This window comes from Puma concolor, chromosome F2, assembly GCF_028749965.1.
Source record: "Puma concolor isolate L17-30 chromosome F2, mPumCon1.1.hap2, whole genome shotgun sequence".
NCBI classification, from domain to species: Eukaryota; Metazoa; Chordata; class Mammalia; order Carnivora; family Felidae; genus Puma; species Puma concolor.
This window is the reverse complement of record NC_141684.1, coordinates 65,311,757-66,220,732: the sequence shown is the minus strand read 5'-3', so window position 1 is coordinate 66,220,732 and position 908,976 is coordinate 65,311,757. Positions and strand designations below refer to the sequence as shown.

The following is a 908,976-nucleotide window of genomic DNA, read 5'->3' as shown; positions in this document are numbered from 1 at the left end:
CTGATTGATGAGGTCCCTTAGAGCTCTGTGTTTCTGTGCTTGTAATACTACGATGCGCACCAGGACACGAAAACTAGTTTAAGAATAGAAAAGCTTTAAATACAGATTGCCACAAACATGTGACCATGTTTCTGCTTTGGTACCAAAGAATAATTAAAATTTCCACAGTGTTTAATTCAGAGCATACAATTATGAAGAATACCATAAAATATATGCAGGGAATTTATATAGTGATTTAGGTGCATGTCTACAAGTTCAAAGCTCCTGGGTCCCAAATTATTAAGAGGATCTCTCACTTCTGATCTGTTCTATTGCTCTGACTAGGGACTTGTCCTAATGCAACCAACCAAACCCATGAAACAGAGGGGCTGTGATGGGGCAAGATTTGGGACAGGCTAAAAACCATGGGAAGTAAAAGTAGAAACCTTGAAGGTGACCCTGAATTAAAGTGGACAAGTAGATTAATTTTTAAAACTGAGAAACAGATACACAAGTTCGTTAATTTCATTTTAAGGACAATTTCTACATTCCTAAGGGATTGGAGATTTAGTATACTAGATCAGGCATAATACTGATTTCTGTGTACACACAAAGATTATAAAAATTTTTTAGAACAAGCCCCATTTCTAGTTTATCTTTGTTTCTTCATGCCAATGTTTGTGCCAGGTACTTTTGAAAGTGCTAATCACCAAATCTATTTACTCTTCTTCCTCAGTGCAGAGATGCATTGTGTTCCCCAGCCCCCCTTGCAATTAGGTGTAGCCATCCAGATTTACCTAATTAAAAAAAGTAATTCCACAATCAATCTTCCATGCTTGTTTCCCTTCTCTGGCCACATGCTGAAGATGGCAGAGCCACAAATTAGAAGGATCTTGGGTCCCTGAATTAGCATTTGGAGGAGAGGCATCCATCCATCAGGAGTATTTGTTTTGGACTTTATATGAACAAAGTAAGTTCTTCAGTTATGTTTAGCAGCTAGCTCTCTCCTAAACATTTGGCGTTCATATAAACAGATCTCTGAGCTTCAAGTGCCCAGAGTCTACTGCATACCACATATCACAATCTGTAATCATCTTGTCTGCTTACTTGTTTATTGACTGGTTTTGTTTTCCTCAAAAGAGCAAGGACTTCATCTGTCTATTCACTTCTGTATGCCTAGCATCTAGTATAGTCAATGGCATTGAGAAGGCCTTTAGAATGAGCTTGAATAGAAACTTAGGTGAATGAAAGATACTGGACTAAGTCAGGCATGATCCTCACCCCTGTGGACCTTAGCGTATGTAGTAGGGAAAAGAATATTAAGTAAATCACTAGTGAATATATAATTATAAAATGTGTTAAGTACGATTAAAGAATAGAGTGCAATAAGGGGCTCTTTAGATTTTGGATTCAGGGATGGCTTTCATAAAGAAGTAACATTTAAATTGAGACCTGAAAGAAGAGTAAAATTTAGCCAAGCTAAGTCAGGCAGTCTTTTGGAGTAAGGGGGAAGCTTGGCAAGTTTCAGGAACCAAAACAAGGTCATGTGGCTGAAAGTTATCAAGGCGAAATGGTGCCAGTAAAGATAAAGAGAAAACTGGGTATCAGACCATACAGAACCTTGTAAGCCATGTTAAGGGTTCAGGATTTTATTCTGATAGCAGTAGAAACCTATTGAAAGATTAGGGAGTCAAGTGATCAGATTGGAACTTAAAAGTAGTCCCTCTGTTGTGTGGAGAGTGGGTTGAAAGAGGACGAGAGTGGATGTGTGCAGAACAGTGAAAAGGTGATTACAACAGAGCAGCATGGCGTGGGCTAGGGTCCAGGACCATTAGGCAGTTTTAGAGATCATCACCTGTGGAAAGATGGCAAATAAGGCTGAAGTCGAGCCCCAGCATCTGCCCAGGGGAAGGGACTCCTTTTTCTAACTTGCATGAACATTAGATCAGCGGTGTCTGAGTGATGGCCATGGAGATGGAAATGGAGCAAGGTGTACAGATTTGAGATACACTTTGGTGGCATAGTGGACAGGACTTAGTAATGAGTTGGGAGTGAAGATAAGAAGGAAGAGGTCACCAATGAATGTCATGTTTCTTACCGGAGCGAGAGAATGAGTAGAAATGCTGTCTGTGGAGATGTCCTAGACTAGAATAGGAGCAGATTTGATGGCGAGGGTACAGTTTTCAGTTTTAGAAGAATCAACTGCTCTGAGATATGACCTAACCTTCTCAGAATAGCCTCCATCCTTTCTCCCGGAGGACAATTCCTCCTCCTCCTTTCCTAAGTCTAGCTAGGACTTCACCCCGAAGGTGGTAGTGATGGAAGCAGGGGGTGTCCAGCCTTGGGAGGTAGGCATTCTCATCCAACTCGAAATCAACGTAATAACTCTGACCTGCCTGGAGCAAAAAATAAGTTAAGACTCTAAAACAAAGATAACATTGGAAGAAAAAGGTTAAGATAATATTTTTAGTCTGTTATTCACAAGTATGGGAAAGATGGGGAAAGGGAAGGAGTTAGGGGGTACTAGGCTCAGGCAATTTTTACATGAAATGTTGAGTGTGTTTCCCTGTACATATGTTTCCCCCCCCCTTTTTTTTTAATTGTTATTGCTGCTTGGTGCTTACCCAACCTATTTAAATTCAATCTGAGTATTCACTTGCATTTGACTCATTGCTGTTTTTAAAACATTCAAATTCTTCTGAAATGCCCATCATCCTCTAAATTTTAAAATCTGTTTTTCTTGAGATGCCTGGGTGGCTCAGTAGCTTGTGCATCCAACTCTTGATTTCAGTTCAGGCCATGATCTCATGGTTTGTGGGATCCAGCCCTGTGTTGGGCTCTGCACTGACAGCACAGAGCCTGCCTGGGATTCTCTCACTCCCTCTCTCTACCCCACCCCCACCCCCGCCCGTGCTCTCTCTCAAAATAAATATTTTAAAAATAATAAAATAGGTTTTTCTTATATATGATTGCTTTTCCTTAGTCCATTTTTACCCCTCAGTCTATAATCTCACCTTCCTATCACTTAATTGCCCCTCATCACTTTCCCTTTCATTTATAACTTTGTTATAGATTAGCTGCCTTTTTTCTTTGGATAATATTCCCACCTTGATTCCAAAGAGTCAAATAATATCAAACAATAAAAGACTTTGACCTGGGTTTTAGCATCTTGGTTGGTGAGCTTTATCATCATCCTTTTAAATACAGATAGAAGTTCAGAGTAACATGAAAATTAAATAAAATCAGAATAAAATTTTAATTAAGGCTGAGCATACCTGATTGATGTTAAAGCCAATATTCGTTAACATCAAAAATAGCATCATGTTCACTTGACTAAAAAAGTAGTCTCTCGGGGCGCCTGGGTGGCGCAGTCGGTTAAGCGTCCGACTTCAGCCAGGTCACGATCTCGCGGTCCATGAGTTCGAGCCCCGCGTCAGGCTCTGGGCTGATGGCTCGGAGCCTGGAGCCTGTTTCCAATTCTGTGTCTCCCTCTCTCTCTGCCCCTCCCCCGTTCATGCTCTGTCTCTCTCTGTCCCAAAAATAAATAAAAAAACGTTGAAAAAAAAATTAAAAAAAAATAGTCTTTCACATGATCTCTAAATTCTATTAGCTTTCAAAACATTCCATCATCTGACCCTTCCCTGACTCTCCAACTAATTTCTCTATAGTAATGGTAATAATAATTAACATTTATATAGAGCTTATTATGAGCCAGGCACAGTAACCCAAATGAAGTTTCCATTATTATTCCTGATTTATAGATGAAGAAACAGACAGACAGAATTTCGGTAATTTGCCCAGCCATACAATTAATAAGTAGTGGCGCCAGGATTACAGGTTCAAAAGTTTGGTTCCAGAGCCCATAGACTCTACTGCTTCTCTAAACAATCTGTTCTTGTAACCTTCTCTGCCTACTCTCTCCTCCCCTGAAATACATACATAGGCACTCAAGTTCCAACCCTTCCTGCAGTCCATCCTTCTTCCTTTCATCCCCACACCACAAACACACACCGAGCTCTTCTGCATCTGCATGCCTTTGTTCAGCTTTCAGCAATCCAGAGTACCCACTACCACCTTTCTTTTGTTTGCTCTCCTCAGAGGCTTCCCAACCTTCAAAACCTCATTAAAATCCATCACCTTCTAAGTCTTCTACTTCTGTCTCCAACAGCGACAATCCCTTCCTCGTCTCCTTTTATAGCATCATCTACCTTATACTTCATACCTATTCGATTTCCATGGTAGTGTTTAAGGAGGCTGCAAATTTTTGAAGACCAAGGATATAAGGCAAGATAAAGCAGGCAACTTAGTAAAAAATGGGAAACACTGATTAAACAGAACCATATCAGTTTTGCTGAAACCGTAACAATGACTAAAAGGCCATATCCAAAGCAAGTCAAATCTGCTTTCTTGCTTTTCATGTGAAGAGGCTTCTAAACTAATTTGATATTCCTCTTTTATCAGTCTGCTAGTTTCAATCTTGTTAAATAAGGAAATAAGTGAATAGTGTCTTCAAATGCAGAGGTCCTGCTCATTGTTCTGCAGGAAAAGTATCAATACACTGGACAGGACAGACAGAGGGAGAACATGGTAGATTAAAGAATTTGATTTAGAAAGAAAAGATAAGAGGAGCAAGCAAATTTTTATTAAATAAGAGACTACATTATGGTATTTGATAATCACAGTGAAGTTTCAAGAAAATTAGAAAGTTGCAGAAAAAAAATTACAAACCGATAGCAGGAAGTTGAAAGTAATAGATCTTTTCACGAATTTTAAATCATCAAGGACTAATGTTTTACAGAGTAATAAACTGAAAGCATAAGCACTTAAATTTTCTTAAAATATTCAAGCTACATAATTCTCTAGAAGGGTGGAAAGTGCTTACTTATAATCCATGGTACTATTCTCTTTCCTCTATATGTAATTATAATTTTTCCAGGAAAGTCACATTAATGAGCTACTACATATTAGGTGTTTACTTCGTATGAATCCCTTAATAAGCACTAACTCATTTAATCCTTACAACAACTCAGCCATGTGTATGGTATTTTGCTCTTTCACAAATGAGGGGAAAAAAAGGGTTAGAGAAGTTAGTTGCCCAAGGTTACAGAACCAACTGTGTTATGCCAAAGTTCATGCATGCTCTTAACCATTGTTCTATCCTATGTCTTTCTTCTTAGTCACATATTTGTATATACCCATTTGAAAATGCTTGTTCACCATTACTGTGCCATAATTAAGACAGGACTACATCTTTGCTTTGAAACTACTCACCATTTAGTACGCTGAACTGTTAAACATTAATGACTAAGTGGGCATTAATTTCCTGGATGTCAGGTTTTTCTTTAATTAGAAATGGGAATTTTTATTTTTTTGTTATTAAAAATTCTTTAAATCGAGCCGGGGAGGGGCAGAGAAAGAGGAAGACACAGAATCTGAAGCAAGCAAGCTCCAGGCTCTGAGTTGTCAGCACAGCCCAATGTGAGGCTTGAACTCACAAACTGTGAGCTTGTGACCTAAGCTGAAGTCAGACACTTAACTGACTGAGCCACCCAGAGGCTCCATGAATTTCTATTAAAAGCCTGCCTTTTAAATAAACTGAAATGTCATTTTGAAACTTTTTGGAAAAAGAAATCTCTAAGCCTAGTTAATTTTACTAGTAAGTTCTATCAAACATTTAAAGAAATAACATCAACACTATCTCTTTGAGAAAATAGAAGAGGATGGAACAATTCTCAGCTTATGAGGCCAGCATAACCGTGAGAACAAAACTCAATAAAACTCAAAACTGCAAAAAAAGAACCACAGACCAATATCCCCTAAGAACATAAATGTAAAAATACAGAATATTGGCAAATCAAATTCAGCAATATAGAAAAGAATAATATGCCATAACCAGTGGAGGGAAGGTATGGGTTCATCTTGGGAATGCAGGCTTGTTCAATATTAGAAAAATCAAGCAATGTAATTGACTACTCTAGTGAACTAAAAATAACTACATTATCGTATCAATTGATAGGAAAAAGCACTTGACAACATTCAACATTTATTCATGATAAAAATTCTCGGCAAACATTTTCAACCTGATTAAGAACATTTTAAAAAGAAAAAACAAAAAAGAAAAAACAAATACAGCCAACATCATACTCAATTGTGACAAAATTCAATGGTGAAACGTTGAATTCTAAGGTCAGAAACAAGGCAAGGATGTCCATTCTCACAACTCCTATTCAATATCATACTTGAAGTCCTGGCCAATACAATAAGGCAAGGGAAAGAAAAGGCACACAGATTGGAATGGAAGAAACAAACCGTTCTTACTGACAGTTAACATAATTGCCTATGTAGAAAATTCCAAGGAATCTACCCAAACTCCTAGAACTTATGATAAATAAGTTTAACAAGGTCAGAATGCAGAGTCAATGCATAAAAATCTATTGTATTTTTATATACTATTAATGTACAATTGGAAACCAAAATTTAAAAAATCCCATTTACAGCAGAATCAAAAAATGAAATGCTTGACTATAAATCTAACAAAACATATACAGGATCCTATGCTGAAAACAACAAAATGCTCATGAAGAAACTCAAAGAAGACCTAAGTAAATGAAAGATATGTTCATGGACTGGAAAACATTGTAAAGGTGTCAACTAATCTCAAGTTTAGCACAATTCTAATTATGTAGTTATAGAGAAGCTTATTATAAAATGTGTATGTAAAGGTGAAATATAAAAAGTTACAAAAATTCTGGATTTTTAAAAAATTTTTAATTTTAATCCAGTTAAGTTGACATACAATGTTACATTAGTTTCAGATGTGTAATATAGTGATTGAACTGTTCCATACATCACCCAGTGTTCACCACAAGTGCACTCCTTAATCCCCATCACCTATTTAACTCATCCTCCCACCCACCTCCCCTCTGGTAACTATTGGAGTGTTCTCTATAGTTAAGAGTCTGTTTCTTGCTTTGTGTCAACAAATTTTAGTTTTTTCCTATGATGAAAACTTTTAAGATTTACTTTCTTGGCAATTTTCAAACATGCAATACAATATTATTGACTATAGTTACCACACTGTACATCTCTATCACTTATTTATGACTGTAAGTTTGTACCTCTTGACCCCCTTTACCTGTTGTGCCACATCCCAACACCCTCTACCCTAGGAACCACCCTTCTGTTTTCTGTTTCTATGAGGTTTTTGTTTTGTTTTGTTTTTTTAGATTTCACATATAAGTAAGATCACTGATACCTCAGTTTCTCTTATTTCACTTAGCATAATACCCTCAAGAACCATCCCTGTTGTCAAAATGGCAAGATTTCATTCTTTCATATGGCTGAGTAATATTCCACTGTGTGTGTGTGTGTATACACCACATCTTTACCCATTCATTCATCACTGAGCATGTGGGTTGTTTTCCCATGTTGGCTATCATAAATAATGCTGCAGCAAACAGTGATGCATATACCTTTTCAAATTAGTACTTTTGTTTTCTTTGGATAAACACCAAGATGTAGAATTTCTGATAGTTTTATCTTTAATTATTTGAGAAACTCCCATCATCTGTTTTCCATAGTGCCTGTACCTAATTGCATTCCCACCAACAGTGCACAAGGGTCCCTTTTTTTCATATTTCTTGCCAACACCTATTATTTGTTCTCATATATATATATGTGTGTGTGTGTGTGCGCGCGCGATATATACATATGCGCGCGCACACACACACATATATATAATGGCCATTCTAACAGGCGTGAAGTGGTGTTTCTTTGTGGGTTTGATTTGCATTTCCCTGATTTTTAGTGATTTTGAGCATCTTTTCATGTGCCTGTTGGCCATCTGTAGGTCTTGTCTGGAAAAAATATCTATTCAGATCTATTGCTATTGAGTTATAGAAGTTCCTTATATATTTTAGATAGTAATGCCTTATTGGATATATGATTTGCAAATATTTCCTTCCCATTAAGTAGGCTGCCTTTTCATTTTGTTGATGGTTTTGTTTGCTGTGCAGAAGCTTTTTAATTTCATATGGTCCCACTTGTTTAATTTTGCTTTGATTTCCTTTGCTTTTAGAGTCAGTTCTAAAAAATCATCACCAAGACCAAGGTCAAGGAGCTTATTACTGCTTAGGTCTTCTTGGAGCTTTAGGTTTTCAGGTCTTTGAGTTAACTTTTGTGTGTGGTCTAAAATTGTAGTCTATTTATTATATTCTTTAGCATGTGGTTGCCCAGTTTTCTCAATACCAACTATTAAAGAGAAAGTCCATTCCCCACTGTTTATTCTTGGCTCCTTTGTTGTAAATTAATTGACCCAATATGCATGGTTTTATTTCTGGGCTCTCGATTCTGTTCCATTGATCTGTGTGTCTGTTTTTGTGTTAATACTGTTGGCAATACCATACTGTTTAATCACTTTAGCTTTGTAATATAGTTTGAAATCAGGGCATGTGATGCCTTCAGCTTTGTTCTTTCTTAAGATTGCTTTGGCTATTTTGGGTCTTTTGTTTTGAATTCAACAGTATATTAAAAAAATGATTCACCATGATCAAGTGGGATTCATTCCTGGTCTGCAAGGCTGGTTCAGTATTCGCAAAATCAATGTGATCCATCACATTAATAAAAGGAAGGATAATTATATGATCCTTTCAATAGATGCAGAAAAAGCATTTGACAATATACAGCATTCTTTCTCAATAAAAACGCTCAAGAAAGTTGGGATAGAAGGAACATAACATCATAAAAGCCATATAAGAAAAGCCCACAGCTGATATCATCCTCAATGAGGAAAAACTGAGGACTTTCCTCTAGGGTGAAGAACATGACAAGGATGTCCACTCTTACCACTATTGTTTAACCTAGTGTTGGAAGTCCTGGCCTCAGCAATCAGACAACAAAATGAAATAAAAAGGTATCCAAACTGGCAAAGAAGACAAACTTTCACTCTTTGCAGATGACATGATACTCTACATGGAAAATCCAGAAGACTCCACCAAAATATTGCTAGAACTGATACATACATTCAGCAAAGTTGCAAGATATAAAATCAATGTACAGAAAATCACTTGCATTTCTATACACCAATAATGAAGCAACAGAAAGAGATATCAAGGGATTGATCCCCTTAACAATTGCACCAAGAACCATAAAATTCCTAGGAATAAACCTAACCAAAGAGGTAAAAGATGTCTACACTGAAAGCTATAGAAAGCTTATGAAAGAAATTGAAGATGACACAAAAAATTGGAAAAATATTCCATGCTCATGGATCGGAAGAACAAATATTGTTAAAATGTCTATACCACCCAAAAAATCTACACATTCAATGCAATCCCAATCAAAATAGCACCAGCATTCTTCAAAGAGCTAGAATAAACAATCCTAAAATTTGTATGGAACCACAAAAGACCCCAAATGGCCAAAGTAATGTTGAAAAGGAAAACCAAAGCTGGAGGCATCACAATCCTAGACTTTAGTCTGTATTACAAAAGCTGTAATCATCAAGACAATATGGTATGGGCACAAAAACAGAAACATAGACCAATAGAATAGAATACAGAACCTAGAAATGGACCCACAAACATATGGCCAACTAATCTTCAACAAAGCAGTATTCAATGGAAAAAAGTCTCTTTAGTACATGGTGCTGGGAAAATTGGACAGCAACATGCAGAAGAATGAAACTAGACCACTTTCTTAAACCATACACAAAAATAAATTCAAAAAGGATGAAAGACCTAAGGGTGAGACAGGAAACTATCAAAATCTTACGGGACAAAACAGGCAGCAACCTCTTTGTCTAGGCCACAGCAACTTCGTATTTGACATGTCTCTGAAGCCAAGAAAATAAAAGCAAAAATGAACTATTGGGAACTCATCAAGATAAACTTTCTGCACAGCAAAGGAAACAATTAACAAAACTAAAAGGCAACTGATGAAATGGCAGAAGATATTTGCAAATGACAATCAGATAATGGGTTATTATCCAAAGTCTATAAAGAACTTACCAAACTCAACACCTGAAAAACATATAATCCAGTGAAGAAATGGGCAGAAGACATGAACTGCCACTTTTCTAAGGAAGACATCCAGATGGCAAACAGATACATGAAAAGATGCTCAACATTGCTCATCATCACGGAAATGCAAATCAAAACCACATTGAGATACTACCTCACACTGGTCAGAGTGGCTAACATTAACTCAGGAAATAACAGATGTTGGCGGGGATGTAGAGAAAGAGGAACCCTTTTGCACTGCTGGTGGGAATGCAAACTAGTGCAGGAACTCTGGAAAACAGTATGAACGTTCCTCAAAAATTAAAAATAGAATTACCTTACCACCTAGCAATAGCACTATTAGGAATTGATTCAAAGGATACAGGAGTGCTGATTCATAGGAGCACATATACCCCAATGTTTATAGCCATGCTATCAACCATAGCCAAATTATGGAAAGAGCCAATGCCCCCCTTCCTCTATGTTCATGTGTTTTGTTTCTTAAATTCCACACAGGTAGTTAGAATTTAGGTAATTGAAAGAAACATAGGTTTGCTATATGTATCAAGCAGGAGAAAAATATAAGTGGTATGGGGAGGGGAATGAGGAAGGTCTGGCTAGTAGTAAAGAGGCTAAATCATATAGATAGGCCATGAATGGAATTTTCTGGATCATTACACATGATATCTCTCACGTATAAGCAAGCAAGACTCTTATTTAAATGCATAAATAATTCCACTGCAATAAGTTAAATTTTTTGGAACTCTCCATGAACGCTTACATACTTTCAAAGCTTTTAGTGACTTACCACTGTTTTCACATGAAAGAGTTACTGCAGTTTCCTAGCACACGATTCATAATTCCAAGGGAATCTCTTACATACTTGAAGACATTGTTTTCTTTATTATTGTTATTATTATTATTATTATTATTATTATTATTATCTTTCTTTCTCTCTCTTTTTAATTTAATGTATGTAAACATACAGTGTAGTCTTGGCTTCAGGAGGAGAACCCAGTGATTCATCTCTTACATATGACACCCAGTGCTCATCCTGAAAAGTGCCCTCCTTAATGCCCATCCCCCAGTTAACCCATCCCCCCATCCTACTCTCCTCTAGCAACCCTCAGTTTGTTCTCTGTACTCAAGAGTCTCTTATAGTTTGCCTCCCTCTGTTTTTATTTTTATTTTTCCTTTCCTTCCCCTATATTCATCTGTTGAGTTTCTCAAATTCCACTTATGAGTGAAATCATGATATCTTTCTCCAACTTTCTTTGCTTAGCATAATACTCTCTAGTTCCATCCACGTTAAACAATCCAGTGTTTTCTTTTTGAAATATCATCAGATATGTAGCTAAGTTTTTAATTTTTTGAAATATTAAAAAAAATTTGAACTTACAATGGGAATAATAACAATTTAGTCTTAATCTTGTGTATAAATATGTTTCCTCCATGGCTGGAGAAGTGGATTATAATTTGTTTTCATTTGCAGTTTTTAGAGTTTTTGTTTCTAATTAAAGTTACTTTTTGAGACGAGTTAAATAAACTATGATACATCCATCTATGGCATGTTATAGCCATAATAAAGAATAAGGACTGCTATGAAGTGATGTCTATAAAAAAAGTAAGCTTCAGAATAGTAGGCATGTTATTTGTGGGGAAATGGGAAAGTTTATACACAAACACACATGTGCAGTTACTTAGTCTAAGTAAATACATTTTTGGAAGAATACAGAAGTGAGGAATTAGGTGCTAAGAATTGGGCTGAGAATTGGGAGCTATTATTGGTGGTGACCACTTTATATCTTCTATATTTTGAACCCTTGAATGCATTGCATGTTACAAAAATAAAATAAAAATCATTCCCCTTCTCTTCAAAACAGTGTCTACATAATTTAAAAAATTTAATTGGGCACCTGGGTGTCTCAGTCGGTTAAGCAACCCGACTCTTGATTTCAGCTCAGGTCATGACCTCACAATCTGTGAGATCAAGCCTCGCATCGGGCTCTGCGCTGATGGTGTGGAGCCTGTTTGGGATTCATATTCTCTCCCTCTCCCTCTCCCTCTCCCTCTCCATCTCCATCTCCATCTCTTTGCCCCTCCCCTGCTTGTGCTTTCTTCCTCTCTCAAAATAAACAAACAAACATAAAAAAATTAATTCCCTAGAAAAAAAGAAGAAACAATAATTCGATTTCCTTTTTGGGCCCCCATAGTCTCACTCATTAGAAATGCACTGAAAAATAAATTTCTCATTGTACATGTTTGATGTGGTTTTTGTTTTCCTCTCACAAAAAATCTTAAGTGTGTAGGATACTCTACACACTTCGAATACTCTAATACTTTGCTCTTCAAAGTATTGTGTAAGGACCAGTAGCATTGGGAACTGGCTAGAAATGCAGAATCCTTGTGTCCTACCCTGGACCTACCAAAGAGTCAGCACTTTAATAAAATCCACCCCAGGGGACTTTCGTGCACCTTCAAGTGTGAGAAGTACTGCTCCAACAGGCAGGGTGGAGTTGGATGGAGACAATGCCAATAACCCTAGAATGTTAGACAAATTGATAGTCAATTTGTCAGAGTAGAGAGACAAAGGTCACTGAGCAGGCTTTGCTCAAGTTTGATGAAGAACCAAAGGGAATCTTAGAAAGATCCTAACACCTAAAGTCAAAAGGGAAATCCTAGCTCCTGGGTGTAAGTAAAAATGCAATTTATTTTCCATTTCATCTGTTAATAACCCAAGAATATGAACAAAATCATTGAAAGCCATGCCCCCCAAGATGCGTCCATTAGCTGTTTTAAAAGCTGAATCAAAATATAGGGCAACTAGGTGGCTCAGTTGGTTAGGCGTCCAACTCTTGGTTTCAGCCAAGGTAATAATTTCATGGTTATGATCTCATGGTCATGGTCTCACTGTCATGAGATCAAGCCCTGTATCGAGCCCAGTGTGGGGCTCCATGCTGGGCGTGGAGGCTGTGTAAGATTCTCTCTCTTTCCCCCTGCCCCTACCCCCCCCCCCCAAAAAAAAACAAGCCAAACCAAAATAAACTGAAACTTCTGGTAAGTATCTATCCACTTTTATCAAGTCTCCGTGTTTTAGGCCTTTTCGCCCATCCCACCACCATTTAGCTAATAAGAGGGATTCTTCTGAAATAGAGGTCAATTCATATCACCCCTACGTTCAAACACTTCTCAGTGGTTCCCCAGTTTACTCAGAATAATAGGAGCCAGAGTCCTAACACAAACCTACGAGGTTGTACGCAATGCACCTACACCTTAGTCACTCAACTATGCTCTTCGTGGCTTGCTCAGCTCCAGCCACACTAGACTTCTTGTTATTTCCTGAACTTGTCAAGTGTGCTCTGCTTCCAGATCTTTACTCTTGTTCACCATTTCTCATATACTTATTTATTGCTTTGATTTTTCCCCCCTGTAGAATATAAGCTCCTCAAAGGCTAGAGTTTTGTTTTTTTGTTTTTTTTTTTTTTTGGTCTCACTGAATTTATTATTTCTAAGTCCATATCAGGAAAAGTAAACATGTAAGTATTGCTGATTTTCAAAGAAACCAAATCACATTTATGCATACTATAAAATAACCTTGAACACAATATTAAAAAGCAACTTAGAGAACAATATAACTTTATGAATTGTATACAAATAAAGTAGATGATGGATTTTCAAAAATTGCTACTATTTTTATGTGTTATAATTAGGGATAAATGTAACTTTAAGAATTGTATCTGGATTTAGCAAATTTTCCACAATGAACACATACTGCCTTTAAAAGAAAATAAAATAATATCTTTAAAAGATTATTTACAGTTAATTTGTGTGCATTAGCAATAAAAGTCCATTTGCTTGATTAATTATGCATTATGTTTCCATATTTATGCTTGGTTCATGGATGGAGTAGTGAATAAGATAGCCATAGTTATAGAGCTTACAGTCTAGTGGGAAAATGTGGGCAATTAAAACAAGCAATGGTTTAGTCTGCAAGAGGACTTATGGGAAAATGTTCAGGAACATAAAACAACTCTGAACCCAGACAGAAGGAATTAGGGAATACTTCTAGGAAGTAGAAGCCACTTAATTGAAAGTCTAAATGTTAGTAGATGATAGGTGAAAATGGAAATGGTGATGTTGGTATGGTGCTATAGGAACCTAAAAGCAATTTAGTACAGCTAGTATTTACAGTGAATGTATATGTCTGTAAGAGGAACTGACCATATCTGTGTGAGTAGGAAGGAGTAAGATAGGAGGCGAGTAATGTAATCAGGGTGTAGATAATGAGCTTGCAAACTATGCTCTTCTATTTGAAGTCTATTTTTTTTGGAGCTTGAATATATATTTGTGGAGCTTGAACCTACAACCCCAAGATCAAGAGTTCCATGTTCCACTGATGGCTCGATTTTCTTTTTCTTTTCTTTTCTTTTCCTCTCTTTCTTTTCTTAAGTAGGCTCCATGCCCAGCATGGGGTTAGAACTCACAACCCTGATATCAAGAGTTGGATGCTCTACTGACTGAGCTAGCCAGGTGCCCCTCAAAGGCTAGACCTTTAGTTATTGCTATATTTCCAGTGCCTAAAAGAGGGATAGTTGATGAATGAATGAATGAATGAATGAATGAATGAACCAACAATTGATCCTGTCTTAGGTCCACTTGGGCTGGTATAACACAGTATCATAGACTAGGTGGCTTAAACAACAGAAATTTGTTTCTCAGTTCTAGAAGGTAGAAGTCCAAGATCAGGTGCGGGCTGATTGGGTCCCTGGCTTGCAGATGGTTGCCTTTTCCCTGTGTCTTTGCATGACCTTTCCTCAGGGCTTGCATGAGCGATCTCCACCCCCTACTTCTTATAAGGCCACCAATACTATCAGATTAGGATCCCACCCTTATGACCTCATTTAGCCTTAAAAGCTGTATCTCCAAATAGTTATGTTGAGGGTTAGGGTTTCAACATATGAATTTGGAGAGTGGGGGGGAGACACAATTCAGTCCATAGCAGATTTCACCATCAGTTTACTTCCACCAAAGAAATTGCCCTGTTAGGCTGCATTTTTTAAAATTCTTATTCCATTCAATGCTGCATCTGGTATTTATTTTAACATGACTTCCCCTAGACAAAAGTGCTGCAGCCAGGGGATGTCATTTGATATGCTCTTCCCTGGGTGCAGGGGTAACTCTATATGGAGAGGTAAGGGCTTGCACTAGGTCTCTCACAGCCAATTGTCAGATGTCCCTGAATATATATTTTTAAATATTGAAGAAAAAATATTGAGGGTGTTTGTTGCAGTTACTTCTCAGTCCCTTATCTTCCTTGACTTGGAACCTGAATGAAATGCTACTTTATGAAATGCGAGGTAATTACAACTGCTCTGAAACGCTATGTGTCCATACCACAGAGCAGTGCAGAAATCTTTCCTGTTTGGCAATTGCTTCTGCAGTTGAGTATTAGGAACAACTTAGAAATACATTTAATCAAACTGCCTTTCTTCAAGTACTGTATATCTCCTTACTGTAACAATTGTTTTTTTAACCCTGGTCACTAGAATCATCAATGGACAAGCTTCAACATACAGATGCCAGACTCTTTTCTTAACAAATCCTACTCAGTCTCCTCTGAGTTCTCTTCTTGACCAGGCCTCAACCTTGGCCAGTAAAAACCAGACTCTCTGCATTAATGATTTCATCCACTCCTCTGCCCCCTCACCCCCTTCTCCACACACACTAAGAGACTTGAAGAAACACTAGCATAGTTTCTAACAGCTCAAGGCTGCATCCCTGGGATGATAACAGCAGCCCCCTGAAATTGCTGCCAGAGAAAGCTCAATGTTGCCAGGTGAGTTAACGGTTTATTCTAGCCAAAACCTGGTGATAGGCAGATAGGCCTCTAAACCCTCTCATACAGCAGTTACTTTAGAAAGCTTGCAACTATAAATCTTTTCTCTGTCCCTTTGAGATGTAAAATGCTACCACCCAGAACAGTCTTTTCAAGAACGAAGGCAGGCGAACTCTCACTCTTGACCTAGCTCCCAGTCGCAGTAGGGGGGTAAGGCCTAACTTTGGTGGCTTCAGCCAGCTCTAACATGTTCTACTGCCTCCTGCTTTAAAAATAGGAGAAGTTTGTTTCTCCTCAGGATAAGTGCCAATTAACAAACCCAGACGGCCTGTCCCACAGACATTTAACACATCTTAATGTTTTTCCCTTAGCATACCTCAACTTTTAAAAACTCTCTTGCCTTTTGTTCTGACAAAGTTGATTTCAGTTCATGCTGGATCTTTCTTCCTATTTCAGTAGTTATTACTGAATAAAATCTATCTTTACTGCTTTAACTAGTGTCCAGATTTATTTATCTTTGACAAGATCAACCCCAGAGATTTTGTTTCAGTGGATCTAGGGTGTGGTCAAGGAATCAGGATTTTATAAAACTTCCAAAGGGCCTTCTGATACAGTCAGGACTGTGAATAACTGCTTTAGGTCCATGGTTCTCAAAGTGTGTTCTCTGGACCAAGGATATCATCTTCATCATCTGGGAACTTGTTAGAAAGGCAAACGCTTAGGTCTCACTCCAAACCAACAGAATCTAAAGCTCGGAGGATAGGGCCCAGCAATCTGTTTTAACAAGACCTTGTGATGATTCTGATGGACTAAGGTTTGAGCACTATTGTTGTAGAGGGTTAAATTTGCTCCATGAAATATAATTAGGATTTGGTTAGTTAACTGTGACTGGGAGCCTAGTTATGTCAGTAAACATTAACCTGAAGAATGTGTCTGGAAAATTTCCTATTCTTGGTCCTCTCCTTCCCTGTCCTTCTCCTATCACCCCCCGCCCCCTCAGTTTTCTCTCAAAATGAAAGCTAGAAGGATCCTGGTCCACCAATGCTCTTAGAAACCTTCACTAATCTTTGAAATTATAACACAATTGCTAAATGGCCATGACAAAATTGGCCATTGGAAAGGGTGAGTGGAATCCAGAGCTTATGAAATGGATTGTTATCTTCCTCCCTCAAAGAATTCCAAGGTATCCTAAAATGTGTTCTTTGGCTAACATTTTTGTAACTGGATATTTGTTTCGAAGAGAAAGACTTGGAAAGAAAAAAATGATTGTATTTATATGTAACTGCCTTTCCTTTCTACTTCGATAGATGAAGATTAAGTGTGTTTGGTCCCAGAATATGCAGCATGAGGCCTTTGTGGGCCTCTTCCTTCTTACCACCAGAGAACCGGAGGGATGCTAGGGATGCTGGTAACCTTTCCTTCCTGACGGAGAAGGTCATTGAGAAAGGGTACAGGAAGAATGACTATTTTTCTACATTCTGCTGTAGCCAGTGACAGGCATCATGGCACTTTTAATTCATTCCTTCATCTTGTTTGGAAAAACTTATCTATATGGAAAAACACATTCCACAAAAAGAAGTCTTTGCTTCTGGAAACATGTGTTTCAGGAAAAGAAAAGGGGTATGAAGAAGCTTTATTTTGGGCAAATATATTCTCCTGTTTTTCTAAGTTAAATATTTATATAGTTTTGCAAAAAATACTCACACACACACACACACAATTCTTTCAAAGAATAGAAAATAATCCTTAACTTTGGAAACAGATTTTGGCAAAAGAGAGATATCTTTGTATTTTTTACATTAGGATTTTTATTTTGTAAACATGTAATAGTTTCTAGAGTTTTGCGTCACTTAGGGCAAATTAGCAATATAATTTGGGGAGATGCCATTCCTGGAAGGCATCAACAATTTATGTCCTCCAAGAATTATCAGGCCCACTTATTCTTCAAACAACCAAAGTACTCATGAGAAATTTATTTAGTTTTCACTTATATTAATGCATCTTTTAACTGGCTTTGAAATTCTTCAATAATTTCCTGTAAAGAGTCTCAAATCTGGCTTGAACTACCATTGCCTCATTCGGCCGAGCATTAGAACCAACAGGTTAAACCAGTCTCCCAGAATCTGTCTATTCCCGACCCCCCATGTTTTAGCAGGCAAAAGTAAGCTTGGTTGGAAGAGGCAGGGGTGGCCTCTGCTCAGTTGAAGATTATTATTTCCCTGTACTGCCTCTCCAGTGATATTATCCCCCAATCCACCTTGAAATCCTAGAGACATTTCTACAAGGTTCATTACTCCACTTCATTAAGCAACAGGTCCTGTTAGTTAAACCTTAAAAAAAAATAGCAGCAGCAAACAACAATTTTAGTATCATTTCCCAATTCCAGTCTGTGACCCATCTGTGAACTTTCCACATTAAGAATGGTGGTAGTGTATAAAGAAAATTCTAAACTTTTTGAAACCTTGTGACTGTCAGTATTCATGAGCAGGAGAAGCAGCTGAAGAAGAAATTCCTGTTCTGTAACTTAATATATGTATATGTTTTAGTTTATAAAGCCCTACATGTGGCACGTTGTGGATATACATCTCATAGGAGGATAATACAGGTACCAGGCTTCAACAAACCGACAGTGGGGTCTGAAGGGAGGATGCAAACATGTAAAACAGTAACTAATTGTGAAGCAGGATACAATAATCAATAACAGAGATTTAAGCATAGAGCTAAGGGAGCAAGGAGCCAACGGTGACCAACCATGGGTCCTGACTGAAGGGAGGTTTTACGCAGTAGCACCTGTAGCATACAGACTCAGGTTCAAGTAAACATATTGTAAGAGGAGAAAGCAAGGCTCAAGTGAAACAGATTCAATAATGTATATGAAAGTCCTTGGCACATGGTTTCCCCTATTGTTGTAAGAAGCAGTTAGCATTTGAGTTGAGCTCTGAAGGATAAAAACCTGAAAATGAAGAGAAGGGTATTCTAGCTGAGGGAACAGCATGGAGATAGAAGTTGACAGTTTGAGGTTCAAGAGTGAGGTGGGGAATGATTGATGGTATGCTTCCAGCCAACTGCCTGGAGAGAGAAAACAGGACGCAGGGATTTAGGTTAGACAAAGCACTGGGGACTTTGTGTAACATGCCATGGAGTTTGGAGCAAATGAAGAAAAAAAAAGGTGGCTAGGTAATTCCCCACATCCCCTTTCAGACATATCACCTTTTCTCTGGTCCACAAACACCAAAGGAAAACATGAAAACCAGCATGTTCCAACAAACAAGGACACAAGTGTTGTAGTTCATTGTGAAATAGTCCATCATTTCTACCCACCCAGACCCCTCTCCTATGAGTGCCACCACCCCTTCTATGGGTTACAACACCATTAACTCCACCTCACTATGTCTGACAACCTCCCTCTGAACCAGCTCAGACTGCCACAGTCACCAAGCACCGCAGGTAAAACTCAAACAAGGGAAATGTGTCAGAAAGTAATTGCACATGTCCTGTGGAGAATGTTATGCTTTGTCCATTAAGGAATTGTGTGGAAAAGATACACATCAGCTGATGGATTTAGATGGTGCCTGGTAGTCAATAAATATTGAGTTTTAATTGTTTGTAAGTTACGGGATTAAAATAAACTCTGCCACTTTTTGTTGTGTGGGTCTTCATAAGTCAATTTGCTCAGTAAGTGGTATTAAGAACTTTCAGGAACAATTAGGGTGTTTTCAGTTTTGAGCCTAAGTGCTCAAATTTACCACCTCCCTTATTACCATTTTAATGTTTATTTAATTTTAAGAGAGAGAATGAGAGCACAAGCTGGGGTGGGGAGGTGGGGGAGAGAGAGGGAGACAGAGGATTTGAAGTGGGCTCCAGGATGTCAACACAGAGCCTGACACAGGACTGGAACTCACAAACTGTGAGATCATGACCTGAGGCTGAAGTCGGTCACTTAACTGACTGAGCCACCCTGCTCCCCCTCATTACCATTTTAGTATTATTTGAAAAAATAACAAACATGAGATTTTTTTCCTAATTAAAAGATATTATATATTATATAGAATTTGGAAAGTACCAAACTCCCAGTCTTTTAAAATCCTCCATTTAACAATAATCAGACTCACCTGTGTTAATTTCCTGTTGCTGCTGTAACTAATTACTACAAATTTAGTGCCTTAAAACAACTCAATTTGTAGGGTACCTGGGTGTCTCAGTCAGTTGAGCATCTGACTCTTGGTTTCCACTCAGGTCATGATCTCAATTTCGAGAGTTTAAGCCTTGTGTTGGGCTCTCCGCTGACAGTGCAGAGCCTACTTGGGATCCTCTCTCTTCCTCTCTCTCTGTCCCTCACCCACTCATGCTTGTGCTCTCATTCTCTCTCTCTTAAAACAAATAGACTTAAAAAACACACAACTCCATTTTTTTATAGTTCTGGAGGTTAGAAATCTGATCCAAGTCTCAATGTGCTAAAGTTAAGGTGTCAGCAGGACTGTGTTCTTCCTGGAGGTTTTAGGGGACAGCCTATTGCCTTCCCTTGTCCAACTTATCAAAGCAGCCCACCTTCTTTGGCTTGTGGCCCCCTTCCTCCATCTTGAAAGCCAGCAGCTTTTCATCTCTGATCATTGCTCCTTTATAGTCACAGCTCATCTGTTCTCTCTTCTGCCTCCTCCTTCCACTCTTAAGAGCCCTTGTGATTACACTGGGCCTACCTGAATAACCCAGGATGGTCCAGGATAATCTATTTACTGATTAGCACCTGCAAACGTAACTCCTCTTGCCATGTAAAACACATTCACAGGTTCTAAGGATTAGGACATGGATATCTTTGGGGGCTGGGGAGTATCATTATTCTATCATAACCATAATCTCTATTCAGAATCAATAATCATAAATACCTATAATTTCCTAATCTTTGTCAAAATCACATATATGCAAATATGAACTGTATGTAATAGACTCTTTCCTGCTTTAAAGTAGGATAATGTCCATGTTGGGAATAGGGTTTTCTGAATAGCTATAGACCGTGGTTTCAGTTTTCTGAATAACATGTAGGTCATTCTCCTCTGGTTTATAATCAATAAAACTACTTTGAATGTAATAAGTAGACACTGAAGAGTCAATAAAGATGTCCCTGCCTATTGCCTTTTCTCCCTTCAGAAGACAGAGGAAGTGGAGTGAATATATTAGTATGCTGACTTAGGAGCCAGTTGAATTTGTCAAGAAATATTAAAACTTTCTTCCTGGGAAGAACCAGAGTTGTTCCAATGAAAACAGGAGCCACTGGCAGTAATGGAACTTGGATATGTTCACACTTGTAACACAACACAGCTTAGCCTACTGAGTTCTGGGAAAAAGAAAAGAACTTATTTATACATTCTAATAATTTGTGTCTGAATGGGCAACTATTTCCTTTCTCCTGCAGTGTTCTACAATTACACAAATGTAAAGAATAGTACTTTTGATATCAGATATTTTTCTGCTGGCAGGTTACTCATGAGTCATCATCAAAGATTTTATAGGATTGTCCTCACAGACTATTCTCTAGGTAGGGAGTTGAAAGCAGTATAGCAATTCATTCTTGAAAACATTTCAAAATGGCATTATCTGTTTGAGTAATCAAGTAAAATCATGTGGAGTTTACTTTGAGTACCTTAATTCTAACTGCAAAGGGTATGCCATTTATTTATAGAGCACCCTTTGCCCAAAGACTGTAAGTCACTGAATTACTAAGTTACCCCTTAAAAGACAGGGAGGAAGAGACATTTTGGCAAAGTTAATCTAATGCGGTGATAAGGGAGAAGGTCTCCCATTCCAACTTTTCTCCCTTTCTCATCCCCCAAATTCCAAACTGGTGCAAGGATGGGTGGCAACTAAGGCCACATATAGGCGATAATAGGAGTCACTTGTTTCAATTCAGGTGTGACCTGGGGTCTCCTTGTCCCCTGAGGTATAGCTAAAATGAAATCAATCCCCCAATCCCAAGGCTTGTGGCTGATTTCTCTCAATTCCCAGGCACTTTACAGTCTCAAAGGCACCTCTGGCTCTACACTTTTGTGTCCTCAGTTTATGGATTATTTCAGTGTCACGTGCTTTTGCCTTTGTTCAGCAGCACATGGACTCAGATGTCACATTCAGGTTCTTTCCTGTTTTCACCCCCCTGCCCCGCCTCCTCCACATACACACCACACTCACAGGGTGGTTTGCTCGGCCATTCTCTTTACCAAGATGGAAAGACAGAAGTAGAGACCTTGCCAAGGGAATTTGCACTCCTCCACCCTTCCTCCTTCACCTGGTGCCCCAGTTTTATGTCAACATCACTGGCCTCCTCCTCTCTCTTAGAGCCAAAACAAATTCCTCTCGTTTTGTCATGCAGAACCGGTCAGTCCTTTCTTTTGTTGCCTCAGCACCTTCTCACAGTCCTCAACGTTCACCTACTCCAAATGGTCTACCGGATATTTCCTAAGAATTCTAGTGCCAGCTCTTAAGATAAAATATAGAGGGTTAAAATTTTTATTAAACTCCAGTATTTTCAGCCCAGAGAAGACTAATGTTTCTCTTATTCAACAAATATTTTTTTGTGTGCCAGGCATGATTGCCAGAGCTGGGAACCCAGCCGGGGAGTTAGACATAGTCCTGAACCTCATGGAGTTTGTTTAAAACCTTTCTTAAAAGCTGAGAACAATCTGAGGGTTGATGGGGGGTGGGAGGGAGAGGCGGGTGGGTGCTGGGTATTGAGGAGGGCACCTGTTGGGATGAGCACTGGGTGTTGTATGGAAACCAATTTGACAATAAATTTCATATTAAAAAAAAAAACCTTTCTTCTCCATAAGACAAACAATGATGTGAATAATTAACAACTGTAGTAAATACCACAAAGGAGAATTGCTGAGTATTACCTCCGAGGGTGTGGTTGTGGCAGAAAGGGGTGAGAGTTAGAGGAAGTTTTCCCCTGATGACTTTTTTTTTTTTTTAATTTTTTTTTTTCAACGTTTATTTATTTTTTGGGACAGAGAGAGACAGAGCATGAATGGGGGAGGGGCAGAGAGAGAGGGAGACACAGAAGCAGAAACAGGGTCCAGGCTCTGAGCCATCAGCCCAGAGCCTGACGCGGGGCTCGAACTCACGGACTGTGAGATCGTGACCTGGCTGAAGTCGGACGCTTAACCGACTGCGCCACCCAGGCGCCCCCCACTGATGACTTTTAATGCGCCCGGGATTAGAAAAGCCTGGCTTACTCCTAGACCAATGTTCTTTTCCCTGCAAATGCTGCCTCTGAAGACACAACTAAGGTAGGAAGGACATTTGTTAAGTTTCTGTCCTGAATTAACAAATCAATTTAACAAACACTAAGGGTCTGGCATGTGCCTAGTACTGTGCTTATCTACAGCCTCGAGGGGATGACAAAATATACAGCAACAACAACAACAAAAAGAATGAAGGATGTTTTTGGACAGTATGAAGAGCAGTAACTGAAACTGGTGGCAGAGTGGGCAGATGGTTAACAGAAAGCCTTACCAGGTGCAGAGGCCCAGATAGTGAGGAGCTTGCTAAAGAGTGTCTAGCTAAAGGTAAGCTATGTTCAGAGTTCCTGAGGCAGAAACACATTGTTGGCTTGTCTGACCACAGAGACAAGTATGCAAGGCTAGAACAGATGAGAGGAAGAGAGATAGGAGGTTCTTGGTGTGGAGCCAGGACCTCGCTTAGGTAGGGTTCTGTAGGCCAGGGGAGGAGTTAAGGTCTTTTCCCCCAAGAGTAAAATGAAATTATCAGTAGGGGGAGTAACTTATCTCATTTACATTGTAAAAGGTCATCCCAGGTACAGGATAGAAAATAGATTGTTTATCACCTTTTTATAATAAACAACCCAAACATCTATTTGAGACCAGGAAACTGAAAGGACCTCATGAAAGACTGCCTTTTTGCTGCCTCTGTTCTCCCCCACCTTACACAGGCCTAACAGAACAGATTATGTATGTCCTCTTTGTAAAACTCAAGGCATTAATGATTTCTTTAGAGTCTTCCAGCACAATAGATAACACCTAAGGAGTGACCAGGCAGAGTTATCATGAAGATTGCCCAAAAGCACTGACTCACCAAGACCCCTGGCTCCAAGGGATATGTGACCTACAGAAGACACCTCAACACTCATCTTTGCTCCTGGATGCCTGAGCAGACACACACACTGGACCACATTCCTCAGTACAAACCCCAGGTCCCAAGCAAAGACGAAGCTCACCCTTCTTTCCTTTCTGAGTCTCCCAGACACTATGTATCTGCATTCTCTCTAGGTCTTCAATACCTTCTGCTCTCACTGCCTCTCGACTCAGGTTTGATTTCTATCCTGTGCAAAGCCAAGGGCCCTCTTGGTGGGTCCTGCAAGAATCCCTTCCGGATCCTCGGACCCAGCCAGCCTGCATCATATTGATGCAGGTTTGGTTAAATAAATTATGATATGGAATATTGTGAAGCCCTCAAAATGATTACATGTCTATTGTTGACAAGGAAAGATGTCCACATTTTAGTAACTGGGGGAAACAATTAGGTTACAGTATAGTGAATAGAGCTTTCATAAGTCTGGAAACCAAAAATGTTTATATTATTTATCTCTGGGTGGTGACAATATAGAATATTTTTTTTTCATTTTTGCTTACCTATATTTTCTAGTTTTTCTACTGGAGTAATGAAAAAAGGCAGATAAAAATAAGCTCATGAGACAGAAGATTAGAATATGGCCTGACAGAGAAAACATTTAAATACAGTACTGTGGCATTTTCATTTACCGAGAATTATATTTATAGCTTACTTCAAAACATGAATACTTTGCAGCACATTTCAAATGTTATTCTGTAAAATTTATAATGAAAGACTAAAAGTGTGATCACAGATATTGTTCCTTAAAATTAAAATTCATCGTAGTTCTCTTTTCTCTGCATGTGTCATTGTCTTTGGTTATACATTTTCTCAAACCCAAGTGAAGATTTTTCCTCACTCGAATGCCAGTTTTAGGGAGTGCTCTGTGTTGCCTTGCTTTATTTTTTAAATTAGGATTGGAAAACGTTTCTATCGTCGTTCCACTTAAAATTTCCAATAAAAACAATATGAAGAATGGGTAACTCCGACTCAGTGGAATATATTTGAGCTCCTGATAATTTTTATAAGTTTTTCCTCTACTTTTGCTCTGGAAGTATTGCACAATTCTAGACTTCTTTTTGTTCAAGGTTGACACTGTTGGATGATGTTTTAGGTCCTTCAAATATTAGCTGTTCAGTAACAGTAGCACACCCAAATGTCAATGGACCAGTATTTCTGATTTTCTGACTGTAGCAGTGTGGGGGTGAGTTCCTGCAATCTTGGTCTTTCTGAACCTCCTTGTTTAATTCCAAAGGATTCCTCTGAATTTTAATTTTCATGTCATGTTTTATAATAGTAGATTGTTACAAATGTAATCAGGTTTTTGACTTATATGCTTGTAAAAACTGAAGGTTATTTTTCTTGTTCATTCCTGTCTTTTTGAAATGATTTTCTATCGCGTTGTATAAAATAATTTGGATTGCCCAGATTCTCCAATGATCTGTGTCTGTAATAATTTAAAATAAACTATGTACAAGATAGACACCTTATTAATTGTGCTAAAAGGAAATAAGGAAATAAATAGCAAACAGCTATTTTAATAGCTAGGCAGCTTTAATGCTTTCTGATTCAGTAGCCATGGAGACACCCTTCCATTAGGCCAAAGTGTTGTCACATAGGGGTCTTTGGAAGCAGTCTCTGAAAATGTTTTATAACACAGCTATTACTTTTATTATAATTTGTTTATGCAGGCTATCAAACTCTGAAAAAAATGTCTTTAACAAAACCATGTGCTATTGGTAGAGCAAAGATACATTTCAGTTCATGTGATCATAGTGGTGAATTCAAATTTTAGTGGAGTATGAATGAATCATAGCCATGAGGTTTACTATACTACTTTTAGACCACCTCATTTAATAAAACATAGATCACTGGGCTACCTAGCCACTGAAATGCTATACCCTTGGTTTATATCAGAATCTAACAGTCACCTCTAGCATTTTTATGAAGTTTTATGGTGTCCAAAGCCATTTCACATATACTATGGACACGATGTTTCCAAAGATGTCCTTAAACTTTAGGTGGTAGATATGCAAAATAATAATACACAGCATTTATTATCTCATGAAGCCTAACTTCTCAGCAGCCATAGTTTTCAAGACCAGGTGACAGACTTATTAACCTTGTAATTGTTAATTATTCATTTTTATTATTTTTTTAAGTTTACATCTGAGTTAGTTAGCATATAGTGCAATAATGATTTCAGGAGTACAATCCAGTGATTCATTCCCTACGTATAATACCTGGTGCTCATCCCAACAAGTGTCCTCCTTAATGTCCCTTGCCTATTTAGCCCATCCCCCCACCCACAACCCCTCTAGCAATCCTGTTTGTTCTCTATATTTAGGAGTCTCTTCTGTTTTGTCCCCTTCCCAGTTTTTATATTATTTTTGCTTCCCTTCCCTTATGTTCATTTGTTTTGTGTCTTAAATTCTACATTGAGTGAAGTCATAGGTTATTGGTCTTTCTCTAATTTTGCTTAGCATAATACACTAGTTCCATACACACTGGTTGCAAATGGCAAGATTTCATTCTTTTTGACTGCTTAGTAATACTCTCTTATATACCCCATCTTCTTTATCCATTCATCTGTCGATGGACATTTGGGCTCTTTCAGTACTTCGGCTATTGTCAATAGCACTCCTATAAACATTGTGGTGTGTGTGACCCTTTGAAACAGTACACCTATATCCTTTGGATAAATACTTGGTAGTGCAATTGCTGTGTCATAGGCTAGTTCTATTTTTAGTATTTTGAAAAATTTCCACACCTTTTCCAGTGTGGCTGCACCAGTTTACATTCCTACCAGCAGTGTAAAAGGGTTCCTCTTTCTCTGCATCCTCGCCAGCATCTGCTGTTGCCTGAGTTGCTAATGTTAGCCATGCTGACAGGGGTAAGGTGGTATCTCATTGTGGTTTTGACTTGTGTTTCCCAGATGATGAGTGATGTTGAGCATTTTTTCAGGTGTCGGTTGGCCATCTGGATGTCTTCTTTGGAGAAGTGTCTATTCATGTCTTTTGCCCATGTCTTCACTGGATTATTTGTTTTTTGGGTGTTGAGTTTGGTAAGTTCTTTATAGATTTTGGATACTAACTCTTTATCTGATATGTCATTTGGAAATATCTTCTCTCATTCTGTCGGTTGCCTTTTAGTTTTGCTGATTGTTTCCTTTGCAGTGCAGGTTTTTACCTTGATGAGGTCCCAATAGTTCATTTTTGCTTTTGTTTCCCTTGCCTCTAAAGACATGTTGAGTAGGAAGTTGCTGTGGCTGAGGTGAAAGAGGTTTTTGCCTGCTTTCTCCTCGAGGATTTTGATGGCTTCCTGTCTTACATTTAGGTCTTTCATCCACTTTGAGTTTATTTTTGTGTATGGTGTAAGAAATTGGTCCGGGTTCATTCTTCTGCATTCTTCTGTTCATTCTTCACTGTCCAGTTTTCCCCAACACCATTTGCTGAAGAGACTGTCTTTATTCTATTGGATACTCTTTCCTGCTTTGTTAAAGATTTGTTGGCCATATGTTTATGGGTCCATTTCATGCTTCTCAATTCTGTTCCATTGATCTGAGTGTCTGTTTTTGTGCCAGTACCATAATGTCTTGATGATTACAGCTTTGTAATACATCTTGAAGCCCGCTATTGTGATGCCTCCAGCTTTGGTTATCTGTTTCAGGATTGCTTTGGCTATTTGGGGTCTTTTGTGGTTCCATACAAATTTTAGGATTGTTTGTTCTACCTCTGTGAAGAATGTTAGATAAGGATTGCACTGAATGTGTAGATGCTTTGGGTAGTATAGACATTTTAACAATATTTGTTCTTCCAATCCATGAGCATGGAATATTTTTCCATTTTTTTGTGTCTTCTTCAATTTCTTTCATGAGCTTTCTACAGTTTTCAGTGTATAGATTTTCACCTCTTTCGACTAGCCTTGTAATTGTTAATGACTAAAGTAACAACTTAATAGGTTTTTAGTCCAATCAGCATTGAAGACCTTCTATTTGTAAGCACCTGCATAGAACTTGAAGAATATGATTAAAGTGCTTGAGGCACCTGGGTGGCTCGGTCGGTTGAGTGTCTGACTTAGGCTCAGGTCATGATCTCACAGTTTGTGGGTTTGAGCCCCATGTCAGGCTCTGTGCTGACAGCTCAGAGCCTGGAACCTGCTTTGGATTCTGTGTCTCCCTCTCTCTCTTCCCCTCCCTCATTCATGCTCACTCTCTCTCTCTCAAAAAAAAAAAAATAAATAAATAAAAACATTGAAAACATTTAAATAAAAAAATAAAGTTAACTGCTGCTTTCAAGAGGCTTGCAATAAAATAATTTTTAAGGAACTAATCACAATATGAATCAGAATGACAGATAATCAATATAGGTACATTTATGGAAATAAAAAGAACCATGAATTTTTACAAGAAAGATCAAGGAAAGCTTTTCTTTTTTTTTTTTTTTTTCAACGTTTATTTATTTTTGGGACAGAGAGAGACAGAGCATGAACGGGGGAGGAGCAGAGAGAGAGGGAGACACAGAATCGGAAACAGGCTCCAGGCTCTGAGCCATCAGCCCAGAGCCCGACGCGGGGCTCGAACTCACGGACCGCGAGATCGTGACCTGGCTGAAGTCGGACGCTTAACCGACTGCGCCACCCAGGCGCCCCAAGGAAAGCTTTTCAAAGTGGTGGTATTGGATCTAAGTCTTATTAACACACACACACACACACACACACACACACACACACACACACACACACACACCCGCTACCAGCATCATCATTCAAAGAAACTGCTTAGAAGACTGTTTTCATTCCCAGAAATGATTACTAATCAAAATATTTTAGAAATTGCCTCTAGATACCCTATTTGAGTCATAGGATAATCAACTCCATTTTGTTGTATACACACTTAGTTTTAGTATGCTGCCCACTGGTCAGCTCAAACAGATAAGCATTTATTCCTCTGAAGGGAGAAATGTTATCTGGAGCCCAGGATACCTTGGCCTCTCCTCCCATTTCTTTGTGATTTGTAGAGAAAGGAAGGATATTTCTGGAAACATACAGACCTTTCTCTAAGAGAGTTTTGTTGTGTCTGCCATCAAGCCTTGATGACCTGTGGAAGTTCAGAAACAGTTGCTAGCGTCAAAGAGGCAAGCTTAAGTGGAAATATTTAGTCTTTGATAAGAATGTTCAGCACTGTGTAAATGCAGATGTCAGTCATTTCCTCTAAACTTTGCTGCATATAAAGGAAAGAAACAGGATCTGTTCTTATTTTGTGTACAATTAAAACAAGCCAGTCTTCTCAGAGAGGCATTTGCTGAAATTGGGAAACTGGGGACAGAGCACAAGTCACCCAATCTTCATGGGAGATGCTATGCATGTTGCATCTCACCATGCCGTCAGGGATGAAAAAACATTTCCCCCCCTCTTTGTGGCTACTAATCCTTACGAGACCATTGGTAAAGGGAACATCTAAAATAATTTGGAAGTACACTTCAGTTTCATGTAATGTCCAGTTAAAGGAGAGTGAGAAGGAAGAAATGGGTAAAATAGAATAGGAAAGGTGAAAGAGAGTAGAGTATCAAGTGGGTTAATAAAGAAGGAAGGATGAGTTAGGCAGAAGAGGAAGAGAGGAGAGGGAGAAACTATAGTAAATGGAAGAAATATTCTCATATTAAGGATGCTACACATTTATCACTGCTTTTGAACATGCTAACTTACACAGAACCTTCGAGGTCCCTTGTATGATTGTGAATGGGATTCCAAGAGAAACTCACAATGGGGGAGATTTCTTGGAATAGCATTTGTTAAACTGGATTTTGAACCCCATATTCTTTTTTTTTTTAATATGTGAAATTTATTGTCAAATTGGTTTCCATACAACACCCAGTGCTCATCCCAACAGGTGCCCTCCTCAATACCCATCACCCACCCTCCCCTCCCTCCCACACCCCCATCAGCCCTCAGTTTGTTGTCAGTTTTTAATAGTCTCTTATGCTTTGGCTCTCTCCCACTCTAACCTCTTTTTTTTTTCCTTCCCCTCCCCCATGGGTTCCTGTTAAGTTTCTCAGGATCCACATAAGAGTGCACACATATGGTATCTGTCTTTCTCTGTATGGCTTATTTCACTTAGCATAACACTCTCCAGTTCCATCCACGTTGCTACAATGGGCCATATTTCATTCTTTCTCATTGCCACGTAGTACTCCATTGTGTAAACCACAATTTCTTTATCCATTCATCAGTTGATGGACATTTAGGCTCTTTCCATAATTTGGCTATTGTTGAGAGTGCTGCTATAAACATTGGGGTACAAGTGCCCCTATGCATCAGTACTCCTGTGTCCCTTGGGTAAATTCCTAGCAGTGCTACTGCTGGGTCATAGGGTAGGTCTATTTTTAATTTTTTGAGGAACCTCCACACTGTTTTCCAGAGCGGCTGCACCAGTTTGCATTTCCACCAACAGTGAAAGAGGTTGAACCCCATATTCTTGAGAAAGGTAGGTCCTTGGGTCTAATTTGATGGTTTCTACTTGATGGTAATCTTCTAAAATGTTAACATAAGCATATTATGAATCACTAGGATGACTATAATAGTATTGTCTAATAATCCCATGGCAAAATTTACTATTAGGTAGGTGTAAAATATCACCAAGTTGTTCTGATTCTCATGGGCTAATGATAAAAGTAGTGGTTAACCTAGTAAATAATGTATTTGTGCCAAGTAAAGTCCACTGAGTCATTCTGTGCTTGTAAGAAGAATGGCATCTGACCAGAGAAAAGTAGTGACAGAACAAAGTGACTTGAGGGAAAAACATATGTATTTAGTAGGGGCACAGGAACCCAAGAGATCCCATGTTAGACATGGGTACCACTATCTCATTGCAAATGGCAATTTGGTTTCAGCAAAAGGGAAATTGATCACATTGTTTTTAATTTGGGTTTTATTCATTTTTCTGGTTTTATTTGAATTTCTAAATTTATTGTGGGCTTAGAATTATATGAAGGCCAAAAAAATATATGAAGGCCATAAGCATAAGATGTTTGTAACTTGTTTTAATTTCATACATGTTTAAATAGTAACATAATAAACATAAATTAGGGCAAATCTGTGAGTCTGAAGTTTAAGAAATTAAAATAAAACCCCTTATTTCATTTATTTATTAAAGTTCTTTTAATGTTTATTTTTGAGAGAGAGAGAGTGTGAGAGGGAGAGGGACAAAGAAAGAGGGGACAGAGGATTTGAAGCAGGCTCTGTGCTGACAGCAGCCAGCCTGATGCAGGGCTTGAACTCACACACCATGTGATCATGACCTGAGCCGAAGTCAGATGCTCAACCGACTGAGCCACCAAGGCACTCCTATTTATTAAAGTTTTAATTTTAATTCCAGTTAGTTAACATGCAGTGTTACTCTCAGGTGTACAATATAGTGATTCAGGAATTCCACACATGGAAGGAAGAGTTTTATTTTTAAAGAGGTCTGTTCATTACTCCAGTTTGAGAAACACAGTTTTAAACTGTAATGGAAGGGGAATATTACCCATGGGTAAATAATATCAAACTATGGACCAATAATATTAAACTATAAAGTTCTGTGAAAATTGAATCATATTTGACTGTTGACTTACTACTATGCATTCACAGGTACTGCATATTCATCTCTAATTACTGCTTTCAGAGCAATGGGTCTTAGTATCTTTGCTTTAATTTTTTTTCTTCCCCTAGTAGATCTAAAAACAATTTGTTAGTGATAAATAGCACTGGCCATTTAATACATGGAATTGCTGGATCACTATATTATATACTTGAAACTAATATAGCACTGGATGGTAACTCCAATGGAATTAAAATAAAAAGGAAAGCATTGGCCATTTAAAATGTTTATTCCTAAGAAGACACAGTTTAAAGGACAACTCGACTATAAGTGAAGTCACCCTAGAATACCTACCAAATGGTCAGAGATGCTGGCAAACGCCATTGTGTATGTTCTCCCCCCACCTTGATAGCACAGACAAGAGCAGGTCTGGGTGCTATAGCCAGCCTACAGCCTCAGGGAACCTTGGGCCCCTAGCCCACAGTCCCCCTCCCCCAAACAGCCCACCCACTCATGACCACCTGAATTCCAGTCATTTGACTGAGGTGGCCCCAGCGAAATCCACGCTAGAATATCCCCCAGACTGAACTCACTATAGCTCCAGCCATGCCAGCCAGGCAGTCCAAGTGTGTCCCAGTATCCCCAGCTTATACCCACTACAGCGTCAGTCAGCTAGTCAAAACTGCACAAGCGTATCCAGTTTACAGTTTACACTTGTATATGTTCCTATACAAGTTTATTCCTTCAAGACTGGGAGAGATAGCTGTTTTGCCTAATTCATAGAAAAATACAGAAAGTCACACAAAATGAGGAGATAGAGGAATATGGGCCAATGAAAGTAAAAGACCAAACTTTAGAAAAAGAACTAAACAAAATGGAATTAAGCAATCTACAGAAGTTAAATCTAATGGTCATGAAGACACTCACCAGACTCAAAAGAAGAGTAGATGAACTCAGGGAGAACTTCAAGAGACAGAAAAATATATACAGACAATATATGTATACACACACAAACCAATCAGAGTTGAAAAATACTAGAGGGAATCAGCAGCACATTAGAGGATGCAAAAGAACAGATCAGTGGTTTCTAAGACAGGTTAATGGAAAGCACCCAAGTTGAACAGCAAAAAGGAAAAAAGCATTAAAGAAAAAAAGAGGATAGGTTAAGGGACCTCTGAGACAACATCAAGCATATTAACACTTTCATTAAAGGGGCCTTAGAAGAAGAGAGAAAGGGAGAGAAATTTGAATAGCAGCTGTAAACTTCCCTAACCTGGGGGGAAAAAAGCAGACATCCAAGTTCAGGAAACAAACACAGACAGCGCCAAACAAGATGAACACAATGAGGCCCAAACAAAGACACGTAATAATTAAAATGCCAAAGTTTTAAGATATAGAGTAGTAAGAGAAAAGCAGTAAGTTCTGTACAAGAGGAAAGCCCCATCAGGTGATGAGCTAATTTTTTTTAGCAGATTCTGTGGTAAGAAAGAAGTGAAATGATATATTCAAAGTGCTGAAAGTAAAAAAAAAAAAAAATCTATACCCCAAAATACTCTTCACATGGCAAAGTTATCATTTAGAATTAAAAGGAGAGAGAGTTTCCCACACAAACAAAAGTTAAAGTTCATTACCACTGAAAGGTTTTACAAGCAGTATTGAAGGAACTTCTTGAAAAGGAAAAGACTGTAACTAGAAGAAAATTATGAAAAGAAAAAATGAGGGGTGCCTGTGTGGCTCAGTAGGTTAAGCGCCTAACTCTTGATTTCAGTTCAGGTCATAATCTCACGGTTTTTGAGTTCAAGTCCACATCAGGCTCTGCACTGATAGTGCTCAGAGCCTGCTTGAGATTCTCTGTCTCCCTCTCTCTCTGCCCCTATCCTGCACGCATGCTCTCTCAAGATAAATAAAACTTAAAAAAAAAAAAAAGAGAATTATGAAAAGGAAAACTTTGGGGTCACCTGGGTGGTTCAGTTGGTTGTGCCCAGCTCTTGATTTTGGCTCAGGTCATGAGTTCATGGTTTGTGAGATTGAGCCCTGCATCGGGGTCCACACTGACAACATGGAACCTGCTTGGGATTCTCTCTCTCTCTGCCCCTCCCCTGCTCTCTCTCTTTCAAAATAAGTAAACTAAGAAGAAAGAAAGAAAGAAAGAAAGAGAGAAAAAACTTTACTGGTGAAAGCAAATATATACAAAAAGAGTGAATCAATAACTTTTAAAGCTAGTATGAAGGTTAAAAGACAAATGTAGTAAAAATCAAATAGATAAAAAATTACTTAAGGAACTCACAAAATAAGCAAAGTAAGATACGATATATATATAAATATATAAATATATTTATAATATATATAAATATATATATTTATATATATTTATATATAAATAAATATATATATAAATAAATATATATATATATATATATATATATATATATATATATATATATATATATATAAAAAATGTGTGTATGTGTTGGGGGGAGTAAAAATGTAGTGCTTTTATAATGTGTTTGAATTTAGTGACCATCAACTTAATATAGACTGCTCTATACTTAGGATGTTATATATGATCCTCATGGTAAGCACAAATCAAAAAACCTATAATAGTCATACAAAAAATTAAGAGAAAGGAATCTGAGCACTAAAGACCTCAACAACAAAGAAAAGGAACATAGAAGAACCACATAGAAACTCAGCAACAACATGCCGATAACTACATGTCTATCCATAATTATTAAAAATTTTTAAAAAATATTTTTGAGCGAGCAAGCGAGCGTGAGTGAGCAAGCATGCAAGCACACGAGTTGGGGAGGGGCAGAGAAAGAGGGAGACAGAGGATCCTAAGTAGGTTCCACCCTGTGAGCACAGAGCCTGATGTGAGGCTTGAACTCCGGAACCATGTAATAATGACCTGAACCCAAATCAAGAGTCAGCCATTTAATGGACAGAGCTACCCAGGTGCCCCATCCATAATTATTTTAAATGTAAATGATCTAAATGCTTCAATCAAAAGACATAGGGTGACTGAATGGATTTAAAAAAAAAGACACATCTAGGGGCGCGTGGGTGGCTCAGTCGGTTAAGCATCCGACTTGGGCTCAGGTCATGATCTCGCGGTCCGTGAGTTCGAGCCCCAAGTCAGGCTCTGTGCTGACCGCTCAGAGCCTGGAGCCTGTTTCAGATTCTGTGTCTCCCTCTCTCTCTGACCCTCCCCCGTTCATGCTGTCTCAAAAATAAATAAACGTTAAAAAAAAAAAAAAAGACACATCTATATGCTGCCCACAAGAGACTCACTTTAGACCTCAAAACAGATAGAGATTGAAAGTGAAGGAATGGAGGAAGATATTCCATGAAAATGGAAACAAAAAAATCTGGGGTATCAATACTTGTATCAGACAAAATGGATATTAAATCAAAGACTATAACAAGAAACAAAGAAGGGCATTATATAATGATAAAGGGCTCAAGCCAACAAAAGGAGATAACAATTGTAAATATTTATGCACCTAACATTTAGAAGCACTTAAATATATAAAGCAAATATTAAACAGACATAAAGGGAGAAATTGACAGTAGTAAGAAAGGGACTTTAACACCTCACTTACATACATGGATAGATTATCCAACCCCCCCCCCCAAAAAAAAAAAAACAAAATAAGGAAACAGTGGTTTGAATGACACATTGGACTAGGTCGATTTACATGTACATACAAAACACATACTTTAAGAACTGTAGAACACACATACTTTAAGTGCACATGTAACATTATTCAGACAGCTCACATGTTAGACTCCAAACCAGTCTCAAAAAATTTAAGACTGAAATCATGTCAAGCATCTTTTCCAACCAAAACAGTATATGAAACTAATTACCAATTATAAGAAAACACTGGTAAAAGATACAAACACTTGGAGGCTACAACATGCTACTAAAAAACCAATGTATCAATGAAGAAATCAGAGGAAATAGAAAAAAAATACATGGAGACTAATAAAAATGAAGACACAACAGTCCAAAATTTTTGAAGCACAACACAAGCATTAATAAGAGGGAAATTTATAGTGGTACAGGCCTAGGTCAAGAAACAAAAAAAGTCAAACAGTCTAACTCTATACCTGAAAGAACTGACGAAAGACAACTAAATCCAAAGGTTAGAAGGAAGAAAATAAGAAAGATGGAAATAAATGAAATAAAGTAAAAAAAAGGAGAAAAGAAAAAAAAGCCGAGGAAATAAAGAGCTGGTTCTTTGAAAATATAACACTGATAAACCTTTTGTCAGACTCATTAAGAAAAAAGGAGAGAGGACTCAAATACAATCCAAAATGAAAAAGAAGTAAAACTGACAACACAGAAATACAAAGGATTATAAAGAGACTACTCTGAAAAATGGTATGTTAACAAAATTGGACAACCCAGAAGAAATAGATACATTCATAGAAATACAATTTTCTAAGACTGAATCATGAAGAAATAGAAAATTGGAACAGGCTGATTACTAGTAACAAAATTGAATTGGTAATTAACAACAACAACAACCCCCCATAAACCAAAGGCCAAGATGATTTCACAGGTGAATTCTACCAAACATTTTTAAAAGAGTTAATGTGTATTCTTCTCAAACTTTTTCAAAAAAAATAGAGGAAGAGTAATTTTCAAATTTCATTCTGTGAAGCCAGTGTTACCTTGATACTAAAGCTAGACCAAGATACTACATACATACATACATACGTACTACATACATACATAAATAAATACAAGCCAATATCCTTGATGAACATAGATACAAAAATCCTCAACAAAGTATTATCAAACTGAACTCAACAATACATTAAAAGGGTCATTCATCTCAATCAAGTGGAATTTATTCCAGGGATACATGGATGCTTCAATATATGCAAAATCAACATCACATATCATATTAACAGAATGAAAGATAAAAATCCTATTGATCATCTTGATCATATTGATCATCCTCACATTGATCATATTGATCATCTCAATAGATGCAGAAAAAGCATGTGACAAAATTCAACATCCACTTAAAAACTCTCAACAAAGTTGGTTTAGAGGGAACATACCTCAACATAATAAAGGCCATACATGACAAAACCACAGCTAACCTGATACTCAATTGTAAAAAATGGAGGGCTTTTCCTTTAAGATCAGGATTAAGATCAGGAACAAGACAAAGGTGCCCACTCTTGACACCTTTATTCAGCATAAAACCATAAATCCTAGCCACAGCAATCAGACAGGAAATAAAAGGAATCCAAACTGATAAGGAAGAAATAAAACTGTCACTATTTGCAGAGGACATGATCTTACGTATAAAAAAACACTAAAAACTCCACCAAAACATTGACAGAATAAATGAATTCAATAAAGTTGCATGATATAAAATTAATATATAGAAGTCTGTTATGTTTCTATATAGTAATAACACAGAAGCAGAAAGAGAAATTAAGAAAATAATCCTGTTTACAATTATATCAAAAAGAATAAAATACCTAGGAATAAATTAAACCAAGGGAGTAAAAGAGCTATACTTGAAAATTATAAGACATTGATGAAAGAAATTGAAGATGACCCAAAAGATACACCATGCTTATGGACTGGAAGAATATGCTGAATGTTCATACTACCCCCCAAAATTGATAGATTTAGTGCAATCACTATCAAAATACCAGTAGTATTTTTCACAGAAATTGAACAAGAAATTCTAAAATTTGTAGGCAACCAAAAAGACCTCCAATAGCTAAAGCAATCTTGAGAAAGAAAAACAAACCTGGAGGCATTATAATCCTGGATTTAAAACTATACTACAAAGTTATAGTAATCAAAGCAGTATGGTACTGGCACAAAAATAGACATATAGATCAACAGAATAGAGCCCAGAAATAGACCCACACCTATATGGTCAATTAAAATTGAGAAATGGAGAAAAGACAGTCTCTTCAATAAATGATGTTGAGAAAACTGGATGGCTACATGTAAAAGAATTACACTGAACCACTTACTCCATACAGAAAAAAAAAACCTCAAAATGGATTAAATACCTAAAAGTGAGACCTGAAACCATAAAAATTCCTAAAAGAAAACACAGGCAGTAATTTCTTACACACTGGCCTTAGCAACCTTTTTCTGAATGTGTCTCCTGAGGCAAGGGAAATGAAAGCAAAAATAAAGTATTGGAATTACATCAAACTAAATTCTTTTGCACAGCAAAGAAAACCATCAACAAAACAAAAAGACAACCTACTGAATGGGAGAAGGTATTTGCAAGTGATATATTTGATAAGGGGTTAATTTCCATACAACTCATTTAAGTCGACACCAAAAAAGCAAATAGTCTGATTAAAATTGGTCAAAGGAACTGAATAAAAACTTTTCTGAAAAAGACATCCAGATGACCAACAGACACATAAGAAGATGCTCAACATCACTAATCATCAGGGAGCTGCAAATCAAAACCACAATGAGATATCATCTTACTCTTGTCAGAATGGCTAGAATAAAAAAATACAAGAAATAATAAGTGTTGATGAAGATACAGAAAAAAAGGAACTCTTGTGCACTGTTGGTGGGAATGTAAATTAGTGCAGCCACTATGGAAAACACTATGGGGTTCCTCAAGAAATTAAAAATAGAAATATGACCCAGCGATTTCACTTCTGGGTATTTATCCAAAGAAAAGGAAAACAGTAATTTGAAAGGATATATGTTCCCCTTTGTTCACTGAAGCATTATTTACAACAGCTAAGGTATGGGAAGTAACTTATAGGATGAACTGATAGGGGCACCTGGGTGGCTCAGTCTGTTAAGTGGCCAACTTCAGCTCAGGTCATGATCTCACAGTTCGTGAGTTTGAGCCCCACATGGGGCTCTCTGTTCTCATTGTGGATTCTCTGCTCCCTCCCTCCTGCTGCTTCCCTGTGTGCACGCGCTCTCCCAAAAATAAACATACATTTCAAAAAAAAAAAAGGGTGAATTGATAAAGATGTGGCATATATACACAATGAAGTACAACTCGGCCATAAAAAGGAACAAAAGTTTGCCATTTGTGATAACATGGATGGACCTAGAGGGTATTAAGCTTGGTGAAATCAGTCAGAGAAAGACAAATGTCATATGATTTACTTATACACGGAATATAAAAAAACAAATGAACAAACAAAACCAGAAAGACTCCTATTCAGAGTCCAGAGTGCTCACCATTACACGATGGAGCCGCCCAGAAAGACTCCTATTCAGATATAGAGAACAGACTGGTGGTTGCCAGAAAGCGGGAGGGGGGGGGGGGGGATGGGCAAAATAGGTGAAGGTGATTAGGAAGTACAAAACTTCCAGTTACAAAATAAGTAAGGTGCAGGCATTTATTGAATGGAATGGAGAATATTGCCAGGCATAATAGTTATATAATTTATAGGTACTTCTTACATTTGTATATAAATATTAAAAATATTTAAACAATATTTATATATAATTCATTCTTGAACAACATGGGTTTGAACTGTGGGGGTCCACTTCTGTGTGGATTTTTTCAACAAACATATGCAGTACTGTAAATGTATTTTCTCTCATAATTTCTTAACATTTTCTTTTCTCTAGCTCACTTCATTGTAAGGATACAGTATATAATACATGTAATATACGAAGTATGTGTTAATTGACTAGGTTATTGGTAAAGCTTTTGGTCAATAGTGGACTATTAGTAGTAAGTTTTTGGGGAGTCAAAAGTTACATGCAGATTTTCGATTATGTGAGGGTTGGTGCCCCTAACCCCCATGTTGTTCAACTGAATAAATATAAAAAAGTAAATAAAACATGTTTATATATGTAAACTAATTATGATAGGTTGATCCATAGAGTGATGGAGATAGAGAATACATGGTTATCGGCCTTGAGAAGCTCAAAATCTAGCAGGGGAGATAAAGGTGAAAACAAAGTACAAAGCAGTAGAAATAATTGCTATTATAGATGTGTGAATTGAAACAAAGAGGAGATAGAGACTACCTTTGCCTGCAAGAGAAGAATTGGAATTCACTTTTATTAGGACGACTTATTCTGTGTTAGAAATTAGAATTTTCAGATTCCAGAGTAAGAGGAAAACATCTATGTAAGGTTTTTTTTTCCCCTCAAGCTTTGAGATATCAGTGGCATCTAATATATGTAAGATGTACAATGTGATGATTTCATACACATGTGTATTACAAAATGACTACTACAATAAGGTTAGTTAATAACTAACCATCCTGAGTAGAGTTTTAAAATTTATCTCTGGGGCACCTGGGTGGCTCAGTCAGTTGAGTGTCTGACTTTGGCTTAGGTCATGATCTCACCGTTTGTGAGTTCCAGCCCCACATCAGGCTCTGTACTGATGACTCAGAGCCTGGAGCCTACTTTGGATTCTGTCTCCCTCTCTCTTTGCCCACCCCCCACTTGTGCGCACGCGCGCTCTCTCTCTCTCTCTCAAAAATAAATAAATATTAAAGCAAATAAAAATAAATTATCTCAGTAAGGAAACCAGCATGCAGTAGTCTGGCAAGCGTGATATAAGAATTTGCTACACAGGAAACAATTGTATAATGTACCAAGGAAATTTGAAATGGCTCCTTTACATAGACCGTAATTGTATGATAGCACATGTAGGTAGAATAGAGTGAAGAGCGTGATGCACTCTTGTGCACTGTTGGTGGGAATGTATCCATCATTTCACTCACTTGAAAAACTACCTTTATGTGCAAGATATTGCATAGGTACTAATGAGAAAACAAAAACTAATAAGGTGTATTTCTTGCATCAAGGAGATTTTTGTAACCTAGTGAGGGAGATAAAATATACTCAAGTGACTACAATCCACAGCAGTTTGTGCTTAGGGTCAGGCGAACTGTATAACCAAGCATTAAAAAGCTCAGAGAAAATGCTTCATTTGGGTATAAGAGAGGACTTGTCGGGAGAACGTGGATGTGAGCTTGGTCATAAGGATAAATAGAAGTTTTGTAGGTGGCTATCATGGCGAGAGGGTGAGTTTCCCAAACATAAGAATCTCTTGAATCACATAAACACATTTGTAGAGGTGGGAAAGGGTAAGTCCTATTTCACGAACAGAAAGTAGTCTAGCCTGGTTTGAGTATAAAGTACATACAGCAGAGTTGTGGGAGACAATTTTTGAAAGATTAATTAGCAATAAGTCACAGGGGCTTGAATTTTGGGCAAACCAGACAATTGTACAAACATTTATTGAGGATATAATATCTCAAGCATTGGGAATTCAAAGATGAATGAAGCGAAGCCTTTGTCCTTGGGAACTCAGACACCCCATACCTGATGCTTTGGAGCTAGGCGTAAGGAAATAATTCTAAAATATGAGGGTACATGCGATGAAGAAGATATGTGCAAAGGACTATGGGAACAATTACTTCTCACTGGGCGAGTTAGGGAAAACACTAGGGTAAAGATAATATTGTAACTGGGTCTTGATAACTAAGTGCAGAAAAAACAAGAACATAATGTTTCTTCTGCGTACAAAGTCTCAGAGATATGGAAAAGCTGATTTAGTCAAAGAGCAGCACGTGGCCCCTTGTGACTCAGGGGCAAGTATTAGAAGTTGAGGTTGGAAAGCAAGACTGGGGTCAAAATGAGAAGGACCTTGTCGGTGTGGTAAGGAATCTGGGCTTAAGTCTCCAGTCATTTTCAAACATCTGATTTTGTGGCACGCCTTCAAATACTAGAATTTTTAGCAGGACAACAGAAAGGATCAAACATCTAGAACCATTAATCAAGCCAGCAGCAATTACAGTACAAACAATAGCAGAGCTATAGTCTCACAGTGTCTATAAAAGCATCCATAGTTACCTCACTACTCACTTGGTTGACCTTCAGCACATTTTTCTTTCTTTTTCTTTTCTTTTTTTTTTTTTTTTGAATACAGCTATTTATTCCCAGACATACACTCTTGAATCCTGGAAGGCAATGTTCTCACAAGCTCCAATAAGCACAAGGTAGTTCCCTTGGTGTACACTTGATGTTACCCTAAGCCTCTTTCCTCTTATTTGTAGCAAGTTGCATTCTACTTAACACCCTCAAGTTGCAAAATCTTAATTCTGACAGAAATTCCTGCTAAAATTTTCAATCTCGGAAAAACGGAATTTTACCTACTGATCAGAAGGTGGTCATCTATTTGCAAAGCATGCAAGGTATGGGGACAAAGTGCTGTGTCTTACCAGATGCCTGCCATTGCTGTAGGCAATAGAAAGTTCTAAAAGACCTTTGAACAGGTGGATCCATAACCAAAGTGATGATATAGGCAGGTTAGTCTAACTGCCACGTGCAAAATGGATTGGGGAGAGGAGAAGCTGGGAGCTGGGAGAACATTTAAGGCCAGAACTAGGATCAGAACTAGGGTTTCAGTAGAAAGGGAGAGTAGGGGCCTTTTTTTTTTTTTTTTTTAAGTCTATTGAGAGAGAGAGAGAGAGCAGGAGAAGGGCAGAGAGGGGGAGCAGGGGAAGAGAGAATCCCAAGCAGCCTCTTCACTTTTAGTGCAGAGCCTGATGCAGAGCTTGAACTCACAAACCAGGAGATCATGACATGAGCCAAAATCAAGAGTCAGTTTCTCAACCAACTGAGCCACTCAGGTACCCCAGGGCCATTTTATTAAGAAAATACAGAGGCAAACCGTAAGCGACTCTGAATACAGAGAACAAACTGAGGTTGCGGTAGGGGAGGTGGGTGGGGGGATGGGTTAAATGGGTGATGGGCATTAAGGAGGACAATTTTGGGATGAGCACTGGGTGTCATATGTAAGAGATGAATCACTGGGTTCTACTCTTAAAGCCAAGATTACACCATATGTTAACTAACTTGAATTTAAATAAAAAAAAGAAATACAGGATTTGTCAATTGATTGGGGGGAGTAGGAGTGTCATGAAGAGGAATCCAAGATGGGCCTGATATTTTATGCCTGGGCAGACAGAAGAATATTGGTGCCATTAACAGAAATAGGATAGTCAGGAGTAACAGCTATTTGGGATTACATGAGAAATGTGGCTCAGGGTAATTGAGTTTTAAATGGTAGTTACAAATTAACCAAGAGTAGTGAGGTCTCTTAGAATATTCTTATCATTCTAGTAAAAACCCGAAGTAAATATTGTGCAATATAGCAATTCAGTGTGTGTGTATGTTTTGTTTTGTTTGTTTGCTTTTTTGTCTCTTAGTGTTTCATCTATAACTCCCATGTTTTTTTTTTGTTTGTTTGTTTTGGTTTTTTTTTTAGATTTTATTTTTAAGTAAGCTCTATACCCAATGTGGAGCTTGAATTTACAACCCTGAGGTCAAGAGTCCCATGCTTCACCAACTGAGCCAGCCCCGTACCCCTATAACTCCCTTGAAATACAGTTGTGTTTGTAACAGCCGATTTACGTATAATTTCCTGTAGAATCCATTAATATAAAAATATTCCCAACCCTTACAGGCCTTAAGAAGTATTCCTGGAAAGTGGGAGTGGCTATCAGCTACTTGCCCATCTAGGGATTCTAATAAGTCTAATTCTCCTGACAAACAGGTCTATAAGATTATTTCTGTGGCCCTTACCTTTCCACCCTGTGGTGGAGCATATGCAGATACCTGCAGTATAGAACTGATAAGTACCAGCCTCTAGTAGGTAACCATTAAGCAGAATGGTAACTAGGCAACTAATTTTTGAGCCCTATTATTTCTTTTACTACAAATAAGGAAGTTAAAAAAAACCTTTCACTCATTAGTTGTTTCCCCAATTAAAAAAAATTTTTTTTAATGTTTATTTTTGAGAGAGAGAGAAAGAGAGAAAAAGAGAGTGAGAGAGCGAGAGCGAGAGAGAGCGAGCGAGAGAGAGAGTGAGCGAGAGAGCGAGAGAGAGAGCGAGAGAGAGAGCGCGAGCGAGCGCGAGCGAGTGCGAGAGAGAAGGAGAGAGAGAGAGAGCGAGAAAGAGAGAGAGAAAGAGAAAGAGAGAGAGAGAGAGAGAAAGAGAGAGAGAAAGAGAGAGAGAGAAAGAGAGAGAGAAAGAGAGAGAGAAAGAGAGAGAGAAAGAGAGAGAGAGAGAGAGGGAGAGAGAGAGAGAAAGAGAGAGAATACACAAGCAGGGGAGGGGCAGAGAGAGAGAGAGAGAGAGAGAGAGAGAGAGAGAGAAGGGGACAGAGGATCCAAAGAGGGCTCTGGGCTGACAGCCCAATGTGGGGCTTGAATTCATGAGCCATGAGATCATGACCTGAGCTGAAGTCAGAAGCTTAATGGACTGAGCCACCCAGGTGCCCCTCCCCAACTTGAAAAGGCAAAAGGCATATCCTCAGAATAGCCCAAACCCATAATTTAGTGGACCCAAGCACAAACTTGAGTGACTACATTAAAAATGGCTTTTATTATGATGTATAAACCAGAGTCAGGAGCTCCAGATTTTCGGGGGGGGGGGGGGGGCGGGGTCCCTGTGAGGATGGCTTTGTCAGTGGTCCTCATCTTATTATCCAGGTACACAAGATGGCACGGGGGGAGGATTTCAATGGCATTCATACCACTAGATCAGCTTGTAGCACAGAATGTATCAAAACACACATCCTTGACAATCCGGATTCCTAGCCATATTCCCTGAAGGAGCTGTCAGTGGGAACCTTCATGGGTGAGAAGAGTTTGGAGCCTGAGGCAAAGGACCCTGCTCTGCAGAACAGGGAGGGTGGAATGGGAAGGGGAAGGTTGAGACAGTTGATTTTTCCAACTGAGTTGTTTTTGTTTTTCAGCACATTTCCTCCCTTTCATCCACTGCTGAATTCAGAGTTCTCTAATTATTAAAGGCTAATGGTTCAACACAGTTTCATTTTTCCTGGTCCCTGAGCTATCATGAAGGTATTGGTGGAGGGAGTTATAATTGGCACAAGAAACTTGAAAGTAGAAGGCACCATGCTATTCTGGTAAAAAGGGCAGGTGGGAATCCTTGGTCATTTCCACATTTCCCTCTCTTCTGTGTGAGCAGCAGGAGCAGCACTGACCACATGGGTAAAGATCCTGGGGATTAGCTACCCTCCTCCCCAGAGCCCCAAGACACAGATCAAGCATTCTGGGTTGAGGCACAGTAAGACAGTACAACTTGGCTGACAAAATTAGGAGGATATACATTATCCTTTCCTTCAAATGTTAGAACACTCATCTTTCCTCTCCACACATGTTGCTTTAATGGTATTTCCATGGGGCTAGTTTCCCACTTTCAAAAGCAGGATAAAATTAAGGAAAATAGATTAAGATGGAATAAAATGTACAATGTTCTCTCAAGCCATTGCAAATTTTGGAATGTTTTGGCAAAACATCTGGCTGGGTTGTTTGTTTTTAACTTTCCACACAGTTGGAGCCCTGAAGCCAGGATATAAGGTGAATGGCGCTGCTTAGAGCACAAACCTGTATTGCTGAAATGTCAGTGTGGCCTCACAGGTCACGGTGATGTCAGGGAGTGAGGGACGAGATTGTCTCTTCCATTTAACAAGAGTCCATTTACAGCAGGAGCTCAGCCCCGCCCACAGGATATCTGAAAAATAAGACCTACGTTTCATCAATATAAATCTGACCTCAAATATTTGAGCCTTTGAGTTTTCAGTTCTTAATTTAAATACAAACATTGACTAGCTTCGAATTGAGTAAAGTATGTGGAAATAGGCGTTTCTTGTGTAACAGCTCTGGCTTCCATTTTGTAAGCCAACCTGTTGCCTTTGGCTAGAGCATTGTCTGCTGTTTTATAATATCCTTCTGGGGCTAACAGCTAGTTCTGTTTGCTACGTAGGATTTTATCAATTGCTCTTCATGATCTCATAACCAAGTAAGATTTATTCATTTATTTTTTTCAGCTGATTAATGTACTGGCATGCCTCTTGGCTGCAAAAAAATGAAAAACAAATCACTGAGAAAAATATTTAGTAATGAAGACTTATTCCCCCCCAGCTTACAAAAATTCAGATCAAAATCTTATTTAAAAAACTTCAAATGTGAACTTAACTTTTAATCCTTAAGAACAGAAAACGAATTCTTTAGGATAAAGAATGCTTTAAAAATGGATTTTTTAAAAAAACCTCTAGGAATTGTTAACAGGATCATGCAGCCAAATTTAATTGACATGAACAAAGACTGAAAGAGCCTAATACTGTCACTCAGATTCTCCCAGGTCTCTAGGGACGTAATCATTTCGGAAACACTTTCCTGTGACAATGAAAAAAAAAAGTCTCATTTTTCTGTTCTATTGAAATGGGTCCAGCTTTGGTTAGGGGAAAGTGAAGCAGTTATCAGAGCAGGTACCTTTACTGAACTGGAAATATTCCTTTTTTTGACATTTTTCTGAACATCTCCTATGTGCCAGAACCCATGCCCTCATATAACAACATCACATTCTATTGGAGCAAATATTGCAGGATCACAGATCTAAGAGGCCACAAACACTGTCTGGAAAGATGGAGAACTATTAAGTTCTGTGCAGAATCTTGGATTTTACCCTACTTGTAAGCTAGCAACCAAGTATAGTACTATTGCATGGATTCTGATAGAAGACATGAGATTCCCAGGTCAGAGACAAATGACTGTATTACAGCACAGCTAATAGCACAAGTGTGATAACAGCACCAGTCTCTGTGCCCCCCCCACCCCAATACGTGGGGGGCACTCAGGTGGGCCTAGATGAATGCCTGTGTGTCTTATGAGGAACCCAGAGTTTATGGAATTTACCATTTTTGCAGTAAGAGACAAGCAAGATGTTACTCCAGCCCTCAAGATTTCTCTCTGCAAATGTATGCTGAGAAATAGGATAGTGATCAGGGCTTTGTGTTCTTGACAATGGAGACTCAGGGCCCAAGATGGATTTCTTCCAGCAGAAACTTCATGGAGAAGAGGATATTTAGTTTGAGATGAACAAGTATTTGGTAAGGACAAGAAGGACTCATTCCTAAGTTAGTGAGAACATTATTTGCAAAGGCGGCACGAGAGACACAGAGAGGTTTCAGGAACAATGGAAGTCTGACATGATTGGAGCGGTGGTGATGAGGCTAAATAAGTAGACTGGCATCCAGTCATTGAGGGCTTTGCGTACCATTGAGATTATGGAGCATGGCTTTTCATTGTAACCCAACACATTTTGGAGCATTGTTTTTTTAAATAAAAGAGTTTCCAAATGACTCTTTGTCTCTATTAGTGTTTATTTTTGAGAGAGAGAGCGTGATAGAGAGCAAGGGAGCTAGTGAGCATGAGCAGGGAGGAGCAGAGAGGAGAGAGAGAGAGAAAGGATCCAAAGAAGGCTCTGTGCTGACAGCAGACAGCCTGATGCAGGGCTTGAACTCAAGAATTGTGAGTGATCTGAGCCGAAGTTGGACACTTAACTGACTGAGCCACCCAAGCACCCCTCAGATCATTTTAAAACAGAGGTATGACATGATTGGCTTTTATTTTCTATTATCTGGTGATAATGTAGAGAATGGACTGAAATCAGAGAGAAGTTATGTGAGCCTTTTATTAAAAAGTTCTGGAACAGCTCACTTCTTTTAGTCCTGTAACCCCCTGCATATTCCCCATCTTTTTCTAAGGCTTCCCTGATCTTACCCTATGTCCCCTTCTCACCTCCAAGAACCTCACACATCCACTTTCATGCCTGGCAGTTAGCTCCCTTCAACTCACATTGGGTGTGCTCAGAAATTTGCTGGTAGGAATATTTCTATTTAACTTACTGAATTTTACAGTACTTTTAAAGTTGTAAACATGTTATTTTCTGGGAATTCATCCACTATTTTTTTATGTCAATATACTAGTAAGAATTTTCACTTGGCAGAATATAACTTATAAATCCACGGTATAAAAGGTAAATTGAAACAAGAAAACCCCACAAAGTACTCTATTTGAAATAGTATTTGTGTATTCTAAAAAATCATAAGACAAGTATGATATTTTAAGAAATTAAAAATTACATTAACTATATTGAACACACACAAAAAACCCCCACAAAGATACAAGGTGTTTTATTTTCATTGTGATTTTAAGACCCTTGCAATTTTATAATGTATTCTGGGGAAGAGTGATGGTGATTATTTTTTAAATCCCTTCTGGGAAAGTGTATTAGCTTCCTGTCACCACTGTAACAAATTTCTATAAATTTAGGGGATTAATTCAACAAAAATTTCTTCTACTATCGTTGTAGAGGCCAGAAATATGCAATAATTTTTACTGAGCTAAAAAGTCAAGATGTCAGCATTACTAGCACGTTGGTTCCTTCTGGAAACTCTGAGGGGACCTGTGTTGTTACCTTTTTTATGTTCTAGGGGCTCCCGTCTCCGTCTTCAAAACATTATCATCCAGACCTCCGCTCTCCTTATTGCAAATCTCTACCTCTGACTCTGAGCCTCCTTCTTCCCTCTTATAAGGCCCATGTGATTACATTGGGCCCACCTGGGTAACTCAGCATGCTTCCCTTATCTCAAAATCCTGAGCCTAATTACACCTGCAATGTTGCCTTAAAAAGGAACATTCACAGTGTCCCAAGATTAGAATGTAGACATATTTGGGGAGGTCTTTTTTTTTTTTTTTTTTTTTTTTTTTTAATTTTTTTTTTTCAACGTTTATTTATTTTTGGGACAGAGAGAGACAGAGCATGAACGGGGGAGGGGCAGAGAGAGAGGGAGACACAGAATCGGAAACAGGCTCCAGGCTCCGAGCCATCAGCCCAGAGCCTGACGCGGGGCTCGAACCCACGGACCGCGAGATCGTGACCTGGCTGAAGTCGGACGCTTAACCGACTGCGCCACCCAGGCGCCCCAGGTCTTTTTTTTTTAATGTTTATTTATTTTTGAGAGAGAGAGAGAGAGAGAGACAGAGCATGAGAGGAGCCAAGAGAGAGGGAGACACAGAATCTGAAGCAGGATCCAGGTTCTGAGCTGTCAGCACAGAGCCCGATGCGGGACTCAAACCCACAAACAGTGAGATCATGACCTGAGCCGAGTCAGATGCTCAACCGACTGAGCCACCCAGGTGCCCCCTGGGGAGGTCATTTTTTTAAAAATATAATTTATTGTCAGATTGGCTTCATACAACACCCAGTGCTAATCCCAGCAAGTGCAGGGAGGTCATTAATCAACCTACCACAATACCACTTTCCACTGAAAGCACAGTTCTTTTCTCCTTTGGATTTACTTGATTAGGGATCACAGCTGAGGGGGTCACAGTATGTTTTGGAATAAGTTTAGAAAAATATGTTCTTGGAGCTGGAAGCTTCTGAGTGAATCCTCCTTCTTCACAGAATGGCTCATCTTTGAATACATCAGGTGGGTTTGTTAGATTTATCTCTCACTAAATGCAGCAGACCTAATCTGTGCCCGACCCACACCCCCTCATCCTTCCCCCTTCCATGCATCACACCTCCAAACTGCAAAGTGCTGGTTGGTATCTGCATCTCTTTGCCTGAAAGTCACCCTAGTCTTGGAGCCTGTTCTGTCTGCTCAGGGTATGCTGCAGAAATTAACTCCCCCAACACCCCCCAGCGGCCATGACTATTGAATGGAGGTGGTTTATAAATAAATATCCCAGGTCCCTCATTTGTTTATCGTAATTTATTTTGTTGACATATAATTCACATAACATAAAACTAGAGTATAAAATTCAGTGATTTTTTACATATTCACAATGTTGTACAATAATCACCACTAATTCCAGAAAGTTTCTACACTTGACAAAAGAAACCCATAATGGTTAATAGTTTCTCCTGAACCTCTGCTCTCCTCTCCCCTGGAACCACTAATCTACTTGCTGTCTCTATAAATTGGTATATTGTAGACATTTCCTTACATACACAATCATACAATACGTGGTCACTCATTTTTGGATGGCTGACTTCAAGGCACATGTTCAGCGCTGGTTCTCAGATATCCCCAGCAGGATTAAACCCTTGGCCACAGTGGTAATGGGTAATTAATTGGCTGCCTTGCCTTTCCTGTCTTACTTTCCTACTTTCCCAATGCTTGCCTTTGTTAGGGTCTACTTCTGGGGGAATCCAAACTAAGATACCAAGTGTATTAACTAATCCATTCATAAGATATACACTAAATATTTACTGTGTGCTTGGCACATTGCTCAACACTGAAGATACAGCACAAACAAGTCTGACATCGTCCCTGCTCTCATGGGTGGGTGTTTAAGCAGGGAATAAAGGCATTAAGCAAAAGTCAGATGAATGTTATGAGGGAGTGGGTGAGAGAAGGCCTAATAAGGATGGGATCTGAGGAAGGAGAAGGAATTAGCCAGGTGCAGAGGGTGGGGGAAATGTTCCAGGCACATAGATCCACTGTAAGAGAAGCGTGAAGATGGTGCTTTGGGTACTGACAGAAATCCACATGGCTCTTGCAGAAAGACTTGGAGCATAGTTGTGCTAGGCACTCACATGTCCCTTTAAGGAGGAACTTGGTGTCCAACTGTGGAGTGTGTGGTCAGCAGTCTACAGCTATGCGCTCCTTCAGGTGTGCCTCAGCTCCTGCGAGCCACCTTGCCCAAGGTCATGCCCTTCCTGGAGCTGCCTGCCTCTGGTGACTGGGTAAGACCGGGATATAGCAGCACAGCCATCTGGCTTGGCTGGCAACATTCCCCTGGTCAGTATTTGCCCCACAGCTCCTGGCTACATGTGTTGTGTCTGCGTTGCAGTTCAATTACTTCCTCAGTTCAACTCTGCTTCTGCCTGCTTTCTTTCACAGGTGTTGATCCTTAATAAACATCTTACTCAAATACTGTATGCATTAGAATTTGTTCTGTTACTACTCCAGTAACAGGGAAACAGGAAGGCCTTGTGACTCAAGTAATAGTGCAAGGCTTCTCCTCAGACACCAAGGAAATGAGGATCTTTGAGACCTGATAGGGCCAGACTTCACATACGCTGAGCAGGAACAACTTTGAAGACCTCACAGAAGGATCTGCAGGTAAGTTTGCCTTTGAGAGATGCTGGAAGTCTTACAGCAACTCAGGGGGAGTGAAGATTGGTGATGATCATCAACATTTGGGGGGGTGCATTTAAAATGCATTTTATTCTTTGTATGTATTTTTCTAAATTTGTCTCAAATGTTATTTGTTATACTGTGTATATAACTTGTTATAGTGCATATATAACTATGTAAACATTGTATATATCTATGTAAACTAACTCTACTAGTAATGTGTCTGCTTGGATTTACATGGTCTTTTATCCCTGGATCCCCCAGGAATGTGAGCAAAAGAGAACATCATAGAAATATTTTTTTCCATAAAGTATAATATTAGATTACATACTGCTGGCATTTAAAATTTTATGTCCTGAGTAGTAGACTTTTAAAATGATAATTAGATGCTACTGGAGTGGGCACTTTGAGAAGCACTAAAATATTAAAAACTTAAATGTTTAACTTACACTCACTGGAACAGGGATCTACACTCCTCTGCCCTTACTTTAGGGTATGCCACTATAGTCTACTCTGTCCCCAACGTATAGAAACAGGAGCTCCTTCCCACCCTAAGCGTCCTGGCCTGCTACAGAGATCTGCCTTCATTGCAGGTATCTTGGAACATAGGGGCAGTGGGGTGACCCTGGTCCCTAAATGACTGGAGGCTTGGTGGCGAGCATTGCCACGAAGGCAGGGGCAGGTGCTGAGAGGCTGACTCTGTTTTCTACCTGGCACATCTCCCAGGTGCTCTCATGGTACCTCTCACGGCCATCCCTTCCTGAGTCCCCTGGCCCCAGTGCCTCTTGACTTGGGGACCCAGGGATCCATGACCTAAAGCCTCCTTTCTTGTCCCTTTCTATAGTTACCTCCTCAGGTTCTGAAGGCTCCCCTGAGACCAGTATCCTTGTCTTCTCTTTGAGGGTGGGAGATGGGGTACTATCTTTAGGGCTTTACAGCGATTTCAGAGGAAATAAAAATACATGATAAATTCCCTGCTATATAGCAAGGTATGTTTGGAATGTGTGAAAATAAAAGCAACTTCGTTTACATAAAGTTCTAGAACAAACAAAACTAAGGTGACAAAAATCAGAATAGTTGCCTCTGGAAGGGAAATTGACTGGAAAGGGACTTGAGGGTGCTTTCTAGAGTGAAGGAAATATTCTAAATCTTGCTGGGGTGGGGGTATATGTTTGTCAAAACGCATTGTACTGCATATTTAAAATCTATACACTTAGTTTTATGTAAATTTAAAACGTATACAGGATGGCAGCTCAAAAATGAAAGAGAAATGACTGTATAAAACTAATTTAGGTAAGATTAGGATTTCAAACTTTTTGGCTTTAATTTTCTGACTTAAATGGGGACAGTTATAGGAAAGGACTCATCAGTAGCATGCAGCTCTGTTAACAGATATAAAAGCCTTTTTTAAAAAGTTTATTTATTCTGAGCTAGCATGCAGGCAAGTTGGGGAGGGACAGAGAGAGAGGAAGAGAGAGAATTCCAAGCAGACTCTGCACTGACAGCAGAGAGCCTGATGTGGGGCTCAAACTCACAAACCTGTGAGATCATGACCTGAGCCGAAACAAAGAGTCAGATGCTTAACTGACTGAGCCACAGAGGTGCCCCAAAACATTTTTATTTTATAATATGTTTATAATTAATTATTTCTTATTAGAAATCCAGAACATTTTTAATTTTAATTTAAATTTTAATTAACTTATTCTTTTTAGGAGTGTATATTTTTTACAAGTGCCGTCCCCCACTTCCAAAGATTTCTTAACATCTCTACTGTGCTCTTTTTTTTTAAATTTTTAAATTTTGTTTAATCCAAGTTAGTTAACATATAGCATAGTAATGCTTTCAGGAGTAGAATTTAGTGATTCATCACTTACGTATAACACCCAGTGCTCATCCCAACAAGTGCCCTTCTTAATACCCATCGCCCATTTAGCCCATCCCCCCATCCGACACCCCTCCAGCAACCCTCCGTTTGTTCTCTGTATTTAAGAGTCTCTTATGGTTTGCCTCCCTTTCTGTTTTTATCTTAATTTTCCTTCCCTTCCTCTGTGTTCATCTGTTTTGTTTCTTAAATTCCACATGAGTGAAATCATATATTTATCTTTCTCTGACTTATTTCGCCTAGCATAATACACTCTAGTTTCATCCATATTGTTGCAAATGGTAATAGAAATCCAGAATCTTGCATGAAACAAAGTTCTTTGAACAGAGAGAAAAATTGTTTCTACATTTCATAAACTCAAGTTAGATAAGATTTGGTACACATTTCTTTAGCTTTTGTCTTCAGCTAACACCCAATATTTCCACCTATAGGGTGGCCACAAAGTGTGGAAATATAGGTGACTCTTTCCCCCATTGGACCATTTTAAGTGAACACTTATCAGTGTATGCTCTTGACAGTCAAGGGCAGGTCACTCAGAGACCAACCACCACATGACCACAGAGTGGTGAGAAACCAGTGGGATGATAATTTCTAAAACTGGATGAGGTGACATAGCTCTGTGGAGTATGCCAAATGCTGGCCAGATCAGAACACCCTTAAGTATGGATGCCAGAAAAACTCAGGACACAGGATGAAAAATTCAATTTGGATATCAGACAAGCAGCAAATAATCTTTTAGTATAACTATGCATGGGGATACTTGTATATCCCTTTCATAAGTGGGATGTACATACACACACACACACACACACACACACACACATATACATACATATACATGGGACATACCTGCAAGGGGCATAATTATACTACAAACTTTTTTTTAAATCTGAAATTCAAATTTAACTGGTGTCCTCCTATATTTTCATTTGCTAAATCTGGCAACCCTATGCTTGGGGTATGCTGAAAGGGCAGGTTTTTGTTGTGTGTGTGTGTGTGTGTGTGTGTGTTCTTTTTTTTTGGTTGGTTGGTTTGTTTTCACTGAAAATCAGAGACACAAAAAAATTTGAGCATGTGTTCCTCAAACTTGAACTTGCATCCAAATCACCTGCAGAGCTTGTTAAAATAGACTATTGAGCCCAACTTTCTGATTGTCTAGGTCTGGGGTGAGTTCCTGTAAATTTTCATTTTTAACATTCCCAGGCATTGCTGATCCCAGGAATCACATCTGAGAACAGATTGGAAGCAATACATTACAGATATATGTGCAGTGATTGCTAGAAATACTGTGTGAATGTGTCCTATTCATTGTCATTCTGTTCAGCACACTAAACTATGCATCACTAATGAGGGGCGACACATCAGACATATCATGTATTGTCATGTAGTATCAATAAACCATTTATTATATTTAGTTGCCTGTGTTGCCAGGCTTTATAGCCACTCTATAGGTAAGTGCCTTTGGTGTGAGTGGATTGCCTTTTAACATGTGTGACATTAAAATTCCACATTAAAATTAGAACAGAATTAATGTTTTGATAAGCTTGTAAAATGGGAACATCAGAGAACCCTTGCTAAATTATATACCAAATAATTATTCAACAAGATGAGATCCTCAGGAATTGTATTTGTATTTGATTAAACAGCACGACAATTTCCATAGCAAATTGTGTATTTGCATGCCTTCATAGAACCTCTGGAGTTTTGGAGTACCCACAATGGAATTTCTACACCATGACTTTTGCCAGGAACCTGGTTTTCTTGGAGGAAGATAAAAGACAGACTTGCTTGTACTTATTGTAGAACTGGAACATAGTGAAATGTTCAAAAAGTAACTTTGAAGCTTACATTTTATATTTCTACTCTTGAAAGATTATTGGGTTTTTGTTTTTTAGCTTTCTTTTGTTAGTCTATTAAAATTGATTTGAATATCCTCTTTTGAAAGAGAGAAATACATAGGGAAAAAATGAAAGAAGGGTACTAGAATATTTTGCTGGGTGTCTGAGTTCTTTGGCCACTATTAGGAAATTGTTGATTTATCATAAATACACATAAAATGTAAGAAATACCCTAATAGATGTATATTGAAGTATATATGGGTGAAATGATATGGTGTCTAGAATTTGCTTTAAAATACTGCAACAAGGGGCACCTGGGTGGCCCATTCGGGTAAGCGTCTGGCTTCATCTCAAGTCATAATCTCACATCTAGTGAGTTCAAGCCCCACATTGGGCTTGTGCTGACAATGCAGAGCCTGCTTGAGATTCTTGCTCTCTCCTGTCTCTCTGACCCTCCCACACTTGTGTGCTCTCTCAAAAAAATAAATAAACTTAAAAAAAATACTGCAAGAAAATAAAGTTGGAGGAAAGATGAAATAAATTTGGCAAAATAAAATGTTCATAATTGTTGAAACTGGGTGTTGGGAACCTGGGGGTTTTGATACTATACTACCTTTATAGTACAGTTTTAAATTTCCTATATTACGTTAAAAAAAATCTAAGGACTTGGCTTATATTCTCAGCTTTGCCACTAATTATATAAGAAAATTGTAATCAAATTACTTAAATATTCTGTGCCTCCATTTTTACAAATGATTGGATAGCAATTAATCAGCATGTAATAATTAAGCTAGTCTTATTGTATAGGTAGCATTCAGATGTTACTATCCAAATTCCCAGGGACGTTGTCAGATTACTGGAAAGTATAATGTACTTTTAAAAACTAAAACCAGTTTTCAGGTACTATTGTCACAAAATCTATTGTTGAAATTCTTTGAGTACAAATGCTTAGAGCACAGATCTGTGGTAAATGAAGGTTCCTGAAGACTTTTCTTTTGTGTGTGTTTTTGTCTGTGTTTAAGAATAGTTATTTAGGTTAGGTATCTGCTGAAATAGCAGAGTGGCTCAGACTCAAGAATACATAAAGGTAGGACAGGCAAAAAATTAAAAAGTAATATATTGCACATCTTGACTCTTTTGTGTTTTCAAGGAAAAAGTTAAGCAATCTTTAAGATTTCTAAATACCATCTGTATCTACTAACAAAGTAAAATAATTGAATTTGGACACTTGCAGTTGATTCCCCCCAAAAGGCAGGTAAATATAGAAGGAAAACTTAAAGGTCATGAATATGCAAGTTTATGTGTCTGCTGTGTGTGCACGAGCATAAAGAATTTAGAAATTTTAGAATGCAATCCAGGCATGACCATGTTCCTCATACAGACGAGGGGAGATGATTTCCCCCTTATTTGTGAACTTAAAGCCATGGGCATGGTTCAGGTCCAGAAATGGGCCATGGCCCGAAGGTCCGGGGCCTGGAGTGTGTGACCGCATGTCCAGCTGTCAGTGGAGTGGTACACTGAGTACCCCTGACTGGCACTGAAGACACAGGAGCAAGTGCAAGCTAGGATGAGAATATGCCTGCACCCAGGGGAGTAGGGTGTACATGGGTGCTATATGAATAGTGTAGAGTGTACTTGCCCTTCTGAATTATTAGAAATTCTTTCCTGAGGTTATTAAGCTATTATTCCCTGCCAGAAGTTGTGTTCTGTGCAAAGAGGGTTAAAATTATTTCATAGAGTGGTGTGTTTAACAGCATTTTCTCTGTTATGGACTGAATGTTTGTGTCCTTTCCCCTCCCATATGTTGAAGCTATAACCCACTGTACAGATGTATTTGGATATGGGGCCTCTGAGGAAGCAATTAAGGTTAAATGAGGTTATAAGGGTGGGGCTCCATCCAGTAGGATTAGTGCCCTTATGAGAAGAGACACTAGGGTGCTTGTATGCTTCCTCTCTCTCTCTCTCTCTCTCTCTCTCTCTCTCTCTCTCTCTCTCACCATTCCCTGTCTCCCTCCCCATCTTCCCTCCCTCCTCCCCCTCTTTCTGCCTCCCCACCTTCTGCCTTCCCCATGTGCTCAGTGAAAGGCACCCAGGAAGAGAGGCCTTACTAAGAACTGAATTATCTAGAAGCTCGATCTTGGACTTCCAGCTTCCAGAACAGTGAGGAAATAAATGTCTGTTGTTTAAGCCACTCAGTCTGTGGCATTTTGTTATGGCAGCTTGAGTAGACTAATATAACCTCTGATAGCTACATGAGCACACTTCTTCCGGGTTGCACCAGAGAGGTTAACTTGGGTAGGAAGAGGTATGGAAAGGAATCTGGAGTTTGACACCTACCGCTAGCTGACCTTTGAACAATGTGGCATTGTTAGGGGACTGACCCTATTTGAAGTAAAAAATCCTCACATGGGGTGCCTGGGTGGCTCAGTCAGCTAAGCATCTGACTTTAGCTCAGGTCATGATCTCATGGTTTGTGAGTTCAAGCCCCACGTCTGGCTCTGGGCTGAGAGCTTGGAGCCTAGAGCCTGTTTCAGATTCTGTGCCTCCCTCTCTCTCTGCCTCTTCCCTGCTCATGTACTCTCTCTCAAAAATAAATAAACATTAAAAAAATCCTCACATAACTTTGACTCCCCTGAAACTTAACTACTAATAACCTACCATTGACTGAAAGCCTTACCAATAACAGTCAACACATATTTTGTATGTTATATGTATTATACCCTATATTCTTACAATAAAGTGAGTTAGGGAAAAGAAAATGTTAGGAAAATTATAAGAGCAAATGCATTTACAATACTGTACTGTAAAAAATATAAGTGGACCCACACAGTTCAAATCCGTATTGCTCAAGGATCAACTGTATTTGGAAAGGCAGGCCAGAGAAGGGTGCTTCAGCTGGGGATAGTGACGGAGGCTGTGGGATTTCCTGAGGAGTGAGAGGCAGCAGAGGGTAATGGCTATCCAGAAGAGACAGAGACGTCACCAGGAGAGAAGGCGTTGATGCCAACTTTACCTTCTTTACCATTTTGCTTGTGGATTACCTTGGCAGGAGACACTATAAATCGCAGAATAGTTGCTCAATAAATCTTTAGATAAATGCACGAACTCCTTTGGGACATGCATTTTCCTTTGGCAGATGGCTTCATCACCACATACACAGAATGGTAAATGTATCCAATAACTATTTTAATCTTGTTGGTTTAGGCTGTTAGGAATAAATCTTTACTACCCTGGAGCATTGAATTGGGATATTTCCCTCCATTAAAGCCTATATTTAAATGATTTCCTTGTTCCTGTAGGTGAGATATTTTTTGAAAAAATTTTTTTCTGAGTTGACTTACTTTGTCAACAGTGTGCTATAGAAAAACAAACAAACAAACTGAATTTCTTGTAGTGAAACAAGGTGCCCAGTAGCTTGAGTATGAGAAAAGTAGATCAAGGTAGAACCCTAATGATCATTTATCCATAATCAATGAAAATATCCATATGCTTTGATCAGATTAGTTTTCCCCCAGTAAAAAAATTTGCTTGTATCCCTTACCCTATGTTCCTACATATTTGTAAAATTTAGAAAAATTTGATTGGTATGGATGATGTGGGGCTCAAGCTCTTCGCTAATAGTTTTCATATGTTACTTTCTTTAATCCTCACAATATACTTGTAGTACAGGTCTTGTTATCCCTGTATTAGAGATAAAACCTAAAGGATGACTCCTCTGGAGTATGACTTACAGACCCAGGACTCCAAATGAGAACTTGTTCTCTTTTCTAGAAGTAAAGCCAAACATACTCCTTGTCTCATTCTGTCCTCTGTTTTTACAAGAGCAATTACATTTGAAAATTTAAAAACTCCTTATTCCACAGCGTGCTTATGCCATTTTTGTTAATATTTTAAAAACAAAATACTACTTTGAATTGAAATCCAGTGATTAAAATCTACAAGTCACAGTATCCAGCAAATAATCACTGGGCTAAATATAAAATTAGAGTATAGAAAATTAAGTATGTCTTACTCAACACGTCTCCAGAGGCAAGGGAAACAAAAGAAAAAATGAACTACTGGGACCTCATCAAAATAAAAAGCTTCTGCACAGTGAAGGAAACAAGCAGCAAAACTAAAAGGCAACCGACAGAATGGGAGAGATATTTGCAAATGACATATCAGATAAAGGTCTAGTATCCAAAATCTATAAAGAACTTCTCAAACTCAACACCCAAAAAACAAATAATCCAGTGAAGAAATGGGCAAAAGGCATGAATAGGCACTTCTCCAAAGAAGACATCCAGATGGCCAACCGACACATGAAAAAATGCTCAACATCACTCATCCTCAGGGAAATACAAATCAAAGCCACAATGAGATACCACCTCACACCTGTCAGAATGGCTAACATTAACAACTCAGGCAACCACAGATGTTGGCGAGGATGCGGAGAAAGAGGATCTCTTTTGCATTATTGGTGGCAATGCAAGCTGGTGCAGCCACTCTGGAAAACAATATGGAGGTTCCTCAAAAAACTAAAAGTAGAACTACCCTACGACCCAGCAATTGCACTACTAGGCATTTATCCAAGGGATAAAGGTGCGCTGTTTCAAAGGGACACGTGCACCCCCATGTTTATAGCAGCACTATCAACAATAGCCAAAGTATGGAAAGAGCCCAAATGTCCATCGGTAGATGAATGGATAAAGAAGATGTGGTATAAACATACAATGGAGTATTACTCGGCAATCAAAAAGAATGAAATCTTGCCATTTGCAACTACATGGAGGGAACTGGAGGGTATTATGCTAAATGAAATTAGTCAGAGAAAGACAAAAATCACATGACTTCACTCATGTGAGGACTTTAAGAGACAAAACTGATGAACATAAGGGAAGGGAAACAAAGATAATATAAAAACATGGAGGGGGGACAAAGCATAAGAAACTCATAAATATGGAGAACAAACAGAGGGTTACTGGAGGAGTTGTGGGGGGGATGGGCTAAATGGGCATTAAGGAATCTACTCCTGAAATCATTGTTGCACTATATGCTAACTAATTTGGATGTAAATTTTAAAAAATAAAAAATAAAACAAGTTAATAAGATAAAAAAAATTTTAAAAATTAAAAAAAAATAAAGTATGGAAAACTGAACCATATTCTTTTTTTTAATGTTTATTTATTTTTGAGAGAGAGAGAGAGACAGAGAGACAGAACATGAGCAGGGGAGGGGCAGAGAGAGAGGGAGATACAGAATTTGAAGCAGGCTCCAGGCTCTGAGCTGTCGACACAAAACCTGATGTGGGGCTTGAACTCACCAGCTGTGAGATCTGACCTGAGCCAAAGAGCCAGGCACCCCAAATGAGCCATATTCTTATGTGCAACCCAATAGGAGTTTTAATAAAATGCATGGTCCCAGAAATTGGTGCTGGTTGATTAAGCAGGAAAAAAGTTTATTCTATAGATATTTATGAGAGAACCAACTGAAAGCTGAGTCTGGAAATGACATGACAGGCTTTAGAACTGGCTTGATGAGTTTAACCACAGCCCCCCAATGCTTCCCCATAAGCACTAGGGACACTGCTGCTGCCCCACCCCACCACTGCCATTTCTGCAACATGAACTTGCCTGCCATTTTTGCCATCACATGGATTCTGTGTGGTGCCTCTTTTCTCAGGTTGCCTTCCTCTTTTCTTCTTCCTCCTCCTCCTCCTTGAAATTTCCTATATTGTTTTTTAAAAATTATGGTAGGGATGCCTTGGTGGCTCAGTCGGTTGAACATCTGACTTTGGCTCAGGTCATGATCTCATGGTTTGTGAGTTCAAGTCCCACATCGAGCTCACTGCTCTCAGTGCAGAACATGCTTCGGATCCTCTGTCCTCCTCTCTCTCTGCCCCTCCCCCACTCAAAAATTTCCCTTTCTCTCAAAAATAAATAAAGCATTAAAAAAATTGGAGTATGAACATTTGATATGAGATCTGTTTTCTTAACAAATTTTCAAGTGTACAATCCGGTATTGTTAACTGTTGGCACCATATTGTACAAAAATCTAGAACTTATTCATCTTGCATTACTGAAACTTCATATCCGTTGAATAGCGACTCTCACTTCTGAACCTATTCTTACTCAGGGAGCCTAAATCACATGTCTGTGTTCTGCAGAAGATATTGGCAAACCACATTTTCTGGATTCTATCTTGGGAAGACAGGATTCTTAAGGCTTCATATTCCCTAGACATGGCAAGAACACACAGAGATTATAATAAATGTCTGGTACAGATTTTAATGTTTTCAAATAATGATATATTTAAAAGAACATGCCCTAGTAATTTCAAAGACTTTGTTGAACACCACAAAAGCAATACATGATCTTCAGCAACGGTTTTAAAACTCCTTTTCTGGGGCGCCTGGGTGGCACAGTCGGTTAAGCGTCCGACTTCAGCCAGGTCACGATCTCGCGGTCCGTGAGTTCGAGCCCCGCGTCAGGCTCTGGGCTGATGGCTTGGAGCCTGGAGCCTGCTTCCGATTCTGTGCCTCCCTCTGTCTCTGCCCCTTGCCCGTTCATGCTCTGTCTCTCTCTGTCCCAAAAATAAATAAACGTTGAAAAAAAAAAAAAAAAAAAACAACAACAACAACAAAAAAAAAACAACTCCTTTTCTGACCTACCCATTGTCCTACTGACTGCAGCTGCCTCCTGCCCTCAAAGTCCCTGGGAGAGTTCCCATTCCTTGTCTAAGGATCCTCTTGCCCTCCTTCTGCTTTCCATCCTAATTCTGCTTTGCAAAAGCTCAAGAACTGGTCTAGTAAGGGTCTAGAACTGTCCTTGGAGGGGGGGCAGAGGAAAGAGATTAAGAGAGGCAAAATTAGAATTATCAGAATTATCTTTGGCCCTTAAGGGAAGAAGAGGAAGGGGAGAACACAGTTTTGCACTAAACATTTGTATCCAGTCATAGTCACTTTTACTAGTGATATTTAAGAACTACTTAAAATAATTAACTGGTCTTAACAAAATATGCAGATCGCTGTAAGATCTGTGGTTGAAATGTTGATTCTTATTCAAAGAGTCTTCTAAATGAAAGCAGTTTAGCTAAAGATAATAAATAAAAAGGAATACTCAAGTATTTTAAAGGGACGATAAAGACTAGTGTTCATATTTATGGGTCTAAAAAGAACATTATTTTGATTTCAAGTTCCCAGTACAAAATTAATTTGGTGGTGGGGGGGGGGTGTTAATTCTATCAGTTATTATTATCATCACAAATGATTAGTCTATACTTGGACACTCCTGGTTAGCTCAGTGCTACCTCTTTAGGATGTCCTTATACACCTCGCATGATAGTTTGTGACAGGTGCAGTGACACTTATTCCAAATATTCATTCTTTTATGAAATTCTGTTGACCCTGGCACAAAGCCATTGAATTGTCTGTTCATGTTTGCTGCTCTACCAAATGAATACCTTATACAATATTTCAGACCAATATTGCTTGAGATAGACAGCTGGATCTAAACACATCCAGCAACACAATTTCTGCTTAGCGGATATCAGTCTCCCTTAGAATATTGAATATAGCTTTAAATTACTGAAGAATTCTACCTAGGATAGCAGGGGTCTGTGCTTCTGCCAAAAATATAGCTGTACTAGAAATTCAATAACTGAACCTAACACCGGTCATAGGTTGTTGCAAATTATTTCTTTCAGAGCATGTACATTGGACTGCTGGCTCACTTTCATGCAGGGGCTGGGTGTTCCTGTTACCTTTTAATTCTTTCCAACTGGGAAATAATTTACTTTTTTTTTTTAAAGTTTATTATTTAGAGAGAGAGCATGCATGCACACAAACAAGTGGGGGAGGGGCAGAGAGAGAGAGAATCCCAAGCAGGCTCTGCACTGTCAGGTCAGAGCCCGATGTGCGGCTTGAACTCATGAACTGTGAGATCATGACCTGAGCCAAAACCAATAGCTGGAGGTTTAACCCACTGACCACCCATGTGCCCCAGGGGAAACATTTACTTTTGAGTCTGAAACTTAGAACGCACTGTTTCAGTGTTATGTGGGGAGCTATTCTCTTAGTTCAATTCATAAATAACCTGCAAGGTGAATAGTACTCCAGAGTCTATACACTATAAAGACTTGAGTTATCATTTGATGTGCTTCCCTCACCTACCGTGGGCAGGTGGAACAAGGATGGATGCCCTAGGCAGAACCTTCCTTAGCATCCACTGAGGATAGAGGAAGCAGTCCTAAAAGGCAGAACTGCAGAAACACAGTGGGGAGACTGGCATCACATTGGAAATAAGGAGTTACAGTCTGCTCTAGAAAATCTTCAAGTTGCCTTTATTTTCATGTGAATTAATCAGATGTCTTAGCAGTTCTCAGTGCAATTTGTTTTGTGAAATATATTAGGTATTCAGTGTGGCTGTTTTCAGGTTTATTATGCAATATTCTGATTCATGAAAATATTCCATTAAATGCAATCGCTCATGTAATTACTTTGCTTAATCTAAACCATACTTTAATTAACATTGCACAGAATTCTGATTTAATCAATTAGATTTGATCTAGTATAACTTAGCTGTAAATACTTTTTATGATGCAGCAGCTCAAGAATTATTAAGAGTAAAGGTGATATATGATGCCACCTAAAACTAACAAATTTCCTGTGTTAAGAAAAGTAAATCATAATTTGAGCTATAATTTTATTATTTGAAAAATTAACTATAGAGAATAGATTATTATGTCTCCATTAATAGTATGTTAAAAACAATCTCATCAGGAGTGTTAGAATTTAAAAAATAGGCTTTATTGTTTTATGTATTCCCCAACAGTTAGGCTTGAGAACAAAAGATTAATCTCAAGCAAGACTGACCACTTTTTGGCTTTGTAAATAGGCTCATTAACATCAATATCTCATGATATTTGCCCACTCCTCATGGGTTGAGTTTTGTTTCGTCCCAAAAAGATATGTTGAAATTCTAACTGCCTGTACCTCCGAATGGGACCTTATTGGAGGCACCTGGGTGGCTCAGCCGGTTAAGTGTCGACTTTGGCTCAGGTCATGATCTCGTGGTTCATAGGTTCAGGCCTGCATACGGCTCTGTGCTGACAGCTTGGAACCTGCTTTGGATTCAGTGTCTCCCTTTCTCTCTGCCTCTCCCCGACTTGTGCTCTGTCTCTCTCTCTCTCAAGAAAGACTAAACATTAAAAAAAAAAAAAAAAGAATTGGACCTTATCGGAAACAGGGTCACTGCAGATGTAATTCGTTAAGATGAGTTCATACTGAAGTAGGGGTGGGCTCCTAATCCAATATGACTAGTGTCCTTCCAAGAACATGGCCATGTGAGGACAAGAGACACACAGTGGGGGGAGGCCATGTGAGAGGAAGGCTAAGTTTGAAATTATGTAGCAGCAAGGAACACCAAAGATTGCTGGCAACCAACCAGAAACTAAGAAGAGGCAAGGAAGGATTCCCTATAGGTTTTAGAGGAGGCAGTGCCCTGACCTTTCTTGATTTTGGACTTCTAGCCTCTAGAACTGAGATGACAAATTTTTATTGTTTTAAGCCACCCAATTTGTGGAAATTTGCTAAGGCAGTCCTACAAAACTGATATACTCACTAAAACGATCTGAGAGTTACAACTTAACATAACCAGGATCTGTAAAATTGCTTTTAATAGTAGTGGGGATGGGGAAGTGTCTTGCTAAACTATTTTCAAAAATGCAGGTGCTGTTTTTAGTTTGGAGTTAACTTTTCCATTCCTAAGCAAGTATTGATATAAATAAAACACTTTTTGTTCTCAGCACCCCTCCTCACACATAGCACCTAGCAATGTGCCTTGAATGTACATCATCCAACAGTACATTTTGTGACTTAGTTTTAAAAGATTAAAAATGAAAATAGCCTATAAATATTAAAATATCCACTTATAGAATTTGAGCTGTAAAATATATACAGTGCTACCGAAATGCAAGAGTAATCACTGAAAAGAATTTACATGAGGTTCATGAAGGCAAAATTTCATTCTGAATTGATGAGTGGATAATAGAGAAACTATATACCCAGCTAGTCTGTGGATTATTTAGCTTGTATATTTTCTGTTGACCTCTTTTCGGCTTTGAAAAAAAAAAATACTCAGCACCTGCATTATGTGAAGGGCAGAGAAAACTAAAATAATAATATAAATGTAAGTTCTTGATATTAACTTGCTAATCTATGCCATAGGGCATGGAATAGATGGCAATTAAAAATATAATACAAAATTGATTGGGGGGGTTATCTATAAGTTATTTTCTTCTTCCTGGATATTCAAGAGTTGTTTGTTGTTGGGTTGTTACAGGGGAGATCATGTTTGATGGGAAAGCATCAATAGACACCAGCAAATGGTCTGGATACAGAAAGCTAACAGACTGGGGGGAGCACAGCACGCTCGCAATCGATTGGGAGAGTTTCCTGGTGTCAAGGACTCATGATGGCCAGTGGATGACAGCAGGCAAATGTATGCCTTTTTGTCAGGTGCTTTGAGAAGTAGCACCTTTCCATCGTTGGGAGTCTTCAGAAGCTTTGGGCCCTTCTGGTCATTCTGGACATTTTGGTTTTCGCCTGCTCTATGGGTAGAAATAATTAGTATAAAAACAACCCTCCAGTCCCAGGTCATTTGTAAGCATTTACCACCAGACTGGATGAACTGAAGTTTAAATTCCCAGGTATACTATTTCTTAGCAGGACTAAGCCTCAAACTTGCTTGAGATCCATTCCTACAAACATATAACTGGAACTACAAGATAAAAAGATATATTAGATTTGTAAAGCATAGAAAAGATTAGTATTTCCTGATTGTCTACTATATTCTAGGTTCTGTGCTAGGCATTTCACATATGATCTCATTTAATATTTCTCTTAAATTTAGTTTTAAATTTTTATTGAAATAATGTACATTTTATTAACATCAAAAAGACTGGGTGGCAAATAGTTGGGAGTTCACCTTAAGAAACACTTTTCCTAGGACACAAAGAAATGGAAAAACATTCCATGTTTATAAATTGGAAAAACAAACATTGTTAAAATGTCCATATTACTTAAAGCAACCTGCATATTTAATGCAATCCCTGTCAAAATATCACTTTTCACAGAGCTAGAACAAATAATCCTAAAACTTTTATGAAACCACAAAAGGACCCCTAATAGCCAAAGCAATTCTGGAAAAGAAAAACAGCACTGGAGGCATCACAGTTCCTGATACCAAGCTATATTACAAAGCTGTAGTCATAAGACAGTATGGTCCTGGCACAAAAACAGACACACAAATCAATGGAACAGAATAGAAAACCCAGAAATGGACCTATAACCTTATGGTCAGTTAATCTTCAACAAAGCAGGAAAGACATTAATAGACACTTTTCCGAAGAAGACATCCAGATGGCTAATAGACACATGAAAGATGCTCATCATCAGGGAAATACAAATCAAAACCATGATGATGTACTATGTCACACCTGTCAGAATGGCTAAATTAACAACACAAGAAACAGCAGGTGTTGGCGAGGATGTGGAGAAAGGGGAACACTTTTTGCACTGCTGGTGGGAAGGCATATAGATGCAGCCACTGTGGAAAACAGTATGGAGGTTCCTCAAAAAATTAAAAATAGAGTTACCCTTAACCCAGCAGTTGCACTACTAGGTATTTATCTAAAGGATACAAAAATGCTGATTTGAAGGGGCACATGCACCCAATGTTTATAGCAGTGCTATCAACAATAGCCAAATTATGGAAAGAATCCAAATGTCCATCATCTGACGAATGGATATACATATTTATTACTCGGGGATAAAAAAGAATGAAATCTTGCCATTTGTAACAATGTTGATGGAACTAGAATGTATTATGCTAAGCGAAATAAGTCATAGAAAGATAAATATCATATGACTTTTCTCCTATGTGGAATTTAAGAAACAGATGAACATACAGGAAAGGGGGGAAAAAGAGGAGGGTGGAAAACAAACCGTAAGAGACTCTTAACAATAGAGAACAAACTAAGGGTTGATGGACGAAATGGGGGAGGGATGGGCTAAATGGGTGATGGGTATTAAGGGCATTTGTTGGGATGAGCCCTGGGTGTTATATGTAAGTGATGAATTGTTGAATTCTACTCCTGAAACCAACATTGTACTGTATGTTAACTAAAGAATAAAAAAAAAAGTGTTAGAATACTTCCAAAACAAAACAACACTCTTCCTTTAAAAGGAATATACTTTGTATATTTTTCATAATTAAAAAAAAAGCCAGTCAAATAATAACAAGGTTTATATTAAAAACAGTAGTCCTCTACTTCATCCTTCCATACTCCCAACTCCCTCTCCTTAGTCCATTAATTCTTAATCTTTTACATTGTTTCTTCTAGAATTTACTTTCTTATGTCTAGGTAACATGCATATCCTGTTATTTCCTGATTTTTTTCTTTCAGTTTTAGATATTGTCTATTGACTTCCTGCTACAGCAGATGAAGATTTAACTCTCTTATACCCCTCCTTTCACATACAGTACTTCTTCCTCCCCTTCAAATATATTTATATCACTGTTTTTGGTTAAATTGATATTTAGGGCTAAAATTATTTTAAATATATGAATACTGTTTATAGCTAAGTCATATAGTATGTTATTATTTCTTCTCTTCTGTAGCCATTGTTTGCACCACAATTAACAGCTGCATTTTGTTATTATTTTCTTGGTTTCTGTGCTTTTATTACTAATCCATCCCCAGATTTTCTGATAGAAGTAAAAATTGCCTCTGAACATGTGTTCTGTTTCATGTTTATCTTGGAGAATTTCATCTGAGACTTTAGTCCTCCTTCTATTCCACTTTGGTGGTTCTTTAAGCCTGTTTTGCAGCTATTAGACTTTTGTCTTCACTGTTATCTTGAGATTTTTTCCCCATGCCTTTCTCCTGAATTCCTGATTTCTGAGATCCTATATCTTTTTCTTGGTTTAATCCCTCAGGATTTTCCTGAGAAAGGTTAATAATTTAGGACCTCAATTCTTTGAAAGTGTTTGTATTTTACCCTCACTTTTCATTATCATTTTGCTGGGTGTAGATTTTTAGGACAGAATGGCCCCTGAAAACTAAGGCATTTCTCCATTGTCTTCAAACTTCAGTGGTGCTGTTGAAAAGTTTCATGTTACTCTAGTCCTCTTTCCTTTGTGATCATCTTTTTCTCCCCCACTCTTTCTGGAAGTTTTCAGGCTCATCTTTTCATCCTGAGAGGACTTGCGTTTCCTTCTACCAAATTCTTGGAGGGGATAACCAATCTGGGATTAGTCTGAATTAAATTCTTGGCTAGAGGTGTATCAGACCATTTAAGTAATCTGAATTTGGCCCACAAATTGGTGAGAACTGACCTATGATTCAGCTGTAGTTTCTCCCCTCTCTACTCTTGCCAAATTTTGAAATAGTCAATTGTCCCTTGAAGACAGTATGGGGGTTTATTTATAATTTACCCTTAAACTGAAGGTATAGCCCTTTGGAATCTTAGAATTCTGGTAGGAGGAGAATCTGTTATTAGACTTCCCACCTTGGAGTAGCCTTGGGCTTTGTTCTCTGTTCCCATCCTCCAAAATGCTGTGAAAATCAAAGTCTGCACTCACCTATCTTGACAGATGCTCTCAGGATAACAGTGTACCACTTACCATTCTAGGTTCCTGCCTTCACTCAATGCCTAACTGGAGATTTTCTTACTTTCTTGTTTGATGTCTTAAAGATGATTAAAAAATTATATTTTGGGGCACCTGGGTGGCTCAGTTGGTTAAGTGACTGATTCTTGATTTTGGATCAGGTCATGATCTCATGGTCATGAGATTGAGCCCTGTGTTGGGTTCTGTGCTGACACTGCGGAGCCTGCATGGGATTTTCTCTCTCCCTCTCTCTCTCTCTGCTCCTCCCCTGCTTGCACTCTATCTCTAAAAATAAATAAACATTTTAAAAAATTATATTTTGTCCAGAAGTTTGTTATTTCCAGCAGTCCAGACACCTGTCCTGTCATATTCTTGAAAATGGAAATATCACTTAAAAATTTTTTTTTGTTAATGTTTATTTATTTTTGAGAGAAAGAGACAGAGTGCAAGAGAGAGAGGGGCAGGGAGAGAGAGGGAGTCACAGAATCTGAAGAAGGCTCCCAGGATATGAGCTGTCGGTACAGAGCCCGACCTGGAGCTCAAACCCACAAACCTTGAGATCATGACCTGAGCCAAAGTCAGATCCTAAACTGACTGAGCCATCCAGGTGCCCCATATATCACTTTTCTAAGTCTCAATTTACTTATCTGAAAAATGAGGATGATAGTAGTATCTACCTCATATATTTGAGTAATAAATGAGATTATCAGTATAAAGTTCTTAACACTGTGTCTGGCACCTCAATTAATGTTTACTTCTTCCTTTTTTTTTTTTGTAAATGGTATTCTCAGAGTCTGAACGTGAATGCTTTATCTTGCTGTATTTTTATAGGTATATGAGGCACTAATGCCAGTGATGAAGATGTGAAGCACCTGAGGTCTCGTTAAGTTGTATATTTATTAAGAAATATAGTTCATTTGAAAAGTTTCTGTTTCAAATGAAAACCAAGAGATTACACAACATTAGTAGCCTAGATCTTAACTGAGAAAAGGAGATTTATTGCAGTGAAATCCTTAATGTGTACATTTCTTGAGACAATAGAGTTTGAAAATATCCCCTCTCCCCCTTAATCAAATAGAACTCTAAACGTATATAACATGGATGCTTCTCTTACAGCAAACTAGGGTATGTTCAATTTTTTTTTTTACCAATTTTTTATTGCCACAGAAATGTGAATTGCATGAGTAGTTCCTTTTATTTTTTTATTTTTTTTTCAACGTTTTTATTTATTTTTTTTTGGGACAGGGAGAGACAGAGCATGAACGGGGGAGGGGCAGAGAGAGAGGGAGACACAGAATCGGAAACAGGCTCCAGGCTCCGAGCCATCAGCCCAGAGCCCGACGCGGGGCTCGAACTCACGGACCGCGAGATCGTGACCTGGCTGAAGTCGGACGCTTAACCGACTGCGCCACCCAGGCGCCCCAAGTAGTTCCTTTTAAAGTGCACAGATATGTTCATTCTAAGAAATTGCTCTTCTCTTTAAAAAAAAATTCCCCCCACTGCCAGGTGGCTCTTGCACAGAATTAGCTCTCTCTCTGGTGGTTGCCCTGACCCTTGGGCTGTCTCAGGGACATTCCTTTAGTAGGTGTATTGTGATGTTCTTCACAGCCAGCATGGTCTCTGTACAGGTCGGTTTGATGAGCATCTCTGGGAGTAAAAATCCAAAATGTCCAGTGTCACGAAGTTCAAAAGCAAATGTGTAGGGTATTCCATTTTTGTAGGCCCAATCCATTGAGCTACCAGAGCTCACATCTAAAAATAAAAAAAAAAAAAAAAGAAGAGCCTCACTAAAGAGTCTGCATAACTTTCAAAGTTTATATATAGTACTTGCTTACTAAGCTATCCTAAATCCTCACAATTAAATACTGTTTCAACAAGAATGATTTAACAGTGGTTCCTTGGCAGTGGGCTCATGAAACTAAAAATCCTACCGGCCATCATCTTTGAGGATCTAGTAAGTAGTAATGCTTTTCTAGTGTGATGATCTCAAGATTTCTCAGCCTCAATTCCAATAACATTTATCTCCACCCACACTTCAGCCCCCATCTCTCCCCCTCTACAAACTAATCTCTGGCTCAGTTTCTTTGCATTCACTCCTTGAGAGGAAGCTGGAGAAAGTCTTTGCTGTAAAATCACTCTAGTCACTGACAGCCTGTTCCTGGCTCCCTGGAGCCAGCTGCTCCAGGCTCCTTTTTCTAGACCTTCACTTAATGAACTTTTCTCACGCTCTTATGGTCCTGCCCTTCACTTTACCATTGTCCCCAGGTCCACACAAGGTAATCAGCCCACCACCTCCTCTACTGACGCCACAGCCCTCTGGCTTTCTTCCTTCCAGCTCAGAGAAGGAGAGGATGCTTGTTTTTTACAGGTGTCATCTTTTGATTCTATTCATCATGGTCTTCTCTGGTCTCTGGTCTTCTCTGGGACCTCGTTTCATTAATTAAACCACCCTCTCTTGCATCTGCATTGACCACAATATTCAAGCACTGATTTCCTATAGCACTTCCTTCTTATGCTATATACCATCCTCCTTGTCTTGGTCCTTTTGCTTTAGAATGCAAAGAGACTCTATATATGTTGCCTCTGTATCCTCAGCCACTTTCAATCTGGTTCTTGCCTCTACTTGTCCATGAAACCTTAGTTCTTGAAGGTCACCAATGACAGCAGGCCTAATCTCCTTTCTTGTTGTTGGTGGTGGTGGTGGTTTTTTTCCCCCCCCCTCAGATGCCACTTTCAACCTCTCAACAACATTTAGCATAGCTGATAATCCACTGGCAACTCTCTCCTCTCTCTGGCTCTTGTGACCTCACATGCTTGTGAGCTTGTCGGCACAGAGGTGAAAGTGCAGGCATTGGAGGCAGACTAAGGGCTCAGGCTGTATGTATCCCACCACCTACTGTGACTTGTCTGAACCATAATCTCCTCTTTAGAAAAAGAGATTATAATACCTGCTGCATGGTGGTGTTGTGGAAATTAAATGAAATAACGTGCTAAGGGACATATGCCCCTATTATTTTGCATCTTGACACCCCAAAGTGCCTAGTATGTCTTTTTTTAGCATAACAGGCTCTCAATAATTGTTTAATAAATTTTTAAGAGAAGAATCTTTATATACTTTTTTCTTGAAATCAATATGATCCAGACTGACCTAACACTATTACTATTAAAAAATTTTTCAGAGCATGTTCATCTGCTCAAATAATACCACTTTTTATGCTGCTTCTGTCAGGACAAGTTAGAGATAGATTATTAAGTTAAGACAATTAAATGACTTTGCTGTTTCTCAGGCTCCTCTTGCTTTGGTTAAGGACAAAAGGTAGGCGGTGGCTTCATTGTCCCTCTGGATTAGAGTACACTGGAACTGCAAATAGTGGTCATAGAAGCCAAAGTCAGAGTCAATATGTGCCAAGAGTTACGTCATGGTGATGTGACAGCCTCATTTCTATGGTAACAGATTGTTCTTGGTAAATATAATACCATGACTGTAACTTCATACCAAGCTTAAAAGGTGAAGTGTAAGATTTTTAAAAATTAATATTAAAAACTAATGTATATTATGGGGGTGATAATTAGGAATATGACTTTTAAAAAAATGCTATCTTTCCTCCTTCAGCATGGCCGTACTGAAAAACAGTTCTAAAGAGGTCAGCATGAGACCAATGATCATAGACTTTGCAAAAAATTCTAATACTTAAGACATTCTCATTATTAGGATAAACTTACATGAGAAGCAATGTTAATTGACAAACCAAGCTTTTCTTCTGAAGGCTCAAGAAAGTGAGTGGTTAGGAATATAATAATGGGTAGGTTAAAGAAATCAAGGAGAAATTTCGTACTTCACTGAAAGCGAGATTGGGTGCCACTCTCTATACATACACATACAACCTGTGTGTGTATGTGTGTGTGTGTGTGTGTGTGTGTGCATATGTAGACATTAAGATGTATATGATTTCATGCTAAATTTTCCAAGTCATATAATTAATGAATTTTAGAGTTTAAAAGACCATGAGAAATGACCTTGTCCAATCCCTCACTTAAAAGTGGTGGAAACTGAGGCCCAGGATTAGTATCTTGGCCAAGAATGTATCACAGTTAGCAGGAGAATTAGGACTAGAATCCATGTCTTCTGATTCTTCAAGTTCTTTCCATATACCCAGTTGTTCTTTATTTCATATAAAGTAAGAAATATTTTAATTACCTTTTAAGGGGAAATTCAGCCTTAGGTGTTATGTAAAAAACAGAATTTCCTAACAAGAATGGTGGAGGAAAGGAATAAAAGGGAAGCTCTTTTAGGGCTGAGATATTACTTCATTACCTTCTCAAGGCCCATTTCCACCCTTATAGTAGTTACAATTGCTTAAGGAGCCCACTTGGGCACTTTCTACTGTCATAAGATCTCAATTCAGCTTTGTAGTCATTACTACATGCTTAGAAAATTCTCTGCTTAGAATTTATTTAACTTGGTACAATGATTTCTGTCATGCAGTGTAAAACTAATCAGATATAAACTCCCTCCATCTTCCTTGACTAATTTGGTTGTCAAAAATTTCTCTTTAAAGGAGAACACACTTTCTGTGTTTTTTTTAAAGGGAAGTCATTATACAGGATCTTGGTTCAAGAGATGATTCTAAAACAAAATACACAGGAAACTTACACAATGTGCTGGAGGCAGGTCCATATCTATATTGTACCCCATATACCGAACGAAGTGCATTCACAGCTTTATAAGCTGCAGATTCCTGTGAGGGAAAATGGAAAACTTCTATCACTTTCCATCACTGCATTGAAACCTTTGGAAACACTGGCATGTTGTCTGAGCATTATCAGTCATCAATTTGGAGAGCAAGGTTGGGCACATTAGGTAATAGCTATGTTTAATAATAATATTATTCTTTGACACGTGCTGCAGTTTACAGCGTGTTTTGGAACACATTATTTGCTTTGACTGATGCTCACAGCAGACCAGTGATCAGTAATATTTCCACTTGACAGACAAGAAAAGAAAGGCTCAGCAAGGCTGGGATTACATGGCAAGGAGCGGTTAAGTACCCATATCTTCTGATGCTGATTTAGTGTTCTGTCGTCTTCACTTTTATTCAGAGGCACTTGTTTTTATAAATTACAAAATACTTGATAGGGAAGAACGTCAGTCTTCCTCAAGGCTACATATGCAGTGTTTAGCAATGTGCCTGTGTATAACAGATGCTTAATCAATATTTCTTGCATGAATGTTGAATAAGCATAGCTCTGCAAGAGTATCAAGATAATCTTATTGATCCTTAAGTACATACTTCAGTGGCTATGTACAAGGTATTTAAAGCACATTTGCATCAATTAAGAAACCCTTTAGTTCAGGAAGAGTGACTTCTCTTATGCTATTCATTTATCCCCAGGGGAATGGGAATACAATTTCAGAATGCTCCATGACTTCTAAGGTTACATACGCCTCTGACGGAGCTCAGGTACTGCTAAGATGTAGAAATTCTGAGGTGGAACTGTTCCAATCAATGCCAAAAATCGGAAGAATAATCAACACAACAAAACTACTAAAAGGTGAATATTCTAACATGAACTGAAAGGATACGGACTACACTTCAAAACATTTTCAAATGGTATAGCAGCATTAGTTTCAATAAGGAGTCAGAGAAGTATTGTATGACCAGCAAGAGGAAAAGAAGTATGTTGAAACCAGTATACAACTCTCCCGTTTCAATTTGCCTATGAATAATTTAATACATCAGTTGAAGTACTCTGGGCAACATGGTGCCGTGTGTTGGCCTTGGCTGCAGCTTGCTGTCCTCATTCACCTCAGGGATGAATAAAGCAGCCTCTGCAGCAAATGCCACTTGTTGTGGAAGTTAAGGGGCCAGGCTCCAGAACCTGGCAGACAATTTATTATTGATCTCACTGATGATGAATTTCTCCTCTCAGGAGCCAACAGAGAAGGAATGTAAACACCCTAATACCAAAAACCTTTATGGAGAATGTTCTAAGATTTTAACATCTTCTCCAATGGTTTTAGCAATATTCCATGGCAAGGGCAGATATTTCTACACTTAGAATATTATTGCATTCTGCTGGTGGGGAGAGTTTTGTTCCTCATTATCCCAGAGGACTAAATTCCCACCCCGAAATCTACTAAGAAAAAAAAAAACACAACCTCTTGGCCTCTTTGCAAAAAAACCATAGGCATAGCTTTAGCCTTTTGAGCTCCCTGCACTTCTGCCACTCAGGTGCAGGTGCATGTTGGTGAGAGGTTTAGATAGGATCATTCCACAAAAAATGAAAACTTCATAACATTTTCCAAGAATTATTTTCCAGGGTTGTGTAGCTAGACACCTATTTGAAAGAGTTTAAGCAATTCCTCCTTTCTTTATTGTTTCCTCTTTCCACTTGTCCCAGGCCTCACTTATTAAAAAAAATTTTTTTTAATGTTTTCATTTATTTTTGAGAGAAAGAGAGAGACAGAACGTGAGCAGGGGAGGGGCAGAGAGAGAGACACACACATGAGTCTGAAGCAGGCTCCAGGCTCTGAGCTGTTAGCACAGAGCCCAACATGGGGCTCGAGCTCATGAACCGCGAGATCATGACCTGAGCCGAAGTTGGAGGCTTAACTGACGGAGTCACCCAGGCGCCTCCAGGTCTCACTTATTGAACCTCAGCTAAATAAGGCTTATTTTTTATTCCTTTTTTTCCTCTTCTTTTCTTTCTGAGAGAGAATGTGTGAGTGAGTGGGGGAAGGGCAGAGAGAGGGGGAGAGAGAGAATCTCAAGCAAGCTCCATGCTCAGCGGGGCTTGAATTTATGACTCTGAGATTATGACCTGAGCTGAAATCAAAATTCGGATGCTTAACCAACTGAGCCACTCAGGTGTCCCCAATTATTTCCATATTTAAAGCAGCTTAATGAATGACCTAAAAATGTTAGCAGAAACACAGACTCTACCATATTGATGGAAATGTTTTTGAACAATTTATTAGAATTTAATGGTTTCTGGTTAACATTCAGAGACTACCTAGTTTCTGAGAATTTTAATCTTGGCTGTAATGACTTAGCTTATATGTAACCTGGTAACAGGATTTCTCAACAGTGGCACTATTGACAGTCTGGACTAAATAACTCTGTGCTGTGGAGGCTGTCCTATACATTTAGCAGTATCCTTGGCTTCTATCCTCTAGATGCCAATAACATCCTCCAGCCTTGTTGTGACAATCAAAATGTCTTCAACCTTGTTCAATGTCCCGTGGGAGGCAAATTCATTCTTGGTTGTGAATCACTGATCTACTCTTTATACCACAACATCCAACCTAAGACAAAATTAAAATAGGCTTAACTTCTGATAGCAAGCTAAATTCAAAATATGGAGAACATTCTCATGTAATAGATTTAATATATTGCATACCCCACATTATCTGTTGTGAGAACATAAATAGACATTGTGCCCAATTCAGAAAGGGGTGAATATTTGCCTAGAGAAGCTTTGTGTGATACAGGGTGGTTAAGCTGTCAAGTTAACAACAACAACAACGACGACGACAACAAGAAGTCTGTTGACACAGAGTAGCTGAAGAATAGCATTCTTAAATAGAACTACCATCTTTACAAAATTTCTCAAGAAAGAGAATTTGCTCAGAATTCTTGCTTGGAATGCCAAGAACAAAATTCCTCTTTTGGACAGAATACAAGCCTTCCCTCGGGCCTTCTTCCTCATGTTCCCCATTCCTTCCAGGTCCTGGACACCTAAATCTGGGATTCCTGCAACTCCAACCAACTGGTGAAGGATTTAGAGTTCAAGGTATAGGAAGAAAGGGGGTGCTTATCTTTTATCAAAGCTTTTAATTCAAGTTTAACATCCATATAGAATAATATAACAATTTTAAGTTTATAGCTCAATGAATGATCACAAATTGCACACATTCATATAACCAGTATCCAGGTCAAAGAATAGAACATCAACAGCAACCCCAAAGCCCTCTCCCCTTTACCTCTTCCTTCTTCCTCACTCCTCACACTATATATTAGTTTGACCTAGTTTTGAATTTTATAGAACTTTAGATGCTATTGGCTCTGAATGAGACTCACTTTACAAAGAATTTTGCCCTACAGTGGATAGCTTGTTGGGTTTCTGAGATGAGGAGAGAATGGAACTCTGCTTAATCACTGACAAGTAATCTAATGCCTGAAGGGCTGTTCATTCTGAGTGCTAACTTGTCAAATAGATGCCCAGAGACTTAGTACCATTAAGCAAAGAGCGCTTATAAATTAAAACTTGCTTTTAATTAATGAGAGTCAGACCATAATTTATGAACAATTATTTACTCAATAAAATTAATTATAGCCCTGAACATGTGACTGAAGCTGTAATACTAATCAAATCCATCCTGACACTTTCCGTATAACCTGTGGTAAGAATGTAAATCGGTTTGAAATGATTGCATTTGAGAAGCAGCACAGCATGGCAGTCAAAAGCGACAATGTTGGAGCTATATTTGGGGCTGGATCCTGGCTATGGCTCTTAGTAGGTGTATGTTGTTAGTCTAATTGCTTAATTTCCATAGGTTTCAGTTTCCTCATCTGTAAAACGGGGATAATAATAGTTACCTACCTCATATAATTATGAAAAATGAGTCAATACGTAAAGAATGTTTATTAGCATAAACACAATATGTGTTTGCTATATGTCATTACTGCTTAGAACCATGTTAGTGTTAGAAAAGAAGAAAGCTTGACACACACATATACATGGTCAAAACCTTACCACACAGCTGAAATTGGGGATTGTTGCATATTTGTAAGAATAGGGATATAGCAACATCTGAGCATATGCATGAAAGGAGAGGTAAGCCCTGATGTGCTTCCTGTGTTTTCGGAGGAAGGTGGCTACAGCTTTCACTTCCGGCTCAGATTCTGGGAAAGGTCCACAGTAGGTATCATCGCAAGGGTGCATAGAAGCTCCTTCATCTGTAAGACAGAAAAGAAAATGGGGTGAGGGAGTGGAGAGACAAGAAGCAAGAGACACAAATGAGCATCGTTAAACTGATTTTTTTTCCTTTCATTTCTATCAACATATGGTACTATTAAGCAATTCATCTAATTTCTCATTTATAGGAATCAGTTTTGAAAAATCCAGGGTGGTTCAAGCTTCAATGGCCTGAATAGGAAATAAGTACTGATTTTTTAACTGAGCCTGCATAAACTACTCTAAAGGGATGACTTTGTCAGTGAGAGACTTAATTCTTTATGATCCTCCAGAGCAGGTAAGGCTCCTGTTGTTATACCCCACGGCACCCTGCACTTTCCCTCTGTAACACTCGACATACTTGTAATTAGTCTGCAGTATTTACCTGTTTAGCATTCAACCAATATTTATACTGTTCTAGGTGCCTGGTATTCAATAAAAAACAATACAGAAAAAAAAACCCTGCTCTAATAGAAACTACATTCAGTCTGAATTCTTTATTAAACTCTAGGGCTCTGTGAAAGCAGGAACTGTGTGTCTTCAGCTTGCTGGGCACCTGCAACTAGAACAGTAGTATGGCAAATGTTCAACAAATATTTGTTGATAAGTGAATGTCAGATCAAAAGAAAAGGCTAGCCATCTGCACAGGTGTCTGGTAAGATACACACACTGATTAATCAAGAACATGAAGGCAAGACAGAAATAATTCCATAAAACATGCCAAAACAATTTCTATTACATTTTTAGGTAAGCAATATCCAAACTGGTTTTGTAAAATGCAAGAGGCTTCTCCAGCTATCTTGGGGGTAAGAATTTAGTTAAGAAATCCTCAACAGGGGCGCCTGGGTGGCTCAGTCGGTTAAGCACCTGACTTTGGCTCAAGTCATGATCTCGTTTGTGGGTTTGGGCTCTGCATCAGGCTCTGTGCTGACAGCTCAGAGCCTGGAGACTGCTTCAGATTCTGTGTTTCCCTATCTCTGCCCCTCCCCCACTCATGCTCTGCCTCTCTCTCAAAAATAAATGTAAAAAACCCGAAAAAAATTTAAAAAAATCCTCGAAACTTAAATTTAATAATTTTTGAATTAACAAATATATATCCCGTAGGTCTATGATGGGGAGGAAGGAAAATAACACTGTAACAATCACAAAGTAGTAAAGTCCCAAGATGTTTTTACATTTAGAAAGAATTACCTTTTCTACAGTTATTTGCCACTGGCCATGATTAGCCCTCCCAAAAGCCCTAGAAAACTGTCTTTTTCCATAAACAAATGGGAAATGTCTGGTGATTCTGTGAGATAGTCTAATTCTACTCAATATGAAAAGGTAACCAAGTCAAATCAGGATAAATCTTGAGGTGATTAAATCTAGTTTGTGTTACAGGTGAGTTAAGATGGGGAATTTATAGCAATTGTGGTTTTCCTTCTTTGAGTCTAATTCTGGACATGCCTTAGAAGCAAGTGGGATATGGATGGAACTCAGAATATAATATGAACACTATAGCTGATACTCTGAAAGGTACAGGACAAATAAAGGGACATTTGAAGAACACTGATGTAAAGCACTGGAAAGGAGAGATCACAGACTGAACAACTAATTCCAGAAGGAGCAAAACTAATGATCCAGAGAAAAAGGATTTACAATAATCCTAATAAATATTCTCAAGGGCATATAGAAGGGCACTGGATACATTAATCAGGGACAAGAAGTTAAAAGTACCAATCAGATTGAATAGAAATAGAGAACTTAATTCATGGGTTGAAAGAATACAGTTGATGAGTGAATTAATGAGATGGAATATGTTTTGAAACATTCCCAGAAGGCATCAAAAAAATGAAAGAAAAATTAAAGGAGTATGAAAAATAGAATAACTGTCAACATCTGATTAATAGAGGCCCAAATAGAGAAAGAAATAAAAGCTAAATATTTGAAGAACTGCTAATTGAAAATTTCCCACAATCAAGGAAAGGTTGAATGGAATTATTGTATACAAAACAAGAGAGATAAAGAGGAAATGTGTCAACACTTTGACACACGAGGTTGAAATTTAAGAAAAGAAAACAATTCCAGAGAGAAAGAAACAAGTCATCTATAAGAAAAAGGGATTAGATTCACATTTGACTTTTTAATAGCAACACTAGAGTAATATTTCCAAAGTATATTTATAAACACATATATACTTATTGTTCTTACATTTTTATTTATATATTTAATATTAATTGTTTAAATTGAAGTATAGTTATATATATACTATTATATTAGTTTCAGGTATACAACATAGTGAATGGACAATTATATACATTATGAAAAGCTCGCCACAATAAGTGTAGTTACCATGGTCATCATAGTGTTATTACAATATTACTGACTCTATTCCCTATACTGTATGTTCCATTCTATGAAACTTATTTGTTTCATAACTGGAAGTTTGTATCTCTTAATCACCTTCACCTAGTTTGCCCATCCTCCACCCACTCCTTTCTAGCAAGGGCCAGTTCTCTGTATTTATGAGTCTCTTCTGTTTGTTTTGCTTTTTAGATTCCCCATGTAAGTGAAATCATGTTATTTGTCTTTCCCTGTCTGAATTATTTCATTTAGCTAATACCATCGAGGTTCATCCATGTTATTGCAAATGGCAAGATTTCATTTTTTTACTGGATGAGTGCTGGTTCAATGTGTATATATACAACATCTTCTTTATCCATTCATGTATGGATGAACACTTGGGTCTTTTCCATATCTTGGCTATTGTAAATAATGCTGCAATAAACATAGGGGTGCATATATCTTTTTGAATTAGTATTTCCATTTTCTTTGGATAAATATCTAGAAGTGGAATTGCTGGATCATATGGTATTTCTACTTTAATTTTTGGGGGAATCTCCATACTCTTTTTCCATGGTGGTTACTGTCTTGAATAATGTTCTAGGTGCATTTGAAAAGAATGTGCATTCTGCTCTTTTTGGATGGAATGTTCTGCATGTATCTGTTAAGTCCACCTGGTCTAACGTGTCATTCAAAGTAATTATTTCCTTATTTTCTGGGGTGTTAAACTCTATTATTATGCTATTACTGTCAAATTTTCCCTTTATGTCTGTTACTTTACATAAAATCAGCTTGCTTCCATGTTGGCTGCATAGATATTTTTATTATAAGTGTCATATTATCTTATTGGATTATCATTATGTAACGCTCTTCTTTGTCTCTTGTTACAGTCTTTGTATCAAGGTCTGTTTTGCCTGATTTAAGTATTGCTACGGAGATTTTTTTTTTTTTTTTGCTTCCATTTGCATGGTCTTTTTCCATCCCTTAACTTCCAGTTTACATGTATCTTGAGGTCTGAAGTGAATCTCTTATAGATGGCATATAGATAGGTCTTTTTTTGTTTTTTTATCCATTCAGTTACCTTATGTCCTTTGATCGGATCAGTTAGAGCATTTGCACCATTTACACTTAAAGTAATTATTGATAGACATATGATTATCATTTTGTTAATTGCTTTCTGGTTATTTTCATATTCTCTCTTTTTCTCTTCTACTCTTGTGATTAATCACTTTCTTTAGTCTTATGCTCAGAATTTTTTCTCCTTTTTGTGTATCTATTGCAGGTTTTTGGTTTGTGGTCACCATGAGGTTCATATATAAAACATTCTAAGTATATAGCAGTCTGTATTAAGTTGATGGTTTTGAGTTTGAACACATTTTCAAAGCACTACATTTTTACTCCTCCCCTCCGCTATGTTTTACGTATGTGACATCATATTTTACATCTTTCATTTTTTGAATCCTTTAATTTTTTAAAGGTATAATTGATTTTACTACCTTTGTCTTTTAACCTTCATAATAGCTTTATGTGACTGATTTACCAACTTTACTATATATTTGCTTTTACTAGTAAAGGTTTTTCTTTTAACAATTTTTTTTATATCAGTTATGGTCTTTGCTGCTTAAAGTCCTCTCACATTTCTTAGAAGGTCAATTTAATATTGATGAACTCTTTTAATTTTTGTCTGGGAAACTGTCTCTCCCTCAGTTCTGAATGATAACCTTGTTGGATAGAGTATTCTTGGTTGTAGGTATTTTTCCTTTCAGCGCTTTGAATATAGCCTGCCACTCCCTTCTGGCCTGCAAAGTTTCTGCTGAAAAATCAGCTGATAGTTTTACAGGGTTTTCCCTGTATATAAGTAGTTGCTTTTTTATTTCCATCTCAAGATTCTAATTTTTTTTAATTTTATTTTTTATTTTTAAAAATTTACATCCAAATTAGTTAGCATATAGTGCAACAATGATTTCAGGAGTAGATTCCTTTGTGTCCCTTACCCATTTAGCCTATCCCCCTCCCACAACCTCTCCAGTAACCCTCAGTTTGTTCTCCATATTTCTGAGTCTCTTCTGTTTTGTCCCCCTCCCTGTTTTTGTATTATTTTTGTTTCGCTTCCCTTATGTTCATCTGTTTTGTCTCTTAAAGTCCTCATATGAGTGAAGTCCTATGATTTTTGTCTTTCTCTAATTTCACTTAGCATAACACCCTCTAGTTCCATTCATGTAGTTGCAAATGGCAAGATTTCATTCTTTTTGATTGCCGAGTAATACTCCATTGTCTATATATACCACATCTTCTTTATCCATTCATCCATTGATGAACATTTGGGCTCTTTCCATCCTTTGGCTATTGTTGATAGTGCTGCTATAAACATGGGGGTGCATGTGCCCCTTTGAAACAGCACACCTGTATCCCATGGATAAATGCCTAGTAGTGCAATTGCTGGGTCGTAGGGTAGTTCTCCTTTTAGTTTTTTGAGGAACCTCCATATTGTTTTCCAGAGTGGCTGCACCAGCTTGCATTGCCACCAACAATGCAAAAGAGATCCTCTTTCTCCTCATCCTCACCAACATCTGTTGTTGCCTGAGTTGTTAATGTTAGCCATTCTGACAGGTGTGAGGTGGTATCTCATTATGGTTTTGATTTGTATTTCCCTGAGGATGAGTGATGTTGAGCATTTTTTCATGTGTCGGTTGGCCATCTGGATGTCTTCTTTGAAGAAGTGTCTATTCATGTCATTTGCCCATTTCTTCACTGGATTATTTGTTTTTTGGGTGTTGAGTTTGAGAAGTTCTTTATCGATTTTGGATACTAACCCTTTATCTGATATGTCATTTGCAAATATCTCTCCCATTCTGTCGGTTGCCTTTTAGTTTTGCTTGTTTGTTTCCTTCACTGTGCAGAAGCTTTTTATTTTGATGAGGTCCCAATAGTTCATTTTTCCTTTTGTTTCCCTTGCCTCCGGAGACATGTTGAGTAAGAAGTTGCTGCGGGCAAGATCAAAGAGGTTTTTGCCTGCTTTCTCCTCGAGGATTTTGATGGCTTCCTGTCTTACATTTAGGTCTTTCATCCACTTTGAGTTTATTTTTGTGTATGGGGTAAGAAAGTGGTCCAGGTTCTCAAGATTCTAATTTTAATTTCTGACATTTTAGTTATTAGGGAGCTTGGGACCAACCTGCTTGGGTTCATCTTGTTTGGGGTTCTCTGTGTTTCCTGGAAACAGCTGTTTCCTTCCCCAGGTTAAGGAAATTTTCAGCTATTATTTCTTAAGTGAGTTTTCTGTCCCTTTCTGTCTCTCTTATCCTTCTGGGATTCCTATAATGCAAATGTTACAATGCTTGATGTTGTCCTAGAGGTCCCTTAACCCAACCTCACTTTTAAAATTCTTACTTTTTGCTATTCAGCTTGAGTGCTTTCCATGACCCTGTCTTCCAGATTGCTGATGTGTTCTTTTGCATCCTCCTGTCTGCTGTCAATTTTCTCTAGCAGATTTTTCATTTCAGTTATTGTATTCTTCAACCCTGGTTATTTTTTTTTCTCTTTTCTATCTTTTCACTGAAGTGCTGAGTTCATTGACTCTTAAGTCTGGTGAGCATCTTTATGAACATTACTTTGATCTCTTCATCAAGTAATTTTCTTATCTCCATTTCATTTAGCTTATTCTCTGAAGTTTCTGTTCTTTCTTTTTTTTATTTTTTTTTATTTTTTTTTTAAATTTTTTTTTCAACGTTTATTTATTTTTTGTGACAGAGAGAGACAGAGCATGAACGGGGGAGGGGCAGAGAGAGAGGGAGACACAGAATCGGAAACAGGCTCCAGGCTCCGAGCCATCAGCCCAGAGCCTGACGCGGGGCTCGAACTCACGGACCGCGAGATCGTGACCTGGCTGAAGTCGGACGCCTAACCGACTGCGCCACCCAGGCGCCCCAAGTTTCTGTTCTTTCAATGGGAGCATGTTCCTCTGTCTCGTTTTGACTTTTGTGTTTATGTCTATGAATTAGGCAAAACAGCTACCTCTCCTAGCCTTGAAGGTGTAGCTTTGTGTAGGAACATTCCTGTGTCACCTGTGTGTGCCTGGCACTTAGGGAAAGGGTTAGCATTGGGCAGGGAGAGATAAAGGGACCCTGGGGGAGGCAGGCTGCGGCTGTAAGTGGGAAGCTGAAGAAGGGGCAGGGTTTGGGGGGAAAAAAAGGATAAAAGTATTCCAAACCCACCTGGGCTAGATGCCATGAGTGGAGTCTCACAAACTTTGATAAGTTCCTAATAAAAAGTCAGGGACAAAAATCCTTGTCGGCAACCCACTTGGGACCCCTCTTAGTTTTGAGAGCTTTATACTTTCTCTTGATAAACTTTATCACTTTGCTTACTCTCTGTTGTCTGTGAGATTCATTCTTTGATTCTGTGAGACAAGGACCAGTGTCTCTCCCACCCTCCTGTAACAGCAGGACAGCTTGAGCAGGCTTGGTTTGGGATGTCCTGGGTGCTCCACACTTGGGTGCCCAGGCAGGATGGCGGCAGCTGGTGGGGCCTGCTCCAGGGGTGTCCCAAGGCTTTTCACATTGGGTTGCCCCATTGGGCTGGTGGGGCCCTGGGTGCTCTGGGACAGGGCTGTCCCAGTGGGATGGCTCCAGCAGGGGTGGGTGCAGGCCAGAGTACTCTGGGTGGGGTGGGTGGAGCTGGAATGGGTGTGAATATGGGAGCTGCCTCTGGGGGGATGGTTGAAGGTGGTGTAGACTAGGACTTGCTGTGGTGGCAGGCTTCCTAGAGCACCACGATCCTGCTCCCATCTGTATTATCAAGGTGGAAAGGAAATGTCAGCAATGGTGTTAGGCAGCACCTCTGACATCAGAAAGGATTTCAGTAGCTCCCCTATTGTTTGGCTGATGTTCTAGGGTTAGGAGATGAGTTTCCTTCCCTTATGTCTAGTTGCCTTCCAGACTGTTTTTCTGCTGTGCTCCAGTTGGGTGAATCTGCAGGTGGGCCCCTCAGCGATATCCCTCTCTGCTGAAGTTCACAGCACTGGGGCTGGAGTTCCTATCATTACTATGTCTCTATCTCTCCTTTGTTGTGCAGAAGCTGTTTAGTCACCCCTCAGTTTTTCTTCAGGTGAATTACTCTATAGGTAGGCAAGAATTCAGTGTCCAACAGAGGAGGTGAGTTCAGGGTCTCCCTATGCTGCCATCTGAGACCCCTCCCTCCTTATTAAAAAAAAAAAAACTTGCAGAGTGCCTGGGTGGCTCAGTCAGTTAAGTGTCCACCTCTTGGTTTCAGCTCAGATAATGATCCCAGGGTTGTGGGATCGACCCCTGCGTCAGGCTCTGTGCTGACAGAGCAGAGCTTCCTTGGGATTCTCTCCCTCTCTCTCTCTGCCCCTCCCCTGCTCACTCTATCTCAAAATAAATAAATTAATTAAAAAAAAAAACTTGCTGAACAGCTTAGGTGCTTTTTCTAGCCTGTCTTCCAGATGGTTGATTCGTTCTTTTGCATCTAATCTGCTTTGATTCCGTCTTATGTACTTTTCATTTTAGTTATTGTAATCCTCAGCTCTGATTGGTTCTTTTGTATATTTTGTCTTTCTTTGTTGAAGTTCATCCACTCTTCTCTCATGTCGTGAGTACCTTTATAACCATTACTTTGATCTCTTTATCAGGTAGATTAGTTCTTTTCTGAGATTTTGTCATTCTTTTTTAACATACTCCTCTGCTTCATTTTGTCTGACTTCCTAAGTTTTTTCTACATATTAGGTATGTTAGCTATGTCTCCTGGTTTTGAAAGTAGTGGCTTTATGTAGAAGGCATCCTATGAGTCCCCATGGGTCTACCCACCAGAACCAAAGCACTCCAGGGTATCTTCTGTGTGGGCTGTATGTGCTCTTCTGTTGTGACTGGGCTACAACCTCTGCCAGTGCACTGGTGGGCAGGGCTTATCCCTGGTGTAACTGGCTGAGAGACCCAACTGTAGCTGCTGTGGGTTTGCTGGTGGGTGGGGTTAGCTCCCTGCATATTGGGCTGAGAGACCTGGCCATAACTGCTGCAGGCATGCTGGTGGAAAGGGCCGGCTCCCTACCACCCCAGGGCAGGAGTCACTTTGAAGGGGTGCTGGCCCTGGCTGGGGCTGTCTGCCTGGTATGGTGGGGGCAATAGTGGGTTTGGGAGGATGCTGGCCCCAACCAAGACTGCCTGTTGAGTGTGGCAGGGCAGAGGCTGCTTTAGAGGGATGCCTCCTGGGGCAGTTGGGTTGGGTGAAGCAGGTCTGCAGGAGAATGCTGTGGCAGGGTGAATGGTACTAGCAAAGTAGATGGAAAATGTCAGAATTGGCTTCTGCTGGTGTCTGGCCATCTAGTCAGAAGCTGGAACGCTATTCTTGTGTAGGCAAGCCGGATGTGATCTAGCGCAAATCCATGACTCCTGAATCTCGATCTCAAGCTTCAAACTCAGGTATATAATAACCTTCTGGACATTTCTATCTACTTGTCTCAGAGGCTCTGAAAGCTCAAGATGTCCCTAGATGAAATCATTGTTCTTACCCACCAAATTGATCTTTTGCTATGTTTCTTAACCTGTGTTTCCCCTCATTCATCTAGTGGCCTATGTCAAAACTTAGGTGGAACAATTCTAGAAGTTTTCTTCTCCCTTATCCCTCCAACTGGAGAACAAATTCTGTTGATACTATCTGCTCATTTCTCTATGGCCAATTCTGCTAACAAAGTTCAGGCTCTTGTCATTATTCCCCTACGTTATCAGAACAGTTCCTAGCCTTTAGTCTGGCCTACCTTGAATTCAGCCCTCTCAATATCATTGTAATATAAATAAGTCTGATCTTATTTATTCTAAAAACATAAATCTGATTTGCTGCTTAAAAGTCTTCAATGGTGGTCTTCTGGATAAAGTTCTGAAATCTTACTACCACTTAAAGGCAGAGATAGTGTGATCAAAATGTTTGAATTTGGTAGTGGTAGGTATTATAGTTTATCTTGTATGTTTTTCCTGTCTTAAAAAATTGGTGATTTTGTCCTATTGCTGTATGGATAAGTTTGTGATTGATATTTTATCACTGATTATATAATTTCATGTGCTTTTCATGGCTTTATAATAGTTTGCAGGTTACCTAGTTCTCTCCTTCCTTGGAATTCAGGGAGTAATGCTCCTTTCCTCTGACCAAATGCTTATGAGATAAACTCCCTCATGACTTGATTTTGGTCAAAATGCTTAAAATTTCGCTTTCTATTAGTTTGCTCTAAAACTTCTGCCTTATAGGGGCACATGTACCCCAATGTTTATAGCCTCGCTTTGAACAATAGCCTAATTATGGAAAGAGCCCAAATGTCCATCAACTGACGAATGGATAAAGAAGATGTGGTTTATATATTCAACGGAATACTACTTGGCAATGAGAAAGAATTAAATCTGGCAATTTGCAGCAACGTGGATGGAACTGAGGGTATTATGCTAAGTGAAATAAGCCAGGCAGAGAAAGACAGATACCATATGTTTTCACTCATATGTGGATCTTGAGAAACTTAACAGAAGACCATGGGGGAGGCGAAGGGGGGAAAAAAGTTACAGAGAGGGAGGGAGGCAAACCATAAGAGACTTTTAAATACTGAGAACAAACTGAGGGTTGATGGGGGGTTAGGGCAAGGGGAAAGTGGGTGATGGGCAATGAGGAGAGCACTTGTTGGGATGAGCATTGGGTGTTGTATGGAAACCAATTTGAAATAAACTATATTTAAAAAAGTAAAACTTCTGCCTTCACTCCTACTAAAATATTGGTCATTTTCCTGAGGTTCCATATTCCCTTGCCTTTAAGACTGTACATGCTGTTCCCTTCTTTGGAAGCATCATTTTTTTTCCCACAGTCTGATTTTATTTGTCCTTCAGTGCTTCAGAATTCAGTTACCACTTCCTGTTGGCATCTTCTCCAATGCCCCTATGCTGGGTCAGTTGCTCCTAACACCCTTCTTTTTCCGCTTTTGTCATAAAATTTAGTATCCAGTGTTAAAACTTATGCTTACCCATTTTCCGACTCAATTGAGCCTTGCACCATGTTTGACCAAGAGTGGATGCATACAAAATAAACTATTTTATTTAATAATTATTATAAATGAGCTAAACTGTATAATATTAAGAAAGGCCATACCTCAATTTAATGCTGTTTGCCCGAGAAGCACATTAGACACTGAAATATTCTATGGCATTTTATGGTTTACTTTATAGATTGGCTTTCTGCCGATGTTATTTACTACAGATTAAGTATTGATTCAGCAGCAGAATGGAATATCACATTCAAAATTCTTTATGCCAATGTTTCTGTGTGAATTTTTGCCTTATTCATCTCTTATACCAACTTAAAAAAAATCTAACCAGAATCCTGAATAGCAAGGCCTTTAAGATAGAAATAAATTAATTCAGGTGGAAAGAAAACCACTAAGACAATCTAATTTTATTTATAGCCTTTTGGGGGCACTATCCAGGCTTTACTAAAATGCAAAGAAACATCTCACAAATACTATTGAATAGTAAGTCTCTTTGGGGTTTCAAGTAGCTGTGCTGGATACACAATTTGAAAGGTGCTGTCCAGATCTAGCCTCTATTACACAGATTCTGAGCAGAGATATCTGAAGTACTAAAAAAGATCAAGATAGCAGAAAGCTAAAACACCAGGACACAGCATTCAAGGAAACAAGTAAAAACCACCAAAATGATTTAATATCCAGGAAACAAGGATAAAACAGATTTCTAGGGTAAAGGAACAAGAAGCATTATATTCATCCCTGTTTAGGTTTTAGAAGCATGAGAGTCCATAGGTTATTAGTTTTCCTTTAGTTTGCAGGAGCCAATATGTTATTTCTAAAGCTGAGACAAAATGCTCTTTCCCCATCTTTACATGCAGAACAACTGCAGAATATATAACAGATCTCTGCAGTGCAGAATGAAGAGATTCTAGTCTTGTCAAATAAAACAGCACACATCTCTGTTCTGAACGCTTCAGCAATTTAGCTTCCATACCATACATCACCTCTTTAGTTTTTGAGTATTAAGATGCAAAACTCTACAAGGACCTCATAAATCTAGAGGCGAGACAAGATGTGCACCTATGAGGAAATTCGAGGACAAGACAATGTAGGAAATAATACCATCATAAAGTATGTGGTGCAGACTGTGCACAGGAACACAAAGGAGGGAGGGAGAGCAGGGAGGCGTAGGAGCCCTGGGGAGACCGTAATGGCAGAGACTCAATGGGATTCAAGATGGATGGAACTTGAAAAAATACAATTTTACTTAAAAAAAAAAAAAAAGGACAAAAAAGTAAAGGCTTTGTTGCCTCTTTGAACCCTAGTCCTTCTGGCTGATAAAATGAGGTAGAACATAGTCTTAAAAAAATTTTTTTAAATGTTTATATTTTTGAGAGAGAGGGAGCACACGCAAGCCGGGGAGGGGCAGAGAGAGGGAGACAGAGAATCTGAAGCAGGCTCCAGGCTCTGAGCTGTCAGCACAGAGGCCAATGTGGACCCATGAACCAGGAGATCATGACTGAGCCCGAAGTTGGACGCTTAACCCAATAAGCCACCCAGGCACCCCTGAGGTGGAAGATAGTCTGTAGAGAGGGAATGGAGAAGGATTGGATACTAGAGGCAACAATGGACTGAACATGATGAGACTGGGTCCAGTCAGAACTATTCTACTAATGAGCTCAGGGACAGACATGTCACTGGTCTGACAGCATTTGTCCTGGAATAAGGACCCTAAGCCTGGTTCTCATGTGGTGTTATCAGTTGTGGGAGTTGTCTCGCAGTAGCTAGTTACAGGCTATAAAATTAGTGAACTAAAAAACTGGTTTGATGGTGATAAATAACTCTTAATTTATTCGAATATACTCTTGTAATGGGGGACAGAAAAGGTAAATTAGAGTGGGTGTGCTTGGACTTAACCACAGGTGGTGTGCAGTCCCCATCAATTGGGTGTGTGGTAGTAGGAAAAAAAGGCTGGGAACCGTGGAATTAGAAAGATTGCTGAGACTCTTTAGAGCATTGATAGTTTATGGTTCCAATGAAGATGAAAACAAATTCTAAATGTAATTCCATAATTACTTTTCCTAATGTCCCTAGATTCTGTGCTAAGGAAGTGAGAATAAAATTTAGTAATCAAAGTTGTGTTACTTGATTTCCGGTTTTGTTCTTAGAGGTGGTCTCCAGGAATGGATTGCAATTTCAAACTTAGTTTGCAAGTAAATTGTTTAATTCCCAGACCAAACTTCTGAGGTAAAAAGTTCCCTCCCTGCCTAAGGTCCTCCAACTACCTTCCAAATCTGCTTCTCCTTTTGTATTACAGATCTTGGTGTATGGTACCTGATTGCCAAAACCAGAAATCATTTACTCTATCCAATAGCCTGCAAACAACTGTTAGTGCCATTGTCTTAATTCCTCTTCAGTACATCTACCCCAACTACTACGGTCATATTGAAACTGTCCTGAATTATTACAAGGTTTTCACGGACTCCAGTCTCTTCTTTCACCTATATCCTCAGAAGTCCTAAATTAATTTTTACTAAAATACATATCTTACCATGCAATTCCCATGCTTGAAACTTTTCACTGGTTCACCACAGACTTCAGGATAAAGGGGCTGGATTAGGGGCCTTCCCTCTGAACCCCTGTGGTAGGCTGAATAATGGCTCCGAAAGATTGCCAGGTCCTACTCCATGGAATCTGTGAATGCTACTTTATATGGAAAAGGGTCTTTGCAGATGTATCAAGATCTTGAAATGTGGAGATTATCCTGGATTATCCAGGTAGGTCCTAGATGTAATCATAAACATTCTATAAAAGGAAATTTGACAATAGACAGAAGAGAAGGCTATGTGACAGAAGCAAAGAGAAGCTGAGTCAGAGAGGGAAAATGCTATGCCACTGGCTTTGAAGGTGGAGGAAGAGGTCACAAGGTAAGGAAAACAGGTGCCTACTAGGAGCTGCAAGGCAAGCAAATGGATTCTCCTCTAGAGCTTCTTGAAGGACTATGGTCTTGCCACACCTCCAGCCTGGTGAAATCCATTTTGGACTTCTGGCCTCTAGAATTTAAGAAAATAAATTTGTTTTAAGCCATCAAGTTTTGGTAATTCATAGAATGGCAACGGGGGAAGAGCCACTTGTCTGTAGCTTCCCCACTCTGACCCCAGTCAGAGTTTCTCTTTCCTTTCTCCTGTTAGTGTGACACTCATGCCTCTATTTATGAGCTTTCACTCAACGTCAAATCATAACAGGTTGTTTACATGCCAGTCTCCCTCACTGGATGCTGGTTCCCAAAAACAAGAATGGAAAATTTGTCCGGCATTGTGCTTTGCTCATAGCAGGGGCTCAATAAATGTTTATTGAGTGAATCAATCTGCCCTATAGCAAGGTCCCTCTTAGTCTAGCACATCAAAATTCCATTTGTGCTTTACATTTTAAGGTCAGTTTTATTATAATTTAAGGTTACAATAAAAGTTAAGACATTGCACCAGAGCCTGAACAACGTTTTTCTCTACCTTTCTGGCACACCCTTAAAACATGTGCAAATATGTACTTAAGAATTGTGCCTGAGAATGAGAATAAAAAGGGAATCCATAGGTTTGCATCATATTACTACATCTTTGATTGTTGCCCATATACCTTCTGAATCTAGGGGACGTGAATGAGATGAATTAGTGCTATTTTCTTGTGGAACTTGCTGGAAAGCTACTCTGGAATCTCTCTTTCAGAAGTACGCAGGCTAGAATGGCATGCTACAACCTTATTCTAAATAGGTTCCAGATACTGTGTTCCAATGAAACAGGTCACATTAAAATATTTTTGCTCATTTACACTTTATATCTCTTTACATAATAAAACATGTTCTGTAAAGTGTTTGAATCACTGTAAAACTCGACTTTTTCTCTCGATCTATTTCAGCCAACACCTTTAGTAGAGTTATCAAGAGAGATGATAGGGAGACCAGAGGAGTAGAGGGCAGTGCATCGGGTGTTTATTAGATTAGACAATGCGTAATTAAGTGGGAACTCTGTGTTGACATTTCCCACCCCCACCCCATTTGGTAGGGGTGGTGAGTGTGGGGAATGAGGGATGGTGATAGAAGGGTATGATTTCCTTATAAACTTATAAGCTGTCTCTTTTGGTACCACTCCCTCCTGTTTTACTAATTATAACTAAGCTAAATAAAAAAGCTAAATAATAAAGAAGGAGAAGAAGTGCTTTGAATGGTGGCAGTGCATTCTGGAGCTTGATTTTAGTTATGATTTTTAGTTTTTAAAGAAAAGAATGTTGACTTATTTTTACTGTTTTTACAAGGCCAATGGATGTACATGGTTATGCCATGTAAATTGCTGTCTAGCCATCTATTTCTTTTCTCCAGAAGCAATCACTTTTACTACCTTCTTGTGTTATTCCAGGGTTAGTCTATGCATTTATAAACAAAAAGCCAGTTTTATTATCTTTTTTACACAAATAATATTCTTTATATATATTAACCTTAAAGCTTTCTTAGTTTAACTGTGTGTATTTGTAATCCTGGAGATTTTTCCATATCTGCACATAAAATAGCTATCTAATTCTGGCTGTTTCTATCCATTTCACTGTGTAATTATAGCCTAATTTACTAGTCCTTTGTTGATGGGCATTTGGGATGCTTCTAATCTCTTGTTATTATAAAGAGGGCTACAACAAACATCCTTATACATATGTTATTTTCCACACATGAGTCTAGCAAGAGGATAAATTCCTAAAAGGAGAATTACTTAGTCAAAAAAAGATGTGTATTTTTAATTTTGGTAGACATTGCCAAATGTCATTGCACAGAAGTTGTACTCATTCACACTGTCAACAGGAATGTATAATATTGCCTGTTTGCCCATAGCCTTCACATTTTTATTCTTCCTGTCTTTTAAGAATATCAATAGGTCCAAGTTAGATGGTTAGAAAATGTATTTTTATCTAAAGTGTCATTTAAACATAGATAGAGAAAAAGACATTTAAAGAAGAAAATTACAAACTATTTCTTCGATTTGAAGACACATTCCAAAGTAGCATCCAAACAGGGTACCTGCATATGTTAGGTGCTCAATAAAAACTTATTGAATGACTCCTGTGACTATATGCAGTTTTGTTAAATTCTCAGTGATACAGTAGGGTGGCCTAACTTAAAGTCTCATGGTGGCAACAAGATCATACATTTTAAATAGTATTTATCTCTGAAATTCACTTAATTATGCATCTTTTTTTTTTTTAATTTTTTTTTCAACGTTTATTTATTTTTGTGACAGAGAGAGACAGAGCATGAATGGGGGAGGGGCAGAGAGAGAGGGAGACACAGAATCGGAAACAGGCTCCAGGCTCTGAGCCATCAGCCCAGAGCCTGACGCGGAACTTGAACTCACAGACCGCGAGATTGTGACCTGGCTGAAGTCGGACGCTTTAACCGACTGCGCCATCCAGGCGCCCCTAATTATGCATCTTTTTAAGAATCACATCACATGATTAGTCGTTTGGCTAACCACTTGTAAGCTATTAGGAAAAAATAAAAGCAGAATACACGCTATTAAAGGTAAACTTGTTCCTCAAAGTGGAATTCTAAACTCTTTTTTTTTTAAAGACTGTTTATTTTGAGAGAGAGAGAACACACAAGCGGGGGAGGGTCAGAGAGAATCAGAGACAGAATCCCAAGCAGGCTCCACACCATCAGCGCAGAGCCTGATACAGGGCTCGAACTCAACGAACTGCAAGATTATGACCTGAGCTGAGATCAAGAGTTGGTCACTTAACCTAGTGCACCACCCAGCCACCCCAAGGTGGAATTCTAAAATTAAGTTTAGAAAACATTTAAAAGAAGAAAAAACACTCATCCTCCAATTCTAGCATTTTAGTCTATTTTTTCCCAGTCTTTTCCCCTGTGTTAGTATATAAATGTATACATATCATACATGTGTGATACATGCACATATACAATAATCATATATAGAATATACAGTGAAGAAATTATGTAGCCTGAATTAGACTCAGTGTTATAAGCTTTTTACTATTTTTAAATGAAACTCTTACCTATTTTTATGGCTTCCTAAAATTCATCAAATAAACATGAATCTATTTAACCATTGCCCTGTGATTCAACATTTGGATTGTACTCAAGATTTTATTATTATGGATTACATTGTGGTCAGCATCTTTTTCTGTTTCCTTTTAATATGTTTTCAAAATGAGATGCTCATACCCAAAGGTATGCACAGCTTAAGGTTCTGCTCTGACTCTATTTTGACTGTTAGTGTGTACCGATCTGATCTGTCCCAGTAGCTTCAACTACTCCCTATGTGCTAAGGACCCACAAGTTCCTGTGTTTAGACAAGGCCCTTTTCATTACTCTAAGTCTATATCCGGTTACCTATTGCACATCTTCCCCAAGATTCCTACAAACACTTCAAATCCACTCCTCAAAATTGGACGCTTATTTTCCACCAAATCCTAACCTCTTACTAGATGCCAAATCTTGGTAGATGACACCTCTATCCACCAGTCACTCTAACCAGAAATAGAGTCATCCTACTCTTATCTTTTCCTTCTGAACTTCCTTGGCTACATCCCACAGCGGTATAAGTGAATGCTGCGGTTTCCATATTTCTCTAGTGTGCTTTTCCTCCCCATTCTTGCTAGTCCCTCCTGGATTATGGTCCTGCTGTAGTTTACTAAACTTTGGCTAAACTGGTGTTCAAGTGATTCTAAGAGACCAGTTATTTTCTTCCCAGCTTTCAGAGCTTCCAATTATTCCTCTATTTAAGGCTCCCAATTATCTACTCTTTGTCAAACTTTTCATCAAAATACCCCTAACAGGAAAAATCAACAAAGACTCTAAGTCCTTAACATTTTGAAATCTTTGTTTTACCTTAAACATTATTTAAAAAATAAACTTCATTTAAAAAATAAAATTGTTAATTGTTCGGTCCACTCAATTATGCATTTGTTTGCTCTAACATAAAATAATTTTCCTTTCGAAATCTTCAAATTACACTGATATGTGTGCTATGACTTTTTGTGACTTTCTCTGTGATGTAACTCCACATACACATAACCTTCAGTTTGACAGGCATGGCTTCTAGAATAAAATTCGTGCCAGCGCAGCACTGGATTATGCTCTGGGAACTTCTCCTGCCTCGTCCCTCACCAGTCCTTCCAGTCATCCTGCCTTGCAGCCACGCAGGGCCACCTGCCACTGTCACAACACCCCATTCTATCTCATGCTGCATATTTTTCTCAGGGACACACCTGTTTCCCCTACCAGGAATGTCCTCTTGACTCTGAATCATTTCTGCTACTTACTTTTTGCCCTATAGTTTGGTCTACCCAAAGACAAATACATTTTTTATGAGACTGACCCGCTGTGCTAAGAAGGCACCTTCAAATATATTTTTTAATATTTATATCTACTATTATTTCTTCTATGAAGATTTTTCTGACTTGATCGAGTAGAATTGGCCCCTTCTTCCTTTATATCTCCACTGGACTATTTACATGTTTGTCTATACTGTATATATTTCTATGTAATATTTAAAATTTTTTTTCACTTTTTTCTTTCCCTTCCTTGTCCTTCCTCTTTCTTCTCTTCACCTTCTCTAACCTCAATGATTTTATTTTTTTAATTTTTGAAAACTCTGGAATTGAACTTTTCTTTTTTCTTAATTTATTTTTTAATTTAAATTCAAGTTAGTTAACATAGAGTGTAATTATGATTTCAGGAACAGAATTTAGTGACTCGTCACTTAATATAACACTCAGTGCTCATCCCAACAAGTGTCCTCCTTAATGTCCCTCACCCATTTAGCCCATCGCCCCTCCCACCACCCACCAGCAACCCTCAGTTTGTTCTTTGCATTGAAGAGTCTCTTATGGTTTGTCTCCCTCTCTGTTTTTATATTATTGCTTCCCTTCCCTTATGTTCATTTGTTTTGTTTCTTAAATTTCACATATGAGTGAAATCATATGACATTTGTCTTTCTCTGACTTTGCTTAACATAATGCACACCAGTTCCATTGATGTTGTTGCAAATTAACCTCAGTGATTTAAAACGCTGTAAGGACAGAATCTGTTGGATCTGTTTCTGCTTCTCAAGTGCCTAGCACAGTGCGTGAAATAGATGCATGCAGTACTTTCTTTTCTTTTCTTTTCTTTTTTTTTTGAATGAATGAATGGCAGAATGAATGGTGTTGTTGAAGTATCTGGTCAGGTTGCTTTCTAACACCCCTATTAGAACACACTGTCCCAGTTTTACTGTTACCATTGCTTAGGTTATCATATTAAGCATTTGGGGGAATAATTTAATAGATAAAATACTATCTTCTTTTAATATTGTTTTTGATTACTAGGAGGTTCCCCATTTTATCATGTTGGTTTATTTTCATGAATTATGACTTAAAAAAATTTTTTTTAATGTTTATTTATTTTTGAGACAGAGAGAGAGAGAGCATGTACGGGGGAGGGTCAGAGAGAGAGGGAAACACAGAATCCGAAACAGGCTCCAGGCTCTGAGCGGTCATCACAGAGCCTGACGCGGGGCTTGAACTCACGGGCCGCGAGATCATGACCTGAGCCTTAGTCGGCTGCTTAACCGACTGAGCCACCCAGGCGCCCCAAATTATGACCTTTAAAAACTTTTAACTTCTAGAGTCTGGGAGTTTGTCTTCACATTTTATGTGGACTCTTAAAAATTATTTTTATTATGTAATGTTTGATTCTGAAGTGTTTATATCAAAATAATAGTAAAACCTGGGGCGCCTGGGTGGCTCAGTTGGTTGAGCATCCCACTTCAGCTCAGGTCATGATCTCACGGTTCCTGGGTTTGAGCCCCGTGTCGGGCTCTGTGCTGACAGCTCAGAGCCTGGAGCCTGCTTCGGTTTCTGTGCCTCCCTCTGTCTCTGCCCCTCCCCTGCTCATGCTTTCTGTCTCAAAAACAAACATTAGAAAAAAATTTAAAAAAATAGTAAAATCTTTCTGCTATATTTATTGCAAAATTTTTCTTGCATGGTTGCTTATCTTTACTGTGGTTTCTTTTAAAAAACACTTAGTTCCACGTATGATAAAAATGAGGCCTTTTTGGTTTGATTCCCAAATTAGAAATATGTATTAAGATTTAGCATCAAGCTTATAAGATTTTAATTTTTGACCCATGGCTGTAACTAATTTTTGTAAGTAAATATTGGGTTTTTAAGTATTAAAAATGGTGTCAGTCTCACATGCCCAGCTGGTGACAATGTGGGAAGCTGGTGAGGACTGTGGTCAGGTAGAGCTAGTAAGTACTGCATGAAGGTATTCTAATTCAAAAGATGAAAAACCATTCTGTCTGCTAAACATTATATATTCTGAAGGCTGTTTTGTAATCCTTGATCTGAAATTTTGGGTCTGAAACTTATAAAAGAGTTAAATTATAAAATGCTAGCTAGCTTCGCTTTATTATGAAGTAATCTGTTGCTTTAACCTTTAAATTTTTTTAATGTTTATTCATTTTTTTGAGAGAGTGCGCATGCACGTGCGAGCGAGTGAGCGAGCATGAGCAGGGGAGGGGCAGAAAGGGGGACATCCAAAATCAGGAACAGGCTCCAGGCTCCGAGCTGTCAGCACAGAGCCTGACGTGGGGCTCAGACTCACAAACTCACAAACTGCAAGATCATCATGCTTTGAGCTGAAGTCAGACACTTAACCAACTGAGCCACCCAGGTGCCCCTCTGTTACTTTAAAATTAAGAGGTAAGCATTAAGAAGTAATAAAACAAATACCAACCTAGTTATTATAAATGCCATATACTTAAAATAACTTGTGGTAGCTATTTTTTCTAATAAGTGGAATTTTCTTGATTATAGGTTTATTTTTATTATTTTTTATTTTTAAATGGCCAATATGGTTATGAGTAAGATTTGTGTGGTCAGCTCCTGTTCTTTCATAAAACATCAGATACAAATCGTTTTAGCTGTAACCAAAATTGAAGTTTTTAAAAAATGGCTGATGTTAATTTAAAAACAGCATATGCTAATTTAGTTTGCTGTATGATTATGGTCTAATGGAAGTTTCATAAGTTTTCTTTTCTCTTAACTCAGAAAAGTATACATAAGGGTTTTGGAATATGTCTTTAGCCAAGAATTTTATCCACTTACATATGTTTACCAACTTATATAAAGCAAAAAAGAATGTATGTAACTATAGTGAGCAATATAGTTTTGCTCATATTATCTGATGTTTGCCAAAAGAAGAATAAAAGATGTATGAATCAAATAAAAAAAAACCTTAGTTCTTTATACAATAAAGATACATTTACATTTAGAATTTGGTATGGTTTATGCAAAGGTTGTCTAAAGATGTGGATAATAATGTTTATAAGTTAGACTTTTTATATTTTGAAAGCAATGCTTTCAAATGGGAAAGTGTAATTTGAATAGAAATATCTGCCTTCAACAATCCCTTTGATACAAAGTAGCCAGAATAGTTGTCTTAAAAAGTTAGTTAGATCATGTCACCTCTCAACTCAAATTCTCATCCCATTCAGAGCAAACTCCAGAGTTCTTAACGCTGGACCTGTAACATCTGGCTTCTGACCACTTCTCTGACTTCATCTCCTACTCCTCTTTCCTACCTCACTCAGCTCCAGACAAATAGCCCTCCTTGCTCTTCCTTAGATACATCAAGGATGCTTCCAATTTGGAGACTTTACACAATCGTTCCCTTTACCTGCTCTTTCCTCAGACCTCCTTTGCTCTCAAGTCTCGTATCATCAGAATGTTCTTCACTATGTCACCTAAAAACACCTAACCCACACCTACCCCTGGCCCTCTCTATTACTTGCTTAGTACTATATATTTTCCACAGCATGTATAACAACCTGAATTTGTTTTGTTTAATGCAGTTTTCCGAATAACCAGCTCAGTAAATAGTAACCGAATAAATGAATGAATGAATGTAGTCATGCATCTGATAACTTTTGAGATAACTATATAAAACGTATTTGGCATTTTTTCTTACACTGTAAAAGTTTTTCTTACAACTTAAAAATAGTGCCATCATTAGTATTAGTTATTGCTACAGTTTGAATTTTTGTGTCCTCTCCAAATTCATATGTTGAAATACTAATGCCCAATGTGATGGTATTAGGAGGTGGGGCCTTTGGGAGGTAGTTAGATCACAAAGGTAGAGCCCTCATGAATGGGATTGGAGACCCTAGAGAACTCCCTACACTTTCCACTATGCACGAACACAGTGAGAAGGTGTTATCGATGAACCAGGAAGCCCTCACTGGACACCAGAACGATTGGCGCCATGATCCTGGACTTCCCAGCCTTTGGAACGGCCAGAAATGAACGTTTGTTTTTACAGGACACCCAGTCTTTGGTGTTTTGTTATAGCAGCCCAAACAGACTAAGTTATTTTCCAGGCACCTAATAGCTTCTCCTGGACTGCTCAGGTGCTGCAGTTCACTAGGATTGTCTGTGGCTTGGGAAATGACAGTATAAAGGCAAGGTAACTGCCCATGAGTCTCCTGTCATCATTGAGCATAACAGAGCTTTTCAAACAATTACAGAAAGTGGTAGATAAAAAGAGTATCATTGCTTTTCTATTTCTGCATGTAAGAATAGCATTTAGAAGAGATTGTTTAAACACATTTTTTTTAAAAAAAGATTGTTTTAATAACAAAAGTGACTTCAAAAGGAGCTTGGATTAATAATAAGCATATGGATTGAAAGGAATTGAGAATCTGATAACAAAGAAAATATTTAATAACATTAGTGACCCGTAAGGAACATAATGCAATAATGCTTATGAGATGTTAAAAACAGTAATGAGGACTGAAAAATTCAAGGCAGCTAGATATAAATGAAATTTATGAAAAAAAAATAACATGACTTGCCAAATGCATGATACAGCTGGAGGAAAATTATCAGAGAGATGTAGTTTGTTTTTGGTGAGCTCAGAAATTAAATAATGCTAAAAAGCAACCAGCATAGTAGAAAAAGAATTAGTAGATAAAAGCTTTAAAAACCTTTCTTGTATGTATGCCCAAGGCAAGACTAGAGGCCTCCTAAAGATGGAGCAGCATGGGAGGGTTACCTGGTGAAACAGATGCAATAAAATTACTGGACTTAAAAAATCAGTACAAATGAGGGGCACCTGGGTGGTTCAGTCGGTTAAGCGTCCGACTTCGGCTCAGGTCATGATCTTGTGGTTTGTGGGTTGGAGCCCCATGTCGGGCTCTGTGCTGACAGCTCGGAGCCTGGAGCCTGCTTCTGATTCTGTGTCTCCCTCTCTCTCTCTGCCCCTCCCTGCTTGTGCTCTGTGTCTCTCTCTCAAAAATAAATAAACATTAAAAAAAATCAGTACAAATGAAAAAAATCAGTATCTCAGGAACTGGAGTGATCCTGCCACCTCCATCATGCCTCACTTTAAAAATGTCATTTTTATATGCTACTTAAGTGACTTTAAAAAAAAATAAATTATTTGTAAATGGCTTTTACATTTTGTTTGTAACATCATTTTAAAAATTCAACAAAGATATTTACTTATGATGTTGGAATAGATGTTATAAATAAACTGAGATATTGTCCCTCATATGCAAATTCTTATATATTTACCCACAAGAATGATCAGAAATAAAAATATATCGTTTTGTGTGTACATACTATCAGTGCTAAACATTATTTAATCTGTGGTTACAAAAGCTCATGGGTGGGTCTTGTCTCAGGAGTGAGAAGGGTGAAATAGGGAGGTGGGGTTTTGCATATAATCAATACCTAGATTAGAGAAAAAAAGGATGTAAGGATAAACTCACAAATGATAAAATAGCTCTTTTAAGTGGGTGTATTAACTGGAAAATATATGTTTGAACAGCAAGAGAAGATAAGAGCTTTTTGTGTTCTAAGTCTTAGAAGTATTTTCAGTTTAGCTTTTTGATTCTCTATCCTAGAAAGAAGGAAGTTTGCAAAAACATGTTTAAGGTTAATGAGTTAAAGGGGCACTGAAAGGAATCGACAGTGCCTTCTTCATACAAGTATTACTAAGGAAATAGAAATAATACGCTAATATGTCTATTAGGCACATTATTTTAAAAACCAAAATAGTATGAATGGTAAATGACTATGACAAGGTGGTGTAGTACCAAAAATGAAAACAAAGAACAAGAAAAATTGCACTGAATATCAGGAAAAGCTTATGAAATAATAGAATTTTTGGCCAAGGTAATAGATGGGGACTAGAAAATGAAATGACTAGAAAACCCTGTGCTGGCCAGGGTTTCATGAAAGGGCACAGAATCCACTTCAGCTAGTTTAAGCTGAAGCTGGTTTAATTTTTTTTTTTTTAAATAAGGTGTTAAGGGGCGCCTGGGTGGCGCAGTCAGTTGGGCGTCCAACTTCAGCCAGGTCACGATCTCGCGGTCCGTGAGTTCGAGCCCCGCGTCGGGCTCTGGGCTGATGGCTCAGAGCCTGGAGCCTGTTTCTGATTCTGTGTCTCCCTCTCTCTCTGCCCCTCCCCCGTTCACGCTCTGTCTCTCTCTGTCCCAAAAATAAATAAACGTTGAAAAAAAAATTAAAAAAAAAAAATAAATAAATAAGGTGTTAAATGACTTTCAGAACCATCAGCAAAGAAACTCTAGTTTGAGCTACCTTGGATGACTTCAAGAGGTATGATGCAGGTTACCAGGACTCCTCCCTTTTCAAAGAGGAGGAAGCAGTACATTCAGGTAAGAGTCAAGATGGGGAAGTTGCCTCAGATAAACCACAGACCTCCACAATGGTGCAAGACAGCAGGAACAACAGAAGCCACAACAAAATGACCTCCATCTTACTTTCCACATTCTAAGTTTCACATGAGGGCACCAAAAGTGTAGAACCTAAATCATACTCAGATAGGGATCTATCTTTAAGTGGGTCTAGGAAATGCAGTCTATCTTTGTGGTCTCAACAGTGCAGGAAGTCTCTAGAAAGAGGTTGGAATGGATGGACAGTGCCTGTCCATGACACTCACTAAAGATTTCATTATAAGAGAAACTTATAAAACATATGAAGTAACAACAGAGAGCTGGATCAAGACAGTGGAACAGAAAAATCCCAAGTTCACCTTCTCCCATGGAAACCTGAAAACTACAGCTACATATAGAACAACCCCTTTCTGAGGATAACCTGAGGACTAGCAGAACATATTTTATATAACTAAGGGTATAAAGAAAAAGCAACATTGAGGTGGGTAGGAGGGGTGCAGATACTGTCTAGTTGGGGCCCACACCTCTGACCCAGTGGTCTGCAAATGGGAGAGATATCACAACTGTAGAGGCCCTCCCTGAGACATGTGGGGTGTGAGCCCCACATTTGTCTCCCAGATTGGAGGAACTGCATTAGGAAAATGAGCCCCCATAGTGTCTAGCTTTGAAAACCAGTGAGCCCTATTTCCAGGAGAGCCAAAGGACAGTAAGAAATTAAGATTCTGCTTTAAAATGTCATGTGCACAATCTCACTTCAAGGCTCAGCCCAGAGGTAGCAGTTTGAAGAGCTCATGGGTTATATGTAAAGGAGATTCGTTGACTGTGTCGGGGAAGGGCAGAGATATGTTGCGACTTTCTTCAGGGATGGAAGTGCTAGTGGATGCCTTTATCCCCCCACTCCCTTCTACCTAGCTATCCTGGTGCTGGTGGGCACCATTTTTGACACTCTCCATCTACTACTGGCACCACTCACCCCACCCCAGTTTTCCATTGCAGACTCACCCTGCCCAACCTGCCTGGTCAGCGCTCCCCTAAGAAGCTCTCTGCCCTGCCATACTTAGCAGGCAGCCTTAGTCAGTACCGATACCCCTCCCAAGAAGCCTCCATGATGATCGGCCAGCCTCCACACACTAGAGCACCTGCAACAGTTCTGATCATATCTCACAGCTACATAGCCAGAGGCCTGCCCCACCCACCAATGCACCTGCAGCTGTGGCAGCCTACCTAGCTTTACAGTCAGCTGCCCTGGGGGCCAATCATACACACACCAGTGTACCTACAGCCACTGTGACCAGACCTCACAGACAGCCACATTAGGGGACAGCCCCACACACCAGCATGCTCATAACAAATGCAGCCCAGCCACAACAGGAGGGTGCATGCAGCCTACACAGGGAATACCCTTGAAGTACCTGGCTTAAGTGACCAGGGGGGGTTGCACAGCTGGGCCCTATAGGACACCTTCTACCTAAAGGCACTCCTTCATGACTGGGAGATGTAACTGATCTACCTAAAACATAAAAACAGAGAGTTTGGCAAAATGAGGAGACAGAGGAATGTGTTCCAAATAAAGAATAAGACAAAACTGCAGAAAAAAGGCTAACCAACATGGAGGAAAACAATCTACCAGATAAAGAGTTCAAAGTAATTTTTATAAAAATGCCCACCAAACTCAGGAGAATAATGGATAGACACAGTGAAAAATTCAACTAAGAGATAGGAGACATAAAAAGAAAAAATCAGAACTGAAGAAAAAGGTAACTGAAATGAAAAATATGTAAAGAGAATCAATAGCAGATTAGATGATGTAGAATGGATCAGCAATTTGGAAGACAGGATAGTGGAAGTCACCCAACTGGACCAGCAGAAAGATAAAAGAATTAAAAAAATGATAGTTTAAGATACCTATGGGACAACAGCAAGTATAATAACGTTTGTATTATAAGAGTCCTAGAAGAAGAGAAAGAGGGAGAGAAAATCCATCTGAAGAAATAATAGCTGAAAATTTCCATAACATGGCAAAGAAAATAGACATACAAGTCTAGGAAGTACAGAGAATCCCAAATAAAATGAGCCCAAAGAGACCCACACCAAGACATATTAGAATCAAAATGTGAAACATCAAAGATAAAGAATCATAAAAGCTGCAAGTGAAAAACAACCAGTTATGTACAAGGAAAACCCCACAAGAATATAAGTTGATTTTCAGCATAAACTTTGCAGACCAGAAAGGAGTGACACAATATAGTCAAAGTGCGGAAATGAAAAAAATTTACAACTGGGAATACTCTATCCAACAAGGTTATCACTCAGAATTGAAGGAACAATAGTTTCCCTGGCAAGCAAAAATGAAAGGAATTGATCACCATTAAAATTGGCTTTACAAGCAATGTTACAGAGACTTCTTTAAATGGGGGGAAAAAGCCATAACTAGAAATAAGAAAATTAATAAAGGAAAAATTTCACCAGAAAAAGCATACATAGTAAAGGTAGTTGATCAATCATTTATAAAGCTAGTATGAAGGTTAAAAGACAGAATTGGTTATATCTATGATAATGAGTTAAGAGATACCCAAAAAGATGTAATATATTATGTCACATATACAAAATGTGGAAGGGGGAGTAAAACATTTTAGAATATGTTTGAATTTAGGTGACCATCAGCTTAAAATAGACTGCTATAGACTGAGGATATTATATATGAATCTCATGGTAATCACAAGTTAAAAACCTACGAGAGATACACAAAAAATAAACATAAAGGAATCCAAAGATAACATTAAAGAAAGTCATCGAATCACAAGGGAAGAGAGGAAAATAAGAACAGAGAAGAACTACCAAAACAACCAGAAACCAAGCAACAAAATGACAATAAATATGTATTTGTCAATAATGACTTTAAATGTAAATGGACTAAATACTCCAATCAAAAAGCATATAGTAACTGGATGCATTAAAAAACAAGACCCATTTCTGTGCTGACTATAAGAGACTAACTACAGGCCTAAAAAACATACAGACTGAAAGTGAAAGAATGGAAAAAGATATCCCATGCAAAAGGAAGTGAAAATCTGGGGTAGCAATATTTATATCAGACAAAACAGACTTTAAAACAAAGGTTGTAATATGAGCCAAAGAAGGGCATTACATAATGATAACAAGATTAATTTAACAAGAGGGGATAACACTTGTAAATATCTATGTACTCAACATAGGGGGACCAAAATACATAAAGCAAGTACTAACAGAGAGAGAATGACAATAGGATATAATAGCAGCAAACTTTAATACCATACTTATGTCAGCAGATAGATCATCCAGATAGAAAATCAATAAGGAAAATTGGCTTTAAATGACACATTAGACCGGACAGATATATGGATGGACACACACACACACACACACACACACGGAACATTCTATCCAGAAACAGTGGAATACACATTATTTTCAAGTTCACATAGAACACTCACCAGGATAGTTGACATTAGTCTACAAAATGGGTCTCAATGAATTTAAGAAGACTGAAATCGTATCAAGCATCATTTCTGATCACAGTAGTATGAAAGTAGAAATCATTCACAAGAGGAATACTGGAAAATAACACAACATGCTACTAAACAACCAATGGGTCAATGAAGGAATCACAGAGAAAATAAAAAAAAAAAGTACCTGGGGACAAATGAAAATAGAAACACAATGTTCGAATATATATGGAGCAAACAAAAGCAATTATTTTTATTAATTATAATTTTTAAATGTTTTATTTATTTTTGAGAGAGCATAAGTGGGAGAGGGGCAGAAAGAGAGGGACAGAGGATCTGATGTGGGCTCTGAGCTGACAGCAGCAAGCCCCATGTGGTCATGGGGCTGAGCCGAAGTTGAATGCTCAACTGACTGAGCCACCCAGGTGCTCCACAAAAGCAATTCTAAGAGGGAAGTTTATAGTGACACAGGTATACTCCAAGAAACAAGAATAATCTCAAATAAACAATCTAAATTTACATCTACAGAACTAAAAAAAAAAGAAACAAACCTCAAAGTTAATAGAGTGGAAGTAAATAAAACAGAAACAAACAAACAAAACAGAAAAAATTCAATGAAACTAAGAGCTAGTTTTTTGAAAAGATAAACAAAATTTATAAAACTTTAGCCTGACTCATAAAAGAAAAGAGGGCCTAAATAAATAAAATTGGAAGTGAAAGAGAAGTCACAATGAATATCATAGAAATACAAGGGAGAAGAGGCTAGTAGAATAATTATACACCAACAAATGGGACAATCTAGAAGAGATGGATAAAAACCATACAATTTCTAAAAATATATGGTGTTATAAGACTGAAGCAGGAAGAAATAGAAAATGTGAACAAACCAATTACTAGTCATGAAATTGAATCAGTAGTCAAAACCCTCCCAACACACAAAAGTCCAGGACCAGACTGCTTCTACTAGGTGAATTCTACCAAATTTTAAAGAAAAGTTAACATTTATTCTCAAACTATTCCAAAAAATTGAAACTATACAAACTCATTCTATGAGGCCAACGTTACCCTGATGCCAAAATCAGACAAATACATGACAAAAAAGAAAATTATAGGCCAATATTCCTGATGAACATAGATGCAAAAATTGTCAACAAAATATTAGCAAACCAGAGTCAACAATACATTAGAAGGAATATACACTATGTTTAAGTGGAATTTATTACAGGGATGCAAGGATGGTTCAATATCCACAAATCAATCAACATGATACACCACATAAACAAAATGAAGAATTAAAATCATGGTTATCTTGGGGTGCCTGGATGGCTCAGTTGGTTAGGCATCCAACTATTGATATCAGCTCAGGTCATGAACTCACAGTTTGTGAGTTTCAGCCCCGTGTTGGGCTCTGTGCTGACAGTGTGGAGTCTGCTTGGGATTCTCTCTCTCTCTCTCTCTCTCTCTCTCTCTCTCTCTCTCTCTGCCCCTCCCCCTCTTTCTCTCTCTCAAAATAAATAAAACTTTACCAAAAAAATCATAATTATCTCAATAGATGATGAAAACCCATCTCATAACATTAAACATTCATTTATGATAAAAACTCTCAACAAAGTGGGTGTAGTGGCAACATACCTCAAAAAATAAAATCCATACATGAGAAATCCAGAGATAACATTATACTTAATGGTGGAAAGCTGAAAGCGTTTCCTCTAAGATCAGGAACAAGACAATGATGCCCAATTTTAGCACTCTTATTTAACATACTAGTTGAAATTCTAGCCACAGCAATCTGACAATCAAAAGGAATGAAAATCATCCAAATTGGAAAAGAAATAAAACACTCACTATATTTGCAGGTTCCATAATACTATATTTAGAAAACCCTAAAATCTCCTCTAAAAATGATTAGAACAAATGGATTCAGTACAGATACAGGATAAAAAATTAACATACATAAAAATAGCATTTCTATACATTAATAATGAACAATCAGAGAAATTAAGGAAACGGTCCCATGTCCAATTGCATCAAAAAGAACAAAATACCTAGGAAAAATTTAATCAAGGAAATAAAAGACCTATACTCTGAAAACTATAAAGACACCGAAGAAAGATATCGAAGATATCACAAACAAATGGAAAGATAATCCATGCTCATGGATTAGAAGAATTAACACTGGTAAAATATCCATTCCTTTCAAGGCAATATACCGATTTAGTGTAATTCCTATCAAAATTCCAATGACCTTTTTTTGCAGAACTAGAACAAATAATTTTAAAATTTGTATGGAACCATAAAAGACCCTGGGTAGCCAAAGGAATCTTGAGAAAAAAGAACAAAGCTGAAAGTATCATGCTCCCTGATTTTAGTAAAAGGTGAAAGATTTATGCAATCTGAAGACAAACCAGAGTATCTCCCTGATTTTAAACTATACTACAAAGGTATAGTACTCAAAACAGTATGGTACTGGCACAAAAAAAAGATACATAGATCAACACAATAGAGAGTTCAGAAAAACCCATGCTTATCAATCAGTCTTTGACAGAGGAGGCCAAAATGTACAATGGGAGAAAGACAGTTTCTCCAATACATGTTGTTGGAAAAACTGGACAACTATATGCAAAAGAATGAACTGCTTTCTTGCACCACATATGAACATAAACTCAAAATGGATTAAAGAGTGCAGCATTGGTGGGATAGTGGTGAGCATCGCTGTCTTCCAAAATAGATTGAAGACTTAAATATAAGACTGGAAACCATAAGTCTTCTAAAAGAAAATGTAGACAGTAAGGTCTTGACATTAGTCTCAGCAAAGTTTTTTGGATTTGTGTCTGTAGACAAAGGTAACAGAAGCAAAAATAAGCATATGGGACTATATCAAGATAAAATTCTTTTGCATAGTGAAGGAAACCATAAACAAAATGAAAAGGTAACCTACAGGATAGGAGAAGATATTTGTAGATATATCTGTGAAGAGGCTAATATCTAAATATACAAAGAACTGACATAACTCAGTACCAGAAAAATCTGATTAAAAACATGGGCAGAGGACCTGAATAGACATTTATCAAAAGAAGACACACAGATGGCCAAAAGGCACATGAAAAGTGACTCAACATCATTTAATCATGAGGGAAATACAAGTCAAAGCCGTAATATGATATCATCTCACATCAGTCAGAATGGATATTGTCAAAAAGATAGGAAATAATAAGTGTTGGCCAGAATGTAGAGAAAAAAATGGAACCCTTGTGCTCTCTGATGGGAAAGCAAATTGGTATAGCCACTATGGAAAAGAGTATGGGGGTCCTCAAAAAATTAAAAACAGAAGTACCATAGTTATCCAGCAATTCTGATTTTGGGAATTTATCTGAAGAAAATGAAAACACTAATTTGAATAGATACATGCACCACTATGTTCACTGTAGCATTATTTACAACAGGTAAGGTACAGAAATAATCAAAATATCCATTGATAGATGAATGGATAAAGATGTGGTATGTATATTCATATATATAATGAATTATTACTCAGCTATAAACAAGAATGAAACCTTGCCATTTGTAAGAGCATGGATGGAGCTAGAGAGTATTATGCTAAGTGAAGTAAGTTAGGGGAAGACAAATACTGTGTGACTTCACTTCTATTTGGAATATAGAAAACAAAACAAATGAACAAACAAAACAAAGCAGAAACAGACTCATAGATATAGAGAACAATCTGGTTGCTGGCAGAGGGGAGGGGGCTGGGGGAAGTGGATGAAAAAGGTGAAGGGAATTAAGAGGTACCAACTTCCATGTAGAAAATAAATAAGTCATGAGGTTGTAATGTACAGCGTAGGGCATATAGTCAATAATGCTGTAACAACTTTGTATGGTGACCAATGGTAGCCAGACTTATGGTGATCACTTTGTAATGTATATAAATGTTGAATCACCATGTTGTACACATGAAACTAATATTTCACGTCAATTACACTCCCCTCCAAAGCAAGTTCACCAAAGTGATGACATTTGAGAAGAAAAATAAAACAAAACCAGAAAATTCAGTAAGAAAGCGTTCTTCCCACATTTTAGCATTCATTGTCAGCCCTCCCTAAATATCAGAAGAACTATTACAGAAAGTATTTAAACAAGAACATCTGGGAAAAGAGGCAGTAATACCTTAAAGCTACATACTTTATTTTGAAACTTTCATTTTGAAACTGTGATAGTACTGCTTTTGTGGTATGATTACTTGTAGGAGTCAGCAAATAAGAAAGTAAGTTGCCTGGTAGTGTGGTTGGTTCTATATGAGCAGGTACAGGTAGGATTGTTGCAGAGAATCAGAGTAACGATAGAGGGTCTTAAAACCATCATCAAGAATTGAGGCCTAAACTAACTCCAACTGTGTTAACGTCTAAAATGATAGTTGGGTTTTCTGGCAACATGACAGAATTGTGACAGACACTGTGATAAAAGCTCCTGCTAGAAACCCCTCTGAATGTTCAATAAATCAATTTAAATACACATGAGAGTTCTGAAAAATACTCCCAAGGGAACAAACATGAAGAGGGGGCTGGAATGACGATAGCTGAAGCAAAAGCTGCAGCTGTTCTTGGGGTATCTGTTGGCTCAGAGTCTTGTTTCATTCATGTGGTAGAGGCAGGGGATCAGGATTTGGATCTTTAATATGCAGGAAAGGGGAATAAGGCCCAGGCATTCGCCTGGGACCTTCAAAGAGTAACACTTTCAATGAAAGTTGCAAAAAAAAGTCTGCCTCCATGGGAAGATACCAAGTTCTACCTGGAGGAAAATGTCTTCCTGGAGAATTCATAATCATATACTCGATATCACATGTAAAGTCAAACTACCTGCATGGTATGAAGTGGCCCAACATCAAAAATAGCACCTGGGGGGGCGCCTGGGTGGCTCAGTCGGTTGAGCGGCCAACTACGGCTCAGGTCATGATCTCGCGGTTCGTGAGTTCGAGCCCCGCGTCCGGCTCTGTGCTGACAGCTTGGAGCCTGGAGCCCGGTTCGGATTCTGTGTCTCCCTCTCTCTGACCCTCCCCCGTTCATGCTCTGTCTCTCTCTGTCTAAAAAATAAATAAACATTTAAAAAAAAAAAAAAATAGCACCTGGGAAGCTTCTTCTCCTCTCTTACTATATATTCCCAATTTCCCTGTTGTCTCTGTTGCATAATTATGGTTAAAATAGTCCCAGTCTTATTATTATTTTGATACCTAAACTATTCCTTTGCAACCGCACATTGTTTAACTTTTTAACAAAGTGAAATGACCATTCATGACAAGCTGATCCCTAAAAGGTCAGATGTAATGGCTTAAAACAGGGGTCACTGGAGTCAGTCAGACTTGGCTTCTCACTGTGGCTCAACGTGTGTATAATCTGGAGTTTCCCAATTTCTTAGAATTTTAGTTTCTTCATCAGTTAAATAGGGATAATAATAGCATCTACCAATGAAAGAATAATCTTGAGCACTTAGCACATGCTTGGCTCATAGTGAAAAATTAATAAATGTTAGGCATAATAGATATAAATAATAACAATTATTAAAAACCAGTGAGCAAACCCCATATTAGCTAAATTTCTAAATCTCTAGGATTCTATACCCTTTACTTTCTTTATAAGAAACACAACTAAGCATAATAACTTATATTAATAGATTCCCTAATTCTGAGCCAATCTTGCATTATTGGGATAGATCTCACTTGGTCTTTTAATTTTTTATTATTTTTTTAATTTTTAGAGAGAAAGAGCATGTATGTGCAAGCAGGAAAGGGTCAGAGGGAGAGAGAGAGAATCCCAAGCAGGCTACATGCAAAACCCTGATGCAGGGCTTGATCCCACAACCCTGGGATCATGACCCAAGACAAAATTAAGAGTTGGACACTCAATCAATTGAGCCACCCAGGTGCCCCAGCAGTCACTTTTCATTCTCCTCTCTCCCTAGCCCTTGGCAACCACTAATCTACTCTTTGTCACTATGGATTTACTTATTCTAGACATTTCATGTAAAGAAAATCTATAATATTATCTGTGAATGGGTTACTTCACTTACAATGTTTTAAGTTTTATCCATGTTGCAGCATGTTTCAGTACTTGTTCTTTTTATGGCCAAATCATATTCCATTATATGGATATACCATGCTTAACTATTCATTGCTTGATAGACATTTGAGCTGTTCCCACTTTTTGGCTATTATAAATAGTGCTGTTATAAACATTTGTGTACACGTCATTGTATGGATGAATGTTTTCACTTCTCTTAGATATATATGTAGAAGCGGAATTGCTAGGTCATGGGGTAACTCTGTATTTAAAATGTGATGGATTTTAAGCAGTTTTCCAAAGTGGCCACATAATTTTACAAGCCTACCAGCAAGTATTAGAATTCCAATTTTTCCATACCCTTACCAACATTTGTTATTGCCCATCTTTTTTATTATAGCCATTGTAGTGGTTGTGATGTGGTATCTTGAAGTGCATTTTCCTGATGGCTAATGATGTTGAGCATCTTTTTATGTGCTTTTTCCCATTTGTATATCTTCTTTAAAGAAATGTCTGTTCAAATCATCTGTGCATTTAAAACCGAGTTGTTTCTTTATTTTTAAGTTGTAAGAGTTATTTTAATATTCTAAATAAAAGGCTCTTTAGATATTTCATTTGCAAATACATTCTCCCATTCTGTAGGTTGTCCTAATAGCAATTTATGTTTAGGCAACACTTGAATTACTCAGGGAAAAAGCTTAGGTATGGATGTCATCCAAACTCTTTACCTCTCTTCTGGATTTATTCCAGTTTGGAAGTAGTGCTCACAACATTCTCTATAAGGAGTGCATAGAGGAAGGAGAAAAAACCCACAATGCCCAGTAGAGAGTATGTGCTCAATTAACTTTGGCAAATGAATGAATAAAATTTACGTATTTATTCTTGGTTCCTACCACTACTCCAACTAATTGAATCCCTTTGCTGGATCCACTTTTAGAGCAATGATATTCATTTCATGGCCTGAAGGCCTGCAGGGGGAGCTATGAGGTATTGAAAAGATGTACCTGTTTCCATGTGGATGCTCTCAGCTGTCTGTCTACTCTACATTAAGTGCACTGAAGTGTAACACTGTCATATGGGAGTCAACAGATTTTTCATGGTAAAAAGCAGTTTCATGTTCTACTTTTTAAGTTTGAGACTCATGGGTTTAAGAGAAAGAAACAGCTGTTTTTGTCAATGTTGACTCTATAGTGTTTTCAATAGTCCTGGGCATTCTTATGTCATTTATACTGTGATTGTTTATTTGGAGCTTCATTTAGGGACTTCACTTACTTCTAGACTCTTGACCTAAGAGTGGTTCCCTCAGTGAGGTTCACTGTTCCCTGGACCAAGCAAAAAACTGTGGGGAAATGGTTCTGATGCTGTGAGGGAAAAAGGTCACATCTACCTACTTGTCATATCAGTTGAATTCCCTTGGGACACCTTGGGGGAAGAGATGATCCCAGCCAGGCTGTCTGCATTCCCGCATCACTTACAACTATCTATCAATGTCATTTTGCAACTTACATTTAACATAATCCCCTTGTACATCTGGAGTGTGGACTCACAGGAAGAATCATAATGATTCAAAAATGGGAAGAATCAAAGGAATTCTAGTTAGGACTGTGGGTAAAACTAAGAAATCAACGAAGGGATATGTATGAAGGAAACAAGCTGAGTAAAGGAAAAAGAACAATGGAAAGCAAGACACTTTTTTGTAACTGGATATAAACAAGAGTCTAACTTTACACAGGCAGAGTTGGCTGGCCTGCTAGTGTAACTGAGCTTAGCTACCCATCTAGTGCACTCACTCGGATGGGATGACTGTGGGCATTATTTGTACGACATACATATGTATGCAGATACCTGCCAACTAATGAAATAGGACACACTTAGGGCACCTGAATGGCTCAGTTGGTTAAGCATCTGACTCTTGATTTTGGCTTATGGGTTCTGGTCCCATGTGGGGTTTTGTGCTGACAGGACAGAGTCTACTTGGGATTCTCTCTCTCCCGCCCCCTCTCTTTGTCCCTCCCCCACTCATGCTATCAAAATACATAAACTTAAAAAAAAGAAATAGGACACCGTTATGAGCATGCAAAGCTGTCACATCAGAGGGGGGGGGGGGGGAAGAGTTTGTTTGTTTGTTTTAAATAGTGGTCTTAGGGAGTTAATGTGAAAGAGCTTTTTGTCTCAGTCCAGATTGAAGAAAAAATTTTTTCATTGAAACATCCACCAATAATACCATTTTATAGTATTTATGTGATGTTTTTTCTTCTCTCATAAGTGGGAACACTTTTAAGGTTACCTTATGGCTCTTCATAGCAAAATCCTCCTGAAGGAGAGAAGTATTTTAACAAACAATGTTCCTGAGGTTCAGAGGTCAATTGACTGTTCTGCAGTTTTGGGGAGAAGAGATAGGTCACTGATAATTAGATCTCTGTTTGGAACCAGGACTGAATTAGGCATTAAACATATGTAAATTCCTTTAATTCCTGTAAGAATGCTATGAGGTAGGTGTTATTGTTATAAACTGATGGGTAAAAAAAATCACCCTAATCATTGAGTTAATAATGGTAGAATCAAACCATATCTGTCATATTCTAGAGTCATGCTCTTAATTGCCAATTTTAATTGATTAAGGGAGGTTGCCTGGAGAGGATGTGTGGAAGGAGTCTAAGACCATGCCCAGTTGCTCTAATGTGAGTAGGATGGGAGGAGTGGTATCTAATGCAGAACCCAAGGCATCATAGAATGAGTGATTTGGGGGGACAGGCCTCACTTCTAAGGGACTAACAGAATACTTTCTGTTACACAATGGTCTATTATTTGAGGGAGCTAAGGAAGGACTCTGTGGAAGGAGAGTTCTTTACAACTGTCTTTTTTTTTTTTTTAATAAAGTAGGCTGCATGCCCAACCTGGAGTTCGAACTTACAACCCTGAGATCAAGAGTCACGTGCTTTACTAAGTCAGTCAGATGCCCCTACAACTGCCTTTTGATAATACGTTTCCTTTCCCTCTCTCCTAGTGAAGGAAACCAGAATGTCACACCCCAAAGTACACCTCTTTGACATACAAATTGTTTTGAGCTAAAGGCAATTAAGCAACAGCAAATGCAGAGAAAGCTCTCTACCTTGCTCTTTTCTGCCTAAAGAGAGGATATGAATTCTCCTTTCATTGGAGACAGACTCTTATCATCCCAGAGACAGCACCCCAAGAATCTGCCAATAAACCCTACTCCGTTAGTTGCCTCCCATAAATTTACCTTCCTACAACTTGCTGCTTTTGCAAAGCCCAAGGGCTTCCTTCGTCCTGTCATCTCTACAAATTTACTGAAGATGCTATATAAGCTGGAGTTCTAAGTTGCCACTTCCAGTTACCTTTCATGAGGTTTTTTCCCATGTGACATATGCTGCACAAGTTAATAAACTGTTTTTCTCTTGCTAATCTGCCTTTTTAAGAGCTTCAGCTGAAAACCCAAGGTGAGTAGAGGTAAAGTTTTGCCTCCTCTATACTAGCTATGGCTAATTATCTCCCTCTTCTTCCCCCTCTCTAGTAGTACCTACATGCTTCTGAATTTTGCAAGTTTCCTTCCTTAAAATGACATTCTCTCTTTTCTTGAAACATATTAGTGAAGCATGGAATGTAGCAGAAATATAATTGCCATGTGAGTGACCAATCGACGTATGATAGGTAGATTCTAGACAAGGATTTGGTAGTTTTGATTGTCATAGACAGATGAAGGCAGGATCAGAGTAACACTCTCAATGAAAGGATGAAAACATTTAACCAGAGTTATATTACAAACCACAGTTTCTGTTTTAGTTTCTGAATGTCAAATATTCCTCAGTTTTCTGCTTTTACATCTGTGTTTAAAGTTTCAATTTTCAGGATTGGGTTGAGAGATTTAAATTGTTGATATTTGCATAAAAATCACTTTCATTTTCTTTTGTAAAGTATAGCTACCATGTGTATATCTGTATTTTTCTCTATTAGATTTTCACATAAAGAAAAACATTAGCCTTACACTGGAATCCTAATGGGCTCATCATTTTTGAGAGTGAAAGCTGTAGAAACCTCTGGATCTGAATCCCAGTTAGTTTCCAACTTACCGCACCATTTCACTTTCCAGTTACGATTGGCATCAACTCCACGGCAGCGAAACCTTGAGTTCCTTGACCTTGTTTTTCTCCAAAATCGATCCTAGATGCAATTAAGAAAACAGGTGCAGAAAAGAATACTTAAAAGGCTATCCACATACATTTAGTAGCCGTGAATGAATCACAGCACTGCAGGGAGAGTTCCTTGGGAACAGACAAATCCAGGAAGAAGAAAGAGGACTGAATTAGCAACAGAGACCCAGGTTCATGCTCCAATTTCTGTCACACACTTGTTAGCTTCTCTTGGCCTATTTCTTCACAAGCAAACTGAATAAGCTGGACTAGTCTAGTGATTTTTCACAATTTCTTTGGAAGGAGAAATCTTTACTTATGTGAAATCTTATGCACAGACAAACATATAAGCAGAAGGTTGTTTCTATGATGGGAGAGGGAGTGGAGGTCCCTTTTGTAGTTCTGGAATCATTAGGCTGTCTGCCTACCAAGCTTCTTTCCTCTTCTATGACTGTTTTCTATTTATTCCATTTCTCTTTTCAATTGGATAGGCAAAGCGACTTACACTGGTCCAGCTAAAGTGGTATCCATCAACGTTAAATACAGGCATGATATAGAAATACAGATGATTCAACATTTTTCTCATGATTGGGTCACTCCTATATGTTAGAAGAGCCTAAAAGACAAAGGTGATATTTTTCTTACAAACTGATCTCAAATACAGATTTAAAAAAAATATATGAAAATCCTCCCATGGGAAATACCAAATATGTTGGGTTAAAAAGTAACGAGCTAGGGGTGCCTGGGTGGCTCAGTCAGTTGAGTGTCTGACTTCAGCTCAGGTCATGATCTCATAGCTCATGAGTTCAAGCCCTGGGTCAGGCTTTGTGCTGACAGCTAGGAACCTGGAGCTTTCTTTGGATTCCTTGTCTCCCTCCCTCTCTGCCCTAACCCACTCTCATTCTGTCTCTGTCTCTCTCAAAAATAAATAAACATTACATTTTTTAAAAAATAACAAGCTAATTGAACTATATATACTCTGTGACATCATATACTTTTTTTTTCTAATTAAAAATTTTGTTATTTTTAAAAAGTTTTTATTTAAACTCTAGTTAGTTAACATACAGTGAGATATTAGTTTTAGGTGTACAATACAGTGATTCAACACTTTAAAAAAATTTTAATTTTGAGAGAGAGAAAGAGAGAGAGAGAGAGAGAGACAGAGTATGAGTGGGAAAGGGCAGAAAGATTGAGACACAGAATCTGAAACAGGCTCTAGGCTCTGAGTTGTCAGCACAGAGCCTGATGCAAGGCTCAAACTTGGGAACAGTGAGATCATGACCTACACCAAAGTTGATGCTTAACCAACTGAGCCACCCAGGTGCGCCATGATTCAACACTTTGATACAACAGCTGATACTCATCACAACAAGTGCCCTCCTTAATCCCCATCACCTGTTTAACCCATCCCACACCCACATCATATATTCTTTATTGAGATTTTTGTGCCAAACTTTTTGTTACTTATACATTTTAGCAAAGGTAGCTAAACAGATTAATTGGGTGGCCTCTAACAGTATTTCAGAACTGGCTAAATTTTAGGCTGATGAAGAAAGCAATTATTCAGATATGCTTTTGTATAATCAGTTTTTTTAAAGATTACATTCCATTTTGGACAAAATAATTACCCAAATATTTTGGTGTCCTTACATGATATTTCATAACAAAAGCTATTTATATATGTCACTTAATTGTTTATGTCTAACTGGCACCAGACTCAAGTCTTCAAATTTATTGCACTGACACTGTTCTCTCCTGATTTAAAAAAAATTTTTTTAAAAATGTTTTTATTTGAGAGAGTGACAGAGCATGAGTGGGGTGGGGGGAGGGGACAGAGAAAGAGAGAGGGAGACACAGAATCAGAAGCAGGCTGTAGGCTCTGAGTTGTCAGCACAGAGCCTATGAACCATGAGATCATGACCTGAGCCAAAGTCGGATGTTCAACAGAGTGAGCCACCCAGACGCCCCACTATAAAAAGTTTAATAAACATTATAACATTTCTATCATTTTTATCATGGCTGTTTTGAAATCTTGCTCTTATGATTGGGCTTTACTTATATTGTGTCTGGCCCCAAGTCTGAAGATTCTGGACTACAGGTTTGGCCTCAAACAAAAAAACCGAATGTGCTAAGAATACAGACATTTTGAAATACTTTTAAAACAATTCTTTTTGGTGCTTATTTGTCCATGTATAGAGTATCTCAGAGAAACATAGGAAATTTGAAAATGGCTGCCTCTGGGGAAGGGACTCATGGGAAAGAGAATTACCTTTAATATTTTATCTATTTGGATCGTTTGAATTTTTACCATATTAAAGACAAAATTCAAATAAGAGAATTCTTAAATTATGTATATACTGCCTTAGAAAATTTAATACTTCAATTTTTTTACCTATAGTTAGGATTTCTGAACCCATCACAAACAGCATCTGCATCTATATAATAAGAATACTGTTCATAGAGAATAATCCAATATATTAGAAACTATCACTAATATTCAAAATAATGAATATAGGGATATGATTAGGAATATAAGAGTTATGGGAATGCAAACTGGTGTAGCCCCTCTGGAAAACAGTGTGGAGTTTCCTCAAAAAACTAAAAATAGAACTACCCTACGGCCCAGCAATTGCACCACTAGGTATTTATCCAAGGGATACAGGTGTGCTGTTTCGAAGGGACACATGCACCCCCATGTTTATAGCAGTGCTATCAACAATAGTCAAAGTATGGAAAGAGCCCAAATGTCCATTGATTGGTGAATGGATAAAGTGGTATATATAGACAATGGAGTATTACTTGGCAATCAAAAAGAATGAAATCTTGCCATTTGCAACTATGTGGATGGAACCAGAGGGTATTATGCTAAGTGAAATTAGAGAATGACAAAAATCCTATGACTTCACTCATATGAGGACTTTAAGAGACAAAACAGATGAACATAAGGGAAGGGAAACAAAAATAATATAAAAACAGGGAGGGAGACAAAACAGAAGAGACTCATAAATATGGAGAACAAACTGAGGGTTACGGGAGGGGTTGTGGGAGGGGGGATGGTCTAAATGGGTAAGGGACACTAAGGAATCTACTCCTGAAATCATTGTTGCACTATATGCTAACTAATTTGGATGTAAATTTAAAAGAATAAAAAATAGGGGCGCCTGGGTGGCGCAGTCGGTTAAGCGTCCGACTTCAGCCAGGTCACGATCTCGCGGTCTGTGAGTTCGAGCCCCGCGTCAGGCTCTGGGCTGATGGCTCAGAGCCTGGAGCCTGTTTCCGATTCTGTGTCTCCCTCTCTCTCTGCCCCTCCCCCGTTCATGCTCTGTCTCTCTCTGTCCCAAAAATAAATAAACGTTGAAAAAAAAAAAATTAAAAAAAGAATAAAAAATAAAACAAGTTAAAACAAAGAATATAAAAGTTAAACAATTTTATTGAATATAATTTAAATATTTAGGGGCTTAACACAAGTTGACAAATGCTAATACAATTTTCTCTTCTCCTTTAAGGCTCAGTTGTAATTTTTTGGCCACATAGCTTTGGTAGAACTTTTATACATGCTTGAATTTCTTTTTTAAAAAAATTTTTTTTTCAACGTTTATTTATTTTTTCGGGACAGAGAGAGACAGCATGAATGGGGGAAGGGCAGAGAGAGAGGGAGACACAGAATCGGAAACAGGCTCCAGGCTCTGAGCCATCAGCCCAGAGCCCGGCGCGGGGCTCGAACTCACGGACCATGAGATCATGACCTGGCTGAAGTCGGCCGCTTAACCGACTGCGCCACCCAGGCGCCCCTATACATGCTTGAATTTCTATTAACTGTCTAATGCCTCAAACCAGAGGAAAATTCCTGGTATATGATTGTTCATATCCTAGAATTTTGATTTCCTCTAATTAATGGAAGTTCCCCAATGCCTGGAGGAAGTCTACTGCTGGGGATGGCAGAGACAGAGCTATATGGTTAGCTACATTCCTTCCATAAGGTTAGGCAGCTGTGGTTTCTGTGCCACACTAGTGAAGAAGAGATGAAAGGAGAGAGAACTGAGGCAACAAGGCAAGAAAGAAGGTGTAGGAAAAAGTCATGGTAATTTCTCTCTCTCCCTAGCACTGGGGACTGTAGCTCATTTGTCTCAGTCCAAATGTGGGAAGTCTTACCTTTTCCAAGCATGGATCATGTTAGCACCTCAGCACCAGACTAAGGTAGAGACCTGAACGGTAACTTTCTCATCTTATTCTGCCTTCTCCTCTTCGAATGCAAGTGCCCATCGTGCTTTTGTATTTAAAAGAATACTAACTTCCTTCTTAAAAATTACATTGTAAGCAAATAAAAAAAGAACAGAGTATTACATCTATGTGACCAACTACATTTTGCCATATTTAATCTTTATTTTTTATTTTTTTAAAGTTTATATGTTTTGACAGGGAGACAGTGTGCATGAGAGTGGGGGAGGGGCAGAGAGAGAGAGGGAGAGAGAGAATCCTAAGCAGGCTCCGTGCTGTCAGCATGAGCCCAATGTGGGGGATTGATCCCACAAACTGTGAGATCAGGACCTGAGCCAAAACCAACAGTTGGACGCTTAACTGAGTTGCCCAGGCACTCCTATTAAATCTTTTAAAAAGAAGTTGAGATATTACAGATAAAACTAAAGCTCCCTTTTTATCATACCCTAATCCCATTTTCCCCTCCTCCACCAAAGTAATCACTATTCTAATTTTTATGTTATCATTCCCATACATGATTTTCTGTTTTGCCATGTATATCTATATACAGATATATAAATATATATATATATACATAGATTCAGGAACAGTATATAATATCGTATATACTTTGAAATTTCATGCAAATCATTATGTATCAATCTACAGTCTACTTTTCTCCCCAATATTTTTGACACTTGATTTATTCATTTTAACTGCACAATGGTATTCTATTATAGATAAATCCACAATATATTGATTCCTCATTTTGTTGATGGGAGAATTAACTTGCTTTGTTACAATATTGCAATGGACATTCTTGCACATTTCTCCTAGACATGTGTGAATTTTCTTTTTAATTTAAATTTTCATCAGTTAACATACAGTGCAATATTGGTTTCAGAAGTAGAATTCAGTGATTCATCACTTATATACAATACCCAGCGCTCATCACCTGTGCCCTCCTTAGTACCCAACACCCATCTAGCCCATCTCCCACCCACTTCCTTCCGGCAACCCTCAGTTCTCTAACATTAAGAGACTCTTGTAGTTTCCCACTCTTCTCTAGCACCCCCTTCCCATAAGCTCATCTGTTTTGTTTCTTGAATTCCACACATAAGTAAAATCATATGGTATTTGTCTTTCTCTGCCTGACTTATTTTGCTTAGCATAACACATTCTAGCTCCATCCATGTCATTGCAAAAGGCAAGATTTCATTATTTTGGATGGCTAATATTCCATTGTATATAATATACCACATCTTCTTTATCCATCTATCACTTAGTGGATATTTGGGCTCTCTCCATAATTTGGCTACTGTTGATAATGCTGAACATTGGGGAACATGTACCCCTTTGAATCTGTATTATTGTATCCTGTGGGTAAATACCTAATAGCGTAATTGCTGGATTACAGGGTAGTTCTATTTTTGGTTTCTTGAGGAACCTCCATACTGTTCTCCAGAGTGGCTGTACCTGTTTGTGTCCCTAACAGCAGAGAAAGAGAGTTCCCCTTACTCTGCATATCAGCATCAACATTTGTTGTTTCCTGTGTTGTTAATTTTAGCCATTCTATGGCTGAGGTGATACCTCATTGTAGTTTTATTTTTCCCTGATGATGAGTGATGTTGAACATCTTTTCATGTGTCTGTTAGTCATCTGGATGTCTTCTTTGGAAAAGTGTCTATTCTTGTCTTTCTTAACTGGGTTGTTTTTTGGGTGTTGAGTTTGATAAGTTCTACATAGATTTTGGACACTAACCCTTTATCAGATATGTCATTTGTAAGTATCTTCTCTCATCCTGTAGGCTTTTAGTTCTGTTGATTGTTTCCTTTGCTCTACAGAGGCTTTTTATCTTGATGAAGTCCCAATAGTTCATGTATCTTATTGTTTTTGGTGCAATTGAAAATGAGATTGATTCCCTGATTTTTTTTTCTGCTGCTTCATTATTGACGTATAGAAATGCAACAGATACATCCATGTTGATCTTATATCCTGTAGCTTTGCTGAATTCATGTATTACTTCTAGAATTTTTTTGGTGGAGTCTTTTGGCTTTTCTGCATACAGTATCATGTCATCTGTGAGAGTGAAAGTTTGACTTCTTCCTTGAAGATTTGGATTCCTTTTATTTCTTTTTGTTGTCTGATTGCTGAGGTTAAGACTTCTCATACTATGTTAAATAGTAATGCTGAGAATGGACATCCTTGTCTTTTTCTTACCATAGAGGAAAGGCTCTAAGTTTTTCCCTGTTGAGGATGATATTAGCTGTGGGCCTTTCATATACGGTCTTTATAACGTTGAGGTATGTTCCATTTATCTCTACTTTGTTGAGGGTTTTTATCAAGAAAGGACGCTGTAGTTTGTCAAATTAAAAAAAAATTTTTTTTAATGTACATCCAAGTTAGTTAACATATAGTGCAACAATGATTTCAGGAGTAGATTCCTTAGTGCCCCTTATCCATTTAGCCCATCCCCCCTCCCACAATCCCTCCCGTAACCCTCAGTTTGTCCTCCATACTTATGAGTTTCTTCTGTTTTGTCCCCCTCCCTGTTTTTATATTATTTTTGTTTCCCTTCCCTTATGTTCATCTGTTTCGTCTCTTAAAGTCCTCATATGAGTGAAGTCATAGGATTTTTGTCTTTCTCTAATTTCACTTAGCATAATACCCTCCAGTTCCCTCCATATAGTTGCAAATGGCAAGATTTCATTCTTTTTGATTGCCGAGTAATACTCCTTTGTGTGTGTGTGTGTGTATATATATATATATATATATATATATATACACACACACATCTTCTTTATCCATTTATCCATCAATGGACATTTGAGTTCTTTCCATACTTTGGCTATTGTTGATAGCACTGCTATAAACATTGGGGTGCAAATGTCCCTTTGAAACAGCACATCTGTATCCCTTGGTTAAATACCTAGTACTGCAACTGCTGGGTCATAGGGTAGTTCTAATTTTAATTTTGTGAGGAACCTCCATACTGTTTTCCAGAGTGGCTGCACCAGTTTGCATTCCCACCAGCTGTGTAAATGAGATCCTCTTTCCCTGCATCCTTGCCAACATCTGTGGTTGCCTGAGTTGTTAATGTTAACCATTCTGACAGGTGTCAGGTGGTATCTCATTGTGGTTTTGATTTTTATTTCCTGGATGATGAGTGATGTTGAGCATTTTTTCATGTGTCCGTTGGCCCTCTGGATGTCTTCTTTGGAGAAGTGTCTATGTCTTTTGCCCATTTCTTCACCGGATTATTTGTTTTTTGGGTGTTGAATTTGAGAAGTTCTCTACAGATTTTGGATACTAGCCCTTTATGTAATATGTTGTTTGCAAATTTCTCCCATTCTGTCAGTTGCCTTTTAGTTTTGCTGTTTCCTTCGTTGTGCACAAGCTTTTTATTTTGATGAGGTCCCAGTAGTTCATTCTTTCTTTTGCTTCCCTTGCCTCTGGAGACATGTTGAGTAAGAAGTTGCTGTGGCCAAGGCCAAAGAGGTTTTTGCCTGCTTTCTCCTCGAGGATTTTGATGGCTTCCTATCTTACATTTAGGTCTTTCATCTATTTTATTTTTGTGTATGGTGTAAGAAAGTGGTCCGGGTTCATTTTTCTGCATGTCTCTGTCCAGTTTTCCCAGCTCCATTTACTGAAGAGATTGTCTTTATTCCATCGGATAGTCTTTCTTGCTTTGTCAAAGATTAGTTGGCCATACTTTTGTGGGTCCATTTCTGGGTTGTCTATTCTGTTCCATTGATCTGAGTGTCTATTTTTGTGTTAGTACCATACTGTGTCAGATGTTTTTCTGCATCTATTGACAGGATATGATCCTTTTTTTATTATTAATGTGGTATACTGCATTGATTGATTTGTGAATATTGAACCATCCCTGCAGTCCAGGTATAAATCCCACTTGATCATGGTGAATAACTCTTTTAACATAGTGTTGAATTCAGTTTGTTAGTATCTTGAGAATTTTTGCTTCCATGTTCATAAAGGATATTGTCCTGTAATTCTCCTTTTTAGCAGGGTTTTTGGTTTTAGAATCAAGGTAATGCCAGTTTTGTATAATGAGTTTGGAAGTTTTCCCTATTTTTTGGAACAGTTTGAGAAGAATAGGTATTAGCTCTTCTTAAGTGTCTGGTAGAGTTCTCCTGGGAAGGCATCTGGCCCAGGACTTTTGTTTGTTGGAAGAGTTTTGATTAGTTTTAACTTCTTTCCTGGTTATGGGTCTGTTCAAATTTTATATTTTTTCCTTTTTCAGTTTTGGTAGTGTGTGAGTTTCTAGGAATGCTATTTCTTCCAGATTGTCCAGTTTGTTGGCATATAATTTTTCACAGTATTCTCTTATAATTGTGTTTCTGTCATGTTGGTTGTGATCTCTCCTCTTTCATTCGTGATATTATCTATTTGGGTACTTCCTCTTTTCTTCTTGAGAAGTCTGGCTAGGGGTTTATCAATTTTGTTAATTCTTTCAAAAAACCGGCTCTTAGTTTTGTTGGACTGTTCTACTGTTCTTTTGTTTCTATATCATTTATTTCTGCTCTAATCTTTATTATTTCCCTTCTTTTCCTGGCTTTAGGCTTTATTTGCTGTTCCTTTTCTAGCTCCTTTAGGTGTAAAGTTAGGTTGTGTATTTGGGACCTTTCTTGCTTCTTGAGAAAGGCCTGAATTACAATATATTTCTCTCTTAGACTGCCTTTGATGCATCCCAAAGGGTTTGGGCTGTCATGTCTTCACTTCATTTGCATCCATGTATTTTTTTAAATTTTCATTCTTCTTTACTAAGATGTTGACCTCCATATATTTGAGGGCTTTCCACTTTTCCTCGTGGTTGACTTCAAGTTTCATGGCATTGTGATCTGAAAATATACATGGTATGATCTCAGTCTTTTTGTACCTGTTGAGGGCTGATTTGTGACCCAGTATGTGATCTATTCTGGAGAATGTTCCATATGCACTCAAGAAGAATGTGTATTCTGCTGCTTTAGGATGAAATGTTCTGAATATATTTGTAAATCTATCTAGTTTGGTGTGTCATTCAAAGCTATTTTTTTCCTTACTGATTTTTCGCTTAGGTGGTCTGTCCATTGCTGTAAGTGGGGGTTTTAACATCCCCTATTATTACTGGATTATCAGTGAGTTATGTTTGTGATTTATTTATTTGGGTGCTTTCAAGTTGGGGGCATATTTATAATGGTTAGACCTTCTTGATAGTTAGACCCCTTAGAGAGTTTATGATAAATCTAGGAATAGATTTTCTGGGCCATGGATTTATATATGCCTTCTGTTTTACTAAATGCTATTTCAAAGTTAGTAAATACTCTCATGTGCAATGAATGAGAGTTCCCATTGCTCTACAACCTTGCCAACCCTTGATATTAACCTTTTAGTTAAAAAAAATATATAATGGGTTCATGAAATTTTTACTTCACACTTCTCTCATTTCACATTAAATTGAACTGTGTGTATATATATACATATATATATACACACACACACATATATATACACACACATATATATACACACACACACACACACACATATATATGCAATTCTATAAATTGTTCATTTATGCCCATTAAAAAAATTAAATCTTATTCTCACATCCTGGATATTAATCCTTTTGTTAAAGTGCATCATGAACATCTTCCTTTCTTGTAGCTTATTGGTTCCTATTTTCATCATATCCTTGTTGTACATAAACTTCTTTCACAATTATACGTATACAGTTTTAAGAACTCATCTCTGCCCTATGATCATAAAGACGTTACCCTGTATTTTCTTTAAAAAGTTGTTTTAAAGTTTGTTTTCAAATGTAAGCCTTAAACCTCCTAGAGATAATTTTTTATAGGATGTGAGGTTGGGATTTAGTTTTTGCTATGGAAGACCAATTGTGCCACTGTACCCATTTGGATGGTTCACCTTTTCTCTAGTGAGTTCATGTTCCACCTCTGTCAAATGTCAAGTTTCATTTGTGCATGGAATTGCTCTATGTACTTTGGTTTATATTCATTCACCAAAACCACACAATGGTTCATATAGAATCAGTTGGGTCTGATAGGATATGTCTCCTCACGTTCTTCAAATTTCCTTGGCTATTTTTGACCCTTCTCCCTTCACACTGATTTGAAATTAAGGTTGAGCACATTAAAGATGTCTGCTCTATGCTGTTTTTCGTCATTAATGAATGTTGAATTTTTGCATGTAATCTTTCTTCTTATATTAACCATAGTTATAATCAATTTTAATTAGTAATTTTCTATTGTTAAATTATCCTTATGTTGCTGGGATAAGCTCCTTTGGTTATGATATGTATTATTATATTAGCTGGATTCAGGTTGCTAATATTTACATCTATATTCCTGAGACCTATGATTTCCTTCCTTCCTTATTTTGTCCTTGTCTGGTTTTGGTATCAGAGTTATATTATTATGGGAGAAAACCATCTAGGCTTAAAGCAGAAATTAAATATAAAAAGAAGACACACAGGGAGGAGTGTATCTTTGCTTTCTGTTTCATTGGTTTCTGCACTTTATCCTTTTCAAATCTGAGTTGAAATCTTAGCTCATTAATTTGGAGACCTTATCCTTTTGTAATATATTTAAAACTACAAATTCCTCTTCAGTACTATGTTACATTCTATATGTTTTAACAGTTTTGTTTCCATTTAGTTGTAAATATTGAAAAATTTCCTTCATTTATTTAAATCATATTTTTAATTTTAAAACAGGTGAGTTTTCCTTAAATCCCATTTTTATAAATAATTTCTAACAACTGCATTACAGTCCGAAAATATGGTCTATATGTATGGAATCTTTAGTATTTCTTGAACCTTGCTTTGTGACCTAGTGTATAGTCAATTTTTGTAAATGTTTCAGTTGGGCTTGAAAAGAATATGCGATCTCTAATTATTGGGAATGGATTCTATATGTGTTTATTAAATTTGTCACATGGTTTATATCATCTATATTCTGCTAAAAATTTGTTTTCTTAATCACTGAGAATTGTGTTAAAAACATTTTAAATTTGTCATTTTTTTCTTATAATTGTCAAATTTTACTTGAGGTCATTAACATAGACTCATTTTAAAGCTGTTCATATCCAAATTGCGTATTAAATAAGAAAGCTGTTTTCTAGTATTCTATTCTGGAGTGGATTTAATTTCCAAGACTAGCCAGAGCGTGTTCTTCTTCTGAGTGTCATTGTATTGCATATGCTATATTTGTGATTTTTTATAACTCTCTAAGAATTACAGCTATTCTCCATCTGGTCAAAGCAGGAATGATCACAGTGTAATGGCTGTTCAATCCTGAATAGGACAATTGAGAGACCTTCTTGCCGGAGTGCTTTAAGTAATAGGACATAGATCATTTCTCTTTTATGGTTTAGGTGGAGTTTCTAGAAAAAAGATGACCATATGACTATCTCCTATTATCCTAACATATGATAACCATAAAGTAGGGGGTGTGCTCTCTTTCTAATATGTGGGACTCTTTTTGGCGATAAATTTATACCACCCATACACACAGGAAAGGAGATGCCTACTAATCAAGTGCCATCTGGGCTAAGCAAGTTTAATTTGTAGACTACTATTGTTGCTGATGAGGAAGACTAGTAGTTGTGATCTGAAAGGCAGTCACAAAACAATGCACCACATGCCTCAGTGTGGCAGTATTTAGGTACTACACTCACCTCACTTCATCAATTTATTTAAAAATACTTTGCCAAAATAGATTTTAATTTGAAAATAAACAGAGAAGTTTTGAATATTATTTTGCTGGGAAAATATGTTTGGTATTAGGTTAGGGAATTTCTCAAGTGACAAAGAATGATTTCATATTCACCACTCGCCAAAACTATTTTGGTTTTCCCATAAATATATGCATGTCATATACCAAATTCATCAAATAAATTTGAAGAAAAATTTTACAACTACTAAAGTCTTTGTATAGTGTGACAAAGTTGGGCTAAAGGGTTTCCCTCTTTTCAGTTTTTGGGTTTGACTGAATATTGCCTTCTTAGACTTACCCCAGGACAACTTGGAATGTCAGAGTTTTTTTTTGTTTTGTTTTGTTTTTTTAGAATTGGTGTTACTGGCTTTAAAAAAAGATATCCTTTACCTTTTTATATTTGTTTTTGTTCTAGAATCACTACAGAGGACCTAAGAATAATAACCATATTCAACAAGGGCACACTGGGATAACAAGTCATGTTACAGCTGAGGCCAAAGGAAGGGCACAGTTACCAGTCAAGCTGCAGAATAGCCTCATCTGGACTGAAGTAAAACTATTTAGGATGGAAAGAGTTGTAATACCAACACAGGTGCATTTTAACACAAAGAAAGTATTTAAAATTTAATACGATGAAAATTAATTAGAGGAGTTTTCAAGGAGATTTTAAAAAGGGAGCTTGATCTATATAGATATTTGATGTCACACTGTGAGAAGCTCATTAAATACAAAATGGTAACTAAATAATAGTTTGAAAGCAAAAGGAGCAAAAAGGTTCTGTGAATGAAGGATGGAGAATTGGAAAATCATATGCTAATCCTTTAAATTCTAGTTACTTTTATGCTTAATTTATACTCAGAACTGCCCAGGGATTAATATTGCAGGCAAGTAATGATTGAAAAATCTATATTTTCTAAGTAAAATATAAATATTTGAAGTGCTCTGCATCACCAGGAAGACTATAATATCAGGTGCATGTCCGCTCTACTTTTTCCATTTAATACCACGCTTCATTTCTAGAGCTTTAAATGAGATTGCCTAATAACAATGGTTAGTTATACTTATTTACTCAGGAACAACAGAGTAGAAGGCCAGGACCGACTTTGTGGCATTATGAAAATCTATATCACAACTTTTTACCTACTAAAAGAAAGTATAGTTGTTCTCAGTTTGTAGGTCTCCAGTATACACAAATTTCAGCTATCACAGCTTAAATAATGTCAGTCCTCCAACAAGTGCAGTTCAAGTTTTAGTCACCATGGTTAGATCTTTCATCTACAAACACTATATAAATAACAGATGTGCATCAAGATCTGTGACCAATTATGCCACTTCTTTTAAAGTTGGTCAGTGGGTTGATTGGTCACTGTGTGTCTGTTCTTCAATTTATACACCGACAGCAAAGTGTGAGGCCGTGTTTCCCCCTTGTTTCCCACCTATGTGGCATTTTACAAAAATGGATGATGGTAAGAGGGAATGGGTTAACAGATGAAAGTGCAACAAAAGAATAAAAAGTGATAATGTAGAGGTGAAATTTGAATTTTAATGGAGCTATAGAAGAAATGGCTGACCACAGGAAATGTTGACATGGTCACCATTCAACTCTGGATATGCAACCAGAGGAACTGAATGAAGATAAACTTGCAGACAAAAATGAGAAAAGTGCTTGTGATGAAAAGGGGGAAGATGATCCCAAAGTAAAGATGCTGTCAATATTTCACATTAAAGGAATTCTTAGATATTTTATGATTTGAAAGTGCAAAGGAAAAAAAAAATTGGAAGCTGATCCAAACTAAGAAAGGAATATGCCAATTGCCACAGCATAAAAATGATGCTAACTTCATGTAAGTTATATAATGTGAAGGCAAGCACTATCCAAATTACCCATAACATTTTTCACAAAGAAACAATATTTTTAATCTTTTTAAAAAAACTTTTTTAAACATTTATTTTTGAGACAGAGAGAGACAGAGCATGAACGGGGGAGGGTCAGAGAGAGAGGGAGACACAGAATCTCAAACAGGCTCCAGGCTCCGAGCTGTCAGCACAGAGCCTGATGCGGGGCTCGAATTCACGGACCGCGAGATCATGACCTGAGCCGAAGTCGGCTGCTTAACCCACTGAGCCACCCAGGCGCCCTATTTTTAGGTTTAATGTTTTAAGTCATGATGTAATAAATACTAGTTTTACTATTTTTTGATCATTTCCCTATGTATTTATAACAGCGTTTTTAAACTTTTGACAAAAATAAATAGAGGTCACGGGAGAAACATAATTTCCCCCCATTGATTTTTAGGATAGATTTTTATTGCTTCAGCTTTCATGGTCACTTTTACAGTCCTGCACTACTTGAAAGAAAAGCAAGGACTGTCTGTAGAAACAATGTCCAGAACATTCTCAAATACTGGACAGTGGAGTAAAGTGGATGCAATGGATTTAAACTTAAACTGAACATTAACATATCCCCTGCTATGTAGAAGACCTTATAAATTGAATAAAAGGGTGAGACAGCTGGGTTGGAGGATGCAAAGGATTAAAGAACAGATTGGGGAGGATGGGAGAATATGGTGAGTTAAAGGTACTAAAAGGCTGGTAAGCAAAATGTTATTACTTGCAGTGGTAGTGAGCAAAGTCAGACAACTTGAAAATACAGATCATTTTTTTAAGATAAACTTTTTTTTTATCATGCAATTATGAACAAAGGCGTACTCAACTGAACCCATATTTGATCCAGGCTTAATAACCCTCTTAATTACTTATTTGTTCCCTGGCTTCGGGCACTTTTTTATACATACAGTTTAAGTTCTCTTCTCTAAAAGTTTTATTTTTAGTAATACATTTTTTTGAACCAAAACTCTGACTTTTATACCTACATTTAAGGGTTTATATTTTTACCTTTAGTCACCAGCAAGACATAATGACACTGAAAGGGGTGGTTAGCCAAAGAAGTATTCCTAAGAAAGCTTTTTGATCCTTGGACAAAGAATCTTCCCATTCCAGAAAGCCTTCCCAGTTTAAGGACTTCTCCCACAACCACCAAATCTTCCTTAGAGCTCTGTCCTATACACACAACACACCATAGGCTCCAAATATTTCTACTTACCCTGCCCAGAATCATCTCCTGGTTCTTAGAAAATAACTCCCCCTTCTCTGAAAGTCACCATTCCTATTTTTGGCTATTTGAATTATCTACGTAGAACATCTGAATCACATGCCAGATTTTGGCACCAGGATTAGCCATCACTAGTGCAGCGTATAGATGGGTGGGAATGTGTAATGGAGGTGTATTTGCAGTGTATTGGGCTGGACCTGGAGGGCTGAACTTTTAAATTAGGTAGCAGCAGAGGAATATGGTGGCTGACCTAGGAAACTAAGAAAAAAATTTTTTTTTTTTTTTAATTTTTTGTGTGTGCTTTTCACTTTCTGTGACAGGATCAAATTAGATCCACCTGTATATTATACTTCTTCAAAGTCTGGAATAACTTTCCATTTTAGACTGTTTTTGTCTCAATTTGCCCTTGGATCATCTCACCAATTCTTGTTTTATCTTTGGTCTGCTGCTGAGTTAAATAGAATTCAACCACCTAGAGTACAGGTATTCTAAAATACCTGTAGGAATATATGACTCAAGCATAAACAAGTTTAGTATGAGAATGAAATGCATTCAGTTTTGACTGGGTTAAATTTGTTTTAAAAATATTTTTGTTTTGCTTAATATAGAAAACTTGGAAAATTCAGAAAAACATGAAGAAAATAAAATCACCCATAATTCTTTTAGCATTTAGCATATTTCTCATGCATATATATTTCAGAGACAAATTTTACCACATTGAAATTAAATATCCATGTCTTTTATTTTTTGATATAGCAAGTCATGGACAGTTTCTTATATCATTAAATACTCCTCCAAAATATTTTTAAGTCAGGGCTAGCAATCATTTCCTTTATGCCTCCCTCCTTTGCTTTTATGCTTGGAAAAGTTTTCCTCAGTTGGAAATCAAATATTTCTCTGAGTTACTTTCTAAAAATTCCATGAATAAAAACCCTGGCAAAATTTACTTAAGCAATATAGAATTGGAGGCAGAAATAAAGTGCTATGCATAATTCTGAGCCACCTAGGACCAGCCATGGCTTGAGATATCCAATCTGGGAGGCAGATAACTTCAAACTCTCAAAAGTGAACAAAACCCAAACTGCCTCATTCAGTTGGAGATGTTTTGAGAAATGAAGCAAATGAATGATTTTTTCCTTTGAAGTGTATGTATGTAAATATGTAAATATATACATATAAATATATGTAAATATAAAATATATAAATATCTATATATATAAATATGTGTACCTGTATATTTGTTTCCTTCTCCTTATAGATCTAATTTTCTTTCTTTGATGAATTTAGTATATGTATAGTTCCTCTTGGCCCATGACAAATTTAAGAATACTTTATTATGAACAGGTAGGATTTCTTTTTTTATTTAAATTTCAGTTTATAGTGTATTGTTATTTTCAGGTGTACAATGTAGTGATTCATCACTTACATAAAACACCCAGTTCTCATCACTACAAGTGCCCTTCTTAAACTATCACCCGTTTAACTCATCCCCTGCCCACCACCCCTCCAGTAACCCTCAGTTTGTTCTCTACAGTTAAGAATCTGTTTCCTGTGGTGCCTGAATGGCTCAGTTAGTTAAATGTCTGACTTTGGCTCAGGTCATGAGCTCACAGTTGATGGGTTTGAGCCCTGTGTTGGGCTCTGTGTTTGTCAGCACAGTGCCCATTTCGCATCCTCTGTCTCCCTCTCTCTCCCTCTCTCTCTGCCCCTCCTCTGCTCACTATCTCTCAAACAAAATAAAACAAAATAAAATAAAAGTCTATATTCTGGTTTGCTTCTCTTTCCTCCCCTTCCCCTCCCCCCGTCCAACAAAGGTAGTGTTTCTTAAAGCTCTTTTTTGGTCTCATGGTAAAGGAGCATCTGTAGAACACAATTCAATAGTAGGTCCAGTAAGTCTGCTTCCTCTTTTTCTTCTCCCCACAAAAACCCCCACAATACCATGAATAGAATATCAGTGATGGTATAGAACATCTGCTAACCTGGTATAGGCAAGCATTTAACAAAAGAAAGATTTTGCAATCCAAGCATACCTGTTTCCCTACGAGACATAAATATTTGTGATATGAATACTAGAAAAAAGGGAGAGGTGGCAAGTATTAAAATCAAAAGTGATGGCTCTATATTTTTCAACATAATTTTCAATTTAAAATATAAAAACCCACAATCATGTATTTTGCACTTTAAAAATGTCTGCCAACCAGCAGTTATTCGAGATAATGAACTATCAGTTATATGTTGATAATGAATTCAATTTGAACAATTTTCAGGATAACAAAATAATCGAGCCTATCTCCTTATTTAAGCCAGGTAGTTTGCTTTTGTATCACTGTTTTCTGAGCTTTGTGTGTCCAAGATATTCATGGATCCATCTGCTAAATTAGAGTGGGGAGCAGAAGTGGAAGGGGCTCTCAGGGCATGGCACAGGATAATCGATCTGGCCGACAAAAAGGACATATGGAACCAGAGCCACATCTTTATACTTCTGGTGTCCATGGCATAGAGGGTCAGGTCAGTTGAGGATTATACAGCAGGGAAGAAAGAGCAATGATAGGGGCGCCTGGGTGGCGCAGTCGGTTGGGCGTCCGACTTCAGCCAGGTCACGATCTCGCGGTCCGTGAGTTCGAGCCCCGCGTCGGGCTCTGGGCTGATGGCTCAGAGCCTGGAGCCTGTTTCCGATTCTGTGTCTCCCTCTCTCTCTGCCCCTCCCCCGTTCATGCTCTGTCTCTCTCTGTCCCAAAAATAAATAAACGTTGAAAAAAAAAATTAAAAAAAAAAAAAAAAAAAAAAAAAAGAAAGAGCAATGATAAAACTGCCTCTGATTTTCTAGGCAAGACATAGTACCTGGTTCCAGAGAATGGAATCCAGGAATTTGAGACCTGGGTATTATTTTCATAATAAATTTTTCATTTTGAGATATAATTGTAAGAATACAAAGAAATTCCACGTACCCTTTCCTACTTCCTCCAAATAGCAACATCTTCAGGAGCTATAGCATAATACCAGAATCAGAATACTAACATTAATCAAGACACAGAATTTTCCATCACCACAAGCATCCCTCAGGATGCCCTTTTATGGCCACATCCACTTTCTTCCCATCTCCACCTCTTCTTAACCCCAGCAACTACCAATATGTTCTCCAGTGCAATAATTTTATCACTTCATGAACATTATATGAATGAAACCACACAGTATCTATCTATTTGGGATTAGTTATTCATTCAGCATAACTCTCTGGAGATTAATTTAGGTTGCTTTGTGTTTCCATAATTTGTTCCTTTTTATTGCTCAGTAGTTTTCCATGGTATGAATGTACTAGTTTGTTTACCCATTTGGGCATGGAAGGCTATTTGGATTGTTTCCAGGTTTTGACTATTATAAATAAAGCTTCTATAAACATTTATGTGCAGGGTTTCGAGCAAACATAAGTTTTAATTTCTCTAGGATAGATGCCAAGAGCGCAATACTGGGTCATATGGTAGTTGCATGTCTATTTTAAAAAGAAATTGTGTGGAAGTGCTGAATCACTCTACTATACACCTAAAAATAAATATTATACTGTATATTAACTGGAATTTAAATAAAAACTTAAAACAATAAACCGTTAACTGTTTTTGAGAGTTAGCTCTATCATTTTACATTCCCACCAGCAATGTAGGACTGATCCAGTTATTCTATATCCTTCCCAGCATTTGGTGGTGGGGTCTCTCTTTCTCTTATTTCAGTCATGCTGATAGGTGTGTAATGATAGCTTTTTGTAGTTTTAATTTGAATTGTCTAATGGCAACTTTTTATGTATTTTGCCATCTGTATACTCTTTGGTAAAACGTCTCTTTAGGCCTTTTGCCCATTTTCTCACTGAATTGCTTGCTTTCTTTGCATCAAGCTTTGAATTTTTATACTTCAAATCCGAGTCCTTTATCAGATATGTGGTTTGCATATATTTTCTCCCAGCTTGTAGTTTGTCTTTTTTGTCCTCTTAAGAGGGTCTTTCACACAGTACAAATCTATAATTTTGATTAAGTTTGATGTCCAGTTTATCAACTTTTCCTTTATGGAACATGCTTTTGATGTCAAATCTAAGGACTCTTTACCCTAGCTTTACACCCTGGAGATTTTTTCCTTTTTCCTAAAAGTTTTATAGCTTTACATTTCAGTCAGTGATTAGTTTTGAGTTAAGTTTTGCATAAAGTATGAGACTTAGGTTGTGGTTTATTTGCCTATGGAAGCCCACTTTCTCCAGCACCATTTATTGAAAAGGCTCTCTCTCCTCCATTGCATTGCTTTTCACTTGTCAAAAATCTGTTGGTCTATTTCTGGATCCTTTATTCTCTTCCATTTATCTCAGTCTATTTCTTCACCAACACCACACATTTTTGATTATTGTAGCTATGTATTTTGAAATTGGGTAGAATGATTCTTTTGGTTTTATTCTCTGGATTTATTTTGTATTCTTTTTCTATGTTTTTAAGGTGAGAGCTTAGGTTGTTTTGAGACTTTTCCTAATGTATGCATTGAATGCTATAAATTTCCCTCTCCATGGCTTTAGCTGTGTCCCACCAATTTTAATATGTTACATTTTCATTTTCATTCAGTTCAATGTATTTTTTAAAACTTAACTTGAGATTGTATCTTTGATCCATGGATAATGTAGAAGAATGTTATCTTCCAAGTGTTTGGATGTTCCTGTTATCTTTCCCCTTTTGATATCTAGTTTGATTTCATTGTGGTCAGAGAACAGTCTGCATGATTTTCATTCTTTTAAATTTGCTGAGGTCTGTTTTTTGACCCAGAATATATTCCTTGAATATATGGAACACAGGCACTTGAAAATAATGTGCACTCTGCTGTTGATGGGCAGAGCGATTTATAAATGTTGTTTAGATCCTGTTGGTTGATGGTGTTGTTGAGTTTATGTCTTTATTGATTTTCTAATGATTTCTCTGTACATTGGGTGGACTTGTATTGGGGGAGTGGACTCAGTCACAGTGGGTGGGGTGTCATGTCTTTGTGAGTTTACTCCAGGAGTGCTACCAGATTCTCTCAGTGAAGATCTGAGACAAATCTCCTCATCGTTTGAGAAAGAAGAGGAAAAACAAGTTTTTTTCAAAAAACTTGTTTTTTCAAAACAAGTTTTGAAATTCACCAGAGTATCCTGTTCTTCTTAATAAGGCCTGCCTTGAGGGTAATCTAGTTAACCTGAGCCTAACCCGCTGGGGTTTTACCGAAGTGTAACTGACCTAGGAAAGAGGAACACCCCACTCTGCCTACCCTCACTGTCTTGCTCTCCTGTCCTGCCTGACAGAAATGACTGGGAGCATGCAGGAGGTTACGACCCTCGGGGCTCGGGGGCAGTGGAGACAAGACTGATGGGGGCTAAGAATGCCTCCCTGCCACATACCCAACAGGCTACTACAGGCCTGTCATTGAAGGCAGTGCCTTATACCCAGTACATCATGCCTGGTTCACAAGTAAAAATTTTAAGGCAGACTCAGAGGCAAAAAACAGTTTGCAGAGACACAGAAAGCATGAGAGCCAGTCTCAAACACACATAGATGTTGGAATTCTGAGACCAGGATATAAAACAATGATGATTAATATACTCAGGTTTCTAGAGGATAAAATAGCATGCAAGGACAGATTGACAATGTTAGAAGAGAGATGGGAATTCTAGAAAAGAAAGGAAAAAATGCTAAAGTAAAAAAAAAAACATGTAACATTGTGAACAACGAACTTGATAGGTTCATTAGTAGACTGCACACAGCTGAGGACAGAATTAGGGAACTTGTACTGGAGAGAGATCAATAGGAATTTCTCAAAGTAAAAAGGAAAGAGGGGGAGGGAGGGAGAGAGGGAGAGAAAGAAAACCAGAGCAGAACTAAGAACTGTGGGACAATATTAAAGGTGTAACACATTTGCAATGGAATACCAGGCGAAGAAAGAGGAACAAGATTAGAAGAAATAATGGCTATGAATTAAAAGAAAAAGGACATTAAGTAATAGGTCCAGGAGGTTCAGAGAACACCAAGCACAATAAACACCAGAAAATCTGTACATGGAGGGCATCTTGCTCCAATTGGAAGAGCATGTGACTCTTGATCTCGGTGTCATGAATTTGAGCCCCACATTAAGTGTATAGGTACTTAAATAAACTAAAAAGGATCTGTACATAGGAATATCATCAACTGCAGGAAATTAGAGAAACAGCAAAAAGGGAACAGGGTCCACTGGGGAAAACCACTCACCTACACAGGAACACAGATGGGACTACAAAAAGACTTCCCTTTAGAAACCATGCAACCAAGGATTGGAGTGGAATAAAAAAGCCACCAAATTAAAAACCTGTAGCCTCTGAAGTTATCCTTCAAAAGTTAAGGTGAAATGAAGACTCGCACAGATCAAAAGTTAAGGTATTGCTGGTACATCTGCCATTCAAAAAGTATAAAAAAATTTCTTCAGGGTGAAGGAAAATGATATAGGCCACCTCCATAGACACTCACCTACTTCCAGGAACACATGGATTTAATGAGAACAGGCTCCACTGAACATCCACGAAAATCTCTGACCCTGCCAGTTGTATTGCTTCCTTGTGTGTTGTTACAAGTGGATATCTACTCTCTTGGTTCGTACCTCTGGGGACACCCTTCAGTCTGGTACCCCTGTCCCCACCCACCCATTGACAAAAGACCAGGACAGAGGGAGCCTCAGAGGGAGGAGGTCTCTGGGACCAGGTTTCTGTGAATGGGGGGAATGAGCCTCAATCAAGGATGGGTGCCCCTTTGCCTGAGATATGTGCAGAGGAGAGAAATGGTATGGCCCTGCCATAACCCTCTAGAGGTGCTGACAGAGGCCCAGCTCCAGGCTGGAATCAGCCTGTCCACTTCCCCCATGCACTGTGTAAAATAGTCTCCCTTTCTGTCCACCGAACAAGCAAAGGAAGGCAGTAGGGTCTTCTAGAACTTGGGCACGCCCTCCCTCAGTCCAACTGATGTCAGTCCTGGTTGCCAGGCACTGGTTTGTGTTGGAGATGGAACCCTCCTTGGGGTTCTAAGCAGTTACTTGTGGCCCATAGGACACTGGTGCTGGGAGGCAGAGCCATAAGGCCCTTTGGAGCCAGCTGGTGGCCACTGAAATGTCTCCCCAGCTGGTCCTGGAGCAGCTGTGGGCTGCCTTGCTGGTGATGTGTGAAAGTATGCCACACATGCCAGGAGACTCTGGGTTTCTCTGGGTGATCCTCATATGCACTGCAGTGATGGTGTTCATAGTAAAGAGTGGACACAGTTTAAGAAGAGGAGAGGGGCTTCTTAGGAGGCAATATGCCCAGAATGAAGCATCTGGGAAAGGTGTGGAGGAGACAGGACTAAAGGCACAAGCCCATGAAGCTCTCACACCACCTGGGTGGGAGGCCAGTCCTCTCCCATTACAACCCTTGCTCTGGCTGCCCTGAATGAAAATCTCAGCTGGTTTTCAGAGGAGGACACTGTGCAACTGCTGAAGGAAATTAAAAAAAGCCAGCCCGTAAGACCTTCTCAACTAACTGATGAAAATCCCATCTTGGGAGCATCACAGGAAGATAGAGAACCCTGTGGGAGGAAAATAACAGAAGGTTCAAAAGATAGCCCTGATCTGCATGGAAGTCTAGCCCTCCTGGTCCAGAAAACCGGCAGCTGAGGCAGAGAGTGCAGGACAAGGCAGAGGAGGAAGGAAGGCCAGAGCTTCCCAATCCAGAAGTACACCAGGATGCCAGTGAGGATGGGAGCCACTTCAAGACCGTAGACCAGACCATGCTGAAGTTGCTGCATGTGCTGGAGCTCATTAGACATCACATAGAAAGTTGGGGCTCAGGAGAGGGGGGGAGGAGAGTGGAAAATGGTGATGGCTCCATTCACCTGTCAGCAGTCCATCAGAAAATCCATGGCCATGCCACTGTGCCTTGGGCAGGTGTCATGTGGAGGACAAGTTGTCCAGAGAACTGATGGAGGAAAATCGGAGGATTGCGAAGCTCAGAGGACAAATAACAAGCCTCCAAGCTGAGGAAGTGTCTTTTCACATTGAAAGTGCCTACCTGGAAAGTGAGATTCAGAAGTTCCAGCTGAAGCTCAAAATAAAGCTTGAGATGTGGGAAGAGCACATCCTGCATCTGGAGAGAAACTCGGCAGAGGAGAAAACACACCTCTTGGAAATGGAGAAGCAGCTTCCCAAGGTGTACAGGAGCCTGAATGCCACCCGTCAAACCCTCAACCTCTACAAGAAGATGGCCAAGGACCTGGGCAGAGAATTTCAGAGAACCCCCTCCTTCTATGAGGTCTTTCTGGGTGAGGAGAGGGATCACAAGAGCCGGAGGGTGGCTCTGACAGTGGAGAGAGAGCTCTACCAGCTGAGGACAGAAATCCATTGCCTCAGGCAGAGGCTGGCCCAGTTAGGTCCACAGTCCAGCCTGTCCCACAGGGATAAGCTGCCTCTGCTCATGCTCTTCTGCCCCCAGCCTCCCACTTCCTTTGAGGGTGGGGGCTCCCCTACATTTCCAGGAGCCCAGGAGAGTGTGTGCTGGGAGGGCTCTGAGGTCTGGGATCACCTGCTGGTCTGACTCAGCTTCCAAGCAGCCATCAACACCTACAACCACAGCACAACCGCACCTGTGCTTCTCCCTCAAGCCATACCCATTGTTCCTTTTAGTTCAGATCACCCTATTATTTAACTGATACTACATAGTTCTTAGACAAGTTCCCTATAGCAGTATGACTGAGGTAGTATTTTTCAATAAATGTTAAATATAAAAAATAAAATAAAAACACCAAATTAGATACTACTAGTACTGAGAGTTGATTTTATTAAGTGATTATATTCCAAGTGCTCTATTAATTCTTTTACGTGTATTATATCATTTAATTTTCCCAATAACCCATTATTGGTCACGTATTATTATTGAGGTTCCGAGAGGTTAAACAACTTGCTCCAAGATCACACAGCTAGTAAATTGCAGAGCTGGCATTCCAATCCAGGGTTGTCTAACTACTAACTGGTGTGTAAGTAACTTCTATAGCTTCTATAGCTTCTATAGCAATATGCTATTCTATAAGGATCCCAGAAGGGCTTGATAAATTTTGTCCTAGTTCACATTTGAGTAATGATGCAAATATTATAGTGGTAGCTGTGGGGAAAGTCCCACCAAAATATGGTGGGCAGCCTCTAAGGGGTCTCCAGTGATTTGCATGTTTGGTATTCATATTCTTGTATAATCACCATGCCCCCCCACCCCACTTTGAATATGGTCTGGTACTACTGACTCACTTCTAATTAACAGAATAGGGCAAAAGCGATAGGATGTCACTGTTGAGGTTAGTTTACAAAGATGCTGTTTTGCTCTCCCTCACTCATCTACCCTGAAGGAAGCCAGGTGGTGTATTGTGAGCTGCATTATGAAGAGGCCCATGTGGCAAGGAATGAACGTCTATTCCTAATAGCCCTGGAGGACCTCTGGCTGCTAGCAGCCATGTGAGTGAGCTCAAAAACAGATCTCCCCCCACAAGCCTCGAGATGACTGAGGATCCAGCTGACATCTTGACTGCAGCCTGTGAGAGACCCTGAGCCAGAGGTACATGGCTAGTCACACCAGAATGGCTGACCCACAGAAACTGTCAGGTTATAAATGCGGTTTTAAGCTGTGCAGTTTGGGGAAAGCATTCAAGAAAGAGAGAAAACAAAACAATGAACCCAAACTTTTGGCTTCTGATACCACTCCCTCTCAAGGGATTGAAATTCCAGAGAAATCAAGAGATGGTAGAATCTAGTAGATTGGGGTAAAAATTGTAAGAAAAGTGGACCTCTGTTCTGTTCACCATGTCTCTCTGAGAGGACATCATCTCACTTGACCCTCATATGCCAATAACCTGCAAATACAGGAGAAGACAACTGGCAGTGTGTCATGAGTCAGCCGAGAGAGGGCTGGACACAGCATCCCAGAGCCCCCTAGAAGGCAAAGAGCAAGCTCAGAGGTTCCCTGGTATCCCTAGAGAAGGCATGGAAATGAGATGAGTTGAGAGCCTGGGACTTGGTCATGGGACTTCTGTGGTAGAGGGGAGGTGGCCTGTGAAAGAGACACTACCTGGAGCCCCTTCTTGGACCAGCAGCCTCCTGCCTATTTTGGGAGGCTGAGAATTTAATAAGGGACTGAATTAGTGTATAAGAGACGATGTTCTAATGCTTAGCATATTTAAAGTTGTTTAAATCATTGACATCCCCTTCCCCTTAGTCCCCACTACCACCATTAGTGGGAATGGTGGCTTCAAAGCAAGATGAGAACATCTCCTATAAGCCTGTAATGTGTAAATGTCAGTGCACAACAGTCACCGCTACCACCTTAGCAGCCCCACTGCTTTCACAAAGACACAGGGACAAGTGACACCTAAGCTTCTTTTCCCAGTTTCTGGTTACTGCCCGACTCAGATGGGATACTTAAGTGATTAAGTGGAGGAGCAGGTGGATGGCCATGAAGAAGAGTGAGAGGGGCATGGGAAGGGTAGCAGAGACATGGAAATGGCTAGACCCCCATGGTTTGAAGATGACCTGGTGAAAGAGGGATGAAGCAAATCAACTACCCTCGATTGATCATCATTATATATACCTCATCTTTTTTCTGTGGTTAAACTGTCCTCCTTTTTGGAAACTTAGCTTGGGTTACAGGGCTGCCACATATGGCTCTACAGATTGTGCACTGAAAAAATCCAGGTGGTACCATTTATACCCTATGAGATGATTTGACAGGTCATCTCCCAGAAATCTTTCCACATCATTATTAGTGGATTCTCATTATTCCCATTAACAAATATTTGAAGATTAAATGCCAGGTGCTGTTCTAGGTTCCAAGGACTTAGCAATGAACAGGATAGAGTTTCTGCCGTTGGTAGTGGTACAGGAAGAGACAGACCATAACCACATGAACAAATAAGTAAGCACATGTGAGGGTAAGGTAAATTGGGAGATACATTCTTGTGTTCTTCAATAATACACAGGACCACAGTTTATAAACAATAGATGTTCTATATGTAACCATGTTTCCTCCTTTCCCTTTTGAAACGTAAGGCAGCAGACAATATGCTGTATGTACTAACAATGGGTATTTACTACAAGTTAATAGAGTTAATCCTTATTAGACTTTATATTTGTCCTACCAGGATGACATTTTAAGAAAATATGAATTCTTTAATACACTTAGTGGGAATAGTTAAAAAATTTTTTATCATATTTATAAAATTAAATAAACTTATGTGGGTTTGGTAGTGGCAGAGAGGCAGATTTTACAAATTTAGTACATCTTTGACATTTGTGAGGGACATTTTCCCAAGACTAGGAGTGTTCTCAAAATCACAAACCTCAGCAGGGCACATAATTTTCCCACAAAATACTGTGAAATAGAACTAAAATATTTAAAGATCTTTTGTATTCTTAATGGTTCCCTATACGACAGGGCTAAAGAAATTTGTAGGGTTATTTTCTAGCTTAGAACCTTTATTTCCTTAGACTTTTTCACTTTCATTACCAGTACTAGTGGTTGATTTTCTTTTTAGAGTTTTAAAAATTACTAAAGTGTAAAAATAACCTTGAAAGTCATTGCATTCTTGATGATGGATAGAAAATTTCAAAACATATATCAAGATGTTGGTCCATGAGTTTGGCCCATGCATGAGATAGAGACCCACCTGATACACTAGCATCAGAGGACTTATGATTTAAATGAAGCCTTTGGATAATAAGAAATCACTATGAGTCTTCAATCACTAGAGTTGCTGAAAAGCACTAAAACTGAACGCAAAATCCACAGATGCCAAAGGTCTTTGGGATTACATTGCAGATCCATAGGAGAGCAAAATGCAATCACTTGCTCATCCCTTTATTGTTAAAGTATATGTGACATCATTGTGATAAATGATGTAGAATTTTCCAACTTGGATAGTGTATGAGAAACTTCTCTGGAGCACCATAAATTGGATGTTTATCTTTTTGCCACATATCAGCTACCTAGCTGATTTCTAATTTGTTTACGACTTCATAAATGCTCTGAAACTGATTCTTTCTCTTTAATGAGTGTTGGCAACTCCAACCTCTAAGGGCAGAGGTGAGGATAAACTGAGCCAGGTTATGAGAGGTCTTCAGAAACATGAAAGTGACCCAGCAAAATCAAGGTGTTATTATTACTCAATCAGGTATTGCTGGCTTCCAGTTGCTGGTTTTGTTCCTTGAACTGAATAAAAACACATGGGAAGCATCAATTAGCTGAAATGGACATTGTATAAAGAGTTTAACTTACTTCTTTTACAAACCACTGACAAAAGGCAGGACCAATCCATTCTCTTGCATGAATACCACAGTCTATCCAGACAGCTCTTTTGTAAGTTCGTGATCTTCTGCCCAGCTGAAAACAAGAGTGTTCATAGTAACCAAGTCAGGCTTTTATTTTTAGATTCACTGAAAAGCATAATTTAATAAGGTTTCAGAATAGTTCTTCACTATAGTTTGATTAATTAGGTAACTCACAAAAAAGATAAAGAGATTTCCTATCTTTCCAGAAGTGCAGGCTTGTTTATGCAGAAACAATGACTTTATTGTCTGAATTACAAATCAAATAACTGGAAAACACACAAAAAGGGCAATCCCTTAAATAGGCTTGCTTCTCCTTTAATATAATTTGTGACTGTTAAGTAAAATGCTAAATTCCCCGTCCTCCCAAGCATTCTAAGACAATCAGCTTCAAATTCCCAAGGAATATTTCTTTAAGTAATAAGTATGTTTTATAGGTGGACAAAGTCAAATTTTATTACAACACAAAATGGAAAAGCAAAACAATTTGATTTGTAGAATCAAGTGACAGATTTGTCTTTATAATCCTATTATATCAATATTACTTAAATGTGGTTTCTAACTCAGTAATAAATAGGTAGCTATTAACATTATTTCATAGGGAATCTAGTTTTCACTCATTACTTCACTCAACTAACACTTCAGGAAATCCTTTGGGGATATTGTTCTTGACACTGGAGATTCAAAGAAGAAAAGACAAGGAATTTATATGCTGGTAGGGAGGGCAGACATGGGAACAATTAACCATTATGATGTGAAGATGCATAAGTTGCTTAGGGAACATGGGAGGTGTTATGTGTAATTTTCCTGGGGAGTAGGAGAAGGCTTTTCAGACGAGAAACACTTAAGTACTTGAGTAAGACTTGGAGCTGGTCCAGAAGACAAGTTAGAAGAAGGCATCTCAAGCTTGGAAGAGAATCTGGGAACATCCTCTTTGAAGAATGGGCTTTTGGGGTACGAGAAAGAAATGGCAGGTGGACACAGAAGTGTATGCGTATGTGAAAGAGAGACACAGAGGAATGGATACAAGCACACTAACAGCAGTGATGGATGACAGTATCAGACAGGAGAGGATGGGGACTTGAAAGAAAGTTCAGTACTGAGGCCCTTACTGCAATAGTCCAGGGAGAAGAGATCTAGAGATAAATTATGGTAACAGCAGGGAAGACAGAGGAGGAATTGCAGCAGATCCAAAAGATACTTAGAAGAAAAAATCATCAGTTCTTGGTGGTAGATTTAAAGGAAGTGGTGAAAACAAGGCAGAGGAATTTAGGATGATGCTCATGTTTCTTAACTGCAATCACAGCAATGCCATTGTGAGCTTGAAGTACTTTTGTGAATATTCAGATGAGAAGGTCAAGTAGGCAATGGAATATGAATGTAAAAGTCCAGAAGGTGGACTTCACTGAATATGGAATGATTATTGAGACCATAGGGTGGATGTGTTCATCTAGAAAGGTTGGTGGAGGGACAGCACATCTGAGCATGGAGTCCTGGGATGAACAAAACCCACTGGAAAGGCAGGAGGAGAAGAGCCAGTGAATGAGCCACTGAATGGTCAGAGAGACAGGAAGAGAACCAATTAGGAGTCATTGCTGATCTCATCAAGACAAGTTTTGGAGGAGCTTTGGGGCCAAAGGCCAGTGAGTCTGAATGGGAAGTGAAGAAATAGAGACAGTGATATAGGGAAATCTTTTTTTTTAAGCTTTTCTTTCTTTCTTTCTTTCTTTCTTTCTTTCTTTCTTTCTTTCTTTCTTTCTTTCTTTCTTTCTTTCTTTCTTTCTTTCTTTCTTTCTTCTTTCTTTCCCTCCCTCCCTTTCTTTCTTTCTTTCTTTCTTTCTTTCTTTCTTTCTTTCTTTCTTTCCAGAGTGTGCACGTGAGCAGGGGAGGAGCAAAAAGAGTGGGAGAGAGAGAGAGAATTCTAAATGGACTCTGCACTGTCAGTGCAGAACCAGATGTGGGCGTGAACTCACAAATAGCGAGATCATGAGCCAAAGTTGGATGCTTAACCAACTGGGCCACCCAGCTGCCCCTATAGGAAATCTTTTTAGATGCTTGGCTGAGAAGGAATGGAGAGCTCTGAGTCAGTAGCTGGAAGAGAACTCAGGGTCAACATCTGGGAAGAATGCATATCTGCTTACAAATTTATGTAGTTTTTCACTGGTTCACCTTGAGTAGCACCAGCTTACAAATAATTTTGAAAGCCATTATTTTTAAGGGCATCGGTAACTCTGAATATGTTAGAAACAGCATTCTCTGGAATACTCAATGGTAAAAATTAAATATGGCCCAAAAATCTAAGGGAAATTTTTTCTTAAATTAAAACGATGTTAAGTATGAGACGCCGTGAAAGACCATTTCTTTTCTTTTCCCCATAAGTCAAACGTGAAAAGGATGAATGTTTAATAAATATTTATTTTGTTAATTTATTTTTACCTTTAAAACAAAAAGAGACCTTCCCTCATATGATTTTCCAATAGAGAACACATGAATGAGGCCTGAATGAGTTTTATTCAGATGATGCATCCAATTTTGAATCTAAAATCAGATAAATAAAAACCATGTCAGACTTTCACAATTATGGAGCCTTCAGAGAACAAAAGGTAACAAAAGGCAAAAATAGGTCTCAGAACTCAAAGGACATACATGACTATAAAGTTGAACAAAAATCAATTTTGTGTTTTTAATTTTCTTCAAGATACTTAAGACTATATTTTATTTTCTGTCTTTACAAATAGTAGCTTTATGTCTTTATATTGTTCCCCTTTTAGAGCATACCTTCTACTACCATTTGTCATTAATATCTTGATAGCAGAGATTTACAGAAAATTAATCAATGTGTTCTGGGTTCTTTTCAAGATAAAAATTTATTTCCATTTTCCCCCTAAGTACTTAAGAGGAAAAGAAATAAATCACCTTCACGAAAACCATCCAAACTACTTCAAAGTGTCTATTAAAGTCCTATATATTGCAATTTGTCACTGAACAGAAGATGCTAAGAAAAAGGCATTGTCTTCTGCATTTAAAGGTTATCCAAGCCATCAGAGGGCATTTTTTGAATAATTTCCCTAAGAACAGTGATAGATTTGCATTGATCCAGTCACACACACTTATCTGTCATCAGGAGAAGGAATATTTGAGATGGATGAATAAGGCACTTAGAAATATGGATGACATTTCTGACTTAAAAGCTTTACTACGAATAAGGAAATCACACAGAAGTGTCCTGCTGTTCCATGATGTGCAAGAGAGTCTGTGCTGAAAAAGCAGATTTTGAGAAGTATCCATATATTCTTTCCTTTCTATTCTTATTGAGTCTAATGAGCAGGATATATATATATATATCTTGTGTGTGTGTATATATATATCTATGTATGTGTGTATATATATATGTATGTATATATGTATGTACATATCTACATATAGTTTTAAAATTTGACTTTTTTCTAGTGCATGTTATAGCACTTCTGTGTTCCAGGTTATCTAAAACTTCCATTGCTTCTAATTTCAAGCTTCTAAAATATATGTTGAAACAAGAAACATGTGAAAATAATTTTGAAAAGAATAATTTTGAAAAGAACTATCAAGAGGACCAAAAATTCTCCTGAAAATATAACAGGATCTCATTAATTCTGTGTTTGACATTCCTTTGCTCAATTCAGGGGAAGCATGGAAAATGTGTGTATTTATTAATTTATTCATTCTGTCATCAGCTACCTATTTGGAGGTCTCTATTTGCTTGCCACTATGGATATAGTGGTGAACAAGAAATTAATGGCCTGTCCTGGGTGGCTCAGTCAGATAAATGTCCGACTTCAGCTCAGGTCATGATCTCACAGTTTGTGAGTTCCAGCCTCTCATCGGGCTCTGGGCTGACAGTGTGGAGCCTGGAGCCTGCTTTTGAATCTGTGTGTGTGTCTCTCTCTCCCTGCCCCTCCACCACTCATGTTTGCTCTCTCACTCTCTCTTTCAAAAATAAGTAAACATTAAAAAAATTTTAAAAAACGCATTTAAGAAATGGCCTGTCCTCATGAAACTTGCTTTGGAACTTGAGGACGACTAAGGCATTAATCAAATAATCCTAAAATTATGTGTATAAAAACTATGATAGATATTCTATCCATGTGCTGTGGGTACATGTAATAAGCTGGGGTTGGAGCTGGGGAGTTCTAATCCAATCTGGGAAAATAGAAATAGCCATCTTTTTGCTTGATCTGATATTGAAGGAGTAACTATTGTCTAGGTGAAATAGTCAAAGATGTGGTTGTGGGAATGAAGTTGCTATAGAATAAATACTAGGAAGAGTAAATAACATGTTAAAAGGCCCTGAGTTTCCACAAATGAAGCCTGGCCTGTGGGAGGTCCCAACCTGTGCAGATGCTGTGGGCGGAGCATCAAAATTCATTCCATCCCTCAACCAAATCATTGCCTTCAAACTCTGACTAGATCTACCTTCCATGCTTTTTTAGTTAAGATTTTCACAACTGCAATTATAGCAACATTCCCTCACTTTTACATTGCACTTCTATGTCCTCTGTGGGGGTGGGTTGGGTAAAGCAAATGAAATTCAAATTATTTTGCTACTTCTTTTAAAGGCTTAATAGAAGGGAAGATTGAACTGAGGTGGCTAGACAATGTAAGAGCTATATGTATTCTTCATATAGCCCCTGCCTCTGTCTTTATGCTTCTCCCCCAATCATTAGACCTGAATGATAAAGATGCACTTATTAAAATGAATGAAAGTTCCTTTGATTACATACTTCTTCTAAGGAGTGATAAACTTCATAATTATATCCAGAAATGTATCTTCGATTTCTCTGGGTTCGCAAACTGCTTGCCTTTTCCAGTGTTTTCTGAAGATCTTCTATGAGGATCCTGGATTTGAAATGATAGACATGATGAAAATTGAATGGAGAGCATATAAAAATCAGGCAATATCAAAAGAAAATCATGCATCAGTGAAAAATAATATAGCAAATAATGACATTTCTAAAAATACCAAATGTTGGGAAAGTATTCTCTTTGGGGAAACAAACTGTTAAATTGGGTAATGAAAATGTAAAATTAAAGAAGATGGTCTCAAATAATAATAATTACTACCATGTATTGAGCAGCTACAAGAACTGAATGATGGGTATGGGCATTTACATTTATTGAATACCTACTTGGGCACCGCACTATGTATTTTACGTACACAAGCTTAGTTAACAAACCTATAAGGTAAATTTTACTCTTAAATTTTACAAATGGGGAAAATGAGCTTCAAAAGGGTCAAGAACTTGCCAATATCATCTGCTAGTGAGAACAGAGTTAGAGTTTGAGCTTGGAATGTGAACCTGGATTCTAGTCTTTAGACTCTAAGCCCAGTGTGACATTAGGAACACCAAAACAAGACAAGGCAACACAATATGAAAAGTTTTCAAAGGTTTAAAAAAATGTTTAAATTTTTGCAAAATTGAGTTGGGGTATATTGGGTTTGCATTATTTTCAGAGTGGACAGACCTTCTAAAAATAAACAAGTGAAACTTGTTTCCACTCAAGGTAAGAGCAATTCCTCACATTTATCACCAGAAAGTTAAGAAGTTCTGATGTGGATTCATCTGTTTGTTTGGCAGCTCTTGATAGAACCACCATTGTTCCCTTTAGAAAGGCAGTATTTTCCTAGGAGTTTCAGTGCAAAAAAACTATGCCTCTTAATTGATTCTTAGATTCTATATCATTTATCATTATTAATTGATAAATGACTTAACATATTACTAATCGCATAATGAAATGCCCATTCAGAGAACTGTCAAAATAATTCTAATGGAGAATTGCTCCTACAAAAGATTTATCTTAATATTTTCTAGTCAAGTTTGCTAGTGTTTTCACCAAAGTAAGAAAATTATCATGTAAAGTTTTTTAGTTTCAAGTTGTATGGAATCATTCCAGTTGGATATTAGCTCCTTTGATGATTAAACTCTTGGGCTTCTCTGTCTCCTTTTAAAATCTCCAAGTGCCATATGGAGCTAGTTTTTGGATTTCCTAATATTTGTTTAGTCATTTAGGCCAGTGATTCTTGAGTTGCATTGCTTTAAAGTCACCCGTGAGCTTTAAAAACTATGCCACACTGAGGTGCCTGGCTGGCTCATTTGATCTTGGGGTCATGAGATGGAGCCCCAGGTTGGGTGTAGAGATTACTTAAAAATAAATAAACTTGGGGCGCCTGGGTGGCGCAGTCGGTTAAGCGGCCGACTTCAGCCAGGTCACGATCTCGCGGTCCGTGAGTTCGAGCCCCGCGTCATGCCCTGGGCTGATGGCTCGGAGCCTGGAGCCTGTTTCCGATTCTGTGTCTCCCTCTCTCTCTGCCCCTCGCCCGTTCATGCTCTGTCTCTCTCTGTCCCAAAAATAAATAAAAAACGTTGAAAAAAAAAAATTTAAAAAAATAAATAAATAAACTTGGGGCGCCTGGGTGGCGCAGTCGGTTAAGCGGCCGACTTCAACCAGGTCACGATCTCACGGTCCGTGAGTTCGAGCCCCGCGTCGGGCTCTGGGCTGATGGCTCAGAGCCTGGAGCCTGTTTCCGATTCTGTGTCTCCCTCTCTCTCTGCCCCTCGCCCGTTCATGCTCTGTCTCTCTCTGTCCCAAAAATAAATAAACGTTGAAAAAAAAATTAAAAAAAAAATAAATAAACTTAAAAAAAATGCCACACTGGGCCCTGCATAGACAAGAATATCTGTGAATAGGTAGAAGTCCTTTTTAAAAGCTCACCTAGTGATTTTAATATATTGTTGGGATATTTAGGCTAATGATCTGGAAACAAATAATTTAGGCTAATTAAATCTGGAAACCCACTGGTATTAGTCCTCTCAGTTTCCATATTAAATACAAATGGAAGAAAAAAAAAACAAATGGAAGAGAATATGAGAATATAGCTGACCCTTGTTTCCTTTTTCCTCTCTTGAGTGTCTGTGCTAGATATGGTTAGCTGCCTACTCTCCGTATGGACTTCTTGTACTGCAAGGGCTGTGAACCCAAAAATTACTTTTTCTTGACTCTCTTGCAGCTAGGGTCCCGGGTACAAATTTGTGAACACTGGTACGATAGGAAGTTAAGAAATGCAGTGGCCATCTCCTGCTGTTGCTGTGACCATGTCAAGGTCAGAAATGTGACTGTTCAGGGAAAGTCGAGGTTGCTGGACTCAGCACTCCAGTGTCTAGTCACCAGCTTTGCAGCAAGAGAGGCAGTTATCATCACAACAGTGAGGGCTGTACTATCGCAGCAACAGCTTCTGGACCTCTGGACTGTCGCATGAGGGAGAAATCAATTATATGTGATTAAATCCATTGTGTGTGGGGATCTGTTATGAGTTGAATGGTGTCCCCTTCTCCCCCAATTTGTATGTTGGAGTCCTAACCCCCAGCACCACAGAATGTGACCTTATTTGGAAATAGGATTGTTGCAGATGTAATTACACTGAGGTCACTAGGATGTATTCTAATCCAATATGACTGGTGTCCTTATAAAAAGAGGCGATTCAGGGGCACCTGGGTGGCTCAGTCAGTTAAGTGGTTAAGTGTCTGACTTTGGCTCAGGTCATGATCTCATAGTTTGTGAGTTCTGGCCCCACATTGTGCTCTCTGCTGTCAGCACAGAGCTTGCTTTGGATCCTCTGTCCCCCTCTCTACCCCTTCCCAGGTCACACACATGTAAGTGTGCACTCCCTCTCCCTCTCAAAAATAACCATTTAAAAAAGAGGAAATTCAGTTTGGGAAAATGGAAAAGTTCTGGAGGTGTATGGTGCTAATGGTTGTATAATGTGAATGCACTTGATGTCACTGAATTGTATATTTAAAATGGTTAAAATGGTAAATTTCATATTGCATATTTTACCACAATTTTAAAAAATGGAGGAAATTACTACACAAAGACACAAGCAGAGGGAAGATATGAAGAGGCAAAGATGTCCATCTTACAAACCAAGGAGAGAGGCCTGGGACAGGTCCTTCCCTCACAGACCTCAGAAGGAACCAACTCTGACCACACCTTCATTTCAGTCTTCTAGCCTCTGGAATCATGAGACATTACATTTTTGCTTTTTAAGCCAGCCAGTCTATGGGATTTGTTATGACAGCCCTAGCAAACTAATACAGGTCTCTATTCAACGACTATACCTTAATACAGACCCTAAAAGACCAACCTGAAAATTAAAATAATTGTGGTGTGGCAGGTCTAGCCTCATTTTCCTTGTCAAATAGTTGACACCAGCAGAATAATGAGGAGATCAAAATGGCATTTGTAAGTGTTCTATTTTCTTAGTCCTTTGTGATTCATGATTATCCCTACCCTAGGTGCATGTACTGTAATATAACAGTGACCAGAGCCACTGAAAACTTTCCAAGTGATGTCAACATTCAGTGTAAAACCATGTCCCCAAAGCTTCCAGGGTGGGTGAGTGAGGCTCAATATTTGAAATTCCACTGCCAATTTTTACAGGTATTTAATTTATAAAATGATTAAATTTTTTATGACAGAATGAATCATCTCATCTTTCATGTCATTGAGGGGCTGATTACCTAGGGGCCAGACACATGAGGTCACATTATCTCTTCCTTAAAGATGACTACAGCTATATATTATGTATAGTTGTACAGAGTTAATGATAATCTTTTGGAAATACCCCAGGCTACAATAATAAAAGTCAATTAAAATGATCTCTATCTACTGCCCTGTGGAATTTAATCGACTCTTATGTGTTATTATCTCGGGACCAACAAAATGAATAATTCTAAATGATTGTCCTCCATGAGGAGACAACTGATTTAAAATACTCATTTTTTAGACTCTATTCTCTGTGACATAAAGTGTGATATTTTATTCTATATCAGTTCCGCATGACCTATATTTAATGGCAGGAAATAGAGACTTGTTAAAATAACTGGTATATTCCTTTCTACTGAATTATAATTAATGAAGCATGTGAGTTGTTGCTGAGCACCTATAGATATAATTACTAAGCTCCTTCCTTCCAGGCATTCAGAGAATCAAAGCACACCTTCAAAGTTATAGTGATGACTAAAATGTGTTCAATATGAACAATAGTTTTATGCACAGCTGTGACTCTGCCCTGTTCTAGAAGGACAGATAAAGTACCTTTCTGCAAAAAGCATATAAGTACTTTAATAAGGCTGTAATTATCTTTCTGGCAGGGAAGTATTTGTGTGGACCAGGGAGGAATGTCACTGTCACTTTGCACCCTGTGGCTCAGCCTTCCAGAGAGACTAGGGCTTTCACCATGGACTCACAGAGCCACAGGCCCATCCCAGGCCTTACCAGACATCATCAGGGATCTTTGTGCCAGTTTTGATAGTACAACCATTTGCTAAGAAGTTGGAGTAATTGAGGCTAGTCATTTACAAATATGCTTCACAGCCCTGAAATCCTAAGTTTCCAAATGAAAGGCAGGTCACTCCTTCCCATGTCATTGATTCACTACACTGCACTTCTCTGCCCAGATCCTGCATTGACTTTCTATCTCTCCACCACTTCCTTTTCCCTTGTGTCTGCTGGAATCCTGCTTTCTCTGTAAATAAACTTCCTGTATTCTCGTCTCTTCAGAGAACTCTCTCTTTTCATATTCTTGCCCTAGTGGAAATGGAATTCTCTCAAGGACAGATTCTTTTGTGGCTTTCTCTTTCACCACACCACCTATCATGGGACCAAAGGGAAGGAGGTCAGCATTCTCCTGAACCCCAGCATTCTCACATGCTTCCTCATCAATCTTCTAACTTCCAGAAAAAGCTCATCCTGCCTTCAGCATCATGCCATTCCTTGTTTCTTTCCTCTGACTCCTGGGTACTTTCTGATATTACTGTCCCAGGAGCACATCTGTCTCTCCACCTCTAATCTTGTCATCAGCCAATGAGATTCAAAACTGCTATGATGATTCTCTGGTGATTTAGTCCATCCATTCTCAATCACATCAGTCTCAATGATTTACACTCCATTTCAGCCATGACCTCCATGACTAACACCTGAATCTTGTCACCAGCCATGAATGTTCTACACCAGGACTCTTAATCTTAGCCTACACTTTGTCAAGATTTTCTTCCCTCCATTTCCTTGTTGCCCTCAGTCATGCTGTATCTTCTTTAAATATAAAGATCATTATACCTCTCTTGATTCTTAAATTTGACTACATAATTCCTCCTAGACTCTTCTCTTTTCCTATCCAGATTTGATGCCATGGATGAATACTTAAGCTAGTATCTCACTAGGAACCTCAACTTCTTTGATCCTGACCTTTCTGTGGTCCTAATCCAACAAAATCTCAACTCTGTATGAGTGCTACAATCGCCCTTCTTTGCACCAAAAACCCCAGCTTTTCTCTTGGTAACCCTCTTTAGCTCGTTTCTTCCCTTCCAGTAGATAATTTTGCTTCTTATTCCACGTAGAAAATTTAGCCCTTAGTTATGATCTCTTTCAACTTGTTGACTCTCCTCTTTATAATCTTAACTAGACTCACATTCACCTCTTCAGTCTTCCCGGATAAGGCATCCTTTCTAGTGCTCAAACCCATTTCTCCATTGGTGCATTCTATCCTGTACCATCAGTGTGTCCTTCCCTACTGGTCCCTCCCTTCAGCCTACAGACATACAAAAGTTTCCCCCTACCCCCCTAAAATCCCAAATTTGAAGCAGTCATTGATGCTGCATCTCCTTGTAGTCACTCCTCATTCTCTGCCTCTCAGCTTATTTTAACTTCTAGGAGGAGTACTCTGCTCTGCTTCTTCATGTTCTCACCTCCTATTCACTTCTCTGTACTTTCTCTGTCTTCTGCTCCTGACAATATAATCCCACCATGAGAGTTACCAACACAATTTCCATTGCCAAATCCAAAGGAAACCAGTCAGTCCTTTTCTTGCTGGATATTACTGCACCACGTGGCATCACTGATGTTCTCCCTCCTGAAAGTCTCTCATTTCTTAACTTCTGTGACTATCTTCCATTTGCTCCATTCTTAGTATTTAACGATTCCTTTAAAAAAAAACCCAAACCAAATATCCAAATTTATTTGAATCTATCTACTCAATCACCTAAGCTAGAAGATTTGAGGTTGTTTTCAATTTCTTCCTTTTCCACCTACACCCAACTAAGTGCAGAGTCCAGGTGGTTTTGCCTATTCACTTTTTTTTTTTTTTTTTAATTTTTTTTTTTCAACGTTTATTTATTTTTGGGACAGAGAGAGACAGAGCATGAATGGGGGAGGGGCAGAGAGAGAGGGAGACACAGAATCGGAAACAGGCTCCAGGCTCTGAGCCATCAGCCCAGAGCCCGACGCGGGGCTCGAACCCACGGACCGCGAGATCGTGACCTGGCTGAAGTCGGACGCTCAACCGACTGCGCCACCCAGGCGCCCCTCACTTTTTTTTTTTTTAAAGCTTTCCTTATCCCACTACTCTGGTCCCGACTCAAGGCCTCACAACATCTTACTTGGACTATTGCAGTCTCCTATTGCCCCTCCACCCCTACTTACACATGGCTTCCTTGCTTACCTCTTTCAAGTGTGCAGAACCACATACTACATAGCCTGAACTCCTAGCCCTCTACATCAGACTTCCCACAACCTGGTCTTCTCTCAACCTCTCCAGCATTATTTGTTTCTACTCCCTGACTTGATTTAAAAAAAAATTTTTTTTAATGTTTATTTATTTCTGAGACAGAGAGAGAGCATGAGTGGGAGAGGGGCAGAGAGAGAGGGAGACACAGAATCCAAAGCAGACTCCAGGCTCTGAGCTGTCAGCACAGAGCCCGATGTGGGGCTCAAACTCACAAATTGTGAGATCATGACGTGAGCTGAAGTCGGTCGCTCAACCGACTGAGCCACCCAGGCGCCCCTCCCTGACTTGATTTTGTACACTAATAATACTGAGCCACTTCAGTTCCCTACACAGGTATTATACTGTTTTTTCCCTTTGCTTGCACTGTCCCCTCTGCCTGTAAGTCCCAAGGCTCATCTTCTGCTTAGCGGTCACTGCTCCTGCAGAAAGTTTTATCTGCCCCTACATTTTTATCCACTTTCTAAGCATTGCTAGGCTGCTCTCCATTCCTCAGAGAAGACCTTCTGTGTTTACAGTGATCACTTGGTGGTAATGGTGAAATGAGATGTCAGTGTTGTTCCTCCCCACCACCACCTCGCTATTACACTAATAAGCTCTTCAAAGGTGAATATAACTGTGTTACATTCAAGTCTGTTTTCCCCAATTTGAAAAATAGTACCTAAAATGCCATTGTGGGCACTCAATAAAAACCTGAATTGAATACAGCTCTCATTCAGTTCAGTTTAGTACAAGTGAATTAAACAAGTGAAAAAGAATGCTTACTTGTACTGGATGTTGGCTTCCTGTAAGAAGGCTAACAGGACTTGGGAACCATTTTTGGGAATATGAACATCAGTAACTGCTCCTTTTGATACATGGAAGATACTGCTGGGCTGCCACAGGTCCACCTATAGTGCAGGAACCAACCTATAATTCATATTCAGTTCAGGTGGGGAAAGATCCATGTCATGGCGTGAAACATGTCACATTTTGGATTTAGACTCAATGCTTTCACCATCAGGGTAAAATTCTAATTTGAATTTGGTCTCCAAATTATATCATATCCACATAGAATTTGATCATCATTTATAAGCAATAAAGACCAATATACAATAAAGTCACAAGGTAAAAATTAGATAAAATAGTTTTAAGTATACCTTTGATATTCTTAAAAATTATTACACAAATGTTTGAATAAGAAAGATATAAATTACCTTATATTTTACTACCCAAGCGAATTATGGTAGCTTGACAACAGCTATCAACAAAGTTTGATAACTTTAAATGGAACACTCTCCAGGTATTTCTTCCTTCCCCAGCACATGCCTTTTACCAATTCCTACTCAGCCTTCACATGGCAATAGAAACATCCCTTTGTCAGGTTGGACTTTTCAGCTAGGGTAGTCTCCTGGTCATAGTTCTTAGAGCAACTCATGCTTCTTTCATTATGTAATTTAATCCTATCAGAATGTAAGCTCCTGTAGGTTACCACCTCATTCTAAGTGTCTAGAATGGAGCCTTGTGCACATCAGCAACTCACGGTTGCATACGTATAGACTCCATGTAATAATTCACTATATGTTCACCACATGCCCAGTGTTTTGCAGGAAAGCAGGAGCTGTGTCTCTTTAGCTTACTGTAGTGTTCCCAGTGCCTTGTCTAATGCTCCATATCTGGTAGGTAGTGCTTTACACTCATTGATAGAATTACTGAACGCATCTGGGAGGGAGGAGAGCCCTATCTTCTGCACAAGCCGAGAGCTACCTTTTCGATTAGGCACAGTTCACCTTTACAGTCATGTCGCATGGGACCTTCTCTTTCTGCATTTCCAGCCTTAGTCTGGTACAGGGCCTTGATCTCTGATCTGGTAAGATTTAGTTACTTTATCTTCTCTTAGGTGTCAGTGTCTTCATTCTTTTAGGGAACTCTAAAAGACCAAAAATACTTTGTGACTCAAGGAAATACACCTCTGGTGGTATAATTTAATCTTGAACAGGGCAGAAAGGCATTTGTTTTGGGGACAAAAAGTCTTTTTTTTTTTTGTTGTTTTTTTGTTTTTTTGTTTTTTCCCAAGCAGCTGACTCCTCCACTAAGCTGCAAGGGCAAATCTGACTCAGCTAACATGCTAGTCCAACAATCATAGAAAAACAGAAGTGTGGGGCTGGAAGGGATGCTGAGAGGTCATTTCATCCATCTGTCAGCCCTTGGGCAAGGATACATCGAGGACTGAACAAACCTGTCCCCAATAGACGTATCCAAACCACATCTTTTAAGTCTCCAAAAGAGGAGAGTCTAAAAAATCCTAGTTTAACTCATATCCATGTTTAACAAGATTGCAGATGTTTTTCTTAATCCCTTACACTGCAGCACAGTTTCATTTTTTCTTGTTCCACTCTTCAGTAAGGAATGGCCGGTTTCTTGTCTCTGTGAGATAAAGTACATTGGTATCTTTCACTTTTCTTTATATGATAGATTTTCTGATCTTGTAATCATCTTTGGGACTTGCCTCTAAACCCATTACAGAGACATATTTTTGATATTAAGGTTTGTTACATCCCTTAATGCCAGTGGAGATGAGGAAATAGTGCTATATTTGGAGGGTAGAGAGCCATAAGAACCAAAAATACTGTGAATAGCCACCCTGGAGATTAGTTTGTGTGTCATTTTCCAGGGTACATGCTAAAATAAGACTCCTCATCCAGTAGAAGAGAGTAGCTTTCCTATAGGAGGTTCCATTCAAGGAACATACCCCATAGCATGGCCTGGAGAAGGCATCCTAGGAAATGGGTCTAAAGGAAACAAAACTAATTCGCAAAATCAGGAATTGTACTGTTGTGATATTAGGAAAATAAGTTAAAATGAATTATCAGCTTTTCTCCAGTAATATTTTGGGGAAAGGGTTCTTGGATATATAATACATGGGTATTTAACCCTGGGTGGCAGGCATATGCTTATAACAAGATATAGGGACAGCAATACTCACGTGAGATTTTTAAAGTGCCACCCACTTTTTAGGTATTTCTAATTTTTTCAATAATACTTGAGGTAGGAGCTAATGGCAGATATACTTAAAGAATGAGAAGACTCAGATTCGTAGAGGTGAAGTCAGTTTTCCAAGGATGCACAGCTCCAAAACGGTGACACAGGATGTGCCCACACTCCAGTGCCCGTATGTGCTGACTGGGTTAAGTGTCTTTGGGATCTTCTGAGACTAGCCCCAGGAGAATAAGCAACATCCAACCTCCTTAGTGTTTGAGGGGGTTTGGTTGGCAGGTTTCACACCCTGGTTTTTCCTGCCAGGGGTTATTTGCCCTATAAATTGTATGTGGGTATTTCAAAGTTCAAATCAGCCCACTCTGGGCAGGTTACCATCATTTCCTTAGCGTGTTATCCCATCTGGATGAATGGTAAACTGCCTCTGAATGGCAAAGCTGGGTGACACTTTATGATGATGACAATGAAGGATCAGTAACCTTGTCAGGATGGCCTCAGATTGTATGCCAACTATCACAGGGTTTTGCTCTAAACAGCCAATGTGATATTGCAAGGAGAGAACGCTCCTCTATGGAAACTTCTGGCCTTGGAATCTGGTGTTTGTTCCCACGTGTTCCTTTCCTCATATGATGACCAGTCACATACAGTCAGATCTATTTAAGAGGTGGAGGAAATTTAGTGTATGGTCAAAAGCATGGACTTTGGAACCTGATGGCCCTGAGCTGGAATGCCCTGCTAGTATCGGCCGTGTGACTTCAGGGGAGGTTTTTAACATTTCTGAGCCTCAAATTCTTTATCTGTATTGGGAATGTAATTAAAAAGCCTATCTACAGACTTTTCTGTAGGATGAGTTGGAAAAACAGAAGTAAAACACATGGCACGAAGTCTGGCACATAGTGAAAACTCAAAAAATATTAGCTATTTGTTGTTTTTTTTTTTTTTTCTTTTTGAACACATACGAAAAGAAAAGCTGGAAGCAGTAAAGTTCTACTTCACATATTTCTGATTAAAATGAAGACTATGATGAGATTATTCCTTTATTTGGACATTAAAACCTGTAGATGGCTTTAAGGAAGAGAGGAGCCAATAAATACACCAAGAATATGAGTAAGGCTGGAATGTTTCCTAATGCAAACAACTGGATTTGAAACCACTGTAGCATGCCGGTTAATTCTCTGGATTCCAGAGTCTGACTTCCTACAATTACATTTAGGCTGTCCACAGTTAGCATCTGTGTGATGTAGGGTGAATTCCTTAATCTCTTTGGGCTTCACATTCTTCATCTGTAAAATGAAGGTGATGATTACACTTCCTGGTTGTTGTTGTTGTTATAGATTGGGATTATAGAGACTACAGAAAATGCAGTCATTAAGAGCATTAATTTTGGAATTCAAGGCAGGCTGAGCTTGAATCCTGGTTCTGCCGCTTATTAGCTGTCTGACTCTGGGCAACTTACTTTAGCTCTCTGTGCTTGTTTCTTCAATTATAAAATGGGCTTATAAATACTATATGTTTTATAGATTTGTTAGGCTTAAACTAATACGTACGAAATGCTTTAAATAGCACCTGGTGAACAGGGGTCATTTGTTAAATGATAAATGATTCAAAATTCAAAAATAATTTCTCTGCAATGAAAAAATATCATATTTTAGTCTAGCACTAATTTCATGGCTCTTTTGGTTCTTGTGCTGTGTTTACTTACTGGCCTGGTCCAGCCTCCATGAAGCATCCACCTGTCTTTCAGGGGACTGATTACATACCTGGTTGAGGTATCACTGGAGGTGTAGTCAGTGTCCCCCAGCAGTTTCTGAGTGAGTCCTACATGTGGATATGGGAAGACAGGTGGTATTTCTTCAGCTTGGGAACAGATGGCCTGTCTCCCAGCTGCTTGAAGTAACATAGAAGCATGAGAGAAGAAAGTCCTACTCTGTATTTACTCTTACTTTCTGTTGGTTTTGAAAAGTGTTAGGCACTTATGTATCACATAAGAGGTTTCTAAGTAAGAAACCTCAATATCAAGTTTGTGGTCAGCTAATGTTTAATTTACATAATCATATTAATTATATATTAGCACACATAAAAATCTTAATGCACAGAAAATACTCTCTCTTATATACCCTTAAAATTGTCTTTTTGGTCTGGATCCACTTAACCTTCTTTTAGGATCTCTATGACCTCTTAAGAAGTTTTCTGACACCCAAGTTTAGGTCAAGTACCTTTTTTATCTGCTTTCATGTAACTTTTAATTGTATCTCATTTTTTACAGTGATTATATTAGTTTCCTAGGGCTGCTATAATGAATTGCAACATACCGGATGGGTTAAAACAAAGAGATTTAGTCTCTCATAGTTTTGGAGGTCAGAAGTCCAAGATCCAGGTGTTGACAGGGCAGCATTTCCTCTGAAATCTCTGGGGGAGGATCCTTCCTTGCATCCTCCAGCTTCTGGGGGCTCCAGCAATTCCTTGGCTTGTAGCCACATTATACCAATCTCCGTCTCCATCTTTACATGGTCTTCTCATCTGTTTCTGTATCTTCACCTCTTCCATGTCTTCTAAGGATACTTGTCATTGGATTTAGGGCCTGAGTAATCTGGATGCTCTCATCTTGAGATCCTTAAGTACATCTGAAAACTCTTTTTCCAAATTAGGTCATGTTCACAAGTTCTAGAGACATATATTCTGGGGGGCAATTGTCATATTAATATTAATATCTGTTTTCATATTATCTTCATGAGAGCAGAAACTGTGAAATTCTCCCTCCCATATCTCCAATGCTTGGCCCCAATAGTGGCCCCATATCCCCAGTAGTGGCCACTTCAGCAACACAGTTAAAGAAATGCTTTTATTTTATGGTTATTGTTTGTCCTTGCTCTACTTCTTATGACTTGTTAACATTTCAAATAGCAGGGGGCTGCTGGAAGGTAAACTTAGCCAGAGAATATGGTCTCTGGTAAACCAGACATATGGTAGGTTGTTAAAATTGTGGGACTCATTTTACCTAGCTTCATCCTCTCTCTCCTACAAAATGCTAAGTTATCACTTCCCTAAAGCACAGACCCAATAAATACAACAAAAGTCTTCAGGAATTTAGGCAACTCATTGTTTCACCACTGAAGAAAGATGAAAATATGTTATTAACTAATTAGGAGTTAAAATAGTCATAAAAATTAGTGGAGGCCCAAGAGTGGGATAAGTCCAAATGAAAGCATTACTTATACATTTCAGTATAGTAGAAATTAATACTATAGCATGAGTACAGTAAAACCTTCGTTTGTGAGCATAATTTGTTCTGGAAACATGCTTGTAATCCAAAGCACTTGTATATCAAAGCGAATTTCTCCATAAGAAATAATGGAAACTCAGATGATTCATTCCACAACTCAAAAATATTCATATCTATAATACAAAATAATAGAGAAAAATAAACAAATTAACCTACTCTTACCTTTGAAAACCTTCATGGCTGGAGTGAGGGAGACAAGAGAGAGGAGGGTTATTGTGTAGGACAACTTTCACTATCACTAATGGAATTACTGCTATCTATTGGCTCCATGGAATCTTTTTCTTTTCATGAACTTTAACAAGGAACCTATCCAATGACACTTGCTTTTGTGTCTTTTTGAGGATCTTAACGACATTGCATTGTCATTAAACAGATTTATCACTGCCATGACAGCCTTATTAGGATAGTGCTTTTCTACAAAATTTTACACTGTTTCCCACATTCTACACATCTCCCTAATCTCGTTTGCAGTGAGAAATTCTGCCTTTTTCTCCTCCTCTGGAGAAGAGATGCAGACATAGACTTCCTATAAAATATTGCAATTTCGGCCACTTTCATTTCTCTATGATTTCCTTCTTAACTTCCATCATAATCATCTCCTTCTTTTTACCGCCTTTCTTTTCAACCTTTTTCTGCATGGGGCCATTGCATATGCTCGCACGGATGTTGACTACAGTAAAGTATTAATAAATGCTGGTCATATACTGTATTTAACATAACTGGCAATAAGGCAGCAGAGGAAAGGGTCTAAATCTGCAAGCAGCCTGACCTAGTATGAAGCAAAGCATTCCTAAGCTTACTCTTGTATGGAAAAGCAGAGGACTTCCCATAGGTGTTTTGAAGTGACAAAAAATACACTAGTGGCAGTTGTGGGCATCTTCCAATGTTATGAAAAATCATTGATTTCTGCCAAGCACTGAAGCCTGAGACTGAGCATCCAAGCATGGAAGACGATCAACCACAATCCCAGAGAGATTGAGAGAGAGAGAGAGAGAGAGAGAGAGAGAGAGAGAGAGAGAGAGAGAGAAAGAAGAACCATTGGCTCAGTTGTGATCAGGTAATGTTCTGTAGCACATACTACTCGTAATGCAAGATATTGCTCATTTACCAAGTTAAAATTTATGAGAAATGTTTGCTCATCCTTCAGAACACTTACAGAACAAATTACTTGCAACCCAAGGTTTTACTGTTCTAGTTATCAGAAAAGCATTATACCAGTGACATCAGGTAAAGGTGGGAAGTTCTGTTTCGGTGTCCATGTTTTCCATCCAATTCTCTTCAAGGCTGAATGCTTATCATCAGAATTGGATACTAAGTCTCATTTATTCAATAAAGCACATATTGGAAAAGAAAATGATTTTTAACATTTCCCTGAACTATTAATTGGTACATTCACCAATTTGAAAGGATTATTGAAGCCCATCAAAGATGGAATATATGGGTTGTCAAAAAAGATTTAATTTATTGGCTTGTTTCAACAAGGGGTAATCTCAGAAAGACAAAGAATTTAGGGGACTTGGGCTTTTGTTAGGTGATTTTGTGTAGGGTTTAAGGAACTCAGATTTTTCTCTGGGTTGAATGCTATCAGAATGAAGGGAATTCCATCACTGAATATCTTGATAATTGTATCTAGAAGGTGAAAGAAACAACTGGGACTATAATTGATAAAGAAGCAGTAGTCATATTAGCTACACACAAAAAACAAAACAAAACAAAAAACAAACGAAAGAACTCAAAACAAGGGATGTTTTGTCATTTTTCTGGTTTGGTCTATTTTTTGTTTTTCCTGTGTTTAGACACGGTCTTATTTTTATCTTATTTCATGAAGAACATAGAATAGTCTTGTCTGATGCTGGTACTCTGTAAAATGGTTAACATAAGAACATCAAGGTCTGGCTGTTCGTGTCAGCCTGGCTTCTGGCTGCCAGGAGCTGCTTTCCCCAATCTCAGGATAATTACTATTTTACTAAATTCTTATGATAACTAATGGTATGCTAGATGAGGGGTGGGAACTCTGCATTATCAGGCCAGAGTGGCTTGGGGGGTGATTTGAGTACTAGGGTCATTGGGGTTATGGAATGAAGGATGTAGACCTGTGATGGTTTGCCCAGGAGAAACTAGAAACTCAATGACATCTGACTTTGGCACCCTGCATCTTTCTGTAGCACCTGCAGATCACCACATTTTTCATATAAAAGAGTCGATACTACCTTAATTCCTGCCCTCTAAGCGAACATTTGAAGTCTTATAAATACTAAGGAAAGGTTCCTAACTGCTACACTAGAGACTCTGAGAATTTAGCAGCCACTCAGGAAACTTGTTAGATGAAGGCAATACTGTTTCACTATATTTTGCTAGCTTAAAATAATTCTTTTTTTTTTTTTAACGTTTATTTATTTTTGGGACAGAGAGAGACAGAGCATGAACGGGGGAGGGGCAGAGAGAGAGGGAGACACAGAATCGGAAACAGGCTCCAGGCTCTGAGCCATCAGCCCAGAGCCTGACGCGGGGCTCGAACTCCCGGACCGCGAGATCGTGACCTGGCTGAAGTCGGACGCTTAACCGACTGCGCCACCCAGGCGCCCCAAAATAATTCTATTCTTAAGAATTGAGTTAGCATTTTTAGCCTGGTTTTGTAGAATGGATAAAAATAATCAGAAATTATCTCATGCATCACCTGGATTTCCATTAACAAGGACATTTGAAGACAAGAGCCCCTGGACTGCATTCTCATCAAGTAATAGAGATTTCCCTTCACTTTCTATTGATGATTTATGGTTTTAGCATAGATAATTTTCTCATGATATGTGATTGCTACATCCAGAAGTATTTACTTTGGTGTACTAAACAAGAGTATGCTAATGCATTCACAATAAAATTTTTTTGGCTATTCTCTGGGGTTTAATACTCAGTGGAAAATCACTTCAGAGTTTGTTATGCATTTATCTTTTCAGATGCTAACTCAAGAATTCTATTTTTTATCTCAAAAATCAAACAAAACTCATCTTTGGTTTCATGAAAAAAAACTCTAACTTAGGAAATAAAAAAAATGGTTTCTTTCTGGCTCTTTGTTAAGTTTGCTATGTCATATTCCAGAGACTTAATTTTCTTAATTACAAATAAAGGCCTTAGACTACATTATTTCCAAGTTCCCCTCATACTCTATAAATTCTGTCAGACTCAGTGTGGTTTTCTGAATATAAAGGTTTACATTTCTCTAGGAAAATCTCTTTCAAGTCCCCTCATACTCTATAAATTCTGTCAGACTCAGTGTGGTTTTCTGAATATAAAGGTTTACATTTCTCTAGGAAAATCTCTTTCAAGTTCACCCACATTTACCTTCTTACTCTCAGAGTTAGAAAAAGACCCTTCGGGGAGCCGAAGCAGCCGACTTCGGCTCAGGTCATGATCTTGTGGTCCGTGAGTTCTAGCCCCGCGTCGGGCTCCGTGCTGACAGCTCAGAGCCTGGAGCCTGCTTCAGATTCTGTGTCTCCCTCTCTCTGACCCTCCCCTGTTCATGCTGTCTCAAAAATAAATAAACGTTAAAAATAAATTAAAAAAAAGAAAAAGACCCTCTCAACAATTTTGCACTAGTATCATCTTTGATCAGTTATATTGACTTATTAGGTCAGTATGGAAAATGATATATAAAGAAAACTAATTTTTAAAAAGTTACTTCCAAGCATTTTTCTAAAGCAATTAGAAGATTAAATGGAAACCACATAATTTTTTTCTATATTAGTTGTTAGCTGCTGAAAAGACCAGGGAGGAATTCTCAAACTGGAGGGCTGAATGATCAAGCAACAGATCATCATCCTTTGAACAACCTAGAGGATTTATAGATTGTTCTGTCTCTCTGTTGTTTATGAGAATAGGCTGATTTCTAAAAATCAGCTATGGTAACTACCCTACATCCTTTCACTCTTTACTGAGCACCTACAGTGTCTCAGCCATCAATCAAGCTACGTACCTAGGATGCAATGATGAGTAAGACACAGCGTGGACTGCCAGGACTAAGCAGACATTACATGCTTAGTCTATAGAGGGAAGACACACTAAGGCTGTTTAATTACATTTGGGAAGTAGTTTGAGAAAAGTTTCCCAGGAGAGGTGTTATTTATACATAATACTGAAGGGTGAGTAGGAGTTAGCTTGGAAAAGGTGGAGGGAAGTGGGGATAAAAGGCATCATTTAGAGGCTTCCATATGAAACGGTTTGTGTCAGGAATGGAAGAGAAATCTTGAAGTTTACCTGAGCCCTGTGATCCTGGAAAACAGTGATCTCATGGCCCCTTTGTATTCTAGAATGGCTTACTGTAAGGAACCATTCTCCCCATATAAATTTGAAAAACCTCACAAATTTCCCCTTTATTTACCTATGACAAGCTCAGACATAGACCCTTAGATTCTCATTCTTTGCTTAATAGTTAGCTGAATTGTTTGTCCCCATTGATTAATCTAAACAAAATGTCTGTTACTTTGACAAGTGTTAGTTAAGCTTTTCTCTTTCCACCACCCTCACTTGCTACAGCCTCTCTATAACAGGTTTTACCCACCCTCACTTGCTACAGCCTCTCTATAACAGTCCTTCCTGAGCATTAACTGACCTCAGTGAAACATCCTCTGATTTTACTGTCTGGTCAAGTCCCTGTAGCTTTCTGCCCACATTTCATGTGTTCTTTCTAGCCTTGTTCACACTTCCCCCTAGAAAGAAAAGCCCTTTTCTGCTAGAACTGATACATTAATTCAGCAAAGTTGCAGGATATAAAATCCTGTGCAGAAATTGGTTGCATTTCTATACACCAATAATGAAGCAGCAGAAAGAGAAATCACAGAGCTAGAGATAACAATCCTAAAATTTGTATGGAACCAGATAAAAACCCAAATAGCCAAGATAATGTTGAAAAAGAAAAGCAAAGCTGGAGGCATCACAATTCTGGACTTTAAGCTGTATTACAAAGCTGTAATCATCAAGGCAGTATGGTACTGGCACAAAAAACAGACACATGGATCAGTGGAATAGAGAACCTGGAAACGGACCCACAAATGTATGGCTAAGTAATCTTTGACAAAGCAGGAAAGAGTATCCAATGGAAAAAAGTCTCTTCAGCAAATGGTATTGGGTAAACTAGACAACGACACACAGAAGAATGAAACTGGACCACTTTCTTACACCATACACAAACATAAATTCAAAATGGATGAAAGACCTAAATGTGAGACAGGAAATCATCAAAATCCTACAGGAGAACACAGGCAAGAATCTCTTTGACCTCAGCTGCAGTAACTTCTTACTTGACATGTCTCAGTAGGCAGGGCAAACAAAAGCAAAAATGAACTATCGGAACTTCATCAAGATAAAAAGCTTCTGCACAGCGAAGGAAACAATCAACAAACTAAAAGGCAACCAAAAGAATGGGAGAAGATATTGGCAAATGACAATGGGATAAAGGTTATTACCCAAAATCTATAAAGAACTTATCAAACTTAATAGCCAAAAAAGAAACCACCCAGTTAAGAAATGGGCAGAAGACATGAACTGACACTTTTCCAAAGAAGACATCCAGATGGCCAACTGACACATGAAAAGATGCTAAATATCACTCATCACTAGGGAAATACAAATAAAAACCACAATGAGCTGGTACAGCCACTCTGGAAAACAGTATGGAGGTTCCTCAAAAAACTAAAAATAGAACTACCCTACGACCCAGCAATTGCACTACTAGGCATTTATCCAAGGGGTACAGGTGTGCTGTTTCGAGGGGACACATGCACCCCCATGTTTATAACAGCACTATCAACAATAGCCAAAGTACTGAAAGAGCCCAAATGTCCATTGATTGGTGAATGGATAAAGAAGATGTGGTATATATAGACAATGGAGTATTACTCGGCAATCAAAAAGAATGAAATCTTGCCATTTGCAACTATGTGGATGGAACCAGAGGGTATTATGCTAAGTGAAATTAGAGAAAGACAAAAGTCCTAGGACTTCACTCATATGAGGACTTTAAGAGACAAAACCGATGAACATAAGGGAAGGGAAACAAAAATAATATAAAAACAGGGAGGGGGACAAAACAGAAGAGATTCATAAATATGGAGAACAAACTGAGGGTCACTGGAGGGGTTGTGGGAGGGGGAATGGGCTAAATGGGTAAGGGGCACTAAGGAATCTACTCCTGAAATCATTGTTGCACTATATGCTAACTAATTTGGATGTATTTAAAAAGAATAAAAAATAAAATTAAAAAAAAAAACCACAATGAGATACCAGCTTACACCTGTAAGAAAGGCTAAAATTAGCAACTCAGGAAATAACAGATGTTGGCGAGGATGCAGAGTAGGGGAACACTTTTGCACTGCTAATGGGAATGCAAACTCGTGCAGCCACTCTAGAAAACAGTATGGAGGTCCCTCAAAAAATTAAACAGAGTTACCTGATGACCCAACAATTGTAGTACTAGGTATTTATCCAAAGGATAGAAAAATGCTGATTCGAAGGGGCACATGGACCCCAATGTTTATAGCAGCGCTATCAACAAGAGCCAAATTGTGGTAAGAATCCAAAGTCCATTGACTGATGAATGGATAAAGTATATGTAGTCTATTTACAATGGAATACTAGGTCAGCAATCAGAAAGGATGAAATCTTGCCATTTCAACAATGTGGATGGAACTAGAGGGTATTATGCTAAGCGAAATAAGTCAATCACAGAAAGACAAATATCACATGATTTCACTCATATGTGGAATTTAAGAAACATAACAGATGAACATAAGCAAAGGGAAGGAAAAACAAGATAAAAACAGAGAGGGAGGCAAACCATGAGAGAATCTTAAATAAGGAGAACTGGGGGTTGCTAGAGGGGAGGTAGGTGGGGAATGGAATAAATGGGTGATGGGCATTAAAGAGGGCACTTGTTGGGATGAGCCCTGGGTGTTGTTATATACAAGTGATCAATCACTGGGTTCTACTCCTGAAAACAATACTGTATGTTAATTTAAATAAATTTAAAAAAAATTAGCTGAAGAAACAAAAAAATCTGAATATACTTAATATCAATTAAGAAAACTGAATTATTTAAAAATATATATCCTTCTTGACCCCTTAAAAAAAAACTAGCAGGTTCAGGGGAGCTCTAACACATATGCAACACATAATATCCAAATCTTATTTTAACTCTTCCACAGTTTAGAGAAATTAGAAATTTCCCCAAAATAATTTCATTAAGCTAGTATAATCTTATTTTTTAGTTAAAAAAAATGTTGAGAGAGAGAGAGAGACACACATGTACATGCAAGCACAAGTGGGGGAGGGGGAGAGAGAAAGGGAGAGAGAAGATCTCAAGCAGGCTCCACCCTGAAAGCCCCCAATGGGGGCTCAAACTCATGAACTGTGAGATCACGACCTGAGCTAAAATTAAGAGTTGGATGCTTAACTGACTGAGCCACCCAGGAGCCCCAGCTAGTATAATCTTTAACATGAAAGAAGAAAAAATGCAAGAATAGCATGAGTAAAGTAATTATAAGCCAAACTTACTTATAAATGTGGTGACAATCCTAAAAATGTGTATTAGCAAACTAGATATAGAAAGATTCAAAAATCATGACTGAATACAGTTGTAGCTTAACATTAGAGAAACCTATTAATGTATTTCATCATGTTAATAGACTATTAAAAAACTCTATGATATCAATACATTCAGAAAAATCATTTTTCAAAATTCTACATCTATTAGTTATAAAATATCTGTAGAAATTAATAATGAAAAAATACATTTTCTGTACCTTTTAAAGGGCATGTACCAAAATCTTCAGGAAACATTTATACACAATGGTAGTGTCAGAACCATTTATTTTCAAGTCAGACACAAAGCAAATGTACTGTAATACCAATTTTTTAGACTCTCATGCTGAGGATCATTGCCAAGAAGCAAAAGAATAAAGAACAAAAAGGCCAACAATCAGAAGGAAGAAACAAAATTTTCATTATTCACAAGCTACTATCTACAGAGAAGCCAAGAGATTCCCTACAGGTAAACTATGAAAATTCAAACATTAGCAGCATTTACAGATATAGTATCAATGTAAATATATATACACACATCAATGTAAATATGCACTTGTTGGCCTTGAAATATCTTTACTAAAATAACATTAAATGAAACAGGTTACAGAATAGGAGGTGTAAGTGATGTCACCAAAATGGTCACATAGGAGATCCCAGTCTCTGTATTGTAACAAAAATCAATAATTAGACAGCTATACATGAACAAAAACAATTCTGGAAGAGCTCTGGAGTCCACTTAAGAAATTTTAGTCACACACTGGAACAAAACACCTGAGAATAACTGCACAAGAAGGAAGACAGCTTCATTTTGTGTGCAACATTCCATCAGCCAAGCTGGCATTGCTCAGGGCCAAGGGGAAACTTCCCAACTAGAAAGAGTTCTTTTATCTGGAAAGGAGAACTAGGGTGAGAAACCTGCTTCCCTACTCTTTTGGAACACCGCATGAATACCCTGCTTCAGTTTCATCCCACCCAGACTAGCAAAGCTGAGATGCAGATAGATGGCTAGGAACAAGAAAGAAAAGCAGGGGCTGTCAATAGCAGCCACACAGTGGGAGTGATCACAGTTCACCGTGACCTGCTCTAAAGACAAAACCAGTAGCTTTCACCACTGAAGAAGGAAGCAATGGCCAGCACAGCTGCCACAGACCTCTAGTAGATTTCACCAGCTTTCCTATCACAGGTATTCATGTTCGCTGACGCCAGCCAACCTGAGTCAGTTCCAACTTCTTCCTGCCTTACTAGAATCTGGGAAACACACTTTTTAAGATGGAAGTTTAGAGTGAAAAACACTTGGATTAGGAAAAACAAGATTTCAAATACACAACCTAACTTTATACCTCAAGGGATTAGAAAAAAAAACTTTAAAAAGTTTGTTTCCTGGGCGCCTGGGTGGCGCAGTCGGTTAAGCGTCCGACTTCAGCCAGGTCACTATCTCGCAGTCCGTGAGTTCGAGCCCCGCGTCAGGCTCTGGGCTGATGACTCAGAGCCTGGAGCCTGCTTCCGATTCTGTGCCTCCCTCTCTCTCTGCCCCTCCCCCGTTCATGCTCTGTCTCTCTCTGTCCCAAAAATAAATAAACGTTGAAAAAAAAAATTTAAAAAGTTTGTTTCCTTATATCCTAAATCAGCATATGGAGGGAAATGACAGAGATCAGAAAAATAATAGAAAAAGTTAACAAAACCAAGAGCTGGTTTCTGAAAAAAATAAGTAAAATTGATGAAACCTTTAGATAGGTTAAGAAAAAAGGAAAGAAGCGTCAAATAAAGTCAGAAAGGAAAGAGTGGACATTAGTAATGAGACAGAAATGGAAAAGATAATGAGATTACTATGAACAGCTACATGCCAAAAAATTGGACAACCTAGAAAAAAATGGATACATTCCTAGAAATATGCAAATTACCCAGAATGAATCATGAAGTAATAGCAAATCTGAACAGACCAATCATGAGTAAGGAGATTGGATCATTTATAAAAAACCTCTCAACACAAAAATGTCCAGGGCCAGATGGTTTCACTGGTTAATTATACCACCCATTTAAAGAAGAATTCATGCCAATCCTTCTCAAACTCTTCCAAAAAATTGAAGAGGTGGGAATACTCCTTTAAAGGAGTTTAAACTTAATTTATGAGACTAGCATTACCCTGATACTATAAGAAAAGTATGAGTTGATATCCCTGATGAAATAGCTGCAAAAATTTTCAAAAAAAAATTTAGCAAACTGAATTTAACACATATTAGATCATACACTGTTATCAAATGGGATTTATCTCTGAGAAACAAGGATTGCATACAAATCAATTAATGTGATACATGACAGTAGAACAAGAGATAAAAATTATATGATCTTTTCAATAAACACAGAAAAAGCAGTTGTTAAAATACAGCATACTTTCATGATAAAAACACTCGACAAATTGATATAGAAGGAATATACTCCAAAATAATAAAGGCCATATATGATAAGACTACAACCAACATCAGACTCAAGGATGAAAGGCTGAAAGCTTTTCCTCTAAGATCAACAAGACAAGGGTGCTCACTCTCACCACTCCTACTCAATTTGGTTCTGGAAGTGCTATCCAGAGCAATCAGGCAAGAAATAGAAATTAAAGACATCCAAATTAGAAAAGAAGTAAAGCTGTCTTTGTTTCAGGTGATATGAACTTATATAGAGAAAATCCTACAGACTCCATCAAAAAATAATTAGAACTAACAAATTCAGTAAAGTTGCAGAATATAAAAATCAGTATGCAAAAATTAGTTGTATTTTTTTATACATTAACAGTGAACTATTAGAGAAATTAAAAAAACCCATTGCATCAAAAACAATAGAATATTTAGGAATAAATTTAACAATGGAGATGTAAGATCTGTACATTGAAGACTACAAGATTCTGATGAAAGTAACTGAAGACATAAATAAATGGAAAGATTTTCTGTGTTCATAGATTAGAAGAATTACTGTTAAAACGTCCATACTCACTAAAGCCATCTATAGATACAAGGCATCTCTATCAAAATTCCAATGGCATTTTTCACAGAAAGAGAACTCATCATAAAATTTGAGTGGAATCACTAAAGATCTTAAATAGCTAAAGCAATTCTGAAAAAGAATAAAATGGGAGGCATCTTACTTCCTAATTTCAAACTATACAATAAAGCTATAGTAGTCAAATCAGTATGGTGCTGAAATAAAAACAGACACATAGGTCAATGGAACAGAATAGAGAAGCCAGAAATAAACCCACACATATATGGTCAACTAATATTTAATCAGGGATGCAAGAATACCCAACGGGCAAAGGATAGTCTCCTCAACAAATGATGTTGGGAAAAGTGAATAACCAGATGCAGAAGAATTAAAGTGGACCTTTATCTTTCACTGCTCACAAAAATAACTCAAAATAGATTAAAGATTTAAACATAAGAATAGAAACCACAGAGCTCCTAGAAGAATACATAGGGAATGAGCCCTTGGACATTGATCTTGGCAATGACTTTTTGATCTGCCACAAAAAGCAAAGGCAACAAAAGCAAAAATAAACAGTGGGACTACATCAAACTAAAAATCCTTTGCACAGAACAATCTACAAAATGATCATCCTACAGAATTGGAGGAAACATTTGCAAATCACATATCTGATAAGTGGCTAATATACAAAATATATAAAGAACTTACATAACTGAATAGCAAAAGGAAAACAAAACCCCAATGATCTAATTAAAAAATAGGCAGAGAAACTGTGTAGATATTCTTCCAAAGATGACATACACATGGCCAATATGTACATGAAAAGGTGTTTGACACCTGAAGGATCTAGAAAAATAAAAGACAAAACCAGAAATCAGTCAGATGAAAGGAAGTAATACAGATTGGGGCAGAAATGAAACTAAAAAACCAATAGAATGGGTCAATAAAACCAGGAGTTGGTTCTTTGAAAAGATAACTGATAAAACTTTAGCAGACTCCTCAAAGAAAAAAAAATGGGCTCAAATGAAAATAATTGAAACAGAAATAACAACTGACATACAAATACAATTATGAGAGATTATGAAACAAACAACATATATGACAGCAAATTGGACAACCTAGAAGAAACGAATAAATCCTAGAAACATATAACCACCCCAAACTGAACTGGGAAGAAATACAAAATTTGAACAGACCAATTACCAGCAATGAAATTGAATCAGTAATCAAGAACTCCAGATAAGCAGAAGTCCAGGACCACTGACTTCACAGGTGAATTCTACCAAACATTTCAAGAAAAGTAAACATCTATTCTTAAACTACTTCAAAAAACAAAGAAGAAGGGAAGTTCCAAATCATTCTATGGGGCCAACATTACTCTGATACCAAAACCATACAAAGACACTACAAAAAAAGAGAACTAAAGGCCCATATGTTTGATGAACATAGATGCAAAAATCCTCAACAAAATATTAACAAATTGAATCCAACAATACATTAAAAAAATCTTTCACCACGATCAAGTGTGATTTATTCCTGGGATGCAAGTGTGGTTCAATATTTGCAAATCAATCAATGTGATATATCACATCAGCAAAAGATAAAAAAACAACATAATTTCAATAGATGCAGAAAACTTTTTGACAAATTACATCCATTCATGATTAAAAAAAAAAAAACCCTGCAAAGTAGGTTTAGAGGGAATATACCTCACTAAATAAAGGCCATATATGAAAAAACCCACAGCTAACATCATCCTCAATGGGGAAAAACTGAGAGCTTTTCCCCTAAAGGACAGGAACAAGACAAGATGTCCACTCTCACCACTTTTATTCAATGTAGTACTGGAATCCTAGCCACAGCAATCTGATGAAAAAGTAGATGAGAAAGTCTGATGAGAAGTAGAACTTCTTTACCAATTTGGTACTATAGCAGAAAGCTGCTTTCACAGGAAGGAAGGACCAAATCAGGTAAACAGGTAAATTGGGCTATAGGCCGCTGGCTGGCTGTGTTGCAGGTGAAGCAGCCCAGAGCGGAGACGATTCATCAGAAGTAAATGTGCCTTGTTAACTCTGAGGTCACATGTCCTACCTGTCTCATCCTTTAGGCTAGCTAAGGTAAACAGAGGTGGTGCCTCCTGTAGGCTGTAAACAACCTTCCGCCTGACTGCCCAGAGCCAATATTTTTTTTTAACCCAAACCCTTAACCCCAAGTATCTTCAAAACCTCCTTTCCCTCACATCCACAAGTTAATGTTCACAGATTCATTGTCTCTTTGTGCTTGTCCATGGCCATGTTTGTAAGCCTTCTGATCCTAATAAAAACAGGGCAAAGACCCTTATTCGGGGCTCTGGTCTTTTCCCGAACATTAGCCATCTCTCACTTTTCATCCTGCATCCTGCTCATTTGCTGGCTAAAAGAGAACTTTAGACTTAGAGTCTACGACAATACACAAAAATAAACTCAAAATCAATTAAGGACTTAAATGTGAGACCTGCAACAATAAAAAATCCTCAAAGAGAGCACAGGCAGTAATTTCTCTGATAATGGCCTTACCAACATTTTCTAGGTATGTCTCCTGAAACAAGGGAAACAAGCAAAAATAAACTATTGGGGCTACCTCAAAAAGCTTTTGCAAAGCAAAACAAAACAAAACAAAACAAAAACACAACTTACTGAATGGGAGAAGATATTTGCAAATGACGTATCTAATAAAAGGTTAGTATCCAAAACATATAAAGAACTTAAACTCAATGCCAAAAAAATTCCGTTTAAAATTGAGAAGAGAGAACAGTCATTTCTCCAAAGATGACATACAGATGGGCAACAGACACATGAAAAGATGCTCCACATCACTTATCATCAAGGACATGCAAATCAAAACCACAATGAAGTATCACTTCATACATGTCAGAATAGCTAAAATCAAAACCACAAGAAACAACAAGTGTTAGCAAGGATGTAGAGAAAGGGGAGCCCTCTTGCACTGTTGATAGGAATGCAACCTTAGGCAGCTACTGTGGAAAAGAGTATTGTGGTTCCTCAGACAATTAAAAATAGAACTACCAATCTTCAAGCAGTTCCATTACTGGGTATTCACCCAAAGAATATGAAAACACTAGTTTTAAAAGATAGATGCACCCCTGTGTTTATTGCAGCATTATTTACAATAGCCAAATTATGGAAGCAACTCAAGTGCCCATCACTAGGTGAATGGATAAAGAAGAGGTGGTATATATTAAGTGGAATATTAGCCATAAAATAATGAGATCTTGCCATATACAACGACCTGGATGGAGCTCGAGAGTATAACGCTAAGTGAAATAAGTCAGAGAAAGATAAACATGTGATTTCACTCATGTGGAATCTAAGAAACAAAGAAAAAAGAGACAAACCAAGAAACATACTTAAATTTTTTTTAATGTTTATTCATTTTTGAGAGACAGAGACAGAGCGTGAGTGGGGGGAGGGGCAGAGAGACAGAGGGAGACACAGAATTCGAAGCAGGCTCCAGGTTCTGAGCCATCAGCACAGAGCCCGACACAGGACTCGAACTCATAAACTGTGAGACCATGACCTGAGTCAAAGTTGGACACTTAACCAAGTCACCTAGGTGCCACATCCAAGAAACATACTCTTAACTATAGAGAACTGATGGTTAACAGAGGGGAGACGGATGGGGCAACAGGCGAAACAGGTGAAGGGGATTAAGAGTACACATCATGAGCATAGAATTGAGTCAGTATATTGTACACCTGTAACCAATATAACACTGTTAAGTATACTGGTATTAACATAAAAAAATACCAATTGGAAAATGGGAAAATAAGAACAGGATATTAAAGAGAAATTGCACTCCCATATTCATTGCTGCATTATTTATAATAATATATGGAAATAATCTAAGTGTGTGCCAATGGATCCATTTATATATGTATGGATAATTTTATCTATATACAAATACATAAAAAAGATTATAGGGGTGTCTGGGTGGCTCAGTTGGTTGAGCATCCTGAGCCTTGATTTTTGCTCAGGTCATGATCTCACAGTTTGTGAGACTGAGCCCTGCATCAGGTTCTGTGTTGACAGCATGGTGCCTGCTTGGGATTCATATCCTCTCTCTCTCTACCCCCTACTACCTCAAAATAAATAAACTTTAAAAAAGATGATGTATATGTATGTATTAGTTATATATATGATTATATATAAAGAGGGAGAATATATACAACAGATATTATTTAGCCCTGAGAAAGAAGGAAACCCTACCATTTGTGACAATGTGGATGAATCTGGAAGACATCATGCTAGGTGATAGAAGTCAGAGAAAGAAAAATGCTGCATGATTTCACTTACATGTGGAAACTAAAACAACCAATCATAGAAAGAGCAAGTAGAGTGGTGGTTATCAGGGGCTGGGGGTGGGAGAAATCTAGTGATGTGGTCAAAGGGTACAAACTTCCAGTTATAAGATGAATAAGTTCTGGGGATCTAATGTACATTTTGATTATGCTTAACCATGCTATATCATGTACTTTAAAGTTGCTAAGAGACTAGATCTTAAATGTTTTCACCTCCAGAAAGAAATGGTAATTATGTGATGTGATGCAGGTGTTAGCTAATGGTATAGTGGTAATCATTTTGAAATATATACATATCAAATCAACATATTGAACACCTTAAACTTTTACAAGCTTGTATATCAATTATATCTTAAGAAAGCTGAAAATAAGAAGTGTGACTATAGTATGATGCCATTTTTGCAAAAAAAATGTATATTTAATTACATAACAAATTGGGTGAACACAAAATTGGCAGGGAGGGAAAAGAGCAATAATTCAAACAAGGCCATTTGAATTCTATAAGAGAATGTTGATAACTAGCAGAGAATACTACCTTACTGCCATTTACAAAGTTTCCTTTATCACCTCCTTGTTCCTCTCAACTCTTTCATACATTCTGCTTTGAAACCTGCCTGTTCACCAGGGACAGGCAACTGGTAACATTATGGGAAGACTGGTTTAGTCTCCTTTGTAATCAGGGAATTATATATTAAGTCAAAATGAAATAGCAAACAGATGTGAGATTTACAAACATTAAAAATTCTGACAATACCAAATGGAGTCTGGAGTGTGGAGTGATGTAAAATTTCTTACACCGCTCCTGAAGCACATTGGTAGAAACACTTTGGAGAGCACATGCCAATTTCTGGTAAAGAATAAACATGCATTTCTCATCAATTCCACTCGCAGGTATATATCCCAGGCTGTGTTTCCTAAACAGCTGATGCCCTGCAACAATCACAAGAAGTACATAGAGGGTCCGTGGGATGTGTAAAATTTTCGAGAGAGAAGACTTCAGAATTAAGTTTTTCAGACCTACCTACTTAAAAGCAGGTGGGTATTTCTTTTGATTTTTTTTTCACTTGGCAATGTATCAAGGACATTTTTCAAGTTACTGCATACAGATCTATTACACTGTGTGGGGGGCACCAGTCATTGATGAATTTGGATCCTTAGAAAACTAATGTCAAAAATGCAACTCAGGCACTCTCTGTAATATCTGAAGACAGATTTATTTGTAGCATACTTTTTCTTATATTCCTGAAACTCTTCCAAATTCAAAAGACATAGGCTTGAAGTGATGTTATTTCTGGTACTCGGGTTTTCCCACAGTAGGTTGTTGGTTGCCTATTAGAGGTTTCTTCCATGTGGCTTTTTTTTTTTTAATGTTTTCAGGAATAGAATTTAGTAATTCATCATTTACATATAACACCCAGTGCTCATCCCAACTATGTTTCCTTTCTTAATGACCAAGCTGTTGGTTCTGTTTTGTTGGAACTTTGCATCCAAGGTACTCTGCACTTGAATAAACCATATACATTCCTAGGGGATAATGGGAGGCTTCACAAAGTGGTGTAGCCCTGATTCTGTTTTTTACCTTGTTGTTGCTGACATCCCATTCTATCTTTCCTGGATTGTTCTGGATGATCTCTAAAGTCCAGGAAAAACCAATGATGATAAACACACATCAGTATAGCCTATAGGCCTTCTAATGCTACAGTGAATCCAGTGATCTGGAGGCCTACTCAATACTCAACAGGGGGATACTGGCTTTGTTAGTATCAATTGACAATTCAAAGAACCTTGTATTAAATACTCCTTGAGCTCACTGGATTTGGGACTGTGTGTGATTGTGTCCTCTTTTCATCCCTCTAAATAAATGTAGGCTCCCTTTAGCTGGCCTGGGTTCCATAGAGTTGTCATTATATTCACACTTTATTGCCCTCCTTCATATTTCTGGTGGTCAAATGGGGACCATGAAATTTTTTTATTCATCTGTTTTCTAAATGTCACGAGTGAGAAAAGATGAGTGTTTAATAAAGGAACAAGGCACAGGAGCATTTGGAAATTTTTGAGACCAAACACACTAGATTTAATAGATGTTTTAGATGTATATTTGTAAATTTAGGTGTTTGTACCACTGGGTGTTCTAACTAAACAATGAGTTATTCTAGGTTTAGCAGGGATTAGGGACACCTGGGTGGCTCAGGTGGTTGAACGTCTGACTTCAACTTGGGTCATGATCTCGCGGTTCTGTGCTGACAGCTCAAAGCCTGGAGCCTGCTTCAGATTCTGTGCCTCCCTCTCTTTCTGCCCCTCCCTCACTTGCACACTGTCTCTCTGTATCTCAAAAATAAGCAAACATTAAAAAATAAAAAAAAAAAAGGAATTGGAGTCCCTGGGTGGCTCAGTCAGTTAAGCGTCTGTCTTCCGCCTAGGTCATGATCTTGCCATTCCCGAGTTCGAGCCCTGCGTCCGGCTCTGCTGACAGCTCAGAGCCTGGAGGCTGCTTCGGATTCTGTGTCTCCCTCTCTCTCTGTTCCTCCCCTGCACGTGCTCTCTCAAAAATAAATAAAGATTAAAAAATATAAAAAAATAGGAACTGGACTTCATTCAGGTAAGATTTTCCTTAGACAGTAATAGAATTGGTGGTGCCTTTGCTACTCTTATTTATAGTTTAACTGGAACAAAAAAAAAAAACATTCAGTTGTGTAATTCTGCATGTTCTTAATGGGACTAGAGGAATGGATGACTGCTTGCCCTTAAAACCATACTTCCACCCTTCTATCTTGGAGTAAGTCATCTACCTGGGACAAGAAAATGGCTATAACAGTGAGAAGGTGAAGAACTAGAAAGAATAGTCATGCTGACAGCCAAGTGTGGTTCTTCTATATTAAAGACAACTTAATTGAAGAATTAAAAACTTCCAAGTGTTCAGGTGATTAAGATTTTTAAATCAATAAGAACACTCATTTTTTTCAATATATGAAATTTATTGTCAAATTGGTTTCCATACAACACCCAGTGCTCATCCCAAAAGGTGCCCTCCTCAATACCCATCACCCACCCTCTCCTCCCTCCCACCCCCCCATCAACCCTTAGTTTGTTCTCAGTTCTCAACAGTCTCTTGTGCTTTGGCTCTCTCCCATTCTAACCTCTTTTTTTTTTTTTTTTAAGAACACTCATTCTTAAAGTGATAGTTTCATTTGCATGACTCTAACCCCTGAACACTATTAAAAAATTATATTTAAGAAAAAGAAATAAAAGGCATAGAAATAAAGAGGCAAAAGTATTTACAGACATGGTATCATATATAGAAATACCTGAAGACTTCACCAAAAAACTGTTTGAATAAATTCAGTAAAATTTCAGGATATGAAGTTAACATGCAAAAATCCGTTGTGTTTCTACATACTAGTAACTATCAGAATGAGAAATTAAGAAAATCTTATTTACAATTGCGTCAAAGAGAGTAAAATATCTGGATATAAATGTAACCGAAATGGTGAAAGACCTGCACACAGAAAGCTGCGAAAATGATGAAAGAAACTGAAGATGGCAAAAATAAATGCAAAGGCATTTCGTGCTCATAGATTAAAGTATTGTTAAAAGGTCACACTGCCCAAAGCCATCTACAGATTCAGTGTAATCCCTATCAAAATTCCATTGGCATTTTTCCCAGAAATAGAACAATCCTAAAATTTGTATGGAAACACAAAGCACTCCCAATAGTCAGAGCAATCCTGAGAAAGAACAACGCTGGAGGTATCACACTCCCTGATTTCAAACTATACCACAAAGCTGTAACAGTATGGTACTGGCATAAAAACAGACCCATATCTCATTGTAACATGATGGAGAGCCCAGAAATAAACCGATGCATCTATGGGCAATTAGTTTACATCATAGGGGCCAAGAATATACAATGGGGAAAAAAGTGCTCTTTGATAAATGGTGTTGGAAAAACTGGACAGCCACATACAAAAGAATGAAACGGGACCCAATTTTACAGCATACACAAAAATCAAAAAATGGATTCAAGACTTGAACAGACCTGAATTTCCTGTCAGGGAATAGATGCACAATGAAAATCAATGTATCAGGTATAACGTACCCTAACAGTATCAGGTAGCAGTTGCCTAGGTCTATTCTTGCAATACCTTCCCTGTTTCAGTGCCTGTCATGAAATCATATCAGATTCTCACTAGTACATACTTTGAAAAATACATTGTTAGACATCTACATACTATGTCCATTTGTAGTATGTGGCAGAAAACCATTATATTACTGCTTCCCAAAGTTCAAGGAGTATCATACTTAACTGAATATTTTGACAAAATAAAGATTCCTGGGACCTATTGCTAGATATATTGATTTCAAGAGTCTTAGTTTGGCTTAAGGGAATCTGCCTTTTTAAGACCACTAGCTAATTCTGAAGTAGTTGGTCTGAGGACCATGCTTTATCAAAGTCCTCTGCATTTAGGGACTGCTCTTTCAAATAGCCATTAATGACAATAATGAAAGTAACAATAGTTTTAAAGATACGGAAATTTTCTCTGCTTACTTTGTACATCAAGAAACCCTTAGTAGCACTTAAGTATTCATTTTCAATGACTCTTGGACAAAGTTTTAGAGGAAAACTCATTAGGCTGCAGAAAAGGGTTTGTATACAGCTAGTGATGCAGGGATAGGAAACCAGTCCGTTCCCACTTTGTCAAATCTGAATCAAATATACACATTATATGAATTTTTAGAAAATGTTCGAATGTAGGTACAGTCTGTTCTGGGATAATGTGCATTTCTGTAATTCATGTTGCTTCAACATGATTGGTAATTGCCTTAATCTGTTAGGGCTGCTATAACAGAATACCATGGACTAGGTGGTTTATAAACAACAGAAATTTTCACAATTCTGGAAACTAGGAGTTTAAGATCAAAGTGCCAGCAGATTAGATGTCTCGTGAGAGCACTGTTTCCCGGTTAATAATGCCATCTTTTTATTGTGTCCTCACATGGTGGAAGAGGCAAGAGAGAGCTCTCTGGGGTCTCTTTTATAAGGTTACTAAGTCCCACTTAAGAGGCCTCTACCCTCATGACCTAACCAATCTCATCAATGCCCTACTTTCTAATACTATCACCTTGGAGATTAGGTTTTAACATATGAATTTGGGGGTGGGGGACACATTCAGCAATAGCAGTAATGCACTGTAATATCAAAATAATACTGAATTTGGATTTGTTTATCCAGGATTTTCCCAGTGCACTAATCTTTTACACTGCCGGGCAACAGGAGCTGAGCATAAGATGCATTACTACAGAGGAACACAGCAAGGTACAAAGAAACTCAGGACTGTTCAGAATCCCATCGATATTTTCACTCTTGGCTGTGCTTGGCCACTGCCGTGCCTTAAAAGTCCCCCTTGGTTTTTGCTGATCCTTTTGAATGTTGCCCTTGTTACTACAAAGCTCAGTGGTCTCAACCCTCCTGTTACCCCTTTCCATCAAGCCTACTATTAATTCCTGCAACAAATACCTATATTTACTGTGCCTATATTAACTATGGTAGTTATTCATTAGGGATTTAACCTTTTAAAGTATGTTAGTATTCGTTTTTTGTTGTTAGCATTCTGTAAGTAGAACTGCATAAGTTTGAGCGATCTGTTGCTAATCCAAATTTTCTTGCAAGCCCTGTCACGTGTCTTGTGTAATTTTGTAGAATGCAAGGTGTTCTGGAATACATATATTGCATTAGAGCAAAAACATCTATGTTATTTTTTTTAAAGTTACATCCAAGTTAGTTATCATATAGTGCAATAATTATTTCAGGAGTAGACTCCAGTGATTCATCCCCTACGTATAACACCCAGTGCTCATCCCAACAAGTGTCTTCCTTAATGCCCCTTACACCCATTTAGCCCATCCCCCCACCTAACACCCCCTCCAGCATTCCTCAGGTTGTTCTCTATATTTAAGAGTCTCTTATGTTTTGTCCTCTTCCCTGTTTTTATATTGTTTCTGCTTCCCTTCCCTTATGTTCATTTGTTTTGTATCTTAAATTCCACATGAGTGAAGTCATATATTTGTCTTTCTCTAACTTTGCTTAGTATAATTTGCTCTAGTTCCACCCATGTTGTTGCAAATGGCAAGATTTCATTCTTTTTGATTAATACTCCATTGTATTATACCATGTCTTCTTTATCCATTCGTCCAGCGATAGACATCTGGGCTCTTTCCATACTTTGGCTATTGTTGATAGTGCTGCTATAAACAGGGTGTGTGTGCCCCCTCAGAAGCACACACCTGTATCCCTTAGATAAATACCTAGTAGTGCAGTTGCTGGGTGGTAGGGTAGTTCTATTTTTAACTTTTTGAGGAACCTCCATACTGTTTTCCAGAGTGGCTGCACCAGTTTGTACTCCCACCAGTAGTGCAAGAGAGACCCTCTTTCTCCGCATCCTCACCAACATCTGTTGTTGCCTGAGTTGTTAATGTTAGCTGTTCTGATTGGTGTGAGGTGGTAGTTCATTGAAAAACACCTATGTTCTTAAGAAAAATAGAAATAATCATCTACCTGCATGCTGTTTGAAGTCATTGCGGTTTTTGTTTTTCTCCATGAAGAGGAATCCTGAAGAATGGATGGGTTTTGGCTTTGAGTTTGCAATCATTAAGTATTGCTTTTCTGCACCACATCAAGGGGTTTGGTTTATGAATCACCTAACTTCTTACAGTGGCAGATACACAATTCTTTCAACTCTGCTTCAAACTGTATACCTATCAGTTGAATATGTTGCTCAATTTCTGTCTGACAAACATACAGTTAAAGACTCAAGAATCAAGCCTGGAACCCAAAACAAAAGTATGGAAAGAAAGAGGTAGATTTCTTTGAGGGATCTTGAAGATCTGAGGTACTCCTTAGAGGCCTGGGGTTTTTGTGGCATCATCATGAGAAATTTTAAACCACCTTAACTATTTTTAAGTGTGCAGCTCAGTAGTGTTAAGTATATTCACACTGTTGGGAAATAGATCTCCAGAACATCATCTATACCTATTAAACAATTTCCCTCCCTGCTCCTCATTCTATTTATTTTTTAATTTAAATTCAAGTTAGTTAACATACTGTATAGCCTTGGCTTCAGGAATAGAACCCAGTGATTTAGCTCTTACATATGACATCCAGTCCTCACCCCGCAAAGTGCTCTTAATTCCCATCACCCATTTAACCCATCTCCCCCACCTCCCTTCCAGAAACTCTCAGGTCACTGTATTTAAGAGTCTCTTATGGTTTGCCTATTTTTATATTTTTCCTTCCCTCCCCCATGTTCATCTGTTGAGTTTCTCAAATTCCACATGAGTGAAATTATAGGATATCTTTTTCTGACTTATTTCGCTTAGCATAATGCCCTCTAGTTCCATCCACATTGTTGCAAATGGCAAGATTTCATTCTTTTTCATTACTGAGTAGTATTCCATTGTGTGTGTGTATGCACATACACACACACACACACACATCTTCTTTTATCCATTCATCAGTCGATGGACATTTGGGCTCTTTCCATACTTTGGCTATTGATAGCACTGCTATAAATTGGAGTGCACGTATTTTTAAAAAAAAATCCTGACCATTTGTCAAACATGGGGTGAACTGTGTTAATATCTAAAATCACTTTTAGTTTGCAATGTCATAAAAAATTCAGAGAACCAGGGGAACTAACTTGAACCAGACATGGGACAAATCCAGGAAGAGAGAGAAATATCTTCAATCCTAAATGTAGAAATGTTGTCAGGACACTCTATCAGAATCCGAGGTGTATTAATTCAAAAGTCCCAGCAAGGAACTCTTTGACAGATGTTAAGGGGGCCCTAGGACTTCAATGGCAACTCTGGAGCATCCACTGCTTCTGTCTGTTGTGCTTAGTGGTGCCATGGTCCAGCAAACAGAGTACTAAATTAGGGGTGTGGTGCCCTGGCCACATCTTTCCTATTAAGTGGCAACGAGCAACTCATGAAGTCTAACAGCACTGCAAAGCTCATGCAACAAAAACAGATGTACCTCATCCTCAGAGAGTTCTCTCTTTCGGAATAATCTCAGTGAACAATCCTTTGGGGATATTTAGATGACCTTTTTCTCGAGACATCATGCTGCTTTATGCTTTCCTAAATATCTGTATAATTACGTCAAGGCATCAAATCTGTTTATAGTGTTCTTTGATGTGGATTACAGATCTAACTCACTGCTTCGGTCATGTTTATCTCGATACAGAACTTTAAACTTTCTTCCATTAACCCCCAACCTCCACCTGGATCCAAGCAGAGCTTACTCTTCCTTCTCCTCCTCACCTACTCTGCTACCTTCCATTTAACAATATAAATGGGGAGTCTTCTGACCTTTTCATCCTAGAAGCTTTTTGCAGGGATTTTAGAACCATATTTCTAGCCAAAGATGGTGTTAAATTAAAGCCTGTTTGGTTCCATATTTAATTAGCAAGACAGACTTTTGCTTGTATACTTAAATCCCATTTCATGTTTTTTAGAAAGAGTGACTTAATGACTACAGAATGTAATAATTTTTAGAATGATACTGTGTATCTATAAGGTGCTGGGCTATATGTTTTTTTCTTTCAAATATGTAGCTCTTTTCAAAAAGCATTTTTTTAGAATGATATATATTTTAGAATGATAGACAAATATAGAAAAACTTACTGAAAAGGAACTCATTACTTTTTCTGTAAAACTCACTGCTCCTCCATGTATTTTTTTTGAGTTGAGAGGCTTATTATCCACATTATAATGCACCCAAACCACCCAAGCTATAAATCGAAGTCACCTTTAATAGCTCTTCCAATTGGTCTCCAAGTAGATTCTCTCTCAAGCGTCTCTCTCAAAATCACTCCCATTACCTGAACCTACACCTTCAACATTTCCCTCTTGGGCTATTTTATGATGTTCCTGATAACCCTGGCTTTAGTCTCTCCCTTCATCAATCTGTTTGCTTCCACAGTTGCTACAGTTAGCTTTGTTAGATTCAGGCATCTACTGAGGGACCTCTAACGCAATCCACTGTGTAGAGGATAAAGTCCAAACCCCTTGACAATGAGTCCAAGGGCTCTGGTAATGCACCTTATCAGCATCACCTCCCTGCCAGTTACCCCAGCTCCAGACACACTGACAGACTTAACACTCTCAGCCTCCACCCCCTGGCATACGTGGTTTCCTTTGCTGGAAAGTCATGCTTGCTTCCTTACTATCTCCCTTCTACTGCCAAACATAGCAAGTGTGAGGTATATATCTGGGTTTTGTGGGGGACTTGAGGCTTATACAATTTGGGGGGCCCAATATAGGAAAAAGTACACAATTATGTATTCTCATAATTTTTTATAATTAAAAGTAGAGACAGGGCTTTGGAAGGGTGCCAGGCAAGTGAAGAAGTCTGAAGCTTCAGCTTGGTTAGTTTCCTGGTAAAACTGCCTCTGAATTATTGCTTAATGACTTTTATTGAACTATTGTTTATTAAACGTTGTCAGTCTGGCAGAGTGACTTGGACAGTATGTGTATATAAAGATTTGTTTAAGGATTAAAATCCTGCTCACCTCCAAAGTTAGCTCAAATGTCACTTCTCTACAGTTTTCCTTAATTTTTCCTGTTTATTTGCTGTTTCTTCCTTTTTCTAGAGTGCTTTGTAGACACATTTCATGTAATACTTTCCTCACTACATGGTAATTGATTGTTTCATGTGAACCAGTATCCTCAAATTTTGGGATATGTCAGAATCAGCTTGAAGAATTTGTTAATCTCACTCCTAGAGTTCCTGACTCAGACTGGGAGCAGGGTTTGAAGATTTACGTTTTTAATGAGTTCCCAGGTGATGCTGATGGGCAAACTGTACAGAAGCTACATCCCAGTCCCATTCATCATAAGCACATTCCTTGTTTGTGATTGATGCTTAAATATGTGTATACTAAACAGAAAAGCAATTAAGCAGATTATAAAAATTTAACTTTCTAGGGGTACCTGGGTGACTGAGTCAGTTAAAGTGTCTGACTCTTGATCACGGCTCAGGTCATGATCTTGCTGTTTGGGAGATCTAGCCCTGCGTCGAGCTCTGTGCTGACAGCATGGACCATGCTGGGGATTCTCTCTCCCCCTTTCTCTCTGCCTCTCTCCCTCCCTCTCTGTCTCAAAATAAACCAAAAATTAAAATTGAATTCTCCATTAATGTGATTAACAATATTGAGTAATAATATGTGGTCTTTCTAGTCTTTGATCACATTTTAAAAGGAAAGAAGGAAAATAAGCAGAATTTTAAAGATTCAGACTGTTCCTTAAATTACATATTCTATGTAGTACTCAGGGAAATGTTTATCAACACCAGATTCTTATTCTAGAGGAGGGCATATTATTTTTCTTATTGCAAAGATAACAACCAAAGAATTAAAGAGTATCTATAAGATGGTACTTGATTAAAGTTATACCCATGAGTTTTTAATATTAAGAACATATTCTATATGGCCAAAAATACTTAATATTAAATCCCATGGGGTTTAAGATGTATACAGTGATAATAAGATTTTGAAAAAGCAGAGGAAAATGACAGAGTGGAGGCAGAGTGGAGCATAATGTTAAACTTTTATGAATAACAAAAGAAAATTTGTTCAACAAGGAAAAAGCTTTTTAAAAATTTAGAGCAACACTTGTACCTACAGGAAATAATCAGAAATACACTGCTTTTATTTATCTAAGGATTTAGTTTTCTGAGGAGTAAAAGGGAGAAAATAGGAGAGAAGAGGATGGAGGGCGAAGTAAGAAGATTTGAAAGATTATGAAGCCCATAATCTTATGAAAGATTTTATAGTATCATTTCGAGAAAGAATTACCACTTTCGACACCAGAAGTAACTGCTCTCAGTAGCCTGAAGGGCTGAGATTACTAGGGATTAAGGACAAGGACAATCCAACATTCCTAATGTAGTGTGTTTCTCTGTGTGGAGCTGCAGTAGGTCCCGGAGGATAGGAAACGGGCACCATTGCCCAATGCTCTGGATCCCTCTTTGGGACGGAACTTGGCATTGGCATTAAAATTGGAAATTGACAGGTAAGGTTTGGAAAGACCATAACCCTAATTTACTGTTGGGACCCATGACCTGGAACAAATAATTTTAAAATTATTTTTAAATTTTAATTTCAGTTTTAATAGCCATAGAGATTGGTTACATCTTGTATATAAAATAGAATACCCCATGGGTAAATTACTTAGTATTTATGTTGGTATGATCAAAGTTTTATGAGAGCATAGAAGTCAGTGAAAAGAATCAAAGCTTGTCTCCACTTTGTTCTGAAGCAGACTCTGGGACAGACCAGTTGTATACTGGGGTTTAATGACATTATTGCTGGGACAGACTGATAGCAATAAATGGTAAAGGATTCCTATGGCAAAGTGAATCTAATGGAAGTGGAATAATCTCCATAGACTTGATCAAATTAAAATTTCCTCTTTTTTGAGTTGTAATTCCCTTACAGAAATCTTAAAATAGAGCCAGAGAACTGGCTTACACAATATTTCATCATGGAAAGGTGGAGAAGGAGCATGAGGCAGGCAAACCTTCCTGAGAATTCTCAGAAATATTCTGCGGGAGGCTAGAGCTGGGCAATTTAAGTATAAGCACAATATTGTAAATTCCTGTTTTAAGTGTCTGAAACTCTATACCTATCAAACAGAAATTGTCTCCATTTTTCCCCCTGGCCTCTGGCAACCACCATTCTACTTTGCTCCTATGAAGTTGACCATTTTAAATGCCTCCTATTTAAGTGGAATAATGTAGTATTCTCCTTCTGGGACTAGCCTAGTTCACTTAGCATAATGTCATCCACTATCATCCATATTGTTTCAAATGGCAGGATTTTCTTCTTTATGGCTGAATAATATCTCATTGTATACAGATATCACATTTTCTTTATCCATTCACCCATCGGTGGACATTTAGGTGGTTTCCATTTCTTGTTCCACTTCTTGGTTGTTGTGAATGATGCTGAAATGAACATGGAAATACAGATATCTCTTCAACATCCTGATTTCAATTCCTTTGGAAATATACCCAGAAGTGGGAAGCTGGATCACATCAGTTCTAATTTTAACTATTTGAGGAAACGTCATACTGTTTTCCATGGTGGTTGCACCAATTACCATTCCCACCAATAGTGCACAAGAATTCCAATTTCTCCACGACACTTACTATATTCATTTTTTTTTAATCTGGTAATGGTTATCTTAACAGGTGTGAGGTGATACCTCATTGTGGTTTTGATTTGCATTTACCTGACTATTGCCTTTACCTGATGGTGAGCACCTTTCCATTCTCCACTTGGATATTTTATGTTGTCGTTGGAGAAAGGTCTATTCAGTTTCTTACTCACTTTTAAATTGGGTTATTTTTTGCTATCGAGTTATAGAGTTCCTTATATACTTTGGGTATTAACCCCTTATCAGACATATAGTTTGCAGACATCTTCTCCCATTCTGTAGTTTGCCTTTTCACTTTTTTGATTCTTTTGCTATGCAGATTTTTGGTTTGATATGGCTCCTCTTGTCTATGCAGAATAACTTTTTAAAGCTTTTAATTTTGAAATAATTATAGATTAACAAGAATTTGGAAAAAAAAAATGAACAGAGAAGTCCTATGTACCCTTCACTTAGAACAATACTATAACCAGGATAAGTAATATTTTACCAATTTTAGGTGATCAGAGTGTGTGTATGTGTGTGTGGTTCTATTCAACTTTGTCACAGATGTACATCTGTGTAACTCCCATCACAATTAGGATATAAAACTCTTCTGTCACCACAGGGCTTTGTATTGCTAACCCTTTATAGCCACACCCATCACCTCACCCCCATCATCCTTAACCCTTGGAAATCACTAATCTGTTCTTTGCCACTATAATTCTGTTATCTAAATAATGTTAGATAAGTGGAATAATACAGTATGTAACCTTCTGGGATTGGCCTCTTTCAGTACAATTCCCTTGAAATACATGCAAATAATTACATATTTCAATAGTTACTTCCTTTTTACTGCTGTGTAGCATTCCATGGCATGGATGCACCACAATTTGTTTAATTATTCACCCACTGAAGGACACTGAGCTTTCTCCAGTTTGGGGATATTATGAATAAAGCTGCTGTGAACGTTTATGTACAAATTTTTGTGTAAACAAAATTTTTGTAGAAAAAATGCCCAAGAATGCAGTATCAAATACTGGTAAAAGACCACTTGACCCTTATCCAAAAATAATCTCGATTTCCATATTTAGTATGCAACATATATAACAAACTTTTATTTAAAAAATCATGACAGAGGGGGTGCCTGGGTAGCTCAGTCAGTTGATCGTCTGACTTCAGCTCAGTTCATGATCTCACAGTTCACGGGTTCCAGCCCCTCATCGGGCTCTGTGCTGACAGCTCAGAGCCTGGAGCCTGCTTTGGATTCTGTGTCTCCCTCCCTCCTTGCCCCTCTCCTGCTCACCCTCTGTCTCTCTCAGAAATACACAATAAAAATTTTTTAAAAAGAATTGTGAAAAAGCATGTACATTACATTTTAAAAAAATGTTTATATTTGAAAGAGTGCATGCGTGCACAAGTGGAGGAGGGACACAGGGAGACAGAATCTGAAACAGGCTACAGGCTGAACTGTCAGCACAGGGCCCAACGCGGGGCTTGGACCCACCTGCTGTGAGATCATGACCTGAGCTGAAGTCTGGACGCTTAACCGACTGAGTCACCCAGGTGCCCCAAGAGTATGTACATTTAAATATTCTTTTCATGTATTAGGAGTTGCCTCTATGTACATCTGCAAACCACTGGGATTATGTGAAAATCTGTCATACTGCAGATGATGAAATGGTCTAGTGAAGAATTTCAGTTGGCATTTATTTTTTAAAACTTTTATGTAATTTTAATGTTTATTTTTGAGAGAGTGTGAGCAGAGGAAGGGCAGAGAGAGAGGGAGACACAGAATCTGAAGCAGGCTCCAGGCTCTCAGCTGTCAGCACAGAGCCTGACACGAACCACAAGATCATGACTTGAACCGAAGTCCGAACCTTAACAATTAAGTCACCTGGGTGCCCCTGAGTTGGCATTTCTGATCACCCTCTATGATAAGCAGAGCTTTTTATTCCTTTCATCTGTATACCTTACAGCATACAAAAACTTTTTAAAATACCTCTTTCCTTTCTTCCAAATCCTTTCAAGTTAAACAAATATGATCACGTGGTTTATAATGAAATCATTTCCCCTAAGCTCTTAAAACAGCCAAGCTTTTGAGTGAAGAATTAGAACAAAGCAGCACATACATATAAGTAAACTGAAATTCATAAACAGAACAGGAGCTGGCTACTTACTAAAGCTTGCAAGAGTGTTGCTCACAATGTAGACAAATATTAATGGCTTAGTAGAGGTTTTGCCTATGGCTTAAGGGTCTGAGATGCCACAGGAATAGAAATATCACTTTATCCCCATGGCTTTTAGCAGAATGTTACTGTCTGTACTTAATATACAATAATTGGTTTAATACAAAAACGCAGATTAATGTGAAACATGTATTAACACTTTTGAGTCAATTATAAATGAATTAGAAGAAAAACCAAATCTGAAGGGCCCATTTCTCAATTACAGGGCAGAATAAAGGTAATTAACTTGGTTAAAATGATAAAACTCCACTTGTAGAGTTCCATTTTTTGTTAAAGTTTGTTTATTTATTTAGAGAGTGAGCATGCATGCGAGCAAGCACGAGCTGGATAGGGGCAGAAAGAGAGGAGAGAGAATCCCAAGCAGGCTCCACACTCTCAGTGCAGAGCACCATGTGGGACTTGAACTCCCGAACCGTGAGATCAACAGTCGGATGCTTAACTGACTGAGCCACCCAGGTGCCCCGAATTCCATTTTTATTTGAACTTACGAGTAATAATAATAAAAGCTAACAACAAATTGAATTAAAGTATATAATTTTTGAGGTTGTAAAATTGTAAAGAGGATATTGAGGGTCATACTCATAGCACCCCTTTATGAAATACATTTGAACCGATACTATAATAAACAACTTAAGGAAAGTAACCTGTTAATACTTCATCAAATTTAATATGTTGTGAGTTTGGTGCTTTCTTGATTTTATCAGGAGGTATCAGTTGAAGATTTTTAAACCTGGCTGGCAGTGACTTAGAGCATTATCAATTTTAAGACATCCCAACTGCAGAGATGTTAAAATGTGAAAACAATGTGCATCTTAAAATAGGTAACACGTGGTCATCAAATAAGCACTTACTGAGCATCTTCTCTAGGAGAGGCACTGTCATAACCCTGGGCATACAGAAATGAACAAGATACAGTTCATATGCTCAATAAGTTTGAAGCCTGGGAGGAAAAAAGTAGATCAACAATTTCATAGGTAAAGAGTAATGAGCTTACAAGTTCTCAAGTTAATTTTGTTTGAAACACAAGGAGAAGCCTTCTGGTAACATCATTACATAAGGGATATTGATTATACCATAGCTAAAAACTACAACTTATGGTTTTATGAGCAAACAGGGAATAACCTGGAACAGTCCTTCATTTCTCAAGCCCCTGCAATATCACTTCCTCACAGCCACTTTAAAGTTTGTCTATTTTTGAGACAGAGTTCCAAAAACAAAAAAATCATTTTCCTCTTGAGTATCAAGATTCAGAAATGAACCAATATTCAGCTCATTCTTTTCTCAGATATTTTACCATCCTGCAGCTGAAGTAAAATATAACATTTTAGTCCCAAAGGAGAACTACTAAAAATAAAGATAAAATAATGACTTGGTCTTAAAATAACCCCAAAGACAGTGTGTGTGCTCAATTCAGGTCCCCCAAACAGGGCTGAGTAAACAACAATCATTTGTGATAGAGACCATGGTGATGTGCAAACCTGAATCCTTCACTTTCTGCCAACCATGCTAGATTCCTGAAGAGTGGTGTGTGTGTGCGTACTTAACAATTGTGACGTAGTGTGGTATAACAAAAAATAAATACGTGGTCTTTGTCCCTGGTTCCTGTCAGAGTTCCTAAAACCCTTACAACATATTATCTTTTGTATGCTGATGAGGACTCATGGTGGGGGTGGGGTATAAACAGCTTCAGATAGAGGCTGGTTGCCAGAAAAATCAACCATGTGATTAGAGATTAGAATTTTCAGCCTCACTCCCTGACCTCTGGGGAGGGGAGAAGAGCTGGAGATCGAGTTCAATTGCTAAGGGCCATTGATTTAATCAATCACGCCTCTGTAAAGAAATCTCCATTGAAACTCCTGAATGGTGGGGTTTGGAGAGTTTCCAAGTTGGTGAACTTGCTTAAGGGCTAGGAGGGTGGTGTGTGTGCTCAGAGAGTGCACAGAAGGGCTCCCTCCCCCAACGCTTGTCCAATACATTGGGCTGTTCCTGAGTTGCAGCCTTTATAATAACTTGGTAATTAAAGTACTTTCCTGAGTTCTGTGAGTCATTCTAACAATCATCAAACCTGAGGAGGGGGTCATAGGCACCCCTGAATTTGTAATTGGCTGGGCAGAAGTGTGGGCAGTCTGGGAACTCCAACTGTAACTGAAGGTGGGCCAGTCTTATGGCACTGGGCCCTTAACCTGAAGGGTCTGTAGTAACTCCAGGAGTTAGGGTCAGAATTGAACTGAACTTCTGGACACCCCATTGATCTTGGAGAACAGAACTGAGATGGAAAAACGACATGTATTTGGTGCCAAGGAAAAAACCCACAAACAAATTGTATCACATTCACCCTTTTTTTCTGTTCAAATGATGCATTTCTGTTGGAATTGCTTTGGCTAAGGAAGTGGGAGGGTAAGTGGTAGGAGTCCCTGCCAGGCAGAGCCTTCAGAGCAGTGTTTGGTTCCCTCTCTCCCATCTGTCATGATGACTGGCATTATTCTAAACAGAGACTGGCTCCTTCAGCCTGGGTCTCAGAATCAGAATCAAGATGATGCCGAACAGAGAGCTGTGGATGAAATGTGAGCAAGAAATAAATCTTGTTAAGGCATAACTTGTCTCCACAGCATAACCTAGCTTATTGTACTAAAGTTCAAGTGATACTGGGGCACCTGGGTGGCTCAACTGGTTGAGAGTCCTACTTGGTTTCAGCTCAGGTCACAATCCCAGGGTCATGGGATTGAGACCTGCATAGGGCTCTGCACTGAGTGTGGAAACTGCTTAACATTCTCCTCTCTCTCCATCTCCCCCCCCAGCCCCTCTCCCCTTCTTTTGCGTGCTCTCTCTACACACACACACACACACACACACACACACACACACACACACACACACTAAAGTTCAAGTGATATGAGAAAAGCAATTTATTATAGCAGCTAGACTTTACGCAGTTGTGGGAACTGGGGAACGAGTCTGTCACAGGGTGTTGCCTCTGATCTCCTGGTAAGCCTGGAGCCACTGCAGGTCAGCAGGACTGGAGGAGGGAGAGGACAAAGTGGAATCTTCCTGTCCCCTACTGCCTCGGGCCTCTACCACGTGGGTATCTGCAGAAGGAGCTGACATTCTGTGTTAAAGACCTGCGAGTGCACCTACACAGAACTTGAAGAAGGTGAAGGAGGAGATTCACAGGACCTGAGAAGCTGTGGGCCAGGCTGCTGCCCCATGGACACAGTGAGGGTGAACTGCTACAGGTGCCTGTCCCCCAGCTCAGGCCTCAGAGCCATCTGGCTCCTGCTTTACCTCAGTCTTGCTTATCTTCAACAATTTTTTGTGGCCAGCCCTAACTCAGAACTGGATGGGAATTCTGAGAAGTATAGTCCCAGCTTAGCCTCACTACACATACAAAAGCACCACTGCTATGAACACACTCCAGGGAAAAAAATCATGCTCTACTATAAGCTAGAGTTCTCTTCCCAAATCCTTACCTGGACTCAGACTTTGGCAAACTGAAAGGGGCCATTTTTGAATGTTCAACTCCTTTTGTTTCCATTTTCACAAAACCCAGACAAAAACAAGGCCAAGATAGGTTGCTTAGGCTCTTTGTCATAGGACCATATCTGATCCTGGCACTTGAGATTACCACTTGGACTATGGAAGGAGAATAAGGCTCTTTTCCTGCTAAGGCCTGAAGCTGAGCCACCTTTCTCTGTATGTCCTTACCCATTCCTGCCAGACCCTGCAAGCATGGGGAAAGACAGGATAATTCAAAAGAGCTTTAAATCCCGTTAAGTCCCATTTATGGTTCTTTATCTGTCCCCTTAAGTTGGTAACTCTTTGAGGGCTACATTTTATCTCTGGATCATAAAAGGATTCTTTGCTTTTGGAGATAGGGACAAATAGTGAAGCTTGAGCACCTCCAGAAGTCAGAGAGTGTCCTGAGCAAACTTGATTGTACTGCAGTTGACCAGTTGCCAGATTAATGGGCATGTTCTCTGGAAAGGAAGCGACTAGAGCCCAAGACTTGTTGGATGCTTCAAGCCTGTAGGTTATTCTCTACAAAGGATCTTTGCATCTCTGCTCTCACCATGAGTTGCATGCTAAGAATTAGTCGTATTTATTCTTAAACCAGTTTATTATGCTTATTAGACCAACAGGGTATGAGTGGAAGTAATGCGTGCAGCTCCCATTTTACTCCTTACAAATGTAGTTGCTGCCCCTTATGTATCTGTTGTTTCCAATAGTAGTTGGATTCACTCTGCAGTTTTTCCTGCCCTATCAGAAACAGTGTCATTGTGAAACTTCAGAATGACCAGCACCATCTGGCAGCAAATTCCTCCATCCTCAGAGATTTGATCTCAGCTCTGCAGGGTGGCTGCTCAAAGCTCCTAGGGTACCAGTATCAGCCAAGGAGTGCCTTTTCTTGGGAGACTTCCTGCAAACTTCTCAAGTCTGATACACTTGACCCTTGAAAAACACAGTTGAAACTGCGTGGGTCTACTTGTGTGTGTGTGTGTGTGTGTGTGTGTGTGTGTGTGTGTGTGTGTGTTTTAGAAAAAGACTACAGTACTGTAAATGTATTTTCTTTTATGAATAACATGGTCTTTCTTATAGCTTACTTTATTGTAAGAATGCAGTATATAATACGCGTAACATACAAAACATGTGCTAATTGGCTCTTCTTTAGACCACCTCACATCTTTTATAAACTCTTAATGGCTTCCTACCAACCTCAAAACAAAAGTCCAAATTTTCATCCTTTCCTCAAGGTCCTGTATGAACTTTCCCAGCGCTGTGACTCTCAGATCTATCTTACTGCTTCTCCCTTCCATTTACTCTATATTCTAGCTAGACTAGCTTTATTCCTGTCCAAACACCTAAGCTCAGATATGCAAATCTGCCTTTGCACTTACGATGATCATTGCCTAAAATGTTCTCTCTTCAGACCTTTGTATGACAAGTTATAACCTTCTTATCACCTTCTTAAGGAGGACTTTCCTGAACTTTAAAAGAATCCCATTCTATTTAATCCTATTTATTTCTTTCACAGCATTTACCACAGTCTATAACTAGTTTACTTCTTCATTTATCTATTTTCTTCTCCATGACTAGAAGATAAGCTCATAAGAGCATTCATTTTTTTTCTCTCTCATATTAATTACCCTACCTCTTTAAGTATCTACTGAATAAAAAGTAAATTTAGCTTTTGGTACTAAAATATGTAAATCAATTCAAATTGATTACCCTTATCCTTCAAAGGAACCCAGAAGCTCAAAGACCGAAATATAACATTTTTATTCTTCTATGCCTACTCTGAGCAAATGGTCAACTATCTTCATAGGGTGGACCACTCATGTGCTATGGTAAGTCATCTTGGAAAAAGATCAGCAGCAGGGGGGTTAAGCATAGTTTAATGCAAGACCTTGTCAGAGCAAAAAAGAGCTGTTGCAAACTGTTCTACAATGTGTTTGATCCTAGCAACACACATCACAAGTCTTGTATGCTTATAGCTGTTCATCCCAATTGGTCACACTCCCATCATGAGCCTAAAAGGGTCTGTAAACATGCCTTGAACACTGGCTCAAAAGGAAAAAGGTACAATTTTGTCAAGCGAGCAAAATTTTAATGCCAAGTCCAAGTCAATGAAATTGAAAAAACTTTAATGAAGCCCTGTCAAATTATAGTGACCCAACAAGCTTTACTGTACCAACATGGACTCCCTTGCTTTTCAAAATATATCTGAGGCCCCCTTGCATCAGAGGGTTGACTATTACAATGTCATGAAATCAATGTTTGGGCCTGATTTACTATATTATACTTTTTGAGAATTGCGGTTCGTTTTTGAAAAATGTTTATTTTTGAGAGAGACAGCATGAACAGGGAAGGGGCTGAGAGAGAGGGGGACAGAGGATTCAAAGCAGCTTCTGCACTGACAGCAGCCAGCTGATATGGGGCTTGAACTCACGAACTGTGAGACTATGACTTGACTCGAAGTTGGATGCTCAACCAACTGAGCCACGAGGACACCCTGAGAATTATGTTTCATTAAGAGTCAGCTGAAATTTATTTTTGCCCCTATGTGTTGGCACAGTCTTGTTGTACCAGAGCTGTACCATCAATCATATGTTTCTAAACCATTTAATGTTTATATACATGTGACTTAAGATAAAAAAAATTTATCTCATCATGCAGGAAGTGATTTCCTAACTGATAGATTATTCAAGTCTTCTAATTCTTCCACTGAGAGTATTTATCTCCCCCCCCCCCCCCAACCAAACACACATAGGTAACTGGGTAGAAGAAATTAACTAGGCGAGTCTCATCTGTAAATTCAATCTCAGGATGATGTTACCAGCCTGACCACAAAACCCCCACTGCTCCATGGCCACAATACCCTATAGTCATGCCCTTCTGAAGTATAAGATTTAGATTTCTAAATTGTCTTCAGATTTCTGCTCATGTTCTGTCACTATCATTTTATAGGAACAGTAGAATTGACTTTCTTCACTGTCAATATCCCAAGCCTATTCAAATTTTCCAAGTGTGGAAATACAGGCAAGCTTACTTATTTATTCTGTTCAGATTTCTAAGGCCTTGACAAAACTCAGTATAAATACCTTTTACATCACAGCTTACAACCACAGACATCATGCTTTGAGTCATTTAGAGAAAGAGACAAAATGGGAAATATGTAGTATCAAAAACACATGATTCTACACTAGGACTTTCTATTGCTGATGATCTGGACCAAAAAATATCCTTGGTTTCCCAGATGTACTTTTGGCAGGACTCTGGTTCTAAACCATTGCACAGCGAGATGGAGAGGACACTATAATTATGAAAGAAATGATGCTTGTTTGACAGTGCTTGCTAGGCTCCATCATTTATGGCATTTAGTATTGCTCATCTGATTTACAGTCTCCCTCAGTAGGACAAAGCTACACTTTCTCAAACTTGGATTTCTCAGACTTCCTACCCTCTAGTATAGGTATGTGTTAGGAAGAAATACAAAGCTTTCAGAAGTAGATTAGTTGACAGTACTCTGTAAGGCCTTTGATCTTCCTAGGGGTACAGAACAATGGCCCCTGTGGAAAGTAAAAGGCTTTTTAAAAATTTTGTTTGTTTATTTATTTATTTACAGAGAGAGAGAGAGAGAGAGAGAGAGAGAGAGAGAGAGAGAGAAAGCGTGCATGTGAGCCAGGGAGAGGCAGAGGGAGGGAGGGAGGGGGAGAGGGAGAGGGGGAGAGGGAGAGAGAGAGAGGGAGAGAGAGTGGGGGGGAGAGGGAGAGAGAGTGGGGGAGGGAGAGAGAGTGGGGGGGAGAGAGAGAGAGTGGGGGAGAGAGAGAGTGGGGGGGAGAGAGTGGGGGGGAGAGAGTGGGGGGGAGAGAGAGAGGGGGAGAGAGAGAGGGGGGGAGAGAGAGAGGGGGGAGAGAGAGAGGGGGGAGAGAGAGTGGGAGGGGGAGAGAGAGAGGGAGAGAGAGTGGGAGGGGGAGAGAGAGAGGGAGAGAGAGTGGGGGGGGAGAGAGAGAGAGAGAGGGGGGAGAGACAGAGAGAGAGAGAGAGAGAGAATGAACCCAAACAGGTTCTGTGCTGTCAGCGCACAGAGCCCAATGTGGGGCTTGATCTCATCAACATAAGATCATGACCTGAACCCAAACCAAGAGTCAGAAGCTTAACCAACTGAGCCCCCAGGCACCCTGGGAAAGCCTTTGTATCATGTAGTAAACTATATTGTTAAATGGTGAAGAGAAGAGGCTCAGGGGTAAGGGGCTCTAGAATCACTGCTCATTCTCTTTTATAAGAAGAGGCTCACATGGAAGAGAAAGGGTGGAACTGGAGGAAATGGAGTTTTGCCAACTTTTGAGCTGTTTCACTTTTTCACTTGAGTGTTGACATCCTAAGTGACCATCTCACACCAGATCCTTAGGCCAGGAAATGGACTGCTAGGGCATCTTCCATTTTCCTTCTAGATCCCCTTTAACCACCTGTTTTGTGATTCTGTGCTTTTATGCTACCCTCTGCTCAGTCCTAGACCCTTGTTCACCCAGGCATTACAAATAAAAATATTTCTCCACCCATGTTCAAAGCAAATAATTATTGAGACATCTGGGGGGCTCAGTCGGTTAAGGGTCTGATTCTTGGTTTCTGCTCAGGTCATGATCTCATGGTTCGTGAGTTCAAGCACCACGTCAGGCTCAGTGCTATCAGTGCTGAGTCTGCTTGGGATTCTCTCAAAAATAAATAAATAAGCTTAAAAAATTAAACAAATTATTTGCTGCATCAAACCTTGATTATTTGAAACCACATTGTAAACATGCAAATATGGAAGATTCTATATAGTTGACCTAATAGACAATTTCTAAATCTCCTCTTTCAATTCTTATTGTAATTCATCTTTAACTATCTAATTAATTTTTAGCAACACTTTTGATATCTCTACAATACCCTCAGACGTATAATTACTACAAATTACTGTAGAACAAAACTCCTAAATTTTAATCTTGGTGATTTAAAGCTCTCTGTTTAGTGAAAAAATACATACCAAGAAATCCACTAGGCATTGCCAAGGATACAAAATGAGAATAAGATTCCAGCTTTCAAAAAATTACAACCTAATTGAGAAAATGTATGTGCAAAAATAACTACAAGGCAGATGCATTACTTATGTCTCCTTTGTGGCACATAACAGCTATTATATAGTAAGCATTTATTACATGTCAGCACTTCACATCTCTTATCACGAGTCCTCACAACAATCCTAGAACAGAGACCTTGGTATCTCCATTACAGATAACAATAGCAACAAATTTCTACCAGTGACAGGTGCTTTGTATACATGATCACACTTTCTCTCCACAACAACCCTCATTTTATAAATGAGTGCCAGTGATTTACCCAAGGTCAAAGGACTAGTCAGTGGCTGCTATGGTATGAATGTTTGTAACTCTGTCCCAAATATACAGGTTGGAATAGTAACACCCAATGTGACTGTATTTGACCTTTGGGAGATGGTAAGACCATGAGGGTAGAGCACTCAGGAATGGGATTAGTGCCTTTATGTAAGAGACCCAAGAAAGCTCTTTAGACCCTTTCCACCAAGTGAGGGCACAGTAAGAAGTTGGCAATCTGCAACTTAGAAGAGGCCCTTAATCAGAATGTGACCATGCTGTCACCCTGATCCTGGACTCCCAGTCTCCAGGACTGTAAGAAATAAATGTCTTCTGTTTACATGTTACCTAGTCTGTGGGGTTTTGTTCTAGCAGCCCAAATAGACTAAGAGTGGCAGACCCAAGTTTCAAACCCAGGTCTAACTAAATCCAGTCTTTTTTTTTTTGGACTATGCCATGTGCCTTCTTAGGAAAAAGAGCTCAGAGAAAGTCAGTAGCTCATCAGAGTTCATGAAGCGCTTAAGTGGCAATAAGGGCTAAAAGATTTATTTTACTTCAAAGTGTATGCTTGCTTTCTTTTCGTCTTTCTCCTATTCCTTTCCCTTCCTGGACAATTCATCGCTAAAGTCACAAGGTTGGCCAAAGCAAGGTAGGAGTCTTTGGGCACGGGGTGTGAAAATTCAGAACCTGGGCAGGGTCATGAGGGTGTCTTCAGGACATTAAGGAGTATTTCCACATGTTCGGTGGTGGCTTGGCTAGGGTTTTAGGGTCCAAATAGAGTGAGGAGGGCATTTGGGATATGTGTCCGTAAAAGCAGGTGAGTGGTGGGAATGGGTTACATACTAGGGATTGGTCAAATAAGTAAATGTATTTCAAGTAATGGGAGTCCGGTTTCTCAGTGCCAAAGGGGCATATAAATAAGGAAAAGCACAAAATAAAAACAGAATACAATTAAAATTGGTGTTAATATAAACCTATAGTTTTCAATTTAAGTAGATACAAAAATAAATATTCATGTAAATATCAGAATGTATACGTATGTTTATGCACATGTGTTTCCTAGCTCTGGTATTAGTGAGCTCACCTGGTACCCAGACCTTGGCTTCTAAATGCCATATTTCCCAATAAGAGGAACCAGGACTTTTTGAGAAATGGCTAATTCCAAGGCTGGGGCAAGGAAAATACATCATCAGTTGATAACTTCCTTTTGTGCCAGAAAGAAAGTAGCTTAAAAAAATGAATGGAACATGTCAAAAGGCAGAGAAGCCAACTTAAAGGGGCTCCCCCTGGCCGAATATAGGACAAATTTAGCATCAATATGATAGCATGATAATAGATTCAATCTATTGAATAAAAATAAGCCGTTAATTTCTATTAATGTAAATATGTAGATTGACAAATAAAAGTTTTATGAGAAATGGGACATTATAAAGTTTCAAATGGGACATTATAAAGTGCCTCCCTACAAAGTACTTAATGAGGAAACAGTGGAGAAGCCTGGCAGACACCTTCTCAATCAATCAGGTAATCACCGTGACCATCATCAGCCAAGGAACACACTGAAACTCGAACCAGCCGGGATAGAAACATGGAGAACACAGCAGCCTTCTCTGATATTCCTGCCAAAGCAGCACAACCATATTCTAGTCATGAGGAAACATCAGGCAAACCCAAACTGAGAAACTCTCTACATAATAACTGGCCTGGAATCTTCAAAAGTATCAAGGTTGTGAGGGTCAAAGAAAGCCTGATTTCAGACTGAGGGAAACTAAATCCAGTCATGTGATTCTGTCCCAGGTGCTTTTACTATGCAGAATGTTATTTATTGGGGGAAAACAAGTTGAGTGAGGTCTGAAGATTCGATGGTGGAAAGGTACTGGTGTTAATTTCTGATCACGAGGGCCTGTTAGAAAGAATGTCCTTGTTTGGAGGAAGTATACTCTAAAGTGTTCAGTGTAATGGAGCAACTTACTTTCAAATAGTTCAGGGAAAAGACCCTTTGTACTATACTTCCAAGTTTTCTGTAAATTTAAGATTGTTTCAAAATAAAAGCAGTTAGAAAAACATACTCTCACTTGTACTATTCTGCTTTTCTTTTCAAAGCAGATGTTACCACCATCTGGTTGGGCATAGAGGTATTAAGTATATTTTACGCTTAGAAAAGTCTTCATGGAGGAGATGGAATTTGGGGAGAATTTAGATAGGTAGAAAGGTCTAGACGGAAACTTTTTTTTTTTTTTTTGAGAGAGCGAGCGAGCACATATGCGAGTGAGGGGCAGAGGGGGAAAGAGAGAGGGAAAGAGAGAGGGAAAGAGAGGGGGAAAGAGAGAGGGAAAGAGAGGGAGAAAGAGCGAAGCTGGGCTCACCTGATGCAGGGCTCGAGCTCATGAACCAAGAGATCGTGACCTGAGCCAAAGTCTGATACTTAACTGGCTGAGCCACTTAGGTGGCCCCAAGAAGGAAATTTTTTTATGTAAAAAAAGCAGTGTGTTCAAACACATTTAGTACTTCCCCACCGCCTTACAAACTAAGTTTTTGAATAGGGAAGTAGGATGTAGAAAAGTTGCTAAGACAGGCACTAGAGTTAGACCAGGATTCAAATGCTGACTTTGTCTTTAATAATGCGACTCTTGACTGTGTGAGCCCCAGTTTCTTCATCTGTAAAATAAGAATAAAGCTGATGTTCGTGTGTTTGAAAATTAATGTAGTTAGATATGTAAAGGGTTTGGCATTGTTCCTGCCACACGGCAGTGCTTGCAATGATGATGACAAAGATGTGGACAGTGACGATGTGAACCATGCATTACAGAAGGTGGTGTGTGTTGTGTAGAGGGATTGGGATTGGTTCAGAGTGACCCTGAAAAAGGTGGAGCAGTTAGGAAGATGTTAGCAATTATCCAGATGAAAGTAGTGGGCTGGCTGTTGGAAGAAAAGGATGTGAGCAAATGAGAATTTGTTCAGGTAAATTCTACAGGTTTAAAACCATTAGATGCCAGGTGGTCGCTAGAAAGTTAAAGACTCCTCTGAGATGCAGTGTCTGGCAGAGAGAGGGGAACCGTGTTAGTACTGATTAGGGAAACTGAAAGTCACTGTGGTTCCGTGAAGGAGAGCCTTAAGTTCCAATTCTCCCCACCTAGGCCCTTCTGACCTCATTAGTAGAAACACGTCAATAGACTTATGCCTTTTGGCTTATTATAGCTTCTTTCCTCCTGCTGTACTTCTTTCTTCTCCGTGTCTCTGTTCCTTGCACATTCCACTCAAGCACTCAAAGCCCTATACTTTGCTCAGGTCTTGTTCAAAATTCGTGCTTTTTCCAGCCTGAAAAGGATGTGTGATCCAATCACCACTGCCAGCGCTGATGTTTGAGAGTACAAAAACTTCCCGATAAATTGTCCTTAGACCAACACCACTTTCAATGCAGCTCCTTACTCTGCGTGTGTTCATGAATTATACGTGCAGCTGGTATCATACCTTCTTATAACTGATGTAATATATTGCAATGGTATGGCTCTTTCCTCTCTATACATTGTGCTTTACCCACATGGTGGCAAGCTCTTCTGGGGCAGATGTTGTATTCTCACAGCAACCATCACTGTGATGAGCACAGAGTAGTTGCTCAATGAATGTTTATAGAACTGGATGGAGTCAAAAAATACTAAATGACAAAATACTAAAACCCAGTGCTAAACAGGATGTGAAATGACGCTTTCTTTAGTTAAAACAGGAACTGTAAAAATATATGCACTAAGTAACTGCTCCCGTGGAAATGAACTCTGGTGTCTGAGAACACAGGCCTGGAACCAGCTTCCTGAGTTGCATTTGGATCATTGCTCTGCTGCCTCCTAGCTTTGTCATCCTGGAATTATTAGTAGCATTTGACACTTAAGATTTTTGCATTAAATTAGATCATTTTGTAAAAAAAAAAAAAAAAAAAATCCAGAGTGCCTGGCAAATAAGAACTCAAGAGAAGTTAGCTGTTACGATTAATTTTATCCCTAAAATTTTTGGATAGAAAATGGGAAAGTATAGCTCTGAAATTCTTTCAGGGAGGTCTTTTTTTTATTTAATGTTTATTTCTGAGATGGGGCGGGGGTCAAGCAGGAGAGGGGCAGAGAGAGAGAGAGAGAGAGAGAGAGAGAGAGAGAGAGAGAGAGAGAGAGAGGATCTGAAGCAGGCTTCCCACTGTCAGCAGAGAACCTGATGCAGGGCTGGAACTCACAAACCGTGAGATCATAACCTGAGCCAAAGTCAGCTGCTTAACCGACTGAGCCACTCAGGTGCCCCAGGGAGGTCATTCTTACTAAGATACTTCAGCTGGGGAGCCTACTAGACTAGTCCATTCAGGCTTCAGGTAAGGAGAAGAAATCATTTTATATCGAGTTCCGTTTCTTGATTAGCATTACACAAGGCAGGCTGTGGAGCTCAGAGGGAGTGGGTACAAAGAGATCTGACTCAGCCTTAAAATCTCACTCCTGTCCCTTAGTAAGGCCACTTTTTCCCAACTTGTTTCTACACCTTCCCTCTAAAGCTGCAATTCTGAATATTTAGCCCATAGCTTTCAGGACTGTCTTTGGTGCTAATTTGAACTGATTTCCACGGCATTCTCTGGGGGCACAGTTAGAATGATTTATCCACTGCCCCTTCCATGACTGAAGCAGTCATCCTGGGGTGGAAGTCTTTCATATTTTGGGGTTTGGGGAGCTCATTGGTGAGCCACTTCTTCAAAGCTCTCAGTATGGAGGAGCATTTTATAGTGTTTTACTGGCTCAAATTACTTGTGTTGAATGTCCGTTAAGAGGTCCCAGGGCAGGGGCATTGCCTAAATTGTTCACAGCTGTACCTCCAGTACTCAGAAAAGCATCTGCTACATGGTAAGCGCTTAATGTTGAAAAAAATGACATGACTGCCCCCAGAAGAGTTTATAATTTTGGTGCCAAGGCAAATTGTAGGTGTAGAAAACAGAAAAAAAAAAACAAAACCATGCAATTCGTCTCTGGCTCTAGAAGTAAAGCTAGCTGAAAAATATAGTGGTTAAACCCAGATTTCTCTATTTTCTGCCTATTATTCTCCTTTTACTCTCCTGAAGCTTTTTGTTGGGGGAGTGGGACAGGTAGCTTGTGCTTCCACTGTGATGCAAGCTAGTCAGTGGCCACTAAAGCTATTGGGGTGTTTTGATGCTTTACAGAAAGGACTGCATTTAAGATGTTAGTTTATTTAATTGAGGCTTCCTACTTGTGCCTCAAGAATATACCCTTATATAAAACTTAATTCTTCTCTTACATAAATGAGTTCTCAAGATCCTAAGAAGATCAGCATAGAGCTGAATTAAATGCACAGAATGCTCTTATAACCACATCAGTAACATGATTATGCCCATTATCCATTAGAATGGATATATCTGTTTTCAAGTACTATTCTTGCATAAAGTGAATTTTCTAATGTAGGAAGGCTTAATTCAGCTCATTTTACACATTAAGTATGATGCTGATGTATTTTAGTAAAATTGCCAATTCTATTTTTAAATGTAAAATGAGCCATAGTGTGGCATTATTAAACAATGATCAAAACAATCATCGCAAACGAGTAATGTTGTCCTTTAGAAGAATTTCAAAAGAATTAGTCGACTCAGTGTCAAAAAATATTTACTGAGAAATGAATTAAGAATCACAGTGTGGTCTTCTAAACATTTAGTATGTAACATTTGATCAGATCAGCCATGCCATATGAATTAAAGCTAGAGACAGATATCTAAATCAGCATGACCCCAAAACATATTAAATATATTGGATAATGGAGAGCAGGTGAGAGACAATTAGAAGATCTGGGACAATGCCATGGTTTTCCCCACCCACCCTGAGGGTTTTGCTCTGTTAGGTATGCTGTAAATGACTGCAGAATCCCCTTCAAAACCCAGACATACAGACTGTGTGTAAACACTTCAAAGGAGGAAGACTGGAAGAATAATGGGACACAGAAAAACAAAAATGATGAGGAATGTTCTGTCAGCATGTGATTAAAAAACCCCATACAGATCTGGTAGAGTGTACGTATTTCTGAAAATGATACTCACTTTGAAGTCTGTCCTTTAGTCAGTCCTCTATTAGGCTAAGGGCCTCCCTTACTGCTGACAAGATAGTTCAAAGGAAGCACCTTGCACTGCTTATGAGGGACACAGCTAGCACAAGACACTCCAGAAACAGAAAAACAGAGTGGCTAATGGGTAAGAAGCCACAGTCCTGTACAAAAATACCACTCTCTTTGGTTTTCAAAGGAGAAAACTGCTTTGAAAAAAGACCTTTAGGACTATAAATTCAATGGTGGTTACTTGCCAAACTGCTATCAGTGTTTTCCAAGGGAAAACAGGATAGACAAATCATTAGTTAGGATTGATCAAACTACCTGGGGGTCTACTCTAAAAATGTGGTTTGGTTTCTAATGCAGGTTTGCCTCAGACACCCTCTCAGGGAGAGGAGACCGGTCTTTGAAATGAAATGTCATCTTCATTTTGACAGACTTTTCAGAGAGTATCAGGCTCCTCATGTGCCACTTTAGAGAATGCCTCCTGCAAATACTTAGATAACAAGGGTCACTATGACAAGTGAACCCTTCCTCGGCTGTTGCCAAGGTGAAATTAAATTTTCAGAGAGAATTTCACTCATATATTGTTACAATTGACTCATGATTTTCATTTCTTTGCCTGACACCCAAATGGCTTTTGAAGAACCTTCCAGGGCAAAAGCAAATTCTCACCTCTGGATATAAAAGAGCTCAAATCTCAAGGGAGAGAAGAGCCAATCGTTCACAGTTCTCCTGCTTGGCATTCTCCCTGTTCCTTCAATACTACTACTCTTTAGTTTTCTTGCAGAAGGAGAGCATCTTCCTCCAAAGATAATGTTATTTGGATGTATCACCATCTGCCTGGACTCACTGCTGCCTTGTACTGACCTTGCAGTCACTTTCCCTCATGCCCTGAGATGGGGCACCTCTTTATGGTCTCAGCACCCACCTTCAGACAACCACCTGAAAACTATCAATGTCCATATTGACACCAAAGCTTCCACCTTCTCTACTCTCATGACCCAAATCTCCACTCATGGCAGACATCCACTTTAAGGACCATAGCTTCTAACACCTCCAACATCTTAAATTTCAGTTTCCCACTCTTGAACCACGAAATTTGTAACCACACTTTCACCAGTCTGAGTTTTAATCTCATTTAGATATCTAGGCCCTAGATCCCTCTACTTTCTCCAGACTTCCAGCTCCCTCTCAGCCCCCACTCTTTCTTTACCCAAACTGGACACTGTGGTTGTCAGCATTTACAATAATCTCACCATAAAACTGCATGCTGTTGCACCCTCACCACCAAACCCCTAACCTTAAACCAAGGCTTCAGTTTACCTTCTCCATCTTTATACCCAAAGAGCCAGAGTTGGAGAAATGCAGGGAATGTGTATAGTGGTTCCACTAAATGATCTCTAATCTCAGCAGAACACTTAATGCTGCCTTTCAAGCCTCTTTCATATTCATGTACGGGAGATATTAAATGAGATCCGAAATTGCTGGGGAGGCACAGTTTGTTCTTTACATAAGAGTGGCTGTTAGTTGGAATAGAAGGGTGGCCACTCCATAAGCCACTCAGCAACCTATATAGTGGCCTGGCATGAAAAGGTAAGACCACCTGCACTGATAAGCTGAAACATGAGTGGGAATAATTAACCGGCGTCAGAGGAGACAAGGAGGAATAGACATGTAGCGAGTAAGATTCATAGTAACAGTAGAGGTTCTTCTCTACCCACTTCTTTCTTCATAAATACGTGCTTTTATTATTTAGAAAATAGGGTAGAGCGAGTGGACAAACCAGGGCATATGGGGGTGGGGGGAAGGATCAGGTGGGTGGGCATGTCCGGGGCAGATCCAGGTCTTGTGGGACCTGAAACTCATACAATTTTGAGGTGTCCTCTTTTAAAAATATACAAAATTAACACAGTCAAAAAAGCAAATTCAACTGCATTTAAAAATTGATGATTTGGGGTGCCTGGGTTGGTCAGTTAAGTGTCCAACTCTTGATTTCAGCTCAGGTTATGATCTCATGCATGGCTCATGAGTTGGAGCTCCACATTAGACTCTGTGCTGAAAGTACAGAGCCTGCTTGGTGTTTAGTATCTCTCTTCCTACGCCCCTCCCCTTCTTGCTCTCTACATGTCTCACAAAATAAAAAAAAACTTAAAAAAATTGTTGGTACTTTGTATTGAGCTACAAAAGTATGTAATCAAGTTACTTTCATATGGCAATCATTGACTCATTAATGAATAAAGTTTTGTCACAGAAACATTGGTTTCTTCAGGCTGATTAACTCAGTCAGTGGTAGTTTCACAAAACATCTTGTCTGGAACCACCAGACTAACCAGGCCAAAATGTGCTAGGTACACTACTTAGATTGGATATGATACATTGGGATACATAAAACATATGGCCTCTCACACAAATATACTCATTGCTTGCAGAAGTGCTACAGGTTTATTCTTTGAAAAATAAATTCTAAAAACATAGAAGTTTTACTTCACTTAATATATACTGTGCATTTATAATTGTATGTGCTTCACTATGAAACATATTCCTAACAGCAGCAAATGTCTGTTTTGACTAGATGGTGAAGAGAAATAAACCTTTTGCTTACAATTAAATATATCTGATGATATGAAGAATATTCTTTAGTATAGCGTCTGGCTTCATACATTTCAAACCTTGTTCCTTTAAAACTACTTCTGGACCTGGGTGCCATGGGGTGTTTACATCATGTTACGTTTTCCTTTCTGCAAAGTCATTACGTTAGCATAGTGGGTAGGAGACAGCTAGTTGTGACCTTAAGTTATATGAACACAATCCCATTTAACTCAAAGTAAATATGCCCAAAATTTCACTTCCCTTTGGGTATTGGATTCCCTAAAGACCTTTGGCCTTTTCAAAGACGAGAAAATGAGAGGGGGAGAGAAAGTCTAAGTGAAATGAGACACTAATCACAAAAGATTAGAGTTAAAAATCTTACTTTTCTGATACAAATAAAAGCACATGAACACATGAAGGGGCCTATCCAGGTAAGAGGCCCTAAAGCTTATGCCTTGTTATCTTTACAGTAAATTCATCTTTGCAATCTGGGCTGTTAAGTGTTGACTGGCATATAATCTGGAGGTTCCTAGGAGGGAAGGTAGGCTACGCCCCTATACTAAATGAAAAACAGGCATCTTCCTAACCCTCTTTGAAGATGACAGGGTCTAAGAGGTATTCGAGATCTGAAGAGTTAGGACTAAAGTGTCTTTTGAGTCAGATGAAATACTAAAATTTTATGAGAGCAAAAGGTAAGAAATTACCTATAACCTGTTGCTAACTCAAGAGAGTAACAATCTTAGGAGAAACCAATCCCACTTAAATAATATGGATGAGGAATACCTGTGTGCTAGACCCACTCTGCATGTTTGCAGCCCAAGAGGCTGTAGCATTCTCTTAAAACTCTGACACCTGTTGGGATGAGCACAGGGTGTTGTATGGAAACCAATTTGACAATAAGTATTAAAAAAAACTCTGCCACCAAGTCATCTCAGGCCTCCTGGGATAAAAAATATGTTGCAGTCATAAATTGTCCACCCAGTATATTAACTCACTGGAGATGATGTTGTCTTGCGGAGAACATGGTTAGCAAACTTTCTCTGTAAAGGATCGAATAGTAAATTGTTTAGGTGTTGCGTGCCATAGAGTATCTGTTGCAACAACTCAATTCTCCTCTTGTCAAAGCAATAGACAAAATGCCAGTGAATGGGCATGGCTATATTCCAATAAAACTCTATTATGGATGCTGAAATTTGATTTGTATATTTTTCATGGGTCAAAAAATTATTGTTTTGAATTTAACCGTTAAAAAATATGAAAACCATTTTCAGTTTGAAGGCTATACAAAAACAAGTGGCAGTTCAGATTTTGCTGCAGTCTATAATTTGCTGATCATTCTAAAATATGTTCAGAAAAGATTTAGGATTAGCCTGGTGACAGCTTTTTATGGACACTACTTTTCTGTTCTACATTTCTATGCAGAGGGCATTTCTCAAACTAGAGGTAAATCTGTGTATCCGCTATTTGGTAAGTATCATGCTATAGATCTAAAACACATTTGTGGATTTCCTTCCTCAAAGTGCTCAAAAGCAACATTATGACCTTCCCTGCCCGTGACTTTTGATTGGTTAATAGTTTGAATTGGCTTGCTTATTGCTTTGGATAAAGAGTGTACATTATAAAGACATAGTACCAATGCAGCATCAGGGCCACAACACAGTTTGGTTGCCCAATTGGCAAACAGGCAGCACCTTGATTATCAGGATGGACTGGCCACTCTACCTGTCTGTACCTACTGGCCTCTTGTCATTGTGCTCCATATGGGTTCCTCTTATTATCATAGTCCATAAGGGCTCATTATCATGTAATCCAAAAAGGCTTTTGCACAGAAAGGTCTAGTCTCAGTTACTTATATTTTTAAGAAATATCAATTTGGTAATGGTACATAAATTAAAACATCTTTTTCATTACCTTTTAAAAAAGTATAACAAATATTACTCCTTTTATAAATCTGTATCTAAAGAATTTAACCTTTCCTTCTTTGATTAATGCTTAATTTAAGTTGAACAAAATAAATATCCTCAGTTTATCAGATTTGTTTAAGCATTTTACATTCCATTTATACATGTATTCAATGAACTTTACTTCAAATGCCTGACCAAACTTACTATCTAAACAAATCCTTTCTACATAAACAATGCAAATTAAACTTATGCATTATTCAAATTATAGACACTCTCAACGTTTTCTAAACATTGTTATTGTTTATAAGGGTCAGTAAATATCCAACTTTCAACTTAAAATCACATCAATTTTATATTTTAATTGGAATCCCCAACCCATCAGATTATCCCAATGATGATAAAACCTATACCTAAACTTAATTCCAAAAGTGCAGGTAATATGGATCTGCTTACCTTCAATAATTCTTAACTTTAAAGCGTTCTGGGGTAAAAGACTTTACCTTTTATTTAAGTCAAGGGTCAGTAAGCTCCATATAGTCTAGTGCCAAATCTGGTCTGCTTTGGTATGGCCTCAAGAATGGTTTTTGCATTTTTAAATGGTTGGAAGAAAATGTATAAACAATGTTTCAGCATCCAAAAACAAAGTTTTATAGGAACAGTACTACTTTCATTCATTTATTGTCTATGGCTGCTTTCAGGTTAGATGTCAGGTTGAATCTTTAAGACAGAGACCATTCGGCCTTCAAACCTAAAATATTTACTCCCTGGCCCTTTGCAAAAAGTTTGCTGACATACCCATCCCCGACCCCCATCCAGTTTTTTAAGAAGATACGAGTCAAGCTGTGCTGCTTTAATTTCAAAAACCCAAATAAAGGATCATAGAACATTTTCCCTGAAAGTTATTTGGGGACTAAGGGCAAAGAGCTTCTTTCAAAAGCTCTTGTAAGAGAAGAGCTTCTTTCAAAAAGGTTATCATCTTCCCTCTTCCATTTGCCCAGAGAACAGCAAATGGTAAAGACTGAACATAGGAAGGAAAGGGAAAAACCACAACATACTTTTTGGTATAAAGACAGAAAGATGCCCCTTGTCCCATACATCCCCCTACCTACCTGCTGTGATAGGAGGGATATAAGTCTGAGCATCCTTTTGGGGTTCTCTGGCAGCCAAAGAGCCACAGGGGTACTGCTCACACTTCCTAGGAGGCAGTGCTCTGGGAGTGGCTTCCTATAATCTTGTTCACCCATCTTCTGTGTATTTTGATTTCTTGCCTTGACAGATGGTTCTAACGAAGTATTTCAGTGAAGTCTGTCTCTGGGCAACATGTCAACCCCCCTAGTTTTAAGCTTGAAGTTTTAACTTCTGCCTTTCCTGTCATCATATCATTAAAAATATGTAATATTTGCATGTATGTTTTAAAATGCAAAATAGATGTATATTTGATTCATGTAATTTAGACACATAACCTTTCTTCACAAACTATTTCTGCAGCATTTCCGAACCAGAAGTCAAGTCATAATTAAGCACTATGTTCACTAGGTGAGAACAGAGAAGGTTCTGACCCTTTGGTTGCCATTGCCTTTCAGTAAACTCATGAAAAGAATAGTTGAAATGCCTCCAGACTATTATTTGGGGTCCATTTTTCATATTCCAGAAAATCTAATCTCTTAAAAAAAAGGAAACATATGGAGATAGAGAAATAGCAATAGAGAGGGAAAGTTGTATGGAGAGGAAAAATAAGCCTGGGAGATATAATCAATGTAATCCCTAATTATCAAACTGAAATCAAGGCAGGAATCCTGTAGTCCTTCCATTGTTTAATATTTTAAAAAGAGCTGTATTTTAAAAAGAGAAGTGATCAATGAATGGGAAACTCAAAATGCCTCTTTAAGTAGAAAATTATTCTCAAACAAAAACCAGAGCAGTTTGTGGATTCTGAATGTCAAATGCTTCTTACTTTTTGAGTTTTCACTCTGGCTCAGCCCCAAAGCGTGATTTGTTTTCCAAGATCGTGACAGAACGTGGAAGACAGAGTTACATCAGAGATCAGCGTTGGGGTGTCATGACTACTGGAAATGTCCAGAGAATCTTCATGTACAATATCTAGAAATGTGGTTTTATAATGTGTCAAACATTTTCTAGCCCATTTCAAATTTCTGTAAGCAATATTATTTGCTTTTTGTAACATTTGTGTGTGTGTGCGTGCATGTATGGTGAGAACATTAAGATCTACCCTCTTAAATTGCTGAGGTAGTTTTGATTGGATCTTTAAAAAAAATAAAATGAAAAAGTCTTTTTTATAAAGGATTTGATCAAAACTAGCTCTGGGAAGCACAGCATCCTCACTTTGGACAGACTTCCTGTGAATGAAATGAGGTACTTGCTAGTGAAAGAAAGCAACACAGAGGAAAACAGACAGTAATTCAATATCAGAGAAAGGCCTATGGGGCTATAGTTTACAGAAAATCAGATCTTATGAATCTCTGAAAGCACCTACCTGGAGAGGCAGGGTAGGATGTTTAATAAGGGATGGTTGGGAGCTTTTCTAAACATTTTCTGACTCTGAAGCCTACCTAACCTTGTGAGATTCTTCAGGAGTTTGAGGGGCCATTTTATCATTTTTATATGATATATGATAAGAGGAGGCTCACACAATGTTGTCAAGTTTTAAAAACATTTTTTTCTTTGACATAATGCCAAAAGAAGCCTACAGTTTAAGGATTATTACATAGTGAAAATCCATGTAACCCCACCTAGATTAAGCAAAACCTTGTGCGCACCCTTAAAGACAATTCCCCTGATTTTTATAGCAAGCACTTGTTTCTGTGTTTTTTTTTTTTTTCTTTTGAGAGAGAGACAGGGAGCATGAGTAGTTTTGATTAAATGGTGCACAAGCAGGGGAGGGAAAGAGGGAGAGGGAGAGAATCCCAAGCAGGCTCCGTGCTCAGCATGGAACCCGACACAGGGCTTGATCTCGTGACCGTGAGATCAAGGACTGAGCTGAAATCAAGAGTCAGGAGGCTTAACTGACTCACACAGGCACTCCTCTGTTGTTTTTCACTTGAGTTTTTTTTTTTTTTTTTTTTTTTATCATTGAACGAATGCTTTTTTAATTATCTCACCCATTTGATGCTTTTTCTTGATATTCTTGTCACTTTGGGAATTGACCTTTTCCATTCTATTTTTTTTTCTCTCCATTAGCTTGGAAGTTATACCTTCTCCTGAAGAACACTCTTTAACATTTCTTTCCCTGAGTGTTGCTGATGAATTCTTCCAATTTTGTTTGACATATCCTTCCCTTGTTCTTGAAACATATTTTTGCTGGGTATATATTTGGAGGTTGGCTTCAATAAAGTTAATTTGTATGTTTGGATCCACAAAATGGAGTGTGCCCTAGTGGTCCAGCCCATGTCACAAATCTAAACCTAAGTCACTTTGCACTTACTTGTAATACCTATCAAGGAAACCTAATACACACCAATCACAATCCTCCAACTCAGCCTTAGCTAGCTCATCTTACCCGAGAAAAGAGGACTTGATAGCCTAATAAAAAAAAATCTCTGACCTCCAAGCCAAGCATGGTCTTTCCATGTTGCTCCTTCTAATGTCTATGAGCTCTATGAAACTCACTTTTGCCCCAAATCCCTCAGGAAGAGCACCCCACTACTTGTGAGATAACCTACTGCTCCAATCCATAGATCTTTCCTTTAAAAATAGGACATTAAACTTGTCACTCAACTATTTTAGTTTTTACATTTGACAGCATTTACTGGTGTGGTTGTTCTGATTATTTTATAATTAAAATCTATCATTCCACTGACTTCTTGCTTACAGTTCTTCTACTGAGAAATAAGGTATTAATCTGTTTGCTCCACTAAGTGGAAATATATTACATTCCCCACTCTATTTCTGCTGTTGCCTTCCTCCTTTCAAAGTATTCTGTTGGTTTTTGTAGTTTCACTATATTTTGGTGTGCATATCTTCCCTTACTTTTTTAAACCTTGCTTTGGAGTTTTAAGTTTGCAGACATGATACCCAATTACTTCATAATACTTCATATTTTTTCCTTTTTTTTTTATTTCAAAAAATTTTGGGGGTGCCTGGGTAGCCTGGTTCATTGAGCATCAAACTCTTGATTTCAGCCCAAGTCATGATCCCAGAGTTGTGGGATCAAGCTCTGTGCTGACAGCATGGAGCCTGCTTGGAATTCATTCCCTCCTTCCCTCTTCCCTCTCTCCCCACCACTCATGCCCACTCCTGCTCCCAAAAGAAAACATTAAAAATTTTTAAATTTTAACATTACAGTATACTTAATATACAGTGTTATATTAGTTTCAGGTGGTAATTGGTCTGTTCAAATTTTCTATTTCTTCCTTTTTTTTTAATGATTAATTTTGAGAGAGCATGAGTGAGTGAGTGGGGGAGGGGCAGAGAGAGGGGGACAGAGGATCTGAAGCAGGCTCTGTGCTGACAGCAGAGAGCCCAATGTGGGGCCCAATCTCACAAACCATGAAATCATGACCTGAACCAAAGTTGGATACTTAACCAACTGAGCCACCCAGGTGCCCCTCTATCTTTCTGATTCAGTTTTGTGAGATTATAGTTTCTAAGAATTTATTCATTTGTTCTATATTGTCCAACTTGTTGGCATATAGTTTTTCATAATATTCTTTTATAATCCTTCATATTTCTGTGATGTCATTGTAATTTCTCCTCTTTCACTTGTAACTTTGTGTATTTGAGTCCTCTCTTTTTGATGAGTATGGCTAAGGGTTTATCAATTTTGTTGACCTTTTCAAAGAACCAGCTCCTGGTTTTATTGTTCTGTTCTAAATATATGCACCTCTATGTTTATTGCAGCATTATTTACAATAGCCAAATTATGTAAGCAACCCATGTGTCCATTGATAGATGAATGGATAAAGAATAGCACACACAATGGAATATTACTGAGCCATTAAAAAAATGAAATCTGGCCATCTGCAGCAAGAGGTACATCCATATAGTGTCAAGTGAAATAAGCCACTCAGAGAAAGACAAATACCATATTATTTCACTCATATGTGGAATTTAAGATACAAAACACATCAACAAGGAAAACAAATAGACAAAAAACTCTAGAGAACAAAGTGGTAGTTACCAGTGGAATGGTGGGTGAAGGGATGGCTTAAATAGTTGAAGGGCATTAAAAGTCCACTTATTATTTTATTCAATTAAGTTTTTCTTTTTTACATATTTTTTTAAATATGAAATTTATTGTCAAATTGGTTTCCATACAACATCCAGTGCTCATCCCAGCAGGTGCCCTCCTTAATGCCCATCACTCACCCTCCCCTCTCCCCCACCCCCCATCAACCCTCAGTTTATTCTCAGTTTTTCAGAGTCTCTTATGGTTTGGCTCTTTCCCTTTTTTTTTTTTCCTTCCACTCCCACATGGTCTTCTGTTAAGTTTCACTCTTATCCACATAAGAGTGAAAACATATGGTATCTGTTTTTCTCTGTATGACCTATTTCACTTAGCAAAACACTCTCCAGTTCCATCCACGTTGCTACAAAAGGCCATATTTCATTAAAAGTCCACTTATTATGATGAGCACTGAGGAACGTATGAAACTGTTGAATCACTACTGTACATCTGAAACTAATACTTCACTTTAATTACACCAGAATTGCAAAGAAACAAATGAATAAATAAAAACATGTAAGTGAAAGAGCAATAACCTCAAATGTTAGGTAGAGGTGGATTACAATTGTATGATTTACAAATTCTATCAAAGTTAAGTTGTTATCTATAATGAAAAATCCTGTAGTAATACACAAACATGACAAAGAAGTCAAAGCATTCTGATATGAGAAGACACCAGAACAAAAAAATACAGGACAAGAAACAAGTAACGGCAAATCTACAAACAAAACAATTAACAAAATGTTAACAGTAAGTCCTTACCTATCAATGCAAATCAAGAAAAAATACTTTAAATGTGAATAAAGTTTTCAATTAAGAAGATAATTTCTGCATGAATAAAAACAAAATCCAACAATATGCCACCTATAGAGACTCACTTTAACCTTAAATACAAACGTAGCCTGAGACTAACCAGATGGAAAAAAAAAATTAAGCAAATAGTAACTAAAAAAAAAAAAGCAGAGGGAGCTACACTCACATTAGACTTTAAAAATGTTTAAAAGGGGGGCACCGGGGTGGCTCACTAGGTTAAGCATCTGACTTTGGCTCAGGTCATGGTCTTGAGGTTCAAGAGTTCTAGCCCTGCATAGGGGCTCTGATCTTCTGTCTCTCTCTACCCCTCTCCTGCATTCACTCTCTCTCAAAAAACATTAAAAAAATGTTTAAAGGAGACAAAGAAAGTCATTGTATAATGATAAAGGATCAATACAGCAAAAAGATATAACAATTATAAATACTTATGTGCCCAATATCAGCGCACTTAAAGCAAACACTAACAGAGTTAAAAGGATAAATAAGCATAATGCAGTAATAGTTAATGCCCCCCTCTCAACAAAGCATAGATCATCCGGATATAAAATCAACACAGAAACAGTGGATTTGAATAACTCTATATACCAAATGGATCTATAGACATATACAGAACATTCTATAACAGCAGAATACACATTCTTCTCAGCTCACATGGATTGTTTGTTTTACCAAATTTATGAAATTTAAATCATACCAAGTATCTTCTCTGACCACAATGGCATGAAACTAGGAATCAGTAACCGGATGAAAACTGGAAAATTCATAAATACATGGAAATTAAACAACACTCTCCTGAACAACCAGTGGATCAAAAAAGAAATAGGGTTTGAGACAACTGAAAATAGAAACACAACACATGAGAATTTGTTGGATGTAGCAAGTTCTTTCTGAGGAAAGTTCATAGCAAGAAATGCCTACATTAAGAAGAAACATTTCGGGGCGCCTGGGTGGCGCAGTCGGTTAATCGTCCGACTTCAGCCAGGTCACGATCTCGCGGTCCGGGAGTTCGAGCCCCGCGTCAGGCTCTGGGCTGACGGCTCAGAGCCTGGAGCCTGTTTCCGATTCTGTGTCTCCCTCTCTCTCTGCCCCTCCCCCGTTCATGCTCTGTCTCTCTCTGTCCCAAAAATAAATAAACGTTGAAAAAAAAATTTTTTTTAAAAAAAAGAAGAAACATTTCAAATAAACAACTTAACTATGAATCTTAAGAAACTAGAAAGAGAAGAAAAAATGAGCCCAAAATTAGCAGAAGAAAGGAAATAAGAAAAATAGTTGATTTTTTAAAAAGATAAACAAAATTGACAAATCCTTAGCAAAAGTAACCTTGGAAAAAAAGAGAAAACGCCAATCAGCAAAATAATGAAAGAGGAGACATTGAAACTCACACCACAGAAATTCAAAGGATCACGAGGCTACTATGAATAACTGTATAGCAATAAACTGGACAACATGGAAAAAAAGGGAAAATTCCTAAAAACATACAACTTATGTAGACTGACTCAGGACAAAATAGAAATAGAAAATCTCAAAGACCATTACTAATGAGAAGATTGAATTATTAATCAAAAATCTCACAACAAATAAAAGCCCAGGACTTATGGCTTTACTGGTGAATTTACTAAACATTTAAAGAACAATTAACACCAATTCATCTCAAACTCTTCCAAAAAAGTCAGAGAAGAAGTAACATTCCCAAACTTATTTTATAGGGCCAGCATTGTCCTGATACCAAAACCAGAAAGGGATACTATAAGAAAAGAAAACTCCAGGTAAATATCCCTGAGAATTTGATGCAAAATATCTCAATACTAGCGCACTGAAATCAGCAGCCCATTAAAAATATCATACACCACAATTGAGGCATTTATCCCCAGGAAATAAGAATGTTTCAACATATGCAAATCAATCAATGTGATACATCACATTAATAGAGAGAAAAGAATCACATGATAATCTCAGATGCAGAAAAAGCATTTGACAAAATTCAGCATTTATTCATGATCAAAACTCAAATTCGGCATAGAAGGAACATATCTCAACAAAATAAAGGCCATATATGACAAGCCCACAGTTAACATCATACTTAATGATGAAATGTTGAAAACGTTCTTGTTCCTGAGATCAGGAACAAGACTGGATGTTCTTTCTCACTACTCTTATTCAACAAAATACTGCAAATCCTAGCTAGAGCAATCAGGCGAGAAAAAGAAATAAGAGGTATCAATTGGAAATGAAGAAGTAAAATTGTCTCTATTTGCAAACATATGATTTCATACAGACAAAATTCTGACTCAACAACAAAATGTTAGATTGAATCAATCCAGTAAAGTTGCAGGATACAAAATTAACATACAAAAATCAGCAGCATTTCTGTATACTAATATTTTTTTCTGAAAATGAAAGAAATTAATCTCACTTATAATAGCATCGAAAAAGCAAAATACTTAGGAATAAAGAAATCAAGGATGACACAAACAGAAAGGTACAACATCTTAATGGGTTAGAATAGCTTACATTGTTAAAAAGTCAATACTACCAAAGCCATCTATAGATTCGATGCAATTTGTACCAGGATTCCAATAGAATTTTTTTTACAGAAGTAGAAAAACACTCTTAAAATTTATATGGAACAAGACTCTGAAGAGCCAAAGAAATATTGAGAAAGAACAAAGCAGGAGGCATCACTCTTCCTTATTTCAAGCTATACTATAAAGGTGTAGTCATTACAACAGTATAGTACTGTCATAAACAAAGAGAGCAATGAAACTAAACTGAGGGCCCAGAAATAAAGCCAAGCATATACAATCAACCAATATTTAACAGGGTAGTCAGGAATATTCAATGGTGAAAAGATAGTCTTTTTAATAAATGGTGCTGGGGTAGAACATGTCAAAGAATAAAACTGGACGAATATATTATACCACTTGCAAAAATTAATCCAAAATGGATTAAGGACTTAAATGTAAGGGCTGAAGTCATGAAATTCCTAGAAGAAAACATAGAAACACAGTTCCTTGACATAACCTTGGTAAGGAGTTTTTGGATATGACACCTAAAGCATAGTAACAACAACAAAACGAACCAAATGAGACTACATCAAACTAAAAAGTTTCTGTACAGCAAAAACAAAAAAAAAAAACCATCAATAAAGTGAAAAAGAAAACTTATTAAATGGGAAAAAATATTTGCCAAACCACGTATCTGATAAGGGGTTTATATCCAAAATATATGAAGAACTTGTATCACTCAGTAGCACAAAAACAACCCAATTAAAAATGGGCAAAGGACCTGAATAGACATTTCTCCAAGGAAGATATATGAAAGGGCAATAGGTACATGAAAAGATGCTCAACATCACTGGTCATTAGGGAAATGCAAATTATAACTAAAATGAGCTATCACCTCATGCCTATTAGAATGGCTACTGTCAAAAAGACAAGGGATACCAAATGCTGCAATGGATAGGGAATAAAGAGAACCCTTGTGCACTGTTGGTGAGATTGTAAATTGGTACAGCAATTATGGCAAACAGTATGGAATATACTTAAATTAAAAATAGAACTATCATGTGATACAGCAATTCCACTCTGGGAACATACCCAGAAGAAACAAAAACACTAACCTCAAAAGATATCTGCATCCACATGGTCACAGCTGCATTATTTACAGTAGCTAAGACATAGAAATAACTTGAATGTTTATTGATGTATCAATAAAGGAATTGTGATGTATTTACATAAGAGAATATTAGTCAGCCATAAAAACTAGGAAATTCTACCATTTCCAATAACATGGATGGACCTCCAAGGCATTATGCTAAGTAAAATAAGTCAAAGACAAATACTGTAATGTGTCAACTAAATATGAAAACAAAACCAAACTCACAGAAAAAGAGATCAGATTTGTGGTTACCAGAGGTGGGGGCATGGAGAAGAAATTGTGGAGGTATGCAGTCAAAAGACACAACTTCTATTTATAATTACTAGGGATGTTATATGTACAGCATGATGATTGTAACATTGTTGTATGATACATAAACAAGTTTTTAAGAGACTAAATCTTGAGTTATCAAAAGGAGAATTTTTTTATTGTATTTATATGAAAAGGTGGATGTTAGCAGAAATGAAAGAGGAAATATTACAACTGATACCACAGAAATACAAAGAATCCTAGAAGACTACCATGAATAGTTACGCACCATAAATTGGACAGCCTAGAAAAAATGGATAGCTTCCTAGAAATATATAACCTATCAAAGCTGAATCATGAATAAAAAAAATCTGAACAGAACAATTACTAGTAAAGGAGGTAGAACCAGCAATCAAAAACCTCCAAGAAACAAAAAGTCCAGGGCCAGATGGCTTCACGTGTGACTTCTACCAAATATTTAAAGATCAATTAATATCTATTCTTCTCAAACTATTCCAAAAAATAGATGAGTATGGAACACTTCAAAATTCACTTCACGAGGCCAGCATTACCTTGATACCAAAACCAAAGAGCCTGCACAAATTACAGGCCATGATAACATACATGCAAAAATCAACAAAATATTAGCAACTGAATACTGTAAAATGATCATATACCTGTTTTATTTATTAAAAATAATTTGTTTCTAAATAAATTGATTTTTCTTTCAGTTATCTGCTAATAGAGGTTTTGGGCTACTCTTTACAAGTTCTTTACTATATTTAACACATTTTACGTATGGATAATTTATATTACCAATAAAGAAAAAGCAAAAGTAGAAAAGATTGTAATCTCTTTTGTATGTCTTTTAAAGTACTAGAACCATTATAAAGTATTATATACCATTTTTAAAAAATAATATTTTGCAGTTTATAGATCTGGTGAAAATCTTGAAAATTTTTATCTGAATTGTTATTATAATTCTTATTAACCATATGGTATTTTAACATGTGTATTTTGTGCCACTTGGCTTTGACTAAGAATTTTAAAATACAATTTCTTGTATTACATATACATATAACTATATATACGTATATAATTATATGTAAAAATACCAAGAGTAATTGGTAAGTGCTACAACAGCCAAATAGCCATAGCAAAGAGCTAGTAGTGTGTAGCTAAAACATTAGTGCATCAACAATGTTTTGTAAACTTGGTGCTTTTACCAAGTTTCTGTAAAGCCAATGCTTTAACATCTGCTCTGCATGCATATGCTGGTTACACCTTGTTCTAGACAACATGATAATACACCTGAGTCACCTTGCCTTGACCTCCCTCCCTGCCTCCTTTGTTGCTGCACCTCCTTGGGAGAAGTCCTGCTCCTGGGTGTGTTGTTTTCTAATACCAAACAACTAATCTGGAGTCTACACCCCCCCCAGTTGTCTCTCATTGGGCTCTCAGACTCTACAGCACTTTACATTTGTCCTAATTACCCCAGAGTCAGGTATCAGGCAACCAGGAACAGACTTTATGCCTCAGAGCCTGCTGAAATTATCCAAACAAGCCAACCCTACATTGATTTACCCTGCCTGACCTTCTGCAGGAACAGAACAAAGGCATTTGCCATTGTACCTCCCAAATCTCCACCATGCTGACCCAAGGGATTCGCTGTGTACCCCCACTGCCCTGTAGCAAAATATGTACGGTCTTGGGATCTATGCATATAATAAACTATGTTTTCAATCATACTTGTCCCTGGTTTTAATAAATTGGTTTTAATATTAAAATCTATTTAAATACTTATGAGCCAATGCTGATTTGCTCCTAAATAAAATCATTCCAAAAAGTCAAACCACTCCAATTCAAGTGGAAAATGTTTGGATATTTATTTTAGTGATAGAACCTAGTGACAGATACCATTACCATGTTGAACGACTTGCAATCTTGAAAGCACCATGATGATATTCCAGAGGTTCTCACGATTGATAAATGTTAGGCTAGAGAGAAGTGCCCTTGCAAAATTCTGCTAGAAATTACAATCATATTATTATATAAAATATTATGTCAAGAGCAAAGTATTTTTTAACTATAGGTTTAACAGACTGACCCAGAGAGGTAGTAGAAACTATGTATCTTAATCACATTTTTATCACAACAGTTATCAAACCCTGGCTAACTGAATTAATAATAACACAAGGCAATATTTCTAAGGACGCTTTTTTTTTTAATTTTTTTTTTTCAACGTTTATTTATTTTTGGGACAGAGAGAGACAGAGCATGAACGGGGGAGCGGCAGAGAGAGAGGGAGACACAGAATCGGAAACAGGCTGCAGGCTCCGAGCCATCAGCCCAGAGCCTGACGCGGGGCTCGAACTCACGGACCACGAGATCGTGACCTGGCTGAAGTCGGACGCCAACCGACTGAGCCACCCAGGCGCCCCTAAGGACGCTTTTCTTAAGAGCATCAGAGAACCATTTTCTTTTAGTTGCCAACGCAACTGATATCAGATAATGTTTGGTATTATAAGAGTATAAGGGAGAGGGAGTGTTTATGCCAGATGAACATCTAATAATACCAATTTAGACATGTTAAATTTTTCTAATATAACCAAAAAGAATGTTTCCTCAAAGAACCTTATAAGAACAAAGCATTTAAAGAAAAGGCCATAAATAAGTACTAAACTTTTGCTGATATTACGGTATTAATCAAATGTTTTTTACATAACTGAACAAGGTCTAATACTTTAGAACTTTGCCAAACACTTTTTACAGAGAACAGCGAGGCTCTGAAGCATGTGTACACACGTATGTAATACAATCTTGAGAATTTCCTGCAATTTATGTAAATGGAAAGAACTATTACAAGACATCTGTGACATAATTTATAGTTAAGTACAAGTCCTTATTTGGAATATCAGATGTCTCAGTCACACTTTTGCAAATGCTATATAAATAACGTGTAGTAGACTGGCTCTGCTGGCATATGTCACATACATTTAAACATCACATAAAAGTGAATTTCTCACTTAGCAGAACTTCTCTGCAATTCAACTGTTAATATTACAACATCAACCCATACATATTTTTGAAATGCCTACTCCAAATATGGATATATACCTTATTTACTATATTTTTATTTTTAAACTTTTAATTCCAGTATAGTTCTTTAATAAACGGTTATGGTAGTGTCAGGTATATAATATGGTGATTGAACAATTCCATACGTCACCCATTGCTCATCACAAGTGCACTCCTTGTTCACCATCACCTATTTCACCCATCCATCCCTCTACGCACCTCCCCTTTGTACCATCAGTTTCTTATCTATAGTTAAGAGCCTGTTTCTGTTAGCATTATACACTCTAGTTCCATCCACGTTGTGGAAAATGGCTATTATGCTAATCAAAACAAAACAGAGAAAGACAAATATAGGATTTCACTCATATGTGGAATTTAAGAAACACAACAGATAAACATAATGGGAAGGAAAAATAAGAAAAAAAGAGGGAGGCAAACCATAAGAGACTCTTGAATACAGAGAGTAAGCTAGTGGTTGCTGGGATGGGCTGGGTGGGTGATGGGAACTGAAGAAGGCACTTGTTGGGATGAGCACTGGATGTTGTATATAAGTGATGAATCACTGGGTTCTATTCCTGAAACCAATACTACACTGTATGTTAACTTGAATTTAAATTAAAAAAAAAAATTAAGTCTGTTTCTTGGCTTTTCTCTTTTTCCTTTGCTGGCTTACTTCTTAAATTGCAAATGAGTGAAATCATATGGTATTTGTCTTTCTGTGACTGATTTTACTAGCATTATAGTCCCTAGTTCCATCCATGTCATTGCAAAGGGCAAGATTTCATTCTTTTTTAAGTGGCTGAATAATATTCCTTTCTGTATCTATACCACATTAAAAAAAAAACTTATATAGTCCCCTACTATTAGGTATTATCATCAACGAGTTTATGTTAGTAATTGATTTATATATTTGGGTGCTTCCAAGTTGGAATATTTACAGTAGTTAGATATTCTGGATGAATAGACCCATTTCATCTTTTGTTAGTCTTTGTTTTAAAATCTAGTTTGTCTAATAGAAGTATGGCTACTCCAGCTTCAACATCAATTAGAATGCTATAGAGTTCTCCATCCCCTCACTTTCAATCTGCATGTATCTTTAGGTCTAAAATGAGTATTGGGGTGCCTGGGTGGCTCAGTTGGTTCAGCATTCAACTCTTGGTTTGGGCTCAGGTCATGATCTCAGTTTTGTGGGTTCAAACCTCACACTGGGCTCTGCAGTGACAGCATCAAGTCTGCTTGGGATTCTCTCTCTCTCCCCCCCACCACCCCCCACACTTGCACTTTCTTAAAATAAAAAAAATGAGTTTCTTGTAGGCAGCATATAGATGGATCTTTTTCAAAGTCCATTCTGATACCTGATGTCTTTTTATTGAAACATTTAATCAATTTACATTGAGTGATTATTGAAAGATATGAATTTAGTGCCATTGTGTTACCTGTAGAGTTGGTGTTTCTGGTGATGTTCTCTGGTTCCTTGTAGTCTTTGCTACTTTGGTCTTTTTTCCTTCCACTCAGAGAGCCGCCCTTAAAATTTCTTGCACAGCTGGTTTAGTGGCCACCAACTCCTTTAGTTTTTGTCTGGGAACCTCGCTCTCCTTCTATTCTGAATGACAGCCTTTCTGGGTAAAGAATTCTTGGCTGCATATTTTTCCCATTCACCAGATTTAATATTTCTTGCCACTCCCTTCTGGCCTGCCAAGTTTCAGTGGACAGGTCTGCTGCTAAGCTTATGAATCTACCCTTGTAGGGGAAGGACCTTTTGTCCCTAGATGTTTTCACAGCTCTCTCCTTATCCTTGTATTTTACACGTTTCATTGTGATGTGTTATGGGGTTGAGCTGATTTTGTGGATTTTGAGGAGAGTTCTCTGTATCTCTTGACCTTGAATGTCTGTTTCCTTCCCTAATTAAGGTAAGTTCTCAGCTATAATTTGTTCAAATAAACCTACTCCTTTTTCTTGGTCATCTTCTTCTGGGACTCCTATCACGGATATTGTTTCATTTTATGGAATCACGGAATTCTCTAAATCTCCCCTTGTGATCTAATAATTTCCTTTCCCTCTGTTTTTCAGCTTATTTACCATAATTTTATCTTCTATGTCACCTATTCTCTCCTCCTCTTCTTCAATCCTCATTGTGACTGTATCCAGTCAGTTTGCATCTCGCTCATAGCATGTTTTAATTTCAGCCTGGCTAGTTTTTAGGTCTAATCTTACAGCAAGGGTTTCTCTGGTGTCTTCTATGATTTTTTTCAAGTCCACTTAGTAGTCTCATGACTGTTGTTCTAAATTCTTGTTCAGATATATTGCTTACATCTGTTTTGAGCAAGTCCCTATATCTGTTTTGGGCAAGTCCCTGGTTGTGATTTCCTCTTGACCCTTCTTTTGGGGAGAATTCCTCCATCTTATCATTTTGGATAAGTTTCTGTCTTTTGCGTGTTTTAAAATCTTGTTATGTTTCCTGCACCTAACAGTACTACTGTATTAAAAGGGGTCATACACTGTCCAGGGCCTGGTGCTTCAGCAAGTATTTCTGGTGGATGCAGTGGGCACTCTGCTGTTGAGTTTTGCCTGCTCTTTCCCACTGGTCAGGCCTCTGCAGAGCTCCTCCTTGCTTGTAGTGGGGGAGTCCTTGGACCTTTAACTAGGTGTGCTTTGATTTGTTGAAGTAAGCCTGAAAAAAAAGGGAGAGGAAGCCTGATACCCAAAAAAGAAAAGGGAAACAACACTCCCCCCCCAGAGAATAAAAAAACTACAATGCTGGTTCCAAAGAAAAAGGGGAAAAAAATAAAAATTAAAAAGACTGATCCAAAAGAGAAAGGAAATAAAAAAAAAAAAAAGCTATGAGCCTGACTCCAAAAAAAAAAAAAAAAAAAAAAAAAGGAACTAACGAACCAACTGCTGGTGTTGTTTTGAAGCACTTAATTTTCAGTGCACTTGGTACATGGTGGATGTTGGCTGCATTGGTCTTCTGGAGAAGAGGCCTGCTGCATTGGCTCAGAGTTAGTCTTGCCCCAATAAATAAGTACTTGCCAGGCATGGCGAGCGGGCAGAGTTTGGTGTAAGTGGGTCCTGCCTCTACTGGGGACTGTTGTGTTGCTCTTGCTCTTTCAAGTCCCATTGTGTTGGGGGGAAAATGGCACCACCCCAATCTCTAATCCCTGGAGGGTGGATCTCCTCCCCAACCCCTGACATTCAGGCAGCCCTCACAGAATGGCAAGGGCAGTCAGCTTGCCCTGCGCCACAACTCTCCTGCATTTTTTCTTGGATGCACACCTGGAATTCAAAACCCAAAGTCTTAAAATACCTGGCAGTGTGTGGATTTGCTCTTCTCCTCTGGAGTAGAGCCTCTCCACACTGTGTTTGAAACCCCTTGTCCCGGAAAAACAGTCCAATGCCTGCACAGTGCATGGACTCTATGGTGTAGCACCACTAAAAGCAGCAAAGGTTATATTCCTTCTGGATGCGCCTCTATCCCCTGCTGATGAAATGTCTTTGGCTGGTACCTGAAGGGTGTTGTCTTCGGGGAGGTAACATACCCTCTTCCAGAAGTACTTCAGGAAGGGGAATTTCTCTCCCAATGTACCCCTGAGATCCCTAATACAGGCTATGTACTCCAGAACCAGCACCCTCCACCCCAAGAGCATGTGCCACAGCTCCACTCTGGGGAAAGTGGTGCACTCTCAAAACTTCAGAGTTTGAGCTCCAGGTGCTGTTTGGGGATAGTGGGGGGAGAGAAAAACCCAAACTGTGACACTCAGTACTTCTTGCTCCCCAGTTCATGGTCCAGAGAGGTTTTCCTCTTGTGTAAACTCAATGCTACACTTTCTCAACCCTTCTCTTTTACTCCCTTTTGTCTCTCTGTGGAAAACATTCTCTCTTCTCCATGGCACCACTGTTTTTTCTCTCCCCAAATTCACTTCCACCCATCTTCCACCTGCCACACTATCTCCCTCCAACTGTGCAGATCCTTCCGCCACTATGCAGATCAATTTCCCGGGTGTTCCATCCAAACGATCTGACCTCAATACAGCTGTATTTGAGGGATAAGGAAAGCCCAGTGTCCACCTACTTCTCTGCCATCTTAACACTTCCCCAACATTTTATCTATTCATCTATTGATTGGCTTCTTATATAACTTGGCTATTGTAAATAATGCTCCAATAAACACAGGGGTGTATGTATCCACTTGAATTAGTGCTTTTGTATTTTTTGGAAATATACCCAGTAGTAGTGTGATTACTGAATTATAGGGTAGTTCTATTGTTAGCTTTTTGAGGAAGCTCTATACTGTTTTCCACACTGGCTGCACCCAACAGTGCATGCCAACAGTGCATGAGAGTTGTTTTCTCCATATCCTTGCCAACACTTGTTTCCTGTGTTTTTAATATTTAGCCAGTCTGATAGTTGTGAGGTATTATTTCACTGTGATTTTGATTTGCGCTTCCCTGGTGATGGTGAGCATCTTTCCATGTTTCTGTTGGCCATCGGAGATGTCTTCTTTGGAGAACTGCCTGTTCATGTCATCTGCCCATTTTTTAATTGGATACATTTTTCACTTACTTAGTTGTAAAGTTCTTTATACATTTTGGATATTAATCCTTTATCAACCTATTTGCAAATATCTTCTCTCATTCCATAGGTTGCCTTGTAGCTTTGTTGATTGTTTCCTTGCTGTGCAGAAATTTTTTATTTTGTTGTAATCCCAATAATTTATTTTTGCTTTTATTTCTCTTGCCTCAGGAACCATACCTAGAAAAATGCTGCTACAGCTGATGTCAGAGAGTGGCCCAATATTTCTTGACAATCAATTGATCATATAATTATGATTGATTTGTTTCTAAGCTCTCTATTCTGTTCCATTGCTCGATGTGTGTTTTGTGCCCATTCCATACTGTTTTTGATGACCACAGCTTTGTAATGTAACTTGATGTCTGAGATTGTGATACCTCTAGCACTGCTTTTCTTTTTCAAGATTGCTTTGGCTATTTAGGGTCTTTCGTGGTTCCACATAAATTTTCTTGGTTTTTCTATTTCGGTGAAAAATGCTGTTGGTATTTTCATAGGGATTACATTAAATGTGTAGATTGCTTTGGATAGTAGAGAAATTTAGAACAAAATTTGTTCTTCCAGTCCACCATCATGGAATGCCTTCTCATCTCTTTGCACCATCTTCAGTTTCTGTCATCTGTGTTTTATAATTTTCAGAGTATAGGTCTTTCATGTCTTTGTTTAGGTTTATTCCTATAGAACTTATTTTTGATGTAGTTGCAAATAGGTTTGATTCCTTGATTTCTCTTTCTACTGCTTCATTATTAACGTGTAGAAATGCAACAGATTTCTGCACATTGATTTTGTAACCTGTAATTTTCCTGAACTCATCAATTGGTTCTAGTAGTTTTTTGGTGGAATCTTTAGGGTTCTCTACATAGTGTCATGTCAGCTGCAAATAGTCAAAGTTTTACTTCTTCCTTACCAATTTGGATGCATTTTCTTTTTGTTGTCTTATTGCTATGGCTAGGACTTCCAGTACTATGATGAACAGTAGTGAGAGTGGACACCCTTATCTTATTCCTGACCTTAGGGGTTTTTCCACATTGAGTATGATGTTAGCTATGTGATTTTTTACATGTGGCTTTTATTATGTTGAGGTATGTTCCCTCTAAATCTACCTCATTCAGAGCTTTTATCTGGAATAGATGTCGTACTTTGTCAAGTACTTTATGGATATATATTTTAAATACCATATTTAAAATAGTATTCTACTTTTTGCTTTATATTTAGATTTTCCTAAAAGTGACCAAATCGTAGTATAAGAAGCTCCAATATGTTGCTCAGATTCTGTACTGTATATTTGAAAGTTGCTTAGATACATCTTGAAAGTTCTCATTGCATGAGAAAAAACTGTGCAGTGATGCATGTTAACTAGACATTGTGATCATTTTGCAGTATATACAAACATTAAATCATGTACTTCTGAAAGTAATGTTATAGGTCAATTATGTATAACAAGTTTGTATCAACAAAAATTAGAAAATTCGTTACTTGAATGACTTTATTGTATACTATGCTGGCAAGGATATAGAGAAATAGGAATTCTTATACATTTATGGTAGGAGTGGGAATTCATAAAGTTTCGATGGAGGGCAATTTGAAAAATATCTATAAATCAAAGTACATATACTCTGACCCAGGAATTCCATTTCTGAGAACTTGTACTATGTATGTATTTGAAATGACTTTCCAATCAAGTTCTTCATTCCAACAATGTAATAGTGTGAGATTGGAAGCAATCTTAATATTAGAAGACAACCAAATTCCAGTATATCCGTGCAAGATAATTCTATGCAGCTATTAAAAAAGGAACAGATTTTTTGTGTTTTGTAAGTGACGAAAGCAAGTAGTTGAACAGTGTGGGCAGTTTGTTATAACTTATGAAAAAAGTAAGAGGGGTGCCTGGGTGGCTCAGTTAAGTGTCCAACACTTGATTTTGGCTCACTCAGGTCATGATCTTATGGTTCCATGGGATCAACCCCTGCCTCAGGCTCTGTGTTGACAGCATGGAGCCTGCTTGGGATACTCCCTCATCCCCTCTCTTCCTCTTCCCCCATTCATGCTCTTTCAAAGTAGACATTTCAAAAAAATTTAAAAAGGAAGAGAAATGTCTATCTCTATATATCTATTTATTATGTATTTCCTTCCTCCCGCCCTCCCTGGATTTGTATCTACTATTTCTATTGGAACCTGGTAACACTGATGGCCTCTGTAGGGGAATGGTGACTATAGGAGAGAAACAGGAAGGAGACTTTTACTATACATCCTTTAAATACTTTGAATTCTGAACATCCATTTATTGTGTTAGGTATTCAAAAATAAACACATCCCACTTTTTTGAAGTCCATTTGAGCCCTACAGATGTAAAGACCAAAGGAATTACTCATTAGCAGAATGATGCACTGAGACCCAATACCCTAAATATTCATTTCCTTTAAAATAGAAACAAAAGCTGCTATCTACTCAAAGGCTTCTTTTATTTTCCTCATTTTATCAAGTTCTGTGTGAAGGTATGGATGACGACAGTTTACCACCAAACGTTAGAAATAACACCAAAATTGGAACATAACTGCTTAACTCAGAAGTGGAATGGAATGGGGTCAGGACATCACCTCAGTCAGGTGTTAGGAAATTGTAGCTTCATTTCAGCTTCAAGAATAACTGTGACTCATTTCTTAGCAGAAAATGAGATAAGGCTCATCACAAACACCATTTGTCATTTCTTTACCTGCTTGGGAGCTGTGAGAATTAAATAAACTAACATTTTATAAAGAGCTTGGAATCCCTTGATAGAAAAGTGTTACATAAGAGTTTTATAATCCTGTGCTTTCTGCATCTTTCTTAACAAAGAGAAAAAAAGGTAACGTTCTGCTTACCAATGAGAAACTGAATTGATCTCTTTGGGCAGCCATACTGGCAAGAGTGCAGTTCCTATTTTTGAGGTTTGATCTGGGTTTTGTGCATTATATCCTTTTTAAAAAAAAAAAAGGTTTTTTTTTTTTTTTTTTTAAGGTTTAATTATTTTGAGAGAGAGAGAGATCAGGGAGGGACAGAGAGACAGGGGGCAACCAAGCTCTGTGCTGACAGAGCAGAGCTTGATCCCACAAACAATATCATGCCCTGAGCCCAAATCAAAAGTTGGATGCCTATCTGACCAAATCACCCAAGCACCCTTGTACATTTTATCCTTATACAAAATGCTTTTAGATACAAGGATAGTTTTGTTTCTATGAATTATCCTCCTCAACTATATGAGGCTTGCATTTTTGATGTGTTTACAAATCAAGTATAGAGGGTCAATTTTGAGCTTACAATTACACGCATGTACTCTTAACCTCCCATGTTGAGATGGGTGCAGAATTTGTTTCAAACTGTTTTAATTTTAGCAATTCTTCTTAAATCCTTTGAGGAGAAAATTTAGAAATTCATTTAACTTATTAAATTGCAAACATTTACTCATGAAAGAGTTCTGTATTTTATTATACTTCTTTCAGGCTTATGGTGTTTCAAAAGGAAAGAAGGATATTACTAAAAGGAAGAATGGATCTATACATTTTAAATGGATATCAAATGAAACTAAGTCTCTAAAGCATGCCCATGGAGTTTTGTTAAAAAAAAACAATAGGAGATTCTTTGAAGAGTAATGGGAACATTCAGATCTGTAGTCAGTATTTACTAAGTTTCTCTTTAAGATAACCTGGGGTTGTAGTATACATTCAGTAATCTGAACAAGATTCTAAGCAAATCAGAGTTTTCCTTCCACCCTCCTTTTGAGAATAACCAAGGTACATACTTGAATCCCTAAGTGTTAAGTTATCTCTAAAGCTATTCTTCTAACCTCAGATCCAACTGAACCTAAACTCTGTAATTGTTTGGTTTTGCTTTTCTTTTTCCTCCAAACTATCTCACAAGTCTCTCTTTTGGTTTCTATACCATCCTATCCCCTTGACTCAGTTATAGGTATCATTAACATTTTTCATCTTTTGGATTAAGATTGTACTATATACCTTCAAAAAAATGTATCTTGTGTATGAAGCATGAAAGGCAGAATTACTATGTGGAAAGGGTATGTGAGCAGCAGTTTGGTTGGAAAGGGTTAAAGGATGTTGAGAAAATGTCAATTTTTAATATTAAAAAGTTGGGTGGTACAGAGTTATGGCAGAGAGAGCTACAAGTTTTTCAACATGGGTTATCCTTATCAAATTGGTTTGTGGTTCCCTAAAACTCACGGGTGAATGAGAACATGTGTTTGAGTAAGAAAGCCAAAATTTAAGAACAGACTATACAAGAGAATAATAAAGTTATTCAAAGGCTCAGTAAGGAGAATGAACACATCTAGGTATGACAGTTGGTAAAAACTTCTGATGAGTGAACATCTGAGACTGGCCCTTTTGACAGGTAGATAAGGGAGTTACCAAAAGTAGGGAATTGACAGCCCATCCTTACCTCCTTCAAACTTTTGCTCAAATACCATCTTTTCAATGATGTCTTCTCTGATCATTTTATTTAAAAGTATATTTCATGTCCCCCCCCCCCCCAGCCTTCTTCCCTACTTTATTTTTCTTCCCTACTTTACAACTATGACCATGATTGGCAAAAACAAAAACAAAAACAAAACAAATTACGAGTATAACCTATCTCAATTCATTAGAATAGGTTTCATGAGTACAGATATTATTGTTGATTTTGTTTATTGCTGTAGCCCTCAGCATCTAGAACAATGCCCAGCACATGGTAGTCACCTAATATACATTTTGGAATACATTCATATATTGTATAAACAAGGCTTAGAGATGGAGACATATGGAACATTTTTGGGGAATAGTGGATAAGCAAGTTTGGCTATACAGTTAAATACGTGTAAGAGATAAATTTGAAATAAATCTGTATAGTTTCTACCAAGTTCTTTTTCCCCCCCTCTGGATGGCCTAATGAATATCTCTGAGCTATTTGGTCTCTAGGTCTAGTTCCTATTCCCTGCTGTACCCCCAAGGCAGAGTTTAATTCACACAATGCCCAACATACAGTATTGAATTAAGATCTATTGAGAGAGTGAACATGTTTATAAATTCTCAAGCTATGCTAGTTTTAAATTTTAAACTCCTATGCTGTTCAGTGGGTTCACAGAGCTTATAGCTAGGAGTTCAAGAGATGGGTCAATCTTAGAGGTACCAGCTCTGTTAAAGTAACAGAGCTTGGTCAACAAATAGACCCAGAATGTGGACTGGCTCCAACTCAATAGTTTTCCCTCATTTCTGAGACAGTTGTTCCTTGCGGGCAGATGGATTTCTGCCATGTGGTGATTTAGGGACCAGACTAGAGTGGAAATGTAATCTAAGTCACTTTGCAAACCTGAGAAAATCTTAACAGATCTTTTTTTGCTCAAAACCTTTTTTGGTCTTATTTTCTTGTGTTTAGAATCTAGAAGTAGTTTTTTTTTTTTTTTTTCCCTGACCTTTTATACTCCCAATTTCTCATTTGCTTCTGCTTATAAACTGGTAAATTCCTGCCTGATCTTAACTCTTTCTTGTGATACTTTTCTATAAACAGTGAGAAGAACCAAAACATGCTAATACTCGGTATTTGCAACAACTTTCCTTAGAGCTCTAAGATCAATAGGTACTTTGTCTTACAAGTTCTTCGGACAGTGTACCAAATGTTACGTTTGCATAATACTAGTCTTTTCTTTCCAGATTGTTATATCTATGTTCCTTTCAGCTACTTCCCAACTGCTAAGCTAATGCCATATATATTTTTGTTTTTGTTAAGATAGTACTATAATGCACCATCTTCAGTGTTAGTTGTGATGCTGCTGACAGGTAAAATATGCTATCCCAAAATAGGACTTCAGGAGTTTAGAACATGCCACCTTAAAGTATGCTGTTTTGATATATGGATTATTTTGAGCTGTAGGCACTATTAAATAGGAAATGCAGGGAGTGGCTTTTTCTTTACTCCCCTAAAAGGATATGCCATAAATACCCTCCCCCAGGAGTTTCATCAACAAGGGAAGACTGACTCTCATCACAGGAGAGATTAGAAATTGATACCACCACCAGATGAACTGTGTCACAAACTGTCATACCTCCTATTCTTCTAAATGCCCATTCATGGGAGATGCCCAGGAAAAAGTGAGTAACTCCAAGGTAGCTTAGAATTCACACTTAAGTAACATCTTAATAGAGAAAGTGAATACAAACTTCTATTTGTTTTTCTTTTGGTAATTTTTTAAAAATTATGTAGTGTCTCAGCTAAGAAATCATAAAGGTAGAGGGAAAATTATTTTTCTCCCCTACAGTGGTCAAATACAATAAAATGACTAAAATACAAGAGAAGTTTGTTCCTTAGATACATAACAAAGGTGACATTTGAGGGTGGACAACTTTTTCTTTATGTGGTAATTCAGGGATCCAGAAATTTTCCACATCATGGCTTCATCCTCTTGGGCCCTGTTATTACTATCATTCAGGCAGAAAAGGAAAGAGGATTTGGAGGGAAAACTTCTATAAAGTCTTGGCCCAGAAACAGCCCACATCACTTTTCTGTATATCCCAATGGATATGCCCAATTGTAGGGACATACATAAGTAAATGAAGGGGAAGTTGGAAATATAGTGCTAAGAAGAAAAAATGGAATTTTGTTTTCTAACAGTCTGCCATACAAAGGTCACTCCAGGAATCTCTGAAAGCCCAGAGTCCTTACATCCTAATAGGTACACCAACTTATAGATGTACAATTTTACACTGTTCATAAGGTCACATTTCACTATCATCTTTAATGTTTCCTTTCTGTGTGACTAACAGTCTAAATATTTGCAAGCTTTATTCTGCATTTGTCCTTAAGATAACTATAACATTTGTGTTGCTGAAGCTTCTGTTTTATTGAAATTACCTAGAATTCTGATTAAAAGCCTTCTTATCCATTGATGCCATTTTCTCACTTTATAGATATTGTCTAGAAACACATTCATAGGTTTGATGAAGAAAAAGATGCTAAATATTATCAGTCAGAGAATTAACTTTTATGGCTAATGCCTCTTACATTTCTCATCTAGGATTAAATCCGCTTGTGATTGTATGATATGGACCTTATGTGTACAATTTGTTAGGGAATAAATTAATCTAGGCAATATCCTGAGTCCTGTGAAACTCAAAATTTAGTATGTATCATTTATCTTGACCAACACTCCTGAAAGAACTCAGGCAACCCTAAGAGATTTTGTTATTCTATAATCACTATGGTGTTTTTTTTGCAATCTGTAAAGTGCTCTTCTCAGTATTTAAAAGAAAATGACAAACAGGATCTGTGATAAGTGGAATCAACCTTAGATTTGTTAAAATAGAAATATCATACTCATTGTCAATGTTTCTCCTCCAATCTCTGAGCATCTCTTCCATTATTCGTATTTTTATATTAGAAAAATTTTTAATGTTTGCTGTTGATTTAAATATACTAGGTTAAAACATGCTTAGTTGGTTAAAACACATTATTAGTCAAGAATATGAGCAATCTCCTCTAGACCAGCTCTAGCCTGCTGGTATCCAATAAATTCACCTACTTCTCAAAGATCACCAATACCTACACTGGGTCCATTTTTTTCCCTCTGCTAGAATATGTTCCATGCCCTGTAACTTGTCTTTTCTCAAAATTATGATACAGATTCTTAGATCATAGTCCATTTTCAGAATGTGATGGAAATATGAGAGAATAGAAGAACACTCATGATCAGATAGCCTCAAAGCAAATGCAATTATCAGGAAAAGATCTAAAAATACAGTTGTGGGACCATGGGAATTTTAATCACTCTACATTTATACAGCTAGAAAAACAAAATGGTAGAAAACAGGAAACTTCTTTAATCAGGCAAAGCCTTTGTGGTTGTGGCTGATGAATATGCAAAAGGTGCTCTGAATTTTTTTTTAGGACACAGAATTGCCATATAGGCATCCCAATAGCTGTTTTTAGGTTAAAAGAAAGGAATTGATTTGTTAATCAAGTATATCAGAGACACAGACATTTCTGATTATATAAAAAAACAAATGACTCCTAAGCAGAACACCTGAACTCTGATTTTCAAGTTAAAATATTTCTGATAATTAGCATTATTGTATTCGTTGAATTTAGTCAACACCCTAAGGCAAAATTTTAAAGTTACATGAGGCTCTAATGTAAGATTGCATTTCTCAGAGATGGTTCCCTCCAGAAATTTGCCAGGCTCTTATAGAAATCCTACTTCCTCCATAAAACTTCCTTAAAAATTGAAGAGATGGATAATTTCTCCCTAAATTGCTATTCCTTGATCCCTTAAACCCATCATTGTACAATAATTCTTCCTACCTATATTTCATTGTTTTGATCTTTTGAATATTTATTCAGCCATAGATATGCTCTTGATTAGAATCCAAGTTAAAGATGTTTTTTAATTATAGGAAAGTAGATGGATGAATTAATTTGTTCATTCATTCATTCATTCATTCAAGATTTGTTGAGTTCCTACAACTGCCAGGCACCAGGGAAATAGGAGTCAGAAATTGATCCTACCCAAAGAAGAATGGTAAGTAGTATGCTTTCAGGGGTTCCCAATCCAGTAAGGGATGTAAAATATGTAAAAAAGAGTAGAAATATGTATGTTCTAGCAATATGCTAGCACAAACATGGAAATGATCAATTCTCTCTGGATTTCTCTACTTTACAGATTAGAGACCAGAGGCACAGAAAAATTAGGTAACTTGTTGACACTCATACAACTAGGACATGGAAGAGTCTGAATGTGAACCCAGAAAGTTTATCTCCAGAAGTCATGCTCCTATTAATCACCATGCTGCTTCCCACATTTGACCTATTTAAGACCTCACATAGTTAATAAATGCATTTGGATGGTGATAGTCAATTCTTGTAGGTCATTAATACTCATTTACATTATATCAGTCATCAGGGAAGAACTTATTTCTCTACAAATGCTTGTGCATGGGAATCTACCCTAAAAACCAAGAGCACACTTTACACACTGTATGTTAGCCAATTTGACAATTATATTCAAAAAATAAAAATGGTTGTGGTCCAGGTTCCATTCTTGTCACCACCAATTACCTTTGAAACCAAATAAGGCAGTGGAAACCACTCCACATTTAAGCAGCTAGAAAAATATATGGTCAAAAACAGGAAACTTCTTTAATCAAGTAAAGGCTTTGTGGCTGTGGCTGATGAATATGCAAAGGCTGCTCTAAGTTCATGGGTTCAAGAAATGGCACCAAAGTATAGTTTGTATACTTGATAGAAAACTTGTTAGTCACTAAGCCCCTCTCTGCCCCTGAAAAAGGAACTAGCTCTATTCCCATATCTTTGATCACATGGTAATGTCCTTTAAAGTGGCAACGGTGAGAAATTCACATTTGACAATGAACAAATCATTCCTTTAATCCTTGGTATTTTTCCAGGTGAAATTATGAGAATAAATACAAAGGGTAAACTGTAAAGAACAGGAAAAAAAAAAAAAAAAAGGAAACCTGAGGGGTGGGTCAAGAAGGAGCAATAGTCTATGTCTCAGCTGGCTACATTCCAGGGGTCCTGACCGTGCACATAAACTTCTTTTAGCACCAACTGGAGTCACTCTATTCTCTTTCATCAATGCCTTTCTATTTACTATACACAATTCAGAGATCATTATGTCTCAGATCTGCAAGAAAATCATTTCAGTGGGGATGAAATAGGGGAGAAAAAAATACTGTAAGCATAAAGTGATATAAATGCTAGGCTATAACTGTCTGTAGAATTCAGTGGGGTCAAAGAATTCAAAAAGTGAATGCTTTAACCTAGTCTTTCAAGATGTCCACCAAGTGGACTAAGAGAAGAGCATTCCAGACAAGAGGAATGGCTTGAAAAAAGGCACTTAGAGAAACTACAAGTTTAGTGTAGCTAGGGTAATAAACACTGAGCCAAGTATAGTGATGGAAGCTGAGAAGTGTTTAAGAGGCAATCTGGGTGTGGTTTTGAAGGGCCCTATGGGTCATGTCCAATAATTTGAGGTCTATACTCCAGGCCAGTGATTTACCTCCCTATGTATTAAATCACCTACGGAGCTTTTAAAAATATACTTATAACCAAGTTTAACCTGAGGAACTTAGTCAATCTCTGGCAGTGGGGCCAAGAGTAATCTTTCCAGGGGATTTGATGTATGGTCAGGGTTGGGAATTCTTGCTGACAACGAGGACACTTAAAAGGTTTTAAGTAAACATGTGATGTGGTCAGTTTTTTATTTCAGAAAGATCACCTTGTCTACAGAATGGCGAACAAATAGGAGTCCTATGTGAGGTGACAGAAAGGCAATTTGGGAAACTGGTGCAATTCAGGCTGAAGAAGATAAGGGCCACAACTGTGGCAATGAGAAAGCAGACGAGAAGTGAAGTAGTTGCCATCTTCCATTCTGCATCTGGCAATAGACTAGAACACAGCTATGTGGGTGGAGGGTGGAGGAGCTATGTGGGTGGAGGATGAGGTGGTATAAAAATGACCACACTTTTTTCCTCATGTTTCCACAACTTACAATCACCTCATCAAGAACCAGAGTCTGTTTTTCCACCCCTTGAATCAGGACTGGCCCTGTGACTTACTTTGGCTGGTAGAATGTGGCAGAAGTGATGTTACTGGAGTTCCAACTTTGGTTCCAGGAACTTTGTCAGTTTTCTCTTAGTCTTGGATCCCCTGAGTAAATAAACCCAGGCTAGCCAGATAGATGATGAGAGACACACAGTCCAATTGTCCTGTCATCCCAACTCACAGCCTGCCAACCACTAGACGTGAGTGAAGTAATTATAGGTGATGGCAGATACATGAACCATCCCACCTGAGATCACCTTGTATGGAAGACTGTGCTGGACCTAACCTCTTAAACTGTCCAGTTCCAAGAACTTTAGCGATGGCAGATATCAAGAGCAACTACTTTAAAGTTCAAAAACTAGTCTCAAACTAGGTTGTTTAAACATCAAAATTGGAAAGTCTTACAAACAAAGGAAACATAGTCAACTTAAAATACTACAGTATTGGCCCAAAGTCATGTCTACTTAGTTGAGTAAAGAATCACTAAGGTAATCATTGTAATAATGCCATAGAAGGTCTTGTACTTTTGAAAGAATGTTTTTAATGTATTCCTATTTTTCCATGTATTGTATTGTTTCTCTTAATATGTTTTGTTATTGAGTTTACTAATTATCACTAGGCACATAGAGAAAACTATATTCCACATCTCAAATTGGTGTTCCTGAAATTTAATCCACAACTACATTTGGACATCTGCCTGGATTATGAGGAACTTTTTCTCTTTCAAAAATCATGCCAGAGAAAGCAAAAGTAATGTTGGTTGATGATTTACAAAGGCTCTAACAAAAAAAAAAAAAAATGGAAATTTTATTTCCTGCCTCAAAGTTTTTGTTTCTTCTTCACTTTTATCTTTATCATTTATAATACTCGTGTGTGTGTTCAGGTAGCTCACCAAGTTACTGGCTGTTTAAGGCCATTGTATTGGATTTTCATTGCTTAATTACCACTGATGTAGCATTTCTGTTTTATCATCTCACCATTTAACCAAAAGTGGCTTGATTTTTTGTTCAGGGTGTCAAAGGGTTGAAATCAAGATGTCAGCTCAGGCTGTGGTCTCATCTGGGACTCAGGATCTTCTTACATTCTCCCTGGTGCTGGTGAAATTTATTTGCTTGTGGTTATACACTGAGGCCTGTCTCTGTTTTCCCTCTAGTCAACTGAGGACAGCTTTCAGCAACTAGAGCCTCCTGAAATTTCTTGCTACGTGGCAGTTCTTAGCACGATGTTTGATTTCCTCCAGGCCAGCAGGAGTGCATTTCTCTGATTTCCTCTTTTGCAACCAGCTAGAGGGAACATTATTTCTCCATGATTAGGTTAGACCCACCTGGACAACCTCCCTGTTAAAAAGTGAAATGATTTGGAACTCTAGTTAAAGCTCCAAAATCCTTTTATAGCAGTACCTAGATTAGTGTTTGATGGGATACCTGGGGGGAAAGTGTATATACCAGGGCCAAGAATCTTGAGGGCCATCTTAGAATTCTGCCTACCACACCCATGATTAAGAGATCCTATAATGGCACCATCGGTTACTACTGAAAACGGAAACAAATGACTCCAGTAGAATGAATCCTATCACCCATCCTCTTCTTCACAAGTTTCCCAATCAATAAACTGCCCAGTTGCATGTTGGAGCTCTTCAAGGTGTAGAGACCACAAGTATTCCAAAGCTCCTGTAGATCCGGGTGTCTGACTTGAAAGACCACCAAGGAGGATTACACAACAGTCAACTTCAGCACAAGGCTGAGGAGGGGGAGTCACACCTGGGAAAGGCAGCTGTGAATTTCACATATAAGCAAAGGAGAAGGGACAATGCAGTTTTTCCCCAAAGAATTTTGCAATTTTTGACATGGCACTCACTGGCACCTGTCAAACCAATGAATATTTTTGAGGCTACGTTTTAGTTTGAAAAAATGTCAAACTTTTAGGTACAGAAATTTTTTTTTATCCAGTACTCTGATGTTAGAGCTGGAAACAAGCATCATTAGTTTTTCTTTTAACAGGATCTGTCAATTCTATATAGAAACTTTGTGGTCTTATATAAGGCCAACTCTGTTCTTTCCAAGCACAAAGAATTTGTGAAGAAATGTAGGTAGAACATAGTGTTCAGACTCTAATTTTGCTCACCTGCAAACTGTCTCCCTTCCATCATAACTTTATTTAAATCATGGATATGCTCTTAATTAACAATTTAATTGGTTGGTGCTTTCTCATTCCATTTCTCTGGAGGCATGGTTTTCTGTTTAACTTTGTTTTAATTCTTCAGCCAAACCATAAAATTTAATTAGGAAAGTAACCAGCTTTGTAACAGCAGTTCTAGGTCTAATTAGCTATTCTGTAACTGTATCTTCTCAGATTTCACTCAACATGGCATATACATTTTGCATTTGTTCATGTTTCAGATAAGATGCTGTGAATTTATAGCTTAAGCATGTAACCCCAATCACTTTTCCAAAGATGATTGGTTGTAGCCGGTGAAGTCAGAAAAATTAACTTAAAGCATCGATATATGCTATTAAACTAAGGGCCACTGAAAAGCCAGGATGTAGGGTGGTTACCTTACCATGTGTTACTTTTATGTTGCTGTTCTATTGCTGTAGAGAAAATTACCACAAACTCACCAGCCATTTACCATTTCATAGTTCTGTAGGTCGTAATTCCAGACACAGTTAACTGGATTTTCTTTTCAATGTCTCACTGGGCTAAAAGCAAAGTACCAGCTGGGATGTAGCTTCATTTGGACCTCAGGGTCATTTTCCAAGCTCAGATGGTTGAGGCAGAATTCAGTTCCTTAGAGTTGTAGGACTGACATTCCCATATCCTTGCTGCTTATCAGCTGGGGGTGGCTTTCATCAGGTAGGGTCAGTAGCATTTCTTATCACGTGGCTCCCATGGATGGTTCACAGCTTGGAAGTTTGATTCTTTTTTGAGACAGCAGGAGCACTTCTTTGACTTCTTCCTCCATGAACAGCTGGAGGAAACACTCTGCTTTTAAATAGCTCATCTGATTAGGTGAGGCCCATCTCAGGTTATCTCCCTTCTGTCTCTCAGGGAGATGACTATCCCATCACATTCACAGGCTCTGGCCACACTCAGAGGAGAGATTATGCAAGGTGGATACACCAGTGGGTAGAAATCTTGGCACCATCTTGGAATTCTGACTACCGCACTGTGTTTTAGGGAAAGGAGGCAACTAAAAGCTCCCCTCCCCTTGGAGGAGGTGCATGGAGTGGGGGTGTGAGCAAAGGAGCTGTTAACAACAGTACCAATTCCATCCCATCAGCTCCACAGGGCACAAGATGACAGACGGCCATATTCTTTGTTGTCTGCCAGCTGCTTTCTTTGCCTGGCCAGAATTGCTGTTTTCAGTGGTGCAAGTGGATCACTCGATGGTATCATTTGAATTTAAAATGACATCCAGTTAGCATGATGCTTTTAGAAAGCAAATTTATTTAAGCTCAGTGCTCAAATCTCAGCCCCATAAAACTATGTCTTTAACAAAAAGAAATGAAGAAATGTGCAGAAAAAATTAACACAGCAGGCCTGAATCTGCTGTTGTTAGGTCTGCTTGCAAGTTTGGCCATTAGCTGCCATCTGGAAATTTAGGGTGGTAGGATACCTCCTGAAATCTAAGGAGTGGCTCATGCACACCCAGACTGCACAAACTATACAGTTCATGCTGAACACCTGCTTTGGAGAATCCGGAATTTTGGTATGTGCTTGGCAGAGGGGCCTACATGACTAGGCCCAATAAAAACCCTGGACACTAAGTCTATAATGAACTTCCTTGGTGGACAATATTTCACATATGTTCTCACAACTCCTTGATGGGGGAATTAAGAACACCCTGTGTAACTCCACAAGGAGAAGCTTCTTGGAAGCCTGTGCCTGGTTTCGCCTGCATTTCATGTCACATGCTTTTTCTCTTTGTAGGTTTTGCTTTGTATCTGCTATAATAAATCATAGCCATGAGTAGGATTATCAGCTGAATTTAAGTCTTGCAAATTTCTGAACCTGGGGGTTGTATTTGTGACTCAAGGAATAAAGTAAATGAGAACATGATTGTGTGCACATTGAGTCTAGGCTCCGTATCCCAGCAAAGTTGGCCTATTCCTCTCCATTGAGAAAATGATCAGAGTAAACAGAGGCAGGAGGCAGGAAGGCTTCACATGGGTTCTACAGCGTTGGGCACTGTCTAGATGTGTGCTCCAACTCCACACTGTGACCCAGGGCAAGTTACTTAACCTCTGTCTTGCCCAATTTCTTTAGCTGTAAAACAGCAATAATAGTATCCACCTCACAGAGTTGTTCGAAGGGGACAATTTATATGAAGCATGTGGCCTTGGGACTGGCACATAGTGCCTAAGAGGGGCTGGATTCTCTGTGGTGTGGAGCCACTAGAACATCAACATTCTGGTATTAACCCCTGTTCTTCCCTTCAACTCTGCTCCCCTCTTCCTCACCAGCCCCCTCTCCTTCTCTCCCTTTAGTTGTCCTCTAAAGCTCCTTTGCGTCCAAACCATGTCTCCTACTCCCTAATTCCTTTCCTCAAGGACTCAACATATACGGCAATTTTTTTAAGTACAGAAGTGTGCCCAGAAAAGGGCACAATATCATGTATTCTCAGTGTTCAGTCTGACCTATGCTCAACATCTTTTTGTTCCATCTACTACGATTTACAAGAGATTTTAAGTAACCCTCCCAGCCCTCACTGATGTAATTTTATTGCTTTTGATAATGACATGGGATCATCACATATGTAACTATGCAATTTCATTTTTATAACTTTGTAAGGCCTCCCATGTAAATATATTTACAAATGGGGGGAGGAATCGTTTCACAGATGTTTTCTCCCAAAGTTTGGTTAAGCATATTTGTTCCATGAAATACTGGACTCCATGATGTAAAGTGGCTATTTTCCCGATAGGGTATCTAAAACACAATTTTAATGGAGACAGAAAATTCTATTTGAAAGCTGCTCTGCTTCTTTGCAAATGTTAAGTCCCTGGTGGGCTGTTCAGGTAGTGTTGAGATATTGCTGCTGGGGTTGATGATCATACATGACCAAAGGGAAGTTTGTGTCAATATCCTGAAGCAGAAAATCCTTTGAGAAGATGAAGTTTAGGACATGCCTGGAGAGCAGTCTCTGGTATTGGATACAATCACAACAATTTGGGGTGAGCTCCTGCATTTTCACTCTGAGCCCTTGTCATGAGACCCAATATTAAGTTGGACAGTGCATATGTAAAAGCTGAGAGTGAGGAGGAAGGATAGAAGGGGATAAACTCAAAGTTCCAAACTTCATTTGCAAGTGCATTCAATATTTGAAGGAAAGATGTCAAAGGGAAAAATCAAGTCAAAAAGAAAAGACTGAAAGTTCCATAACTGCATCTCATGAAGTCACGGAGTCTATCCCTCCTCTCTCATCTCCCTAACATCTTCTCCAGGTAGGATTGTCCTGCAGTCATCCAGGACATGTGCTTTTCTATCCCATATTGAAGATTAATGAGGCCTTCTTGGTAACCTGATTTGCTATCCATTAAAATGAAGTTAAACCACTACATATTTTGTGGTCTTGCCTTTGTTCTTCATAGGCATAGAAAAAAAGCCCATCACCGCACTTCTCATTATAACTTTTTAGCTAAAGCTAACACTCAATTATATGCAATAATATGGAGATGAGAAATTCTCTAACTCTAAAATCCACAAAATTCATCAAAGATTGAATAATCAGAGCCCTTCAACCTTTGCCAACAGAATTTTCTAATCAGACCCACTGAAACATACCAAAATTAATTAACTTGAATTTTTAAAAAAATTTCCTCACTTCTGCTTGAAGTTTTAATTAAAATGAAGTGTAGATGATCAGCAGGAAAATTTTAAGAAGGAAAAGTAAAAGTGAAGCTCTAGAAAATTATAAACTAAATTTACCTATTCATTAAAAACAACAAAAAACATTTACTGAACTTGTAGGATATTCCTGACACTGACAATACAACAATGAAAAAATAGATAAAAGCTCTCTCACAAAGCTTACATTCTACTAAGGGAGATGGAAAATAAATGAACCCATAACTAGATAATGGGTCAGATAGATCATATTTTGAGTAACCTTAACTTATTCTTTAAAAGCTCTTTCAAGTTGTCCCTTAGCATTTTCTTCCCTTGGCTAATAAACTCCACTTACTCAATTCCTGTAGCAAAGCCCTGTAAACACATTATAAGCATTATAAGTGAGTGGACGCTTTTTTACCTTAAGTTGGTGGTACATTTTCTTCAGTGCATTTGCTTCTTCTTCTGTACTGGGAATAAGTCTGATCACCTTATCACTATAAGAAAGGGGAAAAATGGTGTTATTCATCTTTCAAAACTAAAGATTTAGCCATCTCTATCTGCTCGCTGTTTTAGCAACTGCCTTTGCAATTAAGAGAAATAGCAAAACTGTGGACTAGACGGACACCAGCAATACCTGGACCAGCAGGTATTTTATCCAGTTATTGTTACTCTCTGATCACATTGGTCTTTTTTCCCCCGCCTTAGAACTATTTATTTTGGGGCCCCTGGGTGGCTCAAACAACTGATTTGGTTCAGCTGAGATTATGATCTCAGGGTTCATGAGTTCGAGCCCCATGTGGAGCCCTGTGTTGGGCTCTGTGCTGCCAGAGATGGAACTGCTTGGGATTCTCTCTCTCCCTCTCTCTCTGCCCCTCCCCATGCTCATGCACATGCTCTCACTCTCTCTCTCAAAATAAACTTCAAAAAATAATATTTGTTTTTTAATCAGCTTTTGAAAATTACAAACTCACACTTAAGCAGAGAAAGTCCAAAAACACAGGGACAGGGGTAACAGGAGCAAGGATTTTCATGAATAGCTCAGAGAAGATACTAAGAAAGCAATTTCTGATGACAGAGGTAAAAGCACTCTTTAAAACTTAATGCTGAGAAGGAAAGTGACTTTCAAGAAGAGAATTTATGAAAGCCATACAACATGGAACATTTCTTCTGATTTGGATTCTTCCCACTGAGAACAGTAGAGAGAAGCCCATCTCTATGGGTCATCTTATTTCTACAGTATGGAGCTTCCCAACTGGCATGGGGGGACAAATTAGAGGGCCATCAATTGTTCAGGTGTCCCACAAGATGCTGATGGCTATAAAAACTTTTAAGTGATAAAAACTTAAAATTGAGTTTTACTGCCATTAAAATTGTACCAAAGCTGAGATGATATTTGAACACTCTAAAATTTCTTTCAGTAAAGATCCTGAATTGTCTGAGAAGACTAGATGAGTCATTCTCTATAGCAGTGACCTCCCCACAAGGCATGTCAAAGAGGTATCATTATATCATGATGAGGACAGGTTGGAAAGCATAGCTCTAGTATATAATAATCACAACTGCTCAATGTGTTTTGCATATAGTTGTTTATTAATGGCTGGTATAAAGGAGATCATTGAGAGCAATTGATTTCTAGAAATTTAAGTTTCCTGTACTAAATAGGTACAACCAGAATATTTTTCATAACCCTTTATAGCATTTTACAATGACTGAAGATAAAGATTATTAATACCATATATACATGTACATATATATACATACAGCACAAAACAAAAACTCTAGCAGTTGACCCACAACTTCTCTCTCCAGCCTCAAAGGTATACTGGAACAAGGATAGAACTGGCATATTTTTCTATGATTTTACTACTTAGATGAATAGCCGTGTTCAAGGCTAGGTAAGATTAATATGGAGGTCATTAGACCCCAAGGGAGACTTCCAGATTTGTTGGAAAATTATTCCTTAGGGCTATGTGTTCATTTCCAATCACTTTAGCTTTGTTATCTCAAATGATCCTGTTATACCTTCTTTAGGTCTATGAATTAAAAGGCCCTTGACTTGTTGATAATTTAGTATGTTTTAGGCACTACTAACCTAATGTCACTTAGGTTTCCTCAGAACCACACAAAACCACCTCTCAGTATCAATGTCATGCAGTCTATTTTCCCAGGAAAAAATAAAGTACAGGGAAAGAAAAAACCAAGTCACTGTGAAGCAGTTCCAAACATGACTTTGTAATTTAAATGTAATTCATACCTTTTCTCTTTCATTTCTGGTACACAGTTCTCTGTCCTTTATTTTTCCTGGCTTCATCATATTCTGGCCTCTCCCACCTGACCCAATATAATTCTTGGCAGAGAAAGGCAACTCTGCTGGGTGATATGGTTGTTTTTGAGGGATGGATCACTTGACAGCTTGCTGAAAAACACCTCCATCTGGGCCCTTATCACCTCCTCAAGAGTGCAAAGAAAGCAATCTGAAGCTGTTTTACAGCCATAGGAAGATTTCTTTTTCTTAAATGATGGATAATTCAACCTGGCAATTGGTTCTTCTCCTATGAGATGGGAGGATAAAAGGATAAAAGATGACCACTCCTGGGACTATTTAATTCTGAGAGTGATTGCTCAAACCCAGCTTTGTCACCTTTATCACAAAAAGTTCACTTCATCATAACTTGTAGAAATTCTCAAGTGTGATTTGAGATATGTGTTTATTACTATTTGATTACTTATCAGAGAAAAAGGAGAATAAGGAAAGTTATTTAGGAAAACCCAATAAATTTCATATATTTTAAACCCGTAAGTTTTATTACACTAACCAGTAACCGAAACCAACAAGAGCGCTCTATTCAGTGTGCAAAACTAAATGCCCGCCCCCGCCCACCCCAAATGCCCCACTTGTTCAACCAAATAGCTTACTCTCCCTAGATCTGATAGCTAGTCTTTTTTGAAGTGGCCAACAATAATCCAGTACTACAAACAGGAAGGTTTCAGAATGTAAAGTAGCTCCTGGAACTCAGAGGAAAAACTAGCTAAACATAACCATTAAAAGATGGTTGGAGACGCTTTCCTTAGAACTGATTTTTTTTTTCAACCACTAGGTGGCAACATCAATTTAAGACCCCCTTTGCTACCCTTTGGGATTGAGAGAAATCACAGGTCTGAATAGGGGCTGAGGTTAGAGAGCTGACTGGGTATGCACATGTGTTTGTAAATCGGGTATTTCAAGCTCAGGAAATCTATATAGTTTACTTAGAAAGCATAGGCACTTTCAATTTTAAGTATGTCATATAGAGGCAGGATATTCCAGACAGCTAATTGCAGAGTAATTCTATATTCACTCATGATATACTTCAATTTTGCCCCTTACATTCCAGGACTAATTAAGTTATGTTGCTATAATGCTAGCACCAAGCTGCAAGTTGATTACTGATTCTTATGTACAGTAGCAACCATAGGAATATTAAACACACTTAATCAATGTAAAAAGCATTATTAAATGCATAATGAGAACATACACATCGAGAAGAGTATTTAGCAAAAGAATACCTTCTCTACCTTTTTACAATCTTCCTGGGCTTCAGTTTCCTCATCAAAGGAGTGAGCAGTGAACTAACTCATTTTCCTTTTCAAGTTCTAAAACCATGCTGCTCAAAGCTGATGCCTACCATATTTATGGCTATGCCTTGACTGCAACTCCTATGGGAGAAAGCCTGTTTTATGGGCAACTGGAGAGTCCACAGACTCCTTTTGAAAGACATAGATCTGAAACTCCAGGTATTTCCTCCTGGATCTTGGCATAAACTTTCACAATTAATTCCATTATTGAACTCTAAGTTTCTTTGTAAGTTATAGAGCCAATTTATAAATCTATGCTTGTAAAAATAAATCATAGCAGATACAAAATAAAATTCGCCTCCCAGTTCTCTTTCATGACAACTCTCCCATTGTCCCCTAGTGGCCACTGTTAATTTTTCTGTGATTCATTCCTGTCTTGCATTTACACATGGGTATATTCACATACGATGGTTTCGTAACATCTCATAATTTGCTTTTAATTTTCACTTAATACGCAACTTTTAAAACACTTTTTAAAATAAACAGCTGGACTCTGTGTTACTGTTTTGTTTTGGGGTTTTAGGCCTATATTCATAAGGGAGACATTTTAAAAAATAAGCTTTTTATAAACAAATATGTTCTTTTTGAATTACCCTTTTTTGATTTTTGGTATCATTAAAACCTAGCCTCACAGAATTGGAAATTTCCCAGCTTTGTAATATGCCTTGACAACTCGAATGGCACAGAGACTGTGTCCCTGATTGTTTTGTAGAATACACCCATCGAGTTACTCAAGGTGAAACTAACTCTTTTCGACAGTTTAGGGTCAGATATCTACCTTCTGATCTCTTAAGTGGATATTGGTCTATTCAGTTTTCTTCTGGGCTTTTTGAGTTAATTTTGCTAATTTACATTTCCTGAAAAACTTATATAAGATAAACTTAATTAAGATGTCTTATATTTAAGGCATCTTATCTTCATCTGTAGTTTTGTCCCTTTCTATGTGCTAATTTGTGATTTATTTTTACTTTTCATTATTTTAGAAAGAGAGAGAGCACAAGTGGGGGAAAAGGGAAGAGGGGTACAGAGGGGTAGGAAGAGGGAAAGAGACAGATACAGACACACACACAGAATACCTTAAGCAGGCTCCATGCTCAGCAGGGCTCAATCCCAAGACCCTGGGATCATGACCTGAGCTGAAATCAAGAGTCAAAGGCTAAACCAACTAGGCAATCCAGAGGTCCCTGTTTGTGATTTTAAATAAAAATTCTTCAGACTTGGGTGTCTGGGTGGCTCAGTTGGTTGAATGACTGACTGGCTCAGGTCATGATCTTGCAGTTTGTGAGTTCGAGCCCCGCATCGGGCTCTGTGCTGACAGCTCAAACCCTTCAGTCTGCTTCGGATTCTGTGTCTCCCCCTCTCTCTACCCCTCCCCTGCTCATGCTCTGTGTCTGTCTCTCAATAATAAATAAATGTTAAAAAAATTCTTCAGACTTTCTAAGAATTGGTTTTTTTCTAAAAAAAAAAAAAAAAAAACTTTCTAAAGATTTTTTTTTTTTAAAAAATCATTGTTTTGGGGTGCCTGGGTGGCTCAGTCAGTTAAGCATCTAACTTCAGCTCAGGTGATGATCTCTCGGTTTGTGGGTTCAAGCCCCATGTCAAGCCCCTCTGAGCTGTCAGCACAGAGCCTAGAGCCTGTTTCAGATTCTGTGTCTCCCTCCCTCTGCCCCTCCCCTGTTCACACTCTGTCTCTGTTTCAGAAATAAACATTTAAAAAAAATCATTGTTTTTGTCAAAAAATTGTTTTTTGTATGTATATGTTTTCTACTATATGAATTCTGTCTTCTTTAGGTCTATTTTGTTACTCACGTTTTAATAGGTGAATAATATTCCATTGTGTGTATGTGTATATAGACACATATCACAATTTCTTTATCCATTCATTCATTGATGGTCACTTAGTTGCTTCACGATCTTGGCTATTGTAAATAATGCTACAGTAAACATGGGGTACAGATACCTTTATGAATTAGTGTTTTATCTCTTGATAAACACCCAGAAGTGGAATTACTGGATCATATGGTAGTTGTAATTTTTAAGGGATCTCCATACTGTTTTCCATAGTGGCTATACCAGTTTGTATTTCCATCAACAGTGTACAAGGCATTCTTTTTTTCCACACCCTCACCAACATTTATGGTTTTAATAGCTATTCTAACAGAAGGGGAGTGATATTGTATGTTGGTTTTGATTGGCATTACCCTGATTATGTTGTGCACCTGTTCATGTGCCTGCTGTCCATCTGTACATCTTCTTTAGAAAAATATGTATTTAGATCTTCTGCCTATTTTTCAGTTTTTGGCTATTGAATTGTATGAATTATTTATTTCAGATACTAGCCACTTATGGAACAGGTGATTTGTAAATAATTTCCCCCATTTGGTAGGCTGCCTTTACATTCTGTGATGGTTTTCTTTACTGTGCAGAAGCTTCATCTCATGTAACCCCAACTTGTTTATTTTTGCTTTTGGGGTCAGATTGAAAAATCACCACCAAGGGCTATGTCAAAGGCCTTATTCATTATGATTCCTTCCAGGAGTCTTATGATTTCATGTCTTACATTTAAGTCTTTAATTCACTTTGCATTAATTTTCACGTATGGTTTAAGATAGTGGTCCAGTTTCATTCTTTTGCATGTAGCTGTCCCGTTTCCCAGCCTCATTTATTGAAGAGATTGTCCTTTCCCATTGTATATTCTTGGTTCTTTTGTCATAATTAATTGACCACATAGGTGTAGGTTTATTTCTGGGTGCTCTATTTTGCCCCAGTGATCTTTGTATCTGTTTTCAAACCAGTGTCATTCTGTTTTGATTACTACACCTTGGTGGTGTACTTTCAAATCAGAGTACGATACCTCCAGCTTAGGTCTTATTTCTCAAAATTACTTTGGGCTCTTTGAGGGCTCTTGTTTTATACGATTTTTAGGACTGTTTCTTCTATTTCTGTGAAAAATACAATTGGCATTTCAATAGGGATTGCACTTAATCTGTAGATCACTTTGAGAAGTATGGACATTTTAACATTATATCTTCCAATCCATGAGCATGGAAGGTCTTTCCACTTATTAATTCTTTCATTAAGGTCTTAGTTTTCAACATGCATCTTTTACCTCCCTGGTTAACTTGATTTCTAGGTATTGTATTCTTTTTGATGCAGTTGTAAATGGGATAGATAATTGTGGTTTTTAGTTTCTCTTTACTTAAGAGTTATTTTGAAGGATGTCAAAAAATTTTGTCTAAAATGCTTAATTATGTTAAATTTTTGTCATTGCTAAATTTGACAATTTTTGATAGAATTTTAATATGCTTACTATTATTTTGGATTTGTCAGTTTAATTTAAAAACTCTTAATTCATGTATTTTAATGAGTAGCTATAAATATTAATGACTACTCTATCTTCTGAATGGAATAAAGCTTTCATTTTAAAATGTTTCTAGAAAATCCTTCTATGGCTCATTTAAATTTTTTTTTTTTCAACGTTTTTTATTTATTTTTGGGACAGAGAGAGACAGAGCATGAACGGGGGAGGGGCAGAGGGAGAGGGAGACACAGAATCGGAAACAGGCTCCAGGCTCCGAGCCATCGGCCCAGAGCCTGACGCGGGGCTCGAACTCACGGACCGCGAGATCGTGACCTGGCTGAAGTCGGACGCTTAACCGACCGCGCCACCCAGGCGCCCCCCTATGGCTCATTTAATACTCTTAAAATTCCTTCATTGCCAAATGATTGGGACAGTTTTGCCTATATCTTTCTTATGCTTCCCTCCCCCTACAAATATGGTTCTTGCAAACATAATGCTGAATATTAAAAAATTTAACTAGTAAGATTTTTCTGAATTTTAAGTGGAGAATTTTACTCATTCCCATTAATTATAATACCTAATACGTGTGATTTTCTTTTTATAAATTTAATATGCATAAAAACATAAGGCACATACATTTTCTAGTATTAATACACTTTTACAGGAGATGGAGGTAAGATGGCAGTGTAGTAGGGGGATCCTGCACTTGCCTCATCCCTCAAACACAGCTAGGTAATTACCAAATCATTTTGAACACCCAAGAAATTTATCTGAGGACAAACTGCACAGCTGGAAGGAGAAATTAGACCATACTGTGGAAGGCAGGAGGTGCAGACGTGATCATGGGTGCTGCCGAGGGGAGGGGGCCCTGATTATGGAGTGGGGGGAGAGATGCATAAGGGATTGTATAGGAAAAACACTTCTCCCAAACCACTGACCTGGAAAATGAGACACTGATTATCATGAGCTTTTATGAGCATCAGAGCTTAAAAAATGAAGTTTTAGAAGTCAGCTCTGTGGCAGGTGTAGAGTTTGGCAAGCATAGGGGTGCTTTTGTGGAGAAAGAGGGTAGAAGCCTAGGAGTAGACAGTGTGGTCTGAGGATACCCTGGGTGGCACTGGGAAAGACAGTTCCCCGTCTTGGAGTACATTTGGTAGAGGTTAACTGCATCTCAGGGGACAAGAGAGACAATGGGTGCCATCCCATTGCTCCATTCATTAGCATAGGAGCAGAGACATCTGCTGAGGGTAGCTAATCTAGACACCAGCTTTTTGTTGTGCTTTACCATAAACTCCAAGCCCCTGTGAATTTATGCAAGTGCCCTTCTGGGAAAAAACCGCACCGGCCACAGCCTGACAAGACCTTCCCCCAGAGGATCAGTGTGTGTCTGCATCATGCCAGATCTAAAGTTTGGAGTTCTGAAACTCCAGTTTATCTCCGGTGTTCTGGAGATAAAACACAGGTGCACTGCGCTGCCAGGTAGGCAGGTGGCCCGGACACAGGGTGAAGGTAGGAATCTGAAGTTTGTCTAGGACACACAAAAGATTGTTTGCTCTTCTGTGAAGGTTTCCTGAATGGTGGTGGGTGCAAACTCCCCTCTCCAAGGATGAGAGAGGGGACTAATGCCATTCCATCCCTGTATGTCAGCACCAATAGACTTTAGTGAGCAGTACTGTTTGCACAGTGGAGATTTGAGCCACTTACACCAAGCCCCATCCCCTGCACTCTGCAGGGTGCTTCTGTACTAGGGCAACTGTGCCTGACAGCCAGAGCAACAGCAGGCCCCTCCCCCCAGAAGAACAGCACAAATCCCTCACATGCACAAAACCTACTGACCATCGAGTGCTGCAAAACTTCGTTCTAGTGGAAACAGGATCTAGCCTCTTTTAACAAGCAGACCAAAGTATACCTCCTTAAAACTTGCCACACATGGGACAAGGTCCAAACACTCCTCATTGTAGGCCAGGAGAAACTCTGCAGAGGACTGATCAGAGGAAAAGAGCAGCCAAAACGCAACAGCAGAGTGCACACAGCATACACCAGAAACACTTTCTGAAGTGCCAGGCCCTGGACAGTATAGGACCTCTTCCTAATATAGCTATTGCTCTCAGGAGAAGGAAACATAACAGGCTTTCCTAACCTAAACAGAATGCCAACATGGAAGAATTCATCCCAAAAGAATGAACAAGGAAAGGTCATGGCCAGGGTTCTAGTTAAAACAGGTAGAAGTAGGGGTGCCTGGGTGACTCGGTTGAGCATCCAATTTCAGCTCAGGGTCATGATCTCACAATTCATGGGTTCAAGCCCCTCATTGGGCTTTGTACTGACAGCTCAGAGCCTGGAGCCTGCTTCAGATTCTGTGTCTTCTTTCTCTGTTCTTCCCCCTCTTGCACTCTGTCACTCTCAAAAACAAGCAAACATTAAAAAAAAAAAAAACAGGTAGAAGTAATATGCCTGAGCTAGAATTTAAAACAATCAAAGATTCTAGCTTGGCTTGAGAAAAGCACTGAAGATACCAGGGAGTCCTTTAGTACAGAGATAAAAGACCTAAAACGCAGACAGGTGGAAATAAAAAAATGTAATTGAGATGCAACATTGAGTGGATATAATGACAAGGATGGAAGAAACAGGAACAAATTAAGTGATATAGAAAATAAAATTATGCAAGCTAATGAAGATTAAGAGGGAAATATATATATTGGATCACAAGTGTAGATTTGGGAACTCAGCAACTCCATAAAGCATAATAACATTCATATCATAGGAGTCCCAGAAGAAGAGAGGGAAGAAGAAGAGAGGGAAGAAGAAGAGAGGGAAGAAGAAGAGAGAGAAAAGGAGGCAGAAGTTTTATTTAAGCACAATATAGCTGAAAACTTCCCTCCTCTGGGAAAGGTAGCAGACATCCAAATACAGGAGGCACAGAGAACTATCAAAATCAACAAAAGCAGGCCATCATCAAGATATATTGTAGTAAAATTTGCAAAATACAGAGATTAAAAAATCCTGGGAGCAGGAGGGAGAAGAAATCCCTAACTTCCAAGGGAAGACAAATAAGGTTCACAATAAATTCATCTGCAGAAACTCGGCAGGCAAGAAGGGAGTAACAGGATATATTCAACATGCTGAAAGGGAAAAATATGCAGCCAAGAATACTTTATCCAGCAAAACTGTCATTAAGAATAGAAGGGAGACAGTTTCCCAAACAAAAACTAAAGGAGTTTGTGATCACTAAGCCAACCCGGCAAGAAATATTAACGGGGACTCTTTGGGATATAAAGACCAAAAGTGACAAAGATAGAAAGGAACAGAGAAAATCTCCAGAAACAACTTAACTGGTAATACAATGGCACTAAATTCACATCTATCAATAATCACTTTGAATGTAAATGGGCTAAATGCCCCCAATCAAAAGATATAGGGTATCAGAATGGGGTTTTTTGGGGGGGGCACCTGGGTGGCTCAGTCAGTTGAGCATCTGACTTCAGCTCAGGTCATGATCTTGCAGTTTGTGGGTTCGAGCCCTGCATTGGGCTCTGGGCTGACAACTCAGAGCCTGAATCCTGCTTCAGATTCTGTGTCTCCCCTTCTCTCTGCCCCTCCTATGCTCATGCTCTCTAATAAATAAACGTTAAAAAATTAGAAAAAAAAGAATAGTTTTTTTTTAAAGACCCATTTATAGGCTGCCTATCAGAGACTCACTGTAGACCTAAAGACCATTACAGACAAAGTGAGGGGATAGAGAACACTTATCATGCTAATGGACGTCAAAAGAAAGCTGGAGTAGCCATATTTATATCAGAAAAACTAGATTTTAAACCAAAGACTGTAACAAGAGATGAAGAATGGCACTATATCATAATAAAGGATTCTACCCAATAAGATGTAGCAATAATATTTATGCCCGTAAGTTGGAAGCATGCAAATATATAAGTCAATCACAAACGTAAACTCATCGATAATAGTAAAATAGTAGGGGACTTTAATACCACACTTATAGCAATGGACAGATCATCTAAGCAGAAGGAAACAATGACTTTGAATGACACACTGGACCAGATGGACTTGACAGACATGTTCAGAAGATTTCATCCTAAAGTAGCAGAATATACTTTTGAGAGAGAGAGAGAGAGCATGAGCAAGGGAGGGGCAGAAATAGATTAAGAATCTCAAGTAGGCTCAATCCCATAAACCACGAGATCATGACCTGAGCCCAAATCATCAGCCAGATGCTCAACCAATTGAGCCAACCAGGTGCTCCAGAGTACACATTCTTTCTGAAGCATATGTAACATGCTCCAGAATATATTACATACTGGATCACAAATCAGGCCTCAACAAATACAAAAAGATTGAGATCATACCATGCATATTTCTCTCTCCACAATGCTTGAAACTTGAAGTCAATGACAAAAAAATCGGAAATACCACAAATATATGGAAGTTAAAGAACATCCTGCTAAAGAATGAATCAGTTAACCAGGAAATTTCAAAAGCAATCTAAAAAAAACATGGAAGTAAATGAAAATACAACAGTCCAAAACCTTTGAGATGCAGCAAAAGCAGTCATGAGAATGAAGTATGTACCAATACAGGTCTACCTCAAGAAGAAGGGTCCCAAAATTTTCTGCTCTAATCATTATGATTTCTATTCTTCTGCTGACTTTGGGGTTTCTTTGCTGCTCTGTTTCTAGTTCCTTTAGGTGTGAGGTTAGGTTCTGTATTTGGGATTTTTCTTGCTTCCTGAGATAGGCTTGGATTGCAATATATCTTCCTCTTAAGACTGCCTTTGCTGCATCTCAGAAAGTTTAGATTGTTGTGTTTTTTCATTTGCTTCCATATATTTTTAAATTTTTTCTTTAATTTTCTGTTGACCCATTCATTCTTCAGTAGGGTGTTCTTTAATCTCCATGCATTTGGAGGCTTTCCAATTTTTTTCTTGTGATTTTAAGTTTCATAGCATTATGACCTGAAAATATGCATTGTATGATATCAATCCTTTTTTTATTTGTTGAGCATTGTTTTGTGACCAAGTATATATTTTGGAGAATGTTCCATGTACACTCAAGAAGAATGTGCATTCTGCTGCTTTTGGATGGAAAGTTCTCAATATATCCATCAAGTCCATCAGGTCCAGTCTATCATTCAAGGCCATTGTTCCTTTATGGACTTTTTGCCTGGATGATCTGTTCATTGCTTTAAGTGGAGTAATAAAGTCACCTACAATTACAATATTATCAGCAAGTTTGCTCAAGTTTGTGCTTAATTGATTTATGTATTTGGGTTCTTTCAAGTTTGGGGCATAAACGTTTACAATTATTAGCTCTTCCTGATGGATAGATCGCTTAATTATGATATAATGCCCTTCTTCATCTCTTGTTACACTCTTTAAAGTCTAGTTTGTGGGGCACCTGGGTGGCGCAGTCGGTTAAGTGTCCGACTTCAGCCAGGTCACGATCTCGCGGTCCGTGAGTTCGAGCCCCGCGTCGGGCTCTGGGCTGATGGCTCAGAGCCTGGAGCCTGTTTCTGATTCTGTGTCTCCCTCTCTCTGCCCCTCCCCCGTTCATGCTCTGTCTCTCTCTGTCCCCAAAAAAAAACGTTAAAAAAAAAAGTCTAGTTTGTATGATAGAAGTATGGTAAAACCAAAGCAGGAACATCACAATCCCGTACTTTAGCCTACTACAAAGCTATAATCATCAAGATAGCATGGTATTGGCACAAAAACAGACACATAGACCAATGGAACGCAATAGAGAACCTACAAGTGGACCCACAGAAGTATGGCCAACTAATCTTTGACAAAGCAGGAAAGAATATCCAATGGAAAAGAGACAGTCTCTTTAGCAAATGGTGCTGGGGAGAACTGGACAGCAACATGCAGAAGAATGAAACTGGATCACTTTCTTACACCATACACAAACTCAAAATGGATGAAAGAGTTAAATGTGAGACAGAAACCATAAAAACCCTAGAGAAGAACACAGGCAACAACCTGTGTCCTCAGCTGCAGCAATTTCTTGCTCAACACGTTTCCAAAGGCAAGAGAAATAACAGCAAAAATGAACTATTGCGACCCCATCAAGATAAAAACTTCTGCATTGCAAAGGAAAAACAGACAAATGAATAAAGAAGATGTGGTGTATATATATGCAATGGAATACTAGTAAGCAATGAAAAAGGCAATCTTGCCATTTGCAGCAATGTGGATGGAACTGGAAGGAATTATGCTAAGTGAAATAAGTCAGTCAGAGAAAGGCAGATATACATGTTCTCACTTAGATATGGCATTTGAGAAACTTAACAGAAGACCAGGGGAAGGGAAGGAAAAAAATAGTTACAAACCGAGAGGAAGGCAAACAATAAGAGACTTTTAAATACAGAGAACAAACTGAGGTTTGATGGAGGGGCAGGAAAAATGTGTGATGGGCATTGAGGAGGACACTTGTTGGGATGAGCACTGGGTATTTTATGTAAGGGATAAATCATGGGAATCTACTCCTGAAGCCAAGAGCACACTGTATACTATGTAGGTTAGCTAACAATAAATTATATTTTAAAAAGAATAAAAGGAGCTAGAAAAGAATAAAGCCTAAAGTCAGAATAAGGGAAATAATAAAGATTAGAGCAAAAATAAATGATATAGAAACAACCCCCACTAGAATAGATCAATGAAACTAGGAGCTGGATTTTTCAGACTAAAATTGATGAACCTCTAGCCAAACTTGTCAAAAAGAAGAGAGAGAGGACCCAAATGGATAATCATGAATGAGAGCGAGAGATCACAACCAAAACCACAGAAATACAATAAGAGAATATTATGAAATATTATATGCCAACAAATTGTGCAATCTGGAAGGAATGGATAAATGCTTAGAGACTTATAAACTACCAAAACTGAAACAGGAAGAAATTGCAAATTTTAACAGACCCATTACTTCCCAGGGAAATTCCCAAGAAATTCTTAACAGAATTAATATTTTTTTCTTAAAATTTCCAAAAAGTAGAAATGGAAGGAAAACTTCCAAACTCATTCTAGGAGGTCAGCATTACCTTGATTCCAAAGCCAGGCAAAGACCCCACTAAAAAGGAGAATTACAGGCCAATATTCATTATGAACATGGATGCTAAAATTCTCAACAAGATGCTAACAAATAGAATTCAAGAGTACAGTGAAAGAAATATTCACCACAATGGAGTGGAAATTATTCCTGGGCTGCAAGGTGGTTCAATATTTGCAAATCAATGTGATACACCACGTTAATAAAAGAAAAGAACCATATGATCCCGTCAATAAATGCAGAAAAACTTTTGACAAAATACAGTATCCATTCTTGTTAAAAAAGGAAGAAAGAAAAACTCTCAACAAAGTAGGGATAGAGGAAACATACCTGATCATAAAGGCCATTTATGAAAGATCTACAGCTACTATCATCCTCAATGGGGAAATCTTTTCCTCTATGATCAGGAACAAGACAGGGATAGCCACCCTTACCACTGTTATTTAATGTAGTACTCAAAGTTCTAGCTTCAGCAATTAGACAACAAAAGAAATAGAAGGCATCCAGATCAGCAAGAAAGTAGTCAAACTTACTGTTCACAGAGGGCATGATACTCTACATGGAAAACTTACAAGACTCCACCAAAAAAAATTGTTAGACATGATAAATAAAATCAGCCAAGTCACAGGATACAAAATCTATTGCATTTCTATTCACCAATAATGAAGCAGAAATCAAGGAATCAATCCCATTTACAATTGCACCAAAACTCCTAAAATACCTAGGAATAACCCTAACCCAAAATATAAAAGATCTGTATTCTGAAAACTTTGAACACTTATGAAAGAAACTGAAGATGACACAAAGAAATGGAAAAAAAATTGCATGTTTATGGGTTGGGAAAACATTGTTAAAAGGTCTATACTAGCCAACACAATCTACATCTATAAGGCAATCCCTATCAAAATATCATCAGCATTTTTCACAGAGCTAGAATAAACAATCCTAAAATTTGTATGTAACCACAAAAGATCCAAACAGGCAAAGCAATCTTAAAGAAAAGCAAAGCTGGAGGCATCACAATTACTGACTTAAAGCTATATTACGAAGCCATAGTGATCCAGACAGTACATTACTGATACAAAAACAGACACATAGATTTAAAAAGAAAAACAGAAAACCCAAAAATGGACCCATAACTATCTGGTCAACTAATCTCTGACACAGTAGAAAAGAATATCCTTCCTTCAGTGGTGTTGGGAAAACTGGACAGCAACATGCAGAGGAATGAAACTGGACCACTTTCTTACATCATATGCCAAAATAAATTCAAAATGAATTAGACACTTAAATGTGACACAGGAAACCTCAAAATCCTAGAGAAGAACACCTACAGCAACCTCTTTGATGTTGACTATAGCAACTTCCTACTAGAAGTCTCTGGATACAAGGGTAATAAAAGCAAAAATGAACTTTTGGAACTTAAGACAAAAAGCTTCTGCACAGTGAAAGAAACAATCAACAAAACTAAAGCACAACCTACAGAATGGGAAACGATATTTGCACATGACATAGCTGATAAAGGGTTAGTATCCAAAGTCTGCAAAGAACTTATCAAACTCAATGCCCCAAAAAATAATCCAGTCAAGAAACAGGCAGAAGACATGAACACTTTTTCCAAAGATGACATCCCTGTGGCAAACACATGAAAAGATTCTCAACATCACTCATCATGCAGAAAATACAAATCAAAACTACAATGAGATACCACCTCACACCAGAATGCTAAAATTAACACAAAAAACCAAAGAGGTTGGTGAGAACGTGAAAGGGGAACCCTCTTATGTTGGTGGTAATGCACACTGGACAAGTCATTGTGGCAAACAGTATGGAGGTTCCTTACAAAGTTAAAAATGCAACTACCCTATGACACAGTAATTGCACTCCAAGATATTTATCCAAAATACAAAGACTCAAAGGGACATGTGCACCCTGAGGTTTATAGCACCATTGTCAACAATAGCCAAATTATGGAAAGACCCCATAATGGCTCTGATGGATAAAGAAAATTTGGTACATATACACAATGGAATACTACTTAGCCATCAAAAAGAAGGAAACCTTGCCATTTTCAATGACATGGATGGAGATAAGGTATATCATGCTAAGCAAAATAGGTCAGAAAAGGACAAATACCCTATGATTTCACTCACATGTGGAATCTGAGAAAAACAGATGAACACAGGGGAAGGAAGAAAAAAGAGGAAGGGAAACCATAGGAGACTATTAACTATAGAAAACAAACAGGGTTTCTGGAGGGGAGCTGGGTAAGGGATGGGCTAAATTGGTGTTAGGTATTAAGGAGGGCACTTTTGATGAGCACTAGGTGCTATAAGTGATGAACGACTAAATTTTACTCCTGAAATCAACATTACACTATATATTAACTACAATTGAAATAAAAGCTTGATGTTAAAAAAAATACATGTATACACATGTGACCTTTTTAAACTTTTGAGACAGCAAGAGAGAGAGAGTGGGGGAGGGGCAGAGAGAGAGGAAGGAGAATCTTATGCAAGCTCCATACCGTCAGCGCAGAGCCCGACACAAAGCTTGATCCATGAAACGTGAGATCATGACCTTGAGCTGAAATCTTGACTGAGCCACCCAGGCACCCCTATTTTTTGTTATGGGTTCTTACCTTTTCTCTTCTTGGAGTTCTCCACCAGCTTTTCCTATCTAGTATGCCAGCTATGCATCTTATTTCAATTTTTTAAAGTGATTTCTTATAAATTTTACAAACTTAAACAGATACTTCTTTCATGTCTAGAATCGAGTCTTTGTATATTTCCTCCTCGAACAAGATCTCAAGAATTTTTTCATCTCCCCCCGCTCCTTGTTTTCCTCCTCCTTTGCTCCATGATTTTTTAAAAGTCACCTAGGATTTTTGTAGCACATTTTGTCTAAGTGTGGCTCTCTGAATTGGGTCCCCTCAAAATCCGTATGTTGAAGTCCTACCTCCAGTATCTCAAAATCAGTATATTTTGAGATAAGGTCTTTAAAGAGGTAAGTAAGTTAAAATGAGGTTACTGGGATGAGGGAATTTAGGCACAGACATGCAAAGGGAAAACACCGTTAAGACATAGGAAGAAGATAGCCATCTGCAAGCTAAGAAAGGCCTCAGCAGAAATCAAATCTGATGACACCATGTTCTCAGACTTCCAGTACCTGAACTGTGAGAAAAATTCCTGCGCCTTACGTCACCCAGTCTGTGGTACTTTGTTTCCACAGCCCTAGGAAACTAATACATAAACTGAAGACGGCAGCTTAATGGCTATGTCCTCAAGGAGCCATTCCTTGATATCGGGATGGCTTTTACTTTGTTTCTATATTTTCCCAAAGCTGCATACAGATCTTACCACAACACTTGTGGTTATTTGTTAGGATCTTTATCTCCTGAGCTGTGAACTCCATATAACAGGAACTCAATGCATTTTGGTTTATTCTGTGGGAGTCCTGTGAGAGTCTCTATAGAGTGGTTTAAAGCTTGCCTTGAGGGGTCTAAGGCTAGGTTTGTGTTTTCGTTCCAATTTCTAGATCATTAAGAGTGTAAATTAGGAGTCCACACCCATACATTGGGAGACCTGGGGGATCTGCTTTTTAGTGATCTCCCATCACCCAAATCTCTAGGAGACTAAAACCTCCATTTTGCCAGCTGTAGGGAGTTTTTCTCCACACTTTGAAGTTCCCTGCTTTCTCCATTTAAACTTTCTTGCAGCTCTCCATGTCTTCCCTGTTACAGGCATTGGAATCCCAGCCTCAGTCTTGACATTCCCTTTTCATAGTCCTGACTCCCAGAAGCACATGGTATCAGCTTTTCCTTTCCACTTTAGCTTTGTTTTTTGCCTCCAATTGTTTTTGCGTCTGGAAATGTCTTTTTCTACAAAGTTATATACTAAAACAAATGACAGTACGATAAAAGCATTTACTCTGGAGACAGTTGCCAGCAATAGCTGTGGACCTCGGGCAATGCTTTTCACTTCTCTGTGCCTCAGCCCCTCTATCTATAGAGTTACTGGTATTTAATTCATGTGTTATTCGTGAGGATTACAGGAGTATACGTGTCAAGTGCTTAAAATAACACCTCAGAGTAAGGGCTATATAGATGTTTGGTATTATGAGATTTTTATATTTTTGTCAGATTTTCACTTTATCCAGTATTTATACTTTAGGGTTCCTGACTACAAATCCTCAGTATTTTAAGTTCTATTATACTTTAATATGTTGATTGAAAAAAAAAAGGGGGGGGTAATATTCTTTTAAGAGAAAACTACTTGCAGCAGACATCTGGATAGCCTAAGAATGTATGACTTGTCCACGGTCTCCCTTTGAGTTCTCATTTCACCTAGTACCCTGTAACTCCATCCCATGTGGCCACACCTAATCTGACACCTAACTTAAAGGCACTCAGTGGAAGATCAGGTGGAATGACAAGTGAGTCCTGCCCAGTTGGGCTCACTCTACTAGACAGCGACTAGACAGTCGGATCCTGTCTTTGAGAGAGTTTACACTTGAAGCAATGAAAAAATTAGCTTGCAGTATCAGGAGCAGTGGCAGTAGATACAGGTAATAGCTCAGTTATCACAATGATAAAGTTCTTAAGCAAGAAGCACAGGAACTGGACACACTGCCCTTTGTGAATGTTTTAGGCTCTAGGTTTGGAAACAGTCTCCATTCTTGGATTGCTTATAATAAGCTTTTATCATCTGATCTATCTAGAGCAGGTCTTATTTTAAACCTAACAAATTTATTAGTGCCAAGAATATTTAAACTTAAGGGAAAAAAACATCCAGTCTCTAAGTCACTGGATTTATCTGATCTATTTCCTCTTCAGGTAGGGAAAGAGAGTAAGGCTGGATTTTAATCTGTGCTCTATTACTTGACTGAATTGCTTAAAGATTTAGAGTCAAGGATTCCTAATTCTTAAGTTGGGGGAAACAGCAATATACTGTTGCATAAGGTTTTTGTTAGAATTATATTATTCATACACAGTTGTTAAAATTACATTATGTGCCAGGCATGTATGGTGGTAGGTGCTAGGGATATAGCATTTTCTGCCCATGACGGGCTTACAGTCAGAGTACCAATGAGACATTGTCTGGGAAATGCCTAACTTATTATAGCCTTTCAATGCATAGTTACTTTCGTTATTACTTCTACAGGAAAATTTTTTTCTTCTCCTTTAGAACTTAAAGACCTGAAAGCAGATGGTTTTCCACATATGTTTCACTGAACAGTAGAAACAATAAAATACTTGTTATGGATCTATTTATCTTTTTTCTGTTATTGCTGGTGTTATTGTTTCTTGACCTTTCATGGGTGTTTGAATCTAATCATTGGTCAGTTTCTTAATTTGTAACTATTTCCTCTCTTCTCAGGCAGCTCTTTGGCATTGAGAATCACACACATTAGATGATAATTATTTTCTGCAAGAGCTATTGAGATATAGGACACCTTACAAAAAATAAAAAGGGAACATTTCAGAGAAAGTTCTGTATACATGTTCTATTGGTGCAAGCTGTACAGTTCAATTTTTCAGTATTTCCAAAGGCACAATTTACCCAGATGAAGAAAAGGATATCTAAAGCTGTTCTTCAGGAGGTATAAGATTAGATGACTGCTGTGGATGCTGTTGGCTGCTCCTCCAAATCTATTTTCCCTTTCTTAGACTCTAACAGAAGGATGTGCTCAGATATTCACCCATCCCCTCATGAGGGATGGGTCCTGATCAGCCAATCAGAGCTTGTAGATCTCCCAGCAACTTTTTTTTTTTAGTGTGGAGATTGACATGTGTTATGAATTGGCCCAAATTTAAGAGAAGGATTATTACTGAATAGTTGGGGGGTGGTTATTCATGCTCTTGTCAAATGTAAAGAAGGAAAAGAGGAACTCTGCTTGCCACTGGCAGCCGGTGATTAGGAAGGGTATGAGCTGTAGGGTCAATCAGATTCTGTGGACTGCTGAGTGGAGAGAACACATCAATGTAGCTCTTGAGTGGTCTTGTTGAATCAGCCAACCGTTAAGCTAGTCCTACCTCTTGACTTGTTATGTAAAGAAAAATGTTACTGCATAGGCCAATTTGAGTCAGGTTGTGTCCTACCCAAAAGCACCCTTTACAGTAGTAATTTATTTTTAAGGAATGAGAAGGAAACTATGGAATAACTAAGTTTACTGGTTTTCCAAAAAAAATTTTTAATGTTTATTTTTCAGGGAGAGCAGAGAGCAAGCTGGGGAAGGTTAGAGAGGGAGACACAAAATCTGAAGCGGGCTCCAGGCTTTGAGCTGTCAGCACAGAGCCTGACATGGGACTTGAACTCACAAATAGTGAGATCATGACCTGAGCTGAAGTCGGTCGCTTAATCAATCGAGCCAGGCGCTGCGTAAATTTACTGTTCAAGTCTTCACAGGCGGAAAAACACATCAATGTTCTTTCCTCCCTCCCTGAATACCTTTCTCTAACACCCCTTTAATTTTGACGACCACTCAAAAAGTGTGTGTGCTTTCAGAAAGGAAGTCTTAGGATAATAGCTAAAACCCATCTCATATTCAAGAGAAATAGGTCAGTTTAAAATATTTGCTGTATTTTCTGAAAGCCTGTAGCCCATGGAAGAGTTAATAACAGGATGTTTACTTAAAAAATATCTCATGCCTAAGCATAAAGAAATCCTTTGTATAATCCCACCTAGAGAAATTAATGTTCACATGTAGATTCTATATTATAAAGGGCTTGGGTCTCAGTGCTGCATTTCCTTTGTTGAAAGATTATGTTTTGATGCACATGAAAAATTTCATTAAAAAGCAATAAATAAGACAACTTGGCAGAGAATACTTTAGAGAGCTAAATAGATTCTTCTCTTCTCTGGTCATGGTTTATAGTTGCAATATAAAGTAGTTAAAACATGAAGAAGTTCCCTGTGGCAGTTTTCTTAGGACATAAAGATTTAGACTTCACTCTTGGATTAGATAGAAGTGAGGACTTTATTCTCTTTTGGTTGCTGTAGTATTTTAACAGTGGAAAATGTACATACACACAGCCTTCAAAAGACTTACTGATGGACTTCACTTTCTAACAGACATTTTCTCAAGAGGTTTCATATCTACCATGGCATCTCACACATAATGGAGGATCAATAAATATTTGCTGAGTTGAATTAAAACTGACTTTCTGTAAACTGCATCATCTTTTAAATTTCTGAAATTGGCTTCCATGGTAAAGTTCTTTTCCTGTTACTACAGGTCAGAGAAGAAAAAAAAAAAAGCAATAAAACATAACCCACCATTAAATTAATTTCTTACAATATTATCTTCACTGTGTCTCAAAAATTTGCTATGTATTTTGTCAAATCATTATATGATTCTTCAATTTAGTTCTTGTAGTATTTAAGAATAGGAACTCAATCTGAGAAAACTTACCCACGATGGAGAACAAAGCATTCAGGCAACAGATACCTATGTGGCAATTACTCCAAACAAGTCTCTGGTGGGGAGGAAAAAGGAGAGGAGCTACAAAGGATAAGGAAATAACTTTCAAAGGTGGGTGCATAAGGCATAAATAATATATTATTGTAATACAAGGTAGCATGTGATCAATGTTTTATAAATTACATAGAAAATGTAATTTATTAGGTTTAGCTGGAATGATTAGAAATAAGTATACATTAGGACTTTGACACTTGAAACTAAGATTTGGTCCCAAGTGAACTGGAAACCACTGGCATATATTAGTTTAGTGGTTTTCAAATTTAAATGTGCATAATATTCACAGCGGAATATATCTGCCAGCCTAATTTGTTGGGCAAAAAAAATCCTAAAATCATCTTCCAGTATAAAACACTTCACATGAAATAAGTCATACAGAGAAAGACAGAGACTGTATATTTTCACTCTTATGTGGATCTTGAGAAACTTAATAGAAGACCATGGGGGAGGGGAAGGAAAAAAAAAGTTAGAGAGGGAGAGAGCCAAACCATAAGAGACTCTTAAAACCTGAGAATAAACTGAGGGTTGATGGGGGGTGGGAGGGAGTGGAGGGGAGGGTGGGTGATGGGCATTGAGGAGGACACCTGTTGGGATGAGCACTGGGTGTTGTACGGAAACCAATTTAATAATCAATTTAATATTAAAAAATAAAAATAAAAATAAAACTTAGCAATACTGGAACATGCATGCTTGTGTGTGATATATCTTTTAATATGCATGGGTAGGGTGGCAATAGAGTAGGGGGAGGCCTAGCCTAGGAGGCCAAAAATGCTCAGATAAGCTAATACTGAGACCAGTGGTTACCTGGCCTGATGGCAACACAATAGTCCGTGATGCACCAGAGTCTGCAAAAGGTGGGAATTCAAATCAGAGATAGTCATAGAAACTCTTAAAGATAATAACCTCAAGGAAAAGACGACTAAAAAAATGCCTTCTGAAGGGAGAGTAGGGAAAATTCTCAGTTATGGATTTGTTGTGGACAGAGGAAACAAACAGAGTCATTGAAAATTTGAAACCACAAGCTAGGAGAGTACAGGGAAGGTGGCAGAGTAGGAGCATACTGAGCTCACTTTGTCCCATAGACACACCAAGGCAACTATTGCATATATCGCACCTAACTGTGAAAATGATCGAAGACTGGCAGAACAGATCTTTCATAGCTAGTCATAGACAGAAGACCCCATCAAAAAGGGTAGGAAGGGTAGAGACACAGTTAGGAACCCAAACCCCAGTTCAACTAACCACCAATAGGAGGGACATAATAAATATAGAAAAACAAGGGGATCAGACCCCCCCACACCAATCACACTGGCCACCCACAACCCTGGGGTCCCACACTGGGATGACAAGTCCCCGTAATGTCTGACTTTGAAAATCATCAGGGCTTAATTCAGAGAGTCAGAGCATGATAGGAAACCAGGTCCCCACCCTTAAAGATCCAGCCCAAGATAGCACAGAAGCAGCAGCTTGAAAACAGCTGGGGTATACGTGAAGTTTTTTGACTAATTTTATGGTCTGTGGCAGAGAAGTAGGGACCTGAAAATTTCTCTAGAACAAAAGTGTAGGGCTGGTGGGCTTTTTTTCTTGCCCTCCCCCAGCATAGATAATTAGATGCTTATAGTAGTTAACATCTACATTACTGACATCCCCTGCTCCGCCACCTTCTTTCTGAACCTGCCCCACCCAACCTGCTAAGCACTCCTCCCAAAGCAGTTCTTGCCCCATCATACCTGGCAAGCAATGCCAATTGAGACTGGCAACCCTCCAAAGCGATTCCTGCCCTGGGTATAGTGGAGGGGGATAACTCCAGACACTAGTGCCCTCACATTCCTGCAGCTGGACCTCTTAGCTGGCTACTCAGTGAACAAACCCTCTGCTTTGGTGTGCCCACAGCTGTCACAGCTCTCAGGAGCAGTCAGGCTTAGTGGCAGCTCCCCCCACCAGTGAGCCCACAGGCCTCAAAAGTTCAGGGAACAAATCCTGCCCAGTGCACCAGTAGCAAGGAAAGTGGGTCACTACAGCCAGCTGAGGCCCAGTCCCACCCACCATGCCCACAGCATCCACAGCTCATCCAAAACAGAAGGGTGCATGCAGTCCACACGTGGGACAACTCATGAGTGTGTCTCCAGTTCTGATGATCAAGGATCATTGTGCTACAGGGCACCACAGGAACTCTTCAACACAAGACCAGAACACATAGCTGACCTGCCTAATATGTAGAAACAGACAAAAGAAAGAGATAAAGGCGTAGGTCATGAATGAAAACAGGCCAATATCACAGAAAAAAAAAAAAGCTAAACAAAATGGAGGTAAGAAATATGCCTGATAAACAGTTCAAAGTAGTGGTTATAAAGACACCCCCTAGACTTGAGAAAAGTGTGGATTAACACAGTAAACACTTCAACAAAGAGAAAATATAAAAAAGAACCAGTCAGAGCTGAGGAATACTGTAACTAAAATGAAAAAAAAAAAGATACTACAGGCAATCAACAGATTACAGGATGTACAAGAATGTATCAGCAATCTCAAAGACAAGGTAATAAAGAGCATTCAAGCTGAATAGCAAAAATAAAAAATAAAAAATGATAATAGGGTAAGGGACTACTGAAAAAAAAAAAATCAATAAGTTTGCCTTATAGTGGTCCCAGAATAAGAGAAAAGGAAAGGGGCAGAAAACTTATTTGAAGAAATAATAACTGAGGGGTGTCTGGGTGGCTCAGTTAAGTGTCTGACTTCAGCTCAACTCAGGTCATGATCTCACAGTTCATGGGTTCTAGCCTCGCACCAGGCTCTGTGCTGAATGCTGACAGCCTGGAGCAGATTCTGGGTCTTCCTCTCTCTCTGCCCCACCCCTGCTCAATCTCTCTCTCCCTTGTTCTCTCAGAATAAACATTAAAAAAAATTTTTTTTTAAATAATAGCTGAAAAATTCCTTAATCCAGTTTGGGAAGCTGACATTCAGGTCCTGAAGCCCAGAGAGACCTTAACAAGATAAACTCAAGGACATTCACATCAAGACACATAATAAAGAAAATTGCAAAATCTGAAGAAAGAATTTTAAAAGGAATAAGAGAAAAGCAAATAGTTATGCATAAAGGAAACCCCATAAAGTTATCAGTTAATTTTTCAGCAGAAATCTTGCAGGTCAGAAGGGAGTGGCAGGACATATTCAATGTGCTGAAAAGGAAAAACGTATAACCAAGAATATTCCACCCAGTGAGGTTAGCATTAAGAATAGAAGGATAAAGTGTCCCCCCAAAAAAGTTAAAGAAGCTCATCACCACTAAACCAGTCTTATAAGAAATGTTAAAGAGAATTCTTTAAGTAAAAAGATAACCAGAAGTAAAAAAGAAAAAAGTTATGAAAGGAAAGTTATACAAGTAAAGGAAACATATAGTAAAGGCAGAATAATCATTTATACAGCCAGTATAAAGATTAAAATGCAAAAGTAGAAAATCAATTATACCTACAAAAATTAATCAAAGGATATACCAGATGTAAATTATGAGATCACAAACATAAAACATGGGCAGGGTAGTAAAAATGTACTACTGGGTTCAAACTTAAGTGACCATCAACTCAGTATGGACTGCTATACACACGTTATACATGTATCCCATGGTAAACACAAATCAAAAACTTATAGAAAAAAAAGAAGAAACCAAGTACAAAATCATCAAACCACAGGGGAAGAAAGAACAAAGGAGAACTACAAAAATATCCAGAAAATAATAACAATAAGCACATACCTATCAATAATTACTTCAAATGTAAATGGACTAAATGCTCCTATCAAAAGATAAAGTATGGATTAAAAAAAAAAAGATCCATAATAGATTGCCTTACAAGAGAATCACCTCAGACTTAAAGACACATGCAGACGGAAAGTGAAGGAATGGAAAAAGATATTCCATGCAAATGGAAACAAAAAACTCTGAAGTAGTAATAATTATATCAGAAAAAATAGAATTTAAAACAAAGATTACATTAAGACAAAGAGCATTACATGATAAAAAGATCTATCCAACAAGACAATACTTTTATAAATATCTATATATCCAACATAGGAGCACCAAAATATATAAAGGAAATATTAGCAGACATAAAGGGAGACAATGACAGTAATGTAATAATAAAAGGGGACTTTAACACCCCACTTACATCAGTGGATAGATCAGCCAGGCAGAAATCAATAAGGAAATAGTGGCTTTGAATGACACGAGAGACCAGATGGTCTTAACAGATATATACAGAACATTCCATCCCAAAACAGCAGAGTATGCCTTTTCAAGTGCATGTGGACGATTCTCTAAGAAAGATTATATATTAGGCCACAAAACAATTTATGAATATTGAGAGTATATTTTTCAACAATGTTATGAAACTAGAAATTAATTGCAAGAAGAAAACTGGAGAAAACCATCATATGGAGGATAAACAGGTTACTAAACAACAGGTGAATGAAATTAACAAAAAATACATCAAGTAAAAATGGAAACACAGTGGTCTAAACTCCAGGACATAGAAAAAGCAATTCTAAGAATAAAGTTTATAGCAAGACCAGCTTATACTAAAAAGAGAATCTCAAATGAAAAAATTAACCTTATAACTAAAGGAACTAGAAAAAGAACAAAGCTAAAGTCAGAAATAAATACTAGAGTAGAAATAAATGGACACCCCCCCCAAAAAAAAAAAAAAAAAGAAAAGATCAATGAAACCAAGAGCTGGTTCTTTGGAAAAATAAAATTCATAAACTCATGAGAAGACTCATGAAGAAAAAAAGAGACAACTCAAAATCAGAAATGAAAGGGGTGCCTGAGTGGCTCATTTGGATAAGTGTCTGACTCTTGGTTTCAGCTCAGGTCATGATTTCAGATTCAGGAGTTCGAGCCCCACGTTGGGCTCTGTGCTGGCAGCAAGGAATCTGCTTGGGATTCTCTCTCTCTCTGCCCCTCCCCCACTCATGCTGTGTGTCTCTCAAAATAATAATAAATAAAAAAACTTAAATCAGAAATGAAAAAGGAAAAGTCACCAACACCACAGAAATACAAAGGATTATAAAATACTATGAAAAATAATATGCCAACAGAGTGGAAAGCCTAGAAGAAATGAATAAATTCCTCTAAACATACAATCTTCCAGAAAAGAATCAGAAACAAACAGGAAATCTGTACAGACCAATTGCTAGTAAAAAACAAGACGAAAACAAAAAAAACAATAAGTAATAAAAAAATTCCAAACAAAAGTCTAGGACCAGATGGCTTCACAGGTTAATTCTATCAAAAATTTAAAAAATTTTAACATTTATTTATTTTTGAGAGACAGAGAGAGACAGAGCATGAGCGGGGGGGAGGGGCAGAGAGAGAGAAGGAGACACAGAATCCGAAGCAAGCTGCAGGCTCTGAGCAAGCTGTCAGCACAGAGCTCGATGTGGGGCTTGAACCCACAGACCATGAGATCGTGACGGAAGCCGAAGTTGGATGCTCAACCGACTGAGCCACCCAGGCGCCCCTATTCTATCAAAAGTTTAAATAAGAGTTAATATCTTTCCTTCTTAAAGTATTCCAAAATACAGAAGAGGAAGGAAAACTTCCAAATTCAGTCTGTAAGGCCAGAACTACCCTGGTACCAAAATTAGGCAAATACACTACAAAAAAAAAAAAAAAAAAAAAGACAAGTACAGTCCAATATTTCTCATGAACATAGATGCAAAAACACTCAAGAAAATAGTAGTAAATTGAATTCAGAATACATTAAGAGACTCCTCAGTGAGATTTATTCCAGAGATAAAAGGATGTTTTATTATTTGCATATAAAAATGTGACGCATGTCATTAAGGAAAAATAAAAACCATGTAATCTCAATAGATGCAGAAGAAACATCTGACAAAAAATACAACATCCTTTAATGACAAAAAATTAATCTCAACAAAGTGGGCACAGGGCCACATACTTCAACATCATAAAGGCTAGACATGAAAAACCCACAGCTAACATCATACTCAATGGTGATGAGCTGAGAGCTTTTCCCCTAAGATCAGGAACAAGACAAGGATGTCCACTCTCACCCCCTTTATTCAACATAGTACTGAAAGTTTAAGTGAAGAAACCAGATAAGATAGAAGAAGCATCCATATTGGTAAGGAAATTAAACTGTCACAGGGCACCTGGGGTGGCTCTGTCGGTTAAGTGGCAACTCTTGGTTTTGGCTCAGGTCATGATCTCATGATTTAGGAGTTTGAGTCCCACATTGGGCTCTGCACTGACAGTGTGAAGCCTGCTTCAGATTCTCCTTCTGCACCTTTTGTGCACTCTTTCAAAATAAATGAATATGTGTAAAAAAAGTTAAACTGTCACTATTTGCAGATAATAGGATACTATATATAGAAAACCCAAAGACTCTACCAAAAAAACTATTAGAACTGATAAATCCAGAAAAGTTGCAGGATACAAAATTAATTACAAAAGAAATTTGCAGCATGTCTATAAACTGATAAGAGAAATAAAAACAATTCCATTTAAAATTACACCAAAAAGAAATAAGAGACCCCAGAATAAACTTAATTATGGAGGTGAAAAACCTGTACTCTGAAGAGGACACAACCGGAAAGATAGTCCATGCTCATGGACTGGAATAATTCATATCATTAAAAGGTCCATACCACCCAAAGTAATCCAATTTAATGCAATCCCTATCAAAATACCAATAGCAGTTTTCACAGAACTAGAACAATCCTAAAATTTGTATGGAACCACAGAACACCCTCAAAAGCCAAAGCAAAATTGAAAAACAAAACTAGCGGTATCACAATCCCAAATTTCAAGGTATCCTACACAAAGCTGTAATCAAACCACAACAGTACTGGCGTCAATGGATGCCAGTTGGTCAATGGAACAAAATAGAGCCCAGAAAAAATTTCTATGATTATATGGTCAATTAATCTATGACAAAGGATTCAAAAAGATGCAACGGGAAAAGACAGTCTCTTCAACAAATGGTGCTAGGAAAACTGGAAGGCTACATGCAAAGAATGAAACTAGACCAATTTCTTACACCATACATAAAAATAAACTCAAAATGGATTAAAGATGTCCATGTGAGACCTGAAACCAGAAAACTCCTAAAAGAAAACAATGGCAGTGATCTTGGACATTGGCCTTAGCAACATTTTTAAAGATGTTTCCTAAGGTAAGAGAAACAAAAAACTACTGGGACTATGACAAAATAAGTTTTGTATAGTGAAGGAAACTATCATTAAAATGAAAAGGCAACTTACTGAATTGACAGATATTTTCAAATCATGTATCTGATAAGGGGTTAATATCCAAAATGTATAAAGACATAACACCATCAAAATAACAAATCACCTGATTAAAAAATGGGCAGAGGACCTGAATAGGCATTTTTCCAAAGAAGACATCCAGATATTAATTTGGTAAGGATTGCATTGAATATGTAGATTGCTTTGGGTAGTATTGACATTTTAACAATATTTGTTCTTCCCATCCAGGTGCATGGAATATTTCTCCATTTTCTTGTGCGTCTTCTTCAATTTCTTTCATAAGCTTTCTATAGTTTTCAGTGTATAGATTTTTCACCTTTTCGGTTAGATTTATTTCTAGGTATTTTGGTGCAATTGTAAATGGGATCAATCCCTTGATACCAGCATTCTTCACAGAGCTAAAACAAATAGTCCTAAAATTTGTATGGAACCAGAAAAGACCCCGAATAGCCAAAGCAATCTTGAAAACGAAAACCAAAGCAGGAGGCATCAAAATCCCAGACTTCAAGCTGTACTACACAAAGCTGTAATCAAGACAGTACCGTACTGGCACAAAAACAGACACTCAGATCAATGGAATAGAGAACCCAGATGTGGACCCACAAACGTATGGGCAACTAATCTTTGACAAAGCAGGAAAGAATATCCAATGGAATAAAGATGGTCTCTTCAGCAAGTGGTGCTGGGAAAACTGGACAGCGACGTGCATAAGAATGAACCTGGACCACTTTCTTACACCATACACAAAAATAAACTCAAAATGGATCAAAGACCTCAATGTAAGACAGGAAGCCATCAAAACCCTCGAGGAGAAAGCAGGAAAAAACCTCTTTGATCTTGGCCACAGCAACTTTGTACTCAAAAGTCTCTGGAAGCAAGGGAAACAAAAGCAAAAATGAACTATTGGGACCTCATCAAAATAAAAGGCTTCTGCCCAGCGAAGGAAACAATCAGCAAAACTAAAAGGCAACTGACAGAATGGGAGCAGGTATTTGCAAACGACATATCAGATAAAGGGTTAGTATCCAAAGTCTATAGAGAACTTATCAAACAACACCCCAAAAAGCAAATAATCCAGTGAAGAAATGAGCAAAAGACATGAAGAGACACTTCTCCAAAGAAGACATGGACAGGCCAACTGACATGAAAAAATGCTCAACATCACTCATCCTGAGGGAAATACAAATCAAAACCACAATGAGATACCACCTCACACCTGTCAGAATGGCTAACATTAACAATTCAGGCAACAACAGATGTTGGCGAGGATATGGAGAAAGTGTCACTTTTGCATTGCTGGTAGGAATACAAACTGGTGCAGCCCCTCTGGGAAACAGTATGGAGGTTCCTCAGGAAATTAAAAGTAGAACTACCCTATGACCCAGCAACTGCACTACTAGGTATTTATCCAGGGAATACAGGTATGCTGTTTCAAAGGGACACATGTACCCCCATGTTTATAACAGCACTATCAACAATAGCCAAAGTATGTAAAGAACCCAAATGTCCATTGATGGATGAATGGATAAAGAAGATGTGGTACATATACACAATGGAGTATTACTCAGCAATCAAAAAGAATGAAATCTTGCCATTTGCAACTACGTAGATGGAACTAGAGGGCATTATGCTAAGCAAAATTAGTCAAAGACAAATATCACATGACCTCACTCATGTGAGGACTTTAAGAGACAAAATAGATGAACATAAGGAAAGGGCAACGAAAATATAAAAACAGGGAAGGGGACAAAACAGAAGAGACTTTTAAATATGGAGAACAAACAGAGGGTTCCTGGAAGGGTTGTGGGAGGGGGGATAGGCTAAATGGGTAAGGGGCATTAAGGAATCTACTCCTGAAATCATTGTTGCACTATATGCTAATTTGGATGTAAATTTGAAAAATTAAAAAAAAAAAAAGACATCCAGATGGCAAACAGACATAAGATGCTCAACATCACTAATCATTAGAGAAATGCAAATCAAAACCACAGTGAAATACTACCTCACATCAGTCAGTTGGCTAATATTAAAAGACAATAAATAACAAATGTTGGTGAGGTTGGGGAGAATAAAGGAACCCTCGTGCACTGTTTATAGAAATGTAAATTGGTGCAACCATTGTGGAGGCAGAATGGAGTTTCCTCAAAAATTAAGAACAGAGGGGCGCCTGGGTGACTCAGTTGGTTAAGCATCCGACTTCGGCTCAGGTCATGATCTCATGGTCTGTGAGTTCGAGCCCCACGTCAGGCTCTGTGGTGACAGCTCAGAGCCTGGAGCCTGCTTCAAATTCTGTGTCTCCCTCTCTCTCTGACCCTCCCCCGTTCATGCTCTGTCTCTCTGTCTCAAAAATAAACACTAAAAATTTTTTTTTAAAAAAAATTAAGAACAGAATACAGTATGAGCCAATATTTCCAATACAGGTGTTTACCCAAGGAAAAGGAAAACATGAATTTGGAAAGATATATACACCTCTATTTTTATTGCAGCATTATTTACTGCCAATACATGGAAGCAACCTGTGTCCATTCAGGGATGGATAGATATAGAACATACAGCATACACACAATGAAGTATTACTCAGCCATGAAAAAGAATGAAATCTTGCCATTTTTTAACATGGATGGACCTAGAGGATACTATGGTAAGAGAGCTAAGTCACACAAAGACAAATACCATATGATTTAACCAATAAAGGGAATATAAAGAAAAAACAAATATAGAAGCAAACCCTTAAATACTGAGAACTGGTGGTTGCCAGAGTTGATGGTCGTGGGAGGGATAGGCAAAATGGGTCAAAGGGAGTGAAAAGTACATGCTTCCAGTAATGGAATGAGTAAGTCAGGGTGACAGAAAATAAAGTATAGGAAATAGTCAATGATGTTGTAATAGCATTGAAGCTCCACTTGTGACAAATATAGCATAAGGTATAGAAATGTTGAACCACTGCTGTACACGACACTAACCTAACAATGTCAAGTATGCTTCAATAAAAAAAATGAAATACAACTATGTCTATGAATATAGATGGATCTTATGAACATAATATGGAGTGAAAAATGCAATGTAATATTTCATATATAATTTTTAATATATTTCAGAAATGTGATTGTCAAAGTTATATTTTAGCAATACATGTATATGTAGACTTTTTTTTAAAGCAAGGGAATAAAAACTAAGGATAGAGATAACCTCAGCACAAAAAGGAGATGTAAGAGGGGTGTAATCAGGGAGGGGTATATGCATGGGAGGATTCAAATGTATTGCCAATGTTTTATATTTTAAACTGGGTGGTAGACAAAAGTTTTATAATTATTTGTTAAGCCATATATATATTTATATTCTTTTTTACATATGATATTTCAAAGAAAAACTAACCTGGGGTACTGGTGTAAAATGTAGATTCTCAGGCCCGACACCATAAATTTTGACTCAGCAGGTCTCATAAGCATCCAAAGCAGATGAGTCTATACACTTCTTATACTGGTTCAGTATAAGGAGGAGGAATTTCTACACTGAAAGAATAACTATCCTGAAGGAGCAATGAGAGTTGGTTTAATATTCTGAGGGAAAGTGACATCATTAAACTCTTCTTATCAAGATGCAGATTGAAAGAATGGGTGGTATCTTGAGGACAGAATGGCTGTTATTGTAAACCCATTCCAGTACAGCGACCTTGATATTGCAAGCATGTTTGGGGTGAAATAAACGTCAGGTAATGTATATGAGCTTGCACAACTCTCAAGAGTTGGCTCATGCAGAGCTCTTGTGATCTTGTTCTTGTTGCTAGATGTGCCCAAGTTCAGGTCTCTGTGCCAGACTTAAAGATATATTGTAGACCGTGAGGATTTCTAGGTTTTGGGGGGGGGGGGGTCACTTGCCCTGATAAACTAGTAGTGTACAAGGGGAGTCTTGAATTGCACGTGTCAAAAGCAATACTTTGTGGGAATGCATCTATATGGTTAGGCTGTGTTGCCAATTTAGTTCTCCTTCCACATAACACCATCCTTCACAGTCATGCACCTCTGCTTTTCAGAATAAATACTAAACCTTATTTCATTCTATATCTTGCTATAATGCATTGCTCTAAGATTGAAAATGTCATTCCTTTCCTTGTCATATCATATAAGTAGGATATTGAAAATAGACGGGAAAGTCTATATTCAGATACATCAAAGAGTGAAGGGAAGGAATGATAACAATTTACATCTAGCAACCTCACTTCCTCTATCACCTGTTAACATTTGTTGGTCAAGCTTTTATCTTATCTACTCATATATCCTAGAATTCAATTTAAGAAGGAAAAGGGTTGTGAAGGGGCAGTACATAAAAACAAAAGTATGAACTGAAAGATTAAAGCAGACTTTTCTGATAGAAGCTAAGTCTGACTTGGCTGATTGGTTTAACAATGGAGTTGGCCTTTACCAATTAGGTGATATGGCACATGGTTTCCTAAATGAGCCGTGTCTGTAGGTGTAGAGAATATTAAAATATGTGATAACATCTTTTTGCCAAATACTATTGTGTTATATTGGCATAGATGTGATGAAGTTAAAAATATTTCAATTTTCCCAAGTCTTTGAGGATATCAGGTTAAACAAAAACAGGAGTATTATTTTCCAGAATTATTTTGGGGGAATGTGAGTAGAGAAGTTGGGAGAGGACTTCCTTAGGCATCTGGGCTAGTTTCCAGTTCTCTGAAAATATGGTAATGCCTGAGTGAGCAAGCCTCTGTGGCAGTGTTGTGGAGTTGTCAGAAGAAAACCAGGGGAGGACAGAAACATGTTCTTGTTGAAGGTGAGAGAGGGGCTCAGAGTTTCTCTCTAAAACTGTTCATGTTTTATCCGTTGAATAAAGCAAACTGTTTGCTCAACTTGTTTCTCTGGGTGCTAGAGAGACAGTGGTGAATAAGTCAAGAAGTTTTCTGTTATCATCCGGCTTACATTATAGTCGGTGGGGGCGGGGAGACTAATAAAGAGTAAACAAATTAATACCATTTCAGATAGTAATGAGAGCTCTGAACAAAAAAAAAAAAGAGGTAATTTGACAGAAACTAGAGTGGGGGTGCTATTTCAGATTGGGGGGTTAAGGAAGAGTCTCTGATTCAGCTCTTGGATTAAAATGTGGATGATCAACCTGCAGGGGTAATTCAGTGGAGGAATGATTTACACACAGCAATTGCAAGTGCAAAGGTCCCGAGTTGGAATATGCTTGGTCTGTTTGAGGACAGGAAGTCAGGGTTTCTGCAGTAGCTGAGAGAACGGGGCAAGTGGAAGGAGGCCAAGTTAGGGAAGAAGGCAAGAACAGATAGTGTGCCTTTTAGGCACTCTAGAGTGTTTGGCTTTTATAGTCAGCGCAATAAAAGATCTTAAAGCATTTTAATCAGGAGAATGATATCTGGTATTTACTTTTTAAATGCTCACTCTAGCTGCTCTGTAGAGAATGGACTATTGGGGGAAGGAAAAGTTACCAGTAGGTTGACTGACATGGTATAGGACAGAGGTGGCTAAAGAAATGGGCAAGAGGCTAGAAGCAGGATATATTTCAAATAGAGCCCACGAAATCCACTACTGAATTGACACAACTGGTAGAGAATTGGGAGGACAGAGGACTCCTGTATTTTAACTATTAACTGAGATTGAGAAGACTGCAGACAGATTTGACAGGAAATTTCAAGCTTTTATTTCTTTCTGGACATGTTAGATTTGAAGTGCTAGGTAACCTCAGTATGTAATGTAAAACAGTCAGCTGAACACACAGGTTTGGGGCTTATCAGGAAGTTAGGACCAGAGATGTCCCCCAATGTAGACTGAGGGGTCATCAGCATGTGGTTAGTATTTAACACTAGCATACTCATTTCACTTGTACAGCCTACGTACCGCATCAGCTGTTTAGAGAACAGATGAAATATAAATAGGATTTAGATCTCTTTGAAGTTATTTGCCAGACTTTCCCTTTTCTTAGTTATTCCTTCTGTTGACAAAATTAGCATTTCAGATTTCAATATAAATCATTTGAAGCACTGGAGATTTAGGTAGAGAACAGCATTGTTGCTAAGTCACTAGATACACCTCATACAAAGACTGCTGTTTTGGTATCACAGGGTCTCTCCCCATTTAGCTCCAAATTTGAGTCTTGATCAAAAGGAAACTAAATCACATCTGGAACACTCACTACAAGTGGTGTGGGATTTTTGTAGCCTTTGCTGGTCAGAAAGTGACCCTAGGAGGAGACTGGAATAGATGGTGAATGAGACAATCCAGTGACTGCCCCGCTGGTAAGAAAAATGTGGGCACTAGCTTTTAATGAAGCTTTAGTTCTATAAAACATTTGAAGAATATTTATTGGAAACTTTTTATGTAGGTTTTCTTTCTTATGGTATGTTTAAAAAAAAAAAAAAAAAAGAGCAGCTACAGAAAGCTATGGAAAATTTCCCGGGAAAGCTGTCGTCCAGCTTTCTAAATTAGTCTTTTAATTGTTAACCAAAAGTAAGAGTTTGTGAAATGACAGAACTGGGGGGGATATAATCAGTGAAATTGGGCAAATAAACCAGAATCTGTTTACATTCTTGTCAAATGTGTCGTTCAGTTTGGAAATTTTCTTTTTTGATTTTAAAATATTTTTTAAATTGGTAAATGCACTCATTTTGGTATGTGAGTGGTCTTTACATCTTTGGATGTTACTGTGTTTTACTGCTTGAGGGATATACAATTAACACAGAATGCAAAACTGGGAGTGCAACCTCCCATGTTCATTGCAGTATTATTCACAAATAGCCACGACACTAAAATAATCTAAGTGTCCATCAACAGATGAATGCATAAAAACATGTGATACATAGCCAAAAAGGGGAAATCCTGCCATATTTGACAACATGAATGGACCTTGAGGGCAGTATGCTAAGTGAAACAAGTCAGAGAAAAATATTGTGTAATATTACTGGTCTCTGGAATCTAAAAAAGCCAAACCAACAGAACAGTGATTGTCAGAAGTTGGGCGGTAGGGAGATTGGGGAAATGCTGCTCAAAGGGTACAAACTTCCAGTTTTAAGATGAATAAATTATGAGGATCTAATGTGTGTCATGGTAACTATGATTAACAATACTGTTTTATACTTGAAAGCTTATATGACAGTAGAACTTTAATGTCACCACAACAAAATGGTAATTAATGAGGTGAAGGATGTGTTAACTGACCTTATTGCGGTAAACATTTCACATTATAGAAGTGTTTCAAATCATCACATTGTACACCTTAAACTTACACAGAATTTTATGTGAATTATATTTCAATAGAGCTGGAAAGAGGGGTTCAACATGATAGTGTAGGAAGACCCTGAACTTGCCTCCTCCCATGGACACCAAATCTACACCTACATATACAGCAATTCCTCCTGAATAAGAATGGAGAATGCACAATAAAGGATAGAGGGATCATACTTACTGTATCTCTGTCTCTCCCGATATTTTAACAATGGGAACCCCCAATGAGGGATGGGATACCACTGTAGGGGGGAGGGAGGGATACCACCATGGCACCCAGGTGCAGATATACCCACTCTGGGGTACACCAAAAAGCTCTAGCTGTTTAAAGGGCAACAAGACATCGGCACCTGGGTGGCTCAGTCGGTTAAGCTGCCAACTTTGGCAGTCTGTGCTGAGAGCACAGAGCCTGGAGCCTGCTTTGGATTCTGTGTGTGTGTGTGTGTGTCTCCCCCCCTTATAAAAATGAAACATTCAATAAAATTAAAAAAAAAATAAAGGGCAACAAGACAATAAGTGAAAGAAACCCATTTACTAAACCCAGAGCACCTGCCAAATTGTGGGGAAACTGAAGTCTCTTAAGGACTGGAGATGCTACAGAGCATCATTGTTTTTGTCCCCCCTCCACCTTGATAATGCAGAAGGGAGCAAAGTCTCAGTGTTCTAGCTAGTCTGTTGCCTAAGAAATCTTGGGTCCCTAGATACCCACAGTGCTCTCCCACCTGCAACACTGTCCACCCCTGCTCTTGGCATCCCACCAGGATGTCATGGTGTGGTGCACACAGGGACACCCCAAAGTGCAACTGCTACATATCCACCTGTGTTGCTAGGGCAGCCCTGGCAAAGAGCACCTGGCATCCTCCTCTTGTCTGCACCCACTCCAGTTTCATCCACTTTGCCAAGGTGGCCCCCAGTGCAGAGTGCCCTAGGACTCCAGCCTGTGTCTATTTCAGCCATCCAGCAAAAGCCACCAGGCACACTGAGTCTACATAGAGGATGTTCCTATAAAGTCCACTCCTTCAAGACTGAAGAGGTAGCAGTTTTGCCTAATTTGCAAACACAGAAAGTCAAAATGAGGTGGCAGAGGAATATTCTCCATATGAAATAAGAGAAATAAATGAAACAGAGATAAGCAATCTATTTGATAAGAATTTCAAAGTAATGGTCACAAAGATGCTCACCAGACTGAAGACTAGATGAACTTAGAACTTCAAGAAAGAGAAAATATTTTTAAAAATAACCAATTAAAGTTGAAGAATACTATAATTGAAATGGAAAGTACACTAGAGGGAATCAACAGCAGACTAGAGGATGCTGGCAAATGGATCAGCAATCTCGAAGACAGGGTAATGGAAAGTAATAAAGCTGAACAGTAAAAAAAAAAAATTAAATAAGGACAGGTTAAGAGACCTCTGAAACGTAGGCATACTAGCATTCACATTACTTGGATCTTAGAAAAATAGATAAAAGAGCAAGAAACTTACATGAAAAATATCTGAAAGTTTTCCTAACTTGAAAAAGGAAACAGGAATTGAGGTTGAGGAAGCACAGTCTCAAACAAGATGAACCCAAACAGGTCCACACCAAGACACAGAATAATTAAAATGTCAAAAATTAAACATAAAAAGCTGGTTCTCTTAGACTGACTGTCTAAGAGTCACGCTGGAAGAAGCAACATGTCCTCTTCCTCTCCACCATCTGATTGGCAGCAACTATACATGAATACATCTCCATCCATGATGGCCATGCTGGTGTCCAGACTGGCAATGCTTGTTGGGAGCTCTATTGCCTGGCATATGGCAACCAGCTCGATGGTCAGATGCCAGGTGACAAGACCACTGGGGGAGGAGAGGACTCTAACACCTTCTTCAGTGAAACGGGTGCTGGCAAGCATGTGTCCAGAGCAGTGTTCGTAGACCTGAAACCTATAGTAATTGGTAAGGCTGGCACTGGTACATACCCTCCAGCTTTTCCACCCTGAGCAGTTCATCACAGGCAAGAAAAAAGCTGCCTATAATTATACCAGAGGGCACTAGACCATTGGCAAGGAAATCACTGACCTCGTCTTCGACTGAATTTGGAAACTGGCTGGCCAATGGACATGTCTTCAGGGCTTCTTGGTTTTCCACAGCTTCAGAGTGGAAACTGACTCTGGGTTCACCTCCCTGCTGATGGAATGTCTCTTTATTATGGCAAGAAGTCCAAGCTGGATTTCTTTATTTACCCAGCCCCAGAGCTGTAGTTGAGCCCAACAACTTCCTTCTTACTACCCATATCACCTGGAGCACTCTGATTATGCCTTCATGGTGGACAATGAAGCTATCTAGGACATCTGTCACAGAAACTTTGGTATTGAACACCCAACATACATAACCTGGTAGATTGGTAGGTCAGATTGGGTCTTCCATCACTGCTTCCCTCAGAATTGATGGAGCCCTGAATGTTGATCTGACAGAATTCCAGACCAACCTGGTGCCTTATCCCCAAATCCATTTCCCTCTGGTCACATATGCCCATCATTTCTGTTGAGAAAGCCTACCATGAACAGCTTTCTGTAGCAGAGATCACCACTGCATGCTTTGAGTGGCCAAAAAGATGGAGAAATGTGACTCTCATCACGGTAAATACATGGTTTGATACCTATAGTACTGTGGCAATGTGGTTCCCAAAGATGTCAATGGTGCCATTGCCACCATTAAGACCAAGTATACTATCCAGTTTGTGGACTAGTATCCCACTGACTTTCAAGTTGGTATTAATTACCAGCCTCCCACTGTGGTACCTGGTGAAGACCTGTCCAAAGTACAGTGAGCTGTGTGCATGCTGAGCAACACCACAGCCATTGCTGAGGCCTGGGTTCTCCTAGACCACAAATTTGACCTGATGTATGCCAAGCGTGCTTTTTTTCTCCACTGGTATGTGGGTGAGGGCATGGAGGAAGGAGAGTTTCCTGAGCCTTGTGACGACATGGTTGCCTTTGAGAAGGATTATGAGAAGGTTGATGTGGTTTCTGTTGGAGAGGGTGAAGAATAGGAGAGGAATGCTAAAGTTAAAAATGTCCAAAGGTGCTGCTTTTACAAGGAAGCTTATTCTGTTTTAAACAGAGTTGTGCTCTTAATTTTTATGTAGCAGTATATACTCTCATATACAATTACTGATCTGTGCTTTAAAACACCCTTTGTTACAGACCCAAGCTGTCTATTTCTCTAATGGGTTTGAATAAAGTATTCCCTGTCTTAAAAAATTAAATATAAAGAAAATCTTAAAGCAGCAAAAGAAAAAACTAGTTACATACAAGGGAAACCCCATAAGGCTATCAGCTGATTTTTCCACAGAAACTCTGCAGGCTAGAACCAAGTGGCATGATAAATTCAAAGTGCTGAAGGGAAAAATTACAACCAAGAATACTCTACCCTGGAAAAGGTATCATTCAGAATTAAAGGAGAGATAAAAAGTGTCCCATACAAGATTTGAAGGAGTTCATACTACTAACCTGACAAGAAATGTTAAAGGGATTTCTTGAAGTAGAAAAGAAAATCCAAAACTAGAAGAAAACTATGAAAGAGGAAAAACCTCACCACTCAAAATCAAACCTATACTGAAGGAAGTAGATCACTTATAAAGCTAGTATGAAGGTTAAGACACAAAAGTAGTAAAAACAATTCTGTCAAAAAATTAGTTAAGGTATTTACCAAAGAAAAACATGTAAAATATGACATCATATACAGAAAACAGAGGGGAAGAAAATGTGCTTCAGAACGTGTTTGAACTTAAGCAACCATCATTTTAATATACACTGCTATATATGAAACTCATGGTAAATATGAACCAAAAGCCTGTAATAGATACACAAAAAATAAAAAGGAAATCTAAAAGTCACAATGGAAGAGAGAAAGAAAGGAATAGAAAAGAGCTATAAAAACTAGAAAATTAACAAAATGGCAAGAAGTACATGTGTATCAATAACTAAGGTAAACGGACTAAATGCTCCAATCAAAAAACATTAGGTGACTGAAAAAAAAAAAATACCCATCTATATATTTCCTATAAGAGACTCACTTCAGACCTAAAGACACATGTAGACTGAAAGTGAAAGTATGGGCGGGGGGGGGGGGGGTGGGGAGAAGATATCTCATGCAAATGGGGGGAAAAAAAGCTGAGGTAGCAATATTTATATCAAACAAAATAGGCTTTAAAACAAAGACTATAAGAAGAAATAAATAAGGGGGGCTCCTGGTGGCTTAGGTCATGATCTCAAGATTGGGAAGTTTGAGTCCCACATTGGACTCGCTGCTGTCAGCACAGAGCCCACTTCGGATCCTCTGCCCCCTTTTCTCTCTGCCCCTCGCCTGCTCATGCTCACTTGCATGTGTGCTCACTCACTCTCTCTCAAACACTAAAGAGAGAGAAAGAGAGAAATAAGGATATTATGTAATGACAAAGAAATCAGTCCAACAATATAAAACCTGTAAGTATCTATTCATCCAACATAAGAGCATCTAAATTTATCAAGCAAACGTTAAACATAAAGAACTTTAACACCCCAGTTACATCAATGGATAAATCATCCTCCTAGAAAATAAGGAAACTGGCTTTGAATGAAACATTAGACCAGATGGACTTAACAGATATATAAAAAATATTCCATACAAAAATCATAGAATACACATTCTTTTCAAGTGTACATTGAACATTCTCCAGGATAGATTACATGTTAGGCCACAAGACAAATCTCAAATCTAAGAATACTAAAATTGCATCAAGCATCTTTTCTGAGCACAATGGTGTGAAACTAGAAGTTGGTTTCAAAAAAAAATGGAAAAACCAAAAATACATGAAAACTAAACAACATGGTAATAATGGTACTAAATAACCAATGATTCACTGAAAGAATTAGAGAGGGAATAAAATATCTAGGGACAAATGACAATGGAAAAACAATACTTCAAAATTGGGATACAAAAAAAGCAATTCTAAGAGAGAAGCTTATGGCAATACAGGCCTATATCAAGAAGAAAAATCTCTAATACGGAATCTAATCTTATGTCTAAAGGAACTAGACAAGGAAGAACAAAACCCAAAGTTAGAAGAAAATAATAAAGAATTGGTTTTTAAAAAAATGATAGAACAGCATGGAAGTTTTTTGTGTGTCTTGCATCCATTAAATACAGCCAGACCAACACTAAACCATCCTGCACACCTAGAAAACTGATAGGAGGATTAACACAACAATCTGCACAACCTGAACCACAGAATTCAGCAGGTATGTGGTGTGGCTAGGTGAACTTGGGGAGCGAAAAGCTGCAGGAAGGGAGGTGCCTTTGTGGGCACAGAGAGGATGGTGGGGGTGGGGAGAATACGGGAAAAGCACCCCTCCCCAAAAGCAGCTGGAAAGAAAGTGGAAAATTGGAAACAGCTGCAGGGACTAAACTAAAAAGGGAGAAAGGACAGGGTTTAAATTCCATTAAGACTGTAAACAAGGGGAGCTCAGAGAGTCTGCAACTCTGCAGCTCAGTATCTGGCGGTGCTCTGGTGGGAAGGGCAAATCCTCAGGAACAGAGTGGGGTCTGGGAGGTTCTTGGGCCACATGGGGGAAAGTGGTTCCACTGTTGGAGGGACATTTGGCAGAGACTGTAGAAGCCACCTGGTCCCAGCAGACCCCAGAAAATGACCACATTCGCTGGTGCTGGAACAAGGTAGTTAAGGGTGAAGGCTGGTGCCAGATGTGTGTTGTGATTTTCCATAATCCCTGAAAAGCTGTTGCTACATGATCTCGCGAACTTTTTCTGGGGTGGGCTGGCACCTGGCCACAGTCTTGGATCACTGGCAGCAGCAGGGTCCCACAAGCGTTCCTGGGTGCAGCCGGCATTAGGCCATTGCTCGGTGAGACCCTCCCACAGAGGGGCGGAATGGGTCAAAGCCGCAGTCCTTCAGAAGTAAGGGGCTGGTGAAAACAGCTACGTCTGAGACAAAACTTGGGAGAGGGGTACTGTCTGGGGCTTGGTCATGGACAGTGAAGAAGCATGGAGTGGACAAAAGCTGAAGACAGAGGATGGGTGTGCGATTGCTGATCGGGGAGAACGGAGTTCCGATATTAGAGACTGGGTAGCTGGGTGATGCCATTTTCACCACTCCCATGCATGTGTATATGCACCTACAAGCACAGCAACAATCCACCCCAGTAGGCTGGCAGCGCCATCTAGTGGAGAAAAGAGCTATTATACTGAGCCCCGCCCGACTGGGCCAACCTCACTCTTCAACAACACGTCTCACCACCTAGTTTATGGACTATAAAGCACTTCATAGTTGGACTTCTAGGGGAAACCAAGTAATTTCAGTCCTATTTCAATCTGTTAGCAGGTCTATCCAATTTTCTATTTTTTTCCCTCTTTTTCACTTCTTTTATTTTTCTTGCATACAGAAAAGGCATTCATTTTTATTTTCAATTTCTATTAAAAATATTCTTTAATTTTTTTACTATATTTTACTTTTGTGTAAATATTTTCAAATTCTATTTTACTTCCATTTTATTTTAGTCTACTACAGTGTTTTCACTTTCTCAAATTTTCCACCGATTTCTTTTCCCCTTTTTTTTCTTGAATACAGAAAGAGACATTTGTTTTTATTTTTTATTAAAAATATCTTTAATTTTTCCTACTATATTCTTTACTTTTGTGTAAATTTTTTCAAATTCTATTTTACTCCCATTTTAGTCTACTTCAGTGTATTCATTTTTTCAAATTCTCAAATGATTTTTTTCCTTTTATTCCCCCCTTTTTTCTCTAATCTGTTAAACCACTTTCAACATGCAGACCAAAACACACCTAGGATATAGCATCATTTGATTTTTGTGTGTTTTTTATATTTTTTAATTTTAGTATTTTTTAAGTTTTAATATTTTTTATTTTTCATTTTTCTACCTCAATTCCTTTTTTCCCTTCAAAATGACAAAATGAACAAATTCACCCCAAAACAAAGAGCATGAAGATGACAGCCAGGGATTTAACTAACACAGATACAAGCAAGGTGTCTGAACCAGAATTTAGAATCACCATAGTAAGATACTAGCTGGAGTCGAAAAAAGATTAGAATCCCTTTCTGCAGAGATAAAAGTAAAAAATAGCCAGAATGAAATTAAAAATGCTATAACTGAGCTGCAATCACGAATGGATGCAGCAGCAGCAAGGATGGATGAGGGAGAACAGAGAATCAGTGATAGGACAAACTTACAGAGAATGAAGCAGAAAAAAAGAGGGAGATTAAGGCAAAAGAGCACAATTTAAGAATTAGAGAAATCAGTGACTCATTAAAAAGGAACATCATCAGAATCATAGGGGTCCCAGAGGAGGGAGAGAGAGAAATAAGGGTAGAAGGGTTATGTGAGCAAATCATAGTGGAAAACTTTCCTAACCTGGGGAAAGATACAGACATCCAAATCCAGGAAGCACAGAGGACTCCCATTAGATTCAACAAAAACCAACCATCAACAAGGCATATCATAGTGAAATTCACAAAATACTCAGGCAAGGAGAGAATCATGAAAGCAGCAAAGGAAAAAAAGTCCGTAACCTATAAGGGAACACAGATCAGGATTGCAGCAGACCTATCCACAGAAACTTGGCAGGCCAGAAAGGAGTGACAGAATATATTCAATGTGCTGAATCAGAAAAATATGCAGCCAAGAATTCTTTATCCAGCAAGGCTGTCATTCAGAATAGAAGGAGAGATACAAAGTTTCCCAAACCAAAATTAAAGGAGTTTGTGACCACTAAACCAGCCCTGCAAGAAATTTTAAGGGGGACTCTCTGAGGGGAGAAAAGGTGTGTGTGTGTGTGTGTCTATGTATGTATATGTACACATATATATGTATACACACATGTGTATATATACACACATTTATATATGTATATATACACACATTTATATATGTATATATACACACATATTTACATATACACACACGTTTATATATGTGTATATATACATATATATTTACATATATTCACACGTATATTTATATATATATATGTATATGTGTATGTATATGTGTGTGTGTGTGTGTGTGTGTGTGTATAAAATGGAGAGAGAGAGAAAGACCAAAAGTAACAAAGATTAGAAAGGACCAGAGACCACCACCAGAAACTTCAACTCTACAAGCATAATGGTAATAAATTCATATTTTTCAGTACTTACTCTAAATGTCAATGGACTCAATGCTCCAATCAAAAGACATATGGTAACAGAATGGAGAAGAAAACATGATCCATCTATATGCTGTTTACAAGAGACCCACTTTAGACCTAAAGACACCTTCAGATTGAAAACAAGGGGATGGAGAACCATCTATCCTGCTAATGGTCAACAAAAGAAAGCCAGAGTAGCCATACTTATATCAGACAATCTAGACTTTAAAATAAAGACTTTTCTGCATCAAGAGATGCAGAAGGGCATTATGTCATAATCAAGGGGTTTATCCATCAAGAAGACCTAACAATTATAAACATTTATGCACCAAATGTGAAAGCACTCAAATATATAAATCTATTAATCACAAACTCATTGATAGAAATACCATAATAGGAGACTTCAACATCCCACTCACAGTGGACAGATCAACTATTCAAAAAGCCAACAAGGAAACAATGGCTTTGAATGACACACTGGACCAGATGGACTTAACAGATATATTCAGAACATTTCATCCTAAAGCAGTAGAATATACTTTCTTCTCCAGTGCACATGGAACGTTCTCCAGAAGAGACCACATACTGGGACACAAATCAGCCCTCAACAAGTACAAAAAGATCGAGATAATGCCGTGCATACTTTCAGACCACAACACTATGAAATTCGAAATCAGCCACAAGAAAAAATTTGGAAAGGAAACAAATACTTGGAGACTGAAGAACATCCTACTCAAGAATGAACGAGCTAACCAAGCAGTTAAAAAGGAAATTAAAAAGTATATGGAAGTCAATGAAAATGATAACACCACAACCCAAAACCTCTGGGACACAGCAAAGGCAGTCCTAAGAGGAAAGTATATAGCAATCCAGGCCTTCCTAAAGAAGGAAGAAAGATCTCAGATATACAATCTAAACTTATGCCGTAAGGAGCTGGGAAAAGAACAGCAAATAAAACCCAAAACCAGAAGACAGGAAATAATAAGGATTAGAGCAGAAATTAATGCTATCGAAACCAAAAAAACAGTAGGCAGATCAATGAAACCAGAATCTGGTTCTTTGAAAGAATTAACAAAATTGATAAACCACTAGCCAGTTTGATAAAAAAAAGGACCCAAATAAATAAAATCAAGAATGAAAGAAGTGAGATCACAACACAGCAGAAATAAAAATATGAGCAACTATATGCCAATAAAATGGGCAATGTGGAAAAAATGGACAAATTCCTAGAAACATATACACTACCAAAAATTGAAGCAGGAAGAAATAGAAAATTTGAACAGACCCATAACTAGTAAGGAAATCAAATTAGTAATCAAAAATCTCCCAAAAAACAAGAGTCCAGGGCCAGATGGCTTTCCAGGGAAATTCTACCAAACTTTCAAGGAAGAGTTAACACCTACTCTCTTGAAGCTGTTCCAATAAATAGAAATGGAAGGAAAACTTCCAAACTCTTTCTATGAAGCCAGCATTACCTTGACTCCAAAACCAGACAGAGACCCCACTAAAAAGGAGAACTCTAGACCAATTTCCCTGATGAACGTGCATGCAAAAATCATCAACAAGATATTAGCCAACCGGATCCAACAATACATTAAAAAAATTATTCACCACGACCAGGTGGGATTTATACCTGGGATGCAGGGCTGGTTCAATATCCACAAAACAATTAATGTGATTCATCACATCAATAAAAGAAAGGACAAGAACCATACGATCCTCTCAATAGATGCAGAGAAAGCATTTGACAAAATACAGCATCCTTTCCTGATAAAAACCCTCAAGAAGGTAGAGATAGAAGGAGCATACCTCGAGATCATAAAAGCCATATATGAATGACCCAATGCTAATATCATCCTCAATGGGGAAAAACTGAGAGCTTTCCCCCCAAGGTCAGGAACAAGACAGGATGTCCACTCTTGCCACTGTTATTCAAAATAGTATTGGAAGTCTTAGCCTCGGCAATGAGACAACACAAAGAAATAAAAGGCATCCATATCTGCCAGGAGGAGGTCAGACTTTCACTCTTTGCAGATGACAGGATACTCTATATGGAAAACCCCAAAGATTCCACCGAAAAACTGCTAGATTTGATTCATGAATTCAGCAAAGTTGCAGGGTATAAAATCAACACACAGAAATTGGCTGCATTCCTGTACACCAACAATGAAGCAAGAGAAAGAAATCAAGGAATCAATCCCATTTACAGTTGCACCAAAACCCATAAAATACCTAGGAATAAATCTAACCAAAGAGGTGAAAAATCTATACGCTGAAAACTATAGAAAGCTTATGAAAGAATTGAAGACAAAAAAAAAAAATGGAAAAAAAAGATTCCATGCTCCTGGATAAGAATATTGTTAAAATGTTGATACCACCCAAAGCAATCTACATATTCAATGCAATCCCTATCAAAATAACACTAGCATTCTTCACAGAGCTTGAAAAAATAATCCTAAAATTTGTATAAAACCAGAAAAGACCCCGAATAGCCAAAGCAATCTTGAAAATGAAAACCAAAGCAGGAGGCATCACAATCCCAGACTTCAAGCTATACTACAAAGCTGTAATCATCATCACAGTATGGTACTGGCACAAGAACAGACACTCGGATGGACCCACAAATGTATGGCCAACTAATCTTTGACAAAGCAGGAAAGAATGGCCAATGGAATAAAGACAAGTTCTTCAGCAAGTGGTGCTGGGAAAACTGGACAGCGACGTGCATAAGAATGAACCTGGACCACTTTCTTACACCATACACAAAAATAAACTCAAAATGGATGAAAGACCTCAATGTAAGACAGGAAGCCATCAAAATCCTCAAGGAGAAAGAAGGCAAAAACCTCTTTGATCATGCCCACAGCAACTTCTTACTCAAAAGTCTCTGGAAGCAAGGGAGACAAAAGCAAAAATGAACTATTGGGACCTCATCAAAATAAAAGGCTTCTGCACAGCAAAGGAAACAATCAGCAAAACCAAAAGGCAACCGACAGAATGGGAGAAGATATTTGCAAACGACATATCAGATAAAGGGTTAGTATCCAAAATCTACAAAGAACTTCTCAAACTCAACACCCAAAAAACAAATAATCCAGTGAAGAAACAGGCAAAAGACATGAATAGACACTTCTCCAAAGAAGACATCCAGATGGCCACCCGACACATGAAAAAATGCTCCACATCACTCATCATCTGGGAAATACAAAGCCACCATGAGATACCACCTGACACCTGTCAGAATGGTTAACAACTCAGGCAACAACAGATGTTGGTGAGGATGTGGAGAAAGAGGATCTCTTTTGCATTGTTGGTGGGAATGCAAGCTGGTGAAACCACTCTGGAAAACAGTATGGAGGTTCCTTAAAAAACTAAAAATAGAACTACCCTATGACCCAGAAATTGCACTACTAGGCATTTATCCATGGGATACAGGTGTGCTGTTTCGAAGGGACAGATGCACCCCTATGTATATAGCAGCACTATCAAAAATAGCCAAAGTACGGAAAGAGCCCAAATATCAATCGATGGATGAATGGATAAAGAAAACATGGTGTGTGTATGTATATATATATATATATATATATATATATACACATACATACACACACACAATGGAGTATTACTTGTCAGTCAAAAAAGAATGAAATCTTGCCATTTGCAACTACGTGGATGGAACCAGATGTATTATGCTAAGTGAAATTAGAGAAAGACAAAAATCCTATGACTTCACTCATATGAGGACTTTGAGACAAAACCGATGAACATAAGGGAAGGGAAACAAATAATATAAAAACAGGGAGAGGGACAAAACAGAAGAGACTTTTAAATATGGAGTGTCATGGGGGCGCCTGGGTGGCGCAGTCGGTTAAGCGTCCGACTTCAGCCAGGTCATGATCTCGCGGTCTGTGAGTTCGAGCCCCGCGTCAGGCTCTGGGCTGATGGCTCAGAGCCTGGAGCCTGTTTCCAATTCTGTGTCTCCCTCTCTCTCTGCCCCTTGCCCGTTCATACTCTGTCTCTCTCTGTCCCAAAAATAAATAAATGGTGAAAAAAAAAAAATTAAAAAAAAAAAAATATGGAGTGTCATGATCTCATGGTTGGTGGGTGTAAGCCTCACAGAGCGAATCCCGTTTGGGATTCTCTTCCCCTCTCTGCACCTCCCTTGTTTTCTCCCAAAATAAACATTTTTTTTTAAAACTTAATAGATGATCAATGAGAAATGATACAGACGTTAAAACTAACACAATTATCTAAACAATTGTAAGAGACAATGAGAAATTATCAAATTGCACAGCCTAGAAGAAATGGACAAATTCCTGAGAATATGCAATCTTCCAATGCTGAATCAGGAAGAAATAGAAAATCTGAACAGACTGATTATCAATTCAATTTTATAACTAGTAATCAAAGACTCCCCAACAAAAGTCCAGAATAAGATGGCTTAACATGTGAATTCTACCAAACATTTAAAGAGGGGATTAACAAGTATTCTTCTCAAATTATTCTAAAAATAGGAGGAAAGCTTCCAAATTCATTTACAAGGCCAGCATTACCCTGATACCAAAAGCAGAACAAGACACTACAAAAAATGACAATTATAGGCCAATATCCTTCATGAATATAGATACAAAAGGCCTCAAAAAAATATTAGCAAAGCAAATTCAACAATACACCACACCAAAGGATCACCCACCATGATCAAGTGATATTTACTCCAGGAATTCAAGGATGATTCAGTATCTGGTAATCAATCAATATAATACATCATGTGTATGTTAACATGGTATAACAAAATAAAGGATAAAAATCATGATCTGATCAAATGCAGAAATACATTTGACAAAATTCAACATCCATTCATGACAAAAACTCTCAACAAAGTAGGTTTAGAGGGAACATACCTCAACTTAATAAGTTCCATATATATCAAACCTACAGCTAAAATCATACTTAATGGTGAAAGCTGAAATATTTTTCTCTAAGATCAAGAGTAAGACAAGATGTCCACTCTCACTCCTTTTATTCAACATAGTACTGAACATCCTAGCTGCAGCCATTAGACAAAAACCAGAAATTAAAGGCATCCAAATTGGTAAGAAAGAAGCAAAACTGTCACTATTTGTAGATACTACATATAGAAAACCCCTAAAGACCACCAAGACCTTAGAATTATTTCAGTATAGTTTCAGTATGAAAAACATACAGAAATCTGTTTTGTTTCTATATACTAAAAACAAAGTGGCAGAAAATGAAATTGAGAAAACCACTTACAATTATATCAAAAAGAACAAAATACCTAGGAATAAATTTAACCAAGAAGGTGAAAGACCTGAACACTAAAAATTGTAAGATATTGATGAAAAATGAAGACAAATAAATGAAAAGATCAAATGTGCTCACGGATTAGATTATAATGTTCATACTACCCAAAGAAATGTATAAATTGCCAAAGCAACCTTGAAAAAGAACAAAGCTGAAAGTATCACAATCCCAGCTTTCAAACTATACAGCTATAGTAATGAAACAGCATGAAACAAAAATAGACACGTAGATCAATGGAACAGAATATATCATAAATAAACCCATGCTTACATGTTTAATCTGCAACAAAGGAGGCAAGAACATACAGTAGGGAAAAGATGCTCTTTAACAAATTGTTGTAAAAATTGGACAGCTACATGTCAAAGAATGAAACTGGACCACTTTCTTACACCATTCACAAAAAACAACAACAAAAAAAACCCACCTCAAAATGGATTAAAGACCTAACCATAAGACCAGAAACCATAAAACTGCTAACAGTAAACATGAGCAGTGATCTCTTGGACATTGGTCTTAGCAATATTTTTCCTGATCCATCTCCTCAAACAAAATTTAAAAAAAAACATCGAGCCTACACCAAGTAAGAAGCTTTTATACAGCAAAGGAAACCAACAAAAAGAAAAGGTAACCTACTGAACAAGATATTTGCAAAGAATGCATATAGTAAGGGGTTAATATCCAAAAAAGATATATAAAAATCTTCTGCAACTCAACACCAAACAAACTAAAAACACCACCACCAACACCAAAACAAACTAAAAAATGGGCAGAGGACCTGAATAGACGTTTTTCCAAAGAAGAAATTAATTGGCCAAGAGATACATGAAAAGATGTTCAACATCACTAACCGTTAGGGATATGCAAATCAAAACATAATGAGATATTAACTCACATCAGTCAGAATGGCTAGAATCAAAAACAAGTGTTGGCAAGGACGTGGAGAAAAGGGGACCCTTGTGTACTGTTGGTGGGAATGTAAATTGGTGTAGCCACTGTGGAAAACAGTATGGGGGTTCCTCAAAAAATTAAAAATAGAAATACTGGGGCACTTGAGTGGCTCAGTCAGTTAAGCATCCGACTTTTGATTTTGGCTCAAGTCATGATCTCACAGTTCATGAGTTGGAGTCCCACATCCGGCAAAGCATGGAACTGGCTTAGGATCCTCTCTCTCTCCCCTTCTCCTGCTCCCACACTCTCACACACACACACACAAAATAAAAATAGTAATACCACAGGACCCAGTAGTTCCACTTCTGATATTGCAGCATTATTTACAGGAGTCAAGACATGGAAATAATATAAGTATTTATTGATAGACAAAGGGATAAAAATGTGGTATATAAACAATGGAATATTACTCATCCATAAGATGGATGGACCAATTATGAGAGTATTATGCTAAGTGAAGTAAGTCAGAAAAAGACATTCCGTATGATTTCACTTTTATGTGGAATCTAAAAGACAAAACAAATGAATAAAAACAGACTCAAATAGAAGAAACTTGGGGTTGCCAGAGGTCAGTGAGGAAGGAGATTAGAGGTACACACAAACTTTCAGTTGTAAAATACGTAAGTCACAGGAATGAAAAGCACAGTATAGAGATACAGTCAATTATGTTGTATTAACTTTGTATGGTGACAAATGGTAAGTATGCTTACTGAGGGGAGTATTTTGTGATGTATCTAATTGTCAAATCACTATGTTGTATGCCCAAAGCTAATAGGTCAATAAAAAAAAGGCTGAAAAAATTAGGTTCAAATATTAAATTTTTTTCATGCATAGGCCAAGATAGCTGGATAAAACTTTAATAGCTATAAATTTGTGTTTTCTCTGCTTAAGAATTTTTGGGATGTTGACAAAGATGTCTAGAACTTATTAAAAGTCATATTGCAGACCTATGAATGAAATGTGAATATGGAATTATCTGTTTTTGTGAAGAATAATTAGTCCTACAGTAATTGCCTAAATTGATTAATCTGTGACTACTATGTTTGATGTATTTACTTTAATGCTAAAAATAAATTACAATGCTACCCAATAGCTTTTGAGTTTACTCTTCTCAAGCTTTTAAAAATATATTCTTGTTTGATCCTCTTCTGAATTTCTAGTAAGTGGCTAAGTTTAAGGTAGTATATTATTTCTATCTTTTAAGAATTGAAGAAATGGTAAACCAAGGCAATGATTATCTGTATATACACAAAGCTTTGAGAATTAGGGTTGAATTTTTTCAAAGGTTATTCAGTGTGTTGGGAGGAGTACTTTGTGGTTGGTCCAATATTGTTCACTAGGTCTGTAAGTAATAGTTGGCATGACAACTGAATAGCTATAATCACCTGTGACTTGTCCCTTGAATCTGAACATTTCTAGAAAACAGGAACCATGTTGAAGGCTAAGCTCACTCTGACAAACAACTCTTTCAATGGCAATGGTGGTGGATATTGTAAAGACTTAAAGGGTAGGCAAAGAAAAGTGGCAACACTTCAAACTGCCCATTGACAGAGAAGAGCACCAGTTGAAGGGAAATGAGGACAATGAAATCAGAGGCAGCCAGGTTTTGTCATTTCCCATTGTGACCAAAGAACCAGCAGAGTCCTGAAGCCCTGGATCTGTCTTTGTGTCCTTTATTAAGTGTATGTGGTGACTCTCTGTATGAGGGCAGGTAGTTTAGGTCTTGGAGTTCCTTTCCTGGAGGAAAGACAGTTTTCTTTGTTGGCAGTACGACCATCTGGCTCTGTAAGTTTAACCAATTCTGGAACACTTCCCCCAGGGATTAAGAAATATTCTGTAATTACCACATCAATTAGGAGGTTTCTGGTTCCAAATTAATAGGAAACCCACTTCAGACTGTACTGAGTCATTGTGGGAAATCACTTGCTTATAAATAAAAAGTCTAGCAATAGGTCAGCAACATTTGGTCAGGGCACCAACTTGATTTCTCTACAATTTTAGTGGCTCTGCATCCCTCATGTTCATTCTACCCAGCTTCCCTTCCAGTCACAGCATGATTGTGGCAGGGTCAGGTCTTCCATTCATATACCACATTGTCTAAAAGAGATTACTTTTCTTTTCCAGCGACTGAAAAAAAAAGTCCTTAACTAGATGCGGATCTGTTAAGATGGTGAGCTCACCCTTGAACCAATCATGGTGCAAGAATGCTTTGTGCTCACTGGTTCATGCTGTCAAGCCTCACTCCTGCAGCTGGAGAGGTAGCAGTGATGCTAGAAAAGGCACCAGAGAGCAATCCAGGGCTGCTTCACAATGAGGACATCCTCAGTGTTCACACATAGAAACCACAACATGACCCCATGTGCACCTGCTCTCGATGATCTTGTGGTCTGTTCCAAACTGCACAGAGGATTGGTGGGATGTCTGCTGGGGGGGGAATGTGGCAGGTTTTAATGTACAGGGCATTTAATGCACCAGGCAACTTGCAGTGGTGGGAGTGGAGAATAATCTTGTCAGATTCCTATAAGCCAAAGCCTTTTACAAGAATATTCTGAGGATGCAGACTTTTGGCATTTAACAGTAGCTCAGGAGTGAGTTTAATTAAGAATAATCAGTAAGGGGATGTTATTATTAGCAGTCTAAAATTAACCACACAGAAGCACAAGAGTCAAAGAATTGTCACCTATGTTCAAAGGCAAAAACTAAAATCTATTGCTTTTCTATGTATCTCCAAAAAGCTTAATGGCTTTGTAATTATATAAGGACCTTTACTCTTCACTTCTTCAGGGTGCATTTTTAGTGCTTTCTTACTAGGTACTTAATTTTCTCCATTTGGTGAATAAAATCCAAGTGGATATAGACTTAAAAATTTTTTTAATGTTTATTTTTGCCAGAGAGAGACAGAGCAACCAGGGTAGGGTCAGAGAGAGGGGGAGACACAGAATCTGAAGCAGGCTCCAGGCTCTGAGCTGTCAGCACAGAGCCCGGTGTTAGGCTCGAACTCAGGAACCATGAGATCATGACCTGAGCCAAAGTTGGATGCTTAACCGACTGAAGCACCCAGGTGCCCAGGATGTAGACTTTTTAATATATGGGTAGTAGATGCTGGAAAGAAACACAGATTTAACAAGTTATAAAATTAAGTCTGGAATAGTGCGAGATTTCCAGAATATGAATGGCTTTATTTGTATTGTGCAGCAGGGGATGTGAAAAGAAGCTAGGGCTCCTGATGGCAAATAGCAGAAACCTCAACCCTTTTACTGGCTTCCCCTCCCACTCCACTCCATACCCTTCTTCCTTTTATAGTAAGAGGTGGATCAGGGTTGAAGGCAACTCATCAAGAGAGTTTTGTAAAGGATGGGTGCCAGTCTATAAAATCTGTGACAACGTCCTCTGAAGCTAGAAACAGTTCTGTGGGTATCAAATTATTCTGACACATCTAAACTGGCTTCTTCCTTTTCTACATTACCCCAGGCCTCAAGGGCTTACAATGATAGGTGGCCAGATCCATTTAATTTTCCATTTTTGCACTTTGGATTCTAGTCCTGGCTTTCTATTTCTAACTGTATGACTGGAGGCAAATGAGATTCCCTCTTTGTGATCTCTAGAAGATATGGGTAATGCAGCCTTTTCATTACAGCCCCATGAGTAGGATCAAATCAGGTAACACACAGGCATTATAAAGTTACACAATGGTAGAGAATTATTATTTAATGTCTCAAACACCAAAATGGTCTGGAGTGTTGCAACAGTACATTCCTTCAATGAGCCTGAGGTTTCTTTTTAACAGGAATTCTTACTGCAGAGTGATGATACAGTTTGTCATCCCAAAAACAGAGCACAAAGATGCTTCTACTTTATAAAATTAGATATTGGAAAATAACACACCCAAGTATTTTGGCTACCATCATTCAAGTAGAATGGTAATTAAATCTCATAACAGGGATCCAAGTTCCCCATTAGTGTGGTTTCTGTGATTTCACCTGCTCTAATGAGCTGAAGAGAGAGAACGCCCACTGTGAGATACATAAATGTCAAGAGACAGGATAAATGGATTTTGATGGCAAGACATAAGGATATATGTCCCTCTTGAGCTTAATTCTAAAACCTCTTTGCAGTTGACCACGAAAACATTCAGTCTTTAAACGGCTTTAAAATTACATTCTGTTCTGCTAGAATTCTTCTGTTCAGCGTTAATCAAGATCTATGAAGAAAAGAAAGTGAATCTCCTCTCAACCTAATCTTGCAGGAGATCACAGAGACTGGCTTTGATGCCCATTCAGAAGTTCCTGAAACAGAGGAGGATGCATTCAGCTGAAAATGACATGGAGATCCCTATGTGACTCTGTAATGGGATCATTAAAAAGGAGTGTTTAATCTCTGCAATCCCTGACATTAAAACAGACACTATTGTGTGAATCTGAAGGCGGAGACACTCACCACGAAGGAGCTCATGGTAGCAAAGATAAGTATCTGCAAAGGACTTTTAATAAAAAAAATTCTCTTTGCACAGAAGCTTTCCCTTCATTTATCCTTGGCTCTGTTTTCCCTTAGGTTATTTCTTATCCATCCCCTTCCTGGACATAAAATATCTGTCACTGATATTTTCAGCAGGCTTATCGGTTTTGGTGTGTGTTAGAATCCTCCTAGTCTCTGTGGAAGCAGAGAAGAAAACGGAGAGTAACTGGAGAAATTCTTATTACTACTATTTAGTTTTTTTCCTGCGTTGGTCAGGCTATAAGTGGGGTTGGGTGAGAAAAGTCTGGACAAGTAGGGCTTCTGGGATGTCCTTTGCCGGCCCTGGTCAATTAGAGGCATAGTGGACCTTCCTCACACTCCTGACTTCAGAAACCATTTTACTTTCTCATGAACTCATAACCTTAAACCCTGTTGAAGTAGTTTCTGTTTGAGACACTTATTTCCAGGATCCCATTCTTCTCCCTCCAAATAGCTCCACAAATGCCATGGAACAGGAAACATGGATCAGTACAGCAATTACTGGTTAGCCCCAAATCCACGTCATTTATCACTTACTACTTATGCAGCACACACGAAAAAACTCCGAGGACTCTTGGTGATGCCCAGTTTTAAACCTGACCTTACAACATCCGTTTTGAATGGAAGGAGCACTGGAGCTCAGGTCATCAAAACGGGTTTCAAGACGTGGCTCTGTCATCCAACTTTCCTCATGTCTGGTCATTATAAAATGGTGACACCTCACCTGGGTAGCAAAGCCTTAGGAGGATTGAAGGTGAATGGAAATGAAGGCTCTGTGTCAGTCAAATGCCATATAAAAGTGAGACTCTGTCTGGGTCTATAGCTATTGGGATTTTAAGGATGGTCTTTAGGAGTTCGGTGGAGTTCCTTTTTGGTCCAGAACAGAAATTATAAATGGAGATGTCCCTGTGTCTAGACCTCTGGATCTATGCAAAGTATCTCTTAGTTTGACCTCAAAGGCTGACTGAGTTGGGGAAACTGAGATTCTATTATTCCATTTCCTCTTTCCTCTCAAATATAAAACCAAAATATGAAAAACACTGCACCACCATGTATACCTATCTCCTGTGTCCCTACATTTGATTAGATTTCTTTTGCTTAAACACATGATTTTTCCGATTCAGACCAGGAAGAGCAGAAATGCTGTCTCACAAGATCATGATTGCAAATCTGGACTGGGGTGAGGAAGATACAAAGAGAACGGATTTGGGGATAGAGAGAAGCAAAAAAAGCAGGCTTCCTCTTCTATTTCCCTCCAGACAGATTAAACAAAGTTGAAAAGGTAACTTCTAAAGACACTTAATGATAGAAAGTCACGGTGGTTAAAAAAAATCAAGTTCTTTGTCATAATAGACTTGTGATTGTGTGGAAATCAATCATTTTGTATTCTGGAAAATAATTCCATGTTGCTAGAGAATAAATTTAACCAAACAATTTTTAAATAGGACAGAACTAAAAAGCCAGTCAACCAAAGAGTATCTGTGTAATATGTCTAAAAATTTTTAAAGTAGCCTTCTTTCCTTTCTCTAAAAGGTGAGAAATATCAGAAAAGCTGGTTTTAGAAGTCAACAGAAGGTAACTGTTCCACTGGTCTTCCTTACTAAGGGTAGGTCTGTTCCTCCTGTGATGTTTTACATTAAATGGAATCTTTGACAACCAACTTCACTTCTTGTAGGCATTCAGCAAATATTCATTGAACCAAAGTTTTCTTAAACCTTGAAGGATCTCAAGTATGTGTTTGTGTCTGTCTCTCTCCCCATTTGTACCTGTCTCTGTGTGTCTCTCTCTCTCTCCCTGGCTTGCTCTGGCTGTGTGTGTGTGTGTGTGTGTGTGTGTGTGTGTGTGTGTGGGAGGGAGGGAGGGAGGGAGGGGGAGAGAGAGAGAGAGAATATGAATGAATAATGGTAATACTCAGGGTAGTCTTAGCAGCTCTTCCATATACCTGCCTGGTTTCCCTCCTGTTCTGTCTTCCCTCCAAGTCTAATGGCTTAGCTGGTTCTGCAGGAGCTTCCAAGTGGACTTCTACTTGTCCCTCTCCTGAAGCCAATATATTCTCCTAGTAGGATAATCGCCACTAATATGGTATCTGTGAAATATTCATGCATTCAGGCAGTATTTACGGAGTTTCTACTTCCTGCCAGCCACTATGCTAGGTTCTAACGTATCCCCCACCCCCTCAGCAACCTTCCATCATGTATGGAATTATGTGATAATCAGCCTCGTCTCCTGCCTCCCTTACACATCCTACATGCTGGCTTTTCAGCCATAGCAGAGTCCTTTTTGTTTCCGGAGAGTGGTATGCTGATTCATCCTTTCTTGTCTTTGTTCCCTCTGCAGTGAAAACCCTTCCCCATCTTGTTGGTCTGAAGTATTTCCTTCATCTTGTAACATCCAGCTGGGGGGCTTTTCTGTAAAGGTTCCTCTGATCTCTTTTTCTAACCTAGATGGAGGGCAGTATTGCACAATTTCATAGTGCTACGGTAGTACTTTCCAGCACTTGGTTGAGCATTACATAAGTAATACATAGGTCACATATATAGCACTGGATTGTAATACTTTCTGTCCGTGGTAGTCTCCCTGCCTGCAGGCCAAGCATCCTGAGGCCAGGAGTTAGTTCTAGAGCCTCTTGGCATGCCCAGCACCTCATAAGGTATGTAATGTACATTTGTTAAAAGAAAAGCAAAATAGGCTTAACTTAGGAAACCAGCTTCCCTGTGGATCCTCCTCCTGTACCTGCCTCTAAATGTTTTTTGGGGCCTTCCTCTCTTTTAACTCCACAGCTCTTTCCTATGCAATCTCAACTAATTCTCTTATTTCAATACATCCGTATGTTGATAACTCCACCAAATTTGTCTCTAAAACCGCTCTCAAGTTCCTGCTCACGTATCTGACTATGTAACTAGTTTTCTCTTCCTGGATGTATCCCAGACCTCTCAAACATAGTATCCAACAATAAGGTAATATTTTCCTCAAATCCACTTCTCCATTTTGTTAAGTGGTACCCAAAATCCAGACACCCCCAAGCCAGAAATGAGGGTTACATCTTTGAAAGTTCCTTCCTCAACCTTTCAGTTCATTACCAAATCTAGTGCCTTCTACCTCTAATTCAGATCTCGAATCATTCTTCATCACTAGTGCTCTTCCTCTGCTCTTTCTTGCCTGGTTTACTACCAAGTGTCCTAACTGGTTTCTCTGCTACTGTCCTGCCCACACACCCCACCCCACCCCCCTTCAATCTGCTGTCCACAATGCAGGCAAGTCAACTCAAGAAAATGCAAATGGCATCCTGTCTCTCCTTGCCTAAAACTATTCAGTATCTTCCCATTCACACAAAGGTAAAGTTAAGTCTTAGCATGGCCTGTAAAACTCTATGCCAGTAGGCCCCTGCTTTCTTCTCGAGGCTTTTACTGCACTCCTCACTCTTTATGCTCCAGACATATAGCCCAGAATTCTCCCTACTGAATGGAAACAGACATATAACAATTCATATTCAGATTATACCAGTTACCAGGAAATGCAGATACTCCTGATTAAATTATGGCTGCCAGTCATCAAATTAGAGTAATTGCTATTTAAGAGACAAAGCAATGTATGTGTAACTGAGCAGTACCTAAGGTAGGAAAGGAATATACCAACTTACTTTTTTTAGTTAAAATTAGCTGTAATCATTTAGGATATAGTTTATCTTAGGGAAAAAAATGGAATAGATTAAGTCTTTCTCCCCTGATGCAAAGTACCAACATATCACTTTCTTCAATGTTTCTTTCAAAGAGTCTCTTAGCACTTGATTATTGAAAATATAAATACTGGAGTACTTCACATCTTTATTTTAATAAACCAAAAACCTAATTTTATTTGAAAAACTTCCCCCAAGGACCTGTTGTGTGTTTCAACAAAGTATTCAACCAACTGAATGCTAAAGGACTTCATATGACCCAAATTGTCCCATTCATTAATTTCACCAAAAACAATTTTCACATTTATCCTAATCAATGAATCACATTATCAACATGCAAAACACTTTATAATACATTGCCTTTTGTTTTCATTTCATTTTATTGTGTAAAGATTTTTCCCAGTATGTCAAGATGATTTTCAAAAAAATGAATTGGGAAAGATAGCAACCTTTAAAATATCATTTCTCTCTACTGTGGAGAAGTTTTATCACTATAGTGTTTTAATAATCCAGGTAGTAAGTAATTATAGGTGCTTGATTATTTCAAATCTAGTTCAGTGTCAGCAAAAACAAACCCCAGCTAGTTTTTTGGTTTTTTTTGGGGGTTTTTTTTTTGCTGCTTTTACTTAGGTAGGCAGTATAGCATCATATAAGGGCTTTGGATTTTGGTCTCAGACAACCTAAGTTTGAATCACCTGGCAGTGCAAATTTGGGAAAATAACATCTTTGTTCCTTAGGTTTCTCTGGATAAGATTACATATACCAGCAGAGTGATGAATTTAAGTGAGCTTAACTGTAGTGTTTGACATGTGGCAGGGGTTAAAAATTGCAGTTTTGGGGCGCCTGGGTGGCGCAGTCGGTTAAGCGTCCGACTTCAGCCAGGTCACGATCTCGCGGTCCGTGAGTTCGAGCCCCGCATCAGGCTCTGGGCTGATGGCTCAGAGCCTGGAGCCTGTTTCACATTCTGTGTCTCCCTCTCTCTGCCCCTCCCCCGCTCATGCTCTGTCTCTCTCTGTCCCAAAAATAAATAAACGTTGGAAAAAAAAAAAATTGCAGTTTTAATGAATTGTGATGATATAAAGCTTTTTAACTTCCTTTGATCTTATTCACAAAAGAAAATGCCACAAGATGCCTTTGGTATTCATATCACTGAGTAGTCGCCATTAATATGATGACTAATACCATTGATTTTCTAAAGGATGTGGATTTTCTGGAAAAGATAGGTTAATTTTATCTTTGTTCACTTGTGAGTTTAGGGACTTTGACATTTGTACGATTGCTAATATAGATTAACATGCCTTAAAACTGTCCTAGAATCCTGGGATTATTGTGGACCTATGCAGCTTCCATTTATAATTCCATTTTAAAGGGAAAAAGCTTTTGGTATAGCTCTTAAATTCTTATCTCTATAATCTGTCTCATGTTCCTGCTCACATATTTACAATTTCTAACCAGTCTGGGAAGCAAACACTAGTTCATTCTTGTCTTTACTAATTTACTCAAATGTTCATTAAGTGTGTCCCACATACCATTCTAAGCAAGGAGCAAACAAATGACCAAAAATATAAAATCCCTGACATTTCTCCAGGAGGCAACACACATACATAACAAGTAAATCATACAGGCTCCAAGACTGTGAGGAACATTATGGAAACTAGAAGGCAGGGAAGCTTTATACGGAGTATCAGAGGAGGGTCTTCTAAGTTTAAATTATGGTGGCCTGGGAGGGTGTAATTGAGAAGGCGATACCTGCACAAAGACATGAGGGAGAGGAGTGAAAAAGCAACAAGAGCTCTGGGGGAGAAATTTCTGGGCAGAGGAAGAACAAGAACAAGGGCCGAGATGCGTGCCTGGTGACTGAGGAATAAGGAAGAGCCAGTGCAGCTAGAGAGGAATGAGCAAGGGGAAGAAGGGGGCAGCATTAGAGAAGCAGGGCCTGAAGCCATTAGGATCTCTGGTTTTTAACTCAAGGGAGACGGTAAGTCACTAGAAGTTTTTAAATGAAGAAGTGGTGTGATCTGAGTGGAGTAAAGGAATTTGTTCATGAAGCAGGAAGCCTCCTGCTCATATAGTTTCTGCAGCCCACCTTGAGTTTCTGAGCCTTCTCCCTCAAAACTTAAGCATCCAATAGGTTCTTTGGGTACCATGCAAACTTTGGGTTACTACAACCCAACATGGAGACTGTTTGTTCTATTACAATCCCAGGAAGTCTGGGGTAAAAGCAAGAAGAGCAAGTTACATAGAACGTGGAATATACTCTAGAAGTTTCTAAGAAATGGTATATTAGAAACAGCAAGCAGGGGTCCAGAGAATAATTATCAGCTATGTATATCCCACCCCCTCACCTCCCTTGACAACTATGATTTTGTTTTCTATGAATCTACTTTACGAATTTCATTAAAAAATATTTTTTTTCAACGTTTTTATTTATTTTTGGGACAGAGAGACAGAGCATGAACGGGGGAGGGGCTGAGAGAGAGGGAGACACAGAATCGGAAACAGGCTCCGAGCCATCAGCCCAGAGCCTGACGCGGGGCTCGAACTCACGGATGGCGAGATCGTGACCTGGTTGAAGTCGGAAGCTTAACCGACTGCGCCACCCAGGCGCCCCTTTACGAATTTCATTTAAATGGAACCATTTTTCTTATGTTTGGTTTATTTTGCTTAGTAAAAGGTGTTCAAATTTTATCTAGTTTGTAGCATGTGTCAGAAATTCATTTTTTAAGGTTGAGTAATAAAGTATTTTGCATGGATACACTTTAACTTTTAAAATCTACTCATTCAGCCCAACATCAACACCTTGGACATTCCCTCTTCCATTCAGGTCACCACAACCTCCACAATTTTGGGGGGGGGGGTCTTACAGGAGGCCGGTAGCTCAAAATACAAAAGAATTTCACTGAGTAAAGGAGTCCAGGATGACTGCAACTGTATATAAGTTTAGAGTCAGAATGGCATGGAAGATCGTTAGTCCTTCTTGGCTTAATTGCTTTCTGGAGTACATCGGGATAGTTAGTCTACAAAGAATGCATGAGGTTACCAGAAGCTGACAACTTCACGGGGCAGTCCATTCCAATTCTATCTCCACTTCAGGTACCAGCACTCATCTTTGAGTTTCGTGGAATAAGTTAATAACTTGTGATACAGCTCTAAAAGCAATGAGATCCCAGACTACATAGCTATTTCTAAGGGAGGGAACACTACTCCTGCACCTAATGATTCATTGCTTATTTGTCTTTATGATAAAATTCTTTGTTGTGTTATTTTAATATACATGTTAAGGGGACAAAATGGTATGCAGTAGGCACACTGGAAAGTTATTTGAGGTTAGTAATACAGAGGTACATCTCTCCTCTCCCCTACCAACCCTCAGAGAAAAGGAAGTTTCTTGACCATCTCAACTAGAGTGGGGTTACACTGAGGTGAGAGGAAGAAGAATGATGGGAGGGAAAAGGAAGACCTGGTATGTTTGGAAGGATCTCCTCTGGAAAATGGGTTTGTGTGGCTGATGGCTATTGTTGGTGACAGAGACTATTTCCTAACACCTCTCCAGAAGAAGTTTCATCTTCCTACTACCTGTCCTTTCTATGAAAAATTCTTTATTCAGAACATGGGGGGAAAAAAAGAACCTAAATGTATATACTGCACTGCCTCAGAAGAAAAGAAAAGCTCTGAACTTCAAGGTAAATATAAAACAAAGATGAAGTAATAATTGAAAACTAGTTAAGACCATTTTTCAGTTATGACATAGGCATAGATTTGGTTAAGCATATATAACTTTTAGCCTGTTATTAGCCAGTTATAAGAGTCTTACAATGAGATTCTTTGAACTGCCTGATACAGCAGGTACAATTTTTATGAACGACTTTGAAAGTCTCCATCAATGACCCAGCAATTGCCCTACTAGGCATTTATCCAAAGGATACAAAAAATACTGATTTGAAAGGGTATGTGCATCCCAATGTTTATAGCAGCATTATCAACAGCTAAATTTTAGGAAGAGCCCAAATGTCCATTGACTGATGAATAAAGATGATGTGATATGTGTGTATGTAGGAGTAATATAGAATTTACTTGGCCATCAAAAAGGATGAAATCTTGCCATTTACAATGATGTGGGTAGAACTAGAGTGTATTGTGTTGAGTGAAATAAGTCAGAAGGACAAATATGATTTTACTCACATGCGTAATGTAAGAAAAAATAGATGAACACAGGGCAAGGGAAGGAAAAAGATAAAAACAGAGGAAGGCAAACCATAAGAGACACTTAACTAGAGAGACTATACTGAGGGTTGCTGGAGGGAAGGTGGGCAGGGAGGATGGGCTAAATGGGAGATGGGCATTAAATAGGACACTCGTTAGGATGAGCACTGGGTGTTATATGTAAATGGTCAATCACTGAATTCTAATCCTGAAACCAATACTACACTGTATGTTAACTAACTTGAATTTAAATATTATCTTGGAAGAAAAAAAAGTCCAACAAAATATTTTAGGCTATTAAGCAATGGATTTGTTAATCCTCACTGTCTAGGGGGAAATGTAGCTTATACAAAGCAAGTAATGAACACCCTTCTCAAAATAAAGTAAGCATGAAAGGGCTTTTATGGGAAGGATGCTGGGGTATCTTAGAATATTTAGAACAGGAATCAGGGTACCTTTAAAGTTCTTATTTCAAACATTCATAGACTATAATGGACTGTCCTACAATTGTTGGGACTCAGCTTTTAAGTTCAGATGTTCTCAGTTCCAGTGACTAGCAGAAACCAACACCAATTCCACATTCCAAGGTGAGAGAATCTGATTTAATGGTTTTGGGGGAGAGTCAATCCAAAACTCTAACATTTGTTAGATGCACCAAAACACAGTGCATTTGCTGTGACAAGCACTAGACATTGTATGAAAAGGATGAATTACTATATTGTATACCTGAAATAAACACTATACTATATATTGACTAACTGAAATTTAGGAACTTTAAAATGTGTAAATGTTAAAAGTTACAAATCAAGGTAATAAAGGTAAAATGTTCTATCCTCTTGACAGGCATGCCTTCCTAACAAGCCTGGAAGTCCAGGTTCAAATTTAGAATTCTTGGATTCCATAGGGGTACTACACCCAAATGTAGCAGCAGAGAAGTTTGGCTACTAGACTGCTGCCCATCAGCTACATTCTACCCTTGGATTTTGGATACCCTACTCTGTATACCTGAGCTCCAAATACAGCCCACACAAATACCTGCCCCTAAATACCAAATAGGCCTATAGCAGCAAGGCTCCTGAAGGCCCTACAAGTACCTTGAGCTATTTGTGCATGGATCCCAGGGCCCTGGATTTCCAAAGGAATGGGGACACTGAGTAGGGTGGGAGGGGGGTAGAGCAGGAGGAGGAACAGAGGATGACACCCAGGGCATGGGTCCCTGTCACCCAAGTATAGGGTGTGTAACACTAGCTGTAATACCAGAGAAAAATTATCATCCTGGTTGTATTTGTGTTACAAATGGCTCATCCAATTACAAGCCTAGTTAAGTGCATTAAAGAACAAAAAAGAAACTTCATATGCAAACAGTTTCCTGCACACTTAATCAAAAGAAAAAAATTCTTAAATTTTTTTTTTTCAACGTTTATTTATTTTTGGGACAGAGAGACAGAGCATGAACGGGGGAGGGGCAGAGAGAGAGGGAGACACAGAATCGGAAACAGGCTCCAGGCTCTGAGCCATCAGCCCAGAGCCTGACGCGGGGCTCGAACTCACGGACCGCGAGATCGTGACTTGGCTGAAGTCAGACGCTTAACCGACTGCGCCACCCAGGCGCCCCAAAAAGAAAAAAAATTCTAGGTACTACCTAGCAAATGGGAAAACAAAACAGTGACACAATAAATCATAAGCAATTTATCTGCTTGTGAAGTTAAAACTGCTTATTCTTCACCACGCCGCCGCCCCCCCCCCCCCAACCCTGCCCAACCAAATATTAGCAAAGGTTTCACCTCCACAGGTCAAATGGATTATTGGTAACAGCCTTGTGGCTTTGTTCTACAAAATTTCTATTTCTTCTTAGGGAAAAGAAATGAACTACACCTGAAAATAGTTCAGATTAAAACTGTGCTAAGCTTTTATTTCATTACTTTCCTTTCCTGGGTCCTTAATAGGCACATCTGTGTGCGACTAAGATCTTCAGAACCTTGCATGAGTGATTCTCTACATGAAGTTGTAATTTCCTATTTTCTGACCTCAATTTCCACTGCTGAAATTGAATAGTAGGACACCAACAGAAAAAAATGACACAAGAACAGATCTCTTAAGAAATAGGGTGAATATCTCCAACAATAAAGACTGAAAACAGAAGATGGAAAGTACAGTTTGTACACTAGTTTGAAAGTAATTTTAAAAATATAGATGATCTATTCAGATTAATCACACCTGTAGTTTCTCATCGCCTAAACAACCACGTCCAAATTCATTGAAATTTTTCTCCTTCTGATCTGCTTTTTTAGCCTCTTGTATACGTAATACTCTTTCTGTGACTCTGGTTTTATTACACCATTCCTCTTGTTTTGGAGCTTCCAGTGGGCCCCTGATTTTGATGTCAATGATTCTCAAGGTTGTAGGAAACAAAGTTTGAATGTGAGCTTCAGAATCAAAAAACGGTAGTCCAAGTTCCAGTTCTGCTACTGACAAGCTGTGTGATTCTAGACAAGTTAACCCTCCCAGTCTCCAATTTCCTCATCTGTCAAATGGGGATAGCGATAGTGCCTATCTCATTGGGTTGTGATATAAATTAATACAAATAAGCTCATATGGCAGTGCCTGGCAAGTGTTAAACCTTCCATAGGTGATGCTTAACATCACCCATCATCGGGGAAATGTAAATAAAAACCACAGTGAGATATCACCTTATACCTGTCAAGGTGGCTAAAATCAAAAGACAAGAAATAACAAGTGTTACTGAGGATGTGGAGAAAAAACTGTTGAAAATTTAAATTGGGACAGCCACTGTGGGGAAAAAAAAGTGTGGAGTTTCCTTAAAAAGTTAAAAAAAAATAGCAATACCATACAATCCAATAATTCTACTATTGGGTATCCAAAGAAAACACAAACACTAATCTGAAAAGATATATGCATACCCATGTTTACTGATTATTTACAATAGCCAAGATATGGAAGCAACCTAAGCATTCATCAATAGACACATGGATAAGGAAGATGTGTGATGTTTGTGAAGTGAATAACTAAAAGCATAATCAGACCCATAGAGAACTGGGGATTGGCAGAAGGGATGGAGGTTAGGGGATGGGCAAAATGAGTGAAAGGGAGTGGGAGATACAGGCTTCCAGCTATAGAATAAGTCATGGGAATAAATGACACAGCATGAGAAATATAGTCATTGATTCTGTAATAGCACTGGTAAATGGTAACTGCATCTCTGGGGAGCACAGCCTAAGGTATAGTTACTGAATCACTATGTTGTACACTCAAAACTAATGGGACACTATCAACTTTACTCAAATTTTTTAAAAGTTAAAAAAAATTAAACCTAGGTAGTTAGAAATATACTCATCCTCTTAGGGCTTGTGCCCATCCCCATTGGCTCATCTCTTGCTATTCTCAGTCTTATACCTTGCATTTCAGAGCTACTGAACTACTTGAGTTCTGTGAACATGCTATACTATTCTGTGTAGGATGGCAGACTCATACTTCCAAATTTTTTTTTTGTATTTAAGTTTATTTATGAGAGAGACAGCATGAGTGGAGGGAGGGGCAGAGAGAGAGGGAGACACAGAATCCGAAGGAGGCTCCAGGCTCCAAGCTGTCAGCACAGAGCCTGATGTGGGGCTCAAACTCACAAACCGTGAGATCATGACCTGAGCTGAAGTTGGACACTTGACTGAGCCACCCAAGCACCCCTTTTTAAAATATTTTAAAGCATACTTTCCTTTAAAGACCCAAACGACATGACCACTTCAAGAGTTCTCCCCCTTTCCCAGACACAAGTGACATACACTGCTACTTCTAGCCATAATTCACTGCTATACTTGCCCCGTGTAGAGAATGCAAGATTTGCTCGGCGAGGAGAATCACAGAAGTGGGAAGATTTTCAGCAAGTTCTCCAGAGTGTTATTTATTCCCTCAGGAAAACCAAGGACACCTCAGGTATTGGTGAGAGGCAGCTAAAAGGAGTCACTCTTTCCGGTGGTATCAGTGAAGCTGGGTAGACAACCATTTACCATTAATCATGATGTATCATGAGCTAACCAGTTGTCACACTGGCCAAAAAAAGAATTTGAAACTTTAGTTTGTATGGTTTCTGATTAGGCGTTTTATTATTTTTAATATAATTTATTGTCAAATTCGTTTCCATACAAAACCCAGTGCTCATCCCAACAAGTGCCCTCATTGTAAAAACATTGCCTCTTGGTGAATTTCCATTGCTGCTTTGAAGACTGCTGAAAAACCACTGGTTCAGTGTGCCAAGAAAAGTTTGATGGTGCCCAATATTTCAGATCAAGAATGAGGGCTTCATGTTTAATGATGTCACAGGTGGCTTGGTGACTGGGTTTTTGAGTCTTAGATTTGGAAAGGACCACGGAGCCCACCCTTCAGCCCCCAAGTCCCCCCCCACCCCATACAGATCACACAGGCCAGTGTCACAAAACTATCAGAGCTAGCACCAGGACCCAGGTGTCCTAACTCCAACCCTGCAGGAATGAAACCAATGCCAACACCACCCAAATCTCTTCCAATTTCCCCACGAAAAGGTATAAAGGAATTTTCAAGTTGTGTAAGGCCTTAGAAGACTTTGGATCCACTTTCAAATTTCCTCTTCCTTTACACATTTAAAAAGCAATGCTCAGCAAGTTTAGGGGACTCATCGGAGGATTAATCTCAGAGTTAGAATGAATCTGGGAGGGGTGCCTGGGTGGCTCAATTGGTTAAGCCATCCAACTTCTGCTCAGGTCATGATCTCACAGTTCGTGGGTTTGAGCCCTGCATCACGTTCTGGGCTGACAGCTCAGAGCCTGCTTCAGATTCTGTGCTTCCCTCTCTAACCCTCCCCCACATACTGTCTCTCTCTCAAAAATAAACATAAAAAAACAGAACTTGGGTTTAGATTTCTGAGTCTCCACCCAATTTCTTTTGCTATGGGAATATGAAATTGGTTTAATCCCAACTGAAGACAAGATATACGTCAGCTTTCAGTGATGTGACACAAATGATGCATGCCCAGCCCTGCATGGCTAAGCAGGCTGCTTACTCTTAAAGCTCAGTGGATGTTAGGCACTTACTAATAACAGATGGACTAGAATGGTGGTCCCACCTTTCAGTCTGCTGGGAGGCCAGGGGCTTCTCAAGTAACAACATGTGCAGCCAGCCATTGCTGTGACCACAAATCAAAATTCTATTTTGCACCCACATAGAAGGCTCTCCAATACTTGGGTTAAGCTGGCACTGGTCATGCACACAGTTTTTTTTCCACATATTTATATATTAAAATCATCCTTTTTGAGGATTACAGAAGATTGTGGATATGCATTAATATCTGTAACCCCGTTAAAAAGGTTTTGCTTAACATGCTTTCCCCCTATAAAGTTTAAGTTTATTCACTTTATGGCTGAGGTTTTGTGTTTTTTGCAATATACTGATCAAATATATTTTGTCAAAGTAATCTCAATCACTTTGAATTCATCTGTATTTTCTGTATTCACTTCATCAAAGCTATAAAAATAAAATTCACACTTCAAAATTAATATAGGTTTTATATAGAAAGTATATTCTAGGAAAAATGGACATCTGTTGGAAGGTGTAATATCAGTTTGTTTCAGATGTTCATCTGGAGATTTATAACAAAATCCCCTGATATTCACTTAAAAATATTAAGTGTCTACTATGCATCCAGCATTAGATCATGGATTAAGTATGTAACAATGAAGTAAATAACTAGGAGAGGAAAGTAACATGTAAATTTACAACTAAAACATGTTTGCTAAAATGGAGGCGTTTTGGAGTACCACAGGAACAAAGGAGAAAAGGGCACTCCTGTCTTTCTGGGAGGAATGTTTCCAAAAGAAGCAGTGTTTGAGCTAGAATAATGAAGGCTGCTTGTCTGTAGACCGCTAAAGGAGGGGGCAGATGTAGGTCAGGGTGGTCATGAAGGATTATTCCAGTGTTGGTGAAAAGGTGTACTGGAGACAGGTCCTTAAGAACCGGTACAGTTACCCATCAGCTTTCTTTCCCTGCTAACCAAAGATCTATTGCCCAAATCATCTAGCAAATCACTTAGAAAAGATCCTCTGAGTATCTGCTTCACTTCAGTGCTAATTGCAAATTAGCTATTCACATTATCACCGTTCTTAAAATTTTATTTAAATTGTAGTTAACATACAGCGCAATATTGGTTTTGAGAGAATTCAGTGATTCACTTACATACAATACACAATGTTTACCCTAACAAGTGTCCTCCTTAATACCCATCACCCATTTAGCCCATTCCCTGCCCGGCACATCAGCCCTCAGTTTGGTGTCTATCATTAAGCATCTCATGGTTTGGTTTCCTTCTTTCCCCCACTCTTCCCATATGTTCATCTGTTTTGTTTCTTAAATTCCACATCAGAGTGAAATCATATGGTATTTGTCTTTGACTTATTTTGCTTAGCATAATACAGTTTAGCTCTATCCAGGTCAGTAAAGAGTGTCAGTTCCTCTAAAAGTTAAAAATAGAACTACTCTAAGATCCAGTAATTGCACTACTACCAAAAGATAGTAAAATACAGATTTGAAGAGTTATATGCACCCCAATGTTTATAGCAGCATGATCGACAATAGCCAAAGTGTGGAAAGAGCCCAAATGTCCATTGACTGATGAATAAACGTGTGGTATGTGTGTATCCATTGTGTGTGTCATAATTTTGGCTCAGGTCATAATGCCAGGGTCATGGGACAGAGCCTTACATCAGGCTCTATGCTGAGCATGGAGTCTAATATTCTCTCTCCTTCTGCCCGTTTCCAGTTCACATCCTAAAAAAAAGGAATGAAATCTTGCCATTTTCATATTAAATTCTTAAGTGTGGGCAATATTAACAGTATGTAGACAACCAATTATTGTTTGAGATTTCTTTGTATGTGGACTAAAGAGCCGAGTGAATTTTAAATAAGGGTTAGATGGTTAACTTGATCAAGTTATATATGTACACCTACAGAGGTACAGAATCTTTCTACAACCCGTCCCAAGAGTAAGATGCAAAAATCATTTCCAAGCTACCAAGAGCAAGATCAGAGTCTATATTGAGGTAATAGAGTTCAACAGGAATTTCTTTGAATTTAGAAATACTATGGGGCACCTGGGTGGCTCAGTCGGTTAAGCCGCCGACTTCGGCTCAGGTCATGATCTCTCGGTCCGTGAGTTCAAGCCCCGCGTCAGGCTCTGTACTGACAGCTCAGAGCCTGGAGCCTGTTTCAGATTCTGTGTCTCCCTCTCTCTGACCCTCCCCCGTTCATGCTCTGTCTGTCTCAAAAATAAATAAACGTTAAAAAAAAAATTAAAAAAAAACACTAATTAGTGGAGAAACTAGATTACTAAACTAATAACTTCCTTCCCTTCCTCCTTCCCCTGTTGAACATCTATCATTTCCTATCACTATGCTAGAATCACAAGAGGGCAAGAATTCAAAAGGGATTAAAGAGTTTAACAGATACTTTGTGCTTCTTGCCTGTATTGGTGTCATGAGGAGCAGAAACTGTTCAAAAACAGACATAAGGGAAAAAAAACAGTATGTGGGAACCATATAACATGGAAACCAAGAGACCTAGGCTTTTAGGTGTCTCTGACAACTAATGATGATTATAATCACTCTTGGTCATAAAAGGTTAAATACTAGCCTTGTGTTCAGTTAGGACATGTTACATTTTAGAATGATTTCCTACTGAAATAGTTAAAACCAAAACATCAATGTTTATATTGTTTTCAGCTCCTAGAAAACTAGTCTATACAGAATAAAATTCCTTGAGGGGGTCTAAGAAAACTCTTCAATTACTCATCTACGACACAAAATACACACTTATTAGCAAAGTTCCATGTAGTGCTCTTAAAATGAAGGCTGTTTAAAGATAACTGACAAGCCATTTATTGCTGGTGTAGGCAAACCTCATCCTCCCAATATACAGTGCATACTGGACGAGAAACATTATACCAATCTTTGTAGGTTATCTACATCTCAGTCATGATTCTGAATGTTCTCAGAAAGAAAACACTTGTATGTTAATTCATCTATTTATGCAAACACGAACTAGCATGTTTTACCACTTTTGTCCTTTTTGTAATTCAAAATGATGGCTTGGAAGGTATCTTCAGTTTTATTTGGGGAGTAAAAGGATTTTTCCTGTATGTTGATGGGAGTTCTTATTCTGAGCAGTGATTGCAGTCGCTGTGGAGCCCAGGGTTCATTTAAAACATTTTTGTGTGGTCAGCCTTGAAAGCAATCATCTTAATCTTGCTTTCAAACTCACAGTGGTGTCCAGCTCATGACAGGCGTTAACTATTTTTTTTGTGGAATCAAAGTTTGCCTACACATTTGTCTTTCAGTTGTCTAACTCTATACCCCCCTCCTCCATCCTGGGTTTTGGGTCCCCCAACCTCCTTTTATCTTCCTTCATCGTGTTCCCCATCTCTCCCCACTGCAGCTTTCTTGGCAGGAGCTGCTTTTCATGAGGGTACTCCTCAGTGGTATCACATTGCAGTACCCATCTGTCTAAAACTAGCAGAGAGATGATGTTTTGGCTCCTTAATGTCAGCAAGCGTTCTATAGGGTTCATTGGTGAGGCTAATGGAAATGATTAAGAATCAGGCTGTGATACCTGAAGTAGATTACATGAAACAAGATAAAAATCCTGCTGCCTCCTCATGTGCCTTCATTCTGGCCTCATGTTTTATGTATTTGTGGCACCAGGTCTGCCAGTTGACTATAAGACATGATGCCCTTGAATCTAAACTCACCAGTGTGTAGTCTGGTGCAGAAGCAGGAAGCTCTAGGAAGAGCTTTTACGTTTCTATTGCTAAGAAAAACACTTGACATTAGGGCTTCTTGTGCAGTCTAGAAGATTACCACCCAGGTTCCCTTCTGTAGTGGCCTTCAATGATTTTTTTTCTTACATATACCCTAAAAGAATTTTGAAGAACTATTTCTTCACGCATTTTAAAGTTGACATCTAATATTTTTCATATGGTTAGCTACAGTGGATATAGTTTTTCAGAGTATTGTAAATATTGGTATTTAAAAAATGTATTATACTTTTAAACGTATCAAAAGGAATATAAATACCGTTTAACGGTGGGAAATTTTACATTTTTTCCTCTGAATTCTTATTTTCATTCTATTTCTTGTGCCAAATTTTCTCCTACCTGCAAATCTCCTATAACACCCTTTTATACTTCTATGCACGTTGGGGCAGCTGGGTGGCTCAGGTGGTTAAGCATCCAACTTTGGCTCTGGTCATGATCCTGTGGTCTGCACCAGGCTCTGTGCTGACAGCTCAGAGCCTGGTGCCTGCTTCAGATTCTGTGTCTCCCTCTCTTTCTACCCCTCCCCTGCTCATGCTCTCTCTCAAAAATAAACATTAAAAGAATTTATATTTCTATGCACCTCAAGGCTGTTCATTTTACATTTTGGCCCAATCTCAATAAATGGTATCACTTCTATTCAGAATCTCCAGCCAGTCATCTAGAAGTCATTCTTTTATCTTCCTTACTCATCCCGTCCATCAAGTCCTTTTTAACTCTACCTCCAGTATCAAGCCAAATCCATCCAGATCTCCCCAGAATCCTGGGGTTCTACCAGAATTCTTGAGAGGAGGTTTGTCAGAGAGCTGTGGTCTAACATCAGTGTGCAGGAGCAAAGACCAGAAGAACTTATCTTTCATTTATAAAGCATCATCGTTAAAATGCCATTAACACAGGCACCAAACCTGTCTGAAGTCCTGCTCAGAACACAACCGAGATACTTTATTCCACATTCCATAAAATGAGGTTTTTCTTTTAAAATTGATGAAATGCCCAGTCTTCTTTAAACCAATAAGCACTAATTGCTTCATTTGCTTCAAGCTTATGGGATGCCTTAAGCACTATAGAGCAAGGGATTATTTCACCAAGCTTCAAAAAAAAAAAAAAAATCTTTTTTTTTTAAATGTAATAAACTTTGTTTCAAAGGTTGTAGGTGATAGCAACTTGGAAGCTATAGCAGATTTGGCAATAAGGAACAATGTGACCAGGTGTGATTTGAAGGTATAGGCAGGTACGCTAGATAGCTCATCAAATGCAGCCCAGTGAGAAATCTAAAAAAGATGAATTTTGAAAAGAAAAAAGGAGACACAAAACTTCTGTTCAATGAAAGAAGCAAGGATAGCACACTAGGTCTCAATTCTTTGGTCTTGTTTTTCTTATATCTATTTCTCTTACCTTATTTGGCAGGATTAAAAGAAGATCCTCAACAGGCAAAATAAAGGATATTTGAGTTTTCTGATACTAGCATGTAAAACAATTTTGAATTTCACTTTAAATACAAAATGTCTTTCACTCTTTTTTTTTTTTATCCTGTGAAAACATTCAGCACTTACATGAAATGGAAAAGACTGAATTCATCAAAATTCATGTAACAAAGACATATTAAGTACATTTTATGCACCAGGCACTATTCAAGACTGTGGGAGTCTGGTGTTGACCAAAGACACTAAAATGGAGGCAAAAAACACAAATGGCTTTGTTCTGGAGAAGGTTTTAATAAAATTGTTATATATAAAGCCTTCTAATTTTTTTTTTCAACGTTTTTATTTATTTTTGGGACAGAGACAGAGCATGAACGGGGGAGGGGCAGAGAGAGAGGGAGACACAGAATCAGAAACAGGCTCCAGGCTCCGAGCCATCAGCCCAGAGCCTGACGCGGGGCTCGAACTCACGGACCGCGAGATCGTGACCTGGCTGAAGTCGGACGCTTAACTGACTGCGCCACCCAGGCGCCCCTAAAGCCTTCTATAGCAAGGGTGGCTTTATGAGGTAGTGGTAAGTAAAGGGAGGATATTCAATTAGATAGTAACCATCTATTGGAGTTACTATATGCTATATTCTATGATGTATGTAGTATTTTACTTAGTTCTTAGGACAATCTTATGTGAGACTATGAACTCTACCCTATACTTATGAAATCTGACACTCAGAGGGGTCAAGCTCTAGGTCATATAGCTAGTGGTAGAGCTAGGATTTGAATGGAGATTCATCTGATTTCATAGCTCAGGCTTAGAAGGCAGGCATATTACAAAGGCTCATTGAGCATTTTCCAGAAACACTGCGGAGAAGATGCCTACTTCAAATGGAAGATTATGCTAGAACTCCAAGGTTGCTTTAATGCTAAAGTCCCACAGGTGTAATTAAGATAAGTCAATTATTTGCTCAAGGATCTCTATTGAAAGACTACTCTTGCCCATTATCATATCTGTAAGAATCTGACTCTAGTTAAAAGTCCACTGAAAAACACAGATGGAGACCATACGACTGTTACTCTTTGCAGATTTACTGAAAGCTTAAAGCTTCTAGACTAAGATACCACCATAGTGGTACTGGCTTTGGGTAGTTTTCCCACCACACTCCACTCATAGCTGAGTTGGTTGCTCTTCCCGCTCCTGCTGGGACTTCCCCTTGCCCCACAACCTAGGGGACGCCTGCCTGTAGTTCTGGCAGCTGTGCTGGAGGTAGCTTTGCCTCTTTCTACTCATTCCATTAGGTCCCACAGCTTATATGCTATGTAAGTTCATCTAATTCAGTTCTTACTACCCTGTTCCCTGGTCTTTTTACCCCTCCTCCACTCCAAAACTAATTGGCCCACTAATTCTCTGGGATCTGATTGCCTAATTGTTTCCATGGGACCCTTTTCTTGGCCATTTGTCTTAAAGCAATTCTTTGCCCACTGAGATTTTTTTTTCAGTGACCATCTAATTTGATGTAAGAGATATTTGTAGGACTGGGGAGGGGCTTTGTGCAAGCTCTCAAATCACATGACTGATACATTGTCTACCTATAACTGATATTGCAGGGTATCCTTGCTCTGAAACACATTTGCTCCTTTGGCAGAGATCAAGGTCTTACTCATGTTAAAGATCAGCAAAATCTTATTTTTCTGCTAAGAGCCACATTCCTAAATTATAGTGCTTTCAGAAATGGGCGTGACATAGGGTTAGAAGAGTGTTAGCAGAGGGTATGGAATAATTATTTAGTCTGCACAGATATTTCTTTTGGACAGTTTATAGATGGGCAGCTAGGCTTTCACTTCCCACTGAGAGACATCCAGAGTCGGCATTTATAAAGTTTGACCCTCATTCAAATAACGTTTGAAAGAAATCAGATCTCATTTACTAAAATATAAAGCTCAGGCAAGTCTACATCTTCTTTTAAACTCTTAGTCTTAATTATTCTCTGTGGTTGTTGGACACGTCGGATATTTTATTTAAGCTGATAGTAACTCTGCAGTAACTTCAAAAGGTTTGGCTTGTGTCAGACCACTTTGGGAAGAGGGTTACTGTATTGCCATTCACCTTTCAACTTGGACACTCAGCTATGTCATAAAAGTTTTATAGATTAATTGCCCAGAAATAACCAGCACTGGTTACAACAGGTTAATTTTAATTCCTTTCCCTGGATAGGCTTTTACATGCCTAGTGGATATTCCTTTACAGCATTGAACTTTAGCACCAGAAATAAAAGGAAGAAGTCTGTGTTAACTTGAAAAGTTCTAGTACAGTATATTCTTTCATTAAAATACATTGCTGTTTAAAATACATCTAGTATAAAAGCCTTAGAATGTACAAGTTCTTACTCCTGACTATGAATAAGGATAACAGCCCAGCAAATTTTGACATTCCAATATTCTAGCAACAATTCCTCCCCGATACGTGGGGAAATGGATGAATAATATGTCCTACACATCCCCATCCCATCAGGGCTACTGTACTGAACTGTACTGCACAACACTGAGAACATTCATATTGAGGGGTATTAATGGTGACCCCTTCCCAGGAGTTGCGTAGAATACAATCTTCATAGTTTTTACTGAGAGCCTGGAATCTGACAAAATTCTTGCCTTGCCATGGGAGGTACTTACTAGTTCTGAATTCAGAATATCTGGGAAGACATGAAGACTTTGTTATCCATGAGTTATTGATGAGATTTATTATTGTTCAATAGCAGCTACTTCACTCCTTCATACCATTCCTGTTGGAGCCCATCTCTTTATTCACTCTCAAAGCACCATTTTATCTTGTTGCAAGTGAAGAGGAAGATGTCCCGGGGTTGCAGAAATGGAATATGTTTGCATTTTCCACTATACTGTATAGTAGGTGCCAAGGAACATTTTGTAAGCTGTCCTGGAAATCTATCAATAGCACTGGATTTATGTAGAAGCATAAAGAAGCCAACTCACAAATGAATGTTTGGAATACAGTCTGCACCTTGATATATGTATATGTGTCATGTGCACATATATGTACATGTGTTATTCTTTGGAAGTTCCTGTCATTGTTCTACTAGAGAGAAATAATCAAATGAACAGGGTGGTAAAATATCTAGGAAAAAGGATAGCTATACAGAAAAAATCTTGACTATTTCACACAATATACAAAAATTCCATGTGAACTGTAACTCAGAACAAGTTTTTTGAAAAAAAATAGAGTATCTTCAAATCCTCAGAGTAAGCAAAAGATTTCTTTAAAAAAAACAGAAAAGTGCTAGACAAACTTCATGAATTAGACGTTAAAATGAAGAAATTCATTTTAATTCATAAGAAATTCATCAAAAGGCACCATACAATAGGAAAGGATATTTTTTAAGTTTTTACTAATTATGACTACTATGTATTTCCAATAGGAGTTTAGATCCAAAATAAAGGACTTCTATAACTCAAGAATAATCCAATAGAAATATGAGCAAAGGACTTGAATAGGCACTTTATGAAAAAAAGACATTCAAAATGGCCACAAACCACACCAAATAGCTCATCAATAATCAGAGTAATGCAAATTGAAACTCAGTGCAGTGCCACTGCAAATTCACCAGGATGGCTCAGATGAAAGGCAAATAATATCAAGTACAGCTGACCGTTGAACAACACAGGGATTACGGGGCACTGGCAACTGCACACTTGAAAATCCATGTATAAATTTTAACTCTCCCAAATCTTAACTAGCTATTGTTGTCTGGAAGCCTTACTGATTGATAATACGCAGTCAATGAACACATTTTGTATGTTATGTGGATTATATGTTGTATTCTTACAATAAAGCTAAACAAAGTATTTAAAAATCTTAAGTGAAAATACATTTACAGTACTATTTTTAAAAAGTCTGTAAGTGGACGTGAGCAGTTCAAACCTATGTTGTTTAAGGGCCAACTGTATTAGCTAAATTGTGCAACTACAATGCTTGATGATCAAAGTGTACACATAAACATTTGGGAAAACTTTATAGCATCTACATCCTCAAGGTACCCAATGACTCAGTAAGTTTCAGCATATACCCAACAGGACTAATCCATACATTCACCAGAAGACATGCAGGAATAGTTATACTAGTAATATTTGTCATAGCCCAAAACTAAAAACAACCCAAGGTCTATCAATACAATGGATACATTGAGGTAGTAGAATTAATGAACTACAATTACATGCACAAACACGGACACCTCTCCTGAACATAATGTTGAGTGAAAGAAATCCAGACATAAAGAGCAGGATTCTATTTACATAAAGTTCAGACTCAGGTAAAACTAATCAAGAATGTTCAAAGTTATGATGCTGCTTATCCTTGGGGAGGATTGAGAGGAGCTCAAGGGAGCTTCTAGGTGCTGGTAATATGCTGTATCTTGGTCTATCAATTACATGGGTGTTTCATTTCTGAAGTCATTCAATTGAATAGGCATGGTTTGTGCACTTTTTGTGTGTATACAAGGCCAATAAAAAAGTTCACATTAAAAAAATAGCCCCAAACATTCCAAAAAAACCAATACCATTTTAATAGGTATTCTATCCACCAGAGTTTATTAAAACAATCCTTGGTGTTATCCTCCTTTTTACAGAAAGGACATTTTTGTTCAAACATATGTCTGCTAAAAACCTTGATATTTGGAAAAGAAAACATTCTTGAGACAAAATGTTTTTAGACATCTGTTTTGGATGGATTTCAATGCCTCCAAAAGTCTTTTTAGTGATAACGTGCTAAATTAAACATTTTCAATTTCAAATCATTAAATTTACTACTGTTTCTTACTACTAAAAGATCAAATGCTTATGCTAATCAGTTTGATATTTGGGAGTTTACTTAATCTTACCTACCTTCTTGTACATATGGAATACTGTTATGACTGTTATAATGTCCTTATCTACTTATTCTATCATTGGTGGCATCTGTGGGTCTTTCTATGGATTAATTTTTCTCATCAGGACTCATTTTCCTACTGTTTTGCATACCTGATATATTTGATTTGATAACAGACATGGGGAATTTGGCTTTATTGGGTTCTGGATACTTTTTGGGAGTTACAGTTGACATGAAACATTAGTTTCAGGTGTACAATATGAAACAATGCTTATATATGCTATGAAATGATTGCCACAGTAAGTTTGTCTAGTCACCGTCAATCATAAAAAAGTACAAAAATTGTTTTTCTTGTAGTGCAAACATAATATCCATGCTCCTGGAAACCTTCAAATATGCTCCACAATACCATGGAGACTGTAGTCACCATGTGCATACCCATTCCAAGGGCCTATTTATCTCCCGACTGGAAATCTGTACCTCCCTCTCACCCATTTTGCCTACCCACCAAACCCTCTCCCCACTGGCAACCACCAGTCTGTTCTTTGTATTCATGAGGGTTTTTTTTTTATTTTTTTAACATGCCAGTGATAGCACGGTATTGGTCTTCCTCTGACTTATTTTACTTAGAATACCACCCTTCAGGTCATCCAGGTTGTCAAATGGCGAGATTTCAATCCTTTTATGGCTGAATTGTGTGTGTGTGTGTGTGTGTGTGTGTGTGTGTGTGTGTCGGCGGGGTGGGGCGGGGCAGACCTCTTTACTCATTCATCAACTGATTTAGGTTGTTTCCATCTTGGCTATTCAGTTTTTGTATTCTTAGACATTTTTGAAGTTTTTTTTTTTTCCAGAAGCTGTGAAATTACTTGGAAACAATTAGACTCTTCTATAACTTTCTTTAAAGCTTTGTTAGTCAGGATTAGAGTAGTCTATTCCATAGCTAGTTTAGTTCTACTGAACGCAGACCCTTCTGAGTAGTCTTCTGATGTTATATGAATTACTGGGTTTTTCTAGTCTGTCCTTTAAGAGAGAAGCTATTCTTACCCTGAGATAGAAGAATTATTCTTTGATACCTTGCCGGTGGTTCTTTCCCCAGGCCTTGGTAGTTCACACACATGTATTAGTATTCTCTCTCCTCACTACCTTTCATACTCCTCGCTGTAAGCTTTTGCTGCCTTGAACTCCCAAGTTATCTCAACTCGGAGAGACTGCTAGACTCCACCTGGGTTCCCCTCTCTATGCTGCTTCCTGGAAACTCTAGTCAGGAAGCTGGAGCAGTCCTAGTGCTGACTTTGTTTCCAACCTCTGATTACTGTCTTATCACCTGATATTACCTGCAAACCTTGTTTCAAAAGGTTTTGTTGTACTTAGTTGTTTTTGGAAGGTTAGATCCAATCCCTGCTACTCCTTCTTGGCCAAAGGTAAAAGTTGCTATGCATTTTTAAACCTCTTGTATCAATCTTTGTACAACTCACCTATTAGGTCACATCATTTGACACCTGAACTATTGACTATTGTAATTTTTCTAGTTACTTTCCCTGTTCATCTCCACTACAGGCATTCATTCACTCTAACTCAGCCCCAGTAAATTGAATATATCATGGTTTTCTTCAAAAAAAGTGAAGGCTGCTTTCGGCTTCAGGATGCAATTAAAATTTCTAGTCTGGCATGAAAGATCCTCCACAATCTGACCTCTATTTAGCTTTTCAAACTTACATTTTACCATTCCAAGCAGGCTGAACTAAACCGGGCTTCCCAGCACAGCTTGTGCATATCACATCTCTTTGCCTTGTTAGGATATTCTCCCCATAAGGAACACTCTTCTTTATACCTATTCAAATTCTACCATTTTTCAATAAAGAGTTTAAGTCTTACTTCCTTTATGGATCCTCTAAGATTCTATGCCATGACTCTATGGTCATCCTCTGTCCTGTGTATGTTTTCTTGCTAAAAATGCCAATATAAGTTTTCTTACTCCTGATAACCTGTCAGCTCTGCAATGCTTCAAGGGGTAGACTGTAGGAACTCTTCAAGTTCTTCCCTCCCTTACCATTTTCTCTTCAGGAACAAATTAGCAGCTTCGTATGTGGAGTGATTTTGCAACAAGGTGAGTAATGCCAAAAAATGCCTGAATGCTAACGAAACCACATAAACACCTCAGTCTCTCCGCAGCTCAAGACTCTCCTGATACCTGGGAAATCTGAGCTCTAGTCAAGTCCCAATCATCTCTAACCTTAGAGAAGTAGCAGTTCTTGTTCATGGTCTCAGGAGCTATGGGCATCCAAAAAGCAGGTCCTTTTTAGTTGGGTTTCCAGATATGTCCAACAGTTCCTAGTAACCTAAAGAGAATCTATTCCCGATCTTCTGCGACTCCCAGCCATCCTCATGGTATAGCTAGCCCAGTGGCTTACTTTTTTGGTACTGTGGTTCAACCTTTAAAGAATAGAATTGTTAACAACGATGATATAATGTTTATGGTGCTCGTAAAAGGATTCACAGTGGTCCCTCCCATTGCTACCACCTAGCCTTTTTTTTTTTTTTTTGCAGTGTTATGCCACCATTCCCTGGAGTTAGGAGGTGGTCAAAGGGTACTGAACTCTCCCTTGACCATTTTTTTCAGTCTGCAATGTTCTTCCTCCAGACACAGGCATGGCTCACTTGCAGTTTATTCATAGCTCTAATTAGTCACCATTATATTGGAGGCACCTTCCCCAACCTCCCTTTGTATCTCCTTATCCTGATGGGTTTCAGTAAAGCACTTACAGCCACTTGATACATTTATTAACTTGTGGGTCTCTTCTCCAACATAAGTGGAGCCTATGTGCCTGGCACACAGATGCTCAAAAAAGCACTTGTTGAATCAATGAACGGCTAGAACCCCTTTTTCTTTGGTCATGCTCTCATTCAGACCAATAAGGCAAAATTCTGTCATGTTCTAGTCAACACATAATCATTTTGGTGCCAGCAGAGCTTTACATGATCCCCTTCTAGTCTCACTTCTCTCATCAGGCAGCATTCACATGAGTAGACAATATGAGTAGCTCAGTTCAACTATCTGAGGTATCACTATGACAGAAAATGAAGCCATTAGGATGGTTTTTTTTTGGTCATATTTTCCCATTACCCTGCTACTACCACCCATTGTCATTTAATTCCTCAACTCTCATAAAATCTGGTCCAGCAAACAATGATGTTAAAAAAATCTTATATTATATATAGCCAAAATGGAAGAACTGTGTACATATGGCCAAGAAGGAGGCTAGTGGTGGTAACAGGAATTATGAGCTTCTGGGCCTAGGGACTCTTCCCTAGCTGACCACAAACCCACTTTATATTGCAAAAGAATGCTGTTGGAGCCTTGCCTTTAGTATGTAAGCTCTCAAGCAAAACTGTAATAAAACAAAACAGAACTTAATTCAATTTTGTGTTTACATGTTTAGTGATTAGGTTCCAAATAGGGATTTCACAATTTAAAACTGTATAAAGGAACAGTTTACATATTGATTTTGTTCTTAGGGAACATGTCAGTTAAGGAATAAATTTACAGACACAAGTTAAATATAGAAGGGGAGAGTTTGGGAGAATCTTCTCAGAAAGAAATCCTAAAATTTAAGAGGTCAGGGAAGGGAAAATACATAGAACTGACTTTTATATAAGTGTGGGAGAGTTCAGAAAAAATTTGAAAAAGAATTCAGTTAAACTAAAATGTGGTACATAATGGATACCCACACGTAGTCTTACTTTAGGTCTTCAGAGGCCAAAGAAACTGTTGTTTACTCAAAGTTACCTATACCTGTCAGGGCTCAAATTCCTCCTTTCCTGCCTCTTAAAGGTGATGTCCTCACTCTAGTAATAAAGTAGCTCTTCTAGGAAACAAGATAGCAAATTGGGATACAAAATGGGAATTTTCCACAAGATGCACTAATGCATACAAGAGTGCAGATAATTACAGTGACCAAGTCATCCTGGTTTGTCTGCTCCTTTCAAGTTTTAAGACTAAAATTCCCACAATCAGGGAAACCCTGCAGTTCTGGGCAAAATGGAATGGTTGTCACTCTTATAGATAACTACTTGTAGGATAAGCCCCGAGTTATCAGAAAAGACCCCAAACCTGTGTGCTTGGTTTTGTGAAGTCATTGCCCGATGTACCAAGAACAATGGACTTAGAAGATCTATGCTGGATTGGGGAGTTTTGGGGTCTGGCAGAGATCTTGCAAAAGTCCTACTTTTTGCTGTTTACGAGCCCTATGAGCTTCTGCAAATCACTCAACTGTTTTGACCTAATAGGGCTGCTGGTTCTAAGAACTATAGAAATGTAGGAGGTACTTAGGACAGTGGTTAGGATTTAGTATCTACATAATTAATAAGCCGCAGTAGATGATAGCTTTTTTTTTCTCTTATCATGATCTTTATTGGCAAAGGCTCTTTCACTCTTTCATTCTCTATTACTGTGACCTAGGCTTGGCCAAGGTCAACTGATACCTGATCAAACAACTTCTGTACGACCAAGTATAAAAGAATGGCAAGAGAGGCAGAGACACAATAATGAAGGGAACCCCCAACACTGATGCTGTGAACTGCCATGGGAAGGGGTGGTAATAAGGGCCCCAGGAGCAGACAAATCTGCAGATTTGTTCTTAGTACTGCTGTTTGAAATTCTAGTTGCCCTTTGAAAGCAACTGGCCCTGATGCCCTGCCAAATGGCAGGGGAGTTGCTAGAATGCTTTGTGGGTCCAAAGGGCCAGCAAGCAACATACTTTATGCTACCCCTCCACCCTGAGAGTACAGATGGAAATAGGATCTGGGCACATAGCTGCTCTACTTCAGGGAGAACTGGGCTCCTACCCCACACCAGCTCCAGTGGTCCCACCAAGGCAGGCCCAACATACTGGGACATCTCTTTTCAGTGCTCATTATAGCTCCAACTGTTTCACTAAAAGACACAGGCACAAATCACCATATCACTTCAGCTCCTGAATTTTTGGGCACTCCCAGTGCAAAGAACCTCAGGACCTCTCAGCCCACACCTGCTTTGGATTAAGAAAACTCACCAGAATACCCCTGAGGAGAGCACCCAGTGACCCTCTACAGCCTGGGTCCTAGCTCAGCCTCAGTTGGCTCACAAAGCCTCCCCTCCCCCCACCCCGCCCCATGTAGAAAGCTCTGGGAAACTACAGCCCACATTTTCTCAGCTCCAGCCAACCTGCCAGTGCACCCTCTCTGTGGAGTGCCCCAGGGCACTGGCAAATAGTGTCCTCTACATAGAGAGTCCTAGGACTTCCCAGTTTGTACCCACATCAGCTTTAGCAACCCTGACTGCCAGGGTGCTCTCCTCAGGACCACACCAGTCTGCCCACTTCAGCTCCAACCATCCCACCAGGGTGAACCCTGCGAGAAGTACCCCAGGACATCTAGCCCACACCAGCCACAGCTCCAGCCAGTTGTCCAAAGTCACCAAGCACACAAGTGTACACAGAGGATGATGATACACAAGACCATTCTTTCAGGTTTAGGATAAGTAGCTTTTCCACCTAATTCATAGAAACATACCCAGAAAGTCAAGCAAAATGAGACAGATATATCCTCCAAAAGAAACAAGACAAAAATCTCAGAAAAAGAAAGCATAAGCAATCTACATGATAAACAGTTCAAAATAATCATGGGGTGCCTAGGTGGGTCAGTCGATTAAGGGTCAAACTTTGGCTCAGGTCATTATCTCACAGGTTTTGAGTTCAAGCCCCACATCAATGGTCTGTGCTGGAGCCTGGAGCCTGCTTCAGATTCTGTGTCTCCTTCTCTCTGCCCCTTCCCCACTCACACTCTCTTTCAAAAATAAACAAACATGAAAAAAAAAACCAACATAATGATAATAAAGGTGCTCACTAGACTGAAGAGTCACTCAACTCATTGAGAACTTCAACAAAGATCTAGAGACTATAAAAAATAACCAGAGTTGAAGAAAAACTGAAGTGAAGAATACACTAGAGGGAAACAAATTAGAGGATGCAAAAGAATAGATCAGTGACTTGGAAAACTGAGTAATGGGAAGCACCCAAACTCAAAAACAAATAGAAAAAAACAATCTTTAAATGAGGTTAAGGGAACCCTTGGATAACATCAAGCAAACAAACATTTGCATTATAGTGGTCCTAGAGAGAGAAAGGGCAGAAAACTTACTCAAATAGCAGAAAGCTTCTCTAACCCGGGGATGGAACAGACATCCCACTTCAGGTAGCACAAAAAATAACAAGAACACAAGGAAGTCCACACTGAGACACATAATAATTAAAATGGTAAAGATAAAAGATAAAGAGAATTTTTAAAGTAGCAAGGAAAAGATTACATACAAGGAAACCCCATAAGGTGATCAGCTGATTTTTCAGCAGAAATTTTTAATAGATCATGCCAGTCCGTTTTGGCCTACCTAAACTCCTCAAATTTCTCTAAATATGTATACACAAATGTGTATACACAAATACTTTGGAAAAAAGCAAAGGCCATAATTGTAACAAAAGTATGAAAAGAAAGATTTCACCACTAATGCAAACATACACTAAAGGTAATAAAGCAATCACTTATAAAGCTTGTATGAAGAGACAAAAGTAGTAAAGTCAGTTACAAAATAAGATATAAAATATGACAACATATATGAAATGTGGAGGTGGGGAGGAAAAATAAAGTTTTTTTACCATGTGTTTGAACTTAATACAGATGGCTATATACTTAGAATGTTATAGATGAACCTCTAGTAACCACAAACCAAAAACTTAATAGATGAAAAATTGACATCAATGAAACCAAGCTGAATACCAAAATTCAATGACCAGAGCAAGAGAAGAATTACAAAAATAATCAGAAAGCAAAAACGGGAAATACATATTTTAAATGTAAATGGCCTAAATTTTCCAAAAGATGTAAGGTGACTGAATTGTAAACAACACACCCAATACCCATCTCTATGTTGCATACAAGACACCCCAAACTTAAAGATACATACGGATGGAAAATGAAGGGGTAAAACAAAATATTCCAGGTAAATTGAAGTGGAAAAAAAAAGGCATTGCGTAATGATGAAGGGATCAATCCAACCAAAAGAATATAACACTTGTAAATATTGATGCACCCAACATTGGAGTACCTAAACACAAAGCCAATATTGATGTAAAGGAGGAAATGGACAGTAATACAGTAATAGTAGGGGACTGTGACACCCCACTTACATCAATGGATTCATCATTCAGGAAAAGAAGAAAACAGTATCTTTGAACAACACGTTAGACAAGACAGACTTCTATATACAAAGCATTCCATCCAAAAATAGAATATACATTCTTTTCAAGTGCACATGAATATACTCCTGGATAGATCACGTGGTAGACCTCCAAACAAGTCTCAACACATTTAAAATAGAAACCATATCAAGCATTTTTTTTTTTTTCTGGCCACACTACAATGGTATGAACCTAGGAATCAATTCCCAGGAGAAAAAACTGGAAAAACAAACATGTACAGGGTAAACAACAGGCTGCTAAACCACTGATGAGTCAGCCAAGATATAAACAAAACAAAACAACTTGGGGACAAATGAAAATGAAAACACAGTAGTCCAAAATGTTTCAGATATAGTAAAAGTAGTTTTAAGATAAACAGTGAGAAAAATTTATCTCAAGAAATGAGAAAAATCTAAAAACAATTTAGTCTTACACCTAAAGGATCTAGATAAAGTAACAAAACCCGAAAATAGTATAAGAATAAAGATCAGAGCAGAAACAAATGTAGACACTAAAATGATACCAAAATAGGAAAGACCACTGAAATAAGTAGGTGTTTCCTTGAAAGTAAAAGTGATTAAACATAGCAAGACTTGAAGAAAAAAGTACTCAAATGAAATCAGGAATGAGAGGAGAAATAACCAACACCACAGAAATATAAAGGATTATTAGACATGATGAAAAATTATATGCCAACAAATTGGACAACTTAGAAATGGATAAGTTCATAGCATTTATATCATCTTCCAAAAGTGAGTCAGGAAAAAATAGAAAATATGAACAGACTAATTTACTAGTAACAAAATTGAACTGGTCATCAAGAAACTCCCAAGAAACAAAAATCCAGGACCAGATGGATTCACACCTAAGTCCTATTATATTTAAAAGAGGTATTTTCTATTTTTCGCTAACTTTTTCAGAAAATAGAAGAGGAAAGAAAGCTTCTAAATTCATTCTATGAGGCTAGCATTACCCTGATACCAAAACCGGACAAACACACCACAAAGAGAAGGAGAGGAGGAAAAGATTACAGGGCAATATCAGTGATGAATATAGATGTAAAAATTCTCAAAAAAACGTTAGCAAAGCATACATAACACATTAAAACAATCACTCACCACTATCAAGTGAGATTTACTCAGGGAGTGGGGGCGGGAGGGAACGGGTACAAGAATGGCTTAATGTTTACAAAAATCAATGTACTATACATTAACAAAATGAAGGATAAAAATTGTATCTCAGTAGATGCATAAAAGGTATATGACGAAACTCAACCACTGTTAATCATAAAAACTCAAAGGTGGGTTTACAGGGAACATATACCTTAACATAATAAAGGCCACATACAGGAAAACCCACAGCTAACATCACACTTAGTGGCCAAAAACAGAGCTTCTCCTCTAAGACAAAGAAAAAGCCCAGGATTCCACTCTAACCACTTTTATGCAGCATAGTCTGGAAGGTCTAGCCACAGCAATCATGTAAGAAATAAAAGCCACCCAAATTGGTAGGGAAGAAGTAAAACTGCCACTATTTGCAAATGACATAATACTATACATAGAAAACCTTGAAGAGTCCACCAAAAAGCATTAGAATAAATGAATTCAATAAAATTGCAGAATATGTAGTACACAGAAATCTGTTGCATTTCTCAAGTAGCAAACAAAAATTCCATAATTCCATTTATAATTCCACCAAAAATAAAATACTTAGAAATAAACTTAAAAAGACCTACTCTGAAAACTGTAAAACCTTGAAAGAATTGAAGATGACACAAATAGAAAGATATACCATGCTAATGGTTTGAAAGATCCTTGGTAAAGTGTCCACAGTACCTAAATCAGCTGCAGACTCAATGCAATCCCTGTCAAAATACTAACACAGCATTTTTCAAGGAACTAGAACAGTCCTAAGATTTGTATGGAACACCACACACACACACACACACACACACACACACACACACACACACACACACACACACCCTGAATACCTAAAGCAATCCCGAGAAAGATCAAAGCTAGAGGTATCATAGTCCCAGGTATTTTCAGATAGATTACAAAGGTGTAGTAATAAAATTATGGTAGTGGCACAAAAAACAAACACATAGATCAATGGCACAGAATAGGAGAGCCTGGAAATAAACGTACACTCCTATTGTCAGTTAATCTATGACAAAGGAGGCAAGAATATTCAATAGAACAAAGATGGTCTCTTCAATAAATGGTGCTGGGAAAACTGGACAGCTACATGAAGAAGAATGAGACTAGACCACTTTATTATACCATAAACTCAAAATGGATTAGTGAATCTAAATGTGAGACCTGAAACCATAAAACTCCTAGAAGAAATATAAGCAATAATGTCTTTGACATTGGCCACAGCATTTTTCTGGAGGCAAGGCAAACAAAAGGAAAAATAAGGTACTGGGATTACAAAATAAAAACCTTTGGCACAGCAAAAGAAAACAAACAAAATGAAAAGGCAACATACTGAATGGGAGAACATATTTCCAAGTGATATATCTGATCAGGGGTTAGTACCCAAAATACACGACTCAACACCAAACAATCTGATTAAATGGGAAGAGAACCTGAATACACATTTTCCCCAAAGATGACCTACAGGTGGCCAACCGACATGAAAAAATGCTCATCACCAATCAGGGAAATGTACATCAAAACTATGAGATCAATTTTTAACTGTCGGAATGGCTATTATCAACAAGAAATAAATGCTGGTGAAGATGTGGAGAAAAAGGAACCCTCATGCACAGCTGTTGGGAATTTACACTGGTGCAACCATTATGGAAAACAAGATGGAGGTTCCTCAAAAAGTTAAAAATAGTTGGGTGCCTGGGTGGCTCGGTTGGTTAAGTGTCCAATTTAGTTTTGGCTCAGGTCATGATCTCACGGTTCGGCAGTTCAAGCCATGCATTGCGCTCTGGCCGACCGCAGGGAGCATGCTTGGGATTCTCTTTCCCTCTTTGTCCCTCCCTTGCCCACACGGTCTCAAAAAAAAAAAAAAAAAAAAAAAAAAAAAAAAAAAAAAAAAGTTAAAAAAAGGTTGGAATTAGAGATACCATTGATCCAGTAATTCCACTGTCCAGTATTTACCCCCAAAACTGAGATCACTAATTTGAAAAGGTATTTGTATCCCAATGTTGAGTGCAGCAATTCAAGAGTCCATTGATATATGAAGAGGTGATGTATCTATAGAAGATGTATATACACAAAATATTACTCAGCTATAAATAATGAGATCGTGCCATTTTTAACAATATGGATGGACCTACAGGGTATTAAACTCAGTGGAATAAATCAGACAGTGAAAGACAAATATTGTGATTTCACCTGTATGTGATATCTAAAGAACAGAAGTCAGAAGCAGACCCATAAATACAGAGAAGAAACTTGCGGTTGCTACAGGGCAGTGGGTTGTAGAATATGTACAACGGGTGAAGGATAAAAGGAGTAAGGATAATGTGAAGTCCTATGGGTAAGAGGTATGATAAAAAAAAAATATACTCAATGATATTGTAATATCGTGTGGTGACACATGGTAGCTACACTCGTGAGCATAGCATGTAGAGCTGAATCACTGTTTTACTCATGAAACTAATGTAACTGTGTCCAACTCTACTTCAATAAAACAATTTGGACTTTAAAGTCTACCAAAATGACAAACCACCACCAAAGGACAAAACACTTCTGAAGAGGTTCTCGAGAAGGGCAGCCTAACAGCCAAGGAGACAGAAAAGATGTAGGAGGACTTGACAAGTACTCAATTCCAGGAAATAATCAATGATTTGAGAAAGTTAACTCTAGAATCGTTTGCCAATTCTCCACAAGGAAAGATAACATCCTTTAACTCTTGAGAGAGACCAACTTTAGGGCAAATAGAAGGTGGTACTCCTTAGGAGCAATCAGCTCACAGGACTCATTAACTGAAGATTTAAAGCCTAGAAACATGAACCACCTCACCAAGTTCTAGCTACCTTACTGTGAAATTTTCAGGCATGCCTTAATTATAGGCTATACCCTTGAATCTGAGGTCTGTGTGGAAGAACACACATTTGTGATATGAACTTGAGAGTATGACCCAATCTTGAAATTCTTTCCTATCCCATCTTCTAAGATATTGTACAGTCTTGTCCTAGTTTGGGTTTTCCATTTGGATAAATGAATAAAAACAATCTTAACATTCATTTGTTTGACCACCCTTTGATCTATCCACCCATCCATTCATCCATTTCTAGAATAAACTTTTGTGACTCTGGTACTATGCTGAACATTAGAGAGAGATACAGAAAATGTAGTGTCTAAGGAAGCCCCCATATGCTAGTACAGTTTCCTCAGATTCAAATACGCTACCCCATCCTTTGTTGCAATCCTACTCATTTTTTAAAGATCTTGTACTTAAGATCCTCTCTGAAGCAGTCCATAAATTCTGTACACTAAAAATCAATGACTCCATGGGACTCCCCTGTTCTTCCATTTTTAGAAGTTACCCTCATGTCTAGGTCTGTTATAAACATTCATGTATTCACGTATTAGCTTTCCTACCCACCCACAACTTGAATGCAAGCTTAAGTATAGAAATTATTGTTATTCATGTTTATATTTCCTAGGTACTCAATGTTGATCGAATTTCCTAAAATTTCATTTTGTCAAGACTAGACTGGTCTTGTTAGAATATGCTCATTATTCTTTTTAGTTACTAATATATTGGAGGTTAATAATATTGAAAGTTTTCAATGGCGACAGATTTACAGTAACATGATTATTAACTACTACCAAAAATTCAAAGTTTAAAATAGCCATCGATAACTATCACATCAGATAAACTTATGTCAAGAAATTTGGTTCTAGCAATCTTCTAGAGAGGTTGAGGTTTTTGGTCACATCTTCAAATGTGCAGATAAGTGCTTAAAGGTAGGTTATTTTAAACCACAAGTGCATGTGAAGCACTGTTAGTGTTGAGTCTGAAGTTATGAAATCAAGAGTCTTATTATATTCTTAAAAGCAATGTAAGCAGCCATATCAACTTAAGCTCTCAATAGAGAAGACTGTAGAAAGGTTAAGAAATTCCTTCTTTAGGAGTTAAAAATACAATTTATAAAATACCATAGTAGAGCAACAGCCTTTTTAAAAAAAAGTTACTTCAGTATATATTTCACTTTTGGATACATTGCAGGGAATATGTCAATTACATATGCAAACATGGGATATATTTCAAGAGACAATAAAATGCCTATGAATACAAATGAAATGGAAAATCTGTATTACATAGTTGATATGGTACAACTTTATCTACAGTATTTTAAAAATATTTGTACAGTAAACCTACAGTACTTAACAATGAGTGACTAATGTCTAACTACATGGTATTCCCTGAATAAAGCTCTGTGTATTAACTTAACGTATATTCTGATAGCTCCATATTAATACAGAAAGGAAACTTACGAAAACAAAACAGAAAATGTACATAATAACCAAGTATTTTTTACAAATAAGCCTTGTTGGCTTCATACATCTATTCAGAGTCCATGTTATAGATATGTGTAAGTACACAGCTCTATACTGTGATCAAGATTAGTGGTGCTCATCAAGATCTTTATTTTCATTTCCTCCCTTGGCATACGATAGATTTTCAGCTCTTTCACATCTAGGTGGCCCGGGATGATCAGTCTGGTCAATCACATGTGGGTAGAAGTGATGTGTGCATCTTTCAGACCCAGCCCTGAAACTTCACTCGAAATCCCCTTTGCCTTCACTTTCCTCATTTCCTGAGGGGTACACAGAAGATTCTTTACAAGACTGAGAAGATAGGAGAAAGATGGAAAAACCTTGGATCCCTAAATGACTGTGGAATGGAGCATTCTTAGCCTATCAATTGTGTTATGAGGAACAAGCAAACCTTTAATACTTCCTATGTATTTCTGCACCTACAGTTATATTTAAATTCAAGATATAGGGACGCTTGGGTAGCTCAGTTAAGGGTCTGACTTTGGCTCAGGTCATGATCTCACTTGCTTCGGGCCCTGCACTGACAGCTCAGAGCCTGCTTCGGGTTCTCTGCTTTCCTTCCTTTCTGCCCTTCCCCCACTTGTGCTGTCTCTGTCTCTCAAAAATAAACATACATTTAAAAAATAAGAATATTTAAAAATGTTAAATTTGAGATATAAATATCTTGGTTAAATACTTTACCAAGTTATTTCACACACATATTTTTCTAATTTATTCTCATGTTTTATCTATACAGAACTTTGAAACACTGAATAGATTTCAGGAGATTGGCTTCTAGTGAAAATAGTCACGTTTTATTAATACAGGTTCATTTTAGAAGCAGAGTATTACCTGCAGGGACCAAAATCTGAACTAATTAAGTTAAAACAAAATCCCAAACCTTAGGCACCAATTCCAACACTTTTTTGGTTGATAGAGAATAATTCCCTTATGAACTATGCTGGAGTTATTTAATTAACACATCTTTCTGTACTAGCAGTTGTCTGTGCAAGGATGAAAAAGATTTAAAGAACAAGAGAACAGTGAAAATTCAGTGTGATGAAGGCGTTTCCCTTCTTGAAGTGTGAACTGTGTGCTGGCACCTGCTTGAAAATCTATTTTCCTAAGCCTAACCATAAACTTCATCATTGTACTATTTTTCGTGAAACTTTCCTGTAAAACATTTTTAATGACCAATAGAAAAAAAACCTTAATAGGGAAATGTTTAACAGTGAACCTTATCTTTCTTACCATAACTTACTATGTGTAAATCATATTTCTTAACCATATTACTTCAAAAGTGGGCATGCTAGGCTACTTTCACTAAACCTGGTTCACGCAGAAATGCTGACCCTTACCTGATGGGTTTATTAAGTGGCAACAGAATGCATGGTCCTATTAGTGGGAAGTTGGTGTACTTTACCATTAAACCATAGATCTCTAATAAAAATGTTAGCCTTTTTCCATCAAATCAGGGCACAATCAGTACATAGTAATACCCAAGGTAGTTCAAATGTAATCTTTATTAGCTTATATGCTAGAGTTGTAAAAGTAGATATACATTCACTAAGTTATACCAATCAGCATAAAGTCAGAAGTCTAGGACACAAAGGACTTTAGTGAGAACCAATTCACACAAACAGGAATAGAAACCCGAAAAATCCAACAATGACTTAGAACACCACCATTAAGGTCCATCTCTCGTTATTAGTAAGGCTGATGGCTGCAACAGTATCAGTGTATTGGTGACTGCAAAGGCTAGCCCCAAGCAGGAAAATAACAAATGAAATTCCTTGTTTTCCATGCAGCATTTGTAAACTGTATAACTCAGGATCACCATTACCTTATCCTGCAGCACTATCTTAGGGAACAAATGATAGGATACTTAGAACCATTACTAGAGCCACTCTGTCTTGCATGCATGCACACACACAGATGTCTTTGGCAAAGCCAACAGATTAATTAGGGCCACTTTCAATCTCCTAGGGTAATGTAGAGCATACCCTGGGTGACATTAAAATCAGGACCCTCCAGATTATTCCTGGAATTAAGAGAAGGTGGAGTGGGACACCTGGGTGACTCAGTTAAAACTTTCACTCTTGATTTTAGCTCAGGTAATGATCTCAGTTTGTGGGTTTGAGCCCCACATTGGGTTCTGCACAGATTGCGAGTCTTCTCTGCCTCTCTCTGGCTTGCTCTCCCTCTCTCTCAAAGTAAATAAACTTAAGAAGTGGAAGAAGGGGTCTGGCACATTTCAAATCTTCAAATTACTTGTTGAATGGTTGGTCTTGTACATGAGGGAGCTCCTGTTTTAGAGAACTTTGAATAAGTTCCTTTAAAAGACTTGTTCCCAAGAACCTATTTGAAAGCAGATCTAGAAGACCCATAGGGATCTTCTACTGGGCTGTCCTCTAAAGGTAAGGTTTCCTAAGCCTTTCTATATCATGACACAGATAGAAAATTATAGGATTTGTAGGAAACACTGGGTAAATGGATAAATTTGGAATCCTGGGTAAGGTGGAGGTAACAGGAAACCTGAGGGTTGAGGAGATTGATTCTCCAGCATATAGTTTGAAAGCTATAGTCCAGAAAAGTTGAATATGGATAATCCCATTGAGGGATCTAGAATCTGTTAAGTAACAACAGAAATAGCTGAATACTTACTATTTATCATATGCCAGCAACTAACTATATCTGATGTTTTATGTACACCATTTCTTAATCCTTAAAATAGTCCTATGGACTCTACTTCTGGTAATGACAGCATGAGAAGGTCAGAGGACTCTGCTCCATAGAAAGTGACTATACACTGGACAAAATCATTTATGACAATCATTTCAAGGCACTGGAATTCCAATACCCAAAGATAGGCAAAAACTTGAGAATTATTAACTTATGAAAAACTGCTAGTACATTGAGTAGTAACTAAGATATTTGGGGTGGGGGGGGCAGGGGAGTCTGGAAGCATTCCCATACTCTACCAACTGCTTACCATGGGCAGTGAAAATCCAACTTTATCAATTGGAGGTGACAGAGTCAGGAGCAGGCAGCAAAGCAGCTAGAAATTTGAGAGGGAGATTTTAGATGTGAGAGAGTTATAGAGAAGCTGATTCAATTATCTTTCCATACACACCTGGCTGACTGCTAAACTATGCATGCTTATTGGGTACTCCAGGGAACCTCACAAAAATTAGAAGGAGCAAAGAGTGAATTTGCCACGCATCTGAATGCAGACTGAAATCTATACACAACAGAAAATGATGAAAGCCTTACTAGCTCAAAGTCTCTGAATATAATCCTCTGCCCTAGTTATCATTTGGTCTCTGAACTATGCAGGTGCAGGGAGGGACCCCCTACAGAGCCAGGCAAAAGAAAAATCACTGGCTGGAGATTTCAGTTTGACTCCAGGCATGTTAATAACAAAGCCAAAATCCCTCCAGAAATCTAAACAGATTTCAGAGTCACTACAAGTACATCTTTAAATGTTTTTCTAATTTTTGGCCAAAAATTAGGAGGTGTGAAAAGGAGTAGGAATGACCCATATCGAGGAAAAAAGGCAGCCATTGCAAACGGACATTGAGTGGGCTCAGATGTTGATTTAAGACTTCAAACAGCTATTATAAATACATTCAAAAAATTAAATCAAGTTCAAGAAATTACATATTTGAATAATGAATAGTAAATACTAAGATAAGGAAACCATAAAAAAGAACCAAATGGAGAGTGTAGAGCTAAAAGGCATATTAACTGAAATGAGAATATATTGGATAGACTCAGAGTTGAGATGGTTAAGAAAAATGAATGAAAAAAATCCGTAGATGCCACTCAATCTGAAGGAGCAAAAAATAAAAGAAATGAACAGAATCTTGAAGATCTGTGGGTCTAGAGCAAGTATTGCAAAATATAGCACAGTCTGGGCTCAGGGAAAATTATGCCTCTGGCTGCTCTAGCACACAGCCCCCAGCCACTGTAGTTCTTCAGGGGATCCAGCATAGGACTAGTGACAACACAAATTTTGCTAACACCACTGCCCTACTCCCAAGTAAGTGGGAATGCTCCCTCAGAGCTGGTGTGCCTGGGTCCCATTGATACCAGAGAGAAAGTACAGCCCACAACAGGCAGACAACACACGTGGCTGCACCGAAAGCAAGAGTGACTCAGACACAACAGCAGGTGTAAGCAACACACACAGGGTATGCTTATGAAGTGCCAGGTTCTGATCAACAGTACACACTGCACTGCAGGACATTTTAGGACCTCTTCTTCATAAAGTCACTACTTTCAAGAGCAGAAGACATAGCTGACTTTAACATACAGAAACAGACACAGAGAGGCAGAAAAGATAAGGAGATCGAGAAATGTATTCCAAATGAACGAATAGGGCAAGGCCATGGCCAGAGACCTAAGCAAGAAAGATGTAACACACCTGATAGAGAATGTAAAGCAGTGGTCATAAGGATACTCACTGGACTTGAGACAAGAGTGGAAGACAAGAGTGAGACCATTAACACAGAGATAAGGAACAACAGAGAAAAGGGCTCAATAAGTGAAATGAGAAACATGCTTGATGGAATGAACAGCAGGATAGAAGCAGTAGAAAAGCCAATTAGTGACCTAGAAGACCGAATGGTAGATAATCAAGATAAACAAAAGAGGAAAAAAAAATTACACAAAACAAGAAGAGACATAGGGAATTCAGTGACTTCAAATGTAATAACATACATATGTGGGACACCTGAGTCACACAGTCAGTTAAGCTTCCAACTTCAGCTCAGGTCATTATCTCCCAATTTGTGGGTTCAAGCCCCACTTTGGGCTCTGTGCTGACAGCTTAGAGCCTGGAGCCTGTTTCAGATTCCGTCTCCCTCTCTCTGCCCCTCTCTTGCTCATACTATGTATCTCTCCATCTCAAAAAATAAACGTTAACAAAAATTAAGGGCATCCCACAAGAGAAAAGGAAGCAGAAAGTTCATCTGAAGAAATAGCTGAAAACTTCCCTAATCTGGGGAAGGAAACAAATATACAGATATAGGAGGCACAGAGAACTCCCATCAAATCAAAAGCAGAGCTATTCCAGAATATACTTTTGACAAGACAAAAAAGTCATTAACTTAAAGCAGAAAACCCATACAGCTAGCAGATTTTTCAACAGAAACTTTGAAAGCCAGAGGGACTGGTAGGATACATTCAAAATACTGAATATGGAAAAATCTGCAGCCAAGAATACTCTATTCAGCATAGTGGAGGTAAAGAGTTTCCCCAAAGAAAAAAGGTTCATGACCACGAAACCAGCCCTGCAAGAAATATTAAAGGGGACTCTGAGTGGAAAGGAGAGACCAAAAGTGACAGTATAGAGGTAGGAAACACAAAAGCGGTTTTGTGAAATACGAGCATTTCTCTCTCTCAAAAAAAAAAAAAAAAAAAAAAAAAAAAAAAAAAAAAAAAAAAAAAGGCAGTTTTGTGAAATACACGAATATTTCTCTCAAAAAAAAAAATCAAAGAACTCATAAGAATATCTAAAATATCAACATACCTAAAATGTGGAGAGAACAGTAAGAATGGGCTCAAAGTTAGGAGACCATCAACTTAATATAGAAAGCTATATACAGAAGAGAATATATATCAAACCTAATGGTAACCATATATGAAAAACTACCAGTACACAAAGATAAAGAAAGCCAAATATATCACTCAAGAAAAGCAGCAAACCACACAAGGGAAAAAGAAGGATCAGAGAAAAATTTCAGAAACAACCACATAACAGAATGGCAGTAAATATGTATCAATAAGTACTTGAATGTAAATGGCCTAAATGCTCCAATCAGAAGAGACAGGTGACAGAATGGATTAAAACAAAAAACCAAAACCCATCTATATGCTGCCTACAAGAGACCCATTTAAGACCTAAAGACACCTGCAGATGGAAAGTGACGGGATGGAGAAACATTTATCATGCAAATGGATGCCAAAAGAAAGCTGGAGTAATACTTATTTCAGACAAAATAGACTATTTTTTAAAAAATTTTTGTTTAATGTTTGAGATACAGAGAGACAGAGCATGAATGGGGGAGGGGCAGAGAGAGAGAAGGAGACAGAATCGGAAGCAGGCTCTGAGCTGTCAGCACAGAGCCCGATGCGGGACTCCAACTCACAAACCGTGACATCATGACCTGAGCCGAAGTCGGTTGCTCAACCGACTGAGCCACCCAGGAGCCCCAAGACAAAATAGACTTTAAAGCAAAGACTGTAATAAGAGAAAGACATAATCATGAAGGGGGCAATCCAACAAGATCTAACAATTGTAAATATTTATGTACCCAGCAAGAAAGCATCCAGATATATAAAACAGTTAATAACAAAGAAATTAATCAATAATTATGCAGTAATAGTAGGGGATTTTAACACTGCATTTACATCAATAATCATATCATATAAACAGAAAATCAACAAGGAAACCATGGCTTTGACACACTGGAATATATTTAACATATTCAGGACATTCCATCCTTTAACAGAATACACTGTTCAAGTGCACGTGGAACTTTTTCCAGAGTAGATCACATGTTAGTCCACAAAACAAGCTTCAACAAATTCAGTATTGAAGTCCTACCATGCATCTTTTCTCACCACAATGCTATAAAACTTGAAGTAAACCCCAAGAAAAAAATCTGGAAAGAAAACAAATACATAGAATTTAAATAACACACTACTAGACAATAAATGGGCCAACCAGGGAATAAGAGCAGAAAAAGTACATGGAAACAAATGAAAATTCATTTCAATTCATTTTTTGGGGTGCAGCAAAAGTAGTTCTAAGAGGGAAGTCAACAGCAATATAGGCCTACGTCAGGAAGAACAATCTCAAACCACCTAACCTTATACCTAAGGTAGCTATAAGAATAACAAAACTTAAAAGCAGCAGAAGGGAGGAAATATAGAACAGAAATAAGTGAAATAAAAACTAAAAAAAAAAAAAAAATAGAACAGATTAATCAAACCAGGAGCTAGTTCTTTGAAAAAATGAAATTGTAAACCTTTAGCCAGACTTACCAAGAAAAAAAAAAAAAAAAAAAAAGACTCAAAATCACAAATGAGAAACCACACCACCATCACAGAAATATAAGAGTATTATGAAAAACTATACGCCAACAAATTGGACAACCTGGAAGAAATGGATGAATTCCTAGAAACATAACTACCACCAAAACTTAAACAGGAAGAAATAGAAACTTAGAACAGACTTATAACCAGCAAAGAAATTGAATCAGTAATCAAAAACCCCAACAAAAAGGTCTAGGTCAAGATAGTTTCACAGGCGAGTTCTATCAAAACATGTAAACAAGAATATCTCTTCTCAAACTATTCCAAAAAATAGAAAAGCTTCCAAGTTCTATTAGGTTAACCCTGATACCAAAACCATAGAGATCAACAACAAAAAAGTTCTACAGGTTAATATCCTTGATGAACACAGGTGCAAAAATCCTCAATACTAGCAAACCAAATTCCACAATACATCAAAAAACTTAGTCACCACGATCAAGTGGGATTTATTCCTGGGCTGCAAGGGTGGTTCAGTATTTGCAAATCGATCAACATGATTACATCACATCAATAAGAGAAAGGATAGGAATCCTTTGATCATTAAATAGATGCAGAAAAAGCATTTGACAAAGTACACCAATTTATGACAAAAACTATTAACAAGGTAGGTTTAGAAGGAACATACCTCAACAAAATAAAAGCCTTATCTGAAAAACTCACAGCTAACATCATACTCAATGGGGAAAAACAGAACTTTTCCCCCAAGATCAGGAACAAAACAAGGATGTCCACTGTCATCACTTTTACTTGATATAGTACTAGTTCCAGCCACAATCAGACAAAAAGAAATAAAAGGCATATAAACATCAGTAAGGAAGTAGTATAACTCTCACTATTTGCAGATGACTTAATACTATCCCAAAGACTCCACCAAAAAATTGCTAGAACTCATTTTCAAATTCAGTAAAATTGCAAGATACAAAATCCATGTACAGAGATCTGTTGCATGTCTATACACATGTCTATAATTAAGCAGTGGAAAGAAATTATGAAATAAATCCCACTTACAAGACCCTGAATAGCCAGAGCTATCATGGAAAAAAAGCAAAGCTGGAGACATCACAATTCTGAACTTCAAGTTATATTACAAAGCTGTAGTAATCAGAACAGTAGGATACTGGCACAAAAAATAGACACCGATTAACAGAACAGAATAGAAAAATCAAATAAACCCACAATAGAATGAAAGTAGACCACTTTCTTACACCATACACTAAAGACATTCAAAATAGAGAACTGAAACCATAAAAATCCTAGAGGAGAACACAGACGTTAATTTCTCTGACATCTGCCATAACCACATCTTTCTAGATCAGTCTCCTGAGGAAACCAAACAAAAGCAAAAATCAACTATTAGGGCTACATCAAAATAAAAAGCTTCTACATAGTGAGGGAACAACAAAGCTAAGAGGCAACCTATGGAACAGAAGATATTTGCAAATGACATATCTGATAGTATATGAAATATATAAAGAACTTATAAAACACTCAAAACTCTGTAAATAATCCAATTAAAAATGGGCAGAAAACATGAACAGACATTTCTCCAAAGACCACCTCCAGATGGCCAACAGACATGAAAAGACAATCATCACCATGAGGGAAATGCAAATCAAAACCACAAAAGAGATCACCTTTCATTTGTCAGAATGGCTAAAATCTACAATGCAAGAAACCCAACTGTTGATGAGGATGTGGAGAAAAAGGAACCTTCTTGCACTGTTGGTGGGAATGCAAACTGGTACAGCCACTGTAGAAGACAGTATGGAAGTTCCTCAAAAAGTTAATAGACCTACCGTATTATGCAGCAATCACACTACTGGGTATTTACCCAAGGAATGCAAAAACACTAATTTGAAGTGATATATACACCCCCTTATGGTTTTAGCAGCATTATTTACCATAGCCAAGATATGGAAGTAGCCCATGTCTATTAATTGATGAATGGATAAAGAAAATGTGGTATATATACACAATGGAACATTACTCAGCCATAAAAAAAGTCTAGCCACTTCTACCAACATGGATGAAGCTAGAGAGTATAGTGCTAAGTGAAATAAGTGAGACAAAGACAAATACCGTAGGATTTCACTCATATACGGAATTTAAGAAAAATGAGCAAAGGGAAAAAGTAGAAATCAAGAAACAGACTTAATTTTAAAGAACTGGTGGTTACCTGATGGGAGCTGGGTGGAGGGATGGGTTAAATGGGTGATGGGGATTAGAGAATACACTTGTCATGATGAGCATTGAATGATGTATGGAATTGTTGAATCACTGTGTTGTATATCTGAAACTAATATAACACTGTGTTAACTGAAGTTAAAATAAAAACTAAAAAAAAAAAATCATTGCAAAATATATGTAATAGAATCCTAGGAGAGAAAAGATCAGAAAAGAATTCGAGGAAAACATGGCTCAAATCTATCCTAATACGGTGAAAAACAATCTACAAATCCAAGAAATTAATAAGCCAAAGGAAACACATCCAAATATATGGAAGTCAATTTTTTAAAAACTGAAAGTCTTGAGAACATTTAGGAGGATATGAATAATGGCTAGCTTCGCACTAGAAACCATGGAAAATAGATATTGGAATGGTATATTCAATATATATGTGTGGGTGTATGTATATACACATGTATATGCATGTATATAGCATAAAAATAGGAAAGGAAATAAAACTTCCTCCCAGAGATAACATGATTGTTCATGTAGAAATCCTAAAGAATATACATAAAACCTACTAGAGGTAATAAGTGAATTTAGTAAGTTGATAAGGTGGGCTAAATGATGGCCCCCAAAGATATCCAGGTTCTAATGTCTGGAACCTACAAATTTTATCTTCTATAGTAGAAGAAACTTTCCAAGTGTGATTAAATTAAGGATCTTAAGATGGACTCTTCTGGAATATCTGGATGGGTCTTAAATCATCCATGTCCTCAAAGAGGAAAGCATAAAGAGATTTGACTACAGGAGAACAGAAGGTGATAGGAGGATAAAAACAGGATTTGATGATGGAGGGAGGGGCCATAAGCCAAGGAAGACAGGTGGCTACCAGAAGCTGGGAGAAAAAAGCTTCCCCTTCAAAGCTTCTAAAAGGAGCCAACCCTGCTAACACCTTGACTTTATCTCAGTGAAACTGGTTTCTGGTCTCCAGAACTGAAGATTATATCTGTGTTGTTAAACCACTAAGCTTATGAGCAATTTGTTACAATTGAATAGGAAACAGACACAAAGATCGACATGGAAATTTTATTTCTATATATGGATAGGGAAAATTACAAAAATGAAACCACTCCATTCATAGTAACAGCAAAGAGACTCAGGAATAAATGTAACAAATTATGTATAAAACCTCACAACGCTAAAATATCACAGAAAAATTAAATAGGACAAATGGAAATATATACTGGGTTCACAGAAACCTATTAACTCTCCCCACGTTGAAGTGTAGGTTTCAACCAATGCAATTTCAAACAAAATCCTCCTGTTTTTATGAGAAATTGACAAGAATGTCTAGAATGCCAAATAATTTTGAAGAGCAGCAAAGTTAGACAACTTACACTACCTGCTTTCAAAACAATATAGAATCATAATCATGTAGTATATATTTCTATTCTTGTGCCAATAGTAGAGACATGAAAAAGAATGGAGAATCTAGAAAGGCATTTATATCGTTGATTTGTGGGGTTTTTTTAACGTTTATTTTTGAGACCGAGAGCATGAATGGGGGAGGGTCAGAGAGAGAGAGAGAGAGAGAGAGAGAGAGAGAGAGAGAGAGAGAGAGAGAGAGACAGACACACACACACACACAGAATCCGAAACAGGCTCCAGGTTCTGAGCAGTCAGCACAGAGCCCAACGCGGGGCTTGAACCCATGAACCGAGAGATGATGATCTGAGCCGAAGTTGGACACTTAACCTACTGAGCCACCCAGGCACCCCTTGATTTTGTTTTTTAACAAACAAGTGGGGGATGCGTGGGTGGCTCAGTTCGTTAAACAAAGGGGAGTATTTCCATAGTGAAAATCTTTGCAACAAGTAGTGCTAGAATAATTGGCCACCAACATGCAAAAAATGAAACTTGACTCTTCTACTATACACAGAAATTAACTCAAAATGGCTCAGAAACCTAAATGAGAACTCATTTTAAAACTATGAAATCTCGGGGCGCCTGGGTGGCGCAGTCAGTTAAGCATCCGACTTCAGCCAGGTCACGATCTCGCGGTCCGGGAGTTCGAGCCCCGCATCAGGCTCTGGGCTGATGGCTCAGAGTCTGGAGCCTGTTTCCGATTCTGTGTCTCCCTCTCTCTCTGCCCCTCCCCCGTTCATGCTCGGTCTCTCTCTGTCCCAAAAATAAGTAAATGTTGAAAAAAAAAAAAAAAAAAAAAAAACTATGAAATCTCTAGAAGAAAACCTAGGAAAAAAATCCATGACCTTGGGTTACGCAAAGGTTTCTTAGATGTGACACCAAAAGCATCTACTTTTCTGGCTTGTGCTTATTGTGGATAGAAAAAATAGAAAAAAAAACTAGTAAGTCAGTATTCATTAGAAGTACTTTGGTTTTTGAGCACACCGTCAAGGAAATCAAGTTACAGGCTGAGAAAATCCCTGAAGAAATATCTAACAAAAGATTGGTCTCCAAAAAATATATATAAAGAGCTCTTAAAACACATAGTAAGAAAACAATTTTAAATTGGGCAAAATATTTTAACAGACCTCACAAAAGAGATAGGTTTTTTTCTTTTATGAATGAAGACTCCAAAAAAGATATACACATTTAACAAACACTCCACCCAACATATGCAATGGCCCACAAGACACAAAGAAGCTAAACATCATTGATCAGGGAAGTTAAAATTAAACCCACATTGAGAAAACACTACATGCCCACCAGAATAACTAACATTAGAAACATTGACAATACCAAATGCTGAGGATGAGGAGCAACTGAAACCCCCATGCACTGTTGGTGGAGATACAAGAAGGGTACAGCTAGTTTAAGAAGTTTGACAGTATCTTCTAACATTAAACATACTTACATGGGTACGAACCTAGAAGTAGAATTGTTGACTCAAGAAATAAAAACCTATGGCCATAGAAATATATGATCACTTGTAGCTGTGTTCATGATAGCCCCAAAGAAAAGCCACCCAAATCTCCATCAATTGAGAAGATATGGTATGTTTACACAACGAAATACTCTTCAACAAAGAGGGATGAACTACTGATACAAGGTACAAACAAAATGCGTACACCACAAAACGTCATGCTAAATAAAAGATACTAAACACACACAAGACTACACACTGTTTCCATTTGCAGGATATTCTGGGAAAAGCCAAACTGTTGTGACTGAAAGCAGTCAAATGGTTGCTGGAACCAAGGACAGGAATTGGGGATTGACTGAAAAGGCCCTTTACTTTATGGGGTGATGCAAAGGTTCTAGAACTCGATTATGATGGCAGTTGCCCAACTAAAGACATTTACCAAGCTCACTGAACTTTGTACTTAAATGTAGGGATTTTACTTATGCCTCACTAAAGCTGTTCAAGAAACCCACACAATTTTACAAGGCAGACATTACTCCCATTGGGCAACTGGGAGAAGAGTCTCAGAGATTGGGTAGCTTATTTAAGGTTAAGCAGCCAGTCGTTGTCAAACCCCAGTCCACCCTGGTAATCACTGCTCCATTCTGCTTGTTAGGATGTAGGAGACACTGGAAACAGCATGGTGCTGGTGCAAGTTCCTAGGGTTAGCAGATTCCACCCAAGCTGGAGCCACTGGGGACTGCTCCCCTCTATAGAAGTGCTCTGCACTGGGAAGTGCCGAGTGTGTCCTGGGCCAGAGACACAGTGTCTAGAGATTCTGCTGCTCTCAGAGAGAAGGTGCTATGGGGAAATAAGCACAGTGCACAGAACAGGGTTAAAACTCTGGCTTTGGTACTTAACAGTCGTAACTTAAGCAAGCCATTCACCTTCTTTCAGCCTCAGTTCCTTAATCTAGGAAAATGGCTTAAAGGCCTACCACCTCCCTTACTCAACTGTTGTGTGAAAAAGAGTGAAATAAAGGACCAGATCCTTAGAAGCAAATTCCCTTCCTTTTCTCTTGAGAGAAAAACATTCAGACCTTAAGGATTTAGGTGGTGTTTTGAAAAAAAATTTTCACTGAGGAAAAGGAGGATTTTTTTCATCAAGAGCCCTTCTGGGCATGAAAGTTATCTGGCCCTTAGAATTTCTACCCAGAATCTTGCAGTCATGAGGTAAAAAAGTACATGAAACTCCCTTTATTCTTCCCTTGCTTCATTTCTATGAAGTCTGACATTAGGTTATCAGTAATTCCACAGATGTTTCAATAAAAATCAAAAGACATTATGTGAGTGTATATGACTTACCTGTATGCAAAAAAAACTTGCATTATTTGACATTTGGGGGGGGGCAAGAAGTAAATGTTTGAAACTATATGCCTAAATGGAATCGTAAAGGACTTTTTTTTAGAAATAGGAAGTGTTCTGTGCAAAAGTGCACAGTGCAAAAGTGCAAAGTGTTCACTGTGCAAAAGTCTGAGTTTTCAAGTTTTGAGGTTTAAAGAGCTCAAAGCATTTTATTAACAATATTTGTCTACGTGGCATAAATGCCTTTCTTCTTTATTATGCATGTCCACATGGGGTTTCTCATGCCTGACTGTATAAACATAACCTGAGGTGGTGGTAGAATGTGGAGAGCCAAGGTCCCCGCACCAAAAATTATTTCATATGACAGGGGTAGCACCCAGTAAACAATGGCTTTTTCAAACAAATAACCCCTCATGATTCTGGTGCAGGGAATTCTGGACTATACCTGTAACACATCCTATCTCAAGGTCCTTTTCCTGTCAGGAAAACTTCTAGTAGTCCTACGTAAGGGGTCCCTAGTTTGTTTTAGGTAGTAATTGGTGTTATAAAATAGGACTGATGATCAGATAAGCTTGGGAACACACTGATACTCATTAAGTTTATAGTGACATTTTATACTTGCTGTTAGTATCAATTATCACCTATCAATATTTTCCCCAATATGCACCAATACTGAATAATTCACCATTTTCTTGTTTTACTCCCTGTTCCATGTATCGTCTCCTTTCTCCAATTGGATTTGTAAGACCTCAAGACAGGTATCTATTTCAGTTCTTTGTGCCATATAGAACCTTTGTGATAATTACTACTCAGTAAAGGGAAAGATATGAATATTGATTTTAGCTAAATAATATCACAATGGAATTAGCTGGAAAGGCAAGAATGCTGCCTTGTTCCCCGAAGCTTTATTATTACATTCCAGGTTCAGTTCTTTTGTTTCCTGAATATGGCTTTAAGTAAGTTTCCAGAGGAAGCCATACACTGTAACAAGCAGAAGCTCATGGCAGACCACTCCACAGAAGGTAAAGCAATGTAAGCTACTGCATAGTTCACAGAAAAAAAAAAAAAAAAAGAAAATCCTGGATAAGTGGCATGAATGCCACTTTGCTAGACTAACTTTTCCCAAAAGCTAGACGGTTAGGTTTTCAACACCCACAGCCACACAAAGGTAGTAATGAGATTAAATAGAAGAACAGGATAATATATATTAAATCCACGTACATTTTTAAATCCATGTGCATTTTAAATCCATATATTTTAAAGTATTTTTTTAATTTTTTTTTTTAAATTTTTATTTTTGAGAGAGTGCACAAATCGGGTAAGGGCAGAAAGAGAGAGGGAGACACAGAATCCCAAGCAGGGTCCAGGCTCTGAGCTATCAGCACAGAGCCTGACGTGGGGCTCAAACCCACAAACCGTGAGATCGTGACCTGAGCCGAAGTGGGACACAACCAACTGAGCCACATAGGTGCCCCTATCCACTTACATTTTTAGATCATGTACACCTGTGCCTAAAAACTGAAGTGATATTTATATTCTTAATGGAGATGGACAAACCTCAGATTAGAAAATCTAAAGTTCTACGTAAAATTTTGTCCGTTTCCATTTTTAGGGGACAAGTACATAGTGAAGTCATCTGCTTCACTAAAGGATCCACAACTCCAAAGCACTATCACACTCTGGTCCAAATACTGTATTTTGGCTCATAGAATCATGGAATTTACAAGACCCAGATTAGTCTTGTATATTCCCCTGAACAACATTGAGTAGGTTTTAAACACTCTAATATAGGAGTTTTATTAGAGAGGCACTATTTACAGATCTAAAGCTGGGAGGTTCTTGCTGGTCTCTTGGAGCCAGATGTTTATAGATTTAAAGGGGCTCACTGAATAATCCTGGTTCCAAGTTGAACAGCACACATTCTTTCGGTTTTATAAATACAAAGGAGTCTATAAACTGAATGAAAAACGATCATTTCTGGCAATTGACTTCAAACCGTATTTGCTAAGGTAATATAAACCACTGTCCTCAATAGAGCCATTTTCTCCAGCAATCATTGGGCAACTTTCTCTGGACAAAAGAAGTCTTTTGTGCCATCCCCTCCCCCCCCCCTTTTTAAGACTTGCAAGTCAATGGATGTTAATTCTTAGGGTATTTCACACTGGATGAATCCTTAGAGCTAGAATGACAACATCTAAAACAATGTGGTACAATCAAATGTGCAAGTTGCAGCAATTTTGCCCTAGGATTTCCATAGCATAGGTCATCTGTGTATTCATCTTTCCTTCCAGCAACTTTGGTTGAGGTTTACAGTAAGTATTTTTACTGCCAGGAAACATCAGTTAAAACATATTGACAAAAGATTATACCAAGGGAGTTGCATCTTATGTATCCATTATCTGGGAAGAAAAGGATCTCAAAATTAAGTGATTTTTGGTAGCTCTGATATTATGTTGGCATTCAAACACAACTGACTGCCCCGTCTCCCCAATCATGGATTTATGGTGATTTACTTCCATATACTGCAACTAACCTTCATCCAACACAAGAAGACCAGCCATGGGAATATTCCATCACAATAGAATATTTTACTCCTATTAGTGCTGATGAAAACAATTACTTCTTCACTTAGGCACAAAACATGCCAGGGTAATCTCAAAGGAAACCTAACACAGCAGAAGCATGGATTTTGAAAGTCATTTATTTACTGTGGGCACCTTTTGTGCTGGGGACTGAGAATAGGAAACACAGATATAGTCCCTGCTACCTGCGATTTTATAGCTCCCAATCCAGGGGTGTCACTAACATTCCTATCAAGTTATTTGCCTAGCCTCAGTTGTCGCATCGGTAAAGGAGAGGGAATCTTAGATACTTTTCATATGTATTCATTACAACGCTATTTGTTAGTTCGTTATCTAACAAAGAAGTAGCAGTTAGAGCTGAATTGTTATTAAGCTACTTAGTAGTTTTTTTTTTTTTTTTTAATTTTTTTTTTTTCAACATTTATTTATTTTTGGGACAGAGAGAGAGACAGAGCATGAATGGGGGAGGGGCAGAGAGAGAGGGAGACACAGAATCGGAAACAGGCTCCAGGCTCTGAGCCATCAGCCCAGAGCCTGACGCGGGGCTCGAACTCACGGACCGCGAGATCGTGACCTGGCTGAAGTCGGACGCTTAACCGACTGCGCCACCCAGGCGCCCCAGCTACTTAGTAGTTTTTAAGTGACAGACAAGTGATAGACAAGACTGAAAACACATTTCAGATCCTTTAAAGAAAAAGAGTACAACAGCCCTAGGAGACAGGTTTATCAGAGTGCTCTATAGCCTAATGATATCTTATTTTGCCAAACATCTAACCTCCAACACCCTGCATAGTAATGGAAATGCAAACACCCTGATGGGTTACTTCAAACACAGATGAAAACTACAATTTAGGAATGTGTGAAACTGTGGCTAGAACCGAACTCGTGGGAGGCAAGCACAAGGAGGCTCATTTGTGAAGCTTTTCCCGAGGATAATAGAACTCCCTGTTAAGAGCAAAACGTTTTTACCTCTGCATCAGCATCACTGCTGACACTGAACTATGACTCAAGACCTGGTTTGGTGTCTTCCAATCTTCTTTGCCACTTAAATACCTTTTATCCCCTCTTCAACAAACTGCTGGTTTGGCAAGGTCATGTCAGCAGCACTGGAAGAGTGTAGGCACATAGAAAACGGTGCTTAAGTGTTTGCTATTTGTACATGACTATTTCTGAGTTTAATTTAGCAAATGTTTATGATTAAGCAAAGTTACATTTAATGACTAGCTCTCATGAGGACAGAGCATTACATCAACCTAGTAACATTTTAGCTAAAAACCCAAGAAACCCAAGTGCTAGTGATGGTGTGCACCTTTATCATGGTAAATAAGTGAAGGCCTCTTAGAAACACTGGAGTGGTTGAAGAACATTCAGAATCCCAGGGTATACCTTTAAGAGTCCAGGAAACCCAAGTTCAGAACAACGGTGTTTATAGTCAAGGTTCCCTTCCCATCTGGGAAAAAAAGACATTTTAAGTAGTCTTGTATGAACCATAGGTTAAGTTATTTGATCATTACTGTTGCCTTAATGTTTAAAAAACATGAGTGAATGCTCCCTGTAGTGGATACTTTTTAGAGTCTGGTCCAGAGATCCCCATCTCTGTATCTTGTCTGTAGGGCTTGACCTGAGGCTTTTAGTTTGAATTACCTAAAATTATGTCCCTGGCCTTAGCTGGCTTGAACAGGGATAGACACCCACTTCTTGCTCTTCACAATTGAGGTACTGTGCTATTGAGGGACTACAGACAGGGCTCCGATAAGCCCAGGGCTCTTGAGGAAAGGTCCACGATGGCACCTTCAAGCCCCCAGAGACCTGTCTGAATCCTTCCAACAATTTTCCCATTTTGGTCCAAAGCAGCTCAAAATGGTTTCTGTTACTTAGCAAACAATAAACCCTTAAATACACATTTCAAATGCTAATTTGTTAGAAAACCCAGACTATGATAGTTTGGAAAATATCAGATTCATCAGGGTTTCTATGGAGAATTTGAAGCAAACTTGTAACAGCACTCATTTCCAAGGCTCCAGGATGTAGGTGTAGGGGCTCGGTTTGTCCGACAGAAAAATCCAGTGTGTGGAAGGAACTGGGCACCATCTCTCCTAAGGATCTATTTGCATTAACTTTTTGACACAAGCCTGAAAAGGCTTCTGGTTTAGGGTGTGGGGTGGGATCTGAAACCTGTCCCTAACAGGAATATGTATGTGTACAAACCATACACACACCTGAAAGATGGGGGTGGCACACACCTTACATAAGCCATTTCTCAGAGAGGGAAGTCAGAGCCTCTAGAATAACTTGGGAGAAAAGGAGATGGTATCTGAGTCAGGCAGCAGGGAGTCCTAAGTATCAGGTGGGAAAGGGTTAAGGAAGGAGACAGTGTGGCAGTACCCCACTCAACACCCCTGTAACATGGCTATCCCAAGGAGAAACTGCTGTGGGCAGAATCACAAGGCCATGTAGTACTTGCATTCCACACTGACCTATACTGGGATGGATTCCACATCTCCAGGTCATCCGAGTCCCTTTGGCCTGATGAATCTGCAGCAGCCCACACAGAGAACACAGGCTTGGGCTAGCACCTGGAGGAACCAAGTGGGTGCTAATCCTAGACCAACTGGTCTGGAGATGGCTCAGCCACAGGAAACCACATCATTCATTTCAGGGCAGAGGGAAGGATGCAGTGGGAACAGAGTTCCCCCACCCAGGCCTTGGAGCAGCTTGGGTAGAGACAAACCGTATGGTTGAACAATTACACGCTCAAGTCCTGGAGGGCCCGGCAACATCCGAAGAGCCAGCAGGCTGATTTGTAGACATACGTTTATACCTCCAGTGAACTGCCAGCTCCGTTGGAGCGGTAGCAGGGAGAATTTGGTCAGAGACTGAAATCAGCACATAAACCAACACAGCTTTCGAGGCTTTGCTAGCACAAAGCAACACAGGATAGATTAAGTGCCTGTGATCTGCCAGTGTAGGACAGGGTGTTAAATACAACAAGATACAGATCCGCTAAGATCGTTTTTAGGGAAAGTTAAAATGGGAGTACAAATCCTCACAAGGCTATGAAAATTCCTTCTAGAAGGCCAGAGAGAGGTTCTGGACTTGTGGTCACTGAAATGGAAGAGTTAGGATACTCAAAGCCTTCTCCCAAAAAAGGGAACTCATTTTAGAGATTAGCTACTTCATTAGGCACAATTCACTTTACAGTAGCCACGTTGAGCATTTTAATCGATCAAAGGTGGTTACCTCAAGTTTTGTTTTGGTAAGTGAATACAGCCTAAATAAAGAAACTTGGTTAAGTAGCCAGTCTGCAGTGGGCACTTAGCCATATTTTCTCATTTCAAGTATATATAGGGGACCCTAACAAGTCACTTACTCCATGTAATCAGCTCATGGCTCTGCTTTTCAAATAAGAAGGGGAAATCATCTTTCCTTGCTGTAGCAATTAAGCTTGTGGAATTTGGCAATAGATACATTGTGTATAACAATATGTAGACCTTAACGGCCCTGGGAAGTTTATAGGCAGCTTGGCAACTGCCTATTATTTCTAAATCACCCAGATTTATAATTGCAATCTCCATCATAAGCATTTGATGCAATAAGCAATTTTAAAGTGCTTCATAGTCTCCTAATGGCTTCAGTTTTTCCTTAATTCTAAGGGAAGATTGATTTTACAGTATCCTGGCTAGTGGAAGGCTACTTTAGTTCTATTAGATTAACTTCCGTACAGCTGCGTTCAGTTACTATTTACTTTCTGTTCCTTTCTTCTAGCACAGAACTAAGCTGAAATTTGAATGCCCTGGTAATTGTTAAATGCTAGCCACAAATGAACTTTAATCCTGTTGGTTTTATAGAAGACCTACTTTTGGAATCTTATTTTCAAAATGTCAAGGCTAGAAGTTTTGTCTACAAATAGTTTTGAAGATTGGCATATTCAAAATATCCCTATATTTAAATTCTGCATAAATATATCTGATCATACACAACTGAGAGGTGTTATGGTAGGTGCTGGGACATACATGGTATCTCTTCACCCACCTCCATTCTAAAAGATACCCAGAACTACTCCGTGGACAGAGAGTGGAGTATCAGGGTTATATAAAGACAGAAGAAAAAGTGAAGAAGAGGGAGCAATTTGCTCATTTTGAATGAGAAGCAATGTCAAGGTGTCAGCATAGCAATTCCGATGGCAAGGATAGTGCATTCAGGTGTTGACAACTTCCCAGATATCTCAGGATCTCTTTGAAATCTAATACTGAGCCTTAACCTAAAATATGCCTTCAATCCCTGTTCATATTTAAAGCTTAGAACTAAGTGTCCTTCTAAGCTCTCTCAATGGTTTAATTGGCAAAAGTGGCAATTCACCAACTGGGCTTACTGGAAATACTTCATAGAAACAGTAGAGTCACATTCAATTAGAGACACATGTTAAATATTTAATATGCATCCAGCACTGGCAGGATCCTGTTTCTACTCTCAAGCTTATAGTATCATTTGGGAATTTAAAAATATATACATTTTTAAAGCCCAGAGTAAACTAAGCAACTGGAAAAAACTGAAAAGCTATTGCAGGCTTGCATTATCAGAAAGACACCCCCCTGTGGATTAGAGCCTCTTAAATTCACCCAAAAAGATACATTTTGGCACCTAAAATGCAAAGGTATGGTGATTCCAACCATCTCAGGGCCAAGCCATGGAGGTTTCGATTTCACAAAGCTGGTAACCATGAGTAACTGGGCTCCTGTCAGTCTTGCTAATCTACTGGACCAACCCCAGCAGCATCAGCTCCACAGGGGAGCCTTTTAGAAATGCCTGTTCGAAAATCTCAGACCCCAGCCCAGTCCCACTAAAATCAAAATCTTTATTTTCACAAGATTCCAGGTGATTTCTATGCACATTTTTAGGAAACATGAACAGCCAAGCTTCTATGATTCATTTCTGTGAAATCTAGGTAATTTCTTTTCCAAGTATATACTTGACTGCTGTCTTGTCAATGAAAACTAGCCCTTCTCTGCAATATTTAAGATGAATAAAAGATAGATTAAACAGATTTTAAAACAGATTTCCCACCCCCGTTTTCCAGAGTATTCTAGCCACATGCCCATAGCAGCTGTGTTTACCTCTGTGATTAGACAGTACAATAAATGCACCTAGTGATAAATGAAATTGAATTAAATGCCTGATTGCATATACATGTTAAAACAGTTGGTTATTTCACCAAAACAATGGGAAATGTCGGTCATGCAAAAAATGCAAAGTAGGGCCAAGTAGACATACTGTAACAGTGAATAATTCTTTAATGTATTTATAGCGGAGTTATGGATTTCCCAGTTTGCCCTTTAACGTGAAGTCTCCTTTCAATGGAAACATTGCTGTCTAATTCCAAGTGCTTGGTTCGCTCAGACCTGTGGACTCTTCAGCCTCACACATTTATGAAGAAACTGGATGTTAGAAGAAAGGGACAGGGGAAGTTATTAGTCACCAATGAGATAGCCATCTCAAATCTATGATACTGGACTTTGGCAGCTGATTGAGGGGGAATTGGACTTCTTTGGATGTGGCCCTTATAACTATCCTCAGACAGCTGTTTACAGTGCCTGAAAAATACCAACTGCTCCAAGAACACAGGTTGTGAAAGTGAACAAGTGATACAAAGCACAGCAAAAAACCTCCCATGAATGGTAGAGATTTAGACATGGAGAGGAAGGCTAGATTTGTCCCCACATAGGACACGCCCCTTGTTGAGGGGGAGAAAAAAAAAGATCTCAGAGCACAGGTCAAAAAAAAAAAAAAAAAAACCTTTCTATTCCTTCCAATTCTTCTGTCCCCTTCTGGAAAATTCTTTCCAGAAAGAATTTGAAGGGAGTCCCTGTCTTTCAAGGGAGAAATTAGGAAAAACAGCCTGTAACAGAGGGAACAGCAGGGACTTTGAAGCCAAGCAAATCAGAGTTTGGATGTAATTGCCTGAAGTGTGTTTTCAATCCAAATTGCATAGAGGAGCAAAGGAGCAGCTGCACAAGGATGAGGGAGGCGAGTGCTGGAAGGAAGCGCTAGGAAATAAAGGGGAAAGATACCAAATTAGGGCATCATGGACCTACTTTAATATTACTGGAATTATTTCTCCCCTAATCCTTATTGTTTTATCCCTCAATACAAACGTATCGATTATGTGCTCCTTGCAGAAGAGTAAACTGTCCCCAAAGCATGTAATATTGAATGTGAGAATTCCTGGTCATCCCACTTCCAAGGCTAACCATTATTGACCATATTGTGTATATTCTATTTTTTCTGTTTTATAGGTTGTATTTTTTTATATATATAATACATAATACTTCATATGTACATTGGGTGTACATAAGATGGTCATTGTGGTAGGCTGAATAATGGCACCCAAAGTAAACCTTCTAATCCCTGAAACATGTACTGCCTTCCATGGCAAAAGAGGGCATTGCAGAGGTGACTGAAAATCTCAAAGATGGGAGATTGCCCTGGATTATGTGGAAAGGCCTTAAAGGCAATCACAAGCATCCTTAGAAGACAGGCAGGAGATTTGACACACATGGAGAAGGCAATGTGACCACGGAGAAAGCTTGGAGGGGACCACCATCACCAGAAGCTGCAAGGGAGGAACAGATTCTCCTCTGTACTGCCAGAGGGAATGTGGCCTGTTGATACTTAATTTCAGCTTAATTGTCATATTGTTAGTAGAGGCAGGCTTTTGAGAGTTAAACGCTTTGGGACTGAATCTAGAACACTGAAGACAATGAGATGGGTGTGCCTAATACTCATGTTTTTTTTCTGAACTACATTTACATTCTCCAAGCTAGCCTACCTTGGTTCAATCTCTGGGTCCACCATTTTCTAGAATATTTAACCTATTTTTAAAACAATTCCTCACAGTAAAATGTACTGCGTCTTGATCTGTCCTAGTTAGCACAATTAATTTTATGTGGAAACTCATACAATGATTTTTAGGAGTTTTTTTTTTTTACTATGAATATTTCTAAAAACTAAATTAGAACTACCCTATGATCCATCAATTTCACTTTTTACCTATAGGATACAAAATACAGATTCAAAGGGGTACATGCATCCCAAGGTTTACAGCAGCATTATTAATAGCCACAGTATGGAGAAAGCCCAAATGTCCATTGACTGATGAATGGATAAAGATGTGGGGTGTGTATGTGTGTGCACGTGTGGGCATGTATATATAAGAAAGTGATAAAATGGAGTATTAGCCAAAGAATGAAATCTTCCCATTTGCCATGACATAAATGGAGCTAGAGTGTGTTATGTGAAGTGAAATAACTAAGAAATACCATATGATAGCATATGTGGAAGTTAAACAGATGAATATAGGGGAAGGGGAGAGGAGAGACTCAGAGCTATAAAGTTTGACAGAGGGAGGTAGGTTGGAGATGGGCTAGATGGGCACTAAGAAGGGCACTTGTGATAAGCACTGGGTGTTAAGTCTAAGTCCTGAGTCACTGAGTTCTACTCTTGAAACCAATATTGTACCCATGTTAACTGGAATTTAATAAAACTTTTTTCCTTATTTTTGTCTGGAAAAGTAATTCTGTTTTTAATATTTTTGAAAAGCTGGTTTGGGCTAAAGAGAATACAGCTAGGTAAAATCCTAACTTATGCTTGTAAGACCCAGAAGCACAGAATTTGCAAAATCTTAAGGAAATCATTCGGGTCTAGGCGAACTGCCTCCCCCACATAAGAAAAGGACCAGTTACTGCCTATGGTGAGTAATACATATGCATCTTCTAAAATCCCCCTAAAGGAATTTTGTCAAACTGAGAAGTTAGAAAATTTCCTTTGGCAAGAGTCTCTCCACATCTTCATCTGGGCTACCTCTCCCAGTCCTAGCAGACATGGATTATTTGTAAAGACAAAGGGTCCAATTCATGGAACTTTGTTTGAACTTGGGGGGAGGGGGTACTGAGCCTAGCTGCCAATATTTTCTTTTGGCTTTTTCTTTCATGGTTTTGGGCAAGTTGGACTGAGAATCATAATGAAGACAACAGGCCAGTTTCTAAATCTAATCAAAATAAACCTTTTGAGAATTTACTATTTATGAAGCACAAGGAGAAGCATATGAAGTAGTTGAAGATACAGGCTTTACACTGAAGGTGCCTCAAGTTAAACAGAAAAGCTGTTAGAGGAGGGCTCTGGGGGCTTGTTTCGTCATGCTAGAAATGAAACTTCAAATGAAAGGCTGAAGGGTAGGGACATTCCAGATGTGACGACACAGTGAAGGACAGCACCCTAGGTGATACAAATGCAGTGGATGGAGTAGGAGCATGCTTTGGTCATGTTTGCGGAAAGGGGCAGACTCCTCTGAGCAGAAGAGAGGGGAAAAGGAAAGAGCTGTAGAGGGACTTGGATGCCCGACAAAGGAGTTTGAACAGCATTCTTGAGATTTTGTGGCCCATTGAAGCATTCTGGATCAGTAAAGCTATGTGATAGAAAGGCACTTTGGGAGGATTAATTTGGATAGTAAGGCACAGAACAGAATGGAGGTGGCAAACTGGAAGTTAGGAAGTTGTTACGGCCACGTGGACATAATGAAGACCAAAGGAGAAAAATGAAACCCAGAAGAAATTGGGGGGGGGGTGGTAGGAGGGAGAGTGGTAGGGCTCAGTAACTATGTAGGGGAGAAAGAAAAATGAGCCGTTTTAACCCTGGGTGGTTGGATTTCTCCAAAGTGAATGAGAATAGGGAAAAGAGACACACACACACCCACACCCCCACACGCCGAGACACACACACACCCACCCCCCCACACGCCGAGACACACACACACGCCCCCCCACACGCCGAGACACACACACACACGCCCCCCCACACGCCGAGACACACACACACACGCCCCCCCCACACGCCGAGACACACACACACACGCCCCCCCACACGCCGAGACACACACACACACGCCCCCCCACACGCCGAGACACACACACACACGCCCCCCCACACGCCGAGACACACACACACACGCCCCCCCACACGCCGAGACACACACACACACGCCCCCCCACACGCCGAGACACACACACACACGCCCCCCCACACGCCGAGACACACACACACACGCCCCCCCACACGCCGAGACACACACACACACGCCCCCCCACACGCCGAGACACACACACACACGCCCCCCCACACGCCGAGACACACACACACACGCCCCCCCACACGCCGAGACACACACACACACGCCCCCCCACACGCCGAGACACACACACACACACGCCCCCCCACACGCCGAGACACACACACACACACACGCCCCCCCACACGCCGAGACACACACACACACACACGCCCCCCCACACGCCGAGACACACACACACACACACGCCCCCCCACACGCCGAGACACACACACACACGCCCCCCCACACGCCGAGACACACACACACGCCCCCCCACACGCCCCCCCCACACGCCGAGACACACACACACGCCCCCCCACACGCCGAGACACACACACACACGCCCCCCCACACGCCGAGACACACACACGCCCCCCCACACGCCGAGACACACACACGCCCCCCCACACGCCGAGACACACACACGCCCCCCCACACGCCGAGACACACACACGCCCCCCCACACGCCGAGACACACACACGCCCCCCCACACGCCGAGACACACACACGCCCCCCCACACGCCGAGACACACACACACCCCCCCCACACACGCCGAGACACACACACACACACACACGCCCAGACACACACACACACACACACACACCCCCACACACGCCGAGACACACACACACACACACACCCCCACACACGCCGAGACACACACACACACACACACACACACCCCCCCACACACGCCGAGACACACACACACACCCCCCCACACACGCCGAGACACACACACACACACCCCCCCACACACGCCGAGACACACACACACACACCCCCCCACACACGCCGAGACACACACACACACACCCCCCCACACACGCCGAGACACACACACACACACCCCCCCACACACGCCGAGACACACACACACACACCCCCCCACACACGCCGAGACACACACACACACACCCCCCCACACACGCCGAGACACACACACACACACCCCCCCACACACGCCGAGACACACACACACACACACCCCCCCACACACGCCGAGACACACACACACACACCCCCCCACACACGCCGAGACACACACACACACACCCCCCCACACACGCCGAGACACACACACACACACCCCCCCACACACGCCGAGACACACACACACACACCCCCCCACACACGCCGAGACACACACACACACCCCCCCACACACGCCGAGACACACACACACACCCCCCCCACACACGCCGAGACACACACACACACCCCCCCCACACACGCCGAGACACACACACACACCCCCCCACACACGCCGAGACACACACACACACCCCCCCACACACGCCGAGACAGAGAGAGACAGAGAGACAGAGAGACAGAGAGACAGAGAGACAGAGAGACAGAGAGACAGAGAGACAGAGTATATGTTTCAAGGAAGTTGGCATCCACACAGGAATGTCCAGTAGCCATCTTCCCATATGGGACTGAAAGGAGTAAGAAACCCAGAGCTGGAAATGAAGGCTTGAAACGCATCAGGACATAGGTGATATACCTTGTGCCATGAAAACAATCAGCATCTTTGGGACAGAACACAGCTTACAGGGATAGCATTTGAATAATGCAATCTCGGATAATAATACCCTATCTGGATAGTCTGTAGGCTTTCAGGAAATAGAACTTGAAGGAGTGGTCTTTGGTCATTTTGTAACTATATCTCTGCATTATGTACCTTGAATTTAACCAATGGTCCTTAAGACGGTTGAATTAGGGACTTTGTACTCAACAGTTCTGCTCTGGATTTTCTTCATCATGTTGACTATCTCCTGACCTCTCCACCAGATAATGAAGTCATTGTGTATTTTGTGTAGCTTATGCAACTTGAGAGATCAATTGCAGTTGACCTTTCCTTTTCCAACTGCACAATTAGAAGATGCCAGCTAATACAGTCACCAAATATTTACTAAGCAACCTACTATGTGAAAGACCCCCATTAGGAGCTGAACAAACTTATTTATATTCTCCCTTTTAATGCAAAAGGTAAGCATTACAAGTGTTTAAGTAAATCAAACGCAGGCTGGAAAAAGTCTTAAACCTAACATATGGAGTTAATGGTGCCAAGTTGCTTGTTTTTATAAGCACAAGAGCTTTTTAAAGCTGAGCACTCTGGCTACGCCCATTAGGTTCCACAGTCCCCACAGACTTTGTTGTAGGACATCTGGTACTTTACTGCCTTAGAGGCTAAAGAGAAATACCATGCGTGCCATTTGCTTTGTCTCAGTGTTTCTAAAATGTTCCCTTTCCACTTGATCTTTGTTAGTGGTAATATTCCAGGGTTTTAGACACTGAAGGTCTGGTGTTAATAGATTTTAAGTACTCCTGTCCATTCCTCAAAAAGGGAATATACAACTACAACCTGAACATTAGCTTTACTTTCATGAAACTTTTGAAGAATGGTATCTCCATATGACTGAATTTTTGGCCAAAATACATGCATTTTGGCTACAGAGGAAGACACAGTCAATATCAGGACACTGAGCAAGTCAGGTGCAGATGAACTAAAGAGGCTGAGGCGAACACTACAGCAAACCCAGTAGGTTACTTTCACAAAAACTCCATTATCAAGGGCCAAAGGCTCACAGTACAGGAAAGTGAGATTTTGCAAACATTTAAATTTCATACATCCTTGGTTGTCATTTTTAAGACATTCCTGGGCTGTTTCTGGATATTCTGGTTCTATCTATACATTTGGGGTATGCATAAGGCATATCTGCGTTTGTAAAATCTGCAGGTAATTCTGATGAGCTTTGATTCCACTCATTTCCTTCTAAATTAGCATTCTATGATTGGAAGATTCTGTGAAAAACAAGCTGTAACCCAGGCTGAGTGTACATTTTTCATAAGTATAGGCATCAATGCACTAATCTCAAGTGAAAAAATGGTCTTTTTCTAGTGGGACAGAATGGAGTTACTAACTTATGAACTTGTAAATCTTGGTATGTAACTATAGCAAATGTAAGAAGGGCAGGAGAAACGTCCTGTCCTAGGATTACCTTGAAGCATTTGACATTTCCCTATTTCTTCATCATGTTAGAAGAAGAGATTGGGAATAAAATGATATACCCATGGCACGTAAATCAAAAGAGAACCGAGACTTCTTTCCTAGTCCAGTTCTTCTAAAATATGCCGTTACGGGAGAAATTTAAGTCTCACATTAGTAGCATTTTAATAGGAATGGGAGAAGATAATCTGCCCTCTCAAAACTACTACTGCTATCTTCACCTTACCTTCTAAGAATAACCTAGAAAAACAGCCCTATGATGCAAAAGCATATTTAAAAAAACATGACTGTAGAGCTTTAATATATCATGCACATTCTTGTAGGTCCACATGTGCCCATAACTCATTTAATAGCTTCCTAGTATTCCATAGACCCGTCTTGATTTATGATTTTTCCAGTCATTCCCCTACTGGACTTTCAGTTCTTAGTTTTTAAAAAAAAAAAAAAAAATCACTATCAGTGCCATAATAAACATTGCAACACATGCTAATTTTGGACAGATGTTCTCTATGAATGGGATTGACCTGTGCAAGGGTAGGAGGATCTTAACTCTTAGATTCTGCTAGATTGCTTTCCAAGGAGTTCGTAGCAATTTCACACTTCCATCAGCACTGTAGGAGTTCATTTCTCCCAAGCCTCACCAACACTGGTGAAACTTCAAAGGATTTAAAATGCTCAATCTGTTGTGTGAAAAAAAATGGCATTTCATTGCTTTAATTTGCAATTCTGTGTATGAAACACACCTTTTTGTGTATGTTGGCTCTTTGCATGTCCTTTTCTGTGAATGGCCCTCTAGGATAAAATATTCTTCTGCACACCATGTACAAAGGAAATTCCACATAGATTAAAGATCGAAACACAGCAAAGTCAGAAGAAACAAATGCCAGAATATTCATATCAGTGAGAAGAGATGCTTGACAGTTTAAACAAGATAAACCTAAATGCCACAAAAGAATTAAGGTAGGTTTGAATTTATAACCATTAAGATTGTTTAGTCTTTTGCCTTACAGGAAAAAAAATGATAGATATAACTTTTTTTTTTTTTTTTTACACTAAGTGATTAACATTCCTGATATAGGATTCTCTCAAAAACAAATACAGGCAAAAGGAAAAAATATAAGGCAGTGATTTTTTTCCCCACCCTGACACAATCTGAGGATTCTAGTGTTTAAAATATAGGCAGAGTACATGTTTACATCAGATTGTTGAATAGGAGGTGGGTCTCCTATATGAGGTGCCCCCTCCTCCCATCTGTTCTCTGCCTACAGAGCCTCTTGGCACTTGGGTCTGATTTCCTCAGGTGGTGTGTGGTCTTTGGTAAGCTTCATACACCTACTAATCACATTGTGAGTTTCCTTTTGACATTTCCCTCCAGCCTTCCCTTTCAACTCTGCAGCCAACTCCCAGCAGCCCCACGGTCTCTTCAAGTCCATAATGAATATTCAGAAAATTCTGTACACGAAACAGCCCCACTGAGCACCATTCACAATTTCAGGTATACCCTACAATGGAAGGATCACATCCAGTTTTATAGTTTAGAAATTGAGTTTAGGAAAGGCACTTGTGGGGGCACCTGGGTGGCTCAGTCGGTTAAGCATCCAACTTCAGCTCAGGATATGATCTTGCAGTTGGTAATTTCGGGCCCCACATTGGGCTCTGTGCTGACCACTCAGAGGCTGGAGCCTGCCTTGGATTCTGGGTGTCCCTCTCTGCCCCTTCCCCCTCTCAAAAATAAACATTAAAAATTAAAAGAAAAAAGGCACTTGTGTTGCTTTTATATACAGGATTTAAAGCACTTCCTTATATTCCAGTGTAGATGTGGAACACCTGAGAGTTCGCAAGTACTTTGTAAGGCCTAAGGTATTAGATAGCAGTCTTTGGACCAGAATCTTCTTTAAATCTACAGTTAAAAATAATCTGATCAGCGGGAGCATCAGAGACCCCTTGCTCCTTATCCCTTACTTGGAGACAGCGCATCTCTTACCAACTACCTTCTGCTATAAAGCTACTTCAGTAAATCAGCATCATTCAAAGCCCTGCCTTGAATAACATCCTCAAAAAGACCTTTCTGCCTTATTAGTTCCCGCCTCCCCTGAATAGGTAGTACCCTAATATTTCTTTATATCACAGTTGTAATTAAGGTCTGCCACCTCAAGTGGAGTATAAACACAATGAAAGGACCACATTTTTTTGTGGGATGCTTAGCACAGTGCTAGGCTCATAGCAGATAATCAACAGACATACATTGAATAAGTGAAAGTCACAGTATCTTAGATCATGCCTCTTTGTTCACTCGTACATGGTCTAGCTCTTTTACGGGCTTCACAAGAATTGGGGCTTTGCCCACCTTATTTATTCCTAGGCCTATGGATTCCTAACATCTGGAACAACTTGGGACATATAGGAGCTCAAGGAGAATTTGATAAATATAGGTTCCAGTATTATGCTTTTGTTGGCAGACTTGAAAGTGGTGATCTCAAGATTCCATCATTTTTCAGAACTCCATGAATGGGCATGCTCACAATAGTTTCTACATGTGGTACTCTCCCCTTATCCATGTTTTCAGTTACCTGCAACCAACTGGTCTGGAAGCAGATAATCCTGACAAATCCTCAAAAAGGTCAGTAGTGTTTAGTGACTTCACAATGCCCAGGGTCATTGACCCTACTTCAAGTTATCTCAGAGGCAGTTGGTCTCCCGTCACAAGAAGGGTGATTACAGTACAGTGTTTAGAGAAGGACTGCATTCATCTTTTATTACAGTGTATGTATTACAATTCAGTTTATTTTCCACTTCCTATTGTACTTAATTTGGAAGCTTACCTTTATCATAGGTATTTATGTACAGGAAAATAGGTCTAGTATATGAAGGGTTCAGTACGATCTGCAGTTTCAGGGCTCCAATGAAGGTCTTGGAACATACTTCCACAGACAAGGCAGGTTACTGTGCTCAACTTAGCTACAGGTCTTTAATACCACTACATTATAAAACATACACAGAAGTTAAAGGATGAGAAACTGTTGATAGGTGTTAGACCATTTTTTTCTAGGACAATTTGTTACCCAGGGTTACACTGCAATCAGTCACAAAGTTAGCTGCAAAGCTAATGTTTCCAATTTTCTTTAAGAAAACGCCTGGGTTTTAAAAGGCAGAAATCCCTTTAATCAAGGTTCTAGAATGAAGGAGTGAGAGAGGCAAAGAAAAATCATTTGCCAGGGATTGAAAAGTAGTTTTTATTCAGACGTTCTTTTTCTTCTAGTTTTCAGGTTGAGATTACTGGGAAGGGAGAGAATCAAACATCCATAAATCAGAGGAGGTCTACTCACAACATGAGAAGCGCGAAGTACTGAAAAGTCAAGTATGAATTAAGGATGAGGAATTTTGTCTGACAGTGGCATAGAAAAATTTATGCAAACTTTCTTCTCAATCCATGTCCTACCGTGACAAGATGAAATAGCCCCCAATCTTCTTTGGCAAATCAGAAGACATTCAACCTAGACTAGGTTCCAGTTATGATCATGGCAGCTTTAAAGAGAAACTGATGGCTAAGAAGACTACTAGCAAGTATTTTTCCTGAGTTTCTCAAGATATGAATGGGCTAGCTCAGTCTGGGGAAAATACATATAAGGAATAGATCTAAAAAGCATAATGAATTTTCCCTCCAGTCATTTCAAATGGGTTTTTCCTGACCCATTATGTTACCTTCTAAATGAAAACCTAAACACAAATTGAATCAGTGTGGTATGGAGACCACCAAATTTCTATTTGAAAGTCTACTTAAACACACGTACGATGCTGGTTGTTTCCGACATTATTCTAAACTGCAAAGTCTCAAGTCCGGCTCCTGTGTTTTCCAGTTTCCCCGGTGTCTGTGACACAGCAAGACAGCCGCTTTGGCCATTTAATGCTTCAATACCCAACCATCTCATTTTTGCTCAGAACTTAAAAAATGAGCATGTCCGTTTTTCTTTTCAGTCATTAGTTTGGCACTGAGTGCTGCGTTATTAAGTGACTGACTTCTGATTTTTATTTGTAATGCTTCTGGAACTGTTTTGGCATAACAGAAGCTGAAATCCTTACTATATTATTGCGGGATGGGGAGATTTACACATGTTAAAGATTAGTTTTTTGCTGAATGTAAGTTGTTCGTACTTCATATAGAATTCATAAATATAGGAAGAAAAAAGTCACCTGTAACACTGTTACTTGGGTCATAACAATCACTTAATATTTTAGGGCATTTCCCCCCAGTTAACCAGATAAGAAATCCTCAACTTGACCTGTTAGAACAGTTCTATATCCTGTTTTCTCACCATTTCAAATTGTATCTTGAACCCTTATAATAGGCACATTCCATAATATGTACTGTAAGTAACCCTTTTCGTATTGTTGAAAATAGATGTAGCTTCCTAGGTTTTGATGAAATTGGTGATAAACCTCTTTCCATACACTCTAAGTATTTACTCACATTTCAGGTTATTCCCTTAGGAAAGCTTGTTAGAAATGACACTACAGAGGATATATTAGTGTTGAAAATAGCTTATGTTTATGTGTTAGGCTCGGTCCTAAACACTCCACATATAAATTTAATGTTAGTTCAGTCTTACAGATGAGGAAAATGAGGCACAGAGATTAGGTAACTCTCTAAGGTTACACAGTAAGTGGAAAAGCTGGGATGCTTAACCCCAGGCTAAGGATCGAGCTGGTGGCTCCTAACCTTTATGCTGTATACTCTAGTCACTTAAATAGGATCTGAGCAGATCCTTGGACTTGGAAGGAATAGACCATTTAACTGAATCTCTGCATGTTACAGAAAGGCCCAGAAAAATTAAGTGACCAAGTCAGATAGCTAATAGCAGATCCAGAATTTACATGTCAACTCCTCATACTGTAGTCCAGAACCTGCTATTCTAAGCATGGTCCATGAACCACAGCATGGGCCCCACCTGGGAGCTTGTTAGGAATGCAGAATCTCAGGCCTTACCCCAGTCTTCCTGAAGCCAAGTCTGCATGTTAACAAGATCCCCTGGGGATTCATCTGCTCCAAGTTTGAGAAGCTCTGGCAATACACTGTAAACTTGATGAATTCTTGGTATTTCAATGGAAAAACTGCATGTAAACTGCTAGTATTTCCACAGCAAGAAAAAAGTTCTCAGTTAAAGCTTATACTAGGTTGAACCATATGAAATTGTTTCAGATAGACGGATATTGGTACCTTCGTGTGGTTCAACTTCAGTGGGTAGAAAAGTAACAATAAAACTTACAGGTATTGGCAGTTTGTGTAGAGATCGAACTTAAGAGGTTCTTTATTCCCAAAGAATAGGTTACTCGGGAAGAAAAAAAAGTGACAATTACAGTGCAAAGTGAGAAGTACTACTGAAGAGCATTCGGAGACCTCTGGAAAAAGTTAAGGGATATTCTGGAAAATACACACCAGGGAAGAAAACAATTACTTGCCTCTATTAAAGGCAAAAAAAAAAAAAAAAAAAAAAAAAGGCAGGTACGCAAGCCTTAGTCAAAGGTTTAAATGGGCACCACTGTAAGCTTCTCAGCCTAATTAAAACCAATTGGTTAAGAATATAAGGTGCTCCGGGGCGCCTGGGTGGCGCAGTCGGTTGAGCGTCCGACTTCAGCCAGGTCACGACCTCGCAGTCCGTGAGTTCGAGCCCCGTGTCAGGCTCTGGGCTGATGGCTCGGAGCCTAGAGCCTGTTTCAGATTCTGTCTCCCTCTCTGCCCCTCCCCCATTCATGCTCTGTCTCTCTGTCCCAAAACTAAAAACATTGAAAAAAAAAAAAAAAAAGAATATAAGGTGCTCCACAAAGTTTGAGAGATACCAATTACCATTTGAAAAACTAAGGACTAGGTTATCCTTCATAGTGATAGCAAGTAAGGAGAGTTTACACGTCTTACCACTTAGGGTGCATGATTGTCACGGGCCCCACTTTTGTTTTTATTTTTTGAAGTTAACCGGTATTTTTAGGTGGGGCAAAATGAACTGATTTCCATTGTACTATGAGAATAATATTAGGGGTAATACCTAACGATGCAATGCATTTACCAGAATCTGAATAACCTATAAATAAGTGGCATGTGTTAAATGTAAAAGCCTTTCAGTATTTTCAAGTCATTCTTTTTTTTTTTAATCTTACTGTTACAGAAATGAGACTGGGCCATTATATTGGTTTTGCATCTTCACACTGGTTTAGAAATACTTAAGGGGGGGGGGGGAGTTGGTTGAATTGGTAATTCCATTTTAGCATTTAACTTTTTCCTCATAAAGAGGCCTTTTCTAGAAAGAACCAACCTACCAGTTGCTGGGCCCATGGTAAGCTATTCATCCTGTAGTTAGATATTCTATACAGAAGTTTCATTAAAGGACAAAAACAAATGCTTTTTCACATACACACACGCACACAACAAAGGCCAAGATGATGGCAAGTCATTTGGCGGGTGATGTTTTCTAGAGAAACCATTTTCACAGCTGGAAAGTAATTCTCCAACTTTGGGACCTTCTTACCATTTCTCAGTTGGTCCTCATCTCCTTCCACAACTCCTTAGCTCAAGTCAGACTTTGACAGATACAAATCCTCAGAGACCAATTTCCTCACAATTTCTAGCTAGACATTCAGATTTTACTAAAACCTGAATACTGCCATGTGAAGCATGCTGAACTCCACTTAAGAAATGCTGTAAATTTGAGGACACTTTGAACCACATGGCACTCTATTTGATCAATTCTGTCTGTTCAAATTTGCATTGTTAGATTAACAAAAATTTTTTTTAGTGTTTATTCACTTTTGAGAGAGAGAGAGAGAGAGAGAGAGAGAGAGAGAGAGAGGGAGAGAGAGCGCGCGCGCATGAGCAGGAAAGGGGCAGAGAGAAGGGGAGACGCAAAGTCTGAAGCAGGCTCCAGGCTCTGAGCTGTCAGCACAGAGCCCGATGCAGGGCTCGAACTCACGAACTGCGAGATCATGACCTGAGCCCAAGTCAGACGCTCAACGGACTGAGCCACCCAGGCACCCCAATTGTTAGACTTATTTTAAAGGAAGCCTACCTGTATTCTCCAGGGTCATTTGGTTTTTGTGGTGCTTAGAATTTATATAGAGATCTGAACGGGGTAACAGTATAGGAACTCCAAACTTACATTCTTACTGCAGTTAGACAAAGAGGAGCTAAAAGGAAATACATGGACCATAAAATCGGAGATAAATTGGAAGGCCTTTGGTTCACAAAAATTATTCAAAGACTCAAGAGGTTAAACTCAACATGAATTGAGGACTTAGAAGTCCTGTGTAATTTTGAAGGAGTTCACAGGTTTTCCTTAGAGAATAAAATGACAAAGTCAAGGATTACTTCTCTAAATTTGGTAAAATGGCAATGGCTAACAAGAGTTGACCAGCTGGTGCCCATTCTGGCAACTATACAGGAAATAGCAGCTTGGCCTCCGATCTCCCTAAAAGTCAATGCTGTTCAAAACAAATTTTAAGAGGCTGAGAAGCAAAATATCTGTGACCGAAATTGGGTAACCATTTGAGTGATACCTGAAATGCACGGAACAGGGAGACAATGACAGCAGAGTGGGGAATATCCCACAAAGGTACATAGAAGTGGCAGCTCTCCAGATCCCCACATTCCCCCCCTGCCCCCCGCAGCCCTGAGGGGGCAAATGGTTTCTATTTCTCACTACTGCCTTTATCATTATGAAATCTGGTCTGGCAGAACTGCCTGCAAATGTCAGCAGTTGAATTCCTAAATTTATTAGTTTCCTTCCTTGCCTGCCTTCCCCAATCCTTTCCTACCCCCTTCCATTCACCTAAACTTCTACTGAACATGCCAAATACTATTTAGAGACTGGTAGAATACAAAGGAAATCTAGCACCTTATTTTCAACTTGCTTGTACAACAATTTTCTTCCTTGAAAAAGAAAGATAGGACACCCACCAAAAGCTACTAATACCCAGCAGTCTGTTGGTGATTGCACTCAAGGACAGATCAAGTACTATGGGATCACTGAGGGGGAGCAATCACAGCTGATTGGTGGGATCAAGGAACCCCTGTCTGAGGAGTAGTGTTTGAACTGGCTCATGAAAGGCAGGCAGGTTCCAGAGGGAGGGAAAAGGAGGGATTACCCAGAATTGTGTGTCACCGAGACAAGGGCACAGAGGAAGAGGTGGAAGGGATTGTGAAAGGTTTTACAGTATAAAGAAAAAGGAAAGAGTTATTTGAAAGGGAGGGGCAGGGAAAAAAAAAAAAAGAGTAACTACTACCATCAATAGCTCAGTTACAGCCATGCCCACTTGGTGCTTGTTTTCCACAGGGGTTCTCAAACATTACGCTTACAATATGTTAAAGCCCATATTGCTAGATCCACCCCAGAAGTTTATTTTTGTTTTTGTTTTAATGTGGGGCAGATTCTGAAGCAGACTCCAGGCTCTGCGCAGTCAGCACAGAGCCTGAAGCAGGGCTTGAACCCATGAGCTGTGAGATCATGACCTGAGCCGAAGTCAGAAGCTTAACTGACTGAGCCACCCAGGGGCCCCCACCCCAGGAGTTTCCTCACGGGGAGTTGGGGGAGGGGATTAGTGGGTGATATGAAAATCTGCATTTCTAAGAAGTTCCCAGGTGACAGTGATGCTGCTTGTCTGAGGACTAATGTTGAAGGATATATGACAAACAGGCTATTTGCCATTTCTATTTGCTATTTCCTCTGCCTGGAAATTTCTATCCTCAGAGATATTCACATGGCTCCTGGGCTCCTTTTATTCTTTTCTCCTGACATTCTTTATCTCTGATCTACGGTTTATCTTCATAATCTTTATCTTAGAACTATGGTTTAATTTTTTGTCATCCAATTAGAATGTAAACCCAGGAGGGATTTATTCACTAGTGCCTAAAGCAGTGGTGTCATTCCCAGCACCTAAATTTCTGTGTTCTTAGGTTTTAAAATAGTACTGGGCACATGGTAGGCAGATAGTGTTGACTAGTATCAAACACAACCCCTAGGAATAAATTTAGTCCAGGAGGTAAAACACCTGTCCTCTAAAAACTAACACTGAAGAAAAAGACATATTCCATGCTCATGAATTGGAAAAATCTTGTTAAAAAGTGTCCATACTACCCAAAGCAATCTATGGATTCGGTGCAATCCCTATCAACTTTTTTTTTTTTTTTTTTTTTTTTTAAACAGAGCTAGAATACTAGAGTTTATATGGAACCACAGAAGACCCAAATAGCTAAAGCAATCTTAGGCAGGGAGGGGGGAAAGGGACACAAAACTGGAGATATCACAAGATCAGATTTCAAGATCTACTACAAAACTATAGTAGTCAAAAGCGTACGGTACTAGGGCAAAAATGGACAAGAGCAACACAACAGCAGAGAACCCAGAAATAAACCCACACTTACGTGGTCTACAGACAAAGGAGGAAAGAATATACAATGGGAAAAAGATGGTCTCTTCAGCAAATGGTGCTGGGAAATCTGGTCAGCTATTTAACAAAGAATGAAACGGACCACTTCCACACACACACCCTCAAAAAATAGATTGAGGGCCTAAATATGAGACCTGAAAACCATAAAAATCTTAGAAGAAAACCTAGGCAGTAATTTCTTTGAGGTCAGCCTTAGCAGTATTTTTCTAGATCAGTCTCCTTAGACAAGGGAAACAAGAGCAAAAACTATTAGGACTACACCAAAATGAAATGCTTAGCACAGCAAAGGAAACCATCAACATGAGAAGGCAACCTACTGAACGGGGGAAGAAACTTGCATGTGATCTCTCCTGTTATGTATTTTAGATAGTAACCCATTGAGAATACAACTCCACAGAATCCCAGGATAATCTGGGTCATCTTTAGAGATAAAGAAAAAGGAAATAGAGGGTTATTTGAAGGGGAGGAGCAGAAAAAAAAAAAAAAAAAGGTACTAACTATCAATAGCTCAGTTGCAACCATGCCCACTTGGTGCTGGTATTATCCCAGAATAATCTGATTAAAAATAGGCAGAGAACGTAGATATACAGTTCTCCAAAGAGGACCTATAGGTAGCCAACAGACACAGAAGACACTCAACATGACTAATCAGGGAAATGCAGATCAAAAGTCACATTGAGAGCTCACCCCACACTTATCAGGATGGCTAAAAATCAAAAAGATGTAACAAGTGTTGATGTGAATGTGGAGAAAAGGGAACCCTCATGTGCTATTGGTGGGAATGTACACTGGAACAGCTATGCACCATAGTTTTCAGAAACTATGGAGAGTTCTCAGAAGATAGAAATACCGTATGACCCAGTAATTCTTCTAGAGATCTACTTAAAGAAAAGGAATATACTAAGGAGATAGATGTACCCCTGTACTTATTACAACATTCACAATAGACCAGATATGGAAACAACCCCATTGTGCATTAATAGATGAAGATGTGTGTACACACATACACACACAAGAATACTTGTCAAAAGAATGGAGGAAATCCTGCCATTCACAACAACATGGATGGCCCTAAAGGTTATTATGCTAAGTGAAAGAAGTTAGAGGAAAAAAAAACTGATTTCACTTATGCATTGGAATCTAAAAAACAGAACAGAAACAGATTCAGATAGAGGACACACTGATGATGGCCAGAGGGGAGAGGTGTGGGGGATGGGCATGATGAGTGAAAGGGCAAGGCTTCTGGAGGCTTCTGGTATGGAATAAAGAAGTCACTGGGATGACGCGCACAGCATAGGGAAATAGTTCATGATATTATAACAGCATTGTACAGCGACAGATGGTAGCTACACTTGCTCTGAAGAGCAGAGCTTAAGGTGTCAACTTGCCAAATCACGATGTTGTACACCTGAAGTTAATGGCACTGTCAACTATACTTTGAAAAAAAAAAAACAGTGTTGACTGAATAACAGAAATGGTCTTGAAAGAGGTGGGACAGGGACCTATGTGGTTTGAGTTAGAGAGGATGGAAGCTGAGAGAACTCAGGCTGTACACCACATCACCTCCATCTCATCAGTAATGCTATGCATCTTTATTAGCAAAAGGTTTGGGGTCCGGGATGGGAGGAAGGGAGGTGAAGTAGAGTAAGGGCTTGAATTAACTGGGGAGGTTTTACAAGAACGATTATGAAGGCAAATTAAGTTCTGAGGGGATGAACACCCTCATTTTAGGCAAAGGAAGCCAGGCAGGCTGTATTTCTCTCTGAAACGCAGAAGTAGTTTTTCTATCCAATGGTCTATTAAGATGATTTTCTACTTGTCATTCCCCTTTTACTGACACACAGAGACCTGAAAATTCACACGGGGGAGTCCAGTTCCCCGTGTCCTGCTTTTCTGTCCTGTAAGTCAAGGGCATAGAATAAATTTTTCCAGCAAGTTTCTTACTCCAAACATCTTGCTACACAGGCTTGTCCCAAATGCCTCTAAACTTCCATATGTTTAGTAATTTTGATGCCAAGTAAATTGCAATCACATCATCCACACGTACCTTCCATGGAAAAAAGGACTGATATGGTTAGGGTCTTATTACAGCCTATCATACTACAAACTGTGTCTTCATTACATTCACAAAAATCTCAAGTGGGAACTTAGACATTTAGAGGATTCATGAGTTAGATAAAATCTAGAAGGTAGATAGGGGATGTAAAAACATGGCAAATGAGGTCACAAGTACAAGTGGTCACAGGTGAAGTGCAAAAATAAGCACCTGCTGAGGAAACTTCTATGGTACCACACATTCTATCATTTAGCAGTTGGCAATAGAAGGCTGAAGTGCCTTCTATAAAAATAGAAAAGCCACCTGGGTGGCTCAGTTAAGCATCTGACTCACAGTTTCACTCAAGTCATGATATCGCAGTTTTGAGAGTTTGAGCCCCACGTTGGGCTCTGTGCTTATAGCACAGAGCCTGCTTAGGATTCTCTCCTCCCTCTCCGTCCTTCCCCCACTCACACCGTCTGGGTCTTTAGAAAGATAAATTTGAAACAAACAGAAAAACAAAATACAATGTGTATGTTAAAGGTCCAGAAAGAGTAGGAAGAGGGTGGTCCACCTGATAGTCACATTTTCATGATCCATTCACATCATTGGACTAAAATCTCAGCCCTCAAGAAACAGACCCTGCTGCTCACTCTACTTTGAATACTTCTAACCCTCCTTGGGGATAAGGAATAAGGCATCATTGGTATCGCTGGTACTTGCTAAGCGTAGTGGGAGGAGGAAGGATGGAAGGACTGAAACGATGGAAGAGGACCTCCAATCCTTAGGTAACAGGAAGAGGGAGAAAGGAGCCCCATTTTTTGGCTAAGATGACACAGAGACATTCTCACAGATCTTTCAGTCCCAAGAAGATGAATCAATTTTATAACTGGTTACCTACATGAGCCTTTCCAACTAGTATTAGACAATTTACTTAATACCCTAGGTTATATCCCAATTTACAAAGTACTTCATTTTGTAAAATGTTAACAGAGGACACTGGGTAAAGGGTGTATGGGAATGCTCTGCACTATAAAATTTAAATTTAAAAAACAAAACAATCTTTCATCAGGTCATTTAAGTCTCCATAGGACCAGGACTTTAAAAAAAAAAAGGAAAGAAGCCAGCTAACCCTGTGTAGAGGAGACCCAACTCCATTTCTTATGTATAGTGTTTCTCTTCTCATTCCTACCACCTGACATAAAACATGGACATACTCCCCTACCTTTAGTAAAAGCAGGAACAAAACCCATTCCACTAGTTCTCAACTCTCTACTCCCACTTCATGGATATGCTTCTTGAAATTACAGTCTACACTCCCTGATTTTCTCACATACCATTTGTTCCTCAACTTATCATGCTCTGGATTTCCCTCACCAGTCATTCCACCAAGAGCACCTCTAAGGAGAACACGATTTGAGGTCTTTAATGGCCAAGCCAATGGATACCGCTTTGCTGTATTTAATGTGACTGGCCTCACATTTCTAGAATATTTCCCTGGGTTTCTTTATTGGCCTTTCTATTTTGTTTCTCTGACTGGCTGTCCCACCCCTCAACCCCACTATCCGGTTCCACCTTGGTTTTGGCACTTTGTTCTTCATGTAATGAGTGCTTCCTAGATGTTCCATTATACACTTGTGGTTAAGAAATTGTATTCATACATAAGTTACTGGCATATATTCCACAGCCTAGAGAGCTCTTGAGCTTCAGAGCCATCTATTCAGTTGGGCACTTTATAGCCTCAAACTACAGAGCTGAAGTACTTACCTTCTCTGCAAAGAGCTCAGTTCTGTTACCCAATCCTAAGGATCATTTTATACTATTTCTGCTTATCTCCTTTAGTTACCCAATTGTGAAAACTATGTAAATATTAAATGGTTCCCTCCTTTCCTTTTATTACTTCCAGAAGCCAGGCTCTGCCACGTATTGCTGTGGTCACTATGACATCCATTCTTTTGGCTCCAAATCTTTAGCTTTCAAGTCTTCCCTTCTCAATGATGGCAGAGGGAGCTTTCTTCAGGAGGAAGAAAAAAAGTCCTGGAAGTTTCCTTTGTAAAATTCTTGATTAGCACCCGGTCATCTTTGGGAGAAACCAGAACTCCTTATTATGGGACATAAAGGGTTTCATGACCTTGAAGGCTTACCTCACCTCTCCTCACTCCCAGAGAAATGGCATTTTGGTCATACTTAATTACTCTGATTTTCTAGACTTAGACTGAATGCTCACCTGTAGTTCTTTGCACAGGAAATATATTCTCAGTGCCTCGAAAGCCTTGATCTAATTTCTATTTGTTCTTTATGACTGAGAGGAGAGCCAGGTCCTTGGACTCCCAATCATTCAAAAGAAAAATGTAAAATATCTTGTATATTTAATAATTCATTTTGATTCCAGATTCTTATCTTTTAACAACTCCTCTCACAGCCAAAGACCCTTTTTGACTTTCTCCACTCTTTGTCCTAGATTAAGTGACCCTCTCCTGTACTTGGTCAGCACAGTTTTGTCTGTAGGCACAGTGATGCCAGAGTTAAATTGTTTACTTGCCCAAGTTACTCATTATGCCGTGCACATGAACTCTTATCTGTAGTCCCAGATGAGCAGAGGGCCAGATACACTACAAATATTTATGGAAATGAAATGAAATCCTCCCTCATTAAGCACTTCTTGGCCTTGCCAAATCCCTTTACTTCATCCCCAATAACCCTAGGGAATAGGGAAGACTAAGATTTCTGGATTCACCAAACTGTTTAACAGGAATGCTACAAGTCCCGCCCAGCTCTGCAAATCTTATTTTGAAGCTGGGCTTCTTCACATATTCAGTAAGGGGACTGAGCTCTTATTTTGTGGTCTCTTTCAGTTCTGACACTAACTTCAAAACCATTTACAGAATAAAAATGCACATTTTGAATCCACGTGAAGTACAGAATTATAGAAGCCCATCTGGATACACTCCTTTAGAAGAACCAAGTAGAACGGAAAATGGGTTGGTAGTTATTAAATATCAGGGTGACCATGGAGAGATGCTGATTTCCTAGTGTGTTCTCCCCAACACCCCCCTTCTCCATCTCCAGCCATTATTTCATAGTCTTCTATGCAGCCAAAGCCCTCTAATCAACTGTGGCCAGTAGGGAGGGACATTACAGGACTGTGGTCTTAAAGGAGAGTGACCGACCCTTTCTATGGGCCTGCTGGCTGGACTGCAAGAGCTAGAAGATTCACTGAATCACACTTGGGAGTGTTGAGCATGGCAGAGAGACAGGACAGAACTAGAGAGCCTAGTTCTCTGGTACCACCAACTATACCCACATGAATTTCTACAGAAGAACTTTCTTGTTTAAACCATTGAGATTTGGGGTTATAGAAAAAGAAACCTACAACTCAACAGTATCCTCAATAATATTTTATGATTTTCAAAGTACATGGAGAAAAAAAAAAACAGTAATTTTGCTGAAGACAGCCACTTAGAAGTTTGCTTGAACTTTTAGTAAAATCATTTATGAAATTTACTACCCAGAACTACCTGAAAACTTCATAGTTTACATTCTACTTTATCCTAAGAAGCTGATGCCCAGAGGCAAATTGGGCAGGGATGTTTGGCAATGCAAATTCTAATCCTATAAACCAGTTATCTGAGTGCTCATAATGAACATAACAAGTCACAAGACATTTTCTGATCACTGGTTCCATTTACACAGGCAAAAAAATTTAATGCTTTATGTAGCTTTTACAATATAGACTGAAGTTCTGAAATAGTAACCTCCTTCCTTGCTTTTCAGGGAGTGGAAGTGATTATGCTTAATGGTATTACCCAGAATGTATCTGGGTGCCATACAATAAAGCCTCCATTATCAGATTGGGCTCCAAGGAGAAAGTGGTCCAGAAGCACATAAAACACTTCTCTTTCTACTAGCTCAGTGACAGAGGGAATGCAGATCCAAGACAGGCAGTACTCCATGGGGAGCTCAGGTCAGAGGAAGAGACCTGCAGCATTCAAGCAAAGCAAGAGGCCTCAACACACAGAAGAGACTGCAGGGAATAAAGCTTTGGGTATAAACAGCTGATAACCAGCACCTACAAGTTGCACTTTGATCTAATGCAGAAGGAAAACTAGTTATTCTCCCGTTTATAAGGGCCAAGAACTCAAAGGAACTTCCAGAGAATACTGAAGACCTATTTTATTGGCCACATGCTGACTTGTGAAGAATAGGTTCAAAACCAGCCTTAAAACCCACTGTACATCCTTAATTCCTAATGCCCCAAATCTGTATCACACACATTTCAATCTATCATTCATGATCTGAGATGGCTCATTCTTGCTTTAGGCCCTCATGATGAATGGAGCCTACCTGTTTTAAGGATGAAGCAATGCTGAAGCTATTTCTCTGACCTGATATAGAGGAGCCTTGAGGCTGAGGAAGAGTGAAATCAAGACAAGAGGACCAGAGAGTCCTACACAGAGGCCTTGAAGGCCAGGCAAAGGATTCTAGATTTGATGTAGTTGGCAACAGGGAGCCACAGTAGATCTTGAACCAAGAGAGGAACACGGTCTTATTTTAGGAAGATCATCAGTGTGATAATGGACTAGATAAAGGTAGATCAGGAGAAAACTACCTTAATCTAGGCTGAGATAAGGAAATCCTGAACACAACTGGTAGCTGTTGCAAAGGAGAGGCAAGGACAAGTAGGATACTTTTTATAGGAATAGAAGGAGCTAAATTTGCTCTGAATAGTTGAGGACGTGAAGTAAAGCTCATTAAAAAGGCAAATATAGTGAATAAGAAGGCTGAACCCATGATTTACCATCCAAATAAGGACCCTGCTCAGACTGAAATGGGGCATTGCCAATTACCAGGCCAGAACAGCAGATTGCCAGTCTTGGGCAAATCAGGATTTCTGACCATCCTACCTGAAAAGAGCTTTAACTGCCAACATAGAGGAGGACGCAGATTCACACAATCAATTTGATCTCCAACTCTAGCCCCAAGTTTCTGGAAGTTAAGGACATTAAAATGAAGCCACCATCCAGGGATAAGAATAAAAAGCTGCTGTTGAGACACATAGGGGAATAACCAGAGAGGTAAGGTGGAAAATACAAGGCCTCTGAAATTCAGTCTATGCTACTGAGTCACTGGATTTCTCAGTTATCTTTTCAATAGGTCACATCCCAATTGGGAACCTCCTTGCTTATAGCATTTCAAGGACCAAATGGCTTTAAAACAACCACTACCACCCATTTCCTTCAAGTCTTCAATCTCCAGATCCTATGTCCATGAAGGACTAGTGAAGTTGACAAGTTACTAGGGTGGGGGGTGGCAGTGGGGACAACAGGGTTGGGGCTGGGTGTGTGGGTATAGCATGGACCCTAAGCAGAATGCACCAGCTGGCTAGTGGGCTGGAACCAGTCCTGCACACATGTACCTATGGTCATGGGAAAGATACTTAGTCCTTGAAGCTGCTCCCCTAAGAGGGGAAATAACCACACAGAGACAGGTGTCTTCCAAATGGGCAGGGCAGAATGAGGAAGGAGTGTGTGAGGTCTTGGCAGGCAGATCAATACCAGTGGGTTCAAGATTTCGGCAGCAGGACATATGCTCTCTCCTCCCCAGCTGAGCTATAGCAGGGCTGGGGGACCAGAAATAGGCAAGGCCTGGAAGAGATTTCTATTCCTCCCTTCTCGGTTCAGAGATTACTTCAATACTTATAGTCTGATCATCCCATACAACATTTATACATTGTCTACTAGGGTGGTGTGTGGGGCTATTTTCTTTACTAAACTGAAGACCATCAGCATGGACTCTGTTGGTCACGGTTCTTGGCACAGGGTATTACTTGAATGAAGGCACACATCCATGGCTACTTTCTGTGCTTTGTAGTGACCACCTAAAATTCCTTCATCTTCCATTTCCTATCCCTTATTAGAAAAGCAGGTAGACATCAGTGACTCCTCACCCTACATAAGAACCACAACTAAACCTTCAGTTTTATCTACATAATCCACACCTTATCCTGAAACTAGCAGTTCCCCAAACAAGGTTAAACCTTCAGTTTTCCTTAAGAGCAGTTCTTTCCCGCTCCCTCCCCCCCTCCCCCGTATCTAGACAGGGGATAGTGTGAAATAGAGCTTGTCAGGTCACACCCAGCTGGGTTAGAATCCGATCTCTGCTCGTATAGTGACTTTGGGTTAGTTAGCTCTGAACTTGGGTTTTACCCAGTCTGTACCTCATTTAGCTTATCTGGAAAACAGGGATACCCAGAATTATGTGAGGTTGTTCAGAAATTTTTAAAAACAGTTGATATCAAGTATTGGGAAGTATTAGCTACTTTATCATCCTGTTAGGGTCAAGAACCATACAATAACCTCCTATTGCATTCAATCCTCACAATTTGAGGAAGGTTCTCAGATTATCTCCATTATCCCAGATAAGGAAATGGAGGGTCAGAGAGGTTAAGGAGCTTGCTCCCAGGTAACAGAGCTAACAGTGGCAAAGCACAAATGGAAACCCAGGCAGTTGAACTTCTGGACTTTCAAACGTTATGCTCACTGACTGGCACGAAGAAGATACTGTAGTTCTTAAAATCATACCCACTTTGATTTTACACCACTTCCAGAATTTGTTTCATGGCCTTAGAGTATACACACACATGCACACAGATTTCAGGTGATGCAGAAGATCCTGGTTTTTTTGCTTCAGATATAATCACAGAACCATTAAGTCTGCTTCCAGGAATTCATGGCAAGGAAAAAAAAAAAAAAAAAAAGCAGTGTTGCTTGTGTAGGGATCCCACTGACTGGCGTTAAACACAGAAATGTTGGACTATGGATTTGTAATCCCTGAAGCCTTCTGACAGTATCCATCAATACCGTTTGAAATTTTTGTGTAGTTGGCTTCATTTTTCTATGTATTTTTAAGATTCTCTTGTAAATATGTAATACAGCTCTCTAAAAAGGTATTAACTTTTGTCAAGTTTTCCTGGTCTAATTCCTCCCCCACCCCCAGATGATTCAATTTGCCACTTACTAAGCATTATACAATTGGCATTACACAACTGTTAATAGTTTATGTAGAAAGAGGACTGAGCTCATTAGCTGCACTCAGGAAGCATGCTGGTCTGCCTGGAGTGTTCTGTTTTATTCAGGTAGCGAGTCCCACAAATGATAATTGCTTATTAGACTCAACCAAGACATACAAAAATGGTTTACTAACATTCAAGAAATAGGGTTGCTTCAGGGGTGCCTAGGTAGCACAGTTGGTTAAGCATCCGACTCTTGATCTCAGCTCGTCATGATCTCACAATTTGGGAGTTTGAGCCCCTCATAGGGGCTTAACTATTGCACCAGATCATCCATCAGATTTTTAATGTTTAAAAAAAAAAAAAAGTATTGAGAGAGGGAGGGAGAATCCAAGCAGGACTCGAGGCTCAATTTCATGACGGGGAGACCCTGACTGGAGCCAAGGTCAAGAGACGCTTAACAGACTGGCCACCCAGGTGCACCCTCATCAGGTTTTTATTTGCGGAAGAGCTAGACTTGCACAAAGTAGTTCCTGAGTAAATAAAGCAAAATAATCCCAAACCGAAGTGGCATTTCTGTCCTTGGTAAGGAGAGAGTGAGAATAAAGCAAAGTTAAAACCCATTTTTGATGGAAGTGTTCTGAGACACTCCTGGTTTTACAGCAACTGTAGGCTTCCACAGTGATGGACAAGGCTACTTTCAGTTTTGAGTGTTTCAGCTTTTTCCTCCAACTTTCAGACACTTGGTAATTTATACATTTGGGACGAACTTACATAGCAGCCAAAGGGAAAACGGCCATTGAGGCTTTCACTGCAGAACAGACAAGGTAGTTCAGCTTCCTCCAGAAAGGTTCCAGTGGTAGCAAACCCTAAAAGCCAAGTCTCCACTATTGGCCTCATTTCCTCTAAGCGGCACTTAGGGAAGTGCACACACCTGCTCAGCTGAAGCAGGTCCGGGAACTTGGTCAACACCACATAACAGATGAAGAACAGGGCCACAGCTGAATGGAGTAGCAATCCTAGGTCACACGGGCCCCGAGATAGATTATCACCTGGTCTGACGCCAGCCAGGAGAGTCGGTAAATTCTACAGCCGGGCCTGCACCACCAGTCATTAAACATGGTTCCCTTGCCCAGATCTCCAAGGGCAAGGACATTACAGAATGTAAAGCCTGTACCATGTGTCTAGGAGTCTGGAAAGCAGCCTTCAGATGTTCATGCCTTTCTGTGCCTCCCGGGAACACCCTGGTGTAAAAACTGGGGATTGAGTTATCTATAGCCCTTATCTCAGCCAATGCCTCCACCCCCAGCCTGCACCCCCTAAAATGGAGGACAGCTTTTCTGAAGTTTCCTCTGCAAGCACTGTATTCAGGAGACACAGTGAAGGCAGTGCTTAGATTCTTTGAGCAAGGGAAACATTTGCTTTCCTAGCAAATGTTTTTAACCGTTCCTGTTAAAAACAGCTTTGCCTTAAGATCCCAGGCACTACCTGGTCCTAGTCCGCATCTAGGTGAAAAACTTTCAACTGGTAGTTCTTGAAGGATTGGGTCAAAAGATCCAAGACCTGGTTTTCCTCCTCTGTAAAATGCAATTGAACTAGATGAGCCATCGAAGGTTCATTCCTGCTTTAAAAATGCAGCAATGCCCTAACTTCCAGATTCAAAGAACCACCCCCCTGCAAACAGGAGCAAAGCGCTTGCCGTATATTCCACAGCAAGCCTTCAGAATAAGGTGCATAGTCACACTGCTTTATACGCAGCCCTGGGCCTCCTTATGAGAGGCAAACATGAAGTACCCTAACCTGTGTGGGGGTGGGGAGGTACCTCATTGTTTGCCCCGTTTAAGTTCCTCCCTTGAGAAAAATACGATAGCTTCACAACTGGCTACTTTTATTCTGCTTATTTTGAGGTGGCTCATTTGCATTGTTCAGATTTGAAGATCTAGTAACTACTCCGTAGGTTAGCAAGTACTCACCCTCCCACACCGTTCTCAATCACTATGGAGTTTCAACCACTCCTGTGTACAATTCTGAAGGAGAAGTCTTCATTTTCAGGTCATAGTTCACATGGAACAACAGCATCCTTCCTACGGAGCATCAACCAAGGCAAACACCGCAAATACTGGCCGTGGCTCCTCCAAGGACAGAATCTCATTCAACTGCGGGCCACAGGCTGGCACACTATAAGAAGTATGAAAAGCTACAGTTGGGACCATCACATTCTCTCAGTGAGCTAAACCCAAGAGCCGGGAGCTGCACGCACATTTTACTTTAGGGGACCAGAAAAGTGTACAGATTCACACAGAGACCACAGACGTGGGGGGAAAAGTGAGGCATGTTCAGGAGCAAATCAGCCCCCTCCTCCAACTAAAAGCCATATAGGGAATGAAAGTCGCTCCACTCACCCAGAGTAGCGGTTGCTATAAAGGTGGCTGTGCCCTGGTTGCAGAATCTTCAAAAAGAGCAGGGAGAGAGGCAGAAAAGCAGCTGTCCGGCTCCTAGGCTTCCGGAGGAACGTCATGGTGTTACAAGGAGAGGAGCTGAAAGTTACTTACAGCAGTCACCCGAGGCTGGAGGGAGCTCACAGTGCCGCGCCCCCCCCCAAGGGCAAATGCTCTCTGGGAAGGGGTGGGGGGAGAGAGCTAGGAGTAAAATGTGACACTTCTTTCCAGCCACAGGGGGGAAAAAATCTAAGCAGCCGAGGAAGGGAAGTTGCTATTAAGACTTGGTCTTGGGACGAGAAACAGCAGCACGCACTGCCCAGCCTAGCAGCTGAGCCTGATCCTCAGTCAGGCTCCCCTAGAAGGGGCTGGGCCTCCCCTGTGCTGACTCATGGCTGGGGTTCCCTGGGTGCTGCATCCTTTGAGTAACTCCTCTCTGGTTTTTTATTTGTCTCTTGCTTGACAGCTTTAGGCCCCTGGCTTTTCTTGGACCTTTCCCTTTCTATTCCCTTCCACAGAGCAGGACCCTCCTCTGAATGCAAATGATTTGCCCGAGGATGAGCTAAACACGTAAAGCATAAGTAGAACATTCCAGGCTTAAGGTTTTGATCTACCATAACAAATTTCTACGTGGATTCCACATACTGAAGTGCCTGGTGAATAGCCCTAATGAGTTTGTGCCCAAGGGTAAGTCCAGCTCCTGAACCTGAACAGACAGCCTGGTCCCGGCTCCTACCTGTATGAAGGGGCAGCCGCTTCGCTGGGCTTCAGGAAGCTCTTCCTAACCCAGTCCCCGTCAGCAGCACCCAGACCCGTTGCGATTTCAGAGGTTCTTATAGGGAACAGGAGGCTTCCACGTGCTTTACTACCTTCTCTCACATTTGGAATCATTTAGGAAGCCAGACCATTTAAATCAGAACTCCTGGGGGGTGGGATCAGTAATTTAAAAGCCTCCTCAGGTGATTGCAGTGTTCAACCACCACGCTGGTCTAGAGCGGAGCCTCTCAAACTTTAACAGGCATAGACATCAAATCACCTGTGGATTGTTAAACTGCAGCCTCTGATGCAGTAGTTTGGGCCTGGGGCCTGAGATTCTGCATTTCTAACAAGCTTTCAGGTGATGCTCATGCTGCTGATGTTTCCACCACATTTTGAGCAGAGCTGTGCTTGAGAATGAGGTCTGCTTTTTCTCCTCTCTCTCAAAACTAGGGGGAAATAAAAAACTTTGATGATGAAAAAGGCATTTCTTTTTTTTTATGCACTTGCTCCTACGCAGATATACCAGAAAACCCGTCTGGGGGCATGTACTTTGCTCTAGTAAATAAGAACGGTGTTATCTAGAGTGACTCCTGTTATTCCCCATGCCAAGGCCCTGTACTATTCCGGAAGAGAGTGGGAATCAGCGTCTCTCTATACACTCACTCAAACACTTTCCAAATTTCCTGAAGAGTCATAGCCAAGGATTCTGTACCCTCTAATATTATAGCCAGAACACTGTTTAGAAGAGAAAGTACCCAATCTTTCCCCATGGTCTCTACATGGGGAGTAGAACCAAACTCATAGTTTGGTTTATAACACAGCTGAAATGATTTTCAGTTAAAATGATTCTCTAAGGCTTCCTTAACTACCCCAGGATTAGTTTAATCTCTTCTCCGTGACCCCCTAATACCTGTATGTTTTCTACTGTAGGGTATAGTACATTGAATTGAAGTATTTGCCTCGTTCTCTCTCGAGGCTGCCTTCTCCTTGAGTGTAGAACGGTACCCCTTTCATCTTTGTACGCACTTCCTTATATCTCCTAGAGAGAACACAGTGGTTGCTGAAGCAATAATCAGCAATGTTTGTTGAGTGAATGATGAACCTGAGAAGGGATTCATTCAACATTTACTCTGTGACTTCTGTATCCACACAGAGGAAAGGATGGAGGCTCTTGAGGAGTGGATGGTCCCAGGTCTCCTGGTTTTGTTTCTTGTTTGTTTACGTTGTTGTTTCCTTCCCTCATGACTTTCTGGCCCAATGCTCTGGTCTTTGTAAAGTGGTCAGGCTGTTCTGCAAGGTTCATGGCGATGCTTCCTGGGGCCATTTTGACAAGGTCAAGAAAGCCTGTGTAACTATGAATGAACTGTGGAAATAAGAGGTTATTTTGTAAATAAAACACTTCATTCCTTTGCATTTCATTATGTCAGAACAATGTATAAATCTGTCATATTATATCACAACATTAAACTAGGAATGTTCGGTCTCTGACTGGGGATTAAGCTCATCCTCAAATCATTCTGAAGGATTCAATCCAGTGAGCACGTTCAGCAAAGACTGCAGACTCTGAGACCAGGGTAATCATTTCCTGGACCATCAAAAACGCAAGAGACCCTGGAGACATCCTGTAGCCTTCCTAAAAATTTCAGATCAAAGAGAGATTCTTAAACAATAGAAGTCATTCCTAGCAATCTTCCTCTGGTTTTCTAAGGACCAGGTTATCTGATCAAACTTCTCCTGGATTAGATAAGCTCCCATAAAATGAGTGATAAATGGAGTCCATTTAGCAAGTGGGAGGGGAAGAGAATGGCTTTACAGATAGATTCAAAGATAAAAGTCCCCCTTTTTAGGCACTGAGAGGGAGTGAATTATTAAACCAGTTAGAGATTTGGACATGGAAAGATGAGAATTTCTATTTATTGACTATGCCTTTGTCATATTTTAGTGGAAGAATGAAATGTTTTAAAAAGAAATACTACCCTACAGAGAAGCAAAAGGAAACTGCAGTTGGGAAAAGAAAATGCCATTCTTGATTTGGGTGCATTGTTGTCCATGATTAGATAAGTTTTTTTTATTGAAGTGTAGTTAGCACACAATATTATTTTAGTTTCATATGTATAACATAGTGATTCAACATCTATATATATTATGAAATAGTGACCACAATTAGTCCAGTTACCATCTGTCACCACAGAAACCTAATACGACATTGACTATATCCCCTATGCTGTACATTATTATTGCCATGGCTTATTTATTTTATAACTAGAAGTTTATACCTCTTGGTCCCCTTCACCTATTCACCCCCCCTCCCTCCACCTCCAAATCTTCCTCTCCTCTGGAAACCATCATTCTGTTTTGTTTATCTGAGTTGGTTTTGTTTTGTTGTTTAAATTCCACACATAAGTGAAATCATACAGTATTTGTCTTTCTTGGTCTGACTTATTTCACTAAGCATAATACCCTTTAGGTTCATCCACGTTGTTATAAATGGCAAGATTTCATTCTTTTTGTATGGTTGAGTTATTACTGTTGTATATATATGTATGTATATACCACATCTTCTTTATCCATTCATCTATTGACAGACACTTTGGTTTTTTCTGTGTCTTGACTGTTGTAATTAATGTTGCATTGAACATGGGAGTGCATGTATCTTTTCAAGTTAGTGTTTTCATTTTCTTTTTTTTTTCTTTATTAAGTTTTTAATTTAAATTCTACTTAGTTAACATACAGTGTTATATTAATGTTATATTAGGAGTATAATACAGTGATTCAATAATTCTATACATAGTGCTCATCATGATAAGTGTACTCTTTAATCCCCATCACCTGTTTCAAACATCCTCCTACCCACCTCTGCTCTTGTAACCATCAGTTTGTTCTCTACAGTTAAGAGTCTATTTCTCGGTGTGTCTTTCTCTCCCCCCCCCCCCACTTGTTTGTTTTGTTTCTAAAATTCCACATACAAGTGAAATCATATGGTATTTGTCTTTCTCTGACTGACTTATTTCACTTGGCACCATATTCTCTGGCTCCATCCATGTTGTTGCAAATGTTAAGATTTAATTCCTTTTTATGACTGAATAATATTCCATTTTGTATATATACCACATCTTCTTTATCCATTCATGTATCAGTGGACACTTGGGCTTCTTCCATGGTTTGGTTATTAAAAATAATGCTGCAATAAACATAGGGGTGCATGTATCCCTTTGAATTAGTGGTTTTGTATTTTTTAGGTATATACCCATTTGTGCAATTACTAGATCATAGAGTAATTCTATTTTTAGCTTTTTGAAGAACCCCCATACTGTTTTCCATAGTGACTGCGCCTATTGACATTCCCACCAACGGTATGAGGGTCCCTTCTCTCCACAATCTGGCCAACACTTGTTATTTCTTGCCATTCTGACAGGTATAAGGTAATATCTTATTGTGGCTTTAATTTGCATTTTCCTGATGGTTAATGATATTGAGCATCTTTTCATGTGCCTGTTCATGTGCCTGTTGGCCATCTGTGTCTTCTTTGGAGAAATGTCTATTCACATCTCCTGCCCATTGCTGATTACATAACTTTAATGCCCTTTCCCAATCTGAATTCTATGATGTTGTAGGGAAAGATTTTGTAAAACATTTTCTTAAGTATATGAATGAAAACCCTGAAAATTTATTTTGGTAAAGATAAATGGAGGAGAAGTTAAATGGGTATGGTTGGGCAACCCTCCAATTACCTCAGTTGGTTTTGTGCTCATTCCTCAATGTCTTATTAACACAGACCTGTTGCTTGTCAGGCATCTTTTATGGCCTTTTGCTATTGTTCCAACACGTGAGGAACTGGCACATGTGATGTTAAGTTACTGCCTTATGCAGTCTTGGCAATTCTGTGAAGAATGTTGTGAAGCTTCCTTTAACAATGCATCACTAATGACTCCCACCCATCTCTCTTATTCAGCACCATCAGCCATCCCTTCTTGCCTCTACATCTTTAATCTTTCTCTTGTCAACTATCCATATTTCTCCTATCTTTAAATGCAACCTACCTTTCTTCTATTTCCACACTCCTGAATTCTGACAATATGCTTTCCATCCCTACTTATGATGCTTATTATTATTATGCTTATTAGTATGCTTTCCATCCTGAACACTTATGAAACTTTCTCTTAAAGATCCATGGTTATTTCTAAGTGGGAAACCCTTTGTTGTCATTCTGCATTTGTATGGTTTCTAAGGCTATTTATCACCACCACCACCACCACCCCCCTGCCCTGTTTGAAACTCTTCTTTCTTGTGATTGGGGACATTGTCTCCTCTATTCCTCTCTTTCTTAGAGTCCCTCTCCTATTTTTTAACTGCTTACAAAGTTGACATTCACAGGGGTGTTGGCCCTCTCTCTTCTTGATGTGCTGTGGACAGAAATGGCTGGAATAGTTTTGTGGATGAGGGTGACTTGATTTGGGTCTGGAAGGGAAGGAAGGGTTTGGCCGTATTGAGATAGGAAAGCTGGAGAGAGGTGGCCATTATTATCAAGGAAACATCATAAACAAATACAAAGGATGTGGTTCTTGAGTTTGTGAAAGTTGGTGCTGGTGGAAGAGCTAGGTAGATAAATAAATACAGAGTTACACTTGGTGGTTGAATTAATTATATGCAAACAAATCACAGATTCTGTGACAGAAAGTTAAGGGGGAGTAGATTACATATGCAGGGTGTTCTGAGGAAGTGGACCTTCAAAGCAAATATGAAGAGCCGGCCATAGCAAGAAAAGGGTGGTGGTGGGAGTGAGGGTGAAGACGAGACCATTGCTGTTAGAGGGAATAGCACAGGCAAAGAAGTCCTGTTCAGAATTTATGGTCCTTTCTCCAGTCAAGACAGGATAAAGAGCAGCATTCAGGGTCCTAAGTTTGGCCTTCAAGGCCCTTGAAAACATTTTCATTTTTATCTTCTTCAATATTTTCTGAATACTCTGTATCTTTTCCTTCCTCTGGGTTGGCTTACATTTATTTGATAATAATGGCCATCTCTCTCCAGCCTTCATGTCTTCTATCCAGCCAAATCCTTCCCTTCCTTCTAGGTACAGTTCAAGCCAGTCTCATTTATGAAACTGTTCCAAGACCATTTCTGTCCACAGTGCTCAACTTCTAAGCACTGATATAATCACTCATGTACACCCTTATGTTCTGGTGTATATAGACACTTAATTCAGTATTACCATTTATTATAAACTGCTTGAGGGCAGGCACTCTATTGTGTACATCTTCATGTTCCACAATGCCTGGAGTTCTGCTGGATCCATAGTTGACATCCGTTAACAACCAAGTTGTTGGCTTACCTTTCAGCTTAGACCTCCTGGGACCTTTCAACTGTTAAGGGGAGCCCTTGTCTAGAACCCCAGAATGCACCCTTATCCTTGGCTAGCTCTCTCACAAAAAGAGTCTTGCTCACTAGGATGAAAGAGCAATTTGAAGCAAGTGTTATTGATGGACAAGCCTATTATTATATTTTTAACCACTTGTAATTATGTTACAAAGATGTTTTATAGAATTTATGGAGCAAAGCCAAAGTATTCTAATGCAGGAAGGTGGGAACAAGTTCTATCTGCTGAGTTCAAGCAGCCAAAGAGACTTCCCATCTTCTCCCTCTCTTTGCCTTTTCTTTCTCTCCCTCCTTCCCTCCTCTTCTCCCTCCTGGCTCCCCTTCCTTCCTGAGACCTGTCTCCAAGGTTCTTATGAAGAGAGACGGTAGGGAAAACATAGTAGATAAAAATACTTTAAAGATTACTACTTCAAATGACAGAGAAAGGATGTTTGTGTTATACTGTTTGTAACATTAAGTGCTTTAATGAAAATTAAGAAATTTGAGATGGATGGAGCATAAAATAGAGATTAAGAAAGTTTGATTAGAATAAAGTCTAAAGCAGGGCACCTGGGTAGCTCAGTCTGTTAAGAGTCTGACTCTTGGTTTCAGCTCAGGTTATGATCTCATGGTTCGTGAGATCAAGTTCCACATGGAGCCCCATGTCGGGCTCTGTGCTAACACCATGGAGTCTGCTGGGTATTCTTCCTCTCTCCCTCTGCCTCTCCCTCTCCCTCTCCCTCTCTCTCTCTCCTTCTCTCTCTCTCCCCTTCCCTTTCTCTGTCCCTACCCCGCTTGCACATGCATGCACACACACTCTCTCTCAAAATAAATAAACTTGAAAAAAGGATAAAAGTCTAAAGCAACAGTAAAGCAAATGATTGAAGAGCTACTCTTTTATCCATTTGCCTAGGGCAACAGTTGAAAAAAAGACAAAAACAAATAAGAATGGAAAAGTAATGACAGAAAAGACTCAGATATAAACAAGACTTTTACAAAAAAGATGAGGTAGAGGGGAAATTTCAGATATAACAAAGATCAAGAGAGTAGGTCATGGAATCTGGCCTGAGAAAGAAAAGCCGGGAGGAATGAGGGAAGTCAGGCAGGCAGTAATGATTTGTGGTCAGACCACTGGACACTCAGGCAGAGGGAGAAGAATGTTTCCCTAGTGCTGAAGGACAGAAAGAGTAAATAGAAAAATAAAGGAGCTCTATTCCAATTAGCTTAGAGATAAATGTATACTTTGAACATCTCTAAAATTCCAAGAAAATATGGTATTTGAGCTAATAATACTTTTAGTGTGCTACAGCTTTTTTTTTAAAAGCACTCTTGCAGAAACTCAGAAACATTTTAAGAATCCATGTTCACATAATTAAGGTAAAACTTTGGCAAATAGGACTAACTGAGTAATTTTGGTATGATAACAGCAATATTTACCAATGTTGAATATAATATAAAAGTGCATTTTTAAAATTCTATTTGGGCATACTTTATCTAAACTTATAAAGGTATACTGATTGTTTATAAAAATGTGAATCTGTGTATTTAAAATTCATTAATATTCAAAACACTAAATTGAAACTATTTCAATAGGAATCATGTTTTCAAGTATGCCAGCTTGACGATAATTTCTAAGATCTTTAGGAAACAACAATAAAAAGACAAATAACAACTTGAAAAACGGGCAAAGGATCTGAATAAACATTTCTTTAAGGAATATATACAAATGACCAGGAAGTACATGAAAAAGATGCTCAACCTCATTAGTCACTAGGGAATTGCGATTAAAAACCACAATGAAATACCACTTCACACACACTGAGATGGCTGTAATCAAAGACAATAACGAGTGTTGGTGAGAATGTAGAAAAATAGGAACCCTCAGACATTGCTGGCATGAATACAAAATAATTCAGCTGCTCTGGAAACTGTTTTGTAGTTCTTCAAAAATTAAATGTAGAGTTACCATATGAGCCAGAAATCTCAACCGCTAGGTTCCACTCAAGAAAATTCAACTGTATGCTCATATCAAAAGTTGTACATATCAGATGTTTATAGAGGCATTATTCATAATAGCCCCGAAGTGGGAACAACCCATATATTCACCAAGTGATGGAGATATAAACATATTGTGGTATAGTCATACAATGGAATATTATTTGATCATAAAAAGGGAGAAAATTTTGATACATACTGCCAAAAACAAAAGGCCACATGTTGTAGGACTCCATTTATATGAAATGTACAGAGTAGGTAAAAGCAAATAGACATACAGGTAGTATATTAGCAGTTGTCAAGAGTGGGGGAAAGGGGAAAATGGGAAGTTACTGCTAACGGGTATGGGGTTTTCTTTTGAGAGTGATGAAAATATTCTGGAATTGGGTAATGGTGATGGTTGCACAATCTTGTGAATATACGGAAAGCCACTGAAATGTACATGTTAACATGGGGAATTTTATGGTATGTAAATTATACCTCAATTTAAAAAAAAAAAAAAGATCTTTAGGGAACTTGAAACTTTAGACAGATTGAAGTGAGCTAATCCTGGATAGCTAAATCATTTTTAAGTAAGAACACAGGAACATTGATGACTAAGCATACTTTTGTTTATATGTTTTTGCTTTTAATATGCTACAGATATGCTAGATCTTTAGGAAAGTATTGCCACTTTCAGAAGGCATATTAGGCTGTAGCAAGTATGTGTCTATAGAAAGCTGTGTTACATGTACTTATGAGTTCTGCTTGTGGGCTAAAATGCTAATTTGTGACAGACTGGTGTCCATTATCCATACCCAAATTTTCTCTGTGAAATAGACTTTAGTTATTTTGGTTAAAACATCATTAATATTGTTGCTTGAGACTACTAGGAGCAATAGTGACAGAAAATATGACTACATATGAACTTCTATTTCCAAGGAAAATAATAGTTTTTTTCCTAACACAGTACTTCTCTGTCCACACCCCTCCCCCCCTTTTTTTTTCTGTTTTTGTTCTTCAGACCCATTGATACCCTTATACCTTATCAAGGACTCCAAAGAGTGTTTATGTGGGTTATGTCTACTGATTTTTAAATGTATTGGAAACTGAGATCTTTTAAAATGCTCTTTTATTGGTTCATTTGAAGGTAGTAATGATGAAAGCCTTGTATGTTGTTTCTTATGAAATTAGTTCTCACGGTCTTACAATATTTATCCTAAAGGCCCAGTATGTTCCAGAATACTTGAGGGCACAATGAAAGGCCAAAGCTTGGAATGTAAATTTTATTTGCCTTGGTTTATAATACCTGAGTCTGAAAAGCTATGGAATGTTTTAATAGCTTGGCAAAGTTTGCTCAGTGTTGATGGGATTGCTTCCTTGATTTACTGTTTATTGCTTTCATTATAATATGAAGGGTTAATCTTTCTGTGTTATTTGCCTACATAACAAACATTGTCTTATCAGTAACTTTCTGTGCTTTATGTTGTCTTTATTACATCCTGTATTACTTTTTAAAAAAACAATTGAAAAAAGAGAAGAACAAAGAAGCTTCACTTCTGAAAAAGCTAACATTTTTACAATTATGCTACCTTCTATGTGTATTTTAAAATTCTTTTGTCACTTCAATTAAATAGGTAGCAAGTTTTATTTTATAGGCACCCATGGTCTTAAGTCTAAATCTCCTCCAATAATATTTATTTTTGCCTTCCCCAAATCAAGCTCTCAGTATAGGAAGAAAAATAACATAAAATTTACAGGATAGTTTTTGTATCTAGAACTATATTTGTGATTTCCCAGAGGGTCCCTGCAAAATCACAAAGATTTATTCCTTCATCTTGGAAAGTACTAGAAATAATTAGGCTTAAAAAAATCTATGTTCCTATTGAGAAGAGCTTTCAATTGAAAAGAGATGTTTATCCTTCCCCTAGGTAAAATTTTTATAAGTGAAATACTATTAATATAAATATTTCAGAAATTTCAACCTGTATATGAAGTTCCTAGGGATTTGTCAATGCTCTTGCTGTCCACGACATGATTCTACTTGGTGCTATTTTGCCTTATGATATTAGGCATCAAACTAAATACTAAACTGTTATTAGTCATAAATTTCAGTTATTATTTAAAATGCTTATTGGCCACAAACTTCTTCATTTGGATCTAATATCTTCTAGGCCAGTGACTCTCAGTTGAGGATGTACATCAGACAGTTCCATGAGGTTTTATAAAAATATGGATGTCTATACTCTACACCATACTTATTAGATCTCTTTACTGGATAATCTTGGGATATTCTTAGCATACTATTTGCATATTGTTGGTATGTTATGTGTATTCAGGATTATTGTATCACAAAAGTGTTTCCTCTATATATTCATTTAATTTTATAAATCAGATATAACATCCACTGACTCCTTTGCAAATATGCTTACTCATTCACTGAAGTGTTTTGAAAGGACTCTCTGATCTTGTTTTTCATGCCACGTATTCAGCCAAATTTGCTTGTCAGTTGCACTGTTCTTGTTATGAACTTTCATCAGACCTTTCACATTTGGAAATGATCAGCAACAAATTAACCACAACTATTTTAATTTCTGTCATCTACAGATAGTTTTTGTTTTACTCCGACGCTTTTTTTTTTTTTTTTTTTTTTGCTGTAGGGATGACAGTTTGAAAAGTCATCAGTAATGGCAGAAAACAGAGAGTTTGATCCTTCTTCCTCCTTCAGATCAGGACAGAACCTTTCTCCCAGCTTCGGCCATAACCACTGGTCCCTGTCAGTTCCAGGAACACTCCCTTTTCCTTTCTCCTGCCCCAAGTTTTCCAATTAACTGGCCTTCTTATGCCTCTTCACTCTTGTCTTGGGACTCTTTTTTTGCATGTTTCTTTCCTTTCTTGTTTCTCCTATTCACAATGATTCTATATTCTTTTATCTACCCCTTCTCTCTGATCAGGGATCTCTCTTTTTCCAGGTTTTTCTTTCTTTTACAATTGCTGCTGCAACTCCTAATCTTTGACCCCCCCTCTAAATTGGAACCCTCCTACCTAGTCAGGACACTCACATCTGATTTCCCTCCCGATTGTGTCCACATTTCCTTCTTTGTGAGCTTCTTATTGCATCATAAGCAAACTTTCATTTTTCCAGAATGCATTTCTAACTCCATTTACCTGCTTGCTAGAGCAGAAAACTTACTCACAAAATTTTATTGAACTATTTCTGAGTTGCTCTGAAGACATGGGATTCCCAAATTGAAAATCAATCCAGTGCTTCCCTAAGTGCTTTAAGTGCTTTTCTGAATTAAAGGAAAGCATCAAATATCCAACCAGAATTTCAACACAAAAGTTAACAGCTGGTGTATAAAGAATCTCAGAGAGTCTCTTGTTTTCTGACTTAGGTCTTTTTTATTGATCTTTATTTGAAACATGCAACTTGGCATTAAACTCACAGCTGCAAGATTTCTAAGAGAGAAAAAATAGTCTGGATAGGGTTACATCAGCTACAGAAGAAATAAAACCTATCTGTGATCTCAATTCTTCAGGCAGTCTGAAGTGGTGGTAGGAACTGTTTTCAGAGCTGCTTGGAAAGTGTACTGCAAATTGTCACTGGGGCTGAGGGTGACTCATCACTGGCTCTTTTTCAGTCTGTGCATTCTGGCTTTGCCCACCATTCAGAAGCATTAATCTCTCATAGAGACTTTTTTTTTTTTTTTTTTTTTTTGCCTTTGTTCAACAGTTGCTGAGCAGAGCTAAAGATCTACTTAATTTGGGTAGAAGGACCAAAAGTTTTGGTGTGCCAAGTGAGGAAAAACTGATGTAATTATACTTGCCAAGGCAGCCCTTGGGTCATGAATAATCAATTTACAATTATTCTGCCTCCATAATTTGTCGATTGCAAAGTAATTTCTACTCCCTTTCCCCCAAACCCTGTCCTTTCCCACAAGCTTCCTCAACTTAATTTGTCCCCAAAACCTTTTTTTTTTTTTTTTTGCTGGCATTGTTCTAAACTAGTGTGTCCTAAACTTTGCTGTATGTGAGATTCAGCTGGGGAGCTTTAAAAAAATCCAAATCAGGGGTGCCTGGGTGGCTCAATGGTTAAGTATCCGACTTCAGCTCAGGTCATGATCCTGCAGCTTGTGAGTTCGAGCCCCACATCGGGCTTTGTGCTGACAGCTCAGAGCCTAGAGCCTGCTTTTGGATTCTGTATCTCCCTCTTTCTCTGTCCCTCCCCCACTCTCTCTCTCTCTCTCTCTCTCTCAAAAATAAATAAACATTAAAAAATTTATTTAAAAAATCCTAATCAGAATGGGGTTTTCTTTTTGGGGGGTGGGGCTAAGTATCACTATTTTTAAAAGATTCTCAGGTGATTCATTCCAAAATGCAGCAAAGTTTGGAAACCATTGTTCTAAGTGATATATCTATATCAACTCACCATCTGGACCTTTACTACTCTGAGTTGTGAGACTAACCTAGATCACATGGGGTGGTCAATCCAGTACTTGATGTTCATCTCACATGTCACATTTGATAATTCTTCATCCTTAAAATATTTACTCTTTCACTTGTCTTCCAGGAAACTGCAGTTGCACTGTTGTTTTCTCTTAGCTCTTGTTTAGAAATTCCCTTTTTTTTTTCTTGTCCTCCTAACAAGGATGTGCTCCAGAATTCATTCCTTGATCATTTCTTGTTTATTTTACACTTATTCCCCTTAAAGATCTCATCCAGTCTTGTGGCTGAAAACACTATCTATATATGCTGACAGTTCCTATATTCCCGTATTAATATTTCTAGCTTGAATTTTCTCCTGAATTCCAAATTCCTAAATACAACTCTCCATTCAGATCTCTACTTTGATGTCCAATAGTCATGACAATATTGACTGAAAACCAGAATATATGGTTCTATTCTAACCACTCCTCTAAAACTATTCCTTCTAATAGAAGTTTCCATTTGAGTTGATGACAATTCCACTGTTTGAGCTGATCAGACTGAAAAGAAATAATCCCTGGATCGCTCTTTCTCTGAGCACACTGAATCTGTCAGAAAATTCTGTTGGATATCTTCAAAGTATCTCCAGAATCCAACCACTTCTGGCCACTCCCACTGCCGGGTGTGAGCTGGCACCATCTGTCCCCTAGCACCTTCCCCAAGCACTTTCTGTCCCCTAGACCACTCCAAGCACCTTCTCACTGGTCTTCTTGCATCTATCATGCCTCCTTGTATCTCTTTTCAATACAGCCATTGGAATGGTCCTTGAAACACACAAGTTCAACTGTGTCATTACTCTGCATATTTCTCCATTTAACTTATGGTAAAACCCAAGAGTCTCATGATAGCCTTCAAGGCTAGGTGATTTAGTTCTTAGTCACCTCTCTGATCTCATCTCCAACTACTCCTCACCTTGCTCACTATGCACCAGTATGGTTGGCTAAATAATGGCCCCCAAATGTGTCCATGTCTGAATCATATATATATATATATATATATATATATATATATATATATATATATGACTTTGCAGATAGGATTAAATTAAAGATTTTGAGATGAGGAGATCATCCTGGATTATCTAGGCAGGCTTAATGTAATCACAAGATTCCTTATAAGAGGGAGGTAGGAAAGCCAGATTGAATAAATGGAGATGAGATAGTAGAAGAAGTTGTAATATGACTTGGGAAAGTTACTAATTCACCAAACCTCAGTTTTATCATCCTCAACATTGTGAATATAATACCCACCTCGCGGAGTCATTCTAAAAATAAATTTAGAAAAACCTTACATATTTGCCTTTCGAACTGATATGAAAATTTTTCTATTTACATTTCATAAATTTCATCTTACTTATTTTGGACCCAGTTTTTCACCAGTCTGGGAAAAAAAGGCAAAAATCTATTGAAGTATTTATAATTTAATGAATTAATCATGCAATTGAGATTTATGCGCCTTCTTGGTGTCCTTTTGCCATCACTACAGGAAAGAACTAGACCAGATACAAAACCCTTAAAAGCTCTAAGTGGATTCTTACTCATATTTAACATTATTCAACCACCTGTGAATTCACCTACATGAAGCAGGCAAATATGCCCTTGGCTAATGGATTTTTTTGAGAAGCTTTTAAACTGCATTGCTAAAATCCTGGTACTTGATACCTGTGACAACTCTTTAACTGCTAGTTGGGCAATTCTTTCCCTTTAGTGAACCCATTTGGATTCTATTGATCCCTGACCACCTCTTTGTTTGCTAAGTATTGGAAAGCTATAAATCATTTTAGGATTTTGCTAGGTATAGTTAATTTGTTGTAGGGGGCACCTGGGTGGCTTAGTCAGTTAAACACCTCACTCTTGATCACGGCTCAGGGCATAATCTCATGGTTTGTGAGTTCGAGCCCCACATAGGGAGTGGCAATGTGGAGTCTGCTTGGGAATCTCTGTCCCTCTCATGCTCACTCTTCTCTCTCTTTCAAAATAAATACATAAACCTCAAGTGTATTCGTTGGTAGTTTCTTGGGCTTATCTTCTGGAAAAGAGAGGCATTTTTTCCCCGCAAGTCTTAAGATTTTTCTCAATTTCTCTATGATTTCTCAGTAGTTATATATTTGGATCCTTGACTGTACCTGCATATTCCTTTTGTATCCTGAGATATAACTTGGTCTGAAAGTATGGTCATATTTATTGTGACCAAGTACTCTTCTACTCTTCTCTATATCTTGGGATTCACTTCCCTCTTAACTACACTTGTCCTATCTGCACAGTTGGAAGATCATTCACCCCAATGGACGAGGCAGAAATTAACATTGCCAGATAATTTTGTACCCCCAATTTTTAAGGATCAGTTTTCAATAAAGAACTTGGAGTATTGTTTTCTAAAATGACTTCAAGATTTAATTTCACATAGAAAAAAATTTATGTTTTTCCCTACAAATTATATTTGTATTCATTAGAATTCATACGTGGTTTTTTTTTTTTTTTTTTTTTTTTTAAGGCAGGCAACATTTCCCTCCTTGGCTTTATTTTTCTTCTTACAAAAACAAAAATAGAAAGCTCCATTTCACTTTTGGATCCTTTGTATGATAAGAGTGATTTAAGATGGTTAGCATATAGCACTGGAGTTATGAGTTAGTTCCTATATTTTAAGATATTTAGTATCTTACCATATGAAAACATAAAATGTGTACCTGGCACAATTTCCCAGGGGAAAAACTCACTGAAATGTGTTGATGTTCCCCTTTTTCAGCTTTAGAAATAGCTGCCACGTGCTCCTTTACTCTGTGTGTGAAACATAAGCCCTTCCCCTGCAAGAGTCTCTGAGGACATCAACTCTGTCTAATAAACTAACTTCATTAGCTGGACTGCTTGGCTCTTACTAAACAAAGAAACTATGAAAATAAGGACAGAAAAAGAAAATTCTTGTTAATTAGTTCTCCAAAATTAATGTTGAGATGTCATATTTGGCATATTGTATTTTGTATTTCCAGTAAACTGAAAGCAATTTCTCAATAACCTGTAACTTTCCCATTTTTTGCTTCATAAATAGATATTCAGCTATTAAAAGCACACCTTCCCATTGGTGTGCTTCACTCCATGGGAGGAAACATCTAGAACACTAACTCTTTTAAAAAATAACTGTTTGCAAATCAATGTGATACATCACATTAGTAAAAGAAAGGATAAGAACCATATGATCCTGTCAGTAGATGCAGAAAAAGCATTTGAAAAAATACAGCATCCTTTCTTAATAAAAACCCTCAAGAAAGTTGGGATAGAAGGAACATACCTGAACATCATAAAAGCTGTATATGAAAAGCCCACAGTTAATATCATCCTCGATGGGGAAAAACTGAGAGCTTTCCCCCTGAGATTAGGAACACAACAGGGATGTACACTCTCACCACTGTTGTTTAACATAGTGTTGGAAGTCCTAGCCTCAGCAATTAGACAATACAATGAAATAAAAGGCATCCAGATTGACAAAGAAGAAGTCAAACTTTCACTTTTTGCAAATGACATGATACTCTACATGGAAAACCTGAAAGCCTCCACCAAAAACCTGCTAGAACTGATACATGAATTCAGCAAAGTCGCAGGATACAAAATCAATGTACCTGGCACAATTTCCCAGGGGAAAAACTCACTGAAATGTGTTGATGTTCCCCTTTTACAGGTTGCATTTCTATACACCAATAATGAAGCAGCAGAAAGAGAAATCAAGGAATCGATCCCATTTAAAATTGCACCATGAATCATAAATACCTTGGAATAATTCTAACCAAAGATGTAAATGGTCTATATGCTGAAAACTATAGGAAAATCATGAAAGAAATTGAAGAAGGCACAAATAATTGGAAAAATATTCCATGCTCATGGATTGGAAGAATATTGTTAAAATGTCAATACTACCCAAAGCAATCTACACATTCAATCCAATCCCAATCAAAATTGCACGAGCATTCTTCTCAAAGCCAGAACAAACAGTCCTAAAATGTGTATGGAACCACAAAAGACCCTGAATAGCCAAAGGAATGGTGAAAAAGAAAACCAAAGCCGGAGCATCACGATCCCAGATTTTAGCCTCTACTACAAAACTGTGATGAAGACAGTATGGTATTGGCACAAAAACAGACACATAGACCAATGGAATAGAATAGAGAACCCAGAACTGGACCCACAAATGTATGGCCAACTCATCTTTGACAAAGCAGGAAAGAGTATCCAATGGAAAAGAAACAGTCTTTTTAGCAAATGGTGCTGGGAGAACTTGACAGCAACATGCAGAAGATTGAAACTGGACCACTTTCTTACACCATACACAGAATAAACTCAAAATGGATGAAAGAGCTAAATGTGAGACAGGAAACCATCAAAACCCTACAGGAGAAAACAGGCAACAACCTCTTCTAACTCAGCCACAGCAGTTTCTTACTCAACACATCTCTGAAGGCAAGGGAAATAAAAGCAAAAATGAACCATTGGGACCTCATCAGGATAAAAAGCTCTGCACTGCAAAGGAAATAATCAGCAAAACTAAATGGCAACTGGGGCGCCTAGGTGGCTCAGTCGGTTGAGCATCCAATTTTGGCTCAGGTCATGATCTCACTCTTCGTGGGTTCGAGCCCCACATTGGGCTCTGTGCTGACAGCTCAGAGCCTGGAGCCTGCTTCGGATTCTGTGTCTCCCTCTCTCTCTGCTCCTCCCCTGCTCCACACTCTGTCTCTCTCTCAAAAATAATAAATAAAGATTTGAAAAATTTAAAAAAAAAAAACTAAATGGCAACTGACGGAATGGAAGAAGATATTTGCAAATGACATATCAGATAAAGTGTCAATATCCAAAATATATAAAGAACTTATCAAATTCAACACCCAAAAAACAAATAATCCAGGGAAGAAATGGGCAGAAGACATGAATAGACACATTTCCAAAGAAGACATTCAGATGGGTAACAGACACATGAAAAGATGCTCAACATCACTCATCATCAGGGAAATGCAAATAGAAACCAAATTGAGATACCACATGACACTGGTCACAGTGGCTAAAATTAACAACTCAGGAAACAATAGATGTTGGCGAGGGCATGGAGAAACGGGAACCCTCTTGCACTGTTGGTTGGAATGCAAACTGGTGCAGCCACTCTGGAAAACAGTGTGGAGGTTCCTTAAAAAATTAAAAATAGAACTACCCTATGACCCAGCAATAGCACTACTAGGAATTTATCCAAAGGATACAGGAGTGCTGATTCATAGGGGCACATGTACCCCAATGTTTACAGCAGCACTTTCAACAATAGCCAAATTAGGGAAAAAGCCCAAATATCCATCAACTGATGAATGGATAAAGAAGATGTGGTTTATATATATAATGGAATACTACTTGGCAATGAGAAAGAATGAAATCCTGCCATTTGCAACAACATGGATGGAACTGGAGGGTATTATGCTAAGTAAAATAAGTCAGTCAGAGAAAGACAGATATCATATGTTTTCACTCATATGTAGAATTTGAGAAACTTAACAGAAGACCATGGGGAAAGAGATGGGGAAAAATAGTTTCAAACAGAGAGGGAGGCAAACCATAAGAGACTCTTAAATACAGAGAACAAACTGAAGGTTGATGTGGGCGGGGCAGGGGATAGGAGAAAATGGGTGATGGACATTGAGGAGAGCACTTGTTGGGATGAGCACTGGATGCTGTATGTAAGTGAGGAATCACAGGAATCTACCCTCAAAGCCAAAAGCACACTGTATACACCGAATTTTAGCAAACTTGACAATAAATTATATTTATTGCATATAAATTAAATTAAACTAAATTAAATTTAAATTAAATTAAATTAAATTAAGAAATCAATATTTAAAAAAGTAACTGGAGGACCTGGGTGGCTCAGTTGGTTGAGTCGTTGTTAATTTGACTCTTGATTTAGGCTCAGGTCATGATCCCAGGGTCATGGGATCTAGCCCCGCATCAGGCTCCATGCTCAGCGTGGAGCCTACATAAGAGTCTGTCTCCCTCCTTCTGCCCACCACTCTCACTCATGTGTGCTCTCTCTCTCTCTCTCTCTCAAAAAAATAACTGATTTAGGGGTGCCTGGGTGGCTCAGTCGGTTAAGCATCAGACTTCAGCTCAGGTCGTGATCTCTCAGTTCATGGGTTCGAGCCCCGTGTAGGGCTCTGTGCTGACAGCTCGGATCCTGGAGTCAGCTTAGGATTCTGTTTCTCTCTCGCTCTCTCTCTCTCTCTCTTCCCTTACCCTGCTCACACTCTGTCTCTCTCCCTTTCTCAGGAATAAATAAGCATTTAAGAAAAATAACTGATTTACACTATAAATTTGAAAAATGTTACCACTGGTATTTTCATTTCTGTACGTCTCATCCTTCTGACTGGGGAAGGTAAAATGGTGTCACTTTAGTAGTAATGGATGTAGTAACCAACACTGAATGCCTTACCATGTGTTAGCAACTACGTGACTATGTGAAGGACTGGGGTGTCCTTAACATTCAGTCCCTATGGCAGCATCATGTAGCAGATATTATTATAATCCTCATTTTAAAAAAATGTTTATTTACTTTTGAGAGAGAGAGACAGAGCGTGAGTCGGGGAGGAGCAGAGTGAGAGGGAGACACAGAATCCAAAGCAGGATCCAGGCTCTGAGCTGTCAGCACAGAGCCCCATGCAGGGCTCGAACCCATGAACTGTGAGATCATGACCTGAGCTGAAGTCAGACACTTAACTGACTGAGCCACCCAGGCGCCCCAATTATAATCCTCCTTTTATAGGAAAAGTAGTAGAGGCTCAGAAAGCTTAACAAAATTGCCCAGTTCAGATAGTTATTAACTGGTAGAGTAAATTTTAAAGCAACTTTGCTTGATTTCAAGGCCTGCTCTTATCTACTAAGCGATGCATTTTTTTTTCCTTCAGACACTGTTAGAGATGCTCCTGGAAGTTCATTTCCCCTCAGGTGACTACTACATTTGTTCTGGGAATATCTAAGATGTGTCCCAAGGGCACTCATTAATAAAACTCTAAAGTTAGCCCTGGGAATCTTCCATTTCCCCACTCTTACTCAATCTTCTCTTGGTATTAACTACACCATTCCTGAGGTCTACACTGTCCTCAAAATCTTCTGAAAGGCCTCTCCACTGCTTTCCCTTCTGGAGGGGGACCCAGACACTTTTTTTCCCAATGCTTCTAAAGGTATCAGGCTGTCTACACTGCCTGATAGGGCTGCTCTCCCCACCTGGGGTATGTAGGGCTTCTGGCAAGGGGAGCAGAGCGAGAGGGAGACACAGAATCCAAAGCAGGGTCCATGCTCTGAGCTGTCAGCACAGAGCCTGACGCGGGGCTCGAACCATCTACAGGCAAGGGGAATGGGTCCTGTCTTGGTAGGAGTGGGTGTGCTGGTATAGCAAGAGTCCCTTGAGGGCCAGGGCCTCCCAGACCCTTCCTTTGCCCCTCTGTGCCTCCCAGCAAATATTTTAACAACTTATATGCTCTTTCCTACTCAGAATGCCTTCCTCCCTGCAACTGTCCTTTACCTGGCAAGATCTTCATTATTGTTTAAGACTCAACTCAGGAGCCACCATTTCTAAAAACCCCTCCCCCTGACTATTTGCCACAACTTATTGGTTGCTCTCCTCTGTGCTTCCATAATGCCCTATACTTGTCTTCAATGCTACCCTGATATATTGTATTATGAATGTTGTATATGTATCTATCTCACTAGACAATTGAGTGCGTTGTGCAATTTGAGGATAGGGATTGTTATTCATCTTTGTGCCCTAGCACAGTGCCTGGCATGTAGTACCAGGTCAATAAATGCTAAATAATAAATAGCTCCTATGTTTCTAGCTAAAATAACTGGGCTATTCTATTCTATGGATAACTCAGTAAATCCTCCTTATTAAGTTTTCCCCTGACCCTTCCCCAGTTTATGCCTTTATCATCTCTTACCTGGACCCCTGAAGCAGCTTCTCAACTCTTTTTTATTGTGGTAAAACATATATAATACTAAATTTACCATTTCAGTCATTTTTAAGTGTATAAACCTTCAACTCCTAACCTGTGTCCCTGACTTCACTATGTCCTCCTTAATTCCAGCCTTCACATGGTTTCTGAAATGAACTAAAGCCACATCAACCTACTGTTTTAAATCCTTCACTGACTCCCCTTGCCTACATAGTATAAAGGCAATACTTTGGCAAATGTCATATAAAACCATGTTTACAACTCCTTAGACCTAGACAAGTGTGTTTGTTATAATAGGCTTTCAGTAGATCTATGTAGGATTGCTATGACTATTTATAACTGCCCACAGGTCATCTCTATGGGGATGTCCAGTCACTACATTAAGGTCAATTCATCCCAGATGACTGCAGCATCCCTCAGCAAATTGACTTTCCATCCTGACTTCTTCAGTTTTCTCTTTTCCTAGGTCAGGAAACTGAAAGTCAACTTTGCCTCTCACATCCCACTATTTTATACCCTTTTAGGAAGCTGTGTTTCTTTTCCCTTTGAAATATCTCATGGTTTGCCTTTAATTTCTGCCACTTCCTAGATCTGTGACCTTGGGTAAGTTACCTAACCTCTTGGTATTTCAGCTATGGTATTTCAGCTAGGTATTTCACCTATGTGTAAAATAGGATAAAAATAATAATACACACACACAGACACACACACACATTTTGATCCCTTAGGCTGGGGTTCTTTTGAGAATAAGTTAATATATTGAAAACACTTAATACAGTACCTGGCACTTCCAGTAGTTATGGAATGAAAAAGTTACAGGGATAAAAGGCGTGGCACAGCGAATACAGTCAATGGTTTATGATAGTGGTTATGGTGACAGATGGCAGCTGTACTCTTAGTGAGCATAGCATAATGTATAAATTTGTGGAATCACTATGTTGTACACTTTAAACTAATGTAACACTATATACAAGTATACTTCAATTGTAAAAACCTGAAAAAGAAAACAAAACAAAACATTGCCTGGCATATAGGGTTGAATAAATGTTAGATATAATTGTCACCATTCCTATGTCCAATATCATTATATAAATATGGGATGATTACAATACTCTGCTAGCTGTCTTCCTTACCCATCCTCTAACATTCATGAATAAACCTTCCCAGTCATCCTTCTAAAACCACTTGAATCATATATATATTTTTAAAGTTTATTTATTTTTTTGAGAAAGATAGCAGGTGCAGGAGGGGCAAAGGGAGAGAGGGAGACGGAGAATCCCAAGCAGGCTCCACACTGTCAGCACAGAGCCTGATGTGGGACTCAAACCCACAAACTGTAAGATCATGACCTGAGCTGAAACCAAGAGTTGGACGCTTAACCGACTGAGCCAACCAGGTCCCCCCGACTTGAATCATACTTTTATGCTGAAGAACATATAAGGCCTTCACACTACTTATTTAATCAAGCCTAAATTCTCTGCCTCATTTTTTTCCCACAACATAGCCTTACCTTACTTATTATTCACCATTCATTTATTCATTCATTCATTTATTCATGCATGCCTGCATGCAACAAATATGTGCCAGGCACTGTGCTAAGCATTAGGGATAGGGTGATGGATAAGGATAAGACATAGTTTCCCCCAGAAGGAAATCACAGTCCTGTATTAGTAGCTATATTTCATCTCTGATGGAGGCATGTAAGACCCCTCATTGGAACCTTCCTAAGAACACACAGCTGAGCCTGAACTGAGTCTCGAGGTGATAAAGGAATTATCAAAACAAAGATAAGAGGTAGAGGGGGTGATAGATAAGGATGCTGGGGAGGGTTCAGAGAAGGGCACACCAGGTAGAGGGAACAGCTTATACAAAGGCACTGGGTTACGTGGGAAAACATGGTGTGTTCAGAGAATAGCAAGTGTTATGAACTGAATGTTTGTGTTCCCCCTCCCCCCAATGTCATGGTATCTGGAGATAGGGCCTTTGGGAAGTAATTAGGGATAGATTGAGTAATAAGGGTAGAGCCCATATCCAATAGGATTACTGTCCTTATAAAGGAGACAAGCTCACTCACTCTTTTCCATGCATACATGACAAGGAAAGGCCGTGCAAAGACATAATGAGAAGGCTACCATCTACAACCCAAAGAGAACTCTCATCAGACACCGATCCTGCTGGCACCTTGATCTTGGATTTCCAGTCTCCAGAAATATGAGAAAAGAAATTTCTGTTGTTTCAGCCTCCCAGCCTAAGGTATTTTGTTATAGCAACATGACCCGACTAAGACAAGTTAATTCGATAGCTCAGGAGGATAGAAGGTGGGGAAAGGCAAGAGATAAGGCAGGAGAGTAAGTTACACTGTTAAAGGTCTTACATCCCATGACTAGGCTTCCTCATGGAGGTAACAGATGAGTCACTGAATGATTTTAAGCAGAAGAGTTAGTATTTGGTCAATTTGATATTGGGAGGGTCTTTCTGGGAAGGATGGATTCAAGACAGACAATAATGGAGGCCAGGAGAACCATTTGGTGGCTGTCACAGGAATAGAGGTGAGCCCTGATGAGGTCTTGAGTTAAGGTGGATGTGGGTGGGGATACAGAGAAGAGGGTGGATTTGAAGTTTGGCCTGGTGAGAGCTACAGCTCTGAGCACATTAGTACGGGCGTGGGAAGACTCTTGAAGATACCAGGAGAAGCCTGTCAGTCTCCCTTTGGAGGGAGCCTCCCCTCTCTGATATGCTTGTCTCTATGACTCTCACCCGTCCAAACCTTCCCTACATTGAAGTCTCCCCACCTCTACAAAACGTTCCAACACTGATGTGAAGTCATTTCTCCCTTTGTCCTGCTGTCTCCCACTTCTGTAGTCAAACTCCATAATTCAGCTCTTAATTATACATTATCCACATGGCTATCTGATATAGCCCGCTAGTTATATTATAAACTGCTTAAGGCCAGGAGCCATGTCTTAACTTTCTTGCAATTATCAAGAAATTACACATCATTGCATGTCCCAGGGCACCTGTTCTCAACCCCTCTTTCTCTCTGTGAAATGTAATGTTCATCTATCCCTCATGTAAAATCTGGGTATCACTGTAACTCCACCCTTTTCCATCTCACTCGAGAAAGCAAATCGAAGCACGCCTGGGTGTCTCAGTTGGTTACGTGTCCACACTCTTGATTTCGGCTCAGGTCATGATCTCACAGTTTGTGAATTCGAGCCCTGTGTTGGGCTCTGTGCTGACAGCGCAGAGCCTGCTTGGGATTCTGGCTTTCCTTCTCTCTCTGACCTTCCCCTGCTCTCTCTCTCTGTCTCAAAAATAAATAAAGAAAAAGAAAGCTTCCAATTCTGTGTCTCCCTCTCTCTCTGCCCCTCCCCCATTCATGCTCTGTCTCTCTCTGTCCCTAAAATAAATAAATGTTGAAAAAAAAATTTTAAGAAAAAGAAAGCAAATCAGAATGATCCACATGCAACTATAGAGGTGACTATAAATGTGATCTAATCTATAAAAAAGAAAGTAAATTATCCACGATCTTCAGTAGGTCAGTAGTGGTACCACTGATGGTAACAAATTACTCCGTAACTCGTATACACAGATACCAATATTGAAAGCTGTACTAAGACCGTAAATTCTTAGAGGTCAGGGACTGTGTCTCACTCAAACTTATATGGCCGGTGCCAACCTCACACACACCTGCTGCAGAGGGAAACGCGGTGGACCTGGCGGGTAGGAGCCCAGGGAGAACAACTGTGGCTGGGAAGGTATTTCTGCTCCGTGGCATAAAAGCTGCTCCGGTGCATTCAAAGCTTCAGGACAAGAACATTTTCTGACTTTTTAACATTTCTAGAAAATGTGTAGTTTCTGGGAGTCTGATAGAGCTAGCAGAATTTATTTCCTGTGAATTAATTTCAAGCAGGAGAGAATTTTTCTGTGACTGAGACAGTGGTGAGGACTGTAGGAAGGTTGTCATATGTCTATGAGGGGTAATAATAGGGTTGCTCTTGTATTTTACAGAGAAAGAGAAAGAAAAAACAGTTTTGGGGCACCTGGGTGGCTCAGTGGGTTAAGAATCAGACTTCGGCTCAGGTCATGATCTTGCGTTTCATGAGTTTGAGCCCCATGTCGTTCTTTGTGCTGACAGTTCAATGCCTGGAGCCTGCTTCAGATTCTGTGTCTCCCTCTCTCTATGCCCCTCTCCTGCTCACGCTCTGTATCTCTCTCTCTCTCAAAAATAAATAAACATTTTTAAAAAAAGTTTCTTTTTTTTTTTTTCTTGTGCCATGCCTCCACGCCCCAAAAGAAGTCTGATATGGTAAGCATAGGAAAAAGAGCTGGGAGTCTTCTCTCATATTAGCAGGGTTTACATTTCAGTGACAAATATCTACATAGGTGGGGTGTGTTTGGCAGGTTTATAGGAAGAAGAGGGCCAGAGTCATTTTGCCTGTTCTTTTACATGTGAGTGTAGCTTGTAACCCATTCAACCTGGAAATGAAGCAGGGAGGCAATCTGAAAGGATGACTAGGAAGGAAAATCCTAACACCAGTCTTGCAGAGCAAGGGCAGGTAGATTGCTCCAGAAGTTCTGATTAGGAAATGTGTAAAATAAAAACAGTACAGGTTGTTGGCTTCCTGGAATGCAGGTCATGAAGACTGGACCCTCTCAAGAAGTGTTACACGGGATAGAAGGAACATACTTAAAGATCATAAAAGCCATTTATGAAAAGCCCACAGCTAACATCATCCTCAACGGGGAAAAACTGAGAGCTTTTTCCCTGAGATCAGGAACACGACAGGGATGCCCACTCTCACCGCTGTTGTTTAACATAGTGCTGGAAGTTCTAGCAACAGCAATCAGACAACAAAAGGAAATCAAAGGCGTCAAAATTGGCAAAGATGAAGTCAAGCTTTCGCTCTTTGCAGATGACATGATATTATACATGGAAAATCCGATAGACTCCACCAAAAGTCTGCTAGAACTGATACATGAATTCAGCAAAGTTGCAGGATACAAAATCAATGTACAGAAATCAGTTGCATTCTTATACACTAACAATGAAGCAAAAGAAAGACAAATAAAGAAACTGATCCCATTCACAATTGCACCAAGAAGCATAAAATACCTAGGAATAAATCTAACCAAAGATGTAAAGGATCTGTATGCTGAAAACTATAGAAAGCTTATGAAGGTAATTGAAGAAGATTTAAAGAAATGGAAAGACATTCCCTGCTCATGGATTGGAAGAATAAATATTATCAAAATGTCAATACTACCCAAAGCTATCTACACATTCAATGCAATCCCAATCAAAATTGCACCAGCATTCTTCTCGAAACTAGAACAAGCAATCCTAAAATTCATATGGAACCACAAAAGGCCCCGAATAGCCAAAGTAATCTTGAAGAAGAAGACCAAAGCAGGAGGCATCACAATCCCAGACTTTAGCCTCTACTACAAAGCTGTCATCATCAAGACAGCATGGTATTGGCACAAAAACAGACACATAGACCAATGGAATAGAATAGAAACCCCAGAACTAGACCCACAAACGTATGGCCAACTCATCTTTGACAAAGCAGGAAAGAACATCCAATGGAAAAAAGACAGTCTCTTTAACAAATGGTGCTGGGAGAACTGGACAGCAACATGCAGAAGGTTGAAACTAGACCACTTTCTCACACCATTCACAAAAATAAACTCAAAATGGATAAAGGACCTGAATGTGAGACAGGAAAGCATCAAAACCTTAGAGGAGAAAGCAGGAAAAGACCTCTCTGACCTCAGCCGTAGCAATCTCTTACTCGACACATCCCCAAAGGCAAGGGAATTAAAAGCAAAAGTGAATTCCTGGGACCTTATGAAGATAAAAAGCTTCTGCACAGCAAAGGAAACAACCAACAAAACTAAAAGGCAACCAACGGAATGGGAAAAGATATTTGCAAATGACATATCAGACAAAGGGCTAGTATCCAAAATCTATAAAGAGCTCACCAAACTCCACACCCGAAAAGCAAATAACCCAGTGAAGACATGGGCAGAAAACATGAATAGACACTTCTCTAAAGAAGACATCCGGATGGCCAACAGGCACATGAAAAGATGTTCAGCGTTGCTCCTTATCAGGGAAATACAAATCAAAACCACACTCAGGTATCACCTCACGCCAGTCAGAGTGGCCAAAATGAACAAATCAGGAGACTATAGATGCTGGAGAGGATGTGGAGAAACGGGAACCCTCTTACACTGTTGGTGGGAATGCAAACTGGTGCAGCCGCTCTGGAAAGCAGTGTGGAGGTTCCTCAGAAAATTAAAAATAGACCTACCCTATGACCCAGCAATAGCACTGCTAGGAATTTATCCAAGGGACACAGGAGTACTGAAGCATAGGGGCACTTGTACCCCAATGTTCATAGCAGCGCTCTCAACAATAGCCAAATTATGGAAACAGCCTAAATGTCCATCAACTGATGAATGGATAAAGAAATTGTGGTTTATATACACAATGGAGTACTACGTGGCAATGAGAAAAAATGAAATATGGCCTTTTGTAGCAACGTGGATGGAACTGGAGAGTGTGATGCTAAGTGAAATAAGCCATACAGAGAAAGACAGATACCATATGGTTTCACTCTTATGTGGATCCTGAGAAACTTAAGAGAAACCCATGGGGGAGGGGAACAACAAAAAAAAAAAGGTTAGAGTGGGAGAGAGCCAAAGCATAAGAGACTGTTGAGAACTGAGAACAAACTAAGGGTTGATGGGGGGTGGGAGGGAGGAGAGGGTGGGTGATGGGTACTGAGGAGGGCACCTTTTGGGATGAGCACTGGGTGTTGTATGGAAACCAATTTGACAATAAATTTCATATATAAAAAAAAAAAAAAAAAAAAAGAAGTGTTACAGACACATCAAGCTCCTGCTTAAATAGCTCTAAGGATGGGGAGCTCAGTTTCTGAGATGTCAATAGTGTGTAGTTACAGTCCTGGAGCTTACCGCCCCCCCCCCCCCCCACAATTGTGTTTTGGGCTAAAATATCCTAGGAGGACCAAGGATATTTTAAGATGCTATTATTTTAAAAACAACTTCTATCTTAGTAATTATAATAGAAAGGATTATAGGCTACAGTGAGAGTGGATAAGATCCTGACGCTTCTGAACTTGAAGGAAGTTGGGAAGAGGAGGGGGTCCATGCAACAGTAATTAACAAGAACTGAATTTAGGTGTGAGGAAGGCTCTGCAAATCACGTAGGTGTTGGTACTTTCAGTGCCCAATTTGCTAACACACAGCCCTTTCACATCCATTCTTTTATTTAGTTCATGCACAACAATCTCCAGAGCTATGGCTGTTATTTACATATTTTACACATGAGGAAATTGAAGCCCAGAGGGTTATGATTTGCCCAGAGTTGTTTAGGAGATGAGACTGAATTGCAAAACAAGTTTTCCGACTCCAGAAAAAGCTGAGAGCAGGGAGTGGATCGCTGTGTAGAATTTGATACATAGTAGGTGCTTAGCATACATGAGGCAAGCTACAATCAGGGGGTTCCATCTCTAGGTTGTCTCACTGCACTAAATAGCTTCTTACTAGTTCTCTACTCTGTATTATTACTCAGGAGGATAGTGGGGTTTCCGCATCATCACACCAAATCTCAAGGACTTGGAGATGAAAGAAATGATGGATTTGGTTGGCCATGTATGAAGCCATGTGTTTGCATGACCAAGAAGTGGTCTGTGGTTATGTAGCAAAAGAACAAAAGAGTTGGAAATTTGCCAAACTCTAACTAAGGCAATCTAAACAATAATAAAGAGGCCAGGCAGAAATATGAACTTACTTTAGCGAGGGGAAATACAGTCAAATTTATTATACCATATTTGGAGAAAAGACTATATTGAATTGGTCAGGATGTAGGGGATCTTAACCTGAATGGATTGAACTATGTTTCATTATAATTGCTTTCATTTATGATCCTATGTGTTATTTTATGCATTTAAAATTACTATTCTAAGAAGGGATTCATGGGCTTTGTCAGACTGCCAAAGGAGTTGGTGGCCAAGAAAGTTAAAAATTACAGACCCGTAACATCAAAAAGGGATGTGGAAGGCCAGAACTAGGTGACAGTGCTCATCCAAACCCTGCTTAGTAGCAAGGGTGTCCCATCAGGCCTGTGAAAGGGTTCATATGCCAGGCAGAAACCTGACCATGCTAGAGAAGGTTGCAGCAAGTAAACAGAGCCTGATGTGACAACAGGAAACGCATACACTTCACCCCTCTTCCTTTGATGCGTTCAAACTAGGAACCCCTTGGAATATGGCTTTCCATGCACCTCCCCTCTTGGGAGACCTTGCTAAAGCAGATGTGAATTGCCTGCCACCTGGCGGTGACATTGTTAAGGTAAATTCGTAAACTGACATTCTACTCTAGACATTCATCTATGTGTGTCTGCAAAACAGGCCTAACCACGTGTTGTTGGGGAATTGACCACTCACTGCCATTTTGTGAGTGTCAACTAGCCAGCCCTCTCCTATGAAATGAGAACTGCTTCCATTGCAAACTACAAGCCGTTTCTACCAAGAAATTGGTGGAAGTTCTCTTTTGCCTGCTGTTCATAATGAGGTGGGTGTTAACACTTATACTCAAGAGATTACTTTTTGTTATTTCACTGATTTACAGGTGGGAAAATCATGCAATCACAAATCTAAGACAATGCTGTTCCAAGGCCACATCTACGTACATGCCAGACCAGGTGCCTTGACAATCCAGACCTAAGAAGTAGTGACCAGAGTCACACAGTCCGATATGCTTGCAAGGTCCTGTATAAGCACAAAGAGCGCTAATGAATTTCTGATGCTCAAGGAATCCACAGTGTAGTCGTGTTGGTGTGAATATTGTAGTGTTATGTTCAGCCAGAATTAAACTCTGCAAGCATTCCTGTTTCTTACAAGTTATTTGCAACGATTTTCCCAAACGGTGACCAATTTTGTCCCAGCACAGTTTCTGACACATGGTCAATTATTCACTTGGTTTGGCAGAGCTGAAATGGAATGCTGCTTTGGGATAGAAGCCTGATTTTCTCCTAGCCGTATACTCATCCATCGTTATCCTATATGTGCAAAGAGAACGTTCCTGAGGGAGATGACTTTCATTTGTGCACATGTGGTTTCAACCCAAAATCTTCTGTGTTCTGTTTTTCTTTTTCTTTTTTTTTTTTTCAGGTTGCAAGGCACAGATCATGCTCAAAGACACCACATGCTCAGAGGTTTCACAGAAGCATCCTCAGTCATAGGCATTTCTGTAAGGATATGTAGGGAAATGATACCTGCAATTTCAGAGCCAGGCACTTAAGGGAGTGAAATGTCACTCACGGCTGCTCAGGCTGCTTCAGTGGCTGTACCCGAATCAGGCATCCATCCCTCCCTCCTCTCTATTTTAATTACACTGCTATTCTGGACCCTCAATTTCTACTGCTGTGCTTTATGCCAAGCTACAGCTTCTCTGTCACCTCCTACTGCCGTCTTCACTGTTCTCTTGCATTCTATATCACAGTTTGTGCCTGCTCCTGGATGCTTCTGCTGCCTGGCTTCTGCTTCCATTGAGACTTCTCTAGAGAGAATATGTCATTGCACTGCATTGACACTTTTTAGTGCAGAGTGCCTCTGTGGGGTTCTCAGGCCTAACTATGTCGTAGGCTGCTGACCATAGATGCTGGCTCAGACCCCAGGCCCTGACCCATTTGCTTGTGGCCAAGATGATGGGTCACATGATACAAGATATGAAACATGTGAGTGAGAAAGTACTGCTGGCTACTAGGAAGCTGGTGGGAGTAGGTGAAGAAGGCATTTATAATTCAGGGGCTGTTCATTACAGTCCCCAAAGCATCAGTGTGGCCTCAGACCAAAGCTCAGTCATATCTGACTCCATTCCAGAAGATAATGTGCAGCTGAGTACATGCACATTTAGGCATTATTATGAGAAACTGTGTCCTTAATTATAGACTGCATGCTGATAATTTACCGCACCATATGTTCCAAAGCCAGAACTGAAGCTGTCGGCTTCCACTTTGATTCACATGTGGCTCACACTGAATGTTTCCCATGGGACCTGCTGCCCAGTGTGTAGGTGGTGATGGCTCCCTCCAAACCTTTGGATTGTGTAAAGAGTTTCATTTGCTTCTGTAATTACCTATTTTGGGCCTGTCAGAGGAACTGAAAAGCTGGGAAATACTGTTCAGCTGTAAAGTCCATATGTGATGATTTGCTTGTTCCAGCAAAAGTGATAATAATGACAATAAAAATAATATTCCAGTACTGACATTTCCCATTTAGAATGTATGGAAAATCCTTTAACAAAAGCGTTTCTTGTTGAAAGCTTTTATATTACCTTCCAGGCATCTCTCTTCGGGTGTCAAGTCCTACAGGAATTGTTTGCTGGCTTGAAGGATGACCAGGATTCCTTCCAGCTTTTGCATTCAGGGCTCACTTTGGGCAACACACCGTGCATCGGGCTATGATAAATGAGAAATAAGGTACGTTGTCTTCTTCCATTAAGTGAAGTCAGAACTGTTGCCTAGGGCGTAAACGAGGCCCTATTTCATACAGGCTTGATGATAGGAGTCCATGCTTCAGGTTGCTCTAATCCTTTCCAGTCTGTGTCAAACCAATCAGAGCTCTGATAAACATAAGGCTGCTAAGAGGCACCTTAGTTCCTGTGTTTGGCTGAAACTGAGGGTGCACACAATTTTTCAAAGGCGATCTCCAGGAAAGATTATCTTTCTTCTGGACTGTGGCCAACTCTTACACCTCAGGGCAACATATTATATGCTGTGACAGGTGGGAGAAGGGGTAAAGTTGCTTACATTTTCATTCTTGAAGTTTTCCAGCCTTACCAAAGTATATGTTATTGGCCAGTGTGATAATTATTCTCCGTCTCCCAAGGCCTTGGCCTTTCCGGGTTCCAGGAAAGCCTTGCTCCTCCTACCCTTCAGGCCTGTGGATGGTAATCGTTTTCAGCTGCTGCTAGTCCTTGAGCATGCCTCAACATCTCCTGCTGGTTCCCTTAACCCTGTCTACACCACTGCAAACAATTCCTTCACCAAAAAGGCTTCCTCAAAAATCCCAGCTAATGATGTCATCTGTCCAGTTCCAGGACCTTGACTGAAATATCTAGTGTGCAAACATCTTCATAGTAAGATAACTGGGTTTCCAAAGTAGGTAACCCCCATTTCCGTCCTGGAGATTTATCAATATGGTAATGTGCATTATCAGCTTAAAATAGTTTAAGTTTTTAATAGTGTATTTATAGAAATCCACTATTTTGGATTTGGCCAGTTTTGATTCTGGCCCAAATGGAATGAATACCTTAAGAAAGATCATTGTAATTCAGTCCCCAAAGGCTTGATCTCCTTTAGCAATATTTTTTTTCACTATTTCCTTAATACAAATTAATTACCTATTTGACTCACTATTATTAGCCATTGTACACTTATTTTAAGTTGCACAGAGCAACATAAAAAGATTTAAAAAATCAAATTTTGCAAAAAATTGTATTAATAGGGGAAATGTAGCAAAAAGTGAGTCAATTGTGTTGTAAAGTTTCATGAATTAGTTACTTTACATTCAGAATTTCTGATTATCATGAAAGGGGCTAAACTAACCTCTTCGTAAATCCATTCTCTACGGCATCCAAGTTTTCAGGACTTCCTCCCGCCTAGGACTCCTATCCTTTCCATGTACCTCAGCTACAACTAGGGGTTCTGTACTTGGTCTTTATAACTGGTCTGTGCCCTGATTTTTTTCTCCCAAACTCCTTGTCTTCAGCCAGCATGGTCCTAAATGATGGCAGTGCCTCTACTCCAGTATACCTGCATACTGGTCTCTTCTGTTATTCCATGAATACATGTTCTGTAAGTAAATCATCCACTTCCCCCCCCCCCCCCCCACCATGAACTGCAGTGGGCATCTCACTAATCTCCTGGTCAAATGGTCTCTTAGTGTGTCCTTCCCTTCTTCCTATAACACCACAGGGGTGCGCAGAGGGGTTTGCATGTTCCCCTTACCCCACTGCCAACTCCAGACCACTCTTCCAATTGAATGGAAATCTTTTCTGTCACCACTCAGTCCCTCAAGGGCAAGGATGAAAAATGGGCCAAAGATTTGGAACTGTCGTTTTAAATGGGTGTTGCTTGAGGCTGAATAATGGCCTCCAAAGATATCCAAGTCTCAATCTCTAGAATCTGTGAGTATTACCTCTTATGGCAACAAAGGATATCACAGATGTGATTGATTTAAGGATTTAGGAGAAGACGATCCTGGATTATCCAGGTGGGCCCTAAATGCAATCACAAGTATTCTTACAAAAAGGAGGCATAACATCTTAGGGAGATTTGAGACAGAAAAGGAGGACAACGGGACCGCTGACGTAAGATGCTCCACTACTGGCTTTCAAGACTTTCAAGATGGAAGGGGCCACAGGACAAAGAATGCGAGAAATGCGGCTCTAGAAACTGAAAACAGCAAGGGAACAGATTCTTCCCTACGGTTTCTAGAGGAAGCAAGGCGCTGCTAACACTTTGATTTCAGCCCAGTGAAACCCATTTTGGATTTCTGACCTCCAGAACTGTAAAATAAACGTGTGTTGTTTTAAGCCACAAAGTTTGGTACTTTGTTATCACAGCCACGGGAGACAAATATGAATTCTTAAATAACTTCTGATAAGACTACTTTGGGAGATTCGTGGGATTAAAGAGAGCTGGTATTTTAACTCTCCCTAAACACTGCTGCTGAATTAATCTTTCTAAAAATATAATACCAATCATGTTCTTAACCCCTTTCAAAATAATCTGTAGGGTTTTTTTTGGTGGAGGAATGACTTTTAGAAAGTCTAATTAACTTCCTCTATATTCTGGACACACTTCCCATTTATTTAATGATGAGAGAGACAGAGAGAGAGAGAGGGAGAGAGAATCCCAAGCAGGCTCTGCACTGTCAGCACAGAGCCCAATGTGGGGTTTGAACCCATGAACTGTGAGATCATGATTTGAGCTGAAATCAAGAGTCAGAAGCTTAAACCAATGGAGCCCCCCAGACGCCCCCACACTTCCCTTTTAGCCCTAGTTCTCCTCTTTGTCTTTTTATAGCAAACCAGGCACACCTCTGCCCTGTGCATCCCACATGCAATCCCATCTGCACCTCTGGACCTTTGATCATCTACCCTCCTCTGACCAGTTGCCCTCGCTGTCAGCATACCATGGCTCATGTGTTCATTAAGGCTTACCCAAATGCCATGTCCTCACAGGTTCTTTCCTGGTTCCCTCAGCAGAAGTTACTCTCTTTTCTCTGAACACCTGAAGTGCTTCATGGTTCCTCTCTTCCTGACTCCTATTTTGCTCAACCTTTCCTTACAGTTGTAGCTCATAGTAGTTAAATGCACATAGTCTGGAACCATATCTCTCAAAGTTGATTCTTATGTGAATATTTACTAGATGAGTGACCTTGGGCAAGTTACCTCATATTTCTGTGCTTCAGTTTCTTCATCTAAAAAAAGGAAAACAAGGATAATAATCATGACTAACTTAATGGTTTGTTATAAAGATTAAAAGAGTTAATGAAATCAGTGCCTGGCACATCGAAAATGTTGAATAAACATTTTTATTATGCATTATTTTGCCTTTCAATTCTAACTTCCTTAAGGGAAACCTACATTTTAATGTATCTTTGTCTTCCTCATAGTTTCCTATGTCACTGTAATACATTAAGTAGGTGCTCAGTAAACTATACTTTTAATGAAACAGGCAAGATTCCATGCCCTGGTAAGAAAATGAATAGATGTCAGAGCCAAAATGCAATCAATATTAAGGAAGAAATAGCACTCTCTTTGTTTTGTCATGTGCTATATACTCCTCAATTTTTGTAACTTGCTTCAACTTTGCCTGTGCTACTGAGAGGGCCATCACCAATGGCTTCTTAAATGCTGGATTCAAGGACATATTGTAGGTCTTACCTTACTGCTAGCCACTTCCTTTTTCTGGAATCTCTCTTTTCTTTTTATTTTGGTTATATCACACTCCACCCCCAACTTTTCCTTTTCTGGTCCCTTTGTGGGTTCTTTTTCCTCTCTGTGGCTCTAATATTGTGTGCTCAAAGGTTTAAGCTGAGATTCTTATCTCTTTTCATTCTACATATTTTTTTCTGGGAATTGTTGCCACTCATGAGTTTCACAACTCCCCATCTGCCATACGTTGGTAACTTCCATATTCATACTTACAACAGAGACATCTCCTCTGAATTTCCTAAACACAGGTCTGAAAGCTGAGTGGTAGATAGCTAATCCTTGATATACCATAGACATCTCAAATTCCATAGCATTCGCCAACAATAGCATATTACCTTCTTTTCCACTAAACACCTCTTCCTTTTGTATATTTTCATCTCTGTTGGAGATACTACCATTTACTCAGGCTCTGGGAGTTAGGCATGGCTTTACTTCTCACTCAAAGCCCATATCTAATCAATCACTAAGTTTTGCTTATTTTATGAGCTATATGCCTGTTGAATTCATCCTCAAACAGCTGTCCATCCTACCAATGTCTTAGGTCAGCATTGTATCTTACCTGGGCTTCTACATGGATGTTGTAATGTTTCATTTCCCTTGCATCTTTTTTCCTGACAGCTGCAAGAAGAGTCACCTATGAAGTATGATCTAAAACCTTGTTTAAAACTCAGCCTAACACTTTACGAATGGCTCCCCATTGCCTATAGGTTTAGGTGGTATTTAACATGGCATTTATTTTCCTGGTTTGGCTCTGGCCAATCTCTTCAGCCTCATTCTCTATGCTCCCTGCCTCAGTTTATGCTTCAGATGGTAGGGCAGCCTTCACTTCCTTCCCACGTGGCATAGGCATACAATTCCCGGCACTGTCCCTTCTGCCTGGAGCAACTCCCTCTACTTTTGGCTAACTCCTACTACAAGACTCAGGCACATCTCTTGCAGAAAGACTTAGCCAAGTTGTGGGTAAGCTAAAAAACTTGGGGTATGTTCCAGAATCTGGGCACACCTTGCAAACCTAAGGACAGTATTGGATGGGACCTGGAAGGGAGAACACTTCCATCCCATCAGCAGTGACCAGATGTATTTCTTTCCTAGGGCTGCTGTAAGAAATTCCCACAAATTTAGTGGCTTAAATGACACAACTAAATTACCTTACAGTTCTGGAGATCAGAAGCCCAACACAGGTTTCACTGGGATAAGGTCAAGGTTTCTTCAGGCTGTGTCCTTTTCTGAAGGCTCTAAGGGAGAATCCATTTCCTTATTCATTCAGGTTGTTGGCAGAATTCTGTTCCATGGTCCTTATTTTCTTGCTGCTCTCAGCTGAGGGCCACTCATAGGTTCTAGAGGTTCATATCCCCTGGCTTGTGGTCCTGCCTCCACTTCTTCAAAGCTAGTAATGGTCAGTCCCCTCTCACACTTTTATTCTGATCTCCCCTCCTCCTGCCATCTCATCCTCTGGCCCCCTTCCTTCTGTCTCCCTTTTCTGAATTTGAGTTCATGGGACTAGACTAGTCCACCTGGAGAATCCAAAAAATGTCTCCATTTTAAGGTTATTAACCTTCATCATCTGTGAGTTCCTTTGCCATAGCAGGTAACATAGTCACAGGTTCTGAGAGGAAATTATCCCACCTACCACACTAGGTTTGAGACAAATGATCAATGAAAGCCTTAGATCATCTGATTTGAATTCTCTGTCCACAGAATTCGCATTTGGTTATTTCCTTTCTATTGTTTTGTTATTTGAATTTCTAACTTTGGGTCTGTGTTTCGAATCCAAGAGACATGGGAAGGCACTGAGCTCTGTCTAGTTCATATAGAAGGTACTTCCAGAAATGTTAGGCATGCAAATACCTCCCAGGGCATTTACCTGGAGGTCTCCTACAAGGAGGTATTCACAGGTGTGCCAGATAAGGAAGAGCACCTGGAAAGCTGTTCGGAAGGTTACTGGAAATCAATGGATGGAGTTCCATTATTTAAAACTTAAACCATTAGCTAAACATTTAACAAGGTTAAATAAACTTCTGAGAAAAGAAACATATTGCACGACGAATGGTCATAGCAGAAAGAAGGGATTTTTTTACAGCAAATGAAAACCACTAAACAGAAGATGTATTGTGTTAGGAGAAATGTTCATTCTTGAGATTATCATCCAATAGAAATTCGTATTTCTTTCCTATAAAATTTATTAAAACAAAAACAATTGAGCTTATTATTTTTTTATGTTTACTAATGCTTATGAATTTCTTGCTAGGATAATATGTGTTTATCAGATTGTTTTCTTCTTTTAGAAAATCATTTAAGATTCCCTAGATATAAAGGGTTTTAGAAATAATGTACTTTAATTTCCTGCCCTCTAGTGACAAAAATAACACACTCATGCCTTACGTGAACAAGTTGCATGCTTCAGTATCAGAAAATAAAATTATATTAGAGAATTTGGAGATAGAAAATATGAGAAAGTCTGGCTGTCACTAAAGTGCTAAATTTTAGTGTAACAAATATCATTTTTGTTTGGCAAAAATTTTTATTCAGAGTCTGATGCATGATTTTAAAATTATTGGGTAAAAATTGGTGTGTTGTTGCTAGCTACCACTTGCCATCTTTGACCTGTATCTTTATAATCATAGGGTATACACTATAGAAAACTCTAGTAACAACTAGGAATTTGCTAATATCTTTAATCTTAAATGTCAGAATTGAAGAAAACTTTATTACTTTATACAACCTGTTTCTTGATAGGTAACAAAATAGTGTTGAAACTATTTACTCAATTTTTAGAAATCTTACTTTTGACTTTTATGAAAATTAGGAATTTTTGATTTACAGGTGATGTGTACATTTAATCCGAATGTGTAACCTCCCACCCCCATCAAAAGCTATTTTATAAACTCAACGCAAAACATCTTACAAATAATGCCATGTTAGAAGTGAGGGATTATGTGGAAGAAAGACATATGATCTGCTCCAAGCAATCATTGTGGAGAAAAAAAAGTACATCTGTTAAATTTTAAATAATAAAAATCTCATTAATTTAAGAGAAAATGACCAGAAAGAGAGTCAAGACCAACACTTATTAACACAGCTAATTAAAAGAATGGCAGGAAGTGTTAATAAGTGTTGGTCTTGAAGGGAATAAGAATAAACATTTTGGAATTTTTGTATCCTTATAAATGTTAACTTTATTTATCACAAGGATTCTTTGATGTAGATTTTATCTCAAGTTTTCAAAAGAAGACACTAAAAGAAAATTACCCGATGCCACACAGCTAGCAAATGGAAAAACAGGATTTGAACCCAAATTAGTCTGACCTCACACTGCCAGGGATTGAAAGTATGTAAGTGTGTGGGATCCCTTGTGGACTTCTGGTCAATACTCCTGCCAGAGTCAACAATTCTCCTCAGAATCTTTCTCTTTTTGCCAGCCCCCACTTGTCACTTTCCAGGCAACCTCCACCAATTGCCAGAGTTTGCATTGAGCCAAACCCTTCCTGCCATGCCTGTTCCTCGCCTGCTGTCTCTCCATCCAAGTTCACACTGGATGCAAAGACAACATGGTCTTGAGTAACGGAACTCATGATCAGAAGGAGACAGTGATAAACACACCTGCTTCAAAAGACACAGATCTCCGGAGCACTGAATGTTTAAAGAAAATGTGCTGAAGAACATTCAAGGAAAGAGAAAAGGAGGGACATACTCCATAGACAGCTTTTTAAAAACCAATTCAAAACTGGCACAGGAGCAAGAAATAATGGCAGCAGGGACTTCTGCTATCTGGACATTTGCCAGGGCCCTTTTCCTGCCAAGAATAGAACATCTGAAAAGTTACTGATTTTTTTTTTTTTCCTTAATGACAGTTTGAGCTCCTAAAAGCCAGAACAAGCAATTAGAGGAACTGCTGCTACTAATATCATTCTGGCCAATAAGAAAGGTTGTAAGTGGCAGGTCTGACTAACGGCAAATGTGTCTTTCTATCACTGTCTCCCATTCTACTGAACTCTTGGCATGAAGACCATAGGGTAGGGTTGGGATGGATGTAGGGAAGGTACTTTTGGAGCTCGGAGCACTTCACTAGCAGGAGTGGGGAGGGCTGGAGAGATATTAAATGGGAAGAGAGAATGGCTAAGACATTCTTAACCTATTTAATGTATAATAACAGTAATCTTAAAAGAGCAAACCTCACTATATCTTCTTTGTACCTACTCTTCCCTAAAGAACCTGTTGTCTGGATCTACAGTTTAGGCTGGGCTATTGGAATGGTGGCTTAGGTATGTCATGGCCTGGCTTAACTGGTGGGGTCTGTCCAGGAAATTATCTACCATTTATTTCCACAAGAAGATATATTCTGTGCTCCAATTAGTCAAACTTTCCAATACATTTTTGGAATGCAATCAAGTTTTAAATTGGGAACGGCTGTAGCTCCTTATTGGCATTCCTGTGTGCCAATGCATGTAATCCTATTTAGAATGTAGTTTAAGAAATCATTCAGCAAAAATTTGAAATTCATGTATACTAAAGAAAGTAATGATTTTTATGAAATTTTGGGGGTACTGGGAAGATGCATTGGTTGGGGCTGGTATTTCTGGGTTAATAGAGGAGACTACCTCCATGCAAAATAATGCTAAAGGCCAATTATAATTTCAGAATACTGAATAGCATGTCTATTTTAGTTCAGAGTTTCTTTATGTAGCTATGGGACTGACTTTAATTCTGTACTTTTGGAAAGTTCTCTTTTTTTTTTTTCTTCATAAGTTTACCATACATTAATCTCACACTCCTTCCTTTCACTCACTGGCTCCGATTCCTGTGGTTTTTGGCTTAGACTTTCCCATAGTACATAGCTGTGGTTGTCAAAATTATGTGCAATGGTTTAAAAAATTCACAGGGAGATGTATAATGTTAAAGGTTATATTTTGTCACATTACATGCTGGGTTTCCAAGCATTATATTAAAGAAACAAAAGACTCATTACTAACCTCTAAACCACAGTTTTTATTATATACCTTTTATTTTATGCACTTTCATTCTTTTTCATCTGACATCTGCTGACAATCTGTTTGTCAGTTAAATATGAATTATATACTTTCTTTTAGTGTTGTCTATTGATGGGTTTTGCTGTTTCCAAGCAAGAATATTTTTCTCCCAAACCTTTTCATTTAGGTAACATTATACTTCTTTCAGTTGGAAGTATAAGTGCCTTTTCCCAAAATATTCTGAGAAGACAGAGTTATATAGACTGGAAGATCTTTTAAAATGAGATCTTAAAAACTACTTCCTAAACACAGTGTCAGGACAGGGGAGGGTTAAGTTCTATGCTGGGCTGTGGCAGCTCTAAAGGACCTGCAAGACCCAAAGCATAACCTCAAAGGGGGTACCCCTACAGCCTTCCACTTATAGTTGCTTCACTGGGTCAAGTTATCTTCAGAAAGTAATTGTTTAAATTTTCCACTTATAGGAGAAAGAAAGCCCTAAGTCATTAGGACAACACAGTTTTTCATAACTGGTCTTTAGCTATTATTTGTAGCTTCACTTCCAGATGCTCTTGTCCATTCTTCTCCTCATTCTTTTTTCTGTCTAGTGTCTCCATATCAGTCTTTGCACATTTCCATCATAGCACTTAGTGACACCATGTTTTGTGTTTTCTGTTTAAGTGGTGTTTGGCTGGGCACCATTGCTCCTAGCTAGAATGCAACCTTCTTAAATGTAGAAACCATGCTTTATTCCCTTTTGTAGCATGGGGCTGTATTCACAGTATGTACTTAATAGATGCTAGGTCACTAAGAAACATGAAGAAAGATGCTATTTTCTAGGAAAAGTAATATTAATTTATTTGTGCCTATTAATTGGATTATAGTTTTTGTCAGAGAAACAAGAAGAGATTAGGGTTCTAAGAGATGCAATTGAAATAGAATGTATAATATTTGATGGCATGTGTGAGGAGAGGAGAGAACTTTTCTTATTCAGATAACCAGGTGCAACTCAGGAAGGACAAGCCAGATAGGATCTCCTAGTAGTTGCTTTCAGCTATTGGACATAGCATAAGGGCAGAGTGGGTTGGCAGGGTGTGGGTACCCTGAATGGAAGGAGGATTCTGAAATGTAAAGTAGGAAAAGGCAACCAAAGAGGATCTTACCAACCTCACAGTTTTATCTTGATCTAGTCCTGTCTGCCTGCAGTCTTTCTTTGTTTTGTTTTGTTTTGTTTTTACCAAGTTTTGTTTTAGGGTATAGTTGGTCAGAAAGCCATAGAAGATGGGGACACCTGGTGTCTGTGCTTATATGTATTCAAATAAAGCAACTGAGGTGGCAGGCAAGATGGCGGGACAGATGGTCGACCTTTGGATGCCTTTGAAGAGGTGGACTGGGCTGCCCTCTTCCACCTCCTTTTTCTCCTGGTAAGTTTATGCATTTGTCACGGTGTGAAAAAGGTATGAAAACAGTGTTATGGAGGATCCTTTAATAGGGTTTGAAAGCAGAAATAAAATGATACTCCATAAAACTGTGAACTCTAAAGCCCACTCACTTCAAATATAAGAAAATGCTGAACTTGGATCATACTCTGGCATGGATATTATTACTATGTATTCATTGTGAATTTGAAGTCCTGGGGTCAAATACATGTGTTTGGTATGTAACTATGTGGTTGGCAAAGATAGGGTGGGAAGGCTGCATGTTAGGGCACACTGAAAATTGCCAGCTGTCTTTAAATGAAGGCAGAGAACAAGCCTCTGGTGTCTCACGCTCTCCCCCATGAAACTTCTGATTTGTAGAATTCTATGAGGCTTTTCGAGATGGGAGAAGCATTCCCTTGAATTTCTACCTGTGGAATCTCAACGAGATGTGGCTGGGATATAGGAGAACTGGTGTGAAGGGACGTAGGGACTCTGGGGATAGACAGCAAAAGCCCTAAATTCTTTTCTTTTTTATTTTTTTAAATTTTTTTTTCAACGTTTATTTATTTTTGGGACAGAGAGAGACAGAGCATGAACGGGGGAGGGGCAGAGAGAGAGGGAGACACAGAATCGGAAACAGGCTCCAGGCTCTGAGCCATCAGCCCAGAGCCCGACGCGGGGCTCGAACTCACGAACCGCGAGATCGTGACCTGGCTGAAGTCGGACGCTTAACCGACTGCGCCACCCAGGCGCCCCAAAAAGCCCTAAATTCTAATCCATGGGGCACAATAGTTTAACCAGAAAATGATGCTCGGTAGCAGTGAAAGTCACTGAACCACCATCTTGTTGGGAGGCCTGACAGCTGCTCCTTTACATTAGATGTTTATGAAATGGAGTCAGTCTACTCAGCCTTCTACTTATAATTATGAGCAATCTATAAAGCATGTATTTCTATGGAGAGTTTCTTAAGGCCAATAATTTAGCTCTTGCTGCAAAAGCCAGAAAGCAGCCCTGTGCTTCTACATTTTAGTGTTCTGAAGAGGAAAATACACAGAGCCATATGTTTTGTTCCTGGATTGAAATGGAAAATGATTCCCATGCTGAAGAAGAAGCAGTGTACTTCATTGAGGGCAGAATGTGTGAGTTATGTCATTCCTTGCAACCTGCTATGAGGCTTAACAGGAGATTGCTTTCTGGATAGAATGCCATCAGAAGGGAAGCAAATCCCTCTGGATAAATTCGTTTTGTGAACCTAACTACAAAGATTGTATGACATTCACTTAATAAAAGCCGACTTCAGTAGTGCACAGTTGTATCAGTTTGGTGTTAGATCCTTTGGAAACTGTTTCAACTCTTACTAAATGACAAAATGTGTGCTTTTCTTATCCCTGAGCAAACAAAGTACCTTGGAGGGTGGCCAGGACACCTAACACTGTGGCATACACAAATGTGACAATGGGACCTGTTGGCAAATGCCACAGCTGTGGGTCAAAGACCTAAGGATTATTTCCCTGTCTGACTTTTAGTTACTAAGCTTTTAAAATAAAGCCCACCTTGGAGGTCTTCAATACTTAGGAGATCACACCTAAGTTTCACTGGCACTAACCAGAGAAAGAAGTGAGAGATCAACACCAAATGCTTGAGAACACATTTAATATACTATATAAAAGAGTTATAATGAAATAGATGCTGAATTGATTTTCCTACGAATTATAACATTGGAATGAGGGCTGAACTACAAGAATAAGCTGTAGGAAAGAAACAGAACATGAGGGAGGGGAGGGGAGGTGATGGGTATTGAAGAGGGCATCTTTTGGGATGAGCACTGGGTGTTGTATGGAAACCAATTTGACAATAAATTTCATATATTAAAAAAAAAAGAAACAGAACATATGAATGCAAAGTAGGTACTCTATTACTTAATCTGACACTCAAAACATCATAAAACGTATTTAAAATCTCAAGCACCCCTGGCTTCAGTTTGTCAGTCCACTCCCTCTGAGTAAAATACAAACACACACACACACACACACACACACACACACCTGTGGCAGAATAAACGTCACTTTATCCAATTTAATATATTATCCAGGTAAGGATAGCCTTCCATAAGCAGAGGTAAGAGAGAAAAATGAGAAGGGAGGATTTTCAAAGGATGCCATTGAGATGATATCCTTGTGAACGTACTTGTTTTGACTGAGCCAAAGATGGAGCAAAGCAACAGAATGGAAGAGACTGGTAGTTCTCAAATTTTAGGGCATCAGAAGACAGCTTGTGAAAACACAGATGGCTGTGCCCCATCCCAAAATTTCTGATTCTGAATTTTTAATTTAGACCTTTCTGATTCTGACCTTTTGGCCTAGAGATAGGTTTGATTAGCTGCCTGGCTTTGCAGATTTTGCTTTCTCTCTCCAGACCTAAGACATTCCTCTACCTTCACCACAAGGGGTTGTGGGAGGATGAGTCTGGGACCCAGGGACCAGTCAAAAGAGCATAAAAAAGCTGAAAGAGGGAGAGAGATCCAGGGAGAAGGGACTGGGTGCCTACTCAGGATGAACTTCCTACAGTTAAAAAGGCAACCAGTGTTAACTGTTTGGTATTTATTTGGTATGTTTGGTATCACCTTCTGAATTTTGAAGTGGTTGTTATAAGATTGTGTCCTTTTATTTCTGTATTTTTTTTCCTGCACGATTTTCTAGACACTGACAAGATTAAATACACATTTCTAAAACAACATATTTTCTCTTCCACTAGATAGGCAAATGCCTATTGAATTTCTGCTGCTGGTTGCTGGGGAAGGCTTTGGACTGTTGATGTGTTTTGATTGGACCCATCAGTCTCAGCATTAACTCCATGTTCTGTGGAAAAGCCTCTCCTACCTGAAGCAAGTGGATTTCACCACAGGGCTGCATCCTGCACAACTCCAACTTGCTGCAGTTCTATGGGCAGAATGTTTTTCACTATTTCCTGAAAATCTAGTTGCTGTGATGTCCTCTTCTCTTCATTCCCATCTGTTTTCTTTCAGTATGGGTAAATACCTTCATATCCCCAATACTACACTGTATAATAATGAACCTGAATTTAAATAAGTGAAATTTTTTTTAAAAAAGTGATGAATCACTGGGCTCTACTCCTGAAGCCAATACTACACTGTATGCTAACTAACTTTGAATTTAAATAAATAAATTTAAAAAGAACCCTCTGATAGCAAACTAAAAAAACTAAATTACAATGAAAATCTACAGCAAAAATGGAAGAAAATAGCTCAAAATGGCTAAGTATCATCTCTAATCTATGTCTGGTTTCACAGATGAGAAAACAAGGGCCCTGTAAATATCCATTAAATACATTTAAGACTTATCTATAACATAATTTCAATAGGTATATAGTACACCTCCTATATAGATATAATAATTGATTTAATGAATTCCATCTTGTAGGAATTTACTTTTTTTTTTTTTTTTTTTTCAAAATCACCATTACGGGCAATTCTCCATACTACTACTATTCATTATAGAGGTGAGATAGTGCTAATTTTATGTGATGGACCAGAACTTCAATATTCTGTTAGCAATGGGATTTTAGAATACCACATTTAAGGCATCAGTAGTCAGTAACATATTAAATATACATAATATTTATTTATACACTTTTTATATAAGAATTACCCTTCATTAGGTGTTCAATCTGAGGCAGGTACTGTGCTAAGTGATCAGTACATAGTAGCTCATGTAATCCTTGTACCTGTCCCAAGACTTAGATTGGATGATTATTCCCAAGTGCCCATATGAGGAAACTGAAGTTGACCATGGCTAGAAGACTTGCCCCAGATGCACAGGTAGTAAGAGGTAGATTGAAGTGCTAACTCAGGTCACCTAACATTAGAGCCACTGTCATGGTGTCTCTTCTTTCCGTGAAGATAATGAAGCAGAGTCATTAGCAGGGAAGAAATGGAAGTACATGACAATGAGAACATGATCAGAGGGAGAATGTTTATGAGGTAATTTTTTTTCCATTTTCATATTATTTTTAAGAAAATATAGGTATTGGGGCGCCTGGGTGGCGCAGTCGGTTAAGCGTCCGACTTCAGCCAGGTCACGATCTCGCGGTCCGTGAGTTCGAGCCCCGCGTCGGGCTCTGGGCTGATGGCTCAGGGCCTGGAGCCTGTTTCCGATTCTGTGTCTCCCTCTCTCTCTGCCCCTCCCCCGTTCATGCTCTGTCTCTCTCTGTCCCAAAAATAAATAAACGTTGAAAAAAAAAAAATTTTTAAGAAAATATAGGTATTATATTAAGAAATCAATAGTTTAGATGTTTTGAATACATTTAATGAATATTAATGTTATTTATTAAAATGTTAATAATTCATTAAGTTATAAATTTAAACATAAAAAGATTTAAATATCAAAAATATAAATTTCAATATCAACCTTCCAATTAAAGGCAAATAATTGCATTTTTCCCAGCTGTGGAATTACTGGGTCAAGGAGTGTTGGTTACAAATGCAGGAATTTCCCAAATGAATTCTGAAACTGGCCTAGTACATGGAGGGCAAAGGGAGACCAAGACACCAGATTGGTAGTTAGCAGATTTAATAAGCGAGGGAGTTTACATACTTATCTTGGGTGCCACAAGATAAGTAGATCTCCATACCCATCTGCCAGATCTTAAAAGTTTATACACAGACAGATCTTAACTGGGTTCAGTCCTCTATCTAGAAATGTATGGTCTCAACACCACATTACTCTCTTGAGTTTGCATCCTTGAAACTGGCTCCTACTATGGGAACAGTGGGCAGAATTGTACACTTCAAGGACAGGGGAGAGGGTGAGGAGTCTCCAATTGTTCGGGTCTAGCTCATGGGTCAACCCACAGCCACGCTCTCTCAACGTCCTCCTCCAATAAGGAGATAGGTACAATTTAAATTTTTTAAGTATTTACTGCCAAATTTTCCTTCAAAAAGTTTCTAGCAATTTGTTTTCCTTCTAGTCTTTCTTCCTGATACTCTTGTCATATTGGAAGTTACGTCTCTCTTAGTTCCTTAAAACACCTCTTTTAAAGAAAATTCCTCATAAATACCTCTTAAAATTTTTTGTTTTAATTCTGTGCCCATTTAATAGTGGAAACTGATCTTTCCTGGTTGTTTTAGTTTGAATTTTTGTGATTAATTATAAGGTTTAATTTTGTTGATTATATCTACTGGTACTTGTTCTTTTGTGAATTTCCTATTCTTTGGCTTTACTAAAATTTCTATTGAGGTGTTTTATATATTTTATTCTTATAGAGTTGTATGAGCTTTTCCTATATGGAAGATATTAACCTTCAGTTTGACATATATATTGCAATCTCCTCTCCCCACCCCAGGTTTGTTGTTTGCATTTTGATTTTATTTCTAGTGTTTTGTCATATAGTAGCTTTATGGTTTTAGCAGTCAAGTGATCTATCTATTCCTTTTATGAATTTTGCTTTTGTGCACATAGTTGATTTCTGGTAGCTCTTTTACTGAGATCGCTCAAGCCTTCAGTGTATGTTCATTTAAATAATTGCCTTGTCATAGATAATGTTTGGGGGGAACATTCTCTCATTAAAATGACCCGTCAGTTTTCTTTCTAAGGTTCCTGTGTCTGCTCTTCTCAATGAGGTTCACATTTATTAATTTCCTTACAAATGCTCCAATTCCCTGTTGGTCCCAGCAGCATCTTTTTGTAGAGCAATGAACAATTGCTATTCTGCTAAAGCTTGCTGCCTCAAAGTCATTTTCAGATTATAAAAAAAAAGAAGAAGAAGAAGGAATTTAGTTTAACAAGCTGGACCTCTTTTGGTGAAGATTAGAGACAGAATCTACACAGCTTTTTCTGAAAGGTAATCTTGCCTGAGAGAAATGATAATGACTGAAATAAAAGGCCTCTCTTGCATCTCCTGTGGGCCCTCAGTGCATTTTAATCCTAATTACAGAAGAAGTCCAAGAGAGCCTTTCACAGAAGGAGCCGATTATAACCACAGCTCCATATGGAACACATTGAGGGTTACAGATGCAGCTGTTGAGCATTATAGCATGAGCCACACATTGGAAATGTCTCTATATGAAGCATACATTGAAAAATGCTTTATTAAACTCAGCTGCTTGGGAGTCCTTTGGTGTTTTTAATACGAGGGGACAGATTTTTTTTTAATACCAGGAGGTCCCTCTTATTCCTTTAAGGCTTGCTTATGCAATTTTTATGCATTGATATTGCATGAAACCATTTGAATTGTTAGAGTGCCCTGGTTGTATCCCTGATAGAGAGCATGGGACTCAGTTTTAGATCCTTATCTTTGGGCAGTGGGCTTGACTTATTTTTGACTAGGGGGAAATAAGAAAATAGAAATTCAGTGGCTTCTAAGTTACATATTGCTGGGGGCTGATGAAGCACATGGTAAGGGCAAGAAGTGAAAGGACATTGGGGATGAGCACAAATATCACCAAAGTCTACCTGAGAACAAGATGGCGTGCTAACTGGCATTCACAACAGAGAGATCAAGACCAGGGAAGACAAGAAACTGTTTGTTATTTCAAAACTGAGATAAGGTTTTGGTGTTGGCTTGGCAGCAAAATATGAGTATTTTAATGGTAAGGGTTTTGTCTCCTCTTACCAGTCTAAGTTGCACACAATTTTGCACCAGTAATAACAAAGCACAGCAAAAACCAAAACCAAAGCAAACAAATAGGAGAGAAAAAACACATCACTGAAATCTAGAGATAATCTCACATTCCACTTTAGCTAATATTTTCTGTTCCCACCTTCATTCAGTTTGACTCTTGAAAGCTATGTGGTAATAAGTGTTAGTCACAACTCCAAGGTGAAGCTGGATGCACATGGAGAATAAAATAGCCAATATCCTGAATGCCCTGCTTTCCCCCTGGCTGCTCAATGTACTAGCAGATTCAAGAGGGAGATAGGCAGAGAGGACACCCATGCATAGCAGCCATGACCAGGAGAACAGAGCGGTTGCTGTCAGCCCTTCTGAGTCCTTGGAGGGATACTATACCCAGGGGAACATTTTATTTTGCTTTGAGGTTTCGGACCCTAAACCCATTATAGTGTCTGCATCAATTTGGCACCTGGGAATGTCATGAATGATTTGTTCAAATAAGGCAGGCCTTGGATGATGCCTCTTTCCCTATGCTACCTGCTCCCTACTTGTCATTCTTGGATAGGAAGGGTCATATGAAAACTTCCCATATACAAAGTGATTTCCTAATTATAGGTTGGGACATTTCCAAGTAGTCTTGAGATGCATTGCTATCTTTGGTTTATAGAGTCACAGCTGAGAGACATTTGAGAATGGAAGGGGCATACAAGACCCCAAAACAGTTGTGCCTGTGGCCCAGAATATTGTGATGCCACCAATTTCCAAAACATGAAAAGATGAGCTTATAAGACAGGCAGTTCAGATATTTTATGTTAATCAATGAGAAAATGATGGTATTTTATTTTGGTGATAGTTATAAATGGTAAGGCAGGGAAAGATATTCTTACATAGGTATTAAACAGCTAAAGTAACTGTAGAGATTCTAGCCCAAAAAACCTTCTGGCTTTGAAGAGGAGGTGGTAAGGGGCTTGGATGATGAATAAACCTTTAGGGTGGAACTCATGAGAAAAGTTTTTTATTCATAAGAATCATATAGTTTTATATACAGTGCATTTTCCAGAAGCAGATAGGACAGCAGAAAGGATAAGCTGTAAATATTAAGCTACATATTACTAACTACTAGGAACAAAAGAGAAAGAGTGAGATTCGAGCACTTGACCAATGTTTGTAGAGCATCAACTAGATACCAGGCTCTGCTCTAGCTATGTGGAATATATCAGTGAACAAAACTGACAAAGATTTCTATTTTTATAGAATTAAATTCTTGTGAGTACAATACATGTAAAAGTAAGTGAATTCTGAAATATGGTAGAGGGCAATGAATATTATGGAAAAAAGTGGAACAAGACAGTGGGGTTCAGGAATGTTGGTGGGGAAAAGATTAGGGTGCTAAGGTGGTTGGGTTCTGGTGAGAGGTCTCTTTCTGGCTTACAAATGGCATTCTCTTTTCTATATCCTCACATGGCAGAGAAAGAGTGAACTAGATCTATCTTTTCTTTAAAAGGTACTATTCCCAACATAAGAACTCCACCCTTATGACCTCATTCAAACCTAATTACCCTCTAAAACCCCCACCCCCAAATGCCATCACATTGGGAGGTAAGGTTTCAACATATCAATTTTGGAAGGACACAAACATTTAGTCCATAGTAAGGGGTTATTCTTACTTTTGGATGAAGACATGATTCCTCATTTAAATTGGGAAATAGAATGGCAGTGATTCCAGAAGTAAAGAAGGTGTATCAGCAAGTACAGTGATACACCATGTAGATGACTCATCCCACAGGAGGCAGTCCTTCATTGTGCACTATTTGAATGTGAGTGGCTTGAACCACCTATTGGCTTGCTGAACCCTACACTGATACCCCTTCATTGTACCATCTCATTGTATATTGGGGAATTGTTCTTCTAGACCCATTCTCTATGTTTCAGCATGCTTCCCTGAATCTACTAAGCCAGAAACTATGAGGGTGAAGCCATTTAACAAAGTCTCTAGATAATTCTGATGCATATCCAGGTTTAGGAAACATTAGTTTTTACTTGCTGTGGCCTTGGAGTAAATATCGTTGAAATAATATCTTGAACCATTTCGGAGACTTCTGGAAATAGTATCAAAGAAACGTTTTTAGGACACTCAAGTAGATCAATTAAAGCCACAGCAAGGATTGGAGAAGTGACTGAGAAAGATAAAGCTTTAGTAGGTCAGTGATCATGGGTATCACTTGTTAAGACCTAGGAATATGCAGACAGCACTAATTTAAATGTTACCTTTACTCTGTAATTGATCTCATTTGTTAAAATTTGTTCCTAATTAATATATGTCTTTGGAAACTTAAAAATTGAACTACTAAGTAAAACTGAATCTTTTATAAAAATGAATATTACGTTGGAATAAAAACTGAGAATTATATAGTACTTGATAGAAAAATATATTCTATGTAACTTACTGACTTAAAACTTCTTAAAAAGATCATTTTAAGATATCTTTGATATGATTATTGACAGTATCTCTTTTTCTGTGGCATAAAAACTAGTTAAGCATTACATGTAGTTTTGAAAATATATCATTTCTGGGAAACATATTTCTGAAACACCTGACTTTGTTTTAAATTCATTTGAACAAAAGTGAGGAGAAAGAAAGATCATCATTGTATTAGGGTTCTTTAGAGAAACAGGATCAGTAGTGTGTGATTGTTTGTTTGTTTATTAATTATGAGGAATTGGCTTACACAATTATGGAGGCTGAAAAGTCCCACAAGGTGGCTAACTGCAAGCTGGAGCAACAGGAAAGCCAGTGGTGTAATTCAGTCCAAAGTCCCAAGTCCAAAGGCCTGAGGGACAGGGGAGGCAATGATGTAACTCCCAGACCAAGGGCGGAAGATGAAATGAGATGTCTTCGCTCAAGCAGTGAGGCAGGAAAAAGGGGTGAATTCTCCCATTCTCTGCTTTTTGATATATCCCAGCTACTCATCTACCTTGGGAAGGGCAATCTGCTTTACTGTGTCCATGATTCCAGCGATAATGTCATCTGGAAACATCCTCACAGACATACCCAGAAGTGTTTAATATGGGTACCCCGTGACAGGTTGACAATAAAATTAACCATCACAATCATGCATGTCAAAAAAAATCTCTTTGAAACATTTTACTCTTTGGGTTATATGCTCAATATATTTCAAATGAGAGGACATAGGAAGAAAACAGAGCCTTTCACACCAGAGGTACTAAAACTTTCAATTGTCCATATCTAAATTACATATTAAATAACTACAGAATGATGAGTTTTCACGAGAGTAAATTACTTCCATTTTAATAGGAACCTTATGTTGGATTTGACTAGTATCATGAATAATAACAACCCTTCACTGAAAGTCACAACTTTATAACACAATCCAGTAGTATACATATTATCAGTATTATAGTTGTCAACTTGACCAGGTGCTGTGCAAAAAAAGGGGGAGTGTACAGTTTACTTAACTATATTTGCTATATCAAGACAATAACAGCAAAACCAAAATCTAGCGGTTGAGCACAATAAATGTTTTGTTCCTGTAAAAGTCAAGGTGTGTGTTCATAGTCAGGAGGCAGCTTTTTCCAGGTGAATTCAGGGACTGAGTCTCTTTCAATTTTGAGGTCCCAACATCCCACATGGTCTTCACTCTTCATCTGGCTGCTGGAGGACAAACAGGCAATATCGAAGCTTAATGTGCTTCTGTCCAAAGCCAGCCCTGGTTGATGCTGGTGTACATCCATGGCCAAGATCTTGCCGCAAAGTCACACCTTCTCTGTGTACATCTGCAAAGTGATCTGCACACCTGCCTTTCCATCCCAACTCTTCACTTTAGAAAGGAGAGCCTAGCTGCCCATGGAATCCGGTCTCTCTGTCGCTGCCTGACTCCGGTGGTTTGTCAATGTTACATCAGAACATTTGTCATCGAGCATACCTTCTGCCCTAGAATTAGCACAGTGCATGTTGCCAATATGAGTGATCATCCTCCTGAGAAAGACTTATGAATATATTGCTTGGGAGGAAATAAGCTTAATTAAATATAATGAAAACAAACTGAAAACTCTTCAATAAGAATTCTAATCTGAAATGTTACTAAGGACTATAGGTTTCATTTTATTTTTGAGGGAGTGAAGTTGTTTTGCTTCATTTGTTTTCTTCTTCTTGGTTTTACACCAAATGATTACATGTATTTATCCATCATAAATATTACATTTAGGTATACATGGGTCTTAAGGAATTATTTAGGAATAGTAGTGATGTATTGTGTATAAAGAATTAGCATATCTCACCATAAGTAATTCTAATAGTTAAAATTATGCATGAGTAATTAGTTTATTACAGTTTCCCTATGTGTTGGGTATGCAACTGAAAAAATGATTTGTGTTGTTCCATAGCCATTTATAGCTATATTAATATCTAGTATGTATTTTTCAAAACAGTAAATTTCAAAGTTTTCTGGCAATATGATATTCGCATTCACTAGAACTTTGGTGACAGGTTCCTACATGCCATGGGTTAGGTATCACTCTTTTGAAATCAGTTCCCACAATAAGGATGGAAAGAGTCTGACATGGGAGTGGGAAAATTGTATTTTGTTTCTATTTTCCTCTCTTAGCTGTAAAATGGTTGAGGGAAAAGGGGGCACTGAATTACGGGAATAACTATGGCTGTTCTACAATTGTTGAAAAGTGATCCCCAGGTCTTGGGAGCTCTTGAGAACTTTAATACATCAGTGGGATTTCCATCACCTGTACGAACCTAGTAAGTTCATTTGCTATTTTATGTCCAACCTATATGGATTTTTTTCTCCACATGCCGAAGTAAACCCACTGTGAAGATGGTCATTCTTATTCTTTCATTCAGATAACTTTTTCCTTTATTTGATCACTGAAGGGATACATGAAACAATGTTAAGAATATTTTTGGTAATGCCTTCAACTATGGATTATTTTGTTTAACTTCTTATAGGAAAGCTTGAGTGAAATAAATGTCTTTCTGTATGTCAAGAAAAATTATTCTGAAATCATTATGTTTTATATTCATAAAACCCTACACAGACATGTAGTACCTGAAGTAACAACAGATATGATATCCGGGTGACACCCAAATTGCATATTGGTATAGAAAATTTAGACCACAAATGAAGCTCTAAGACATTCAAGACCTCTAGGGGATTCCCCAGAAGTGAATAGTAGTAGTCAGTTTGTCTTCGTAGGAGAAGCCACTTCCAGAGATGAAGAATGAATGAATCTTTCAGGACATGATCTCACATATAGAAAGGATGTATGAATAAATTACATGGATAATAGAAAGGGTGTGGAGTCAGATCAATGAGAACTAGCACAACTAAGAAAAGCTTTATAGCAAGACTTGGGTCCCCAGGTTTAAAAGAATAGGCAGAATTTGCATATCTCAAAGGGCCAACTGGGGGTAATGGCCTAAACCTGAAGATCAGAGGAACAACAAAAGAAAAAGTACGGAAATAATAATGTGCAGGATAAATTGCCTGAAGTATGAAAAATAATAATGCTTTTTAAAAAACATGATAGTATGTGCTCAACCAAGCACACCTGGGGTTAGAAGTGACTTGGGTGCCAGTTTGCAACCCCTGAGTCAGGAGTGGAATGCTTGCTACAGTTCTGTTCATACTTTGCACACACATGTTAACATTTATAAGGCTGAATTTGTGTACATGCAGGGAAACCAATAGTAATAATTACTGTATAGAAAATTATGAAGAGGAATTAGAGATTCTTCAAAATTAAATATTTACCTTTCTTTGAAAAAACAAGCATTTTCCAAAAGATATTTAATTATTTAGCATAAAAATTCAAGAATATATGAACACAGAGGCGCCTGGATGGCTCAGTTGGTTAAGCCTCTGACTCTTGATTTTGGCTCAGGTCATGATCTCACAGTTTGTAGTCCCACGTTGGGCTCTGTGCTAACAGCGTGGAGCCTGCTTGGGATTCTCTGTCTTCCTCTCTCTCTGCCCTTCCCTCAGTCTCTCTCTCTCTCTCTCTCTCCCCAAATAAACATTAAAAAAAGAATATATGAACACAAAGTACTATGTGTCACTTTAGTATTATGATGATTTACTGAGCCATAACAACTTCCTGTTCAAGCATGAAGTAAATGAAATATAATTTCTTTAAAATGTCTGAACTCCCTTAATAGATTATAAGCCTCTTTAGAGGAGGACCTGTCTGATTCATTTGTGTCTCCTCCAGAGCATTAGCACATAAAAGCTATTCAATAAATGTATGTCTGGTGGTGATTAGATTAATAATAGCTTTTAAACTTGATAAATCAGTAAAAGATTTGAATTGAGGGGCTGGGAAGGAAGTGCTTTGACTATAAATAATAATGATGATGAATATTAGACAATTTTTGGAGATAGTGTACTTGACAATTTAGAGCACCAGGTAATTTTGCTCAAGAAGGTGAGGGATAGAAGAAATCACAGACCAGGATGAATTTTAGAGAGAAAGAAAGGTAGAAAGAAAAAAATCAGACTAACACTGATTAAGGGTAGAAACCACAGGGTAGGTCTGGAATGATGGAAAGAAAAGTTACTATTATTTTCAAAAGTATGATTCATTAATCAGGTAAAATATGAGAGATAAAATCAAGTTAAATTAATGTTTATTATAATTATGTTTAAAATTTTAGAACTCATCAGTTTAGTTTATATGCACACATACACATACAGACACATCTATATAATTTATATTATAGATATACTATTCACATTATATAAATGAGATAAACTTCTGGTAATACTTAATTGTTAAAAAGTCTATTTGCCTTGGAGTGATCAGAACTCTGTCCATTTTTCCCTTACATAAAGACTGGGAAGTATTTATTGCTTTTTCATTCTCAAGTTCACTCTGGTCTAACAGCATATGCATTTTCAGTTTTATTTCAACAGAACATTCGTGGACAGCTTGAATTTCTATTTCTTTATCTTTGTCAACATTTTTATTTCCCCAGTGGACATTTCTTCAGAATCCATTTTTACTTCTCTGTGATCAGAGGAACTCTATTGGTCAAATTCAATAACATCCTTGGTGTGATTTCAGAAGGAAATTACAGACAGCACTCAGGTTTACCACTTTCTTGGAGGGGAAATATTAACACCCTCACCTCTTGCTCCCAATATAAGATTCTAGGTAGGAGTGAGTTACTCATTTTCTGAAGAAGCATTAACTCTTTTAGACCTCTCTAGCCACTTGGTAAATTACCTCTTCCATTGCCCAGAACAGTGTTCAGAGATTTCAAAGAATAAATGCTCAAAAGTAGAAAAACACTAAGAAACCCATTATATGATAGGTTTCCTTCAAACTTTATTTTAAATAACAGTTATTATTATATAACTGAATGTACATATATGCATGTACATGCAGGTATATGTGTGCATGTGTGCATTTGTATTTATATAAAAGAATACTGGAGATTTCAGTTGTATATTTATATTAGTGTTAGGCTACAGGTTTTCTGGCTGTAATAAAAACCCAACAAAATAATGACTTAAACTATATCGGGATTTCTCAGCCTTGGTACTGTTGACATCTTGGATCATGTAATTCTTGGAAGTGGGAGCTGTCTGGTGTATTGTAGGATATTTAGCAGCATCACAGGGCTCTACCCACAGATGCCAGAAACAACCACACTCTCCAAATTAATGAAACCAAAAATGTCTCCTTACATTTCTAAATGTCCTCTGGGGGCTGGGGTGTGGTGGGTAAAATTGTCCCCTGCTGAGAATCACTGAGCTAGATACAAATGTTTATCTCACACATAAAGAGTCTAAGCTGACACAATGGCTTCATTCTGCATTAGGAACTCAGATTCCTTGCCTTGCCATCTCCAGGACCTGCCCTTATCATATGGGCCCACAGATCTTACTCACATATCCTGATTCTAGGAGAACAGGGACAATGGTGTGTTGGTAAAATGACTCTCTAAAAAAAAAAGTCCCCAGTTGGGGGATATTGGCTCTGATTTGTAATATTTATGGATTTCCATGTTATAAATACTTCTACCATGGCTGATAAAACTACCATCAGTTTAACAACTGTCTTGCAAAATTCCTGCATGTTTAACAATCACCTTTTATAAGGCAGGTTTGGGGGAAAGCAGCATAACACAGACAGAAAAAAGGGGAGGAGTAAGGAGAAGGTATAGCTTTCTGTTTAAGGGTAAAATGAGGTTCCACTTCTGTTCATGACCATAGGACAGAACTTAGTCACGTGCTTGCCCTAGCTGCAAGGATGTTGAAATGCCATATTTGCTCTGATTAGCATATATTTAGCCAAAGAACAGGTACCTATCACTAGGAGACATAGAGAGAGAATATTTACTTCAGGAAAAACATCATGCTCTTCCATAGTATTATTTAAAAATTGACCAGATGCAGCCTCTCTGGAAAACAGTATGGAGGTTTCTCAAAAAATTAAAAATAGATCTACCCTATGACCCAGCAATAACACTACTAGGAATTTATCCAACTGATACAGGAGTGCCGATTCATAGAGGCACATGTACCCCAATGTTTATAGCAGCGCTTTCAACAATAGCTAAATTATGGAAAGAGCCTAAATGCCCATCAACTGATGAATGGATAAAGAAGATGTGGTTTATATATACAATGGAATACTACTTGGCAATGAGAAAGAATGATATCATGCCATTTGCAGCAACATGGAAGGTATTATACTGAGTGAAATAAGTCAGTCAGAGGACAGCTATCATGTTTTCACTCATATGTGGATCTTCAGAAATTCAACAGAAGTCCATGGGGGAAGGGAAGGGAGAAAATAGTTACAAACAGAGAGGGAGGGAAGCAAACCACAAGAGACTCTTAAATACAGAGAACAAACTGAGGGTGGACGGCAGGGAGAGGGGAAAATGGGTGATGGGCATTGAGGAAGGCACTTGTTGGGACGAGCGCTCAGTGTTGTATGTAAGCCAATTTGACAATTAATTATATTTAAAAAACAATAAAATAAAAATTGACCAGAAATCTCAGCAGAAGAGATATGTCACAGATTTGCTCCAACAGTCAAAGGTTCTTCATGCAGCTAATGTGAGAGAATGCTGGGTGAATGTTCTTGAAATTTCTTAAATTGAGGGTACATGTGTCTCTAAAATTCTATACTTCTCAGCTCAAGGTGTTTGAATTTGAAGTTGGTCACCTATGTTCTTCAACTTTTGGACTCACTAAGAAACAAATATTGGAGAATTTTAGAATTAGAAGAGATTTAATGATAATGATAACAATTATAATAGATAACACATATAATACCATGTGCCAGTCACTGTCTAAATATTTTACATATTTTTAGGCTAATTTAATCTTCACAACAATCCCATGTAGTAAGTACCATTATTATCCTCATATTTAGATGAGGAAATTGAGGCACAAATAGGCTAAATAATTTACCAAAAGACACACATACAGCAAGTAAGAAGTGGGGCCGGGATTCTTAGAGATTACTTCTTCTAATTTTCTCTGTGATTCATTTTCATTTCCTTCTACATTTCCTCCTATATGGAGGAGCTGAAAAGGTAAAAGCTAGATTTCCCAGATTCCTCTGCAGCTAAGGTTCTGGGTGGAGTTTGCCCTCTGAATCATACCTGTGAGGCAGTGTATGTGTAGAAGCAGCCTTAGTAGTAAAAGCAGCTATTTCCTGGCCACATCTAAGGTGGTATGCCCTTAAAACCTAAAATCCAGGGGCGCCTGGGTGGCGCAGTCGGTTAAGCATCCGACTTCAGCCAGGTCACGATCTCGCGGTCCGTGAGTTCGAGCCCCGCGTCAGGCTCTGGGCTGATGGCTCGGAGCCTGGAGCCTGTTTCCAATTCTGTGTCTCCCTCTCTCTCTCTGCCCCTCCCCCGTTCATGCTCTGTCTCTCTCTGTCCCAAAAATAAATAAAAAACATTGAAAAAAAATTAAAAACAAACAAACAAAAAAAACCCCTAAAATCCAGTGGAAGCTCATCCAGAACTTTCAGAGTATTGTAAAGATGAAAATTTCTGTATTAATCTTATTCTGTTTAAATACTTAGAGTGGTTTGTTTCCTGCACTAGGCTTTACAGACAACAAAAACTGAGGCTGCAATGGGATAAGTATGACTGTTCCGAAGTCGTAAAAAGCCAGATCTAGCATAAAACTGTTTCAGCACAGTAAAGTTTCAGTAATACAGTAGAAAGTTGGATTTGAGTTTTAAGCTGAGGTTTGCCACTTACTGGTTCTGGAAACTACCAAGTTGTTTTTTTTTTTCTCTCTTCAATTTCCTCATTTGTAAGATGAAAATAATAACACTTTCTATTTAAGATTGTTGTGAAGATGTAATGATCTGTTAGGGAGTTGGTTTGGTGCTAATGACAGTCAATTAAACAAGATGGAAGGTTTTTTTCTCTGTAATGCAAAAGTCCCAATACATAGTCCATGCTTGGGATGGTAGCTGTATGATCCTCAGAATCCAGGTTCCTCTTCTGTTGCTTAACAATTATCAACATTTAGTGTCTAGTTGTGTTTTAAGATGGCTATTTCCACATCCTAGCAGTGGGAGCTGGGTGAAGGGGAAATGGTCTGTGTGGTTTTTCCTTTAAGGACAAGACCTGGAAGCTGGAAGAGGGATTCCTTCCCTCTTGTCTGGAAATTAAACATATTGTCACACCTTTACTACAAAAGTAGTCTTAAAATTGTAACATTCAGCTGGGCAGTGATGATGTTTACATGTTTACATGTAAACTATGTAGTTACATGTTTACAACTAGATACCATCAACATCCAAGTCAATAAGCTGGAGAGTAATCTGAGGACTAGCAAAACAAACCCCACAAATAAACATAGAGAATAAGCTTCATCTGAAAGTTTAGGACAGTCAGAAAGTCAGGAGGCTGCCTACAGGAGGGAGGGAGCTGCATAGGTGGAAAGGGCAGAGAAATGAGCCCTGGCACCAGGGAGTTCACACTGGAAAGACTAATCTCCATTAACATTTGGCTTTAAAAACCAGAGGGTTGAATTACCAGAGTTTACCAGTTTTTAAAAACAGTGGGACTTGGAACCTGGAACTTTAACATTTATTTCTTTTTGAGACAGAGAGCGTGAACAGGGGAGGGTCAGAGAAAGAGGGAGACACAGAATCCGAAACAGGCTCCAGGCTCTGAGCTGTCAGCACAGAGCCCGACGCGGGGCTCGAACCCACAGACCGCGAGATCATGACCTGAGCCGAAGTCGGACGCCCAACTGACTGAGCCACCCAGGCACCCCGAAACCTGGAACTTTAAAAGTCAGCTGACTCAGCACTGGACAAGCCAGGAGGGTGAGTGATAGCTGGCAGTGATAAAAATCACTCACCAGTGATAGCTAGTGAGTGATAAAAGTGGTAGTTTACACAACACCAGGGGCAAATGGGAGACAGACCTGTTCATACTGATTTTGAAGTATATTGGGAGACTTCTCCAAAAATGAGGGAGCTGGCAGTTTCCATTTTCCTCCCCCACCTCCCAGCAGAAACACAGAGCAACTTGTGGAAGGCGAGGATGCACAGATACTTGCTACCTAACTTTCTAGCAGCATACCATGCCCACAAGTTATCCTGAGAACTCACCTTCTCCAAGCCTGCTATCCTTGGCCTAGGGCTCAGGGCAAATTTTGTTAAAGTTGCATGCACACTCCACACAGCCACTGGGTACACAGCCACTGCCATGCCCCACACTCAGCCACATGCCCCCTGTCACTGCCATGTGCTGCACCCAGCCTCATGCCCCTGGCTGCCCTGGCACACAGCCCTGAGCTGTCACAGTGCTTTGGGGGATCCAGTATAGGGCTAGTGTCCCAAAGTAAATTTTGCTAACACTGCCACCCCTCTCAAGTTCCCCAGAGGGCATGCCCCCCCTCAGAGCTGTCCTCCCTGGGTCCCACTAACACCACAGAAAGCAAGCACAACCCACATTGGGCAGAGAGTCAGTGCACATGACTGCACTGAAAGGAAAAGTGACTCAGACACAACACAAGATGTAAGCAACACACACAGGACACTCTCTTGAAGTGCCAGGTTCTGGTGCACAGGGGACACTGCACTGCAGGGCACTCCAGGACCTTTTCTTCATAAAGCCACTACTTTCAAGAGCAGAAGACAGAGATGATTTTCTTACCACACAGAAACAGACACAAAGAGGCAGACAAAATGAGAAGACAGAGAAATTTATCCCAAATGAAAGAACAGGACAAGGCCATGGCCAGAGGTCTAAGTGAAACAGATTTAAGTAACATATGCAATAGAGAATTTAAAGCAATAATTGAAAGGATATTCACTGGACTTGAGACAAAAGTGGAAGACATGAGTGGGATCCTTAACACATTGAGATAGGAAAAACATAAAAGAGATAAAGGGCTCAATAAAATGAGAAATAAAATGAGAGTCATGCTTGATGGAATGAACAGCAGGTTGGGAGAAGGGGAGGAATGAATTAGTGAACTAGAAGACAGAGTAATGGAAAGTAATCAAACTGAACAAAAGAGAGAGAGAGAGAGAAAAGAATTACACAAAATGAAAACAGACTTAGAGAACTCGGTGACTTCATCAAATGCAATAGCGTTTGTATTATAGGAGTCCCAGAAGAGGAGAGAGAAAGGGGGCAGAAAACTTATTTGAAGAAACAATAGGAGAGCCTGGGTGGCTCAGTTGGTTAAGCGTCCAACTCTTGATATCAGCTTAGGTCAAGATCTCACAATCATGAGATCAAGTTTTGGGCTGGGCTGTGTGATAAGCATGGAACCTGCTTGGGATTCTCTCTCCTTCTCTCTCTACCCCTCCTCGCTCTCTCTCCCTCTTTCTCTCTCCATAAGTAAATAAAAATTTTAAAAAAGGAAAGAATAGCTGAAAACTTCCCTAATCTGGGGAAAGAAACAGATATCCAGATCCAGGAGGCAAAATCAACAAAAGCAGACCCATCCTAGGACATATTGTAATTAAATTGTCAACAAATAGTGATAAAGAATGTATTTTAAAAGCAACAAGACAAAAGAACTCATTAACTTACAAGGGAGAACCCATAAGGCTAGCAGGATATTTTTCAACAGAAACTTTGAAAGTCAGATGGGGTGGCATGATATATTCAAAATGCTGAATGGGAGAAATCTGCAGCCCCAAATTCTCTATCCAGCAAAGCTATCATTCAGAGGAGAAACAGAGATAAAGAGTTTCCCAGACAAACAAAAACAAAAGAGGTTCATGACCACTAAACCATCCTCGCAAGAAATATTAAAGGGGACTCATTGAGTGGAAAAGAGACACCAAAAGAGACATTATAGAGGCAGAAAACACAAAAGCAGTAACAAAAAATATTTCTATAAAAAATCAGTCAAGAAACTCACAAAACAGGATATAAAATATAATAACATATACTTAAAATATGAGGAGGAGAGGAGAAAAGAATGGGTTCAAACTTAATCAACCATCAACTTTATAGACTGTTATATGCAGAAGAGAATAGATACAAACCTAATGATAACCACATATATAAACAACTACTAACAAAGAAGAAAGAGAAAGAAAGCCAAACATATCACCAAAGAAAATCAAATCCACAAAAACTAGAGAGAGAAAACAAGAAATGATCAGAGAAAATATTCAGAAACAACCCAAAACAAATAATAAAATGGCACTAAATACATATCTATGAATAATTACCTTGAATGTAAATGCACTAAATGCTCTATCAAAAGACATAGGGTGACATAATGGATAAAAAAAACAAGACTCATCTATATGCTGTCTACATGAGACTCATTTTTAGACTTGAAGACACCTACAGATTGAAAGTGAGAGGACAAAGAAACATCTGCCATGCAAATGGATGTCAAAAGAAAGCTGGAGTAACAATACTTATATCAGACAAAATCAACTTTAAAACAAAGACTATATAACAAGAGACAAAGAAAACACTTTATAATCATTAAGAGAACAGTCCAACAAGAAGATAATACAATTGTAAATACAGTAAAACCTTGGTTTGAGAGCATAATTTGTTCTGGAAATATGCTCGTAAAAAGCACTCACATATCAAAGCGAATTTTAACAACCATTGGGTCAGTTGTGATCATGTAACATTAGGCATCATGTACTACTCATATTGCAAGACATCACTGGTTTATCAAATTCAGATTTACTAGAAACGTTTGCTTGTCTTATGGAACACTTGCAGAACAAGTTATTCACAATACAAGGCTTTATTGTATTTATGTATCCAACAGAGAAGCATCCAAATCCATAAAACAGTTAATAACAAACATAAAGAAACTATTTGATAATAATAAAATAATAGTAGGGGACTTTCACACCCCACATACATCAATGGCCAGGTCATCTAAACAGAAAATCAATAAGGAAACAATGGCTTTGAATGGCATAATAGAACAGATGGATTTAATATATTCGTCCATCTAAAACATTTCATCCTAAAACAGCAGAATACACATTCTTTTTCAAGTGCATACAGAACATTCTCCAGAATAAATCACATATTAGCCCACAAAACAAACCTCAACAAATTCAAGAAGATTGAAATCATACCATGCATCTTTTTTGACCACAACACTATGAAACTAGAAGTCAACCACAAGAAAAAATCTGGAAAGGCCAGAAATACATGGAGGTTAAAGAACATCCTACTAAATAATGAATAGGTCAACCAGGAAATCAAAGAAGAAATAAAAAAAATATATGGAAATAAGTGAAAATGAACAATACAATAGTCGAAAACCTCTGGGATGCAGAAAAGTGGTTCTAAGAGGGGAAGTACATAGCAATACTGGTCTACCTCAAGAAGTAAGAAAAATCTCAAATAAACAACCTAACCTTACACCTAAAGTAGCTGTAAAAAGAATAACAAATAAAACCTAAAACCAGCAGAAGGAAGGAAATAATAAAGATAAGAGCAGAAGTAAATGATACAGACACTTAAAAAACAATACAATAGATCAATTAAACCAGGAGCTGGTTCTTGAAAAAAATCAGTGTATCTGATAAACCTCTAGCCAAACTAACATGAAAAAAAAAAAGAAATGACTCAAATAAAATCACAAATGAGATAGGTGAAATAACAACCAACACCACAGGAATACAAACAATCATAAGAGAATATTACTCAAAACTATATGCCAACAAGTTGGACAACCTAGAAGAAATGGATAAATTCCTAGAAACCACCAAACTGAAGCAGGAAGAAATATAAAATTTGAACAGATCAATAACCACCAAAGAAATAGAATCAGTAATTTAAAAACTCCCAAAACACAAAAGTCCAGGACCAGATGGATTTATGGGCAAATTCTACCACACATTTAAAGAAGAATTAATACCTATTCTTCTCAAACTACTCAAAAAGGAGAAAAGGAAGGAAAACTTCCAAATTCATTTTATGAGTTCATTATTATTCTGATACCAAAACCAGATAGACACCACAAAAAAAGAGAACAACAAGCCAATATCCCTGATGAACATAGATGTAAAAATCCTCAACAAAATACTAGCAAACCAAATCCAACGGTATATTAAAAAATAATTCACCATTATCAAATGGGATTTATTGCCAGGATACAAGAATGGTTCAATATTTGCAAATCAATCCACATGACACATCACATCAACAAGAGAAAGGATAAGAACCATGTGATCATTTCAATAGAGAAAGCATTTGACAAAGTACAACATCCATTCATGATAAACACCCTCATCAAAGTAGGTGTAGAAGGAACATACTTCAACACAATAAAGGGCATATATGAAAAACCCACAGCTAACATCATACTCAAAGGGGAAAAACATAGAGCTTTCCCCTAAGGTCAGAAACAAGACAAGGATATCCATTCTCACCACTTGTATTCAACACAGTACCAAAAGTCCTAGCCACAGCAATCAGACAACAAAACTAAATAAAAGACATCCAAATCAGTAAGGAAGAAGTAAAACTTTTACTATTTGCAGATGACATATACTCTATATGGAAAACCCCAAAAACTCTACCAAAAAAACTTATTGAAATGATAAACAAATTTAGTAGAATTGCAGAATATAAAATCAACATGCAGAAATCTGTTGCATTTCTATACCCTAATAATGAAGCAGCAGAAAGAGAAATTAAGAAAACAATCCCATTTATAACTGCACCAAAAACAATATGATACTTAGGAATAAACCTAACCAAAGAGGTGAAAGACTTGTACTCTGAAAACTATGAACACTGATGAAAGAAACTGAAGGTGACACAAAGAGATGGAAAGATATTCCATGCTCATGGAACAGAAGAACAAATATTGTTAAAATGTCTATACTACCCAAAGCAATCTACATATTTAATGCAATCCCTATCAATATACAAACAGTATTTTCCACAGAACTAGAGCAAATAATTCTAGAATTTGTATGGAACCACAAAGACCCCAAATAGGCAAAGCAATCTTGAAAAAGAAAAGCAAAGCTGGAGGCATTACAATTATGAACTTCAAGTTATATTACAAAGCTGTAGTAATCGAACCACTCTGATACTGGCACATAAATAGACACCTAGATCAACAGAGCAGAATAGAAAACACACAAATAAACCAACAACTATATGGTCAATTAATCTTCAACAAAGCAGAAAGAAAATCCAGTGGGAAAACAAAGTCTCCTAAAGAAATGGTATTGGGAAAACTGGACAGCAACATGCAAAGGAAAGAAGCTGGACCACTTTCTGATGCCACACACAAAAATACATTCAAAATGGATTAAAGGCTTATATGTGAGACCTGAAGCCATAAAAATCCTCCGGTACATATGGGTAGTAAACGCTTCGACATCGGCCATACCAACTTTTTTCTAGATATGTCTCCTGAGGCAAGGGAAACAGAAGCAAAAATAAACTATTGGGACTATATAAATAGAAGGCTTCTGCACAGTGAAGGAAACAATCAACAAAACTAAAAGGCTGCTTATGGATTAGGAGGACATATTTGCAAATGACATATCTGATAAAGGATTAGTACCCAAAATATATAAAGAACATATAAAAGTCAACACCCAAAAAACAAATCATCCAATTAAAAAATGGGCAGAAGCTATCCACAGACATTTCTCTAAATAATACATATAGGTGGCCAACAGACACATAGAAAGATATTCATCATCATTTACCATCAGCAAAATGCAAACCAAAACTATAATAAGATCACTTCACATCTGTTAGATGGCTAAAATCAACAACACAAGATAAAACAGGTGTTGGAGAGGATGTGGAGAAAAAGGAAACTTCCTACTCTGTTGGTGGGAATAGAAAGTGGTACAGTCACTTTCTAAAATCGTATGTTTTTTGAGTTTCCTCAAAAAGTTAAAAAGAGAACTACCCTATGTTCCAGCAATCATTCTATTGTTTACCCAAAGAATACAAAAACACTAATTCAAAGGGATACATGTACTCCTATATTTATAGCAGCATTATTTACAAAAGCTAAGATATGGAAGCAGCCCAATGTCCACTGATTGAGGAATGGATAAAGAGGAAATACTATATATATATACATACATATCCAACAGAATATTATTCAGCCATAAAAAATATTGAAATCTTGCCACACTGTATGTTAACTAACTGGAATTAAGATGAAAACTTAAAAATATGTTTAACTCTTACTAATATGTGTAAGAAAGATATCATGCATATAGGAGATGACTGAAGTCTCTGCCACAGATGATATGACATAGGCTAAACACTTGGTACATGTATGGTAATAATACACATTAATATTGGCATCCTCCAGTTTATCATCTTATGGTCTTTTATCCCCCAGAGACAATATTATTCCAGATTTTGGTTGTAAATGTAATACTTTGGAATTATGTTACTTGAACATTTTAGGAAGTACTATTTGTCTCTGAATCAAGTTTCAATGTGAAATAGATCCTACACCAAATACTAAGAGAAAGTGTCATTGTCCTTATAAAATGACTTTTTGATCATATTTTTCTTTGCAGAAAAACAGGAATAAGTAATGACATTTTGGAATCTTATTTGGGTGTTATACGCTCTCCAAGTCTACGGCAATTTCAGGTGGCATGTTCACTTTTGCAGAACACGGAAATGTCCAATGATGCTGGTGGCTATAAAACTGTTCTAATTATTCCTTTCGAGCAATGAATTATAGACTTAGCAGTAGACCTGATCAGTAGAACATTGTCAGTTTGGTTGAATGGCCTGGTACTTCTCCAAGGAGACCTTTTAGATCCCACAATTGTGACTTCAATAAGTCAGAAGAGAAGAGGTAAATCATGGGAATTGGAGTGGATTTGCCCTTGGAAAAATTGTGTAGCGAGCAAGCTTGTCTTCAATATTTGCCCACATTCCTATTTAGGTTTCCTTCTTCCCATGGCAGTGCCCAGGTCATTAGGTTTCGGCTCCTCCACGTGTATCTCATTTCACTGTCCTGTTGGTACAGAGCTATTATTACTCCTGCTTTGCAGATGAAGGAACCCCTTATCTCAAAGACGTGAGGGGCGCCTGGGTGGCGCAGTCGGTTAAGCGTCCGACTTCAGCCAGGTCACGATCTTGCGGTCCGTGAGTTCCAGCCCCGCGTCGGGCTCTGGGCTGATGGCTCGGAGCCTGGAGCCTGTTTCCGATTCTGTGTCTCCCTCTCTCTCTGCCCCCTCCCCCGTTCATGCTCTGTTTCTCTCTGTCCCAAAAATAAATAAACGTTGAAAAAAAAAAAAAAAGACGTGAAACCCAAATGCCTGAGAAAAGCGTAGCAGAGGTATTTGGGATAGAAGATATTTCTTTATATCCATAAACTCACACCCTGTTGTCAGTGATTCCCCACATACAGAAGTGGCACCTGGTGAGATTTGCTGGAAGCTAATCATTTCTATTTTTCAGGCAAAATCAGCATGTAATTATAAGGATAAGCAACTAGGCAAGGGTCATTTGGCCTACTTACTGAGACTATTACAACGTTTCATAAAATTTAGTGGACCCTAGATTATAATTATTAACACTATTGTTCTTGATGAGGGCAGAAAGAGAAATATCTAATACCTCTCTGAGAATTTTCTATTTTTGTAGTTGATTATACCACATGGAGCAGTTTGAAGTCCTTTGCCTAGAGAAATGGCAAAAGCCACAAAAGATATTTAAATGTCTTCCCCTGCTTCCTGCATGGCTCAACACTTTTCAAGTGGGCTCAGGGGTCATTTCTTTGTCCTCAACACGTGAAGCAATAGCTGAAGAACTAATAGCTGATAGCAGATGACATTCTGACATGGTGGGGGGTGGTTTAGAATCCCTCAGCTGTGTCTTAGGCCACACAAGTCATCTTAATTTTTTGCTTCAAATTCCACATGTTTTATCTAAAAATCTGTTTTAGAAACTGAGAGTGCTGATAAATATTTTTAAAAAACTTAAAAATCTCCATGTTTACTTGATACATAACTCTCTCTTTATCCCATCTTTTAGCTCTGGACGTTCAATTATTCACCCAGAAGAAGTAATGATAGAGAAGATGTGTCAATAAAAGAAAAGCTCAAGATGTTTTCAAATTGGCAAATAAGAAGAAAAAGATATCCTCTAATAGTGGAGCCTAGACCCTTCTTACATTAAATTGGCCATCAGATGTGGCTTTGTAGATTGCAAGTTTTAAAAAGAAGTTAAAATTAACAGTCCAAATTTAAAAGCAAGCAAAAAAAGGATGAAATTCATATTTGTAGCAAGATGTCCAAATTAAAACTCAGTTCCTAAAATCAATCAATAAACTAAATGAACATAACATTTTGTTAATGCTAGAAGTTAGGGCAAACTCTGGCTTCAAATGTGCATGCAAACCGTTTCTATCTAGCAAAAGAGAAAAACTTGAATTTGGATTGGGCTTTTATTTTCATGAACAACAATAAATAGATTCTTTATTTACCCAAACATTAATAATCCACACTATGATTCTTAAGGAAAATTGTGAGTGGGATGCAGATGTTTAAAGACTAAAAACCTATTGTTGAGAGTGCTGCTATAAACATTGGGGTACAAGTGCCCCTATGCATCAGTACTCCTGTATTTCTTGGGTAAATTCCTAGCAGTGCTATTGCTGGGTCATAGGGTAGATCTATTCTTAATTTTTTGAGGAACCTCCACACTGTTTTCCAGAGTGGCTGCACCAGTTTGTATTCCCACCAACAGTGCAAGAGGGTTCCCGTTTCTCCACATCCTCGCCAGCATCTATAGTCTCCTGATTTGTTCATTTTGGCCACTCTGACTGGTGTGAGGTGATATCTGAGTGTGGTTTTGATTTGTATTTCCCTGATGAGGAGCGACGTTGAGCATCTTTTCATGTGCCTGTTGGCCATCTGGATGTCTTCTTTAGAGAAGTGTCTATTCATGTTTTCTGCCCATTTATTCACTGGATTATTTGTTATGGAAAGAGCCTAAATGTCCATCAACTGATGAATGGATAAAGAAATTGTCATTTATATACACAATGGAGTACTACGTGGCAATGAAAAAGAATGAAATATGGCCCTTTGTAGCAACATGGATGGAACTGGAGAGTGTTATGCTAAGTAAAATAAGCCATACAGAGAAAGACAGATACCATATGGTTTCACTCTTATGTGGATCCTGAGAAACTAACAGAAACCCATGGGGGAGGGGAAGGAAAAAAAAAAGAGGTTAGAGTGGAAGAGAGACAAAGCATAAGAGACTCTTAAAAACTGAGAACAAACTGAGGGTTGATGGGGGGGTGGGGGGTGGGAGGGAGGGGAGGGTGGGTGATGGGTTTTGAGGAGGGCACCTTTTGGGATGAGCACTGGGTGTTGTATGGAAACCAATTTGACAATAAACTTCATATATTGAAAAAAAAAAGACTAAAAACCTAGAGGTTTACTTTGCAATGTGAATTCCTTTTGTTTCAGCCAGAGTGTCGTTCTCGTAGATTTTAATTCTTTGGGAAACACTGCTCTTCTCTGCAAAGATTTAGCCTGGGTGCATGGTGTCTACAATGTGGAGATGTGTGTATGAGCAGTCACCCATAGGGGGATGAGGCTGAACACAGGCAGGGGCTTCACCTCACACTGGAGGAAATACACTCAGAATCTCCTGGGTAAACAGCCTGAGACTATGTTTCAGACTTCCCCCTGGAACCTGGCCTAAACATGTCAATAGTCCCATGAAACCCCTTTATAGATGAAGAAATTAGGCCTCGACAGGCTAAGTAATGTGTCCAAGGACCCACAGCCAGCAGGTGGCTGTGCAGACCTTGGCACCTAGAGGGTTTGCATCAAGAGACTTCTTCATCCCGTCTGGAGTGGACACTCAAGTGCACGTAGGTCATGACAACACACCCACGTTTGCTCCCCCCCAAACTAAGCACTCTTGTTTAATTTTTGCCTACTGAAATGGAGTTCAGTTGTCATAAAGAGTTTTGGCTTTTCCCCCCTGCAATATGATTTCATTTAAGCATTGAAATTGGGCTCATTTTTATTTTATTTTTGGCCCAGGATTGAGGTGCTTTTATAAATGATTTTTAGATTAGCTCTGTCTCATTAAGGATCAGTGTACTGTGATCTAGATTGTCTTTAGTCATTGTGGAGGGCCAGTGTATTATCCTAAGTGTCTATCATTGTCTCTTGTCATTTTTTCCTACCAATTCTTTCCCCCACTGCTCTTATTTCAGAGATTTCTTTTGGCCCATGAATAAGACTTTTAAATAACTCAAATAACCTAGAAAGGGCTGGGATATACTTGGGGAAGGCAAAATTCGGATCTGATTCTATATTTGGCAAATAAGAGACATGAGCAGAAACAAGTAGGTGTACAGAATGATACCCCATGAAAAAGAAAAAAATAAGTAAATATGAACAACACCTGCTTATATTAAAAATATGTGGTTATATTTCTGGTTAGAAATTTACTTGTATACATTTTTTACCTGAGAAATGATTTGGCATGATTTATAAAACACTCACTTTACAGAATTTATAAATATGGAAAATAATGTAAGTTTCTTACGATGTATTCGATTGGATTTATGTCTTTTTAGTTTTGCATTTCTCATCATCTCATATTTGGAATACCTCCAATACCTCCTGCTGCTAATGAAATGTCTCTCACAATTTTTTCCTCCATCAGAGTACACTTTCTAAAATTTAAATCTGATCATAGCATTCTTCAACTGTTTCCATAAACTTTCCAAAGCACCTGTTGAAACATATAAGGCCACCACCCACCCAGCAGACCCCCCCTTTCCCGCCAGATTGCCCTTGCTCAGGCCAAATGGAACTATCTGCAATTTCTCATACAAGCCAGCCTTTTGGCACCTGGCTATATTTGCATTTGGACTGGGCTCACTGCAGACTGTGTACCCAATAAACTCACTTATTTTTAAAAATGCAAATAATGCCCCTTCTCTGCAATGTCCCCACTTGGAGTTATATGTTCCCATAATAATCCCTACCACTCTCTATTATAACACTTAACTATGGTGTATTTTAATTATCTATTTACCCATCTGTCTTGCCCACTAAATGTTGAACTTCTCAGCAGGACCTTCTTGATCATGTTTGAACCCTCTGTATTTTACATTCTGGTATATAGTAGATGCTCAATGAATATTTTTAGAGCAAGAGAGTGAATAAGGAAATACATGTTGAATATATAAAATTAGATTAGAGTCCAATTTAATCAGTCACTTTCTAGAGCTTCTCTTAATCTGTCTTTTTTGTTAAAGCATTATGTAAAGAGATTTATCTCAAAGTTCAGTTGCAGCATATCTAAAATGTAACTGAGGCTATTATTATTATAAGCTAAACAGACAATTTCCTATATTCACTTTTGTGGGTCTTGAGGGAGTATTTTGATAAGCAAATAGAATATAGAAGAAAATGCATTCTAATGAACCCAAAAAGCATGACTTGAAGTGCTGTGTTATCTCAAAATTTCATTAGACTGAAAACGTATTTTCAGTGTTCATCAATCTGGTGGTGAATTACTGGTGGAGCAGTATTTTAGAACCCCACTTCTAAAACCCCAGCTAGAAGGAGGCTAGTTTCTGCTGAATGATTTCATATTTTATGTGTATATTTAGAGGACTAAATTGAGCTTAGCTTTAGTCATGCTTACTTTAAAGGGAAAAACCAGTAATTTTCTTCCAGAAATGTCTTCCTGGTCATTATCTTTTCCATGTAATTAGTTACCTGTGAGAGTCCTGTTATTTAGTTGGTATTCACCATAGTTTCCTGCCCTGAGAAAATCTCATGCATTAAATTCCCAATTTTTTGCATAATGTTTGTTCTATGTTTACCAAAGAAAAATGAGGAAGACAATTATACCAATGTACCTTATGAGGAACAGCCCTTATTATGAGGTATATTATCTTATTTATTTATTCATTTATGTATGTATGTATTTATTTTAACTTTTTTTTTTTTTTTGAGAGAGAGAGAGAGTGCAAGAGTGGGAGAGAGGCAGACAGAGAGGGAGAGAGAGAATCCCAAGCAGGCTCCATGCTGCCGTGGGGCTCAGGACCTGAGCCGAAATCAAGAGTCAGATGCTTGACTGAGCCACCTAGGTGCCCCATGAGGTGTATTATTTTAAAACAACAAAAATGTTACTAAAACAGAGGCAGTGAGAAATTGAGTAGCCACCAAAAGACAGCTAACACTTCATCAAACCACATTCTGATGGAACAAGTCAAACTTCAGCGCACTGGAAGTCAGCTTCCTGTTATCAGAACTTGCTACATCCAGGGGTCACCAGGAGCGGGAGCATCTCAGTTTTACTCTCAACGGGTATCACTGATTTGTGACTTCTGTTTGTAAAATGAGAGGAAATGGTTGCTTGCAGCAGTGTCAAGGCAGTGTCTACAGGAGCTATTTGAGCTTCTTCTGACAAGTATCAAGCCATTCCTTTTGCCCAGAGTGAATTTAGTTAGAAGTAGTAGCAGGTTCAGGGCCTAATGACATGGGCCAAAACGGAAATAAACCAACACTACGGCAAACTCCTGAGGGAGAGCCAAGCTCGGGGGAAATAAATGGGAACTTTACCTTGACATCAGGTCATTTAAAGACAAGGTGATTTACAAAAAAGTCTTGAGGATTATTATTGAGTATTTACAAGTGAATTTTTAAAGTTTATGTTGAAGATTTAACATCACATTGGAAAGGAAAGCTTGTGTATAGGTTATTTAAAATAATTTTCAGAGGTTATATCTGACAGAAATCCACTGGAGGGCAGTAGATAGCAAGAGTTATGGCTGGTTGCCTAAAATATTGATTGTTTCAGAACATAAACTGAATATCACATTACAGCTTAATTTTAAAAAATGACATACAGTTCTGTTGTCTGTTTTAAAGTTTAAAAAGATTTCCCACATTAGGTGCCTGGATCAGGCTGTGTATTTCCGTTTGGTGTGAAGAATGACGGGGCTGATTGTATGTTGAAAGCATTTCTGTCTTCCTGACAAATCAAAGTGTGAATTCAAGTTTCTGTACTCAGTTGAACAGTGATGCATTTCAATCTGGGTAGACCTTAATTTATACTGTTTCCCTAAGGAAAGAAACCAGGTTTCCAGAGATAGTCGTCATTAACTGAAGATAGGACACACTGCCTCACATGCCTTGACCCCAGAACATAGAGTCAATGTTCTTAATCATATCAGCTGCCTGTGTAGCACCCACTCCCTAAATGAAATGTATTTCATTTTATTTCTGAGAATTAATGAAACATCTTTGAGACAGAGCTTAGAATTCAAATTGTTCTTTTAATTGTAAAGAAATACTACAGGTGATGAAAATCAGTCATCTTTTGCTTCTACTAATACTTGCCTCTTCACCCATATTTCCTTCCTTCCTCCAAAAATCCACCCATTCACTCATCCTCCATTGATTCACTCAGTATTTATTGTGCTCCTACAATCTATGTGCCGTGTAAGCGTGGAAGTTAAAAGGTGAGCATAAAATTCCAGTTGAGAAGAATGGAATGGAAAATAAACTTTCCTCAGAATATTAGCACTTGGTGAGCCTTAGTTGTTCCTCAAATAATAAGAGCAGATGCATGTACAGCAATCTGAACCAGACACTTACTCTGAGCTCTTTTTGTAACAAAAAGGTTTCATCATCACCATCATCATCACCATCATCATCTTCACCATCCCATCATCATCATCATCACCATCCCCATTATCATCATCCCCATCATCATCATCATCTCCATTTATGTACATGTACATTGAGGCACAGGAAGATCAAGTCCCTGCCCATTGTCACACAGAGCCAGAATTTGTGACTTGCTCCAGACCCCATGCTCTGGACTGATCAGGCTGATCAAGCTACACTTTTCTTCAAGAGCAGGAGTTCCAAGTGAAGCATAAGTCAGCTTGGAAAACAGGTAATTTAAGGATGGTTTTTTGCTTTTGTGAAAGATAAAATGTACTAGACAATTAAGGAAATGTTTGTTCAGGCTATTGTAATAGAGAGAATGTTCATTAATGAATGTCTCAAAGAAGAGGGAGAGAACTTAGCGGCCTAGACATTCACTAAGATGTCTTTACATCTCCTTTAATATCCAGAAGGAACTCTGGCCCATGCATGGTCTACTGTGGTGGTGAGTGCTTTGAGGTTTATACCAAGTCCTCGGGCTTCAGCTCACAGGGTTCTTCATATTCTGAAGGAAAGGGCCAGCTGCCAGAAAACCTAAAGTCCTGATAGTGATATGGGCAGTAATATAGACAGATTACACAGAAGATGAGAATAATTTTATACAACCACTTCTTAGAGCAGGCTAATAATCCAAGAAAAATTTTCCACTTTAACCGAGAAGACAAAATTCTATCTTTGTACCATTATAATATTTGTCATGAATTCTCCTTTGGAAAATCTTATAAATAAATTCATTGTATTAGGCAGAAAATTGGCCCCTCAAAGATTTTCACTTCCTAATCCCTGAAACTTGTGAATATGTTGTTACATGACAAGAGGGAATTAGTTCCATTGTAGAGGGGAATAAAGTTACCAATCATCTGCCCTTAAAATAACAGTCATCCCTGATTACCTGGTGGACCCAATGTAATCACAATGGTTGTTTAAATGTGGAAGAGAGAGGCAGACAAGTCAGTGTCAGAATGATGCAATGTGAAAAAGACTAACTAGTTATTGCTGGCTTTGAAGATGCAAGGGGGCTGCGAATCAAGGATTCCAGGCAGCCTCTACAAGCATGAAAAGGCAAGACAATTGATTCTCTCCTAGAACCTGGAACGCAGGAATGCAGCCCTACTATCCTGATTTTAGCCCAGTGGGACCCATTTTGGACTTTTGGACTAAGGTACCTAGTTGTGGTAATTTGTTATAGCAGCAAAAGAAAACTAATACACCCATCAAACTTTAGTCAGCTTTGGCCATTACAAAAAGAAAAACAAATCCCTTCTAGCACACCTTCCATAACTTTCTATATTCATTTGGCTTTTGTCTTACATTTTCCTCTTCTTATTCTGGAGCAACCAGTCATTTAACTTTAGGGCAAAACTACTCTTATCTCCTTAACACAAACACATCTCTTATAGTACAATGTCTCAAAGTGGCAAAAAATGAACATCTTCTTTAACAGACCCAAATACATACTCTCTCTGTATCATAAAACAAGAGGGAAAAATATAAATTTAAAATTATGCTTAGTAATTAATGTTTCAGTATTCTGTCTCACATAGAAATGATCTAGGCATCTAGTAAATATTGATTAACTAACTCGATACCAATACAAGATTTTAAGTTACCTAAAAATCTTAGAAATTATCTTCAAGTGGACATATTACAAAATGTTAATACTGTTTGCAGTTAGGAGTATGCCTAAGTTCATGTTTGACTGCTGACAGCTTTTAAGCCTTAAATCTCCTCCTCCTCTTCTGTCCCACATTTAGGATAGTTGATAAGAAAAGTCAGGTGCTTCCTCCTTTGCTACTGGTGGTAAGTTTGAATCATACCAAGTCCCTGCCTGTATGTAGGAAACTTCACTCCAGCCCCGCCCCTAACCAACATAAAAGACCCACGCCAGTCTCCTTTCTTGTTTTCTTTCAAGCCTCTTTTGACCTGTTTGGGAGGCTTCCCCTGCTCTCTCCAGAGAGCTTCGTAATGTAAGTAATATTCCTACCTTCTTGGTGTTCCTGTGGCATCATTAGTCTCCAGTTTGAACCACATTTTGGGCAGATGTTCATCTTTTCTTTGCAAGAGTGTCCACAACCCTGTTGGAATAAAATTTGTCAAAATATGATTCAATTTTGGTCATAAATATTTACATATCTCATAAGATTAAACATTTAGTAAAAGTAGTGGTATCTTTTCCATTCAGCAAACCTGTGTATGTTTAGGAAAGATATATCTAAATAGAATAAAAGTCTACATATATATTACACTTAACATTGATCTAATGGAAAATATGTAGCTGCTTTTAATGAAAAATTTTTTAATGTTTACTTTTTGAGAGAGAGACAGAGCATGAGCAGGGGAGGAGCAGAGAGAGAGACACACAGAATCTGAAGCAGGCTCCAGGCTCTGAGCTGTCAGCACAGAGCCCGACGCGGGGCTCAAACTCATGAACTGTGAGATCATGACCTGAGCCGAAGTCGGATGCTTAACCGACTGAGCCAGCCAGAAGCCCCTGTAGCTGCTTTCAATTAAATCAAAATAACGAGTCTTGCTTGCCACGGATTTACCTAAATTATGTGCACCTGAATTCTTAAAACATTTCTGGGTTCATTTCTATAAGGATACCTCCTTTTTTACATTGAAAATATTTGAGGTTTAATTTCCTTAATATCTGGAAGTTTATGGAACATTCAGCTTACATAAGTGCTTTTTATCACTAAGCCAATCAGAGTAGAGCTACCTTAAGAGATTTTACAATCTAATTTATTAATACCATGAAGGGCAGGAAAATATTATATACTTACACAATGAGATGTAAAGACCTTTCTGAATTACAGATATATAAACATACAAACAGACATAAGTAGACAGCTTACAGCTTTATTCAAAAAATTGATCCATGGGTCAAGCATACACACAGAAATAAAATATCAGTGGTCTAAATTCTATTGGGTTTTATTACCAGTTGGTAATATATTCTTAGCTGATTTTATCTCAAAACAGGGAAAAAGATAAACAGAAAAGACCAATATACCAGTTCTCTGTCTTTCAACTGAGAAAACAAGATCTGTATAAACCATTGATACATTTACAGAAATCATAAAATGATCAGACCATGAAACCAGAAGAATTGGGCACCAGATATGAAGCAAGTACTCAAAAGGTATTGAATCAAATCTTTATCGTGCTATGAATGGACAAGAGTCCAGAACACAGGATCAGAAACTAAGCTCACTTTTGGGTCCTTGGATCACCACATAGGAATGAAGCACAAAGGCTCTGAGCGGGGTCTCATTACCCGGTAGGAGTAAACAGGACCCTGAGGCAAGGACAAATACTATCTGGGTTGTGGCACCAAACCCCGAAAGACAAAAGGCTCCAGACAATTAAGGAAATGATTTTATTCAGGCCATTGCAACAGAGAGAGTATTTGTTATGATAAAGGTCTCAAAGAATATGGAGAAAACTTGAGGTTTTACAAGGTCATGGTGGTCCTTTGTAGTTAACTGGTTACCTGTTTAGCCATTTTGTCACATCCCAAACAAAGAAGAGTTACAAAAGGATGGGGAGGTTTCTCAGCTGTCACTAGTGTCCAGGAGCACAGGGCCCAGATGAAGCTCAACATTGTTACTTTGTAATAAGCTCTCTGCTTCACCACCTCTTTGACCATTGGCCCTTGATACACACAGGCAGATGGTATCATCCCTGGGAGGGCTTTCTCTGCCTTGTAACTTCAGATACTATATGAACATTTTGTATCATTCAAAACTATTTTTATGTACTACATGATTATGTATTTGGAGATTTTTTTTAAAAGAAAAACATATTTGGTGCTTATAAAAGTTTTTAGAGAGAACATGAAAAGCAAATTACCAAACAGAAAACCATCTTTTAATTGAGTTTTCATTGAACTTACAGGGTGGGGAATTTAAGTGATTTTAAGAACAAGTAAACATGTTGCAGAAGCATCTGCTATGACTGAGGGATGAACACTGGCTAGGACTTCCTGGGAATCCACTTAAAATGGGCAATTTTAGCTTTCTCTGAAGAGGAGTTTTGTGAAAGGAAGGGAAAAGGAAAACTTTGTTTAGCATCTGTGAGAACATCAGGGACCAAGGGAGATCAGATATTGTGCATAATGGTTTGAAAAATGTTGAACAAGTTAGACTGCACCAGGATGGCCCCTGGCATTTCAGTCTGTGAAGAAGCAAAAACAACTCAGCAAGCTGATAGAAACCACAGAATCCTGCAGAGCAGTGCTTCTGCTGAAGGATCATAATTCATGATATAGAAGTTTTCCCACACGTGAGGAAAATGGGTATTCTCTAATTGTTGTTCAGGGTTCTATGTATGTTGATTAGATCAAGGTGGTTAACTATGACATTCATGATTGTTTACCTATTTTATTGTTTTTTTAAATTTTTTTTTTGAACGTTTATTTATTTTTGGGACAGAGAGAGACAGAGCATGAACGGGGGAGGGGCAGAGAGAGAGGGAGACACAGAATCTGAAGCAGGCTCCAGGCTCTGAGCCATCAGCACAGAGCCCGACGCGGGGCTCAAGCTCACGGACCGCGAGATCGTGACCTGGCTGAAGTCGGACGCTTAACCGACTGCGCCACCCAGGCGCCCCGATTGTTTACCTATTTTAAAAATCTACTTGTTCTATCCATTATGAGAGATGTGTCAAAAATCACCTTTTATAATGGTGAATTTGCCTATTTCTCCTATTATTTTTTGCTTGTATTTTTGAAGTTATGCTATTGGGTACAAAAGAACTTAGAACTGTTTTATCCTTCTGGTGAACTGAAACTTTTATCATAACAAAAGCATTTTATCATTGCAAAAGTATTTTGCCCTAATTTCTGTTTTTCCTGATATTAGTATAGCTACCCCAATTTTCTATTGTTGGTATTTGCCTTATATAACTATTTCTATTCTTTTATTTTCAACCTTCCTTTGGACCCCTTATGCATCACTTCCTTTTTGCATATAACTGAATACTGACTTCATATATGATTTTCTGCCATTTCACTGAAGAGTTCAATTATTTTCATTAATCCATTTAAATTTATTATAAATACTAATATATATGCATTTATCCATACCATTTTATTTTGTGCTTTTGTTTTTCTTATTTTTCTCTTTCCTATTTTCCTCTTCCTTTGTTGTCTATTTTTAAATTGACTGGGCTCTATTTCCTCCTTCCACTTCCCACCCCCCCCCCCAACCATGTTTACTCTTAAATGCATAACCTGCATATTTAACTTAGAAAATTCAAACATAGTCAATGTTGTTTTGTTTTGTTGTTTTTTTTTTTTTATCATTCTGGGTCCAGCCAGGAAAAGAGACAGCACTGTAAGTAAGTCTTTCAGGAGAGGGAATTTAATACAAGGAATTGGTTACAGAGTTGACAGGAATGCTAAGAAACTATACAGAGGATCGTAATTCAGAGTTGAGTGAGAGCAAGAAGTTGGCCTCTGCTTCCAGAGTTAGAGGAGCACTGGGAAGAGAAGCCCAAGTGATACAAATGGTATAGCTTCACATTAGGTCTTCAATTTCTACTAATCTACTTTAAGTATCTTTCACCTCTTTCTATGTTTTCTGCATTCTGGATAATTTTATCCAATACCTTCAAGCTTCCTAATTCTTATCTCAGGTGTGCTGTTTGACTATTCTAGATAGTTCTAAAATTAAGTTATTATGTAATTCATTTCTAGAATTTCTCTTTGGTTCTTTAAAAAATCTGCCTGTGTGCTTTTTTATAGTCTCCTGCTCCATTTTGTTCCATTTTCCCCCCTTAAACACATTTAGCATAATTATTTTGTATTCTGGATTTGAAAATTCTAGTGCTTTATGTTTTTGCATGTCTGATTCTGTTTTTGTTTGTTTTTTTCTGACTCTCATTCATGGTGACTTATTTTTCTTATGGATTTTCATATATTTTTTAGCATGAACTTGTAAATGTTGGAAGTTTTTCTGAGAATTCTTTAAATCTGGACATGAGTATCTATTCCTTCAAGGGGTACTTAGGTTTGTTCCTACCATTACCTGGGGTATTATAAGCTTGCACAGACTTTATAGTTTTCGGTTTGCAGTTTTTAGGACCATAAAAAGATTGTAAATCATTAGACCCTAAATACACATGAAGTCTGGCCAGTCAGCAAGAATTCTTAGGGGAGACTTTTTCTTTTCCCACCTGTATCTACAACCAAGACAGAAAACTTACTTGACAACTGCTTTTGTGGAAAGGTTATTTTTTCCCCCTAGTTTGTCCTGTTCATTAGAGTATGTTTCCTCTATAATCTTGATTATAAGTGAATGACCTTTGATCCAGCTCCCTTCTCTACAAAGGCCCAAGGCTTTGCCCCCAGTCCCGCTGTGCTCGGAAGCTCCAGGCTTTGGGGTGGGATTGCTCCTAAGCATCCCACAGATTTGGTGCTCAGTCTCTTCCCTCATCTCATGCTTCTGCTTTGCTCCTCTTCTTCATGTTTTTTTCCCTCACACTTTCTCACAGGCTTATTTGGTCTTCCAAAAGAATTGTAAAAATATATTTTATCAAGTATTTTTAGAAGTTACATCTAGAAGGTAAAAATTCCATTCATAAAATATATTTAAATAACAAATAAATAAGGGAACTTTTTTGTAACCGTATAGAAATACTATTCAAAAGGTATTTCTTTGTGTTTATTAATATTTTACTGTCCTTACTATGCACCAAGATCTCTGCTAACTAAGTACTAACCAAGATCTCTGCTAAGATCTCTTGCTAACCAAGATCTCTGCTAAGTACTTTGTATACATTATCTAATACAATCCTTGTAACAGCTCTAGGAAATAGATATTATTATTATTATTATTGTTATTATTATTACTATTATTATAACCCTATTTTATACCTTAAAAAATGAAGCTCATCAATATTAAGTAACATATTCCAAAACATGTAAATAATAAGTGTTAGAGATACACTTGAACCCTGGTCTTTCTGACTATAAAACCCATGTTTTTAACCATACTTCTGTGAAGTTGAGTACATAATAGAATGAGTGGGCTGTTCTACACCCAGTAAAGTACTCTTCATAAACTATTAAAGAAGGTTATTTATTGAGCCAGAAGTTTATTTGAGCCAGAAGGTCATTTATTACTTTTAAAATCTTTGATGGAAGAGATACAGTAATAAGACTTTGAAGCTGAAAATTCTAAATCCACTTTTAAAACGAATTCTATTTATATCAAAGACTTCACCAGATTTTGGTAAGCTCCCATCAACTTTATATCTGCCTTATCTGTCCTTTTGGTCTTTTTGAAACCCTTATCCTTAAAGCATGCTAACTGACAGGTGAATAGGTAAGAAAAAAATAAGAAAGAGAGATGACAAATCAAACAGAATTTTAGATGGCATTAGCAACTCAGGCTTGAGATCCTCTCCTTAGCATCCCTTTTTTGAAAGTGTGATTATGACAGTGACAAGTCTTTTTTCTATGAATGTGAATACAAGTTAATAAATGTCACATAGCAGATAAAAAACAAAAACAAAACAAAGCAAAACAAAACCCACAAAAGACACTGAGTAAGGAGAATGAGAGTCAGATTCTTGAGAAAAAAAAGTCATTCCTAATCTGAGCTTGAGTTTCCCTGTAGTAAACTTTTTATGTGTGTTCATTAATAAGAAATCTGCAAAGCCGTAGAAGGCCTGGCTCAAGAACAAATGAGGAAATAAGGAAATGAATATTTAGAAACTTCACACAGGGATTTAAAAAAAGGAAATATGAAATGCAGAACGGACAACATTGCTGATTAATCACTACAGCACACACAAAGCAACATGCAGAGATAAAAACTCTACAGGAGAGCCTGAGGAGAGATTAAGCCTCTCCAGTTCTTCTTGTACAATGAATGCAGAATCATCCAGCAATTAAATGGGTTTTGGTCTTACCAAATGTTAAAATTTCCTCTCTACCCATGCCTATGAAGAAAAATAGCTTTCATTTTCTAGTATCTTTCAGTTTTCACAGCCAATGCTAAAAAATTGAAGTGACTCTCATGAAATCCTTAAAGTTTAGTTCAAAAAATAGAATGCCATTACTATAAATGCTTTTTGAGAAATATTCAACCTTCTCCTTAATCTAATAAAGATGTTCAAAAATGGAATATTACTGCTACTGTTATAAAATGACTGTGTGCAGAAGTAATATATAAATAGGAAAAGCAGCCTAGCTTTTCTTGGTAGTTGAATCCTGAGGTTGACTTAGTCTGGGGGTCTCTCTTTTGTATCTAATATTATCTAGTATGGAAGACGAATAGCATCGCCATAGTGAGATAAACAGAGTCTTCAAATGTTCTGTGTGTACAGAAGTACTAGAAAGTGGGAAGTCTAGGGGACTGAAATCCTGGTATCTACTTATGATTGTATCATCCTATAAAACCCCTTTATATTCTAAGGTGGTAGAATTGCATGTTGTGATATACCAAGGGATGAACTTACTGAAGAAGCAAAACATTCCACTAGGAACCTCTGCACCAACCAGAACAACTAACCAAGCACTTCTTTTACTCCATCAGCTCTTCTACCCTCAATGACTTGTGCCCCCAGCCTGAAGTAGAACTTACAACATGGTTCCTGTGAGCCACAGTTCCTACCCAGGGTGCAAAACCTCATGTGCCTTAACACTTGTCCTAAGTAGTAGTCTCACCCTACACCATCCGTCCAGAATTCATGGTGCTACTTATGCTCAATAAAGACAATTACACAAGTTTATTTAACTGAATATTCACATTGACATCTGTCCCCTCCATGCATTCCACTGAAATGACTATAAGGAAATTTAAATTAGAATTAATTCATGATATCCCTGAGATGAGAGAACAACTGAAGATCAGAGATCAACAACACTTATTGTGGGGAGCATTGTGCAATGTAGAACTATTGATTCACTATGTTGTATGCCTGCACCTAACATAACATTGTAGGTCAACTGTACTTCAATTAAAAAACTGGTTTCTTGAAGATAAAAAACCAAAACAATGATATTGAAAAATAAATTAGAGCAGAAACTCGATTTCAAAAGAATACCAGGAAAGGGTCTACAGTGGAGGTAGCAGTCACTACCATAGCCACAGAGAGACTACAGACCAAGAGTTGGTAAGAAAGAAGATAAGACTTGGCAGGTGATTTATTAAAGAGTTAGCTAAAGAAGGATTTTGAGCTTGGGCTATCAACCCCATCACTTGCTATCATCTCCTCAAGGCACTGTGAGTTCCTAAGATATAATTGAAGCAATGATCTCTAAAAACGTCAGCTGGTCTGTGTGAGGAAGATAGGAATTTGAGTGCGGATATAGACACTCCAAAGTAAAGCCCTTTTTGTGTCTGGTGAGGATGGGAGTTTAGGGGGTGTGTCCTGTCTTGCCAAATGACAGGTAGCACTCATGTACATGGAGACTACAGTTAACTTTCCCATCCAGGTAAAGGAGTTAGTAGGAAAATTAGACTCTACATATTCAGAATATCCATATTGTATACCACATAGCATCTCAGCCCTTTATCCATGAATGGGAATGAACAGTTAATAATCATTTATTTTCAAGCACAATAAAGACATACACAAAAAAGAAAACTGACCTTGGATAAAACAGACAATTGAGAGATCAGAAGAGAAATTTTTAAAAAATCTTGTTAATGTGCTCTGAGAGATTTTGAAATATACTGATCTATAAGACAAGAATAGATTGCTATAAAAAAGCAGTAAAGAAAGATAATTTTTAAAATTTAAAAATTCAATTGATAGTCTGGAGGTTAATGCTAACCACCTGATTTCAAATCTTCCCATACTCTCTCAAAATGACATAAAATTAACACAAAAGTAAATATAATCATATAAAACTCACACTTTTCAGCATTGGTAGGAGACAGAGAATGCCATGGACATCAAATAACATGTAAGTGGATAAAGAAAACAAATTCTAACAAATATTGGAAATTACCTAATTTTCCAAAAATAGGAGATTAGCTAAATCAACACAATGAAGTATTCTCCATGTGTAACAAAGAACTGGATGATCTCTATAAACTGATATGGAATGATTTTCTGGATTTATTGTTAAGTAAGAACACCAACATGTAAAAAGGCATATATAGAGCATATGTGCTCTGCTACCTTTAATAAAGAAGGGGAAATTATACATACACACACACACAGATATATATGTACATATTATACATGTATATATATCTGTGTGTGTATACACACACATACTGTGTGTGTGTGTGTGTGTGTGTGTGTGTGTGTGTATACACACTAGTCTTTACAAAGAGATGCACAGGAATGAAAAACCAGAAAACAATGAAGTTAGTCACCTACAATGGTTAGTACAGGGGACCCAGTTGGAAGAGATTCAAGACATTTTTCTGAGTGTATCATTTGTAATATTTTTGACTTTTGGAACTCTGCTAATGTTTTACATATCAAAAAAATAACATGAAATCAACAAAGATGGGAAAGGGAAAAAACTAAAACAGAAAGCAGACTGAAACAAAGGAACCAACTGTATTTCAAATTAATAACATATTGCACTAAAGAAGGGAGAGATGAATTTCAGTAACTTATGAACACAGTGTTGACCATGTATCTTCCTGGTGGTGGTGGTGTGAAAACAGGCAAGAATATACAGAATCACTTTTATTAGGCTTAGTTTTTATAGTAGTATTGGTGAAGCAATTCTGTAACTATTTTAGTTATATGATAGGATCAAGCAAATAACTAAATGTGTTGATGTTTTTGGGAGCAAGGAAGAAAGGTCATACATGTTTGGAATGAGAGAAGGCAAGGGAGGTCCCTATGGAGATAAACTAGAATGGGGATGTTGGTGTGAACTCATGAATTCTAAAATATGTATATGTATGTGTGCATGTACACAAATGTGCATATGTGTGTGTGTGTGTGTGTGTGTGTGTGTGTGTGTGTGTATGTATGTGTTCCAGCTCTATCTGCTGAAAGATCCAAGAAGCAGAGGCATTCCAAGAGTATGGGTACCTCTAGTACTCAGATCTTGCTCTGTAATACCTTTCCCCACTAAAAGTACCAGGGATCCTCAGAGAAATAGTTGTTTCCAGAGCCAGGGAAGGGAAAGTACAAAATGAGTAAAAAGTCTTGTTAAGCTAGGAACAAGAAAATATATACACTTTTAAATGATGAAAGCATGTGAAAAGGACACAAGTGCTAACACACATAAGGATGCTTCAACAGATGAAATGTGGACCAATTTGATCATTAAAGTAAGAAGACAATAATGAATTACAGATTCAAAAAACAGGATTCTAGGGCCACCTGGGTGGCTCAATTGGTTGAGCGTCCGACTTTGGCTCAGGTCATGATCCCGCCTCTTGTGAGTTTGAGTACTGCATGGGGCTCTGTGCTGACAGCTCGGAACCTGGAGCCTGCTTCAGATTCTGTGTCTCCCTCTCTCTCTGCCCCTCCCCCACTCGCATTCGGTCTCTCTCTCTCAAAAGTAAATAAACATTAAAAAAAAAACACTGGGTGGTCCTGATGATAAAGAGAGTCATGTGATACCAATAATATAAGAGTAACAACAACAACGTCACGAATGCAACTCCTTGAGCCTCTTTCTTGGAAGAAGGTCTCTTCCCTTCCCCTTTCCCTTCCCTTTCTCTTCCTCCCTTCCTTCCTTCCTTCTTTCCTACCTTACTGTTATAATACCATGGAGTAAGGAGAAAGGAGAAGTTTTAATTACCTTTTGAGAAAGTTATATTTTCTTCTTAAATTAGACTTTAACTAGTTGTCACATATAATTTTTTTCATCGTGCCTTTAGAACCCTTGTTTTCAACAAACTACACTTTGATCTCAATACTCCCTAAAATACTTCAGAAAACACTAGTGTCTCTTTACCTTTATACTCCTTTTCTATACATGGAAAGGACCACATGACCACTGGCTCTGGACTCTGTGGCCAGTTTATCCTTTTTGCTTCAATATTCAAATGTTTCAACATTAAATCAACCCCACTTTGACTTTGTGTCTCAGTTTTCATAGTTGAGCATTAACCAGCTTTCCACTCGTCCTCTAGTACCAGTAGCCTTGGGCCCTGTTCTTGCTGGGTCCCTTGTGTCAAATACCCGCCTAGTGTGCTAGGACCTAGAACAGGTCTTGCCTCATCAGACATCAGATCTACCTAGTGGACTGCTACTTAGATTTCCACATCTTTCTGGTTCCCACATTCACCTTTTGGGTCTAATTTTTTTTAAAATATTTTGTTAATGTTTCTTTATTTTTGAGAGAGAGAGAGAGCGAGAGCGGGTAAGAAGCAGAGAGAGGGTGACACAGAATCTGAAGCAGGCTCCAGGCTCTGAGCTGTCAGCACAGACCCCGAAGTGGGCCTCAAACCCATGAACTGCGAGATCATTACCTGAGCTGAAGTTGAACGCTTAACCAACTAAGCCACCCCGGTGCCCCTTGGGTCTGTCTAATCTTGACAACACTTTTTTTTTTACTTCCTTGAAGCATCCTGATGCCACCTACCCACTTAGATTCCCATCTGTTGGCTGTCTTCACCTTCTCTGGAATCCATTCACCTAAAATTCTGAACCTTTCAGAAAATGGGTCTGGTCACCAAATGGGTATTTCTAGCTCCAGACCTGAACTTTTCTGTTTTGTCCAACCTGCTGAAAGAATACACTGATCCTCTCTATCTTCTTGCCCTTTCCCATAACTGAAACCTGGTTTTCCCTTGGTGATGCCATTGCTTTGTCCCACTTCAGTTGTGACTTTTACCTTGACTCAGTGAACAAGGAGTATAGAGCAAAACTTTGTCTGTGTGGAGGCATTCAGACTGTGTTTCTTCACTATTATTATTTACACCTACACTTGGAAATGCTAAATCCTTGTTCTCACCCTTGTCACCTCAAGCCTGACCTATTGTAATACACTCCAACTTTTTTCTGTACCTCTAAATTTTTCTTTCCACATACCAATCCATTCTGCCAGTCTGCCAAAATTATCTTTCTAAAAGAGAAAAACATTTCTGCTGAAAACTCCTTCTCTTGTTCCAAGTCTACTCCCTCTCTTGTTCCAAAGCCAATGATTTTCTATCTCTTGGAAGGAATCGTGAATAATCATGAGTAATTCCTTGTCCTGGAGTCAAGGCCCTCCATTGGTTTTGTTACCCGTTGATGCTGACTTAGATCCAACACCTGTAAAATATTATATAAAAATGCCACTCTAGGGGCGTCTGGGTGGCTCAGTCGGTTAAGCCGCCGACTTCGGCTCAGGTCATGATCTCGCAGTCCGTGAGTTCGAGCCCCGTGTCCGGCTCTGTGCTGACAGCTCAGAGCCTGGAGCCTGCTTCAGATTCTGTGTCTCCCTCTCTCTGACCCTCCCCCGTTCATGCTCTGTCTCTCTCTGTCTCAAAAATAAATAAACGTTAAAAAAAAAATTAAAAAAAAATGCCACTCTATCCGGGCCAGCCATTGAGAGAGATGGCATGTAAAAATTGTTTGGAGACTTTTGACCATCTCAAATAGCACATATATATTTTGTACTACCAACAATAAACATACTCCTATTTCCAAGGAGACACACTTGAGAAATGACCTTCATTTCAATACCTGGAAACAATGGATCTTGCTGTTCTTTGATCATAGAGCTCACCTCTCATGTCCAGCACATCTCACTGGAGCATCCTGTGAATGCTACACGCCCCAAATTATAAGATCACAAAATTCAGTTAAAAGAGGGGATTATAGGCGCGCCTGGGTGGCGCAGTCGGTTAAGCGTCCGACTTCAGCCAGGTCACGATCTCGCGGTCCGTGAGTTCCAGCCCCGCGTCGGGCTCTGGGCTGATGGCTCAGAGCCTGGAGCCTGTTTCCGATTCTGTGTCTCCCTCTCTCTCTGCCCCTCCCCCGTTCATGCTCTGTCTCTCTCTGTTCCAAAAATAAATAAACGTTGGAAAAAAAAATTTAAAAAAAAAAAAAAAAAGAGGGGATTATAAGACTACTGAGACCCTCTAAGTAATAAATGCAGTTTGGCCATTGTGGAATTAAAGTAGAAATCAAATATGAACAGTTAGTAGCATTGGTAGAAACTTTCTCTTATGCCAGATACTTTATTCTTAACAAATCTAAACCAGATGAATATACATACATATATGTATATATATATATATATATATATATATATACACACACATATATATATACACATATATACATACACACACTACATTGCCATTTAAATATGAACCTTTCTAACCAACTCTGTCCCTGCTATACTTGGTATCAGTTACTAAGGTCCCTGACCAGTATGGTATTATTTTATTGAAGTTGTTTTGGCTGAGAAAAATTTCAATGTATCAGTCATAAATAAGGATAATTCATCATGTCTATTCTGTCTTTTGGTTTGGGCCCTATCTGAAATATTGCTTTAGTTTTCACTATATTTATCTTTTAAATGAATTTAAGAACATTTGTTAAAATTAGTCATGAATGATCTGCTCAGATACTATATACAAAGTTTTTGAGAGATTAGTAGCTCTGAATCTCGAATGCAAAAGTCATGAAGTTGAATGTTTTTTTCTGTTTAAAATCTTTCATATGTTCCTGAACTTGATTTAGAAAATTTTAACTCAGATCTACTAATTCCATAATTTGGGGGCTTGGTGCTAATTATAAAATTGAAAATAGTTTCTTCTCATACAACAATGCTTATCATACATTAAAAAGTAAAAAGAGAAGATTACAAATCAGTTTTTATTTTTTAGTTGAGTTTTATCTTCAACTTTAGTAAGGTACAACTATATACAATAAAATTCACACATTTTCAGGGTATAGTTTTATGTTTTGACAAATTGTATAAGCACCATCATAATCAAGACAGAACATTTCTTTTTTTTTAATTTAATTTAATTTTTTATTTTTTAAAATTTATATCCAAATTAGTATATAGTGAAGCAATGATTTCAGTAGATTCCTTAATGCTCCTTACCCATTTAGCCCATCCCCCCTCCCACAACCCCTCCAGCAACCCTCAGTTTGTTCTCCATATTTATGAGTCTCTTTTGTTTTGTCCCCCTCCCTGTTTTTATATTATTTTTGTTTCCCTTCAAGACATAGAACATTTCTATCATCTTCCCACCTCCAGTCTCAGGCACCCACTATTCTTGTTTTAGACTTATTTTTTAAGAAATTCATATAAATGGAGTAATACAGAATTTTAAATTTGGTGTCAGGTTTCTATAAATCAGTTTTTAAATGCTCCAATTTCTTATTGTTATATAACAAAATATAACAAAATGATTTAATAATCTTTTAAATATCTTTTAATAATGATAGTATTCTAGCAAACATCTGTGACTTGTCACACATTCTCATTCCTTCTCCTTCACTGGTGAGCCCCAGTTCTCATTATGGTGTCAAGCTCTCCATTACTACAGCCCTTGTGCTCTGGGAGATGAGCTTCACCCCTGGTTCCCTGAGTTAGTCAGTGTTGAACCTATAAGGGACTCAGAGTCAGGCCCATTCAAAGCCAACTCAAATCTGAAGCTTTGGTTTTAGCCATAAGGGTTGCAAAGTCTTGTCCCATGAGATTTGGAACTTTAGAGTAGTTGGAGTGTAGCCATGCTGCAGTCTTTAAGAGGTAGCCCACCTGAAAATAAAGCCAGCTTCATGCATGGCAAAGTCAGAGATGATGAGAAAGGAATCTGGTCCTCATAACATCTTTTGACCTTAAGTCAACTGGCACCTGAAGCTAATTCAATCTCTGCTGTTTTCAGTTCTAGTGGGCAATAGATCTCCTCTTTGTTTAAGCAAATTTAATTGCATTTTCCCATTATATATAGTAGAAAGATTCCTAACACTTATAAATTATGGATGATTTTTCTCTTAGTATCTTTCTATATTTTCAATTTTTCTATGATAGACATAATACCTATAAATAGAATCCCTCCCCCCACTATGCACAAGGGCTACACAATTGTTTTTAATTCTCCAAAATAGTATTATCAAATTACTTCCTTTATTTTCATGTTGAAAAGTATAGTTCTTCTATTAAGTTTGCATCTGTATCTTATTTTGCAGATAAAGAATATATTCCCTTAAAAACTAATTTATTCCTAAAAAAAATAAAATAAAATAACTTATTCCTATATCCTGTTTAAGATATTTTGGTAACTGACAATACCCAGAATGGTTTCAGAATAATCTTCTTACTTTCTCTGAAGCTAACTTATATTTAAGAAAGCCTCAGTTTTCCTTATCTATGTCAATGTATTATAGGCTACATTTATTATTTTATGTAGATTTCCATCCCAGAATAAGGGAACTTTGACACATATTTTTCTTTTGAAATAACTCTTTGTAAGTAGTTGCTATGCGTATTATTAATACGATGCCCTGTATTTACATAAACTCTCACAAAATAAATTTGATTATTGAATATTTGCTGAGAAACAGTCTGAGTTCCTGATCTTCTCAGGTTAAATTTGCAGAAATCAGGGACATTGAAACATGGGGGTAGGATGGAGGAGAAGGATAGGTGTCATCTTTAAATAAGAGGAGCCAGAAGCTCTGCATGAAAATCTGGAAAAAATAAATTATGTATTGTCTTAGTACTTGCAGGCTGCTATAATAAACTACCATAGACTGGGCAGCTTATAAAAAACAGAATTTACTTTTCATAGTTCTAGAGGCTGGGAAATGCAAGATCAAGGCGCTGGCAGATCTAGTGTCTGGGGAGGATCTGCTTCCTAGTTTGTAGACAGCTGTCTTGATTCTCTCTCCTCACATGATGGAAGAGGCCAGAGACCTCTCTGGGGTCTCTTTTATAAGGGTACTAATACCATTCATGTGGGACCTTCCCTCATGATCTAAGCACCTCTCAAGACCCTGCCTCCAAATACCAGCACATTGGGGATTAGATTTAAACATGTGAATTGGGAAGTGGGAGGATACACATTGTCTATTGTATGTTATGTTTCAGGAATTTGTTTTAGGCACTAAATATATATAGATGAAAAGTGCCTTGCCATACTCCAGGACCATAGCTATTTAGTGAGTGGTGACATTTGTGTGGTTTTAGTTAGCTCACTCATGTGGGAGACCTATTTGCCAGTTAAGGCTTTTGGTGAAAAGTAAGAAAACTGGCTCTTTAAAACTTAAGCAAAAAGTTAACTTTTGGAAGGATCTAGCATGGTTCACTAAATAAAACAGTAGCTGAAGAACCAGGCTGGAAAGGACAGGAAGCAGGGATGCTTTGGGCATTCCACAATAGAGACTAATCTATAATTTCAAAAAATCACCTCCATAATTTTTCCTCTCTTTGTCTCTCTCCTAAAAATATAAAGTTCTAGAATACAAATAATCAGGCTGAGAAGGGCAAAGCATCTTGTCTTGATAAATTCATCAATTCTGATTTTACCAGAATAATAAAGGAATAGATACCAGGCAGCAAAAACTATAATGTTTACTTACTATATTCAGTTAGAATTTAGCAGTGGGTATAAAACTTGGCTCCTCAACACCCCCACTCATGAGATGGATCGTTCATGTTTTAGGGTTACTCCTTCTGGGTACCTCCCATCTTGTGAAATTATTCTGTAAAGTACTCAGCACAATGCTGCTCATATATTAAGCTATCAATAAATGTTGGCAGCTACTACTGCTTTTGTCATTCCAAAATGATGCCTTAGTAAGTCTTTTATATATTTCATTATGTTGTCCTGGGAAAAGTTCATATTAGGCCACTCCTTACAATATCTGAGGATCGTGGCATAACAATCACTCTACTAGTACATTTTGGAATTAGTCTGGACAAGGAAGAAATTTGACTTTTGACCTGGAATGAGACCTGAATAAGAAGTAGAAGAAGTAGAGCAAAAGCTGGGGAACTGACCTGCCTGGGCTTTAGGGATTGGGCTTAGATATGTATCCTGGTGGGTCAGGTATAAGATTCAGGGTATAAGGAAACCTGCCTGCCCTTATTAACCATTTATGGCAAACGACTTTTTGGTTTCAATGTTTAACTCCCTTGTAGTAGAAGTAGACATCTACAAGATTGCCATGGCTTCATCTTCCTGCACCTCAACTTTGGGCCATGTGACTTGCTCTGGCCAATGGGATGTTAGATGTTAATGAGTAGAGGCTTGAAATATACTTGCCCCTTAGGGCTTCTTATTCTGCCATTTTCATGAGAACAGAATGAAACACATGGCCCCACAAAAGACACATGGAACAGAGCCACCCAAGCTGACTTTCAGATGCATTGCTGAGAAACAGATGCTTATTGTAATGTGTCACAAAATTTCAGGGTAGCTGGTGAGCAGTATTATTGTGGCAATAACTGAGTGACACACTATTTTTAAAATTATTTTTTTAATTTTTTTAATGTTTATTTATTTTTGAGAGAGAGAGAGAAACAGAGTGTGAGTGGGGGAGGGGCAGAGAGACAAGGAGACACAGATCTGAAGCAGGCTCCAGGCTCCCAGCTGTCAGCACAGAGCCCATCACGGGTCTTGAACTCACCAGCTGGAAGATCATGACCTGAGCTGAACTTGGAAGCTTAACTGAATGAGCCACCCAGGCACCCCTAAAATTCTTTATATGTAGTTGGGAGATGGAAGATTAGAGGATGTGCAATGATCTCTAGCACAGATCACTGGGAATCTGCAAATTGGCAATGAATTGAAATTTGATGGATGTATTTTCAGATATGATTGTTATAAAACCTCTGTAGTTCACAGAATTGATGTTCCACCATTTTATAATGTAGAATTCACAAAAAATATTTATGACTTAATATTGTTAAAGAAGTTCTCTCTTCAAAATTATGTGGTTCCAACGATTAATGAAAAAATATGAAAATTTTAAGTAGAACTTAATTAGCACTCTTTTAAGTGTCCATGAGAATTAGAAAAGAATAATGACATTTGGAAGCTATTTTCAATTTTAAGAAGTTAATTGTTTCATGTCTGAATAGAGTGACAACACAGTCCTAAAAGATCTACTCAATAGAGTATGTAGAAGGCAAATTCTATTTTTAATGCTATTTAAACAAAAGAAATGGATTAACATTTAAGTGAATAACATTAAATAATAAAAAACAAAGTTTTATACTTAAAATTATTATAAGATTGTCATACTATGCCTTAATTTTCTCCTAGTGGTGTATTTCTTTTATTCTTTTGTAAAGATGTCATGCAAACTTTGGAAATAAAAAGTTTTATTTTCAAGGAGTGGTTTTTTTCTTAAGACTTTTGTATAGTTGACTTTTAAATTTTTTTTTTTTTTTTTCAACGTTTTTTATTTTTGAGACAGAGAGAGACAGAGCATGAACGGGGGAGGGGCAGAGAGAGAGGGAGACACAGAATCGGAAACAGGCTCCAGGCTCCGAGCCATCAGCCCAGAGCCTGACGCGGGGCTCGAACTCACGGACCGCGAGATCGTGACCTGGCTGAAGTCGGACGCTTAACCGACTGCGCCACCCAGGCGCCCCTGTATAGTTGACTTTTAAAAGATCATAGTGTTAGTTGGAGTGTTCCTAGAAGCAGATTTTTCAAAAGATTAAAATATGTTCAACTGATCCATAGGGCAAAAGTAAAACCTTTGGGTCCCAAGCTATTTCTGCCATAGATAAAATGATAAAATTTAAATTTACTAAATAACCCAAGTAAATATTAAAGGCTCATCTATTGGGAGGAATATAAAAACAAAATTGAGTATGAGTAATGGTAGTGGTTACTACCTGTTTCAGTTGCCTATTTCTGTAAGCAAACTACCTTCAAATTAGTGGCATGCAACAAGGATCATTTATTGTTATCTCTCACAGATATGAGGGTCAACTGGACTCGGCCAGGCATTTTTCACTGATGGTGTCTCCTGCAGTAAAGATAGACAGTGGCTTGGGCTAGAGATATCTTGATGGTTTCTCAGCTCACATGTCTGGCACATAGGCTGGGCACACTCCAAAATCTGCACCCACTGAAGTGGGTTTCAATATCTATTTGCTTCCTGCCTGTTCAGTAACATTATAACCAATATTGGTAAATGTTTGCTTTGCAAACCTCCCCAGTGGTCATCTTATTTTAATTAAATAATAGTATACCTATATAAGGCTGGGAATATGGCAGAGTAGGAGGACCCTAAGCTTGCCTTGACCTACAGATACAACTAGATAACACTCATAACGTTAATAACCCAGAAAATTACTTGGAGACGGGCAGAAGAAACTCCACAATCAAAAGTAGAGGAGAGGCCACACTGAAGAAGGTAGTAAAGGCAGAGAGGCAGGGCACCTGGGTGGCTCAGTTGGTTAAATGTCCGATCAGCTCAGGTCATGATCTCCTGGTTCATGAGTTCAAGCCCTGCATCAGGCTCTGTGCTGACAGCTAGGAGCTTGCTTTGGATTCTGTGTATCCCCTCTCTCTCTACCCCTCCCCCACTCACACTCTGTCTGTCTGTCTCTATCAAAAATAAAATAAAACATCCTTTTAAAAAAGGCAAAGAGGCAATTTGAGACCTAAAATGACCATGGCCACCTATGGAGGGGTGGGAGCCAAGGGTGCTAAGAAGGGTGAAAAACAGACTATCACATGGGAGAGCCTGCAAGGGAAAAACAAACACCATACAAAGCCATAACATTTGGCTTTGAAAGTTAGACTGGGAAATTTCTGAATTCTTAGAACCAGCAGGACTTAAAGCATAGAATTCTAAATATCAGCAAGCTCAGCTCTGGGAGAACCCTCAGGGTGTTAAGAAACTGAGTCCCCCACCCTCAAAGAGATAGCACACCAAACAGCTTCAGCAGATACAGCATAGAACCAGCAGTTTGAAAAATGCTGGGGAAAGACAGGAAGGAGAGTGATTTACTCATCACAGAGCATGTCCTAGAGATACAGGATCTCAGAGAGACTCTTCCAAAATAAAAGAGGTGGTAGACATAAACACATGGCCACCCGCAGGAAGTCAGTGCCCACACTCCCTACAGGACTTGCTTGCACCAAGCCCTGCCCCATCACTTCAGTGGATCCACTCTTCCCAGTTATGCTTGTCTCAGTCCTGGTGCTGCCAGTCCATGCCCCCACAAGACCACTGCAAATCTCCCCAGAACTTCGACCCCTGCCTTTTGCAGGGGCCTCAGCCCTGGCAGTGCCAGCAGCTGCCATACTGGCTGCTGTGACAGAAATGGTAGGCACTACACAAGCCTGAGGCACACCACCCATGTGTTCTTTGCAGACCTACTTAGCCAGCCCAGTCACAATGCAGAGGCTCCAGGTCTTATTTAGCAAGCAGGCAGGTGTGTACCTTGTTAAAATGCACCCTACCCCAGGTGTGGATCAAACACTGCTCACAACAGCCAAGAGAGCCACTTCAGACAATTGGACTGAAGGAATAAGAGTCTAGAAAAAAACAGGGAACATGCAACACACAGAAGAGTCATTCCCTGAAGTATCAGGTCCTGGGGAACAGGGAACATTGTGCTACAGGGCACTATAGAACCTCTTCTTCATAAGGTCACTGCTTTTCAAGAGCAGGGGATGTAGATGACTTTCATAATACATGGAAACAGACACAGAGTTAGATAAAATGAGGAACCAGAAGAATATGTCCCAAATGAAAGAACAGGACAAAATCACGGGAACAGACTTAAGCAAAATGTATATAAGTAATATCCTGAAAGAGGATTTAAAGTAATGATCATAAAGATACTCACTGGACTTGAGAAAAGAGTGGAGGACATCAGTGAGACCCTCAAAAAGAGAGAACAAAAACAAGAACCAATCAGAGATAAATGAAATTAAAAATACACTTGGTGGAACAAATGGTAGGCTTGAGGAAGCAGAGGAAGGAATTAATGAACCTGGAAGATAGAGTAATGGAAAGTAATCAAGCCTGAACAAATGAGAGAAAATAAGTTATGCAAATTGGTAATAGTCTTAGGGAAATCAGTGACTGCATCAAATGTAATAACATTCACATTATAGGGATCCCAGAAGAAGACAGAAAAGGGGGCAGAAATTTTATTTGAAGAAATAATAGTTGAAAACTTCCCTAATCTGGGGATGAAAAAGCTATCCAGATCCACGGTGACACAGAGATCCTCCCAAAGTCAACCCAAGGAGATCCATAATGGGACACATAATAATTAAAATGGCAAAAAGTAGTGATAAAGAAGAAATTTTAAAAGCAACAAGAAGAAAAGAAGATAGTTACATACAAGTTACATACAAGAAGATAGCTCCATAAGGCTATCACTGGACTTTTCAGCAGAAACTGCATGCCAGAAGGGAACAACAGCATGATATATTCAAATTGTTGAATGAAAAAAAAATCTGGAGCGAATAACAGTCTATCCAGCAAGGCTATCATTCAGAATAGAAGGCGAGATAGTTTCTCAGATAAACAGAAACTACAGGAGTTCATGACCACTAAACCAGTCCTACAGGAAATATTAAAGAGAATTCTTTGAGTGGAAAGGATAGACCATAAGTGAGAGGATAAAAAGCAGGAAACACAAAAGTAGTGAAATAAGTATATATGTAAAATCAGTCAAGAGATTCATAAAACAAAAGGATACAAAAGGATATCTAAATATATATGACACCATATACCTAAAACATGGGGTGGGAAGAGGACCAATAATGGGTTCAAACTTAAGCAACCATCAACTTAATAGAGACTGCTATATGCAGAAGATGCTATATGCAAATCTAATGGTAACCACAAATCAAAAACCAGTAACAGATATGCAAAGAATAAAGAGAAAGATTTCCAAGAATACCACTAAATAAAGCCAACAAACAATGAAAGGGAGGAAAAGAAGAAAGGATCAAAGAAAAACTACAAAAACAGCCACAAAACGAGCAACAAAATGGCCATAAACACATATCTATCAACAATTATTTTGAATGTAAGTGGACTAAATGCTCGAATCAAAGTACATAGAGGGATAGAGTGGATAAAAACACAAGACTCACCTATATGCTATCTATAAGAGACACATTTCAGGGCTAAAGACACCTGAACATTGATAGTGAAGGGATGGAGAAACATTTGTCATGCAAATGGATGTCAAAAGAAAGCTGGTATAGCAATATTCATATCAGACAAAATAGACTCTAAAACAAAAACTGTAACTAGAGACAAAGTAAGCCACTATATAATCATAGAAAACAATCCAGGAAGAAGATATAACAACTGTAAATATTTATGCATCCAACACAGGAAAACCCAATACATAAAGCAGCTAATAACAAACATACAGGAAGTGCTCAATAGTAATACAATAGTAGTAAGGGACTTTAACACCCCACCTACATCAATGGACAGATAATCCAAATGGAAAATCAACAAGGACACAGGAGCTTTGAATCACACATTGGACCTGATGGATCTAACATATATTCAGAACATTCCATCCTAAAATAGCAGAATACACATTCTTTTATTTTCAAGTGCACATGGAACATTCTCCAGAATAGATCACATATTAGGCCACAAAACAAGTCTCAACAAATCCAAAAAGATCAAAGTCATACCATGCATCTTCTCTGACCACAATGCTAAAAAACTGGAAATCAACCACAAGAAGGTATCTGGAAAGACCACAAATACATAAAGGTTAAATAACATGCTATTAAAAAGTGAATAGGTCAATGAAGAAATTAAAAATTACATGGAGAGAAATGAAAATGAAAACACAACAGTCCGAATTCTTTGGACTGCAGCAAAAGCAGTTCTAAAAGGGAAGTTAATAGCAATACAGGTCTACCTCAAGAAGCAAGAAAATCTCAAATAAACAACCTAACTTTACGCCTAAAGTAGCTAGAAAGAGAAGAACAAACAAAACCCCAAATTAGCAGAAGGGAGGAAATAATAAAAATGAAAGCAGAAATAAAAGATATGCAAACTCAAACAGACAAACAATAGAGCAGATCAATAAAACCAGGAAATGGTTCTTTGAAAAGATTAATAAAATTGGTAAACCTCTAGCCAGACTCATCGAAGAGAGAAGGAGAGAGAGAGAGAGAGAGAGAAAGGAGAAAGGGACCCAAATAAACAAAATCACAAATGAAAGAGGGGATAAAACAACTAATAGCACAGAAATACAAACAACTGTAAGAGAATATTATGAAAATTATATGCCAACAAATTGAACAACCTAGAAGAAATGAATAAATTCCTAGAAACATATAACCTACCAAAACTGAAGAAGCAAGAAGAAAGAAAATTTGAACAGACCAATTAACAGCAATTAAATGGAATCAGAATTCAAAAAACTCCCAACAAACAAAAGTCCAGGACCATATGACTTCACAGGCAAATTCTACCAAACATTTAAAGAAGAGTGTGTACATATGTACACACACACATATACACATATATAGAGTATAATGCTAAGTGAAGTCAGTCAGAAAAAGAGAAATACCATATGATCTCATTCACATGTGGAATTTAAGAAACAAAACAAACAAGGCAATGAAGAGAGAGAGAGAGAGAGAGAGAGAGAGAGAAACCACTACATAAAGTCTTAACTATAGAGAACAAACTAAATGTTACTAGATTGGAGGTGGGTGAGGGGTATGGGTAAAATAGGTGATGAGGACGAAGAGTAACTTACCATGATGAGCATGGAGTAATGTATAGAATTGTTGAATCATGAGATTATATGAATCATGAGATTATATATCTGAAACTGTATATTAACTATATTGGAATTTTTTTTTAATTTAAAGTTTAAAAAAAGTTGGGGCGCCTGGGTGGCTCAGTCGGTTAAGCATCCGACTTCGGCTCAGGTCACGATCTCACAGTCCGTGAGTTCGAGCCCCGTGTCGGGCTCTGGGCTGATGGCTCAGAGCCTGGAGCCTGCTTCCGATTCTGTGTCTCCTTCTCTCTCTGCCCCTCCCCCATTCATGCTCTGTCTCTCTCTCTCTCAAAAATAAATAAAAACAAACAAACAAACAAAAAAAAAAACGTTAAAAAAATAAAAAAATAAAAAATAAAAATAAATAAATAAATAAAGAATATATTATACAGTTACTATACCTGAGGCCACTGCCATAACCTGTCACTACCATATTTCACTCACATATTGGAAATATATAACCTAATTTTAGAAAAAAGAAAAGTAAATAAAATCAATGTATATTACTAAAAATCTCAAGGGAGAAACTAGATTACCCCAGCAAGTTATTTTCCCTCTTACTTTTGTATGTTTATTCATGCTTTGAAAAGCAGTTTGTTAAAAAAAAATAGTCTTTCTTTTTTGGAGCAGTTTTAGGTTTACCGAAAAATTGAATAAAAAATACAGAGTTCCCTTATCCACCCCCCACTGCCAGTCTCTCCTATTATTAAGATCTTAAAGTGTTTAGTTTACATGTTACAGTTTGTGAACCAATATTGGTACAATATTATGAACTAAAGTCTATAGTTTATATCAGGATTCACTCTTTGGGATGTATAGTTCTATGGGCTAAGAAATGCATAACGTCAAGTATCTGCCCTTACAGCATCATGCAGAAAAGTCTCACTGCCCTAAAAGTGCCCTGTGTTCCACCCACCCATTCATCCTTCACTTCCACACTGCCCCAACCTTCTTGCAACTGCTGATATTTTTTATTGTCTCCATGGTTTTTTTCTCTCTAGACTATCATACAGTTGGAATTGTATGTAGCCTTTTCAGACTGGCTTCTTTCACTTAATAACATGCATTTAAGTTTCTTCTATGTCTTTTAATCTTTTTTAATGTTTATTTCTTTTTGAGAGAGAGAGAGAGAGACAGAGAGAGACAGAGCATGAGCAGGGGAGGGGCAGAGAGAGAGGGAGACACAGAATCCAAAGCAGGCTCCAGGGTCTGAGCTGTCAGCACAGAGCCCGATGTAGGGCTCAAACTCATGAACTGTGAGATCATGACCTGAGCTGATGTCAGTCGCTTAACTGACTGAGCCACCCAAGGTGCTCCCTTCCATGTCTTTTAATGGTTTGATAATTCACTGAATAATATTCCACTGTATGGATGTGTGGTTTGTTTATCCATCCACTTATTGAAGGATATCTTGGTAAAAACATGCATTTTTATGAAAAGAACTTAAATAGTTCTGGGATGATTCTACAGAGATTCTTCTGATAATGATGACATAGCCAGGTGGTTATAATTTGCAGGAACCTAATAAGACAGCTTTACTGAATGGTTGGGAAGCAAAAACCTGGTAATGTAGTTAAGATTGTCAAGATTTTTCTAACTAAATGATTTTGTGGCCTTCCAACATAGTGAAAGATTTAATTGCCTATGACACTTCACATTCATAGCAAGAGGAGGAAAAATGATTAAAAAGTAGTTAGCTGGATGATAGCTTAGGTTTAAAATGAGTGTTCCTTTCTCTTTTCTTTGTCCCTCTCTCTGCACAGAGAAAGATGTCTAGGACCTAAGAAACCTGTAGCTATGGTATTTGGTAGACCAGCCTGGCCTGTTCCAAAACACAAAATGCACATCACTGGGGCACAGTGTATGTGAATATCTAGACTTTGTGGCCATTGAAATGTGTGACTGAAGCTAGCCTCCTCCAGGTTCTACAGGTTAAGCAGAAATTTATTCATCTTCTGGCCAACACAAATCTTGTGAGATAACATTTAACTTTCTAATGCCATTGATAAGGTCAACGTTGCAGATAATTATGCTGCTTCCCCAGGAGGGCAAGTATTATTGGTGGGTAGAGTGGGTATAAGGAGCCTCAATCTCTCTTTGAGAGTCTAAACTCAGGGCTTTACATTTTTAAATAATTTAACTGACAAGTTTTTGAGCTCTTACCTGCCCAGTACTGTGCTAAGAGGTTATCATGCATTATCTCTTTTAAACCTCACATCTACTCTTGGAATTGGTACCATTAAAGAGATAAAGGCTGGAATTTAGAGAACAGTTAATTAACCCTGGAGCTAGAGAACAAACTAGGTCTGACTCCCAACCCACACTTTTTTTCCCTATACTAACAGTATTTTAGATTTTACATTATATATATATATATATATATATATGTATATATATAACATTTATATATATATATATATAACATATATATATATAATATATACAACAAATATTGCATATAATTATAAAATTATGAAATACACAAAGCTTAAATATACAACTGTGAAGGAATATACATGCATACAAACACACACAAAACTCTTCCAAGGAATATACACACATACATACACACACATAAAACTCTTCAGCGCAAGGTATAAAATATATCACCCCAGAAAATTCCCTGTGCTTCTTTCCTCACCAATTCACCATCAACCCACAGGTAAGTGCTATTTTGGTCTTTATTATCACTGATTTATCTTTCCTGTTCTTGAAGAACAAACAAACATAAATGGAATCATACATACTAAGTTATTTCACATCTGGTTTCTTTTTTCAACATAGTGTTTGAGACTCATCCATGTTTTTGCATGTATTCATAACTTGTTCTTTTACATTGCTGAGTGATATTCCATTGTAGGACTATACCACAGTTCATTTATTCTTTCTTCTAAAGATGATTCTAATTTTCCATTTCCAGTTTTTCACTATTATGATTAAACTGCTATGAATATTCTTGGCAAATGTGGTTATATGCACTCATATCTTTGTAGTATATACCAAGAAGTGGGGATAATGGGTCTGAAGGTAGATGTCTGCTGACATTTTTGAGGAATTGCCAGAGATAACACTAATCACTTAGGTATATATTCTATATTCTTCCCGGCCTTTTTAAAATACATTTATATATATGTATATATTTACATTTATGTATATGTAATTCATTTATAATATATAAATACATATAAATACATAAAAGTACATACATTTATGTATTTACAAATATTAGATATATGTTTTAGTTAAAGTGGAACCACCATTTTTTTGTTTACCAATACCTCATGAAAACATTGCATATATATTTCACATATGATTCATACATATAGATATCATTTTAAATGTCTGAATATTATTTCTTTGCATGGATTTTAGTAGATGCAATGGGCCCCATCCAGACCCACTTTATCTGGTCAGCACACCCAGTACTACCTGCTAACCCTACCTGTTAATAGCTTACAGGTTATTTACACACCAGTTTCACTGCAGCTCCAGGAGTGGGCTAGGGGCAGACAACGGGGCTGACTAAAGGCCCCACCCACCAATAAAAGCTTCTCAGGGGAAAACACATGGAAAGCATCTTGCATTTTGGTGGTAATGCATCTCGGCAAATGCCTGGCCTGACTCAACTCAACCTCAAAGTAACCCCAGACTAACCCACTAAAAATACAGGGACCAAACACTGCCCACCACAGGCAAAGAGAACCACTGGAGACAACTGGACTGAAGGCCAACATGGCTCAGCCACAACAGCAGGGATACAAGCAACACACAGAGAAGCACCAGGTTCTGGTGAACAGGGGATGTGGCACTGCAGGGCACTATAGGAACTCTTCTTCATAAGACCACTACTTTCAAGAGCTGGAGACATAGATGAACTTCCTAATACACAGAAACAGAGAGCCAGACAAAATGAGGATACAGGAAAATGTGTATCAAGTGAAAGAACAGGACAAAATCACAGCTAGAGAGCTAAATGAGATGGAGATAAGTAATATGTCTTAAGGTATTGGTCTTTAAGATAGAGAACTTAAAGTAATGGTCATAATGATACTGGATACAAAAAGATAGTGGAGGAGGTCAATGAGACCCTCAATAAGAGATAGAAAAGATAAGAACCAATCAAAGATGAAGAACTCAGTAACAGAAATCAAAAATATACTAGATGGAATAAACCGTAGACTACAGAAAGCAGAAGAACAGATCAATGACCTGGAGAACAGAGTAATGGAAAGCAATTAAGTGGAACAACAGAGAGAAAAAAATAATAACAAATGAAAATAGACTAATGGAATTCAGTGAATAACATTTACATTATAGGGATTCCAGAAGAACAGAGAGGAAGGGGCAGAACAATTTTTTGAAGAAATAATAGCTGAAAACTTCCCTCAATCCGGGGAAGGAAACAGATATCCAGATCTAGGAGACATAGAGAACACCAACAAAATCAACTCAAGGAGGTCCACACCAAGACATATAGTAATTAAAATGGCAAAAAGTAATAATGATAAATAGAGAGTTTTAAAGCAGCAGGGAAAAGAAAACAGTTCCATTCAAGGAAAACCCCTTCAGGCTATCAGCTGATTTTTCAGTAGAAATCTTACGGGTCAGATGGGAGTGTCATGGTGTATTAAAAATGTTGAATGAGAACAATCTGAAAACAAGAATACTCTACCCAGCAAGGCTATTGTTCAGAATAAAAGGAGAGATAAGGAATTTATCAGGCAGAAAAAAGGTTAAAGGAATTCATTACCACCAAACAAGCCCTACAGGAAATGTTAAAGTAGACTGTTTGAGTGGGGGGGGGGGGGGGGGGGGAGACCATAAGTAAGAGTAAGAGAAGTAGACAACAAAAAGGAGTAAAATTAAGTATAACTACAAAAATCAGTCAAGGGTTTCACAAAATAAAAGGATGTAAAGTATGAGGCCATATATCTAAAATTTGGGGAGGAGAACAGAAAGAATGGGTTCAAACATAAGCAGCTATCAACCTAATATGGACTGCTATATGCAGAAGATGTTATATACAAATCTAATTATAACCATAAATAAAAAACTGGTAATAAATATGGAAAAAATAGAATAAGAAATCCAAGTATATCACTGAGCCAGCAAACTGTGAGAGAAGAGAACAAGAAAGGGCAGAGAAGAACTACAAAAACAAACATAAAAGAAGTAACAAAATGGCAGTAAGTACATACCTATCAATAATTAGTTTGAATGTAAGTGAACTAAATGTTACAATCAAGAGACATAGGGTGACAGAATAAAGAGCAAGACCCCTCTATGTGTTGCCTATAAAAAAGACTCATTTCAGACCTAAAGATACCTGCAGATTGAAAGTGAAGGGATGAAAAACCATTTATAATGCAAATGGAAGTGAAAGAAAGCCAGAGTAGCAATATTTACATTGGACAAAACAGACTTGAAAACAAAGATTGGAGCTGGAGATAAGGCCACTATATAATCAAAGGGAATAATTCAACAAGAAGATATAATAATTGTAAATATTTAAGCACCTAACATGGAAACACCCAAATACATAAAGCAGCTAATAACAAACAGACAAGAAGTAATCAATAGTAATACAATAATAGTAGGGGACTTTAACACCCCACTTATGTCAACGGATAGATCCTCCAAACAGAAAATCAACAAGGAACGGTGACTTTGAATCACACATTTGACCAGATGTATCTGACTGAGATATCAGAACATTCCATCCCAAAATAGCAGAATGCACATTCTTTTCAAGTGTACATGGAACACTTTCCAGAATAAATCATGTATCAGGCCAGAAAACAAGTCTTAACAAACTTAAAAAGATTGAAGTCGTATCATACATCTTTTCTAACCACAATGTTATGAAACTGGAAATCAATCACAAAAAAAAAATAAATAAAAAATCTGGAAAGAACACAAATACATCAAGATTAAATAACATGCGACTAAACAATGAAGGGTCAACCAAGAAGTCAAAGATGAAATTTAAAAACACATGGATATGAATGAAAGTGAAGAAAGTTTATAGGGGTGCCTGGGTGGCTCAGTTGGTTGAGCACTTGATTCTTGAGTTTGGCTCAGGTCATAATCTCATGGTTGTGAGATCAAGCCCTGCATTGGTCTCTGTACCGAGCATAAAGCTTGCTTGGGATGGACTCTCTCTCTCTCTCCCTCTGCTCCTCTCCCTCTCTAAAATTAAAAGAAAAAAATTATTAAAAAATTAGAATATTTGAGCAGACTGATTATAAGCAATGAAAAGGGAAGTTTATAGCAAGTTTAGAGGAGCAAGAAAAATCTCAAATAATTAACCTAACCTTACACGTACAGGAGCTAGAAAAAGAAGAACAAATAGAACCCCAAACCAGCAGAAGGAAGGATATAATAAAGGTTGGGGTAGAAATAAAGGACCAGATGACCATCATAGGTGAATTCTACCAAACATTTAAAGAAAAGTCAATACCTATTCTTTTCAAACTATGCCAAAAAATAGAAGAGAAAGGAAAGCCTCCAAATTTATTCTATGAGGCCACTATTACTCTGATACCAAAACCAGATAAAGACACTATAAAAGTAAAGAACTACAGGCCAATATCTCTAATGAACATAGATGCAAAAAAAAAAAAAAAAAAAACAAACCCTCAAAAAATACTAGCAAACCAAATTCAACAATACATTAAAAAAATCATTCACCACGATCAAGTGGGATTTATTCCTGGGATGCAGGGTTGTTCAATATTTGCAAATTAATCAGCATGATACATCACATCACTAAGAGAAAAGATAAAAACCATACGACCGTTTCAATAAATGCTGAAAAAGCATTTGGCACAGTACAACATTCATTCACAACAAAAACCCTCAACAACGTAGATTTAGAAGGAATATACCTCAGGAAGCCTGGGTGGCTCAGTCGGTTGAGCGGCCGACTTCGGCTCAGGTCATGATCTCACACTTCGTGAGTTCGAGCCCCGCATCGGGCTCTGTGCTGACAGCTCAGAGCCTGGAGCCTGCTTCCGATTCTGTGTCTCCCTCTCTCTCTGCCCCTCCCCTGCTCATGCTCTGTCTCTCTCTGTCTCAAAAAAATAAATGAAAACATTAAAAAAAAATTAAAAAAATAGAAGGAATATACCTCAACATAATAAAAGCCATATCTGAAAATCCACAGCTAGCATCATACTCAATGGGGAAAAACAGAGAGCTTTTCCCCTAAGGTCAGGAATAGGCAACTTTTATTCAACATAGTCCTGGCAGTCCTAGTCACAGCAATCAGTCAATAAAAAGAAATAAAAGGCATCCAAATAAGTAAGGGAGAAGTAAAGCTTCCACCATTTGCAGATGACACAACACTATATATATATATACATATATACATGTATATATATGTATATATATACATATATATACATATATATATACATATATATCTAAAGACTTATATAAATATAAATATAAACTTACATAAGTATAAAACACTATATATATACCAAATATATATATATATATATATATATACATATATATATATATATGTATATGTATATATACCAAAAAAACTACTACAACTGTTAAGTGGATTTGGTAAGGCCACAGGATACAAAATCAATGCACAGAAAACCATTGCATTTCTATTCACTAATAATAAAGTAGCAAAAAAGAAATTAAGAAAATAATCCCACTTACAATTGCACCAAAAATAATAAAGCACTTAGGAATAAACTGCATCAAGGAGGTAAAAGCCCTGTACTATGAAACATTGATGAAACAAATTGAAGATGACACAAACAAATGGAAAGATATTTCATGCTCACGGATTGCAAGACATATATTGTTAAAATGTCTGTACTACCCAAAGCAGAGTACATATTGAATGCAGTCACCATCAAAATACCAACAGCATTTTTCACAGAACTAGAACAAATAAGCCTACAATTTGTATGGAACCACAAAAGATCCTGAATAGCCAGGGCAATCTTGAAAGAGAAGATTGTGAATGGGAGGTGTCACAATTCTAGATGTCAAGATATACTACAAAGCTGTAGTTATCAAAACACTATGGTATTGGCACAAAAACAGACACACAGATTTATAGAAGAAAATACCGACCCCAGAAATAAACCCACAACCATGTGGTCAATTAATCTTTGACAAAGGAAGCAAGAAAATACAATGGAAAAGAAAATGTCTTCTATAAATGGTGTTAGGAAAACTGGACAGCTACCTGCAAAAGAATGAAACTGGAATATTTTCTCATACCACACAAAATAACAAACTCAAAATGGAGTACAGACCTAAATCTGAGACTTGAAATCATAAAAATCTTTGAACAGAGCACAGGCAGTAATTTCCCTGACACTGTCCACAGCAACATTTTTCTAAGTAAGTCTCTTGAGGCAAGGGAAACAAAAACAAAAATAAACTACTGGCACTACATCAAAACAAAAAGCTTCTGCACCGTAAAAGCAAGAATCAACAAAACAGAGAGAACTACTAAATGTGAGAAGATATTTACAAATGATATATCTAATGAGGGATTAGTATCCAAAATATACAAAGAACTTGTACAACATAATACAAAAAAACAACAAAACAAATAATCCAATTTAAAATGAGCAAAAGCCATGAACAGATATTTCTCCAAAGAATACTTCCAGATAGCCAAAAAAACACATGAAAAGATGCTCAATATCACTCATCATCAGGGAAATGCAAGTCAAAACCATAATGAGATATCGCCTCATACCTGTCAGAATACCTAAAATCAAAAACACAAGAAACAAGTGTTGGCAAGGATGTGGAGAAAAAGAATCCTCATGCACTGTAGGTGTGAATGCAAACTGGTGTAATCACTGTGGAAAACAGCATGGAGTTTCCTCCAAAAGTTCAAACTAGAATTACCATATGATTCAATAATCTCACTAGTATATATTTATTTACCCAAATAATATGAAAATACAAATTTAAAAGTCTGATTCACTCCTATGTTTATTGCAGCATTATTTACAATAGCCAAATTATGGAAGCAACACAAGTGTCCATGGATATATGAATGGATAAAGAATACCATGGATACCACATGGTGTATGTGTATGTATACACAATAGAATATTACTCAGCCATAAAAAAAGAATGAAATCTTGCCATTTGTAACAACATGAATAGAAATAGAGGGTATAATGCTAAGTGAAGCAAGTCGGTCAGAGAAAGACAAATATCATATGATTTCATTGATATGTGGAATTAGAGAAACAAAAAACAAACAAACAGAGAAAAAGAGATAATCCAAAAAATAGACTGTTAACTAAAGAGAAAATGATGGCTACCAGAGGGGAGGTGGGTGGGGGGATGGGTGAAATACGTGAAGGGGATCAAGAATACACTTACCCTGATGAACACTGAGTAATGCATTGAATTGTTGAATCATTATATTGTACACCTGAAACTAATATAACATTGTATGTTAATTATACTGGAATTAAAAATAAATTTAACGGGGGGGCACCAGAGTGGCTCAGTCAGTTAAGCGTCTGACTTCGGCTCAGGTCATGAGACAACCGCGGTTTGTGGGTTTGAGCCCCGGTTCAGGCTCTGTGCTGATAGCTTTCTGTGGGGCCGGCTTTCAGATTCTGTGTCTCCCTCTCTCTCTGCCCCTCCACCACTCACACTCTGTCTGTCTCTCTCTCAAAAATAAATAAACATTAAAAATTTTTTTAAGAAAACATGCTTCCCAACTCTAAGATCATACAGACATTCTTTGATATTTTCTCCTGATAGCTTTACAATGTTATTTTTTTTATACTATACTGTCTTTGTCTTTGCAATTTCCTTCTAACACCTACCTCATATCTCTGTCTGGTTGGCCCTTTCTTGCCATTCAGCTCTCTGCTCAAATGTCACTTCCTTATCTGACCTCTCAATCAGAAATCATTTGCTTCTTCAAATTTATCCTATTTTATTTTTTTCACGGCACTTATTACTCTCTCTGCAATTATCTTGTTCATCTGTTCGTGTACTTGATTATCTTATGTTTCCTCTGAACCAGATCTAAGTGCCAAGATCAGGGGTCTTTATCTTATTCACCTTGGTTTCTAGAGAACTCTTGAAGCTTGGGTTTTCAGAAAGAAGACACTGAGGCAGAGTTTAGCGCGCAGGTTGCTTTTTAGAGCAGGCCCTCTGGATCGACACCTGCAGAAGGGAAAAGGCAGAAGCAACATCAAGCAGAGGGAGGAGTTGAACTGCGATGCTGGTCCAGTTGCCTTGCTCTTGAAGTAAAAATGGACTGTTGGACTCAACCCAGGAGAGGGCAGAAAGGTTAGGTCTTTATACCCTGTCTCCATCAGTCATTGAGGTGACCCACCCCAGGAGAGGTGGCTCTGTAGCTGAGGCCATCCCTGCAGGGCCTGAAACTTGGAGGCAAGTCCTTTCTGAACTTATGTCCATCTCAGGTGACTGGCATGTAGTTAGTGCTTAACAAATATTTATTAATATTCATATCACTCATTCATATTTGTCAATAAACACATCCTGAACACTTAAGCATAAAGTAGAATTTCTGAGTTAGGGGATTTAAAACATTTTAATGGGAGTACTGTAGACATTCACTCTAGAAATTTTTAAAAAAAATTTTTTTAACGTTTATTTAGTTTTGAGACAGAGAGAGACAGAGCATGAACGGGGGAGAGACAGAGAGAGAGGGAGACACAGAATCGGAAGCAGGCTCCAGGCTCTGAGCCATCAGCCCAGAGCCCGACGTGGGGCTCGAACTCACGGACCGCGAGATCGTGACCTGAGCTGAAGTCGGACGCTTAACCGACTGAGCCACCCAGGCGCCCCATCAGTCTAGAAATTTCATGACAAGTCACAATCTAAACATTGGTGTATGTGTTCCTCTTCTGCATGCCAGTGCCCCTCTTTTCTTTTAAGCTTAGCCAATGAGAGAAATTATAAATATATATATATCTATATATATTTATGCTATATATATATTTATGCCATATATATATATATATATATATATATATATATATATATATATGCAACTTTTAAGTGATTACTAGTAAACATCTATTTTTTTCACTTTTGTTAAAAGATGAAGACTTCTGCCTATCCAGGGCATTATATTCTCTTCTCTGAATTTCTGCATTTTGACAATTCCTGGAACGACCCCTATTTCATACTGCCTAAACACACATATGTTAAACTTCTTTTCAATTTATTTGCTGGTGCACCCTTAGCTGACCACCCAGTGACATCTCTGTTTTCACTGTTGCCTCCTTGAACTCTCCTGCCAAAGAATTTGATGCACATAGAACAAAAAATGGACACATAAAATACGAACAAAACCGTATCTCAAGGATTACTCATGGGAAGAAGATGGAAGGCACATCAGGTAACCCGGGAATTTGATTTTTTAAAAAAAATTTTGGAATATGTACAATATATTATTAGCATAGGAGGTCACAAATATGTAATTTATACATGGGTGTGCATGCTGCAACAATTTGAAAAATGGAATGCATATTCAAAAAGTAGTTACCATCAACCATCTCTATTCCTTTCTTGTCATCTAAGAATATTCTTGGTTTATTTAAATTAATAATCTAAGAGCTGTACCCAGGGCATATGATATGCTCTATGCTTAGCTATGATTGCATCTATTATTGTGTTATTGAGATGCTGAGAAAGTTCCTCCTCTGACTCTACTCTGTCTATATAAAGTAGCCATAATTCATTCTGCATTGCTTTTTCATTAACTAATTATTTCTGTGTCTAATTCATGTTCAGTGCAAATATTGAAAGTGTAAATGTCTAATGCCCAGTCAACTTGCATGAGTTGGACCTAACTTTCTGTTATTTCAGTTTTCTGTTTTAGGTTGTAGAGTGAAATCCCAAGAATGAAGACCTTATAATAAGGTTTCCTAACCTGAGTTTGGTTTCATTAGAAATGTCACTGAAAATTAGACTGTGTAGGAGTATAGAAAAATCTATCACAGAATAAAAATAGCAATGGTGAAGGAACATAAAAATAAAACCACAGAACATCATCAAAGTTTTTCAACATCATGCTAGATATAGTCTGGGCTTAGAATGAGATTTTGGTCCAACTTCAATATTTTGATATTAAAGTGAATTTCAATTGGTTTCTTATTCTGATATCTCAAGAGGGGATTTTCATTAAATAAATGTCAATAATAATTCTGTGTGCTAGTGAGAGTTTTCTACCATAAAAAAATAAATTTCGAGGTGCCTGGGTGGCTCAGTTGGTTAAGTGTCGGACTTTGGCTCAGGTCATGATCCTGATCATGATCTCATGGTTTGTGGGTTTGAGCACCGTGTCGGGCTCTGTGCTGACAGCTTGCTTCAGATTCTGTGTCGCCCTCTCTCTCTGACCCTCCCCTGCTTGCACTCTGTTTCTCTCTCTCAAAAATAAATAAACATTAAAAAAAATAAAAAATAAATAAATTTGAATTCTAAATCCGGCAGGAAGAAGCAAGTTGGGATAGACTTTTCCTTTTCCAATGAATGTGTGAAGACGTAAATACGGCAGATATAGACTTTATAGAGTTTCAAAGGAATTTAAAAATATGCCTTTCAAATATTTTGCAGTTGATGATGGAAAGGTAAATAAATATCTTTTTGTATATCTTAATCTGTTTCATATAATATGTGGACTAGACCGATTATAATAAATGGGAATTTTAATATTGTATAAAGGTTTACTATTTTAAATATGGAATTTCTGAAAAAGAAAGTCAAAGTATGAGATGTTCATTTTTCTATACAAGGTAACCAAATCTTCTAAAATATAAGTTAGAATTTCATAAAATTTACTTTTCTTGCTTCATATATCAAACAGTATTACATAGGTCATGTGTGCATGTTAATTCTTGTCAACAATGTTACTTGAGGGCCTATCATGTATATGGACAATTGTGTGTGTGTCTCTGTGTGTGTTTTATTGTGGTAAAAACTATTCACATACAAAATATAAAGTTTATCATTTTAACCACTTTTAAGTGGGTCAATAGAATGGAGTACATTCACATTGTTGTGCAACCATCACCACCATCTATCTCAAGAAGTTCTTCATCTTTCCCAAGTGAAACTTTCTACTTGTGCTGATTTTGTGTCTTGCAACTTTGCTGAATTTGCTTTCTCTAACAGTTTCTTTGTCGACTCTCTAAGGTTTTCTACATATATAAGATCATGTCATCTTCAGACAGAAAAAATTTTACTTCCTCCTTTCCAATTAATATGCCCCCCCCCTTTTTTCTTCTTGCTTCATTGCTCTGGCTAGGACTTCACGCACCTATATTGAATAGAATATCATTTCTTTTTTTTATAAAGGCCTAAGCAAGTGTGGCCAAAGGAATCAGGGGGCTGCAGGATAATTTTTAAAATACTTGTTAAGTGTTATACAAGAAAAATATTATGCACAAGAACAGACTTTCAACGTTGACGAGACTGGCTTCTTTTACAAAGACACTGGCAAGCCAACTCATATGACACAAATTGTGTTTCAGATGGTAAAAATGTTGGGGCGCCTGGGTGGCTCAGTCGGTTGGACGTCCGACTTCGGCTCATGATCTCATGGTCTGTGAGTTCGAGCCCCGCGTCGGGCTCTGTGCTGACAGCTCAGAGCCTGGAGCCTGTTTCAGATTCTGTGTCTCCCTCTCTCTCTGACCTTCCCCTGTTCATGCTGTGTCTCTCTCTGTCTCAAAAATGAATAAATGTTAAAAAAAAAAATTTAAAAAAATGTGACCAGAGTCTCTCAGAAACTTAACGCTGTATCCACACAACACCCCACAAAGCCACAGTTAAATATTCACCAGTACAGTGCTCACAGCAAGTTAAAAGAAAATAACTACTATGAAAAATGAAATTGATGTACTCTCCACTATTATTGCCATATGGGCTCCAGTTCCAATGAACTATTTGTGGATGGCTGTAAACATTTTTTCTGGTATTCTTGCCTTCTCCTCTTCATGTAAACATGTAGATTCATCCATTAAACCTCAGCCACTGTGTGAAATAATAGAAAAAAAAATATATATATATTGGTCTCTGCCCCTGGTTCCTGGCACAGAGCTACTGAAACCTTTGTAATTTCCTAAGTGATAAGAGCACTAGGAGCCTTTGTTATAATATTCAGGGCTTTGACTCTGGTTCCTCACACAGAGCTCCTAAATTCCTTGAAATTTCCTGGGGGAAAAGGAGCATCTTTGGTTCTAATGAGACAAAGCTTGGTGGGCTCCTGGATGAGGGCTGGTCACCAGAAAGATCAAGCCATGATTAGAAGCTTGGAACTTTTAGCCCAACCCCCATCCCCTGGGCAGAGGAGAGGAGCTGGAAATAAAGCTAACCATTAATCATAGCTATGTGAAAAAGCCTCCATAAAAATCCCAAAGGTATGGGATTCAGTGAGCTTCTGGGTTGGTGTACAAAATCACATGTTGGGAGAGTGCTGTACCCCAACTCCCTAGGGACAGAAGCTTCTGTGCTCAGGACACTTCCAGATCTTTTCTTATGTACCTCTTCATCTGGCTGTTCATATACATCCTTAATCATATACTGTGTTGTATAATAAACCTGTAATTGTAAGTAAGTGTTTCCTTGAGTGTGGTGAGCTTTTCTAGGAAATAACTGAATCGGGGAGGGGGAGGGGAAATCATGGGCACTTCTGATTTGTGGTGAGCTGAGGTTGGGGGCAGTCTTGTGAGACTGTGCCCTTAACTTGTGGGGTCTGCACTAATTCTAACTAGTGTCAGAATTGAATTAAATTGTAGGATACCCAACAGATATGGCAGAGAATTGCCTGGTTTGGGAAAAAAACACCCACACATCTGATGTAAGAAGTGTTATAAGTGTGGTAGTAAAGTACTGAAAGTAGAAAGAAGCACATAAAAGGAGCGTAGTTTTATCCTCTACACTATATAATTCCCAGGAAGTCTCTCGCTGGACCCCCATCCCTAGGTTACTTGTGATATTCCTCTTCTTGTTAATACGCTGTGTGTACGCTTCTATCTCAGCACTTATCACAGCAATATATTGATTTGTTTGTTTTCCCCATCTGTTTTTAAGCTGCTTAAAGGCAAGGTCCATTATATGTACATAATAAACAGATAAAATAGTTTTAAACTATTAACAGCTTATTTCCTTAAATATTTTAACAGTTCCTCTATCCCCCTTCCTTTTCATTTTGAGCTATCTATAATAAAATTTTGCTGAGCAAAAATAAATTTCAGCTTAGTCCAAATGGAATAATTAGAAATTTGGAACATGTAATCTGAATTAATCAATTTTTTACTGTGCTCAGTATAATTTTGGAATATTAGAGCCAGAGGAAAGCCTAACTTATTTACACATGTGCTAATTAGGCTCTTCCAGGTTAGCTAAGAAGATAGGAAGGGAAAAGATTAGAAACAGTTCTCACCAGACCATCTGGGACCTGAAAGGAAGGTTATGTGAGGACATCTTGTTTCTGACAGCAGCTCTGTGATTAAACAACTCCTAGCTGTCTTCTGATGAGTGGGCATGCACTGCTCCTGGAGCTGGCGCGGCTGGTATACAGCCACTACTTGTTCCTGGCTTGTTCCGAGCCATTATTTCTATCACTAGTCTCTCCGCCTGCTTTATGCTCCTAGCTAGACGAGCGAGTGCCAATGTTCTCTACAGGTCTCAAATTCAAACCAAACCCAGAGTCAAAGAATCAGGTTCTTCACAGAGTCACACTCCTCCCTGCTGGGTGGGGATCTTGTTCATGACCACCTACTAAAATACTGGTAACCCTATAAATTAGCTGCTCTTGGGCAAGTGCTTCCTCTTTGGACTAGAATAGTGAGAAGGCATGATCCAGCCTCTTAGAGGCCTGAGAGTGTGGAATGAGCCAAAGTTACACCACTGGGAACTCCTCCCTCATTCAACAGGGGCAGGAACTGAAGCCTAAAAGCTAGATGGATCATTCCAAGAAGGGTTCCATTCAAAACCTACCCTGATCTAAGTCTCTGAAGCACATCCTTTCCCCCATATTAAGAAACTTTGTCTCTTTGTCTCATTCCTTTTGACCTATTCCAACGTTTGGGTTAAGTCTGCAAACGCTGAATTAACAGACATGTTAATGGAACATCGTTTATGGAATGTGTAAACATACTGCCAATGTATGTTTTATTAGTGTTATTTAGGCTTAAAAATTAAGGATGGTTATGGTTTCCAGTTTGGTTATGTAAAGACCTTGGAAGTCGCTACTCTGTCCTAACAACAAATAAAAAGCTGGCCAAACTGAAAAATCAACAACTATTCTTAGATTTTAAGAGGATTAAGGTCATAGGACAAACTGCTGCCACCAAGATTGGGAGTCAGACAGGTGGATACAGAGAATTACAAGACACTAGAACAGAAACCTCCCCAGGAACCAGTAATAGGGTAGGGAAATCTGAACTGTTATTGACCAATTGCTTGAGGCTAGGTATGCAGAAATCTGAGATTTAAAAGCTGTAGAGGAACCCAGTCATAGGGAGCTGCCACACTTCTGTGACTTTACCGTCAGGAGCTTGACTAGGTACTCACAGAAAATATCAGGGGAAACTCCCGTCATTCTTCTGGCAGGGGGAGGAGAAAGGAGCCGTTTGGAAATATGCCAGAGCACTCTACTCTTCTTAACATTGTTAGGTTAACTGGTTAAACTAATTAACCACAGCCTAAACTGCTGGAGTTTTCTTAGAGCCTATCTGACCTGGAAGAGGGAAAATACTTCATCCCACTTCATCCCACTCTAGCCATTCTGGAGTCAAAAGATCTGAGAAATACTTGTGAAGTTTATAGTCCAGAGGCACAGGCTCACTAAAAGACTGAGATCTAATCATAGGGCTATGGAATGTTTCCCCTCTCACTAGACCTTACCACTATATTACCAAAGGCCTATTTACTGCTTTTTATTTTCTCCAGCACATCATATCCAGTAATCAAGAGAAAACCACAATGCATATTAAAAGGCAATAAACACAGTTTGAAAAGAAAGAGCAAGCACCAGAACTGGACATGGCAGGAATGTTGGAATTATTAGACAGGGAATTTAAAACTATCAAGATTGGACATCATGGGAAGGTGGTGGGGTAGGAGGTTCCTAAGCTCATTCTTCATCCCATGGATACAACTAGATAACACCCACATTAGTGTAAATAACCCAGAAAACAACCTAAACACTGGAAGAATAGACTCTCCACAGCTAAATGCAGAGAAGAGACCACATCCAAAAGGGTAGGAAGGGCACACACACGGTCATGAGCCAAATGGACCTGTGGGACTGTGCTGGAGGGAGGGAAGATGTGAGCTCAGAGAAGAGAGAGGAGCAGACCGCCCCCACCAGGCAGCTCAGTCATGGGGGACCCGGACTGGGAAAGCAAATCACCACAATATTTGGCTTTGAAAATCAGAGGGGCCTAACAATCAGTGGGGCTTACCACTTGGAACTTTAAAAATCAGCAGCTCAGTTCTAGGAGAGCCTGAGGGTGAAAGGAAACTGAGTCCCCACCCTTAAAGAGATAGTATAACAAACACCCTGACTGAGATACAGCATAGAAGTAACAGTTTTAAAAATGCCTGGGGTACACAGGAAGATTTATTTATTAATCGCAGAGCATGTGCTGGAGGGGCAAGAATCTTTGGGAGACTTCTCCAAAAACAAAACAGTTAGTGGGCACCATTTTGCTTCCCTGCCCCCCCAGCCTAGATAGAGGGACATCTACAGGAACCAGCACAACACCAAGGCTCTCGCCCCAGCTTGCAAACAGTATGCTCTGCTCTCCACACTCTGCTCCCCACACACTTTTCACACACTTCCCACACACACACTCCCCACCCTCCATCCTAGCCTGACTCCTCAGGAGTTTTCCCAGGTGGCTGCAAGTCTCCTCCAGCAGCAGACCAGCTTCAGTCTTGCTGACACCATGTCCCCTGTCCCTGCATTGTGCAGAGCTGCCCCCTCCAATACACCCTTTGTCGGAGCCATCCAAAGCAATGTTACAAGCATAGATAGTAATGTGCAAGCAGCACCACAGGAGCCAGCACCACTGCAAAGTGACTCCTGCTCTGGGAAGAGAAGATAACCACATACATCAGTTCCAATGTGGTCCCAGCAGTGGACTATGGGTGGACATCTGGGCTGATGTCCAGGCCCCACCCACCAATGAAAGCTTGTCAGGGGAAAACACGGAGAAAACACCCTGCAGTTTGGTGCTTCTACATCTCTGGCAAATGCCTCGCCTGGCTCAACTCAACTTCAAGGTGGCTCCACACTAACACACCTAAAACACAGGGACCAAACACTGCCACAACAGGCAAACAGGATACCATTAGAGACAACTGGACTGAACGCAAACATGGCCCAGCCACAACAGTAGGGAGCAGGCCACACACACAGGAGACACCCCCGAAGCACCAGGTTCTGGTGAACAGGGGACATGGCAAGGCAGGGCACTACAGGACCTCTTCTTCATAAGGCTACTACTTTCAAGAGCAGGAGACATATCTGACTTTCCTAATACACAAAACCCACACAGAGAATTAGACAAAATGAAGAGACAGGAAAATGTGCCCCGAACGAAAGAACAGGACAAAATCACAGCAAGAGAGCTAAATGAAATGGACATAAGTGATATGCCTGATAGAGAATTGAAAGTAATATTCATAAAAAGAAAAAAGAGTGGAGGACCTCAATGAGATCTTCAACAAAGAGATAAAAAACATAAAAAAGCACCAATCAGAGATGAACAACTCAATAACTGAAGTTAAAAATACCCTAGAGGGAATAAATAGTAGACTAGAGGGAGCAGAAGAACACATTGTGACATGGAGGACAGAGTAATAGAAAGCAATCAAGCTGAACAGGAGAGAGTTCAAGGACAAATAAATGAAAATAGACTAAGGGAATTAAGTGACACCATCAAATGTAATAACATTAGCATTATAGAGGTTCCAGAAGGAGAAGAGCGAGAAAAGGGGGCAGGAAATTTATTTGAAGAAATAATAGCTGAAAACTTCCTGATAATGGGGGCAGAAATAGATGTCCAGATCAAGGAGGCATAGAGAGCCACCAATAAAATCAACCCAAGGAGGTCCACACCAAAGCACAAAGTAATTAAAATGGCAAAAAGTGAAAAAGAGAATTTTTAAAGCAATACGAGGAAACAGTTACATACATGCTAAACCCCATAAAGCTGTCAGCTGATTTTTCAGCAGAAACTTGCAGGTCAGAAGGGAATGGCAGGATATACTCAAAGTGCTGAAAGAAAAAACCTGCAGCCCAAAATACTCTATTCAGGGGCATCTGTTTGCCTCAGTTGGTTGATCATTTGACTCTTGATTTCGTCACTCTGGTCATGATCCCAGGGTTGTGGGATCAAGCCCTGCATTGGCTACATGCTGAGCATGGAGCTTGCTTAAGATTCTCTCTTTCTATCCGCCCCCCCGCCCCCGCCCCTCTTCCCTCCTTGCATGTGCTCTCTCTCTCCAAAATAAAAAGTTAAAAAAAATTTTAAAAACCTCTATCCAGCAAGTCTATCATTCAGAATAAAAGGAGAGATAAAGAGGCAAACACAGCTAAAGGAAATCATCACCACTAAACCAACCCTATAAGAAATGTTAAAGGGGACCCTGATTGGAAAGGAAAGACCAAACGTAAGAGTAAGAAAAGTAGGAAGCACAAAAACAGTAAAATTTAGTAAATCTGCAAAGTTCAGTTAAGGGATTCAGTAATTAAAAGCATGTAAAATATGATGCCATGTGTGTGTGGATGGGGGGAAGAAGTAAAGAATGGGTTCATCCTTAAGTGAAAATCAACTTGATATAGACTGCTGTATGTATAAGATGTTATGAATAAACCTAATGGTAACCAAGAATCAAAAACCATTAATAGATATGCAAAAAATAAAGAGACAGGAAACCAAATATGTCACTAAAGAAAGTCAGCAAACTGAGAGAAGAGAGCAAAAGAATGGAACAGAGAAGAACTACAAAAACAACCATAAAACAAGTAACAAAGGGCAGTAAGGACATGACTATCAATAATTACTTTGAATGTAAATAAACTAAATGCTCCAAATAGGGTAATAGAATGGATAACAAAGCAAAAACCATCTACATGCTGCCTAAAAAATGTCTCATTTCAGACCTAAAGACTCAAGCAAGTTGACAGTGAAGAGAAAGCATAGCCTTTATCATGTAAATTGAAATAAAATAAAAGCCGGTGTAGCAAAGCTCATACAAACAAAATAGACTTTAAAACAAAGACTGTAGAAAGGAGAAGTTAAGATAGCAGAGGAGTAGGGGGACCCTAAGCTTATCTCATCCTTCGAACACAGCTAGATAAACATCAAACACCAAAGAAATCAACCTGAGGACTGAGAGAACTACACATCTACTGGTAGAAAAACAGCCACCTTGTGGAAGGCAGGAGCTGTGGTGAGTTGATCTGGGGGAGAAAAAGAGCTGTGGGCCCTGAGGAGGGGTTGGAGCCCTGATCATGGAGAGAGGAGCAAGACAGAAAGACAGAGAAAGAGCAAAAGCGTGTGCAGGGGACTGAACAAGAAATACTCTTCCCCAAACCATTGACTGGGAAAAGGGAAGGAGCCAACTACTGCAAGTTTTTATAAGTAGCAGGGCTCAATGTCTGAAGTTTTATAAGTCCATGGCATCATCAGGGTCATGACTGGTGGGCTTAGCAGTGCTCTGGGGGTCAAGGAGGGCAGAGACCCAAGAGTGGGAAGCTTGATCTGAGGATCCCCTGGGTCACACAGGGAGAAACAGTTCTCCTTTATGAAGTGCATATGGCCACTCTGGGTACAAAAGAATTGGTGGGAGCCAACGTGCTGCCCTGTTCACTAGCAAAGGAATAGAAACACTGGCTGAGAGCAGCAAACACTGGTGCTGGCTTTTTGCTGCACTGTACCATAAACTCCAAACTGCTGCACAGTCATACAACCACTTTTCTGGGACAAATTGGCACTGGCCACAGCGTGGGGGTCCCTAAAACTTGGAGTTCTGAAATTGAGCCACATTCCTCAGATAAAACACAGGAGTACTGTGCCCCCTGGCAGGCTTGGACAGCTTAGACACAGACAGGGTGAAGGCAGGGATCTGACACAAGCCAGGGACACAGAGGGGTGATTATTTGCTCTTCTGTGAGGGCTTCCTGAATACTGGTGCATGGGAACTCCCCACTGGAGGGATGAGAGAGCCAGGCAATGCCATTCACCAACCCCCTCCCCCCCTACTCATCAGCACTGACCAACTACAGTGAGCAACACAGCGCCACCCAGTGGAGGCCAGAGTGGCTTACACCAAGCCCCGCCCCTCTGTACCCTACAGGTGCATCTCCACTAGGGCAAGTCCACCTGAGAATCAGCCCTGAAGACTCCTCCCCCAGAAGACCAGCACAAACCCCTCACATGTATAAAGTCTACTGACCACAGAGCGGTAGAAAGCTTCAGCTCTAGGGGGAATAGGATCTACCTTCTTTTTTTCCCTTTCCTTTTTTTTTTTTTTTTTTTGGATCTAGCTTCTTTTAACAAGCAGACCAAAACACACCTAGTTAACACTTACCACACTGTGGACAAATCCAAACACCCCCTCCCCACCTTCAGGCAAGGAGAAACTCTGCAGAGGACTGACCTGATGGAAGGGACAACCAAAACACAATAGCAGAGGGTACACTCTAAAACACCTCCTGAAGCACCAGGCTCAAGGCAGTACAGGACCTCCTATTAATATAGCCATTACTCTCAAGAGCAGGAATATAATAGGCTTTCTTAACAATCACATAAAAACAGCAACCTAGACAAAATGACAAGATGTACGAATTCACCCCAAAAGAAAGAACAGGAAGACATAATGGCCAGGGATTTAATCACTACAGATGTAAGTAAGATGCCTGCCCCAGAATTTAAAACAACCATTAAAAACTGGGCTTGAGAAAAGCTTAGAAGATACTAGAGAATCCCTTACAGCAGAGATGAAAGAACTAAAAACTAGTCAGGCCGAAATAAAAAATGCTATAACCAAGATGAAAAACCAAATGGATAAAATGACAACAAAGCAGAGGAATGAATCAGTGATATAGAAGATAAAATTATGGAAAATAATAAAGCTGAAAACAAGAGGGAAAGAAAAGTATTGGATCATAAATGTAGACTTAGGGAATGCAACAACTCCTTAAAACATAACATTTGTATCAGAGGGGTCCCAGAAGAAGAAGAGAGAAAAAAAGTGACAGAAGGTTTATTTGAACAAATTATAGCTGAAAACTTTGCTGATCTCGGGGAAAGAAAAAGGCATCAAGAAGCACAGAGAATTCCCATTAAAATCAACAAAAGCCTGTCATCACCAAGACATATCATAGTCAAATTCACAAAATACACAGAAAAGGAAAGAATCCTGAAATCAGTAAGGGAAAGTCCTTAAACTACAAGGGAATACAGATCAGGTTCACAGAAGATCTGTCCACAGAAACTTGGCAGGTCAGAAGGAAGTGGCATGATATAGTCAATGTGCAGACTGGGAAAATATGCAGCCACTGAATACTTTATCTAGCCAGTCTGTCATTCAGAATAGAAGGAGAGATAAAGAGTTTCCCAGACAAAAACTAAAAGTGTTTGTGACCATGAAACTAGCACTGAAAGAAATATTAAAGGGGACTCTTTGAGTGGGGAAATAAAAGATCACCAAAGACAGAGAACATCACAAGAAACACCATCTATACAGGTAACACAATGGCACTAAATTCATATCTATCAATAATCACTCTTAATGTAAATAGATTAAATGCTCCAATCAAAAGACACAGGGTTTCAGAGTAGATTAAAAAAACAAGACTCATCTATATGCTGCCTACAAGAGACTAATTTTAGACCAAAAGACACCTGTAGATTGAATAGAGAGAAATTTCCTCAATCTGATAAAGAATATATATATAAAAAAAACCCCACAGCTAACATTATATTTAATGATGAGAAACTAGAAACTTTTCCACTAAGATCAGGAATAAGGCAAAGAAATCCCTACTCACCATTACTTTTCAGCACTATCCTGGAAGTATTAGCTAATGCAGTATGATGAGAAAAGGAAATAAAAAGAATACAGACTGGGAAGAAAGAAATAAAAATGTCTTTGTTTTACATTATTGTCTATGTAGAAAATCCAAATTAATCCACAAAAAAGTTTCTGGAACTAATAAATGATTATGGTAAGGTTGGAAGATAAAAGGTTCATATACATAATTCAATAGCTTTCCTATATACCAGCAAATAACAAGTGAAATTTGAAACTAAAAATACAATACCATGTACCTTTGAACCCTCAAAAATGAAATAAGTCATAAGATTTAAAAAGTAAAAAACAAACAAAAAAAGAAACAAAAAAGAACAAAAAACAAAAAAATTCTGATGAAAGGAATCAAAGACAAAATAAATTAATGGAGAGATATTCCATGTTCATGGATAAGAAGACTTAACATTGTCACAATGTCAGTTCTTCCCAAATTGATCTACAGATTCAATGCAATCACAATTAAAGTTCCAAGTTATTTTGTGGATATTAACACACTAATTCTAAAGTTTATGTGGAGAGGCAAAACATCCAGAAGAACCAACATAATAGTGGAGGAGAAAAACAAAGTCAAAAGACTGAAACTACCTGACTTCAACTTACCATATAGCTACAGTAATCAAGACCATGTGGTACTGGTGAAAGAATAGAGAAATAGATCAAGAGAACAGAAGAGAGAATGGATCACGTAAATATAATCAAATGGTCTCTGGCAAAGAAGCAAAGGCAATATAGTGAAGCAAAGATAGTGTCTTCAACAAATGGTGCTGGGACAGCTGAACATCCACGTGCAAAAAATATATATAATCTGGACACAGATACTACACCCTTCACAAATTAACTCAAGATGGACCATAGAACTAATGTAAAACTCAAAACTATAAAACACCTAGAAGATAACATAGGAGAAAATCTAGACAACTTTGATTTTTTTTAAAGGTTATTTTTGAGAGAGAGAGAGAGAGAGAATGGGCAGGGAGGGGCAGAGAGAGAGAGGGAGACACAGAATCTGAAGCAGGCTCCAGGCTCTGAGCTGTCAGCACAGAGTCTGATGCAGGGCCCAACCCACAGACCAGGAGATCATGACCTGAGCTGAAGTCAGACGCTCAACTGACTGAGCCACCCAGGTGCCCCTAGACAACTTTGGATTTGGTGATGACTTTTTAAACATAACACCAAAGCACAATCCATGAAAGGAAGAATTAATAAATTGGACTTCATTAAAATTAAAAATTGCTGCTCTATAAAAAATACTTTTGAGAGAATGAAAAGAGAAACTACAGATTTAGAGTAAATATTTATAAAAGATAAACCTGATCAAGAACTATTATCCAAAATCTATAAAGAACTCTTAAAACTCAATGGGATAACAACAACAACAGATTAAAAATAGACCAATGACCTTAACAGACATCTCTCCAAAGAAAATATATAAATTGCAAATAAGCATATGAAAAAATGCTCCACATTATATGTCATCAAGAAATGCAAATTGCAACAATAAGATACCACTATACACCTACTAGAATGGCCAAAATCTGGAACACTGACAAAAACAAGGGCTTAAAAGGCTGTGGAACAATAGGAACTCTCATTTATTCTGGTGGGAATACAAAATGTGGATCTACTTTGACCAATTGTTTGGTGGTTTTTAACAAACAACATAGTCTTAATCACACAGCGTAGTAATTGTACTACTTGGTATTTACCCAAAGGAGTTGGAAACTTACATCCACACAAAACCTGGTACCTAGATGTTTATAGTAACATCATTCATAATTACCAAAACTTAGAAGCAACTAAGATGTTCTTCAGTAGGTGAATAGGTAAATAAACTATGATACATCCAAACAATGAAATATGAACATTTTTGTTCAGCACTAAAAAGAAATGAGTTATCAAGCTATGAAAAGTCACAGAGGAAAGTTAAATGCATATTACTAAGTGTAAGGCCAATATGAAAAGACTATATTGCATGATTGTAAGAATATTCTGGAAAGGGCAAAATTATGGAGATAGTAAAAAAGACCAGTGGTTGCTGCAGGTTGGGGGAGGGATAAATAGGTGGATTACTGAGGATTTTAGGGCAGTGAAACTACTCTGTATGATACTACAGTGGTAACTACTCTGCATGATACCACAGTGGTAAATACACATCATTATACATCTGTCCACAGATTATACACCAAGAGTGAACCCTAATGTAAACTATGGACTTTGGGTGGTAATGATGTAGGTTCCTCAGTTGTAACAAATGTACTACTTTGGGTGGAGGGATGTTGATAATTTAGGAAGGACAAGGGGTATACCTTTCTCTCATATTTGCTTTAAACCTAAAACTGCTCTAAAAATAGTCAGATAATTAAGACTGATATCATTAGAACATTGAATACATTGGTCCACAACACATGTTTTATTTTTCATTTTTCATTTATTTTTATTTATTTTAATCTAATTAAATAAGTTGGTGCCTAAAAATTAATGTCACACTGCAAGTAAAACTGGTATGAAGCTTACCAGAGCTGCTGTTCATGTAGAAGCTCTTAGTATTGCTTTGTTTTATTTTATTTTATTTTTTTTTTTCAACGTTTATTTATTTTTGGGACAGGGAGAGACAGAGCATGAACGGGGGAGGGGCAGAGAGAGAGGGAGACACAGAATCGGAAACAGGCTCCAGGCTCTGAGCCATCAGCCCAGAGCCCGACGTGGGGCTCGAACTCACAGACCGCGAGATCGTGACCTGGCTGAAGTCGGACGCTTAACCGACTGCGCCACCCAGGCGCCCCAGTATTGCTTTGTTTTAGCAAGGTGATATGGAAAATAGAAATTCATTTAATTGATATTTATTGAGAACCAACTATGTGCCAGGCACTCTACTAAGCCTTGGAAATGCAGCTGTGAATAAGGAAGGAAGACATAGTTCCTGTTCTCATGGATCATAAATAGTATATATTCAACACATCTGTTTTCCCATTTTTTTAGAATAAAGAGTTGGACAAATGATGGAATGAGGATTTAACACTAAGTCATACAGTCCTGCACCGCAGTTTTCTAATTAAAGTATAAATGAACAACCTTAAGGAACTAAATTAGCGGTGTGAACATAAAACAATGACAATTTGAGGGGCACCTGGGTGGGTTAGTCGATTAAGTGTCTGAGTTTGGCTCAAGTCACGATCTTGTGGTTTGTGGGTTCAAGCCCAGCGTCAGGCTCTGTGCTGACAACTCAGAGCCTGGAGCCTGCTTCAGATTCTGTGTCTCCCTCTCTCTCTGCCCCTTCCCTTCTCATGCTCTGTCTCTCCTCCCCTCCTCAAGAATAAATAAACATTCAGGGCGCCTGGGTGGCTCAGTCGGTTAAGCGTCCGACTTCAGCTCAGGTTACGATCTCACGGTCTGGGAGTTTGAGCCCCGCGTCGGGCTCTGGGCTGATGGCTCAGAGCCTGGAGCCTGCTTCCAATTCTGTGTCTCCCTCTCTCTCTGCCCCTCCCCCGTTCATGCTCTGTCTCTGTCTCAAAAATAAAATAAACATTAAAAAAAAATTAAAAAAAAAGAATAAACATTAAAAAAATTTTAATGACAATTTGACTCAAATTTTAGGCAAACTATGAGACAGAATAATGCCATATGATAGTTCTAATAATTAATGCCCTTGATGCTCATTAGGGTTTCTTCATTTTCCTTTTCCCCCTACTGTTACCTCCCCTGATTAAAAAAGAAAAGTAAAACAAAAAGAAAACTTTTCCAACAAATAACTAGTAGTCAACATCTTAATTATTGGCTTTTATAAACTCAGTGATGTGGGATTATAAACCTTAGGCCCTATAGCCCTCAGCAGTTACTAGTTTACATCACTAAAGACTCACTATTGCATCAGCCATTGTCCTCCAAGTTATTCAGAGCCAGGCCAATGCGAAAGAACCTGCCCTACTTTCAGTTCTGATTTACTTTTTCTGCAGCAGAATCATTATAGCTCACAAAACATTTTCCTGCAACCCATTAAAACCCCAAAAATATAGGTTCGTGCATGGGATGCTCCTACCTGCTGTTACTCTCAGCACAGGAGAGGACATGATGCCAGTAGTGGAATCTCAAGCAGTAGATTTCTGGAGAGCAGGTCTAATATAATTCCATATTTACCACTCTTCCCTCAGAATTGAAAATGCCTGGGTTCCTGGGGGAAGACGCTGTTACTCAGAGCTTCTAAACCCAGATCTTCAAAACCCAGATCAGGGTCAACAGATGTAGACTACAGCATTCCCCAAACAAAAAGAATACTAAGCCCTAAATTCAAACATTGTACTGTGCTCATATTTATTATCACTTCATTTAAAGTGGAACACAACTTTACACCTTTGAGCTATCTCCCAACTCTGCTTCTGTATTCTTACATAGTTTGTATTATCTACTTCTTCAACCAGAGTCTCTCCTCATGCCTGGCTCCCTAACCATTAATCTATGTAATTAGTAGATACGCCTTTGCCTTCCACTCCCACAATTGCTCCCAATTTACATGGTATTGCAATCCCAAGAGCAAATGTTAGCACCCTGAGATACTGGGCCACAGAGAAGTTTCACTGGGAAAAAAAATGCTTCTGATTGTCTGTACTCATGGAAAATGAGCCAGCAGTTAGATTCACCTATCACATGTGCTCAACTGCTTGATGGACAGATCAACCTTGCACACTGATTGGCTCATGGGAATACTTAAGTGTCTGGGCAGTTTTATGTCTGCCTTGGTAGAATGGTTGTTGGATTCAGTCTCAGGATAACACATTTATTATGAAATGAAAGAATTTGTCACAAGTAAGTTTGTAAAACTAGGAAAGATTTGCCTAAACTCTTATTCATTTTTATTATAGTAATCTACACTCATATTTAAAAATAATAATATCAATTATTATTAAAGTCGGATAAGTGATTCTATAACTTGTTCACACAGAAAAGTAAACCCTCATGAAACTTAAAGCCTAATCCAATAGTCATTTCAAGTCAACCAGGTGAGTTGAGGTTGACAGGTTTCTATGACTCTTGAAATGAATATATCAAGAAATTTACATATCATTCTCTGGGTTTCATTATTGTAATTTTGGACATAGAAATCAAACAATCTCATTATCAAAATAAAGGCCATCTAGAAGATCCAGAATATGCCGATCTCAATTTTTTGTTTTTAGATTTTTACCTAAAATAAAACATTAAAAACCCTTCCGAGATATCTGGGCTCATGGTGAATATATGTATAGACCTTGGAAGCTCTGAAAACCTTGTCATAGTTTGTTTCTGCACAAACAATCAAGAGCTCCATCTGTCCCTCCCAGGATTTAGAGATTCCCAATCTTGGTTGGATGGTTATGCTTACAAATCTGTTGCAATTACCAGCTATAAACTTTACTGAAAGGGCTTCCTTCTTGCAAAATGTTTTGACATTTAGAAGGTTACAGAAAATACTGTCCCTTCTTTCTGATATTTAGCAATCCTACTCTCACCATCTATGTTACATCATAATTATAATAAAAACAGAATAAAAATATAATAAAATCCAGTTAAAAATTAGCACCACATAAATCAAAATCCCAGCAAGGTTTTAAAAATGGAAATTAACAATGTGATCATAAAATTTGTATGAGATGCAAAGGATCAAAACATTCTTGAAGAAGAACTAAATAAGAAAAACTACTATACAGATACCAAAACTTAATTCAAAGCTGTAAGAATTAAGGAAGTAACAGTGAAATAAGAACAAAAAAAGAATAGAAAATAAGAATAGACCAATAGAAAAGATGAGCCCCAAAACAGACCCACACATAAAAAGATGTCATCTATGGCAAAAGCAGGTCTGAAAATTAGCGATAAAAATTAGTGATGATGCTGGATCATTTACACAGCCATATATAAAAGGCAAATCTTGAAATCAATCTTATAACATCTACAAAAATCAATTCCTGCAATAATTAGCTTTAAATATGAATGATAAAAAATAAATCTTTCATAAGGTATATTATTTTTATGACCTTGAGGTAGGAAATGATTTCTTAAACAGATTACAAAAAACAATAGCTACAAATCAAGGATTTGTTTATCAAAGACACCACTGTGAGGACGAAATGGCAAGTAACAATGGGAGTAAATATATGCAACAATTGTACCTGACAAAGGGCTCACATTTAGAATATGTAAAAACCTCCTGCAATTTAATCAGAAAAGTCAAATGATCTGACAGAAAAATGAATGGAAGGTCTGAACAGGTAATTTACAAAAGAAGATACCCAAATAGTATTTACTTTCATTAATAAATATATAAGTGCAGGGCACCTAGATAGCTCAGTCGATTAAGTGTCCAACGTCGGCTCAGGTCATGATCTCACAGTTTGTGAGTTGGAGTCCCACATCAGGCTCTCTGCTGCCTGCACAGAGCCCACTTTGGATCTTCTGTCTCCTTATCTCTCTGACTCTCTCTCTCTCTCTCTCTCTCTCTCTCAAAAGTAAAGTTTAAAAAATGAATAAATATATCAACGCAAATGAAAATCAAAATGAGGTACCACTATATATCCACCAGACTAGCTAAAACTGAAAAGACTGACAACACAGTGTTCACTCTAAGCTCACCTCGACCCACAGATACCACCAGATAACATCACATTGGTGTAAATAACCCAGAAAATGACCCAAAGACTGGCAGAACAAACTCCACTAAACTGAATGTGGAGAAGAGGCCACATGGAAGAGAGTAGGAAGGGCAGTGACATGGTTCCTAAACAGTCCCTTGGGACTGTCCACAGCAGGAAGGGATGTCATGCAAGGAGAGGGGAAACACTGGGGGAGTCTGCAAGGGTAAGACAAATCACCATAACATTTGGCTTTGAAACCAGAGAGGCCAAATTTCATTAGTACTTATAACCACTGGGACTTAAAGCCTGTAATTTCAAAAATCAGTGAGTTTGGCTCTGGGAGACCCAGGAGGACCATAGGAAACTGAGTCCCTGCCCCTCCCCCTTAAAGAGATAGAACAACAAACAGCTCCATGAGCTACAACATTGAAACAACAGTTTGGGGGCGCCTGGGTGGCGCAGTCGGTTAAGCGTCCGACTTCAGCCAGGTCACGATCTCGCGGTCCGTGAGTTCGAGCCCCACGTCAGGCTCTGGGCTGATGGCTCAGAGCCTGGAGCCTGTTTCCGATTCTGTGTCTCCCTCTCTCTCTGCCCCTCCCCCGTTCACACTCTGTCTCTCTCTGTCCCAAAAATAAATAAACATTGAAAGAAAAAATTAAAAAAAAAAAAAAAAAGAAACAACAGTTTGAAAAACGTGTGGGACATAAGGAAGGGAGAGCTGTTTACCCATCTCAGAGCATGTCCTAAAGGGACAAGATCATTGGTGGAATCCTCTAAAAAGAAAGGAGATGGCAGGTGCCACTTCATTCCCCCCATGCCCCAGCATAAACACACAGCCACCTCACAACCTAACTTCCTAACAGTGTGCCCTGCCTCCTCCAGCCAGGTCTGCCTCTGCCCCAGGACTGCAGATCCCCTCCCCTAGAAGACATGTGTGAAAACGTTGCAAATAGCAGGCATCCTGTCCCCTGTGCACATTGTAGATCCATCATCTATGCTCTTGGCCAGAACCCAACCAAAGTGGTACCACAAACCTGGCAATGTGTAAGCAGCCATGACAAGGGCCAGCACTACTCCAAAGTGACTCCTGCCCAGAGGAAAGGGAAAGATAACTGCATACAACAGTAAGACTGCCCACCCCAGGAGTGGGCTGGTGGTAGACAGCTGGTCTGAATGCAGCATCCACCCACCAATGAAAGCTTCTCAGGGGAAAAGACCCTGCATTTTGGTGCTACCACATCTCTGGCAAATAACTGGGCTGACTCAACTCCAGCCCAAGGTAACCCTGACTAACCCACTAAGACCACAGGGACCAAACCCTGCCCACAACAGGCAGGAGAACCATTACAGACTAGACTAAAAGAAAAAGTGACTCATGCACAATATCAGGGTGCATGCGACACACATAACAGACATTCCTAAAATGCCAGGTTCGATTAAGCAGGTAACATTGCACTTCAGGGCACCATAGGACCTCTTCTTCATAAGGCCACTACTTTCAAGGAGACATGGATGACTTTCTTAACACAGAAACAGACACAGAGAGTTAGACAAAATGAAAAGATGGAAAAATATGTATCAAATGAAAAGAACAAATGAAAATGAAAATCACAGCAAGAAAGGTAAATGAAATGGAGGTAAGTAATATGGCTGATACAGAATTTAAAGTAATGGTCATAAAGATACTCACTGGACTTGAGAAAAGAACGCAGGCCATCAGTGAGACCCTCAACAAAGAGATAAAAAGAACCAATCAGAGATGAAGAGCACAATAAATGGAGTTCAAAATACACTAGATGGGATAAATACAAGACTAGAGGAAGCAGAAGAATGAATTAGTGACCTGAGGACAGAGTGATGGAAAGTAATCAAGCTGAGTGGGTGAAGAAAAAAAATTATGCAAAATGAGAATAGACTTAAGGAACTTAACGACACTATCAAGCATAATATCATTTGCATTATAAGGATCCCAAAAGGAGGAGAGGCAAAGGGTCAGTAAATTTATTTGAAGAAATAATAGCTGAAAACTTCCTGAATCTGGGGAAGGAAATTGAAATCCAAGTCAAGAAGATCCCCCAACAAAATCAACCCAAGGAGGTCCACACCAAGATATACAATAATTAAAATGGCAAAAAAGGTAGTAGTAAAGAGAGAATTTTAAAACCAGCAAAGAAAAGAAAACATTTCCATACAAGGGAAACCTCATAAGGTGGTCAGCCTGATTTTTCAGCAGAAAATTTGCAGGCCAAAAATGAGTGGCATGATATAATCAAAGTGCTGAAAGAAAAAAACTGCAACTAAAAATACTGTATTCAGCAAAGCTATCATTTAGAATAGAAGGAGAGATAAAGAATTTCCCAAACAAAAACTAAATGAGTTAATGACATGAAACCATCTCTACAAGAAATGTTAAAGGTGACCCGTCCAGTGGAAAGGAAAGATCATAAGTAAGAGTAGGAAAAGTAGGAAACACAAAAGCAGTAAAAGTAAGTATATTTGTAAAAATCAGTCAAAGAACTCACAAAATAAAAGAATGTAAAGTATGATACCATACACCCAAAACGTGATGGGGAGATAAGGAACAAAGGGGTTCAAACTTAAGCAACCATCAACTTAATATAGACTGCTATATGCAGATGTTGTACATAAACCTAATGGAAACCACTGATCAGAAACCAGTAATAGATAAGCAAAAAGTAAGGAGAAAATAACCCAAGTAAATCACCAAAGACAGCCAAGTTACTGTGAAAGAAGAGAGCAAGAAAAGAACAAAGAAGAACTGTAAAAACAATTATAAAACAAGTAATAAAATGGCCATAAGTACATACCTATCAATAATTACTTTGGGGGCACCTGGGTGGTTCAGTCAGTTAAGTGTCTGACTCTTAATTTTGGCTCAGGTTTTGATCTTACGGTTCATGAATTCGAACCCCACATTCAGCTCCACACTGGCAGTGTAGAGCCTGCTTGGGATTCTCTCTCTCTCCTTCTCTTTCTGCCCCTCACCCACTCTCTCATTCTTTCAAAATAAATAAGTAAACTTAAAAAAATAATTACTTTGAATGTAAATAACTAAATGCTCCAATCAAAAGACATAGGTGTGATGGAATGGATAACAAACCAAAAACCATCTATATTCTGCCTACAAGAGACTCATTTCATACCTAAAGGTACACACAGATTGAGAGTGAAGGGATGGACAAATATTTATCACACAAATAAATGTGAAAAGAAAACCAGGGTAGAAAGTCATACTGGACAAAATAGACATGGGGTGCCTGCGTGGCTTAGTTGGTTAAGTGTCCGACTATTCATTTCAGTCAGCTCAGGTCATGATCTCACAGTTTGGAGACTGAGCCCTGAATCAGACTCTGAGCTCCTTTCTTCTTGGAGGAGTCCACCAATGATCTTGTCTCTTTAGGACATACTCTGAGATGAGTAAACTACTCTCCCTTCCTTATGGCCCCCACATTTTTCAAGCTGTTGATACAATGCTGTATCTCATGGAGCTGTTTGCTGTATTGTCTCTTTAAGGCAGGGTGTGGGGGGTGGGGTGGGGACTCAGTTTCCTATGGTCCTCCTGGCTCTCCCAGAGCCACGCTCACTGATTTTTAAAATTCCAGGCTTTAAGTCCCACTGGTTATAAATACTAATGAATTTGGTCCCTCTGGTTTTCAAAGCCAAATTTACGGTGATCCATCCTACCCTCACAGGCTTCCCCAGTGTGAGAGTCTGTTTCTCTCCCCTCTCCTTGCTATGGCATCCCTTCCTACTCACTTGTGTACTCACTCCCTCTCTCAAAATAAATAAATAAGCATTTAAAAAATAGGCGTGAAAGCAAAGACTGTAACAAGAGATAAATTAGGGCACTATATAATAATAAAGAGGAAAATCCAACAAGAAGATATAGTGAATGTATATATTTATGCACCGAACACAGGAACACTCAAAAACATAAAACAGTTAATAACAAACATAAAGGTAGTAATCGATAGTAAAAGAATAACAGCAGGAGACTTTATCACTCCACTTACATCAATGAACAGGTCATCCAAACAGAAAATCAATAAGGAAATGGTGGCTTTGAATCACACATTGGACTAGATCAGTTTAACAGATACATTCAGAATATTCCATCCTAAAGCGGCAGAATACACATTCTTTTCAAGTGCACATGCAACATTCTCCAGAATAGTCACATATTAGGCCACAAAACAAGTTTCAACAAATTCATAAAGATCATGCATATTTTCTGACCATAATGCTATGAAACTAGAAATCAACCACAAGAAAAAAATCTGGAAAGAACACAAATACATTTAGGTTAAATAACATGCTACTAAACAATGAATGGGTTAACCAAGAATCAAAGAGGAAGTAAAAGTACATAGAGACAAGTGAAAACAACAGCACAATGGTCCAAATTCTTTGGGATGCAGCAAAAGCCATTCTGAGAGGGAAGTTCATACAAATACAGGCATACCTCAAGAAGTGAGAAAAATCTCAAATAAACTGCCAAGTCTTATACCTTAAGGATCTAGAAAAAGAAGAACAAACAAAACCAAAAGCCAGTAGAAGAAAAGAAATTGTAAAGATTAGAGCAGAAATAAATAAAATAGAAACTGAAACAAACAATAGAACAGATCAATGAAACCAGGACCTGATTCTTTGAAAAGATCAACATAATTGATAAACCTTTAGCCAGACTCATAAAAAAGCAAGAGAGACAGACAGAGACAGAGACAGAGGTAGAGAGAGAGAGATATCTCAAATAAAGAAAATCAGAAATAAAAGAGGAAAAATGCAACCGACACCATAGAAACACAACAGATTATGAGAATATTATGAAAAATTACATACCAACACATTGGAAACCTAGTAGAAATGGATAAATTCTTAGAAACATACAACCTCCCAGACTGGATCAGGAAGAAATAGAAAATTGGAACAGACTGATTTCCAGCAATGAAACAGTAATCAAAAAAACAACCAACAAACAAAAGTCCAGGACCAGAGGGATTCACAGGTGAACTCTACCAAACATTTCAATACTCACAAATCAAACAACGTGATACAGCCCATCAAGTGAAAGGACATAAACCATATGATCAATTTAATAGATACAGAAAAATCATTTGAAAAAGTACAACATTCACTCATTATAAAAACCCTCAACAAGATAGGTTTAGAGGGAAAACACCTCAATAAAGGCCATATATGAAAAAAACACAGCTAACATCATACTCAGCAGTGAAAACCAGAAAGCTTTTCCTCTAAGGTCAGGAATAAAACAAGGATGTCCACTCTCACCATTTTTCTTCAACATAGTACTGAAAGTCCTAACCATAACAATCACACAATAAAAAGAAATGAGGCATCCAAATCGGTAAGGAAGAAGTAAAACTTCCACCATCTGCATATGACATGATACTATACCTATCAAATCCTAAAGATTTCACCAAATAACTATTAGAACTGATAAATGAATTCAGTACGTTTCAGGATACAAATTCGGTATACAGAAATACATTGCATTTCTATATGCTAGTAATGAAGCAGAAGAAAGAGAAATTAAGAAAATGATTTTATTTACAACTGCATCAAAAATAATAAAATACCAAGGAATAAACTTAAGCAAGGAGTTCAAAGACCTGCACTCTGAGAACTATAAAACACTGATGAAAGAAATTGAAGAGAACACAAACAAATGGAAAGTCATTCCACGCTCACATATTGGAAGAACAAATATTATTAAAATTTCCATACTATCCAAAGTAATCTACTTGTTTAATAAAATTCCTATCAAAATACCACAGCATTTTTCACAGAACTAGAACAAACAACCCTAAAATTTGTTTGGACCCACTATAGACCACAAATTGCCAAAGCAATCATGAGAAAGTAAAACAAAGCTGGAGTTACTACAATTCCAGATTGCAAGCTATATTACAAAGCTGTAGTCATCAAAACAGTGTGGTGCTGGCACAAAAACAAACATATAGATCAACAGAACAGAATGGAAAGCCCAGAAATAAACCCATGATCATATGCTAAATTAATCTATGATAAAGGAGGCAATAATATGCAATGGGAAAAAGTCTTTTCAACAAATAATGTTGGGAAAACTGGACAGCTACATGCAAAAGAATGAAACTGGACCACACTCTTCCACGATACACACAAAGAACCTCAAAGTGGAGTAGAGAGATAAATAAGAGACCTGAAAGCATAAAAATGCTACAAGAGAGTACAGGCAATAATTTCTCTGACATTGGCCGTGGCAACTTTTTATCTAGGTATGTCTCCTGATGCAAGGAAAGCAAAAGCAAAAATAAACCACTGGGACTTCATCAAAATAAAAAGCTTCTGCTCAGCAAAGGAAACAATCAATAAAACTAAAAGACAACCTACTGAATGGGAAAAGATATTTGCAAATGACATACCTGATAAAGGCTTAGTATTCAAAATATATAAAGAACTATACAACTAAACACTGAAAACAAATAAATAATCCAGTTAAAAGTGGGCAGAGGATAGGAACAAAGAAGATATCCAGATGGTCAACAGACACATGAAAAGATGCTCAACATCACTCATCATCAGGAAAATGCAAATCAAAATCACAGTAAGATATCACCTCACATCTTTCAGAATGTCTAACATCAAAAACATAAGAAACAACACGTATTGGCAAGGATGTGGAGAGAAAAGTACCCTCATGTATTGTTGGTAGAAATGTGAACTGGTGTAACCACTGTGGAAGACACTATGAAGGTTCCTTAAAAAATTAAAAATAGAACTACCATTTGATCCAGTAATTTCACTACCAGATATTTATCCAAAGAATATGAAAACCCTGATTTGAAAGGATATATGCACTCCTATGTTTATTGGAGCATTATTTACAATAGCAAAATTATGGAAGCAACACAACTGTTCATCAATAGATGAATGGATATATATACAATGGAATATCATTCAGCCATAAAAAAGAATGAAATCTTGCCACTTGCAACAACATGGATGGAACTAGAGAGTATAATGCTAAGTGAAATAAGTCAGTGAGAGAAAGACAAATACCATATGATTTCACTGATATGTGGAATTTAAGAAATAAAAGAATAAAGGGGAAAAAGTGAAACCAAAAAAAATAGACTCTTCAGAACAAATAGATGGATACCACAGGGAAGGTGGCTGGGAGGATGAATGAAATAGGTGATGGAGATTAAGAGTACACTTACCTTGAAAACCACTGAGTAATATATGGAATTGTTGAATCACTATATTACACAACTGAAACTAATATAACACTATATGTCAACTACAATGGAATTAAGACTTTTAAAGAATTATATCTTAGTTCTCAGTTATTCTGTTCTTTTGGTAATGGAAACCCATGCATATGTACACCAAAAGACATGTACAAGAATGTGTGTGGTCTCCTTCTATGTCTTAGAGAAAAAAATACCTTGAAAACTAAATGAGACTTCTGTTTTCCAACTTGGAATTCATCACTTCCATTCTCCCAAGAAGAATACAGCTGAACCCAGTAAAATCCAATAACTTTTCTTAGACTTGCCAAAATGTTGAGTCACAAGGCAGACCAACGCCTCCCAAGTTGGAGGCACAGGGGAACACAGAGTATCATAACTTACCAGGAGCAGAAGCCCCAGAGAAACTGGCTGGTGGAGTCAGTACCATAGTAGGAAAAGTTAAACTATAATCAACAAATTCCTGGAGCATCAATATGCACAAAGCTTGACAGTTCAAAAATAGGGGTGGGCAGTCTTAGGGGGGCTCACACTTTCATGAGTTATCTCTGAGGCCTCCATCAAGACCTCTGAATGAAGATTAGAGAAAAACTGACTCCTGTTTCCTTCAGGGAGGAGAAAGTAACTATTTTGAAATATGTTCAGAGCATTCTTAACAAAAGCCTGCCCTCAAGAGAAATCATTTCATCAGAGCCTAACCACTTTGGGTTTTACCAGAGCCTAACAGTCCTGGGAGAAGATAATCACTCAACTCCAACTTCCTCCAGCCTTCTGGTCTCACCTAAGCAGAGATGGGACATAGCTGAGAAGCACTTTTGAAGATCAAAGCCCAGGGGCATGGACTCACTAAAAGATTGAGACCTAATCATGACACTATAAAACATTTTTCCTTACCCCACTCCTTACCACCACATCAATAAAACTTCTACACAGGAGACTACAAAGGGAAGAACCGTAAGCCTCAGTCTTAATTTAAGAAATTTCAAGGAAAACACAAAGACAGTGAGGGATAAAAAATATGACAACAGATGAAATTTGGCCTTTAACACTTGCAGCTGCAGCAAATAGCAAACACAGCTCATTCCTACCCAGATAAACATAAAACCTCCTGCTAATGGCTTTCAACAAAAATTTACAAGGCATACTAAACAAACAAACAAACAAACAAACAAACCACCCCCCCCAAACACACACACACACACACACACACACACACACACACACACACACACAGCCTCAAGAGACAGAGCCATCAGAACTAGATTCAGATATGGCAGAGATTTTGGAATTAACAAACTGGGAATTTAAAATAGCTATAATTAAGATAATAAGGGCTTAATGGGAAAGGGGGACAACATGCAGATACAAATAAGTAATGTCAGCAGAAAAACAGGCACTCCAAAAAAGAATACAAAGGAAATAGCAGAAATCAAAAAACACTGTGATAAAAATGCAGTATAACTTTGATGGGCTCATCATTACACTAGACATAGCCAAGGAAAGAACCAGTGAACTCAAAGATATATCAATAGAAATTTTCCAAACTGAAAAGCAAAGAGAAAAAATAATGAAAGAAACAGAACAGAATATTCATGAATTGTGGGACAATTAAAAAAAGTATAATGTATGCATAATGAGAACACCAAAAAGAGAGGAAAGAGAGAAAGAAGAATACTTGAAGAAATACTTAAAGAAATACTTGAAGAAATACTTGAAGCAATGGTTGAGAACTTCCCCAAACTAATGGCAGACACTGATCCACAAATCCAGGAAGCTTGGAGAACATTAAGTAGGCAAGTACTAAAAAAATCTACATCTAGGCATATTATATTCAAACTTCAGAAAATCAAAGGCAAAATCTTGAAAGAAGCTGGGGGTGAGGAGGAATACCTACATACAAAGGAACAAGGATAAGAATTGCATCAGACTTCTCTTCAGAAACCATGCAAGCAAGCATGAAACAAAACCGGCAAAATTATCCTTCAAAAGTAAAAAAGAAATAAAAGCTTTCTCAAATAAAACTTGAAGGAATTTGTTGCCAGTATTTCTGCCTGGGAAGAAATGTTGAAAAAAGTTCTTCAGAGAGGTGGAAAATGATATAGTTCAGAAACTTCCTTCTACATCAAGGAGAGTATTAGACAAGGAATAAATGAAAAGCTTCTTGTTTCCTCCCTAAGGTAATGGCACCATGACCAGAACCTGGACCCTCTTAATACATGCTGAATAATTTGGACATGGAGCACCAGGGATCATTGACTAAAAGAAGAAAAAAATAGAAGACTTACTCCTTTCACCCATGCTGAAGATATTGTAATGGACATGGTAAGTTCTCTGATTCATGGAAGGGAAGAATGTACTCTAAAGAAACTAGGCAAAACTGTAAATAAAATATGAAAATATGATGAAAGTTTTTTTACCCTCAGCTTTATAGATACAAATAATTTATTTTGTCTTATGCAGCAGAACATTTTGTTATTATAATGCTAGTTAAATGGTGACATTATTTTGAGATCAATCACTGAGAATTTAAAGAAAAGGGAATTGAATATTTGCACTGTAGACATTATAAACTCTTTAAGAGACAAAAATTATTACAGATTTTTAAACTGGAAATGAAAAATCCGTAGATGGAGTGCCTGGGTGGCTCAGTCAGTTGAGCATCTGACTCTTGATTTTGGCTCAGGTCTCAATCTCACATGAGATGGACAGCACGGAGCTTGTTTGGGCTTCTCTTTCCCTCTCTCTCTGCCCCTCCCCTGCTCACACACTCTCTCTCTCTCAAAATAAATAAATAAACATTTCTTTAAAAAGGCCACAGAAACAACATCCTACAAGTTTTAATTTCGAATAAGGTAAATATTGATCACTATAACCCACATAAACAAAAAGCCCTTTGGGTCCTCTCCCTGCCCCCTCTCCACCCCACCTCCTTTTAAAAGTAAAAGGTTATTGAGGAGGGCACCTGTTGGGATGAGCACTGAGTGTTGTATGAAAACCAATTTGACAATAAATTTCATAATAAGAAAAAGGTTATTGAAACCAAAAAAGTGAGAAAACCACAGAGGTTTATTATCAACTGTAATAGGTCCTTTTCTTGCTATTGTTATGGAATTCTAAGCAACTACCTAAATCCCTGACTGGACCTAGATTTTTGGTGTTTCTAGCTTTGAAAGATGGTTTTGGTGACCTGAGAGACTTGGACCATAGTTAGCTTTTTTTTTTTTTTTTCTATTTTCTTATTTTCTGTACTTTCTCTGCCCCACGTCCTTCATTTCTTTCTTTCTTATTATTCAGTTTTTTCCTCCTTTTCTTACTTTATTTTTTTCTTATTTTTATTTCATTTCCCCTTTTTTCTATTTATCTTTCTTTCTTCTCTTTCTCATTTTTATTTTATCTCTACCTTTATATTTTTTTCTATATTTTTCCTTTTTCTTATTTTTTCTTATTTTTAATTTTTTCTTTATTTTGATGTTTCTCTATTTTCCTTTTTCTCATTTTTTCTTTCCTTTATGCTGTAATTTTTATTTTTCCCACTTTTTAATCTTTTTTCTCATTTTTCTTCTTAAATTTAGTTTGTTACTATTGTTAGTAATACATGCTAAAAGGCCTCTTGCCAATCTCTGCTTAAGAGAAGACCCATGTTTGGCAACTACTGTCTCCTCAAGACCACTGCCAAGATTACCCTTACCAAAGTGAAATTGGCTGGACACATTGTGGCTGGCTAAGTGGTGGCCGCCAAGATCACCAACAAAAGTCATCAGAACTCCTCCAGGCTCCAAGACTATCCCTTGAAGTTCAGATCAGCAAGTGCTGGACACCAACAGCTGTGGATGAGAGCTGTGCAACTAGCACATGCTGCTTTGTGTGTATGGCTTGACTGGTCAGTCTATAGGCTACATGCAGTAGAGAATGCAAATTGCTGCGTTCCCTCTAAGCTCAAATTAAGAAGGTATCCAGCACTCCAAGGCATTCAAAAGTATTGTATCCAAAAGAACTGCTAACCTTAAGTTTAAGGAATTACCAGGAGCCACTTGGGAGACAAAAGGCCAGCCAGCCATAGCTGCAAGTTCGTCCTTTACCACCACCTGGGTGAAACTTCAGAGACTGGACTATTTTTCCTAGGGTACTTTTCCTCTTTCCTGCTTTTCCCTTTTCTTCCATGTTCGTGGGGGGGGGGGGGGGGATGGCTGTATAGAAATAAATGCAATAAAAATATTTAATAGGGAAGCATTTACTATCTTATTTTATGAGTTGCTTTTAAGTGATGGATTATAGGAGATGATTATTGATTTCATTGGTTTTCATTTGTATTTGTCTTAGAGAACATAGGCTATCACTTTTTTGAGCTGGTTTTATAGCAATAGTATTAATATCAACAAACAACAATACAATTTATGACTGGCCAAAGATTTCTATACCATTCCAATTATTTTTAGCCACAAATAGCCATTTACCAGACTGGAAATGAATGATGAATGAAGTTGAGCAGCCTATTGAAAATCAGAGCTGGTGAGTGACTGAGCTTATATTGTGTGATTATGATCTCAACCTGTGCTATGTGGCCTCCTTTGACTCAGGTCTGGAGGCCTCTAGAGTCCTGTTTTGGTAGCCTTTTAAGGTTAGTTATATTGTGTCTCTCAAATGAATACTTGAAAATCATATGAGAGATCAGACAGCTAATTGCCTTGTGTAGTAATTTTCAGTGCTCTTTGTGAACTAATTTGCCTGTAGTCCCCTAAGTTGTTCTCTGGACAAGCAGGACATAGTCCAAATTCTACTTTGAAAATGTGGAAGAAAACACAGCTGTCCAGAGTGCTGGAAATACTTACAGTGTATGCAACCCCACACTGTTTAGTCTTAAAGGCCCTTTGGCACACAACTGGGCCTCCCTGGTATTACGGCTTTAGCAGAAGCCTAATCCAGATCTAAATCAGAGGATGGTGTCTATAAAAGTGGTCTCCTAGCTCTTCACCTACCTCATATCAAAATTTCTTTTGAGTTACTTAGCAAATGTAGAATAATGTAGGAAGACAAACATCTCTTATATATTCTCAAACTCATTTATTAAACTAGAAGATCTCCCTTTTCCTATCCCAATCTTTTTCTATTAATATACAAATTAATTTATCCAGGAAATTAATATTTTGACTCTTGTGCAGATATGAAGAGCTGGATATGTATATAATACGTACAAAAAAGTACTTCTGAAACAAATACGTTTATTGGCTAGTGGTGCTAGAACTAGAAATATGAGTAAACTATAATACTTGTCCTCAAGGAGCTAACATATTAGTTGGGGATTTATTCCTAAGTATTTGTTGCATTGCTTCAAGTACCTAGCACCAAGCAAGTAATAAAAAAGGATCTATTTGCATTTATTTTTTGAATGGTGGAAACAACTGTGAAGGAAAGGCACATAATGCTGCCTGGGAGGGACAGGGGTTTAGGTTGCTTGGCAAGTTAGCTATAAAGGAAAGAGGGTAGCAGGGTAGACCTTCAGAGATATGGCACTCAGAAAGACAGCAGAGTATACATTTTAGGGGTACATTTCAGCAGTGAACACAGGGCTGTGTATATGATGGAAACAGCACCCCTTTCACCCAGACAGTTAGAGCAGAAGAAATAAATGCTTGGCTGTTGGAGGCTAATAAAATCAGAAAGCACACTTCACCTCTTTACAGAGTTGACTAAAACATAGACACTTAATTAAGAAGCTTTCAAATGCACAAATTCAACTCTTTTCAGAAGATGTTCTACACAATACAAGATGCTTTGTATATTAATAAATACCATTTAATAAATAGGTCCAAGGTCAAACTGGTTCAGAAAATGTAAATATCCATTGTGAATCTTAAGAAGGGATAAATCTGCAGTTTTCCAGAAGGTTTGCGTAGCTTTTCACCTGAGCATCTTGAGAAACCGGTTCTCAGAGTGCTTGCTGGGAAATGCCATGTCAGCACATGGATACTACCTGGCTAGTCTAATAGATCCCATTCTCCCTGAAGACATGCTGACTCTCCTGAGATCACACAAGCCAAAAACAGGCCAGAGGGAGGCAACTGCAGACCTGTTAATGATGGGAAGACCCAAAAATGCAGACTGAAAGTGTTCCAGATATTTGATTTTCAACTTAAAGCTGCTGTGTGCTATGTGGTAAGCCCTTCGGCTCTCCAAATGCTAGTTTTCTGCTATGGCCAAGAAACATTTCCTCTTGTCTTCTCTCACGTCTTTGCTGACCTCAGTACAGTGAGTGACTCGTGGATATTAAAGTTAACAGCTGTTTGTATAGCTAACCTATTAGTCAGGAGAAAGTAGGAATTCTTGATAGGGATAGGAGAAGTTGATTGGGAAATAATTTCATCTGTTTCAGTCCCCAGACACTTGGGAAAATTGTGTCTTCCAAAAACTCTAGATTTCAGACTGCCAAAAAAGGTAGTTAAAAATTTTATTTGAAAGCTACGTAAGAGTCACCCTCTCATCTCTATTGGAGACATCAGGTTATTTGGCAAGGGCTCATCACTCAGAGAGGATCTGACCTACTTTTGGACATCAAAGGGAAAAAAGACAATAAATTTCTCCTGATTCCACAGAGCCTTGAGTCTTGGATCACCTGCATAAAGTGATCATTGCCCCATTTACCCTCCTGATGTCAGTATGTATCTCCCAAGTGTGAATTTCAATAGGCAATACATATTTTTTGTGATCCTCATACACTTGTAAAATCCTATATTTAAAAAGGTCTTTACAGATCACATAGGATAGAGCAGTCAGCTTGATTGTGTTCTTCCACTATTTGTAGAAGTAGCCTTTATAATGCGTCTACAAGGATGGAGAAGATCCATATGCAAGAGGAGGAAATGGTAGGTAGAGATTGAGGCCCATGGGAGATGTTGAGGGGGAATAGCTCTTATGTTTGCCTTTCTCTCATGATTGACCATGGCCTCTATGCCTTGTGTGGGGTTAGGTTAGAATAGTACAGTAGTGATAGGGTGAGAGCATTCACACTGGAAAATATACAGAGAACAATTGTGTATTAAGCTTTGTTATATATACCTCACTCCCATTCTGTTGGGTGTCTGCTATGTCTAGTTTATACCCTTAGCATCATTTCATCTATATAAAAATCTAACATATAAATGCTTAACTTTTGAAAGTTACATTGTTTCTAAAATAAAATCTGTTTGAATGTTGAAACCTTCAGCTACCATCCTTCCCTCCCTTTCCCCCTAAAGTCCCTCATATATACTGACTTATCCTTAAGAAGTAGCATTTTCTTGAAATCATTAGTAAAGATTAATTAGATACTTCCTCAGTTGCTTAGACATGTGTATTAAGACACAAAAAATAGAGCTACTCAGCATTTATGGTGCAAAGAAATGTGCATTATTTTTAAGTAACTTGGTGTTGAAGCATTGCAGTTTTTGTGTCTCCCATATGTGAGGTAAAAAATCTGAGACATTCATTAGTTTTATAAGTGTCATTTAAAGGGGAAGAAAATAGAGACTTCTGTGCATTTAAGGGAGTGATAATTCACACATGTATTTCTGGCTTGTAATTTGAGGGAATGAGAATAATGTTTTTATTTGGGGCATGTACTTCTAAGAATAAGCACAATATGTTAACAAGGCAAGAGAGACTCAGAATACTACGTTATCCTTCTTTTCTCCAGAATAGGCTAATGACTTACCATTCAGGGCTTTCTCCTTTGCATTTTCCCGTCTTTGCAGAAGATGTCACAAAGTTTCACAAGCCCCTCTTTGATAATCCACAGCTATTTAGATTTCACTTGAGTGCACCCGCTCATATTCCCTGCTCAGGGTTTAGCCACCACAATAGATCACCTGAGCTGCAGTGTGCTCCCCTCTGTCCTCTCAAATAGCCCCTGGGCATAGGGGACAGAGATCTCATGTAGCAGAGGACTCGTGAGTTTTTTCAAGAGACAGCCTGCTTGGTGAGGTCACTGAACAGTCCTGAAAGGGTCCTTGATTGAAAACTTTGTGGTATGGTTTCTTTTCGCATGTTCTTTAGACCAAGGAACAACCCTTTTGACATGGACTTTCCTCTCAAATATGTCTAGCACAGTGCCTGAAATGTAAAAGGGCTTGATAAATAGTATCTTTCCTCTTTTTCCTGCAAGAGAGTTATTATTAAAAAAAAAAAAGAGGGGCGCCTGGGTGGCGCAGTCGGTTAAGCGTCCGACTTCAGCCAGGTCACGATCTCGCGGTCCGTGAGTTCGAGCCCCGCGTCAGGCTCTGGGCTGACAGCTCAGAGCCTGGAGCCTGTTTCCGATTCTGTGTCTCCCTCTCTCTCTGCCCCTCCCCCGTTCATGCTCTGTCTCTCTCTGTCCCAAAAATAAATAAACGTTGAAAAAAAAATTAAAAAAAAAAAAAAAAAAAAAGAACTACAGGGAAGTTTAGAAAAGCACGAGTCCATGTACAGCTGAGAAATGTACAGAAATGTTTTGTGCGGGGGGGTGGGGGCGCCTGGGTGGCTTAGTCGGCTGAGCATCCAACTCTTGGTTTTGGTTCAGGTCATGATCTCATCGTTTGTGAGATCGAGCCCCACTTCGGGCTCTGTGCTGACAGCATGGAAGCTGCTTGAGATTCTCTCTCTTTCCCCCCAACTCTCTCCCTCTCTCTCAAAATAAATAAATAAACTTAAAAAGAAGAAATGTTTTGTGGATGAGGCTGAGTTGAGTCAAGCACTGAAGAACAGGTTCACTCATTCAGTTGACAGATGCAGGAGCCTACCCACTACATTTCAGGTACTGCTACACATGAGAATACAATGGTGACCAAAAATAAACACAAGAGTTTACGATTTGGGGAGGCAAACATTCATCAAATGACATATAAATAAATATAAATTTACATGGCAAGCAACCTAAATGCCCAAAAGGAAATGGTGGAAATAAATTATATGTCCTCTTGATTTGATCTTATGTAGACATTGAAATTGTTTCAAATAATGTAAAATGATTACAATAACAGTGGATATTTAAAAAGTGGGGCATAAAAGTATAAAGGATAATCCCTATTTTATAGAAACAAATACATGCTTGCCTATGCACAGGGAAGTTGATTATATACCACATTGAATAGCTGTTATCCCTGATGAGAAGATTTTGAAGTACAGACCGTGTTCTCACTAAAGAGTAACGTTTTGCCAGGAGGCATTGTTATCTATTGTTTGAGTTTACAATTAGAGCCTCTGCATGCTTCAGTGAGGAACTAAAGTTTTAACACGCCTTCGTTCCCTTTCACCTGTTTCTTTTTGGTTTTGATGTGTGGGGAGTAAGGTAAAGATCCCTGAGAGAATAAACTTTATTTTTTTTCCTGAGAGCGTAAACTTTAAAATTGTAAATAAAACATGCTTTCAGTGGTCTTATCTATGTAATAAAGTATTAATAAATTATTACCTGGAATTTTGTCTGAAAGAACCAAAGAATGTTTGGTTTTACCTTAGGAAGAAACCTAGCTTCAAAGAAATTCAGTTTCGGTGAATTTCTCCTATGAGACTTGAATGGCTATGAGAGATACTACTAATGTTCACTGATACCTTGTTCTATTCTCCTTCAGGGCCACACACAGGGGGACTGTTCTTTCCTGACTGCTTATAGTTAGGTGTGTCCCTGTGAAGAGTTTTGGCCAATGGTGAAGATCCTTTCTGATTCAGATTTTACAAAATGCCAGTAAGAGACCCACCAGTTTGGCTCTTCCTTGTGAAGCAAAGGTCAGCAAACACATGCTGACAGGAAGACTCCTTCAAGTTGGGTCCCTGAGTGACTACTGAGCAGAGACCTACTAACCTTTCCCTACTGCTCCCACCTACCACCACCCCAGGCCCACGTTGGACATGTAATATAAGTGAAAGATAAACCCTTGCTGCTTAAGCCACCGAGATTTAGAGCATTTGGGGTTACCATAGCTAGCCTAACCCAAATGACACAGAAAGCAACTACAGCTCTTTTTTCCTGGCATTGGCTTCCCCAAAGATCAAAAAAGCCTCCTAAATATCTAAGTTTTCTATTATAACAGATTTCCATGATGCTGCCACTTTCAATGGACAGTGGAACTTTCTTTTAGAACAGAAGACAACATTGTGGGGAAGATTACATGAAATGCCCGGAGAATGATTTCCTTCTGTGATTTCTAAAGACTGTGTGTATTTAGTGCCAAGTACCCACATGACAAATGAAGAATTCAATCAAATGTCTATGTGATCTCAAGCATCTCTGGATGGTTGGTATCAGACAAAACATCTGGTTGACTGCTGGAACTGGAAAGTTCTGCAGTGGATATTTAGCATTGTCCATAAATAGGCCTAAAGTCAATAATGCAGCCTGAGTTTGGGCATAGAAATCTGTTTGGTGAAGTGGACTAGAAATAGATTTATGCAGAAAACAGACTAGATGTTTTGTTAAATGCCTTACAGCTCTAAAAGTTGGAGATTTGTTCTCCTGCTAAAAGATATCCCTTAATAGTCCACTGTTAGTAATAGACAATTTAATTTAATTTAAATACAAATTTCCTCTCTTAAAATGCAACTGTGACTGAGATGATCATCAAATTTTGTCCTATACACATGAACATCTTACAAGGAAAGACTGGGTGTTTACATAAGCTAAGGCAAGCTGTAAACTAAAAAATGGATAATTAGAGAAAAATATAAAGAGGGAAGAGGCAATCTCAGGGAGTGGGCAAGAGCTCTTCAAATTAAGTGATACAGACATCTCCCAAAGTTCTGTTCTTCTTATGGAGATGAAAACTTATTCTTTTTCCTCCTAAAATGGGATTTTCATACAAAATGTGCAGATGGATTCTGGAATTCCTGAGACAGACAGATACACACACACACACACACAGAGATAGAGACAGAGACATAGAAAGGAAGAGTTTTTTTCATAATCAAAGACTCAGCATGTATGCCATGAATAAGAAAGTTGAAAAAAAAAGAAAGTTGATCAACATTATGTTTGAAGAAAAAAGCATTGATTTTCATATGATTATTTGGGCTACTTTTCCACATTAAACAATATTTTAGTGCTAGCCAATGATTTCCATTTTTGAATGTACTGTTCTCCAGAAATTGATGCAGTTTAGAGAGGCAGTGGCTGTAATCACGGCTCCATCTCCCCAAAGCAGAGAGTCCCGGTCCGCTTCATAATTGTCTGCCAGTCTCGTGTCTGCCTGGTGTCAGCTACATTTGTTCTGGGAAATTTGCTGCTCCATTGCTGTTAGCCTCACAAAAGGATCACAAATACTTCAAGGTCATGTACAGTGTCCTCTGGAACCAAGTGGAGGAAACCCCATTTCCTGCTAGAATCAGTTGAGCTTCTGGTACAAAAGGTCACTATTGGCTACAACCTCTTGTGTGGCTCTGGAACTCACTGAGGGAACTGGTCCAAGCAGACATGGGTGTGGAGCAGGAATTGGCCTGCCATTAATTTACTTGGCCTCATGCTGATGAATAATAATGACTTCGATGTCACCGATTTTTATCTAATGGGAGCATAAAGGATTTTAAATCCCCAAACTCCCATCAACTTCTGTGCAACTAATTGAAACTTAAAGCACTGGCATTTTTTTTCCTATTGTTGCTTAGGACAGCTATTTAATAGAAAATATGTAGAAATGTCTGGATGTAGATAACATTTCAACTGATTTGATTATAATCAGATTCCTGCATCCCTTCCTTCAAATTACTGAGGGTGATTGTTCAGAATGATAGTTTTACATTGTATGTCTCAATGTAGCTAATCCAATCTCATCATTGTTTTAAAGTATTAAAACTCCCGGAGACCGATTCCTCTTCCTCCTCCTCTTCCTGCTTTGTTTTTCCTTGTAAGCAATGCACTGCTGCCTATAGAGCTAAGCTGGTAATAAACATGTGATTATAGTCAATAATCATTCCCCCTCCTTTTTTTTTTTATAGCCAATGTCAGTACCAATTCTCCACCTTAGGTCATGAGTGTCCTGTTACTTCTGATCGCCAAACTTCAGTGCGTTGTCACTTGCATCAATCATTTTACTCTTTGCCTATTTTGGGAGATAGTCTTATTTGAGTTTCTTGAGTTTCTACGTCTTGCTGGATGTGCCAACACCCAGGCACATCCCTATGTGGCTCTATCACCCAGGCCTTTTCTCATGTTTGTTTATGCAGCTGGTAACTTGTGAGATGAGGTAATATTTGGGCATAGAGCAGGCCAGCTCACTTCTTGCTAGAAAAGCAGTGGATTCCCCAAGCTCCACTGATGCTTGCTGTGCTATGAATAATGAAGTCCTTTGCATCTGACCCAAGATCTTGGGTCTTCTGCTAAGCACCCAGACAACTGTTACAGGCTAACTTTACAGCTTATAAGTGAGATAAAATCAAATCCAGAACCAATAGTCTATACCAACTGGATTGCTTTTATATATGTGCTTTTGCCCCCAAATAGTAAGCCCCTTGAGATCAATAGTCTGAGTCATGTTTGTACTGCCTTTGGTAAACTTAAATAAACATTCAGTAAGTGTTCACTGGCAATGATGATATCAACTTATACCATGAAGGTGAAATTTTGATATCAAGACAGCAAGGATATCATTGTGGCAACCTGTAATGCCATAGGATGTCAATTCTTGTTTACTCCTTACTTATCCTAACTCGTGAAGTAGGTGATACTATGTTGTGGAGAGATTTTTCTGTAGGAAACAGATGTGAAGAATTAGACTACAATAAAGAGATATTGAGAATATTGCAGACATGGTTACTCCACACTTCTGTTCCCACCCTAGTGACAAACAGCTTCAGGAAGAGCAGCCATTTGCCATGAAGAAGAAAACTCACTTCAGGGGGAAAAAAGGAGGGACAGAGCTACTAGTCCTCTATATTAATACAGTAGCAAATCTTTGTCTACCTCTTTCCTATTTACTGAGGAGAAAGTGGCAGCTTTCTTTGAACTGAAAACCATCAAATGGCTGTCAAAGGAGCCCAGTAGGCACAAAGATTCTCTGAGTTAATAAGTTACTTTATCTTTTTGAGGTAGAAATCACTCATTTCTCTAACACGTAAATATATGAACTAATTTCCTTCTCATTTCTTTTTTTTTTTTTTTTCAACGTTTATTTATTTTTGGGACAGAGAGAGACAGAGCATGAACGGGGGAAAGGAGCCCAGTAGGCACAAAGATTCTCTGAGTTAATAAGTTACTTTATCTTTTTGAGGTAGAAATCACTCATTTCTCTAACACGTAAATATATGAACTAATTTCCTTCTCATTTCTTTTTTTTTTTTTTTTTCAACGTTTATTTATTTTTGGGACAGAGAGAGACAGAGCATGAACGGGGGAGGGGCAGAGAGAGAGGGAGACACAGAATCGGAAACAGGCTCCAGGCTCCGAGCCATCAGCCCAGAGCCCGACGCGGGGCTCGAACTCAGGGACCGCGAGATCGTGACCTGGCTGAAGTCGGACGCTTAACCGACTGCGCCACCCAGGCGCCCCATCCTTCTCATTTCAACAGACACTCTTGTAATGCTAAATGATGCACTAATATGGTATATTGCTATGCTAATTCTATGCTTGGAAGGTGTTCCCAGGAAAGCAAACTTATTGGTGTGATGAACATGAGAATTCCTGTCTCTTATCTCCCATGGCAGAGAGCATCATTGACCTAAAGCCCCAGCAACCTTGCTATGAAATCCATTGCCATGTTTGCACAAAGTTCATGCTTCTCAGGTGCTGCTCTCACTCAGTGAGTGTGGCAGGAATATGATAGCAGGTCCATTCCTGAAATGTGTGGGACTCTTCAGGGGTGACTTTGGTTCAGGATGCCCCAACAGCCTTGTGGAACTCCCCTTAAAAGTGAATTTCCACCAACCTTACTTCCTTGTTTCTATTCCTCTCTGGGGATCAGATTTGCACCACAGTCTAATGGCTTTCCTGCCCTTCCCCAGCTCTCTCCCCATTTTCTTCCACAAGCATTAGCCCTAATAACTTTCCAGCATGTTCAATCCTGTCTTGGTATTGGCCTCTTGAAAGACATGGACTAACTAAATTGCCTTAAAAATTACCAATGCTATTTGTTGAAAGTGTGGAGATTCTTAGAGCAGTTTGAGAAGTGCAATTATAATCTGATATTATGAATACTGGATTTATTCATAATAATAAAACTCTGAGAGTTCCAGGAATTTGAGAGGCAATTATAATAAAATACAATTTATACTGTGAACTTCATATTTCAGCAGTTTTATTTTAAGTTTTTATTCTAACTCCAGTTACATTTATCAGGGTAGTGGTCTCCCAAATACATCCTTGGCTTTCTCAGACTATCCATTTGTTTACAGAGATTATGTGCCTGAAATGTGCTTGCTTTCTCTTCCTACCACCTTCATCCCTTATTGTCTTATTTATCCTTCAAGATCAGTTCCAACTGGTTCTGTGAAGTCTTCCCAGCCTCTTCCTAAGCAGAGTATTTCTGTGTTTTTCTTGCTTACAAAGAACTATTATTTAGTATCTGACTCATCACAGACACTTGCTATCATATTTGTTACATTACCATAAGATATCTGTGTTATCTCTTCTGTGGTGGGAGTTTCTTATGGGGGGTTGTGTTTTATGAGTATATGAGTCCTTCTCCTTTCAAAGAGACAGACCAGTGCCCAGCTCACAGTATATGCTCTGAGCACACTTAGAGAGTTGAATGCAACTACTTTCTTGGTCACTGGCTATTTAATAAGGAAGCACCTGACAGGTTAGCAAGTTAGAGCCCACCAGTGGGGATAGTTCTTGCTTTTTTTTTTTTTTTTTTTGCCTGTCTCTTGACTGCTGAGAAATAGTGCTAATCATAAAGTTATATAATGTTCCGTACCAATACTTTTCAAAAAGACAAACATTAATGATTTAAGACCAGTAAATTGAATCTTTGAATTTGAAATTATAACTACCTTCTACAAGCAGAGACAGATCTGACTTCTGACTTTTCCCTCAAATTCTTTCCAAAGGGAATGCCAAACTCAATATTCTATTCCCCTCCTCAGTATGTTGCAGCATTTTCTACATTATCTCAACATATTCCCCTTCATACTGGACTTGTTAGGAACTATCAGAATGATTTGTGTTTCTGTGGAGAAAAATCACCTTTTCCTCCCCTGGGATTCACATCTGTTTCTCCTGTCTTCATGAGCCTCTGCCAAAGGCCTGAGACTGTTAGAGATTTAATATCTGGATCCTTTTGAAGTCAGAGCAGAGATCAGGTCCTGTCCTTTCATCTGGACACATAAAGCTGTGATGTGAGGAGAGAGACTTCTGACTGCTGCCAAATTTTTGTTAGCCTCTAGTCTTTGACTCTTGCCCGTGTCTCTATGTTAAATTGCACTAGAGATGCAGAAACAGATCGGAGAATTTATCTGTAAACAACAATGTCTCAAATGGCCATTTTATTTTATGGCTTTGTAAAAGCATGATATGAACATATCGGTGTTCTTTTAAAATATCATGATATAACCCCCTGTGAATGTATTCAACTGTGTTTGATTGCGGGCTTCTGTAGAATAATTCAAATTGGGCTAAGCCTCCAAATTAGGGAATGGTGAAATTTGGGTAAGAAACTTCTGGCCACACGGTAAGGCAAGGTGAATATAAACTTCTCCTTTGTCTTCTCTATTCTTGCAAAACGTAATAGCTCTCTGTTGGGTGTATACAATTTTACTAGACATAATTGGATATGTTTTGGGCTTGATTTTAAATTCATTCATTGTAATAGAAACTCTGCAATTTTAGGGTGATTTGCAAGGTTTCATGTAAGAAGTTTGGCAGTAACTCAGGCCCTGTGGGAGGTAGGTTTAGCAAATATTTCTAAGGTTCCTCTCTGGTCCATATGTCTATATATATGGTACCCTATTATAGCCATCTACTTTACTATTTTTCATTATAAGAATGCATGAAACTTTCAGTGGGTTTTACAGAGACCATGAGTAGCCAGGGAGGAAGCATAATACTCATCTCTCTGATTTCAGATCTCCAAAATATAGAATTCTATCTCTCTTTTGCTAAGAATTAGCTTGGTGGTGAGCACAGATTTCCTTTCCTAAGACTCTCCCTGATCTAAAATCTCCTCTCTAATTTCCTTCCTCTATTGAGCTAGAAGCATTTTATTGGGTATGGGGAAATGGTGTGTTGTGGATGACAGGGAATGTAAGCTTTATCTAATGGAAACTTTGGATTTTTTTTCTTCTTTTATATCTGAATCTAGCCTTCTGCACTAAAAAGCCAGAATTATTGCTAACTTTCTTCTCTGTTTCCTTTATTACTCTTCACAGTTTAGAGCATTCATTGATATGTCATTGAACAGAGATGAATTTGTGTGTCTTTGTCAAGTTCCTGTAATAATCCACATGTCATGTGACCTATGTCAAGATATAATCTTCAAAAATAAACAAGTAACTCACAGCACATGCAACAATTAATTCAACATGGATCAACAACATAAATATAAGAGCTTTCTTATATCTAAGAGTTTCTTAGAAGAAAACACAGTGGTAAATCTTCATGACCTTATATTTTGGCAATGGATTTTTAGATCTGACACCAAAAGCATGAACAGTAAGAGAAAAAGAATAGATAAATTTGACCTCATAGAAATTTAAAAAATTGTGCATCAAAGGACATTATCAAAAAAGTGAAAAGATAACCTACAGAAGGGGGAAAATATTTTCAAACCATTTATCTGGTAAGGATTTAATATCCAGAATATATCAAGAACTCCCAAAACGTGACAAGAGAATAGACAAACAACCAATTAAAAAAATGGGCAAAGACTTGAACAGACATTTCTCCAAAGAAAATATACAAATGGGCAACAAACACATGAACAGATGTTCAACATTACTAATCATTAGGGAAATGCAAATCAAAACCATAATGAGATACCACTTCATACCTACTAGGATGGCTATAACTTCAAGAAAATGGAAAAATAACAAATGTTAGGGAAACTGAAACCTTCATCAATTGCTGGTGAGATTGTAAAATGGTGAAGCTTCTGTGTAAAAGAGTTTGATGGTTTCTCAAAAAGCTAGATGTAGAATTATCATAAGACTCAGGAATTACACTCAAATCATTGAAATCATGGGCTTAAATAGATACTTGTATTCCAATGTTCTTTGGAACACTGGAACATTATTCGCAATAACAGAGAGGTGGAAACTACCCAGTGTCTATCAACAAATGAATGGATAAACAAAATACATCACATACATAGGATGGAATATTATTAAGCCAAAGAAAGGAATGAAGTTCTGATACATGCTACAGCATGGATAAACCTTAAAAATATTATGCTTAGTGACAGAGGCAGATGAAAAAGGACAAATATTGTATGACACCACTTATATGAAATATCTAGAATAGGCAAATTCATAGATAGAAAAGTAGGTTAGAGTTTACCAAGAGTTGGGAGAACAGGAGAATAGGAATTACAAAATCTCTATTTGGGATGATGAAAGATAGGGGTGATGGTTGCACAACATTGTGAATGTAATTAACATCACTGAATTATAACCTTAAAAATGATTACAATGGCAGTCAATAAATAAATATGTGGGGTCACAAGGGTGGCTCAGTCGGTTAAGCATCCGACTTTGGCTCAGGTCATAATCTCATTGTTCTTGAGTTCGAGCTCTGCATTGGGCTCTCTGCTGTCAGCGTGGAGCCGAGCCCACTTTGGATCCCTTACTCACATGCTTTCTAGCTCTCTTTCTCTCAAAAATAAATAAACATTTTTAAAATTAAAAAATAATAAAAATAAGTGGTTTTGTTCCCTTATATCATATAGACAAGCCAAATTTGAAAGTTGAGTTTAAGCATTAGTTTAAGGCTAGTAGGAACTGATATTTATTCCCAGGAAGATAATTTAGAGTAGAAACAGCAGTGTTTCATAAGACGTGTGAGAAGACATAAATATTTCACCCTTTGCTAGGTTTCCTGTGCCTAGAAGAGAATTCTCTGAAAAAAGCACAGAAGGTTCACTTGAACCTTGTTGTCACTGATAGCTGATGAAGACAATCCACATCAGAGGGTATTTGTGTTGGTGGAAGCTTTCCATTAGCTTCATGTGAATTTTTCTATAGGAATTAAAAATTTACCTTAAAAATGTTTATATCTTTGTCTTAGTTACTAAATCTAACAGTCTTTGTCAATATCAACAAAACATAATAGATTTCACAAGCACAAAAGTCTTTACTCAACCTTCCTTCCTTCCTCTCTTCCTTCTCTTCTCTTCTCTTCTCTTCTCTTCTCTTCTCTTCTCTTCTCTTCTCTTCTCTTCTCTTCCATTCCCTTCTCTTCCCTTCCCTTCCCAACTTCAGAGTTGGTAACAGGATCTACTAATACTCTTAAAATAAATAACTTTATTTCTGCTTGGATGACCACCTGGAGTAGGACTAAACCTTCTTAACTGTATAACACCTTTCTTCAGGGAAATCTGAAATCTTTGGATTTATTCCTGTTCTAATTTCTTTTGTAATCTTAACCATTTTGGAAGATAAGGGAGATGACAGAAGTGAAGAGAAAGAATAAGAAGTAGCCAATAACTAATTTTTTATCCACTTGCATGGTAGCTGACCAGCACATTAAAAAATATCCAGAATTGTGCTTCTTGATGCTAAAATACCCTTATTTGGGATTTGCAAAAAAAAATTTATGGAAATAAAAAATTATTTGTAATCATATAAAAGCTATGTAATCATATAAAAGCTTCATAATATAAAATGGTATATTAGAGATAAAAATATACACACAAAAACGAACATAGGCACATCACAATCTCAGATTTTTTTCTCAAGCTTGTGGTCCTGATATATAGTCTTTGAAGGGGATGTGATAAGGGCCCTGAAGGAAAAAGAGGAAGGGGGAGATATACATATATATATATATATATATATATATATATATATATATATATAAAAGATAAAAGATACATATGTAACTTAAGGGTAAAATATTTGTTATGTCAGAAATTGAATGAGGATAAACAAAGACAGTGACTTTGATTGCTACTAGAAAGAAAACAGCTACAGTGAGCATAAAAGAAGGATGGGTAAAGAAAGATGAGTACAAAAAATGGGGACTTGTGGAACAATGACATAAAATAAGTGGGAGTAGGGACACTGGTGTCTTTCTCACATGCTTTCAAGAGGCTAGAGTGTTGTAGTGCTAGATTACCTGGGTCTTTTGCCTTTCAAAGCTATTTCTTCACTCTGTCACGCCTGTAGGTTCAGGAGCCTCCTCATCCTCCAGAATACATAGGCACTCATGTTCATATTGCTCTAGTTTCTGCTGCAAAATTGTTGAAAACCAGAATGAGGGCTCCATCATATTCTAAGAAGTCAAAACACCTCAAATACCTGGGGGATACATAACCTCTATAGCAAATCAAACATTTCACAAGATATTTTAACTATTGCAGTCAAAATAACTTCTCTATCAGAAGCAACTGACCAACTTGACCATTGCTTTACATGATCTTCTAAGAAGGCTGTTATAGGTACAGTGTTTTGTCATTGACTCATCTGTTCATTGATTCAAGTACATGCTTTGTAATATGTTACCACCTACCTTTATGAGTACTTAGTTAGTGACTTTTTGATGTAACATGTCTTGAAAAGTTATACTACCTTTCAGACAATTGCTTTTTCCCCCCAGAATAGCAAGATTTTCACATTAAAACACACTGAATAAACATGGCGGTGCTTGGGGACACCTGGATGGCTCAGTGGGTTGAGTGTCTGACTTCGGCTCAGGTCACGATCTCACAGTTTGTGAGTTCAAGCCGTGCATTGGGCTCTCTGCTGTCAGCCCAGAGTCCATTTTGGATCCTCTGTCTCCCTCTTTCTCTGCCCCTCCCCCACTTGTGCTCTCACTCAAAAATAAATAAACATTAAAAAAAAAAAACATAGTGGTATTTCAACATTATGATTTCAGGCAAAGATATGCTTACCAATTCACTCAAAAGATTTTAGTGCAAGAACAGCATGTGGAACACATTTAAATTGCATACTGTGAAGGATGTACCCAAAATGTTTTCCTCTGTGTACATAAGACAAGGGAAAGAGATGAAACAAAGCATCTTCAGCTAGTTATTCACATGGGCTGTTCTGAAGTGTTCTGAAGTGTTCTTATGGTTATTTAGTCTTTATTTTGCCCTAAAGGTGTGTTTCTGTGCTGTAAGTTGAAGTGTAGATTTGAGTACCAGACAACTATGAGTCTGAAAATGGTTGAAAATTTGGCAAAGAGAATGATGAAGAATAAACCCTCCAAAGAATGTTTCTCACTCCCCTTTTCTATAGCCCACCATCCACTATAAGTCTTTTATTACATTTTAAGTATGAACTATACTTACTGTAAACTATTAATTACAAGAAGTTACTTTCATCATTTAATGCACATATTTTTCTAAGACTTTATGTATCTAGGGCTTTGGTATTGATAAAGCATCATAAATTTCCCCATCAAATTTAATGGATTTGTATTAAATAAGTTGTTTCACTTCTCTGAGCTTTCCTTTTCTTATCATCTGAGCTTTCCTTTCCTCATCATAAAGTGGCCCTGGGGGTGCTGTGAGGTTTTAAAATAAATAAGTGAATAATAGAAATAAATAAATAAATAAATAAATATCATGAGTAAATAGTTTTAAACACTTTAGCAGCATTTATTTATATGCTGGTAAATGTTGTGTGAATCATAAATCATTTTTTATGCATTAAATTGCCTATGAGGTATTAAAACTTCATTCTTTGAAAATAAAAAAAAAATAAATTTAATGGAGATCTTCATTTAATGGCTCTTCACTTGGTGGCAGCATTTCACAAATGAACTAAAGTCATTAAGCAAAGGAATACACTGATGGAATAAAAGAGATGAGTAAGTTATAGCCCTATCCTTGAAGGAACTTGCAATTTTTTAGAGAAGATGAATAGATTTGTACATAAGAATACACAGTATGTAAAAAGTCATGTAAACTATACAGAAATAGGACTATATTTTTTACAAATAAATAAGCATACCTGAGCTTATACACCAAAACTACTCTTATCTCCTTTAAAAAGTTCTCCTGGAAAGTAAACACTGTCATTTCTCAAAAACTTATTTGATTAAAAAATGAGTTGTGATTATAAAGTAATAGGAATGGTGTCACAGAGAAGCACTGGGATGTAAAATGCCCAGAACACAGATAATTGATTTTTCCAAAGGGATGAATATCCTTAAGGATCTTTCCATGACCTACTTAAAGAAGAATGTTTTCCTTTCAACATTTTCTATATAAGACAATAACAAGGTTGAGAACAGCTGATACAAAGAATTCAATTGCTAAAGTCCCACACAAGAAGTTAGGTTAAGTTCAGATCCCACAATGTGGACATTTTTGAAATGAGAAATAACCAAACACAAAAGGAAGTGACTTCGAATAAGCTGAATAGACTCATTCTAGGAGATATTCTTTTCCTTGCTTAAAACCATTGTGGGAGTCAGAAGTAGTCTAATACCTTTTTATTCCACAGAAACAAGCATTTTCAGAGTATATTTGTGGACATTGAAGAATATTCAAAAGGAGTTTATATGGCAAGAGAAGTGAGGATAATGAATTTGTGTGTCTGAAAGGGGTCCGCAATCAGCCATAAGCATTGGGACAAGTAAATGGTCACCTCATATGAACCAGGTCAAGATTCAAATTAAGTGAAAGGGAAGATAATACTGAGTCAGGACACAAAGAAGTTCTCTAATGGCATTCTAGAGGCCTCTGACCAGGCTCTTCAGCATGCCCTATGATAATGCTAGTTAGCCTCAGTGCCATCAGACCCACTCATATGACTTGCATATTTTTGTATGTTTATTCCATAATGTGAGTTCATTTCTGTTCAACCAATTCTTTTTTGCCCAAAGTTTAATAAAAATGTAAACATAAAGGTTCTGTCAAGGGGATGTTCTTGAACTGAATAGATATTGTATTTCTGACCTGAATGGACATTGTATATACTCTTAACATTCAGATCTGCTGACAAGCAGATATAATATTGGTCCCATTATAGAGTGAAAAGGTCCATTAAGTAAACATTCTTACAGTAACCAAATATTATTACACCAAGGATTGTACATGGTTAGTGCTTAAATTTTCTCTCTCAAAATAGACATATAGAGGTTTCTTTAGCACTATACTAATAAATACCTCTGTTTCAACAGTACCATCATCCTAAAAGGGTCACAGCAAGGAACTTCAGACTTTGTAAAGTCCCTGCTGATGCCAGTTACTCTGTGTGTGCCTTTCCTGATAGAGTCTTTGCTCTTTTCCATCCTGCTCCAGCCCTAAGAAACTGACCTGGAAGGACTGCATTGTCCAGGCTGATCTGCCCTCTGGATTTTGGTTGGGTTTGACAAATGCAATGCAGGAGACTGGAGAGTGAGAGGAGGAAGAGGTCAAGGTATTTATTCCTGCTGCTCTCTGCCTGGCTTGGCAGTGTCTGCATTCCTTTACAGATGGCCTCAGCTCTTGTCAGGTGGCTACTCTCCCAGGGTTACAGCTGTTACCATGCTCCAGTACAGCTCTCCTTCGGGACCGCCTGCTGTCACCGTAACATCCTCTGTTGGTTCCTTATCCTTGGCAATCAACCCTCTTCAATTTCCCCGTTTGAATGCTTTCCTGTCCGAAATAGGTATCTTCCATGTATTATTTTCTCATACATTATTTTTTTCTCATTAACACAAACATTTATTGGATACCATTTATATAGCAAATTAGGTTGAAAGTGAAGTTTGGATGGCTCGAATTCACCATTTGTTTGCACACAAAAGTATTCTCTTATTTATAAATAAACCGTTTTTCTTTGGCATCCATTAGTTTTTTTCCAAATATTGGCCTGTGTCAAATGTTAAAAAATCAATTTAGTTTCTATCACACAAGACTAAAAGTGATTCCACAGACAGTTGACTGTATGATGACCTAAAACATCTGATGCTAAATGTCATTAAAAACTGCTGTTTGATCACCTTTGTCAGTTTGTGTTATTTAAGACAGAGAAGGCTGGGATTTTATAAATTCCAAGTCCTATTTGAACAGTCCGCATATAAAAGTTGTCTTTTCATTTGGTGAAGTGGTATCCATGAAGCCGTGGACCTCTGCATTCTTGTCTTTGCTGGTCAGTAAGAGCCATCCTTCCCACTGTCATCATTCAGAAGACCAGAGGTTTTAGGAGCTGGCAAGGATCTGTGAGCAGGCTGTACAAGTTTACTGTGAGGCACCAGTAAACCCTAGCAGAAGAGGGGAGAATCCAGGCATTCTCAGCAAGCCACTTCTCACTGCGGTGGTTTCTGCAGATTTAGTAGAAGTAGTGCTGTGGATCTTGTTGGATGTGCTGGGACTGTGCTCTGAACCATGGGAGGCCCAGGTGGGGAGGTGGTTTGTCCGAGCCATGTCATTTCTTTGCTACTGTAAGAACCAGAGCTGTGATTACTAAATGCTTTTATTGGTTGCTGAAAAGCCAAAGGAGATAGTACTGCAGGGAAGTGGAATTAGCTTGGAGAAGATATGGCTGAAGCCTGGGGTTGCATGTGAAGTGTTCCTCCATTTGGCACTTGAAAATTTAAATCATTTCTGTTGCTTTTCACTGAGTCAACCGGCAAATTAGATGTTTGGGACTCTTATGCATTATTTATTTATTTAATTCCCACAATGCCACTGTGAGAGTTATCACTCTAAAAGTCACAAAACAGGGGCGCCTGGGTGGCTCAGTCAGTTAAGTGTCCGACTTTGGCTCAGGTCATGGTCTTGTGGTTTGGGAGTTTGAGCCCTACGTCGCGCTCTGTGCTGACAGCTTAGAGCCTAGAGCCTGCTTCGGATTTGTGTCTCCCTCTCTCTCTGCCCCTATCTTGCTTGCACTCTGTCTCTCTCTCTCTCTCTCTCTCTCTCGGAATTAAATAAACATTAAACATTTTTTAAAGGTCACGAAACAGAATCATACCTACCAAAAAGTTGGAACTTAGATTTGAATCTAGATTTGCCTGACTCTCGGCCCTTGTTCCTTCCACTGTACATAGTTTCCTTCTAGAAGGCTTGTGAGTACTTAGCACAATCATCCATAAATTACTATTATTATTTCCATTTTACAAATGAGAAACTAAGAATCAAAACCATCTAACCCCCACTCCCCAACAAACATATTTTACCATCCACATTATCATGATTTTACTCTGCCACTGTCTTCATCACAATGTCTTAACTTATTGCAGGAAATTTTTGTCCAGAGAGATAAAAGTTAAAAATGATTTCAATGTTTCTTTCAGGAACTTCCTGAAAAATTCACTTTTAATGAACATAATACTGTTTCGCTTTTCAATATATAGCTTCAAACAATTCTTTGCTTTCTATGATTCTTCCATACCCTCACCTCATACCCCTCATTTTGCTGTACCCCCCAATCCTAAAGCGTTGTATTGTGACCTTTATCCTAATTAAGCCTCATCCTTTGCCCTGAAAGGCTTGCCTTAAACCAAACCCAAAACCTCATAAATATGACAACTTTTCTCTCTTCCCTCCAAGATGCTACAAATTCATGGTCATAGCAGCGTTCTCCCTTACTGAGGTAAGCAATAAACTTAGATTTAGCTTGTAAACAGGTTATTTTGGTGGCATTTTTGAGGATCCAGCATTTGGCAACATTAACACTTATAGACTTAAATAATCACCCCACTTTATCAATATAGGAAGAGATGGAGTTGAGATTCAAATCCGGGCATTCTGACCCTGGAGCCGTCTCATAAACAGCACACTGTTTTGCCTCTGATAGGCTATAATATCAGAAGCAAATGTGACAAATTATCCAACAGAAATGTTACTATTTGGTCACGAAAGTGTTTAACACAGTCCTTGATGACTTAGTAATAGAGCATTATTATCTTTTAGGTGTTCAGAAATAAAATTATTAATAATTAGTCTTGTTTTATATCTTCCAAAGCTTAACTTTTCAAGGCTTTTGTCATTTAGATTTACAAACATGTCATAGAGGTAATTAGCAAAAGTAATAGCATTTCTTTATATGTCAACTTGCCATACGAAAATGTTAAATTGTGTTTTATCATTACATAAAAGTAAAAAAATGACTTGCCTTTACATGGTATTATGAATTGAAGTACTGATTTCTGGGTTGTCTTCATTGTGTAGCACAGATTATTTTGTCATCTAAATTAAATAAAGCAGAATTGGGACACCTGGGTGGCTCAGTTGGTTGAGTGTCCAACTCTTGATTTCAGCTCAGGTCATGATCCAAGGTTTGTGGGACTGAGTTCCATGTAGGGCTTGTGCTGAGCATGGAGCCTGCTTAAGAGTCTCTCTCTCCCTCTGTCTCTCTCTCTCTCTCTCTCCTGTTCTCTCTCTCTAAAAAAAAAGAAGTTGAGCAGAATTTTGCTTTTTCTAAAACAAATACGGTTGTTACAATAAAAGTGGACATTTCAATAAAACAGCATATGATTTTACCCTTGAGATACCAAAATTGTATCTCAGATAGACTGAAGTGAGAATTAAACATTTTAAATTACATATTTTAAGGTAATCACAAAAGTAGGAACTTATGAATAAACCAAAGGAACCAAGAATGTTTCTAGAAAATTCTGGAAATAGATACTCTTTCTCTTGTTTATTTTGTTTTCATGGTGACCCGTGTCCTTTGGGGACTCCTAAATAAATCTGATACAAACAGATGTCAATGGTTAATGTCTTTTTAGCCTGATGATATGGAGGGCAATTCACTAAGCAGGTTTCCACTGAGCTCTCGAGATTAACTGACTCTCTACCCTCTCTCTGAGAACCACATTGGTTGGCTCCCATAGTGAACTGACCCCCACCACTGCCACCCTACTCCCCATTCTGCCTCTGCATCTGTGCTCCCACCAACTGAGTTGTATGCTTCCCTGGACTCAACTGTGTTTGATCCCAAACCTTGTCATTGTAATACTATAACAACTCCATGTTATACAACTTGACAGCTACATATTATTCAACTTGGCAAGTGTTAAAAGAAAAAAATGTTGCTGCTGTGAAAACTAAATTAAATATTTCAGAAAGCAAATTGCTTTTTAAAATGAGATCATCAAATAATTATAAAGAATTAGGAAAAAAACTTTAAAGATCTAGAAAAATTTTGCTTTTAGATTTAAGATCTTTTTCTCACTTGAAACAAACTAGAAAATGTAGATGAACTATGAGTATAGTTTTGTGAAAAAGACCATCTACAACTTCAATCATCAGATTCATAAAAAAAAAAGCTTTGGGTCTACTATAAAAGATAGGCAAACAGATGTGTATTTATGTGTTTGATGTAAAATTAAAAGCTTCAGGTCAATATGTATCTCTTTTATGATTGTCTAAGATGACTGATATTTTTGGTTAACCAACTGTGATGGTCAATTTTATATGTCAATTTGATTAGGCAATGAGGTACTCAGATATTTGGTCAAATATTCTGAGTTTAACATTTGATTAGGTAGACTGAGTAAACCAGGTTGCCCTCCCTAATGTGGGTAGGCCTTACCCAATTACTTGAAGGCCTAAATAGAACAAAGAGGCTGACTCTCCCATGATTAAGAGGAAATTCCTCCTTCTTGACTACTTGAGCTGGGAAATTAGTCTTTTACTGCCTTCACACTTAAACTGAAGCATCAACTTTTGTTATGTCTCAAGACTGCCAGCTTTCAGACTAGAACTTACACCATCAGGTCTCCTGGACTCACCCCGAAACTGTACGATAGACTCTACCAAGCCTCCATCATGTTGACTGCAGATCTGCTGCCTTGTACTTGAACATTTAAAGCTGATGGCAAAAAGAGGAAGAGAAAACAAGGAAGACTGAGGACCACATGAGGAAGTAAAAGAAAGACCAGGAGAATGTGGTATCATCTAACCTCTAAAAAAGAGAATTTCAAGGAGTGTCCAGTTGTACTAAATGCCAAAATATCAAAGAGTATGAGGCCAAGGCAATTCCCAATGTATACAGCAATACAGTATAGTTGGTTGTGACCTTTATAGGAGTAATTTCACTAGAATGATAGGAATGAAGCCAGATTATAAGGACTGAAGAGAAAAATTGTATTTCTAGTTAATGAGTTATATTAGACACAAGTGGTTACTTCTGTCTGGTTCATAACACACTGAAAAGATAGCAGAAGTTTTTTCTAAAAAGTGATAAACCCAGAAGACCACAAAAACTAAATGAGATTTCAACAAGCTTTTGAAATATGAAAAATGGATAGACCAGGGTAACTGACTTAGCAGTCTAGAAAAAGGTAAAGAGAATGCAGTGATGTGAGGGGCAGGCAGACAAAGAACAAGATGATTCATTTCTCAGAGCCCTGGAAGAACTTGGGAGCTCGAAGTATTAGGGACCTTTGAAAGATCAGTTGGCAATTTGTTTATGAAACAGTTTTTCACATCTTCACCTCCAGTCTTTAGCCAATGGGTATCTTGTCCTCATACCACAGAAGAGTGGAACTTTTCTCTCTAGGAAGGTTGAATCTTTCCCCAAACAATATGAGAATTCTCCCAGCTTTATTTATACACACCAGGCAAGAGAATAGAGAATCACCTTTAGAGAAAACTTGCCTGTGGTTAACACACACACACACACACACACACACACAGATCCTGACATTTGTGTGCGCTTCAATGAAAAGCAAGCTTACTGTTAAGGGATATCCACCACTGACAAGTTCTGCTCATGCAAACAGAGCTCCAAACATGAAGCACAGCAAGAAAAACAAAAAACAAAACAGCAAACAAACAATTTAGAAAAAAATAGAAAATGTAAGGAGGATCAAGAAACTTCAGAAAATATTTTAATAGGATCTTCACAGAGTTACAAGATGATACTGCATCCACAAAACAAAAACAGAATGTGATAAAAAGTGAATTATTAAGCTGAAGAATGGGCTTTTGGATATTAAAAATATATGAGAACCAAAAGAATCAATAGGAGGGGTGAAAGGTTAAGTCAAGAAAATCTTTCTGAAAATGGATAAAAATGAAATGGATAATAGAAGAAAGTTTTTTTTTACATTTTTTTAATGTTTATTTTTATTTTTGAGACAGAGAGAGACAGAGCATGAACGGGGGACGGGCAGAGAGAGAGGGAGACACAGAATCGGAAGCAGGCTCCAGGCTCCGAGCCATCAGCCCAGAGCCCGACGCGGGGCTCGAACTCACGGACTGCGAGATCGTGACCTGAGCTGAAGTCAGACGCTTAACCGACTGAGCCACCCAGGCGCCCCATTATAATAGAAGAAAGTTAAAACAAATTTAAAGGATCTGTGTAGGAGGACCAATATCTGAATAATAAGAGTTCCAGAAAGAAAATAGAAAAGTATGAAAATTCCTTAAACTGAATAAATTCCTAGAACAGAGGGACATGGGTTCCCAGAATAAAATGACCCACTGGATGTCCAACCATACAAATAAAAAGAGGTAAATAAGGACCAAAAAAAAAAAAAAAAAAAATCCTAAAGACTCCAGAGAGGAAAAAAATTAGGTCATATACAAAAGCTAGATTCTGAATGCCATTCATAGGAATTCTGAACAGCATTAGGAAGCTTTGTGATCTAGGGAAGAACACATCCAATATAGGGGGAAGTTGAAGAGCATTTCCAGATGACAATGGAAATCCCTTCACAGTGGCTGTGTAGCAAGGAAAGACAGGGTATGGAATGTGTCAGGGGTCTTGATTGCTGTAAAACCTGAGGTAAACAGGATTAAAAGGCATGAAGAACTCACTACCAGCAGCAAGATAGGCAGTCAGCCTGGCCCTGATTTAACCCCTGGTTCAGGGCCTTGACCAGCTACTGTTTGTTCCTGCATCTCTACTGAGGCACACAGAAGGGAACTCTAAACTGATGAAAGTGTATGTTTAAACTACCCTGTGGAAGTTACCCTGACCACGAAATCTTCTCTCAGGTCTTTTTATTTTTGAAAGCTTTCTTATATGTGCTCTCCAGTTCCACTGAGAATTTCCTAAGGTGGAAACATTGCCCTCATAGGGACAACTTATTCTACAACTGACTTTCGTCTCAATAATTACAGGTTACATTGAATATTACATGTTACATGACATATGCTTTTCAAGCAATTGGTAGTTTCCCTTTGTGACAAAGCCACTCTTTTGAAGTACTTGTGTAAATTAGGTCCTGGATTTATTTTCTTAACAATTGGCACCAGAATGCCTTTTGAGGAGGAAACTACCTTTGAGGAAATGACTTGATTAGCCACTGGGTAGAAGGTGGAGCCCTATGGGGTGTGGTGTTCAGCAAAATCAAAGCCAGAAAAAAGCCTGGGTAAATTGCTCTTATGAGAATTATAGAGGAATTTCTTTTGTTTCCGAGAGGGAGAGGTGGGGAAGATAGGGAAGCAAAGAAGGGAGGGAGGAGCAGAGTAGAAAGAGGAAATTATGGGGGCGCCTGGGTGGCGCAGTCGGTTAAGTGTCTGACTTCAGCCAGGTCACGATCTCGCGGTCCGTGAGTTCGAGCCCCGCGTCAGGCTCTGGGCTGATGGCTCAGAGCCTGGAGCCTGTTTCCGATTCTGTGTCTCCCTCTCTCTCTGCCCCTCCCCCGTTCATGCTCTGTCTCTCTCTGTCCCAAAAATAAATAAACGTTGGAAAAAAAAAAAAATTAAAAAAAAAAAAAAAGAGGAAATTATGGTAATATGCTGGAAGTAAAGCAACCAGTGGAAAAATTAGGGTGGCTGAAGGATTTTCTATGAAGAGGTATACTGAAGAGTCAACATAAACTATCTGCATTTCTATAACCAAAGACCCTCACTTGCCCATGCCATACCAAGTCTAAAGCATACCATATTCACAAATGGATATGTAAATTGGTCTGAGGACAGAGATGATTTCTATGCTTCAGTCAGCTTAAAGTTAGACAGCAGGCCCAGAAACAGAATTGACCTCCAAAAATGGGAAGACTTTGGATTTCCACACTATGCAAAATGAAAGTTCAATAGTTTGGATCTCAGGAGTACAAGTCTCCAGCTGGTATGTAGATTGTATACCTAGTAATGCCTCACAAACATGACAAAGTTTTAAGTGCGACTTTCTTTCCTTCAATGGCTGATTTCCTCTCTATTACTTTAACCTAAAGCATGTTCAGTACAAACCAGAGCTCGGTTTTCATTTAGTTACTTTCAGAAAACCCTGTGTGAAGTTAATTACATCTAATGAATGGTGTGTTTTTTTTGCGAGTTTCCCATGTTTCAAAAATGAGGCCAGTTCCTTATTAAACAAGGTTTTTGAAAAATCTAATTTCATTATGCACAGTTGTCCATTGTTACCCTTATTTTGTGGTGATTATTAGTATTACTTAAAAAACCCCGTTACTCTGTTGCACATATGTGCTACGTTTGTGCCTCTGTCCACCCTCCTTCCCCCTCGCTCCAATGATAGATATTTTTTTTTTTCCTGTTACCTCTCCATTATCCAGTTTCTCTTCTTTGTAACTAGAAATTTCACTTCTTGGCAGTTAGCCCTCGTAACACAGAAGCAAAAGTGGAGCTTAACTGATCTTCCGTTTCCTTTTCCTACTTGTCCTTCATTGTCATTTTTCTACTAGATTAATTTTCTTTTCTGCTGACCCTCACAGATTAATTTAAAAGGCTCCTCTGTGTTAGTTCAAAGATTTTCTATAGTTGACATTGCTTCCCTGTGCTTCTGATTAAATTGGGCTCCATGATGAAACTCATCTCTGTTATAATTAACTAATTTTTTAAAATACCAGAAGGCGTCATTTTACTTTTCTTTATCTCCAATATCAGGGCATGTTCTTTTAACAAGTCAATACTTCTAACTGCACTTACCAGAACAATGCCTGTGATAATAGACATCTTCTCTTCTTTTTTTTTTTTTTTTTTTTTTTTTTAAATTTTTTTTTTTCAACGTTTATTTATTTTTGGGACAGAGAGAGACAGAGCATGAACGGGGGAGGGGCAGAGAGAGAGGGAGACACAGAATCGGAAACAGGCTCCAGGCTCTGAGCCATCAGCCCAGAGCCTGACGCGGGGCTCGAACTCCCGGACCGCGAGATCGTGACCTGGCTGAAGTCGGACGCTTAACCGACTGCGCCACCCAGGCGCCCCAGACATCTTCTCTTCTGACTAACCTACCATTTATTTGGAAGATCCCTGTCTGGGCTTCTTGACTTGAAAACTGAACAGAGTGAATCTGTGCTTAGAGCTGAATGAGTGATGTCAAGCATAATTTCTAATCTCCTATTTCCTTCCAGGTTTAGTTCATTTGCAAAACAGGACACAAAATTCCCACTAGACTATCTCCAAGTAATGTTGTTAAATAGCATAGTTAATTATTAGAATCTGTACATAGCTGGGGAAATCAATATAAAGGATAAAGAAAAAATAAGACTGCCACTACTTCTCCGGGCACCCAGGTGGCTCAGTCGGTTAAGCATCCTACTTCAGCTCAGGTCATGATCTCACGGTAGTGAGTTTGAACCCCTGTTGGGCTCTGGATTGACAGCACAGAGCCTGCTTCAGATCCTCTGTCTCCTTCTGTCTCTGCCCCTCCCCAGCTCATGCTTGTGCAGACTCTCTCTCTCTCTCTCTCTCTCAAAAATAAATAAACATTAAAAAAAATACTGCCACTTGTCTCGTTCTTGCACTAGATAACAGATACACTTGCTCTCTGTTTTCCTTAAAAAAAAAAAAAATTGAAGCCACCAGACGAAACACCCTCATTTCCCTATGTGTGACCATTAGAATTGCCAGCCTCGGCACTCATCCTCTCCTCCTTGTTCCCAGGTCCATTCCTTTCTTCAAGAGCCAGACCTCCTTGTCAACTTGGTATCCCACCCTCTCTCACTTGCTAAAAAACTTTACCCTACTGATTATTTCTTCCTCCTATATTTTCAGTTTTGACCTATCCCATTAGCATTTAAATATGTCCTAATGTTTCCCATCTTAACAAAAATTTCAACCCTGCACCCCCTCCCACAACCATTTTAGGGTTTTCCTGCTTTTTATAGCCAAGCTTATGAAAAACTTCTCTATGGTCACTGCCTCTGTTTTATCACATCCTGTTTGTCCCGCCACACTGTCCATCTGGCTTCCATCCCCATGATTCCACCAAAATGACTGTCTCTAAAATCACCAGAGATATTTTCTATTAAGATAAATGCACAATCTGCTGCCTTCATTCCAGCCGGTTTCTCCTTATTCGACCCAGTTTACCATATTTCCTTCTGTAAAAGCATGACTCCTGAGGCTTCCATCACCACCCACTCCTCTGACTTTATACTTCTTTCTCTGGCTCCTTCTCAGCCTCCTTTTCCAGATCTTTTTTTATTTTTTTAAAAGTTTATTTATTATTTATTTTGAGAGAGAGAGAGAGAGAGAGAGCACGCAAGTGGGGGAGGGCCAGAGAAAAAGGGAGAGAGAGAGAGAATCCCAAGCAGGTTCCACACTGAGCACAGAGCCCACTGTGGGGCTCGAACCCACGAACTGTAAGATCATGACTTGAGCTGAAATCAAGAGTCAGATACTTAACCAACTGAGCCACCCAGGTACCCTCTTCTACTTTTTGATTTAAACTATCTGTGGCAGCTGCTCAGGGCTTGGTCCTGCTTCTTCCACTCCTAATCCTACTCTTCCTCATGCACTCATATATCTTCAGAGGTTTTACTTCCCATCTTTTCTCAAAAGATTAATTTAAATGGCAGTGAATATAAGGAAGGTTCTGGTGATTCCTATTTCTGGACAGACTTTTTTCTCTCTAGTCAGGGAAACATTTGCAGTAATGGGTATTTGCAGCAGCTGACTTTTTTTTTAAGTTTATTTATTTTGAGACAGAGAGAGACAGAAAGAGAGAGAGAGGCAGAGAGAGAAGGAGAGAGAGAATCCCAAACAGGTTCCCAGTGCAAAACCCAACATGGGGCTTGAACTCACGAATTGTGAGATCATGAGCTGAGCCAAAACCAAAAGTCAGGTGCTTAACTGGCTGAGCCACCCAGGTGTCCCTTTGGTTTGTTTTTAATGTTCTTATTTTAGCTTCAAAAAATCTATTTCTTACATTGGATCATTGTTTATTTCCTCCCAAGGAGAGCACATATTTCTAGGCTTTTGATAATATGACTTATTTTTATAACCAAGATACTTGATTATCCCCTAATGTTTCACATCTTAACAAAAATTTCAACCCTGCACTCCTCCCCCCAAGTCCTAGTTTTATGACATGCTAACTATATTTGATCCTTGATGGGAGATTTCTTTAAGGAATATTGACTTCTTCAATTAACCAGTTTAAAATCTCTCATTATAATGAATAACTATGTAGAATGGTAGAAAGGTATGTACTTTGAAACTAGGCCAGCCTAAGTTCAAATGCTGACTCAGCCACTTGTTACCTGTGATATTTACTAGATGATGTAACTTTCCTGATCCTCACTTTATCACCTGTAAATTTGTTTCTTTTTAAGACTTTATTTTTTTAGAGCACTCTTAGGTTCACAACAAAACTGAGGGTAAGGTATAGAGATTTCCCATAAACCTAACCTCCCCCATTATCAACCTCATTCATCAGAATGAGTACATTTTATCAAGGATGAACCTACACTGACATATCATAATCATCCAAAGCTCGTAGTTTACTTTAAGATTCCTTCTTGGTGTTATACACTCTATGGGTTTGGTCAAATGTATGATGACATATATCCATCATTACAACATTATACAGAGTATTTTCACCGCCTTAAAAACCCTTTGTGCTATTCGTCTCCTGTTTCTCCTCCCCCTCTACCCCTGGCAGCCACTGATCTTTTTATCATCTCTATAGTTTTGCCTTTTCCAGAAAGTCATGTAGTTGAAATAAAACAGTATATTGAAGCCTTTTCAGATTGGCTTCTTTTACTTGGTGATATGAATTTAAAGTTCCTTCATGTTTTTCATTGCTTGATAACTATTTCTTCTTAGTGCTGAATAATATCCCATTGTCTGGATGTACCACTGTTTGTTTAGCCATTCACCTACTAAAGGGCACCTGGGTTGCTTCCCAGTTTTGCCAGTTATGAACAAAGCTGCTATAATCAGCCACTGCACATTTTTGCATGTGTTTTCACTTCCTTTGAGTAAATACTGAGGAGTGTGATTACTGGATCAAATGGTAAGAGTACATTTAGATTTGTACTGCTTTCCAAACTGCTTTCCAACGTGGACTGTGCCATTTTGCACTCCCAACAGCAATGTCTGAGAGTTCCTGTTGCACCACACCTTCATCAGCATTTGGTGTTGTCAGTGTTCTGGATTTTGGCCATTTTGATGGGTATAGAGCGGTATCTTGTTGTTTTAATTTGCACTTCCCTGATGACCTATGATGTGGAGCATCTTTTCATGTACTTATTTGCCACCTATATATCACCTTTGGTAAAGTATCTTTTACGGTCTTTGGCCCATTTTTTAATTAGGTAGTTTGATTTTTTGCTGTTGAGTTCTAAAAGTTCTTTTCATACTTTATATAACACACCTTTATCAGATGTGTCTTTTGCAAAAATATCCTTGTAGTAGGTGACTTGTCTTCTAATTCTCTTGAAATTGCCTTTCACAGAGCAGAAGCTTTTGATTTTAATGAAGTCCAGCTTATTATTTCTTTCATGGATCATGTTTTTGGTGCTATATTTAAAAAGGCACCACAACACTTAAGGTCATCTATGTTTTCTCCTATGTTGTCTTCTAGAAACTTCGTAGTTTTGCATTTTACATGTAGGTCTATGACCCATTTTGAGGTAATTTTTGTGAAGGGTATAAACTTTTGTGTCTAGGCAAACTTCTTTGCATGTGGATGTTCAGTTGTTCTGCCTTCATTTGTTGAAGAAACAATCTTTCTCCATTGTATTGCCTTTGCTCCTTTGTCAAAAATCATCTGACTTTACTTATGTCAGTGTATTTCTGGGCTCTCTATTCTCTTCCATTGATCTATTTGCCAGTTGCTTCACTAATACCACATTGCTTTGATTGCTGTAGGTTTATTTATTTTTTTATTATTTTTATTATTTTAAATACAACTTATTGTCAAATTGGCTTCCATTCAACACCCAGTGCTCATCCCAACAAGGGCCCTCTTCAATGCCCGTCACCCACTTTCCCCTCTCCCCCACCCCCATCAACCCTCAGTTTGTTATCTGTAGCATTAGAGTAACCATTGACATTGGGTAGCATTTGTCTTCCAAATTTGCTTTTATTTTCCCCTTCAATATTTGTGGTGGCTATTTTGGATCTTTTGCCTCTCCATATAAATTTTAGAATCATTTTGTTGATATTCCATAAAATAACTTGCTGGGATTTTAAATGAGATTGTATTGAATCTATAGATCAATTGGGAAGAACAAACATCTTGACAATGTTGAGTGTTCCCATTCATGAACATGGATTATCTCACCATTTATTTAGCTCTTCTTTAATATCATTTATCAGAGTTTTGTCATTTGTCTCATATAAACATTGTACATATTTTGTAGATTTATACTGAAGTATTTCATTTTCTTGAGTGCCAATATGAGTGGTGTTGTTTTTAATTTCAATTCTATTTATTCATTTTTGGTATATAGGAAATCAATTGACCTTTGTATATTAATCTTGTATCCTACAACATTGGTATAATTGCTTATTAGTTCCAGGACACTTTCATCAGTTCTTTTGGATTTTCAACAGAAAATCTGTGAGCAACAATAGATTTATGTCTTCCTTCCCAATCTATGTCTTATTTCCTTTTCTTGCCTTATTACATTAGCAAGGATTTACAGTATGATATTGAAAGGGAGTAAAAAGAAGGGATATCCCTGCTTCATACCTGATCTTAATGGGAAAGTTTTTAATTTCTCACCATTAAGTATAATATTAGTTAGCTATAGGGTTTTTGTAGATAGTCTTTATCAAGTTGATAAAGTGCCTCTCTATTCTTAATTTACTGAGAGGTGTTTTGAATTAAACTTTTTAATGTTTACTTATTTATTTTGAAAGAAAGGGTGGAGGGAGGGGCAGAGAGAGAGGGAGACAAAACCCCAAGCAGGCTCCATTCTGTAAGAGCAGAGCCCAACACAGGACTCAAGCTCATGAACTATGAGATAATGACCTGAGCTAAAATCAAGAGTTGGACACTGAACTGACTGAGCCACCCAGGCACCCCTTTTAAATTTCTTTTTTTTTTTTTTTTTAATTTTTTTTTTCAACGTTTATTTTTATTTTTGGGACAGAGAGAGACAGAGCATGAACGGGGGAGGGGCAGAGAGAGAGGGAGACACAGAATCGGAAACAGGCTCCAGGCTCCGAGCCATCAGCCCAGAGCCCGACGTGGGGCTCGAACCCACGGACCGCGAGATCGTGACCTGGCTGAAGTCCGACGCTCAACCGACTGCGCCACCCAGGCGCCCACCCCTTTTAAATTTCTTAAAAGATGAATGGGTACTGGATTTTGTCAAACGCTTTTTCTGCATCTATTGATATGATGATGTGATGTATTACATTAATTGATTTTCAAACGTTCAACCAAGATAAGCCTTGCATATCTGGGATAAATTCCACTTTGTCATGGTGTATAATTGTTTTCACACTTTTTTAGATTTGATTTGCTAATTGTTTTTTTTTAAGTATTTGCTTTATGTTCATGAGAGATATTAGGTCTATAGTTTTCTTATATTGCATGATTTGGTATTAAGGTAAGAGGCTGAGTTAGGATGTATTCCCTCTGCTTCTATATTCTGAGAGAGATTGTAGAGAATTGGTATAGTTTCTTCCTTAACTGTTTAGTACAATAGATTGGTGAACCATCTGGTCCTGATGATTTGTTTTGAATAAATTGGTTTTAATTATGCTTGTGTTGTATGGTTACTGTGATCATTAGGTGAAATAATGGATAGAAAATATCTGGTAGTAATAATAATTATAGTAATAATAATTAAATCCCTGGCCAGGATCAAAAGCTTCCTCTAGTTATCTATGTGCTTCTGAAATGGACATATTTCCAGTTAGATATAATAATAATTAAAATGTGAAGAAGATTTTGCAACTCTTTGTGCATCTATTATATAGTTTTATTCCTTATAATAGTCACCTGTTTGACAGGACTTATCCCTATTTTGGATGAGGAGGTGAGGAGAGTACGGGAATTGCTAGGTATTTTCTTTAATCTTGCCTACTTAGGTTAATGCCAGAGTCAGGTGGTAAAATCAGAGTCATTCCCTTACAGTGTATTGACAGGGCTAAACCTATGTAGATTGAAGTGAATCTTAGATAAAGTACAATAATATTCAGCATGATGTGTTACAAATAATAAATCTTTCATGATTGTCAAATAAACAAGTCCATCTAGAGATATTACTAAGTGTGGCAGAAACCTAATGCTTCTTTTACTTTTTTATTTATTTATGATAGTCAAAGCAATTAAATATTAAACCTATTTGCAATACAAACTGAAGGAAAGCTCAAAGACACTTATAATGTTTTAAATCATTTTTATTACAGTTGGAAATAACTTCTTTTAAGATAACCAAAGGAGTTTTATATTATGTCTCATATGATAAGTGTTTCAATCTAACTTAATGTTTCTGATACTTCAGGTGGAGTGTTATAGAATTTTGATCATTGCAATATGTCAATTTCACATCTGGCTCCTATGTTAGTGTTTTTAATATCTAGTGTGTAATCAATTTCTTATTTTTTACCCCCAACACACGCGCGCGCACACACACACACACACACACACACTCAGACTTTAATATTTCGCTAACTACTTAGTGAAGCTTTAACCTTTTGTACAGGGCACAATGTGAGAACATAACTGAAATTAAAATTTTTTTTAATGTTTATTTATTTTTGAGAGACAGAGACTCAGAGCACAGCAAGGGAGGGGCAGAGAGAGAGGGAGACACAGAATCTAAAGCAGGCTTTAGGTTCCAAGCTGTCAGCACAGAGCCGGGAGAACATAACTGAAATTAAAAGCTTTTTGACCAATTGGACGGTTAATTAACTATCCTATTTTTAACTACTATTGCAGTCTGAAGAAAATAACACAAGTAGGAAAACAAAAGGATTTGATTGAGTTACTGTTATCTGGAGTTATTTAAAAATCATTGTGTTGTGGGGCACTTGGTCAGTTAAGTGTCTGCCTCTTGGTTTTGGCTCAGGTCAGGATCTCACAGTTCGTGGGATCAAGCCACGCATCCGGCTCTGCACTGACAGTTCTGAGACTGCTTGGGATTCTCTTATTCCCTCTCTCTCTGCCCCTCCTCTGCTCTCTGTCTTTCTCTCTAAAAATAAATAAATAAACTTAAAAAATCATTATGTTGTGTTAGAGAATAGTTTCTTAAAAGGCAAAATCATGATTTTCATACAAATATAAAATGAATTTATGTCAAAGATATTATCTCAATTAAATTAGGATACAAAAAAAAGATGTTACAGCTGGTTCAAAGATGCAAAAAAGCAGAGACATTTACAGATCAAGAATAATGAATAAATATGCAAATGGATGCAACACAGGCTTCGTCCCCCCTCCTCCTCCTCTTTTCTCTGGGAATGGGATTTGGGGGAGGGGTTTCCCTCCACTGAACAGAATTTCTTTGTATATCTATATAGGCATTACTGATTGCACTGCTATCAGTGTTCTACAACTTAAGTTGTAAAATAGCCTAAAGATAATAAAGTCCAAAGAGCCCCCATGGAATCAGTCATTTAACCTTAACCACTATGCTCTGAAGCCTTAAACAGTGCATAGTTTCCCACTGAAGCACACCTTTTCCCCTACACTTGGAAAGTGGTGATAGGATCTTCTATGTAATGAAACATTGTTAATAGTCACTGTTTTAGATTCAATGTAGCTTACTTTGGGACAGAAATACTTGTTTATTCATTAGAGCAAACCTGAATGTCAAAAGAATTCATGAGGTTCCATATTGGCATGAGAGAATGGGCGCTAAGCTTGCATGTTTTAGTAAAGTCATGGAAAAGTTAAATAAGTGATTTGAATCTTCGGACAATCTTTACAGTCTCTTCCAAATCTGTGCTTCTAAGATTTCTTGCAGAGAAATAATTTCTTTGTCCCCTAACCCTGCCCCAATATACTGAATCAGTCTTTCCAAGCCGAGGGAGAGGTTTCTAAACTTGGGCACTTTTCCAGCCCTTGAAGAGGAAGTGAGATCCTGAAGAACGTGTTCTAATTTATACATTGCTCCCTGCTGTTCACAAATTTGATACAGAATCTCATCTTGAAGCTAAACAAGATAACATGGTTCCGATTTTAACAAGCATCAGTGACTGGGCCCGGTAATGCAGTGACCAGAGGTGTCCCAACAGCACCTACTGCTGTAAAGAGCCTCCTTAGCAGCCTTTGTTTGCAACTGCAAGCAAACATAAAAGGGAAAGAAAAAAGAAAATGGAAATTTGCTACTTTTTGGAGCCTCTGTTATTTGAGGAATGTTGGTATCTTCATTTCTGAGAGCTTTCAAAATTGTTCTGTTTCTCACTATGATCAATGTGCTTGAATAGCTTAGATTATTGCATTTGATGGAGCTTGTATTTTTCTCTTGATGAGAATGCAGTTCTCGTTAGCATTAACGACAATTCCACATTGCTTTCGTCCCAATTTGCCAACTGTCTTTTTCCTTTTGGAAAACAGATATTTTCTCTCTCCTAAAACTTCTCCAGTCTTAAACATTTACGTGGATTTAAAATGTGTTTTAAAGCCCATTCTTCTGTAACTTCCAAATATTTCTAAGTTTTATCTTTGAGCAACTTACTTGGTGCACATATGAGAGTAAATAAGTGATGAAAGTATATATGAAATTAAGAATTTAATTTATTTAGAGGAATGTTTAATGCACTCTTAAGAAAAAAAATACACACTGGCAATAAACTCCTTTAGCGTGTGTGTGTGTGTGTGTGTGTGTGTGTGTGCATTTTCTCCTACATCTGTTATAGACTAAGATTATTTTTGTATAAACTGTAATTGTCCTCTTTTGGAAATCAATACAGAATAACAAGACATATTTCCTCCAGATAATAGTAACTCTTTAAATGGAAAATAACTTTGGCCATTGTTTCATTTTTTGGAGGTTCAAATTATTTTAGTATGATTAATGAGAGGAGCAGTTCCTGGATATTCTTAATAACTGTATCCTGTTGGCTTAAGACCTCACTTTGCCCAGTTTATGATTAAAATGCTCCACTTATAGTTAGATGTAACATAAATAGTTCTTGTGCTTGACTATGATAGAATTTGGAAACTAGTTTTGATCAAACCAGTATCCTCAAGGAGATTAGAGAGCATAAATGAAATATTACTGTAACCTCCTTGATATCTTGCTTTTGCTTCAGCTTCATTGACTAATCTGGGGGTGGTTTTACAGTTTATTTGAAACTCTAAGTAGATTACTGTATGAATCAGTAATTAATAGAATCTCAAAATGCTCCAATGATAATACTGATCGCTTTAAGATCAACACCTCCCCGGCTCTCACTCCCCTCCATCCTTGGTATTCTGAACATGGTTGACCCTTCTGAGGAGGAAGAAAAAGAGCTTGTTCAGGTCATGGCCAGGACCTTCTGCTCTTGCTTGTCTCTGTGATTCTTAATTCTTGGAACCTTAGTTTGGTGATGCATTTAGAGTCCCCTCTCTAGCCTCCTGGACTCAGCTTTGTACATTGCTCTGAGTCTAGTGTCCTCAATGACCCTCCATCTTTCCCCCTGAATTACTGTGGAGGTCCAAATTAATCTTCAGTCTTGTAGTTCTCCACTATTTTCAATGCATCCAGAATAATCTTTCTTAAAACCCAAATTCCAACATGTCATTCTTTGCCTTAGAGTCTTCAGTGATCTCTCTTTCCCTTCAGCTCCTTTGGGAAGAGAGAGAAGCCCAACTTGTGGCTTCAGCCAGAGCTCATGCCATGACTCACAACACATGTTATGTTGTAGTCCAGGCATTTTAGTGTAGGGTGCACTAGTGGCATCAGCACTACCTGGGAACTTGTCAGATATGCAGGTTCCTCAGGGTTCCACCCCCCACCCACTGAATCAGAAACTCTGGGATGGAGCCCAACAATCTGTGTTTCAACAAGCCCCCTGGGGGATTCTGAAGCAGTCTTAAGTTTGAGAGCCTCTGCTGTCATCTCGAACACTTAGAATTCTAAAGCACGCTTTCTCTTTCTCACTTACAGAATTAATTACCTGCCCTCCCTCCCCCAACTTGGTTTCTAGTGCTCTACTCACATCCTCTTCATTGGGCTAACTCCTGTTTGTCCTTCAGTACAAGATGAAACTTCACCTGAGTGTTCTGTAAATGCCCATACTAGGTCCCACATCCTTTTTTTTGTGTCCCCATGCAAAATCTGTGCTATCTTTATGCCAGCCCCTGCCAGCTAACAGCCTGATATTTTGCTATCATGCTTCCTTCTCCTCTCAAGATTACAATTACTACAAGAGTAGGGCAGTAAGCTGATGGTTCATGAAATTCCCTTTTTCTCAGTTGAGCATAATGCCTGAAGCAAAATAGATCACTAAGTGTGAAACAAATGTTTATTGGATGAATATGTTACCTATTTACTTTACATAAGCTTCTAATTGTCATTTGGAATGACTGATCTCATTTCATACATATATATGAAATGTGTATGTTGCCTTAGTTTGATTTTAAGATTGAAAAAGATTCTCAAGAGTACAGGTCACTTTTTTGGTATATCCTCCTTTTTTTTCTTTCAATAATACTAAAGCAACATTTTCTGCACATGGAATTTCATTTCAAAGCATTACCTGAAATGGCATACCAGTAAATGCTTAGCATCACTGATTATTATCAGGAGGAGGATGGGGTGTGGACAGAATGATGTTTGTACCTAGACTAATTTTGAATAAGCCTTCACTATTTATTTTTGCTCATGCATGTTAACATGTGCTGATTAATAGTATACAAAGTCTTCTGGAATTTTCTTGGAAGACTGGACTTATTTATTTATCTGGGTTTTGAAAGTACGTTCGCCCATTGCCAAGGCTGTAGTCTTTTTGCGTAAGTAATAGCATTTATTCCAGAAAAATACTGACAATCAAAAGCTAGTGAGTTCCCTGAATCACTGAATGGTTTCTACCAAAGAAACTCTACCTCAACTAGCACCCCCATGGGTAAGTAGAAGAGTAAACAGAGAAGTTTTTAAGGTATATCTTAATAGCTTCCAGGTTCATGCTTACTGAAATCAGTGGAAAAGTTGAATTTGGGTCCGATCTTACAGACTAACTTCTGAAACTCTAGTTCAGGGATGGTTAGTGAAGATAATCTAAAAAATATTTCAAATATGGAATCACTGGTAATGCCAATACTGTCAAATATAGTTAATCACTTCACTTCCATCTTAAAGCAAGTAAGAAGTACTTATTGAAACATATTCCTTTAAGTGATCCAGGTTCAGTCCCTAGAATATAACGTTCGATGTAGGAGAGAATAAACTTATAATAACATGGGATTTTAAAAGGATTAGAAGGTCTTACTCTCTTCTTTCTGAATAGAATTGTCTCCTTGCTAACATTTATAAGCTACTTTTGAAGTTTATATGCTGTAAGATAAAGCCAACCTATTGAAATACTTCCTGGAGAGACACATGCCCTGGCTTTTTCTAATTGGAAATATAGGCTTTGCTGTGTGGGTCAGCTATTCACCTTCAAGGATGGACTGCTTTTGAGCTTTATATAGATGCAGAAGGTTGCAAAGACTAGATACGACAGCTCAGGATTGTGAAATTGAATCACTATCCTTCATACCTAAAATGAGAGTGTGGGACATCATAATCTCTAAGGATCCTCGATACTTTTCTAAATAGGAAGGTTGCCTAGTTAAAAAAAAAAGGCAGGGAGGGCTTTATGGTCAGGTAGCCTGAGAGCTACCACCTACTGGTTGTGATCCTAGAAAGTTATTCAGTCTCCGTGAGTCCCACTTTGTACACCTGCAAACTGAGAACACCACACCTACATCACAGAAGTACAATTTCATTCATGGTCAGTGAGCCTAAAGTACACAGGACTGCACCTAGCACAGTGAGGATGCTCCTTCATGAGCTGCATGAAGAAGGCATCCTTTCACCTCTGCCAACAAGGAAGTGTGTAACTTTAGGAAAGCCACTTAAGCCCAAATTGCTATTGGGGTGCCTGGTTGGCTCAGTTGGTGGAGTGTACAACTCTTGATCTCAGAGTTGTGAGTTCAAGCCCCATGTTGGGTGTAGAAATTATGTAAAAAATAAAATCTGGAAAAAAAAGCCCACAAAAGATTCCTAAACTGCTACCATCAATCAAACCTTGACTCTAAGGTCTCACAGGAACCACAATTGTGAGGCATTCAACATGTAGAAAGTGCCCTTGGGTGAGAATATCAACCATTTTCAGGCTGACCTATTCTTATTGGGAAAAATATCCCATGGTAATTATTTTGGGGGCGTGATTTACTATTTAAAAATAGATTGCCTTGGGGTGGTGGGAGAAGTGCTGAAAGGATGCATTTTCACAAAATTTGAAAAACAGTTCCATAGCTCTGCACACACCCCCTAAAGCAGTTGCTAAAAACAGTGCTTGGTGTTGTATCCCTTGGCTGAGAGCCTCTCATTTGCCATGGACACACTGAAAATAATACAGGAAATACTTTATTCAAGAGAAGTTAATTTATCCTTTCTTCAGGCAGCCTCTTCTGTGCCAAATCTGAACCACTCTTGAAGGTCTACATATCAAGCTGCATTGGTTGTGTTTTAAGTGAAAAGGACATAATCCTTTGTGTTGGGCTGCAAGACACAAGTGTATGCAGTTGAATCAACTGCGAAACTGAAGTCCAGTCATGTCATCCCACTACTCAAAACTACCCAACAGCATTCCACCCCTCTCAAATCCTCACTCTAATCTATAAACCCTGTACAACTGGCCCTCTTTTCCCTGTGACCTCATCTACTGCCATTCTCCCCAACCATCAGCATCAGTCACAAAAGCCTCCCCAGAAAAACTCCTGCTTCAGAGTTTGACACTCACTCCACCTGTGCTAAGAAGGCTCTTTGCCCAGACATCTATCTATCGTCATGCTTCTTCCCCTTACTCTCGTAAGGCTTTTACATTGTCATTTTTCACTGTGGACTTCTCTGGCTCCCTTTCTGTTACCGCAACCCTCCTATGCCTTCCCCCTTCCATCATTTATTTATTTCTACTTAGTAATTATTATTAAATAATATTTTATATATTTTATTTATGTATCTTGTTAAATGCCTGCTCCACTACTTGGTGAGTTATGAGAGAGAAGGTGTATTTTTCTTACTTGCTTTCTTCACTACTTATAAAGTGTTTAAAATAGGACCTAGCCCAGAACAGGTTCTCAATACATTCTTATCAAATGAATGGATAAATGAATGCTGACAGTCTCACTGAGGAGAGGTGATTCATCAACATAAACCATCAGAGATCTATCTTACAGCATAAGCTTCCAAAAGAAAAGACTACATTTTGCTAATTCTCTGCCTCCTCAAAGCTTTCCAAAGCTTTGGATTATAGGGGGCACACAATAAATATTGAATTTATGAAATCAGTTAATTTATTTATTAATGACTTAAGCCTCCTAATTATCATCACAGTGTATCTGAAAACATCATGCTATGAGCAGCTGGTTTCATATTATAATTTGGCCACCAATTTTGTTTTAGAGCCTTAAATAGATTCCTTATTTCTGAGCTTCAGTGTTGACATCTTTAAATGGGAACAATATTATTTTTTAGCCGATGTATCTGAGAATTAGAATAGCTAGGCTTTATACAGTGCCTTGTAGATAGTGAAGTCTTAATAAACATTAGATGCTACTTTTTCCTTTATTAAAATAACTCCAGCTCAACAGTGGCTACTATGGTCCAATTTACAATTACATTGTTCTCTTTGAGGAAGAATTTAAAATCTCAGCTGCAACACAGCCATCTGTAATAATAAAAAAAAATGTAGATTCATGCTCTCTTTAAGTTCCTCCTAAATCTCAAGCTACACCTGTGCAGGAAGCATTATATCACATAAACAAAGTCTTATTCATTGACTACCATCAAAAAGGAGAAAAAGGGGGAAAAAATCTACAACTTCCACAGGAAATCCCAAGCACAAATTCTCACAGCTGCCTCTATTCACTTGTTATTACTGCCTTGACCATTGTTTTAATTACAGCTCAAAAAAAGACATTATTTTCATGGTACTTTTACCTCCTTAAAGCAAAGTAGTATTGCTGCTCTCCAATCTTGATGATTGCAGTTCTTGCACTCGTCAGCCAGGCTGAATTAAGCTAGGCAACCTAGGAAGTCAAAGATTAAATTCTGGAAGTTAAAATTAGAGTGTAAAAAATTACTTCATGTGCCATAAAGTGTATATACAGTTTCTTCAATTATAGCCTGAGAAATCTGTCTCTGTGGGAAGGCACACTTCATTAACTTTCAGCTATGTAGGCCTGGGGCAGATAGGGTCATCATCTTATAAAATTATATAGTATTATGATCATAATGTTCTTCTTCTCATCAGGAGTAGAAGATTTATAAAAGTAATTGTTTTAAGGAAATCTTGATAAGGGAACTAATAGTATACTTCAGAGAGGTTTCTAAATTTATCCCAATTGTGAACTTGCCCTATTTATCTAAATTCCTGGAATTTATTTTTGTTTTGTGCTGACCAGTCTTTGACTCATTCATCTCATTAGTACTCCTTTGTTAAACTTTAATTGAGTTCTAAGAGAGGCTCTGGTTAGAAAACAGCACTGATTGTATGCGGTATAATTTATTATCTGACTCGCTAAAATTGTCAGTTTTGACAATTTTTAGTCATTTTCTGACTCTTCAGAGTAGTTAAAACTTTAAACAAATATTTTTTAAAGTAAATCAGGCAAGTTTCCAATTAAAATAAGCATGGAAATGTTTTCAGATATTATACATACGTTTGGGGTAATTTCCTTGGAATAATAATATAATCTACAAAGACTGGCTCTGAAAGATCCTTAAATTCAAATCAAATGGCTTCTCAGTTCCACCCAAATTAATTTTGAGCTTCATGCGGCTACATTTTGTTGAATGTCTGCTTTGGTCAAGACAACACATTAATTCTCTAGACTGACTCTTCATCTCCTGTGGGGAAAAATAACAACACTTTTCATTTGCTAGATTCTCTGGGTTGATTGTTTTCTCTTCCTAGTCCTGTGCCTTACATATTTGCCACCTAATACTCTTAGAAGGAGGCAGATGTGGTATTTAGAGACCTATCTAAACATTGCGGTAATATGTTTAACATTAAAAAAATTTTTTAATGTTTATTTATTCTTGAGAGAGAGAGAGAGAGAGAGAGAGAGAGAGAACATGAGATGGGGAGGGGCAGTGGGAGAGGGAGACACAGAATCTGAAGCAGGCTCCAGGCTCTGAGCTGTCAGCACAGAGCCCATCACAGGGCTTGAACCCATGAACTGCGAGATTACTACCTGGGCCAAAGTCAGACACTTAACTGACTGAGCCACCCAGGTGCCCCTCATTTTCATTTATTTATAATACAAATATTTATTGAGCACTGCTTTACTATCTATTGCTAAATAACAAAGCACTTCAAAACTTAGTAGCTCAAAATAACAACCTGATTATTTTTGCATGATTCTGTGTGTTGACTAAGGCTCAGCTGAGTGGTTATTCTGCTGGTCTTCCTTAGGGTCTACATGTGATTGCAGTCAGATGCCAAATGGGGCTGGATCACCCAAAATGGCTTCTTCACTCACATGTTGGGAACCTTGGGGCTCCTACATGTGGCTTCTCTCTTCAATGGATTGGCTAGATTTCTTTCATAGTGGCTTACAGTTCTAAGAGGCAGCTGGTGGAAGCTATCACTCTTCTGTAAGTCTGGTCTCAAAGTCTGAGGATGTCACATCCACTGTATTTTACTGGTGAAAGCTAATCACAAGATAAAGCGATTTTCAAATGATTTTTATAGGAGAGAAATGAGTGTTTCAACTCAGATTAGAGAGCTGGATAAAACATCTCTCCAACCTCTACAATAAGACAAGACAGGACAAATCATGTACTACTGACATTTTGTAAACCCTTACAAAAACTTAGGTCTCTGAACAATCACCTACTTAAAATCTATAGAGAGAGAGGTACCCACAGGGAGAAATAAAATGTAAGCATTTGCTTATCTTGGACAGATACCACCAAACAACATACAAGCTGGTAAGAATATTCAGCTAGCAACTTTTAATGAGTTGCTAAAGACTAAATATGGGCTTGAAGGAGAATATGAAGCCCCAGGAGGCTATAGACATGGGAAGGATTGCATGCCCTTGCAGCTTTTCCAGTTAAGAACTCTACCAGGTGCTCACAGAGAAGACCAACAAGAATTCCCAGAACACTTCCCCAAGGTGCTGGTTTAGGCAGGGAACAGCAGGCACAGCCACAGCTTTACCTGGATTTATCTCCCTTATGGAACAAAAGTCTTAATCCATAGGGGGAAAGGACAACTAAAACCAGAGCTTGAATACTGGTGGGAACCTACTGTAGCTGGGGAAGGGAAACAAGGGGAAAAAACCTCTACCCCTGGTGGAGGGAATGAATATGTGCTAGACCAAATTTAACATCTGAAGAAGATGCAGGAACATCCGTAAAGGGCATACTCACAATGTTCATAGTGCCTGCCTGAGGTTTAATTAGAGCATCAGAAAATGAGCCTCTCTCTCCACCACCACATTAACAATTGTTGAGTATAAATAACAGTGGAATGTACGGTGGGAAACCAGTACAAAGGAAAGATATGGGGCCAAACAGGGAGCAAGTGTTGAGAAAATCCATGAGTAAATTAACTCATAATGTAAACACAAGATATCACTAGAAGAATCTGATGCAGTAGTGCACTGAGGGTAATCACAGTAGTAAAAAACTTCAAACTCTGCCAACTTCTGACTAGATGAATATAAAACTCCATTCTACAAACCTTACAGAAAAGAGGCAGGCTTATCTCTAAACTTGAAAAAATTATTTACTTCATTATCTAGCGTTTTGTACAACATGGCCAGATTCTAACAACAACAACAACAAAAAACTTTATGAGATACACAAAAGGGCAAGGAAAACAAAGTCTGAAAAGATAAAGTGGTTATCGGAACCAGACTCAGATATGACAAAAACGCTGGAACTATCAGACAGAAAACTTAGAATAACTACGATTAATTTGTTAGAGGCTCTAATGGAAAAGAAAAACGCAAGATAAGAAAGGCATTTTCAGCAGAGTTAGAAACTATAAGATAAAGTCAAATGGAAGTGCCAGAAGTCAAAAATACAGTAACAGAGATAAAGAGTGACTTTAATGGGCTCATCAGTAGCCTTGACATAGCCTAGAAAAGAAATAGTGAACTTGAAGATAGGTCAATAGAAATTATTCAAATTGAAAAACAAAGAGGAAGAAAAGGTGAAAAATCAAACAGACCATATGATACCAAATGGTATAATATCAAATAGTATAACATATGCATAATTGGACTCCCAGAGGAAAAGGAAGAGAGAATTGGGCAAAAATAAAAAAAAATATTTGAAGAAATGATGACTGGAATAGTTTCAAAATTAGTGTCAGACATCAAACCACAGATCTCAGAACCTCAAAGAACACCAAGAAGAGTTCATTAAAAAAATCCAAAACAACCCACAAGCCTAGGCACATCTTATTCAAACTGTTGGAAACTGAAAACAAAAAGAAAATCTTAAGCTCAATCTCTGAATACTTACCTACAGAGGAATAGTAATAAGATAAACAACAGACTTCTAGTCAGAAACAATATAAGAAAGATGACAGTAGAGGGGCATCTTTAAAGTGCTGCAGGAAAATCCCACATCCAGTGAAAGCCACTTTCAAAAGCGAAAGAAAAATAAAGTCTTTCTCAAACAAAGGTAGAGGAAAGAAGCTCCAGTCTTCTTTTTTTTTCACTTTTGTTTTTGTTTTTGTTTTGGAAACAGACACAGGGCATATCACAGGGGGAAGCAGTGTGATGCCTCCTAGCAAGGCTCAGGACAATAGTAGCCAAAGTCAGAGATACCACTGTGGCCAGGCCTAAGACCAACATCACAGAGGTATGAGGAGAGGTTGACCCCTCCACACCAAAAATCACCAAAATATGCAATCACCAAAAATATGGAATGCTTCACAAATTTGTGAGTCATCCTTGCGCAGGGGCCATGTTAATCTTCTCTGTATCATTTCAATTTCAATATATTTGCCACTAAAGTGAGCGTGCTCCACTCTTGATTTAAAAAGTGTCCTGTGCATATAGGGAGAGAAGAAATTGGTTGGAAGACACCTTTAGAGATTAGCTACTAGCATCCACTGAATGTAAGGTAAAAGTTATAGTACTGGGGAAAGTCCATGTTACCTCATTGAAATTAATTTTTCCTATTTATAAGTTGCTGGTATTAGTTTATATGATTTCAATGATTTCTTAAAATTGAACTATTTTTTTTAATGGTAGTCGTACATTGTCGTTCATTACTTTATCAATCTGGAGATAGGTATTTTTGTGTGTGATATATAAAAACAGTCTATTTTAAAATTAGATTAATATATTTCTGAAATGTTAGAATGGTTGGCTACACATAGTAGCTGTGGCTGATTATAATCAATCTATGAAAACTTAACCATCTACACATGAGCTGATGTCTGTATTTTCTTAAATTAATTTATTTATGTTGAGACAGAGAGAGAGAGAGAGAGACAGAGAGTGAGAGGGAGGGGCAGAGAGAGAAGGAGAGAGAGAGATCCCAAGAGGCTCCCTGCTGTCAGCACAGAGCTCAACGCAGGGCTCCATCTCACGAACTGTGAGATCACAACTGGAGCCAAAATCAAGAGATGGATGCTTAACCAACTAAGCCACCCAGGCGTCCCTCTATATGTTAATAATAAATGTCAGTCAAGAGTCAAACTGATCAACAAGGGTTAACAAATGCAATTTCAATTTCAGAATTACCGTTTATTTTTAAAAATGTTTAGGGGCACCTGGGTGGCGCAGTCGGTTAAGCGTCCGACTTCAGCCAGGTCACGATCTCGCGGTCCGTGAGTTCGAGCCCCGCGTCGGGCTCTGGGCTGATGGCTCAGAGCCTGGAGCCTGTTTCTGATTCTGTGTCTCCCTCTCTCTCTGCCCCTCCCCCGTTCATGCTCTGCCTCTCTCTGTCCCAAAAAAATAAATAAACGTTAAAAAAAAAAAATAAAAAAAAAAATAAAAAAAAAAATAAAAATGTTTATTTATTTATTTTTTGAAATTTATTTTGATGGGGTGGAGGGCCAGAGAGAGCTGGGGAGAGAGAATCCCAAGCAGGGATTCTCAGCTGTCACACTGTCAGCTCAGAGCCTGATGCGGGGTTGAACTCACAAACTGTGAGATCATGACCTCAGCCAAAGTCAGATGCTTAACCAACTGAGTCACCAGTTGCCCCTAAATGTTTATGTATTTATTTTTGAGAGAGCGAGAGGAAAAGAGTTGAAGAGAGAGAGAATCCCAAGCCGGCTCTGCACTGACTGCCTACAGCCTGATGCGGGGTTTGATTTCAGGAACCATGAAATCATGACCTGAGGCAAAATCAAGAGTCAGCCATTTGACTGACTGAGCCACCCAGGCACACCCAGAATTATTGTTTATTAAAATTATCTTTTAACTTTCTTTTTAATCTTATATTTACAAAGAAATAACTTGGTTATTCCAATTTGATTTTGACAAATATGTATAGTGCCAATCTCTTCACTTTGTAAAAATGCTAATAAAAATTATTGGAGTCAATTATAGATTTGGTACTCTTAAAATTATTTTACTGAAATTTACAAGGATATTTGTGATATAATGTAAAGAATGACTCGGCTGCACAACTTCCAGATAGTGAGTTTGAGTCATGCTTAACACATTTGTGTATGTTTTTTAAAAAAAATATTTAATGATACTTGGTAAAGATGGTGAGGCCGAATGCAATAGGTGTAGGGACTGCTGTAATGGGATTGCACAGTGTGGGAGAGAGATGGGGCTCAACTCCAAATATAGCATGGGCATGTGGGAATTTATAGATTAAGAGCAGGGTGTGGGTCAGTGGATGGAAAATTAGTAAGTGGAAACACCAGAAGTAAAGGGGATTCTGAGTAAACAGGATTCTTGCTGAAGATAGGCCAGGGTGATCAAATATCATCTGAGGGTTGGAGAAAGATGAGGAACTTGATCATATATTGAAGGTGATGAGATATTGAGAGAGGAAAATGTTAGTTAAACTACTTGGTGGAGTTCTTACTAAAACTGGATTTTACAGGAGCAAAAACAGATGGGCCTAGGAGAACTGACTAAAGTTTAGTCAAGCAAAAAAAAATCTTTGTCATATTATATCAATTATAACATGATAGTATATATTCAAGTTAGCATTGAATAAAGCAGTGATTCTCAAGTTTGAGCAGGCCTCAGAATTTCCAGGAGGGTTTGTTAAAAACCAGATCACTAAGTTCTACCTTCAGGATATGTAATTCAGTACACCCCGGGCAGAGCCTGAGAATTTGCATTTCTCATGTTTCTGGATAATATTGTGTTTGGTCAGAGGAGCACTCTTTGAAAACTCCTTGCATAGATGAACAAATATGCTTTCAGGTTAGACACACTGAGTAAAACCCAGATTTGTTACCAATTCACTCTGAGAGCTTAGGCACAACCTTAATGTTTTAATCTATAAAACGGAGTATTAATAGCTACTGTGTAGTGTTGTTTCTAGAATCCTATGAAGTATTTGCCACAGTCTCTGGAACAGAGGATAAATACTCGGTTGGCACTGTTGATACTGTATTGAATGTTTGATGATGAAGATCTCATTGAAAGATTGTTATGTTTTTCCCAATACATATATTTAATTTATATCTGCAGACCTATTGAGCAAATTAAGAGGTTGAATATTTTGATCCTGATAACATTAATAGGAAAACTACCTTTTGAGTTAGAAGTGACTCTTTCAATGCAGTTTCTCCAGAGGGATTTCTATTTCGCAAAAGAAAGATTGATCAGTCAACCAACACTCATTGAGTACCTTTGTCTTCAGACAAAATACACACATACACAGACACACTCATATATACACATAAACTCTAAAGTGAATACAAACTGGCTTTTTCTACAAATTGGCTATTCCATTTTTCTTCCTTTCTCTTATCATTTTATCTCTGGAATCGGTGCCTCTGTTTGCTGGTGGATTCCTTTGCTTTGTGCCTCCTCCCCCAGGCTTCAACAGAGGCATTTTGCATCAACTGAGTACCCATAGCAAAAGTGGTTAACAGATGTGTGGGTTCTGTTGTATTTTGGTATTGTAATTTCCTATTACTGAGAAAAAAAAAGAGAGAGAGAGAGAGAAGTGTCACCAAGGAATCTCGGGGGATTTCCTGACTAGAAATGCCTTTGAAGTTGAAGAATATTTTTAAGACAGCGGTTTTTAATTGTAAAGAATCTTAATCATGTAGAGAAATATGCCTTTGAAATATTTTTCTTTGAACAGTGCATTTACCAGTTCAGGAAGCTCATTTCCATGCAATGATATTTTAATTTTAAGACACAACTTCCCTTGCATTGCATGTATTCATAAAGCTACAATTTTATTCTTAGTTTTATTTATTGCATTCTGAAAATTAGGCTACTTGCCTTAAGCTATTCTATATAAATGTTTTTATTCCCCAAACCCATTATTTTAGAGATGCAATTTTATCCTTTAATGGGAGAAAATGATATAAAGTGGCTATGACTGAGGTTTTCTGGGTTTATATTTCTGCCATGTCTGCAGGGGGCTATTCTCCACATGAAAATCTAAGAATTCACACTAATGTTAGTTCTGGGTATAAACTCATCAATCTGGAGGAAAAGAGATTTTACTTCTAAATGTAACTTTCCTAATTCCACTTGCTCTACATTTGCCTAGATTGGACTTGCCTTCAAATAGAGATATGGTCAGGCAAAAGCTGACACAAGGGGAATGAAAGGCTTACCATTTGTTTAAGGCAGGAAAATGACACTACTCAGTTTATGTCAAAAACACATATGGCCGGGGCGCCTGGGTGGCTCAGTCAGTTGGGCGTCCGACTTTGGCTCAGGTCATGATCTTGCGGTTTGTGGGTTCAAGCCCTGCGTCGGGCTCTGTGCTGACAGCTCGGAGCCTGGAGCGTGCTTTGGATTCTGTGTCTCCTCCCCTCTCTGCCCCTCCCATGCTCATGCTTTGTCTCTCTGTGTCTCTCAATAATAAATAAACATTAAAAAAATAAAAACAAAACAAAGCAAAAAAAAACCCCACATATGGCCATAAATATTTCATTTCTCTGAATTCAAAGGTAAGACTCTTTGTGTTCACATTCTTAAGTAGTATATGTATCTTATCCAGAAACATATTTTACATCTTTGGCCACAGTAACACACACATACAGATCAAAGACCATCAAAGCCCAAATAAGAATGCATTCATTAGGAAACCACACTGTCCTGAATTAATTGCCCTTCTGAAATGAAATAAATATTTTACAGTTCCTTTACTTAAAACACAACCACTAATTGCAAATGGATGTGTTAATATCATCAACCTAGCCTGAATGAAATATCTGCCATATTTGTAAATATATTAATAATTAGTATATATGTCTGCACATATGTGTATTAATACATCTGTGCCCCAGGGGCTCTTAAGATTTGGACTGCAAATTTGGTTTCTAGGATGCTTGTTTTGTCCAGTTTTTGTTTTCAGTAATGTCAATATTGCCACTGATAAATTTGATTTGACTTGAGGAAAGACCTACTATTATCTTCTTTTATCTTTTTCATAAGTGCATATTGGGTTGAAACCCCTGGATAACTAATCATACTTTCTCATCATCATAGAAATGTAAGGCAAGGAAGTCTATGTCAGGTAATGCAAGTCTGGTGAGGTGTCTTGAAAACCCCAGCAGCAGCCTTACATTTGTGCACAGGAAAACTTATACAGGGTAAACTGGATAGGGAGAGAAAAGCTTGGGGACCCACCTAGAAGCTGGGATTGCACTGCACATTTCACAAAATTGAGGAAAAGTCAACTGCATGTCACAAAGAATGGGGGTGGGGAAGAGAATGTGTGGGGTAAGCCTGCGGGGGGGTGGGGGGGGAGTGGTTGTAGGATGACAGAGATTATAGTTACGGTAAAACTAATATAGAAAGAGGGTAAGAGATATAAATAAAATAGCAAGTTTTAGTGTCAAGAACATTATATTTTTCTTAACTAGGAGGCTTGTGTGCCAAGTTAGTCAATTTTTGAAAAATAAGAACTGTCTGGACTTCCCAAATATGCTTTCATCTTTGCTTTAGTGAGAAACCCAGAAAAAGGCCTAAAGCAGTTTCATAAGACATCATTTTTGGTTAAAAACAAAGAAGCACATTTAAAAAATCCCACACTTCAACCATCCAAAAGTTTTCCTAGAGTCTAATAAAAATAGTATTCCTTTTTTTATTTTATTTAAATTTTAGTTAGTTAACAAAGAATAGTATTCCTTTTAAAATGTGCATTTAAAAAAAATCTTTCTTTCATATGACATAAGCTATGGCTGCTATGAAAACTGGTATACCTGAAATTTCTGATCAAAATCAAGGGCAAATTTTCCAAGACATCTAATTTGACTGTATTTTCCCTAATTTTTTTCTTTAAAGAAGAAAGCTTGTACTGAGTATTAGCTATTTCTCAAAGACCTGTCAAAAGAAGCTATAAAATACATTCTCCAATGCCTCTAAATTTTTAAAGACTATGTCAATCATAATAAATATGATGCTTTCCTTTTTAGCAGATTATTTTAAATTCTAGAAAACAAATATAAATTGAAAAATACTTTATTCATAAAGATTAGGGATTGAGGTCAACATTTATAGGTAAGCATCTTTCCTGTGGCAGCAGTAAAGGCATACTTTGAAGTTAAAGCACTATAAAAACATTTTACTTATAAATAGGGCAATTTTTGATCATAAAAGTCAGTGGTTGAGGACACAAAGGCTACATTTCTGACACTAATTCCAGTGTATGTACCCTTCGCACACCACAAAGCAATTCTGTGACATCAGCTAAGTGTCTACAATTCAATTCAATTCTGACACTGTCTGGAGACTGTCAGATCCCACAGGTTAAGAGCTCAGTCCTACAAGAAGACTCCCATGACCCCCACCTCAATGCCAATCACAAGTATGGTTGTCATCTGTGCCTCTGACCCACCATATATTGGAAGTTTCAAGGACCCCCCACCTTGGGTTTCATTAATTTGCTAAAGTAGCTCACAGAACTCAGAGAAAGTTTTGCTTTTAGTAAATAGTATTGCAAAATACTATTGGTTTCTTAGTAAAGGCTATAACTCAGAATAGCCAGATGGAAATTAAGCATAGGGCCCGCATGGAGAAAGGGCACAGGGCTTCCATGCCTTCTCCAAGCATGCCACTCTCTCAGCACTTCCAAGCATTTGCGAACCGAGAAGCTCTCTGAACCTCATACTTTAGGTTTTTATGGAGGTGTCATTATATAAGCATGCTTGATTAGATCATTGGCTTTTGGTGATAGATTGAACTTCCCCTTCCCAGGGAGGTCAGGAGGGTGGGAATGGAAGTGTCAACCTTCCATTCAGTGGTTGGTTACCCTGGCAACCAGTCCCTATCCTTAGCACTTTCCAAAAATCACCTCATTAATATAAACTTAGGTGTGGTTGAAAACAGTTTGCTATGAATATCAAGACACATTTATTGCTCTTATCACATAGGAAAATCATAAGCAAGATCTAATAAGAGTTCCCAAATTTGCTGACCACTCTTAATAAAAATTGAACCCTTGAAATTCCATAGAATTTCCAGATTCTCAACAGATGCTAAATATAGTGTGGCCACCTTTGTTGATAACTGATTCAAATGAGTCCAAATCATCTAGATTTTTCAGAACTGTTTAGATTTCAAATATTCTATTTGTTGTGCCCTTATTTGTCTCAGAGTTCTGATTTTAGTAGAAAAAACATAATTTCTTTATCCATTGACCTGAATGGCTTCTGATTCTGCTTCTTGGAAAATTTAAAATAAGTGTAAAAATAACCCTGAGCTTAAATAGTCAATTAATCTACAACAAAGGAAGCAAGAATATACAATGGAGAAAAGACAGTCTCTTCAATAAATGGTGTTTGGAAAACTGGACAACTATACACAAAAGGATGAAATTGGACCACCATACACAAAAATAAACTCAAAATAGATTAAAGATCTAAATGTGAGACCTGAAACCATAAAACTCCTAAAAGGAAATACAGGCAGTAATCTCTTGGACATCAGCCTAAACAACATTTTTCTGGCTCTGTCTCCTCAGGCAAGGGAAACAAAAGCAAAAATAAACTGTTGGGATAAAAAAAAAAGATTTTGCACAGTGAAGGAAACCATCAACAGAATGTAAAGGCAACCTACTAAATGAGAAAAGATATTTGCAAATAATATATCTGATAAGGAATTAATACAAAAATATATAAAACACTTATACAACTCAATGCCAAAAAACCCAAACAGTAAAAAATGGCCAGAGGACCTAAATAGGCATTTTTCAAAGAAGACATACAAATGGCCAATAGACACACAAAAAGATGGTCAACATCAGTCATCATCAGAAAAACGCGAATCGAAACCACAATGAGATATCACCTCATACCAATCATAATGGCTAGTATCAAAAAGACAAGAAATAACAAGTATTGGGAAGGATGTGGATTAAAAGGAACCCTTGGGGTGCCTAGGTGGCTCAGTCGGTCAAGCATCCGACTCTCGATTTCCGCTCAGGTCACGATCTCGGGGTTCATGAGATCAAGTTCCACATTGGGCTGTTTGCTGACAGCATGGAGCCTGCTTGGGATTCTCTCTCTCTTTCTCACTCTCTCTCTTCCTCTCCCTCTGCCTACCTATGTATGCACGATTCTCTCTGTCTCAAAATAAATAATTAAAAAAAAAAAAAAGAACCCTGGTGAGAATATAAATTGGTGGTAAAGCCACTATTGAAAATAATATGGAGGTTCCTCAAAACATTAAAAATAGAAATACCACACAATCCAATAATTTTGCAGCTGGGTATTTACCCAAAGAATACAAAAACATGAATTTCAAAAGATATATGCACCCCTGTGTTTATTGCAGCATTATTTGCAATAGTCAGGATATGGAAGCAACCTAAGTATCCATCAATAGATGAATGGGTAAAGAAGATGTGGTATATACACGAACTATTACTCAGCCATAAAAAAGAATGAATTCTTGCCATTCACAACAACATGTATGGATCTAGAGTGTATTATGCTAAGTGAAATTAAGTCAAAGAAAGACAAATACCGTATGATTTCACACGTGGAATCTAAAAATCAAAACAAATGAGCAAACAAACAAAACAAAAATATACCCATAATTACAAAGAACAAAATGGTGGTTGCCAGAATGGAGGGGAGTGGGGGGAATTAGTGAAAGGGTTCAAGAGGTAAAAACTTCTAGTTATAAAATAAATAAGTCACAGGGATGAAAAGTATAGCATAGGGAATGTAGTCAGTAACAGTGTAATAACCTTGTATGATGACAGATGGTAGCTACACTTCAAGTGAATTGTCAAATCACTATGTTGCACACATGAAATTAATATAACATTGTATGTCAAATATATGTCAATAAAAATAATAAAATAAAATAAGAGACACTTAAGCTGGTGAAATTTTTTTTTAAATTTTTTTAATGTTTTTATTTACTTTTGAGGCAGAGAGAGACAAAGCATGAACGGGGGAGGGTCAGAGAGAGAGGGACACAGAATCCGAAACAGGCTCCAGGCTCTGAGCTGTCAGCACAGAGCCTGACTCGGGGCTCGAACTCACGGACCATGAGATCATACCCTGAGCCCAAGTCAGACGCTTAACCGACTGAGCCACCCAGGCGCCCTGGTAATTTTGACATCAAACAGTAATTCAAAATTTTTGTTTAAAATGATGCCCAAAAATATTTATGTCAAGGAATCAAGAGGAAGTTTCTTTTCCAACTTTCCTTCCTGTCTAATGTTTCGGTTTTCTTTTCCATCTCTGTCTCTGTTTTTAGTGTGGAAGTTAAAGGTGAATACAAGGAAGGTGTGAAATACCATCTTTACCTTTTGGATGATCTATATTTCTTTGGTTTCATTTATTTTTGTGAGATGCTCAGAAGAAGTCCACTTCCAGCTCAGATTCTTTCCTTCAGAGTTTCCCCTAGCAACCTGTTAAATTCTCCTGTAAAATACAGGTTTTGGCGGAGTCAACATAATCACCGTATTCAATATTCTGCTTAGTAAATCACACAGATCTTTTTATGAGTCGTTCTATGAGATGTTGGTTCTGGAAATTACAGACACACTATTAACTTTTACACTTAGGAACTAAAAATTCTAAATGAAGGTATAAAATCAGTATGAAAATACATAGAAGAGAGAAAGGTACTATTGTGGACCAAATGTTTGTGTTCCCCCTCCAAATTCATAGGTTGAAATCTGAACCCCAATATGATAGTATTATTAGGTGGCATGTTTGGAGTTAATTCGGTCATGAGAGTGGAGTATTCATGAATGGGATAGTGCCTTGTAAAAGGGACCCTAGAGAGATCTGTTGCTCCTGTGCCATGTGAAGACACTCAGAAAAGGGCAGTCTAGGACCTGGAAGCCGGTCCTCATTAAAACCTAACCATGCTTGCACCCTGATCTTGGACTTCAGTTTCCAGAACAATGGGAGATAAATTTCTGATATTTATTAGCTGCCCAGTCTATGGTACTTTGCTATAGGATCCTAAACTGAATAAGATAGGTACTATATAATTTATTCAGTAACAAGTGAAACAAGTAAAAAGTAGCCTGATTAGATGAATTTGACTCTTTTCATGAAAGAGGGATAACGAAGTTAATTAAAGGGATGTGGGAGAGTTAATGCATTCTGAGTTATGACTGCCTACCACAAAACATGGGTCTATAGTCCTTTGTGAAAACATTGGGAACTACTGATCTGTTGGACTCCTTTTTACAGTACCTGGAAGGCGTAGAAACTCAATTAATGTTGCTTAACAACATTGAAGAGAGAGAAGAGAGAGAAGATGGCATAAGGAAATAAGGTGGGGAATAAGGTTTTTTTTTTCTGTTCTGAGGAAATCTGTATAGGTCACCTGGTCTGAGCATTAGCAGAATATTGCTGGAGAAAAAGACACATGACCAGACTGGAGTCTTTATGGACTCATGGTTTCCAATGTCATGTAGAATCTCTATTCTCTCCTTCGTATGACCCTACAACCAACAGATGAATTCAAATCTTACGTCATAGATAAGCAACCATCAGAAGCAACTCTTCTTGACCAAATATGTCCAAACAGATCTACACACATCTGTGCCTACTGTTTTCTGTTACAATAGAAAAGGTGTTTGTAATCTGCTATTTCGTCCTTCTGTGCTTTGTATCCCATATCCCTGCCTTCTCAGAAAAATGTTTCTATCAGTTTTTCTCCTCTCTCCTCTACCTTCAATCCCTTCAACTCCCCTCCCCCTGACTCTCACCCCCAACATACAAAAAACTTTACTTTTAGTCTAAATACACAACACCCTTTCTTGACCTTAGTCTTGTTCTGATGATACTGCCCCTGGTTGGGTCATTCCTCCTTTTCACTCCACCGTCCTTCCTTAGTTAAGCCTTTCTTACAATCCCATTATGAAGGCCCCACCCTGATGACCTCATCTAAACCGAATTACCTCCCAAAGGTCCCATCTACAATTACTCTGGGTTCAAAGGTTCAATATGTGAATGTTTGGGAGATACATTTCAGTCCATAGCACTGAGCTTCTTAGATTTATATGTTTACAGGTTTCATCAAATTTGGAAAAACTTCAGCCACCATTTCTTCAAATATCATGTGTCTCCCTGATTCTCCTCTTTTCCTTGTGATTCCAATTACAAACGTATGATAGGCTGTTCGTTCCATAGCTCATAGTTCACCTTCTATTCGATTTCCATTCATTGTTCTGTTCTGTTATTGTTCACTCTGTTAAGTTTCTCTTTGTGTTTTATTTTGTATACTTTCCACTGCTATGTTTCCCAGTTCACTAGTATTTCTTTTTGCAGTGTCTAATCTGCTTTTAATTCCCGCCAGTGTATTTTCTCATTTCACATATTGTATCTTTCATCTCTAATGTGATTTGGTTTTTCTAATATCTTTCCTTTCTTTCTTCATCCTCACACTTTCCTCTATCTTCTGGAATTTATTTATAACAGGTGTTTTAACAGACTTGTCAACTAATTCTAGTGTGTTATTTCTGGCTCTGCTGATACTGATTGATTCTCCCCTGATTTATGGGCCAGTTTTTTCTGCTTCTTTGCATACCAAGTTAATTTTTTATTGATGCCAGACATTGTGAATTTTACATTGGTAAGTGCTGAATATTTTTGAATGCCTTTATTTTTGGACTTTGTCCTGAACAAAGTTAAATTATTTGGGTTCAGAACAATCCGCACCTAGGGATAACTGACCCACTACTAAGCAATCCCTGTCTGTGGACTCTGTACCAAATGACACATTTACTAGATCTCTCTACTTTGGCTTGTGGGAACATAAATCTCTCTCACATGAGATGTGAGGCTCTCCCTACTCCTCTCTGGTGGTCTTTCCCAGCCCCAGGGAGTTTCCTCACATGCACCCAAAGATCAGTTCAAGGACTTGAGAGGGGCCCTCTTGCATTTCTCTCCTCCCAGACACTCTACCCTGAGAATGATAGCTGCCTTGGCTTTCTAAATTTGTCTCCTCAGTCCACGAGGTTGCTGAGCTTTTTGAGCTCCTCTTCTTAGGCTTCAGCCTGAAAAGGCTCTCCAGGCAGTGAGTTAGGTCACTCATCCAGTCTCATCTTTCTTGTTTCCCCTTTCTCAGGAATCAGTGCTCTGAGTTGCTTGAAGTCCAATGTTGTTTCATGTATCGGGTCTGCTTTTCTAGTTGTTTAAGATGAGAGGTTCAATCCAGTCCCTATTAATCCACATTGGCCAGAAGCAAAGGCCTCATTTTCCGGTGACTTTTCTTTTAATTTGCAACTATTTATTTAAATTCAAGATAGTTAACATCCCTATTACATTTGAATACTGTCTTTGTTAGATACTGGATTTTTGCATATATTAGAATGTACCTATTGATTATTCCCCATTACTCTAACAGTGTTCCCTATTCATGTGCTAATATCACATTCTTTTGATTATGGTGGCTTTTGTGAAGTTGTACTGTTTGCAAGGCAAATATCTCCCCTTCTTTTCAGACATTATTTTACTGCTCCCAGATATTCTTAAATGATATTAAGACTTGCTCTTTTTAGGCCTTATTATATGACCTCAAATAATGGATAATTATATTCAACTAAGCCTTTTATCCTTGTTAGAGATAAATCTCATGGTTCTTAACTATATTATAAATGGAACATATTTCATGTTTCTGTTTATTGCTCATGATTCCCAGCATAAAGCTACTAATTATTGCATATTTATCTTTTAAAAGGAAATCAAATCTTCTTGTTAATTATAGCATAAGTCATATAACAAAAAGATAATTCATCTCTTCTTGTTCCAATATTTACCAGTATTTTATTACCTAACTGTACTATATTCCCTAGAACAGAAGAATTAATGTTTAATTATGATAGTGGAGAACATTTCTTTCCTGTCCCTGATTTTGATAAAAATGGCTTTAACATTTCACCATTTGAAATATTTGTTGCTGGTTTGGAGTATACAGCTTTTATTATATTTAAGCCATTTATTTCAATGGCTTCTTAGGCTTTTTATTATAATTGCTACTATCTTTTATCAAGTGCCATTTCAGAACATACTGAAATGATGAAAACATTTTCTTCTTTAATGTGTTAATTAGGGAATTATATTAATTGTGGTATTTCATTCCTAAAATAAATCCTACTTGCTAATTTTGATACATTGTGAATGGACTGAATCTGTTATTAAAAGTCAGATACTGTTAGATTGATTAAAAAAAAAACCTAGAAATATGTTCATCTCAAGAATTACTCTTAAAGCCAGTAAGAAAAAATGCTGCGTAGAGCAAAGGATGCTAGAAGAACATAAAAATATAATTAATTGTAGTGGGAATTTTAATACAGCTTTTTTAGAATTTGATAAAATAAGAAAACAAAAATTAATTAAAGATAGAATGCAATTAAATAATACAGCATAACCTTAATTTTATGTATATATAATGCTATACTCTTTATATTGAGAATAAACATTTTTTTCCACATGATCATGGCATGACTGTTATAAAAAATCATCATATAGTTTGCCACAAATAAATAATGACTGTTTTTTTTCTTTAAAAGCAGAGATCCCTAACCATATTTTTTTGAGTTAGAAATGAATATGAAATATATGAGCCAAACTAGTGACTTGGAAATTAAGAAACATACGCCTGCTAAATAACTGTTGGATCAAAGAAGAAATCAAAATAGAAATTACAAACTGTTAAGGAAGCAATGTAAAGAAGAGAGTTAAAAGTATTGAGATGTATAATAACTGTGCATAGGAAGATGCATAGCCTTAAAGAGCTTCACCATTAAAGAAAAATTACTGATCACACAGGATTTGAGTAATTATCATAGAAAATTAGAGAAACTGCAGCAAGAAAAAGGTGAAAAAATAGGAAAATAAAATTAATAGAGACAAAAATAATTAAAGAGGAAAAAATTATACACACTAAAAATTTCAAAAGCTAGATGCATTTACAGACCAAGAAAACAGAAAACCCCTCAAAAACCTGGCAAAGAAGAAAAGGACATGGAACAAATATATAAAATATTAAAAATAAGAAAGATGACATTAACACTGATATTGGAAAGATTAAAATATGATATAATTACATGGCAACAAAATGAAATACTAGGAAAAAAGATTGTTGAGCAAAATATAAACTACACAAATTTTCCACGAGAAAATATACAGGTTGCAAGTTAAGTTAATCTCTACTATTTAAACAGGTACCAGAACTGGATGGGTGGTTTTATAACAGACTTCCAGCTCACCTTTAAAAACAGATAATTTCAATGTTATTTAAACAATTCCAGCCCACAGATTTTTCTAGATGAATTCTCATTCATATTAAGAATTCAGTTTAATAGCAAAGCTTATTAAGGAGAGCACAAAAAGGAAAACTATTCATCCATTGCTTTTATGATTATAGATGCAAACTCTAAAAAAGAAAATAGTATCAAGTAGAATCCATTAAGTTGGCACCATAGTTTGAAAAATAAAATATGGGGGTGCCTGGGTGGCTCAGTCAGTTAAGCGTCCAACTTCAGCTCAGGTCACGATCTCACGGTCCGTGAGTTCGAGCCCCGCGTCGGGCTCTGGGCTGATGGCTCGGAGCCTGGAGCCTCCTTTCGATTCTGTGTCTCCCTCTCTCTCTGCCCCTGCCCCGTTCATGCTCTGTCTCTCTCTGTCTCAAAAATAAATAAAAAGAAGTTAAAAAAAATTAAAAAAAAAAAAAAGAAAAATAAAATATGACTTGAAAGCATACACATGTGTGAGGGCACAGTGTAAGAGCTGTGAGAAATCTGCCTGGTATATGCATATGTTTTGGTTGTTCATGGATAGCATTCCCTTCCTCTTTTTCTTTTACAGTCCTCCCTCATCCAGGAGATGCACATGGCAACCTGAGCTGGGCCACAGCTGCAGAGCACTTTTGCAGCAGCCAAACCCAGGAAGTGGGAATGTAGAGAGCCTCCCAGGGCTTAGCTGTTGTTCAAGTGAGAAAATCCTCTCTGGCGACTGTTGAGGGCATGTATGAATGAGATCCTGGAGGTGAAGAGCCTCTCTTCAGAGAGAGAGGCTCTCCAGATGTGTGACTGAAGGCAGGCAGCTGTGGTGAGTGTCCTGGAACTCAGAGTACTTCCTAAAACTCTGGCTCCTCCACTGGGCATCAACTTTTCTCTCCTTTGCAGCTGATTCTGCAGTCAAAGCTGTTTTTGCCAACCCTAAAGCTGCTGCACTTTTTTAAAAAAATTTTTTTAATGTTTATTTATTTTTGAGAGAGAGAGAGAGAGAGTGAGAGAGAGAGAACATGAGTAGAGGAGAGGCAGAGAGAGAGAGAGAGAGAGAGATGGAGACACAGAATCCAAAGCAGGCTCTAGGCTCTGAGCTGTCAGCACAGAGCCCGATGCGGGACTCAAACTCATGAACCGCAAGATCATGACCTGAGCCAAAGTCAGATGCTTAACTGAATGAGTCACCCAGGTGCCCCAAAGCTGCAGCACTTCTAATAGAAGTGATATGCAGCCTTTTCCAGACCATCTATGAGTCCCGTACCTTTGCAACCAAGGTGGAACCAGATATTCTCTTCCTCTCCCCCATTTTGTCTTTTATGTCTGCCTCATGTCCTTTGTCTTTCCAACTTTATCTTTTTGGTTAGATCCTTGCTATGCACTGTTCTCAGTTCAGTTGAGGCTGGAAAGCAGTCCAGCACTTTGGCACTGGTTGCGGCTCATGCTGAAAACCATGATCACCCAAGCAGTGGAACAGCTTTATAATGTTGGCAGCAATGGCATGAAGTAATGGCAGCAGCTATTAAGCAGACTCAGAGGTGGCAGTTCTAATGGTGGCAAGTTGGGCAAGGGTGGCAGAAGTTTCCATGGTGACAATGTTGGCTTCAAGAGACACAACAATGAATAAAGATCATAAACAGAAATTTTTATATCGTCAGTTACTAGCCTCCTCCTACCTATCATAGACATTGTAACTGCCTCTGTAGAATCCATTCAACTCCTTCTCCATTGGCTTGACTGAGATTGAACTCACCCTCAGCGTTAGGGATAGGATCTGGTTTGACCTAAGCCAATCATGACAATTTCTTGCTATAAGAACTAGTTCAAGGAAAAGCAAAAAATCATACCTAAGCCAATCTGTGCACAGAGTTCCTTTACCTACAACGATTGTTGAAGGAATGAATTTGTGCCATTTAAATTGTACAATTAGAGGGGCACCTGAGTGGCTCAGTCAGTTAAGTGTCCGACTTCAGTTCAGGTCATGATCTCAGTTGGTGAGTTCGAGCCCCACATCAAGCTCTGCACTGACAGTGTGCAGCCTGCTTGGGATTCTCTCCCTCTCCCTGTCTCTCTCCCTTTCTCTCTCTTCCTGTGCCCCACTTGTACTCTCTCTCTCTCAAAAGAAAAAAAATAAACTTAAAAAAAATGGCCCAATTAGAGACAAAGCCCAAAACTTCTGTTAGATGTGGTTTCAGTAATCCATTGCTCAAGAAAGAAAAACACTCCAAAATTTAATGTCTTAAAACACCAATGATTTATTATTTTCTTAATTTTGTGAATAGACCATGTGAGTGTTTCTTCTTCTGGTCTTGCCTGAGCTCACTCAGCTCAGTGACAGCTCACTGGGGTTGGGCGAGTCCCAGATGGTATTACTCTCATGTCTGACAACTGGTGATGACTGTTGGTTGACAAGATGCTTTGGCTTTCCTCCATATGGCTTCCTATGTAGGCTACTCTGGGCTTTTGTCTAGATGATGGTCTCAGGTTTTCAAGAAGGCAAGAGTGGAAGTTACAAGTTCTTTTAAGGTTTAATCTCTGGAACTTATATATCATCACTTCTATCACATTCTGGTGGAAAGAGCAATTCATAAGGTCAGCTAAGATTTAAGGTAGTTGGGGGAAAAAGACTCTACCTCTTAATGAGGGCAAAGAAATTGTCAAATTACTAAATGATGTGGATACAAGGGGTCATAATTCATTAAGGGACATTATCTACCCACAATGGTTGAATGAGGCTAGTTATGCCATGAAAGTTACAGCATGTTTTGTAACCTAGTATCTAGTATTACCTTAAAAATTTATGTGGATTCCTCCATCTAGTGTATTCCAGTTTTTATAACTTTCCTTTACAACTGGCTATTTGTTCTATCACATCTCTGTGTGTGTTCCCTTATTTTAGTGTATGCGCACATCATTAATCAAGATATGAAGATACCGCTAGCCCTTTCTTTTTGATAATATAGACCTTTTTATTTAAATGTTCCACTGGCAACTGTGTTACATAGACTTCGAAATTTCTATTTAAGGATGGTATAAGATAATAGGCTGAGGATGTGTATTTTTCCTTAATTTTTTCAACCTTCCTACTATCATTAGATAACAGTAAAAGAAAACACTCATTGCCACAAAGATAATGAAACAGAAACATGAGCAGGAGAGAGATTTCAACACATTTCTGAAGGATAAAAAGAGGATGGAAGCATTTTGACAAGTAAAAGAGTGAGGCAGGTGGAGAGCAGAATAGCTGCAAAAGACTGACCTAGAGGAGAGCTAGAAGATGTAAAGGCAACATGAGTGAGAAGAATGGCTTATCTGAGAAGGCTATCTGCATAGCAACACTTCTTTCTTCCTGATACACTTTTTTTTTTTTTTTTTGCTTTCCTTCTCTGTGTTTTCTGATGCTTAGTGTAAAAATCAAGCATCAACCTCAGACTAAAAATACCTAAGGATTCTTCTCTAATAAGATGTAAGTATCTGCACAGGCAGAATTAGAACTCTTGGTGCCAGCATCAGAGAAAAGTTCTCTTATTTTGGCAGTTGGAACTTCCACAGCTAGAGACCTGGTACCTGCCTGCTCCCATTAAAGCTTCATTTCATTTAGACAAGTCCTGAACACCTACATAATATTCCCAGCAAAGATCTCTTAATGAGAGATTAGGCAGGAAAACAGACCCACATACAACAAAAGAGGAAACACATCCTTTGTTACAGAGAGAAACAATCCCATTCCCTTTTTAAATAGAATGAATACTCTATCAACATCACAAAAGGACAAAGGGAAGGACAAGATAAAAAAAACAACAGAAAAAATGTCTCTAGAAGAAACAAAGAAACTTCAGAGAAAGATTTGAGAAGGTAGTATCCTCAGAGTACAAGAACAGAATGCTACAGAAAGGAACAACAAGGAACAAATTAGAACAATCATCATGTATATAATCATACGCCAAGTGACAAATTAAAGAAGGGTTAGAATAGGGGCACCTGGGTGGCTCAGCTGGTTAAGCATCTGGCTTCAGCTCAGATCATGATCTTGTGGTTCATGGGTTCGAGCCCTGTGTTGGGCTCTGTGCTGACATCTCAGAGCTTGAAGCCTGCTTCAGATCCTCTGCTCCCTGCTCTCTCTCCCCCTCCCCTGCTCGTGCTCTCTGTCTCTCTCTCTCAAAAATAAATAAACATTTGAAAAAAAAATAAAGGTTAGAATATAAAGTGAGTAAGTCTCTCACAACATAAAGAAAAAAATCAACAGAGATTGAACAAGACAAAGGCAACAACAACAAAACAAGGAGATTGAACACTTGAAAAAGATAAGATATATGGAGTATAATTCTAAGAGATCCAACTCAACTAACAGGGTTTCCAAAAAAATGGGCACATGATAACAAAGGCAAAGAAATTTTAAAAAATAATACAAAAAAAACTTTCCCAGAGGTCAGAAGATACTACTTTTGTGTTTGAGTCTACTAAGTTCCTAGCAAATAGTTAAAAGAAGATCCACATGTAAAAACATGACTGAAATCTTTGTCAGAAAACAAAAGAAAGACACTTGCTAAAAAATTTCAGATAGATAAAACACACCATCAAAAAGGACAGAGAATCAAAGTAGCATTGGACTTCTAATCACTAACATATTGGTAAGAGAAAAAATGAGCAATGGTACTCACAATTCTAATAGGTAATAATTCTGAACCTAGCATTTTATAAAATTTTATTTTAGAGAGAAAGAGAGCACAAGCAGGGGAGGGGACAGAGGGAGAGTGAGAGAGAGAATCCTAAACAAGCTCCATGCTCATCATGGAGCCCAGTGTGGGGCTTATCCCATGACTGTGGGATCATGACCTGAGCCAAAATCAAGAGTCATATGCTCAACCAACTGAGCCACCCAGGCATCCCAAACCCAGCATTCTTATACAGTGAAATTACTGATAATGCATCAAGGCAAAATAATTATATTTTAGGCATTCTAGAATTCAGATAATTTGCATCTCATGCACCCTAAGGAAGTCACTTGAGATATAATCCAGCAAAATGAGTGTAGATATCAAGTATTGTCATTTGAATTGTGTGTCCTCAAAGGATTTTGTAGTTCTTATCCCCAGTACCTATGAATGTGACCTTCTTCAGAAACAAAGTTTTTTTTCAGATGATCAAATTAGGATGAGGTCATTAGGGTAGACCCTAATCCAATATGACTATGTCCTTCTAAAAGGGGGTAATTTGAACACAGACATGCATAGAGGTAAAATAATGTGAAGACAGGGAGAACATCATCTATAAGCTAAGGAATGCCTGAGGTTACCCAACAATATGACAGAGGCATGACCAGATTCTCCCTCATAGACCTCAGAAGAAACCAACCTTTTGACATCTTGATCTTGGACTTCCAGGTTCCAGAACTGTGAGATATTAATACTTTGTTATGGCAGCCCTAGAAAATGAATATACCAAGAAAGAAGATTCTGAAAGGAGAGTTGGTGGAATTCAACTGAAAGCCTTGGAAAAACAATCCCAGGATCACGTTTTTGATCAGATAATTAAGCAATCGGTCCAGACTGGGAATGAAATCAGAGGGCTCCATGAAAAATGAAGAGCAGAATAAAAACAAAAGAAAGCAATAGATAGTACCTAAGGGGCTGGAGAATGTTTGACTTTGTGAAAAAAAAAAAAAAAAAAAAAAGGATACATTTCTTCTTTTCACAAAAAAATTAGTCTCCACCAAAAATGAAAATAAAACCAAAATCCTAAGACACTGTGTAATAAAGTCATGGTTCAGGTATGATGGAAACCAGGAAATGTCATGCATGTTTTTTAGCAATTGATGGCATGTTATGAAACAGAATCCATTTAACCTAGAAGCGGTCCCTGAGTGTGCTGAGGGTTTTGAATTTGGACCTAAAGAGAATGAAGTACAATTTTATCACATTACTTATGTCTGCATTATTTAAATAGTCATATAATAAACAATCTATTAATTTTAAGTTTTTATAAATGTTTATTTAAAAAAATAAATATTTTTGAGAGAGTGTGAGTGGGGGAGGGTAAGAATGAGGGGGGACAGCGAATCTGAAGCTGGCGCTGTGCTGACAGCAGAAAGCCTGATGTGGGGCTTGAAGTCACGAATCGTTGAGATCATGACCTGAGGTGAAGTTGAATGCTCAACCAACTGAGCCACCCAGATGCCCCTGATTTTACATTTTTAAAGAGAAACATGGATGTTTTAAATTCAGTTACACAAGATAAATATTATCAACCTTGACGATCAAAACTAAAGATATGGCTTAAAGTTAGAAGCTGGAGAGTCAGAGAAAGAAAGAATTGTTAATAGTCTCACGTAATATAGTGGGTGGTCAAGAGACATCGTATAAATTTTCTAAAACAGGAAAAACTAATTTAAGTGTGTTCCTTATTTGTATGGATGTTATCAATATAAGAATTAAAATCATTATAAAAAACGGATACACCTTTTCTCACTTGATAAAGAACATGTAGGGAAATCTACAGCTAGCATCATACTTAATGGTGAGCAACTAGAGGCTTTCTCAGTGAGATCAGGAATAAGGCAAGGATCTCTGCTCTCACCACTTCTATTCTACTTTGTATTGGAATTCCTAGCTAATGCAATGAAACAAGAGAAGGAAATAAAAAGTATACAAATTAGGAAGGAAGAAATAAAACTGTCCTTGTTGAAAGATGACATAATTGTCTATGTAGAAATGCAAACGGTAACAATAAAAATCTGAAACTGATAAGTGACTATAGCAAGTTGGCAGGATACTGGGCTAATATATAAAGAGCTAATTGCTTTCTTCTATACTAGCAATGAACAATTAGAATTTGAAATAAAAAACACAAGACCATTTATTTGGCAAACCTTATGTCCACACAAAACCCTGCACCCCAATGCTTATAGCAGCTTTATTCGTATTTTTAGTACTAAAAATTATACTTAGGTGTAACTCTAACAAAGCATGTGTAATATCTATATGAGAAACATTTAAAAGCTCTGATGAAAGAAATCAATGAAAATCCAAATAAATGAAGAGATATTCCATGTACATGGGTAGAAACACTAAATATTGTGAAGATGTCACTTCTTCCCAACTTGATGTATAGACTCAATGTAATTTCAATCAAAATCTTAGCAAGTTAATTTGTGAATATTGAAAAAATGATTCTGAGTTTGACACAGAGAGGGAAAAGACCCAGAATAGCCAATTCAATATTGAAGGAGAAGACCAAAGTCAAGAGGACTAACTTCAAGACATAGTATAAATCTAGGGTAATCAATATTATGTGGTACTGAGGAAAGGACAGACAAATAGATCAAAGTAAGAGAATAGAGAGCCCAGAAAAAGACCCACACAAATGTAATCAACTGATCTTTTAAAAAGGAGCAAAGGCAATTTAATAGAGAAAGGACAATCTTTTCAACAAATCATGCTGGAACAACTGGACATCCACATGCAAAAACAAAACAAAACAAAACAAAACAAAACAAAACAAAACAAAACAAAACAAAAAAAACCCCAGAAAACCAAAAAACCAAAAACCAAAACCAAACAAAACAAAAACCAAATCTAGACACAGACCTTACATCTTTCACAAAAATTAACTCATGGATCATAGACTTGAATGTAAAATGCAAAACATAAAACTTTGAGAAGACAACATAAGAGAAATTATGGGTGACTTTGGGTTTGGTAATGATAAATCCAAACATTTTAACATAGAGCATCAAAAATCTGATGCATGAAAGAAAAACTTGATAGTTTGGACTTCATTAAAATCAAAGCCATCTTCTCTGCAAAAAGACAATGTCAAAAGAATAAAAAGAGAAACCACAGGCTGGGAGTAAATATTTGCAAAAGGCATACCTTGATAAAGGATTATTGTATAAAATATACAAATAGCTCTTAAAGCTCAATAATAAGAAAACAACCTAATTAAAAACTGGGCCAAAGACTTTAACAGACACATTATAAAAAAGATATACAGATGACATGTAAGCATATAAAAAGATATTCAGCCTTATATTTATAACTAGGAAATTATAAAATAACACAATGGGATGCCACTATATACCAATTAGAATGGCCAAATTCCAAAGTCCTGATACCACCAAAGGCTGATGAGGATGTGGAAGCAATACACTCATTCACTGCTGGTGGGAATGAAAAATGACTGTCACTTTGAAACAGTTTGGCAGTTTCTTACAAAAACTAAATATACTCTCATCATATGATCCAGCAATTGTGCTCCTTGTTATTTACACAAATGAGTTGAAACCTCATGTCCATACAAAATTTGCACACTAATGTTTACAGCAGTTTTATTCCTAATTGCCAAAACCTGGAAGCATTCAAGACATCCTTCAACAGGTAAGTTGATAAAATGGTAGGTACATCTTGATCCTGGGATTTTACTCAGTGATCAAAAGAAATGAGCTCTCAAGCCATGAAAAGGCACGGAGAATACTTAAATGCAGATTGCTAAGTGGAAGAAGTCTATCTGAAAAGACTCATAATGTATGATTCCAACTATATGACAGTCTGTAAAAGACAAAATTATAGAGAGAGTAAAAAGGACTTCCAGGGTCTTGGGGGAAGGGAAAAAGAGACAAATACATGGAGTACAGGGGACTTTTAGAAACTATTTTATATGATACTGTAATGGTGGATATATGTCGTACATTTGTTAAAACCCATAGAAAGTGCAACACAAGGAGTGGGTTCTAATGTATGGAATAGACGTTCATTATTAATAATGCATACATACAGGCTGATTAATTGTAACAAATGTACCACACTAATGCAAGATACTAACAATAGGAGAAACTGAGTTGGGGAGGTAGAAATAAGGGGATTTATGGGAATTCTCTAGCCTAATACATTATACAATCTGTTTTCAGTAAACAAGTCTAAACAAAGACCTATCTTCATTTAGAGATAGAATGATTAAACTCTGGGAGGCCAACAGAGTTCCAGTGCATTTCATTCATTCATTCATTCATTCATTCATTCATTCAATCAACAAATATCCATTTAGCTACAACTGCATGCCAGATTCTGGAGAGGCTCTAGAGCCACATAGATAACAGTCTTTTCCTTCAAGACACTGTGGTCTGGGAAAGAATTCTATCAATTGAGGGGCGCCTGGGTGGCTCAGTCAGTTAAGCCTCCGACTTCGGCCCAGGTCATGATCTCATGGTTTGCGGGTTCGAGCCCTGAGTGGGGCTCTGTGCTGACAGCTCAGAGACTGGAGCCTGCTTCGGGTTCTGTGTCTCCCTCTCTCTCTGCCCCTCCCCCCTCACGCTCTCCTTCAAAAATAAATAAACATCAAAAAATAAAAAAAATAAAAAAAAGAATTCTATCAATTGATCTAGCAATTACAATAAAGTGTAACTGATGCTGTCATAGGGAAAAAGGACTATGCTACAGAGCTTGGCATTGTGAGAATTCTGAACATATTCCCATGTGGCTGGGGTTCATCTGCAAAGGAGGGAGTGGCATGAAATGAAGCCAGAGGGGCTGGGTCATAAATGATATTTGCCCTGATCATGAAGGGTTTGAAGCAGAATCAAACCCCTCTTGTATTCCAGGAAAAACTCTCTTGACATCTTCTCTTACTCTTGATGACCATGGATGCTGTTCCTCAAATGCTCAGAGCAACTTAATACAGGAACAATTACCTTTCTTGCTTCCTGACTCCAAATCTTATCCCCGAAAACCTCTGATCACTCATGTATGGGTAACATGCAAATACAGGGTCCCATGAATGCCTAATGGGGCAATCCTTGACCAACTGGAAATAGGAAATGATGAGTAAGTGCTTCCCTCTTTCTTCCCTCAGGACAGTTCTGAGATGTATTTATTTCATAAGACTACTCAGAAGGTCCTGTAGAACAGCGCATCTAGCTTCTCATGGGATGGTCGACTCTATTATGCATTCTTGTATTGGTTTTCCCTCTTTCTCTTTTCCATTCTTTCTTTTCCTCACTCCTCCTGCCTAGGATCACATTACCATATATACTGTCTTCACATTAAGTTTGGTCTCTGCTTTCTGAGGAAACCAGGCTAAGACAAGCAGGCGATGACATAAACATATGTAATTTTTATAAATTATCTATATTACATACAGATATTAGATATTGATAATAATCAAATAATACACACACACACACATTAGAATGCTAACCCTAGAGAACACATTAGAGGATGTTAATATAGGAGACAACAACCAGGTAGAAGTTTTTATAGGGAGGAGAGATATGTGAGGTTGGAGAGGATTTTTAAAGGAAGGAAAGGCTAAGCGGGCAGATGGCACAATGCAAAGATGACATTCTTCTGAGACTAATCACAGACAAAACCCGGCTGTTTATTTTACAGGGATGGTTGTAGGTTAAGTTTCCATAATGAGGAAAGCGATTATCCATTCCATGTTAGATTATGGCCATGAGGACGATTTGGAGTTGATCAAGCTAGTGCCCACATCTTTAAGAACTTTACAGTCTTCCTAAAATAATCCTATTCAAACATTTATTTAGTTTGCTATGCCATAAACATTGTATATAAAATTAAAATATAGCTATGAAATTGTATTTTGTCCTTTTAGGTAATACACATTCTAAAATCTTTGAATTGGTGTGATACAAATAATTATGTACTCCAGTACATACTATGCTTGTTATAACTACAACATAATGAAATTAAGAAGTATTTCTAGAATGACCTCTTATCTAAGACTTGTATTGTGCTTTATACAGCTCCAATGTATCTATAATATTTTTATACTATATAATCTAGAATCATCTACTTTAGGCCAGAGTAGTGAAGGAAATGCCAGAATCAAATAAAAAACAGTCTGAATCTTAGAATTCTCTAAGGCCATGCAATCAAGCAATCTTTCTCCTCTTCCTCCCTTCCTTATTCTTTCCTTCTTTCTTTCTTTTCTTTCTTTCTTTTCTTTCTCTCTCTCTCTCTCTCTTTCTTTTCCTTCCTTCCTTCCTTCCTTCCTTCCTTCCTTCCTTCCTTCCTTCCTTCCTTCCTTCCTTCCTTTTGTCCAGTGCTATTGTCTTTCAATGACTTCCACATCCAATTTGATTTATTACCTTACCTGGGCAAATACTAATATTGGAATGGTAGGGAAGCTACAATGATCTCTATAAGGAATACAAGTTATACACAATGTATACAGATATTGATATCTATAAGGGAGCTCTCTTTTTGTAAAGAGACCACCTTGGATTCTCTGTCCAGGAGTTGTTATTCTCTAGGCCTGATCAAAGAAAACCTACTGTGCACGGTGCTTTGGCCTCTGAATGATAATAGACTCTAACCACACCAAGTTCATGCATAGGAAATAAAGTTAATGGCTGAGCCAGTTTACTACTTAGCCTTTTCCCACTATCTTCTTTTCTACCATCTCCTTTTTACTGGATGCTTCAACCTCATTAGCATTTCAGGAAAAAACTGGATCCTGTCCATCATTTTTGTTGTTGCTTCCCTCTTCCTGGCAGGCAGAGCTTAAAGTTTCAATTGAGGAAGCAGGGAGGGATACAACACATTCAGAGTTTATGAAAGACCTTATTTACCATCAAAGTGAAGGTTTCCAGATCCTCTGGCCCTGTTTTCTTATGCTCTTAGGTCTTTGATAAGGAATTAAGAACTCCTGCCAGGGCTACAGAAGACACTGAGAGCTGCCTGGCAGAAGGCACTATATAGTGTTCTGAAGCTGTTCATTAATTACAAATGATGTTGAGGAACAGAAGAGTGAGCAGAAACTGTTAATGTCATAATAATTTCTACATAGGCACTTCTGAGAGACACCTGAATCTGCACACTTGAATATTTTTCTGCTAGCTTCCTTGCACTTTTTTTGTTTTTAGCAAAGCATGCCTTGCAGTTTTCCTTTTAATACATCACTTATATTTGTAACACGCTCTTTCACTCAATTATAATTCCTTAGAATGGTGGCTCTCAAATATTACTGTGCCTAAGAATAATCTGAAGACCTTGTCAAGAGAATTTGGAGCTTACACCTCTGAGATTCTCATTTAATAAATTTAGGATGGGGCCCAGAAATGTTTAACAAGACCTCAGTGTAATGGTCTGTGAACTACCTTGAGAAATATTTGCTTAGAGATCAAGGTCTCTGGAATCCTCAGGCCCTAGTGCCTTGCAATACACACAGAGGTACTCAGTATGTGTTTATAGAATGGAGGCAAATGCTGTGGGTATTTAAAACTCCACTAGTGATTCAAACTCATTTTATCATTCTCAGAGGTGAGACTGAAGCTCTAATGGGTTGTAGACAGCCTATTTTTTTTTTATAGGATAATTGCATCAACAGTTCTGAAATTGGGGGCCATTGGTAAGAAATGTTATTTTATCTAGGACAACAGCTGATGGAAAGCCTGATTTATTTACTTTTTACACGAGAGAAGGGTACAGACGTAAGGAGGAGGAAATGCATTCATTCCTTGCTGCCTGTAGCACAATGTAAAAAGCCTCAATCATGTTTGATTTCCCCATTCATCACTGGATGTGCGTTTCCTTTGTCTTCCGCTTGTTTCTTTTGTTTATTGTTTACTAGGGGTTGTGAGGTCTGCCCTTTAATGTGCCTTGTCCTTTGTTCTTTTGTCATTAGGTGTGAAGCCATTTACTTCTTTGTCCTTTGCTCACAGCCACCTCTAGTTAGCCATCCACAAAACAAAGGAAAATCATATCTTGCCCATCAGCTCCTCACACATCATTCAAAAGCTGTGCTCTTAATGAAAGATGAAAATGACCATCCCTCTTTGCTCTTTGAGACATACAGTGAAACCATGTGCTGAAAAGGTGTGATCTGGCAAACTGGAAATTATTTTAATGTAAGTAATGTGGAAAGCATCTTCATTTTTCAGAGTTGGACTAATGCTTTCAACTATTGGAAAAGATTAACAGGCTATTTTCTTGCATCCAAATGATTTGCTCTTCCATTTCTTTAAATGTTATTAGTGTGGACTGTTTCAAGTTCTGAGTAGGAAAGAATGACACTGAAAATTTAACGTGGTTATTATCGAGACAAAAATATACATGGATTGTTTTGCATGGAATTGTAAATACTCAGTGCTCATTAGCTCCTGACTCCGTTTCCAAGTGAGAAAAGGTAACAAGCATTAACCATCACAATCAGGACAGGCTCTGTGTTTCTCTCCCTTTGCAAATCCTAAGAATGTATCTGTATCCATATACCTATAACTGTATCTATGTATCTTTTGATAACTATTCAATAATAGCTTTGTTCATTTAGTGACACTGTCTTAAATCATAGCAGCTCTTAGAAACAAAACAGGCACACATATTCTCGCCTGTGATTCAATTTACATACTATCTTGATATTGAAAAACAGTTATAGACATGCAAAGCATCTCCCTCCAAAGCACCACACTGCAGTGGTGAAGCTTATTGTATCTGGAGTTTATGGTTTGGGCCAGGCTGTCACTTTCCCATAGTGTCTTCATTTATTATGCTAATTGACTTTCCAAGTGCAGGCGGGAGGGTATCTGCCCTGTGAATTATTCTCAGTTGGGGGCTTTTAAAAGCAAACCTATTTTGTGCCTAAACAAAACCAAAAATCAATGTGTTTCTTTTCAAAGACGGGAGGGTCAATACCATGGTTGTTTTGTTCCCATCCAGTTATGTAACCGTGGGGACTTGTTTCTTTGCTTTCAGGATTTGTACAAAACACATTAAAGCTAAACAATAGGCGGGAGTCATAGGAGCAACCCTCGAGCTGTGTCTTGCAGTACGTCCTCCTAGGTTTGGGAATCTCCAATTAGTTCCATCTCAAGTGCTGACTGTGTGTGTGTGTGTGTGTGTGTGTGTGTGTGTGTGTGTGTGTGTGTGTTTAGTTAGCTGGCACGCAACACACTTCCCCAGGGTTGTTTCCTTTTTCCTGAGATTTGGCGAAGGGTAAAGGGTCGGAGTCACATGGATACAAAGCATTTGATTAATGTCCAAGTCACCGCTGTGGCTGCCGGAGCCGCCTCCCCTCCAGCCCGGGCCGCGTGAGGCCGGAGCCGTGGGGCCGGGCGCGCAGGTCCCGGGCCGGCGCCCCCTCTCCCGGGAGTTGTCTCCTCAAAGCCTCGCGCCTCCCGCGCCGGAGTTCCGGCGGGCGCCCTCCCCTCTCCTACCACCCCAGACTCTCCCCAGCATGTAAAGTCGCCCGTACCTCCTCGGACTTCTCGGAGGCGCAGCAACTTTTCCTTTCTGGCCGCGCGGCGCCGGACACCAGCCGGCGCGCGGGGCAGCGCGCAGCGCAGCAGCCCCGCAGCCCCGCGTCCCGCCGCCCACCATGAGCGACGAGAGCCGCGGGGACGGCCGCGCGGAGAGCGCCAAGGACCTGGAGAAACAGCTTCGCCTGCGCGTGTGCGTGCTCAGCGAGCTGCAGAAGACCGAGCGGGACTATGTGGGCACGCTGGAGTTCCTGGTGTCGGTGAGTGTGTCCCCGCGCGGCGACGCGGGAGGCGGCGGGCGGAGCGGGGCGCGGACCCCGAGGAGGCGGCGGGAAGCGGGCGCGGCATTGTCTGCGGGGGTCGGGGCACGGGTCCCGGCATCGCGGGAACCACGAGCCCGCGAGCCGACGCCGCGCTCGTGGGCGCGAGGACCCCCGCGGCGATTGTTTCACGCCTGGACACGCGCTGAGTTCCTAGGGCCTTGGAGAGCCGCGGGTTTGAAAAGTTAGCTCCAGTGGGAGAACCTCTTGTGCAGGGAGTCCCTGCTGCCCCATCTTTCCTCTTTCTTCTTTACCCCCGTCCCGGCCTGCATTGTGTAATCCCCCCCCCCCCCCCCAAATTCTCTTCCTCTCCTGGAATTTTATTTTAAGGCTTTGGCTTGGTGATTCAAGTCAGTCTGCTACATTCAGGTACATTTAGTTAAAAAAATAACGAATCCTTGATTCTTTTGGAACTTGAGTTCGTTCTTCAGATTACATGGCAGCGAAGTCCCTTCAGTTATGATACTCTTTGAAACATGGGATTCTGGTGGGGGGTACAGAGAGAGCAGCGGGGTTATGATCTCTAGCAGCTGTTGGATATTAAAGCCACATGTGGTGCTCACCCCATTCTACCCCTACAGTCTTCTACCCCTATCCCCCGCCCTGGGTTTAAATTTGCTCCCTGCTCAGCTCCTGGGTTCCCTGTTCACACGGAGCCCAGGAGAGCTGTTATCATAAAACTTGTGTCAAATGGCTTCAAGATTTCATAGAACTGGCAGGAACTTTGTTTCAAAGTTTCAGCTTGTGGCATTGGAAGCCTGTTCTGGAAACGTTTCATTCATTTTAGAGCCAGAAGGGGCAAAATTGAGTGAAAGAAACTTTTGAGACATCACTCACAAGTTGAATTTTCCTGTTCACTGTTGCAAAGACAAAGCATTTGAGGATTGGCTTCTCTCCACCCAGATGCCTGCGAGAGCATCATTTAAAGACCCGAGAGACTTTAGCCTTTGCAGCCTCACTCAAACCTTCAAACCTTTTGCTCCTTTTACCTCCCTGTTCCATACCCGCCCTGGTCCCAAGGGAAGTGTTTCAAAGGCCAGACTTCCTGCTTAGGGTTTAGTACGATGTAAACTTTCTGCTTATAATTATGGTAGAGGAATTTACTTCTTTGCTACAGCAAGGAGAGAACAGTATCTCAAGGGATGTAAGATGCACAGGTTGACTTCTGTATGACTTCTCAAATTAAAATCAGTGTCGTTGAGCCCCCAGGGGCCACATTCTTTGGAAAGGCTGGATATTTGAGAATATATGGGTAATCAGTGATAACTGGATTCCCATGCACTTCCATGAAGCAAAGTAAAAAAAAAAAAAAAGCATATTTTTAAGGAGGTGACTTTTTTTTTTACAAAGTTATTACAATATTATTGACTATATTCTCTATGCTGTACTTTTCCATGACTTACTTATTTTATAACTAGAAGTGTGTACCCCTTAATTCTCTTTACCTGTTTTTTTTTTTTTAATTTTTTTTTCAACGTTTTTATTTATTTATGGGACAGACAGAGACAGAGCATGAACGGGGGAGGGGCAGAGAGAGAGGGAGACACAGAATCGGAAACAGGCTCCAGGCTCCGAGCCATCAGCCCAGAGCCTGACGCAGGGCTCGAACTCACGGACCGCGAGATCGTGACCTGGCTGAAGTCGGACGCTTAACCGACTGCGCCACCCAGGCGCCCCTCTCTTTACCTGTTTCACCTGTCCCCCCGACTTCCCTCCCCTCTGGCAATTACTAGATTGTTCTCTGTATTTATGACTCTATCCCTTTTTGCTGTTGTTTGTTTCCTTGTTTGTCTTGTTCTTTTTGATTCCACTGTAAATGAAATTACACATTGTCTTTCTGTCTGACTTATTTCACTTAACATAATACTCTTTAGGTCTATGCATGTTGTCACAAATGGCCAGGTTTCTTTTTTCTTTTTCTTTTCTTTTTTTTTTGGTGGCTGAGTAATATTCCATTGTGTATACCACATCTTCTATATCCATTCATCTATAGATGGACACAAGTTGCTTTCCTATCTTGTCTATTGTAAATAGCACTGCAACAAACATAAGTGTGCATATGTCTTTTTGAATTAGTGTTTTTGTTTTTCCTGGGCAAATACCCAGAAGTGGGCTTACTGGATCATATGGTACTTCTATTTTTAGTCTTTTGAAGAACTTCCATACTGTTTTCCATAGTGGCTGCACCAATTTGCATTCCCACCGACAGTGCATGGGAGTTCTCTTTTCCCCAAGCCTTTGCCCTCCCTTTTAATTTCTTGTTTTTTGACACTAGCCATTCTGACTAGTGTGAAGTGGAGAGTTGACTTTTAATAGCTTCAGATTTGCTTTTCATGAAACTTTATTGGTGACAAAGTCCTTTGGCTTTTGAAAAATCTTAGTCACTTCTTAAATTCCATTAGTCACTCCTTTTTGGAGGCATATGAAAAAAGTACTGTGCAGAGTCCTAATTTATAGAAACGGACAGCTAACCCAACCTATATTAAAAAACCAATTTATTATTGATCTTTATTTATCATATCAGGTTTTCTTCTAATCTTAACACCTGATTATTAAAATTGAAAACTTACTGCTATATTGAGTTGGGTAAGAAGTTGTGGGAGGTATGAATAAATTGTATGTACCTATTTACAAGTCATTTAATAATTTCATTCTTCTTATTTCATTCGGAAATTAGGGACTCTTCCACTTTTATTTTTCTTTGTCCATTATTTGTGCACAAACATGCAGTGTTTGTGCACATACCTGTTCACACACACGCAAACACACTCATTGGCCTGAATAGCATCCTAAACAAAAGTTTACCCTGACTTCCTTTTGGACAAAACCATCAAAACCTGAGATGTACTTATAATACACTTTTTAGATTTTCTTTTTTGAGTATTTCTTTTTTGAGTTTTATTTATAGCAACGCTAAATACCCATGTATTTTACTTGGTCACCTTCAGTTAATGTAGTCAATTTAGTTTTCATTTTAGCCTAACCTGATAATGTGCCAAGAATTTTAAAAATACTCAAACCCTTTGGCCTGGCAATTCCTCTTCTGGGAGTCCATCCTGAAGGACTGATAAGAAATGTAGATACACAGGGGCACCTCAGTGGCTCAAGTCAGTTAAGCATCTGACTTTGGCTCAGGTCATGATCTCACTATTCTTAAGTTCAAGCCATGCATCTGGCTGGCTGTTGTCGGCATAGAACCCTCTGGCTTCCGACCTGCTGTCCTCCTCTCTCTCTGCCCCTCCCCTGCTCCTTGTCTCTTCTCTCTCTCTCTCAAAATAAGTAAACTTAAAAAAAAGAAATGCAGAAAATAATAAAAGTCATTAAAAATAGCTGCAGTATTAAATAAGTGCAGTGTTACGTTTGTTGAAAAAATTGATAGTGCATTTCTACATCAAATGTAAGTATTTGTCAGATTAGTCATTGTTTTAGATTTCTGTCATTGTTTCAGCCATTAACATGGATGAAGGGTACTCTTATCTTTATTATGAAGAGATAGAGAGCATATTGTTAGTTTTTCCAAGAACATATTTTTACTTACAGGTCCATAAACAATCAAACAAAATGATATCTTTTCCTCTTGGTTAAATGATCATATGAGCTGAAGGGGAAAACGTTTCTTACTCTATGAAAGTTTTATGCTTTTATACTTCTTTTGTACCTCTGATCCCTCTCTCTTCTCATTTCCAGCTCTTTGCCTTTTTAACTTCTTGAGGAGAGAACAACTTTCCCCGCTCCCACCCTAGAGAGCTGTCTCCTAGAGTGGCTCACTCCTTCCATGGACTCTCAGGTTTCTCTTGCTCCTTGGTAGCCCTTACATCCTTTTGCATTCCTGCAGGGCCTTCAGGGCTCCCTTCCTTCAGGAAACTGCCATGATCGTATCCCTTCCCTCCCCACCAGGCTAGAGGACTCACTGCTTTGTACCACTCTTCCCTGTAGTTACTTCTTGTCTCTCACCAAAGGGAAGCTTATGCATGTATTTGTTTACCTTTGTCTCATTCTACTAGAATGTAAACTTCTTGAGCACAGGCCCATATTTTACTTGTCTTTTTCCCTAGAATTTTGTGCAGTGCTTGTGACATTGCAGGTACTCAGTAAATACTTGCTGAATGACTGGATGAATGAATGAATCAATGACCCATCCTCTAACCTCCCACCCCATTCTTTTTTTAAAAATGTTTATTTATTTATTTGGAGAGAAAGAGAGAGAGAGAGCACGAGTGCACGAGACAGTGAACGGAGGGACACAGAGAGAGAATCCCAAGCAGGCTCCACATTCAGCACAGAGCCTGACGCAGGGCTCGATCCCACGAACCACGAGATCCTGACCCGAGCCAAAATTGAAAGTTGGACGCTCTACTGACTGAGCCACACAGGTGCCCCTCCCACCCCATTCTGAAGGACAGTTCATCATCCTTCAAATTCTCAGTTTTCTTTTATTTGGTTGGTATAGATAGTAGAAATTATTTAAATTTCACTCAGGCACATAGGAATTTATGTAACAAAAAGTTTTAAATTAAACATGTAGTACCTGCATTTAAAACAGAAACAGTGTTTAAATCAGGCATTGTGGTATTAAAGACTTTGTAACGCACCATTATGTCAATTCATTGTATTCTAAATTTTCAGTTGATATCCTGGGTAGGTTGCATTATCTGGATTAGTTATTTTTAGGTCATAGATAAAATGCAGGGAGTGCCCAAATTTGCTTGAATGCATGTTCTTGTTTTGCTTGGGAGATATAATTTTGTGCTTTATTAGAAGTAACACATTTTGTCAAAAGACGTGATTTTATGGACCGAATACCCAGTATTTAACGTTGCAAGCCTGGACAATAGTGGGTTGCAACTGGTTTCCTGTTTGCAGTCCTCCTAGGGCATACCAAGATCAGGATGGCTTCTTAGACCCATTCGAGTGGACAGGAAAAGGGCAGAGCAGGGCCGACTTCATGGGTGTGTATCCTGTGCAGTTTGCACTGGCTTCATGCTCCAGACGACCTGGAACTTGGTTCAATGCTCTGCTAGCACCATCTTGAAATTTGTGCTAGTTTTATCTTTGAACTTGTGTTTTACGAGTGAAGTCCACTGGGACCATGGAGTGTGAGTAGAGCAGATACAAGAAAGTTAAAAGCTTCATATTTCAGTACCTCTAGTAGCACTTTTTTCCTGGCTTTTGAGCAAAAGGCCTCATACTTTTACTTTACACTGGACCTGGAAAATCATGTAGATACACTTCACTATGGCATTGAGGCAGGATGGTGATACACGTTTTGTCTAAACTGGGATACTTCTTTTTTTTTTTTTTTAATGTTTTATTTTTGAGAGAGAGCATAAGCAGGGGAGGGGCAGAGAGAGAAGGGCAGAGGATTCAAAGCAGGCTTTCTGCACTCACAGCAGCAAGCCTGACTAGGGGCCCGAACCCATGAACTGCAAGATCATGACCTGAGCTGATTTTTGATGCTTAACTCGCTGAGCCACCCAGGCGTCCCTAAACTGGGACACTTCTGAGAGTGAAAGGGAGTGGTTACTAATTACACTGGGAAACAGATATAAACCCGGATTGTCCCTGGCAAATCAGTGTGCAATGCTGTTCCACACTGTAGGCACATGAAGACAAAAACTTTGGGCTACATGTCTTGTCATAAACAACAGATTTTGAAATGTTGTTACCTGGGTAGGCTTTGACTTCAGATACCCCAGAATCTGAATCCTGTCTCTAATTTACTAGCTAACTTTGTGCAGGCTCCTAAACTTCTCAAGCACCATTTACTTCATCTGTTCAATGGGGAAACAATAACATTTCTCAAGGTTGCTTGAAGGATAGGATGTAAGCCTTGGGCTCTGCCCAGTCCCTGGCTCACAGGGGGCGGGTTCTATCAATAGATCTTCTGATGTTGTAGTTGTTACACAGAGCTACACACGCTGGTCATCGTTAGTGTATAATTTTTGCCTGCATGGTTTTCTCCTTTACACTTTCTCTCTCTCTCTCTGAGTCTCTTCTGTACTTCCTAACCTTGTGATTCCTTTCTGTCCATGCAGTCCTTCTTTCCATGATATTCTTGTAAATCCTCCGTTGACTTAAGACTGTGAGGACACTTTGTATTTTATGTAACAACAACCATAGTATGGTGTTTTACAGTTGACAGTAAAAAATTGCATATTTATGATCTGATTTGGCTTAATATATAAGTCTCTTAGTTCTTTCGAATAGTGCCCCCTAGAGTTCCAGGGTTCTGTGGTTTGGCTTCAGGGGCCTTCACAGAGGGTGAGGGGGGAATGAATTATATGGCTTCAGACTCTCCGCTCGGCCTTTCCTAGCATAACTGCACCTTCTTCTGATTTGTGCCTTTGCTAAAGCAGTTAGAAAAGCCACTTACCTGAGAGTAAACTCCCCAGAGAATAAGAATGGTGTATTTATTTCCTGGGTACAATTTTCTTGGCCTAAACATAGTGCTCTGTAAATAGCAGGTGCTCAAGGAAACAAACAGACAAATAAAACAAAAGCAAACACCACAAAGTCCAAAAACAACTTCTTTCAGTTACGATCTAACTTTTCCAGGCAAGGATAAATTGATTCAACACATTATGCTTAGGATTATGTTACAGGCTGAATTGTGTGACCCTCAAATTCATATGCTGCCATCCTACCCCTCAGTATACAGGTAATCACAGTGCCATGTGGGAGGGGCAGTGATAGGCTAAGAAGCAAAGTTGCGTGGGGGCGGGCATCAAGGGACTCCTTCAGCCTGGGGTCAGGGGAAGTTTAGGGAAAGAGGTGGTAGATGGCTTCTGAAGGATGAGGACAATGCCAGCTGCCTGGGAAGACAACTGCCCATGTGGAGAGAGCATCACGTTCCGTGTGACCCTGGTACGGCATTCTGGGTGTGCTGGCATGATGTCATCTGGGGGATGCGGAAAATTCTTCGCCGATGGAGACTCAAAAGTTCTGCATGCTTTTTGAGTATTTTGGGGTATTGATAAGGGGATGGAGTAAGTTCAGTCCAGTTGGAGAAGGATTCTGTTTTTAACAATTCTGAATTTAACCAAAGGTAGTGGGAGGTCAAGCATTATGGGACACCTTCTCTCTTAGTAACAATAAACAAGATTGTGACAGCCAGAGTTGGCACTGGAAAGGCATATCCTGTGGGAAAAAGTTACCGGGCCAAGATTTCCTGAATCCGTGTCTCTGAGTTTCACCTTGGGATTCCTTCCTCTTACACCCTATGCCTACCCCCTCACTGGTCCTCAGCATAAGCACACAGAGAAGACTTTTCCCTGCTTCTCTAAATCTGGGACGGGTTGTAATCTTCAAAACATTATTATTTACTAGGGAAGAGCACAGGTCAGTAATCCTAGAGTCAACATGAAACATAAACATAGTCTAGCTTGTAAAATAATAGATTTCTGCTTGTACCAAAGTGGTCTTTCTCTGAGGGTCTCAAGACTCTGATCTTTTTTTATCCTAAGCCCTCAGAGAGGTCTTAACTGAGCCCCCTGGCTGGGCACTAGTTAGGCTGATTTGGCGAATTTCTTTGTTTTCTAGCCACTAGTTTGAATGTGTATACATGAGGATGCCTCAGGAAGCTGCCCTTAATGTCTTGACTCTTGTAGTGAATATGTCATAGTTCATTCATAATTCTGATTTTTGGAGTTAATCATATGGCCAGAGCCACTCTTTTGTCTTATGGTTTCGTCTGCATAATTCTACCTTATTATGAAGCCGTTAATATAAGAAGAGTATCTATGGAGAGTAGCTTTGTTTCTCAGCAAGAGAATTCTGTCAGTGGGATTGAGGAATAAAGACTGGAATCTAGTTACCCATTAGGAGTTTCTGCCATTGCATTGGTCCAGGTAAGAAATGTGGAATGTCTGATCGAAGGTAGAAGAAGAAGATAAACAAAACAATAAAAACCAAACCACAGACAGACAAACACCCAACAACTCTGAGACGGTCTTGGGTAGAACCTTTGGTATTGGTGCTCATTCATAAGAAGAGGAGGTTTATGTAGAAGGGAGGAGACAGGGTGGGTGCTTTGGTCTGTAGTTTGAAGACAAGGTGGGTAGTGTCATTAACTGAGAAATGGAATGCAAGGGACAGAACAGCGTTGGGGTGGGGGGAGAAAAGTGAATTTCATTTTGGACTTGCCAAGCTGCAAATTCTGCTGATTTTTGAAGATAAGAATATGAAAGTTAAGAAAGGATTTGGGGCAAAAATTGGAGATCTAGCAATGAAATAATCATATGTGTTGAAACCATCAGGTGGATGAGATGCCATAAGGGAACAACTTGAGGAGGGGGCAAACATACAAACCAAGGGTAAAGGGTTGGAGAGCCAGCATTTAAAGGGTAGAGGAAGAAGTACGGTGCACTGGTGTCTAGGACTGAGACATCAAAGGTTGAAACAACCAGGAGAGAGGGATCTCTTGAAATCCTAGGAAGGATTTAGTTCCCAGAAGAAAGCATTCTTTAAAGTGTCAGAACTTGGGGCGCCTGGGTGGCTCAGTCGGTTAAGCGGCTGACTTCGGCTCAGGTCATGACCTCGCGGTCCGTGAGTTTGAGCCCCGCGTCGGACTTTGTGCTGACAGCTCAGAGCCTGGAGCCTGTTTCAGATTCTGTCTCCCTCTCTCTGACCCTCCCCTGTTCATGCTCTGTCTCTCCCTGTCTCAAAAATAAATAAAAGGTTAAAAAAAAAGTAAAAAAAAAAAGTGTCAGAACTCTTTACAATTTTTTTTTAAGTTTATTTATTTATTTTGAGAGAGGCAGAGAGAGCATGAACAGGAGAGGGGCCGAAAGTGAGGGAGAGAGAGAATCCCAAGCAGGCTCCGCACTGTCAGCACAGAGCCTGATGCAGGGCTGGAACTCACAAAACTGTGAGATCATGACCTGAGCCGAAATTGAGTTTGACGTTCAACCGACTGAGCCACCCAAGTGACCTACATTTGAGAAGTAGGTAGTGTGCAGACTGAAGAGGCCACTGGCTTTGACAATTAGAATGTCATTTGGGATTAGCTCCAGTAATGTGTATGACCAGAAGCCTAACTGAGGGATCTGAGACATCAGTGAAAGCTGAGTTGGTGAAGACTGATGGAAAAACTACCCAGAGTTGGTGGTAAAGTGCAAGGGGAGAAATAGGTTAGTAACATAAGGGGATGATTTTGTCCAGGGATGTTTGAGGAAGATGAGCATAGCCAAGGGGAGGAGACAATGAAAAGGAAACAGAAGCAGCTACAACAGATCGTCGTGGAAGTCTGGTGCATCTTCCTGCAAACCATGGCAAGAACCCCCATGTCACTGGGAGATAAGGAAGAAACTTGGCAAAATTCACTGCTGTGAAACACCCACAGCAACACGTTTTTTCAGACTCTGACTCTAAAGAATGAGCCAGCTGTCTCTCGTATATTTTTGAAATTCTGCTGCTTCTCTAGTCTAGCGCTAGCAGAACTGCTGGGGTGGCCTTTGTACCTCCTTGTGAACACTCACCAGCCACGCTGGGACAGTGGGCTGAAGTGCACGGTACAGAGCATGGGTTTAGGGAATCTGATGACCTGGGTTAAAGTTCTGGCACTGAAATTTACAAACTGTGTGACTTGGGGCAAATTGCATAGCCTCTTTATGCTTAGTTTCATATTGTGACATCTCACAGCCTGGCTTCAAGTTCAAAGCAGCTTCTATAGGTGAAGTCCTGATAGTTATAAGCATTTCTTCTCTCTTTTTTTTCCTCCCAAACTTCTACTTTATCTCTCTCTTTCCCTGTCTCTCCTACACCACAGACAGAGTCTGGCACTTTCTGAGGCCACCTAGCCTGCTCCTGAGCCCGTTGTCTTCCAGCCTTGAAACATGCAGGATGCTTTAATAGATAAAGAAAGGCCCTGAGGAAGCCAGAGGGGGCTTCAGGAATGCAGAGGAGGTGTGGCTTTGGGGAGTTGAGAGTCAGGTTGCGGGGGGGGGGGGGGGGGGGGGGGGGGGGGGGGGGGTAGGGGTTGGGTGTGGGGAAGGAAGGAAAGGATGTAGTTCCCAGGATTATTTTAGAGGTGAGGAAAGTTGGGAGTTTCTACCTCATGGCCTTTATTTCTCTATGAAATTGAACTATTGTTTTCTTTGTGTTCTGCTTTTGTTTTGTTGTTTGTTTTTGCTGAGCGTAAGGAACTATAAAGTCAGTGCTTAAGATTTGGAACATACCCTTTTGAGAATAGTAAGAGGAATTGAACTTAGGTATCTGAGGTTGGATATTTGATCGTTTTTGTATAATCATTCTTTTAAGTGTACATTCTTAAGTGTAACATATAAATTTAGAAGTCAGAGTACAGAAGCGGCGTCTCATGACTTCTTATATTTATTATGACTAGGTTCAAATCTTGGAAATAATGACATAATCATTTTTTAAACCATGATACAAATTGTGTGGAACTTACATATTCTCACATTTAATGCCCACAGCCATTACTGTGCACACTTTTTAAAAAGAAACTATTTATCTGACAACATTTTGGTATCATTTCAGTTTTTCTTCATACTTGTCTTTTAATAATATTCTGAGTGCTCTTTTACTATATACAGTACCTGGTTTATGTTTTAATGCCAAGTAAAATTGTTATGTTTGAGTTTTGAGTAAAAAAATATTTTTTTGTTTACGTGTATTCTTTAAAAATCCTACTTATAACATTTACTTTCCATAATGAATTTTTATTCTGAACTTATTAAAATTTCATGAGCTATATTAAAACCAAGATTTCTTTGACTTATGACATTATATTTGCCTCAAACCATCAAAAATTCAGGAAAAACACCCCTTAGTAAGTGTTTCTTTACTTAAGAGTATGGTTGGGTCACTTTTCAAGTGGTATTAAGTATAATCATTCAAATCCTGGTACATCTTATAAAAACTTTTTTTTCTAATTTTTTTTCCATTCTCATGAATGATTATTGCATTTTATCCAAGAAGTCAGTGATTATAATTTTAAGACGTTTGGTACGTTGCGATTATGATTTTTAAACATTTCTAGTTAGTATAGATGACTTCAGGCATTGATTCCTTGAATAAACCTATGGTGTTCTAGGCTTGCCATATAGCTAAGCACAGTGTACACAAAAGGACCTGTGTTGTTCAAGAATATCTAAGCCAAGGACATTATGTTCTGTCGTTAATGTGAAATGAGTTTTTTCCTTTAAAAGGCAAGCCCTTCACTTGAAAAGGTTAAATGGTACAATACTTAAGGAATGACTGCAGCTGGTTAAATTTAGAATACTGATATAGAAATATTCTCTGGGTTAATAGCAAAAATACAGCAATATAGAATATGAACGAGTAAAATTTTTATTCACTTTAAAACTTTGTTTCTCTGGGAGAGTCACATAAAGGTTGATGTCTGTGTTTGATTTTGCTTTGCTACTTTTGTTACTTTAATTATCTATGTAAATTGTCTTCTTGCCAGTAGAAGAGGCTTTATAGATGGTGTCACATTTTTAGTGATTGTACAAGAAATATTGATGTTTTCCTTTGATGCCTTCTAATGCCTCAGCTTGGCCTTGATTTCATGCTTCTTTGGATTCTAGTTTTTTTCTTACTTGAGACTATTGCCCCAAAGAAAGTAATCTTAGGATTCCAGAAATAATATGTTCCATTCCAAAGTTTTATTTCTGTCAGTAGCACTTGGGGAAGAGCTATGGAAAGACATTATATCACCCAAATGTTAGCTTCATACCCACATATTCCAAGATTGATTTAATAACTCATTATTTCCCCAGAGATGAAATTATGAAAACAAAGTGGATTTTCACTTTCTATGCTGTATATCTATGTGTTGGACTTTGTATAACTTTAATGTATTTCTATATGTTGTATAGAAATATTTTTGTATTCATATATTCTGCCAAAAATTTTTGAATATTCTAAACACAACTTTATCCTAATTTTTCTTGTACCTCTTAATAATGAGACCCCTGGCAGAGACTTCTAATTGCTCCCAATGTCCAATATTCTTTTCTTCCATAGTGATAAAAGTTTTACCTCAAGGCATGATTGTCTAATTTAGGACTACATTTCTCAGCCTCCCTTACAGTTAAGTGTGGGCATATGAATAGGTTCTGGGCAGTGGGATGTGAGCAGAAGTGGCATGGATAGATTCTAAGGTGTACCTTTATAATGAAGGAATAGGTGCTCTCTTCCTTCTCCCTGTCTGGTATGAGGATGTGATGGCAGGTAATGAGGCAGCCATTTTGGACCGTGAAATGGAAGTCACATGTTGAGGATAACAGAACAAGAAAATAGAAAGAGTCCATTTCTTTATTAAAGGAGTTTAACAGGTATCCTATCAAAAATGGCCCTGCAAGATAAATCAGTATTTACTTAACTCTGTCCTAGCATCTTTTCTGACATCTCACATTGTGCTTCAAATGTTTCATTGATTTATGCTAATTATTTTTTTTTTTTTTTTTTTTTTTAATTTTTTTTTTCAACGTTTTTATTATTTATTTTTGGGACAGAGAGAGACAGAGCATGAACGGGGGAGGGGCAGAGAGAGAGGGAGACACAGAATCGGAAACAGGCTCCAGGCTCCGAGCCATCAGCCCAGAGCCTGACGCGGGGCTCGAACTCACGGACCGCGAGATCGTGACCTGGCTGAAGTCGGACGCTTAACCGACTGCGCCACCCAGGCACCCCGATTTATGCTAATTATTAATGAATTGGCAAACTTTAATATATTTTTGTCTTTGTCTTAACTGGATAATCTTAATATTTTAAATTTATTTTTAGTTTTTCTTTAATGAAAGCTCACCAGTGATTTCCCTAGACTGCTAAAACTACACTCTCTTTTGCTATTGGTAAACTTTCATTTTTTTTGTTAGAAAAAGAATAGTGTTGGGCTGCCTGGGTGGTTTAGTAGTAGAGCGTCCAACTCTTGATTTTGGCTCAGGTCATGATCCCAGGGTCATGAGATAGAGCCCTGCGTCGGGCTTTGCACTGAGCATGGAGCCTGCTTAAGATTCTCTCTCTTTTTCTCTCTCTGTCTCTTTCTCCCTCTGTCCCTCTCCCCTGCACACGTGTGCACGCTCTCGCTCTCTTAAAATTTAAAAGAATAAGAATGGTATTATTTTTAACCTATACTTATATATTTTTTCTGAAGACCAGAATTTGCATGTTTATTATGTTTATTTATGAGCATATTTGTTCAGCTGCTTTCACTGAAGCCAAACGACAGTAGTTTAAACAGCACTGTTTGTTTTTGAATAAGAAAGCCGTACGTAATCAACACGGCTTTTTTTGTGTGTGTTCTTGGAGCTCCTCTTGGAGCTCTGGTTATTTAATTTTTCAATGTGATTGCCTAACAGTGTTTCAGGGGAGTAAGCAGCTCAGCTCTGTCAGGCTATTCAGAGTCTCCTTCCTTCTATCTTACTGCTCCAGTATCCCCTAGGACCCATTAAATCAATGTCTGTAGGAGAGAGAGAGCCAGGCACCAGTGTTTTATACAGTTTCTCCAGGTGGTTCCAGTGTGCAGAAGGCTGGGGAACCAGTACACTAGAGTGTGCTGGACCATATGGTTAAGGCTGGCCTACAGACCCCTTTCACGTTCCAGCCCTAGGGGGACAGAGACGAATTCCACACTTTGCTTTCACTCTCATCCCCTTGACCAGAGTGTCATAATACGGCTGAACCAGCTGCAAGGGGGACTGGGAAATGTGCTACCTACTTGGGCAACCGGGTACTTGAGGTGTTCTGTGCTAAAATAAGGAAGTGGAAAAGATGGGCAAGGTGTATTTTTTTTGCCACACTTTGGGCCCCAGGGATACTTTGGGCTTGTGTTCTCAGAAAGTCATTTATATTAATACTTGGATTCCTTTACTGTAAGAACCTATTATACTCAGCATATAATTTGGGTTATTTCCCTCCAAAATAGCATATTCTGGTCCATCTAGAAATCTAATATTTATTTATCTCTTCACATATGTTTATAGGAGCTACCTAAAAGGTTTTTTTTCCTGACTTTTTATTTTTATTTTTTATTTTTTGCCTTCAGTGCAGGAAGAGTGAAGATACGGCGATATGGAGATTTTGTGTAGTTTAAAAATTTTTTTTCTGAAGTCTCAAAACAGACCCAGGAAAATATGGAAATCATTTAATATGTGCTTGTTGTGTGTCAGGCACTGCATATTCATGCATAACTCACAACCCACAACCCCTACAAGGTTTGTGTCATTGTAACACAATGTATTGTAACTTGCGGATACTCTAGTCAGTTCCTCAGTAGGAGGGTGAGGATTTTGAGTTGGCCCATTGTGCAGCAGCTATTCTAACACCTTCTGCTGGTGATTCACTGGCCTGGGCATTTCTAGATCGTGGGAGCACTGTGATTAATCAGGCATCAGAAAACCAAGGCAGATGTTGGGATCAGGATGTAGAACACAGAAGCTAGAAGTCAGGAAGCAACAGTAGTTGGTTTCGGGCAAACCAACGAGAGAGAGCAAGGGAGCAACAAGAAGATCATGGTCAATCCAAGATAGGGGTCAGAGCCCAGGCAAGCACTCAGCAGCCAACAGTTATTCAGAAGTCATGAGTTTCCAGCACAGAAATGAGAAAAGGCAATGAATCATTTAAATTTTTTTAAATGTTTATTTACTTTTGAGAGAGAAAAAGAGACAAAGCCGAGTGGGGGGAAGGGCAGAGAGAGGGAGACACAGCATCTGGAATAGGCTCCAGACTATGAGCTGTCAGCACAGAGCCTCAAGCTGGGCTCGAACCCACGAACTGCAAGATCATGACCTGAGGTGAAGTCAGACTCTTAACCGACTGAGCCACCTAGGTGCCCCAGCAATGAATCATTTAAAAATAGACAACCTTAGTTCTGTTGGTTATCTCTTAGTGTATATCATTGCTAAGACTATTTTCAGTGTAATTTAATTCCTCTTGGATTATTTTTGTATCTCTAAGTACTTATTTACTTACTACTTTATACCTGGTGAACTCTTGGTTTTATGTGTTAAATATTACTTCTATGTATCCTACATATGATTAGATCACTTTATGTTTGAAGCAAGGATTAAATGCGCAGATGCACACACGTACACACACCTTTTGCTCTCCAAAATGTATGTATCGCTCTGCATTCAGTGGATATTGTATAATTTGCATTGATGTAATTTAAACACGAATGAGGTGAACCTTAGTTGAAATGATTGTTACCGCTGGGAGTGTTCTACTTGCCAGGACTTCTTTTGATAGAATAGATAAGGGAGAGTAACTGGCATTCTGGTAGTCGCAGGATGATCTTTGATAAATAAGCCATGTTCTATAGACATGGCCATTTTTCTCAGCTTCTAGCGAGGATAGTTAGCACAGCTGTATAATCTTAGAGTCCAAAAGGAATCATGCTATGGATAGATGAATATAGCTTTCAAGTAAAATATGAATTTGATGTTTCTCCTGCGTATTTTCAGTGAACTAATAATTCTCACATATAAATTGTATCTTCTCTGTATAGTGGAATTTTTTAAGATACCAAATATTCTTTGGGCTTTAAGGCTATTTTATATTAAAAAATTATATTATACTTAAGAATGACTTAATTATAGGGAATATATGAGTTAGATGTCCAGAAATTTTGAAAGTTTAGTTGATACTTGAACAGATACTTAATTTTAAACCTTCACCTTTCTATAGCTTAGTGTCTGGGTCAGATTCAACTTTAATGGCATCAGGAAAATACAAGTAAACCTGAATGAGAGGTCCACACAGTCAGCCAAGATATTTGAATAAAATTAAAAAAAAAGAAAAACTGTGCTAATTAGATTTAAAAGAAAATTGTAGCTTTACTATATGGTATCATACATTCTTTCTACAAACCATTTCTTTTCCAGCCTGTCAGAATTCAAAGTTCTAATTACTCTGTGATATTCTAGAATTTTCTTTAGTATTTAATATGTGCTAAGTGAAATTTGCGGTAATTCTGGAATAAATAAAGGCAGAATGAGACAATCTGTAAGCAAATATGTGACCGCAAAATGGAATCAGAGTGATTTTTCAGTTTACTTCAAAACCAACGTATTTGTGAAAGACCTTACTTTTGACATAGTGCAATTTATATGTTAGGTCAGTGTTAAAAAATACCTCTAATGTATCAACCTTACAATTTAGTCTTTCAGTAATTGTTTTCAAAAACATAGGGTCTAGATATTTTGATTGTTTATATTCCAGGGCAGATTCATTGAGCACATACTGTGTGCCAATCACTGTTCCAGGCTGGGAGGCTATATGCGGAAATTAAATATCCCTGTTTCATGGAGCTCCCTTTCTAAAATGGGAGACACAAGACAAATGAGTAAAATGTTTGGTGTATTAGTGAATTTAAATGGCAAGGAGAATGAATGAAGCAGATGGGGAATAAAATTCTGTGTGTGTTTTGTTTTGACATTTTATATAGGATGAAAAGACAGGAAGTCACTCTGTTCTGCAAGTTTCTAAGAATATTTGAAAATGCCTTTTTTTTTTTTTTTTACTCTTACCTTAATAGGCCTTATGCAAGAGGAAAGTGCTAATCAGGTCTCTTGTTCAACTCTTCAGTATAATTATAATTTAGAGGTGAAATTAAACCCAGGTATGCATAGCTAATAAAGTTAATGGAACAAATTAGCAATAGCTTAGTGACTCCAAGATTTAAGGCTTTAACCAGTCAATTCTTGAGCTGTCATTTTTCAGTACACTGACTTTAGTATAGTAGGCATATATATATTTTTTGGAAGTGCAGCAAACTAAAAATATTTGCTACCTCACTCTGTCACTGGTGTATGTTTATACCATTGAGGAGCTTATTTTACAGAGTGTTTGCCAATATGGTTTCACATCCCAGCAGCATTGCGTCTCGTGGGGATTACAGCCAAGGTTAGAATCCACCATTGTGGGAACCAGCTATCTGAGTAGTGCACCACCTCAGAGAAGCTTCTGCTGAAAATGAAGTGTCCTTCAGCCCTGAGTGGACTGAAGCATTGAGCAAGGAGGGTGGGGGTGAGAGATTGGGGATCCTGAATGTGCAGCAGGTCCAAAGCCAGTTTTCTAAGTGCTACTTTAGATAATCCCAGATGAGTTAAAAGCTAAGGTATGGAATGCTTTCTTTCTCACGTTTTGCTTATTCAAGGTCTTTCCCTGAGAGAAAAAAAGGAAGGGTAAGAGTGTATCTTGCAACCCCTCCCCACTTCTTGTTCTGATGGTATTATCTCCCTGACGGCCCTCTAGAAGTGACTCCCTTGAGAAGTGTGGACAGCTGGATGCAGCTCCTTTGTGGCCTATAAAGTGTTATTGGGAGCCACAGCCAGAGACTGTGGGGGAGGGGAAGGGTCACTTCAGGACTGTGGAAAATACTCCCTTTCCCCTCAGCATCCTGGGGCCTTGTTTCTTGCCTCATTGTTAATAGAGTCTGGGAGCTCGGATTCTGGTGCTGAAATTTTTTTCAGGGTTGGTTCTATAAATTATATTTTTAAGCAGGCTTTTGTGGAACTTCATTCTTTAGTTTACTGAATTTGTAGCACAAAGGAAGGGTAAGAGATTTATTACTTTCATCATTACCAACTTCAGTATAGAAATTGGTGAATAATATAATTACATTAGACTTTTAAAAAGTGTACTGAAGGGAAGGGATTTAGCAGGCTGTATTTTTTGATAAGGTTACGTACTTTCCTCTTCCGTTTCGCTTTAGAGGCCATTCTATGGCTAACACATCATAAAAGTTAAAAGGAAGTGCAAACACAATTACCACAGAAAGTTGAAATCTTTTCCATTCACTTCTTTATGCTGTTTGTGACTTGTCTGCCTGATTGTTTCAAAGTAAGGAAAAACTTATCTGTCATTATCAGTGGCACTGGTTTTGAGTGTGTTTGTGATTCTGACAATGCTGGGACAAAACCAGCCTTCATTGTACCACACTAACCACAAGACTGTGTACAGAATATATGCAGTGAGCTTTAAAGGCAAGCACATTTGTCTAATGAGGTAATGTGAGATACAGTGAGAGGAGGGAAATCAGATACAGAATGAACATCCCTTTACCTCCGTAACAAAATGTTCAATGCCATCAGTAGCTCTTACCTGGGGGCTTTGAGATTTTCTGCGCCTCTCTGCTCCGTTTCTGAGGATGCATCCAGTTCCAACCTCCCTGGAGGAGGTGCTGAGTGCCAGTGGATGGTGTCAATCAAGTGTGCGGTGAATGTGGGTGGGGCGATCCCTGGGAAGCAAGGCTGGGTTTAGAATTTGATCTAAGATAACATCTGGACATTTCGGAGGTCATGAAAGGAACTGGGGTCAAGGGTTACCACAGCAGAGGTCTGCAGTGTGTGTGACACAGAGCCCAGGGAGCAGCTCAAAGGGGATCTCTGCCATCTTTTACACTTGAGAAAGGTTTTTGCTGCTTAGCCCCTTCCCATGGACTCTGGTGGACTCTGGTCTAGTCATGCCCTGTCCCTTTCACTTCCAGGAACCTCTAGTAGATACAGTTTTTCTAGACTGACTTTAGGCTTATGATAACTTCTGAGGGATGGATGGTCCCAAAATAATAAAGATTAGGACCAATGTTTGTAATCCAAGGGGAGGTAGATTTTGACTGCTTTCATTGAATTTATTTCCTCAGATGATTAGAATAATCACTTAAGCCAGTTGGTTCATAGTTACTCCCTTCATCCATTTTTTTTCCACCTAGAAAGGTTTATTAATGTTTTATGATTATTGTGTAACTTAGAAGAATACTTATCAGACGCTAGGCCCTTCCTTAATAATTCAGGTCTGGTCTCCTGTAAAAACTGAGCCATTTGGAAAAGCTTGAAACTTTCCTGACAGCTTGTTTGAAGTTTACTGTTGATTTGGATCAGCAGGTTCACTTGGCTTCTGCTGTGTAAACATTCGGAGGGTCTTTTTTCAGTTCACTTATGGTCCCAGGTGGACACGGATGAAATGAGTTGCTCCAAACAAAAGGGACAGAGAATCTTTTGCTTATTATCTGAGCCTGACTTGTCTTAATATCAATATCTTAATATATCTTAATATAATTCAGTTTTCTGTAGTTCTGTTTGTTCTAATTCCCAGGACCTTTAATACTTCTCATCCTTGATTGTTTATACTGTTGTTAAAATTTGTTTAGAAATTCAGAAAGTATGGAAGAATAGTGAGAGAGGGAAATCTGTTTGTCACCATTTTGGGAAACCAAAGAGCAGCAGTTTTGTTTGTTCACTTGATGTTGTATATTTGAGTAACACTTGCTGAGGGTTAAGCTCTTTTTCATGGAGTCATAATCTCTAAATTTCATATAAAACAGTATTAGGTCCAGATACAGTTTAGTCTTCAAACTGCCGCCCCAAACCAAAGGCAAATATGAATTAAAAAACTCCAAACCCCACAACCTGAAATGAGAGCTATTCCTATTCACAGGAAGAAATACTGTCATGATCATCAGCCTTTCAACAACATGGGATTAATTATCCCAGTAAAAATAACAATACTCCTAATGTATTTTTCACGCTTCTATGTCTCTGATGGAACCAATTTACAAATAGAAGCTGACATTTTATTTTGCAGTTCTCAGCCCCACCAGTCCCCTGCAGAGATTGGACTGGGCTGCCAGTTTGGGAAAATACACCAAAAATACTTGGAGTTAGGAGTTCTCACACTAGTAGCTACAAACTCATGTTTTCTTGATCCAGAGGTAATCCTCTTTTAACTTCAGAGTAAGAAATGTGAAATATATCAAGAGAAAATCATTCACCTCTTCTGAGAGTATGATGCAATTGATGTCATACACAAGGCTACTCAGAATCTGCTAGAGGAGAGCCTGAAGGGTCAGGACAGAGACCAGTGGTGCAGGGCTCCCTTCCTCACCAGCTCACACAGCAGAGTTTTCACTATCTGAAGCATTTATCAGTTATATTCTTATATTAATTTACCTAATGCAAGCAGATTCTCTTTCATCTGTCATGCTAGTGACTAAGAGTAAATGTCTGTGGTTTTTGGGTTTATTATACTTTTGATGGGAATTGTTGGAAAGGCAGTCTCATACTATGGTTTTGCTTTTGTACAACAGTGATTAACGTGATTTGACTGAAGGGTTGATGTAGGGGAGTAGTGGGTGGCCTGGGGGTCAGATGGTTGAGTGGCCTTCAATGCCAGAAGAGTAGTTTAGAACTACTGGTAGATAGTGGAGAGGTTGGTGGTGGTGGTGGTGGTGGGGGGTGGTTTGAGCAAGAGTCTCAGAATTGAGCCTTGATTCAGGAAGAGTTCTCTGGCAGACAGGCTTTAGCAATAGATTATAGGAATGGCTTCTTTGGGCACAGGTGAGAAGAGACCAACCCATTAAGCCCAACACATATTGGAATCAGTGGGGAATATGAAGAGGCCCTCCCTCCAGACCAGCTTAATTAGAATCTTAAGGGGAGAGAGAGCGGAGAGTCAGGAATTAGTATTTTAAAAAGCTTCCTAGCTGATTGTAATGCATATGTAGGGTTGAGAAATACAAGGCAATGAATAAAATGGCATTAGTATATATATATATATACATATATATGTATATATATGTATATATATATATATATATATATGTATATGTATATATATACATAAAAATCAGGGATTGAGATGAGTAATGGTTTTCCAATATGCTGCTAAACAGTTGATCAGTGTGGTTTAAATTGTGGACATGCTTTCTGGAAAAGTGAGAGTGTTCCGAGACCACAAAGAGGCAAACGGCACAAGTTGAGAATTGGAGTGCATTATGGAGTAGCTTAAAAACCATGACCAGAAAGGCATTATTGTGTTGGCCGAAATGGTCAGAAATGGGGCAAAGTGATCACAATCATGACCCAGAACAGGCTTTTTCTGCAGTTGAATATGCCTAGGAATTTCATTTCTACCCTTCCATGCTTTTCTCTAGTTCTCCAGATACATAAACCTCTGGAAGAAAAAAAGTAGGTTTTGTTTTGCTTTTTAAGTACTATGCAGTGGGATAGTTAAATTGGCTACTTGGCACAGTGAGATGTGACTTCTGGCCCTTCTACTACCTACTGGGAAAGGGGGAAATTAACTGATGTGTGCCAGTCAACTCACATACCATGGGAATTTATATACATTATCGTTAACCTGCACAACAGTCCTGTGATATGGGGATTAACCTCCCAGTTTTATGGGGAATAAAAGGAGGCTCTAGCTTCTGAAAGAGTGCACATCTATTCTTGCTCCCAGGCCTGTGGTATTTCCCCTGTGCTGTCTCAGCATACCTAAGAAACAGTGGCAATAAACTGTGAGTGCAAGGATCAGTGTTATTATTGTCATTGTCAGGTATTATAGAGATAACCCAGATGTATAGCTCATTCAAGGTTACATGAAGGTAAATGACAAAGGAAAATATGTGCAGAAGAAAACAGAGTTCGTGTCCGTACCCCAAGAACAGAAAAGTTAGGCTGAAGACTCTCTTCACATTTTCTTTTGAACCGAACCCTGTTGGCTTTTATTCCATCACTCCACCAAACATAACTTTGTCCCAGTCACCAGTGATATCCATGTTGCTAAATCCAATGGCCAGTTTCTCAGTCTTCATTTTGCTTGACCTAGAAGAATGTGGATCTTCCCCTCACTGAAACACTTCCTTCCAGGACAGTACACTCTTGACTTTCCTCCTGCCTCTGTGCTCCATCTTCTCAGTGTCCTTTGCTGGTTGCTCATCTTCTCCATGATAAGTAGCTGTTGGAGACACACGATGTGTATGCTAGAGCCACAGGGTTCTGACCATTGCTCTATTTTGCTTCTCTACCTACATTTATTCCTTTGGTGGTCAGCCTGACTTTAGTCTTGAATGTCTGTGTCACTACATGCATGTTTAATAAGTGTCTCAAACTTAACATGGCTAAAACCAAACTCCTGATTACCTCCCCTCCCTGCATTCCACTCTCTCCCAGCCAAACCTCATCTTTCTGAGATCTTACTCTTGTCAGTAAACAACAACGTAGTCTTTTCTCATTGACCGCATCTAATAGTGGCAAATCCTTTTAGCTCTATTTTCAAAAATATCCAGTCTTTACATCCATTCATGATGAAAACCCTTAACAACGTAGGTTTAGAAGGAACATACTTCAACATAATAAAGGCCATATGTGAAAAACCCACAGCTAACATCATCCTTAATGGGGAAAAGCTCTGCTTTTCCCCTAAGGTCAGGAACAAGACAAGGATGTTCATTCTCACCACTTTTATTTAACATAGTACTGGAAGTCTTAGCCACAGCAATCAGACAACAAAAAGAAATAAAAGGCATCCAAATTGGTAAGGAAGAAGTACAACTTTCACTATTTGCAGATGTCATGATGCTATGTATAGAAAATCCTAAAGACTCCACTGAAAAATTGCTAGAATGGATAATAGATAAATGAATTCAGTAAAGTCGCAGGCTACAAAATCACTGTACAGAAATCTGCATTTCTATACATCAATAATGAAGCAAGTGAAAGAGATATTAAGAAAACAATCCCATTTACAACTGCATCAAAAATAATAAGATACATAAGAATACACTTAACCAAAGAGGTGAAACACCTATACTCTGAAAACTATAAAACACTTGACGAAAGAAATTGAAGACAACACAAAGAAATGGAAAGACATTCCATGCTCATGGACTGGAAGAATAAATATTGTTAAAATGTTTATACTACTAAAAGCAATCTACACATTTAATGCAATCCCCATCAAAATACCAACAGCATCTTTCACAGAACTAGATCAAACAATTCTAAAATGTGTATAGAACCACAAAGGACCTTGAATAACCAAAGCAATCATGAAAAAGTGAAACAAAGCTGGAGGTACCACAATTCCAAATTTTAACCTGTATTACAAAGCTATAGTCATCAAAACAGTATGGTACTGGCACAAAAATGGACACATAGATCAATGGAGCAGAATGGAAAGCCCAGAAAGCCATGATTATGTGGTGAATTAATCTATGACAAAGGAGGCAACAATATGCAATGGGAAAAAGACAGTCTCTTCAACAAATAGTGCTGGAAAAACTGGATACTTACCTGCAAAAGAATGAAACTGGACCACTTTCGTACATCATACACAAAAATAAACTCAAAATGGAGTAGAGACCTAAATGTGAGATCTGAAACCATAAAAATCCTAGAACAGATGACAGGCCATACCAACTTTTTTCTAGATATGTCTCCTGAGTCAAGGGAAAGAAAGCAAAAATAAACTATTGGGAAATAGTTTACTAAAAAACTTCTGCACAGCAAGCAAAGGAAACAATAAAAATTAAAGACAAACTATTGAATAGGAGAAGATATTTGCAAGTGATGTATCTGATAAAGGTTAGCATCCAAAATGTGTTAAGAACTGTACAACTCAACACCAGAAAAACAAATAATCCAGTTAGAAATTGGCAGAAGACAGGAACAGACATTTCTCCAAAGACATCCAGATGACCAACAGACACATGAAAAGATGCTTAGCATCACTCACCATCAGGGAAATGCATATCAAAATAGCAGTGAGATATCACCTCAGACTAAAGACAACAGAATGGCTAAAACAACAAAAGAAACAGGTGTTGGCAAGGATGTGGAGAAAAAGGAACCTTCTGGCACTGTTGGTGGTGCAGCCACTGTGGAAAAGTGTATGGAAGTTTCTCAAAAAGCTAAAAATAGAACCATGCTATGAACCAGCAGTGGAACTACTGAGCATTTACTGAAAGAATAATAAAACAGTAATCCAAAAGGGATACATGTATCCCGATGTTTTTTTTAATTTTTTTATTTAAAAAAATTTTTTTTCAACGTTTTTTTTATTATTTATTTTTGGGACAGAGAGAGACAGAGCATGAACGGGGGAGGGGCAGAGAGAGAGAGGGAGACACAGAATGGGAAACAGGCTCCAGGCTCTGAGCCATCAGCCCAGAGCCTGACGCGGGGCTCGAACTCACGGACCGCGAGATCGTGACCTGGCTGAAGTCGGACGCTTAACCGACTGCGCCACCCAGGCGCCCCGTATCCCGATGTTTATAGTGACATTATTTACAGTAGCCAGGATATGGAAGCAGACCAAGTGTCCATCGGTTAATGAATGGATAAAGAAGATGTGCCTCTCTCTCTCTCCCTCCCTCTCTCTCTCTCTCTCTCTCTCTCTCTATATATATATATATGCACACATATATATACACACATACACACACACGTATATATACACACACAATGGAATATTATTCAGCCATAAGAAAGAATGAAATCTTGCCATTTGCAAGGGCATGGATGGAGCTAAAGAGTATTATGGTGAGTGAATAAGTCAGAGAAAGACAAATACCATATGATTTCATTGATATGTAGAATTTAAGAAACAAAACAGATGAACATAGGGGAAAAAAAGAAAAAAAATGGGGGCAAACCATAAACCCGACTCTTAAGTTTAGAGAACAAACTGATGGTTACCAGAGGGAAGGCAGGGGTATGGGTGAAACAGGTGATGGGGCTTAAGAAGTGCACTTGTTGTGATGAGCACGTGGTGATGTATGGAAGTGTTGAATCACTATATTGTACATCTGAAACTAATATAACACTGTGTGTTAACTAACTGGAATTAAAATAAAAACTTAAAAAAAATTCAGGCTTTAACTTTACTTTTCGCTACCTCTGTCCACTCCTGTTATCCTGCTATAGCAGCTTCCTACTTGGTTTCCCTGGATTCCTATAACCAGGGGAGTAGGGGTGATTCTTTGCAAACATGTCAAGTCATTTCACTTTTTTGGTTTAAACCCTCCAAATACACTCCTTCCAAGTAAAAGCCAAGGTCCCTCTAATTGCCTGTGAGACCTTGTGATCTACACTCTTCTCTGTTACCTCTCCGTCTAATTTACTGCTTTTCTTTCATGCGCCTTCCTCTGACCACAGTCGCCCCTTTGCTGATCTTCAGTTGTGCTGGGCATGCCCCCGCCTCAGGGCCTTTGCACTGTTGTTTACTTTGCTTGGAATGCTCTCCTCCCAGGTACCCTCATGGCCAGGTCCTTTGCTTTCTTTGGATCATTGCTCAGGTGCTACTTCCCAATGAGGCCCTCCCTGACCACTTTATTCCAAGCTGTATCTCTTCCCTTTCAGCCCAACACTCCTCATCCACTTTTACTGCTTTAATTTCTCTGAAGCACCTGCTGGCATGCTAAATACCTCACTTATCTTGTTTATTTGCGTCTGGTTCTTCTCCCACTAGAAAGTGAGTTCATTAGGAAAGGGAAGGGATTTGTGACCATTTGTTTTTGGCTACTTGCACAACTCCGAAAACAATGCTTAGCACATAGTAGGTGTTCATAAATGTTTTGTGAATGGATTGACATGACTCATACTCAATATCATAGTAAGGCATATAAATATTTTTTGAAACCCTTTGTTGAGAAAAATTCTTAAAACACTTGCTATGTATTGGAAATATGTTGGAAGTCTAGTAAAGGCTACAAACTTGAATCAGATCTGTAAGTGGTAAGAGTTAAAGTAGATATTGGTAACAAGGTGATGAGAAGGGATATATGGACAAAATTAACTTAGAAAACTAAGAAGCAAGTGAATATTGAAGAAGAAGCTAAAGAGAAATGAAATTGCTGGGAGACTGCATTTATAGGGAGATGTCATTCAGTGATTGCCCAATAATACTTTTTAAACATTTTATTTTTTTTTTTTCAACGTTTATTTATTTTTTTGGGACAGAGAGAGACAGAGCATGAACGGGGGAGGGGCAGAGAGAGAGGGAGACACAGAAGAGGAAACAGGCTCCAGGCTCCGAGCCATCAGCCCAGAGCCTGACGCGGGGCTCAAACTCACGGACCGCGAGATCGTGACCTGGCTGAAGTCGGACGCTTAACCGACTGCGCCACCCAGGCGCCCCTAATAATACTTTTTAATAGTACTGAGGAATACTGGTAGTGGAAAAGATATTGTTAAACTCTTGGTTTATCTCAGAAAGCAGTCAATTGATTATTTTGCATGTGTCTGAGCAATGCAGTACGACAACAGTGATTAATGGAACGTGCTTTTGGTGTGGGAAAGGAAGTACACTAGTTTGGGAAATAAGGACGTTGTAGAAATTAATATTTAGAAGTCTTAGGAGGATTCCCATAGGGGACTGATATACTTTCCAAAGTCTTTTGTTGTGATGAGATATGGAAGGTTATTTTCTAAGTACCGATTTGTGAACATAAGCATATGCATACCGAGGGAGACTTGAAATGCAAGGTACTGATTTATGTGAAGCCACTTGTTTGATGTGATGTCCTTAATGGTTTGATTTTGTTTTCATCCCATACCTTATGTCTAAACGTATAATTAAAGTTCACTGTTGTGAGAGGCTCGGGTGCCCTTGCTTTGGGCAGTAATGGTAGTAGTTTGATTTCCATTTGCGAGTGATTCTTGTAAATGAATTCCACGGGTGATCTCCACAGAACTTAGGCTATTGCTACATATGAAAAGGCAGAAAAAGTGTCACCTTAGTTTATTTCTCTTTATGGGATTACTTTACACTATCAGATTAGGCAGGTCTTTTGTGTTGAAAATTATGAGTGAAACCTGTGAATCTTATTGCCTTGTGTAGCTTCTGTGGAAATTCTCTCCCAACGCTCTCAGACTCCTTGACCACATTGTTGCACTATTTACTATTGCATTTACTGCTTCCTTGCCTTCTTTGAAGCCTTTCCCAATCTTCTTAACCCTTTTCAGAAGAAAGACTCCTAACATTTTCCAGTGACCATCTTTTAACCATATCTTTTAACTCTGTCCCAGTTGGAACTCCCTTTGTCTCCTTGTGGCATTTGACGTTGCCTATCAATGTTACTTTTTTGAAATTGCCTCCTTGTCTGGTATCCCTTGGGTTCACTGATGAAACTCTGCACTTACTCCCTTTGATTCCTATTCTCAGCCTTGACTTTTCATTCCCATTTTTTTTAATGCACATGCACAAGTGGGGGAGGGGGAAAGAGAGAGAGAGAGAGGTTGAGAGAGAGAGAATCCCTAGCAGACTCCCTGCTGTCAGCCTGGAGCCTGAAGCAGTGCTCGATCCCACCAACCATGAGGTCATGACCTGAGATGAAATTAAGAGTTGGATGCTTAACCGACTGAGCCACCCAGGCACCCCTTTCATTCCCTTTTTTACACAAATTTAATTTTTTTTTTTAGTAAGCATATCAACTCATCATGGTCTCTACAATTACCTTCACGTAAATAGAGTTAAAGTCAAATACATCGCTCCAGTTAAGGTTTTGAATACCAAAGTCATGTCTTCACTTACAGGACATTGCATTGTGTGTCTCACTTTTGCCTCCAACTCACTCATTATTTTCCCTCTTTTTGGCCCTACCTCCTTTCTATAATTGGTATTCTCCAATTTCCCTGCACTGGAAGGTTCAATGTCATCTTTACCTCCTTGTCTTTTATCCCCTATCCTACCAGTCTTCATGCCCTATTGATTTCCTCTTCTACTTGTCTTTAGACATTTCTAAATGTCCACAGGACTCTACTGCTTATTTAATGAATTGATCTCCCTTTGCTCAGGGGAGAGGTAACAATGAGCTAGTGATAACCAGCCAACAAACATGCCCAAATTAATTTTCCTAAAGTAGTATTTTCATCTTTTTATTTCTTTCGCCACAGACCTCACCTCCTTGAGGCTCACACACCGTAAGTTCTCAAGTTGACATGCTAGAGCCTTTATAAAAAGTTCCTTACCATATGTTTCCAAACTTACCATGGCTACTCCTGAAGAATCTCTCCTATAGGATTAGTTTGATCTCAAGTAATCCAATCAGACGTCTTTCTGACTTACCTAATTTATGCCTCTGCTTATGCTGTTCTTTCTCCCTCTTCTTGAATATTCATATTCCACTTGCCTTGTAAGACTTGATTCAGATGTCACTTCTCTATAAAGACATTCCTTCCTAATATGTCCCATACCACTCTTCCCTTCCATCACCTCCAAATGTTTTATTGTTAATAACACAAGTTTCATCATTTCAATGCTACTTGCTTTGCATCACCATTTATTTGGGGTTTTTTTTGTAGTAATTATTTGTGTGGACATCACAGTTTACAAAGCATTATCACCTTTGTGTCTGGTAATAAAGCAAATCAGACATTTTACATTTGGGATCAGTAACAGTAGTAAGAGCCTCAGAACACACAGATAATGGGAGTTAAACCTGAATTGGAACTGGAACCTAAGGATTAATACCAAGTGTGGTGCTTTTTCAATTGTTCTAACGTTCAGAATGCTTTCACTTATTGTAAAACTTAACCCATTTTTTAATTTATATTTTCCATACAACCTAGCCTATGTCTGTTACATAGTAGGTGTTAAGTATCTTAATGGCTGATTGAAACATATGCTATAAGTAATCAAGAAATTGTTCTCTGAATTATAAAATTGTATTTACATATTTACTTTCCTGCACTTAGAGCAGATTGAAAAAATTGGAGGAAAGGTGAATTATAACTAAAAATTGCTTTGCTGTGCTCTGATAAACAACTTTCTTAAAATAACTCTAGTTATAGGAACCTCATGTTTAAAAGCTCCTTTCTCAGAGTGCTTTCATGATACTACTCTGGACTTGAACTGATGAAATATAATTTTGCCAGTATCTTGGTTAAGAAGAAAAAGCATGATTGGTATATTGAAAAAAAAAAACCCGTAGTGTTTTTAAAGCATTGCATTAAGTTTGACTTTGAAGGTATCAATTTATGGGCATTTTGTATCATGTTCTAAAATAATTTAATATGTTACATATCTATATAAATATATATAATTTACATTTATTTAATAGATATATTTTAGAACATGGCATGCAATCAGTTAGCTAAAATCTTACCCAGAAATATTCTACTTATTAAGTTTTGGAGTTCATTTTCCCATATAAGGAATAACAAAAAGATGAATGAAAGGGAATTGATTTTTTTTTAATTGTTCCTGTAGTAGATTAAAATAGTGTGGTTGGCCAACTATGAGATTGACAAAATGTTCCTACTATTAATCATGAAAATTCTGGGAATTTGTTTGGGACTGGATGTACAAAACTAACACAAAGAAATGACTTAGCTTTTACTGCAGTGAATAGTTATAACAGTCAGTTCTCCTAACCAGGGATAATATAATGATATCATTTTAACAATAATTGTTTCAAGTCCATTTATTGCTCAGGTTTCTTTCCGTTTTACTCACTTCTTCAGGTAAGGGGCTAAACAAGTGGATATGAAGTTAGTTGTCTAAAGAGGTATAAAAAGGACAGTTTTTGTGTTCACCTCTGGTCTCTGTTGCATCCTCACTGTCTTAGAACTAACTTCTGATTCCTTTGCTGCTGGCTATGTCTTCTATCACTCCCTGGTCTTGACCTTTGTTCCTCTTTCTGGAGGTTTCTGGGCTAGTTTCTGCATTTATTCTCTCTCAGTCTTTCCTGCATTGCTAAGAAATTAAATTTCCTAATGAATGTATGGCTTTTACTTTATTCCTGCCTTTCTCAAAAATGTATAATGGCTCACAGTGACCTACTGAAAGCCAGTCCAAACTCACGGCCTCTTCTGGTGGGAGCTTCACAGCCTTTTAAACTATTATGAACAAATGAACTGGTAGATCTAATTGATGTTACCTGTGTGTAGCCTGTACTTTTTTTTTTATGAGTTTTTTTTTAAGTTTATTTTTTTTTCGAGAGACAATGTGTACGCATGTGCAAGCGAGGAAGAGGCAGAGAGAAAGGGAAAGAGAGAGTCCCACCCAGGCCCCACATTGTCAACGCAGAGACCACTCAAACCCTTGAACGGTGAGATTATGACCCCAGCTGAAACCAAGAGTCGGACACTCAAGTGACTGAGCCACCCAGGCCCCAGCCTGTACTTTTTTTGTCTCTGTGTCTCACTCATTGTGTTTTCTCCAAGCGTCTCTAAGCAGGAACTGTGCCTTTTTCCTATTTTTATTTTCTGTAATTAATTCCTAATGCACTGCCAATCCTATAGTGAACTTAGAGAATGAACGAATGAACAAATGCATTCATAGTGCAACAAATAAATGTCAGTATACATCTTGTTTTTTTAATCTCTCGCATTTTGAAATCTGAATAAACTGAATAGAGGAAGAAATGAGGGTAATGGAATTGAACAAAGAGTTGGATAGATACTGTCACAGATAGGTAGTATGGCAGGGAAGCGGTACCTATGTATTACATGTTAGCATGCAGTTATGTCTTTTCAACCATATCTTACTCATTTAATATTCTTAGTATTTATCAGGAATTAAGTAACTGGTTTTTGGTGAAACGAATACACGAATTCTTTCTCATATATTTTTAAGTGTTTGATTAAATAATGATACACTGCTGGTTTCCAAAGTTGTCTCCCCGGGGAACCAGACCTCCTAGTGGTCACACCTCTGCAGCACCGTTTCCTTGACTCTGAGCTGGCCTTGTAAATTGCTGTTGATCAAAGACACCTAGGGCTCGGTCATAAGAAGCTTTGCAGCTTGAAGGAAGATTTGCTTTGGGATGCTTCTCCTTGAAGCCAGCCAGGATGTAGGTAATGTGACTATTCTGAGACCTCCATGCCGTGAGAAGCTTGAGACATGTGGGGAGGTCTTGAAGCGTGAAATATTGTGGAGAGAGAGGAAGGGGCGGGGAGGGGAGAGGCAGGCCAAGGTACACCAAGATGCCAGACATGTGAGGGATGAAGGGATGAAGTCATCTTAGCAATGGATCCTGCAGCCACTCCGGCTGACGCCACGTGTAGCAGAGATGAAGTATCTGGCTGAGCTCTTTTCAGATTCCTGACCTACAAAATCATGAGCAAAATAAATGGCTGTTTTCAGCTACTGAATTTTGGCACAGTTTGTTATGTAGTGACAGATAACTGAAACATAACATACAGAAACATGGAAATCGTCAATAAATCTCACAAATCGAACACACCATATAACTAGCACCCAGATCAAGAAACAGAGTACTGCCAGCACCTTGGAAGCCATTCTCATGTCCTCTTCCAGTAACAGCCTTCTCCAAGGGTAACAACTGTTCTGACATCCAACACCCTAGATTAGTTTTGTCTGCCTTAATACTTCATGTGAATGGATTTATCCATTACAATGTACAGTTGATCCTTGAACACTGCAGGGATTAGGGGTGCTAACTAACCCTCAGCACAGTGAAAGATCCATGTACAACTTTTGACTCCCCTAAAAGTTCACTATTAAAAGCCTACTATTGACCGAAAGCTTTATTGATAAGATAAGCAGTTGGTTAATACACATTTTGTGTATATGTATTATATATTATTATGTATTATATATTATTATGTATTATATATTATAGATTATATTTACAATAAAGTAAACTGGAGAAAAGAAAATGTTAAGAAAATCACAAGTGGGGTGCCTGGGTGGCTCAGTCGGTTAAGCGTCCGACTTTGGCTCAGATCGTGATCTCGTGGTCCGTGAGTTCGAGCCCCGTGTCAGGCTCTGTGCTGACAGCTCAGAGCCTGAAACCTGTTTCAGATTCTGTGTCTCCCTCTCTCTGACCCACCCCCGTTCATGCTCTGTCTCTCTCTGTCTCAAAAATAAATAAACATTAAAAAAATTTTTTAAAAATCACAAGGAAAAGACAATACAGTACTGTAAAAAATGCACTGAAGCCCCTGGGTGGCTCAGTCGGTTGAGTGTCTGACTCTTGGTTTTGGCTCAGGTCATGATCTCACAGTTTGTGGGTTTAAGCCTGCATTGGGCTCTGTGCTGCTGGTACAGAGCCTGTTGGGATTCTCTGTCTCCCTCTCTCTCTGCCCCTCCTTTGCTTGTTCTCTCTCTCTCTCTCTCTCTCTCTCTCTCTCTCTCTCATAAATAAATAAATAAATAAATAAATAAACGTTAAAAAAAAATTCACCTATGAAGAGACCTATGCAGTTCAAACTCATGTTGTTCAAGGGTCAACTAGATACTCTTCTGTGTCTTGTATCTTTCACATATCATTACATTTGTGCAATTTATCTGTAGTTGTAATTTTAACATTTTTTATTGCTATAAAGTGTCCCATTCTGTGGATGTATTATCACAATTTATCCATTCTATTGCTTTTTTTAATTTTTTAAACATTTATTTATTTTTGAGAGACAGGGAGAGACAGCATGAGCAAGGGAGGAGCAGAGAGAGAGGGAGACACAGAATCTGAAGCAGGCTTCAGGCTCTGAGCTGTCTGCACAGAGCCTGATGTGAGACTTGGACTCACAAACCATGAGATCATGACCTGAGCTGAAATCGATGCCTAACCGACTGAGCCATGCAGGTGCCCCTATCCATTCTATTGTTGATGGACATCGGGATAGTTTCTGTTTGTTAACTAATATGGACAGTCCTGCTGTTGATGTTCTCATAAATGTCTTTGGTAAACATATGTATACATTTCTATTGGGTGGTTTTGAATTGTTTTATGGCTGTTTTGCCCTGCATTAGTTTTGTCTCTATAAGTAGCCTATATGCCATTTTAGAGTTCAGTGAACGATTAGGTTAGATACTATTTTCTTTCTCATCATAATGCCTACCAAGCAGTTTAATTATTCAGGAACTATGCATTGATTGTTCATTTAGAAATTTTAAAGCACATATGTTTGACTTTTCCCAAAAAAGTTCTAAATTAATCATAGAGTTTATACTCTAGTCTTTAAGTACAAAAAATAGGGAATATCTTTTTTAAAAAAATTTTTCATGCTTATTGTTGAAAGAGAGAGAGAGAGACAGAGTGTGAGTGGAGAAGGGCAGAGAGGGGGAGACACAGAATCCAAAGCAGTCTTCAAGCTCTGGTTCTAGGCTCTGAGCTGTCAGCACAGAGCCTGACGTGGGGCTTGAACTCACAAACCGTGAGATCTTGACCTGGGGTGAAGTCAGATGCTTAACCGACTGAGCCACCCAGGCGCCCCGGGAATATCTTTTTAATTAGACATTCCTGTTGAATTAATAGCAGTTTGTTGGAAAGTAGTTCATCTCCCCAGAGCTATTGTTTATTGTTTTGCAAATAGCATGAGAAAGAAAATCACTTTTGTCTTATAGTGGTAAAGTATACTAATAAACCACTGAAGTTTCTGTGTACTACTATCATACCTAAAGGTTATAAGCTTCAGTGAATCACTTGTTAGGATAGAAGTAATAAGTTATATTGGTTTGTGTAACTTGAAAAGAGTCCTAGAGTACATATTTTCTGTCCGATGAGTTCTGTTTTAGAACTGCATCGTATCATTTACTGTAGTATAAATTAATGGGGACTAAAACTATATTGTTTTCTTCACAGCTAATCAGCTGGAGGAATTTTCTTATTGTTTGCTTCTTTGCTGTAACATTTGGACTATTTACTTTAAAAATTGCTACGATATGGGGCGCCTGGGTGGCTCAGTCGATTAAGTGTCCGACTTCGGCTCAGGTCATGATCTCACAGTTCATGAGTTAGAGCCCCATGTCAGGCTCTGTGCTGACAGCTCAGAGCCCATAGCCTGCTTCGAAATCTGTGTGTCCCTCTCTTTCTCTCTGCCCTTCCCCTGCTTGCGCTCTTTGTGTCTCTCTCAAAAATAAACATTAAAAAAGTTTATAAAAATAATTAAAAAATAAAAATAAAAATTGCAACAGTAAGACTATTCCAAATAGGCCACATCTGATTACTTTCCATCCTAGCAAATTTATTTAAGTGCCAATTCCATAAGGAAAAGTTTGACTCCAATATGCCAGATTCTTTTTTTCTTTTTTGGTAAAGTGTAGCTCTTGGACAAAAAGGAAAAAAATGAGTGACATAGAGATTCAAATTAATTTCAGATGGTTTTACAGTTTGTGGTTTGTGGTTGTTAATGCTAAAAAATCAGGATATATAAAAAGATTAAAGAAGATTTTCAACTACCAAGCTTAAAATATATGTGGTCATGAACAAATGCCATGCATTTTCTTAGTTTATCCTTGTTCCTTTAGTGCTAGTATTTTTTTTAATACTATGATGTCTCTTGCATCCCATTCATGTATTTATTCAGCAAACATTTACTGAGTGTTTGTTGTGGGGCAAACATTACTCTGGGCCTTCCGTTTTCATAGACATGACTCTTCCCTAGAGGAGATGACAGTCTACTGGGAATACTAGCGATGTAGAGAGATAACAGTATGACATCCAGTAAACATATGACCAAAGTAGGATCAGAGCAACTCATGCTGCCTAAGAGGGTGCAGGAAGTATGACACAGCAGATAAAATTGGAACTGAGACATGAAGGAAGTATAGGGATTTGAACAAAGAAGTGGAAGGAAAGATCTTCTGTGTGAAGGGAGTAGTGTCAGACAGAGGCACAGAGATGAAATAGGTTTGACGTGTTTTGGAAACAGTGGTAAATTGCCATTTTCTTAGAGCTCAAGGCACATTGGGATGCAGAAGAGAGGGGAAGACTTGGGAGAAGGAAGGTTACAGTTCTCACTGCCAGACATAAAGAGCTCAGTTTTCCTCCAGAGAGTCCCCCTCCTTTTTATCTTGGAACAGCACAGTAATATGGGAACTAGTAAGCTTTGGTGCAATTAGCAGGAGTTGAATAAGAAGTAGGCTTTTGATCCGCAAAGAAAATAGGATTGGGTGTTCCAAAAAGCCAAAAAAGGATCTGAAAAATGGGAGAAGGCCTCAGCATGTTCTTAGAACAGTAAGTAGATCAGTTGGATATTCCTAAAGTACAGGTGCTACAGATGAAATGGAGTGAAGCCTCCATTAGAGCGCCACAGAGCACTGAACATGTTTTTCTTTATTTCTTTGTCCGTATTCATCGACCTGTGTGAAATCGTGGAGGGCAACTTGATGGAATAGATGCTAATGTGGTTGATAACAGAAGCAAGCAACAAAATGATTTTTGACAGAGAGATATGCTGGCCTTAAAATAAGAAAGTAAAATTTAAAGGCATAAATCCAAATTTCTACAATTCTACAGATAACTGGGGAAAAAAGTTACATGTTTTAAACAAGGGCCTAAAAGAAGGGAATAGTATTAGAGGCTATTAAGGGGGCGCCTGGGTGGCGCAGTCGATTAAGCGTCCGGCTTCAGCCAGGTCACGATCTCGCGGTCCGTGAGTTCGAGCCCCGCGTCAGGCTTTGGGCTGATGGCTCGGAGCCTGGAGCCTGTTTCCGATTCTGTGTCTCTCTCTCTCTCTGCCCCTCCCCTGTTCATGCTCTGTCTCTCTCTGTCCCAAAAATAAATAAAAACGTTGAAAAAAAAATTTAGAGGCTATTAAGAAAGCATATGTGGTCTTACCAGGAAGATATGGGTAAAGAAGAGTGAAAATGTCTTTCTACCCTCCATCAAGGCATATCATTTAGTCCTGCACGCAATATTTTAAGAGATAATTACAGAGAAGAGAATGGCCAGGGAAGGTGGCCAGGGTGGTTGGTGAAAGGTCTGGGAAGAAGACTGCAGGCAGAAGAGACAATGAAACTGAAGCTATCAACCCTCCTATTGAATAAAGGAGATAAGACAGTTATTGAAAGCGAGAATTGTCTAGAGGGAAGGCAATAGACGCTAACTGGAAGTCCAAGGACTAGATTTAGTTCTACGATGAAATGATCTTTCTAACGATTTTCATTGTCAATAGGGATGTAAACAACTTGGAACAAATACCTCTCAGATAATGAGTTCTCTGTGAATTGGGAGTGTTCAAGCTGTGATGGGTGCCAACTTGTCAGTAACGCTGTGGTTTGTAGGCATTTTGCCTAATGACCTTCAATGTCACTCGAAGATATCTGAGAATGTAAAATACAACACTCTAGATAGACTTAAGATGTATGTGAACCAGATGGCCTCAGCTGGATGCATTTAGGAGCCCTGATGCCAGCGAGCCCTGGGTGTGCGGTAGGGCTGTGTGTGAGGTTTCATTGGAGGTCTGACTGGTGGGAAATGACCTAGTTGCTAAATTGAGATGAAATAATAATTGTAGCCATTAGGAGATGAGTGCCTGTTAGCACTCGATTCTCAGCTGGGTACTTTATACACACTATCTGACTTAATCATCACAACAAACTTGGGTGGTGGAGTTTATTATCTATCCCTTCTTTTACCAGTGCACAAAGGAAGATTAAATAGAATGAGTCTAGCTGCAACATTTGCCAGCTGTGTCACTTGGAGAGTTACATATCTCCATGCCCCAGTTCCCCCATCTAAAAGTGTGGATAATAAGAATGGCTGCCACATAGGTGAGGGTTAATAGTAGACACTTAGTAAAAGTTTGCTATCATGTTTTAATTTTTATTATGGCTCCAAAGCTCATGCTGTTTGCACTGCAGCATTTTCCCTCTGGTAGCAATGGATGGAAGGGAATGTGACAGTAAAAGAAATACTGAAAAATATTAGAATCCTCATTCTTACAGGGGAAATAATGTATCATTCCTTTTGGGAGTTTGGTAGAGAACCAGGTGGCAGTTGATGATCACATAAATAGACTTACATTTTTATGTGTATTTTGACTCTCTATATCCTTCTTCATGTACACAGCCTTTCAACACCAACCTCAAATGCTACTTACTTTATAAACCTTTTTTTCTGGGAGCACTTGGGTGGCTCAGTTGGTTGAGCATCTGACTTCGGCTCAGGTCATGATCACACGGTTTGTGCGTTTGAGCCTCACGTCGGGATCTGTGCTGGCAGCTCAGAGCCTGGAGCCTGCTTGAGATTCTGTGTCTCCCTCTCTCTCTGCCCCTCCCCTGCTCATGCTCTGTCTCTCTCTCTCAAAAATAAACAAACAGGGGCGCCTGGGTGGCGCAGTCGGTTGAGCGTCCGACTTCGGCCAGGTCGCGATCTCGCGGTCCATGAGTTCGAGCCCCGCGTCAGGCTCTGGGCTGATGGCTCGGAGCCTGGAGCCTGTTTCCGATTCTGTGTCTCCCTCTCTCTCTGCCCCTCCCCCGTTCATGCTCTGTCTCTCTCTGTCCCAAAAAATAAATAAATGTTGAAAAAAAAAATAAAAAAAAAATAAACAAACATAAAACATAAAACATTTAAAAAAATAAATAAAACTTTTTCCGATCCTCAGACCGGAATGGGATTGTATTTTCCTTTAACCCCCCACAGAACGTTCTTGCTTATTATTTCCTGTCTTATATAATGGTTACTTGTGTACTTGTTTTACCCTCTCCAAAGGACCTGAAGCTCAGTTTCAGCGTGGCCTTTAGCGTCTTCTTTGTGGCATTTCTTGGAATATCTCAATTTTGGTAGCAGTTACTCAACTCTTTGTGTGAATTGAACCACATTATAAATCTTTCGTTTTTATCCTTTAGACAATACTGAAAGGCATCTTTAGATTTGCTTTATGTAGGCCATAGAGATTTTTTTTTAGAACATATGCTAATTCCTAAAATTTTAAGTTTGTATATGTCTTTAGAAACAAACATTACTTTACTGAAAACAGATTCTGAATCTTTGGTATCTGTATACCAATGATTATGAATTAATGGTGGAGCAAACAAACTTTGTTTCACTCTGGTGCCAGAGGGCTTTTGCACAAAAAGATGAAATGCTCCCTTACCTGACTCAGTTGCACAGATGCATGGTCGCAGACAATCCCCTGCATTGTCCAGCCACACGGGTGCAGTGAGGCTTGAATGTACGCTCACTTTGCAATGTCAGCCATCTCTATATCCTCACTCTTGCTTAGCTTAAATTCTCATACCTGAGCTATTGTAATAGCTTCCTCAATTGAGGGCCCTGCCTCGATTCTTGACTCAAGTAAGTCCCCATTCTTCATGATAGTGAACTTTTTATACACAGAGCTGACTGTGTTCACTCACCTAGAATGTTCACAGGAGAAGTTTCAAGCAGTTGAGCTGGCCTCAAGGCCCTTCTGAAATCCCTCCCCATCAAATTTCCAGTGGCACCCTTTCCCTGTCCTCTCCATTCTGCCAGAGCCCTTGGATTTTATGTCCAGAAATACAAGTTAGTTTTTTTGTTTGTTTGTTTATTCACTCTTTGATTACCCATTAAATGTTATTGTGTGCCTTCTCAGTCGTGCACTCTATCTACATAGTCTGGCTCGAAGCCACTCAATCATTGAAGATGTTCTTTTTTAAAAATGTTTATTTATTTTAGAGAGAGAGAGAGAGATAGACAGAGTGTGGGCAGGGAAGGGGCAGAGAGAGAGGAAGACACAGAATCCCAAGCAGGCTCCAGGCTCTGAGCTGTCAGCACAGAGCCCGCCATGGGACTCGAACTCACGAAACGTGAGATCATGACCTGAGCCGAAGTCGGACGCTTAACTGACTGAGCCACCTGGCACACTGAAGAGGTTCTTTTTTTTTAATTGCTTTTTTTAAGTTTATTTATTTTGAGAGAGAGAGAGAAGACAGCGTGAGCAAAGGAGGGGCAGAGAGAGAGAGAGAGAGAGAGAGAGAGAGAGAGAGAGAGAGTATCCCAAGCAGGGTCTGCACTGCCAGGGCAGAGCCAGACATGGGGCTCAAACTCACGAATGGTGAGATCATGACCCGAGCCAAGATCCTGAGTCAGACACTTGACCGGCTGAGCCACCCAGGTGACCTGAAGAGGTTCTTAATTTCTGTCTCCTTCAGCTTTCAGAACTGTAAGATGGGGATGGTATTAGTGCCTAAGTCAAAGGATCGTGGTAAAGGTGGAGTTACTACAGGTAAAGGAGTACATGAGTGTACGTGTGTGCTCAGTCCTCTTCTGAGAATGCCTTTGTTCTGGCTGTTCTCCCTGTCGTAAGTGTTCTTCTCTGTCAACTTAAAGAATTTCTGTCCATTCTTCAGAACCTTCCTAAGGCATCAGCTTCTTAGTAAAGCCTTTCCATATCATCCTCAGGAAGATCTGATACTCCATCTTCTATTCTACTTCTGTACCTTGAAAATACATTTATATGCAACACCCTTTAATGCAATTATTTTTATGTTTACTAGTGTCCTCTACTGGGTCATAAATTCATGAGATCATGTTGATATGTCATTGATTCCTTAGAAGCTAGCTCAGTGGCAGGCACATAGTATTTAATAAATAATTGTTGGACTGTGTTTTTTTTTTTTTTTTTTTTTTTTTTTAGTTGAACAGCAACACATTTTATGACAAAGCGTATGATGGTATCGAATTTCAAGATTTTGGACTTTGGTCCAGAGCATGGTGTCACCGTGTCCTACTGATAGACATAGATACATATCTATATATGAGTGGTTTGATTAGTTAATATAATCATTACAATAATTACTGCCAGTTGTCATTTATTTAACTACTTCTGGTAGTTGACAAGAAATGAATCTCTGTGACTTCCCATGTGGGAATGCGAGCCAGGAGTAGTGGTGATTCAGTGCCAACGATCTGTTGCTGTTCACCTGGAAGACTTGTCCTCTGGTTCAAGCTGTGCTTTAATAAACACGAGCTCAAACACTTTATGATGGGAAGTACAGCTGAGGACTCTTTCAAGTGCACAAGCAGATCATGCTGAATGCCTTTCTAGGTCATGTTCATTTCATAAAAACAGTCAATTCCCAGCCTTCCCAGAAGAGGAAATGCTGAAGGTCCCTAGCTGCGATGTGGGGTGAGGAGGAAACCAAGGACGGGGCGGGGGGGTGGTAAGGGCCCCACTGCCTGTCCTTTACTTGGCGAGGAACTGGCAGGCATGGAGCCCAGTCACACAGGTCCCCACACAGCAGCTTTCGGGCTGAATCTGTGCTGCTGCTTAAATGTAGAAGTTTTTTTTTCTTTCCTTTTGCAGCCACCACATAGTTCCAGTGACCGGAGCAACATGACATAGAAGCAGAGAAAACACACTAAGTTCTTGCCAGTTGCTAGGCAAAGAAAATGCTTTTGGATGTGTGAAGTATGCTTCCCATGTTGATTTCCTAATCATGACTTGTTTTCAAAGCCAAACACAATAGCATCCTGAACACTCATCAGCATTTGGTCTGCTTTGCTGCCAAGCTAATTAACAGATTTTGATTTAGAGGGATGAGAATAAAGGAGATGCTTTTGGTAAAGAAGTAGCATCGTGGGAAATTTGATTTTTTTCCCCTATTTAAGGATTGTTGTTTGTAATTTCTGGACATTATGTTATAAATATTAATTCTACTGGCCATGTTTGTTCTGATTTTAATACACGCAGTTTATAGATTATACTTAACATTGATGCTAACATATTTGCAATGGGTATTACCAAGTTATCTTTTTAAAATTCTGATGAGTTATTGAGAAGGTACTTCACTTTGGATCTAAATGCCGGGATTAGAGCACTTGGTGTGATGACTTACTTGTCACTGACAAAACTGAATTTTCCTTATCATCAGGGATGGGAAAACAACTTTTTTCTCTGGAACACCAGACCTCTCATTGCTAAGCAGGGAAGCCTGTGAATCCTGAAATCAGAGGCAGGGAATTCTGGGGAGGGCTGCGGAGTCGGCAGAGGTGAAGGGGCTGCTGAAGGGGAATTAGGAAGGGGACTCTCTTCCCTAGCATGGTCAAATGTTTGGAAGAAACAGGAGTAGTGAGGGCATTTGGGCTTGGCTGGTCCTGACGTCTACCGTTTCTCTGGGGCGTGGAGCTGCTCCAACCTCGCATGCAACCAGAGGTACCCACCAGAGATATCCAGAATGACGTGTCTTTAATTCTGTTATCAGGACCGTGAGGTTTCTAGCAGGGAGCACAGCTCTACTTGAGGCTTTCGGGAAGCTTTGTGAATAGGAAGGCATATGTAGTGGTGGAAAGATCTCAGGCAGCTGTCACTTGGGGGATGCAAGTTCAAAGTTAATTTCACTTGGTTGGCAGACGAGTATTAAGAGAAAAGTTCATTTTCATAATGCTTCTTTTGGCTGGAGACAGGAGAAATGTGGAAAAGGGTAACGTTTTTTTTAGGATCTCTTTCGGGCTAATCGGGTTATACTCATGAAAATGATTTAGTGTGCAAGGCACAGTACTAAGTGCATTGTGTATGTAAGTCCTTTTAATTCTTGTAGTAATGCCACATGGTGGGCATTCTTACTCTCCCTTTCTTACAGATGGGACATTGAGGCAGTGAGAGATTGAGCAGCTGCCCAGAATCACCCAGCTAGTAAGCGGCACAGCTAGGGACCAAGTCTTGTGGCAGAGCCTCTGCTCTTAGTGCGCTATACTGCCTGAGCATGCGGGGAGCGTGTAGATGATCAACAGTGGGATTGGTCTCTGAGCTCTCTGTAACACTTCATGGAGCACTGATTTATCTCGCTGGGTTTAAGTCACCGATTTACATTTATATCACTTCTGTCCTTGTGTCGCCTTCTAAAGGCAGGGGTTTGACTCTGTATCCCCGGTCCCAGCCTGCACCCTTGGCACCTTATGAGGTTGTAGGCCTCAGTGCCAACGACCTGGGGGCTGAGAGGAAGAGCAAGGTGGGGAACTTCAAGTGACTCCGTGATGTTTCAGCTCTTGTCAGTGGAATAGAGATAATGTGTCAGACTTTAGAATTCACTGAAACCAAAGTTAAAGATGAGTAAAATCATTCATTTCTGGTGTGTTTATGTTTGCTCTCTTTTTATCATCAATACCTTCGTCTTTCCAGAACTATGTAAAGCTGCTCAACACTCCCTGAAAGTTAAGCTAGCGAGACATTTAGCTCACAATGCTAAATACATCAATTCAGAGCCACTATTGGCATCTTCAAGCTCGATTCTTTTTCTTTGTCCTGGCTGGGCACCTTTAGAAAATTCTGGAAATATCTCTCCATGGGGAAAGCTATGTGCATTGGGAGCAAAGATTCAGTTACCAAATGCATCGGGAATGTAGTCACAGACTGAGACTTCCTTTCCAAGTAACATTTCAGGTTCATCTCCTGCCTTGTTCCCCCAACCCCCCCAACTTGTGCACTGGACTGACTATCCCCAAACAGACCCCGTAGCTTCTGCCTCTGGCCTCACATGGTTCCCTTTGCAAGAAATGCCCATTACCCCATATCTTCCTCTGTATTGAAACCCTTCTTGGTCAGTGATGCTTAAATTCCCCGTTTTCTAAGCAGCTGTCCAGGATTCCCTCACCTGCATTTGCCTTCTCTCTTCCCTACACTCTGATAATCCTTATTTCTAGATAATTAACTTACTCAGGCAAGTCTCCTGTTAGGTGTTTGTGAATGGGTCTGTCTTCCTCATTGGGAATTCTGGAGGACCAGAAATTGTGTGTGTGTGTGTGTGTGTGTGTGTGTGTGTGTGTGTACATGTGAACATTCCCATGTACATACATACATACGTACAGTGTTGTTGTATTCCCCATAAGACAGAATAGCAGGTACTCAAAGATATTTTTTCAATTTGAATGACACCCCCCATCTTCCCTTTCACGTTTTGCCTCCTCACATCATGGATGCCTCATCCTGATACCGCCAAAAATATTTGAACACTTCTGCCTTCTAGTCATACAGTTTTGGGTTGTCTGTCTTCCCATTCTTTTAATTTCTAAAATGCTACAGAGTCCACAGCTGCCTAACATCTGCCTGCCCTCAGTTCTAGCTGGTTCTCCTCCTCCTCCTTCTCCAGGAGTGGAACTAGGGCTAGAGTCAGAGCAGTAGGATCGATGGTGATAGAAGGTTGGAGAGAGTTAATGCACTCCACACTGAATGCTCTCCTGGCAACTCTTATGTCGTTCCTTCAGTAATGTTGCTTCCGAGGAAGAACCTGGAGCTCATGGAGATGATGGAGTGCAGCTGGGGTTCAGAGCCGGATTTCTCTCCCGAAGGTCTCATGTTCTTTCCCTTACCACTCCCTAAGTCTTTTGAGCCCTGTCTTGTGCATGACACAGGGCACTCATCACCCTAGTGAGTCTTCACCCCAGTCCTCTTCAGAGAGAGATTGATAGCTCCACTGTCCACAGAGAGCAAGCCACCACCCAAGATCGTATCCTGCCAGTGTTCGTGGTGGAGCCCATGATTCAAGCACAGGTCTGCCCAACTCTTCTTTTTCCATTACCACACCATCTCCTGGCTTGCTCAAAATATGTATTGTAGACTTGGCCTTTTTTGTTTCCCAAGGTTCCTGCCTGCCATTCACTTTTTGTCTTCTGGGTTCCCACCCTAGTTGTAGAGTCTTGGGCCTGAGTTAGGGGGTCTCTTGATTAGTTTATCCTTTTGTGAAAACCTTGTAAACTCAGAAGCTTCCAGAAGGTAGGCAGGCAATGTATACATGACAAGCAGGTAGTGGTAACTGGTAAGATGGAGAGATCCTGTGCCCCATCCAAAGGGGCAATGATACCTTCAGCCAACTGTTGCTAAGGAGTGTGACCCCAGTGTTCCAAGAGCTCCTGCTTTTCCAGAATAAGCTCAAATCCTGGATTTTTATCTGAGTTTTCCAGCAGAACAAGCAAACCAATCATGTGTATGGATCAGATTCCAGGCTACTATTTTGGGCCTCTGTCTGGGAACCTGACTGCCTGCCACCACTTTGCTGTTTTATATGATTCCCCTGCCCTGTAAGATATCTGGGTTTGTAACCGTCATTTGGAGGAAAGGAGAGAAAAATTAGTAAATGAGATATGGATATGGATATGGGAAAAGAGACAAAAGAAAGCTAATATTTGGTTTAAAAGATGCATGCTTAAATAAGCGGAGCAAGTCTAAATTTACATTTAAATACAAGTGGAATTCTAATTTAGTGACTACAGAGAATATTAGATTTTTTCCAAAATAAATAGATTTTTTCCAAAATTAGTTATCCCTCTACCTAAATTTTGCCTAAGAATGATCGTTAAATTTATTTTAAAACATCTAAATCTTATTTTAATAATTAAAAATTTCCAGATCTGATTAAATATAGACTACTAAAGAATAAAACTAATATTTTATTTTCTTTCTTTTTTTTTTTTTTCAACGTTTATTTATTTTTGGGACAGAGAGAGACAGAGCATGAACGGGCGAGGGGCAGAGAGAGAGGGAGACGCAGAATCGGAAACAGGCTCCAGGCTCTGAGCCATCAGCCCAGAGCCCGACGCGGGGCTCGAACTCACGGACCGCGAGATCGTGACCTGGCTGAAGTCGGACGCCTAACCGACTGCGCCACCCAGGCGCCCCTAATATTTTATTTTCTATAAAACTATAATTTGATAAGTATTTGAACTGTTAAGCCAAATTAGCACAGAACTTACACATATATTAGCAACGTGTTAATAATGTTGCTCTATACTTTTCCTGCAAAACTATTGATGATACTGCCATTTTTAAGTAGAAAACTGATTTCACCATAGCGATTCAAAATTGCCTCACTATTAAGTTAAAATAGTTTTATCTGTCATTCTGTAATTACTTAATGTGATATTGCTAAATTCAGTCACCTTCTGAAGATCCAAAATTATTATCCCTCAGGCTGTGGAATGCACTTAAGCAGGCATTTAAATTTTGTGTAGGGGTACAATAATTCTGTAAACAATTATCTCCATATTTTTAAGAATATGTAACTCAGGGGCGCCTGGGTGGCGCAGTCGGTTAAGCGTCCGACTTCAGCCAGGTCACGATCTCGCGGTCCGTGAGTTCGAGCCCCGCGTCAGGCTCTGGGCTGATGGCTCGGAGCCTGGAGCCTGTTTCCGATTCTGTGTCTCCCTCTCTCTCTGCCCCTCCCCCGTTCATGCTCTGTCTCTCTCTGTCCCAAAAAAAATAAATAAACATTGAAAAAAAAAAATTTAAAAAAAAAAAAAAAAAAGAATATGTAACTCACATTATCCAAAATTCAGGCTTGTTTACAAAATGAATATTTTCTGCCAGATGAACCAACAATTTCTGGATTTTAACGCTTCCTCAGCTGCTTGTCTGTGAAAATGTGAACTTCTGCAGTAAATCTTTCAGAGTCCTGTAAGTCGCTGAGTGGGTATGGCGCTATGCACGCCATGGATCAGTGATGCTCAAGCCTGCCTGTACATTAGAATCACCTGGGGAGCTTCAAAGCTCTGTCTAGATCCACTCCAGTAGATCTGACTTGTTTGGCTTGGTGGGGGGCTTGGGTATGCTTTTCTTTGGTTTTTAAACTCTCCCTAGGTGGCTGTAATATGTAGCTATAAGAACCATTACAGGCCTGGGGCACCTGCATGGCTCAGTCAGTTAAGTTTCTGACTCTTGATTTTGGTTCAGGTCATGATCTCACGGTAGAGAGATCCAGCCTCATGTCAGGCTCTGTGCTGATATCATGGAGCCTGCTTAAGATTTTCTCTCCCTCTCCCTCTCCCTCTTCCCCTCCCTCTTCCTCTCCCTCTCCCCCTCTCTCTCCCTCTCCCTCTCCCTCTCCCCCTCTCTCTCCCCCTCCCTCTCCCTCTCCCCCTCTCTCTCCCTCTCCCTCTCCCTCTCCCTCTCCCTCTCCCCCTCCTCCTCTCCTCCCCTCCCCCTCCCCTCCCCCTCAGCCTCAAAGCACTTATCTCCCTCTCTGTCTCGAAAAAGATCAAAAACAAAGCAAACAAAACAAAAACATCACAGGCCACAGAGAAGAAGCCATCCATAACTGATACAGTGCACTGAGTTTCAGCACTCATTCTACCTCGCTTAAGGTTCCCAGTAGCCTACCTAGGTCATACTACTGGGGCCGTGGGCCTTGCTCCCTTGGCCTAAGGCTGAAAGCCTCACAGAGGTGATAGCTCTATGCACCTAATGCAGTGAAATAGAGGGAGTTTTTAACCTAGCCCCACTTGTGTGTGTCATTTTCCTTAATAATAAGTACACTTATAGATCAGCTGGGTCATGTGCTTGATGTCAGAATTATATTTCATTTCCCCAACACCTCTACAAAGTAGTTAAAATTATGATAACTTTACAAGGAAAAAACAAAAGAACAGAAAGAAAAAAGAAAGTACTATACCCATGCTCACACAACTCGTAATGTTGTTTTAAATCCAAGTAGACTAATTGCAGAGTTCACATGCTTAACCTTCATACTAAGGGTTTCAAATAAAACACTCCTGGGGTGAGGCAGAAATAAAAGTGACCAAAGCTGCTCAAGGATAAACATTAGGGAGTGGTGAGGACTGGGGAGCCCCAGGAGGATAGTACCACTCAGCACTGGCCAATTGCTGCCAGGAAGTGTGTGTGGCTCCCAGTGTAGACAGGACATCTAAGTTTTTAAGAGATAATCTAAAAAATCTGGAATTTTTAATACGAATCTTTCTCAACTTTTAAACATAGCATGTATGCATGCCAGTTGGGTAGGTTTAGAGAGAGAGAGAGAGACAGAGAGACAGAGAGAATCCCAAGTCAGCTTGGTGCTGTAAGTCCAGAGCCCCAGGCAGGACTTGATCTCACAAACCGTGAGATCATGACCTGAGCTGAAATCTAGAGTCGGATGCTTAACCAACTGAGCCACCCAGGTGCCCCCAGAATGTTTTATAATATAAGGAACATTGCTTAAAATCTGATTTAATCAGGGCCTCCTCGATGGCTCAGTTGGTTAAGCCTCTGACTTCCACTCCTGTCATGATCTCGAGGTTGGTGAGCTCAGGCCCCACATCGGGCTCTGTGCTGACAGCTTAGAGCCTGGAGCCTGCTTTGGATTCTGTGTCTCCCTCTCTTTCTGCCCCTCCCCTGCTCATGCTCTGTCTCTCAAAAATAAACATTAAAATTTTTTTTAACTGATTTAATCAGATATTGAGCCTTCTTAAATAACATCTAAGACTAAGGAATATTAGAAGTGCCTGAGTGGCTCAGGTACTCTCTTTCTCTCAAAATAAATAAATAACCTTAAAAAAAGAGACTAAGGAATATTAAGTATAAGAAATTTTTAAGACACAGTTTTCTTCCTTAATTTTCTAATATAGTATATAATAGTTTACACATTCTTAAAACAGTACAGTATTTTCCAAGAAACATCATTCTTAATGGCACCATAACCAAATGATAGCACTTTGATTTAGAAGCAGTCAAAAGCTTATTTTTCATAGCCTCTATAGTAATGGTCCAGATTCCATTAGTTTGGGTTATGCATCTGAACATAATAGGAACTGTCTTCTTGTTAGAGGATCCAAATTGAATTCGTTCAGAAGATGTAGGGGGTCATAACTGGTACCTTAGAAAAACAGGGCAATATAATTAGTTATTCCTATGGAAAAACTTCAGCTGAACACATTTCTATGGGAAAATCTGAGGTTATGAAAAAAATTGTATTGTTTACTTTAAAAAAATAATTGTTGAAGGTCATGGACTCTTTATTTCAGAACTTGAACTACTTGAAATTTTCCTTGGCTTAAGTGTGTAAGCAGATTTCAAAATGTTTTTTTTTTCTTTTAATGATGAGGAAATAATTAAGATGTTTTCTAGATTTGTAAGTATTTAGAGATAGGTGTTCTGTTGTTTAAGAATTCTGTTTCTTTTAAATACAGATAATTTCTCAAATCCTTGCTTTGACTGTACTTTCTGACTGTACAGCATAGTTTGTTAGACTGTGTTCTTTTTCCAATTTGGAGTCATAGGATTGAAGATGAACTGTTCAGTTTATATTTATAATTTTAGTTCATTAGACCACACAACTGCTTTTTTCAGAATTTAGAATATTCAGGTCAATAGCTATTTATTGCACATCTTATCCAGTAAATTCTACTGGTGATATAATTAAGAAACTATATATGGGCCAAAGGATGGAAGAAAATCTTCATGAAGAAAGTGGGCTTTGATTCCTGAAGGATGTATTGAATTTATGTAGAGTGGTGGATGCAGTTCTTATCGTTAATAACACAGGTGATCGAAGGAGGAAGTGATTGGAATTACAGGATGACTTTCAGAAGATAAGTGGCTGAGAAAAAATATTTAAAAAGGTAAATTAAGTTCTGTAGGAATGATATGTAGCAATTTTATATAACTTTAAACTGATTATTGCTCATCTACTATCACCTGATCCTGGGCGATTCTGCTGGTTAAAGCATACATCTAATGCAAGCCAGATCATGCTTTCTTCTCTTCCAAGGCTATGGACATACTGTCTCAGAAATATGCCACATTGGTCATCAGGCACGTGGCTACTAACATGCACCCAGAAGAAGTTTGCATTAGCCTAGCCCAGGAATGATCTTGTTTGCATTTGACAGCTATTTCACACTGGCGTAGACACTACAACAAAAATTCAGTTATTGAAGTTTCCTTAATATTGTTACTGAATGTGTTATTCTAAGTTTTCCGGTAGAGAAGAGAGGGGATTCTTTCACTGATTACAGCCTTTGGATGTCAACTAAGTAATGTCAGCTAATTTTCTTAAATCTTGAATGAAATATCTTCCTGTACTTGAAGGAGATATTAAAGATGATTATGAGTTATTTACACATAATCCTATAGTAAGCAGTTGGAAAATTTGAATTCAAAAAAGAGCACTAGCATAATGAAATAGTTATACCCAATGAATTTAACATTTTTTTAAAGCATCTATTATGTGTGAGATTCTGGGCTAGATTCTTGATTTCTGCTCAGGTCATGATCTCATGGTTCGTGGGATTAAGAGAGCCCCACATTGGGCTTTGTGCTGACAGCGTGGAGCCTGCTTAGGATTCTCTTTTCCTCTTTCTTCCCTCTCTCTCATGCTCTCTCTCTCAAAATAAATGAACATTCTTTTAAAAGAATCTTACCAGTAACTATCTTTGTTAACTAAATATTCAGGAGAACTATTTCATCATGAAGTCCACATGATGAGTTAACCCATGTTCATGGAACTTATGCTGTGTGTCAGACAGTTGTAAAATCTAGGGCACATTAAAAACAGGTGCTGTGCCTGGGGAGGACACAGGGTTTAGATCCTAGAAGATAGTTTATGCTAAGGAGACCCTACACAGTTTTAATACAGTTTGAATAGATAAAATTCTATCCTAAAACTGAATTTTAAACATTTTGAGGGGAAGAATTCTGTTTCCTTTTATGTTTTTTCTTTTCTTTTCTCTTCCCTTCTCCCCCCTCCATAGTTTTCTCCTCTTCTTTTAGACTAATTGCTTGGTGCACTCTTTATATCTACTGCCCTCCGTATATAATGAAACGTAATAACAATTTTATGGCCAATGAAAGTGTAAGTTTTTAGAGTTATTATAAAGCTACAGAATAGAATTTACATTCATGGCTTTTCATGATTAAAATTCCTTATAATTAGTATAACGCATAATATTTTCTTATAAGCCCTTTTATTATTGGTTTTAATTATTTATTTTTACTAATTTATATCACAGACTGTGGTATAAATTCCTAGTTGAAGATAATTGATGATTGGCACTTTAACTCATTTTTAGAGTATCATTGGTAGTCTTAGGTAAAACCAGATATATGTACTTGATTATATAATACTGCAATTTGAAGATAATTCTTTTACAACAGATAGACAAAATTAGTTTTTCCTTTTACAGTACTTTGTTATCCAAGATACTACCTCATGTGGAAACTGTTTTCTTTTTGAGAAAATTATATTTACATCGCAAACTTCCAAATTATCAACATGAGTGAAAAGCTGAGTTGTTTTATTAGATGATATGTAAATATCTACTTTATTAATTATATCTTAAAATACATCTTAATGGATAATATATATGAAAAATGATACGCTCACAGTGTTTATAGTACACAATGAGAACATAGTTTGTCTGTCCATTTACCACTTGATAGACATTTAGGTTGTTTCTAGTTTTTATCTCTTATGAATGAAGCTGCCATGAATGTTGTAACATGAATCTTTGGGTTGACCTATGTCTCCCTTTTGCTGGAGTCAATTCCATGTAGTGGGATTGTTCCATCATCTGGGAAACGTAAGTTTAATTTTATAGGAAACTGGTTTTCAGAGGCTGTACTTAACTATTTTGCATTCTCACAGGCGATGAATGAGAATTCCAAGTGTTTCACATGCTTGCCAACACTTGGTATTGTTAGTCTTTATATTTTTAGTTCATGGTATTTAGTTAGTGTATTTTATTCTCATTTTAATTTGATTGTTCCTGATAACTAATGATCGTAAGTGCCTTTTCAAGTGTTTATTGGCATTTCTATTATCTTCTTTCTGATCAAGGGTTTACTCATTAAAAAATAGTATAGTGTTGGGGCGCCTGAGTGGCTCAGTCAGTTAAGGATCCTACTTCAGCTCAGGTCATGATCTCATGGTTGGTGAGTTCAAGCCCCGCACTGGGCTCTCTGCTGTCAGCGGAGAGCCTACTTCGGATCCTCTGGTGCCTTCACTCTCTGCCCCTCCCCCACTTGTGCTCTTTTTTCAAAAATAAACATTAAAAAATTGTAATAGCGTTTCTTTTTTTATTGATTTGTAATTATTTATATATTCTACATAATAGTTCTTTGTCAGAAATATGTATTACAGATATTTTTTTCCCCAGACTGTGGCTTGCCTATTAATTTCCTTAATTGAGGGTGTTTTCATGGTGGCAAAACTCACATTTCACATCATAAAGGGAACAGTTAGCTTTCTAGAGAGTGCTTAGTATAATTATTATCATTATTAACTCCATTGGTCAGCTTCAAAGGAGACTTTCTTGCTACTTTGACTTCATTAGTACATTGTTCTTAAAAGATTTCTGAAGACTATTTCAGGGTTGTATCCTATGTCCTAAACCCTAATAAGCCCCTGTATTCCTCTCTGTAGTAGTAATACGATAATTTTGGAGGGAAACAAGGGAGCCCTTTAAGTATCTAAATTCCTCAGATGGTGAAAGATCATTCAGATGGGGGCACATTTCCTACATTTCCTAGGTGAAACTAGTGAGTAGTATGCTAACCAGGAAGTCTTTGGTCTGCCCCCGGTAAGTGCTGGAATTTGTTAGCTGAAAGTAGGTACGCAGTTGTATTGTGCTCTTTAATGTGGTCTTAGCTTACATGCTATAATTAGGGTAAGAGGAAGGGATTTCCGGACAATTTCCTTCTATAAGCAATATTGTGTTACAGAAATATAAGGTTACTCAAATTCTGTGATTTTTGTTCAGTTAGAGAAAAAGTCAATACAATCAAAGTCAAGTAGCCCTAAATAGAGGAGACTTATCTGATTTCTGTGCTAAAAGATATGAAGGAATGGCATCCTTTTCCAAAGCAGGGATAGGAACTTTGGAAATGAAATTTAGAAACTGAACATAATTTGGTTTCTGTTTCAGCCTCCACATGAGGTCTCCTGACCTGACTATTTTAATTTACCTGTGGGGGAGTGTGGGTCTCACAATCCAGTGAGGGGCCAGAGAATTGGTGCTGAATCAAACAGGGATTGAATCCAGGCTTCCTCATATCTTGGCTGCTTATCCTTGGGGAAGTTACGTCACCTTTTTGAGACTCAGTTTCTCCATTGTTAAAATTCAGCAAAGATTATATCCAACCTTATAGGATAATTGAAACATTAATTGAGATAATTTTTTAATAACTAGTGAAAAAATTGGACACTTTATCATTTTTTTCTCTGTGATAGAAATAGTAAGTTTTTACAGTAACCTTAATTATTCTGTAACTGACTTTCTTTTTCTGGCCATACGGCAATGGGTAATTATTTCATGTCCATTTATTCATATCTGCTTTCATTTACTTAACAAGTAAGTGAATGGACATCAAATCACTTATGCCTGTTTTTACTTGAGCCTGCTGAGAATTCAAAATTGTTTATATTTCTTGCCACTGACAAAAGGACCATGTCAATCTATATAAAATAATCTACTTAATTTAGATTTTTAGTTTAATATTGATGCAATTAATTTCTTGATTAAAATAACATTTAATAGTTTTTGTAAACATTAACAATCCCTATATAAATATATATGTGTATAATGCTTCTCATTTCTTTAAGTTTATTTACTTATTTTGAGAAAGAGAGAGAGAATGAAAGTGAGAGAGGAGCAGAGAGAAAGGGAAAAAGAATCCCAAGCAGGGTCCATGCTATCAGCATAGAGCCCCACAAACCATGAGATCATGACCCGAGCTGAAATCAAGAGTAGGACACTCAACCGACTGAGCCACTCAGGAGCCCCAATGCATCTCATGTTTGAACCCATATTCCCTCAAGTATGTACTTTTGACACTGGCATTTCGTCACTCATTTATGTCATTTTGGAATAAAAAAGAAAAAAGTATGGCCATGTCTCATTTATTCTTATTTAATGAAGTAGTACCTAATAAGAAAGCAATTGTTGACACTATATCTATTAGTAATATTTTTTGATGGCTTCCTTAATTTAGTCTGTAGAGCAGAAGGGAATATTTAAAAGAAAAAGATAAACAGAAAACAGAATTGTCATGCAACTATTCCCTAACTGCCATTTTAAATAATTTTCAGAGATAACAAAGGGGATTACTTGGATAGGTGTTTATTAATCAAAATTGTTTGTATGTGTGTGTATGCATGTGGATGTGTGAAAAACATTTCTAATTATGGAGGTATTAACAAAATTCATTTCACCTAATAAGAGATGCAGTAGCTTCATAAATCATCTTCTTGCTTCTGACTTGCATCCCATTTTTCATTATCAATAAGCTACGAGACTCCATCTAAAACATAGGCCAAGTCCTGTCACTTCTCAGTTCAAAACCCTTCCCATTTCACTATGAGTAAAATTGAAAGTCCTTATAATTCAACAAGGCCCTACATATTTTCCCTGTTACCTCTCTGATTTCATCCTCTACCTCTTTCCCTTCTCCATAAGGTGATACTATTTTTGGCCTCTGTTTTATAGATGAAGAAAGTGAAACCCAGAGATTCCTTAATCTTGCTGGCATTCAGACTATTGTTCATTTGTCGAATATAGAATTCCTACTATGTGCAAAGCACTGGCCATTGTTTTGGGTATAAAGGCAGTTAAAACATTGTGTTTATTCTCAAGAAGCTTCAGGCTAGCGGGGGAAATGGGTGCGTAAATTCAATACAATCAAATAGTGCATGAGGTACAATCATGAGGAGAGAAGTGTATGGGGCAGGCATTTTGGAAGACACAGGAGCAGAACTGTGGAAGCCTATAGAATTAATGCATGGCTACCTAGAGAAGAGGATACCTGAACCACTGTTAAAGAGGAGTAGAAGTTGGCTGAGTTTGGAGTGAAGAAGGGCATTCGAGGCAGAGGGCAAGGGGTGAAACAAGGTGATGAATGGGGAGACTGGGAGAAGGTGAGTGTTTCAGGACCATAAACTTAACACAAGGCAATGAGCAATAAACAGACCAGATCACGAACACTTCAGTGTTCTTTAAAAAAAAATTTTTTTTTACTTTTATTCATTTTTGAGAGACAGAGACAGAGCATGAGTGGGGAAAGGGCAGAGAGAGAGAGGGAGACACAAATCTGAAGCAGGCTCCAGGCTTCAAGCTGTCAGCACGGAGTCCGATGCGGGGCTCAAACTCACGAACTGCAAGATCATGACCTGAGCCAAAGTCAGACGCTCAACTGACTGAGCCACCCAGGCACCCCTCAGTGTTCTTTTCAATGCCCTTATCTTTTTTTTGTCTTGCCCCTTTGACCTCATGTTTGACTTCAGAAAAATTAGCATCTATAAAATGTGCATTTAAGGGGCGCCTGGGTGGCGCAGTCGGTTAAGCGTCCGACTTCAGCCAGGTCACGATCTCGCGGTCTGTGAGTTCGAGCCCCGCGTCGGGCTCTGGGCTGATGGCTCAGAGCCTGGAGCCTGTTTCCGATTCTGTGTCTCCCTCTCTCTCTGCCCCTCCCCCGTTCATGCTCTGTCTCTCTCTGTCCCAAAAATAAATAAACGGTGAAAAAAAAAATTTAAAAAAAAAAAAAAAAAAATGTGCATTTAAAAGATAAGTTCAATTGTAATAGTTTATGAACTTTTGTTGCCTAACATTAAGGCATTAGCTATTTCTTTCTACCCTTTACTCAGCCTGGTTGTTTCTGTCCTGTTGCTTATGTATTACCTTAACAAGATAAGAACTCTTGATGTTTTTCTCCAACCCTGTCCTGCCCTGGTCTTTCCCATACCACTAAATGGTACCAATGTTCACTCATTTGCTCAGGTCAAAAATTTAGGAAGCAACCTGGATTTCTTTCTTTTGCAATCTACATCTAATTCATCAGCAAATCCTGCCAGCAATGATTTCAAAACATAGTCAGGTTTTTCCACCTCTCACCACCTCAAGCCACAGTATCATCACCTCTCTCCTGTCTTATTTTAGTAGAAGTCCAATTGGTCTCCTCTGTAGTCAACATTCCACACAGTAGCTATAGTGGACTTTAGATCAACTCTTCTGCTTACAACACTTCAGTGGTTTTCTATCACACTGGGAATAAGATGCCACATCCTTACCATGACCGCTGGGCCTTCTGAGATATGTCCTTGCCTGTCAACTGTTTCTCTTACTTCTCTTCTTCTCCCTTTTACCACTTTACCCACTCTGCCCCTCCCATAGGTCCACACACTCCTGCTTTATCTGCATCTGCCTCTGCCTACTGTTCCTTCCTAGATGTTTCCATGCCTTGCTCTCTCAGCTCCTTAAGGTCTGTCCTCAAATGATACCTTTTCAGAGAATTCTTCCCCAGCTACCAGGTCCTCACTCTTCCCATCACCGTGTTTTATTTTTCTTCATAGTACTCACCATCACCTGAAATTGAATCCTGTACTTAGTGGTTTATCTCTTGCATATCCCATCTATGGAATACATACTCTTGAGAGCAGGGAATTGGTCTTCTCATCATGATCTACCTAGTGCCTAGAGCAGAGCCTGGTATACATTAGACATACCAATGACAATCTCCTATCATAAGGATCACGTTCCTACTTGTCCAGTGACAAGAGGTAAAATTGTGAATATTCCAGGACATGTGAATTAATTTCCAAATGGGATGTCCAATCCCAGTAGATTTCAGGATGCATTGTTGAATTTTTGAAATCTGATTGAAATTTTGAAATCTGATTGAATTTTTGAAATTTTTGAAATCTGCCGTTATTCTTTGATCAGAATGTGTAATTTTACAGTTGACATGGAGGAAACAGCTCATTCATGGTTTGCTGGTCCTCCAGGATCTGTGTGCCCAGCCTCCCCAGTATCTCTGAGGCAGCCCTGGCCAAGCTAGAAGGGAAGGAGGATCCCTGTTCATTCTGGGAAGCCAGCTCTAGAATTAGTTTTACTCTTGGAAAACTGGGATGAGCAGGGACACCAGTCCGTGAGCTTCAGGCTGATAACCCACCTCTACAGTACACCTCCACACTATAAAGTTAGGTTTTACTTCATTTCTGATTTTTATTCCAGTTCTTTATCAGGCTTGGGGTCCAAACCTAAATCCCACTGCATTTGGAAGAGGTCATGACAAGGAAAATTATTCCCTGGTAGATGCCATTCTCCCTTCCCACCTCCTCTTCTCCCCATTCCACGTCAAGCAGCACCTGTATATAGGTGTAACTTTCAGAGCAGTTACAGTGCATCACATGCTCCCACCTCCCTGAATAGTATCACTGCTGCCTGAAGTCTACTTGCTGCGGGTGCTTAGGACTTCCAGACATACCCCCAAATATTGGGTGTAGTTCTGATTACGTTTTAATTTATCGTTCAGTTTGTTCTTTATATTATTTGCATTTTCAAGCTCTGAGGTCTGCAAATAATTGCCCTAAACCATGTTAGTTATGTGCACTCAGCCTAGGGACAATTTCATTTACATCCCCAAAAGGCTGCATTTTGAGGATCTAGGATGACTTAGAGTCTTCGGAAACCAAGAAACTGCCGATATTAGGGCATATTTGTTGTTTTGCAGCAGTTAAGCAAATCTGTTGCAACTTTGTGGTTATATAATGAAATTCATAAAGTTTTGAACAGACATTAGCTTTTTCTTTGTTATTTTACACAACCCAGGTCCGGAAAAAAAAATGCGTAAATTTGTTGTGGTTTTTGTTGTTATTGTTATAATTGCTTTTTTTCCTGTAAGGGAAGTTTTCTTATTTACCTGCACCCAGCGTGCTTCATGAATATTCAGCTGTTGATGGAGCTGCAAGCTAATATCCATGGAAATGAACTCATTAATAGTATTTTGCTGGCTCCTTTTTGGTTCATGAAGTATACAGAAGTACTTATAATATTTCCTATTTTATATTCCTCTTGGTTTTTGAAACATAATGGGATTATTGATAATAGTTGTTATCCCAGATTTTCATAGTTATTTTTTCTCATATTTCTTAAGCAAAGGCTTTCAGATATTTGACTTTTTGCAGATTGTTAATGTAATTTTTACAAAGCAGATTATGAATAAAAATTATAAATGGCTTAAAGACAGTTCTCAGATATTTTACATAATTATACACATACAATACCTAATCCTCTTACTAATGCTTTGATTATAACTTGTATGGATGTTGTCAAAAAGAATGAATCTCCTTGAATGTCTTCCTTCAGAGATTAAATGTGCCGTCATTTAATGAAAATAGCATCTGGCGAGTATATTTGGTGATCTAAAATAAAATAGGAAAAATAGCAATAATGGCTAACAGTTATATATTGGTTTTTGATGTAAGAGTTGCTTCATGTATATTAATTTAATCTTTGCCTCAAGTCCATTTGAGTAGATACCATATTACTCTCATTTTACAGATGTCAAGACTGCATTACAGAGGTAAAATTACTGGTCAACTGTTGCATATCTAGTATTTGGTAGAGCTGGGATTTGAATCCAGGCAGACTGGCTCCAAAATTCAAGGTTTTAACCGCTTCACATTCTTCTGTTTTATTCTGACAAAGTCTGCAAACTGGACTACTTATTGTCCCAACACCTGTGCATTCCTCCCCCACTAAAATACCACCTATTTCAAATACCAAATTCCCTCCCAGTTAAGGTATTTTCTGGGCTCTCTTCTGTTCTGTATTATCCCAACACTAACTGTTAACGTTAGTATATATTAGTTCCTTTAAGGAATAGAGTTCAAATAGAACGAAAAAGGAAAGGAAACAAAGCTACAGCTAGGAAGTAGATGGTATATCGAATATGTAGGCATGAAAAAAAGAAGAGAAAGGGATATGGTAAGTCCGGATGGGCAATAGGATGTTGACAGAAAAGTCATATGTGTTTTAAGGATAAGAGTGGACAATTTTAGGAGTCATTCCTAAGGGTGAAATAGATATATAAATTTCTCCGTGAAAAAGTTCTTTGCATTAGTTGAAATAGAAATTTATCATGAAGCGAAATGTAAAAAATCTTTTTTCTGTACCTTGTGGGATTTTACAGCCAGCTAGATCAGAGTGTGAGAAAAAAGGAGGGTATGGATGCCAGGAGGAGACCCATCTTCGTGTTGGGGTCCTCATTCATTTCTCTGGGTTGTTTTCCAGCATAAAATACTTTTCCTTCCCCCACTGCTACATTTCCTTTTCATGGGAACTGAATTCTCAAATAACGACTTAAACAGGAATAGTGTTCTGCATTTTAAATTTGGGAAATGACCAGTTTCCTGTGCCAGAGAAAAATCTGTGCTTGAGAATATTATCTATATAGTGTGCTTTGTACTTCCCGCTTAGCCCTTTCTTTCCTTGTGCTGTGTTTTTAAAGTTATCAGATATCACTGTAAATTCCTGAGCAGCACAATATGCAGTATTATATTAGAGACACAATAGCCTGCTGGCATCTCTGAATAAATATTTATGTAATATTAAAAATAATTTAACAGACATCTTTGAGAAAAATTTTCACAAGTATGTTCATGGAAACTTATGAACTGCCTTTAGAAATTCATTTTATCCCATATTGATCACCAACTGACAGCTGAAACATACTGTAAAGAGTTGATAGCATTCAGAAGAGCTAAGGCAACTTCAAGAATATAGTTTTTGCTGTACCTGATTTTCTGTGGTTGTTCTCAGATTGTCCTGTCATTCTACTTCATCAGCCTGTATGATTTTTGTCCATACCAAGATCATGTAGCAGTTCATGGAAATCAAAGCCATGGTCTGGCCATATTCCACATACGTTGTTCACTTTTTATTAATACTTTATGCTCTAAATCCTCTCAAGGCTTAGAGATGGGCTGCAGTCTCTATTAACACTGTACAGTTGGATATCCAATACATTTTTTCTACCTTCTACTATGGGTTAATTTTTTAACTTTTGGAGTGTTTAGAAAATATGAATTGAGAGATTAACATGAACCATATATGAGGGCAAACCTGGAATTCTGAGCAGAAAGGATCCAATGCAATGTAACAATGTGGAATATACATATATGTTAATAAACAGTAGATTTTCCCCCTCACAAATGCCTCAAATTATTTGTTTTGGAACCAAAGGATTCTCCCGAAGTTAGAGTTACTTGGATTGATTTACTGCTAATAGAGGAGCAGAGAAGCGGACACAAGGGGCTTACCCTTTAGTTGTGTTCTCTCTAGTATTAGGAATAACTGAAGCCACAGTAGATATTATAGAACTACGGTTGTAGGTGTAGCAGTAGTAGCAGAAATATCAGTGTTTGGTCCTGATCATGCACTGTGCAAAGTGCCAACAAAAATTACCTCCGTGAATTCTCGCCTCTCTGTGAGATAGGTACTATTATTTTTAACCTAATTTAATGAATGAGGTAATTGAGGCTTACTTAGAACCTTGGCTACACTCCCTCCTGTGAGATATCCTGTGTCTTCATAGATGTGTGGATAGGTGTTTCTAGGTGTGTTGGGAAGAAACATGGAGGATTAATTTAGAGGGATTTCAAAACAGCTGATGATAAACATTTGGTGCTTCTTAATCTTACTTACTTTATTTAGTTGATTTTTTCCTAAAGTTTGGTGTATCCCTAACCATTCTGGAAAGAGACATCAATCACCCAAAACAGTACAAGGAACACAAGATTATCATGAATCAAATGATATTTGGAATATAGGAGCCAATAAAAATTTATTGCCCAAAAGCTACTTTATTAAAAAACATTTATAGTTTAAAATAATGGACATAGAGGTTTTTTTCAGTCTTCGAGAAAACTAATCGTGTACATGGTTTTCAGAGTTGTCTCTAGAAAATATCACTTCTAGAATTAACATCTAATATAATCATGAATTCCTTGGTAAACTAGGCGTTAAGTAAATAGGCACCAAAATTTCTTTCTTTCTTGTTTTCTTTTCCCCATTTAAGTTTTTTCTCCTCTCATCTTGGGAGTACTTTCTTACTCAAACACATGAAGACCAAATGACATTTTAAATTTTTTTTTTTTTCAACGTTTTTATTTTTATTTTTGGGACAGAGAGAGACAGAGCATGAACGGGGGAGGGGCAGAGAGAGAGGGAGACACAGAATCGGAAACAGGCTCCAGGCTCTGAGCCATCAGCCCAGAGCCCGACGCGGGGCTCGAACTCACGGACCGCGAGATCGTGACCTGGCTGAAGTCGGACGCTTAACCGACTGCGCCACCCAGGCGCCCCCCAAATGACATTTTAAAACAGAACTCTGGAATGATCAGTATTAAGAATTTATAAAAGCCCAAAGGGCCTTTGCAAAACCCCAAGATTATATGCTGAAAATTAAAATGGCTACAGAGATTTCTAAGTCACAAAAATGAGTAAATTGAATTTTATGTAAAAAAGATGATATTAGTGTGAGAATAAAGAACAATTAACATTTAGCTCTGGTGTAGGAGGTAAGAGGGAATAGTGATGACTGTAGCAAGTGAAAGGAACATGTGGCTGCCTTTGCTCTAGTCTATGGCTACTATTCAGCAATGTGGGTCCTGGGTTGATTTTTTTCCTTGTGTTTGAAGAGGGACCATAATTACTGATTTTTACGTAAATGTTCTTATTTCCTTAAATGGCAGTTGAAACAATGTTTTAACCATTTGTGCCATGTTAAAAAATACTTCTACTGCTTTTGATCTCTGCTTTTGACTTAATTCATTGCTCTTTCACACTCTCAAAGAGATACAAACATTAAAGAAAAATTAAAAAGAAAAGAAATTGCAAAAGCACATAAGAAAAAAACCAAAAACTTAACAAATAAAAACTTTCAAAATTGACAAAACACACTTCAGAAAACTTTGCTTTTATTGTAGTTTTTTTTGTAATCTCAATAAATTTTCTAATTTTTACTTTCAATAATTTTATGCATAACTGTAATTCCATTGAGAATAGTTCTAATTTCTCTTTCATCTTCTGTCCATTTTCACTATTGACTTTCCAGCCATCTACTATTAAACATCTTTAAAACCTGTGCCTGGTGTGTATTTAGTGTATTGATCACATGCTGACCCAGTACGAATTCTTTCCCCTGAAAACTCCTGAAGAACACGATTCTGTCATGCTGCCTTTTGGCATGTTGAGGTCAAACAGAAGACACTAAATAATGTTTTAATTATCCTTAAATCCTGGGAAAGTTTCAGCCAAGGAAGTTTAAAAATTATGGATGTATGTTGAAAAATTATGTTTACCTAGATGATGGTGATGTTAATTTTGAATTAATAGTTTTTCTAAAAAAGAATAAACCATCTTTTTGTGGGAAACTGAGCAGATATTCAAAGGCTCTCAACAAGTATGACACAATAAATCCTTTTGGTTCTGAATCATGAAAAAACATCAACATTCAAAGGGTTTTTGCTGGGGATATTGACATACTGTTTGGTATCACTGTGATCTCTTTCGGCATCTATCTGAGTAATAATCCATGGTGGCATATATTTCCCTTTGATGGTTTGTAGAGTGATAGATGCCCATGAGGGTGAGTCTTCAATGCTACTGAACTACTGACAAATGATTTATTATTCTATCAGTTTTTGGAGTTTCGTATGGATGGAATGTTGCCATGGCAGTCTAGGGACAAACTAATATCTGTTTCAAAGATGAAAACATGCTGCCCATACATTTTCCATAGGGAATACAGTCTGGTGGAGAGCAGACATGCAAACTAACGGTATTTTGTCATTGTTCACTGTGTCTGAGTTGAAAAGACATGACAAAGGGAGCTTTTAAAAATCTACTCAGTTGTTTGAAAAGAGATTTAAACATAAGTTCTACCTAATTATAATTTTTATAAAAATGTGTTGAACTTTTTATTCATAATCTAATAAAAGTATTGAAATAAGGAGATACATGGAGAAACATGGGACTTTGCTAAAGCTCAGGAAGACACGGAAAATCACTTATTGTTATAATGTAGCCCAGAGAGGTTGATGATACGAAAGTTTTAGCCTCAAATTTGTGCATCTAGTTAGCACTGCTGTAGGTATTTTGGGATTCTATATGCCGGTGGTGCTCAACTGTGGGGGTGTAGAGTGGGCTTTTGGCAATGTATAGAGACATCTTTGGTTGTTACAACTGGGGATGGTAGTAGCTATTGGCATCTAGTGGGTATAGGCCATGAAACTCTTAAACATCCTGCATGTACAGGACAGCGCCTACAACCAAGATTTTTCTGGCACAAATGTCAAGAGTGTTAATGTTGAGAAACCCTGGTATATGCTGATGGAAAAGATAAAGATTATATGATATTATTATATTCTAAGTTGCTGATGGATATTTGGGAAGATAATACACTAGGGAAGTTAATACTACACAGTCTTGTGGTCTTTAGAAACAAAAACCATCCAGTGAAGAAAAAATTCTTCACTTATTCCACTGAAGTTTATTGAGAGCTTACCAAGTGCCAGGCATTGTTGGAGATGCTGGGGAAACCCGACTGAGCAAAACAGACAGACTCTGCCTTCACGGAGCTCCACTACTAATGCAAGGCACCAGTAAATAAACAAATACATAAAACAGGACATGGAGGAGCAGGTAGTGCCACAGGGTAAATGAAGTAGAGTAATGGAGTAGGTAGGGCAAGATGGGGTTGGGATAGGGAGAACGTTAACTGGATGGTCTAGACTGGATGGCCATGAGAGACTGTAAGCTAAGAACTGAGTGACAGCAGGAGGCAGCCAGGTGAAGAGTGCTCCAGGCAGTAGGAAGCAGGTTGTGTAAAGGTGTTAAGGTGGAAATAAGTGTGGCATGTTGAGGAGGACCTGGAAGGTGGTTGTGGTTAGGCAGTGGTCCAGAATGGGGAAACTGGGATGAGGCAAAACAAGAGAGGAGGGAGCAGCTGGATCATGCTCATTTCTTTTTAGGCTGAATAATATTCCACTGTTTGTATTTATCCATTCACCTACTGAAGGACATCTTGTTCACTTCCAAGTTTTGTCAATTATGAGTACAGCTGCTATGCTATGAACATCCAGGTGCAGGTTTTGTTATGGATATAAGTTTTCATCTCATCTAGGTAACTTCTGAGAAATATGATTGCTGGATTGCATGGTAAGAACATTTATGTTAAGAATATGCCAAACTGTCTTCCAAAGTGACTATATCATTTTGCATTCCTACGAGCAATGAAGGAGAGTTACTGATTACTCCACATTCTTTGGCATTGTCAGTATTTTGGATTTTGTCCTTTCCGATAGATGTGTAGTATCTTGTTTTAATTTGCAATTGCCTAATAATGTACGATTTGAACAAGTTTTTATATGCTTATTTGCCATCCGTGTATATTCTCTACTGAGGTGCCTGTTCAGTTCTTTTGCCCATTATTTAATTTGGTTGTTGATTTTATTGATGTGGAGTTTTATGAGTTCTTTGTACATTTTGGACAATAGTTCTTTATCATATGTGTCTTTGGGAAATATTTTCTCTCCCAGTTTGAGGCTAGGATTCTCATTCTCTTGTCCTTCACAGAGGAGAAGTTTTTAATTTTAATGATATCCACCTTATCAATAAATCTTTCATAATCATGTCTTTGGTGTTTTATCTAAAAAAGTCATCACCATACTCTTCTAGGTGTTTTATAGTTTTGCATTTTACATTTGGGTCTGATCCATTTTGAGGTAATTTTTCAGAAGGATGTAAGGTCTGTGTCTAGATTCTTTCTTTCTTTTTTTTTCACATGTGAATGTTCAGTTGTTCCAGCACCATTTATTGAAAAGATCATTCTTTCTTCATCATATAACATTTTCTCTTTTGTCAAAGAGTTGACTATATTTGTGTAAATCTGTTTCTGGGCTCTCTGTTGTATTCCATTTATTTGTTTGTGTGTTCTTTAACCAATTCCACACTGTTTTGATTACAGCTTTAGAATAAGCCTTGAAGTCAGGTAGTCTCAGTCCTCTGAGTCCTCTGATTTTGTTCTTCTTCCTGACAGAGAGAGAGAGAGAGAGAGAGAGAGAGAGAGAACCAGTGTGAGTGGGGGAAGGGCAGAGGTTGACAGAGGGACAGAGGAAGGGGGGGAAAGGAGGGAGGGAGGGAGGGGGATAGAGAGAGAGAGAGAGAGAGAGAGAGAGAAAGAGAGAAAGAAAGAAAGAGAGAGAATCTTAGCAGGCTTTACACCCAGCACAGAACCTGACATGGGGCTCAATCCCACAACCCTGAGATCATGACCTGAGCCAAAAGCCAGAGTTGATGCTTAGCCAACTGAGCTACCCAGGTTCCCTGTTCTTATTCTTTAATATTGTTTTGGCTACTCTGAGTCTTTTATCTCTCCATATAAACTTATAATCATTTTGTTGATATCCACAAAATAACTTGCTGGAATTTTTATTAGAATTGTGTTAAATCTACAGTTCTAGTTGGGAAGAACTAGCATCTTGATGCTATTGAGTCTTCCTATCCATGAATGTGAACTGTGTCTCCATTTATTTGGTCTTCTTTGATCATTTTTATCAGAGTTCTGTAGTGCTCCTCATTCAGATGTTATACACATTTTTTTAAGGCTTATACACAAATATTTCATTTTTGGAGGTGCTAATGTAAATGGTAGTGTGTTTAATTTCAGTTTCCACTTGTTCATTGCTGGTATAGAGGAAAGTGATTGACTTTTGTATATTAATCTTGTATCCTTCAGCCTTGCTATAAGATTTTATCAAATTCCAGGAATGTTTAGGGTCAATTCTTTCAGATTTTCTACATAGACAATCATATCATTTATGAACAAGGAAAATTTTATTTTTCCTTTCCAATTTATATACCTATTATTTTCTTTTTTGTTTTATTGTATTAGCTAGAAAATTCAGGACAATGCTAAAAGGGAATGGTGAGAGGAGACATTCTTGCCTTGGTCTTGATTGTAGTGGGAAACCTTCTAGTTTCTCACCATTATGTATGATGTTAGCTGTAGGCTTTTTTTTTTTTTTTTTTAAGATTTTAAAAATAATGTTGAGGACATTTCCCTCTTATTAGTTTACTGAGAATATTTGTCATGACTGGGTGTTGGATTTCTCAAATGCTTTTTCTGCATCTGTTGATCATATGGATTTTTCTTCTAAGACTGGCGATGTGTTGGATTTCATTAATTGATTTTAGAATATTGAACCAGCTTTTCATACTTGGGATAAACCCCCCTTGGTTGTGATGTATAATTGTTTTTATAGGTTTTTGGCTGTTGTTTGTTAATGTTTTGCTTAGAACTTTTGCATCTATATTTTTAAGAGATATTGGTCTATAGTTTTCTTGTGAATTCTTTGGTTTTGGTATTAGGGTGATGCTGGCCTCATGGAACAAGTTAGGAAAAATTTCCTCTACTATCTTCTGAAAGAGATTGTAGAGAATTGGTGTAATTTATTCTTTAAATGTTTGTTAAAATTTACCAGTGAACTGATTTGGGCCTGGCACTTTCTGTCTTGGAAGGTTATTAAATATTGATTCAGTCCTTTTAATAGATAGAGTCCTGTTCATATTATATTACTCTTTGTGTGAATTTTGGCAGATTATGTTTGTCAAGGATTTGATCCATTTCATTTAGACTATCATTTGTGGGTATAACATTATCAGTGTAAGATAACTACAAAAATATCTGTAGTTGGGGGCACCTGGGTGGCTTAGTCGGTTAAGCGTCCAGCTTCAGCTCAGGTCATGAGCTCACAGTTTGTGAGTTCAAGCCCTGCATTGGGATCTGTGCTTACAGCTCAGAGCCTGGACCCTGCTTGGAATTCTTTGTCTCCCTCTTTCTCTGCCCCTCCCCTGCTTGCACTCTCTCTCTCAAAATTAACATTAAAAATTAAAAAAAAAATCTGTAGTTGGTAATTTCCTTGTGTTTTTAATTTTGTTTATTCCCTTACCCAAATGAGTCCTGAGTGCTTGGCAGTAAAAATAAAATTGAAGAATACTTCCCTGTTTTTGGAGGTATTTGGAAACTGTAGATGGAGGCCGAAGAGTCCCATCCCATTATTAGTCTTATGCATAGAGTGGGTACTGAAAGTAATAGGGCAAAGTAGAGACATAAAAGGAAGGAAAGGAGAAGTGATGCCATGAATGTACAAGAGAAAAGTCAAATATAATTAAGTAATAGAATTGAGTGGTATAGATTTATGGTGATAAATTTTGGGCTCTGGATTTCTGAATCTCTGGAGAGCTTTGGAATCATTGCGAGGTGTTATATATATTTTTCAAATATGTGTAGATCTGTTTTTATTATCATAGTAAGTTCATTGCTTACTTTTTTTTTTTTAATTTTTTTTTTCAACGTTTATTTATTTTTGGGACAGAGAGAGACAGAGCATGAACGGGGGAGGGGCAGAGAGAGAGGGAGACACAGAATCGGAAACAGGCTCCAGGCTCTGAGCCATCAGCCCAGAGCCCGACGCGGGGCTCGAACTTACGGACCGCGAGATCGTGACCTGGCTGAAGTCGGACGCTTAACCGACTGCGCCATCCAGGTGCCCCCATTGCTTACTTTTAACACCTGGCTTCTAATGTGCCAAATACATTTATTATATTTATTGTATATTATGCCTCCCTCTACTAGAATATAAGCAGAAATTTTTGACTATTTTGTTTATTGATATATCCTATATGCCTAGAACAGTGGTTTTCAAGGTGTGCTTTGCAGTCTTTTAGGGTTTTGTGAAATCCTTCCAGGGGATATGTAAGGTGAAACTATTTTCATTGTAATCCTAAGACTTTATTTGCTTTTATTTTTTTCTGTGTGGATGCTTGCACTGATCGTGCAAAAGCAATGATGTGTAAAACTGCTGATGCTTTAATGTGAATTAAAGAGTGCCACTAAAGAGCAGTGGCACCAAATTGTACTAGGTATATTTCACTGTATATTTCACTGTCACTCACTCTTGGGGGAAGGGTGGTAGAGGATTCCTGTTTCACCTAAGAGTATTCTTGTGAAGCTGTAAAAATTATTAATTGTACTAAATTGTGACTCTTGAGCACATGCCTTTTAATATTCTGAAACAGGAAGTACACCTAAGTACTTCTGCGTACTCAAATATTATGGTTGTCCCCATGGACAGAATTTGTGATTGAGTTGCTATGGAACATTATATTTACTTGAAATAACAACTATGAGGTAAACTGTGGTTTTAGTTTCAGGGCACTGGAGTATTTGGCAGATAGTTTATTCAACAAAGAAAGAAGTGAACCTGTCACTTCAAGGAAAACAACTGATAGTATTTGTTGATGATGATAAATTCAAGCTTGCAAGTGAATTTAGAGTTTTAGAAAATTTACGTCTGTGAGCTGGATAGCCTCCTAATACTTAAAGACTTCTCTAGTGAGTTGGATACTGATAGTAACTAATGTGATGTGAGTTTTTTTGATATCGTATAACAAGACGTGTTAATATTTTGAAGATATATATAACTCTTAGTGAAGCATTGTTAAAAAAATTTACAGCATCAAGCATACATAAAAGATGCCTTCAAATTGCAAGATAAATCGATTGCTTTTTTAATTTTTTAAAAGGCTTATTGATTTCTGAGAGAGACAGAGTGTGAGCAGTGGAGGGGCAGAGAGAGAGGGAGACACAGGATCCGAAGCAGGCTCCAGGCTCTGAGCTGTCAGCACAGAGCCTGATGCGGGGCTCAAATTCATGGACCACAAGACCATAACCTGAGCTGATGTGGGCTGCTTATTTAACCCACTGAGCCATACACGCGCCCTCAATTGGTTTTAATGTAGCAGAGTATGAAAAGTTCACTGATATGGTTGGTTTCAGATTAAAAATCATTCATGACTAACCTTTAAGAAACTACCACTTACTGGGTTTTGGTGTTGTATCAAAGAAGAATACCCACAACTATCTGGAAATGTTATAGCAATGAACATATCTGTGCATCTTTTGAGAGTTATCTACTATGTGTGCCTGATGTAAAGAGTGGGGAGGACAAAAATGAATTGAGGGAGATAATTTAGTACACTGAAATCATAAACAAGTGCATTCTGAGAATAAAATCATGGATTTTATCTCATCATGGATTTGCCTTACCTTTTGAGTAAGTGGTGGCCCAGATAGACAGACAAGGAAGAAGGGAATAGCTGTCATCTCCCTCTTACATATAATCTCCTTCCCTCTTTTAATTTATTGGTTGCAAATTTGTGACATTTTTAGCTCTCTTAAGCTTTAATTAATGTATGGCATTTAACCCGTTTTACCAAATACATGATAGGAAGGAAACAACATGGAGCAAATTGAAGAGAAGATAAAGAGTTCTGCTGTCTGTGTAGGAAAACAGTAGTCCCTGACTGTAGTGATATCTCGGAATGTGTTGTGTAATCATTGTTAGGGGAATCCTGGCAGCTGAACTGCCAACACACCTGCAAGCTGGAAGGTACAAGGAGGGGCACCTGCAAACCTCACTTAGTCTGTCTTATCTCGCTGGTCTTTGCATCTCCCTAGCCTTCAGAGATTATTATGACCCATTTATGCAGATTGTGATTTTCATGGTTGGAGGGAGGGTTTTCTTGTGGGATAGCAGAAACTCCAACTGGTTGAGTGAGACGGTATTGTGCATAGGGTTGGAAAGCCAAGAAGTTTTCTCCATTGAGACCCACTGACTTGTTTCCTCAAAGTCTTCAGTCTTTGGAAGAAAAAACATAAAGAAATTTTCATCAGATGTAGTCTCAGGACCAATTGCATCAGAATCATCTAGGGAACTTACTCAAAATACAGATTTCTGGGTCCTCAACCAATCTGCCGAATCAGACCTTCTGGGGATAGGGCCAGGGAATCTGCATTTAGAAATACTCTCCAAATATTATACACAATAAAAAGTTTGAGAACCACTGGAATTTATAAGCCTCTTTCCAGTATATTTGTATCAAAATGAGGATGATCTAATTCTGATGAAATTCTGGACCAATGGGAATAAATGAATGCAGAGGTAAAACAGCATATTAAATCCTTCATGTATTTTTGTATTTAGGGTATTAATGCTTCTTTGACTGATAGGAGAAAAATTAAATGCACTAATTACTAAAGTCTGAAAGGTTGTTAAAAGACAGTTCTGAAAACAGGTTATTTTTCTTTATATTGAGGAAGGAAGACTTCTAGGTTTTGTCAAAAATGTTTTCATGATTTTGCGTTCTGGGCAAAGTATCTGAAATCTGCCTTCTCTGTGCATAAAATGAAGTTCTCAGGAAAAGAAATGCTTGATCAGAAATGCTAACAAGTTCCAGGTTCTATTTCATTCACAGTTAAACAAAAAGTTCCATATTGTCACAGAGGGTAAGAAGATAAAAAGTCAGATGAAGATATAGTTTACTGTCTCAGTTTGTATGTTTCCTTCTAACTCATATTTTGATTCATTTGTACTACCTCCAAACTTTCATTTATCAGCTTCAGAATGTTACTGAGTTCAGTTCATGAAGAAAAATGTTTATAAATTTAGAGGTGAACGTTCAGTTTTGCTTGTGTGAGAGGTTACCTGTTTACTATGTGGTCAACATGAAATGTAAACTAGGCAACTAAACTACCATGTTACTTTAAGACTAAGTAGAAAGAGCTAACAGACCATTTTTGGTATGAATACATGGAAAATATTCAACAAAACCAAAACTAAAATTAAAAATAAGACTCATACTAATTAAGATGGGCAAAGTCAGGAAATTCAGAATCTCTTTAGGTTGCCAGTTACACCTAACTATAGATAATAGTTCAAAACTCACATCGCATATCATATACACTTTCCAATGAAAGAATTAAGGTGACATTCGGTACTTTTCTATTCAGTTCATTTAATTCAGCTGACTTATTTCATTCAGTTGGATCTACTAGTACTGATGTGGTTTTGTTGTTATAGACTCTGAAACACGAACTGGTGGAATCGGGAATAGAGATGGGTCTGAAGCTAATGCTAGGAATGACATCCTGTGGCTCATTTGTTTTGTTTCTGTTAAATACTTTTGTTTTTCTTTTCACAAAAGTTATAATATGCTCGCAGCCAAATATTCTGAGCATAAGAAAGTGTATAAAGGTCATCTTTAACCACTGTTTGCATTTGGTATATGCTACATATTTTCTCAGTATGAATGCACACTACCATTACACATGTATATTTATGTGTATATAATGGCATGTAATATGTATATGTGTGTATATGTGTGTATACTAATCAGTATGCTGATTAGTAAATTTTTCACCAAACAGTATTTTATAGACGTCTGTTTTATATGCACATAATTATGTATAATTTATATCACATTCTATTTGTTATTATACTTCTGCATGGTATTTTATAATTTGCATGTACCATAATATATTAAATGATTCCCTTATTGATGGGCATTAGGTTGTTTTCAGTGTTTCCACTTTTGTAATCAATATACTGTAACCCCTTGTCTGAATGCTTTCTTAGGATAAATTCCTAGAAGTAGAATTGCTGGGTTAAAGGAAATGCCCATTTAAAAATTTGAGATATATTGTTAAGTTGTATTGTCCCCAGAAATGTGCCATTTTATACTTTTACTAGCAATGTCTCGAGGATGGTAACTTTGGAACATTTGAACAATACTGGGTTGTCTTAGTCTCTTAAATCTTTGTAAGTATACCAGGTCAAACATGGGATTCTTGGGGTGCCCGGGTGGCTTATTCAGTTAAGCATCCAACTCATGGTTTCAGATCAGGTTATGATCTCACAGTTTGTGGGATCAAACCCCATGTTGGGCTTTGCACTGGCAGTGGGAGCCTGCTTGGGATTCTCTCTCTCCCTTTTTTCTCTGCCTCTGTCTCTGTCTCTCTCTCTCAAAATAAATAAATAAACATTAAAATGGGATTCTTACCTTAATCTTCATTTGTTTGCTGTAGTTTCCAGAGACTCCTTGGAGCCTCTGTGTATTCTGGGGATTGGTGAGCTATGCAGTCAGACCCTGACTTGGCAGGTAGTGGCTGAAGTTCTTAAGACAAACAGGGAAGGCAATGATCTCACCTGATCACTAGATAGTTAATGAACGATGTCTTAAAGACACAAACCAGATTTGCTGGATGGAAAGTCACTTCTCCTTTTCCTTCCAAACCTTCTCTTTTAAGACCCAGTGTAAACAACTCTTTCTGCTTTTTTCCTTTGCAAAAATAATAGTGTATGTAGTCATGAGTCCAAGCTTAATGACTTGTCAAGAAGAGTCCAGATCTTTGAAATCCTAATGAACTTATTTGCCTACCATAGGGCTATGGAGAGCCCCGACCTGATCCCAGGAATACCAAATCCGTCTTTCTAAAACTTGGGGGAGGGAGTAAGAGAGGAAGAGAAATCCCTCCATTCCTTCTTGAAGAGTCACTTTCTCTCTTCCTCTTTCACTGACTATCTCTATCTCTTCCTCCCTACCTCCTTCTTTCAATCTCTCTCAGTTCCAAAAAGGTCACTGGAATTTCTGACCCTTTGTTTTTTATCAGAAATCTCATTTTTCATTAGAGTTTGGTCTTGTGCTTCATAAGACTTAGAAGTTTAGGAAACATTTGACTCTTTTTTCCCCTTAAGTGTATTTATTTACTTAGAGCACACAAAAGTGCTCATGTGTAAGTGGCAGAGGAACAGAGAGAAAGGGAGAGAGAGACAATCCCAAGCAGGCTCCCCGTTGTCAGCTGAGAGTCCGTTGTGGGGTTTGATCTCACAAATCGTGAGATCATGACCTGAGCCAAAATTAAGAATCGGACATTTAGGGGCGCCTGGGTGGCGCAGTCGGTTAAGCGTCCGACTTCAGCCAGGTCACGATCTCGCGGTCCCTGAGTTCGAGCCCCGCGTCTGGAGCCTGTTTCCGATTCTGTGTCTCCCTCTCTCTCTGCCCCTCCCCCATTCATGCTCTGTCTCTCTCTGTCCCAAAAATAAATAAACGTTGAAAAAAAAAAAAAGAATCGGACATTTAACTGATTGAGCCCCCCCAGGCTCCCCCAAAACATTGGACTCTTAAGTGTTTACCACAGAACATTGAGATCCTGGTGGATAAATTTAAATTCATATATACATGGTCACTTTTGGTCTTGCCCCCAAACGCAGGATAAAATCCCCAGGTAGGAACCACAGTGAACAAGAGTTTAACCTTTTACAACAAAACTATTATATTCAATAGTTATTAGAGTTTTAAACTTTGGTTTCCTGTAAAACAGAATTAGTTCTCTTCAACACTCTGTTGTTTTATTAACCTAATGTCACCTTCAAAATATCTTTTTTTTGTTTCATGCAGGCGTTCTTACACCGGATGAACCAGTGCGCTGCATCAAAAATTGACAAAAATGTAACAGAAGAAACAGTGAAGGTGAGGAGTTGCAGTTTGCCCTCAACACAAGCACACATTCTCCTCAGATAAGATTTTATCTGTGGGATGTTACTTGAGTGTTCTTCAGCTTACCGGTACCAGCAGAAGCTCTGTGCCAGGCACTTGTGTGGGTGACGCTGAGAAAAAGGGAAATGATGTCGGGAAAAGAAACAGAGGGTTATGATGATGACATAGAAGACTGGAGATTTTTTTTTTTTTTTTTTTTTTTTTTTGCCAAGGCATTAGGGCAATTTGAAAAACGGAAGGAAAACAAACCCAGACTGAGAACCTCAGAGTCCGTGAGAGGGAGGGAGCAGAGTTGTGTGTGTAAGAGGAAGGCAAGAGGTGGACAGATGCAACTTCCAGTCTCTGATCTCTAAAGAACAAATGATTTGGGTGGTTCATTGGTGCAGAAAAAGTTAGCATAATATCTTTGACTCAGAAACAAATGGATAAGAATTTCCTGTTAAGCTGCAGGGAAGGAAAATTATGAGGAGGTTTGTAAAGGGGGAGGAGATAAATGAAAATTAATTGTACTATTGTTATTACTCATTTAAGTTCTACAAATCATCATTGATGTTTATTTTTGGTGCTGATTTGCTGTTTTACTTTACTAAAAATAGAAAAAAATCCAAGGATTTTTTAGGCCCTTCCGAGTATTTTTTTCATAAGTTAAATACTAACTTTCCAATTCTCCTCACCGTGGGGGTATTTTAGTTTGTGTGCTTTTGGTGGAAAGCAAAAGACAAGTGTCTGTATTATTCAGATGGCTTGAGGATGCTTTGTCTCTCGTATTGGGAAACTCCGGACAGAAGAAAAGGTTCAGGACCTGTGGCTCAGGGAGGTCCATAAGGTTGCCAGGTTCTCTGTAGCTCTTCACTTTGACATCCAGGTTATCAGCTTGGCCGTGGACTGGCTCCTCCCGCAGCTGCAAAATGACCCTGTAGCTGTCCCAGCTGTCACTTCCGGACACAGCACCTTGCCAGAGGGGGGAAAAGGGCGGTCCATTCCAGGATGCCTTTCTAGAGAGCAAAGAAACCCTTGTCCCACACAGCCTGCCAGCAAATCCGCCTGCACAATTTTACCTGCCGCCCCTTTTCGCTAATAGGGTGGGGACTGTCCTGCTTGGATTTAGTCACTTAGGCTTTTCCTGAGAGCCAGGAATAGGTTCCTGATTCCCAGAGTTGTGTGGGGGTGGAGAGGATGTCCAGACAAAATTGGCACTCTGCTGACTGGCTTGCTATGCCCTAAAGTTTTCAGCTTGGAGATAGAATACTGTACTCTTACGGACTTGTGTGTTTTTTTTTTTTTTTTTTGTTTTGTTTGTTTGGTTTTTTTTTTAGTTGTTTTTGTTTTTAACCTGCTTCACTATTGCACTTACATGTATTTGCAGATGCTGTTCTCAAACATTGAAGATATCCTTGCAGTACATAAGGAATTTTTAAAAGTCGTGGAAGAATGCCTACATCCAGAACCTAATGCTCAGCAAGAAGTGGGAACCTGCTTTCTTCACTTTGTAGGATAAATTTCTGTTTATTTTAAAAGCTCTTTCCCCCTAGATTTTAAGGTCTAGCGTTTGGCACAAGGGAATGTGGGAATTCAGCATTAGAAGCAAAATGTGACACCAAAAGTTTGGGGTCTTTTAAGGCCAATGAAATCTTCCACTTAGAGCCAGAAAGGGGTGAGGGCCTCACATCATCCATTTTATTCAGTGAAGAATAAACAGCCTTTTCTTTTCCCCAACAAGTTAGTTCTTCGCATGCTCTGTAGCTTTGAATTCTAATGAATATTCAGGCTGTTCATAATGAATGGATTTTTATGTTTCTCTCAAACATAGAGCATTTCCCTTTTGAGGCAGAAAATCCTTACTCTTATAATGGCGTGATGAGCCTTTTGTTAGTCAGAATGTTCCCGTTTTAATCGACTGGTGACAAACCTGCGGGTGGACAAACCTATTCACTCTAGGTGCACATATGCCTGAATCTGAGTTTTTCTCAAGGATGGTTCCTCAGAAGGTCGTACTGAGCCGTACAGAAGAATAGCCAGTCAGTATTCTGGTGTTTCAAATCATACGTCATGATTGTGTGATCATTTCCATCCCTCTGGACACGGCAGTTGAAATTATTTGTGCAGTCAATTTGCAAAGTAAAAAGTCACCTGAAAATGAAAATTGTTTTTAGAACTGAGGGCATTCATACTAAAAATAAAAATAGTACTGCTGTATATATATTCCACTGATGCTTATTTTCAGAATACCAATCTGAATCCATTTATGTATCAAAATGCTATATAATTAATGTTTTATTTAAAAATATCAAAGTGTTTTGTCAAAGAAATCAATTTTTGTTTATTTTGATTTCTTTTTTTTAAGTTTATTTATTTTTGAGAGAGAGAGAGAGAGAGAGAGAGAGAGAGCACAAGCAGAGAGAGGGAGAGAGAGAGAATCCCAAGCAGGTTCTGCACTGTCAGTGCAGAGCCCAACGTGGGACTCGAGCCCACAGACCATGAGATCATGACCTGAACCAAAACCAAGAGTCAGATGCTTAACCAAGAGCCACCCAGATGCCCCAGTTTTTGTTTGTTTTTATTTCTATTTAACCTTTGGGGAGCCTGGGTGGCTTAGTCAGTTAACCATCCGACTTCGGCTCAGGTCATGATTCACAGCTCGTCAGTTTGAGCCCCGTGTCAGTCTCTGTGCTGACAGCTCGGAGCCTGGAGCCTGCTTCGGATTCTGTGTCTACTTCTCTCTCTGCCCTTCCCCCACTTGTGCTCTGTCTCTCTCTTTGTCAAAAATAAATAAACATTAAAAAAATGTTTTTATTCCTATTTAACTTTTATAAAGGTAACCATATGTAGTTTCTAGATCTATATTTCTATATGTAGTGAGCAGACTCTGCATATGTTTTTTTTTAATAATCAGGATATATTTCATAAAGATAATTATATTAAAAGGAGAAGCTCCTTGGACATAGCAAGATCAAGCTGTGCTTTCCTTGGGCATGACTGGAAACCACGCATGTTTGTGTCCACTTAATCCAGACTGTTCCTTTTCATGAAAGAATTCAAATCTTCTGCCAGCTGGAGTATTTGCTCTTTCAGTCCAGTCCTGCACATGGGAATCTTGCACTCTGACATCCATTTCCTCAGTAACACACTATGAATCTGTCATCTGTGAATTTACTCAACTATTTCTGAAGCTTGTTTCATTCTGGGTCATATCATCTCTTGAAATAAGTAATTCAATACATTTTCTACTGGCTGTATAAAATAACACTCAGTGTTGCTTTCCAGATGCCTGTCTTTGAAATTTTAGAGGATATACTCCTATTCTAATATAGATCAACACATTTTCTGTGTCTTCCTCTTATTGGTACTGCTTTGATAGATACGAATCATGGCCACTTGGAGAAAAATCTAGTGATGGAAGGATACTTAGAGATCATGATGGTGAAAAGACTCCCTTTTTGAAAGTATCCCTTTGTAGCAAATATGAAGGTTGTTTCCACTTTTTTCTGCTTGACCACTTTCAGTGACAGCTGTAACCATTAGAAAATCTTTATGCTTTGCAACTATGTGGATGGAACTGGAGGGTATTATGCTAAGTGAAATTAGAGAAAAAAATCATACAACTTCACTCATATGAGGACTTTAAGAGACAAAACAGATGAACATACGGGAAGGGAAACAAAAATAATATAAAAACAGGGAGGGGGACAAAACAGAAGAGACTCATAAATATGGAGAACAAACTGAGGGTTATGGGAGGGGTTGTGGGAGGAGGGATGGGATAAATGGGTAAGCGGAACTAAGGAATCTACTCCTGAAATCATTGTTGCACACTATATGCTAACTAATTTGGATGTAAATTAAAAAAAAAATTTTTTTTAAAAGACCAAAAAAAAAAAAAAAAAGAAAAAATCTTTATGTTAATCTTGAATCTGCCTACCCACTGCCCATCAGTGCCCTTGCAGTTTCTACCCAGTGGTCCCAGTTTTATGTTTAGGGTTGTAAATCCTTTACAATAAAACAGCTATCTGAAAGTAGCTACCATTTCCTTACTATACTAACAAATACCTCTTTTTGAACTGACCTCTCATATGTAGTGTCTTCACAGTCCATCATCACTTGTTATCTTAGTCACCTGTTGCTGAGTATTTTCCTGTTGGTCTGTGTCCCTCTTAAACACGACTGTCCAGATTGGTGCATATGAACCGCAGGGTACTACGTTTCTTTATTCCTATATAATCTGGCACATGCTTTTCCCTCTATCCCAAAAGCTTCCTTCTCTCTCCCTGCCTGGGAATGATGGATTCATCTCTCTGGACCTTGCACAGATACTATTTTTTTTTTCTTTTTTAAAGCTATACCTGAGTCCTGTCAGTAAAGCTAAGTACTCTCTTCTCTGTAATTGCTACCATTTAGTTCATTTACTTCTTACTGCATACATCATATTGGAGTCTGGTTAATATAACCTATCCTTTTCCTTAGGCTATTCTTTATGGGTCAGAGAAAATCAATGACTAGAATGTATTTATATATATACACACAGTAGAGCTCCCAAAATATAGTAAACGCTATAAGTTTGTTCATAAACATCACACAGAGTTAGTATCTTAAAATGGCTAATAAAATGACTCTAACTTATCCTTACTCGAATTCACAGAAAGACAAGTTTCGTATCTATGATGAATACTGTAGTAACCATGAGAAGGCCCAAAAATTGCTTCTTGAACTTAACAAAATAAGAACAATCCGCACATTTCTTTTGGTAAGTATATATTTAAGTGTTACCACATGCTGTGATTTGTTGATAGGCTCACTAAGAGCCAAGGGCTAGCACAAGTGTAGTGTAAAAACTACTTGTGGGGCAATGCTTTAAACACATCCAGGCTAGGAGGCTAGAGTCCTTTGATAAACGTAAGAAGTGAGACTTGGCAGTAGCGTATGGATGAGAAAACGTTGATAATACCTTCTCCTGGTTGACTGTGAATTGTTTGTGAGAACCACAGGTTCCTAGCGAGGAAGACATTTATGCTAGAGTTCATCATTGCTTTTATATCCCTCAACTCTGTAAGGTTTCATTTATTTCTGCTAAGGGAGCTATAAGTAGGGCAGTCACAGGAAGGAAACACATCATGGGTACGGTAGAAAAGACATTTAAAGATTGACTTTTCTCCTATGTGCATTCCTTATTCACTTTATTTAATTTCTTTACAATAGCACAAATAAATGCATATTTTGGCAATAATTTGGGCAACTTAATTGCCGGGGAGGAAGACACTGTAAGTGTTCAATTCAGTAATATTCAGCAAATTGTAGAGTGGGGCATCTGTCCCATTACCCACTTTTAGAGATTCCCAGCACCCCGGAAAGTCCCTCATGCCTGTTTACAGCCCATCTCCACAACCACCATTAGCTCCAGGCAGTTATTGGTTTAATTTCCGTCTCCATAGATTTCCCTTTTCTAGATATTGCATATCAATGGAATCCTACAATGTAATGTTTTTTATACCTGGCTTCTTTTACTGAGTAAAATGCTTTTGAGATTCATCCTTGTTGAAGCATATGTACATATTCCATTCATTTTTATTACTGAATGGTGTTCTGTTGTATGGATATACCATATTTTGTTTATCCACTTGCCAGTATGTGACCATTGGATGAACAGATGACTGTGATTAATGATGGACCTTGAAGATACTACACGTGAGACATCATTTCAGAGAGAGATATTTGTTAGTATAGAAAAGCCAGGAAATTCAGTTTGGGCTATTGTAAACAATGCTGTTATGAACATACATGTACAAGTCTTCATCTGGATATTTTCATTCTCTTGGGTAGATGCTAAGAGTGGAATTGCTAGGTCATAGTAAGTTTATGTTTAACTTTAAGAAGCTGCCAAAGTGGCTGTGCCATATCCACCAAATGTATGAGAACTGCGGTTTCTGTCTTTGCCCAATACATGGTATTACCAGTTCCAATTATAGCTGTGCTAGTGGATGTGTAGTTTATCTGAAGGTGATTTTTATTTGCATTTCTCTCATGACCAATGATATCAAGCATGCTTTCATGTTCTTGTTAGCAATTCACATATCCTGTTTGGTGAAATGCTTATTCAAATCTTATGTTCATTTTTGAGTTGAGATGTTTACCTTATATTGAGCTATAATTGTTTTTTATTTTGGATACAGCTCCTATATCTGATATGTAATTTGTAAATGTTTCTTACCAGTGTGGTTTGTTCATTTAAAAAATATTATCTTTTGAAAACCAAAAGTCTGACATTTTTTTGAAGTCCAACTTATTAATTTTTGTCCATATGAACATGTTTTTGTTATATTTGAGAAATCTGTATTCAGGTCTTATACTTACTTTGTTAAGTTTATTCCCAAGTATTTTACTCTTTTTGATGCTGTTGTGATTGGAATTGTCTTAATTTCATTTTTGGATTGTTCGTTGCTGCCACATAAACGTTTAACTGTTATTTAGTTTTGCTCTATGTATATTTTTGTATCTTGTGGTTTAAAGTCATGTGTTAGTTCTAGTAGTTTTTTTTTGTAGATTCTTTAAGATATTTTACATATCGGATCATGTCATCTGAGAGTAAAGACAGTTTTACTTTTCCTTTTCAATATGGATTCCCACCCCCCCCCAACCTGGCTTTTTGCACTGACTGGTTAGAACCAGTATATTGTTGAATAAAAGTGTTTAGAACAGATACTTCTGCCTTGTTTCTGATTATAGGGGGAAATCATTCAGTTTTTCATCATTAAGTATGTTAGCTGTAGGTTTCTTCATAGATGTCCTTCTCAGGTTGAGGAAGTTCCATTATATTCGTAGTTGGTTGAGAGTTTTTTATTGTGACCTTTTTGCCTTTTCTAATACAGGTGTTTAAAGCTAAGAATTTTGCCCTGTACACTGCTTTAGTTTGATTCCATAAATTTTGACACGTGTTTTTATTACTCAGTTTTTGAAAATGTCTAGTTTCCTTTGTAATATCTTTAGTCTTTTTTAAGTTTTCTAAAAATTTTATTTATTCTTGAGAGAGAGAAAGCATGCGAACATATGAACAGGGGAGGGGCAGACAGAGAGGGAGAAGGAGAACCCAAGCAGGCTCTGCACTGTCAGTGAGGAGTCTGTGGCTGGGGCTTGAACTTCCGAGCCGTGAGATCATGACCTGGCTTAACTGACTGAGCCACCCAGGCATCCCTAGTCTGTTCTTTATTTAGAAGTTTGACTTGGTGGGGGGGGGGGGGCGGGTAATTCTGCATGGAACTTGTGTTTCTGCACATTTTCTGAGCAGTGGAACTGACTGCCTTTGTTTGGGCCTATCTTTTTTTTTTTTTTTTTTTTTTAAATTTTTTTTTTCAACGTTTTTATTTATTTTTGGGACAGAGAGAGACGGAGCATGAACGGGGGAGGGGCAGAGAGAGAGGGAGACACAGAATCGGAAACAGGCTCCAGGCTCCGAGCCATCAGCCCAGAGCCCGACGCGGGGCTCGAACTCACGGACCGCGAGATCGTGACCTGGCTGAAGTCGGACGCTTAACCGACTGCGCCACCCAGGCGCCCCAAAGGGCCTATCTTTTAAAAGATGTTTGTACCATGAACAGCCGCAGAAGGTAGAGATATTCTCTTTGTCCTCAGCAGTGGGCAGTGATGCCTGCTGCCATCATAAGAGATGCATGTTTCATAGCCTCTGCTCTCCCCGTCCTGTTATACATGTGCATGGGTCATCTGGTCTTCTTTGTCTTGCATGTGGGAGCTGGGGCTTGGGAAACTGGCCCCAAAATAGTGATTCTCTGGCTCCTGGTATTGTTGTAAAGAAGAAAAAAAAAAGGTCCTATATCCCTGTCCTAGGAGTTTTATGTGTTCTTCTAGCATCCGTAAATATGTGGCAAGTTAACTTTTTAGCTTGCAGCTAGGGTAAAATCTTAGAATCATCACAGTTTTACCATTCTGTTATTTTATTTCCCAGTATGGGAATTTTTCAAATATCTTCCTGTAGTTGATTTTTTTAAATTTAATTCCATTCTGGTTAGAGAACATACTTAAACCATTTAAATCCTTTTAAATTCATGAAGACATTTTTATAGCTTAGCATATGGTCTGTCCTGGAATTTCTTTTTTTCTCTGTATGTTCCATGTGTGCTTAAAAATGGCATATTCTGCTGCTGTTGGGTGGAATGTTCTATAAGTGTTAGGTCATTTGGGGCGCCTGGGTGACTCAGTCGTTAAGTGTCATCCAACTTCGGCTCAGGTCATGATCTCATGGTTCATGAGTTCGAGCCCCGCATCGGGCTCTCTGCTGTCAGCACAGACCCTGGAGCCTGCTTCAGATTCTGTGCCTCTCTCTTTCTCTGCTCTTCCCCACTCATGCTTTGTCTCTCTTCCACTCTCAAAAATAAATAAACATTAAAAAAATTTTAAATGTTAGGTCATTTATGTTTGTAGTCCTTTCCTTTAGGTGTTCAGTCAGTTACTGAGAGTGGGATATTGAAATCTACGGGTATAATTATTAAATTGTCTATTTTCCTTTCAATTATGTCAGTTTCTGTTTTATATGTTTTGGGGCCCTGTTTTTAAATATGTATTCATTTAAAGTGCTTGCATTTGTATTTCTACTTATCATAAAATGTTTTTCTTTGTCCCTAGCGGTATTTCTTTTCTTAAAATCTATTTTGCCTGATATTATTATAGCCATGACAGCTCTCATACTGTTTGTATGTTATATCTTCTTCCGTTATTTCACTTAACAAGATATTTGTGTCTTTAAATCAAAAACATGCCTCTGAGAAACAGTATATGGTCAGATCTTGCTTTTTTATCCAGTCTGACGATCTCTGCCTTTTGATTGGAGATGTTCAGTTCATTGACCTTCAATGTAATTATTGATATTATTTGTTGATATGTACCATTTTATTGTTTTTTCTATATGTGTGGTTCTGTTATTGTTCCTTTATTCCTCTTTTACCTTCCTTGGTATACTGTTTTACTTCCTTTGTTGGCTTTTTTAAACTACATTTTTTAAGTTTTTTAGCAGGGAAGTGATTGCTCTTACAACAATATGTTCTCACAAATCGTAATTTATCAAGTCTATTTCCTAAAGTTGGTTATTTTTGTTTTGTTTTGTTTTTAGTAACTTTCCTTGACTTAATTTGAGAACCTGTGACTGTTTTGTGACTCTTGACTGTGCAGCTGATATCTCTACCCAGTTTTATGTCTTATAAGTTAGCCGTTCTTTTTAGGAGTCCTATGCCACTGAAATCTTAGGGCTTTTTATAAAGTGTTAGAACTCTGCTATCTTACTAAATCCATTCTGTTCTCAGCGCAGTTGACTCTTTGTTCACATTGGTCTAGTTTATTGTTTGAATTGTGTCAAGCCACACCAGAAAATTCTCAAGAGTTCTGGTTTTAGATGATTCTACAGCCATAGTCTGGTAGGAAACCTGACTTTTTTATAATTCTTGCCCTGGCACTGAGTGGCCACTAATTATCTGAATGACTTTAGGAAATTCATTACATCACTGGTGTCATGTTCCATATCCATAAAATGAGGATAATAGTAATTATCCTTTGAAAAACAGGTAAGAGTTTACAGATTTGTTGATGGTATTATTTGGGGCACTTGAATATGCTGCCACCTCAGTAAGTTTTCATGATCAGGGAAATCTCTGGGAGCTCATTTAGGAGACATTCTTTGTGTATATGTTAGAAGAGAGCTGGCTTTCATAAGGCAGTCTAAAGTGCAACCAACCCCTGCTATTATGAAGACCGTTCCTAATCCGTACAGTACAAATAGACAAGGAAATAAAAGTGCGTTAGGCAGTCATGAGTTTCTTAAGGTACTTCAACCCAGAGCTAGGAAAAGCGGGTGGCCACATTTATAGGAATGCTAACTCCTACTGGAATACTGACATCACTGGAAATCTAGTGAGATGTACATAGTTGTGTTTCATACAGTTGCTCTGGGGACAATGTCATGCAGAGTTGGAAAGAATATTTTGATAAACTGATTGTAATAGGGGATGAAGCCCCTCAAAGAGCATGCTTGAGTCAGAACACTTATTTGCTGTTCTGACTTCTAAGTGTCTGGGGGAAGTTAAAGTCATGGCATTAGTTGTGCTGACTTGAATACACAAATTGGAGCTAAAGCCAAGTTGTTCATGACAGCGGGCAGGGGGTTCTGCTGTTACCCTCAGTCTTTCCTTTTCATCCTTTCCTGCTCGGCACTTGGTCTGTCTTCTCGATGAATACAGGACAGTAGTTTTAAAATGGTAGTATAAAGGTAGCTAAATGATAATAGATATTTGAGGGGCCCTTTTCTCCCTTCATTACATATTTATGCCTGTTTTCTCTATGCCAGTTACTCTGATAGCCACTGCAGAAACTGGTTTTGGCATCAATTTCAAATCTTTTTTTTTTCTTTTGGTATTGATACTTAAACCATTAAATAAAGACCAGATGCTTAAGAGGCTATAGGCTTTTTTTTTTTTTTAAATCAGAGTTGATTTCCTCTTCCCTTTCATCTTTCTCTGATTGCTAATTTTGAGAATGTCTCCATTCCTCTTGCCTCTCTGGAGATCATATCTGACCTCCTCTGCGACTGGCTGGCCAGTGTCATTGGTGAGGTAGTATAGCTAACAGTGACTTAGCAATCACTGGTTGAAACATGCCAAGTTTACAGACAGGAAAACTAGCATTCTGAAATCAGCCCAAGTTACGTCACTAGTCAGTGGCAGAGCATGTGTAGAACCCAATTGTCTCTAGGCCTGCTCTTTACAACACAGCACCACACCATGACTCAACTACAACACAACTCCCTTTATAAGCAGCATTGATCTCTATGTATACTTGTGTCTGTCTACCTATTATTTATTCACCCATCAATCCATTCATCCCTCCATCCATCCATTCATCCACCCATCCACTCACCCATCCATCCATTCCTTCATTCCTCCATGTCTATCCTATTTCTTTGTCTTCAGACTTCATACTCAGAAAAATATATATAAATTAATTTCCAAGATATGTATTCAAAACACATTTTGGTTTCTATAACCAATATGAAATGTGAAGTATTTGCTTTTGTCTTCTGTAAATGTTATTTGTGATTGCATGGGCTCATCTCTGAGAAAGAAGCTATGTAGAGATAAGCTTTGACAAAGTTTCAGCAGAAAATTTTATGATAGAAGATCGTGTCACAGCTTTGACTCTAAAAAGTGTAATTAATTGTTTTTACTTCCACTTCAGAACTGTATGCTACTCGGAGGACGGAAGAACACAGATGTTCCCCTGGAAGGATATTTAGTAACACCGATACAAAGAATTTGCAAGTATCCTCTCCTTTTGAAGGTATTTTATGTGTTTATTTCACTGTAGAATTTTCCTTGTATCTGCATATTTTGCAGATGGTATTTAAAAGGTTTTTCTTTTAAATAATCTGACTTTTGTTTTCTTTTTTCTTTTTTTTTTTTGAGACCAAGCACATGAGTGGGGGGATAAGGGCAGAGGGAGAGAGAGAGAGAGAGAGAGAGAGAGAGAGAGAATGAGAATCTCAAACAGGCTCCATGCCCAGTGTGGAGCCCAATACGGGGCTCAATCTCAAAACTAAGATCGTGACCTGAGCCAAAATCAAGAGTTGGGCACTCAACTGACTGAGCCATGCAGGCACCCCTAAATAATCTGACTTTCTAAAGAAAAGGCAGATCATAGTTATTAGGGGAAAATGGCTATTTTGTCACATATATATGGAGTAGGAAACAGATCTTTTGGCAAAAGAGACTTTGTAGAGTACTTTATAGACTTTGCTCCTTGTAGAAAATATATTTGTTTGAGTTTTATTTAGAGTTAATGCGTTAGTTTCAAGATAATCCATTAAGTACCTTATGACCAGTTTATATAGCACTTTATGTACAGGGTTCTTTATCTTAAGTAAATCCACTGTGGGCATATGATTTGATAGTCCCTAAAAATGGTGACTTCTTGATACTAATGAAGTTAAAGTCAAAGTTACATAATTTCAGAGCTTGATATTTAAATCTGTATTACAGGGAATGGTGTGGGTCACATGGGACAATAAATGATAGGAATGACAGTGATAAGTAAACCCTACCTCTGGAAGACAGGACATGCCCCATTAATGGCTGTAGGTCCATTGCCTCATTATAATGACCCAAAGTTTTATTCTGAAAAACATACTATAATGTCCTAATTATTTGTGGTATTAAAGTATGTGAATAGATTTGTATGGCAATTCTGAAAATGATGCTTTTGGAGCTACAACATCAGGAACTACAACTACAACATCAGGATGCAGTTTGGGATGGTGGTGGAGCCCATGAGTTCTGAGTTCAAATCCTAAGTATTCTGCTTACTAGCTGTGTACTGAACACATAATCTAACCTCTTAAAGCCTTGGGTTTTTATTTATGAAATAGGAATAATTATGATGAAATTATAGCATGTATCTACAAGAATGTGTATATGGATATGTGTATCCATATATTGTGTATACATATATATGCATATCGAAAAGGGATTACATAATAACAATAATTGAACTATTTTAGGCAAATCATTTAACACAGTATGTATTCCATATATATTAGCTATTACTACTCATATATATTTGTTTCTGATTTATTTTAATATATTAATCACTACTTGCTATCTAAATTTTAAAAAATACTCCAAAATGCTATGCATATATTAACTGGTATTCTTATTGATTAACTCTTTGAGAAATAAATGTAAGGAATTTTAACTAAAAATACAGTTTTAAAATTTATTTATTTTGAGAGAGAGAGAGAGAGAGAGAGAGAGAGAGAGAGAGAATCCCAAGCAGGCTCCATGCCATCAGCATAGAGCCCAATGTGGGGCTTGATCTCATAAACTGTGAGATCATGACCTGAGCCAAAATCAAGAGTTGGATGCTTAGCCAATTGAGCCACCTTGGTGTCCCTAAAAATAACTTTTTTTTAAACTACAACTTCTGTTAGTTGCATAAATTGCGGTTTTGTGTACAATTTCTTTGAAAACAATTTCTCCTTATAGAAAAACAAAGTCAATTGAAGTTGCTCAATGAAGCCCTAGAGAGAAGGTAACATGGGATCTCCAGTTATGCAGAGCTTTGGTGTGGTCCTCAGAAGGGGGGAGGATTGGTGCAAAGGTGACTTATCTTTGTGAGAGTCCTTTTAGATGCCTATTGTGGTGACCCAGATCACTTCAGCTCTCCCTGGACCTGGCTTTGGAATCGTAGGCATTTGTTTAAGAGTCAGAAGGGATAGTGATATTAAGAGAAATACGCCATGCTAAGTAGTTGTTCTAAATCACTTCTGGTTAGGGATGGCTGCTGGTTAGGGTTGGTTGATCTGACCTCTCAAAAGATGGAATCATGGACACATCCTTGCTTAGGAAGATAAATAACTCATGGTACCTTCAAGGAGTGAAAAGATGTCATGTTTCCCCTCCTTTGGATGTTTGTCTTCGCAAAGAAATGTGAAGAACTATTTACTTGTATAGTAGGTATGTTGGTGTTGATGGTTTTCTTTGTTGTACTATTGTGCTGATAATCTCTTTGATTTTGGATGATTTTATTTACTCAGAAAGACATTAGGGATTAGGCTGTGTGTTAAAGAAAAGATATATTGGTCTTATTTGTGGAACTTGAATTCAGCACAAGGCTCATGGAAAGTCACTGACAGAGATTATTACTAGTCATTCATCTTGCTATTTTACATTATCTAAATTCTCAGTTCCACAGGTACTCATTGGGCACAGTTGCATGGGGCCCCAAATCATAGCCTGCGGACTGACTTGACCACTTCACATAATTTACAAATACTTCTGCACTTTAGAATTTCTAGAGAAGCCAGCATGTCTCTTCCATGGATTTGTGTTCCAGCATAACTTTTTAAATCTTGTCTTGGGAGTGATGTAATGTGTATTCTTTTGGTGCTAGCTCTGCAGAACAGAGTGTGAACATATTGAATGCAGGGTCAAAGTTTATGGCAAAATTTTCAACAATAACAGACCCCAGGAGAATATAACAACTGCATACTTTCCCACTGTATGTTAAGAATTAAGAGAATTCTTTTAAAAGACTTGCCTTAGGATTTCTGTAATTGTGTTAGTTACATGATGATGGCAACTGTAGTAAAGAAACAAATGACTAATTAAAAAGCAATGTGGTTACAACTGTCTAGACAGTGGGTGAAGATGTTTAATTTTGTGCTCCTAAAAAACAAACAAGACCTTTTAATATATTTAAAAGATTAAAGATTACTCTTGTTCTGATATCCTGAATGGAAAAAAACCATAAAATGCCAAAAAAACCCCCAAAAAACAAAAACAAAAAGAAAATTATCGAGAGGCATATGGCAATTCATTCATTACAGAGAATGAACCCAAGTTATTGGTGAAAACAGGATAAATTTCCCCTTTAATGATGGAGTATTGTGGAATTTACACATCATTTATTTTGCTGGAGTGTAAGACATTATTTAAAATTTTTGCTTTATGTATAGCATGTTTTTATAGCTTCTCAAAAATTTATTAGAAAATAAGGCATTTAAATTATTTTTGAAATTTGGGGCTTACTATTCTGTTAAAGACTTGAGGAAAATATGTAAAGTTATATTTCTGGTTGGAGCAGAGGTCAAACTTATAACAACATGTCATGCTGCAGGTGAGATATTTGACAGTTTGAAAGGAGAAGTCTAATTTAGTTTTTAAAGACAATAATTTTAAGGAAAAAATTAAAACCACTGCCAAATGTGTATTAGGGGTAATGCACATTCATTGACTCAACCTTTTATTTTTGATCTTAATCCTAGTGGAGTTTGTGATGTCACTTCTGAAAGTGGCTCTCACGATCTCTGCAGTTTTCATTTCCTGGTCAGTCTGAACCTGCTGTACCAGAAAGCAGAAGATCAAAGGGCGATTTGTTTTTTGTGTATAAACAGGAGTTGCTGAAGCGGACTCCAAGGAAACACAGTGACTACGCAGCAGTAATGGAAGCCCTCCAAGCCATGAAAGCCGTCTGTTCCAACATAAACGAGGCCAAGAGGCAGATGGAGAAGTTAGAAGTTTTGGAGGAGTGGCAGTCTCACATTGAAGGCTGGGAGGTACATTCACTCTACTCAACAATGGAGCTTAAAATAGTTTTGTTATGTCTTAATGCTGTGAATAGAATTGTTGACATTGGATTGAACCATAAATGGTCATTTTCACAGATAATGCCAGAGGGCTGTAACCATTTCTGAAAAGTGCTGTCATTATTATTTTTAAATATCAATAAAGCGGCAGTTAATTGACTTAGTGACAGCCTGAAAGCTTTGTGATAGAGCCACCCAACACTGTGTGGGTTATAAGCTTTGGTATTTCAGTATTTGTGCATCTCGATTATCCTTTTTCCTGACTGCCTTTGGCCAACAAGTACATAGCTTGAATCCTGGAGAGAGTTAAGAAGGGGGTTCTGCTCCATACGTGTTCTGTGATACTGTTATTTTCAGATTCTAAATTAGGTGTATGGTGATGGATTTCATTGTAAGCCCACTTAATCTCTCTAAACTTGAATTTCCTCATTTCTAAAATGAAAGAACTATTATGTGATTTTTAAGGTCCACTGAAGACAAAAAGTTTTACAGATTTATGATTAATTAGAGAAAGATTTTTTTAGATGATAAAAAGGCAAAAGAGTGATATTCAGAATCTGTAATACGTTTTCATCTATAGTAACTTTGAATCCCCATCATTTCATGGGGTTGGAGCCCCGTATTATTTTAGTGCCGTATAAAGAATAAACTAAAATTTTGTCTTTAAATTGCCTTAATTGAGATGAGCATGAGCTTTCTTTCAACTAGGATAATTTGTTATTATAAAGTAAGCAATTAGTGTAATTTTTAAAGGCATAAAGAAGATTTAAAATGTTTCCAGTCAAATACTGTATTACACAAATTTCAGTACATTGCTTTTTATCTTTAAGGCTTTATAATTGACTGGTTTGTTTCGTATCTTCACTATGTTGATTTCCGTTTAGATCTAAAATTATGTCTATTCAGATTTGCCAGGAAGCCTCAAACAGTGACCTCTGGGAATTCTCTTATTTATCCACTTTTCACCATGAAACTTTTCAAATGCTAGCTGAGATTTAATCTTTCTCCTCATCTATATTCTTTCGTTTCAAGTGTCCAGGGTGACCTCCCGTGTCAGCATGAATGCTACTTATTTCAGTCAATTAAAATGGTTGTGTGTTTTAGTGTTGATTCATGATGATAATTCCTTTCCTGGGGAGCGGTTGTCCTGCTGGGATGAGAAAAATGGACTGAAGTTTACTTTTGTCATTCTGTTGTCAATGGAGCATTGGAAGAAAAACTGAACTTGCTTTGAATTGGAGGGTTTCTCATTGCTATCTGCCAGGCCTTTTACCAAAACAAAACTTCACAGATTCTTCTTGGTACTCTAGGGAAATGGAATCTGTCATTTTTTCTCTCCTCATGTATATCCTAAAAATTGAGTCTACTGCAGGAATAAGAGATTCCTGAAAAAGCATTGATATTTCTTGCACTGAACATGCAAGTTGCTCAAAGGAAGAATATGTGTGGACCATAATGTGTCATATACAGCCCATAGCAGTGGGTGCCTCAGTGTCACCAGCCTTGCTATATTTATAACAAACAGTTGGAGTGTAAGAAGGAAATGGGGCATCAGGACAGAAAACAGGCTGCAGGAAATCAGAAATGACTACAGTTCCAGCACGCACAGAGGAGATAATACGAATGTTGGGTCCCTAAGAGGGCAGCAACATAAATTCTACTGGAGCAGGATTTGAAAATGATTGCATAAGACACAGCCATAGGTGCTTTGGGAGGTTTTGGGGTCTTGAGGGAATGCACGTTGGAGGAAGGCACAGCCAACTGGTTGGCAACTTGTGATCAGAACCTGATTCCCCATCTCAGTCCACCACCTCGGAGAGAGTGGGACAGGTGTCATAGTACTCAAGTCTGGTTCCTTCCGGGAAGTTTAGGAGAAACTGTGGGTAGGATTCCCAAGGTAACACAGGACAAAGGGACACAATTGTGCAGGATGAATGCAGGTTCTGGGAGGGAAGGGGAATGGTTAAAGAGCTTTCTCTGAATTGCAAACAAGGATTACTGCTCAGCTTGCAGACAGCTTTGTGTTTGTTTCCAGTGGCTCTAGTGGGGTTAGGACAGGGCCAAGGGCAGATGTCAGGTGGCATGTCAACTAGAGAACACAGAGATCCTTAAAGAGCTTTTGAGGTGAGGAGCCTTGAGCTGAAGTTGGGAAACCTGTCCAGCTCCTTCCCTGAGCTTCCTCAGGTCTTTTAGGACCACCTTAGAGATGCCACTCTTTCTCCAGTGACCAAAATTTCTTGAATGGGCTCCGAGTCTGATACACCATGAGTTTGCACTATTTCCACTTGAGGTGGATTATTTATTTCAAATAAGTCACTTAATTTTCCAGGGTCTTATTTTCCCATTAATCAAATGAAGGCTTTTTATAGTAAAATCTGTCAGGTATCTTGCCTATCTAGTATTTTGCATTATAAATTATCATTACATTCCTTTATGTTAGGCAAATAAGTGATTGAAATTTATGACTCCCAAATCAGATGACAGAGTGAAAAGGCCTGGTTGTTGTTCACTGTTAGACTGGACTCTAACCCTTGGTTTGGGGATAATGCATCAAACCTCTCATGAGAGAGGTTAGTGCAGTGTGGGTTAGTGCAAGAGTCAAATGAAATAAGTGGAAGCGCTTTGACTACTGTAAAATGCTATGCAAATAAGTAGTATTTTAAAGCTCTGGTTCAGTGGTAGGGTTTTACCCTTGAGAAATTCCCATTTGTCTAATATATGCACCTGTCTACTGAAGGTGTTATATCACTCCAGTTAAGGTTAGATAGTTCCGAGCAACAGAAACTAAAAGAAAAATTAATTTAAAGGATATGGGGTCATTCACAGGATCAAAAGAAAAGCTATATTCTCAAGGGTGTCTAGGTAGCCAGAGCTGTCAGGCAGGACCTTCAGTGCCTTAGCTAAAATGGATAGGCTCTAATAATTTTTTCCACCCTTATATTATGTCACTCAAGATTCAAGATCAAGATCTAGGATTCCTCTAACTTGCCTGGCTAAATTTGCTTAGGGGAGGGCAGAGGTCCTTGACTGCCAGTCACCCACTTTACTTTTGAGGAAATGCTGATCTTCCATTGTATGCAATCTTGGTGAGTCTTAAATAGTTTGCTGAGGTATTATAATCCCCATTACACAGATTTTCAAAATGAGGGCTATATAACTTACTCAAGTTCTTATGACTAACGGATGGCAAAGTTTAGTACGAAAATAAACAGACTGGTTCTAAAGCCTATATTCCTTGTCACCATGTAATATTATTTATACCCATCAGATAAAAATGTAGCTAATTTGTGGGGCACCTGGGTGGCTCAGTTGGTTAAGCATCGGACTCCTGATTGTAGCTCAGGTCGTGATCTCACAGTTTATGGGATTGAGCCCCATGTTGGGCTCTGTGCTGACAGTGTGGAGCCTGTTTGGGATTCTCTCTCTCCTTCTCTCTCCGTCTCTGCCCAGCTCGTGCTCTCTCTCACTCTCTCTCAAAATAATTAAACATTACACAAAATTTGTTTTAAAAAATTAAAATTATTATCTAGATTAAGTTGGTTGCTTGCCCTTTAAAAATAAATTGATTGTATGGGGCACCTGGGTGGCTCAGTTTGCTGAGCATCCAACTTCAGCTCAGGTCATGATCTCCTGGTTTCATAAATTTGAGCCCCACATCTGGCTTGCTGCTGTCAGTGCAGAGCCCGCTTTGGATTTTCTGTCCCCCTGTCTCTTTGCCCCAACCCTGCTCTCTTTCTCTCTCTCTCTCTCACACACACATACACACACAGTCTCTCTCTCTCTCTTTTTGTCAAAAATAAACATTAAAAAATTTTTAAGTAAATTGATTATAAAAATTAGGTTTTTGTCAGCATTTATGTAGTGACAGACACCACAGAAGATCTGTGGGTTAATTGTTCATATTTAATTGCCTTTTATTAGCATAATTTATTATATCTCAGTTTTATGTCTTATCCTACATTCAAAACATTCCACAGGATATTCTACTGAAAGTAATTGTAGGACAGTGATCAGTGTGGTTGGGAAGGAAGTTTATTAGCTGTTTAAGCAGAGTCACTGATTCATTCCATAGAACAGAACCGTTCTCGATGTTGGTGGGCTTTTTGACTGATTGATAGTGTAATGATCACTGTAATCTTTGGAGTCAAAATGGACTTTGTCAACAAGGGAGTATCAATCAGCATTATGTCATTTGGTAGTTTAGCTTTACATTCTTCACAGGCCTGTTTCGGATAGATCTCTTAAATTTGAAAAAAAATATATATTAAAAGATAAGGGGGAGAATTATTAATATATGAAGGTGTTGGGAAAAATAAGATCAAAATAATTATTGTGTTTTAGGAAGTAAAAACAATCAGAATAGAAATTTGACACCTCTTGATTACCTTTTTACATGGAGAAATATAATGGTACAAGACCATTTTAAGATCACCTGTTGCTGCTTTACGTTTGACTAAGTTTGTGTCTGACAGTGTATTGACTTCAAGTCATGTTCTCTTATTTCATGAGTGTGAGTCTAACAGAGGTTGTGATGAGACCTGTTTCTTTCATCTTCTCCGTAAGGTGATTTAGTGGATACACATTTGTCTACTGTCTTGAAGCAGACTTGATTCTTAAGGATAAGTGGTTTGGGAAAAAGACCATTGAAAGTGAATCTATGTAGAAAGGGGAGCAGAATTTCCTAAGTGGGAGTGGGGGGGACGTCTGATTGGGACTTCATTTTGGGTAAATGAAAATTTATGTTATTAATTTGTTTTATCTAATATATATGACATAATTTGGGTAATAACTTCAGTTAATAAACTGTATCTCAGAAAAGTGAATCAAATGCTGACTCTTGAGGGGTGGGGGAATACATCTTACGACATTATGTGATAACATGATGTGATAGTCTTCACTTAATGTTTAACTTTTCTAGTATTTTTAAAAGAGTTTTTGAAAGAATATTCAAATGCTTCATTAATTTTCTCAAGACACTCCTTTGATGTTGAAACCATTCTCTTTTGAAACACCCATCTAGTTGTCATTCTTGTCACTTTTCTTTTCTTCCACCATGAATGGGTCTAGCTCTGCTAAATTATCATCTGTCAGTGCTTTGCATATGATTGGGGAAGTTTCAAGCCCTCCTGTCATCTTTCATCTTTGCTAAGTTTATGCCCTTCTCTCTGCAGTCTGTGTTTTTCTGATACTGACATTCAACATTTAGTTGACAAGATGAATGAGGTAGACTCTGGTGTTAAGCAGGGAGAGCCGATGATTGGGTCAGATAATTATGAATAGTTTCATTTTATAATGGTTTTTGCCACCTCATTGCTGCAAAGAATCAGTAATGAACCCTTATATAACATATTAAGAGAACTTGTTAACATGAAAAGATTTATGCTTTCAAATGGTCCAGATATGGTTTAGTGATGATATTTTTATTGCGTTTATTCAGAGGATAGGGATTGTTTTATTATTGCAGTGTTTCATAAGTCATGATTTTAGTGTTTGAAGAAACACTAGCAATTAGAAAAGGAGCCATAAAATAAATGTACTTGCTTCTGTCTTTTCTGGCTCTTGTCATTTTCTGAAAGCATACTTTGGCATCTAACAAGTGCCCACCTATGAAAATTCATCCTATTTACACATCAAATTCTTTAATGGTGCTTTGACATTTAATAGTTTTTCATGTATGCTGGCTATCTAATTGACAGCTGATTATATACCTCAAATTGTAGAATCAAAATTATTCAACTTTTAACACATTAGATTCTGAATTGTTATTATTTTCTTGCTGGTTCTTGTACCATGAGGCACACACGTTGAGAAGGGGAGCCATTGGTGAGCAATGTTGCGGACACAGACTGCCTCCAGGTCCTGCTCTTAATGACTTAGGTCATTGTTTGCTCTATCCGTTTCAGACTGATCTCTTCACCATATTGGAAAGTGGTATTTAAATAGTGTACTCCATCAAGTTGACACTGAAGAATGATTGAAGCCTAAAACCACAACATGGAATGAACTATATAATTAATTATAAACATACATAATCATAAATATACAGCTCTCCCTGATAATCATCACTATTAACTCACACCAACTCGCATTTTATTAATGTGTGATGATTGCAGTGATCACACTGCATTTAATTCTGTGTTTACATATCTGTTTCTTCTACTAGTATATGGACTTCTTGGGAACAGAGGTCATGTCTCAAGCTCTGAGTTTCCAGCATCTAGGGCAGTGTCTGATCCATAGTGGGTTGGGTGGTAATTAAATGCAGATATAATTATATGATAGTTATGTATTCATTATCAGTGGCTTCTCACTATTTTTTAATACTTTTGGCCCTTTTGGATAGTGGCAGTGATTCTCACCTGGTTCTGTTACTTGTTTCATTTTTATGCTACTTTGATGATCTCTTATCCTCTTTAGCATCCAGTTTTGGCTTATGGTTCTCAAATGTATACCATGGGGGAGTTTTTACTTCCTCATATTAGAGTTGAGCACTGTAGAGTTATTTGAAATTCAGTCTTTGTGAAGGGGTTTCCATAGTGCAGGTTCTGTTTCTTTTGTCTAAGGGCAGATGCGGGTGGGCTTCCCTCACTGTATTTCACCTTTGCACTGTTGGGGGCCATGGTGAAGGACAAAGGATGAGGTAAGTTACCACAGGTTGGAGTAGAAAGAGAGAAGCTTTTGGAATGAGAAGGACGAGATGAGTAGACTCCCACCCCTGGTCACAGTTGTTCATTTATGGTTACTTCTCACCTTGAACCGTCAGCCACCTTTCCTTTCCTGATCTAATAAAAGCAGTCAGGGTTAGAACCATCCATGTAACTTCATTGCTAGGGTTTTGCTGTATTTAATTCTATAGACACAATTCATCAAAAGCATGATTTTACATGACAAATGTAGCTTCCTAAGTGGAAATGCACATTAAAAACGCTAAATCATCTAGATGATAAAAGTACATTATTTTGGTTAGTTTTTTTTAAGGGATTGCTAAGACAACAGAACTCTGAATAGTATGGGTAAACACATTATTTAAAAATGTCTGCATTAATTTCTACATATACATATTATAATATGTGTAATGGCTTTAAAGTGGTTCAAATTAATGATTTATGCAAGCCCTCTTACTTTTTTTTTTTTTCCAACGTTTATTTATTTTTGGGACAGAGAGAGACAGAGCATGAACGGGGGAGGGGCAGAGAGAGAGGGAGACACAGAATTGGAAACAGGCTCCAGGCTCCGAGCCATCAGCCCAGAGCCCGACGCGGGGCTCGAACTCACTGACCGCGAGATCGTGACCTGGCTGAAGTCGGACGCTTAACCGACTGCGCCACCCAGGCGCCCCGTAGCCCTCTTACTTTTTAAAAATAATTCTTTTACACCTTACCTCTCAAATATTAGTTTATGACTGTGATATAGCACTGTACTGTTAAAGTAGCTTATTTTCATGGGCGGTACTTTTTTCACAGTCACATGAAATTCAGTCTTTGTAACAGTATTTCTGTAGTTAGACTTTTTCAGCTTTTTTTCACAATAAAATAATTTTCTGCCTTCAAACATCTACATGATGACCTATGAAACAGTGTACAAAGCTGATTTAATTAAGTGTACATCTTTCCCACCCTCCCTCCCCATTCATTCCTTCTCCTTTCGTCCCTTCCTCCTCTCCTCCCTTCCTCCCTTCCTCCCCTTCTCCCCTTCTCTCTCTCTCTCTCTCTCTCTCTCTCTCTCTCTCTGTCTTTGTAAAACTTCAGGAACAGAGAAGCCAACTTGCTACAGATTGATACCAGGAGAAAAGTGTTTAACTAAACATTGCCTGGCATGTTGTAGAAATGTTGAAAACCTGACTTTAGCATTCATCTAGAGAAAAGCATTTATCGTACATGGCTGTTTAATGACTAAATATGGATTTGTCAAAAAATAGACATCTAGATTTAAAAATTGGCATCAGTAATGCTAGATAAAAGATAAAATACTAACAGGTCATGTAACATTATGCAGGTTTATAATGAATATTCACCAGTGATGAAATACATCACAGGTGTAACTGTGACCTGGGCAGAGACCTGTGCTCACCTTTATCTCCATGTCAGCAGGCTTGCTATACTGTGCGCTTGAGCACCTGGACTCAGGTACTCAAAGCCTCCAAAGCAGTTTTGCTTAGAGTGTTGAGAGAATACCACATGCGTCAGCATTTGTTGGAATGGTTTGGGACCCACGCCAGATCCACTCAGGTTCAATCTCTGAGGGTAGTGCCAGGGAACCTGAGGATTTTAAGAAGCCCATCAAGTGTGTCCCCCAAACTCTAAAATTTGAGATCAGTGCCCTAGAGGCTTTGCTCTCTTCTGACGATATGCCTGGCTTGTTTTATTGCTTCCACATTTTTTATTTTCTAGTTCACTTGTCTGACATTGTCATTTTGATAGACTCTTGTGCTCTTGACTCTTACCTACTCTGATTCTCATAGCTGTACTTTATTTCAATTTCTCCTGTGAGTTTTGTAGCTTGGCTTATTTATCCCTAACCCCGGAAACTCTCCTGGCATTTCTAGGTAAATGAAAAAAAAATTACACATAATTTCAAAATATCATAAATTTCATTTACTTTAAAGGTGAAGTCATGAGATTTTTTTTTTTTACTACAGAGAAAGGCAGATTTATCATGTATGTGAGGGGGAAAATGCCACATCATTTTAAAAAGAGACATATATTAAGTGTCTACTTGTAGGTGGGATGGATTTGAAGTGAGAAACATATCATGACTATACAGGAGACTGTATATATACACTTGGCCAAATTTTCTTCAATATTGATAATATCGTATGTATCTGTAGTTGAAAAATTCTTAATGATTTCTAGTTGCTATAGTCACAGAAATAATGCACAGATTTGGGGCGCCTAATTGGCTCAGTTAAGCATCTGACTTTGGCTCAGGTTATGATCTCACTGCTCATGAGTTTGAACCCCACATCAGTCTCTGTGCTGATAGCTCAGAGCCTGGAGCCTGCTTCGGATTCTGTCTCCATCTCTCTGCACCTCCCCTGCTTGCTCTCTGTCTTTGTCTCCTACTCTCTCAAATATAAAATAAAACATTAAAAAATTAAAAAAAAATGCACAGATTCAATCATGGTAAATCAAGAGCATCAGGGTTTTTTTTTATTATCTAAGATACAGATGGTATAAAGAGAAATGCTATAAACCTTTCTTTTAGAATGAGTTTGTTAGACAAATGTATACATTTGATGTAGATTCCTTTAAGTACATAAGCAATTCTCTGGGAATTAAGTAATTATTCACTGAAGAGATTTCATGTGATGATAGTAGATTACTATGATAGAAGATGGTAAAGGCAGATACTGTACTAATTCTTTTTTTTTAATGTTTATATATTTTTGAGAGAGAGAGAGCACAAGTGGAGGAGGGGCAGAGAGAGAAGGGAGACACAGATCTGAAGCAGGCTCCAGGCTCTGAGATGTCAGGACAGAGCCCGATGTGGGGCTCAAACCCACAAACTGTGAGATCATGACCTGAGCGAAAGTTGGACACTTAGCTGACTGAGCCACCCAGGCGCCCCGCCCCTGTACTGATTCTTAAAGCTTGCTATTAAATATTAAAGACATCTCATCCCAATATGATTTAGTAAAATAGAATAGGAGTGATATTATATTTATATTGTGAGATGGACTTTGGAGCATAACAAGATGGTTGGGCTTGATGTCATTACCCCATAAAATGTCATTAATAGGTAATTACACAGATACTTTGGGTTGTTTATGAAAAGTGTTGACTTCAGGGGCGTGTGGGTGGCTCAGTCGGTTGAACATCTGACTTCAGCCTAGGTCATGATTTTGTGATTTGTGAGTTCTAGCCCCGTGTCGGGCTCTGTGCTGACCGCTTGGAGCCTGGAGCCTGCTTCAGATTCTGTGTCTCCCTCTCTCCGCCCCTTCCCTGCTCATGCTCTGTCTCTCTCTGTCTCTCAAAAATAAATAAATGTTAAAAAAAATTAAAAAAATAAAAAGAAAAGTGTTGACCTCAAAGAAGTTAAATCTTATTCTGAAATTTGATCAGGAGCTATGAGGTAATGGGAACTTATGGTAATGACTTATACGTAATGTATTTGTATATTAGCGACAGGTTTGGGAGTTTGCTATGATACCTATCTGGATTAAATGATTTAAAAGTCAGACTATTTAAGTAGAGGATAGAGGAAAATGATATAGGTGCTTGTACTATAGGGGCACTTGGAATTAGTTGTAAGATGGGATTGCCATAAATGTGCTAATACGATCTTTTGGCATCTCTATGATTTATTTGCCTGCTCATATCTGAATGGTTGTGTTCACTTCTGGAGATGTTACATATTAAGGGAGACCCTGACAAACTGGAGAAGGTCCAGAGAAGATCTTCCAGGATCTTGCAGGTTTCTGAAACCAAGCCATAGGATGAATGGTCAAAAGCAATGAAGTTCTATAGTTTGGAAGGCAGAAGGGACATATTGGCTATGTTCAGATATTGGTGGGCCAGGTCTATCATGATGAAGAGGGTGTCCCTCTACTCCCAGGAAGCAAAAGTAGAGTCAGTGAGTAGAAAGAGGGTTAGAGTTTGGCTCTACAATAAGAAAAATATTTCTAATAATTAGAGTGACTCAATAAATAAATTGCCTGTCTTATGAGGGAATGAACTTCATTTTATAAGAAGTGTTTAAGAATAGGCTGGACAGCCATTTTTGTCAGCAAGGGTCAGTGTTCTCTGAGGCAACAAGATGTGTCCACCCTCATTAACCTGAGAATAAGAGAAATAACATTGTCTTCAAAAGGTTAAACCATAAAAATCCAACATAGAGTAAACCACAGCAGAGATCAGAAATCAGTGAAGTCCCCTTGCAGAAGAGTATCACCTTTAAAGCTAGCAATGATAATTGACCCAGCCTTTATTGAGTCCTTTTATGTGCTAGGCATCATGCTGGGAGTTTTACATATATTGTCTGTTAATACTCTGTATAAATTAAATACTATTACCCTTTTCTACGGTGGTTTGAAGGCATGAACATGGCTACAAAATCAAAGGAGTCATTCAAAAGTGTGATTTGTTAGTACCGGAAGCAGAGAAAAGAGAGCGAGGGCAGCACACAGAAAGACGAATGGACGTTGGGTGGTCTTGTCCAGGTGGTAGATAGATTGTGCTAGCTCATTGCTTACAAACTGCTCTAATTCTAGTTACCAAAATTTCCCTGCCACCCTCCCTCCTTTCCTCCTTCCTTCCCTTCCCTCCTTCCTCCCTCCCTTCCTTCCCATGCTCCTCCTATTCTCTTGGTTACATAAATGAGCAATTCCAATCCCACCTATAGGCACTGTTGAAAGCTTTCCTTCGTCCTACTCTAATAGTCCAGGCATGCTTCTGACTTGTCTAATGCTACCATCTGAGAGAGCTTCCTGCTGTCAGATTAGCTTTTTATTAGAAATCAAAGGTACAGCTGCTGACAGGGAGTACTCAGCCTCTCCAAAACCTAACCTATGAGAACGTTTGGCTCATTAGCTACCATGGCCCTGCTATTCGGTTCACTCTGCTGTTCACAGGACTAGAGACAGTTTCTCTCAACTGGGGAGCACGACTTCATTGGAAAGTCTTTGTGGCATTGACAAGACAAAAGATATAAATGAACAAGAATTTGATGGGACGATTCAAATAACATGCAGACAGTTCACAGGAGGACAAAAACAGGGAAAAGGCAGGGGTTTCCTCGTGGTAAAACTAGGAGTGGTGGGCAAAAATCAGGTCCTTTCCTCTGTTATTGTCTGGTTGTGAGTTTGTTACTTGTGTAAAGATTCTTTCTGATTATGATACAGCTTTTCAAATAGGTACATTTACAAAGGAAGATTGCGTTGGCCATACTTATGGGAACATTCAGTGTGTACATCAGTTATTTTTATTATCAAGAATAATATATCTACTTTCTATTTTACTTTACACATTAGTTCCCATGAGTTCTTCAGAGCAGGTACAATGTGAGACTGTGTAAGAGGATGGACTAAATGGCCCCTAGCCATTATACTTAGCTCAAATTTACATTAAATTCTTCTTGTATACATTAATAAAGATGATAATCACAAACAAGTCAGGAAATAAAAGGTTAAGATTTTGGTCAAATAGGAATGCATCCATCAATATTAATTTTGGAAGCTTATTTGGAAGACTAGTTAATATGCAAATGAGGATAACATCTGCAGTTACCCTTTCATGAGATAAGTTAACTGCCTTGTGTGGCTTTCTTGGGCTACTGTACGAAATAGTCTAAGGCGAAGCGTTTTGTACCTTTTGTAAAATTGCTATCAATACAGCCACTTTCGTAACATGGTACAGGTTCCTGTGCAAGAATCAAGCTGATGTTTCCTTGTTTACATTTTTAAATGTCTTCATTCTGTCTTAAATTTTTTTTTCCTGAGGTAGGGATGGTATTTAGTATAAATAAGAAATCATTTGTTACTGGAATTGGGATTTGTATTCTTATTTGATGACAGTTTTTACTTAATTATCACGTGTTGAAGGATATGATTGTGTAAATTTTTGATAGATCTTCAGTTATATATCCACCTTTATGGCAGAATGAAAGAAGAAAGGGATCTTTCTAAAATTTAAAATGTTTGTGTAACTGATGGTCGCCAGAGGGGACGTGGAAGAGGGGAGGGGTGCAATAGGTGAAGGGGGTTAAGAATGCACTTGGCACAATGAGCCCTGGGTAAGGTATGGAATTGCTGAACCACTGTATTGTACACCTGAAACCAGTAGAACACTGTGTATTAACTATCCAAGAATTAAAATAAAAAGCTTAATAAACAACAAAAAAATATTTAAATAAAACATAAAAGCAAAAACAAAATGTGTTTGTAATATAGATGCTCAACATAATCACATTCTCTTAACTTCCCATTTGGGAAGTCTCTTATTGATAGATAGGAGTTGTCATTGTAATTAAAATTTTTACAATAAATCAGAAAAAACTATATCACTGATTATTGTGGAAGTAGGAAATTTAAAATTAATGTTTTGAGTTTTAAATATCAAAAATAAAAGTTAAAGCATTCAGTTTAAAAAGAATCAGAAATTTATCATCAGATTTAAAGAGACCGGACATATTTAAAACAAATATTCATTTTTATTTATTTATTTATTTATTTATTTATTTATTTATTTACTTATTTATTTATTAACGTTTATTTATTATTGAGAGACAGAGAGACACAAAGCACGAGCAGGGGAGGGGCAGCGAGGGGGAGACACAGAATCCGAAGCAGGCTCCAGGCTCTGAGCTGTCAGCACAGAGCCCAACACAGGGCCGAACTCACCAACTGTGAGATCATGACCCGAGCTGAAGTCAGTTGCCCAACCAGCTGAGCCACCCAGGAGCCCCAAACAAATATTCATTTTAAAGAGCACAATTTACAGATATCTACTGAAAACTTTTTTTTTTCCTTTTTTGTCCAATTTGGTGCATTTGTTATGATAGTTCAGGTTGTAGAAACAAATAGACTACAGCATTTATAATGGCTCAAAATAGGTGTTTATGCTCAGCTCACACAATAAGCCAATGCATGCATTCTACTTTAGTGGGTAGCTTTGTCCTTTTGATGATTCAGGCCCCGTCCATCTTGTGGCTCCTCTCAATGGTTAGCCCTTATGTTAAGACTCAGTTTTGTCACTAATCATATGACCTTAGTGTACACTCAATGAAGGCTTATTTAATGAATGAGTGTGCCTATGCTAACTTTCATAAGGTAAAAGGCTCTATGGAAGGTCGCTGTGTTTAAATAAGGTTTTTTTTTTTTCTTTTAATTTCTTCTTTTTTCTTCCTGTCCATCCTAGGAGTGGAGATATAAATTGGGACGTGCTAAAAATTTGAAGAATTTCATCTACTTTATGATATGTCCACGGAGCTCTTTTCCCATCCCAGGGAATGAGATGAGGAGCAAAGGAGTAGTAGAGACATGAATGTTTTTGGGGTTTTAAAAAAATTTTTTTCACGTTTATTTATTTTTGAGAGAGAGAGACAGGTGTGAGTAGGGGAGGGCAGAGAGAGAGAGGGAGACAGAATCTGAAGCAGGCTCCAGGCTCTGAGCTATCTGCATAGAGCCTGATGTGGGGCTCAAACTCATGAACCATGAGATCATGACCTGAATCGAAGTCAGATGCTTAACCGACTGAGCCACCCAGGCGCCCCAGGACATGAATGTTATGAATCAATTTGAAATCATCTCCTTTTAAAAGAACACAGGTGACATGTATCATCCATGTTTATGCACGTATGTGTAAGATAGCTAAAAGGAGGCACACAATCTCTTAAAGGTGGTTGTAGCTGCTGAAACTGATGAGGAGGAGTCTGGAAGGGAATATTTATATTCCCAGTGTATAAATATTTATAATGTTTGGACTTTTATCCTGTCTATATATTGTATCTTAAAATAAAAACAGACTTTTAAGGAAAAAAAGAATTACACACAAAGTTTCTATTAAATAATCAGGCTTTCTCTGCATTTTTTTCTGACCTAGGGATCCAACATTACCGATACCTGCACTGAAATGCTAATGTGTGGAGTCTTACTGAAAATCTCTTCTGGAAATATTCAAGAACGGGTGTTTTTTCTTTTCGATAATCTTTTGGTGTATTGCAAAAGAAAACACAGGTAAGGGGATAAACAAGTACTAGTTCAGAAATTATTTATCCGTCTCATAGCCTCAACCTTTTCCTCAGTGCTCCTGGGAACTCAGGATCTCCTCAGTAAATCCCATAGTCTCTTCACCTGCAATGATTTTCTCCTTCATTATACCTGCAGCCCCTGTCCTGTCGACATCCCCTTACTTCGTCAGCACTCACAGCTATAAAAATTGAAATCTAAATTTTAAGCATCCCACTCTGCTTCACTAAGCTGCTCCTGTCAAAGTCATCATTCCCCTGTGTTTTCTAATCACGTCGTCACTTTGTTTTATGTGTTTCCTTCAGCAGAAGAAGTAGATGAGCACTTCCTCCTTCTTAAAACGCTTTCTTCTCTTTCCTTTTGTAACATCACACTCTATTGGTCAAATATTGGCCTGCTGCGTGCTTCTGCTTTCCGCTCCCTTTGCTCTGTCATATTTATCAACTCTGCCTTAGTGATTTGATTCAATCCTGTGGCTTCCTGTCCCACCCACCTCCACGTGACTTGCTCAGAAATCTCTAGCCCAGAATTATAGACTGATCCTTCCTACCTATTTGGTATCTCACTTGTGATGGTTGTGAAGATTTTCAACATGGAAGGAATAGAATTCCTGATTTCTTCTCTTAATGGTGCTCCTCCCCCAATTTTCCCCATCCACTGGTTTCCCTAACTTCAAAAGCTAGGAGTTAACCTTGGTTCCTCTCTTTTCCTCAACCTCCCAAATGTAATCCATTAGGGAATCTTACCGATTCTGCATTTAAAACATATGAAAACCTCCCCCCACATCTCTCCATCTATCCTAGTCCAGTCAACCAGCATCTCCTCCCTGGCTAACAGTGGCTGGTCCCACCAGGTCCTCATTTACTGCTCTAAAGTTTATGCTCTATACAGAAACCAGAGCAACCTTTGTAACGCAAATGAAAGCACATTATTACCTATCCTGAAGCTATCATTGGCTTCCCGGAATACAATCGCAACTCCTTATCCTGGCTTGCAGATTTCTGCATGACCCAGCCCCTCCCTACTTCTCTGACCTCAACTCACCCCACGTCTTTTTTTCCTGTTCCTTGATTATACCATTTGCATTTCCTTCTTAGGGCATTTGCCCTGCCTGTTTCTTCCCAGGATGCTTTTCCGTCTGAGTTTTGTTTGGCTAGATTCTTCATGTCTTTTAGATCTCACTTAAGTATCTCTTTCAGAAATATCTTCTCTGACCACCCCATCCACTGTAGCCTCCCAGCCATTCTCTATCAAGAAAGTTCTTGCTACTGTTTTCTTCATTATTTATTTATTTGGTGCCACCTTCACTAGATTAGACTGTAAAGTCCTTGAGAACAGCTGTCTTGCTGCTTAGTCTCTGCTATTTCCTCAGAGGCTGGACCTGCCATGTAATAGACAATCAAGAAGTATTTCTTAAATAAGTGAATAAACGAATGAACGAAACCCAGCCAAGTCCCTGGTATAGCTTAGCCACCATTAGCTTAAATAATTTTTGTATCCTTGTTATTGATGTAATGCTACTTGTTTTAAAGCATGGATATAATTTTTCTTTAGAAGGTGCTTAATTTATAGGATGTTTTCTTGACTCTTGGCAAAAATTTTTACAGGTTGATTAAGCAAAATAGTAGGGCTGAATTTAATTGGGAAATTTATATGCTTCTTCCTAACCATATCTAGGTTAACATTAGTTTCAGTGAAATGGTACTAAGTGGCTTCTCTAAATTTAAAGGTAAAGCAGGTGGTTGAGAACGCAGGGTTTGAGTGAGTGTTTATTCTAGATTCAGAAATTAGGAAATTATAGCCAAACATTTTCTGGTAAAGTAAGAGTGAGAAACCCAAAACCAACGGAGGCAAGATTAAGGGAATGTCCTTCTTTATCTCTTGAAACGGGACTCCCTAAGTCAATGAACAAGATGCCCAGTGTAAGTTTGCGAAAAGTTGGCAGCTACATTGATGACATGGCTGTTTTGCCTTTCGGACTGTGCTATCAGAATTCTCTAGTATGAGACATTAATGTGGAAATATAATGACATTAACTGAGAAAACATAGAACTACCCCATGTGCCTTGATGAAACGGAGCAGTTTAGGATTAAAGTCAAAGGATAATTAAATTGTTTAAAAAATAATTAAATTGTCGTTATCTCTGTCTTAATGAGTATTTAAAAAAATTCTTTTTACTGTATACGAAAATAAACTTGTCTGGTTTTTTTAGAATGCTTTTCTGAATTCTTTGTGTTTTGAAGCAAGATTGAGATGAATAGAAGTAGGCTTTAGGAAGACTGTTAATTTTACGTGTACGTAACTCATTAAAAAATTGTAATATGGGGCGCCTGGGTGGCTCAGTCGGTTAAGCGTCCGACTTCGGCTTAGGTCATGATCTCGCAGTCTGAGTTCAAGCTCCGCCTCGGGCTCTGTGCTGACAGCTCAGAGCCTGGAGCCTGCTTCGGATTCTGTGTCTCCCTCTCTCTCTGCCCCTCCCCTGCTCATGTTCTGTCTCTCTCTGTCTCAAAAAAAAAAAAAAAAAAAAAAAAAAAAAAAAAAAAACCATAAAAAAAATTGTAATGTGATTCAAATTGTTTACGTGCAGTTGTTTTTTCCAAGCTTTACTGAGGTATAATTGACAAATAGAATTGAAGGATATTTTAGTTCTACAGCATTATGATTTGATATACATCGTGAAAGGATTTCCTCCATGTAGTCAGTTAACACATCCATCTAGGTACAGTTATTAAAGGCATCCATTTGAGAATGAGATCTTTTTTCTTTATTATAGTTGATTTCATACTTATATATATGCCCGCCTTCAAGTCCAAAGTTTTTGCACAGTTAGCAAAAGTTTTTGTCCACATTATACGCACATTGAAGACATTTGCTTAAAAATCACAGGCTTTTTCATTTTTAACGTTTATGCATTTGTGAGAGACAGAGAGAAACAGAGCACGAGCTGGGGAGGGGCAGAGACAAAGGGAGACAGAATCCGAAGCAGGCTCTGGACTCTGAGCTGTCAGCACAGAGCCTGACTTGGGACTCAAACCTACAAACCTGAGATCATGACTTGAGTGTATAATGATGATGTCATTTATGGTCTCATGGCTGTTATTGTTAAATAGCTAAACAACAGGAAACATTTGTAAAATTAAAAGCCTGCAGTTTTGGGGGCACCTGGGTGACTCAGTCGGTTAAGCATCTGACTTGGCTCAGGTCATGATCTCAGCCACTGATAGGAGAATGAATATTATCCCAATAAGTTAATAACAGTTACTTATTCATTCTCCTATCAGTGGACTTTAGATTTTTATTTGTTTTCTTTGTTGGTTTTAGTTTTTCTGCTATTATGAACATTCCTGCACATGTATCCTGGTGGCCATTAAAACACATACTTAGGAGGGAAATCATAGAACTGGGATATGCAAAATAGTCAACATTACAATATAAAACAAAATTGTTTTCAAACCTTAGGCTTTTCAGTCTATGTACTTTAATAGAGCCATCTTCTGAAAGGACCAAAGATCTCTCTGTCTGAGTGAAGTGTTACAGTATTGATCAAACACTTACTGAAATTTCATATTGAGTGTTACTATCTGCAGGTCAAAAGAAATAACAGAAACATGTACAGAGTTCACAGCAGTATCACAAAGAAAATTAATACTTTGAAAATACGACCCAGTGAATGATTCCATGCCATGGTTCTCTGACTGTGACTAAAACTGTTACCAAGTATATTAAACTTTTAAAAAAATATATGATGTGTCAGCTTACAAGGAATTCTTTTTTACCAGACACCATGATACTATGTCCTACCTGGGAGAATATTCAGGTACCTGCATATTAGTCTGCTCTGCATTCTTCTCTGTCCTTGGCTGACTCTGATGCCAACTTGCATACTGCCTGGCCCGAATCCCTAAATTGTAGCATTTATTTAAGGTTATTCACAAAGGACATTCAGAGGTCACTTTCAAAATGAACACGGGAGTGCAAGATGGTGAAGATCTGGGACTAATAAATCCTAAATCAGGTTAATTAATCTATTTAGTTAGGTTTCTTTACTAGTGGTGAAGGACTACTAAGTTTTAATGAGAGTTTAGACAGATAAGCCAGGAAGATGTACTCTCTTCCAAGGAAGAAACTCAGAGACCATGACAGCACCTTGTGACCCCTCTCAGCACCTGCCCAGCACTTCTCAGCACTTCACCACCTCTCAACACTTCAGGACTGATCTCTAACTGTAGGAGAGAGGAGGAGAGGGACATTGAAGCTGGTAAACATTTACATCTCCACTTTTGCCACATGTGTCTGTATAACACAATAAGTGAATAATTATTTCAGTATATTAAATTATTTGCTAAACTTTTGTCAATGAGTCAAAGGGAATAGTTCAGGTTAATTGAAATCTTTTGAGTGGCTAGGTGTTCTTAAATCCTCCTGAATCATTTCTTAGAATCTTTCTTCTTTAGGGGCGCCTGGGTGGCTCAGTTGGTTGAGGGTCCAACTCTTGATTTCAGCTTAGGTCATGAGCCCAGGGTCCTGGGATCGAGTCCCATGTTGAGCTCCGTGCTGAGCTTGGAGCCTGCTTAAGATTCTCTCCCTCCCTCAGCGCTTCTCCCCCACTCAAGGTTGAAGAATCTTTCCTCTTTAAGAATTAAATTAGTTAATAATTTAAAACACAATTTAAAAAAGTTTTTAAAATCAACTGTCCTGAATGTTCAGTGATTCCATTACAAACATACTTAACCACTTAATTCATATGATACGTGTTCACCTGTAAACCTTTGTATTACATGCTTTTTTAGCATTAAAGACTGGTAATAGGCACACTATACACAAAGTTTTGGAATGTTTTCAACTTCTTTTTAAAATAGAAGAAATGAGACCCTTATAAAGGATTATAAGGGTATTAAGAGACTCAACAAGCATACAATTCTCATATCATAAAAACAATCTAGGGAAAATATTTTCAGCTGGATGACACTCAATTTAAGAATTCCCAGCACAGTCCGTTTCTTTGCAGAGGGATCATAAGTACCAACTGAATTTTACCAGAGCTTGAAAAGGTGGAAATTACCAGCTAGTTACTGAAAAATGAGAAATGAAAGTGAAATAAATCAGATGAAGTTTTAAAATAACTTTTAGTGTGTGTCAGACTTTGATTGTGTACCTTTGATTTCTAACTTGAGCAAAAATATATATTTACCCACCTACCTGTATACTGTTCTTAGTCCAAAGCTTCCATTTATCTAAATTATTTAATTTAATTTTTTTTTTTTTTTAGAGAGAGAGAGCATGAGGGACGAGCAGGAGAGAGGGAGAGGAATCCCAAGCAGGCTCCATGCTGTTAGCACAGAGCCCCATGCGGGGCTCGATCTCACAAACCATGATATCGTGACCTGAGCCAAAATCAAGAGTCAGACGCTTACCTGACTGAGCCACCCAGATGCCCCAATAACTTCCATTTATTTTAAAACACTAGTCTATAAGTTTCAACTTGTAAAGCAACTAGTGCTGTTATGAATGGGAGGACACAAATAAAAAACAAACACCAAGAGCCTAATTGGTGTCATTGATTGCATCAGTGTCTGTTTTTTTTTTTTTTTTTTTTTAAGACTCGCTTAAGTTCTATTGCTTCAATACTGTTTTTTATTAAGTTTAGTAACAAAATTTTTGTGATTTCATTTCATCACAAGACGGTTGAAGAATAGCAAGGCATCTACAGATGGACATCGGTACCTTTTTCGTGGCCGAATCAATACAGAGGTGATGGAAGTGGAGAATGTGGACGATGGCACAGGTAGGTAATTAGTGATTTTAAAATGAGACGCCAGCTCCCTCATAAGACAAACTTCTCACCTGAATACTTCTTTTGCGGTACATTAGAGCTTAGGAAAACTTTATTAGGTAGAGCAGTTGGAGGAGAAAGGCGTGATAAGGAAGAAGAGGATTCTTGTCAAAGTGGAAAATTATATTTGGCTGAAATACACTAGCATTCAACACAGAGATACAAAGAAATTGCTGAGTAGGAGTGACATACGCACTCATATTTCCTGGTATAGCCAGCATGAGTGCAGAAAATAATGAATGAATTTATTTTCTTTTTAAGTTACACTATCTTTTATAAGTATATATGTGATTTTTCATATATTCTATTGTAAAATATATATTATATTTCATGTAATATATTCTATTCTACAATATAATATATAAAACCCTAGATTCGTTTTAGCTAGATAGCCGTTGTGTGTAGAAACATGTCAATTTTCTTACAGAGAAAAGTTGTGGATGAAGGTGGTTTGTGTATTTTAAGTGCTCATTTTAAGTACTTTATTACTTATAGCTGGTACATTTTTGCTCTGCAGATCTGAAGATACAGACATTGATAAGTAAGTTTGTGAAATCACAGTCACAAACATTAAATAAAATGAAGTTACATAAATTATTTTTATTTGAAAAAATATATGGATCCCATTATGTGGTTATGTACTAGAGTATAATATGAATGTTCAGGAAATTGGATCACATTTTCCCCCGATGATTTTAATTAGATTTCAAAGATATGCTTCTAGGAGAAAAAGACCAGATGAAATAACATATATTAATTGTTGCTAAATGACTTTAATTCCCATATGCAGAAGTGTTCTGTATAATACTTCATTTAAACTGGGATTGGGGCACAGGTCAGCTCCCCTCTACCACATACCTTTGTTACCATCTTTTAGTCCCAGAGGGGAGAAGAATGTTTATCCTTTGCAGGGGTGCAAATTTTCAAAAGTGTTCACCTGTGTGCCATTTCTCTATCCCATTGTCAGGATCCTAAAAGTTGTCTAGAATATAAAACAGTAAAGCATGATTGTTTCAGGTAAGGGGGGAAGGACATGCAATGGGCAAAACTCAGGTGTACTGCCTGGGAACCAAGTCGTCTTGTGGTGAGGTTCCTCATGGACTAGGGGACAGATGGAGTGTGGAGCTGTCTGACAGGTGGCACAGCTAAAAATCCCTTTCTATAATACAGGTGCAAATACATTCTCACATGTGGGACCTAGTAGGCTATCTTTCCTTGGCAGGATGTGCACAATATTTATTTTTTCAAATTTTGATGTTTATTTATTTATTTATTTATTTATTTATTTATTTATTTATTTTTGAGACAGATAGAGAGCGAGTCAGGGAGGGGCAGAGAGAGAGGGAGACAGAGAATCCCAAGCAGGCTCCACATCAGCACAGAGCCCAATGCGGGACCTGAACTCAGGAACCATGAGATCGTGACCGGAACCAAAGTCAGACGCTTAACCGACTGAGCCACCCAGGCACCCCCACCGTATTTTTATAAGGTGGCATTAATTCATTTTAATGCTTTGAAAAGAGACTAGTGACATTAGGAAGTTGCCTGTCTAAAATGTGAACAGCTCTCTCACTTCAGTAACCCTATTGCTCAAGAGAATATCCAAAAGCCCACGTACTTGAGGTTGGAAGAAGTAAGGCAGGGGAAGGCACACTCAAAGCTCTACTCTGTTCCTTCTTGGCCTCGTCTGCCCTGGTGGAACCACCTGTCCCCTGTTGCTTCAGCCTTCTCTTTGTTTTCTTCATAAAGCTCCTGTGTCTCACTTCCTTTCCTCTCTCCCAGATGGTGTGGTTGTCTCCATTTGTTCCATCTGCATTGGTAATCTAAGTGAATTTTGGGGGCGCCTGGGTGGCGCAGTCGGTTAAGCGTCCGACTTCAGCCAGGTCACGATCTCGCGGTCTGTGAGTTCGAGCCCCGCGTCCGGCTCTGGGCTGATGGCTCAGAGCCTGGAGCCTGTTTCCGATTCTGTGTCTCCCTCTCTTTCTGCCCCTCCCCCGTTCATGCTCTGTCTCTCTCTATCCCAAAAATAAAAATAAAAACGTTGAAAAAAAAATTTAAGTGAATTTTGGTAAACTGTGTTAAATTTTGATAATGATTACTATGCTATGGGAAATTGGGGCATAAGATAAAGAAATGGAAGGAGCCCAGGGCCTTTGGAGGCATGGGCATAAAATAGCATCTTCAGCATATCTGTGTCAGATAGGTATATGGGGGTGAGCCTATGTGGGTGATGGAGCTTTAATGCAAATGGTCTTTGGATTCAACCCCATGAAAAAGTTCTTTTAGCATTGGTAAGATTTTCACCTTCAGGACCTCGGCACCTGAGGGACAGGGGCATTATAGAAACAAGGCCTCAGACCCTGGTAAATACAAATTAGTGGGGAAGACTAATATTAGTGATAAAGTGTCTAATGACAGATCTTGACACAAACTTCCAAGGCTCAGGATTCATTGAAATATGATGAAGAAATTACACTTTGTATTATTCAGTTAAGGTTTTGTTTCCCCCTTCAACATACATATGCAGCATGTTGCTGAAATTTGGCTGCAAATACTTGCTACAACGTCACTTAAAGACATTTTAGGCTCCAGCTGGATACCTTCCCTTTGCTTCCTGCAAAGAAAATTTGGTTTTCTCATAAGTGTGTGTACTAGGTCTTTTGGGGGAGTATGTGTCCTCAGCCAGGACATGGAAATTTAAAAACAGAATTTCTGAAGATGAATAGGATCTTGAAGATCAACTCATATACCTTGTTAACATTTTGGATGATGGAAACCAGGCCACACTTAAGAACTAACTCATCCACTTTTACCCAGCTGTTTGGTATGGAGCTGGGACTAGAGTGAGGTTTCTCAGGTGCCCATGGCCATGCCTTGAGAAACATGGAGCAGCGACTCCATATGAATTTTAAATCTGTAGGGACCAACTGGAGAGCAATGAAGAGATAAGGCATTAATGTGTAGAAATTGACTTTGGTTGTTTGAGAGACAATCTGAGTGCTGCACCAACTTTCTCCTTTCCTGTTTTCTTGGTCATTTCCATCATGGAATCTCTATTTTTGATGAGCTCAGGTTTTAAGTGTTCTTTTAAAAAAATTTTTTTTTAACGTTTATTCATTTTTTGATAGAGAGGGACAGAGCGTGAGTAGGGGGAAGGGCAGAGAGAGAGGGAGGCACAGAATCGGAAGCAGGCTCCAGGCTGTGAGCTGTCAGCACAGAGCCTGATGCAGAACTCGAACTCACGAACCGTGAGATCATGACCTGAGCTGAAGTCAGCCACCCAGGTGCCCCTAAGAGTTCTTACTTTATACTTATAAATGGGAGCTCTGATGCTGATAGATCTCAGCAGAGCTGATCAGTGTCTGTATACCAAGTTCTTCCCATGCTAGGACCCTGGATGAATTCGGTAAGGGATGGCAAATACCATCAGGCTTTTGTGTTCATTGCCAAAACCAGAAACAAACAACAACGATACCATATTGTGGTATAAATAATAAAAATTAATTAATCAAGATGTATTTTTAAGCATGCTTAGAAATTTCGATGAAAAATTTAAATGCTCCCCCATCTATTTGAATATATTGTAGAAATACTAGGTATTTTTGTATACTCTAGTTATAAGTAAAATGCTTTTGTTTTCTAAGGGCCTCCATCAGACAACCATTTGCACTAATTTAGCTCAAAACTTGCAGAAGTAATTGCATTTGGAATGAGACTAAGCTTTTAGCCAATGTGTAACTATCTCAAATCTTTTGAAAAATAAACATTATTCTACTTTTATTTATAATGTTTAATGAGTTGGGTTATATCAGTTATATCTCAGAATACAAAAAAATTAAGGCAATGATGATAAGACATGCAGAAATGTAAAAATCTGTGTATTTATTTTAATATATCCGTGTTATCCATTACTTCTTATGTTCAACAAAGATGGTAGCCATTGAGTGTGTGGCCAGATTTCCATTCCACCATTCTCTATAGTTTTAATTTTTTTTAATGTTTATGTATTTTTGAGAGAGAGGGAGAGAGAGAGAGAGAGAGACGGTGTGAGCTGGGGAGGGGCAGAGAGAGGGAGACAGAATCTGAAGCAGGCTCCAGGCTCTGAGCTGTTAGCACAGAGCCAAATGTGGGGCTCGAACTCACAAACATGAGATCATGACCTGAGCCAAAGTCTGATGCTTAACTGACTGAGCCACCCAGGTGTCCCTCCATTCCACCATTCTCTAGATCCGACTCTTATTTGGGTGAATTCTAATTTTTTTTAAATGTTTATTTATTTATTTTGAGAGAGAGAGAGAGAGAAAGAGTGAGTGAGTAGGGGAGTGTTGGAGAGAGAGAGGGAAAGAGATAAAGCGAGTGAGCGAGAGAGAGAGACAGAGACAGAGAGAGAGAAAGAATTCCAAGCAGGCTCTGCACTGTCAGCAGAGCCCGACATGGGGTTCCATCCCATGAACCATGACATCATGACCTGAGCTGAAGTCAAGAGTCGGCCACTTGACCGACTGAGCCACACAAGTGCCCCTGGGGGATTCCTCTAATTTAATTCCTCTTCTTTGTTTATGAGTATATCAGTTTAAACATGATTCATAAAAAGTATCCAGCTTAAGAGCTATGTAGGAAAACTGTTGAACTTTCTACAGTTAAATTTCTTTGTAATTTTCATAGTATATTCTTGGCAATTCATTCAAAACATAGCCCCAGGAGCACCTGGGTGGCTCAGTCGGTTAAGCATCCGAATTTGGCTCAGTTTGTAGTCTCATAGTTCACAAGTTAGAGCTCCGCCTCGGGCTCTCTGCTGTTAGCCCAGAGCCTGCTTCAGATCCTCTGTCCCCCTCTTTCTCCGCCCCCCCTTCCCTGTGTGCTGTCTCTTTCTCTCTCTTTCAAAAATAAATAAGAAAACATTTAATAAATATTTAAAAAAAAGTATACCAGATCATTTGTAAATTCTTTCTTAAGAACAAGTTTATTTGTGTAGTTGGACAAAGGGCAAAAATGGTGACCTTTAGAAAATGTGATCTGTAGTTCAATGTGGGGCAAACCATAGTTTGCAGGACAGTAGTCAAATTTGAATTAGGTAAGATGGAGAATTTTTATTCTTTAAGGTGTTCTTGAAAGTGAACAGGGTTTTTAAAGAAAGTTTCAGCTACCATTTTTAATATAAATATTTGAAACCATTCAAAGATATTGAACACATTGGGTTTTTTGAAATTAAATTTTGCTTATTAAAGAAAATTTTGGGGGTGCTTGTGTGGCTCGGTTGAGCATCTGACTCGGTTTTGACTTGGGTCATGGTCACGGGGTCATGGGATCAAGCCCCATGTTAGGCTCTGCACTGAGTGTGGAGCCTACTTAAGATTCTCTCCTTCTCCCTCGGTGTCTGCCCTTCCGCTGCTCTCTCACGCACTCTCTCTCTCTCTGAATAAATAAACTTAAAAAAAAATAAAGTAAATTTGAAAATAACAAAAAGTTGAAAATATAAAGAGAAGTAAATGAGAATTTTAATACTTCCTTCAATTTTTCTTTTTATGCATAGATTTTCAAAAATGTTTAAAAACATGAACTCTAGTTTTATATCCTTTTTTCAATTAAATAAAATCATTGTGTGAACTATAGTCATCTTTATCTTCATGTCTTAGCGCCACATAACATAGTATTTGTTGTTGCTTAATAGTCAAATAGATAAACCATAGTTACCTTATCAGCCATATTTATTGTTGTGTAACCTGAATTGAATACATTCTTAATTAAAAAGTAGGATAACTTTACAATGTTGAAAAGACTAAGACTATAAGGGTTCTTTCCTGATACACTTACATTTTCAATATGTTATTAATTTAAAGGAGTGTTCTTGAGAATTAAAAAAAAAGGTCAGGGGAGCTATTTTTAGTTTCAAAAGGAAAAATCAGTTAGACTCTCTCTTTTTTTTAAAGTTTATTTATTTATTTATTTTGAGAGAGAAAGTTCTCAAGCAGGGCAGAGAGAGACAGAGACAGAGAGGATCCCAAGCAGGCTCCATGCTGTCAGCGTGCAGCCTGGTGCGGGGCTTGAACTCATGAATCATGAGATCATGACCTGACCTGAAATCAAGAGTTAGATACTTAACCAACTGAGCCACCTAGGCATCCCTCGAACCTCTTTTTTTTTTTTTTTTTAATTTTTAACTTTTTGCCATAAATAATGGCTAATGCTATTTTGAATGCCAGAAAATTTTCTTCTATTATTTGATAAAATCAAAGATTTATTCCAAAAACTAATTTTCTCAACATTAAATATTCATAATGTAAGTAAATTATAATTTTTTTTAATATGAAGTTTATTGTCAAATTGGTTTCCATACAACACCCAGTGCTCATCCCAACAGGTGCTCTCCTCAATACCCATCACCCACTCCCCTCCCTCCCACTCCCCATCAACCCTCAGTTTGTTCTCAGTTTTTAATTTTTAAAATTTCTCTTAAAAATTTATGCATTCACACTGTTGATCACCAGAATAAGAGTTAAATACATTGTTTAGACATCAGTTTCTTGATGTTTTGAATAATATTTTCTGGCAGTTTCTTCTGTTTCATGGCCTGAGTATATGGTACTTGGCTAGCTTCCATCTCATTAAAACTCATGCTATTGAAAGGATATCAGCATTTCCCCTGAGAGTTATAGTAGTATCAGTTTTAGCAAAACCTCATCTCATTATGTAAAACTATGCTGGATTAAGAGTGAGGAATTTGCAAACTGTATAGCTTCAAAGTAATTAGTGAGTTGTTCTCGGCTGCCCCTTGGATTTTTCTCTTTTTGGAAAAACATCAGTGCCTGGAGACTTGAATTTGGATATTCTACACTTAATGAATGACAATTTTCCATTCCTTTTTAACACTTCCTATAGAATTATATTTTAGATATAAATATAAGTGAAAATTCCTGCACTTGCCATTAATGTTCTTTCAGTAAAAACAATATTTTTAAATTTCTACTAAGGAAAAGCACTGCTAGGCTTTTCCATGATCTTTATGTGGCTGTTCTTTATAAATAAGTTCAATTCAAATTTATTTTTTAGAGTGAAGTTATTGAGGGGTGCCTGGGTGGCTCAGTTGATTGAATGCTGACTTCAGCTCAGATCATGATCTCGCGGTTTGTGAGTTCGAGCCCCACTTCAGGCTCTGTGCTGACAGATCAGAGCCTGGAACCTGCTTTGGATTCTGTGTCTCCCTCTCTCTCTGTCCCTCCCCCCTCCCCGCTTGCAGTCTGTTTCTCTCTCTCTCTCAAAAATAAATAAATATTTTTTAAAATTATATAAAAAAAGAAGTTATTGAGAAATGTGCTGTGATTGAAATTATGAAGCCATTTATATATCACTAAATACATCATATATTTCTTTTGAAATAAATGAGAATCAATTGCTTATTTTTTATAACACTGATAATTTGGTAACTGATATCATTATGATATTTATACTACATTTTGATACATATGTATGTATATACATATATATGTACTCACATATTTGTATATATGTTTAAAATTATTTATGATTTTTAAAATTAGTGTGGTAGAGAGTAGTTAGCACATAAACTTTAAAAAGTGACATCCTTTCATTTTAATTTATTAGGTGACATAAGCTATTCTTTCAAAATATTATATTGGAACAGAGATGTACCTATCATTTGACATAGTAGATTTTACAGTCAATTAACAGTCTTGCTTTCTGTACATGAAACAGTAGCCACATGCAATCATGTGCTGACCTGTCTGGTTTTGAGTTCAGCCATACATTTTCCAAGGGAAGTTTGCACAGGTTGTAGTGCTTAGGCAAGGCTTCATGGAAGATGCGGGTACACTTTAAAGAGAAGAAAGAGTTGCTGAGGCAGAGAGCAGGGCTGGTGACTTGATGAGAGCCTCAGCCTAGAGAACAGGTGAGAAGTCACAGCACAAGGAGGAGGAAAGCAGCAAACAGTGGCAGGGCCACAGGGGAACAGAGTGGAAAATGTCATTGTTCGATAGGGGTCAGTTTAAAGAGAAGCGCTAAAGCAATCCTCTATGTTTTCCCCTGATTCATTGGGGAGCTAACAAAGGCTTTTGAAGTAAGGAATGGCCTGATGAAAAATGTTGAAGGAAGAGTCAGCAGGGTGTGAAGAGAGCAGTGCCAGACTCAAATAGTCGAGGGAGGGAAGGAAGGAACACCCAGGTTGCAGAGGTGTCTGTCCCAGGGCACGTGGTGTGCAGGGTCAGAAGCATCACCCTGGTAGATGAACTTGTGTTCCTCTATGTTCTGTGGAAAGAATACACCATGTTCCTTTTAAAGTAAGCCCAATATTTTATTACTACAAGTTACATGTGGCTATGGTGATTTTCTTTACCTGGGGTGTGGGTAAAGGGTAATATCATTAGTGGGAATGTGGGGTCTTTTAGGCTGCAGTGCTGGGTTCTCTTAGCTGATCTCAGTCTGATTGTGGAAGAAGGGAGAGTGTGAAAAGCTTATGCTTGTTTGTGATATTGGCCCTGTAAATGACCCATGCGGGGAGGGGGGTCTATGTGGACATGTGCAACTTGATCTTTTTTTCCCACCAATTTATCATATTTTCTCAGTTGGTTATTTTTATAAGTAGTAACAAGGGATTATGGTATAATTATGAACTAATAATTTTTACTTCCTTACTAATTCCATTGATACTTATCTGACATGTATTAAAAAGTTCTGCTACTTTATATAGGATATGAACATGAACTAAATATGTACAGATAAGAAGAAAGGTACACAAATTCCTTTTCAAAACAGATGGCAGGGCGTCTGGATGGCTCAGTTGGTTGAGCATCCAACTTCAGCCCAGATCATGATTTCACGGCTTAGGGATTCAAACCCCTCGTGGGGCTCTGCACTGATAGCTCAGAGCCTGGAACTTGCTTTGGATTCTGTGTTTCCCTCTCTCTCTGCCCCTCCCCTGCTCTCTCTCTCTCTCTCTCTCTCTCTCTCTCTCCCTCTCTCAAAATAAATAAACATAATAAAATAAAAATAAAACATATGACAATTTCCTGATGGGGGAAATCTTCTGCCATTTGAATCCTTATTTTATCAGAAATTGTTATTATTAACAGGATTATGGCACACACACATATCGTATATATATTATATATATTATAACATATATATTATATTATAGAGTAATATCTAACATAATTCTTTCCTGGCTCAAGTATAACTTGGAATTTTTTTAAGTTTATTATTTATTTTGAGAGAGAGAGAGAGTGCAAGCAGGGGTGGGGCAGAGAGACAGAGGGAAAGAGAGAGAATTCCAAACAGGCTCTGCACTGTCAGTGACGAACCAGATGTGGGGCTCGAATTCAAATCGCGAGACCATGACCTGAGCTGAAGCTTAACTGACTGGGCCACCCAGGCGCCCCACTATAAGTTGGACTTTTTAAAGACCCTCAATATACAGAATCATTTGAGAATGCATTTTTGGAATAGTCAATCTGGTCGCAGATACCTTGTGGTGATTTTGGAGCTAAAAAGACTACAGGCATCATGTCTGCCTCTACTCAGAACTCACCAAATAAAATAAGGCCATTTGAGAAAAAACAAAGAAACAAAAAACAAGTACAGTGCCACCAAGTTATTTCTCTAAACCACCTTTAACGTTTTGTGTCTCACCTCCTGTCCACCCACCATTACTATTTAGTGACTGTCAGGGAGATGAATGAAAAGTGTCACTTTATTTATTTATTTATTTATTTATTTATTTATTTATTTATTTTTTTCCAATGTTTATTTATTTTTGGGACAGAGAGAGACAGAGCATGAACGGGGGAGGGGCAGAGAGAGGGAGACACAGAATCGGAAACAGGCTCCAGGCTCTGAGCCATCAGCCCAGAGCCTGACGCGGGGCTCGAACTCACGGACGGCGAGATCGTGACCTGGCTGAAGTCGGACGCCCAACCGACTGCGCCACCCAGGCGCCCCGAAAAGTGTCACTTTAAATTGGTGCAGGTGCTGACTCAGGCCTTTGTCATATGTTTTTTCATTTTGAAATCTTTGCTTTGCAGACTGTCATGCCAGTAAATGCTGGATACAAGTAACATCACTATTCCCTACCTGCTATTAGGCAGAACTGCCGTAGAGGGTTTCCTGTTGACATTTTCAAATGTAGCATGACAGTGTAGCCAAAATGATGGGGAGACCTAAAAAAAGACAATGTGAATTCATACTCAAAGAAAAATTTCTTCTTCCTATATGGAATGATGTGGTTTTAAAGAGTGCACATTTTTCAGTTTTTCATGAGCAAGGATAATGGATTGACATTTATTTGTACCTTTCCATTTATTAAAGATTAGGTAAATGTGCTCTTGGTATGTTCCATTGATTTGTTCTGATTCTTCCTGTGTGGTTCATGAAACAGCTGAAAATTGTTCGTTGGGGATATACTTTGCTTTTGAAAGCTAGAATAATATTTCAAATGAGTATTAGAAAGCCAAAATGAATCTGAAACCTTGGATATTTGATTATTGAGATGAAAATTCTTTTACACGTTCTTCTTTTATTGCTTTAGGAACTTTAACAATATTTTTGGACATAGAGGAAAGGAATGTTAATACTCCAGATGTTTAATTTCATGTAATATATTAATATTAAGAGTTAGAAGTGTTTTATTCCTGAGCACTAACTGCATTTAATATACAAACATTTGATTTTTTATTTTTATGTTCTTCATTTCACACATTTAAAGCGAAGATACTTTTAAGAACTCAGTGGTGTTGGAACTTTTGTGAATTGAATGGTTGTGTTGATATAATTTATATATTATATTTGTTGTTCACCTTTACCCCCATTAATTTCCAGCTGATTTCCATAGTAGTGGACACATTGTTATCAATGGATGGAAAATACATAACACAGCAAAAAATAAATGGTTCGTGTGCATGGCAAAAACACCTGAAGAGAAGCACGAATGGTTTGAAGCTATTTTGAAAGAAAGAGAACGGAGAAAAGGTGGGTGTATTAATTGGCCACTATTACACTTTTGTGAAGATTCTACCTTAGCAAGAAAGCAGACAATGGGCAGAAATTATGAGAAAGTAAAAAGGTGTGTGATGTTCACCTGGATTTTCCAAGTGTGGTAAGACCCATGCTAAAATACTTTATGGATACTTCTAATATTATCACTGAAAGAAAAGAAAAACCTTGTATAGTTAGTGAAATAATTATATTGTGGCCAGCAGTGTCTTTTAAATATTATGTTAGTCTGTTGAGGCTGCTATGACGGATACCACAGACTAGGTGGCTTATAAACAACAGAAATTTATAACTCACAGTTCTGGAGGCTAGGAGCCCAAGATTTGGAGTCTGGTAAGAGCAATTTTCCAGTTCCTAGATGGCCATCTCTTCACTGTGTCCTCACATAACAGCAGGGCAAGAGATCTCTCTGGGGTCTTGTCGATAAGGCCATTAATCTCATTCATGAGGACTCCACTCTCATGACCTAATCACTTCCCAAACACCTTACCTCCTAACACCAGCACAATTAGATGTCAGGTTTGAACATATGAATTTGGGAGGCATGCAAACATTCAGTCTACCGCAAATAGTTTCGTTTGCTTTAAAAGTTGTTAAATTTTCTTTGCACCTTATTCTCACCATTTCTAAAGCATCATCTCAGAGTTTTCCTGTAAGAGACAAACTTCCATAGTATAAGGCAGTGTTGTAGGGCCTCCAACAGTTGTTCTCTATATATGTAACGGTACAGTGAAAATCTCTAGACCAAATATGTTAGTGTCCTAATTATAGAATAAATCACTTGGGATACACATTAACTTTTTACAATGCCATTGACTATAATGCAAGTCAATAAGGAGTTTGTTCACATGAAGAGGGAGGCCTGGTTCAAAATTGCTTCACGTTTTTAGCAAGATTCTCAAAAGGCACTTGATCTGGCAGTATTCAATTGTGTGACGTTTATCTGCAATTACGCACATTTCTTTAATTCAGCTAAGAAATAGAAATGCTTGTGTTACTACTAATTTCTTTACCCAATAATGGATAAGAAACAAGACAGTATGTATTCCTTTTCCCAGAGACTTAGGAATAAAATATCCCATTGCTGATGAAATTTTGAAGCACAAAGAACCCTTTCTTCCATCTTCAGAAATTTTTCCTTGAAGAACATACAAAGCTCCTATTTCGATTAAAATATTCATAGCACACATTTATATGAGCATTTCCAAAGCATTTTCAAATACTTAACTCCTTTGATTGATCTTGGATGGAGAACTAGTTAGAAAAATTTAAAACATAGATTATGAATACCGAATAGCTGATTCTTTCAGTTTTGTTGAATCCAGCAATCAATTCAAATAGCATAGCAAGTCATTTGAAAGGTAAAATAAATTTTTCATCAAGTTGAACCTTTATTTATTTTTTCAGAATGGCTGTGCATACAGATAAACCTAAGGTGAAAAAGGAAGGGAGGAAGGAAAAGAGAGAGAAAGAAAGAAAAGCAAGCAAATAAGCATGTTGTATAAATTAGTTTATGTGAACAGGCTCTATTCTTGATGGAGTATTCCCTATTACTGACAAGTGGCAATTGCCCCTCCATTGTAAAAATAAAATTTTCATAAGAAAATTTGTAGCCAGAAAACTAAAAATAATTCAAGTATTTCTTCTTCTGCAACAGTTTGTCAGTCCCGTCCAAACGTCCCAGATTGTGGGCGTTCTCAGGCTTTCAGCTTTGACACTGCTCTCCTCTAAGATAGGTCCTTGCCTGGGTTATCTGTTCCCACCAGATCCACATCAACATCTACACTGCCACTTCGTCCATCTCTCCTGAGCTTCATACACATGTGTTCTGCTGGCTCCTGGACTCTACCTGAACGTCCAAATTCAATATGCACAGTATTGGACGCCTCCTTACCTGAATCCCTTTTTCAGAAATGCGTCTAACCCCCCACTCCCCAGTTCCAGGCTCTCAGGTCAAAAGCCTAGAAAACATCTCTCTTTTCTCCATCGTGCCTGCATTTAACCCTTTGCTGTATCCTATCAGTATTGCTCCCTAGATATGTCTCAGCATCATTCTCTTTGCCCTGTAGCCCCTGCTATTGTCTTCAGGGTTCAACTTGCCTGAATTTTTGAGGGTTCCTCCTAATGGTCTCCCTCTTTTTAAACCCTGCCCCCTTCACTTTGTTCCTGTATTGTCATCTGAGCTTTGTTTCTGAAGCAACAAAACTTTCTTTCCTGTCCTGCCCTGCTTTACCCCTCCCTCTGGTGGAAACCCTTACATGCTTCCCTGATACCTCAGGGATGAAGTATATGGAAACTGCAGTTGAGCAAGGTCCCTAACTAACCCGCCAGTGTGTCCTGTCCTCTCATGTAGGGCCTGGAGCTGTGCCCCCGTGCTGCTTCACCTCAGGTAGCTCTTGTTAACTCTCTCTCTTTCTCTCTGGAAATACCGTTCACCCCTCTGCTTTTAAACATTGGTCTTCTGTGAAACCTTTCTTAATATTTCTGTGTAGAGGCAAGATCCTCTGAATATGCCTTTATTGTATCACAGTTTCTCCTTTAAGGCTGTTTCCAGGGCCAGCCAGTCCACTTGTGCCAATCTAATTCTGCAGAAGGGGTGCCGGGAGCTTGAGGTACAGCTGCTCTTCCTCCAGTGGCCAAACCATGTGCCTTTGGGCACAATTTACACAAGGTGCTATATGGCCCTCCAGATCCTGTCTTGACTGTCTCCTTGGTATCCCAAGAGCTTCTTGAAAATCAGGGCCCTAGCGTATGGAGCTCTGTGTCTGCAATCCCCTGCATGTGGTAGACGTGAATTAAATGTTTGTTTAATGAAGGCATGAGTGAGTGAGGAGACTTTCAGTACCTGTCCTTTGTTTCATTTCTGATAGGTTTAAAATTAGGAATGGAGCAAGACACCTGGGTAATGATCTCCGAACAGGGTGAGAAACTTTATAAGATGATGTGCAAACAAGGAAATCTGATCAAAGACAGGAAAAGAAAACTGACCACGTTCCCTAAATGCTTCCTTGGAAGGTAAGGTTGGTAGTCTAGGTGCATGTATTTCTTTCATGTTTCCACTATCTCACGTGTTAACTTTCCTTTAATAATTTGTTTTTCTTTAACAAATATTTCTCTAAGCATTTTCGAATACTTCTTTGCTATCAACATTTCCTGGACCGTAGTGGGGTGAAGGAATGGATCTAGGGCCAGAAGTCATACAAAACTTAAGACATCTATCCATTCATCCATGACTTCAACAGTTTTGGATGTACTGTGTTCCAAGGGCGAAGCAGAGGTTGGGGTCAGGCAGGGGCTGGCAGGCAGGCGGGTTTACCTATAGGGGACAGAGTCTGGCAAGGATGTGAGTACAGGGCCTACGAGTCAGAGAAGACTGGAGAAGTGAAGACACACAGTCTAAGCTGGCAATTAATTCAAAACTTTGACAGCTGGGCTCAGCATGAAGGCCTATCGATGAGGAGTCTGGAAAAGTAGGTCATGCAGTGAGCCTGGCACAGAGCAACAGGCGGGGAAGTCACCTGAGCTTTTCACATAGATTGGCTGTGTGTCCTTTGGTTTCTCCAGACAGCTGTATGTGGGAATCCCTGCTGGGTTCGGCCTGCAGGACTGAAGGGAAGGGCGGCCGCCTTCAGGTACCTCTGCTTAGGCCAGGCCCTATGCTGGCTTCTTCCTATACGTTATTTCTAATCCTCAAATACATACTTAAGAGGTAAAATCTTCATATTTTTTAAAGATTCAAAACCCAGCCATCAGGGAGCATACCGTGCTCACATTCATATAGCTAGTAAATGCCAGTGTCAACTCTCTAAAAGTAGTTCAGAGGGGTGCCTGGGTGGCTCAGTCGGTTGGGCGGCCAACTTCGGCTCAGGTCATGATCTCGCGGTCCGTGAGTTCGAGCCCCGCGTCGGGCTCTGTGCTGACAGCTCAGAACCTGGTGCCTGTTTCGGATTCTGTGTCTCCCTCTCTCTGGCCCTCCCCCATTCATGCTCTGTCTCTCTCTCTCTCAAAAATAAAAGTAGTTCAGAGCCCAGACTTCACCATCAGACTGTCTCCATGCAAATCTGCTCCTACCTCTGGCTAGTTGAGAGATTTGGGAAGTTTAAACTTCCTTTTCCTCTCTAAAAATGGAGATGATTGTAGTGCTTACTTGCAATACATACCAGAATGCCTTCTTGATTAATTATGTAGACACAACAAAATAGCCATAGGCCACACCAGCTCCCAACCCCATGAGAAGAATATAAGCCAGGAAACCCTGGCCTGCAGGGCAGCATGGCCTCTCTTCTCCAGTGAGCATGGTCCTCACAGCAGACCACCCAACTGCCAGCAAGCTAGTGTGGCTATCATCGGTAGGCCCCCAGGTGACAGCTTTTGTGCAAGAGAAAGAGCAGATGTGAGCCCACCTGCGCTTGGAAACCTCAATGCTGCAAAGAAGACACTCTTTCCTTCCTTCCTTCATTCTTTCCTTCCTTCCTTCCTTCCTTCCTTCCTTCCTTCCTTCCTTCCTTCCTTCCTTCCTTCCTTCCTCCCTCCCTCCCTCCCTCCTCCCTCTCTCTCTCTCTCTCTCTCTTTTTCTGTCTGTCTTTCTGTCTTTCTTCTTTTTTTAATGTTTATGTATTTTTGAGAGAGTGCCAGCAGGGGGAGAGGTAGAGACGGGCACAGAGGATCTGAAGCAGGCTCTGCACTGACAGCAGCAAGTCTGACGTGAGGCTTGAACTCAGGAACTGCAGAACTCGGACACTCAGCCTGCCAACCCAGGTGCCCCACAGAGACACTATTTCTTATTATAACCTTTTAGGCATAACTTCCCACTTCTCATAGGGACATGCCTACTTATAAGAGTGTCACTTCAAGCTATGGCTTCTCACCAGGTATTTATTAATATTCCATTTACCCATCAGGGGTCATTTTTACCATAAGAATGCTGCCTGGCAACACAGCTGATGCCCTGCCTTCATCAGGTTCTAGGAAACAGAGATAGAAAGTTAATTCAGGGTCGCGTTTTCCTAATTGAAAGAGCAGGGTTTTGTAAACCCTTTACCCTGACCATAATGCATGTTAGTTGCAATGATTGATTGTAAGCCTTCTCCAGAGCGCCTGGTACATAGGAGAGACACAGTAAATTTTAGCTGTGTTCATTGTGGCTTTTTCCACAACAGCACGCTACCTCTGTGTTACAGCCCAAGGTGGAGATTGTTTTTGACTGGATTACAGTCCTTTTGCAGAGCGTTAATGGGATCTCCTTGTGATTTGAATAAGTCCCACAGTAAAGCCACCCATTAACTTCCTTTCGTACCCCTTCTCTTTTTTTATCCTATGCTCCTGATTTATAGAAATACTTAAAAAGTGCTCTTTTCCTGATTTTTTGACACATTCAGGAATCTGCTGACATCGGAACAAAATGATGCTTTAGCTACATACCAAACAGCACAACTCACCTGTCAGCCACTGACATTTAATAAGCGCTCAAAATGTGCCAGGCACTGTGGCCTTTATCATTCATCAGCTCATTTAATCCTGTGACAGTGCTATGGGGTTGATATTCTTACTATTTTTGTGCTATTGAGGACAAAACTGAAGTTTTACTTCTGTTTAAACTTTCTTTTGGATGGCTCCTATTTAATAAAAGAATTAAAAGCATTTTAACAACTTCTTCTGCCTTAAAATGTACTTTTTAGTCTAGATACCCATTTTTAGAATTTCATGTCCCTCAGTTATTTGACTGTAGCCATATGCATTGCTCTTGGTTTTGGATAAATGGAAAAGTAATTTTCGACATTTTCCATAGCTTGGCTTCTCTGACCTCTGTGCAAAATTAAAACCACTCTAAAATGTATCTGTGACTTTATGTAAGAGTTCAAATGTTAGGTTTTTATAACATGAGCACCATAGAATATTTTATTGTAAAACGTTTCTGTATCTAATGTTCTTCTAATGATACCACACGGCCATAACAATTACCATGACCCAGCTGGTGCTCTCCTGTATTGCAAAGCATCATCCTACTTATCTGTGATATCTGGGGCTCCTCTTCCCACCCCAAAATGGTGACAGATGTGAGCTGTGATCCTCTCTGTCCTTCACAGCCACAGCAGATGTATGCGGTGGACAGTTCTGATGGATTGTTTTGTGCTGGAGTATTCCTTTTGGATGACGGTTTAGATACAACAGTGAATTTACTAGATAATTTTAACATTTGAAAACAGTATAGGAAGACTTTCCTATGGCTTTTGGTGTGTATTAATTTTATATTGCTGCAAAATAAGTTATCACACACCTAGTGGCTTGAAAAAACTGCCATTCATTAGCTCATAATTCTCTAGGTGAGAAAGAAGTCCAGGTGAGCAATACTGGGTTGCCTGCTTAGGGTCTCACAAGGCCAAATTCAAGGTTGTGGGTTGGGCTGAGGCTGGGCCCTTATCTTAAGGCTCTGAGAACAAATTCACTTCCAAGCACATTGAACTTGCTGGCAACTTCAGTCCACAGAATTCAGTCCTCTGTGGCTGTAAGTGTAAGTCCTATTTCTGTGCTGACTGTTGGCCAGGACCACTCTCAGAGAGTCAGCTGACTTGGGATTTAAATTTCATATACAAAATCCATTCACAGCACTACCAAGATTAGGATTTGATTACAAAACCAAAGGATGGAATTCTTTTTTTTTTTTTTTTAATGTTTATTTATTTTTGAGAGAGAGAGAGCGAGCGAGCAGGGGAGAGGCAGAGAGAGAAGGAGATACAGAATCCTAAGCAGGCTCCATGCTTTTAGCTGTCAGCACAGAGCCGGACGTGGGTCTCAAACTCGCAAACCAAGAGATCATGACATGAGCCGAAGTCGTACATTTAACCAACTGAGACACCCAGGCGCCCCAAGGAATGGGATTCTTGATGGGGTGGGGGTAAGAGGACATGTTTAGAATTCTGTCCACCATATGGGATATGAATTTTTTTATTTTTATTTTTTAGTTTTTAGTTTTTAGTTTGCCTTCTTGGAGTTTCAAACACACTGGTTCTCTGTGCCTGAAAAGCCACATTCCAGACAGTCTGTTTCTTATATATTAAATCATTATTATTCTGTCTGTTGGATATCTTTAGGGTCTCTTATATTCTCTTTATAGTTAAAACTACTCTAAAATTTTCCATTTGTGTTTATTAGAGGTCTCAGTAAGTTGAATAGTTATTAAGTATAGTTTAGGTAAGCTATGGACATTTGTTTCCTAGGATAGAGTAAAATTTAAATAATTTTGGGCTTTGCATATGTGAAAAAATGCATGCTGAAATGCACTGCAAATATTTTTTTATATTTGAGACTCCTTCCATAGCTGCCTGATGAAAGCATGGTACAAATAGACTTTCAGAGGAAAAAATTAACTTTTTCACTGGATTTCTATTGCAGTGAATTTGTGTCATGGCTGTTGGAAATTGGAGAGATTCACAGGCCTGAGGAAGGGGTTCACTTAGGACAAGCATTGTTAGAAAATGGAATCATCCACCATGGTAATTCTTTTATGAAATTATTAATTATAAAATATTAAAAACTAAATTATTCTGTTTATCCACAGATTGCATGATTTCATTAATCAGTTTAACGTAGAGCAAATCACCACATTATAGGATGCCTATGTGTTTTTAACAACATATTTGAGTGACTAATAAATACAGAACTACATTTCAGGGAGTATGGGGTATGGTGATATATTTGCTAACTTTAACACGAACGACTACAACACAGGCAAGAATTAGAAATACAGGTAAGTGCGGGAGTGTGGAGGAAGGAATGGCAGGTTCTCACTGGAGTATTTGGGACTGCTTCATGAGGGAAAGGGCATTAAGGTTGCACAATGTAGAGAGTAGAACTCTCACAGGGACAGAAAGACAGAAGGATGTCCCACCCTGAGGAATGGTATAGGTGCTCAGGCATGGGAGTGAAAAAGTTCATGGTGGCCTCTTCAGGAACTAGCACAGAATGTCACATGGCAAGAGAGTATACTTCATGGATGAATATATGGAGGGAGGATGTGGTGAGAAAGGTAGGCACATCTGATCCTCTGTGTCAGCACAGAGCCCGAAGCGAGGCTCAAACTCGAATTGTGAGATCATGACCTGAGCTAAAGTCAGACGCTTCACTGACTGAGCCACCCAGGCACCCCAAGCTTGAAGAATTTCTAATGCAAAATGTGGGAGAAGAGAAAAAGAGGTAATTGTGAATAAATACGGCTATTGAGCCAAGGTATTTCAGTGTTCATTTTTGTTTTTAATTAGAGTGGGGTGAAAATGAGCTAGATTCTCCCAGTTTTTCCCCACCGCACTGGGTGCCACCGATGTAATGTGCCACCATCTATCCAGATAGAAATCATCTGGAATTCCTTTTTATCCCTCATGCCCTCAAACCCTGTGAACTCTACCACCAAAATAGGTCCCGAACCAGACCACTTCTCTCCCTTCCAGAATCCCACCTTCCTCCCAAGCACCATCTTCTCTTTCCTGGCTTCCACTTTCGTCCACCATCCCTATGGTACTCCTCTTCAGATAACAGCTGAAGAGACCTTTTAAAACAGATGTAAGATCAAGGCATCCTCCTACTTATAATCATCTACTGGAGTCCCATTAAACTCAAAGAGAAGTCCAGAACCTCTTACCGTGGTCTAGATCTCTTACCATGGCCCATACGGCCCCACATGATAGGGCCCCTGACTTCCTCTGTGAGTCAGCACATGGTATTATACCTAACTCATTACACTGTGGCCACTGCAGCTTTCTGTCTCTCCCTTGAACACTCCAAGATGACTGTGTATTTAGGAACTTTGTTCTTGCCATTCTCATTCAACAATTATTTATTAGTTCCAGTATACGCCAGGGACCTTTCTAGGTGCTAGAGATACAGCAGAAAATGAAATGATAAAAGTCTCAGTATTCATGATTCACATCTTCAATGACATTCTGACTCATCCCATTATTCCAATAAACTGCGTTTTTAATTTTTGAAATTTTCTTCATGAACTTATCACTCGCTAAAATTATCATGTTATTTGATTTATTTATTACTTCTCTCTTTGTCTCCCATACCTACTCTAGCCACCAATCACAATATAAGTACCATAAGAACAGGAGTCTTGTTAGTTAATATATAGTAAATACCTGGAGTGCCCATCACATGTAGATGCTCAATAAATATTGCTCAGTAAATGAATCAATGAATAATTATATTTTGAGTAAACAGATAATACCGATAAATTATATATGATTTTGTACTTGATTCCTTAACACTATGAAATCACCCTTTAGCATCTAGTATGCTAAAAAGCATCATCCAAAAACTTATAAGTAAATATCAAAAAGTGTTGAGCTACATGACTTTCCTCTCTGCTGCTGCTTTTTCCTTTCATCAAAGCCCAAGTCTGAGTGTATACTTGGGTCAAGAAGGGAATGTGTTTTGTCCTGTCATCCATTGAAGCTCAAGTAGGTGGAATGTAGAGAGGTTTTGCATACAATCATTGACCTTCAGAAATCAGGAGATTCCTTTCTCATTTAGACCGCGTACTTCCAGGGACTATGTATTACCAATAGAACAAAGAAGGGAAAATCTGTTTATGATCACCTTTGTTCATTTTTTTCTTTACCAACTCTTTCCTTCATTCTGCATGTAAGATACTCTGCTAGGTGCTCTAAGGTATGTAAACATGAACTAATGACCTTTATTTCTTATGGTCTAGTAGTTTTTTTAAGCCTATCCTTTTATCCTCTTCACCAGGCAATCCAGCTATTGACCTATTTCCTTTCAGAAAGGCAGAAATCTAATAGGATGGGAAAATTAACTTTTTTTGTTTTGCAGCGAGCACTGAGAAGGAAAAGTATTGGTTAACACTAGCTGCTGTAACAAATAAGTTTCAATCTAGTGGCTTACATTCTAGAAGCTACTTTGTCACTCAGGTAAAGTCCAGTCTTTGGTAGATGAGGTTGGGTGTTCTCCCCCACACAGGGTTTTGGTGTTTGATAGAGGCCCACTGATCTTCAGTGCAAGGCTCTTAAAGGTTGCCTTGAAGGAGTGGTGGAGTTTTGTTTTGTTTGTTTTAAATGGGCCTGTACACTTTCCATTGTGCCTTTTGTGTGCATGTCCTTGGGTGCAACTCAGTTATGTGGCCACTCCTTACTTCTTGCAAGAGAAACTTAGAAATGTAGTATAGCTGCATGCTCAGGAAAGACAAAAGCTAAACCAATTTGTTAAACAGTGATCCAATTTCTGCCACTGAGGCATAGCTCCCAGATCAATATAAGATCTATGGAATTATATTAAAGACAGAGTAATCATTATATAAACTTGTCGGTGTTTTATGATGATGTCAGCATGTAATAGTCATAAAAATAACTTTCAAAATTTCTATTTCAGTGGAGGTTTTCATGATTGTTAATTTAAGTTGTTAATTTGAGTGACTTCAAACCATTATGAACTAGAAATAAGAGAAAAAAGATCTTAAAGTTATCAACAATTGATGTTGCTATTTAAATTTGTTTAAAAGACTGTTTAAAAAATGCAATATTTTTTACTTCTGTGGGATTATTACTATTTATTTATTTATTTATTTGGAGCAGGGGAGGAGCAGAGGGAGAGAGAAAATCTTAAACAGGCTCCACACTCAGGACAGAGCCCAACTGTGAAATAATGACCTGAGCTGAAATTAAGAGGCAGAAACTTAACTGACTGAGCCACCTAGGTGCCCCAGATTATTACTATATTTTAGAGTTACACACTAATTTTGTCATGTTTTCCTGTTTTGACTAAGAGGTATCTTATGATAGATTAAAGTATGTTACAGATTTTATTTGCAAAGCCGGAAGGAGTTAAGGTGTGGGGAGAGGATGTCCTTTGAAAGGAGCTATTAGGTTATTTTCAAGCCATCCTTCCACTCTTGCTTTCATCTTTCATCAAAGGTGATCTAGGAATTGTATGATAATTAGTTACTTATTTGCATAGTGCATTGGGTTCTGGAAATTGAAGATATAACTCTTATAGGTGGAATTTTACTGACTTTACAATGACAAAGCTGTTATTACTTTGCCTGAAGTCATGAACAACTACTCAAACATGTTCATGTTAATTGTAAGTTAGTACAAAGTAGAGTTGAAATAATATTTATTAAATATCTTTATGAACAGTCTTTTTGTGTCTTATCTGTTCTTCAGTTCAAAACTGCTGGAAGCTCTTGAAGGAATTACAGAGTTCCATAGAGAGGGAACCACCCTTATTTATTCTGTTAAAATGCTTCTCACAATATTTTTTTAAGTTTTTTTTATTTTGAGAAAGGGAGAGAGAAAGAGAGAGAGAGAGAGAGAGAGAGAGAGAGAGAGCAATCAAGGTTGGGGCAGAGAAAGTAGGTGAGAGAGAGAATCCCAAGCAGGCTCCACACTGTCAACACGGAGCCCGATGCAGGCTGAAACTCAACGATCCATGAGTTTGTCACCTGAGCTGAAATCAAGAGTTGGAGGCTTAACCGACTGAGCCACCCAAGAGCCCCTCTCACAATATTTTTAATTGCTTCCCTCTAATGAGAAAAAACATCAAGAACATAAGATTTTTTTATAAGGGATATCAGAATGAGAGAATTTCAGTCCTAATCAACTTATCCCCCAACTCAGACACCACTTTTCTCCAATACCATTTTGAAAAGGAAGAAGGAGATAAATTCTGGATTAAAATTTATTTTGAAATTTCAAATGCAAAGTTTGAAATTATAACAATTGTTTGTCGCAGTTTGATTTTAGTGGCCTGTACTATTATTGTTATCAGGATTTGGTCAGTGGTGATGTTAGATTTGGCATACAGAATTTTTGTTACTAAAAGTAATCACCCTTTTTAAGTGTCCGAAATTAACCTGTACAGACCCCCCACAACTAGGGGTAAGAGAACATATTATGCTATTTCACATTAGTAATTTTATTAGAATGGAGAAATATGAGCCATACGTGCTAGTTTTATTGGTATGTGGTTCCAGCTGCATTCTAGTGGAAATAGAGTTCCTAAAATAAAGTTGAATGGACCATCTGTTTTAAAGAGAGCATGCAAAAAGAGTTGACTGTTATTGCCATCATTCACATTGCTTATATTGTTGAGAACTTCATAAAAGCAAAGCCCAGCTATACCAGGAATTATTGGGTTGAGGCAGCATATGCTTTCTGTATGATATGCTGATAATACTTTCTTGTCTGAGTCTACTATTTACATTATAAATGCTTAAGCAAGAATTCAGAGACCTCATTCATTATATCCGGTGGTGTGTGAAGTTGGCTTGTACAAACTTAAGAGAGCTGGTAATTAAATTTCTTAAAAATTTGCAAGCTTGTTGTGAGGCACAGCTATTATTAAAAATTAAATAAATAGTACATAAATTGTATTAGAAACGAAGTTCATAAATTATTTTAAAAATCTTTTAGTGTTTATTTTTGAGGGGGGGGGCGGGCAGAGCACAAACAGGGGAGGGGCAGAGAGAGAGGAAGACACAGAATCCGAAGCAGGTTCCAGGCTATGAACTGTCAGCACAGAGCCTGATGTGGGGCTTAAACCCACGGATTCCAAGATCGTGACCTGAGCGGAAGTTGGATGTTTAACCGAGTGAGCCACCCAGGCACCCTGAAGTTCATATATTATTAAAACTCATCACTTCTTAATTGTTGTACTACATTTTCTATGTTCTTGGTGTTATTTTTCTTCTATCTGTTATTGTTGGTGTTATATAAAATCTATTATTTCTGTGTGATGGAAATCGTAAATAATAATGTATCACTGCTCGTCTAACTCTGCGTTCAGTGACTTTATTATGGTAGTTTGAAATTGACCAGTGTGGGATTATTTAATACCACAGAAATTAGTGAATACTACAAATCAGCACTTCTTCTTTCCCACCATCAAGAAAGCCAGTTGTTAAACATTTACCAGGGTATCCCTAGTAATATCACTGTATCGCATAGTTGCTTAAAAGATGGCATTAAGCAACCTTCCCCATAAGATAACTTGAACTCTCAACAACTCATAAACCCATTTTCCATGTTCAAGAAGTCGGGGGAGTGCAGTTGAGTGCAAAACTATTCACTGTTTTTTTTAAGGCAACAGCTAAGAGTTGCAAATTAACCCAAGATGAGTTGTCAAGGTCACAAGAGTTTGCCATACAACAAAGCACTCCATTTTGAATAGAATTTTAAACCACCACTTCTTTTATTGTGGCAGGAGACATTTGGGCCCAATGTTTCCTTGAATTTTGAAATATCAAGACAATCATTTATTTCAATGAATCTTAGGAGATAAAAATGAGAAGAGGTAGATTGCTGAGAAGAAATAAATAACTGGTCTTGAAACAAGCCATAAGATTTCAAAATATGTCTCTCAATATTATTTTTCTTTCACACATGCTTTTTTCTTTTTGGCTTGATCTGGAAAAAAAGATGCCAAAAGGCTGTGTTGTCTTTCTTTCTTTGGCAGCAGTCCTGTGTCGATCTGATGGCTGCAAGCCATGCACATAGTTTGGATAGGTTGGGGTAGAATAGCTGAAACTTCACGTGTGTGTGTGTGTGTGTGTGTGTGTGTGTGTGTGTGTGTGTGTGTGAGAGAGAGAGAGAGATAAGTCGTTCAGCTTTCTTCTGGATTCACCAAATGTAGTTCATGGAAATTAATTCTGACAACTTTTTCTCCCCCTTCAACATTTTTAACAAAAATAAAGGTCAAAGTCTTCCATCTAATCGTGAAAATAGAGCTTGTTGCAGCAAATTATCTCTTCTGCAAATGTTGCATTCCCTGTAAATAAAACATTTAAATATAAACTCTTTGAGGTTTAATTTGAGGTTTTTTCTTTCCCAAAGAAAGTCTTTGTTAGACTGTGTGTAAAATAATTTCTCCTAAAAAGAAGAAAACTTGAAAGGAAGTTAAATAGGAGTGTTTATGAATATGAAAGTCTTATCTCAAGGATGAAAGTGAAGGATGACCGTTCTCATTTCTGCTGAGAAAAAAAAAATAAATGACATGTAAGAATAGCATTTCTCAGCTTAAGAAAACTGTTGAAATTTTGGGATAAGTTACATATTGAAATTATATAATCTACTCCAGAGTTCCAAACACAGGATAAATGGTCAAGATTGGTGTATGTGTGGTCTTGGCCTGTTTGCTGTGGGGTAAAACAGATAAATACTAAAATTCACTTCTAGGACTCAGAATTGAATGATAACCCACGAATTAGATTATCCGCTCTTTAAAGGACCCTTTTTGCTTGACTTTGTGGCATTGTGGAGAAATAGAAAATACAACTTTGTATATTTATATAAATAAAGTAATACACTATACACGTGCAGCACACTATGCTAGTTGAATGTTGCTAAACTCTATTTCCTAAATCATTATATGGAAACTATAAATGTATCATATAACAAAACCTTATCATGAATCTTACTGAAATAGTATTACTGTGTTAGGAAAACAAAAGTTTTTAGTAAAACTCCAAGTTTCAATGTTTGGGAATTTGTATTTTATAAATTTGTTTGTATTTGCCACTTTTTATATTGTCAGTATTTTAATATATTGTTTCTATGTTCTTAGTTACTGATAAGCATCAATTCAAGCCAGAACAGATGTTATATAGATTTCGCTATGATGATGGAACATTTTATCCACGAAATGAGATGCAGGATGTGATTTCAAAGGTAACATCCTCTCCCAGAACCTTTTATCAATAGCAGAATTCATGTCATACTTTACCAGGATGAAATGCTTTTGAGAGACTTAAAAGAATTCTTATGCCATAGAAAATGGCATAGGTAAGCAAGCCTCTCAATTCTTCTTGCTGTTTAAAGAGTTTTAGGGTTCAATCACTTTTTTTGTTCTCTTCTGTAGTTCTAAATGGAAGTAACGAAATTGCATTACTCAGAAGATCGTATATATTCAAAACAATGTCACATGTAGTAACAAGTGGCCATTATACTTGAATAAGTTAAAAAATAATGTAAATATATAAAATTTATGTGACAGTTTTGTTTGCACACTTGACAAAATTTATATTGACATGTAATGAATGTGTAGTATGAGGTATTGCTACATAGATTTATTTTCTACTTATGTCTGTAAATTTTACATTTTAAGAAAAATAGTTTTAAAAACCCTTTTTATTGTTTCAGTTATATTATTTTTCTGATGTAGTATAATAGTTGAATAACTTTCAAATTGGTAGAGATTATACAGTGATTCCAGAATGTTTATGGTGGATTTATTTGTCTTAACAATTTCATTGGTCTGTCTTTGAGTGATCTTCCTTGTTTTCGACATATCTTTATTTTATAATAGGGAGTGAGATTATATTGCCGTCTCCATAGTCTGTTTACTCCAGTGATAAGGTGAGTCTGATTTCTAACTTTTGGACAACTTACAGGGAAATATTTATGTTACATAATAGGTAAATATCCTTCATTTGGAACCTCTTGGCTTATTTTGTTTTTCATCCATAAGTGAAAAGTTTACTTTTAAAGATTATTTTAAGTAATAACTTATCTTAAAATATTCCTAAATTTTCTGAGGCTCTATTTACGCAGTTTCTTCCATTCTTTTTATTCTGATTTCTAAAATTATTTGCCATTAATTCATACTAAACTACAGGTTTGATAATGAAATAATCCAGAGTTAATATTTAGTAAGTAATAGTTGACTGGGAGAGGATTTGGAAATACTATGATTACTGTATATTGGTTTTTTTTTTTTCATTAAATTGTATAATCGAAACTTGGATGTGTATTTTCATAATATTTCCTTCTAATACTTTTTTATCCAAAGAAAAGATTTTGTACTTGAAAATTAAAAATTATTTTGGAGTTAATAAGTAAAATTTTATAATTTTGTTCTCAACCATGATTTTCCTTCTGAAGAGATATGCCTGTCTTTTTGTAGTGGAATCATAATTAATTTTCAGTTTATGTCTTTAAAAAGACAGCAGAAAACTGAGTTTTTTATTGTTACTAATAAAAATGTTCAGGAGTATTATTGTATTTTTGTAACATATACACTTAAAGAATGTAGTGTAATGTTACACTAATTTCCAATGGGCAGATATCATTCAGAGTTTATTAACTGAAACTTAATATTCACATAGAACAAAAAAAATGGATGTGTTATTTCCACAATGAATGAAGAGGCTTTTCAGTTCATGACTATGGAATCCAAATGTTTGATGTGCCATGTTTCTATTTTTCATTCTGGTTTCCAATTCCAAAGAAACTCAGAGCTTAAAAAACAAACAAACAATAAATTCAGAAGTTGCTGTTTACGTGTAATGGAATGCCCACTAATGTTTTATAGAGAACATGGTGCAGATCCTGGAGGAAGAAACAGAATCTTGCCCATCACTTCTGAAAGTGCCCTGTTCACGTTCACAAACAAGTTTTGTGAAGTGAAAAGAAGTGAAAACGAACCCATATTTATGGATTCTCTGCTAGGTTTCTAGCAGACACCCTGCAATTATTTTGGATAACTTAGTACTAAAAGATGGTTACTTCACTCAGTACTAATTGGCTACTTAAATTTGTTTTCCTGCTAAACTAATAAAAAGCAATAGTGGTTACATTTTTCATGTCACCTGTGTACCTAGGTACATTTTGTATGTGAGAAAATGTACTCTGTACTCTGAAAAGATCTCTTAGCCGTAGGGGACTTCTTATCAAGAAGGTTACCTTCCGTACGAGCTGATATGAAGGAATTGTTCTTTGGCTAGAAATGACAAGTGTTTATGAGTTGTCAAGGGAGAATTTATAGGGAAAAAAAGCCATAAAACGGATGGAGTGTATGATAGTCATGCTTTTAATATGTGTGAACTCTGCTTACAAAAAGAAAAATTGCTTGGGTGAAGAATTCACAGCCCCACATGTGGTTTGTAATAGACTGAGTGCCCTTTTCCTTCTTATTGATGCTTATGGAAACCAAAATGAAATGGGTACTGAGGTATCAGAAACATGGAGATAGATTTTAAAAGAGTTTTTTAGTGTTTATTTATTTTTGAGACAGTGTGTGGGCTTATGTGTGGGGAGGGGCAGACAGCGAGGGGAGGCAGAGGATCTGATGTGGGGCTGCAAGTCACAAACCGCGAGATCGTGACCTGAGCTGAAGTTCCATCCTTAATCAACTGAGCCACCCAAGCGCCCCTAAAAGGATTTTTTTAAAAAAGAATCTGCTGTGATTACTTGCTAACCTAGTGTTTTTATTACTAAAATCTCAGAAATTTCAACCATATTTGAGGGACTTTTTTTTTTTTTATGAAAGTGGATAAAATGAGGTAAGCATTAATTGTAAATTGCTGACGGGCTGAAGAACTGTGAACAGAGCTAGTAATTATTTATCACTTCAAGTTGTTTGAGGTTCGGATCTTTAGACATTTTGAAAAGACTGTCATTTTCCCTTTGATCCAGCCCTGCAAAATGAATGAATTATAGATTTCTGCCCTTGGGGCCCCATTCTGATCAGGAACACTTTGTTGGTATCTAACTTAACTTTGAGTGATTTCTCAGATCTGAGAAGTCTACTGAAAGGATAGGCTGATGTACAGTCGGCTGGTTCCCTTGGTTCCCTGGGGATGTGGTGTCACTTGTCCGTGCTCTGATCAGACAAAATGAATGACAGGGTTCTCAGCATGTTTACCTCAGGACAGCCTTGCTATCTGCCACTGCAGCTGAGCCGAACGAATAATCTTCTCGTGCGAATCCAGCCTTCCTGGAGAATTCAGGAATAAAAGGGTTGCTTTATTCTCTACATTTTGAGGACCTGTGTGTGTGTGTGTGTGTGTGTGTGTGTGTGTGTAGAGTCTATCTTGTTTTAAGGGAAGAAGTTCTATTTTGTTATTCTTTTATTAATGAGATATTATATTTCTAGCTATGTTATTATCAGATAATAAAACAGTAATAATCTACTTGGTATATAAGAAAATGTCAAAGAAGAAATGTCCTGCTTTGATATCATTGTGGGTCTCTTCTGATATGAGCTAATGGAGGAGTTTTTAAGTGTTATATATACCTTGTAAACCTCTCTTATTTGCACATAATTTGGACAATAGGTTCAGATTGTATAGAATCTTCTGTTGCACACTGATATTCAATGAAATGTTTTCCTGCGCTTACTTGTCCTCTTGCTTAATGGTTTTGGCTTCTGTTTCCTTTGTAGAGATAAAGACTACCATTTAAGAACCTACAAATCTGTAGTCATGGCCAACAAACTGATAGACTGGTTAATTGCACAGGTAAATAGATAAATAGAAGTTGCTGAGTTACTTTCACTGCTGCTTTAAACTTTGAGATGGTTTAGGAACTTTTTTTTAATCCCAGATGGGACGCAGTGAGATACATTGGCCAAGTGTATACAGCTAATATGAAGCAGAGTTAGGAGTTGAATCTAGGTAATCTGACTTCAGAGTCTTCAAACTTGATTTTTATGTTATATGGTTTCTCAAGAGGAAGATGTTCCTATTTTTAAAATATCAACTGAGATCCATCAAGAAAACTAAGTGTAATTCGAGTATCACTGAAGTGTACCTATTCACATACACTGAACTTTCATGCAAGTGTGTATTCTATTTTGAAGTTAAGATTTTAGATTAAACCAATTACCTTTAGATAAAAACTAATTCACATATCCAATGGGCTTACTAGAGTCAGAGCCTTTTATAACATTGTGGTCAATACGTGTCATTGGAATTGGTTCTGTACTTGGTATCAGAATTAGGGTTTCACATAGAAATTATAATCTCATAGAATTCCCATGAACTTGTACTATATGTTGACTCTGTGAGAAAACTGAAGAAAGTTGTTTTGTTTTGAAGCAAAATTTGGTGCTTAATAAATAAAGTTCTGACTCCATGGAAATCAATGAGCAAACAATATTTCTCTTTTTGGCTTTTTTTTCTTTCTTTTTTTTTTTTTTTTTTTTACTTTTCAAGTGTGAGCATTAGAAGAATAGAATAAGCTGCTCAAAAGCTGGACCGGGTTGCAATTATTTTTTTTCTTCAGATTTTCTGAAGGGTCTGTTACAATAATGTCTTTAGAAATTCTTTGTAGTAGAAATTGGGACAATGGACTGGGACTTCGGTAACCTAGCATCTGATGATGGTTCTGCTGATACATAGTTTTGCAAAGTTGGACAGGTCACTTAAACTCTCTGGATTTTATTTTCACAAGTGTTTATTACTACTTACTGGAATTATTATCTAACAGAGAAACAGGCACAGGGATATTAGAATAACTTGTTAGGACTAACAACAGATACTTTAAAACAAATGAGTGGACAAAACATACAAAACATGCATTGTAGGTGAATGATTAGAAGCGTGAAAGCAAGGATGAAAATAAGCACAGAGTTCAGGCAACAGTAAGGGGCCAACCTGACTAGGAAGAAATAAGATGAGACAGCACTTTATAACCACAAAACCTACAACTGTAAGGTTTATACATACATACACACACACACACACACACACACACACACACACACACACACATACACACACGTATTCATATATATGAATATATTCTTAATATGAATTACATACTTAATATGAATAAACCAGAAGTTTTCTAGATAAAAACATATGTGAGATAAAAACGTATGTATTGGGCTTTCTTTATTGCTTCAGTTGTATGATCTGATTATTTTCTCTGCAGGATAGTGACAGAGAAGCTTGCACGTATAGGCTCAGCCAGACAACCTACTTTCAGTGTCTTACAAGTCATCTGACAGTAGTTGATTTCTTTAGGTGTCCTTAAAGAACAAGGCCAGGAAAGTGACAGCACAGATCATGCACAATGATTTTTCATTAATTGTATTTAGTGTGTTTTCAGTATTTGGTTATTTTCTGGCTGCACAGTTGGTGTACAGGATTGAAAAAATAAGAGAAAGGGATCATTTGTAGTAGCAATAAATTTAAGTTAACTTATATATTTTCATATTTAAACACTGTGGTTTTTCTCAGGAAATATTAAATCTTTGCTTTTTCATTTAATGTCAAAAAAAGGTATTTCCATAATCAAGTGGATAAATATATCTATCTATAAATCTATATAGATATATAGCAATTAGGTACATTCTGGGCTTACAAAAGTAATGTATGGTGTAATAAATGAATGGCTTTGTCAGTGTCATGCTGGGAATGTCAGATGAGTTAAAGACAGAACAAAGCCTTGGGTTGCCTATTAAGTTGTGGTATATTTTTATGTGGTTAACAGGGGGATTGCCGTACCAGAGAAGAGGCAATGATATTTGGCGTCGGACTCTGTGACAATGGATTTATGCACCATGGTAAGGGATTTTTATTCTAGGAGCTTACAGATGTATTTCACTGTTTTGTTTTTGTTAGGACCCTGGGAGTATCTCAGTATTAAGGCATTTCAAGATGAACCAGCAAAACTGTGTGAGTCTTGCCACTTGTCCATGCTGGGTCACCACATCTGCATTCAATTTCACCACTGGTGCCATTGTTACATCTAGTTACTATTATCTACCAGTTGCCATGACTTCCCTTCTGTTTTTCTAGACTGATTCCAGAAAAGCAAAAGCTTCAACTAGAAGTTTTGGTTTTTTTTAAAAATAGCTTTTTTAAAAAAATGAAATAATTTTAGATCAGACTTGTAGTTCTTTTGAATGCCGGTGTATTTTTAAATAATTAAATAAGGGACACCTGGGTGGCTCAGTTGGTTAAGTATCGGGCTTTGATTCACGTCATGATCTCACAGTTTGTGAGTTCCAGCCCTGTGTCAGGCTCTGTGCTGACAGCTCAAAGCCTGGAGCCTGCTTCGGATTCTGTGTCTCCCTCTCTGCCTCTCCCCAGCTCACACTCTGTGTCTCTGTCTCTCTGTCTCTCTCTCCCCAAAATAAACATTAAAAAACATTTTTTTTAACGTCTATTTATTTTTGAGACAGAGAGAGACAGAGCATGAACGGGGGAGGGTCAGAGAGAGAGAGGGAGGCACAGAATCTGAAACAGGCTCCAAGCTCTGAGCTGATGGCACAGAGCCCAATGCGGGGCTTGAACTCACGAACCGCGAGATCGTGACCTGAGCCGAAGTCGGACGCTTAACCAACTGAGCCACCCAGGCGCCCCCTAAAAAAATTTTTAATGATTAAATGAGAACCTATATGGTGGGTAATTATTGTTCTTTTTAGAAAAAGATCTTTTATTTATTTGTTATAAATGTTTATTTATTTGAGAGAGAGAGAACAAGTGTGTGAGTGGGGAGAGGGGAGAGGAGAGAGAGAAACACAAGCAGGCTCCTCACTGTCAGTGCACAGCCCGACGTGGGGCTTGACCCCACCAACTATGAGGTCATGACCTGAGCTGAAATCAAGAGTTGGACACTTAAACAGCTGAGCCACCCAGGCACCCCGAAAAAATGCTTTTAAAATTATCTCAGAGGATAAAATTCTAAATCTCTAGAAAAAATCTGTTTCATTTTGTCTAGTAATTAAAGATTTTCTTTCTTGTTTGATGACTTCATTCCCCCTAAATTTATAAAAATAATGAGACTTAGTTTTTCCTCTCTGTTCATACCGTCTTACAGATTCCACAAACCCAAACAATCTTTTTCACTGCTTTTATATGTTTATAAACAGATACTGGATAACACTTCTGCCTATTTGTCAGTTACTTTCAGAAGGTTATCACCTTTTTTACGAAGAAGGAAGGATAGCAAAAGTTTCAGTGATGTTGAGAGCATCTTTGGTTAGCATACATTCATTTGGGAATTGCATTATATCCCACTATCTCTAGAACACTGTATGAGTTGTGAAAGAGAAATACCAGTCCATGAAGAACAAACTATTGAATGAGGAAAATGACATTATTATAAGGACTTGAAACTATAGTGTCAAGCTGAAAACCTTCAAATATTCTAATTGTTTTTCTCTTTAAAGCATCGAGGAGCAGTAATTTTATCTACATATTTTAAAATATTGAATTTAAAAAATACTGAGTTAAAAACAAAAGTTTTCTCTACAAAAGTCTACGTTGGTAAAGCACAACCAATTGGACTGCTGCCTGGCCTTGCTGGTGTCTTCCTCACTCCTGTTAGGCAGACTGTTTGATGGAGGAAAACAGCAGGAGCAAAATACCATGTACATTTTGGGAAAGTGCTTAGATCACATAGTCAAGACCTAACTTGATCTCAAGTGTATTCTCATTTGTGTTGTCAACTGTGACTTGTGTCACTTTTTAATTTGCGGTTGATAGCTTCATTTGGCAGCCAATCTTCCATTCAAAGATCAATACATACATCATCCAGTCAACAGTTATTATGTGGAACTCTGTAAAAATAATGAAATAAAATAGCTATCATTTTTTAAAATGTATATTTATTTTGAGACAGAGAGAACAGGGGAGGGGCAGAGAAAGAGGAGGAGACAGGAACTGAACCACCCAGGTGCCCCAAAATAGCAGTCATTTTGTATTGCTTTCTATATGGCAATGTAATCACACTTATTACTTCATTTTAGTTCTGTACATTATGAAGAAGGTTTTATTGCCCTCATTTTACTGATGAGGAAACTATGGTTCAAAAGTTTAAGTAACTTCTCAGGGGCTCCTGGGTGGCTCAGTAAGTTCAGCAGCAACTCTTGATTTCGACTCAGGTTATGCTCTCACAGTTTGTGAGATCGAGCCTTGCATTGGGCTCTGTACTGACAGCATGGAGCCTGTTTGGAATTGTCTCTCTTTCTCTCTTTGCCTCTCCCCTACGTTGTCTCTCAAAATAAATAAACATTTAAAAAAAACAAAGAGTGGAAGCAATTCTCCCAATGTTACACCCAGAATCAATCCCAGACCTGGAAGTCTGTTTCATCATAAAGACAAACTTTTTTTTTTTTTTTTTTTTTTTTATTTATATATGAAATTTATTGTCAAATTGGTTTCCATACAACACCCAGTGCTCATCCCAAAAGGTGCCCTCCTCAGTACCCATCACCCACCCTCTCCTCCCTCCCACCCCCCATCAACCCTTAGTTTGTTCTCAGTTCTCAACAGTCTCTTATGCTTTGGCTCTCTCCCACTCTAACCTCTTTTTTTTTTTTTTTTTTGTTCCCCTCCCCCATGGGTTTCTCTTAAGTTTCTCAGGATCCACATAAGAGTGAAACCATATGGTATCTGTCTTTCTCTGTATGGCTTATTTCACTTAGCATCACACTCTCCAGTTCCATCCACGTTGCTACAAAAGGCCATATTTCATTTTTTCTCATTGCCACGTAGTACTCCATTGTGTATATAAACCACAATTTCTTTATCCATTCATCAGTTGATGGACATTTAGGCTCTTTCCATAATTTGGCTATTGTTGAGAGTGCTGCTATGAACATTGGGGTACAAGTGCCCCTATGCATCAGTACTCCTGTGTCCCTTGGATAAATTCCTAGCAGTGCTATTGCTGGGTCATAGGGTAGGTCTATTTTTAATTTTCTGAGGAACCTCCACACTGCTTTCCAGAGTGGCTGCACCAATTTGCATTCCCACCAACAGTGCAAGAGGGTTCCCGTTTCTCCACATCCTCTCCAGCATCTATAGTCTCCTGATTTGTTCATTTTGGCCACTCTGACTGGCGTGAGGTGATATCTGAGTGTGGTTTTGATTTGTATTTCCGAGACAAACTTTTTACAGTGCCATGGGACCATTACCTTCTCTTTAGCTTCCTGGTTCAATGAATCCTGCTGTTCCAACAAGTGCGCTTCAAAGTATTAAGGATAGATAAATAGAAATAGAGAAGATTCCTCTTTTAAAACATTTTGCCAGCTGTCAGGATCTCACTGAATATAAATTCTATCAATATTTAGCCTTTTTAAAAAAAGTTTTTAATGTTTATTTATTTTTGAGAGAGAGAGACAGAGACAGAGAGACAGAGACAGAGCACGAGTGGGGTTAAGGGCAGAGAGAGAGGGAGGAAGACAGAATCCAAAGCAGGCTTCAGGCTGAGAGCTGCCAGCACAGAGGCCGACATGGGGCTCAAACTCCAGAGCCAAGAGATCATACTTGAGCCAAAGTGGGATGCCCAACCGACAGAGCTGGGTGCCCCTAGCCTTATTTTTAAAAAGGTTAACAAAACATAAACCCTATATCCTCAGGGCATGCCAGGAATCTTAGGGACTTTGGGTGAAAATATGAACATTCAGATAAAAGGGAAAAAACTGACCTTTATTGAAATAAGAATATTTGAGAAAAATGTTTTTAAACAGAAAAGAACTAAGAATTAGTGGAAACTAAAATCACATTTCACCCAGAAGATACAATTCTGGTTTGAAGTGTTGGAACAAAAGTGACCACAGTGGGAATTGCTCACACACATAAGAGTAACATTTACCCATTTGAATTTTCCCATAATTGTTCAGGATATTAAAAACATATTCCAAATGTTCACTACAAATTCAAAACACTGTAGATTTCTATGTTTTGGATTGCATACATATTTTGATTCAATATAATCTTTTATTTAAATTTGGATTTTAATCTGGAAAGTGACAGACGGGTAAGTACAAAAAATTCAACATTGAAAAAATACTCAAAAATTCAAAATCCTTAGCTAATAGTAACTTAAAGGAAACATCAGCTTGAAGGTGTAGAAATAGAACAGTATCACAGGGATCTTTGTGAATGTAACTTGTTCACTGAATGTCTATGAGTGTGGAAAATAATTTTGGTTTTTGGATTAATTGGAACAATTTGGATCTGTTTTTTGTAGTCCTTGAGAAAAGTGAATTCAAAGATGAACCCCTACTTTTTCGTTTTTTTGCGGATGAGGAAATGGAAGGATCAAATATGAAGCACCGACTTATGAAACATGATTTAAAAGTAGTGGAAAATGTTATAGCCAAATCATTATTGGTAAGTTAACATGCTATATAAGTTTTCTTCTTTTATTCTGTTTAATTTGTACCTGTTTTTGTAGTTGCTTTATGAATAATGTTAATATTTTGCATTTCAGATTAAATCCAATGAAGGCAGCTATGGTTTTGGGTTAGAAGACAAAAATAAAGTTCCAATAATAAAGTTGGTAGAAAAGGGGTCTAATGCTGAGGTAATGTAAATTAGCATTTTTATTTAAAAAATATAGAAGTTCCAAACAAGTTGAAATCAGCTTTTAAGTATCTTTGTTGAAAATAGTGTTACTGAATGATCTTATTCTGAAGTTCTACGAGATGCTCTTGGGATTTGTGACAGAGTCCATGCACTCAAAGAAAGCTGGATGGAGATTTTGTAAGGATCTATAGCTATGAACTTCATGACATCCTAGGAGGCCGCTGGGCTCATTCCATGACCCTGGGACTTCCCTGTGCATCTTTCTAGCTTGGAATGCTGTGGAGACTGCATCCAGTGGGGCTGTATTATGTATGTCAGATAACTCTTCCACTAGATCAAGGGCTAGGTCTTTTCTTTACCTGTCACTTTTGACTCATAAATATGACTTTCATCAGTAAAGCACATGCTTCGACTTCTTTTCTCATTAGGTTAATGCTGATTGATGTTCTCTCACCTCACCAGCCTTTTAAACAGAGGAATCTCCTGATCATTTATTCATTCATTCAGAATGATTTATTTAGTACCTATTATATGCTAGGCAGTGTTCTAGTCTCTGGGAATACAGCAGTGAACAAAAGATAAAATTTCCTGTCCTCATGGAACCTACTGGGAGTGTTATATCCTAAATATATCTGATTTAAAATATTCTCACCTTGCTGCCTGGCTTGTACAATGCCTTAATCCTCAAGAAAATGTCTAAATATAAAATCTTAAATAAAGCCTGTGAGAATGAATGAAACATGGCTTTAAACTTTGAATCTATTTAAAGTTGGTAGTAAACTGCCATCCATCCTCCTATCTGCTAATGCCCAAGGTTTCTGTCTTTTACCAAAACACAGACTCATGCAAGACAATGTTTTATGTACACCACATTAATTTCAAACAAAATAACTCTGGTCAACTCATACTTGGTGGGCTTGGCCAACAAATGACTATTTTTAGTAATTTTCTATGAGAAGTAAATGTTTTTCCCAGACATTTTCTGAGGGTGTTCTTAGGGCACAGCTTCATCTGTCTATGCCATTAATTAAATATCCTCTGCCAGGTTTTCATCATTTAGCTGATAATCAAAGCAGCATGTAGTTTATAAGCAGTAGAACTGGTTAAGAATGGTGGCCTGGTTGGAGAGATAATGTCTTCCTTGTCATCTTTTCAGCCTCGGGCAATCTGTGCTTTTTGGAGCTCTTTTTGTCGAGTTCCAGGCCATTCCTCTCCTGCCCTGAAGATACTTATGCTATATCATGCTGGTGATGCATATTTGGTTGTCATTGACGGCCACATAGAGGTTGAACCTCTCTGAGTTAATTGGATATAAAAAGAAAACACAGTAAAAAAAATTAACCTAGTGTTTGATTGTAGTTTAAAGGATGAAATAAGAAAAAGAACTATAAGATACAATAGAAAGAGGGTCACAGGAGGAGTACAAAGTTAAAACATAGAAGAAAGGGGGTGGGTTTCAGTACAAATGGGTGATCAAATTTAAAACTATGTCAAAGAGAATGATAAGTGTGTTATCTCCCCCACAGTTCTGTTGTGTCAAGTTGTATAAAAACATTGCATGTGTGTTAAAATGTCAAAAATCTGTATGTTCTGGGTCTTTTCAGTTTCTAATTCTGTGAAAAAAATAGATTCCTTATTAAAATATATATTTTTTTTTTTTTTGCTGTTTCTCTCTTAGATGGCTGGCATGGAAGTTGGGAAAAAGATTTTTGCTATTAATGGTGACCTAGTTTTTATGAGACCTTTCAATGAAGTGGACTGCTTCCTGAAATCATGCTTAAACAGCAGAAAGCCACTAAGAGTTCTTGTGAGCACAAAGCCAAGGGAGTAAGTTGTATGATTCATGTGGGATTTTTTAAAAAATTATACAAAAATGAATAAAATAGAAAATTTAAGTACACGTCAAGAATTAAGTATCTTGTGCTTAGAACATTTAAACCTTACCAGCATCACTAATACTGGTCTTTAAATGTTGGGAAAAACTGCTTTGCTTATAATACTCATGCTTGCTACTCAAATCAGGTAGTTTCAGTGGAAATAATGCTTTATTTTTGTGGCCCAAATTTTCCTGGTCTGGGTTGGGCTGACTTTGATTACAAGTGAAGAAAATTAGTAGAACAATTGATAATAAAGAACTGCATTCCCCATGTTCAGCTCTAAGAATTTCAGGTCTATGAGTTGGTTGATACCATTTATCATTAAATGTTTATAAGAAATGGTGAAGTTGGTGAAATACACTTGTGTGTGTGCACTTGTACTTAGTAATATGTCCATTCTTTAAAAAAAAAAAAAAAAGGTCTATCCATCTACCTATGATTAGAAGAAAATCATGTTGATTATAGCAAATTTAAAGGATAGAGTTTTCTAAATAAAGGCATGTTTCTTATAATCATATCACCCATAAATAACCATTGTTATTTTTTGAAATTCAGACAGTTGATTTTTCTAAGTACTGATGCAGATTTACACAATCCTATGTTTATAAAATGGGATTGTGCTTTATAATCTGTTTTAAATTTTTTTTTAACTTTTATTTATTATTATTGAAAGACATAGAGACACAGAGTGTGAGCAGGGGAGGGGGAGAGAGAGGGGGTGAACAGAAACTGAAGTAGGCTCCAGGCTCTGACTGTCAGCACAGAGCCTGATGCGGGGCTCGAGCTCAAAACTGCGAGATCATGACCTGAGCCGAAGTCAGTCGCCTAACCAACTGAGCCACCCAGGCGCCCCTATAATCTGTTTTTAAAATTAATAGGGTATTATGTATATTCTTGGAAGATGTTGGCTTTTCTTCTACAAATCACTTCTGGTCTAGTGTTCCTGTGTCACATTTCCGTGATTTGTTTAACCAAGTAATTAATCAATATAATGCATACAAGGTCTAAGTATCATGTCTATTTAAAGTACTATGATTATATCAAAATTACTGTTTAAAATGTAATTATATCATTCGTTAATAGTGATAAACAACTTCATTAATTTTCAGGTAAATGAAGATTACCACTTTAAAAACAAAAGGTTTATTTTAACTGCTTAAGAAAATATTCTTAGTATGTATAGTATAGTATTCTTCCCTGCCTTAATATATATATATTCAGCAATAGCTGGCAGCACTCTTTATCTTAGGAGTTGAAATGTGATGCAATGAGCTAGATTCTGTAGCATTAAGTCAGCCAGGTTGCTGCTAAAACTTACCAAGGAAAGAGTGAGATGACTCATTAAAATTACTAATTTAGGGGGCGCCTGGGTGGCGCAGTCGGTTAAGCGTCCGACTTCAGCCAGGTCACGATCTCGCAGTCCGGGAGTTCGAGCCCCGCGTCAGCCTCTGGGCTGATGGCTCAGAGCCTGGAGCTTGCTTCCAATTCTGTGTCTCCCTCTCTCTCTGCCCCTCCCCTGTTCATGCTCTGTCTCTCTCTGTCTCAAAAATAAATAAATGTTAAAAAAAAAAAATTACTAATTTAGGAAGACTTTGGGCTGGAGGGCAGAGAATAACCATAACAATGTCTTCTCTCTAAACCTAATTTTGATCTATTACTCCCCCTTTATCCAACCCTGTCTGGGATAAGGCTCACCTAGTTGCTTACCTCTGTACACTTTGAGGTCGCTTAAAAGGAAAAGGGCAGACCAGAAGGGTATAACAGAGTAATAGTCCAAAACAGTCATTAGAAAACATAAAGGTCCTCCCCATGGCCCTACTACCCCCTGATTTAACCCTGCAACTACTGATTCACTGGTCCTAGACATTTCAGCAGTCAGATCACTTCAGAAGCCCTCAACTCTCAGACTAAGTAGATAGGGGCAAATCGTCACTCCCAGTACTAGCCACTAGATGAGCAGCATTGGAACCTGTGTCCTCTGACTTCTTCCTTCAGTGTTTGTCATACAGTATCTGGAACCCAGTATTTCTGGTCCAGGTTCAAGCTTCTCTTCCACAACTTGCTTGCTTATTGTGTTGCTTCAACACCCCCATCCATCCATTAAAAAAATGGAGGTGAGAAGAGTACCTGTGTCATGAAGATGCTAAGAACATTAAATAAATTTAGGTTAATAAAGAACTTAGTTATCTGTTCAGCACATAGTGTGTACTCCAGTGATGTTATCTGTGATGCTTACCTATTCTCTCATTTCATTTTTTTTCACTGCTTATTTATTACATCAGGAGCCTATCTTATATTTTGTTTCAAAACTATTTTAAGGATATTCATCTTTTATCTTTTACTTTTAATTTGCTTGAAATCGATAGCTTTTCCTTTATGTCTTTATGCTAATATAAGATTCCTATAAATCATTCTGTCATATTTTCTTACAATAGCTACTTATACTTGATGTAGTCTCCAGTCTGGGGGTAGAAAAGGCAAAAATATGAGAGGTAAATACAAATGAAGTCTTGCTTTGAATCTAGCTGTATTTTACACTTGATGGCATCAAAGAGTTTTTCAAAAAGCTTTGTAGCAGATTATTTAGTGCACTTACTTCCTCCAAGAAACAGAATGTTCCTTTTGTATGAATTTAATTCTTCCTTTAATAGACAATATAGTGGTCACAGCAGGGAAGCGTATTTTCCAAAGATCATTTTATGAAGAGAGTCCCAGAATAAGACCAAAATGCATTTCATAGTGTTTTGTACAAAAGTTTTAAAGAAATATATAATAATCTTGAAGATTAGAGTCAACCTTCCCTAGCAATATTAGAAGGATAGAAGACCTTGCTCAGAAAGAACTGAGAGACTGTTATGAATTCCTCACAATCCAAAAGCAATAATAACTCACCATGGCCTGAAAGCTCTAGGTCATTTCAGCAAAAGTGAAATCTCATTCATAATATATAAAAGCATGGGCTACTTCTATGTTTTTGTTTCACGCTTAGAAAATGTATTTATTCCTTTTTCTTTTTCTTAGTTATCTTCCATTTTCATGTGTCTTTTTTTTTTCTTGAAAGATACTAGTAACAAAGTGCTATTCAAGGGAAGTGCATAGAGCCTTTTACACCAAAAAGTATGTAATTAAGGATAAAGGACAAATCAGTTCTTTGACCTATACTCCAGCAATGCACAGATCACTTCTTAGTATATAATCTAATTCATAATAATACTTTCAAGTTTTCCTAGAATAGACAGTTCACATTTCTATCACCGATGCTGGTGTGCCTGCCTAGGTTATATTTCAGATAGCAGTACCAGGCTCTGCCATGAGGCGTAAATGCTGTACGTTTGTGGCTTTCTCGAGTGTTCTAGGCACAGTGTTGCTCAAACTGCTCCAGTGGCTATTTTATAAGCTCTAAGTAAGTTCCACTGTATGTAACTTCAGACTATGTCTAACATGCCCTTGAAGGGCTGCCGACATTTATTGCATGATTAATTCATCATCTTTTGGAAAACAATTTTATTTCTTGGGCATAAGGGCTATCCATCAAAATTTATTGCATTGTATTCATTTGTCTTTGCTCTGGACTGCAATTTACGATACTCATTTTTATTGTTATGATGTTCTGCCTTATCTCATGTTCTCTGCTTTTCATTGTTGCTCTCTGATCTCTGGCTTCCTTCTGTGGAGTAGCTCACTTCTTAGTACCAAACTGGATATCCCTCACTGGTTGTCCTAACAGTTTACTCCTCTTCTCCTTTCCTTCATCTTCTTTTCCGTGGGGATTCGTTGAAAATATTTCTTTTGTTATTCAGGTTCTCCTTTTGATGTACTCTTCTTTCAAAATTTCACTGAGTAAATGCTAAAGTTAATCACATTCTTAAATTATTTTGGTGTAATGTTTGACACATCTTTTTAACTAGCTTTTTGTTGTTGTTCTTTGATGAAGTTCCCAACAGGTAGAAATGTATTAATTCTGTGTTTCTTTTATTACTTTTAACAAAGAAGTGTCACAGTGCACTGTCTTCTTTATAACAGTAAACTAAGGAGAGAAGCTTCCATTTTATTGAAGTGACTACTAGTTCATAGCATGGTGCGGGGCAGTTAACAAAGATTTCTCTTTTAATCTCCACTGACACCCTGCAAAGTAAGTTTTACCATCATCTTTTTGTGGAAACTCAGGCTCGGAGAAGTGAAGGCATTCATGCAAGTTATATCTAGTGACTTAAATGAGGATTCAGAGCTAGTTTTGTCTGACCCCAGAGCCTGTTCCTTATTCACCACCATGCAAATGACTGTGCTCAGTTGAGGAAGTCTTTCGTGCTTGGCTGCTGTGTGCCTTTGTGAGAGCATGCACCCTTTTTGTCTCCTGGTTTCTAGCCCAGTCAGTGTCTTTTACACAGTAGACCTTCAATACATATTTATTGAAAGAATGAATAAAGGAATGGACACTATTGTTTTAACCAATTGTGTGGCATGTTAAAGTCTTCTCACCTTGTTTTCTGATTGATTTTAGGACAGTGAAGATCCCAGATTCAGCTGAGGGACTTGGATTCCAGATCCGAGGATATGGCCCATCGGTTGTACATGCAGTCGGAAGAGGTGAGAAATCCATCCTGTAAAAACAGCTTTTTAGAATGTATGGATATTGCTTGCTAAACAAAAATATATTCAAAACATGCATGCTCATGTTGTTATGAAGTTTCTCAGTCATATTTTTACTTGATTAGCTCAATGGTAATATGTTCCTAAAACAATATTAAAAAAAAACTCTTAAAAATTGGGGCACCAATTGAGTATCCAACTCTTGGTTTTGGCTTTGATCATGATCTCACAATCCGTGGGTTCAAGCCCTGTGTCGGGCTCCACACTGGCAGTGTGGCTGCTTGGGATTCTTCTCTCCCTCTCTCTCTGCCTCACCTTCCCCCTTCTCTCTCTGTCAAAATAAATAAATAAACTTTAAAAAAGAAAAAAAAGAAATGTGGAATCTCAGGACCCACGCAGGACATACTGAGTCAGAATCTACATTTAAAAAATTTTTTTTTTCAACGTTTATTTATTTTTGGGACAGAGAGAGACAGAGCATGAACGGGGGAGGGGCAGAGAGAGAGGGAGACACAGAATCGGAAACAGGCTCCAGGCTCTGAGCCATCAGCCCAGAGCCTGACGCGGGGCTCGAACTCCCGGACCGCAAGATCGTGACCTGGCTGAAGTTGGACGCTCAACCGACTGCGCCACCCAGGCGCCCCTAGAATCTACATTTTAACAATACCCTCAGATGATTTGTATGCACACCTAAGGTTGATAAGCTCAGCCCTAGAATAATGCTCTAATAACTTCTATTTTGTCATGACCTAACTTCCTGAAATGCTAGTCTGTGTTTTCAGCTGTGCTTCTTCACTTCCTATTTTAGTTTTAGCCCATTGCTGTAGACATCTCTCCTCATCTTCCACCCATGTCTCCAAAGTCTGTCTTATAGAGTTATCATGGACTTGACTGGAACGTACGGTAGACATTAATAACCTTCATATTAATTGAGCTTTTCTGTGGCATTTGTTTAAACTGACTACTCCTGTTTGCTGAAAATGTTCATCTCCTGATTTCTAAGTTGGCACTTGTCAGATTTTTCTCCTCTGCCAGCTCCCTTCATCTGTCAACCGCTTATCTGTTGGCTCCCTCTTTTCTTCTCTACCTTCTTGTTCTCTGTAAGAAATCTTATTGATCCTGTTCCTGGAGATTTTTAAATCTCTATCTCCAGCTTAGATCTCTTTCCTGAGTTCCATAGTCTAGATTTCTTTCTTTCTTTATTTCTTTACTTACTTACTTTTTAATGTTTATTTATTTTTGAGAGAGAGAGAGACACAGAGCGCGAGTAGGGGAGGAGCATAAAAAGGGGAAGACACAGAATCAGACAGCAGGCTCCGGACTCTGAGCTGTCAGCACAGAGTCTGACACCCGGCTCGAACTCACGGGTGGTGAGATCATGACCTGAGCCGAAGCCAGATGCTTAAACAACTGAGCTACCCAGGCACCCCTAGATTTAATTATTGATTAAAACTCTCGCCTAAATGCCCCTTTGGCACCTTACAACTCAGTATTATTTCCAAGTGAACTTTCCATCTATTCTCTGAACTTGCTTTGCCTTCTGTATTCTCTTTATTGAAATGACTCTATTTACTCAGCACTGAGTCCAAAAGCAGAGGAGTGATCCTAGGGACTGTAGCCTCTTCATGAACTCCATCATGAGACATCAAATACGTGATCTCATTCTCCCCTTTTGTAACAAATGCTACTTTAGTTCTAGCCTGGAACATTGCAGTAGATGCTTGTTGTGATTTTGATTTTTGACTTAAGTTCCAATGATTCGTCCTTGGTTCTGGGGGTCATGTCACTTCTCTGCTTAAAATTCTCAAATGCTTTTCCTCGTGCATAGATAGTAAGGTTGAGGCTGTTAGGTGTTCACATAAAGTATGCAGGCACTTCGAAACCTGGCTCCTCTTGACTCTCCAGAGTCTTCACCCACACTCCCATTTTAAGCTCATACCAACTGCTCACATGCTCCCAAATGTCCAGGTTGTTTCTCGACTCAGTGCCTTTTTTTAGGCTATTTTCTCAATGAGGAGTGTCTCTTTTCCCTCCAAGACCTACTTTAATCCAGAAAAACCACTTAGTGTTTCTGGGAGTGAATGTTAATGAGAAGAAAAATACATACTGTCTTCTTGAATATAAATTATGTTCTCTAAAATGTTTAATAATTCCTTCATGGGAGAAATTGCTTACAAAGAGAGGCTCTTCTAACATAAATTTTGTTATGTTAGAATTTTGTAATCATTTGTACTAATTATATTCATTGTATTTATTAATGGTGCTGCATAAGTGTTGATCGGCTCAGAACATCATATAATAATAATTGAAAGCTTCTGAAAATTTTAACTCACTGGAACAATATGCCACTTCCATACTTAAGTCTATATCTATGCAAATAAATGGACAGTTGACGTTACCTGATTAATTTTATTCTCCACAAATTCTGTGGTTCCTTGACCCTTTGTAGATATCCTGAATGCTTATTTTACTTAGCAAAGCCAGTCAATGGTAGTTGCTAACTGGCTGATTTTTTTTTAAAGAATTTCTTTTAACTGTTCGCATTTTTAAAAATGAAAGTGAATATAGAATTGATGAATAATTATATTTTACACCTGAAACCAGTATAATGCTATGTGTTAATTATAGTTGAATTTAAAAAAATAAAAAGAAATAAGACTGAAATTTATAAACTATTACAAATTTCAAAAATGTCCTTGCAATAAATGTTACTGAGAAAAATAAATGAAAGTGAATACTTTTCTAATATTTAGAGATTTTTATAGAGTAAAGAAAGGTAAATAGGGCATACATTTCTGGCTTTCTCATTTTGCTTTTATATTTGTATATGTAGAATATTAAGACTGATGAGACATTTGAAAGGGGAAATAACTGATTAGCATTGTAAAGGTCACTTTAAAATATCCCTTCAGGGGTGTCTGGGTGGTTCAGTTGGTTAAGCGTCCAACTCTTGCTTTCAGCTCTGGCCATGATCTCTCGGTTTCATGAGTTTGAGCATCGGGCTCTGCGTTGGCAGCACGGAGCCTGCTTGGGATTATCTCTCCCTCTCTGCCCTTCCCTCATTCATGCTGTTTCTGTCCTCTCAAATAAATAAGTAAACTTAAAAAAATGTGAAAAAATATCTGAAGTATTCCTTCAAACTAATTCTCAGGGGTATGAGAGAATATTCTGTTAGTCACTGTTTGAATGGCCAAATTAAAAGTAGAAAAATTTTTTTTATTTTTATTTTTTTTTTTAAATTTTTTTTTTTTTCAGCGTTTATTTTTATTTTTGGGACAGAGAGAGACAGAGCATGAACGGGGGAGGGGCAGAGAGAGAGGGAGACACAGAATCGGAAACAGGCTCCAGGCTCTGAGCCATCAGCCCAGAGCCTGACGCGGGGCTCGAACTCCCGGACCGCGAGATCGTGACCTGGCTGAAGTCGGACGCTTAACCGACTACGCCACCCAGGCGCCCCAAAAGTAGAAAAATTTTGAGAAGGCATTACTATCAGAACCAAGTTTATCAAGAACATACTAGCTAGATCTCTTATTATGTTTTAAAATGGCTTTCCATATTGTATATGTGATAAAAATGAATCTCATTCCTAAAGTTATTTTTTTGGCCATTTTCTCATTTTTATTTGAAGGGACTGTGGCTGCAGCCGCTGGTCTTCACCCTGGACAGTGTATTATCAAAGTAAATGGTATCAATGTCAGCAAGGAGACACATGCCAGTGTCATTGCACATGTCACAGCCTGCAGGAAATACAGGAGACCAGTGAAGGTAAGCTGCCCTTTGGCTTATCTGGGTCTCGCTGCAAACTTGCAAAGAAAGCCCAGGGGAGGACACAGGATGGTTTCTACTTTTAGGTTCACATTTAAGCACATCATTGTAAATCTCATGATGATTGTTTTATCTGCATAATTAATCATGATCAATTCTGCTTAAATGATTGCATTTTATTGTTTCAGTATTATCACCTGTTTAACAAGTGCTCTGGGGTGTTTTCATTTGCATTGTGATATGAGTTTTCAGATACCTAAATGTTTATCACATTGAAATCCAAAGGTTTGATTTGTTTTTTTGACCCTTGCTATTACTTTAGAATATGTAATGGTCCTTGTGTGTCTGTGAAGGTTTTTTTAGGGTCTGTGATTGAGTTTTGTATACATTTATTTAAGTTACTGGATTTAGCTCTTTAAAGAAAATACCAAAATGTACTTGTCATTGCTTAAAATTCTAACCACTATCCTCTGATTAAATTTCAAGTGCCGTAGAAAAATAAAATTAGAATCCAAATTTATAAGCAAAGCTTATCCCATGAGGTACAAGTGAATATTGGGCTATAAGAGAAAATTCTCTCAAATTAATCAACTAAATGCAAAAGCAACTTTAGAGGAGAGGCTTTGTATTTTTTCTGCCATACGCAGTCAGGTACTCTTCCAGATTTGAGAATATGACTTTTGTCCAAACCAGAAAGAGCAATGGTTATTTTCTCATAGGCCAGGACTGACAGCCTATAAAATACTGAACCTACAAGAAACTGAGCTCCTCAATTTTGCTTGTTAATAAGGTCACACTAGCGTAGCAAATTGGAATTCACGCATAGATTCATAGGTTATTCTGGTTGGCAATAGTTTAACAAATATTTATTGAACTATATCATTGAATGCATTTTTTTAAAAAGACACTTCTGAATTTATCAAACCTTTCCCCTTCAATCAGAATTTTAACAAGTAGCCAAACTGATTTGAGTTTCATTCCTTTTCATTTTCCTTGACAGTCTTCCTAGAGAGAAGTTGGTTAGTAACATGATTAAGAAAAGCAATAAACAGAAAAATTCACTCAGTGAGTAACATGCTGTATCCCATATCCATTGCCACAAAACAGGCTGTTCCAAAACTTATTGGCTTAAAACAACAGTGATTGATTATTTCTCTTGATTCTGCGGGGTGACTGAGTGTTGGCTCCTGTGAAGGCACTGATATAGCAAAGTTTTGCATGGAACAGCTGGGCTCCGCACCTCCCCTCCTCATGGCCTTCCACTCCAGAGCTCCTCCACATGGCCCCCTTTTCCAGTCTAGCAGATTGTCCTTCCTGCATGGCGTCTGGATTTCAAGAGGGGATATTATAAGCGATCAACTGTATTTACATCATGCTTGGAAAAATCAGATCCCATGACCAAGCCTCAGGTCAGTGTGGGAAGGAGCTACACCAAGGTGTGGATACCAGAGTGTGTGGTTCCTTAGGGACCACAACAGGCTACCAAGATGTATTTGAATGATCAAATGTTAACTAGCATTGTAACGATGTATAGCAATATAATAATTAAACACAGTTGTGAAGTTAATACATGCAAGAATGGAGAATGGAAATTGTAGCGCACTTCAGTAGTGCAATTCAATTTATCATCTTACCTAAGAAAGGAATAAACTTTCAAGTGATGGAAAGCTGAAAGCATTTACTTGGTAGCCATTTCCTCTCTCTCATTTATCTAGATAAGACTGCAACTGCTATTTTAATTAAAAATAGGATGGGTTGTGATATGGAAGGGTAAAAATACAGTTACATCACTTGGGAATGCAATGAAGTGAAAGATGTTCTTTCAACTTTCTTATTGGTTTGATTCAAAAAAACATTAATTGGATCAAAATATAGGTGGTAGGAGAGCATTTAAATGGTTTATATCCTGATAAATGATTGATTCTTCAGAAAACTGTCCATCTAACATTTATTTATTTAAAAATGGAATTTAAAATTTACTTTAAGATATACTTGAGGCATTTTAAGTAAGACACTTGGGAAATACATCTTATTTACAAACATCTTTGGAAGGGGTGCTTGCTTGGCTCAGTCAGTTGAGCATCCAGCTCTTGATTATGGCTCAGGTCATGGTCTCACAGTTCGTGGGTTCAAGTCTTGAGTCAGCCTGCACCCTGACAGCACGGAGCCTGTTTGGGATTCTCTTGCTCTCTCTCTCTGCCCCTCCCACGCTTGCTTGCATGCTCCCTCTCTCAAAATAAATAAATTGAAACAAAACTCAGAAACACTTTGGAAGATAAAATTTCAATCCTAAAAAATTAGTTTGTTAAGCAATATAATTGCCATTGACTTTTTATTAGTCTCTTATGTTGATTTTCTTTCTCTTTCAAATTTGGTTATCTTTAAAAAAACTAGAAGAATAAGTAAGATTGTCAATCCTCCTAAAGCAGGTTTATGAAATGGATATACATTTTAAGAAGCACTAATATTTCTAAGGTTTCATTTCCCCTCCTCATTCCAGCAAGACTCCATACAATGGGTTTATAATAGCATTGAGAGTGCTCAAGAAGACCTTCAAAAGGCTAACTCTAAACCCCCAGGAGATGAAGTAGGGGATGCATTTGACTGCAAAGTAGAAGGTGGGTTCCTTCTTTTCCTCCTTGATAATGGTTTAAAGTGTTGGGATTCGCTACTGATGGCCAAGAAAGAATTCTTGAGACGTCTTCAGTGCAAAAAGGTGGTTTTACTAAAGCATGGAGACAGGACCCATGAACAGAAAGAGCTGCACTGGGACTGTGAAGAGTGATTATATAAACCTTCAGTTTGGGAAGGGCTTAGGGATAGCTTACATCTCTGAGGTATTTTGGAAACATGCTTTCCAGGACCTTGAGGGGCTAGCTGCTGTTACGAAAAGGTCATTTATTTACCATTCAGGAAAAATTCAGTCATGAGACCCTTCGGACATGTATCAGTGGGGCCATAAGCTTGGAGTATGATTGCTAACCTGTATCTTGGGCGGGGGGGGGGGTTGGGTGGGTAAAGATAAAAGAAGCTTCCAAAGCTATTTATTTATTTATTTATTTATTTATTTTGCTTATTTATTTATTCATTTCTTTTTTTCAATATATGAAATTTATTGTCAAATTGGTTTCCATACAACACCCAGTGCTCATCCCAAAAGGTGCCCTCCTCAATACCCATCACCCATCCTCCCCTCCCCCTCCCCCCCCCCCCCCCCCAATCAACCCTCAGTTTGTTCTCAGTTTTTAAGAGTCTCTTATGCTTTGGCTCTCTCCTACTCTAACCTCCTTTTTTTTTTTTTTTTCCCCTTCCCCTCCCCCATGGGTTTCTGTTAAGTTTCTCAGGATCCACATAAGAGTGAAAACATATGGTATCTGTCTTTCTCTGTATGGCTTATTTCACTTAGCATAACACTCTCCAGTTCCATCCATGTTGCTACAAAAGGCCATATTTCATTTTTTCTCATTGCCACGTAGTACTCCATTGTGTATATAAACCACAATTTCTTTATCCATTCATCAGTTGATGGACATTTAGGCTCTTTCCATAATTTGGCTATTGTTGAGAGTGCTGCTATAAACATTGGGGTACAAGTGCCCCTATGCATCAGTACTCCTGTATCCCTTGAGTCAATTCCTAGCAGTGCTATTGCTGGGTCATAGGGTAGGTCTATTTTTAATTTTTTGAGGAACCTCCACACTGCTTTCCAGAGCGGCTGCACCAATTTGCATTCCCACCAACAGTGCAAGAGGGTTCCCGTTTCTCCACATCCTCTCCAGCATCTATAGTCTCCTGATTTGTTCATTTTGGCCACTCGGACTGGCGTGAGGTGATATCTGAGTGTGGTTTTGATTTGTATTTCCCTGATAAGGAGCGACGTTGAGCATCTTTTCATGTGCCTGTTGGCCATCCGGATGTCTTCTTTAGAGAAGTGTCTATTCATGTTTTCTGCCCATTTCTTCACTGGGTTATTTGTTTTTCAGGTGTGGAATTTTGGTGAGCTCTTTATAGATTTTGGATACTAGCCCTTTGTCTGATATGTCATTTGCAAATATCTTTTCCCATTCTGTTGGTTGCCTTTTAGTTTTGTTGGTTGTTTCTTTTGCTGTGCAGAAGCTTTTTACCTTCATAACGTCCCAGTAGTTCATTTTTGCTTTTAATTCCCTTGCCTTTGGGGATGTGTCAAGTAAGAAATTGCTACAGCTGAGGTCAGAGAGGTCTTTTCCTGCTTTCTCCTCTAAGGTTTTGATGGTTTCCTGTCTCACATTCAGGTCCTTTATCCATTTTGAGTTTATTTTTGTGAATGGTATAAGAAAGTGGTCTAGTTTCAATCTTCTGCATGTTGCTGTCCAGTTCTCCCAGCACCATTTGTTAAAGAGACTGTCTTTTTTCCATTGGATGTTCTTTCCTGCTTTGTCAAAGATGAGTTGGCCATATGTTTGTGGGTCTAGTTCTGGGGTTTCTATTCTATTCCATTGGTCTATGTGTCTGTTTTTGTGCCAATACCATGCTGTCTTGATGATGACAGCTTTGTAGTAGAGGCTAAAGTCTGGGATTGTGATGCCTCCTGCTTTGGTCTTCTTCTTCAAAATTACTTTGGCTATTCGGGGCCTTTTGTGGTTCCATATGAATTTTAGGATTGCTTGTTCTAGTTTCGAGAAGAATGCTGGTGCAGTTTTGATTGGGATTGCATTGAATGTGTAGATAGCTTTGGGTAGTATTGACATTTTGACAATATTTATTCTTCCAATCCATGAGCAGGGAATGTCTTTCCATTTCTGTAAATCTTCTTCAATTACCTTCATAAGTTTTCTATAGTTTTCAGCATACAGATCTTTTACATCTTTGGTTAGATTTATTCCTAGGTATTTTATGCTTCTTGGTGCAATTGTGCATGGGATCAGTTTCTTTATTTGTCTTTCTGTTGCTTCATTGTTAGTGTATAAGAATACAACTGATTTCTGTACATTGATTTTGTATCCTGCAACTTTGCTGAATTCATGTATCAGTTCTAGCAGACTTTTGGTGGAGTCTATTGGATTTTCCATGTATAATATCATGTCATCTGCAAAAAGCGAAAGCTTGACTTCATCTTTGCCAATTTTGATGCCTTTGATTTCCTTTTGTTGTCTGATTGCTGATGCTAGAACTTCCAGCACTATGTTAAACAACAGCGGTGAGAGTGGGCATCCCTGTCGTGTTCCTGATCTCAGGGAAAAAGCTCTCAGTGTTTCCCCGTTGAGGATGATGTTAGCTGTGGGCTTTTCATAAATGGCTTTTATGATCTTTAAGTATGTTCCTTCTATCCCGACTTTCTCAAGGGTTTTCATTAAGAAAGAGTGCTGGATTTTGTCAAAGGCCTTTTCTGCATCGATTGACAGGATCATATGGTTCTTCTCTTTTTTTTTGTTAATGTGATGTATCACGTTGATTGATTTGCGAATGTTGAACCAGCCCTGCATCCCAGGAATGAATCCCACTTGATCATGGTGAATAATTCTTTTTATATGCCGTTGAATTCGATTTGCTAGTATCTTATTGAGAATTTTTGCATCCATATTCATCAGGGATATTGGCCTGTAGTTCTCTTTTTTTACTGGGTCTCTGTCTGGTTTAGGAATCAAAGTAATACTGGCTTCATAGAATGAGTCTGGAAGTTTTCCTTCCCCTTCTATTTCTTGGAATAGCTTGAGAAGGATAGGTATTATCTCTGCTTTAAATGTCTGGTAGAACTCCCCTGGGAAGCCATCTGGTCCTGGACTCTTATTTGTTGGGAGATTTTTGATAACCGATTCAATTTCTTTGCTGGTTATGGGTCTGTTCAAGCTTTCTATTTCCTCCTGATTGAGTTTTGGAAGAGTGTGGGTGTTTAGGAATTTGTCCATTTCTTCCAGGTTGTCCAATTTGTTGGCATATAATTTTTCATAGTATTCCCTGATAATTGTTTGTATCTCTGAGGGATTGGTTGTAATAATTCCATTTTCATTCATGATTTTATCTATTTGGGTCATCTCCCTTTTCTTTTTGAGAAGCCTGGCTAGAGGTTTGTCAATTTTGTTTATTTTTTCAAAAAGCCAACTCTTGGTTTCGTTTATCTGCTCTACAGTTTTTTTAGATTCTATATTGTTTATTTCTGCTCTGATCTTTATTATTTCTCTTCTGCTGGGTTTAGGCTGCCTTTGCTGTTCTGCTTCTGTTTCCTTTAGGTGTGCTGTTAGATTTTGTATTTGGGATTTTTCTTGTTTCTTGAGATAGGCCTGGATTGCAATGTATTTTCCTCTCAGGACTGCCTTCGCTGCATCCCAAAGCGTTTGGATTGTTGTATTTTCATTTTCGTTTGTTTCCATATATTTTTTAATTTCTTCTCTAATTGCCTGGTTGACTCACTCATTCCTTAGTAAGGTGTTCTTTAACCTCCATGCTTTTGGAGGTTTTCCAGACTGTTTCCTGTGGTTGATTTCAAGCTTCATAGCATTGTGGTCTGAAAGTATGCATGGTATAATTTCAATTCTTGTAAACTTATGAAGGGCTGTTTTGTGACCCAGTATATGATCTGTCTTGGAGAATGTTCCATGTGCACTCGAGAAGAAAGTATATTCTGTTGCTTTGGGATGCAGAGTTCTAAATATATCTGTCAAGTCCATCTGATCCAAGGTATCATTCAGGGCCCTTGTTTCTTTATTGACCGTGTGTCTAGATGATCTGTCCATTTCTGTAATTGGGGTGTTAAAGTCCCCTGCAATTACCACATTCTTATCAATAAGGTTGCTTATGTTTATGAGTAATTGTTTTATATATTTGGGGGCTCCAGTATTCGGTGCATAGACATTTATAATTGTTAGCTCTTCCTGATGGATAGACCCTGTAATTATTATATAATGTCCTTCTTCATCTCTTGTTACAGCCTTTAATTTAAAGTCTAGTTTGTCTGATATAAGTATGGCTACTCCAGCTTTCTTTTGGCTTCCGGTAGCATGATAAATAGTTCTCCATCCCCTCACTCTCAATCTAAAGGTGTCCTCAGGTCTAAAATGAGTCTCTTGTAGACAGCAAATAGATGGCTCTTGTTTTTTTATCCATTCTGATACCCTATGTCTTTTGGTTGGTGCATTTAATCCATTTACATTCAGTGTTATTATAGAAAGATACGGGTTTAGAGTCATTGTGATGTCTGTATGTTTTATGCTTGTAGTGATGTCTCTGGTACTTTGTCTCACAGGGTCCCCCTTAGGATCTCTTGTAGGGCTGGTTTAGTGGTGACAAATTCCTTCAGTTTTTGTTTGTTTGGGAAGACCTTTATCTCTCCTTCTATTCTAAATGACAGACTTGCTGGATAAAGGATTCTCGGCTGCATATTTTTTCTGTCTAGCACACTGAAGATCTTGTGCCAATTCTTTCTGGCCTGCCAAGTTTCAAAAGAGAGATCAGTCACGAGTCTTATAGGTCTCCCTTTACATGTGAGGGCATGTTTATCCCTTGCTGCTTTCAGAATTTTCTCTTTATCCTTGTATTTTGCCAGTTTCACTATGATATGTCGTGCAGAAGATCGATTCAAGTTACGTCTGAAGGGAGTTCTCTGTGCCTCTTGGATTTCAATGCCTTTTTCCTTCCCCAGTTCAGGGAAGTTCTCAGCTATTATTTCTTCAAGTACCCCTTCAGCACCTTTCCCTCTCTCTTCCTCCTCTGGGATACCAATTATGCGTATATTATTTCTTTTTAGTGTATCACTTAGTTCTCTAATTTTCCCCTCATACTCCTGGATTTTTTTCTCTCTCTTTCTCTCAGCTTCCTCTTTTTCCATAACTTTATCTTCTAGTTCACCTATTCTCTCCTCTGCCTCTTCAATCTGAGCCGTCGTCGTTTCCATTTTGTTTTGCATTTTGTTTAAAGCGCTTTTCAGCTCCTCGCGACTGTTCCTTAGTCCCTTGATCTCTGTAGCAAGAGATTCTCTGCTGTCCTCTATACTGTTTTCAAGCCCAGCGATTAATTTTATGACTATTATTCTAAATTCACTTTCTGTTATATTATTTAAATCCTTTTTGATCAGTTCATTAGCTGTTGTTATTTCCTGGAGATTCTTCTGAGGGGAATTCTTCCGCTTGGTCATTTTGGATAGTCCCTGGTGTGGTGAGGACCTGCAGGGCACTTCCCCTGTGCTGTGGTGTATAACTGGAGTTGGTGGGCGGAGCCGCAGTCAGACCTGATGTCTGCCCCCAGCCCACTGCTGTGTCCACAGTCAGACTGGTGTGTGCCTTCTCTTCCCCTCTCCTAGGGGTGGGATTCACTGTGGGGTGGCGTGGCCCGTCTGGGCTACTTGCACACTGCCAGGCTTGTGATGCTGGGGATCTGGTGTATTAGCTGGGGTGGGTAGGTAAGGTGCACGGGGGCAGGAGGGGCAGGCTTAGCTCGCTTCCCCTTGGGTGATCCACTTCAGGAGGGGCCCTGTGGCTGCGGGAGGGAGTCCGATCCGCTGCCGGAGGTTTGGCTCCGCAGAAGCACAGAGTTGGGTGTTTGCGCAGAGCGAGCAAGTTCCCTGGCAGGAACTGGTTCTCTTTGGGATTTTGGCTGGGGGATGGGCGGGGGAGATGGCTCTGGCGAGCGCCTTTGTTCCCCACCAAACTGAGCTCTGTCGTCCAGGGGCTCAGCAGCTCTCCCTCCCTTTGTCCTCCAGCCTTCCTGCTTTCAGAGCAGAGCTGTTAACTTATGACCTCCCAGACGCTAAGTCGCGCTTGCTGTCGGAACACACTCCTTCAGGCCCCTCCGCTTTTGCCAGCCAGACTCGGGGGCTCTGCTTGGCCGTGGAGCCGCCCCTTTGCCCCAGCTCCCTCCCGCCAGTCCGTGGAGCCCGCACAGCCTCGCCGTTCTTCCTACCCTCTTCCGTGGGCCTCTTGTCTGCGCTTGGCTCCGGAGACTCCGTTCTGCTAATCCTCTGGTGGTTTTCTGGGTTATTTAGGCAGGTGTAGGTGGAATCTAAGTGATCAGCAGGACGCGCGGTGAGCCCAGCGTCCTCCTACGCCGCCATCTTCCCTCTCTCCCTCCATTTCTTTATATCTTCTTCAATTTCCTTCATAAGCTTTCTACAGTTTTCAGCATACAGAACTTTTACATCTTTGGTTAGATTTATTCCTAGGTATTTTATGCTTCTTGGTGCAATTGTGCATGGGATCAGTTTCTTTATTTGTCTTTCTGTTGCTTCATTATTAGTGTATAAGAATGCAACTGATTTCTGTACATTGATTTTGTATCCTGCAACTTTGCTAAATTCATGTATCAGTTCTAGCAGACTTTTGGTGGAGTCTATCAGATTTTCCGTGTATAATATCATGTCATCTGCAAAAAGTGAAAGCTTAACTTCATCTTTGCCAATTTTGATGCCTTTGATTTCCTTTTGTTGTCTGATTGCTGATGCTAGAACTTCCAACACTATGTTAAACAACAGCGGTGAGAGTGGACATTCCTGTCGTGTTCCTGATCTCAGGGAAAAAGCTCTCAGTTTTTCCCCATTGAGGATGATGTTAGCTGTGGGCTTTTCATAAATGGCTTTTATGATCTTTTTTTTTTTTTATTTAAAAAAAAATTTTTTTTTAATGTTTATTTATTTTTGAGACAGAGAGAGACAGAGCATGAATGGGGGAGGGTCAGAGAGAGAGAGAGGGAGACACAGAATCTGAAGCAGGCTCCAGGCTCTGAGCTGTCAGCACAGAGCCCGACGCGGGGCTCGAACTCACAGACCATGAGATCATGACCTGAGCCGAAGTCAGACGCTTAACCGACTGAGCCACCCAGGCGCCCCGCTTTTATGATCTTTAAGTATGTTCCTTCTCAAAGGAAGTTTATATGTTAAAGTAGACTTTCAGGATCCTGTGGGGGGTCAGGCTAAGATTCCCTTTGCCCTTAGCAAAGTGTCATCATTGAGGCAGCTGAGCCAGAGGAAGGTCACTCTGCCTATTCCAAGGACTTGTCAATAGGCTGTAGGCAGTAAGGAAGTGTAATATTTCATTTGCTTTTGTTTCCCACATCACTCCTCATTTGCTTACAGTAGTATTGTTTTTTAATGTGCCTGTGCCTTGTCCCAATTATTGAAAATCTTGTATGTTCAAGCCACTTTCTTAAGTCATAATCTCCAAATAAATGTTATGTGAAATACATAAGTAATAATAGTCACTAACACGTCATAGCTACTGTACCTTGTTTGGCAATTTATTAAGTGTTTTACATGGATTATCTCATAAAGGCATTAAAAAGGAAACTCTCAAAAAAGTGTTAGTGTCGTATCCTTATTTTAACCTAACCCTTAGTCTAAGGGACTTGCCCAAGCCAGTAAGTGGTAGGATGAGGATTCAAACCCAAGTTAAAATGAGTTTTCTTGTTTTGAGTTTAAATGTTGTGTAGACCTTCCTAATCCAGTGTGGTTCACAGACCAGCAGCAGCAGCAGCAGCATCACCTGGAGAGATGCAGAATCCTACCCCCACCCATCTACTGAATCACAGTCTCCATTTTGACAAGATGGGATCTGTATGCATGCAAAAATTTGAAGTCCTAGTTTAGAAAGAAGGTCTATAGTCCCTTTGAAAATGCTTTCTTGATTCAAGTAACTTTTACTATATTCTAATATTAATGGTACTGAGACAAACTAATAATGTGAAAACATTATTAGAGAAAGAGAAAGGTCTTTTGATAAGGACTCCTATCGTTTCTGTTCTGTCAGTGAAACAAACCAGATACAGATTGTTGGATTCAGTGGCTTCTTCGCCAAGGGTAAAGGGATGGAAGCAATTAAATTTATGTTTGCATTTGACAAATACCTTGAATTATTGTTTCAACACTTTTTTTCACAGAAGTCTTTGAATCCTCTCTTAAAGTTTCATGATATCTTTCCATTTATATTATTGGTAGGTATCATTGGACATTTTTATGGTACTGTTAGTTTCTTCCAACCAGCATAGTTACATAATCCCCTGTACTGATCATACGGGGGTGGTCAACTTAGGGAAAGCTGTGTTCCCTCCACTCCTGGAAGGAACCACTCAGGTCATGGACAGTATCAGAAATATTTCAACCACATTGGAGCACCAAGATTGTTATAACACAGTAACTTTCTTATTTACTTAAACTAGGACAAATCTCAGGACATTATCTTGAGCCCTTTATTCCTCGTTTAGAGTTAGTTGATTTTTGCTCATCGTCGTTGGTGCCACAGTGAAAGGGTTGGTGAGATGCTCTGATAATTGGTTTCTAGCTATTCTGGTACTCAATTATTTTAAGATAAATCATTATTCTGCCTTTGTCTATTTTTACTATTTCTACCATCCTAGGACTTAACTGTTTTTATCTAACTAATATTCTGTTTTTGCTAATTTAATATTTGTTGTTAGGTTTCTCAGTGGTTTCTTGCTTCAGATTTTTGTGTTTTTATATCAGTGGATTGATTGTAGGCCAAAAACCTGTAGGAAGACATTCCAGATGAAAAAGTTATTATAGCAGACAATGACAAATTTTCTCTGTGAGCTATCTGTAGAAGATGGTGTTTGGGAAAATTCAGGGATCCTGTCTGCTGAAATAAATGATTAGTGCATCTCCTTTCTGCTTCTTCCGTATGGCTTTGTGTAGTTTTTTCTCCTCTGAACAAGTATTCGTTCAATGTTTGAGGCAGTTTTAGGAACCCTGACTTTAAGTCATGCATGCTTTTAATAAAAATTATAAAATTGTATATATAATGTTTATATTGGTATAAATAGGCATACATATGGTTGATAGATCAAAATGGATGTGCAAAGACTAGTCATGTTGGAATGGTGAGATTTGGATCATTCAAACATATGTTTTTTAAGTGCTCTTGTTTCAGAAATGTTAACAACAATATTAGATTTATCCATTCTTTAAAGAAATCTTTAAACATTATTCAGAGACACTCAGATTATTTGAAGAGACTAACAAAACCCTTCCTGAATTTGCTGAATGAAAACTGTCCTTGTTCCAGAGGTGATTGACAAGTTTAACACCATGGCCATCATCGACGGGAAGAAGGAGCACGTGAGCCTGACTGTGGATAACGTCCACCTGGAATATGGTGTTGTGTATGAGTATGACAGCACAGCTGGGATAAAGTGCAATGTGGTGGAGAAGATGATTGAGCCCAAAGGTTTCTTCAGCCTCACTGCCAAGGTATGAATGATCCTGGGAAAACGGGATTTTGTTCTAAATAAAGTAACTGAAACTCTCCCCCACCCCCACTTCCCAAAACGTAAACAGCTGTGTATGCTTCAGCTGTCAGCTCATTCAACTTTCTTTTCTGTTTCCCCCCCATTACTCAGTATGCATACAATCTTCTTTTTTTATTGATCTCTTTTGGAGTACAGTGTTATGTTAGATGGGACTCTTGCCCAGGCAAATGTTAGTTGATTTGGCAAAGGCTTCTCTACATTTAGCAAGTTTGCTACATCTGTTGATGCAGTATCATGAATACCTTTCAGATGGTTTTCATGACAGGTGGTGCTTTTTTAAATGTAGATAATCCTCTGAAAAGTATTTGAAGTCATGAAATGTATTATAAGAAATTTCAAATTCTCCAAGTCTCATGTTTATTTCATATGATTTCACAAAGCTCAGTGATCCATTTATGAATAGATCTTCAGACATTTATGTGATTCTTAATTGGGAAGGATATCACCCTTAGTCTTTAGGCTAAAGCAAGATAGGGAGTAAGAGAGTTTTCATCCAAATGGATGAAACATGTGGTTAGTGAAAGATGGCCCTGTGCTTGCTTTTCATGATCCTTTCACCAGGTGAATAAATAAAATTCCTGTTGGAGGATACTCCCCAGGTCTGAGTTTTAGTATTTCATCTGTATTTATTTATTTAAATGTTTATTTATTTTGAGAGAGAGAGAATACTAAGGTTAGTGCAGAACCTAACATGGGGCTCAATCCCACAAATGTCAGATTGTGACCTGAGCCAAAATCAAGAGTCGGATGCTTAACCAACTGAGCCCCCAAGGCACCCCTGCATCTGCTTTTATATCACCTTGTGAGGATTCAGGTATTACAAGTAAGAAATATGACATATAGCTTCACTACTTTTATTTATTCACATGTCACTTCTTGTTTCATTATGTGTGTGTGTAGCTGAGATAGATTTAGCATTAATAGTATGTATTTTTTAAAATTTTAGTGGCAGAAAATAATGTAGAAATCCAAATGCACTGTTTCAAAAATACTTATTTTATGTTTTTTGTTTTATATTCTGAAAGTCAGCTTCCAAAACAACTGCGTTATTCTGATGACATTGTACCACTCTGTATCTTTCGATATAGCATCTGTGTGTTCAAAATGCCACCTCTGCCCAAATATGTTATATTATCAAGGCAATCCATATAAGTTTGGACCCAGGTTATTATCATTATTTTATCCATTTTCTAGCTATATCAAATTTGCGAAGTTACATGGATTATTTTATGTATGACAACTGTATAAGTACTGAAAATACTTGTATTTCATATTTGAAGAAAAGAGTATCAAAGAAATTAAGAAATTGAACCAAGATCACAAAGCTAATGATAAATTGAGCTCTACTTTCTAGAGTAGTGATTAAACCAAAAACTCACACTCTGTATTCTGCAAGACAGGGAAGTGGAGCTTCCTGTGAGGGAGCTCAAATAAACATAGAATCTATACATTGTCTTGTACAGTATTATGAAAATGTCAGGTAAGGGTGCAATCAACCCTTGCAATCTTTGAACAATCATAAATATGACACATAATTCTCCATTCATTGGAAATTCCCAGTGATCAGTGGTAGGTATACACACAAACACACACAAATGCTGCCTTAAAATTGATTCAAATGTTCAAAAGGATTTACTAATTAAAATATCACATGGATGCTTTTATCTGATGTTTATCAGCTGGTGCTCAGATACCGCAACTGACATTGATTTTATGTTAGTAAGAGAATTTCTTCTCATGTATTCATTTCTTCAGCAAACATTTGTTGTCTGCATTCTCTATACTGGGCTCCCAGTAGAAAGTAAGGATGCCATTCTATAGGTTTTCCTTAGTTTGTGTTGTTCTACTACCAAATTGAGGGGAAAAAAAAGTTCTGAGTAACTGACTAAAATATAGGCAATGTGTTCCCACATCAGAGCATACTGATTAGTCCATCAGGCAGTCTTTGAAGTCCACTCACTTCCCTCAGGTAACCTTTTATAGCCAGCAGAAGGCAAAACACGAGGGACAAACACACACGTCCATCACTTCGCGGTGAGAGTTTTACTGAGTATAGAAATCCCAGGCAGTGAAAAGAAGTGTGCTAGGGAATGTCACTCTGTGTTCTAGACTTGTGAGAATTGTATTTAGCTAATTTTGAAGGTTTTCTTTACTTGTGTGTGTGTGCGTGTATTACTACAGATTCTTGAAGCCCTGGCTAAAAGTGATGATCATTTTGTGCAAAACTGCACCAGCCTTAACTCTTTAAATGAAGTGATTCCTACTGACCTTCATAATAAATTCAGTGCCTTTTGCAGTGAAAAAATTGAGCACATATGTCAGAGAATATCCAGTTATAAAAAGGTAAAACTTCTGTTTTCTTATTTGACATGTATACATTATTTAAATAATTTAAATGTCCAATTTAATTCACTTATTGATATTTTCATTACTTATTTGTGTACCAGTTTATTGAAATAATAACAGTTATATAACCTTTTTATTTTTTTATTTATGTAATATTTTAGAGTTTAGAGTTTTTAAAATGCCTTTACATCCATTAACCTCATTTGATCTTTGCAAACCTGAAAGCTAGGTCATTACACATTTTCGACATATAACTGAGGCCTAAAGAATTCAATTACTTGCTAGCAAAAGATAGAGTTGGGATGTAAATCCAGGCCATGAAATTATGAAGTCAGTAGTTCTTTTCTTTTTATCTCAACAGAGGGAAGAGAGCTCTCAATCAGAAAGTACACAGAACATAGTCTGTTTGAAATTGACTGATTTGTACATTTATTTGATATATTTATTGAGCACATTTTATATGCCAAGCACTGTTCTTGGTGCCAGGAATATGGCAGGAAAGGAGAGAACATCTTCCCTCTCGGGGTATTTATATTTGAGAGGGGTAAGCAGCAAAGAAGTAAATAACGTTCACCTGGGGCTCCAAAGTGGGGGGGAAAAAAAGCAGCCAGGGTGTCAGGGGGAATATGGCCAAGTCATAAGGTTGGAGGCTCAGACAGGGACCAGGAAGAAGCCCTCTGGAAGCTTTTTACCTTTTGGAACTTTGGAAGGAGTTTGGATTTTTCTTCGCACATCAACAAGAAGAGTTGGAAGCTTTTAAACGTGTGTGACTTATCTGATTTAGGTTTTTAAGAGATGGTGCTGCCTCCTCTGTAGGAATGGATTGCTAGGAAGAGATGAGGCATAGATATGAGGAGAAAGTTCTTGGAATAGTCCCAGTGAGTGATGATGATAGGTTGGCCTGTGGTGAAGATGGGGAGACAGAAAGTTCAATGGATTTGATATAATTTAGAGATAGAATTAGAAGTTGATGTCCAAAATATATCCTACAGTAAGTTTTTTTTTCTATTTTTGTCAGTAGACTAGCTAATTAAATTATTTCCCTCAAAATGAGGCTGGTTGTTTAAAATTTGGCACAGCCATCTGAGGAAATATTATTTATCTCAGTATTTCTGAATGTGAGTTAATCTATATGTTTTATACTTCTGATATATTAAGTAAAAGATAAGCCCATGTATGTCCAGATAGGGCTATATGAGAATAGGGAAATGTAGAAATGAATACTTGAATACTGGTTACCTCAGGTAGAGTGGGACATGGGCAAGAAGGATCACCATATTTTTCTTTAGGACTTCCCTAAATGTTTATCTTGTGAAGTTGAATATGGGTTGCTATTTTGATTTTTTATAAATCCATTCACATGAAGAAAAATGATATTCAAGATTACTGCTTAATTGTCACATCTGTTAATTCTCTTTCCATGATTGTTGAGCTCAGTTCGCCTATTTGATTTCAGGAAAGATTCCATGAATGCTTTGTTGTTGCTGAAGAGCAGAAGATTCTTTTTATTTCTCCTTTCTCTCTAAGATAGGACAGTGTTTGAGGTAAAATTTAAAAGGTCGAAACAAATGCAAATTAGCATTCCCTTTTGAACACATTTTGAAAAGAGAATCATTCTCTTTCAGAAATGGATCTGTATAAAGTATGATAGGCATTGAGACAGATTCTAGTTGTTAAACTTGTCAGTGTTTGGGGGTCATTTCTCTTTCTGTTTTTTTTTTTTTTATTTTCTTCCTACTTCTCTCCATTCATACAAAAAAACAAAAGCAGTAGAAATATCTTAAAAAATATACATGAAAAAAGTAAACTATTTGAGTAAAAACAAAACATCAGGATGAGGATATATTAGATAGGGTATTGATTCAGCTGCTGTAAGAAGGACCAAGATAACATGGGCTTAAAATTGAAAGTTGAGTTTTCACTCACATGAAGGTTCAACGAGCTGGGAGTCCAGTGGGGACTGGATTGACAATCTTCTAGGGCTGCTTCTATAGTTTTGCTGTCTCCCCTAAGACATTGCCCTCTTCCACAAGGTCAAGGTTGGCTGATCAGCACTATGTCTAAGTTATAGCCCCTCAGGACAGAAAAGAAGTGGAGAGCAAAGAGTTTCCTGTTGAGGCCACGACCTGGAAGTTGTACACATCACTCCTGTTCGCATGCAATTAGTCATTTAGTGAAAGCAGACTGAGAAATATTGTCTCAAACTGGACATCCATGTGCCCAAATAAAACTCAGAGAATTTTATTAATAAAAGAAGAAAGAGAGAATGGATATTGGCAGAAAATTAGCAGATACATTTATAGGTAAAGTTCTATTACAATAAATGGTATAGACCACCAAAAAGGTGATAAGGTCAGCAAGTGCTAAAGCTAGTTAGTTGCTAAAGTGGAATATTATATTTCACCTGCAGTTTCCTGATAACCAAAAAATAAATAAATAAATAAATAAATAAATAAATAAATAAATAAATAAATAAATACAGTCTATCACATATTTATCAGCATCCCTATAATTTATGTATGTTTCTTAAGAGAAGCAAAGCTTTTCTTAGACTAAGTTCTAAAAGAAATCTCTCACGCTGAATTTCAAAGAGGCGACACCAGGAAATGTCAGGGCAGTATCTGTAAACATATCCCTGAAAAAGAAGCGGCAGTTTGTTTTATGTGCAGATACTTTTCATACACTCTTTATTGAAAGCCAATGGCATGCGTCAAAAACTCAGCTTCACAAAAGCAAATTTATTGCAGGTTGGGGCGGGAAGAACAGGTAAACGTTTACTAAATGCATACCTGTTATGTAGGCAGTAATTGCTTAAGGATGGCTCCCCTCCCACACCTAAAATCTATATGGAAGACGGGTCAAAATACATGAAGTAAGTAATAATAATACTGACTACTTAACCTATTAGGAGGTGCCACGATGACTGGGTGAATGTGTTGGCACCCCATACCCTCTTCTCTATGATGGTGCTCCCTGGAGTTACGCAGCACACATCAGTTTATAGCAATCTGCTGTCATATCAGGCATTGCATAGATATTTTACAGTTTGCATATGTTGTATAATTTTATCCACACAGTGACTTGAGACACATTATCTATTTCATTGATAAGTGGCTGAGGCTCAGAGTGGTCAAGTAACTTACCCAAAGGCATGCAACTGAACACAGCTGTAGAATTTGAACCTTGCTTCCTTTTATTATAAATCTGTTTTTTGTTTGTTTACCTGCAATTTGACACTGTACTACACAGCATATATATCGTTCAAATTCCACTGCTAAATTTCACTACACAGCTAAACAGTATCGGTCTGATTACTACGGCAGTGGCAGTTCAGTAAAGGAGAAATCTTTGTGGATTGAATAGTCAGCAGATGTTAGCTGCTGTAAGTTGGAAAGATTTCTCAGAGTGAAGAGGTGTAGAGATGGCACTCAAGTAAAGAGAGATATTGTAAGTGAAGGCCACGATGTAGAAATGAGATTGATTTTATTGATGAAGAATTGGCATGTTGCCTACACTAGAAAGGATTGGAGTTAGATACCATTAAAAGGAAAACTGACAAAATCTGAGTTTTCCAGTGATATTTTAGAGTGGCATAAGAATCAGATTTGTTTGTAAGAAGTACGAGTTGATGGTGACTTGGTCTCATGTAGAAGCTTTGGGGATACGAGAGAAAAGGATCAATCCAAGCGATACATAGCAGGTAAAAAATATATAGCTCTATGATGGATTGGTTATGGTGGATGAAGAAGGTGTTATACCTTGTTTTTTAACAAAAATATGGTTTGTGATAAACTGGAGAGTGTTATGTTGGGAGTAGGATTAGAAGCATAAAAGGAACAGGGTTTTTCCCAAAATGTTGGGGATTCTCAAAAACATGAACCTGCCGAGTAAAAAATTTCTTACACTTTCTCAGAAGTAACTGACAGCCCAGAAAGCTTTTAAAGCAGAGATGGACAGGCTAATGGGCAGTGATTTTCGATGATAAAAATAACATCAATGAATTGTGGGAAGCTCTTCTATGTACATTATTGTTGTTTGAGCCTCGAAATAGCTGTATGTACTGAAGAATCCTACCATCTGCTTCTTTCTCCAGGAGATTAAGAATTTGCTTAAGGTCACTTAGCTGGAAGTGGCAGACTAGGTCCAGTCCTATGGAATGCTGTCTCATTTATTTTTCTTTTTAATTTTAGAAGTAAAGAGAAAATTATATTCAACTAGAATTTAAACACCTTCAAAGGTATCCTTTTCAGCATCCCATATTGACCATAAACACATTTAGAATAATTGACTGCCTTTCTCACTAAGCAAGACAAGCAAGGTTAGCATGAAAATATTTCAAGAATATTTTTAATTTGAACAAAATGTAGATACCTAACACAATAATAGCCTTTCTAGGTTACATAAGGTTAGCTCCATTTATGTATCAGATGCATGTCAACAGAAACTATAGCATTTGTGAATGTATATTTTTAATTTTCATGTATTTACTTTGAAGCTATTTTTAGTAGCATATTTTTCTTCCAGATGAAGGCTTCAAACACCCCTCTTTTTTTGTAAAATAAAATGTATCCATAGAAACTAAAATTTCAAAGAGGCTGGCTTTCCTTTATTTTGACTATTAAAGTTTTAGGTTTTAAAAATAGAAACAAGTTGATTTCTGCAGTTTCTATAGCCAGGCTTCCCCAATCATAATTGATTTTCTGCCCAGCTGTACAGGCCACAGATGTTTTTTAGCACATGTATGAGACAAGTTTCAGACCTTACTGGAGAGTGAATCCTAAGCAGGCATTTAATCTCCTTGGGGCAGGATGTGTGGGTGATCCAGACATAAAACTATGCACTGTTTGGAGAAACATTCTTATCCTAAATTGTCCTTGGGACCCTTTTTAATTGTAGATTCTTTCTCTGTTGTAGAGTAATTCCATAATTGGGTTTATTCTGTGTATTAGGGATGTTTCCTCCATATAAATATTTAATGAGCTTTCAAGAGATAGTTTCTGTTTACACAAAAATATTGCATGTAGGAATCCAAAGTCTTACTTTAAATATTCCAAGTGCCTTTAGTTATTAATGCCACAAAATCCTCAAACTGATTGATATATGGGTCTGGAAAATTTGTGGTAAAAACTTCCTCATGTCCCCTTCCTCTGATACAGAATTTTTATAACTATGCCAATAGAGTTTTACACTTAATTGAAATGGGAGATTATCTTCAAAATAGTAGCCTACCTTTATATGTTTTTTCACTTTTTGTCAAGTAAGTATAATTGGATTTTAACGTATTGTCACGGTTAATAATTCGTGAATTAACTACCAGTGCATTAGAAACCTGAAGTTCCACTTCCAAGAATTACTTATTCTTATCAATATACAAATACACTTTAATATCATCTAGATTTAAAAAGTCAATATTTCCCTTGACCCCCAGACTTTTCTCTACCTACTGTTTCATTTCTTGAACTCTGTCCTGTAAAACAACTACCTATACTTGCTGTATATACCTGTTGTCTCACTCGCTTGACATTCTCAACACACTCAAGATGGGCTCAAGTACCCTCCATGTAACTAAAGTGGCTCTTTTTTTTTTTTTTTTAAGAAAGAGAGAGCACCCAAGTGGGAGAGACACTGAGGGAGGGAGGGAGAGAGAGAGAGAGAGAGAGAGAGAGAGAGAGAGAGAGAAAGAATTTCAAGCAGGCTCCATGCCCAGTATGGAGCCTGACACAGGGCTTGATTCCACGATCCTGGGACCATGACCTGAGCCTAAATGAAGAGTCAGATGCTCAACTGACTGAGCCACCCAGGCGCCCCTGAAATGGCTGTTTTTAAGGTCATTGATTGATGATGATTTGATTTTGCCAAAGTTCATTTACTGTCATCATCTTATTCCTTGTTTTAGTAGCATCAATGCAGTTGACTGTGTATCTGGTTTTGTCTTTTCTGGGTGGCTCAGTCACAGTGAGTGTCCCATGTTTGTTCATCCTTTTTTCTCTGATCTCTTCATGCTGCAGAACTTGGGATTTGTTCCCCCCCCCCCCTCTCTCTCTCTCTCTCCCTCCCCCCATCCCCCAGTGATCACATTCAGTCTTGCCGTCTGACCTCTCTATTTGAGTCTAACAGATACCTCAGACTTCACATGTCCAGAATACAGTCCTGGTCCTGCCCCTCCAGTTTGTCATATTTGCTGTTTTCTCCACCTCAGAATGAGACCCATCCTCCCGCATTGCTCAGTCTTAAAACCTCGCATACATTCTTTACTCCTCGTTCTCACATACCATTCTCTTGGCTCTACCTTCACCACATGCAGCCTTTTCTCACCGCTGTGATTGCTGACAGCCTAGGGTGAGCCAATGTTGACTCTCCCAAGAGTGGTCTTCCTGCTTCCACCCTTGCCCACTGACGGTGTGTTTGTTCTGAGGGGCTGTGGATCTCAATCACAGTAAGAACTAAATCTTTCCAAAGGCCTGTGAGCTCCTGTTTGAGCTGCGCCCTCCTTCTACCCGTGATCTCCCCATTCCTGTCTGTCAACTTTCCCTTCCCCTTTCACTGTGTGCTTTGACCACACCAGTCTTCCTGAGATGGAACACACTTGCCTTGGGGCTTCTGCATTGAATGTTCACCCTGCCAGGCAGCCTTCTCTTCCTAATACCCACATTCCTAACTTCCTTCCTTCAAGATTTTGTTTAAATGCCAGATTCTCACTGAGGCCTGCCCTGACCACCCAGATTACAATTGGCAGGGCATTCTTCACCTCACCTCTGAAATTCCCAACCCTCTTTCCCAGCTCCATTTTGTTTTCAGCTATACTTATCATGTTCTAGCATGGTGTAATTGACTTGTTATGTTTATTGTTGGCCTCTCCCTTCACTAGAACATAACCTCCCAGAAGGCAGAAATCTGTTTCATTCACTGATGTTTCCCAACTTGCCTAGAATGGAGCCTGATTTAGAAAATCCTCGATGTGTAATTGTTGGATGAATGAATAAAGGTGGGGATAAGTGGGCTACGCTATCCATGAGAGGCCTAAAATGCTGTCCATCCCAGCTCACCTTCCCCTAAACCCTGTACATTTCTTTATTGCAAAATTGCAATTTTTGTTTATGGAAAATAGCGCTTTTTTTTGTCTTTCCTTGTGCGCTTCTCCAAAGCAGATTAACGAGTTCAGTGTTCTTTTTGATGTTTCCAAACAAGACGCCAGGTTCATGTTGGCAGGGCCACTTACCACCGTGTGGCCAGGCTAGAACACATTCCCGTGTGTGTTCTACAGTCACAGGAACTGTGCCTTCCTCACTTTAGGTGTGTTACAGGAAGGTGTCACGATTAAATATTAGGGCATACCCTCTAGGAGTACATTTTTGATGTATTTAGCACATTTCTAGGACCCATGACTGTGGGGTGCCTCCTGCACCTCCCCCTTGCCTAGGGACACCCTTGGATGGAAGACAGCACTGCTTTCATAAACCTCTTTCTTCTCTGAGAGAGCCCTTAAGCAAAGAAGTTTCCTCTCTGACACTCTTTGAAAGAGTTCCAGCCATTTGGGCATGGTTGCACACCCCTCCTGAGTGTATGGGGAGAAGAAACAGACTGTGTCCATGGGTGTTTGTACTGCGGTGCATGTTGCAAAGTTACAGGAAACTGGTTGCACTAGAAGGGCAGCATTCCCCCTTGTCTACCTGATTGCTCTAGTAACACCACAGCCCATCGCTCTGTTCACTTCCTTCCTAGCACTTACCAAACTTCTAATTGTCCTGGCTATCATATTTATTATATAATTGTTATAGATGCATATAGTTGTACATATATTTATACATGTACATTACATATACTCGTAATAATATGTTACATATAAGAATATTATATTATTTTCACCTGTGTCCCCTACTAGACCATGAACTCCATGAGGGCAAGGGCTGTGTCTCCAGCATTTAGTGCGAGTCTGGAATAGATGCTTCTCTTTATATTTTTCAATAAGTAGGTAAAAGGTTAAAGTGAAAGAAGGCAAAAGAAGCATATCTATCTATTATGGTCGATGCTGTGCCACGATAAAATTGATTTCTGTGCCTTTGTGTGTACTGTGGGGCCTTATCCCGCGACTGCAACAGAAAAGACCTTCTCACTCCCAAGTTTGCGTCTTTCCCAATTTGAGGTCTTTCCCAGATAAGTCTTCAGGTCACAGTTTTTTATTAGTAAAGTGAGGGGATAGAACATTAATTCTCTAAATTACTTCCACTCTTTTAGTGGTTAGGATATTATCACTATACCATTATTTTTTTATTTTTTTTTTTTTAATTTTTTTTTCAACATTTATTTATTTTTGCGACAGAGAGAGACAGAGCATGAACGGGGGAGGGGCAGAGAGAGAGGGAGACACAGAATCGGAAACAGGCTCCAGGCTCTGAGCCATCAGCCCAGAGCCTGACGCGGGGCTCGAACTCCCGGACCGCGAGATCGTGACCTGGCTGAAGTCGGACGCTTAACCGACTGCGCCACCCAGGCGCCCCTATCACTATACCATTATTATCAAATTTGTTACTAATTTTGTTGGCAGTTTTCTGCATTTCAGTCCACTTCCATTTTAATTGCTACTGTGTGCTTATACTTTGCTGAGCTACATAGCTTCAGATGTGATTTGAAAGCACAGTTTAATATGCAGATAAAATAGTTCATATTCTGATGATGAGCTTGTAAGTTGTGATTTTTGGTATTATGTCTTTATTTTTTAATTTAACCTAGAAAAGTTGCATGGTGACCAGTGTTAGTCTTAATTTTTAATCTTTCAGTGCCCAAATTACTACTCACTAGTAGTATAAATAAATAGGATCTGCTTATTGTTTTCAAGCAAGAAGAGAGCACAGAGATTATTTTATCCATATTCTTTATTTTACTAGGAATGGTAAAAGGACAGTGACTTGCCCACCATCACATAAGTTATAAATAACCTAAGTGTAACTAAAACATACATAACCGGTGGCTCTCGGTCCTTTGATTTTGAAAGTATAATCCATTTCAAGTCCATGAGGTGCACAAGACAGACATAGGTATAACCTTCATAGAATTTACCACCCACTGAGATAGAGATAAGAAGATTATTCATAATTGTAAGGAGGGTTACAATGTGCTATAACCTAGCCAAGGAAGTTGGACCTAGATGAAGGCTCATGGTAGGCCTGCTGATTTCATAGAACTTGAAAATGCGTAGAAGTAAGTTTGGCAATGAAGGAAGAAGAACACTCTGGGCACAGCACTCCAAACAGTCTGTACAAAGACCTAGAATGAGTAGATGGTATGTAAGAAGGCCTGGGTGAAGGCAACAAGGAGCCCAGGGAGCAAGGGGAGGAGAGCTTGAGATGATAACCTAGGTGCAGATCAGACTTTGGGTGGCTGTATAGACCATGGCAAGAATTAGATGGATTTGAATTACAAGGTTCGAAGTTATGGAGTGGCAGTTCTTGGAGGTCATGCAGATCCCTTGAGTGTCACTTTATTCAGTGGCATAAAAGCAGAGTCCACACCAGTCTTCAGGCTGATCCTGACCCAGGTGCTCAGCAGTTCTTAGCAGGAGATATGGGAAGTATAGTTGTTTCTGCCTGTTGTCCCCACCTTCTGGGTCAACACCAACACACCTGCTGTCTCACCTGTTCTGAGACTCAGGTTTGGACTGGCTTTCTGACAATGTTTGGAATAATCCACTCTTCACCTGACAGCTGTCCTCTTCTGCCGCTTTGCCTCACTTTAAATTTTGTGTTCCTATCTGCATATGCTTGGATTCCAATATGATTTCTCTGTCAGATTCTCAGCTGCTAGCAGTCTGTGGATCTGACTCCTAGTAAGTGGGATTGGTCACTTAAAATTCATTTCTTTTAGGGGCACCTGGGTGGCTCAGTCAGTGAAGCTTCTGACTCTTGGTTTCAGCTCAGGTCATGATCTCACAGTTTCATGAGTTTGAGCCCCACATTGGGCTCTGTGATGATGGTGTGGAGCCTGCTTGGGATTCTCTCTCTGCCCCTTCCCTGCTCACACTGTCTCTGTCTCTCTCTAAATAAATAAATAAACTTAAAAAAAAAAAAAAAACTCTCCTAGCATCTAACTTGTAATCAGAGTTTCAAAAGAATCCTATGCATTTGTTGCCAATATTGCTTTGCTTTATTATGAATGTGCGGGTTTTAAAATAATGACTTCGTTTCCAACAACGTAAAATTTGTTTCACTTATTCCACTTGACATGATTTAATTTTTTAATATTTTGTTACATATGATGGAAGTGAAGTGTTTGCGTTGTTGCTGTGTGTTCAACTGCTTTTTATTTATTCTTTAATTTACAGTTTTCACGGGTACTGAAGAATAGAGCCTGGCCCACCTTTAAACAGGCCAAATCTAAAATTTCCCCATTACACAGCAGTGATTTCTGCCCTACCAACTGCCATGTCAACATAATGGAAGTTTCCTATCCCAAAACATCAACCTCTCTGGGGAGTGCATTTGGTGTTCAGCTGGATAGTAGGAAGCATAATTCTCTTGATAAAGAAAATAAATCTGAGCAAGGTATGTTAGCTTTTGAGATTTTCTTAAATCATGAAAAGTACTTTAGGCAATTATTAACTATTCCAGCATCCCTGAAATATGATAGATTCCTCTGTGTGCAAACAAGTCTGAATTTTATAAAGACAGGAATCCTCTCTATTTTCATTTGGATAATTGTACATAAGCATTTATCAAATGAAAATGGAGTTATTCATTTTTATTATTTTTTCTCTAAGAAGAGGGGTTGTTCTTGCCTTCCTCACATGTATGATAGACACAGCTTATCCTGCTGTGAAAACGACGAGTCTGAAGTGGCCCCATAACTGTGAGAAAAATACAGGAGGAGCTCCTTCAGCCCAGGGCCACTCCACACCATCACAATGGGGTATGAGATCGAATCATATTTTAATCACAACTCCCAGAAGCTTTAATTCCTGAATTAAATTCACCATCGGATTGGCATTTTATTTTATGTTAGCTTGGGCGTCTAGAATGAATTGCATTGGATCGTTACTGTAAGTCAAAGGTCATAAATATTGTTCTGCAATAATGTTAACTCCTCAGGGAAATTGAGCCCTATGGTGTACATTCAACACACAATCACAACAATGGCAGCCCCTTCAGGTCTGTCTCTGGGACAGCAGGATGGACATGGGCTCCGATATTTGTTAAAAGAGGAAGACCTAGAAACTCAAGATATTTATCAGAAGCTGTTGGGCAAACTTCAGACTGCACTGAAAGAGGTGGAGATGTGTGTTTGTCAAATTGATGAGTAAGTATTTTATTTACTGTACTTTTAACTGTGCCTAATAAAATAGCTATAGAAAATGTGACTTTTTTGAACACCCATCATTCTCTTTCATTTTTAGAAATATACGAGTGTGTGTATGTATGTGTGTATGTGTAAATCACATAGATCCTCTTTATTCCAATACCTTAAAAATGATATAACATGATAAATATATAGATATATATTTTAAGGAAGCATTTAATACCAGAGAAGAGATGAACAAAATTCTGTCTTCTAGAAGACACTAAATAAATCTCAATGTGCAAATAGTAAATTGAAAAATATGATTGAAAGAGTACCAACTAGGTATAGGGATCTCCTTGTATGCTTTATGGAACAGAACACGGTATTTGATATATGTATGCACTCAATAGATGTGTATGGAAAAATATAAAATATAACATCTTTAACATGCCTGTTAAATAAGTAAATGCAAAATTATGTATCCATAGGACCAATGACCAGCAACCTTTTTTTTTTTTTCCTTCTGATTGAATTAATGGTTTACTAAGCACTAACTCAAATAGCTATGCCGGTCATTTGGAAATTTTTACCAAGAACTGAGAAACAGAGGTAGTTAATTAAAACTTTTCCAGGGGTGCTTGGGTGGCTCAATCGGTTAAGTGTCCAACTTCAGCTCAGGTCATGATCTTGCAGTTGGTGAGTTCCAGCCCTGTGTCAGACTCTGTGCTGACAGCTGAGAGACTGGAGCCTGCTTTGGATTCTCTGTCTCCCTCTCTCTTTGCCCCTCCCTCCCTCACGCTCTGTCTCTCTCTCAAAAAATAAATAAACATTAAAAAAGTTAAAAAAAAAAAAAAACTTTTCCAAAGAGGTCAACTCCGATTCTTATTTTAAAATTTGATGGTTGGACAATTGCCTCAACTCTGTGGGATGGTTTGCCACATCTCGCTGTGTGATGATGCTTCACAGGTAGTCAAGACAACTCTGTATGGTCAAAACGACATGGGCTTTGTGATAGCTTGGTTAGTCATGTGTTAAACAGGATGAAGAATAATAACACATTACAAGTTTGTGATGAAAATTATAAAAGTTAATACAAAAAGTCATCAGGCAGTGCTTAACATCATACTTGCTCATCTTTCAAGGAGTTGAAATTGCTGAGTATATCTGAAGTTGGTAGAATTCTGAAAGTGGTCTAGACACATTATCCCCTTCTTATTGTACTCTCTTTATAAGGTTATAGATTGAGATTGCTATTGGGTGTGTATTGTTTAATCTCCACACACATTATCCCACACTTCCTTGGATAATTCAGTTTTGACACAAAATATTTAGAACTTATTCTAAGCCTTTTTTTTGGTCATTGGACATTATACTGATACAATCTTAATTGACATGATCTCTTATATCTTTGAAATTTAGAGATAAGGATCACCATATGAGATGCATCATATTTCTAAGGTTATCTTTAGATAGTTACTATTTACTATGCTGCTTTGTTCTGACATTTTTACGAGTTAATTTAGACTGGAAATCCTGCCTTCTTGTGTCTAATACACTAGTTTTCAAAACTACATATAGCATTGGTGTATTATATTGTGACTGTCCCATTTACAGATGAATTAAATAGTTTGGGGTTGCTAAGAGAATGGGTGGTTATTTTTAGGGAATGGTATCATACTTTGGATTGTGTGAGAATCACTCATGTGACACATAAGTTAATATCTTAGGGCATTGTATTTTGTTTTATTTAATAAATGGAATTTTATTCTATGATATGTCGTATTTTAGAAACCAGTTTTTCCCCCTTAAAGTATTTAGGAAGTGCACAGAGTAAGAATCTTTGTTAATAAAGCAATAAATTGTGGCACTGAATCACGAATCCTAGCTCTCAGAGGGATTTTAGGAGAACATCTGGAGCGATCCCATACTGCCAGTTAGTCCAAGAGTGATTATTCCTGCTTTTCAGATGAGTCCTTTACCAATGGCAGGAGTATTGATGTGCCTACGCGGACACTACCTTGGAGACGAGGCCTCTAATGCATTGACTACTCAGCACTTCCTGGCAGTTGTCCAGACTTCATCTGTCTTTGTTAATTTACTGACTTTTTTTTTTTAACTTTAGCTAATGTAGATACATTTTTAAGAAAGTGGTTAGAGCCAAAGGGTTCCCTTTACCTGGCTTAAAATGCTTGATATTTAAAGCACTCATTGAAGAAAGAAGTTAGGCTATTTTTATTAGCCAAAACTACTGAAAATAATTACTTATTTTTACTGTTTTTCTTAAGATTTTCCCACTCTAAAACCCTTTACCTTACTGTGCGTGTTTATTAGGAAAATGACATGAAATGAGTAAGTGATTTGAGAAACTTCCCTGGTCTTCTCTGTGTGCACCATATAATTTAATTCTAAATATAAATATGTTCCATGTAATTCAATGTGCAGCATAATCATTTTAAAACAGTGCAGTTGTCCAACTGCCTGGAGTCCCTGTTGCCCCATTCAGAGATACTGCAGTGCAGTCGAGCTTGACAAATTATTTGAAAAGCTAGTTACCCAACAATTTTCTCACCATGTAGTAATTATTCTTGGTCAGACAGAGATGCCTCTGCAGAGTGGAGAAGCAGATCTCTGATACTTTGCCAAATTTTAAGAGGAATTGCCTCATAACACCTCATTGCTGGCCTTTCTGGAAATCATTCATTCCTGTGAAAGGGCCTGGTACTGAGCTTGTCTGCTTCCCCTGCCACTTGGGAACCCTTCTAGAAATAAAATTTTCTTCAACGCATAGACATCCCACTAAGTGTTCCTACTTCAGTCAGATCCGGAGATGGAACTAGAGACATATTTGTTGTCTATAAACATGAAATAAGGTGACGTTATGAACTTATTCAAAATTCTGTGATTCTTGTCTCATTGAAACTAAATACTTTGGCCATTGCATGGGCTATTTTCTGACTAATGACACGTAGGTATGAGACCTAAGTAAAGGATAATCTGCGGATAATCCAAACCATCGTCAGGACTTTAAGATGCAGGGTTTGTGTATTCTGTCAGGGAAGGAATGAATAAAGAGCACTGAGGGCTAGTGAAGATAGGAAAGCTGAGAACAGACTGCATTTTACAGGTGCAAACGCCCCAGACTGAATGATCAACAAATGGCATTGTGGGACCCTTAATGAGCTGGGCTTGCAGGTAGGCATGGTAGGGCCGACAGTGGAATTATCTTTGAGGTTTTCCCAAGCATTTTGCTCTTAAATGTATGAAAAGAGGGCATAGCTTCATGAGCTCTAACGTGTATTGTAGGGGCTTAGGTGCCAGGCACAGTTGTATTAGTATACACACTGTTTGATTTTATTCCCGCAGTCCCTCTGTAATGTGGGTTATGAAACACAGGGACATATCACATTAAATCTCTAACTTCAGTATGTTTCCAAAACTGAATTCGAGATTTCCTGGTACTAAACCTACTTTGACTCCTTCCACATGAGAGTCTTCCCTCTTCTCAGTCAGGTATTCCCCACGTCTGCAGTTCTGCAAGCCAGAAGCTGGGTATTACCTTTGATTCTTCTCTTTCCTCCCGCTTCGCCTGCAGTACCTTGTCAAGTTCAGTCAGTTATACCTCAGAATGTATCCGCTCCATCACCTTAGACTGGGTCACCATTGTCTCCTCACTAGTGTCCACTGTGGGAGTTTCCAGCTATGTCCCTCTCATGCATTCTACGTTCAGCAGATGCCAGAAGGATCTATAAACGTAAATCATGCCAGTTCCTTGCTTAAAACCGTTTAATCGCATTGCAATGCCATTAACATAATATCAACTACATCACTGTGGCCTGTGTAGCCCTCCACAGCCTGCCCCTGTCAGCCTGTCCAAACCCATTTCCCCGAGTTCCAGCTGCTCTAGCCTTTTTCTGATCCTGGAACATGACAAACCTCTGCCTGGTTAGCACTGCTCCTGAGGTCTGCAGCTAGCCTTCTAGGCACTCAAGTGTCAGGCTAAAGGCCGATCTATGGAGATCAGCTTCCCCAGGATAAAGTAGATACTCCTGTATCCCAGTCACATATGTCATTCTTCCAGATACCTGCCTTTCTACACAACTGTTTTTTTTTCTAATGCTAACAAAACTCTAAAGCCCCACGGACTTAAAGCAAGAGGCTTTCTCTCCATGCTCATCTGGGTCACAGGGTTTCCACTCCACGTTGACCTCACTCAGAGTTCAGACTGACAGAGCCCCCATCAGTAGGAGTGACTCTGTCATACCAGCAAGAGGGAATGAGGTAGGCTGCACACTGGCTTAAAGACCGGCACCTAAAAGGGACTCCTGGCACCTCCACTTACACCATACTGGTGGAAACAAGTTACGTGGTCGTTCTTACCATCATAGGGTAGGGGAGGCCACCCAGTCATGTGTCCAGGAGGACTGGGATGTGGTGATCAACACTAATGACCCCCTTCCTCCCTCCAGCATGTATAAATGATATGCAGGGAGGGGATGTGCTTCTTAATTTGCACAGTATATGTATATAAGAGTGTGTCTTACTCACCCCGTCTCTAAAATGAGGATCATCATCATCATCATAGTAATACCTACTTCATAAAGGAGTTTTAGGATTGAATGAATTTAATACCTATTAAGTTCTTAGCATGGTGACTGGCATAAGAGCTCAACGAATGTTAGGTCTGATGAAAATGATAAAGATGATGATATTTAAGTCTCAGTTTAACAGAAAAACACACAGGTTGATGCCAGATAGTATATACAAAAATCTTCATTCATCAAGGGTGTGAGAAGGAGATTGGCCTGCTTGAGACTTTAACTTAGAATTAATGGACCTGTACTAGGTAGGTTAATATTATATATGAGCAAAAGCAAACTATTTCCATATGCACAAATATTAAAGCTTTATGCGTTATTAGTTTAAGGATCTAGAAATTTTATGCAAAGACGTGGTGTCAGAAACACAGGTTTTCTGTCATTTGTTTGTTAGCCTCACATTTGTTCCCACAGGGTCAGTGCAGGCATCATTGCAGCTGTTTAAAATGAAGAGCAAATATGTGGATATAATTCATATGACTTTGAAAAAAAATGAGTATGCTCTGCCCCATGACTTTTAATTTAAAAGATACATAAAGCACAGCGTACTCCTTGCAAAATGAGAACTCCTGCATCTCCTTCCTCTTTAGTATTCAGAGTTCATCTGTCTGTGCAGTATAGGCTTTGGGTAATTGGAGTTAATCTAATGTTTTAAGCTTTTGGGTAGAAGGAGTGAATAAATACACATCTGTCTTCCAAGACATAAAAGTATCTTTGCAAATAAGAAAACTCTGTTTAAAATAATTTATAGCTTCACAGTGCCTACATTGAGCAATGTAACCCAGCCCCCTGATTTTCACTGGTATCTAAAACCTATAAAATGCCAAAATATTATTCAAATGTCATATCCCAGTGAGACCTTCCCTGACTACACTATTTAAAGTTGCAGCTCCAGCTTCTTCCCCTTCTTTATTTTCCTTCTTGACATTTGTCACCATGCGATACACTATATAGTTTACTTGTTTATAGTTGGTTTCTTCCCAGTAGAACCCAAGCTCCAGGAGGACAGGGGCTTTGTTTTGTAAACTGCTGTATGGACAGCATCAATAACAATGCATGGTACAATAGATAACGTCTAATTAAGTAATTAGCGAATTCTCTTAAATATTTACTCAGTGCATGGCACTGTGGGTTATCCATGGAAAGTATAAGACATTCTCATAGTCTTGAAATAAAACAGCCATGACCTTGCTATGGAAAGATGAGCGTGAAGATCTGTACATTCGTGCTGTTGATTAGAACAGAATGCCATCACTACTTGGCGAGAAGATGATTGTTGGCTGCAGAAGCCATGCAGGAGCCCTTTCATAAGATATGGTTCACTTCGTTTTGCAAGTTTTACAGCATTTTGTTTGATAACAGATTGATTCCATGTTTTCATAATTTTGAGTGAGTACTAACAGAAACTTTTTACAGGCAAACATTCAAGTCTGGAGTGATGGAATCCGTGCTACTCAAAGTGTACATCAAGTATGATGCCAGTTCAGAATCTGGCATCTCCCACTTGGCTCAAGGTTGTGTTGTTAGTCTTGAGCCAAGTGGGAGAACTTTTCATTTGGGTAGATTCGTGATGCATCATCATGACTAGAGTGTGGATGATATGGGGTAGCCCCTGCTGCCTCCTATCCTTATATTGTGTGTGACTCTGTTTAATGTCTTATGACATTATCACTTGTATAAGCAGTGAGAAAGGATTGACCACACGATATTCTCTCTGTCAAAAGAGAGAAAGCCTGGGAGAAGCCCAAGGCAGGGGTAGATGGATAGATGGGTTTTTCATATCTGAGGGAAAGCCGGTGAGGATATTTAAGCACATTTAGTGTTTATTTTAATATTTGGGTAGAACTGTAAAGTTTTCCAGGCATTTTCAGGTGGCAGTGATAGTGGTGATAATGGCTAGGGGAGAGAGGTGACACGCATTATGTACAGGAACATATTCTCATTTCATTTGGGCGAGTTCTTATTTTCCCCATATTGTGGATGTCAGAACTATCCTAGTTTTTCTGTGGTAACAAAACTAATGAGTGGCAGAACTGGGATTTGAACACAGTTTTCTAGTCTAAATTGTGTGCTATTTCCATTATTCTGAGAAGAAAAAGTGAACTTCGTATGGACTTTAAAAAAATATATATCTATTTGAGAGAGAGAGAGAGAGAGAGAGAGAGAGAGAGAGAGAGAGAACGTGCACTTGCACACATGCACAGGGAAGGGCAGGGAAGTTGGGAGAGCGAATCCTAAGCAGCCTTCATGCTGTCAGTATGGGCCCCATGTGGGGCTCAGTCTCACAAACTGAGATCATGACCTGAGCTGAAATCAAGAATCAGACACTTAACCGACTGAGCCACCCAGGCACCCCGTGTGATCATTTTTTTTATGCAATCAAATACTTATTTTATGTGAAACAAACAGCTTAGAAGTATTTGTAAGCCTATCATATTCAATAAGTAAGGAGGTTATCCGTAGCAGCCTGTTTGAAAACATGCACTTATTTTTTTTTAATATCACATTGCAGCCTTCTGTCTTCCATAACATATTCTCCTAAATTAGAACGTAAGACATCAGAGTGCACAGGACCAACAGACAGTGACAACGAGAAGGGAGAAAGAAATAGCAAACGAGTCTGTTTTAATATGGCGGGAGATGAGCAGGAAGATTCAGGTCATGACACCATCAGCAACAGAGACTCTTACAGGTAATTCATTAATTCCTTGAACTCATCTCATCAACACGGTCAAATATGATTCCGTATTTTCCACAAAGATCTTGAAAAAACTTTTTGTCGTTTTTATTTATTACCCTCACAAAATAACCGCTGTCTGTTACCCACCCCAGAGAAAGCATAGGGATTCCACGTAATCTTTCAATTATTCGTTTTTCATAATCTTAGTAATTTGGAAAAAGCATTTTTTTTTCTCCAGCTCTGTGGACCTAACTTGGGGGACTCGTTTTGTTACAGAGTATGTAATATGTATAGCAAATAAGCCAATTGAGCCTATGTTAACTTTTTTTTCCAAATATCTGTTTCTGATTATTGGACTATTAGATAGTGAAAAGGAGTTCTTCTTGTTGTATTTCTCCCCTTGCTTGTTATATTCTACATTCCAAGCTAATTGGACTAATTTCACCTGCTCACCTCCATGACCAGCTTTGTGTATTTTTTCCTTCCTTGCACGCTTTCTGCATAATCTTGGTAGGTAGGACTGCTGTACCAAAGTACCAAGGCCTGGATGGCTTAAACAGAAGAGGTTTATTTATTTATTATTTGACAGTTCTGGGGCCAGAAGTCTGTGATCAAGGTGTCAGCGGGGCCTTCCCTTCTATGGGGGTCTATGGAGGTCTGTGGAGGAAGGATAAGGTCCAGGCCTCATTCCTTGGCTGTAGATGGCCATCTTTTCCCTATGTCTTTGTGTGTGTCCACATTTCCCCTTCTTCTAAGGACACCAGTCATACTGGATTAGGGCCCAACTTAATGACCTCATTTTAACTTAATTATGTCTGTGAAAACCCTCCTCCAAATAAGATCATATTCCTGGGTATGGAGTGTTAGACTTCCAGCTGTGAATTTTAGGGAGAGACACAACCAACCCTCCAAAGTCTGTCTTCCTACCAGACTCCAACATGGCTCCTACAGTGAACTTCCTTAACTGGAGTTGCTTATTCTTTCAATCTTTGTGTCACTTGACACCTCACTGACAGCTGTCCTAACGTGCCACATGTGCCGCTTCAGCATCCCCTACCTTACTTGCCTTAATCGAAGACAAAAACTCTTATTTGCTGTTAGGTATTATGCAGTGGTTTACAATGAAAAGATACTAAGTAAGTATTACTAAAGCTATTCTCCTCAGAGATGTTTAGCACAAACTAACAGCTAACATTAAAAACATTTTCACCAGACACATGGGGAAACAAGATGATTTCACATAATTCCCACCATGGCCTGATGTGGCACATTCCCATATTAACTCCATTTTAAGTGTAAGGAAGCTGAGTCCAGTTGAGTTATATAATTTGCCTGGGAAACCAGGTGGTCTGGCTCACAGTTTTTCTCTCAGCCAGTGTACTGTCCCAATTTCTACGTGAAAAGGATTTTAATGAATATGTAAGAGATAATTATTCCTAGGGATTTAATAATATAGAACCCAGATTAACCACTTTTACCATTTCATTCACTTTTCGCTTCAAAGGATACCAGTAGGCTGTTTAATAGGAACCTGTGGTGGTTCTCCAGTGGGAAATTACAGATCTGAAAATACTTTCTTACCTCAATTTCTAGTTATCAGATAATTGGAATTACCCTCAAAGTCTCCCTCTAGGCTAAAATAGAAATTTTGAATGTAAATTTAAAGTTAAATAAGTCCTTTTTACCAGTTCTGAGAGGAAAAATATATTTTGCCTCGTGGACTCTTTCCTGAAATCTGTAACGTGTCCATATTCACACACCAACCTTTTAATCACTCTTTCCCGGGACAGTGATTACCGAGCACTTCCCGGGTGTGGCAGCCTGTGCTGAGCTCTGAGGTGGGGACAAGGTGTGGGTCCTCTCTGGGGTTAGCTCAGGATGCAATTGATGAGTTAGAATTTAAAGCTCCCAGAAAGAGTGGAAAGGCAGAGATCAGGAAACAGGACCTTGTCTCTATCAGCAAATTAACTACAGACACATAGCGTCAAATAGATTATGAAGAGTTTGAGGTGCAGCTGGACTCCTCGTTTTCTAACTTCCCATTTAAAAAAGTTCATTCAGGAGTAGCTTACGCGGCATAAGACATCTTGAAGTATGACTGCATTGGAGATTTTTTTTTTTCAACTAAGATAAAACGCGAGTTGAACAAAATTTCTCTTTCTCATAATTTTCTGTTAGACCTATCAGTAAGTAGAACAAAATTTCTCTTTCTCGTAATTTTCTGTTAGACCTGTCAGTAAGTAGAACTGTGACGGGATGCGTTTCTCTAGTAAGAGCTGGCAGATGTGCCCCGAAAGTGACATGTGCCTCCTTCTTTCCAGCGACTGCAACAGCAACAGGAACTCTATCGCGTCCTTCACCAGCATCTGCAGCAGCCAGTGCAGCTCGTACCTCCACAGCGACGAGATGGACTCAGGTGCGTCCGGCCGCACTTGGCCATGCTCGGCCTCCGGGGGGTACTTTTAAGGGCTGGAGGCCTTGGATCGGCTTGCGTTTTCACCGTCTGTCAGGCATTCTTGGCTGTCGCTCGTACTGCATTTCAGTCGCACGTGTTCGATAAAGTTAGCGTCGGGGGCCCATGGTAAACAGAGTGAATTAAAAAGAGATGAGAGAAACAAATGCATTCTGACCTGAATGTGTATCTTAGGAAGTTAAGTGGCACTGTGAAGGATGCGAGGGTCCGTGGCAATGGGTTGAGCTAAAACGTTAGGCGTTGATTGTGGGAGGAGGTGGGACGGGCTTTGAAACCGAGGACTTCTGAGACAGTAGATGCTCCTGAACTGGCCTTGGAGGTGGGTGGCGGGGAGACGAATGGCGAAGAAAACACGGAGAGTTAGAAATATCCTGCAAATAGCTTAGTTGGAGTGTGGTAAGAACAAAGACCTGGCGCCCAGTTAGGACACATCTTAATTTCGAAATAGGCAGTTTATTTCAACTATGTAACCGTTAGATAATTGCACCGTTTGAAAGAATCGTTGACATGGGATATACAGTGTTTGTTCCTGTGAGGCACTCTGTTTCCACCTGCATTTCAAAGAGCATTCATCTGATACTCTAACTGCTATTGAGTCTTTTGGGACTCTTATCTGAATATAAGAACTTGATGGAATAAGAGCTCATGTCGAAAGATTATTTTCTTATTTTATTTATATTAAAATATTTTAGCATGTTAAACATAAGATTTATCTTTATATCCAGGTGATGAGCTTCCCCTCAGTGTTCGCATTTCTCACGATAAACAGGACAAGATACATAGTTGTCTCGAGCATCTTTTCAGCCAGGTATGATTTTTTCTTTTTTTCCACAGGCCAAACTGTCAGGAGTCCCTTCTGTAGACAGAGTAAAAAGAACTTGGAATAAAAATGGAAAGGACTCAATCTGTTCCTCTGCCCCCTGTACCTCAATTTCCACAATTTAAAATGGGAATAAAGATTCTTCAGCCAACCAACCTAAAGGATTGTTGTGACTATCAAGTATTTTATGGTTCTTGGAAACATTACAGTTATAAAGACAGGCATTATTCTTTTAGTATTTTTTATTTATTTTCAGAATTCTTCATGACATTTCTTGCTTAACTTTATTCCTAATTTTAAGGAGCACAAGGTTGTTGTAGTGCTTGTGTTGGTGTTTTGCATTTTTAAAATTTGTTTAAATGTTTATTTATTTGAGAGAGAAGGAGAGAGAGAGAGCAAGGGAGGGGCAGAGTGAGAGAGAATCCCAAGCAGGCTCCATGCTGTCAGCGCTAGGCCCAACATGGGGTTCAGTCTCATGAACTGTGAGATCATGACCTGAGCCAAAATCAAGAGTCAGATGCTTAACCAACTGAGCCACCCAGGTGCCCCGGGTGTTTTGCAATAATATATCTATCTATAGATAGATAGATAGATAGATAGATAGATAGATAGATAGATATATCCATAACCAAAATCGATAATGTAGAAGATAATGTAGAAGCTTTTACTGCTTTGAGAAGGATTATGATAACTTTTAGGGTTTTTTTTTAATAACTCTAGAAATCTCTCTTTGTAAAGTAAACATATAAAATATATTTATACTTTATATTAATATATGGTGTGGTAGGAAATATTGCAAGTATTATCTGTGAGTTTATTCCAATATTTTATTCAAAGGTGGATTTTTGCAAGCATCCTGAGATTTCAAAAATAATTGTGGCTCTAAGAAAAAGCTGTTTTACAAGAGTTACTCTTGGAAATGTATACTATATATTATGAGAAGTATGTAACTTTCAGAAATCTCTGCTGTTACGATAGGTGGATTCGATTACCAATCTCCTAAAAGGGCAAGCTGTTGTAAGGGCCTTTGAGCAAACCAAGTACCTCACACCAGGGCAAGGATTACAAGGTAAGGTTTAAAAAAAATCATTATTAGAAGCAATTGGGAAACAAAAGTGGGAAATAATATAGTCATGAAGCAAAAGCATAGTTTAAGAAGAAAATGGCTGCTCATGCTTCAAAATCTCCTTAATATTAATTCAGTTTAGTCATTTTTGAATATATATAAAAATGTCAGTACAGGACCTTTTAGTTTCTTTGATAGTTTAAAATGTTCACTTCTTATAGGGACTAGAATGAATAGAAATGAGTTAATTGAAGAGATGTTGCACTGCTTTTGCTGAAACCAGCATAAGTGCCTACTTGGTTATAGCCCATTGGTGGGGGAAGGGGTTTCTGGAATGTGTGTTGGCAAACAGAACAGCCAAACAGACCAAGATCTAGAGACACCACTTTCTGACCTCTAGTTTTGAACATTGAAACCAGAATTTTTAATCTAAACTGTTCCCTTGGTTTAAACATTTGTAAGAAAATAATTATAAGGTTTGACTTTTTTTTTTAGGTTTAACCAATTTTCTCCTGTAATGTAACTAGAGAAATTACCACCATGCTAATAATCCAGGATGGCAGGAATGAAAGAGAATTCTGAAGCTTACTGGTTTATTAACTGTTTGGTAAATGGTTGAAACTTATAAGAGCTTTTCTGTGTTTATTTAGAATTTCAGCAGGAAATGGAACCAAAGCTGAGTTGTCCAAAAAGGTTAAGGCTTCACATCAAGCAAGACCCTTGGAATCTTCCCAGCAGTGTCCGGAATCTTGCTCAGAACATCAGAAAATTTGTTGAAGGTCAGGATGAAAAGCAAAGAACATTGTATAGCGTTAGCAATAATCATTTAAACCCCCAAAACTCAGTAGTGCCCTGATTACTTTTTGCAGTATTTCATGTTATGAGGAAAATAAAAGAACTGGAAAGGGTGAGGTAGGAGGAAGGAAAAAGGAATAGAATTACAGAGCCTTATGCTCCAAGGATCTAAACAATGTAGAATGAATCATGAAGAATATTTTCAGTAAATAGAATAAGGGCTCATACTTAAGAAGAAAAGTGGAACATGGAGAGAGTTTCATATTTTATAATATGAAACAATATCAGAAAAATTTCTAAAAGATTCACAAAAGTCATGAAGCTAAGTTTTATGGGAAGTCTAAAAATTTAATTGTGAATCCATGAGAATCAAAATAATAACATAGGTTTTATCACTGGTTTTCAAATTTCCTTTTTGGACGTGTTTGTCCAAGTTTATTGTTATTAGCTACCGTGACATTGCTTACTCAACATCCTATAATTGGTACAGCCTACAGTTGGAGATGTAACACTTCAAGATGATTCTAGTGAGTCTCATTTCATGTTGTTTAGGGCTAGAGTATTATGTAGGAAATTCTGAGGGTTTCCAAAATGATTATAGTGAAATAAAATGAAATGAGAAATATGTTTGATTTTTTTAAATGCCTGATTCAGTGGTTGTCTTCCCAACATTAGGCCAGTGGTTGGAAATGTCTGGAGATATTTTTTTTGGTTGTCACGATTGTGAGTGTGCTACTGCATCTAGTGCGTAGAGGCCAGACATGCTTCTAAATGTTGTGTGGTATACAACACTGTCCCTCACAACAAAGAATTATTTGGCCCAAAATGTCAATAGGGCTGAGGTTGAGAAACCTCTAGAGTAAATAAGTATATGCCTGCATTTAAATTTTTATCCCTCAGTCATTTGGATACGGTAAATAGTATTCAGCAGAATAGCAACGTAACCCCAGTCACTACCATTTGTTTTAGGGTGAAGTAGAGAGAGTTGTATACTTTGCCGACAAAAGAGAGCTCTTAACCAGATAGAGTCTAAGCCTGTGACATAACTCTTGGGCCTCAGTTTCTTCATTTACCAAATGACAGAGATGTGTGTGTGTTCTGGAATTACTAAATTTTCCACCTAGAAATGTACTCAAATATAACATCTTAGATATTGATTACCGATCAGTAGAAGGAAAAGGTTGTATAAATATGGAGAACTCCATATAAATCTCTTGTGATGAAATCTCTTTTGTTTTTGACAGCTGGATTTCTTGGCTATATTATTAGTTTATAGCTAAATATAATGGCTACTTGTTACACATAGCATCATATTTAATGAAAAGTCTGAATTTAAAACCCCCCAAAATAATGAATAGCAAAAATGATAAATATATTTTTTAAAAGCTTCCAGGTTTAAAGGAATTTAAACATACATTTTACTGATAAAAGGTAATTTTTTTTGAGGAATAAATGCCAGTATCATAACACTCATAGAAGTTGTAAATGCACTTGTTCTCATCATCTTTGAGGGTTTTTTCCATCTTATAATTGTTTTTAGACTAAATGCAGTATCAAGAACAGAGAAATCATTAAACCTTTTGTTTTTTGAGGAGCTTTATCTTTAACATTTAAACACTTTCTAATGCAATATAAAAAGCTTAATTTTTACTGATACTCATTTAAAAAACCTTACATTTTGGGGGCACCTGAGTGGCTCAGTCAGTTGAGTGTCCAATTCATGATTCCAAGACTGTGGGATCGAGTCCTGCGTCAGGCTCTTTGCTGAGCACATGGAGCCTACTTAAGATTCTCTTTCTCTCCCTCAGCCCCTCTCCCCCGCTTGCTCTCTCTCTCTCTCTCTCTCTTTCTCTCTAAAATAAATAAATAATTAATTAAAAATATTACTTTTCATCTTAAGTCCTCACCAGTTTATCATGAATTCATCCTATTCAACTTAAAAGTAATTTTCTATTTCCCATTTGTCTTTATATAGGGGATTATTTAATGAAGGGTTAGGTCTTGGCTAGAAATTCAACATAATGTCAGCTTGCCAGCATTTCATGGTTTATATAAGTAGCTGGGATAACCCCATTCTGATGTTCCTGTAAGGGAGGAAAAAGGTAATCTTTTTCTTTCTAGCCTTCTAGGTTCTCTGGCTGGGATCCTATAAATTAGTCAGCCAAAAAAAACAAATGAGAAGCATATACATTTATTTAGTATCTTTTACATGACATGGGAGCCTTTGTAAGGAAATGAAGACCAGAAAAAAATGGTTAAACCTGAGTGCTTTTTAACTAAGTTTGATGAAGGGTAGAAAATTTTGGGAAAATGGAATAGGACAAAAGGGTATGAACAAAGGGTAATAAACTGGGGGAAACTTAGCAAGGCCTGTTCCTCTCAGTATCCCTCCATGTTCTGAGATAAGGATGTTCTTTTCCTCTGGGATTGAGAAGGCACTTCTCGCATGAAGGTTTTATGACCTGCTTCAGGGGAGAAGCAGAGAGTCCTCTGTACATCTGCTGTTCCTCAAATTCCTTCATGTTAAATTTTCAGTATGATAAATTGTCATATTTTGGGATAGTGGGTTCTGAACCTCATCATTCATTCATCTCTGATTTCAAAATATCCTATCAAGTGTATACCAAAGATGATATAAACACTTAACAATTATATGATCTTTATATAGGAAACACTGTTACAGTGTCATTCCTAAACTACATCACACTGTGTCATTCATCCATTCACAGCCTGCTAAACTGAGGGTAGAAGAGAGCAGAAAAAACAGTAGGCTAAATGGTGGATAGATTCATTGTGTAGTGTCACAAAGTTGATGCCTGTCTCCTGCTTAAACGCTACACTAAGTTATGGTCTCAAATTATCAGCCAACTGAAGATATTTTTGCTTGATTAGCCCACTGTGATATTGTGATTTACAATAAGAAATATGTAACTGGTCTTTGACCCTATCCCTGGCAGATTTTCTAAAACTCTTGGAATTTCTTGTGAGGAGAACAATAAAGGTGTCTTTTGTTCTGTCAATGAGGTGACTTTTGGAAAACCTCTACTGATGGGGGCTGGTTGCAAGGAAGCCAACCCTGTGATTAGGGGGTTGGAACTTTCCAAATTCCATCCCCCTCCCCACCCAGGGGAGAGGGCCTGGGGATTTAGTTCAGTCAACAGTAACTAGTGATTTAATCAATCACGCCTATGTAATGAAGCCTCCATAAGATCCCAAAAGGATGGGATTCGAAGAGCGTCCAGGTGGATTCTAGAAGAGTGGTGCATTGAGAGAACATGGAAGCTCTGCACCATTTCCCCATGCCTTCCTTTCCCAGGGCATCTCTTCCTTCTGGCTTCTCCTGAGTTCTATCCTTTTATAATAAACTGGTGATTTAGATGTTTCTCTGGGTTCTGTGAGCCACTCTAGCAAATTGATCAAACTTAAGGAAGGAGTGGTTGGAATCTCCAGTCTGTAGCTAGTTAGTCAGAAACACAGGTGACACCTGTTGACAGGTGGCACCTGAAGTGTGTGTGTGTTGGGGGGGGGGGGCAGGCAGTCTTGTGGGACTGAGCTTTTGCCCTGTGAGATCTGATGCTGCCTTTAGGTCGATAATGCCAGAACTGAGTCGAATTGTAGGATACCCCGAGAGTGTTGAATAATTGCTTGGTGGTATGGGGTGAAAAAAACACACACGGAGATTAGTGGTAGAATTGGACCCATCATCACCTTAAATTCAAATGTTTATTAGCGAACACATTTGCAACTCTTGCTCCCTACAAATATTGTACTTTTCTCAAAATCTATCATTTTTTCAACAACTTACTTTTTCCCCATTTTTTTCTCTGCTGTTGTCCCAACTAAAGAGCTTCTTCTCCTTTTTTTAAATCATAAGTCTCCATTTCCCCCTTTTTCTCCTTACCTCAGTAATTAGGATAGTTTTCTGGTGACTCCCCTGTCTCCATCTTTTCTGGTTTATATATTACTATATACTATATTCATCTTCCTAAAATATCATATTAATAATCTGGTACCCTGCCCCGGAACCTTACAGTGATTTTTGTTAGGTAAGTCTAAACTCATCAGCCTGATGGTGGAAGCCATTTTTCAGTGGGGCTATCTAACTATATCCTAATCTCAGTCTCTAAATTATATAATAAAGTATTTTCTATGCTAGATTGTTGGAAATTTGGTATTCATTCTTTACTGTATTCTCTTGCTAGCACTCTTTCCCACTCTTAGGCTATGTACCTACTCCCTTGACAATGTAACTTTCAAAAATGTTTAAAAACATTTCAGGACTCACTTAGAATTCTATACAACTTTAGCTAGATCCAGGTTATAATAACAATAATGCTTCACAGGTACACGGTTCTTTAAATAATTTTCCAAAGCTTTTAATATATATCCCTTTTTATTTTTTTACACAGGCTCCTGAAATAGATAAGATAGGTGTTATCATCACTTATGAATGAGCACATTGAAAGTCAAAGTATGGTTGGCCATTGAACAGCATGAGGATTAGGGGCTCTGATTTCCTACACAGTCAAAAATCTGCATTTGACTCCCCCCACCCCACCATCAAGCCTAACTACTAATAGCTTACTGCTGACCTTACTGATAACATAAATATTCATAATATAACATAAATATTCAGTTAATATATATTTTGTGTGTTATATGTACCATATACTATATTCTTAAAATAAAGTAAGCCCGAGGAAAGAAAACATTAAGAAAATCATGAAGAAGAGAAAATCCACTTACAATACTGTACTGTATTTATTGAAAGAATCCACATATGAGTGGACCCATGCAGTTCAAACTTTTGTTATTCAGGGGTTAAGTGTACTGTAGCAATTTTCCGAATACCACAAAGCTGGTACACTTTCCTTGGTTTCATTAACCCTTAGTCAACCACAGTCAAGAAGCAGAAGATCGTCTTTCTGACTTATCATCAGAAGGTTAGTAGTAGCTTGACTCTACGTCACAATGTCTACTTCATCTCATCATGTAGGCATTTTATCACCTCACATCATCACAAGAGGAAGGTTGAACACAGTACAGTAAGATATTTTGAGAGCGAGAGAGACCATATTCACATAACTTAATAGATTATTATAATTGTTCTATGTTATTATTAGTTCTTGTTAATCTCTTACTGTGCCTAATTTGTAAATTAAACTTTGTAATAAATAGGTATGTACAGGAAAAAACATCGTCTATATAGGGTTCAGCACTATCCATGGTTTCAGGCACCCACTGGGGGTCTTAGTCCATATCCCACATAGATAAGAGGGGATGACTATAACAGATGGTTCTTCTGACTCTTTCTGGTACTTTCCTGCCTCTGAAATTCTCGTGTTACTATCTTCTTTGTAAAATGTAACGTCCTCTCAAGTATTTCCTACATTTCTTATCAGGTAACTTTGTCACTCTGACTCTATTGTGAACCTGTCTGGAACAGGATGCAACCTAACCTTTTATTTCCCATAATCTTTAGCACATAAAGAAGCTTTGAATATTTTCATATTTCCTTATTGCAAGTAAACTGTTTACTAATTAGAAGTAAGGCAATGAGTATGAAGTTAATACACATCATTTATTGAACATTTGTGATTGCCCTCGTTTGGAGATGTGTTCTGAAAAAAGAGTATTTGGAAATATTTAGTATTGTTCTGCACTTTAGGACAGTATCTTGACATACAGATAGGACAGGAAGTCTATATATAGAGAGATTATATAGATATACATTATATAACTTACAAGTATAATCTGTGTAATTAATTTATAATTCTAATATATAATGTATAATAAAATATGTATATTTATAGATAAAGTTTATAAATGCATATACGACATTTAAAAGTTTAAGTAACTAAGAAAAAATGCCATTTGAGTGTTTATTGATCAAGACCGCAATAGCTGTAGGAGTTTAGAGAACACCATGGAAACTACAGCAGCTAAGGGTGACTTACAAAGGATGAAGCAGAATTTGAAGGGTGTTTCACAGACTAATTTAATTTGGAACTGGAAGGATTTTAGCATCTTGAGAAATGGATAGAATTTATATAGGCAGATAGGAAGAATAGCATGTCAAGTAAATGGGATTTGTATTATCTAATGGAGTAAGGTTGTGCTAATTTTTACTACACAGTTAAAATGTGGTGTCAATGGCAAAAAAAGACTGAACAACTAACTGCTATGCTTTCTTTTTCTGCAGAGGTGAAGTGTAGGATACTCCTGGCTCTTCTTGAATATTCAGGTAATATTTCTCATTATTTTTATTATTTGAAATTATTGTAGCCTGAGACCTTAGAAGTGTCATGATATCACAGCAATGCCTTTAACAGATTAGATGGAAATATGATCCATACTTACTCTAAAGCCTTGCAAAGATTTTTAAAAAATACTTAGTTTTAATGAAAACACAAAACATTCTCATCTTCAGTTATAGTACAAACATGGAAATGTATATAAATATATATTTAACTAAAAATAGAGCTACCATACAATCCAGCAATTGTGCTATTAGGTGTTTACCCAAAGGATACAAAAATACAGATTCTAGGTGGTACATGCACCCAGGTGTTTATAGCAGCATTATCAACAATAGCCAAACTATGGAGAGAGCCCAACTGTCTGTCCATTGACTGATGAATGGATAAAGAGGATGTAGTATATATACACCATGGATGGTTACTCAGCCATCCAAAAGAATGAAATCTTGCCATTTGCAATGATGTGGATGGAGACAGTAAGTACTTTGCTGAGAGAAATAAGTCAGAGAAAGACAAATACAAATACCGTATGATTTCACTCATATGTGGAACTTAAGAAACAAAACAGATGAACATATGGGAAGCGGAGGGGGGGGGGAGTGGAGAGATGAGAGGGAAGCAAACCACAGGATACTCTTAATGAAAGAGAACAAACTAAGGGTTGATGGAGGGAGGTGGGTGGGGGATGGGCTAGATGGGTGAGGGGTATTAAGGAGGGCACTTGGGATGAACGTTGGGTATTATGTAAGTGATGAATCACTGAATTCTACTCCTAAAACCAATGTTGTACTATATGTTAACTAAATAAAATTTAAATTTAAAAAAAGGAGAAAAATAAAATACAAATCTCCTTTTCTCTCCCTCTCTTCCTCTCCCTCTTCCTCTCCCCCTCCCCCTCTCTCCCTCTCTCTCCCCCTTTCTCTCTCTCTCACATATATATGTGTGTATATATATATACACACACACACACACACACACATGTGTGTGTATATATATATATATATATATATATACACACACACACACACACACACACACAGACACAGAATATAATTAAAAAGGAGGAAGGAAGCAGGTTTTGGTAAAGTTAATTGTGTACATGGCATTTATTGTGAAACTGGTCTAACTTTGGTTTATGAACAAAGAGGTAGTTGGGCTAGATTCAAGGGGTGGAGAAGTGGACTGTACTTAGAAGGAGAGGTCTTTTACAATCTATCATACCTGGAAAATTTAAATTATAAGTGAATGAATGAGTCAAGTTAACCAGAGGGCTTTTTTTGTTTGTTGGCTGATTTTTGCTTTAATTAAAGAAGTGTTGTCTTGTTTTTTTGACTGAGTAATAATAATAACAAAATATCTACTTTTTTTTAGTTTTCCTAATAACCACACAGTTGATATACCTCATACTTATGGATTTCCTTGGGTCCTCACAATCACTCTGTGAGAATATTATTTTTCCATAGTTTTAAATGTGGAAAAAAATTAACATTCAGGCTAATTAATAATAACTGGTAAATGTATTCATTCAACACATATTTTTGAGTATCTGGAAGATTAGATGCCTTATTGAGTAAATGCATTAATAGTAAGTGGCAGAGGAAACTCAAACTTAGTTATGCCAATTCCAGAAGTAGTCCTGGAACACATTGCTTTGTTCATTAGTATTTAAATGGCTGTTCTTATAGATCCTTATTTTGATTTCAATTTTATTTTTCTATTCCCATCATCATTCTCCTTTTTCCTACTTTATTTACTCACTCTTCTTTTCCCTCATTTATAGGGTAGCATCAGAATGCAGCCAGATTACTCCATGTTGTCGGTTGCAGAATTATGCTCTCCACAGGTGAAGGGTAGATGGTGTCTGCTAAATACTGTTTTTTTTGTTTTTTAAATTTATTTTAGAGACAGAAACAGGGGAGGGGCAGAGAGAGGGAAACACAGAATCTGAAGCAGGCTGCAGGCTCTGAGCTGTCAGCACAGAGCCCGACATGGGGCTCGAACTCACGGACTATGAGATCATGACCTGAGCTGAAGTCGGATGCTTAACCGACTGAGCCACCAGTCGCCCTGCTAAATATTGTTTTTAGCTCACTTTTATTACTTTCTCTTTCTCTCTGTCTCTTTCTCTCTGTCTCTCTCATCTCTCTTTTATTTCTTTGTTGTTACTTTTTTTTTTCTTTTCCCTACAGTCTCAGAATAATGAGTAGGATTACTTGTGTGTCTAGAAACCATGTCATTCTTTTTTAGACCAGCTATGGAATTTGAGCTGTTTAAACAGTGGAGAGTAAATTAAGTGTTACTATTTTAAAACATGTTTGTAGAAGGTGAATTTAAGTAGGTGCTTAAATCCTGGAATGAAACGGAAGCCTTTGATAAGTAAAACATCCATTTGTTTTGAATGTATTCCCACTACAAGAGAATTCTTATTCTGCAAAAACAGTAAACAAACTGTCACCAAAAAAACAGCTCTCTGTGCCTTTCTTATTTTGCTAGAAGCTAGAAGCAGCTGTTGTTGTTTTTGCTGTAATTCTTATTGATAAAAATGAGGAATGAGAATAGTTTTGGGGAAGGATGGACACTTGTGAATTTTGAACAGCTGCGTAATTATAAGAAAAGACCTGTTCATTTTTGCTGGGAGTTTGCTTATTTTGGTGTCTTTGTTCATCGTGTGGTTCCTTCCCTATTTAGCAATAGAACTGAGCTCCACTCAGTGCCAGGCACCCTGCTAGATGCTGGAGAAAAGAAGAATCACAATAATCATGCTATGCAATTTCACTTTGATAAGTGCTTTATCTCATTTATCTTTATTGTATGTAGGTCTAAGAAGTAGAAATACCTCATATTATATGTGGGAATCTGATACCTAGGATTATATGGTTTAAAATGGATGGAATGGGTAGATGAAGTCAGATTATATGTCTCTAGGTCCATGAGCATAATTCACATTATATGCCACTTCTGCTGGTCTTGATGGTCTCTTAGGGAACCCAAACGTATAAACAAACTCTCACACCGCTGAGTAATTAGCCGTCTAGTACAGGGATGCCCCCGAGCCTGTGGTGGCAGATCAAGAAGTGCAGGATACTTCCTGAAGGAGAGGGGAAATTTCACCAGGGGAGGTAATATTTCCTAAGTTCAATGGGTTTCAGTAGTTCAAGGAGTTGACTCTTAAAGATGACTTAAAGTTTGCTAATGGAAAGGGTGAGAAAGTATCTGCAGCCAGAAGGCCCCAAGGCGTGAGCTGTAAGAGCATTTAGCGTTTGAGGAACCTGAGCAGTAGTGTGTGGCTCAAAGAGGAGAGGTCTGTACAGCCAGGGTCCTGGCTGCTTTCAGATACATTGATTTATCGTATTCTCACAATAAGCCTGTGAAGATTGTTGCTGGTGTAGGGATGAATGGAGGGAAGTAATGCATTTATAAGCTGTCAACCTAACTTGAGGATAGATAGATCGTAAAGACCCCTTTCTGCCACTCTGAGTTTTCTACCTTTGTTACTCACCGGGAAACGATAATGTGTAAAAGTTATTTGAAAATCTCAATATGATGTGCATATTGAAGTTTATGCAAACAAGTCATTTACTCTTTTGAAAATAGGAAAGTACAACTGAAAATCACCTCACGAAGTAGTAAACATTTATAAAATATTTTTTATTTAAAAATATGTTGGTTTGAAATTTAAATGGCTGGTGGTCCAAGGGCATCTTGCATATCAACTTCTGTGACTCTACTGTGAGCACAGACATGGCCGAGGCCTCAACTTGGATGTCTTCATACCCCCAGTGATTGGTGCCATGTTTAATTCCTGTGGTGTATTCAGTGTGAAAAGTTTGAATTAATGAACAAATACAACTTTGTGTGATCATTATCTGATTTGGTAATGAGGTTGAATGAAAATTTTATTTGACTTTAAATGCATATACAATATAGTAGTGGAGTGTAGAATAAACATCTGAGTATTCTTTCTAAGGTTAAAAAATGGGAAGAAATTTGAGCATTGCTTCCCCAAAGCAATTTGAAGATAATTATTTCTACTAGTGGCAAAGTTATTAACCCTTGTGATCGCTTCTAAAGTTCTCAGTGGAACTGGATCCTTCCTTCTCTAGACCTTAGCTTTCCATTCTTCATATAAAGCATTTCTTTCCGATTCAGTTTTTATTGTGAAATTATTCTCAGGTTATAGGTGAGAGTACTCCTGCTAAAATTACTAGTATTTTTTTTTTAATTTCCCAGATTTTCTGCTTTACTATAGGACAACAGAAAAGCAAAGCAAGAATGTACAAGAAAGATACAGGGCAATTTTATGTAGTTTCTGTCTTGAACCCCGTACCGCAGCTACACGTTTTGGCTCCCAAACCATCTGAATTATCCTTTTAGGTTAAACTAAATCCAGGCATTTCAAGAAGTCAGAGAATGAGCTCATGCATTTTCATTTCACTTAATTGGTTTCTTAGTTGCTCTACTGGTTCATCATTTTCATTTATTAATTCAGTAAATAGTTGCTGAATGTCTACACTTTGTTTAAAAGTGCACAACACTTTTAAAATTGTGCACAACAAGAAAACAAAAGTGTTTTGCTTTTTTCTTAATTGAGGCTTGGACAGTTTTTTTCCCAGTTTGGCTGTTTCACAGTTACCTGTAAAACCCTCTTTTCCATCTATTTGAATGAGATACATGGTATATAATTGCTTAAGAGAAATGTCTAACACATGTTGTTAAGTTAAAAAGTTGAACCATATGGAATTGCCATATTCAACCATTTTGACCTAGTATAGCAGCAAGTTTGTATAGTTCAACATAATAAGTGGATATTTTCATTATGAAATTAAATATTTTAAATACCCAATCGTTTTTCTCATAAATTTTTTAAGAGTAGCTTTTACTAATAGTGAAACTAGGTAATACATAGCAGTTACATTATGTGTTCACATGCCTTTGATGGTTATTAAAAACATATGATCAGTGTTCTTGTTAAACAACTTAAAAATCATGCCTTTTTATCAAAAAAGCAAGAACTCATTAAATAATGGCTACATTTATACCTATGTTTTACACTAATACTGACAATGCTTCTTCATTTCAGAAAATTCTGAGCCCTTGAAATATTCAGTACATTTTTAAGAAAATGAGTATTTTCACTTTTATTGTTCTTCTAGTATAAGCGATTTTTCAGTGCACAGAATTTATGGCTTATATTTATATAGTTCATGGAGTTTGTATGTATCCAAACACCCAAAGAAGTGAATCCCTGTGATCAGGTTCTCAGAGGCAAGCTTGTTTCCACTTGGAAAAAATGGTGGCCCAAGAGTGGCAATTCACAGGGTAGACATACCTTCAGTGTGGGTCCATCAAAAATCCAACCAGTTGCGTAATAAGAATCCTGGTGAAAAGCAGCATATGTTAAAACTGTAAATACATTACTTATTTCAAAGAAATATAAGAATTTATAAACTGGACATGTTTACGACTCCTGAAGTTTCCTTAGGTGAATCTAAGAGATCCAGATTTGGTTATTGTTATAAACAATCAGATATCAATACTCTTTTCCCCATGTGCGTATCATGTTAACAAAATTAGAGTAAGTTTATTAGATCACTTAAAAAATTTGGTATTAATAATGTATTTCATTTGCCAGCACAAACTGAAAAATTGAACTTTGAATTTCCTTTAGGAAGTATCATGAAACAAACAAATCGTGTTCCATCAGAAAAAAAAAAACACATCAATAAATAAAGCCTTTTTTCCCTTGGGTTTTGTAGAACAATTCAATGATTGCAAAATAAAGTCACAGTATCAATTAACCAAAGTTATTTTAATGGTTTTTAAATTTTTTTGGTGTTTAGCATATTTGCTAAAATGTATGCTCATTAGTAGAGTTCAGATTCACATTTTCCACATGGTTTGAGTATAGTGAAAGGATGAAATAACAGCAAATATAAATGCTTAATGAATTGGTTTTATTTACCTGTGGCATTTTTCAAAACTGTCTTTATGTTCTCCTGGGTTACAGACAGTGAGACACAGCTCCGAAGAGACATGGTTTTCTGCCAGAGTCTTGTGGCCACAGTCTGTGCCTTCTCTGAGCAGCTTATGGCAGCCTTAAACCAGATGTTTGACAGCAGCAAAGACAATGAGATGGACACCGGGGAGGCCAGCAGAAGGTGGCTGGACCAGATAGCGAATGCAGGTGTTCTTTTTCACTTTCAGTCGCTCCTGTCACCAAACTTGGTAAGGAATCACAGTGTCTCCCACTGCCTATGACAACCATAACATACCTTGTAACCCATTCCCAAATAAGTGGTTATTCATTATATATTAGCAGGCAGTCAGCTACTTTAAAAGAATTCATTTTTCCATGGGCAAATATGGTTTTAGTAACTATGTAGAAGGTATTTCTTCTTTCCTGATTTCACGTATTCTCAGGCTGCTGAAAGCGGAGAAAGCCTCCATCTGTTACTAATTCCTATATCCCTAAGCAGTGACGGAGAAAGATCATCAGAGGAAAGAGGGTCTTTATGCTGTGGTTCCTTATTTCCAATCCAGAAGTGCCACGAAAGCCAAGCTCCCACTGAGGTTGATATTCTGGAGCCTGCTTGATAGACAAGATCTGACAACTTTCATGCCTTACTATCTGACAATCTGTTTAAAATTTGTGTATGTTAAATGATTTTATTTCCTTCCTTTGCACGCATGTTTGTACTGTTAAATGTAAGAACACTGCCTTAATTATTGTAGAATAGTCCATATTTATGTATCAGTTTCCCGCAGTGCACATGAAGAAAGCATCACAAAATATTTGATAAATCAAAGTAGCCTTTTAACATATACTTTCTGTGGTTCTGATAGTTGTCATGATGTTCAAAAAGACAAATATGTTCAGTCTTACGTATAAGCTGAAGGTGCTCATCAAATAGAATTGTGATTTTAAATATGAGATACTTTGTCACCTATTAAACATATATATGTGAGTTTATATATCAAAATGTTTTTCTTTAATGATAATGAAGATAGGGAGGTAATTGCAATACTGCGCAGTCATAAAAGGTTCTGGAATGATAAGGTAAGGAAGTCTGCCTCAGTGTACTTCAGAGAAACAAAATTCGGTTCTTTTGAAAAGATTCTGTGCGCACCATGTGGGCGACCGATTTCTTACTTGATTGCTAATAAAACTCAGAAAGATTTAACTAATGAAAATTTTGAAATAAGGCACTTTTGGAAATGTTTACAAACAAAATAAATATTAGTTATTTCCTATCAAATAGAAATGACGTAAGAAAGGAAACCCACTTCCTAACACATTAAGTGTTTGTTAGATGGGTGAATGAATGAGGCTTCATTTCTATTCTACTTTTATTTTAAAACTGCCGTTGTTTAATCAAGTGCTGGTACTTTTACTTTAAACTTAATTTTGTTCCAAATCCCAAAGAATGGGAGAAAATATTTGAACTTATATACCTGATAAGTGACATATCCAGACTCTAGAAAGAATTCTTTATTTTTTAATTTCTTAAATTTATTTTGAGATTGAGAGAGAGAACAAAAACAGGGGAGGGGCAGGGAAGAAGAGACAGAATCCCAAGCAGGCTCCACAGCTGTCAGTACAGAGCCCAATGCGGGATCAAACTCACAACTATGAGATCATGACCTTGGCTGAGACCAAAAGTTGGACGCTCAACCAATTGAGCCACCAAGTGTCCCAAGACTCTACAATGAATTCTTAGCACTTAATAAAAAGACAACTCGATTAAAAAAGCACACAAAGGATTTGAATAGGTGTTTCTTGGAAGAAGATATAAAACGGCCAGAAAACACGTGAAAAGATGATCGACATCATTAGCCATTGGGGAAATGCAACTCAAAACTACAATAAGATACTAGGACACATTGAGATGTGGATAACTGTAATCCAAAAGACAATCACAAGTGTTGGTAAGGAGAAATTGTAACCCTCATACATTGCTGGTGGGAATGTAAAATAGTGCAGCCGTTTTTAAATTTTTTTCCATATATTTTTTTATTTGAATATAGTTGACATGCAATGTTACATTAGTTTCAGGTGTACAACATAATGATTCAACCTCTGTATGTGTTCTGCTACCCTCACCACAAGGCTACCATCTGTCACAATACAACACTATTACAGTACTACTGACTATACTCCCTATGCTGTGCCTTTTATTCCCATGATTTATTCATTCCACAACTGGAAGCCTGTATCTTTTACTTCCCTTTATCCATTTTGCCCATCCCACCACCCCCTTCCCTCTGGCAGCCATCAGTTTGTTGTGGTATTTATAGGCCTGATTTGTCTTTTGTTTGTTTATTCATTTGTTTTTTTTTTTAGATTCCACATATCACTGTAATGTAGGCCCATCCATGTTGTCCCAAATGACAACATCTCACCTTTTATATGGCTGAGTAATATTCGTGTGTGTGTGTGTGTGTGTGTGTGTGTGTGTGTGTGAGAGAGAGAGAGAGAGAGAGAGAGAGAGAGATACATCGTATCTTCCTTATCCATTTGTTGTTGATGGACACTGAAGTCAGTGCAGCCATTTTGGAAAACTAGCACTTCTTCAAAATGTTAAACACAGAATTCCCATATAACCCAGAAATTCTACTCCTATATAATATACAAGAAAAATGAAAACTTATATTCACACAAAGAAAAATGAAAACTTACATTTACACAAAAACTTGTATACAGATATTCTCAGGCTACAACATGGATGGAGGTTGAAAACATTATGCTAAGTGATTATAGCTGTAAAAGATATACATTATTTGAGTCCATTATTATGTAATATGTGCAATAGGCAAATTTCAGAGACTGAAAGTAGGCTAATGGTTGCCTAGAGCTAAGGACTGGAAGAAGGGATATGGGGAGTGAATGCTAATGGGTACTGAGTTTCTTTGTGGGGTGGTGCAAATATTCTAAAATTAGACTATGGTGGTAGTTACACAACTCTGAGTACACTAAAAACCCCTAAGCTTATACACTTTAAATGGGGGACTTTTATAGGATGTGAATTATATCTCAGGAAAACTGTTTTTTTTTTCCTTAGTCTTTTGAAACCCTTAACATTATAGAATTGATTTAAAAAATGCAAAGGTTGCTTTATAAAAAGTCAAAGAAACCCATATTTTTTCTGTCTCTGTAACAAGCACATACAAGCCTCCTAGCAATGTGGAAGTTTCTATGGGAGGTGCCAGCACTGGCAGTCTGTGTGTCCCTGAGCTCTGAGCCCAGTCCATGGTCACTTGCATATCACTTTAGCCACATCTGCTGGAGCATCAGGACTTGCGCTATAGCAATCAGAGGCCTGCCTGTTTGGGACACTTCTTCCTTGTGTGTATTCTTCTCAGTTAAGAAGATGCTGATTCTTCAGCCCTATCCTTCCAATTCCAGGTTCATGGCATACTTTTGATGCTTCAAAGGACTTTAAAAAATAAGTTTACTAAAATAAACATTTATCCAGCACTTACTGTGTACCATACACGGTATTAAGTACCAAGCCAAAGTGCAAAGATTCTCTTAACTTTTTGCTTTGCATGCTATACATCTTTGGGATCTGGAGTTTGATTTAGTGATTCTTTTTCACACAAGGGACATTCTTTAGTATCTGCTTCACCCTCTACTCATGCTGCCCCCTCCCCAAAATGGCTGTATGCTTACAGCAACTTTTAAAAGCGTGTGTAAATCTTGTTAAAATCATTATTTAAAAGGATCATTGATAGTCTTAAAGAAACAAATGTTACCTTTAAAAGATAATCTGTGTATGATAAGGCTAATTATTCTTCCAGGAGGAAATTAATAAAAGACTCTAGGTCATGCACAAAACTGCTAATAGGAAGGCCAGAATTTAATACTAGAAAGATAATATTGCTGAGACATGCACAGAACTTGTTACTGTGGCTGGGCCTTACCTGCTTCAATGTGAAATAATATGTTCTTAGAATGAAAGGAATGATAAAAACAAATCAGGTTTCATAGTCACAAGACTCTAGATTAAGGCCCCATAAAGGCAAGTGAGATAGAAACGATTCTTGTACCCAAGCTCTTTGGAAGAAAAATCACTGCATACATGCAAATTGCTTTCATCACAGCTCTACAAGGTTGCAAAATGAATAATGCATCGGCTATCTTATTGTAAAACAGGATGGAAACTGTGTACTGTGGCTTTTTAATAAAATAATATTCTTGCCTTTTAGCTGTTACATTTTTAAGATTATAGAAGTTTGGAGACAGATAGCATGCTTATTGTATTATTTACACATTTGTTTGTAAATAATAAAAATCAACACAGTTTGAATATAGCTACAAAATAGACTGAAAGATTGTGTAGAACCATTTAGGTAATATGGAAAAGGAAAAATATAAAACTATTAAAGAGACTTGTAACTTTGAGGGATTTGTTAATTTCATTGTGGACAGTAAATTCTTAGATAAGTGTTGATAATTTGGTTTGCATGTAAATAAAACACAAATGAAGCTAGTTTTGGTCTGGAGATGTGATACAGTGTGATGTGATGTGATGTGATGTGATGTGATGTGATGTGATGTGATGTGATGTGATGTGATGTGTTCTATCCTTTGCAATCCAATCATATTTTGTACTATTTTCTTTCTTTCTAGACAGATGAACAAGCCATGTTAGAAGATACACTGGTTGCACTATTTGATTTGGAAAAAGTTTCTTTTTACTTTAAACCATCAGAAGAGGAACCACTGGTTGCAAGTAAGTAGTTAAATGTCTCATAGGTGTTTCATAGAATTTTTTGACATCAAACAAAAACATATGGCATAACTTTGATATTATATTTGATAATATAGTTCAAATTGTTTTATATAAAATGTCATATTTAGGGTAAAATAAATAATAATAACCAACTGTGGAAGTGATAGAAAATATACGTGAAGAGGCTTATACCAGACCATTGAAAGAACCTCGCGTTTCTAATTAAGCCATGGGTCAGAGGAATGACCTGATCTGGCTTACTTACTGAAAGCTGCCTCTGATTGCAGTGTTGAATAAAGCATTACTGGGGACAAGGACAGAAGCAAACCAGTGAGGAAGCTACTTCAGTGACCCAGGTTGAAAGATGATGGGGACTTGACCTTGAGGGTAGCTGTGGAGATGGTACAAGTGGTTGATTCTGAATGTATTAAATTATGAAGGTAGAGAGAACAGAATTTTATTAAAGTTTCATCCTCACTGATAAATGAGAGAGAATGAGAACATGAATTACAATGTTAAGGATTTGGATTATATTCAAGGGAGAACTTGGTGAAGGGGATTAATTGATTAGGATATTATTACTTGAAAAAATTGTATGGTCTTCTGTGGGCACGTATAAAATAGAATATATTTTCATTTACTTTAGTCATGTGGGTATGATTTTGCCAAAGGCAGAGAAACTCTTATTTTCACAACATAACCTGTTTTTTTTTTTCTTTCAAATTTTGCTTTAGGGGCCATAAGCTCACAGGAGTACTGTTTTCCATGGTTCAAATACGACATTACTGGTGAATGGTCTGTTGAACAAGCAGGCAGGGGACCCGTGTTATAAGCTTGATAAAACAGTTACTTATTGGGGCGCCTGGGTGGCTCAGTCGGTTAAGCATCCGACTTCGGCTCAGGTCACGATCTCACAGTCCGTGAGTCCGAGCCCCGCGTCGGGCTCTGGGCTGATGGCTCAGAGCCTGGAGCCTGTTTCCGATTCTGTGTCTCCCTCTCTCTCTGCCCCTCCCCCACTCATGCCCTGTCTCTCTCTGTCTCAAAAATAAATAAAAAAACGTTAAAAAAAATTAAAAAAAAAACAAAAAAACAGTTACTTATTGCATAGCCACCATGAGAGGTTTAACTTTAGCACATTGAAAACTAGTATAAATATTAGAGATAATTAAGACCACACAAGTAATATTAGCATGTAAATGTGTACATATCTGTGACAAATATAAACATTCATGTAATTCATATATATTTTTATGAATGTCCCCAAAGCATAACCTCAACTTCTGAAAACAGGTCCCTAGGGCAAGGTCAGTTCCAATGCTACACTAATAGATATTCCAAGCAAGTCGTTAACAGTGATGGTAGGAACATACCTAAGTATATTCAGGAAAGAAGAGAATTTTTTAATACCCAGTGTCATCACATCTTATTTAAGTGGTATAAGGAAGCTAGAGCTTTATTATTAATTGCATGTGATTTGATCTTTCTGTAAGGTTAGAAACAGAGGAGTCCGATGGACAAATTAATTTGCATCACTGTAGTGAAGACTAGTTTGGCTACTTGTCTTTGAAGGAAGGACTGAGCACAGAGGGGAGGAAACATGAAGTTATAAAGAGAACAGTGCTTTGAAGATAAGAAACTTGAGTCCCAAACTTGTGCGACTCTTATGCACAAACATGGGAATACCAGCTTTCCCTCACTCATGGGGTCATGAGCCTTAAATAAGATAATGTATTTGCAAGTCCCTAGCCTTGCACATTTTCTCTCTCTCTCTCTCTCTCTTAAAAACAAACATTAAAAAGAAATTTAATGAAAAAAACAAAAATTAAAAAAAAGGGGTGCCTGGGTGGCTCAGTTGGTTAAGCGGCTGACTTTGGCTCAGGTCATGATTTTGTGGCCTGTGGGTTCAAGCCCCACATTGTGCTCTGTGCTGACAGCTCAGAGCCTGGGACCTGCTTTGGATTCTGTCTCCCTCTCTCTATGTGCCTTCTTCCCTGCTTGTGCTATCTCTCTCTCTCTCTCTCTTAAAAATAAATAAACATTCAAAAAATTGAAAAACAAAAAAAAGAAAGTCCCTAACATTACAAGGCTCGTGGTAGTATTCAGCAAATATTTGAACCCATCCTCCTCACTTTATTACTCTGCATTCTTTTTAAAGAGCTATGTTTAGCGTTATTTATAGTCGTATTTTTGCATTAAAGAATAATGAGATTCTGAAAAAATAGGGCTTGCAAGCAAGTTGAACTCAAATGTCTGGATTGAAGACATTTTATTTTTCTTTAAGAAATACTAGGTATATACACCATGCTAACTGCTGAACTAAATTCCCGAGATATAATAGTGACTAAATAAAACAAAGACCCCATTGGCATGAAGCTTAGAAACTAGTGAGAGATGGAAAGGAATAGATGGATATTGTAACCCACTGTGGTATAGGGAAAGTACGAGATCCTTTCTATGTCATGTTAGGTAATTAGTGAAGAAGGAATAAGTGAGCTAAATGATTAGGTTGTATAAAACTAAATATATTTTATGGAAAATCTTCATGTTTTTGGAGAATAAAAATATAATGATAGCAAATCTCCCCCCCTTTCAATGGTGATACAGGTAATTTTACTATAATGATTAGCAGAATGGATATTTTTGAGCTTTCACTTTTTCTATATGAGCCAGGCATTGCACCTGTAACCGTGAATGCCGTGGTGAATAGGACAGACACCATCCCTATCTTTATGGAGCTCACAGCCTACTTGGGAGAAAACAAAGAAGGAATCAACTACAAAGATGATTAGGGCCATGATAAATCCTATGCAAGAAATAAGCAGTGCATAAAGAATGAGGGTAAGGTGGCTCTTTAAGGAATCAACAAGGAAGGGCTCTCAGCAGAAATAGCTTTTAAGCTGAAATCCAAAGGGTGATAAAGACCCAGCCCTGCAGAGGGTCAAGGAAGAGCAATTCAGGCAAAGGGAACTAACAACTTCTTGGAGACTTACCTTCAAATTCATGGGCCTGTTCAGTGACGGAGGGCCAAGTTTACCGGGATGGGATGCCACGGTTGGAATTCCTCTCTGGAATAAATACCATAGGAGAGACCTTTTCTTCGTGCAATAATTTTTTTGTAGCCTTTAATTGTTACATAGTCCTAATCTTCGATTTTTTTTCATAGTAGATAAATTTCCACAAATAAAAGGCAGCAATTTCAGCTCCACATTACTATGTGCTTTTATAGGTATACCAATTACTTCGAGAGAAGGTCATTCTTTCACTCTTAGCTTTAACTTCATTTTAAATTTAATATACTTGATAATTTTCAGTCATTTTCACTTTCTTTCTTCCTAGGATAGCATGTTTATTTGTCCTACAATGGAACTCCAACTGCTGCGTTATTATCTTTCTTTCAAAAACATTTGGTGCCAAAGACTAAACAAATGGAGTTTTAAAAATTGAAATACAAATGAAAGACATTGTATGTAAAGGGAGACTAGAAAATACAAATACTTAGTATATACTTAGTATATATACATTTTCTATAGTGTCTGTGCATCCTTTTTCTATTATAGAGCTAAGGAAAAAACGGAGTTTCCCAATCATTCAAATCCAGTTAATTTCCAACTCTTCAACTGAGAAATGTCTTCTCTTTTCTAAACCCAAATCCTTTATACCTCCCATAAGCATATAGAAAGGGGCTCCTAGGTGGCTCAGTAAGAGTCCAACTCTTGATCTTCGCTCAGGTCAAAGCCCTGCATCAGGCTGTGCGCTGACAGCATAGCATGGAGCCTGCTTAAGATTCTCTCTCTCTCCCTGTCTCTCTGCCCCTCCCCTGCTCCCTTTCTCTCTCTCTCTCTCAAAATAAATAAAGTTAAAGAAACTCTAAAAATATGGAAAGAAAAATAAAATAAGCATTATTATATGGCATAAAAGAGACTTGTAGATGTTAATGCAATACCTCTGCTATTGATATGCATAATTGCCTACATTTAATGAGAAACCTGGAATCTCTCTTCCATAATGGATTTAACCTTGAACTCTACTTTTATACATAATTTTATTCAAGAAGTAGGTTAGAACTAACAAATATTGAGCAAGAACTTGTATTAAAATTTCTACTATATTTTTGCCTTAATTTTTAACTTGGTTAATATGACTATTCTAGCTTCTCAGGAAGATTTTACATTCTTTTTAAATGAAATGAAAGTTATTTGTCTTGGATAAGTAACATAAAATGAGAAGTATTTATCATAGCACTATGAAATACTCCTGCATCATTTTAGCTTTTCAAATTGGTTGTTTTTTGGGTTTGGTTTTTTATTTTGCTTTTGTTTTTGAGTAATTAAACTTAAGATCTTTGAGAAAACTAAAAGAATTTGGACAGATAATTTCTAATGACTGTAGGGCATCAACAGAGGTAATATGTTTTTGATCTGGTGCTCAGGGAATGGAACTTGCAAAACCCATGCGAATTTTGATAATGGTTGCTCTGTACCCAATCTCTTGTACGCTACTTAAGAATTGTACCCCAAGGACTCATTTTGACTAAAATATGAATGAGGCAGCTGCCCTGGGAGATTCTGATTCCAAACCATGTGTAACTAAACTTCTCATTTAGTTAAGTGAGACATCTGGTGTGTCAAAGTGTAACGAAGTTTCCTATTGTAGAATTTTATATACAGTACAGTAATAAATCTGTTGCTTTAGCTAATAAGAATCTGATTTAATACTTTCACTGAAGAGCGCTGTAAGTTTGCCTAACCTGAACTCGACATATATGTCAAGTATATTGTATGAGTATAATACATTATATATAATATGCATATATTTATATTAGTTTCTAGTAATTTTCAAGATTTTTTAAAAAGTTAACAAATACACTTTATAACATAACCTGACTTTTGGAAATAATGTAATATTAAATGTCATTTTAGATGTTCCTCTTACATATCAAGCGGAAGGAAGTCGGCAGGCTCTGAAAGTTTACTTCTACATTGATAGTTATCATTTTGAACAGCTGCCTCAACGTTTGAAAAATGGAGGAGGGTTTAAAATTCATCCTGTTCTTTTTGCACAAGGTAAACTACTTTTTTTAATACATGTACTTAAATTATGTTATCTTTATTTTTAAAAATACATGTAATTGTAGCCATCATAGTTGTTTTTTCCATTAATTCAAAAATTCCTTCACAGTACCTAGGTAATGTATTTACTTCTGCGAATGTTTATTAAGGAAAGAATAACATTAGTTTTAAATATTTACCAAATAGGACTGCAACAGTATTTATAATGGAGAAACAAGACATGAGTGGTTTAAATAATACAGATAAATTAATTTGGCTCAAATAAATTATGGTAGAGCCATTAAAAGTATATGGTTAAAATTTTTTTATGAGCTAGAAAAAGATTGGCAATGTACACATGCAAGTTACAAAAAATTTATATTCCATTCTCAATTATGTAATCCAAGTGTGTATATAATCAAATGTATATAAAATGTTTTTGGTATCATTGGGTGATTAAATTGATGATGACTTTTTATTCTTTGAGTTTTTACCCTGAGTAAAAATATATTCCTTTTATAAATAAAAAAATTGTTTTGGCAAATGAACAATGAGTTTTTTTAACTGCAATAGAAGAAATTAAGGTTAACATGAGTAAGAGTCTTTCAGTGAACTGGTTTCCAAGGAAAGATCCTGGATCTTTTTTATTTCCAGAGGCACAAATGCAGCCCCAAACTGATCAGAAGTCCAGATTATTCTAGTGTAGTTTCTTCTAGTCTATGATTTTTTTTTTTAACTCATGCTGTGGTCACAAGATTATATCAATTTCTCTGAGCAGGTCCATGGAGGATTTCATTTTTTTCTTCTTTTTTTTTTTTTTATTTTTTAAAAAAAAAATTTTTTTTTTCAACGTTTATTTATTTTTGGGACAGAGAGAGACAGAGCATGAATGGGGGAGGGGCAGAGAGAGAGGGAGACACAGAATCGGAAACAGGCTCCAGGCTCTGAGCCATCAGCCCAGAGCCCGACGCGGGGTTCGAACTCACGGACCGCGAGATCGTGACCTGGCTGAAGTCGGACGCCTAACCGACTGCGCCACCCAGGCGCCCCTCATTTTTTTCTTCTATTGAGTTTTCAATAACTGCATCAGTTTTGCTGTGGAATCTTTATATTCTAATAAAAAATGAGAAGAGTAGAGAAATAAAATTAATCTCTGTAACTGAAGAACAGACAGGCAAATGAAATAAAAATCTACGGCCAAGTGAAAATTCTTGTACCATATGCATATTACTGTAATTCTAAAAGATAGATTGCCCTTCCTTTGATTGCCATAGTTTAAAAACAATGACTGCCTCAGATACTTGGTAAGAATACATTTAAGCAGAGGAAATTGTCAGTGCAGAGATCTTAGGAGTTTATTAGAAGGTATTTTCATTTTTTTTTTTTTGGAGGACTGTGATAGGGTCCATATAGACAATACAAGAGTCTGTAATGGAAAGGAATGGGGGAATAAAAAGAAACTGAGCAGAAATAGACCTTTGGAGCTACCTTGGGAGGATAGTTTAGCCTAAAATATGTTAAATGCCATTACACAGATAGTTTTAGAAGACAAAGAAGGAGGTTAACTTTTATAGGATTTAAACAGAGTTTACAGTTATTAAAGGTTCTTCACTTCCTTTCCTTTACTCCTCTTTTTAAAAATTCTGCCTTTGAAATCATGACTGAGATGACAGATGGCATTTTGCATCTTTTCTAAAAAAATTATTACATTTGTGACACACCAGCCATAAATAGCTGAATATTCATACCCAACAGCAAATGTTCATAGGAAAAGGAAGAGTATTTTCCAAGTAACCTCTCTTTTATAATTATGGCTAAGTCTAATTTAAAAAAAAAATCCCTAAATACGTACTAGTTCAGTGAATAGAGTATTGCTTTTTAAAATGTAACGGAACACTAGCTAACATTAGGTTTTAATATTTACACAGCAATGAACTATGAAAAAGCAACAGTGGAAATACTATTGCAATTGAGGTCACAGATAGGTAAAGAAGACTGGAAAACAGCTTGTCTCATTAGAACAGTGTCACTGATAAGGCTGCTTATTTAAAGGGGCTGCCGAAGTTCCTCTGCACTTCTAAAACTCCCATGAGGATTCATTATTAGTCGCTCTGACTATTTTCATCAGATTGAGAGAAGCCCAGGAAATTCAACACCAGCTTGAATAGAGATTGCCATCTGGTAATTGAAAGTGGTGGTAAATGAAGAGATTCCAAATGGTGTCTATTCCGGAGATGGAAGTTTATTCAAAGGGTTTTAGCTTTAGGTGTACATATGTACATTATTGGTCTTTGCTAGCAAATACGAAAATTAGAAAAATGAGACGAATTTGAAAACCTCCTGGGAAAATTATTTCTGTCAGCCCTTGTAAAGTTGTCTGTTGTACCATATACTTAGAACAGGAAGCAAACATACTGCTTTCTTCTCATTTTTCTCACCTGAATAGACCTTTTGGCGAAGGAGGGCACACTGACTGATGGGGCTCGCTGCAGAGATGGGACCAGCTATGAGATCAGGAATTCTAGTGCCAGAAGCAAGCAGGATACACTTTAAGGAACATGTATCACTCAAGGGGAGACCTGCAGGAGAATAGCAATCGAGGCAGACAAAACAAGTGATACAGATTTACAAGATAAAGATCACAGAAACAGCCAAACAGGAAAGTCAGCACGGAGCATAAGCAAAATGCTAGAAGGAAAAGATCACACAAAAGCAGTCTTCTCTAAGTACTTCCTACAGGCCAGGGAATTAACGCTGGAGGGATCCCCAAGCCCTTGATGAGATAAAGCAAGTGACTACAAACTTGGTGAAAATGGGAGTAAGGAGGATAGATATTCAGGGTCACTTCCTCTGCCCATTTCCCGTTGGCTTATTTGCTTGCTGTTTCTCAGTGGTTCTCAATACTGGCTGCACTTTAATCACCTTGGGGAGGTTTTAGAAAATACCCAAGCTTGGTTCCACACCAAACTGATTAAGTCAGAATCTCTGGGACATAAGGCCCAGACACCAGTATATTTTAGAATTTTTACCAGTGATTCTTTTTTTTTCTTTTTAAGTTTATTTACTTATTTTGAGAGATACTGAGACAGCATGAATGGGGTAGGGGCAGAGAGAGAGAGGGAGAGAAAATCCCAAGCAGGCTCCACACTGTCATTGCAGAGCCCGATACGGGGCCTGAACCCACGAAACCATGAGATCATGACTTGAGAGCCAAAACCAAGAGTCGGACGCTTAATCGACTGAGCCACCCAGGCACCCCTTTAAGGTGATTCTAAAGTGCACTGGGAGTGAGGAAGCACAGGTCAACGTAGATTATGAAGCACTGTGCAATTATCCAGTTAATCCTTGCTTAATTAGATTGATCCATTTCACAAAGGTTCCACATTTCTAGATATGGGGAGACCGGGCGATGAGGTAGGGCCTTTTCACTTCTGCATTGTTAAGTCATGAGGAGGCAGGCTGCCTCTAGGAGATAATGATTTCAGTGGGACAGTTTTCTTCAGCAAAGACTGAAGATTCCCTAAAGAGCTAATGGCTGAGGGCTGTCTTCTGGCAACCGCAACAGCTAGGCAACAAGCCCATCCTTTCTGAAAGGGAATCTGAGTGAGCGACCTGCCATGGTCCACCCTGTACCCTCAGATCCATTTGGGTCAAGAGTAGGAATGTCTCCTTTGTGACTCTGATGGGCTCCCTTCCTGGGGAAGAAACATGGTAATGGGATGAGAAATAACCCCTGCTGCTGCAGCTGGTCTTGGGGCTACCAAAGATGCCTATTTTCCCTCTTCTGTATCCATTGTGGATCATCCTTGCCCTCAGCCTCAACCTTCTGGTCCCAGTGGCATGACTAAGACTTCCATCCCCGGGGGGCCTGACCCTCCTGTTCATTCTGCCCTCCTCAGGCCAGGGTTGCTGCATTTGTCCATTTACCGTCAAATTTAGACATGGAAGTACCAAGAGGGACCCAAGTGGATTACTGGGTGCCAAACATGTTCCTTCCTGCCCTCATTATATAGCAATAGCCCTACTTCCTTATGTGTTGCAGACTATGAGTCTGGAGTTCTCTCTTGTCCGGCAAGAGAGCAGATGCAAAATTGAATATGAGAGAGGCTAATGTCCAGGAGGAGACAAGAACCCCAAACAGGGGTTTCCTCTCCGTATTTATTGAGTGCATGAGGTTGTACACACATGGTGAAAGTGAAGAAAATAAGATCTTACACACGTGGTGAAGGTGGAGAAAACAATCAGACAGTTATCATTAACTTGTGTGTGTAAGAAGCAAAGAGTCTAGGGGGCAAGTGGCGTTTGTGATCAAGGTATACAGGCATCAGATGGAAAGTAAGTTCCTGCAGGTGATACAAAAGTTGCTCGTGATCCCAGTACAATATCTCGATAGCTCACCTGAGGCACTTTCACCCCATGGTGGCGGCTTTCCACACTGTTTTTTTTCTAACCCATTTATATAAGTAGAACCTATTTCCCCACAATTAGGATGATCAGAGTCGACCAGCCTTGCCAAGATGGTGGTCTCTCTTCCTTGGATGCCTTGGCACCAGGGGCCTACAGTGCTCAGGTGGTAACCGTAGCTGATGTTCAGTGGGACCCCTGCCTTGTCTTCTAGGGAAAGTGGGCTACTTTGGGGATCAGGACCTTTTAAACCCATGGAGCCAAAGTTTCAGGGATGGGAAGCACACATCCCTAAGTGACGCACTGGGACTGATGTTGTATTAGTTTCCCAGCCCTGCCGTAACAAATTACCACAAACTCTGTGGCTTAAAACGACAGAAATTTATTCTGTCATCGTTTTGGAGGCTAAAAGTATGAAATCAAGATGCCTGAAGGCCATGCTCTCTTGGAAGACTCTAAGGAAGAATCCTTCCTTAACTTTAGCTTCTGCTGACTGTCAGAAGTCCATGGCATGCCTTGGCTTGTGACGCAAGAATTACAGCCTCTGCCTTCTTCTTCACACAACCTTCTTCCCTCAGTGTGTCAGTCTCTGTGTCTCTGTCCCAATAAGGTGGACACTTATAAGAACAGGAGTCATTGGATTTGGGCCACCCTAATCCAGTATGACATCATTTTAAGTACATGATATCTACAAAAACCCTGTATAAAAACTAGGGTCGCATTTGCAACCACCAGGGGTTAGGACTTTTGTTTTATCTTTTTGGAGGACACAGTTAAACCCTCAATAGAGGCTAAGCAGGGACCTTTCTACTTCCACTCTTGGTTCCCAGCCCCATGTATCCTACGTACTAGGGACATGGCATCACATAAAGGTCTTTGATGTTAGTTATGCTGTGCCCTAGAATATGGCATCTCTTCTTTGTAAAGTAGTGATAAGTACTTGTTTCCTGGGTCTCTTATGGTGGTTTTCCTTACACTAGATAGGACATGCTGTGCCAGTCCTTTCTCCACAAACACTCTTGTGTATATTTGTTTTTCAGCCCTTATGAAAAAGGCTGGCACCACAAACTGTAAATGCTGACTTTTACTTCTTTACAGGGTGTCCTTCTGTTCTCAGAGAATAATTAAAATCAACCAGAAACTTGAAGATTTTCTCTTCTATTTTTTTAAAAATTTAAAAAGTATTCCAGTATATAGTGTTTTCTCTTTTATAATGTTTTTATTTATTTTTGAGAGAGAGAGGGAGAGACTGAGTGTGAGCAGGGGAGGAGCATAGAGAGAAATAGACACAAGAGTCCAAAGAAGGCTCCAGGCTCCGTGCTCTCAACACAGAGCCCGACATGGAGGGTCTAACCCACAAACTGCAAGATCATGACCTGAACCGAAGTCAGATGCTTAACCAACTTGAGCCACCCAGGCACCCCCAGCATTTCTCTGTTAAACAAAAGGGAACATTTTTTTACAAATATTGTCATTTTTCTAAGCTGCCTTCATTCGAGTATTTTTTTTTTTAGAGTGTTTGCAAAACCCTACTCTGGGTTCTTTAAAAGATGAATCCCTTTGTATTCTCTGTGGGTTTTATACAGTATTTGAAATTGAAACATTAAATAACTTTTTCCCCAAATTTTTAATTAAATTCTAGTTAGTTGACATACAGTGAGTGCAACACTGGTTTCAGGAGTAGAATTCAGTGATTCATCACTTACACACAACACCCAGTGGTCATCACAACAACTGCCCTCCTTAATACCCATCACCTATCTAGCCCATCCCCCCACCCACCTCTCTCCATCAACTCTCAGTTTGTCTCTATCTTTACAAGTCTGTCATGGTTTGTTTCCCTGTCTTCCCCTCTCCTCCAACATGGGAGTAAAATCATACGGTATTTGTCTAACTGATTTATTCACTGAGCATAATACATTCTAGCTCCATCCACGTTGTTGCAAATAGCAAGATTTCGTTCTTTCTGATGACTGAGTAGTATTCCATAATATGTGTATATTATGTACATATATATGTATAGACACACACACCGCATCTTTTTTTTCCATTCATCAGTGAGTGGACATTTGGGCTTCATGTACCCCTCCAAATCTGTATTTTTGTAACCTTTGGATAAATACCTGGTAGTGTTATAAATGAAGGAACAGTTCCCAGAATTAAGATTTCCTAAATGTTAGAATCGGTCTGTAAACATGTGAGCTCACCCCTCTTTAAAGGGCAGTACAGGAAACCAATTTGACAATAAATTTCATATATTAAAACAAAATAATAAAAAATTAAAAAAAATAAAGGGCAGTACAACCACATGCTGGTCTCAATAGGATTGATAAAACTTGCTTTCCTCATGAAAACTGTGACCAGTTCTGAAGAATTCTGACCAACTGGAGCCGGTGCATATGTCGTGTATTAGTTAACCACTGAAGTGTCATCATGCTGTCAGGAAAGAGTGTTAGTTTGTTGAAACAATTCTTAAAATTGTTCTTCAGATATTCTGTATTTTTCCTGGTCAGTCCCTTTCTTGGAAAAGCCTTGAAAGGTATTTTGAGTGAGTAGAAATTCAGTTCATTTTCAGTCTTAGAATAATTTAATTTCCATTTTCGTGACCACCTAAGTTTGATGGGATGATTTGCTTCCTCAAATTCGGAAGGGGTAGAAGGAAAACAAGCAAACAAAGAAATTCGTCATATTTTCAATACTGCTTTTAATTAAATGCTATTAAATATTTATTCAACCAAATATGTCAATACTACTACTAAGAAATATATTGTTGTTTAGATGAGAATTAAGGAAACTAGACAAGCAAATGCTGAGAAGAGGCTAAACTTGGAAATTTGGACATTATTATGTATTTAACATACTTTTGCTGAGTGTAGAAATTGAATTTGGCAAAACATTATCTCATTTTCTTGTATTTATAACAATAAATAACCAAGGTATTCATCTAAAATTGAGAATGTTTTTCTCCTTCCTCTTCGTTGCTATACAGTTTAGTTTTTAAATATAGAACTCCTCTTTTGTCATTGTTCATTTCCTCACAACCCTACACATCTGCCATAACAGTTTGCTGAGACTCTGCAAAATTGTCATACATTTTCCCCATTTTTAAAAAAGTTCTATGTAATTGTTCATTTTATCTGTTGTTAATTTGGAAATATTGCCAAGGAATGTCATAAAAATGCCAGTTTGTTTTTAGATGGCAATAAGATTTTAGAGTAGGACTGGACATTCTGGCCAAAACTGAGCCATTAAGAACTTTATAGGGGCACGTGGGTGGCTCAGCTTGTTAAGTGTCCGACTCTTGACTTCAGCTAGGTCATAATCTCATGGTTTGTGAGTTCAAGCCCTTCATAGAGCTCTATGATGACAGTGTGGAGCCTGCTTGGGATGCATTCTCTCTCTCTCTCTCTCTCTCTCTCTCTCTCTCTCTGTCCCTCCCCACTTGTACACACGTGCTTGCTCTCTTTTTCTCTCAAAATAAATAAGTAAACTTTACAAAAAATTGCTAAAAAAACCAACAAAAAATGACGTTTGTAAAAATTAGACCCCAGGTGTTTTCTTATTCATCCCACCCCACCCCCAACGCTACTTTCCCTGTTGCTCCTTCCTACCGTACCCTTTCCAGTCTTTCTGATCTTAAATCACAAATTGAAGTGTCCTTGCATGGACCCTCCTCTTAGTTCCCAAAACTTCCTGTTTGGCTAAGCACACTCATGCATAATCTATATCTCCTGGAAATTGAATTAGATAATGCCTGTGGGGCACTGGGCATGTTGCCTAATATATAAAACACAGTGAGTAAATGAAAAGAATAGTCATGGGTTCTCTTAATACTATTATTTCATTTATTTATTTCCCAAGAATCATAGTTAGTAAGCACTCTTATTTTCCATTTCACAAATGAGGAACCTGAGGATCTTGGATTTTAATTAACATGCTTGAGGTCACACAGCTACTAAGGAGTGGAAGTGGTGGTTTTACTTCAATGCAAAGATTTTCATTATTAGCTCTCCAACTAATAAGAGGAATTCACATTGAAGGATGACTGAATCCTCTGAATATTTGCCTCTCACAAATAACATCTCATTAATGGAAGTGAACATGGCATTTATGTGAGGATTGTTTTATCGGGAAGACTTCCTTTTCTTTCTTGTGTGTATTCAGGACCAGAAGCTTGCTGAACCACTTGCAAATATTCTAATTAATGCAGAACTCATAAGGAAAAAAACACGTAATCCTTCAAACAAGCTCCCAAATTTGATATCATGTAACTGAAGCAAATGTAGTCAGCATTCTCACTAATTTTCCATAAGTGTTTTTCTCAATTATAGGCCAATAATGCCATTTTTTTTTAATTTCAAATTGAGCAATACTCTAAAGGTTTGTTGTTTCTTCAGTGCTGTGGAAATCTGACTAGTTGAGAAAGCAGCACAGCAAAAATTAGCAATGAACTTGCTGGGATTGGCACTGGGTATTATATGTAAATGATGAATCACTAACTACTCCTGAAACTAATATTACTCTATATCTTAGCTAACTGGAATTTAAATAAAAGCATGAACCATTAAAAAAAGTTAATAATGAGTTTCCTATTTTTGTCTCCAAAATGGTGATAAGTTTCTGTCAATTTGAAGAAATGTATTATTTAATTTAGAAGCTATTGCATTTAGCAGTTTGAAAGATTAATTTTTTTATCAATTTTGAAACAGTCTGCTGAAAACTGAGGTTTATCAGTGGCAATAATCTCAAGGGGAAATCATTTAAATTTCCAAATTGGATCCATTGCCATTCCTGTTGCTGGCAACCTCTCTGTAGGAGATGTTGTATTTCTAGGCACTTCCTTGTGATTCATTTCTTCTGCAAAAGGTTAAAAGTGCCATCCCATAAAGTTTAAAGGAAAAAGAAATACTTGAGGCGCCTGGGTGGCTCAGTCGGTTAAGCGTTCGACTTCGGCTCAGGTTATGATCTCATGGTTGGTGAGTTTGAGCCCCACATGGGCTCTGTGCTGACAGCTCAGAGCCTGGAGCCTGCTTTGGATTCTGGGTCTCCCTCTGTCTTTCTCTGCCTCTCCCCCACTAGTGCGTGTGCGCATGCGTGCTCTCTCTCTCTCTCTCTCTCTCTCTCTGTGTCTCTCTCTCAAAAATGAATAAATAAGTATTAAAAAAAAGAAATACTTAACCAAAAATGTTAGTTAAGAAAGAAATCCGTATTAACCAAAAGATGTTTAAAATTAATGGAAAGTTATATGTTTATGTTTATTAACTAAATTAAGCATTGTAGTAAAGCTAGTATTCTAAGATTATCTATGCTTCTGATTTATTACACTAATATTTCATGATTTAACTGCAACTACAAGAGAATGTGAATAGACACGGAGAGCAGCAGTTTCAACATTTTTACTCTTATGTATGTTAATACACAGTTCTGCCTCTCATACATATGCACGTATATATGCAATGTACATAGGTATATGTGTGTATGTACATATATATATACATATGTGTGCTTATACATATAAATATGTGAAGTTTGAGTTTAGCTTCACAAAGAATGTATATAAAATGTTTTAAAAGTAGAAGACAATTTAAATTACAAATTATCTTTGCCAACTTAGATAGAATCACCAAATGTTTGATATTTATTTTTAGAGCAGAAGAATGATTTTCATTCAGTTTTGGACTGGTGAAAGATAGTTTCTTGCATGTGTGGTCATATTCAGTGTTTTAAATACATTTACTAATAATCAGTAAGATTAAAGTAAATGTGGAGACACTGAGTTATAAAATCACGTTAAAAAGTAATTTACTTGTTTACACAGCACTGGAGAGCATGGAAGGGTATTATTATAGAGACAATGTTTCGGTGGAAGAATTTCAAGCCCAGATAAATGCAGCCTCATTGGAAAAAGTCAAACAATATAACCAGAAACTCAGGTATGTAATTTTTCAGTTTTTTTTTAAAGTAAGAAGGTAAGTGTTTGTATTTTGACAAGAGCAGAGCAATAGAGGTCTTGACATACTCGTTATTAAATGATTGATGATGATACTCCTTCTGATATGATGTCTTTTTATTTAAGGTTTAATATTTCAAATATTCTAACAAGTACACTTTTTGAAAATAAAATCGAAAAACAGTGTTTGAAAATTTTCATGCTATTGTCTTAATTGCTGAAGAAGATCAAAAATTAAATATTTATTAGATCATTAGCAGGGAGGGAAAAAAGCATTGATATTTTATAGTGGTGTCCCCTAGGAGGTTTCAGTGAATTAAGGGCAAATAAAATAGGCTCCTTTATGTACCATTAAACACCTGGCATCCTGACAGTGAGAGAAGAATGTGGTTAACACAGAAGCTATGTCACAGCATTGACTTGGTATTGGAAAAATATCTACTTTCAAATACATATATTAATGTTTCGATTTTGCTGTTTTCCCCCCTCTAAAAATAGTGTTACTGGCAAAATAACCAATGGCAGGGAAGATTAGTCACAGTAAGTGAAAGGGAAATGTGTTACAATTCAAACTTCAATTTTCAACAAATTATTAGCATATATAACTCCCTCTTACTTGATGAATTATTCTGCGAAGAGATTATCTTTTTAAATTACTTACAGATTACAGCTTTTATTTTTAAGAGAAAAAATACTCTTGTTCTACCTTAAGCCTTAATGATTCAAAAATCGTTTTTATATTATATTTTATTTCGTCTTCCATTATAACTATTATAACATTTTTTGGTTTTGTCCACAATATGGCGAGACTATGAAGATAAATTAATTCCTAAAATTCCTGACAGGAAGAGGTATTCGTTCTCGTCATATGAACGAAGGGTAGGCTCTTTCACCACAGATGCTTTCTCTTGCTTCCCCTGCCTCACACAATCCCTTTCCATAGGTTCTTTACTTTTCTTCCGTCACGTTAATCACTTCTGAAGCTCTCAACCTCAAAACCCCCAGTATCTTTTTGACTTCTCATTTTCTCTTCCTTCCTAAAATATAGTTGGAGATCCTGATGAGTCTGACAGAAATGTCTCTTGGACTGCCCCCACTTTACTCTCTCATCTAGGTCACTATTTCTCAAAGACATACAATGTACTGACTCCTTTCACAAGAAAAAACAAAAAAGTTCATCTTAAATTCTTAAATGGTGTGTCCACTAACACTGCCCAGTCTTGGTCAATCTGACCAATCACCTGTCTCTAAGACCCCATGTTGTTTTAATCTCAAGATTTTGCTTCCAGATAATAATTTTAAGTTATCTATCTTACTATGTCACTCTTCTTGCTCAAAATATTTGGTGATTTCTTATTGTCCCCAAAAGGACTCACAACCTCCTTACACTGGCAGTCAAGATCTTTCATGACTTGACCTGAGATTTCTTTTCTCCACCTGTGCTCCAGCCATGCTGTACTCTCCTTATATCCAATCATGCACTGTAGTCTCCTTGCTCCATGACTTTTCACCATCCACCTAGCATCTGGTCTTCCATCTCCAGCTGCTTATAAAGCTACTATTCCAGTGATTCAATGTCCGGCTGTAGTATGCTCTTCTTAATACAATATTTTTCTTTTATTATTGGGCTAGGATGAGGCCTGGGCATTAGACTGTCTAGAAGTCTCCTAGGAGTTTCTGATGTGCAGCTGGAATTGAAAAGCAATTCCCTAGATCCCAGAGTTCTGTTTATAAAAAATATTTTATACTACTTTTTTTCCTTAAGTTTATTTATTTATTTTGAGAGGGGGAGAGAGGTAGGGAGAGAGGGAATCCCAAGCAGGCCCCACACCTTCAGCATGAAGCTCGATGTGGGGCTCGAACCCACGAACCATGAGATCATGACCTGAGCTGAAACCAAGAGCCAGATGCTCAACTGACTGAGCCCCCAGGTGCCCTAGATTCCAGAGGTCTCAAAGGATGACCCCCAGGCCAGCAATGTCAGTGCCATCTGCAAACTTGTTAAAAAAAAATCTTAGGTAGACCCAGCAGTCTGGGTTATAATAAGCCTTGCAGGTGATTCTCACACACACTCAAATTTCAGAAGCACTGCCCTTGGCTAAATAAATGTCCAACCACTCTGCCAGTCTTTCATTTTACTTTATTTATGACTACTATGGAATTCCGTTTTTCTCCCTGATGATACCGTTATGTGTATAGATCTCTCATCTTTATTTTATGATTAGCTCTTCAAGATGAGGGATACACTGGGGCTCCTGGGCAGCTCAGTCGGTTGAGCATCTGGGGCTCAGGTCATGATATCATCGGTTTGTGAGTTTAAACCTGCTTTGGGCTCTGTGCTGACAGCTTAGAGCCTGGAGCCTGCTTGGGATTCTGTGTCTCCTTCTCTGTCTGCCGCCCCCCTATGCACTAGTGTTCTGTCTCTCTCTATCTCTCTTTCTTTCTCTCAAAAATAAATAATAAAAAAAAAGATGAGGGATACATTTATCTTGGTGTTTCCCATGGTGTCTGTCAAAGTATTTTGCATAAGAAGTTCTCCAAAATGTATGTTGAGTTGCATGAAATTATTTAGATACAACAAGCCAGAGAGCAGTGGGGATGTCACCTAACATTCATGCCCCTGTGGATCTTTGTTTTTTTAACCAGAATTATAATGGATACTCACATATAACAGGTACCTGATGTTTAAGATTTTTTATGAAGATAAACAACATGTGTATTAATGCATGCTATCCTCTTCACATAAAACATTTTCATGTATCTTTTCTAGAGAAAACATTTTCAAAAGCACAAACCCCTCAGGACTAATTGGTGCTCTTGTCAGTAATTAGCTGCTATATATCCTATTTGTTGCATATTAGATTTCCTTTGCACAGGAAGACAATTATTTTCCTCTTTACTTCCAGTAATGCCTTCTCTTCCTGCCTATTTCTTGAATAAGGCTGTTAATTTCTTCCTTAATTTTTCCTGTTACTTTGTAACCATAAATACTCTGAAACTACTCTTGGGCAATCTTTTTTTGGTTTTGGGGGCTACAGACCAACGTTGACCATTTCTTTAAAGGGGCTGTTACTATCCTTTGTAGAAAAATAACCCTCAGGTGTCTCTAGTTCATTATAACCCAGAGCCTTTTTAACACTTTCACTGAAAACCATATCATTCTTGATGTTACTTTGTTTATTTGCTAATTAGACCTCAGAAAAGGCCTTTTTTTTTTGTTTTTACTCCTTAACCTTACAACAAACCAACAAACATAAATAAATGAACTAGTGTTTTTTTTAGAAAGCGTTCTTTAGATTACAAGTTTCAGAAACCAAACTCAAACTGGTGTAAACAAAATAATGCATTGGCATATGTAACAGGTGTATTCAAGGCATGTGGTGCTGGCTGCGTTAGGCACAGCTAGATCCAAGGATATGGTCTTCAGCGGCGGGGGGGGGGGGGGGGGGGGGGCTTTCTTTCCCTGTCTCTTAGTACTTTTTTCCTCTGTGTGGGCTTCATTGTTGTTACACATTTGGGTAAAGATGGTCACTGCAGACCAGTGTTGCAGTCAAAGAAGAGAATGTGTCCACCCCCGTTACTCCTCCACAGAGAGTTCCACCAAAAGACCCAAGGAGGCATTCATTGGCCAGACCCAAGTCATGTGCCCATTCTTGGGCAGGCTCAGCATCACAGAAGTCCACACCAATCGGCTGTCACAAAAGGAACAAAGTAAGGATGCTGGACAAGAGGGAATAATGGATTTCATTCTAGTTATAGTCTCTAGAACAACAAAGAACAGGTGCAAAAATTTACTACTTAAAAGATGATGATAGCCATAATACCTACCAATTTTTAAGAACATATTGAGTCGGTCACAACTCTAGGTGAGTTATGTGGATTATTTAACAAAACTGGTAAGTTCCATATTATCATTTCCATGTTAAGGGAAACTTACACAAGTTTACCCAGATAATAAGTAGTAAAATCAAAATTTAAATCACAGACTTTTTTTCTCTAATTTAGAGTCTATACTATTTGTTCTGTGTTAGGCTGGCTTAGTGACTGGAGTGAACATAATATGCTGAAAACAAATTCTCTGTTACTAAGTTTTGGTGTCAGGTACTATCAAGTGCCCCCAATTGCTCTGAGTTTGTACCATCAAGTGTTCATTCATTCAGTGTCCATGAAGTTTCCCTTTTCATGAAATTGAAAAAAACAGAAAATGAACAAGTGAATCCATAAACAAATTATTGGAGATAGTGAACAGTTCAATGAAGAACTAAACTATGGCAACTAAAACAAGTTGCCATACTAGGAGGTCGGTCATGTAGAGGAGGTAGTTAGGGATGACTTAATTATTAGGTGGTATTTGAACAGAAGACTGAATCAAAAGGAGACAGCCTTGCCAAAATTGGGGGGAAGGTCTTTCTCAAAAATCATGAGAATTAGCTTATCATGTTTGAGGAAGACAAAGAAGGCCAGGAGGATTCTAGTCATTAAGAAGGATGATGCATGAGGGTGCCTGGGTGGCTCAGTCAATTAAGCATCCAACCTCAGCTCAGGTCATGGTCTCACAGTTCATCAGTTTGAGCCCCACATCAGACTCTGCGCTGAGAGCATGGAGCCTGCTTTGGATCCTCTGTCTCCCCCTGTCTCTGCCCCTTCCCCCATGCTCTTGTGCTCACTCTCTCTCTCTCTGTCTCTCAAAAATAAATATTAAAAAAAAGAAGGATGATGTATATTGAGAGATATTTGTGTAGATTTTATTGTAAGTACAATCCAGGAGTCTTTGGAAAGTTTTTATTTAGTGACTGTTGTCCATTTGTATCTCATCTTTCTATTGCAAATAATATCCAAAATGGTTGAAGCTCCCGTAAGGCGGTAATTCATTACCAGCAGGCTGCTCTGACCCTTCTTGTTCCAGTTTCTGTAGGAATACAGATCAGCCAATGCACCTGGGGGGTCTTTGCCATATGCGTGATAACCCTGACGCTGGTTGCCTAAAAACACCCTGATTTAGCTGTTACCCCCTATGAACAAGGTAGAGCCAGCAGAAATGTCTAATAGCCGTGTCTAAAATATACCCTCCAATGCCAAGTCAGACAAAGTTCTTGACTGATTTCAACCTGATTATTAGGAAATAATACCATGTAACGTCTCCCTGATGTCTTCTATGATTTTCTCAAGCCCACTGAGGCAACTTGTGGAATGGGAGAAGATACTTGCAAATTACATCTGAAAAGGGTTAGTGTACAAAATATTTATAAAAAATGTATGAAATAATTTATAAAACTCACACCCAAAAAAAGCCCAAATAATCCCCTTAAAAAATGAGAAGACATGAATAGACATTTTTCCAAAGAAGACATCCAGATGGCCAACAGACACATGAAAAGATGCTTAACATTACTCATCATCAGGGAAATACAAATCAAAACCACAATGAGATACCACCTCCCACTAATCAGATGGCTAAAATTAACAACACAAGAAACAACAGGTGTTGGCAAGGATGTGGAGAAAGGGGAAGGCTCTTACACTTTTGTTGAGAAGGCAAACTGATGCAACCACTCTGGAAAACAGTATGGAGGTTCCTCAAAAAGTTTAAAATGGAACTACTCTGAGATTCAGTAATTGCACTACTAGGTATTTATCCAAAGGCTACAAAAATACTGATCCAAAGGGGTACATGCACCCTGATGTAGATAGCATCATTACCAACAAGAGCCAAATTATGGAAAGAGCCCAAATGTCCATCGACTGATGAATGGATAAAGTTGTGGTATATGTATTTACAATGGGATATTACTCAGCCGTCAGAAAGAAAGAAATCTTGTCATTTGCAATGATGTGGATGGAGCAAGAGAACATTATGCTCAGCTAAGTAAGTCAATCAGAGAAAGACAAGTACCATATGATTTCACTTACATGTAGAATTTAAGAAACAAAGCAAATGAACATGGGGCAGGGGAAGGATAGACAAACCAAGACTCTTAACTATAGAGAACAAACTGAGGGTTACTGAAGGGCAGGTGGCTGTAAGATGGGTTAAACAGGTGACGGATAATAAGGAGAGCACTTACGATGGATGAGCACTGGGTATTGTATGGAAGTGCTGAATCACTAACTTGCACACCTGAAACTAGTATTACACTGTATGTTAACTAACTGGAATTTAAATAAAAATTTGGAGAATAAAAAAAAAGAAATAAATAATAGCATGTAAAGTGTTTGACTCTGAAATTCTAATCAAGAAATTTAGGAGGAAGGGCAATCTTCCTTCCTACCTTCAACATCCTCATGCTATTTTATTCTCTGTCTTCTACCTCAGACTTTCCTTTTTATTCCCTCTGGCTATGAGCCATCTTCCCCATTAGCATCATTTTTTTCTGCCCTACATAATTGTAATTTATCATTACCAAACCCTTTCATTTTGATGTATCCTGCTTATTGGCAAAAAATACCACACTGCTTGGTGACCAGTGAGACAAAGTGTAATGTAAATGTGAACAGTATTTTGTGTATTTAAGTACTCCTTTCAGTTTGAGGGGTCTAGATAATTATTTTTTAAATACTATTTTCAGTATAAAGTCAACAGTAAAATATAACAAAAATAAAAGGAAGCAAGTTGTATATTAGTTATTGAGATCATGTATTATGTTTGTGAAGTGATAGCTTTAGAGTGAATTTTTTTAGGGCTTATAATCTTGGATATCTAAATGTAAATTCATCTATTTAGAGAAATAAGGCAAGAAAAATTTTTAAAGCATATATTCTTTTAAGGTATATCTCTGTGGATAAAGAATTTTCTTTAAAGAAAGCAAGTTTTTTTTAAAGCCAAAATGTAGTTTATATAACAGGCAGAAGGAAAATGGATATCTTATTTTTGTTGAGAAAAAATGCTATGCGAATACCAATCTCAATGCCATATATTTTGACCAATTTTTGCAACTGAGAAATGCCCGGCCAGAAGTATGTATGTGTTTGTGTATTCCCATGATAGCACCTCCACGAAATGTGTCATTTCTCTCTACCTCTGAGGAAGAAAAATGTCAGTGAATATATCTCCTGGCATAAGATAGATATGAAGGGTGGCATGGACTCACTGCCATTTTATGTCTTTAAGTACAGCTATCAAACAGCCTAAGAAAATAGAGAACATTGGGACCTAAGCCTTTACACCCCATCTGTGCTTATAAGGACATACCCTAATTCCTATTTCTTTCTTCCCTCAGAGCCTTCAACCCATAAAACACTATTTCCTAGTCCTTGTTTAGATAGCCAACAGTATATCCAGGCTTGAAATGGAATATTTTGGTTGTTCTATCAATAGAACTGTGGAAGCTACCTTAAATCAACAGGAATATGGATTTAATAAAATCTGAGAGAGAGTAAGAGAGAGAGGAGGGAGAGCAAGAGAGACAGAGAAAACACTGAATAGAATTTAAATAATGCCTTTGTCCTACAATTGTTTTTCTTTATAAAGCTGCAGCTTCTAGAGTTATTAGGTGATGTGATTTCTTTTTCGATTAACTGGAAATATTCCAGATGAATATTGATCTCCTCTGTAGCAGTTACATATTTGTTTTTCATTCTGTTCTTTAACCAAATTTCATTTTTTAATATTTTAGATGCAACTATATTTCTGTTTCTCTAAGACAAGCTGTAAACTAGATGTGTATATTCAATTTTTTTCTATTTTCAGATTATGAATACAGTTTCCAGGCTGTAAATTTTGTTTCATATTAGAAGTGATTCTTCAATAGCAGGAGAAAACATCTAAGTCTACAAAAAATTTGAATTCATTTATATGACTTAAGCATTTTCTAGACTCCTTTTCTATATATGATATGTATACAGGACTTAACATGTACAGAATATAAGTTATACTTAAGTGCCAGATTCTCACACAGTGTAAATCTAAAGAAACTGCTGGATTTTTATTCGACAAATCCAGTATGCCCACCAAGTACCAGGGACAGCGCTTCACATTGGGGGAGTCATAGTAGACAAGATTGCAGCCTTCCAGGAAAATTTTGCCTGTGGGTTATGATAAACATGAAACAAAAATTTTACTAACAATTTATAGCAATATGTAAAAAATTTTGTAGAGAATGTGTAAGGTGCTATGCAAGTGTGTAAGAAGGGAATCAATCTTAATTGGATGGGAAGATGGTTGAAGGTTTCAGGAATGAATGATTTGAGGAAGTGACATTTATGCAGAGATCTGAAGGGGGAGTTGGACTTGCAGTGTTTAGTGGGCAGGAAATGAGAGATAAAGGTGTGCAGAAGGGGTATTTCCTAGCAGAGGGAATAGCAAGTGTAAAAATCCTGAAGGGGGAGGCAGAAATTATATAGTGTATGGAGGCTGGAATTCAAGAGGGAGAGGGGTGTGAGACAGTTGTGTGAAAAGAATCCCTTCTGTACTTCCTTCACTAACAGTTCTTCCTCTATTTCTTTTAAGCCAGCTGTCGCCCAGGGCACGCTTCAGCTCAGTTTCCATGTGTTGAAAGAGTATAATTATTTAAGACCCATCTGAAATTTATCTTCCTGCAGGAAGCCTTCAGTTATAGCCTTAGCTGAAATTAATCACTTTCTTTTTTAAAACTTTACAACCTCTTTGATTTCATTTGTTTTATTTTGACTTGAGGGTTATTTACCTGCCTTGCTCAATACATATGAGGGCAACAAGGTCTTAGTTCTCCACTGTGCTTGGTACATAGTAAGCACCGTAAAAATAGTTGAATTGAATTGGAAATCAGGTTAACTGCAATATAATGGTCTTCTATTTTTGTACAATTAGCATTTTATTGAATTTATTCCAGTCTCCAGTCTACTTCTTTTTATATCCAAAAAATGTAGGGCCATTTGAAGGGTACAGATGCTGACTCTGTTGGAGACTTCTCTCAAGAAACTCATCAGCGTAGCCAAGGTTCATAAATTTCACATGGGACAAGAACAGATAAGTTGAAATTACAATGACACTTTTGAGAACAACATATCATCTCTTCTTTATTTAAAAAATACTGTAATTCTATTAAACTTTGCCATCAGTACCTTCTGAGAATGTGATATGGCTGAATATATATTTATGCATGTAGTTTTTAATTTATCTGGACTCTACTTATTCTTGTCTGTATTCAGATGAGTTCATTGTTCTTGAGAAGTTGTAATTACATCTAATTACTTTTATGTTATGTTAAGGGAATTTTTAATGCAATTTTTTGATAAGGGCAGCAAATGAGATTAGAATTAACTATGTGTTTTCACATTTTTGTAAGTCCTTCATTGTGATAATATTTATCAAGGATGAATAGATATTTTGGATGACAAGTAGAAGCAGATCATCTTTAAAATCATCTTTTAAAAATATTTTATTATTATTACTGTTTAATTTTTTAATTTATTGCCAAGTTAGCTAACATACAGTGTATACGGTGTGCTTTTGGTTTTGGGGGTAGATTCCCGTAATTCATCGCTTACATACAACACCCAGTGCTCATCACAAGTGCCCTCTTCAATGCCCATCACCCATTTCCCCCCTTCCCTGCCACCCCATCAACCCTAAGTTTGTTCTCCTCATTCAAGAATCTCTTATGTTACCTCTCTGTTTGAAACTATTTTTTCCCCTTCCCTTCCCCCATGGCCCTCCAAAATCTTTGAAGAGAATTTTCTCTATCTCAAAGTTAAAAAAAAAAAAAGAGAAAGAAAAAGCTATTGTTTTCATCAAAGCAAAGGGAAGATCACAGTTCCTTTTCCTTTTGCTCAGAATTTCCTTCGGAATAAGTGAGAGTTGAAAGTGTTGCAAAGAAAATCAGCGTACCCTGAAGAATCAGTTAGGGAAATATACTCTGTGAGGAAAAATTTGTCAGTGCTTATGGAAGCAAGATTGATTTTTATTTTTAACCTGCTGACATTTCTAGCTCATCACAAGGACAGTCTTTAAAAATTATATTCAAGGCATTCTAGTCAAGCTCTTTCAGTGATTTGTTTCCTATTGCTTTTGTTCAGTTCCTTTTTGCTGACATTTCATACTTCTTTTGCTTGGTGGATGTACCATAAGGTGGTGAATGATTGAGTGTAAGTTACCCATTCAAAGCTTTGTCCCTACAGCAGTCAGGACATTTAGTGTGGGCCTAGAGCTTTTCATTCAGAAGACATAATCATGACTTAAAAGGAATTAATGTGGATTTAAGGAGATCATGATTTGTGTGAAGAATAGAACATTATGTTTATAAAATTAGCTGTCTAGTTACATGGACCACCCAACTTCAACTGAGGGCAAAATTCTACCTTCTATAGAATTTTATCTTCCATAGTTTGTGACATTCTGTTGGTCAGTCAGGAAGAAAACCGAATATATTTTTGCTTGGTTTTTGCTAATTTCAGCCAGAATGACTCTAATTTACTGAATTGCTTTGGCCATTTCCTATCCATCTTTCCTGGCACACCTCAAAATTCACCCCTGCAAGAGGTCTTCCCACCTCCCCTGAGTTAGTTAACATTTATCACATCATGCATTATGTATCTGTTTCTCCTTTTCACTTTGTCTTTTTCTTTTATCATTGCTGATAAGGTACCTATTAATAGATGACTAACAAGTGTTTGTATGTGTGAAAATTTGGGGCAACCAAATCAGGACGCAGAATATAAATGGTGGTGGGTTCCTGACTGACATCATGATGACTTCAACAGAATATTTGGAGAATGGCATGGACTGTAATGTCGGTGTTGAACGGGTCTTCCTAGCCACTCCCATTCTGTTTTGAGAATATTCTTAATGGTTCAGTAGTATTTATCGTGCACTTATACGCAAGTGCAGGAATGTGTATAGCATTAAGAATACAGAGAGGGGCGCCTGGGTGGCGCAGTCGGTTAAGCGTCCGACTTCAGCCAGGTCACGATCTCGCGGTCCATGAGTTCGAGCCCCGCGTCAGGCTCTGGGCTGATGGCTCAGAGCCTGGAGCCTGTTTCCGATTCTGTGTCTCCCTCTCTCTCTGCCCCTCCCCCGTTCATGCTCTGTCTCTCTCTGTCCCAAAAATAAATAAAAACGTTGAAGAAAAAAAAATTTTAAAAAAAGAATACAGAGATAAACCAGACAGTATGCTCTTGAGAATCTGAAAGGAGAGGAAGAGTGAATGTGGTAAATAGGCTATTTTGAAATACCCTACTAAAACCATGGGGGAGGGAACAGGATGCCCAGAAACACAGACTAGGAGCACGTAGAAGAGACTAAGGAGCTCAGGATGGGGTAGTTCTGACACAGGATGGCTCCTGAGCCAGGTGAAGAAGGGGAGGGAAGCTTTCTCAGTGAGAGGGACCATTATGAACAGAGACATTGCAGAACCATAATGGGGCAATACAGCAGGCAAGGCTGAAAAGAGACAGGAGGCATGGTCAGGAGGGGGACCAGAGATGCCAGCTGAAGAGCTTAAGCTTAAGCATGTAATTGGGATGCTTGTGAGTTCTAAGCAGCACAGGGGGGAGCCACTGAGGGGTTGCATTTGAAACTGAGCACCTTGGTGGTACCATTGAAGATAAATTAGGGGTGAGAATAAGATTAGAATCAGAAAGCTTGGTTAGAAAGCTACTAAAATAGTTCTGGCAAATGATATTAACCCTAAGAAGATAAAAATGGAGATGGGGAGGAAGGCATAGATTTTAGAAATATGTGGAAAGTAAGTAAAAGGTTTTCCTCACCGAATACATATAGGGGGGTTGGAGATACACTGGATTGGACACCTGGATCATTAGTTGATATAGTGAGGAAACAAGAGGAGAAGCTTCTTCAGGATTGAAAGTGGCAACATACTAAATTGATTTGGATTTCATATGGAGGATTGACATTCAAGAAGCTCTCTATCCACTAGGCTGGAGGCACTCACATAGAAGTAAATAGTTAAAAGCAAACTAATGCTTGAGATTTCCCAGGTGATAGTACCATACATACATTGAACTGCTCAAAGTCAGGCAACTGGCAATGAGGGGCAAAGGCTCAAACTAGATATTTCCAGCTCCAAAGAGTACGCTTTTGTTACAGTGCTCCATTGATTCTCCGAGGTAGCAAATGATCTCAGTATTAATGTGTGTGGCTTCAGGAAATGATTTAATGTGAGTTTAATTACTTACAATTAAAGAGTTAAGTACAACACAAACATGTGAAATCTTCTTTGAAAAAAAAAGGGAGAATTTTGAAGTGACAAGGAGCATTCTGGTTTGTTTTCTCTGCAAAGGGATGTGTCCATAGCTGTAGGACTAGAAAAGAAGATATGACAAAGACCAGAAGGGAAGAAAAAGGCAAAAGGGACTAAAATAGTTGAATCTTATTGCTACTTGAAAACGAAAGGAAGTATCTCTAGAGAATCAAACTCACTAATGTAGTTTTGCCCTTGTAATGAATGCACCTTGTCAAATATTACATACTGTCAAGGAAGGAGAATTCATCTGCATGCATACATTTTAAAAGCCATAAAAATGCATTATCAGCCATGTTCTTTGCATCAAATTCCAAAGTAAAGTATTGAAATCTATTTTATGTAATATTATACATAAGAATATATAATTAAAATTATATAATTATAATAATGATACATTATAATTAAAGATAAAATATTTTAGTAGAATAATACTAACTTAGGATATTTTCATTTGTCTATTCAGATTAAGACTAGTTATGCAAAATTAAACGCCTATAGTTTTGTTCCTTTCATAGCATATTTCATACAATTGTGTATACATTAATAAGTTAGCAGCTTCTTAGATATACTTCAGTTTGTATAAACTTTGAACTTCACCTACTTGAGATATCAGTGAACTCAGATATAAAATTAGACACATTCAGAAAACACAATGGAAGTCTTAAGATCTAATGTCTTTAGATCTAATGACATTCATTGCATTTCCTATAAGCCAAATGAGAAAAAAACAAATATTCTTTAAAAAAATTTTTTTTTAAATCTTTATCTTTGAGAGAGACAGAAAGAGAGACCGAGTACGAGTGGGGGAGGAACAGGAAGAGAGAGGGAAACACAGAATCCAAAACAGGGTCCAGACTCTGAGCTGTCAGCACAGAGCCCAACATGAGGCTGAAACTCACAAACCATGAGTTCATGACCCGAGCCAAAGTCAGACGCTTAACCAACTGAGCCACCCAGGTGCCCCAGAAATATTTTTTAATGTTTATTTATTTATTTTGTGCATGTGAGGAGCAGAGAGAGGGGGAGAGAAAGAATCCCAAGTAGGCTCTGTACTGTCAGTACAGAGTCCAACTCGGGGCCTGATCTCATGAACCATGAGATCATGTCCTGAGCCAAAATCAAGAGTTGGACACTTAACCGACTGAGCCATGCAGGCACCCCAAAAACAGAAATATTCTTTTTTTTTTTTTTTAAAATTTTTTTTCAACGTTTATTTATTTTTGGGACAGAGACAGAGCATGAACGGGGGAGGGGCAGAGAGAGAGAGGGAGACACAGAATCGGAAACAGGCTCCAGGCTCTGAGCCATCAGCCCAGAGCCTGACGCGGGGCTCGAACTCACGGACCGCGAGATCGTGACCTGGCTGAAGTCGGACGCTTAACCGACTGCGCCACCCAGGCGCCCCCAGAAATATTCTTAATAGACTAAGTGACACTTGGGCCATAGGACAAAGAATTTTGGTTAGTTTAAGTAAATATGGAATTTCTGCACTAATATGAATAAGAAGAAACAGAGGGCTACTGATCTTGGAATTGTCTTTTTCATTAATATACCAGAAGATGGAGAGTCAGTTAAACCTGGATTCCAATCCTCCCTCTTCCCTTGACTAGTTATATGACTTACAGCAAATTCTTAAGAACTCTGAGCCTTGATTTCCTTCTTTATCCACTGGAGATAGTGATGCTTCATCAGCTGTTGTATTACCTGAGAGGAGGTTTGTACAGTCTTCATTATTTGCTTAATGTAAAGAGTAACAAATATCATATCTGTAGGAAAACCATTGGTTTCTCCAAGGTCCTCTTGTGTTGGGGCAGCTGACCTTACCGCCCAATGTGGGAGGAAGGAAACTGTCTCCCAATAAGACAGAGAGGGAACTTGCCTAAAATAGCTATGCACAATGGAGCCAGAAGAGCCTTATTTGTGCACAGAAATACTCATGAGAATAAATCAGATAACTGTATTCGATTTCACCCCAGAAAACTAAGAGGATAAGAGGCAATGGTGGAAAACTATCCAGAAGGATGTATAGTCTCTGCTGTGCTTCCAGTCCTGGATTGAACCCAAAGGCAGAAAAGATGGCTGCCCAGTTCTGGTGTGGACAAGATGGCAGAACACTTCTAAACACCTTCAATGATAGTAATAGAAGCAGGAACTTTTTATACACTGCGTAATTAAAAACTAAATGGAAAGTATGGCATTCAGCTCTGCCTTACTACAATCTTGAATGCTACCAGATTCTTTAGGCAAGTAGTAAAGCCTTGCTGGTAAAGCCATTCTTGTTATTCTGCAATCAAAAATAAAATTTATGAGTGAAATTGTGATTTCCCCATATTCAATGTCTTTAGGTATACTTTGAACAACACTGCATATACTGATATTTAAAGCTTTTAATGTGAGAAATGAGCTAGTTTCTTGCTTAGTAACTAATCTAGGTTGGAATGCCAGTGTAGTTTGCAGGGGAAGATGTACACCTAAACTCTTTCTTTGCCTGTTTTAATACTCACACAGTAGAAGAAAACCAATCTTGCAGAGATAGGCTGATGGAAAGAGAAGACAATATTTAAGAGGAATTTCTTAACAAAAATCCAATGAAATTGTATTGTCTGTATCATCTGTAAATTATGGATAAATATTACCAATTTTATTTTTCTGATTTAATGTTAAACCATCATTTTGATTAATAATTATAATAACCGTAGAGATGACAAGTTTTGAATAAAAACAAATTCCTGCATTTGTTTTCAATTTTTATACACTTTTGGTTCATAGTTGACAACCTAACCTTCAAATGGCACTTATTGCTGTGTGGCCATACTGTGCATGACTGTTTTGTGACTCACAGCACATGTGACTTACTGCACTGGTCTGTAACCTTGTCAATATAACAAATGCTCTTGAATGCTTTGGGTGTTGAGACAATGTAAATTGTTATACAATTTCTAAATTTTTGCTGACAGATTCTTAAGTCTGCAGACCACATTTTGAGTGGCACTGAGCTAGAGTACATAGGCTGGGATTTAAAATAATTACTAGTGTAGGATATAGCTTTTGCCTTTCAAAAGCTCCCTAAGCAAGGTTGAGAACTGGAAAGTGAGCTGAGGGCAGATTCTGAAGGAGGGAGAGCAAGCTTGCCTTGTGTCTGGGTGAAGAAATGTCATTGAAAACAAGATGGGGACAGGTCCGCACTATAGTAGAGAAGCAGATGTAGGAAGAGCTGGCATTAGGAGTTTCTGTTTTCCCACACAGAAAGCTTGCTGGAGTCAGGTTCTTCAGACCATTAACAGGGAAAGAAAGTCAAGGTTACACGTAATGCATACCAGAATGCAGGTTCCCTGAGGGAACTTGTTAATGACTGTATCCCTAAAGCATGGAACATTGATTTATACCCAAATGGTTGTTCAAAGAATATTTGTTGAAGTAATTGAATGAAAGTATTGATAACACATTCTTATGTCCAGAAAACCAAGTGTAGGATTAGTATTTTGTTTTGTTTTGTTCTGGTTTTTACTCTCAAGCCCCTTATTGCCACAAGGATTTCAGGAGGTTTAGGGAGATTTCCAGTAGTTTATCAACAATAAATCTTTAAGTTTCATATCATTTACCCCTTCTCTTCTAATACAGCATAGCAGATCCATGACAAATAAGGGATAAGGCTCTCTCTCTCTCTCTCTCTCTCTCTCTCTCTCTCTCCCTCCCTCCCCTCCCTTCCCTGTCCTTTGTCTGTCTGCTTCTCTATCTCCTCCTTTCCTTCTTTACCTCTTTTCTTTTCTTTTTTCTATCCCTTTATTTTTCTTTCATTTATTCATTCATTCATTCAACTACTGTTTAGATCTTCTCAGTAATCTCCCAACTGCCATTTTTCATGCCTTGCCCCGTCTCCAGAGGATTAAATAGCTTTTTACAGACTTAAGTTCCATGATCTCAATAGACTACTCTTTTTTTTTTTTTTTCACTCTTAAGATTCTCCTTATGCCTTAAAACCCTTAATTCCCTTTGTCCTAATGCTGACTAATGTGCTAAAACTTTTTAGGTCACTTAGCACACTGGACTGTAATTACCTGTTTATTGTTCTCTTTCAAACATAGGTTCTTTGCAGGTGAATAATTGTCTTCTTTTTACCCTTCTATCCACAGTACCAACTTTTTATTTGTTTATTGAACAAATGAACAAATACACAAATTGGGAGTTTAGAAGTGTGCTGATTTGAGGTCTCTTAGACGAGAAAAGATGACCCAGGAGAGTGTTCAGAGCAAGAATGGTGAGATGGAAGAGAAAACAGATTCTGGTGGAGTAGGTAAGAAAGAGAAGCCCATGGGGGAAGCAGAAGAGGCTAGCGTAAGTGAGTGTGTGAAAACAAACAAAGCACCTGGCCCATTCAGAAGACTTAGTGGATAGAGAATTGGAAAAGGTGAGGGTGACCGAGAGCACTGTATGTAAGAAGAGATTCAGAAAACAATGCCTGGGAAATGTCCACTGGATTTGGCCAGTGTAGAGTGATTGGCATAGACGTCATTAGGGAGGATGGTTTGAGGAGGGTGGTGCATGGAGGTCTGGCTGCAATCTGCTGGGGGGAGTGGATTGAAGATTTGGAAGTGGGATTAGCAAATTAGACTTCTTTGGGAGAAATTTAAATGGAAGAGGAGGGAGATTATCAGACAGTATCTAAAAGATACAGAGTCAGTGCAAATTTATTTACTTCTCATTAGTTCATCCAGTTAAGAATGAAATTTGATCAAATTTATCCTTTGTGGGAAGGACTCAGTAGTGCATGATATTATTCCTTGTTAATCAGTACTTATTCTCATTTACCCTTAAATTCTGTATTTACTGCTTCATTTAACAAATTTTTACTGAGCAACTGCTTTGAGTCCAGCAGTGTTTTAGGTTGGTGGAGGGCATAAGTGAAATATGATGTAGTCCCTCCCCTCATGGAGGTTATATTCAATTCCAAATAGTGCTTTAAAACTTACCTTTGATCTGTTTGCTCATCTGAAGAATGGCATTACCAAAAGACAGTCCCAAGGGAGCTTTAATTAGTTAATGCATTTTGACTTACCATATTCTGCTAATGACATCTTTCTAATTTCTTTATATCCATATTTCTAGTTCTATTAAATTTTCCCTGCCCTTCCCTCTGAAGCAGATGTCTACAGTTATTTGTAAGATGAGACTCATTTCTGAATAGTTGTCTGCCTTAATGTCTTAGAAGACAGTGACAGTTCCACACTGCTTCAGCTGATTTTAATTAAGCACTTGGAACGTTTAAGATAGTGCGGTGACCTCATTGGTCCTTTTCATACAGTTATCTCTTTCCAATTATAAGTAAGGTTCAAAAGCAAAATAGTGAGAGTGTATGTATTTTTTGTGACGGAGGACGTTTATTATGGTTGGCATTTTTTTATTGACCAATAGCTACCATTCATGATGGATGGTTTCCAATTCTTTTTGACACAGCTTTTTTTTTTTTTGAAAGAAGGCACATTCTCCTTGGAAATGGTCTAGAGCTGTCATTTGTCCATGAATTTAGGAAATTTAATTTAGGAAACTTAAGAAGTTTATTTATTCTGCTAAAATATATTGAATACTCACAGTTGTGTGTGTTACAACTGTGTTATAAGTTAATCGAATAATAAAGATAACCTGTACATTGTCTTTGTCTTCAAGGTGCTTATAGATTGGGGGGAAAGAAACATGTAAACAAATCCTTGCCCTACAGAACAGTGGATACTGATGTTAAGGAATGTACCAGGTGATAGGGAAATGGAAGAGCCTCTGATTCTGAAGATACTTTGGGAGATTGAGACAGGAGGTGATACTGAAGATGGGTCTTAAAGAATAAATAATAGTGGGAAGTGATGCCAGCAAGATGACAGTATTGCAGTTTCCAGTGTTCCTCCACTTACAGAAACATTAATTTGAACGACTATCCATGAACATAAATATCTTCTTCACAGGAGCAAAAGATTATGTGTAAGGGATTATAGCACCTGGGTGGAGCATGGAAATAAGAAAATATGCATTGATGATGGTAAGAAAGACAGTTTCACATTACTCCTATTACCCTGACTAGTCCAGCATGAAGAGAAACACACTCCCCATGGGGAAAGAAGAGTGCAGTGAGCACCCAACTTCACCATAGACCCCAGAATCAGGCCTACCTACATCAGTGCCTGGTCAACCCCTATAACCCCAGACTCCAGGTTGGCTCCTGTGGAACCAGGAACCAAACCAGTCCCTGAGGACCCAAGCACAAAGACTATCCACCTACTGACCAAGGTATCAGACCTGTTATAGACTTCACCAGATACCTCCTCTCAACCCCAGAATCTCTGGATTGACTAGCTGGTAAAAAGTTTTCCCTGGTGGAGCCAGTCCATGAAGACTGAAAGAGTTACCTACATCTTCAAATGCACAGACACCAACACAAGACCATAGGGGTCGTGAATAGTCAAGGAAGAATGGCACCACCAAAGTAAACTAATAAAGCTTTAGTAATAGCAGACTTTATTAGTAAACTAATAAACTAATAAAACTGACCCTAAATGATGGAGATCTATAAAATGTTGGACAAAGAATTCCTAATAGTTCTCTTAAGGAAATTCAGTGAACCACAATACAAGGAAACACAGACAACTAAATGAAATTAGGAAAACAATGCATGAACAAAATAAGATGTTCAAAAAAGAGATAGAAACCATTAAAAAAATCCTAGAGTTGAAGAATACAATGAATAAACTGTGGGATTTAATACGGGGCTCCAACAGTAGATTCAACCAAGCAGAAGAAAAAAATCTGTGCTCAAAGACAGGATATTTGAAATTATCCAGTTAGAGGAACCAAAAAAAAAAAAAAATGAAAAAGAGTGAAGAGAGCCTACATGAATTATGAGATACCATTAAAAGACACAACCTTCTGTTACTAGTGATTCCAGAAGAAAAAGAGATGGAGAAAAGGAGAGAAAGTTTTTCTAAAGACATGATTGCTGAGAACTTCCCAAATCTGGGGAGACATTTGGACATCCAAGGTTATGAAGTTTATAGGTCCCCCCAAATTTTCAACCCCAAAAGATCTTCTCCTAGACTCATAATGACTAAATTGTCTAAAATCAAAGACAAAGAAAAGTTTTAAAACAGCAAGAGAAAAAATGTTCCTCACATACAAGAGAAGCCCCCATAAGGCAATCAGTGGATTTCTCAGCAGAGACCTTGCAGGCCAGAACAGAATGGGATGAACTGGAGGACATTATGCTAAGTGAAATAGGTCAAAGAGAATTGCAATATGTCTCACTTATGTGTGGAATCTGGAAGGAGGAGAAGGGGAAGAGGAAGGAGTTTTACTAATTGAAATTAAACAGAGTAGATCAGTTACAGAGGACGGGGTTGGGGGGAGGGCAGGGCAAACTGTAAGATATTGGTCAGAAGGTACAAATTTGCTATTATTTAGGACAAATAAGCGAAGAGACGTATGGGCATGTGTCTGTACTTCATAATACTGTCTTGAACAATGAAAATATGCTAAGAGTAAATTTTAGATGCATTCATCACACACACAAAAATGGCAACTGAGGAGATATGTTAATTACCTTGAATGTAGTAATCATTTCATTATGTATATGTATATCAGATCATCATAGCATATGTCTTAAGTGTATAATTTTTATTTAAAAATTTTAAAGAATGAATAATTATTATGATGTTAGCTAACACTGAGTGAGTGGCTATGTTAAGTACTATACTAAAGGCCTTGATTTTTACAAAATAAAGGTAAGCACAGCTTTTTCTTATAGGTTCTAGTGTAAAAGTATAAAAGCTACCTGTGAATGTCTTTCTCTTGATCATAGTTGTCTCTCACCTTCTGAAGAGGGATTGTTAAACACCCTTCCTCTAAGTTCCGATGAGCGTTAAATACTTTTCTTTAAGTCTTGTACTTCAGTGTTAATTGAGATGTAGCCTAGTATTTATGAGCTTAAAAAGAAACTTTCCTGCCAAGAATCCTTCTTAAAATGTGCATAATAATTATTTTATCTATTTTTAAAATTAAGATATTTAATATATTTATTTTCTTCTATTAATTCACATATATATTTGGCTGTTTAAATAGTATGGTAACTCCCAACTCCTTTATAGCTGAAATGAAATAAAGTTCATGTATGAGATGCAGGCTTTGTGTTAGGCACTGTCTTAGGTTATGGGATTAAATTGTTTTTTCTCAAGTTAGTTAACGTACAGTGTAATATTAGTTTCAGGTGTAGAATTTAGTGCTATTCAACACTTACATACAACACCTGGTGTTCATCAGGAGTGCCCTCCTTAATCCCCATCACTTATTTAACCCATCTCCCCACCTACTTCCCCTCTGGTAACCATCACTTTGTTCTCTATAGTTAAAAATCTATTTCTTGGTTTTCCTCTCTTCCCTCCATGCTCGTTTGTTTTGTTTCTTAAATTCCACATTATAAAACTCAACACCCAAAAAACAAGTAATCTAGTTAAGAAATGGGCAGAAGACATGAATAGACATTTTTCCAAAGAAGACATACAAATGGCCAATAGACACGTGAAAAGATGGTGAGGGGTGTTTGGGTGAGGGAAGAGATGGTCTGTCAAGCATCCGACTCCTGATTTTGGCTCAGGTCTTGGTCTCACCATTCATAGGATGAGTCCAGGGTCAGGCTCCTCTGATATCGTGGAGCTCGAGTGGGATATGCTCCCTCTCTCTCTCTCTCTCTCTCTCTCTCCCCCACCTCTCCCCCTTGGCCCCTCCCCTACTCATGTGCACATGCTCTCTCACTTCCTATCTCAAAATAAATAAAAAAAAACTTTTTTTTAAAAAGATACTCAACATCACTCATCAGGGAAATACAGATCAAAGCTACAATGAGACATCACCTCACACCAGTCAGAATGGCTAAAATCAACAACACAGGAAACACGTGTTGGCGAGGATGTTAATTAAGAAGGATGTAAGAATAGTTACACTATTGGTGGGAATGCAAACTGGTGCAGTCACTCTGGAAAACAGTATGGAGGTTCCTCAGACAGTTAAAAATAGAACTCCCCTGTGATCTAGCAATTGCACTAGTAGGTATTTACCCAAAGGATACAAAAACACTAATTTGAAGGGGCACATGCCTGCCAATGTTTATAGCAGCATTATCAACAATAGCCAAATTATGGAAAGAGCCCAAATGTCCATCAACTGATGAAGGGATTCTCTGTCTCCTGAGAGTATGCAGTTTAGCAAAGATGACAGAATGAGTGTGACTCTGGTCTCGTATAATGAGATAAATTTGTTTCAGTTGGGAAGTTCTCAAGAAGATGTCATATTTGGGCAGGGTTTTGAAAGATCAGCAGAACTTTCAAGCAGACGAGCGAGAGGGGATTCTAGGCATGGAATCATATGAGAGAAGAAGAAGAATACGAGAGAAAAATTTCCTGGGGGTGGCTGGTGTGTTGGGGGAATCCAGCATGAACGTGGCAGGACAAAGAGGGCAATAAGAGATGGGAAGGGAAGTCTTGGTAGATTGTTAGGAGAGTCCTTGAAGGCCCAAATTGTAGACTTTGGGTGCCAGGGAAATCTGAATGACTTTAAGCAGGGTAATGAAATGTTCGTCTCTGCTTTAGAAAGGTAATTTTGAAGGCCGACTGGAGTCATATAAGGAATATAGAGAAGGATATGGAGGAGGAGAAGCTGATCTGTCAACTTAATGTTAGTTGAGCCTTTTATGGCTTTAAACCTAAATAGACTTATGATTTTAAACCTAAAAATGATGCTTCAATATGAAGGTGCCAGACTTTCTTGAGACTTAATTGTTACCAAATTAAACAGAATTAGTTTAAAAATAGAAATATTACTTGACTTTACTGTTCTTCCTGGGTGTACGAGATGTTTTTTCTAATATGGTTCTATTCTTCTAAACTTTATTCTTGGAAAGGCCTGTTTTTTAGGATTTGCTTTTTCTGTCTTATTTCCACAAAGATAATGTTCTGTAGTAGCAGAGCATGGTGTTGCCATTGGAAAATATATATATATATATGCGCATATATTAATAGTAGGAGTGCCTGTGGTGATATATATGTGTTGCAGGTGTGAGAAAGAAATGGCCCCCCCCAGAAGACTCCTGTAAGGAGGAACAAAAATCAGAATGGAGTAAAGAAGTAAAGTAAAGGAAAAGAGTGATAGGAAGTTATCAACAACAGTAAAGACTGGCGGGGATATCTCCACTACCATAATTCTCTTTTCAGAGCATCAGAGAAGTCTCAGAGAAATCCTTTTTTTAACATGGGAAGGTCTTGACCTGTGTGGTCACATAGACTTTTTTGTTAGCCTCCCAGGATTTTTTTTTCCAACACTCAAGTAGAAATGAAGCTGTTAATTGATACCAGGCAGTTCCATAAGGACTGTAACCTTAGGTGTTCCATTTTTGACAAGGCAGAAGACAGATTTATCCAGGAGAATCCAAATTTATCTCATTATTCAGGATTTCTCTTCATGTAACTTTTAGTAAACCAGCTTTCAGAAAAGTCAGGGTAATGCTTGTGACCATGAAAGGTGGATAGGATAGAGGTACAAATTAACGTTCTCCCACCCTACTTATCCTATATTTTTTTACCCATATGTGGGCACAGGTTGAACCTACCTGGTGATTTTTCATTTATACAAGAAATCAGTGTCTTTCAGTAATATTTTCTGTAGAATTTTTTTCCTAATTTAAGTGCTATGGTAGACAAATGCAGCTTAACAGTAATACTCATTGGACACCCAGTCACAGCTGTAGTCAACTGCTGAGCTATTGTAATATTGATATATCTAACCATGCCTATGACTAATACCCATAATTGAGCAAATATTGTTATAGTTCCTTTTCAAAATGCAGAGTAACTGCTAAAATCCAAAAGCTACCATATACAGTTTAGAATATTTTAAGAGAGGACATGATATTACAAGAAGTATAGATGAGCCTGGCCAAGTGAGAAATTTTCATAAATTATTATAAATAAAGAATGATCTCATAAGCAATGATCTGGAGAAGAAACAATACTACAGAGAGCTGAGCTGAATACCGTAGCTATTCCTCCTTATTTATAAAGCGGCACTGGCTCTTATGCCTTAATCTCTTGGGAATTGAATATTCTCCAACATGCCCAGAAAAAGTGGGGGAGGGGGGATGGAAATGGTGCCAGATGAGAAGAATGTCACTTTTGTCATTGATTTAACCTTTGTGTATTGCTTATGACAAACTTAATAGGTTTAAATATTTTACATCCAGCTCTTGCTGTTTTCGTTTTTTTCACACAAAGAGAAAACCGGACCATCACTGAACCACCAGCCAGACCCTGTAGGGCTATGTCCTAATTCTTTACCCATTTGAGAAAGCACTTTCCTAATTTTTATATTAGTATATTAACTTGCATAACTCTACATAACATCTAAGCATGCCCCAAATTCATTTTCTTTCTCTTGTGGCCAACATCAATTCCCTGTTTTCATTACCATGGTCTTATTTTGTTTCAAGTTTTTATTTAAATTCCATTTAGTTAACATATAGTGTCATATTAGTTTCAGGAACAGAATTTAGTTACTCATCACTTACATACATACAACACCCAGTGCTCATCACAATAAGTGCATGGTCCTATTTTGAATGCTAAACCATTGTTTCCATTTCTAGGATCTGTTGCAGCTCCAGATTCCCTAAATGTTCATATCTCAAGTGTCATGTATTTTTTTTTCATTTATTTTTACTTTTTTTTACCAGTAGTTAAGCGTGTGCTGTGTAGTGCTTCCCTCCACGGTTTAACAAATGACTTACAATTCTTTCGCTTGCCATTTAATTTCCTCCCAGTATGGGTCCTGCCTACTTGCACAACATTCACTCTCCCTACTCCACATGAACCTGCTCTCCAGCCTGATTGGCGCCATCCACTTCTACATCTGTTCTGCTCTTCATGGTGTGTTTCCTCCTTTGAAGTGCTTTCCTGTTTTGACCTGTCCAGAATCCCATTCATATATCAGAGTGCAACTCTTATGCCATATCCTTATTTATATGGCCTTGCTTCTTCCTCATATGGGTATATCCCAGTAACTTTGTTTCACCTTTTAACTTACCTACCCATTCTACATTGCATTATAGATACCTGTGTACCTGTCTCCCCTATTAGATCGTATGAGATAAATGCCTAAAATTAATTTCACTGTAGATATTTGATTTGTATACATTTATACCACTATATAGTGTAACTTATGACATTATCACCCTTTTCATTGGTATTTGATTCTATAGGGGCTAAATGAAAAAAATATTATAATGTATCAATTTTATATGGCAGAGTTAATCTACAAAGTTGACAACGAAGTCTGATGTGTGCCAGCACGAAAGGAAACTTACTATCCAGCCTGTATAAGGTTGCAAGCAGCACTTTCAAAATGGTCTTAATAAGATTTGCTATACAAGACAAAGGACCATGACTTCATTCTTACTAAACTCAGAAGCGTAATAAACTATGGTCAGTTTGGGCATTAATCCAATTTTACCATTAACTTGCTCATAAATTTTGATTAAGAGGCATTGTAAGACTTGCATAATTAACGGAAGTGCATTAGAAATTTATTTCCTGTGAACAGTTTGTCATATTCTCAAAAATACTGAAGTTCTGTGAATACCTGTAAATCTTAGGGATGGTAAAATATCTGGCTGAACACACTTTTTTCTGATGGGGAATATCTAAAATTAGTTGTAGCCTCAAGTTGAAATTTTTATCATAACAATCGATTGAATTAAAATCTCTGTTGGCTATGTAAATTTCATACAAGTAACAAAGTGGCTATATTTCATAGTTATTTCCTCTAGACTTCATCAGCACATAAATTTATTTTAAAATGATTTCTTGCTTTCTTTAATGTTCGATTAACAAATATTAACTATTCGTACAAGTCTGGATCAGTAAATACATTTAATTCTACATTTGTAGGAGGCATTTACCTTCTAAGAGTATTTTCAAGGGTGGAGTTATATCATTAGATGCTTTATCTGTTTTTGTTCTCCTATATAGCAACTTGAAAAAGATGAGGTTGGTTCTGAATAAACTTTCACTTGGTGCAGGCATTTATGCATTCTAAATCTATAAAAGTTATTTTTCTACTGGCTGTCTTCATAGAATATGTTTTTGTTGTTGTTAAGGATTTTGCTCCATTGAAAAATTTAAGGTTTCTGCCAAATGAATTAGAATCCACATATTCCTGCTCTTAACTGGCTGACCCAGTGACAGACTTTTTTTTTTTTTTTTTTTTGGCGAAACATCTGTTTCCAAAAGTAGGAAGAGTGTTCAGTGTGGCCAGCTGTAGTGGACGTTTCTGTAGTGAAGCTTTCCATAGTTTGTATTAATGATCTGTGGACTGCCTCTACAGGATAGTTTCTTTCCCAAACGATTCAAGGTACAGAGGAGCTGAAGTATCTACAACGAAGGTACCTGATTGAGCCATTTAAATGATAATCTTTTTTTTAACCTAAAGATAAGCTCAGTTGGTTAAGTAGCCAACTTCAGCTCAGGTCATGATCTCACAGTTCGTGGGTTCAAGCCCCACATTGGGCTCTGTGCTGACAGCTCAAAGGCTGGAACCTGCCTCAGATTCGGTGTCTCCCTCTCTCTCTGCTCCTCCCCAGCTCACACTCTGTCTCTGTCTGTCTCTCTCTCAATGATAAATAAGACATTAAAAATTTTTTTAAAAGAAAGGTTCTTTTCTGTTTAGACTTGAACCTCTATTTGTGTCCTGATCATGGAATTCTATAATTCCAAGTACCTACCTGAATTTTCACTTTTTATAAGTATCAGAAAATATTTTAGATGACCTTCAGGAAAAGCAGGAAGTTCTGGCCTTACTTTTATTCCTTGTTGTGCCTTAAAAATGCTCCAAGAGGGGTGCCTGGGTGGCTCACTTGGTTAAATGTCCAACTTTGGCTCAGGTCAGCTTGTGAGTTTGAGCCCCACATCGGGCTCTGTGCTGAGAGCTCAGAGCCTGGAGCCTGCTTCAGATTCTGTCTCCCTCTCTCTGCCCCTTCCTCAGCTCACACTCTGTCTCTGTCTCTCTCAAAAATAAATAAACATTAAAAAAAGATTTTTTTTAATGCTCCAGGAGATGCCTCCCACTGTGCACTTGAATGATAGTTATTACTCTTGAGTCCTCTTTGGTTACCACAGTACTGAGTATTTATGTATTGATTAATATTCAACATTATGCTATATAAATGTTAGAAAATTTTAATATGTGTTGTAAAAATGAGGTACTTGAGACCCTGGAAGGCTAAATAATTTGTCCTGAACTTGTGTACTCTTTTTAACTGCATTACTTTCTCCACTAAGCACACTTGAGGAAAGGCATGAGGACATCTGGTCAAGGTATCTCTGGGTTCTGGCATTAAAGTACCACCTTATTCCAAGCATGTAGCAATGCTAGATAAAATACAAAGTCAGAGTGTAAAAGTCACAGCTGAGCTCATAATTTATCATGTCAGTGGCCCACAAATCAAAGGAAAATGTAAGTGATGAGGAGTTGTAAGCTGTGCTGAGGCCTCTGGCTTGCTGGCCTCTGAGGGGGTTGTGGGGGGAGCAGTACAACTTCTTCAGGGTTATGAGAGATTAAAGTCGTTCTACACTAGATGGAGAGCCAGAGCCATCCTTGCAGTCTGAAACCAGGACATAGAGAAGGACTCGTTTGCTGCTGAGCAAGAGTCAGAAATCTGCCCACTACCTGAGACTATAGTTTTTGATGCCAGGAGAGGCTTATGATGGCAAGGAGAACGTGACACAGCTGGTAAACTGGGAATTGAACCAGGTCCCAGGTCACTCACTGGTTCAATGATGTGACCAGAAATAATCCAGATGTCAGCACAAGGTAATACTCACATTGCCAGCATGAAAGTGATCGTACATGGGTGGTTCTGGGTACAAAATGAGTTGTAAGAGAAGGATAATGACAGGGGATGGAGCTGTATCAAAAAATTAAATGAAACTAAAAAATCTTCCCACTTCAAATGCGCTTGCAAAACAAAATTCCAAAGCACAAATCCTAACACTAGGAAAGAGCCAATGAATTTGACCGTCAAAAATAAATTTGACTAGAAGAAATTAAAATATTGAAACAGGCTAGGAAAACATTTTTAATTCTCAAAATATAAACAAAGGATTGCCATCCATAAAAAAAGGTATAAAACCCTGAAATCAAAATAGTTCAGTCTATTTATTTACAAATACTTATTAAGATCATACTATGTTCCATAGAGTCTTATGGGTGCCAGAGATACAGGAATGAACCAAATAAGTTTGTTTATGTTATTTATTTATTTATTTATTTTGAGTAGGGGAGGAGCAGAGAAAGAGAGAGAGAGAGAGAGAATCCCAAGCAAGCTCCAAACTGTCAGCACAGAGCCCAATGAGGGGCTCGATCTCACAAACCGTGAGATCATGACCTATGCCAAAATCAAGAGTTAGGTGCTTAAACCGAGCCACCCATGTACCCCCGTTTATTTATTTATTTTGAGGGGGTGGCGAGAGAGAGAGAGAGAGAGCACATGTGTGCATCCGCGCGCACAGGTGGGGGAGGGGCAGAGAGAGAGAATACCAAGCAGGCTCCACACTATCAGCACAGAGTCTGATGCAAGGCTTGAGCCCAGGAGCCTTGAGATCATGACATGCATCAAAATCAAGAGTGGGACATTTAATTGCCTGAGCCACCCAGGTGCCCCTGAACCTGGGCAGTAAAATCCATACCCACATAGAGAATTTATATTCTCGTAGGGAGTTTACCTGTTAGTGGTAAGAATGAAATAAGGATAGACAGAAATCTTGGAAGTGGAAGATAGTCATTGAAATAAAATTCCCAGTAGAAAGGATAATCTCTAGACTTGAAAATGACAGAATTTTTCATTTGGAAGACCGTACTTAGGAAATCACCTAAAATGCAGTAATGGGAACAATAAGATTTTTAAAGTGTGTGTGTGGGGTGGGGGGGAGGAGAGAGAGAGAGAGAACACATCAGATTACGTGAAGAAATAATAGCTTAGATTATTTTAGAATTGAAGACAAGACTCCTCAAGTTGAAAGGACACTCTGAGAACCTTATCTGGATAAGTAACAATAAATCACTGCCTAAACACTTTGTGGTAAAACTTTAGAACATCCAGGTTGAAAAAAAAAATCTAAACCAATCAGAAAAAAATGTATAGACTACCTCCAAAGCAAAGAAAACTAGATTGAGAGCAGATGTCAAGAGCAGTATTGAGGGGGGAAGTGTACTGTAATTTGGATTCTAGAATTTAATGACAACATATACCACTGACACACTGATCAAACATATTAATAGAATATCCAGCTTTTAAAACTGAATATTTTGGGGGGCATCTGGATGACTCAGTCAGTTAAGCATCCGACTTCAGCTTGGGTCATGATCTCACGGCTCATGAGTTCGAGCTGCGGGTTGAACTCTATGCTGATAGCATAGAGCCTGGAGCCTTCTTCAGATTCTGTGTCTTCCTCTCTCTGCCTCTCTCTCTCTCTTTCTCTTTCTCTCTCTCTCTCTCTCTCTCAAAAATAAATAAACATTTAAAAAAAACTGAGTATTTTTGGGGCGCCTGGGTGGCGCAGTCGGTTAAGCGTCCGACTTCAGCCAGGTCGCGATCTCGCGGTCCGTGAGTTCGAGCCCCGCGTCGGGCTCTGGGCTGATGGCTCAGAGCCTGGAGCCTGTTTCCGATTCTGTGTCTCCCTCTCTCTCTGCTCCTCCCCCGTTCATGCTCTGTCTCTCTCTGTCCCAAAAATAAATAAAACGTTGAAAAAAAAATTAAAAAAAAAAAAAAAACTGAGTATTTTTGATGAAGCAAGCCTAGAAAAAGTAATAACTAATTTCTGTGTTAAAAAAAAAAGTAAGACTACACAAAGGAAGGAAATACCAACATGCAATAAAAGAAGACTATAAATGGCCAGCAAATACATGCAAATTGAAAATAAAAATACCAAAGGTTGAAATTTTAATAACATCAGTGTGAACAAGGATGTGGAAGAATGATCACAGATATTCTTTGGTACCTCCACTTGGGCCAAGTGTGTGGGTGACCTCATAAAGCATGAAAGTGGTAAATGCCAGCTTCTGAGTAGTGTTTACCTTGGGGAGGGAGAGTTTGGAAAAAGTGGGACTGGAGAAGGGTGAGTAACAGGGGCTCACCCATATCTGTAATACTTTATTTCTTTAAAAGGTGAAGCAAAAGTTCCAAGTACCAGGATCTGTTAAACCATGGTGGTGCATACATGGGTTTTATAGTATTAGCCTACATATGTACCTGTGTAATTGCAATGAAAGGATACTCAGAACTTTCAGGAGAACATGAATGTTTATGCACGACAATAAGGTTTATAAATAGCCAATCTTCTGGTAATGAGGCCAGTTGAAACCCAAAGTCTTTATCAGGGTCTATAAAGCCCTACAGAGTCTGCCCCTCTGACCTCTCTCAGTTGCTCATTCAGTCTACCCTAACTCCATCCCCATTGTGTGGTTTTGGACCTCACACAAATCAAACTCGTTACCTCTTCTCATACCAGCAATACTCTTAATTAGTGTTATCTCTTTCTGATACTGGGGAAAATGTAGAAAATTTAAAAATATCTCCATACATTTGATTTTGCTATTGATCCAATGCTGTTAGTAGATATTGACTCAACCAGCTAAATGGAACTGTATTTGCTTGGCCCTTGATGGATGTTCCTGTTTGCAGTGGTTCATGCCACCATAATTCAGCATTGGATGCAAACACTGAATGGGGTCACTGGAGTCCCCATACTCCTGGCAGCATCATGTGCTCAGGAGCAACAGGTAGCTGTGGGATTTAGGCTGAGGCAGTAATTTTCCGTGGAGTCGTGTACTCTTTTCCACCATATTGCTTTTTCCACCAAGCACACTTGGGGAAAGGCATGGGAACATCTGATCAAGGTATCTTTTTGCGTTCCAGCTTTGAGGCACCATCTTTGTTCCAAGATGGTATGTGGAAATCTCCTAGGAGTTCAAAGTGAATTATAATGAATAACAACTAAGTTTGGATCTGGAACTGTTTTAAAATTTTTGTTATTGTTTGGATTTGTATGTGAGAGATGAATAAACTAATTCACAGTATGAATGAGCATAATTTTCATTTTGGAAGTTATTCTTAACGTTTTGTAGTTTAAAGTATAAAACTTGATTAATGCATGCTACTTTATCTTTAAAAGACAAAAATAAACGTCACTGCTAGCTACAGTGGTCATTGGAATGGCTGTGTATGTGTGTGTGTGCGTGTGCGTGTGTCTGTGTCTGCATGCACATGTGTGCATAGTGGGACTCTGGTCATTAAGTTCTCTCTCACTGATTTTTCCCACTACAACTCATGCATTTGATAATAATCTGCCAGTATTTTGAAGTTCTAAAAGGTGCTCCACAACATCACTCTAATCAGTTTTATTTCAGTATCTTGTTGGACAATCATTCTAATACTATGGAACTTATTTTGGTATGTCAATATTAAGCGCTCAAATCTTGAAAATAATTCCACCTCATCAAAAATAGATAGTAGATTAACTATAGCTTAAATGTATCCTGTCTTCATGGGTCATTTCCTTACAACTTCAGTTTAGTATTGAGCCAAGAGCTGAGCAAATACAGCAATAATTCTTTGGAACTTGAGCTTAATTATTGCAGGCCACTAGGATTCAACTTCATGTATTAGAATACTTGTTGCCATATTGCATTATGGTGACAGAAAGAACAAGTGTATCCTCAAAGAGGGTCTAACTCCCAATTTGAGCATAGTTAGTGGGTGAAAGACTTCAACTCACTATTCTGTTTAAAATTATGGTTTGAGTATTGCTTTTATAATCTTGATCAGTAAGTGAAAACTAGATAATGTTCTCCAGTAGTCACAAGAAAATACATTTCTTCAGCTTTTGTAATAATATTAATTATTGAAGTATTGAACATGTTAATGAGCACTTACTCTGTGCTATGTACTGTTCTAAGCATTTTATTTGCATTCACTTATTTAATCTTCTAAGCAGGCTTGTGAAGTAGAAGCTAATGTTATCCCTAAATTACAGAAGAGGAAATGGAAGCACACACAAATTAAGTAATCTCTCTGAGGCCATACGATATGTAATGGAGCTGGTGGTGGTGGCTTCAGTCATTTTTTCTGAATGGAAGACTATGAACTTTTTTTGCCATCCCACCCATCATAGTTTCAACACTTATTTATTCATTTGTCTTTAACAGGAAGTCAGCGAAACTTGCATACCTTCATGCATTTTAATTTTTCTAACAATAAATGATCATTTATTCTGTGGATTCTTACAGGGCGTTCTACTTGGACAAGTCAAATTCACCACCTAACTCCACATCCAAAGCTGCCTATGTAGATAAGGTAAAAATAGATGATTGCATTTATTGATGCTTTGCCATTTACACACCACGCTTTTTAAAAAATTTTCTGCTGTTGTCTTCAACAATTTGTTCTTAAACAAATTATACATATTTGTAGTCTCCAACTCTGTTACTGCCACAATGAAAATATTTTAGACTATTCATTAAAAATTATAACAACTATGAATCACATGCCATCTAAAAGCATTTCTTCCTACTAAATGTGCTGGTCTTTATGCCCATGACTTTTTTTTTTTTCTGCAGCTAATGAGGCCTCTCAATGCTTTGGATGAACTTTATCGACTGGTAGCCTCGTTTATCAGATCCAAGCGCACGGCCGCCTGTGCAAACACAGCTTGCAGCGCCTCCGGGGTTGGTCTGCTGTCCGTGTCCTCGGAGCTGTGCAACAGGCTGGGGGCCTGCCACATCATCATGTGCAACAGTGGCGTGCACAGGTATGTGAACCACCCTGCCCTGCCTGCGGCTCTCATACTGAAGTTCGTTCACAGGTTCTTCTTTCTATTTCAGTTACGTGAAATTATAACTGGAAACATGCAAAGGACTCAGATGTATTTGGAATAAGATTTAGGAAATCAGGTCATTGTTACACAGTTTTTCTGGCTTTAGTTATATTTTCAGTGACTGTTTATTCATATACATGAATGCAATCCCATATTTATATCACTATATCATATCTGCCCAGATGCTCATCACCCTTGTGTTTATATTATGAGATTTATACTTTAGGTACAAAGTTGTGCACCGATTTTGTTCACTGTAGGAACTTGCCTGGTAGGAGCGGGCCACTAGCTAACCAAAACTTTTTTCACTACAGTTGATGGACATTCCACTCTTCAGTGGTTTGGGTTTCTGTACCCAGTTGTTGTGAGGTAGGCGCTGCCTTAGGGTTACTACTGTCTTCCTACTTTGGGCAAAATTAAGTCCAGGAGCCCATACAATATGCGTTCCTGAAAATGGAAGGGAAGATTTTTGATGGGTCCAGTTCCAGTAGTTTGTCTTAGGCAACTGTGCTCAGTCTGGGGCAGCCAAGGTGGGTTGATGGTCTCATACAGCTGTATCAGCTGCAAAATGTGGGTGGAGGACCCCATGTCAAGTCCTTCTCCATAACCATGTACTCCTCCTCTCTCATCTCGCCATCTTCACAAGGAGGTGAAACCACGTAGTAAAAGTAAAAATAAAGCAGAATTTAGTCCTCATTGTAATCTGAGTGGGCAAATAGTGTCCTGTCACCCATCATAGCCTCTTCTTAGAACTGGGCCAGTTGGATTTTGAGGATGGTGGTATTGTTTAGTCAGATATACCTGGTACTTCATGTATGCAAAGGACTGCAGTGTTATGTCATAAAGTGGTGATGCTCATGTTAGAAACATAAATACAGCATGAACAGCCAATGACAAAAAATAATAATAAGATATCATAAGAGAGCATAAGAAAAAATTACAAAAATAACAAACCTACATTGCAAGAAAATGTAAATGGCCTAGGAAAGTTACAGCTAAAAACTAAGATTCAGAAAGAAAACAGATCTTTGAGATGGGTAGACCTTTCCAGAGAAGGTGATATTTGAACTAGGTTCTGATGGGTCCAGGTGAAGGGTAGAAAGTGGGAGAAAGATGATCTGAGACAGCAGGTTCTCATCTGTGAAATTCCATTTCAGTTTGGTGTGCCTGAAATTCTAGTTTTCAAGTCCTACACAGTGTATTCTTTCTTATGATGTATGGCAAGACCTTTTTCCTCTGAAAGGAGCATTATATTCCGTGGTTGACAGAATACACAGAATTTCCTCCTTTATTTGAATGGCTGTGTACTTTGTGCTCTATTGCAAGCTTTAATAAGCTTAATTGAAAATATCATCTGCAACCAAATGAATAAAATATTACTTCATAATTTGTTTACTAGCAGCAAAGTGATCTCTCCCTTCTGATCAACTCATGTTCACTCCTTCTGTTCCCATTTATTCATTCATTCATTTATGTATTCATTATTCATTCACTCGGTAAATATGCACTGAGCACCAATTATGTGCCAGCACTGCTCTAGCTGCTGGGGATCTAGCATTGAAAAATTAAAGTTTCTACTCTCAAATAGTGTGCATTGTGTTGGGGGGAAACCGATGATTAAGCAAACGAATATGTAATGGGGTAGATGGAATAAATAGAAAAAAGACAGGAGTCAGAGACGTAGAAGGTGTGACAGGATGGGAAGGACGAGTAGTCCCATCCAACAAGGGATTTCATCAAAGATTTGTACGGAATGAAGGAATGATTTATGCAAATATCTCCAAGAAAGAGCATTCACTCCTAGGAAGCAACAGTGCAAATGTGAGAGCTCACGTGGGAGTGTGTATAATGTGTTCAAGAAACTGCACAGAGGCCATGGTGGCCTCAACAAAGCGTCACCACCTTGGTTATTGATGTTCTTATGTTACCCTGGTGCAAGGTCATACGTAGTTGTCTGAGAACTTGATACACTATGACCCCGAAGGGGATACCTCAGACTTTGAAACTACAAGCCTATGTTACCTCCTCATTAATTTACTGAAAGTTAATTCAGTTAAATCTGCACTTAATCCTAGAATTATGACCAGGTTGTCCAAATTATTCTCTCTGCTATCCTGTGAGCAGTTTTAAAATTTGACTATTGTTACATGGGAGACATAGATTGATATCCCATAACTGTTTTATAAGTATCATATTCATTGATTGGGGTGTTAGGACCACAAGTAACACTGCACTTTCAAAGTGGTTTGACTTTTTCCATTTCTACTATTCAAAATAGATGTAGCTTTAGTTAGTTCATTTCAGAGACATTTCCTGAGGTGTAGGCAAAAATACCCCATGACAAATGCTGATTTAAAGTTGAAACTATTTGAAAATGGTACAGCTTTATTTTCCTATTATGCAGAATAAAATGGGAGTTTAACATTATCTTTTAATCTTTCAATGAAGGCTATGCTTACACTTTTCATGACAATAAAATGCACTAATTTATATTAGATTTGGAAATCTCACATAAAGACTGTTCTTAAATTAATTCTTTAGTATTATAATTCAAATGGCCAGAGAGAAACCCAAGCACATCCACACCTGCACTCAACATGAAACATGGAAGTTTACCTTCAGGTTCTGACAAACAGGAGAAGTCCACAATGTGAAGCAGAATAAATGTTGCACAACTATTTTTTATCATTGACTTCTAAAATCGAGATGAGAAATGCACAACAAGATGGTATCCACATCAGATAGTCAGTTTCCTGATTTTATTTACCAAATAGTAAAAGAATCTAAAGTCTTTTTAGAGTATTGAATTATACTTGAATTGTACTGCATATGTTTGGTATTAAAGAGAAGAATGTAGGTTTTCAGAACGAAAAGGCAGATTTAATTAGCATTAATGTCTAGATGTTTTAATGCCAACCTGAATCGTATGGCAGAGCTGCATTCAACGGTGAATGCGAGATTAGCGGGAAGAGAATTCAGAATGAATTATTAAAATCTTCTCATAGCATTTAGCCTGGCTTTGTTTTTATTAAATTCTTTTCGCTAGGGTAATCCTTTGTGTGTATTACAATTCTCCTGATGAACTTCCCTGCCCACACTCTTAACTATTCACTCATGTCAGTTCTCTTCATTGCTACTGAATGGTGAGAGAATAGGACTGTCTCTTCTTAAAAGCAGGTGTTTGCCTTTTAATCAATATCGACTGATGTTAAAAGGTAGTTTCATAAGTGAAAATCTTTTATAATTTCCTATCCTGATCAGCCTTTTTTCATTTTCACTTTGCATTCATCCGTTGCAACTTCCATCTCACAACACACAATTGGAACATAGTTGTATTGGTCCATACAGCTTAACAATCTGTTTTATGCTCATAACAACTGTATCTGTGTCTTCAAAATGTATGCATAGACTTTCTCATTATCACTTTTATTTGTCACGTAGTTAGTCCAGCCAGTTGCAATCCCAGAGTTTACTAAACCATTAGTTGAGTGGTTTATCTTCTCGTCTATTGCGCATAATGCCTAGAGGGAGGCTTCTTTCATTATGTAGCTGTTCAGATTTCAATTTGATCTCCCAGTACGTTAAAAGAAAACAAAAATATCCTCCGGATGGAATTACTGTGGCAAGTTTAAACCTATGTGGTCAATATATTATTAAGTTCTCAAAAGGATCGTGCTTGTGTATAACACAGCCAGAAGGTTAGATAGTTGTGTGGCACTTTGACCTCTTCCTGGTCTTGGGAGAGATCGAATCCAATTATCTACTGTGCTTCTCTGCTAGATATGCAAGGATATTTCAGTAGTGCCTCAGTTTATACTTCTTTTTTTTTTTTTCAATGTTTATTTATTTTTGAGACAGAGAGAGACAGAGCATGAACGGGGGAGGGGCAGAGAGAGAGGGAGACACAGAATCGGAAACAGGCTCCAGGCTCTGAGCCATCAGCCCAGAGCCTGACGCGGGGCTGGAACTCACGGACCACGAGATCGTGACCTGGCTGAAGTCGGACGCTTCACCGACTGCGCCACCCAGGCGCCCCCAGTTTATACTTCTTTGATTAACAAATACCAACATGTGAATTGAGTATTTTTTGAATTTCCTTTTCTACAAAGATTCATACAAAGACTGTCTATATATCTACTTTATAGGCAAATTGTTTTTTGCCACATTGAACATTTTCACAGTATTGAATCGGCCCTATGACTTTTAATGTCCTCTTTTGTACTCATACCAGTCAGCTGTTGCAGGCAATCCAAAAGCATGCTACAGGGGACCAGAATTTCCCCTCTATTTCTTACTGCAGCATCCTTCCATTAAATGCAATGTTTCATTTCGTTGTGGTTCTTTATCCCCCCCACAGCCCCCACTTAATAGGCAACTGTTTTCTTGAACCAGTATAAATCAGTGTGCTGCAAATGTTATAAAACCTGAATCACGAGTCTTACTGTGTCCAAAAACAAAGGTGTCATTTTCTTCCCACTACATTAGCTTCTGCTTGCCTTGCCGGTGGGAACAAGTGGGTGGAAATTTCCAGAGGCTACCTGAGACGATTTGTCAAAGAAATTTCTAGTGAGGGCAGGAAATCTGGGATCACAGTTTTTCCCTCTAAGGACTTGTTCCAAAGAGTTTTTGTCCGCTTAGTCTCAGTATTTTTTAATAATTGGTTTTCAGTGGTGTCAGAACCCTGGTATGGCCCTGCAGGAAAGTGCGTGATTTCAGCACAGGCCTCATGTCTAACTCCCCTTTGAGCCCAAACCTTGGAGATCTGTACACATAAATTACGTTTTATCTTCATGCTTTGTTGTGAGGATGAGTCTCTTACAGGAAACAAAACCTTGCATTTTTTTTAAAGATTTCTTTAATTTTTTTTTTTTTTTTTTTTGAGAGACAGAGTGTGCATGCCAGTGGGGGAGGAGTAGAAGGAGAGGGAAAGAGAGGGAGAATCCCAAGCAGGCTCCATGCTGTCAGCACAGAGCCTGACACGGAGCTCGAACACCTAAACCGTGAGATCATGACCTGAGCTGAAACCAGGGGTCAGACACTTAACCAGCTGAGCTACTTGGGCTCCCGAAGGGCTTGCATTTTTAAGTAACAAACCTCGGGTTCACTCATTGATTGGAGGCTGTGAGCAGCACGACCAAGAGGGGCTCAATGCATCAGAGATTCACTGGCACCCAGCATCAGTCAATGTCTTGTGTTCTGGTTAGAACCCTGCATAGGTATAAGAAGGAAATAGTCTGTGGCAAGGGCCCACCTGTTTTTGTTATTTAAAAACATATTGAAAAACATCAAGCTGGCTACCATCTATGTATTATGGTGGTAAACCTCTTTTTTTTTTTTAGTACATTGTAGAAATTAGTTTTAACATATATAAAGTTTTAGGAAATAAAAGACCATATGTATTTGAATCTTCTAACTTAAGAGGGGTTAATTCCCAAGATGTGTTCCTTAGTTGGTTATTTGGAAATCAAGACATATTTTCACATTTGACGGTAATACCAATGGTGTTTGAATCTTCAAAGTCAGCCCTCTCTCTCTTCCCCCTTCCCTGACAAGCGCTTATATAATCTATAATGTGACCATGGTATAGGACCCAAAGTATGATTATAAACATTTGTTAGGGAAACGAAAGCCAGGGGGCACCTGGGTGGTTCAGGAGGTTAAGCATCCCACTCTTGAGCTCAGTTCAGGTTCCACATTGGGCTCCACACTGGTCATGGAGCCTACTTAAAAAAAAAAAAAAAAAAAAAAAAGGAAAGCCAGGAGATAAAAAAATAAAAACACTGAAGACAACTATGTATTACTAGTCTGGGTAATGGAACAGTTTTTTTAAAAAATGTAGACGAACATGTAATGACTCTTGGTTCATATAAACAATTTAAAAAAACTTCCTCAGGTAACTATCAATTAGCAATTTTAGAAACCACTTTTGTTCGAACTTTGAAGGACTGTGTTAGCACTATTTTATTCTAATTTAAAAAAACTTCCTCAGGTAACTATCAATTAACAAGTTTAGAAACCACTTTTGTTCGAACTTTGAAGGACTGTGTTAGCACTATTTTATTCTGTCATAACCATGACATTAAAGGACAAATTGACAAATAGGCCCAGCTAGAGGAATGCAGAATCTTATAAAAGTGGATCATTCAAGGTAACCTGACATAGGTAATCAGAGTCCTAATAGGGCGGATGACAAAGCTGCATCGTTTTCCACTGCGCACTAAAAACATCAAGTACGAGGAGTGGATTTACTCTGGGGATTTCCATATGTAAGTTAGATTCTATGTATGAGACAGAAAAAACAAATTGCCATACTAAGCAAATGAAGGTTTCAAATATATCCCTTTATCTTTTGTTCAAAAATGACTTGAGAGATTGAATAACAAGACTAGTGGGAATACTTGATTTTCAAATCTCCAGAAAGACGGCTACATAGAACACAAGAAACATTTCTGCTAGCTCATGATCTCAGAATACCATACTTTCCCAACAGAAAATTCCAAAATTATGTTCTGTAAGAATCTGAAGCATGTGAGTCTAAAACACTACTTTTATATAAGGGCAGTAGCAGCAAGGACAGAAATGACATTTAAAATTGCCATTAAATTTGGCTGCAGTTATGATTATTTTTATTTGACATTATTTTCTAATAATAATATGGTTATTATTCTTTGATATAATTCGATTATATCGATGCAACTGTTCTCATTTGTTTGAAATCTAATAAAATCAATGAATCAAAACAGTGAAACAAAAACAAATGTGAAAATTTAAAATTGTGCTATAATCCTTAGAAGAGAAAAAATAAAATTCTATTATAATGGGGCTCTGGGAGAAAGATAGAGTATATCCTACTTATGATAGGATAGAAGTATAAATCTTAATAACTCTGCCAGACTTCTAAGGGCAGAGAATAGAAAGTTGGTTACCATGGGCTGGCAGGAAGAGAAAATGGGGAGACCTTGGTCAAGGGATACAAAGTTTCAATTATACTAAGTTTTAGTTAGTTCTGGAGATCTAATATGCAACAGTGTGACTGTAGTTAACAATACTGTTTGTATACTTGGACATTTGCCAGGAGGGTAGATCTTAAGTGGTTTCACCACCAAAAAAAGAAAAGAAGGAAGAGAAAGAAAAGAAAGAGAGAGAGAGAGAGAGAGAGAGAGAGAGAGAGAGAGAGAGAGAAAGAAAGAAAGAAAGAAAGAAAGAAAGAAAGAAAGAAAGAAAGAAAAAGAAAAAGAAAATGTTTAACTGTAGGGGTTGATAGATAGGTTAATCAACTTGATTGTGATGAATACTTCAAAATGTGTGTATATAAATATATAAAATCAAACTATATACCTTAATTTTTAATTTTCAATTATACCTCAGTAAAACTTGGGGAGGGGAAGCAAATCGAGAATTTCAAATTATGTGGAATTGTAAAATAGGCAAATAAAACTCCACAATTCACCCTAATTTTTAAAACCAGGTAAATAATATAGGTATTTTTTCTTAAAACTATGAGAAATCAAACATTTCAAACATGATAGAAGTTTCATTCTTTTACTTTTCTTTCACTATCTATGAACAATAGATAGATAATATTAAATTATTCTGTAATTTTAAAATGTCCATGGTTTTCTTCAAATTAGATTACTCTGAAAGAAGAAGACAGTAATTATGAGAGTGAGTTATTGCAGTGGTTTCTAGTTCTGACCTCCAGTTATCACATGATGTTGACCAGACAAGCCTTACTTTCAGTACATAAAAAAGCGAGAGCTTATGCATGATTGCCTTTCATCATTAAAATTGGAAAAGTCTCAGTAATCACAATACATTAAACATATCTTAATAAAAAATAATCTAGAAGAGTAGTTTTTAAAATTATTTTTAATAATAAGCTCTACACCGAACACGGGGCTTGAACTCACAACCCCAAGATCAAGAGTCACATGCTGTACCGACTGAGCCAGCTAGGCATCCCAATAAAAATACTCTGAATACATAATTATTAGTTACATTTCATTAGTATTTGCCAAACCCAGTTTCACTAGCTGACCATATTATTAAAATTTAAGTATTTGTGTTACAAAATTTTATTTGTATGTAGCTATTTAAAAATGATAAATACAGAATCTACTGTAAAAACATCAAAAGGGCAGGATTCTTCAAATTTTATTTTAATAAAATGAAGTTATTGTTTTTCCTAAACCTGCCAAATTCTATTAAAAGCAAAATCAAATGCCACTTTCTGGGATGTGTTCCTGAAGGCTTCATGGTTAGTGATTTTCTAACCACTCTCATAAATGTCATAAGCCAAATTTTCTATCCCTCCAGAGGAGGGAAGAAATATGGGTGTCTCTTCTCTATGAACCTAGAGCAGAAGAGCAGGTGACATGGAGAAAGGTTGACGGAAGGAAGTGGCAATTTCTGCCTTTATGATGCTAATCTTAACTTGGTAGTAGGTCATTTGACATAGTCTGGAAGAAGACAGAGGTGTTAGATTGCAATCCTGTTAAGCAGGAAGGGTGTATGTAACACCTGTTTTAGGTTTTGAAGCAGGATAGTGGTTGGCAGGTGATGGAAATGAAGAATGGTTCTGTGGAATGCAGTCAGATGAAAATACAACACTGAGGTGTGAAATAGCGCCCTACCTGGAGACAGTCACCATAAAGAGTTCCCTGCTTCCTGGCAATGAAGACAGAGGGAAGCGTGGCAGAGAGATGAGGTCGGAAGAGAGATGGGCATTGGAGAATGGAAGGTCTAACTGCTAAGTTAAGGGTTTGGGACTCCCTCCTCCCACGCAGCCAGTGAAGGGTTTTCAGCCTGAGTGGCTCAGTCGGTTAAGCGCCTGACTCTTGACTTTGGCTCAGGTCATGATCTCGCGGTTCGTGAGTTCGAGCCCTGCATCAAGATCTGCATTGGCAGTGCGGAGCCTGCTTGGGATTCTGTCTCCCTCTCTCTCTGCCCCTACCCCGATTGCTCTCTCTTTCTCTCTCTCTCTCAAAATAAATAAAACTGAACTTAAAAAAAGAAGAATCTGATTAGATGTATTTTTTTAAGATGGCTCTCATGATCTGTGATAGAATGAGAATGGAGGTAGAGAGACACCTAGGACTTCACAATGTACAGGAAGAGATGAGGAGACCCCCAAATCAAGGTATTAACACAGAGGGTGGAAGGGAAAGGGTAGATGTGAATGGTATGAAATGGAAATAGCAAAACTAGAAGTTCGGTGAGAAATAGAGTGGGGGGGGCGGCGGGGGGAGATCTTGATGATTGGAGCCATCCAGTTTGGGAAGTAGCGTGGAGGGGGCTGCCATGGGGAAAATATACATATTTTTTTAGGGGATTGTGGAGAAGGACTGTTATGTGTTGAGTTTTAGATGTCCATGGTGTCTTATGTGGGGATGTTCTTTGACAGATTTGTAGTTAGCAAGAACTAAAGGTGTGTGTGTGTGTGTGTGTGTGTGTGTGTGTGTGTGTGTGTGTGTATAAAGAGATATAACATAGAGGCGCCTGGGTGACTCAGTTGGTTAAGCATCTGACTCTTGATTTGGGCTCAGGTCATGATCTCAGGGTCATGAGATCGAGTCCTGCTTGAGATAATCTCTCTTTCTGTCCATCTGCCCCCTCCCCTGCTCACATGCTCTTTCTCTCTAAAATAAAAAAATTTTTTTTTTAATAAAAAACAGGTATAACGTAAATGGGTATATACATACACAGATGGCAAAGAGGCTATGGAAAAACAGAGGTGGGGTGATTCGTGAGTACAGGAAGATTGGAGAAGGAAATCACATCAGAGAAGGCTTCACATAGATATAGTTGAGTTAGGTTTAAAACATTACCAAGAATTTTCTGGGAATATACTTCAGGTATTAGGAACAGGGAGTGGGTATTCCAGGAAAAAGCACAGAGGTATGAGAAAAGAGTAATCAGTCGCCAATCACAAACAATGAGAAATGATCACTTGGGAACACATTTGGAGTGTTAATATTCCCCAGTTCTCCACCTCCCATTCCTCTGTGAGCCCTGAATCAGAGGAGCGACATAGGAGGAGCCTCAGAATAAAACACTGAAGGATCTACTAGAAAGGTATGAAGAATACTGAAACAAAGCTCTATTCAGTGTCCTGGGTAAACAGATCAAGGAGGAAACAGTTACGGTACAGTGTCAAAGAATTGGGGAGAGAGCTGAAAATCACAAGCTGAACACTACACCCTGAAGTGTTGATGTCCTCAAAGAATCTCTGGAATCGGGACAAAAGGCAGATAGCAAAGTAGAGAAGATGGGAATAGGGAGGTAGCATTGAAGAACTTTGGGCAGCTGGGAAAGGTACCTGACCTATTCAGTCAAATCCCCAAAACAAAACAGAAATGAGATAAATTGGCGAAAGAGTCTGGGCTGAAAATCTAAAATGCAGAAAAGCAGATTCAACCCTGGTGGCTATGGTAATTAAGGTCGTAACTTACACACAGATGTTTCATATTCATACACATTTTTAGCATAGCAAATACAACCTTACGTGCCTAAGCGCTCATTCCCCATCCCCACAATTGCCTCTGCACTAACCTCAGCGGTGAAAAACCACATCAAAGAAAAACACACCTTAACAGGCTTGACTAGAAAGGTATGAAGGATATGGACTGTTTTGCCTGGCAGTTGATTTTTAAGCCTAGGCTTAAAGATACATGCTGAGAACTTTGAGAAAATGTATTGAAAGTTGCAATAGAAAGTCCCATTATCTTTAATGGGACTTTCATGGCTAATTCCCTGTGCAGCGCTGAAAATGTGCCCCTTAGACTTGATTGCTTTTTTGCCTTAAGATATATGGAGTTCGTGGAGTATTCAATTTGGCTGTGCTTCTGCTGCCAGGATCTCGCTCTAGCTGTTGCCCATCACTTCTGCATTCTGTTCGGTTGTTTTCCACCATGCACCCCTCTGCCTGCCGTCTCTTTGCCTTCTTTTCAAATGCTCATAAACCCCTTGTCTTTCAGCTCTCAGACTATGACACACAGGAGCCCAGTATGGTCATGGGAAGAGTTCATCAGTCCTCTCTGTTTGACCAGAGTCACACAGTAATTTTGAAAGCATCGATAGACATCCAGAGGGTATCCCTATAAAACACACTGGAAATTTGCCTGAGAGATTACTGGCTTTTGGATTAGAGCTATTATCGGACTGCCATTCACATTTTCTTAAAGGGAGAGTGTAAATGTGTAGTGTTATACATGCATATATAAGATGAGTGAATCCTGTAGTATTGAAAACAAAAATCGGTTTGCCCTTTTTTGACGTAAATGTATTTAAGTGTTTTATTTCAAAAAACGCCTTCTCTCTTCAGGGGAACAAGGACATAGGTGTTAGGTTTTGGAAACCCCTGTTGACTTGTGGCAGTTTTCTCAAGCTTTTCATTTGTCACAAACACTTTGCTAAGGGTGACCAAAGTGGGAAAGATTCATAGGTTAGCAGCGGGCCTTTCCATATTAATTTTTCAGAGGCTGCCTGGGTGGAACTGTAGCAGCCAACTGGGAATTGATCAGTGTTTAACATACTGCATTAGCCCTCAGGTGTACAATTCTTCCTCAGTGCAAGGTAATAAAAGGGAGCAGGGGAAAGAAACCACGTTAAACGATTAGTTGCTTCATTCAGGTGCTTCATCCTGGTTGTCAATAGACTTTTCACAGTAGTGCTCTGTGCTCAGTAGTTAAAAGTAATTAGAAGCCAGAATAAATGAGATCACTGCGGGAAGGAACAGCTTTACACAGAACGGTGCGTTTTATGTAGAAAAGTACGAATCTGTAGTAGAGAAGGACTGCCATCTCCCTTCAATTTATTTTTGCTACTTGATTGCTTTACAATCGATGTATTTCCTTAGCGTGCTTCAAATCTAGATCCTTTTTAATCGTGAATGCATTTTTGTATGATGGGGTCTACATTCATAGTAAGTAGTGTGGGCTGGCTAAATTAATCTCTACCAACACAATGCATTTAAAGTATAAATGTTGAGACCAAGATCGTGATTGTTGAATTATGGATGTGGGGAGCTGGAGCTTTCTAAATACAGTAATCCACGTGATGTGATTTTGGTAACATGGAAAGTGCCCTGGACTTTGAATCCAAAAAAACTGGTTTTGAATCCTATTACTTATTCACTGTGTGACCGTGATTACATCACCCGGTCTCTCAGAGACTTATCGGTGAAGTGGGAATAATAATTCCTTTTTGAAAAAGATAGCAGAAGGAATCAATGAGCAACGTATGTGAAAGCATCTACCGCAAGACCTGGCATTGGTGAACACTGAGTTTCTTCTATCTTAATCTGTGTTTCTGATAGTGAATCCACCTTCCCATTGCAGAATTAGAAATATGAAATGTATCTGTTTTAAAATAACTAGATCAAAAATTGAGCACTATTTCCTGAATTCGCCCATTCTGTTCCATCCTTATTTGCATTGCCTTTTGTTGGATCCCCTTTCCCACCCCACCAACCCCCTCCCCACATGTGGATTGCTGCAGCAAAGCTCCTGGTCTTTCCATCCAGTCTTGTCATTCCTCTATTTTCCACACCCGCTTCCAAGGCAGGACCTTTGTTTTGTCTCATTTTTCAGATTAATCTTTTCTAGATTAGAAATCTACTCATGTTACTCTTCTGCTTAAAATACATCACTGAGGGGGTGCCTGGGTGGCTCAGTCAGTTAAGCGTCTGACTTCGGCTCATGATCTCACAGTTCATGGGTTCAAGCCTTGCGTCTGGCTCTGTGCTGACAGCTCAGAACCTGGAGCCTGCTTCGGATTCTGTGTCTCCTTCTCTCTCCCCACTCATACTCTCTCTCTCTCTCTCTCTCTCTCTCTCTCAAAAAATGAATAAAAATGTTAAAAAATATTAAATACAAAATAAATAAATAAATAAATAAATAAATAAATAAATAAATAAATAAAATAACTAGATCAGGGGCGCCCGGGCGACTCATTTGGTTAAGTGTCCGACTTCACCTCAGGTCATGATCTCGGGGTTCATGAGTTTGAGTCTCGCGTCCAACTCTGTGCTGACAGCTTAGGACCTGGAGCCTGCTTCAGAGTCTGTCTCTGCCTCTCTGCCCCTCCGCTGCTCACACTGTGTCTTCTGCCCCTCCCCTACTAGCATTCTCTCTGTCTCAAAAAGAAATAAACATTAAAAAAATTTTAAATAACTAGATCATGCCTACTAAAATAGGAGAGACTTTGCAAGAACTATTTCAAACATTATAGTTAGATGTGAAGTAGATTTTAAATGTTCTCACCACAAAAAAAGAAATGGTGGGACACCTGGGTGGCTCAGTTGGTTAAGCATCCGACTCTTAATTTCGGCTCAGGTGATGGTTCTCACAGTTCATGGGTTCCAGCCCCACATCAGTCTGTGTGCTGACAGCGTGGAGCCTGCTTAGGATTCTCTCTTCCTCTCTCTCTGTCTCTGTTTCTCTCTCTCTCTGCCCCTCCCCTACCTGCACTTGCTCACGTGTGCTCTCTCTCTCTCAAAAGTAAAGAAATAAACATTTTGGAAAAAAAAAGAAATGGTAATTTTGTGGGGCAATGCAGGTGTTAGCTAACCCTATGGTGGTAATCATTTTGTAACATATAAATGTATAAATGAACATGTTATACACGTTCAACTTGCAGAATGTTATATGTCAATTATATGTCAACAAAACTAGAAAAAAAACCACAGTAATGAGTCATGATAGGATGAAAGAGGGGTATGAAAACTACAAGAGTTAACTCCTCTGAACTGTGAGAAATAGAATACACAAAACACTGGGCCCTATTAGAGCTTATTTTTAGAATCCTCCTTTGGTAGCTTGTAGAAAGTCACTCAAGAGCAGCAGAACAGAATCCCCTCGAAATCAAGGACAGGAAGTTTTCTTTCCTGGCCTCAAAAACCAAGAGTATGGGTTAGAATAGACACAGATGTTTAGGACTTGAAAAGAATCAGATGCCGACACTTGTTTATTCACGCATTCATTGAAGGGAAAAAGAAAGGACGGAGCACTGTTGTGTGGCCCGCACCGTGCTCTCCCAAACCAGAGAGGTAAGAGGGTCACAGCGCTTACAATCTGAGATCTTGACAAGGGACCCACATTGGAAGCCAGGCAGCCATACTATGGAGCATGAGTATACTTTAGTAATGACAATAGGAGAAAGATGGTCAGAGGATTGACTTTTTAAAGGAAATGTCTCAAGGAATAGGTTTATCACTTTCAAAGTGCAATAGAGAGGAAGAATATATAACGTCATGTTGACAGTGAAAGAACGGATTTTGTTAGGGTTTCAAATGTTTTCTTCAGAACCCAGAAAATATTGGCAAATGATAACTGGACAATTGTGATGAGGGAATAATTGCTAGTTAATGAATTAATAGAAGAATAATTAATCAAAATATTATGATATATATTTTCCAAATATTACCAAAACTCAACCAGAGTTTTAATCAGGAGACCTGATGTGAACAGTGATTAAACCCAGAGAGCAGGAAGTACAAGCCATTGTTGAAGAAAGAAAAGCCATATGCCATTTATAAGCCACAAGGAAGGCAATCTGATTGTATTTTTACCAGTATTTATTGTCCTTATAATGCGTTTATTACTTCATCAAATATATTTTATCAGTGATCACTTCCTGAACAAAGACACAGATGGCATACAACACATACAATGCATGGAACAGATGCAGAATATAAAGAAAGGAATCTTTTAGGAGTGTACATATAAGAGCTTTGGCACACATTAAGAATTCAGGTCAGTTTTTTCAGTAAGTGTATACGGAATGCTTACTGAGTCCTGGGAAGTATGTAAGGTCTAGGAAGGCTACAGTCAGTTCAGACACCGGTCCAGCCTAGTGATGGTGGTAGTGGTAACAGTATTAATATCAGTGAAAATTGCCAACATTTGTTAAGAATATACTACATGCTATCCCCTGTGTTAAGTACTAAATGTGAATTATTTCACGTAATCCTGGGAACAACACACTGAGGTGCATTTATCATTGAACTCAATTTACAGATGAGGAAAAAGAGTTTCAGGAGCTTCAGCAACTTGCCCAAGTTCACATAGTTATTAACAAAATCCAAGATCCAACTCAGGAAGTTCACCTGCAATGCCTGTGTTCTTTAACCCTACACCTTTCACACAAGTATGATACAGCATGATAAGAGGTATGATGTGTGACCTTAAGCAAGCATTATGAGATCCCATACGTGAGGGAGCTGCACATGAGAAACAAAAGAGGTAGTGATTTCAGAGAACTGTACACAGTAGAGTGGAAGAATGAAGAAGGAAAACAAGGGACCGTATTGTGAACATTTTGTATTGCACATTAAGAAGTGGGAAGCCATTTGATGTTTTGCACTTTCATCTGCATTTTTAAATGATCACCTTTGCTCTGGGGCAAAAACAGTGGGAAGAGGCAAGACTAGGAGAGTCAGAGTGAGGTTGCACCAAAATAGGCAAGAGATGTTAGCAGCGTACCTAAAGAGGAGAGATTTATGACACAGTAAGAAATAGGAAATTAAATAAGCACGAAAGGTACTAGAGTTAGGTATGTTAACATGTGGAACTGCACAGTCCATTCATCCCTTATAATGAATGAGTTTAGTTTGATGGCTTGGGGGCTTGTAACATTTCTCAGTCCGGAGGTGAAACAGTGGGCAAATGACAGATAACTAGACAAACATTTTAGGGAAGTGGTGATTTTAATATTAACCCACAATCTGGGAAGGTTTTATGAAAATGGGAACATTAAAGATACTAAAATGTAATTTCATAATAATACTTTAAGGAATTAGATCATTTCTACGTCTTATTTCTTCTAAGTGCTTTCTTTTTTTTTTTAATATGAAATTAATTGTCAAGTTGGTTTCCATACAACACCCAGTGCTCATCCCAACAGGTGCCCTCCTCAATGTCCATCACCCACTTTCCCCTCCCTCCCACCCCCCATCAACCCTCAGTTTGTTCTCAGTTTTTAAGTCTCTTATGTTTTGGCTCCAAACCGCTTTCTTATCAGGGCCGATATCATGAGAGAACCTCTAACTCATCTATTTCCTACCACTGCTAGTTTTGTGACAGCTGAATAAGATGGGAACATGAGAAAAGCACAAAGAAGAGCTAAAAACACTTGGAAACTGAGCAGAATCGTTTGTATTTTTTCCAACAAGGAGAAATGTATCTTTAGTTCAAAGATTGTTGAAACTAATCTGCCTCAGGCTGCCCGGGACAGAAGTTCAGATGATGCCGTGGAGTGCATCAAATCAGGCAGTCACAGAACCTTCCATCTGTCATAAAAAGCTTCTGTGTATAAAAGAGTGGTGTGCAAATAGCAGAAGTGGCTGCTGCTGCTCCAGCTTATTTCACCTCCTTTGTTCTCTTGGGATTGAAATAGTCATTATTTCTCTGCAAATTTCGAATGCTGCCCAGGTAGTCAGCTTAGTGAAGTATCACGGAAAACCACAGCTGATTAGAGTCCTAATAACTTGTTTGTGACAGTCCCTTGAACAAGGATAATGGGCCTGGCTTTTAATTAAAGGAGAACAAAAGAAGACATTTATAGAAAAGGGGGAAATTATTTCGCGTTTTAAAATCTAAATCTGTAATACTCTAAATAGACATTCCTATAACCGTAAGAAAGCCCTATAACTCATGTGAAGAATATTATCAAAATAATAGGTTCCTTAGGATGTCCTTATAGATAGACTCTGAGTGATGCATTTGCGCCAAGGGAATTTTCTCCCTCTTGTCTCCAAGACTAAAGGCAGCATCATATTTATAAAGGAGGGTGAAAATGAGGCAATACACCTGAAAGTCCCAAGCTAAAAGAACAAACAAAATCAGACTCTGATTATTATGTAGAATTCTACATTGGGACAAAACTCACTGATTTCAGAATTGTTAAATATTTATTTCTTCTTTCTTTCTTTCTTTCTTTCTTTCTTTCTTTCTTTCTTTCTTTCTTTCTTTCTTTCTTTTTTAATGTTTATTTATCTTTGAGAGAGAGTGAGAGACAGAGCATGAGCAGGGGAGGGGCAGAGAAGGAGGGAGACACAGAATCTGAGGCAGGTTCCAGGCTCTGGGCTGTCAACACAGAGCTCAACGCGGGGTTCAAACTAACAAACCATGAGATCATGATCTGAGATGAAGTCGATGTTTAACCAACTGAGCCACCCGGGTGCCCCCATCCTGTTTTTCTAACAAGAAATTATTCTGCTAATTATACTGCATGAGCACAAAAAAAGATAACATAGTTATCCAAATGCCTCAATTCTATTACTTTTGCACAAAATAGTTAAAATCACTGTTCAAGTAGCTTTTGAAGTCACAATGTGAATTTCTAAATCCAGTGACTCTGGTGGGTTTTGTATGGGGGTAGTTTTCAGTTATAATTAAGTATGTAACACTATTGAGGAGTACAATAGAAATTTTCAAAGTAATGTTTGGCCTCAGTTTTAAAAATATGGGGAAATAAAAACACACTGACCCTTGCATTTCCCGTTGTAATGTTTTTCACTTCATCGTCTACATCGTGGTAGTTTATGGCAAATTGTCGTGACTGCAAATCCAGAGCTCTTCATCACATTAGTGTTGCTTGTATTTTATTTGTGTCAGAATCTGAATGACCCTTCTCCACTAGTAATAGGGAAGGTTGGGGTCACCCCCAAGAGAGAGCATCATAATGATCAGATTCCTGACTGTGAGCTAAGAGTCAGCAAATAAATCCACTGTTGGAAAACAGAGCTGAAAGCCATAAACCTCACGTGGTTCTGGTTTCTCACTTCAGTTTCCCAGTGAGTCATTGCATAACCCTTGTGGCCCAAAAGGGGTGACGCCTGTCCCCAAGTGTTCAATTTAATGCATTTCAACCCTTGGGAGATTGGCTTCCTTGTTCAGTGCAGTTTGAATCAACATTAAATAAAGCATTCAAGCTTGGGAGGTTTTAAAAGGTAATTGGGAGTAAAACTGATGGCCTTTATGAGGCCATTTTGTCTGGGATCATGGTAAATGACCAAATATGTAGAAGATCCTTGGGTTTTGAGAATCTTTTATCTAATTTATTATAGAAGTGTCACGAATCATCTTAAGGAGAAGCATTAACAGGTTTTTTTAAAGGACTAACATAAGTTGTTTCAAGATTTGAAGTCTTACAAAGTGAACTAAATATAGTGTAATACAGTATGATTTAATAAATGGTTGAGGGGCGCCTGGGTGGCTCAGGAGGTCAAGCCTCCGACTCTTGATTTTGGCTCAGGTCATGATCTCACGGTTTGTGAGACAGAGCCCCGTGTCAGGCTCCACGCTGACCCTCCCCCACTCTCTCTCTGCCCCTCCCCCCCAAGATAAGTAAAAGCTTAAAAAAATAAAGAGTTAAAAAACAATATATCGCATTTAAGCCCATTTAGGAAAATAAGCTTTGTCTCTTCAGGAGACTTAGTTGAGGCAGAGGTTTGGACGCTGATCGTGTTGTGCCCCTACCATCTAGAAAATGGACTGGCAACTGGAAGACTGTTTCACATGCTTTTTCTGACCTTTCCCTCTGCATTTTGACATACAACATAAAATTGATACCTGATGTCCAGAATCCGTTGGGAACAACATATGAAATAAAAATCCCAAAGAAACATAGGAGCAAGTGCAAATTACAGTCGGGTGAAGTCTATTTCTACCAAGCCCCAATTTGTAAAAGAGATAATGGTGGAAGTTTGTCATTCGCTTTATGAATTTATCATAATGATATCACATAATTTTATAAAATTAATAAAATTCTAAATTTTTAAAAATTAACCACAGGGTTATTTCAATGACCAGCATTTAAAAATAAGTAGAGGGGCGCCTGGGTGGCTCAGTCGGTTGGGTGTCCGACTTCGGCTCAGGTCACGATCTCGCGGTCCATGAGTTCGAGCCCCGCGTCGGGCTCTGGGCTGATGGCTCGGAGCCCGGAGCCTGTTTCCGATTCTGTGTCTCCCTCTCTCTCTGCCCCTCCCCCGTTCATGCTCTGTCTCTCTCTGTCCCAAAAATAAATAAACGTTAAAAAAATTTTTTTTAATAAATAAATAAATAAATAAAAATAAGTAGAAAGAGGTTTTGTAAGTAGTTAAAATATAATGGGGTTTGGGAAATGGGATTTATGAAAGGTCACATTCCTCAAATTTTCCAAGTGATGTGTTGCTCATAATGAATTCATATAGACAGACTTACAGTGTGAGTGCAGTAGCGAAGTGGGGTGGAAATAGCATTACCACAGGCGTGGCTAAGTGTCGCTTAAGGTAATTCTTATGGCAGTTTATGAGGCCACTATGCCGGCTTTTATCATTTCACAGATGAGAAAATTGAGGCTGAGAGAGTTGAAGTAACCTGGCCGAAGACCTACAAAGACATCCAGGACCCCTGGTTATGACGCCCATGTTGTCAACTGCTATTCTGTATTCAGAAAGGTTTTGTGATATTTTGAAAGACACTCCAAAAGTGGACAAACATTCCTTATGCGGGGAGAGCTTTGTGCAGTGGTACCAAATGTTGACCAAGCAGAAAGAAGTTCTGGGTAGAGGGGCAGGATGGAATAGCTGGAGTGCTGGGAAGATGGAGCAGAAAATGGGAGAGCAATTGGTAGAAATCCTTAAGCATCAGGATGAAGAGTTTGCTTTTGCAAATATTGCCTGGAAAGCAACTGAAGATCTTTTGAGTACAGTATTGATAGCATATTAAGGACAGATGCTTAGTAAATTATTTTGGTAATTTGCTTCACAAATTGCTATCTTACATCATATAATGTAAATGTTGGATTTTTTTTTCATATCAACCAAGGAAATAAGGGCCTCACTTACTCCTACACTCTGATCCTCAAGGCCATGCATCTTGCGGGCCCAGACTACTTCTCTAACTTCATCTCCTCCTGTCTGCGTGACCCTGCACATCAAGCTTCACACTTGCTCTTAAGCAGACAGAAAATGCATTAACCTCAGGGCCTTTGCACTTGCTCTCCCTGAAATGGTCTTCCCAATAGCAGCACTTTTCTCTGCTGTTTCACCCTATTCAGTTTCTATTCCCTTAAAAATTTTCACTTTTCTGGATAACTTATCACCACCTGATATCCTCTATTTGCTTCTTTATTTTCTTTTTTCCTCCCCTTGAAGTTTAATCATCAAAAACGATGGTACTTTTTTTCTGTTTGCTGTTGCATCCCCAGCACACTGAAGTGGATAAAGATTTTAGGGTCTGAAGTTAAGTGCCCTATTTAAGAAAAAAGAATAGAAAAATTACAAAATGAAATAGAAGTGAAACTTAATATTTATTTATTTGGAATGCAAAAAAATTTACAAGATTTAAAATGCTGGCAAATACCACAAGCATTATAAAATCTGAAAAACAAAAGACTGCCTTTTTTTTACTTTATTGCCTGACCCACCTCTATAATTCTTCCCTCCACAGTTTTTGGTAACATTCTCTTTGACTGCCTCTTCAAATTATAATAATTTTGTAATATAATCTACAGAGAGAATAGGAAAATAATTTTGTTCTATCTCTAGCATAGCTGAACAAGTTTTTAAAAATATATTGATTAGAAAAACCTTTTAATTTCAACATTATTGCTAAATCTCTTACACATTTTTAAATTGTTGTTGAATATGAAAACCCTTATAAGGTTCTTTAGCATATGAACCATAACATTTGGAAGAATATTCCACAGACTAGCTTCTGGCTCTGTACATTTCTAGCCTGGTTTTTCCAACACCACACACAACACCGGGTGCCTCAGGGTATGAATGTTGCATTACAACCTTGAGCCCTGCCCCTCCTTTTCAACAGTAGGTAAGTGAGTTGCACAATGGACAGTACAAATACTCTGGGATCCATTTCTACACGAGAAGACTACAGTAGCCTAACTAAAACTGAAGTGACTGCAAGTCATATACATAGGTTCCAGTCAGCCTAGCCTAAGTGTGTCCTAAGTCTACTTCCCAAGGGAAGTTGGGACAGACATGATTAGGTCAGCAGTCATAACTATTTGCAATTAAAACATTTTGCTTCAGACAGGGCATCTGGGTGGCTCCGTCGGTTGAGCATCCAACTCTTCATTTCAGCTCAGGTCATGATCTTACAGTTCATGGGATCAAGCCCCACTCTTGGCTCTGCTCACAGTGCAGAGCCTTCTTCAGATTCTCTCTCTCTCTCCCTCTCTCTGTCTCTCTCTGCCTCCCTGGCTTGTGTGTACCCATGCTCTCTCTCCCTCAAAATAAATAAATTAAATAAATAAATAAATAAATAACCAACCAACCAACCTTTTGCTTTTGCAAACTTATAAAAGCATGTGACTATGTGAACAATTTGCTAGGGATCCATATAAGTAAGGGACCCTGACTTTCAACCTTTTTTAGCTTGTTAGTAAATCAGCTTCCTCCAGCACCTAATGGTACTTGTGGGTACAAAGTAGACACTCAAAAAATATTTGTTGAGTGAATGAATGAACAAAAGTTACTCCTTTGTGACTCTCCCCATAACATTGTTAAATCAGAGTGCCTTTCAAATTAAATTGGACCCATTAACTACAGGTTACATTTATCATATTAAAACTCTACTATATCTCTGATGTGATGTAGGATCTATTCTTAATACAAAATATGTCAAGAAGATTTATTCATTACAAGCACGGATATATTGACCCTTTCCCTTTTCTTTCTGTGGGGAAATTCACAATTTCTGCATAATTTTATAGCCCTGTCAAGTACATTTTCTCAGGAGTATGCCCTAAGCAGAGCTATTATTGGAATGTCTTCCTACTAAAATTATGGAACAACTTTCCTCAGTGTCTATGTTATATTTGCCTTTTTATCAAGGACAAATTCTACTCTGTGATCTTTATTTTTTTTTATTTTTGTGACTCCCAGGGAAGAGTTGTCTAAAATTTAAAAATGATACTACAACTAGAAAGACCTGAAAACTGAAGGCCCATGATTTCCAGGATGGAGTAGAACTATAGATTTAAGTTTTAATTTAACTGTCTAATATGAAAACAGTTATAGTGCTAGAAAGGAAACTGGTGGGTCAGATAAGAACTCTTGTCCTGAACGAATTTGCTTAGGTTTCCCAGCCTTTGGTATGCTGTCTTCATTCTCTTGTCCAGGGTTAGCAAAGCTGTCTCTGGTAATCAACAAAGTACCTATAAAACCAAATGATCTCTTGTCAAACCTGACCTTTATGTACCGTTGCAAAACCATGTGCCATTTCTGGATCTAGAATCTTCCCAAGAATGCTAGAAGCAGAAGTCTTCACGCAAATGCTGAATTTTTCCACTTGACATTCAGATACTGATAGCTGAGAGAAGAGAAAAAGCTAGGACGCAAATTTTGGTATATTAACAACAAAGTTGTGGGCTTACTGCTGAGCTTTCTTCCACATGCTTAATTCAGGAGAATGGAATCCTGTGATGCCATGATAGAAAAAGTAGACTCCCACTGGACAAATCAACTGTGAGTCAAACACAGGCAATACTTCCCACAGGGACCTGGTTGTATCTTTTTAAGTGTTTCACTTTTTTAAAATTTCAAATTAATCTCGGGACCTAATTGGAACATACACAGTGGTTAGTATGAAAAGACAGATTAGATAGACAAAGCCATCTGGTTTTGATATGCTAGTGAAAGAAAATATATGTATCCATTTTAAGGTAGATTTTTCTGTTAGATGATGTGTGTGTGATTGATTCTAAAAAGGTGACACCTGAAGGTACCCTCTCCGAGAGCATATTACTGGACCACATTGGTTGACCGGGAGATTTTTAAAGTCTCTAGCAGATAATTTGCTGCTGTAGTACTGTTTACTACAACTTGAACTAGGGAGAAATAAATCGGTTTAAAAAGATTAAGAAAATGGATAAAAATTATAGGCTGCTTGTTAAAAATCATTCACAACCAGTAAGTGTTTGTTATAAATAGAGGAAGGCAAGTCATGTTTTATCTAAAAGAACAGACATATTTAAGTTTGATTAGAAGAAGATAAAGATTTCTTTTAGTGTCATTCAGCTAGTATAATGAGTGTTATTGATTAAAATGTTGGAATCAATAAGGACTTAACATTGGAGTAGAGGAGACCTTAAGGAGGTGGAAAAGGTTATGGCCTGTCAAATAAGCTGACAATTAAATGCTTTGTAAAAAATTGATTTTTTTTTTTTAAGCGTGAACTGTCAACTAAACTTCTTGGCTTTCATGGGCGTATGCTGTTCTACAGCATGTGACAGCATATAAAACTGCAACTACATATTATTATCAGACTCATACACTAAATGTTTGTGAACATACTACCAAAAGCTAATTGTAAAACTTTAGCCCATCTGAATATGTTATTAATGCTGTGTAAAGAGGTCATTTAACAGCCAATGAAACTTAACATGTTTCTCCTTAGAATCCAATCGTGTATAATAAGGCAGTAACTCATCAGGTTCTTTCTAAAATGTCAACAATAATGTTTTAAGCCCCTTACTCTTTTTATTAATTCATCAGTATCAAAATCTAGCAGATGTATTGGATTTCTATAGTTCAGTCTCTTAACCAAAGATAAGTGAGCTAGATATTCCTCACAGAGAAGCAATTGCATAGTAGACCTTTCATTTGTAAGGAAACACTGAACAGATCTAGAAAAATACACGTGTCAAAAAAAAAAAAACACCAACAAAATACAGGAATGTAAATGCAGAAATGGAAAAAAGACCATCCAAATATCCATGAATTGAAAAGTGCAGTAAAAGAAAATCTGCTCATGAATTTTACGAAAATTCAGAGACCAGCACCTGAAAATGTTAACAAATATGCGTAGGTTCTCAGAGCTGCCAAAGAGAAAAACGTGAAAGGACATAAAAGGAATTCCTTAAAAGGGAAGGCAAAGGACAAAGGACAAGGAGAAAGGCACAGCAATTACTGAAATCAGGGGCTGGATTCTGAATTTTCTCCTGGTTGCTCTGGGCATCACATTCCTGACTAACTAATTATAAGTTCCTTTTGAAAATTTTACAATCTCTTATATTGGGTCCAAGAAACATACTTTAAAAAAAAATCAACTCTGACCTTAGTGGATATTAATTTCACTGTTTACTTTTCTAAGCCTTTTGGCATAAATTGGTATAAATCTATTAACTATCATATGCAGACATGAATGAAAAATATTAGGAAGTCATTTCTTTTAAGTTACATGGAATATCAGTAAGGAATAATGTCTGATAATTAGATTTTATTATAATTTTTTAACTTTAGGTATATAAACTCATAAACGCAGTTCATTATGAGTTTGTTAAATTTAAATACTTAGGACTCCAGTCATGTAGCTCTCTAATCTATTTTTATTTTTATTTTATTAATTTTCATTTATTTATTTATTTACTTGTTTTTAATGTTTAATTTTGAGAGAGAGAGAGAGAGAGAGAGAGCGCATTCTCACGAGTAGGGGAGGGCCAGAAAGAGAGGGAGACAGAAGATCCCAAGCGGGCTCTGCCCTGACAGCAGAGAGTCTGATGTGGGACTCAAACTCACGAACCATGAGATCATGACCCGATCCGAAGTTAGATGCTCAACCGACAGAGCCACCCAGGCACCCCTATAATCTATTTTTAAGTAGGTGTTCTATGTAGAAAAATCAATGGTTCATTGTCCAGTTGTTTCCATTTTGGCTGGCAGTTTTGATTTTGACATTAGTCTAGGGGAAGAAAAATAATTTTCCTTCTGTCCTTCTGAGTTCTTAGCTGAGACCCCTATAATAAAATATTAATGAGAGAAAAACAAACAGTTTATTAACATGTGTACCTTATGTATACATGGAAGATACCCAAGGAAAAATGAGTAACTCTCTGAGGAGGCAGATTTTGGGCTAGCATATTCTGTTGCTCTTCATTAGTAACCCAAAGCGTTTTGAAGTCCTTAATGGGAACTGGTGGCATTTGACTGGCTTTTGCCTTTGCACACAGGTGCACCCTGAGCGTGACACTGGAGCAGGCCATCATTCTGGCCAGAAGCCATGGACTGCCTCCTCGCTACATCATGCAGGCTACAGATGTGATGCGGAAGCAGGTAAGTCACACACAGTTTAGGGATTGTTTTACAGGACTTGTTTTTTTTTTTTTTTTTACATTTTCCATGTGTATTTATTTTTGAGAGAGAGAAAGAGAAAGAGAGGAGGAGGAGCAAAGAGAGAGTGAGACACAGAATCCGAAGCAGGCTTCAGGCTCCAAGCTGTCAGCACCGAGCCCAACTCGGGGCTTGAACTCACAAACTGTGAGATCATGACCTGAGCTGAAGCCGGAGGCCCAACCGACAGAGCCACCAAGGTGCCCCTACAGCACCTGGATTTGAAGGTTCCTTTTAATCAGGATTTATCAGGTTTAATGAGGATTAGTCAGCATTTATCAGGTGTCTGATTAGTGCCTGGATGTGGGGGACACTTTTTCAGGCTCAGAGAGTAAGTGTAAACAAGAAACACTCCCAGGGACGAAGGCAATACAGACATCTATATGAGGACCCTCCAAGAAACTAAGCCAACCTGGAAAAAAGGATGTGTAAGAGATAACCAGAAGGAGGAAAGGGGTTGGCCAAGTGTAATGGGCAGGAGTGGATTTGAGGCTTATGTAAGGAGCAAGGGCAAAGGCTACATGGCATTTTCTGGGCATCGCAGGTGATTTAGTAAGGCTCTGGAAATAGAATTGAGGAAGAGCGTGGGGGCAAGGAAGAAGAGGAAAGAATTGAAGGCCCTTCTTGCTCTTGGAGCTCTCAAAGTGAAGTCCAAGCCATGCTAAGAATTTGGTGCATTATTCTGAAGATAAAAGCACATATCTCAAAATTTTCCTTCAGAGGATGAAGAGTAGTCTTTGGGATGTCATTAGGTCACTGAAGTATTTATAGGTGGGAATAAACTCTCATAAAGAGAATGAGCTTTTGATACAGTACCCAATGGTATTTTAATGTGATAGTTTGGTTTCTAACGCTTAAAATTCTTTTAAAAGGTAACAAAAATGCATTAACCTCCAATTTATTATTAGGAAAATGTGCCTTATATAATAGAAAAGACACAACTTATTAGAAAGACAAGAGTTGGAAAATATCAATTTTATGTTTTATTCTGCCACAGTTTCTCAGGGTAACCACAGAAAATTGATTTAACAAATATTTATTCTTGCTGACTTGGTTTGAACTGCCCAATGATAGTAGGTGATTTAGTTTTTAAGATATGCTTTTGTAGTTAAAACTTATTTGTTTACTAAAGACTTAGTGTATAACTCTTACGCAAACGTACTAATCTCTGTGGGTTTGCTCCCAAGATATACTACAGAATGTAAAAAAAAAAAAAAAAAAATCCATGGAAGCAGTCATAAGTGATACCAGCACCGGTTTGGGGTCTGTAATTCAGGAATAAAGTACAATGAATGGATATACATTGGAGCTTCGAGATGGGAACCCTGGAGCTGGAGACTGAAAACCAAGATCTGACAAGGTCTAACAGGGATTTGCTAAGTAAAGGTGAAATCCACAAGAAGCACAGGACGTAGTATGGTTCAGCTAGAAAAGGACAACTACAGATGCAAATGCCAGCAGATTTTGGAAGGATTTTTTGGGTGGATATAATACAAATTTGGTTTTAAAACGTAGACCAGAGTAAACTTGTGATTATTCATTTCAGGGTTGGGTTTGGGATGCCAAAAGTACAGAAAGGCACTAAGCATTCTGTTTCACTCTGTTACTGTTAGAAGAAGTTTGAATGAAGACTTGGAGGGGCCATCTCGAAATTATGGTTTACGGCAAGACCAGGAGACTGGTTATTTACCTGTTTTAGAATAATCTAGTACAGGAGTAATGGTGAATTCACCAGATATACATTCTTACTATATGGACTTCAGTAATCAAAAACGTTTAAGTTCTTACACGTGAGAACGGACATCTATAAACTACAGGGGGGAAAGTAAAAACCGTATTATGTAAGCCTTGGTGACTTACTTAACCAGTGCAAACCTTTTTGAGATACAATATACATGCTATATTTACATATATTATTATATGTATTATTATATATTTATAAAATGTAACTTAAGGAAACTGAAAAGTTATGAAGCTTCTTATAAAATTTCTAAACTGCAGTTTTTCAGTATTCATCACTTCTTCCTTCTATTTTTTTAAATAAATATATTTAGAATAGGTAGCTACCCTCCTTTGTTACTGGTTTCTCTGCTGCAAATATGGCATTTCCAGGTGGATCTGAAACAAAGAACTGATTTCTGACTTCTGTATGGAAGATCAGAGAGCCTGGGGCCCTCTCTTTAGAGAAAGTGGGTTAAACTGGTGTACAAGGGGATTTTCGCAGCATTCCATCTGCTGCCCATCCTCTCTCCAGTGTCCAACTGTTACAGGCAGTGGAATTAGTGGCTGGGATCCAGTCTGCAAGCCAACTCTTACCTACCTGTGATCTAAGTAGTTAGAACACAAATGGGGATCAAAGATCTGACTTTTCTGTTCTTTTTGTTTCTCAAACATTTAGACTCAACTCTCCAGAGACTGAATGGTTGAGATGTTTGCCAGATTAATGAGTAATATTTTCTAAGATCTTTAGTTTCTTTTTTAGGGAGAAGCGCTTCAGCATGATTTATTGTATGGTTTTCATGTACAGCTTTGTATATCTATTTTTCATAGACGTGTTTAATGCTCTGGTTAGTTAGAAGGGAAGCTGAAAGATAGAGGGAAGGGTACTATGCCCCTTCCAATTTTTTTGATAATGATTATAATAATCCTAGGCAGCACTTTTACATAACCAACGATCTGATTAATACAACGTTTGAGGGAGAAGCTTTCATTTCCATTAGAAACAAAGTTTTCTATCCTACAAATTATACATTCCACGTATTATTGGGTGCAAGACCGCCTCAATTTTTTTTTTAAATAAAACTGGAATTTCAGAGTTCTGTCTCCTTACCTACAATATCAGGACATTATACTGGGCACAGTAACAAAGGCTGAAGAAGATGTGATTCTTCCCCCATCTTATGGTGGCCATACATAGGCAGATACAGGTACCAATAGACAAGTGGTATACAACCTCAGTGTTTTCGGACATAAGACAGGGAATAAATAAGTGAGTAAACTGTGAGCCTCTCAGTGGCTGGGACACTGAGTATAGTTTTTTTTGGTGGGCATAGGTTTCCAGAATAGTACCTGGCAGAGAGTAAATGCTAAATGGCGTGTGTTCAATAGTTCAATGGTTCAGTAGTTCTAACTGGGATAACCAGAAAGAGGCTTCATGCAGAAAGTGATACCATGAGAGTGATTTAAAAGCATAGATTCTTGAGCCAAGCAACCCCAGTTTGAATCCCAACTCCAGTGTTTACCATCTGTATCATTTGGGACAAGATTCTAAGTCTCTCTGTTACTTAGTTTCCTCATTATTAAAACAAAGATTTTAATAGTACTTGCCTCGTAGTGTTGCGAGGATATACTCAATGCACTTAAAACAATACCTGATATAGTGAATGACCGATTAGTTATTAGCCAAGGTGATATTTGATTTGAGCCTGGGAGGATAAATGGGAGTGGACAGGTAGGGAAGAGGAGAGAGGAGGTCCTTGGGTAGAGGAAACAACGTAAACAAGGGTGGAAAAGTGCAAGTACCTGGCACGTTGAGTATATGAAGAATTATATAGTTGAATTCACTGTGGAATACACCAACAGTTGTGTTCAGCATGATGAACATCAGTGTGATTTGCAACCTTTGAAGAAAGCAAAAGCCTTTCTACAGACTACTCAGTGGAATATTATGAGACTAAAGACAAAAGTAATTATACACAAACACTATAGCCTAGTAAATCTATTTCTCACAGGGATATGATTTAGAATTTCTAAAACTAGCTTATGTGTATACTAGATTTGAAGAGATAAGTAAATATATTGTAAGTAATGAGAATAAAGTTTCTTACTGTCAGAAAAGGAAGTTACAAATAGGGAAAGGGAGAAGGCTATAATCCAGAACAAATCCTGTGGTGTGGATTGGGATCAGAGGTAGCAATTTGAACTGATGGATACACACACACACGCACGCACGCAAGCACGCGCACGCATTTAGAAATAAATATAGATGTTTGAGTATGTTTGCCATTAGTTAAATAGCTCTGTCTACTCAGACGACCTAGAAGCAGTTACATGCCAATAGTAGCAGTGAGCATACCCAGTGTCCAGATCTTGGGTTCCAAATATAATTCTCCATTGAAAAGAGCCACAGTGCTTGGAGAAGTGGTTAATCTCCACAACATAATTATTAACTACAAAAAGAAAAGAAGTAACTTTACAGTGGAAAAATCTGGCAGACACCGCTTGAACCGAGTGATGACAGTTACTGTCACCGATAAGATGTAGAGAAGTCATGTGATATGGTGATGGTCAACATCAGTGGTCTCATGCACTGAGGAGGCACAAAGTCACTCTTGTCCAAAATGCATGTCTTCTATCTGATCGTTAGGAAACAGCTGACAAACCCAAACTGAGAAATATTCTCCAAAATAGTGACCAGTACTTATCAAAAGTATTAAGGTCATAAAAGACAAATCAAATCCAAGGAAATGCCATGGATCACAGGGCCAAGGGGACAAGAAAACAAAATGTAGTATGGGATCCTGGGTTGGATCCTGGAATAGAATCAGGACACAAGGGGGAAATGGTGAAATTTGATTAAGACTTACAGCATTACATGAACATTGATTCCCTGGTTTTGACCATCATATTCTGGTCAAGTGAAGGGTGAGCATTAGAGAGAGTTTACATAGCTGAGTTAAGTATGTGAACTTTCTGTTCTGGTGTTACAACTTATCTCTAAGTCTAAAACTACTCCAAAATGAGTTATTTTTTAACTGCTTAATTATAATTCCTAAATTCCTTCCCATCTTCTTTTTGCCACCCCCACCCCTTTTCCCTATTTGCTTTCCTTTATTTGGTCCATCTTGAGAGGATATATTCTTTTGTTTTCCTTTCTTCCTTTTCTCCTTTTCTTTCTTCCCTTCCCTTCCGGTAGTTCAGAATTTGGTAGCAAGAAAGAGAGTTTCAGAGATTTTGCATTTCTTTATTTTATTTTTTAAGTTTATTTATTTATTTCGAGAGAGAGAGCACAAACAGGGGAGGGGCAGAGAGAGGCAGAGAATCCCAAGCAGGCTCTGCACCATCAACACAGAGCTCAACACGGGGCTCAAACTCCCAAACCGTGAGATTGTGACCTGAGCTGAAACCAGTCAGAAACTTAACCAAGCCACTGAGATGCCCTAGAGTTTCTTTAAAACCACTCTCCTTCAACTGTTCTCAACCCCAAACCCTGGTGTTTAGTTCTATGTAGTAACTAATTCCCATTAGGAACTAACAATGATTATATTCATTCATGAACTTGACAAGTTGTGAAGACTTTTTCATTGCTAAAGTGCATTGCCTTTGTACTATAAAGTTTGGGGCAGAATTCTTACATTTCAGAGATCCACACACACATGCCTTGTCCAGAATTGCTTTAGAACTACTTAAGAAAATATTTTCTTGATAAATACTATGAACTTTAAAATAGCTGATTATTCAGCTAAGGATAAAACAGGTTTGTGAGTGCGATAGAACTGTGATTTTCTGTTCCACAAAAGTGAGGACACAGCACATATTTGTAGCCTTCTCGTTTCTTATTTTCAACATCTAAAGTATTGCTTGCTTCTAGGAATAAAGACATAGATGAGATAGTGAACAGGAAGCTGTGATTTAAGTTTATTTTGAATGATTTAGGTAGCTATTGAAATAAATATCAACCCTTTGGAAAAATATGTCAGCATATTTTGATACTTAAAGCATTAGTTTTGAAAATGCTCAGATGATAATTTTTCTCTTCTGCTTCACCTCATCTCTCTTGATGTTATATACATTGTTGGAATAAATATTCTACACTCAAATGTTCATGGTATGCTAAATAATTACTAATACAATGTAGAGCTAAAAATGATTTTCCCTACTTCTCTCAGGGAGCAAGAGTTCAGAACACAGCAAAGAATTTGGGAATCAGAGACAGAACCCCACAGTCTGCTCCAAGGTAAGTGACTCCCCAGGTCTGCTCTTTCCCAAAGGGCTTACCGCCACTTCCAAGGCAGTGTCACTTACATCTAATGCACCTGCCACAGTACATGCCTAGTGAAGTACTGAATATAATCATGGAAATTGGCCTCGTAAACACTCTGTGGCTAAATGTGACTAGTCATAAGTGGTCTCTGAATTCAATGAAATTTTAAGGGAAGCAAACTTAGAGGTAGCAGGTAGAAGTCTTGACATTATTCTGTTTTCCACGTTCCATCATGAATTCAAAGACAAAAGTCCACACAGGTACTACTAATATTTGTAACCCAAGTGTACCGAACTACCAAAATGCCATTTTCATTTATTTTTCTCTGCCTGACATGCTGTTCCCTCTGGCATGATTGCTTTTCCCATCTGTGTCTGTATGGAAAACTCCTACTTACCCACAAAACCCTTTGTGTCCTTTTCTCAATGCCCTCTTCTTTTGAAGTCTTGGCTGAGTTTTCTTCCTCTTTGTGCTCCCTTAGCATCTTGTGTATTGGTCTTTTATAGCTCTTTTATAGCTCTGTGTTACAATATATTGTTCCATGTCTCCTCACCCAACCTGAATGTGGATTCTCTGGAGGCAGAGAATATGTTTTTTGGATTTTATTCCTGGCTGATCATAGTGCTGTACAGTAGACATTGAATATCTGAACTGATTTCAAGAACGTGCGAATGAACAAATGAATGAATGAGCTTTTTGTTTATGATCATATCAAATATTCACAGTTCACATATCATAACAAGAAAAGACTCTAGGGGCACCTGGGTGGCTCAGTTGGTTGAGCGTCTGACTTCAGCTCAGGTCATGATCTCACAGTTCATGGGTTCAAGCCCCGCATCATTGAGCTCACTGCTCTCAGTGCAGAGCCCGCTTCCGATCCTCCCTCCTCTCTCTCTGCCCCTTTCCTGCTCATGTTCTCTCTCTGTCAAAAATTAAAATTTTTTTTTAACTTAAAAAAAGAAAGGACTCTAATTCACCTTTAGAATAAATGAACATGGAGACGGCCATCAAAGAAATGTTAATTTCATTTCCCTGGTGACAATAAGGTAAGCAGCCATCTATCTTGAAGTGGGGCAAAATTAAATAATCTCTTTTACATTTGATTGTTTTTATACGTTGGCATTTTAACAAAAAGGAGACTCCTCCAGGCACTGTCACAGACAAGACACTTTCGTTTTCTATTTACAAAGCAGTTACCAGAGTGAGAATGATGACAGCAGCATTTATGAAGTTATATTTCATCCTAAAAAACTCTGTGGGCAGTAGAAGTACTTTCACAAGGGAAAACATATTTTCCCCCTGAAAATGGATGGAGCACTCATGTTCTAATTGTGTTTATTTTTAGTGCTGGCTCCTAACTTATTTAATCCTCAAGTCTTGTTAATGTTATCTTTCATAGTTGATTAAGTTAGAAAGACTGTCCCTAAGGAGTCATTTCACATAGGCATTCTCTCTCTGGCACCTTGAGCCGACGTGGTATATTGTGATAACGGACCCAGTGAAGTGTTAAAATTCCAATAAGAAAACAAGATAATGGTTTAGCAAGGTCTTCATAGCTAGAGCTTATAAACACTAATAAACAGAAGGGTTAAGATAAGACTTCAGCATCCTGATCAATAAACCAATATGCAAGCGGAATACAAGAAAAGAAACTGATGGACTCACTTTTTTCTTTATTGTATTGTGTTTTAAAACTCTTGAACTGAAACACAATAAAATGTGCCAGCTGTAAAGTTGACATTTTTATAAGAGAATAATAATCCCCAAAGAGAAATCTAAAGTAATTTTTAATTTAATCCTATTTATTCTTTCACTCACTCTATAAATATTTATTGAGGACTTAAGAAATGCAGGGGCGCCTGGATGGCGCAGTCGGTTAAGCGTCCGACTTCAGCCAGGTCACGATCTCGCGGTCCGGGAGTTCGAGCCCCGCGTCGGGCTCTGGGCTGATGGCTCAAAGCCTGGAGCCTGTTTCCGATTCTGTGTCTCCCTCTCTCTCTGCCCCTCCCCCGTTCATGCTCTGTCTCTCTCTGTCCCAAAAATAAATAAACGTTGAAAAAAAAAATTAAATGGAGATACAAAGAAAATATAGCACATGGAATCCATGTTAGACAGTTACACAGTTTAGGAAAAAAAAAAAAAAAAAAAGAAATGCAAAGCACCCTGCTCTGCTTCATGGAGGGTAGAAACATGAGATGGAAATAGAACCATCCCTCAAGGACCTTTCAGTTAAAGAGATGAGATGAGAAAACATAACTGGAAGGAAAGGTAGAATATAAGAAGCACTGTGTGAGGGGTGGGATCCCGCCCAGCTGGGCACCAGGGTTCCTGTCCCAGAGACAACAAATTTAAGAACAATTTGCTAGAAGAAGAATATTCTAGGATGACACCAAATCTTTGGGTTGGACGACAATGGGCAAGGTGACATTGGGACTGAGGATCAATGGGACACCCAAATGGAGATGGCTTTGTGGGCAATACAGTGTTCTTCCTCCTAACTTTCATACATTGGATCTTCAGATTAATCAACTTATCTTCATCATGAACCAAATATTACCTTTCAGATATAAAGGTACACTGGTCTTATTTTCTATTAGATCACAAAACCTGGGAACTATTGTGCTACGATAGCTTGATTTATTTTATTTGTTTAATTGTGAAGCAGCATACTGAAGTGGTTACACGTGGAAAACATGATTTTGAGTCCCAGCTCCTGCTTGATGACCTTATTTAGTCAGATTACTTATTTTCTCTGAAACAGTTTTCTCATCTTTAAGATAGGGAGAATTGCCTTGGGACAGATTATTATTGACACTGTAGCCTTGAAAATGTCTCTTTTGCCATGTAGAAGGATGAAGGGCATGATCTGTAGGTTGAAGTTTCAAAGTGTTACTCTCAGCAGATTTGGATTTGGGCTGGAAATACCAGCTCCAAGATGGCTGCCTGAGCCCAAACAGGAAAAGAAGAAAGTGGAGCCAGGAACAAACCTTTTCATGCAGGGGCACTGGTGTGCATGGGTGGAATGAAACTATGACAAGGGCCCCAAGGTGTTGGGCAAACCAAGGCCTTCTGTTACCTAACAATTTAGCTGACAAAAAAACAAATGCCTCAGTGCAAGGTAAAAGCCCAACTCTTAACTATTACATTTTACTTCCCAACTCTATCTGTCTGTTCTAAATTCCCAAAGCCCCACGATTTCCATTACAAATGTGTCTGAACTCAAATAACCCTGAGTCACTTCCAAGAAGCCTCACAGAAGCTGAATCTGCCCAGTTCTGCAGTATCCAGAGCTATTATTTCATTAGGTGATCACACGGAGTAGCCTTTTGCCAATTTGCAAGGCAGACATTTCAAAGACTTGCCTACACAGTGGCATTAGTTCCATTATGTGGAAACGTGCAGTGCAAGGTAATGGAATGTGATGGCTCAGCCCAGATCTCACGGGGTAGGACATTTGCTACCCAGCTTACTGTTTGTGTTCTACCTGAGTAAGGCCACTGCCTTTCCCTTCATTAGGCAGTGCTGTAAGGAAAATGAAAGGATCAAAATTAAAGAGGAAAAGAACTTTCCGATCATTCCATTATTCCGGCACTGGGAATGCATTTTGAAGCAAAACTGTAGTTTTTTACTGCAAAGGCAGCTTTGAACTATATCAGCTCAATTTAATGTATTCTTTTCTCTGGGAAAGATGAAATAAGCTTTTCTGATGTGAGATGTCCTTATTTCAGTATTCATTTTCTTCCATGGAGATTACATGAAGAGCATTAAGCACCTTTCAGACTTGAATAATCTCCAAAGGCAGTAACTTTTTCCTGTGTGTTTCCAGACTGGGAAAGTTTATGTTGTTAACTAGGTTTCTAACTCAATATTCAAACTTTGTCATTCTTTTCCCCTTTGATTTAGAATTAGCATGGGATTAAATGTTGAAGGAGAAGGAAACATAATTTGCTAAGTTTGTCAACAACTCCTGTAAACTGTGTTCAATTTAATTTGTATAAGAAGGGAATCACCATGCTACCCCTATCCCTGAGTTTGGAGTACTTTTGAAAAGGAGCAAAGTTGAAAACTGTACTTAATGTTATATTTTAGGGTTTTTTTTTTTTAATTTTTTTAATGTTTATCTTTGAGACAGAGAGAGAGAGTGCGCACAGCTTGCCAGGGGAGGAACAGAGAGAGAGAGAGAGACAGAATCCAAAGTAGGCTCCAGGCTCTGAGCTGTCAGCACAGAGCCCAATGCAGGGCTCGAACTCACAAACTGAGAGATTATGACCTGAGCCGAAGTTGGACACTTAACCGACTGAGCCACCCAGGCACCCCTGTACTTAATATTTTTAGATCACGGATGAGGCTCTCAAGTAGGGCCAGCATGGCCATGGAGCTATTAGGACTGTGAGTATATGTAGTCTAACATCTAGCCACCTCAGTCAGCTGATCTTCTTTCTCTCAGACTGTGCTTTTAATAATGGGTGTGCCCTGTCTGGTCACTGTGGCTGTCTTGCAGCTATTTTATTTAAATATTGAGAGAGAGAGAGAGAGAGAGAGAGAGAGAGAGAGAGAGAAGACAGGCAGAGAGAGAGGGAGGGAGAGAAGTCCAAGCAGGCTCTGTGAGGTCAGTGCAGATCCTGGCATGGGGCTGGAACCCACCAACTGTGAGATCATGACCTGAGCCGAAACCAAGAGTCAGGGGCTGAACCGACTAAGCCCCCCAGGTGTCCCTGTCTTGGCAGATATTACGTTCCCAATAATTTGGTTCTGGAGTTAGGATATTCTGGAGAATGTGGAGCTCTGGAGCTTGTACAATCCTAATTCAGTCCCCCGAGCTTTGCCTCAAGACACCCAGACCTGGGATGTCAAGAGGGAGCCCTTCTTGGTATCTCCACTAGTTCAAGTAGATTCCTTGAGCCACTTGAATCTCCACTTGATTCTGCTGGCAGATGAATGGAACAGTGGGCGGAGATGGGCAGATATTCCCGAGGAAACACCGGATAATTGTGCCTTTGAGATTCAGGCCTCAGGACTCTGCCACATCAGCTTATTCGTAACTGACTGCACCCAAGACATGGTACAGAATGAAACAAATTTTGAAAACTAGTAAGGAAACCAGTAGACCCCTATGAGAAGGTGCTGTTTTGCTACAAATTAGTCATGATAGACAAGATGGTAATTATCACTATAGTATCATCTCCTAGAACTCAGAGAAACAGTTTTGCTGCCAGCAAGGTGAACAGTCAGGGCAGGCAGCACTGGAGCAGAAGCAGCTGGTGTGGGAAAGATGACATTGCGTAATCAGTAGTCGTCTCCACTTATACAGAGACATTGGTGTTTTCTGAAAACTAGAACTGAAGTTTTGGAGTTTGCTAATTCATAAGTAATTTTTAGTAAAATAGGCAATATGATCATGGCTCCTGAACCAGGAACTTATTGTCAACATATTTTTTGTACCAGTAGAAACATCTCAGGTAATGGCAATATGCCAGGCTGCTGTCACATTCTTCCCTGCCTTTCCTAGGCTGTACAAGCTGTGCGAGCCGCCTCCCCCTGTTGGAGAAGAATGAGGAGAATCCCCAAGGAACCAGGCAAGCAGAAGCTTCTGAACACTAGACAAAAGACATGCTGGCTAAACATTCTTCATTCAAGATAAATAAATGAAATTTTTTTCTCTAGCTCCTTCCCCATGGAGTAAATAACCAATGTTCTTCTTGTATGTGGATACTTGTGCCAGAAATGGATGAGAGATCACTCAGACCATCTGTAGCTTCACAAACTAATCTGTCTATGTATTGACACTAACTATTCATTTTTAGGGTAAATTTTGTCCTTGGAACTTATGAAAAAAAAAAAAACAGGTAAACAATGAACCATTGTGCCTCCTCTCCCATTAGTTAGAATTATTTCATTGTGTTTGTTTTCATCTTCTCTGAATGGAATCATGTGATAATGGATATTTCCACTTGAAGAAGTCTTTCACTGAAGAAAGATGGACACACTTTTCAAATCATCATACAGAAATGTTACAGACCACATAGACTGGGTGTTATTGTAGGCATTCGGTCCCCTACCTGCATCAGAGAAAGTATGATTTGTGAATGGTGAAGAGCATGCTTGACTCTTTTTCCTATGGGTTTATTTCTCAGTAACAGAGAAGAGAGCTGAATGAGGCTTCTACCAAGACTTTTTTCCCACTACTTGTGGTGGGAAGCACTGCTTTGTGCTCGTGGACAGTTCCAGCAAGTGGGTGCTGTCATTGGTCTCTGAAATGGCATGGCTTCCTAGGGCCACGCGTACTGGTGCTGTGCCACAGGTGGCCAGGGGGTGGAGAGGGGTGGAGTGGGGTGGAGATCAGGGAGGTACAGGAGGGGAGAGTGGGGTAAAGGAGGAAATTTAAGTCCATTTAAAAAGTCAAATTTTAACTTAGAAAGATACCTAAAATTCTTACTTTTATTAAGACCTCCATATGAGATGTGAGACTCTGAAGAGAATACACCGTGCTGAGTATTTTTCTATCAAGGTATGTGTACAACAGTGAAAATAAAGCATTATTTGTTGAACTGTACAAGGACTGTTAGAGACCTTGATAATGTATGGAAGCACACGGTGTATTCTGTTTTCATTCCAAAATACACGTCATTTTTATCATTTCTATGTTGATTAAATAATACTGTTTTTTAGTGTAATGAATACAGTAATATTGATTTTGAATCTATAATTTTCAAAACAGTTAAAACGCCCTTCCTGTGATTGTGATGAGTATATGGATTTGGACTAATTTAGCATGTGAAATGCTTTTCATAACTAAGGTATATACAGATGATTATTACATTTTAATTTATGACATTTGATAATGATTTTCAGATGATCATTAAAAATCTTCACTGCCATCAGTTGTGTATTGAATAACAAAAATTCTGTGTTATACATATACCAGTTATTCATACACTGGTCAAGCTGATAAAAATTGTTCTTTGGCACAGAAGCACTTAAAATTTTTGCAATAAGTCCTTATATATAATAAGAGATAAACTCAAAGTTTTCAAAGGAAACGTTGAACACTTTGAATTTAATGAAGATATTACCTTAACACAAATACCTATATTAAGTATATCTTAACTTTCAGGGATTTAACATTCTTGATATTATTATCAACTGATCCTGAAGGTCCATGACATTAGTATTTTGCGATTTTCCTGTACTGAAAAATTGATTACTTTCATTGTGACTAGCGAGTGAGCAAAACTGATCAACTATCAAGTATTTTTCATATTGTCTTTACTGTTTTCTAGTCACCATCCTAGAAGCCTTATTTCTCATTAGAAGGATGAAGGGGTCACTTCAACACTTCAGTCATACTTTGCTATGTTTCATGGAGGAAATTATCTGCAATTATAGTATGTATAAAATAGCATATTTTTAAGGGTCTATTCTCTATATAGTAGGATGTGCTTAATATTTTAAGGCTTAAATGTAGTGTAAGTGTACCAACCTTCAGAGTGCTTGGTACTTCTTGAATGCTCCAAAGTTAGTAATGATTTCTATTCTCATCAGTCCCTGTCATTTTTTATTACAATAAAAATTGTAGCTAACATTTAAGTAGTTACTATGTGCCAAGCGGTACCTCCAAGTGCTTTATCCCTATTTGTTGTTATTGTTTCACTAATCCTCACAAAGACTGGGATGGTGTCTTTTCATCATCCCCATTTCACAGTTGAGGAACTGAAGCAAAGAAGGGCCCAGTGACTCGTCCAAGACCACAGGACTGACAAGTGACAAAAGTAGGATTTAAATCCAGGAAGTCTGCCTTCTTAATGCATTACACTGCTTCTCCGTATTCACATAAGAACTGTTGTAATATTACCCATTATTTGTTAGTAAAGTTGTGACATGTGTTGCCATTAAGTTATACATTTTATATTGAGTAAAAAATGAATGGAAACATATAAAATGTCTTTAATATGTGAAAATCATAAGATTTCCTAGGCATTTTACCATTCTGGATACACATTTTGAGGCAACGCAGTGCTGTTGCAATCTGAAAAAATAGATTCCTCATAATTGAAGGTAACAACTTTAGGTATGTTTTGAAATTCTGGAAAAGTATACCGTATAAAATTTGACTACGATTCCAAAACAGTGGTAGCAGTAAAAAAGAAAATGTCCAATGAATGAATGGATAAAGATGATTTTTCAATATCATAATGTGCTTCCACATGACACTGGACACTTAACTGGCCATGAGTTTTTAGAATGAATTTACCTAAATGCTCACGTACTCCCCTAGAACTCCTTGAAATGTTGCTAAAGCCCTACCAACAGTTCTTCCAAGTTCTGAGTTTGGACATTTGCTTCTCTTCACCTAAAGGGGAAGGTCATGCATAGAAATTTTGGTTCTTAACGTAGGATCTAAGTCAAAAACAATTGCTAACTAGTAATCCATAGTCAATACATCTTAAATATTCCATGATATCTTATAAAGTTATCTAATATAAAACATAACAAAACTTAATATAATGTTAACAGAATGAGCAATTTGAAGAGACTAGAATTTTCCATCTATTTCCGTTATTGTTTAACAAGAAACAAAGAAGAATTCCTGTACTAGCTTTACTTCTATTGGATATATAAAGTTGAATTTAAGAGGTAAGCTTTATTTTATGAACTAATATTCTAATTGTAGAAGTCTCACACTATGTTCTGTCTCTCTCTTTTTTTTTTTTTTTAAGGTTTATTTATTTGTTTCGAGAGAAAGCGAAAGAGAGAGCAATCAGGAGAGGGGCAGAGATAGAGGGAGAGAGAATCCCAAGCAGTCTCTGTGCTGTCAGGGCAGAGGCTGACGCGGGGCTCGATCCCAAACCATGAGATCATGATCTGAGCCGAAGTCAAATGCTTGACTGACTAAGCCACCCAGGCGCCCCTATTTTCTGTCTCTTTAAATCATATTCTTCCAGTGACCTAGCTTCCCTATGCATTCAGTGGTCACTCTTCTTGTAGTAACAATGTTTAATTTAAAATTAGGCTAATATCTTATGACACTATAATATATATGAGATTACAATGGTATTCATTCTGACTCTATTGATTTAAATTTTATGATAGTTAACTAAGTTCAGAATGAGATGAAATTAATGTTGGTACTAACTATAAAAACCAAGAAAATAAATAGTTAAAAACAAAATCCTGAGGGACATATTAACTAATTTAAAAAAATAAAATAAACTATTTGGGGCACCTGGCTGGCTCAGTCAGTGGAACATGTGACTCTTGATCTCAGGGTTGTGAGTTCAAGACCCACGTTGGGTGTAGAGATTACTTAAAAAATAAAATCTGTAAAAAAAAAAACAAACCCAAAAACAAAGAAAAGAAACTATTTTCAACCCTCTGAACATATACATTTTATAGAAAAAATAATATTTAGTGACATGGAAGCTTTTAGTTGAGAGTTAGTTACTCTATATATTTGACAATAATGCATTTGTATGTAAAGTACTAAAGTATTCCTTCATTAGTTCATATAGATCTTTTCCCATGTAGCATGAGTTAAGACAGATTACAGGGCGTATTTTTACTCACTTGTATTAAAAAAAATAATACTGAAGTTTAAAATAGATATCAATACTTTAAGTCATTTTACTTTACATTTTACTTTAAAGGACATATTTAGATTTTTTTCACTAGTGGTATTTACTAATATTGAAACTAATGTTTGGTATGTGACTAAATTGCTTCTGAATTTTTGGAAACTGTGTTTGATTCTTAAAGACTTATTTTTAAGTGGATTAACATAGTAAATTATACTTCCCCAAAGCCAGTGGTAGTTATTCATTAACGTGTTTGTATATACTTGTGTTTGTGTTGAATTTGCTGAATGAATAGTCAGTTGTTCTGCTTAAGTATAAAGGCAAAAGCTTTTGAAATAGTTTCGAATAATCTAAACTCCAATTAATAAAAATATTCTGTACTCTATCAGAGTTTTGAGGTTTTAATGATAAGCCTCAGAAAAAATTCACCCTACATGAAACAAAAGAGGTGGGGAAAAGTCATGAGAGGAATCTGGGCCCAAAATGGGCCCAGGCTAATTCCTTTAACATATAGTGGTCACCGTCTTCCTAGGTGCTGCAGTTCTGTAATTGTCATTGCAGTTAGTCTTCGCTTAAAAAATTTTTTTACTACTTCGAGGCTTTGCCTTTAACAATGATCTCAGCATTCATATGGCCACATTGCATGCATGGAAGACTGTACAAGTATGGCCTGTGCATGCCGTAGCTGTTGTCCCATAGACACTTGGCCTACTTCACTCAGGATAGCCTGCTTCTCTCACTGAGAAGAGACATCTGAAGTCTACGAAGATAGATGTAGAGATACCTGTATCTCTGTATACATTTTTATAGACATATATATTTGCTTTTTGTTTTTATGATAATACACTATAGAAGTGACTTAGATTCTCATGTCTTGTTTTGGATGAAGATACGAAATACGGGGTTGTTCAATATATTGAATATTTGTTCTATAGGCATCAGGTTTGTCGAAATACACAGGAAACATGCCTGGTAGGCCGTCTTTTGACCACTGACAGTAGTGTTCTACTCGATCTGGAGTCAATTTACCTGACTTTGCCATCCAGAAGAAGTAGCTGGTTAAGAATAAAATTATTGAATTTTCAAATGATATTTCTACCAGAAATAGAAAGCTTTGGATACTTTCGAGTGCAGATAACAGAATAAATGTCATCCGTGTACTTCATTCCACAAATATGTTTGGGAATTCACTTTGTATAAGGCACAGCCAGTGGGCCTTTTTTGTGTGTGGGATGTGTTTGGTTTGAAAACTTTCACATTATCTCTTTTGTGTTAATGGACACTTGTGTCTTTTACGTGAGATGACATTATTTGTAATTCAAACCTATTCTAATACCTTATAGGTATATATACTGTAAGAATTCAAGAGTACTAAGTTGGTAAAATGCTTTAGAAAATATACATTTAAATTTGAATATCTAATGCCGCAAGCAAATTTATTAGAGTTTCAGATGAATATGTATTTTTGTAACTGCCAAGTAAATGAGTAGATCATAGCTTTTGCTTAAAAAATATTTTTATAAGTATTCAGTTGATAGTTGCTTTATGTATTTGAATATAATTTACATTTCATTATTTTAAATAGTAAAGTATTTTACTGTTTTAAATAGTAAAATATCAAATTTGTTCCATAAACAGTAATTCTTTTGAATATATTCATATTTAACATTGTATAACCTCCAAAATGCAATGATATATTTCACCTGAGTGTATTATTGTAAGAGTCAATTTTTCCTTTGTAAAAGATACATGTAACATAGTTTCAATCATTCAATATTTTGTGAATGGTTAAAATGACCAGTGTCTTATGTATTTCATATCATTTAATTTTGTGTGGAAGACTAGAATAGTAGCATTGTGTTATTAGTGTCAATAATAAAGTAAAATGTAGTATGACCATTTTAGCTACTTTCCGTTTAAATTTAGTAAACGAATTATGTTTTTACCTGTTTGGGAGACAAAAATCCATGGAAACAGATTTTTACCCCTTAGGAGCTCACAAGCTCCATAGGAGAAACTTGATACACATATGAACAAATCTACAAATATGAGCCAACGTAAGTTATAGAGGCAGTAATTTACCAGAAGAGGACAGGAAAAGAAGTTTAATATGGGCCACAGCATAGGAGGGCTTCATGGAGATACAAGACTTGTGCTATTTCTAGAATTAAGTAGCCAATCTTCCAAGATTTATTCAGTACATACTATGTACAAGCCCCTGTCCTAGTTGCTGAGGGTGTTACAAATGCATATAATTCCCAAATTCTACAGTTAAAAGAATTTGGTATATCTATTTTATAACAATGATAGAGAATTACAGGGGCACCTGGCTGGCTTAGTCAGTAAAACATGGAACTCTTGATCTCAGGGTTGGGAGTTTGGGCCCCACGGTGAGTGTGGAACCTATATAAAATATGTGTGTGTGTGTGTGTGTGTGTGTGTGTGTGTGTGTGTGTGTGTGTATGGAATCCCAGTGAGGAATTTGAAAAATATGTATGTTGTTGACTGCATAGGTAACCTCAGAAAAGTAAAAAAAAATAATCATTGAAGGAAACAAAAATCAATACCTAGATTTTCCTTTTTTGGAGATCGCTGGTGTTCCCCAAGTTTGCAAAACTTAACACAGTCATAAGAAAATGGAACCAGCAAGCACAGCCTATTTGTTTTAGAACAGCATTTCAGATATTGGTGTTCTAGAGATGCTATTGAGACATACACAAAGTATTTTGTGGTCAAAATAAGGTTAAGAAACACAGAATTAAACAGGCGTTTTCATCATAGGATTTCTCTCACCTTTTAATGTACCTTTTAATCATGACTTTAGAGGAGAGAGGTGTAATGCTATGTTTTCCAAACTTACTAGAGGGTAGGACATATTTCATAAAAGATTTGTTGATCTTTCCTTGGGACACATATATTCAGCAAAGTGCGATATGGTAAAACTATTCTAGAAATTTCATGGTAACCTGAAGAGGAAAAAAGGTGAATACATTAATAGGAGATAATGTAGCCCCAGAGTACCATCAAGGCTTAAAGGAAGAAAGGACAAATATTGACATAAATAGTAACAGTGGATTGGGATTAGAAGCAGGTTGTTATATAAAGTTTTTTTTCTCTTTCAATTGATCTATGTTCAGGATATTAGGGGGCAAAGAAGAGCTTATTTCATACAGGATTACAAATGTCTTCTCCGCTCTAACCACGTCAGCCCTGTAATATGATCAGATGTTGGAGTAGAGGACACTATTGTGTTAATCCTTGGCTCCAGTGTGCCATGTTTTCTGAACTAAATTTGTAATTTCCGACGGCTGCGTCCAGGGTGTCTTGAGTTAGATGACTTGAAAGTAAAAGATGAATTTTCTCTTCACAAAACATGTTTTAAAATATGCCAAGTGTAGGGTTTCATGGACTGACATTGATTAGTCATTTGAACATGATTTGAATGCATTAATACAAACATCTCACTGGTTTTTTGAAGGTAGGTCTTGATAATGTGAACACCCAAACCATCTCCAAGATTCCTTGGGATGAGGAATTTTCCTGATGTAAATGTGGACCCCTTCACTATTAATTAAAGAGGATACACGAGAGGAAGTTTCAGCATAAGACTGTCTAGAAATTTAGCAAGTTTGTAGACATTCTGCCCTTGTCTCACTATGTTGCTTTTATTTAGGAGAGATATATGAACTCCTTGCCAGAAAAGTGATAAAATATGTTATTCCAGGGCTGTGAGCTCAGAGAAAAAAGGCAGTGATCACCACATGATATAATAGAGTGTTCGGTTTAGGTCACCTTAGTTCAGAAGGATAAAGACAAGTGAGGGTATAAAAGATGGTCAAAGAATGAGTAAGGACATGCAAGGATTGATTGCCAGGAAATATTAGGTCCACTAAAGACCACTGCCGCTCTAACTGCCCACATGTTGACTCACTGTTAACAATGTTTACCTCAGAGTTCAGACATTAGGATGTTCCCTAATTTTAGCAATGAGGGGCCTGGAAACTAACCAAACACAGAGAAAATACGTTCAATGATTATATGAAAGGAGGCTTTTATATACTCTTTGAAAAACTTGTTTGAATTGTGTAAAATATTATAGTTGGAAAGTAAGCTAGGATAAGCTTTGTTTTCCCCAGTTTTTAAAACTGGAGTGAGGGGCACCTGGGTGGCTCAGTCGGTTAAGTGTCTGAGTCAGCTCAGGTATCTCACTGTTTGTGGGTCCAAGCTCCACATGGGGCTCTGTGCTGACAGCTCAAAGGCTGGAGCCTGCTTTGGATTCTGGGTCTCCCCCTCTCTCTGCCCCTCCCATGGTCCTGCTCTGTCTCTCTCTGCCTCTCAATAATAATAAATAAATGTTAAAAAATATTTTTTAATAAAAAATAATAAAATTGAAGTGAAATTCACATAACATCAAATCAACCATTATAAAGTATACAGTTCACTGGCATTTAGCACATTCACAGTGCTTTGTAGCTGTCACATCTGTCTAATTCCAAAACATTTTTATCACCTCCAAACAAGCGTTTTTAATTCAAATTATTTCAAGATAATCATAGATTCACATTTTTTACAAAGTTGCCAAAGCAATTCAATGGAAGAAGGATAGACTTTTCACCCAGTGGTGCTGGGACAATTGGACATCAGAGGCATAAAAATGATTCTTGAACTCGATATTATGCCTCAGACAAAAATTAACTCAGAAAAGATCATAGATTTAAATATAAACATAAAATTGCAAAGATTTTAGAGAAAAATATAAAAGAAAATTTTCAGGATCTAGGTCTATATAGAGCTCTTGGTCGTGACACAAAACACATGATCCATAAAAGAAAAAGTTGATAAATGAGACCTTATCGAAATTCAAAGTGTTTTTCTATTTTAAGATCTCTGTGAAGACAGTGAAAAAACAGGTTACAGATTGGGAGAAAATAGTTGCAAACTATATATCTGACAAATCAGTGTCTTAGAACATGTAAAGAACTCTGCAAATAGTTGCAAAATGTTTCATACCGTATGATTCCATTTACATAGCATTCTTAAAAGGGCAAAATTATAGAAAATTCCGGAGAACAGATTAGAGGCAAATGGACAGGAAGGAAGTGTGTGTGGCTATTCAAAGGCAAAGAGTGATCTTTGTGATGGTGGAGCATTCTCCCATTTAACAGTATTCAGGTTGATAACCCAATTATTAAACTGTACTATTGCTTTCTTTTTTTTTGTTCTTTTGAGAAAGAGCTAGTGGGGGAGGGGCAGAGAGAGAAGGAGACAGAGAATTCCAAGCAGGCTCTGAGAGGTCAGCACACAGAACCTGATGTGGGGCTCAAACTAAAGAAACCGTGAGATCATGACCTGAGCCAAAATCAAGAGTCCGACGCTTAAACCACTAAGCCATCCAGACACCCCTGTGCTATTTTTTTTAAGATGTGACTTTTCAAGGAAACTTGACAAATGTCAGATTTCTCTGAATTATTGCTCAAAACTGCATGTGAATCTACAATTATCTTAATAAAAATTTCTATTAAAAATTTAGAATGCATTTTAAATGACTTTCCAATGGTAGTTCTAAAGGTAGCTTTATTAGTAAGGAAAATGTCTTCCTGAAAATGAAACCACATTTTGAGATAGAGGCTAATAAACATGATGATTTCCTTTTATTCTTCCTCCCAGCATTCATTTAGTCAGAAAGTCAGTTGCTCACATTCAGCACCCACGGTGTGGAAGGCTTAGTATTTGGATTGAGTACCCTGTCCACTGTTCAGGGGCCCTTGAGGAGCTCATATTTTAGATGTGTGGCAATCTAGTACTCTGATTTAGAGGCCCCCTTCAGCCTTTAATAGCTCTGTGACCATGGACAGGTTACTTCTTTGACCCTCCGATTCCCAGAGCTGTAAAATTGTAATAATAATACCACTTACTTCACAGGGCGGTAGCATGAATTAAATGAGCTAATGTAGGTTAAGAATTTAACACTGAGTCTGACACCTGGAAGCACTCTCTAATGTTCACTAGAAAATAGACTAGTAAGTGTCTTTATGAAATTGAACTAAGATAAAAGTAGGAGGAAAGTCTTATTCTGGAGAGATTGTTTTCTTCAGACTGAAGGCTTGACTGGGGAAGAGAGAGATGAGATCAGAGGGGTTAGCTGCTATTTGAAAGCATGATATGCCATGTTAAAGAGTTTGTAGTTTATCTTGTGGGCAGTGGTGAACCTTTGGAAGTTTTCAAGCAGGTAAACAAATGAAATGATCAAAATGGTTATATATACAACAGTGCAGTTAGAAGGCTGTTGTAATGATTGAAATAGTGTTTCTCAAAGTGGGATTCTCAGGCCACGTTCATCAGACTCTCTTGAAGGATTATGCTCAGGGGTTTCATTTTTAATAAGCTTTATGGGTGATTCTTTTTGCATGCTTGGGTTTGAGAATCATGGTCTAAAGGAGAAGTGATGGGATTCTTAAAATAATATCAGAGATTTACAGAGAAGAGAGGGAATTTTGAGAAATATTTAAGGGGTAAATTAACAAGATTTGTTAATGCATAGGATGTGGGGAAGTACATTAAAGGAAGAATTAAGGATGTTGCCAGAGTTTCTAACTTGGACAACTGATCTTCATAATAAGGGTCTAGGGACTGGACAGCTGAGGGTAAAATTCTGTAACACTAAAACTTAAACAAAAGAAAAGATGCTGTGGATTAAATCCCGAAGAACTATTTGAAGTGGTTGAGAGGAGATTTCAAGCAACTGGGTGGTTATGGAAGTCAAGAAAATAGAGTTCAAAGAAGGAATTGTCAAATGATTCAGGGATCGTAAGTAAAATGAGAGGTAAAAAGGGCATTTGGCCATTGAGTTACTTTTATTTCTTTGCCTTTTCTTTGTTTTTAGTTGCAGACATTTAATGAGCTTTTTTGTAAGATCAAAAAAATGTTGTTTTTTTTTTAATTATAGCAATTAATAATCCCAACAGAGTGCCTAGTGTCTGGCACCACTACCAACAATAGATGATACCTGTTAGTCCATTTCCTTCAGTATAAGTGATAGAACCAAAGTCTGACTGCCTTTAACACCAAAACAAAACATAGAAAGAATGAGGCAGGGACACCTGGGTGGCTCAGTTGGTTGATTTCAGTTCAGGTTGATCTCGCTGTCGGTGAGATGGAGCCTGCATCAGGCTCTGCGCTGACAGCAGGGAACCTGCTTGGGATTCCCTTTCTCTCTGCTCCGGCCGCTCTGTCTCTCTCCCTCTCTCAAAATAAATAAACAGTTTAATTTTTTTAAAAAAAGGATGAAGCAAATGTAAATGTAGGTGGATCTTTGGAGCAGGACCAGTCATTAGGGTTAAAATAATGTCACTCAGATATTTCTCATCTCTTCATTTTGCTTTTGTTTTTGCCCTTCTCAGACCAGCTCTGCCTTAATGATAGCAAGTTGGCCACCAACATCACTGAGCTTTTAATTCAGTTTACCGATACCCGTGGAAGAGAACTTACCAAAAGTTGCAGCAAAATTCGTGCTTGCTTCTGATTGGTCTGGTCAGAGTCATGTGACTTCCCTTAAACCAATCACTAGAGCCAGGCAGATGCTGTACTCTCATTGGCAAGAATTACATTGTCCTCTCTTGCTTAAAATGAAGAGTTGTCAGAGGATTCCCAAAAGAAAAATCAGAGTGATATTACCAGAAGCAGAAATGGATTCTGGGCAGGCACAAACAACAGATGGCCAGAGGAGTACTAGAGTATTCATGTGCCAATCTTAATTACATGCTTTATCTTGCATTGACATGTTTATCAGTGTATTTCCAGTTCTGTGAATTTCCTGATCTTTTAAAGCTAGAACAGGAAAGTAGTAGTGGTTATCTTTAAAAGAGATACTTGGTCTAAAAGCAAGGTTATATATGATAGATTATATGTTGAGCAGATGAGGAAAATGAACAAACTATAAATAATTTTTTCTATAAAATTGGTAGGAAAGGAAAAGGAGAGAGCTGGAGCTATAGTTTGAATAAGAGGCAGTATAAAGTGGGTTTTTGTTTTTTCACTTGTAAGCAAGGGATCAATGGAGAATTATTTCTCTATTAAGAATGAAAATGATTAGTTTTTTTTTTTTTTTCTATATAGCTATTAGGTAAAATGCTTTTCACAGTAAGGGTATGTAAATACACATGTGTTGACTTTTATTTGGCTTTGACCCTTAGAGATATATTACTCAACTGTAAGTTTCCAATGTGATGTTAACCTTTGTAGAGACCATGTTATTTGGGAAAATGGGTTTAGGGGGTCACAATGCATATTTGACAGATTGATGATCCAAACACGAACTCCATATTTTGGTTTGGTTTTGTTTTGTTTGTTTGTTTTTTATACACACACACACACACACACACACCAAATTTTTTTTATTCACTCATCTATTGGACATTTCGGTTACTTCTACCTCTTGGTTATTGTGAATAGTGCTTCTCTGAACACAGATATGCAAATATCTATTTGAGATCCTACTTTCAATTCCTTTGGATATATATACCCAGCAGTGGGATTGTGGGACCATATGATGCTTCTTTTTTTGTTTGTTTGTTTTATTTTTTTTTAATTTACATCCAAGTTAGCATATAGTGCAACAATGATTTCAGGAGTAGATTCTTTAATGCCCCTTACCAATTTAGCCCATCCCCCCTCCCACAACTACTCCAGTAACCCTCTGTTTGTTCTCCATATTGAAGAGTCTCTTATGTTTTGTCCCCTCCCTGTTTTTATATTATTTTTGCTTCCATTCCCTTGTGTTCTGTGTCTTAAAGTCCTCATATGAGTGAAGTCACATGATATTTGTCTTTCTCTGACTAATTTCGTTTAGCATAATACCCTCTAGTTCCATCCACGTAGTTGCAAATGGCAAGATTTCATTCTTTTTGATTGTCAAATAATATTCCATTGAATATACCATGTCTTCTTTATCCATTCGTCAGTCGATAAATATTTGGGCTCTTTCCATAATTTAGCTATTGTCGATAGCACTGCTATGAACATAGGGGTGCATGTCCCCTTCAAAGTAACATACCTCTTATCCATTGGATAAATACCTAGTAGTGCAATTGCTGGGTCGTAGGGTAGTTCTATTTTTAAGTTTTTGAGGAACCTCCATACTGTTTTCCAAAGTGGCTGCACCAGCTTGCATTCCCACCAGCATTCCAAAAGAGATCCTCTTTCTCCTCATCCTCACCTATTGTTGCCTGAGTTGTTAATGTTAGCCATTCTGACAGGTGTGAGGTGGTATTTCGTTGTGGTTTTGATTTGTATTTCCCGGATGATGTTGAGCATTTTTTCATGTGTCATTTGGCCTTCTTGATGGATGTCTTCTTTGGAGAAGTGTCTATTCATGTCTTTTGCCCATTTCTTCACTGGATTATTTCTTTTTTGGGTGTTGAGTTTGATAAGTTCTTTATAGATTTTGGACACTAACCCTTTATCTGATATGTCGTTTGCAAATATCTTCTCCCATTCTGTCAGTTGCCTTTTAGTTTTGCTGATTGTTTCCTTTGCTGTGCAGAAGTTTTTTATTTTGATGAGGTCCCAATAGTTCATTTTTGCTTTTGTTTTCCTTGCCGCTGGAGACGTGTTGAGTAAGAAGTTGATGCAGCAGAGGTCAAAGAGGTTTTTGCCTGCTTTCTCCTTAAGGATTTTGATGGCTTCATGTCTTACATTTAGGTCTTTCATCCATTTTGACTTTATTTTTGTGTATGGTGTAAGAAAGTGGTCCAGGTTCCTTTTTCTGCATGTCGCTGTCCAGTTTTCCCAGCACCATTTGCTGAAGAGACTGTCTTTATTCCACTGGATATTCTTTCCTGCTTTGTCGAAGACTAGTAGACCATACATTTGTGGGTACATTTCAGGGTTCTGTATTCAGTTCCATCGATCTGAGTGTCTGTTCTTGTGCCAATACCATACTGTCTTGATGATTACAGCTTTGTAGTATAGCTTGAAGTCTGGGATTGTGATGCCTCCTGCTTTGGTTTTCGTTTTCAAGATTGCTTTGGCTATTTGGGGTCTTTTCTGGTTTCATACAAACTTTAGGATTATTTGTCTAGCTCTGAAGAATGCTGGTGTTATTTTTATAGGTAATGTATTGAATATGTAGATTGCTTTGGGTAGTATTGACATTTTAACAATATTTGTTCTTCCTATCCAGGAGCGTGGAATCTCTTTCCATTTTTTTGTGTGTTTTCTTCAATTTATTTCATAAGCTTTCTATAGTTTTCAGTGTATACATTTTTCACCTCTTTGGTTAGATTTATTCTTAGGTATTTTATGGGTTTTGGTGCAATTGTAAATGGGATCGATTCCTTGATTTCTCTTTCTCTTGCTTCATTGTTGGTGTATAGGAATGCAACAGATTTCTGTGCATCGATTTTATATCCTGCAACTTTGCTGAATTCATGGATCAGTTCTAGCAGTTTTTTGATGGAATATTTTGGGTTTTCCATATAGAGTATCATGTCATCTGTGAAGAATGAAAGTTTGACCTCCTCCTGACCGATTTGAATGCCTTTTATTTCTTTGTGTTGTCTGTTTGCTGAGGCTAAGAATTCCAATACTATGTTGAATAACAATGGTGAGAGCGGACATCCCTGTCTTTTTCCTGACCTTAGAGAGAAAGCTCTCAGTTTTTCCCCATTGAGAATGATATTAGTGTTGGGTCGTTCATATATGGCTTTTATGATCTCAAGGTATGCTCCTTCTATCCCTACCTTCTTGAGGGTTTTTATCAGGAAAGGATGCTGTATTTTGTCAAATGCTTTCTCTGCATCTATTGAGAGGATCATATGGTCCTTGTCCTTTCTTTTATAGATGTGATGAATCACATTGATTGTTTTGTGGATATTGAACCAGCCCTGCATCCCAGGTATATATCCCACTTGGTTGTGGTGAATCATTTTTTAGTGTATTATTAGATCCAGTTGGCTAATATCTTGTTGAGGATTTTTGCATGCATGTTCATCAGGGAAATTGGTCTAGAGTTCTCCTTTTTAGTGGGGTCTCTGGTTTTTGGAATCAAGGTAATGCTAGCTTCATAGGAAGTTTGGAAGTTTTCCTTCCATTTCTATTTTTTGGAACAGTTTCAAGAGAATAGGTGTTAACTCTTCCTTAAATGTTTGGTAGAATTCCCGTGGAAAGCCATCTGGCCCTGGACTCTTGTTTTTTGGGAGATTTTGATTACTAATTCGATTTCCTTACTGGTTATGGGTCTGTTCAAAATTTCTATTTCTTCCTGTTTCAGTTTTGGTAGTGTATATGTTTCTAGGAATTTGTCCATTTCTTCCACATTGCCCATTTTATTGGCGTATAATTGCTCATAATATTCTATTATTATTTTTATTTCTGCTGTGTTGGTTGTGATCTCTCTTTCATTCTTGATTTTATTTAATTGGGTCCTTTCCTTTTTCTTTTTGATCAAACTGGCTAGTGGTTTATCAATGTTGTCAATTCTTTCAACAAACCAACTTCTGGTTTCATTGGTCTGTTCTACTGTGTTTTTGGTTTCAATAGCATCAATTTCTGCTGTAATCTTTATTATTTCCTGTCTTCTGCTGGTTTTGGGTTTTATTTGCTGTTCTTTTTCCAGCTCTTTAAGGTGTAAGTTTAGGTTGTGTATCTGAGACCTTTCTTCCTTCTTTAGGAAGGCCTGGATTGCTATATACTTTCCTCTCATGACCACCTTTGCTGCGTCCCAGAGGTTTGGGGCTGTGGTGTTATCGTTTTCATTGGCTTCCATGTACTTTTTAATTTCCTCTTTACCTTCCTGGTTAGCCTATTCATTCTTTAGTAGGATGTTCTTTAGTCTCCAAGTGTTTGTTACCTTTCCCAATTTTTTTTCTTGTGGTTGATGTCGAGTTTCATAGCATTATGGTCTGAAAATATGCATGGTATGATCTCGATCTTTTTGTACTTGTTGAGGGCTGATGTATGTCCCAGTATGTGGTCTGTTCTGGAGAACATTCCATGTGCACTAGAGAAGAATGTATATTCTGCTGCTTTAGGATGAAATGTTAAGTCCATCTGGGCCAGTGTGTCATTCAAAGCCAGTTTCCTTGTTGATTTTCTGTTTAGAAGCTCTGTCCAGTGCTGTAAGTGGGGTGTTGAAGACCCCTAATGTGATGGTATTATTATCAATGAGTTTCTTTATGTTTGTGATTAATTGAATTATATTTTGTTGCCTTCAAATTCGGAGCATAAATGTTTACAATTGTTAGGTCTTGGTGGATAGACCCCTTAATTATGATATAATGCCCTTCTGCATCTCTTGATACAGTCTTTATTTTAAAGTCTAGATTGTCTGATATATGTATGGCTACTCCGGCTTTCTTTTGTCAACAATTGGCATGATACACGGTTCTCCATCCCCTTACTTTCAATCTGAAGGTGTCTTTAGGTCTAAAGTGGGTCTCTTGTAAACAGCATATGGATGGATCTTGTTTTCTTATCCATTATGTTACAATACAACTTTTGATTGGAGCATTTAGTACATTGACCTCTAGAGTGAGTACTGAAAGATATGAATTTACTGCCATTATGTTGCTTGTAGGGTTGGAGTTTCTGGTGGTGTTCTCTGGTCCTTTTAGTCTTTGTTGCTTTGGGTTTTATTTAGTTATTTATTTTTTTCATCTTTTCCCCCCTCAGAGAGTCCTTAAAATTTCTTGCAGGGCTGTTTAGTGATCATAAACTCCTTTGATTTTTGTTTGGGAAACCTTTAATCTCTCCTTCTATTTTGAATGACAGCCTTGGTGGATAAAGAATTCTTGGCTACATATTTTTCTGATTCAGCACATTGAATATATCCTGCCACTCCTTTCTGGCCTGCCAAGTTTCTGTGGATAGGTCTGCTGCAAATCTGATCTGTCTTCCCTTGTAGGTTAAGGATTTCTTTTTCCCTTGCTGCTTTCATGATTCTTTCCTCTCCGGAGTATTTTTTGAATTTGACTATATATGCCTTGTTGATGGTTGGTTTTTGTTGAATCTAATGGGAGTCCTCTGTGCTTCTTGGATTTTGATGTCTGTGTCTTTCCCCAGGTTAGGAAAGTTTTCCACTATGATTTGCTCTCATCACCCTTCTACCCCTTTTTGTCTATCTTCATCATCTGGGACCCCTATGATTCTGATGTTTTTACTTTTTAATGAGTCACTGATTAATTCTTAAATCAAGCTCTTTTGCCTTAGTCTCCCTCTTTTTTCCTGCTTCATTATTCTCCATAAGTTTGTCCTATCACTGATTCTCTGTTCTGCCTCATCCATCCTTGCCACTGTGGCCACCATTCGAGATTGCAGCTTAGTTATAGCATTTTTTATTGCATCCTGACTAGCTTTTACTTCTTTTATCTCCGCAGAAAGGGATTCTAATCTATTTTTGACTCCAGCTAATATTCTTATTATCTTGATTCTAAATTCTGGTTCAGACATCTTGCTTGTATCTGTGTTGGTTAAGTCCCTGGCTGTCATTTCTTTGTGCTCTTTCTTTTGGAGTGAATTCCTTCCTTTTGTCATTTTGAAGGGAGAAAAGTAATTAATGAGGTAGAAAAAAGTTTAAATCAAAAAATTAACAACAGACACACACACAAAAATTAAATAAATGATGCTAGATCCTAGGTGTGTTTTGATCTGGGTGTTGAAAGGGGCTTGATAGATTAGAGAGAAAAAAGGGAATGAAAAATTAAAAGGAAATCATTTGAAATTTCAAAAAAAATGAATACACTGAAACAGAATAAAATGAAATGCTAGAATAAAATATAACTTGAAAAAATTTACACAAAAGTAATAAATATAGTAGAAAAAAATTAAAGAAAAATAGTTTTAATAAAAATTGAAGATAGAAATAATTTTTTTCTTTGTGTATTCAAAAAAAAAGAAAAGAAACAAAAAAGAAAAAAAACAGAAAATTGAATAGATGGACCAGAGAACATACTAAAATACGATTGACATTACTTGTTTTCCTCTAGAAGTCAAACTAAGTGCTTTGAATCTGTCAACTAAGCAGGCAGAGAGATTTGTGTTTCTAAAGAGCAGGGTTGGCGCTTAGTGTAATGGCTCCATTCTCCACTAGATGGCGCTGCTAGCCTACTGAGGTGGATTGTTGTGGCGCTTTTAGGTGCACATGCGCATGCGCAGGAGCAGTGAAAAATGGCGTTGCCCACCTACCCCGTTTCTAGTGTCGGAACTGGGAGGAACTGTGTTCTTCCCCACCAGCAATCTCCCACCCATTCTTTGTCTTCGGCTTCCATCTACTCCCCACTTTTATACTGTCCGTGACCAAGCCTCAGGAAGCACCTCCCTCCTGAGTTTTGTCTCAGATGTGGCCGTTTTTCCCGACCCCTTATTTCTGAGGGACTATGGCTTTGACCCCTTCCGCCCCTCTGCAGGAGGGTCTCCCTGAGCATTGGCGGAGTGCCGGCCACACCCAGGAACGTTGGTGAGACCGTGCTGCTGCCGACACCCAGAGACTGCAGCTGGGCACCAGCCTGCCCCAGAAAAAGTTCATGCGATCGTGTAGCAGCAACATTTCAGGGATTTTGGAAAATCACAACACACATCTGGCACCAGGCTTCAGCCTTAATGACCTTGTTCCAGCACTGGCGAATGTGGTCGTTCTCCCGGGTCCACTGGGGCCTTGGTCTGTTGTGGGGAGCCACACAGCATCTACCAGATGTTCTCCCAGCAGTGAACCGCCTCTCCCTGCCTGGCTCAAAGACTCCTGGACCCCACTCTGCTCCTGGGGATTCGCCCTTCTCACCAGAGCACTGCCAGGTATCGAGCCGCGGCGTTTCAGATTCTGCGCTCCCCCTGTTTATAGAGTCTTAATGGAATTTAAACCCTCTCCTTTTTCCTTTCTCCCTTTTTAGTTCAGTCTCTGCGGCTGTTTCCACTTTTCCACTTTCTCTCCAGCGCTTTTGGGAGGAATGCTTTAACCGTATTCCCCACCCTCCCACCCCCCTGTCTCCATCCTCTGTCCACAAGCAAGCAAAAACAGCTCCCTGCCCTTTGCAGCTTCTCTCTCCCCCAGTTTACCTCTCTGCGCCGTCTACCTGCAAGAGTTCTGTGGTTCAGGTTGTGCAGATTGTTGTGTTCGCCCTCAAATCAGTTTTCTAGGTGTGCAGGATGGTTTAGTGTTGATCTGGCTATATTTCATGGATGTGAGACACCCGAACTCCATATTTTGTTTCAGACATCCTCTGAATGTTGAAAATGCCAATAAGGCTATCTAAACGATGCAGACTTTTATACTTAAATTACACACATTGTTGTCCACAGAATGAAAGTATTCTTAAAAAGTAAACAGATTAAAGAAGGTTTCTGACACACTATTTTGAATTCAGATCTAAACACTGGGTGGAGTATTTAATTCTGAGCTTATCCCTGACCATTGCTTTTGGGATAGAATAAAAAATCGGAAGTAGAAGTACTAGATGATTATTACTAGGTTTGTAATCATAAGCTAATAAGTGTCAGTGGTCTTGAATTTTAACTTTAAAACTGAAATCCATAAAGAAATGTATCTTGTGCACTCCAAGTGAAAGAAGATGGAAAGCCATTACATAGTGTTTTCACATCTGACGTTATAAATCACAAGGACATGTAAGAGGCATTGCCTGCAGCTTTTCTCACACCTCTAGGATACATTTCAAGCATCTTTTGGAGTGCCTTTAACCCACTGTCACTTTATTCTTCAACCAGAGGAGAAAAGGGAAAAGACTGTTATTAAGTTTCATTTTTCCCAGGACCATTTCATCAAAGTCTATGAGATCACTGAACAGAGTTATCAACTGCCTGAGCCCAGGGCGACAGATAGCAAATGATGCCAAACTCAGCTCTAGGGAAGAAGCAGAGTGAAAAGTTATCTGAAATATCTTCTATTAGCATTTATATGGACATTAGTTAAGGGAATGGTTGAAAAAAGTCAGTTGTTTGAGAAAACTGAAGAAGAGGAAGCTTGATTGCAACTCCTGCCAATGCTTCTGGGAGTAACACCATTTAAATGTTAAAAGTTGAATCACATCTCAGGTTCCAAAATTATAATTATTATTATGTTAAATATAGAGACAATGGAAAATGTCAGAGAGAAAGGAAATATATTAGGGGATTTTCTACATATAAGGCATTGCTAATTCTTTCTTTTTTTAATGTTTATTTATTTATTTAAGAGAGGAAGAGTTGGGGAGGAGCAGTCAGAGAGGGAGAGAGAGAATCCCAAGCAAGTCTCTGCTCTGTCCACTCAGAGCCCAACACGGGGCTCAACCGGGGCTCAACCTCACAAAACGTGAGTTTATGACCAGAGTCAAAATCAAGAGTCAGATGCTCAACCAACTGAGCCACCCCGGTGCCCTGACAAGACTAATTCCATGGTTGACAGACTAAATGTTTCTGATCACTGTGGGGAGCCCAGCAGGTAGTATTAACCCTGGCTTTTATTTTCTGTGTTCTGATGTTTTGACATCTGGGGCCTTCCTGACTCTGGAGGAACTGCCCTTCACAAGGTTACCCATGTCCTTGCTCACCAGCTAGTGTGCTTTTCAAATGTCAACCAACCAATCCAGACCCCACCTCCCCAACCACCTGCTATAGCAGGATCTCACACTCTGGGCTACTACCTCCCTGCTCTAATCATTTCCCAGGCCAGGTACCAGACAACCAGGGACAGCCCTACAGCCCAGAGCCCGCTGAAATTATTTCAGCTAGCCATTCCCAAATCTGCTGATCCTACTTTGCCTGTTTGTCCCACAAAAACCACAATAAAGTCCTGCCCCCATTTTTTCTCCTCTTCCTCTGCCTCCTAACTATCCCCGGTGCTTCCCCATGTGACCCCCTGTGGCCTGGCATGCACCCTCCTCTTGGGAATTGTGAGTAACGAAATATGGTTTCAATGGTTATCATCTCCCGATCTGTTGGCCTCGCCATACCTGAATAATACTTAAACCTATTTCTAAGCAGGGATGGGGGTATGAGAGGGACAAGAGTAAGTTTCTTTTTAGAATATCCGAAAAGCTGACAATAAAGTTCTATTGGATGGTCAGATTGCCCCCCAAACCATTTTGTAATGGTCCTAGGTAGAGACTCATTTTCAGCTGTTTGAAGTTTCCTACTTAGGGGCCACCCAAGCTCACCGGTATCATCTACTGCTCCTCAGAGCCCATAACTGGCTATACTGGTTAGGTAGTTACTTTTAGTTAGTTGGTTGATTAGTATGTTGCTAACATGCTCACAGCTTTGGGCAGAGAACTGGATGAATTTTCTCCAAGAGGGCAAGGATGCATTCACTCTTTAAATCATGTAATAGGTTTGTCTGTATCTGCAGAATAGGCATCAAGTGGTGGTTCCTAAATCTGGCTGACCCTGAGACTCACTCATAGAAGACATAAAATGAACCTTTTCCCGGGCCTCACCCCAGTTTTACTAAGTAATTCTGGTGACCTGCCTGGTCTGGAAACTCTGAGACAGTATAGCTTAAACCAGCACTTCCTCAGCTTTAATGTGCGTATGAATCCGCTGGGAATCTTGTTACACTCAGATTCTCATTCAGTGGCTCTGAGTGGGTCCTGATGCTGCGTTTCTAGCAAGCTCTCTGGAGCAGTCACCACATTTTGAGTAGCAGGGCCCAGGACACTGCACCTGGGGGTTCTGATTCAGCAGGGTGGGCTGGACCTAGGAGTCATT

At 38.3% G+C, this 908,976-nt stretch overlaps 2 protein-coding genes, 2 long non-coding RNA genes and 1 other non-coding gene across 9 annotated transcripts; 3 read left to right on the top strand and 2 right to left on the bottom strand.

Annotated features, from left to right (window-relative positions):
- The first annotated feature begins 23,000 nt into the window (after positions 1-23,000).
- Positions 23,001-24,914, top strand: LOC147572068 (uncharacterized). Its single transcript, XR_015246659.1, has 2 exons — positions 23,001-23,090; positions 23,818-24,914. It is a non-coding gene; the product is annotated as an uncharacterized LOC147572068 (long non-coding RNA).
- A 44,355-nt stretch (positions 24,915-69,269) lies between these two features.
- Positions 69,270-594,461, bottom strand: CPA6 (carboxypeptidase A6). 2 transcript variants are annotated; one of them, XM_086696069.1, is made up of 13 exons: positions 594,206-594,461; positions 536,048-536,161; positions 457,230-457,320; positions 242,970-243,045; positions 154,316-154,440; positions 146,715-146,829; positions 144,391-144,492; positions 141,905-142,009; positions 115,061-115,171; positions 114,496-114,586; positions 76,597-76,799; positions 72,494-72,578; positions 69,270-69,591 (listed from the first exon to the last, which is right to left on the bottom strand). In XM_086696069.1, exons 3-13 carry the CDS (start codon positions 457,274-457,276, stop codon positions 69,404-69,406), a joined length of 1,248 nt encoding a protein of 415 aa, XP_086552195.1. In that variant the 5' UTR covers positions 457,277-457,320; positions 536,048-536,161; positions 594,206-594,461; the 3' UTR covers positions 69,270-69,403. The 2 variants fall into 2 exon arrangements, with proteins under 2 accessions (XP_086552195.1, XP_025778595.1); XM_025922810.2 differs by lacking the exons at positions 457,230-457,320; positions 536,048-536,161; positions 594,206-594,461 and adding an exon at positions 382,425-382,788.
- LOC147572067 (uncharacterized) lies at positions 364,210-365,682 on the top strand. The gene is made up of 2 exons (XR_015246808.1): positions 364,210-364,309; positions 364,806-365,682. It is a non-coding gene; the product is annotated as an uncharacterized LOC147572067 (long non-coding RNA).
- Positions 566,040-566,142, bottom strand: LOC112859817 (U6 spliceosomal RNA). Its single transcript, XR_003223550.1, has one exon. It is a non-coding gene; the product is annotated as a U6 spliceosomal RNA (small nuclear RNA).
- On the top strand, positions 593,891-893,189 carry PREX2 (phosphatidylinositol-3,4,5-trisphosphate dependent Rac exchange factor 2). 4 transcript variants are annotated; one of them, XR_015247064.1, is made up of 42 exons: positions 593,892-594,469; positions 665,787-665,858; positions 667,252-667,374; positions 670,522-670,626; positions 677,112-677,213; positions 680,824-680,985; positions 695,553-695,686; positions 701,381-701,484; positions 712,360-712,509; positions 715,404-715,548; positions 719,926-720,026; positions 727,108-727,211; positions 727,849-727,898; positions 730,705-730,780; positions 732,759-732,831; positions 737,250-737,392; positions 737,493-737,585; positions 739,266-739,414; positions 743,966-744,051; positions 747,683-747,819; positions 750,320-750,437; positions 759,801-759,985; positions 762,226-762,387; positions 772,709-772,928; positions 773,472-773,679; positions 780,769-780,948; positions 783,258-783,352; positions 784,135-784,217; positions 785,208-785,298; positions 785,946-786,074; positions 792,293-792,334; positions 798,358-798,575; positions 802,981-803,083; positions 808,003-808,146; positions 818,354-818,468; positions 822,077-822,196; positions 850,030-850,096; positions 850,360-850,550; positions 875,571-875,673; positions 881,619-881,686; positions 887,223-888,221; positions 888,994-893,189. XR_015247064.1 is itself a non-coding variant. In XM_086696065.1 (41 exons), exons 1-41 carry the CDS (start codon positions 594,329-594,331, stop codon positions 887,266-887,268), a joined length of 4,938 nt encoding a protein of 1,645 aa, XP_086552191.1. In that variant the 5' UTR covers positions 593,892-594,328; the 3' UTR covers positions 887,269-893,189. The 4 variants fall into 4 exon arrangements, 3 of the variants coding, with proteins under 3 accessions (XP_086552192.1, XP_086552191.1, XP_086552193.1); XM_086696065.1 differs by having other exon boundaries at positions 887,223-893,189; XM_086696066.1 differs by lacking the exon at positions 737,493-737,585 and having other exon boundaries at positions 593,891-594,469; positions 887,223-893,189.
- The last annotated feature ends 15,787 nt before the right edge of the window (positions 893,190-908,976 follow it).

What these genes read in the sequence shown, in the direction of transcription:
- CPA6 (XM_025922810.2), bottom strand. Translation starts at nt 382,540, where the DNA reads ATGACGTTCCTCCGGAAGCCTAGGAGCCGGACAGCTGCTTTTCTGCCT. An exon ending in ACCACTTTAGCTGGACCAGT is followed by an intron (nt 114,587 to 115,060) that starts GTAAGTCGCTTT and finishes AATTGCATCTAG; the next exon opens with GATCGATTTTGGAGAAAAAC. An exon ending in ACCTGCCTCCAGCACATTGT is followed by an intron (nt 69,592 to 72,493) that starts GTAAGTTTCCTG and finishes TTTTATTTTTAG; the next exon opens with ATGTGAGCTCTGGTAGCTCA.
- PREX2 (XM_086696065.1), top strand. Translation starts at nt 594,329, where the DNA reads ATGAGCGACGAGAGCCGCGGGGACGGCCGCGCGGAGAGCGCCAAGGAC. An exon ending in GAACCTGCTTTCTTCACTTT is followed by an intron (nt 667,375 to 670,521) that starts GTAGGATAAATT and finishes TCGAATTCACAG; the next exon opens with AAAGACAAGTTTCGTATCTA. An exon ending in CGCTCCTGTCACCAAACTTG is followed by an intron (nt 798,576 to 802,980) that starts GTAAGGAATCAC and finishes CTTTCTTTCTAG; the next exon opens with ACAGATGAACAAGCCATGTT.